General features: G+C 43.2%; 2 protein-coding genes across 7 annotated transcripts; both read right to left on the reverse strand.

Moving 5' to 3' along the window:
• Positions 1-103,277: 103,277 nt before the first annotated feature.
• PTPRT (protein tyrosine phosphatase receptor type T) lies at positions 103,278-783,419 on the reverse strand. 6 transcript variants are annotated; one of them, XM_033963545.1, is made up of 33 exons: positions 783,302-783,419; positions 507,435-507,560; positions 450,018-450,289; positions 448,893-448,974; positions 431,359-431,474; positions 429,976-430,150; positions 381,731-382,024; positions 281,504-281,800; positions 276,412-276,521; positions 236,699-236,900; positions 233,451-233,553; positions 214,595-214,868; positions 199,310-199,346; positions 191,927-192,062; positions 175,663-175,692; positions 164,912-165,060; positions 161,907-161,984; positions 161,728-161,763; positions 149,896-150,083; positions 139,825-139,912; positions 134,088-134,164; positions 132,299-132,335; positions 129,982-130,079; positions 129,395-129,511; positions 128,349-128,503; positions 126,322-126,457; positions 124,265-124,414; positions 123,526-123,699; positions 118,372-118,503; positions 114,632-114,757; positions 111,125-111,288; positions 108,263-108,398; positions 103,278-106,027 (listed from the first exon to the last, which is right to left on the reverse strand). In XM_033963545.1, exons 2-33 carry the CDS (start codon positions 507,454-507,456, stop codon positions 105,974-105,976), a joined length of 4,245 nt encoding a protein of 1,414 aa, XP_033819436.1. In that variant the 5' UTR covers positions 507,457-507,560; positions 783,302-783,419; the 3' UTR covers positions 103,278-105,973. The 6 variants fall into 6 exon arrangements, with proteins under 6 accessions (XP_033819436.1, XP_033819430.1, XP_033819432.1 ...); XM_033963539.1 differs by lacking the exon at positions 783,302-783,419 and adding an exon at positions 722,732-722,926; XM_033963541.1 differs by lacking the exons at positions 175,663-175,692; positions 783,302-783,419 and adding an exon at positions 722,732-722,926.
• Positions 783,420-913,273: 129,854 nt separating this feature from the next.
• On the reverse strand, positions 913,274-917,293 carry SLC32A1 (solute carrier family 32 member 1). The gene is made up of 2 exons (XM_033915177.1): positions 916,916-917,293; positions 913,274-915,614 (listed from the first exon to the last, which is right to left on the reverse strand). Exons 1-2 carry the CDS (start codon positions 917,291-917,293, stop codon positions 914,427-914,429), a joined length of 1,566 nt encoding a protein of 521 aa, XP_033771068.1. The 3' UTR covers positions 913,274-914,426.
• Between the last annotated feature and the right edge of the window lie 75,410 nt (positions 917,294-992,703).

The following is a 992,703-nucleotide window of genomic DNA, read 5'->3' on the forward strand; positions in this document are numbered from 1 at the left end:
AATTGCAGCAATCAATAATTTCTAGTAGACTTTTGGATTGGCTCGTCTACGTTCTTAGACCTTTGGGCATGCCTGTATCATAGCATTGCTTTGCCTTTACGAAACATATCATCATTTATTTTTCCTATTTTATTTATCTATTTAAAACATTTTTAATCCGCCTTTATCCAAAGCAGCTCACAGTATTACATACGTATTTCAGGATTTCCACAACATCAGCAAAAATCACGCCTCCAACGTGTCCAAAATGCAGCTATCCGCCTCCTACACAACCTCAACTACCATGATCCCGTCTCCCCAGCACTCCGCGCTGAACACTGGCTCCCAATTAGCCAGCGCTGTGCTTTCAAGGCCCTAGCAGTAGCCCACAAGAGAATTTATGCCACCACCCCCTCCTACATAAAATCTAAGCTTCCCATCTACACCCCCACTCGCTCCCTCCGCTCAAAATCAGAAATACGCCTATGCATTCCCCCTGGAAGGTCCCTCCTCTCAGAAACTGCCCGCAAACGATCCTACAGCCACTTCATCCCACATCTCTGGAATAAACTCCCCCCCCAACTCAGGCAACAGAACTCTTTATTGACATTCCGTAAAATGGTAAAGACCCTCCTCTTCAACTAAAGATCTCCCTCAGTCTACACCCCCCCTTAAACCCCACCTCACTCTTCTCTCCCCTATTTAACTTCTCCTAAATTTCAGTATAGTCCTCTCTTAGTCTGTACTCTGATAAATTGTCTGTACTCTGAAAAATTGTTTGTACCCTGATAAATACTGCACAATTTTGTATGTCCAAGCACCTAAACCTATTGTACATCTTATTTGCCTAATTACTTCTACTGTGTATGTTTACTTGTAGACCGTTCTGAGCTACTGGGAGAACGAGATATAAATCTAAATAAATAAATAAAAAAAATAAATAAATAAAAGATTATACCATCTCGACCTATAAATTACATCTCAGCTGCTCATCTGCTATATTACTTCAATCAAACAGCACAAATCTAATAACCTGCAGACAGATGATATTCAGAAAGTAAAATATTAACTCAAGGAGCAGAATATTAGCTTAAAAAAGCTTGAACAAACAAATGGGCCTTGAGCAACTTTCTAAATTGCAATAGATTTCACAAAATCGTAAGGTACCAGACAACACATTCCGCATAAATGGTCCAGCGATAGAGAAACATGAATTTTTGGTCCGTACATTTCGTAAAATATTCCCCTTTGATGTGTCTAACAACCAACATTTCTGTAACCTCAGCGTCCTTGGCGGAGGATATAGCGTTAGGCATTTTGCCAAATAATTCGGCAGGAGAGGTGTTATGGCATACAGTACATTTCCAGATAAATTTAAAGTCAAGCTGCTAATTGCTAAGCTAAAAACACTTTGACGAGGGGGGGGGGGGGGTTTGAAAAGTCTGGTGAAAAATCAAGTTAAGCGATGTAGTCTCCATTGAGGGCTCTTCACTTAGGCCCTGATTCTAGAAGCAGAACCAGAAGACAGGTGGCGGTAGGTGCCCTATAACTTGTATGGTTTAATTGCCTTTAAGCGATGCGGTAATCGACCGCATCATTTAAAAGCAATTAAAGCTGCATTTAAAGAGATTACAGACAAACGATTATGAACAAACTATGGCAGATTATATTCCATATCCATGACCTCAAACACCCGAGACACTACTTAATTCATTTCATGTCCTTACTGGGGCGACGTGTTCATCATCGGCCTTGCTTTTTTATTAATGCAGGTAATACCCCAATAAATCAATGTGGTGCTGTAATTAATCGTAAGAGGAGCACTTAACTTATAGCCCGATGGCTACCCAGCCGTTTCACTGGCAAGTTTCTTCAGGGGCCGATGCTCTTCACTCTTATTATATCTCGTTCTGCATTTAAACCCGCCCAGTACGGAGACTCTCCTTGCACCACTTGTGCGTTAATAAAAAAAAACCAAAAACCAAGACCGATGATGAATGCATCACCCCAGTAAGGACATGAAATGAATTAAATAGTGTCTCAGGTGTTTGAGGTCTCGTATATGGAATATAATCTGTAATACATTACGTTAGAGATTTCTATTCCGCCATTACCTTGCGGTTCAAGGCGGATTCCAAAAGAGTTATAGAAGGTGGGTTACAAAGGAAGATCTCTGGTCATTTCCAGAGCAAAAAAAATAGTAGATTAGGTTGATTCGGGGGGTCAGGAAGAAGGTGGGAGGAAGGAAGGTACTCGTAGTGTTAAGACTTTTTCAGTTTGTTCATAATCATTTGTCCGTTGTATTAGAAGTTGAACAAACTATTTTTCCATTGATAATTTGGACCTACATTTCCGGTGCTGGAATCTCATCTATAGAGGCCCTGGAACTGCATCTAAGCATGACGCCTAAGGGCATCTAAGGTCAAGGAAGGTGTGGTTAAGTGCCGCCATACAGGATTCTTTAAAACCTTGCACTACAAGGTTGGAACAGCTAATTTTTTCGGTAACAACAATTCTGTTAATGGCGCCTATACATGACTGACATGCGGTTAGCGCCGTTTTTTAAGGCACCAGCTGATGCTGGCACCGTTTACAGAATCCTGGCCTCAATAAATCCAAATCAATCCATCCATCCAAAAGGCACACACATTTGGGCCCTTGAATCTTCTAACACTACCTGTCGTTGCCTTGGGAAAAGGGGCAGATATTTTCAAGCAGCCTTAGTACCATAAGAACATAAGAATAGTCTTATTGGGTCAGACTAATGGTCCATCAAGCCCAGTAACCTGTTCTCATGGTGGCCAATCCAGGTCCCTAGTACCTGGCCAAAACCCAAGGAGTAGCAACATTCCATTCGGAATCCTAAAGAATAGCAAGATTCTGGAATCCCAAAGAGTAACAAAAGATTCCGGAACCCCAAAGAATATCAACATTCCATGTTACCGATTAGAGAATGACACGGTGGCGGTTTACCCGCGGCCACCGCATTTTAGCCGCGGGTCACCCGCCGAAAACGGGGAAGAAAACTAGCAGTCGCTGCGGCGACGGGGACAAGGCCATTCACCGCCCGCGGGGCGGTGAATGATCTTGTCCCCCGCAGTGAGGCATGAAGGATCGCGCGGTCCCCGCAGCTCACACCCGCCCGCCCAATCGATTCCAGTGTCCAGCCAGCTCTCTCCCCTCTCCTCACCCCAGTCCGCAGATCCTCCTCCTCGGCGACCCGCACGCTACCAGAGAGCCGCGCACACCCGCCGCTGCTCAGCCTCGATCTTCTGCTCTGACGCAACCGGAAACAGGAAGTTGCAGCAGAGCAGAAGATCGAACACTGAGCAGCCGCGCGTGTGCGGCTCCCTGGGAAAGCGCGCAGGTTGCCGAAAAAGAAAACCCACAAACCAAGGTAAGGAGAAGGGAGAGAGCCGGCCAAACACCAGGATCGACCGGGCAGGCAGGTAGTGGCCGCGGGGACCGTGCGATCGCTAGTGTTCCCGGCTCAAATTGGAAGGAGGGAGTGAAAGGAAAAAGGCTTATATGGATGCAGCGGGGACGGTGACGGGGCGGTGAATGGGATGGCAGTGGCGGTGACGGGGCGGTGAAAGGGATGGCGGTGACGGTGACGGGGCGGTGAAGGGATCGGCGGTGACGGGGCGGTGCAGAGGATGGTGGGCCGGTGACGGGGCGGTGACGGGGACAGATTTTTTCCCCGTGTCATTCTCTATTACCGATCCAGGACATGCAGTGGCTTCCCACATGTCTCTCTCAATAACAGACTATGGACTTTTCCTCCAGGAAATTGTCCAAACCTTTCTTAAAACCTATGTGGAAATTGTGAGTTGCTGAACTCAGAGCTCCCAGCCAGAGGTGGAGGAAACGTCAGCTGTGGTACAGTAAAATCGCTTACAACAAACATGTCTGTTCTACTGAAGAGGACTTCAATGTCCCCGAGAGCTTTTGGGGAAATGAAAAATCCACCCACTGTTAAAATTCTGCCCCTCTCTTGCAAGATAGATCCTTCTTATTCACTTGGATATAACAGGACTGTGTTGCATTAGAGTGAAAGTTAAAATCTCTATGGGTGAACAAATGATGTCTGTTCAAAGCTTAAAATAGAATGTTCGAAGCAGATGAGGTGAGAGGGGCCAAACCTCTTTGAAAATGCAAGATCAGCCAGCCTTCATCCAGTGACCAGTAGGGGGCAGTGTGGCAATAGAAAGCAGAAGCACCTTTTTTTTTTTTTTTTTTTTTAATAAAATGTAATAGTTGCATGGAGTTTCCTGTTAAATGCTCTCTTTCCACACCTGGAACAGCTCTTTCCTATGCAACTAAGAATTCTTTTGGACAGCCAAAAATTCACTTTTCCCAACATAGTTGACTTAGGAAGGTTTACTTTTATTTATTTTTTTCTCCTTAGAAGGTGCCTAAGTCTTTGAAAATTTACCCCGCTGTGTAGAGAACAGTGATAAATTATTTTGCATCTCAGGTTTGAAGAGACTGCTCTCGTCTGCTCACTGATTTCGATCCATCCTACTAACAGTTTGTCCTCTAGACTGTCCCCATTTATTTTTGAGATTATCTGTCTGTGTTGTGTCCCAGGGTAGTAATATTTTGTATAGACTGTCCTCCACCGTGTGATTTAGCATCAAATATAACATTTTTAACAGAAGAAAAGAGGAACGTGGCATATCCTGAGACATCCGGACCTATCATCTCACTGCAGAACCAGACCCTTATCCCTCAGTGTGCATTTCACAAAGCTCCCGTTTGTTTCAACAAAATAGTTGGTTTGATCCATTTTTTCTAGGTTCAAGGCAGCTTTGCGGCCCTAGGAGTGATTTGCATATAATTTCTTTGTGCTAAATCAGTTAGACCTACTGGAGGTCAATTTAAAAAGCTTGTAGAGCATTTTGCATGGACATTAAATTAACACATGGAAGTGCCCTGTGCAACCAAGTAGCAGCTTTTCTAAAATTGTTATTCATCTAAATGCCTTTAAGAAACTGTTGAAAAGACATCTGTTTTGGTGTATGAAATGCACACTATGAGATGTTGGTCGGTGAAAATCTGGCATTGCTATTATTGTCATGCTGGTATTTTATTTTGATTTTACGCGGAATATGATGCATATTGCTAGTTCTTTTTTTGAAAGATGTCTGCACAGCGTGCACAGTTTTGAAGGAGTCATGCTTCGTCTAGGACCAAAAACTATGGGCCAGGTATCCGTTGGTGGTGGGCAGCGCTTTCACTACCTGCCAGCGGCGTCCAACTTGGATATTCTATGCCAGGCCATTTCTGGGACCTGGCATTCCATATCCAGGTTTTTCAACACTGCCTACGCATGGCCAATGAAGACTTAACTGATCATGGCTTAGCAAGCAAAGATAGGCCTGCTTTTTACGTGGCCTTATTTGCCCGCTAAGCCTGGTCTCATTACTTGTCTTTCAGAAGTAACAAGTTGTTTACACATAAATTCTATAACGTATAGGCAGCACAATACTTGTTTGTTTAGGAGGGGGAGGGGGAGGGCAAAGGTTCTGCCCTTGCCCCAGCTGGATCCTCTGGCATGACCTCTCTCTCCAGCTCTCAACTCCCCCACCTACCTTCCCCAATTGCTGTAATTTAAAATCTTTTGGCAGCATCAACGAGGAGGCCTGACCCAAAAGTCATACAGGGGCATCAAAATCTCCTTTTTCCTACTGGCCATACCTCTCCCTAAGCACCCTAGCATCCTTCTAGCTTTTGCCATCATCTTTTCAACCTGTTTGGCCACCTTAAGATCATCACATACAATCACACCCAAGTCCCGATCTTCTGTCGTGCACATAAGTTCTTAACCCCCTAATCTGTACTGTTCCTTTGGGTTTTTGCAGCCCAAATGCAACCTTATGGCAAGAAGAGGTGATGCCCATGTAGTGTGATAGTGTGAAAATATGAATTAGGTGGTAAATATGAATATATATAATATTAGCAATGTACATCTATGAGCATGCATTCAGGGCCATATTTTATAAACAGTGCCATAAGATAGGAGTGGTAGGCGTCTTAATTCTTTTTTATTTATTGGTTATCGGAGAAAAAACAGAAGGTAGGGTTACATGGTCATTTTTCTCAAAGGAGGAGAGTAAACAGTGGAGTGCCACAGGGATCTGCACTGGGACCGGTGCTATTTAACTTATTTATAAATGATCTGGCAATTGGAACGACGGATTGTGAAAAAATTGCACGCGTCTTTAGTAAATACCCCTGACCTGTTCTTGCTCCTCCCACGGCCCTGCCCTCCCCCCCCCTTTCCAGATGCTTGCTAAAACATTTATGCATGGAGTTTTGAGCTGAGTGGTGTGACAAATCTAGCTCTCTTCCTAGCTTTGACACAGAATTAGGGAAGAGCAGGAAACCCCGTTGCAGGAGAGCAGATCAGGTTGGCCCTGCTGATGTTATAAGCGCTGACTTCACTGGGACTAACCCAGGAGCTAAGAAACTACAGCTCCCAGAAGGCCAGGCTCTACACAGGAAGCTGTCACTGAGACAGGCACAGCTGCAGAGAGATTTCTCTCCCTTCCCCCTCTTCAGAGCAGGGAGGGGCGAATTAGAGCAGCTGAGACACAGAGAAGAGGAGGAGCCGAGGAGGCTTCAGGGTGAGCTCGGTGGAGAACACTCTCCTCCTCAACTGAATGCTAATGAGCTGAACCAAGACTGGGATATGGTGGACGTCTCTGGAGTGCTTGAGGCTGGAACGGAGAGACAGGTGCCTAGCTGTGAACCAATGGATATTGGTGTGTCTCCTATGCCTAGGGAATGCTTAGAGGCAATGGACACAGCTTGAACAAAGGTGAGAAATGAATGACTTCTTGGTTTTTTTTCTCACCAGTTTTTTTTTGTTGTGTGTTCTGCTTAATGGTTTAAATGAAAGTGTTTGTATGCCAAACGCTGGGGGAGAATAGAAAAGCTATCTTCAAAAGCACTGATAACTGAACTGTGAAATTCCACTGCAGCACTCATTTGTTTGTTCCCTCTCAGCTCAGCTGGGGAGTAATTAAGGGAGATAACGTTTCTTTGAAACGGCCAGCACAGGGAAGCTTCTTTAAGGAGAGTTCCTTTTCTGCAGTCACTCCGTGGCAGGGCTGCAACGTTTCTCTGAAACGGCCAGCACAGGGAAGCTTCTTTAAGGAGAGTTCCTTTTCTGCAGTCACTCCGTGGCAGGGCTGCAACGTTTCTCTGAAACGGCCAGCACAGGGAAGCTTCTTTAAGGAGAGTTCCTTTTCTGCAGTCACTCCGTGGCAGGGCTGCAACGTTTCTCTGAAACGGCCAGCACAGGGAAGCTTCTTTAAGGAGAGTTCCTTTTCTGCAGTCACTCCGTGGCAGGGCTGCAACGTTTCTCTGAAACGGCCAGCACAGGGAAGCTTCTTTAAGGAGAGTTCCTTTTCTGCAGTCACTCCGTGGCAGGGCTGCAACGTTTCTCTGAAACGGCCAGCACAGGGAAGCTTCTTTAAGGAGAGTTCCTTTTCTGCAGTCACTCCGTGGCAGGGCTGCAACGTTTCTCTGAAACGGCCAGCACAGGGAAGCTTCTTTAAGGAGAGTTCCTTTTCTGCAGTCACTCCGTGGCAGGGCTGCAACGTTTCTCTGAAACGGCCAGCACAGGGAAGCTTCTTTAAGGAGAGTTCCTTTTCTGCAGTCACTCCGTGGCAGGGCTGCAACGTTTCTCTGAAACGGCCAGCACAGGGAAGCTTCTTTAAGGAGAGTTCCTTTTCTGCAGTCACTCCGTGGCAGGGCTGCAAAGTTAGCTGTGTTCTTTTGACCTATTTTTTTTTTTTCCTTTCTGCTTTTGTTAAAAGCTTTATTTGACCTGGAGAAAGAACGGTGGTTAGTGCCATACTTGTCACACAATTGGCTGGTGAAGAGGACTATATTACAAAGATTAGAGTCCAGCCTTAAAGGTTTATTGTGCATTTTATTTTTGTTTTTGGACATTTAGAATCAGACTGGTATGCACAAAGCCAGAGTGGTGAACTTAACCCAAAGTTTATGTTTCTTTCAAACCTATGTGAGAATTATTACAGGACGCTAAGAACAATTGTACAGAACAATCCAGAACCATAGGAATAAACTCAATTTGATTATTCTGCTATCCTGGATTTTTGAGGTGTGTGCTTCTTTTCCCTTGCCTGTTTTCTTTTGGTAATGTCAGGGAATCTGATATTATACCTTAGGCAGACGCCTAAGAAGGCCTGAAGGGTACCCTGGTTAAAAGGGTACACATATGGACAGGGTGCTGAGGCTGTAGCTTTAACCACTGTGCCACTGCCATATTAGAACAGCACGGAGTGTTTGGTGGTCTGATCTAAATGATGTTTAATACTGATACTAGAGGTCTGCACGGGAACAGGGATCGCGGGAATCCCCCCAACCCACGGGACTCCCACGGGGAGGGGACCCCCCTCTGGCCCACGGGACTCCCACGGGGATGGAAGGCTTTGGTAAAAGAGGGGGTTTATAAGTTAATTACCTGAACAGAAAACAAAAAAAAGGGTTCCACCAAAGAGATTCCACAAGGAAAACAGCAGCGCCAACACAAAAGAAACTGTGAAATTGATGATCCTGTCAGAAGTAATTGCTGCTTTTTATGGGGATGGGCGGGGATGGAGGTAATTCCTGGTGGGGACGGAGAGGATTCTGGCGGGGACAGGCGGGGATGGGTGGGATTTCTGTCCCCGCTCAACTCTCTAACTGATACTGAATGCTAGGGTCACTTTAATAGCGTTCTATATTTATTTTAGGGGACATTTCTTGAGACAGCTTGATAGCGAAAAGCGAATTCACGTCGGAGGCCCTCCTTGCTAACTAAGATAAGTTTCCTGATGGCACTCTATTATCCAATGATGAGGAGTCTCGCTATAGTAAACTTGAACTGTACATGAATAAGACAGTTCGAGTGTAGCTGTGGTGACCGGTCAAAACTGCGCCGGACAAAAGTGAGCTGACAATCGCGCACAGGACTTATGCGATCTGCCTTAAGACAGCTTCTGTTAACATTCTGAGGATTGGTGGTGGTGGGGGGGAACTCCCCGGTTCCCCCCCTAAAATTAAGTGTTCGTGCTCCCGTTGTGTGTGTGTAGGGGGTGTATGTGGGGAACCACCCCACTACACTGAAAACCGCTGAATACCTCGAAAATGAAAGAAAATGGCAGTTTCCACTGTAATAGAGGGGTTTCCCTCCCCTCACACCCACACCCAATGGAAGCACGAACACTTGTAAGTTTACTGGGGGGTTCCCCCTCCACACACCCCCTCAGAGCGCTAACAAGAACTGTTTTAAGGCAGCGCGCATAAGTCCTGCGCGGGATTGTCGGCACGTTTTTGTCCGGCGCGCTTTAGTTACGGTACCGTAGCCGCTGAGGTCAGCAGTGAAAGATACTATGGGATTTGAAATGTATGACAAAGTATTTAAATATGCTAATTGAAGCGCTTTTGAAATCCTGAAAAAAATGAGAAAAGAGTTTCGTTGAACTCGCTGTAAGAGTGTGGCGATTTTTTTGGGACCGTGTTGTAAAACGTTTATGCATGCATCTTTATAGACTAAACGAAACTAAGCCTTAGGTTTATATACCGCATCTTCTCCACTGAAGTGGAGCTCGACACGGTTTACAGAGTTTAAAAAATATGGGAAGAGAGAAGAGAAAGAGTTTACAAAGCATAAAAAGAGGGGATGTAATCAGGAGAAGAGATGATTATATGCTAGAGAAAAGCCAGGTTTTCAGTTGTTTTCGGAATAGTTGGAGGGAGTCCAGGTTCCGCAGCGGGACAGTGAGGTCGTTCCAGAGGCCGGTGATTTTGGAGAGGAGGGATCTACCCAGTTTACCTGCGTGGAGGATGCCGTGTAGAGAGGGGAAGGATAGTTTATGTCTGTGGGCAGATCTGGTGGTAGTTGGTGTCGGGGCGAAGAAGGATAGAGGGATTAGGGGCGGAAGGATGCCGTGAATGATCTTGAAAGCCAGGCAGGAGCATTTGAAATGAATTCTGGAAAGTACTGGGAGCCAGTGAAGATTGGTAAGTAGAGGGGAGACGTGGTCATATTTGCGTTTAGCAAAAATCAGCTTAGCCGCAGTGTTCTGGATAAGCTGGAGTCTGCGAAGACTTTTTTTCGTTAGGCCTAAGTAGACTAGTACTAATTAGTGCCAGTAATTGATAGCATGTAACTATTGCCATTAATTGGCTCGTTAATCGAACTGTGCACAATTTTTGAACACCACATATACACAATCTGGAGAACCATGTGCACTGAAAGCCCCATAAATGTGTGGAGACCGTGAAAACGCCAAACTTTTTCTTGGCCATATACACTCACTGCGCTATTCCAGTTCCTTGATTAATTATTCATCTCTGGACGCTTCAAACTTGCAAGAAAATAGCTCTATTAGATTTATGTAGAAAGGTGAGGCTCGTCAGCGATAGCACTTAGAATTTATTCACTAGACTGTAAAAGGTTCAGAAAATGCACCAAGTGACAAAAGGTTATGATGAATTGGCAGGCTTAATCCACAATGGTTGTAGGGAGGGGGAGGCGTGGAAGAATTAGACCACATTTTCCCCTCCCCCCCCCTGCTGAAATTGCTTTTCATTTTAAGACAGATTGAGTAATTCAGGGCTTATGGGAGGTGAGAGCCCTGCACCACCGCTTAGCCTGTTCAGTGAGAGATCTGGCAGAGCAATGATTTATAATAGTCAGGGCACCCCTGACGAAGGGAAGAGTGGTAAATCAATGAGTTTGCAGATAACTCCTTCTAGCAAACCTTTATCATTTTATTTTATTGGAAATAGATTTTAGGTCCTGCCAGGCATTCATACTCTGTATATGGCCATTTGGGGGAGGATGGGCTGGGGAGGGCTTCAATGGCTGGGAGGGTGTAGATGGGCTGGAGTAGGTTTTAACGGAGATTTCGGCAGTAGGAACCCAAGCACAGTACCGGGTAGAGCTTTGGATTCTTGCCCAGCAATAGCAAAGAAGAAAAAAAATTAAAAAAAATAAATTTAAATTGAATCAGGTTGGGCAGACTGGATGGACCATTCGGGTCTTTATCTGCCGTCATCTACTATGTTACTATGTTAAAAAGAAGTTCTTTGGCTTATTTGCATTGCTCACTTAATGATCTGGCTTTAACTCCTTGGTGTAGTAAAGGGGGTGGATGGGCAGTCTGCCCGAGTGCCATCTTGGTGAGGGCACAGGCATCCATCCTCCTCTCCACTTCCTGCACACCCCCCCCCCACTGTCTCGTGTGCACGACACTTCCCTTCCCCGTGCCTCTGTAACGTTCCTGGCCTTGGCGCTTCCTCTGAAGTCACTTCCTGGACCCTCGCCTAGGGAGTGACATCAGAGGAAGAGCCAACGCTGGCACAACAGCAGCTTGGGGGTTGCTGCTCACGCCAGGAACGTTACAGAGGTGCGGGGGATGGGAAGCCGCGCCTGCATGGCAGGAGGGGGATGGGAAGGAGTGTGTGGAAGAGGCGATAGAGAAGAGGATGGGGCAGAGGCGCCACCATCCCAGGCACCTCTCACCCTCGCTATGCCACTGCTTTAGCTCATCTTTGGGGGGGGGGGGTCAATTGCTAACACTGTCCTTACAGCCTACATATTTTATGATAATGGTTTCACAGATCCCTTGTGGTAGACGTGACACTTCCCACCGAAGGACGCATTCCAAGTGAGCCTGCTTCGGTGCACAGTGACAATCGTGTCTGTCTGATTTATGTCTGTCTCCTCTGTAACTAAAAACAAGACACTTTACTGCCTGCATTATAGGGTAATCATGTGTATCCTGCCACGCCGAACAGAGATCACCTCATGGCTATATCCTAGAATTAAAAACAAGACCTCCGTAAATCAAGATGCACAATTAAAATACACTGCACACGCCTTTCGACTGTTCTCTTTAAGTTGCGCCTGCTTTAGATTTTAAAAACGATGAGTTCGAACCTGATCTGCCTTGAACTGTTGGTTTCTTGAGAAGCAAACATGTCAGTGTAAGCCTTGCGCCTCGTTCATATGCAGACCTGATGCGTCTCTGATTTAAATTAGTTCTATTATGTATCTCGACTGGGTGCAGTCTATTCAGAGTCTTACGAGAACCTGAGAAGTAGAACTGGGAGCCCTGACTATCTGACAGCTCTAAATCAAGTTTTCAGGTTTATCCCACCTTTATGAAAACATTCCTGCACAGGCCATCTCCTCCCTTACGAGACTCATTAACTCTGCTCTACTCTCAGGCTTGTTCTCCACAAAAATGGGCCACATTGCCTTGTCACCTATTCTGAAAAAAGCAGATCTCGACCCCTCCCTACCATCAAACTACCGTCCCATAGCAAATATCCCTCTACTTACCAAACTTCTAGAAACCATAGTTGCTACCCAGCTCTCCTCCTATCTCGAGAGATTCTCCATTCTTCACCCCTACCAACATGGCTTCAGACCCTGCTTTAGCACTGAATCCCTCCTAGTTTCCCTAATTTCAAAGGTACAACAACTACACTCACGTAACAAATTCGCTGTCCTACTACAATTCGATCTTTCCGCTGCTTTTGATGTCGTCCATCACGACATACTTCTTTACCAACTTTCCAAAATTGGAATCGACTCCACTGTCCTAATGTGGTTCTCAAACTTCTTACGCTCCCGTTCCTACACCGTCAACACAAATGGCACCATGTCCACTCCTTGGACTCCATCTTGCGGTGTCCCTCAAGGATCATCCCTTTCCCCTATTCTCTTTAACATCTACATGTCCTCCCTGAAACTCTTTCAACTATCCCCCCTGGAAACAATCTACACTTATGCAGATGACATCCTTGTCCTCCTTGAGACTGACCAGAACCTCATCAACCTCCACGAAAACATTACAGCTTGCATAATGAGACTCCGTGCCTGGTCCCTCTCGGTACAGATGAAACTAAACGAATCTAAAACAAAACTACTCTGGCTCGGCCCAAAATTCGAACACCTGCCCACACTTTTCACACTACCCACAGGCGATACACTACAGCTCGAGTTCTCATGCAAGGTCCTTGGTATCACTATCGATTCCTCTCTCTCCCTCAATGACCACCTCAACTCCTTGGCAAAATCATGCTTTTTCAGCCTTCACATGCTGAGGAAAGCTAGATCCTACTTCAGCCAACAACACTTTGCCATCCTTGTCCAATCCATCATCCTCTCCAAACTAGATTACTGCAACGCCATCTACTTAAATCTATCAAAAAAAAATATTCTAAGACTCCAGCTAATCCAGAATACTGCAGCCAAACTGATCTTCTCAAAACGCAAGTCTGACCATGCCTCCCCACTCCTTGCCAAACTTCACTGGCTCCCAATAATCTCTAGAATCCATTTCAAATGTTCCTGCCTGGCTTTCAAGATCATTCACGGAATCCTGCCTCCTCTTATCCCACTGTCTTTCAACTCCTCCAGTCCCGACTCCTCCAGGACTGCCCAAAGGCTTAAACTAGCCTTCCCCTCTCCACGCGGCATCCACTATTCAGGCAAACTGGGAAAATCCTTTCTCTTCAAAATCACAGGTCTTTGGAACGACCTCACCACTCCGCTGCGGAACCTGAGCTCCCTTCAGTTATTCCGCAAACAACTGAAAACCTGGCTTTTCAGCAAATTGTAGCTCTATCCTTCCCCCCTTTCTCTCCCCCCTTCTACACATAAGTTCATGTAATCCTTTTTCTTCTTCTCTACCCACTATTTTAAGTTCTTGTAAACCGTGTCGAGCTCCATTCTCATGGAGATGATGCGGTATATAAATTTAAGGTTTAGATTAGATTAGATTAGTTTTTGATGAATCGCTTATTCGGTTTGCTAAGCGATGTACAAAATTAAAAAATAAATAAAATTACAAAAAAGACAAACCAAATGACAAAATTATTGAAGACAAGACAAACTTGAATTGGGAGGAAAGGAAAGGAAGGGAAAGTTACAACTCTTTTTAGAAGAAATAAAAAAAGGAAGAGAACAATGGGGAACGGGAAAGTTAAAAATCTTCGAATATTTAACAAATCTAAAATTTAAATGTTAAAAGCATCTTTAAAAAGATGAGATTTTAAAGATTTTTTAAAGGAGGTGAGATCTTTTTCATTTTTAATATATTGTGGTAATGAGTTCCACCATTGGGGGCCCATTACGGAGAACATATCAGATCTTCTCGTGCCTACTATTTTCAGAGAGGGGATCGATAGGAGATTTTGGAAGGATGATCGGAGTGGTCGTATAGTGTTATGGGGTATTAACATTCTAGCTATAAACTGAGGTTCATTAAAGGTTAAGGTTTTAAATATTAACAGCATGACCTCAAAGAAAATACGATGACTGATAGGGAGCCAGTGGGAGTCGATCAATAATGGCGTAACGTGGTCATATTTCTTGGCATTGTAGATTAGTTTAATAGCTGTATTTTGGATAATTTGAAGTCTTCTTTTTTCCTTTTGGGAGATGTTAAGTAATACTGCCAAGAATAGAAAGGGTTTTTAAGATTTGCCCATGCACATTTATTAGACTTGTTAGCTCTTCTGAATGGGGCTCATTTTCATATCTATAGCGCAGGCGCAGTGTTCTCTCCATCCCCCGGCACCATTAGTAAAGGATCAGCGGACAGTGAGTTGTTACCGATATTAACGCAGTAAGCATGTTTTGTGTTTAAAGAAAGGGAGAAGTAGTAATATATTTTTTTTATTCTGTGCGGATTTATTGATTGGCTCACATTGTTTTTTATAGAATGCGATGCTGCCGCAACTTTGATGCCGCCATAAATTTGCGATCCCTGAAGAAGCCGTTACATTTGGCGAAATGGGTCCTATCATGATATTTAAGATAAGGGTTCAACAGAAATAAGGTCCCTCTGATTGCCAGCCTCTGGTCCCAACCAGTCCCTGATTCCTCTACCAGTCAGTCAATCAGGACTCCACTGGTACGCTGATCCCTTCATAGACTCTCTGGTCACCGGCACTCCCTGAGGACTCTCCTGGTTGCTCAATTTTCACTCTCTGAGGACTCTCCCAATTGCTCCTCTCTCCACCAGTCTCTGCTGGCCATCAACCTTGAGCCCTCTCTGGTCACTCCAAGCTCTATTGGTCTAGGCTGGGCTCACAAGAAAACTCTTGCTTCCTCCACTTTTCTGTGCTGGAACTGCTCTTTTCAGCACCCTTTTCCTCTCAGGGTGAGTGGACAACTCTCAGATGTCTTTGCAGGAACTTATATGCAAATGAGCTCTATTACCACTGCTGAGGCTTCCCTCTGCTGGCCAGTGACAGGATCTTCACCTTGTCAAGTTTCAAGTTTATTTATACTTAATGAATCGCCTATTTTAAATTACTAGGCGATGTACAATACAACTAAACGTATAATTAAAACATGGGTAGTAATGTATAAATTAACTTATGTTGTACTTTTAAAAACAAAAATTAACATACAATAATACATACATGATAAAAAAAAATATGTGGCAGCAGCTTAAAACCTGCCGTCTGCATTTTCACCATTCTAGCTGATTCATGTGCCTTTGTAGCACTGTCTTCTCTTTCTGAGACTTAGAAGATTAGAACTGCCTTCAAGATTTTCTTCAGCACCTAATACTGGTAAGTGGTAACATGAATTAAGAACATAAGAACATAAGCAATGCCTCTGCTGGGTCAGACCTGAGATCCATTGTGCCCAGCAGTCCGCTCACACAGCGGCCCAACAGGTCCAGGACCTGTGCAGTAATCCTCTATCTATACCCCTCTATCCCCTTTTCCAGCAGGAAATTGTCCAATCCTTTCTTGAGCCCCAGTATCGTACTCTGCCCTATTACGCTCTCTGGAAGCGCATTCCAGGTGCCCACCACACGTTGGGTAAAGAAGAACTTCCTAGCATTTGTTTTGAATCTATCCCCTTTCAAATTTTCTGAATGCCCTCTTGTTCTTTTAGTATTCGAAAGTTTGAAGAATCTGTCCCTCTCTACTTTCCATCCCCTTTATCAGACGCGTTGCTCTACTCTGAACCCTCTCGAGTAACACCATGTCCTTCTTAAGGTACGGCGACCAGTATTGGACGCAGTATTCCAGATGCGGACTCACCATCGCCCGATACAATGGCAGGATAACTTCTTTCGTTCTGGTTGTAATACCCTTCTTGATTATGCCTAGCATTCTGTTTGCCTTCTTAGCGGCCGCTGCACACTGTGCCGTCGGCTTCATTGTCATGTCCACCATTACCCCCAAGTCCTTTTCTTGGGTACTCTCATTTATGTTTAAATTTGTTTTATTATTTTCGATAAACAACAAACATAAAATACAAGTCATCACATAGTGCATTACAATGAGAAATGATCCCCCCTCCCATTCCCTCCCCCCTCCCCCCCCCCCAGGGAACAGCCACTGTTAAACTCGCCTGAATTGGTTTATTCTAACAATCTAGCTTTCGCTACGGGAGACAAAGTTAAACAAAAAGGTCTCCAACATTGAAGATACTGAACCCCTCTCTTAGAATGTATGTCTAGAACATCTTGTCTTTCATAACTCGCCCAATAAATCATCTGAGTCCGCCATTGCGAGACGGAAGGCGTGTGCGGGGACAACCAGCATTGTAAAATAGTCTTTATGCCCACCAGAATAGCTCTTTGAACAAATGCATTCACCCCTGGTGTAACCGGGTCCAAGGAGAATTTCAGTGTAAAGAGAAAAGTCGACGTCTGTGTCCAGGAGCAATTCCATAGTGTCTGTATTGTACGTCCTATTCGCCGCCAGTAGGCTTGAATACCGGGGCATAACAGAAACATATGGCCAAGAGATGCTCTGGCAGCCGCACATCTGGGGCACCTTGCTGAAGTACTGATGTGGGTTTGATGCGCTCTTATGGGTGCTATATAGGCACGAACCAAGAATTTATAATATCGTTCCCTCTCTACTGCTGCCACCAGGATACGTGATCTCAATGTAAAGCCCCTCTTTATCATGGACTCTGTAATTGAGGTTTGTAGGTCCAAAGACCAGGATTCGGCCAAGGCTCTGTAGTCCAGGTCTCCAGCCAGCCCCTGCAAATAGCGATGATAAACACTGAGTGGGGTGGGTTCTTGGGCTGTTAAGCAGAGGGCCTCAGATAGCGTATCTTGAACTATGTCCAACAAAGCCTGTCTTGGCAAGGAATTCACGTAGTGTGACAATTGCCTATAACACAGCCAGTCACTAGCTGAAAGGACCTTAGTATCTAATAGTTTCTGGAAGGAATAGAGGGTCCCATCCGCATTCAGAATTTGAGACAGATAAAACACTCCCCCTCGAGCCCACCTAGATGGAGCCCTGAGACTTATTCCAGGAACATAATCAACGTTGCCATGTATTGGTAAATAAGGTGTCACTTCTGGTCTAATGTGCATTTGATTGCACAGTTTCTTCCAGGTTTTCCTCAACGGGCCCAGTAAGATATCCCCATAGTGTTGTGAGCGCAGAGGCAGTGTGGAAGCATGTATCATGTAGCTGCAATGATAGGGGGTATATGCAAGGCACTCGACCTCAGCCACCGAAAAATGGGAGGTCCCACATAGCCAATCATTTATATGTCGAAGCTGACATGCCATATTCATTCTGCCTAGATGTAAAAGTCCTAAGCCTCCCTGAGATACGGGTAGAAATAGTGTACGGAGGGGTATACGCGAACGCCTGCCACCCCACAGATACCCATTCAACGACTGGTGAAGAACTCTAAGGTGCCGGTGTTGTAACAGCAAGGGTAAGGTCTGTAATAGATACAGCCATTGGGGAATAATCATCATATTGTACAGGGCTATTCGCCCTAATAAAGATAGTGGGTAAGAGCGCCAGGCTCTGAGTTTCTGTCCCGTCAGATGGAGACGGGGGAGAACATTAAGTTTGTATATTTGAGTTAAATCTTGTGGGATCCAAATCCCCAAATAACGTAAAGATTTCGTGGCCCATTCCAATTGAAAGGGCCCCTGCCAGGAAGTTCGGACTTCATCTTGCAAAGGCATGACTAAGGATTTTTGCTTATTTAAGATTAGGCCAGAGAATAAATGGAACTCATCCAACAGCTCGAGGGCTCTAGTCAGGGATTGCTGGGGGCAAGCCAGGGTTAACAAAATATCGTCAGCAAATGCTAACACCCGTAATTGGGATGTTCCCTCCATTAATCCTACTAAAACATCATCTTTTTGTATTGTTCTAAGGAGGGGTTCCAGGTACAGTATGAATAGTAATGGTGACAATGGGCAACCCTGGCGTGCCCCCCTGCCCACCCCAAAGGGTGGTGTATGAATTCCATTTACCAGTATGGATGCTGTGGGGGACGTGTATAATGCTCGCAGTGCGGCTAGAAATTGCCCGCCTATACCTACATATTCCAGAACCGAAAACAAGTAAGGCCACAGGACCTGATCGAATGCTTTGGCCGCATCCAAGCTCACCAAAATGCCCTCAACGTGTGATTCTTGTGCCCTAGCCATAGCCAAAAGAGTGCGTCTCACGTTGAGGACAGAGTGGCGGCCCTGAACAAAGCCCACCTGCGCAGATGATATAATGTGTGATAAAAGCGGAGTGAGACGGTTTGCCAACAAACGGGATAGGATTTTTATGTCTACGTTTAGTAGGGATATAGGTCTGTAGGAGTCAACCTCTTCCCTAGGTTTGTTCGGTTTCGGGATCAGTGTTATAGTGGCAGAATTAGCGTAGGCCGGAAAAGCTCCGGTCTCTGTCACCTCCTCATAATAGGACATCAGTGACTCACAGAGCTGGGGCGACATCATCTTATAAAATTCTGCCGAAAACCCGTCAGGGCCCGGGGCAGTGCAGGAACGCAAGGTCTTAATGGCTTTTTGTATCTCTGGGCCTTCCAGGGGTCTGTTCAAAGTTTCCCGCTGGCGTTCAGTGAAACTAGGCAGGCCAGCATCAGTTAGATAATCAAGAACATCAGGGCCTGAGTATGGTTTGGGATTCGCGTAGAATGTCGAGAAGTGCCGATAGAATGCGTCCGCAATGTCTTTCGGTGCAGTGTGGTAGGTAGTGGGACTATGTTTAATTCTTGGTATATATCTGGAGTCCTGCCAGTTCTTAGTTATTGAAGCTAACATCCGGCCCGGTTTATTCCCAAACCTATGGTATTTGTATTTGCGGTAAATTAAGGAGCGTTTGGTGCGGTCATGTATTAATGTATTAAGAGCTACTTGTGCTACATGAAGGTCTTCCTTCAATTCAGTGGTTGGTGTGCTTATAAATTTCGCCTTCAAAGCTGTGCATTTTCTTTCCAAACTTATAATACTGGCCGCTATGCGTTTATTCCTTGCCACAGGGTACTCTCATTTAATAACATCCCTCCCATCGTATAGTTGTACCTCGGGTTTCTGTTTCCCACATTTCTCAACGTTGAACTTCATCTGCCATCTCGTCGCCCATTCCCCTAGTTTGTTCCAGTCCCTTTGCAATTATTCACAGTCCTCTTTAGTCCGAGCTCCACTAAATAGTTTGGTGTCGTCTGCAAATTTTATTATTTCGCACTTCATCCCTGTTTCTAGATCATTTATGAATATATTAAATAGCAGCGGTCCGAGCACCGAGCCATGCGGGACCCCACTCGTGACCCTCCTCCAGTCCGAGTAGTGGCCCTTCACCCCTACCCTCTGTTTCCTACCCACCAACCAGTTTCTGATCCATCTATGTACGTCTCCTTCCACCCCATGGTTCTTCAGTTTCCGGAGTAGGCGTTCATGGGGCACCTTGCCAAAGGCTTTTTGGAAATCTAGATATATGATGTCTATGGGGTCTGCAGCTGAAGGTGCTTGAGACCGTGTTAAACCCCATGTGCACCTTCCCCTGCAAGTTCCATGCTTTGCCTACTGTGGTGGGAATGTGTGCATGTTGGAAGTGTTACATTGGGGCAAATGACCTACAGTGGCATAATAAGGGGAAGGCGGTCCTCCCCAGGTGCCATGTTGGTGGGGGCACCAGCACCCCGCCTCCTCTCCACCCCTCCGCCTCTTTCCACTCCTCTCCTTGCCAAGCACAAACCTCTCTTCTCTTCCCTTCCCCGTATCTCTAAGCAACAACTTCAACGTGTTCCTCACGACCGCATCAGCTCTCCCGCTGATGTCACTTCTGGGTGCCATGCATAAGAAGTGACATCAGAGGGAAATCCACTGGGGTTACGAGGAGCACATTGAAGTTATTACTCACGGCGAGGGGTATCGGAGAAAGAGCAGGTAGGCGGAGATGAGGGTGCTATGCTTTTTTTTTTTAATTAATCTTTATTGATTTTCAAACTTTGACAGTGCCATACAATTAATTTAGATGTAAACATTACAGAAAAGGCACTTTAACTACACAATTAATACAGAAAACAATCATTTCCCCCCCTCCCTCCCCATAACTTATTATATTAAGTGTGATTTAAGTATAAATGATTGTATTATATGTTACACTTACTGGGAGCTTCAAAAATGAATAAAGATTAATTAATATATCATCAAATTCTAAACTATATCAAATAATCCCCCTCCCTTGTATCCTATAGTTATTCATAAATAAAAGAAATAAAAAAATATAATAATATTCCCATCCCCCGCCCCACCCTGGACGTATATGAATCAAATGAAAAAATTAATGTTTATTCTATACAATACTTTCAATCTTTGCAAAATTTTGTTAATGGCTCCCAAATAACCTGAAACTCTTGTATAGCTATTATCCTTTCCATTTTGAATATGTGGCATAATGAGTTCCACCAAAAGCTGCAGTTCAGCCTCTCACCCTCGCTACGCTACTGATGATCTATAATAATTTTTTTTAAAAAATTGAAGTCTTAAATAATTACATCCACAGAATACAAACCAGACCCAATCCAATGTCAAATAAATGGAAAAAGTCCAAAATTCCACTGTGAAAAGAACAAGGAAGAGCAATCCCTCCCCATTAGATAAAAATTCCTCACAACACGAAGGGCAAAACCCATTCAGTCTTTCTGATGTCCTGGAAGAAACATTTTCAGTTTTGTAAATTCAACAAGCTCTTATCTTTTACTCTGAAAATACACAGATATCTCAAAGAAACCAACAAAGCAAAGAGAGACGCCAATGGCAGGACTTTAGTGCTATGAGAATGACTTCATCCGCTGCTGTGGAACATGGGAGACGTCAGGAAATACCGGAATCTATTAACCACAAAAGGCTGCATCTTCATACTTAAATAAGATTTCAACACAATAGATTTATCTTATTCTGACAAAAGTGACAGTCTCAAAAATTGCTCTGGGAGAAATGATACCCTGGGAGCCTTCCGATAATACAGGCAAATCAAAGCTTTCAAATGAGCCAGGCCCTTCTTTGTCCCCCCCCAAAGCCCCAGGTTCAACCACTGAAAGCGTCGCATAGAAACACTTTTTAAAGGACACTTCCGATTCTAACAGAGCGCTCATAATTTTGAATCATTAATAGGACTGTCCTACTGGGGACAGGAGTGAACGTTATCGGAATGTTTATAAGGTGTTTCCTACATATTATGCTGACATTGTATTATATCTCTGTTATTTGAATTTCAGTGCTCTTAAATGTGTTCATGAAGGGAGATAAGACTGAAGTCTACAAGATCCTGAGTGGAGTAGATCGGGTACAAGTGGATCGATTTTTCACTCCGTCAAAAAGTACAAAGACCAGGGGGACACTCGATGAAGTCACAGGAAAATATTCTTAAAACCAATAAGAGGAAATATTTTTCCTCTCCGAGACTAGTTAAGCTCTGGAATTGTTGCCAGAGGTTGTGGTAAGAGCGGATAGCAGAGCTGGTTTTAAGAAAGGTTTGGACAGTTTCCTGGAGGAAAAGTCCATAGTTTGTTATTGAGAAAGACATGGGGGAAGCCATTGCTTGCCCTGGATCGGTAGCATGGAATGTTGCTACTCTTTGGAGTTCTGGAACATTTGGTTACTCTCTGGGTTTCCGGAATCTTGTTATTCTTTCAGATTCTGAATGGAATGTTGCTACTCCTTGGGTTTTGGCCAGGTACTAGTGACCTGGATTGGCCACCATGAGAATGAGCTACCGGGCTAGATGGACCATTGGTCTGACCCAGTAAGGCTATTCTTATGTTCTTATGTTCATTGGACCATCACGTTCTGGTGCTCATCTGGTCTCGACTCGGGCTAGCACTTTTGCCTGGATTGCTCCTATTTTATGAAACCAATTGCCTAAAATTATTAGGGCTAAGGTAACCTTGAAAAAATGTAGCCTTCTTTTAGAAAGGCACAGGGTCCACTATAAATGCGCCTGTTTAACTTTCAAAATCCTATAAGGTATCCTCCCTCCCTTTATCCCTCTTTCTTGGAATTCCTCAAACCCTAATACCACCAGATCCTCCCACAAATTAAAACTATCCTTCCCCTCACTAAAAGGTATTTCCCACACAGGAAAGCTAGGGACCTCCCTCCAGTTCAAAATCACTGAGCTCTGGAACAACCTTACCTCCCCTCTTCGGAACTTGAGCTCTCTCCAAGTTTTCCGTAAACATCTGAAAACCTGGCTTTTCTCAAAAAATGTAAGTCTCCCTCCAACTTAGGAATCAAGGAAACTCTTATATCTTGGCATCCCAAGTCCTCTAAATTTTCTTCACACTTCTACCTCTAACCCTCTGTTGTAGTTCCTTCCTATTTCTCCTACTGTAAACTGCGTCAAGCTCTACGAACGTGGAGATGATGCGGTATACAAACCTAAGGATTAGATTAGATTAGTAGTGGATGCTGCATGGCAGATGCTCCGATACCCACTGAACCCCTATGGGCATTGGAGCGATTACCGCTGCCCACCGCGATAATCGCCTTTATAAAAGGGGGCCTTAAAAAGTTACTGAAGACTGTCACAACCCTAGCCCTAAAGCTCAGCTTGTTCCAGGGAAGTCTCCTCCAAACCCTAGCATAACCCTTCAAAGGGCCAACCAGTGTGACCAGACAAACTCTAGTTCCCAGCTAGGTTTAGAGTCCCAGTTGAAACACCAAGTCACTAAGCCCTGGGGAGGGGAGCAAGAAGGGGAGAATAGCCTAGAGCAGCAGGAGGTGTGTCCTAGAAAGGAACAGCCTAGGAGACAGGCTCCTAGAGCAGATAGTGCACAGCTGCAAGCACTGATTAAAGCCCCAAGGAAGGCACAGTCTAGAGGCTACCCTGAGGAAGTCTAGGTCAGTCTATCCTGGCTCTGAGGACCGGGCTCCTGACTCAGCCTTAGGAGAGGCCCTTGAAATGTCAGAGGCAGCCCCTGTCCCTGAAGCCAACCCAACAGCCAGCACTGAACCCATGGAATTCCTGGAGTATGCCATGGAGCCACAAGAAGTATCGATGGAGGAAAGTTAAGTACATTAACTTTATTTTTCTTCTTGTGGGTTTAAAACTTTGGTGTTTTTTTTTTTTTTTGTGTGTTGCTACAAGCATCAAGGTGAAGCCAAGTTCACAGCCATGAGGGAGCTGTTTTGGGACTTTAAAGCCAAGTGCATTTTGTTGGCTAGTTTTGTGTTCTGCCTTTTTTGCAGAGTGTGTGAGACTTATTCTGGGAAGGAACAGTAGCGGGGAGAATCCACCAACCATCCTCGGGTTGGGTTTGTGGGGGCCAATTTTTGGCAAGCTGTTTAAAGCAGATTGAGAGTGGATTCGGCTACTCCCTTCCCCCCCCCAGCGTGCTCAGCTGGTGTGTTAGGCCTGTTGCAAGCCAGGCCTCGGCAACATTTATTGAAGTTACCTTGTTAAGGACGCTGGAACTGGGAGGTCTGAGCTACCCAGGATTATTTGGAGACTTACCTGTTTGGACCTGCCAAGAAGGTGTGGGCTAGGTTTTAAAGCCCGGTTTTTCTTTTTGTTTCTTTTATGCTGCAAGGCTAATTTCTGACAGTGTGGACACAAGGTGCTAACAGAACTTGCTTAATCCTGACCAATTATTTCTGTTTCTTATTGAAAGCCAGCAGGACCTCCAACTTCTCTTGGAGGCACGCAGGAATCGGCCGTGGCTGTGCGGTGAACTGGGGCCTAAGCCTGAGCCCGTCACCGGCATCGCCACAAGACATACTATTTTGAATAAGCATTTCAAGTGCAAATCGGTGAAGGGGGGGGGGGGGAAGAGATTTATTAGCACTCCGAAAGCACACGGATGTGAATGTATAGTTTGTTTTTCTTTCTCTGTTCTGGTTTGAGTGTTATAGGTCTTTATAATTTTATAATGGCATTCTTTTCCAATTTTTTACATTTTTAAATTTTAAACCTCTTTTTTTTTAAATATATTTTTTGAACTTTTGTGTTTTTGTTTTTCGGGTGGAATTTTTGAGAGTGATTGGGGAACATTGAGCACTTGATTGGACTTGAAGCAGAAGCCGGGGCTTCATGACAACAAAGTAAACCAGTAGAGATAAGCACTCCTCTATTTATGTATATTTAAAGCTCTAGTTTCAGCTTTTTGAGTCTTTAAAAGTTATAGTGGTAGGAAGGGAGGAGTGCTATGATGGATTTAAGCCAGAACTGGAAGAGTCCCGTGCTCTTCATGCCTTGAAGTTCAGAATGGCTTTCACTGAGCACTATTTATTGAATATTTAGATTTATAGTTTTAGTATATTTCTAGAAAAATTAGATTTTCTTTTTTAAAGAAGGTATAGAAACATAGAAACATGATGGCAGATAAAGGCCAAATGGCCCATCCAGTCTGCCCATCTGCAGTAACCATTATCTCTTCCTCTCTCTAAGAGATCCCACGTGCCTATCCCAGGCTTTTTTGAATTCGGACACAGTCTCTGTCTCCACCACCTCTTCTGGGAGACTGTTCCATGCATCTACCACCCTTTCCATAAAAAAGTATTTCCTTAGATTATTCCGGAGCCTGTCACCTCTTAACTTCATCCGATGCCCTCTCACTCCAGAGCTTCCTTTCAAATGAAAGAGACTCGCCTCATGCACATTTATACCACGTAGGTATTTCAACGTCTCTATCACATCTCCCCTTTCCCACCTTTCCTCCAAAGTATACATATTGAGATCTTTAAGTTTGTCCCCATACGCCTTATGACAAAGACCACCAACCATTTTAGCAGCCTTCCTCTGGACCGACTCCATCCTGTTTATGTCTTTTTGAAGGTGAGGCCTCCAGAATTGTACACAATATTCTAAATGAGGTCTCACCAGAGTCTTATACAGAGGCATCAATACCTCCTGTTTCCTACTGGTCATAGCTCTCCCTATGCACCTTAGCATTATTTAAAAATGGCTTTCACCATCACCTTTTCAACCTGTTTGGCCATGCAATGGTGCTGTTTGTAGAGCCGCGGCTACCTCAAACATAGGCACCAGAGGCCAGGGTCTTTGAGGCCCACATTTCCGGTGCCTATGTTTGACGTGAATGACTGAGACGCAACTTTGACAGGAGATTTTCGCTGCTTTTTGGCTTTGAAACTTTTGATAACTTCATATGGTTCATGGCATATGAGACATAGAACTCCTTGGACCCCTGAAGAAGAAGTGTTAATCGAAACACGGGCCCTGTCGGGTCCTGGTTTCTAACCAAGCTGAACCATCCTTTGGCTTAAACTCTAATAAAGTTCCTGTATCCTGTACATCATCACTGCAGACTTTTTTTTTCCCCGATTACGTTGTTCGACACTTACTGGTTAAAACTTAAAATCAGAAATTCTAATTATCTAGCTTCTCAAGCAAGTTCTTGCATACAGTGTATAACAGGTAATATCCCAATGGAAAAGTCTTCTTTGGAAAGCATGCACTGACACGTACAGTTATGGATTTGTGTTTTATTATATTGACTCCTGCTATGTATTTACTATTTTAAGCTTTCTTTAATCTCATAATTCCACATCAGGGAATAGAGCAAATTTTCACTTCCGGGAGACTGTTCCACGCATCTACCACCCTTTCACTAAAAAAGTATTTCCTTAGATTACTCTGGAGCCTATCACCTCTTAACTTCATCCTATGTCCTCTCATTCCAGAGCTTCCTTTCAAATGAAAGAGACTCGACTCATGCCCATTTGTATTACATAGGTATTTAAACGTCTCTATCATATCTCCCGCCTTTCCTCCAAAGTATACAGACTGAGATCTTTAAGTCTGTCCCCATACGCCTTATGATGTAGACCATCAACCTTTTTAGAAGCTTTCATCTTGGCAATAAGAAAAGTGTAGATGCGTCGGGAGTAGCATTTGCTAAAAATGCAGAAACTGTCATAAAATTTGGAGGATCTGTGTCTGATTTACGTGCAAGGATTTACACCAGGTTTTGGCGCATGTTTCTGCCTCTCAGAGAGTATGCTGAGCTGATGCCAGTGGACCGGAGATGCTAAAAACCTACTCCAACATGCCCTGCACTGCATCTCCCTTTTAAAGTTCCTCATGTTCCAATTATGCTTATAGCAGTCAGACTCACTGACATGTTTCACCAGGTTGATATAGTATTGACCAACAGGAACAACAGAGCCTGCAGCTTTGAGACCCATGAACTTTCATCCCCCTTCTGCAAGGGTGTGCGTATGCGTAGTAAATCATAGCAAGCTGTCAGCTCTGTATCTCTGCCTGTTAGCCACAGGCGAGTGAACGCCTCCCTCGAGATCCCATTAGATGGACCGTCTCCAGCACGCGCATTCACACAAGTCCTGCACATTGAAGGTTCTGCACTAGTTAATTGTCACTGGGAATTCACGGCCTTCCCTTTGCCGCAAGCCTCCGCTCTCAGGTTTATTCAGAAAAAGCACCCTTTTAGTGAAGCCTTCATCCCCCCCGTACTGCTGATATAACACCTTCCGATACAGGCGCAGCAGAATCACACATGGAATATCGGGGACACGCAACTGGAAGGACAGCTCTGGTAACAATTGCAGTTCCTGAAATTCAGGTGAAAGTCTAATGAGCTACTGGCAGGTACAGGTCCAAACCAGTACGGTTGCTCTGCCTCATTAAATAGTTCTGTGCTTTGTAACTGTTAAACTATGGGGTTTATTTTAGAAATGCTATTTGTGTTTTAGACATTGATAAACTGGTACTCAGGTGTCCGTAGTGCCTGGATATCTACATTCTGATTATACAAAGTCAGGATATGAAAGTACAAAACTGCAGAATATACAGTGTATCTGGCAAGGGGGCTGTTCTCTGAGTGTGTTTAGGGTGGTAGCTGGACAAGACTTGGGCAAGCTTGAAAGATAGAAATTCCCTCCCCATTGTTTTAGAAAAGTGCATGTCTGGAGTTAGGCCTACTAGGATCATCCTGGGGCCCCCTTTTGGCAAGACCTGTACTTGCTTGCACTTACCCCTTGTACCAATAAAACATAACACAGGATAAGTACAATGTCCATGAAATACATGCAGGTAGTAGGCCCAGCACAGAGCATTTACACACCTACCATCCCCAAATGCTAATCTAATCTAATCTTCCATTTGTGAGTTGCAACAGATCAAAGAGGAAGGGGAAAAGAAGGAGGGGAAGAGTACTTGGAGAGATAAGAGGAGAGACTATAAGGGATGCTATACAGAAACTGAGATAGTTGTCAAAAAGGTGAGTCTTCAAATTTTTCCTGAATGTAGTAGAGTTTGTCTCTTTCCTGATAGCTTCTGGTAGGTCATTCCAGATTTTTACACCCAGATAGGTTAGCATAGAGTGGAGAATTCGTTTGTAGTGGAGGTATCTTGTGGATGGTAGGTTTAGTTGGACTCTGCTAAGGATTCTTTTTACATTAGAGAATAATTGGATGAGAGGGGCTGCTGAGCTTCCGTAAAGGACCTGGTGTAGGATATATGACAATTTGAAGATTATTCGGGATGATATTGGGAGCCAATGTAGTTGCCTGATGAAGGTTGTAATTGAGTCAAATTTCTTTAATTTGTAGATTAGTCTAACGGCTGTGTTCTGGATGAGTGGTAGTTTGGGGATAAGAGCGATTTTGATGCCAAGGTAGGCGGAGTTGCAATAGTCCAGTTGGGGTAGGACCATCATCTGAACGATCAGAGCAAAGTGGTGTGGGTGGAAGTATGGTCTTGTAAGTCGTAGTTGACGCATAGTATAGATGGTCTTTTTCCGAAGGTTAGATATTTGTGGTTCCATTGTGAGAGTGTCGTCTAAGATGCAGCCTAGTACCTTGGTGGATTTTTCCATTATGAGAGTGATGCCTGATGAAAGAGTGAGGTTAGGTATGACATTCTGTTGTGCGTTGCGGAAACCAATGGCTTTGGTATCAGTGGCGCTCAGTTTCAACTTGTTGTTTGTTGCCCAGGTTTGAATTTTATCTATATTGTTTGAGATTTTTTCGGCAATATTGGGATGGTTATTGGTTATGGGGATGAGGAGAAGGATGTCGTCGGCATACGATAGTATAGTTTCATCTCCCATTTTGATGTGGCCCAGTGAGCTCATGAATAAATTGAATAGGATTGGGGATAATGGGGAGCCTTGTGGGATGCCACAGAATGTCCTGTATTTCCCTCCTCCAGCATGTCCAAAGCCTCTTAATAGCCTAGGCTTGGATTAACAGTGATTCTCTCCAAAGACCCTGTGCAGAGCTCAGCTTCCCCCAGCAACCCTCGCAGCTCAGCCTCTCCTTCCTCTGATTAGAAGTCTCCTCATTGGCTGGATCCTACCACAGCCTCTGCACTAGAAGGGGGGGGGGATATTAGAGAGCTGTAGTGGGCTAAATTCTAAAAAAAAATATCTACACACTTAGGGCTCCTTTTACAAATCCACGCTAGGGCCTTAATGCTCAGAATAACACGCTGTCACAACCCTAGCCTTAAAGCTAAGCTTGTTCCAGGCAAGGCTTCTCCTAACCCTAGCCTTATCATAAAAAGGGCTAACCAATGTGACAGGGGAAACTCTAGTTCACAGCTAGGAGCAGATTTGCAATGGAGACACCAAGTTCCTGAGCCCTGGGGAGGGCAGGAAGAAGATAAGAATAGCCCAGAGCAGCAGGAGGGGTGTCGCCTAAGGGAACAGCCTAGGAAACAAACTCGTAGTACTCAGCTGCCAACAATAATTAAAACCCCCAGGAAAATCCAGTGCAAGCAACAAGCTGCCCTTCCCCTTTTCAGGTTAGGGCGTGGTCAGCTGCATGCATTAGAGGCTGCCCTGAGGAGAAGTAAGGCAGTCTATCCTGGCTCTGACCAGGAAGGATCCTCTCAGGACCGGGCTCCTGACTCAACTATAGGACAGGACTTTGAAATGCCAGAGGCAGCTCCTGTCCCCTGAAGCCAGCCAACTCTCCAATCCTGAACCCATGGAATTTATGGAGATTGCTATGGAATATGGAGATACAGTGATGGACGAAAGTTGAAGTTTTTGTTTTTCTATGTTGGAAAAGTTGGGGATTTTTGTGGTTTGGAATGCCTGCTAAATCCCAGTGGACAGCTAAGTGAGCAGTGCTGAGCTCACGGCTACAAGTGTGCCTGTTTCTGTGGGACATTGAAGCAAGATTGCTGTTATTGGACAATTTTTGAGTTTTTGCCTTTTTGCAGTTTGTTTGGGACTTGTTGTGCTAACTGAGTGAAAGGCAGTAGCGGGGAGAATCCACCAACCATCCTCGGGTTGGGTTTGTGGGGCCAAATTTTTTGGCAAGCTAATTTCAGGTGGATTCAGCTACTCCCTTCCCCCACCAGTGTGCTTAGTTGGTTGGGGCAGACCGGTTGCCAACCAGGTCTCTGAAGCTTTGCTCAATCCCAGGAGCAACCTTTTGGAAAGACTCATTTAAGGCTGAACAATTAAGATAGCTGTATGTGGTTTTTTTTTTTCTTTACCTGCTCGGTTATTGAGACTATTGAAGCTGAGCTATCAGGTATTGCCTGTGGCACTTACCTAATTGTACCTGACAAGAAGGTGAGGGCTATATTATTGAAAGCCCTGATTTATTTTTGCATATTGTTTGGGACTGTAACATTTACCATGCATGAAGTGTTTCAAGGCCAATAAATTGAGACACTCTTTAGAAAAGAACTTTATTCATTCTGACCATTTTTGTTGTTTTTTTTCTTATGATTAAGCCAGCAGGACCTTTAACTTTATTTTGAAGGCGCGGGTAGGTCGGCTGTGGCAGAAACCCGGCACCGGCCTTGCCACAACGCGCAAACTTGCAGCGTGCGCGAGCCGCTACCGCCTCCTTTTGAGCAGGCAGTAGATTTCCGGCTAGCGCGCGCTAATCCGGTGCGTGTGATAAAGCCGCTAGCATGGCTTTATAAAAGGAGCCCTTAGTCATCCTCCTGGCTTTCAGACAGGTAGTTTACAAATTATGTAGAAACTAAACTAAACCTTAGGTTTGTATACCGCATCTTCACAATCGTAGAGCTCGACGCGGTTTACAGGGTAAAGATAGAAAGGAACTCCAAAGGAGGGGTTATAGGATTAAGTGTAAGGAAGATAAAGAGGGTATTAGGGTACCAGAGAAGGGGGAAGTGTTACATTTTTTGAGAAAAGCCAAGTTTCCAGATGTTTACGGAAGAGTTGGAGGGAGCTCGAATTTTGGAGTGGGGATGTAAGGTTGTTCCAGAGCTGGGTGATTCTAAAGGGGAGGGATGTCCCTAGTTTTCCAGCATGGGATATACCTTTTATAGAAGGGAAGGATAGTTTTAATTTTTGGGAGGATCTGGTGGAATTAGGATTAGTGGAATAGCGGGAGGAAGAATGCCGTGGAGGATCTTGAAAGTTAGGCAGGCACATTTGAAGTGGACCCTGGAGATTACTGGAAGCCAGTGAAGCTTGGACAGAAGTGGTGAGACGTGGTCAAATTTACTTTTTGCGAAAGCCTGAAAAAATCCTGACAGTTGGCAATCCTACCCTCCCAAATCTTGAGCACATCTGACAAGCCCCTCCCCCCTTCAACTTTTGGGCCCTAGGCCTAGTTTGCCTATGCCTTAGTCCAGCTGTGTTACTAATGGAGTCACCTGGTTAGATGCAGCTGTTGATTCCTTTCTTAGCTCTTTTCTGTGGGTTTCCCCCCCCCCTCACGATTGTGCTGTTGAGTTACGTCAGTTGAGATGAAAATGTTGTCCCTGTTGGACGCGGACTTTCTTCTCTGTACAAGATGTTTCTTGATTATCTAAATTATTGTCATGAGAAAAATATAATAAACCCTCAGGCCTCAGGAGCACTTAGCTTGTCCCACACAAGCTGCCTTGTTCAGTATCGTACACACAGTTGCTATTTTGCTGTTCAACCATTGCCACAAAGCTTGAGTATATATCTTATGGTGAGTTGACAGATGATGTCGTCAAGACGTGCATGTGAACTGAATTTAAGAGAGGTAGAGCAGCACAGTCACCCTCACTGATCGATCTAAATAGGGCTGATACTTCTAATGAACTGTTGGGATGCTATCAGGTCCTAATACACACACTCCTGGCGATATCCTTCGCTATCCACACAGCTCTTGTCCTGAAATCTCCTTCACAGCAATGATGAAAAGCCTATCCGCTCAGCTGTCTGATCTGCCATACAAGACTTTTAAAAGACTGGAGTTTGTTTGAATGGTCATAGAAACATAGAAACATAGAACATGACGGCAGAAAAGGGCCACGGCCCATCTAGTCTGCCCACACTAATGGCCCACCCCCTAACTACCTCCATGAAGAGATCCCACATGCCAATCCCATCTTTTCTTAAAATCTGGCACGCTGCTGGCCTCAATTACCTGTTGTGGAAGATTATTCCAGCGATCAACCACCCTTTCGGTGAAGAAATATTTTCTGGTGTCGCCATGAAATTTCCCACCCCTGATTTTTAACGGATGCCCTCTTGTTGCTGTGGTCGCTACAAGCTGATTCACTATGGTAGACCCTGCGAGAAATGAAGATTTTCTGCTAGATCAAGCCATATATATTATTCATTTTCTTAGAAATTTACCACTACCTACCAGAAAGATAAACCTCCAGAGTCACAATCCTATCGACCAAGGTTGCATTTATGCCCCCTTTCTGTATCTTCAGATAAAGTCTTCGTTCCAACGTTTCAAGGCAGCTTAAGCACCCGGTTATTTCGGCTTGACTTTTCCTTGATTAACTGTCAGACTGTTAGCATCTGTGGTACTTCTTGTAGCAGCTCCCCTTGGTCTTCTCTGTCTTTGTGTTACTTAAGGCATTACCAATACTTCCTTGTGTTTCTTGTAAGGATAATACTTGATTATGTTATGCAATATTGCTTATTATGCTGTATTGTAATGTAGACCTTAACATACATTCCGTGTTTCACTCCCTGGTATATTAATACTTCTAAACTACTTAGACATATTCAAGATGGACAGTATGTTATGCTATGTTAATCAGATTTTCAATTCCGTCTTTACCGATTCTGTTCAAGGTCGGTTTACATACAAAAGGTTGGGTCAGTTACCCAGGAAGTTACAATGGACAGTTTGATACATACACTCAATAGAGTTGCAAGTACAGGTAGATCAGTACAATTAGGTCACATTTACAAATACATAGTTACAAGTTCGAGTAGGGCATCGTTGGCTCATCGTTATGTCCCAGGAGTTGCATTAGACAGTTTTGAAATGGGCTTTTACAATTACAATTCCAGTTACTTCCGGGTTGGCTCCCTGTCTTGCTATAGAAATGCTGTAAAAAGTTTTCTGAACCTGAGATAGTGGTCACAAGGTCGTAGTGTATGCGGGAGTTGGTTCCAGCATTTTACTAATAGATATTGATTGAATAAGGTAATTTGCCCAGTAGACTTTATAGTATTGCATCCTGGAATTTCTGGTGGAATATCTGTTGGAGGCACCCTGGAATATGATGGACAATTCTGTTAGGTAGTTGGGGGCATTCCCTCTCAGGATTTTAAAGGCAGCGATGCCAAATTTAAACTTGATCCTTGCGGTTATGGGCAGCCAATGTAGTTTCATATAGTCGGGCTATAGGTGTTCTGATTTCTATAGTCCCTATATGAGTCTTACTGCTACATTTTGAACTAGTTGTAGATGTGATAACAACGTTTTAGAGCAAAGAACTAGTGTTACATTATAGTGGTCTAGTCGAGATAGGATTAGGGATTGCACTACAATTCGGAACACCTCTGTTTCGAAGTGTTTTCTCATGGATTTTAGTATGTCAAATATGGACATAGGGCTGGATTCAGAAAATGGCACTCAAAATTTGTTGGAACACAAAAGAAAAGACTTCTCAGGGAAAGGATCAGAAAAACAGTTTTGAAATAAAGTTCAGTTACTATAGAGTACACTTAAGCATACACTCAGAATGTGTGTAATCCGACTAAAAGCCGAAACTCCTATAGGCGAACCCACCGTCCCATCACCGTGTATGGCTATTAAGTGATAAAATAAAGTATTCTTCTGAAATATCTAACTGAATTTTTCGATGGCAGAAGAGGATATATAAATCCTACTTAGCTTGAACGTGTTACAAGGTCCCGACATGGGCCATGTTTCGTGGTCTTTTTCAAGGAACCCGGAGAGGAGAGTTGGTTAAAGTTCAAATGCCAAAGAAAAGCAGGGTGATGTAGACAAATAGATAATTCTAAAAAAATAAAAGAGAAATAACAAAACTTTAGAATAGTTACTATACATGGAGTCGGTGCTATGTGTAAAAGAAACAGTAAAGGCTACACAGGGAAGGTACTTGCCAGAAATAGAAGAGACAACTTCGTGGCTGGATGCCGAAATTTCTAATGCTTCAAAAGAATGGCGGCAGAACGCCGCAGGGTTTAAATGTCAAGAGACAGAAAGCAAACTATGACGTGGCACCGTAAAGCATGGTGTCGCGTGAACAGATCAGCTGAGTTACACTGACAGAAAACAATTACAATACTGAAGTGTTATAAAAGACGGTTCATAGACAACGGCGCGAAAGACAAAAGCGTGCGCGCCGCCACGCCGCTCTAAATTACAGTTTTTAGGGGCTCCGACGGGGGGTTTTGTTGGGGAACCCCCCCACTTTACTTAATAGACATCGCGCCGGCGTTATGGGGGGTTTGGGGGGTTGTAACCCTCCACATTTTACTGTAAACTGAACTTTTTCCCTAAAAACAGGGAAAAAGTGAAGTTTTCAGTAAAATGTGGGGGGTTACAACCCCCCACAACGCGGCGTGATTTAGAGCGGTGCAGCGGCGCACGCTGCGCTCAATTGTCTGGGCGCGCCTTTGTCCCGGCACGCTTTTGACCTGACACCATAAAAGACAAATACTTTATTTTAAAGAAGAATACTTTATTTTAAAGAAGAATACTTTATTTTATCACTTAATAGCCATACACAGTGATGGGACGGTGGGTTCGGCTATAGGAGTTTCGGCTTTTAGTCGGATTACACACATTCTGAGTGTATGCTTAAGTGTACTCTATAGTAACTGAACTTTATTTCAAAACTGTTTTTGTGATCCTTTCCCTGAGAAGTCTTTTTTCTTTTGTGCTCCATATACGTATTTTGACTTCTCAGCCCTTAAAAACCCCTTATATGTCATCCTCTTTCCCCTCTATATCCTTTTTTCTTCTTTAATTATGTAACTTTTTCCCACCTCCCCATCTTTCCTCACTTTCTAGTTTGTCTGTAAATGTCATACTTGTTCACTCTATCTACTCTTTTACACTCTTTTTTTTATTTCTCTCTACTCTATATTAAATTCTGTTGTTTTTTTTATAATTGTAAACCGGTCAGATATTCATTTTATGATCGGGATATTAAAAACTAATAAACTTGGAAACTTGGAAACTTTTTGAATAATCATCCTCGCCTCCACTTATTTTTGACTTACTCAAAATTTGTTGCCAGAAAAAAAAAAAAAATCAGATCTAAGTGTGATTCAATAAAGGGCTTTGATGCTTCTGGACAAGAAAAATGATTCAGTTTTTTTTTTTTTTTTTTCCTGGAGTAACACAGTTTGCAATGTTCACTATAAACCACGTTCCTTGATTTAAAAAAATAATTAGGTATTTTTCATGCATTTGTGTGCTTTGCATCTCATTCTTGTGCATCCCACAATAACTTCTTATTAATATGCGTTACGGTAATATAATGCACGTTATTGCTTTTTAATGTATATAAAGAGGAAAATAATGTGCATTATTACCATAATACATGTCCCTAGAGTAGAATCAAATCTTACACAGACCGTAAATTCATAGCAGCAACTGTTAAGTTCAATGTAGATCGAAATTCAGAAAAATCTCAATACAAGGCACAAAAATCCTGAATACAATTACGGAGGTTGCAAGGCCTAAAACTGCTCTTTGGTGTCTTGAAAACCCACCTATATCCCAAATCAAGGGCAGAGAAATGGAGTGTTTTGTTCAACAACAACCACATTAAAGAGCAGCTCAAAAATCACAAAGACCTATCTCTAGCAATTATCGCTATTCATCCCATCATGGAAACGCTTAATGACATATCCTTCCTCTTCCCTGTAACCACAATCAATTTTTCTATCTCGGTCAAGTCCTCCTTCATCCCTTAGAGCAAACTCTTTGGAATTTGACAATGGCCGGTTGCGTCAAATAAGAGAAAAATGCCAGAGGCTGGTGGCATCTTACAGACTAGCTGATGTATTGACCGTTGAGCTTTAGAGGATAAAGGTCTACTTTATCGGACGTTCATTTGAGTAGAGATTCCCCCCCCCCCCAACCACAAAACCATTTTGGAAGTTATTTGATGCAGAAATAAGGGTCAACAAATAGGTTATAGGTGACACCATTAAATTAAATTATTATGGGGTCCTTTTACTAAGGCGCGCTAAATGCTCCGGTGCCCATAAAACATAATGGATGCCTTAGCATTTAGCGAACGCTAGCCTTAGCAAAAGTCCCCCTATATTTGTAACCAACTTTCAAGAGGTTTGCTTCTATTTTCACAAGAAATGAACATACTGACCGACTTTTCTTTTATTGACATTAAGGTGAAGGCATTGCTAAATACAGTTTAGGAAACATTGACCGTATTAGAGCAGGGGTCCCCAAAGTCCCTCCTTGAGGGCCGAATCCAGTAGGGTTTTCAGGATTTCCCCAATGAATATGCATGAGATCTGTGTGCATGCACTGCTTTCAATGCATATTCATTGGGGAAATCCTGAAAACCCGGCTGGATTGCCGCCCTCAAGGAGGGACTTTGGAGGACCCCTGTATTAGAGGATCGACACGCAGGAGACCTAGGCTTGATTTTCAGACCAGTCTTCTCATTGGGTCAGCAGAGTCAGGAGATGCCGCAGTCCTACTTCAGTGGAATGGATAGACACGAATCGGTTGTATACTCTTTCAAGAAGTACAAAGACTAGAGCAGGGCTGCCCAAGTCCGGTCCTCGAGATCTACTGGCAGGCCAGGTTTTCAGGATATCCACAATGAATATGCATGAGAGAGATTTGCCTGCACTGCCTTCTTCAAGTTTCAAGTTTATTTCAAATATTTGATTTGATCGTAAAATCCAAATCCAATGCGATTTACATTTAGTTAAAAATTAGGTTAAAATTAAAAAAAAAAAAACCAAGACAATTAGTATTAGTTTTAATAAAATAATACGTTTGAAAAAGGGAGGAGAAAAAAAAGAGGATTAAATACAATTCATAAACAAATAAAACAAGAGGTTGGGGAAGGTTACCCACTTAATTTTCACTTGGCAGAATTCCTAGTCCACTGTAAAATAATAAAATTTAAATGAATCAGTTAAAAGCGTCCTTAAAAAGCCAATTTTTTAGGAGACTTTTCAACTTGGTATGCAAATCTCTCTCATGCATATTCATTGTGGATATCCTGAAAACCTGGCCTGCCAGTAGATCTCGAGGACCGGACTTGGGCAGCCCTGGAATAGTATCCCATTTAAAACAAATAGAACATATTTTTTCACTCAACATGTAATGTAATGTAATGTAATGTAATTTATTTCTTATATACCGCTCCATCCGTTAGGTTCTAAGCGGTTTACAGAAAATATACATTAAGATTAGAAATAAGAAAGGTACTTGAAAAATTCCCTTACTGTCCCGAAGGCTCACAATCTAACTAAAGTACCTGGAGGGTAATAGAGAAGTGAAAAGTAGAGTTCGAGGAAAAATAAAAATAAAATAAACATTTTAACAAGACAGCATTGATCTAAATACTTTGGAAGGTAGAAGAGAGGAGAGAAAGGAATAGAAGCAGAAGGGGGAGCCGTTGAACAGTAGAATTCTGGAGAAATTTAAATGATAGAAATAGAACAAAACAAAGACAAAAGGCAAAACAATAGATAAGATTAAAGATAAATCATAAGCTGGAAAGAAAAATAAAATAAAACATATCACCATTTGAGGAATACACAGAGATATAAACTATCTTTCCCTTCTTTTAAGGGTATTAAATCTACAGGAAAGCTGGTAAAGATGTGAAATGGACTTCCTGACTCCATTAGACCAGTGATTCCCAACCCTGTCCTGGAGGAACACCAGGCCAATCGGGTTTTCAGGCTAGCCCTAATGAATATGCATGAGAGAGATTTGCATATGATGGAAGTGATAGGCATGCAAATTTGCTTCATGCATATTCATTAGGGCTAGCCTGAAAACCCAATTGGCCTGGTGTTCCTCCAGGACAGGGTTGGGAACCACTGCATTAGACTGAAAGGCCAGCTACAACAATTTCATAAAGCCCTGAAAACTCTGCTGTTTACACAAAACTTAAATGGCTTAATTATAGTATCAAAGAACTGACGATAATCCAGCTTTTTTTCTCTCTATGCTCTCTTTCTTATGTATTCTAGTCTAAATTATGGTGTCAGGTCAAAAGCGCGTCGGGACAAAGGCGCGCCCAGACAATTGAGCGCAGCGCGGAGGCGCGCGCCACACAAAATTACTGTTTTTACTGCTCCGACGGGGGGGGGGCGTGGGGGGGAACCCCCCCCCCCCACTTTACTTAATAGAGATCGCGCCGCGTTGTGGGGGGGGTGTGGGGGGTTGTAACCCCCCCACATTTTACTGAAAACTTCACTTTTTCCCTGTTTTTAGGGAAAAAGTTAAGTTTACAGTAAAATGTGGGGGGTTACAATCCCCCAAACCCCCCCAATGCCGGCGCAAACTCTATTAAGTAAACTCCCCAACAAAAACCCCCGTCGGAGCCCTTAAAAACTGTAATTTTCTTCGGCGCGCGCCTCCACCTTGCGCTCAGTTGTCGGCGCGCGCCTTTGTCTTTCGCGGGGTTGTCTATGAACCCTTAATTACAAGTGAACCGAGTTGAGCTCCGTTGGGAGATGACCCGGTATATAAATTGAAGACTAGATTAGATTGCTAAACTCTGGAACTCATTGCTTAGGCATGTGGTAAAAACGGTTTGACTAAATTCTTGGAGGAAAAGCCCTCATTCCCCCCCCCCCTTTTATAAAATCACAAAAGAGGTTTTTAGCGCTGGCCAGTGCACTGAATGTGCTGCGCCAATGGTCATAGAGTTCCTACGAGTATTGGAGCAGCACAAAGCATTCAGCGTACCGGCGCTATAAACCTTTTGCGCGGTTTTATAAAAGCGGTGTGTGTTAAAGTAGGACAAGCATGCAAAGGCCCACACGTGCCACCCTGAAGCGTTTTCCTCAAGCATTAGAATCACCAGCGTGAATCGCTAAGAACTCTGCAAAGCCTTCGTTCGGTCTCGAAAACCTCGCTCCAAAGAAATTGCTCGGATCAGCGGGAAGCCGAGGCCGATTCAAACAACGCTCTATGGCAACCCTCAGTAACAACGTAGCCACAGCCACGGGGGCACCTGCCCTCAAATGCCAACATCAGGACAAGCTCCTCATTACTTCCTGCAGAAAACCCATCTTCTCTCTCTGCACTTCCTTCATGCCCGAGACGGCTGCTCGGAAATGCAAGGCACTCCTGAAGGGAATCGCAGCAAGGATAATTAGTGGGTCAGGTAACCTCAGCTGGGGATCAGCCTGGCAGGAAAAGAAGTGTCAGTATATTTCAATCCTGCTGCAAGTTAATTGAAATCTTGTCTATCTTTTCCTTGTCAGCTGCAGAGCATGCCTGGCACCTTCTGTTAAGTGAAACATTTAGGCAGCTTCCCTGACAGCTCCAGGTGTGAGATTATGTTTCACAGCAAAATTACTGGATGACACCACGATCAGTTCCATTTCCTCCCCCCCCCCTTCTGGTCTAAACCTCCTTCATTAACCTTTGTTTTCCACTATTTGGATATTTAGGGCTCACCAGTGCTGAGAGGCTTATTATGATGGCGTCTCGGCTGGGTTTGGCACTCTGAATACAGATTCATCAATATTCAGATTTTTTTTCTTCTTATTTTGTGCTGAAAAATATCTTTTTGACTTCTGGGCGTGGCCTGTGCCACCCACTATGCAAACCACACATATGCACGGGGTGACAATTTTTTTTTGTGGGGGTGAAGGGGTGGGGGTGAAGAGGAAGAGCAGTGTGGCACAATGAATGGAAGTATGGAGTAGAGAATGACATGGTAACAAAATTCATCACCGTTCCCGTCCCCGCAGATAACCACGGGAAGCCATCCCCATGTCATTCTTTAAGGAGAGAGGGAAGAATCAGAGTATGAATGGGCCCAGCCACTGACCCTCAAGCCATGCATTGAAGAATGCTGGTGTAGAAGGACTGAGGTTGAGATAAACTCTAAAGAATGACAGCATCTGGTATCAAGAGCAGATATTGTGATGTCATAATGCCTCATTCCACCAATAAGAGCCAACCTCATCAGTGATGTCACAATGGCTTGACTGTCTTATGCTTGGCTCACATAAGAATCAGAGTATGAACAGGCCCAGCCACTGACCCTCAAGCCTTGCATTGAAGAATGCTGGTGTAGAAGGACAGAGGTTGAGATAAACTCTAAAGAATGACACCTGATGGTTTGCGGCGGTTATCTGCGGGGACGGGGACAAATTCTATCCCCAAGTCATTCTCTATATGGCTCCACATCATTCTCTTCTTGATTGGGCTGAGAACTTTTCAACAGCCCCTCGTATTGTGATGTCATAACGCCTCACTCCACCAATGCCTAAGAGCCAACCTCATCGGTGGCAATGGCTTGGTTTCCCTATACTTGTGCCCATTTGCTAGATGCATTTGCCTCATTGAAATGAAAAGTGTCAAGAAAAGTATGGAATAACTTTTGTAGAGAATGAGATCAGGACAGAATTTGTCCTCGCCCTCCTTACTCACGGTGTCAATGAGGGCCATGTTAAACCATTTATTTCTATACAGGTTGTGATATACGAGGGCTCCTCAAAACGTTTCTGCACTCTCGTATTTTCATGCTCAACCCAAAATGTTATAACCCTACTGGAGAGGGTGCAAAGGCGAGCCACGAAGCTAGTTAAAGGTATTGAGAATTTGAGCTACAAAGAACTCCTCGGAAAACTGGGATTCTTCACCCTCGAGAAGAGAAGACTGCGAGGAGACATGATAGAGACTTTTAAAATACTAAAAGGATTTGACAAAATAGAGCAAGAAACATCGTTATTCACATTGTCAAATGTGACTCGGACAAGAGGTCATGGACTGAAACTAAGGGGCACTAGGCCCAGGACAAATATTAGGAAGTTCTGTTTCGCACAACGAGTGGTGGACGCTTGGAACGCTCTCCCTGAGGAGGTCGTGATGGAGACCAGCATTCTAGGATTCAAAAGCAAGTTGGATGCACACCTTCTTGCAAATCACATTGGGGGATACGAGTAAACAAGGTTTCTCAGCAGGGAACACCTGGCTTGGCCTCCGCGGGTGCGGGTCGCCGGACTGGATGGACCTAGAGTCTGATCCGGCGAAGCCATTTCTTATGTTCTTAAGGTTCTTAAGAAATTAGGACACCAGGAAAAATGTATCGCAAAACAGGGTGATTATGTGGAACAGTGATGACATTTGATTCTGAGATATTTAATAAATAGTGTTAAAAAAAATTAAAAGAGCGGACACTTTATGAAGATCCCTCGTATATTACAGTATATGATTAGCATAAGATGTGGCGGAAGGGGCGGAGAAGATCTTAGTACGCCACCGCAATCGGCCTAAGCAGCAAAAATAGGCAAACAGAATAGTTTAAATCATTGTTTTCTGCCACGATCTCCTGTGTTGGTAGAAGCCTTCGAAGCCACATTGGTTCACCCAACAAGGGGTTCTGTACAGCTGCCGTATGACTATAAGTATCACCGCTATTAGTCAATCAAGTGTTGAAAATCTACCACCCATATGTGGCCCTGCTTAAATCTAACCCCCTCTTTTACTAAGGTGCACCACGCTTTTTAGCGTGTGGTAAATATCAGCGCGTGCTAAACGCTAACATGTGCATGTTATCCTATGGACGCTTAAGCGGTTAGCGCATGCGTTGATTTAGAGCGCTCTAAACGCACGCTAAAATGCTCAGCACACCTTAGTAATCTTTTAAGTGCTTTTAATCCGAAAGAGGCATCTGCCTTTGGAAAACGAAGAAGCCCTTGAAATAATACACGATCAATTATGCCCGATTTTCACTACAGATGCAGTTTTAATGGCATCAGATTTTTTTACATTTTTTTTTTTAAATGGATGTCAGCCCCAGTAAAGTTAATTTGTGAGAGCTAGAGCCTTTCCGAGCAAGCTCTGGCGCATCTTTGCTCTTATGACATGTATTTAAATGATCTGCACGCCACTGAACATGGCTTCCAATTGAACTGTCATCGTGGAAGCTCTTTCTCTCGCGTTTGGAGCTGTCATTTGTCTTCCTGCAGCTATGCCAATGACGTCGGATCCTTCTTCCACTTTCTGAAGGATTTTCTTTTAGGTGACGGCAGCTATTGGAGCTAAAAGAAAGCGGAAGAAGGATCCGACTGAAAATAACAGCATACGGAATGGCAAGTCACGTGCAAGGCTCTGATGATGAAGGCAAAGAGAGACTTTGCAAAGAGGACTGTGTGTTCGCCCCGGGTGCCATGTTGGTGGGGGCGCCCTTCCTCCCCTTCTTCCCCTTCCTCCCCTCCAAGTGCACGGCCCTCTTCCCTTCCCCCATACCTCTAGTTAAAGTCGTTCGTGGCGGTCAACAATGTGCTCTTCGCGACCCCGTCGGCTCTCCCGCTGACGTCACTTCTCGGTGCCCCGCATAGGAAGTGACATCAGAGGGAGAGCCGTCGTTGACCACCAAGAGCTCCTTTTACAAAGGCGTGCTAGCGGTTTTAGCGCGCGCGCGCTAGCCACTACTGCCTCCTTTTAAGCAGGCGGTAATTTTTTGGCTAGCGAGTGCTAATCTTGCGCATGCGCTAAAAAACGTTAGCGTACCTTAGTAAAAGGAGCTCCAAGAGTAACAAATTCAACTAGAAGTACAGGGAAGGGATGAGAGAGAGGGGGGGGTGCGCATGACAGGTGGAATTGGGGAAGGAGCAGAGGGAGGTGCAAGGCAGGCGGGATCAGGGAAGGAGTAGGGGGGATGATGGAGACAAAGGCAGGGGAGGGATGCCACTGCCCCGGGCGCCTCTCACCCTCGTTACGTCGCTGAGGCAAAATCACATTGGCCTGGATTCTGTAAATGGCACGGTTATCGTCGGCAGCCTTCAAAATGGCCGCCAATCATGCGTCAATCACGCAACGGCCCCGTTTACAGAATCTCGGCTATGTGAAAGGCGCCAGAAAGTTAGGCCAGGGTTTACCAGGTCTATATTTCCAGTGCCTACCTTTCACGAGAATCAAGTCCACGGAGGCGCTTTATGAAGCCCTAATGCCACTTCTGGTGTTAACCATGGCTACAGTGGCATTAGGCATCAAAAGGAACTTCCAGAGGCATAGTAACGGCACTCTTTTGGAGGCACTCTTAGGCGCCTCCATTTCTTTTATGGCCTTTTAATTGCTTTTTAATCAGTACAGCCAATTAGTGCACCAATTAAACCATGCCTGCCTCTTCCGTTATATGCAAATCTCTCTTATGCATAGAAACATGATGGCAGATAAAGGCCAAATGGCTCATCCAGTCTGCCCATCCGCAGTAACCATTATCTCTTTCCCTCTTTGAGAGATCCCACGTGCCTATCCCAGGCCCTCTTGAATTCAGACACAGTCTCTGTCTCCACCAACTCTTCTGGGAGACTGTTCCAAGCATCTACCATCCTTTCTCTAAAAAAGTATTTCCTTAGGTTACTCCGGAGCCTATCACCTCTTAACTTCATCCTATGTCCTCTCATTCCATTACGAATACCCTGAAAACCCATCTGGCTGTGGGTTCCCCAAGACAGGATTAGGAACCACTGGGATAGAGCAAAGTGGTTCAGCAAAGGCTATATTTTCTACGGAATTAAAACCCATCTCTGAGCTTATATGTCACTAATTCATTAGAACCGACCAGAGAATAATATTTTATGCAGAAGAGAAGCACACTTAGTAACAGAATTATAAATCCGGGAAAGATCTATTAGGTCTGGTGCAGAGAGGCATGATCTATGAAGTAACTGAAGCAATGGAACTTTCTAGCAAGCGGGATATATTATTGTAACCCTTGGAATACTGTGTGCAATTCTGGAGGCCGCATTATCGCAAGGATGTGCTGAGACTGGAGTCGGTGCAAAGAATGGCCACCCGGATGGTCTCGGGACTCAAGGATCTACCATACGAAAAACGGCTTGACAAATTACAGCTATACTCGCTCGAGGAGCGCAGAGAGAGGGGGGACATGATCGAGACGTTCAAGTATCTTACGGGCCGCATCGAGGCGGAGGAAGATATCTTCTTTTTCAAGGGTCCCACGACAACAAGAGGGCATCCGTGGAAAATCAGGGGCGGGAAACTACGAGGTGACACCAGGAAATTCTTTTTCACTGAAAGAGTGGTTGATCGCTGGAATAGTCTTCCACTACAGGTGATTGAGGCCAGCAGCGTGCCTGATTTTAAGGCAAAATGGGATCGGCACATGGGATCTTTTCAAAGGGCAAAGGTAGGGGAGGGACATTAAGGTGGGCAGACTGGATGGGCCGTGGGCCCTTATCTGCCGTCTGTTTCTATGTTTCTATGTTTCTATGTTTCTTGCTCACTCTCCCGAAGAGCTCTCCACCGAGATGCATGACACAACATATTGTGAGGGAAAATTTGTAATTGGAAGGATCGTTCAGGCAGAGGAACTTGTCTGGAAGAAATGCTTTTGTTAAGTGAAGCGTGGAAGGGTTGTTTTTTTATTTTTTTTTTACTTAATCAGTTTAACATTCATAGACACACGAACGCCTAGGCGGTTTGCATGGTAAGCGTTGCCTTACTATTTTCTGTCACTTAAATGAACCCTGAAAAGTAATCTATCTGCCCTAAAACATTATTTAAGGAATTAATTTATAAATAAGCGGTTTTTTATCGTCGATATTTGGTGTTCTTTAAACAACACGAGAGGATTCTGCCTCATTCAACAGCACAGTGTAAGTTAGAGTGGATGTTCCAGGGCACTTAAAATGGAAAATGCCATTTAGTATCTGCTCACTGTGACATTCTTCGGTTGGTGCTAAGGCAGTCTGGGGGCAGATCCAGAGGTTTTCTGGGCACTGTTTATATTTAGTACCAGAGCTTGGATAACGTTCCTTGCAACTAGGGCTGCAGAAACAGATGTCCTAACTTTTGGAGACCGTATCTGGCGAAGGACGTAAGAAGACTTGAGGCGGTCCAGAGGAAGGCGACGAAAATGATAGGAGGCTTGCGCCAGAAGACGTATGAGGAGAGACTGGAAGCCCCGAATATGTATACCCTAGAGGAAAGGAGAGACAGGGGAGATATGATTCAAACGTTCAAATACTTGAAGGGTTTTAACGTAGAACAAAATCTTTTTCAGAGAAAGGAAAATGGTAAAACCAGAGGACATAATTTGAGGTTGAGGGGTGGTAGATTCAGGGGCAATGTTAGGAAATTCTACTTTACGGAGAGGGTGGTGGATGCCTGGAATGCGCTCCTGAGAGAGGTGGTGGAGAGTAAAACTGTGACTGAGTTCAAAGAAGCGTGGGATGAACACAGAAGATTTAGAATCAGAAAATAATATTAAATATTGAACTAGGCCAGTTACTGGGCAGACTTGCACGGTCTGTGTCTGTATATGGCCGTTTGGTGGGGGATGGGCAGGGGAGGGCTTCAATGGCTGGGAGGGTGTAGATGGGCTGGAGTAAGTCTTAACAGAGATTTCGGCAGTTGGAACCCAAGCATAGTACCGGGTAAAGCTTTGGATTCTTGCCCAGAAATAGCTAAGAAGAAAAAATTAAAAAAATTAAATTGAATTAGGTTGGGCAGACTGGATGGACCATTCGGGTCTTTATCTGCCATCATCTACTATGTTACTATGTCTGGGGGTCTGGACGGCTTTTCAAAACCCAGAACTTTGTCTGGGTTTTGAAAAGTCTTCTCAAATTGCATCGGACAGGGAGGAAATCCACGCGTGGGCAGATGCCACGCGATATCATCGCGTGGCATCCGCACATGCACAGATTTCCTTCCTGCCCGACAAGAGCAGGCTGTGGGGGGGGGGGGGGGGGAGGAGACTGGGGCGGGATTAGGGCATTACAGAGTGGGGATGGATGGAAGGGTCCGGATCTCAACTTGCCCCAGTATTTATATGGTAATCAACACTGAATATCAACTAGGCCCAGCTAACTTTTAGGTGGCTGCAAAAGTCTTGGATACTCAAAACCGTAACTAAGGATTTGCATTCCAACAACAGGAAGAAACCCAAGATAGAAACAGAGACATACATGACAGTAGATAAAGGCCAAAAGGCCCATCCGCAGCATCCACTACCTCCTCTACCTCAGAGATCCCACGTGCCTATCTCATGCTTTTTTGAATTCAGATACAGTCTCTGTCTCCACCACCTCTTCTGGGAGACTTTTCCACGCATCTGCCACCCTTTCTGTAATAAAGTATTTCCTTAGATTACTCCGGAGCCTGTCACCTCTTAACTTCATCCTGTGCCCTCTCATTCCAGAGCTTCCTTTCAAATGAAAGAGACTCGACTCATGCGCATTTACAACACATAGGTATCTAAACGTCTCTACCATATCTCTCCTCTGGAGAGACCTTCCTAAGGTCTGCCTGCAATTTTTCACAATCCGCATGCGTTTTAACAACTTTGAACAGTTTAGTGCCATCTGCAAATTTAATCACCTCACTCGTCGTTCCAATTTCCAGATAATTTATAAATAAGTTAAATAGCATCGGTCCCAGTACAGACCCCTGTGGCACTCCACTGTTTACTCTCCTCCATTGAGATAAATGCCCATTTAACCCTATTCTCTGTTTTCTGCCTGATAACCAATTCTTAATCCATAATTGAATATTGCCTCCTATCCCATGACTCTTTAATTTTCTCAGGAGCCTCTTGTGAGGAACTTTATCAAAAGCTTTCTGAAAATCTAGATATACTATATCAACTGGCTCCCCTTTATCCACATGTTTATTCACACCTTCAAAGAAGTCAAGCAAATTGGTGAGGCAAGATCTCCCTCGGCTGAACCCATGCTGACTCCGTCTCATTAAATCATGTTTGTCTACATGTTCCACAATTTTTTTTTTCATAATTGTTTCCACCATTTTGCCCAGCACTAAATTCAGGCTTACCAGTTTGTAATTTTCCGGATATCCCCTGGAGCCCTTTTTAAAAATAGGTGTAACACTGGCCACCCTCCAGTCTTCAGGTACTATACACGATTTTAGCGACAGGTTACAGATCACTAACAGCAGGTCAGAAATTTCATGTTTGAGTTCTTTTAGTACCATGGGATGTATACCATCCGGTCCAGGCGATTTATCACTTTTTAACTTGTCAATTTGGCTTAGTACATCTTCCAAGTTTCAAGTTTATTAAAATTTTTGATTAATCGCTTTGTCATTTTTCAAAGCGATGAACATACATATATATAAATAGAATTATTTAAAATTACAATCTTAAAAACAAAAATTAAAACATTAATTATACATAATAGTAAAAATAAATGTAAAAGAGACAAAAAACATGACATGACATGAATTTAGGGAAAAAAAGGGATAAGAACTACAAAATATAATTAAAAGGAGGTTGGGCAAAAACATAAGGTAGGAATTTATTTTCTTTAAATATTGAATCATTGTGTTCCAGATTAAAAATTATTAATCAAAAGCGTCTTTGAAAAGGAATGTTTTTAAATTAATCTTAAATTTATCCATATAGTGCTCTTTTCTTAGGAAGATTGGCAAGGAGTTCCACATTTGTGGAGCAGTAACAGAAAAGATGAATTGTCTTCTAGTATTTATAATTTTAAGAGATGGAATTGTCAGTAAATGCTGTTCGTTAGATCGCAAAACTCTATTTGTGGAATAGGGAATCAGGGTTCTATAGATAAAAGCAGGAGTTTTAAACAACATTGCTTTAAAAGTCAATAAGCATATTTTATATGTTATTCTATGGGTTACTGGATTCAACGAGGTTTTTTTCAGTTCCTCCGCATCATCACCCTTGAAAACCATTTCCGGTTCAGGTAGATCCCTTACATCTTCTTCCATAAAGACCAAAATGGAGAATTCATTCAGTCTCTCTGCTATGGCCTTATCCTCCCTGAGTGCTCCTTCTGCTCCTTAATCATCCCTCACAGGTTTCTGCTTCTGATGTACCTAAAAAAATTATGAGTTTTAGCCTCTTTTGCAAGTTTCTCTTCATATTCTTTCTTAGCTGTCTTTATCAATGCTTTACATCTAACTTGCAAGTGCTTGTGTCTCTTCTTATTTTTTTTCATGGATCCTTTTTCCATTCTTTAAAGGATGTTTGTTTGTGGTTTTTTTTTTTTAATTTTTTTAGCTCTAATAGCCTCTTTCACTTCACCTTTTAACCATGCTGGCATTTCCTGTACATTGACCACTGCTCTTTCTGGCTGTGATTTTTCTGCCTGACCCAGTCCACTACTGTTTGAAGTCTGGGTAGCCAGTGTTTCTTCCCCCTTCCATGATATTTCATTTATCTCTTGGCAGGCATCAGGTTCCAAATTTTAGTTGCTGGATGACCTCACATCTGGATACCTTCCAGCCCTGCCTGTGTTGTGTTTGTAGCACCAAAGTCTAGATTTTAATGCTATTCTAATGTATAATAACAAAATAGTTTATAGATTTGATTGAACTGATGTTACACTTGGGTTTGATGAGCAACGTAATGACCTTCAAAAAAAATCTGCAGTTTCCTGGCCAAGAACAGCTAGTCAGAGAAAATATGTACTTCACCCAAAAGAGTTGGCAGTAGCATATCATTTTCATGAGGACACACAATAATTTCCTTTTAAACAAGCCAAAATGTAATTGAAAATGGTTTTATCTTGTTTGATTTCAACATTCATGTTATGGGAAATAAACTATCTCAAGTGTTCTGGAGGGTAATTTCATAGCATAACATTTCGGAAAAATGTACTTCCTTTATGGCTGTTTTATAAAGGCACAATCAAACATATTCATTCGCCATAAGACTTAAACATTAAATAAAGGCAACATATGTAGGTTTGTTCCTTTATAAAATAAGCTCCAGAACTCTCCCCATTAGTACAAGTAGATTTTCTTCTATATATTTAAAAGTGGACTTTTTTTTTAAACTAAGGGCTCCTTTGCTAAAGTGTGCAATGAAGACAATTGTATAATTGGGATCCGCATTTCTGTGCCAAATGAACATAAGGGTAGCCACTCTGGGGCAGATCAATGGTAGAAACCTTCAAGATCATGAAGGGCATAGAAAAAGTGGACAGGGACAGATTTTTCAAACTATGGGGAACCTCAAGTACAAGGGGGCACTCGGAGAAATTGAAAGGGGAAAGGTTTAGAACAAACACCAGGAAGTTCTTTTTCACCCAGAGGGTGGTGGATACATGGAACGCGCTACCGGAGGATGTGATAAGCAGAAGCACGCTACAGGGCTTCAAAGAAGGTCTGGACAGGTACCTGGAGGACAAAGGGATTGAGGGGTACAGATAAGAGTAGAGGTAAGGTTATAGGGATAGGATTAGAGGTAAATAGTAAAATTAGTCAGGGACCACTGTTCAGGCAGTGGGCCTGATGGGCCGCCGCGAGAGCGGACCGCTGGGCGAGATGGACCTCTGGTCTGCCTCAGCGGAGGCAACTTCTTATGTTCTTATGTCCATCTAGTCCAGTGTCCTGCTTGGCCATTCTAGGTCGCAAGTATTTGGATGAATCTCTAATAAGAGTATTGTTTTTATCATTTCACTGGTTTGTTCTACCACTTTTGCCAACCAAGGATCGAAGCAAGACGAAAACAAGAGAATTGACACAAGGACCTCCACAGACAAATTCAAGAAGAAACAAAAAAACAAAACAATGTGGAGAAATGAAGTTGCTGAGATGGACTTTATTAATATTAAAATAATATTAAAACTTGGCAACCCCACATAAAAACCTCTAGGACGCAATCCGCTGTAAAGCTTTGGACCCTGGAACCAACACGGTTCGTGTTTTGAAAGAATGCCTTCTTCAAGGGTCCCTATGAAGTCCTATGGTAAAGATACCTGGATAAAAATGCCAGTCGGAAATCAACTGATCCGTAAAAGCTGTGTGCAGAACTTCATAGGGACCCCTGAAGAAGACATTCTGTATGGAATGTTGCTGCTCTTTGGGATTCTAGAATCTTGTTACTCTCTGGGATTCTGGAATCTTGTTATTCTTTGAGATTCTGAATGGAATGTTGCTACTCTTTGGAGTTCCGGAATCTTTTGTTACTCTTTGGGATTCTGGAATGTTGCTAGTCTTTGTGTTTTGGCCAGGTACTAGGGACCTGGATTGGCCACCATGAGAACGGGCTACTGGGCTTGATGGACCGTTGGTCTGACCCAGTAAAGCTATTCTTATGGTCTTATTTTAGTAAAACTACTTAAGTCAACTGAGACATGAACAATTCTGCTTCAATATTCTCTATCCTCATCGTTCTTATTCAGCAGCAGTTCTTAAAGCAACTTATAACTATCTCCAGAGGGGTATGGAGGGCTTTACATATTTAGTTAATCGTTTTATAATCCAACACAGCGTTCATTATATATTACAAACTCATAAATTGTGTACAAACACAAAACAGACTTAAATCCTATACTATGTCAACATCAAAGTTCCCTCATCATCTATTCTAGGACCCTTAATCCACCCAAAAGGCCCCTGCTAATTTACAAAATCTCAGATGTCAATTCAGAGTCATCTTGTTTGATGTGCCTGTTTAAAGGCACAAATCTTTAGTCCCCAGAAGGGTAAAAGTTCCAAAGGTCAAAAGATGTCTCTTGGCTTATATTCGAGTCCCCATTGTGTACAGTTTTTTTTTTTGCTCTTTTCTTCCTCCCATAGCTGATGCTGTGGGAAGAAGGAACAGAGACCCTCTCTCCGTGGTACCCCTGGATGACCAGCCCGGGGCGAGTAACTCTTCCAGCCGACACTGACTGAATCTGGGTTGGCTGCTGTTGAGGCCTTCAGCATCTGCACCAGGCCTGCCAACTCCTGCCCCTTCCAGATGCTCAAGGAACTACACTGGCCGACCACGATGCCATCAGCGTCAACCTTTTTTTTCAATCACGTGAAACATTCACTGTTTCTAAGGATCTTTTATACACATCCTTTAAAGGTAGGGTTATCAGATTTTACTTTAAATCTGGATGTCTGATAACCTTATTTAAAGGCCCCTTCATTACTTCTCTGAGCTCCCGCAGTATCCTGGGATGCATCTCATCGCATCCTATGGCTTTCTCCACTTTCGGCTTTTCAAGGGTAGCCTTTGGAGGAGTAGGTGTTGTACTCTGCCACTGCTCACAGTAATCTTTCTATTTCTGTGTCGTTTGATTCTCTCTGGGAGTGGGGATAGATTGTGATTATGTTGAATCCTAGGGGAAGACTTTTTTTTTTTTTTGCAGCCAATTCTTCTCTCAGTTGGGTCAACTTTTTTTTTTTTTTAACCAGAGAGCTGTAGTTAGATGGGAAGAGCTTTAAGTCTCTCCCGCTGATGTCACTTCCGGGTGCTGCGACTAGGATGTGACGTCAGCAGGAGAAACAATGGGGTCGCAAAGAACACGTTGAAGTCCTTGTTGCTCGCGGCGGTGAACAGCTTGAGGTACGGGGGGAAGGGAAGGAGGGGGGGGGGGTGCGCGCGGCAGGGGAGATCGTGGAAAGAGCAGAGGGCGGAGGGGAGGACAGGGGAGGAGCACCACTGCCCCAAGCGCCTCTCACCTTTGGTACGCCACCGATGGCCGGTACTATTACTGCTCCTAGTCATTTCAAATCCAGACTCTATGGGTAGAATGTCGACTACGGCTGCTAGGATCGGAGCATCCATGATATCTGTGGCTGGCGTAGAACTATGGAAGGCTTTGCCTGGTATCCTGCTGTTTTGTATGGGGAGGATGAATTTTAAGAAAATGCTGAAAACTCAATTATTTGCCAATGCCTTCATACGCTAAGGTATAGTTCAGTTGATAATCGCCGTTTAGAATTTTCCCGACATCAATGTATGATTTAAAGCTTGCTTGTATTTCTGAATTGATTGAATTTGCGCTCTATCCCCGTTTATAACAGGGACGATTAATGATGTTGTTTAGGGTGTCAGGTCAAAAGCGCGCCGGGACAAAGGCACGCCCAGACAATTGAGCGCAGCACGTGACGCCGTGCCGCTCTAAATTACTGTTTTTGGTGCTCCGACGGGGGGGGGGGGCGTGGGGGGAACCCCCCCACTTTACTTAATAGACATCACGCCGCGTTGTGGGTGAGTGGGGGGGGTTGTAACCCCCCATATTTTACTGGAAACTTCACTTTTTCCCTGTTTTTAGGGAAAAAGTTCAGTTTACAGTAAAATGTGGAGGGTTACAACCCCCCAAACCCCCCATAACGCTGGCGCGATATCTATTAAGTAAACTGGGGGGGGGTTCCCCAACAAAACCCCCCGTCGGAGCCCCTAAAAACTGTAATTTAGAGCGGCGCGGTGCGCTCAATTGTTGGCGCGCACTTTGTCTATGAACCGTTGTTTAGATATGTCTATGTTATATGTGGTAATCACAGGGAAACAAGATTTTATGTATGTGATATGGAAACCGCACAGTTGTATGCAGTATATCAATTTTTTAATAAATAAATAAATTCCAACCCACCTTCTAAGCACCAATATCTGTCTTATTCTCCCCCTCCCTTGATCACTGTGTATTGATGCACCTTCTTGTCTAGATTGTAAGCTCTTTTGTGCAGGGACTGTCTCTTCTATATTTTGATGTACAGCGCTGCATGTCTGCTAACGTTATAGAAATGGTTGGTAGTACTTTACTGCTTAAAGTAATTCCCCTTATAGAATTTCCCCCTAAATCTACACGTTCCTTAATTATATTTAAAGCTCCAAAGTCTCGGCAAATAAAAATGCTTTTAGCCTCTTTTGGAAAGCAAGAACATCTTCGTTCCCCTCAGCCCCTGACAAGAATTTATTCTAAACTAGGTTGCCAGTTCCTCATTAATGCTGTATGTTAAAACTCATACTTAGAGGATTTTTTAATCCTAAAATTCTTGCCTGCTGCATTAATTTAGAAGATAAAGATCTACACTGTGAAACTTAAATTTATGCCCTAGAATCTCGTTCTGATATTAAAATTATACATCAAACCTATCGTTGCCCACACAGTGGTTAGAATTGTCAAGCACAGAGGCTGGTTTCATCTTCCGATAAAAAACTTACCGGCAAGTTTGGAAGTTTGACTAATTCACTGTAGTTGCTTCCCTCCTTCCAATAATTATAGCAAGTATATCTCATTAATAAGGAAAGAGCTGGCAAGGACCCTCTCAGCTGGCTGGGGCGGTTGGCTGCGGGACTGCCTGTCCTGGTGGAGCAGTGTTTCAATGTATTTTTTTATATACAGAGTTCTTGTGGATATTCATGAATATTTGTTATTACTGTAATGAATAATCATAATAAAGAATTAAAAAAAAAAAAATAAGGAGAGAGCCCATCTCATTACCCAGCTATCAAACCCTAGACCAGCAAAAGCCGCTATTTACATTACATTACATTACATATTTCTATTCCGCCATTACCTTTCGGTTCAAAGCGGATTACAAAAAGAGTTATGGAAGAAGGGTTACAACGTTAGATCAGAGAAGGTTTCCAAGGGAGGGAAAAGTAGGATCTGGGGTTAGGGAGGGGATGGTAAGAGGGGGGTTAAGCTTTATCATGGTATTAAGCTTTATTAAGGGATTTCTTGAAGAGTATAGTTTTTATTTCCTTTCTGAACATCTTGTAGTCTGGGGTTGTTGTCAATAGGTTGGAGACTTGGTTGTCTATTTAGACGGTATAAGCTGGTTAGTGTTGAATGATTCGCTTTGTCAAGGTTAATGAAACTGCATGGCTAAACAGCCCTGGCCCAGCAATTCTTCTTATTAAAGGGTTCTTATTTTCTGACAGTTGCTGAGGCTACCTCAACTTTGCTTTGTTCCTGTTGTATACAATGCTTTTAATTAATTGAAAAGCATTTGTGCATGTATCAAGTGACTTCAAGCATGTTCTTTTTGTTCTTACAATAGTTAGAGCACTGTGTAGGAGATTAATATCAATTGTTGAAAAAAAAAAATACAGTAGGCTTGATATTCAGCCGATGACGTTGAACGTTTTGCTACCTGCCGCCAGTGTTAAGCCCAGAAATTCAATGATGGCTTGCGTCCAGTCTTCAGCATTGAATTTCTGGTATTCAACACTTAGGTCCTGATTCTATATAGGATGCCTTCTCGTGTGGAAATTGAAAACGGTTGGTAGTTAAAATAAAGGACCAGGAAGGAGGCAACATCAAAACGAGAAAATCAGAAGACACTAGAGGAAGAAAAAACTCTTACCGAAGAATAGGAGCGTTTTGTCGTCGGCTACAATTTTCTCTTTCTTTAAATATTCTTTTCATGCTGTTAACTTCCAAGAATTTCCGTTTTAATCATAGACCCTGGAAAGTTAGTGCACTCACTTTTCTAAACCTGATGGATTGATTTATAGCTAATGACATCCTGCAATCATAATTACCATTATTTCTAGGGCAATTATGGTGCCCACTTGTGACATGGCGCAATGATTCGGAAATGTAAAGAGGGCTAATGAGTTTTCTCAGTTTCATACCCTTAGCCTGAAATGAGATGTTGGTCTTTCTCAGCTGTTTCAGTGCATTTTGCTGATTCTTTGGGCCATAAGGTCAGATTTACGAAGCTGTTTCTCTCGTTATAGGTTGGTAGAATGCAGGATCTGGCCCTTATTTCTCTTAAAAACCCAAGGATGAACCAAAATGGTGGCAAAATCTAATCTGAGAAGTTAGAGTTTGATTCATCTGAAATAAATCAAGCCTATTTTCTTTCCGTGCACTCTGTGCAGCGCCTCTGATGCCTAATGATGCCTGCCTGAAAAGTAGGCGTAGTCAGGGCAGGATTAACCAATAGGCCAAGTAGGCACGTGCCTAGGGCCCGAAATGGTCAGGGGGGTCCGATGAAGGAGGGCGTCAACATTGTTTTTTCCAAACGGCGATGGGCCCTTCCAGCATCGATCGGCAACACAGGCCCCACCCCAATCAGCAACGCAACCCCCTTCCCCATCAACGGAAAGTAAGACAAGCAAGCAATGCGGGTAAGAAAGGCAACGGGAACTGTAATGGTGCAAGCGGTGCTGCTTGCCCAAAGCTTCCCTCTGATGCAGCTTCCTGTTTCCGCCTGGGCGCATGGTGGGGTGGGGCGGGGCAAAGGGCCCAGTGTGCTTGGGTGCCCTCGACGAATTAATCCTGCCCTGGGCGTAGTTAGGGCAGAGAGTAGGTGTGGTTGACTTAGGTGTCACTAGACATCTGGGTTAGGCGCCAGTGAATTAGCTCCCTCTTTTACTAGGGTGCACTAATCGAATTAGCGCGCGCTAAACGCTAGCATGCCCATAGACTAACATGCGTTTGTTAGTGTTTAGCGCGCTAAATCGATTAGTCCATGCTAATTGGTTAGCGCACCTTAGTAAAAGAGGGACTGGAGCTTAATATATCGGTGCCTACCTCCAGGATGCCTAGTGACACCTATGCACGCCTTGGCGTCACTAGGCGGGATTCTAAAAATGGCACCTAGCAGTTGATTGACCACTGTGCTGAGTGGACGCCAGTATGTCGTTTATCGAATCCAGCCCTAGGTGCCAATCTCAAGTTTTGCCGATACAAACAGTGTCCCAGTGCTCCCAGGACCTGCCTTGAAGGGGCCAGCAGCCCAAAATTAACATGCTGGACAAAGTGCCCCCACCCCAAGGGATGAAAGCCCCTCTTAGGCTTCCCCCAAATCTATTACTTCCTCTGCCGTTGTACTGTTTCTCCTAGCATGAGTGCCCCCCAACCAGGAAGGCCCCCTCTAGTGAGCCAATCCCCTCCCAACACAGACTTCCCTTCAGGTTCTATCGCTTCTACCAGGCCCCCCCAACACCCAACTTCCCAAAGGCAACCCAGGCCTACCTGCCTGTAAACATCCTTGGTGTCCAGGGTGAGGGCGGAAGTGATCCCCAGTCACTCTTAGTCTCACCGGGCCTTCATCCAAAATTATATCATCAAACCCTAGGGATAGTCTCTTTGTCCTACCACTAGGGGTCGCCTTTCTATATACAGGCCAAGAAACAAGATCTAAAATTATAGTAACGTCTTCTATAATTTGAGGTGTGTTTACTTCCCTTGCAGCAGCTCTTTTCAGCTTCTGTCTTCTCCCCCAGTAAAGCTCAGTGGAAGTTCACAAAGGAACCAGCGGCCTGACTCTTAAATAGATTAACTATTTTAGCCTCACAACCTAGAGAATGTCCTGAGGTGGCAAAGCTGAGCGGTCTCTTTACGTGCACACTGTCTCCTTAGTGACAGCTGCTATGCAACAGACAGTCCTCTTGTGGAGAGCGCTCTAATCAGGAACTTTAGCCGACAAACTGAGTTTCATACGCCAGGAATGAGACGGAGCCACTTAAACAAACATTTGTTGCGCTCTCCTGCTCGAAAGAGTATTATTAATCACAAAGAGCAAGAGGCATCCATCACACTCGCTGGTCATCACATCGATGCTTCTGCTAAACTGGAGAGATTATCGCCCTGTAATTGTCATCCACCGTTCACAAGCAGCCACGATTCATTTCCATTAACACACAGGAGCCTGAAGGGTGGTTCCCCCCACCCCTTTTGCGCTCTCCCCCAGTTTCAAGAATTACGTACTCGTGCGTCCCTTGAGTTTGCAGGACCTAAAGGAGCGGAATGTCAGATATATATATATATAAAACTTTGGAATGAGCTTCCACTTCTTTTAAGGAGTTCTCACTTCAATTTTTCTGCAAATCTTTACAAACCACTTTATTTGCTAAACACTTCGAAAATTAACCTTTTCAAATTCAGTCTTATGTTCCTTTTACGGTCCATCGCGCCCAGCAGTCCGCTCCCGCGGCGGCCCATCAGGTCCATGACCTGTAAGTGATCCTTTGACTAAAACCTTTCAATTCCCATTATTCTTCTATCTATACCCTTTCATGATCCTATAGATCAGGGGTGTCCAATGTCGGTCCTCGAGGGCCGCAATCCAGTCAGGTTTTCAGCATTTCCCCCATGAATATGCATGAGATCTATTAGCATACAATGAAAGCAGTGCATGCAAATAGACCTCATGCATATTCATTGGGGAAATCCTGAAAACCCGACTGGATTGCGGCCCTCGAGGACCGACATTGGACACCCCTGATCTATAGGATCATGAAAGGGTATAGATAGAAGAATAATGGGAATTGAAAGGTTTTAGTCAAAGGATCACTTACCTGTCATGGATGAATATGCAAATAGACCTCATGCATATTCATTGGGGAAATCCTGAAAACCTGACTGGATTGCGGCCCTCGAGGAGGGACTTTGACACCCCCGGCATAGAGGATCCTTAATTGAGAAACATGTAGAAAGCAGAAAGCATGACCTGGCAACACGTATTTAAAAACATTGCTTCTCCCTCCTCCTTGCCAGCATAACTTTCAATCCATTTCCTGCCTAATCACCCATGGTATAACTCCCTTACATCCCAACTGCTGAACAGATACTTATTAAGGTTTCTGAAACAGCATGAGTATTTTTAAGCATCAACTTGATTATACTAATAAAATCTCTTTGTCCAATTTGCCCCATAGCTGTAGCATGTATATGTGGCGGGGACATTACTCAGAAACACATTTAACTGCGTAAGATGTGGGCTGTGGATGACTTGTCTAATTATTTTTATGCTTGCTTTTCAGCAGTCATATCCATTCAGGTGGTCTTATTTTAATGAATTCTATAACTTTCTAATTAAAATATCTATCCTGTAATGACCCTGAAAATGTCAAGATCTCCCCCGAAGTAATCCGCTCTGCTTTGTAAATGATCCTGGAAATGTCCAGATAACCTCTTATGCAATCCGCCCAGAACCGCAAGGTAATGGCGGAATAAAAGTCACTAATGTAATGTGGCGCGCTTCCAGCGCCTTTCCTGCCTGTTGCTTGCGCAGAAAGAGAACTGGTGCCTCTTTTTTGGCTGATGCCCTAAGTACGCACTTCCCTTGCTTGTTGGATAACCTATCCCAGGTTGTAAACTACACCTGTTATAGTTTTGCATAGAGATAGGAAAACAATTTTAATCCCATTTCCATAGACGAAACGTTGCCTTACCTGTTGGCAATGAAAATTATTCTCTTTCTGTTTCCTTGTTTAATAAAAAAAAAAAAAAAATTAAAAGGCATAACTGTAAATTCAACTCTGCATTTGATATAAACCACAGTTTCTAATTGTTTTCTTATATGTGCTCAGTTTTCTTCCCTAAATATTTTTAGATTCAGAATCGCTTCGCAATTCTCCGAGTGACAACTGGAACAAGTCTTGGGAAGGCTGTAGAAAGAAACAGAAATAGAGAGTATTAAAGGCCAAATACAATTGTACATTTCAAACACCACTAACGTAAATGGGATTCCATAGTAACATAGTAACTTAGTAGATGACGGCAGATAAAGACCCGAATGGTCCATCCAGTCTGCCCAACCTGATTCAATTTAAAAATTTTTTTTTTTTTCTTCTTAGCTATTTCTGGGCGAGAATCCAAAGCTTTACCCGGTACTGTGCTTGGGTTCCAACTGCCGAAATCTCTGTTAAGACTTACTCCAGCCCATCTACACCCTCCCAGCCATTGAAGCCCTCCCCTGCCCATCCTCCTCCAAACGGCCATACACAGACACAGACCGTACAAGTCTGCCCAGTAACTGGCCTAGTTCAATCTTTAATATTATTTTCTGATTCTAAATCTTCTGTGTTCATCCCACGCTTCTTTGAACTCAGTCACAGTTTTACTCTCCACCACCTCTCTCGGGAGCGCATTCCAGGCATCCACCACCCTCTCCGTAAAGTAGAATTTCCTAACATTGCCCCTGAATCTACCACCCCTCAACCTCAAATTATGTCCTCTGGTTTTACCATTTTCCTTTCTCTGGAAAAGATTTTGTTCTACGTTAATACCCTTCAAGTATTTGAACGTCTGAATCATATCTCCCCTGTCTCTCCTTTCCTCTAGGGTATACATATTCAGGGATTCCAGTCTCTCCTCATACGTCTTCTGGCGCAAGCCTCCTATCATTTTCGTCGCCCTCCTCTGGACCGCCTCAAGTCTTCTTACGTCTTTCGCCAGATACGGTCTCCAAAACTGAACACAATACTCCAAGTGGGGCCTCACCAATGACCTGTACAGGGGCATCAACACCTTCTTTCTTCTACTGACTACGCCTCTCTTTATACAGCCCAGAATCCTTCTGGCAGCAGCCACTGCCTTGTCACACTGTTTTTTCGCCTTAGGAGATTTGCTCCAATCAGGGGTGATGCCCCTGGGCATAAAGAAACCACTACTTACACACAAAGCCGGGCACTACTGTTTATGCCCGAGTCCCACATTAACTTTATAAAGAGCCATTTCAAGGGAGATGAGAGATGCTCAAATTGCCCCTTGATGCTGTCAAGAAAGCAGGAGGTACCAAGCCAGAGAGGCGGAGGAATTTATAGCATCACTAAATTAGTCCAGGCCACAGAGGCCTTATTTCAATTATCACTTCCACAGTCAATTCCCCTGGAGTTCTCCATTATTTTTTAAAGAATACGGTTCTGTCTGGTCTAGCCTGACAAAATAGAGCAGGAAAAAACATTATTTACAATGTCCAATGTGACACGGACAAGAGGACATGGACTGAAGCTAAGGGGGGACAAGTTCAGAACAAATATCAGGAAGTTCTGCTTCACGCAACAAGTGGTGGACACCTGGAATGCCCTCCCCGAAGAGGTAATTGCGGAATCCACCGTTCTAGGGTTTAAGGGTAAACCAGATGCGCATCTCCTTATGAGAAGCTCAGAGTGATATGAGGAGTAAAACTATGCCAGGGTACACCTGGCGAGGCCTCCGCGTGTGCGGATCGCTGGACTTGATGGACCTAGGGGCAGTGTTCCCTCTAAGCGGGCGGGTGTTGTGAGCAAACTTTTTTCACCGTGAGCCAAAAATATCGGGCGCCAGCAAGTTATGAGCCAACTCGCCCGATTCTCCTCTCGCCGCCCTGCCATCTGCCGTACGCCTCTTCCGATCGTGCGCTGTGACGAGAAACGTGTGCGCTGCGATGTAATATTTTGTGCGCCAGCGCACGCCAGCGCAGCTTAGCGGGAACACTGGTTCAAATGGTTTTATTTATTTCCCCAAATTTATTTTTGTTATACGCATTGAAAATATTTGATATTGCGTTTAAATCAAAATCTCAATAAACTTGAAACGAGTGCCCGTGAGATTGTGGGAGGGTTAAATACTCAAAACTTAGAAGTTTTTGCTACGCCAGCTTTCTGGTATCTTTACATACAGTGGCGTACCTAGCATATGTAACATCCGGGGCCCATCATTTTTTGGCACCCCCCCCCATCTGTAAGAAAAACATGATTTTTAGTAACAAACCACACGTCACACATGAGTACCTAGGAAAAGGCAGCATCTTACATATTGCAGTGAGCAGTACATCAATACACCCATTGTAAAACTAAACAAGCCAGACCAGCACAGATCAATCCTACACCGTCAATCCTAACAGAAAACCATGTCTTTCGAACACACAGAACACAGAAAACACCTTCGCCTAGTAAGGAATATGTAATCACAAACTAACCCCTCCCTCTTTTACAAAACTGTAGTGTGGATTTTAGCTACGGAGGTAACAGCTCTGATGCTCATAAAATTCTGAGCATCAGAGCTGCTACCACCAAGGCTGGTGCTAAAAACGCTTCACAGTTTTGTAAAAGGGGGGATAAAATAAAAATACATAGACAAAGGTTAAATTGAACCAGCAAGAAGCTGGACTCTGCATACAATGCTTCACAGAAACAGTGACACATGTCTCCTAAAGCAATAAATAAATAGAAATTTTTTTTCTACCTTTGTCTTCTGTGGTTTCTCCTTTCCTCATCTTCTTGTAACTCTCTTCCTTCCATCCACTGTCTGCCGTCTCTCTTCCCCTATATGGCATCTTCTCTCCTTCTATGCCCCTTCCAGAAACTGTATGCCTCCCCCTTCCATCTCTCCTTTCACCCCATTGGTCTGGCATCTCTCTCCTCGCCTTCCCTCTCCCACACCTCTCCTCATAGTCTGGTATCTCCCCTTCCCTGATTCTCTGGCATCTCTCTCCTTTCCTTTTCTTCCATCTTTCGCTCCCCCTCCATGCTCTCACATCTCCCCCTTCCTTTTCCCTTAGACTGGCATACCTTCCTCCTACGCTCCAAGCCCTGGCATCTCCTTTAATTCCCTCCCTCATCTTCCTTCTCCCTCCAGCTGGGTACCGCAACACTCTTCCCTGCAGCTCTGCACTTCCCCACAATTGCCATGCTTCGGTTCCTCTTCTTCCTTCCTTCCTCCCCCCCCCCCCCCCGCGGGACCCTGCGGCACCATCAACTCTTACTCCCTCTAATGTCGGCCCTGCAGCTCCAGACTTCCTCGCACCTTCTCCCCTCCCCCTTTGGATCGCTATTATTTTAAATGTTATAGCCGCGGAGCTGTATCCATCAGTGGAGATGTCTAACCTCGGCCTGCCCCGGAACTCTTACTGCAACAGTGACTTCCTGTTCCTGCCTAGACGGGCGGCTGCTGCAGTAAGAGTTCCGGGGCAGGCCGAGGTTAGACATCTCCACTGATGGATACAGCTCCGCGGCTATAACATTTAAAATAATAGCGATCCAAAGGGGGAGGGGAGAAGGTGCGAGGAAGTCTGGAGCTGCAGGGCCGACATTAGAGGGAGTAAGAGTTGATGGTGCCGCAGGGTCCCGCGGGGGGGGGGGGGGGAAGGAAGGAAGAAGAGGAACCGAAGCATGGCAATTGTGGGGAAGTGCAATCCCCCCAATGCGTCCCCTTACCTTACCGACGCGTGTGTGCGCTGTGAAGAGAAACTTTGCGCTGCGATGTAATATTTTGTGCGCGAGCGCAGGCCAACGCAGCTTAGCGGGAACACTGCCTAGGGGTCTGTTCCGGGGATGGCACTTCTTATGTTCTTATGACAGATTTTGTTGTTTCTAAGGACTGTTCGATACAGGCTGGGTTTTTTTTTTCTTTCTATTGGAAATTATCGTACATAACTACAGAACTTGTTGCTGGAGGATATTGTCAAATAAGAGACTATGGGGTCCTTTTACTAAGGCGCGCTGGCTGGATGCTAATGCGTCCATAGAATATAATGGGCACGTTACAATCTAACGGGTGCAAATATTTAGGGTGCACTAAATTGTCTAGTGCGCCTTAGTAAAAGACCCCCATGAGTTTAATAAGAGTTTATAGAAGCTCCTGGAAGAAAAATCCATAAACCATGGTTAGCCTTGAGAAAGCTAATCGCTTAAGCCTTATTCACGATCAACACGGAAGGGATCTACTCTTTGAGATCCTGCCAGATGTTAGTGACCCAGACTGCTCACTGATGCTGGCTTTGATTAGGGTTACCATATGGCTCCAGAAAAAGGTCTTGATAATCTATGGAAACTAAGCGAGAGCAGATAAGGTGTGGGCAAGCAGGGGTTAGCGAAACGCATCAAGGACCCCAGACATAGAGCGTAACATCTCATTGAGTCGTCACCAAAGCTAAGTTTGTTACTCTATTAAAGTTTTGAAGCATTGCATGTGATAAGAAGACCAGTTTTGCACCCCTGGCTTAAAGGGACACTTGTGCCGTTTAGGTGGTGGGCTAATTCGGCTCACCACACGGTCTCTATTAACAGTGGTTCTCTGAGCACAAATGAGTGACCTTTGAAGACGCAGTAGTTTTGTTTTCCAAGAGGAGCGCAGCTTAGCCTTGGACCACTGTGCACGAGTTATAAAGCTGGGAAGTGAATCCTTGAATTATTAGTCACGTCAACCATCTCTTTTTTGACATCAGGGCGAATAGATAAGAGTCTTTAAAGACTAGAAGAAAAGTATTATATGATTCTGCACCCTCAACTTTCTCTCTCCTCAGTTAATTTAATCAGACTCCTGAGGCAGGCCTTTCAAAAACTAGAGGGCACTCAAAAAAAAAAAAAAAATTGAGGGGATATAGATTTAGAACCAATGCTAGGAAGTTCTTCTTCACCCAGAGGGTGGAGGAACACCTGGAATGCGCTTCCAGAGGAGGTGGTTGAGCAGAGTACGATTTTGGGTTTCAAAAAGGGATTGGACGAATTCCTGAAGGGAAAGGGGATCCAGGGGTATAATTAGAGGGTTACTATACAATACAAAACGCTCTTGGGTAATAGATCACTACAGGTCCTTGACCTGGGGGGCCGCCGCGGGAGCGGACTGCTGGGCATGATGGACCTATGGTCTGACTCGGCAGTTCTTATGAAATACGATCATATCGAGCACCAACCTTCTTTGGGTTTGTCTTGCCTCGTAGTTTCATGAATACCTGGTGCATTATATTTATTTATTTTAAAATTTTCTATACCGTTTTTAAACCAAAATGGTTTACAAACCTGTTACATATATAAAATTTAAAACAAGTTAAGACAGCTTTCAAACACAAATGAAAACAAGTAAGGGCAGAAGGATTCAATTCTTTCAGGAAATCAGCAGCCAAAGAAAATCAACTACTTAAATGAAGGCCTTGACCAATCATTGTGTTTTAAGTAACTTTCTAAATGTCCCCCATCACTGCATTTCCAAATTTGCCCTACAAGGGAATTCAACAATTTTACTCCTGCACATGAGAAAGTCATCGCATTGGTTTCCACATATTTTGGGTTGACAGAACGCAATGCTCTTGCTGGTTGGTAACTAGACATTTTATTCTTGAAGAATTCAGGGATCTTATCGTATCAAAATTGATGACAAATCACAACTGCTTTATATTGAATTCTGAAAGCAACTGGCAACCAGTGCAGCTGTCGGAGATAAGGTGTAATATGCTCATATCTTGATGTTCCCGTTATCAATCTTGGTATCTATCTATAGTTCAACACACTAGGGTTTATAAATCATTATTCCCGATATATTTTGGGTATCCAGAAAAAGGAGGATGGATTGAGACATCTGGGTTTTACTTCCATTGCTTTCGATGGAAGTAAAACCCAATGTCTCAGTTCGTCCTCTTTTTTCTAGCCTTGATTTGACTCAATGTGAAACGTCTTGTGTGCTGTAAGCATTGCTTGCCATAATCCTAAAATGCTTTGTATTTTTGCTGCTATGAATACCTTGGATTTAGCCCTTGCTTAGGTTGTCAGAATTTATGCCTTAGTTGTCGTTTTGCTGAGATTATGGCATTTAGGCTTCTATAAATCAAATACAGAAACGAAAGAGATCGGTAGAGCAGAAAATTTAAATTTCCCATAATGTGCTTATAACCCAAGAGGGGCTACGTTTTGATGTAAATAACCCGCAGTAAAGCTGGCTCCAGGTATGTGGAGAACTGAGTTGCATTTGATTTTAAAATCAAAAGGTAGCTTGGAGAGGTGCAGTTATTACTGTAGTCGGGGTTTGTTGTTTGCTTGGTTTTACCAAATGATGTCTACCCCAAATAATATATTTCGTTGCAAAGGCCCTGTTTTGTAAGGCTTCCCGATTGCTCTGCTAGACAAGAACTGAGGAAACAGCGACATCAAACATGAAAATAGAGGAAATGGGAGGATGATGAGTACATTTGTATGTTTTGGGAAGAGCGGGACGTCTGACAGCTGCTAAAGTTGACCGTGGTTTTCCATTTCCTCTCAGTCCTCTATTTTATTCCCTTAGGCTTGGATTTTCGAACCGGCGCCGATATCAAATACGCATCGGAGCTGGTTTCAGAATTGCGCCGACACGAAAGATAGGCTCCGGAAAACGTAGGCCTGGGTTTTTCCGGGCCTACATTTCAAGCGCCTGTCTTCACATGAATCACGTTTACGTAGGCACTTTAGGCCACCTAACACCACTTCCGTTGTTGGCCATGCCTACTTAGGTGTTAGGTGGCCTAAAACACCTACGTAGGCGCAATTTCAGTGCTGATTTTCTAACTTATCCCCCCTTTACAAAGCCACATTAGGATTTTTTATCGCCGGCGCGGTGACTCTGACGCTCATAGGAATTCAATGAGTGTCGGAACTAATACCACCATGGCCCGGTGATAAAAAAAAAAAAAAAAGCCTGATGCAACTTCATAAAAGGGGGTGGGTCATAATTAGCAAAATACCTTTAAAAGGATCAATAATTGCTATAAAAAATAAAATAAATTAATTGGGCGGTAGGTACCTATTGCCTGGCACTCAGCAACGTCTGATGCCTAAACGGGTGTTTCTATGGGCGAAGCGTGATTCTCCAAAAACGTAGGCACCTAAAATATAGGCCTTTAAAACTCTCGCCTACATTTCAGGCACCTACGTTTTTACATAGGCGCCGCTAGCCGCACCGTTTTTTTTTTTAGGCACTGTCCGATTTAGGCTCCGTTTATAGACTCGGGTCCTGGATGCTCCCAGGGTGATGAGTGGCCTTAAAGCATAGAAGATGCTGAAATATCAGTGTCGAGAGAAAATTCTCTTCACGCGCAGCCGTTGCTCAAGCGCCCATCTCGTAAAAGCCATTTGACTGGCCCCTCTGAGAACAAAGGCAGTTTAGAATCCAAAAAATGAGAGCGCTTCGTTGTATTTTGTAAGGACGCTTCCACTTTTTTTTCCCCCTCTTTCACTTGGTGTGTTCATAATTTCCCTTTTCCTTTCAGGGAAAATCAGGCCTCTAATGATGCTTGAGAAAAAGCTGCCGATTTTCTTTCCCAATGTACCTGTAAATCGCTGGTGTCGGGTAAAGTGGCAAGCTTTTTATTTCCTGATTATTGTCTAAAGAGTTTCTGTCTCTCTCCATTAACTTGCCCGAGAATAGTCCTGCAAGAAAGGATTTAAATAAAGCAAAAAAAAAAAACCAAAAAACAATACACATAAAGGTCTCCCTCTTTCTATTCTGCCGAAAATCCTCTTTAATCCCGGAGATTTGTTCCATTGATTGAGTGGATGGCAAAGATTTACTATGCAAAATGCATCAGTATTCAAAAGCATATGGAGTTATTCAAATATACAGCTGCACTTTGCCAGCTTCAGAGGGTTCAGGGATGAGACAGATGACAGTAATTGTACTGGGTCTCTCTTTATTTAGCCAATTTCACAGATACTAGAAAGACTGCCCCCCCTATGTCTTTGTTTAATCTTCACACTAGAGTTTAACCCTATCAATAATATTTTTTCGGGACCTTCAGATTATAAACGCTGGTTAAAACGAATCCAATAGGCATCTTCATTGGTCCATTTTCTTCTTTTTTTTACCTTTTTTCTGAAGCAGCCGGTGAGGCGAAACGTAGCATTATGTCAAAAGGTTTGCTGAAGTGCTGGAAGTTGTATGAATAAGTATTCACTTTTATTTATAAAAGAGAGAAAGATACCTGGCTAATGAAGAAACTAAGAGATTATGAAAAAGCGAAAAGAAAAAAAATGGACCAATGAAGATGTATATTGGATAATCCGAAGGTCCTGACAAAATACTATTGATATGATTAAACTCTAGTACGAAGCTATATATATGTGTTATTTGATATAGTAGCTTCATACCTATAGGCGTAGTGGTTAAAGCTATAGCCTCAGCACCCTGAGGTTGTGGGTTCAAACCCACTTGCTCCTTGTGACCCTGGTCAAGTCACTTAATCCCCAAATTGCCCCAGGTATGTTAGATAGATTTCTATATCTGTCACCTGCCGGGACAGATATGAAAAATGCTTGAGTAGCTGAATAAATTCATGTAAACCCTTCTGAGCTCCCCTGGGAGAACAGTATAGAAAATTGGATAAATAAATAGCTATATAGGATCTATTAATTTGAGTACAGTTTGTTTAATCTTCTACACATTCAGTTCTAGGAATTTTAATTCCAGTTGAATATTAGTTTAGAAGTCCACATGTCTATAAGCCATATGGGCTATTTCATTATTGCACCTAAATAAAATGTTACATACATAGTAACATAGTAGATGACGGCAGAAAAAGACCCGAATGGTCCATCCAGTCTGCCCAACCTGATTCAATGTAAAATTTTTTTTTTTTTTTTTTTCTTCTTAGCTATTTCTGGGCAAGAATCCAAAGCTTTACCCGGTACTATGCTTGGGTTCCACCTGCCGAAATCTCTGTTAAGACTTGCTCCAGCCCATCTACACCCTCCCAGCCATTGAAGCCCTCCCCTGCCCATCCTCCACCAAACGGCCATACACAGACACAGACCGTGCAAGTCTTCACACTATCAACCTCACAAATAGAAGAGTGGTCCAAATCTCATGTAGTCATGAAAAAAAAGAGAAAAATCAGAATGGGCTATACCTCGTTAAAGAAAAATTTAAACCTAAGAGGCAACATTTATTTGGCAGTGGCCACCATCGGCTGAATAAGACCCAAATATTCAGAGCCAGCCTCTGTCTGGGCACCCACACTGGGTGTGGGGCAGCTACCAGAAGTTATCTGGGCACAGTGATGAATTTAAAAAAGGTTTGGACAAATTCCTGGAGGAAAAGTCCACAGTCTGCTATTTAGATAGACAGGAAACTGGGCGAGATGCCCACTGCTCTGACCCAGTGTGGCTGTTCTTATGCTCTCTCAAAAGTTCCGGGCTGGTTTCAAACCTCCTTGTCAAAAATGAACCACTTGCTATTGCTGATTTCGTGTTTAAAAATCATGAGCTACTTAAGAGGCTACCTATAATCTCTGGTTGCCAGATGATTTCAAAACCTATGGATTATAGTTCTCCCGTCGCTAAGAAAAGCAGGATTATAAGTCCCTGCATTGCAACACAGCGTGGAATGTTTAGATGCTCTAATAACCTGGGACTGAGCAGATGAACCAGACAGTTTTCTTCCTAGGTCTCAATGACTCAGTAGCCTGAAAGTCTTTTGGTATTAATGACACCTACTGTGAAAACAAGACACACAGCGTCATAAAACGTAACACTACTGGTGAAAGTGAAAACATGAGTCATGCCCTCAAGGGAGTTAAATCAGCGAATCAAGCCAGTTGTGTTTAGGAAACCGAACAGATAGGCAATGTCCTCCCACTATGCAACATAGACGCATGATGGCAGATAAAGGCCAAATGGCCCATCCAGTCTGCCCATCCGCAGTAACCATTATCTCTTCCTCTCTCTAAGAGATCCCACGTGCCTATCCCAGGCTTTCTTGAATTCAGACACAGTCTCTGTCTCCACCACCTCTTCCGGGAAACTGTTCCAAGCGTCTACCACCCTTTCTGTAAAAAAGTATTTCCTTAGATTACTCCGGAGCCTGTCACCTCTTAACTTCATCCGATGCCCTCTCACTCCAGAGCTTCCTTTCAAATGCACATTTATACCACGTAGGTATTTCAACATCTCTATCATATCTCCCCTTTCCCGCCTTTCCTCCAATGTGTACATATTGAGATCTTTAAGTTTGTCCCCATACGCCTTATGACAAAGACCACCAACCATTTTAGCAGCCTTCCTCTGGACCGACTCCATCCTGTTTATGTCTTTTTGAAGGTGTGGCCTCCAGAATTGTACACAATATTCTAAATGAGGTCTCACCAGAGTCTTATACAGAGGCATCAATACCTCCTGTTTCCTACTGGTCATAGCTCTCCCTATGCACCTTAGCATTATTTAAAAATGGCTTTCACCATCACCTTTTCAACCTGTTTGGCCACGCAATGGTGCTGTTTGTAGAGCCGCGGCTACCTCAAACATAGGCACCAGAGGCCAGGGTCTTTGAGGCCCACATTTCCGGTGCCTATGTTTGACGTGAATGAACTGAGACGCAACTTTGACAGGAGATTTTCGCTGCTTTTTGGCTTCGAAACTTTTGATAACTTCATATGGTTCATGGCATATGAGACATAGAACTCCTTGGACCCCTGAAGAAGAAGTGTTAATCGAAACACGGACCGTGTCGAGTCCTGGTTTCTAACCAAGCTGAACCATCCTTTGGATTAAACTCTAATAAAGTTCCTGTATCCTGTACATCATTTCTGCAGACTTTTTTTCCCTTGATTACGTTGTTCGACACTTACTGGTTAAAACTTAAAATCAGAAATTCCTAATTATCTAGCTTCTCAAGCAAGTTCTTGCATACAGTGTATAACAGGTAATATCCCAATGGAAAAGTCTTCTTTGGAAAGCATGCACTGACACGTACAGTTATGGATTTGTGTTTTATTATATTGACTCCTGCTATGTATTTACTATTTTAAGCTTTCTTTAATCTCATAATTCCACATCAGGGAATAGAGCAAATTTTCACTTTAGCTAGCTTCATGAGAATTTTAAGTACAGAAGGAACATTACGAGAAATGATCCTCATGGGGAACTGGACCCACAAAGATATCTTTCTCAAACTTTGCATCTAGTTGGTCAGAGAACAGGGGTCACGGGATCACCTAGGAAGTGATGTCAGAGAAAGAGCTGACGCAAGCAGCAGGTTGAAAAGGGTGGGGGAGGGGCGCCATCGTCCCGGGCACCTTTCATCCTCTCTATGCCACTGCTTGGGAAAGCACCTTGTCCTCCCAACCCCTCTTTTTCTTGGCTGAGGTACCCCATAACATCAGTACAATTTTAAGAGTGTATATGATTTTGGGTCACACAAACCACGTCCACGCCGCAGAGACATACCTATGACTTCTTTTCGGTTTCTGATACATAGTTAAAACCGCGCGAGACAATCACGCGGAGACAAAGCCGGGCCGACAATCACGCACAGGACATCAACATGCCGGATTTAAACTCAATTTGAAAGTGTTCCAAGGGGGGTTGTGTGTGTGTGTAGGGGGAACCACCGCTTAACTTAGTAGTGTTGGCGCTGCCGTTGGGAGTGGGGGGAGGAGAGAAACACCCCATTATAGAAGAAACAGGCTTTTCCCCTATTTTGTAGGGAAAAAGTTCAATTTCCTCTATAATGTGTGTGTGAGGCGTGTGTGAGGGGTTCCCCCTCCCCCAACGGCAGCGCCTTATGACAAGATCCCACTCACACCCCTCCTCAGAGCGCTTTCAAATTGAGTTTAAATCCGGCGTGCGATTGTCTCGCGTGGTTTCGATGCGTCACCTCTGTTTCGTAGCATGCCATTGTGTTTGAAAACCAATACATACAGTTAACGGTATTCCTTTCTCTTGGCCAATATGATTACGCTCGGAATTTTCTCTGACATTTCAATTGTTTCAAGATTGCTTTACTCTTAGGGGGAAAGCCAGCCTTTAAATATGTTTTAAAGGCATTTCAATATTCATTGTATATAAAGAAAACTCACATTGACCCAGTAACTCCATTCCCCACTCGCCCCCCTTCCCAGTTTCTGGCTTTATGCTGGCAAAAGCCATTTGAAGCATTCTGTCTGTGCATTATGCAAAGGAGGAGTGAAATAAAATAAGAATGCAAGAGATTAGAAGAAAGTCAAAGGTTAATCAAGACTATTATATGCTGTATTTCAGACAGCTATGAATAATAAGGAATGGGGGACTGGCATAATGTGCTTTTTAGGGAGAACTATGGAAGCTGAAACACAGCTCAGGTTTTAGTTTGGACTCTTGAGGTCACAGGCTGTCCGGCTCTCTGAATATCATTACAGTCAAAACAAAAGTTTGATCTTGGCGTTTCATAGAAACATAGAAAAAAGCAGCAGAAAAGGGCTATAGCCCACCAAGTCTGCCCATTCCAAGTATCCCCTCCCCTAAATTTACTCCCTTAAAGATCCCACGTGAGTATCCCATTTTCTCTTAAAATCCGTCACGCTGCTGGCCTTTTATCACCTGGAGTGGGAGTCTGTTCCAATGATCCACTACTCTTTCGGTGAAGAAGTACTTCCTGGAGTCGCCATGAAACTTCCCTCCCCTGATCTTCAGCAGATGCCCTCTGGTGGTCGAGGGTCCCATGAGCCAGAAGATATCATCTTCTGACTCGATGCGTCCCGTGATGTACTTATATGTTTCAATCATATCTCCCCGTTCTCTTCTTTCCTCAAGTGAGTACAGCCGCAATTTTTTAAATCTTTCTTCATACGTGAGATCCTTGAGTCCCAAGACCATCCTGGTGGCCGTTCGCTGAACCGACTCGATCCTCAGCACGTCCTTTCGGTAGTGTGGTCTACAAAACTGAACACAGTACTCCAAGTGAGGCCTCACCATGGCTCTGTACAACGGCATCATAACTTCAGGTCTCCTGCTGGCGACACCTCTGTGGATACACCCCATCATTTGTCTTGCCCTGGAGGAAACCTTCTCCACTTGATTGGCAACCTTCATGTCCTCACTAATGATCACCCCTAGGTCGTGTTCCGCCGTGGTCCTAACCAAGGTCTCACCATTTAGTACATAAGTTCTACGCGGGTTTCTCTTACCCAGGTGCATTATCTTGCATTTTTTAGCATTGAAGCCTAGCTGCCAAGTAGTTGACTATTGTTTCATTTCAATAAATATGGCAACCCTTAAATGAAATATTTTATGGATAGTAGTTCACTTGCAGCTATTCTATTAAACTCAATTAGAATTAGAAAAGGCGAATGGGATTTGATGTACAGTATTGCCTTTTGTGTGGTTACAATTTCTGGTTTGTAGGTTGGACAACGGAAATTTAAGGGCCTGATTCTATAAACATTGCCTAAATTGGCCGGCACCTATAAAAAAGGTGCCGGCCGTGTGTCAATCACACTTAGGGACCGTGTACAGAATCATGGCTAGTCACACCTTTTACGAAGTCGCGCTAGGAGCTTCAACCTCAGCCCGGGGCGCGAAATGCTCCGATGCTCATAGGAATTCCAAGAGTGTTGGAGAGGTGTTGGAGCAATTAAAGGCAAATTCTATAAGAAGCGCCCGAAAGGCGCCTAATCAGGAACTGTTCAGCGCGATTCACGTAAAATTGGGTGCAGTTTAATGAATCACGCTGAACGGAACCTGTTTTGGAGGTGCCCATTAAATAGGCCAGCTCTAGGTGCAACTAAAAATTAGGCGCTTAGCTGAGTGTTTAAACGCGCCTACGAGCAGTGATTCTGAAAGAAGGCGTCTAACACGTAGCTATGCCCACATGCCTAAATTTTTAGAGGCGCCTTGTTACAGAATCGCGCTTTCTTGATGGGCACCTAGGTTTCAATCAAAGCTGATTAAAAAGCTCAGTTGAGCTTGTTCTTCAATTTAGATAGGCGCCTATCTAGTTGGGCGCCTCCGAAATAGATGCCCAACTTTAGCAGCTGGTTACAAAATTTGGGCCTTAGTGCTCCGGGCCAAGGTAAAAACCTGTACTGCGGCTTAGTAAAAGGAAATTAATTTTTTTGTGCTAGGGTGGGGCTGGGAGCACGTCTGTAGGCAGAGAGTAGGCATGCCTAGTGCTAATAGGTTAGCGCAGCTGCATCACCGCAGTGTCTCTCAAACTGTGTGCCAAGGCACAGTGGTGTGCCCCGAAGAGATTGCAGAATTTTGTTTTAATTTTAAAAATACCCTTAAAGTATACCCTAGAATGGATGACATTTACGTTACGTACGCAAGTCTGTCAATGTTATGAGCGTCTGTGTGCTTAAGGATACAACCGCCCAGACAAGAATCATTCTTTGACGTGATTGGTCCTTGAAAACTAATGGCAAGTAATTTTATTTTTACTTTTTAAAGCAGTAGTTATCCTCTTCTCCCTTGAACAGAGGAGTTTGAGAGGGGACATGATCGAAACATTCAAGGTACTGAAGGGGATAGACTTAGTAGATAAAGACAGTTTGTTCACCCTCTCCAAGGTGGGGAGAACGAAAGGACACTCTCTGAAGTTGAAAGGGGACAGATTCCGTACAAACGTAAGGAAGTTTGTTCTTCACCCAGAAAGTGGTAGAAAGCTGGAAAGCTCTTCTGGAGTCTGTTATAGGGAAAAACACCCTCCAGGGAGTCAAATAGGGGAAAACACCCTCCAGGGATTCAAGACGAAGTTGGACAAGTTCCTGCTGAACAAGGACGTACCCTGATAGGGATAGTCTCAGTCAGGGCACTGGTCTTTGACCAGAGGGCCGCCGCGTGAGCAGACAGCTGGGCATGATGGACCCGGCAGCGGCAATTCTTATGTTCTTATGTTCTAACTCCAGCAACAAAGCAATCAAGGCTTTGTTACCGTTTGGATCTTCTTATCTTTGCAAACTTGGATTTTCAGCTCTGACAGAAATTAAATTGATAGAAAGAGAACGACTGCAGATGGTAGATGATGAAATGCGTGTTTGTCGACTATTGAGCCGCATTTTGAGTTAATTTGCACTCAAAAACAAGGTCATCCATCGCACTGATTAGCAATTCTATTCTATGTACTTCAGTTTCCCCATTGCTACAATTACTCATGCATAGGGCTCCTTTTACTAAGGTGCGCTAGCGTTTTTACTGCGCGCTGCATTGCTGCGTGCGCTAACCCCACGCTACGTGCCAAGAACTAATGCCAGCTCAATGCTGGCATTAGCGTCTAGCACACCTTAGTAAAAGGAGCCCCATAGGTTAAAGAACTTTAAATATATAACGCTCAAATTTAATTTTTTTTTTGGTTTTCCAATTTTATAATTTCAATTATAATGTGCCGCAAAAAAAACATTTGCTCCATTTAGTGTGTCGGAGCTAAAAAAGTTTCAGACACTGGATTAGTGCGTGATTAGTGCAGGAGCTCTTAGGGCCAGGATCTATAAATGGCAACTATGTAAGGTATGTTTAGGTGCCCTGATCTTAGGACGCCTAGGGACACCTAAGTAAAACCTGCGTGCAATTTAAATTATGTTAATTAGTAAATGGTGTGGTAATTGACTGTGCCACTGAAGATAATTGATAAACTATAAAATTGTCCCATGGCCATTAATAAGGGAAATAGGATTACAGCCACGCTAAAAGTTTCAAAGTTTATTTATCATTTGAAATACCGTCTATCAATAATTTATCTAGACAGCTTATAATCATTAAAAAATAAAATCCACACACAAGACCTATACAACTGACGGGACAGAAGGGGAAGTTTCAAGTTTCAATTTATTTGATATACCACAAATACAACCACAGTTAGTCTAAGCGGCTTACAACAATAATATATTAAAAACAAAAAAATTAAAAAGACATAACGAGGGAGGCAATAAAGAAAAACTAAAATACAACTAACATACAAACAAAAATGGGTTACAAGGGGATGAAGAAAGGGAAGGTTACAATAAAAAAAAAAAAGTTGGGGAAGGGAAGGTAAGGGGTGGAGCAAAAGGGAAGGGAAGTGAAGTCACCGTGAAATTCTGATCAAATAACAATATATGCTAAGAAGTCAAGAAGAAAGGGTGATCCATAGCATGAGTAAAGTAAGGAAAAGGGTCAAGAGCGGAAAGCAAAAGAAAAATAGTATGACTTCAATTGCACCTTAAAAGTCACGGAGGTAGTAGGGTAAGGAATTCCAAAGGGTGGTGAAAAATACATCAAGATAAAAAAATTTTAATTAGGAGTAGAGGAGAGATAGTACATGAAGGCAGGGATTGCTTCAAAAGTGGCTTGAGTGTGTGGAAAACCCATTCACTAGTCATAGCACTTCTTAGGTGCTATCGACTCGTACTCAAGTCCTTGCAACCAGGGCCGGATTTAGATGAAAAGAGGCCCTAGGCTATTCCACTTATGAGGCCCTTTCACCTCCCATTTTTAAGTTTGTAAATTACATGAGAGATAATAAAATACATCATTACTGTGATATATATCAATATGTTAAATGAAACATGTTGTTATTGGTACTAACCTTTATAAAAAATGTGACATGGATAACAAATAAAAAAAAGTCGAGAACACTTATTTGGACATTTATTCTCAGCACCATATATAGTACTTGTAACAATAACTAATTAAACATAACACACAACATTGCCCCTTCCTATGTCCATAGTGCCCCCAGTGCGTCCTTCCTCACCTCACCTCCCCCCTCCAATGCCCACCTGCCTCCCATCCCCCTTCCACTGAAACCCCCCCACGCCTCCCCCCCCCCCCGATACCAGTCTGGGCCGCCCTGTCCTGACGGTTCCACGTTTTGCCTCTCTCCCCGCAGGGCTGGGCTTTGCCCAGCTGTTTCCGGACTGACGTCTTTCCCTCCCCGATCCTCCTCCCAGGGCGAGAAAAAGAAAGGGAGAAGCCGAGTTGGCGCCCCGTTGCGGCCGGAGCAGGTTCCGATCCCGAAGCGTAGAATTTCTCCTTATTTTCGGTTCAGTGTTTTAGTGTTCACTGTTTTTAGAATAGTGTAATTTTAATTTTGCTAACAATTTGAATGTAGGCCTTTCTTGATCTTGAGGCCCTAGGCTGAAGCCTAATTAGCTTATAGGAAAATCCGGCCCTGCTAGCAACTTGATGAATTACAGAAAGGTTTTGTGCTAGTCTGGTAAGGGCCACAGGGATTCATCCCCATAGTTGTTTTTAATATGTCCAGCCATCTGATTGGCCCTCACTTGACTGTGTCAACTGATTGAAGAAGATCACTTTTCATACCTATACTGAAGAAAGGTGACAGCCAAGGACTGCCGTTCAGTGAAAGATTAGAGAAACTGGGCCTTTTTTCCCTCGAACAGAGGAGATAGAGAGAGGACATGATCGAAACATTCAAGGTACTGAAGGGAATAGACTTAGTAGATAAGGACAGATTGTTCACCCTTTCCAAGGTAGGGAGAACGAGAGGGCTGTAAAGTTAAAAGGGGATAGATTCCCTATGAGCGTAAGGAAACTCTTCTTCACCCAGAGAGTGGTAGAAAACTGGAATGCTCTTCCGGAGTCTGTCATAGGGGAAAACACCCTCCAGGGATTCAAGACAAAGTTAGACAAGTTCCTGCTGAACCAGAACATATGCAGGTAGGGCTAGTCTCAGTTAGGGCACTGATCTTTGACCAGAGGGCCGCCGTGTGAGCGGACTGATGGGCACGATGGACCCAGCAGCGGCACACACAGTATATATCACAGTAATGATGTATTTTATTATCTCTCATGTAATTTACAAACTTAAAAATGGGAGGTGAAAGGGCCTCATAAGTGGAATAGCCTAGGGCCTCTTTTCATCTAAATCCGGCCCTGGTTGCAAGGACTTGAGTACGAGTCGATAGCACCTAAGAAGTGCTATGACTAGTGAATGGGTTTTCCACACACTCAAGCCACTTTTGAAGCAATCCCTGCCTTCATGTACTATCTCTCCTCTACTCCTAATTAAAATTTTTTTATCTTGATGTATTTTTCACCACCCTTTGGAATTCCTTACCCTACTACCTCCGTGACTTTTAAGGTGCAATTGAAGTCACACTATTTTTCTTTTGCTTTCCGCTCTTGACCCTTTTCCTTACTTTACTCATGCTATGGATTCAGAAAAGGTCAAGGAACAAGAAACATTATTGCCAGTGTTAGATGAATATTGGAGAAGAGCAAAGAATGCCAAAATCCCCTATATGTTTGCTTCATCGACTACCGCAAAGCTTTTGACTGTGCGGATCACGATAAACTATGGAGAACTCTAACACAAAATGGGAAGACTCAAACACGTAGTCATAGTACAGCGTAATAAAAAGGGCCTAAAATGGTTTGTAACTTTCAGCTAATTTTAAATGCCAAGAAATGAGGTAAATCAGGACAATTTGAAGGTGTGGCCTAATGACCTTGTATATAGGACTGCTTTTTAATAATCTCTTTGGAAAATACTGCAGAGGCAGACATATTTAGCAATGAGGAATGAAGTATGTGCTAAGCCCCTTTCATTTAATTTTCTAAACCTAATATATGCTGGCATCTCAGCCTTGAAGCGGAAATAAAAAAAATCTTCCTTTGCAGAATCAAAATAATTCTGGCATAATTTATGACATCCACATTGCACAGTTAACTTTAATACTGCTATAAGCATTCATAAATAGTCATGAAAAACACGAATCTTGACTCGTAATGTCATTTTTATTGTGGAACTTGAATCACGTGATCCCCTTTCTAAGCTGGCAATAGAGGCAGGTGGCTCTCCGCCAGCTATCCCCTCAAAGCAGAGAGAAGAAAAAGAAAGGGAGCATTTCCCAAAGTCAATTGAGGCTTGGCAGCGCACTTACAAAACAGTTAAAGGGAAAAGCGAGAAGTGCTGATATGTGTGGATTTCATAGAGGAAATATGCTGATTGCGACAAAAAAATTTGACCTCAAAAAGGTGATGTGGATGAGGCGCAGATTCCGTTTGAAATAAATGTCTGATTTTCTTTTAGGGTTTGAGATTCCCAGGAAAGGCAAGAAGTGTGTATAAAAAAACATGAATTCAGTACTTTGCAAATGCAACCCAAACAAATCCAATTGCTCTTTCTGATCAATTTTCTTTCTGCTCCACCCTCCATGATGTGTAAAACCCTTGCAGACCCCCTCAATTATTGCCCTACCACTATCAACCTGGGAGTGAAGATAGAATGCACCTCCTTCGTGAGTGGAACTTGTTTTCAAAGCAGACAGAATGGTCAGGATATCATATAGAAACATAGAAACATAGAAGATGACGGCAGAAAAGGGCTACAGCCCATCAAGTCTGCCCACTCTGCTTACCCACCCCCTGTCTATGCCCTAATGATCCAATTTTCATATCTTGACCCTCGTAGGGATCCCACATGGGTATCCCATTTATTCTTAAAGTCTGGCACGCTGTCTGCCTCGATCACCTGCACTGGAAGCTTGTTCCAATGATCAACCACTCTCTCTGTGAAGAAATACTTTCTGGTGTCTGCAGCAGCCACTCTCTCCTCCTCTCCCTATTGGCTAAGGCTCTTAACATTTGCATCTCCTCTTCCTATAGGCTAAGGCTCTTTACACCTGCATTGTGATGTCATAGAACTTTCTGATTATAGAAACATGATGGCAGATAAAGGCCAAATGACCCATCATAGAAACATAGAAGATGACGGCCGAAAAGGGCTACAGCCCATCAAGTCTGCCCACTCTGCTTACCCACCCCCTGTCTATGCCCTAATGACCCTCGTAGGGATCCCACATGGGTATCCCATTTATTCTTAAAGTCTGGCACGCTGTCTGCCTCGATCACCTGCACTGGAAGCTTGTTCCAATGATCAACCACTCTCTCTGTGAAGAAATACTTTCTGGTGTCGCCATGAAATTTTCCGCCCCTGAGTTTGAGCGGGTGCCCTCTTGTGGCCGAGGGTCCCTTGAGAAAGAAAATATCATCTTCCACTTCGACACGTCCCATGAGGTACTTAAATGTTTCGATCATGTCTCCCCTCTCCCTACGTTCCTCGAGAGTGTAGAGCTGCAATTTGTTCAGTCTCTCTTCGTACGAGAGACCCTTGAGCCCCGAGATCATCCTGGTGGCTGTCCGCTGAACCGATTCAATTCTGCGCACATCTTTACTGTAATGTGGCCTCCAGAGTTACACACAGTACTCCAGATGAGGTCTCACCATGGCCCATTTACAACGGCATTATGACTTCAGGCTTTCGTGATAGATTTTCCTTGAGAAGTGTAGTTTGTGGACGCCGGAGAAGTTACTAGAATGATTTTGTATACACCAAACCGTTCTTTACGCAACTCTACTCTGTCTTCCCCCCCTCAGCTCGAGGTTGTACTCAGAAGAGATTCCAGCGGCGTCTGCTCGCTTATCAGGCAGCGAGCTGGGACAGGGCGTTACGCTGTTTATTCACAAAGTCTTGTTCCTACTTACATTTTAGAAAACTACTAAAGTCAATATTATGTACAAAATTTCTAGAGCATGAATACGATCTGCTGACAAGTTTTGCAGATCACTGGGAATGTCCAGTTTTTATCTTTTTGTGAACCGCATCGATCCGTAAGGTTTTGCGGTCTAGACATGTAAATGTAATGTAACGAAGTGATTCATCGGGTTTCATCATCAGGTTTATTTAAAAATTAGATATACCGCCTTATCAACATTCAAAGCGCTTTTACACAATATATAAAAACAAGGTATAATAAGAACGTACGTTAAAAACAAATAACAAACAATCAAACGCACTGACAAACATTAACTTACCGACACAGGATGGAAATGGGCAGAAATACAATTTATATAAAGAGAAAGAGAGGGGAACAGAATATAAATAGTCTAGAATCATGTAAAATACGCTAAAATGATTAAAAAATGGCAAGGAACAGATTTCCACTGCCGTCCTTAGAAGGACTATTATACATCATATGCGTCTTTAAAAAGAAAAGCCTTCAAGTTACTTTTAAATTTGTCAAGGGATGTAATTTCTCTTATATAATTTGGTGCTGAATTCCAGATGGTAGGGGCCGTGACAAAAGAGATGCTAGTACGCATAGTGTTAATGTATCTTCAAGCTTTACTATCGCTTCTGTTCTTCTGTCTGTGCAGCAGGTTGGCTCCCCAGGTCCCCTCTGTCCATAGACCTTCAAATCGTGCACTCAGCACTTGTTGCTCTACCCCCCCCCCCCCCCCGCGATCTGTCGTGATGCCGGCTCGAGAAGGGCGACCTCCCTTCTGCTCCCCTAGTCTATTCCCCCCCCCCTCTTCCCCTCCCCCTACTCCGTGCCAATTGGCCCCAAGGCTTCGGCCGATTTGTACCCACTCCTCCCTATGCGGTTCGGAGCTTGTTTTTAACATCGGTAATGCTGGCTTTGCAGTTCTGAGAATTTACACCGGGTTTCAGTCGGGGTAACTCTATGCGCCCAAGGATGGGTGCAGATGCTGGTGTTACGTGCTGTTCTTAAATGGTGCCTTTATGGAATGATCAGTGACGTAGTAAGGGAGGGATCGGTTCGCCCTGGGCGCTATGTTGGTGGGGCGCTGTCACCCCCTCCTCTTCTCCGTCCCCACCTCTTCCCGCTCCTCCCCTCGCCACATGCATGCCCCTTTCCTTTCCCCCATACCTCAAGTGGTTTACCACGGCGAACACCACCTTCAACGTGCTCCTCGAGCCCACGTTGTCTCTCCCGCTGTCACTTCCGGGTGCCCTGTATAGGAAGTGACATCAGAGGGAGAGCAGACGGGGTCGTGAGGAGCACTCTGACATTCTTGTTGCTCGCAGCAGTGAACGACGAGAGGTAGGGAAGTGTATGTGGGGGGGACACACATGCAGCAGGGGCGAGTGGGGAGGGGGGAAGGGGAGATGAGAGCATGGGAGGGATGCCTTTCACCCTCGCTAAACCACCGACAGGGATCATTTTTTCTGCACCCAAATGTGGGCACCGTTTACCAAATCAAGTCCCAAACTTGACCTTTAACATAACATACTATCGAGCTTCTTAACCGCGTAGCCGTAAATTCAACGCGATTTACAAAAGATTATAAACGCGCTCTTCAACATCTTTATAAATGATCTGGACATTGGTACGACGAGCGAGGTGATTAAATTTGTGGACGATACGAAGTTATTCAGAGTAGTGAAGACACAGGGGGATCGCGAAGATCTGCAACGTGACATAATCAGGCTCGCGGAATGGGCATCGACATGGCAGATGAGATTCAACGTGGATAATTGTAAAGTGATGCATGTCGGGAACAAAAATCTCACGCACGAATACAGGATGTCCAGAGTGGAGAGACCCCCCCTAGAAAAGGGACTTGGGAGTTCTGATTGACAAGTTGATGAAGCCGTCCATGCAGTGTGCAGCGGCAGCGGCGAAAAGGGTGAACAGAATGCTAGGAATGGTTAAAAAGGGGATCACGAACAGATCGGAGAGGGTTATCATGCCGCTGTACCGGGCCATAGTGCACCCTCACCTGGAGTTCTGCGTCCAGCACTGGTCGCTATATATGATAAAGGACACGGTACTACTCAAAAGGGTCCAGAGAAGAACAACTAAGATGGTTAAGGGGTTGGAGGAGCTGCCGTACAGCAAAAGATTAGAGAAACTGGGCCTCTTTTCCCTTGAGCAGAGGAGATTGAGAGAGGACATGATCGAAACATTGAAGGTACTGAAGGGAATAGACTTAGTAGATAAGGACAGGTTGTTCACCCTCTCCAAGGTAAAGAGAACGAGAGGGCACTCTCTAAAGTTAAAAGGGGATAGATTCCGTACAAACGTAAGGAAGTTCTTCTTCACCCAGAGTGGTGGACAACTGGAACGCTCTTCCAGAGTCTGTCATAGGGGAAAACACCCTCCAGGGATTCAAGACAAAGTTAGACAAGTTCCTGCTGAACAAGAACGTGCGCTGGTAGGGCTAGTCTTGGTTAGGGTGTTAGTCTTTGACCAGAGGGCCGCCGCGTGAGTGGACTGCTGGGCGTGATGGACCACTGGTCTGACCCAGCAGCGGCACATCTTATGTTCTTATAAACAATGCCATGAAGAACAAGAAAAGTTATTCGAACAAGTATTTTGAGAAAAGGTGGGTTTTCAATTGAGTTCTAAAGTATGTATAGGAACAAGCTGGAAGCAGTAACAATCGAAATTCTTTATCGCGGGAAGCTGCCTGAAACGCTAAAGTATGATCAAGAAATTTCTTGCTTTAATGGAGGGCTTTTTCCCCTCCCCCCCATGTATTTTGTTGATTTTCATAATCAACCGCATTAATTCATGGTCTGAAATGCTTTTTGCCTTGGCTTTCAAGCAAGTAAATGCCTTGTGTCATGTTTCCTGAGAAATGAATTAATTGACTTCATTAACGCTCAGATGGCTGTGCTCCGCCGAGCATGAGATGCCTGGGGTTTGTATCTACTAACTAGGCAGTTTCCATCAAGGGGTGGTCACAAGCCCCACTGATGGACGAAGGAGTCATTTTTAGTTAGAGGCAGATTTCTGGACTCGTCACTTTTCTGTCACAGCAGGAAGATGATTCCGTTTTATCAGATATGCTCTGGCTGACGTACCCTGTTTAGTCTTTAAAATGAAGTCGCATCTCTCCTGTTCACTATTTGAAAAGGGATTAAAGGAGTCAAGATCTTCAGTCAATCTTTGGTCTTTAAACTCTCTCAACTCTGGAATGATCTCCCCTTTTCTTAAGGAGTTCCAGTTCATTCCAATTTTTCCGTAAATCTTTGCAAACTACTCTATTTGCCAAACAATTTTGAAAATTAATTCTTTTGAAATTATGCTATTATCTTCTATTTATCATTTGTAAATCATTCCCTGTTTATTTAATTGCTGTAAACCGAGTCGAGCCTTCTCAGAATGATGACTCGGTAGACAAAGTTAAGCTTTAGTTTAGTTTAGTTTAGTTTCAGAAGGTTCCAGGACTGATTTTATAAAAATGCATTAAACTTATTCTATTGGGTCCCCTTCAAAGTACTCCCCTTCCCTACATATACACTTTTCCCAACGTCGTTCCCACATCTGGAAACAGTCCTTAAACGCATCTTCAGGAATTGCCAAAAGTTGCGTTGGGGCGTGTCAGAGCCACAGACAAGATGGATGCCTGAATCTCATTCTCCTCCTCCACTATCCCTATTATTGTTTGCCAGACAAGATTATTGGACTCTTTAGGATCTTTTTCACTGCTTTACTGAAAGGAGAAAATGTCGGCTTCCAAACCATGTAAAATGAATGTTTCTCCGAGCTCAACTGCTGGTTTAAAAAGAACCAAACCAGATCCAGGAATTGCCAAAAGTTGCTGCTCTGAATTTTGCCTTATGTCTTCGATGGTGTCAAACCACTTTCCTTTCAGCGTGTATTTAAGTTTGGGAAACAAGAAGTGGTGTTCACAATCTATCTAATATAGCTGGGACAGTGAAGAATTACATGATTTGCCCAGGGTCACAAGGAGCAGTGCGGGGTTTGAACCCACAACCTCAGGGTGTTGAGGCTGTAGCTCGAACCACTGCACCACACTCTCCTCCAATACAATCTCAGAAGTGAGCCAATACAGAACAATGAAGCCATTGTGACATCACTGCTGAGGTTGGCTCTTAGGCATTGGTGGAATGAGGCATTATGACATCACAACCTCAGCTCTGGAATGTTGCTACTCTTTGGGTTTCTGCCAGGCATTATGACATCAGGGAAAGGGATTTGTATGCTGCCTTTTGTAATTTTACAACCACACTCCAATTGATTTACCTTCAGGTACTTCGGATATTTTCCCCATCTGTCCTGGTGGGCTCACAATCTATCTCATATAGCTGGGGCAGTGAAGGATTAAGTGACTTGCCCAGGGTCACAAGGGCAGCACTGGGAGCTGATCCCACAACCTCAGGGCGCTGAGGCTGCGGCTCTAACCACTACACCACACTCTCTTATATAGGAGTTTTATGTCCATGGAAGCTTCACTTGAATATGATACAGAGCACCTGGGATCAAAAATGTTTGCAAATCTTCCCGGGACGATGAGAGTGTGAGGAGCAATGCCTTCGAGAACATTTACGAGGGTCCCTGCAACACACAAGATATAGGGAGCTTTCTAGCAACGTTTGTGAGCAGAATACCATTTTGATTTCCTTGTCTAACTGACAGGCAGCTGTCTCCCCAAGGGCCGTTATCAATGCTCTTTTTACAAGGGTGTCATGCGGGTGCTGCGAGGTGTCCCTGCTGGAAGGAGTGCTGCTGGACACGGAGGAGGTACAAGGAAGGGAGAAGGGCTACTGCTGGTCAGGGGGAGCAGGCAAGGGGTGGTGGTGGACAGCCAAGGAAAGAGACAGAAAGAAAGAAAGAAAGTGAGTGGCCAAGGAGAGAGAGAGAAAGAAAGAAAGAAAAAAAGAGAGAAAGACAGACAGAAAGCGGCCAAGGAGAGAGAAAGACACACACATCTATTCTACCACCCGTTAATGTAACGGGCTTAAAGACTAGTGTATATATAATGCAGTGTTTCTTTTTATATATATATATAAAGAAACACTGCATTATATATACACTAGTCTTTAGACACACACACATCTATTCTACCACCCGTTAATGTAACGGGCTTCATGTGTGTGTATATATATATAAAAAGAAACACTGCATTATATATACACTAGTCTTTAAGCCCGTTACATTAACGGGTGGTAGAATAGATGTGTGTGTGTCTTTCTCTCTCCTTGGCCGCTTTCTGTCTGTCTGTCTTTCTTTCTTTCTCTCTCCTTGGCCGCTTTCTGTCTGTCTGTCTGTCTTTCTTTCTCTCTCCTTGGCCGCTTTCTGTCTGTCTTTCTTTCTTTCTCTCTCCTTGGCCGCTTTCCGTCTGTCTTTCTTTCTTTCTCTCTCCTTGGCCACTTTCTGTCTGTCTGTCTGTCTTTCTTTCTCTCTCCTTGGCCGCTTTCTGTCTGTCTTTCTTTCTTTCTCTCTCCTTGGCCGCTTTCTGTCTGTCTTTCTCTCTTTTTTTCTTTCTTTCTCTCTCTCTCTCTCCTTGGCCACTTACTTTCTTTCTTTCTGTCTCTTTCCTTGGCTGTCCACCACCACCCCTTGCCTGCTCCCCCTGACCAGCAGTAGCCCTTCTCCCTTCCTTGTACCTCCTCCGTGTCCAGCAGCACTCCTTCCAGCAGGGACAAGTTTCAAGTTTTCAAGTTTATTAGGATTTTATATACCGCCTATCAAGGTTATCTAAGCGGTTTTTACAATCAGGTTCTCAAGCATTTTCCCTCTCTGTCCCGGTGGGCTCACAATCTATCTAACGTACCTGGGGCTATGGAGGATTAAGTGACTTGCCCAGGGTCACAAGGAGCAGCACGGGGTTTGAACCCACAACCCCAGGGTGCTGAGGCTGTAGATCCAACCACTGCGCCACACACTCCTCGCAGCACCCGCATGACCCGCAGCACCCGCATATATATAAAAAGAAACACTGCATTAGCCACAGAAATGTCTTTCATTATTTCATGCCCATGACTACATTAAAATAGAGTTTTAAATCTTATCTGCAGTCATTTCAGTTTAGTTTTGAAGACACTATCTAAGTCCATACCAGAACATATGGTCTTATCAGTCCCTGGAGCTTCCTTTAGGAGTGATAGATTTTAAACCTTTCCATTTCACCACCGAGCAGAGGAATGAAAGAGAGCTAAACTTTGCATAATTGCGACCTACAGTGACAGAGTTATCTCCATAAAAATATGATTTGATTCGCTGGCATAAAGGACCACGCTTGGATCTTTTGCTCCCCTGCCGGCAGGAAAAATTGCATCAGATAAAGTTCTGGCAGTGCTAATTCTTCTAAGTAGTGCTGTAGGCCGGTTCCTCACAGGGTATGCTTCGGAGATGATTATTAAAAAGAAATTTCGCCGTTCAGTGAAAGGGAGGGAAAAAAAAATTCTGGTATCCAAACACATCCACGTATGTACGCAGAGAAAATGTTACCCTGCTCTAGCTGGAATCACTTGAGGTTTGGGATGTCTTATGAAGTTTGAATTGTTTTGGTATGTTATCTTTATGTTGTTTGCTTTTATCTAAAACAAATTAGAAGATTCAGAGCAAATTAAAGGGTCCAAAAGCAACTAAAATTGATCCACTTTTTCCTTGCTTAGACAAAATCCCCTGGATTTTATGTATGGTGTCCTTCTTCCCTTTTGTGTACTGCTCAGTGAAATCAAATGAAGCTGCAACGTTCTTAAGTATGAGTCGTACTTAAGTCAGAGAAAACAAAAAAAAACTCTGTGGAGTGACGATGTTCCCAAATGGACTTTATTTGAAAGTATCAAAGTTCCAAAGGTACAATGAAATCATCCACATAAAATAATTCCATCCACATAAAAATAAATCATCCACATAAGAGCCTTAAAGGACCTAGTCCGCTAGGGATACAGGGCCCAACACGGTCCGCGTTTCGACAAAAAGTCTTCTTCAGGGGTCCCTGGGGGTCCTATAAAGGTGAGTACGTGGGAAACAATTGTGTGATGAACCGAAAGTGAGGCACTGCTTTTTGTCTTTTGCTTGTACTAAAGTCAGAAATATCAAAGAAGAGGCAAGTTAATTTAATCACGCATTTTTTAATGAGTATAATTTATGGGCAGACTGGATGGACAGTTCAGGTCTATGTTACATACATTGTATGTTTATGTGTACAAATTGTTTTATTTTTGTCTCCTAATTTTAAATTGTCATACATATTGAAGTATTTGATATTGCGTGCACAACAAACTTTTAACAAACTTGAAACTTCTTACCGCAGGCTTGCGCGGTAAATGCTCCGAAGCTCATAGGAACTGACCCCGCCTCTTTTACAAACCACAAAAGCATTTTATAGCACTGGCTGGCACGCTGAGTGCTCTGCGCTGCTCCCGACACTCGTAGAGTTCCTATGAGCATCTGGGGCAGCGCAGCGTATTCAGCGCACCGGCCTGCGCTAAAAAACACTTCTGTGGTTTTATAAAATGGGGGAGTGAACAAGTGTTGGAGCATTTATCTCACCGACCCACGGTAGGAAGCCCCTCCACAGTTTAGTAAAAGAAGCCCTAAATTTGGATGTTGATCTAATGAACTGACTTTTGAGCCAATTGTGAGAAATTGATGCTTTCAATTATTACAGTTAATTGACATTGTCAAATTTTTACATATGCCTCTTCCTGAGCGCCATTCTATAATTCTGTGTGCATCAAAAGTGGGTGTGGCTAGAGGCGGGGCAGAGGCATTTCAAAGAAATTGCACGCGGAGTTCTAGAATAGCTCCATTCCGTCGCCCAGATGCCAAGAGCCAGGTTTCAGCTGGTCTGCTTTTGAGACAGACATGGGGGGAGTTGCTGCTTGCCCTGGATCGGTGGCATGGAATGCTGCCGCTATTTGGGTGTTTGCCAAGTACTTGTGACTTGGATTAGCCTCTGTGAAGATGGGATACTGGGCTGGATGGATCATTGGACTGACCCAGTAAGGCTGTTCTTATGTTCTTATAAACGTTAAGGGTCAGATTCGATAAACATCACCTAAATTGGGCAGTGGATGCAAAAAATGGCACCATCCACATTTCAATCACCCGTAGGCACCGTTAACAGAATCACAGCTGCTGAAAACGTAGGCTAAGGTTTTGAAGTAGAGAATGACACGGTGACAAAATTCATCACCGTTCCCGTCCCTGCGGATAACCGCGGGAAACAATCCCATGTCATTTTCTAGTGTCTATTTTAGCCTCAGTCCTTCTATACCAGCATTCTTCAAAGCAAAGCTTGCGGGTCAGTGGTTGTGGCCATTCATACTCTGATTCTTATGTGAGCCAAGGATAATGAAGCCATTGTGACATCACTGATGTGATTGGCTCTTAGGCACTGGTGGAATGAGGCATTATGACATCACAATATCTGCTCTGGATACCAGAGACTGTCATTCTGTAGTGTCTGTTTCAACCTCAGTCCTTCTACACCAGCATTCTTCAAAGCAAAGCTTGCGGGTCAGTGGTTGTGGCCATTCATACTCTGATTCTTATGGGAACCAAGGATAATGAAGCCATTGTGACATCACTGATGTGATTGGCTCTTAGGCACTGGTGGAATGAGGCATTATGACATCACAATATCTGCTCTGGATACCAGAGTCTGTCATTCTGTAGTGTCTGTTTCAACCTCAGTCCTTCTACACCAGCATTCTTCAAAGCAAAGCTTGCGGGTCAGTGGTGGAATGAGGCTTTATGACATCACAATATCTGCTCTGGAATGTTGCTGCTCAATCTCAGCATTCTTCAAAGCAAAGCTTGCGGGTCAGTGGTGGAATGAGGCTTTATGACATCACAATATCTGCTCTGGAATGTTGCTGCTCAATCTCAGCATTCTTCAAAGCAAAGCTTGCGGGTCAGTGGTTGTGGCCATTCATAGTCTGATTCTTCCCTCTCTCCTTAAAGAATGACATGAAGATGGTTTCCCGCGGTTATCCGCGGGGACGGGAACGGTGATGAATTTTGTCACCGTGTCATTCTCTATTTTGAAGGCCCACTGTACATTTCCGGTGCCTAGGTTTGACGGAGAATCGTGACTAACGGCACCTAAGGTCATGACTTCTTTGACCTTAGATGCTATTAGGTCCCAAGTTTACATGCGACTCTGGCGCCTACCTTCACATGCACTTCCTGGCGCCTAATTTACGGCACCATTTCTAAAATCTGGGCCTAAATGATCAATTTGGGCTACCATCAAGATGTGCCATTACTGTTAACCCCAATTACTAGAAACTAGGGGAGTCTTTTCCGAAGCCGCGATAAAATTTTCAGTTCCTGGGATTTAACAAGGCAACTCTTACAGGCCACGCCCAACACCACCAATACAGATCCCACATAAAACTGCATGGTAGCTCACGGCAATCGATGTACAGTTGTGGACACACTTAGGCCACGATTCTACAAATGGCACTACTGCATGTCAATCAAAGTTAGGCACCATTTATGGAATGACGCTTAGTGACAACTAACTCGACTTATGTACCAGATGGCATCAAAATGTTAGGGTTTTCCTGATTTAATTTACCGGCACCTCACACAGACGCCTACGTCATTCTACGCCCAAACTCCACCTCTAACCACAACTACTTTTCAGGTAGGTGAGCATAGGTGCCTTGGTGTAGGCGTGGAACTTAAATTAATTTTTTTTTCGGGGGAGGGGGCTTTTAAAGGCAGGGAGAGACGTTTGTTGGAGCTCCCCGAAGAGGATCGATTGGTGTTACACCCTGAGGCAGCATGGAATTGTGAAACGTTGGCCATCGTTGGTGTGCCGATCCTCTGCGCAAGATAAGTAGTTTTGTACTATTATCTGGTTGATTATTCTTTTTTATGCCCCTGACGTTTTGTTGAGGCAGGCCTTGAGCCGTTGCGGTGCGTGGCTTGTGCTGCATTTTCTGAGGCTTTTTCCTCCTTTTTGCGTTTACATTAAGTCGTGCAGGCTAAGTTGGACTAGTTTACGATTGTTAGATTCTAGTGAAGTTTCCATTTATTACATCACTAGTGTTTAAGCCCATTACATTAACGGGTGCTACAGTAGATGTCTGTCTGATTTTTTTCTTCTTTGTCTCTCTCTCTTCTTGGACGCTGTCTGTCTGTCATTCTGTCTGTCTGTGTCTCTTTCTGGCCCCCTGCCTGCCTGTATTTCTCTGTTGCGCTATTCCTGCCTGTCTCTCCGTGGCCCCCTTCCTATGTCCTTAGTGCCCTCAGTGCCTCCTATGTCCTTAGTGCCCTCAGTGCCCCTTCCTATGTCCTTAGTACCCCTTCCTATGTCCTTAGTGGCCCCAGTACCTCCTTCCTATGTCCTTAGTGCCCCCAGTCCCTCTGTCCTGTGTCCATAGTGCCCCCAATGCCTCCTTCCCGTGTCCTTATTGCCCCGAGTGCCTCCTTCCTGTGTCCTTAATGCCCCATTGTCTCCGTCCTGTGTCCTTAGAGCCCCCAGTGTCTCCTTCCCATGTCTTTAGTTCCCCCAGTGCCTCTGTCCTGTGTCCTTAGTGACCCCATTGCCTCCTTCCTATGTCCCCTTCACTGTCTTCCAAACTTTGTCTCACCCCCACCCTCCGAAGCCAGCCTGCCTGCCTCCCTCCCATCCCCCTTTGCAGTATAACCCTTGAGAAGCATATTTCCATCTTCCCCCTCCGCCACTACTGCCGCCGTGCAGCCAACCCCACTGACCCTCCCATTGCGAGTCGACCGATGGGCCTCCCGGCTCCGGTAGCGTCCGCAGTGCTCTGGGTGCGCTGCATCACGGCCTTCTGCTGCCCTGATTTCCACAGCCGCATCTCTGATGATATCATCAGGGCTGCGGTAGAGGAAATTGGGGTGGTGGAGGGCCATGAGGCAGCGTGTTTGGAGTGCTGCGGACGGTGCTGGAGGGGGGAGGATTGTGGTCGTTTCGCGGTGGGACGGTCGTGTTGGAGGGTCAATGGGGGTTCGGGTGCGGCGGGAGGGGGGGCGATGATGACGAACTGCGTTACAGGAAAACAGAACCCTAGGCGCGCATGCGCACTCCTACCTGCCACGGACATACGGATCATGGAACACGCAGGTAGGAGTGCGCATGCGCACTTAGCATTTTATTACAGTAGATATTTGGTGAAAGTGTTCTGTTGTGATTTTCAATTATCATGCCATTCAAGCCAATTTTTTTTTTTTTAAAGATGTTTCATGTGGAAATTGGCTTGGCATCCCTGGGTGCTGCCAACCTAGATGCCTACTGGCACCATTTACAGAATCAGGGCCGTAGAGCCTCCTATCTAGCAGGCAGTAAGAGGTCATCCATTACCTAAATTGGGGCAGTCTCCGTCGAGGGCTATACACCTGCCCCCTGTTCTATTAAGGTGCGCTAAGTGTTTTAGTGCGCGCTAACTGCTAATGCGTCCACAAACTAACATGCACACGTTAAACGTTTAGGGCGTGGTTAGCGCCCGCTAAAACGCTTAAGCGCACCTTAGTAAAAGAATCCTTTAGTCCAGCGGTTTTCCACTTTTTTCATTGTCGGAAGCATACAGAATGAAAAAAGTGGAAAACCGCTGGACTGTGTCTAGCCCTTGATGGAGACGGCCCCAACTTTGTTGGTTGGGCTGAGAATTTCGGCCCCTCGTACCAGCATTGAATAAAGTTCTACTGTGTACCCAGGAAACCGACCCACCTGCTTCTTTTTTTATCTGTCTAAATGTAATGTCAAAAATGTTCCCTTATTTTATTTTTTTTACTTTAGTACTGCCTAGAATTATATTTTGATTTTATTTGCACAAATTTGACTGAAGGAACAATATCTCATCTTGTTAGGTTGTTTTATAGGGTTTTGTAAAGCTAGTATTTATACTTAGAAACCACTAAATCTGTCAGGAAAACTCATTGTGTACAATATTACGCGTCAAGATGGTCTGCTCTGCAACTTATGTCTCCGCTGTAGCTCATTTTGTAGCAAATATAAATCTTTAGTCACTCTATCTTTTTGCAAGCTGTGATCTTCAGTGGGATATAAAATAAATATAGTTTATAGCTCCTTGGTCGGTGACAGTGTCTCCAAGTTGCACGAAAAGTTCTTGCAAGTTAGGAAAAAATCTTGATAGTTGATTATCTTTTGAGGAGCTACTCATAGGACTCTCTTGATGTCTTTAAGCCTTATGAAACGACGTGCGTTGTCCAACCAACAATTTAGGGCTCCTTTTTACTAAGGCGCGCTAACGTTTTTAGCGCACGCAGGATATTACCGCGCGCTACACGGCTAGGACTAACGCCAGCTCAAGATCTAGCGTGTGCGGCAATTCAGCACGCTCTATTCCTTGCGTTAGTGCCCTAACGCAGCTTAGTAAAAGGAGCCCTTACTCACACACGCAATGACGCTAATCTTCATGATCTACACGTATGGGGTCCTTTCACTAAGACACGGTAGCCAATATGGCACACGCTAAACGCTAAGACATCCATTATATTCTATGGACATGTTAGCATTTAGCGCGTGCTAAATCGGCTAGCGCACCTTAGTAAAACAAGGCGATAGTTAGTATACTTTCTTCGGTCTAGTTCCCCTTTCTCGTTTTTCTTTTCAAGCTACTTCCACTAGCATCAAAGATTTCCATAATAGACGGACTTTCGTTCCTTTTGATAGTCACATGATGATATGGGGAGATAAGGGCAGCCACCCCCTTCAGCTGGTTGAGAGACAAAGAGGATGGTGCTCTGATGATGGTTCCGATATAGATTGTATCGTTTGGCTGCCGAGTCTATGATCCAAATCTAATTTTTCTGAAGGAGGAAGAGAGTGAGACAAAAGGTGGAAAGATGGGAAGGAAAGAGAACAAAGTTCAGAGAATGGGAGGATAAGAAATGAACAATTAAAGGAAAGAAAAATTCAGATGGGGAGAAGGCGAGTTGAAATGAGAAAGAGCCTAATGGGAGGAACAACACTTTTGTGGATTGTTGCTACTCATTCTTGAGTTGGGTTGTTGACTTCCAGAACGGTGGAGTGGCATTTTCCACAGGATGTCTAAGTCTGAGTTTGAATGTTTTGGGAAAAATGTCTAGAAAATGTCCATTTTCAAAACAACATATACTTCATAATATATGTATATATATATTAATTCTTTATTTTTTCATTTGTATGGACCTTTGGATATCAACTGGACCATGAATAATGCCCAGCAATCTCTTGTCTTCATCAGTCCACTTTATTGTTTATTTACTCAAAACTCAAAAATTCATTTCGTTTCATACTTATTCTTAATTTCATAATTCCATAACTATTTCTTTATTGTATTTCATTTCCTTACTTAATGTCTTTTTCTTCTAATTTAATCTTATTACTTAGCTACTTAGCTTCGAGGTTAGCTCTCAAATGTTCATCAATGCCACCTCTCCCGACATGCATGTTTCAAACAAGGTTTTTCTTCAGGGTCGAGGGGAATAATCGAGTGTGTGCAGAAATAGTTATGGAATTATGAAATTAAGAATAAGTATGAAACTAAATGAATTTTAGAGTTTTGAGTAAACAATAAAGTGGACAGATGAAGACAAGAGATTGCTGGGCATTATTCATTGTCCAGTTGATATCCGAAGGTCCATACAAATGAAAAACTAAAGAATTTATATATATATATATATATATATATATATATATCATATATAATATGCTAGAGCGCGCATGTGCTCTCGAAAATTCGTGTGGTGTGGCGCCGTGAGGTGTGCTTCTGTGGCAACATTCTAACCTCACGGCGCATGCGGGGGCTGAAGGTGCGCGACTGTGCTCTCTCCCTGCCTCGGCGCGTCACCGCCCGCCCTCACTCACCGCTGCCTCTCACTCGCTGCCTGCCCGCGTCCTCACCGTGTCACCTCACTCGCCACCGCTGCCGATCCTCTTCAGAGCAGCCTGCGATCGTGGCCGGCTTTAAAGAACCTCGCAGGCCGCTCTCCAACCGCAGTAGCACGCTCCCTCTGACGCACAGGATCGCGTCAGAGGGAACGTGCTACCGAGTTGGAGAGCAGCCTGCGAGGTTCGCTAAAGCTGGCCACCACAATCGCAGGCTGCTTTGAAGAGGAGCAGGCCAGAAGACGCCGGGATGAAGGGGAGGGTAAGAAGGGGATCAATACCGGGAGTCAGGGGTAGAAGGAAAGGGAAAGGGGGCTGCTTTAGGGGGAGGGGTGTGCTGGGGGAGACAGAAGGGGCCATGGATAGGGAGAGGGGAAGGGGGTTGCTTTGGGGGGGAGGTGTGCTGGGGACAGCTTTGCTCTGGGAGGAGATAGAACGGGCCATGGAGAGATAGGGAGAGGGAAAGGTGTGCTGGGGACAGACAGCTTTGCTCGGGGGGTGGGGGGGGTGATGGAGAGACAGTTAGGGAGAGGGATTCTAGCACCCGTTAATGTAACGGGCTTAAAGACTAGTGTGTATATATATATATATATATATATATATATATATATATATATATATATATATATATATATATATATATATATATACATACTGTACATATATTATGAAGTATGTGTTAGTACTAGACCAATAATCTCTTTACAGTGTCTATGGGGCCACAATATATAAATAGGCACCATATAGCTTTACAATATTAGAGATTTAAAAAGAGTACAGGGAATAGTTAGTGATTTAGAGAGAAGTGAATAAGGACTACACTAACAATTGGTTAAGATTTATCAAGTCATTTTCAAAACAAGACATTCTTTTTTTTTCTTATTGACCTATCTAGACGTTTTGGCCAGTTTCAAATACAAAGTTGTCCAAATAAAAAACTCACAAACACAAACGTCCAAAGCAGCCAGCATTCTTAGCAAAGTGGCCACACAGACATCTGAGCAGAGCAGAGGGGCTCTCTAAGGGGTACTGCAGTGAATGTCACATTTAAAAGTCCCAGGTACACCTGTCATAACCTGCTTAGATTGTATGGTGACTCTTCCAAAACCCACAATAATCCTTATGCCTGCAGGTGTCATCTTTATGTAGGAAGAGTAGGTTTTGGGTGGCATGTGTACCCAAGAATTTTAAATGTGACATTCACTGCAGTACCCCCCTAGAAGCTGTACGAGGGGGTGCTGAAAAGTTTTCAGCCCAACCAAGAAGAGAACCAACAATCTGAAACAATGTCAATTACGTTTCTGCAAAATTGGCACTTAAGGAAATAAGACTCCAGCTACAGTGGCAAAATAGTGCTCAGAATTTAGGGAGCTGGTTGGTTGGGCTGAGAACTTTGCAGCACCTCCTTATACGTAATGAAAGCGAGCTAAGTATAGGACAATCAATCCATTGTGACATCATTAATAAGGCTGGCTCTTATTGGTGGAACGAGGCATTATGACATCACAATCTCAGCTCTTCACACTACCAGGAGGTGCTGAAAAGTTCTCAGCCCAACCAAGAGAATGACATGGATATGGTTCATAGAAACATAGAAACATAGAAAAATGACGGCAGAAAAGGGCTACAGCCCATCAAGTCTGCCCACTCTACTGACCCACCCCATTAAGTCTGAGTGCTGATGACTTAGTTCCCTAGCTCGACCCTCGCAGGGATCCCACGTGGATGTCCCATCTATTCTTAAAGTCGAGCACGCTGGTGGCCTTGATCACCTGCACCGGAAGTTTGTTCCAATGATCCACCACCCTTTCTGTGAAGAAGTACTTCCTGGTGTCACCACTAAATTCCCCTCCTCTGAGTTTAAGCGGGTGCCCCCTTGTGACCGAGGGTCCCTTGGGAACGAATATGTCGTTTTCCACCTCGACACGACCTGTGACGTATTTAAATGTCTCAATCATGTCACCCCTTTCCCTGCGCTCCTCTAGAGTATAGAGCTGCAATTTGCCCAGTCTTTCTCTGTATGAGAGACCCTTGAGTCCGGAGACCATTCTAGTGGCCATCCGCTGGACCGACTCTGCTCGAAGCACATCTTTACGGTAATGTGGCCTCCAGAATTGCACACAGTATTCCAGATGAGGTCTCACCATGGTTCTGTAGAGTGGCATTATGACTTCAGGTTTGCGGCTGACGAAGCTTCTCTTGATACATCCCATCATTTGCCTTGCCTTGGATGAGGCCTTCTCTACTTGTTTGGCAGCCTTCATGTCTGCACTGATGATTACTCCCAAGTCCCGTTCTTCTGAAGTCCTAGCTAGTGCTTCTCCATTCAAGGTGTATGTTCTGCATGGATTTCTGCTGCCGAGATGCATGACCTTGCACTTCTTAGCGTTGAAGCCCAGCTGCTATGTCGAGGACCAGTTTTCCAATGTGATCAGATCCTGCATCATACTATCCTTGACATTGCTTTCACTTACTATATTACACAGTTTGGCGTCGTCGGCGAACAGTGCTACTTTACCCTGAAGCCCCCGGGTCAAGTCCCTTATGAATATGTTGAAAAGGGATGGTCCCAGGACTGATCCCTGCGGCACTCCGCTAGTCACCTCCGATGTCTCAGAAAGGGTGCCGTTGACCACCACCCTCTGAAGTCTTCCACTCAGCCAATCATTGACCCATGCAGTTAGTTTCTCACCCAACCCCATCGATTTCATCTTGTTTAATAGTCTACGGTGCGGGACACTGTCAAAAGCTTTACTGAAATCAATGATCTGAAACAATGGCAAAAAACATAGAATTTCGTTTCTGCAAATTGCCACTTAATGAAATAAGATAACGCTCTTTTCAGCTTCAGTGGCAAAATAACGCCCAGAATTTAAGAAGTTGGTTGACCGGGCTGAGAACTTTTCAGCACCCCCTTATAATACAGGCTAGAATGTACTGGGTTGGTTTTTTTTTTTTTTTTCACATCTTTGGGTGGTGGGAGAGGGTCAGTAACCACTGAGGGTGTGAAAGGGGGAGGGGGGGGTCAAGCTTTAATCTCTCCAGTGGTCAGCTGGTCAGTTTGGGCAACTTTTTGACCCTTATTTGTTTGAAAAACGGGTCTAGATCCAAAGATAAAAAAAAAAAAAAAGCCTTGGCCATTTGTTAAAGGTTTGATTATCCCTGCAGAATGTCCAAGTCCTAAGCCCATCCAAAACAAGTCTCCAGCATGCCCTCCCCCCCCTTAAGATTTAGACGAACTGGAGACAAAACAACCAGGAAGACGTCCGGAAAGTCAGTTTTGAAAATGCCCACTTGCATGTTTTGACTAGTAAGATGTCAGAGTGCTCTTTTGGACGTCTATCTTTTTTGAAAATGAGCCCCATAGTGTACAAAATGATCAAATTATGTGACGTTTTTCCGGATGGAGAAAAGGGAAGAAGTTCAAGTAACTAAGGGGTCCTTTTTTAGCGTGTGCTACGAATGGCTCCAGTTGCATACTCGGTGCTAAACTATACAAGATTTTACTCTCTTTCTACATGTACCTATACCAAGAATGCCTCAAATTGTCCTATGTCGAAAGTATTGTATTTCTAGATGCTACTGGGCTCAGCCCCCAAAACATGTATTCATTCCTCCATGCAGTTCACAAGAATCACCCCTCTGTTGCTGTTCTTCCCTTTAGTCCGTTGTTCTGTAAATCTTAAATGTGAATTTGCATCCTTGTTGCCCATCGTTTGCCATGCTACCGTGCTCAGTACCCAAAACATGTATAAAGGAATTTCTACTATTGCTTTTCATCTTGTTCTAGAGAACGACACGGTGACAAAATTCATCACCGTTCCCGTCCCCGCGGATAACCGTGGGAAATAATCCCATGTCATTTTCTAGTGTCTATTTCAACCTCAGTCCTTCTACACCAGCATTCTTCAAAGCAAAGCTTGCGGGTCAGTGGTTGTGGCCATTCATACTCTGATTCTTATGTGAGCCAAGGATAATGAAGCCATTGTGACATCACTGATGTGATTGGCTCTTAGGCACTGGTGGAATGAGGCATTATGACATCACAATATCTGCTCTGGATACCAGAGACTGTCATTCTGTAGTGTCTGTTTCAACCTCAGTCCTTCTACACCAGCATTCTTCAAAGCAAAGCTTGAGGGTCAGTGGTTGTGGCCATTCATACTCTGATTCTTATGGGAGCCAAGGATAATGAAGCCATTGTGACATCACTGATGTGATTGGCTCTTAGGCACTGGTGGAATGAGGCATTATGACATCACAATATCTGCTCTGGATACCAGAGACTGTCATTCTGTAGTGTCTGTTTCAACCTCAGTCCTTCTACACCAGCATTCTTCAAAGCAAAGCTTGAGGGTCAGTGGTTGTGGCCATTCATACTCTGATTCTTATGGGAGCCAAGGATAATGAAGCCATTGTGACATCACTGATGTGATTGGCTCTTAGGCACTGGTGGAATGAGGCATTATGACATCACAATATCTGCTCTGGATACCAGAGACTGTCATTCTGTAGTGTCTGTTTCAACCTCAGTCCTTCTACACCAGCATTCTTCAAAGCAAAGCTTGAGGGTCAGTGGTTGTGGCCATTCATACTCTGATTCTTATGGGAGCCAAGGATAATGAAGCCATTGTGACATCACTGATGTGATTGGCTCTTAGGCACTGGTGGAATGAGGCATTATGACATCACAATATCTGCTCTGGATACCAGAGACTGTCATTCTGTAGTGTCTGTTTCAACCTCAGTCCTTCTACACCAGCATTCTTCAAAGCAAAGCTTGAGGGTCAGTGGTTGTGGCCATTCATACTCTGATTCTTATGGGAGCCAAGGATAATGAAGCCATTGTGACATCACTGATGTGATTGGCTCTTAGGCACTGGTGGAATGAGGCATTATGACATCACAATATCTGCTCTGGATACCAGAGACTGTCATTCTGTAGTGTCTGTTTCAACCTCAGTCCTTCTACACCAGCATTCTTCAAAGCAAAGCTTGAGGGTCAGTGGTTGTGGCCATTCATACTCTGATTCTTATGGGAGCCAAGGATAATGAAGCCATTGTGACATCACTGATGTGATTGGCTCTTAGGCACTGGTGGAATGAGGCATTATGACATCACAATATCTGCTCTGGATACCAGAGACTGTCATTCTGTAGTGTCTGTTTCAACCTCAGTCCTTCTACACCAGCATTCTTCAAAGCAAAGCTTGAGGGTCAGTGGTTGTGGCCATTCATACTCTGATTCTTATGGGAGCCAAGGATAATGAAGCCATTGTGACATCACTGATGTGATTGGCTCTTAGGCACTGGTGGAATGAGGCATTATGACATCACAATATCTGCTCTGGATACCAGAGACTGTCATTCTGTAGTGTCTGTTTCAACCTCAGTCCTTCTACACCAGCATTCTTCAAAGCAAAGCTTGAGGGTCAGTGGTTGTGGCCATTCATACTCTGATTCTTATGGGAGCCAAGGATAATGAAGCCATTGTGACATCACTGATGTGATTGGCTCTTAGGCACTGGTGGAATGAGGCATTATGACATCACAATATCTGCTCTGGATACCAGAGACTGTCATTCTGTAGTGTCTGTTTCAACCTCAGTCCTTCTACACCAGCATTCTTCAAAGCAAAGCTTGAGGGTCAGTGGTTGTGGCCATTCATACTCTGATTCTTATGGGAGCCAAGGATAATGAAGCCATTGTGACATCACTGATGTGATTGGCTCTTAGGCACTGGTGGAATGAGGCATTATGACATCACAATATCTGCTCTGGATACCAGAGACTGTCATTCTGTAGTGTCTGTTTCAACCTCAGTCCTTCTACACCAGCATTCTTCAAAGCAAAGCTTGAGGGTCAGTGGTTGTGGCCATTCATACTCTGATTCTTATGGGAGCCAAGGATAATGAAGCCATTGTGACATCACTGATGTGATTGGCTCTTAGGCACTGGTGGAATGAGGCATTATGACATCACAATATCTGCTCTGGATACCAGAGACTGTCATTCTGTAGTGTCTGTTTCAACCTCAGTCCTTCTACACCAGCATTCTTCAAAGCAAAGCTTGAGGGTCAGTGGTTGTGGCCATTCATACTCTGATTCTTATGGGAGCCAAGGATAATGAAGCCATTGTGACATCACTGATGTGATTGGCTCTTAGGCACTGGTGGAATGAGGCATTATGACATCACAATATCTGCTCTGGATACCAGAGACTGTCATTCTGTAGTGTCTGTTTCAACCTCAGTCCTTCTACACCAGCATTCTTCAAAGCAAAGCTTGAGGGTCAGTGGTTGTGGCCATTCATACTCTGATTCTTATGGGAGCCAAGGATAATGAAGCCATTGTGACATCACTGATGTGATTGGCTCTTAGGCACTGGTGGAATGAGGCATTATGACATCACAATATCTGCTCTGGATACCAGAGACTGTCATTCTGTAGTGTCTGTTTCAACCTCAGTCCTTCTACACCAGCATTCTTCAAAGCAAAGCTTGCGGGTCAGTGGCTGTGGCCATTCATACTCTGATTCTTATGGGAGCCAAGGATAATGAAGCCATTGTGACATCACTGATGTGATTGGCTCTTAGGCACTGGTGGAATGAGGCATTATGACATCACAATATCTGCTCTGGATACCAGAGACTGTCATTCTGTAGTGTCTGTTTCAACCTCGGTCCTTCTACACCAGCATTCTTCAAAGCAAAGCTTGCGGGTCAGTGGTTGTGCCCAATTATACTCTGATTCTTCCCTCTCTCCTTAAAGAATGACATGAAGATGGTGGTTATCCACGGGGACGGGAACGGTGATGAATTTTGTCACCGTGTCATTCTCTGCCACATGTGAAGTTGTAACCTTGTTGCTGACCCTCTACTGTGTATGTAAACTTCTAACCCGTTTTGGGCTCTTGGAGGACGAGCTAGCAATTCGACTAAATAAATAAATAAAGACATGCCCGTGAAGGTAACCCCCAATACCGTCCTGCTCGTAATTGCAGCTTGCTCCAGCAAAGAAGATCTTGGGATATGTACGAAGGTCAACAGCTACAAAAGAGAGAAGACAGATGGAGGACAGGAGGTAGACATTAAAAAAAAAACCCCCAAGACAGATGAATGAAAATACTGTAGAAAGAGAAGAAAAGAAGCCAGATAAGGAACAAGAAAATAAAATGGAAACAAACGGAGATATTAAAGGATAAGGGCTCCTTTTACGAAAGCGCGTTAGGGCCTTAATGCGTGGAATTACGAGCACTAAAATGCCACGCACACTAGCCGCTACCACCTCCTCTTGAGCTCCTCCTTCGTAAAAGGAGCCCTAAGAATGAAGTAGACTGCCGTGGAAGAGAGAGAGACAAAATACATTTCCAATGCATGCATTTTTATTTTATAAGTAACAATTGCAATTCAAGAGCTTTGTGATAGAAAAGTAAAGATGTTTGATGAAGAAAAATCTCTGCAGGTTGATTTTTTTTTTTTTTTTTTTAAACATGTTCTTTTTTTAATAGCATTCCGTCTAGAAAATGTGTATCCTTTGCCATTTCCCAACAGAATACAATGTCCATGAAAATAATAACAATGAATAAATTCATAGCATAATGCCCCTCATAGGATTTGTTTCTCAATACAAGCTGCCCCGATGCATACACAGCTGCATGTTTCTATGCAAAATAATCTTCGCTCCCGGAGGCTGTGATAGGCCAGAGCACGCTACAGGGGTTCAAGGAGGGTCTAGATAGGTTCCTAAAAGAAAAGGGGATTGAGGGGTACAGATAGAAGTAGAGGTAGGTTATAGGAATAGTCAGAAACCACTTCACAGGTCATGGACCTGATGGGCCGCCGCGGGAGCGGACCGCTGGGCACGATGGACCTCTGGTCTGAGCCAGTGGAGGCAACTTCTTATGTTCTTAATCTCATACCTTAAATAAAGTAGTAACATCATTTTAGATCAGGGGTGTCCAACCTTTTGGCTTCCCTGGGCCGCATTGGCTGAAAATTTTTTTTCTGGGGCCGTGCAAACGCTGCAACAAGACAGAGGAGGGAGCCGGCAAGACGGTAAACACCCGGGGGGCAGCAGAGGAATACACTGCATGGCCCTTGACCGAGGTCGCACAAAATACTTTACGGGACTGCAGGTTGGACACCCCTGTTTTAGATATAATGCTCTAAGGGCCCCTTCCACAAAGCCACGGCAGCGATTCTCCCGTGGCAAATGCACCGGAGCCCATAGGAATTGAATTGGCTTTGGTTGTATTTGCCATAGGGGAATTGCTACCGTGGCTTTGAAATAGGTGCCCTAAGTTATCTTGTACTCATTCTTTGGGTATGCAATAAGACGCCAACACTGTTCTCTTAGGAAACCGTGGATCTCAGTCACAGATTTATTGTAAGGATTTTGCAACACAGCCCATATTACAAACAGGTTTTTTTTTTTTTCTGGGAACATTTACAAGAATAAATAAGATGGACTTATTGTAATTGTAGAAAAAAAAAGAAAAAAGTTACACTGACCTAATGTACAGTCAAAAAATATATTTGATATTCATTGACCAAACATTATTTACCATCCTTTTTTTATTATCTAAAATGAAAATAGCACTGAGTTTACAGTGTTTAATTTGTTTTTTATTTCAATTTTTTGTACCTTTTTATTTTTTTATATATTTTTTTTTTTTTTGCACGTGCTTTATCTATCAAACATTCAATCTGTACAAGCGAAGTTAATTGGTGAGGTCGAGGCTGAGGCAATGACAATGAGAAAATTATCTCTCCTGCAGGAAATATCTCCCAGATGGTTTCATACGGAATCCAGAGGCTATCAAGCCTAACTAGGCTTCAGATTGGCGCTGGCTGAAAGCCAAGAACGAGTTTAATCAGAGCACAGATTCAGTCATCGCAACTTTGGCTGCAGGAGCAAATTTGGATCTTGTGTAATGTAATTTGTAATGTAATGTAATTTATTTCTTATATACCGCTACATCCGTTAGGTTCTAAGCGGTTTACAGAAAATATACATTAAGATTAGAAATAAGAAAGGTACTTGAAAAATTCCCTTACTGTCCCGAAGGCTCACAATCTAACTAAAGTACCTGGAGGGTAATAGAGAAGTGAAAAGTAGAGTTAGAGGAAAAATAAAATAAACATTTTAACAAGACAGCATTGATCTAAATACTTTGGAAGGTAGAAGAGAGGAGAGAAAGGAATAGAAGCAGAAGGGGGAGCCGTTGAACAGTAGAATTCTGGAGAAATTTAAATGATAGAAATAGAACAAAACAAAGACAATAGATAAGATTAAAGATAAATCATAAGCTGGAAAGAAAAATAAAATATAACATACTGGGGAGATGGGAAACCAATATGTGCAAGATTTTTATGGTCAAGTATTTGAAAAACCCAAAAGTTATACTGATGATTTGGTAGGTTGTTGCTTCTGCAGAAGGCAGCCATTTTTGTTTTGGTTTCTTATGTGAAAAAAATCAAACAGGTCAAAAAGTAGGCGTGGTCTTAGTTCTGACAAACTGGCACATAGAACCTAAAACTATGAATTGGTATGGTCTGTAAGGAAAGCTCTCTGAAAGAAAACACAGCAAAACCTTTCAAATCTCGGTACCTTTTTTTTGTCTTCTGAATTATGGACTTGAGGCGTAACAATGAACTAGGTACGTTGATGCACATTTGAGGACACAAGCGTTGTACCAGTTTATTTCAAGCACCGGATATGCAATACTTCTTGCTATGTGTTCCCTTAGATACATTCCCCAGTGCAAGAAAATTCAGTCAACCATTTTTTTTACGTCACCAGATACTCTGGGGTTTTCTTAGCAACAGTGAATAAACTATCTCTAGTGTCTTAGGGTTTAGGGGCGCAGACTGCTGCATAAATAAGATTTGTATGTTACACAACATCTGTCCATTATAAAAGGGCCATGACTCATAGTCATCCAGGTTGATAAGTAGAGCATCTGTTGGATAAATTCTGAAACACCCAAAAGCTGAACAAATTGACACTGAACGCCTGAAATCGTTTGAAGAAATCCAGAGCAGCAGTTGTCTGCCTATGGTTCCTGCTTGAGGTTAGCAATTTGTTTCTGTGCTGCCCCAAATGTCTGCCTGGCAAAAATGAAAGAGACGTATTAAGAGATTTAGAAGGTAAGGTTGGCGTGAATGCGTGAGGGAAACAAGAGAATATGGCAAAGAGAAAATGCATAAAATAACTGGAGAGTGAAGGAAATGATGTGAAGGGGATGTGCACGTAAGCGGGTAAAGAGATGTGAAATAGACTATGACATGATATCAGAGTTCCCGGGAGTGGACAACTAAGTCTACAATGTCGAAACACAATCTTATTCCGACTCCTAACACTTAGGCCCTGATTCAATAAACGGCGTTTAAAACATCGGCGCTGAGGAACACGACGCATAGCACATGTCAATCTTAAGTTAGGCACCAGTTATAGAATTGCAGCTAGAAGTGCACAAAGTGGACTTAGGCCAGGGTTTTCTTGGCCTAAATACGGGCACCTAAGTTAGGCATCAACCAACGCCTAGGTCTAAAACAGGTGCCTACATGCAAAACACGTCCAATATCTGCCCCTAACTATGCCTACTTTCTAGTCAGGTGCCTAAGTGAAAGTGGTATGCGCCTACTCAGTTAGGCACCTACTAGCCAATTAATTGTAATTTAAGTAAATCAAGAGCTGCTAATTGCTTGTTATTGGCGCTGATTAAGCTTTTTAAATAATTAAGTTAGGTGTATAGATTGGCTAGGTGTGCCGACCTAGGTGCCAAACTTTAGGCATCTGTTATGGGATCTAGGCCTCAGAGTAATCACTAGCAAGTAAGGTACCTGGACAACAGATGATTGTTCCAGGAAGGTTTGACGGTCAGCTGAGAAAGCCTAGAGAGAGAACTTAATTTCAACATCATTTTGGAAGAGGTTATCCATTCCAGGTGCCAAGAATCTGGGATAACGCAACTTGCTACAGAAATCCATATTATAACATTAGGGCTATAGAGCCCAATTCATGTGATTAAAATATATTATAGGAGGACTTTGACATCTATTCTTATATGAGAACCGAAAGTGTTGGATGAGAACATCAAAGCTCTGCAACCTTACACTTTGTTTTCTCAGGATCAAAAATCTTTCAACTCTTCCACCGTGATGTTCTAGAGCAGTGGTTCCCAACCCTGTCCTGGAGGACCACCAGGCCAATCGGGTTTTCAGGCTAGCCCTAATGAATATGCATGAGAGAGATTTGCATATAATGGAAGTGACAAGCATGCAAATCTGCTTCATGCATATTCATTAGGGCTATCCTGAAAACCCGATTGGCCTGGTGGTCCTCCAGAACAGGGTTGGGAACCACTGTTCTAGAGCATCAACAACAACAGTTCATGCTATAAAATATTGTATTGTTTCTTTTATTTATTTATTTAATTTCTTGAAATGGTCTCTCAGAGATTCAAAAACAGTGTAATAGATTTTGTCTCAGCTAGGTAGCTTTAAAATTTGGCATGTCCCACCTATGTAGCCTCCAGCCCTCTTCTTGTCCCCACTCCACCCAAGTACAGCTTCACTGAACATAACGTTGCAAATAATCCTCCATGCATTTCCTCTTTTTCCTCACCCCCGTCCAACAGCCTGAAGAGCTCATGGCCTGTCTTCTGAAGATACAAGTCTATCGGTACAAACGGCAGACATCAGCATTTCCTCCTTGAACATGGGGACTGTAATTTGGTACATGCTGAGAATCTTCCTATTGGCCCTGCCGTATCTTGCTCAGGTTTCTGTTTCAAAGAGGAAAATCATATGGGGGGGGGGGGGCTAAAGCTATAGGATATTGAGTGGAGATGGAATGCAGTCCCCACACTTATACAGGCAGATGTTGTGTACTGATAGTAACACACTGCTTTAAAAATGAGGTAGAGGGTTTGGCATATTTGGAAGGGAGAGGAAAAAGAAAAAGAAAGGCGTTTCGGTAGAGTGAGACAAGACTGTGGTGGTGGTGGTAGGGTTTGGTTTCACAGAAAGGCAGTAGTAATCCAAATAGGTAGCAAGAACAGCAGTAATGTAGACTCACAGAAGCATTTTGGGTTGTCCTCTGGAACGTTCCAACTGAGGCAGTAATGTATACTGCCTAAGAGGTCACATTGGTCCTTAAAAAGTATGATGATTGGACCCCTTTAGACCAAAAAGTACATCACCTGACACAATATTTCAAGCCTTTCCCCAGTTATTAAAAATTTGGTGTTTATTATATCATCCACCGACAACAAAAATGAAAAAGGTTACAAAGGCTTGCGTTCCAATCACAGCATTCAGTAGTCAGTGAGAACTCTTAGGTCAACGTTCAGCCAAGAGGTGAATGTGCAATTTGAAACCTCTAATTCTGATGTTACTTTTTGCTGTTTCTATTTAAGATTTCCAATTATTTGAACTCCTTTATATTACTGTATGATCCTCATCATTAGTTCTGTTTGGCAGGCAAAGGCCGACCAGCTATTCCATCAGTAGGAAGCCAGAAACAAAACTATCAGAGAAGGAGGTTCCGGAATGTGGAATTCCTCGCTAGAAGAACTGTGCTCATATAATCAGTTTATGGACAGTTTTGGCACATCCTTAAAGCATGGTTATTCCACACCTATTTTTTTTTTTTCATTAGCTTTGCTATTCTTGTTTGTTCATTTGTTTATTTATGTCCACTGTGTATTGGTATATTTTATTATTGAAGGGGAATGTTCTGTATGTACTTATGGTTGAATTTATTTTGTGTAAGGATGCATTGTACCCTTACTAGGAATCTATCTTGACCTTCATAGTTATATTAAATAAAATTTCCAGAGGACACCCAAATTCAGTGGTGCTGTTTAAATGACATCATCAGATATATTTGTATAACGTGAACCATCTAAGTTAGACCTGCTATTTGTATGGCCCCCCTTGGCCATCTAACTTATATATTTAACAGCTGAAAATTGCCACCTGGACATATAAGTTATATATCAAGCAGTACAAAACCTAGATTGCCCCAAATTCCACCCCTTATCACATGCGTTCGACTCCACTACCAACTGCTTATGTGCTTTTGACTGTTGTTCTCTTTGTGATTCATTGGTGAGTTATGAAGTCTTATTCACTGCAGTTCTCCATTTTATTTCTCATTTCTTTAGATTACAAAAAATTGCTTAAACCCAGAGACAGAATTCAGAAGAAATCACCACTCTGTTTCAAAACCATACTGTTCTCCAGAATCTTTGATGTTCCACTGAGAAAACAAGACTGCAATCCCCAGGAAGTTCCAAACCCTGGACAAGAGCTCACTATCTTTAATGAAGTTGCATGGTCACATTAAAGAATGGGGAGTTCACCATTTTCTCTTCTAATCAGATTCGTTTTGTGAACATTAATAAAACAACACATGGAACAGTGAGAAGATTACATGAGGCAGTATCTGGAATAAGATATATGATTCAAAAATGCTGGAAAGTCCAGGCTACCCAGACATCAATTCATGGAGAATTCCAGAGATCATGCCATTAATGCTGATTGACTATGGTGAACAAGATTCCCCATAATGCATTGGCACTATCACAGCATGCTGGCAGTAACTGTGATTTAAGGCTTCTCTCCTATAACACTGACTTTTCTGCATTTGTATAATGTTCTGTTGATTGTTGCATGAGATGGAAAGCCAACGCTGGGATGACAGGATACCGAGATTGAGAAGCTTTATAAAAAGTCAGAAACTCACATTTTCTCCTTTTCTTTGTTTCATGTACAAAAAGCAAAATAAATATATATGAAATGTGAGTACTGGTGAAGGATTTGCGTCAGAACGTTTCAAATCCATCAATTTACTGGTACGTCATTAAAGAGGTGTTGATGTTCCAACGGTAAAAAAGAAAGCTGTAGGGCATTTTTTCGTCTCCTCCTTCTCGTCTAAATGATACCAGGATTCTGCTAAAGCTTAGTCTTCCTTCTTTCTTGAAAAGTATCTCCTGGAGATATTGGGATGTATATTCTGGACCGCCACCAAACTAAAAGGAATTCAAGTATTCCAGTGCAACCTCGTAAACAAATTTGTATTGATCCTGGAAAAAGAATAAATATTACAGTAATTAATTCTTGAATGAACTTTTGAACTGACATAAAATACTAACAAAATGGTGCTAATATGGGTCTAGAAGACAAAACAACAAAATCCAAAAGTTCCCCAAAGGAAATGAAGCAACAAAACAACAAAAGCTTGTGGAACAGAAGATTGGATGAATCAGTTTGTAGTTTAATAAACGTTCAAAAAAACTTAAAACAATAATCTTACAAAAAACAACAATCCCCAAAGGGTGTATCCAGCCACAGGTAACCCATAAGATAAAGACCAAATAATGTTTAAAATACAAATGAGATATAAAACAGGAGAAACAAATCCACAAACTCAAAGATGTGAGACTAGGAGTGGAAATGTCCTAAAAAGTGGTGGACACAATTTGATTATAAAAGATGCTTTTTCTTTATCCAAAAGATGGCTAAACCCATAGTTTTTGGGCTCACTAAGATGACTACCGCGGGCATATGATTGCCTGGCTCCAGCGCTCGTCGTTCTGCAATGTTTGTATTTGATCACTTTGAGCCATCTTTTGGATAAATAAAAAGCATATTTTATAATCAAATTGTGTCCACCATTTTTTAGGACATTTCCACTCCTAGTCTCACGTAAAATACAAATGACCCAACACAGGCTGTGTTTTGGCAAAGTAAAAATGCCTTCTTCGGGGGTTTTAACTATTTAGATATTTTATGGCTTTTACGTTTTTATATTTAAGACAGCCAAGGACCCTATAAGACCCCTGCGGAAGGCATTTTTATTTTGCCGAAACACGGCCCGTGTTGGGTCATTTATATTTTATACATTATTTGTTTTTTTTTAATCTTGTGGATCACTTGTGGACTGTATACGCTCTTTATGGATTGTTTTTAAGTTATTTGGACGCTTATTAAACTACAGACTGGCACATTCGATTTTCTGTTCCACAATTTTTTTGTTGTTTTGCTAATATAGGTCTAGCTGGGAAACGGTGACTCTATTTTGAAGACTCGACTCCTGTTAGCAACAGGTCTTCCTTTTGTGCTATATAGTCAACTCTATACAGTGATGGCTAATGTGTCAATTCTTTGAGCTCTCAAAATTATTTTTAGGGGATGAGATTGCTATATGGTCAACTCTAAACCAAAGGATGCTTTATGTTCCAACAATGGAGAGCTAGTATGTCCCAGATGGCGGTCTGGGAAAGGCAACGCAAGAAGGATGCCACTAGCTGGCAATCAGTGGCTTATCTGGAGTGCTGGAACTCGTTCTAAGCTGGGTCGGTTTCTCAGGATGCACGGGGGTGGGGGTGGGTGGATTTGGGGCGGTGGGAGGGAGGGAGGGAGGTCTGTTTTCTTGCTGTTCTGTTTAAAAATTGAAAATTGTGGACTTTCATGAGAGAGCTTTGTTTGATTGTTTGATCTCTTGCCTAGCTGTATTGCCTATCTGATTATTGTTTCTATAGTGTTATTCCCTTTTGGCTTGGTTGCTGATTGTATCTCTTGTGATTGGTTCCTACAATAAAAATATATTCAAAAAAAAAAAAAAAGATTATGGAACTCATTTTACATAAAAAAAAATAGAGACTGGAATTGAGACATTCCAGTCACAGTTTGTTCAATCTCTTGGACTTCTCAATTCTGGTGGTGTTAATTCAGAGCCTTTTCTAAAATACCTGAAGTTGTGGATATGTATTTTCCAGCACATGTGGTAGGAGCAGCCATTTTACAAGTACACATATTGAAACAAAATAATTGAAAATGAATGGCACAAACCCAGCAGCTTCCATGTGGAGGTGTTAGCACTTATACATAGAAGCAGCAATTCTACAACTTTGACACAAGAGAGTAGGGGTGGACCATCTGGCTTATTATGGAGAAACCTGATGAGGAAGGAATCGTCAAAAAATATCTGAACACAACCAACGCTTATTGTCACAAAAAAAGGTCCTAGGATAGGATAAGATAACAATTGTTCAAAAGACATGGTGCCATATTTCAGTGTGATCACCTTTATCAGAAGTCAAATATCTAAAGGATTTTGGTGCATCTATAAACAACAAAAAAAGGTAAATCCAGAATAGAGATGGTTTCAGTTAAAGTTCCTATTATGTCAAACACACCGAGTAGTTTTTGTTGGGAAAAAAAAGAAGCCCTGCTGTTGACTACCTACATGGTTTTGAACAGCTACCTCCTCGTATCTTGTTAAGAACGGAAAAGAAGCAAAACAAAGGGAACCATACCAGTGTCTCCACCATGTTGGACTTGTTATTCCGCAATGTTTTCACCGTATGGAACACATCGATGATGTTCTGCTGCTGAATCATTTCACAAACGCTGCAGATGGCACAGAAAGACCCGCTGCGCCCGGCGCCGTTTCTAAGACATCAAAATAACGAAGGCAGTCATAGGATGGCAATCCTCCACAAAATGCTCATAGAGCAGCCCACTCATTCAACATCTGATAAGGAGAGTCTGTAAACTGCAACGTTCAAAACCCAAAAAACAGAAAGGCACTTCTGCGCTAATTTCCTCATGCAAAGCTGACACAGGACTCCTCGACAGGAGTCTATTTGAATGTCAACATCCCAAGTAGGTATCGCATTAAGGTGAGAGAACGGTTTAGTGCACGCTAAATGCTAAAAGACATCCATTATATTCCTATGAGCATCTTAGCATTAAGTGTACGCTAAATCGGTTAGCACGCCTTAATAAAACAACCCCTATATTTGCAGCTACCGAGCAGTAAAATCCCACTTTTTGCCCTGGTAATGGCAAAATTAATGATGTTTAGTAAAATAGTTCCTTTATCATGCTTTCATTTTGTATATGGGATTAAGGATAATCATTTCCTTAATCCTTTGCCAAAACAAGCATTTTTTTAAAAAAAAACCTGTGTGTGTTTCTGACCTGGGGGAAACTTGACATTGATATCTTTCAACAGACACAATAAAACAGGGGAAGCAATTCCACAAAATCAAACAGGCAAGAGCAAAGTGGAAATGTCCAATCTGATTGGACATTTCCACTTTGCTCTTGCCTTTTTGTGCACCAATCCGATTGGACATTTCCACTTTGCTCTTGCCTTTTTGTGCACCAATCTGATTGGACATTTCCACTTTGCTCTTGCCTTTTTGTGCACCAATCTGATTGGACATTTCCACTTTGCTCTTGCCTTTTTGTGCACCAATCTGATTGGACATTTCCACTTTGCTCTTGCCTTTTTGTGCACCAATCTGATTGGACATTTCCACTTTGCTCTTGCCTATCTTTCAACAGAAACATGCATTCCCTTTGTTAAATGAGGAATACGATTGCACATTTTAGTTCTGTCCAAGCCTTGCACAAGATAAGGTAACACAGGAGAGTCAAATCCACGAACACAACACTCAGACACAAAAGAGTGGAAAAGTCCAAGAAAGACTGGTGAACCCAAAATATTCCACACAATCCTTTATTTCTTCAATACACCATACATCGACTCGACATGTACATGTTTCGGCCCGATAGGCCTGCCTCAGGAGTCTCACAAGTCTGTATTAAGGTCAAAAAAACGCATCCATTGACCAAGATATCATCACGTGAATACACGCTGTGAAAAAACGCCGCCACTTCCAAACTGCACAAACCACGCACCCTTGAAATCTCAGCATGGTGTAGTCCTCCACATTAAGAAGAGGCGTTCTGAAATTGGTATTTTCATATAATGTTTATGTTTATTAAAAGTCTTTATATACCACTCAATTTGCCAAATAGGATCAAAACGGTTAACAAAATAATCCAGTAAAATAATGAAAAGAACTTGTGAATGTTTCTAAAGTGTGACCGCATTTAATTCATTAATGCACCTTTAAAAATCGAGGTGGCAATATTTAGCTGGCAGAGGTCTGCTGTGGCTCACTGGTTGAGCTGCTGCCTCTACACCCAGAGGTCGTGAGATCAAATCCTGGTGCTGCTTCTTGTGACCCTGGGTAAGTCACTTACTGCTCCAGTGCTCACTGCTTTGAATGTCAACTTTGAAATGCCAAAGCAACAAAAAGGCAGTATACAAGTCCCTTTCCCTTACTATTTGGGGTTCCAGAATCTTGCTTACTCTTTGAGATTCTACATGGAATCTTGCTACTCTTTGAGATTCTACGTGGAATCTTGCTACTTTTGGGGATTCCAAATGGGAATGTTGGTACTATTTGGGGTTCCAAAATCTTGCTTACTCTTTGAGATTCTACATGGAATCTTGCTACTCTTTGGGGATTCCAAATGGAATGTTGGAACTATTAGGGGTTCTGGAATCTTGCTTACTTTTTGAGATTCTATGTGGAATCTTGCTACTTTTTGGGGATTCCAAATGGAATATTGGTACTATTAGGGGTTCTGGGAATCTTGCTTACTTTTTGAGATTCTACGTGGAACCTTGCTACTCTTTGGGGATTCCAAATGGAATGTTGGTACTATTAGGGATTCTGGGAATCTTGCTTACTTTTTTAGATTCTACATGGAATCTTGCTACTCTCTGGGGATTCCAAATGGAATGTTGGTATTGTTTGGGGTTCCAGAATCTTGCTTAATCTTTGAGATTCTACATGGAATCTTGCTACTTTTGGGGATTCCAAATGGGAATGTTTGTACTATTTGGGGTTCCGGAATCTTGCTTACTCTTTGAGGATTCCACATAGAATGCTGTGGCTCACTGGTTGAGCTGTTGCCTCTTCACCCAGAGGTTGTGACATCAAATCCCTGTGCTGTTCCTTGTGAGCCTGGGCAAGTCACTTCATTCTCCTGTACCCACCGCTTTGAATGTAAGCTTTGAAATGCCAAAGCCACAAAAAGGCAATATACAAGTCCCCTTTCCCTAAGTTAGATCCAAACATTCAGAGGTAGCAAAACACAATATGCCAGAACACCACTGATTCCAAAAAACAAGGAAAGGGAACACATCTCCATCACAGCAATACACGCTGCCAATCTACACACATGGAACACTTTGCTTTTGCATCTACCATCCATGCAAAGCAGCGTGGCTTTGTTCCCCAAAGCCCACTAACCTTAGCTTGCATTTGTAAGACAGTGGGCTTTCCTTATACATCGTATTTTATTGAAATACTTACAGGCAATGAACAACAGTGCGTCCGTCTCTGCTGTCGTATTGTTCCTGCCACTTCTCCAACCGCCGAACTAGCTTGAGGATAGAACGCTTCGAAGGAGGTGTGTCCCTGTAGGCAGGCCAGCCAATGTACTGCAAGTGCTGGATAATGCGATATCCATCCTGAGGCTAAAACAACAAGGAGGTGTTCATTATGCTGCAATACGGACATATTGTTGGCTATCGGGAAATAATATAAAGGGGGGATTCTATATAATGGTGACACCCACAACCTTCAAAACCCTGGCCTACATTTCTGGCACATACCTTTCATGAATCTGTGATTCTAGAAATGATGCCGTTGCATGACTGACATATATGATTGGCGGCCATTTTTTTTTAGGCGGCTGCCAACAAGTTTCTTTATTTTTGATATACCGTCTATCAAAACAAGTGTCTAAGCAGTGTACAATATAAAAAGATCATAGAAAACAATTAAAATAGGTAAATAAAAGCAATATTTTATCAAATATGAAAAAATACTAGATGATTTCACATTAATAATGGCATCTTTTATAGAATCCGGCTCTCAGGGGGCAAGTCTATAAATTAGCATTAAATATTAGGTATCGCAAAGGGACGTGATTGTCAGCAATTGTATAATGGCTTAAAAGGTCTTCTATGCTTTTATAGAATACTAGCGCAAAGCCGCTTTGGTATCTGTGGCGAAAGTTAGGCGCGGATACTTTTTTCATCTAAAAGTAGGTGTTAGTGGACACAACTAAGTGCCCAATGCAACGTTTACAACCAACAGCGTTCTAGAACTTGCGCAGGTCACTAGGCAAAACTTCTGCTCTGAATTTTCAGCCCCCCAAAAGGACTCTAATGGATGCAAAGCACCGAAACAGGGCAGAAATGGCAAAGCCACACAAAACACACTGGCATGCTCATTTATAGAATAGTGTCTTAACTGGCAAATTCTATGTAGTCCGCCTAAAGTTAGGTGCGCCCAACCGATGTAGGTGCCTAACTTAATTGGTTCATAGGCTTAATTGGCATTGATAATTGGGTACTTAACACCTCATAATTGCCGTTAATTGGACTTAATTGATAGACAACTGACTCAAAAAACACAATTCTATAAAGAGTAGGCACCTACCTAAAAGTGGACGAGTTGTGAGCGTGGTTTTGCGTTAGGTGCCTCTTTTTGAACTAAGCGCCATTAGGTGTCTAAGATAGGCGCAGGTAGGCGAAGAAACGCTGGCATGAATACTGTGCGTCTAATACCACGTAGGCCGTGCTGCGCGTGATTCTGCACCAATGTCTCGCAAACTTTGAGAAGCCGTGGCATACTAAACGTGGTGGCCGCGGCTCGAGGGCATCCGGAAGTGCGACGCGATGACATCACGCACACGCGAAGGCCCTCCAGAAGGGGCGCTGAGCCGCCAGTGGAAGGTGCCAGAAGGGAAGAGGCACGGTGAGAAGGAGAGGCTCTGGCACTGGCTGACTGCCTACAGGATGTGCCTCTCGCCATGAGAGGCCCTTCCTGTAGGTAGTCAGCCAGCGCTTCTCTTCCTTCCCACATACCCCTAGCAGCTGTGCGCTCAAAGGGATTATGCACTAAGGGCAGTTACGCGTGTGACTGCAAATTTGTGCCTCTTAGCATTAAGTCCAATTATTGGTTAATTAGCACCAAATTTAACAATTAATATACACACGTGACTACCATTATTCTATAAACTGAATTGCAAAATGTTGTGTACTTAGAGCGAAAATGTGTGCACCAGATTATCGAATTCGGAGCATAGACGTTTACGCGTCTTGTTTAAACAGATTATAAGTGCGTACATTCCTGTTCCGTTATGCAAGGCTCCCTGTTGTAAAATTGCGGAAAAGTGAGGCTCAGGGGGAAGGGGAGATGAATAGTATCGACAATGGGTTCCTTTTCCTAAGGTGCGTTAGGCATTAACATGCAGAATTGCCATGCGCGCTAGACCTTAATGCCAGCATTGCGCTGGTGTTAGTTATAGCCGCGTAGCACGCTGTAAAATCCTGCGTGCGCTAAAAACGCTAGCGTACCTTAGTACAAGGAGTCCAATATGTACTTGAGAATGACATATGGTTCTAACCCATCCATTTAATTGATTTTTCAGCCCATTCTCCCAAAGGAGCTCAGAATGGGTTACAAATCAGGTACTCAAGCATATTCTCTGGGGCAGTGGAGGATTATTTATTTTTAATATTTCTAGACCGCCTAAAACTAAGCGGTTAACAATTGAAAAACATTCACAATAAATTTACAAAATGCATTCAATAACACTACAATTACAGAGCAATCTCATCCCCTAAAAATAATTTTGAGAGCTCAAAGAATTGACACATTAGCCATCACTGTATATAAAACGCAATAACCACACCTTAGAATTCGTAAGTAGTTAAAGTACCGTAGTTAAAAAAAAAGCCTCCACAAACAGTTATTTCTTCAACATCTTTCTAAATTGAAAGCGGTTGGAACAGGTTCTCAAGATACCAGGGAGGGAATTCCAAAATTTGACCGTTGCTACGGATTAAGTGACTTGCCCGGGGTCACAAAGAGAAGCGCAGGGTTTGAACCCACAACCTCAGGGTGCGGAGGCTATAGCTCTAACCACTATGCTACGCTCTCCGTCGTGCTTGGCTGCCTACATGGTTGGCTTGGTGGAGACTTGGCAACTGGCAATTACGCATGAGTAACAGGGGCCCACACAGAATGGCAGGCATATCTCTGACCACCTGTGTTAACAGCTGCAATTTAAGCATGCAAATGAGCTGGATCACATGCAAATGTAAACAAAGGAGCTTAGTGCCAGGTCATCAAATAGCGCAGCAAGCAGTGGAATATTTGGCACCGAGTTACTCTGAAAAAATTAGCTTCACGTCCAGAACTGTGTGACGATTATCCTGGGGTCAGGGGCTCCAAAAGCCACTGCTGAATGCAAACTGTCATGGCCCACAATGAACTGCCAGAGCCCCCTTTGGCTTCCCTCCCCCGGTACGTTATTATTTCCATGACTGAACCCCACCATCAAAGAAATAACTTGACTCCTGGGCTCCAAAGTCATCTCCTATATAGGCCATACCTCCAAACAATTCCATAATTATAATTCTTACTAGCAAATTACCCGGAGTTGACGGATATTTATTTATCCCAAAATGTTCCACCCCCCCCACATGTTCCACATGTCCCACCCCCATGTCCCACTTAAAACGGCATCAGGAGTGTCAGTATTCATCTCTGTGAACCCCAAAACTATCTTGTCTTTTTGATCATTTTTACGTCAACCCCTTCCCACCCGAACAATATTTCCCCCCACATAGTAAGTCATATGTGTACCAAGTTTGGTTGAAATCTCTCCATGCGTTTCAGAATTATGCTGGAACATACACACACACACAGATACATCCGATTTTATATACGAGGCTATCTCATGTTTAAAAATTCTGGCTAGGAATCCCAATGAACAATTAAAGAGAAAGGGGTCACTTGTCTTACCCTGGCCATATTGCAGATTCTAAATATCCTATTAATAATGTCTTCATCAATGTCCGCAGAGACAAATTCTACCTGTATTGGCCCATAACAGCAGGTCGTCTTTTCCGGCCAATACTGCATACAGAGCTGGTAAAAAGAGCAACGTGAATATATATCTGGTTAGTGAGAACTGTTGAATGATGCCAAATACATGACATATTTTGAATTAATCATCATTACATGTTTTCCTATCGTTTCCTCGCCAAGTGAATTAGTTGAGGCAGCTATTTGGGGAGCTTCTGTTGTGGCCTCCAGAGCAGGGAAGTTATCTACAATACCTTCTGGAAGAACCCCAGTGTTGGATTATCGGTGGAGGTAACAATGAGTTAATATGGGAAGCATTTAGAGCCTAGAGAGGTCCTATTAGGTACTGTCTTCTCAATTTTCTAAATGCAATGCAGATTTTTCTAGAGAACTTGAGACTCAGGCTCAGATCCAGAGCTTGCATGCTTCCATATGAATTCAACTGAGTTTCTTGAGTCATCTATGGCAGTGTTTTTCAACCTTTTTTGGGCAAAGGCACACTTGTTTCATGAAAAAAATCACGAGGCACACCACCATTAGAAAATGTTAAAAAATTTAACTCTCTGCTTATATTGACTATATATAAAGTAATTCTCTTGAATAGGAATCAAATAAACACAAAGAAAGTATTTTATAATTACTTTATTACGAAATAAAAATTATAAAAATTATAAAATACTTTATTCAGTGCGAAACCTGGGCCTGTTTGGCTGAACACAAAGCTGATATTCTGGCTGGAATCGAAGAAAGACACACACGTAGCTCTTCGTCAACAGCTCTCAGTCTCTCTCTGTATTTGGTTTTTATAGCATACAAAAATAGACAAATATACCCTCCATCCTTTTTATTAAACCACAATAGCAGTTTTTAGCGCAGGGAGCTGCGCTGAATGTCCAGCGCTGCTCTTGACGCTCATAGGCTCCCTGCGCTAAAAACCACTATTGCGGTTTAGTAAAAGGTGACCATATTGTAAAATATAGACAGCAGATATAAATTCAGAACTGTGCATAGTAAGTGAAGGGAAGTTTTCATCTCTGGGAATTTACCCAGTTAACTATTAAGTTATTTGGGCAAATTCCTTTGAAAACTGTGGTAATACTGCCTCCACTTTGCTAAATTTAAAATCAAATCATTTTTCCTACCTTGTCTGGTGATTTCTGGTTGCACTTTCTTCTTCTGACTGTGCATCCAATCTTTCTTCCCTTCTATCAGCCTGTATGCTTTCTCTCCTCCACACCTCATTCCCTCCCCCAACTTTTTCTTCCTCTCTCCCTGACCTTTCTTTCTTTTTTTCTGTTTCTCTTCTTTCCTTCCGTTTCCCTGCCTGCCCCCTTTCTTTCTTTCTCCCTGCCGTTCCCCAAGCCACTGCCACTGCCGCTGCCATCGGGGAACAGGACCCACCAATGGATAACAGGCCCCAAAGCCGACGCGGACGCATGCTCTCCCTGACGTCAATTGTGCAATCGGAGAGGAAGTTCCGCCCAGCCAGGCAGCGATTGGCTGGCCCGAACTTCCTCTCCAACTACAGAATTGACGTCGGGGAGAAGAAGACTTATCGGCTCGATAGATTAGATCGCCAAGACAAAGTGAGTCCTGGGTGATCGACTCACTTTGCCTTGGCGAGCTACTGGCGCCCCTGCCTCGGGCCCCCTGTCAGCTCCGGGCCCGGCGGCCCTGCGGCACACCAGGCAACATCTCGCGGCACACTAGTGTGCCGCGGAACACCGGTTGAAAAACACTGATCTATGGAACTGATATCTTGGGAAGTCAACTCTTGTGGTCACTTTTGTGTTGGAGCCTGATCGTAACTTGATGTTGAAATAATACTTCAGGCATATGAACCAGATGGGGTTTTTTGGTCTCAATTATAAGAATTTTTCCAGATTTGTTACGAGTGACCCAAGTTAGGAGGAGAAGCTTTTTGGCTCGAAATGGGCCATTTATTTTGAAATTTCCTTCATGTTGCTTTGTAATTTTTTAGTCTAATTCATATTTGTTATATATGTTTTCCCTTTATTCTTGTAGAGTATAATCTTGACTCTCCAATTGTGGGCTAAAGTATAATGTTTAATATTTCCTTTTTAATATTTTTGATCTTATTTCATAGTACTGTTCATCCATTCTCTGAAGTTTTATAAATAAGATTTTTTTTTTAATTGTTTTTTAAAAACTTTTCTCATATTTACATTCTCACATTTACTGTATTTGGGCTTTTTACAGCAGAAATGTCTAAGATTGAGCAAAAGGAAATGGATTTCCCCACTAGCATGTGCTATGTATGTATTCCTATACTTCCCTCTGTGTTCAGTCAACCTACTGTAAACTATTTAGGAAACTGTGAAATATGTCTCTTTTCTAACCTAGACATCCTTTGATAAATCTGCTTTCATGAGAGGAAGTAACCAATAGTCTTGTTATTTATCAGTTTTGGTCCCCAATGGCCCAAACAGGTCTAAGATCATAAATTTGCCCTACTGGGTCAGACCAAAGGTACATGTAGCTCAGTATCGTGCTTCTAATAATGACAATCCAGGTCACAAGTACCAGGCAGAAACCCAAAGAATAGCAAAATTCCATGTTACTCACCCTCATGATAAGCAGTGACTTTCCCCATGTCTACCTTAAGATTTATAGACTTTTCCTCCAATAATTTGTTCAAACATTTTTTTAAAGAGAGCTATGTTAACTGCTTTTCTCACATCCTCCAGCAATGTTAAAAAAAAAATGGATGCAGGACATTTTCAGGTTAACCAAAATAGGAACATTAACCAAATATTGTATATGCAACTACATAGTTTAATGGCTTTTCAACATGACTGTTCCCTGTCCCGAAAGGCAAACCTAATCAGAAACTTCAAAGATTTCATTGTTCTAGGTCAATGTTCCTGGTTCTCAGTGGTGAAATCAGTTAGCTTAGCGGGGTTTAAAAAAAGGCTTGGATAATTTCCTAAAAGAGAAGTCCATAGGCTATTATTGAGATGACCTATGATAAGCAGCATAAAATATTGTCCACTACTTGGGATCTTGCCAGATACTTGGGACCTGGGTTGCCCACTGTTGGAAACGGGATACTGGGCTTCACGGACCTTCAGTCTGTCCCAATATGACAATTCTTATGTTCTTATGTAATGTTTAATAAATTATAACGCTATGCATGACTTTTAGGACAAATGAGCTAGAGCGACCATGGTTTTTTTTTTCTTCAGATCAAATGGGTTTTATTGTTCATTTCATGTTGTTGTTATAGGGCTTTATAATGCAGTCTGCTATGAAAATCAAAACTATAAATCTTACTAGCTCATTGATTTTCAGTAGCCCAGTCCCATCTTGTAACTAAATTTATGGAATGTTTGTGCAGCTTCATTTCCCACTAAATCCTAAATTCATATTTAGTTACAAAAATACACATTGACCAGTATAGATTTCTGTTTAAAATTCAGTGCAGCTGGCAATGCGGTATTTCAGGCTATAGCTTGGCTTTCCAGTAATCGCCTGCATTTCTCCTAAACAGCCCGAGTTGTGGAAGACTCATTGTTATGCAAACCATCCAGTCCTCCGAAAGATTTTAAATTCCTCCTAAGATGTAAAAGCCTTTTTTTTCCCCCCTCTGATCTGCCAATAAGGCGTCTGCTGGCAGTTTCTAATCCAAGATTTGTGTTTCTCTTAATTCCACTTACTTGTGAGGCATCCATCTCATTCAACATCACAATGGAGCAGCAGTTGTAGTCGAACACCAACCTCCAGAAATCCGTGACCGTGTTTGGCAAAGGATGCTGGGTAACGACGAAAGCAGCGGGATGTTTGTGGCTCTAACAAGAACAAAAGTTTTAAAGAAAAGGACACAGAAAAGTGGTCATCGAAGGTGTTATCTGTGCAATTTAAAACCCTGCCTGGAGCTGTAGCGGGCGTGGACATGAAATATTTTAACAAAAAAAAAAGTTGGCGCGCTTCCATGCACTCTCAGGTCCTGATTCTAGTAACGGCGCTCTAAGTTAGCTTAGCTAATGCTAGAAATGGCGTCAGGTGGCTTAAAGCGCCTCCGCTGCCGGGTTTCTCGTTAAAGGTAGGCGTCAAAACACGTAGGCCTTTAAAAATCCTGGCCTACATTGCTGGTGCCTGCCTTTCGCGAAGCCGTGATTCCAGAAATGGCGCTGTTGCGTGATTGACACACGATTGGCGGATGTTTTTAGGCGGCTGCCGACAATGGCGTCATTTATAGAATCCGGCCTCTGGGATTGTTGGATCTGTTTGCTTTGTACTTGGGTTTCTTTCTATCGCTTTCTGGATGTTGGTATTTGTTGGTTGGATTTTTGGAAAATAAAAATTGATTCAACATAAAATCCGGCCCTCAGGAGCAAGTCTATACATTAGCATTACATATTAGGTATTGCAAAGGGACGTGATTGTCAGCAATTCTATAATGGCTTAACCCTTTCAGGACCAAGGGACATATTTGTCCCATAACTTTAAAATCCTATCAATTTTGATTGGGATAGTCTACAGTTCTAAATTTGATATGTACGGATTCCATACGATACTGCCTTTATGTAAACAAACTGGTTCCGACATTCATTCATTAGCGTCGTTGCCAGATTGACGAGAAGATTCACTTGCCACACTGTCCATAAGCCAGAAGTGTGATTTAAAAAAAAAATAATAATGATATTTCACAAAAAAAATCAATTTTTTGGCATCTGCAAGCCCTTTTTACCATAAAAATGTTGTCAAAACCACAAAAATTGGCCTACGATCCTTATGGTCCTGAAAGGGTTAAAGGTTCTTCTAAGCATTTATAGAAACTTGTGTGAAGCTGCTTTGGTATTTATTCCAAAATGTAGGCACGGACACTTATGTCATCTCAAAAGTAGGTATAAGTGGGCACAGCTAAGTGGTGTCAGGTCAAAAGCGCGCTGGGACAAAGGCGCGCCCAGACAATTGAGCGCAGCGCGCGCCGCTCTAAATTACTGTTTTTAGCGCTCCGACGGGGGGGGGGGCGTGGGGGGGAACCCCCCCACTTTACTTAATAGAGATCGCGCCGCATTGTGGGGGGTGTGGGGGGTTGTAACCCCCCCACATTTTACTGAAAACTTCACTTTTTCCCTGTTTTTAGGGAAAAAGTTAAGTTTACAGTAAAATGTGGAGGGTTACAACCCCCCAAACCCCCCATAATGCCGGCGCGATGTCTATTAAGTAAACTGGGGGAGTTCCCCAACAAAACCCCCCCATCGGAGCCCCTAAAAACTGTAATTTAGAGCGGCGCGGCGGCACGCGTTGCGCTCAATTGTCGGCGGGCGCTTTTGTCTTTCGCGCCGTTGTCTATGAACCCAGCTAAGTACACCATGAAACCGACAGCAATCTATACCTTGCGCTCGCCACTAGCTAAAATAGGGGAGAGTGTGGCCCAGTGGCTAAAGCTATAGCCTCAGCACCCTGAGGTCATGGGTTCAAATCCACACTGCTCCTTGTGACCATAGGAAAGTCACTTAATCTCCCCACGTACATTAGATAGATTGTGAGCCCACCCAAATGCAATAATGAGGAAAAAAAGTTGAATGAAAGAAAAAAAACAACAACAACTTTAAAATTAACACAGAAAAATTGGCATAGTGTGTTGAAAGTATGGCCTGGGGACACAACTAGCACTATACTTTCTTCTAATGAAAGAAAGATTTCTTTTTTGTTATGAAGGCAGTGACTGGAATTGCATTTCAGGCTTGTGAATGGCACAACATTAGGTTTGTGCTTAGTGAAGCAACAAACATCTCTCTGCGGCCTCAGATAATGGAGATGTACCTCGTCCGACGGCCTCAAATTCACTTGGACAAAATTGGATATTGTGCTTAATTCCATTTTCCGGGCCTCTCACAGACTGAGCTGAAGATTTCATCAGCAGCGGTTGGCTATGTGATCAGTTAAACCGAACAAATGTAAACACTGGAAGACAGATCTATTTGCGGTTTCTTTGTTTTGTCCCCCCCCCCCCCAAGGCTCGTCTCCTAGATTGCGTCATATCTGCCACAATTACTGGCTGTTGGAATGTGATCGATGGTCAAAACACACCAAGGCAATGCCAGTTTCAAAACCAGAAAATGAAGTCGAAGAAAAGGATCTCTTTTCTTCTGCAAGACTTTGGAACTTCCTGTTCTTTTTATTCCACACTTTTTTTTTGACACTTTTCATTGTTATAAGAACATAAACATAAGAACATAAGCAATGCCTCCGCTGGGTCAGACCCGAGGTCCATTGTGCCCAGCAGTCCGCTCACGCGGCGGCCCAACAGGTCCAGGACCTGTGCAGTAATCCTCTATCTGTACCCCTCTATCCCCTTTGCCAGCAGGAAATTGTCCAATCCTTTCTTGAACCCCAGTACCGTACTCTGCCCTATTACGCTCTCTGGAAGCGCATTCCAGGTGTCCACCACACGTTGGGTAAAGAAGAACTTCCTAGCATTCGTTTTGAATCTGTCCCCTTTCAACTTTTCCGAATGCCCTCTTGTTCTTTTATTATTCGAAAGTTTGATATGGAAAGAAACGAAAAGTGTCAAGAAAAGTGTGGAATAACTTGTAAGTTTCATGGCTCCACATCATTCTCTTCTTGGTTGGGCTGAGAACCTTTCAGGGACCCCTCGTATTGTGATGTCATAATGCCTCATTCCACCAATGCCTATACATCAACTTAAAAATGGCGAATGACACATTATCAAATCCCATCTACCAGGAAAGGCATAAAATTATTGAAAAATTATTCACTTACAGGCTGATAACGCTCTTGCGCTCAACATCATGTCTTTCTTCTGTTAAATGGACATGAATACCAGCAGAAGTAGGAAAGACCATTTTAAAATATGTGTGATTCAGACCATGAAGTGTGTCATAAAAATACTGAAGAATTTCAGTGCCTTGCGTGCTATTGATCTAGATTTGTGGATTTTCTAATAGGGTTATAACACTGCCGGGATGGAGCAATGCAAAGGGAATTGCCCCATTGGGAGATGTCCCAAGGCAGGAACGGTGACATTTTAAATTTGGACAGAATAGGTTTTTGCATCATTTCTATATTTTAGATGGAGACTGGAAGCTCAGGGCAAGAAGCAGCAGATCTTTACGTATCAGGATCGGGTTTTGGGGTACAACACCAAAAGAGGCAAGCCTATAACTTGTTGCCCTAGTCTACGCACTTAATTGTTGTGTGCTTAGAGGCAATTCTATAATGCTGTCTTGGCACCAAGTTTCCACTATCACCTGGTAAAACCCATTCTAAGGGCATGATATGAAGTTGCCAGTCTCCCTTAATAACACCCTCTCACAGGATCACCCTAGAAGCAGAGAAAGTGGAGTTCGAGTAGGCAATATCTTGCTTGCTGAATCAACCCGTGAACTAATCTTGGTTCCTTAAACACTACCATCTACAAGGTCAAGTACCGCTTAAGGCTTCTAAAAAATTACCTCCTAAAGTATTGTAAAGCAGATGTTCCTTTTCCCCTTGGCCTTAACTCTCCTGAAATTTATTGACAGATGAGGAAGTAAATAACTGGATGCTTTGGAGGTCATTTTAGAAACCTCAACATATATCAACCTCAACATATATCAACCACCCTTGGACTGTGACTCTCCCCATGGCTGTGCAGGGCCCTACTTTCCAAGCCATAGTTCAGCGCCTCCCTTTCCCTTCCATGTACCCCCAGGATGGCCAGTGTCTTCCCCTCTCTACTCACCAAGGTAGTCAACATCTCTCCTTCCCCTCTTTACCACCCCCCTCCCATCCAAGTGGCCAGCATCTCCCCATCTGCTATCTACCTACTACTCATCACCCCAGACAACATTATTCCTTCCTGTCTAAGCCCCTCCCTCTCCTGGAGACCAGCATCTCATTTCCAGTTCTCTACCACCATCCCAAGTCCAGTTTTTCCTCCTTTCCTTTCAATTTTGGAGCCTAACTCTTTCTAGACTGACCTGGTAGGTCTGTGCCTTGGAAGGGGTGGCAGAACAAGGCTTTCACACACACACACATACTCGAGGACTTCAGTGCAGGCCTGTGCTTATAAAAGCCCACATAACTCTCCAGCAATTCTTCAGCCTTCAGGTCAGAGCAAGAGGAGGTAAGGGGCAGTGGAAGCAGGCCAAGCAATGGAAAGAGAAGACAGGGAAGGCCCTTGTGCATGCCAGAGCTACACTGCCACACCCTACTTGTGACAGCTTAGGTGGACACTTAATCCATCCATCTGTTAGTGGCAAATGATAATATCCACTTCCATAATGTCCCGATTAACAAGGAGTGTTCTATGTACCATTGAGTGTGTCTAGAAGAATGGCCAATTAAATCAACCCTTAGCTTCAAAGGAACAGAATAAAGATCACAATTTTTGAAACATAATATGGGATCAATAGTCAGTTTTGTTGACCAATACCGGTGTTATACCTGAAAATTGAATGTTGGCTATATCCAAGCTTTGGCATTGAGGTTCTGGTTTTATGGAGCTGGCTATATACCATAGCTGGTTTAGTGCAATATTCTTTCATAGGGCTGACTTTTTTGCAGTCTTATTTATGTGGTGACGCCAATTAAGCACTGAATATCAGCAGGATATCAAATTTTAATAAACATAACACTTTACCAGCCAAGTGCTGACTACAATCCCAGAATGCTCCCAAAATAGCCGGTGGTGCAAAGTGCCAACCAGTCATTTTTAGCCAGTGACTTAACCAGCCAGGAACCATTTGTAGCTAGTTAGATCGCTTTGAATATATTGTATATCAGCCCTAGTATTTATAGGGATTTATACGCTATGCCTTTACGTCTTGTAAAAAATTAGCAGCAAATCTTCCGCTTACATCCATGAGTGCCGCGTTGATGTAGTTGCTGGACTCTCCATCCACAGAGATAAGGAAAGGCAAACACCGGTCCAAAGGCAGGACCTCCAGGCACCGGTTCTTGTCGTGGTTCCTTGGCAAGAGTCCTATGCTACAGTCCTCTGGTCGAACTCGTAGCGTCACAATGTTAAGGGTCTACAGGTGGAAGACATGTGAGGAAATCTTATGAAATTGTCTTCAAACAGAGGTCTCCCAGCAACTTAAAGAATGGTGTAATAGTTAATTAATTAAAGATGGATCTTCATCTCTTAAATACAGCAGCATAGTAAAGGAGGTTGGCGCCCGGGGCGGTGGCAACCAGCATTGCCATGCCATGCGCACCCCACCCCACTCTTCCCTGCTGCTTGAGAGCCCCTCCCAACTCTTCCCTGCCATTTGAGAACCTCCCCAAATCTTCCCTGCCACTTGTGCACCTCTCTCCCTGCCCCCTGCGTACCTCCTATAGCAGATTCAGGAATGACTCATGGCCACATTAAGAACAGTGTGTGGTTGCGCATGCTGTACCTTAGAGGGAACCCTGGTAGGGACAGTTGATCCTTTTGTCAGCTGGGAGCAGAGGTAAGCAACAAGAATCTTAAAATCTACAAGTTCTGAGTTACATACAAATCTGACTTAAGGACAGCTTTATAAATGTAACTCGTTCTTAACCTGGGGACTGCCTGTATATAATTTAAAAGCAATTTTTAAAAAATGTCTTTACCTGAAACTCATCCTTGATCTGGCTGGAATTGGTCTGTGGATCCAGTCTGCTGATGTTGTAATAGAGAGACCCAAAGTCACACACTGGAATTGCGGTATTTCCACATAGGCAGGCCTCCAGGATGGCATCATGAACAAAGATATACTGTTCCTGGAACGCAGAGGATAAGGAGAACAATAGCAAGACTGCAGCACTAATGCCACCCTTTCCTTATGCACACAGTAGGATCGCCGTTATAATTAATGTGGCAATAAAAATTAAAAGGAGCATAGTAACTGATGACAAATAAAGATGCGAATAGACCAGGGGTAGGCAATTCTGGTCCTCGAGAGCCGGAGTCAGGTCAGATTTTCAGGGTTTCCCCAATGAATATGCATGAGATGGATTTGCATGCACAGCCTCCTTGAGATGCAAATCTATCTCATGCATACTTATTGTGGATATCCTGAAAATCTGACCTGGCTCTGGCTCTCGAGGACCGGAATTGCCTACCCCTGGAATAGATCATCCAGACTGTCCAACACTCACAATTAATTCATGATTAAATTGTCTTTCTCTGGCATTTCTGGGACACAGACCATAGATAGGGTTACCAGACTTCCGGATGTCCAGGGATCTGGACGGCTTTTCAAAACCTGGCACTTTTGTTTGGGTTTTGAAAAGCTTCCCGACAAAATCGTGTCGTGAAGGGGCATCCACGCGTGCGCGACCGTGATGCGTGACGTCATTGCTTTGCATTCGCGCATGTGTGGATGCTGTCTGGGGGCCGGGCTGCGGGTGGAACAGGGCGTGACAGAGGCGGAGCTGGGCAGTCCTGGGGGCATGGCCATGGGTCTGGATTTTTCCGAAGGGATATCTGGTAACCTTAATCACCGAAGCCCGCTTAGCACCGTCCTTAGGTTCCAACTACCAGAGTTGCCGTCGAAACCCAATCCAGCCTTTCCAAACCGTCTTCTCATCTGCGGGACACAGCCCGTAAAAGTCTGCCCCAGCTCTGTTCTCACATTCCAAATTACTGGAGTTCCCGCCGAAACCCTCTCCAACCCCTTGCTAGACTGAACTGCCGTATACGGGACGGAGACCGTGCAAGTCTCTCCAGTGCCGGCCTCACTTCTTCTCTGCCAGAATTGACACTGTTCCAGGTTGCAAAAGGTTTACTGTCAACTTCTTTGCTTCACCCATTCGGTGTAGAAGCTAAACTAATGCTCAAGAGCCCGATATTCAGTTGGCGGCAATCAGTATTTTGCTGCCCACCACCAGGGTAAAACCCGGAAATTCACACTGACACCCAGAGCTCGTAGTCAATTGTTGAATGCCTGATTTTTCTTTGTGCTGGACCCACGGGAATGGGGAATACATTTTTTTTTGCAGTGTATATTGTATATTTGGGAAGGGATGGGAGGGGGCGAAGCACAGAAGAGTTTTTGAGATCATGTATTACTGTTGTACTCTTTGCTACCTTGAGTTTTGTGTATTTTTACAAAATCAATAAAATCTATTTGGGGGGAAAAAACCAACCCTGGAAATTCAATGCCAGACATTGGATTTTGAGGTTTGCAGAGTTGATTAAGTGCAATATTCAGGAAATAGGAAAAAAGCCATTTTTATGGGCTTCAATAAAAATGGCCTTAGCACAAGGGAAAGACCCATATAAAGAGTGCACTTATTTATTTATTTGTTCAATTTTCTATACTGTTCTCCCCAGGTTGCTCAGAATGGTTTTACATGAATTTATTCAGGCACTCAAGCATTTTTTTCCTGTCTGTCCCATGGGCTCACAATCTATCTAACATACCTGGGGCAATGGGGGGGGGACTGTCCGGGCTTTGAAAAGCTGTTGAGATCGGGGCCTGGCGTGCATCTGCGCGTGCGCGGTGATGTCGCATGCAGGCGTGCATGCATGCAACGTCAACACTGCTGCATCTGCGCACGCACCAATGCACTCCAGACTCGTCCCATAGACACGCGTCCTCTTTTTCCAGACGCAAAATCTAGTAACCCTCCCCATTGACAAATTTCATTGGAGTTTATGAAAACTAGGCCACGCTGTAGGTTACCTCTGTTTGAACCATGTTAACCCGCTGGGATCTCAGCTCTCGCACACAGTTGAAGACATCCACCACACCTTCATTTTCTGCCATATCAAGCATTATGTCAATGGCTATAAAGCACCCTGTTCTCCCAGCACCAGCACTGCAAAAAAGAGCAGAGGCTCCAATCAATGGAACTCAAAGCAACATCAACAGTATGTCGTTCCACTGATGCGGCTTTAAACAGAGAAACACAGAAACATGATGGCAGATAAGGGCCAAATGGCCCATCTAGAGCATCTCCTCCTCTCCCTATTGGCTAAGGCTCTCAACATTTGCATCTCCTCTTCCTATAGGCTAAGGCTCTTTACACCTGCATTGTGAGGTCATAGAGCTTTATGGTTATAGAAACAGAGAAACATGATGGCAGATAAAGGCCAAATGACCCATCTGCAGCATCCACTATCTCCTCCTTTCCCTATTGGCTAAGGCTCTTAACATTTGTATTTCCTCTCCCTATTGGCTATGGCTCTTAACACCTGCATTGTGATGTCATAGAACTTTATGGTTATAGAAACATTGATATAGCCACACCAAATTGATATTCAAATAGTTATACTGTCAGAAATCAAGTGCAATACACTTTTTACTTTATATAAACGGTAAAAGACCTCAGTGTTTCTCAGAACTGAGAAACTAACTATGCCAGTAAAAATACTGTCATAGAGAAAATCATTGAAGCAGTGGCTCGCAATTGAAAATAATCCCCTGATGCAGCCGTAGGGCGAAACAGGGCCTGTTGGGATTTCTATGTGAATCAGTTTGAAGTGGAATTATTCATGATCGATGTATTATTACCACACTATAATTTTTGAATGACAACTGCGGTGGTTTTGCACTGTTGGAAAGAAACAAGATAAGTGCTCACTTTTCTATAAAATTTATAAAATCTTAAAAAAATGATAATAAATAGTTAAAAAGTATAGTAAAATTAGAAAAATAAACGGTAGAATATAAGAGCAAGGATGTATTTCTCTATGACAGTATTTTTACTGGCATAGTTAGTTTCTCAGTTCTGAGAAACACTGAGGTCTTTTACCGTTTATATAAAGTAAAAAGTGTATTGCACTTGATTTCTGACAGTATAACTATTTGAATATCAATTTGGTGTGGCTATATATTTGAAGATATTCAGCTTGTATAAGGATTTATAGAAACATTGAAACATGATGACAGATAAAGGCCAAATGGCCCATCCAGTCTGCCCATCCGCAGTAACTATTATCTTTTCCTTTCTCTAAGAGATCCCACGTGCCTATCCCAGGCTTTCTTGAATTCAGACACAGTCTCTGACTCCACCACCTCTTCCAGGAGACTGTTCCACACATCTATCATCCTTTCTGTAAAAAAGCATTTCCTTAGATTACTTCGGAATCTATCACCTCTTAACTTCATCCTATGCCCTCTCGTTCCAGAGCTTCCTTTCAAATTAAAGAGACTTGACTCATGCGCATTTACGCCACATAGGCATTGTAAACCGCTTAGAATCCTAACGGAGTTTAGCGGTATATAAGAAATAAATTACATTACATTACATTTAAATGTCTCTGTCATATCTCCCCTCTCCCACCTTTCCTCCAAAGTATACAGACTGTAAGGCTGTCCCCATACGCCTTATGACAAAGACCACATACCATTTTAGTAGTCTTCCTCTGGACCGACTCCATCCTTTTTATATCTTTTTTAAGGTGCGGCCTCCAGAATTGTACACAATATTCTGAATGAGGTCTCACCAAAGTCTTATACAGGGGCATCAATACCTCCTTTTTCCTACTGGCCATACCTCTCTCTATGCACCCTAGCATCCTTCTAACTATAGTAGTAACTTTCTAGTTGTTGATGCAAAGAGGATATCTGGAACTAGTATGCATAGCACAGATCATTCAAGGAACAAAAAAAAAAAAAAAGCATAATAGTTGGTTACTGGGTCGCAGAGCCTAAAGGGCGAAGAATAAGAGAGAGAAAAAGTGTAATGTGGTCAGCGGTTGCATTACCTGCAATGTACAGCTATTGGCCCTGCTTCTGGTGGGTTAAGGAACTTCACCTGGCGGACGAAACCCAGGAGACCTGTGGCATAGCAGGGAACCCCATGGTCAGGCCAGCTGGTGAAATGAAACTGCCGTATTTCTCGAATCTCGTGGTAGCCTTTCTGAGAAAACAGTTCAAGAACTGAAATCTGTTTGCCCTTCATACAGCACCCAAATTACCACATCCACGTTATCTGCAGTTGGAACTCACCTGGCTTTGTTTATATTACTGAGAAAAGCCTTAAATATTGGTCGGCTTGGTTGAGAAATGTAAATCAACCACCTATTTGGTGTATACCAGGGAAATGAGTGAAGGATCTATCATAGGGGCCATTTTATTGATCCATGGCAAAACCTAGGCTTAGCATTAGCTAACGCAAGACTTCTCTGCAGGCTAAGCCCAGATTTACCACAGCGATATGTAAAGGATTTTTCTTTTATGCTGAATATCTGCCCTGGATCCACACAGTGCTTATTTTACCAGGCAGAAGCCTCTCCTGCCTGGTTAAAAAGCAATGAATATTGACCCTACGATTTCTGAACCCATGAATGCAAAGATGTTTTTTGACCCTACGATTTCTGAACCCATGAATGCAAAGATGTTTTTCCATAACATGGCATCTCAATTCCAGCTATATATAGTTCATAAAGAAATAGCAAACCTAAAAATTACTCAGCCCTTGCAGCATCTTTCAGTATAATAAATGACTAATCCAGCTGGTGTTGGGTGGCAAAAACCTGGTCAATGAACTTGCAATATGGATGTCAATTAAACTCTAGCTAGATCTCTTCCGAAACACTCCATAAACAGAGGTAATTGCAGTGAGTTCCGAAATATGTTTTAAAATTAAAAGATCACTAAGAACCCAAATAAAGATAAATGGAACTGTCCGAGTTACCAAAAGTCACATTTGAATGAAACGATACTTAACACTGTGATTCCCGTCAAAGTACTTTCAAGCAAATGTTGACCCAAGGTGGCATTCCACGACATTTGCAAGGCAGCTCATTACCTTTTGAACTGTAAACGTACGTATAACATATTCTGCCAAGGGTTCTGTCTCAATCAGTGTGACTTTAATATCTCCGTAGACCTCTGTGTCATCTGGCCAGTATCTGACACACTTCACCTGCAGCAAAAAAAGACAGTTAACGACCAGCATGCGATATTGGCCCAGAGGAAAGCTGGGGAAAGCAGACGGATGTTTTCTTCAGGTCCTTCTCTGAAGAACCACATCTCTCATCATCTTAAAATAATTTCCTAAGGCTGTGGTAGAAATTTAACACCAGATATTGCTTTGCTGGTTGAGGTACCAATCTTTAGTCAAGACATTTAGTTAACATCTTGTTTATTGTACGGGCATTTAAATCCACCAAATATTTTGCAAGAATTGGCAAGTCCCATGGTCAAACTCAGGGTTAGGATGAAAATCAGAGAGATTCTGTACTTGGGCAGCTCTTCTGAATCTGTGGCAAGATGAAGGTTGAAAAGTGGTGGTGATCAAGGGGAGCTTCGTTAAAATAAAAAAAAAAGACACAGCAAAATTAACCTAGCTGGGAGGGATAAGAATGAAAGAAAAAAGCAATGGAAAAACCTTACCCTTCCAACTTCCACCAGATTGGTAACCATGACGATACTGGCAGAGTTTTCTTGCCAAATCATTCTCCAAAAATCTTTGACTGTTTCTTGCATAGGGCCTGCGGTACAAACCAAAACTGAAGATGAGGCAGCATATATCCAGTCAAATACAACTTGTTGAGGTCTCCCATTAGAATGCAGAGGATTTCCAGGTTGCTTAGATAGTGTGACCTATCCCAGCATCAAGGCGCTGAAAAAATGTATGCATTTCGCTGTCGATCAATGTTTAACGTTGCTGGCCCTACCCTTTGGAATGGCCTTCCCCTGAAATGATGGACCTGGGGAGGAGCCTTAGTAAAACAATAGAGAGATACAGTAAAATCCAGACTGCCCAAATCGCTTATAGGAACTGGATAGGTAACAGTATGCAATTACCTAGTTAAAATCAGAGGATTTATAAATTGCAAAGGTTAAGAGATGATCTTATTCTGTATGTTGAGTAGGTTCCATGAGGTTGATCTTTTTACTTTTTAAAATGTTCTAATAGATAACTATACTGTTTGAATAAATCTCAGCCAGCCTTGTTCACACTGCAGTTTTGGATTTTTCCTGGGGACAAGGTAGGAAAATCTCTCCTGCTAACACCATTCTTCCCCAAGTGAAGGCACCAGGCACCAAGTATATGAGGCAGAGATCTCAAAGTCCTTCCTTGAGGGCCAAATCCAGTCGGGTTTTCAGGATTTCCCCAGTGAATATGCATTGAAAGCAGTGCATGCACGTAGATGTCATGCATATTCATTGGGGAAATCCTGAAAACCCGACTGGATTGCGGCCCTCAAGGAGGGACTTTGAGACCCCTGATATAAGGGAATGATGGAGACTCTCCAAGGGAGACTCCTACCATGTCAACCCTTTACTCAGGGATATTCACAGGAGTAGGGTTACCATATTTTAGTCCGGAAAACCCGGACACATGACCCCATCCCGTTCCGCCTCCAGACCCGCTCCATTCTTCCCCAAGCCCTGCCCTGTTCCGCTCCCAGCCCCAGAAAGCCTCCTCTCTTCCCCAATGAGCTCTGGCCACGTCTGGAGGGTCTGGAGCACGCACAGATGTGTGCGATATTATCCGCGAATGCTCAGAAGCCCTCCAGATGTGGCCGGAGCTTGTCGGGGCTTTCCAAAACCAAACTGCAGGGTTTTGGAAAGTCTATCTGAGAGCCTGGACAGTCCTCTAAAAAGAGGGCATGTCTGGGTTTCCCCGTAACGTCTGGTAACCCTACACAGGAGCAATCGAATTACAGATCGGAGAACACCTGTTTTAAAGTTTACCCTTAGGACGTGACTAGCTTGACTATATCTTAAAATTGTCCTGGGAAGTCACTTTTTTATGCCCTCATTCTGAATAGTGTTCTCTGCGGTCATCTGAATCTTGAGCCCAAACATTTTCCCTTTCTCTTTGTCTATCTGAGCACAGACCTTAGCAGCCAATTTTCAGAAACCCGTGTACGGTCTGCATTGACTGTAACCCACACAAGCGATTTTGCATAGCTAAATTTTCAGCTCCAATGTGCATAAACGTCGCAGGCGTGCAAGTCACTATGCAGCAAACGCTATCTGGATAAAATGGGGCAAAATTCAGGGCATGCGGGGGCATGGCCAAACATGCTGGGGATAGCGGAGATACTCAGCCCGAATCTGCAGAACTTATCCATTTAAATCAGACTGCAGAAACAGCAGGCATAACTGGTTTATTTGGATAAGGTTAGGACTGCAAATTAAGGGGACCTTGTACTCGGGCGCGCTAAATGCTAGAATGCAATGGGCGCCCCTGCATTTAGCGCGGGCTAAATTGGTTAGTAAAAGCAGCCACTGAATATATGCGTAAAGACGTAGACACAAGTTCCGTGTATATTTTAATGCATTTGTCTGTCTGTTCAATGAATTTAGAAACATAGAAAGATGACGGCAGAAAAGGGCTATAGCCCATCAAGTCTGCCCACTCTACTGATCCCCCCCATTAAGTCTGAGAGCTAATGTCCTAGTTCCTTATCTCGACCCTCGTAAGGATCCCACGTGGATGTCCCATTTATTCTTAAAGTCAAGCACGCTGGTGGCCTCGATCACCTGCACTGGAAGCTTGTTCCAGTGATCTACTACTCTTTCTGTGAAGAAATACTTCCTGGTGTCACCATTAAATTTCCCTCCTCTGAGTTTGAGCGGGTGTTGAGTTGCTTAATTTCTTTTAGCTCATAGTATGTTCCGCTCCAGATAATGTTATTTAAGTTGTATCACTCAAGCACTGTTCCATAAATAAGGCTTGTAGCTCAACTGTACTTGCCTTGAGTTGCAATGTAGTGACGAGGCTGATGGTACCCCTAGGAAAGACGTAGAATAAACAGTAAAGCACAACGACATGAAAGACTTGCCCTGTTCGCCTACAGGGTGTTTGGCCCTGATTCTATAAATGGCGTCTACCGATGTAGATGCCTAACTTAATTTTAAGTTGGGGGGGGGGATGGGGGGTGTTCTCCTGACGGTTCATAGACAAAACCGCCGAAGACAAAGGCGCGCCAACAACTGAGCGCAAGACGGAAGCGCGCACCGAAGAAAAAGAGTGTTTTTAGGGGCTCCGACGGGGGTTTTTGTTGGGGAACTCCCCCACTTTACTTAATACAGATCGCGGCGGCGTTGTGGGGGGTTTGGGGGTTGTAACCGCCCTCATTATACTGGAAACTTAACTGCTTCCCTGTTTTTTAGGGAAAAAGTGAAGTTTTCAGTAAAATGTGGGGGTTACAACCTCCCAAACCCCCCACAACGCGGCGCGATCTGTATAAAGTAAAGTGGGGGGGTTCCCCCCCACACCTCCCGTCGGAGCCCTTTAAAACAGTCATTTTCTTTGGCGTGCGCCGCCTCCACGTTACGCTCAATTGTCTGAGCACGCCTTTATCCCGGCACGCTTTTGACCTGACACAACCTTTATTCATAAGCTCCTCGTTGCACACGATTCCTCAACATCTCCTTCACATATCTTCTCTAAACTTCGTTAGTCCTCGTCGGGCCTCTTCATTCGCTCCCACAATTTGGAATTCTTTACCATCACATATTAGGGCCAAACAAAACCTCGATAAATTTAAGAGAAGCTTAAAATGCTTCCTTTTCAAAGATGCCTACGAAATGCTGATCTGGCTCAGTATTTGGCTTGGTCGATTTATAACCTAGTCCCCTCTTACCTCCCTTCTGCTTTTACCCTCTACTTTTCTTTTAAAATTGTAGTTCTCCCCATTTTCCTTTTGTTTTTTTATGTTTGTCAAGTTTGGTCCTGTTTTTAATCAGTCTGATAAATGTTTCCCCCTTTTTTTTTTTTTATTGTAAAACGCTTAGAATTTATGAGTAGCGTTTTATCAAAATTTTAAACTTGGAAACTTAGTGTGTGTGTAACACACGCACATCTGTGTCCATTAAAACAAACAAACCAACCCTACTCTTCCTGCCCCGAACGGCTGAATGGCAGGAGGCTGCTTCGGGGCTTCCCCTGTTGGCTCTGCCCATGTATCAGTGGTTTTCTCCGATGACCGATTGGATAGGATTACGGTAGACCTCCGGGAAACTCATCTTTATGTGAAATTGTTTCAGCATCAATCGGACTATTTATCAGCCCCACAGTGACCCGCAGGATTTTAATGACGATTTTAGAGCATCCGGGGCCCAGGTGAGTAGAGGGGCGATAATAAAAGCTGTCTTACCCATGAAAACAGGCTATTGGCTTATTGCCCACCTAATACACATGTAAAAGTATGTGCGTTATTCTATACCTTAATAAGCGTAATGAACATTTAAAAACGCATGCCTCTGGGAGTTTGGCTAAATGCGACACTCATTATTTTATACCCATGGGTCATGAGGCACTTAGCGAATGCTAATGTCCATTAATGCATAGTAAGCTTTAGTAAAAGGGACCCTCTGTGTCCTATGGAAAATTCAATAGCCCGCATAGCTAGCGAGTCTTGGAAACAACCAAAATTAGAACCAACGTACCTCCCCCTCTTGCCTCCCTAGTCTATGACCATCCTCGTCATCCTAGAAAATACTCCCTTTCTAACAGACAAAGAAATTAAGATCAAACTTACATCAACATAGTTTGCGTTTATGTAGTCCGAATGTGGATCTCCGTCTAGCTCCTGGAGCCTCACCCTCGAATGATCATCTGGCGATGAACAAACAGTGTGTTTTTCAGGATATGTTTACATGGCGTCAGGCAATGAAGTACATTATGTAATAACTTGACTAATATCTATCTAGAAATATTAAACATTTTAAGACTCATCCTGACTCCTGAAAATCAAAGTGAGGAAGTCAACACACAGTCTCTGCATCTTGGAGAGACCCAACTCTTTCATTGCTTTGTGATCAACAAGTGATATCATAAAATCATTGCCCGCTTGATCCAGCTATTAGCTCTTTGCGCTATATATAACTCAGCCTTAAAGCTTATTTACTTTATTACAGAGGAGGCGGACGGTCGTCTGTTCTCTCCTTCCTATGTACTCAGAGACTGGGCTTAATACAAGTGGCACATTAGTAATTGTGTTTGCTCACACATACAAGGGAAGATAGGCAGATACGAAAAGATAGCTCAAAAGAGTTTCAGGAGAATAATTTACAATAGATCAGAGAGATTCAATTATATGGAACATTCACAGCTAAAAAAAAAAAATCATTTAACCGTAGACAATTCTTTATTTTCCATTCTGGGCACAGAGCCAATCTACCAAGAGACAGGTGGGAAAAGAACGAAAGGACCAGAGGTAATGGAAGAACTTAAATAAACATCCCTTCACTAAAAGAAAATAAAGTGGTTTGAGGTAGTAAACATTTCATAGTTCAGAACGGTAGAAGTGGGGGGAAAAGCAGGAACGTCGCAAGATGTAAAGTGCCCTCTGCAACATGTCCCCCAAATGCTCCCAGCATGTTCCCATTCATCCACTTGCGTCATGGTGGCAAGGGACGCCGACGGACGGGGAGCAGGTTTGGCGCCCTAGCTTCCCTCGTACCTTGTGTGGTAGCACGTAGCTAGCTACAGCCCTGGGAAAAAAATAACAAAGTCTTCTGTGTGAGTGTAAAAGTTTTCTCTGTAAGGACGCTTTCGATATTTATGATCAAAGCATAGTCTATAGTCTTTTAATGTTTCTTTCGATTAGCGATACTTTTTAGTACTACACTTCTTCCTCGAATTTACATTTTGTTTTTCTTTTTAAAAAATCTTTATTGATTTTTCTATATAATAACAGTGCAATATACAGGCATATAAACATATAACAAATCAAGAAAAGCACAATCCTACAGAAATACATAAGCAACCATTTTTATCTCACCCGCCCTCCCATTGATCAATCAATAAAAACATAAATACATATATTCTTTCAATAACCTTCCCTTCTTTAAAATAGTAGTGTAATCCCCCCTCCGCCCTTGGATGTGTATGGAAATAACCAAAAATTTAAGACAAAAGACAACTATAGTGAAGCAATAAAAGATGTCAACGGGTCCCAAACCAGTTTAAATAAATTGCTATGCCCCAATAGGTCAGCATTCATTTTTTCATATCTATAGCTAGAGCATAAATTAGCCCACCAAAAAGGAAAACTGAGGTGATCATAATTTTTCCAATTGCGAGTTACAATCTGCATAGCTATCCCAGTCATAATTAGGAAAAGCCGGCATTTATAGCGGTCCATGGGGGGGCTTAATATGCAATAATGTTCCACATATGACTACCTCATATGTCAATGGAATTGATGATTCCAGTATGGTATTAATCTGTCCCCATATTGACTTTCAAAAGTTGAGTATCAAAGGACGATAGAACAACAGATGATCCAGCGTTCCAATGTCTAGATGACAGTCCCAGCATCTATTAGATTTAGAACTGTCCAACCTGTGTAACCTAACAGGGGTCCAAAAAGATCTATGTAACAGAAAAAAACCATGTTTGTCTCATAGATGCTGACGCTGTACATCTCATCCTCCAAGTCCAAATTCGTGGCCATTGAGATGCAGAATTATGTTGCTTTATCTCAATGCTCCAAATGTCTCTAAGACAAGTTTTTGGCTTTTTAGTCAAGAATTCAGATATTAATTTATACCACCGGGCGGCCTGATGTCCTAGCAAATCTGTCTGGAAGCATAGAACCTGAAAGCTATAATAATTTTTAAAATTTCGCCATTCAGGGAACCCGTTCTGAATGGCTTGTTTCAACTGCAACCACTTATAAATTTGAGACTTTGAAATACCAAAAGATTGTTGCAGTCATGAAAAATCAAGCATTTTCCCATTTGGTATAACATCTTCTAGTGTACGTTAGAGAATGACACGGTGGTTGTTACCCTTGGCTAGCCGTGGGTAACCCGCTGAAACGGGGAAAGAAAAATAGTAGTCGCTACGGGGATAGGGACAAGGCCATTTACTGCCTCGTGGAGCGGTGAATGGTCTTGTCTCCGCAGTGAGGCATCAAGGATCGCGCGGTACCTGCAGCCCCCACCCGCCCGATCACAGCATTTAGCCAGCTCCCTCCCTCCACCTCATCTTAGTTTGCAGGCTTTCTTTTTCGGTGACCCGCACGCTTTCAAAGAGCCGCGCATGCGTGGCTGCTGGAGTTGTTCAATCTTCTCCTCTGCTGCAACTTCCTGTTTCTGGTTGCGTCAGAGCAGAAGATTTAACACTGAGCAGCTGCGCATGCACGGCTCTTTGAAAGCGTGCGGGTCGCCGAAAGAGAAAGCCTGCAAACTAAGGTGAGGTGGAGGGAGGGAGCTGGCTAAATGCTGCGATCGGGCGGGTGGGGGCTGCTGGACCGCGCGATCGTGCGTGTTCCCGGCTCAAACTAGGAAGGAGAGAGTGAAAGGGAAAAAGATTCTGAGCCAAGGGGATGAAGAGGGAAAGAAAGAAACCCACAGCAGGAAAGAAAGGGGAAGATAGGCAGGTGAGTCAGATTCTGGAAGCAGGGGGGGGGAAAGGGAAAGAAGCTAGATGGGGTTGAAAAGAAGAGACACACTGGTATGGAAGAGGAAGATAGGCGAAATCTGGACACAGGAAGGTAACAGAAAGAGGGGAAATTATGTGCATGGGGCATAGGGACAGAGACATAAAGGGGACATGCCATGGGGATGGTATATGGACACGGGGGGCAATGCCAGATACATAGGGGAAATATTAGAAATGGGGAAAATAGGAACACAGAAGCGAGGTGGTTTGTGGGGATGGGAAAGAGACCGAGCTCGCAGGCTCCAGTGGCTTGCACAAATTACATTGTAACGTGCCACGAAAATAAGAGGGAGGGAGGGAGGTAGATAGATAGGCCACGCGAGAGGAGCTGAAGGGTGGTAGAAAGGAACAGATGGTAAAGGAGGGAGGGAAGGGTGGTGGTGGTGGAAAGAAATAGAACAGACATTGAAAGAGGGTAGAGAGGAACGACCCTGAAGGGAAATGTGGAAGACAGAGTGGGGAGAAGACGCTGGAAGGGAAGAAAACAGATGCCAGACTATGGGGCAGCGGAGGGAAGAAGATGGGTGCTAGACCAATTGGGGGGGGGGGTGAAGGGAGAGGCACAGTAACAGCAAATGGAAGACGTAGAGAGAAGACACACAGTAGATGAAGGAATTGAATGAGAAGATGTGGAAAGCAGAAACCAGACAACAAAGGTAGAAAAAAAGAATTATATTTATTTATTTATTTATTTTTTGCTTTAGGATAAAGTAGTGTATTAGTTGTGTTGATAAAAATTTATAAACAAAGCCCTGCCAGCTGAACATCTCTTTCTCTAGTTCAGTAGCAGGAACTTTGATTTATAAGAAAGGAATAAGCTAAATATTCCAGTACTAAGGCTTATATGGATGCTGCGGGGACGGTGACGGGGCGGTGAATGGGATGGCAGTGGCGGTGACGGGGTGGTGAAAGGGATGGCGGTGACGGTGACAGGGCGGTGAAGGGAACGGCGGTGCCGGGGACAGATTTTTTCCCCGTGTCATCCAGTGCTTCCAGGCGATCTTAGACTCGCCAATTTCAATCTTGGAGTTTAGCCATAAGGATTGACATGTGGAATTTTCTACTGGAATTTCTGTCAAATTGTTAATAAATTTCAAAGTTTTCCAGGTATCAAATAAAATACTATTGTCTTTAGCATAACTAGGTAGCTTGATGCTCAACTCATGAAACAAACGTAATGGGGACATAAGTTGTCATTCTAAGTACAACCAACCTGGGAGATTCCATGAGCTCTTTTAAAACTTGCAAATTCAGTTATTCGCAACTTTTTACCTCACAGAGTTCCTAGGAGCGTTGGAGCAGCAGAGAGCATTCAACGCACTGACCGGCGCTAAAAACCTCTTGTGCAGTTTTCTCAATGGGGGGGGGGGGCTAAGTTAGGCTCTTAGATCGACCAGGTGTGACAAGTTAGGCACCTAACTTCAGGCAACTATTTAAGTATTTGTTTTAAGCTGAATTCAGGAGAGTCTCCAATTTATTTGTTCCCTCACTTTGAATTTTATAGACCATCAAGGATTACGAGAAGCTTTAACTTATTTGCCTATCCTAAGCCAAATGGTGTTAGATATAAGACCTTTTTTGAAAGGACCTTAGCATTTCAGGCAGGCAAACTTCAATGTTGGCTCGGCGAATGTCTTCATCAAGCCACGTCTTACTGTTCTTTTCGAAAATTTGTAAAGTCTGCTTAACATTGTAATTATTTTGCCATTTTTAATCTTGGTTTTTTAAAATCTTATGATATGTATGTACTTTGCTGATTGTTCAGTTTCTTACTCTGTAAACCGCCTAGAACTCTTGGGTAATGGCGGTATAGAAGAATAAATTTATTATTATTATTAGGATCTAGGCAATGGCATCGTGAGGGTGAGAGGCGATCGGGGCAAAGGAGGCACCCCTCCCCTTGTCTCTGCTCCCCACTCCTTCACCGATCCCTCCTGCCGCTCGGGCTCCCCCTCCCCTTCCCTTGAATCTCTAGTTGTTCACCACTGCGAGTAACAAACTTCAACATGCTACTTCTGACCCCAGCGGTTCTCCCGCTGACATCACTTCCTGCACGTGGTACCTGGAAGTGCTGTCACAGGAAGAACCGAAGCACTCGCCAAGAACACGTTGAAGTGGTTGATCGTGACCATGACCTCCAGAGGTTTGGGGAAGGGAAGGGGAGGAGGAGGGGGAGGAGTAGGAAGGGGAGGAGTGGGAAAAGATGGAGTACGGCGGAGCCCCCACCCAATATGGCGCCCCCTCGCCCCCCTCCCCTTCTACACCACTGGATCTGGGCCAGTGTGCCTATGACAAAAGTTCATATAGGCATCTGTTTTATGCCGGGTGCTGTATTCACTAGGTCAGGGGTGGGCAATGAGGGCCGCAATCCTGTCGGGTTTTTAGGATTTCCCCAATGACTATGCATGAGATCTATTTGCATGCACTGCCTCCCATTGAATGCAAATGTATCTCATGCATATTCATTGGGGTAATCCTAAAAACCTGACAACACGGAGGTCCTTACGTTGTTTGCTGTTGCTTTTGGTTCTGTTGTTCTGTTTGGCGTGTGAGTTTGTACTATGAAAAAATTTTCAATAAAAACAGAATATATAAAAACAAAACCCGACTGGATTGCGGCCCTTGTTGCTCACCCCGGCACTAAGTCACTTCTCCGCTTCATATGTGACTATAGTTCAGTACTCCGGTCAGTTCTGAAATCTAAATGTTGGCACTTTATAGAAATATTCCCCTCCTGCATGCAATCCACATTTTAAATGCAGAAAATAACTTTTGAAAACGATCTTCACACCATCTTTTGAAACAGGCCCTGAATGTTCACGTACAAGAAATAATATTTCCATATCTGTTCTTATTACGGTTTTCATCCTCTTTGGCTGTATCCCAAGACGCTGTCTGCCCCTCAGGTAGTGCCTGCAAAATAAATACAGAGAAATGAATTAGAAAGTGCAATACTTAAAGGTGGTTAGCACAACGGAGAAGCAGGAAAACTAACACACTGCATAATTCAGTGTTCTGCCAAGTTAACAGCTGCTCTATAAGAAAAGGCCGCTAATAATAACGGCAAATGCTACAGTACCACAGAGACTATTAACAATGCATGGCTTATGTTGTCTAAATATTGCCTGCCTAGTAAGATAAAAAAAAAAAAAAAGAAGAAGCAGCAAAAATCGAGCCAGTAAGCTGGTTGGAAGGTTTAGTCCTGCTTGTGGATATAGATACAAAAAAAATATATTTCAGTGTATGCTAGCACGTGAGGCAGAGTGATTGTAAACATAGCTTGAGGGTGCTGGATGAGAAAAGCGCTGATTGCCGGTTGGAAGATATACAGATTAGTAGCTGTGGGAGATGGAAAGCAGGATGTGCATTACCAAGGGGTTATAGGTGAGTGCTGCTTTATGAGGCATGCTTGGCACTGATTTTCAGATTCAGTTTTCTTCCATTTTTCTGCCTCCATCTCAAATCTCTTTTTCCATCTCTTCCCCTCTCCTCCATCCATCTCTTCCCTCTGTTCTCTACCCTCCATCCATGTGCACCATCTCTTCCCTCCTCTTCCACTTCCCTCTATCCACGTGCACCATCTCCTTTCCCTCCCCTGTCTTCCCCTTCATCCATGTGACACCTCCCCTCTATCCATGTGTCCCCGTTCTGCCTTTCTACCCCTCCATTCAGCATCTCTCCCTTCTTCCTCCCTCTCTACCCCCGAATTCCACCAAATAACCTCCCCGCCCAGTTCCTAAGCCCCCCTCACCTCTACAACTACAATGAGATCGCTGATGTGGGAGCAATTCTCATGCAGTACCCGCGGCCTCCTCTGCACAGTTCCTTGGCCGCGGTCCACCCAACCGGAAACAGGAAGTTGCTTCACAGTGGGGGTGGACCGCGGCAGAAAAAACAGTGCAGAGAAGGGCCTCAGCAGCACAGGAGAATCGGTGCCGTGCTAGTGCCTTCCTTGCAGGGAGCTGTGAGCCGCACGATAGGTTCTATTGCCAATTTTGGGGAGGATATCATTTCCTGCTTATGCATAGGTTATGCATCAGAGAAAGGATTTGGTTTGGCGTGAGCAGGCTGCTTGAATTGCTGCCCGCTACTGCTGACTGCTGCCACTGATTTCTGCAGGAAAAAAGGCGAGGGAAAAACAGACAGCTAAATCCCCTGGTTTGTGTTCCCACATACCACGAAGATGTTAATGGAACTTTCATAAGAACATAAGACTAGCCTTACTGGGTCAAACCAATGGTCCATCTAGCCCAGGGATTTCAAAGTCCCTCCTTGAGGGCCGCAATCCAGTCGTGTTTTCAGGATTTTCCCAATGAATATGCATTGAAAGCAGTGCATGCACATAGATCTCATGCATATTCATTGGGGAAATCCTGAAAACCCGACTGGATTGCGGCCCTCAAGGAGGGACTTTGAGATCCCTGATCTAGCCCAATAGCCCGTCTTCGCAGAGGCCAATCCAAGTTACAACTGCCTGGCAAAAACCCAAACAGTAGCAACTATTCATGCCAGCAACCCATGTCTTTCTCAATAACAGACCATGGACTTGTCTTCCAGGAACTTGGCCAAACCTTTCTTAAAACCAGCTACGCTATCCGCTCTTACCACAACCTCTGGCAACGCGTTCCAGAGCTTAACTATTCTCCGAGTGAAAAAATATTTCCTCCCATTGGTTTTAAAAGTATTTCCCTGTAACTTCATCGAGTGTCCCCTAGCCTTTGTAATTTTTGATTGAGTGAAAAATCGATCCACTTGTTCCCGTTCTACTCCACTCAGGATTTGGTAGACGGGATGCAGATTGGATTCCGACTGGATGTGGATTGGATGCAATGATATGATCACCGTCAGCGCTCTGGTGGGGCTATTGATTTTAAAATGGTTGTTTTTGAATGCAAGTTGTTTGTAGTTAATTTCATTATATTTGAAGTGTATCGAATCCCTTGCACCAACTTGCATCTTCGATAAAGATATTCCATTATAAAGATAACAATGATTTACAAATTTAATTATTGAACCTTAAACCCTCTCTTAAATACTCGTCTGATGAATGCTAAAAGATATATCCTTATAAATTTGATGTTTTGCACCTTGTCAGTTTGCCACGAGTTGAGAAAAGATTGAAAATCACTGGGTCTCAGCAAAGTCAAACTATTGAGTGCACAGGAGTTAAATTTCATGACTGTATATCTGCCACCCTGCGAGCCTTGTTGTGTACATGGCTGATATAAATCTCCCGGTTAATACAGATAACCAAGGGCTCCGTTGCCTGGGATTTACTGCTCAGATCTTCTTTGTTTTTATTTATTTCCACATTGCTCATTTCCCTCTTGTTCAAGAAACAGGAGGAAAAGATCTAATTCGCTAAGGTGTACTTCACGGGGGCCGATTGCAAATGAGAAGGAGCAGCATACGGGTTTCAGGAACACTTATTCTAAGGATTAATTTCCTTGACACGGTCTGGCTGACTGGAGAGGTTCTACTTATCCAGTACATCAGCTAATAAAGTCATTGGATCAGGACAAATGCACAAGACTCTCACGGACACGGTTATTATATCGAGGCTATAGCAGTCACCAGGAACTGCAGAAATTTAGTTTAATGATTCTAGATTTAAAAAAAAAAAGAAATTTAGGTCATTAATTTTCATTTGACCCTCTGGTCTCACATCAGTCCTCTTCTGCTAGGATGGGGAGAATAACTGTTACGATGTCAAGAGCTTTGCAAATGTTAAGTTTCTTTTACACCTTGCATATTTCCACCTCCCCTCCCTAACCAGAATGCCCCGATGACAGGAGGAAATTCTCGCTGGCTGGAAGGACACATGCAAAGGCCATCACTGTCCCTTCCTCCCTTTTCCTGAACACGTGACTTCAGTGGTGATAGTCCATGCAACAGGGTTCCAACCTCTAACTTCATGCACTGTGGCCTGAGCTAGAAAAATGTGTTCAGTTGTCTATACTGTTCTCCCCAGGGAGCTCAGGTACTCAAGCATTTTCCCCTATCTGTCCTGGTGGGCTCACAATCTGTCTAATGCACGTGGAGCAATGGGGGGATTAAGTGACTTGCCCAGGTTCACAAGGCGCAGGGTGGATTTGAACCCATAACCTCAGGGTGCTGAGGCTGTAGCTTTAACCACTGCACCACACACTCCCTAGAGTATATGTGCTTTTGAGCCTATGGCTACTTCATGTAATACCGCAAGCTGTTGCCAGAGGTCACAATGGCCATTTTAGAGAGGCGCCTGCTTCCATCGAATACCCATTTTTGTGGATATTTTTAGCTTCTTGAGTAAATCAAGGAAAATTTTTGTTGTTTACCTGCAATTACATCACTTTCTTTTCCTCAGATTAAAAAAAAAAAAGAAGAAAAGATTTGACATCGATATGTGATAATTTCTTATGAAAGAACTGAAGATTTTATGGGGGTGTCCTAATTTTTCACATGACTGTATTACCATGACGGTCCTATGCTGTTTTTTTCAGCACCAAGCAAAAAAACAAAAGGAATTGACCCCAAAATATCCACAAAGAAGAAAATCCAGAGAAAACAAAAAAAACTCTGTGGAGTGACGATGTTTCTAAATGGACTTTATTTGAAAGTGTCAAAGTACCAAAGGTACAATGAAATCATCCACATAAAATAATTTCATCCACATAAAAGTAAATCATCCACATAAGAGCCTTAAAGGACCTAGTCCGCTAGGGATACAGGACCCAACACGGTCCGCGTTTCGACAAAAAGTCTTCTTCAGGGGTCCCTGGGGGTCCTATAAAGGTGAGTACGTGGGAAACAATTGTGTGGTGAGCCGGAAGTGAGACACTGCTTGCATTTGCACACAATTGTTTCCCACGTGCTCACCTTTATAGGACCCCCAGGGACCCCTGAAGAAGACTTTTTGTCGAAACGCGGACTGTGTTGGGTCCTGCATCCCTAATGGACTAGGTCCTTTAAGGCTCTTATGTGGATGATTTACTTTTATGTGGATGGAATTAGTTTATGTGGATGATTTAGGAACATCGTCAATCCACAGAGTTTTTTGGGTTTTTTTTTTTCATCACCCACACTTCTGTAATGCAGCTGGAATTTGCATGCTATTCACTGATGGCATTGGGGACCTAAAATGTTGATATAGGCTAGCATTAGAAAGCCCTTCTACAACTGTGTAAATATAATTAGGTACACCAAAAGTGCTGATATTCAAAGCTATTTTAACCACCCAGAAATGGCCGTTGACTGGTTAAATAGCTTTTTGGGGGCTAGTTGTGAATATGCTGCAAGACTGAAGCGCAAAGCAGGCAAACTCAGGCGCATTTTGCGATTAGATGCTAATATTAAACACCTGAGCACAGAAGATAACCGGTTAAATTGGGCTGCATAAAGACCCTCTTCTACTCAACGTAGGGTTACCAGATGTCTGGATTTCTCTGGAGACGTCCGTGGGTCTGGACAGCTTTTTTTAAAACCTGGCACTTTTGGACTCAAGTAAATTGTCTATTAGAAAACCATGTTGCATTATCCTATGATACTATTCTGTTTGGCATGTCTATGAGGAAAAAAAGTCAAATATCAGCACATGATAACAAACTATTATTAATCTTGACTGGGGTTGCTCTTCAGCATATCACCAATAACTGGAAAAATTATACTAATCTTAATGATACATTTTGGTGGAATTTGGTATGCCATATTTTTAAGATGGAAAGAGCAATTGCAGTACAGAAAGGGAACTATAATAATTCTATAAAGCTCTGGGGGCCATTGGAACGATATTGTAATGAGTAAATATCATTTTCCTTGAATGAATATATGTACACATGGGGGGGGGAGTTTTTCTAGAAATTTCACTAAATTATATGTTTATATTATATTTATGATATAATTGATTATAATATTTGAAAGAAGGTGGGTGGGACGGGATATAATTTTTATGTTTGTAGAATTATATGAGAACTACAAGTGTTATTGTTGTTACTAATGATATATTCCTGTACGCTTGCTGTAAATTTTCAAAATAAATAAAGAATATTAAAAAAAATAAAAATAAAACCTGGCACTTTGTCCGGGTTTTGAAAAGCTTTCCTCCACATCGCGTCGGGCAGGAGGGCATCCACTGTGGTAATTAACTGTGCTTTTAAAAACCAATTGAAAACTTATTATGAAAAAAAGGCACCTGACTCATATCTGAATATCCAGAGGGGTGTGGTTGACGTTTGGCACAATTAAGCCTGTAAAACCCTGGCCTACATTTCCAGTGCCTATCTTCGGCGCATACCGCGATCCTCAAAACAGCGCCGTGGTTTGAATGACATGTGAATGGAGCCGTTTTTTCAAGCCCTGGCCGATTCCACCTCCGTTTTGAGAATCCGAGCTTAAAAGCGCTGCCCAATCTGTAAAGGAACATAGGCACCTACAGCACATGCCTATAATTTAAGGACGAGCTTTTACGCCGGCCACAGAGGGTTCAAATTTTGCTTTCGCCACTGACACTTGGCACCTGAGGAGGAGGAGAAGAGTGGCATTGCCCAGAACTGCAAACTTAGATTACAAGTTCTTTCCGAGGATGAGGCCTACACACTGCAACTCACCCTATGGTTTGGGAAAGGCAAGGAATTAGATCTAACATCCAAGTTCATGATAGAATGGCTACCTTTAAAAATATCTAGAGATTTTTCATTCGGTAGGATAGGACATGGATTCTGAACGCTCCCCGATTCACAGCACGACCTACTCCTACTGGAGCGCTCAGCTTCAATGCCAAAAAATGCAAAGTCATGCACCTGGGCAGCCAAAATCCATGCAAGACTTACACCCTTAATGGCGAGATCCTAACAAGAACTGAAGCAGAACGAGACTTAGGGGTGATCGTCAGTGAGAACATGAAGACTGCCAATCAAGTGGAGCAAGCTTCATCCAAGGCAAGGCAAATCATAGGTTGCACACGCAGGAGTTTCATCAGCCGTAAGCCTGAAGTCATTATGCCATTGTATAGATCCATGGTGAGGCCCCACCCGGAGTACTGTGTGCAATTCTGGAGGCCGCATTACCGTAAGGATGTGCTGAGACTGGAGTCGGTCCAGAGAATGGCCACCCAGATGGTCTCGGGATTCAAGGATCTCCCGTACGAGGAACGGCTGGATAAATTACAGCTATACTCACTCGAGGAACGCAGAGAGAGGGGGGACATGATCGAGACATTCAGGTATCTCACGGGCCGCATCGAGGTGGAAGAAGATATCTTCTTTTTCAAGGGTCCCGCGGCAACAAGGGGGCATCCGTGGAAAATCAGGGGCGGGAAACTGCACGGGGACACCAGGAAATTCTTTTTCACTGAAAGGGTGGTTGATCGCTGGAATAATCTTCCACTTCAGGTCACTGAGGCCAGCAGCGTGCCTGATTTTAAGGCCAAATGGGATCGACATGTGGGATCTATTCACAGAGTAAAGATAGGGGAGGGTCATTAGGGTGGGCAGACTGGATGGGCCGTGGCCCTTATCTGCCGTCTATTTCTATATTTCTATGTTGCTGTTTTTGGGCAAAAAAGAAAAAGTAGTGTCTGGCGTTTAACTCTGTTAGGATATTATATCAGGCAGGCATTATTCTGACGAGCCATTATTGACAAAGCCTGCAGAGGTAATTTCTAATTGGAACCAAATGAGGATAAGATAATAACAAACTAATTGGAACAAGGCTTTGATCATAAGGCTATTTACTTTTAAAGGGATCCATTGCCTAACAGCAACTAATCTCTCAGGGAGAAAAAAACCAAGATGCCAAACATATAATACTAATCATGCTTAAAAGAGTCCACAGGCCCTTTTCCGGGCGGCTTCAAAGAGGAAACAAAGAGTACCCAAGATGCATTATTTCTACATTAGCATCTAGTTACACCAGACTGACCACAGAACAGTAAGTCATTAGCCACTCAATCAGAGCCTGTGCAGAAAACAAATTACTATTTTCTATTGTTATTCCATTAGCAAGATTTTCACTCGCTCGTTTTTTTTGTCGGGGTTTTTTTTTCCCTTCCATAGCATCTTTCCTTTTTGGCGTTTGGTAGTCCCTCCTATGGTACATGGACTTGTCGTGCCACTGGGGCTTGCGCGCATCTGAGATGTTGAAAGCGGTGCCATTAGCAGTTTCACTACCGGCAGGGCCGCCCCAAGGTGGACAGGTTTCAGCGGGGACGTCAGACTAACGATGTACCACCCATCTGGGCGGCTGCAGATGGGCCGTGTTGGAGGCGGAGGACCGCGTTTGATGCGGCGACAACATCGAATTTATACTGCGCAGAAGAGAGGCCTGGCAATCTACTTCTGTATTCTGCCACGAACACTTGATGTTCATCACGTCAATAGGACCCAAACACGAGTCAATAGCAACTTAAAAGTCCCCCCTATCTCCGGATTAATTTGGAGCCACAGATGGGATTCTGGTATATAATCTTTCATTCATGTGTTGATAGTGTTAGGTGCCATTGACTCGTGCTCGAGTCCTAGCGACTTGATGAATTGCGGATCTAAAAGGAAATCGGTTTTGTGCTAGTCTGGAAAGGTCCTCCAGCATCATCCCCTTGGTTGTTTCCAATGTGTCCAGCCATGGTCGCCCTCTTCGCCTGGTTCCTTCGTATGTACCTTGAAATATGTTTCCCGTTTCATTGGTACTCTCTCTTAATGTGTGAAATTTGGTCATTGTATCCATCGTCCTGAAGTCGGGAACCTTACTTCTTAGCTCCTCTTGATCCTCTGTAGCATGGGCCCTAAATCTGGCCAACCTTTTGGCTTCCTTGGGCCGCATTGGCTGAAAAGAAATTTTCTGGGGCTGCACAAACGCGCAAACGCTGCAGCAAGACGGAGGAGGGAGCCGGCAAGACTGTAAACACTCGGGGGCAGCAGAGGAAAACACTGCATCGCCCTCGACTGGGGCCGCACAAAATACTTCACGGGGCCGCGGGTTGGACACTCCTGCTTTAAACAATGACCATAACGACTTCTCCCCACCCCAGCATGCAAATTGCCATCCCATTGAAAAGTGTGCACTGTGAGGAAAAAAGTGCCCATCGCGGCAGCTGATTGTGAAATGGCCTGTCTGTCAATGCATGAGCGGTGATTGGCTCAAGTTGTGCTCTCCTTCAAATCTTCTCTGCAGCAGGACAAAATAGTTAATAGCCTCATTGCCATTCTTTTTAACATTGATGCCTACAGTGCTACTTAAATTCTGTGCAGAATCCCATTCTGCATCACTCAACCCTCTCATTAGCCACGCATTTATGCAGCCGCCACCCCTCTGCAGCAAAATCGACAAGACGTGATCTTAAAAGCTTATAAATTTACCCTTAATTCTATAAACTTGCTAAGGACTAAATTCTCCAAATGGCACCAACTAAAAAACAGGCCAAGTGCTTTTTCTGTAAACGGCGCTCCAGGTACATGTGCCGTTTATGGAGTAGAACGTGGCGCCAAGAACCACGTCCAACTTTAGGCGTGAGGATTTAATTTACAGCATCTGAAGCCTGGCGTAAATTAGACGTGGATCTCCCGTTTTCTTTAACAGTGTACTTAAATAATGGAACAACCTTCCTTGACCTTCGCATGGCCACGCCCCCTTTTGGAGCTGTGATCCCAGCGCCTAAAAACACACACATAAATTGTTACCAAACAGTGCCAATAACTGACATCCAGCGGCACTGCACCGTTAAATGCCAAGGAATATCCTCTCCTGACCACTGTTTCCTCTAAGCCGAGCAGGGGTTTGCCAACATCATTACTTCCAGTGGGTGGCGCCATTTCACAATCACACGTTCAATAGTGAGGGACAGGCAAGCTCTGCAGGACTCCAGGGAACCAGTCTGTCCCTAGTAACTGAAAAGATAATAATGAAGCACTACCCCCTACTGGCTGCAGTGCTGTTGGAGGACCCCTGGTATAGATCTCAGGACAAATACACTCAAGGAAACTGACATGCATATCCACATATCACACGATCAACACTATGGCGCCATGTACTCAACCAGTCACCAGACAACGATTCTCATTGATTATGCAATGTACTTTCTGTAAACAAATTATTTCCTCAAATTGCACTGTAATACAATCTCTACCTCATAGAATCTCATACAGTTCTATAATATACCTCTGCTAGTATTTTAGCCCGTTACATTAACGGGTGCTAGAATATATGTCTTTATTTCTGTCTCTCTCTTTCCCTCCCGCTGTCTTTCTTTCTGTCTGTTTCTCTCCCTGGCCCCCTTTGTCTGTCTGTCTGTCTTTCTGTGTCTCTCCCTGCCCCTGTGTCTTTCTTCTTTTCTTTCTGTCTCCCTTCCTCCCGCTGTCTGTCTTTCTTTCTCTCTATCTGTCTCTCTCCCTGCCTCCTGTGCAGCAGCATTTCTCTCCCCCCACTTCCCTGTGCAGCAGCCACAGCAGCAGCATTCCCTCCCCCTCCATTTTGCTCCCCCCACATCACTTCCCTGTGCAGCAGCAGAGTTTCCCCTACCTCCCCTTTCTCTTCCCGCGGTCTGGCCGGCTCCCTTACTGCCCCCCCTTCCCGCAGTCCGACAAACCTGCCAATTCCAGCAGCGTGTGCAGCACTGTATACACGCTGCTTCGGAGCCTTCTACTGCCCTGATTTACTCTGGCATGTCCGCGGCGGGGGCTTTGAACAAAAAAATGAACTTTGTCTGACCGGAGCCGGCAAGCCCGCTGCGAGACAGAGAGATGCGTGGTAAGCGCGCACGCGCCCTCTGCCGGCCACGGAACTACAGATCAGGCAACACGGCGTTAAGAGTGCGCATGCGCGTTTAGCGTTTTATTACTATAGATTACACCCTTGCACTGTACTATTTTGTACATATCGCACTGTAAGTCGTCTCGAACCTTCTTAGGTATAACGCAATGCCCCACCTCATACTCCTCCTTGAAGCCATAGCCTTGTCCTCGCTTCATCTGAGTGATGTGCTGTAGCAGATCAGCTACGCGGACGGCGGGCTGGAACTGGCCCCTGGGATAGGACATTTCCACGGGCTCACAGCTCCTGTATGGATGAGTTTGGATGGTCAGCGTTGGTTGGCTCAGCTCCAAGTGGCTGCTGTCTGTTTGAAAGGCAGAGAACATTGAAAGCAAGAGAGGTTGTATCAGTTGGGTTTTCGGACTCTCACATCACTTTACCGTGTCCATCCTTTGGACGGATACAACAGCCCTAAATCCTCATCTGATGCTGCTGTTCAAATTGCTGTTTTATTACCGTAAGAGTTGATTTGATCTACTTAATATACCACTACATTAAAAAAAAAAAAAGGTGTTCTAGCATTTTACAATAAAATTAGACTGTGCATCGATTAAAATTTTTAATTGCATGATTAATCGCATAAAGTGCCCCCCCCCCCACACACACACATTTCCCCCTGTACAGTGCAATAAATAATATTAAATATTGAACTAAGGCCAGTACTGGGCAGACTTGCACGGTCTGTGTATGATCGTTTGGTGGGGGATGGGCTGGGGAGGGCTTCAGTGGCTGGAGTAGGTTTTAACGGAGATTTCAGCAGTACCGGGTAGAGCTTTGGATTATTGACCAGAAATATTTAAATTGAATCAGGTTGGGCAGACTGGATGGACCATTCGGGTCGTTATCTGCCGTCATCTACTATGTTACTATGTTACAATATGTTCACAACAGACGTAAATTCTCAAAACGGACACATTTTAATTCCGTTGTCCCCATAGAAAGGCGGTATATCAAATCCCGTTATCCCAACTTACGTAACTAAAAATAAAATAATCTTACCTTTGTTGTCTGGTGATTTTATCTTTCTAATCATCTCATTCTGCAACTCTGCTCTGTCTGTTCACTCTTTCTTTTTTCCTCATCTTACTGTTCTAAATCCTTCTTTCACGATCAACTTTTCTTCCATTTTTCTTCGTTCTTTTCAGGTGAGCCGTGAGACGCCAAGGAGGAGAGGCGCCAGTGCGGGCTGACTGCCTACAGGACATGCCTCTCACAGCGAGACGCGTATCCTGTAGGCAGTCAGCCGCCGCCAGTGCCTCTCCTCCTCTACGCGCCTCTTCTTTTTCAGCACACTCCCCCCACCACCACTGGTGGCTCAGGCATATGCGTGTGACATCATCATGGTGACAACTACGCACTTCCGGGTGCCCTCGAGCCGCGGTTGCCAGTTTATTGTGCCGCTAGGGTGACGGTCGGAGAGTGGGCGGGGACTGCACATTGCAGTCAGCAGATGGAACCTTCCCATAGGGTTTACCAGACATCCGGATTTCCCCAGATGGCTTTTCAAAACTTGGCAGTCTTCCACTTATGCGCGGATGCAACACGGTGACGTCACGTGCACGCATGCGTCCGCGCACAGGTTGCGGGGGCAGAGCTGGGGGCAGGTCTTGGGGTCTGGTAAACTCTGGCAACTCCACCTTACCACATGCTATCATTTCCTATGCAAAACTGTCCTTCTGATACAGAGTTTCAGAGTAGAGAATGACACGGTGACAAAATTCATCACCGTTCCGTCCCCGCGGATAACCGCGGGAAACCATCTTCATGTCATTCTTTAAGGAGAGAGGGAAGAATCAGAGTATGAATGGCCACAACCTCTGACCCTCAAGCTTTGCTTTGAAGAATGCTGGTGTAGAAGGACTGAGGCTGAAATAGACACTAGAAAATGACATGGGATTATTTCCCGCGGTTATCCGCGGGGACGGGAACGGTGATGAATTTTGTCACCGTGTCATTCTCTATTTCAGAGAACATAATCGGTGGTTGAAAGTGCTCCAGCTATGAAAGCAAACTGAGAAAAAAATGAGTAGGGAGTCCATCCACCATTTCTACTGATCGGATCAGTAAAACGTACCACGCGAGAGTTAAATAACATGGAGATAAAGAACTGTGAAAGACAAGGAAATGATTAATTATCACTGGAGGTTCAAATGATTTGAGTTCTGGTTTACGAGCCACCTGCAGCCCCCACCCCCCAGCCCCGTTCCTCGTAGTCTTAGCAAATCAGATCGGCCATTAATTTTAAAGCTCCCCCACGTAATAGCAGGATCGTAACGCGTTTTAATTGAGGCTGATAAAAATGTAACATTAAGGTTGTGGGGAGAAACGAGTTGTGAAATTGGGTTTGTATGCGGCCCTAATGATAGAAAATTAAGTGTCTTGTGCTCTCTTGGAAATGGTCCACCATAAAAGCCGGCTTCCTCTTCTATTACAGGAGGTTAATAGGGAGTAGGTGAGGGAAGAAGCAAGAGCCACATTCAACAGGAAGAATTAATAAGCCTTGAATTCCCATCTCGAGGCGGTGAAGTATTGTTAGCATTTTTCGCTATTACTGCAAACACTTACAATACAGATTTGATTACCTCATTTATTACAGGCTTCTTATGTGTGTATTTTGGTCAGTCTGAGACGTTTCAATCCCACACTTAAACTGGCAGCTCACAAACTTGTTATCTAAGTTTGATTCAGCTTGCTTGAATTACTATAGCGATCCCTAGGGTTTGAGGTGGTATTTATTATAAGTCTAATGGTATAGGACAGTGTTCTTCAACCGCCGGTCCATGGACCAGTGCCAGTCCACAGAAATTTCCTGCTGGTGCACAGGGCAAGCACCTGCATCAGACCCAAAACAGTGTTCTTCAATCGCCGGTGCGATCGATGCGGCGTTATCTTCGAGCCAGCTCCCTCTTCCTAACTGATTCAGTGCACAAAGCCACGGGCAGTGGCTCCTACGGGCGTCCTGCGCCTGAACCGGAAGCCTTCTCTATAACGTTACAAGGTGCAATTAGTACTATTATGGGGGCGGGGTCTGGGGTGGAGATTGGGTAGAGATGGGCGGGGTCTGGCCCACGACTTAGCCCAGTGTTCTTCAACCGCTGGTCCTCGGACCAATGCCGGTGCACAGAATAATTATTTTATTTCTGCCGGTCCATAGGTGTAAAAAGGTTGAAAAACACTGGTATAGGAGACAACTTTTAAAAAAATTATTGGGGAATTCTAATCACAACAGAAATTGCCTCTCCCTAGATACAGTCAAGGAGTTGGTTCAATATTGTGGATGTCAAGCACCCACAGAGCTGGCCTCCTGTCCTATGTCTAACAGGAAAAAGAAGCTCTTGAGGTAATATTCCTCCACTTATATAGTGCTGAAAGGTGTATACAGCGCTGTACATTTTGACGTTTATACATGGTCCCTGCTCGAAAGAGCTTACAATCTAACTTGGACAGACATGACATATAGGGTTGGGGATGCAGAACCCAAGGTGAGAGGAGTTAGGAGTGGAAAGCTCTCTCAAAGAGATGGGCTTTTAACTGACCCTTGAACACTGCCAGAGACAGAGCCCGCCATAGAGATTCGGGCAGTTTGTTCCAAGCATACGGAGCAGCAAGGCAGAAGGGACAGAGTTGTGGAGGTGGCAGATAAAGAGAAGGGCACAGATAGGAGGGACTTACCAGATGAGTGGAGCTCAAAGGGGGATCATAGGGGGAGATAAGTGAAGAGAGAGAGTGAGGGGCAGCCGAGTGGGTGCATTTGAAGGTCAGTAAGAGGAGTTTGAATTGTATTTGGAAATGGATGGGAAGCCAATGAAGTGACTTTAGGAGAGGGATAACGTATGTCATGCAGCCGAATTCTGGACAGATTGGAGGGGAGTGAGATGGCTAAGCGGAAGACCCGAGACTAGCAAGTTGCGATGAGGGCATGGATAAGTGTTTTGCTAGTGTGCTCAGAGAGGAAGGATTGGATTTTGTAATATTATAGAGAAAGAAGTAGCAGGTTTTAGCGATATGCTGTATCTGGACAGTGAAGGAGAGAGAGGAGTCAAAGATAACCCCGAGGTTATGAACAGACAAAACAGGAAGGATGAGAGTGTTGTCCACAGAGACTGAGAATGAGAGAAGCGGAGAGGTGGGGTTTAGGCGGGAAGATGAGCAGCTCCGTTTTGGCCATGTTCAATTTTAGATGGCGGTGAGACATCCAGGGCGGCAATGGCGGACAGGCAGGCCGAGACTCTGGTCTGGGTTTCAGTAGAGATATGTGGCGCAGAGAGGTAGATCTGTCCAAGAGTGGAATGAATGTATAAAAAGATGAAGTTCCGAGACGTCGTCACCCGCCAGGGAGCTAGTGGGAGGCAGCAGATGGCCGCATCCTCTGGTGCTCCACCGAGGGAGAGAGCAGTGGCTCGAGTCAGATTGTATTTTTTCAGACTGGTAGGTCTACCGTGAACTTCCCTAACATCCCTGAATGTCAAACCGGATGCAAACTCATCTATTTGGCATTAGACTGTGGAAGATTTACATCCCTCCTTGCAAGCACGTCCTTGCAGATGCGTTTTTAATACACAGTGTTCTGATTAGAAAACTTCCTTCTATTATTGCTGATGTCTTGCTGGGAAGAATGTTTCTGTCTGATCCCAAGGTTGTAAGAAAAGCTGCATCACTCAGATGGGTTGTTTTCCTCCCCCCCCCCCCCCCACCCCCCAGTCACTTGCTCTCATAACTTTAATGACTGACTGCGGGCATTCTAATAGGCATCAGATAATAGCATTATCTCTAACTTCCAAGCACAATAAATTAACAGGTCCTTGTTCAGCCATAATATCAACAGCAGTTTTTTAAATGATGGGTAGATTTCTAGTGCCTCTGTCTGGATAATGGGTGGCCCTGAATATCTGGAGAAGACAGGCAGCACCAGAACTTATTCAGATAGTGGCAATAAGCAGTCTGATCTCCAGTAGCCTGACCCCTAGTGGTAGTACTGTGAAACTAGTGTTAGGGCTATTATTTTGAACCCAGCCTAAGCCTAGACCTTTATGATAGGCCCTGGGGGTGAGGGAATTCTGGGGATGGGGGGAGGGAAATAAGTGTGGGAGTTATGGGTCCTTGATGGGATGCCTACTCCTTCCTACCCCCAAACCTCTGTAGTACACCAGAAAGGAGGGATGCCCACTCCCTCCAGCCACCCTCTCCAGATAGTGCATGAAGCGACATCCCCCAAGGCTGCAGGACCCTCACCCAGCACCCCTAACTCTACCCCCCCTGTACCTTTTAGTTGAAAGTCTGGCCGGAGGATTGCTCACTCCAAAATGGCAGGCCTCCCATTCCCGATGCATTCTGGGATGCACCGGGGAGAGACCTAAGGCTCCAAGTGGCTCAGATGACTAAGGCCCCTTCCATAGGCACCTGGAACAACCACTGGGATGCAGTGGGGTTGGCATACTGTTGGGGAGGGAGCAGGGGTTCAGTGGCAGGAGGAAGTGGGCATCCCTCCTGATGGGGGACTTCGCAGGGTGAGGGTTCCCTGCTGTGGCTGCTTAGCTGATTGTGGCAGGGAGATTTCCTTGCTGCGATCAGCTCAACTGCCATGTCTATTTGAAATGTAGGCCAGCATTTATTTCTGGCATCTATCGCGGTCCTAGGGAGACACCTAGAGCCGCTTTAAGCTTGCCCAAGGCCACTTCCAGGCAAAATCACACCAACGCCCAGACCTGGGTGAGCTTAAGTGTCCCGACGCATCTTCCTTAACTGCGTCAAACGCCTACAGTGTAGGCACCTGCCTCGGGGTTTTTTAAAATAGAAAACGTGCATCTCAATTGGCTGGCTAGACAGTGGTAAGACGCCTACAATCGACATGCCGTTTATAAAATTCACCCCTCTATGAATAGTGTACATGCTTTGCAAAACATTGGCATGCTTTCGAAAGAGTCCACATTATATCTGAGAGAACACAAATAGTTCAAATTTGGAACTTGTTGCCAGAGGATGTGGTTAACGTTGGTTAGCAAATCTAAATGTTAAAAGGTTTGGACAAGGTCCTGAAGTGCTGGCTCTGCTTATTCGTTGGTACACATTCTAAATAACGGACTACAATTTTAGGAGATTTTGAACCCCTGAAGCAGGCATTTGCTGAAACACGGCCCGTGTCAGGTTCATTTGAAGTGTGTTCCATTCGAGCTACCTATTAATGTTTTTGCCAGCCTGAACACCCTGGTCATCTCTGCTCGTTTTTAACGCTTTGGGATTCCACCGCCCTGGATTAGCAACTACTGGAAGCAGGATATTTGGCTAAATGGAGTATTGTGTTCAGGTTTGGAGACCGTATCTGGTGAAGGACGTAAGAAGGCTTGAGGCGGTCCAGAGGAGGGCGACGAAAATGATAGGAGGCTTGCGCCAGAAGACGTATAAGGAGAGACTGGAAGCCCTGAATATGTATACCCTAGAGCACAGGTGTCAAAGTCGGTCCTCGAGGGCCAGAATCCAGTCGGGTTTTCAGGATTTCCCCAATGAATCTGCATGAGATCTATTTGCATGCACTGCTTTCAATGCATATTCATTGGGGAAATCCTGAAAACCCGACTGGATTCCGGCCCTCGAGGAGGGACTTTGACACCCCTGCCCTAGAGGAAAGGAGAGACAGGGGAGATATGATTCAGACGCTCAAATACTTGAAGGGTATTAACATAGAACAAAATCTTTTCCAGAGAAAGGAAAATGGTAAAACCAGAGGACATAACTTGAGGTTGAGGGGTGGTAGATTCAAGAGCCATGTTAGGAAATTCTACTTTACGGAGAGGGTGGTGGATGCCTGGAATGCGCTCCCGAGAGAGGTGGTGGAGAAGAAAATGGTGACGGGGTTCAAGGAAGCGTGGGATGAACACAGAAGATTTAGAATCAGAAAATAAGATTAAATATTGAACTAGGCCAGTTACTGGGCAGACTTGCACGGTCTGTGTCTGTATATGGCCGTTTGGTGGAGGATGAGCAGGGGAGGGCTTCAATGGCTGGGAGGGTGTAGATGGGCTGGAGTAAGTCTTAACAGAGATTTCGGCAGTTGGAATCCAAGCATAGTACCGGGTAAAGCTTTGGATTCTCGCCCAGAAATAGCTAAGAAGAAAAAATAAAAAAATTTAAATTGAATCAGGTTGGGCAGACTGGATGGACCATTCGGGTCTTTATCTGCCATCATCTACTATGTTACTATGGACCATTGATCTGCCCCAGTATGGCTATTTGCATTTTATCTTATGACATTGCTCCCCTAATGAAAAATGCCAACCCCTCTGAACAAAATGAACATTCCTGTAAATAATATGAAAAACAAAATGGCACAAGCATTTTCAAGATGCATTTCTCTGCTAAAAACATTTGCACATGGTTGCTTCTAAAGACTCAGGGAAGAGGGGGGAAGGTTCACAATTTTTGAAACATAACAATATAGGTTTGGACAAATTCCTGGAGGAAAAGTCCATAGTCTGTTATTAAGACATGGGGGAAGCCACCGCTTGCCCTGGATCGGTAACATGGAATATTGCTACTCTTTGGGTTTTGGCCAGGTACTAGTGGCCTGGAATGGCCACCGTGAGAACGGGCGTCTGGGCTTGATGGACCATTGGCCTGACCCAGTAAGGCCATTCTCATGTTCTTATTAAACATTTTGAATTCATAGCCAATGAGAAACTGCGAGTCAAAAGAGTTTTCAAAACACTGGACGTGCTCAAAGCGCACAGCTTTATTGGACAGAAAGAAGCGCGCCCAGCGCGCACCGTTTGAAAATTTCACACCGCATGGGACAATGGCCCTATCAGCGGAGCAGAGCTTTCAGTTCACAGTATCATGATCAAAACGGCTCAAGTTACTCCCGGAGGTTTCCCGTAAGCCCTCGCAGCGGCCATGGTCACAGAGCAGCACCCGATTAGTTCATGCGCAATATCTTTGACAACATCCTTGCCGGTAAGCCTCAAAAGATCCCGAGTATACAAGCTCCGGTGATTTCTGAGGCTGTTGCTAACACGGAAGTCATAGAACAGCGGGGAATCATCTTAAATAATACACAAACAGCCATTTAATAGTAACAGTTTATTTAACGGGGGCCGACTGTTAATACTTGTGTGTCCTTTTAAAACATCGCACAATGCACAAGGTAACAGCATGCTTTTTAATTAATTCCTATACTGGAGAGTTTTGAATAATAGGGATGATTCATGCACCTCCCATGAAATTTCCATTCTGGAGCTCTCACTCTATAATTTAAAAGAAAAAAAGAAAAAAATACTATTGCAACTTAACTTGATGCTACAAAATAAAACAGGTTTTTTCCCCCCTCTTGCTGAGAGTTAAGTATGTATAGGGATTTACCCAGATAGGTCCTCTTTTTGGAGAGGCTGGGACGTAACAGGTATGGACATAACAGGGCGGGGATGGGTAGAATTGATTGGGCCTGGGGTCCTGTCTAGAGGTCCGGATTTTATATACGTAAAATCTGGTAACCCTAAGTATGTAATGTGCACTTAATGTGCACTTGCAAACTATGATAACTGCGCTCTGCGCATCTGGAACATAAACCAAGCAGGTCTAACAAGTCAGGATACAGGTTCATGATCACCTCTTTCAACAAGTGGTCATTAATTTTCCATGAAAGGCAGCGGAATTATTACCAGCTCCTCTTGTGCTTTATTCATTAATTGAGCAGCTAATCAAAGACATTGCACAGGTATTAATAAGGCAAAGGGTGGGACAGAAGACCGAAAATCATCTTCTCTATCTCTTTCGCACTCTACAAATCATGTCAAGACAAGGCGTGATGCTTCATCTTAAACTCCAAATGCTTTGCATTTATTAGCACGATGTAATAAAGAAGAAACTGTAGAACAGGGGTGCCCAATACGTCGATCGCGATCGACAAGGTCGCTCGCTCAGGTGACCCTAGTTGATCGCAGAGCGGGTTCCCTTCTTCCCTTCTCTTTTTTCCCCTCCTGACTGGCCCGCTCCTGAATTCTGCTGCTGCCGCCGCTGCTCAACATTTAAAAAAAAATGGCTTGGAGAACTTATGCTCCGGGGGCTAACATGTGCTTGTACCGGCTTCCCTTCTCTTCCCTCTGAAACCGGAAAATATGTCGGGAGTGGGGGGGGGAGAGAAGGGAAGCCAGCATGCACATGTTAGAGCCCCGTTCGCGGGCTGAAGCGGGAGACAGGTCAGTGAAGCTTGCGATTTGCTCTTCTTGCTGCCAGGTCCTGCTTACTTTCTGTTTCCTCAAAGGCAGGACCCGGCAGCATTTTTCCCAATAGGTCGATCTTGGGCAGATCAGCCTTCCTCTCCCCAACGTCAATTCTGCCGTCAGAGAGGAGAGGAAGCATACAGGCTAAAAGAAGGGAAGAAAGATTGGATGCACAGTCAGAAGAAGAAAGTGCAACCAGAGACTCATGAAATCACCAGCCAAGGTAGGAAAAATGATTTTATTTTAAATTTAGTGATCAAAATGTATCTGAATTTATATCTGCTGTCTATATTTTACACTGTGGTCCCCTTTTACTAAACCGCAATAGAGGTTTTTAGCGCAGGGAGCCTATGAGCGTCGAGAACAGCGCTGGGCATTCAGCGCAGCTCCCTGCGCTAAAAACTGCTATTGTGGTTTAGTAAAAAGGGAGGGGGGTATTTGTCTGTTTTTGTATGGTTGTTAGTGAGGTGACAGTGCATAGAGTCATCTGCTTTGACCTCTTTGAAAAACCCTGGAATAGGAATGATGATTAACATTTTCTATATGTACAGTGTGCTTTGTGTTTTTTTTAAATTTTATTGTTGGTAGATCATTTTGACTTGGTCATTTTAAAAGTAGCTCGCAAGCCCAAAAAGTGTGGGCACCCCTGCTGTAGAAGATAACTACGGGTCTAAAATTTTGATAAATAGGTAGTGTCGGTGATATGGGTGACTGATTTGTTGTTTTTCTTCTTAACGGTGATATATTTTAATGTCCCCATTTCCAAAATGTGTTTAATTTTAAGTAAAGCTTATCATATAGTTTTCCTATTGTTTTAAATATTCCAACTGTTCCCTCCCCCCAAACTGAGATTAGGATAGAAGGTAAGGGCTAGTTCCCTCATTCCATAACACAATGCTTATATTTAAGTGCAATTTGAGTGCTAAAATTTACAAAATCTTAGCACTTATGAAGTGTTTCTGTGCTAGGCGAGTGGGGTTGATATTCAAAGTGATCAGCCTCCCTGGCCAAACTCAGTTAAAAACGTTGCTCAAACAAAGTTTTGGAATTGCGTTTCGAGGCGTCTAAAAAATCGGCACCTAGTCGGGGGTTTAGGCTGCTCAAGGCCGATAGTTACTTTGGGCATGACTAACGCCGGAAGTGGCGACCCACGTAGACATGATTCATAGCAAAGGCAGGCGCCGTAAATGTAGTGCGTACGTGGAGTATAACTCTTTAGTTAGACGGTATTAGATAAAACTAGTGGGATGAGCTGCAAATGTCACTTCTGCTGAGAAAGATTAGATCTTAGAATAAAAATGAAAAAAAAAAAAAAACCCTCAAAACTTTTAAGCATAAAATAGAGATTAGAAAATGGCAAAGTGTTATTTTGAGGACCGCAGGAACTACACTCATTCTGCTTTACAAACATTAGCTGACCTGTTTAGAGATTTATTTTACCCTGAGCTGACAACATTAAAAATATGCTCTTCAGAAGATAAAAATAACTCTTCAGTACAAAGTTCTTCTGCATGCATGTTGGCAGTGCCTTCTGAATAGCAAAATTACACACAGCAAACGAGGGTTGCCAATTAACGTTTATGCCATGCCACAAGCATGAACTGCAAAGAGAAATGAACATTAATAAATAATGCAAAACCAGAACAGGAAAAGCTAATAGGTGATGGGCTTTCATTTTACTTATTAACTGCCTTTTTCATAAAGAGATTCACCCAAAGTGGTTTACAATAGAAATATAGAAACATAGAAACATGATGGCATATAAAAGCCAAATGGCCCATCCAGTCTGCCCATTCGCAGTAGCCATTATCTCTTCCTCTCTCTAAGAGATCCAATGTGCCTTTCCCAGGCCCTTTTGAATTCAGACACAGTCTCTGTCTTCACCACCTCTTCCAGGAGACTGTTCCATGCATCTATCGCCCTTTCTGTAAAAAACGTATTTCCTTAGATTACTCCTGAGCCTATCACCTCTTAACTTCATCCTAGGCCCTCTCATTCCAGAGCTTCTTTTCAAATGAAAGAGGCTCGACTCATGCATATTTACACCACGTAGGTAGTTAAACGTCTCTATCAATCTCCCTTCTCTCGTCTTTCCTCCAAAGCATACAGATTGAGATCTTTAAGTCTGTCCTCATACGGCTTATGACAAAGACCACATACCATTTTAGTAGTCTTCCTCTGGACTGACTCCATACTTTTTATATCTTTTTGAAGGCGCGGCCTCCAGAATTTTACACAATATTGTAAATACATTGAATACTAATCAGGTACTCTTAGGTATTTTCCCTATCTGTTCCGGCAACCTAACAGTGATACCTGGGGAAATGTTGAGTTATATGACTTGCCCATAGTCACAAGGAGTCGGCTGGGATGAAACTCACCTCCTCAGGGTGTTGAGGCAGTAGTTCTAATCACTAGGCCACACTGCAATCATGGAAGAGAGCTGAAGGCAACAAATGAGTGATAGTGGGATGCGGCTCTCTCCTTGTACCTTTCTCGTCTTCTAATTTCTTCTCTTTCCTATAAATGATTGTAGCTCTTTCTCAACTTTTGTAGTTTCCCCACTAATAGTGGCTAATTCTCCCCTTTTGCGTTATCCTTTATTTCCTCTTTAGCCTTGTTTTAGACTTTGCTCAATGGACGGGGTAACCAATTCCTAATGAATTTGAAACCTGAAACAATAATACGATCCTTCTGGGAAAGAGGTTGGGGGATCATGCAAACGCACTATCTTACCTAATAGAGTAGTTGAAGGAACGGTATCAGAAGACACTTTGAGAAGAAAGTCCACAGCAGGAAGCCAGATCCGTGGAAGGAAGAAAGGGTGGGAAAAATCCAACATAGAGCAGGTCAGTGATCACAAGACCCAACAGGTCACGAAATGTACATGGGAAAAAATTAGTAGACAGGGATACCTGAGTAATAGGAATTCAACAGAGATTTGCTCTGCAGGGTTTTGCTTTGCACAGAAAATGTACAAGGAGATGATGATGCTAGGTAGGAAAGACATAAGAAACAGGGTTTAGACAAGTAAACTATATACAGCAAAGATACACCTGCACACAGTGGCATAGCTAGGGTGAGAGGCGCCCGTCCCCCACCCTCACCTCCGTTCCCTGCTCCTCCCTGCACACGCCCCCTTCCCTTCCCCCGCACCTCTAAAGTTTGCCACCATGAACAACAACTTCAATCCGCTCCTTGTGAGCCCATTGGCTTCCCTGAGACGTCACTTCCTGTGCGGGCACCCAGAAGTTATATCAGCCAGCGAGCTTATGCCGTCGTGAGAAGCGTGCTGAAGTTGTTGATCGTGGAAGTGAACTAGAGGCACGAGAGAAAGGAAGGGGGTGCACATGTGGCGAGGGGAGGAGGCAGAGAGGAGGAGGGGTGCCTGCGCCCCCCACCAACATGGCGCTCGGAGAGGACCAGCCCCCTCCGTCTCCCCCCTTACAATGCCACTGCCCTGCACAACAAGTGAGATAAGCATACACACATGCACGCAGAAACACAAGGAATGCGCTTGCAGTTGGAGAATGAACCTGGGGAGTCTGGATTTTCACGACTTCTAAGTTCTTTCCCCACATCTGCCAGTAACTCTTGGTGATTATAGCCATGCCGTTTCATTACTCCACAGCTTATTTCATCCAGAAAGGCAATACAATTGACGCTACTTCCAAAGACTTCCAACCTACACAGTTAGGCCTAGATTCAGTAAATGGCGCTAAAAAAAACCCCAACTCAGCACTCAAAAAATCTACATGAAGTGCTATTTTATAAACAGCACTCTGAGGTGGGCCCCATTTACAGAACAGTGCTAAGAGCTGATTTTCGCACCAGACTTTGGGCAATCCTGGTGCGTAATTTAAGCGCGGATCCCTAGTACTCAGTAAATGGTATTTAATGAATACTTCTTGTCCCCACATATATTTCCCATGACCACGCCCCTTTTTGAGATGCACGCTATAATATTTGCATGTGGATCTTTATAGAATGGCACTGTGCAAGACACATGCACAAATCCAAATTGTCGCCAATTAACGGCAATAATTGATTGCTAGTACCCAGTTCTAGGCGCCAATCGGTTCTAGAGCCAACTTAGTTGCATTCGCATCTCAGGGCAATGCGTAAGTTTGTGTGACGAAATTTATAGAATTTGAGGGCTAGTATGCATGTCCACATATGTGAACGCATTCTTATTTTGGATAAAATACGCCACTTAAACATTAATTATGATTATTATCATGTAGGGAGTATTTTCTCTAGCCAATACATTCCCCACAAAATTTGAGACTGAAAGTTGAGAGACTCAAAGGGCCATATTCCGTAAACAGCTACGTAAATTAGGTGCCAGTGGGTACTTATATCGCACGTACTGGTTCTAAATGGATGGATGGATGCCAGAGCGCTCTACACTAAGAGAAAGAGCAAAGCTAGAAAGTCAAAGATGTTGCTCCATACCCAGAAATTAAGCTACACTCAAGGAATCAGAGATGGAGGAGACTGCTACACTCTGAGATGAGACCATGTCTGAGACTCAGAGAAGGAGCACCCAAATTCTAGAGTTGAAGCTATGACCAAGCCCGAGTGGAAAATTCACTCTACCTCCAATAATGGAGCTACCCGAGAGAACTTTAATTTGCTTTAACTGGCATGATAATTGACCATGCCATTCAGAGCCAATTAAAATCCTACTAGGCACATCCTGGGGTAGGTGCCGGAATCATGTCTACAGCATGGCGGCTAGCGGTACCTAAGGTCAAATTATGTGTGGTTAGGCTTGGAGATGACCTTAGATCCCCTAGGCACGATTCTCAAAAAATCCTAAGCGCTGGTCATGTAGGCCTTTAAACCCTTGGTCTATATTATCAGCGCTTAAGTTTTTTCTTAGGTGCTAGTATCCACGATTCTGTTAACGGCGCGATTTAGGCGCTATTAACAGAATCCAGGCCAAAGTATTTAAGGACTATGAAAATGTCCAGTTAAAGTTCTAAATGAAGTGCCTTGGATGCACCAAAGAGAGGTACCTGGTTATCAAGTTGATGCATTCCATTTATCTCATCACTGTGACAAAACAATTTTGACATCAAGTATCTTAATGAGTCGTTTATGTCAAAGCTATCTTCTGCTAGCCGTTAAATTTACATCATCATTAATAATTTTAAAAATCTCATGCCTTACTGCACAATAAACTGAGCGAGAAGTGACATTGAGACTGCCTAGGTTTTTAACCCCTTCCTGTTTAGAATACTCAAGTAGGACCTTGTTTGGATGTGATATTCTGAAGGCCATATTATTGATGGTTTCAAATACAATGGCTTTTCCACTTCAAGAGTTAATGGCCAAAGACAACCATGCGTATACAGTTTGGGAATAAGGGTTAAAATGAGGAGGCTGTGATCCCCTCTTACATAAGCATTGGAACATGTCCATCTTTTTAGACATGGAAGTCCCTTCCCCTTATGTAACTGGAGTTGGACTTCCACATATTGAGCCCTGGTGCAAAACACGCCTAGGCCATGTACTGCAGTGTTAGATGTCCATAAACTACTATCCATGCAATGCAGTGATCTAAATGCCAGTTTTCAGACATCCACAAGAAGAAAAGAGCTTCTACAATAAACACCATAATTAATAAAGCTATTATAACAATCAACAACCTTATTCAAATTGGTCAGCCATATTTCTATAGTTGGCCTTATATCCCTGTAATGGCTAAAACTGTCTCTTTTAATCTATCAATATATAGATAGATAGAGGCATATATAGATTATACATATAGATAAACAGACAGATATATTGCACATGCATATACTGATATCTACATCTATAGTAGACATATACATATAGATATTAAATATTCAAAACTAAGACCAAAGGAGGTAATAACACAGCAACTGAGTTGTGAGTAGTTAGTTCAGCTTACTGAATCCATTCACATCTTGGGAACTGGAAGAAAATGCTTCGTCGTTATGGAGAGCTCCCAGTTTGCTAGCGTTCTTATCTGATGCGGCGACTGGTCCCATTTCCCTTTGGGTGCTGCTCTGAGTCTCCTTCTGCTTCTTAGCTAGTTTTCTTGAGAAAGAGAAAGGAACAGTTAGGCATCTCGACAAATCGAGTGCACACTGAAGACAGTTTCTCAACTGCAAATCTTGGCACTCTCGGAATAAATGAACATATATGAACTCTACACAACCAACAAAATATGGAGGTCATATTAAAAGGTTGAGGTGTCATTTACATGAATACAAATGATTTTGATGTGTAAACAGACATACACATGAAAATAGTTTCCTTTTGTTCTTCCCATAAATGTTCTTTTTCTCTCTATCAATTGTAGTTCCAACCCTCCTTCCCTTTATTCCAGTTTGTCCATGTTACTAAAAATTGTCTATCTCCCAGTTTCGTATTTAATTGTTTTATTAACTTACTGTGATACAGCGTTTTAATATTTTTTATACGCCGCCTTGAAGGTATGATAAGGCGATATAAGAAATTTTAAATAAATTTGAAACTTGAAACTTTACATACATATACCTTTGACATCCACAGATTTCAAAGGGATGTGTTCTGTGCATGATTAAGAATATAGAAACAGCCATACTGGATTAATCCAGTCTCCTGTTTCCAAAATGGCCAATCCAGGTCACAAGTACCTGGAAGAAACCCAAATAGTAGTAACATTCCGGAATCTCAAAGAGTAAGCAAGATTCCTTGTAGAATCTCATAGAGTACCAAGATTCCATGCTACCTTCCCCATTACAAGCAGTGGTTTCCTCCATGTCTGTCTAATAGTTTGAGCATAACTTAGCAGTATCTATCTATTTATCTAATCTATCTAAACCTATCTTATGCAGGCCCTAGCTGAATATTGGCTGGGAACTGCATAAGTTCCATGGTCGGACCACATGTCATTAGCCCTGGATAGTCAGTGCTGGTGCCTGGACAAAACCCAACATTGAGTTTCTGGGGCTACCTTAGCTGGTGATGGTCAGCATTTAAAAAAAAAATGCTGACTGCCAGCGGTAAAATATCAGCTTTAAGATTTTGAATTTAATTCCAAAAAAGACTAGCAATCAATGCAGATCTCTTAAACAAGCAGCAACATCCTGGGATCTGGTAATACCCGTAAGCAATTGCAAAGCTTTCATGCCAAATTTTAGAAGTATTAGCTATGAGGAGTTACAGTAGTCTAGCTTGGTTAATATCTGGCTGTGGAGTACTGCCCTAAAACCATCAAAAGAAGCCAGTTCAGTAATTGAAGTCTGAAAAAGTGCCTTCATTTGCCCAAACTGACGGGAAACCCCCTCCCCCTCCAAATTTCTGGTTGTTGTCCCGTATCTTAAATAGTATGCCTCTTTCTGAAAAAGTATGCATTATTCATGAATAATATCCACTGTTGGGAATGGTGCACAAATCTTTGGAAGAAAGCATATTCTTTCCTTATAATGAATACTCTTATGCACTGGTCATTGCAAATGATTTAGGCTCTGAAATGTAAATTCAAAAATCCAATAAAGCAAAATTTTCCATAAGCAACACAACAATCTAAACACATTTTTTATTGGGGGGGGGGCTGGAGTCAAGAGTAATCCCAAGACTACAGATTTCAGATGAAACCTTAATTAAAAAAAATAAGACTTGAAGGCAAATTTGGGAGCGTGGAATGACTCAGCAATAAAACCACTGACTTATTCAAGTTGAACACAAGTTGAGTGTTGTCCATCCATGAGGAAATAAAAGACGCACAAGATTTAAACTTGTTCAATGCCTCAGCAATAGAACAATTGTACAAACATAGGAAACCCCCTATATTCTGCTTCAATATAGTATTGCACACCCAAATTTATCAATTTGATAACTATAAATTGAATACGATGGATGACAATGCAGAGCCCTGCAGCATTCCTCCTTTCAACAGGAAATTGGTTAACAGAGCTCCGTCTATACCTCCTTTGCTGTAAATGAGTCAGATAAAACTCAAACCAACTGAACACAGTAGAATTAAATAGAATGATACTAAACTTTTAATAAGAGTACAATGATCAACAGTATCAAGAGCAGATTAAGGGAGCGAGTCATCAACGTGATCTACCATTAAGTTGGATTATTTTACCACAAGTCTTAGTATTTTAGCACAGGGTCCTTTTGTCTCACCCTGTATGCATATATAACCTTAGCTGGTATTTGACATTCACATCAAATAATGAAGCTGCTTAAAAATTTATAAGCCGGGGGTTTGGAAAGCATAATCACACAATCAAAAGTTCTAGCTGTGAATATGAAAATAGATTCATAGCAAAACACTATATAGAGATAAGTTTTTATCTTTTTGTTTCATTTTCCAAGACACTATACGTGCATGCAAACAAAATAAGCATTCAGTAAAATATACATGTCATTGCCATACATAACAGTGGATAACAATTACAATCTGTTTCCCCAATTCCAAGCCCCCCACCCCCACCCACTTGCCAATAGACTAATAGCATTTGTCTTATTTTCTCATTCTGTATCTTCAAAACTACCCACTCTTGCTCCATATTATATTCTAAATTCCTGCTACTAAATTTCCCCTATCCTCTACCTGAGCCCTTCCTCCCCCATCCTCTCATCATATATCAAAACGGCTCCAATAAGTTTTTTCAGCTTTGCTTTAATACCCCCTTGAGCAAATTCTACCAATTTCTCCATTTTCATAACTTGTCTAATCTTGCTTAGCCATAGAGTCATCGTTGGTGCCTTCACCATTGTTCAATTTGCTGCGATTACTAGCACACTGCCAATAGCAGAATATAACCTAGATTTTTTGGTTTATTTTCTTCTCTGGGGAGTCTCCTCATATCCCAATACCATCAATGAGTAAGTGAAGGTTAAAGTATTTTGTGTTCTGTTCTGAATCTTTCTCCATATTTGTTCTCCAAAAAAACATAGAGAGGAAGTTATCAACATAGACCACTGTGTCCACCAACAGTTTGCAGCCATTGTGACTATACCGAACTACCAATGAATTTACATAAATGGGCCTCAAAGTCCAAAAGGATCTTGAACTCTTGAAGAAAGAACACTCTCTGCCAGAGTTTCAAATATTCTCATTGGCCCTATTAACTGAAAAAAAGGCTGAGAAGACAAAACTCCGCAGAAGGGAGAGAAAGTTCTCAGTCCAAAAAAATAGTCGTTAATTATCTTAAAGTTTGTGAAAGTCACGGAGCACAAAATATACACCACCTCTTCATTAACAGAGATTTAATAGTTCATGTCCAAAAAAGACGAAAGGCAAAAACAATAACTTATCTTGCTAGCAGTGTTTTCCTATGACGATTCTTCTCAAGTGTTCACAATAAATCAACCGATGATTGTAATCCAAAGGCTAACATATCCACAAGTCTCCAATGTTTTCTTCTCGTATCTTTTCTCTTTCTCGACAAGGAATCTTATTTCACTATCTGCTGCATCAGGAGAATAATTACACATCCATACTGCTCTGGACAAACATGGCTCCGCTTCTAACAAGACGCCATCAACATCGGCATTATAGTTTAGCCTGCCAAATCCAGATTTAAAGGGACTTAACATTCTCTATGTTTACTGATAAACTTCTTTCCCCAATCATTTGAAGAAAGCTTTCCATTCAATTGAGGCATTTAAACCAAACGGTTCAACCATCCCACTTGAAAATTAATCTTCTTCACATCACCACCCCTGACTGAATAATTCAATTGTTTAATGATCGTACATCGAAGGCTGTCAAAGTTATGTTTCATCAGAATGAAATGTTTAACCATAGGAGCCTCTTCATTGTCTGTACATATACAAAGATCTATGTTCTGTTATTCTGGTACGGAAAAGGTATGAGGTTTGACCAATATATATAAGATCACAGGAACATTTAATCAAATAAATAATATTCCTTGATGTACATGTACCCAAGAGAGCTATATTTTGCTTTCCATTGTTCAACTGAACCCATGAGACTTCAATCGTCAAATCACAAATTGAACAGGTACCATATCTATAAAACCCTTGACCTTCACTTTGTCTCCTAGAAGCCTGTACATCCACTTTACATAACTTAACTGTCAAATTAACATTGTGGGCAAAAAAAAAGCATACAGCAGTAGGGATTTAATTTATCATGACCAGAGAATATCCATCAATGATTCTTAATAATAGATGCAATTCTTTGAGATGAAGATGTATATTTCAAAATGCATGTCAATGTTGGCTCATCCCCCATTCTATTCCATGGTTGCAAACTCCTCTTCTGCTAGAATCCTTCTAAGTACAGAGAGAGTTATCTTCTAAACGCCAGCATTAGTGGAATGCTCAGTAGAAATGAACTTTCTTGACAGATTTTCAATGTCACCATAAGATTAAATATAATCTAAATTCAAATCAAAGGAGATAGCAGAATAGACCCTCATATAGACAACTCTACAATGCAAAAGTATGTTTACCATAGGGCAAAATTTAGTGTGCATGAAATGATTTTGTTCCATGCTGAGTTCTTGCTTTAAAGGCTACCGACAGCAGATTTGTTGTCTAATCTAGTCTTCGGTTTATATACCGGGTCATCTCTCATTGGAGCTCGACTCAGTTTACAAGTAGTCAGGAGACCAGAATATAGTTGTCTCTTTGCCTTTAGGATGGTAAAGCCCCCAAATAAAATGAGATGGCAAAATTTCAGACACTGTGAGATAAACAGATTTTGCCCTATTAGAAAACAATTGATGTACTTCACCAATCAAAATACCAAACAAAAGATGAACCCAGTATAATCTTTTACAGTGACATCAAATTTATAATAATGAGGGAAATGACCTCAGATACCCAAGTGTCTCAATATTTTGAAGACATATTCAGTGGGGCAAAAGGTACTATCATCAGTCAAAAAACCTCATTATAATTGTGCCTTCACCAAAAGTGACCTCTGTCTTTTTACTTTTATTATTTTTTCCGATTGAAAGTGCCTGTCCTCCAACTGAACTGCCAGTGTGCTGTCTCCTTGAGAGACTCCGGCCTTCAATATTCCAGTACATAGGGTAGCGACATACTGTAATCTGCTGGTCTTAGAATTCCTTTTTATGATACCGAATCTCCATAAGTTATGCAGCATTATAATTTCACTAGAGCAGCCTCAGCAGAGCTCCTTTTATCTATTAAAGATCTTAATCTGTATACTTGGAGGAGAGGCGGGAGAGAGGAGATACGATAGAGACGTAATCTAAATGCGAATGAGTCGCGTTAAATCGACCTTTTGCAGACGACGTCAAATACGCTCTGTTTTGAAATTTTTAGAACCTACATCTCTGAATATATTAATACATTCCTTGGTGGTTTCAAAAATTGATTACTTCAATGCCCTTTTTATGGGAATTACCCAAAAATTAAAAAGACGTCTTCAAATTATTCAAAATGTTTCAATAAAACGTATCATTAAAGCAAAAAAATATGATCACATAAGAGCATAAGAACTGCTGCAGCTGGGTCAGACCAGTGGTCCATCGTGCCCAGCAGTCCACTCCCGCGGCGGCCCTTAGGTCAAAGACCAGTGCCCTAACCGAGACCAGCCCTACCTGCATTCGTTCTGGTTTAGCAGGAACTTGTCCAACTTTGACTTGAATCCCTGAAGGGTGTTTTCCCCTATAACAGCCTCCGGAAGAATGTTCCAGCTTTCTACCACTCTCTGGGTGAAGAAGAACTTCCTTACGTTTGTACGGAATCAATCCCCTTTTAACTTCAGAGAGTGCCCTCTCGTTCTCCCTCCATTGGAGAGGGTGAACCTGTCTTTATCTACTTATAATTTTTATTTCTATAATTATGTTTTGTTGTCTTTTCTTATGGAGGATTGTTTTTGTCTCTACACTGGTTTTTTCATTGATGATGATGTCTTGTATTAATGTCTGAATTGTGTAAATAAAAAGGGGAAAAAAAGAGAAGAAATAACACCATAGTATAACGTTTATTACCTTCCGGCTATGAAATGGAGAGGTGAGGTTACCAGAATACTGCGCGTTAAACCACCTGCCGCGCTAGTACCTAACGCCTCCATTGACGAGGCGTTAGGATTTTAGGCTGCCGCGGGGGTTAGCGCGTATCCGACGCGCTAACCCCCGTAGTGCGCCTTGATAAAAGGAGCCCGAAGAATGTTCAAGAAAATACTCTAAGGGCTCTTTTTACTAAGGTGCGCTAGCGTTTTTAGTGCGCGCTCACCACGCGCTAAATGAAAAATCCTAACGCAAGATCTATGGAGGCGTTAGCGTCTGGCGTGCGTGGCATTGTAGCGCGCGCTAAAACCGCTAGCGCACCTTAGTAAAAGGAGCCCTAAGTGAATAGGATCAAAAAATACGCATTCTTATCATGAAAAGTTCCCAAGCGCTTACACGGAAATTTCAGAAAAAATGCGGCGCCAGATTTATTTCAAAGCTTTATAAAAACGCTTTTTGCCTAAGTTGGGTTACTCTTGCCACATCGGGAAATATTTGGATTCTGGACCCACAGAACATTGCTTGTTTATTTTTGGGGTCATTATGGAATTGTCAATTGGTTGAATCTCCAAAAGGGGTGTTGTTTGGCTTGTGGGGTTTTTGGGCAGGAAAGATGTATTCTTTTTCAAAAAGCATGTATGATTGGTCATAAATGCATATTACAATATTGGTTACAAAAAGTTCCTCCAAATTATTGGCATTGGAGGAATCAATTCCATCGTTTAATTTTATTTGAGGTTTTTGAGGTTCGTAAATTTCCTAAAAGAACACGATTATTTTTTAAAATCTGGGATCCTTATATACAAAAATTATCCTCGAAAGCTAGAAGTATGATTCTTAATACTTTATATTAGATTTAAATAAATGTGGGTTTTTTTTAAATTTATTTATTTATTTTTATTTAAACAGTTTTGTTTATTTGGTGTTTTGTGTCGCCTTTCATTCTGGGGTAGGGAGGGAAATTGGAATGATTTTAATATATATGTATGGAGTGGGGAGGGGGGATATAGGGGAAAAGTGGTTTAGATATATAAAAATATATTTTGGAGGAATGATAAAATGTTTATGCAAAGGTTTTATTGTGAATTTGATTGTAAAGAATGTCTTTTTGTATCACATTGTTGTATATTTGTTTGATTCCTTCAATAAAATGTTATAACTGCATCAAGGTTCTGCTCCGCTCCCAATAAGCCCCTGCAGCGGCGGAGGCCGCTCTGGCCGCGTGGCCACATGGGCGCATGACCCGTTTTTTCATGGCGGCCCACCGGCAGCGGCAGAGAAACAACTTGGGCTCATCACCCGATCCGGCGAGAACCGCCCGAGGCGCCAGTCCACGAGGTGAACACGCTCCTCCGCGGCCGCTGGATTCCTCCCCGTAACCTGACCGGCAGCACCGAGAAGCCGGCCCCGGACGGAAGCCGGGCCTGGGCCGCCAAGGGCACCCGGTCGGGATGGCCTCTCGCGCTCTCATGGGAGCGCCGCCGCCAGCCTGCTTCCCCCTGTGGCCGTCGGCATCGGAGGCAGAGCGGTGGCCAAGCTGATAGCTCGTGCGCCACGTGGCCGATGGTGACCTGCCTCCCCCGCTTCCCGGTCGGCACATGCTCACCTGTTATACGGCCAAGCTCTGCAAGGGAACAGGAGCGCTCCAGCGCTTCCCTGCCGGCGCTTCTGCAGGCCGGAGGAACATGGGGCAGTACAGGATGCAGCAGCAAGGCTGTCCCCAGGACGTCAGCATCGGGACTGGGCCAGCCACTGCTGTCCCACGTGGGGCGCACATGTAGGCAGCAACAGGAGAGCCGCTCCAGCCGCCAGAAGAACCCAAAGCCGGTAAGGAAAAATTGGTAAGGAGAAAATTGGTGAGCAGAAGGGAAGCCGCGTCCGCCTCATGTGATGCTGAATCGAGAGGGGCGACCTCCCTTCCGCTCACCCCTAATCTATCCTGCCCTCCTCCCCCTCCCCCCTCCCCCTAGCCGATTGGCCTCAAGGCTTCGGCCGATTTGTCTTCGCTCCTCCCTATGTGGCTCAGAGCTTGTTTTTTCCTTCAATAAAATGTTATAACATAAAATATAGTTTCCTTATCAGTACCTTATCACTCTCATTCCGCGCTAGCATTTTTAGCGCCTGCCATAGGAATTCTATGAGCGTCAGAGCTGTTATTGCGGCGGCCAGAGCTAAAAATGCTATTGCGGCTTTGTAAAGGCGGGGGGAAATTACTTAGATATCAAATATTGGATATGTTGCAGTATATCAAGAATTTTAAATAATAACTTGTCGCAGTCAGCATTTATAAAAACGCCAGCTGCTGTCGTAAAAAAAAAATATACCGGATATTCTGTGCCAGAATCTGGATACCACCCAGTTCTGAACAGAGATTTGTATTCAGTTAGCAGCAATTTTCAGCTTTTTTGCTGTTCATAAGAACACAAGAACGGTCGTACTGGGTCAGAACAATGATCTAGCTCAGTATCCTGTTTCCACAATGACCAATCCAGGTCACACGTACCTGGCAGAAACCCAAAGAGCAGCAACATTCCGGAATTTCAAAGAAGATTCCGGAACCCCAAACAGTCGCAGCGTTCTACATTACCAATCCCAGGGCCATTAGACCCGGATTCTGTAAACAGCGCCATTATCAGCGGCTGCCTATAAAAAAAACCCACCGCTGATCACGTGTCAGTCATGCAAAGGCGCCGGAAATGTAGGCCGGGGTTTTAAAGCCTTACATTTACGGTGCCTACCTGTGACAAAAATTGCATCTATGGAGGCGCTTTAGAACGCCTAAGGTCGTTTCCGGTGTTAACCGTGGCTATTTTGACCTTAGGCATTCAAAGGGGCCTCTGTAGACAGTTTATCGTTTATTCATTTGTATCCCGCTTTATACAAAACGGGTCACAGCAAATACATACATAATAAAAAAACAATGCACTTACAGTAAAATAACAGAAGATAACAAAACAGGTTAGAGACCAGCGCTCAGCTCAACAACGGGGCACTCACGTCCCATATGTCATCTTACTAAATAAGTATCGTTTTAATCATCTTTTAAAATCACTCAAATTTTCCTGCCTTGTTCCATTCTCGAGGGCCTGTGCAAGATGCAATGAAGGTGTCGTTTGTCTAGGCGTCGGTGGGAGCCTACATTTTTTATTTTAAAACTTGGCGCCAAGTATGGACATTGAAAAAAACATCGGTGCTGCCTGCTATTCGGTGAAGGATGCTCCGGGATGTGCACTCTTTACAGACTAGCAGTAGGCCCCGTTTCTATAGGCGACATTTGAAAATTAGGCATTGAGAAACGCGGTACATAGTGCCAGTCAATCTTCAGTTAGGTACTATTAATAAATCGTGCCTAGTGGCATCCAAAATGGACTTCGGCACACTGTATTTATGTCAGAGTTTTCTGGCCCCCCTAAATAATGGCCCCTAAGTCCATTTTAGGCGTCTACACGGAAAACACCCCCGAGGTCCGCCTACTTCCTGGAAGGCGCCTACCATCCAATTAATTTAAGCTAATTATCATACCAATTAAGCGTGTTATTGGCACTGATTAAGCCTATTCAATAATTAAGTTAGATGTCTAAATCATCCAGGTGCGCCAATAGAGTCACCATTTATAAAATCTGTCCTTCATCGCTGAAGTCTACACACAATGAGGGCAGAAGCCTGGTATAAATCCCGATGCTTAAGTCAGGTTTGGATCCACGGTATACAGTAATATTGCGCGCATCTTTAGTGAACACTCCTGACCTGCCCATGCCTACATCTCCTTTTGATTTGCACGCTATAAGATTTGCGCTTGGCTCTTTAAAGCATAACACTTAGCAAGAAGAACACATGAACCCAAATGGTTGCCAATTGATTCAGTGCCCGATTGTAAGCCAATTTAATTATGCACGCATCCAGTGGCTTAGTGAAGGTGCGTGTCGCCCGGGTCGGTAGCACCCCTCCCCTGCCTTTTTCTACTCCCCCATGCTCCTTCCCCTCCCCCCTGCCGTGCTTAAGTGCCTCTTTCCTTCTCCTGTACCTCCAGAACGTCACCGTTGCGAGCAGCATCGCCAACTTGCGATCCGTATCGGCTCTCCCTCTGATGTCACTTACTAGGCGCAGGATCCGAAAGCGACATCAGAGGGAAAGCATACGCTGGTGCGAGCTGCAGGCTGGAGTTGCTGTACGTGCCAGCGAAGAGCTAGAGGAGCACGGGGGGGGGGGGGGCAAGTGAAGGCACGCGCATGGCGGGGGAGGAGTGGGAAGGAACGGGGGGCCCCCACCAAGTTGGTGCCTGGGGTGGACCACCCTCCTACCCCCCTTACCATACCACTGCATGCATCTCAGGTTAGTATGCATATATAGTATCCAGGGGTAAGGGGTTAAATTTAATCTATGCATAGCACCTCCCCCCACCCAATTCCTTGATGTTCAAAACTTTGCCAAATTTAGGGTTTGTTCCATGCATGTCTCCATCAACAAAATGTTATTCTATGAGAAGAGAGAAAGGAAGGGAGTAAGAAAGAGGAGAAAGGACCAGAAGAGAGCAGAGCTAGACAGATGAAGGAATGCATGAAGAAAGCAAAAAATTGTAGTCAACGGAAAAAAATAGAGGCGAATCAAATGGTAAAAAGTAATTTGTCAAAGAAATGCGACAGTACCACCGCTTTATCATGCAAGAAAAGCCAGGTAACTGGGTACTTACAAGTAATAGGAATACGAGTATGCATTTCTTCTAAAATGTGGTAGACAGTCGGGTGAAGAAAATGTCCAAAAATATGGGGAAGGGAGAAAGAAATATAAAGAATTAGACTTATCTGAAATCTTGAACCTTTGTAAAACACAGTCTGTGATATTGATTCTAATGAGCTGCTCCTTCAAACCCTTTTTTCCCTATAGGTCATTTAAGGAGGGCAAACATGGTTTTGAAATATGGACCTCTATGAATTAACAGGGTCAATGAAATCTGGACTGCGCTGAACCAAATGTAGCACGGAACGTTTTGCTGCTGAAATCATAAACAACAGATTTCAGTTTGGCTTGAATCTGGTTGACGTCCTGGGATTGCTCTGAAATACTGAAGTGGGATCTCATGTTTACTTACTTGCCTTTTAGGGTGGTTCATTGTTGTTACTTTATTCTGTAATAACTTCCACTAATTTGATGAATGGCGGTAGAGCACACTAGATCACGGCCTTTATTTTAGAAATACATTCTAGTTCAAAAATGCTGTTTACAAATTACATGTACAGGCGAAAACCAAAGAGGATTGACCCCCCCAAAGTATCCACAGAGAAGAAAATCCAGAAGAAACCAAAAGAAACTCTGTAGGATGACGATGTTCCTTACTTGCGGTCCACCACATATTGGCATCTCCACGAATTCACCATTATAGGACCCTCAGGGACCCCTGAAGAAGACTCTTTGTCGAAACGCAGACCATGTTGGGTCCTGCGTCCCTAGTGGACTAGGTCCTTTAAGGTTTTCATGTGGATTATTTTACTTTTATGTGGATGATTTATTGTACCTTTGGAACTTTGACATTTTTCAAATAAAGTCCATTTAAGGAACATCGTCATTCCAGAGTTTTTTTGGGTTTACACGTACAGGGCCAGATTCTATAAATGGTGCTCCAAGCAAGCATGGAATTCTGCAAAGCTGTGTGCCATTTATAGAAGTGAGCTTAGCGCCGATTCCTGTTGCATAAAATTTGAACCAATAAAAAATACCCAAAACAAAACACAAAGAGGTGACAGACCCCAAAAATCTAACCAAAAATGCAAAGGGTGGAAAAGCCACACATTTTCAGCCTTGTAGCAAATTAACGCACTATTGTGCAGCATTGTTGCAGGAGATCAATGCACTATTGTGTGTAACCAGCTGGCTTTGACCCCCCCATTTATAGGATTTTATGGGCTCCTTTTACTAAGGTGCGTTAGGGCCTTAACGCGCAGAATAGCGGGTGCAAAATTGCCGTGTCATTATTCTAGACAGTCATTGAGCTGTCATTATTCTAGAAGTGTAAGTGCTGTAATTTTGTGCGTGCACTAAAAACGCTAGCGCACCTTAGTAAAAGAAGCCTTATATGTTGCAGTGCAGGCTACACGGGTTCATGAGCAAGGTATAGGCTGCTGAAAAACAGACCGCATTGGCCACTCATCTGGATTTTGCTGCCTTGTTTTGTTTTTTTTTTAATAGTATTTTTAATAAAGTGATTTTATTTTGGACTCCCGCTCTCATCCTGGTAATTCATGGCTTTTCCACCTTTTGCATTTTTGCCTAAATTCGGGCACCAGACTTACGCCTGTTGATGTAAATGCTGGAGCCCAAGATGTGCACATTCAGCCTTTATTCTGTAACAAGGCACATTACTTTTTGGAATGCCCCTAACATGGCCTTGGCCACACCTCTTTGAGCGGTGCACTATGGATTTGAGTGTCAAGTGTTATGGAGTAAGACTCAAGTCTGCTCTCCAATAGCAGTACACACAATTATAGAATTGTATGCACTATTGCAAAATAAACAGAAAGCACCAAGGACCTCCAGGTTAGGGACAATCATATGACATTTTTTGCTGGACCCGACATGGGCTGTGTTTCATCAAGAACTAAGGAATCTGATCGATAAACTGAAGCAATGGCTTATTTTTCACTGTGGCAGTGTGCTCCTGCTGTTTGTTCTCGTAAGAAGCCATTGCTTCAGTTTATCAATCAGACCCCTGAGGCAGGCAGTTTTAAGCCGAAACACGGCCCGTTTAATTTGATTGTCCCTAACCTGGAGGTCCTTGTTGCTTTTTGTCATCTACCTTGTGTGATGTTCTTTGACCCTCTTCTCTATTCCTCTATGGCAAAGCAACACAGAGGGCTCCTTTTTGCTAAGGTGCGCTAGCGTTTTTAGAGCACGCCAGAAATTACCGCACGCTACACCGTGTGCTATGTAAAAAAAACTAACGCCAGATCAATGCTGGTGTTAAGGTCTAGCGCTCACAGCCTAACGCAGCTTAGTAAAAGGAGCCCAGAATGGCACAAAGAAAAAAAAATAGAATTAAAAATAGCTAAAACAATTTACTCATATATCCCTATTGCCTTTTCAATATCTGCGTTCAAAGTAAGTTACAATTTTTTTTTCATTGCCCAAGGGTCTTAAAATACAAGCTGTGAGGGCAAAGTGTTTTGTACCTGAGGATGAGTATAGGTGGGAAAGGTGGGAACCAAGGCCACCCAGCTCCCCTCCCTGTCCCCCCTCTCTCCACATGTCCTGTAGGCCTCAACCGGGCCTGCCATATGATATAGTGGGCCGGAACAGGAGGAATCCCCTCCGCGTACCTTTTTGAATCCCTGGTGGTCCAGCAGTGTACTGGGCAGGAGCGAGATTTCCACGCTCACTCCTGCCCGGTATACCACTGGACCACAAGAACTCGCAACAGCCATTCAGAGGGGCTCAGCATGGGGCAGGAGCGCGGAAAGCTCGTTCCTGCTTGGTACACCGCTGAACCACCAGGGATTCAAAAAGGTACGTGCGGTGGAAGGCGGGACGGAGGTAAAAAAAAAAAATGGGCAGAGTCGGCCAGGACAGGAGACGGGAGGGATCCCTCCTGTTTTAGCCAATCTCACAAGGCCATACTGCAGGCCGGGCGGAGGCCTGCAACAAGTCCAGGAGGGTGGTAGGTGGGCGATGACCTGAATATAAGCTGAGACCTCCATTTTTGGGTCATTTTTTTGCCCAAAGATCTCGGTTTATATTCAAGTATATATGGTAAGCCGAAAATATAATAGAATTGCGACATGTCCTATGCTGTGTCTTATAAAATCTAAGAGCAGATATATTACAATGGAACCATGTGCTATAATCATATAGGTATATCATAAAAAAGGATATTATGGTAAATATTAAAGAGATTCCCAGAAGCAAAAAAATATATCCTAAGATCTATATACTTAACAGAACCTTTACAAAAGGAGAGCAACAATAAGAAGCTAGAGAACACATCAAAGATTACAATAAAATGACCATTTACTGCTGAGAGAAGAGCAAGTAACTGCCTTCGCTCTAAATAAACACAATCTCATCATGTGCACGAGGGGTCTCCAAACTTTTTTGCCATGAGGGCCACATTGGGTACTTCAGCATTTTTCAGCGTGCCATAGTAAAAGAGAATAAATTTAGAAATTATTATGAAATTATTAAAAACACGAGAACTCCGTACAAGCAAATACAATACTCCCCTGAAATTCGTGGGGGTTCCATTCCAGGAACCCTTGCGAATTTAAAAAAAACCTCGCAAATGCGGTTTTTCACCTGTCAAAACGCAGGGGAGGCAGGAGAGGGCAGCTGGAGCGGGTAAAGAAAATCACTCGCAGTCTGCTCCGACCGCCTCTTCCTGTAGTCAAGTTGGGCTACACCAATCAGGAGCTGCTTTGACACGCAGCTCCTGATTGGTGCAGCCCGACTTGACTACAGGAAGAGGCGGTCGGAGCAGACCACGAATGAACGAGTCTGCGATTCGCGAATCGTGAATTTGCAGGGAAACACTGTATGCGAATAAGTGAAAACGCACCTTTAAATATAAATTTATGCAATTACAAACTGAGTAATGACACTGCACCACTGCAAATATTTTTATGGACAATTAACCGTAATGACTAGTAGCAAACTTCCAGATTCAATTTAAAGATTAGTCACAGCGCCAGAGTTACCTGCAATGCCGCGAATTGACACTGTCGATCAAGGCCGAACAAGTATGAAGAAACACCGCGAAGTAGACAATTACAATTCAGTATTAAATAAAGTTGTGAATAATATTATCAACATATTTTGGACACAATTTTAATTAATGCATTTGAAATCTATCAACACCCTGTGTTTGGGTTTGTTTGTTTTTTTGAAGATTCTCATTGGAAAATTAGTCCAATTGGCACATTTTCACACAATTCTTCTGTGGGCAGGATAAAATCCGGCCCGCGGGCCATACTTTGGATTCCACATATAATAAATAGAGTGCTGCTACAATACTCCAGAGAACACAAGTGTAAAAAAGTATGCTAAACAGCCACAGAAACAACCACTGCATAGGAGTACTTTGATTTAAATCAGTGTCTCTCAAACTGTTTGCCACGGCACAGTGGTGTGCCCCAAAGAGATTCCAGTGGTGTGCCACGAGACATCCCACAATTTTATTTTTAAAAATTCCCTTCATAAATATACAAGCAAGAGCAAAAGTGGAAATGTCCAATCAGAATGGTGCACAAAAAGTGTCTTTCAACTCATCTGATAAATCCAAATGTCTTTATTCATCCCTAACTCATTCATCCAAAGTAACTCAATGACTCGACATGATCATGTTTCGGCCACCCGGCCTGCATCAGGAGTCTTTGGGTATCAATTGGATAAATATGCTCTAAAACACAACGATCAAACCGTTGCTCCGAATCTTGTGACGCTACAAACCAACACGAACGGTTTGATGCATGTTTGCTTGTCGAATATCGTGACACATTTTGAGTTAATTTGCATCAAAAAACAAGCAGATCCATCGTTTTGATTAGCAATTCTATTCTCTCTACTTTAGATTTACCGTTGTTAAAATTACCCATACATAGCTTACCCCCTGTTTTACGAAGCCGGGCTAGCAGCTGATGCGCTGAGATGGCCCCAAAGCCCTTTAAATCTCTAAGGGCTTCGGGGCCGTTACCTCAGCGTAGCCGCTAGTGCGGCTTCGTAAAAAAGGCATAAGAACATATGAATTGCCGCTGCTGGGTCCATCGTGCCCAGAAGTCCGCTCACACAGTGGCCTTCTGGTCAAAGACCAGTGCCCTAACAGACTAGCCCTACTTGCATGTGTTCCGGTTCAGCAGGAACTTGTCTAACTTTGTCTTGAATCCCTGGAGGGTGGTTTCCCCTATGACAGACCCCGGAAGAGCATTAGAGTTTTCTACCACTCTCTGGGCGAAGAAGAACTTCCTTAATGAACTTTAAATTAAAAAAAACTCTCAAATTTAATTTTTTGATGGTTTTGCTATTTTAAAAATTTCATTTATAATGTGTTGTGAAAATATTTTCTATGTTTAGTGTGTCGTAAAAAGTTTGAGAGACGCTGATTTAAAACAAGCCTTACCATGGGAATTTGGATTAAAACCAGGTTGATATGCAATGCTGAAAGCTCCCATAATCCACAAAATTGTGCTTTAGTGCTCTCTGGGTATATGACGTCACTAAAGCTGATGCCAATAAACCACACGAATGAACTAATATAATAATAATAATAATAACTTTATTTTTGTATATCGCCATACCCCGAAGAGTTCTACGCGGTTCACATTAGTTAAACAGAGATTACAAGTGGTTACATATCAAATTGATCATAGAGTTGCGAACAGCAAGGAGTGAAGTGGGGGGTGAGGAGGGAGAAGGGGGAGGAGAGTAGATCAGAACGGGGGGAGGAGGAGGATAGAAAAGGGGCATTAAGGGTCTTGGTCTCGGAATAGGTGAGTTTTGAGTAATTTTCTAAAGTCGAGGTAGTTGTAGGCCTGGAGGACCATTTGAGCTAGCCAAGGGTTTAGTTTGGCGGCTTGGAAGGCGTAGGTTTTGTCAAGGAATTTTTTTGAGTGGCATAGTTTTAGGGAGGGGAAGGCGAAGAGTTGAATTTTTCGGGATTTCTTATAGTTGTGGTTAAGGGTGAAGTGAGGGGTGATGTAGCTTGGGGATAAACCAAATATTGTTTTCTAGCAAAAACAGGCGAATTTGAATATGATTCTGGATTCTAGTGGGAGCCAGTGGAGATTGTGGTCACTACTTATAGGAAAGCTACTCCTTTCACTTCAAAGCTTGGGGGAGATCTGATACAGAATTTTCACACCTCTGAGCTGGAGTTTGCTTGAAAACTGTGCTGAATGTTTGTGAATCTGCCATTGAAGTTCCCCACAAAGCAGCTCTCCCTGTAAAAAAAAAGAAGACAGGTCCGTGCATCCCGAGATCTCGGTTCTATACTGCAACGATCACCTCTGGAGTCGGAGAATGATTCATTGAGCCATAGCAGCAGAGAAATTCTTTTGCACACCAACACCAGTAGTGACGGCGGTTTTATTGACGAGAACAGAAAAGAGGGCTGAGGTCAAAAATTCAATAAGTGGAATGAATAGCCACCAGATGGTAATGACAGCTACTTAATACACAGGGATAGATTTTAACAGATCAATCCATACCTGCGCCTGGTGATGCCTTGTGATTTAGAATCTACTGTGTTGTCTGTATTTTGCTCTGCTTTTTCTTAGTTATTTTTTTGCTGCTCTTATTAATGAGGGTTGTGGTTTAACTGGTTGACCTGCAGCCTCAGCACCCTGAGGTTGTGAGATCAAATCCCAGTGCTGCTTCTTGTGAGCCTGGGCAAGTCACTTAATCCTCCAGTGCCCACAAGTTCCCATTCCCTTACTATTTGGAGTTACAGAATCTTGCTTAGTCTTTGGATTCTACAAGGAATCTTTCTACTTTTGGGGATTCCAAATGGAATGTTGGTACTAGTAGGGGTTCCGGAATCTTCCTTACTCTTTGAGGATTCTACGTGGAATCTTGCTACTTTTGGGGATTCCAAATGGAATGTTGGTACTATTTGGGGTTCCGGAATCTTGCTTACTCTTTGAGGATTCTACATGGAATCTTGCTACTTTGGGGGATTCTAACTGGAATGTTGGTACTATTAGGGGTTCCGGAATCTTGCTTACTCTTTGAGGATTCTACATGGAATCTTGCTACTTTGGGGGATCCTAACTGGAATGTTGGTACTATTAGGGGTTCCAGAATCTTGCTTACTCTTTGAGGATTCTACGTGGAATCTTGCTACTTTGGGGGATTCCAAATGGAATGTTGGTACTATTTGGGGTTCCGGAATCTTGCATACTCTTTGAGGATTCTACATGGAATCTTGTTATTTTGGGGGATTCTAACTGGAATGTTGGTACTATTAGGGGTTCCGGAATCTTTCTTACTCTTTGAGGATTCTACGTGGAATCTTGCTACTTTGGGGGATTCTAACTGGAATGTTGGTACTATTTGGGGTTCCGGAATCTTGCTTACTCTTTGAGGATTCTACATGGAATCTTGCTACTTTGGGGGATTCTAACTGGAATGTTGGTACTATTAGGGGTTCCAGAATCTTGCTTACTCTTTGAGGATTCTACGTGGAATCTTGCTACTTTGGGGGATTCCAAATGGAATGTTGGTACTATTTGGGGTGACAGAATCTTGCTTACTCTTTGAGGATTCTACGTGGAATCTTGCTATTTTGGGGGATTCTAACTGGAATGTTGGTACTATTAGGGGTTCCGGAATCTTTCTTACTCTTTGAGGATTCTACGTGGAATCTTGCTAATTTGGGGGATTCTAACTGGAATGTTGGTACTATTTGGGGTTCCGGAATCTTGCTTACTCTTTGAGGATTCTACATGGAATCTTGCTACTTTGGGGGATTCTAACTGGAATGTTGGTACTATTAGGGGTTCCGGAATCTTGCTTACTCTTTGAGGATTCTACATGGAATCTTGCTACTTTGGGGGATCCTAACTGGAATGTTGGTACTATTTTGGGTTCCGGAATCTTGCTTACTCTTTGAGGATTCTACATGGAATCTTGCTACTTTGGGGGATTCTAACTGGAATGTTGGTACTATTAGGGTTTCCGGAATCTTGCTTACTCTTTGAGGATTCTACATGGAATCTTGCATTTGGGGGGATTCCAAATGGAATGTTGGTACTATTTGGGGTTCCAGAATCTTCCTTACTCTTTGAGGATTCTACATGGAATCTTGCTACTTTTGGGGATTCCAAATGGAATGTTGGTACTATTTGGGGTTTCAGAATCTTCCTTACTCTTTGAGGATTCTACATGGAATCTTACTACTTTTGGGGATTCCAAATGGAATGTTGGTACTATTTGGGGTTCCAGAATCTTCCTTACTCTTTGAGGACTCCACATAGAGTGCTGTGGCTCACTGGTTGAGCTACAGCCTCAGCACCCTGAGGTTGCGAGATCAAATCCCAGTGCTGCTCCTTGTGAGCCTGGGCAAGTCACTTTGGAATATACAATGTAATCATGTGGGTTTTGTTTTTATTTTTTGTTTTCCTTCACAACAGATCCCCAGTGAGGTAAAGTAAGCAGCCTTTTATTTCAAGCTGAAGGAAACTGGTGGGAAAAAATAAAATAAATGGAATATATCCATTAATAATTAGTAGTAATGCCTTGGGTCACAAACAGATGCCACTTTAATATCTTATAGCTTCTTCCAAAAGAAGTGTCTCTAATTTGCCTAATTAAATTGGGGTGTTTTTTTCTGCATCACTGCTTGGCTAATGAAAGCACATCTGATACGAGTTTGTTTGGCCTGAGAGGATCCAGAGGCAGGTTATCACATAGGCAGTGGCATTTTCCCATTTGAGTTAATGGCATTTACTGAGCTGTTGTTCGTGTGATATTTGCTTGAGTTGCTGGCTTGGATTAGATCTGCCCCTTCAGGTGAGGGCGAGGGACAAATGAACAGAGATAGTGGGAGGAGGGAGTGTGCAGGGGGTCATAACACGTCTCAGGATGCATGTGCCTCTCGACTGGAATATCCGTTTATACATGGTATTAATCTTAGTCATTCTCCACTAGACCCTCTCAACTTGCTCAAAGTATCCAATAATTAATGCAAATAACTTTTGTCTTTGAAGAGTGAAAAATCAAGGAGGAAGGATCCAAAAGCTAAAAAGGATATTTGAAAACTGACCAACCCTTATTCGAATCGAAACTACACACAAGGATCAATACCACATAGACCTTGTATATTCTGAGGAAGTCATTTAATTAATTCTCCATTGCTCCAAGTACAGAATGTAAAACCACTTTGGTTGTAAACACAGGAAGGCATGACCCTTCCTTTTACTTCAGTACATTATCCCATAGGTATCCGTGGGATGTATTTATGTTAGGGCAGAACAATAATGAACACAGATTGCGTTTTCGAATCTATGCATATGTAGTATCATGAGTGAGGGTTGGGCGGGGAGCCTTAACAGATACAGCCAATTGTAGGTAAAGCAAATACACTTTATTAAACACTCAAAAAAAGGTTTCAGCTGGTTTCCTTTCACAGGCATGATGAAATGAGAACAAAAACAGTCTTTGGATTCAAGGATAATCTCCCCGTGGCCTGTTCCTGGCAGGGCCACAGAGTGCATTAGTCTTTGTGTTCCAGATAAATCAAAACCAGGCCTGTTTCTGGCCCACACTCCAGGATTTAAGCTTCTAAGAAAAAACAAAACAAAACACTCGGCCTACTTGAATCAAGCTTCTGCTATTTACCCATATGTTTGTAAGGGCTGTCCTTCTTTTTCTTGGGCCTCTCTAGTTTTATCTTGCCTGTTCTGGACCACATCCTCCTTGCTTTGCCATCACTGAGCAATCTCCACTTTGGGGATTTTAGATAGCTCTGTGAGGGAGTGCTATTAAGTGAGCTCAGTAATTTCCTATACACTCCCTCAAAGCATGTTATTTCCAAGGAGGGGGGGGGAGTTCATTATTCCATGGGAGGTTGGGTGGGTGGGAGTCTTCTTTCAAAAGGGATGCACTTGGGGGGTGGGAGATAGGATGCTATGGGGGAATTGGATATATTTGGAGGTATTGCCTTTTGGGGGAAGTCAGAGAGGGGCTCTAAACTAAACTAAACCTTAAGTTTATATACCGCATCCTCTCCACGGAAGTGGAGCTCGGCACGGTTTACAAGAACTTAAAATATAAGAAGAGAAAGGAAAAGGTTTACATGAGCTTATATATAGAATGGAAGAGTAAGGGGGAAAATAGAATTGCATGTTAGAGAAGAGCCAAGTTTTCAGTTGCTTGCGGAATAGATGGAGAGAGCCCAGGTTCTGCAACGGGATAGTAAGGTCGTTCCAAAGACCTGTGATTTTGTTTTGTTTTGTGGGTGGGATGTCAATGATGACGCTGATGCTGTAGGATCAAGATCAACACACATGTGGGTGGGGGATGTTACACATTTTCCCCTCATATGCACCTTTTAAAACGTTTCTATTCCCACTGGACACGGGGAGCTGTCAACCTGCACCCACTTTACAAGAGGTTCCGCATGGCTCAACTCTTGTGAAATACTGTTGAAATTCTCCACATTTCAACCTGGATATCTAAAGTCCACTCTCCAAGTCCTATTGAAAATTTGCCTCCTTGTGACAAAATATAACAAACTCTCCACTGTTAAACAATTCAGACACCAAACAAAGAAAAAGCCTCAGGTCATGGGTGAGTCACTAAATTGACTCCCACTTCCTCCACATCATTGGCATAAAAAAACTTTCGGGATTTGAACAAGGCTGGCAAAAAAAAATCTTATTCTATTAAGAAAATGCTAACATGCACCATTAAAGGTTCAAATTAATCAGGGGATCGGGGAAGGAGCCGGGAGATGCGACAAGGGGAGGGGAGGGGCGCCTCTCACCCTCACTACGACACTGCCTGATTGGCTAGGAGTGTCCAAAAGCCTGGGATGAGAACCACTATGGTAGCATGTAGCCTGTCATCATATGAATAAGTATATAACAGACAAGACAAAAATAACTTTACTCCTCCTCTCCCCCCCAGAAGTACTTCCTAGAGGAAAATGCCTCCAAAAATGTAGTTCGACAGATCAGTCGGAAAGCCCTCTCCTAACACTTAATCCACTTGTCATGCTTTGGTGTGAATCCATAGTTTAACTGATTCTCATGTCAAAAATACTTACAGAAGGAACTTCCTAGACATTATCAAATCCATAATCCAAGAACATCCATACTGAAAAGACATCTTAATTCCTCTGAATACACTCCCAGAAATCCGAAAACCATTGGCATGGTTTAATGACAACTAGTGTTTTGTGTGACTCAACGTCTCTCCTATTGGATTCCGTCAGTTTATTTTGGTTAATAAACCCCAGCAATTGTATTTCTAATTTTTACCTGATACTGGTTTTTTAGCTGTAATAATTTACTAAAATATTATAAACCGTTTAGTCATTCTTTGATAGACTGTAAATCAAGTGACAAATAAACTTGGAAGCTTAGATATATTCATCAGATTGCGAGAGGTTTTGAGACTGATGACCGCATTAGGCATAGTTAACGCACGGGCAATTTCCATGTACGAGGGTCAATATTCAGTTTGTGTGATGATTGTTGCTCATGGAAGGTCTTTTGATAGCAATGGCATAGGAAGCGTCAAAGACATATCCCGTGCCATTGCGTGTCATTACCAAATGAAAACTGGCAAACCCCCCCAATATTTCCAAGTTCCCAAATTCTATTGAAAATTTGATTAAACGCTTATCCAAAATTCTAGGTGTTTTACAATGATAAAAATAATAATAACTTTATTTTTACATATCGCAATACCACAAGCAGTTCAGAGCGGTTTACAGAGGAAGAGACTATATACGGACAGCGATATTACAAAAAAAGACTCTCAAATTACATTAGCATGTTAAGATTAGACAAATTTCTCTGGAAGCATTTTAAAGCTACATCAAGGCAGGAATGGAGTCAGAGAAATTTATCAAAGACAAAGGTTTTAATTGGCTTCCTGAAAGTTTGATAGAAGTTGGTTAAACATTTCTTCCATTTGCCTGCTTGGAATGATAATGATCTATCAAGGAATCTCTTGTCGATGCAGCCCTTCAAGGATGGAAAGGCGAACAGGTAGGCGCTACGTGTGCAAGTTGTGCCTGGAAATTCAAAATGGTGAGGCAGGTTGGGGATGAAGCAAAGGCAAGCAAAAAGGGGAGGACAAAGTCCAACACAATGGACATATACATTTAAGACACATAGCATCGACGTACAATTAGACGCACGATATAGAAAAGAGAACAATGAAGGGAAAACCAATAGGAACGAAGGGGAAGACTTTCTTTATCGCTGGATATCATGGAAGCAGAGAAAGGAAAGTCAGTGTCCGAAGGCGTGTTTAAAAAGAAAACATTTTAGGGCACCTTAGAATTTGTCCAGATTTTGCTCTTCTCTAAGATAGATTGGCAAAGAATTCCAAATCCTGGGGGCAGTTATTGAGAATGTTGTAGTTTGACGTGTGCTGATAATTTTTAACGAGGGACTTGCCGGTAATAATGTACACTCTTTGGACCTAAGCCCTTTTTTTTTTACAAAGGCGCGCTAAGCATTTTAACGTGTGTTCAGTGCGTGCTAAAACAACGCGTGCGCTAATCGCTAAGGCGTCCATAGGATAACATGCACGCGTTGGCATTTTAGCACGTGTTTAGCACGCGATAATATTTATGGCGCGCTAAAAAGCATAGCGCACCTTTGTAAAAGAGGGGGTTAGTGTATCCTATTCTCTGGATTCTATAAATGACACGTTATTCGGAGATGTAGGCATAACTAAGGGGTCCTTTTACTACGGCGCGTTAACTGATTTAGCACGCGCTAAATGCTAAGGTGCCCATAGACTATAATGGGCGCTTTAACATTTAGCATGCGCTAAATCGGTTAGCGTACCTTAGTAAAAGGACCCTTAAATTGGCGAACAAGCCAACTAACGTTGATGATTGGATGCTACTAATTAGAGAATGACACGGTGGCGGTTTACCCGCAGCTACCGCATTTTAGCCGCGGGTCACCCGCCGAAAACGGGGAAGAAAACTAGAAGTCGCTGCGGCGACGGGGACAAGGCCATTCACCGCCCGCGGGGCGGTGAATGGGTCTTGTCCCCGCAGTGAGGCTTGAAGGATCGCGCGGTCCCCGCAGCTCACACCCGCCTGCCCAATCGATTCTAGTGTTTAGCCAGCTCTCTCCCTTCTCCTCTCCTTAGTTTGTAGATTTTCTTTTTCGGCGACCCGCACGCTATCAAAGAGCCGCTGCTGCTCAGTTTCGATCTTCTGCTCTGACGCAACCGGAAACAGGAAGTTGCAGCAGAGCAGAAGATTGAACACTGAGCAGTCGCGCGTGTGCGGCTCTTTGGGAAAGCGTGCAGGTCGCTGAAAAAGAAAGCCTGCAAATTAAGGTGAGGAGAAGGGAGAGAGCTGGCTAAACACTAGGATCGATTTGGCAGGCGGGTGGGGGCTGCGAGGACCGTGCGATCACCCGTGTTCCCGGCTCAGACTGTAAGGAGGGAGTGAAAGGGAAAAGGATTCTGGGCCAAGGGGATGAAAACGGAAAGAAAAACCCACAGCAGGAAAGAAAGGGAAGGACAGGCAGGTGAGCCAGATGCTAGAAGCAGGGGGGGGGGAAGAAAGAGGGAAAAAAGCTAGATGGGGTTGAAAAGAAGAGACACACTGGTATGGAAGAGGAAGATAGGGGAAATCTGGACACAGGAAGGTAACAGAAAGAGGGGAAATTATGTGCATGGGGCATAGGAACAGAGACAAAAAGGGGACATGCCATGGGGATGGTATATGGACACAGGGGGGGCAATGGCAGATACATAGGGGAGATATTAGAAAAGTATATAAAATCGTACCCGTTTGAGGCTTTTATGTATGCAGCGGTGACGGTGACGGGGCGGTGAATGGGGTTGCAGTGGCGGTGACGGGGCGGTGAATGGGGTGGCAGTGGCGGTGACGGGGCGGTGAAGGGAATGGCGGTGATGGGGCGGTGCAGAGGATGGTGAGACGGGGACGGGGCGGTGACGGGGACCAATTTTTTCACCGTGTCATTCTCTACTACTAATCCTTGGTGTTAATTTGCAACAACTTCTATAAAAGAGCCACATGCAAATCTTATAGAGCATTTCTCAAAAGGGGGGCGTGTCCAAGGAGGGCTTTCACTAAATCAGTGCCTCTCAAACTGTGTGCCCCGAAGAGATTCCGGAATTTTACTTTAGTCAAAAAAATTCCCTTCATAAGCATACACCAGAATAGATGACATGTACGCAAGAGTCTGTCAATGTTATGAGCGTCTGTGTCCGTAAGGATACAACCGGCCAGACCAGCGTCATCCTTTGACGTAAATGGTCCTTGAAAACTAACAGCAAGTACTGTAATTTTAGTTTTTATGCATTAGTTATCCTAACAGAGCAATCAGGGCTTTGTTACCGTTTGGATCTTCTTATGTTTGCGAATTTGGATTTTCAGATGTAACAGACATTACATTTTTTTAAAAAAGAGAATGACTGCAGATGGTGAATGATGAAATGCATGTTTGTTTGTCAACTATTGAGCCGCATTTTGAGTTAATTTGCACTCAAAAACAAGCACATCCATCACATCGATTAGCAATTCTATTCTAGCGACTTTAGTTTCACCGTTGTTACAATTACCCACACGTAGCTTAAAGAACTTTAAACAAATAACTCTCAAATTAATTTTTGGTTGGTTTTGCAATTTTATAATTTCGGCTATAATGTGCCATGAAAACCATTTGCTCCGTTTAGTGTGCCGGAGCTAAAAAAAGTTTGAGAGACACTGCACTAAAGACGGGCGCAGTATTACTGAATATTGGGCGTCTGCGCTTAAATTAGATGCCAAAATTTAGAAACAAAACAAAAAAGCGAGATGTCCCAAACGACCAACGGGACCGTTTATGATTAAAAGTCTCAATATCACAATCACAGAACCGAAGCGCGAGGTTCCAACTAGGATCCCAGTTTCGGCATCCTTATATGCCTTCTTCAGGGGGGTACGACGCGCCGGTTGAACAACCTCGGTGTTGGTCAAATAGTTTTGCTGGTGCGTACTGACGTAGTCAAAAGAACTACGCGCATAGTTTGGCGTGGAATTCAACTTTAAGTAATGATTGGAGCACAATTTACTAAATAACACTCCACAATAAGGGGGTCATTTACTAAGGCGTGCTCGCTGATTTAGCGTGCGCTTAATGCTAGCGCACCCATTATATTCTATGGACGCGTTAGCATTTAGTGCGCCTTAGAAAATGGCTACAGCTTAGAAAGCTACAGCCGGCTGCGAACCTCAGCAGGCCGTTTTAAATAGGAATGGCAGCGGTGATTGGAGGGAGGGGAAGAACGGGAGGGGAAGAGGAAAAAGAAGGGCTATGGAGCAGGCAGGAAAGGGGGCTGTTCTGGTTGGAGGGTTGTGCTGAGTGCAGATAGCGGAGAGTTGGGCCAACCTCTCCTTCCTCACCGACGCCAAAGAAGCTGCAGGCCCCACTCCCTGTCGCGCTCTGAGCACTCACGATTGGCTGAAGGGTGTCGTGCCAGTGCTGCAGGTACAGGGGAATGCTTTTGTTGGAGAGGTGTGCTGGGGGGTAGACAGCTTTGCTCGGGGGGAGGAGGGGGAAGACACAAGGGGGTCAGGGAGAGGGAAAGAGGGCTGCTTTGGGGGAAGGGGTATGCTGGAAGCAGACAGCTTAGCTCTGGGGGGGGGGGGGGATGACACAATGACACAGACACAAAAAATGACACACAGGGGGCCATTGAGACAGACAGAAAGGAAGACATTCAGGCAGCGTCCAAGGAGAGAAAAACAAATAAACATAGACAGACAGACAGCGGCCAAGGGGAGAGAGAGAAAGAAAGAAAGACAGACACACACATCTATTCTAGCACCCGTTAATGTAACGGGCTTAAAGACTAGTAATAATATAAGTGAACAATAATATAATTTAAAAAAATATAAAAAGAAGCTCATAGAGAAAATAAGACAGTAATCGATGATACAACCATGATTTGCTCTGGCTGCTGACTTTGGGCACTTGAGAAATAAAGTCTTCATCTCTATTAATGAGCAAGCCTTACTTCTCAGTTCTATCGTTGGCTCTAACATAGGAGTTTGAGTAAGCATACTAACTTTTCATTTGGACTTGTATTAAATGTACACCACCTTGGAACAAGGTGGTTTATAAATTTGTAATAATAATAAATAGTGCTCACCCAGCTTTTTAAAAGAAACCCTGGCTAGGGTATAGACGTCATTATCTACAGTAAACACCAACTTCATGACTGTCAAAAAATGAAATGCTTCTATGACCCAGCACGGCTAAGCGGCTTACCTTCTCTTGATAGTCAGCATGGCTCCAAGGAGAATGATAACAAACATGAGAAGTCCTGCAATAACTCCGGCCATTTTTACTGTGTTGTCGGCCTGCTTTTCTGGCTCTATTGAATTGGAGTTCTGGGTGGAAGCTCCTTGAATGGAGGAGGGAAAGCAATTTTTTTTTTTAAAAATTGAAACTTGTAGAACAATAAGCAATTAAAAATTGTCAGAATTAATAGAACGCCAGATACTAGAATTTCAGGACAATTCAGTGGAGAGTCTCTTTTCCGTTACCGTTCTATGAATCTCTACTTCTCCCGAGATGTTTTGATTTCAGCCCCATCTTCTTTATAAGAACATAAGAATAGCCTTACTGGGTCAGTCCAATGGTCTATCAAGCCCAGTAGCCCGTTCTCACGGTGGCCAATCCAGGCCCCCAGTACCTAGCAACATTCCAGAATCTCAAAGAATAGCAAGATTCTGGAATCCCAGATTCTAGAATCCCAAAGAGTAGCAACATTCCATGCTACCGATCCAGGGCAAGCAGTGGCTTCCCCCGTGTCTTTCTCAATAATAGACTTTGGACTTTTCCTCCAGGAACTTGTCCAAACGCTTCTTAACACCTGCTACGTCATCCGCTCTTACCACAACCTCTGGCAATGCATTCCAGAGCTTAACTATTCTCTGAATGCAAAAAAAAATAAAAATAAATCCTCCTATTGGTTTTAAAAGTATTTCCCTGTAATTTCATTGAGGTTTCTAGAATATCACAGAATAGTATGCTAATATTGAACACTAAAAACCAAAATGAAAATATTTGAATGCATTTCTAAATTTAGCTGAATTCTGGTCACTGCACCATAAGAAAGATACGGATAGGGTGACCAAAATGATTAAGGGGATGGAAGGGCTCTCATATGAAGAAAAGCTAGGGAGGTCAGGGGTCTCCAGTTGGGAGAAGGAACAGCTGAGGGGAGGTAGGATAAAAGTCTATAAAATTCTGAGTGGAACGTACAGGTCATGCAAATTGTTTCCTTTTTCAAAAAACAAAACAAAAACCAAGAACCCTTTGGAATAATCCATGAAGGTACATACTAATACACTTAAAACAGTGGTCTCAAACTCAAACCCTGTGTGGGGCCACATTTTGGATTTGTCGGCACTTGGAGGGCCGCAGAAAAAATAGTTAATGTCTTATGAAAGAAATGACAATTTTGCAAGAGGTAAAACTCTTTATAGTTTATAAATCTTTCCTTTTGCCTAAGTCTTAATAATAATATTGTCATTTATAGCTAGAGATATATGATCAAGAAACTTTTATTTTACTTTTGTGATTATGACAAACATACCGAGGGCCTCAAAATAGTACCTGGCGGGCTGCATGTGGCCCCCAGGCCGCGAGTTTGAGACCACTGATTTAAAATAAATAGTTAAGCTCTGGAATTAATTGCTAGATCGAGTGGTAAAATTAGTTAGCATTTATTTATTTATTTTTAAAAATTTAAGAATTCCTTAAATCTAAGCGATGTACAAAAACATTTACATCCACAATTTCAAACACAAAACATTATCAAATGCAGTAAACAAATAAGCCAGTCTGCCCCGCAAAATTTCCTTAATGCAGAAATATTCAAATCCAAAACAAATAATTACCACAGAGTTAGAGAAAGGCATCTACAAACAATCGTGTTTTTAAAAATTGCTTGAAAGACGTACGATCTTTGCATAATCTCATTGTACCTGGAACTGAATTCCAGAGATTCTTACCGGCAATTGTCTGGATTTTACAAAGCGAATCCCATTTTCTTTTAAACTGATGTGCATAGGTGTTTTGGGACAAATTTGGAAGAAAAATCCATAAACTATTATTAAGATAGACCTGGAGAAAGCCACTGCTTGAGCCTGAAGGTAATTCAATGCCCAGCCACCTCCAGGAAGAAAAAAATCTTACAGGTTTAAATCAAATCTAAAAACATTTTTGTTCAAGGACGCGTTCTATAACACTCTGACTCTCATTCTCCCCTATGTACTTATCTTCTTTGTCTAACTTTCCTATCAAATATTGCATTTCAACCCTTTAAGCCAGGGATCTCAAAGTCCCTCCTTGAGGGCCGCAATCCAGTCGGGTTTTCAGGATTTCCCCAATGAATATGCATGAGATCTATGTGCATGCACTGCTTTCAATGCATATTCATTGGGGAATCCTGAAAACCCGACTGGATTGCGGCCCTCAAGGAGGGACTTTGAGATCCCTGCTTTAACCAAAGTAATCGTAGCCCAGTACATATGTAAGTCTAGTATTGTTTTGTGATGCGGGTGACATCCACGCATACTCAGAAGCCTTCCAGGTGCGGCCAGAGCTTGTAGGGGCTTTCCAAAACCCGGACAAACGCCAGGTTTTGGAAAGTCCGTCCGGGAGCTTGGACAGTCTTCTAAAAAGAGGCCGTGTCCAGGTTTTCTCAGACGTCTGCTAACCTTCCTGAAATCTGCACGCTTGAAATCCAGGGCTTTATTCACTGTTCTGAGAAAAATCGGCATCCAGACATATGAAGTCTTTTCCTCCCTTTCTTGAATGTCAGATTTCATCATGAGTTTAAAAAAATCTGTTGTGGGCAACATTAACACATGGCCATTAATACAAAAATACAAATAAGGCTATTTTTATGGGTTTAAGAAAAAATAGCTTTAGCGTACAGAAAAAATTCATGCCAAGACACAAAAAGGACATTTTTTTCTTTTTTTTACCAGAGACGTACATAGATGGATCAGAAACTGGTTGTCGGGTAGGAGTGAAGGGCCACTACTCGGACTGGAGGAGGGTCACGAGTGGGGTCCCGCAGGGCTCGGTGCTCGGGCCGCTGCTATTTAATATATTCATAAATGATCTAGAAACAGGGACGAAGTGTGAGATAATAAAATTTGCGGACGACACCAAATTATTTAGTGGAGCTCGGACTAAAGAGGACTGCGAAGAATTGCAAAGGAACTTGAACAAACTAGGGGAATGGGTGACGAGATGGCAGATAAAGTTCAACGTTGAGAAATGTAAAGTATTACATGTGGGAAACAGAAACCCGAGGTACAACTATACGATGGGAGGGATGTTATTGAATGAGAGTACCCAAGAAAGGGACTTGGGGGTAATGGTGGACATGACAATGAAGCCGACGGCACAGTGCGCAGCGGCCGCTAAGAGAGCGAATAGAATGCTAGGTATAATCAAGAAGGGTATTACAACCAGGACGAAAGAAGTTATCCTGCCGTTGTATCGGGCGATGGCGCGCCCGCATCTGGAGTACTGCGTCCAATATTGGTCGCCGTACCTTAAGAAGGACATGGCGTTACTCGAGAGGGTTCAGAGGAGAGCGACGCGTCTGATAAAGGGGATGGAAAACCTTTCATACGCTGAGAGATTGGAGAAACTGGGTCTCTTTTCCCTGGAGAAGAGGAGACTTAGAGGGGATATGATAGAGACTTACAAGATCATGAAGGGCGTAGAGAGGGTCAGATTCTTCAAACTTTCAAAAAATAAAAGAACAAGAGGGCATTCAGAAAAGTTGAAAGGGGACGGATTCATAACGAATGCTAGGAAGTTCTTCTTTACCCAACATGTGGTAGACACCTGGAATGCGCTTCCAGAGAGCGTAATAGGGCAGAGTACGGTACTGGGGTTCAAGAAAGGATTGGACAATTTCCTGCTGGAAAAGGGGATAAAGGGGTATAGATGGATGACTGCACAGATCCTGGACCTGTTGGGCCGCTGCGTGAGCGGACTGCTGGGCACGATGGACCTCATGTCTGACCCAGCGGAGGTATTGCTTATGTTCTTATGGGAGAGGAGGAGATAATGGATGCTGCGGATGGGCCATTTGGCCTTTATCTGCCATCATGTTTCTAGGTTTCTATAACCATAAAGCTCTATGACATCACAATGCAGGTGCAAAGAGCCTTAGCCTATAGGAAGAGGAGATGCAAATGTTAAGAGCCTTAGCCAATGCGCTTCCAGAGAGCGTAATAGGGCAGAGTACAGTACTGGGGTTCAAGAAAGGATTGGACAATTTCCTGCTGGAAAAGGGGATAGAGGGGTATAGATAGAGGATTACTGCGCAGGTCCTGGACCTGTTGGGCCACCGCGTGAGCGGACTGCTGGGCACGATGGACCTCAGGTCTGACCCAGCGGAGGCATTGCTTATGTTCTTATGGGAGAGGAGGAGATAGTGGATGCTGCGGATGGACCATTTGGCCTTTGTCTGCCATCATGTTTCTAGGTTTCTATAACCATAAAGCTCTATGACATCACAATGCAGGTGCAAAGAGCCTTAGCCTATAGGAAGAGGAGATGCAAATGTTAAGAGCCTTAGCCAATGCGCTTCCAGAGAGCGTAATAGGGCAGAGTACGGTACTGGGGTTCAAGAAAGGATTGGACAATTTCCTGCTGGAAAAGGGGATAAAGGGATATAGATAGAGGATTACTGCACAGGTCCTGGACCTGTTGGGCCGCCGCGTGAGCGGACTGCTGGGCACAATGGACCTCAGGTCTGACTCAGCAGAGGCATTGCTTATGTTCTTAAGGTGCACTATGCTTTTTAGCACGCTCTAACCATGCGCTAAACGCTAACACATGCATGTTAGTCTATGGACGTATTAGCGGTTAGCGTGTGCGTAGATTTAGCGCACGCTATATGCGTGCTAAAATGCTTAGCGCACCTTAGTAAGCCTTTTTAAGTTGAGGTACGCACAAGCTAATGCAGTGGTTCCCAACCCTGTCCTGGAGGACCACCAGGCCAATCGGGTTTTCAGGCTAGCCCTAATGAATATGCATGAAGCAAATTTGCATGCCTATCACTTCCATCATATGCAAATCTCTCTCATGCATATTCATTAGGGCTAGCCTGAAAACCCGATTGGCCTGGTGTTCCTCCAGGACAGGGTTGGGAATCACTGAGCTAATGCTTACCACAGCTTTAGTAAAAGAAGTCTTAGGTGTCAGTGGGCAAAGATTAATGTTATCAAGAAATAGCCATCTGCGTACAGTTTTTGTTAGACCAGCCTAGAATGCTCTGCTTTGTCACCTTTTCAACCAGAAGCATTTAACTTTGGCTGATAACATCAATAACCCCGAGATAAAAATGTTAAGTTTTGTGCCAGCATGAACACACGACTGGCAACAGAATTCTCTTTCAAGTGACATTAAATAAGGGTTTCTTTGATTTTCTTTCAGTCCCCACTAGCTTTTCCTTTCATCATATTATCATTCACAGCATTTTTTTTCCCCATTCAGTCCTTCCACGCCATCGAAGGAAACTGTAAACCTACACGTTGTCATCAAATTTCAAGACACTCCGACTTTTAAGAAAGTTAAAAGCGTAGCAAGCGTGCTTTCTGCATCTTTAGGCTGTACATTGGGAAGAATAACCCGACTCACAGTTACCGGATGCTGGGCTCCACCTGGGGGGTTAGTGCCTAAGAAAAGGATTTGGGCGTCATCGTAAGCAATACGATGAAACCTTCTGCCCAATGGGTGGCGGCGGCCAAAAAAGCAAACAACATGCTAGGAATTATTTAAAAAGGGATGGTTAACGTGATTAAGAATATTGTATTGCCCCTGTATCTCATCTGGAGTATTGCGTTCAATTCTGGTCTCCTTATCTCAAGAAAGATATAGCGGTGCTAGAAAAGGTTCAAAGAAGAGCGACCAAGATGGTAAAGGGGATGGAACTCCTCTCCTATGAGGAAAGAGTAAAACAGTTAGGGCTCTTCAGCTTGGAAAAGAGACAGTTGAGGGGAGATAGGATTGAAGTCTACAAAATCCTGAGTGGAGTAGAACGGGTACAAGTGGATCGATTTTTCACTCCGTCAAAAATTACAAAGTCTAGGGGGACACTCAATGAAGTTACAGGGAAATATTCTTAAAACCAATAGGAGGAAATTTTTTTTCACTAAGAGAATAGTTAAGCTCTGGAACGCGTTGACAGAGGATGTGGTAAGAGCGGATAGCGTAACTGGTTTTAAGAAAGGTTTGGATAAGTTCCTGGAGGAAAAGTGCATAGTCTGTTATTGAGAAAGACATGGGGGAAGCCACTGCTTGCCCTGGATCGGTAACATGGAATGTTGCCACTCTGAGGATTCCGGAATCTCGCTACTCTTTGGGGAGTCTGCATGGAATGTTGCTCCTATTTGGGGTTCCGGAATCTTTTGTTGCTCTTTGGGGTTCCAGAATCTTGCTATCCTTTGAGATTCTGCCTGGAATCTTGATACTCTTGGGGGGTTCTAGAATCTTTTGTTACTCTTTGGGATTCTGGAATGTTGCTATTTCTTGAGTTTTGGCCATGTTCTGGTAACCTGGATTAGCCACCGTGACAACGGGCTACTGGACCATTGGTCTGACCCAGTAAGGCTTTTCTTATGTTCTTATCCATGTGGTATCTGTCTATAAGGTAGATTCGTGGTCCTGATCACCTAAGATAAGGTGCTTTTTTGATAAAAGCCCATAGGTGCCTATTTGTAAAATGTTAGCGTGAAGCAGTAGAAATCACTGCAGGCTCAGGTATTCATACCTGCTCATGTCCATTCCTTGATCATTTAATCCCATGCACATATTAGTGTATTTTATATTCTATGGGCCTGATTCTGTATAGGATGCCGGTCTCATCGGCCATCTAAGAAGCGGCTGAGAATCAGGTACTGGCATCCTATGCAGAACCACGTCTACCTGAAAGGACAGATGCCTAACACGCCCCCCGCCTCCGATTCGCTAACTGGCGCTGGTTAGAGAATTGCATCTGCCTGCCTGATCCCAAAGATAGGTGGCTCAGATAGGATCTTTTGCCGAGGGATCCCTTGCCATCAGCTGGGATGCACAGGGGAGGACCCTAAGGCCATTTGCTCAGATACTTAAGGCCCCTCCCATAGAGAGCATTTAGCACCCCAGGCCACAGTAGAAATCTCTTGGCTCAGAAAAAGAGAGCCTTAATATGTAAAACCAGCACCACTTTACATGTGGAGTGGTGTTTTAGAAAGGATGCTCCGATCCGGAATGAAGATATCCAGGTCAGAACATTTTACTGACAAGAGTCTGCTCTAAAATACACAGAGGAATGGACTTACCAGACGTCTGGATTTCCCCGGAAATTTCCTCCTTTTGAGGACATGTCCGGGGGTCCGGATGGATTTTCAAAACCTGGCACTCTGTCCGGGGTTTTGAAAAACCTCCTCTCACTCGCGTTGAGCAGGAGGAAATCCGGGCATGCACGGATTGCCTCCTGCCTGACCAAAGCAAGCATTGGGGGCAGAGCTAGGGCGGGACTGGGGCAGAGACAGGTGGTTCTGGCAACCCTAGTAACGTGCGTCATGAACATCTAACGGCTCTGACAAAATCAAGGGAAGAGCTTGAACCTACCTTTAGCTGCCAGACGGACACAGTTGATTTTGGTCTCCTGTAGAGAACAACAGAAAAGCAAATGAGTTTGTTTGTCCATATGTCGTGAGGGCTCAAATAATAATTCTTGATGACCAGTGATATCTAGGTCAGAAAGAACTCGGATATAAAAGAAAAATCAAGCCAGTGAGATCTAAATAAACTGACTATTATGCCATCAAAGGAACTCCCTACAGACGGGTATTCCAAGTTTGAGAGTCACAGCACGGTTGGGGCTTTGATTCGTCATGCAAAATCTTAGGGCAGTGGTGGTGAATTTTGGGTCTCAAAGGCTTAAAAACCATCATTTCTCAGAATATCTACAATATATATATAAATGAGACTTATTTACACTGGGTTTTACTAAACAGCGCTAGACGTTTTTTGCATGGGCCGGTGAAGGAAATGCTCCGAAGTTCATAGAAATTTTACGTAGGGTTGCCAGATTTTACATTCGTAAAATCCGGACCCTTAGACCCGCCCCGAAGCCCACCCATCCCTGCCTCATTACGCCCCAGCCCTGCCCCTAATCCCGCCCTAACTCCGCCCCCCCCCCCCACTGTTTGCTCTGGTCGGGACCCCCGGACATGTCCTCAAAAGGAGGAAATATCCGGGAAAATCCAGACGTCTGGTAGCCCTAATTCTATGAGTATCGGAGCGTTTAGTGATCCAGGTTACGGTAAAACCCTGTACCAGCTATGTTTTAGAACTTCTGGGTATAAAGCCAGCAACGGTCAGCGGAATATCAACCTATTAAAATAAATAAATATATTTCTAGCAACCAGACAGAATAGGATTTAAAAAAATCATTTAGCATTAGGCCTAACCCCCCTCTTTTATTAAGGTGCGCTATGCTAATCGTATGCTAAACGCTAATGCGTGCATGTTATCCTATGGACGGGTTAGCAGTTAGTGCACGTGTGATTTAGCGCACGTTAGAACGCTTAGGGCACCTTCGTGAAAGAGGGCCTAAATTTATGAAAAGAACTCAACATAAGGCATTCACAAAGGTGTAAACTACAGGTTTTGTTCTGCGCAGGCTGACTTCCCGCCGGAAGGTTCTTTCACGGACTCCTTTGCATTCTGATCTATGCAGCACAAAATGCCACAGAAAACCATAGAAAGGCATCACCAGTAAATGGTGGCGACGTGCATCACAGGCTACCTTCAAGCTTGTCACAATATTTTGATTAAAAGTGACAGGAAATCACTGGAAGTGACTTATTAAAAGGTTAGGATTGGTAGAGACATTTTTGCATGTTATACTGGAACCGAACTGGCGCAAACAGGGGTGTAGCCTGAGGGTATGTAAAGCGATGCGCACCCTGATTTACTAAAAGGATTGGGATGGCAATTTTTTTTTGTAGCCCTTTCAGGACCAAGGGACATATTTGTCCCATAACTTTAAAATCCTATAAATTTTGATTGGGATAGTCTACAGTTCTAAATTTGATATGTACGGATTCCATATGATACTGCCTTTATGTAAACAAACTGGTTCCGACATTCATTCATTAGCGTCGTTGCCAGATTGACGAGAAGATTCACTTGCCACACTGTCCATAAGCCAGAAGTGTGATTTTTTAAATAAAAATAATGATATTTCACAAAAAAAATCAATTTTTTGGCATCTGCAAGCCCTTTTTACCATAAAAATGTCGTCAAAACCACAAAAATTGGCCTACGATCCTTATGGTCCTGAAAGGGTTAAACGCTGCTGCTATAGAGAACTCCAGTAGATAAAAACGTATTTTTAAAGCTGATTTGGCCATTTAAAAGATTCAGACTTTGGATTTAACACTGAGCGTTCCAAGGTATGGAAATTCTACTTTAAAAAAACTAAATTGTGTATGGCAATTTTTCAACACTAACATTTAGGGCACTATTTTAAAAGGACTCGGTTCAGCTGCTGGCAGATATTGGTTGGATAAGCGGTTTATTTTTAAATCTGGATAGCGTACATTGCATAGATTAGGGCTATTCAAGTTAGGCATTTATCCCCCGTTTCAAGTTTCATGTTTATTTATAGCTTGATATACCGACCATCACAAGTATCTGATCGGTTTACAATAATAGAAATTAAAAAAAGATTTCAAATTGCTTTAAAAAAAGTAAAAGAAAAATAGGGGCAGGATGTAATTAAGACGGGTAGGAGACGAGAGGAAGATTCTAATTACATTGAGTAACTAAAAGGAAGGAAAGAGGGGAGGGATAAAACAAGAGGGGGTGGGGGATGTCGCTTCCCGAAAGCGTTTCTCCATTTATTCGTTTTTATTTTCTCTTTTTCGAGTTCTCAATTGGAATTTTGATAGGCGTCTTTCAATAGAAATGTTTTAAGGTGTGTTTTGAACTTTAGAGAATTTTCAGAGCGGAGGTGCAGTGGCGTTGCGTTCCAAAGCGAGGGCGCGACTGCGGGAAAAAATGGTGTTTCTACCAAACTGCGCTAGTGTTTTTAGCGCTGGACGCGGGGGTAACAGCTCTGATGCTCATAGAATTCTTATGAGCATTGGAGCTGTTACCGTCGCGGCAGGCGCTAAAAACCGTGCTACAGTTTTGTAAAAAGGAAGGGGGGGAGGTTTATGAGGACAAAAGTGGCGTATAGGGGGGAATTCTGTATATGGTGCCCAACAAAAAGTGCGCTCAGTACTTTTCTATAAACAGTGCTTTGAGTTGGGCTAGGGTTACCATAGGTTGAGCGATAAAACCCCAGACACATGGCCCCACCCTATTCCGTCTCCAGTCCCGCCCCCGTTGTGCCCCAACCCTGCCCAGTTCCACCTCCAGCCCTGCCCTTTTCTGCATCAGCCCCACCCCCAAAAAGCCTCCTCTCGTCTTCCCCGATGAGCTCTGGCCGCATCTGGAAGGCCTGAAGCATGCGCGTCATCCGCACATGCTCAGAGGCCCTCCAGATGCGGCCGGAGCTCGTCGGGGCTTTCCAAAACCTGGACAAACTGCCAGGTTTTGGAAAGTCCATCCAGGAATCCGGACAGTCCTCTAAAAAGAGGACATGTCTAGGTTTCCCCGGAAGTTGGCACCGGTAATAGAATATCACGCACCTCCAGGATCCATCCCCAACTTTTAGCTATGAGCATTTACAGCTGTTGTAAGTTGGCTGCTTTAGGGTGGGGGAAGATGGGAGATAGGGCTTTTGTGAAAGCAGGCCATATTTATATTTAGGCCCTGAATCCACAAGTGGCACCTGGATCAGCACGTAGCCAATTTCCATGCAAAACCTAAAATTCCTTAATTGGCTTAAACGGCGTGATAATTGAAACCAATTAAGTTCCGTGAGGAAATTGGCACAGTGTTTACACCAAGGTACCTTCCGACGCCTACCCAAGAAGTAGGGCATGGTTAGGGACAGAGTTTGGGCACAGAATGACTTAGGCATCGGTAGGCATCTGTGCCGAAACATTAGACCAGAAAAACCATGGCCTGATATACTGGTGCCTAACATTATAACGTCTACCGAGTTAAGTGCCGCTAGGCGTGAGTCTATAAATGGTGCCTAACTTTGATTGAAATGCAGTAAATGCTGTTTCCAACAGTGTCTACTGATGTAGGTACCATTTATAGAATCGGGACCTTAATTCATAAGGTCTGTGACGATCAGATATGAAGTATGGCACATATACGAGGGTTGATTCATAAGTCATGGCAACTATTTTTTTTTCTCTTGACAGTATGCCAACACTGGAAATCTAATAAATGCGTTTGACACCGTGTGACACGTACTTCTTAATGTTGCCAACAGACGAAAGATGATGGCAGCGGGTTGGAACTAATCATGCCTCCAATGTCAATCTTTTGCTGACAGTGGTTCGTAATGGAAGTAACTGAAGTCGAACAAGACAGCAGTTCTCCATGGCAAAAAATGTAGCTGATGGTATTCACCGCCTTCCCCATCGATGGCGACGAACCATGGACAACCTCGGAGAGTACTCTGAAGGATGTTAACAGTGAAACAGTTTGTACACTATTATGACGTAATAAAATGATGATTTCAAAGCATCGTGCTTTTTCCTTCTCCCCTACCAGAGACTCCTACCCTCATCTCTCATCTGGAGGAAAGGCGGGAGAAGGGAGATATGATAGAGACGTTTAAATACCTATGCAATGTAAATGCACATGAGTCAGGTCTCTTTCATTTGAAAGGAAACTCTGGAATGAGAGGGCATAGGATGAAGTTAAGAGGTGAGAGGCTCCGGAGTAATCTTAGGAAATGCTTTTTTTACAGAAAGTGTGGGAGATGCGTGGAACAGTCTCCCGGAAGAGGTGGTGGAGACAAAGACTGTGTCTGATTTTGAGAAAGCCTGGGATAGGCACATTGGATCTCTTAGAGAGAGGAAGAGATAGTGGATGCTACGGATGGGCAGACTGGAAGGGCCATTTGGCCTTTATCTGCCATCATGCTACAAAGTTTCTATAACTATAAAGTTCTATGACCTCACAATGCAGGTGTAAAAAGCCTTAGCCTATAGGAAGAGGAGATGCAAATGTTAAGCGCCTTAGCCAATAGGGAGAGGAGGAGATAGTGGATGCTGCGGATGGGCCATTTGGCCTTTATCTGCCATCATGTTTCTATGTTTCTATAACCATAAAGCTCTATGACATCACAATGCAGGTGTAAAAAGCCTTAGCCTATAGGAAGAGGAGATGCAAATGTTAAGCGCCTTAGCCAATAGGGAGAGGAGGAGACAGTGGATGCTGCGGATGGGCCATTTGGCCTTTATCTGCCATCATGTTTCTATAACCATAAAGCTCTATGACATCACAATGCAGGTGTAAAAAGCCTTAGCCTATAGGAAGAGGAGATGCAAATGTTAAGAGCCTTAGCCAATAGGGAGAGGAGGAGATAGTGGATGCTGCGGATGGACCATTCGACCTTTATCTGCCATCACGTTTCTATGTTTCTGTAGTGGCAACATTAAGAAGTGTGTCACACACTTTCAAACATATTTATTAGATGTCCAGTGTTGGCGCATTTGAGAGAAAAAAAAAGAGTTACGTACCATGACTTATGAATCAACCTTCAGATGATTGTCATTCATCAGGTATATCCTGACTGAAAAAAAAATGATTGAGAACCAGTGCTTTAAATGGATAATTTATTTGTTGACTATCAGTTGTCTCTTTCTTCCAACACATGCTGTATTCTCTTCCCTCCCCCCCCCCCATATAGAAACATGATCTCCTAGTGCAGGGGTAGGCAATTCCGATCCTCGAGAGCCGGAGCCAGGTCAGGTTTTCAGGATATCCACAATGACTATGTATGAGATGGATTTGCATGCACTGCCTCCTTGAGATGCAAATCTATCTCATGCATATTGATTGTGGATATCCCCTAAAATCTGACCTGGCTCTGGCTCTCGAGGACCGGAATTGCCTACCCCTGTCCTAGTGGAAGCAAAATCTTGCAACACCCACAGCTGACTCGTTTCCTTCGATGCACCCCTTATCACTTCCCCGCTGCCACTCTGTTCTCCCAGCAATAATGTATTCCAGGGACGTGCTTGTACAACAAGTCATTAGATGCAAGAAATCAATAGCAAGCTCCATGGAGTCCATCATTCCTTCAAAAAAAAAAAAAAAAAAATCCTATTGATTTCATATGTGCTTCTATTCAGACTCACGGCTTGCAAGCATCAGTCACTGAGCCAAGCACAGGACAGTGCCAACACCAGCCAACATCTGCTGTTTATGTGCACATATCAGATTGAATTATTGGACACTTTCAGAAGTGACATGGCTTCAGAGAATGCAGGGCATCCGTGGATTAAGTAGAAAGTAATTTCTGTTTCTTTAGAAGTGTAATTGCAAACGGAAGTTACATCTAGCAATCTGTATCACTATTTTTCAAATGCTCAGCCGATCCCACACAAGCCTGCGGTGCAAAGCAGTTGAATAACTATAATACCACTGGAGCTATATCACCTACGGTTAACAATTGTCCGGGAAAACACGGACATGTCTGTTTTGGGCTCTTTTGGGAAGATGGGCAAAAAAAACCTCAACCAAACAAGCAAATACATTTTTTAAAATCCACTTAAATTAGACACCAACAGGCATATTCTAGGCACCTGCCAATGCCTTTTGGCGGCTTTTTTGAAAATCCGGCCCAAACTTCATATCTTATAGGGTGCCACTTGACAGAAGGATGTACACATAGGTGGAGTCTAATTGGAGCACGGATGTTTCTGAGCAGGGACATTTTTTTTTTTAGTTTACACTTCCCCCTCCGTATTCGAGGGGGTTAGGGGCAGAGCTGGCCCGTGAATATTAAAAACCCGCGAATAATATTCAGGCCGGTTCTGCCCCTAACCCCCGCTTCCCCCGGCTATTTTAAGCCCTGAAAGCTCCCCTCAAGCCTTACCTGGTGGTCTAGTGGGTTTTCAGGCAGGAGCGATCTTCCCACGCTCCTGCCCCGTGCAAATTGCTCACAGGAAATGGCTGCCTTGAGCTCCCGTAGCCTCTCGAGCCATTTCCTGTGAGCGATCTGCACGGGGCAGGAGCGTGGGAAGATCGCTCCGGCCCCAAAAACCTGCTAGACCACCAGGTAAGGCTTGGGGGGGGGGGGGCTTACAGGGCTTAAAATAGCCCAAAAAATTAAAATGTTTTTTTTGTTTTAAAACCGCGAATAGGCGAATCCGTAGATACGGAATTCACTAATACAGAGGGGGGAAGTGTAAGCTTATTATTTTCCAAACAAAATCTACCAAAATCACATACAAATATAACATGCATAGTAACCTCCCCCCCAAAGCCCTAGTTCTAAGTCCACAATTCAATCCTCTTGATATAGCAACCCAGTGACTAAACAGATCTAATGGAACCCAGATCTTTCTAAACACTGGAAAGCTCCATCTCTTATCTGCAGCAATTTCTTCGTACTTCCTAGGGCAGGGGTAGGCAATTCCGGTCCTCAAGAGCGGGAGCCAGGTCAGGTTTTCAGAATATCCACAATGAATATGTATGAGATGGATTTGCATGCACTGCCTCCTTGAGATGCAAATCTATCTCATGCATATTTATTGTGGCTATCCTGAAAACCTGACCTGGCTCTGACTCTCGAGGACCGGGATTGCTTACCCCTGGTCTAGGACAGTGGTTCCCAACCCTGTCCTGGAGGACTACCAGGCCAATCGGATTTTCAGGCTAGCCTTAATGAATATGCATGAGAGAGATTCGCATATAATGGACGTGACAGGCATGTAAATCTGCTCCATGCATATTCATTAGGGCTAGCCTGAAAACCCGAATGGCCTGGTGGTCCTCCAGGACAGGGTTGGAAACCACTGGTCTAGGTCAAGGGTGGGCAACTGCGGTCCTTGAGGGCCAGAATCCAGTTGGGTATTCAGGATTTCCCCAATGAATATGCATGAGATGGATATGCATGCACTGCCTCCTTGAGATGCAAATCTATCTCATGCATATTTATTGTGGCTATCCTGAAAACTTGACCTGGCTCCGGCTCTCGAGGACCAGAATTGCCTACTCCTGCCCTAGGGAGACGCATTCATAGACCCACATTCATAGGTAAGACTTGTATTCTCTTGCCACTGTATCGCTATGGCCCTGCTCCGTACTCAAGAAATAACTATCCTGCAGACAGTAGTTTTATCAGGTCTTGAGATTGTTCACAGGTTCTTTGAATCTATTGTAAACTGTTGAGTTTTCTAAGAGTGATGGCATACAAATGCAAACAAACTAAAATTCAAGGAAGTTGTTTAAAAAAATAGCAAAATGACAACTAAAAGATACCCTATATGAATTAAATTTGCTATATGAACACCGTAACTAAACAATCAGCACCGTTCAGAATGGCACGTAGCATCACTAATAATAAAACCCTAAGTGCGCATGCGCACTCCTACCTGCGTGATCCATAGGTCCCTGGCAGGTAGGAGTGCGCATGCGTGCTTAGAGTTCTATTAGCTTGGGAGGAAATGCCCGGGACTTCGGAACAGAGAGGGGCGGCAGCGACAGAGGCAGCGCGGGCCGATGTGTGGCGCGGAGGAGACACAGCAGCACTGGCGGCAGCAGCAGGAACTCTGATGGGAGTCAGGGAGGGAGGTAACAGGAAGGGAGGCCTACTGCTGGACAGGGGGGAGCAAGGAAGAGGTGCTGCTGGACACGGGCTACTGCTGGACAGGGGGAGCAGGGAAGGGGTGGTGGTGGAAAGCCGAGGAAAGAGAGAAAAAGAAAGAAAGCGGCCAGGGAGAGACAGACAGAAAGCGCCCACATCTATTCTAGCACCCGTTAATGTAAATGTGATTCTATAAAAGGCTCCCGCTATATACATGGAATTGTGCTTAGCAGCGGTACATGGCATAACTTTTAGGACAAGAAAAAAATCTGGCGTGGATAAGGTGTATTCTATTTCAGGGTGCCTAACTTTTAGGGATACCCGTCATCCACCCACGCTCCTCCTCTGGCCACACCCAATTTTGGGATTCACGCACTAGAAGTGACACGCATCACTTAACAGAATGCGCCTGCAAAGTTGTCCACGTAACTTTTAATAAGTCAATTATTGTTAATCGCCAAATATTGGCGCCAATCGGCTGTGCGCGCGCACAACTTAGGATACCATATGATGAATTTGGGCCAGCGCGCACGCAGAACACGGCTTTATTTCCAGCCAGGGTGGCAAAAACCAGCGAGCTCAGAAATTTCTGTGAAGCACAATGCAAAAAAAGCGCCCGCTATTTTGTTCTTAATTCCAAAGCTGACTGGCTCGTTTGTTTCCGGCATCTGTCTCCAATGATCCCGTTGAGGGAAATTCATGATCCGGGAGCAGGTGCTGCATTAAACACAACCAAAGAAAACTCTTTATTTTGTGTTCTCTGCGTTTAGTACAAAGAGTGTAAAACACAGCAACAGATTAGGCCCGTCCCCTGTGACAAGGGAGCAGAATGCGATAAGGCAGTCTCCACCACAGAGTAGCAGAAGGCAAGAACAATCCGGATCAGATTCTGTAGCAGTTTGCCACTCCTCTTTTCAATCTGGTAGTTAATTATGCTTTTTTTTTTCAATGGAACAACCACAGCTAATGGCAATAGGGTCAAAAACAGAACGAATTCAGCCTTGTATGCTACAGAACATTTATCTATGAAATCGTGCATATATAAAGGCTTTTTTATTGCCGGCTGCGGCAGTATTAGCGACAACGCTCATAGGAATTCTGTGAGCGTCAGAGCTAATACCAGGGCTGTGGAGTCGGTAGATAAATGTTCCGACTACGACTCCTCAGTTTTTTTGTACTTCAGACTCCGACTCCAGGTACCCGAAATTTCCTCCGACTCCTCGACTCCGACGCCACAGCACTGGTTAATTTTCAAATCGTTAAAATGGAATGTCAAGTTGAGAGAAATGAGCATTTTCGACACCACCTTCTTTTTGCTTTTAATCAAGGTTCTAAGGCCGCAGAAGCTGCTCGCAACATTTGTGCTGTGGGTGCTATAGCTGAAAGAATCGCTCGTGATTGGTATGCCAAGTTCAAAAATGGAGTCGGTAGATAAATGTTCCGACTCCGACTCCTCAGTTTTTTGTACTTCAGACTCCGACTCCAGGTACCCGAAATTTCCTTCGACTCCGACTCCACAGCACTGGTTAATTTTCAGATAGTTAAAATGGAATGTCAAGTTGAGAGAAATGAGCATTTTCGACACCACCTTCTTTTTGGTTCTAAGGCCGCAGAAGCTGCTCGCAACATTTGTGCTGTGTATATAGTGGGTGCTATAGCTGAAAGAATCGCTCGTGATTGGTATGCCAAGTTCAAAAATGGAGTCGGTAGATAAATGTTCCGACTCCGACTCCAGGTACCCGAAATTTCCTCCGACTCCTCGACTCCGACTCCACAGCACTGGTTAATTTTCAGATAGTTAAAATGGAATGTCAAGTTGAGAGAAATGAGCATTTTCGACACCACCTTCTTTTTGGTTCTAAGGCCGCAGAAGCTGCTCGCAACATTTGTGCTGTGTATCTAGTGGGTGCTATAGCTGAAAGAATCGCTCGTGATTGGTATGCCAAGTTCAAAAATGGAGTCGGTAGATAAATGTTCTGACTCCGACTCCTCAGTTTTTTGTACTTCTGACTCCGACTCCAGGTACCCGAAATTTCCTCCGACTCCGATTCCACAGCCGTGGCTAATACTGCCGCAGCCGGCGATAAAAAAGAAAGCCTACGTGGCTTCGTATAAGGGGGGAAGGGGGGTCATTTTTTTTGTTTTTTTCACGGCGCTTTTCCATTAAAAGCGTCGACCGAACCAATTAAAAAAATTAAGGGGTTCTTTTACTACGGCACGCTAGTGCGTCTTAGCGCGTGCTAAATGTTAACACGTGCTAATGTGTCCATTATATCCTATGGACGTGTTAGCATGTATTAGCATTTGGCGCGCGTTAAGACGCACTAGCGCAGCTCAGTAAAAGGACCCCTAAGTTAGATGCTTACATCAGCTCATCTAGGTACTTAACCGTAGGCACTTTTTATCAAATCAGGCAAGTGTCTCTCTCTCTTTTTTTTTTTTTTTAAATTTATCACTTTTAAACATGCAATATCAAGAATTAATCTTGTACAGAAAAGAAAGTATTAGCTAAGAGCAAATAATGCACAATCTATATCTAGACAGGAAACGCATTTTGGGCTAATCCATCTCAAGTCCACATAATAACTGAGATCCTCGATTGCTAGAACGAAGAAAAACAAAAACTTGCAAAAACCTGAGGAAAACCAAGTTCCAACATCTGAGCCAGAATCTAATTTCTACGGCCCTCTTTTACAAAGGCGTACTAAGCGTTTTAGCGCGGATTTAGTGCGTGCTAAATCAGCACATGTGCTAACTGCTAATGTGTCCATAGGATAATATGCATGCACTAAAAAGCTTAGCACACCTTTGTAAAATACAGTTATGTGTCAAGGGTCAAATAAATACATATTTCAGAGATTTATTATTTAACTACACATTTACAAGGGTATCTTAAATAAAAAGGTTCATAGTCAAATGAGCGCAAGACAAAAGCGCGCGGACAAACGGGTGCGGACAACTGAACGCAAGACAAGTGAGCGTAACGAAAATGCATTCACGTGACTTATATTCAAAGCACAAAGAGGCAAGGTAACCATACTGATAACGTACTGATAACGTGGTGAACGTGCGCGTGACTTCCGCCGTGCGCCATTTTGAGGCGCGCTAAATTGTCATTGCGCTGATTTGTCCCTGCGCTCAATTGTCTTGCACGCTGTTATCCTTGCGCCCAATTGTCTTGCGCGCTGTTATCCTTGCGCCCAATTGTCTTGCGCTCACTTGTCTTGGCGCTCTTGTCCGCGCGCTTTTGTCTTGCGCGCATTTGACCTGCCACCAAATAAAAGGTACTCCCTATAAGCAAAACATCAAGAATTGTCTTCTTCGCTTTTGAGTCTCACGTGAAACATCTGGGAAAATCTGAGGTTTTTAAATCTCAAAACTCTTTCCCCCTCTTTTACTAAGGGCTCCTTTTTCAAAGATGCGCCAGCATTTTTAGCGCACGCACCAGACTAGTTCGCGCTAGCTGAAAAATTACCGCCTGCTTAAAAGGAGGCAGTAGCGGCTTACGCGCGCAGCTATTCTGCGTGTTAAGGCCCTAATGCACCTCTGTTAACGCGTGCAAATCCGTTAGCGCACCTTAGTAATAGACGGCCTTTGTGTCTGTTTTGGAAGAACATCTTCATTATCCAAAATTTATCAGGTAGAAGGGCGCCAGTGTCTCTTTTTATTTTATTAGTATACATAAAGTGTAACCCCCCCCCCCTCTTACAAAACCGCAATAGCAGTTTATAGCGCAGGCCGGCGCATTGAATGCTCTGAATGCTAAAAAATGCAAGATAATGCACCTGGGTAAGAGAAACCCGCGTAGAACTTATGTACTAAATGGTGAGACCTTGGTTAGGACCACGGCGGAACGCGACCTAGGGGTGATCATTAGTGAGGACATGAAGACTGCCAATCAAGTGGAGAAGGCTTCCTCCAGGGCAAGACAAATGATGGGTTGTATTCGTAGAGGTTTTGTCAGCAGGAGACCTGAAGTCATGATGCCGTTGTACAGATCCATGGTGAGGCCTCACTTGGAGTACTATGTTCAGTTCTGGAGACCACACTACCGTAAGGACATACTGAGGATCGAGTCGGTTCAGCGAATGGAGACCAAGATGGTCTTGAGGCTCAAGGATCTCACGTATGAAGAAAGACTAAAAAAATTGCGGCTGTACTCACTTGAGGAAAGAAGAGAACGGGGAGACATGATTGAAACGTATAAGTACATCACGGTACGTATCGAGTCGGAAGATGATATCTTCTGTCTCATGGGACCCTCAACCACCAGAGGGCATCCGCTGAAAATCAGGGGAGGGAAATTTCATAGCGACTCCAGAAAGTACTTCTTCACCGAGAGAGTGGTGGATCATTGGAATAGACTCCCACTGCAGATGACTGAGGCCAGCAGCGTGACGGATTTTAAGACGAAATGGGATACTCACGTGGGATCTCTAAGGGAGTGAACTCTGGGGGGCGTATACTTGGAATGGGCAGACTTGGTGTGCTATAGCCCTTTTCTGCCGTCATTTTCTATGTTTCTAATGCTATGAAAGGCATAGAGAAGGTGGAGAGGGACAGATTCTTCAACCTATTGGGAACCACAAGAACAAGTGGGCACTCGGAGAAATTGAAAGGGGACAGGTTTAGAACCAATGCTAGGAAATTATTTTTCACTCAGAGGGTGGTGGACACCTGGAATGCGCTTCCGGAGGTTGTGATAGGACAGAGTACATTATGAGGTTTCAAGGAGGGATTGGATAAATTCCCGAAGGACTCGGGGATTGAGGGATACAGATAGGGAAAGAGATAGGGGAAAAGGGAATGAAGGGTTTCAGGCAAAAATCACTTTACAGGTCATGGACCTGATGGGCCGCCGTGCGAGCGGGCTGCTGGGCGCGATGGACCTCTGGTCTGACCCAGTGAAGGCAATTTCTTAAGTTCTTATGCTATATAGCAGCATGAGATCTTTGTCCGACTTTATTTGGAACAAGAGAGTGGTTTTTTTTTTTTAATTGCTGGAATATTTTCTTTCTCTTTAGCAAACATTATCTTGTAGGCCTTATCCTAAATCTCCATCTGGTCACTTTCATGGTTTTTTTGTTTTGATTTTTAATAGTTAGATTTACTATCTAAACTCTGCCTCTTAATGTATGCATTTAAATTCTGCTGCCAACACTTAAATTATCATGGTGACCACCCTGATTGAAAATTTATGCAACAACAATTTTCAATTAACACAAGCTATTCCTAATTAATGCACCTTGATTACAAGTACACTTCTATTTGCAGTTTGTGGTTTCTCACAGGACACAGATATCAAGAGAAACAAGCATGAAAACCTGAATTTTAAAATTCAGAGAGATGTTGGTACCATTGTCAAACACAGCTGTTCAGACATAACTGCATCAAAGTAATGGAGCAATGAACAAATTAGGGTTACCACATGGCTCCAGAAAAAGGAGAACGGATTGAAACATCCGGGTTTTACTTCCATTGAAAGCAATGGAAGTAAAACCTGGATTTCTCAAGCCGTCTTCCTTTTTCTGAAGCCATATGGTAACCCTAGGGCAGGGATAGGCAATTCCGGTCCTCGAGAGCCGGAGCCAGGTCAGGTTTTCAGGATATCCACAATAAATATGCATGAGATAGATTTGCATCTCAAGGAGGCAGAGCATGCAAATCCATCTCATACATTTTCATTGTGGAGATCCTGAAAACCTGAACCGGCTCTGGCTCTCGAGGACCGGAATTGCCTACCCCTGCCCTAGGACAAGTAGTATTGAAGATTCCTTTCTGAGCAGAAATGGGCTGTCAAACAGAAGGCGCCTCTCAATTTGAACCTCCCCTATACACAGGCTAAAATGTGAATTCCAGTGTTAGACACACAGGGCAGCCTCAAAATTCTGAATATAAGGATCCCAAACCTCCATAAAAAGACGAGTTTTTTTGGGCGAACCTCGAACCTCCCAACTCTGAAATAAAAATAAGCGATGTAATTGATTCCTCCAATGCCAAAAACTTGGAGATTCTTTCTGCAACCATACAGGTTTTCTGAAATAAAAGACATTTTAGTTGACCAAAAACCCCACAAGCTGATGCTTTACCAAAAATGATTCCCCTAGGACAACCCACTATCGAACCCAAAAATAATATTGCTTATTTTTATTTGCGAGTTGGGAGGTTCGAGGTTCGCCTAAAAATACTTGGTTTTTTTGGAGGTTTGGGATCCTTATATTCAGAATCTTTCACCAAAAATACGAAGTTTGGTTATCAATGATTTATTATGAAAATTAGGTTTACTAATTACATTCCAGTTATTTATTTTAATTCTTTATTTTTGTCAACTTTCATCCAGGGTGAGGGATTTCATTTAGGGGAAGATAATGGGTAGGGGATGGAATTAAGGGGGGTGTAGATAAGATTGAATTAATTCATATGGAAATTAAATTTGACAGAATGATTTAAATTTGTATGAAATATTATTGTAATTCTTATTGTATTGAATGTATTTTTGTATTATCCTATTGTACTGATTATTTGATTCTTTCAATAAAAATTGTTATACATAAAATAATGAAGCCGTCTTGGGGGGGGGGGTGGAGGGGTCTAGAGGTCCGGATTTTACTACAGTAAAATCTGGTAACCCTAGCATCTATTCATGGTTACACTAATATTCCATAAAGGAAAGCAGATGCCTTTATTCCTTTATAAGACAGACCTTTGGACACCCAGTTATAGAACTACTATAAACCCATTATTTTCAGCTTCCCTATATCCACAAGTAATTAGATCTTGATTTTAATCACTTTGAAAGCTGTTCTGCACCCTGGATGCTTGTAATATTGCCACTAGGCCATCTGTTCAATAAAAGCCTTATATCTGAAATAGTCAGGTTCAGATTCGCTTCGGATAAAAAGCAATAAGTAAAATATGACATAAGTAAAATATAACAGGCCATCTGTTCAATAAAAGCCTTATATCTGAAATAGTCAGGTTCAGATTCGCTTCGGATAAAAAGCAATAAGTAAAATATAACATAAGTAAAATATGACATAAGTAAAATATGACATAAGTAAAATATGACATAAGTAAATTATAACATAAGTAAATATGACATAAGTAAATATGACGATATCCCTCCCAGGAAGTTCTTGCAAAAGTAATCCTCTCAAGCAGAATATCTGTGGTGTACTCACTCCGTTTGCTTTGCTAAGTGCCTGGAAGTAAATGCTGTAGCTTTTCAGTGGGGAGAGCGGTGCATTCCAGTATCCGTTGTAGGTTTTGTTGTCTCCCACCGTGAAGGGCTGTGTTGCGGGCAGATTGGTGGGCTTTAGTTCTGCAGCGAAGTAATGAGGAGAGTCGAGGACGGAGGCGTTCTTGTAGCTGACCGGGACCGGGAAGCACCCGATCACGTCCGTAGCGCGACGAGATTTTTGCAGCCTCTCTTCCTTCACAACAAGCTGGTATGCACTGGGGAGATGGTGAAAACCAGGCAGGTGCGTTAGAAATGAAATCAAGTTTTCTTTTAACTTATAACATTTTATTGAAGGAATCAATTAAATAGACAATAATCTAATATAATAAAACCCTAGACGCGCATGCGCACTCTTACCTGCGTGTTCCGTGATCTCTGATCTGTGATCAGTAGGTCTGTGGCGGCAGGAGTGTGCATGCGCAAGTCCCCAGCCTTACTTCTTCCCAGCACCTACCTACATTCGCCAGCAAGGCTGGCCGCCAGCGCTGGACTCCCTGCTCTATACAAGATCGCATTGGCGGCTCCTCTCACGAGCTGCACCAGTGTCGGAGAAGACTTCTGATGCTGGCGGGGATCGAAAGGAGCCGCCGTGACACCTTTGAACTTTAAAAAAAATTTTGCCCAGAGCGCGCCAGACCGCTAGAAGGGAAGGGAAGCATCGACAAAAAAAGAGTCCAGCCGCTTTACTGGCTCCCCACTCACTCAGTAAGTACTTTTTTGTGGTCTGACCCTCCCATCCCTTCCTGACGTCTGACCGGCTCACTTAGTCCCTTGCCACCCCCCTTCCCTTTTCGCGGTACCGACTCCAAACCTGCAAACTCCAGCAGTGTCTCCAGCACTCTACACACGCTGCTTCGGGGCCTTCTACTGCCCTGATTTGCTCTGCCACGTCTCTGATGATGTCATCAGGAACGTGCCAGAGTAAATCAGGGCAGTAGAAGGCCCTGAAGCAGCGTGTGTAGAGTGCTTCAGATGCTGCTGGAGTTGGCAGGTTTGTCAGGACCGCGGGAAGGGAAAAGTGGGGGTAGGGGAAACACTGCTGCTGCACAGGGAAGTGGTGTGGGGGGAGGAAAATGGAGGGGGAGGAAATGCTGCTGCTGTGGCTGCTGCACAGGGAAGTGGGGGGGGATCAAAATGCTGCTGCTGCACAGGGAAGTAGGGTGGGGGAAATGCTGCTGCAAAGGGAAATGGAGAGAGAGGGAATGCTGCTGTGGCTGCTGCATAGGGAAGTGTGGGGGGGGGAGAGAAATGCTGCTGCATAGGAGGCAGGGAGAAAGACAGACAGCGGGCGGAAGGGAGACAGAAAGAAAAGAAGAAAGACACAGGGGCAGGGAGAGACACAGAAAGACAGACAGACAAAGGGGGCCAGGGAGAGAGACAGAAAGAAAAAAAGACAGCGGGAGGGAGAGAGAGACAGAAATAAAGAAAGACAGATAGACATATATTCTAGCACCCGTTAATGTAACGGGCTAAAATACTAGTATAATATAAAAGAGATATTCATTACAATTAGATACACATATATATCACTATCATCCCTCCAAAAAATATTTCCATTTGACCTATTCCATCCTACCCCTACACCCCCCCAGTTCCCTTCCCCCCGAATGGAAGGTGCCACAAATTTTTCTTTTAAATCTTTAAATCTTGCTACTCTTTGAGATTCTTTATGGAATCTTGCTATTCTTTGGGGATTCCGCTTGGAATCTTGCTATTTTTTGAGATTCTTTATGGAATCTTTGTACTCTTTCAGATTCTTTATGGAATCTTGCTATTCTTTGGGGATTCCGCTTGGAATCTTGGTACTCTTTGAGTTTCTTTATGGAATCTTGCTACTCTTTGGGGATTCTGCTTGGAATCTTGCTGCTCTTTGAGATTCTTTATGGATTCTTGCTACTCTTTGGGGATTCCATTTGGAATCTTGCTACTCTTTGAGATTCTTTATGGAATCTTGCTATTCTTTGGGGATTCCGCTTGGAATCTTGCTATTTTTTGAGATTCTTTATGGAATCTTGCTACTCTTTGAGATTCTTTATGGAATCTTGCTATTCTTTGGGGATTCCGCTTGGAATCTTGCTATTTTTTGAGATTCTTTATGGAATCTTGCTACTCTTTGAGATTCTTTATGGAATCTTGCTATTCTTTTGGGATTCCGTTTGGAATCTTGCTACTCTTTGAGATTCTTTATGGAATCTTGCTATTCTTTGGGGATTCCGCTTGGAATCTTGCTATTTTTTGAGATTCTTTATGGAATCTTTGTACTCTTTCAGATTCTTTATGGAATCTTGCTATTCTTTGGGGATTCCGCTTGGAATCTTGGTACTCTTTGAGTTTCTTTATGGAATCTTGCTACTCTTTGGGGATTCTGCTTGGAATCTTGCTGCTCTTTGAGATTCTTTATGGATTCTTGCTACTCTTTGGGGATTCCATTTGGAATCTTGCTACTCTTTGAGATTCTTTATGGAATCTTGTTATTCTTTGGGGATTCCGCTTGGAATCTTGCTATTTTTTGAGATTCTTTATGGAATCTTGCTACTCTTTGAGATTCTTTATGGAATCTTGCTATTCTTTGGGGATTCCGCTTGGAATCTTGCTACTCTTTGAGATTCTTTATGGAATCTTGCTATTCTTTTGGGATTCCGTTTGGAATCTTGCTACTCTTTGAGATTCTTTATGGAATCTTGCTACTCTTTGGGGATTCCGTTTGGAATCTTGGCACTTTTTGATATTCTTTATAGAATCTTGCTACTCTTTGAGATACTTTACGGAATCTTGCTACTCTTTGGGGATTCTGCTTGGAATCTCGCTGCTCTTTGAGATTCTTTATGGAATCTTGCTACTCTTTCAGATTCTTTATGGAATCTTGCTACTCTTTGGGGATTCTGCTTGGAATCTCGCTGCTCTTTGAGATTCTTTATGGAATCTTGCTACTCTTTCAGATTCTTTATGGAATCTTGCTACTCTTTGGGGATTTCGCTTGGAATCTTGCTGCTCTTTGTGATTCTTTATGGAATCTTGCTACTCTTTGGGGATTCCGCTTGGAATCTTGGTACTCTTTGAGATTCTTTATGGAATCTTGCTACTCTTTGGGGATTCTGCTTGGAATCTTGCTGTTCTTTGAGATTCTTTATGGAATCTTGCTACTCTTTGGGGATTCCGTTTGGAATCTTGCTACTCTTTGAGATTCTTTATGGAATCTTGCTATTCTTTGGGGATTCCGCTTGGAATCTTGCTATTTTTTGAGATTCTTTATGGAATCTTGCTACTCTTTGAGATTCTTTATGGAATCTTGCTATTCTTTGGGGATTCCGCTTGGAATCTTGCTATTTTTTGAGATTCTTTATGGAATCTTGCTACTCTTTAGGGATTTCGCTTGGAATCTTGCTGCTCGTTGTGATTCTTTATGGAATCTTGCTACTCTTTGGGGATTCCATTTGAAATCTTGCTGCTCTTTGAGATTCTTTATGGAATCTTACTACTCTTTGGGGATTCTGCTTGGAATCTTGCTACTGTTTGAGATTCTTTATGGAATCTTGCTACTCTTTCTTTATGGAATCTTGCTACTCTGAGATTCTTTATGGAATCTTGCTACTCTTTGGGGATTCCACTTGGAATCTTGCTGCTCTTTGAGATTCTTTATGGAATGTTGCTATTCTTTGAGTTTCTTTATGGAATCATGCTATTCTTTAGGGATTCTGTTTGGAAAGTTGCTACTCTTTGGTGTTTCAGAATCTTGGTTATTCTTTGAGATTCTGGAATGCTGCTACTTTTGGGGTTTCTGCCGGATACTTGTGGACTGAATTGGCTACTGTGAAAACAGGATACCAGGCAAGATGGACCATGCTGACATCACTTCCTATTTCTTTTCTGGCTGGACAGGACAGGGTGAAATGTGCGGTGCCACAGCAGGCAACAAATATGAATCACTGTGGCCACCATCAACACCTCAGAGGTGCATCAGTGTGAGGTAAGATGTAAAAACTGAACTATTAACAGCATAGAGAGACATTCTTAAGGTGACTTTGGGGTTATGCTTCAGTATTGATGCTAAAAATAAGTCTTTTTTGTATAAATTAGTTATACAACAATGTTACAAAAAAAATTTCGGTTTTTGGAGCTTTTTGTTTTTTAGAATTTTGGATAAAGGATCTTGTACCCATATTGAATCCAGGAAGTTACCATTTTAGGAAACACAGGCTTGAGTTGTCTGCATTCAGAGTAAAGGTTTTGTAAATGAGGAAACTGACTTCAATTATTTTTTTTCTCCACATATTTTATTTCAGTTTGCAATATAATACTTAGATTGGGAAAACTTTTTTTCTGCTCCACTTTGCTTATGACCTTGTCTTAGTGGCATAGATTATACAGAGGTTTCTCCACTCACACAGAGCTTGCCAGTTTTTCCCTCAAGTCCAATGCTGTTTCATGCCAACAAAATAAAGATAACGAGTTGAGACAGTCCTTGTGGTTATGACAGGAAAGTAATATTCTCACTGCTGGTGGGCTTTTGTTCACCTTGCGAGGTCAAAAAAAAAAAAATCCCACATTTGCGAGTCTTCAGATGCCTCGTGGCACCCCCACCCCTGATAATTTTCAGTAGCTACTAGAACAGTTTTTAAAGCATTAAAAAAAGAAAAGAAATTAAAACACAAACCCCCAAATTCTGTATATAACGCCTTAAGTCGTGTGTGCAAATCAGTGCACGCACGCCTTAATTGCTTTAAAAGCTTGATCGGTGCCGACAATGGGCAACTGACACCTCATAATCGACGCTAGTTGGCACTCATTCGAAGTTCCGCGTGCAACTTGGTAGGCAAATTCTATAAAGCGGTGCACGTCAGTTCTAGTGCGTGGATCTGAAAAGGGGGCGTGACCAGGGGAGGAACATGGACAGATCAAGAGCGTTCCTAAAAATCAGGCGCACTGTTATCGAATGTGGTGAGAAATGGAAGTGCGCAAAGCTTCAACGGCCTCTTTTGGGCCAGATGAAATACAGGGTATGAGACTGTGATGTTAATAAGGAAGAGATGATGACAGTGAGATGCTGGTTGTGTTTTTTATAGTGTCTTGTATTTTTTGCTTATTTATTGCTGATTTTCCATGCAATTTTGTAACCCGCCCTGGGTAAGGGCAGGATATAAATAAACCAAACCAAACATTAAATTCCCATGAAGAGGTAGATCAGAGAAGAAACAAGTGGGAAATCTGAGATGTTTCCAAACACAAACATTTATTAAAAGCAAAGATTCAGTTCTGTAAATGTAGGGTTGCCAGATTTTCCATTCGTAAAATCTGGACACCCTAGACCCGTCCTCCCAGGCCCGCCCATCCCTGCCCCGGTCCTGCCCCTGATCCTGGACTAGCCCCGCCCCCACTGCTTGCACTGGTCGGTCAGGAGAGCATCCGCGCATGCGACACGATGTCACGCGCAGTCGCCCGTGCACATGACATCATTGCGTGGCCTCCGTGCATGCCTGGATGCCCTTTTGCCCGACACAATTTCGGGGGAAGCTTTTCAAAACCCAGACAAAGTGCCGGGTTTTGAGATTCCGTCCAGATCGCCGGACATGTCCAGGGAAATCCGAACATCTGGTAACCCTATGGAAATGTAAACAAAAGAGTCAATGGTGCAGGTGTTTCAGTACAAAAACCTGAACCTTCTTCAGGAGATAAGAACATAAGAATAGCCTAACTGGGTCAGACCAATGGTCCATCCAGCCTGGTATCCTGTCTTCAAGCAGGCCAATCCAAGACACAAGTTACTGGCAAAACCCCCAGTTGGTAGCAGCATTCCATGGTACCGAACCTGGGCAAGCAGTGACTAAGTCCATAGACTGTGGACTTTTCCTCCAGGAACTTGTCCAAACTTTTTTTTTTTTTTAAACCAAGTACGTTAACCGCTCTTACCACAACCTCGGGAAATGCATTCCGGAGCTTATCACCTCTACCGTCCCCTTTACCATCTTGGTCGCTCTGCAGAGGTTCCCTATGCATTTCATGTTCTGCATACATTTTCTTTGGAGTTGATCAATGGTCAGTAGATTTTTGTTGCTGTCCTTGAGTTGGTGTGCTAATGAAATCCTTAACCTTGCAGCCTGCAGTCCATTCTCTAAGTGGTGCCAGCTGTCTCATACAATGCCATAAGATTTAGATTACATCACTGAAATCCTTGCCAAGGGATGAGATAGTATTTTAAGTTCCCTGACCATTTAATCCTTGCCCTCTAAATGAACATAGTTGCAAAGAGAATGCCAATTAATACTAATGGTTGTTTTTGGGACGTGGGCACCTTTCCAATAAAAATTAGACTGCGGCAATCAACTAATTTTGCATAGGCCCCTCAACAGCTATCAACTGCTAATGGCATCTTCTTTTAAAATGCAAGATTTTGTTAAAAGAATAAATTATTTATTGTGCACTTGTGCTGTATCAAACTTTACTGCACGTTAGAAACATAGAAACATAGAAGATGAGGGCAGAAAAGGGCTTTAGCACACGCTAAAATTCTGCGTGCGCTAAAAACGTTATCACAGCTTTGTAAAATGAGTCCTAAGCTTCCCAGCAGATTTGATTCCCTCAAAGGAGGGGATGGATAGCTTATATCTCTGTGTAGCTGCTAATGGTGACAACTGCTAGATTTATAGACAACGGCGCGAAAGCAAAGGCGCGCCCGGATAATTGAGTGAAGCGCGGAGGTGCGCGCCGCTCTAAATTACTGTTTTTAGGGCTCCGACGGGGGGGGCGTGGGGGGGAACCCCCCCAGTTTACTTAATAGACATCGCGCCGGCGTTATGAGGGGGTTTGGGGGTTGTAACCCTCCACATTTTACTGTAAAGTTAACTTTTTCCCTAAAAACAGGGAAAAAAGTGAAGTTTTCAGTAAAATGTGGGGGGTTACAACCCCCCAAACCCCCCACAACGCCCCCACAACGCGGCGCAATGTCTATTAAGTAAAGTGGGGGGTTCCCCCCCACGCTCCCCCCGTCGGAGCCCTAAAAACAGTAATTTAGAGCGGCGTGCGCCTCCGCGCTGCGCTCAATTGTTTGGGCACGCCTTTGTCCCGGCGCGCTTTTGACCTGACACCCAACTGCTAATGTCCTGTTTATGGAGGTTGGATCTATTTTATGTATGCGTGTTGTAAATTGCTCATAGTTGAAAATATGCGGTATATAATTTGAAGAAATAAATAACAGGTTGCTAGAATTTCAATAGTACACAGTTCCTATACTATCAAAAAAGCCACATAAATTGTACATAATGTTTAATAATAGACTTGTCTAAAAACGGAGTGAAGTTTTCAATCTAGGGAATTTACTCCGCTAACTATTAAGCTGTCTGGACTAATTCCTTTGAAACCTGCCCTAATAACAGCCTTCACTCTGTCTAGAAAATTTAAATAAATCGTTGCAGGTTAAGACCCTTCTCTGCACCTTGTTTGACCTTTTCCCGCATTCCTTAGGGCTGCAGGTACTTCTGCTATACACTAACATTTCCAGTGACAGAGCCGCGATGAGGAGTCACTGATTTTAAAGACGTAGGGGAGAGGCTGGCACATTGGACTGGGACAAGAAAACAGGAGTACGACCTCTACAGAATCAACGAGAAAGATGAAGACAGCAGAGGTGGTCCAAGAAAGAAGGAAAGTTGCAAATTTTAATGACGATGAACCCAATTTGGCCAAATCTTTTCTGTTCTCATTTTTTTTTTTTTAACAGACCTTCCTTTTCCCAAATAGCCTGAATTTCAGTTGCATTTACTATCTCCGTCCCCGTCCCACCCCCGCAAGTTCTGTCCCCCGGTCCCTGCCCCAATCCCTGCACGCTCTGTCCTCATCGGCGCAAGCCTCAAACGCTTGTGATTTTAAAGTGTTCAAGGCTTGCGCCGATGAGGACAGAGCTTGCAAGGATGGGCCAGGGACAGAAATCGGGACGGGGACGGAGATCGATCGGGCGGAGTGGGGTCAAATTTGTCCCTCTATGAACCCAGAACTCATGCCTGCTGCAAATTACTTTGAAAAGTAACTATTAAAAAGAAGACTCTGAGGGGGAAGTTATCAACGTAGGCTACCATTATGTCGGGTCCACAGTTGATGCTTGTCCCTTTGTATTGGAATAAACAAGTCTGTTTTTACATGCTTGATTTTTTGCGCAGCGTTCGTTGTCCATTCCCACTGCTTTCTGTGTGGTTTGGACCTCGTGGGTTCTTGTCCTGTTGGACTTTTGTTTGTTTCTACCATTATGACTATCATTTTAGCAGAGGTCCCATTTTATATATTGAGACCTAAATTCTAATAACTGGGGTTAACACTAAAATATGAGGGTCACCTCATAAATAATGCACACTATTTTTAAAAATTTACATATTTTATTTTTTTTCCAAGTATTTCTTTACAATCCTTCAATATACGCTTCTCCCTCCGCATTCGCGGTTTCAGCATTCGCGGTTTCGATTATTCACGGTTTTTAGCTTGCTGGCTCCTCCCCCCCAAATTACGTCAGCTTGCATAGAGAAATTGCCGTTTCCAAGCGTTTACAGAGAAAAACGCCGATTCCCAGCACTTTCTTCACCGTGTTTTGCCTCTCCTTCAGGAACAGGCCGGGTCTCCCACCATGTTATTCGCGGTTTCACCATATTCGCGATGGTTTTTAATAGAAAACAGCGAACAACATATGAAAAAGTTATTCACGGTTTTTCTGTATTTGCGGTTCCGTTAATCCCCTATCACAGCGAATACGGAGGGAGAAGGGTAGTCTCCCTGCTTTGCAATGACCGAGTCCCAACATCCAAGACATCGTTTCTGTTCAGTTGCCGAATGGCTCGGGTACCAGCGGAAAAAAAGCTTTTCCAGAGATGCAAAATGATGTCCACGCATACGTTGTTTCAACTTTGGATAAAGGTCGAAGTTTGGTGGACTCATGTCTGGACTGTAGGGAACATGAGGTAACACCTCCCAGCCATATTCACGTAGTTTTCCAATGATGAGTGGAGAGCTCCATGTTCCCCATGACCAAAAAAATTTCAACGAGCTCAATAAAAAGGCAAACAAATGATGATTTTTGTTTATGATCATGAAGGCATCATCATCACAGACAAAGTTCCATGTGGAAGATTTGTCACAGCATTGCAGTATCGCGATTTTTTGGCAAAATGTGCACAGAAAAATGCACAAAACCCAACCTCAGTTGCTCTTGGTTGGGCCACTCATTCTTTACGACAACACTCGCCCACACATAAGGAATGTCATCATTGGAAAAACTACGCGAACACGGCTGGGAGGTGTTATCTCATGCACCCTACAGCCCAGACATGAGTCCACCAGACTTCGACCTTTTTCCAAAGTAAAAGGACTACATAGTATTTAAAATAGCAGCAAAGTGCAAAAGTCACAATGGCAAACGAGTTCAGGAATTCGTGAAGCTCTGACAATTGTATATCAAGTACGGTATTCCTTTAATGGTCTTTAACAAAATGGCAGAACTTTCATGTTTTATGATTGAAATCTACGATTTTGTTTCCCCTTGAAGGACAGAATGCTTCCACCTCTCATCCTTCTGAGCTAAAAGAATGATCTCTGATATGACAGCATGCCTTAAATATATATATTTTTGAAATCACCTAAGAAATTATGCAGCCATTAAAGACGATATTAACACCTTAAAGCAAGTTATAATTAGGAATTCTTCAATTCGGTGGATGCTTTTCCAATTAAGCTCTCTATAATTTTAATCATGGGTGCATTATCGTGTTTCGGTAATTTAGATACATGTGGTATAATTAAGCCCTGAAATAAATTACCCTACAGCAGCCGAGGAATACTTCTCAAACTCTCTTTAAAGTAGAGTCTGCAATAAAATGCGCTAAGATGATGGGTGCTTAGCCATGCAGACAGAAAAGACAAAAGCTCTGGAGACCCCAACAGCCAACGCAGTTCCCAATGTGCAATAGAACCCTTTGGCAAAGAAGATGGATTTCATTAGCTAAGTACGCTCTGTGGCGATTAGTATGTGAGTCAAACTTTATTACTGATTTATTATTTTTTAATGCTATTCATTAGCTCAAGGTTTATTAGATGGTAAGGTAGAATGTATAATATTATTGGAAGGGTAGTGTACTCCATACAAGTACTGGGAATAGCACAAAGGCGTCAGATGTAAATCTATAAATATCGGGACTGACATTTGGCAGAATTTTATTTTGAGCAAAAGGTACAACTTTAGGGCCCTCTTTCCACAAAGGCGCGCTAAGCGGTTTAGTGTGGATTTAGCGCAAGCTAAATTAACACGTGTCCATTGGATAACATGCACACTTAGGCGTTTCGCGTATGTTTTAGCGCGCGTCGGAAAGCTTAGCGCACCTGTGTAAAAGAGAGGGTAAGTTCAGGAGTAACATCGAGGGGAGATGGCAAAGGGAAGTGGGAGGCGTTCAAAATGATTTTCCAAAATTACAAGGACGTATGTAAACCAAAACGAAACACGAATAGGAGGGTAAAAAGATAAAGGATTTTCAACTAGATCAAGGTATCATTTTTTAAAGCCTAAATTCCTCTTTTACTAAGCCACCCCCCATCACTGCTCACCTTATCCAGCAGAAGCCCTTCTCCCTTTGTTTTACCTCCCCCTGTCCATCATCACCTCCTTCCTGCTCCCCCTGTCCAGCAGTAGACCTGTCTTCATTTTTCTGTCCCCCTCCCTGTTCATCAGCACCTCTTCCCCTGTCCATCAACCCCTTTTCTGCCCCTCCATTTCCTTGTGTTGCAGCATTTCCCTCCCACCCCACTTCCCTGTGCAGTATTTTCCTCCCCCCCATACCTTCCTCCTGAACTCCATGCCCTACTTATGTCGACATCCGCCTCGGGGGGGGGGGGAGGAAGAGAGAGAGAGAGCTTCGGGCGGCCAGCAGCCGCCGCGGCTGACATCCGACTCGGGCCGCCGCGACCGACATCCAACTCGGGGGGGGGGGGGGGAGAGGAAGAGAGAGAGAGAGCTTCGGGCGGCCAGCAGCTGCCGCGGCCGACAACCACCTCGGCGGGGGGGGGGGGAGTGGGGGAGGAAGAAGACCGTAAGCCGCGCACGCGCACTTCCTAGCTAAAGCTCACGGAAAACGGACGCACGCATAGGAACTGCGCATGCGCGGCTTACCGTTTTATTATATTAGATTATTTAATGGTGAATGTTAGAAGTTTCATTCTATATTATTATAATAACCTTTAAAAATAAGAATATAAAAATTATAAATTATAAAAAAGTGGAGGGTTTTTGATCTATGAAAGAAACCCAACACCACAGTATTACAGGGAGAAAACACATATGTTCCCTAAGTGGTGAATCTGACATCTTTTCCTCTATCACTATCAACTTGTTGGACTTATTGTTGATACACATCTTTCCCTATCCTTTGTGTCCGTTCCCCCCCCCCTTCATTCCGTATTTGTGCACCTTAAACCAGGTTGTTTGTTTTGGTTTTATTTATAACCCGTCTTTCCTAAGGCGGCTCCCAATGTAAACATACGTAATAAAAAATACCTAAAATACATATAAAAACAGAAACAAAATAAGCGACCAGCGTTTACGTAAGTGCAAAAGCCTTACCCCCTCTTTTTCTATGACGCGCTATGCTTTTTAGCGCGAGCGCTAAATATTCACGCACGCTAATCACACGCTAAATGCTAACGTGTGCATGTTACCCTATGGACGCGCTAGCGGTTAGCAGATGCGTTGTTTTAGCACGCACTAAAGGTGCGCTAAAATGCTTAGCACGCCTTAGTAAAAAGAGGGCCCATATTTCATATTCCTTCAATAATGTCTCTTCAATATGACTAATAAATTTCTCTTCAATAACTTCTTTGCATTGCTTTCTAATGTACAAGGGCGGCTGATTCTATTTCTGGGGGTCCCCTACAGGAAAACATAGGGCTCCTTACACGAAGGTGCACTAGCGTTTTTAGTGCAAGCACCGGATTAGCATGCGCTAGCCGAAAAACTACCGCCAGCTCAAGGGGAGGCGGTAGCGGCTGGCGAGCGCGGCATTTTAACGTGCGCAATTCCGTGCGCTAAGGCCCTAACGCGCCTTCGTTAAAGGAGCCCCTAGGCCCTCTTTTACTAAGGTGCGCTAACCGATTAGCGCACGCTAAACGATAACGCGTGCAAGTTAGTCTAGCGCTTAGCGAGCGCTAATCTGATTAGCGCACCTTGGTAAAAGAAGGGGCAAGTTACATGCGAGGTATTCATAAGCACATAAGCATGGCCTCTGCCGAGTCAGACCATAGGTCCATCATGCCCAGCAGTCCGCTCCCGCGGCGGCCCCCCAGGTCAACGACCTGTAGTGATCTGTTACTCAAGAGCATTTTGTCTTGTATAGTAACCCTCTAATTGTACCCCTGGATTCCCTTACCCTTCAGGAACTTGTCCAATCCCTTTTTGAAACCCAAAACCGTACTCTGCTCAACTACCCGTCTGGAAGCGCATTCCAGGTGTCCACCACCCTCTGAGTGAAGAAGAACTTCCTAGCATTTGTTCTGAACCTATCTCCCTTCAGTTTTTTTGAGTGCCCTCTAGTTTTTGTTGCCCCCGCCAGTCTGAAGAATCTGTTTCCCTCTACCTTCACCATATTCAATCTCAGTTCCCTTACAGATGGCACAAACAAACCGCCATGATGGACAGAGCGCAATTTAGAGAAAGGGACACAAGCCTGAATAGTACCCGCCAAACCATTCAAACACAAGTGTACCATCATAAGCAGTCTGACGTATATACGATCTAACTTCAACTGGTATAGCTTCACGTAATATCCTGCAACGTGTTCAGTCCTTTCCCAATCGAAAAAGAGTTTTAACCACTGAATTCTGGCCAACCAGTAGTGCACTCAGAAGGGTTGTTGGTTATCTAAGCCGACTCCAGATTTCCCACCCATATCTGATAATATTCCGGAAACAGACTGTATCCATTTTCAAATGCCCATAACATGATTTTTACATTAGATCCACGTGAAACATAGAAAACATAGAAAATGACGGCAGAAAAGGGCCAGGGCCCATCTAGTCTGCCCACACTATGGCTCACCCCCTAACTACCTCCATGAAGAGATCCCACATGCCAATCCCATCTTTTCTTAAAATGTGGCCCGCTGCTGGCCTCAATTACCTGTTGTGGAAGATTATTCCAGCGGTCAACCACCCTTTCGGTGAAGAAATATTTTCTGGTGTCGCCATGAAATTTCCCTCCCCTGATTTTCAACGGATGCCCTCTTGTTGCCGAGGTCCTTTAAGGAAAAAGAGATCCTCTTCCACCTCGATACGGCCCGTGACATATTTGAACGTCTCGATCATGTCTCTCCTCTCTCTGCGTTCCTCGAGTGAGTACAGCTGCAACTTACCCAGTCGTTCCTCATACGGGAGATCCTTGAGTCCTGAGACTATCCTGGTCTCAACCTATGCAGCAGCTTAACCTATGCAGCACCTCTGCAGAGTGCCTGTCGCTTTAAGAGTAATAAATCCCGGCTCCACGAAGCTGAAGGGGGTCCTTCCACACATAGCATCATGTTTTCGTTACACATTCCCGGATAATAAATGTTGTTTCTACATAAAGACTGTGGACAGGAGCCGAGGTAACTGATGTACAGCTGATAATAGCTCCATTACAAAGCAAATGACTGCAGGCGGTTGGTCTTCTTGCCTTTGTCTGTCTCCCCTCAGGCTTGTACAGTCTGTCAAACCAAACTCTGCTCGCTGGCACCATGCAGAGAAAACTACTGTTTGCTTTTACCATATTTATGCATAGTATTTGAAAACTATTTAAGCAGGATAGCAGACAGGAGACTGACATATGGGCAAATTATTCTTCTAGGGCCTGTTCTTCAGAAGCGGGGGAGGGGGGGGGTCTCAAACCCAACGACAAGAGAAAAGATGCATCTTGACAAACGATACCAGTGATGAACCTTTCTTGTTTTGGTTTTCCTCAGAAGTTGATTCTTCAGTTCCTTTCCTGAAACGACACTGGACCAGAGAAGCACAGAGAACAGCGGATGGGCAGAGCCATAATAAGGGGAGGGAGACGCCCTTCCTCCTCTCCGCCCCCTGCCGCAAAGGCACCCTTTCCCTCCCCCCCCACACTTTTTAAAACTTCGGCACGAACAGCCACCGACTTGCCGCCCGTGTCGGCTTCGGCCGCGCTCTCTGATGTCACTTCTGGGACCCGCGCCTAGGACGTGATGTCGGAGAGAGCGCTGAAGCCGACGCGGGCAGAAAGTCGGTGGCTGCTCACGCCGAACTTTAAAAAAGGCACGGGGAAGGGGCGCAATGTCAGGGGGGCGGGGGAGGGGCGCCATTGCTTGGCCGCTGCTCACCCTCGCTATACCACTGCAGTGTGTATGAAAGACATGTGGAGAGGGTGTGAAGAGCCTGATCCAGCGTAGCGAAGGGAAAGATAAGTGCCCATTATAATAGCATTACATTTCTCCCTCCGTATTTGCTGTGATTGGGGATTAACAGACCCGCGAATACAGAAAAACCGCAAATAACTTTTTCATATGTTATTCGCTGTTTTCTATTAAAAAAAACCATCGTGAATGGGGTGACACCGTGAATAACCTGGTGGGAGACCTGGCCTGTTCCTGAAGGAGAGGCAAAACATGGTGAAGAAAGTGCCGGGAATCAGCGATTTTCTCCGTAAATGCTTGGAATCGGCGATTTCTCTATACACGCTGGCGAAAATGGGGGGAGGGGGGAGGGGGGAGGAGCCAGCAAGCTAAAAACTGCAAATCATCAAAACCGCAATTGCTGAAACCGCAAATACGGCACACAACTATAGCGGGAAGCGATTTTATGGTCGCTCCCAACACAGCTGTTCTTTAGGAGATTCAGAATAGGGCTCCCAGTGCATGTGGATGTACAATATAGACTCTAATGATTTCTAAGATTAATCATTGTTGAGATTTAAAATTGATAAATATAATTTATAGAAAGATTTGAATATTTGAAAAGTATTTATTACTGAAAATAGGAATACTTGGAGGAGGGAGTTTTCATGCCAATCAGGTAGCCTGAAAACTTAAAAAATTAGCAGTTGGCACGAGGCTGAGGCTTTTCCCCCCTTCCTAATCGAAGTACAGTTGTGGCTTTATTAAGTTTTAAGTCCACAGTACGTTGTTGAGCCAAAAAAAGAGGTTTTAATTAGGCAATTATGAAGGAGTTAAAAAGTGAAATCTCTTTTTTGAGATGGGAATTTGCACTACGGGGAATGGAGATTTTGACCCTGTCCACTGCATGATAACAACACACAACATTTGGCTGTCACTGTGAAGTCACAGGGCCAAGCAGCAGCGTAGCAAAGGAAGGCGAAGCCTGGAGCAGTGGCACCGGACCATTGCTATGCCGTATGCACCCTCCCGCGCTCTTTCCCACTGCGCGTGCCTCATCCGCGCACCTCTTCAAATTTTCACCAGCAGCGTTTCTTGCCTGCTGCCCACCCCAGCCTCAGCTCTCCCTCTGAGGATTTGAGGGGCAGAGCAGAGGACAGGTGCTGGTGCCCCCACCAAGATGGCACCTGGGATGGGGGATGCTCCAACCCTCCTTGCTGCGCCACCAGGACCAGGCTGAGAATATATGGGACAATTCTTTAAGCTACGTATTAGCATTTCCATACATGTTACAGATATAAATGTTCAGAATACCAGCATTTAAAGTAGATACATATGTACCCACTTACCTGTGCATATGCCAGCATGCCACCTAAATGCTATTCTGCAAATTCCTGCTTAATTTGCATATCACCTATTAGCAAGAAGGGCATTCACAGAGGTGGAGCAAGGGTGTGGATCTCACTTCAAATACCTATAGAATACTGTTACATGGGTGTCGGTCACACTTAAGTGCTCACACACCAAGGGCCAAATTCTATACATGGCATTCCGACTGTAGACGGGAGTAGGCGTTCTACCGCTGTCTAATTGAGATGCACATTAAAAAAAAAAAAAAAAAAAAGTCACCCCGAGGCAGGCCGCCTACGCCGTAGGCGTCTGTCGCTGTTGAGGGAGATGTGTAGGGGGGGACGCTTAAGCTCGCCTAAGGCTAGGCGTGGGTGCAGGCGTGGTTTTCACCCGGAAGTAGCCTTAGGCAAGCTTAGGCAGCTCTAGGCATCTCTCTAGGGCCGCGCTAGGCGCCTGAAATGTAGGCCAGCAAGTCTACATTTCAAACAGACGCAATTGTTGAGCCGATCACAGCACGGGAATCTCTCTGCCATGATCAGTTTAGCGGCCGCAGCAGGGCTTCTGTCCCCCCCCCCGTGAAGTCGGCTGGCAGGAGGGATGCCCACCAAAGTAAAATCTGGTAACCCTAATTATGAAGAGTTTAGAGATTTTGAGATCCCTCCTGTGGATTCATAATGGCGTCCAGAAATTCGCGCCTGTGGACTCGTCGTCAAAATGTTCAACAGTGAGCAGGATACGACGAATCTGCAGACGCTTTTCCATCAGCTTAATGCAGAAATCTAGTAGCCAGTTTGACCTTGAAAAATACCACTTTTTTTTTTTTTTTAATCTTTATTGATTTTCCAAACAACAACAGTGCAAAACACAAATATATATACATATAATAATACCAAGAAAAGCACATTCATCTTACAGACATACATGAGCAATCATTTTAACCCTCCCACCCACCCTGGATGTGTATGTTGAAAGGGCCAAAAATAAGATCAACTATCATTCCTTACAGAATTTTGTCAATGGTTCCCAAACATCCATAAATTTTCTATAATGTCCCTGTTGTATGGCCATCATACATTCCAGTTTAAAAATGTGGCGTAGCGATTCCCACCAGAAAGTATAATTTAACCGATCCCAGTTTTTCCAGTTCTTCAAAATAAGTTGTATGGCAAGTTTGTTATTATGAGAAGATATTGGGCTTTTAGCCCTCATTAATGTGCCAATAGCATGGTATCGTACCTCAATGCCACTGGATTTTCCAATATTTTATTCACTTGACTCCAAATGGATCTCCAAAATGTAAGTATCAAAGGACAATAGAACAGTCCCTACATCGAGATGACAGTGCCAGCATCTGTTAGATTTGGAACTATCTAATTTCTGTAAACGAACAGGGGTCCAAAAAGCTCTATGTAACAAGAAAAACCATGTTTGTCTCATAAATGCTGACGCCATACATCTCATTCTCCAAGTCCAAATTCGTGGCCATTGAGACGCAGAAATCTGTTGCTTTATCTCAATGCTCCAAATGTCACGAAGACCAGTCTTTGGTTTCTTATTCAAAAATTCAGATATTAATTTGTACCACTGGGCGGCCTGATGCCCTAGGAAATCTGTCTGGAAGCACAGGACCGGCAAACTATACTAATTTTTAAGATTTTGCCAATCAGGGAACTCCTACTGAATGGCTTGCTTCAACTGCAACCACCTATAATTTTGAGACTTAGCAATACCAAATATTTGTTCCAGTCGTGAAAAGTCAAGCAGCTTTCCATCTGATTCTACATCATCCAGAGTACGTATGCCTTCATCCAATGCTTCCAGATGATCTTAAACCCGCCAATTTGAATCTTGGAGTTCAGCCAAAGGGACTGACAGGTGGATTTATGAATCGGAATAGGTGTTAAATTATTAATAAATTTTAATGTCCGCCAAGTATCTAATAAAATTCTATTGTCCTTATACAACCTAGGTAACTTGATACTCAAAATGTGACACAATCTCAATGGACTCTCTCAATCAAAATTAGTAACCGTACTCAAACTCAAACTTGTTGGCCCAGTTTATGAGTTTGAGTACAATCTCAATGGAGACAGGAGTTGCCATTCCAACCATAACCAGTCTGGAAGATTTTCCATGAGCTCGGGGAGGATCCAATACATACCCTGACATATTATATAGGCTTGATGGTACCTATAAAAATTTGGAAAATATACGCTCCCCCCCAGCCGCAATTGGTTTTTGTAAAGATACTAAAGCAATTCTCGCAGTTTTCCCCAGCCAAATAAATTTAGTAAGAATACTATTTAATTTCTTGTAAAAGGACCCCTACTGGCAACATACCCATTTGGTAGCAAACCACAGGCAAAATCATCATCTTAACTGTCTGAACTCTCCCCCCACCAAGACAGATGTAAGGAGTTTGATTTGTGAGACTTTGTAGAGGTCTTTATTGGATAAAAATTAGTTACTAATTTTAATGTGTCTGTAGGCCCTGTTTTCTGTTTTTTATTTATTGTAAAGCCGCTTTGTAATTTAAAAAGGCGGGATAACAAATTTTTTATAAAACTTGAAACTTGTCAATAGACTCAATAACTGGGGGGGGGGAAATGAATTGGGCGATAGGCACCTATCGCATGGCACTAATACCTAAGTGGGCGTTTCTATGGGCGGAAGCCCAATTCTCCAAAAACGTAAGCACCTGAAATACGGGCCTTTAAACCCCCACATTTCAGACGCCTAAGTTTTTACAAGCCGCGATTCTGTAGACGGCGCCTAATCGCGACTGACGGGCAGCCGGTGCCATTTTTCTAGGCACCAGCCGATTTATAGAATCATCCCCGCGGCGTATGAGCTGTGGTGAGTTTTACATTTCTACTTTGCTTTGCCCGTTAGACCTTTCACGGCGAAGCATTTATGGAAACTTACAAAAAACCTCTAGAAATTCACTTACGTTTCCTAAATTCCTCATCTCGTACCTCTTCTGTCCTTTGACGTCTTCATTTTAAACAGGGTGCAGAGAAATTTAGAGAAAAGGAGCACAGCAGTGAACGAGAGACAGAACATCAAAGAGCGAGAGAACTGGGAAAGAAATCCTACCTCACTGGGGCTCCCCTGGACTGTGCCGGCTTCAGGACGACTGTGATAGTTGTCTCGGTTTCATTTAACGGGGCATCGGTGTCATAGTCTGGCATCGAAGGGGCTGTGGTAAAAAAGAACAATTGATATGGAGATGTTATAAGCCCCCTGAAGGATGGGGAAGTGAAGCGGTGATCGTAGCTAAGTCTCCACCCTCCCGCCTTGAGTCCCTACATGGTTCCAAGATCAATCTTGGCCTTCCGGTGGCTTTTCCAGTATACATCCATCCTTATCCAGAATATTCCATTCTAATCCAGTGAAATATCAGTCTTGGAATAAGATTTTTGGCGTGACTTTTAAAAGCAGCCAAACATTGATTTAGCCGACAATTAAATGATCTACAAACAACTTTTGAGGTATCTGTTTTTATCCAGTTTCTAGGAACAAACAAACCAAAACTGCAGATATGTACAACGGTGTAGGCAAAATTTATTGTGACAACCAAATTATATCTAAAAACCTTTTTACCAAACAGGGGACCCAACACGGTCCGTGTTTCGGACAACCTTTATCAGGGGTCCATGGTAGAAAAGGGAAGAAAAATATGTCACAAAAAATATATATATATAGTAGAAAAAACGGATTATATAAATCGCCAAGGGTCACTGGATATTGTAAAATCTCGCTATAGCTATTTTTTTGTGACATATTTTTCTTCCCTTTTCTACCATGGACCCCTGATGAAGGTTGTCCGAAACACGGACCGTGTTGGGTCCCCTGTTTGGTAAAAAGGTTTTTAGATATAATTTGGTTGTCACTAGAGAATGACACGGTGAAAAAATTGGTCCCCGTCACCGCCCCGTCCCCGTCTCACCATCCCCGTCACCGCCCCGTCCCCGTCTCACCATCCCCGTCACCGCCCCGTCCCCGTCTCACCATCCTCTTCACCGCCCCGTCACCGCCACTGCCACCCCATTCACCGCCCCGTCACCGCCACTGCAATCCCATTCACTTTTCTTTATTTACGTATAAAGGAAACATTCTTTAAAACTTTAAAACTTAGTTAAATATTAGTTAATAACTATACAAAAACAAAACACGCAGAGAAAAAATTAATTAATATAAATTCTCAAAACTGACACATTTTGATCACTAAATTTAAAATAGTTATTTTTCATACAGTTTTTCAATCACTAATCTTCCACCACCCCTGGGGCTAGCAATGCAAAAACAAACATGACATGTACTTTAAATGCTGCCGTGATTAGCATAGTGACCGCGGCTACGGCTGCAAGTCTCCCCTCCCCCCAGCGATCACGGCAGGAGGGCACCCAACCCCTCCTGCTGGACCCCCCCTCCCAACGAACCCTCCCACCCCGGAACCCCCTTAGTCTTACTTTTCAAGTTGGACCGGACAGCTCCTCGCTCGTCTGGCCAGCAGGCCTGCCTCCGTCCAAATGAGGCGGGCCCGCCCCTCCCCTCCCCTCCCCTCCCCTGCCTCCCAATGGCCTCCCCTAAGATCGCCGGCAGGAGGGTACCCAACCCCTCCTGCTGGACCCCCCCCAACGAACCCTCCCACCCCGGAACCCCCTTAGTCTTACTTTTCAAGTTGGACCGGACAGCTCCTCGCTCGTCTGGCCAGCAGGCCTGCCTCCGTCCAAATGAGGCGGGCCCGCCCCTACCCTGCCCAACCCACAGGATCCTAGGGCCTGATTGGTCTAGGCACCTAAAGCCACTCCCGCTATAGGAGGGGCCTTAGGTGCTTGGGCCAATCAGGCCCTAGGATCCTGTGGGTTAGGCAGGGGAGGGGAGGGGCGGGCCCGCCTCATTTGGACGGAGGCAGGCCTGCTGGCCAGACGAGCGAGGAGCTGTCCGGTCCAACTTGAAAAGTAAGACTAAGGGGGTTCCGGGGTGGGAGGGTTCGTTGGGGGGGGGTCCAGCAGGAGGGGTTGGGTACCCTCCTGCCGGCGATCTTAGGGGAGGCCATTGGGAGGACCGGCAGGAGGGGTTGGGTACCCTTCTGCTGCGATTGGCAGGAAGGGTTGAAATGACAAATGAGGAGCACGGTGAAATAGCGGTTCCTAGAAGGGGGTACATTGGCCCGCGGGGACAAACCTGTTCACCGTTTCCGCGGTCGGTGAATGGCCTTGTCCCCGTCACCGCAGCGACTGCTATTTTTCTTCCCCGTTTTCGGCGGTGACCCGCGGCTTAAATGCGGTGGCCGCGGGTAAACCGTCACCGTGTCATTCTCTAGTTGTCACAATAAATTTTGCCTACACCGTTGTACATATCTGCAGTTTTGGTTTGTTTGTTCCTGGTTGGTTTTTTTACTGCAGACAAAGTTGGAACTCCCTTCTCCCTTTGGTTTTGTTGCTTTATCCAGTTTCTAGGCAGGTATTTACTACTACGGTAATACTTATCGGGTTTCTACAGCGCTGCTAGAAGTACATTAAACACTGAATAGTAATCAGGTACTTTTAAGTATCTTCCCTATCTGTCCCAGTAGGAGCACAATCTACATGTCGTTCCTGGGGCAACGGAGGGACTAAGGGCTAGATTCACAAAGCAAACCGATCGTGTACCGATCAGTTTGCGAGCCCTTTGCGACCCGATTTCCCTCCGACCCGATTCACTAAAGTGTATAGCGATCCCATCCCGATTTGTGCATCCAAACGAGGCCCATTTTGGAAGGCGGCGATTCACGAAACCATTTTTGCAACGGCGATTGGGCTTGACGACCAGAAAAGAAAGCGACTGCTGAAGACCAGTCGCTTCCATCCTGGCCGACTCTCCTGCCCTTTAAAGCCACGGGCTTGCAGTGCTTTTTACCCGCGGTGATAACCTGAAATCCGCCGCTGCCATCGGGCCCGACGCTGCCCACCCCGTCCCCGCGCATAACCGAATGAATATGGCAGGAGGGATGCCAACTCCCTCCTGCCATCACAAACCCGCCATCAGCCCGGCCCATCCCTCCCCGTACCTATGAGCGTCAGAAGCAGCGGGGAGCATTCAGCACGGCTCCCTGCGCTAATAACCGCTATCGCGGTTTAGTAAAAGGAGGAGGGGCTAGTTAGTGCTAGGGAAATCAGTACTGAGAACAATAATAAAAAAAAGAGTTAGCAGTAGTAAAAACCATAGGGCTTTACCGCTTGAAAGCCATTCCAAGAGTTCCAAAGAATGGCGTCTCCATCAACTGCGGTCAGATCTGTAAACATGTAACCAATCGATTATCTGCTGCTTGGAACAAAAGTCACTCCTGTATGCGGTACCTGAAATTTTAGTTGCTATCCTTGTGGTGATAGGGGGTCCAAAGCCCTTCGCTGTACTGGCTTTGATGGTGAAGGTGTAGGTGGTTCCCGGGTACAAGCCTACGAAAAGGTGATGGGTTTCATTCCTCAGCTTGAAGACTCTTCCCTTCTGGCTGGATAAATCTGCGCTGGGGTCCAAGGAGCCAACAGCCTTATAGGTAATCTGCAGGGGAGATCACAGACACCACAAGGAAATTGTGTATTTGGATCTTTATTCATAACATAACCCAACTTTATTTTTCTCTACCGCCTTAATCAAAAGAATTGTAGGCGGTTTCCACAAAAGAGAAAAACTGGCCAATCAGTGAAATACAAAATGGTAAAAAAATGAATACAGCCTGTTGTATATAAGACATTAAAATTTAAAATTGATAGGATAAGATTAATTATGTTTAAAAATGAAGATAAAAACACGGATTAAGAAATGAATTTATCAAATAATATTGTCTTGATTTTTTGCTATAAGCGCCATAGGACAACATGGCTCCGCTGATAAAGTTACCCAACCAGGACTGTTGTTTGCTTGCTTGGAAAGCCAGCGTCCTGTCTAAATAAGACCTGAGTTTACAGCCTAAAATCTTCGGGTAAGCAGATAGGTTGCAGTTCCTGGTTATCCGCACAGGGTTATATAACACAAAATGAGATAGCAGGTATGTAGGTGCCAATCCCGGTAGATAGAGCATAACGAAAAGCACATTCAAAGTCTTCTGGGTCGCCAGTTCCATAAGCAGAAATAAATACAGCGTAAATTTAAAGACAGTAATACGTGCATATAAGAATTTTGATATAATATTACATTTGCCTGTTACAGTCAATGCTTTTTTTTAAATGCTTTCCATCGCTAGCTGAATTAGCCCCAGTCATTCAGCTCTGCCCTCTAAGGATAGTACCAGTGGCGTAACAGGGGAGAGCAGCCCCTCCCCCACCGTGCATACGCCCCCTTCCCTGTACCTTTTTTTTTTTTTCCTTTGGCACAAGCAGCCACGAAGGAGCCACGTCCTAGGCGCGGGCCCCAGAAGTGACATCAGAGAGTGCCAAAAATCTGGTAACTCTATCTGTACGCGACACGGCCAGTGTGTCGGCAGCCCTTGCCTTTTCCAAGAGCCAATTGCTTGTTCATCAGGATCCACGATTGATATACATAAGCCAATATATGACTATTAAATATAGCACAAAAGCGTACAAACACGCTCTAAACGCAGATGAAAAACTGCCAGACGACAGCGTTTCTCACCAGAGGTCCAGTGGCGTTTCAACTGCATTTAGAGCGATTGAGTACGCCTTCCAAGCCACTAAACTAAACCCATGGTTATCCCAAATGGCCCTCAAGGCCCCCAACTACCTCGACTTTAGAAAACTACTCAAAACCCGCCTCTTCCAAGACCAGGATCCCAACGCCCCTTCTATCTAACATCCACTCTCCCCTCTACATCCTCCCCTCACCCCCCCCTGGCAACTTGATCAATTTGTTATTGAACCGCTTATAACCCCGCTCAACTGCTGTAAACCACTTGTAACCTTGTTTAATTGATGTGAACCGCCTAGAACTCTTCCGGGTATGGCGGGATACAAAAATAAAGTTATTATTATTATTATTATTATTTTGTGCTATATTTAATAGTCATATATTAGCTTCTGTATACCAATCGTGGATCCTGATAAACATAAGAACATAAGAATTGCCGCTGCTGGGTCAGACCAGTGGTCCATCGTGCCCAAAAGTCTGCTCACACGGCAGCCCCCAGGTCAAAGACCAGTGCCCTAACCGAGACCAGCCCTACCTGCATTCGTTCCAGTTTAGCAGGACCTTGTCCAACTTCGTCTTGAGTCCCTGAAGGGTGTTTTCCCCTATAACAGCCTCCGGAAGAGCGTTCCAGTTTTCTACCACTCACTGGGTGAAGAAGAACTTCCTTACGTTTGTACGGAATCTATCCCCTTTTAACTTCAGAGAGTGGCCTCTGTTCTCCCATCCTTGGAGAGGGTGAACAACCTGTCTTTATCTACTAAGTCTATTCCCTTCATTATCTTGAATGTTTTGATCATGTCCCCTCTCAGTCTCCTCTTTTCAAGGGAGAAGAGGCCCAGCTTCCCTAATCTCTCACAAGCAATTGATCCAATAAAAATATATAGTAGACTCAGTTGACCGGCACCGATGGGAATTGGTAGATGCCAGATAAATGTAGTTGCTGGAGAGTTACTATTAAAAATAGGCCTAACTAATACTATACCCCATACTATGCCTTACAAGTTTCAAGTTTATTAAAAATTTGTTATATCGCCAAATCAGGCTTCAAGGTGGTTTACATAAATCAAAAAGGACTTCTTTTTGAAGACTTCTCATTCGTGCAGAGTTTCGCTTATGATTTTTTTTTAGCCTTTGATCCACGAGGTTTTGTATCAGGACCTTCCGGGACCCCTGAGGAAGACTGTTTTTTTGTCAAAACACGGACCTAGATGTTTCTGCAATGTGGATTATTGGATGGTATTTTTAATAAAGCCTGCATCTTGAACATCATCCTCTCCACAGTGTTGCTTGTTCTTGTCGGGTCAACCTTTTGTTTGTGGAACATAAATGTATATATAATCACCAGCTAAAACTGAAAGGAAATAGGGAAGAACAGCGGCGAGGGAAAACAGAACCTGGCAATAACGCTGGTCTAAAATGAGTGTAAAACTTAAAAGGACCATCCTTGAGCTTTGAACTGGAATGCTTTTAAATTGGTCTTGAAGGTGTCTAGTGACGCATCCTCTCTTAGGTGGTTAGGTGCCGAGTTTCAGAGAATTGGGGCAGTTACGGAGAAAATATTACACTTCTCCCTCCGTATTTGCGGTTTCAGCAATCGCAGTTTTTAACTTGCTGGCTCCTCCCCCCAAATGACATCAGCTTGCATAGAGAAATCGCCGATTCCCAGCACTTTCTTCACCGTGCTTTGCCTCTCCTTCAGAAACAGGCCAGATCTCCCACCATGTTATTCGCGGTTTCACCATATTCACGATGGTTTTTAATAGAAAACAGCAAATAACATATGAAAAAGTTATTTGTGGTTTTTCAGTATTTGCGGTTCTGTTAATCCCCTATCACAGCGAATATGGAGGGAGAAGTGTAATTCGCATGGTGTTAATATGTTTTAACGATGGAACTGAAAGCAAGTTTTGAGAAACTGATCTAAGGGATCGTTGGGGAGAATATGGAATTAAGAGCCTATTGATACATTCTGGTTGACCAGTGACTCGAGTTTTAACTGTTAATAACCTAATCTTATAAGTTATTCGATGCTCCACCAGTGGGCGTTGATCAGAAGGGGGGGGGGGGTTAACATGGTCAAACTTTCTTGTATTTTTAGGTATTCTGTACAATTTGTAATCGTCTAATTTCTTTCTTGTTTATTCCTTTTTATAAGGCGTTACTGTAGTCTAGACATGAGATCACAAGCAAATGGATAAGAATGTTTAATGAAGAAGTGTCTAACAGTTCCAGACAAACTCCTGGACATGTAGTAGGCAAAGCATGGGCGTACTCATGTGTGGCGTGCCAAGTTTACACTTGGGGCCCCTTTTACTACGCTTTTTAGCGCGCGCTAAACGCTAACGCATGCATGTCTATGGACGCGTTAGCGGTTAGCGCGTGTGCATATTTAGCTCGCGCTAAATGGGCGCTAAAAATGCACAGGGTGTTAAATTTCTGCCAGGAATTGATTTTATTTTCATTTTTAAAAAAGTATTACACTATTTCTTTTTCTTTTTTGCTGGTTGCTTGAGTTCCGGTTAACACAGAGTCTGGTGACTGGCTGGTGACATCTCTTCCTCGCTATTTTTGTTGCCGTCGTAGAGACGCTGATCTGGTTCTATTGCTGCTCCCCTTAATATTCAAACACCATAAAGGTGATCCCAAGTACTGTCCATTTCACCTCTCGAGCAGTCCTTCCAGCCCTAAGATTCATCAGTCTTTCTGCAATGCCAGCAGGTGCTGTTCATTCATTCAGCGTTAACACTCATGACTTATTTACCAATCAATTATTTTCCTCTTTCTTGCTGTACACCACATATGTTACAAATTCAATCTGGAGGCAGCTCAATTTCAGTAGAACTGTCAATAAAAACACGGTGAGCGATGCCCCTCACCCCATCCGCTCTAACCTCAGCCAATATTATAGAATCCGCACACTTACTTGCCACGAAACTCTCTGAATAAATCAATGCCACGCTAAAATAGCCAGCTCATCAATTTTTTACAAAGTTTCATAAAATCTAATTCCTGTCGTTGCTGGGAAAAGGCTTTCTGAATTGGAGTTGATTATTTTCGCCAGTGAATTACCATGCACGCCAGAGGCAAATTACCTCAGAGGTGCAAACAATAGGTTAAAAATATAAAGCGATGTTTTATTTATTAACTTTTCTGAAGCTATGAGGAGGATTCATGAGTTACAAAAAAAAAATAGCCCCAGAAACCTAGACATGACAGTCTGAGAGACAATTTCAAATGTTCAAAAGAAGAATGTGGCCAAATATTTAAAAAGTTTTAGGCTTCCTTTTATTAAGCCGTGTTAGGGTTGATTTTTGGTTTTTTTTATTGCCACCATGGCGGTAAAAGCTCCAGCACTCATAGAATTCGTATTAGCATTGGAGGGTGTCCTTCGAGGTGCTGCGAGGCGTCCGGCTGCTACTGCTGCATAGGGAAGTGGAGGGGGAGAGGGAAAAGGGGCTGCTTTGGGGGTTGGGATGTGCTAGGGGGCAGGCAGCAATCTTGGTTTGCATATGGGGGCCAGAGAGAGATAGGCAGGGGGCTAGGGAGAGAGACAGACAGACAGACAGAAAGAAAGACTGATAAACAAGGGGCCAAGGAGAGAGACAGACAAAAAGAATGACAATAGACAGGGGGCCAGAGAGACAGACAGAGAGACAGACAGCCAGAGGCCAAGGAACGAGAAAGAAAGAAAGACAGACAGACAGGGGGCCAGGGAGAGACACAGACAGAAAGAATTACAGCCAGACAGGGGGCCAGAGAGACAGATAGAAAGACAGCCAGCCAGCCAGCGGTCAAAGAGAGAGAGAGACAAAGAAAAAAAGACAGACAGAAAGCGGCCAAGGAGAGAGAGAGACAGAAAGAAAGGCAGAAAGACAGAAAGCGGCCAAGGAGAGAGAGAGACAGGAAGAAAGGCAGAAAGACAGAAAGCGGCCAAGGAGAGAGAGAAAGACAGAAAGAAAGACAGACAGCGGCTAAGGAGACAGAGAGACAGAAAGAAAGACAGACTGACAGGGGGCCAGGGAGAGACACAGACCAAAGAATTACAGACAGACAGGGGGCCAGAGAGACAGACAGCCAGCATCCAAGGAGCGAGAAAGAAAGAAAGATAGACATGGGGCCATGGAGAGACACAGACAGAAAGAATTACAGACAGGGGACCAGAGAGACAGATAGAAAGACAGACAGACAGCCAGCGGTCAAAGAGAGAGAGACAAAGAAAAAAAAGACAGACAGACAGCGGCCAAGGAGAGAGAGAGAGAGACAGAAAGAAAGAAAGACAGACAGACACATCTATTCTAGCACCCGTTAATGTAACAGGCTTAAAGACTAGTATATATATAATAGAACAGAAAACTAAGCATATTGTTAGACATTTATAATCAAATTAACATCTCATAGTAAAAGTGCACAAGTAATGAAGAATACAATTATAAAAATTATCAATAAAGTGAACTTTGAACTCTGCTCCCTGACTGAATTATTGACATCCCATCCTCACGGCTCCTTGCACCCGAAATGAGCACCAGGAATTACAGCTGGTTTCAGCAGGGCACACATCTTTGAGAGTCTATTCTCGAATTAGCGCTGAACATGGACCAAATGGGTTGATTAATTTGGTCTCTGCAAGCATGCGTTTCTCCTCATAAACAGCTATAAAATCAGAATTGTGCTGTGTATGCTTAATTTTGTTTTCCTTCAATCAAACATATTGAAAATTTGTAGTAGAAACAAGCTTTGCACTTTCCCAAGCAGAGTCTTTAATGCCTGCGAACACACTGTTCCCTGCACAATTGGACTGTATCCAGTATGCACCCCTCCCCCGCATCCCCAAATCTAAACCCTAAGCAGCTTGTTCTTGTAAAAAATAAAATACATAAAGTGCTATGAGCAAGGCAATGCAATAAAACATAATCTTAGTTATAAGGAAGGACTGATAAAAAAAACAAGCTTTCAACTGCGCTTTTGACTGGAAAGCATATCAAAAATGTTCCAACTAGTTATAACAGAAAAATCCCTCAAAGTGCTGAATCCAGCAAATAATGCTTCCACTGAAATATTAAAGGATTTATGCCACTGTGGTGCTTGGAAAAGAAACTTTGCTAATCATCAGCTAGGTATCTAGTTTAGTTCAAGGTTCATTACGATAGTTGATAAGATGGTTCCAACTATGAACTCCCCAAAACATTTATTTAATTAGTCTTTTGATGGGTTTTCCCTGCTCATTTGCACTTCCAGATCAATTGGAAACAGCCTCATCGGGAATTTTTAAGTCTCTTCTACTTATCCAGGTCTTTCTACTAAAGACTTTGATCAAAGGCCACATGCAATGGGAGTCTGTCCACTTAATGTCACCATCATGCAGTAGCTGAGACCGCCTACCCACCACCCTGTCAAAGCCACAAAAAGGCAATATACAAGTCTCCTTTCCCTTACTATTTGGGGTTCCAGAATCTTGCTTACTCTACATGGAATCTTGCTACTTTTGGGGATTCCAAATGGAATGCTGGTACTATTTGGGGTTCCAGAATCTTGCTTACTCTTTGAGGGTTCTACATGGAATCTTGCTGCTCTTTGGGGATTCCAAATGGAATGTTGGTACTATTAGGGGTCCCGGAATCTTGCTTACTCTTTGAGATTCTATGTGGAATCTTGCTACTTTTGGGGATTCCAAATGGAATGTTGGTACTATTTGGGGTTCCAGAATCTTGCTTACTCTTTGAGGGTTCTACATGGAATCTTGCTACTCTTTGGGGATTCCAAATGGAATGTTGGTACTATTAGGGGTCCCGGAATCTTGCTTACTCTTTGAGATTCTATGTGGAATCTTGCTACTTTGGGGGATTACAAATGGAATGTTGGTACTATTTGGTGTTCCGGAATCTTGCTTACTGTTTGAGATTCTGCATGGAATCTTGCTACTTTTGGGGATTCCAAATGGAATGTTGGTACTATTAGGGGTTCCGGACTCTTGCTTACTTTTTGAGATTCTACGTAAAATCTTGCTCCAAATCTCCAAATGGAATGTTGGTACTATTTGGGGTTCCGGAATCTTGCTTACTCTTTGAGGATTCTACGTGGAATTTTGCTACTCTTTGGGGATTCCAAATGGAATGTTGGTACTATTTGGGGTTCCGGACTCTTGCTTACTTTTTGAGATTCTACGTAAAATCTTGCTACTTTGGGGGATTCCAAATGGAATGTTGGTAATATTTGGGGTTCCGGAATCTTGCTTACTCTTTGAGGATTCTACATGGAATCTTGCTACTTTGGGGGATTCTAACTGAAATGTTGGTACTATTAGGGGTTCCAGAATCTTGCTTACTCTTTGAGGATTCTACGTGGAATTTTGCTACTCTTTGGGGATTCCAAATGGAATGTTGGGGGTTTCGGACTCTTGCTTACTCTTTGAGGATGCCACATAGAATGTTCTGGCTCACTGGCTGAGCTGCTGCCTCTGCAACCAGAGGTTCTGCAATCAAAACCTCTTGCTGCTCCTTGTGACCCTGGGCAAGTCACTTAATCCTCCAGTGCCCACCGCTTTGAATGCCAGCTTTGAAATGCGAAAGCCACAAAAAGGCAGTATACAAGTCCCTTTCCTTTTCCCTATAAGTCAGTACAGTAGGGTTTTAATGCGCTCACACTTATCACCAGAAGTATTATAGTTAAGAGCAGAATATGGGTCTGGGTCCCCTTCTCTGGAGTCAACTGCACTGACCGTTCCTCAGATAAGCCGCTCTTAACTTTACCCTTCTCCTCCATCGTCAATTCGTGACTTTGTTCCTTTCATCTAGCTGCCCCCTATGCCTGGAATAAATTACCCGAGTTTGTCCACCAAGCCCCTTCCCTTATTTAAAAGCAGACTGAAAACCCACCTTTTTTGATTTAGCCTTCAATCCTTAACCCTACTCCTCGGTCCTCCATCCCAGCCAGCTGATTAATCGTTCCCCTTAACTGTAAGGACAGATTCTTCAAACTGTGGGGACCCACAACCACTAGGGGTCACTCGGAGAAATTGAAAGGGGACAGGTTTAGAACAAATGCTAGGAAGTTCTTTTTTACCCAGAGGGTGGTGGACACATGGAACGCGCTGCCGGAGGATGCGATAGGTCAGAGCACTTTACAGGGGGTTCAAGAAAGGTTTGGATAGGTTCCTGGAGGATAAGGGGATTGAGGGGTACAGATAGAACCAGAGGTAGGTTATAGAAGTGGTCAGAAACCACTTCACAGGTCATAGACCTGATGGGCTGCCGCGGGAGCGGACCGCTGGGCTAGATGGACCTCTGGTCTGACCCAGTGGAGGCAACTTCTTATGTTCTTATGTTCTTATCCTGTTTGTCTGTCTTGGCTGTTTAGATTGTAAGCTCTTTGGAGCAGGGACTGTCTTCTTTGTGCCTCTGTACAGCGCTGCTTGTGTCTGGTAGCACTATAGAAATAATTCATAGTAGTAGTGTGAAGAGTTTCAGTCTTTGGGAAGCAGAGCTGAGCTTGTGATGTCATAATGCAGGGCCGAATCCAGTCGGGTTTTCAGGATTTCCCCAATGAATATGCATGAGATCTATGTGCATGCACTGCTTTCAATGCACATTCATTGGGGAAATCCTGAAAACCCAACTGGATTCGGCCCTCAAGGAGGGACTTTGGGGACCCCTGTCATAATGCCTCATTCCACCAATAAGAGCCAACCTCATCAGTGATGTCACAATGGCTTCATTGTCCTGTACTCCCCTCTGCCTTTTGAAAATAGGCATTTTCTTACTGCCATCTTTGGACGTCTAGCACCATACGTCCAAATCGGATTTAGAAATATGTTTTGAAAATGCCCCTCCACGTTACCCTGACACTGTGCAGATAATGCTGAGGTGATCGGAGAAATAGTCAATGGCACTAGTTACAAATTCCTTGACATTATTTCCATACACTATGTCGATGATACAGATGATGCCTTTTAATGACACGCTGGTTATGTGATGATGCTTAAAGAAAGCAGAATGAGTACTCCAGTCTCGCTCTCAGATGCCACAATTGAATTCTCATCTAGGTTCAAAAAAAATGCAGAGTAAAATGAGTTTGCAGCATTCCCGGACCAGAGGGATCAATGATTCATAATTATTTTTTTCCCCCAGTACAATTCCTTTCCCTAAGTGTCCCAGTCTCGTGTCTGAACTCAGCCTCTTTCACTGATTAAATATTATAGCTCAGCTCAGTATCCCATGCTGGCTGTGTAAATCAGTGAACTGCATTATAAGAAGGGAAAAAGAATTGAAGGCTCACATCATGGACTGGTTTTACATTAACTGCAGTGATAAAGTGGGATAGGCAGAACAAAATCGGGTAAATAAAGGCAGATGTTGAGCGGCAGTCTTTTCGCCTGGAAAAGTAATGGCTGTAATGTTAGTATTTTATAGGGCAGCCAATCTGCCATTCACGTTAAATCTAGATGTAGAAAGAATGGAACCCTACTAGAACCCCAATTTGGGGGCTCTTAACCAAGGTCATGTATGGGGATGATGATAACGAACTGTAGGGGCAACTAGAAGGCTTTCAAACAAATGTTCCCCATGGAGCTTCCCTTTGAAAATGCACGTTTGTAGAGGAATGCATGCATGTTTTAATCCATGGACCTTGCACCTTTTATGAAGCAAGTACAAAGGCCCTGATTCTATAAATGGCACCCGACTTCTAAGCGTCAAGACTTCTACACGTCTCTTTGCGAAGTCTTGCGAGGCTGCCCCATGAAGTCTCGGCAGCCATTTTGAGGATCTTCAGAACGGCAGTGGCGGGTGATTCTAGCAGAGGCAGGGGAAGAAAAGTGTTGGGTTCTTTTCTGCTCCCGAAAAAGCCACTAGACCACTGGGGACATAAAAGGTGGACTTGGAAAGGTGGCTTCGGTCCCCATTGCTCTGGTATTATCATAGCAGCGGTTCCCATTCCCACGGCACTACCATGGAATGGTCAACCATTGCCACTGTCAATGGTTCCCTGTTAGCACGGGAATTCCTGTGGTAACAGTTACTGTGTCACTCTCTAGCATCAAGGAGAGAAATTGTCAACCGCATTCAAGTGGAGGAAGAAATCTTTTTTCTTAAGGGTCCCACGGCGACAAGAGGGCATCCGCTAAAACTTAAGGGGGGGGGGGAAGATTTCATGGTGACACCAGGAAATACTTCTTCACCGAAAGAGTGATTGATCGATGGAATGGTCTTCCAGGCCAGGTGGTCGAGGCCAGTACCGTCGCTTCAAGAGACGATGGGACAAACAGATGGGGTTGCTACAGAGTTATGCTTAAAAGATGGATTCTCAAGGGAGGGAGGGTTCTTGAGTGGGCAGACTTATTGGGCTGCCGGCCCTTTTCTGCTGTCATACTCTATGTTTCTATGTTTCGCTAGGCGCCATTTATAAAATCATGTCTGGCAGCACCTAAGTGGTCAAAGGCGTCAATATGCATTGAAACATTTATGCCAGGATTTTTTTGTCCTAAATGAGTGTTCCTAAGTCAAACCACGCCCCAATCCACCCCTAACCATGGGTAATCGATCATTGGAATGAACTTCCATTGCAGGTGATTAACGCCAGCAGCGTGCTCGATTTCAAAAAGAAATGGGATATGTATGTGGGATCTCTAACCGGGTGAAGTCTGGGGGTGGGTCATTAGCGTGGGCAGACTTGATGGGCTACAGCCCTTTTCTGCCGTCATATTCTATGTTTCTATGTTTCTATACTTTCTGGTAGGTATCTTGGAGTAGATGCCTCCGGAGTTCGGCACCTACTTAATTGCTTTCGAATTGCTTTTTAATGGTGCTTTTCAATTATGGCATCGATAAAGCCTACTTGAATAATTAAGTTAGGTGCCTAGGTTGGCTAGGCATGCCAATTTGGGTCCCTAACTTCAGGTGCCATTTATTGAATCTGGGCCAAAGTGTGTATGTGGCTGTTCATGAGGATTTTGACATGAAATCTCTGTCTATTTCCTCTCCGCTGCCCTTATCCCATCCCTTTTCATTAATTATTATTTATTTTGAACTTTCCATAACACTTTTTTTCGCGGAGCAAGTCAAGGCATTACACAAAGCTGTAAGACAGGAACAGAACTCCATAGTAACAACAGGAATGGTACAAGCAGCCAAGAGAAACACATGAGCCAACATATAGTTACCCCCCACTCATCCAGAGTGGGCTCATAGCCTAGACCCCCAGGCTTCTCGCATACCATACTAAAATAATAATAATAATAATAACAGTTTATATACCGCAGTACCGTGAAGTTCTATGCGGTTTACAAAAGATTAAACGAAGGTACAAATTAATGCTGCCCGATTCACAATTCGAATCGATTCACTGATACAAATCAGGTGAATCGATTCAAATCGATTCACTTAAAAAAAAATCGGCCTCCCGATTCAATGGCCGACCTTTCCCCCATGCCTTCCTAAAGCAGGAGCTGCAGCGCTGCCTCTTGCTGGCCATCCACTGCTGCTCCTGCTTGAGGGGGGAGGGTCGGTCAGAAAGGCCTCCCCCAGCTTGCCCGCTCTTGCCTCCCTGCTCTTATCTCCCCCAGCTTCCTCGCTCTTACCTCCTTTATGCTAAAAGGGCAGCTTGCAGGCTCGCTGTTGTTATAGTGATCCCTGCAGCTGCCCGTGGTCCTCAGCGGCACGTTCTCTCCGCTGCGATCCTGCCCCTGACGTCAGAGCAGGGGCAGGACGTAGCAGGAAGAATGTACTGCTGAGGACCACGGGCAGCTGCAGGGATCGCTATAATACCAGCGAGTCTGCAAGCTGCCCTATTAGCGGTAAGGAGGTGGGGAAGGTGCAGGCTTGCACGAGAGCAGCGTTTGTTCCCGGTGGGGGGAGGGGAGGAGAAAATGTGCCTTCGCGGCAGGGGGGAGCAGCGCTCGTTCCCAGCCGGGGGGGGAGAAGAAAATGTGCCTTCAGGGCAGGGGGGAGCAGCGTTCGTTCCCAGCAGGGGGGGGAAGCAAGCCTTCTCAGCAGGAGGAGGAGAGAAAATGCCTTCCTGGGGGGAGCAGGTCTTCTTGGCGAAGAGCAGGCCTTCAGGGCAGGGAAGCAGGCCTGTGCAGAGGGAGGAGGAGGAAGAGTTCCTTTGGCGGTTCATAGTCTTAAGCATGCGAGACAGACACGGGCCAACAATTCAGCGCAAGATTTCAGTGCGCCGCAGAAAAACCTTCTTTTAAAGGGCTCTGATGGGGGGTGTTGGTGGGGAACCTCCCCCACACTTTACTTAATAGTGATCGCGCTGGCGTTGGGGGGGTTTTGGGGATTTCTTCCCACCTAAACCCACCTCCCCGCTTCCTTCGTTCTCCATCTCTGTGGACAACACTCTCATCCTTCTTCTTTTGTCTGCTCGGAATCTCGGGATCGTCTTTGCCTCTTTTTTTTCCTCCTTCACCGCCCAGATATAACATATCGCTAAAACCCGCCACTTCTTCCTGTATAATATTACAAAAATCCAACCCTACCTCTCTGAGCACGCTACCAAACCCTTAGACTACTGCAACTCGCTTCTCTCAGGCCTTCCGCTTAGCCATCTCGCTTCCCTCCAATCCCTCGAGAATTCGGCTGCACAGCTCATATTCCGGGAGAGCTGCTATACTCACGTTACCCCTCTCCTAAAGTCACTTCATTGGCTTCCCATCTATTTCCTCTTACTGACCTACAAATGCACTCACTCGGCTGCCCCTCACTATCTCCCCTTATGATCCCCCTCATGAGCTCTGCTCAGCTGGTAAATCCCTCCTATCTGTGGCCTTCTCTTCCTCCGCCAACTCCAGACTCCGTCCCTTCTGCCTTGCTGCGCCATTTGCTTGGAACAAGCTGCCTGAATCCCTATGGCGGGCTACGCCTCTGGCAGTTTTCAAGGCCCAGTTAAAAGCCCACCTCTTCGAGATTGCTTTCGACTCCTAACTCCTCTCACCTTGGGTTCTGCATCCCCCCCAACCCTATATGTCATGTCTGTCTGTCCAAGTTAGATTGTAAGCTCTTTTCAGCAGGGACCATCCATTAAATGTCACAATGTACAGCGCTGCGTACGCCTTTCAGCGCTTTATAAGTGATAAATTGTACTAGTAGTAGACTGCCTAACATTAAGCACAAATTATAGAACGGGGGAAAATGACCATCTGGATATTGCTCTTTTTGGAGCAGTGTGAGCGCTTTTAGCTGTGTGAAAAAGGGGCACTTTTGCAAGCGTGTTTAGGTCAAAGAGAAACACGGAACGCATGCATTCAATTATACGATAACCTTGCACACTGACTTTGTGCCAGGAGATGTGGAAAACACAGCTATCTGCAAAGTAATTTAGTGCGTTCCCCGCCTGAAACAAGCAGCCAATCTTTTATTTTCTAGGGTGCATCTTTCTTATGGTTGCCTAGCAAAAGAACTTTCAGAAGCTCAGCCTTCCCACCAGCCTTCAGAGATGGATGATACGTTCCAAACCACCTATTGAAGAGACGTCTTGACTCAGCGTAAATTATTATCAGTATCTGTTTGTTTGGAAAGCACTTTAGTGGGTAGGTCGGAAAATGCCTCATAACATAACATACAATCAAGCTGAATTAAACTGTTCAGAAAACAGCAGTGCCAAGGCGACGGGGAACAAAGCAGCCACTGCACCAAAGATTAGCAATGCTCCTAACGGCAAATTATCCCAATGGATGTTGGGGGAGTCGTATCAAGCCATGTTGACATCGTTTCTTTGCAGAGAAGTTTATGATTAACCGGGCGAGAGGCAAAAGCTTGAAAAGCATCAACGCGGTGTTATAAATTAAACAAGAAAAGTGAGTGAATCCATGCTGGAAAACCAAGCCGTGAAATTTGGTATTCTGCTTGCCACTTTCTGGATTCTGCTTGACGGTAGGAAAACATGGACCCCCCAGGTGGCCAATATTCAAGTCAAGGTATCAAAGAATATAAAACGATACGCTCACAGCAGGGCAGGAGGTTGACCCTACTGGATCAGAAAACATGAACCAAAAACAGTTTCAGTTTAACAAAATGCCAGATTTTTCAGGTAAATACTGTAGCACCCCTTGATATGATTCCCAAGCGCACTGGGTTTACAGGGAAATTCTACACAGGGCGCCTCACTTACCTCCTCCTTTACAAAGCCACGCTAGTGTTTTTAGTGCCTGATTGGTGAGGCCCGACTTTGGTACAGGAAGAGGCGGTCGGAGCATACAGCGAGTGATTTCCTTCACTCGCCGGCGCTCCAGCTGCTCTCTCCTGCCTCTCCAGCTGTCCTCTCCTGGTCGGCGGTAGGAAAATACCGCGAATGACCGGGACCGCGGGGAGCACTGTATTTCTATATAATATCACTGAGTCATACACAGATTTGAAGCAGATGTATTCTGGCTATGGTTTGGGCCAAGTTTTAATATCATATGTGTATTTCCTATTTTTCAATGTAAATACACGTATACATCAAAAATGTTCTTCTCAGCCTTTACGCTGGGGTACACGTAGCTGTCAGCGAATTGCTTGTTTGGAGGTAGGAATTGCCGAAGTGATTGAGGGGAGACTTGTGCTTCTTTCTCTGGGATTTGTAAAATGAATTTTTGGCTCATTAACCGACTCCTCTCGGTCATGTCGTTTTGTAAAATCCTGCGGAAATGCATAAAGGCAGCAAAATGAAAGAAAAACATGATTATTATTATTTTTTTTTCCCATTTCATTTTGCAAGCAATCAGATCTCCCACAGAAAAAAAAAAAATGTGCTGCCGAAAAACAAAATATAAGTTTTTCAATCCCCCCTCCCCCCTTTCTGCTATTGCGACAGACATGGGGGAAGCCACTGCTTGCCCTGGATTGGTAGCATGGAATATTGCTCCTATTTGGGGTTCCAGAATCTTGCTAATCTTTGAGATGCTGGAATGTTGCTCCTATTTGGGGTTCCAGAATCTTGCTAATCTTTGAGATGCTGGAATGTTGCTCCTATTTGGGGTTCCAGAATCTTGCTAATCTTTGAGATGCTGGAATGTTGCTCCTATTTGGGGTTCCAGAATCTTACTAATCTTTGAGATGCTGGAATGTTGCTCCTATTTGGGGTTCCAGAATCTTGCTAATCTTTGAGATTCTGGAATGGGTTTTGGCCAGGTACTAGGGACCTGGATTTGCCACCGTGAGAACGGACTACTGGGCTTGATGGACCCAGTAAGGCTATTCTTATGTTCTTATGCTCTGCCCCTTTGTTGACGCATTTGAACATTGCTAACCTCTGCTGCTTCCTATAACTCCCCTATAGGTGCTCAACGTCAGCCCTTTCCAGTGTCCCCTCATCTGCACCTAGAGAGTTCTAAAAAGGGATTTTTTAATTTAAACGTTAACATTTTAAATTCCACCTGCAACCCCAAAAGTAATAGAAGCAGTGTACAATCTGGGTATTTTTCTGACCCCTTTTTCGTGATTATTATCGTGCTTTTATCGTATTATAACTATGTTTGAACTTAGTTTTGATAGATGCCGTTGCCCCCGCCGACGCATTATCCCCGACCCTGCCGAAAGACTGAAACGCGTCGGCGGGGCCTGGTGCAACAGTAGAAATGGAAGCTAAGTTCAAACGCAGTTATTATAAGATAAAATCACGCTAATGATGAAAAGGACGATCAAAAGAAAAAAGTATTCAGAGAATTTAAAGAAAGTCTTGATACCGCATTTTACTCATGAGTTTCAATGAGGAGTGCTGCCGCACTGAGCTATATTGCTTGGGTGGTGTTCTGAAGATCCTTTTATGTCTGATCGTCAATACTAAAATTTCATCGCTCGTGTGTGTGTTTTTGAACTTTTGGGGAATTTTTGTTAATGACAAATACTGGTTGTTTTATAAAGACACATGGTCATATACTGTATGTTAAATTAAACTAAACTAAACCTTAAGTTTGTCTACCGCATCATCTCCATAAAGATAGAACTCGGCACGGTTTACAGGTAATTCAATAAATGAGGGAAGGACATCATAAGAAATTAGAGGTTATGAAGAGGAGAGCTAGCTTTACATTTTGGAGAAAAGCCAGATTTTCAGAAGCTTTCGGAATAATTGGAATGAGCCTAGGTTCCGAAGCGGGGCAGGGAGGTTGTTCCAAAGCTCAGTGAATTTGAAGAAAAGGGATTTCTCTAATTTACCTGCATACGTGATGCCTTTTGATGAGAATGAGAAAGAGAGAAAAAAAAAAAAGAGAGGAAGAGAGAGAAAATAGAGAAGAGAGAGAGATAGAAAAAAACAGAGAGGAAAATAATAATAATAATAATAACTTTATTTTTCTATACCGCCATAGTCAATCGACTTCTAGGCGGTTTACAGTGTAAGAAGGCTGGACAATCAGCGAATAACAAGAGGTCTCAATACAATACAATAAGTCAACATACAATACAATACAATACAATACAAAGATTCTGTATACAATACAGTACCATATAGTACGAGTCTAACTACAATATAATACAAAAATCTGAACACAATACAATACATAAGTCTGAATACAATACAATACATAAGTCTGAATATAATACTATACATAAGTCTAAATACAGTATCCTACAATGAGTCTAAATATAATACAATATTGTAGAAGGGAAAGTTACGTATAGTTTGGAGTTCAATAGGTAATGAATATCTGAGTATTTCTTTAGAAAAGAGAGAGAAGAAGAGAGAGAGAGAGAGAGAGAGAGAGAAGAAGATAGAGAGAGAAAAAAAGAAAAAGAGAAACTAAACTAAACTAAACCTTAAGTTTGTCTACCGCATCATCTCCATAGAGATAGAGCTCGGACACGGTTTACAGGTAATTCAATAAATGAGGGAAGGATATAATAAGAAATTAGATGTTATGAAGAGGAGAGCTAGCTTTACATTTTAAATAGCTTCACGTTTTGGAGAAAAGCCAGGTTTTCAGATGCTTTCGGAATAATTGGAATGAGCCTAGGTTCCGCAGCGGGGCAGGGAGGTTGTTCCAAAGCTCAGTGAATTTGAAGAAAAGGGATTTCCCTAATTTACCTGGATACGTGATGCCTTTTGATGAGAATGAGAAAGAGAGAAAAAGAGAGAGAGTGAGAAAAAAAAGAGAGGAAGAGAGAGAGATAGAAAAAAAAGAGAGAGGGAGAGATAGAAAAAAAGAGAGAGGAAGAGAGAGAGAGAAAAAAAAGAAAAAGAGAGGAAGAGAGAGAAAATAGAGAAGAGAGAGAGATAGAAAAAAACAGAGAGGAAGAGAGAGAGAGAGAGAGAGAGAGAGAGAGAAGAGAGAGAGAAAAAAAAAGAGAGAGGAAGAGAAACGAAACTAAACTAAACCTTAAGTTTGTCTACCGCATCATCTCCATAAAGATAGAGCTCGGCACGGTTTACAGGTAATTCAATAAATGAGGGAAGGATATCATAAGAAATTAGATGTTATGAAGAGGAGAGCTAGCTTTAAATTTTAAATAGCTTCACGTTTTGGAGAAAAGCCAGGTTTTCAGATGCTTTCGGAATAACCTAGGTTCAGCAGATGGGCAGGGAGGTTATGCCAAAGCTCAGTGAATTTGAAGAAAAGGGATTTCCCTAATTTACCTGCATACATGACGCCTTTTAACGAGGGGAAAGATAGTTTGAATATGTGGGCGGATCTGGTAGTGTCAGATCTCGAAGAATTCCAGGATAGTGGGATTAGGGGAGGAAGAATGCCATGCAGGATCTTGAAAATTAGGCAGGTAAGTTTCAAGTTTCAAATTTATTTTTGACTTATTGAATCGCTTAATTTAATTTGCTAAGCAATTTACAGATAAAAAATAGATACATCAGATTAATTATAAAAGGATACATAAATTTGACACATTATCATACAAAATAATAAATAAAGTCATACAAACTAACAGATACATGGGGAAAAAAAGGGTAGAACTACAATTGTATATATAAAAGAAAACATGAATGGTAAAAAAACAACAGGTAGGGGAGATAACGGGGAAATAAAAAGATAAAAAAGGAAAAATTTGATAATAATCCTTAATTAAGCTTATAAATTAAACGCATCTTTAAAAAGGAAACTCTTTAAGCTGCTAAGGTACATTTAAAGTGAGTCCTAGAAATCACCGGAAGCCAGTGAAGTTTTGACAGAAGCGGGGAAACATGGTCGAATTTGCTTTTTGCGAAGATCAACCTAGCCGCAGTGTTCTGGATCCGCTGAAGTCTTTGAAGATTTTTCTTGGTTAGACTTAGACAGATGGAATTACAATAGTCCAGTCTGGAAAGAATGATTGATTGTACAAGGACAGCAAAATGTTGTTGGCGGAAGCAGGATCTCACTTTCCTCAACATGTATCTGTAACTTTCCCCTCTTCACTATTGTATTATATTCAGACTCATTGTACGATACTGTATTTGGACTTATGTATGGTGTTGTCTTTAGACTTATTGTATTGTATTATATTTAGACTCGTTGTATTATATTGTACTGTGTTGCATACACTCACTGTATCGTATTGTATTGTATTGTTTTGTCTTGTATTGTATGTTGACTTATTGTATTGTATTGTGACCTTGTTATTCGCTGAATGTCCAGCCTTCTTACAGTGTAAACCGCCTAGAAGTCACCTGACTATGGCGGTATAGAAAAATAAAGTTATTATTATTATTAAAAAAACATTTTTTTTTACCAGAGTTGAATATGTTATTTTCATGTTCTGTATATTGGATGAAGACAGTTACTCGGTCCCTCAAACCCTTACCTACCCTCTCATTTCACTGTAAATAAAGCTTGTTCCCGAGCAGTCAGCAATGCCAGTCACTCACCGCTCCCATCACATTTCCTGTTTTCTATTCAGAGCGATAAAACATTCATTATTGCTCTTCCCTTCCTCAGAGAAGCAAACATTTTTATAACCCACTGACAGTTCATGCCACTTTTAACTGTGTTTTACTGAACAGAATCGCCCAGAGCTGAAACGGCTTCTTCATGCTCCGGAACGGAGAAGGTCTGAACAAACATATCAGGTTTCAACAGGAATGATTTCGAGGAGTCCCCGAGTGCGTGGGCCCTAATGGCTGCTGTGGTCCACAGGCTGTGCTGAAAGTAAATTTATCTGTGAACTAGAAAGGAGATGGTGACATTTATTTAGAGGCTTCTGCAAACAGTGATAAAAAAAACATTATCGTGCCACTGCTCAGGTTTTCCAATCATGGATTTCTGTAGCCCTCAAAAGTCCAGACCCTTAGCAATCGCATTTATGTAAAACCTACACGTCAACGGAAGCATCAGAGATTGCCTAACGTAATGGTTACCAGACATTCGGGAAAACCTAGGAATGCCCTCTTTTTAGAGGACTGTCCTGGTGCCCAGAGAGATTTCCAAAACCCGGCAGTTTGTCCAGGTTTTGGAAGTCCCCAAGCTCGGGGCTATGTCTGGAGGCCCTCTGTGCATGCGATAGCATCATACATGCATAAAGGCGTGTGATGTCATCATATCAACGTTCGTGCATGTGCACAGACCCTCCAGACCTCAGGAAAGAAGACAGGAGGTTTGGCTGGGAGTAGAAGGGAGCGGAGCTAGAAGTGGAACAGGGCAGGTCTGGGGGGCCCTCTTTTTTTTTTTAAAGCGGAAAGACTGAAGCCACACCATAAGGATGAGCATTGGCTTCCTGTTTCTTATAGGATGACATATAAGGTGATACTTTTGAATTTTAAAATGCTACGATTAGGTCAACCAGTTTATCTTTATCGATTTTTGCAGCTGTATTGTTCTTCAAGGACACTTCGATCTTCCCAAAGTCATCTTTTCCTGGAGCCTTTGTTATGTCTGACTTGCCCCTCTTCTATCCAGAAACACGTTTTTTCAGGCCAAGGTCCAATGCTTTAGAATTCAATCCCATTAGATCTTAGATTAGAATTCTCTTGGAACAACTTCAGAACTTAGCTTATAATGTATCTTATTCATATGGCATATGGACCCTAGGACCTTTTTGCTGCTTGTATGAGGTTGGAAGTATGGACTTTTCAATGTTGGGTTTGAGTTGAGTTGATTTGTTGTTGTTGGTCTATTTCTTTCTTATATTGCTATTATTGTAGCATAGGATGAAGTTAAGAGGTGACAGGCTCAGGAGTAATTTAAGAAAATACTTTGTTACAGAAAGGGTGGTGGTTGCATGGTAGAGGTGGTAGAGACAAAGAAATATGCCAGAAAGTGTGGGACAGGCATGTGGGATCTCTTAGGGACAGGAGGAGATGATGGATGTTGCGGATGGGCAGACTGGATGGGCCATTTGGTCTTTATCAGCTATCATGATTCTGTTTCTATAACCATAAAGCTCTATGACCTCACAATATAAGTGTTAAGAGCCTTAGCCAATAGGGAGAGGAGGAGGAGATAGTGGATGCTACCGATGGCCATTTGGACTTTATCTGCTGTCAGGTTTCTCTGTTTCTATAAAGCTCTATGACCTCACAATGCAAGTGTTAAGAACCTTAGCCTCCAACACTAATGCTCTATGACCTCACAATGCAGGTATAAAGAGTTTTAGCCAATAGGGAGAGGAGGAGGAGATAGTGGATGCTGCAGATGGGCCACTCAGCCTTTATCTGCCATGGTGTTTCTATGTTTTAATAGTACTGTATTTCATTGCAAATTGTTGTAATCAGTTTCCTCCAAAGTGGTATATTAAAACTCCAAACACTTAAAAATTAAACTTATTGCTTAGTATTCATTTTTAAATGTAATAAAAGTGTTTGGAAATGTCTATATAAGAGCTTTGCGAATTTGAATAAGTAAAAATGCATTTGCCATCCTGTTTGGTGGTCTCAGCAGGAAAGTGAAAAATAAAGAGCAAGAAAGGAAGACAACACCTCTCCTTGGAGATGCTCCCTCCAGAAAGCTGAAAATAGCACCCCGGTACATGGCAACTGTGCAGACCCTGAGAGTATAAGTTCAAATGCTAGCACGGTTGATTCAACCTTTTGTCTTCCCTGACAAGATGCACTGATGAGCATTCATTGTTGAGACAGAATATTTTGAACAAAAACTCTACATAAATCAGGCATAAATATTTTAAGAGGACTGAAGCACAGCAGAGATTTATAATGCGACTGGATACACGTTTGTGGATGAGCAGGGCATGAGACGTCAATGTCCCAGGATTGTTAAAAAAAGAAAACAGTGTGCAAGGGGAAAATTACAGACAAGAGCTGTTTGTAAAGTGTAGAGAGATAAAAACGGAGGAGTGCAGGACAGCTGATATTAACACTGATGCCATGTGTCCATCTTCCCTCAACATTACTATTACAAGAGCCATGAAGGCAAACTTTCTCACTATGACTTAGGATTCTCACTGAAAGAGAAGGGACACGTCGACTAAGGTTAGTTAGTTATTTTCTTTTTCTTTTTTTTTTAGTTCAAAATTTTTATTAAGTTTTGGAAAATACAAAATGCAAAAGTGATGGAAATGGGAAACAAAATGAAACAAGGAGATGCAAAGAAACTAAACATAAGCATCTATCCTATATAATAAAAGGTTAGTGGCGCATGCGCTTTTAAAAAAGCGTGATTTCTGCGGCCGTGGTGTGTGATCCGTGCCGTGTTCCATTTTAGAACCCGGCCAATGATCACTCTGGCCACGCCCCTCCTCCCGCCTTCACCAACCCGAAGGAAGCTCAGCAGACCTCCTGCCCTCGCTCACCGCTGCTGTCGCTGCCGCTGATCCTCCTCTTCGGGCCAGCCTGCGATCGTGGCCGGCTTTGGCGGGCCTCACGGGCCGCTTTCCGGCCTCGGTGGCACGTTCCCTCTGACGCACGGGATCGCGTCGAGGGTAGCGTGCTTCCGGGTTGGGGAGCGGCCTGCGAAGTTCGCTGGGGCCGGCCACCATGAACTTACAAATGGGAGGTGAAAGGGCCTCATAAGTGGAATAGCCTAGGGCCTCTTTTCATCTAAATCCGGCCCTGCATATAAGGAAAAAGAACCCGATGTTCAGCTACAAAATGGGGGGATCAGTGCTAGGGGAAAGTACCCTTGAAAAAGACTTGGGTGTGCTGGTGGACACAACAATGAAATCAACGGCACAATGTGCAGCAGCCTCAAAGAAAGCAAACCGAATGTTGGGTATTATTAAGAAGGGCATTACAACCAGGACGAAAGAAGTCATCATGCCGCTGTATCGCATGATGGTGCGCCCACATCTGGAGTACTGTGTCCAATATTGGTCACCCTACCTCAAGAAGGACATGGCGATACTTGAGAGGGTTCAGAGAAGAGTGACGAAAATGATAAAAGGTATGGAAAACCTTTCATACGCTGACAGGTTAGAAAGGCTGGGGCTCTTCTCCCTGGAAAAGCGGAGACTCAGAGGACACATGATAGAGACTTACAAGATCATGAAGGGCATAGAGAAGGTGGAAAGGGACATATTCTTCAGCCTATTGGGAACTACAAGAACAAGGGGGCACTCGGAGAAATTGAAAGGGGACATGTTTAGAACCAATGCTAGGAAATTCTTTTTCACTCAGAGGGTGGTGGGCACCTGGAATGCGCTTCCGGAGATTGTGATAGGACAGAATACATTAAGGGGATTCAAAGAGGGATTGGACAAGTTCCTGAAGGATACGGGGATTAAGGGATACAGATAGAGGTAGAGATAGGATTATGAAAGGGGATAGATAAAGGGGATCCAAGGGTATAGACAAGGATCACCTTATAGGTCATGGACCTGATTGGCCGCCGCAGGAGCGGACTGCTGGGCGCGATGGACCTCTGGTCTGACCCAGCGGAGGCAACTTCTTATGTTCTTATGTTCCTGATAATTCCGAACATTCTATTTGCTTTCATAGCCACCGCCACACACTGAGCCGAGGGTTTCAACATATCGCCAACGATGACACCTAGATCCTTCTCCTGAGCCATGACGCCTAATGCAGCTATAATCTGGGTTCCTCTTTCCCACATGCGTCGCTTTGCACCTGTTTACATTAAACATCATTTTCCAGTACGTATCGCCACCAAATATGAGTGTTACAGCCGAAAACCACAATTCTACCAGTACATTTCTCCAAGTATGGGACCCTGTTCAGTCTTATTGTAGTAAAAACCGTGATGTATTAAGGCTATTGTCTGCGTCATCCCTTCAAAATTCGACTTGGCTGATTGTTGCGTGGTGCTTACTGGGACCCCTCCCCCCTCCCCCCGTAACATGTTTAAAACACTGTTATTTACACAGATTTTAATGTAGCTTGTCTGTAACATGTCTTGCTTCCATTTCTGTTCTTACAGTTTTTGTTATGTTTGGATTTATATCATATCTATGGTATAATGTTATGTTATTTCACTGTTATGACTTAAAATTTCAATAATAATAATAATAAATAACCATCATCTACCAAGCCAGAAGAGTCCCAAACCAGAATTCCTGCTCCTCATCAACACCCTTCTTTGCACCCCAACCCCCCAACACACACACACTAAGCCGCAGCCACTTCAGAGGAACATAAGAACATAAGAAGTTGCCTCCGCTGAGGCAGACCAGAGGTCCATCTCGCCCAGCAGTCCGCTCCCGCAGCGGCCCATTTCCTGAGCAGTGGTCCCTGACTATCCCTATGACCTACCTCTACTCCTATCTGTACCCCTCAATTCTTTTATCCTCTAGGAACCTATCCAAACCTTCTTTGAAGCCTTGTAATGTGTTTCTGCCTATCACAGCCTCCGGAAGTACGTTCCATGTATCCACCACCCTCTGGGTGAAAAAGAACTTCCTGGCGTTTGTTCTAAACCTGTCCCCTTTTAATTTCTCAGAGTGCCCCCTTGTACTTGTGGTTCCCCATAATCTGAAAACTCTGTCCCTGTCTACCTTTTCTATACCCTTCAGGATCTTGAAGGTTTCTATCATGTCTCCTCTAAGTCTCCGCTTTTCCAGGGAGAACAGCCCCAGCTTTTTCAGTCTGTCAGTATATGAGAGGTTTTCCATACCCCTTATCAGTTTAGTTGCTCTTCTCTGGACTCCCTCAAGTACCGCCATGTCCTTCTTGAGGTACGGCGACCAGTACTGGACACAGTATTCCAGATGCGGGCGCACCATTTCACGATACAGTGGCAGGATGACTTCCTTCGTCCTGGTCGTGATACCCTTCTTAATGATACCCAACATTTTGTTTGCTTTTCTTGAGGCTGTGGCGCACTGTGCCGACGCCTTCAAAGTTGTGTCTACCCCACTCCCAGGTCTCTTTCAAGGTTACTTACCCCTAGCAGTGATCCCCCCAATGGACAGGAAACAGGTTTTGCCCCTCTTTCACCCTTATACCCTATCCCTCAATTCTATATAGGTCGGCCAAAGTTGAACAAATCAAACAAACCAAACTGGAATGAAAATATTCCCTCTGTTATACGGTAGTCCGCTCTCCCCGTGGCCTGATTTCTTCTCAATGATGAACCGATTTGTTCCTACAGCATTTTCTATTCATCACGCTTTGTTTATTTTTCCATCGGCTCCAGGTTGTAAGAGTAAGAAATCTTTGGAACGTACATTAGCATTCCAGGCTGCTTTTTAGGATAGGGAATTTCGACCATTGTTGCGCAGTGCTTCGCCTTACAAACATTTTAGAACTCAATTGAAAACGTATCTCTTCTCAAAGTATCTGGTGAATTAAGCTACAGGTTTCTTTTATGTTATCTTATTATTGATCTTTTGTTAATCACATTGAACTTATGGTTACATAGTTTATAAGTACGATGTTATGTTATATGTCGTGTGTCTTGTGTCGTGTGTCGTGTGTCGTGTGATATGTTATATGTTATATGTTATATGTTATATGTTATGTTATGTTATATGTTATGTTATGTTATATGTTATGTTATATGTTATGTTATATTATATGTTATGTTATATGTTATATGTTATGTTATATGTTATGTTATGTTATGTTTTTGATTCAGTAGATTTCAGCAGTACTGCTTCATTAATAACAGAATTCATTTTGAGCTTGGGAAAATATCCAAACTAGAGGATCTGCGAGTTTTCTTTATTTATTGAGATTTATTAACCACCTTCTCATGAAGACTTTCACTCAAAGTGATTTACAAAATGTTGAATAGTGATCAGGTAGTCTTAATTATTTTCCCTGCTCCTTCCTACCCCCCTCCCCCTCCCACTGCTCCATCCATCCTGTCCCGACCCGGGAGGCCCCTCCTTTTGTGGCAGGCCTCGCAAGTTGCTCCAGCCTGCTTCTTTCTTAGGAGCCATTCTGTATTATTTCAAGGATCACTTTTATTAACATAAATCTATAACAAAATACATATAAAAATAAGACTAAAATGCACAAAAACAATCATTAAATTACAAGAACATAAGAATTGCCGCTGCTGGGTCAGACCAATGGTCCATCCTGCCCAGCAGTCCACTCAGTGCTCCAAATGCGTCCAGTCTCACCAGTTTAGCATGAACTTGTCCAACTTTGTCTTGAATCCCTGGAGGGTGTTTTCCCCTATAACAGCCTCCGGAAGAGCGTTCCAGTTTTCCACCACTCTCTGGGTGAAGAACTTCCTTACGTTCGTAAGGAATCTATCCCCTTTCAAATTTAAAGAGTGCCCTCTCGTTCTCCCTACCTTGGAGAGGGTGAACAACCTGTCTTTATCTGCTAAGTCTATTCCCTTCAGTATTTTGAATGTTTCGATCATGTCCCCTCGCAGAACATAATCCTAAAATTAAAATTTAAACTGAAATTAATGATTAAGAAGTTCCATTAGTAAAGCTAGAGTACTTTGGACTGAGTTTAAGGAAAGTGTTGTGGACAGCAATCAGAAATTCAATGCCTCTGAATGGATAATTTGATTCTGTAGGGGCCCGTTTACAAAGCTGTGCTAAGCACTAACCAAGTTTATCACAGCGAACTATGCCTCATCTTCATAAAAGGGCCCCTTTGTACCAAACATGGTACCCAATGATAATGATGAAAATAATTAACAAGATAATTTACTATTTAAGGACTAGCCTCCCTTCCCCTTTTACTAAGCAACTGTAGAGGTTTCTACCACGGCCCGTAGTGCTAAAGGCTCCGACGCTCATAGATTCCTTTGAGCGTCAGAGCAGTGTCAGGGCATTTAGCGCTCCAGGCCGAAGTAGAAACCTCTACCGCGGCTTAGTAAAAGAAGACCTAAATTCTTAATGTAGGACCAAAGCCAGTAATTCACGCTGACCTCTTCTGGCCAGTGTAGGTAGAGGCATGCAGACACTAAATTATATTATGCATTCTGGATGATATTATGTAAGCACTACTGTTCTCTCTAAACCAGGGATCTCAAAGTCCCTCCTTGAGGGCCGCAATCCAGTCGAGTTTTCAGGATTTCCCCAATGAATATGCATGAGATCTATGTGCATGCATTGCTCTCAATGCATATTCATTGGGGAAATCCTGAAAACCTGACTGGATTGCGGCCCTCAAGGAGGGACTTTGAGACCCCTGCTCTAAACTGAGCGGAAGTCCTCCACCTACAGTCCTGCCAGTGGGTGGTGCTGTTTCATCGTCACATTTTCAATAGCGAGGGACAGGCAAGTTCTGCAGGACTTCAGCAAAACCTGTCTTTCTCTAGTGATTGAAAACATAGTGTTGAAGTATCACCCCCTACTGGTAGAAATGTACTTGGAGAACACCCGCTCAGCTTAGAGGGAAGAGCTTATACTATTAAACTAAAAACATGTCACTGATAGGAATAACACAGAATTTATTTACTTCAAGAATAAGAACTATTTGCATAAATTGTAAGCAAATAAATGAAGTCTGAAATAACTAGAATATAAAGTGAAGGTTGGAAAATCAAGCCTGCACGGTAGATGACCCTCGATGCAGTCAATCTGACAAAACACATTTCGAGTCTAAATAAATATTGCTTCCTTCCTTATACATACATCGTTATTTTTGTCTCTTTTGTCCAGCTGTTAGCCACGACACTTGCTTTTTTGATTCACGTAAATTAAGCCAGGACGTGTGTACATAGGAAACAGCAGGTCGATATGTAAGCAGAAATTTCCTAGGGTAATTTTCATAGCTGAATTCTGCGCATCTTATCGCTTTGAAGTTTCATCAAAGCCCTCATGGAAAACCACGTATGTACTTTTATGGTGCATGGTAAAAACTTGTGCGGCTGAATTTCACTGCATACGCCCTTAAGCTTTTGAATTTCCAAGCGTATTTTAAATAGGATTCAAGGATTAGCAGGGCAAGTGCCCTGCAAAGGAGACAAGAAATGGTAACTGCACAAAGTAATTGCTTCTAATCCTTTACAACTTTCCTTGCTCAAAGAACTCACTTAGTATTATAGGAAAAAGCCTCAATAGATGAAGCTGCAAATTATTTTTTGGAGAGAGGTGGTGGACGAGAACTACTTGTGCAACTAGTACCAGGCTGAGGGGCTGATACAAAAAAGGCACGCCATCTTCTACGGCGAGATTAGCAAGAAAATATTCCACGGCGAAGCAGTAGGCTAATGAAATGGAAATCGAAAGCGTGCACAACTTGCACGCCAATTAGGGAAAGCCTGAAGGGACACGCGGGCACAAAGATTCTGCAGTAAAGACAACTTCACTGTGCGGGTTCAAAGAAAATGAAGGGTCAGCACCAGTGCTCCCTCTAAGCGGGCGGGTGGTGTGAGCAAAATTTTTTCCCCGTGCGCTAAAAATATCGGGCGCCAGCGCCAACTCGCCCGATTCTCCTCTCGCCGCGGCCTGCCATCTCCGTACGCCGTGCGCTGTGACGTGACATTGTGCGCTGCGAGGCAATATTTTGTGCGCCAGCGCACGCCAGCGCAGCTTAGAGGGAACACTGGTCAGCACATGTCTGTGCATGAACTGGAATGATGTTCCGTTCTTAAGTATTAGCCTCATAAGAAATATTTTACGCATACATTTTCAGCAAGAGTAATATTTCAGTGCAGTATAACATGCAAGATGTATGTACTACTACTACCTCTGTGCACACCTGTTAAACATAGAAACATGAAGGCAGATAAAGGCAAAATAGCCCATCCAATCTGCCCATCCGCAGCATCCACTATCTCCTCCTCTCCCTGTTGGCTAAGGCTCGTAACATTTGCATCTCCTCTTCCTATTGGCTAAGGCTCTTCCTATTGGCTAAGGCTCTTTGTGAGGTCATAGAGCTTTATGGTTATAGAAACATGACAGCAGATAAAGACTGAATGGCCCATCCAGTCTGCCCATCCAAAGCATCCAGTATCTTCTCCTCTCCCTATAAGCTAAGGCTCTTTACACCTGCATTGTGAGATCATAGAGCATTATTATTACTATAAGTGAAGGGGCTTATAATCGAAACAGAAATGCATCTAAAATTCTGCCCAAGTCGGCACTTGGACGACCTTAAAGATAGGTCATTCAAGTGCCGATAATCGAAATGGGTTTTAGACGTATCTAAAAATAACTTAGGCCTTTTCAGTGTCACTGTACGCCTAGAGCTGAAAGGGGTATTTTAGGAGGAGTGTTGAGGGCAGGATGTGGGCAGACCTAGACTTAGTCGTACTGCAAGTATAACTGAAAGTTTAACGAGACTGCCTAGGTGGAGCTTATACGTAGTGACTTAGGCGATCTAAAAACAGGTCTACAACAACAGGGCAACAGGCATAACAGAGAAGCTGTGCCCTGTTATTGTACCCTTTCTAATAAAAATGATTACAAAACCCCTCCAAAAACAAACAGGTCTAAATGCCCAGAAGGTATCTAAAGTAACCCGATAACCACTGCAGACACAAAGTACAGACCCCCATACACTCACCCAGTGATCACTAATCCCCACCGCTGCCATAAAAACCGGAATAAAAACGTACATACTTGCCTCCAGAACATCAGCATCTGGTATAGGAAAGATGGCTAATGTAGTCTAGTGGGCTAGTGAACCATAGAGAGGAGGACTCAGGCCCATTAGCCACTCTAACCACCGCATTCATGGTGAAACATGTGCACCCACTAAAACCCTATTGTACTGCCATATTGGTGGCACCTGCAGTCCTAAGGGCTATCGAGGTGGTAGACAGGTTGGTCTAGTAGGTTGGGGGGGGGGGGATCACCATGACCTATAAGGAAGTTGTGGTGAGATGTTTATGTGGCACCCTTTTTGTAAAGTTTGCAGCAGTGCCCTATAAGATGCCCCATTACTCTGTTGCCATGTCTGGGTGGCCAGTCTATCACTTTGCTGGCCCCTCCCACATCCAGAAGGTCTTGTTCTAGGTGCTTTTCACTTGGACAAATGTATGGACGAGAATGGGGTATAAAGAGAGACGACTTAGTGTTCTAGCCAATCAAACGTCTGTACGTACAAGTAGACGATTCTTGAAAAAAAAAAATTTTGGACGTATTTTTCAAGAATGGACTTTGGACATGTCCAACTTTGGGCGACCAGCGACTTAGGCCCCAAACGGACTTAGACATATTTTTTGATTATGTCCCTACATGGCTAAGGAGATATTTAAATGTCTCTATCATATCCCCTCTCTCCTGTCCATCTGACTTATCAATCCACACTGAGGTCTCCCAAAAAACCATAAAATTTAAATGCTGTTATTATTGTTCATTGCAAGGAACAGGCATTCGTTTTTTCTTAAACATAATTCTCTCGAGAACACGTTTTGGTCTTCAAGTTTTGGAGTGCTCTTGAGTGGGTTTTTGTTAACCTGATTGTCTCTTCTAGAAAATACATATTAAGGTCTCTAAGTCTGTCCCCTTACAGTTTACGACAAAGGCCTCTAACCAATTTTGTAGAAGCCCTATGAACCAACTCCATCCTATTTATATCTTTTTGAAGGTGTGGTCTCCCAAATTGTACATAATATTCCAAATGGGGCCTCAACAGAGACTTATACAACGACACAATCACCTCCTTTTCCTAATGTCTATTCTCATTTCTTACTATTACTCCTGATCTGTCAATTAAAGTTGCAGATATATTTGATCGTAGAAAAAACAGAAAGAAAAAACGGGCATTAAATCCTCTCAACGTGGTGGTGAATTTCTCACGCTTGTGCATACTCAAATCTCCTATTTACCTCTGTGCATTGCAAGGCAATACCTACTGGCCTCCACATTCATTTATTAAAAATTAAATCTGAGTTATTTATTTAAAGTTCTTTAAGCTAAGTCTAGGTAATTTAACAACAGCAAAACTAAACTAGAGAGAACAGAATTGCTAATCAATGCGACGGACCTGCTTGTTTTTGACTGCAAATTAACTCAAATCGCGGCTTGACAGTCGACAAGCAAACACGCCCTTCCATCATCCACCATGTGCAGTCGTTCTCTTTCCTTTTTATTTCAGTTCTGTCAGAGCTGAAAATCCAAGTTTGCAAAGATAAGAAGATCTAAACAAAGCCTTGATTGCTTTGTTTCCCACGTTAGGTTAACTGCTGCATAAAAAATAAAAATGACTTGCCGTTAGTTTTCAAGGAGCAATCACGACAAGAACACGATGCTTGTCTGGGCGTCTGTATCCTTATGCACACAGACGCTCATAACACTGACAGACTCTTGCGTACTCGACGTACTTTTCATCTATTCGAGTGTATATTTATGAAGGAAATTTTTTTAAATAAATTAAAATTCTGGAATCTCTCCTGGCACACCCGGAATCTCTTCAGGCTATCTTACACACAGTTTGAGAGAACATAGAACATAAGAACATAAGTGCCATCTCCGGAACAGACCCTAAGTCCATCAAGTCCGGCGATCCGCACACGCGGAGGCCCCGCCAGGCGTTAACTGTTTGCGGTGAAACCCCTGACTGTATTGTGTGGCCAGTAAACATCATGAAGAACATTTATCGACCATGTGGTTCTACCTGTGGTATTTTTCTGCATTGGCCCCGAGAGAGGAATCAGAGAACTAAGAATAGCAAACACAATTGACGATAAAATAGAAAGTATTTTTATTAAAAAAAAAAAAAAATTAAAAAGATAGATTGCTTGCTTATACATGGTCTATAGAGAGGAGCCCCCTGCAGAGATGCTAACAACCTCAAAGTAGCTTTTCTGGCTTGAAAGGCCACATACAGACACTCTTTGAATGTCTCCAGGGTGGTAATGGATTATAAAAATGCTCTGTTCTTAGAGAGGAACAGGAGGAAGGTTTCCTGCTGGGAAGATTTGAGAGGTTCTACTTTATTTCAAAGGAGAGCCACACAGGGAACATTTCAGTCGTAATAGGTCCGTTTTCTTTTGCAGTACTTCTGCCACCAGAGGAAGCCAGCAGGAGGTGAGCACAGCCTGCCTTCCGGAAGAAAGGAAATACAGTATCATGAACAGACAACCCAATAGGCCGACCCAAGAGGTATTGGCGTGTAGGTTCTCGGCGCACAGAATTTGAGGTGGAGAGAACTTCAAGGAGTCATAAGTCGAAGTAAACAAGGGAGTCATATTCTACACTCAAAGAGCTCAATCTCAGGATTTAATTAGTAAAGAGCAATGTCCATATTCATTTAGTCTGATAGATATTTAGGCGGGCAAAATGGTTTGTGAGACTAACGATGTACCACCCATTTGGGCAGCAGTAGATGGGAAGTGTGTGAGGCAGAGAATCACGTTTTATACGACAACAGTGACATCAAATTTATAATGCGCAGAAGAAAGGCCCGGCAATCTACTTCTGTATTCTGCCACGAAAACTTGATGATTTTCTTCAAGTCGCTAGGACCCAAAAATGAGTCACTGGCACCTAACATGTGCCTTTATAAAACAGTGCCTAATCGAGTATGTCACGGCTGTCAGATTGATATTTAACCTGAAGCGATTTGATCATATCACGGAATATTATCAGAAGTTATTTTGGTTACAGATCGAAGCAAGGCTGATGCCGGCTGCGATGGCCCTCTGAGATGTAGCTAGCAACATGGCGGCTGCCCGGAGGGAATACAGCTTTCGCTCTGCCCCGTCCCCTCCGACATCATGTCTGATGTCGGGGGAGGGCTCTCGCTTGCATTGGGTGGGTCAGCAAGGAAGGGGCGGAGCTACTCGGATGCGGCAAATTTCAAATGCTGAACACTTGGGAGCATTGGCCCTTTCCTCCATGCTCCCAGCGTTCAGATTGCTCTCGCCTTCCCACCACTTAATTTCCTCCTTTTCTGCAGTAGTCAGGAGTCTATGTTAGTAAGAAGTATGCCAATAATCTGTACTCCCTTATGGGGATTGCCAGTCAGGTATGTCATGTTAAGAAGAAGCGTGCTAGTAGGTTATCCTCTTTCTGTTGTTGGGCTATACTCTTGCTGTTCTTGTCGTCACAACGGCGGATGCACCCGAGGCCTAAAAATCCCCGCAAAATATTGAGACTGGACTCTTGCGGTGAGAGCAAACTGCGCCTGCGGGCAAGACATTGTCCGCCTCGCTGGCTTGCCTGGCAGGTGGAATAACGGAGTGCTGCAGTGGCCTCGCTGGAAAGGAGGAGGGCAGGAATTTTCAGAACGTAGCAATCTTTTAGGCTGACAAGAGGTGGTGGAGAGGAAAACGGTGACAGAGTTAAAAAAAAAAAAAAAAAAGCGTGGGATGAACATAGAGGATCTAGAATCAGAAAATGATAGTAAATATTGAAGAACTAAGGCCAGTACTGGGCAGACTTGCACGGTCTGTGTCTGTGGATGGCCTTTTGGGGGAGGATGGGCTGGGGAGGGTTTCAATGGCTGGGAGGGTGTAGATGGACTGGAGGGAGCTTTGACGGAACCTAAGGACAGTACCGGACAGAGCTTTGGCTTCTCGCCCAGAAACAGCTAAGAAGAAGAACAAAGGTTGGGCAGATTGGATGGACCATTCGGGTCTTTTATCTGCCGTCAATCTACTATGTTACTCTTAAAATACTCTGGGATTGTTCCATACAAAAATTGATGACCAATCATTGCAGCCTTGTTCTGGACCGTAACCTCCTGTTTCACTAAAGCGCGCTATGCGTTTTAGCGCACGCTAAATATACGCGAGCGCTAACTGCTAACGCGCCAATAGATTAGCATGCACGCATTAGCGTTCGCTAATACACTTAGGGCACCTTTGTACAAGGAGGCCTTAATGCTACTGGCAAGCAGTGCAATTTCTGAAGCCAAGGTGCTCCTGCAATCAATCTGGCAGCTGCATTTTGCACTATTTGCAATGCTCTATATGGTATTTCTGCTCATTTAAACTCAAGTTTAAAAAAACAACAACAAAAAACTGAGGCTCAACATGATGGGAAGACCAGGAAACTAAAGATTTTGACTAAGTCCAAAAGCCCTTTCTCTGTTTATATATTTTGCTTCGTAAATCATAAATTAAAGACGTCCTAGCTGACAGCTAAGAATTTTGTATAATCAACGGAAACACGGAAGCCACAGGAAGTACGGCCATCAATAACCATCGAGCCGTCGATTAATTTTCAGATTCAGCAATTAGCCCCTTCCGTTCCCCAAAAAGTAGCATAATACCTAATGAATGCATCTTTACGCTGCATACATTTTCAATAAAGAACTGGGTTAACCGCCTATAAATATTTAGTATTCAGAGATACCACATGTTAAACAGCCATCATTTACTTTATAATCAGCATGTATAAATCTAGTGAGCCAGAAAAGGAGAAACCTGGCATTCTTCCATAGGCACAGTTTCTTAAATAATCTAGGCATGGGGAAATATTCCCTACAGGGGTGTCCAACCTCGGCCCTCGCCAGGCCGGGTTTTCAGGATTTCCCAAAAGAAAAATGCATGAGACCTGTTTGCATACGACGGGCGTGGTGCATGCAAATAGATCTCATGCAAATTCATTGGGAGAATCCTGACAACCCGACTGGATTGCGGCCCTCAAGGACCGACGTTGGACAACCTTGTCCTTAAATTTATTTTAAAAATTTGCAAACCACATAGTACCACCTACATACTTAAAAACTGGACATTACATATATGTTTGATGAAAAGAAAGGAAAAAAAAAAACCCACTTTGCACTTCAAAGCCACTTCATACACTTCAAAACATGCATCACATAAAAACATTTGCTGGTATTTGAGTTTCCAAATGATCTCATCACATGAATGCGTTCACAAATAGTTGCGGAGCTCCCGGCAAAGCGTTCCAAAGCTTTGCAAGATAGGGAACCCGTAATCAGTTGTTATTACGCTTTCTGATGACAAACAAACTAAAATCAATCAAGCAATTTTCACTATTCATTCCTTATTTGATGGCAGGAATGCCCTGCCTTTTGCAGTAAAATCTTGCAATCATTACCTAAGGTTTAGGAAAATGATAAAAGCATTTCTTTTTCTTTCTGTATATTAACTTTATCAGATTGCGTTCTGAGCAATTAAAATCAATTTTGATCTTGTGGATGTCCTATCGATATTTATTTGGTCCAATCTCTTGTTCATTGTAATCTGCTCTAAACTGTCAAGGTGGAATAGAAAACCAGATATAACATAACATCATAAGCAATTCTATAGAAGCAGGTAAAATATATTACACACACAATTACCAGAGAACCCCAAACCACAAGAAGTGTATGTGTGCGGGGGGAAGGGGAGAGAGGGAAGAAGGGGGGGGGGGGGGGTGCGGGAGGGGAAGGGGAAATGCAGAAATACAGAAATAAAAAAGACAAACTCCAGGATTCTACGAATATACGTCACATATATTTAGAGTTAAGGTTCAAGTTTTAAGTTTATTTAAAAATTTGATTTGATCGCAAAATCAGAATCCAATGCGATTTACAAATAATGATAAACTCGGGGTAAAAAAGAAAAGCACATTGATTAAACCAGACAGTAAACACAACTTTTGACCAACCAAACACAACAGGGAAAGAAAGAAAAAAAAAAAAGGGCATAGGTAATGAAACAATAGGATGGGAAAAGGTTACCCGCTCAATTTTCTCTTAACAGCATTATTAGTTACCAGCCATCTGGATTTCTCCAGACATGTCCTCGTTTTGAGGACATGTATGGGGATCTGGACAGCTTTTCAAAACCTGGCACTTTGTCCGGACTTTGAAAAGCTTCTATCAAGTTGCCGTCAGGCCGCCCTCCTGCCCAATGAGAGCAGGAAGCGGTCGGTGGGGGATTGGTGTTGGGACTGGGGGTGGGACAGGGCGACTTCAGCATTTTTGTTTCCATCGGGGGACAGGTTCCTGAAGAAGGGCTCCTCCCCGAAACCAGCGCGGTTGAACCTTCTCTCCTGTTTTGTGATTTTTTCATTTGCAGATAAGTATTTCATTGATTTTTCTTTTGTATGGTGTATTTTGATTTTTTGGTTGTATTTTTCGGGGGGTTCGGCTGGCAGGGTTCGTTTGGGGGTCGCTCAGGTTACATTGACTCATTTACATTGATTTATTCACTCGTGGATTCATTGGTTTAATTGGTGAAAGTTTTGCTTTGATTTCTAGCACACTTAGGGTGCTCTATGATGGTGTGCGGGTGGGGGCTTATCGCCTCTACCTAGAAGTGAAGTGTTGGAGCTGGACTGCTATCACTGATGGTTCACACTGAGAGCACCCTTTACTTTGATTTCATTCACACGATACGGGACGTGGTTTGTGTGTACAGTCTGTGTTCCTGAGCGTCCTCCCAATTATCCTTGATGTGACTAGGTCTGCCTTTTTGTGTTGTTGCTAGTTTAGGGACTGGGGGTGGGACAGGGCGGGGATGGGGTGAACTGGGCGTGCCCGGGGGCGGGTCTAGGGGGTGTGGCCTTTTCAAACAGAAAATCTGGTAACCTGACATATATTTAACAATCAATAATTGATGTTAATTGGCACTCATTCCTGTTTCCACGTAGGCCTGTCCCGTGCCGTATTCTATAAAACGCACACCTACATTTTTAGAGTGCACAGCTCAAAAGAGGGTCCTCAGCGGGTCGGGAGCCTTCCCAGAAATTAGGCGGGATGTAACAGAATGGGGTGATTCACATGACCAACCGCCCTTGCTTGTGTGCTTGGCATGTTCACCAGGTTTCAGTAGGTGGAAATGCCGCGTAAAGTTAGAAACAAAATCCGCGCTGAGGCCCCCTTTTATCAAGCGTTTTAGCGCGGGCCGGCACGGCAGACGCTTCGACGCTCATAGGAATTTCATGAGCGTCAGAGCTGCTACCATGGCTTGAGAAAAGGGGGCCAAAGTTATTATTCTGTAAAAGCGTGCTTTGCGCAGAGTTTTCTATGCAGAATACCAGGTTTAGTGCGGATCTTACCAGCACCTAACTATGTGCATCATTTATAGCGTTCCCCCTAAAATGTCAAATAAATTCCCTATTACTCGTATAACACAATAAGAGGTTGGCGGACTTGTACGAAGTAATGTACCATTCTGGACATGGTGGACTTGTGGAAACGGTCAACAGCAGTGTCCGTAAGCAAAAGATCTACTTTTCTCTAATGCTACGACAGCCAAATCCTACACATATACCTGCTGATATTCAGCCAACTGTGGTCGGTCGGTGTTTTTTTTTAAACGCTAACTATGGCCGGATAAATTAGCCCCAGATGCTCAATACCAGGCCATGGTGCTATGCTGGACACCAAAGCTTATGAGGTTAGTGGTTGCTATTCAGCCGGGGCCCACCTGAAACCGTTATACAAGTCCTGATTGAACGCTGGTCCCAAGCCCCCTCTCACCCCCCTGAAGCAGCCCCTTTCTTTCCCGTTGCACTCCCCCAGCCTGCACCCCCTGAAGCACCCCCTCCCTGGAATGCCCCCTCCAACTCCCAAACCCTTCGGTTCAGATAGCTCCTCCACACCTGTGCCTATCTGTATCCCTGGTAGTCCAAGTTGGGGCCGCCCTTGTGGCTATTTTAAGAAAATGGCTGCCGTGAGAGGCTGCAGCTGCTTTTTTTTTAAGCAGCTACAAGAGGCAGGAGAGAGTTGACTTCACTCCTACCCCTTTAGCCCTCACTTGGACCACCATGGATACAGGTAGGCCTGGGGGAGTTGGGGGCCTAGAAAGGTTATTGCGGGGGAAGGGAGTTGTGACTTGTGGGCTGGAGGAGGGGGACGGGAAAGAAGAGGGCTGCTTCAGGAAGCAGAAGGGGGCTTGAGGAATTAGAAAAAAAAAGAATTTTGCAGATCTTGGCCGATATTCAATGCTATGAGGATCCTGGAACTGAAAATTGTAGGCAACGACTTAACACTAGCTCCTCTCCAGTGCTGCCCTTCGTACTGACCTTGAGCTGTCCGCTTTCAACATGGGTGATCAGAGATGATGTCCGGCGGCATTGCGCAGGCGAGTGCCGCTGACTATTGGGGGTTAGGTGACTCACCGAAGATCTACGCAGGCGCAAGCTTCTCCTGTCCGCTTAAATCGCTTTGAATACAGGGCAGAAAGGGCCGGATTCTAAAAACGGGGCCCTGATCGGCAGCCGCCCACAAAAGTGCCAATCGTGCCAATCGTGCGACGACACTGTTTATAGAATCATGGCTACGTCACAAATGGGCGCCAGGGTTTTCAAGGCCTACATTTACGCCGCCTGTCTGTGATACGAATCGTGACGACGGAAGTGCCTACCAACGCATTAATCACGCCTTAGGCACAGGCAGACCATCTTTTTATTTCAATGACATTTTAATTGCTTTTAAACAATGCAATCAATAACTGCGTCGATTAAAAACAATTATAACCGGAGCTCAAATCACCGCAGCGTTTATGGAATTTGGGCCATAATGCTTAACTTTTGGCATCGCTGAGCTAAAATAAAATAATTATATTTTCCCTGAATCTCTCCAGTGATGGTATTGACTCCTAGAACCTTATAGGTATTTTGAAATTATGGCATGAATATTGCATAAATAAATATTTGAACAATGCAACTCCCTTCCACCCCCTAAAGCCTTGAGATATTGGGGGGGGGGGGGGAGAATTCATAATCCAAGAACTTTTCCTTGAAATATACATAAATCAATATAGTGCTGGAAACAGCTGCGTCTGCTGATCCGCACATAAATTTCCTACCACTCAGGGAAATAGCCACAGGAAGCTAATAATTATATGTAATAATACGGCTAGTGTTAGACATGTGAATTTGAGCTCATGGTTGTTGTGTTTGTCTAGCACAGGGGTAGGCAATTCCGGTCCTCGAGAGCCACAACTCAGTCGGGATTTCAAGATATCCGCAATGAATATGCATGAGATGGATTTGCATACAGTGGAAGCGGTCCATGCAAATTCATTTCATGCAAATTCATTGTGGAAATCTTGAAAACCTGACAGGGTCTTGGCTCCCGAGGACCGGAATTGCCTACCCCTGGTCTAGCACATAAATAAGCAATTAAAATGAAAAATAATAAGAACTGAATAGCCGGGGGATGGTAATCTGAACAGAGTGGCAGGTAGAACCCTAATAAAAAAGAGGGTGGGGGGGGGACATGACTAGAACAGCAGGCGCAACTTGGCCGTCTATCTGGGCAGACTGGATGCCATGGGCTGGTCTTTATCTACTGTCATTTGCTATGTGGTTGATATTCAAAATGATTGAGGAGATGGTCCTGCTACTTTAGGATATTCAGTGGCATAGTAAGGAGGGGGGCAGACTGCCCTGGATGCCATGTCAGTGGAGGCACTGGCACCTCTCTGCCCTGCCCCACCCCGCTCATGCCATCCCTCCCCTCCCCCAAACCGTACCTCTGTAGACTTTCGCTAGCTTGAGCAACTTATCCTGCCTGTTGCTCGCACCAGCCTGAATCACTTCCAGGTCAAAGGTGCCAGGAAGTGATATCAGAGGGAAATCTAATGCTAGCGCGAGGAGCATGTTGCAGAAGCCACTCGCCCTGATGAAGATTTAGAGGTACGGGAGGTGAAGGGAGAACGCGAGTGTAGAGTGGGAAGGAATGGGTATGTGTGGAAGGAGCAGGGGCACAGAGAGAAGGGAGCGGGGGGGGGGGACACCTACCCTTAGTACATCACTGAAACCAGATAATGCTGCTCAGTATCCCCTCTGCCTGCCTAAGACAAAATCGGCTCTGTTATAGGTCGTCCAGGGCAGAGTCTTCAATTATGCAGTTAAGGGGGGGAACAGCAATTAATGACAATCTTTTCCAGTGTCCATTTCTCAGCATTGTGGTTATAACACAGATGTTTATTTGAATTGGGGGAGGGTTGGAGTGTTAGACATGCTGGGGCCTAGAGCAGAAACCACAAATGGGACCCCTAAACCCACCTTCTTCAGTTTCAAGCAGGCTTCCAGAAACCCTATGACAAGATGGCCCAAGGGAGGGGTTTACAATTTTTTGGCACACTTTTGAATACACACACATATGTACACAAAATAATCCAGACAATCTGTGCATGGCACAACGAGGGTGCAAATGGAAATTAAAAGTCCTGGGATTAATTCTCAAAATGAAAGCAGGTACTGGATATATTTTTATTTTGAAAACTAACAACTAGCTGCCCAGAGAAAAATAAGCACCATATGCTTGCACGATCTTTGCAATCCCAACCGTTTATGATAATGATCTAGTACTATGTCCTACGATCCATGCAATGTCCACCTCTTTTCCCTACCTCATAGAGGGTGATGATACCATTGGTCTCATTTGGAGGCTTCCACTGAAGGTAGATCTTTTCTTCAAATGGTCCTCCTTGGATAGATTCTAAGGGAACAGGTCCAGGCACTAAAAGCAACGAACAAATCAAATGTTACCCTAACGACATTCACCTCATTGTATCATGGAGCCAGAAGTCTTTCACAAGATTCAGAACAGCGTGTGGTGTTTTCCACAGCTTCACCATGGTACGTTTATCCTGGTTTCATAATAGGGTCTAAAACAAAAAGTTTCCTACCGTTGTTCCCGCTAAGCTGAGCGGGAGTCCTGCAGTTGCAGTCCTGCCAGTGGGGCGTGCTGTTTCAACATTGTGTTTTCAATTGCTAGGGATAAGCAAGTCCTCTGGAATCCTGCAGAGCATGCCTGCCTCTCATTGTTGAAAATGTGATAGTGAAATAGCACCACCTACTGGCAGGACTATAGGCAGAGGACTTCTTCTCCGCTTAGAGAGAATAGTGTTTCCTAATTTAATATTATGTTTAGCAGTAGGCTCCATGGGAAGCCCAAACATTTTCATCTGATTTCCTGCCTCATTCATAGAATTGCTTGTTTTGTTTTAGTTTTCATTTTCCTCTAGGGGGCAGTGTTATTAAGAGTGTACGCTTCTTCTAAAGAATGCATCCTCTTTGCATAGAAGACACACATTTGGAAAGAGAGCACACTCTTTTGCAACTGTGCCACTTGTCACACTAATTCACAATGCACGTATCATTTGCAAATAGTGGTCAGCATTATTAGCAAGCAAACAAACAAAAAAGAATACATAAAATGTGTCTTTTTCTGCCCATTGCCATTGAATGGTGAGCAGTGACAGGAGATATTTATTTCTTTATGACATTGATATGCCGTTCATATATTCGCACTTAATTTTCAAAATACGTATTTTAATAAGGTCTCAAATCAGTTTCTTTAATTCAGAGCGCGTGTTTTTTTAAATACTCTCTGCGAATTGACCTCATCAATAACCTTCTTCAATGATCCTCTGAAGTACCACCTAGGATTCAAGATTCTCATTGGCTCAGGCTTTACGTACTACTTCCTCACTGGATCATATAGTTATGTTTTTATGTATAAATGCTTATTAAATACTTACAAATAATTTTTAGTATTATATAGTACTTAGCTTTTAATGTGGTCAGGGATCGCGGTGCCGACATGTTTCACCCGAAAGTTTTTTCAAGGCCACTGATCCCTTAGAGAAGCTTCACGCCACTCCAATAGACCAGTTAACCTATGTCACTGCAAACAACATCCCGTCCCTACAACTTGTGCTAATATGATTTCAATACTCAGGTACCAAATTGTAATTAAGTAAACAGGTCTCTTTCCATTTGTGGACTTTGCTGTCTCTTATTAAACATGTCTTTGTTCTAGGCAATTCTGGTCCTCGAAAGCCACAGGCAGGTGAGGTTTTCAGGATCTCCACAATGAATATGTATGAGATGGATTTGCATGCACTGCCTCCTCTTCCTAACTGATTCAGTGCACAAAGCCACAGGCAGCGGCTCCTACCGGCATCCTGCGCCTGAACCGGAAGCCTTCTCTCTGATGTTGCAATGTCAGAGGGAAGGCTTCCAGATGAGGCACGGGACGTGCAAGGTGCAATTAGTACTATTATGGGGGGCGGGGTCTGGGGTGGAGATTGGGTAGAGATGGGCGGGGTCTGGCCCACGACTTAGCCCAGTGTTCTTCAACCGCCGGTCCACGGACTGATGCCAGTCCACAGAATAATTCTTTTATTTCTGCCAGTCCATAGATGTAAAAAGGTTGAGAAACATTGGTTTAAGTAATAAAATATAATATTATGTATTTTAGTTCTAATCAGCTGAACTATTGAGCTTCTATACTTCAAAATTTTACAAAATATAATAAGTCCAAAAATACCCCTCTTGTCCACAACAAAAATTTACCCTGATGCTTGGATGAACAATCTTCTTTAAGGATAGTTCTCAAAGGAATTTAAAAATAATTTTCCAAGGGAAATGTGTGATCTTTCCCCTTGGAAAATGATTTTCAAGACCCCTCCCTATATAGACTAAAGGCTCCTTTTTACTAAGGTGCGCTAGTGGTTTTAATGCACGCACTATACGCTAATGCCTCCATAGAGCTTGCGTTAGTATTTCTCGTTTAGCGTGTAGTTTGCATGCGCTAATCTTGAGCTCATGCTAAAAACGCTAGCGCACCTTAGTAAAATGAGCCCTAAAAGTAACACCCTTTATCTCAATTTAACATGAACCCTGCTGGTTGGTACCATAACCCGAAGGTGGCCACTTTGCAACACATCACTTCTCTGGTACTTCCGTTGACTACATACTGTTCTCTTGCCGTGTCCAGTCGTTGCTCATTTTCAAGTGAGTTTGTTTTTATCAATTTTTCCGCCCCTTCTGAAGCAGTACATTTCCATCCTGCAGCAAATTTATCCCCTGGAGCCAGCTCAGAGGATGAAGGTTAATGATTTTATCATCTTCATTCTCAGAGAAATTATTTAAATGCATTGCACTAATTACTCGGTGCTTCCTGTCTGCTGGCCGTTCAGTAATTAATTTTAATGAGAGCATACTCCCTTTTAGGCCTTGAAGCACTGCTAACGTTAAAATAATTGTCCTTCCTGGATTATAAAGAACAGCTTCTAACTGAAATTCATCTCTCTTCCATCCCTAACCTTACCAATCTCTGTGCAGGGTTTATCTAGACTAGTGCGGTGTCTCTTAAATGTTTGTTTGTTGTTTTTTTTTTGCTCTGGCACACTAAACGGAGCAAATGTTTTTCGTGGCACATTATAATTGAAATGATAAAATTGCAAAACCAACAAAAAAATGTATTTGAGAGTTATTTATTTAAAGGTCTTTAAGCTATGCATGGGTAATGGTAACAACGGTGAAACTAAAGTAGATAGACTAGAATTACTAATCAGTGCGATGGATGTGCTTGTTTTTGAATGCAAATTTACTCAAAACGCGGCTCGATAGTCGACAAGCAAACGCGCATTTCACAATCCACCATCTGCAGTCACACTTTTTTAAACTTAATTTCTATTAGAGCTGAAAATCCAAGTTCGCAAAGATAAGAAGATCCAAACAGTAACAAAGCCGTGAGTTTTGTGGAACATTGCTTAGGAGATGAGGCTTGAAACAGTTTTCTTTCAAATGAAGCCAGAACAATAAATGCTATGGTGTCTTCTTTTTTTTCTTTTCAGCGTGCTTCTACAAGCTTCCTGCTGTTGTGTGCTGAGTAGGTGATACCAGGGCTTAAAGCTAAATTGATACTCTATTGGGTTGTAATGCCTTCAGCATCTCCCCGGTGTGGTGAATTAGTTTAATGCACAACAAAGAAAAATGGGAAGACCCAATGATCCACAGAGAAAACAATCCTCCGATGAAAACAAAAATAAAAACTGTGGATACAGATGTTCTGGAGATAATTTATTATATACTGACATATATAAACATGAAAATTCAATGAAAAAAGTACAATAATAAAAAAATACAGTGGTAAAAATCCAACCGGACCCTATACGGTCTGTGTTTCGGCGAACATGCCTTCCTCAGGGGTCCAATGGTTTGCAAACTCACATATAAAGAATTGGGCTGAAAACAGTCTATTGCCTTTAAACATATGAGCTTTTTTTTTTTTTTTTTTGCTACTTCAGCTTGTCTGCGGTGTTCTTTGCTCACTCTCTGGGTGAAGAAGAACTTCCTTATGTTTGTACGGAATCTATCCTTTTTCAACTTTAGAGAGTGCCCTCTTGTTCTCCCTCTCGTTCTGTATCTGTCCTACCAGAGAGTTCCAAATCTTAACTCCTACACAGCAAAAAGTTTTTTTACCAGTGTCGACTAACCTTGGGTTCACAGTCGTCTTCAGCAGAGCCAAATTCTCAGAACACAAAGATCTTCTGGGAATATAACTAGATATGTTATTTTTAATCAATTCTGGAATATTTCCTTACAATACTTGGTGACAAATAATTAAAGCTTCACACTATATTCTGAAGGCGAATGGTAGCCAATGCAATTTTTTGAAGATGAGGCAAAATATGATCATATTTAGACAAACCCATTATCAATCTTGCTGTGGCATTCTGTGTAACCTGTAACGCTTTACAGAAATTGAAAACAGTGTGTCACCTAATTCCTTCTCACCTTCTGATTATTTTATTGGCTTTTAGACAGAAAAATGGAATTTCATGGCCTTATTGGTGTCAGTGAAGCCTATTAGAACAAATGACACACGGAAGAGCGATTCTTAATTGAAAGGAGTCATTGGTGAGATGAACTTTTAAGAACTGTCATACAAAAGTATACCAGTATCAATAGCCACATTAATATTGGAAAACAACCAAAATGTTTTCTGGTTTCCGATTTCTTATATTGGACCAAGATAAGAATGAACCAAAGAGGATTATGTGGCATCCAGTGATCATCAGATAGTGTAGTTCAATATTAAGAGAGGTACAGAGATAATTCATTCAAAAGCAAAAGTTCTAGACTTAAAAGAACAAACAAAACAAAACTAACTTTGCTGAGATATGGATAACCCCAAGGAGTTGTTAGCTGGATGGGAACATCTGGAAGAAATGGGAAAGCAGTGGGCAAAACTGAAATGAGCTATTTTAAGGGCAAAAAATACTTTTTGTAAGATGATCCTCAAAAGTAGTACCCAAAAAGGTAAAGGGGGGGGGGGGGGGGGGAAAGGTTAGCCTTCATAAACTATAAGAGATCACAGAAAAAGGGAGACAAGTGACAATATCTGGAAAAGTTAAGAGAAGCTGGTAAAGTAGTCAGGAAAGCAAAGATGCAAACGGAAGAAAAAGTAGCCAATTTAAAATGGAAGATAAGATCTTATTAAAAATATTAGTGATAAGAAATACAAAAATGGCATCATGACGGGAGAAGAGGAGGGATATGGAGAAGCTATTAAGGATATGGTGGTGTTGCTTAACAAATATTTCAGTTCTGTATTCACAAATAAAGGACTGGGAGTAAGACTTCAGAAGACAAACAAACGAAAGAAAAAAAATCACTTATAGCCATTATTGAAGCAGTTTTTCTTACCATCTTCCTCTGTCTGAATCACCAGCTCCTCACTTTCCATTCTTCCTTCAGGGTTGGACAGCGCCAGTTTCAGGCGGATAGACATGAATGGGCGGAGCCCTCGTAACGTGTAGTGCGATGATGTCTGAATAAGCTCTTCTGCCTCAAACTTCTGCTGGTTGAACACATACTGATACTGTACTGTCAGGTTGTAGCTGTGGCACCGTGTCACTGCATACCCAAACGGCTCCCACTGCAGCGTCAACTGCCTGGAGCGAATCTCGGCAACTTCCACGTGTTGGGGTCCATGAACTGGATCTGCCAAGAAAAGAGAAAAAAAATGTAGACGGTTCTTAAGGACTGTGGCGAGAAAACTGAGCGAAACCTTTACTCTAGTGAGACGTTTTTGCACTTACCGTGCATAAACAGTGAAAATTATTTCATAATATCGTGCAACAGCTCTGCAGTGACAGCTGGGGCCTCCCCTGCAGTTACTGCACAGGAAAGTTCTTTAAAGCGCATTATTAATATTTACAATTACTACGGATACATGACCAGGTTAAGAAAAGTACTCTGAGCAGTTTTCCACTGAAGGAGTTAGGAAAGTAGGCATTTTACTGTCTCTGGAAGGCTCATAATCTAAAGAAAAAAATAAAAAGAAAGTCGCACAAGTCAGAGTCTTCTGGTTCTCTGCCCTGGTTCTAAGCTAGCTGCTCTAACCATTAGGCTATGCCTCCACATGGATGTCTAAATTGCCCTGGTCTTCGTTGCATTTGCCATGCCAGAATCATTAGGGCTGCTTTGTAAAAGGACATTTAATAAATCCTAATAAACCAACCAACCAGTTTTATTAATGGCAATAATATGGCCATTGATTCCTAGAATAGCGAGAGAAGTTTATTTGATTCCATCTGTGTATATGGGTTTGGCTCAAACTTAAGCAGGTATCCACATCATTTAGGCACTAAAACACCAGCTCTATGGCTGGCCGACGTGTTCATGCTTAAGCGGATATATATGTATCTCGGTCACATTAATGTCATACAAGGGGGCTGCTGAAAAATCCTCAGCCCAACCAAGAAGAGAATGATATGGAGCCATGAAACTTACAAATTATTCCACTTTTCTTCATATCATTGAAATGAAAAGTAAGTTTCATGACTCCACATCATTCTCTTTTTGATTGGGCCAAAAACTTTTCAGTGGCCCCTCATATTGTGATGTCATAATCCCTCATTCCACCAATGCCTATGAGCCAACCTCATCGGTGATGTCACAATGGCTTGGTTTCCCTCTACTAGATGCATTTGCCTCATTGAAACAAAAAGTGCCAAGAAAAATGTGGAATAACTTTTAAGTTTCATGACTCTGCATCATTCTATTCTTGCTCGGGCTCAGAACTTTTCAGCGGCCCCCTCATATTGTGATGTCATATTGCCTCATTCCACCAATGCCTATGAGCCAACCTCATCGGTGATGTCACAATGGCTTGGTTTCCCTCTACTTGTGCCCATCTACTAGATACATTTGCCTCATTGAAACTTACAAATTATTCCACTTTTCTTCATATCATTGAAATGAAAAGTAATTTTCATGACTCCACATCATTCTCTTTTTGATTGGGCCAAGAACTTTTCATATTGTGATGTCATAATGCCTCATTCCACCAGTGTCTATGAGCCAACCTCAATGGCTTGGTTTCCCTCTACTAGATGCATTTGCCTCATTGAAACAAAAAGTGTCAAGAAAAGTGTGGAACAACTTGTAAGTTTCATGACTCCGCATCATTCTATTCTTGCTCGGGCTCAGAACTTTTCAGTGGCCCCTCATATAAAGGAAAGCAGGACCTTTGTTTTGTAGAATATGTGCCTTACAAGCCTCCTCCAGGAGCATAACTGTATGTGACTTATTAAGAGTTGCTTTATAAACATCCAAATTAACCAATTATTTTAATCTCAGTTCCAGTAGCAACCTAGCTGTAGAGGTTGTAGTTCAAAATTGTACATTTAGGCCTAAGGGGCCAGATTCTGTAACTGGTACCTAAATCGTTGGTGTCTACAAAATGGCCGCCGGCCGCATGTCAATCACACTTAGGTGCATTAACAGAATCGTGGTTAATGGCACCTATAGATGCCTGCAATGATGGACAGGTTTTTACTGGCCTACATTGCAGGCATCAACAGCGCCTAAGTCCAGCTCCACCCCTAACCGCATCCACTTGGGCATTAGGCACTGTTAGGTGGCCTACCATAGGCGCCTACCTTTTATAGAATCAGGTAGGCATCTATTTTATGATTACGAGCTTGTTAAAGCTCATAATTGAGGGCTCCTTTCACTAAATGTTGGTAAACTCGCAAGGTGATTGCTTTGACGGTCATAGGAATTCTGAGAACGTCAGAGCACTTATTTCGCTGGCCCGCGGTAGAAACCTCTACCACCATATAGTAAAAACCAGCATGAATCTATTAAGCTAGGTAATTTGGGTGCCTAATATAGGCGTCTTATATAGAATCTGGTCCATCCAAGATGTGTGTTTCTGGTTTCACAGAAATATGATGAAAATTATTTCTAGCTGGCTACATTCTTCCCGTTCTAGAAAACGTTGTACACAAAATTCCCCTCCCCCCCCCTCTTTATGAAGCCGCATTAGCGCTTTTTATCGCCGGCCGTGATGGTAAAAGTTCCGACACTCATAGTGAGCGTCAGAATTTTTACCGCCACGGCCAGTGATAAAAAAAAATGCTAATGCGGCTTCATGAAAGGGGCGGATTCTGTACTGAATTTTTGGCACCACTTATGGAATCTGTCTCAATGTGTGACAATTTTGGCTAGGTTTGTTTCATCTGCAAATTTTTTTTTTAGTTCAAAGATTTTTATTGATTTTAACATACAGCAAAAATACAAATAATGTTAACGAGGCAAGATACAGACAAGCTGCACAAGAAGAAATCATAGAATATTAATTATCGATACAGTACAACAGGTTGAACAATGCCTATCTGTACATAATGCCATTCTACAGGACCATGGTGAGACCTCATCTGGAGCACTGTGTGCAATTCTGGAGGCCACATTACCGTAAAGACGTGCTTAGAGTTGAGTCGGTTCAGCGGATGGCCACTAGGATGATCTCTGGACTCAAGGGTCTCGCGTATGAAGAAAGACTAAACAAATTGCAGCTCTACACTCTAGAGGAACGCAGGGAGAGGGGGGGACATGATTGAGACATTTAAATACATTACAGGACGTGTCGAGGGGGAAGACAACATCTTCTTTCTCAAAGGACCCTCGGTCACAAGGGGACACCCACTCAAACTTAGAGGAGGGAAATTTAATGGTGACACCAGGAAGTATTTCTTCACAGAAAGAGTAGTAGATCACTGGAACAAGCTTCCAGTGTAGGTGATCAAGGCCACCAGCGTGCTTGACTTTAAGAATAAATGGGACATCCACGTGGGATCCTTACGAGGGTCGAGATAAGGAACTAGGACATTAGCACTCAGACTTAATGGGGGGGGGGGGATCAGTAGAGCGGGCAGACTTGATGGGCTATAGCCCTTTTCTGCCGTCATCTTTCTATGTTTCTATGTTCTGTCTAGCTGGAGAGGATGAGCACAGCCCGCAGCCAACACCAGGCATACTATCCAAAGCAAATTTGATGAAATCACTTTTTGCTCAAATTTTTTCCTGTAGAAAAAAGGCAAATAGAAGACGTGGAACAGGTTACTAACTTAGCCATTCTTTCTGTATGCCCCAAGAAAATATATCATCAATAAATATAACATGTCTACGAGCTTCAGAGTCGACAGCAAATTAAAAATCTATAAATCTCAGTTTCAAGTGAGAGAGGGACGTAAACAACAGCTCAGATGAATTATTATTTGCATTACTCAGAGACTGGCTGAAACTAGTGATGGAGTTGTCAAAACTGCCTATAAAAATAAATGGTGTAACTTAATGAAAGCGGGAGATTTTAGAAATATGAAACCTAAGCTTTTGACTTTTTCAGAGATTCAAAAACTCGTCGCTTATGATATTGTACAACTTGTCTTGGTGACAGGCGGAGGGTTATGGGTAATGTTAACAGATCTGAGCTATTTGTAGTACAATGATCACCGATTTTCTTTCGTTTCCCCTGTTGCTTATAGGAATTTTCATTTTGTTTGTGTTTTTTAAACATTTTTATTTTAGTAACAATGTCTCATTCATTTCAAATGAATGTACATACGTACGTACCTACGAGGAGGTGCTGAAAAGTTCTCAGCCCAACCAAGAAGAGAATGACGTGGATACGGTTCAATCAGTGATCTGAAACAATGTCAAAAAACATAGCGTGCATTGTTTCTGCAAATTGGCACTTAACGAAATAAGATAACGCTCTTTTCAGCTACAGTGGCAAAATAACGCTCAGAATTGAGGAAGTTGGTTGGTTGAGCTGAGAACTTTTCATGCCCCCCTCAGCTATATAATAAAAGTGAGCTAAGCCATTGTGACATCACTGATGAGGTTGGCTCTTATTGGTGGAATGAGGCATTATGACATCACAATCTCAGCTCTGGTTACCAGAGACTGAATCTGTTCACACTATGAGGGGCTGCTGGAAAGTTCTCAGACCAACCAAGAAGAGAATGACGTGGATACGGTTCAATCAATGATCTGAAACACGGTTTTTGCAAATTGGCACTTAACGAAATAAGATAACGCTCTTTTCCACTATAGTGGCAAAATAACGCACAGAATTTACGAAGTTGGCTGGTTGGGCTGAGAAATTTTTAGCACCCCCTCCTATGTAATAAAACAAGAATAGAACAATTAAGCCATTGTGACATCACTTATGAGGTTGGCTCTTATTGGTGGAATGAGATATTATGACATCACAATCTCAGCTCTAGTTACCAGAGACTGAAACTTTTTACACTAGGAGGGGGATGCTAAAAAGTTCTCAGACCAACCAAGAAGAGAGCGATATGGATATGGTTCAATCAATGATCTGAAAGAATGTCAAAATATTGAATTTCGTTTCTGCAAATTGGCACTTAACGGAATAAGATAACGCTCTTTCAGCTACAGCGGCAAAATAACCCTCAGAATTTAGGAAGTTGATTAGTTGGGCTGAGAACTTATCAGCACCCCCTCATGATGGCGATTAATAGCGCTGTGCCAGAAACACTAGGGCCCTGAATTTGACAATCATCTGTGGGCTTGAAGCCCTATGGCAGCTGGAAACTGCCAGGTATAAATCCTGTCATGCAAATTGGGTGTGGATCCCTGCTATTCTCTAAAACTGAGCGCATCTTTTGTGAACACCCCTGACCTGTCCTTGCCCCTCCCATGGCCACACCTCCTTTTGTGTTGCATGCAATCCAATTTAGGTGCACAATATTACAGAATGCTTAGGGGCAGATTCTGTATAGGATGCCTGTCAGCCACTGCCTAAACGCACACTGGCGTCCTATATAGAATTGCATCTGTCTTAAGACTGACGACTAATCATCCCAATTCTCTAACTGGCACCCATGTCACAGGTGCTGGTTAGAGAATCTCATTGCTGTCAGCTGATCACCAGCAAGGGAATCTCCCTGCCACGATCAGCTGAGGCAGGGAACCCCCCCTGAAACTGTCCTTGGCAGGAGAGATGCCAAATCCCTCCTGCCCCCACCCCTGAAATAACCCCCACAACACTGTTCGTGGCAGTAGGGATGCCCAGTCCCTCCTTCCGCCACCCCTGAACCCTGAACTCCCCCCCCCTCAAAGTCCCCTGGCAGGAGGGATGCCCACTCGCTCGTCCAGAACCCCAAAACAATCCCCTCAACCAAGATAGGCAGGAGGGATGCCCACTCCTTTCTGCCAGCTGGTCCCCCCATACCCATGACCCCCCAATCTTTGATACCCCCACCTCTGACATCATCAGACCCCCAACTCCCACCCGGTACCCCCAGACCCTAACCCCAAGCTCTGGCACCCCCCTGGCCCCCATTCCTTTGGTAGTAAGGCTGGCTGGAGGGATGCCCACTCCTTTCTGCCAGCTGGTCCCCCCATACCCATGACCCCCCAATCTTTGATACCCCCACCTCTGACATCATCAGACCCCCAACCCCCCCCCCCCCGGTACCCCCAGACCCTAACCCCAAGCTCTGGCACCCCCCTGGCCCCCCATTCCTTTGGTAGTAAGGCTGGCTGGAGGGATGCCCACTCCTTTCTGCCAGCAGGTCCCCCCATACTCATGACCCCCCAATCTTTGATACCCCCACCTCTGACATCATCAGACCCCAACCCCCCTGGTACCCCCAGACCCTAACCCCAAGCCCTAACCCCAAGCCCTGCCCCCACCCCCGGCCCCCCATTCCTTTGGTAGTAAGGCTGGCTGGAGGGATGCCCAGTCCTTTCTGCCAGCAGGTCCCCCCCATACCCATGACCCCCCAATCTTTGATACCCCCACCTCTGACATCATCAGACCCCAACCCCCCTGGTACCCCCAGACCCTAACCCCAAGCCCTGCCCCCACCCCCCGGCCCCCCATTCCTTTGGTAGTAAGGCTGGCTGGAGGGATGCCTACTCCCTTCGGCCAGCAGGCCTGCCTCTTCACTATAGCTGGTCTTCCCCCTCCCAGCGTTTAATGCTGGTACGTGAACATGGTCTGGCATTGAGTATCTGGATCTAATTCAGTCACGGATATTAGTGGCTTTTAACCCACTGACTGAATATTGCCCAGAAAACTTTTTCTATATGCATCTCTAACCATAATATTCTGCTTCAATAGCCAAGTCCTTCTATACTCCAATGATTTCAGTTGCGTGTTTAATAGTTTGTAACACACTGAGAACAGGTTTCTTGGATTAGTGGGATCTGAATGATTTTAAATTACAAAAAGTTTGGCAGTGGTTTGATGTTTACCATATTTTGCATGCATGCAAAGAGAATGTATACTTTGGAAGATGCAGTAAATGCAATATGGACCCTCCAAGTGCTTCATTAAGCTGAAGAGGCAGCTGCACCTGTTAAGAGCCATTAGCCTGAAATGAGGAAAAACTCCGCTGATCAATGGAAGCCACACAGCTGGCATCAATCAACTTTGACCTTTCCAAAACCATCCAGCTCAAATTAGGTAACCCAGAATCAGTGTAAGAGAAAGACTTGGGACAACACGGACCCCAAAAAAAGGTCAGGTTTGCAATTGAAGGAATCTGCAAAACATTTTGCTGACGAGTAATATACTTCTAGCAAATCAAAGAATTTTCTTAGAGAAAATCTTCTTCCATTACTATAAAGTGTATGAAAGGAAATTGCGAACAACTGCGTCACAGAATGCTCCAATGATCCCGTTCCATTGTGACTTGGGATTTCCCCCCCCCCCCCCCCCGTTTAAAGTCAAAAGAATTAGACACGACAAACCAATCTGAGCATTTGAATGATTGTTCATCAACAGTGCCCTAGACTAGGCCAAGCCAGCAACACTTTTCTGCAATTCAGTTGTGTCCCCAGCTCTGCAGCAAGGATCTCCCAATTCTGTGCTGCATTATTAATTCTAACAGTGTCATGCTTAAATTTAATTTCAAACTCATCTGACCAAAGCCTTGAAAATCAGTAGCAACAACAGTGACTGGTTTAGGCAGGAAATCAATATGTTTTAAAAGAGGGAACATAACTCATTTGCAAATGGCCATGGCTTCCTTTCAATTTCAAATCTATCAGGAGGAGAGGTGGGGCCTAGTGGTTAGAGAGGCTGCCCCAGCTCCCCGAGGCTGTGCGTTTGATCTCAGCCTGCTCCCCGTGACGCTGGGCAAGTCACTTGACCCTCCCTTTGCCCCAGGTATCAAAGTTAGATTGGAAGATGCCAGGACAGATATGGAAAATACTTCAGACTACCCGATTACTAGGCAGTGTATTTTAAACCGCTTTGGCCAAATTCATGAAAAAGCAGTTAATAAATCCCAATAAATAAATTTTTTTAAAAAATCTATCGAAAGTGGTAACTGCATTTTCAGAAGAGTCAGGTGAAAAAAAGACGCTTCTACCATTATCCAATCATGCAACAATCACTCCCATGATTTCTTCGTGATAACGGTTTATAATGTCTCTTCCGGAGTCTGTCATAGGGGAAAACACCCTCCAGGGACTCAAGACAAAGTTAGACAAGTTCCTGCTGAACAAGAACGTGCGCTGGTAGGGCTAGTCTCGGTTAAGGTGCTGGTTTTTACCAGAGGGCCGCCGCGTGAGCGGACTGCTGGGCACGATGGACCACTGGTCTGACCCAACAGCGTCAATTCTTATGTTCTTATGATCTTCAGACCTCCATACAAGTAATATAACTCGCAACGGTCTCAATCCTCATTAGTCCCAACGACATTTCCGGATTTCGCTTTATTCTGCAATTCGCGTTATTGTCCAGCTTTATTCCTTGGGTTGCATACATGAGACCTAAATTACATACCTAAGATTCATATTTTCCTTTTATCTACCTCTTATGTAATAAGTTGTACCCTCACTTCCTGCATTCTGTAATTTGCCGATTGTCCAGCCTTCTTCGATGCGAACCGCCTAGAAGCCAATCAAGTGGAGCAGGCTTCGTCCAAGGCAAGACAAATCATGGGCTGCATACGAAGGGGTTTCGTCAGTCGTAAGGCGGAAGTCATTATGCCATTGTATAGATCCATGGTGAGGCCCCACCTGGAATACTGTGTGCAATTCTGGAGGCCGCATTATCGCAAGGATGTGCTGAGACTGGAGTCGGTGCAGAGAATGGCCACCCGGATGGTCTCGGGACTCAAGGATCTACCATACGAAAAACGGCTTGACAAATTACAGCTATACTCGCTCGAGGAGCGCAGAGAGAGGGGGGACATGATCGAGACGTTCAAGTATCTTACGGGCCGCATCGAGGCGGAGGAAGATATCTTCTTTTTCAAGGGTCCCACGACAACAAGAGGGCATCCGTTGAAAATCAGGGGCGGGAAACTACGAGGTGACACCAGGAAATTCTTTTTCACTGAAACAGTGGTTGATCGCTGGAATAGTCTTCCACTACAGGTGATTGAGGCCAGCAGCGTGCCTGATTTTAAGGCCAAATGGGATCGGCACATGGGATCTATTCACAGGGCAAAGGTAGGGGAGGGTCATTAGGGTGGGCAGACTGGATGGGCCGTGGCCCTTTTCTGCCATCATGTTCTTTGTTTCTATTTGGCATGTGGGATCTCTTCATGGAGGTAGTTAGGGGGGGTGGGCCATTAGGGTGGGCAGACTGGATGGGCCGTGGGCCCTTATCTGCCGTCTATCTCTATGTTTCTATGTTTCTATGTTTATGTTTCTATTTGGCATGTGGGATCTCTTCATGGAGGTAGTTAGGGGGGGGGGGGGCCATTAGGGTGGGCAGACTGGATGGGCCGTGGCCCTTTTCTGCCATCATGTTCTTTGTTTCTATTTGGCATGTGGGATCTCTTCATGGAGGTAGTTAGGGGGGGTGGGCCATTAGGGTGGGCAGACTGGATGGGCCGTGGGCCCTTATCTGCCGTCTATCTCTATGTTTCTATGTTTCTATGTTTATGTTTCTATTTGGCATGTGGGATCTCTTCATGGAGGTAGTTAGGGGGGGGTGGGCCATTAGGGTGGGCAGACTGGATGGGCCGTGGCCCTTTTCTGCCATCATGTTCTTTGTTTCTATTTGGCATGTGGGATCTCTTCATGGAGGTAGTTAGGGGGGGTGGGCCATTAGGGTGGGCAGACTGGATGGGCCGTGGGCCCTTATCTGCCGTCTATCTCTATGTTTCTATGTTTCTATGTTTATGTTTCTATTTGGCATGTGGGATCTCTTCATGGAGGTAGTTAGGGGGGGGGTGGGCCATTAGGGTGGGCAGACTGGATGGGCCGTGGCCCTTTTCTGCCATCATGTTCTTTGTTTCTATTTGGCATGTGGGATCTCTTCATGGAGGTAGTTAGGGGGGGTGGGCCATTAGGGTGGGCAGACTGGATGGGCCGTGGGCCCTTATCTGCCGTCTATTTCTATGTTTCTATGTTTCTATGTATAGAAGAATAAAGTTATTATTATTATTATTTAGGGCTCCTGTTACTAAGGTGCGCTAGCGTTTTTAGCATGCGCTGGCTGAAAAATTACCACCTGCTTAAAAGGAGGTGGTAGCGGCTAGCGCGTGTGGCATTTTTGCGTGCGCTAAAACCACTAGCGTGCCTTTGTAAAAGGAGCCCTTAATTCTATTTTTTCTTTTAATGATTCCTTTTGCTGATTTATTAATCTCACATGGCACATATTCTGCTTAGCTTTTTCTTAGTTGTCTCACTTTTCTTATAACTTATAACTGAGACAATAACGAAAAAGCTAAGTAGTATATGTGTAATATCAGATTAATAAATCAGCAAAAGGAATCATTAAAAGAAAAAAATAGAATTAAATGTCATTGGGACTAATGAGGATTGAGACCGTTGCGAGTAATATTACTTGCATGGAGGTCTGAAGATCATAAGAACATAAGAATTGCCGCTGTTGGGTCAGACCAGTGGTCCATTGTGACCAGCAGTCCGCTCACGCGGCGGCCCTCTGGTCAAAGACCGGCGCCCTAACTGAGACTAGCCCTATCTGCGTACGCTCTTGTTCACCAGGAACTTGTCTAACTTCGTCTTGAGTCCCTGGAGGGTGTATTCCCCTATGACAGACTCCGGAAGAGACATTATAAACTGTTATCACGAAGAAATTGTGGGAGTGATTGTTACATGATTGGATGAATGATAGAAATTGAGAATTATTAATTGTTTAACGGACTTCTACCATTAGGCATGACAAGTAGCCTTGTCAAGTAGCCCGTTGACAAGTAGCCATGACAAGTAGCCCGTTATAGAAACTAGTATAACCTGGTATTGACACACCTATCAGTTGTGTACCTACATTTGACAGGGACATATGCAATTCTGTAAAGTTCTAAAAACCTTATTGTTTACACAATATCTTAATGACTTACCTTCTGAATCGTCAAACTAATAGTGTTTTAACACCTTCTTCTCATGTTCACATTTTATATGTTATCTGATCTTAATCATTTGTGAACCAAGTCGAGCTCTATCACGAGATGACCCGGTATATAAACCGAAGCTTAGACTAGACTAGACTAGGCAGTATTCTGCAAGCTGAATCTAAAATTGCATTGTGGAATTTAGAGGTCTAGTTATCAAGTTGACGTCAAAGATCACCTTTACCTCATCTTGATTATACTATGGGATTCGGCAACCTGCAGTATTTCAGTCCCTCAAGTTGTTGAATTCCATCTTAAAAGAATGATGCTCCTTACGAGCCACCTCACAAGTGGTTGATTACTGTAATATAGTGTATTGTGGTATTTCATCAGCAAATTTATGGTCTCCAACAGAAACTTCAACAGAATTCAGCTGCTTAATTTCATTGCAAAGCCCAACTATATGATCACATCACTCCTTCACTGATTCACCTACACTGGCTGCCTGTTCAGCTCACAGGCCAATTTAAAATTTTATCTAGCATCTGCTACGATACCATATACCCCCATCTCACACATTGAGGTCACTTCCCTCTCCCAAATTTGCCCATTAAAAAAAAGCCTATCTTTTATTTCTCCTTTCGTATGGAATAATTTGCCACCTATTATTTGGGCAGAACAATCATTTTTAAAGTATGAATCTTTTTGTAAAATAAATCTTTTTTTTTTTTAATAGGAGCCCGAAAGCCCTTCTCGATGGGTGTAAATAATGTCAGATGGGGAGGCCCACGTGCACGTCTGGTGGCGGGTTCGTGCCGGGTTTCAGAGCTGTGTTGGAGTGTTATTGGCTGGAAGGGCCTTTCCCGCCGAAGAGGAGGGAGCTAATTGGCAGCCGCTGCTATAGAGGGGTAAGGGGGGGGGGATACAAAAGCCATGATCTCAGAGGACTCAGTGTTTACCTGGTCCTCCATAGTGGCTTTTCCCACCCACCCTCCCTTTAGATTGGCTGGAGGGGTTGGTTAAGGTTGGACTTGGGAGTGGTATCCTGAGCTACTGGCTATTGGGATCATCGGGGGGGGGGGGGGGAGGGCTGGAAAATGGGGCATGTGGGGGACATGCTTCCCCTCAGATCCTTGCTGACACGGCTGGGTCAGGGGCTATGTTTTGATGTTTCTATATAGCTTGGGACAAGTGTTATGCACTAATAAACAGGGCTGCGGATAATTTTTTTACCAACAAGTGTCCGTGTTGTATTATGACAGGAAGATCGGGAGTTGGGGTGAAGAGGGGAAGGGAGGGGGAGGGGAAGCAGGCCTGTCCCAATCTCACTGTTATGGCTTTTAACGATTTCCTTAGGGATGACAGGCCCATTTTTTAATATATTGTGTGACTGGTTACTTGTTTGGTTGTAATCTTTACGTTTGGTTTCTGGCGTTCCTTTCTTTGCATTTACACTTCTCCCTCCGTATTCGCGGATTCTGTACTTGCGGTTTCACATAATCGCGATTTTTCGTCGGTTGACTCCACCCCCCCAAATTACATCACGATTAATGTTCCTTTCCTTTTGCTGTAATGTAAAAAATGTTAAACTTTTAACAATATTCACTCAGCTTCCATGATTTCTCCTACTAAATCGAAGTTCAAAAACTTTAACCCTGAAAATCGCTGGTTCACATCGTGCACAGGGAAAAACGCTGCTTCCCAGCATCCATAGAGTGAAATGCTGCTTCCCAGCATCCATAGAGTGAAATGCTGCTTCCCAGCATCCATAGAGTGAAATGCTGCTTCCCAGCATGCATAGAGTGAAATGCTCCTTCCCAGCATCCATAGAGTGAAATGCTGCTTCCCAGCATGCATAGAGTGAAATGCTGCTTCCCAGCATGCATAGAGTGAAATGCTGCTTCCCAGCATCCATAGAGTGAAATGCTGCTTCCCAGCATGCATAGAGTGAAATGCTGCTTCCCAGCATGCATAGAGTGAAATGCTGCTTCCCAGCATCCATAGAGTGAAATGCTGCTTCCCAGCATCCATAGAGTGAAATGCTGCTTCCCAGCATGCATAGAGTGAAATGCTGCTTCCCAGCATGCATAGAGTGAAATGCTGCTTCCCAGCATGCATAGAGTGAAATGCTGCTTCCCAGCATCCATAGAGTGAAATGCTGCTTCCCAGCATGCATAGAGTGAAACGCTGCTTCCCAGCATGCATAGAGTGAAACGCTGCTTCCCAGCATGCATAGAGTGAAACGCTGCTTCCCAGCATGCATAGAGTGAAACGCTGCTTCCCAGCATGCATAGAGTGAAACGCTGCTTCCCAGCATGCATAGAAAAAAATCGCTTGCCTGCCAAAAGAATTCTGAATCGCTGCTTGCATCGTTATTCCAGTAACATAGTATTTAGTTGTACGGCAGTCCCTTCCATAAACCGCCAATATGAATTTTATATGTTATTTGCGGTTTTATTAACAAAACCGCTATTTTTTACAAAAAAACACGATTAACAATACAATTCATATTCGCGGTTTTTCCATATGCAGGGCTATAGCTGGAACGAATCCCCCGCGAATACGGAGGGAGAAGTGCACATTGTAAGTCGCTATGACCTACTGCATTAGCGGGATATCAAGGGATCAATAAACATAAACCTATACTGCTTTTCTGGGGGTACAATCAAAGCAGTTTACATATGCTCTGGTATAGACGGGTAATTCTTTCTATCCCTAATGGGCTCACAATCGAAGTTCTGTACCTGGAGCACCAGAGGGTTAAGTGACTTGCCCAGGGTCACAAGGAGCTGCAGTGCGAATCAAACCCAGTTGCCCAAGTTCTCAGCCCAGCGGAGGCTATTAGACTCCTCCTCCTTTAAGGCAGGAGCCCTTAGCATCTCCCAAAATAGGAGCGCTCTTTACAGCGTGCAGAATTCAAATCACTCAACGTTTACCAACTCTACACATAGAAAGCGTAAATCAAATGCAAGAAATCAGATTTGACACAAGTTCATTGTAGAAAGCTGCTAATTCCAGGAAAGCCAACGAGAAAAGTGATTTCGGTAATGTTCTAGCTGCCGGCTGCCATCTCAGAGGATTTGTCAGACGATGCAAGCCCCGGTTCGGAGCTGCGGTCTGCACAGGAGGAAACCAAATTGAAACAATCCGACGTTGCCCTTTGAGGTTAACTACGTCTTGCTTCCTTCTAATTACGAGAGGTTATACTAATCAATGGGAGACGCCCAAGCTGCTTGACTTCTCAGCTGCCCATTAGCATCGCATGTGTGTATCGATTGTCTTATCACAAGTTTCCCAGTAGTTGCTTAGGCAGACAGAGCGATGCATTTGTAAAACAAAGCAACCACCTGTGCTTTGGTCCAGATATATAGACACATTTTTTAAGGATCGTCAAGGTGGTTTGGATTGCAGCCAGTCCTTCTCTAACGTGCACTCGGAGATCTGCTTCAGACTGACCCAGCACGCATATTTCTGAGGGGAGGACATTTCATTACGCTTTAAAAATCAGTTAGACTTGTGTACCACGGTGCAAATGTGCTAATGCGCACAAACCCTCTAATTCAATGAACTGTTCTTTTTGTTATGGTTAGCATGCAAAGTTGCATGCACAAAACCTAGAACAGTGGCATTTAATGAGACGTTAATTCGTGCTTCAAAACAGTAATAATTTTTTATAATGTGTGTTACTGTGCATTAATAGCCATATATCAACTTGGTTCCACGTAGAACCCAGTGGTTTAGAAATGTCTACTAGATCCTCAGATGCACCACTCCACGGTCAAAAGCCTTTCATAACGTTAAGCTTTATGTACCAAATCTTTACCGGATCCACTCTAATGGATATCTTATTTTTGATTTTTTACTTATTTAACATAATAAGTTATAATAAGTTAATGAATAAAGTATTCATTCAACTTATCTTATATGATTAGTGGTCTCTCCGTTCTAGGGACTTTTCTGCTGCCAACATGTTTCGCTGGAGAAAGCTTTTTCAAGGCTGGGTCCCTAATTCTTGTACGTCATCCTCTAGACCACTTCTTCTATGTGCATAAAGGTCTTCTATGTGCACATTGGTCTAGAGGATGACGTACAAGAATTAGGGACCCAGCCTTGAAAAAGCTTTCTCCAGCGAAACATGTTGGCAGCAGAAAAGTCCCTAGAACGGAGAGACCACTAATCATATAAGATAAGTTGAATGAATACTTTATTCATTAACTTATTATGTTAAATAAGTAAAAAATCAAAAATAAGATATCCATTAGAGTGGATCCGGTAAAGATTTGGTACATAAAGCTTTTATTGGTTATTTTTCCATCATGGGAGCAAAGTCATTGAGTGCAAACTCTGTTGAGAGAGGACGCACGACATGCAAAGACGGCACAGTCTTTCTGAAAGAAATATATACACTATCCCCTGAATTCTATATTTGGTGCCAAAAGGCCCAGGTCCCTCCTGTCAGAACCCCCACAGATCAAGGGCAGGAGGGATGCCAGTTGCCTCTTGCCGGAAAACCCCCTCCCCCCCCAGATCACTGGCAGGAGGGATGCCCACTCCCTCCTGCCAGGACCTCCTCTGAAAACTCCCCCCCCCCCCTGCTTATTCCCTGTGGCCGGCATATACACAAATACTAAAATAGCTTGATTAAATTTTAAAGAATAGTTACAAAATAATATCCATCACTTTTAAGAGAAGGGACTACTACAGTATACTAAGAAGAAAGTGGCAAATAACTATAGTAGCCTCAGTCTCGTGGGACTTAAAGGACTCTAAGGACATTGACCTAAAGACATCCTTCATCTACAATCCAACGTCTTCTAGTAACCTCTTCCAAATGCTAGCAGCTGTTTGTTCTACAGCATACATTGATGAGTCTTTGAGACAAAAATAAAAACAACCAGTAGCCGACACAAACATTTATAGTAAGCAGAGATTCTCCAGACACACACTATGCAAGCATAATGTTTGTATCACTGCCAGGAGAAAATCTAGGTTTTCATTTGCTATCGTCTTCGGCATATAAGAGAAACTGTTTAGGCAGTATCACAATCTCAAGCTGGTTTTGCACAGCAAGGAAGCACCCACCAAATGGTTCGAAAGCTCCTACAAATCAGATGGCTCACAGCGTGTCACATAACACCCCCCCCCCCCCCCAACGACAGCTCGGAAATAATGAAAAACAATAAAACAATTTTCAGATAAAGACGAGAAACTGTAGCAGTGTGAGCTGGGGGTTTAAATGGGTCAGGCAGTTAGCTGTCCAAGGTGCTGAACCAACATCACTATAATATTAACAAGGTCCTGTTTAGAAACATAGAAACATAGAAAATGATGGCAGAAAAGGGCCACGGCCCATCTAGTCTGCCCACACTAATGGCCCACCCCCTAACTACCTCCATGAAGAGATCCCACATGCCAATCCCATCTTTTCTTAAAATCTGGCACGCTGCTGGCCTCAATGACCTGTTGTGGAAGATTATTCCAGCGGTCAACCACCCTTTCGGTGAAGAAATATTTTCTGGTGTCGCCATGAAATTTCTCACTCCTGAGCACTACCCATGTGTTATTTATTTCTTTTTAGTACTGGAGGCAGGTCTGGGATTGGAGAGTGGGCGTGTTCTGCGCTCAGCACGCGGGCATCGCTGCACGCTACCCAGGGGCTCGCACACTAATGGCCACACGTAACGTCTGGCACGGGTTAGAATTTGCACACACAATTTTCCAAGCGTAGTTTGTAAAGCGGTGCGTGGAAATTCTAGGGTGTGGCTCTCATAAGAGGGCGTGGCCAGGGGAGGAGCATGGGTGGGTCATGGGCATTCATAAAAATTAGGCGCACTGTTATAGACTATGCATGATCCATGCCCGACTTAGGTGCGTGGGTTTAGGCCTGCTTCTCATTGGCCCACATGGGTGCTCCTAAATGTTAGTGGTGTGCCTGGGTGCTACGGGTGAGTCTATAAACTGAGCCTATCTTTGTATGCATTTTATAGAATCGCACTATGTGTTATCCTTTTTGACGCCAGGTTTTTAGGTGTCATATATAGAATATGTCCCAAAGTCATTTCCGTTTGTAATGATAGAATAGCAATTAGGCGCGGTGACGGGACTAAATCGTGCGAGACAACGGCGCGCAGACAACTGAGCGCAAGGTTGACGGCGCGCCAAAGAAAAGTACTATTTTAAAGGGCTACGACAGGGGGTGTGGGGGGAAACCCCCCCACTTTACTTAACAGACATTGCGCTGGCGTTGTGGGGAGTTTGGGGGGTTGTAACCCCCCACATTATACTTAAAACTGAACTTTTTCCCTAAAAAACAGGCAAAAAGTTTGGTTTCAAGTATAATGAGGGGGGTTACAACCCCCCAAACCCCCCCCACAACACCAGTGCGATGTCTGTTAAGTAAAATAGGGGGTTCCCCACCAACACCCCCCGTCGGAACCCTTTAAAATAGTGCTTTTCTTTGGCGCGCCGTCAACCTTGCACTCGGTTGTCAGTGCTCAGTTGTCGGCGTGCCGTTGTCTCGCGCAATTTTGTCTATGAACCATTAGGCGCACTACTGCCCCTGCCACTTATGGGCGCAAGCACCCAGAAGAATGCCAGTATTCTACGACACAGATATTTAGCCAGCAGCGGTCAGCGCTTTATTCCTGGGCGGTCAATGCCAGGCCAAGTCAAGGCACTGGCACCAAATATCCGGCTGTATGTTGGCTGCTAAAAGTTATGCAACTAGCGGCCTCTTTTACAAAGGTGCGTTAGGGCCTTATCTAGCTGCTACCGGCTCCTCTTGAGCAGGCGGTAGCTTTTCGGGTAGCGCGGGCTAGAGTGCACGCTAATCCGGCGCGTGCCCTAAAAACACTAGCGTACCTTTGTAAAAGAAGCCCTAAGTGTTTCATGTTTATTCAAATTAGATGCAGACGCTCATGACATAGTTTCAAAGCGAATGACAAATATAAAAAGGGGGAACGTTTTCACACGTAGGTTAAGAAAAATAGACAGACCTACAGACAAGAGTGGGAGAGGGGGTGGAACTGCAGAATTTTTAGAAAAAAAAAAGATAACAACGAAGGGTCACATAATAGGGACAATTTGAAGATGATAGCCATCGGAACTGGGGTTGATGGCGGTTGAACGTTTTTTCACTCTTTGGCTTGATCATTTAACATCAGATCCTAATGCTTTTTGGAATATATTTTTCATTTCTCTTGATACTTATTTTTTATCTCTATTTTTATTTATTTTACTTATTATTTTAATTCTATCTTTAATTTATTTATTCATTAACTTGTTGGAATATTCATTCCTATCTCTATCTCTACCACTGTCTTTATATTTTTAGCTTTACTTTTCATAAATTGTTTCTTCAGGTACTTTAGTTAGATTGTGAGCCTTTGGGACAGTTAGGGAATTTCCAAGTACCTATCTTATTTATTTTGATTTATTGTAAACCGCTTAGAAACCTCACGGTTATTAGCGGTATATAAGAATTAAATTTAAATTAAATTAAAAGCAGAAGCAAAAATGTTTAAAAACAAGAGATCTTTGGGTGAGTGTGAATGGTGGGTATGAGTGGTTGGAAGTATGTGGAGTTCGGTGGGTGGGGGGGACTACATTGTGTGGGTGGGAGGATGGGATTTGGTTATTTTGTTTGATATGTGCTGAGCGGCATAAGCAAACAGCTTGCTCAGCATACTCCTTTCTTGCTGGGGTTTTTGGGTATGGATTGGGTCTCATGGTGTGGGTTTGGGATGGGGTGGGGGTTTGGGCTTTGGAGTGGGTAGGGATTGGGGGGATTCTTTGGTTGGGGTGAAAATGTGTTTGATGGTACGTTTGGTGTTCGCGACCTTGTTGTTTTGTCGTGCTGTATTGTATACTTACTGCTGGTGTGCCAATAAAACATGATTTATACTAAAAACAAGAGATCTAGAAAAATCTAATCTAATCTTTAGTCTTATATACTGGGTCATTCCCAAAGGGACTCGAACCGCTTAACAAAATGTAATCTAAAGAATATCGAGAAGCAGTAGTGGAAGATGGAGAGACAGTAAATAGCAACCTACAATGGTCAACTAGGGAGTTCTATCAGTTATCAGTAAGATATTTTGTAAACAAATACGTTTTCAAGGTTTTTCCACAACAAGTCAGCGAAGGGAGAGTTTTGATAACTGAAGGAAGATCATTCCGGATTTTCACCAAAGTAAATGCCAAAGAATGTGAAAACCTCCCTAAAGTTCGAATCCCTTTAATAGGAGGGAATAATAATTTGAACTGTTTTTTATGTGGCCCAATTTGAATGGTTATCTTATGCACTGTAGAAGTGCTAACTCTGCCCCTAAAACACCCACAAGGTAGCCAGTTTCAGCTCAGTCACTAACTGTGAATATTCAGAATTACTAACTGTCACGGAATAATAATAATAATAACAACAGTTTCTATACCGCAGGGCCGTTAAGTTCTATGCGGTTTACAAAGATTAAAAGATGCTACAAATTGAGTAGAATTAACAAAGTTAAAAGCTAAAGTGATTAACAGCTCAAGAGATCAGTTATTGTGGACTAAGATTGTACAAATCAGCTACCTGAGTACTTCAGGAACAGAAATGTTTTTAGGCGTTTCCTAAATTCCCCAGAGGTAGTAGGCGTAAGCAATTGTTCCAGATCTTTACCCCATAATGCTGCCTGATGTGAGAAAAGATGTTGATGTCTTTTAAATTTACATCCTCTAACCGGTGGAGGAACAAAATTCAAGTGTGAGCTTCTCTTATGTCTATTGGTTGAGAAAGAGAAAAGATCAGTTATGTATTTAGGGGCTAAACCAAATAGTACCTTAAAGCAAAAACATCCTTTCAAAATTGCAATTTTTCCTGATGTTTCAAAGTGGACGCAGCATAGACGTAAAAAATTTCTGACATTTCATCAGTCAGTTTTTGGCTTTGGGAGCAACTTTTCAACTTAGGTCTCCTTGTAAATGCTGTATTACCTATCAAACAAATAAGTATATTTTTTATGATCCAGAACAATTGCAATTTTTCTTGGAAGGTAAGACTGCCATTAAGGCTCCCGACCCCTCTATAACTACAACCACTTAGGCCTTAATGTAATTAGCCAAAGAACCCTGTATATTTGAGGCATATGTTAATATGACCGAGTATAGTTTTTTCTTTAATTCAACTCCCCTTGATTGTGTATGGTTTCACTCTCCCCTAATGTGGACTATGGTCGTTGTACTGGAATTTATGATTTGATAATAATTTCTTGAGTATATTTAGTTGCCTGTATCAAAGTGTTCATTTATTGATCTTTGATGTGAAAATGAATAAAATAGATTTAAACAAAGCAAAAACATCCAAACTGAAACTTCACCAGTGCCTTCGTCGGCAGCCAATGCAGGAGTCGGTAGGAAGGTGTTACGTGATCAAACTTCTTCAACCCCAAAATTAGCTTGACCGCCGCATTTTGCACCAGTTGTAATCGCTGCAAGTTCTTCTGGGAAATTGCCTAATAGGCGATATTACAGTAATCAAATTGACTATAGACGCTGGCATAGTAAGAGGGGTACGGGGGTGCGGTCTACCCCGGGCAGGGTCTTTGTAAAAGATGCAGGCTTCCATCTCTCCTTCCCCCCCTGCCGAGCACATGTACCCCATCCCTTCCCTCGTACCTCTTCCATTTTTCCTGCATGAACAGCATTACGAACTTGCAGCCCACATCAGGGTTGCTTCTCTCTGATGCCACTTCTGGGCCCTGCGTCTAGGAAGTGACATCAGAGGGACCGCCGTTACGATGTGGTCAGCAAGTTTGTCCTGTTGCTCTCGCCTGGAAAATTTAAAAGCTGCGGGGGAAGGGAAGAGGCTGCACCCGTGTGCAGCAGTGGGGGGGTCAGGAAGGAGCAGGGGTGGATAAGAGGGTGGTGGGAGGGGCGTCACCGCCCCCGGGTGCCACTTAACCTCGCTATGCCACTGGCTAAGTGCAAGTGATTTAAATGGCCAGAAGCCTCTCCAGACCATTTAGTCTAAATTTAAATGCTCAGGAAGTGCTTAACTTTAGGTGACCTGGTGTTGGAATGAGGAGGAACATGCCGGTTATCCCTAAATTTTCCAAGCCAAATTCCCTTGGAGTTTTCTCTATGAAAATTCATTTGCTGATCAACATATGCAGAGTTCTCATGGCCTACGTTCCTTCTAAGCGGAGGATGTGAGCAATAACTCATACATTCGCAGATTTTACATACTCGCTCACAAAAATACTTGCAAATCTGGAAAACATGGTTTTTAGAACTTGTTGCACACACAAAAATCTTTTTTTTTTTTTTTTAGATATGGGCAGGCATAAGAAAATAAGAATTGACAAACTCGGACAGACTGAAGGTCCTCCAAGTCCAGTCTCCTGTTTCCAACAGTGGCCAACCCAGGTCCTAAGTACCAGACAGAAACCCGAAGGGTAGAAACATTCCAGAGCTGAGATTGTGATGTCATAAAGCCTCATTCCACCAATGCCTAAGAGCCAACCTCAGCAGTGATGTCACAATGGCTTGATTGTCCTAGACTTGGCTTACATAATAATATAAGAATTGCCAAACTCGGTCAGACTGAAGGTCCTCCAAGTCCAGTCTCCTGTTTCCAACAGTGGCCAACCCAGGTCCCAAGTACCAGACAGAAACCCGAAGGGTAGAAACATTCCAGAGCTGAGATTGTGATGTCATAAAGCCTCATTCCACCAATGCCTAAGAGCCAACCTCAGCAGTGATGTCACAATGGCTTGATTGTCCTAGACTTGGCTTACATAATAATATAAGAATTGCCAAACTCGGTCAGACTGAAGGTCCTCCAAGTCCAGTCTCCTGTTTCCAACAGTGGCCAACCCAGGTCCCAAGTACCAGACAGAAACCCGAAGGGTAGTAACATTCCAGAACTGAGATTGTGATGTCATAATGCCTCATTCCACCAATGCCTAAGAGCCAACCTCAGCAGTGATGTCACAATGCCTCATTCCACCAATGCCTAAGAGCCAACCTCAGCAGTGATGTCACAATGGCTTGATTGTCCTAGACTTGGCTTACATAAGAATATAAGAATTGACATACTGGGACAGAGCAATGGTCCATCACGGCCAGTATCCTATTTCCAACAGTGGCCAACCCAGGTCCTAAGTACCTAGCTAGATCCCAAGTAGTAAAACAGATTTTATGCTGGATGCTTGGCCAACACCTGCTCTAATGTTGCCATTTAGATTGTTTCAAGACTGAGGTTAGACATAGGAAACATGGATACTGGACAGATGTAAGCAGGGATCTTGTATGATCTTCTGCACCAGATGATGAAGTTCAAAGGAAGAAGAAATACTGTTTAAAAAGAAGACATCTTACAGGTGGGTCAGGAATAACTGGGCAGACTAGAAGGGCCAATTGGTCATTCTCTACCACATTACTCCAAAATTTGCTGTAGCCTTTGCCTCAGGGTAAATAGCCTATAAGTCATGGCTTTCTACCTTCCATAAGAAACTAACACTGATTTGACTGGACAGCCTGGCACTACATTTATGGAGGATTATCAGGGTCGGCAAAGAAGCTGTAGGTGATACAGATTTTTTGCATTAAGTTAATACATATGTGGCCAGCTTTCGAAAGTTAATGGTGGAATATTAAACAATGTGGTATCATTAATGTTGGACATGGACACATTGAGGAGCAAAGGAGTTCAGGAACTTTCTGAAGGTCACAGAGAGAGAGAGAGAGAGAAAGTGTGCAAGGATGAGGACCAGGAACTAGATGTACATCTAAGTCTTGGTTTATTGCTTTGTCTCCTTCAAAATGAGCTATTTGTCCTTGTATATCATGTACAGTTATACTTTACTCATCCTAGAATTTGACACCCAATACATCTGAGCTCTCAAAGTTGCTAAAGATTGGCAGATTGGCAGGAGACATTGGACGACAGCTAAAATACAGACCTCTCACTCCCACAAGTGTAGATAGAGTAGATGATGGACAGGCGAGTCAGACAAGAGCCTGTGTAGCATCTCCCTTTTCTGCTGTCTTGAATGGGAAATGACTAGGTTAAGCAGCTGAGTCCATCCAAAACACCACTGTTTTTATTACGACGGTGTTTACTTGCTAATGCATTGAACCATCGGACAACATACAAACTGAACCTGGCAGGGAGAGCAGACAGAAAGCAAGAGGGAAGAAAGGACATTTGGGGAGAAAAGAGAACTTGGAAGAAGGGACAGAACGAGCAATAGTGAGAGAAATGTGAGAAGACAAGGAAGACCTGCAGAACTTAGCGGAAAACGGAGAAAAGAAACACAAAGACAGTGAAAAAAATTCACTTTTATTTTTGAAATTTCCAGCAAAACGGTGGAAAAAAATTTTCTTTTTTTTTAAAATCCAAACAATTGTTAGATTTTATTGTGACAAAAGAAGGTGATGGAATCATAATTGGAGCTATAGTTACTCCCAACAGAGTAAAGCAAACTGGCTGCCGGATATTTGCTTCTCTGCCGTCCCCATTAGAGAGAAATCTTTTTTACCCCCTTTTTTTCTGTTATTACTGTTTCTTGGCCTCTAATTGATTGTGGACTAAATATTTGTAATTTTTTTAAGTAGTGGGGGGATTTTTATTTTTTTAATTTATTTTCTCTCACCATGAATGAGATACTTATTTTTTGAATCTTGTTTCAAGTGTTTGTTTATGCTCGTTTGTTATTGGAAAAATTCATAAATAAAAATAATAAAAGAAAAATTTAAATTATTTACTTGCAACATACCTTTTTCAGCTCCAGCTCAGTTATATTCAGGTACAGTAGTCATGTCCCTATTCCTGGAGGTCCACAAACTAACACCCCTTCCCCCCACCACCTTTTACAAAACCGCACAAGAGGTTTTTAGCGCCGGCTGGCGCTCTGAAATGCTACAATGCTCATAGGAACTCTTTGACCGTCGGAGCAGCGCAGATCATTCAGTGTGCCGGCCGACGGTAAAAACCTCTTGCGCGGTTTTGTACAAAAGGATCTGGAGGAGTCGCAGGACCTCGTGGGCTAAATGAAAGATCACCCTCTGACTTGGGATTCTTCCTAGTCCTGAGTAACATGGAGACGCCCAGACTGACTGAAGGAGAGGTATATACTTCGGTGGTAGCCTGCCGCAATAAGTGAGGACTATTCTGTGGGTGGAGAGAACTCTTCAGGTTCCCTTTCCATTTTGGCATTGCCATATTTAAACTCCAAAGGAAGAAATTGGAGAAAGAAATTGCTCTGAGCACATACCTTAATCAAATGCTATCTTCAGCCATGTTGTCTAGGTCACAATGGAATCATCTTGATGAATCCTCTTGCTGATTGCATGTTCCTCTCATGTATATTCATGCCTGACTGACTGGGGGGATCCCCAAGACAAGCTTGGGAACCACTGATTTAGAAGATATTAGAGGGGTTCCCATACGTTTTGAGAATCTCACAGCCAATCAGATTTTCAGGCTATTCACAACAAATATGCATACGAGAGATCATAGAAACATAGAAATAGACGGCAGATAAGGGCCCACGGCCCATCCAGTCTGCCCACCCCAATGACCCTCCCCTACCTTTCTCTGTGAATAGATCCCATGTGCCGATCCCATTTGGCCTTAAAATCAGGCACGCTGCTGGCCTCAATCACCTGTAGTGGAAGACTATTCCAGCGATCAACCACTCTTTCAGTGAAAAAGAATTTCCTGGTGTCACCTCATAGTTTCCCGCCCCTGATTTTCAACGGATGCCCTCTTGTCGTGGGACCCTTGAAAAAGAAGATATCTTCCTCCGCCTCGATGCGGCCCGTAAGATACTTGAACGTCTCGATCATGTCCCCCCTCTCTCTGCGCTCCTCGAGCGAGTATAGCTGTAATTTGTCAAGCCGTTTTTCGTATGGTAGATCCTTGAGTCCCGACACCATCCGGGTGGCCATTCTTTGCACCGACTCCAGTCTCAGCACATCGGCAAATACTGGAGGCTCGTTATGTGCAGATTTTGCCTTAAAGCACATCCTGAAAATCTGACTGGTTATGGAGTCTCCAGAACAGGTTTGAGAAGCTCCACTTTATTAACGGCTTCAAGGAGTTCATCAATACTGCGGTGAAGGATATGCAGAACAGAGTTATTCACGGTGATCCATTCAAATGTGAAGGCAATAGAGGCAGGATGAGAAAAGCTCAGGCTGAAATCCTCAGTAATAAGAAAAAGAAAAAGTAAAAGAAAATTACAGTTAACTCCGAGCCTTTTTAACCTTGGTAATATTTGTTCTAAGCCTGTTGGCTTTTGTGCAGGTTGATTAATTGTCTTCTCGTGAAAACTGCTTGATTCCAAATTATTGCAAATTGCTTTTAATACCTGTAATCTTTCCTCTGTCATGTGGCTCAGATGCATTATTGAAGATTTCTATCATCAGAGCACACACTGCACTTATTCACGTAACAGAGAGGAGATGTGTACTTCTCTTGGATTTTATAGCATGTATGCATCGTATGGGAAAGGCTAAACAAATTTCTCGCAGCCTTAAGCTACAGATTTCATTCTGCGTTGGCAATGCTATCGAAGGGTCCTTCACACCACTGGAACTTTTCTGGACTCAGAGGGTAGGGTGGGGGAAAGGTTTTAGTGGTGTGAAGGATCCTTAAGAATATAAGATTTGCCACTGCTGGGTCCTGCTCTCGCGGTGGACCGTAGGTCAAAGCCCAGTGCCCTGAGTCTAGCCTTACCTGCGTATGTTCTGGTCCAGCAGGAACTTATCTAACCTTTTTCTTGAATCCCTAAAGGGTGCTTTCCTTCATATCATTTGGAAGTAAAAGGGGGTGGGGGGTCAAAGCATCAATACCTTCAGCTTTGAGGAAAGAAAGGGAAGTTCTGTTAAATTCCTGGGCACCTGGAATTGTGCTCTGGAGGAAGGGGAGCGGGGAAAGACTGGGGACATCAGCTACTGAGCCTGATCTGTTCTTTGTGATGGTGAGTGGGGGGTGGATTTTGACGCTGCTGAGCCCCTGTTCGTGCCTTGTTCATGGGAAAGGGGCACCAAGTTGCTTAATCTTATATATGTTAAGGTGGTTGGGGATTCATTTTCGTTTTATGCAAAAGATATTTTGCTGATCCTTTCTTTTCTGAAATCAGCAGGACCCCCAGCATTATAAGATTGTAATACACTTTGAAGACAATTCTAAAAATGAGCATTGCAAAGACTAGGGGACACTCGAAGTTACAGGGAAATACTTTTAAAACCAAGAGGATGACGTTTTTTTTTTCACTCAGAGAATAGTTAAGCTCTGGAACGCGTTGCCAGAGGTTGTGGTAAGAGCCTTTATAAAAGGAACCCTAAGTGCCGAAAATAGGCACTCAATTGGCAATGTGCCACCTTCACCCCCCCCCCCCCCCCCCGAATGCTTTGGTGTTAACCAGACATTTTCAGCATTAGCCAGTGGATAGAACCTAAGCACGCTACCGGGCAGAGCTCTGGTTTTCTGGCCCAGAAATATCTAAGAAAAAGGACCCTTTAAATTAAATTATGGAGCATGTGTGGTTGGATCATTCAGGTCTTTATCTGCCGTCATTTACTATGGTTTTTTTTGTTTGTTTTTTTGTAAACTATGCTGAAAATGCCCAGTTAGCCCCAGACAAGTGATGTAAAAAGCCAGGGGGTTTAAATCGTTTTGAATATCAGGTCCAAAATTTACATATTTATTTAAATGCCACAGCTGGTATTTAAGTAAATAGCTGCCGAAGATTACCCCCACTGAATTTTTAAATGTCAATTAGAACCGCTCTCAGGTTATAGACACTCCTTCGTTTCTAACTGTGCACAGCTCTCGCAGTGCCGCAGAAAGACAGAAGAGTCTCCATGCGCCAAACACGGTAAATAGAATTAGCCAGCCGAGCTTATTTCCACCCCATTAAGATCACAGCCGTCCGCAGAGAAGACTAACGACAGAAGGCAGCATCAAGACATGACTTTCCCTCCCGCGCTGCTTTCAGTAATGTTTTTTGGGCTCAGTGAAAATCTGTGGCATTCTCCCAAGATCTTATAAAACCCACGAAACGGAGGCGGCCACCACGCGTCATCCATTCTTCTGGAAATGCTGTTCACGTGTGGAAGTGCCGATGCATTTGAATCATTTCTTTTGATAGGTGGCAACGCTTCTTCATGCGCCTTGCTATTATAGGATAGCACCGTTTCAGTCATTTCTTGCCACCGTCTCCACAACCATGGCATCAGTCATAATAAAAAAGTAAATTCGTACTAGCCTATCAGGATGGGGGGGATGGGGGACTTGTATACCGCCTTTTTGTAGTTTCACAACCACACTCAAAGCGGTTTACATACAGGTATGTCAAGCATTTCCTTAAGAACATAAGAATTGTCGCTGCTGGGTCAGACCAGTGGTCCATCGTGCCGAGCAGTCCACTCACGCGGCGGCCCCCAGGTCAAAGACCTGCGCCCTAACTGAGACTAGCCTTACCTGCGTACGTTCCGGTTCAGCAGGAACTTGTCTAACTTTGTCTTGAATCCATGGAGGGTGTTTCCCCCTATGACAGACTCCGGAAGAGCGTTCCAGTTTTCTACCACTCTCTGGGTGAAGAACTTCCTTACATTGAATCCCTGAAGGGTGTTTCCCCCTATGACAGACTCCGGAAGAGCGTTCCAGTTTTCTACCACTCTCTGGGTGAAGAAGAACTTCCTTACGTTTGTACGGAATCTATCCCCTTTTAACTTTAAAGAGTGCCCTCTCATTCTCTCTACCTTGGAGAGGGTGAACAACCTGTCCTTATCTACTAAGTCTATTCCCTTCAGTACCTTGAATGTTTCAATCATGTCCACTCTCAATCTCCTCTGTTCGAGGGAGAAAAGGCCCAGTTTCTCTAATCTTTCGCTGTACGGCAACTCCTCCAGTCCCTTAACCATTTTAGTCGCTCTTCTCTGGACCCTTTCGAGTAGTACCGTGTCCTTCTTCATGTACGGCCACCAGTGCTGGACGCAGTACTCCAGGTGGGCTCACAATCTGTCTAATGTACCTGGGGCAGTGGAGGATTAAGTGACTTGCCCAGGGTCATAGGAGGAAGTGCAGTGTTTGAACCACTACGCCACACTCTCCTCCAATATGATATCAGAAGTGAGCCAAGTCTAGAACAATGAAGCCATTGTGACATCACTGCTGAGGTTGGCTCTTAGCCATTGGTGGAATGAGGCATTATGACATCACATTCTCAGCTCTGGAATGTTGCTACTCTTTGGGTTTCTGCCAGGTAACATAGTAAATGATGGCAGATAAAGACTCTGAAAGAGTGTTCTCTATTTGCAAACGATGTACACTCTATTCAGGCATGCGCGATGTTTCACACATGCGAGAACGACTGAGAAAGCGTGGACAGTGTTTGCAAACAGGGCGCACTCTCTGTGAACAGCGCACGTTCTTTTTGAAAGCGTGCGTGCTCTTTGAGAGGATGTGCATCCCGAGTCAGTAAAACAAATTCATTCTTGTGACCCCCAGATACATCTCCAGGCCCTGCTAAAGAAATAATTAATAGTATTAGTAGATCCCGATGAGTAAAACAGATTTTATGCTGCTTATTCTAGGAATAACCAGTGAATTTCCCCCAAGTTCATCTTAATAATGTCTTATGGACTTCTCTTTTGGGAAATCATCCAAACCTTTTTTAAACCCCGCTAAGCTAACTGCTTTCACCACATTCTCTGGCAACAAATTCCACGGTTTAATTACACAAGTGTCATAATTGGAGAATAAGTGACAACATACACATGCTCCTGACTCTGTTCTCCATTAACCAAATGCTTGCTTCCACAAGCGAGCCTTTACCGCTTAAGAAGTGTATGAATTGATCATCTTCCAAATGAAATACCAATGGAAGCCTGATCCACAGAATAGGATACCCTTCTAAAAGTGCTCCATCCTCGCAAACTGGGTGAACACCTCTTTCAATGTAGGAACCATTAATAAATTTACTCAGAATGAATGCAGCTGACATTTTGGTTCTTAGGGAGTAGCCAATTCAGCTAAAGAGCAGGGGCCCATTCCCTACCAAACCTTAAACAACAGCGTCGGGACTTAAAAATACAAGAACACCGCTGCTCAATGAGAAGCCAATACAGCTTCTGAAGCATTTGATTCATTTGACCCACTAGCCTTCAGACCTCCAACTAATCTCACAGCTGTCTTCTGTAATAACTATAATCTAGTACAGTGTTCTTCAACCATCGGTCCATGGACCAGTGCCGGTCCACAGAAAATTCCTGCTGGTCCACAGGGCCAGCAGGTGCATCAGGCCCAAAACAGTGTTCTTCAACCGCCGGTCCACGGTGCGATCGATGTGGCGTTATCTTCGAGCCAGCTCCCTCTTCCTGATTCAGTGCACAAAGCCACGGGCAGCGGCTCCTACGGGCATCCTGCGCCTGAACCGGAAGCCTTCTCTCTGACGTTGCAACGTCAGAGGGAAGGCTTCCAGATGAGGCACGGGACGTGCAAGGTGCAATTAGTACTATTATGGGGGGCATGGTCTGGGGTGGAGACTGGGTACAGATGGGCAGGGTCTGGTCCACGGTGTGATCGATGCAGCGTTATCTTCGAGCCAGCTCCCTCTTCCTAACTGATTCAGTGCACAAAGCCATGGGCAGTGGCTCCTACGGGCGTCCTGCGCCTGAACCGGAAGCCTTCTCTCTGACGTTGCAACGTCAGAGGGAAGGCTTCCAGATGAGGCACGGTTAAGTGCAAGGTGCAATTAGTACTATTATGGGGGCGGGGTCTGGGGTGGAGATTGGGTAGAGATGGGCGGGGTCTGGCCCACGACTTAGCCCAGTGTTCTTCAACCGCCGGTCCACAGACCGATGCCGGTCCACAGAATAATTCTTTTATTTCTGCCGGTCCATAGGTGTAAAAAGGTTGAAAAACACTGATCCAGTCAACACCAAAGTCCTAGTTATCTCATGTAACTTACCTGGAAATAAACAAGCTCTCAGCCTAATCACCCACGTTGAAAACCACCTATCAAGTCAATTTACAACATGGCTATCAAGTGATAGCAATGGATTTAACCAGATTCCTAAATTCCCTTACTGGAACAAGTTGCCCAATTAACTTAGACAACAAATTTGTCCTTTAATTGCCCCGTTCCACCCATAAAATCTCGGACTTTGTCACATTTAGCTTCAAACAATAGGAGTGGGACCAAAAAGAAACTGCTGTAAGTCCATCATTCAATGGGCTCAGTCTCTTTAGCCTACAGATAAATAAATCTGGACAGCACTGGCAAAACTTAATCAAGCTTGGCACAAGGCTAGACACAAGGCCTGTAGAGAAAAGGAAGTGATAGTGTCTCTCATTTAGAGTACAGTGTACGGTTCTGGAGACCTTCCCCAAAATATAAACAGGAAGTAGTTGGTCCAGAGAGTGGCTACTAAAATGGTCAGTCGTCTTCATCTTAAAGTATATAGGGAAAGAGTTAAAGATCTCAAGATGCATATTTTGGAAGAAAGATGGGAGATCACTGAACTCTGGAACAACCTTTCGGAACCTGAGCTTGCTCCAACTTTTCTGCAAACATCTGAAGACCTGGCTATTCTCAAAAATCTGATACCTATTCCATCTCTGGCACTCTAAGCCCTCTAAAAACCCTTCATACTTGGACCTCTAACCTTTCATTGTTAGTTCCTTTCTATCCCATGTCCTGTAAACCGTGCAGAGCTCTACGAATGTGGAGATGATGCGGTATACAAACCTAAGGTTTAGTTTAGTTTAGTTTAGATCGACATTTAAATATCTCATTGGCATAAATATGCAGAAAGTGAGTCTCTTTCAACTAAACAGGTCGCTTCCTCCTCTATGATACAGTTTTGCCACAATCGACCTCTCCTCTCTGAACTCACTACTAAATCGCCTTCTTAGTGGTTGGATTGAAGGCCACATCACCACCGCATACCTAGACACACACTGGCTCCCTACACAAGCGCAAATATTATTCAAATTTTACTGTCTGTTATTCAAAGCAATGAACAGCACCGCCCCCACCTACCTAAATGATCGCCTAAACCGGAACAAATCAACCAGGCCAAGGAGGACTCAGACCCCACTTACTCACCCCCCGATCAACTGCACACAGCGGAAGACGATGTACAACAGCCTACTAGCAACGCAAGCAGCAAAACTAGAGCACCACCTCTCCAACATACTGATAACGACTGACTAGAAAACATTTTGAAAGAAAATTAAAACCCTGCTATTCAGAAAATTTATCAAGACAAACTAATACATCTTCTTGACTATTCCCAATCTTGTAAATTTCCCAGCAAAGACTCGGTCATGTAATTAGTACCCTAACCTGTAATTCACTTGGAAATGTCCAGTTATCCTTTTTTAGAATCCGCCTAAAACTGCAAGGTATTGGCGGAATAGATGTCACTAATGTAATGTAATGCATAGCTTCTGGCTTGATATACAGGAAATATACGGTAATGGAGAAAATACAACACACTTGTTGACCAAGTAGACAAAGCAGATTAAGTTACAACTTTCGACATGAGCAAATCAGCCCCACTGTCTGTGCGTAGCCGAAAATAAAAATTTAGCTTAAGAACATAAGAATAGCCATACTGGGTCAGACCAAGGTCCATCAAGCCCAGTAACCCGTTCTCACGGTGGCCAATCCAGGTCATGAATACCTAGCCAAAACCCAAGGAATAGCAATATTCCATGCTACCGATACAGGGCAAGCAGTGGCTTCGCCATATCTTTCTCAATAACAGACTATGCATTTGCTTTTCATGTGTACAGTGCAAGTATATGAAGACTTTTTACACTGCACAGATCAACTGTACATGTGTTTAAGTCTCTGGTATGCACACAAACATTTTTTTAGATCTCCAAATGAACTGAACACATGCTAAGGAATGTGGTTCCCCCTCTGTAGTATCACTGATAGATTGAAATCACGGTAGGTTTAATTTTTCAAGACTCCATCTTTGATATACGCAGCTGTAAATTATAGTTTTAATTCGCATATTTGCATATTTTCAATTAGCTGAGGCTACTATTTCTGGTACATGAAGCATGATTAAAAAAAAAAAATATCCCTGGCCAAGTTAATTCTTTATATTTCAGTGTAATTGAGAGGAGGCTCAAAGGAGTTTCAAATTATTCATCAACCTTACTTCTCCTGCTGCTGGCTTGCAGATCTGTCATTTTCACGAAATCTCTTTTTTTTGGGGGGGATAACAATTTTGACTGAGAGAACCCATTTGCTGAACAGGTGCCGAGGAGCTCCACCGGTCTCTGCAAGGTGGCTTGATGGATTAACGTCTCGCTTCACCGAATGCCTCGACAGCTGTGACATATTTCACTTGCAGGCCAGGCCACCTTGGGCAAGAGTAAACATTTCTTCCTCTAGTACTGACAAAAGCAATGGAGAAGGGAGTATTTTACGCCAAGTTCATCGCCTTGGGAAAACGTCCTGGTGGGTAAAAATTGCAAGGTGCCTACCCTCCGACTGATGAACTGGAACAAGCATTCGCTAGCGTTAAAGAGGGCAAGGCACCCCCCATGATCTTAACGACTCGCCAGGAAAGAGCGACGAGAAGAATATCTGGTGGACAGAACAGAAAAGAAAGCAAAGCATTTGATGTGACCTGAAAAATAATATTCAGATACCATGGAAACTCGCTTAGCTCTTTGTGCCCAAGCATACGCTTACCAACACACACCTGTTATTTGCTTACTAGAGTCCTTCAGATCAAATGTAGTTATTCTTGCTCCACTACAAAGTCTCAGTGGAGTACGGTAGCAGTTGTGCAGAGCTCCCTCTCTCTTGGACAATAGCAATTCCAACAGATTTAAAACCATTTAGGGCTGCTTTTACGAAGGTGCGCTAGGGTTTTTAAGCGCACGCTAGCTGAAAAACTACCGCCTGCGGCATTTTAGCACGCGCTATTTCTCGTGTTAAGGCCCTAACGCGTCTTCGTAAAAGGAGCCCTTAGTATTTGGGGGGGGGGGGGCGCAAAACTGAATTTAAAAAGAAACGTTATCATAGCCATCCCTCCTAACTTCCTTAATTTTCCAGTATAGATGACGCCTTTCAGCGTAGGAAAGGATAATTTAAGTTTTTGAGTAGGTCTGGTAATCTCAGATCTTGTAGAATTCCAAAATAGAGGAAGGAAGGAAGGAAGGAAAGATGCCATCCAAGATCTTAAATGTAAAGCAGGCACATTTCAAATAGACTCTAGAAATGGAAGCCAATGAAGTTTTAGCAAAAGCAGAGAAACATGATCAAATTTACTTTTTGCAAAGATCAGCCTAGCCGCAGTATTCTGGATCAACTGAAGTCTTTGAAGACGTTTCTTAGTCATAAGAACATAAGCAATGCCTCCGCTGGGTCAGAACCGAGGTCCATCGTGCCCAGCAGTCCGCTCACGCGGCGGCCCAACAGGTCCAGGACCTGTGCAGTAATCCTCTATCTATACCCCTCTATCCCCCTTTCCAGCAGGAAATTGTCCAATCCTTTCTCGAACCCCAGTACCGTACTCTGCCCTATTTCGCCCTCTGGAAGCGCATTCCAGGTGTCCACCACCCTCTGGGTGAAGAAGAACTTCCTAGCATTGGTTTTGAATCTGTCCTCTTTTAATTTTTCCGAATGCCCTCTTATTCTCTTATTATTCAAAAGTTTGAAGAATCTGTCCCTCTCTACTCTCTCTATGCCCTTCATGATCTTATAAGTCTCTATCATATCCCCCTCTAAGTCTCCTCTTCTCCAGGGAAAAGAGACCCAGTTTCTCCAATCTCTCAGCTTATGAAAGGTTTTCCATCCCTTTTATCAGACGTGTCGCTCTCCTCTGAACCCTCTCGAGTAATGCCATGTCCTTCTTAAAGTACGGCGACCAATATTGGACGCAGTACTCCAGATGCGGACGCACCATCGCCCGATACAACGGCAGGATAACTTCTTTCGTTCTGGTAGAAATACCCTTCTTGATTATACCTAGCATTCTGTTTGCCTTCTTAGCGACCGCTACGCACTGTGCCGTAGGCTTCATTGTCATGTCCACCATTACCCCCAAGTCCCTTTCTTGGGTACTCTCGTTCACTAACATCCCTCCCATCGTATAGTTGTACCTCTGGTTTCTGCTTCCCACATGTAATACTTTACATTTCTCAATAATCCAACCTCGAAAGAATGATTGATTGTACAAGAATAGAAAAATGTTGTTGACGGAAGCAGGATCTCACTTTCCTCAACATATGGAGACAAAAAAAACGTTTTTTTCACCAGAGAATTAAGATGGTCATTGAAAGAAAGCGTCATTGCCAATTACTGGCTTGTTAAAACATTGCATGCACACATCAGCATTATGGACAACTTTGGTTGCGCTATAAAGAATCAAGGCCTCAGAGCCTGATTCCATAAGGGCCAGGTTCTATAAATGGTGCCGCCTTTCCTCTGCAGATATCAAAGTAGTAGGCACCCTACCACTGCCTAATTGCTTTAATTGGTTTCAGCTGGCGTGGTCATTGCACCTTTTAAAACCGATTAGAAACTCGTAATAAAAAGTAGATACCTGCCAGAACCGCATCTAAGAATGGCGACTAGCAGCGCCCAAGGTTAAAGTGGGCGTGGTTATGGGCATAGATGACCTTAGGAGCCTTAATGCACGTTTCTCTATCAAACATAAGCGCCGGCAGCCGTGGTTCTGTAATTGGCATCTAGGTACGATTGATATGCAGGTGGCGTCGTTTCTGTAGCAGGGCGCCGTTTACAGAATCTGGTCTTAATGGTTGTTCGGCACAGAGCGCGCACCCTATCCAGAATAGAGCTTAAGTGCTCATCTCACGCCTAACTTTGGGCGCCAGACTTGCGCCTGCTGAAAACTGCTGTAAATGCTGGTGCCCACGTTAGGTGCACGGACCCAATATTCTATAACTATGCGCACCGATTTTCAGAATGCTCCTCACTTGCCCACGCTCTCAAATCGTGCACTCGGCACTTGTTGCTCTACCCCCCATGATCTGTCGTGAAGCAATGATGCTACTCAGGCGTTTTCAACTAGTGTGGAATTTTATTTGGCCGCAGCCATAACGGCATTCTTACATCACAACTGTCATCAAATGAGCCGAATAACAAATCATGAACTGTGATCAACTGTACATCGAACTGAACATCTGAAGATGACGTAACACTCCATGTATAACACTTATTAGATGTAACCACTACATGCTCAGGTACACAGCATATGCCTCTCTATCCTCTCCCAATGTGGGGGGCCGTACCAGCTTCCCCTGCTCACTGGACCCATCCTGTTCAAGGATGTGTCCTCTTATCAGCAGTACGTTGCTATGAAGATCACGGCCTGGCCTCCCTGCCGTCCAAGCAAGGTGACATGCCCCATTTCCTAAGCACTGTAAAGGTGTATATCATTTACTCATATGCTGCGCTTACCCTGCGCGGCCCGACCCCACCTCCCGGCCACGTTGGGACAGTGCTTGGCCGCCGCTCCAACCCGACCCCACCGCCTGGCCACGTTGGGGGATTGCGGCGCACGCCACAAACTGCGCTTGGCCGCCGCTCCGGCCGGATACTCCCCTCTCCGCGTGCCGCGGCCCGACCCACCTCCCGGCTACCTGGGGCACTCACCTACCTAGTGGGCTGTACTCCGCCCGACAGCTGCAAGAGAGGAAGACGCGGCCGACGCAGCTCGTGCTGTGTGTGCACCGGAGAAGCCGCGTCCACCTCGTGAGGTCGCCGGATCAGAAAGGGCGACCTCCCTCCCGCTCACCCCCCACCTATCTCGCCCCCCCCTACTCCTTGTTGATTGGCCCAAAGGCTTCGGCCGATTTGTCATCGCTCCTCTCTATCGGGAATCGGAGCTTGTTTTTTTCAAGTACACTCTAGAGCAGTGGTTCCCAACCCTGTCCTGGAGGACCACCAGGCCAGTCGGGTTTTTGGGATAGCCCCAATGAATATGCATGGGGCAGATTTGCATGCCTGTCGCGTCCATTATATGCAAATCTCTCTCATGCATATTCATTAGGGCTATCCCAAAAACCCGACTGGCTTGGTGGCCCTCCAGGATGGGTTGGGAACCACTGTTCTAGAGGACAGTGTCCCGCAAACTTTTCAGCCGCCAGGCACGCTAAACTCAGTGCCCCGGCCGGAAGGCACCTGGAAGTGCGTGGATGTGGACGCAATGATGTCATACGCATGCGTGATGTCATCACATTGATATGCGCGGAGGCCCATCTGGCCACGACCCTGAACCCATCGCTTCGGTGGGGGATCCTGAAGGAGGGGAGGTATGGGGAGAGGAGGAGAGACGCTGGCAAGGAGAAGAGTCGTCAGCCCCACAGACGTGCCTATCGCCGCAGTCAGCCCACACCAGCGCCTCTCCTCCTTACTGGCGTCTCGTCGGGGCACACCTAGAATCTGCTGTAGCACACTAGCGTGCCGCGGCACACAGTTTGCGATACACTGCTATAGGAGGTAGGCGCATCGACGTAAAGAACAGCCTATACCCAGACATGCACACAAATATCAAGGGCCACTTAACATCAATAATTGGTTGATAGTACTCAATTATTGATGCCACTGAGATTGTTGACCATGCACACAAATTTGGGTATGCAAATCAGGGCGCCGTAGTGTGACATAGCAAATGGTATATTAAAGACCTGCATGGTCTATCCACATTCATTATCAAGGCAATGTTCTAATCTAATCTAATCTAAACCTTAAGTTTATATACCGCATCATCTCCATGAGAATGGAGCTCGACACGGTTTACAAGAACTTAAAATAGTGGGTAGAGAAGAAGAAAAAGGATGACATGAACTTATGTGTAGAAGGGGGGAGAGAAAGGGGGGGAAGGATAGAGCTACAATCCCATCTATTATTACATTTTACTAAGATGCCTTCCCCTCCCCCCCAAGAGATATGCACGCAGACAATATGAATGCGATATAAAATGTGCATTCTAGTTCCTGGTGCATCTTTGCCATCTTCAGGGCTCAGACCGTAAATAAGTCTGTTCTGTACTGGCCCGACTTCCCAGCTACCAAGGTTCCATCAAAACCTACTCCAGTCCATCCTAATCTGTCTTGCCACATACAGGACATGGACTTTAGAAGGTCTTCCGGCATCGGCTTCACCTCCCCACTGCTGGAGTTGCCATCGAAGTTAACTCCAGTCCATCCTGTTCCGTAGAATGCAGACTATGTAGACTCCAGTCCTTTATAACCTAGGTTTAGTATTATTTAGAGCTTCAGCCTAACATCATACTTGAAGGACATTATGTTGTTTTGTTTGTGTGGTCAGATGGCGCTAGCTGGTGTGATCCGTACCGGTAGGCTGAAAATATACAAAATTTTAATGACTTTACTTTGAAAATAATACGAGACGGTAACGATCTAAAACCATTTATATGTCAATGAAGCTTTTGATTTACTCAACTTCTCCGTCAATGCTGATAGACTTTTGCAAGTGAAATGAGAACCCAGGCAACACAAATACATAAAGTCAAGGATTTTTATTTATGATTGCATTCAGCAGTAATCCAATAGCTCTTTGAGCTCGTAAAACCTGGACTCTTTCCAGCTGCAATAAAATCATGCAACTGTGTCTAGTACAATACTTTTAGAAGAGCATGTGACCAAGGTATTACCTTCTTCTCAAAATAAAATTTCCCTGGGACAAAAGTTTATTGATTAATATCTCTAACCTGCTTCATCTCAAGAATAGAATTACTTTTATTCTTAGAGATTAAAAAGTTCAAATATAACAGCAAGAGTAGGCTTAGAATTTTTAAGCGAACCATTAAATCTAAATAAACTTGAAACTTGAAACTTGAAGTTTTAAGTCTCTCCATTTTTCTCTAGAATCCGTATATCCTCCACTCCAGAACAATTTCCAAGGAAGCTGTGTTAAACTACACTTCTCCCTCCAAATGTGTGGGTTTTGGACTCGTTTCTTTGGTTATTCATGAGTTTCTAAACCCTGACCCATCCCCCACCTCCCTCCCACCACCCGGACCTCTCCAAACCTTACCTGATGGTCTAGCAGTGAAGCGGGACATGATTCAGGAGCAAACTTCCTATGCTCCTGCCCCATGCAGAGCCATCAACAAAAATGGCTGTCATGAGTTCCCGTGGCCTCACGAGACTACCGTGGGAACTCGCGGCAGCCATTTTTGTCGATGCCTGTGCACGGGACAGGAGCGTAAGAAGATTGCTCCTGTCCCGCTTCACCGCTAGACCACCAGGTAAAGGTGGTAGGAGGGAGGTGGGGTGGGTCAGAGTCAATTCTAAAGTTAGTCACGATTTTTCCATATTCGTGGGCTGGCTCTGCCCCTAACCCTCGCATATTTGGAGGGGGAATTGTATACCTATGAAAGATAAAGACATCTTTTGTAGAATTCATTTGTGCTCCTCTTATATCTTAATGAAAAATATAAAGGAAAACCAACCAATAACATCAACATTACAATAATCAAATTATTTATTAACCACCTTTATGAAGAGATTCACCCAAAGTGGTTTATATTGTATAGTAGTCAGGTACTCTAAGCATTTTCCCTACCTGTCCCAGTGAGCTTACAATCTAACTATGGTGCCTGGTTAGACAACTACATTAATGGAGCTAGACTGACCTTTGACGCCTTTAGAAAAGCCATAAAAACTGCCTTATTCGACAGAAATATCACCTAAAAAGTATCTATACCAAACACTAAATCAAATTCTATTATTTCAAATATGTCCATTCCTGCGTATAAGTCTGAAATTTTTTAACAATTTTTAACAATCTGTATATTGTAATTCGCTGTTTTTTTTAAGATTCTGCATACTGTAATTCTCTGGCTATCTGCATATTGTAACTCGCTGACTGTCCAGCTCTCTTCAATGTGAACCGCCTAGAAGAGTCACGACTATGGCGGTATAGAAGAATAAAGTTATTATTATTATTATTATTATTATTAAGTGACTTGCCCAAGGTCACAGGGAGAGATGCTGGGATTCAACCCACAACCTCAGCATGCTGTGGCTGCAGCTCTAACCAATAGGCCACTCTTCCATCTCTAACCACTAGGCCACTCTTCCACTAGGCCACACTTCCACTCTTCTCCTGGTGTCTCCATTTTTTCATATGGGATAGAGCTGTGTAAGTACACTTGGGAATATCTCATCAGACAGTGAGGCAACTGCAGTAGAAATAAATGTTGATAGATTCTTGCCCTCAGTTCTAGATCACACAGTTAGAACATGCTCGACTCACCTTCTCCCCGGAGTTCTAGATCTTGGCAACATTTTTACGGATTTCCTTTCTATGATTTTTATGAACCACACACTGCCTGACCCTATCACCAGAAATGGTGCTCTGGCAAGTCTGAACAAAGAATAAATGAATGTCTGGAAAGGAGTAGCGAATGCCCGATCACAGAAATCTCCCTATAGACCGTCTACAATTAGGCATACTCTTCCCCTCCCCCAAATTCTATAAAAAGCGCTAAAAATTACACACACAATTTTGGTCATGTACCCAAGTAGCATGCACATTGTAATTGATTATCAAGTTTCAAGTTCAAGTTTCAAGTTTATTAGTTGACTTGATTAACCGCTTAATCCAAGTTTCTAAGCGGTGTACACTTAAAATTTACATATATTAGGGGACAAAACAATAAATACAATTAATAAATCAAGCTAATTAACACTGATAATTGGCATTTTAGCAAGCAATTATTGGCGCTAATTAAAGTTGATTAGAAGTGATACAAGTAAATTTAGGTATGGGATCCATGCCTAAATTTTATGCATGACTCAAAAAAAAGTTGTGTGGAAATATATTTTTTTTTAATTTTTATTTATTCAATTTTTTATACCGTTCTACCAGGGGAGCTCGGAACGGTTTACATGAATTTATTCAGGTGTCCAAACAGTTTTTCCTCTCTGTCCCGGTGGGCTCACAATCTATCTATCGTACCTGGGGCAATGGAGGGATTAAGTGACTTGCCCAAGGTCACAAGGAGCAGCGGGGGTTTGAATAGGCAGCTTGAACAGTGGTCATCAACTTGGCAGTTAGGTTTCAATGCTAAAAAATGTAAAGTAATGCACCTAGGCAAAAAAAATCCACACAGAACATACACACTAAATGGTGAAACCTTGTCCATGACCACGGTGGAACGAGATTTAGGAGTGATCATTAGCAACGATATGAAGGCTGCCAATCATGTGGAGAAGGCTTCGTCCAAGGCAAGACAAATGATGGGCTGCATCCGCAGGGGTTTTGTCAGCAGAAAACCTGAAGTCATAATGCCACTGTACAGATCCATGGTGAGACCTCATCTCGAGTATTGGGTTCAATTCTGGAGACCACACTACCGGAAAGATGTGTTGAGAGTTGAGTCGGTTCAACGAATGGCTACCAGGATGGTCTTGGGGCTCAGGGATCTCACGTATGAAGAAAGGTTAAAAAAACTGCGGATGTACTCACTGGAGGAGCGAAGAGAGAGGGGGGATATGATTGAGACCTTTAAATATATCACGGGGCGTATAGAGGTGAAAAATGATATCTTCAGTCTTACAGGGCCCACGGTAACCAGAGGACACTCGCTGAAGATCAGGGGAGGGAAATTTCAAGGTGATGCTAGGAAGTACTTCTTCACTGAAAGGGTGGTTGATCATTGGAACGAGCTGCCTCAGCAGGTGATTGAGGCCAACAGCGTGTCAGATTTTAAGAGAAAATGGGATATTCATGTGGGATCTATAGGAGAGTAAGAATCAGGGAGTGGGTCATTGGTATGGGCAGACTCGATGGGCTATGGCCCTTTTCTGCCGTCAATTTCTATGTTTCTATGTTATGGGCAGATTAGGGACCTGACTTTAAGTCACGTGCACAATTCTAAAATAAGGACATTTGCATCTAAATTTTGGTACAGGCATTTGCAGCAAATTTTCATTGGTACAAATGGCCATGCCTAAATTTAGTCGCAGTTCTCAAGTATAAGCACTATTCTATAAACTGGGCCTAACTTTAAGCTCAGCTTATAGAAGAGTGTTGTTTTTTTTCAAGCACCGATTTTTTTGGACGCCCTATTTAGAATTTAGCCAACAGACGGCACTCAGTAAGAACTTATTCTGTACTGGAATTAGATGCTCACCTTCCTTTACAGAGTAGTATCTTTACAGGGTATATGTACACTTAAAAGGCATGAGCACCTGGGCCAGCCATACGCTATATTATTTGCGCCACCCATGAGTTCTGCCCATGTGTAAATCTCAACTGAACAAATAAAATATTACCCATTTTAAAGACATTCTGGCATTGGTCTTAAACAGCCAGAACATGCCGTCAATCTAGACAGAGCACAGGGTAGACTAAAATAAGTTTTTCAAGTTTTCAAGTTTTATTAGTTTTTTATATACCGCCTATCAAGGTTATCTAAGCGGTTCTACAATCAGGTACTCAAGCATTTTCCCTATCTGTCCCGGTGGGCTCACAATCTATCTAACGTACCTGGGGCTATGGAGGATTAAGTGACTTGCCCAGGGTCACAAGGAGCAGCGGCAGGGTTTGAACCCACAACCCCAGGGTGCTGAGGCCGTAGCGCCATCCACTGTGCCACACCATCAAATTGTGAAACCAGCAATAAGAGAACGCAAAGAAAGCTTTTAGGCCAAGTGCTTCTAAATGGCTATAGCATTTTGCTGTACCTGAAACACACCATGGAAGCAACATCTATGGATTTTGAGAGATCAGGATGTCCGCCACGTAGGGCGTCTTAAAAATGTACCTCCTTCCCCATTAGTGGCTCCGATTGGCATCTTAACCAGACTTCAGGTTAAGTACAACTTACAAACTGCATAAAATAAGGAAAAATGGAGGGGCGTTTGCCTGTTTCAAAGCAATTTTTCTATTTTTTTTTTTTTTGCATTGTTAGATTGTGAGGTTTGTCACTTCAATGATATAAAGGCTTATGATAAAGGTTTATAATGACAATATTAACTGAAGTGTCTTGTCTGCGTCTCTTAACGTATTGATTGTACTGCTTGCATTCCAGGACAGTATGTTCCATTAAAGAAAGATGCTGCTACTACTACGTACGCAGCGCTGTACAGATTCACAAAGAAGACAGTCCCTGATCCAAAGAGCTTACAATCTAAACAGCCAAGACAGACAAACAGGATGCAATGGATACAGTTAAGGGGAACGGTTAATCTGCTGGCTGGGCTGGAGTACAGGACAATCAAGCCATTGTGACATCACCGATGAGGTTGGCTCTTATTGGTGGAATGAGGCATTATGACATCACAATCTCAGCTCTGGTTACCAGAGATAGAAAGCTTTCACACTACTACTACTATGAATAATTTCTATAGCACTACCAGACGTACACAGCACTGTACAGTCACAAAGAATACTACAAAAAGAATTGGCTAAACCTCCTTAGACCTGAGCGAAAGTCTGACAAAATAATTGTTCTCCAGAAGCATATATATATAAATATATATATAAGTGTGTCAGGTGGTGACAAGGACATCAGTATGAGCCCACCATAGATAATCTGGAAACCTCTGGCTCAGGCAAAATCTCAAAGGTGACTAGCACCAGACATAAGTCTTAGATGAGAAATGCCTCATACATCATGTCACCCCCCATGAACCAAATAATTGAAATTCAAAAGAACAATTGCAGACTTAACCCTCCGGAAAAAGGATGAATAAGGACATAACAACACATAACCCTTGAAAGACTAAACCAATGAATAAATATACAAAAAATAAATAAGAAATGAGTAAATTTTGCAAATATAGGTTATTGACTTACATATACACGAATCTAATCTATAGTAAATACATACATGACCATTAACAAACATTAGCAAATTGTACCTAACATATAATACACTTAATAAATAACATCTAAAAAGGTTCCTTATTAAATAAATATATTAATAATATATGCAAAAAAAACATGAAAAATTGTGCAAATATGCAAGCCCTATAATAAATAAATAGAATGCTGTGAATGAGATCTAGATTTACAAAAAGTGCCAGTGCATGAAATTTCTATCACTAAAAGCAGCAAATTCTAACTAGAAAAGTCATCATCAGATCAATAATTCTTGGCACCTATACAGAAAGCACACATACATAAGGACATAAGACTAGCCTTACTGGGTCAGACTAATGGTCCATCTAACCCAGCAGCCCATCCTCACTGTGGCCAATCCAGGTCACAAGTACCTGGCAAAAACCCAAATAGTAGCAACATTCCAGAATCTCAAAGATTATCAAGATTCCATGCGGAATCCCAAATATAAGCAACATTCCATGCCACCGATCCAGGGCAAGCTGTGGCCTCCCCCATGTCTTTCTCAATAACAGACTATGGACTTTTCCTCCAGGAACTTGTCCAAACCTTTCTTAAAACCAGCTACGCTATCCGCTCTTACCACAACCTCTGTCAAAGGGTTCCAGAGCTTAACTATTCTCTGCAAGATTCCGGAATCCCAAAGAGTAGCAACATTCCATGCTACCAATCCAGGGCAAGCAGTGGCTTCTGCCATGTCTTTCTCAATAACAGACTATGGACTTTTCCTCCAGGAACTTGTCCAAACCGTTTTTAAAACCAGCTACGCTATCCGCTCTTATCACAACCTCTAGCAACGCGTTCCAGAGCTTAACTATTCTCTGCAAGATTCCTGAATCCCAAAGAGTAACAACATTCCGGAATCCCAAAGAGTAGCAACATTCCATGCTACCAATCCAGGGCAAGCAGTGGCTTCCCCCATGCCTTTCTCAATAACAGACTATGGACTTTTCCTCCAGGAACTTGTCCAAACCGTTTTTAAAACCAGCTACGCTATCCGCTCTTATCACAACCTCTAGCAATGCGTTCCAGAGCTTAACTATTCTCTGCAAGATTCCTGAATCCCAAAGAGTAACAACATTCCGGAATCCCAAAGAGTAGCAACATTCCATGCTACCAATCCAGGGCAAGCAGTGGCTTCCCCCATGCCTTTCTCAATAACAGACTATGGACTTTTCCTCCAGGAACTTGTCCAAACCATTTTTAAAACCAGCTACGCTATCCGCTCTTATCACAACCTCTAGCAATGCGTTCCAGAGCTTAACTATTCTCTGCAAGATTCTGGAATCCCAAAGAGTAACAACATTTCGGAATCCCAAAGAGTAGCAACATTCCATGCTACCAATCCAGGGCAAGCAGTGGCTTCCCCCATGCCTTTCTCAATAACAGACTATGGACTTTTCCTCCAGGAACTTGTCCAAACCGTTTTTAAAACCAGCTACGCTATCCGCTCTTATCACAACCTCTAGCAACGCGTTCCAGAGCTTAACTATTCTCTGCAAGATTCCGGAATCCCAAAGAGTAGCAACATTCCATGCTACCAATCCAGGGCAAGCAGTGGCTTCCCCCATGCCTTTCTCAATAACAGACTATGGACTTTTCCTCCAGGAACTTGTCCAAACCGTTTTTAAAACCAGCTACGCTATCTGCTCTTATCACAACCTCTAGCAACGCGTCCCAGAGCTTAACTATTCTCTGAGTGAAAAAATATTTCCCCCTATTGGTTTTAAAGGTATTTCCATGCAACTTCATCGAGTGTCTCCTAATCACGTCCATCCTTAATCATGACCACTTTCTGATAAGTGCCTTGAGCTAGGTGTCTACACCTACCTCCCAATTAATTTTAATTTAGTTAATTATCAAGCCAATTCAGCATGCTATCGGCACCAACTCAGCCTATTAAATAATTATGACCCTCTTTTACTAAGTCTGGTTTGAGGTTTCTACTGCAACCCGGGGTGCTAAATGCATTTAGCACTCCGGGCCATGGTACCTCTACTGCGACTTAGTTAAAGGGGGGGTAAGTTAGGCATCTAGGTGCAGTGATCTAGGCGGTGGCGGGACAAAAGCGCGCCGGACAAAGCCATGCCGACATTTTGGCACAGACAATTGCGCGCAAGACTCCAGCGCGCTGCTGGAAAACTTAATTTTAAAGAGCTCCGATGGGGGGTGTGGGAGGAATCCCCCCAATTTACTTAATACTGTTTGTGCTGCCGTTGGGGGAGTGTGGGGGGGTGCAACCCCCCACATTATACAGAAAACTTACCTTTTTCCTAAAAAAAAAAAAAATCGGGAAAAAGTTAAGTTTCCTCTATAATGGGGGGTTCCAACCCCCCCACCACCCCCCACCCAACGGCAGCGTGAATACTATTAAGTCAACTAGGGGGGTTCCCCCCTCACACACCCCCATCGGAGCTCTTTAAAATTAACTTTGACGGCGGCGCGCTGGACTCTTGCGCCCAATTGTCTGGGCTCAAATGTCGGCGCGCGAATGATTGTGAACCAATCTAGGCCCAAGAGGATTTTAGCAGAGCAAATCGTAACAAAACAACATTTGACAGGACAATGCTTTAATGTGGGCTAGAGTAACGATACGCGTGTTGCCACGTGGCTTTCATGGCAAAGATGATGAAATAGCAAAAGACAAGCATGAATTTATTTGGTTTCAATTTACTGATGTACGAGTTTATAAACAAATCCCAGTTATGATCCCGGCCATATGCTGTGGCTGCAGGGAAGGGGTAAAATGCGGACCTCGTGGACCTTGCGGATCTAAAACCGCATGTCCTTAAAAATCCGAGGTCCGTGCATTGACAAGTCCGCCTTCGCTTTCCCTGCAGCTCAGCTCAGGCCCCCGGCTCCCTCGCGGACCTCACGGATCTGAACTGCACGTCACATCCTTAAAAATCCGAGGTCCGCGCCACTTTTGAGGTCCCTGCCACTTTTAGTCTCTGGCTCTGACAGAGCTCTATGACAATTTAACTCTGACGGATCCTAAGGCTTTTCCCTCCCTATGCTAGGATCCGTCAGAGTTAAATTGTCATAGAGCTCTGTCAGAGCCAGAGACTAAAAGTGGCGCGGACCTTGGATTTTTAAGGACGTGCGGTTTTAGATCCACGAGGTCCGCGTTTTACCCCTTCCCTCAGGCACTGCGTCTCCTTTAAGCTTTGTGAAAAGATTCTTTAAAAGAAAGAGGAATTAGGGCTGGGCAACCAGGGCTTTTGCCCTGAGCAGAGCGGTGCAGGGAAGGGAGAGAGGGGTGCTGGTCAGAAAGCATATATTTTGCAGCAAGTCTACGAGGGGGGTGGGGGGAGACAGCTCATTCTGGCGCTGCTGTGAAATGGCCCAAAATTGTGGTGCTCTTTTGAAAGGAAACTAGATATATTGCCAGCAGTGGCATGAAAAATTCTCCGCAGTGCTCCCAGCGCAGGCAATTTCAATTAGAATTACTCTTCAATCAATTGCTCCACAAAGGAGAGCCGTGAAAGGTATTGGAGTTTTGTAATAGCTGTGGGTCAGAATGGACCAAGGAGGACAGAAAAATGGTGTGTGTTTGTCATATTGCCAATAGCAGATGCTTTTTATTGCTTCAGGCGTATGGATCATGGGTTTGCCGCCTCTCTATCTGCTGTGTCTGCTTCGCGGTTCAATTCCAATCATGCGACAGCTATTGCTAATTGCACCGAATTATCTGTTGCTAAAGTGTTATCAATAATAAGCAGAGTAAAGACAATTATTTTTTCTCCAATAATGCTCTATCTGTATGATATTTATCACCACCTGTCTCCTGTCTAGACGGAACCCTTGGAACCACGTGAAGAAGGGATACGAGATAATGTCCTTTTACGGAACTGGTTGAAAGACAAAACAGAGAGTGGGTTTAAATGGTCAATAATCTCACTGGAAAAGGGTAAATAGTGGGGTTCACCATATAATATGCAGATTGAGGAGAGAAACGCTTGTAACTACCAATAATACCTCTCCCGATTTAAACTAAACTAAAACTTATATTTATAGACCGGGTCATCACTAATTGGCGCTCGACACGTTTTACAATAAGAAAAAATAAGAACATAAGCATCGTCGCTGCTGGGTCAGACCAGTGGTCCATCGCGCCCAGCAGTCCGCTCACGCGGAGCTCCCCAGGTCAAAGACCAGTGCTCTAAATGAGTCCAGCCTCACCTGTGTACGTTCCAGTTCAGCAGGAACTTGTCTAACTTTGTCTTGAATCCCTGGAGGCTGTTGTCCCTTACAACAGACCCCAGAAGAGTGTTCCAGTTTTCCACCACTCTCTGGGTGAAGAACGTCCTTACGTTTGTACGGAATCTATCCCCCTTCAACCTGGGCAAGAGCGAACAAGAAAAGGACCTGGGTGTACTGATAGATAGGACCCTGAAACCATCAGCACAATGTGCGGCGGCGGCAAAGAAAGCAAATAGGATGTTGGGCATGATAAAGAATGGAATCACGAGTAGATCGGAGAGGGTCATAATGCCGCTTTATAGAGCAATGGTCAGACCCCACTTGGAATACTGCGTCCAACATTGGTCTCCAAATCTAAAGAAGGATATAAAACTGCTGGAGAGGGTGCAGAGGCGAGCAACGAAGCTAGTAATGGGTATGGAGCAGTGGTCTCCAACTCAAACCCTTTGCGGGGCCACATTTTGGATTTGTAGGTACTTGGAGGGCCGCAGAAAAAAATAGTTAATGTCTTATTAAAGAAATGACAATTTTGCATGAGGTTAAACTCTTTATAGTTTATAAAACTTTCCTTTAACAGTTTTTCCTTATGCAAAATTGTCATTTCTTTAATAAGACATTAACTATTTTTTCTGCGGCCCTCCAAGTACTCTATTTTTTCTGCAGCCCTCACATTTAAAGTTTAATATCTTTTCTTTCTCAAAACTGGCACATTTCTATTACTAAATTGAAAATAAAATAATTTTCCTACCTTTGTTTGGTAATTTCATCAGTCTCTGGTTGCACTTTATTCTTCTGACTGTGCATCCAATATTTCTTCTCTTCTTTCAGCCTCCTGTATGCTTCCTCTCCTCCAGACCTCATTCCCTCCCCCAACTTTTTCTTTCTTTTTCTATGTCTGTCTTTCTCTGATTCCTTGTCCCATTTTTTGCTTTGTTTCTGGCTCCTTGTCCCCCCCCTTCTTTCTTTTTTCCTTCTGGCTCCCTGCCCCCCCTTCTTTCTTTCTTCCTTCCTGCCCTCCCCCATGCCACCGCCGCCGGGGAATAGGCTGCTGCTGCTGGCGCCATCGGGAACAGGCCGAGATCTCCACGGGGCCGACCAACTCTCGCTGCCCGATGTCAATTCTAACATCGGAAAGGACGTTCCGGGCAGCCAGGATGAACCGGCCAGACCCGCTGCTGCTCCAAAAGGAAAGAATTATCCAGTCCAGACCGCGGGCCGCAAATAAAACTTGGAGAGCCACATGTGGTCCGCGGGCTGCGTGTTTGAGACCGCTGGTGCTGGTATGGAGAAACCGGAATACGAGGATCGACTTAAGAGACTGGGATTGTTCTCCCTTGAGAAAAGGAGACTGCGAGGGGATATGATCGAGACCTTCAAAATACTGAAAGGAATTGACAAAATAGAGCAGAAAAAACTATTTCAATTTTCCAATTTGACATGGACAAGAGGACACGGAATGAAGCTAAGGGGGGACAAGTTTAGGACTAATATCAGGAAGTTCTACTTCACTCAGAGAGTGGTTGACACCTGGAATGCTCTCCCAGAGGAGGTTATTGCGGAATCGACCGTCCGAGGATTCAAAAGCAAACTAGATACGCGTCTCCTTACGAGAGGCATAGAGGGATATGGGTGACTACAAATTATACTACTGAAAAAATTGGCTAAACCTCCTTAAACCTGAGCGAAAGTCTGACAGAATAATTGTTCTCCAGAAGCATATATATATAATAATAATAATAATTTATTTTCTTATATACCGCTATACCCTAAGTTCGAAGCGGTTTACAGTGAAAGTCGTGTCTGGAGAGAGTACAGTGTTGACAGTAGGATACAGGATAATACAAAATGAGTAGGTACTGGGGGTGTTTACAATGGTACAAGATGTTAACAAGAGAGCAGTTACAGGGTGTTTATGATATGATACAGGATACTACAAAGAGAGCCGGTACAGGGGTGTTACAATAAGGTACAAGATAGAAACAAGGGAACAGTTACCGGATGTTTACAATAAGGTACAGGACCCTAAACTGAGTTATAGGATGATACAATATGAACAGTTACAAGAGATCAATGCTGTTTACAGTTAGATATCTACAATGTGCGTGAGAGAGGTACAGCATAAGCATTGGGGGAAGGGAAAGGGGAGGGGGAGGACTTTCGGGGAGGATTATAACTGGTGTGGGGGGGGGGGAGAGATTGGGTGGAGTTGAAGAGACGGGTCTTCAGAGATTTTCTGAAGTCAGCGTATGATGTGGCTTCGAGTATTGGTTTTGCTAGCCATGTGTTCAGTTGGGCTGCCTGGAAAGAAAGAATTCTGTTTAGGTACTTCTTGTAGTGACATGATTTCAAGGATGGGTAAGTAAAGAGGTTTGTTCTGCGGGAGGTCTTTTTTGGGCAGGAGGTGAGGAATTGGGACGCTAGGTAAGATGGTAGCATCCCGAAGATCGCTTTGAAGCTGATGCAGGCAAACTTGAAAAGTATTCTGGATTCAACTGGGGTGGTGACAAGGACATCAGCATGAGCCCACCGTAGATAATCTGGGAACCTCTGGCTCAGGCAAAATCTCAAAGGTGACTAGCACCAGACATAAGTCTTAGATGAGAAATGCCTCATACATCATGTAGTCCATAGTCACCCCCCATAAACCAAATAATTATAATTCTAAAAGAACAATTGCAGACTTAGCCCTCAGGAGAAAGGATGAATGAGGACATAACAAACACATAACCCTTGAAAGACTAAACCAATAAATAAATAAATATACAATAAATAATCAAAAATGAGTGAATTGTGCAAATAATGAATGTTGACTTACATATACATGAATCTAATCTTTAGTAAATACATACATTAACAAATTGTGCCAAACATATAATATACTTAATAAATAACATCTAAAAAAGGTTCCTTGCTAAATAAATATATAATATATACAAAACAAGACATAAGAAATTGTGCAAATATGCAAGCCCTACAATAAATAAATAGAATGCTGTGAATAAGATCTATATTTGCAAAAAGTGCCAGTGCATGAAATTTCTATCACTAAGAGCAGCAAGTTCTGACTAAAAGAGTCATCATCAAATCGTTGATTCCAAAGATACAAATGGAGTAAAGTGCAACTGCTAAAGTGCAAGTGCTTACACTGTCCAACTTGCAAACACTGAAATATAAATAATATATAACTGAAATATAACTCATATGTTGAAGCTACTGCAAATAGTGAAGCAAATTCTATACACAAACACACACAACCACTCAAATCACTAACAACACTGCACAACAAAGTTTTTGCTTCCTGAACACTGCTGGGTGTTTCTTATAGAATTTTGGGTGCTGATCATGAATATTACATCAAAAATTACCCATCACGTACCATTTCAGAGAAATCTTCAATTTTGTCGTGATTTTTTCTTATATTTGGATGCAAACAATTTTTTCTCCCATAAGTGTCTTATCAACAACGGTTTGTGCCGCCTGGGTATGTCCATGCATAAAATCTAGCCAGGTTGGAAGCTGTTTTATGGAAGATGACATCCTGGGCATGTCTGGGCAGGTCTGAACGAGCTTGCGCTGTCTCACCATGCTATAATGGTGGCTTCCATACACCGATCCTGCTCATTTGGTTAATATAGATAGTCCGTGTGTGTATATAGTATCAGTATAGTAAAGTATAGTAGTATAGTAGCTGTAGCAATATAACAGTAAGTAAGCTTGATGCTATAGACGTTTTGGTGTCGGGCAATATGTCTCGTCGGTGTCGTAACAGCCGCGACACATTCTGCTATATCTGTGGGGAATATACACTTACGCCTCAGAGACGTTCGATGACTGCCCTTGTAAAGAAAGCCTATCATCTGTATTTTGGCTGCAAAATAGGTGATCAAGACAAGCAATGGGCGCCTCACATTTGCTGTGCGACATGTGCTGTTAGTCTGAGAGCCTGGCTCAGAGGTACTCGAAAGACGATGCCATTTGCTGTTCCGATGATATGGCGAGAACAGAAAGACCATGTGACGGACTGTTATTTCTGTTTGACTAATGTGTCTGGTTTCTCTGCCAAAAACAAGAAGTCAATTGAATATCCTAATCTGCCTTCAGCAATGAGACCCATGCCACATGATGACAGTCTTCCAGTTCCGAAACCACCAGAGGATTGGACCTTAGACGAACCAGATGAAGAAACTGCAGTGCAGGGTTCTAACAGTGACATTGACCCGGATTTTGAACCATCCTCATCAGGCGATCCACATCTGATAACACAGTCCGAATTGAACGATTTGGTCAGAGATTTGGGTCTGTCAAAAGCAAAAGCTGAGCTGCTAGGTTCGAGACTGCAGGAATGGTGTTTGCTATCACCAGGTACGAAAATTTCTGTGTTTCGAGACCGGCATCATGATATAACCAAATTTTTTGCACAAGTCGACAGTCTCTGTTTCTGTTGTGACATTGAAGGATTGTTCTCGGTCTTTGGTTGTGATCACAACCCGGAAGAGTGGCGTCTTTTCATTGATTCGTCAATGTTAAGCCTGAAAGCTGTTCTGTTGCACAATGGCAACGTTTATCCTTCAGTACCTGTTGGCTATGCAGCACATATGAAAGAAACATATGAGAATATGGAAATGTTACTAAAGTATGTCCAGTATACCAGGTATAACTGGAATATCTGTGGAGACCTCAAAGTCGTTGCTCTGTTACTAGGACTGCAGCTTGGCTATACAAAGTACTGCTGTTTCATCTGCGAATGGGACAGCCGAGACAGAGAGTCGCACTATTCTAGAAAGAACTGGCCACTCCGTAAAATGTTAGTTCCAGGACAGAAAAATGTAGCACATGAATCGCTTGTTGACCCGACAAAGATATTTTTGCCTCCTCTTCACATTAAACTGGGACTCATGAAGAATTTTGTGAAAGCAATGAACAAGGAAGGGGAAGGTTTTCGTTATTTAAGACAGATGTTCCCAAGAATAACTGATGCCAAGATCAAAGAGGGTATTTTTGTTGGCCCCCAGATCAGACATGTTATGAGTGACAAGCGATTTGAAGATCTGTTAGTTGGGCCGGAAAAAATTGGCTGGAAAGCCTTGAAAGACGTTGTTGACAATTTTCTGGGCAATTACAGAGCCCCAAACTACATTCAGCTGGTAGACAAACTTCTCAAAGCATACAAGAGAATGAAGTGCAATATGTCACTCAAGATTCATTTCCTCCATTCACACTTGGACTTCTTCCCCGCAAATCTCGGTGCTGTGAGTGACGAGCACGGTGAAAGGTTTCATCAAGACATAGCTACGATGGAGAAACGATACCAGGGCAATTGGAATCCGTCAATGCTTGCCGACTATTGTTGGATGCTACAACGTGATGCACCAGACACTGAATATAAAAGAAACTCGGGAGCAAAACACTTTTAATTCTGTTTCATTTAGTCGCTTGTGCGAAACGTAAACTTGACTATATATTTTATTGTCAGTAAACATAAAAATGTCTATTTCTCATAGTTCTTACGTGATGCAGTAAAACCAAAACCATATTTGAGCATACCAAGTTGGTACCTGTCATAATCACCAAAAACTTTTCAGGAATCAAGACTTAACCAAAAAATTGTTGTGCAGTGCAATCACCACCACTCAAACCATAAGCATATCACCACTCGACAGAGCTCCGTTTCGCGTCTTCGTCAGGAGCGGGATACAACACAATGAGTTGATAGCCCAGTGGAAAGGCCGACAACGGATTTCTAAGTTGATCGGTCAAAGAAGAAAAATGTATGCAGCGTGTACAAATCAAACCGCGCTGGAAGTGAAAAAAACGACAAATTATGCCAGGGAGGGCCTCCGCGTGTGCGGATCGCCGGACTTGATGGACCGAAGGTCTGATCCGGAGATGGCGCTTCTTAAGTTCAACACTTTGCTGGCCCTTCCTACATCCAAAGGGTCTTGTTCTAGCCATTTTTGACTTGGATGAATTTTTGGAAGAGAATGGGGTATAAAGATAGACGACTTTAGCGGTTTGGCCGACGATTTTCGAAAAAGAAAAATATTTTGGACGTATTTTTCTGGAATGGACTTTAGACACTGCCCACTTTGGGCGACTAGCGACTTAGGCCCCAAACGGACTTGGACGTATCGTTTGATTAGGCCCCTCTATGAAGCTGATTCTGTGTAAGATGCTGGTCTAGGCAGCCGCCTAAGTAACGTCTAAGAATCGCCCACCAGCATCCTATACAGAATCGCATCTGTCTAAAGGACAGACGCCTTACTCTCCCCTAATTCTCTAACTGGCGCCTATGTCACCGGCGCCAGTTAGAGCATCGCACTTGCCTGACACGGGCAAACATTTTTCCCCATCCCCGCGGGAACTCATTTTCCTGTCCCAGCAAGCTCTTTTCATGCCCTTTCCCCATTCCTGCAAGCTCCGTCCTCCTCTGCACAAGCCTCAAACACTTTAAAATCCTAAGTAGCAACATTCTAGAGCTCAGATTGTGATGTCATAATGACTCATTCCACCAATGCCTAAGCTCCGTCCTCATCTGCACAAGCCTCAGACACTTTAAAATCATAAGTGTTTGAGGCTTGTGTGGTTAAGGCTGAGCTTACAGGAGTGGGGCAGGGACAAAACTCATGGGGACGGTTCGGGGAAACTGAGTTCCTGCGGGGATGGGGACAAATTTGCCCCCATGTCAATCTCTACTCCTGAACTAGTTCTAGCTTTGGTCTAGACTCAATTAGTCCCCCTCCCCCCCATCAGTTCAAACTAGGTCAAGATTCACAAGCCCCAGTGACATTTGTATCTCCCATTATCAAAATAAAGATGTCAAACACTCCCCCCCCCCCACACTTTTTCACATTTAGATAACATATCATGGATCTTCAAGGAAAGCTAGAGCGAATTTTCACCCCGTAATGATCAGAAATGAGTGTCAATATGGTCTGGTGGATTGAAAGCAAGCCCAATTAGCGATGAGTCCTTAATTCATAATTGGCACATTGCATTACTTTTTTGAAATATTGACGGCAAATCAAAGGTATCATGACACTGTTCAGACACTCCAGTTCACTACGAATGCTTGCTCTGAGTAGACGGTTTCTCGGTAAACAATGCTATTTGTTTTGTGTGTTTCAAGTGGAAGAGAGAGAGATTAGAGTAAAGCATGCAAGTGTTCTCTTTCTATCTGCAAACCTCAGAGACACCGCGATACACAACGATAAATGCAAAGCTAATATTATTGAAGGAATACAGTTCAAAAATGTGCAATCGCTCCAAAGCTCAATAATGGACAGGAGTGCACTTTGTCTCCTCTGATTTACAGGCTTGTGTTGAGGTTTAATTAGCATTTGTGATACCGCATCAGTATATTACAGACCTAAGCGGTTTATATTATAACTAGTATTTTAGCCCGTTACATTAACGGGTGCTTAGCTGTCTGTCTTTCTTCCCCCCCTACTTCCCTGTGCAGCAGCCACAGCAGCATTCCCTCCCCCTCCATGTCCCTGTGCAGCAGCATTTCCCCCCACCCTACTTCCCTGTACAGCAGCCAAAGCAGCATTCTCTCTCCCTCCATGTCCCTGTGCAGCAGCATTTCCCCCCACCCTACTTCCCTGTACAGCAGCATTTCGATCACCCCCACTTCCCTGTGCAGCAGCCACAGCAGCCGCATTCCCTCCCCACACACCACTTCCCTGTGCAGCAGTAGCATTTCCCTTACCCCCTTCCCTTCCCGCAGTCCCGCCCCCACGCACACACAGTACCCTGTGGAGCAGCAGCATTTCCCGGCCTTTCCTGTACAGAAGCAGCATTTCCCCCCCACACACACACTTCCCTGTGCAGCAGCAGCATTTCCCGGTCTTCCCTGTGCAGAAGCAGCATTTTCCCCCCACACACACACACTTCCCTGTGCAGCAGCAGCATTTCCCGGCCTTCCCTTTGCAGAAGCAGCATTTCCCCGTCACAGACACACTTCCCTGTGCAGCATCAGCATTTCACACACACACACACACACACACTTGCCTGTGAAGCAGCAATATTTCCCGGCCTTTCCTGTGCAGCATCAGCATTTTCCACCGCCCCCTTCCCAGCCGCCACGTTGCAATTAATAGAAAAGCGCTGCACTGCGCTACCGCTGGCTTCGGCATCATCTATCCACTGTGGCCAACTCTAGCGGAAACAGGAAGTAGTCAGAGAGGGCGGGCCACAGTGGACAGAAGAAGGCGAGGCCAGCGTTAGCGCGGTGCAGCGTCTCTTAATTTAAACGTGGGTGAGCCAGCCAGAAGGAGGAGGCTTTGGCGGTGGTGGTTTTGGCGGTGAGTGAGGGCGGGAGGGGGGAGCGGCGGCTGTGCTGTGTTTCTCCGAGTTGTCTGGCCGCTGCATCCGCACTCCTGCTTGCCACGGACCTACTGATCACAGATCAGAGATCACGGAAGCACGCAGGTAAGTGCGCATGCGCGGCTAGGGTTTTATTATATAGGATAGAAATAATATACGAAAGGAACTCCATTAGCGATAGGAAAGCACTAGATAGAGAAAACTAAATAAATAAATAAATAAAATAATTGCGCTAAACCAATTTTCTTCAATAGATATGAGGGGTTTCTGATGACAAACTGTCCTTCACAAACGATCCCTCAAAATAGAAGGTCTTAGGGCTCCTTTTACTAAGGTGCGCTAGCGTTACTGTGCAGTACGCTTCTAGAATAACGCCAGCTCAATGCTGGCGTTAAGGTCTAGCGCATGCTATTCCGTGCGTTAAGGCCCTAACCCACCTTAGATACGCAACAATGTTCTTTTCATTTTCCAGTTATTCTGCAATCTGCATCGACCGATGGGGAATGTAGTGTAAGCCGCAAATATTATATTTAGTCCAATTTTTTTAAAAAAGTGCCATTTGCCCAAGTGCATTAAGAAGGCTACCACACTGCCCTTCGCAGAATGGTGCAAGCAAAAATTAGATTAGCAAGTTATAAGAATATAAGAGTTTTCATACTGGGACAGACCGAAGGTCCATATAGCCCTGTGTCTTGTTTACAACAGTGGCCAACTCAGATCCCAAGTACCTGGCAAGATCCGAAGGAGGAAAACAGGTTTTATGCTACTTATCCTAGGAATAAGCAGTGGATTTTCCCAAACCATCTCTATAATTGTCTATGGACTTCTTTTAGGAAATTATCTAAACCTTTCTTAAACCCTGCTAAGCTAACTGCTTTCACCACATCCCTCTTGCCAGTGATATTCGGGGAAGGGTTTATGACAGGAGGAAGTGGGCATCCTTCCTGCTGGGGGGATGCCTTGGGGGTGGCAGCAGGAGTAATTGGGCACGCCTCCTTCCGCGGACTGTGTCGGGAGGGTTCACCATTGTGGTAGGAGTAATTAGGCACTCTTGCCATGGACATTCGGGGTGGGGGTTTGTGGGTTCCGGCCGAAGGGAGTGGGCATCCCTCCTGCTGGCCACTAAACTGATCACGGCAAGGAGATTCCCTTGCCGCGATCGGCTCAGCCGCTGTGTCTATTTGAAACGTAGACCATCAAAATCGCGTCAGTAAGGGGGCATCGCGTCGTGTCTGCACATCCGCCAATGTCGTCTGGGGGAGGGGCAGAATGGTGCGTGACACAGGCGGAATGGGGTGGAACTGGGCGAGCATGGTGGCGTGGCTATGGGTCCGGTTTTTCCTTCGGGAAAATCTGGTAACCCTACTTCCAAAATTGGTAGCCAAAGGCACGGGAGTTGCCAATTCAAGCCCTTCCTAGGTGTCATCAGTTTGATTAGCAACATTCTGCTTATCGTCATGGGGCACATAGTTCATGGAGCCAATCAAAGGAGCACCGATTCCTCACTATTCATCCCTGACTACCAGCTTTATCAACATCTCTCATGCAAATAAAAATGAACAGATGCCAGATGCCACAATGTGGATGCCAGAATATGAGGGTCTCACCCTTTATCAGTAGCAGAGCAAGGAGAGAAATGTACAAAATAGTCTTTGGTTACCGAAAGCCTTTGAATATAAGAAAATAAATCCACAGAGAAAATTAATTTTTAGCATGTGAAGAATTACAAAAAGAGAGGGGTGGGGAGAACTCTTGAAAACGTAAAGATAACATCCAGGTGTTCCTTTCCATGACAGGCTATTATATTCGAAAGAAGACTCCAGCTGCGTAGCTAATTGGAGGTTTGAAACAATTAGATTATTTGTAGCACCCTCACCTGAAGTACAATTTTAATTCTATGCCTGGGATCCACATCTTCCACATAATAATACAGAGGGAAGAATCACAGGATTAGATCCATTAAGGCACCCAGCCGCTCACGTCTACTACAGATGTTACAAGATTTTAAAAAAGGCTATGCTAAAGTTCACACACAAACAAATTAGATTTTCTTACCGAGGTAAAAAAAAGGCTAAGCGTGATATTATTGGGAAAAGTTGTTTCAGTCTTTTTGGCGAGTCATTCACATACATCATAGATAAGGTGACCATATGTCCCGTTTTCGGGCCGACCGTCCCGTTGTCCCGACCCACCGCTTCGGGCCACCAAAAATGTCCCATTTTCAGGGACAGCGTCCCGAAGCTGTGCGCGGGGCACCAGGACAGCCGATCACTTTCCCTCCCTGCCGCGCCGATTGAAACGCTGGGCCGCCGCCGCTGCTTCTTGGCTTCTTCCCGACGTCAATTTTGACGTCGGAGAGGAAGTTCGGGCCAGTCAGGCAGCGATTGGCTGGCCCCGAACTTCCTCTCTGACATCAAAATTGACTTCAGGAAGAAGTCATGAAGCAGCGGCGGCATTCCAGCATTTCAATCGGCGCGGCAGGGAGGCAGACTGGAAGGCAGCGGCAGTACACGGGTGGGCAGGCAGGGGGTTTGAAACTGCGTGGGGGGGGGTGTTGAATCCGCGGGGGGGGGGGTGTTGAATCCGCAGGGGGGAGTGTTGAATCACGGGGGGGGAGTGTTGAATTGCAGGGGGGAGTGTTGAATCACGGGGGGTTGAATCTGCAGGGGGGGGGTTGAATCAGGCACTGGAGAGAGGAAAGGAAGTAGGCAGGCAGGCTGGCTTCGGGGGGAGGGACAAAGACAAGAGAAGACATAGGAAGGAGGCACTGGGGGCACTAAGGACACAGGACAGGCACTGGGGGCACTATGGACATGGGAAGGAAGCACTGGGGCACTAAGGACAGAGGCCCTGGGGGCACTATGCACATTGGAAGGAGGTACTGGGGCACTAAGGACACAGGACAGAGACACTGGGGGTACTATGGACATGGGAAGGAGGCACTGGGGGGCACTAGGGACACAGGACAGAGGCACGGGGGCTCTAAGGACACAGGACAGAGGCACTGGGGGGCACTATGGACATAGGAAGGAAGGAGGGAGGGAATCGAAAGGGACAATTGTTGGGCCTGAGTGCAGAAAGAAAGAAATGAAAGAAAGAATACACAGTAAGAAGGAAACACAACCAGAGACTCATGAAATCACCAGACAGCAAAGGTAGGAAAAATGATTTTATTTTCAATTTAATGATCAAAACCTGTCAGTTTTGAGAATTTATATCTGCTGTCTCTATTTTGCACTATATATGTCTATTTTTCTATAGTTACTGAGATGACATTGCATATTTTAAAGTCATTTGCCTTGACATCTTTGAAAATCCCAAATGATAATTAACATTTTCTCTGTGTATAGTGTGCTTTGTAGTTTTTTAATTTTGAGGTTACCATTATGAATTAATATGAAGATACTAGCTGATGGCCCGGCGTTGCACGGGTATTTAATTATATCAATAACACTGTAAATGGATTCAAATAAAGATACTTTATAGTGGTGAATGAAATTATTTTTTTACAGCTTAATAAAAAGTACAATATTCAAATTATAATGTGAAATATTTGACAAAATGAATACAATACAACTAACGCAAAACGTGATTATAAACAACATTTTTAGTTTCACCTCCAGGAGCAAGAACATATAAATTGTTGGGTGAACCCACCCTTGAGCAAGCAACATAGAGTTGTGGGCCGAGAGACCCCCAGAACATATCACCCCAGGTAGTGAGGCATCTGCATACCAAGTTTCGTGCAAATCGGTCAAGCTGTTTTTGAATTACAGTGAGAATGGCAGCTTTTTACATTTTTTCCATTGACATGAATGGGTGAAATCTGATTTTCTGTTTGTAGCTCCGCCCACGTGTGCAGGTGGGCCGCGAGACCCCCAGAACATATCACCCCAGGTAGTGAGGCATCTGCATACCAAGTTTCGTGCAAATCGGTAGTTTCCCGGGTCTCCTCTTGACCCCTTTTTAAAGATAGGTGTAACATTTGCTATCTTCCAGCTCAATCGGATATCAACAAATGGAAAAAAAATGAGGTTACTCGCGAGGTATCAGGCTACTCAACGCCATCTAGTACGTCTCAAAAGAACTTTATACTGGCGCACAATTCAAACGGTCCTGGAACTTTTTGAACAAGTTTCCAAGTTTAATTCAGTTTTGATTAATCGCTTTATCTTAATTCAAAGCGATGTACATTATATAAAATTTACAATATAACATAGTAATACATTGAAGATAGTTGACTGAATTTAAGACAGAATGACAAACCTCATATCTCCAGCATTTAGGTGTGAACACTTACACCAGCTCTATGTCTCCAAAAAGATATAATGGAATTAGAAAAGGTACAGAGAAGGGTGACAAAAAATGATAAAAGGGATTGAATGACTTCCCTATGAGGAAAGACAAAAGTGGCTAGGGCTCTTCAGCTTGGAAAAGATAGGACTCAGGGGTGATATGCACAACTGCTATATGCCTAAGTACTCTCTAGATTAGACTACTGCAACTCCCTATTCAATGGCATCGCTGCAAGAGATCTAAAACGCCTCCAAAAAGTCCAGAACTCAGCAATTCGACTCCTATACAACCTCAGCTACCATGACCCCATTACTCCAGCGCTCTATGCAGCTCACTGGTTACCAGTCAAAAAGCGACTTATCTTCAAAGCCCTGGTCATGGCACACAAGAGATTCTATCAAAAAAACCCAGCCTACATAGCATCCAAGCTACGCCTATACACCCCTAACCACCCCTCCACTCCAAAGCAGAACAAAGACTCAGCATTCCCTCAGGGAGATCCCTCCAAATGAGTACGGCGTACAAACGATCCTACAGCCATTTCCTACTTCGGCTATGGAACCGACTACCCACATAGATCAGGTCGCTAGACTCACTAATGACCTTCTGCAGAGCAGTAAAAACTTTCCTCTTCCGTCAAATGGGCCATTAAAAACTGCCTCCTCAATATACGTCTCCTAGTACTCTTCGCTATGACTAGAATAAGCTCTGTTATTGTCTACTGTAACCTATTTGTTGTCATGACTAGTCTGTTTTCAAATGATTGTGAATGTCTACTTGTAACCTGTTCTGAGCTTCTGGGAGAACGGGATAAAAATTGAAATAAATAAATATGATAGAGGTAAATAAAATAATGAGTGGAGTGGAAATGGTAGATGTGATTCGCTTGTTTGCTCTTTCTACAAATACTAGGACTAGGGGACTTGCGATGAAGCTACTAAGTAGTAAATTTAAAACAAAATGGAGACAATATTTCTTCACATGACGTAATTAAACTCTGGAATTCATTGTCAGATAATGTGTTGAAATCAATGAGCTTAGCGGGGTTTAAAAAAGGTTTGGATAATTTCCTAAAAGAGAAAACCATATGCCATTATTGAGATGGCTTGGGGCAATCCACTGCTTATTCCTAGGATTAGCAGCATAGAATCTGTTTTGCTACTTGTGATCTAGTTAGGTGCTTGGGACCAGGGTTGGCTACTGTTAGAAACAGGATTCTGGGCTTGATGGACCTTCTGTCTGTCCCAGTATGGCAATTCTTATGTTCTTAAGTACACTTAGAACAAATTAGAGAAAATATTTCTTTACTCAACAAAATAATTATGATCTGGAATTCACTGCTAGATAATGTGGTAAAAGCCATTAGCATAGCAGGGTTTAAAAAAAAGTTTGACAACCTCCTAAAAGAAAAGTTCGTAAACCATTATTAAGATGGACTGGGTGAAAATCTACTGCTTATCCCTGTGATAAGTAGTATGAAATGTATTTACTCTTTTGGGATCCTGCCAGGTAAAATAGCATGTCTAGTTTAAGTCTTTACATGGTATGAGTTCTCTTATCATTTTCTCAGATGTTGAATCTTCTTAGCTACCACTTAAATTCCCAGTCATCAACAGCTCTAAAATTGGGTTATCCTACTGTGAAGATGATTCATCCCAAACTTTGGGTTTCACTCCTCAAGTGCCACCAATGGATCAGGTTTACAGGATGAATCTGCATGAGAATGATTTGCATACAATTATGATAAAAGGCACTCCAATCTTCCCTCATGCATATCATTAGGGATATCTGAAAACCCGGCTTGTTGGCAGCCCTCGAGGTCTGGAAGTTAAGATCAAAGGGGGCAAACATTAGAAAAAGACTACAGACAAAGAGGGTTGAAGCTGGAGCTGATTCTAGGTAGTAGAGATAATAGGGAGGAAGAGACGCAGGACCACAGGAAAGCCAAGAGTGGAGATGAAGCAAGATCCAGGAACTGAGACCAGAAACACAACTTTCTTACGAGGGCAGGAAAGTAGTCTTCAGGGTTCAATTTATTTGACATACCGTAACTTTTCAAAAGAAATCAAAGTGGCTTGCAGGCGTTAAGGTCTGTTTCCTGATGACTGACGTTTTCAATTTACAATTTGAGAAAAATAATGTGATCCCAGTAATTCCTTTTAACCAGGCTTGGGTCAAACTGATTCACCAGAGGGAGCAATCAAAGCCTCCCTGGTCTCAAATGATCTCTAGGCTTACTGGCTTCTGACATGCCAAATAACTGCAGAAAACAATGTACAAGTTACAGGAACTTTATTAAAAAATCTGTAAAATATTTTCCCAAAAATGGCTCTCGTGTGCATGGGAATTGGACCCAATACAGTCCGTGCTTTGGAGAAATACTTTTTCTTCAGGGGTCCAAGTTGTCCTATGCTTCACTATTTGAGAACCATATAGATCAGTGGTTCCCAACCCTGTCCTGGAGGACCACCAGGCCAATCGGGTTTTCAGGCTAGCCCTAATGAATATGCATGAAAGAGATTTGCATATAATGGACGTGACAGGCATGCAAATATGCTGCATGCATATTCATTAGGGTTAATCTGAAAACCCGTTTGGTCTGGTGGCCCTCCAGGAACCACAATGTTGAAAAAATCCGTAAACGCTCATGGCTTGCTAACACTCAAGATAACTGCACCTCCATCTCCAGGTTTAAATCTTGACAGTACACTGTCTTGGCTAACCAGTCTGATTAACAAGACGGTATTCTCAGGGAGAAGTGAGATATTATGTATTACAATTTTCGCACTAAGGCGTTTTGCTACCATTTTGTCTCGTCAGAAAAGTTGTGAAGCAATAACAAGCACATTCTTAGAAGTGGTAAAACTGCAATTACTCTCCCCCATCAGGACACTCTTCTAAGGACATTTTTGTCATTAGAGAAATCATGCTTGAAATTTCCCTGGCACATCCTGTTACTGCTTTAATGGGGACGCCTGCTTCCTTCTAACTAACTACTTTACCACTTTCAATATACAATGCAAGTAAGAATTCACTCACTGCTTGGATAAAAGTAGTGTGGTTGTATTAAATGCGCGAGCGCACACTCACACACACAGAATACATGTAATTAAACACTGGAATTTGTTGCCGGAGCATGTGGTAAAATCAGTTAGCTTAGCAAGGTTGAAAAAAGCTTTGGATAATTTCCTAAAAGAGAAGTGCATAGGCCATTATTGAGATGGCTTGGGAAAATCCACTGCTTATTCTTAGGATAAGCAGCATAAAATCTGTTTTATTACTTGGGATCTAGCTAGGTACTTGGGTCTGGGTTGGACACTGTTAGAAACAGATACTAGGCTTGATGGACCTTCAATCTGTCCCAGTATGACAACATTTATGGTCTTATGCGAGCCAAGTATAGGACAATGAAGCCTTTGTGACATCACTGATGAGATTGGCTCTTAGGCATTGGTGGAATGAGACATCATGACATCACAATCTCAGCTCTGGAATGTTGCTACTCTTTGGGTTTCTGCCAGGTATTTGTGACCTGGGTTGGCCACTGTTAGAAACAGATACTAGGCTTGATGGACCTCCTGTCTGTCCCAGTATAGCAGCTTTTATGTTCTTATGTGAGCCAAGTATAGGACAATTAAACCATTGTGACATCACTGATGAGGCTGGCTCTTATTGGTGGATTGAGGCATTATGACATCACAATCTCAGCTCTGGAATGTTGCTACTCTTTGGGTTTCTGCTGCCAGGTATTTGTGACCTGGGTTGGACACTGTTAGAAACAGATACTAGGCTTGATGGACCTTCAATCTGTCCCAGTATGACAACATTTATGGTCTTATGCGAGCCAAGTATAGGACAATGAAGCCTTTGTGACATCACTGATGAGATTGGCTCTTAGGCATTGGTGGAATGAGACATCATGACATCACAATCTCAGCTCTGGAATGTTGCTACTCTTTGGGTTTCTGCCAGGTATTTGTGACCTGGGTTGGCCACTGTTAGAAACAGATACTAGGCTTGATGGACCTCCTGTCTGTCCCAGTATAGCAGCTTTTATGTTCTTATGTGAGCCAAGTATAGGACAATTAAACCATTGTGACATCACTGATGAGGCTGGCTCTTATTGGTGGATTGAGGCATTATGACATCACAATCTCAGCTCTGGAATGTTGCTACTCTTTGGGTTTCTGCTGCCAGGTATTTGTGACCTGGGTTGGACACTGTTAGAAACAGATACTAGGCTTGATGGACCTTCAATCTGTCCCAGAATGACAACATTTATGGTCTTATGCGAGCCAAGTGTAGGACAATGAAGCCTTTGTGACATCACTGATGAGATTGGCTCTTAGGCATTGGTGGAATGAGACATCATGACAACACAATCTCAGCTCTGGAATGTTGCTACTCTTTGGGTTTCTGCTGCCAGGTATTTGCGACCTGGGTTGGACACTGTTAGAAACAGATACTAGGCTTGATGGACCTTTGGTCTGTCCATGTATGGCAATTCTTATGTTCTAATATAATTTGCGATTCATGGACTTGCTCTTTCGCGATAAGCTCCGACCGCCTCTTCCTGTAGTAAAGTTGGGCTACACAAATCAGGAGCTATGTGTCAAAGCAGCTCCTGATTGGTGTAGCCCGACTTTACTACAGGAAGAGGCGGTTGGAGCAGACCGCAAGAAATTTTCTTCACCCACTGGCACTCCAGCTGCCCTCTCAAGCCTCTCCAGCTACTTTTTCCTGCCTCTCCTTCCTTTTGACAGGCAAAAAACCGCATTTGCGGTTTTTCAAAATTCACAGGGGGGGGGGGTGTCCTGGAATGGAACCCCCACAAATTTCTGAGGAATACTGTGTATATATATCTCTGCTCAGATCTATCACTGTTATACTTCTTTATCTGAACAGTGATAGATCCAATAGGGAAACAGGATAGGAATTTTACGATTGGACAAAAGATACAGCAATAATAAGATAGAGCAGTCGTTTCCAGACCTATCTTGAGGGATATCCAGCCAGTCAGGTTTTCAGGATATCCTTATTGAATAAGACTGTGATGATGGCTCCACTTTGGACAGATTCAACATCTGCATTTTCATTGTGGATATTCTAAGGAAGAGGCTAATGACTCACCTTTTCTCCTTGAACACATAACAATAACTATAATCTGCCTCTATAACCTCAGCCCATGTTTATGTCCTCACCTGGAGTACTGTGTCCAGCACTAGTCGCCGTACATGAAGAAGGACACGGTACTACTCGAAAGGGTCCAGAGAAGAGCGACTAAGATGGTTAAGGGGCTGGAGGAGTTGCCGTACAGCGAAAGATTAGAGAAACTGGGCCTTTTCTCCCTCGAACAGAGGAGATTGAGAGGGGACATGATCGAAACATTCAAGGTACTGAAGGGGATAGACTTAGTAGATAAAGACAGGTTGTTCACCCTCTCCAAGGTAGGGAGAACGAGAGGGCACTCTTTAAAGTTGAAAGGGGATAGATTCCGTACGAACGTAAGGAAGTTCTTTTTCACCCTGAGAGTGGTAGAAAACTGGAACGCTCTTCCGGAGTCTGTCATAGGGGAAAACACCCTCCAGGGATTCAAGACAAGGTTGGACAAGTTCCTGTTGAACCAGAAAGAACGTAGGTAGGGTTGGTCTCGATTAGGGCGTTGGTCTTTGACCTAGGGGCCACCGCGGGAGCGGACTGCTGGGCATGATGGACCACAGGTCTGACCCAGCAGCGGCAATTTTTATGTACTTAATGCACCATATCCTATTAAATCACATTAAATCGCAGTTGAAATTTGCGGTATAGAAGAAAAGTATATGGTGTGGTATGGTAATCACGGAGTGTCTACTAGACGTTTGGGAAGGAAATTAAAAGACCATCCCATTTTTTATAATGTGATTCCTCACTGGGTTGGGGTTTTTTTTTTTTTTCCTGGCTTCCTCAAGGCTATCTGGAACCTTCTTTGTCCACCAGAAACACCTGAGTATGGCAAGACGGTATAAGAGAAGGCAAGGCCGATTTAGAAGTCAAAGACGTGCATTTTTTATACGACATCTGCCATCTTTGGATTTTTTGAGAAAATCATTAAAAAATCGGGTGGAAAAAATGTCCATTTTCAAACTCTCAAGACGTCTATATATTTATTTTCAAAAATGGCCTACATTAGACGTTTAGTCCAGTCAGATATCTAACTTTTTTTTTTTTTTGAAACTGGCTCAGCTAGGTGTTTTGTCCAGCTAGATGTCTAATCTTGTATGTCATTATTTAAAAAAAAAAAATCCAGATTATAAACGTCCAAAACAAGTCATTTCCATGTAGGAGGGGGCCAGCATTTTTAATGGACTGGCCACGTAGACATGCCAGCATTGCAGTAGGGCACCCTAGGGGGCATTGCTGTGAACTTATCATACCATAAACCCCATACATTATATGGTGAGCCCTCCAAATCTCCTCCAACACTTATTGTACCCATGTCTACCACCCTAATATCCCTTATGCCTACAGGTATCACCTCTATGGCAGTATAGTCGCTTTTTGGTGGGCTCACACTTTCCAACACAAGTGTACTAGTTAGGAATTCAGACAGAGTTTGGAGAAGGAAGAGAGCATATGAGAAGAGAATGAAAAAGGGTTCTTGGAACCTTTAAGTCTGATCAACTGCTCCAGTCATGCTTCTTTTTCTCATGTAAGCCAGACAAAGTCTGCAAGTGAATTAAACTATTCAAACATTCTGCATTGCTCAGCTGCATTGCGGTCTCCAGGAAGTGAATTATTAAAAAAAAAAAAAAAAAATCAAAAAATAACACGTGAGAGATATTTCAGTGGTCATCAGAAGTATGAAGGGTCGTCCCAAGAAAAGTTTCCTTTTATGGCAGTCTAGAGAGATTTATAGCAATGCACTAAGGAACATTTAGCAAGGCCTACAGAAATTCAACTACAATGCCATTGCTAAACGGTACAATTACTTGCAAGATCTCGAATGCCACTTTCCAAAGTGGATGATGAGTTGTTTGAAACTGCTCTGTTCAAGTGTTCTGAAGGGACTGCTCGTAATCATACTCGAATGGGATAAAAGGTTTCGAAAGACGATGAAATCACTATTTCTTCAAGAGAATTCTACGTTTTTGAAATTGCTTTTTGGATATTTTTCTATTTTTTTTTACAGGCAAGGCCTACACTGAAATTCAAGCCTACTTCAGAGAAGTTCACGATTTGATTTGATTTCATGCGTCGCAAGGAAACCAGCGCCATACAATACTAACTATTGTAATGCTATTAGGGTTACCGCCCACTTCTCCGCCCCATTATAGCCGGCTACACCCTGTTTCGCTCCCAGACCCGCCCCCCTCGACCTACACAAGCAACGAGTGACGTCGGACGCCATTCGCGCACGCGCTGGTATGCCGTGATGACATCACGTGCATGTGCGTGGCGTCACCATGTTGCATCCGGGCATGCGCGAATGCCATCCTGATGTTGCTCGTCACCAGAAGCTTTTCCAAATCTGGACAAAGTGCCAGGTTTTGAAAAGCCGTCCGTTTCCCCGGACATGTCCTCATAATCAGGACGTCTGGTAAATGAAACACATATAGAGGTGTGAACTATAATATACAAAATAAACACATGCAACTTAAAATACATCAAATATGGAAATCTAAAGTAAAACCATAGACTCTTTGACCAAGCAAAAATACAAATAAACAATCCAAATCATAGCTCTAAGACTCATCTACTCACTGAGGAAACATGACCACATCACCGAGGCGTACCTCAACTCACACTGGCTCCCAATACAAGCAAGACTAATATTCAAATTCTACTGTCTACTATTTAAAACCATAAACAGCGACAGCTCAACCTACCTAATCCAAACCACTACAACCAGACAAAGGGGAACCCACACTCGATTCGCGTACCCTCCAATCAGAGACGTCAAATGGAAGAAACTCTACGATGGCCTCCTAGCTAAACAAAACTCCAAACTAAACCACCAACTCTCCAATTTACTGATAATGACCTCAGCCTACAAAATATTCAGACAAGAAATAAAAGCCCTACTCCCTGAAATCAACCCAACACCAAAAGAACCATCTCTACTCTCCAATACAATCTAACGCCACAAGAAAAACCTCAACTTTCTGTATCAACCTTCTCTATTCCCTAATTCCTCTGGAAATGGCCAGATTTCTCCTTGTGTAATCCGCCTTGAACCGCAAGGTATCGGCGGAATAGAAATCACTAAATGTAACGTAATGTAATGATTGTGAAGGATAAAAAACTCTTAGACCAGTGGTCTCAAACTCGCGGCCCGAGGGCCACATGCGGCCCGCCAGGTACTATTTTGAGGCCCTCAGTATGTTTATCATAATCACAAAAGCAAACTAAAACAGTTTCTTAATCATATGTCTCTTTACTTATAAATTACAATATTATTATTAAGACTTAGCCAAAAGGAAAGATTTATAAACTATAAAGAGTTTAACCTCCTGCAAAATTGTCATTTCTTTAATAAGACGTTAACTATTTTTTCTGAGGCTCTCCAAGTACCTACAAATCCCAAAATGTGGCCCTGTAAAGGGTTTGAGTTTGAGACCACTGTCTTAGACCAAGCAATTAAGATAAACCATATATAAATCGACATAAATATCATAAAAGTATATCAATAAAATAATATTAAAAACAACTGATATAAACAAACAGGAAGGAGCAGAAAGGGATCATGTAAAACCAGACCTATTCTCACCATTCGTATCTAAGATACATTCAAGTCCAGACACAATAAAATTAAATTAAATAGTAGATCAGTGGCCTGTGAACCTCTCGAATTAATGAATGTCATCATTCAGAAAGGAATCAATTCCAAAAGCCTGTTGAAAAAATTATGTTTCTAATAACTTTTTTAATACTTTCCCCCCTCTTTTATGAATGCATAGCGTGGGTTTTAGCGCCAGCAGTGGCGGTAACTGCTCCGACGCTCATAGGAATTCTATGAGAGTCAGAGCAGTTCGCGCTGTAGCCAGCGTTAAAACCCACCCTATGTGTTCGTAAAAGGGGGGGTTATGATTAATTTCAGTATGAATGGCATACGGAAGTTGATTCCATTGCCTAGGTGCTATAAAAAGACGGGTATTAACGTAGGGTGTTAAGAAGGGTATTAACGTAGAACAAAATCTATTCCAGAGTGGAGTAGAATGGGTACAAGTGGACCGATTTTTTCACTCGATGAAGTTACAGGGAAATACTTTTAAAACCAATAGGAGGAAACTTTTTTTTCACTCAGAGAATGGTTAAGCTCTGGAATGCTTTGCCAGAGGTTGTGGCAAGAGTGGGTAGCATAGCTGGTTTTAAGAAAGGTTTGGACAAGTTCCTGGAGGAAAAGTCCATAGTCTGTTATTGAGAAAGACATGGGGGAAGCCACTGCGTGCCCTGTATTGGTAGCATGGAATATTGCTACTCTTTGGGATTCTGGAATCTTTCAGAGAATAGTTAAGCTCTGGAACCCTTTGACAGGGGTTGTGGTAAGAGCGGATAGCGTAGCTGGTTTTAAGAAAGGTTTGGACAAGTTCCTGGAGGAAAAGTCCATAGTCTGTTATTGAGAAAGACATGGGGGAAGCCACTGCGTGCCCTGTATTGGTAGCATGGAATATTGCTACTCTTTGGGATTCTGGAATCTTTCAGAGAATAGTTAAGCTCTGGAACCCTTTGACAGAGGTTGTGGTAAGAGCGGATAGCATAGCTGGTTTTAAGAAAGGTTTGGACAAGTTCCTGGAGGAAAAGTCCATAGTCTGTTATTGAGAAAGACATGGGGGAAGCCACTGCGTGCCCTGTATTGGTAGCATGGAATATTGCTACACCTTGGGCTAAGGCCAGGTATTAGTGACTTGGATTGGCCACTGTGAGAACGGGTTACAGGCTTGATGAACCGTTGGTCTGACCCAGCAAACTGTTCTTATGTTGTTATCAGGAAGATAAAGAATTTGAGTGGGTTAAGGCAGCCAGGCACATGGTTCTAAGATTGCAAAAAAAATAAGTGTATTTTTCATAGTCATACTGAGGCAACTGAGAGGTGACCTCTTCCTTTAAATATGCATGCCGCTTGTCTGATGATCTATGTATATTTAGAGCAAACATGGAGACACAAGCAGAGTAGAGCAAGGCAAATTGACTGGGTGATCAAAATAGGCTGTGAAGAACAGGCAAAGTGACTTCTCAGAACTCTGCCTGGAGTCTCAAGGGATTGAACAGGCAGGTCGTCTAATTCATGGAATGCCTGCCAGTGTCTGAAAAATCAATCTGACAGAGGATAATTCTCGAAGGATGCAAGGTTCCAAACAAGCAATTCAGCGGCAGTAATTTCACCTCTAACAGCTGGAAATAAAAGTGTTTTGTTCCGGAATGTTCAGAATGCAACAGAAGAGAAAAAAAAACCCCAAAAGATACTGAAAGCGTGAAGCCAGCGGAAAAGCAAATAGATCGGGCAGAGTACGGTACAGGGATTCAAACAGAGACTGGACAGATTCCTGGGGGATAAAGGGATCGTGGGATACTGAGAAAGTATAGAAACCCAACCAGGTCGTGCATGTGCAAGACCGGAGGGCTAGGACTTCGATGGGAAGATAGGACTCATCAGGAAACCAAGGTGGCATGGGGGCCCCTTCTGGTGATTTAGACAGGTCATGACCTGTTTGGGCCGCCGCGGGAGCGGACTGCTGGGCGTGATGGACCTATGGTCTGACCCGGCGGAGGCACTGCTTATGTTCTTATGTTCTTAATGATTTTCTGTTTACATCGTGTTTCTTACCAACATGGTCAGCTCTGCTTAGGAAGGGTTTAAGAACGAGCCAGTGATTATAGCACAGAGGACTCTGTGAATGGAGGACCACACGTGCTTTTAGATAGATGGCTATTTTTCAGGCAAAGAAGCGTTTATGTTTGGACAGACATAAAGACTTGACGCTGCCGAGTCAGACCAGTGCTTCATCGTGCCCATCGGTACGCTCACGCGGCGGCCCTCAGGTCAAAGACCAGTGCTCTAACTGAGACTAGCCTTACCTGCGTACGTTCTGGTTCAGCGGGAACTTGTCTAACTTTGTCTTGAATCCCCGGAGGGTGTCTTCCTCCATGACCGACTCCGGAAGAGCGTTCCAGTTGTCTACCACTCTCTGGGTAAAGAAGAACTTCCTTACGTTTGTACGGAATCTATCCCCTTTTAACTTTAGCGAGTGCCCTCTCGTCCTCCCTACTTTGGAGAGGGTGAACAAGTCTGTCTTTCTCTACTAAGTCTATTCCCTTCATTATCTTGAATGTTATAACATTGAGACGCTGATATGCTGGTTTTCTTTGCTGAAGCTTTATGAAGAATTTTGGTTTGAGTAGACCCGAATTGCCACATTGCATAAGGCATTTTGACTCCCGAGGCAGGTGGGTTTCTGCTGAAAAACGGCACCGGGTTGCGTGAAAGAGCTAATACGCCCCAACCCACCCCTTTTTACAAAACTTAGTGGGGGGTTTAGCACCCGTCACAGCAGAAACAGCTCCGACGCTCATAGGAAGGGACTTTTTTTTCCCCCCCGAAACTGAGCTTGGTAGAGCCTGGGAAGAATGTCAGTAAGAAGCCAGGATTCATTACGAGAGTCAAAATTTTACGGAACTGCCAACTATTGAAACACTGTCAACTGAGCGTGGCGCAGGGTTTGAGATAAGTGTTCCATTCTAAGCCGGTCCTGAGCATTTAGGGCTCCTTTTTACGCTATAGCGCACGCTACCTGAAAAATTACCGCCTGCAGTAGCAGCTAGCACGCGTGGAATTTTAGCGTGCGCTATTCCGCGTGTTAAGGCCCTAACGTACCTTTGTCAAAGCAGCCCTTAGCCTTGAGAAGTTGGAATCAATTATTATAGAAAAACTTTTTTGATGTGTTTAGTATCACCACCCACACCTAGGATGGTGTAAGAACATAAGCATCGCCTCTGCTGAGTCAGACCATAGGTTCATCGTACCCAGCAGCCCGCTTCCGCAGCGGCCCTCCAGGTCAAAGACCTGTTAGTGATCTTATACATACAACATTTTGCCCTGTATCCCTCTAACCATACCCCTCAATTCCCTTTTCCTTTAGGAATTCGTCCAATCCCTTTTTGAACCCCCAAAATCGTACTCTGCTCTACCACCTCCTCTGGTGAGGCATGGCTTGCGATATAGCCTGGATATCCAATATACACAACTGGGTAAATTTCAAAAAAAGGAGATTTGTTCCCAAATGACCATAAACAGGCAAAAAACTAGTAAAGGAACAAGCTACTTTAAATACCTTTTTAAACGAGAGTGGCGCTCAGAATCCAAGATGGAGTAAAAAACTTCAAATTGGGGTGCAAACCCCTAAAATGCGTTTTTTATAGAATCAATCATTGCACCATTTTGAGTGAAAAGGTAATAGAAATAGAACCTCGCCGGGTCAACGCTATCTGAACCATTAAGATAAGTTCTGATTTGAACTCATGTAGTTGAACTTATATAATAGTTGGAACATTTTCACTTTATTGGACATTTATTGGACATTTAAAGCAAGAGTGTTTTTCTATTACCTTTTCACTCAAAATGGTGCAATGATTGATTCTATAAAAAACGCATTTTAGGGGTTTGCACCCCAATTTGAAGTTTTTTACTCCATCTTGGATTCTGAGCGCCACTCTCGTTTAAAAAGGTATTTAAAGTAGCTTGTTCCTTTACTAGTTTTTTGCGATATAGCCTGCCATATACCCTTACACCTGGAACGTCAGCTTTCGCTGGAGCTCCCTTAGCTTTGCCAGTCACACTGAGGATACGCTCTTCACATACGCCCTACAACCATAACAAAACAACTACAAAACACAGCACTAAGACTCATCGACTCATTAAAGAAACATGACCACATTACAGAAGCATATCTCCAATCGCACTGGCTTCCGATCCCAGCAAGAATACAATTTAAATTCTACTGCCTACTATTTAAGACTTTATACGGAGACAGTCCAAACGACCTGAATAACCGCCTCATCCACAACACCGCAACCAGACATAGGAAAACTCACACCCCATTCTCATACCCCCCAATTAAGGAGGTCAAACGGAAAAAACTATATGATGGCCTTCTGGCCACTCAAGCAGCCAAACTAGACAACCAAATCGCCAATCTTCTGACGGCATCCCTCGACTACAAGACTTTTAGAAAAGAAATAAAGACCATACTCTTCAAGAAAACTCTGAAAAAAGAAGTAATATTGCAAGTATCAAACTCCACCTCTCACTAAAGCCAACTACCCCAAACAAATAACCTTACCCATTTCTTACTCTTTTTGAAAATGACCAATTTTTTTTTTTTTTTTTGTAAGTTCTTGTTGTAATACATCTTGGATAATTCTTTTGTAATCCGCCTTGAACTGCAAGGTAATGGCGGAATAGAAATCCCTAATGTAATGTAATGCAATTATATTTACATTAATAAGTTAATTTGTATGAGTTTTTCCAACTTGTCTTGATTATTCTAACAGGGTAATATATATTTGGAAAAGTATTAGTGAGTTACCTGGTTGGGTTTTGAACTTTATACGCAGGGCAAAAATCTTCATCCGCTCCATGTTCACGAACATTTGATTACATTACATTACATTACAGATTTCTATTCCGCCATTACCTTTCGGTTCAAAGCGGATTACAAAAAGAGTTATGGAAGAAGGGTTACAACATTAGATCAGAGAAGGTTTCCAAGAGAGGGAAAAGTAGGATCTGGGGTTAGGGAGGGGATGGTAAGAGGGGGGTTAAGCTTTATCATGGTATTAAGCTTTATTAAGGGATTTCTTGAAGAGTATAGTTTTTATTTCCTTTCTGAACATCTTGTAGTCTGGGGTTGTTGTCAATAGGTTGGAGACTTGGTTGTCTATCTTCGCTGCATGAGTGGCCTGTAGTCCGTTGTATAGTTTTTTCCATTTTACTTCTTTGATTGGGGGGTAAGTGAATGGGGTGTGTGTTTTTCTATGCCTGGTAGAGGTGGTTTGGATGAGGCGGTCGTTTAGGTAGGTTGGGCTGTCTCCATTTATAGTTTTAAATAGTATACAGTAGAATTTAAATTGTATTCTTTCCTGGATTGGAAGCCAATGAGAATTGATGAATGCCTCAGTAATGTGATGAATACTCTACAGAGATCTGAGCAAGATATGCTAGAAGTCAGAGGCTGAAATCTAGGTGAAACGTTACATATTCAGTCCTAGGGGTAATCTCTGTGATAGGTATTTTCAAGTTTCGAGTTTATTTAGTCTTGATATACCGCTTTTGAATCCAAAGTAGTTTACACTTATATAAAGATTATATTAAAAAAGTAATTAAAAAATGGGGAAAAACAGACTACAAAGAACATGACAGACAAAATATGCTACATAAGGGAAGTGGAAATTAAAAAGAAATGAGTGTGGCAAAGTGGTTAAATCTACAGCCTCAGCACCCTGGGGTTGTGGGTTCAAACCCCTGCTGCTCCATGTGACCCTGGGCAAGTCACTTAATTCCCCCGTTGCCCCAGGTACATTAGATCGATTGTGAGCCTGCCTGGACAGATAGGGAAAATGCCGTTCTGAGCTCTCCTGGGAGAACGGTCTAGAAAATCGAATAATAAATTGAAAAGGAAAAAAGTGGAGAAAATGAAATGGCTAACGGGAGTCTTTAATGTGTGGCCAATCGTCTGAGTCTCATGAGCAGGTAGTCCTAGGAATAGATCGCATAAGCATCTTTAAAGTGAAAAGTTTTAAGATTTAAAATGGTTGAGGTTAGTTTCTTGTCTCAGGGCCATAGAGGTAGAGCATTCCACAATGTGGGGGCGACTACTGAGAAGATAGTAACATAGTAGATGACGGCAGATAAAGACCCGAATGGTCCATCCAGTCTGCCCAACCTGATTCAATTTAAATTTTTTTTTTTTTTTTCTTCTTAGCTATTTCTGGGCAAGAATCCAAAGCTTTACCCAGTCATCCAAAGCTTTACCCGTTGCATGTTGTATTATAGAACAACTGATGGACGGAAGAAACTGCAAGAAGATATGAAACTTCACGACAAAAGACTTTTTTTTCTATAGGGCTAATGCAATCTTTTATTCACTTTGATGATGGGCACTTCTTCCCTCAAGAGGGACACAGCAGAGTGAGACGTACCGAACACATCAAAGTTAAAAACTGACTTTGAAGCTTTTCCTTTTTGATAAATGGAACATTTTAAGTGTGGTGTAACCAACACAATGATCACTACACTCTTCTTCTGAGAGTTGGCCACAGGACATCTTTGGATGTGGAGGGCTAAAAGGTCTTTAATGAAGTTTGAGGCATTTGGATCAAGAGTTGTATATTTATGCTACCTGTGAGGTCAAATAATAAATCAAAGGAGTCGATATTTAAAACAATTTGACAAGCCAGAAAAAGGCTCCTGGATGGTTAAATCACTTGTTCGGAGCCAACTGCTCATTTTCAGTGGCACTTAACTGGTTAATGCCATTGAAATCATCTGGTTAGCATTGAACTCACAACCGGCTATTCCAGGGCACAGTTAGCACTTAGCTGGTGAAGTGCCAATATTTGGCATAGATTCCTCTTGGGTACCTTTCTCCGGGTCAGTTTTGGTCTTCTTCTTCTTAATCCATCAGCTGGTCTCCGTTGGTGTGGGATAACAATGATCTTCCATAAATAAAGCGTCCTATAAACCAGACTTGCATTCATGAACAAGGTCCTGTTATTTTCCAAAGTTGCTTTTCCTCACGATCTCATTGTTTCTGATTTTACTTCGGTAAGTCACATTGAAGATTGCCCTCAGGCATGGCTGCTGAAATCCTGTACATCCAGTTTCTTTCTTAACTTGGTTGATAGCGTCCAGATTACACGGGTATACAAGGGGGTGCGGAAACGTTCTCAGCCCAGCCATGAAGAGAATGAGGTGGATACGGTTCAATCAATGGATCTGAAACAATGTCAAAACAGAGAATTTTGTTACAGTGACAAAATAACACTCAGAATTTAGGAAGTTGGTTGGTTGGGTTGAGAACGTTTCAGCACCCCCTTATACAATGCAGTTGACAAGACAATGGAGTGATAAAGGCACAATTTTGTTTTGGTACTGATCGATTTGGCGGACCATATTGAGTGAAGTTGATGAAATGTTGTCACTATTTTCAAATTCTACAATTCACCACGTGTTCCTGAAGGTGGTTAACAAAATGAGGTGCCTAGATGAATCCTATGTGGAATTATAGAACAGATAAGTTATCTATCTCTTTGTTACAGGTCTGGAAATATAATTACACTGTTTTGTAAGCATTATTTTTATCAATTGGTGCCAAAATTTGGGCATCATATATAGAATCTGGGAGTATTGTATACATAGGTACTTGAAAACTGGGTTGGCTACTGTTGGAAACAGGATCCTGGGCTGGATGGACCTTCAGTCTGTCCCAGTATGGCAACTCTTATGTTCTTATGTGAGCCAAGTATAGGACAATCAAGCCATTGTGACAACACTGATGAGGTTGGCTCTTATTGGTGGATTGAGGCATTATGACATCACAAGCTCAGCTCTGGAATATTGCTACTCTTTGGGTGTCTGCCAGGTTCTTGGGACCTGGGTTGGCCACTGTTGGAAACAGGATATTGGACTTGATGGACTTTTGGTTGTGTCAGTATGGCAACTGTTATATTATTGTGTGAGCCAAGTCTAGGACAATCAAGCCATTGTGACATCACTGATGAGGTTGGCTCTTATTGGTGGAATGAGGTATTATGACATCACAATCTCAACTCTGGAATGTTGCTACTCTTTGGGTTTCTGCCAGGTACTTGGGACCTGGGTTGGCCACTGTTGGAAACAGGATTCTGGGCATGATGGACCTTCAGTCTGTCCCAGTATGGTATTTCTTATGTTCTTATAGTATGTCCTCATACTGACATTCATTTAAAAAATAAAACAAAGCAAAAAAAAACAAAAAACCACAAAAAAAACCCCACAACATAAAAATTAACATTTTCTGGGTGTCCTTTATAAAACACTTTCCTAGTTTTATACAAATGGACCTAATCACCCTTTTAGCAATCCTCTACAACATAAACAAAGTCATCTTTATCATTATGCAAAGCACAAAATCTAAAACTTGGATTAAGAAAATACACAACCTCCCAATTTCCAAGTCTCCACGTGAATAGCTATGAATTAATGTGCATATAATCAGTTTCCATGTCTAAAATTTTCTAGCCTTCATGGACTGTAAAATACATTTTGATGCAAACAAAAACAACACCTGACATACAGGAAAAAGTTGAAAACTTGAACACGAATAATCCTGCGCATGTATTAGGACTAAAAGGAAATATGTTTCCTAGCTAACACACAACTTTGCTAGAATTTGTTATTGAATTTTGTTTACAAAAATTGTTTTCCGGGGGATTTAACACAGGCTCTATCAGTGAAAATCTGGAGAAGGCTTTTGTGGAACCAGTTTGCATAATAACAAGGCTTTTTTCATTTGAAATATAAGAACATAAGAGTTGCCTTACTGGGACAGAACAAAGGTCCATCAAGGCCAGGATCCTGTTTCCAACAGTGGCCAACCCAGGTCATAAGTACCTGGCAAGATCCCAAAGAGTAAAACAGATTTTATGCTGCTTATCCTAGGAATAAGCAGTGGATTTTCCCAAGCCATCTCAATAATGGCCTATGGAATTTATCCAAACTTTTTTTAAACCCCGCTAAGCTAACTGATTGTCTGTACTGGTTGTGAGATTAACACTTTGGGGTTGTTGGTTTTTTTTGCCTCTCTCTTTAATATACTGTAAGTGTTATGGAATGCAGACTCTGCTCTTTAACATCTTTTTACATAATAATAATTCCAACAGAATATCTGTGGCCCCTGAAGCAGGTGGTTATGCGCCAAAATATGGCCCCGTGTCTTTTTTCTTTACCTGCCAATACTTTGCCAATGAAAGAGTGCTTTATATTCTACAGTTGTGTACAGGAAAGTTCTTGGTCCACCCCTACTTCTGTAGGTTCTCTCTATTGTATCCTGCACAACCTTGAACTAAACCACAGAATATCACTCCCTGAGGAAATGCAGCTACAGAGGAGGAGAAAGAAGGAGAATACGCACATAAGAACATAAGAATAGCCTTACTGGGTCAGACCAAAGGTCCATCAAGCCCAATTCCACGGTGGCCAAACCCCAAAGAGTAGCAACATTCCATGCTACCGATCCAGGGCAAACAGTGGCTTCCCCCTTGTCTTTCTCAATAACAGACTATGGACTTTTCCTCCAAGAACTTGTCCAAACCTTCTTAAAACCAACTACGCTATCTGCTCTTACCACAACCTCTGGCAACGCATTCCAGAACTTAACTATTCTCTGGGTAAAAAATATTTCCTCCTTTTGGTTTTAAAAGTATTTCCCTGTAACTTCAAGTGTCCCCCTAGTCTTTGTAATTTTTGACGGAGTGAAAAATCGATCCACGTGTAGCCGTCCTCCTCCACTCAGGATTTTGTAGACTTCAATCCTATCTCCCCTCAGCCATCTCTTTTCCAGTCTGAAGAGCCTTAACCATTTTAGTCTTTCCTCATTCGAGAGGAGTTCATCCCCTTTATCATCTTGGTTGCTCTTCTTTGAACCTTTTCTAGTGCCGCTATATCTTTCTTGAGATAAGGAGACCTGAATTGAATGCAATACTCCAAGCACTACTCTTTGGGTTTTTGCCCGGTACCTGTGACTTGGACTGGCCTCCGTGAAGATGGAATACTGGGCTAGATGCACTTTTGGTCTGACCCAGTAAAGCTATTTTTATGTTCTTATCCAAGGAATATACATGGAACATTCCAGTGAAAGCATGTATTCCATCTCTTTGGAAGTACAGAGGCATTCTTACATCACATTGGCCCTTGCCATGTCCCATCACCTCTGTGCAAGACCTATCATCACCCCTGTACGATCACTATTAAAGACCTATTTATTCAGGAAATTTTTGAAAGATTGAAAATGTATTTCATTTTGTGTTGTAGCATGAACCCTATTGGACATGGCCAAGCAACTCAAAGTTGCAAATCACACTGAACTCCTACTGGGGCATATTAACGATCCATAAATACTAATGTCATGTAATGTAATTATCACCCAAATATCTGTATATCCTTTGTTACTACTGGGATTCTATTACAGTCTACATCCGCTTTCTTTTATAACCTGTCTGATTCCTGTCAGTTGAGATTTACATGTTCCGTTTGCTCACACTGTCTTTAGAAGCGTCTTTTGCTCTTGGGACATTTAAATTTGGAATCTATGGAATTAATCTATGATAAATAAATAACTTGAGATACCATATTGCAGAGGAAAGATCTGCCCTCAGGGAAAACTACTGACAGTTCTGTCAAGTCGGAGCATGCTTGACAAGTCAAAGGCTAAGGTGCTATTTCCTTTTAGAATTGGCTGCAAAAAGCCATATTTTGGGGGTGAGGCAATGAGCCTGGTGCTATTGGAATGGAGGAACAAAGAACTATATCAGTCTCAGCATCTTTTCAGCAAGGCCGAAGCAGTGCCGGCCAGATTCAGAGGTACACTGTTGTGTTTGTAGAGACGTTGGGGTGGGTGGAGGGAGAGATTTTTACTTTGCAGAACTGAGGATGCTGCAGGAGATAATATATCTTCCCTCCCTCACCTATGCACTCCTTACCCCTTACTGCTAAAAGATGTTGGGTTTATTTTCAAATTTGTCTAAAGTTTTCCCAATTTAGGGGTGATTTGCAGTCCATTTCGCACATGCATTACCGTATTTTCACGCAAATAACACGCACCCGTATAAAACGCGCACACGAATATAGCGCGCAGAAATCACGATGATTTGCACAAAAACTTTGATATACCGCGCTCACGGGTATACCGCGCATGCTGCCCGACGCTCCTTTCGCCCGCCCTGACTTTCCGTGCGCTGTCCCGACTCTCCGTTCACCCCCCCTGACTTCCGTGCACTGTCCCCCCTTGAAGGTCTGTCCCCATCCTGAAAGCCTGATGCCCCCCCCCGACGTCCGATACATCCCTCCCCCCCCCCCCCGAAGGACCGCCGACTCCCCAACAATATCGGGCCAGGAGGGAGCCCAAATCCTCCTGGCCACGGCGACCCCCTAACCCCACCCCGCACTACATTACGGGCAGGAGGGATCCCAGGCCCTCCTGCCCTCGACGCAAACCCCCCTCCCCCCCAAGAACCTCCGACCGCCCCCCAGCCGACCCGCGATCCCCCTGGTGACCCCCACGACCCCCCCACCCCCTTCCCCGTACCTTTGGTAGTTGGGCCAGAAGGGAGCCCAAACCCTCCTGGCCACGGCGACCCCCTAACCCCACCCCGCACTACATTACGGGCAGGAGGGATCCCAGGCCCTCCTGCCCTCGACGCAAACCCCCCTCCCCCCCAAGAACCTCCGACCGCCCCCCAGCCGACCCGCGATCCCCCTGGCGACCCCCACGACCCCCCCACCCCCCTTCCCCGTACCTTTAGTAGTTGGCCGGACAGACGGGAGCCAAACCCGCCTGTCCGGCAGGCAGCCAACGAAGGAATGAGGCCGGATTGGCCCATCCATCCTAAAGCTCCGCCTACTGGTGGGGCCTAAGGCGCGTGGGCCAATCAGAATAGGCCCTGGAGCCTTAGGTCCCACCTGGGGGCGCGGCCTGAGGCACATGGTCGGGTTGGGCCCATGTGCCTCAGGCCGCGCCCCCAGGTGGGACCTAAGGCTCCAGGGCCTATTCTGATTGGCCCACGCGCCTTAGGCCCCACCAGTAGGCGGAGCTTTAGGATGGATGGGCCAATCCGGCCTCATTCCTTCGTTGGCTGCCTGCCGGACAGGCGGGTTTGGCTCCCGTCTGTCCGGCCAACTACTAAAGGTACGGGGAAGGGGGGTGGGGGGGTCGTGGGGGTCGCCAGGGGGATCGCGGGTCGGCTGGGGGGAGGTCGGAGGTTCTTGGGGGGGAGGGGGGTTTGCGTCGAGGGCAGGAGGGCCTGGGATCCCTCCTGCCCGTAATGTAGTGCGGGGTGGGGTTAGGGGGTCGCCGTGGCCAGGAGGGTTTGGGCTCCCTTCTGGCCCAACTACCAAAGGTACGGGGAAGGGGGGTGGGGGGGTCGTGGGGGTCGCCAGGGGGATCGCGGGTCGGCTGGGGGGCGGTCGGAGGTTCTTGGGGGGGAGGGGGGTTTGCGTCGAGGGCAGGAGGGCCTGGGATCCCTCCTGCCCGTAATGTAGTGCGGGGTGGGGTTAGGGGGTCGCCGTGGCCAGGAGGGTTTGGGCTCCCTTCTGGCCCGATATTGTCGGGAAGTCGGCGGTCGTTCGGGGTGGGGGTGCGAGTGGTCCTGCCGGGGGGGGGATGTATCGGACGTCGGGGAGGCGGCCGGGCAAGAGGGCTTGGGCTCCCTCTTGCTCCGATCGTGGATGCGGGTGTGGGTGGGAGCGCGTGCGAGCGGTCGTTCGGGGTGGGGGTGCGAGTGGTCCTGCCGGGGGGGGGGATGTATCGGACGTCGGGGAGTCGGCCGGGCAAGAGGGCTTGGGCTCCCTCTTGCTCCGATCGTGGATGCGGGTGTGGGTGGGAGCGCGTGCGAGCGGTCGTTCGGGGTGGGGGTGCGAGTGGTCCTGCCGGGGGGGGGGGATGTATCGGACGTCGGGGAGTCGGCCGGGCAAGAGGGCTTGGGCTCCCTCTTGCTCCGATCGTGGATGCGGGTGCGGGTGGGAGCGCGTGCGAGCGGTCGTTCGGGGTGGGGGTGCGAGCGGTCCTGCTGGGGAGGTGAATCGGGCGTCGGGCGGGGTGGGAACTATGTTTTAAAACTTTGGTATACCGCGCTCACGCATATAACGCGCGAGGGGTATGCGCGGTAGGTAAAAACGCGTATAACGCGCGCGTTATATGCGTGAAAATACGGTAGAGGTTTCTTTAAGGATACAAACTCATTAGATATGTACTAATGCATAAATTAACACAGATTAAATTGATTTTGTACACACCAAAAACGGTAAGGTGCCTCGATGACACCTCCCTAAGATCCAGTAAAAACAGACACCCATGTAGTCTGTAAAAAAAAAAAAAAAAAAATCTGAAACATCACCTTGCAACTAATCTCCAGTGGAAGGGGAAAATCGTCTCTAGCATCTGCAAGCAAGCAGCTACCATTACCAATTAAAACCTTTTGCTTCAGGAAGAACAGCCTTGTTTCAGCAATGACTTACAAGGTCCCCACTGGATATTATTAACCTTGTAAGGGAGAGAGAGCAATAGAGATAATGCATATTAAAGTGTGTAAAGCCTAGTTACCTAGGAAACATAGAAGCATGATGGCAGATAAAAGCCAAATGGCCCATCCAGTCTGCCCATCCGCAGCATCCACTATCTCCTCCTCTCCCTATAGGCTAAGACTCTTTACACCTGCATTGTGATGTCAAAGAACTTTATGGTTATAGAAACAGAGATACATGATGGCAGATAAAGGTCGAATGGTCCATCCGTAGCATCCACTATCTCCTCCTCTCCATAGGCTAAAACTCTTTACACCTGCATTGTGATGTCATAGAACATTAGTGTTATAAGCGTGGAGGGACATTTTCAATACGATGTATATATCTAAGGTTGGACGTTTGGGGCAGGATATCTATAAAAGCAGGACCCAACACTCTCATACCTTCTGATGCAAAATCAGCAGGAGGGAAGCCCTACAGGGCTGTAGGCATCTTGAGATGTAGTGGGAGAGGCCTTAGACCCCAATTGGCTCAAAATGGCAATTAGGAGGAGGGAAAACCCGTCATTCACAGAACGCGGCCCAGTAAGCAGGAGGGAGTGGGCTTCCCTCCTGCTGATTTTGTATCAGAAGGTATTGGGGGGTCGGGTGTTGTGTGTGTGTAAGGGGGGGGGGGCGCTACTGCCTGATATCGGGTGGTGTTGGATAATGTGGGGGAGCAGGAATGTTGGGGGATGTGGGGAGGTTGTTGGGGGGGAGGAGTGTAGGGCTCCATCCGATCCTGGCAGGGGGAATCCCCTTCAGCTGAGCAAGCAGGAATCCCCTAAATCAGCTCAGCTGATGGGGATTTCACTGTCACGATCAGCAGATGGCAAGCCCTCAATGTGCTGTTCCTCCCCCCCCCCCATCTCTGGGTGATGGGAGGGGTTCGTGTCCACAGAGGGAATAAGAGGGGGTCATGGCTTAAACCCACCAGTGGTCATCTTGTCAGTTTGTTCACCTTTGGGGCACTTAGACCTGTTTTACTTTGGTTTAAGTCCTGGCGTGTAAGTTCCGCCCAGGATGTCCTGGAAAAGCTTTGATTATTACTTCAGGACATCCAGGCGGAGGCCCGCTCAATTTTCACCCATGACACACCTCCCAACATGACCCTTTGAGCTCTGGACGGACTTTCCAAAACCCGGCAGCTTGTCCGAGTTTTGGAAAGCCCCGAGCTCCGGCCACGTCTGGAGGGCATTCAACAATCATGACTTCAATAACGAGCTTTAACAAGTTCATAACTGAAAAAAATAAAATAGAATTGGGAGATAGGCCCTTATCTGAGGCGCGATTCTACAAAAGATAGACGCCTATTACATGGTGCCTAGCGGCAAAGTAGGCGTGCTTAGGGGTGGAGAAAGACTTAGGCGTTACTGGGTGGGATTCTCTTAAGGACTTCAGCGCCTATAATGAAGGCCTTTAAAACCCCAGCCTACATTACAGGGACCTAAGTTTAAGCGCGATTCTGTAATGGTTGCCTAAGTGTGACTGGCATGCAATAGGCAACTCATTTTAGGCACCTATGTTCAATGTCGAGCATACAAGGCTACTTTTTCCTGCACCTTTGTAAAAGGACCACATAGAGGGCCATAAACCAAAAGAAACGTAGGCCTAAAATATCCCTGGATACATCTAAAACCCCGTTTCGATATCGGCACTTGGACGACCTGTCTTTTTGATCATCCAAGTGCCGACTTGGGCGGATTTCTAGACATATTTATGTTTCGATTAAGAGCCCCATAGTATATATTTGCAAGGGGAAAGCATCAACACAGTCAGAGCCTGGGCAGGCTCCCACCTTGTATTTCTTATAGAATACTGTAAGTTAAATATGTATGTCTCACATTTACAGTAGCTCAGTGGCTGGCCTAAGGGCTCATACCTAAATTCTAGGCCTGCATTCCACCTGATTAGGAAAGCAGGTGCCTATGGTTCTTCTCACCAAGTACTCTCCGAGATCTTAATTTTAGGTGACGTTATAGAATTGTCCTCTAAGTGGCTTTAATCAGCTGCAATCAGCATTATCCTAAATACATAAAACCTATATAACATAGAAACATAGAAAAAAGCGGCAGAAAAGGGCTATAGCCCACCAAGTATCCCCTCCCCTGAATTTACTCCCTTAAAGATCCCACGTGAGTATCCCATTTTTTCTTAAAATCCGTCACGCTGTTGGCCTTTATCACCTGGAGTGGGAGTCTGTTCCAATGATCCACTACTCTTTCAGTGAAGAAGTACTTCCTGGAGTCGCCATGAAACTTCCCTCCCCTGATTTTCAGCGGATGCCCTCTGGTGGTCGAGGGTCCCATGAGCCGATGTACTTATATGTTTCAATCATATCTCCCCGTTCTCCTCTTTCCTCAAGTGAGTACAGCCGCAATTTCTTTAGTCTTTCTTCATACGTGAGATCCTTGAGCCCCAAGACCATCCTGGTGGCCGTTCGCTGAACCGACTCGATCCTCAGCACGTCCTTTCGGTAGATCCGTCCCAAGCTTCACCTACAATACTATCTACTCCTTAGCAAATCAAAAATGTTCACAACTACTCCTTATGTCTTTCCTAATATCAAGACAATTCTTATGTAATCTGCCTTGAACCGCAAGGTAATGGCGGAATAGAAATCATTAATGTAATGTAATTATCCATGGACTATGTTACAACAGCACATCCAGCAGTCCAGTTTCTACATACAAGTTGGGTAGATATCTGCAAACGCCATTCCACTGAATATTACCGCGTCTCTCTATGATTAAAGGTTAAGAAATTGCAAACATTACAGAACAAGGCTTTGAGATGGTGTATTCGTCAAAAAAAACCAAACATGACAATGCGATTCCTCTTCCTTAAATCACATTGACTTCCAATCCATGCAGGGATAATTTGAAAGATTGTACTATGGCTTTTAAAATTATTCATGGTCAGGCCCCTCAGTACTTGATAATGCCAATCTACATCTGAGGCTTCAATTAAAATTACATCTTCCATCTTGGAAGAGTGTTAGATATAAATAGATTTATACGTTAACTTTTCCCTATCAGGCAGTTAAGGTGCAGAACGGTTTATCTGTAGAAGTTAAATCAATATCTAAGAGCACATTATTTTTGTTCCCTGTCCGTCCTGGTGGTCTCACAATCTATCTAGTGTACCTGTGGCAATGGAGGAATTAAGTGACTTTGCCCAGGGTCACAAGGAGAAGCGTGGGACTGTAATTTTAACCACTGTGCCACCCTATAAATCAAGTTGTATCAAAAGTGAGCCAAGTATAGGACAATCAAGCCACTGTGACATCACTGCTGAGGTTGGCTTTTATTGGTGGAATGAGGCATTATGATGTCACAATCTCAGCTCTGGTTACCAGAGACAGAAACTTTTCACACTGTTTATTTATTCAGTTTTTATACTCCCAGGGGAGCTGAGAACTGTTTACATGAATTTATTCAGGTACTCAAGCATTTTCCCCTGTTTGTCCTGGTGGGCTGACAATCTATCTAATGTACCTGGGGCAATGGGGGGATTAAGTGACTTGCCCAGGGTCACATGGAGCAGTGTGTGTTTGAACCCACAACCTCAGGGTGCTGAAGCTGTAGCTTTAACCACTGTTCCACACTCTCCCACACTGTGTTGACTATTAATATCTAATATAATAAAACCCTAAGCTGCGCATGCACACTCCCACTGCGTGCGCCTGTTTTCCGTGAGCTGTAGGGACCCGCAGGTAGGAGTGCACATGCGTGCTTATGGTTCTGTTTTCCATCCTGTTTTTCGGTCTGGCCTGCTCCCTGCTTGCCTTATTGTATTTTTTAGTTGAAAGACGCGGCGGTGGTTCCTCTAACGATCCCCGCCTGCGTCGGACTTCCAACGCAGGTGGAGATCATGAGAGGAGCCGCCGCCACATCTTTCAATTAAAAAATACAATACGGCAAGGCGAGCAGGCCAGATCGAAGCTCCGAGTTGAACTGCCAGTTGGCCGGCTCCCTTGCCGGAGTTATTTTTCAGTTTAAAGGTGCTGCCGCGGCTCCTGTCACGAGCCGCACCTGCTTCAGAGAAGACTTCTAATGCAGGCGGGGATCGTTAGAGGAGCCGCCGCGGCACCTTTAAACTGAAAAATAACTCATGCAAGGGAGTCGGACAGATCACCACGGCAGCCACTCCCCCCCCTCCCGCCCTCTCTCTGTCTGTCGAAAAAAACCCAAAAAAACAACAATCGCTGGCATGTAGGGGGAAAGGGGAGCTTGCAACAACCAAAACTCCCGATGCCTGCGACTGTGGGCCCCCCCCCCCAAAGTAAACTCACCTGGAGCAAGGGGGGAGAGGGAGATCATTCCCATCTGTCCGAAGAAGGAACCGGCAGGTTAGACGGTCAGCTGGGGGCAGGAGCAAGGGAATCAATCATGAGATGAGGGTGGAGGAAAAGGAGGAGAATGATAGTTGGGTGGGGACGGAAAGAGATGCCTGATTGGGAGTGTGGCCTGGGTTGGTGATGAGAAGAGAGACATGGGATAGCCACTAGAGAGAGAGGCTTTGGGCTGGTGAGAGAAGCAGGCATTTGGAGTGCAGGTAGGAGAGAGAGAGTGCATGGATGGGGTGGGCCACCACCACCTCAGCGAACGAGAGCTAAAGGAACCCCTCCCCTCCCCTGCCAGGAGTGTGCGGGCAACTGACCACAGCTGGATTGAGGAAAGGGCAAGGGATCCCTTAGCTGGTACCGCTAGAAGGCGGCTTCAGTGAGGGTCTGGGCAAGGAGAGCGACAGAAAGAAAAAAAGATAGAAAGAAAGAAATAAAGATAGACAGGGCAGGGAAAGAGACAGAAAGAAAAAAGATAGATGGGGCAGGGACAGAGACAGAAAGAAAGGAAGAAAGAGACAGGGGGGCAGGAGAAAGACAGACAGACATCTATTCTAGCACCCGTTAATGTAACGGGCTTAAACACTAGTTAATTTATATAGGTTTATATATGACTTTTATAAAGTATAAATAGCTAAAGACAGATTTGATACAGATAAATGGATTTGCAAATAGTTACAGAAAAGCTTGAATAAAGAGAAAATGGTAGAAAAAAACTTATTTTTTTTCAGCAAACACATATGGCCTTTCATTCGGTGGCTTTGGGGCTCAGATACTTGTCTCCTCCATGCCGTGAAATTTTTGAAGTAGTGCTAAGAAAGATGAAGCTTAATACTTCTGTTTAATGGCACGTCAGAAGCTAACAAGAAAAGTGACATTTTGAGGAGATCGTTGCCGTGTTACAGAGTCAAAATATTTAGGAAGGGAACCGACTGACCTCAATTATCTTTTCTCAATTTTCAATCGCTGTTTACAGGGATAAAGAAGCTGTTTTTTATTTCCAGATCTTATACGAGCAACGCAGGGGGAAGGTTACCTAGGGTTTTGCTTTAAGATTCTGGAGCTTTGCATTAGATCTTTTTTTTTCTTTGACACTCTTGCAAATTTAGGCACAATGAGTCTCATAATCAAAAATTTGAAACGTCCAAGTCAGCACTTGGACATCCTAATAGCAGGGAAGTCCAAGCGCTGGTAACTTTCTGGACGTTCAGCAGCGCTTCTAAGCTGCTGTGCATGCAGAGCTCAAAAGGGCTCGTTGGGAAGTATGTTATAGGCGGGCATCGGGCGGGCCTGGATGTCCTGAAGCAATAACTGAAGCTTTCCCAAAACATCCTAGGCGGAATTTACATGTCAGGACTTGGACAAAAGTAAAAAAAAGGTCTAAGTGCCCCAAAGGCCTTCTATTTTGAACCAATCAGGGCCTTAGGCCCCTCCCACAGTATCCCAAGATGCATTGGGAGGGGAAGGGCCATTATTCTGAAGAGGTGGCCCTATCGGCAGGAGGGAGTGGGCTTCTCTCCTGCCGATTTTGCATCAAAAGATATGGGGGTGTTGGCTGATGTATGTGTGTGTGTGTGTGGGGGGGGGGGTGTTGGCTAATGTCGGGAGTGTTTGGTGATGTCAAGTTACTGTCGGGAGATGTCAAGGTGATGTAGGGTGATGCCGAGTGATGTCAGGGTGCTGTCTTGGGGTGTCAGGGATGTTGGGGAGAGGGTAGAGGGCTCTGGGAACAGCGTCTCTCTGTTTAGGGGGCTGGGGGAGGGGTGATCAGTGGGTGTGAGGGAGGGAAAGAGGAATTGCATTTTCCCTGCCTGTTTAGCTGATCGGGATTCTCCTGCCACGATCAGCCGATGATGGCAAGCCTTTCAGACAAGATAGTTGGGTACGTTTGAAAAACTTGCTTTTGTGCGTTTTTCATGTGGACGTCTTCATATTTGAGAACAGCCAAAAAAGATAGCCGTAAAAAGGATCAATATGTCTACATAGGTCATTCTCAAAAAAAAAGATAGACGTTTTGCTGTTTTGAGAACGGACATTTTCTCTACTGGCTTTCTGGATGTCTTTCTCAAAACGTCCAAACTTAGACTTAGACATCCTGTCAAAAATGCCCTCATAGTCTATAAACAGTGCCTTAAGTTAAGTTCCGGTAGGCACCCTACCAGTACCTAACTTAAGCGGAAAATGCCATTTAAAAATGATTAAAAGTGTTTCTTTTAAATGTAGGTGCCTACCAGTGCCTAAAAATTTAATGCCTGGATCACACCTATAGAGGCGCTTTGCGATGTCTACCACCACCCTTAGGCACGGCTAATGATGGAAGGGGCATTAGGCATCACCATAAAGCGCCTCCGTAGCCATGATTCACGTGAAAGGTAGGTGCTCAAAATGTAGGCCTTGAAAACCCTGGCCTATGTTTCCGGTACCTACTTTTCACGAAGCCGCCACTCTATAAGCAGCACTGTTGTATGATTGACATGCGATTTGCGGCCATTTCTTAGAAGGCCGTTGTTGCCGGTACCATTTATAGAATCTAGGCCTTAATCTTAAACTTCAAAGTATGAAGTAAGTTTTCGTTGAGTCATCTCAGGTTATAGTGTTTCTTAAAGCAAAGAAGCCAGCCGGAGCTGGAATAGATAGTGGGGGTTAATTTAATCTCAATTGGTGTCTCCAGCTCAATGTTCCTATGATACATTTTTTTAGATTCAAACAGTTTTTATTGATGCACACATCATCAAATACAACATCAAAGCACATCAATAATGCATCAACTATTATAATATAATATACATAATAAAAGACAAATTCCAATTTCAATAAACCCCCACTTTATCTCTATGTGTTTGAACCTTTACCGTCCCTCTCCACACCCACCCTTCCCCACCCAATAGTACTCTCTACCCAATGATACTCTCTTCATTTAACTAAATAAAAACCCAATTAAGAGATCCAACTTAAAATCGCACTACGGCCCTTAGGATGCAAATCTTGCAAATATGAATCCCAGATTTGTATAAATAACATCTTTCGCTTTCTTATAATTCCAGCATCTCTAGCTTCCCAAATGGCCAACTGATGTAATTGGTTCCGCCAATGCCAAAACCTCAGAGGATCAGGGATCGTCCAATATTGTAGTATACATTTTCTAGCCAAGAGACTCATTTTCCTACACAACGCCCTATTTCCTATAGGTAAATGGCCAACAGCTTCTGGCAAATCCAAAATAAAGAAAGAAGGAGAACAGCGCAATGATCTTCCAATTATTTTTAACATATAATTTATTATTCGCTTCCAAAAGTGCTGAATTATGGGGCAAAACCAAAATGCATGACCTAATGTATGACTCTCCCTCCCACATTTATGACACAAAGGAGTAGGAAGACCTCCACTATAAAACAATTGTGTTCGTGTGTAATAGGCACGTAATGTAACCCTATAATCCGTTTCTCTTAACCATGAACGTGATGTCACCCCAGGTGTCGCTCTTAAAGTACGAGCAACTTCCCAATGTCTCAAATTAAGCTGTAATTCTGTCTCCCATTTATCCCGAATTTTCTGATAGTCCTTATCTGGTTGTAATTTTTGCAAAAATAGAATTAATTATTTATAAGACACCGAAAGAGGCATCCCCTCCTCCTGAGCAAATAACTCTCTCAATCTAGCCCCCAAATGCAAACTCAACTGTACCCTGTCAAGGGATCTCACATAATGTTCCACTTGTATACATGCAAATTGCGCTCCCCAAGTCTCCCCCACCTTAGCCAACAATTCAGTCCGAGTCAATAGCTCCCCCTCACTTCCCAGTATATGTTCCAATCTTAAAATTCCTCTTGCACCCCATAATCTATACTCCCTAGAACAGGGATCTCAAAGTCCCTCCTTGAGGGCCGCAATCCAGTCGGGTTTCCCCAATGAGTCTGCATTGAAAGCAGTGCATGCACATAGATCTCATGCATATTCATTGGGGAAATCCTGAAAACTTGACTGGATTCTGGCCCTCAAGGAGGGACTTTGAGATCCCTGCCCTAGAGTCTACCCAGAAGAAAAGCTGAATTACCCTGCAAAGGCAAGAGATCAGTAACCATTGGATTCCCTCCCAATAATTGCACAAACCAACGCCATACCCTCTGTAAAGTATTAAATACAACACTTGAACGAATAAGAGATGGTAACACATTTCGCGAACTATGTAGTAACTGATACATTTAAAAAAAAAAAATTTTTTTTTGCTCTAAGATTTTTTGGGAGGGGTTTCTTCTCTTTTCTTGTGGCCTAATGCAGCATGGTCTGCGTGCAGTTTTGATCATGTCACGTCTCCTTTTGAAAGGGGAGCACTGGCTGCCGGTATCATATCGCAGCACCCTGAGGTTGCGACGGGGCTCTCAATAGCCCCCGTCCCCGCGAGTTCTGTCCCTGTCCTATTCCTGCAAGCTCTGCCTTAACCACACAAGCCTCGAGCGCTTTAAAGTGTTTGAGGCTTGGGCGGTTAAGGTACGGTTACCATTTGTCTGGATTTCTCCGGGGGTCCGGACGGCTTTTCAAAACCCTGCGCTTTGTCCGGGTTTCGAAAAGCTTCCAGCTAGCAGCGCCATGGGGACGGCATTTGCGCGGCGACGTCACGCGCGTGCTTTTGTAGAATCAAGGCAGATTGAAATCCAGAGATTTCAAAAAAGGTAAATGGGATTTGATATTCTGCCTCTCCATGGTTGCAATCAAAGCATCTTACACATTGTATGCAGATACTTATTTTGGACCTGGGGGGCAATGAAGGGTTAAGTGACTTGCCCGGGGTCACAAGGAGCTGCAGTGACCTCTCCCAGCTGCTGCATTAACCATTAGGCTCCTTCTCCGCTGTAGTCTGGGGATAGCCAGAAGCTTTGCCGACAAATTCTGCTGATTCTGTGGGAGAATCGAGTCCGATAAACTGAAAATGCTGAACAACCGAAAAAAAAGAAAGTTACATTATAAATAAAGCAGCTATCTAAATACAGCTGCTTTAATACTAGCAGCAAGGAAGATAGACACCCATCTCTGTTCCCGATGAAACAATTTAGCATCCGTTCCAACCTCTGAGCACTTTATACTGATGAAACATGGTCAGAAACCTGCAAGGCAATGAAATCGGCAAATGACTTCTAAGTAGATACAATCTGGCTTAATATTTGGAACATCTCAGTATGAACTAGAAACAGCACAGGCTGTAGGCGTTGCTCTGCGTTCCTTTCTTATCAGCAGCGCTCGCCTTTAAATCCGCTTGGAATTTTTGCCAGCGAGAGCCGTTTTGCACTGAAGGGGACTCTGAATAATAAGCCAATGATTATGCCTGCAGCTCGCAGGTGCCTATCTGAGACGCAGCAGAGCAATTTACCATTATAATATCCTTTTCAGCATGGGGTGCCATGAGCAGATTTTCCTGTTATTATTCCTGCTTTACAGTACATAGCTGCCAGATTTGGGGCGCAAGCAGGAAAAACAAGCTAAAAAAAAAAAAAAAATCATAACTTTCTTCATGTCAATAAGGTTTAGTTTAGAAGATTATTTTTCAGTGGTTGTAGCATCAGTCATCAAAGGTTTGCACATGTCGGGAGAGGGAGGAATTATATAAAGATTGTTCTGTTTTTAAAACCTATTTTACACGAAGAGAAGGAATTTTGTAAAGTTGCATAGCCATATACACATGAAAATGTATGCAGTGCCAAACCTCCTATGGGATGTCCAGGCCAATCAGAGCCTTAGGTCCCTTCCCGGGGCCAATAGGGAGAGGAGGAGATAGTGGATGCTGCGGATGGGCCATTTGGCCTTTAACTATATTTTTAACTATAAGTCTTTGGACACAATTGGCAAGACAATGGAAACCAAGCATTATGATTCCGTTCGCAACATGGATGAGGGGGTTGGAGTAGCCCACTTGCAGGGATAGTTCCAACCCTACACAAACGTTTAATGATAGCCGACATGCAATGGAAGTTGCAACCCGAACGACCTTGCAGTGCAGACTAGATGGGCCATTTTGACCATTATCCGCTGCCATCTATTAGATTGTTATGGCAGAATAAAGCATATTTTCAACCAAGAAAATATTTCAGGATGTCTTTGTAAAGACTACAGCAATGATATTATTAGATAGGCCTATGACACAACAGATAGTAGAATTTTGTTTGCCTGTTTTGGAACTCTTAAAACCGATGCCGTCTGCTACACATGCCTCTGATAGCAATGCAATATGTCAGAACTGGCTTGCACCATTCTTCAGTTCAGATCAGGTTTCTTCACATTTCTACCATTTCTCCTCTTCCTCCTTTGGCATCCTTGGCTTCCACCCTAGAGTCTGCCTTTGATATACTTGGGCCTTCCCAGGATTTTGGAAGAATCAAGAAGTGAAGAGACCAATAGAGCAACATTGCTTCTGACTTACGTTTTCCCATCTGATAGAGAACAGAAGAACATAAGAATTGCTTCTGCTGGGTCAGACCAGTGGTCCATCGCGCCCAGCAGTCCGCTCACACGGTGGCCCATAGGTCAAAGACCAGTGCTCTAAATGAGTCCAACCTCACCTGTGTACGTTCTGGTTCAGCAGGAACTTGTCTAACTTTGTCTTGAATCCCTGGAGGGTGTTTTCTCCTATGACAGCCTCTGAAAGAGCGTTCCAGTTTTCTACCACTCTCTGGGTGAAGAAGAACTTCCTTACGTTTGTACAGAATCTAGGGAAGGGGTAAAACGCGGACCTTACAGATCTAAAACTGCACCTCCTTAAAAATCTGAGGTCCGTGCCATTTGCAATTTCTGGCTCTGACAGACCTCTATGACAATTTAGTTCTGACGGATCCTAATGCTTTTCCCTCCCTATGCTGAGACTAGCGGTAAAACTTTTGCCCTGAGGTCTATGCCACTTTTAGTCTCAGCATAGGGCGGGAAAATCATTAGGATCCGTCAGTGCTAAAATGTCATAGATGTCTGTCAGAGCCAGAGACGAAAAGTGGCGCGGACCTCAGATTTTCAAGGATGTGCAGTTCAGATCTGTGAGGTCCGCAAGGTCAGATGCACTGCAGACCTTTGCACACATTTTTAACCCCCCCACCCCCCCAAAAAAAAAACCCAAGTTTTTGCCATCCAGTGTCATATCGCGGGGACTCTTGGAATCAGCGCGGAGGGAGAGATCTGGAGGAAGGGACGATTGGACTAATTAGCAAAAGCCACGGTGTGCCTCCTCCCTTCTTAGCCATTAAGGAAGGCAGAGCCGGGGGCCTGAGCTGAGCATGCAGGGAAAGCGGTGGAATAAGCTAAAAGGCAGACTTGTCAATGCACAGACCTCAGATTTTTAAGGACGTGCAGTTTTAGGTCCATGAGGTCCGCATTTTACCCCCTCCCCGAAATCTATCCCCTTTTAACTATAGAGTGTAAGGGTTTTTTTTTTCCTCAAACGTCATCTATCTGGACGTCCAGGCTATTGTTTGTTCAGACTGCCAGGACGTCTATCTTTATACCACATTGTCAAGCAAAATTTTGTCCCAAGTTCCAAATGCCCAGAATATGACCATTTGGATGTGAGAGGGGCCAATCTTGCAAATGGACTGGCCATCCACACATGGCAACAGAGCAGTGGGGCACCTTACAGGGCACCACTGTGAACGCCACAAAAAGGGTGTCAGATAAACATCTCACCAGAATTCCCTTATAGGTTATGGTGAGCCCCACAAAACAGCCCCCAAACCCACTATACCCACCTGTCTACAACCCCAATAGCCTTTATGGCTGCAGGTGGCACCTATATGGCAGTAGAGTAGGGTTTGGGGATTTTTGGAGGCCTGGGTCTTCCTCTCTATGGTTCACCAACCCCACCCTCCCTCGGCTTTTTAAAGACACCTATGTGTAGCTCTACTAGGCTTTCCTATACCAGGTGCTGATGTTCTGGAGACAGGTATGTACTTTTTTTATTCTGATCTTTGTGGGGGTGTGAGGGGGTTCAGTGAATACTGAGGGAATGTGTTTGGGTCTTTACTTTGTTTCTGCAGTGGTTTTCTGGTCACTTTGGATTCTTCTTTGGCACTTAAACCTGTTTTTACATCGTCTAACTCACAATGTTTAAGTTTCGTCTAGGATGTCTAGTAAAACATTCGATTATTGCTTTAGGATGACTAAGTCTAGTGCTGAGGTAGTCAGAAGGGAATTTCTGCTGGATAGGATAGCATTGAGCAAGGGGTGTCAAAGTCCCTCCTCGAGGGCCGCAATCCAGTCGGGTTTTCAGGATTTCCCCAATGAATATGATTGAGATCTATTAGCATACAATGAGAGCAGTCCATGCAAATAGATCTCATGCATATTCATTGGGGAAATCCTGAAAACCCGACTGGATTGCGGCCCTCGAGGAGGGACTTTGACACCCCTGTCTTAGTTGAATAAGGAGTCAAGTGACTAGATCAGGGGTGGGCAACTCCGGTCCTCGAGGGCCGCAATCCAGTCGGGTTTTCAGGATTTCCCCAATGAATATGATTGAGATCTATTAGCATACAATGAGAGCAGTCCATGCAAATAGATCTCATGCATATTCATTGGGGAAATCCTGAAAACCCGACTGGATTGCGGCCCTCCAGGAGGGACTTTGACACCCCTGGCCTAGAGTAAATCACTGATCCTGTGTTATATATGAGGAATCGCTCCTCTGGGTTAGAGAATGGCACGGGGACAAATTTTTCCCCGTCACGGCGAGCTCTTTTCCCGCCCCTGCCAAATTCCTGCAAACTCCGTCCTCATCTGCACAAGCCTCAAACACTTTAAAAATCATAAGTGTTTGAGGCTTGTGCGGTTAAGGCAGGGGCAGGAACGGGGCAGGAGAACTTGAGATCCAGCGGGGACGGATCTCAAAAATTTGTCCCCGTGTCATTCTCTCCTCTGGGTCTCTTTGGATTTTCTTTTTAATGATTTCTCCATTTTTTTTAAAAAAAAATCTTTCTTATGGACTTGTTTTATTAGAGTATGGGTTTTTGTTTTAAATTGATATTAAAATTCAACTAAATCAAACAAACCTGCTTCCTGTCACCTTTCACTCTCCCTCACCCATTATATACATTCAGAAATGTCCTCTAGTTTCACCCCCTGTATTAAAGTTGATTGATAACTATATTTCGACTCTGACCAAGACAAAACAGAAACACACACCATCCATTACCTTGCCAACTCCATGTTACCGTGTGCATTTATCCTGGTGAAAAGATGCTAATTATTATGTTCAAACTGCCTTTTTGCCTCAAAATAGGCAATGAGAGACTACCGTGAAACCGATATGTATTGTGAGATGTGTCACAGAAAGGATGCTCGAAAGACAGGATATCATTGAAGAAAAAAAAAATTGCTTTTGCCGGCAGATGATCACTAAAAGATAGCAGCGAACCTAGTTACGTAAAAGTTTGTTCTGCATGTAAGTTGCCTTCAGAGGTCCTTTGTATGCGTTAGGAGAGACCCCTGGACTTTCTGAAATAGATTGGGAACTCTTCTGGTCTTCCACAAATCGTCCTCTTTTATCATCCAGAGTTTCACAATCAATGTACTTTGTTATGTGGAATGCAGTATGGACTCCATATCGTAAGTGGAAAGCGAATCTACAACAAGATTCTACCTGTTGGAACTGTCTGAAAGCACCCGGAACTCTCGATCACATGCTTTTCCACTGCAATATGGTTCATTCCTTTTGGCTTCGTATTTGGGATACCATAAAATCTGTCACTAAATGTTCAGAAGTGATCTCCATGGATATTATAATTCTTCGTTCTCAACACCCATGTTTTGCACAATCAAATTGCCCGCCTAAACTCATTGACACCATGTTCGTGACAGCTCTAATGCATATTCTGAAAAACTGGAAATCATCCTCATTGCTAGACTACACTTTTTGGTGGAACTCCTTAAGTATGTACCATAAATTTGAATCTTATGCATATGAAAAGAAATTGTTTTCTCGATCTTCCACAAATTTGACACGAAACAAATCACCTTGGACATTCCTAGATTCATATGTTCGTTCTGCTCTATAGACACTTCTGCCTCTCTCTTTCTCTCTCTATATCTCTCTCTATTTCTCATTCTCTTTCTCTTCCTTTATATTTCTCTCTCTTTCTCTTATCCCTCCTGCTTCTCTGTCTTCTTCTATTCCTTTTCTAAGCAGTTCCAGATACTCTGGATCCTTCTCATTAATCTAGTTTTATTCAAATGATTGTAGATACGAATATTTGATACATGATTTTTATTATGATCTATATGTTTGAACTGCTTTCTGTTTATAATTCCTATAATATTCAATAAAACCATTGAACTAAAAAAAAAAAAAAAAAAGGAGAGACCCCTGGTTATTTAAATCACTTCTCTGGGGCTATTATAATCAAACTGTGCCACAGAAAATACCCAGTTAGCACCCAAGCTGAAAACAGGCGATTTTGGAGCCAGTTAAGTGTCAATATTCAGCACTTTGGCAATTTGAGGACATTTGATCATGTCACCCTACTCTAGGAGAAGCTCCAATAGCTTCCAGTGCATTTCAGAAGTAAAACAAAATATATGACGGTCTACTAGTCACCGGAGCAGTGAAAATAGACCATCACCTCTCAAATCTGCTGACCATGACGCCCAACTCCAAAACATTCAGGAAAGAACTGAAAACCCGTACTATTCAAGAACTTTGACAGATGATCTAACGCAGGGGTGTCCAATGTCGGTCCTCGAGGGCCGCAATCCAGTCAGGTTTTCAGGATTCCCCCAATGAATATGCATGAGATCTATTTGCATGCACTGCTTTCATTGTATGCTAATAGATCTCATACATATTCATTGGGGAAATTCTGAAAACCCGACTGGATTGCGGCCCTCGAGGACCGACATTGGACACCCCTGATCTAACCAAACCGTATCGACCCTTCCCAGTTCCCGACGCAAACTATAGCTATCAACCTTGTAATCTCCCTGGGAATGCCCAGGCTAATTTCTTGGAAACTGCCTAGAACGGAAAGGTATTGGCGGGACAGAAATCACCAACGCAATGTAATAATGTAATGTGCTTTGCCTGAGTGAGAGACCTTGGGTGCAGCCTTGAAAAGAGCTGGCTGCACATTGTGAAGGGAAGTTGCTCTAACCTTTTTGCCTTCAGCAGGAACTAAGATTTGGGACATACTGTAGATCCTTCTTCCATGGTCCTTCCCAGAGTTTATCTCCTTCCATTATCATAGAGGGCTTCCTGAGAATTAGGCTTGAGACCTTAACTGAAGGTGTACGTGAAGTAGAGAATGACACGGTGACAAAATTCATCACCGTCCCCGTCCCCGCGGATAACCACGGGAAATAATCCCATGTCATTTTCTAGTGTCTATTTCAACCTCAGTCCTTCTACTCCAGCATTCTTCAAAGCAAAGCTTGCGGGTCAGTGGTTGTGGCCATTCATACTCTGATTCTTATGTGAGCCAAGGATAATGAAGCCATTGTGACATCACTGATGTGATTGGCTCTTAGGCACTGGTGGAATGAGGCATTATGACATCACAATATCTGCTCTGGATACCAGAGACTGTCATTCTGTAGTGTCTGTTTCAACCTCAGTCCTTCTACACCAGCATTCTTCAAAGCAAAGCTTGCGGGTCAGTGGTTGTGGCCATTCATACTCCGATTTTTCCCTCTCTCCTTAAAGAATGACATGAAGATGGTTCGGGGACGGGAACGGTGATGAATTGTGTCACCATGTTATTCTCTAAAGTGAAGTAAAGACAGCCGGTTCTGTCGATGCACCAGCCTGAAGAATGACAAGGGGATAAATTTGTCCCCACCCCTATGAGCTCTCAATATTCCCGTCCTGTTCCTTTGAGTTATGTCCCTGTTCCATTCCCCTAAGCTCTTCCTTAACTGCACAAGCCTTGAACACTTCTGATTGTAAAGTGTTTGAGGCTTGGGCAGATGAAGACGGAGCTTGGAAGGAAGGGGGCGGGGACAGGGACAGAGATCGTGGGGACAGGACAGGGACAGAGAAATCCTGCGGGGATGGGGAAAATTTTGTCCCCGTGTCGTTCTCTAACTGGGACTTATAGAAAGTTAAGCCTAGATAGGGTTACCAGACGTCGGGATTTCCCCTAACACGTCCTCCTTTTCGAGGAAATGTTCGGGCGTCCGGACGGCTTTTCAAAACCTGGCGCTGCGTCACACCAGCGTATGCACAGATGCCGTCCCAACAGGTCAAGGGGGTGAAGCTGGAGGCGGAGCAGGCGGTAGAGTAGGTTGTCACTCAAGCCTAACAGGGTGTGGCCAGAAGGAATGGGGTGGTCCTGGGGGCGGGGCCATGGGGGGGGGGTCTAGATTTTTATTCCCAAAAATCTGGTAACCCTAAGCCTAGAACAAAAATAGCAAGTTTCTGTTCTATGTGGAACTGAAGCATTTGAGTTACTCTTGAGAGGAAAAGTGCTATCTTGCTCACTTAAAACACACCTCTTTGGTGAAAAGCCCTCCTTAATTGGGAATCAATCCCTTGCCTGATAAGACTGAATGAATTACATTAATATACAAATGTCAAATTATTTCCTATACTTTGCAAAACAGCACAGATTTGCAAAACACAACAAAAAAAATGAAAAGAAAAGATATGACCAATCTATATTGACATGAGAACTCAGACTAATTACATTCAATTTCTAGCAAGCAATTTGTAGAATTAATAACACCTAGCAGATAGCAAGGCTAACTGCAATCCAATCTTCCAACACGTCATAAAGATTATGACATTAATCTATCAATTTACCTATAATGATTAAGATACCATCAAAATTAAACACTGGGTATCGGAGATTAATCTTTAATTCTATGGGCATCCAAGCACGCTACCTCATTATTTCAGATTAGTTTAAAAGAAACTAATTACACTTAGCTTGGCACTATTAAATACTGCCCCAAACCATAACCAGGCGAATCCTTTGAAGAATGATCATATTCTCACATTCTCTTTACTAATATGTTATCAAAAAAACTTTGAAAGTCAATGCACAAAAGCTTAGGGTACAGTTGCAAGAAGAGGCCTAACTAACCTCTCCCCCCCCCCCCCCCTTTTTACAAAACCACAAAAGCGTTTTTTAAGCGCAGGCCGTCTCAATAATGTCTAGATTTATCAGAGTCTGGTGGAAATCCTTGCAAGAATTCATCGTCATTTTTTGGGACTATGGCCACTGCCAACCTCATCCAGAAATGGATGCTGAGCCACACCCCTAACATTTAAGGCATTAAGGCAGTCAATTAATGGTGGTAAATGCAAATATTTAACAAATCTTAATAAAAAGAAACCCTAGGGCAGGGCTGCCCAAGTCCGGTCCTCGAGATCTACTGGCAGGCCAGATTTTCAGGATATTCACAAAGAACATTCTTTTTTTATCCAGAGGGTGGTGGACACATGGAACGCGCTTCCGGAGGTTGTGATAGGCCAGAGCACACTACAGGGGTTCAAGGAAGGTTTAGATAGGTTCCTAAAGGATGAGGGGATTGAGGGTTACAGATAGATGTAGAGGTAGGTTACAGAAATGGTCAGGAACCACTTCACAGGTCACAGACCTGATGGGCCACCGCGGGAGCGGACCCTGGGCGCGATGGACCTCTGGTCTGACCCAGTGGTGGCAACTTCTTATGTTCTTATGAGAGAGATTTGCATACCAAGAAGGCAGTGCAGGCAAATCTCTCTCATGCATATTCATTGCGGATATCTTGAAAACCTGGCCTGCCAGTATATCTCGAGGACCGGACTTGGGCAGCCCTGGCCTAGGGCCTACTTGAGGTATATCCTGTGAAAAAACTGAAAATAGGCTATAAGAAACTGCTGATCAAATCTAATCGAAATAAGTCTTGACAGAAACATCTATGCAGAGAGGTGAAATGATTTGGAATGTAATCCAGCAGTAAAATTTGTTTTACTACGATGACGAACCGTAATACTTTCACAAAAAAAACCAAGGTTTCCTACCTGCACATTTTGTCCTGGTTGTCAAAGGGGGCCCTGGGGGTCCTGTACCTCCTTCACCAGGTCGAGTGAGAAGTACTCTGATTTCATATTCCACATCTGGGTCCAGGTGCCACAGCTTATAGGTCGGAGAGTCCACAATATGAGTTTCTGCCCAGCTGCCAGATGTTGTGCGGTATTCTACCTCTTTCAGAATGATGGGACCATCGCCAATGATAGAATTTGCATTTGGTTTGATCCATAAATACGTAGCGCCGACAGCAAGAAGCTCAGGTGGTGCAATCGGTGTAGGAGGTTCTACAAAAAGACACAATAGAATCACGTTAGGAAAAATAGGAATTAGACACCATGATTATGAAGGTCAAGAACCCTGACCAAATTTTTCACCTCAGGCTTGAAGGTCCTCAACTGGAACTTGCTTCTTATTTTATATATTTAGTGGGTTATTGACTGGGATTTACTAACCAACTTCATGAAATGATTCATTCAGCAGGTAGAGTTGAATATAAATTTACAATTTCTTAACGGCATAACAATGGTAAGTGACCAATTACAATCAATGAAGTAAACTTGGAACTGGAGCCTAGTTCAATTTTGCTAATCCAGGTCTCTCTCTGCATAGCCCTACTTTTTTTTTGTTTTTCATAAAAACATAAGAACAGCCTTACTGGGTCAGACCAATGGTCCATCAAGCCCAGTAGCCCGTTCTCACGGTGGCCAATCCAGGTCACTTGTACCTGGCTAAAACCCAAGGAGTAGCAACATTCCATGCTACCAATACAAGGCAAGCAGTGGCTTCCCCCATGTCTTTCTCAATAACAGACTATGGACTTTTCCTCCAGGAATTTGTCCAAACACAGATATGATATTCAAGAGGTCAGCACAATTTCAATGAAACATCTAATAGCCACACATTCAAGCATTTATAGCAAGTAGACTACAGGGCTAGAGATTGCCTTACTCCTGGAGAATAAAGAAAACCAAAAGAGGAGACCTGTGGTGCTTAATCTTTTTATTCACTCAAGACCCGGCACGTACGTGTTTCGGCCGCAAGGCCTGCCTCAGGGGTCTTTTCCTCAATGTGGAGCACTACTTTGCAAATGTTCTCTTATAATGTACAACCAAAATCTAAATAATTGATGAGTAATTCAATGGGATGACTTAAAAAAAAAAAAAAAAGCTCCGGCAGGTATGTCTTTGCTGAGGAGGTAGATGCTCCTGTTTGGGTGTGTTGCTACTCCTGGAGTATAACATGCTTCAGCTCTTTTCATAGCAGCAGTCTTAACGCAAGGCACTAGGGTAAGGTGCAAATCTAAACCAAGCCAGTGAGTGAGCCGCCCCACTCTTGGCACTGAATCTATACGGGATAGAATTCCTACATTGGCCCAGTGAAAACCATCCAGTGGTGAGTTTTGAGGCTATGTAGGTGAAAAACTAAAGGGCTCATAATTAAAAAAAAAAAAAATAGTTCAAAAAGTGGCCTACAGATCGTCCAAGTACCAATAATCAAAGCTGGTTTTAGATGTATCTAAAACCAGCTTAGGCCTTTACCCTGCCTCTAAATGCCTAGAGCGAAAAAAAGGTGTTTTTAGAGGAGGAGAAAGGGCGGGAAGTGGGTCGACCTTGACTTAGTCCTACAGCAAGTATAATCTAATCTAATCTAATCTAATCCCTAGGTTTCTACACCGCATTATCTCCCCGTTCGTAGAGCTCGACGCGGTTTACAGTAGGAGAAATAGGAAAGAACTACAACAGAGGGTTAGAGGTAGAAGAGTGAAGAAAATTTAGAGGACTTGGGATGCCAAGATATAAGAGTAACCAAAACTTTACAAGGTTGCCCAGTCGGAACTTATATGTTTTGACTTAGACCAAGTCAAAACAGGTATAAGGTCCGAATAGGGGCCGCTGAGCTGATCGCAGCTGCCGCGATCCTCTGAGCAGCCCCGGCAACCTGCCCCCGCAACGATTGCGGCAGGAGAGATTGGGCATCTCTCCTGCCACGATCGCGATCCCCCCCCTGAACTGCCTTGAACCGCGGCAGGAGAGATTAAGCATCTCTCCCGCCGTGATTTGCAGCAGTTCGGGAGGGGGTGTGTGAGTGGATCGCAATCACGGCAGGAGAGATTAGGCATCTCTGCTGCCGTGATCGTTGCCGGGGGGGGGGGGGATTCTATAACCGGTGTTGATTTTGACAGACAGCAATGTGAGAACCAGAACTGCACCCTAGGAGAAGGCCACAGAGATGATACAGAGACAGTAGAAGTGCCACCGTTGGTGTCCTTATTGTCCTTGTTATCTTGTTGTTCCCTTCCTACTAATAAAAATGATTTCAAAAGGAAAAGGATTTTGACAGACACCGGTTAAAGAATATAGCTTTTAAGTGAAGGACTGGCCCCCCTCCTCCGCCTAAAAGGTCTTGTTTTGGGCGTTTGGGACTTAGGCTATTTTGGGGTTGATAATGTGTTCTAAGGTTAGACGTAAGTTAAACTGCTGAACGTAGAGGTTGGCCATTCTTTTTAAAAAAAACTCATTTTGGACTTTTTTTTGAGAATAGATATTTTTCCCTGCTGCTACTTTCAGCGTTTAGGGTCTTAGGCCAAAAGGGACTTAGACTTTTTTTTGGATTATGCCCCTCTAAGGGTCTACATAATCTTGAAAGTTCATGCACAATTTGCTGAATTTTTCATTTTTTTCTTGGTTCAAGAAAAGATTGCATTTGTACAAAGATTTCAGTTTTCTCCCAAGATTAATGCATCCGCTCCAATTTTAGTAAGTACTGTATTTTCACCCAGAGTCATTTACTTGAGTATTATTTTTCCGAGCCATCAAAAGCAGATCAGACCTAAGGGTAGGTTTGGATTTAGCAGCAGTGAATTGGATGCATTTACCCATTACTTCGATCTGACATTGTACAATGCATGAGGATTTCAGCAGGCGGCTTTTGTTATTACTAGGCAAGTGTAGCATTCAGTGGATATGACGGGATTCATGAAATTCCGTACAAAGTCCAAGCACACACGGTACAATAAGGAATAATGAAAAAAAAACAAACCAAAATGGAGCTAAGAGTAAAAATGTGAATGGCTGTTCAATAACTTGCTGATTTAGTGTCAAAAACAATTTTGTGGTAATCCAGAAGTGCAGTAAGGAGATGTGGTCTGGATGTGGATTGTGTGAGACTAGAGGGAGCCTAAAAAAAATGAACGTGGATAGGCCATTCGGTCTTCATTTGCCCCCACTTTTCTCTCGTTTCTATAAGGGAGAGGAGGGGGCAGAAGACAGACTGGATAGGCCATATGGTCTTTATCTGCCCCCCACGCATTTGCTTCTAGAACAGTGTCTCGCAAACTTTCTGGCCGACGGCACACTAAATCCAGTGCCCACGGCCTTCACCCGCTTCGGTGAAGCGATCCGGGAGGTGTGGGGAAAGGAGGAAAGACACCGGCCAGGAGAAGAGTCATCTGTGCTGGCTGACTTCCTACAGGACGTGCCTCTCGCCAGCGTGTCACGGCACACGGTTTGCGATACACTCTTCTGGAACAAGCTTTAGTATATTTTGATTTTGTGCTTTATTACAATTTTCTTAATAAATGGGGAAGAACATTAGGGAAGGGATTAAGAGCAGTCTTTGTTCATGGCAGGACAAAGACTGAATGGTTCTCTCTATCAATTGTAGTTCTAACCCTTCTTCCCTTTCGTTCCCGTTCGTCAATGTCTATAAAAAAAATTGTCATTTCCCCCGTTTTGTCTTTGTTTATATTGTAAATTAATTTGTCGCAGTTTTGGCATTTTTGTACACGGTTCATAGACAACGGCGCGAAAGACAAAGGTGCGCCCGGACAATTGAGTGCAGCGCGGAGGCGCGCGTCGCTCAAAATTACTGTTTTTAGGGGCTCCGACGGGGGTTTTTGTTGGGGAACCCCCCCACTTTACTTAATAGACATCGCGCCGGCGTTATGGGGGGGTTTGGGGGGGTTGTAACCCTCCACATTTTACTGTAAACTTAACTTTTTCCCTAAAAACTTTTTCCCTAAAATGTGGGGGGCGCGATGTCTATTAAGTAAAGTGGGGGGGTTCCCCCCCACGCCCCCCCTGTTGGAGCCCTAAAAACAGTCATTTTGAGCGGCGCACGCCTCCGCGCTGCGCTCAATTGTCTGGGTGCGTCTTTGTCCCGGCGCGCTTTTGACCTGACACCTTTGTACACTGCCTAGAAGGCTTGATTAGGTGATATAAGAAATTTTAAATAAACTTCAAACTTGATTGTGAGAAGGTGCACGGATCAATCAAATTATTTACACGCCTATGCAGTCTACACAAGAAAAATGCTACTGTGTATACACAGAGCTGCTTCTGGTTGCATAAACCCTTTTGAATATACAGTATATCCCTCAGTTTTCTGGCTGCAGACCTAACCACCCCCCTCCCCCTGACATACCATCTAATAAGCTCTTGGGGTGAAAAGTTTTGCAGAGCTGGCAAACCTTTAGTCCCAGTTATCAAGACGTATCCAGTTTGCAAAGCTTTGGAAAATACTCCAGTAGAAATAATTACGTTAGTTTGATGGAAACTGTTATATAGCAATGGGAATAAAACTAAAACCTGAAAAAAAAAAAGATTCTGCACAGTAAACGTTCCTCGGTGTAATCTGGATTATCTGTAACAATCATTCTTATTGCACAATGTGTATGATGTCTTTTTTTATGCTAAAATCAATAAAAAATTTTGAACTTAAAAAAAAAAAAAGATTGGAGAAGCAGACATTAATAGAATGCTTGCACTGAGGAAAATTATTTCTGTTTCAGTCGTTTCCATGCTTAATTTAAGAAATAATTGCTTAATTTACTAATTTCATTTGTGTGTATTTTCACTTTCTAATTCTAGCGATTCAAAAAAAATCTACTTCAATGCTGAGTAATATAAAAAATTATAGTCTCTATGATTTACTGAGGCAGTTTAGCTAACACAGTTTTTTAAAAAAAACAACACTCAGATCATGCTTAAATAGTCAAAATGGAGAACAAACAAACTCTGGTGTTCAATGTCTTTTATTACATTTCAAGACTCGACATGATTGTGTTTTGGCCCAAATGCGCCTGCCTCAGGCCGCAGTTTTGTACACAGTTGCTCCAAAAGAACAGACAAGTAGAAAACTACGGCCAAGCTCTTTTGTTAGGACCGCCATGTCAGCTCTTAGAGCTATTTTTCATGGTTTAAAATATTGACTCAGAAGGACTCGCCAACACTCTGAGTCTAGACTCCTGATGCAGGCCCGTTTGAGCCGAAACATGATCGCATCGAGTCTTGCCATGCAATACAAAGGCACTGAACACCAGAGTTCCCTTCGTTGTTCGTTCTCTACTTTCCACGTTTTGGGAAGTTGGCATCTCCTGTTTCCTTGTAAATAGTCAAAATGTCCATAACCCACCCAATGCCCCTCCCAACTGAACACCTGCTTTTCAGTTACACACTAGAACACGTGGAGCGGCACATTTAGAAATGATGTCTAAGTACAAAAAAAGAAAAAAGGCCAGCTCGAAACATCCCCAAAAATGTTCATCTCACAGCCATAACACCACCGCCCATTTATTGCACTGTGCCAAAAAAATGATTACATTAGTCCTTTATTATGTTCTTTATGTTGGTTACTGATTCATTTTCCTATCTAAGATATTGTGTTTGGCCTATAAGGCCTGCCATTAGGGTTCTCTTTCCTACTTATCAAGTATAATTATTCCATACACAACCTCTTATTCTTTACGTTCTCTTGATGGTCACCGTCTTATCCTCCCTGCACCATTCACAGAAACATAGAAACACGGCCCATCCAGTCTGCCATCCACAGCATCCACTATCTCCTCCTCTCCCTATAGACCAGGGAAAGGCAATTCCGGTCCTCGAGAGGAGCCAGGTCAGGTTTTCAGGATATCCACAATGAATATGTATGAGATGGATTTGTCTGCACTGCCTCCTTGAGATGCAAATCTATCTCATGCATATTTATTGTGGATATCCTGAAAAACCTGACCTGGCTCTGGCTCTCGAGGACCGGAATTGCCTACCCCGCTATAGGCTAAGGCTCTTTACACCTGCATTGTGAGGTCATGGAGTCAGTGGCATACCAAAGGGGGGGGGGGCAGGAGAGGAGGTCTGCCCCAGGTGCACACTCTACGGGGGTGCACAGCTCGCCCTACACTGAACCACTCTAGAAATCAAAATGTAGCAAAAGTGTGCCAGGTATAGGACAGTCAAGCCATTGTGACATCACTGCTGAGGTTGGCTCATAGGCATTGGTAGAATGAGGCATTGTGACATCACTGCTGAGGTTGGCTCTTAGGCATTGGTGGAATCAGGCATTGTGACATCACTGCTGAGGTTGGCTCTTAGGCATTGGTGGAATCAGGCATTATGGCATCACAATCTCAGCTCTGGTTACCAGAGACAGAAACTTTTCACACTATTTATTCATTCAGTTTTCTCCTGTGGGAGCTCAGAACAGTTTACATGAATTTATTCAGGTGCTCAGGCATATTTCCCTGTCTGTTCTGGTGGGCTCACAATCTATCTAATGTACCTGGGACAATGGGGGGATTAAGTGATTTGACCAGGGTCACAGAGAGCAGCATGGGTTCAAATCCACAACCTCAGGGCGCTGAGGCTGTAGCTTTAGCCACTGTGCCAGATCTAGTTAAAAAAAAAGCCATGAAACCATCTCTCAGCAAACTCATGGCCCCGACTGGATCTTTGAATCATAGCTCTGTGTTCAACCCAGTCTCATCTCATATGTGTTATTAGCTGCATTTCATATTTCAGCCTGAACAAGCAGCTAATCTAGCATGGAGCTCTAGCACAGCATATCCTGCAAAAACGGAAGGACGAGAAGGAGGTGGAAAGAAATACACAAATAAAAAACAGAGAGTCATGAAACACATAATTTAAGGTCAAATCATGTTCAGCCAGCTGCATCAGTTGCTATGCGACAGGTTTACCAAGAGAGGGAAAAAAAATTAATACCAATTGGTTTATAGTTTCAAGTCAATGTTATTTAGCAACTTTATGGCTCAGCTGTCTGCAGGAGAAAAAAAAAAAAAAGTGATCATTAGCTCTAAAGCTGCTGAAATGGCAAGTGACTGTAGCTATTGAGCGCACTGAGCGGGTAGAAATAGTTTGTCGGGGTTGATTAAGCTACTTAATCTGTAGGAACCTGCTGGGTTTGCAAGCAAGGCTCAGAACGAAAATGGAGAACGCGTTTCATTTCAACGAGAATCCAGTAACATTTCCACGCTAGTCTACAAAATCCTGAGTGGAGTAGAGCGGGTACGCGTGGATCGATTTTCCACGCCGTCAAAAATTAGAAAGACTAGGGGGCGTGCGACGAAGTTACAGGGGGGAAATACTTTTAAAACCAATAGGATGAAATATTTTTTTTCACTCAGAGAATAGTTAAGCTCTGGAACGCGTTGCCAGAGGATGTGGTAAAAGCAGATAGCGTAGCTGGTTTTAACAAAGGTTTGGACAAGTTCCTGGAGGAAAAGTCCATAGTCTGTTATTGAGCAAGACGTGGGGGAAGCCACTGCTTGCCCTGGATCAGTAGCATGGAATGTTGCTACTCTGAAGATTCCAGAATCTTGCTAGTCTTTGGGGATTCTGCATGGAATGTTGCTCCTATTTGGGGTTCCGGAATCTTTTGTTACTCTTTGGGGTTCCAGAATCTTGCTATTCTTTGAGAGTCTGCCTGGAATCTTGATACTCTTGGGGGGTTCTAGAATATTTTTACTCTTTAAGATTCTGCATTGAATGTTGCAACTGTTGGGGGGTTCCGTAATCTCGCTACTCTTTGAGATTCTGGAATGTTGCTACTCTTTGGGTTTTGGCCAGGTACTAGGGAACTTGATTGGCTACCATGAGAACGGGTTAATGGGCTTGATGAGCCATTGGTCTGACCCAGTAAGACTATTCGTATGTTCTACATTTTAGCAAAGAATAAATCGATGGTCAGTATGTCCATTTGCTGTCTCTGTGCTTAATTATAAGAGAGAAAGATTGCATATACTACAATGCACCAAGGAAGTTAGAAACACAAAATCCCCTGCACAACTAATGCCACATGCTCGGGTCACAATTAACCATCTTGACCTAGACGGCACGCACAAGGCTCTTTACCACTTAAAAATGTACGGAAAAATGTTCGTTTCATTAGTTCAACGCGTCCCTCCGCCCGAAAATGATCTGGCCTTCTCTAATCAATATGATATCTCTAGAGCCCGAGCTCCTGGAACTAATCACAGGCAAGCTTCCATTGTACGGAATTCTGTTTGATAGAATTAATGACTTGTTAAAATCTCTTTTTTAACTAATCACAAGTGACTGGTCCTTTATTGTGCAATGGCTGACGCTGTCACGTTTCCTGATTAGCATTCAGAGGATTAGTATTAACAAGGCAACATCGTAGGCCAAGGATAATTAAATTAGACACCCATTCCTCGTTAGAACAGCATGCGGTAAGAAGGCTACAAAAAAATAATAATGGTTTAAATGCTACCATGGATTGGGATGCTTTTTTTTTTTTTTTTAGGTCTTTCAATTATACACCAGAGGGCTGCAAGCCCAAATATGTCAGTCTGTGCCCTTTCCTGTATTGTTACATTATGGGCTCCTTTTACAAAGGCGCGTTAGGGCCTTAACGCACGGAAGAGTGAGTGCTAGCCGCTACCGCCTCCTCTTGAGCAGGCGATAGTTTTTCGCAGGGCTGTGGAGTCGGTAGATAAATGTTCCGACTCCAACTCCTCAGTTTTTTGTATTTCAGACTCCGACTCCGACTCCAGGTACCCGAAATTTCCTCCGACTCCGACTCCAGGTACCCGAAATTTCCTCCGACTCCGACTCCAGGTACCCGAAATTTCCTCCGACTCCGACTCCGACTCCAGGTACCCGAAATTTCCTCCGACTCCGACTCCAGTTACCCGAAATTTCCTCCGACTCCGACTCCGACTCCAGGTACCCGAAATTTCCTCCGACTCCGACTCCACAACACTGGTTAATTTTCAGATCGTTAAAATTGAAATGTCAAGTTGAGGGAAATGAGCATTTTCGACACCACCTTCTTTTTGCTTTTAATCAAGGTTCTAAGGCCGCAGAAGCTGCTCGCAACATTTGTGCTGTGTATATAGTGGGTGCTATAGCTGAAAGAATCGCTCGTGATTGGTATGCCAAGTTCAAAAATGGAGTCGGTAGATAAATGTTCCGACTCCTCAGCTTTTTGTACTTCAGACTCCGACTCCGACTCCAGTACCCAAAATTTCCTCCAACTCCGATTCCACAGCACTGGTTAATTTTCAGATCGTTAAAATTGAAATGTCAAGTTGAGGGAAATGAGCATTTTCGACACCACCTTCTTTTTGCTTTTAATCAAGGTTCTAAGGCCGCAGAAGCTGCTCGCAACATTTGTGCTGTGTATATAGTGGGTGCTATAGCTGAAAGAATCGCTCGTGATTGGTATGCCAAGTTCAAAAATGGAGTCGGTAGATAAATGTTCCGACTCCGACTCCAGGTACCCGAAATTTCCTCCGACTCCTCGACTCCCGACTCCACAGCCCTGGTTTTTCGGCTAGCACACGTGCACTAAAAACACTAGCGCACCTTTGTAAAAGGAGCCCTATATTTTCCTTTGCTGTCTTTTTATATATATATTTTTGGGGGGTGACGTTATTCATGCATGCTATTTTTTAATAACGCTTAGTATTTTCACGTATCCCCTAATTCTGTAAACTTGGGCGCACAATTTTGTGCATGCTTATTACGGAATAGCACAGGGCTAGATTCACTAAGCCCACCGACCAACTTCCAAACCATTTATCGACCCCTGTACGACCCGATTTCCCCCTGAACCGATTCACTAACCTCTGTCCCGATCGTCCTCCGATCCACGCATGCAAATGAGGGGGGAACGGCATTCAAATGCATGCAGGAAGCAATTCACTAAAATAAAAAAGCAACACCGATTGGGCTGGCCAATCCCCAAAAAGCGACTGCTAAGGACAAGTCGCCGAGGTCCTTTCCGATTACCCTGCCTTCTGCCCTGCCTCTGTGCACTCAGCCTCGATCTCCTACCTGCCCCGAATCGCCACCTGCTCTCCCGCCCTTCCCCCGCACTACAAGCCCGTGGTTTTAACCCGTGGGTTTAAAGCGGGTTAAAACCACGGGCTGACGAAGAAAAAGTAAAAACAGCTGAAAGTTTAAAAAAAGGTCGCTGCATTGGGATCGCTAGAGAGTGATCCTGACAGTCGGATGGGGGCATGATTTGCATGAGGGCGATTCGTGAATCAGCCCCCCCCCCCCCTCCCCGGACACAGATCGGATTCCTCACGGATTGGATCCAATCCGTGCTCTTTGTGAATCTAGCCCTTAATTGTTTAAGCAGGCGCTAATTGTCTTTAATTGACCCCCAGTTTGCAGCAATGCATGAAACTGCATTTACCCACTATTCTATACATTCATTGGCCAACACTCAAAGCGACTGAAAGGGGCAGGAGAGGCTCCGCCCACTTAAACCATCTGGGGCCGTCCAGTCGCAGGTATTCAGCGGCGTTTTACCTTGGGGAGGCGCTGAAGATCAGCTGTGACTGCCGTCATCCAAAATGGTGGTGCCTGATCCCTAGGGGCGTCTCTAGGGGGGGTCAGACTAAAAAATTAAGGCAATACTACCGGGACGACCGCCCTGGTTTTGTTTGGGATTTGCGGACCTGGTGACATGTTTTCTTTTCTTTCTACTTGCTCCCCTTCTCGTGAGTGCATGAACAAATCAACACTCGCATGTTAATAGGAAGGGGGATTTATAGAATGAGCCTGTGGAAAATGCGGCAGTAATTTGCATGCTCATTGATTAGTATATGACTGCAATATATTTTCTCATTAAGTTTGCCGGGAAACCGCATGCTCAGCCATCAGCATGTGGCTTTTATCACTTGGCTCGGTTAATCAGCCCCATGGCCTGAAATCTGGCCCCCATATACTCTTCATATGCTCTTCTTTTTTTTTTTTTTTTTTTAAGGGTAGGAGGAAGGGAGCAGGAACTCAGATTATAAATAACAGTGCCCTTAGAACATAAAAATTGCCGCTGCTGGGTCAGACCAGTGGTCCATCACGCCCAGCAGTCCGCTCCTGCAGTAGCCCCTAGGTCAAACACCAGTGCCCTAACCGGGACCAGCCCTACCTGCGTACGTTCCAGTTCCGCAGGAACTTGTCTAACTTTGTCTTGAGTCCCTGGAGGGTGATTTTACCCTATAACAGACTCCAGAAGAGTGTTCCAGTTTTCCATCACTCTCTGAATGAAGAACTTCCTTACATTGAATCCCTGAAGGGTGTTTCCCCCTATAACAGCCTCCGGAAGAGCGTTCCAGTTTTCTACCACTCTCTGGGTGAAGAAGAACTTCCTTACGTTTGTACGGAATCTGTCCCCTTTTAACTTCAGAGAGTGCCCTCTCGTTCTCTCTTCCTTGGAGAGGGTGAACAACCTGTCCTTATCTACTAAGTCTATTCCCTTCAGTATTTTGAATGTCTCGATCATGTCCCCTCTCAGTCTCCTCTTTTCAAGGGAGAAGAGGCCCAGTTTCTCTAATCTCTCACTATACGACACTTCTTCCCTGCGGTGCTCTCTTCCATCTCTTATTTTGTCTCCTGGGCCCCAGTGGCTCTTCGGGGAGCAGCTCATACCCGGCTGTATGCAATTGTTCTATGAATTGCTGATTCACATTAGAGAATGACAGAGGGACAAATTTGTTCCCCTTCCCGCAGGAACTCAATTTCCCCATTCTGTCCCCGTGAGTTTTGTTGCAGTCCCTGTTTTTGCCCCATTCCTGTAAGCTCTGCCTTAACCGCACAAGCTTCGAACACTTATGCTTTTAAAGTGTTTGAGGCTTGTGCAGATGAGGATGGAGCTTAAGCATTGGTGGAATGAGCCATTATGACATCACAATCTGAGCTCTAGAATGTTGCTACTTAGGATGTTAAAGCGTTTGAGGCTTGTGCAGATGAGGACGGAGCTTAGGCATTGGTGGGATGAGCCATTATGACATCACAATCTGAGCTCTAGAATGTTGCTACTTAGGATTTTAAAGTGTTTGGGGCTTGTGCAGATGAGGACGGAACTTGCAGGAATGGGGCAGGGGCAGAAATAGAACTTGTGGGAACGGGACAGGAAAGTGAGTTCCTGCGGGGGTAGGGAAAAATTTGTCCCCATGTCATTCTCTAATTCACCCTCATGGTTCATTCCAATTTCATATACATTTTTTAATGTGTGCTAACACCAAACTCCCCCTTAGAGGTCCAGAATTCCTCTGAGCGTCAGAGCAGCGTCAAAGCATTTAGCGCTCTGGGATGCAGCTTAGTATAAGAGGGCCAGAATGAATATGTGCTGGCTGTTGACTTGTTTCTCTGGTCTACATTGCTTAGGACAGATTCCAGGTGGCAGCTATATAAGCTTAACACCAAAACAAAAAATAGCAACTTTGACTATTTCAGCCTTTGTAACCAAAGTGGTGCTCAGAACCGTGTAACGGTGAGAAAATCACGAGTCGGGGAATGCTCCCCTGTCGTCTATCATTGCACCATCTTCATTTGGTAGAAAGGGGATGAAATAGACTTCAACAAAATCTCAAGTGTACTTGGTAGTGTAGAACAAACTCCCAAAAAGTTCTAAATAAAGCTCATAAATTAACAACAAAAAAGTTTTTTTTAACTTAACTGAAATAAAGGAGAAAGGAAGTTGTTTCACTCCAGCGGATACTGACGCGTTTCGCCAGAGGCTTCCTCAGAGAACCCCCATTTGCTGGCTGTGATCAAGAGTAAAACTTCTCCTCTGCTCCCAAAATTACATCACTTCCTGTTAGGAAGTCTATTTCATCCCCTTTCTACCAAATGAAGATGGTGGAATGAGACGACTGGAAACACTCACAGGGGAGCATTCCCCGACTCGTGATTTTCTCACCGTTACACGGTTCTGAGCACCGCTTTGGTTACAAAGGCTGAAAGAGTCAAAGTTCCTATTTTTTGTTTTGCTGTTGACTTCTACACTTTGGGAACTTCAGTGTTCTACTTTTACCCAGAAGTTTAGTTAGCTAAATAGGCTTAACAGATTTGAGCTTAAGAACTAATGCATATTATGTTTTAACATGCATTTATTTTATTACAAATGAATACGCATGAAAAACAAAACAAAGAGTGTCAAAAAATTGTGAAAATAAAAAAAAAATCAGAACATGCCCAAGAATGAACCAAAAGCGTTTTCCGTATTCATCCAAACATGAATCATGCTGACGGAGTTTCAGGGGGAAAGGGAATAGGATTTGTATACCACTTTTGTTTTTTGTGGTTACACGCTGAAAGCGGTTTAGTTATTTTATACCGGGGGCAAAGGAGGATGAAGCGACTTGCCCGGGGGTCACAAGGAGCAGCGCTGGGATCAATCCTATAACCTCAGGGTTCTGAGACAACAGCTCTACCACTAAGCCACTCGTCAACCTTATCAACAATAGTTTAAAACAGCCAACCAAAGAAAAATCAATCCATTCAAGAAGAATCTGATATGTTTCTATCTGAGCAAGTCCAATATAATGCTGTTAAGCTCCGTAGTGGTCTCAAATATTGTATAGGCATGACCTGTATGAACATGATTTAATTTACCCATAAGACTGTGCCATCCCGATGGCCATGGACTGTTGTAGATTTTCCCTCGCTATTTCACAGCATACCTGCCGCTTTTATTTGTCAGCGTGGTCAATAATTCATACAGTTTCAGCTTTATGTTTTCTTATGTGTCTCTTTATATTCTCAGTGGGAACATTTTCTCTGCTCTCATCGGGCGGAGGAGTTCTTTGACTGCTCCAGAGCCATGGGGCCTCATAGAAGAACTCTAAATGGCAAAAGGTATATTTTAAGATAAAGTTCAAGTCTCTAAGTTTTATTTAAAATCTGATATACTGCTTAAAAGACTGTCTAAGCCAGGGGTGTCCAACCTGTGGCCCCGTGAAGTATTTTGTGCGGCCCCGGTCGAGGACGATGCAGTGTTTTCCTCTGCTGCCCCCTGGTGTTTACCGTCTTGCCGGCTCCCTCCTCTGTCTTGCTGCAGAGTTTGCACCCCAGAAACATTTTTATCGACCAAAAGGTTCTAAGCGGTGTATAATGTGATAACTATTAATTGATTTTTTTTATTTATTTATCCATTTTCAAACAATATCACAAGCATCCACTTGTTTAAGCAATTCAGAGTATCCTATAACAACCGAGTAAATTCCAATTTTAACATAATATCAAAAGAAAATCTTTATAGTTCAATTCTTTTAAATTGAAAAATATTTTCAGGAATAATATAAACTCTTAATAAGACCTCACATATGGGAGAGAGACAAATCCAAGATAAAAGGAGATCTCCTTAACCATAACAATTATACAGAAATGACAACGTGCTATACAAAACTGGCCATCTATTAACTACTACCGTTACAGCATTTTCTTGGTATCCAGAAAGCTACGAAGATGTTCAGGGGTGCGATAACCATTAAAACCAAGAGACGTTAATGACATATAGAAACATAATGATAAGAGGAGAAATACAATCTATGATAGGAAAGGGAGAGAGACACAAATGGTCAGTACATGAGGAGGGGGGAAATGCTCTTCCTTTTGCCTAAGGTCTGATTGGGTGTTCATGGACGACTGTTCGTCACATTCTTGTTTCATTTGAAAAGAAAGTCTAATAGGTGTTGGCGCTGTCATCTTGAACCTGGGACATTAGATCATTTATTATTTTATTGTCCCTTGATACTTCAGTTTTGGAGATCCATCTGGGATCAGGTGAACAAAGTAATGGAAAATCCAGTGGCATTAAGATACAACACTGTGCTATTTGGCACTTTGATGAAAGCTAAAAGCCAAATATCATCTCACAATAACAAACTTCTCTTTATTATGACAGGGGTTGCCATACAGCTTATTTTAAGGAATTGGAAAAACTGGGATCGATTGAACTATACCTTTTGGTGGGAGTCTCTGTGTCACGTCTTTAAAATGGAACGTATTATGGCTATACAACAGGGACATTATAAGAAGTTTCTGAAGATTTGGGAGCCATTGATCATGCACGTCCATGGTGGGTGGGTGGGGAGGGGGGGTTGGAAAATATTTTTAATTCCTTAATATAAGTGCAATTTTTGAATACGAGTATGGGGGGTGATATATCTATTTGTCATAGATTACAATTTTAATTAGATTTAAGTGCTTTTATAGTGTAATATGATCGTTTTATATGTTGCACTTATTTATGGCTTCAAAATTAATAAAGATATTTTTTAAAAAAATGAAGAAAGAAAATCGTATCACTTTCTGATTAGTGACAAGGTGGGCAGACGGTTTGAAGAAAGCCAGAGACCATGCCCTGCTTGGAAAATTATTCCCAATAACCATCAAAATCGAATCAAATCGAATCCAGTGTTTTCTGAGTCGCACTGTGCCAATATAGGTTCAAGGCGACTTACAATATAAGGCATTACAGATGTGTATACAGCATTATGTTATAGCAGTTTGAGGAGGACCGAGGGCCAGATTCTTAAAACTTTGGTAAAATCCGACAGGCCGCTGCCACAGCCGTTATTGTAGCGATTTCAAAAAGGCGAGACATTCTCCCAAAATCTCACGTGCAAATGAGGTTGGCGAAGAGTAGCAAAAATTTGCTAAATTTGCATGTGCCCCTCGCCAACAATAGCAATTAGGGCCATTGAAATCTGGGCTTAACACAATTCTGTAACGATGAACGCCTGTTACAGAATTGCACTTCACGCCAATGTTTTCCGGCACCCATTTTTGGGCGCTTGTTTATATGAGAATCCATCCAACAGGCACTTATATTTCTTTATAAAATAAATAATAATAGTAATAACTTTATTTTTCTATACCGCCAACACCCAAAACGTTCTAGGCAGTTCATAGAATAAAAACGACTGAACATTCCAGTAATGATACAAAACACACAAAAAGGCAGCACAATATTTCAGTAATGAAAAATGCAATATGAAACTATGATGTAGTCATCAATCAAGTAACAAATGTTTTGAACAAATAGGTCTTAACCAGTTTTCTAAAGGTACAGATTGTTGAATTAGATCGTCTAACCACACTTGAACTTTACCTGCTTGATAAGCCAAAGATCGATCAAAATAGGCAGTCAATAGGTATCTATTTGGCCTTGATGCAAGGGTGACCTGTTATTTAAATTAGCCTCCTATTACTTTGCTTATTAAGGCACCAAAGCATTGTTTCAGCTGAAAATTCGAGAACCTTGACAGAATCTAGGCCAACAATAACGCCGACTCTTTTCCACCTCTTACCTGGCCTTGTCTATTTTTTTTTTTTTTTTTTTACTAAACTGTGTTTCAGCACGTAGACTATTTAACTACTGTAATTATTTGAATGACTAAAAGCAAACAATTAGTGATAATATATTTGAGTTCTCATATTTTTTCTGGTTCATCTACCCATGTCTCCCAAGGGCCTTGATTTAATTAGGACATTCATTACATTGTGTTTATAGTGTAGATAACTATGCGTGATGAGAAGGAAATCACCAGCTTGCAGTTACTTTATCAGTATTTGTTATCCATCTCATGAGAATTATCTCCCCACTGGTGCAACATTGAATTTTATATCACCGCGTTACAATGAGGAGTTCCTTATCTGGTATCGTTTGGCTGTAAACATTCCTGGATCCAACTGGACCTTTTCTTGTTTTTTTAGATGTACGAGAACGAGAGGGAAAAAGGCAAGATGCCAAATGAATTTCATTTAGAAAATGTCTAATCTGCTTGACAAAGGCTTCTTCCGTTGTTTGGTGGTTGCTGGATTTTGTTCGCATTTTCCTAGCTGCTAAAGTTTCTTTTCTGCTGTCTGAAGTCATCACTCACCACTTTATGAATTTCACCAGCTGGTCCCAAGATAATTCTTTTAACTGTATGCCCAGTTGAATACAAGCAAAAAATTCACCGTGTGCTTGTTACATCTGGTTGACTCATATCAAATCATACTGAAACAAGAGAAAAACCTACATGTTAAATCATTTTAAAAGATTAGTAAATGATACTGCAGAGCGAATTTTACGCTCGGCTGTCAGATCATGTCATTCCAAATGTGAAGTGTTCTAACATTTGGAGGGGAATTTTAGAAAGGACGCCCAACTCAGATTGTCGACGCCTCAGTCTGCACATCATGAGGAATTCCAGAAAGAGCAGAGAAAGCCAGGTTTTCAAACCACATGGACTTTGATAGCAACCATATACAGTAAAACCCTGGATTGCAAGGAACTTGGTATTCAAGTGTTTTGCAAGAAAAGCAAAACATTTTATTAAATTTTAACAAGTACATAGAGTATACACACATCACAACTGAGCCGATGGTTCTTCTCTGACGCTGCGGGAGTGTAGTGACTGCTCTAAACAAGCGAGGTCTTGCAGTACAAGTACATATAATATTTCGTATTAAAGTTTTTGGGTTGTTGAATGAATCGTCTGCGTTTCCATTTGATATATGAGTGTTTTGGATTACAAGCATGTTTTTGGAACAAAATATACTCGTAAACCAAGGTTTTACTGTATATGAAACAGTCATGTGACACTATGGAACATTCATTGTGACGACACGGGCCGTGTTTCAGCTGGAGAGCCTGACCATGTTGAATTCTTGGTGTCTGATCTTTTCTTTTGCCAAGGAAAATGAGAGACATGGACCTTGTGTGGCAGCAAAGGAACATCCATATTATAAAATGGGCACGCCTCCTGTTTTACCAAATGGAAAATCTGGTGCATCCCAGAAAGTAGGTTACTTTGTTCTAGGTTAGGGGTAGGCAATTCCGGTCCTCGAGAGCCGGAGCCAGGTCAGGTTTTCAGGATATCCACCATGAAAATGTATGAGATGGATTTGCATGAAGTACCTCTTTGAGATGCAGATCTATCTCATGTATATTCATTGTGGATATCCTGAAAACCTGTCCTGGCTCTGGCTCTCGAGGACCGGAATTGCCTACCCCTGTTCTAGGTCAATGTTTCTCAACTCGATCCTGGAGTACCCTCTTCCCAGTCAGGGTTTCAGGATATCCACAATGAATATGCATAAATTTGATTTGCATACACTGCCTCCGTTATATGCAATTTTTTTCCATGCATATTCATTGTGGATATTCTAAAACCTGACTGCAAAGTGGTACTCCAGGATCAAGTTGAGAAACGCTTTCTGTTCTTTTCGCATGTCTTCTCCCATTTGCTCTTACATTCTTTTGTTCTGTTTTCTCGTTCCCACTTTCTTTTCCTCTCCCCTCTGGGTTCTTTTTCTCTCCCTTCCCATTTTCTTGTTTTCTCTTGTACACGAATCCCTCCTTTTCCCCATAAATCTCTTATTTCAATGGCATTCTGTTTATAGCAAATCTACAACAGGAATTTCCCCACAGAGAAGCGAGAGAGAGACTACAAAATGCCTTAAAGATTTTTGATTGCCTTCCTTTGAATTCGGTTACGGCATCTCAATATATACTTCATTGTCCTGTTCGTTACCCTGCAGCAAATATTGAACTACATGGTGAAACGCTACTGACAAATTGTCTGTTTCTCTGTGGGATTCCAAATCAAATTAAAATGAAAAAAAAAAACCTTGCTCTCTTTCTGATTTTCTTTGTTTCTCTTCCCTATAAGATTACAGCGAAAGCAGACTTTTTACTTCTGTGTTTTTTTTCTACTCCTACAGCTGGAGACTCAGGCCTGGTATTCATCACTAGTGTCAGAGAGCCCAAATGCTTCAGTTCTATAAAAAGTTTTGTATTTTTATTTAAAAGTATTCTTTTTACACTTAAAGGGGAAGAAACGATGAATCCTGTCCCTGCTTTTCCTCTTGTCACATTCAGTGGAATAGTAAAAGGGGGAAGGGCGATGGGGCAGTCCGCTGATACCCCTTCTCCTCTCTGCCCACAATTCTTGGTTTATATTCGAGTATATATGGTACTTTGCCCGAGAGGTTTAGAGTGACATTTTCTTGAACTGCAGATGATTTGCATAAGGGATTTTGATTTGGAATAATAGAGTCTGGTTTTTTGTAGGACAGTCTTTTTCTCCTATGCTTTTAGGAATTTTTGTTTTTTTTCTGTTCTCTTTTTCCTGACTGTGAATAATAATAATAATTTACTCTTATATACCGCCAAAGCCATAGTAGTTCAAGGCGGTTTACAATAAGAAGTGCTGGACAATCAGCGAAATAGTCACAATGTGAAATCATGAAATACATGCTTAGAGAATAAAAGAAGTAAAAACAGTAAAATTCTTAGGTTACAAATCAATTAAACAATTTCGTTTTTACTGATTTTTTAAAACTAAAATAGGATGAGGAATGCATGATAATGTTACCCAGCCAATCGTTCAGTTTACCTGCCTGGAAAGCAAGAGTTCTGTCCAGGAATCTTTTATAATGATGGTCCTTTATTGTTGGATAAGTGAACATATGAATTCTACGTGGAGGCCTATTAGAACAACCAAGTACGTAGGGGCCAAACCAAATATTGATTTAAAACAAAGACAATTAAATTTAAACAAAACTCTTGCTTCCAGGGGCAGCCAGTGATATGAGCTGGGCTTCTGATCCCAATAGTAGTCTATTTTGAAGCCTGTTATCTGGTTTTGAGGCTTGCCATATGACGATAATAATTACCTTCTTGGTTTATCCCTTAGTACAACTCATCATTAGCAAACTTATTATTATCTATTGCAACAATTTTCAAAAGCTCCATATTTGCATCGAAAGGGCTATTTGTGTTCAGGCATTTGCTAGCCAAATCAACTGAAGAGCTTATCTTGACCTATTTTTAAACTGGAAATATCTTTACCTACCTACCCTGGACGACTTGTGCTCTGATTTCTTTATTATTGCTTTGAAATGCCACACGAACGACCAAGGAAAGGAGAAGAATTGATCTTCAAACCTAGGCCTGTTGGAATCTCTCCCTGGTGAACACTCAGAATGAAGGTTTCACAGCTGTGCTTGAGTTTGCTAATAACCTACCATAATCCGGAGAGACTGAAGTGCTGTACAGGATTTCCAGACACGTACAGAATTCTTCCTATATTTTATATTGTCTGTTTAAGACTTATTAATTCATCAGATTTTGCTTTACCATCATTATGTATCACAAGGCTTACAGTTTGACAGGAAAGGGCATCGAATATCTCCAAAAGAGATTTCTGAAGGAACTGTATCATCCTCCTCATTTTATACCTTAGGGGGGGTCAATATTCAAAGCAATTTGACAGGCCAAAAATGGTCCTTGGATGGTTAAATTGGCTGTTAAAGGTTATCCATCGATATTCAGTGGTACTTAAGTTTGAACTATTCCAAAACCCCTTAGCTGCAGCTAAGGGCCATTAAAAAATTAGCACTATAAACGGCGCTTAACTCGGTACCATTTGTAAACTCGCACCTAGCGGCACCATTTGTAAACTCGCACCTAGCGGCACCATTTGTAAACTCGCACCTAGCGGCACCCAAATCATTTCTTCTACCAGAATCTCCCCAACCCTGAGATGTCCTGTCTGCCTGTCCAAATTAGATTGTAAGCTCTTCTGAGCAGGGACAGTCTACTGGATGTTAAATGTTCAGCACTACAGAAATGATAGATAGCCAGCAGAGAAAACAGCACTGGAAACTATGACAGTAAATGTGGACAGCAAATATTTCACAATGCAAGAACCCAATGGCTGAATGGCCAACGCAATTGACATTTTTGAAGTACCAAACCCCCCAATCAAACACACACAAACCCCAAGCACTCGGCCTTAGACCACAACAAACAAACAACAAACACTCCAGAGGCAAAGCCCCAGACAATCAAACACCCAAATGCACACACACTCACACTCTGGCTATGCTTTTATGCTTGTTTTGATCCTGGTTGTATGTTCCCTTTGCAATTGCTAATAAAGACAATTAAAAAAAAAAAAAAAGAATTGATAGATAATAGAAGTAGTAGTCATCAGCATTTTAAACTGAATCCTTTCCGCAATAGTCAACCATTGCAGCTTCCTATAAAAAGGAGTAACATGTTCATGTTTATCAGGCCCAAAAATCAACCAATGAGCAGAATTTTGTATTACCAGTAAAGATTGCATTAAAGAAACAGGCAGTCTTGCATAAATGATTCTACAATAATCAGTTCCACTTAAAGGGGTCCTTTTACTAAGGCATGCAGACTGATTTAGCGCATGTTAAATATTATATTCTATTATATACTGTATATACATTATATTCTATGGGTGCCTTAGCGCACGCTAAATTGGTTAGCGCATCTTAGTAAAAAGAGCCCAAAATTAGGCTCTGAATCCACACTGAATGGTATTCTATACTCCACGATGAGAGCCTTTTCTAGAACAGCATGTAGTGTCGGAATTTGTACCCAGCTATGGGCATGAGGGTTTCACCTACTGAAACCAGCCATAAATCCCAACGCACATTTGAATAGAATGCTCTAGACCCACCCCTTATTATGTCCCCTTTTCAAATCTGCACAGAAAAACTTAGGTGCTATTCTATAATATGGTACATGAGTGTCATTCTGCATGGACCTGACATTTTCGGCCATTTCAGTACTTTGCTTCCTTTATAATACTTTTCTGCACCAAAATACTTGCACAGAAAGAGCTCATAATACTAGGCACCGTATATATAAGTCCCCAATTAGTATTCAAGTAGTTTAGTCACATGCAATGTCATAGCATTTCCATTAGAATGAAGGGAATAGACTTAGTAGATAAAGACAGGTTGTTCACCCTCTCCAAGGTAGAGAGAACGAGAGGGCACTCTCTAAAGTTGAAAGGGGATAGATTCCGTACAAAGTTCTTCTTCACCAAGAGAGTGGTAGAAAGCTGGAACGCTCTTCCGGAGGCTGTTATAGGGGAAAACACCCTCCAGGGATTCAAGACAAAGTTGGACAAGTTCCTGCTGAACCAGAATGTATGCAGGTAAGGCTAGTCTCAGTTAGGGCGCTGGTCATTGACCTGAGGGCCGCCACGTGAGCTGACTGCTGGGCGCGACGGACCACTGGTCTGACCCAGCAGCGGCAATTCTTATGTTCTTATAGTACTTGTGTATGCATGCAGTGAGGAGAATAGCTTGGGTCATCTTTCTCCAGCACAAAGTCCTCCCAAGGATATATTGGGCATCCCTATGGCGTAGGACCAAAGGGACGTGACCAAAGGGGAAAGTCCTGCCCCTTATGGAACCACGGGGTGCAAGGGGAGGTCCACCGATGGATCAAGAATTGGCTGGCAAACAGGAAACAGAGGGTTGGCGTAAAGGGCCATTACTCGGACTGGAAAGGGGTCACGAGCGGAGTTCCACAGGGGTCGGTGCTGGGACCGCTCCTGTTCAATATCTACATAAACGACCTAGAAGCGGGAACCAAGTGTGAGGTCATAAAATTTGCAGATGACACCAAACTATACAGCAGGGCTCAAACGAGGGAAGACTGCGAAGATCTCCAAAAGGATCTAACGCAGCTGGAAAAGTGGGCCGAAAAATGGCAAATGAGCTTCAACGTAGGGAAATGCAAGGTCATGCACGTGGGGAAAAAGAACCCGATGTTCACTTACAAAATGGGGGGAACACCACTAGGGATCAGTAACCTGGAAAGAGACCTGGGAGTGATGGTAGACGCAACACTGAAGGCATCGGCGCAGTGCGCCACGGCCTCAAGGAAAGCAAACAGAATGTTGGGTATCATTAAGAAGGGTATCACGACCAGGACGAGGGAAGACATCATGCCGCTGTATCGTGCAATGGTGTGGCCGCATCTGGAGTACTGTGTCCAGTACTGGTCGCCGTACCTCAAGAAGGACATGGCGGTACTTGAGGGAGTACAGAGAAGAGCGACTAAACTGATAAAGGGAATGGAAAATCTCCCATATACCGACAGATTAAAGCAGCTAGGACTTTTCTCCCTGGAAAAGCGGAGACTTAGAGGAGACATGATAGAAACCTTCAAGATCCTGAAGGGCATAGAAAAAGTAGACAGGGACAGATTTTTCAAATTATGGGGCAACACAAGTACAAGGGGGCACTCGGAGAAATTGAAAGGGGACAGGTTTAGAACAAACGCTGGGAAGTTCTTCTTCACTCAGAGGGTGGTGGATACATGGAACGCGCTTCCAGAGGCTGTTGTAGACAAGAAAACATTAAATGGTTTCAAAGAAGGTTTGGATAGATTCCTAGAAGAAAAAGGGATTGAGGGGTATAGATAGATATAGTCCACTGCTCAGGCAATGGGCTTGATGGGCCGCCGCGGGAACGGACCGCTGGGCAGGATGGACCTATGGTCTGACTCAGCGGAGGCAACTTCTTATGTTCTTATGTTCTTTGGAGCCCCTTTGGAGATAGATAGGAGCGAGGGGCACATTTCTCTGCTCCTTTCAATGGGGAAAAAAAAAGGAGAGAAGAAGAATTTTGTTCTAGCTGCCACTGTTAAGGGAACCATGGATTTTCATCTACAGCATACTAGGACCATTCAGTTACCAGCGTCGCCGAGTTTTAGTCCCTCCTCAATAGTTTCCCTGTCTTCTGGGAGTCCAAACCTTCCCCCAAAACCTACAGTTGAAAGGTCAATGTTTATAACGTTTTGGAAGCGGATAATGCTAAGAAGCTTTTGACCTTGCCACGTAATGACAGATTTTATTTCTAAAACTAGGAATCATTCTGAAAGTAATGTGGCAATCTCTTTTATTAAAATTCCTATACCCATTTCTTTGGGTTTTCCTGTGTCTTCAGCCTCAATAAACCTGCAAGAACCTTTTCTGAGAGATGTTATTTCAGCAATCAACAGGGTGGTAAAATCTCTATAGGATAATTTACAAGAGTTTAGTAAATTTACCGAGGATACAGCGGGTGAGCTCCTGAATAGCAAATTGTTTCCTGCCAAGCAGCCTCGGTGGCTGCAGTGAAAGATAATTTGACTTTACACCTTCAAACCGAAGCTCTTGAAAATATGTCAGGGGTTAGAATTTAAGGCTGCTGAACTTTCCTGTTTCTTGGCACCAATAGAAGCATTTCAAAATTACCTAAAAGAGGTTTTGCAAATGTCTAAGGACTCTGTTGTGATATTACACTTCTCCCTCCGTATTCGCCGCGATTGTGGTTAAACTGACCTGCAAATACGGAAAAACCGTGAAAAAATTTCTCATGTTATTCGCGGTTTTCTGTTAAAAACCCTCGAGACTATGATAAAACCGCAAATAATATATGAGAAAGCCTCTGGAACCCGTGCAACAGTGTCCGCGCTTGCGCTTATATGCACAGAAATTGGCCACGGATGATGAAATTTGGGGGGAGGAGCCAGCAAGCTAAAAAACGTGAATAATCGAAATCGTGCGTGCAGAAACCGCAAATACGGAGGGAGAAGTGGACTCATTTATATCTAATTCGACTACGGTGCACGATAAAAAGGACGGACCAAATGATACTTTTGTAGTCGCTTGATAGTTCTGATATTTTTAAAAAAAATCCTCCGAGGAGCCTACAACAAAGAGAGCTACATCATTGGTAAAAAAAAAAAAAAAAAAAAAAAAAAAAGACTTGAAAGCTTATTTTTCTATGAAAAATATGGGTGACGAAGAAAAAAAGTTGCCCCTAAAGAAGTAACACCCGGTTTTAAAGTCAGAAATTCACGTTGACATTTTTTGTGCGTCTCGTACAAGATCTGGAAACATTTGCATCTTATATCCAAGAAATTATTTTAAGTCTAAGCAACCAGTTTTTTATCTGGTGCTAATGCTACCGTAAGGAGAAGTGTTGCCGGTACTGCCACATTGTTTAATGAAAGTAAATTTAAAAGCAAAAAAGAATGATACATGTGTGATATAATACAACACAACAGAGCTGATTCTTACTGTGTCGCGCTCAGTATTTTGCTTCATAAATAACACTGGACTGAGTCGTGTATGAGGCGTTTGCATTTGGAAAAATGCCTTGCAAATAATGTCTGAAATATATTGCACGGTACACCATCTGTCAATTCTTGTACTATTAAACGTTCGCATTATTTGTGTTAACATTGCTATTACTTTACTGTTATTGGCAGAGGTGAGCGCGGTTTGAAAAAACATATATCTGACTTCTGCAATCAAGGTATTTGATATGTCAGCGACCGAAAGAGCTGAGGCATTGGAAACTCATTTTATAAATTGCAAGTATAGATTGGATCATTTCTGGGTCCAATTTGCATTGAAACACTGAGGAAACGGCCACTTCCATTTATTCTAGCAGTATTTCAGCCTCTTGGTGTTTCTTAGCTTATCAATATGATCGCCACTGTAATTCATAGACTGTCTTTTCAGAAAATGGGAGATGAATTATTTTGATGCCATTTTCTGTCCGTGTCTTTTTTTCAACCTGCCTGTGTAATTTTCCTCCACTAGGAAATTGCATGCGTAGCTTGAAAACTTAGACAGAAATTGGTATTTTTTATTGTTTTTAACTTGCAAGGAGGGAGGATGCGGGTAGTACCTGTGAAGTGCTTTTCTTGTTTTCTGCTCTTGCCTCTTCCCACCTCTAGGGGATCCACTTGTATGGTCTCTCCCTTTCTTCGTCTCCCTACAATGGTCGTCTAACCTTTCCTGGGTTTCCTGGTGAATCAGAGTCATCAACTCAAGCAGGGCTGCCTTCAGCCAGCTTACAGGGCTTTCCCTGAGCTGTGTCCTGCACTTGTAGAAACTGGAAGTTTCATCACAGGAGGAAAGATGCAGCTGAGGGAAGGCTCTGTGGACTGGCCGAAGGCAGCCCTGCTTGCAATGTTAACTTTGACACTGTGGTTAACTCAAGCGAGTTTAGAGGAATGATGCGAAAGGAGGATGGAAGAAAGAGAGAGATCCAGACCATGCTGGAAAAGTGGGAAGGTGAGAGATGCCTAAACATTGGGGGTAGGAGGAAAGAGAGAAATTGGGTGAGGGTAGTGAGGGGAGAGACAGGTGATCCACAGAGGGAGGTTTAGAGAGAGATGTTGGACCACAGGGAAGGGGCAGGGGAGAGAAGGAGAAATGCTGGCAGGGGAAGGGAAGACAGAGGTAGAACTGGACATGGAGAGAGACAGGGACACAGAGGGTGAATGTTGGGCCCAGTGAAAGGAATGGGGACATTGAGAGGGTAGATACTGAACACGGAGAGAAGGATAGATACAGAGACATAGAGAGGATACGCTGAACAAGACATATGCATTCAAAGGGACCAGCTGGTAAATATGGAGAGTGAAGACACTACAATGGCCTGATTTGAACCGACTATACAAAAAATACAGCCACACCTCATGCGACTTGAACTACTGCCCATCGTATCTACTCACAAATGCCTCCCCTAAATTCAAAACCAGCCTCACGCAGTGGATACAAAGCACTCTCATAGAAGGCCAATTCCCACAAGATCTTGGAGAGATCATAATCACACCCATACTGAAAGTCCAAAAAGGTCCTGTAGACACACCTACCAACTATAGACCTATCGCTCCGATCCCATTATATGTCAAGCTGATTGAAGGACTTGTGGCTCAATACCTCACCAACTACCTAACTGACCACAATATACTTCACTCATCTCAATCAGGATTTAGATCTTACCACAGCACGGAAACACTACTAGCAACACTACTGGACATAGCCCGACAATACCTCAGTAAAGGACACAGGATCCTAATTATCCAACTAGATCTTTCCGCCGCCTTCGATCTAGTTGATCATACCATGCTACTCCAGATACTTGATGCAATAGGGATCTCAGGGGTGGTTTACAACTGGTTCCAAGGATTCCTTAAAACAAGAACGTACAGAGTTAAGATAAACGATACAAAATCTAACCCATGGTCAAATCCATGCGGAGTCCCGCAGGGATCTCCACTTTCACCCATTCTATTCAATCTCTACATCTCCTCCCTTGGTACCACTCTAGACAACCTAAATGTAACATCATTCAGCTACGCAAACGACATAACTATTCTCCTCCCCTTCGAAACCCAAGACCACACCTCAACAGGACACCTGGAAACAATACTGGACGAAGTAGAAAAATGGATGACAAACCACAAATTAAAACTAAACTCGGACAAAACCAAATTCTTAATGCTTGAAACGGACAAAAACCCATCCATAACAGACCTGGAAATTAAAGCAATCAAATCCAAACCTCCCTCAAAATCCTGGGAGTGCTGATAGACAGATGCTGCACTATGCAGACTCAAATCAACAAAACTATCCAAAAAGCATTCTTCACAATGCGCAACTTAAGAAAAATAAGGAAATTCTTTGACAAAGAACACTACAGGATCATTGTACAATCCCTGGTACTAGGTCTTGTGGACTATTGCAATATCCTATATCTACCATGCCCTACAAACATGATCAAAAAACTACAGACCGTTCAGAACACAGCTCTCAGACTAATCTACTCCCTCGGAAAATATGACCACATCACCAATGCCTACCTAGACTCACATTGGCTACCGATTAGAGCCAGAATTCAATTCAAACTATACTGTCTAATCTTCAAAGTATTCAACGGTACTGCACCTGCCTATCTAAACGATCGCCTAAACCGTAACCTTCCACCCAGAATAAGAAGAACACTGACACCATTCTAATACCCACCACTCAATGGCACTCATCGTAAAAAGCTTTATGATAACCTCATAGCAACGCATGCAGCAAAACTCGAACCCTCCATCACCAGATTGTTAACCTCAACATCTGACTTCAAAGCATTCCGTAAAGAAATCAAAACGCTGCTATTCAAAAAGTATATACAATCTACCTAATCTCCCTCTCCTCTTCCCCTAGAAATAAAATCACTACAGTTCTATACCACTACTCCACTTACACCGACCAGGTTCTGCGCACTCCCTGGCACCATACCCTCAATCGACCCAAAAAAAAAAAATTAAAAAAAAAAAAATGCCTGGAACCTAATTCATCCTACCGAAACCGATTACCTACCAACGTATGGAAACAGACTATTTGATATGTAATGTAATGTAACCTGATTTATCTTCCAATGTTATTATGTCTACACACTCATTCTGTTATTAAGTCTATACCCTCAATCTGTATTCTCCAATGTCATGTACCCTCCTGGAAATGTCCAGCTCTCTTCTTATGTAATCCGCTTTGAACCGCAAGGTACAAGCGGAATAAAAATCACTAATGTAATGTAATATCAAATGAACATGAGACCCTGGAAGGAGCAAAAGATGGATGAAACTTGAGAAGGGGAACAGAGTAGAAGATGCATGGAACTAGGGGTGGGAAGAAGAGGAAAAGATCACAATATCATGGGAAACCAGGAAGGAACAGAGCTAACTAGGATCTGGGGGGGGGGGGGGGGGAGGGATACAGAGCAGAGAATGACTAGGACCTATTCTATAGTAGTATTATACATTCTCATTTGGCCATGACTTGGTTATTTCCAAGCAGGATCTTTATCCATGGAACTACAGAGAAAGGACTGAATTTTCTTAAAAGTGGGATGCAAATCTAACATATGGACTAAAACAAGCACATTTATGAAAAGGCACTGGAGGTTTTAATGAGATTTTTTTCCCCAACATTTTTCAGGTTTGGAGCACCTACACCCCAAAGGTTTTGAGAACATTCAGTGGTACCCAGTTTTTTGTAAGGATTGCTAGAGTTTGTCACTACATTGCAATTATTCTGAAGTTTTGGGAGGACAAATCTGTCATTCAAGAAGTACGTTTGCCTGACAAGCGAGACAATCTTAACATCAATAAAGAAAGCCGAACGGCTGGATGGGCAAACAGTCCATCTCTAGTTCTCCTAATTCTATTAATGACTGAAGAAAAGTACATTATAGCTGCAAATTACTCTTTTCCCATTGTCCTTTTCACTGCTGCCCTCTTATTTTCATGTTTTATAGAGGAGACTATCTCAAATTAATTCTCATCACGCCAGCTGTCATCACACCTGCTGGGATGGTAATTTTCTTTTAACATTCTAGGATAAAAATTTTTATTTCTCAATCCAGTCATCAGAATGGATGACAATGAATACATGGAGATTGTTCAGGATTCTCTTCTATTTTTATTAACGCCTCAGTCCAAGAAACACATTTCTAATAGAAAATTGAATCTTTATTTTCCCCATTTGTTTTCGGCCAGCAGTTCCCTTTAACTCACTTGGACTCGCACATCAATCGGAACCAGCCCCTGGTGAATCTGTACCACCAGGAGTCTTCATTCACGACTACCTGGATGGGTGGTGGGGGGGGGAAGTTGCTCTTTTTATCAACATCCTTTCCCATATATCCAAAAAAATTAAATTGGCAATCCTTTGGCCAAGCCTGAATATGATATCAATCAGGCATCTCGAGAGCCTACGCCATGAGTAGGCTCACCCTTACTATTGGAAGCTAAGCAGGTTCAGGTTTGACTAATACCTCAATGGGAGACAATGTTCCTGGAGGAAAAGTCCATCTGTTATTGAGACAGACATGGGGGAAGCCACTGCTTGCCCTAGATCGGAAGCATGGAACGTTGCTACTCTTTGGGATTCTAGAATCTTGTTACTCTTTCAGATTCTGAATGGAATGTTGCTGCTATTTGTGGATTCCACATGGAATGTTGCTACTCCTTGGGTTTTGGCCACATACTAGGGACCTGGATTGGATACCGTGAGAACGGGCTACTGGGCTTGATGGACCATTGGTCTGACCCGGTAAGGCTACTCATATTCACCTGGGAATTTCAGGTGCTTTAGGCTAAGGGGCCCCATGTTGAGCAGTAGTGACCTAGTGGATCTGCATACAGTGTGGGAGAAGGCAATGGCAAACCACTCCTGTACCCTGCCATGGAATTTCACAGGGTGGATTCCTCACTGTGCATGTTGCCACGAGTCAGTGGCGGACTCCGTGGCACAACCCATTTATGCACTCAGGCTCTGATTCTATAAATGGCACCTACTAACCCCCCACCCCCCCCCTTTACTAGGCTGCTGTAGAGGTTTCTACCAGCGGCCCGGAGCGCTAAATGCTCAGATGCTGCTCCAACACTCAGGGCTCCTTTTACTACCCTGCGCTAGCGGTTTTAGCCCGCGGTACAATGCCGCACGTGCTAAACGCTAACGCCTCCATAGAGCTGGCGTTAGTTTTTCCGCATAGTGTGGGGGTTGGCACGCGCTTATCTTCAGTGCGCGCTAATAACGCTACCGCAGCTTAGTAAAAGGAGCCCTCGGAGTCTGAGCATTTAGCGCTCCAGGCCACAGTAGAAACCTGTACCACTGCTTAGTAAAAGAGAGCTTAAGTTATGCACCTAACTTATTTTTTTTTTAATTAGTTAATTGGTGCTGATAATTGAAAGGACCATTAAAAACAGATTTGAAAAAATTAATTTTCAGGTAGGCGCCTTATAAACGTCTGTCTTGAGGCACCTACCCAAAAGGTGGGCACGGTTAGGGGGTGGAGTTTGGGCTTGGAATGAGTTAAGCGCCAGTATTTTAAGACAAGAAAACCCTGGCAACCGAAATTGCAGACACCTACCAGTGATTTAGGCGCCGCTGTTAATAATTCTCTAAATGGCGCCCAACTTTGAATGACAGGCAATAGGTGCCATTTTCCTAGGTGCTCACCGACTTAGGTACCGTTTAGAGCAGGGGTGGGTAAATCCGGTCTTGAAGGGCCGGAATCCAGTCTGGTTTTCAGGATTTTCCCCAATGAATATGCGTGAGATCTATTTGCATGCACTGCTGTCAAGGCATATTCATTGGGGAAATCCTGAAAACCCGACTGGATTCTGGCCCTCGAAGACCGGAGTTGCCCACCCCTGGTTTAGAGAATCTGGCCCTCAATGGATTGATTTTTCCCCTTCTGGAAACTATGAAAGCTGATGTTAGAACATAAGAACATAAGAAATGGCTTCGCCGGATCAGACCCTAGGTCCATCCAGTCCGGCGACCCCGCACCCGTGGAGGCCAAACCAGGTGTTCCCTGTTGAGAAACCTTGTTTACTCGTATCCCTCAATGTGATTTGCGAGAAGGTGTGCATCCAACTTGCCCTTGAATCCCGGAATGGAGGTCTCCATCACGACCTCCTCCGGGAGTGCGTTCCAAGCGTCCACCACTCGTTGTGCGAAGCAGAATTTCCTGATATTTGTCCTGGGCCTGGTGCCCCTCAGCTTCAATCCATGACCTCTTGTCTGAGTCACATTGGACAATGTGAATAACGATGTTTCTTGCTCTATTTTGTCGAATCCTTTTAGTATTTTAAAAGTCCCAAACCTAATTGGTCCAAGGGTTAGAGACCTGATTTGGAAACTTAAATCATCAGTTATAGAAAGCAGCTCAGAGGAAAGCCACTCAACGATTTGTCCGATTCACAATCTTTTTATAATTTTTATATATGATCTGTCCATAATAAACAAGCGATATTTGCATATGTTAACAAACAATATAGACAGGCAAATTAGTACAAAGCAAGACTGCCCAATTTTCATTGAAAAAGTCACAAATTTGGATTGTTTGGAATATATATATATATTAATTGCATTTTATAATACATTCAAAGATAAATCTTGAAGAAAATACAGAATTTCAAATAAAGAAGATTAAGTAGAATCATTAACATTATCAATACAGTCCACTTAATGAGGAGAAAGAAATAACACTTTCTATGAGAAGATAAATTCAAATAGGAAACAAATAGTTTGGAATATTTTAAAAGTGTTTGGACTTTTTATGAAGTCTGCTACTTTGGGTTGAAATCCACTGTTTGGCTATAACTATATTAATGACAACATTTTGTTTAGTTTCCAGTATTATTTGAAGGCTTTTTTAAAATTATTTTTATTTTTGCTTTTATAATTTTCATTTTGTTTTGAGGTTTGTGTTTTTATTTTATTGATTGATTTTGAAAAACATACAGACAGTGCAATCAAATACAATAAACTAATCTCATAAAAGCACTTATATATAACAAATATATCCTCTATAATAAAACCCTTACCCATGCATGCGCTGTTGAAACGGTGTGATTCCTGCCACCGTGATTTGTGCTTCCACGCCGTTTCATTTGCGGCGTGCGTCAGCTTGTGGCGCATGCGATGCGCATCGGCTTGAGGTGCGTGCGGCGGTAAAAGCAATGGCAGGAGGGTGTCCGAGGTGCTGCGAGGTGTCCGGCTGCTATTGCTGCACAGGGAAGTGGAAGGGGAGAGGGAAAAGGGGCTGCTTTGGAGGGAGGGGTGTGCTGGGGGGCAGGCAGCGATCTTGGTTTGCTCGGGGGGCCAGAGAGAGATAGGCAGGGGGCCAGGGAGAGAGACAGAGAGACAGACAGAAAGAATGACAAAAACAGACAGGGGGCCAGAGAGACAGACAGACAGCAGCCAAGGTGCGAGAAAGAAAGAAAGACAGACAGACAGACAGACACATCTATTCTTGCACCCATTAATGTAACGGGCTTAAAGACTAGTATTAGAATAAACCCTCTATCTTATAATCCCTCCCACCCCCCCCTCCCTCCCTTTAGCTTGTATTATCAGATCTGGTAAAGGTTTGTGTTTTTAAATTTTTTATCCCAATATCCACACAAATCCCAGTATCAGTTCTCAGGATATAACAATAGCTCTCAATGATTTTTCTCTTTCTTACTTTTAGAACCTTCGGGCTTTGGTGGTGTCACTCAATGCTCAACTCTATTTCATTGCAATGAGATTCACCCACCCACCTCATCATCGGCCTTTCATATTTCTCATTTAAACCAATGAAGTTAGGCAGAATAGCTCTTCCTAGAAAGTGGCCAGTTTCCAGCCTCCAAATCCCAGAGGTTCTGCATGCAAGTTACGATGTTAAAGTGCTGATATTTAACAACACTGAAAAGAAACCTTTCATTTTAGAGACTTTTTCTATCTTTATGGGTTAGAATCAAAAGTTCCGGCCCCGCAGGCTTCCCTCTGCTGCATCCTGCCAGTGAGGAAACAGGAAGTGACATCAGCAAGGATGGGCATGGCAAAGGGAGCCGGCACAGGCAGTGAAGACGAATCACTGTGGCCACTTAGGTGCACTGGGGAGGGACAGGGGGAATCAGAGAAGGAGCAGATCCCAATCTTTGAGGGCTGGGGAGGCTGAAGGGCTACCATATAACCATGTTAAAGTGTTTTGTGGTATTGTGCTTGTTTGTTCATGGTAACCTGCATGTTACTGATTTTAGAGAGGGGGCGTGCCATGGGCAGAAAGTAGGGGTAGAAATGTTAATCAACTAGCAAGTTATAGTTGACATGTCAACTGGCAAAGGCAGGAAAACTCACTCTTTGGGTATTGAGCATGAATGACAGCTCACAACCTGCATTATCCCCTCTTTTGCTAGAGAAATGGATTTACTTTAAAAATTATATTTACAAACCCTGTGCAGTGGGATTCCACGTTACTTATCTGCCATTCTTCTGATTTGCAACGTTCAACAAGGCCAATTATCTTCCAGTAAAGACCACTGTTATCAAAAATGGGAATTCCTTGATTCGATTGTTAGTAATAAAAATATATCAATACGGTGCAAGTGTTTTGTCTTTTACACTTTTCGGAAGCTGCTTTGCAGATCAAGCAAAGAAATTGCGCCTCGAATAACTTCCTTGGGGAGGTGTTGGCTCTTTTTCTAATCCAGTACATTTTTAAAGCACCCTGGATCACTATTTGAATGAAATATGCTACAGATAAGCAATAATATATATATTTTAATGAAGGCAACTAAAGGACTGATGCCAACACTAATCTTCAACCAGGAATATTTGAAAAACCCCTAATGAATTGTAGTTTGAGCCATCAGTTGGGGTTTTTTTTAAATGTGTGCTTAATTAGGGATGTATGCATTTCCAACTAGCATGGCTGCAACTACGAGCATTTCACTTCTTAAGTCAGCTTCTAGAAAAATCTGGAAAGTCTCAACTAGCTTAACAATAGCAAGTCTTCGATAATTCCCCAGTCTAAAGCAAAGAAAAAAGGCTTTGTGGCATATTTCAATATGTAGGGAAGAGTAGAAATATAAACTCAGGAGAAGGAAGTGTTCGTACTCCGAGCAAAAAAACGAAATAATAGAACAAAGCAATACCCGGGAAGAAAAGCAACAGCCAGAAGCAAAGAGATTTGATTTTATTTTTAATAAAGTCCGACTCCTGTGAGAAAATGAGCTCTGTAGAGTTTTGCAAAGACCCGAATCCCCAGCTAAACATATTACAGATAATTAAGAAGAAGTGTAAAATGAAGCAATTAAACACGAGAACCTGGCAGGCCTTTTTATAGAGCCTGCATGTATTAGGAAATATATTTAATCAAGTCATTTCCAAAATTGTCCTTCGAAGAGTAGAAGAAACCTTGCAACGGTTCTCCTGGCAGTATCACAGATGAGCAAACTGCATTGTTAATGAGGTCTAGGTTTCCTACGTGTGTTTTGATCTTTTATGGAACATTTCAGAAGAACTTGTGTTTATGAGGATTTGGCCTTATTTGCCAACTGTGATCCATACAGAATCGGGGAGGTTTCTGCACCTCAGTCATGCCAGCAAAAATTATTTATTTAATTCATTTGTTTTCTATCCCAATCTCCGCAATGAGCTTAGAACGGGTTACAGTGAACATACATAACGTGCAGTCAAGACATACTTCCAAACCTTTTAGTGTACTTACAATACAACTGGACATACACGTAGAATATAGTGTACAATTCTGGAGGCCGCACCTTCAAAAACATATAAAAAGGATGGAGTCGGTCCAGTGGAAGGCTACTAAAATGGTGTGTGGTCTTCGTGATAAGGCGTGATAAGATCTCAATTTGTACACTTTGGAGGAAAGGCGGGACATTTAAATACCTACGTAATATAAATGAGCACGAGTCGAGTCTCTTTCATTTGAAAGGAAACTCTGCAATGAGAGGGCATAGGATGAAGTTAGGAGGTGATAGGCTCTGGAGTAATTTGAGGAAATACTTTTTTACGGAAAGGGTGGTAGATGCGTGGAACAGTCTCCCAGAAGAGGTGGTGGAGACAGAGACTGTGTCTGAATTCAAGAGGGCCTGGGATAGGCTCGTGGGATCTCTCGGAGAGAGAAAGAGATAATAGTTACTGTGGATGGGCAGACTGGATGGGCCATTTGGCCTTTATCTGTCATCATGTTTCTATGCTTCTATTTCATGTAATTGCATTACCATTTGTCATCCTTACAATACAATGTGTGAATCACAACCTAACATATATACATGTCTAGTTCCAATATACACGTACATATCTCATATTCCTCATGACGGTGTACATTTGACATACGTATGGTACAATGGGTTCATCCATTTCTCATGCTCATGTTGTCACAACCCTAGCCCTAAAGCTCGGCTTGTGCCAGGGAGTGCTATGCCTAAACCTAGCCTGGTTGTTAAAAGGGCTAACCAGTGTGACAAAGCAAACCATAATAGTAAGTTAGGCTCTGAGTTGCCTCTTAGTTCCCAGCTTGCAGAACCCTGGGGAGGTGAGGACTATGAGGATAACAGCCGGGAACAGCCTCAGAAACATTCTACTCACTCAGCTAACTCCCAGCTGCAGGTCTTAATGAGGAGCACTGGGAAACATAGGCAGAAGCTGCAGGCTGCTCCTCCCCCTCATAGAACAGGGCGTGGCCGCCTCAATGCTCTTGAGGCTGCACTGAGGAGGAAGCAGTTAGTCTGCCCTGAAGGAGGCTTACAGGACTGCTCTCCTGAGCCTCACCACTATCAGGACGTTGAGATGGTGCATCCAGCCCCTGACCCTGAAGCCAACCAGCTAGCTGAACCAGAGCCCATGGACTGTCTAGAAACTGCCATGAGTACAGAAGCTTGCCCTATGGAAGAGAGCTGGGTTTTTGTGTGCTTAAGCTAGCAATCTTTTGGGCTTCTTTCTGGGGAACCTGTTTGCACCTGTGAGAAGTAACGGAGCAGTGCTGAGTTCCTGGCAAGGTGCCTGGAACTGGAAACCTTTTTGTTAGGCTTAATTGTGCTAGACTGTTTAGTTTATGTTTTTGTTTTTGAAAGCAAGAAAAGCTGCAATTGTGATTGTGTACCTGGGAGGTAGTTTGGGGAAGAATCCACATAATATCCTAGGTTGGGACTGTGGGGCCATTTGTGGCATTCTGTTTCTTACAGAGTAAATTTAGTGGATTCGGCTACTCCCCTCCCCCACCAACTACTGTTAAGTTGGCTGGGGTCAAGTCAGCTTCAATCTTGGCTTGAACACAACACTGTCTTTATTTATAAAAGAAGTGTGATAACTTGTTACTGCCTGTTTGCCAAAGGCGGAACGATGAAGACTGCACTCGGCGACTTACCTGTGACATCGGCAAGAAAGGTGTGAGTTGTTTGTTTTTCAACTCAATTTTACTTTTTCCTGTTTTCTTATGTTTATGGAAAGGAATGAACTGAACCCTGTTCAAGATTGATTTCCACAATAAAGTGGGACTTTATTTTCATTTGAAATTGACTGTTTTGAATCTTTTTGCTTCTTCATTGAACTGTGTGACCAGCAGGACTTCCAGCCTTCCCTGGAAGCACGTCGGACGCAGGCTGTCCTGAGCGCTGTCGGGAGCCAAGCGTATACACGGGCACCGGCAACCCCACAATGTATGTATGAATCTTTTGCCATTTATTATACTTAGGGTTACCAGATTTCCTCCTTAAATAAAAAGAGGAGATGTGGCCCCACCCCTTTCTGTCCCCAGTCACACCCCATTCCACCTAGCCCTGCTCCCATGTGAACCTCGTCTCTTCTTCCCCAAGCTCAGGGCTGTGTCTGGAGGGTCTCCAGGCACGTGTGGATGCGACATGATGACATCACATGCATATGTGTAATGTCATCACATCCATACATGCTCGGAGGCCCTCCAGATGTGGCCCCAAGCTCAAGGCTTCCCAAAATGTGGACAAACTGCTGGGTTATAAATCCGTCTGGGCACCTGGACAGTCCTCTAAAAAGAGGATGTGTCTAGGTTTCCCAGATATCTGCTAACCCTAATTATGCTCCTCCCACTGGAGGCCATATTGGAAAGAACAGTGGGGGGATTTCACTATCTTCTACATCCTTTGGGAGTTAGGAACCCAGCACCAGTCCAGAGAGAGCTTATATTCCAGGAAGAAAGTGAAGGAATTCCAGATCGATGTGTTTGAAAAGAATGAAACTCTCTTTCCTTTATGCAGTAGTGTATTACAGAAATAACACAGAGAAAATGTATAATTTGAGGGGCATAATCAAAAGAAACATCTAAGTCCAATTTGGACATGGGCGCTAGTCGCCCAAATCAGCAGTAACAGAATGTCCATTCTCGAAAAGTATGTCCAAATTTTTCTTTTTTCTTAAAATAGTCTATCTGTACGTCTAGTCGTTTGATCATCCAGACCACCCATTTGCTCTTAAATTCTTGCACGCTGTTTGCCTCGATCACCTGCACTGGGAGCTCGTTCCAAGGATCAACCACTCTTTCTTCACCGAGAGAGTGGTTGATCCTTGGAACGAGCTCCCAGTGCAGGTGATCGAGGCAAACAGAGTGCAAGAATTTAAGAGCAAATGGGATGCCCATGTGGGATCCCTTAGAGGGTTAAGCCAAGGGAACCTGCCACCAGGAGTGGGATCCCTAGGATAGTAGACTTGGGGGTGGGCAGACCTGATGGGCTATGGCCCTTATCTGCCGTCATCTTCTATGTTTCTATGTTTCTACCATTAAATCTATGTTTATACCACATTCTCGTAGAAAAAAATCATCCAAGTCTCAAACGCCTAGAACAGGGGTAGGGAACTCCGGTCCTCAAGAGCCGTATTCCAGTCGGGTTTTCAGGATTTCCCCAATGAATATGCATTGAAAGCAGTGCATGCAAATAGATCTCATGCAGATTCATTGGGGAAATCCTGAAAACCCAACTGGAATACGGCTCTCAAGGACCTGAGTTCCCTACCCCTGGCCTAGAACAAGACCTTTTGGATGTGAGAGGGGCCAGAAAAGTGATGGACTGGCCATAAAGTCATGGCAAAACAGCAATGGGGCAACTTACAGGGCACTGCTGGGAACATCACAAAAAGGGTGCCACATAAACAATTCCCCAGAATTCCCCTGCAGGTCATGGTGAACCCTCCAAAACACCCCCCAAATCTACTATACCCACCTGTCTACAACCCCAATAGACCTTATGGCTGCAGGTGCCACCTATATGGCAGTACAGTAGGGTTTAGGGGGTTTTGGTGGGCTCACATTTTCCACCATGAATGTAGTGGTTAGAGTGGCTTATGGGCCTGGGTCCGCCTCTCTATGGTTCACTAGCCCCACCCCCACCCCCAGACTACTTAAGCCACCTCTGTGCAGCTCTACTATGCTTTCTATGCCAAGTGGAGGCAGGTATGTACATTTTTATTCTGAACTTTGTGGGGGTGCTGTGTGGTCAGTGAACACGGGTGTGTGTTTATGTGTGAGGGTCTTTACTTTGTCCGTATAGTGGTTATCTGGTCACTTTGGATACCTTTTGGGTACTTATACCTGGTTTTAGATCGCCTGAGTCACACTGTATAAGTTCCGTCTAAGCAGCCTTGTCAAACTTTCGATTATCCCTGCAGTACCACTAAGTCTAGGTCGGCCCATGTCCCGCCCACTTCCTGCCCTAACCACTCCTCCAAAAACGCCCCTTTCAGCTCTGGCACACAGCGGGATTCAGAGGCCTAAAAACCCATTTCAATTTTTGGCACTTGGACGACCCTGTTTTTTAGATCACCCAAGTGCCGACGGCCGGGTTTACACGTATTTTTGTTTCGATTTTAAGCCCCTTTGTGTTGAATTTTGTTCTGTAATACCTTCCCCTATCACAGAATCCTTACTATAACTGGAAGAAATGAGGCAGGTTCAGTCCTGTAATGAGTGGTATTGCTTCCCCTAGCAGGTGAATTCAGAAGGGCATTTTAAAGGAGCCATGGTCTTTTATCCCAGGTCAAAAACAGCATCTTAATAGTTAAGCTATATAAAAGAAGGAAGGGTTAAAAATGGAAAAGTAATCCAGGTCCAATTGACCCGAAAGCCAAAGTAGAAAATGCCCATGGGCCTCTCTTCTACCTCCTCCACCCACCCTTCCCCCCCTAATAAAAATTAAATTCTATATATGAAGTAACAATTAATTGAAACCACCTTTCTATAAGCAAAAGCTATACAATGTGAGTTATTAGTTGATAATTAAGCTAAATTAAAAGCCCCATTTTGCACAGAATGTTGAGGTAAGAATGGGAATGTCAAGTTCCCCCAGTATTTTACAAAAGACTGACAAATGTAGAGCTCTTGTATAAGATGCTGACAATATATCAGGAAAATCCATTGAACATGGTGCACCTGGAACCTCCCACCATCTTGATGAGTTCTTGTATAAGATGCTGACAATATATCAGGAAAATCCATTGAACATGGTACAACTAGAACCTCCCACCATCTTGATGAGCTCTTGTATAAGATGCTGACAAATATATCAGGAAAATTCATTGAAACAAGTTCGCACCTGGAACCTCCCACCATCTTGATGAGTTCTTGTATAAGATGCTGACAATATATCAGGAAAATCACATTGAACATGGTACAACTAGAACCTCCCACCATCCTTGATGAGCTCTTGATATAAGATGCTGACAAATATATCAGGAACATCCATTGAACATGGTGCACCTGGAACCTCCCACCATCTTGATGAGTTCTTGTATAAGATGCTGACAGTATATCAGGAAAATCCATTGAACATGGTGCAACTAGAACCTCCCAGCATCTTGATGAGCTCTTGTATAAGATGCTTGACAAATATATTTGGAATCTCCACCATCTTAATGAGCTCTTGTATAAGATGCTGACAATATATCAGGAAAATCCATTGAACATGGTGCACCTGGAACTCCCACCATCTTGATGAGCTCTTGTATAAGATGCTGACAAATATATCAGGAAAATCCATTGAACATGGTGTACCTGGAACCTCCCACCATCTTGATGAGCTCTTGTATAAGATGCTGACAAATATATCTGGAATCTCCCACCATCTTGATGAGCTCTTGTATAAGATGCTGACAAATGTATCAGGAAAATCCATTGAACATGGTGCACCTGGAACCTCCCACCATCTTGATGAGCTCTTGTATAAGATGCTGACAAATATATCAGGAAAATCCATTGAACATGGTGCACCTGGAACCTCCCACCATCTTGATGAGCTTCTTGTATAAGATGCTGACATATATATCAGGAAAATCCACTGAACATGGTGCACCTGGAACCTCCCACCATCTTGATGAGTTCTTGTATAAGATGCTGACAATATATCAGGAAAATCCATTGAACATGGTACTAACTAGAACCTCCCATCCATCTTGATGAGCTCTTGTATAAGATGCTGACAAATATATCTGGAACCTCCCACCATCTTGATGAGCTCTTGTATAAGATGCTGACATATATATCAGGAAAATCCATTGAACATGGTACACCTAGAACCTCCCACCATCTTGATGAGCTCTTGTATAAGATGCTGACAAATATATCAGGAAAATTCATTGAACATGGTGCACCTGGAACCTCCCACACATCCTTGATGAGTTCTTGTATAGATGCTGACAATATATCAGGAAAATCCATTGAACTTGGTACAACTAGAACCTCCCACCATCTTGATGCAGCTCTTGTTATAAGATGCTGACAAATATATCTGGATATCTCCCACCATCTTGATGAGCTCTTGTATAAGATGCTGACAAATATATCAGGAAAATCCATTGAACATGGTGCACCTGGAACCTCCTACCATCTTGATGAGCTACTTGTATAAGATGCTGACAAATATATCAGGAAAATCCATTGAACATGGTGCAACTAGAACCTCCCCACTTATCCTTGATGAGTCTTGTATAAGATGCTGACAAATATATCAGGAAACTCCATTGAACATGGTTGCAACTAGAACCTCCCACCATCTTGATGAGCTCTTGTATAAGATGCTGACAATATATCTAGAACCTCCCACCATCTTGATGAGCTCTTGTATAAGATGCTGACAAATATATCAGGAAAATCCATTGAACATGGTGTACCTGGAACCTCCCACCATCTTGATGAGCTCTTGTATAAGATGCTGACAAATATATCAGGAAAATCCATTGAACATGGTGCAACTAGAACCTCCCACCATCTTGATGAGTTCTTGTATAAGATGCTGACAGTATATCAGGAAAATCCATTGAACATGGTGCAACTAGAACCTCCCACCATCTTGATGAGCTCTTGTATAAGATGCTGACAAATATATCTGGAATCTCCCACCATCTTGATGAGCTCTTGTATAAGATGCTGACAAATGTATCAGGAAAATCCATTGAACATGGTGCAACTAGAACCTCCCACCATCTTGATGAGCTCTTGTATAAGATGCTGACAAATATATCAGGAAAATTCATTGAACATGGTGCACCTGGAACCTCCCACCATCTTGATGAGCTCTTGTATAAGATGCTGACAATATATCAGGAAAATCCATTGAACATGGTACAACTAGAACCTCCCACCATCTTGATGAGCTCTTGTATAAGATGCTGACAAATATATCTGGAATCTCCCACCATCTTGATGAGCTCTTGTATAAGATGCTGACATATATATCAGGAAAATCCATTGAACATGGTGCACCTGGAATCTCCCACCATCTTGATGAGCTCTTGTATAAGATGCTGACAAATGTATCAGGAAAATCCATTGAACATGGTGCAACTAGAACCTCCCACCATCTTGATGAGTTCTTGTATAAGATGCTGACAGTATATCAGGAAAATCCATTGAACATGGTGCAACTAGAACCTCCCACCATCTTGATGAGCTCTTGTATAAGATGCTGACAAATATATCTGGAATCTCCCACCATCTTGATGAGCTCTTTTATAAGATGCTGACAAATGTATCAGGAAAATCCATTGAACATGGTGCACCTGGAACCTCCCACCATCTTGATGAGCTCTTGTATAAGATGCTGACAAATATATCAGGAAAATCCATTGAACATGGTGTACCTGGAACCTCCCACCATCTTGATGAGCTCTTGTATAAGATGCTGACAAATGTATCAGGAAAATCCATTGAACATGGTGCAACTAGAACCTCCCACCATCTTGATGAGTTCTTGTATAAGATGCTGACAATATATCAGGAAAATCCATTGAACATGGTACAACTAGAACCTCCCACCATCTTGATGAGCTCTTGTATAAGATGCTGACAAATATATCAGGAAAATCCATTGAACATGGTGCACCTGGAACCTCCCACCATCTTGATGAGCTCTTGTATAAGATGCTGACAAATGTATCAGGAAAATCCATTGAACATGGTGCACCTGGAACCTCCCACCATCTTGATGAGCTCTTGTATAAGATGCTGACAAATGTATCAGGAAAATCCATTGAACATGGTGCAACTAGAACCTCCCACCATCTTGATGAGCTCTTGTATAAGATGCTGACAAATATATCTGGAAAATCCTGGACAGCAGAGTAAGACATCTTGAGGTCCTTTTACTAAGGCGTGCTAACCGATTTAGTGTGCGCTAATTGACTTAGCACGCACTAAAGATTAGCACGTGCTAAATGCTAAGGCGCCTATAGAATATAATGAGCGCCTTAGTATTTAGCGCATGCTAATCATTAGCATGCGCTAAATCGGTTAGCACGCCTTAGCAAAAGGTTGATCACAGCTTTATTCATTCATTTACCCTGATCTCTAACCGACATACAGAGTTTCCAAAGTTTTGTGACTCCGGTGATCAACTAATTTTTAGTAAAATGCTGTATTTTATTAGAACTTAGTAACTCCCCCCTTTCTGCACCAATGAGCCAAAAAAACCCCAAACAAACCACCCTAACAAATGCACATCCTTAAAGCTTAGTATATTGAGATTTGAGGCACATTGAAAGCAATGAAGTTAAGAAGCTTTCAAGGCGCTTCAGTTTCCAAACTGAATATCTTCCATTTAGCACAGTCATTATTCAAATAAGTTAACTGCAAAAGGTTCTCTTGAGCACTGAAGAATATGCAATTAGCTGTTTTATAATTTATGATTTGTTTGCTACATTTTTCACCGCATAATTTTATTCTCATATTCTTGATTAATCCAACCATGCTGATGGACTTTGTTAATTTGTTTTGACCTTGTATGATAATTTATGCCTTTTTCACTCATACGGGAATTTTAATGACTATCTTAATTCAGAGTAAACTTAGAATCCAGTACTAAGCATTCATCAACGTAGACAGCAAAAGAAACAAGACATTTAAAAAAGTGATTTTCATTTCATTCTCTCATAATTTCTCTTGATGAGTTAGTGCAAGGGGGGGTCTACATTCCCTTATGTTAAGGAACAGAAATATGAGATAAAAACGGTGACCAAAAACTGAGATTCAGTTCCAAACCAAAGAGGAAATTGCACAACAGGTTTGGTTTGTGAACCGCAGAAACAATCTGTGAGGGAACAGCTAAGAAAGAGTACTCATCTGAGCCATAAAGACAGGCATTCCAACTCCTCCAATAGGAGCGGCAGGTGGGTATTTCTCTCCAATCTGGTCCCAGGGTGGTGCTTGGAGGAGGAGTCTACTGCCCTAGAGGAAGTAGGAGTTTGGAGCAGAGCTCAGTTCCTCTATGGGGAGGCCATGGTGAAAGAAGCTGGAGCAACCAGGGGAGCTCAGAACATTTTACATGAATGTATTCAGGTACTCAAACATTTTTCCCTGCCTATCCTGGCTGGCTCACAATCTATTTAATGTACCTGGGGCAATGGGGGGGGGATTAAGTGACTTGCCCAGGGTCACAAGAAACAGCATGGATTTGAACCCACAACCTCAGGTTGCTGAGGCTGTAACTCTAACCACTAGGCCACACAGAATAATGCTTAGTGGCGGGATATGTGCCCAACTTTAGGGCTTTACATCAACTGAACCTTGGCGTATATCCCTGAGAAGGGTTACCAGATTTTACGGAGGTAAAATCCAAACCCGTGACGCAGTGTTATCTTGAACTGCACTGGTTGCAGAATCCGGTCCTCAATCCTGCCATAAATCCTCCTTCCTAAGTTAGGTGTAGATCTAGGTATACCATATGGCTCCAGAAAAGGAGAACGGATTGAGACATCCGTATTTTACTTCCATTGCTATCAATGGAAGTAAAACACGGATGTTTTAATCTAGGGTTATGAGATTTTCTTTTGGGAAAATCTGGACTGATGGCCACGCCCCCATGACCGCCCAGTTCTGCCTCTTTCCTGCCCTGTTCCACCCAAAGCCCCGCCTCCAGACAGCATACAAGTGCATCATCTCCTGCTGCCTTGGTACCGAGTCTTGTGATAACACCAGCAGGGTCACAAAGTTCTCACCACTAGATTTGCCCCTTCCTGCAGGAAATGATGTATTTGTATTCTTCTCCTGCTCTGACATGTTCTGACCAGCGAGCATCAACGCCATTAAAGAAAATGCAATAACCTGACATGCTCTGCTTTGTCCCTGAATACTCCGCAATTAGGTTAGTTCAGTTTTGCTGAGGACTTATATTGCCTTACATCCCTTGTTAGGGAAAGAACAAAGCAGTCTATAATTTCCAATCAAAAATAGAGAACACAGTAAGAGAGAGACAAAAGAGAGAAGTGTTTGCTGGTATGATCTGTTATTAGGACCTCATGTTTCTTCAAAGGCTAGAGAGAATAAATCATTTTTTTAAAGCAGCTTTAAAGCATAAATGTTTGATTTCATCCCATAAAGGTATGAGGAATTGAGTTCCATTCTACGAACTAAAACAGAAAATAGTTGAAGGGGAAATTCTATATGAGGTACCTAAAAATAGGTGTCTACCTTAATTAGGAAATTGACTTCAGTTATGAGCTTTATCAAGCTCGTAATTAAAAAAAAAAAAAATTAATTGGGATATAGGTGCCTATCCTCTTAGGCGCGATTCTACAGAAGATAGGCGCTTATCGCATGGTGCGTAGCAACGCCTAATACCAAAGTAGGCGTGTTTACAAAAAATCAATTAAAATAACGAGTTTCTAAAAATGTTCAAAAGATATAGGGGTCCTTTTATTAAGGTTGTGCTCATCAATTTTCTGTGTGCTAAAGATTAGCTCTTTTAAGGCATCTCAGCATGTGCTAATCTTTAAAGCACACTAAATCGGTTAGCACGCCTTAATAAAAAGACCCCTTAATAGGAAGAAACTTTCCTTAATTCAGTAGGAAGATCGTTCCAAAGTTTGGTTCCTACATAGTCAAAAGATTTGCTCATCAAAGACTTCAAGCCAATATATTTACTTGTTGAATAATTGAGTTTCATAGAATGCTGGAAACGAGAAGCAATCCTACTCACTAGCCAGGATAAACATCTTAATAAACCTTCAGGTCTCATACCATATAACATTTTAGATACGAATGTAACTACTTTAAAATTTATTCTCTTCTCAACTGTCAACCAACGCAATTGATTGAAAAGTAGAGTCACCCGATCATATTTCTTAGCTTTGAATACCAGACGCGCCCCTGTGTTCTGAGGTAATTGCAACCTATATTTCAACCTCAGTGTAATAGCACAGTACAATTCATTGCAATCATTTAACGGGGGTAAAATAAATACTCTAAATATTGTTTGAAAAGTATTAGTAGAAAGGACAGAACATATTGCAAGTAGTTGACGTAATTGAAAAAAAAACCGCTCTTACTCAGTTCAATAACTTGGTTCTCAAAAGTCAAACCACAATCCAGTATAATACTCCAAACCCATGATTTCTCCTCAACTATAAGTATCTCGCCAGTAGACAATGCTATTTTATTACCCATAAAACCTTTTGGATTCCCAAAACAAACCAGCTTGGTCTTCTGTTTATTGAATCTTAAAAAAATAACAGAAGTTCAATTATCTAAATACATCTAAAAGCCTCCTCAATTTTTTGTAACGATGGACTCAAAATAAAATGATGGCATCTACTAGAGTGTACACTTTAACAAGTCTACATCAAATCTCTAGGTCATTGATTCAAGTCTACATCAAATCTCTAGGTCTACATCAAATCTCTAGGTCATTGATTCAAGTCTACATCAAATCTCTAGGTCTACATCAAATCTCTAGGTCATTGATTCAAGTCTACATCAAATCTCTAGGTCATTGATTCAAGTCTACATCAAATCTCTAGGTCTACATCAAATCTCTAGGTCATTGATTCAAGTCTACATCAAATCTCTAGGTCAAGTGATTCAAGTCTACATCAAGATCTCTAGGTCATTGATTCAAGGTCTACATCAAATCTCTAGGTCATTGATTCAAGTCTACATCAAAATCTCTTAGGTCATTGATTCAAGTCTACATCAAATCTCTAGGTCATTGATTCAAGTCTACATCAAATCTCTAGGGTCATTGATTCAAGTCCTACATCAAATCTCTAGGTCATGATTCAAGTCTACATCAAAATCTCTAGGTCATGTGATTCAAGTCTACATCAAATCTCTAGGTCTACATCAAATCTCTAGGTCTACATCAAATCTCTAGGTCATTGATTCAAGTCTACATCAAATCTCTAGGTCTACATCAAATCTCTAGGTCATTGATTCAAGTCTACATCAAATCTCTAGGTCATTGATTCAAGTCCAATTCAAGGTACCTATTGAAAAGCAGCATACACAGTTCGAAAATAGTAGGAAACATACTGTAATTCCCAAAATGCCCTAAAACAGAATGTTTCAACCAAAATCCCTTCCCATTAGAATCTTCTGTTATCCCAAAGCAGAAAAGGAAATAATCTTCTTCGTCAATACCCCCATTAAAATAACAGTTCAGTATTTATTTTGGAATAAAAAATACATAGAAAACCAATATATCATAGCACCAAAATACCATAATCCATTTGCTCTGGCCATTTTTGACTTTCTGTTGCAGCTAAAGATTGATGTGCTATTTCAAATTATAACCCTGTTTTCTGCATCCTCCAATTCTACTGAAGATTATTCCATGTAACTTACACTAGAAACAAGGATGTCTAATAAAAATGATACAGCCGTCACACATTTAGCAGAATTTACTTCTGCTATTCAAATGTAATAGTAATAATTTGGAAAGTAGACAGCCTTCTGGAGACATAAATAGAACATATAAATTGCCATACTGGGACAGACCGAAGGTCCATCAAGCCCAGTATCCTGTTTCCAACAATGGCCAACCCAAGAAGCTGGCAGAAACCCAACGAGTCGCAACATTCCAGAGCAGAGATTGTGATGTTATAATGCCTCATTCCACCAATATCTAAGACCAGCTTCATCAGTGATGTCACAATGGCTTGATTGTCTTATACTTGGCTCACCTAAGAACATAAGAATTGCTGTACTGGGACAGACCGAAAGTCCATCAAGCCCAGTATCCTGTTTCCAACAGTGGCCAACCCAGGTCCCAAGAACCTGGCAGAAACTCATAGAGTAGCAACATTCCATGAATATAGCTTTTCAGAAGGTTAGACTGTGCAAGTCTTTGTCTGCTGTCATCTACTAAGTTACTATGGGCTCCTTTTATCAAGCAGCGGTAGGGCTGTTTACCGTGGACCAGTGAGGTAAATGCTCCAATGCTTATTCAATTCCTATGAGCGTCAGAGCTTTACCTAGGCAGCCATGGTAAAAAGCTCTACCGCTGCTTGATAAAAGGAGCTCTATGTTAGAAGTAGCACCATATATATCTATCTCATGCATATTTATTAGATCCTATCCTGAAAATCTGGTCTGTTTACAGCCCTTGAGGAATGAACTTGGACAAGTTAACCTCCAAGAAACGACGTAACGGGATGGGTTTTTCAATCATCTTTGCAGAAAGGCTGTACTTTGATAAGGTCCAAAGTCAAACACGATTTGGATATGACCTCGTTTCTGTGAATGGGATATTTTACCAGCTCCGGCTTGTAAGTTTGTGCAATAGAGACATTTTGGAAGAAGCTAGATCATTCTTCAACTAACCTGCTAATTGAGTGTCATCTTCTAACAATGCAATTCACTTATCTTAAAGATAAATTCAAATAAAGAAGAAAAAAAAAAAATGCCTGTAAACACCTTGGGAAAGATATTTTAAATATCACTAAAACTGACACAGGCCTAGACTAAAGCATCTCCCCCTTCCACCCGTGACTTACCTTTTACTATTAATTCAGCATAGTTGGAAACTCCAGAGCCTCCATCTGACCTAATGACACATCTGTACTTGCTGATGCTGGGCTGAGAGGTGTCCGCCACGCTAACAGTGGCAGAAAACCGCCTGTGGTTGACGACCCTCGTTACCATGAGTGCCGTGTCCCTTCCATTCCATTGCTGCAAGAATCATAAAGAATGTATTGTAAGTCAAGGCTGGGAAATGTCTAGGATGTGCTTGGAAACATTGGAACAGTTATGATGTGGAAAGCACTATCCGTGTAAACAGAGCATTACAAGTGACAAATGTGCCCCGTGTGACATGGCCCTCAAGTCTTGTGGTGTTATTTTGATTGAGGCACTAGAGTGGCCAGGAGCACAGTAACATAGTAGATGATGGCAGATAAAGACCCGAATGGTCCATCCAGTCTGCCCAACCTGATTCAATTTAAATTTTTTTAATTTTTTTCTTCTTAGCTATTTCTGGGCAAGAATCCAAAGCTCTACTCGGTACTTGTGCTTGGGTTCCTACTGCCGAAATCTCTGTTAAATCCTACTTCATTCCATCTAAACCCTCCCAGCCATTGAAGCCCTCTCCAGCCCATCCTCCCCCAAACAGCCATATACAGACACAGACCGTGCAAGTCTGCCCAGTACTGGCCTTAGTTCAATATTTAATATTATTTTCTGATTCTAGATCCTCTGTGCTCATCCAATGTTTCTTTGAACTCAGTCACCGTTTTCCTCTCCACCACCTCTCTCGGGAGCGCATTCCAAGCATCTACCACCCTCTCCGTAAAGTAGAATTTCCTAACATTGCTCTTGAATCTACCACCCCTCAACCTCAAATTATGTCCTCTAGTTTTACCATTTTCCTTTCTCTGGAAAATATTTGAGCAATTGGGTATCCCTCCTAGCTGACCCCCCCTTGGATGCCCAAGGCACAACAAAGGAGTCGTGAGGAGGAGGTGTCAATAATTCAGCCATGGGTGTAAAGTTCAAAGTTCACTTTATTGATAGTAGATAGTGTTTCGGCATCTATGCCTTCGTCAAGAGTCTCAATTTGCTGGTAGTTCTATCACATAAATAGAGCATGCCCCAAATTTGGGGAAACAAAGCCAAATGAAAAGAAAATAAACTGAAAATGTTTGCATACGTTGCCAACAAAAACTGAAATTGCAGCGAAGGGTTGGACCTCCCGGGGTGCTGTCGCAGGGTGTGCTGGTAGAGAAAGAATATTGGGCCATGGGGGGAAGAGTGCAGGGAGCCCATGGTGCGGTGATGCTGGGTCCCAGCACCCCCAGGCACCTCCTTCCCTCACTACACTGCTGAGGCACTCAATCACCACCTCCTTCTGAGCAGAATATTCTGGAACTGTGTTATTTTACCTGAAGCCAGAGCTTGTCATGCTGTGACCATTTGCCCCCAGCGATGCACTGGAATGTCGCGTTCTGCCCGACATTCACTTCCACATTCTGAAGCCGCAAGAAGTGAGGCGCTTTCCCTAAAGGAAAGAATGGATGTCAGTGCTAAATAATAATAATAATAACTTTATTTTTTCAACTGCAATACTTCGCAATTCAGTGCGGTTCAGAACAAGAAAAACTGTGAAATCACAGTGATAATACATCTAAATGCATAATTAGATAATAACACATTCTTCATGATTGACAAATGTCTTTATACAAATTTATCAAACAAATACATTTTCAATGATCTTCTGAAAGCCTGGTAAGAGGGAGAAGTTGAGATCAATCCACTTAAACTCTTATTCCATTTCCCTGCTTGGAAAGATAAAGTTCTATTGAGAAATCTTTTTATATATGCAGCCTTTTAATGATGGGGAAAAAAACCCAAGGAAATACCACGTGTACGGCAAGTATTTTCAGATAAATTAAAGTGATTTAGGAGATAGCTTGGAGCAAAGCCAGACAATGTTTTATAACAGGGACAGGCAAATTTAAAAATTAGTCTCGCCTCAGCCGAGAGCCAATGCAACTTTTGATAATAAGGTGTTACATGTTCCGATTTTTTCAAATTAAAAATTCAACGCACTGCCGTATTTGGGATAATTCTCATCTTCTTAATAGTTTTCTTCTAACATAGTAGATGACGGCAGATAAAGACCCGAATGGTCCATCCAGTCTGCCCAACCTGATTCAATTTAAATTTTTTTTTTTAATTTTTTTAAATTTTTCTTCTTAGCTATTTCTGGGCTAAGAATCCAAAGCTTTTACCCGGTACTGTGCTTGGGTTCCAACTGCCAAAATCTCTGTTAAGACTTACTCCAGCCCATCTACACCCTCCCAGCCATTGAAGCCCTCCCCATGCCCATCCTCCACCAAACGGCCATATACAGACACAGACCGTACAAGTCTGCCCAGTAACTGGCCTAGTTCAATATTTAATCTTATTTTCTGATTCTAAATCCTCTGTGTTCATCCCACTGCTTCTTTGAACTCAGTCACAGTTTTACTCTCCACCACCTCTCTCGGGAGCGCATTCCAGGCATCCACCACCCTCTTCAGTAAAGTAGAATTTCCTAACATTGCCTTTGAATCTACCACCCCTCAACCTCAAATTATGTCCTCTGGTTTTACCATTTTCCTTTCTCTGGAAAAGATTTTGTTCTACGTTAATACCCTTCAAGTATTTGAACGTCTGAATCATATCTCCCCTGTCTCTCCTTTCCTCTAGGGTATACATATTCAGGGCTTCCAGTCTCTCCTCATACGTCTTCTGGCGCAAGCCTCCTATCATTTTCGTCACCCTCCTCTGGACCGCCTCAAGTCTTCTTACGTCTTTCGCCAGATACGGTCTCCAAAACTGAACACAATACTCCAAGTGGGGCCTCACCAATGACCTGTACAGGGGCATCAACACCTTCTTCCTTCTACTGACTGATAGATGATAGTACAGTATTTCAGTGGGCTTAGAACCAGAGACTGCACCAGCAATCTGAAAGACGAAAAATCAAAATAAGATTTTATGGTGCGGGGTTTCCACAATATGAAGAAGCGTTTTTTTAACCAAAGCGTCAATTTGAGCATCAAGAAACATGAGAAAGACTGCCAATGTGTGTTTCATGTACCTGAACTATTAGGAAAAAGTAAATCTTTTGACAAATTAGAATGTAGAAACAAAAAAAAAAAAAAGAGAGGGGTTTTTTTTTCCATCCGTATCCTTAATGAATGCTGAAAAGGCTAATAAAACTTAATGTACCAAGCTGATAAAAATGTGATGATTTTCACCATTGTGTGCTCTTTCACTGACACCATCATCATTCTCCTGAGAAGAATGAAAACGTCATTGTCATCACTCCAGTGTTATTGCACAGCCAGGGGAAAAATACTAGAGACGTTTTGCAAAATATCCTGACTATAAAGTGAAAAGGTTTTTTTTTTTTTTAGACAAGATCCAGGCATTAAAAGAACATGCTCAAATACAATCGCACGTCGTTCCTTTGGAACGAGAATCTGTGTGTTCTCGGGCTCCTTTAATCAGCTCTTGCCGTTGTCCATCCAGAAGATTCTATCTTCCATGGGGGACCTCTCATATACTGACAGACTGAAAAAGCTGGGGCTTTTCTCCCTGGAAAAGCGACGACTCAGGGGAGACATGATAGAAACCTTCAAGATCATGAAGGGCATAGAAAAAGTGGATAGGGACACATTTTTCAAACTAAGGGGAACCACAGGTACAAGGGGGCACTCAGAGAAATTGAAAGGGGGAAAGATTTAGAACAAACGTCAGGAAGTTCTTTTTCACCCAGAGGGTGGTGGATACATGGAACGCGCTGCCGGAGGATGTGATAGGCAGAAGTACGCTACAGGGCTTCAAAGAAGGTTTGGATGGGTACCTGGAGGACAAAGGGATTGAGAGGTAGGTTATAGGGACAGGATTAGAGGTAAATTATAAAATTAGTCAGAGACCACTGTTCAGGCAGTGGGCCTGATGGGCCGCCGCGGGAGCGGACCGCTGTGCGAGATGGACCTCTGGTCTGCCTCAGCGGAGGCAACTTCTTATGTTCTTACGGAACTGCTCGCCTCGCTTACGAACACCACGCTTTCTCAACTTGTCAAAAATTCTCAGTTTCAGTAAGTCATGTATAATTTATCATAGGTCAAACTCAACATTATCATCTGCCAGGATATGTTTTTGAAATCTTGACAAAAAGCAAGAGTTTTATCTGCTATTAAAGACAACATGGTTCCAACTTCTGTAACTCATTACTGACTTGTGCCAGCTTTCCTTTTGAGCTTCCACCGTGGCTGTAACACTGAAGCTTCTGTGGCTGGAATTAAGTGATGAATAAAATTAGACTTAAGAGGTTATATTAAAACAGTTCCTCATGTAAATAGCTATAGCTTTTTTCTTTTTATCTCCATTCTTACGGAACAACCTTCCACAAGTTATTCAAAGTGGAAAGGGGAGAGTGTGGTGCAGTGGTTAAAGCTACAACCTCAGCACCCTGAGATTGTGGGTTCGAACCCACACAGCTCCTTGTGACCCTAGGCAAGTCACTTTATCTCCCCATTGCCCCAGGCACATTAGATAGTGTGAGACCCCCCAGGACAGACATGGGAAAATGCTTGAGTACTTGAATAAATTCACGTGAACCATTCTGAGCTTCCCTGGGAGAACAGTAGAGAAAATGGAATACATAAATAATGTGAAAAGTTTCTGTCTCTGGTAACCAGAGCTGAGATTGTGACATCATAATGCCTCAGTCCACCAATAAGAGCCAACCTCATCAGTGATGTCACAATGGCTTGATGGTCCTAGACTTGGCTCACTTTTGCTACATTTTGATTTCTAGAGTGGTGCAGTGGTTAAAGCTACAGATTCAGCACCCTGAGGTTGTGGGTTCAAACCCACGCTGCTCCTTGTGACCCGGGCAAGTCACTTAATCCCCCCCCCATTGCCCCAGGCACATTAGATCGTGTGAGACCCCCAGGACAGACATGGGAAAATGCTTGAGTAGTTGAATAAATTCACGTGAACCATTCTGAGCTTCCCTGGGAGAACAGTAGAGAAAATGGAATACATAAATAATGTGAAAAGTTTCTGTCTCTGGTAACCAGAGCTGAGATTGTGACATCATAATGCCTCAGTCCACCAATAAGAGCCAACCTCATCAGTGATGTCACAATGGCTTGATGGTCCTAGACTTGGCTCACTTTTGCTATATTTTGATTTCTAGAGTGGTGCAGTGGTTAAAGCTACAGATTCAGCACCCTGAGGTTGTGGGTTCAAACCCAAGCTGCTCCTTGTGACCCGGGCAAGTCACTTAATCCCCCCCCATTGCCCCAGGTACATTAGATAGAGTGTGAGTTCCTGAATCAATTCATGTAAACCATTCTGAGCTCCCCTGGGAGAACAGCATAAAAAACAGAATAAATAAATTTTCATTTCCAAAATTTGTCTCTTTTGAAAACTCATTTCTTCACTTTGGCATGTAATTTGAGGCAATTTTTAGATTGTCAGTGGACATGAGAAGACGGCATTCAGGAGACCACAGGAAAAATAGGTTTTTTGGTTTTTTCTTTCTTCTCCCCTGCGAAGGAAGAGGTGATTCCTGGACGTGTCTTGACTACAACCAATAGCCACTCTGCTTAGCTGAGACCCCGAAACACGGCTGAGGTTGGGAATCCACTCCAGGATTTGTGTCCACCAGGCTTCCCTCCTTGCAGGGTTACTGGCTAGTCTCCTGGGGAAGGCAGAGCCGAAACTGGGATCCGAGTCAACAGAAAAGACTGGTTCTCCAATCGAGCAATTATTTTGGGACTTTATTTCGATATATTCCTATTTATGGACTTGAATATAATAAATGGAACCGTTTGGGTTCTTTAGACATCTGGCTTGCCTCTTTTGTTGCTTAGTTTTACTTTCTCTTGAGGCGAGTTTCTGTCTTCTTTCTCTCCTTTTGAACAATTAATTCAACACACATCTGTTACAATGATTTGCAAAGTCCAAAGACATGACCATGTAACTTCTCTGTTATTCGACAGCGTTGCCTCTCAGTTGTACGGAGGATTCAATTTAAGATCCTCCTATCGGTTTATTGGGCATTATATAGTGTCCTCCTCAATACATAACAACTATGCTTAAGTTTACAATTTATTAAAATGTATTATTCTGTCTTTACTGAACAAACAAGACAAAGCAGTGTATAGTCTAAAACAATGAAGATGAAATGAACCCGATTAAGGACATAAGACTAGCCTTACTGGGTCAGACTAATGGTCCATCAAGCCCAGTAGCCCGTTCTCAGGGTGGCCAATCCAGGTCACTAGTACCTGGCCAAAACCCAAGGAGTAGCAACATTCCAGCATCTCAAAGAATAGCAAGATTCCGGAACCCCACTGAGAGCAACAGTCCAGAGCTGAGATTGTGATGTCATAATGCCTCATTCCACAGTGCTTCAGAGCCAACCTCATCAGTGATGTCACAATGGTTTGATTGTCCTATACTTGGCTCATGCAAGAACATAATAACAGCCATACTGGGTCAGACCAACGGTCCATTTAGTCCAGTAGCCCATTCTCACGGTGACCAATCCAGGTCACTAGTACCTGGCCAAAACCCAAAGAGTAGCAACATTCCAGCATCTCAAAGAATAGCAAGATTCCGTAACCCCAAATAGGAGCAACATTCCAGCATCTCAAAGAATAGCAAGATTCCGGAACCCCACTGAGAGCAACAGTCCAGAGCTGAGATTGTGATGTCATAATGCCTCATTCCACAGTGCCTCAGAGCCAACCTCATCAGTGATGTCACAATGGTTTGATTGTCCTATACTTGGCTCATGCAAGAACATAATAACAGCCATACTGGGTCAGACCAACGGTCCATTTAGTCCAGTAGCCCATTCTCACGGTGACCAATCCAGGTCACTAGTACCTGGCCAAAACCCAAAGAGTAGCAACATTCCAGCATCTCAAAGAATAGCAAGATTCCGTAACCCCAAATAGGAGCAACATTCCAGCATCTCAAAGAATAGCAAGATTCCGGAACCCCACTGAGAGCAACAGTCCAGAGCTGAGATTGTGATGTCATAATGCCTCATTCCACAGTGCCTCAGAGCCAACCTCATCAGTGATGTTACAATGGCTTGATTGTCCTATACTTGGCGAACATAAGAACAGCCATACTGGGTCAGAACTATGGTCCATCTAGCCCAGTAGCCCTTTCTTACAGTGGCCAATCCAGGTCCCTAGTACCTGGTCAAAACCCACTAGTACCTGGCCAAACCCCAGGAAAGCACAAAAATGACTACACAACCACCCAACAAAAAATTACAAAATCAAACCCGCACTCCTGCATAGAGAACCAGATTCTCTAAACAGCGTCGATATTGATGGCCACCTAAAAAGTGGTAGCCGCTAATCACATGTCAATCACACAAAGGCAACGTATATAGAAATGCAGTTCCAGGAAAAATCTTTGTTGTGAATCATGCCTAACTAGGTGCTTTAGGCCACCTAATGCCACTTCCAGCATTAGCCACACCCACGGTGGCATTAGATGATTTAAAGCACCTATGGAGGCGCAATTCCAGCGCTGACTTTTCTAGGTGCCAGTAAGCACTTTAACATTTTTTTGCCATTTTTAACAGTGTTTTTTAATTAACTTACTGCCAGTCTACCGTGAGAACTGATAGTTCGTCATTACTAAGATAAGTAAATTTAAGCATAAGAATTGGAGAAATGATATAAAATTTAAATGAAATAGACCGGTGAGGAGTGCACCACTTGCATCTCCCCGTGATTACACTTCGGTGGGACGGAGGAGTGGTGGTTCTGAAGTCTATTAAACAGACTATAAAATTATTGAAAACATTTATTAAGGTGACATAAGATGTTTACTGAGCACCTTAGAAACCATTTATTTATATATTGAGTCTTAATTAACTTAGGCACTGGTAGGGGCCTACTGGTACCTAAGTTTCCACCATAATGCAATAAAAAAATTAAATTAAATAACCCTCTTTTCCAGCTATTCACTATCCCTGAAGGATTAAACTCTGGGGAAAGATAATTCAGCACAAATTTCAGGGGAAGTTCATTCCAAATGGTAGATGACATAAAGAAAAAAGCTGAATGACTAGTGGTTTCAAAATTATCCAACCTAGGCTTGGGCAATACAAGTATGATCATTTTAAAAATTAAGAACACTAGCAGGGCTATAAGGAACAGTAAGCAATTCTAAATACTGAGGGGTACCCATTCAGAATGCTCAAAAAGTAACTACCCATAGTTTAAACCGCACAAGAAATTACCAAGCTAACAAAAGAAAACTACATAGTCTTATTGAGACAAACATGGGGGAAGCCATTGCTTGCCCATGAAATCTTGCTACTCTCTGGGAATTCCACATGGAATGTTGCTACCATTTGAGGTTCCGGAATCTTGTTACTCTTTGAGATTCTGGAACGTTGCTACTATTTGACGTTCTAGAATCTTGCTACTCTTTGGGGATGCCACATGGAACGTTGTTACAATCTGGGGTTCCAAAATTGTGCTACTCTGAGATTCTGGAATGTTGCTACTATTTGGGTTTTTGCTAGGTACTAGTGACCTGAATTGGCCCCCGTGATGACGGACTACTGGGCTAGATGGACCAGTAAGGCTATCATTATATTCTTATTTAATATGATCATATCTACCTGTGCCACAAAGAACTTGAATATTTGTGTTTAGGATAACCTGTAGTCTTAGATCATCCCAATTACCACAAGGATTTGGCTTGAAACCACATATGCAAGGTGTTCAGCTTATTTGCTTTAGAAAGGAGACTTCCTACTCAACCCAAACTTCAAATCTGGGTATATCAGATTTGATTTGAGTATGGCATTTATGTTCATAGGTTTGAAGATGTTGCGTTCTCATCCATTACCTGGAAGAATATGAGTGGAAGCAGAATACCGAAAGAATTCAAGCAAATTTTCTAAAGTACATTTCCCCCCAAATAATGATCCAGAAGTCGGTGTGGAAGGCACTGTTTATATTCTTGATAAACATCGTTAAGAAACCCGCCTTAAAGATCAACATTGGTTAACATCGGTGTTGATTTCTATCGTCAAGTTATGAAAAGAGAAATAAAACCAACTCAACCCTTTCTTTGGAAACTCTCCCTCCTGGAGCCATTCTCTTGTCTTAGAATGCATCTTCTATTCTAATCCTAAAGTATATTTGCTTTCTTCAGTCCTTGTAATTCTGCTGTCATTCTTCTCTGCTGTCACTCTGCCTTCAAAATTCACTCAATTCAATATTGCTTTTCTATTGTGTCACTGGTGCAGGGCAGCGTGTCACAGATTATACAACAGTTGGGTGACTGCGGAAGCTCAGGAGAGCATTTGAAAAGCTTTGAAAGGAAGGAAGCAAAAGGTAATTCCGAGGGATATTGACAAGAAGTGATCTCCAGCTGGAGACAGGCAGTCTGAAAAATGCAGCGAGACAGCAGTTAGGGTTCAGAACAAAGGTATCGACAGCTAAGCAACTGGAGATATGGATGCACACAGAGCAAAAATGTTCAGCTCACTTTATTTAGTTGTTATGGTTTTTTTGAATAATTAAAAAAAATTTTTTTTTTTAAAAACCAACCCAAGAATGTTTTAGCATGTATTAATCAACTAGTCAGGGGTAAACATGCATTGAATCCATCTTCAGTTCAGCAAATGCACATGAATGAAGGTGCATTCCTACCTGAAACCAATGTTGAAAGCCCAGATTATTTGTAGAGAAGCAATTTGGGTGTCAGGATTTACAGGAAGAACACAAGAGAGGCAGCATGGATTAAGCTTAGTTCTTAGACCTTGAAGTGAGGTAGGAGCATGAGGGGAAAATGCTTCTAAAGATTTTCTATTAAGGAATTAAGGAGCTATCAGTGTGTTTGCTATGAACGATACTGATTAGAAGCTATGGGGAAGCATCCACCAAGTAAATTAGAATCCCAGCCAGGAATTAATCTTATTGCCATTAGAAACATGTGGCAGAATACTATGTGAAATGAGTTTGGCTGGAGGTTGTGGTGAAAGCGGATAGTGTAGCTGGTTTTAAGAAAGGTTTGGACAAATTCCTGGAGGAAAAGTCCATAGTCTGTTATTAAGGGCTCCTTTTACTAAGCTGCACTAGCGGTTTTAGCGCGCGCTAGACGCTAATGCCAGCATTGAGCTAGCGTTAGTTCTAGCCGCGTAGCGTGGGTTTAGCGCGTGCTAAAATTCTGTGTGCGCTAAAAATGCTATATTGCAGCTTAGTAAAAGGAGCCCTAAGACATGGGGGAAGCCTCTGCTTACCCTGGATCGGTAACATGGAATGTTTTGGGATTCTAGAGTCCTGTTAGTCTCTGGAATTCCAGAATCTTGTTATTCTTTGGGTTTTAGCCAGGTTCTTGGGGCCTGGATTGGCCACCGTGAGAATGGGCTACTGGGCTTGATGGACCATTGGTCTGACCCAGTATGGCTGTTCTTATGTGTGCCAAATATAGGACAATAAAGCCATTGTGACATCACTGATGAGGTTGGCTCTGAGGCACTGTGGAATGAGGCATTATGACATCACAATCTCAGCTCTGGAATGTTGCTCTCATTGGGGTTCTGGAATCTTGCTATTCTTTGAGATGCTGGAATGTTGCTCCTATTTGGGGTTCCGGAATCTTCTTATTCTTTGAGATGCTGGAATGTTGCTACTCTTTGGGTTTTGGCCAGGTACTAGGGACCTGGATTGGCCACCATGAGAATGGGCTACTGGGATTCATGGACCATTGGTCTGACCAGTAAGGCTATTCTTATGTTCTTATGAATATAAGATTCGTTATAAGCTATTGTTGATGGTTTAACTTTGTGTAAATCAAATGGTGCCAAATTATCTTGTGGACAGTACTCTACCGTATGTTCCGCGTCCGCTCCGTTGATCATTTCAACACCGAGGCAGTTAAGGCTGCAAATCACCAGAGCAAGTGTGTTTTCCCATATAGGACCTTATGTGTGGAATACGATTCCACTGTGCATACCTCAGCAGGGAGATTTACAAAATTTTAAACAATTATTGAAAAGATACCTATTTAGCAAAATGAAGTATGGGGACCGAAGATTTTGCTTTAGGACTGAGCGCAAGACGCTAACTAATATTTTCATTCTTTATGTGAATGATGATGTTATATTATGACTAGTTTTTAGCCCGTTACATTAACGGGTGCTAGAATAGATGTGTAGACTTAGGCATTTCTTTCTCTCTTTCTGTATGTGTCTTTCTTTCTTTCTCCCTGCCCCCCTTTCTTTCTATCTTTTCTTTCTGTCTCTCCCCCCTGTCCAGCAGTAGCCCTTCTCCCTTCCTTTTACCTTCCCTCTGTCCAGCAGAACCCCTTTCCTGCTCCCCCTATCCATCAGTAGCCCTTCTCCTTTGCTTATTGCGGCAAGGGATCTCCCTACTGCGATAAGTTTAACGGTCGTGACTTTGGCTGCCAGCCCCCCCCCCCCCCCCGAACGAACGCAGCAGGAGAGATGCCTAATCCCTCCTGCCTGGAACGCCCCCTCACCTGCCCCTAATGAACATGGCAGGAGAGATGCCCAATCTCTCCTGCCTGGAACCCCCCTCCCCAAAGATTGCCAGGAGGAGGGTGGCCAATCCCTTCCTGCCAGAACACTCCGCCCCCCTGAATGAACACGGCAGGAGGGATGCCCAATCTCTCCTGCCTGGAAACCCCTCCCCAAAAATCGGCAGGAGGAGGGTGCCCAATCCCTACTGCCAAAACCTCCCCCCCCCCCCAAAGATTGCCGGCTTCAAATTCTGCAAAAACACTACAGAAATTATGGCCCTCTTTAGCTAAGGTGCGCTAACACACGCATGTTAGTCTATGGACGCGTTAGCGTTTAGCGTGTACTAATTCGATTAGAGCGCGCTAATCGGTTAGAGCACCTTCGTAAAAGAGGGGATACAACTTGCAACCTAAATGGATGGAGCAAGTTGTGTTCTAATAAGCACCACTTTGGCCAACTGGGCCAAAAAAAACAGAATGCAAGGTAGAGTCATATTTGTGTACATCTTTTTAAAATTATTTGTTAGAGAAAGTAACCTTTACAGAGAACATTTTGCAAAGAGCCTTTCAGTTAGGTAATTGCAATGTTTTTCTTGCTTCATATCAATTAAGACAGTGGTTCTTAAACCTGTCCTGGGGGACCCCCAGCCAGTCGGGTTTTCAAGATATCCCTAATGAATCTGCATGAGGCAAATTTGCATGCCTGTCATCTCTATTATATGCAAATGTGCCTCATATATATTCATTAGGGGATATCTTGAAAACTCAACTGGCTGGAGGTTCTCCAGGACAGGTTTAACCCTTTCAGGACCATAAGGATCGTAGGCCAATTTTTGTGGTTTTGACGACATTTTTATGGTAAAAAGGGCTTGCAGATGCCAAAAAATTGATTTTTTTTGTGAAATATTATTTTTATTTAAAAAATCAAACTTCTGGCTTATGGACAGTGTGGCAAGTGAATCTTCTCGTCAATCTGGCAACGACGCTAATGAATGAATGTCGGAACCAGTTTGTTTACATAAAGGCAGTATCCTATGGAATCCGTACATATCAAATTTAGAACTGTAGACTATCCCAATCAAAATTTATAGGATTTTAAAGTTATGGGACAAATATGTCCCTTGGTCCTGAAAGGGTTAAGAACTGCTGAATGAAACCATTCTGACTGATTAAATAGAAAAGTTGAGAAGGTTTGTGATCATATTATGCCAGAGCACATTACAGGGGTTCAAGGAGGGTCTAGATAGGTTCCTAAAGGATAAGGGGATTGAGGGGTACAGATAGAAGTAAAGGTAGGTTATAGAAATGGTCAGGAACCACTTCACAGGTCATAGACCTGATGGGCCGCCGCGGGAGCGGACCGCTGGGCGCGATGGACCTCTGGTCTGACCCAGTGGAGGCAACTTCTTATGTTCTTATGTTTGCTATTGATTAAGGTAGAATGAGCCACGTTTAAAGTAAAATAAGCAAACATATATGCGCAAGAGAAGAGAACAAAAATATATATGCGTTTCATTATGAAAATTCTTTCTTCCAAAAATATAAGAGCATAAGAATAGTCTTACTGGGTCAGGCCAATGATCCATTAAGCCCAGTAGCCCATTCTCATGGTGGCCAATCCAGGTCACTAGTAACTGGCCAAAACCCAAAGAGTAACAACATTCCATAACGAATCTCAAAGAATAGCAAGATTCTGGAATCCCAGAGAGTAACAAGATTCTAGAATCCCAAAGAGTAGCAACATCCCATGCTACCGATCCAGGGCAAGCAGTGGCTTCCCCCATGTCTGTCTCAATAACAGACTATGGACTTTTCCTCCATGAATTTGTCCAAACAAAGGGATAAAAACTGCTACCTCTGAAGCTGAACACAGTATGGCCAAGTCCAACCAGCATTTATGTTGCCTGAAAAAGGCGCAGTGGTGAACGGGGTTGGTTAAGTTTACCCAAAGAGATTCAGAAGTAGCTGTTTTGGTACCTTTCAAATAAAGAACTGTCAAAATGAAGCTTAGGAGAGCATATGAAGTAGCTCCTATCCTTTCTGTTGTAAGATGGCCACAGAGGGCCTGATCCTACAAAGGATGCCAGTCTTGGCGGCCGCCTAAGTAGCAGCCGCCGATCACATGTCAATCACGCATCGGCAACCTTTGTAAAATCACACCTTTTGTTTTTAACAAACACCTTAAATGTAAGCCAGCATTTTAGAGGCCTACATATAAGGTGTCTGTCTTGTGCCTACGGAAGCACAAAGGGTCACACATGGACGCCAAAGGCCACTTATGGCATAAACCACGCCCATGTCGGCCTTGTGCGTCCATAAGCATGCCTAGATGCTTCTAAATGTGCATAACACCTACATTTTAGGGTCATTGACCACATCCAGTTTTTTGTTTTGTTTTTTAAACATATATCCTGATTGGCTACTTAGGTGGTAGTAGGAGGCCTACCACTGCCAAAATCAGGAAGCCGTTTGTAGAATGAGTCCCTGAATGCCGAGACCATTCCACACTTTGGTCCATATTCTACATGACACCTAAAAAAACTGGTGCCAAAAAACGGACGGCGCTTAGCGTGATTCTATAAAACGCTTCCAAAGTTAGCTGCAGTTTAGAGATATTGTCACCTGCCGGGGTCTCGGTAAGGTTAAGAAGACCCCCGGTAGAGGGTAGCACACTCCTGACGCGGCTCCCAAAGGGGGAGACCTCACTGGTGTCTCACTAACTTGGGCTTTGCTAAAAATAAAGCACCGTGAGTCAAGTTGAACTAAAAATAATGTGTAAAGTTTAATTAGTCACTTAACACACTTATCCAGCCTTGAGCTGGAGTCCTGGGCTTACTAACCAACACAGTCCAGTTTCTTCACCAGGTATTTACAGTCTTGAACATAAAGTAAACTTTAAGCAAAAACAAAAGACAAAAACTGAAGCCTTACTGCAGGCTCCTAAATTTCCAGCCTTGATTAGCTCACAGTCCTTTGGGCTTCTCTTGAGCTCCTGCACAGCTGCAATGTAGCAATCCAATCAAGCTGGTGCAGCACTGCTCTAAGCTTGTTTTTACAGCACAAGCAATCAAAACAGTTCTTCCCAAAACTCCTCTCCACTATTATTCGTGTACAGCCTTGTACCTGTAGTGTTTAGTGGAAAGTTGCCAAGCCCACATCCATGGTTTCTTCCATAACGGTCTCCAGCATACACCCTTCATCCAGGTCCATGCTTTCTGGTGTATCCAGCTGCTCTGCTGGTTCCTGAGGCATTGGAGCCTCACACTCCATTGGCTCTGGAGTGAGGTCTGGCCTTCTCCTGGCCCGGAGAACTCTCTCTCTCAGACTCTCTTGGGCAGCCTCCTTTAATGCTCTGGAGAGCTGCTTAACAGGCTTAGGGCCATGCCCTACACTGGGTGAACGTGTGCCTAGCTTGTGTGTTCTTGGGCTCCCCCTCAGGCTACAGGGTAGAATATCACTGGGAGCTTGATTAAATCCCTTAGTGTGACTGGAAGCTTTTCTGGGCCGGGCAGTTAACCTATACTCAGGGCACTGCTCTAGGCTAGAAGACTCAGGATAGGCAGCTAGGCTTTCAGGATCTTCTTCCTGATCCTTCTCAGTGAGAGTCTGGTCTCGAGTAAGAGACTGAGACCGGGGTTTCACTTTGACATGACCGTCTCGGGAAGCGGAAATGTCACAATATGTAGTTGGCTAATATTTAGATGCAACTATTTATGCCAATGAAAACCAAGCCTAAGTGCCTGCGCCTACGTTGAACGTGGATCGGCCATATTCTATACCAATGCACCCAATGTTTAGGAGTTTCCCTGACTTGCCCATACTCCTCCCGTGGCCATGACTCCTTCCGAGATCCACGCACTAGAATTTATGCACACCACGAGCTTAGAAAATCCATGCCAATTATCAGTACCAATTGGCTTGTTCAACGATTAAGCTGCGCTCATGCAGCTTTGGTCGCAATATATAGAATCTATCCCTTTGTAATGTGTAATGCAATCAGTGGCGGAGTAAGGGTGAGCAGCGCCTGGGGGGGTTGGTGGCACCCCGCCCCCACTGCCATGCAACGGCATGACCAGCGCGCCCACTTCAGCGTCGGCCCACCCTGTGACATCACTTCCTAGGTGTGGCTCCCGGAAGTGACATCAGAGTGTGCCGGTGCCGACGCGGGCGGCAACCTCGCGTCGGGGAAGTAAAAAAAAGGTACAGGGGAAGGCAAGGGACGTACGCACATGGCAAGGAGAGGAACAGGGGCAGAGAGAGGAAGAGGGGTGTCACGCCCGTAGGAAGCCCACTCCCCCTTGCCACGTCAGTGGATGCGATGCAGCAGTGGCATCTTTTGCATGGCTCGACTTCTTGTTTACACAATACATAGTCAGGGAAAGACCAACAAGTTATCTAAGGATCGTCCTTTTCCTAGAGCTTCGTATGAGCACAATGGTCTGTGGTTGTTTTAATTATAACATTGTTCTTTCTGAGTCTTGTGCTGGATTTAGGACATTATGAGCAAAGACAATGAATGATGAACATTGCATTCATGCTTGACGGCCCTTTCATTTAAAATCAAAACAGTGCATTCTTTCAAAATGTTTTGAACAAAGAGATATAGAATTATATAGTTGGCACAATAGAAAAGCAATATTGAATTAGGTGAATTTTGGAGGCCAAGTGACAGCCGAGCTGAATGACTGCAGAATTACAAAGACCGGAAAAGGCAAATATGTTTCAAGACAAGACAAAGACTGGTGTAGAAGGACTGAGGTGAAGATACACTGAAGAATGACACTGGATGGTTTCCTGTGGACGGGGACAAATTCTGTCCCTGTGACATTCTCTATAAATGGCTTCACATCATTCTGTTCTTGGTTGGGCTAAGAACTTTTCAGCGGTCCCTCGTATTGTGATGTCATAATGCCTCATTTCACCAATGCCTATGAGCCAACCTCATCGGTGATGTCACAATGGCTTGGTTTCCCTATACTTCTGCCCATTTACTAGATACATTTGCCTCATTGAAACAAAGTGTCAAGAAAAGTCTGGAATAATTTCATTGAGAATGAAACCAGGACAGAATTTGCCCCCATCCTCACAGTTAATTTTAGGAAACCATCCCCATGTCATTCTTTAAGGAGAGAGGGAAGAATCAGAGTATGAATGGGCCCAACCACTGACCCTCAAGCCATGCATTGAAGAATGCTGGTGTAGAAGGACTGAGATTGAGATAAACTCTAAAGAATGACAGCATCTGGTATCCAGAGCAGATATTGTGATGTCATAATGCCTCATTCCACCAATAAGAGCCAACCTCATCAGTGATGTCACAATGGCTTGGCTGTCCTATGCTTGGGTTTCAAAAAGGGATTGGACGAATTCCTGAAGAGTAAGGGAATCCAGGGGTACAATTAGAGGGTTACTATATAAGACAAAATGCTCTTGAGTAACAGATCACTACAGGTCGTTGACCTGGTGGGCCGCCGTGGGAGCGGACTGCTGGGCATGATGGACCTATGGTCTGACTCGGCAGAGGCGATGCTTATGTGCTTATAGGGATGAATCGGTATATAAAATCAAAGATTAGATTAGAGCTAGGCCTGGTGCACCCTGGGCATTTGCCCTGGCTGCCACCTCCTAACCCTGACCCTAAATTCAATTAATATTTAGAATATTTTTCCAGAATCAAACTGAATGAAATCTGCTTTACTTGAAACACATGGGCAGATACAAAGCAAATGACTGAAGGTGTCTGGCTGCTTCTCAAGCTGGAAGCGTTCAGCACATCCTCAGCTCCAGCTGCTAGACTTCTAACCCTGGATCATGACGAATGCTCCTTGCCCAGGGAGTCGCCCAACAGCGAGGCCCCCCTGCCGAACCACTAATGATTTCCTTGCTGAAGGCGCCAGGAGATGGGTAGCTGATGGGTGCTCCATGGGAGGGGAAGATTTGCTTCGTTTCATTATTATTCAATTAACTTAATGACTTAGAAGAGAAAACAAGAACATAAACGCATATGGTCGGAATGAGTCATCGGTGGACACAGTGATTCTTTTGCATATTTAAGAGACCCCCCCCCCAATACTACTCCATATTGCCTGTTTTTTTATGTTAAAAAGCGGAAGTGAAATGAAAGTAGATTCCATTTTTCTCCAGCAGTGCTTTATCTAAGATACTGTATTTTATGCTCCATAAGACACACTTTTTTCCCCAAAAAAAGTGGGTGGAAATGGCTGTGCGTCTTATGGAGCGAATATAACAATTTTTTATACCCCCCCCCCCCCCGGTACCTTTTGAAATCCCCCTTAAATCCTGGTGGTCCAGAGGTATATCAGCAGGCGCGAGCTTTCCGCACTCCTGCCCCTCCTTCACTGGACGGCTGCCTTATTATATCAGGGCCAGCGTCACACAAGGCAGGAGCGAGCTTTTTGCGCTCCAGCCTGGCCCTGCGCCATTCCCTTAATGGCTGCGGAAAGCTCGCTCCTGCCAATACACCTCTGGACCACCAGGATTTAAGGGGGATTTCAAAAGGTACTGGGGGGATGGGTCTGTAAAAAATTGTTAGTTGGCTGGGACGGATCCCTCCTGTTCCAGCCTACCACTAGACCACCAGACGGGGGGGACAGGGTACAGGGCAGGGTAGTGGGACAGGGTGTAGAGCCTGGCATGAACTGAGGGGTGGGGGGAGCTGGGTGCAGAGCCTGGTATATTTTATTAAATATATTAGTACACCATTTGGCTCAGAATATTTTTTTTCTTTTCCTCCTCTAAACCTAGGTGTGTCTTATGGTTAAGCGCAAAAAATACGGTATACTAAAAATGCACATAGGGCACATCATTCAGATGTGTCTTGGCAGGGTCACGATATTGATGTGGCTGCGACTATGAGGTCACAGTCCCAAAAAGATCAGAAACCACTGTATTGGATTACGGGTGTTTTCCGACTGTTTCATGCATTCACTTTAATAAAGTGTTTTTTAATGGGCATTGGAACGTTTAAACAATGCATTAATATACCTCCAACCAGCATTATGCCATATACATTATATTCTAGGAGGACCTAACGAGTTAAACGCACACTGAGAAGTGGAGATTCAGGCCAGAACACTTCACTCTAAATTTACGCTAAGGAGAATATGAATGGCAACCATAATAATTCTTTTGTACGGAATGTAATCTGACGAGGTGAAGCCGTTAAAGATTTGTATAGGTAATTGCCTGTTGCTCTAGTTAGAAAGTGATGCATTTATTGAAGCTTGACTGCCTTCACTTTGTAAGCAGTTTGGACAGGATTCAAGGCTATCACAGCGGAAGCTGATTAACAACCAGAAACCAAGGACTGCTCATACCTGAAAAGTACTATATTTAGAAGTGGAAGAAAGGATGAAATACTTACTGCAAGGATGGGCGAGTACCCTGACCTCATCCACAGCAATGTACCCTGGATGGTCCTTCAAGGACACAGATTCAAATATAACCTGAAACGCACAAGGCAAAAAAAAAACAAAAAACCCAATCAATACATGAGAGAAATCTATCGTACCCATTCAGAGTTCCAGTGACGGCATGACAGATTCTATAAAACAGACCACAATTTAGAGAACAGCACCTACACTAACCCCCTCTTTGACTAAGGCGCGCAAACTGATTAGAGCACGCTAATCAAATTAGCGCGCGCAAAACACTAACGCGTCCGCAGACTAAGGGCTCCTTTCACCAAGGTGCACTAGCGTTTTTAGCGCCCGCTACCCGAAAAGCTACCGCCGGCTCAAGAGGAGCTTAAGGCCCTAACGCACCTGTGCAAAAAGATCCCTAACGTGCACGCGTTGGCGTTTTATTGCGCGCTAAATCGGTTAGTGCACTTTAGTAAAAGAGGGCCTAAGGCGCCGATTCAATAAATTGTGTAATGGCCGCTGATCACACAACGGTTACCTTAATAACCATGGCTTCAGAAAAGGTAAGCGCCGGAAATGTAGGCCAGGGCTTTCAAGGCCTACATTCCCGGCACCTATCTTTTACGTGAGTCACGCCTAATGACACTTCTGGCATTAGCCACGCCCACAGTGTCATTAGGAGTCATAAAATGCCTTTGTAAGCATCATGCAGGTACCGTTTATTAAGGCGCTGAAAGGCACCTACATTTTTCAAATTAAAATGCTTTTTCTGTTTGTTTTTAAAGAGCATTGTCAACTTAAGTTAGGCGCTGACCAGCTGATGATGCCACACACATCCGTTCATGCTCCAGGCCCTCCAGACACCGCTGGAGACTGTCAGGGAAGAAGAGAGGAGGTTTGTGGGGATGAGGCTGGAGGCCAAACTTGGAGGGTCCGGGGCAGAAAGGGGCGGAGCTGGAGTTGGAACTGAGTGGGGCTGGGGCAGAATGTGGCAGGCCCAGATGCAGAATAGAGCGGGCCTGGTTACCCTAGAGGGACGAGATATGGAATGTGGATAATAATTCCCAAAGAAGAACCAGTTTGCTGTGACCAGACAATGAGAACTATGACTGACGGCATCTCAATACCTGATAAAAGTTTGGCCAGAAAGTGCTGATAGCAAGCTCGGCCTTCACCCATCCTTCTGTAATGACAGCCGACACATTCCAAATGGGATTTCCCTGCGGTCCACCATTCACCTTCACAAAGACATTCAGCGAGCCAGGGTTGGACCGGTCTCGGCTCGATAGGTAATAGTGGAAATCGATGCAATGGGTGTCGTTCTCCTTCAGAACCGGTAGAAGCAAGTGAGCCTTCTGTCCAGACGCCCGTCCAGAGCTATTTACCATCATGAAGGACCCTGGAATTAAAAGAAAGGAGAAAGGGGAAAGAAGACGGTGAAAAAATATAGCAAGAGATGAAGAGATAAAAAGAATAGAAAAAAATTCAAGCGAATTGAGACTGCAAGTGCTATATATCATTATATTACTATATTATATCAATGTTATTTGAATGTTCTAATGCAGTGGTCCCCAACCCTGTCCTGGAGGACCACCAGGCCAATTGGGTTTTCAGGAAAGCAGTAAACACTACGAAAAAGGTTCTTGAAGATAGGAAGTGAGGTAAGTTGAACAACTCAAACAGTATACAATCCTCACTCAACAGGATAAACCATTCAAAAAAGAAGAACAGACCAACTTGTAACGTTCTTCATCTTTCTTTATTCAAAAATTTTTTCTTTTTTTCTTATTATTCTTGCTCCAATGCTCAAATGCCCGACGGGACCCGTTTCGCCAAACTGGCTTTGTCAAGGGTTCCAGCAAGGAGCACTTAATTTAGCTTCCTCTTGCTACCAGGGCAGGCTCCTTGCTGGAACCCTTGATAAAGCCAGTTTGGCGAAACGGGTCCCGTCGGGCATTTGAGCATTGGAGCAAGAATAATAAGAACAAAAGAAAAAATTTTTGAATAAAGAAAGATGAAGAACGTTACAAGTTGGTCTGTTCTTCTTTTTTGAATGGTTTATCCTATTGAGTGAGGATTGTATACTGTTTGAGTTTTCAGGAAAGCCCCTAATGAATATGCATGGAGCAGATTTGCATGCCTGTCACTTCCATTATATGCAAATCTCTCTCATGCATATTCATTAGGGCTAGCCGATTGGCCTGGTGGTCCTCTGGGACAGGGTTGGGGACCACTGCTCTAATGTGTGCTCATTAGGTATTAGGTAGATAAGGACAGGTTGTTCACCCTCTCCAAGGTAGGGAGAAGGAGAGGGCACTCTCTAAAGTTAAAAGGGGATAGATTCCTACAAACGTAAGGAAGTTCTTCTTCACCCAGAGAGTGGTAGAAAACTGGAACGCTCTTCCGGAGGTTGTTTTAGGGAAAACACCCTCTAGGGATTCAAGACAAAGTTAGACAAGTTCCTGCTGAACCGGAACGTGCGCTGGTAGGGCTAGTCTTGGTTAGGGTGCTGGTCTTTGGCCAGAGGGCCGCTGTGTGAGCGGACTGCTGGGCACAATGGACCACTGGTCTAACCCAGCAGTGGCAATTTTTATGTTCAAAGTCATTTGTTTGGGATTTGGATTTTCATCTGGATTTGGTCTTAAGGGTCAACTTCTAAGTTGGATGTATTTTCTGCTAGTCAGTATTCTTCAACAGGTCATTCAAGCTTTCCCAGTTATACATGAATAGAATTAAAATGGCAGTATTTTATACAAATTCCTGTCATCTAAAATCAGGCATGCTTGTAGGATTACCCCTATAATGCCACCAGATTTTCCAAAAAACACTTAGATATTTGACATAGAAAATATTTAAGTACTATTTAAATATTGGCCTAATAGATACGTAATTACCTATCTATCAATCGATGCTTTTGGAAAACTAGTTATTAGAAGATGGCTAAACAATTTTATTTAAAAATCCAGATATAATAATTGTTAGCTCAAGTTAAATTACTTTTTAGCTGAAGGGAATAATACCCATAAAAATATGGTGTACTGCTTCCAAGAACTTCGTACATGGAAAGATTTAATATAATGTAAATGTGATTTCATTAAACTACTGTAAATTTAATTACTGTACAGTGAGATAGAAGCAAATGCTTCTTTTTCATTAAATTCAAAACATTTTATTCCCCTACCTATGTCGTACGTGGCGATCTTGGCGAGAGAGCGAAACCTGATGCCTATCCAATTAAATCCATTCTTCGATCTGTATTAACCTTACCACTGGTGACCAAAGCAATTTTTCTTGGACTTGCACAAGTGTGAGGACATAAAGCTATCCTTTTATTCCGGTTTCTTTTTTCTTTTTTTTTTTTTAAACATGTTTCTTGGTGGTGCATGAAGCATTTCTCAGTTTTAAGGACTCCAACATTTTCATTTTCTTCAAAACTCTTGGAGGAATAACTATATTCAGACAGACGGAACCTCCTGAACGGACCCTTAATATATAATAGCCAAATCATTTATTTTCCACAAAGCCGATGCATTCTAATTAGAAATACTTTTCAGCAAATGCCAATCCCTCCTTGCTTTAAAGACTTTGCAACACGTTATCCAGTGACCTGGGGTTTTTTTTCTTAAGTAGTGGCTCTTGGTGTTCTAAGATGCAAAATATGGAAACAATGCTGATCGTTGAAACGCAATTTACAGTTATACATCACGGGCCGCATTGAAGTGGAGGAAGAAATCTTTTTTCTTACGGGTCCCACGGCGACAAGAGGGCATCCGCTAAGACTTAAGGGGGGAAGATTCGATAGTGACACCAGGAAATACTTCTTCACCGAAAGGGTGATTGATCGATGGAATGGTCTTCCACGACAGGTGGTCGAGGCCAGTAGCGTGCTCGACTTCAAGAGTCGATGGGACAGGCAGTTGGGGTTGCTACAGAGTTATGCTTAAAAGATGGTTTCTCAAGGGAGGGAGGGTTCTTGATTGGGCAGACTTGTTGGGCCGTCAGCCCTTTTCTGCCGTCATACTCTATGTTTCTGGATATATCTATGAGAACAGCCTTGTCCCAGGATTCTGAAACATCTATAAATATATTTCCAGGTATTGATATTTAAAGGTGGAACTTACTGTATCTGGCACAAAACATACCCCCTCAACCACAGTCCGCAAAGTTTCCACTTTGGTAACTCTACCTTGGCCAAAGAGAGATGAACATAAGAACATAAGAACTGCCATCTCCGGATCAGACCCATGGTCCATCGAGTCCGGCGATCCGCACACACGGAGGCCCAGTCAGGTATACACCTGATGTAGTTTTAGTCACCCATATCCCTCTATGCCTCTCGTAAGGAGATGTGCATCTAATTTGCCTTTGAATCCTAGCACAGTGGATTCCTTAATAACCTCCTTTGGGAGAGCATTCCAGGCATCTACCACTCGCTGCGTGAAGCAGAACTTCCTGACATTTATCCTGGACTTGTCCCCCCTTAGCTTCAAACCATGTCCTCTTGTCCGTGTCACGTTGGACAATGTAAATAATTTATTTTCCTGCTCTATTTTATCGATGCCTTTCAGCATTTTGAACGTCTCGATCATGTCCCCTCGCAGCCTCCTCTTCTCAAGGGAGAACAGTCCCAGTTTCTTGAGTCGTTCCTTATATTCCAAGTTCTCCATACCTCTTATTAGCTTCGTTGCTCGTCTCTGCACCCTCTCAAGCAGTTTTATATTTATATTTCTACTACACCATCCCATACTTCCAAACCTAAGGGTTAGGAAAATTCCGATCAAGATGGAACTCAACCCATCCTTGAGGAGAAGACGTCACTGCACCCGAACTGCTTACGCTTGCAGTAAAATACATTTTTTGCTGATTTGCACAAATGAACTTTCCTCAACAATTCATTCTACAGCAAATAATTAACCCAGGGTTAAACTAAAGTAAAGTCAGAGCAAAAGAGCAAAATTAAATTTATTCCCTCAGCACAGGTACAGCACTAACATTTTTCTTTCAGCAGAGGTCTTTTTCTTCCAAATTAAAGCATGGCCTGAATCTGAGTTATCAGTCTATTTCAAACCAAAGCAGTGGGTCCCCCAGGTCTTCCCTGCAACAGACAGGCCCAGATATTTATCGCCATCGTTGCACAGTTGCTTAGGCTAAGAGAAGACCGTATATTCAGCAAATACAACCATCTTCAGATTGGTATCCTAATTCTTTTCTTTGACTTAAGTATACAACTGTGGAACTCTTCACCTATCCACACTGCATCTCCACAACATGAAAATGTCAACAATTTGCAAATCTAACCTCAACATATATTTATTTGAACACATTTGTTATCCACTCGTACTGTTGGTCATGAACAGATGATCAACATATACAGTAAACATTAAAAACTTCCATGAAACCAATGGCAATTTAGGAAAGTATCCTCAAGCTTAGCAATATAGAGGCTTGCGATATTGGTTGCCATGGTCGCTGTTCTTTTATCTCTCGCCAAAGTGGATTTCAGAAGCCGAAAACAATTTTGGGGACGAGTACAGTCATGGTAGGTTCCTTCAGAAAAAGATTGAGATCCCTCAAATTAGGAATTATCCCCCTCTTTTACGAACGCATAGCGCACGGGTTGTAGCGCCAGCAGCGGCGGTAACTGCTCTGACGCTCATAGAATTCCTATGAGCGTCAGAGCAGTTACCACCGCTGGCGGCGCTAAAACTCGCGCTATGCGTTCATAAAAGAGGGGGCATATTATTTAAAAAGGTGGTTTGAAAAGTTCAGTAAAAAAATCAATTTAAATATTAAAGAAAAAAAAAGTTATATTTTTGAACAGTCTCCATTGAGGGCTATACACTAACCCCCTCTTTTACAAAGGAGCGCTAAGCGTTTTAGGTCATATTTAGTGCGCACTGAATCAACACGTGCGCTAACCGCTAACATGTCTATAGGATAACATGCACACGTTAGCGTTTAGCGTGTATTTAGCGTGCACTACTATTTATCAAGCGCTAAAAAGTTTAACGCACCTTTGTAAAAGAGCGGGGTAAGTCCAGAGAGTTTCCAGTTTTTCCATCCCGTCGGAAAACGAGAGTTCTGTCAAATTTTTAAAAAAATATTTAACTTGAATTTTTTGCCAAAAACTTTTCCAACCGTCCTTTGTAGACGTCTTTTAATGATAAACAAGGCCTCGTTTTGAGGAACGTAGAAACATAGAAAGATGACGGCAGAAAAGGGCTACAGCCCATCAAGTCTGCCCACTCTACTGACCCACCCCATTAAGTCTGAGTGCTGATGACTTAGTTCCTTAGCTCGACCCTCGTAGGGATCCCACGTGGATGTCCCATCTATTCTTAAAGTCGAGCACGCTGGTGGCCCTGATCACCTGCACCGGAAGTTTGTTCCAATGATCCACCACCCTTTCTGTGAAGAAGTACTTCCTGGTGTCACTACTAAATCTACAGGGCGTAAAGGGACTCCATATCAAAAGCAATAAGAAATGGATCAGTTGTGTCACCATCAAAATCATCAAATTTATTGCTCATAATTGAAGGGGCTTACGGTGGAATGGGCAGGGCTGAGGTAGAATGGGGTGGGGCCATGCGTCCAGATTTTCCCAGAGAAAAATATGGTAACCCTATCCAAGTCTGTATGTCAGATATGGATGTCTGTTTAACATTCATCAAAGAAAACATATTTTTGCTTTTGATATAATATCACACATTTACATGGGTGTCGTAAAAAGAAGGAAGCTCCAAGAGCAATAACTCCCGGCTTCAAAATCAAAAATTCACGTCGACGCTTCTGGGTATCTCGTGCCAGATCCGGGAACATTTGTATTCTAAATCCCAAGAATTCTTTTAACTTATTTTTGAAGTAAAGTCTCAGCAACCAGTTTTTATCTGGCACCAAGGCAACAGTAAGAAGTAAAGTTACAGGTGACGCTATTTCCTTATCCGACTGTTCCAACATCGATGAAACATTTAAGTTCTGTTGAACCTCTTGTGATGGCTGTAATTGTTGATGTTGTCCTTCATCCCTTCGTATAGGCAAATAATAAACCTGAGTAAGTGGCGGAAGCAAATCTTCTGATATACCCAATATTTCAATCATATATCTTTTTATCATATCTCTCGGAGGTATTGTTGCCACCATAGGAAAGTTGATTAATCTAAGATTATTATTACGAGAGAGAGATTGTCCAAGGCTTCCAATTTTCTCCTCATGTTTATATTATCTCTCATTAATGTTTCAGTAAGTTGTCTGTTTAGCATTCATCAAAGAAATAAAGACTCTACTCTTCAAGAAATTCCTGCAAATGACTTAATACCGCTAGCTCCTTCCCACTTGACAATCCCACTCCCTAATACCTTCCCGATTCCCCAAAGCAACCTCATCTACTCCGTATCTCCTCTAGAAATTACCAGATATCTTCTTCATGTAATACCTTTAGTGTAATTCTTTTGTAATCCACCTTGAATCGCAAGGCAATGGCGGAATAGAAATCTCTAATGTAATGTAATAAGATCTGCTGACATATAGCCATGGAGGTTCATGTGCTGGCTCCATCCAGCATGTACATCCATTTCAGAAACCGAAACATCCAAACTCTCTGAATGGAGTACAAGGGACATGGAAGACTAAAATTATGCAAAAAATATATAATTATCAGCCAAATATTCATGAATTCATTAATTAATAGTGCATTATGATTCTTAGCGACTTTCAGGAGCATAAAATTTCACAGAAACTTTTCAACGATCCTAAAGGATCAGCCTCATATTCTTTATTAAATCAAGTTTGAAAATATTTAAATCCGATTCCTCATTCAATTAAAAATGTGAAAAAATTAAAGAAATCAAGCGATCGAGCACTTCTCTTAAGAGAGATAAACGCTATGCTGCATCATAGGAGACACTTTTTCCCGACACAAATTCATGTTTCGTCAAAACTGAGTCATGGGAGACTCCGACTTCCTCGGACTTTTACTCCAAGGGGCTAAGAGGTTACAGAAAGGCGCTCTGGATCGAGCAGTTCTTTGCTGGAAAGAGTAAGGGACGTCAAAGTAGGCTCACAATTTAAATATTTATTAATTTATATATTTGTTTAAATTGTGAGCCCTCCATGGACACAAAATTCCCTACGGTGACTTCCTCCAGGGATTCAAGACAAAGTTGGACAAGTTCCTGCTGAACCGGAACGTATGCAGGTAGGGGTAGTCTCAGTTAGGGCGCTGGTCTTTGACCAGAGGGCCACAGTGTAAGTGGACTGCTGGGCACGATGGACCACTGGTCTGACCCAGCAGCGGCCATTCTTATGTTCTTTACTCCTTCCAGCAAAGAACTGCTCAATCCAAAGTGCCTTTCTGTAACCTGGATGCACTGGCATAGTAAGGAGGGGTGGGGTGGGGGTGGTCTGCCCTGGGCGCAGTCTTTGTAAAGGGCGCAGACACCCAGCCTCCACTCCCCCTGCCGCACACATTCACCCCTTTCCTTCCCTTACACTAATTTTTTCTGCGTGAGAAGCATTACGAACTTACTGCCCGCATCGGTGTCACCTCTCTCTGATGTCACTTCCGGCCTTCGCACCTAGAAAGTGACATCAGAGAGAGAGCTGACATGACGTGGGTGGCAAGTTCATGCTGTTGCTCTCGCCTGGAAAATTTTAAAAAAGTATGTGGGAAGGGGGCACATGTGTGGCAGGGAGGGGGATTGGGAAGGAGTAGAATGGGTAGAAAAAAGGGCAAAGGAGGTGCCACCGCCTCGGGCGCCATATACCCTCGCAACACCACCACTGCCTGGATGAGCCAAGTACTAAGTCTAAATATGGACATCCATCCTAGGACGTGGACATGAATGCCCCTTCCCCTTGCAATCGGAGTGGGAGATTCATTCTTGCCCAAAATATACCCAGACCATGCCCCCTTTCCAGAAGTCCATATCCCGGCAATGTGAACATCTAAATGAAGGCTTCCAGATATCCAAAACAGGAATAGAGCTTCTGAAATATCCACCATAGTAATAAGCTGTTTTGCATTAATTTGCATGTTTTGTATCTCATTACTATATACCCCATGATGACTTTCTTTGCAATAATGTCATGTAAGTTATTTAAGGGGCAAATAACATGGACCAGGAAGTATTTTTTAATTAAGTTTCCATCTATGGAACAAATGTTTTCTGTGTCTGCTGGTACTCAGAAAAGACCATGTTTACATCTTAACCTCCTTCCCTTAGAGCCACTTCACTCTCTGTTTACACTACAAAGAACTGAATTATATGCTGAAATGTTAATCCGTTCCAGAATAACCAAAGTGAATAAAAAGGCTATTGAAAAATGCCCCACTGAAAGAAAGTCCCCAACAGGAAAAATTCCCCCCTAATCCAGGCACCGTCAAAGGAATCCCTGTTGCTACAGGGATTGATTCAAGAACAGGGGCACTTGTTCATTAAAGCGGCTGATCTCAATTTAGAGTTCTTTGATCTACAGGTTTCCTTAATTAATAATTCCCTGTCAGTGGGCAGTTACTAAAGATCAGAAATGAACCCTGCTGGGACCAGATCAGCTGGAAAAGAAAAGAAACAGAAGGGGTAATGCTGACAAATAAATTCTCTTTTACGAACGCATAGCGTGGGTTTTGGCTGTGGCAGCGGCGGTAACTGCTCCAATGCTCAGAGAATTATTGAGTGTTGGAGCAATGACCGCTGCTGCCGGCGCTAAAACCCATGCTACACATCAGTAAAGGAGGGGGATAGAATTCCTAAGAATGTCGGAGCAGTTACCAACGCTGCCAGCGCTAAAACCCACGCTACGTGTCAGTAAAGGAGGAGGATAAAATCCCTATGAGCGTCGGAGCAGTTACCGCCGCTGCCAGTGCTAAAACCCGCACTACGCGTCAGTAAAGGAGGGGGATAGAATTCCTACGAGCGTTGGAACTATTACCAACGCTGCCGGCACTAAAACCCACGCTACGCGTCAGTAAAGGAGGAGGATAAAATCCCTATGAGCGTCGGAGCAGTTACCGCCACTGCTAAAACCCGCACTACGCGTCAGTAAAGGAGGGGGATAGAATTCTTAAGAGCGTCGGAACTGTTACCAACGTTGCCAGCGCTAAAACCCGCACTACGCGTCAGTAAAGGAGGAGGATAAAATCCCTATGAGCGTCGGAGCAGTTACCGCCGCTGCCAGCGCTAAAACCCGCGCTACGCGTCAGTAAAGGAGGGGGATAGAATTCCTAAGAGCGTCGGAGCAGTTACCGCCGCTGCCAGCGCTAAAACCCGCGCTACGCGTCAGTAAAGGAGGGGGATAGAATTCCTAAGAGCGTCGGAGCAGTTACCGCCGCTGCCAGCGCTAAAACCCGCACTACGCGTCAGTAAAGGAGGGTGATAGAATTCCTAAGAATGTCGGAGCAGTTACCAACGCTGCCGGTGCTAAAACCCACGCTCCACATCAATAAAGGAGGAGGATAAAATTCCTATGAGCGTCGGAGCAGTTACCGCCCCTGCCAGCGCTAAAACCCGCGCTACGCATCAGTAAAGGAGGGGGATAGAATTCCTAAGAGCGTTGGAGCAGTTACCAATGCTGCCGGCGCTAAAACCCACGCTACGCGTCAGTAAAGGAAAAGGAGGGGGGATAGAATTCCTAAGAGCGTCGGAGCAGTTACCGCCTCTGCCGGCGCTAAAACCCGCGCTACACGTCAGTAAAGGAGGGGGATAGAATTCCTAAGAATGTCAGAGCAGTTACCGCTGCATCCGGGGCAAAAGCCCGTGCTATGCATTCGTATCAGTCCAAGGTGTGCTTTCTGGCTGCTCATAGAGGGTATGATAATTCTTTCTATTTTAGGAGCGTCTGCAGCTCACATACGCTAACCTAAGCCAGACAGCTACTAGGGAGCAGATGGTGTCTATTGGGTTTACACACCAGCACTTTAAGGGTCTATTTTCTCACATCTTCAGTTTAAAAAAAAGAAGACGATGTAATTGAGTTTTTAATAACTTAGCACATTCTTCATTAAGATTACATGAGGCTGCTTCTGGGTCTGATGAATGACGGCTCAAGGCCTGCTACCACCTGTGTCTCTTAGGGCTCCTTTTATCAAGGTGCGATAGGTGATTAACGCGCAGAATACAGCGCATTCAACCGCCTGCTGCGCTAGTCGCTAACGCCTCCATTGAGGAGGCGTTAGTTTTTAGGCTTGCCGCGGGGGTTAGCGCGTGATGAAATGTCCGACACGTTAATCCCCGTAGCACGCCTTGATAAAAGGAGCCCTTACTCTCTTGTGCTAAGGTCGGGTGGCGTAAGAATTTTTGTGTGGCTCCAGAGACAGGTTTTTCCACAAATTGCTGTTCAGTTTTCATGGAGGTGGGGGATGTTAGAAACATAGAAACATAGAAAATGACGGCAGAAAAGGGCCATAGCCCATCAAGTCTGCCCACTCTAATGACCCCCCCCCCTCAGCTTTATACCCTTAGAGATCCTACGTGAATATATCATTTACTTTTATAATCTGACACGCTGTTTGCCTCGATCACCTGCAGTGGGAGTTCGTTCCAGTGATCGACCACTCTTTCGGTGAAGAAATACTTTCTGTAATCACCATGAAATTTACCTCCCCCCCCCACCCTCCCCTCCCCCGCCTGATTTTCAGCGGATGCCCTCTGGTGGACCAGGGGCCTATAAGACGGAAAATATCATCTTCCACCTCGATACGACCCGTGATATATTTAAACGTCTCAGTCATGTCTCCTCTCTCTCTTCGTTCCTCAAGTGAGTAAGAACATAAGAAGTTGCCTCCACTGAGGCAGACCAGAGGTCCATCTCGCCCAGCGGTCCGCTCCCGCGGCGGCCCATCAGGCCCACTGCCTGAACAGTGGTCTCTGACTAATTTTATAATTTACCTCTAATAATCCTGTCCCTATAACCTTACCTCTACTCCTATCTGTACCCCTCAATCCCTTTGTCCTCCAGGTACCTGTCCAGACCTTCATTGAAGCCCTGTAGCATGCTCCTGCTTATCACATCCTCCGGTAGCGCGTTCCATGTATCCACCACCCTCTGGGTACAGCTGCAATTTATTTAGCCTTTCTTCATAAGGGAGATCCTTGAGACCCGAGACCATCCTGGTGGCCATTCGCTGAACCGACTCAATTCTCAGCACATCTTTCCGGTAATGTGGTCTCCAGAATTGAACACAATACTCCAAATGAGTTTTCACCATGGATCTGTACAACGGCATTATGACTTCTGGCCTCCTGCTGACAAAACCTCTACGTATACAACCCATCATTTACCGTGCCTTGGAGGAAGCCTTTTCCACTTGATTGGTAGTTTTCATGTCATCACTAATGATTACTCCTAAATCGCGTTATGCATGGTCCTAGCTAAGGTTTCACCATTTAGTTTTCTTTTTTTCCTTCTAGAATAGTGACTGGGAATTTACAAGTCTTTTCCCCCTCTTTTACTAAGGTGCGCTCACCGATTAGCTAACGCATCCGTAGACTAGCATGTAGCGTGAGATAAATTGATTAGTGCGCGCTAATCAGTGAGCGCACCCTAGTAAAAGAGGGCCTAAGTTTTCACGTCAAAGGTCAGGAAACCAAATCGTCAATGTAGACCGGGTTTGGTCTTCCTTTGGTTTGAGGTAAGATAAGATGCTAAGCATAGAGGGGTGATGCTGTCTCTAGTTTGAGGCCTGGATTCTATACACGACTCTGGCATTGGTGGAAGCCTAAAAACGGCTGCCAATCGTGCGTCAGTCGCGATTCTGCCTTTGGATACCACCTCAAGAGCACTAAGTTGTTGTGAAGAAAAAGGTTCATGCCATCCAAATCCCATTAGTTCTGATTGAAAAGGAAGAAAGGGGGGAGGGGAACAGAGACAAATAATAAGCACAAAATATATTCAGGTTTTTTTTTGTATGCAAAAATTCTGTTATTTTAAAATATCTTGGACTGTGTGCAAATTAGGAGGGCGACGAAAATGATAGGAGGCTTGCGCCAGAAGACGTATGAGGAGAGACTGGAAGCCCTGAATATGTATACCCTAGAGGAAAGGAGAGACAGGGGAGATATGATTCAGACGTTCAAATACTTGAAGGGTATTAACGTAGAACAAAATCTTTTCCAGAGAAAGGAAAATGGTAAAACCAGAGGACATAATTTGAGGTTGAGGGGTGGTAGATTCAGGGGCAATGTTAGAAAATTCTACTTTACGGAGAGGGTGGTGGATGCCTGGAATGCGCTCCCGAGAGAGGTGGTGGAGAATAAAACTATGACTGAGTTCAAAGAAGCGTGGGATGAACACAAAGGATCTAGAATCAGAAAATAATATTAAATATTGAACTAAGGCCAAACTTGCACGATCTGTGTCTGTGTATGGCCGTTTGGTGGAGGATGGGCTGGGGAGGGCTTCAATGGCTGGGAGGGTGTAGATGGGCTGGAGTAAGTCTTAACAGAGATTTCGGCAGTTGGAACCCAAGCACAGTACCAGGTAAAGCTTTGGATTCTTGCCCAGAAATAGCTAAGAAGAAAAAATTTAAATTGAATCAGGTTGGGCAGACTGGATGGACCATTCGGGTCTTTATCTGCCGTCATCTTCTATGTTACTATGTTACATTTAAAAAAAAAGACCAATTTCTTGTAGTCTGACTTGGATGTTTGAACTGGGAGATTTCCTGGATTACATAACCTCAGTGGTGGGATGGCTATTGGGTATATTTGGGCCATTAAGGCACTGTTTTACTAAGGTGCGCTAACTGATTAGTGTCTATGGACGCGTTAGCGTTTAGCATACGTTAATTTTATTAGCACGCGCTAATCGGTTAGTGCACCTAAGTAAAACAGGGGGGTAATTAATTACATGAGACAGGGTATCTGAGATGCAGTGCTGCAATTCACCTCAGATGATCTTACATGTGCTACATAAAAGGATTTTTTATGCCATCTCAGATCTGCAGCAAAGATTTTGTGCTATTTAGCACAAAAATTTAGGGCGACTTTTCACAGCAGAAACTATTCCCAGTTGAATAAGTGTTCATGCAATTTGCATTCTAACTGTGCTACCTGTGCAATGGTTTTGCTGCAGATTTTACAACACTAAACCTCTTACTATACCAGCATGAGAACATGTAATGCAACTGATACACAGAAACATAGAAGATGACGGCAGATAAGGGCCATAGCCCATCAGGTCTGCTCACTCTACTGACCCACCCCCAAGTCTACTATCCTAGGGATCCCACTCCTGGTGCCAGGTTGCCTTGGCTTAACCCTCTAAGGGATCCCACATGGGCATCCCATTTGCTCTTAAATTCTTGCACGCTGTTTGCCTCGATCACCTGCACCGGGAGCTCGTTCCAAGGATCAACCACTCTCTCGGTGAAGAAATATTTCCTGGTGTCGCCATGAAATTTCCCGCCTCTGAGTTTGAGCAGATGCCCTCTTGTGGCTGAGGGTCCTTTGAGAAAGAGAATCTCTTCTTCCATCTCGATACGGCCGGTAATATACTTAAACGTCTCAATCATGTCCCCTCTGATGACAATATTAGTATTAAGCATGATAAGGGGGGGGGGGGTGCATAACCCAATATACATGAGACACCCCTTGCCTGGGAAACCTGAAAAGACAGCAGTATATAGTATAAAAGATGGTTGAAGGATATAGAAATGCTTCAGAGTTACCGTAAAAACAATATTGCTTATTTAGATGTCTGACCCAGCTACATCCTGTTCCTTTAACAAAATAGAGGAAGTGCCCTAAATGGACACATTGTTAAAAATTGAGCAAAAATAGAACTCCCCCTCTAATGCTGACAGGGGCGAAGCTGAATAGCATGTGATAACTAAGTCATTATTGTTGCTAGGGAAAATGACTAATGAAATAAGATTGGTAAGAAATCATGTGATCAAAACTAACCAAAAGAACATTGCTGGATCATTACGGTCTTAGATGTTAATTAAAAATACCAGTACGAATTGAGAATTTTGATTCCTTGGAGTATTATTTACTTTGATTACATTACTATAAATCTCTTCATTATGATTACAATTTCTTTTGATCTAGAAATAGTAATCTTCCTAAATGTGGGCTTGATGTAAAATGTTGGTTATTTTAATATTACTACAGATGTAGTTTATTTCTTTTTCTTCTTGTTTTGTATTGAAAATTCCATTCTTATACTTTGTGTAATGTATAATTTTGAAAATTACAATAAAAAAAGAACATTGCTGGAGTATGCAGTTTATCATTGGACCTTAATGAAGCAATTGCAATTCAATTGGAAGATATACTAATTATATATGTTTACTAATGAATTATCCCCCCTTTTACTAAACCGCGATAGTGGTTATTAGCGCAGAGCCACGCTGAATGTTCTGTGCTGCTCCCGACACTCATAGGAACTCTATGAGCATCGGGAGCAGCACAGAGCACTTAGAACTAATAACCGCTATCGTGGTTTAGTAAAAGGGGGTTTAAGTGATGTCATCAAACCAATAAAAATGGCCAGTCACTTGTAAATTCAGTGAGATTCTTGGTTGGTACAGATTGAAAACGAATGCTAGGAAGTTCTTCTTTACCCAGCGTGTGGTGGACACCTGGAATGCGCTTCCAGAGAGCGTAATAGGGCAGAGTACGGTACTGGGGTTCAAGAAAGGATTGGACAATTTCCTGCTGGAAAAGGGGATAGAGGGGTATAGATAGAGGATTACTGCACAGGTCTTAGACCTGTTGGGCCGCTGTGTGAGCGGACTGCTAGGCACGATGGACCTCAGGTCTGACCCAGCGGAGGTATTGCTTATGTTCTTATGTTACCAGTTAGTAGGACACCAAGAACTCCCAAGGCCTTGAATGTTTACACTATACTCAAACTTTTTGTGTCTGATAATGATTTTCTTGGACTCCTCCAGAGATGGAAGTAAAGGCTGAGGGGTGGGACACATATTCATTGTAGGTATTCAGAGCAAACACAAACTCCTACACTAAAAAACAGAGCTGTTTATTGCAGTGCTCTCTTAAGAGATAGGCAATTTTAATGATTTAAGTGGTATTTTGCTAATATACTGTCATGTGAGGCAGCTAGGATAAAATTACTTTGAATAAAAAGCTATTATGACTGTAATTTCAGTATTTTCTTTGGGAAGCCATGCACTTTCCTGCCCTCTAATCCATCGGCTTGGTTTATCAGTGATGTCCCAGCAGGGAATTGAGCATTCACACTTTGGAGATCTTACACTTAACTGCATATAACTGCTAAATGTATTTTTCAATGAAAAGCTCTTTTGTTATTATAAGGTTATATACTGTACAGGCAGATTTTAATGCTATATGCCTGGAGGGAGCTTTTTAGGTGGACCTTTCAGTCAGCAAGGTTAAAGAATGCTTCAAAACAGAGAACAAGAGATATGTTTTCTTTTGCTTTCTGAAGAAATAGCCATTTTTTTTCCCTTTCAAAGGCAAGTCTCATTTGTGAGCCATTTACTAAGCTGCATTAGCTGTTGATATGTATCGGTTTATTGTTCTACTAGTATTTTAGCCCGTTACATTAACGGGTGCTAGCTATCTGTCTTTTTTTCCCCCCCACTTCCCTGTGCAGCAGCCACAGAAGCATTCTCTCCACCTCCATGTCCCTGTGCAGCAGCATTTCCCCCCACCCTACTTCCCTGTACAGCAGCATTTCAATCCCCCCACTTCCCTGTGCAGCAGCCACAGCAGCAGCATTCCCTCCCCCCATACCATTTCCCTGTGCAGGAGTAGCATTTCTCTTACTCCCCCCCCCCCCTTCCCATGGTCCCGACAAATCTGCCGATTCCAGCAGCGTGTGCAGCACTCTACATACGCTGCTTCGGGCCTTCTACTGCCCTGATTTACTCTGGCACGTCCCTGATGACATCATCAGAGACGCGGCAGAGCAAATCAGGGCAGTAGAAGGCCCCGAAGCAGCATGTGTAGAGTGCTGCACACGCTGCTGGAGTCAGGACCGCGAATAATGTAGCGGCTTGAGTGTTTTTTTGGCGCTTCCTGCCCCGCCCCGCAAGGTGTCACCGCGGCTCCTCTCGATCCCCGCCAGCGTCGGAAGCCTTCTCCGACGCTGGTGTGGCTGGTGAGAGGAGCCTAATATTGTGGAGAGTCCAGCGCTGGCGGCCAGTCCTGTCAGTGAGTGTAGGTAGGTGCTGGGAAGAAGGCTGGGGACTCGCGCATGCACACTCCTGCGGCCACAGACCTACAGATCATGGAAGCACGCAGTTAAGAGTGCGCATGCATGACTAGGGTTTTATTATATAAGATAACAACTGACACAGGGAGGGACATGCTAACCACTGTTCCCTGTAAGTTGACCATGAGTCCCCCACCTACAGTTCTGCCAGTAAGGGGGGGTCTGTTTCACTATCATATTTTCAATAGCCAAAGACAGGCAAGCTCAGTGGGACTGTACAGAAGCTGACTGTCACTAGTGATTAAAAAAATAGTAAATGACCCCCCCCAAACCCAAACACACACACAAACTGGGAGACTCCTACTCAGTTTAGATGCAACAGTGACTTTAGTCCTTGTTAAAGGACTGTCCAGGGACCCGGCTCCGGCCGCATCTGGAGGGCATCTAAGCATGTGCGGATGACGTCGTACGTATTAGCACATGGCTCCAGGCCCTCCAGACGTGGCTGGAGTTTACTGGGGAAAAAGAGAGGAGGTCTTTGGGGGTGGGGCTGGAGGCTTAACTGGGAGGGGCTGGGGCAGACTGGGGCACAGACAAAGACAGAACTGGGCAGGGCCATGGCAGAATGGGGCGGAGCCGGAGGCAGGGCAGGGTGGGGGCCATATGTCTGGATTTTTGTGGCCCAAGTAACCCTACTTTAACCTGCCTTTCTGTTAAAAAAAATCCTTTAGTGTATGGTATATCATGCATTAATGAAGTTTCTGGTTAGGAGGTATTACCGAGTGTAGTATGAGTGGCAAATGAGCATGGTGCGTTCCTTACGGTTACCATATGTTAAACTGACACGATGAGTGGTTTAGGTTCACTATTAATCATTTATGATTCAATCTATAAAAATTCTCTGCAAAGTGCTTTGCTAGATAGAATTGCTTTAATGACAGACAAGTAGATAGAATGAGCCTCGTAAGTGGGTTGATTTTTTGAAATGTTTTCAAGGGAGGAATAAGAACAATCTGCTGCGAAGAAGTTCTGCTGGTGAATTTCAACTAGTTGAATTGACCCAGCACAATAAAATATTCAGGCAATGCAGTCGTGAGCCAGGAGAGAGCCCTTGAGCAACTGGGTTTATCGATAGCGGTGATCGAAGACATCAGTTTTAACAGAGCTGATTATTTTATTATACCATGAGATCAAAGGGATACATTAAAACTGCAGGTTTTAAGTAGCAGCAGATTTAAAGGAGTAATTACTCATGTGTGTTAAAGGAATAATGCATGTTTCTTTTGGCCAAATAATACAGTATAATCTCATTATAACGGACGTCAAGGGACCTGGAAAAACAGTCCGTTATATCCAGAGTTGCATTTTTTTTTTAAACTTTATTTAGGTCAACTGAAACAACGTACAATCAATGAATAGCAGTCACTGCACAAACATATCAGCAACGTCAAGAACAAAACTCAGCAAAACATTGGTCTGGCACGAAATGATTGCAAAACCAGAACACTAGAAGATGTTCTAAAGCAGTGTTTTTCAACCTTTTTACACCTATGGACCGGCAGAAATAAAATAATTATTCTGTGGACCGGCATCGGTCCGTGGACCGGCGGTTGAAGAACACAGGGCTAAGTCGTGGGCCAGACCCCGCCCATCTCTACCCAATCTGCACCCCAGACCCCGCCCCCATAATAGTACTAATTGCACCTTGCATGTCCCGTGCCTCATCTGGAAGCCTTCTCTCTGACGTTGCAACGCCAGAGAGAAGACTTCTGGTTCAGGCGCAGGATGCCCGTAGGAGCCACTGCCCGTGGCTTTGTGCACTGAATCAGTTAGGAAGAGGGAGCTGGCTCGAAGATAACGCCGCATCGATCGCACTGCGGACCGGCGGTTGAAGAACGCTGTTTTGGGCCTGATGCACGTGCTGGCCCTGTGGACCGGCAGGAAATTTCTGTGGACTAGCACTGGTCGAAGAACACTGTTCTAAAGCATTATGTCACACTGTAAGGGAAAGAAAAATAATCTGTCATTTTCTTCTGGGCTGCATTTTGATACTGTATCACCAGCACGTCACACGCCTTCCGTTATAGCCGAACAAAGCTACAGCTAAAAGCGGCTCTGGGGACCAAATTGGTTGTCCATTATATCCGAAAGTCCGTTATATGTGAGTCCGCTATGTGCAATGATTTTCTGCATGTTTATAAAGGCGCACGGCCGGGACCAGCGGGCCTCGTCCGCTATAGACGAGGTTCTGTTATAAGCGAGTCCGTTATAATGAGATTATACCGTCCATTGGTTTTGATCTTTATTAAAAATTTACATACCGCTTTACAAATACAGTTTACAAAATTACATTTGTAAAAAGGATTTTAAAAAACACATTCCTCTCACAACGCATTCTAGAATACAATTACCATAACATAAAACAATTCACTACACAGCAGGCATGTTTAATGGCAAAAAAAAATCACCCATTATCTGCCTCATTCTATAATAGATGCTCATTTGTGTGCATAAGGTAGGCCCCTTTTTACGAAGCTGCGTTAGGCTTTTTTTTTTATCGCCAGTCGCAGCGGTATTAGCTCCCACGCCCATAGGAGGCATGACTGTCATGTGACTGGCAGTGGCGCCGTTTAGAATCTAGCAGTTAATGCTTATTAACATGATTAATACATAAAAATTTTCAAACAATGAAAAAGTTTTAAAAAATTTTAGAATATTTTTAATGCAATTATCAAATTAGTTCTACTTGCTATATAAGAAATTTATTTGTAAACTTCCTAAATCTACATCAGAGCACAAAAGGCCTTGCCTGGTCTGAGGGGTCCACATCATGCAGATATGCTTTGAATTGCCAAGTCTGCGCCAGCTCTCGTTTCAATTCTCTCCAGCTACACTGGTCACCACATTTCAAAAACAATATATAATAATAATAATAATAACAGCTTATATACCACAATACCGTGAAGTTCTATGCGGTTTACAAAAGATTAAGCAAAGGTACAAATTGACTGACTTCAAGAGGGGGAGAAGAAAGAGAAGTAATTAGACAGGAAATTCATTGTTGAGGAGAAACGTGATCAAAAGGACAGTAGGTCGCTATTGAGAGGAAAGAGATAAGTGGATCAGTTGTCAGGATGTTTTAGGAACAGGTGTGTTTTTAGACGTTTCCTAAATTCCTCATAAGTAGAGGGCGAAAGTAATTGTTCTAGGTCTTTACCCTATGATGCTGCTTGGAGTGAGAGAAGGAATTCATGGTGTTTTTTCAGTTTGCAACCTCTCACTGGGGGGGAAACGAAGTTGGAATGTGAACTTCTCTTGTGTCTGTTGGTTGAGAAGGAGAAAAGGTCAGTAATGTATTTGGGGGCAAGTCCAGAATGATAAAGGGGATGGGACTCCTCTCTTACGAAGAAAGGCTACAGAGGTTGGGCTCTTCAGTTTGGAAACGAGAGATGGCTGAGGGGAGCTAAGGTTGAGGTCTACAAAATCCTGAGTGGTGTAAAAGGATTAAAAGTGGATTGATTTGTTTTACTCTTTCAAAAATTACAAAGATTAGGGAACATTCATTGAAGTTACAGGACATGGAAATACCTTCAAAACAAATAGGAGGACATTTTTTTTTTTATCACTCACAGAATATTTAAGCTCTGGAATTCATTGTCAGAGGATGTGTTGACCAGAATTAAACGCAATACTCAAGATGAGGTTGAACCATGGTGTGATAACGACACATTCTAACATTTTGGGCCTTATTTACCATTTCCTTTCATAATAACTGTTTGCTTTTTTGGCTGCCATCACACATAGGGCAGATGGTTTCAGTGCATTGTCTATTATGACATCTAGATCTTGCTTTTTGGATACTGACCCCTAAGGTGGACCTTAACATCTAGTAACTGTAACTGGGATTATTTTTTCCAATCTGTATCTCTTTGCATTTGCCACATTAAATTTCATCTGCCATTTGGAAGTCCAATGTCCAATTTCTTACAAATTTCACAGTCCTCGTGTGTTTTAGCAACCCCGATGCGTTTACAGTGCTGTGACCTCTGCACATTTTATCGCCTCACTTGTCGTTCCAATTTCCAGATCATTTGGAAATATGAAGGGTGTTCAATAATCTATCTACCCGAGTATGAAAGAAAGTAGCAAGCAAGTCTGTGCCTGTTGTGACATGTCTCAAGGTTACTCACGCGTAGTTGCTGCTCAGTGCGAGTCTAACGTTCCAAGAGGCAGGATGTCAAGAGAATCTTCATGCGATTTTATTCTTTATAATAGTTTCAACTATCTTGCCCGGAACTGAAATCAGGCTTACCAGTCTGTAATTTCCAGGATCATTCTGGAACCCTTTTTTTTAAAAAAAATGGCATTACATTGGCCATTCTAATATTCAAGTACCTAGAATCTAGATTTCAGCTTTCTACTTAAGAGTCTAAATTTGACTTCCAGAACCTCCCGCCCACAATTTTCTATGTCATTTGTACTGACCTGTATCAAGACAGCAGGCTCCCGCCACAGCAATATCAAAAATCCCATCTAGGTGACATGTGAGGTCTGCCACCTTCGCACCAGCCAAGCAAGTGACCAGGTGAACTTCTTGTCCACCAGCCTAATGATCAAATCACCAAATACATCAGCAGTCCTAACCCTTTCCTCCTGGGCTGAAGCCTCTGGAAATATATCCTCGGTGGGAAGGTCCTGGCTATGGAATTACTTCCAATTTCACCAGGGTGATGCTGTCCTTTCAGGAGACTTTCCTCCTCTAAGGCAGCATGGGGGCTGCTAGAGTGGAGGTGGGACTTTTCTACAACATCCCTGTAGGTCTCCTCTATGTACCTCTCTGTCTAGCCCCAAGAGAACAGACTCATTCCCTGAGAGCTAGGAGCTCTTTGCATGAAGCTCACACATATGACCTCTCGCCAAATGGGACACTCCATGAAAAACATTGGATAGCACCCCTCTTGTTGCTGGACTGATGTCTGTATCTTAGTATAACTGAGGTTTAATTAAAAACCTATTCTACTAGGAATACTAGATTAATATAAAAAGCCTAAAGATTGTGTGATATATTGTTTGCTTCTCATCAAGCAAGGAATCTAATGAAAACTCTCCTCTTATTATCCTAATTAGAATAATTGACTATAAATGAAGAGCTGTGCTAGAGGTAGGCGAGACTTGGGGAGGGTGGGTGGGAATGAAGACTGAATTAATCCCTGTTAATATTGTAAGCTATGACAATTACGGTTTCTATCTTTGACAGAAAGCTTAAGTTTAAAACTATGGAAACTCAATAATAAAGGGGTCCTTTTACTAAGGCGTGCTAGTAATTTTTGCACCCGCTAACACGCCCCTTATAGTCTATGGACACGTTAGCGTTTAGCGCGCATTAAAATGTCTAGCATGCCTTAGTAAAAGGACCCCAAAGTTTGCTTCTCCTTTTTTCCTAATTCAAACTGTCTTTCGCAATAAACCTACACAGTTCAATCTAGGTCAAACTATGAACAGAACGAAATTCAATGTGGTTCATGTTCAACCTTGAACTCTTGAAGCCTCCGAAAGGTTCAGAGCAATTTGTCACTTTTCTTCGAATAAATTCTGTCCCTTTCTAAGTCCCAGGCATTGACCACTGAGTACACAAGGTCATTTTGACAGTCTACTTTGTAAACTTGCCATCTACACTTTCGAGAAAGAATTCAATTTTTCCACCCTACAGGATGCCAATTGAAAATACATTTTCTCATTTCAAACATTTGCTGCATGCAGCTCATTCTCTTTAGCACATCCAATTATATTTCTCCTAGCAGAGGCAAAAATCTCATATCCTATCATAAAACTGATCATTTAAACTCAGTTTTCTATTTTACACTTTTTTTTTTTTGCAAATTTGATCCTAAGGACCTTATTTTCAAGAGACACACAAAAAATATACTTGTAGAAAGATTGGCGTTCCCAAGGTTTTGCGTCAAAATGAACTCTTTTCCTCTATTATAGAAACATAAGGGACAGTATGGGCCAGATTATCAGTGGCCGCCTACAGAACGGCCACTGATCGTGTGTCAATCATGCAACAGCGCTGTTTGTAGAATCGCGTCAATGTGAAAGCTGGCACCAAAATGTAGACCAGGGTTTTAAAGACCTACATTTCCGGTGTTCTACCTTCCACGAGAATCACATCTAAAGAGGTTCCCAAGGCTACTTCCGAAGATAACTATGCCTCAAAGAAGAGCGGCCAAGATGATAAAAGGGATGGAACTCCTCTCATATGAGCAAAGACTAAAAAGGTTAGGGCTCTTCGGCTTGGAAAAGAGACGGCTGAAGGGAGATATGATTGACGTCTACAAAATCCTCAGTGGAATAGAATGGATACAAGTAGATTGATTTTTCACTTGGTCAAAATTTATACAGACTAGGGGACACTCTATGAAGTTATAGGGAAATACTTTTAAAACCGTTAGGAAAAAATAGTTTTTCACTCAGAGAATAGTTAAGCTCTGGAACGCATTGCCAGAGGTTAATGTTAAGAGCGGATATCGTAGCTGGTTTTAAGAAAGGTTTGGACAAGTTCCTGGAGGAAAAGTCCATAGTCTGTTATTGAGAAAGACATTGGTGGGGGAAGCCACTGCTTGACCTGGATCGGTAGCATGGAATGTTGCTACTCTTTGGGATTCTAGTATCTTGTTACTCTTTGGGGATTCCACATGAAATCTTGCTTACTCTGAGATAATGGAATGTTGCTACTAGTTGGGTTTTGGCCAGGTACTAGGGACCTGGATTGGCCACCGTGAGAACGGGCTACTGTGCTTGATGGACTATTGGTTCTTATGTTCTTATGAGTTACCTCACATTGGGGCCATCACTGATAACATTTTTGTCCCGACTCTTTTGTGTTTGATGTCTCTGAAAGACGGTATTTTCAGTAGGTATTCTTGGCTCGAGCGTAGGGCACGTGTTGGTGTATGGTTGTCTAGTCTAGTTGCTAGGTATTGCGGTTCTGAAAAATTACATTACTTTGTGTGTCAGCAACATGATCTTGAATTTCACCCTGCTTTCAATCGAGAGCCAGTGTAACTCATTCAGTAGCGGGGGAGGGGGTGCACTCATCTTCTTCGATTTTCCCAGCAGAAATAAATAAAAAAAGAAAAATGGAATAAAAAGTAAAATTTTCTGAAAACAAATCCATTTTTTTTTTGTCTTTGCACAAATACAGGGAGAGATGGCAGTTACCTTGTGCTAATTAGAAAAACCAGTTGTCTAGGCAAAATCATGGCCTGAAATCTGCCTTGTAGATAACAAAAAAATCTAAGCTATATCAGGGCCACATAGAAGTCCAATTATATAAGGTGCTAGCTCTGCAGTATTTCAAATGCTAAATAATATTCCCAACTGTTCAAGATTATATTTATGCAAAGACCTCTTGGCACCACACATACATTGATTCAATTTTTTGTACGGATCTTCAGAATGCCCTCAGTAATAGAACACTCCCGAAGGCTTTAAGACTCCATTGATCCAATTACTGTGCTTATCAATCACTATTTTTTCATGTATAAAAAGAGAAAATAACATGGAAAAATAGTGATTAATAAGCACATTAATTGGATAGATGGAGACTTAAGCCATCGGGAGGATTCTATCTCCGACGGCGTTCTGAAGGGCTACAGGACAGAGGAGGGTGGCATAGGCAGCGGTTTGCAGTGTAGACTATGAACCTGCTAGAACATAGGTACAAAGACTGCATCTAATTGCCTACAGCACCATCTGTGCCCCCTGCAAACACAGGTCCTCAATTCCACCCTGAGGTTGTGGGTTCAAATTCCATGCTGCTACTTGTGACCCTGGGCAAGTCACTTAATCCCCCCCATTGCCCCAGGTACATCAGATAGAGTGTGAGCCCACCGGGACAGATAGGGAAAAATGCTTGAGTACTTGAATCTAAACCACTTACGTAAAAGTGGTATATAAATACTTACCTATGAGCCTGTGATTCAGTACATATTGGCTAATAAAGGCAAATATAATAAATCTCCAAAGATAAACAAGTCTGATCTAAACACAAATGTTCAAAGGCTAGCATCCATTATGTAGATAAAAAGAAGAGATTTTGCTGTTTTCTCAGAGGGATGTCTATTGTTCACCAAAATATCCTAGAGGTGGTCTGTTCTATTAACCCAAACTTTCATTAATGATTTCCCCTGTGTATATTCTCCTGTACTACGAAGTGGCCTTTAACCGTGTCTAACCTTCAACTAGCCTTGACATGGATAAGTCAGTACTCCAGCTGGTGTTATTTCCTTTTTGAGTATTTCATAGCTTACTGCAATTTTTCTTAACTTTATCACTTCCTCAGGATTATCTCTATACTTTGCCTCGTTCTGCCAACAATTTTGTGCTCTTCCAAGATGCGCAAGGCACGTATAATTGCCTTCCATAATACAGAAATTCTGGGTGGCTGAGCATGGACATCATTGCAAATCTACAAATGGTGCTGTCAGAAAACACCTAGCAAAGCGTCGCCTATCACAAGTCAATCAAAATTAGGTGCAATTTATAGAATCGTACCTAGCAGCCTCTAAATAAACTAGAAACTTCTACTTATTTGCTTATCCATAAATTAATGGGTGTAGATATAAGACCTTCTTAGATAGGACCCAGGTATTTCAAGCTGGTAGGCAACAATCTTGGTTAGGTAAATGTATTCAGCAAGCTATGTTTGTGGAAATTAATTAAGACCACTTTGCTCGATAAGTTTATTACTTAGTGAGTTTTATTACTGAAATTATATTTTACAAATATTTGTATGTTTTACTGTATTATTGTATTTCGCTGATTGTCCAGCTCTTTTTAGTGTAAACCGCCTAGAACTTTTGGTTATGGCGGAATTACTACTAATAAAACCCTAGAGCGCGCATGCGCTCTTGAAAATTCGTGATTCCTGGCGCTGTGAGGTGTGCTTCTGTGGCAGTATTCTATTTCACACCTCACGGCACTTGCAGGGGCTGGAGGCGCGTGCGTGGTGGCTGAAGGCGCACGACTGTGCTCTCTCCAAACCTCCCAGCTCCAGCGGCGTAGGCAGCACCAGTGGTGGACAGCAGCCCCGCTCTGGCCGTTGACCCTCCACAAACCTCCCGGCTCCAGCGGCGTAGGCAGCACTATAAACGCGCTGCTTTGCGCCCTTCTACTGCCAATTTCCTCTGCCGCGTCTCTGATGACATCATCGGAGACAGACGCGGCAGAGGAAATTGGCAGTAGAAGGCTGCGAAGCAGCATGTTTAAAGTGCTGCTTACGCGGCTGGAGCCCGGAGGTTTGTCGGCGGTGGGAGGGTCAGGAGCAGGCCAGATCGAGCAGGACAACGGCAGTAAAAGAAGGGGGAGGGGCCGAACGGAGCAGGGAAGGGTAAGGGAAGAGAAGGTAAGAGAAGGGAAAGGGGGGTGGGGGAAAATGCTGCTACTGCTTCTGCACAGGAAAGGGGGGGATAGGAGGGAAATGCTGTTGCTGCTGCAAAGAGAAGTGGGATGGAAATGCTGCACAGGGAAATGGGGAAAATGACAGACAGACAGCGGGAGGGAGGGAGACAGAAAGAAAGAAAGACACAGGGGCAGGGAGAGGGACAGAAAGACAGACAGAGAAAGGGGGCCAGAGAGAGAGAATCAGCGGGAGAGGGAAAGGGGGCTGCTTTGGGGGAGGGGTGTGCTTGGGGCAAACAGCTTTGCTCTGGGCGGAAAGTCAGAAGGGGCCATGGAGAGACAGGGAGAGGGAAAGGGGGCTGCTTTGGGGGGAGGAGTGTGCTGAGGGGAGACAGAAGGGGCCATGGAGAGATAGGGAGAGGGAAAGAGGGCTGCTTTGGGGGGAGGTTTACTGTGGACAGACAGCTTTGCTCTGGGGGGAAGACAGAAGAGGGCCATGGAGAGACATTGGGGGGGGAGGTGTGTGCTGGGGGCAGACAGCTTTGCTCAGGGGGGAGGGGGAGACAGAAGGATACAGACAGCGGCCAAAGAGAGAGAGATAAAGAAACACAGACAGACAGACACATCTATTCTAGCACCCGTTAATGTAACGGGCTTAAAGACTAGTAAAAGAATAAAGTTATTATTATTATTACTATTACTAATAGGTATTAATACAAGATGCTGAAAGAACCGGATAATCCCTGTTTTCAAAATGACATAATTCAGGAAGAGATCGTTAAGGTCCGTTTTAGCTAGGGTTACCATATGGCTCCAGAAAAAGGACGGAAGAACATTAGATCACAATCGTTTTGAGACTTCTTCTGTGTGGGTTCTCTGAGGAAGCCTGGTCTGGCGAAATGTGTCAGAACCTGGAACAATTAGACACCCAAGATAAGTACAAAAATTTTTTTTTGAATTAATTATGACACTTTGAGGAGTTGGAATTGTAATCAGTATAGCATAACACTTAAAGTGCGATGATTGAACAAGGGAAGATTTTCTCCAGGGGTAAAACCCCGGAGTGATCTTTTTACTACCAGCCGATTGGTTCTGAGCACTTTGAATTTAGTTCAATTATTTATTTATAAACACAGAAAGAGTGGGTGTTTAGTCATTGGCGTCAAAGACTTGGCGTCATGGTTGAAGGAGAACATTTTGAACACAAATTACGAATTAACTAAGAAAAAGCCCATTATACTAATGTATTTTCAGAGGTCATTCTAAATGTTTGAACAAGTTAATCTTCTATGTTAGAGGGCCTCAATGGTGGAACATGCTCCCAGATCAAATTTGAATGATAACCAACCACAAAACTTTCACTTAAAACACTTGTTTAGAGATGCATACCCCTCAAACTGAACTGAAGAACTGCTGTGTTAGACCAGGGTTTCTCAACGAGCGGTATGCGTACCCCAGGGGGTACCCGGGATGACTGTCGCCAGCCCCCTGGGACCGCCGCCTGCCGCTGCTGCTGCTCCTGCCCACCCGCCCACTCGCCGCCGCAGCTCCAGGAAGGGAAAGGCATGTGCAGCCCACAAACCTTCCCCCGACATCAATTCTGACGTCGGAGAGAAGGTCGGAGAGAGAAAGAGATTACTGCTGCTGGGCAGACTAGATGGGCCATATGGCCTTTATCTGCCATCATGTTTCTATATTGTGTGTACATGAAAAATGGATGGATGAAATTGCATTACAATTAGTATTAGTATTATTATGGGTGTGGAGTCTGGGGCGGAGTTTGGGCAGGTTTGGGGCAGAGTTTAGCCAGTGGTACTCGGTTGGTATTTAATAGGCTTAGGGGGTACTTGGCTTTAAAAGGTCAAGAAACACTTTGCTAGACTACTCGACTACACAGTACTTGCGTTATATTTAGCGACACTCGAGCCGACATGTTGTGAAGAGGTTGTAAATGTTAGAAATGCGTTAACCAGATTAAGTTGGCTACTGAACTATATATGTATTTCTGTAATCTGCCTAGAAATGTACTGATAGCGCAGAATAGAAATGTTACAAATAAATAACACTTGGCAACTTTTTTTATCCCGTTTTTCCAGCGACCGTTTAGGCCTGCTCTTAAATGAGAATCATTAGCACTTGAAAATTCTAAATTTTCCCAGTACATCCAGAACTAACACCGTTACCGTTAGAAAGTACGATTTTTGGCAAAAAAAAAAAATTAAAAATTAAAAATACAAAAAAAATAATTCCACCAGAAGTTGTAATTGGAGGAGATTAAATTACAACTTCTGGTGGAATTCTTTATGCCATATCTATAAAATGGAAAGGTTTATTGCATTACAACGGGGATATTTTAAGAAGTTTCAGGATGTATGGAAACCATTAACAAAGTATTGTAAAGATTAATTTGAAATTGTTTCCCTTATATTTATCAACTTAAGGTATAGGGAGGGGAAGTTTATTATTATATGTTTTATATGATAATGGAATGTATGGGAGGGAGGGATGGGAAAGGGGAAGGGATAAGAATTTATGAAATATATCAATGATTGTTTGTAAGTGATGTATTTATTGTTAATATGAATGAATATATTTAACATTTAATGTATTTTTGAAAATTAATAAAGAATTAATAAAAAAAAAAAAAGAAAGTACGATTTTTTTTTACTTTCCATCAGTAAAAGGATGTGTTTATAAACAATTCTTCAGCAAAATTTTGGCATATCGGGCAGCAATGTGGGATAAACAAGTTGGTACCTATATATCTATTTCTACTTCTTATCTGGTTTCCAGAAAATCGTTGAAAACATACTTCTTTGGCAAATATTTTGACTAATCTACTGTGATCATACCGCGGATGGTCTTAGTTTGTTAACTGCACAGATTTGCAAGGTAGCTGCAGTTTATAAAAATCTATGTTATGTTATGTTACATTATGTGCACATAACCCCTTTGAAAATTAAAATTCATGCTTTGCAAAAACACTAACAGAAACATCCACTCTTTCCCCTGAAGCTGACAAGATATATTTTTTAAAAACGTATTTCTCAAGGTGAAAAGCTTTCTGGGAATTCAAATCAAGAGTGCTGCAATTAGTAAGAAGCTAAGCTGTTTATGACACTCTTCCCTATCCACACCCAGACAAATATCTGTACTTTGACAACAGCATATGCTTCAGATATACGAGATCATTCTTTAAGGGAGAAAAAGCACAAAAAAAGTATAATAAATGTGACAGATTTTCTGCAGAGTCATCTCAAATGTTTCTCTGCTCCAAAGGAGGATAAACAGTATCTTACTGAAGAAATTGTGAATTTAATTGTGAATGTCTTTTATTTCAGAAAGCCTGTATGATTGGGCATAAATGTATTTGCAGAAAGAATCTCCAAGTTTTTGGCATTGGAGGAATAAATTACATCGCTTATTTTTATTTGAGAGTTGGGAGGTTCGAGGTTCGCCTAAAAAAAAACCTCATCTTTTTATAGAGGTTTGGGATCCTTATATTCAGAATCTTTCACCAAAAATACGAAGTTTGGTTATCAATGCTTTATTATGAAAATTAAGTTATTACATTCCAGTTATTTATTTTAATTCTTTATTTTTGTCAACTTTCATCCAGGGTGAGGGATTTCATTAGGGGAAGATAGGGGGTAGGATGGAATTAAGGGGAGTGTAGATAAGATTGAATTAGTTCATATGGAAATTAAATTTGAAAGAATGATTTAAATTTGTATGAAATATTATTATTGTGATTCTTATTGTATTGAATATATTTTTGTATTATCCTATTGTACTGATTATTTGATTCTTTCAGTAATAATTGTTATACATAAAGTATTGGCTGCCAAATCTATATTAAAAGAGTCGGTGAAAACAATAACTGCTTTCAAATGAGCCCCAGAAACCCAAAGGAGTGGCCTTTGCTATCTGAACCAATCAGAGTCTTAGGCCCTTCCCAGTGCATCCTGGGAGCCAAGCTTGGGAAGGGAATGTTAAAGAGTGATATCCTCGTATGTTAACTCAGAACAATAAATATTTTCCTTTTGCTTGAAGACCCTGTGTACAGCTGTGGTTTCCGACAGACCCAAGCTGCCCCCTCAGTCACATTAACACAATCGGGATAGGCATATTCTGCTACTGGCTACTAGGGAAGTAGTTGACCGAAATGAAGATGCATTTCCACAAGAGTGACTCAGCAATTTTCTAGGGTCTACAAGTATTTCAGCCACAGATGGAGGAGGAGAGAAAGTATGAGCAGAGAACTAAAACCGCTGCTGGGTCAGAACAGTGGTCCATCCCGCTCAGCAGTCCGCTTACGCGGCTGCCCCCAGGTCAAACACCAGTGCTCTAAATGAGTCCAGCCTCACTTGCGCACGTCCCAGTTTAGCAGGAACTTGTCCAGCTTAGTCTTGAAACCCTGGAGGGTGTTTTCGCCTACAACAGCCTCCGGAAGAGCGTTCCAGTTTTCCACCACTCTCTGGGTGAAGAAGAGCTTCCTTATGATTGTACGGAATCTATCCCCTTGGCAAGTTGCTGCCTACAGTATTACATCATCAAGCTGGCCTAAGGTCCAAGTCACTTTCTGAACCCCAATGATCTCAAGATGCTTTAAAAATTCTGTAATGAATTTGTTATTAACTGTTTCTTATTTGCCTTCATCTGTCCATATGGAGCTAAAATCTCCGCAAAGCTATGCAAATGGCAAAAGATTTTAACGATATGCTCGCTTTTCCATGTTGTTGATTTTTTTTTTTTTTTCAGACTAAAGTCATGGGCCATCTGCTGAACAAAATAAATACTTTTGTCAACATTTTCATTCCTGGTACAATATTGGCAAGAGACAAATTTTGGATGGCTGTCAGCTGCGAGGGAATGAAACACAGACTTGATTCTAAGAATAAAAACTGAGCTGCTTCATAAACTGAGGTACAAAAATACATTTTCTCTTTTATTGTTTTTTTTTTAATTATTATTATTTTAGTCCTTTCCATCCATCTGCGTGTTGGCATCTTGAGTTGCTAAGCTGGGATTTGCTACAAAAAGTCTACTGCATTCAGCCAGTTGCTATTTTCTCCTTTACAAAATGGAATAGTTAAGATGCAAGGAACACAAAATATGATGCTCGTTAAAGAAATCCAATGCATGACTTGGGTGCATTTAACCATCCATCTCCACTCGGATGCCTATTGCACTATTTTTGAAAATGTATAAGGCTTCTAACTGGCTCGTTTACACATCTAAATTGCAATTTTTGGATATCTACTGTGTTTCCCCCAAAATAAGACAGTGTCTTATATTAATTTTAGGCCCTTAAAATGCACTAGGTCTTATTTTTGGGGTATGCACATGATCATCTCTCCCTTCCTCTCCTTCACCTCAATTCTTCCTTTTTCCTTGCTCTCCCCCACATGTGCGGCATCTTTCCTCCCCTCCCTCCCATCCCTTGTGCAGCAGAACCCTTGAGCGTGCACCGCTCCCCCCCGAACACCTGCACCCGCCGCACAGCCGAATCCCTATCTTTCCCTCCCTCCCATCGGAACCCCGCCGTGAGCCCTACTTAGCTCCCTAAGCAGCTTCGGGCCGGCAGCACTTTAAACAGGCTGCTTTGGCAGACAGAGTGAATTCAAGGGCGGACAAGGCTGAAGCTGCTTAAAGTACTGCCAGCCCGAAGCTGCTTAGAGAGCTAGGTAGGGCTCATGGCTGGGTTCTGATGGGAGGGAGGGAAGGAAGGATGGGGATTCGGCCGCACGGCGGGTGCAGGTACATGGGGAGGGGGGGGGTTGTGCTCGCTTAAGGGTTCTGCTGCACAAGGGATGGGAGGGAGGGAAGGGAAACTGCCGGCAAATCCCAGGACGATTGCTTATTTTGGGGGTAGGGCTTATATTAAAACCTACCCTGAAAATCCTGCTAGGTCTAATTTTCGGGGTAACATGGTAACCACAGCAACCTTCAGTCATGGTACATGGGCTTGTCATTCCACTGGGGATTGCACGCATCTCAGAAGCTGAACGCTACGCCATCGGGTGCATCTGAGAAGCTGAACGCTACGCCATCGGGTGCATCTGAGAAGCTGAACGCTACGCCATCGGGTGCATCTGAGAAGCTGAACGCTACGCCATCGGGTGCATTTGAGAAGCTTAAAGCTACACCATCGCTAGTTTCACTCCCAGCAGGGCCTCCCAAGGTGGACAGGTTTCAGCGGAGATGTCAGAATAACGATGGACCACCCGTGTGGGCGGCAGCAGATGGGCCGTGTTGGAGGTGGAGGGATCGCGTTTGATGCGACAGCGGTGGCAAAAATCGAATTTGTACTGCGTGGAAGAAAGGCCCGGCAATCTGCTTCTGCATTCTGCCACGAAAACTCGATGATGTCCATCGAGTCGCCAGGACTTGAACACGAGTTCGATATCATTTAACAGCCAGAGTAACAGCATTTGAAAATTGACCACGATCATCACTCACTTTAATAATAAGTTGGGGATCTTTTCACTAAACTGTGTTAGGTGGTAAAGTGCACCTAACGAAACAAAAAAATGGCCTAAAACAGGACGTGCTAAAGCGGTGCTTCTCAACCCAGTGTTTGAGGCTGCAGGATATCCAGAATCACTATGCACGAGATAGATTTACGTACCAAGGAGGCAGTGCAAGCAAATCTCTCCCATGCATATTCATTATTGAGATCCTGAAAACCCAAGGTGTGCCTCAAGGACTGGGTTGAGAAGCACTGTGCCAAATCATAGTACTACAACTGTGGAGCCAACTGTAGGGGGACATACGTGACTAGCACATGTGGATGCATTTATGATATGAGTGTAAAATAATGGTAATTGATTCTATGAACACATATTGTGACTTTATGCTAACTGGCTACATTTCGAAGCCTAAGCAGTAACGTGTGTTAGCATTTTGGGCAGCTTTAATTAACGCTCATATCATAAATGCATCCACATGTGCTAGTCACGTATGTCCCCCTACAGTTGGCTCCACAGCTGTAGTACAATGATTTGGCACAGTGCTTCTCAACCCAGTCCTTGAGGCACACCTTGGGTTTTCAGGATCTCAATAATGAATATGCATGAGCCCATAGTTACTCCTGTTAGATGTTGAAACGGAGATGGCCCAACCTACCTGAACAACCGCCTCGTCCAAACCACCTCAATCAGACATAGAAAAGCACACACCCTCCAATCAAAGAAACCAAACGGAAAAAACTATACGATGGCCTCCTAGCCACTCAAGCAGCAAAATTAGAAAACCAAATCTCCAACCTACTGATAACCACTCCAGACTACAAGATGTTCAGAAAAGAAATAAAAACTATACTCTTCAAGAAATCCCTGAAACAGACTTAACATCAGTTACCTCCCTTCCTCCCACCTACTCCCTATTTCACAGATTTTACCTATCCTAATCCTTACCTCCTCCAGAAATCTCCAATGATCTTCCATTGTAACCCCCCCGTTTATAACTCTTTTGTAATCCGCCTTGAACTGCAAGGTAATGGCGGAATAGAAATCTCTAACGTAATGTCATGCAAAATGTAAATAGATTCTATAGAAATTGTATGTGGAAAAAGAGGAAAAGAGCTCAAGTGCTCCAGTTGGAGTTTCGCTGATGTGTTGGAGTTCTACAGTTTTTCCCAGCACTGTCCGGCTAAGTGAACGCCAGTATTGGACTTACAAAAATTAAGAAAAAAACCTACAAAAATTGCTTTATACAAGTTTGGGAGGGTTTTCTGACCAATGATAGCTCCATAGTAGGAACTGGGCAGGAAGTTTTCTTAAATCTCAGGTTCCTGGAGCACTTGAGGTCTTTTCCAGATACAATTTATATAGAATCTATTTACAGTTTGCATTTAATATCTAACAGCAGTAACTAGCCTTCTTTTTGATTCATAAATTTTATAAAACACATGTTAGGGCCTTAACACGCATAATAGCGTGCGTTAAAATGCCGCGCGTGCAATCCGCTACCACCTCCTTTTAAGCAGGCGGTAATTGTTCAGCTAGCGTGCGCTAATCTTGTGCGCGCGCTAAAAACGTTAACGTACCTTGGTAAAAGGAGCCCTATGTTTATGTTGATTTAAGATTCGATCTACCGCGCCTGCATTTTACTGACCTAAGCAGTTTACAATGTATCAAACTAAAATGAAATTAGGTACTTGAGAAAAACGACCCTATCGGTCCCGAAGGCTAAAGTACCTGATTATAATAAAAATATGTAGCCTTTGGTTTATCATTTAAAAAATTTTTTTTGTGTAGGATTGCTTAGTGTTTAGAAAATTTATGCCCCTATATATACTTTGCATACTAATATGCATACCTGCTCCCGGAAAGCAATAAGGACCCAATTCTATACAGGCAGTAAGCGAGATTCTAGAAAGGTTAGCATGATTCTATATGCAAAACAAAAACACTGACCCGGAGATTCCACAGAGAAAAAAATCCAAGAGAAACCAAAGAAATACTGTGGAGAGACGATGTTCCTGAAATGGACTTTATTCAACATGCAGAACTATGTAGCCGTCCGCAGAAACACCTTAAGGAACTAGTCGGCTGGGAACACTGGACCCAACATGGTCCGTGTTTCGACAAACGAGTCTTCCTCAGGGGTCCCTGCTAGTTCTAGGGTGAAAGATGCGTGCAAAGGCGAAACAATCCAAAAGTACTCTCTTCTACACTGTCCAGTCCTAGTCCGATCTCAAAACCTTCTCCCTAAGCAAACGCTCACAGCACTCCGTCCCGTGCTAGTGCGATTCCGACACCTAGCCGCACAACACGCCCACGATCCGCCCCTAACCGCACCCACTTTTAGGGTGGGCGCTCTGGACAAGGCACGAGAACTAGGTCTAGAAGGTTAAGCATTTGTCAATTAATTCCAATTAACACCAATCATGAGATGTTAAGTACCAATGATCAGCGCCAATCAAGCCAATTAATCAAATCGGCTAACTTTAGGCGGTCTTTAGAGAATTGCCCAGTAAATATTTATAGCTTCATTCTAACCATGATTTCTTCTGAATTACCTTAGTATTTTATGACAGACAGGCGCCTCCGTGGCCTTAGCACTTTGCCAGCCTGTTTTAAAATCATCCTCATTCTGTCCTCTTTCCGAACTTTCAACCCCACTATTTAGCCTCCAACAATTCCGTCCAAAAAGAAAACAGACACAAAATAAAACAGCAATTATTTACAGGAAAAGAGGGCTTCAATGGCTGGGAGGGTGTAGATGGGCTGGAGTAAGTCTTAACAGAGATTTCGGCAGTTGGAACCCAAGCACAGTACCGGGTAAAGCTTTGGATTCTCGCCCAGAAATAGCTAAGAAGAAAAAAAAAAATAAAATAAAATAAAATTTAAATTGAATCAGGTTGGGCAGACTGGATGGACCATTCGGGTCTTTATCTGCCGTCATCTACTATGTTACATTTATCCCCCTCCCATTTACAAAACCGTAGTGCGGTTTTTAGCGTGGTTTGTAAAAGGGGAGTTATTTTTCCATTTCAAATCTCTGTTAACCGTGTCCCAAATTCTGACTTTTTATCATTTAAGGGGATGAGGGGATCCTTTTTTTCTCGGCAAAGCGCATCCTTTAAATCTTGAAAAATTAACAGAGCCGAACAAAATGAAACCACATGCACTCCAACGAAAATTGTCTTTTTTAGAGGTAGGAAGCAAATTTCCTGCTATCTGTATTTCTTTTACAGAGGCAAGACATTAAAAAAACAAAAACACAGCCTTACAACCTTACTACTTGCCAGTATTCTGAAGGAAGGGATTGGGGTTTGATATATGGCTTGGACACAGTGTATTCAGCGGTTTACAAATCAGGTACTCAAGCATGTTCTTTATCTGTCCCGGCGGGCTCAAAGCCTATTGTTCTCGCCCTATGTTCTTGCCCATGTGCCCTTCAAAATGTCTCCTAAGGCAACTGACATCTGAAAAGGCTTTCATGACACCAACCCCAGAGACGCCCGTTTTGCAGTGCACCTGAAAATGAACTTCATTAGATTTATTTTCAGAGAATAAGCAAATAAAAGTACGTTAGAAAGCTAAACCAGTAATTAAGGAAAGGAATATATTTAATGCTTTGACTCAGGCTCTTTGCAGAAAGTAGAATTATTAAAACGTTCAGTCCACTACGGACTCTCCCTCTCTGCTGCTACGATAGAAGTCACATTTCTCCCCTGTAGTTATGAATTCCTATTAAAATATGATTCCAAGCCGCAGGAGGAAAGCCCATGGTGGCAATAAGCTTCCATTAAATTTACAGAACTCCAACAGGAGTGAGGCAAGAAATGTTGTACTTGTGAGCGTGAAACCATATCCCCCCCCCACCCCAAGAACATTAATTTCAGCAGATGAAAGCAGCGTTCATCTTTCAGAGGGCTTTAACAGGCTGTGGTGATTAAGAGGAAGAGAACACGCAAACATAGCTTCGCCACCTGTTCCCACAGACTTCTGGGTGAGCGAGAGATAGCTGTGTCGACTAGAAGCGGCAAGATTTCTGCTGGTGCTTTCAAAGAATGTGTCAGGGCCCCAATAATGAGGGCTGCGCATTCATTTCAAACCACAGGAAAACAGCAACAACGCGTCCTATGTCATTGGCAAACATCAAGGAATGGAAACAAAACATGACATTTTGGCCCAGATTTCATAAAAGACGCTTTAAGTTAGCTTACTTGACATAATTGGCTTAAATTAAAAGTTATTCCTAACTTGGTAAACGCCTACCACTTTCAGCTAGGCACCTAGTCCAAGGCGCCCACCAGAAAGTGGGTGTGGTTAAGGAGTGGGAAGGAGTGAGTGGGGCTGGAGAGGCACCCTCACCAAGACAGCACCCAGGGCGGACCACCTTCCCCGCCTTACTATGTCACTGCTCCTCACATCCAAAGCTGAGCAGGGATCCCAGTGCAATGAAAAAATGCCAGAATGCCGATCATAGAATATCATTCAGTGCTGATTATTTTTTGGTGCTTAATTTTTAGCATTATTTACTAACTACAGGACTAAAAGGACAGGATGTGCTACTGGGATTCCTGGACCTCTCGGCAGCCTTCAACCTTGTCCAACACACACTACTAAAATCGAGATGCATGGCCCTGGGCCTTAAAGGAAATGTCATGGCTCGGATAGAATCCTTTCTTACAAAAAGACCAACGAGGGTAGAATGCCAAGGGAATACAAGCAACTGGAAAGAAACGGACATAGGGGCACCCCTGGGATCAACCATGTCACCCATGCTCCTCAACGTCGTCATCCAACTGCTGTGGAATTTCATCAGAAAACCGGGGTGGGAATGCTACAGCTACACGGATGACATCCAACTGATCATTCCTATAAAGAAGCAAAACGTGAAAACTAAACAAAAGATCAAAACATGCAAGGAAAACCTTCAGGTGCTCCAAATAAATAGACTAGTAGCCAACCAGGAGAAAATGGAACTATTACTAATTAACAAATAGGGAAGAAATAGCCCAAGATACCAACTAACATCGAATGTCAATACCATAAAATCTTCCATGGATGGGGTGAGAAACTTAGACAAGACAACACAGATCAAATGCAAAGTCTACTGGGTCAGAGGACTCAAACCCTACCTTACCCGCCAAGCAATGTCCAATGCTATAATAACCATGGTACTGGCAATTTTTGACTACTGCAACGCAATCCTACTAGGCGTTCCAAAATACACGATTAAACAGATTCAAATGGTACAAAGCACAGCAGCAAGATTTCTGCTGGGAAAATCGAGGCACACGAGTGCCACCCCACTACTGAAAGAACTACACTGGCCCCCGATTGAAAGCAGGGTGAAATTTAAGATCCTACCGCTGATGCACAAAATCATTCATTTCTCTGAACTACAATATCTAGCGGCTAGACTACATCGGCACACAACAACACGCGCACTACGCTCGAGCCAAAATCACCCGCTGGAAATTCCCTCCTTCAGAGGAAAAGTCCATAGTATGTTGTTGAGAAAGACTGCTTGCCCTGTAATGGTAGCATGGAATATTGCTACATCTTGAGTTTTGGCCAGGTAATAGTGACATGGATTGACCACCATGAAAAAGGGCTACTGGGCTTGATGGACCATTGGTCTGACCCAGTAAAGCTATTCTTATATTCTTAAATACAAAAGCGTCAGGAAAAGAATGTTCTCGGTGATGGCTCCAAGCTGGTGAAATGCCCTCCCGAAGGCACTAAAACTAGAAAAAGATACCGGAAAGTTCAAGAAAGGGATAAAGACCATCCTCTTCGTAAACTACTTTAGCCAATAGAACAACATAGAGGAGACAGTTGGCTAGTCTCCCCTCCCCCCACCTGAAAAAAAATCAGGAACTCGTTAGGAAGAACACAATAGGATATAAATAGACCAAGCCCAGAAAAATAGACTCTGAGGAAAATACTTCAAAGATAAACATAAAACATGATACAGATACATAGGCTCCTTTACGAAGGTGCGCTAGGGTTTTTACTGCATGCACCGGATTAGCGCGTGCTGGCTGGAAAACTACCCCCTGCTCAAGAGGAGGCGGTAGTTGAATAGGCCAAACTCCTTAGGAGGTGTGTAAATATTGTATACTTAGCTGCAATAGTAAACCTAATATTAGATGTGACGATTGATTTGGTATGAACATATAGGACAATCGATGTGCCGGTAACATAAGTAGGATGATTGATTATGCCATAATTATGCTGGTATTGATATCTCTCTGTTGTAACACCTCGCAGAAGCTCTTTGTAACTCTGTATTGTAACACCTCCACAGAAGCTCAAATATTGTAACACCATTACAGAAGCTCATGCAAACCGCTCTGAATTGACTCCCCACAATAGACAATAATTCCAGTCCTTAGGGCGGTGGGCTAGTGACCACTTAAACACTGCTGAATATCAGCTCGTTAGTTTATAATTACTGGAGCCTAATTATTTACCATCCTGCTTTTCATTGCACACATCAAGGCAGTTTACAATGCAATAAAAAAAAATCAATTAAAAAGGCCAATAAACTAAAGCAAGATGACGCTATCAAAAAACAAAATCACAGCAATATTAAGGGGGGATCATAGCCCTTATTTTGGTGATGTAAAAATGTTAAAACATTTAGAAGATTTGGGGTAAGAGTCAGAAGTAAAGATGCTGGAGGTTGTGAAGAGTCTGGAGAGTGAGGCTGGCAGCGATTTCTAAAGAGCAGGAAAACCAGAAAAGGGTGGAAGGGGGTTAAACGCACCTTCTCTGTTGCAACCTTTTCTACTTGGTACACTGGCCTAACCTTTCTATTTTACATTCCGGAATTGGAAAAGCAGCAATGTTGCAAGCCTGAGGAAAACTCCAATTGCACAAAAATGATCTCTACACCCCTCGTGCTCTAAAAAAAAAATCACAATCTGAACTCACATTCGCTGTATTTGCACAATGTGTGTAGGAGACAAATCCTCACGACAAATCTCTTCATCTTTGGCTTTTGCAAACACGCTGGGAAAACTATAATAATATCAACCCCTGGATTTCCCCACAGTCAGAAAATGTAATGTCAAGCACAGAAGACTCTGTATAAGCCAAATACGCCGTGAATTCAGCACCAAGGCTGTACCTTCATGGCCTCTTCACTGTTTATCCGAGGTATTAATATAGAAGCAAATCACGTCCAGAGAAGAGAAATTGGTAAAACTAGAGGGCATAGTAACATAGTAACATAGTAGATGACAGCAGATAAAGACCCGAATGGTCCATCCAGTCTGTCCAACCTGATTCAATTTTAATTGTTTTTTTATTTTTTCTTCTTAGTTATTTCTGAGCAAGAATCCAAATTGAGGCATAAATTAAGGTTGTGGAGCGGTAGACCTAGGAGTAGTGTTAGGAAATTCTTTTTCATGGAGAGTATGTTGGATGCCTGGAATGCCCTCCCGAGGAAGGTGGTGGAGAGGAAAATGGTGACAGAGTTCAAAGAAGCATGGGATGAGCACAGAGAATCCCTGATTAGAATATGAATGGCATAAATTGAAGAACTAAGGCCAGAACCAAAGTTGGTATTGTGACGTCATAATGCCTCATTCCACCAATGCCTAAGGGCCAACCTCATCAGTGATGTCACAATGGCTGGATTGTCCTATACTTGGCTCACCTTTGCTACATTTTTATTTCTAGAGTGGTTAAAGCCACAGCCTCAACACTCTGAGGTTGTGGGTTCAAACCCACACTGCTCCTTGTGACCCTGGGCAAGTCACTTAATCTCCCCATTGCCCCAGGTACATTAGATAGATTGTGAGCTTGCCAGGACAGATAGGGAAAATGATTGAGTACCTGATTTGTAACCCATTCTGAGCTCCTTTGGGAGGACAGGCTATAAACTAAATATACAGAATTCCCTAGTATACAGTATGTGTAAAATTATATGCAATATATTTTGTTGTTGTCCTGCCAGCAGGACAACCTCAGAGTGTACATGCAAGGACTACTTTTAGCCCCTCTTCTGTGGAGCTCACTTGAAAAAGGTTCTTCCCAGATTTAGGGTGGATCTCAAAGCTTTATTTCTTTTACCTATAATTTAGCATGAACGCTGGTTGCTGCTATGAGTTGGGTCCTGATTTGTCTCCTCTCTTCTACTTGACTGCTATTGCATGGTTGTGAACCAGTCTGATGATCCTGTGAAGGTCGATATTTCATAAATAGTAACAAACATTTTCCCCCCGATTCTATATATGGTGCTCAAAATTCCTCATGTCATTTAATTGAATAACAAACCAATTAGAGCTGGTAATTGGGCACTAATCAATTACACAGGCCAAACCAAAACAATTTATCGGCGCCTTGGGTTTTTTGACCTGTTTCTGGGGTTATTTGGGGCACTAATTCGGAAAATTGCATTAGATAGACCGCACCAACTCTAGTTTCTTAGATATGGTTGAATATATAGTTCTATTCCAATCGATCACTCCAGTAGAATGAAAGAAGAGTACAAGGTCATCTCTTTAGTCTTGGAAAAAATTAATTACCAAGAACATCAATGGGTGATTTGTGTAGACTTGAAGATGGTTCATTTTCTTCTTGGTCAACAAAGTGGCTACACAAGTTTCCTTGCTTTTTATGCCTAACATGAGCATTGGGCCAAAAAAGATTGGCCTCTGAGGGGAGTATATGGTGGTTGGAGGACAAAATGTAATCAATGAACCTTTAGTAGCACAAGATAGAATCATACTGCCACCACTACATATAAAGCTAGACATGATGAAACAATTTGTAAAGGCTTTGAATAAAGACGGTTCCTGCAAGCATATATGTTACCTGGATTTACCATGGAAAAACTGAAGGCAGGAATTTCCAATGGTCCACAGATCAAACAACTTATAAATGACCCACATTTCATAGCATCAGTGAATGAAATCGAATCATGTGCCTGGTCTTCATTTGTTCTTGTGAAAAACTTTCTCGGCAACAAGAAGGCCAACAACTACACACAATTAGTAGAGGATATGCTCTTTCATTTCAACAGGCTTGGCTGTAACATGAGTATTAAAGTCCATTATCCGCACAGTCCCTTAGATCGCTTTCCAGAGAACCTTGGTGACTTAAGGGAAGAGCAAGGTGAAAGATTTCACCAAGACATAAAACCAATGGAAGCCAGATAACAAGGAAGATGGGATGCACACATGATGGCAGACTATTGTCGGAAGTCTTTCAAAAGGAGCTTCTTGTGTGTCGAATGACTGTAAAGTTTGTATTATAAACTTGTGCTTTTGGTATGAAATAAGTAGATTTTCAAGTTGTACACTTTTCTTTTAATTTTTAATATGTTTCCTTCATGCTTAAAAGATATTAATTTGAACACCACATTAAAATATCCTGATTTTTTAGTGGGCGAGCAGAGTGAAGCGTGGTAAATGGCACATGTTCTGCATCTCAAAAACTAAAGCTGATAGGAGAAAACTGGTGCCATTTTTGGAACCAGCAAATCAAATATACCCAGAAACAGGTCTAACATTTGAGGCACCAAAATGAGTGTTGGCCAGTGTTATTGTTGTTATAGGCAACAATTAAAATTTATAAAGATGCGCATACATTTGAAAAGAAGGTGTTGCCATGAGCGGGTCATGGGCATTCCAAGAAGTTGTGCCCGCTGTTACAGAATTTACCCAATCTGTACCTAATTTAGGAACGTGGATTCATGCGGGTATCAGTTGGTGTAAATCCGTAGGCTTGGATCCTGGTTCTAAATGGTAATCTATAAAGTGCACCCAACTTGCTCAGTTCTTTTCGGCACCATCCATAGAATTGTATCTGTTTTTTGGATTACCAAAACTATGCCAAGAACACATCCCTATTGTGTCCCGTTTTGAGAGCTCATGATCGGAGGGTACACCCTGAGGCAGCATTATGTGAAACGTTGGCCACCGTTGGTGTTCCGACCGAGCTAATGATAAAAGATAAGTTATTTTTGAGTCAAATTATCTATATAAGTGTGACCACCTGGCGATATATTTATTGATTTTTGCACAACACAGAGCCATTTGGCCCTCTGGGAGATTTTTATGCCGATAAGGTTCTCCACCTGAATACCTTAAGCCACAGCTGTGGTGATGGGAGGGCTTTGTCTGAGGCTTTTCCTCCCAGCAGAACCTTGCTTGACTCGTGTTGTAGTTTCTTTATACCTTCCAAATGACCTTGTGAATGTGTTTATTATTAATTTACAGCTTCTATAATGTCCTTTAATCTAACCCAATTCTGTTTCATCAGTTTTGAATATCTTTGTTGTACTTTGTGGTGTCTACTTATTGTTTGTGTAAAGTTGATCAAAAAAATATCACAATTACAGTATGGATATTTTCCATTCTGATTTTTTTTTCAACACGTCTCAGAATATATGTTTGACAGAGATGGTAAGCAAAACATACAGTAGCACTGTATATCATTATATATCAACAGTAACATCTTCGGCAGTGAGCTGTACCAGATGTTCCTATAAATGGGCTCCTCTCTTTTGAGAGGTGATGGGGGATTTAATTGATATGAAGACAGCTAAACGGTAACTTTATTACTGCTTTCAAAGCCCTCCGAGAAGCCAACGTTTAAGGATCACTGAAGTCAGAAAAGCATACAGAAAGTCTTCCCAGCTGCAATTCATTTTGGAAGCAGCAGGAATTCTGCCATTCAAAGTTCTTTGAAAGCGCTGGCAGAGATTGAATGACGGGCAATTAAGCACTAGAAAATAGGCTTGGGTAATCCAGCAAGCTGATTGGGCCATTGGGACCTGGCTTCTGAAGGTTTTTTTATTTTTAATTTTTATATAGCATTACAACTCTACAAGTTATTAATAGTAGAACTGCTTGATAGAATTCTTAACACATTCTTGATTTGCACAGATTTTTGGCCATTCCTAATACTTAGCTGATAATCAATAACTAATGTATGTGGAACATTTTCTGGTCCTCTTGAGATCTAGATTTCAAATCTCGAGAATCAATATTCAGCCACCATAATCACCGTTTGTTTGTTTTAACACCAGCCACGGTGGTCAGAAATATCTAGATAATATGGTCCGCAAAGGCGTTTCTTCAGACAGTGGCGATATTCAGTCCTCTATCTCAGCATCTCTCAAACTATGTGCACTGAAGACATTCCGGGTGTCCCACGAGAGATTCCAGAATTTTACTTTATTTAAAAAAAATTCCCTTCATAAGCATACACTAGAATAGATGACTTGTGCATTGCACACCCAAGAGTCTGTCAGTGTTATGAGCGTCTGTGCGCATAAGGATACAATCTCCCAGGCAAGCATCATTCTTTGATGTGATTGGTCCTTGAAAATTAGCGACAAGTCATTTTATTTTTAGATTTTATGCAGTGGTTATCCTAACTTGAGCAAAAAAGCAATCAAGGCTTTGTTAAGAACATAAGATTTGCCGCTGCTGAGTCAGACCAGTGGTCCATCGTGCCGAGAAGTCCGCTCACGTGGCAGCCCTTAGGTCAAAGACAGTGCCCTGTTTTCTTTTTCTGTGGGAGTGCCTTGGATTTTTTTTTTTTTTTCTATTTCCTAAATCTGAAACTAGTCCTATCAAAGGACATCAGTTGGATTTTATTGCTTTCTCACCCGTAATTCTCTGAATATCTCGTAATCTCAGAACAAGCAGGCAGCATATTCTCACGTATGGGTGACGCCACCGACGGAGCCCTGGTACGGACCACCACATTTGGATCTTCTTATCTTTGCGAACTTGGATTATCAACTCTAATAGAAGTTAAATTTTTAAAAAGACTGCAGATGGTGGATGATGAAATGCGCGTTTGCTTGTCAACTATTGAGCCGCGCTTTGAGTTAATTTGCACTCAAAAACAAGCACATCCATCGCACTGATTAGCAATTCTATTTTATCTACTTTAGTTTCACCGTTGTTCCAATTATCCATACATAGCTTAAAGAACTTTAAATAAATAATCAAATGTAGTTTTTTGTTGGTTTTGCAATTTTTTAATTTCAGCTATAATATGCTGTGAAAAACATTTGCTCTGTATAGTGTGCTGGAGCTAAAAAAAAGTTTGAGACACACTGCTCTATCTGGATAACTTAGGACCTCTTTTCTACTATCCTAGCCGGATAACAGACTGGATATTACATTCAGATAAGTTCTAGGACTGCCACAGCACTAATGGAATTGTGTGGAGGCCGGCTGTAAGAACTGGTTCCCGAACCTACCCTGGCGGATAAGATAACATGCATGCGTTAGTGTTTAGCGCATGCTAATATTTATTGGGTGACGGGACTAAATCGAGCGAGACAACGGCGCGCCGACAACTGAGCGCAAGGTTGACGGCGCGCCAAAGAAAAGCACTATTTTAAAGGGCTCCGACAGGGGGTGTGGGGGGAACCCCCCCACTTTACTTAACAGACATTGCGCTGGCGTTGTGGGGGGTTTGGGGGGTTGTAACCCCCCACATTATACTTAAAACTGAACTATTTCCCTAAAAAAACAGGCAAAAAAGTTCGGTTTCAAGTATAATGAGGGGGGTTACAGCCCCCCAAACCCCCCACAAGGCCAGTGCGATGTCTGTTAAGTAAAATAGGGGGGTTCCCCACCAACACCCCCCCGTCGGAAGCCTTTAAAATAGTGCTTTTCTTTGGCGCGCCGTCAACCTTGCGCTCAGTTGTCTCGCGCGATTTTGTCTATGAACCATTTATTGTGCGCTAAAAAGCATAGCGCACCTTAGTAAAAGAGGGGGCTAGACATTGTTTATAAAATCTGGCCCCTACTGTCTCCTAAATAGGTGGTGCTATGTTCTCCTACATTAACTGCTGGCATGTATCGCATACTAATGGGGCCTAAAAGAGAATATGCTGGTTCATCTCCCTTCCCCAGCTGCTGCCTAAAATGTACAGCTATCATGCAGTAAAGTCCCAGGTTAAGCTACAGTACATTTTACCACCCTTTAGTAAAAGGGCCTCTAAGAACATTCGAATATTCATACTGGGTCAGCCCAATGGTCCATCCAGCCCTGTATCCTGTTTCTACTCTGGCCAATCCAGGTCACAAGTACCTGGCAGAAACCCAAATAGTAACAACATTCCAGAATCTCAAAGAGAAACCCCAAAGAGCAGCAACATTCCGTGCAGAATTCCAAAGGGTATCAAAATTCCATGTGGAATCCCTAAAGAGTAGCAAGATTCCATGCTCCTGAATCCAGGGCAAGCAGTGGCTTCTCTCATTGCCTGTCTCAATAGCAGATTATAGACTTAAACATAGAAACACAGAGTATGACGGCAGAAAAGGGCCGGCGGCCCAACAATTCTGCTCACTCCGGAACCCTCCCTCCCGCAAGTCTGCCCACTTAATCAATTCGAATCCTCCTCCCTGGGGTATCCAACTTTTGGGCATAGCTCTGTGGTGCCCCCACCTGTTTGTCCCATCGACTCTTGAAGTCGAGCACGCTACTGGCCTCGACCACCTGGCGTGGAAGATCATTCCATCGATCAATAACCCGTTCGGTGAAGAAGTATTTCCTGGTGTTACCATGAAATCTTCCCCCCCCCTTAAGTTTCAGCGGATGCCCTCTTGTCGCCTTTAGAAAGAAGACTTCCTCCAGGTCATCACATCAGCATCCGAGACTTCCAAAGGCTAGTTGACTCCTCGCTGGTCCAGAAAAGCAGTTGGAGTCCATACTCCAAGACTAACATTAGACGACATCATTTTAGAATTAAGACCAGGGCATGAAACGCAAGCACCGTGGTTTTTGAAATCCTGCCCATTTCTGTTACTTATAGGTAGAAGGAGGCGTAGCCTAATAGTTAATGCGCTGGGCTTTGACGCTGGCATTCTGGGTTCAAGCGTTACTACAGTTTCGCAAGGCCTTGGGCGAGTCATCCGACCCTCCATTACCCCAAATACAAAACTTAAACTGTAAGCCCACTAGGGACATGTACAGCACTAGAAAAGTGATTAATAATATACTATTTTGTTTTGTATCGTGCATTTTGTTCACCCATTTCCAGTGATAGTTCAAAGCAATTCAAGTGCAGTAGAGTCCTGATTTTTTTTAATGAAGTATATATATCAGTCTTTGAAGGGACTCAAATAAATATGATTAACAATTTTGTTTTGCTTTTCAAGGCAATTTAAAATCAGTGCGTGCGTGAAGAATCCAGAACATTTCTTTGAAGGATGCTGCTGTTGATTTCAAGAGCTATTGGAGAAGTCCCAAATGGTGAGTTCTCTACCGTAGACTAACCTTCAGGAGCTCAGACTATCCTCCTGTAATACCAGGACCTAGCTGAAAACAGAGGGGGGTCATTTTAACAGCCTGTGCTGCCACAGGGGTTTTTCCCTTTAATAACTACCTACAAATAAGCTATACCTGCTGTATCTGTGGGTGGTTGGATGATGACGACGACGATGAAACACCTTCTGTCTATTTGAAAAGGTAATTGTGAACGTGCTGGGGGGTGGGTGTCCTGACCTAAATACCCCTCTTCTAGGACGTCTTTTTTTAAAGCCAACTGTAAATGTTCAGGAAGTGGGAGGAAAGGTGAGCAACAACTGGCAACTGAAAAATTATGGGGAGGCCATGCCCTTGTGGCCTCCCCCATTCTGGCACAAATGCGTGAGGGACATTGGCGAGCCAATTCCACCCCGACATTTGCACGCTGGGTAAATGTGCGCCACCCTATGCCTTCCCATTTGCGCTCTGGGTGTGTGTATGTAAAACCCCCACTAAACTCGTGCTGTAGTTGAGGGGGAGTGTGAAGGGAACCCCCCACTACACTTACAACTCGCACTTTCGCCATATGCCTTCCTGTTTGCATGCACTTGTTGTTGTGCGCATTTGACAGATTGGAATTGTCAGCTTGTCAATGTCCTGCACGCTATTGATGGTGCACCTTCTGACATCTATGACTGCGGGGCTCTTTGTAGAGAATGACATTGGTACAGGTACCTGCAGTTGATTATGGGATGTGGACAGGGACAGAGTCCTCAGGGCAGGGGCGGGGACAGGGGCAGAGCTTGCAGGGCAGGGGACAAACTTTATCATTGTGTCATTCTGTTGAGACTAGCCTTAAAACAGCTGTTCCAATTAAACAGCATCTATAAAATGCTAGTATCAACATGTAAAAACTTAACGCATCGTAGACCAGTGTTTTTCAACCTTTTTTGGGCAAAGGCACACTTGTTTCATGAAAAAAATCACGAGGCACACCACCATTAGAAAATGTTAAAAAATTTAACTCTGTGCCTATATTGACTATATATAAAGTAATTCTCTTGAATAGGAATCAAATAAACACAAAGAAAGTATTTTATAATGCTGCCACCGCCACTGGGGAATAGGCTGCCACTGCCGCCATCGGGAATAGGCCGGCACCGAGTTCTCCCTGCTTCTCTTCCCCGCGGGGCCGACCAACTCTCGCCACCCGTCGTCAATTCTAACGTCAGAGAGGACGTTCTAGACCAGCCAGGCAGCGATTGGCTGGTCCTCTCCGACGTCAGAATTGACGCGAGTGGCGAGAGTTGGCCGGCCCCACAGGGAAAAGCAGAGAGAACTTGGCGTCGGCCTGTTCCCGATGGCGGCGGTGGCACTCAAGTGGCTAAAGAGCCGCAGTTTGCCGGCCTAGGGACAACACTGGAGGGTGGCCAGCTGTGCACCCCCTTGGGATGTAAACCCGGGGTGGGGCAGACCGCCCCCCCCCACCCTGGTATGCCACTATCTGTACCTCACTCCCTCCCTATGACCAAAAATTCTCCTTTCTTCTATTCCCCATGTACACAACCATCTCTTTCCCTCCCTTCCTCTCTCCAAAGTCCATGCCTTCTGTGTCCAAACACTCATTCCCTCCCCCACCTCAGCATCTCTTTCCCTCCCTTCCTCTCTCCCAAGTCCATTTCTTCTGTGTCCAAAAACACATTCCCTCCTCCACCTCAGCATCTCTTTCCCTCCCTTCCTCTCTCCCAAGTCCATGCCTTCTGTGTCCAAAAACGCATTCCCTCCCCCACCTCAGCATCTCTTTCACTCCCTTCCTCTCTCCCAAGTTCATGCCTTGTGTCCAAAATGCACTCCCTCCCCCCTTTTATGTTCCGTGTTTGCCTCCCAGCCCATCTTTGCAACTTTCTCAGCAAAACGAAGCTCAAGCCGCGAGGCTTGTCTTCTGCTTCCTGCCTGCCCTGCCGCGCACAAATAGCCGAACGGAAGTATTCTCCGACGTCAGCGCTGACGTCGGAGGGCAGGCTTTGCTTAAGCCCTCCCTCCGACGTCAGTGCTGACATCGGGGAACGCTTGTGATCGGCTATATGTTAGCTGCAGGGCAGGCAGGAACAGAAGACGAGCCTCGCGGCTTGAGATGTATTGAACTCCGCGGGTCCCCCGTCCAGCTCTCTCCTGTCCACGTGGGGTGGACCGACCCTCTCCCTAGACTGGTGGTACTGCCCTGATGGCGGCCCTGACCGTACGGCACACCAGGCAACATCTCGCGGCACACTAGTGTGCCGCGGAACAACGGTTGAAAAACACTGTCGTAGACAACTGGCAACTGAATTCAATAACAGAAGCTGCTTTTGGATTTAAATGAAGTTCTGTTAAATGAGATCATTTGTTTCTTGTCTGCCTTTAAGGTGGCAACAAGAGCCTTGTCTGCTGATCAGATCCCTACCATCTGCAAGGTCCTTCCATCATGTGCCCAGTTGCTTAAGCATCTTACTGTTACTGCAACAGATTCATCCATCATTGCTGGCATCAAGGAACATTTCCAACATTTAATGGACAGTGATGGTTCTCTTCTACACCCATGTATGAAAGACAATCCAATTATCTTTCTAGATGATGTAAAAACACAGGCAACTGAATCTTTGGGAAGCTTGTACCAAAAACACATCAAAATATAAAATCATAAGTGTTCAAGACTTGTGCACAGGGATAGGGCAGCTTTGTTCTATCTATTCTGAGGGGTTATTACTTGGGGGGGGGGAATGTTTGGAAGATTTGCCCTTTAACACTGTACCTGAGACAATGGAAGTTTAATGGCCTTGCCTAAGACTACAAGAAATCGCAGTGGATTCTGGTTCTAAGCTGGCTGCTCTAACCATCAGACTACTCTTCCACTTCAGCTTGGAAAAGAGACGACTGAGGGGAGATATGATTGAAGTCTACAAAATTCAGAGTGCAGTAGAACGGGTACAAGTGGATCGATTTTTCACGCCATCAAAAATGACAAAGACTAGGGGACACTCGATGAAGCTACAGGGAACTTACTTACAGGTTACAGGAAGTTACAGGTTACTTTTAAAACCAATAGGAGGAAATGTTTTTCCACTCAGAGAATAGTTAAGCTCTGGAACGCGTTGCCAGAGGTTGTGGTAAGAGCAGATAGCGTAGTTGGTTTTAAGAAAGGTTTGGACAAGTTTCTAGAGGAAAAGTCCATAGTCTGTTATTGAGGAAGACATGGGGGAAGCCACTGCTTGACCTGGATCGGAAGCATGGAATGTTACTACTCTTTGGGATTCTAGAATCTTTTTACTCTCTGGGATTCCGGAATCTTCTTATTCTTTGAGATTCTGAATGGAATGTTGCTACTCTTTAGGTTTTGGCCAGGTACTAGTGACCTGGATTGGCCAGCATGAGCGTGGGCTACTGGGCTTGATGTACATCTGGTCTTATGTATCCGCAGGTAAGCTTGCCTGTGCGCGATTGCTGCTTCACTGAAGCTGAGATAGGAAAGAGACCAGCAGTCGAGTTTGATGAATGGAAGCAGAACTCAAATTGCCTTTCCAGTTGCCTCTGCCGTCACTTGGACAGTCTGCTTGCTACAGATGTTCATTTCATGCCGAAAGATCATGCTAGGAAGCATATGCTTGAAAGAGGAATTGGGTGGGGGAAGAAGGGCTCAAGTGTTGAGGCAGCCCATTAGAATTCACTGAACACAGCATTTTCATTGTATGTCAGCCTTTGCTTCTTTTTTAAACATTCATGACTATAATTACATTTATTTTCTTGTCGGAAAATGCAATGCTAGTGACGATTTACTACATTTGAAAACCATATTGCGTTTTCTATGCTTTTTTTTTTTTTTTTTTTGTGCAGTCTTCCATGTTCTCTAGTAAAGGAAAATTTGAAGAAATGAGCCAGAGTGAATTTCTTATCATCTTCAGGTGGGTTGCAGCTCAGTCTAGACACGGTTTAGTTCCAATTGTCATTTAAAAATCCTTAACAAAAGCAAGACGGTCGATAGGACGAGCCAACTGAAAGATGGCTGATTTCATAACGATCAATGCTCTTCTACGTGCAGTCTAATTTTTCTTTTTGTTAAAAGAGATATAAAAATAATCAACAAAGCTTGGTTTCCATCTTCCCTCCAGGAAATTTTAATTCATTGAGCCATTTGCAAATCTGATTTTTATTACAAGTTTCATAATTAGAGATGCACCATTTAAAAAAACACACAACCATTCTAAGCCAGAAACATTTAAGAATGTTGACAATCCTCCGGAAAGATTAATTTGGCATTCCAATATAAATAAACGGGTGACAATTTGTCTGAATAAGAGCCTTAGTTTTGATTCCTAATTTTGACCTGGCATCAGCAAACCAAGGCCTCCAATAGCCTTCCTGTTATAATGTTGCCGTTGATAGTGAACAGTCAAGCACTAGAATTAATAAGCTAAATCACTTAGCCACTTTGCAACTCTGTGTCGCACTGTTTTCTTTTGTTTTTTGGTATCATTTACTAACTCCAACCCTAAGGCCCCAGTTCTATAAATGGCGCCTAAGACATAGGTGCCGAGTAATGTGCCTGTCAGTCTTTAGTTAGATAAGAACATAAGAATAGCCTTACTGGGTCAGACCAATGGTCCATCAAGCCCAGTAGCCCATCCTCACAGTGGCCAATCCAGGTCACTAGTACCTGGTCAAAACTGTAGGGATGGAGATCTGATAAGTTCTGATCCAGGGCATCAGAACACAGGCAGGGTCAGCACACAGACGGTTCTGAACGCAGGTCAGGTCGGCACACTGACCTAGGCCCTGTGTGCGGATCTAGGCCTGTGTGTGGATCTAGGCCTGTGTTTGGATCTGAGGCCCTGTTTCTCATTCCCTCTCCCTTCTTGCCATGCAACCATTCTAAGTAAAGGAAAAATACTAGCATCTTGTCACAAGACTTTTGCCACATATTAACCTGACACACATTTACCCTCATTCCTTATCTTGTTTAAGCATCCCTTATATGGGCAACAATCAGACTTTGCCTACAACTTAAGGCTAAGGAGCATGCATTATAACCTTTGGACTGTCACATGCTTATCTTATTTGAGCTGTCCTCTCTTACATTGTAAACCGCTCTGAACTGTTTGTGGTATTGCGGTATACAAAAATAAAGTTATTATTATTATTTGGTAAGGACATCAGCTGACAGGCATTACACAGGCATTGCATATGTGCAAAGACTCAGGCCCTGTCCACGTGTTAATCAGGCCCTTGTCTAAGTGCTGAGTTGGAGGATGATCTCAAGGTAATCACGAGGTAAAAAGCATGTACCTATCTTTGTATCCACCAATGTAAAACCATGTACCTTTGTACCCACCAATCATGAGATGTGTAAAAGAGGGAGTTACTATGATGTCATTAACTTAGAAGCATAATAAATAGGGACTCGGAGCTAGCCCTTACTAGGGCCTCCTCCCAAGGAGCAGCAATATTCCATGCAAGCAGTGGCTTCCCCTATGTATTTCTCAATAACAGACTATGGACTTTTCCTCCAGGAAATTGTCCAAACCTTTCTTAAAACCAGCTACGCAATCCGCTCTTACCACATCCTCTGGCAACGCGTTCCAGAGCTTATCTACTCTCTGAGTGAACAAAAATTTCCTCCTATTGGCTTTAAAAGTATTTCCCTGTAACTTCATCGAGTGTCCCCCTGGTCTTTGTAATTTTTGATGGAGTGAAAAATCGATCTACTTGTACCCATTCTACTCCACTCAATATTTTGTAGACTTCAATCATATCTCCCCTTAGCCGTTCTCCTTTCTGTTTTTGCTGTTCGGGAGTTTTCAGTGTAGTGTGTGTGTGTGTTGGGGGGTGTTTTCCACACACACACACACACACACACACCCCAACAGAAGTGCAAGGACTTATAAATGTAGTGGTGGGGGTTCCCCCCCACCCCTTCACAATGCTAATGGAAAGTCTTAAAAGCAGCAGAAGCGGTGGTACGTATATGTCCTGCGTGCAAATGTCGGCACTCCAAAGTCCGGCGCGCTTTTGATGGGTCACCTATAGTTCCTATGAGTGTCGGAGCAGCATTGTGACATTTAATGCTCTGGGCTGCAGCAGGAATCTCTACCATGGCCTAGTAAAAAAAAAGGGGGGGGGGGGAAATGTTAAGTAGGTGCCTAGCTTTAGGCATGTTTTATAGAATCAGGGTGTAAGTTCTTAACACTGTTTAGTAAAAGGGCCCTAAATTTAACTTTGTGTCTGTATATGGATATTTCATGATTTCCAGATCCAGATGTGTAAACTGGAAAAAAAAAGGTTTATGAATTTAAAAAAAACAAAAAAAAAACCCATGCAACAGATATGGGTTTGTCAATTAGCTTTTTTAAAAGATCTGATAGTCTCCAAATGCTTGTTCTGAGCCCCTTTTTTCTTAATTCACAGGCTACACAATGAATTGATTCAATGTGGATTGGTGGGAACTGGCAAATCTGGAGAATCAACAAAGTCTGTATTGAATCTGAGTCAAGCTGATATTTGTTGGGTTCAGATTTGACTAGTTTAGCAGCTGTGAACAAGTACCATGAAAATCCTGAATGACCAGAACACAGATTTAACAATCCATTCCAAGTTACAATGTAAGATGTAAATGGCAGCCAACTAGATTCTTTCTGAGAATTAAACAAACAATCTGTACCATAAACAGTATTACTCACAAAAGTCTCATTTTCACAAGAAAACTATCCATGCTGTTTTTGCCAGTTTGTGATGCAAAGGATCCACTCCATGCAAAAAGAAACACAAGACTCCAGAGTTAGAGCATTCCTCAAGAAGCGTTAAGAACTAATCTTTCATTTGAGAAAGACATGAGCTAAATCCAAATCTAAATATTTGGTCAAAAGAACATCAGGGAAGTTATCGTTTCTTAAAACGGTATTCTATGCTTTCTGCCACAGGGAACCACTGCAATATTTGACGAACGCAACATAGAATATCATGGAGGAAATATGAGATTTCCCCGATACCTAAGAATCAGACTGCAAAGTGGGGCCAAGAGGCAACAAGTAAGGAAAGAAACAAGAGAAACTAGGGAAGGATAAAAACCAATCAATACAACTCATATTTTCTGCTTTGGAAAACAATTATGCCCCCAGTGCCATTTGGAAAGACACAATGAAATTAAACAGAATGAATTAAAGGTCAATCCTTGGAGCTTGCTTAATTAGAATTTAAAAATTATCTGGCCACAGCTCACTGGATCCAGCCACATGGTTTAATTGTAGGAAGCGGAGCAGAGTGGATTGGAGGACAGGTGTGCTGAGGGTGAGGTGATTAATCAGATTCCATGGGGGATTTATATTTCAGGAGAATCTATTGGCTCTTTCTGCGACTTGGATTCTCCCAATCTATTAACTCAATGCTCTTGTTATTGTTACAGAGCTGATGGTGATAATAAGACATTGTCAACCTTCACAGTTTGCAGTGCTATGCACTTGATTGCTTTCTTCCGGGGGGAGCCCCCCCTAAAAAAAAGAGCGAGTGTAGAGACTGGCAATAGTTCAAATGCATCGTTTAACACAGCTGGGCACTGGGGGAAACGTGCAGTGCAGAAGTAATTTGTTCAGAGCCATTAGAAGCTTTGCTGCCGTCATCCTTTCAGACCCATTTCAAATAAGTTCATTATCAAATAACTTCCTACTGAAACGGACTCTGTGGGCAGGCTGACAACAGTTCTCTGAAGCTCCTTGGATGACTCTGGAATGAGAGGGCATAGGATGAAGTTAAGGCTCCGGAGTAATCTGAGGAAATACTTTTTTTACGGAAAGGGTGGTAGATGCGTGGAACAGTCTCCCGGAAGATGTGGTGGAGACAGACTGTGTCTGAACTCAGGAGGGCCTGGGATAGGCACGTGGGATCTCTTGGAAAGAGAAAGAGATAATGGTTACTGTGGATGGGCAGACTGGATGGGCCATTTGGCCTTTATCTGCCGTCATGTTTCTATGTAACTTTTTAATGTTTACTTACAGTAGGTACACGGATTCATGCCTACATACCGAGTGTCACATCAAAAATTTGGCACCAAAAAGGATGGCCCTAAGCGTGATTCTATAGCCCACCTCTGGGGTTAGGTGCAGATTAAACAATCATGCACAGCACCAGTCTGTGGAACTAACATTTAGGTCATTACGAACAGAGCAAAAATGGATTTTTAAAAAATTAAATACGGTTTCACCATTTGGGCTGAATTGGGAAATCAAGTGAATGTCACTATTGTGATTCCTGATTGGCTGCTGAAACAAAGTTACTACAACTTGCAGGAGATTTAAACAGGAAGGAAGAACGCTGCGGCCATCTTGTTGATACAGAAATAACTCAGTTGGGATGGTGCAGAGTAAAATTGAAGGGGGTTTGTGTTAACAAATGACAAACACTTTAGAATGTTGAATACTGAGGACAGACAAGCTCGAACGCGGGCACTAATGAGGGGACTTCCTTGAAGAAGCCATAAGGCGAAACGTGTCGGAATGACTGTTCCCCTTCCGACATTGATGGAATACTAGTACAGCTTACAGCTAAGTTATTTTTGAAAATTTAAATTTTAGAATTATAATTGAAATGAACTTGTTATAAGGAGGAAGAGTGTGGTGCAGTGGTTAAAGCTACAGCTTCAGCACCCTGAGGTTGTGGGTTCAAACCCACGCTGCTCCTTGTGACCCTGGGCAAGTCACTTAATCCCCCCATTGCCCCAGGTACATTAGATCGATTATGAGTTCCTGAATAAATTCATGTAAACCATTCTGAGCTCCCCGAGGAGAACAGTAGAGAAAATTGAATAAATAAATAGTGTGAAAAGTTTCTGCCTCTGGTAATCAGAGCTGATATTGTGATGTCATAATGCCTCATTCCACCAATAAGAGCCAACCTCAGCAGTGATGTCACAATGGCTTGATTGTCCTATACTTGGTTCACTTTTGCTACATTTTGACTTCTAGAGTGGTGCAGTGGTTAGAGCTACAGCCTCAGCACCCTAAGGTTGTGGGTTCAAACCCATGCTGCTCCTTGTGACCCTGGGCAAGTCACTTAATACCCCTTTTGCCCCAGGTACATTAGATCGATTATGAGTTCCTGAATAAATTCATGTAAACCATTCTGAGCTCCCCGAGGAGAATGGTATAGAAAATAAATAAATAAATAAATAAAACCACTTTGAATAAGGTCACGAAACACGGACCGCTTTTGGAATTAACAAAATACATAGGCGGATCTGATGACGATGTGTGTTCTTTTTTCCTCTATGGGACTAAAAACACTGTACCCAAAGTGAAAAGCACTTCTGAAGATTCAGCTAAAAAGTGAGTACTCATTCACTTCATGATATTATTGTCTTGCAGGAGATAATGGATTAAGTGACAGCTTAAAAAGTCCCCCTACTGAAAGAATTTTTGAAATAATCACGTATTAATTGAGTGACGGAAGCTCATATAATCTGAGCTTAATCTAATATGGAGAGGTGAAGAGTTCCAGATTGTCTTCGGCTGACACACCAAACGAGGCGGGACTACTAATCGAATATCTTGGAATGATCTTAAAGCTCTTTTTGGCTGATGGAGTTGAACATAAGTTAACAGATATGTTACGCGTTGAATTAGAATGTTGACATATCGAGAATGTTGCTACTTATGATGTTAAAGTGTTTGAGGCTTGCGCAGATGATGACGGAGCTTAGGCATTGGTGGAATGAGGCATTATGACATCACAATCGGAGCTCTAGAATGTTGCTACTTATGATGGTAAAGTGTTTGAGGGACGGAGCTTAGGCATTGGTGGAATGAGGCATTATGACATCACAATCGGAGCTCTAGAATGTTGCTACTTATGATGGTAAAGTGTTTGAGGGATGGAGCTTAGGCATTGGTGGAATGAGGCATTATGACATCACAATCGGAGCTCTAGAATGTTGCTACTTATGATGTTAAAGCGTTTGAGGCTTGTGCAGATGAGGACGGAGCTTAGGCATTGGTGGAATGAGGCATTATGACATCACAATCGGAGCTCTAGAATGTTGCTACTTATGATGGTAAAGTGTTTGAGGGACGGAACTTAGGCATTGGTGGAATGAGGCATTGTGACATCACAATCTGAGTTCTAGAATGTTGCTACTTAGGATGTTAAAGTGTTTGAGGCTTGTGCAGATGAGTTTGGAGCTTGCAGGAATGGGGAAAGGGCTCGAAAAAAACTTGCTGGGACAGGAAAATGAGTTCCCGTGGGGATGGGGAAAAATCTGTGCCTGTGTCATTCTCTCCAAAGAACCACAGTGAGGAAAGAACAACTGGGTAGAAAGATTGTGATAGATACTTTCCATGAAATGTTTCTGAAAGGGTAAAGGGTTCAGCTTTCACCACTTCAGGCTAATTGTCCAATCCCTAGTCTTAGGTCTACTGGACTATTGCAATTCCCTCTATCTACCTTGTCCTGCCAACATGATACAACAACTTCAGACTATACAAAACACTGCCCTCAGACTGATCTACTCCCTGAGAAAATATGATCATATTACAACTACCTTCCTAGACTCACTGGCTACCTATGTAAGCACGAATTCAATTCAAATTCTACTGTCTATTATTCAAAGCATTAAACGGCTCCGCCCCCCCTATCTAAACAACCGCCTAAACCAGATCCTTACCTCATGACAAAAAAACTTTTGCCTTCCCTCCACTCAAGGGCACTCAGCGCAAAAAGATGTTTGATAACCTTCTGGCGACGCAAGCAGCAAAACTTAACCACTCCATCTCCAACCTGTTGACGGCAACGGGCGACTTCAAAACTTTTCGAAAAGAAATCAAAACTCCTACTTTTCAAAAAATTTATCCAAATATCTTAACCCAACCCTTCCCCCTCCTCCTAGTTAAATTCTCCCCCAAAACCTCACTTAAATAATCTCTTCCTCCCCAGAACATCAACCAAGTATTCAGATCCCTGAAATGTAACGTAATCTTATTTGTACTCTAACTGTAATCTATTTGTTATATCACACAGTAACGTACAGTCAATTTAATATCCAATTTGCAAGTTCTTCCAGAATTAATCCAGGTACCTCTCCTCCCTTGTAACCAAAAAAACCCAAAAAAACCCCAAAACTGTTGTAACTTCACTGGGAATGTCCAGTTAGCTCTTTTGTAATCCGCCTTGAACTGCAAGGTATAGGCGGAATAGAAGTCCCTAATGTAATGTAATGTAACTTTTGCCATAACCTCAAATACTCCGGAGCATTATTTCTAGGAAGCTCACCAGCGTTGGGCATGCAGGTTAGACACTCACCCGTTGGCACCGTTGGATCCATGGGTGGTTTCTCCCACGTGTTGACTTGTTCCCAGGTAAATCCATTCGTTCCCAATGCTACGCTGTAGCCACAGTTTCCATACTGCTCGTCAAAAGAGCAGCCGCCTGAAAAGAAGAAAGATAAACACCTTTGCTCAATTACTACATACTTTTCATTTACATCAGTGAATTTAAAGCAAACTCTGGGGGAAAAAAAAAAAAAGACGAGAGAGAGATGGTTTACAGTCAATTAAGTTTTCATAAATGCCTTGGGATACCAAAGAAAAGCTTCTAGACAGCTCACCTCCTATTTTTATTTTATCAAATCTTTTTCTTATTCTTTTAAATTCAGGACGGCTTTAATTAGAGACTCATTACCTAGGTTTCAATAACAGCTTACCCAGTGCTGCATCTGCCTGAGTATGAGTTTGGTTTATTGGTGCAAGGCCAAGTAATCATTCCCTATATAAGAAATTGTAAACCGCAGATGTTACAAATTTAAAAAAAAATTTTTTTAACAAATTATAGAGATGAAGATAGTATTCAAGCATCTTTTGCGGTGCTAATTAGAATCCTTCCAGAAATACTATTTAAAAAGAGTGTACATATATCTCGTATGAGGAGAGACTGAACAAACTGCAGCTCTACACTCTGGAGGAACGCAGGGAGAGGGGAGACATGATTGAAACGTTTAAATACATCACGGGTCGTGTCGAGGTAGAAGATGACAACTTTCTACTCAGGGGACCCTCGGCCACAAGAGGGCATCCACTCAAACTCAGAGGAGGGAAATTTAGGGGTGACATTAGGAAGTATTTCTTCACGGAAAGAGTGGTAGGGCACTGGAATAAGCTTCCGGAGCAGGTGGCCAAGGCCAACAGCGTGTTTGACTTTAAGAATAAATGGGACATCTACGTGGGATCCCTACAGAGGCCTAGTAAGACACTCAGACTTGATAGGGCGGGTCAGTAGAGTGGGCAGACTTGGTGGGCTATAGCCCTTTTCTGCCGTCACCTTTCTATGTTTCTATGTTATATCAAAGAGTATATGATAGATGCATGCTTTCTGCACAGTTTTGGGGTTGTTTTTTTTTTAAAGTTACTTGCTAATAAAGAGCTTTCAAACGGGCTTAGTGTGTCCTAACATGGGACTGTCCTGCTCGTTAAGCCCATTTCTAGCACGGCCGTAAAATACACAAGTTTCAATTATATATTTTTCTGACTATATTTAATTCGGAGGGGCCTTTTACTAAGGTGCACTAACTGATTTAGTGCATGGTCATTGATGTAGCGTAACTGACGAGTTCCAAAATGTCACCCCTACTATTGAAAACATTGACCTTCCCAACCTTGGCACGCATCACATTTCTCTCTTTCATCAATGGCAATCTCTTAGTTCCCTTCTTGGACAATGCAACGCCAACAAATCTCGAAAACGTTCAGAGGCTGTACGATATAAGACCGGATGTACCGTCGAGGGCACTTGCACGCTCCATGGTACGGGAAGCCAATGCAACTGCTTCAGAATTGGCGTAATATGCACCATCCGTGAAGCACCCACAGTCAATCTTGCAGCAGAGTTCTAGAATCAGGCCCCAAATGAACAGGGTGTCAGGTCAAAAGCGCGCCGGGACAAAGGCGCACGCAGACAATTGAGCGCAGCGCGGAGGCGCATGCCAAAGAAAATTACAGTTTTTAGGGGCTCCGATGGGGGTGTGTGGGGGGGGAACCCCCCCACTTTACTTAATACAGATTGCGCCGTGTTGGGGGGGTGTTGGGGGGGTTTGGGGGGTTGTAACCTCCCACATTTTACTGAAAACTTCACTTTTTCCCTGTTTTTAGGGAAAAAGTTAAGTTTCCAGTAAAATGTGGGGGTTACAACCCCCCAAACCCCCCCACAACGCCGCCGCCATCTGTATTAAGTAAAGTGGGGGGGGGGCTCCCCAACAAAAACCCCCGTCGGAGCCCCTAAAAACAGTAATTTTCTTTGGCGCGTGCCTCCATCTTGCGCTCAGTTGTCGGCGCACGCCTTTGTCTTCCGTGATTATGTCTATGAACCAATGAACAGGTTACGGTCACCATATTTGCCACTTTTGGGTGCACTTACCCTATAGGGCAGGGGTCTCAAAGTCCCTCCTTGAGGGCCGCAATCCAGTCGGGTTTTCAGGATTTCCCCAATGAATATGCATGAGATCTATGTGCAGATAAACAACTACAAGATGTTATCTCATAGTTGTGCCATACTTCATTCAGTGATATTTATTAGTCTTACTGGTCCTCAGTGGGCCACCATGCACTCAAACTCTCTCACTGTGCTGGGCTTTATGCTCCCACTCGTCATCGGATCCAGTGTGAATAGTGTTTTAAATAATTTAAATATTTTAAGAAATAATTTAGCTTATTCAAATAATTGTGTGCTAAAAGTACTTAGTTTGTGCAAAAGACGCTATTCAGGGGGGGTAGAATCACCAATCTAAGCTAAGTACTTTTAGCACACAATTATTTGAATATGCTAAATTATTTCTTCAAATATTTAAATTATTTAAAACACTATTCACACTGGATCCGAGGACGAGTGGGAGCATAAAGCCCAGCACAGTGAGAGAGTTTGAGTGCGTGGGGCCCGCTGAGGACCAGTAAGACTAATAAATATCACTGAATGAAGTATGGCATAACTATGAGATATCATCTTGTAGTTGTTTATCTGCACATAGATCTCATGCATATTCATTGGGGAAATCCTGAAAACCTGACTGGATTGCGGCCCTCAAGGAGGGACTTTGAGACCCCTGCCCTTTGGAGTGTTCCCATAGAGCAAGGGTGTCAAAGTCCCTCCTTGAGGGCCGCAATCCAGTCGGGTTTTCAGGAAAAAGGCATTACATAGATCTCATGCATATTCATTGGGGAAATCCTGAAAACCCGACTGGATTGCGGCCCTCAAGGAGGGACTTTGAGACCCCTGCCCTTTGGAGTGTTCCCATAGAGCAAGGGTGTCAAAGTCCCTCCTTGAGGGCCGCAATCCAGTCGGGTTTTCAGGAAATAGGCATTACATAGATCTCATGCATATTCATTGGGGAAATCCTGAAAACCCGACTGGATTGCGGCCCTCAAGGAAGGACTTTGAGACCCCTGCCCTTTGGAGTGTTCCCATAGAGCAAGGGTGTCAAAGTCCCTCCTTGAGGGCCGCAATCCAGTCGGGTTTTCAGGAAATAGGCATTACATAGATCTCATGCATATTCATTGGGGAAATCCTGAAAACCCGACTGGATTGCGGCCCTCAAGGAGGGACTTTGAGACCCCTGCCCTTTGGAGTGTTCCCATAGAGCAAGGGTGTCAAAGTCCCTCCTTGAGGGCCGCAATCCAGTCGGGTTTTCAGGAAATAGGCATTACATAGATCTCATGCATATTCATTGGGGAAATCCTGAAAACCCGACTGGATTGCGGCCCTCAAGGAGGGACTTTGAGACCCCTGCCCTTTGGAGTGTTCCCATAGAGCAAGGGTGTCAAAGTCCCTCCTTGAGGGCCGCAATCCAGTCGGGTTTTCAGGAAATAGGCATTACATAGATCTCATGCATATTCATTGGGGAAATCCTGAAAACCCGACTGGATTGCGGCCCTCAAGGAGGGACTTTGAGACCCCTGCCCTTTGGAGTGTTCCCATAGAGCAAGGGTGTCAAAGTCCCTCCTTGAGGGCCGCAATCCAGTCGGGTTTTCAGGAAATAGGCATTACATAGATCTCATGCATATTCATTGGGGAAATCCTGAAAACCCGACTGGATTGCGGCCCTCAAGGAGGGACTTTGAGACCCCTGCCCTTTGGAGTGTTCCCATAGAGCAAGGGTGTCAAAGTCCCTCCTTGAGGGCCGCAATCCAGTCGGGTTTTCAGGAAATAGGCATTACATAGATCTCATGCATATTCATTGGGGAAATCCTGAAAACCCGACTGGATTCGGCCCTTGAGGAGGGACTTTGAGACCCCTGCTATAGAATATTCTATAAGGGTGTGCATTGCTTGCTGCATCTACCTGCTCTCATTTATTCTTGCCATTGACTTGATATATGGAGGTGTATATATTTTTGGCACACCTTTGCCCTAGTATTCCTTAATAGAATTTGGGTGCCCAGTGCCCAAAGCACCCACTTGAGGGCACCAATTGCCAAAGGGCTTAAATTTTGGTGGTATACTGAACATGGTTCCTTCTGCGCAGTCAGAGCCGAATCAGCCACTATTAGGTTAAATATATCTTAGCAGGCCTAAAACATCTGCATGCTTTTATTTTGCCACTTTTTATTGGATATCATTTGGCTGACGGTTGGCCACAATTTATTCTGGCTTACGGACTCCCACAGGTGGGACATGGTCATACCGGGTTACAATTTGTTCCGTCAAGACAGGGAGGGCAAAATGGGAGGAGGGGTAGCACTATATGCCAGAGATGACATCAAAGTTACCAGAATCACAGATGTTAGGTACACAGGGGAATCCCTTTGGGTAAATATGGCCAGGGGAAAGGACAAATGCCTGTACCTTGGCATAGTATACAGACCTCCAAGGCAACAGGAAGACCTTGATATGGAATTAATCGAGGACATAGAGAATATCACCTTGCGTGGGGACACGGTGTTGATGGGGGACTTCAATATGCCTGACGTGAATTGGAACACACTTTCCTCTGCGACCGGCAGCAGCAAAAGGCTATTAAACTCTATAAAGGGAGCAAGACTCAAGCAAATGGTTTTGGAGCCAACTAGGGAGCAGGCGATTCTGGACCTGATACTTACCAACGGAGAAAGTGTCACAGATGTCTCTATGGGAGACACGCTGTCATCCAGCGACCACAACATGGTATGGTTTAACCTCAGAAAAGGTTTCACCAAACCCAACACATTAACTAAGGTCCTCAGCTTCAAGGACACCAACTTCGAGGACATGGGGGAATTCATCCATCAGTCGCTGCAAAACCAAGCAGAGACTGATAATGTAGAGGAATTGTGGTCAACGCTGAAAACTACCATACACGAAGCAACAAACAGATTTATTAAATCTGTAAGTAAACGACGAAGAAAAAACAAACCGCAGTGGTTCTCTACGGAGGTCTCCAACCTCATAAAAGAGAAGAAGAGAGCATTCATCTCCTTCAAACATTCAGGGAAGCAGGGCTCCAGAGAAGACTATCTGGCCAAGTCAAGAACCGTCAAAACAGCAGTCAGAGAGGCCAAATTACAGGTGGAGGAGAATCTAGCAAAGAATATCAAAAAGGGCGATAAAGCATTCTTTAGGTATATTAGTGATAGAAACAGGAACACAGGAGGGATAGTACGCCTTAGGAAACCGGACGGGAACTATGTAGAATCGGACTCCGAGAAGGCTAAACTGTTAAATGAATACTTTTGCTCAGTTTTCACCCGTGAGGCACAGGGATCCGGCCCTCAACCACCAACAGGGGATAGCTCGATAGACCCTTTTTGCAGCTTCGAGATAACGCCCAATAGTGTCTACAGTGAACTATCCAAACTCAAGGTTCACAAAGCCATGGGGCCAGACAACATACACCCCAGAGTACTCAGAGAGTTAAAAGACACCTTGGCGAAACCACTATCAACACTCTTCAATCTCTCCCTTAGCAAAGGAAAAGTCCCGCTAGACTGGAAAACGGCTAATGTCATTCCACTCCACAAAAAAGGAAGTAGGATGGAAGCTACGAACTACAGACCAGTGAGTCTCACATCAATAGTAAGCAAACTAATGGAAACTCTAATCAAACACCAATTGGATGCGGTCCTTAACGAGGGGAATCTGCGAGATCCCCGTCAACATGGGTTTACAAAGGGGAGGTCCTGTCAATCCAACCTGATCAGCTTCTTTGACTGGGTGACGAGGAAGCTGGATATTGGGGAGTCCCTGGACGTCGTGTACTTAGATTTCAGCAAAGCATTCGATAGCGTACCACACCGCAGGTTGTTGAGCAAGATGAGCTCTATAGGTTTGGGAGATACCTTGACTACATGGGTGGGGGACTGGCTAGGAGGTAGACTTCAGAGGGTGGTGGTGAATGGCTCCCCCTCCGAAACAACAGAGGTGTTAAGTGGAGTGCCGCAGGGCTCAGTCTTGGGCCCAATCTTGTTCAACATCTTCATAAGGGACTTGGCTGAAGGGCTTCAGGGTAAATTAACGTTATTCGCCGATGATGCCAAATTATGCAATATAGTGGACAAGAACACAACAGGACCTGACAACAAATCCAAGACCGATAGTATGGCACACGACCTCCTCCTACTGGAGAAGTGGTCCAGGACCTGGCAACTAAACTTCAATGCCAAAAAATGCAAGGTCATGCACCTTGGCAACAAAAATCCATGTAAGACTTACACTCTTAATGGTGAGATCCTAGAGAGAACTGTAGCGGAACGAGACTTAGGGGTAATCATCAGTGAGGACATGAAGACTGCAACTCAGGTGGAGAAAGCTTCATCTAAAGCCAGACAAATCATGGGTTGCATACGAAGGAGTTTCGTTAGCCGTAAGCCCGAAGTCATAATGCCATTATATAGGTCCATGGTGAGACCCCATCTGGAATACTGTGTACAATTCTGGAGACCACATTACCGCAAAGATGTGCTGAGACTTGAGTCGGTCCAGCGAATGGCCACACGGATGGTCACGGGGCTCAGGGATCTCCCATATGAGGAACGGCTGAATAAACTGCAGCTCTACTCCCTTGAGGAACGCAGGGAGAGGGGGGACATGATCGAGACATTCAAGTACCTCACGCGCCGTATCGAGGTGGGGGAGGATATCTTCTTCTTCAAGGAACCCACGTCAACACGAGGGCATCCATGGAAAATCAGGGGAGGGACATTACATGGCGACATCAGGAAATTCTTCTTCACCGAGAGGGTGGTGGATCGATGGAATGGTCTTCCGAGGCAGGTGATTGAGGCCAGCAGTGTGCCTGATTTTAAAGCTAAATGGGATCGAAAGGTGGGATCTCTTCGCAAAGGGAGGTAGGGGAGGGTCATTGATGTGGGCAGACTTGATGGGCCTTGGCCCTTATCTGCCGTCACCTTCTATGTTTCTATGATATGAAAAATGCGCAAACAGGATTAACGTGACTCTGCCATTCTTTCATCCAGCAGCAAAAAAAAAAGACAAACGCAGCATCTTAACTAGCGTTTGATTTATTGATTTTCCAAAATTCAATTAGCAGAATATTTTGCAAAGTCCTCCAATGTCAACCACTGCTGGCCTAATCGGCATGAACATTAGGACATTTCGGGGGGGAGGGGGGGGAGTTATTTATACAATTTTTTCATACTCAAGTAAAACTACTTGAAAACACATAACCAATAGGGGGAAAAACAGAGAAAAGCTGAAGCAATTGCTAATAAAGATATTTCAAAAAAAAAAAAAAAAAAGCAAAAACTACTTGAAAACAGATCAGAAATAAAACATATCACTCTGGGTCAAAAAACAGCTGCCCTTTGATAGCAATGAAATTAGTATTAATTATTTAGTCCACAATAATAATATGATCCAAAAACAGGTAATGAGAAAAAAAGAAACAAACCCCCCTCTTTTGCTAAGGTGTGCTATGCTTTTTAGTGCGCAATAAATATTAGTGGACACTAATCACGCGTTAAACAAAGGACCCCTAAATCGCTATCAAACAACAACAGGACATTTTAAATAAACGCCAAAATCCACCAAAGGGAATTTCAAGGGAGATGCATATAATAATAATAATAATAATAACTTTATTTTGTATACCGCAATACCACAAGCAGTTCAGAGCGGTTTACAGAGGAAGAGACTGTACATATACAGCGATGTTACAGGAAGTATTGTCAAGTACATTGAGATAAATATCAATGACATTAGTGGGCCGAGCGAGGTTGGGTATAACCGGAAATATGGTTGGGCAAACTGGATGGACCACTCGGGTCTTCGTCTGCCGTCATTTACTATGTTCCTATATAGCACATTTTCTCTTTCAAGGGTCCGTCGGCCACAAGAGGACATCCGCTAAGAATCAGGGGCGGGAAATTTCATGGGGATACCAGGAAGTACTTCCTCACAGAAAGAGTGGTAGACCATTGGAACAAACTCCCAGAACAAGTGATCGCGGCCAGCAGCATACAAGATTTTAAGAATAAATGGGATGCCCACGTCAGATCTTTACGAGGGCAGTGTAGAGGTGATGCCACCTGTGAGCGACCCCTTAGGGGGTTGTTTGGGGAGGGTTAATGGAGTGGGCAGGCTTGATGGGCTATGGCCTTTTTCTGTCGTCATCTTTCTATGTTTCTAAGGCCTACAGCTGAGCGACTGTCACGCTATATGACATTTCCACAAGACAGCAGAAACTCTGGAACAAAAATCCTCTCATCTTCCTGTTTGTAGCATTACCACCTGGGGAAACGGTGCTGTCACTCCGTGTTGTTGGTTTTTTTCATTTTTTTATTTAATGAAAACAAAGTGTCATAAAGAAATCTTAGTCGTAGTCATGTTGCAAATGTCTCCAGAGAAGAATGCACTTGGGGCTGGTTGTTTGAAGCGCTCATCAGGCCCTAATGCTTTGAAGCGCACCAGGCAGAGATTGAAGGGAAAGAAAAAGACTTGTGCGAGAAAATGGAATGAGAAAAAAAGAATAAGCTGAAGGGACACATTCAGTTCAATGAGACGAACCCCATTAAAAAAAAAAAAATCAGAGCTATAAGGGGAGATTTTCCTACAGGATGCTCAGATGGTACAAATTAGAGAATGACATGGGGACAAATTTGTCCCCTTCCTTGTGGGAACTCAATTTCCACATCCAATCCCCGTGAGTTTTGTCGCTGTCACTGTAAGCTCTGCCTTAACCACACAAGCCTCGAACACTTAGGATTTTCAAGCGTTTGAGGCTTGCGCAGATGAGGACGGAGCTTAGGCATTGGTGGAATGAGGCATTATGACATCACAATCTGAGCTCTAGAATGTTGCTACTTATGATGTTAAAGTGTTTGAGGCTTGCGCAGATGAGGACGGAGCTTAGGCATTGGTGGAATGAGGCATTATGACATCACAATCTGAGCTCTAGAATATTGCTACTGAGGATTTGAAAGTGTTTGAGGCTTGTGCAGATGAGGACGGAGCTTAGGCATTGGTGGAATGAGGCATTATGACATCACAATCTCAGCTCTAGAATGTTGCTACTTAGGATTTTAAAGTGTTTGAGGCTTGAGCAGATAAGGGCGGAGCTTGCAGGAAAGGGGCGGGGGCAGGAAAAGAACTCGTGGGGCCGGGAAAATGAGTTTCTGCAGACACGGGGAAAAATTTGTCCCCGTGTCATTCACTAGTGCAAATGATACGCACTCAGGAGAAGAAAAGTTGGCTGGAATGTGTTTTTGTCTCCCAGAAACATTCATCAAAGTTAAAAATAGTAGAGAAAAGGGAGGACAAATCTGGATATTAATTACAATTTTCAGAGTATTTTACAAAAGACTCAATTTGAAACCTTTTATAAAATACCTCAGACTGTGAGAAACACAAGATTGTTTTATTTGGTTTTCCAAGCCATTTGTAGGATTTCTTTATGTTATTTTGTTTTATTCAGGGTTCTTTTCAATAATGCACAATATTTCTCCATAGTGCACACAGTTGCTCTTCTTGATAAAACAGGCATCAGTTTGTATCCCTAGTATTTGGATGGCATGTACAGTAGGAGAGGCTCCGTGAATTAACACATTGAAAATTTCCCAAATCAAAGCCCCAAATTATATATCACCAATATACCCATGGTATTTCAGGGGTTTTGTCTGATATGAATCCAGAAATAATAATAATAAAAACTTTATTTTTCTAAACTGCAATACCACAAATAGTTCAATGTGGTTTACAGACCAAGAGACTGTATTACGGAAAGCTTCTAGAATTACATCAGCAGATTGAGATTAATCAAATTTAGCTTAGAATGTTTAAAGATACATCAAGATAGAAATGGAGTCAGAGAATTTGTCTTTTGTATTATGTTTTTGGAAACTTAATAAAACATTTTTGAACTATAAAAAGGTAAGTTTCAATTGATTTTCAAAAAGTTTGATAAGAGAATGCATTTGGAATGAATTTGGTTAAACCCTCATTCCATTTGCCATCCTGACACACATAGCAGGGCCCATGATTTGCAGATCGATGTCATTCTTAAGGTGGAAAGAATTGCGAGTTAGAATGAATCTGGTTAATGCTGAAAAAGTTCCCGGTGAGTGTCAGTGGACCAGGGTAGGTGTTTTTAGGAATTTTTCACATGCAGCAATGCCATGTACATGGGGGATGTTGCTGTATAGCAGGGGTGGAAAAGTCCCTCCTCGAGGGTCGCAATCCAGTCGGGTTTTCAGGATTTCCCCAATGAATATGCACGAGATCTATTAGCACACAATGAAAGCAGTGCATGCAAATAGATCTCATGCACATTCATTGGGGAAATCCTGAAAACCCGACTGGATGCGGCCTTCAAGGAGGGACTTTGACACCCCTGCTGTATAGTGATTCTACATCCATTGTGGCTAGAAGTGTGTCAGGTGGTAGCTGACTGAAATTATATCAAGCCACGTTAGGGTTTTTTTTAATCACCGGCCGCTGAGGTTAAAGCTCCAACGCTCATAGAAATATGAACGTCAGGTCTTTTACCGCAGCGGCCGGCAATAAAATCCCTAATGCAGCTTGATAAAAGGGGAAAGGGGGCAATTTGTTCAGGCTGTCCATGGTTTTTTGTATAAAGCTCTTTGTCTTCTGCACTAATTGAATTAGCGCGTGCTAAACGCTAAAGCGTCCATAGGCTAACATGCACGCATTAGCTTTCAGCAAACGCTAAATCAATTAACGTGCGCTAATCGGCTAGCGCACCTTAGTAAAAGAGGGGGTTTGTCTGATCTGTCCTTGATATTTTAACTTTGAATGCCTCTCGTCTCTTTTTTTATTCCGTTTAAATTTAGGGCCTTTTCTATCAAACTGCGCTAGCAGTTTTTAGCGCCGAGAGCCGCACTGAATGGCCCGCGCTGCTCCCAACGCTCATTGAGTTCCTATGAGCGTCGGGAGCAGCGCGGCTCCCCGCGCTAAAAACTGTTAGCGCAGTTTGATAGAAAAGGGCCTTAGTATTGTAAACCGCCTAGGTAACCTTTGATAGACGGTAGATCAAATATGCAATAATCAATACAATAATCATTTGTATTGGCTTCAAAAGTTTAACTTTGGATGAGGGGAAGTTAGATTATTCTCCTCCAGCAAGATGCTCTGGTACTACTTATAGAAGACCACCATTTGGTTTTTCATTAAATTAAGGTGTTAATGACATGTTTGGAGCCTCCTGTTGGTACTATCATTAGCACAAAAGTTCACAGTCCCAGGAGGGGCTCAGGATTTTCAGCAGGCACCCTAGAGCCTGGCCCCCAGTCAAGGACATTTGCTGGATACTGGTCTTAACTGAGTTGGGAGGGGAAAGTTCATGAAGCCCAAAGGAGGTTGGAAAGACCAGGGCCAAAAACAATGATCACAGGTTCATGAGAGATGGACTGGCCATCATTAAGTATTTCTCAAAGCATTCATTGCTCTGTGCTACCAATACAGCTTCACTAGAAGGCCATAAATGTTTTAACTGTCCAGAAGGGATCATATCGACCCCCTCTCTGGCTTGGCATTAGAACTTTTTCTTCCATTTTGTGCCTATGGAAGCAGGGCCCTAAGGTTGTGTGATTGTCCTTTTTCTTATTTCCACAGGTGACACTAGTCTCCTAGAAACAAGTGACGGGGAAATGGATGCAATCCCTTTTAATTTTTTTCTCTTTTTATTTAAAAAAAAAAAAAAAAAAAAAGCAAAAACTTTGTTCCTATTCCTGTGTACATCCCATGTGTGGAAATTGTAAATCAAAGGACATTTTCTTTTCATGTAAAATGTATTTATTTAGAAAAATTAAAAAAGAAACTAGCTTTCAAATATGCAATAATCTTGGAAACTCAAGAATCCCCTCTATAAATCCAGATATTTCTCGAATGTGTGCACCGATACCAGATATGATTGGTCTTCCAGGGTTGCCAAGTTTATGGATTTTTAGCATCATTTAGAATAAGTCCGTAGGAGGATGGTTCGATATTTTACCTAGGTAATATACATCTGTATCATTTCACCCGGACCAGTCAGGTTCCCTGCCCAACTCATGCCCTCTTGCCATCTAAACATACTTGAGCTCCCCCACATCAAACGATCCCTTTTTTGGCATTTAAACACCATTATCTTTTTCTCGTATCAGGATTTAGATTAGGATCTATTTATGTTTCCTGGAAATGTAACCTCTGTCTTGGCTCTGTTTGTTTGAGTCTTAAGTGGATCTTTAAGTGCCTTTGTTATTGATTGCCTGGAGGATATTCTAGGCTGGGTAATGTCTGTTTGTTGGGTGAGAATGGTATCTCTTTTTTTTTTTTTTTTTGTAATTTATGGTATTGTAATTTTAGTTTTGATTTTTGAATTATAATTCTGTCTTATGTTTACAGTGATGTAGGTTCATTTTTATTGAAACCGCTTAGGTTAAAGGCGGTATATACATTTTTTTTAAATAAATAAATGTTTGCGAGTATAAATTTTGCTAAAATTCAGGCAATTTTAGAACGTTTGCAAATTTTCTATCAACATGGTCGACCTACATGCTGTAATTAAGCTTAGGTATGGTATGTTGCAATAGACAGCTAAAGATTCCTGTGGCTAGGAAAAAAAACGTTGCAATTATTTGTACTCAACATTGCATAATGATCAGGAGGAGCACACTGTATGGAGGTCAGCCAAACTTCCTACAGCAGATACTGTCATATCGTGTTAATGAAATGTTTGTTCATTGTGGAAATTTGGACACTGCTGTATTCCACTTACCTAGCTGTCAATGTTAATAAAGTTTGTGGATAACCAGTTCTTGTATTTTGAAGGAGATCAGTGTTGTCAGGGCCGGATTTTCCTATAGGCTAACTAGGCTTCAGCCTAGGGCCTCAAGATCAAAAGGGGCCTACATTCAAATTGTTAGCAAAATTAAAATTACACTATTCTAAAAACAGTGAACACTAAAACACTAAACTGAAAATAAGGAGAAATTCTACGCTTCGGGATCGGAACCGGCTCCGGCCACAACGGGGCGCCGACTCGGCTTCTCCCTTTCTTTTTCTCGCCCTGAGAGGAGGATCGGGGAGGGAAAGACGTCAGTCCGGAAACAGTTGGACAAAGCCCAGCCCCGCGGGGAGAGAGGCAAAATGTGGATCCGTCAGGACAGGGCGGCCCAGACTGGCATCGGAGGGGGGTGGGGGGGTTTCAGTGGAAGGGGGATGGGAGGCAGGCAGGCTGGCATCGGAGGGAGGGGTGGGGGTTTAATGGAAAGCAAGCAGGCAGGATGGCATGGGGAGTGGTCAATGGAAGGGGGATGGGAGGCAGGCGGGCATCGGAGAGGGGGGTGAGGTGAAGAAGGACGCACTGGGGGCACTATGGACATAGGAAGGGGCAATGTTGTGTGTTATGTTTGATTAGTTATTATTACAAGTACTATATATGGTGCTGAGAATAAATGTCCAAATAAGTGTTCTCAACTTTTTTTTATTTATTATCCGTGTCACATTTTTTTATAAAGGTTAGTACCAATAACAACGTTTCATTTAACATATTGATATATATCACAGTGATGATGTATTTTATAATCTCATGTAATTTACAAACTTAAAAATGGGAGGTGAAAGGGCCTCATAAATGGAATAGCCTAAGGCCTATTTTCATCTAAATCCGGCCCTGAGTGTTGTATTGTACAATGTCATTTTTACCTGGAGAAGGTGTTACAGTTCAACAGTGACAGGTGCAATGAATTCAGCTTTGGAATCTGTGGGCAACCTATGAGTGGTTTAGTCGGAAATAGCTATGTTGTGTTTGCCCACAGTTGGCTTGAAGGGACCTTTAGCTCTTTAATGATATGTCACTGATTTAAGATACTAAAAGAACCCTTGCAAAATCAAAATGGCACCACTGACCCCTAGAGGTAGTCTCACAATACTACCACTTAGAGGTCATGAGTCTATAAAAGGGTAAGGAAGCTTACAGGCCAGAACCTGAAAAATCCGCTATAAGTTTCCAAGTTTAATGGTTTCCTGTTATACCATCCATCACAAGTATCTACACCAGACATGGGCAACTCCAGTCCTCGAGGGCCAGAATCCAATTGGGTTTTCAGGATTTCCCCAATGAATATGCATTGAAAACAGTGCATGCAAATAGATCTCATGCATATTCACTGGGGAAATCCTGAAAACCCGAATGGATTCCGGCCCTCGAGGACCGGAGTTGCCCATGTCTGATCTAGATGGTTTGAAGACAAAAAAACACAATTGGTTAAGGATTGAGTCTTTTACAGTATTTATACATAAATCGTAAGAATTGTTCTTCTGGTAGTTTACACTGTGCACGTTCTGGTTAGTTAGATCAGTGGTCCCCAACCCTGTCCTGGAGGACCACCAGGCCAATCGGGTTTTCAGGCTAGACCTAATGAATATGCATGAGAGAGATTTGCATATAATGGAAATGAGAGGCATGCAAATCTGCTTCATACATATTCATTAGGGCTAGCCTGAAAACCCGATTGGCCTGGTGGTCCTCCAGGACAGGATTGGGGACCACTGAGTTAGTTGATTATATCAGGATAGGGGGAAACAACAACAGATGTGTTTGGGGGACCTAGACATTATCGAGTTTGGGTGGGAAATGTAAAAGGAAGATTCTTTGTCCAAGCCCAGTCACTTTACATGACCATAAAAGTATCAAAGTACTAACCTTTGTAGTCTTTCCTCATGTGCCATCCCAGAAAACCACAGTAAAGAAGTTGAACAAAGTTTTCCTTCTCAGACCTCTAAATTGTACAAAGGTAAGGCCTCGCCTCGGAATTTACTCCTCTATTTTAACAGCTAGCACAACAAAATAAATTATAAGCAAGAAAACAGCGTCTTTTATTTGCGACTGTCTGTCTCTCATTGAATATCTTTGGCTCGTGCCGTGTTTTCCCATGGACTTCTCAAGGGAGTACAGCAGGATGCTTTCAATTCTGAGCTGATGTTTCAATTTAAAACATGACCCATAGATAGAGGGAGACCATGAAATGGTTAGCACAAATGCAATTACCTTCATTGAAATGCTTTAGACCTGGCAGTGAAAGAATGCAATAAGAGCTCTGAAAACCTACGTACTGTCAGTGTCCAGAATACAGAACTGTAATTCAATGATTCTCTCTGCTTTTTGTCCAAAATGCATTCAATTCTCTTGCAAATTTGCTGTTCTCTTCACCCCACCCCCACCCCTTTCTGCCGCTCCACATTGTGATTATCCCTCTTAACCTACATGCAGAAGCCAAAAAAATCAGTTCTCTTAAATCTATCACAATGAAATAGGAGGTGAATACTTCCCAGAACCCGGAAAGTGAAGGAAGACTCTGGTGCTCAATATCTTTCATTAATATGTCGTGTTTCGGCCCAACAGGGCCTGCCTCAGGAGTCTATTGGTCAATTTTCACTCCCTTGGAGAAGATTGTGCTTTGAGATAAGTGGCTAAGCCTTTCCTTTGCGAATTGTTATGCAGATCTATACGTATTGTAAATCTCACCAGTGCAGAGGTTATCGTTGTTATAGGACCTATAGGGACCCTGAGGAAGACAATAGTGTCGAAACACGGACTGTTGTTTCCAGTAGTTCAGGTCCTAGGCAGTTTTATGCGGATTATATATTTGCTCTAATAAAGCCTTCATCTTGGACATTAACTCTTCACAAGTTTTTTGCTTTTGCCAGACATCTATTGGACAGAGCATTTGGATGCGTTAGCATTTAGCGCGTGCTAATTCGGTAAGCAAGTGCATGATTGGTGGTTGGCAGTTAAGGTCCCGTGAGTAGCGTCGGTCATTAAGAAGCTGGATTAGTGAAGAGGAAGGTTTGAAGATATTACATTACATTAGAGATTTCTATTCCGCCTGTGCCTTGCGGTTCTAAGCGGATTACAAATTAGAAGAGAACTGGACATTTCCAGGAAGTTTACATATCAGGTACATAACAAGTTTACATATCAAGTTTACATATGTGGTAAGAATAGAAATACATTCAGGTTAGGAAGATTATTACATAACGTTGAGGGAAGAAACATTCTGGTTACAGATGGAGGTTGCTTACATAGCGTTGAAGGGAGAAATAGTCTGGTTACATTTGGAGGTAGATTGTTTATGTTTCTGATCATGATTTGGGGGGTAAGGTTTGAAGAGTTGGCTAGGAGATACTAAAGGGGTGTTATTTATGATGGAGTATGCGTGTGCGAGTAGGATGGAGGTTAGAATGATGGGAGGTGTTTTTTGAATAGAAGAGTTTTGATTTCTTTTCGGAAAACTTTGATGTCTGTTGTTTTGGTCAGCAGTTTGGAGACGGTTGGGTCAATTTTCGCTATGGTTGAATATTTGTTATATACAGTTATCGACATCAGTGTCCCATGATTGTAGGAAGAGGGTTATGGGTAAGAGGAAGAGTGGTTTCATACTGGCCAGCATCATTTTCTTCTGGAATCAAGCCGTTGTTAACTGTTAGATTTAAAAGATTTTAGTAGACTTTTAAAATACCTACTTGAATGTCTGTTGCAAACGCAACCAATGCCAATTTGTTTTATAATCTAATCTAAATCTTAGATTTATATACCAAGCCCCAAAAATATAAGGCTTGACTCAGTTTGCAATAAAAGTTTGTTTACAAGAAAATATTGATATCAAAACGAATCATTAAGAATCACATTCTAAAAAAACGTTGAAACAACCTAGTCTTCGAGATTTTGCAGAGAACCTTATCTGAAAAAGATCGTTCCGTAGCACAGCCAATGAAAAAGAATAATGAGCGGCGGGCGCTAAAAACGCTAGCGCAGATTTGTAAAGGAGGGGGTTAGGTAATGTAGTTGGACCTAGGAAAGAATTGTTGACCTCTACAGGCACTCACCAACCAGAATGTGCAAAATCTCCCATCTCCCACAAAACGCTGAGATACATTGAAACCCCTTTATGCTAAAAGAGCAAAAGATAAGGCTTATCTTAACTCCTTTAATGCTGGACATTTTCCCCGAAGCACAATCTGACTTCCCCAGTCTCTGGCAGTAGAGAGTTTGAAAATACATTAACATTGATTGGGAGAGATGTTTGTTTGTACTCGTCTTTGGTGACCGCTGTGATTTCCCAACTACATTTCTTTGAATTGACTTCCTACATACTGCTGGCGCTCCACTTAACGAGAGTACGTTTCTAAGATTAGTGCTCTTTACTTCATTAAACTTAACTGTGCATTAAGATGTCAAACAACTCATCCTTACCAAACGTCTCATTAAAAGACTTATACTCGTACTCAGATCTAGGATTATTTTTAGGAAACCCCACCAGAAAGTACATTTCCACAAGAGATGTGTCTAACAGAGCAGAATACAGTTTTACATATTTTAAAAAATACATATTTTTTGACTATAATTTTCCAAAGAAATTCAAATTGCAATATTAAAAAAAAGATAAACACAATTACCATGATATTAAGGGACTATACACTGGATTATTTATTAGTGCTTATTATCTCTTATGGATATGAAATGTATATCATAATGAGCTTTTTGAAGATTTGATTATTAAATTAAAAATTTATAATAGTTATGGGATAGGGTGGGGGGAGGGATATAGATTGATTTGTTTCTTGAAAGAATATTAAGTGTTGTCTTAAATATAAAATGTATTTAATTTGTATTGCACTTATTGAAAATATTGAAAATGAATAAATAATTTTTTTAAAAAAGGAACTATATTAAAATAATCTTTATTACATTTTTCAACTACAGTTGTGCATACAAATAATTCAGGTACATATAATATTACAAGAAAAGCACAATAAACTTACATATAGTAATAAGCAATTATTCCCCCCCCCCACCCTCCCACCTATTAATCAAGTAAATAAATACCCAGAAGAAACTATCTAAAAATTCCCCAAAACAATTCCAGTACAAACCCCTCCCCCCTCCCTCCCACCCTGGATGTGTATGTTTAAGATCAGTTATCATTCCTTACAAAATTTAGTCAATGGCTCCCAAACATCCCTAAATTTCCGGTACCTTCCCTGCTGTATAGCCATCAGACGTTCCATTTGAAAAGTATAACAAAGGGATTCCTACCAGAAAGTTAAGGTAGAAGCTTCTATCGCAGGCCGGTGAGGTAAATGCTCCAATGGTCATAGAACAGAAAAATATGAACATGTCATCTACTGCTAAAGCGGTGGAGATGGTAAAGAGAACGACCAAAAGAAATGAATGAAAATAGTCAGCAACAGTGGATTTCATAATATTGCCTGACCTAAAACATAAATCCACAATTCACTACATGTTCGTATATAACCTTAAAGTCAATACTAAAAAAATTTTTTTCTAAATAAAGGGAGGTTAAAACAAAATATAGCAAAGAAAGAACCTACCCTGGATCTCCTCAATATATATATACTAGTAAGAAGCAGCAGCCTGCCTGGGCGGGAGCAGGAAGTCGCTGCTGAATGAAGACTTCCAGGGCTGATCTCGTTGACGCTGCAGCTGCCCGAAGATTTACAATAACAGTGACCAGGGAGGAGGTGTGGCGAAGTCGGGAGCTGAAAAGAAATGTTGTGCCACGGGATCCCGCTGGGGAGGGGGGGAGAAGAACATATCCTACATGCCACAGGCTGGGAGTAGGAGGTTGGGAAGACAGGGAGGACAGATGCTGCACGGGCTGGGGGGGGAGGCAGGGAAGGACAGATGTTGCATGGACTGGGAGAGGGTTGTGAAGCACAGATGCTGCATGGGCTGGGGGGTTGAAAAGGACAGATGCTGCATGGATGGGGTGCTGAGAAGGGAGGGAAAGAGAGATGTTGCTAGTGGGGGGAGGGAAGAGAAAAAGGGAATTGTTGGACATAGGTGCATGGAGTGGGAGGGAAAGAGAGAAGGTATACATGGGGAAAGGAAGAAAGAGGAAAAATTGTTGGACATGATAATGGTAGAGAGGAGGGAAGGAGAAATGTTACATTGGGAGGGAAGAGAGATGACTCAAAGAAGAGAGAGATGTTGGATTCTGGAGAAGGGTGATGGAAGGAGAGAGAGAGTTGTCAGATCACTGGAAGGGGAAAGAGAGAGAGAGAGATGCCAGACTACAGAAAAGAGAGGAGAGAGATATGAGAGATATAGGAGACTGTGGGAAGAAGGGAAGAGAAGGAGAGAAATGTTAGACCATGAAAAGAGGGATGGCAGAAGAGACAGATGCCAGACCATGGGAGAAGAGAGAGATGTTAGACCGTAAGAAGGGGAAGACAGAGATGTCAGACCATGAGAGAGGGAGGAGATGGTGCACATGGATAGAGGGGAAGGGGAGCAAGAGGGAAGAGATGGCGCACAGCAATGGAAGTGGCAGGGAAGAGAGAAAGAAGAAATGTTTCTTATAGATGGGAATAGAGGTGAAGAAAAAGAGAGAAGATGGTACACATGGATAGATAGGAAGGGAAGACATGGAAGAGTAGATTTTGAGAAGAAAGCAGAAAAATAGACAAAAGTTGAATGTTAAAAGTTAATGCCAAAGATGGATGTAGGGAAGAAAGTGAAGGAAAGAAAAACAGCAAATGGATAAGAAGGCCCTAGAAACACAGAGCACAGACAGAAGGAAGTACAACCAGAGACTAGGAAAAGATGAAATAAAAATAAAACCACCAGACAACAAAGGTAGGGAATATGATTTTATTTTCAATTTAGCGACTGAAATGTGTCAGTTTTGAGAATTTACATCTTGCACTATTCAGGAAAAAAATCAATTGCTTTCTATTTCTCTGGTGTCTTAAGTCTGACATGTTAGGGTTTTGTTTGTATATATTAGTTCTTTTACTTCCCCTTTTACAAAACCTTAGCACAGTTTTTAGCACCAGCCATGATAGTAACAGCTGCTACACTTGTAGAATTCCTATGAGCGTCGGAGCTGTTACCACCAAGGCCAGCACAAAAAAAATGCATTATGATTTTGTAAAAGGGGGGGGAGGGGTTAGTTTGTGGTCCTGTGTTTGAAATTGGGGTTATCTGTGTTCTGCATTTGTGTCCAAGGCCAGGTGTTCTGGTAGGAATGAATGTTGAGAAGCATACAGTGCGGTTAACCGTTATTACATTATATTAGAGATTTCTATTCCGCCATTAGCTTGCGGTTCAAGGCAGATTACAAAAGAGTTATAAACAGTGGGTTACAATGAAAATTCATTGGCGATTTCTAAAGAAGGTAAGGAGTAGAACAGGTAGTATCTGTGAGGCAGGAAGAAGGTGGGAGAAAGGAAGGACATTGTCAATAAGATTATATTGTGTGTATATATGAAAAATGAATGGAAACAATGGCATTACAATTAGTACTATTATTATGGACAGGGTCTGTGTTCCGCTGCCTATGCCCCCTACCATTATCACCGCTGTCTTCTGGACCACTTCAAGTCTTCGTATATCTTTGGCCAGATATGGCCTCCAAAACTAAACACGCTATTCCAAGTGGGACCTCACCAATGACCTGTACAATGACCTCCCCCCCACTTCTCTCCTTGCTATTCGCAACTCTACGATCAATTTGATATGTAACCTCTTGTAACTACTCTCTCCTTGCTGTTTGCAACGCTATGATCAATTTGATATGTAACCACTTGTAATCTCTGTCTAACTAATGTGAACCGCCTAGAACTCTTCGGGGTATGGCGGTATACAAAAATAAAGTTGTTATTATTATTATTATCAACACTTTCTTTCTTCTGCTGGTTACACCTCTATCTATATACACCCTAGCATCCTTCTGGCTACAGCCACCGCCTTGTCACACCACTTCGCCGCCTTCTGATCCTCAGACACTATCACCCCAAGGTCCCTCTCCCCATCCGTGCATATTAGACTCTCGCGCCCGCCCCACCCCACCCCCAGCACATACATCTCCCTTGGATTTCTATTCCTCAAATGCACCACTTTGCACTTATTTTGTCTTTTTTAAACTATGTTGTGTTGAGAAGGGAAAGCATGTGTCTTCAAATCATGGTTTATATACATAGGAGATACAACTTAATGGAACATGAGGATAGACTGAAGGCTCTCTCAAAACTGTTACAAGATTGCATTGTTTCAATAATGAAAATCAAAATTGGAAAGGAAAGAAAGTGATTTGAAATAGAAAAGCACAGTCCCTAATGCTGTTTTACATGTATTTGTTTCCTGTCTCTACGTTGATGGGTATATGGGAAGAATAGACAATTCTATGGCAAACACTGCCGAAATGTCTTCATAGCATTTTTCTCAAGGCCATTTGACTAGATCATGAAACAAATCTTGTACATTGATTAATTGCAACACCACAGTTTTACTTAACACGCAAGATTATAGCAATACTTGTTGAAACATTCCTCACAAAATAAAGCACATCCTTGAATGTTGATTTTGAACATTAAAGCTGATGATTAACAAGCACGGAAACTTTAAAGCAGCATCCAATTTCGCTCTTGATTTGCATCTGCCTTCGCTAAGAACTGCAAATCCTTGATTCTACGGCTAAGGCAAAGCCATTAATCTTAGCCAAGCAGGACAACAAAGTTTACTGCCAGAGAATATTTAATTAGAGCCAGCAGTAATCAAGTGTGGACTTGTGTGTTGCTTTTTTCTTTATTTGTACAAAGAAATTATGTGTATAGAAGGAAAGGTCCACAGGCATCACAGTCTCCTTGCTCGTTTCAAAACGGATGATTTTCATCCCTGCTCTTTTCATATTACCTAGCCACGGCAGGAATTAGGGGGTTGCAAGAAAGATATAGCCGCGCTAGAAAAGGTTCAAAGAAGAGCGACCAAGATGATAAAGGGGTTGGAATTCCTCTCGCATGAGGAAAGGCTAAAAAGGTTAAGGCTTTTCAGCTTGGAAAAGAGTTGGCTGAGGGGAGATATGATCGAAATCTACAAAATCCTGAGTGGAATAGAACGAGTGGATCGATTTTTCACTCCGTCAAAAATTACAAAAACTAGGGGACACTCGATGAAGTTACAGGGAAATACTTTTAAAACCAATTGGAGGAGAATTTTTTTAACTCAGAGAATAAACACCGGAAAGTGTTGCCGGAGGTTGTGAAAAGAGCGGATAGCGTAGCTGGTTTTAACAAAGGTTTGGAAAGACATGGGGGAAGCCATCGGTAGCATGGAATGTTGCTACTCCTTGGGTTTTGGCCAGGTACTAGGAATCATGACTGGCCACCGTGAGAACGGGCTACTGTGCTTGATGGACCATTAGTCTGACCCAGTAAGGCTATTCTTATGTTCGTATGCTCTGAGCCTCCAAACCACTGGGAGCCTCAAACCTGCTTGAAACTGAAGGAGATTTTGGGGAGCACAATATGCATAGTCACTGGTACTTAACTAGTCTCTTTGAATATATGTGAAAGCAGTGACCATGTCATCCTTTTACAAACTAAAGCTATTAAGGCTTTTGAAATACAGCATTATCTTCAACCAATCCGATCCATGATTCTGAATGTTGAGGGCTTTTTTTTAAAATGTGTTTTGCTTAGGTTAAGCAGGTTACCTTGTTAAAACACTCCAAATCATCCAAACCTCGGCATTACTACATGTAAAGGTAAGGAATCTATTATCCCTAAACTAAGAAGATTTCACTGGCTTCCAGTTGCTCAAAAAAGTGTTTATAAGATCTGACTTTTGGTGCTTAAAGCACTGCAAAATGAAGCCTGCGAACCAGCTGATAACACAGTCCGTGCAAGCCCATGCCCTTCGGTCATCTGAGAAAAATCAGTTAATGATGCCTTCAGTCAGAAGTATAAAATTACAGGTCATGCATCAGGCGACTCTTTCAATAGCAGAGCCATCAATTTGGAGCAATCTCCCACAGCACTTAGAAAGGGAACTGACGTTGGCCCGTTGAAAAAACAACGTGAAGTTCTTTCATAAGAACATAAGACGTCTACCCCTAAGTCTTTTGAATTATATTACTTGTTTACATCTTTGGAAATGTTGTTAGGATTATTTTTTATTATTTTAACACCCTTTGTATATGTTGTAAGTTATATTTATGCTTATAGATCACTGATGCGTGCTTTTATGCTTAAACGTTACCGTCAATAAAGAATGTTTGGTCATGTCTCCTGGTGGTTGTCTCTTGCTTGGCCATCTCTGCTCCTTTGCTGTGACTCATATACAGAGGTTTTTTTCCTGTTATTTTCTTTTGCTCCTAACCAATGGGGGAGGGAAGTTATCAATGTGGGTCTCCATTACGATGCATTATAACACCCCGCGCCTACATCCTCTATAGTATAACTGAAAAGGAGGCGTGGCCAGGGGACGGGCACGGGCATTTCAAAACATTGGGTGCGGTTTTATAGAATACCGCCATTTACATGCTAAAATGCTATGGGGCTCATAATCAAAATGGGAATACGTCTAAAATCCCACCTAAATCGGCACTTGGACGATCAAAAAGACAGGTCGTCCAAGTGGCGATAATCAAAATGGGTTTTAGACGTATCTAAAAACAGCTTAGGTCTTCAGTGCCACTGTATGCCCAAGGCTGAAGAGGCGTTTTAGGTGGATTGGTGAGAGTGGGATTTGGGAGGGACGTGGGCTGACCTAGACTTAGTCATTCTGCAAGTATAACCGAAAGATTAACCAGACTGCCTAGACAGAGCTTGTATATAGGCAATTTAAAAACAGGTCTAAGTGCCAAGAAGGTATCCACACACTCCCCCAGTGATCACTGACCCCCCCCCCCTACAATACCATAAAAATCGGAATAAAAACATACATACCTGCCTCCAGAACATCAGCACCTGGCATAGGAAAGCCTTGTGGAGCGGCACAGAGATGGCTTAAGTAGTCTGGGGGAGGGGCTAGTGAACCATAGAGAAGAGGACCCAGGCCCATAAGCCACTCTAACCACTGCATTCGTGGTGAAACATGTGCACCGCCCAAAACCAGGACTGAAGGTGGTATACGGGGGTGGCGATACAACAGGAAAAATATCCCCCCCCCCCCACCTTTTATAAAACCGCAAAAGCGTTTTTTAGCACAGGCCGGCACGCTGAATGCTCTGCGTTGCTCCTGACACTTATAGGAACAGTCAGGAGTAGGGCGGAGCATTCAGCACGCCAGCCAGTGCTAAAAGCCATTTTTGCGGCTTTGTAAAAAGGGGGGCGGGGAGAGAGACAGTGAGGGGCTAAATTCTAGAAGATTTGGAATGAACAGAGGAGAGAACCAGAAAACCCAGTGAGTTGGCTATTGTGGTACGCCAGGTTTAAGGTGAAGGGCGCCTGAAGGAGAAAGCAGGGGGCATCCAAAGTATGAGGGGATCTGACGGTGAATGCGCAGGGGGGAGCCGTCCGTTCCAATGTGACTTTTACGTTCGCACCTACACTGGCTGTGATAAATGCCAGCTGTAACTGCACGCAGAAGTTTGAAAGGACCAGGAATAAGTGTAACAATTTGTCTGTGGACTCTCGAATGCTCAAGCTGCGAGTGGAGAAAGGGCAGCCCACCAGGCTAATACATTTAGGAGTAATTGACTCCATTTCTTCCTGCTGGTTATTGATAGCTATTTTACATATAAATCAATGGGTGGAAAGAGCCAGAAGAGGGAATATTAGACACACATTTAGAATAATAGAGTTGCACTTTAAAATACATCAGCCTCTTTAATATCCTCTTCGGAAAATTCCAAATACGCCATCATTGCGGTCAAAAATAAAGTAATGCACACGTCTAATGGAAATAATCAAGTGGCATTTGAGTGTTCCACCGGAGATAAAAGTTGATTTGAAGACATAACATGCAATTGGAAAAATTGGAGTAGATTAAACTATAGTTTTTGGTGGAATTCAGTGTGTCATATTTATAAACTGGAAAGAACATTAGCTCTTCAGAAAGGAAATTTTAATAAATTTCAAGATGTGTGGAGGCCATTAACAAATTATTACAATGAATAAATATCATTTCCCTGGTTAGTACAAATGAAATAATGGGGAGGGGGTAATTTTTTGAATTTTCACTAGGTACTTTGAATGAAAGGAAAGTCTTTATTATATGACATGATATATGTGTTATGATATATTGAAGAGTTGGGAGGGAATGGGATAACATATATTGAGTATGATTAATTATAGAATTTCAAGTGATATATTTAAGTTAAAATGATGTTACTTTTTGTTACACTTGATGTAAGTTATAAAAATGAATAAAGAATTAAAAAAAAAAAAAAGTTGCATTGAAAAAGGAGAATTTTTGAGGGCTCTGTGTTCACCTTTTCATTTCTAGGTCATATTTAGTCAGTTCTGGGTTGTTGTTTTTGCTTTGGACTGGAACTCAAGCTGGATTCTAACCACTCATGACATCATCAAACAGTTAACAACAGAGTAGCTGATGATGTCATCGACAGGAGGGCCACAGCACGGCAGTCACCAGAGCAGTCACAGTGAGTACAAAAAGGTTCTTTCAGTCGATTATTCAAATAGGCTCATTTCTTGGACCCGACGCAACACTGGAGGGGCTTCTTTAGCTAGATTTGAAAGCTCAGATACCGCAAATGATTTTGATGTGCCAAGATGGTATTTTCACCTGACCTTAAAATGCTTTGGAGGAGACATTTGGAGACCTCCCCCCCAAAAAAAAAAATAAAGAAAATCAGTACATATTATAGTCAAATGCCAATTTTTGATAAAGGAAAGCTGCACCAGGCAAAACAAGTTAATAATAGCAATTCATTAAGTACAGAAAAAACATTCTTCTTCTAATTGATATAAATTTATATAGGAAAAAAAGAGATACTTGGTTGGCTTCGACAGAGCTCATCGACAAATGGAATAAGGAGCTGAATGCATTGATCGATGGCAAATCCTGGACTCCAAATTTGGATTCATACTTTTAAGGTGCGCTAACTGATTTAGTGCATGCAAAGCTTAGCGCATGCTAAATGCTAAGGCACCCATTATATTCTATGGGTGCCTTAGCATTTAGAACGCACAAGATTCATTAGCGTATGCTAAGTTGGTTAGCACGCCTTAGTAAAAGGACCCCTAAGAGCTGCATCATTACTTCAATCCTCTTATTTTTTACTTCAAAGAGCACATTGGACTCCTATAAAATTAGCGAAAATGTCGTTTAAACAAAGCAACCTATGTTGGTCTTCCCATCGGAAGAAGGAACCCTCTCTCGTTTGTCACTGTACTTAGTTAAAATCATATTGGCCCACCATTTGGAAATATTTTAACCGTTACATTACAAAATCTTAATTCTAGGACCCTACGCATTGAATTCTACCATACCTTCACATGAAGCTATGTTGTTCTCCACCATTAAAAAAATACTTTGACGCTACATCCTTTAGATTACTGGTGCAGTCTCTGATCCTATCAATTCTGGACTACTGTAACATCGTTTATCTAGGTATCCCAAAGAAAACAGTACAAAGATTATGAATAGTGATCTTCGGATTGAGGAAAAACAACCACATCAGCCCTTACTACAAAAGGTTGCACTGGTTGCCAGTGGAGGCGCGAATACTATTCATATTTGCCTGTATTTGTCTCAAGCAGGCCTGGGGACTGGCGCCTTCTTTCCTACTACCACATTTCTCATTACACAACCCCACACGACCAACCAGAAACCGTAGCATATTTACATACCCAAAGATCACAAGCTGCAAATACAAATCCTTTTTGGACAGGTCCTTCATGTACCAAGCAAGCAAACAGCAGTCCTGGCTGGGAAATTACATTAATGGAACCAGGATTACCTACGGCGCATTACGGAAAGCAATTAAAACCGCACTGTTTGACAAATTCAGCTCCTAAACTGAAACCTCACCACTTATTAAGTTCTATTCTCCCTCTGTTCAACCTCGGTGTAATATGTTTGTCCTTTTATCTATTTCTTATGTAATAAGTTGTACCCCCTCTTCTTGCATTCTGTAATTCGCTGATTGTCCAGCCTTCTTCGATGTGAACCGCCTAGAAGTCTTTTCGACTGTGGCGGTATAGAAGAATAAAGTTATTATTATTATTATTATCTTGATTCTTAAACAAATATTTTGTGCCTAGAAGGATTAAATTTTGATGTGTTCCACCTGGAAGCATTTCGTTTAACTATATCTTAAATGTTATTTATGAGGGCAGTGGTATAGCAAGGGCGGGTGTGTGTGTGTGTGTGTGTCAAAAAAATGATGGGCCGGGGGATGTGTCAAAAAATGATGGGCCCCGGGTGTCACATACCCTAGGTACGCCACTGTATGAGGGCATAAAAAAACGGATCTCTGAAGCAAACCTTCTGGAAGTTTCCATTTTTGGTCCCTATATATTTCAAATCATCTGTCAAGTATTATGCTGATGTCCTTCCATTCTTTCGCATTTCAGCATCTGTTATCTTTTCTTTTTTTTTTAATTTTAAAGGGGCCCCAGTGGCTGTAGATCCTTGCATTTTAATTACCGAAGGCCTGATTAAAATAGAAACTGGCATCTGCTGTCATTATACAGCATGCCCACCTACCTCTGGGAGATGCCAGCATGTGCCAATGGGACAGGGACAAAGCGCAGTGATGGTTAAACGCATTGAGTAGGAAAGTTTCAGATGCCTAGAAGATGTTCTACGCAGCCCCTGCACCTGTGCTCTTTGGTTTCAGTAGAAAATGTGGGCATGAGAATAGTTCAAGAAAAATCCCTCTTAATTTGCCTCAATGTTATTCCCAGACTTAGGAGAAGAAAGAGAGAGACTATCGGCCTCTTTTACAAAGCCGCACTAGCGGCTGCTCTGCGCTAACGGCCCCGAAGCCCATAGAGAATTAAAGGGCTTCGGGGCTGTTTCCGTGCGGCTTTGTAAAAGAGGCCGTATATAATGTCAGACCTACTTCCAAAGAAACACTTTCTGTACTCTCTCAAGCGGGAGGGGGTAACATAGTAACACGCCCCCCCCCTAAGTCTACATTCTCCTGTGCCCATTTTCACACAGGTTATAGAATATTAATAGTCACGTGTAATAAATTAGGAGCTAATTGGCATTTACAATCAGCAATTGGATATAATTAGAGTTAATTGATGCTAAGAAGCACTAATCTTCAATTATGCTTGTAACTGCTCTTTGTTGGTTTTCCATAACGTAACGCATAATTTATTTAGGGCTAATTTTACTAAAGTGCACTATGCGTTTTAGTGTGCGCTAAATCTTTGCTATAAGCTAGCCCATTATAAGTCTATGGACGTGTTAGCGTTTCGTGCTCGCTAAAACATCTAACCCGCCTTTGTAAAACAGGGGGTTAGTGTCCATCTGCAAGGGGGATGTGGATATAGAAAGCCACGAGTACTAAGGCTATGGAGTCCTGTCACTTATGCGCCTAGCCGACAGCAGTAAGGCGCAAGTATTTACACCAGCCACTGAGCTAGCATAAGTACTTGTACCTAAAACGCATCTAGGAGTTCTTGAGGTAGGCACTGGTATACAGTACTCCCCCAAAATTCACAGGGGTTCCGTTCCAGGAACCCCCGCGAATCTTGAAAAAACGCAAATACGGTTTTTCGTGGGGGGAGTCCGGAGAGGGCAGCGGGAGAGGCAGGAGAGAGCAGCTGGAGTGCCGGCGAGTGAAGGAAATCACTCGCCGTATGCTCCGACCACCGATGTCAGGTCAAAAGCGCGCCGGGACAAACCACGCACAGACAACTGAGCGCAATGCGGAGATGCGCCAAAGAAAATGACTGTTTTAAAGGGCTCCGATGGGGTGTGTGGGGGGGAACCCCCCCACACACTTTACTTTATACAGATCGTGCCACATTGTGGGGGGTTTGGGGGGTTGTAACCCCCACATTTTACTGAAAACTTTACTTTTTCCCTAAAAAACAGGGAAACAGTTAAATTTCCAGTATAGTGAGGGTGGATACAACCCCCGAAACCCCCACAACGCCGCCGCGATCTGTATTAAGTAAAGTGTGGGGGGGGGGTTCACCAACAAAACCCCCGTCGGAGCCCCTAAAAACACTCTTTTTCTTCAGCGCGCGTTTCCGTCTTGCGCTCAGTTGTCGGCGCGCGCCTTTGTCTTCGGCGGTTTCGTCTATGAACCCCGACCACCTCTTCCTGTACTAAAGTCGGGCCTCACCAATCAGGAGCTGCTTAAAGAGAATGAAAGCTTTATTGAGTCTTGAGTGGTATCGCCGAGGTCTGGTTAAAAAAAAAAAAAAAAGTGAGAAGTTTTTGGAAAGATCCAGTATTTGTAAATGTCTATAATAATACACTGGATTTAGAAAAAAAAAAATTGCTGATAGTGAATTCTTTGCTTCCATCCACCGTGGCATTCTCGATGGATGTGGAGCTACCAAGTCTTTCGATATTAAGAGTCTTCATTAAAGGATGCGATCTGAAACCACAAGGGCGAAAACTCACTTAAAAGTGAAAGAAAGTTAAATACCGAAGAGGCTATTCATACAGCATTTAAACAAATCCCCCTCCTCATCTCTGCGCTTTCCCTCAGATATTTCTTACATTTCCGATGTTGCGCCTTCATCAGGCTTTAGTGAGCTCTTTCGATGTAGCTGCCAACAGCTGTTCCATGACCATAAAATGAGAGTCAAAAGTATTTAAAAACTGACTTTAAATGTTATTTGGAGGGGAACTAAGGATTGCCTTCTTTGCACAAGCTCCCAGAAGCATTTCTTTGCCTCTCTTCTCCTTCAGGCGTGCTGATAATATAAACAGAGAATACTTGAAGTACTCTACATGACAAATCAAGCAAGAGGTGGAACAATTCAGCTCAGCTTGTGCCTTACTGGTTTTGATTGTACAGAAACAGATTTTTTGCAGAGCTCCCTCGGTGAGTATTGTAAGGCTCAAGATAGATGTACAGTTTCCAGGGCCAAAAGGAACCAGGAATTATAGACACATTGTTAGTTGCACCTTGCCGGAAGCTTCCAGTTCATGTTTGATTTACATTTTTATTTCTTGGAAATAACAAATATCAGCACAGTGCTTAGGGCTGATCCCTGGGAGGGTGATGGCCTGGGTTCAGGTCTGGGGCCAATTCACTGGGCATTTTACCCCCAAGAGTATAAAGGGGGGGGGGGGGAGTTCGCTCTTTGCCTTCTAAAGATTTCAGGAGCTAGAGGAGTCAGTGAGGGGAAGGAAGCATTAGCCCCAGCAGTGCCTCTGCTTTCTGGTCTTAGCTAAGAACCTAAGAGCTGCCATACTGGGACACACTCCAGGTCCATGAAGCCCAGCCATCCTGTTTTCAACAGTGGCCAACCCAGGTCACAAATACCTGGCAAGATCCCAAAGAGTAGAACAGAGTTTATGCTACTTGTCCTAGCGTATGGACCTCTCTTAAACCCTGCTAAGCTAACTGCTGTCACCATAGTCTCCAGAGTTCAACTATACATCGAGTGAAGAAATGTTTTTAAATCGACTACTTAGCTCCTTCATTACATGCCCCCAATCCTAATGAGTAAACATCGGAGCCATCTTGGTGAGGGTGCAGACACATGTCCTACTCTCCGCCCCCCCCCCCCTCCACTGCCACGTGTGCACCTCACTTCCCTTCCCCCATACCTCAGTAACATTCCTGGCGTGAGTAGCAACCCCCAAGCTGCTGTCGTACCAGCGTCGGCTCTTTCTCTGTTGTCACTTCCTGGACCCACGGCTAAGAAGCAGCTTGGGGATTACTGCCCATGCCAGGAATGTTACAGAGGTATGGGGAGAGGAAAGCAGCACGCATGCAGCAGGATGGGGAAGGGAAAGAGCATATGGAGGTGGGAGGGGGGGAAGGGCACCACCACCCCATGTGACTTTTACCCTTGCTACGCCACTGCTACTCACACCTACTCTTTTTACTCCACTGAGTAACTTATGGACCTCTCCCCTGAGCCGTCTCTTCTCCAGGCTAAAGAGCCCCAGCCGCTTTAGTCTTTCCTCATCGAGAAGTCGTCCCATCCCTTTTATCATTTTCATCGCCCTTCTCAGTACCTTTTTCTAATTCTGCTATATCTTTCTTGAGATATGGCGACCAGAATTGCACACAGCATTCGAGGTACGGCTGCATTATAGAACATAGAAACATAGAAAGTGATGGCAGAAAAAGGCCGAGGCCCATCGAGTCTGCCCACACCATTGACCCACCCCCCTATTTAATCGCTCTCTGATGACCTTTCCCTCGTAGAGATCCGACATGAGCATCCCATCTGTTCTTAAAATCCGGCACGCTGCTGGCCTCGATCACCTGCACTGGGAGCTTATTCCAGCTGTCAACCACTCTTTCGGTGAAGAAGTACTTCCTGGTGTCGCCATGAAACTTCCCGCCCTTTATTTTCAGTGGGTGTCCTCTTGTGGCCGAGGGTCCTTTAAGAAGGAAAATATCATCTTCTACCTTGATACGACCAGTGACATACTTAAACGTCTCAATCATGTCTCCTCTCGCCCTACGTTCTTCGAGAGAGTATAGCCGCAATTCGTTCAGCCTTTCTTTGTATGATAGATCTTTGAGCCCCGAGACCATCCTGGTGGCCATTCGCTGTACCGACTCGACTCTCAGCACATCTTTACGGTAATGTGGCCTCCAGAGCAATACAAGGACATTCCAACATTTTCATCTTGGTTTTCCATTCCTTTCCTGATCGTTCCTAACATTCCGTTCGCTTTCATAGCCGCGCATTGAGACGAAGGTGTCAACCTATCCTCAACGATGACACCTCGATCCTTTTCCTGGGCAGTCACTCCCAACGAGGAACCCTGCGTCACGCAGCTGTCGATCGGGTTCCTCTTTCTCACATGAATCACTTTGCGCTTGCTCACATGAAACGTCATCTGCCATTTTGGCGCCTGTTCTCCCAGTCTCACAAGGTCCGCTGGCAATTTTCCACAATCCTCTGGCGATTTAACAACTGCTAAATCAGTTAGCGCGCCTTCGTAAAAGGACCCCTAGATTAAAGAGAGTGTATGTTTGGGCAGATTGGATGGACTAGTCGGGTCTTTATCTGCCGTCATTTACTATGATACGAAAACACTGCAAACTCGCTGGACTAACCCCCTCTTTTACTATAGCGCGTTAAGTCGTTTTATCACACGCTAAACGCTAATACGTCCATTATCAGTCTATTTACACGCTAAAACAGCTAACGCACCTTAGCAAAAGGACCTGTAAGTGTATAGCCCTCAATGGAGACTATCTTGTTTAATTTGCGCTTTTTTTTTAACCAAACTTTTCAAACTACCCTCATTTAAATAATAAACTATAAACATGCATCCCGAATTGGAGAAAAAAAAATCAAAAAACACAAACACAAACAAAATGAACATCTAATATAATAAAAGCCTAAGCCGCGCATGCGCACTTTTAATAGTGTGCTCCCGTTTTCCGTGCGCTGTAGGTCCCCGCAGGTAGGAGTGCGCATGCATGGCTTAGGGTTTTATTGGCTTCAGGCGACGCGGAGACTGTCGGCCGCGGCGGCTGTCGGTGGTTGCAGGCTGCGGCAGCTGTCGGCGGCTGCAGGCCGCAGTGGCTGTCGGCGGAGGGCAGAAAGCACATGATGAACTGGGGTGGGGCCTAAGGCCCGCAGTTCGTCAGAGGAGCAAGAGAGACTGAGCACCCCTCCTGCTCCCAACTTTTAGAGGTAAGGGGAGGGAGAGGGGAAGCGGAGGTCTGCGTCCAGTGGCAGGAGGGAGTGGGCATCCCTCCTGTGTTGTTGATTTTTTTTGGGGGGGGAGGAAAGGCCCGATGGCAGGAGGAAGTCGGCATCCCTCCTGCCATATTTTAGAGTGCTGTGGGGGGGGAGCGCTGATGGTAGGAGGGAGTCGGCATTCCTTCTGCCATTTTTTGGGGTTCAGGGAGGGGGGAAGGGAGGGAGCGCTTTGTCGGGGGAGGCATTTTTTTGGAAGGAGGCCTACTGGTGGACGGGGGGGGCAGGAAAGAGGTGCTAGGGGGAAGAAAAAGGAAGGGAAGCCTACTGCTGGACGGGGGAGCAGGAAAGAGGTGCTGATGGACAGGGAAGAGACGGGGGAAGAAAAAGGAAGGGAGGTTTACTGCGGGACAAGAAAGAGGTGCTACTGGACAGGGGGGGTGATTAAAAAAAGGGAGAAGGGCTGATGCTGGATAAGGGGAGCAGTGAAGGGGTGGTGGTGGACACAGGGAAGGTAAAAGGAAGGGAGAATGGGTGGACAGCCGAGGAAAAAGAAAGACAGAAAGAAAGACAGAAATACAGAAAGCGGCTAAGGAGAGAGAGAGAGAGAAAGAAATAAAGACAGACACACACACATATATTCTAGCACCCGTGAATGTAACGGGCTATAAGACTAGTTTTCTATAAATGACCTGGTTTCCTTGTTTTCTGGTTCCCTTCCCTTCTGAATAAGTTGTAAATGTTTAACCTTACAAAAAGGTACCTTAAATTATTTTTTTATCGCTGCTTTTAATTGCTAGCATTTCTTTCTTTACGTTCAAATGAGCTAACTTAACAAGCATGCTGCTGTAAGAAACGTAAGGCCCTCTTTTACTAAGGTGAGCTAACCGATTAGCGCGAGCTAAACACTAATGCATGCGCGTTAGTCTATGGACGCGTAAGCGTTTAACACACAGGGGTGTCAAAGTCAGTCCTCGAGGTTCCACAATCGAGTCGGGTTTTCAAGATTTCCCCAATGAATATGCATGAGATGCTAATAGATCTCATGCATATTCATTGGGGAAATTCTGAAAACCTGACTGGATTGCGGCCATCGAGGCGGGATTTTGAGACCCCTGGTTTAGGCAAAACAGACTGAAAACTCGCTACGCTATTTTGGAGCCCTCGGAAACGAGAGCGGCCCATGCACGCAGCCAGGCGCCTTTATTCAGACTAGAGAGTTGCACGGGGACAGAAATCCCACCCATCCTCGTCCGTCCCCGCCAGAATCCTCTCCGTCCCCGTCAGGATCCTCTCCGTCCCCGTCAGGATCCTCTCCGTCCCCACCCGTCCCCGTCAGGATCCTCTCCGTCCCCACCCGTCCCCGCAAGGAATTACCTCCATCCCCACCCGTCCCCATAAAAAGCAGCAATTACTTCTGACAGGATCATCAATTCCACAGTTTCTTTTGCTGTTTTCCTTGTGGAATCTCTTTGCTGGAACCCTTTTTTTTTTTTTCTGTTCAAGTAATTAACTTATAAACCCCCTCTTTTACTAAGGCTGACGTGTCCATTATATTATATGGACTAATCCTGCTTCCAAAGCCTTCCATCCCCGTGGGAGTCCCATGGGCCAGAGAAGGGTCCCCTTGGGAGTCCTGTGGGTTAGGGAGGATTCCCGCGGGACCCACGGGATTCCCGCGATCCCCATTCCCGTACAGACCTCTAATTCAGACCCATCACCAATGTATGGTGTCCCATAACCCAGTGTTTAATAGGTGGCATCAGTTAATCGCCACCCAACTAGCCCTGCTAATATGCTACATGGAGAGAGTTTTATTTAATACATCAAGGCTGAAGTAGCTGAATCTATTAAAAAAAACAATTTTCTACAGTGAGAATAGACAAACCATAACCTGCCTTTTCACAATGAGCTAAATGGTTTCTATTTGCCAGGCTTCAAAGACCATCTGCTAGATGTCCTTGGTGGTGATGATCATTCTCCAGGAAAAGAAAAAGAAGACATTATTTGCCAGTATTTAAACTCCGCAGCTTGTGTTTCTTTCAAATGCTGGTGGCAGCATCTTCTAAAATAAAACCCTAAGTGCCCACGTGCACTTACAACGCCGTGATCTCTGACAGCGTGATTTGTGGCTCCGTGGCCGTGTTCGATTTGCGGCGTGCGGCAGCTTGCGGCGTGTGCGGCGGTGAGAGCAACGGCAGGAGGGTGTCCTTCAAGGTGCTGCGAGGCATCCGGCTGCTTCTGCTACACAGGGAAGTGGAGGGATAAAGGGAAAAGGGGTTGTTTTGGGGGGAGGGGTGTGCTGGGGGGCAGGCAGAAATCTTGGTTTGCTGGGGGGGGGGGGCAAAGAGAGATAGGCAGGGGGCCAGGGAAAGAGACAGAGACACAGACAGAAAGAATGACAAACAGATAGGGGGCCAGAGAGACAGACAGCCAGTGGCCAGGGAGCGAGAAAGAAAGAAAGACAGACAGACAGACACATCTATTCTAGCACCCGTTAATGTGACAGGCTTAAAGACTAGTTTTAAAATATTCCTGGATATTCATCCTTGGCTGCAATGTGAAGAGCGACTTTAACTCAGATGGTCAGTGATCTATCTAAATATTTATAAATCCAGTGTCATTATCTAGATTAATAACAGCATAGTAACAAACATAGATGACAGCAGATAAAACTCTGTATGGTCCATCCAGTCTGCCCAACAAGATAAACTCATTGCATAAGGTATGATGCATTACTTCATATAGAAACATAGAAACACGATGGCAGATAAAGTCCGAGTGGCCCATCCAGTCGGCCCATCTGCAGCATCCACTATCTCCTCCTCTCCCTATTGGCTAAGGCTCTTTATACCTGCATTGTGAGGTCCTAGAGCATTATTGTTATAGAAACATAAGAATTGTCGTTGCTGGGTCAGACCAGTGGTCCATCGTGCCCAGCAGTCCGCTCACGCGGTGACCATTAGGTCAAAGACCAGTGCCCTAACCGAGTCTAGCCTTACCTGCGTACGTTCTGGTTCAGCAGGAACTTGTCCAACTTCGTCTTGAATCCCTGGAGGGTGTTTTCCCCTATTTGAATTACTGGAGGGTGTATTCCCCTATAGAAGAACGTTCTAGTTTTCCACCACTCTCTTAGGGGTAATCATCAGTGAGGACATGAAGACTGCAACTCAGGTGGAGAAAGCTTCATCTAAAGCCAGACAAATCATGGGTTGCATACGAAGGAGTTTCGTTAGCCGTAAGCCCGAAGTCATAATGCCATTATATAGGTCCATGGTGAGACCCCATCTGGAATACTGTGTACAATTCTGGAGACCACATTACCGCAAAGATGTGCTGAGACTAGAGTCGGTCCAGCGAATGGCCACACGGATGGTCACGGGGCTCAGGGATCTCCCGTATGAGGAACGGCTGAATAAACTGCAGCTCTACTCCCTTGAGGAACGCAGGGAGAGGGGGGACATGATCGAGACATTCAAGTACCTCACGCGCCGTATCGAGGTGGGGGAGGATATCTTCTTCTTCAAGGAACCCACGTCAACACGAGGGCATCCATGGAAAATCAGGGGAGGGACATTACATGGCGACACCAGGAAATACTTCTTCACCGAGAGGGTGGTGGATCGATGGAATGGTCTTCCGATGCAGGTGATTGAGGCCAGCAGTGTGCCTGATTTTAAGGCTAAATGGGATCGAAAGGTGGGATCTCTTCGCAAAGAGAGGTAGGGAGGGTCATTGGTGTGGGCAGACTTGATGGGCCTTGGCCCTTATCTGCCGTCACCTTCTATGTTTCTATGTTTCTCTGGGTGAAGAAGAACTTCCTTATGTTCATACGGAATCTATCCTCTTTCTTTAGAGAGTGTCCTCTCGTTCTCTCTACCTTGGAGAGGGTGAACAACCTGTCGTTATCTACTAAGTCTATTCCTTTCATTATCTTGAATGTTTCGATCATGTCTCCTCTCAGTCTCCTCTTTTCAAGGGAGAAGAGGCCCAGTTTCTCTAATCTCTCACTGTACGGCAGCTCCTCCAGCCCCTTAAGCATTTTACTCGCTCTTTTCTGGACCCTTTCGAGTAGTACCGTGTCCTTCTTCAAGTACGGCGACCAGTGCTGGACACAGTATTCCAGGTGAGGGCACACCATGGCCTGATACAGCGGCATGATAACCTTCTCTGATCTGTTCGTAATCCCCTTCTTAATCATTCCTAGCATTCTGTTCGCCCTTTTCGCCGCCGCTGCACATTGAGCGGATGGCTTCATTGATTTGTCGACCAGTACTCCCAAGTCTCTTTCCTGGGGGGGTCTCTCCAATAACTGCACCGGACATCCTGTATTCTTGTATACAATTTTTGTTACCGAAATGCATCACCTTACACTTATCCACGTTAAACTTCATTTGCCATGTCTTGGCCCATTTCTCCAGCGTGTTTATGTCACGTTGCAGGTCTTTGCAATCCTCCTGCGTCTTCACTACTCTGAATAACTTCGTATTGTCTGCAAATTTAATCACCTCATTTGTCGTACTAATTTCCAGGTCATTTATAAATATGTTGAAGAGCACGGGTCCAAGCACCGAACCCTGCGGCACTCCACTCGTGACACTTTTCCAGTCCGAGTATTGTCCATTTACCCCCACTCCCTGTTTCCTGAAAACACTATGTAACATGATATATGTTCTTGGGCAGTAAGCAGTGGTGTAGCTAAGGAGGATGTGCCCAGGGCAGTGGTGCTTGGCATCGCCATGCCACATGCCTCCTGCTCTTCCTAACCACCTGAATACCCCCCCATCCCTCACCACTTGAGCATTTGCCTCCCACCCTCATGTACGTCTTGAAACATTTGCCAGTGCGAACAGCATCATCCACCTCTTGCTCGCGCTGGTGTCGGCTCCCTTCTGACATCATGTCCTGGTCCAGCAACCAGGAAGTGATGTCAGATGGGAGCCAAGGCCGGCGTGAGCAGCAGGTGGAAAATGCTGCTCGTGCAGGCAAACATTTAAAGAGGTATGTGGGGGGGCAGAGAGGAGAAGAGGGGCTGCACGGTAAACCATAGAATATATTTTGAAGCAATTACGAGAAACAGGCTCAACGGATCGCCAGATCCGTTTGCGCTGAAGAAAATATTGTGACATTTGAAGAACCAGGTAGAGAAGTGATACAATTTAGGCATGAATGCAGATCTTCCAAGTTACCTAGATCCAGGAGGGAGATTTTATGCCAGTCCTGGTTTTCTGCCAACCTGATGCATTATGGGACCTGCATCACAGATTTCAATGGGTAGAAGCAGAGACTAAAAAAAAAAAAAAAAACCCCACACAGTTTTGAGATGTAAGTTTAAAAGCAGTTCTGACCAAAAAGTCTCCCTCCTTAAATCGGATAACTTGGCAGCTCTGTGAATGTAGAATTATTGCAAATTCATTTAAAATGATATTTCCCAAACATTATTGAAATTGGACACGTTTTGACAGAGTTATGCAGAAAATAAGCTTTGTATAGGGGTTCTTTTCCCCCTTAACACAGTGTATATGAAAAATGCTTCTCAGTGCAATTAACTGTAATTATTTTTTTCTTTCACAGCATTGAACATTTTTTTGATATAACTGAAATCTGTCAGGGGATCAGACATGCAGCAGATCAACACAATTCGCACACTAGACTTGTCTTTAGCGTAGCGTACACTTGATGGACTCAGCTCACATCTCCTGAAGTCGGCGGACTACAGAGAAAAGAAACACACTCAGAAATCTCTTTTGATAACTGTCTGCAAGAGTTGGGAGTTTTCTAGGCGCAGAGCCAAAGAAGCGCTTCAATTTCTATGAGAAGAGCTCTAGCCCTGCATTTTAATGGCTCGGATGCTGTTCTTGTTGTTCCTTGTTTACCACTTGGAATGCGAAATGTCTTCAAACAAACCAACTCAACCAACCCATGAAAAATCCATTGAATTGATCCCAACGCCTTTTCTTCGTTTGTGTTTCTACTGTAGGTCAGTCGCTTACAAAACTCAACACAAATGTAAGTTTTCTAGGATGAAGGACCAGGAAGATCTTAAGTTTTTATATACTTTGAAAGGTAACTTTGTCAGTTTAGAAAGACTTGCGACAACACGCCTAAAAAAACATACTGGGCTCTCTGGAAGTCTAGTAGCAAAGGTAGGAATGGTTCTCTTCTGCACTAGGTTCAGACTAGCTCAGGTGATCCTGAGAAGAGGCCCAGTTTCTCTAATCTCTCACTGTACGACAACTCCTCCGGCCCCTTAACCATTTTAGTCGCTCTTCTCTGGACCCTTTCGAGTAGTACCGTGTCCTTCTTCAAGTACGGCGACCAATGCTGGACGCAGTATTCCAGGTGGGGGCGTACCATGGCCCGGTACAGCGGCATGATAACCTTCTCCGATCCGTTTGTAATCCCCTTCTTAATCATTCCAAGCATTCTGTTTGCCCTTTTCGCCACCGCCACGCATTGCGCGGACAGCTTCATCGACTTGTCGACCAGTACTCCCAAGTCTCTTTCCTGGGGTGTCTCTCCGAGTACTGCACCAGACATTCTGTATTCATGTACAAGATTTTTGTTACCAACATGCATCACTTTACACTTGTCCACGTTAAACTTCATTTGCCATGTCGCGGCCCATTTCTCGAGCGTGCTTATGTCCTGTTGCATGTACTGGTGCCTACCTCATGACCGCCACTGATGCCTAAGTCCACTTGGGCACCACTAGGTGTGATTCTATAAATGAGGCTGAGAATGACAGGAGTTTATTTTTATTTTATTTAAAATTTTCTTTTTGCTCTATTTTTGTTGGGCTTAAAATGATTACTTTTCACCCTAACCTATTGTGTTTTCCCTTTTTTGTTTCACTTCTCTTTTACGATTGTAGTTCTTCCCCTTTTTTCCTATTTGAAGTTGGTCTATATGTCTTATTAGTGTTTTATTAAGACACCTAGATTTTATCTAGTATCCCCAGTTTTTATGTAAATTTTATATTGTACACCGCTTAGAAACCTGATTAAGCGGTTAAAAAAAATCTTTTAATAAACTTGAAACTTTGGCTATTTTTTTTCCCTGCTTTTACGATTTTTCTTTAGGGTTCTTCGACCTTCTCTTGTGCCTTTTGTGCACCTATAGTACTGAATTTATAGTTTTATCTTTTCTCTCATCGTTCTCCCTCCCCCCCTTTTTGGCGGGGGCGCGATAAACACTTGCAGTTTTGTAAAAGGGTTTTTTTTATGTAGGTAAATATATATAATTATTTCTTTCATGGGCATTCTAGATCGATTGTGAGCCCGTTGAGTCAGAGAAGGAAATTCAAAGTCCCTGATTAGATTTTTGGCCATTACTTAAGCCAATTTAATTGCTTTATAAACCGCTTTGAATCCTTTGGGAGATTTAGCGGTATATAAGACACCACATTAAATTAAATTAAAATGTAGGTGCCACTAAGGGCTCCTTTTACTAAGGTACGCTATGCATTTTAGTGTGCACTATCCATGCTGTAAACGCTAATGCGTGCATGTTTTAGTCTACAGACGCATTAGCGCATGCGAATATTTAGCACATGCTAAACATGCACTAAAACGTATAGCGCACCTTAGTAGGTGCCATTTACCGAATCCGACCCAGTGCCTCTAGAGAATTGTCTGCCCTGTACGGTATATACTGGGCAGATATTAGCCTACATTCTACACTTCCCATACAACTTACGCAGTTAAGGTGTAATAAGTGCAGAAACTTATCGCACATGAATACAAAACTGCACTTGCAAGAAGACATCCTAATAAAAATTCAGTGGGCTTCTCCAGGCCTGCATAAAGTGGATTCTTGTAGGCTACTCTGGGTACATTTTTCATTTTCTGTCATTTCATACTTAATGAAAGCAGAGCTGTAGAGGGTTGTAGATTAAGAAGGACACCAAGGCAGCAATTGCAAGTTATATTGAGCTGAAGTGATAGATTTCGCTTCAGCCACCAAGAGAATCAATTCAGTTCTAAAACATTTGGCTGGACTAGGCTTTCCAAGAAGTCCAGATGGCCCAATGCCTGCCCTGTCTAGCCACAATGCAGCTGGTCTTTAGCTGGCAGTCTTTGAAATCACATTCGCATGGTCCTGATATAGAAAGATGAACTCTGGTGGTAGTACTGTGAGACTACCACTGGGGGTCACTGGTGGCATTTTGGGAGGATCCACCAGGGGACTGTTATTGTGGGATATGCTGCCATGGCTGGCATGTCTCATTTGCACTGTCCAGAACGCAGCTGCCCTTGTTGCTACCTTTCGACAACTAGCATGCGGCACCGACCTGCCATTCTTCCACTCTGCCCGTGTCACACACATGACCTGCTCCTACCTGCTAGTGCAGGGTTTTGTTTGGTTTTTTTTTTTTTTTTACTGTGATGACAAGTCCACAGTAAAACCTATGATAGTGATTCTTTTACTTAGCTGCATTAAAACGTGACCGGCGCTATGAGTTGCGCCTGGGTTTCCTGTGTGCTGAGGCCACTTTTAGCATAGCTGTGAAAAGGCTGCATTTTCAATTTCCTAATTTAATGGTTGCCCGCTAATTTTCCAGTTAACATGTGGCCTTTAGCATGGAAGCCTTACCGATCTCTCTTTTTATAGGTGGTAAGGACCAGTGGCGTAGAGAGGGTGATAGGCACCCAGGGGGATGGCTCCTCTCCCCTGTCCTCTTCTCTGCCCCACCCCACCCCATCCGCTCCTTCCCCATGTGTGCGTACCTTCTCCCGTAACCTCTTTAATGTTCCCAGCGTGAACGGCAACCTCAACCTGCTGTTCGCACCAGCAGCGGCTCTTCCTCTGACGTCACTTAATAGGCATGGGTCCAGGAAGTGACATCAGAGGAAGAGCCAACGCTGGCATGAGCAAACAGGTTGGGGTTGCTGCTTGCGCCGGGAACGTTAAAGAGATGCATGGCAAGGGAAGGGGCTTGCATGCGCAGTAGTAGGGGGTGGGGAAGGAGTGGGAGGGACAGAGAGGAGGACAGGTGCCAGCGCCCCCACCTGGCGGAATAGAAATCTCTAATGTAATGTAATGTTATGTTTACCATATTCTTTGTTGTTGGTTTTTTTTTTTTTGTAATTCTTTATTTAAACGCAGATAGTGAACAAGAAAAACACACGGAGCCCAACCTCCAGAAAAGCAGCAGCAAAACAACAATGTCACTCCAAGCACAAGAATTGTGTTAAGAACATAAGAAGTGCCTCTGCTGGGTCAGACCAGAGGTCCATCGTGCCCAGCAGTGTTGAACATTTCAGCAATATAGCTGAGCTAACTACACTTCTCCCTCCGTATTCGCGGTTTCCGTATCTGCGGATTCACGATTTTTCGGATGTTGACTCCGCTCCCCCAAATTACATCATCACTAAAGTTCTTTATCCTTTTACTGTACCGATAAAAACGTTTATCGCTTACCATTCACTCTGAAAAACGCTGCTTTGCAGCATGCTTGCCTAATCCAAGCCCAGAAATCGTGAATAACAGTAGAAAAGTTATTCGCGGTTTCGATAATAAAACTGAAGGCTTTTTCTAAAAACCGCGAATAACATTTAAAAAGTTATTTGCGGTTTTTCCAAATTTGCGCCTATGGTTCGCCCACATTAGAAACATAGAAAGATGACGGCAGAAAAGGGCTACAGCCCATCAAGTCTGCCCACTCCTCTGACCCACCCCATTAAGTCTGAGTGCCAATGACCCAGATCCTTAGCTCGACCCCCATAGGGATCCCACTGGATGTCCCATTTATTCTTAAAGTCGAGCACGCTGGTGGCCTTGACCACCTGCACCGGAAGTTTGTTCCAGTGATCTACAACCCTTTCTGTGAAGAAATACTTCCTGGTGTCACCATTAAATTTCCCTCCTCTGAGTTTGAGCGAGTGCCCCCTTGAGACCGAGGGTCCCCTGGGGAAGAATATATCACTTTCCGCCTCGACACGACCTGTGATGTACTTAAATGTCTCAATCATGTCTCCCCTTTCTCTACGCTCCTCAAGAGTGTATAGCTGTAGTTTGCCCAGTCTTTCTTCGTATGAGAGACTCTTGAGTCCGGAGACCATCCTAGTGGCCATCCGCTGGACAGATTCAGCTCGAAGCACATCTTTTTGGTAGTGTGGTCTCCAAAATTGCACACAGTATTCCAGGTGAGGTCTCACCATGGTTCTGTAAAGCGGCATTATGACTTCAGGTTTGCGGCTGATGAAGCCTCTATTGATACATCCCAACATTTGCCTTGCCTTGGATGAGGCCTGCTCCACTTGTTTGGCAGCCTTCATGTCTGCACTGACGATTACTCCCAAGTCCCGTTCTTCTGAAGTCCTAGCTAGTGTTTCCCCGTTTAAGGTGTAAGTTTTGCATGGATTTCCGCAGCCGAGATGCATGACCTTACATTTCTTAGCGTTGAAGCCCAGCTGCCATGTCGAGGACCAGTTTTCCAACGTGATCAGATCCTGCGTCATACTATCCTTGAGATTGCTTTCACTTACTATATTACACAGTTTGGCGTCGTTGGCGAACAGTGTTACTTTACCCTGAAGCCCTCGGGTCAAGTCCCTTATGAATATGTTGAAAAGGGATGGTCCCAGGACTGAGCCCTGCGGTACTCCGCTAGTCACCTCCGATGTCTCAGAGAGGGTGACTAGCGGAGGCTTCCGCCCCTCTGCCTCTCCTCGCTTCGGCTGTCTCCCCTATTCACCGCGAATACGGAGGGAGATGTGTAATAAGTGCTTTGCCCCCAAACATACCCCCAGCCCTACAAAAATTTTTTAAAATAGATTTTTTTTTTTTTAGTATGTGGGAAGTTCATGCAGATCTGAAAACCTCTGTGGGATGCCTGATCATCACTGTTCCCTCTAAGCCATGGGTGCCAAAGTCCCTCCTTGAGGGCTGCAATCCAGTCGGGGTTTCAGGATTTCCCCAATGAATATGCATGAGATCTATTAGCATACAATGAAAGCAGTGCATGCAAATAGATCTCATGCATATTCATTGGGGAAATCCTGAAAACCCGACTGGATTGCGGCCCTCAAGGAGGGACTTTGACATCCCTGACTTGCATGATTACCTTTCCATAGGACATGCTCAAGGTGGAATATTAATCCAATCGTCAATACAAGATTTAAATGAGACACGAGAAGCCCCACAAACAAAACAGCAAAATATTGAAATACCAGGGACGCGTGCTGGCTCAAATTTGTAGGCTTTATTTTCAGGCTTAATGAATGTTTCCTGATTTTTAAACTTTTTTTTGTCTTATTTCAGGAATTCATTTTAATAGAGCATTTTAAATGCACATTAGAACTATTTAGCAGAGACAAATTAATTGTACACCCATAAATTCATAGGTTAATATATGTCAAATTGATTTTGCATGCATTAAAAATGTTAAGTCATTCTAATGAATGCACATCCCTGTAAAATATAGAAAATCATAATTAAATCACAGCAGTGTAATATAAAATGAAGTAACATCTGAATTTTTGCATAGATTCAGCAAGTAGGTAAACTAAAGAATTGACAAGCAAATGGAAAGAACCGTGGACTCGATATTCAGTGCTATTTAGCTGGCTTGATTGGATTTGATTTATTAAATTTGATTAGTATTAAGCAGTTTACAATACTAATGTATTGAAATGAGATAATCCTCTCTGTCTCTATGGGCTCACAATCTAAATTGTAGTAAATATGGAAGTAAGAAAGAGGATTAATAAAGATACAAGAGGCCTGTAAAAAGGTAGGGATAAAAATAAGGAACGACAAAGTCCAATATCAAGCATAAAAGATAGGAAAATAGAAGCAGAGGAGGAGGAAAAAGCCAAATTAAATATACCCAGGATAAATAAAAATGGAAAATTGTAAATGAAAATAAATTCCAAACAGTTTCCAAGATCAGTACGATTAAACCGCTCAAACCCAGGGGCAGAAAATTTCATGGCGATACCAGAAAGTATTTCTTCACAGAGAGAGTGGTTGATCATTGGAACAAGCTTCCAGTGCAGGTGATCGAGGCAGACAGCGTGCCAGACTTTAAGAATAAATGGGATACCCATGTGGGATCCCTACGAGAGTCATTAGGGCATAGACAGGGGGTGGGTAAGCAGAGTGGGCAGACTTGATGGGCTGTAGCCCTTTTCTGCTGTCATCTTCTATGTTTCTATGATGGGTCATTTGGCCTTTATCTGCCATCATGTTTCTATGTTTCTATAATCAGAAAGTTCTATGACATCACAATGCAGGTGTAAAGAGCCTTAGCCTATAGGAAGAGGAGATGCAAATGTTAAGAGCCTTAGCCAATAGGGAGAGGAGGAGAGAGTGGCTGCTGCAGACACCAGAAAGTATTTCTTCACAGAGAGAGTGGTTGATCATTGGAACAAGCTTCCAGTGCAGGTGATCGAGGCAGACAGCGTGCCAGACTTTAAGAAGAAATGGGATACCCATGTGGGATCCCTCCGAGGGTCAAGATAAGAAAATTGGGTCATTAGGGCATAGACAGGGGGTGGGTAAGCAGAGTGGGCAGACTTGATGGGCTGGAGCCCTTTTCTGCTGTCATCTTCTATGTTTCTATGTTTCTCTTGGCTGAGATGGTGAAGAATGTGCATTGATTGACAGCAAGCATAGACCTTCAGACCAGGAGCCACCAGTCTCCCAGAGACACCCATCCAGACCAAACGAGCTGAAATGAGTCAAATCTGTAAGACGATGGCTGGAGCAAACATGCAAGGCAGCAGTCTCCAAGACCAATCCCAAATGGGGGATGACAGAAACCCCGGAGGCTGGATGCAAGCAGGAAGCCGGCAAAGAAGCACTACCGCCAGGACAGTGCCATCGCAGCTCCAATTTCCTCTACCAAAAGGCGGGACATAGCCTCCACCCGAACCACTGCTCAGCTGAGAAAAGGCAAGGGCCTCTGCAGTCAGCCACAGAGATGGAGCCTCCTCAACAGAAGACGCACCATCTGTCAGCTACGTCAACCCCCCCAGATGATCACCTATCCTGCAGTATTCAATGGGAGATAGATGGCTACCTCCTGATGAATATCCAGCTTAGTGGGTTGATCGGTGACTGGCTATGCCACATAACATAGCCGGTCACTACCAATATTCAGTGGCCAGACAGAGTCGCCTAAAAGGGTGGTCTGTCTTTGGCCATTGAGACTTAGAGTAGATGCACATGCCTACTTTTCTGAACAGAATAGACTTCACTAGGTGCATCGTTTGTGTCTAAAAATAGCCACTTCTTTATAGACTTACCCTCTTATAACTGCTCACATGAGTAAAGGTGCACAAATACTTTTTTCTCTGCAGACTTCCCCAGTTTTTTTTAAAGTGAAAGCACTCATTTGTGTAGACTTCTGCTGGGGCTGGGTAAAACGAGGGCCTCACAAACCCCCATGGACCTCACAGATCTTAACCGCATGCCCTTAAAATCTGTTCACCTCGGGGATGTGCGGGATCCGTGAGGTTCGAGGCAGTTAAAATGAGGATCTCGGTGGACCTGGGTGAAGCCCACAGCCAGAAAAGGCAGAAATTAAAGAGAGGATCTCATGGAATCCACAGAACTAGAAGCACAGGGCCCTAAAAAGAGAGCAACCTTGGCATGGGGTCCGCACCGCTCTTTGTATTTTAAATCCTGTGGACCTCACGGATTCTACTGCAGGGGGGGTAAGATAACAGTAGCTACGAGAGTAGGTGACACCCCCTGCCCTCTTTCTGCCTCCCCCCCACAAGCCCCCCTTCCTAAACCCCCCTAGCGATTCACATAATAGACCCCTGTTTCTACTCGCTAATTACCGGCAGCTCTGATGCTGCTGATAACTATTGTGTGTGTGGTGTGCATACACAACACAGGCACACCAGCATTTTTAAGGAACCCTGCAGCCCTGATGGCAGGGGGCCCAAAACCGGGACCCTTTGATACCCCTGATCACTCTCACCACCCCAAAACTACACAGAAACTGACTATTTTGGACATGTGATGAGGGCAAATTCACTAGAAAAGGAGGTGCTACTCGGAACGGTCAATGGTAAAAGGAAGCAGGGGAGACCAAAGGCCCATTGATTGGCTGCCATCAAGAATGACACAGGAATGAACATCAAGCAATTGAAAGATGCTGTGGAAAACATGGAAGCCATGGCAAGGAGTGGCCTACGGCAGGGGTAAGCAGTTCCAGTCCTCGAGAGCCAGAGCCAGGTCAGGTTTTCAGGATATCCACAATAAATATGCATGAGATAGATTTGCATCTCAAGGAGGCAGTGCATGCAAATCTATCTCATACATATTCATTGTGGGTATCCTGAAAACCTGACCTGGTTCTGGCTCTCGAGGACCGGAATTACCTACCCCTGGCCTACGGAATAACCAAGGGTCAGACATGACTGAATGGATATTAGTAGTAGTAGTATAGGTCTAAAAACTATCTTAAATTATCAATATGTAAAGAGCTTGTACTGAACTAACATGAAGATATTTCTAGCAGAGTCTACACTAAAGACTGTCGGCCATTAAAACAGTTTGATGCAACAAATAAATCAATTCCAGGCTCATAGGCAGCCATTATAATATATGAGATATGCAGGGGCGAGATCAGTAGCCAGGAAAGGCCACAAGTATACCCTAATGATGGTCTCCATAGGCAATCACCGACTGAGAGACAATAAAAATGACCAATGGTTCGTAGAATTCTCCCAAACCATTGATTTCTTACACTGAAATTTTTGAAAAGCAAAGCAGCTCACGATGAAGGCTGTTTATTCTCTTCCCTTAGGTGGAAATGCCAAAAGGAAAGAGAACAAGACCCTGCGCCTGCCTCAGCTGTGACATTTCTATCTCCAGGCAGAAAGCATGACTTTGGAATTGAGTAGGACATATGTTTAGCGGTGTGAATCCTGAAGCTGAAAACTTGAATTCTAGAATTGCCAGTGTTTAGGACTGTCGGACTGTTCTTTTTTTTTTTTTTTTTTTGTTCTGTTTTGATTTTGTCAACAGATGGATCAGCTTTGGTTTTCACCAGGAGCAGACTTATTAATTAGCAAGGCGGTGCCCGTGGAGCAGCCGTCCTGCTGTTTGAGAGTCATTACAGCGCTGCGCTGCCTTGCGTCGGCAGAGGGGCCTGGACAGCTGCCCGCTTGCTTAGGAGAGGGAGGGGGAGGGCATCGTTTCTGCTGCGGTATGCATGGAGCTATAATTCTGTTTCTCCGATGACGAGCAGAACGAGTCCATGCACTCACTGGGGCAGGCACCAGGACTCAATGAACTCCTTAATAGGATTACGGAAGTTTCCCATGTTGACACACACGATTTGGTTTCGTTATGCGGAAATGTCTGACTCGGGCCACTATTTTATAACATAACATAAAATTTTATGTTTGGATACTGCAATATACCGTGACGTTCAATGCGGTTAATAGTAATTAAGTAGAAGACCATATGTGAGAGGTGAGGAACTACAGTCATGGTAAGGGAATATGACCAAAAAGAAGAATTTAAGTGAGCGAACAGCTTTTGATAACCGGTAAAGATATGGACATGGAGACCCACAAGAAGTGTGCTTTTTTTGCTCAACGGTGTATTCTGGGGCCTTTTACTCAAATGGGCTTAATGCATGGTAACACATGATTTTACCATGCACTAAGCCCAAATTTTACACAGCACTTTGGGGAGCTTTCAAAAACATGTTGTCGTCAGAACACGGGTCTTGCGTAGAGCACTGATTCCCATAGCACGTGCTTCCGCTTTAAACTCTACGCCAGTGGTTCCCAACCCTGTCCTGGAGGACCACCAGCCAGTCGGGTTTTCGGCCCTAATGAATATGCATGAGAGAGATCTGCATATAATGGAGGTGCCAGGCATGCAAATCTGCTCCATGCATATTCATTAGGACTAGCCTGAAAACCCGACTGGCCTGGTGGTCCTCCAGGACAGGGTTGAGAACCACTGGCGTAGAGTTAAAGTGGAAGCACATGCTATGTCCAAGTTTCCGTATAATTTCATAGACCGGCCATCAAAAAGTTTCTGGTCAGTTTACAGAACTAAAATTAACACTTTAAAATAATAAAAAATAAATAAAATAGGGAAGGGATGTGAACTAGACAAAGACGACTGGGTGATGAGGGAGTTGATGCAAAAGGTACCAAGGGAGGGAAAGTTTCATAAATACATCGAAGTTGAAATTAAAATTACAATGGAGGAATGAGGGGGGAAGGGAAGAAACAAATGGGGAGGGGAGGTCGCTTCTTTAAAGCGGTCCTTGGTAAGCGCTGAAGAATAACTAAGGGGGATGTCTAGCTTGTGTTTTGATGTCCTATTTAGGAGGCACTAAGAGGGGAATTCATCAAGGGTGATAACCAATTCAACATGCAGTAAACATGTTAGCACATGCTAATGAAAATTTAAATTGAATCAGGTTGGGCAGACTGGATGGACCATTCGGGTCTTTATCTGCCGTCATCTACTATGTTACTATGTAATGGTTATTGCATGCTAAACACTAAGGGGATCATAATCGAAACTTAGATATCTAAAAACCCACCCAAGTCGGCATTCGGATGACCTAAAAGACAGGTCATCCGAGTGCCGATAATCACACTGACGTTTCCAGGGACTTTTTAGGCCTCTGTGTGCCCAGAACTGAAAGGAGGAGTGGTTAGGGTGGTATTTGGGCAGGATGTCCTGCAGGGATAATTGAACGTTTCATAAGACTTCCTGGATGAAACTTATACGTTGTGAGTTAGATGATGTAAAAGCAGGTATAAGTGACCAGATAACCACTGCAGAGACAATGTAAAGACCCCCCACACGCTCCCCCAGTGATTACTGACCCCCCCCCCCCTCACACTGCCACAAATATCAGAATAAAAACGTACATACCTGTCTCCGGAACATCAGCACCTGCTATAGGAAAGCCTAGTAGAGCTGCACCTGGAGGGGGGGGGGAGGTTAGTGAACTATAGAGAGCTGGACCCAGGCCCATAATCCACTCTAGCCACTACATTTATGGTGGAAAATGTGAACCCACCAAAACCCCGCTATACTGCCATATAGGTGCCACCTGCAGCCATAAGGGCTATTGGGATAGTAGACAGGTGGGTATAGTGTGTGTGGGGGGGGGGGGTTGGGGGGCGCGAGGCTCACTATAAGGGAGTTCTGGTGAGATGTTTATATGCCATCCTTTTGGTGAAGTTCACAGCAGTGCCCTGTAAGGTCTTTTGCCATGTCTGGGTGGCCAGTCCATCACAATGCTGGCCCCTCCCACATTCAAAAGGTCTTGTTCTGAGCGTTTGGACTTGGACACGTTTCCGGTTGAGAATGCGGCATAAAGACAGACGTAGTGGCAGTCTGGACGTACAGAGAGAGGATTTTTGAAAAATTGATTAGTTTAGACGTAGATTTCGAGAAAGTATATTTTACCGGTGCTTAATTTGGGTGACTAGCGCCCTACGTCCAAATCGGACTTAGACATATGTTTTGATTATGCCCCTCCGTTTGTCCAGAAGCCAAAACTCCAAAATGCCCTGGCTGCACCTTCATAACAGGCGTGAAGAAGTGATTGGACACAGAATCAGATTTCTCGCCACCCATTCTGTGTATATAGGAAAGAAGTTTAAGGATCTCTCTTTGAACCAACCTTGGCCCAGGCTAATGGCTGCTTTGAAGAAATCTCCACCTATCATTGAAGTAGGGTCTAATAATCCCTGTGCTCTCACATAATCCTTCTAACTAATGAGTCCTACTGGCATATCACCTAATTATTGCATGCTCCAATCAGTCTACGAACAACGTGAGCTTTAAAAGTTTTAAGGAAAATAAATCACAACAAATTTTAAAGGAACATTTCTTATAAACTGGCAACCAGACAGCAAGGGCCATGGTTGGATCGATTGCTAGCTCAAACCAGACGGAGAGACAGAAAGTGCAATACAGGAAAGAAAAGTTAAGAGTTTTTAGCATAATCTTCTACCTCCGGTAATGTGAAGAGGAATGAATAATTCATTAAATATCAAATAATCTTTTTTTCCCCCCCCAGAAAAGCGACATAGCATTTTAAGATTCGCCAGACAAATGGCACAGGGTTGGGAGGAGGGAAAATATCTACATGTTTTCTGCATTTTTTACAAGATGTTTTAACCAAAAACAAGGTTTCAAATATCTCAGAGTACACACAGAAAAGTAGAAAGCGATGACAGATAAAGGCCATACAGCCTATCCAGTCTGCCAATCCGCGCTAATACTTCTCCCTCAAAGACCATCTGTGTTTTTTTCTCATGCTTTTTTTGAATTCAGAAACTGTTCTCCTTTCCATCATCTCTACCGTGAAGTGGTTCCATGCATCTGGAGTGAAAAGGAGGCAGGAGCAACCAAATCAAAACTGCAGACTGTGTACAAGATGCAGGCAAATTTTAATATGACAAGAACACAATATATAAAATCCTTTTACCAATAAAGGGACCCGACACGGTCCGTGTTTCGGACAAACCTTCGTCAGGGGTCCATGGCAGAATAGGAGGGCTAAAAAAATGCCACAAAAAAATGAAGAATCTCGACGGGATGCCTGTGTGTATCAAGTTCGCCAAAAAAGCCAACAGCAGTTTGTCCGAAACACGGACCGTGTCGGGTCCCTTTATTGGTAAAAGGGTTTTATATATTGTGTTCTTGTCATATTAAAATTTCCCTGCATCTTGTACACAGTCTGCAGTTTTGTTTTGGTTGCTCCTGGCTGATTTTTTCTGCAGATCTTTTTTGGATCCCCTTTTTTTGTTGTTGTGAAAAAGAGGCAGACATGGCCCAGATGTGAAGAAACTGCCATAGAAACCGTTAATTCTGGAAGACCCAATATGGCCATGTTTTTCTTAAATTGGAGGGTGAATTTGGACATGCATGTACCACTAAACATCGAATTCAATTCCTTTGCTTTAGTGCAGGTGCACGATCCGTTATCCGAAATTCGAGAAACCCATAAGCTCCTAAAACTAAACTTTTTTTTTTTTTTTTTTGTAATGTTGATGCATTACTGATTTGAACAAAAAAAAGAAAAAAAGCTCACTTTTAGCATCAAAAGCGAAATCTGGTCCCAAAGTCATCTTAAAAAAATTTACGCTGATATTACTTCAATGCTTCGTCTTACCTCTGCGGTGTCACCGATGTCCGCAGCGACTCATATTCGTTGCCTGCTGAAACCTAGCAAGCTTCTGTCTGTTGCATCCAGCCAGGAAGGAAACAGGAAGTGACTGTGTCAGCACGGCAGGATGCAGCAGAGGAGAGATGCCTGGGTAGGGTTAGTATATGGCTCCAGAAAAAGGTGGATGGATTGAGAATCCAGGTTTTACTTCCAAAACCCGAAAAATCCTGTAATTCACAATCTCTGGTCCCGAGCATTTTGGATAGCATAACATCATACTTATAAACCGTGTAACCGTAAGTTCAACGCAGTTAACAAAAGATTAATAATAAAATAACATTAAAATACATATAGCTTAGTTCGCCAGATACTTTGAGAAGAGGTATGTTTTCAATTGGGTTCTAAAATGTTTCTAAGAGCAAGCACTGAGCAACAATGGTCGAAATTCCCTATCATGGAAAGTAGCCTGGAATGCTAATGTATATTCCAAAGATTTCTTACTCTTACAACCTTGAGCCGATGGAAAAATAAACCAAGTGTGTGATCCTCGTCTGTGTTTATAAGATGCTTTAAGAAATCTATCAGTCATATAGATTGGAGCAGTACCATGCACAACTTTGTAGCAAAGACACCCCAACTTAAACAAAACGCGAGCTTCCACCGGAGTTTTTATGCATCTTATTTAAAAAGTCATTAGAAAAACCATTTTAAGAATGCACCCTCCCCCCCACCCTCCCATATTCAGAGCACATGACACAAATGTAAGAGCTGCCACACAACTACATATGTTCACTAAGCAAATCGATCGTGTACCAATCGGTTTGCGACCCCTTTGCGACCAGATTTCCCTCCGGCCCGATTCACTAACCTCTCCTGCGATCCGCTTCCAATCCGTGCATGCAAATGAGGGGAAACGCATGCAAAGTAGGCAGGGAAGCGATTCACCAAAGAAATTTTTGAAACCGACTGGGCTGGCCGATCAACCCAAGAAGCGACTGCTGGGGACCAGTCGAAAACGTCTTTCCGACTCTCCAGCTCCATTGAAGCCCTGCTCTCTGCTGCCCCGAATCTCTCCTGCCTGCCGCCTTGATGCTCTTCCCCGGATCTCTCCTGCCTGCTCGGCCCCGAATAGCCGCCCTGCTTGTCCCCGGATTTCTCTTGCCTGCTACCCTGAATCTTTCCTCCCTTCCCCGCACTGCGAGACCGTGGTTTTAACCCTTGGGTTTAAAAGCGGGTTAAAACCATGGGCTTGCTGGGCTACAAAAAATTTTTATAAAAAGTTAAAATAAAATTTAAAAAAGTTGCGGCTCAGAGGGGTCTTGTCGCATGTGCAGACCATCTACAGATGGTCTGAGCATGCGCAGGATTGTACACTAGCGATCCGATCGCCCTCATTTGAATTTTTTCCATTTGTAAATTCGTCGGGCCTGCTGGGATCGCCCAGGAAAACGGGTTATTGAATCTAGCCCTTAGTTCTGTGAGAACTTTCAGAATCTGTGCACAGGTTGAGAAGCTTTTCTTTTTAGAGTTTAGAGACAATCCTGAGCTTCATAGTAACATACTGAAAACACAGAAGATTATAGTAAATAGAGACCTGAGTGGTCCATCCAGTTTGCCCAACCTCTTCCAGAGGCTGTTATAGGGGAAAACACCCTCCAGGGATTCAAATAGGGGGAAACACCCTCCAGGGATTCAAGACAAAGTTAGACAAGTTCCTGTTGAACCGGAATGTGTAGCTCCCGACGATTATAGGAACTCTATGAGTGCTGGAAACAGCGCGGAGCATTCAGCACGGCTCCATGCGTTAATAACCGCTATTACGATTTAGTAAAAGGCTGGGGAGAAGGGGTGTTCTTTTCAATACTAGTCAGTCATTGCACACGCAAGAGCCGCGGTTTTAAAAGAGTGCAGAGTTTTCAGATAATACACTCGTAAGTGTTCTATTGACGCATAGACAACCGTGCGTACGTGTGCACATTACCAGGAAGGAGTGCGCCTCTTCTGAATGAGGGTGCAGTCTTCACCAATCATTCATAGTCTTTCAGAAGCATACACGCTATTAATGACACGTGGGAAGAGAAAGCCTGAGAGCTAGTTTCGATGGGTGCCGTTATACGGGGCTGGAAGGCCTGTGTTGGTAGCCCATCAGGATTAACTTGGGGAAAGGGGGCAGTTAAGACCAGGTTGGGAGTGGGGAGATCCGGCTTCCCGCCAGGGTAGTTTAAAATTGATTGGCCATAGTGGGAGACTTGGGAGTGAGGGGGTATAAAAACTGGGACCGCCGAGGAACAGGGCTTTCCCTCCCTCCCTCCCTCGGATAAGAGCAGGCTCCTGGTTATGGTAGGAGCTCGTGGATGCCGCAGCGGCTGTGGTCCCAAGCTACCGAACCTTGAGAGTCATCTGGAAATGAGCAGCTGGAGGGCAGCAAGTTCAAAAGCGGGTGTCATTGGGGCTGGTGACCTCTTCGAAGGGGCATGGAACCACATGCCACAAGGTGGCAAGGTGGGGGTCATGGAGCTTAAAGCTGTATAAGGTAGCTCGTGTGCTATGCTGCCGCCTGATTTTACCATGAAAGAATGGCCTTTGTGTTTATCATGTTTGCTGAAAAAAAAACCGGTCAATGGGTTGGGTTGGGTTGGTTGTTTTGTTTTTTTTAGTTCAACAGTTTTTATTGAATTTTAAAATATACAGAGCATAGTGAACAGGAAAGACATCAGCCAGTGTAGTTTTAAAAGATAGGGGTATGAACAAGGAGGGAGGGCGAGAGGGCGAGCAATCGGGCCTTTCCAGGTCCAGATGTTACCAAAATTCAGATCTTTTTCCTGTCATTTCAGGCAGAAACGGTATTGATGTATTCTGTCTTTCAAACGCAATCACGCCCCACTGCTTCATGTGCACTGAGCTTTCTGTGCAATGCGTGTAGGAGATCTGAGACCCGAGCTTGGCTTGCAACTTTCGTACTTTTAACTGCAACAGTATAATGGCAGGGAAGCTTGAGAGCAGACAGCACCTGTCAGATTTCGTTCTAGCGTGCATCTTTTTGAAATATCTAAGAAATATTGTGCCTGTGTTTTCACCGTGACAGCTCACTTTCTTTCCGTGTGAAGGTCAAAATGTAGTGCAGGATAGCAGTAAAGACTCGAAATGAGTCACGTCATTGGCTTCCCATCCATTACCGAATACAATTCAGACTCTTCTTACTCGCCTACGATTCCAGAATACTGTTCACCACTGAGTTTGGGGGGGGGGGCAATGAACTTCGAATGCTATTTACTGAATGCAGTGCCTTTCAACCCAGCCCTCAGGGCGCAACCAGCCAGCTGGGTCTTCAGGAAATACTTTTAAAACCAATAGGATGAGAAAAAAAATTTCACTCAGAGAATAGTTAAGCTCTGGAACACGTTGCCAGAGGTTGTGGTGAGAGCGGCTAGCGTAGCTGGTTTTAAGAAAGGTTTGGACAATTTCCTGGAGGAAAAGTCCATAGGCTGTTATTGATGTCTTTTCAGTCTTTGCAACAGAAATCCGATGTTTTAAATGGCTGCAACTCCAACATGCTATTAAGGCCAGTTTCCCACTACTCAAAGGACCAACCAGGCTTGCCAATTATATGTTATCCTGTGGGGATTCAAGGTCATGAAGCTTCAAGCTGGTATAAGCTCCTACCTACTCAGAAAACCTCTTCCTGGCCTTCAATCTATTTGGTCTAGGGAGTTGCAATGTTCGATTCCACCTGAGGACGGGAAGAGGATATGGATTCAAAGAATAAGATGCACGGCCTCAGCTTCGTTAAGACAAACTCTTTACTTTGTGCTCCATAGAACATTGTGGACTCCAGTTATGTTACAAAAATTGGACGCTAATAAGTCTAATGCATGTTGGAGCTGCAACGAAGAAGAGAATCCACTTGACCATCTTTTGTTCTACTGCCCATTGGTTCAATCATTCTGCCATGATGTGTGGAATAAGTTTGTTTGCCTTTATTATATGGTATGGTGATGAGCGGAGCACGTGATACTTCAGCAACCTTACTGACAATAAATAAAACCAAACTGTTCTTGATTCTGTCTGGAGTGGCAATGCAGTCAATTGTTACGAACTGTTGAATTTTCATTTTTGGTGGGAAACTGTATGTCTCTTCTATAGGTATGAAGCTAATTTGGCTGAACGATTTGGGAATATGACCTCATTTAAGGATGTTTGGAGCCCCTTAAGAGGGTTTCGTTAAGCAGTATGAGTGATGAAACAATTGGCCTGCCAGACAAATAGGAGGTAGGGTGGGATGTGTAGATAATGGCATGTTTCTGTTAGAAATTTTCTTGTGTATGTTTACATATGTTTAGAATATATTTCTGCGTTGCATTTCTCTGAAGAATGTAAAAATTTTAATAAAGATTGAATTAAATGTTTAAAAAAGAGAGAAAGACATGGGGGAAACCACTGCTTGCCCTGGATTGGTGGTATGGAATGTTGCTACTCTTTGGGATTCTAGAATCTTGTTACTCTCTGGGATTCCGGAATGGAATGTTGCTACTCCTTGGGTTTTGGCCAGGTACTAGTGATCTGGATTGGCCACCATGAGAATGGGCTTGATGGACCGTTGGTCTGACCCAGAAAGGCTATTCTTATGCTCTTTTGTTCTTATATCCACAACGAATATGCACGAGAGAGATTGGCACACCAAGGAGGCAGTACATGCAAATCTATCTCATGCATATTCATTGTGGACATCCTGAAACCCAACTGGCTTCATGTGCCAACAGGACTGAATTGATACACACTCTTTATATAACACTGCCTGAGATTAAACACATTAGCATTTGGACATTTGGTATGACATCAAACATTTGAGTCTAACAACCCAATCCTAGAGGATCCCCTAGTCAGCCTGCTTTTGAGAATATCCAAACCAAAAAGATATGAGGCAGATATGACTAGGGATTTCTCTAAGATCGTTTGGGGACCACTGGATAAACCAGAGGTGTTGCCGCCTACAATTAACCCAGTTGTTCTCCAGTTCCTGGATGTCTTTTGGAAATCTGTGATGTGCATTTCTACTGTTATGAATCAAACACTAGTGACCGGGTCTGGAAGTCCTCTATTTGATTTATTTAATTGACCTACTCCTAGTCACTAGTCACCTAGTCCTAGTAATTGACCTAGTCCTAGTCCTAGTAATTGACCTAGTCCTTGTCACTAGAAACATAGAAACATAGAAAGATGACGGCAGATAAGGGCTATAGCCCATCAAGTCTGCCCACTCTATTGACCCACCCCTTTAAGTCTACTGACCCCCTTAATCATACAGCCACTCTACTGACCCGCTCCTTCAAGTCTATACCCTAGCGACCCTATTCCTTGACTTGACCCTTGTAGGGAACCCACATAGGTATCCCATTTATTCTTAAAGTCTGGGATGCTGCTGGCCTCAATCACCTGCACTGGAAGCTTGTTACAATGCTCAATCACTCTTTCCATGAAGAAGTACTTCCTGGCGTCTCCACGAAACTTCCCTCCCCTGAGTTTGAGCGGATGTCCCCTTGTGGTCGAGGGACCTTTGAGAAGAAAGATATCATCTTCCACCTCAACACGTCCCGTGATGTACTTAAATGTCTCAATCATGTCTCCCCTATCCCTACGCTCTTCGAGAGTGTAAAGCTGCAGTTTATTCAGTCTTTCTTCGTACGTGAGATCCTTGAGCCCCGAGACCATCCTGGTGGCCCTCCGCTGAACCGATTCAATTCTGAGCACATCCTTACGGTAGTGTGGCCTCCAGAATTGCATACAGTATTCCAGATGAGGTCTCACCATGTACAATGGCATTATGACTTCAAGTTTCCTGCTGACGAAGCTTCTCTTGATACAACCTATCATCTGCCGTGCCTTAGATGAAGCCTTCTCCACTTGAGTGGCAGTCTTCATGTCTGCACTGATGATTACTCCTAAATCTCATTCTGCTGTAGTCCTGGTTAACGTTTCTCCATTCAAGGTGTAGGCTTTGCATGGATTACCGCTTCCGAGATGCATGACCTTACATTTCTTGGCGTTGAAGTCCAGTTGCCAGGTCGAGGACCAACTTTCTAATGTACGCAGGTCATGCGCCATAGTATCCTGTAGATTGCAGTCGCTTACTATATTGCATAGTTTGGCGTCATCGGCGAATAAGTCACCTAGTCCTAGTAATTAACCCACCCCTAGTCACTAGTCACCTAGTCCTAGTAATTGACCTACTCCTAATCACTAGTCACGTAGTCCTAGTAATTGACCTAGTCCTAGTCCTAGTAATTGACCTAGTCCTTGTCACTAGTCACCTAGTCCTAGTCACTGACCTAGTCCTCTATTTTATTTATTTAATTGACCTACTCCTAGTCACTAGTCACCTAGTCCTAGTAATTGACCTACTCATAGTCACTAGTCACCTAGTCCTAGTAATTGACCCACTCCTAGTCACTGATCACCTAGTCCTAATCACTAGTCACTTAGTTCTAATAATTGACCTAGTCCTAGTCCTCTACTTTATTTATTTAATTGGATTCATATCCCATCCTCCCAGAAGCCCTCAGAACGGGTTACAAGTTTCCATACTTAACAAGGCATAACAAAAATGCAGAGTAGCATGGGCTCTTTTAATGGATGCATCCTTTTAAGCGATTGCTGTGTTCTTTCTAGTCTAATTATATAAGCTAAAAGAGTATAATTCACAATTACTCCAGAACAAAGCAATTTGAGTGGCAGGCAGGCATATGTATAGTCTTTGTTCCATGCAGCGAGTAAAGTGTTTTATGTTTCTCTTCAAAGCCGTGTTTGCTTTGAAAGTAAAACAGATTAAGGGGGAAAATATGTTAACAAGCCTGTGAGTGTTGAAAGATATTAAAAAATCTGTTGATAAAAGCTTGCTCCCTCGCTGTGTTCATTCGGGAGGGGGAGGGGGAAAAGGATGGCTATTTAGTGGCTGGAAAGTTTATTATTTTTTTTCATGTTGACTTAGAAAAATACAAGTGCACATGTTGGACACATGGGGGCACACACACAAAAGGGTTGAACTAGCACAGGCTCGGAACTGGTGAGCAATGGGGCCAGCCCTCGAGGCATATGTTAACTTAGAATCGTTTCTAAGGGAAACATCTGTAACTGTATTTCTGGTCTCTATAACACTAGTAGACTATTAGAATTTAAGAGAGAAAAGCCATACCACCCTTAAAATGATCAATTCTCTTCAGATTAGATCAACAGTGGTCCATGGAGGGAATATAATAAACTATTGCATTTCTTCAAAATAAGTAAATACAGTTAAGGTCTGGAACGCATTGCCAGAGGATGTGGTAAGAGCAGATAGCATAGCTATGGTTTTAAGAAAGGTTTGGACAAGTTCCTGGAGGAAAAGTCCACAGTCTGTTATTGAGAAAGACATTGAGGTAGCCACTGCTTGTCCTGGATTGGTAGCATGGAATGTTGCTACTCTTTGGAGTTCTAGAATCTTGTTACTCTCTGGGATTCTGGAATCTTGTTATTCTTTGAGATTCCACATGGAATGTTGCTACTCTTTGTTCTAGAATCTTGTTGCTTTTTGGGATTCTGGAATCTTGCTATTCCTTGGGATTCTGTATGGAATGTTGCTACTCTTTGGAGTTCTAGAATCTTGTCACTCTCTGGGATTCTGGAATCTTGTTATTCTTTGAGATTCCACATGGAATGTTGCTACTCTTTGTTCTAGAATCTTGTTGCTTTTTGGGATTCTGGAATCTTGCTATTCCTTGGGATTCTGTATGGAATGTTGCTACTCTTTGGAGTTCTAGAATCTTGTTATTCTTTGAGATTCCACATGGAATGTTGCTACTCTTTGGGTTTTGGCCAGGTACAAGTGACCTGGACTGGCCACCGATTGGCTACTGGGCTTGCTGGACCATTGGTCTGACCCAGTGAGGCTATTCTTATGTTCTTATGTACAGTTTATTATATTGTATGCATAAAGATTAGAAATTAACCATCTCCTTTACTAACATGCAGCGCCAGTTTTAGCGCTGGCAACGGCGGTAACTGCTCCAACGCGCATAGGGGGAGGGGAGGGGGAAACACCTTTCCACTGTCTATATATTGCTGGAACTTTAATTCAAGATAGGTATTACTGTTTGCTGTTCATCCTCTTGAAATAGCTGTACATTCCCTCTTTGGAAGAGCTCCGATGCGGCTCGATGAGTTCTAATAATAGGAAATTCAACAGATGCTGCTGCTGCAAAGAGCCTCAGGTGTCAGAAAAAACAATGAACACCACCTCGCTCCAGACAAAACAGTCTCTGAATCCAGTACTTTGTAAAGACAAAACCAGCGGTACGTAGAGGAGACATTTCCAACTTGGAGGTGGGGTAGCCTAGGCCCTGGGTCGCTTGCACTGCCGCATCCCTCGTTGCGAGGTGGGAGCCATAAAAGGCCCAGGAATGAGCTTCGGCCTCGGTCCTGCGTCTCGGCCTCGGGACTCGCAGGCTGGGCTGTCTCCGGTATTCGTCTCTCAACAGACCACTGTCCGCTCCGAAGGTTATTCTGAGTTTCCTTGCTCTTTGCCATGACTTTTGTTTCTCTTGTCTGTTTAGATTGTAAGCTCCTTTGAGCAGGCACTATCTCCTTTGTGACTCTGTACAGCGCTGTCTGGTAGTGCTATAGAAATAATTCATGGTAGTAGTAGTAGTGTGAAGAGTTTCAGTCTTTGGGAAGCAGAGCTGAGATTGTGATGTCATAATGCCTCATTCCACCAATAAGAGCCAACCTCAGTGATGTCACAATGGCTCAATTGTCCTGTACTCCCTTCTGCCCTTCAACCCAGCCAGCTGATTAACCGTTTCCCTTAACTGTATCCATGACATCCTGCTTGTCTGTCTTGTCTATTTAGTTTGTAAGCTCTTTGTAGCAGGGACTGTCTTCTTTGTGGCTCTGTACAGCGCTGTCTGGTAGTGCTATAGAAATAATTCATGGTAGTAATAGACTTAACATAAGAACATAAGCAGTGCCTCCGCTGGGTCAGACCAGAGGTCCATCATGCCCAGCAGTCTGCACACGCGGAGGCCCATCAGGTCCAGGACCTGTGTAGTAATCCTCTATCCGTACTCTTCTATCCCCTTTTTTTCAGAAAATTGCCCAATCCCTTCTTGAACCCCAATACTGTACCAGAAACGCCTTCACCGGATCAGACCTTAGGTCCATCTATTCCGGCGACCCGCACACACGGAGGCAAAGCCAGGTGCTCCCAGATGGAGACCCTGATTACCCATATCCCTCAATGTGATTTGCAAGAAGGTGTGCATCCAACTTACGCTTGAAACCCAGAATGGTAGTCTCCGTCACCACCTCCTCTGGGAGAGCATTCCAAGCGTCCACCACTCGCTGTGTGAAACAGAACTTCCTGACATTTGTCCTGAGCCTGCTGCCCCTCAGCCTCAGTCCATGACCTCTTGTCTGTGTCACTTTTGACAATGTGAACAACGATGTTTCTTGTTCAATTTTATCGAATCCATTCAGTATTTTAAAAGTCTCAATCATATCTCCTCGCAGTCTCCTCCTCTCGTGGGTTTACAGTCCCAGTCCTCCGAGGCGTTCTTTGTAGCTCAAATTTTCCATACCTTTTACTAGCTTCGTGGCTCGCCTCTGCACCCTTTCCAGCAGGATTTGATCAGCTATTCTTTTGCTGAATGAAAACGGCAGTAATCATTCGAGTGGAAGCCAATTTTGAAAGCCAACCTAGCCACCTAAAATTTGGCAAAATTTCCGCCACCTAGTTGGTCTTTGGCAGAAAATTCATCAAACGTACGAGCCCTTTTATTAAGCTGCGTTACGCAGCTAATGTGGGATTTACCGTGTGGTAGACGGTAGCGTAGATATGTACAACTATCTCTTGTGTCATAAAGACAGCCACTATTGTAAAATCGCCGCTCAATATTCGCGGTTAGTGGCTGATTTTATCAAGTTTCAAGTTTACCCCCCCCCCTCTTTCACTAAGGTGCACTATGCTTTTTAGCGCATGCTAAATATTAGTACGTACTAAACTCTAACGCGTGCATGTTATCCTATGGACAGGTTAGCATTTAGTGCACCCGTTGATTTAGAACATGCTAAATGCGCTCTAAAACGCTTAGTGCACCTTAGTAAAAGAGGGCCTAGGTTTCAGGTTTATTATGCACTTGATATCAAGGCTATCTAAACAGATTACAGTAAAATCAATTAAAAAAATATATATAGGTAATCAAAAAACTTCTATTAAAACATAAAGGGAACTCACAGACAAGGACGGACTGACATGGGAACCTTAGACGGACACCTATCCCTATCCGCCCACATATCCCAAGTAGTCTCTACCTCCTTCTACTACCTCCGCCAACTGAGAAGGATCAAACCCTACATCTCCACACCTGACCTGGCCCAACTCCTCTAAGCATATGTCCTCTCCAGAATGGATTACTGCAACTCCCTATTTAATGGACTAACCTAAAAAAATCTCAAGCGTCTCCAACGGGTCCAAAATGCAGCTATCTGCCTCCTACATAGCCTCAACTACCATGATCCCATCTCCCCAGCACTCCGCGCTGAACACTGGCTCCCAATTAACCAGCGCTGTGCATTCAAGGCCCTGGCAATAGCGCACAAAAGAATTTATGCCACCACCCCCTCCTACATAAAATCCAAGCTACCCATCTACATCCCCACCCGCACCCTCCGCTCAGAATCGGAGACACGCCTATGCATCCCCCCCGGAAGGTCCCTCCTCTCAGAAACCGCCCGCAAACGCTCCTACAGCCACTACACTCCCCATCTCTGGAACCAACTCCCCCCTCAACTCAGACTACAGAACTCTTTAATGACATTCCAGAGAATGGTAAAGACCCTCCTCTTCAACTAAAGGTCACCCTCACTCTACACCCCTCCCCTTAAGCCCCACCTCTACTCTTCCTTCTCCTTTCTAATCTTCCTCTAATTCCTATATAGTCCTCTCTCAGCCTATACTCAAACAACTTGTATTTAAACTTGTACTTAAACTTGTATTTAAACTTGTTCTTAAACTTTTATTTAAACTTGTATTTAAACTACCTATATTTAAACTACTGCTCTTAATTTGCTGTATAGTCCCTATATTTAAACCACTGCACAGTCATGTATGTCCAAACATTTAAATCTACTGTATAATCTTGTATGTCCAATTACACACCATTGTGAATGTTTACTTGTAGACTGTTCTGAGCTACTGGGAGGACGGGATAAAAATCCAAATAAATAAATAAATAAAGGAGTGGGGGAGGGAGATACATCATTACGGGGGAAGGAAGTCACAGTTGGAAGGGAGTTACTTATTTATAATGGGGTGTCGTCCACTGCCAAACTCTTCCGGTTCATGTGTTAAAAAGTGTCTTTGAATAAAAAATGTTTTGGTTTGATTTAAATTTAATTAGCGTAGGTTCTAATCTGAGATCTAGGGGCAGCGCATTCCATAACGAAGGAGCCATGACAGAGAAGACATCTAGTGATGCCTCTCGGTGTGGTCGTCAATCGACCACTAGGCACCATTTACAGAATCATGCCTACTGGCGAAGCCAGGGTTTTCCTGGCCTAATTTACCAGTACCTAAGTCAGTTGAAGTTGGTTTATTTGAAATACCGCAATTTTTAACAAAAAAAGGTCAAACCAAAGCGGTTTACCAAAATAAAAACAATATGTTAAAAATAATACTAAAACGAACAGAGTAAAAAGACCAAAACAATAGACAGACAAAAACAAATGGGTTTGCAGGGAAGGGATAAGTTACAAATATTTGTTAGGGAGAAAAAAACAAAACAAAAGGGTAAAAAAAAAAGTGCATAAAAGTTCACATTTTTACAAGATGAAAAGATCTATTATGACCTGCAATCGACATAAGAACATAAGCAGTGCCTCTGCTGGGTCAGACCAGAGGTCCATCATAGAAACATAGAAGATGACGGCAGATAAGGGCCATAGCCCATCAGGTCTGCCCACTCTACTGACCAACCCCCAAGTCTACTATCCTAGGGATCCCACATGGGCATCCCATTTGCTCTTAAATTCTTGCACGCTGCTTGCCTCGATCACCTGCACCGGGAGCTCGTTCCAAGGATCAACCACTCTTCTCGGTGAAGAAATATTTCCTGGTGTCACCATGAAATTTCCCGCCCCTGAGTTTGAGCGGATGCCCTCTTGTGGCTGAGGGTCCTTTGAGAAAGAGAATCTCTTCTTCCATCTCGATACGGCCGGTGATATACTTAAACGTCTCAATCATGTCTCCTCTCTCCCTATATTCCTCATGCCCAGCAGTCCACTTACGCGGCGGCCCATCAGATCCAGGACCTGTATAGTAAGCTTTGAGTTGTGACTTGAAAGTCTTCAGGGATTTTTCCAACCTTACATAAAGCGGTCGTGAATTCCAGAGGCTTGGAGCCATCACTGAGAAACTGGAATCACAATTTGTGTCTAGAAACATTCGTCAAAGGGAAGGTAGAGATAGAAGAAGCTTGCTTGTACTTCTGAATCGATTGACTTTGTGCTTTGTCCCTATTATAACAGTGACGATTAACGATGTTGGCTTGACACGTCTATGTTATACATGATCATCGGAGGGAAATAAGATTTTATGGATGTGATACGAAAACTGCATAGTTGTATGCGTTATATACATTTTTGAATAAATAAATCAACAAAGTTATTCCGCGCCTAATTTCCATCCCTAATCCTTCTGACTTTTCAGGTAGGTGTCGGTAGGTCCAGTAGGCATCACTCTGAGTTCCTCTTGGCGCTCTTAATTGTTTGGTTTTTTTAAAAAAAATTTAATGAGCTCTTAATTGTGTGTTCAATAACCACACCAAATAAGCTCATTAATCAATTTTAAGTTGCATGTGGAACTCAGCTAGCTGTGCTCGGTGTCAGGTCAAAAGCGTGCCGGGGCAAAGGCGCGCCCAGACAATTGAGCGCAGCGCGGAGGCGCGCGCCGCTCTAAATTACTGTTTTTAGGGCTCCGACGGGGGGGGGGGGCGTGGGGGAACCCCCCCACACTTTACTTAATAGACATCGCGCCGCGTTGTGGGGGCGTTGTGGGGGGTGTGGGGGGTTGTAACCCCCCACATTTTACTGAAAACTTCACTTTTTCCCTGTTTTTAGGGAAAAAGTTCAGTTTACAGTAAAATGTGGAGGGTTACAACCCCCCAAACCCCCCATAACGCCGGCGCGATGTCTATTAAGTAAACTGGGGGGGCTCCCCAACAAAACCCCCCGTCCGAGCCCCTAAAAACTGTAATTTTGTGCGGCGCGCACCTCCGCGCTGCGCTCAATTGTCAGCGCGCGCTTTTGTCTTTCGCGCCGTTGTCTAAGAACCGCTGTGCTCAACAGGGGCACCTCACCTAGTTACCATTCATAGAATCTAGCCCTCAGCGACCACTGCTAAACCGGATATTCTGTGTGACGTCAGGTTAGCGGCGGATTTTCATCACCTAACCGAATTAAAGCAGAAATCTAAGCCCATCAATAACAGTCCTGTCTTTAACCAACTACTGCTACTGCTTATCGCTTATATAGTTCTGAAAGGCGTACGCAGTGCCGTATATTTTGACATTTAATAGATGGTCCCTGCTCAAAAGAGCTTACAATCTGACTTGGACAGGGTTGAGAATGGAGAACCCAAGGTGAGAGGAGTTAGGAGTCAAAAGCACTCTCAAAGAGGTGGGCTTTTAACTGGGCCATGAACACTGCCGGAGACGGAGCCCGCTGTAGGGATTTGGGCAGCTTGTTCCAAGCGTAAGGTGCAGAAAAGCAGAGGGGATAGGCCACTAACAATTTAACTGATCACTGCTGATATCAGCTTAGCCAGTTAACTTTGTAACCCACCCCCCTTCCCGGATAAAACAATCATTGTGGCTCACCCCTGGACATAGAACCAGTGGCGTACTTAGGGTATGTGGCACCCGGGGCCCATCATTTTTTGACACCCCCCCATGTAAAAATATATTTTTTGTAATAACCATGAAAAATAAATGCTCATAATAGAAACAGGCACTGAAAATTTTCTTTTATATGTAACCATTAATCCAAACATAACATAAATTATGTCTGAATTGTCATGACATCAGAAGTACGTATGGAGTAGTTGCAGGTGATGCTTGGGACAGTTCTGACTGTGTTAGTTCGGTTTTATGTGTTTTTTGAATAGAAGGATTTTTATTTCCTTTTTGAAGGTTTTGTAGTTTGTGGTCGAGGTCAATAGGTTGTAGAGTTGGGGGGTCGAGTGTTAGGAGGTTGTTGAACAGTTTTTTTTCTTTTGATGATTTTGGTTGGAGGATGTGTGAATGGTGTGCAAGTTCTCCTATGTCAGGTTGAGGTGGATTTAATTATTTAGCTGAAGAAATTAGTAACCCCCCCCCCCATTCCACACACATTAATTCTCTTCCATTTTTGTTCCCATTCTAAAAAATACTGATAAGTTCCCAGAAAAAAAATACATTAAAATAAGAAGTGAAAACAAAGGCCCCTACAGATGAGAACATAACATAAGACTAGCCTAACTGGGTCAGACCAATGGTCCATCATGCCCAGTAGCCCATTCTCATGGTAACCAATCCAGGTCATTAGTACCTGGTCAAAACCCAAAGAGTAGCAACATTCCATGCTACCGATCCAGGGCAAGCAGACACTTCCCCCATGTCTTAACAACAGACTATGGACTTTTCCTCCAGGAATTTATCCAAATCTTTCTTAAAATCAGCAATGCTATCTGCTTTTACCATAATTTCTGGCCACTTCATTTTTAAGCTTAGATCTTTCCTTCCAAACAGAGACCTTGCTAGATGTCAAATATAGAAAGAACAAGGTAACTTCACAAGGACTTAGCTGTGCAGGAAATGTGAATCTCCTCATACACCCACCATATAGTGCAAAAGTCTAGTTTTTTCTTTCAATCACTACATAGCCTAATGCCACACAAGCAGCGCTGTTACAAACATATTCTGAAGGTCAATGCTAAGGTTAACAAAGTTTCCTTCCTTGGACCACAAGGAGATACTGACAAACCACTGGAAGAGATCCCAAAACAACTACCCAGGCACACTCAGTGTGTGAACCAGTTGAGTGGAGTGGACTAACTGGGGGGTGGAAATGGGCCCGGAGTTTGCTCAGCAGAATTTCCCAGACCACCTCTTCCTCTCAACACATTGACACGCTGCCGCCACCACCACCACCATTAGGAACACCTCACCGGGTAGGCCAGCAATGCTTATAAACTTTATAAAACACATTATTATATTTTCTTATAAAAACATATTTTAACTGAACTCTCTGACATCCTCAGCCTTGCCATTCACAAAAATAGAAGGAAGGAAGAAAAGTTCCCGTTTCCTGCTGTCTCATGTCCCCGGCCTATACAATATTTTTCTTCTGCAAACCCTTCAAAAGTCTGACCAAATCCTCGTTTCACTTGCATTATATAGTACTGAGGATGCCATCTCTCTCCAATCCCAGGTCCTAAAGTCTAAGACAGTAGCGCAAACTAGTGCTGCCCGATTCAAGAAAAAAAAATTTTTTTCGATTCGATTCAGCCTATTGAATTGGTTTTTCGATTCAACTTTCCTGTCCAATTGGGTGTTTGTTTGTTTTTTCAAATATCCTGGTAGGTTTATTTTATAGCTTTTTCACCCCCCCTTTGGCTTCTCCTAACCACACTGGCGCTGTGGTGTAAATAAAATAAAGAAACAAAAAGGACTTTTCCTCTCTCTGTTAAATCCTAGCTCACGTTTGCAGTCTAACACCAGCTCTGGCAGGATACACATTTCAAATCTGACATATTGTAATCACAAAACAGAAAATAAAATTAGTTTTTCTACCTTTTGTTGTCTGTTTATTTTTCAAATCTTGTTGGTCCAAGGCTCTGGTTGTCTTCTGATAACTTGCTTGCCAGGGTCTTCTTCTTCCTTCTTTCTGCATGCTAACCATCTGCCATCTCTATCCTCCCCGTTTCCCTTCCCTCCCCAGGAGGTCTGGCATCTATCCTTTTTTCGTCTCCCTCCACAGATCTTTTGTCTCCCTCCACAGATCTTTCTTAACTACCCTTTAATCCAGCATCTCTCCCTCCTTCCCCACCACCCCAGGGTCCACCATCTCTCCCTTTCTTTTCCCAACTACCCTCCTATCCAGTATTTCTATCCCCCCCTCCACACCATCCCTTGTGTCCAACTTCTCTCCCTTTCTGATCCTTCCCTCTCTAAAAACCATGGTCCATCATCTCTCTCCCTCTTCTCTATTTTCAGACCCATTATTTCTTCCCACCCAAAGTCTGGCATATGCGTGTTATGCGTGTTTTTTTGAACCCCCCCATTCCCTCCATGTATTTCTACACCAGGGCCCCCCTCCCTGAAGGCCTGTCCCCCCCATTAAAGGTCTGCATCCCACCTCTGAAGGCCTGCATTCCCCCCCCCCGAAGGCCTGCACCACCCCAAAGGCCTGCACCCCTCCTTGAAGACCTGCACCCCCTCCTCTTGAAGGCCTACCTGCCTGTCCCCCCCCTTGAAGGCCTGTCCCCCCCTTGAAGGCCTACCTGTCCCCCCCCCTTGAAGGCCTGTCTCCCCTTTGAAGGCCTGCCTGCCTGTCTCCCCTTTGAAGGCCTGCCTGTCCCCCCCCCCTTGAAGGCCTGCCTGCCTGAATGTCCCCCCCCCCCCCCCCTTGAAGGCCTGCCTGCCTGCCTGCCCGCCCCACCCCGAAGAACCGCTCGCCCCCCTGGCCTCCCTGCACCACCTATGAAGCAGCCCGCAGCGGGATCGCGATGTCAGCAATCCCTGAGCTGCTTCGACGCTGCTTCCTGCGCTGCGGTCCCGCCCCTCCTCTGGCCCCCCTCCGTCCTCATCTGCACACGCCTCAAACACTTCAAAATCCTAAGTGGCAACATTCTAGAGCTCAGATTGTGATGTCATAATGCCTCATTCCACCAATGCCTAAGCTCCGTCCCTCAAACACTTTACCATCATAAGTAGCAACATTCTGGAGCTCAGATTGTGATGTCATAATGCCTCATTCCACCAATGCCTAAGCTCCGTCCCTCAAACACTTTACCATCATAAGTAGCAACATTCTGGAGCTCAGATTGTGATGTCATAATGCCTCATTCCACCAATGCCTAAGCTCCGTCCCTCAAACACTTTACCATCATAAGTAGCAACATTCTGGAGCTCAGATTGTGATGTCATAATGCCTCATTCCACCAATGCCTAAGCTCCGTCCTCATCTGCACAAGCCTCAAACACTTTAAAATCATAAGTGCTTGAGGCTTGTGCGGGTAAGGCAGAACTTACAGGAATGGGGCAGGGACAGTGACAAAATTCATGGGGACGGTTTGGGGAAATTGAGTTCCTGCGGGGACGGGGACAAATTTGTCCCCATGCCATTCTCTAACATGGACCACAAGTGAATCAGTGTCGGAGCTTCGCAAGGACAAAGTCTGCAGTTGTACAAGCACCAAACTTCTGCCAGGCTAAAGAGAACAGAGCTTAGTCAGCAGCAAAAAAGACGTTTATTTACTGCCAACAATTCCTATCGCAGTGCCAGAGAGAAGGAAGCGCTGTAAGTTCACCAGTTTTATCTCGCATCTATTATTCAGTGTTCCCGTTACCGTTCATATTACATAATGCGATGCTCAGTATCACCATTACTTTTTATATTACACTAATATACTAGCAGTAATCTGTAACTACCAAACACACGAGAACTCTGACATAAATGCTTTGCATTATGGTTTTTATTTGTCCAAATGGGCTATTACCACCGTAATTCTTTGCTTTAACACTACCGTTTTTGCTTATAAAATATTTAGCCAAAGATCAAATAGACTCTATAGGATTTCCAAAAAGGAAAGAGAGTGGGTAGGTTGGTAGGACTTGGTGGTCATCGCATTCGCTGGTTCTACCATTTCCTCTCCAGTGTGGACAGCCAGCATTACTTTCCTACAACTCCAAAGCAACCTTTACTGAAGCATTATGATCCTGGTGGAATAACCTTAAGCATCACATATCAATAATGATAGAGATGTTTTAATGCCTACGTAATATAAATGTGCACGAGTCGAGTCTCTTTTATTTGAAAAGAAGCTCTGGAATGAGAGGGCGTCGGATGAAGTTAAGAGGCGATAGGCTCCGAAGTAATCTGAGGAAATACATTCTTGCGGAAAGGGTGGTAGATGCATGGAACAGTCTTCTTGGAAGAGGTGGTGGAAACAGAGACTGTGTGGGATAGGCACGTGGGATCTCTCTGACAGAGGAAGAGATAATGGTTACTGCAGATGGGCAGCTCTATGACCTCACAATGCAGGTGCACAGAGCCTTAGCCTATAGGAAGACAAGATGCAAATGGTAAGAACCTTAGCCAATAGAGAAAGAGATAATAGTTATTGTGGATGGGCAGCTCTATGACCTCACAATGCAGGTGCACAGAGCCTTAGCCTATAGGAAGAGGAGATGCAAATGTTAAGAACCTTAGCCAATAGAGAGAGAGGGGAGATATGATAAGAGACGTTTAAATGCCTACAAGGCATAAATGTGCATGAGTTGAGTCTCTTTCATTTGAAAGGAAACTCTGCAATGAGAGGGCATCGGATGAAGTTAAGAGGTGATAGGCTCTGGAGTAATTTGAGGAAATACTTTTTGACAGAAAGGGTGGTAGATGCGTGGAACAGTCTCCCGGAAGAGGTGGTGGAGACAGAGACTGAGTCTGAATTCAAGAGGGCCTGGGATAGGCACGTGGGATCTCTCTGAGAGAGGAAGAGATAATGGTTACTGTGGATGGGCAGACTAGATGGGCCATTTGGCCTTTATCTGCCGTCATGTTTCTAATAATCTTATATATCGCTACAACCGCTACAAGAAAGAGAACTGCGAATACACAGTGAAATGACAATTCTTAAAAAAAAAAAAAAAGAATTCAAGGAGAAGAATGAGGAAATATAGCAATTGAGTTATTAAAAATTCTTCTTAAAAGATCAACATTCAACTGATTGATATGACACTGACGATCCGTACTGGTCCATAGGCCTTGAGTACGGAGACCATCGAGATGAGCGCCCCAAGCGTAGGTGGAAGAGTCTGTCGTAAGGACCTTCTGATGAGGGGGCGTTTGAAAAAGCAAGCCTCTGGAAAGACTGGATGAGAGCATCCACCAACGGAGAGACTTCTTCAAGGAAGGAGTGACTTTAATGTGTTGAGAAAGAGGAATGCAAACTTGCGTCCATTGAGATGCCAGGGTCCACTGAGGAATTCTGAGGTGAAGTCTGGCAAAAGGAGTCGCGTGTACTGTGGAGGCCATATTTTTAATAATTTCCTGAAGTTAATGTAAAAATAGGAACTGGAAATCAACTTACCAAAGCTCTTGACCCAAAGGGCAGCTTGGTAAGCCAAACTTCAGCTGAAAAATCTCTTATACTGAAACCCCTTAACGGCGGGAAAAGCAAAGAATCTAATTTCTCGAACTTGTTCAAACCTTTTTTTTAAACCCAGCTATGCTAACCACGGTTACCACATCTTCCACGAATTCCAGAGCTTAACTATTCTTTGAATGAAAAAATATTTCCTCTTATTTATTTTAATGGTATTTCCATGTAACTTCATTGAGTGTCCCCATGCCATTCTCTAATCTGTCCATTTCTGGTTTGATCTCTTACATCTTTTTCTGTAAAGACTGAGGCAAAAAATTCTCTCCATTATGGCCTTGTCCTCCTTCAATGCCCCCTTTGCTCTTTCATGATCCAACCCTGTCCTGAAGGACCACCAGGCCAATCGGGTTTTCTGCATAGCCCTAATGAATATGCAAGGAACAGATTTGCATGCCTGTCACTTCCATTATATGCAAATCTCTCTCATGCATATTCATTAGGGCAAGCCTGAAAACCCGATTTGCCTGGTGGTCCTCCAGGACAGGGTTGGGAACCACTGATCTAACAGACCTATGGATTCCCTCATAGGCTTTCTGCTTCCGATTCATTATCGCTGTTTTGCATATAACTTGCCAAAGCTTATGTTTCTTCATGAATGTTATTATGTAAACCATATAGGATTTATATGGTATATAAATTTTTAAATAAATAAATATTTTCTCTGATTTCTTTAAAATTTACTCCAGTAAATATATATTTTTTAAAAAGAAAATTCACATTTCAAGTTTAATAAGATTTGTTATATATGCAATATCATATATTTCAATGCGTATTACAATTTTCCAATGCATACAATAAAAAAAGGGTGGACAAAATATGGCATTACATACGAATCATATATGTTCTAATACAAACTGATAAAAAGGGTAAATGGGATGGATTACAGTCTTTAATTTAAAAAAAAAAGAAACATTTAGGGAGGAACATGTAGGATGTAGGGATCGCATAAATTTCATTAGGATCTGAAGATTTTATGTTTGGGAAGCTAAGCTGTCTATGTATTGAATGCATCCTTATACAGAAAGCTTTTTAAGGAGCGCTTGAAAATTTCTCTCACTGCATGGCTGAGTTGTTTTGCAGTGCTATAGATTCGGAGCAACGGCATGAACATTTGACTGTTATTTTAAAGACCATTTGATACCCAAAGACTCCTAAGACTCCTGATGCAGGCCGGATAGCCGAAACATGATCATGTCGAGTCGTTGAGTTGCTTTGGATGTTTGAATTGGTTTGGATGAATAAAGATCGTTGGATTTATCAGATGAGTTGAAAGACACTTTTTTTGTGCACCATTCCGATTGGACATTTCCACTTTGCTCTTGCTTGTTTGATTTTTGTGGAATTGGTTCCCCTGTTTTATTGTGTTGAATGCATCCTTATACAGAAAGCTTTTTAAGGAGCGCTTGAATTTTTCTAAGGATAGTTCATTACGTAGGTACAGTGATAAGTTGTTCCACAGCTGAGGAGCTATGACTGAGAAAATGGTAGATCTCCTGCTCCCTATTATTTTTAGAGACGGAATAGTTAGTAAATTTTGTTGTATTGATCTGAGAGCCCTAAATGAAGAGTACGGTATCAAAAGTCGATCCAAAAATATCGGCGGTGGTGTTTGCTGAGAAAAGTTTCTTATGTGCAAAAAGTTAATAAGGAATTGTCCCAAGATGGCCCCTCCAGTTTAGCTCTTTGGATCAGAAATTCAGCACTGGCATTATTATTTCTTCTTTTTATTTACCTATTTGAACGGGAAGCTTCTCCGCTGACTTTTTTGCTCACAGTTCCATGTTTAAAATATGCCACGTTTTACAGCCATGCGTGCAGCATAATCCGAAGGGCTTTCCCTCAATCCGTAGCATTTGCTAGACTCCGTAGTCTAAACTGCAGCCTGTGATTTTAACAGCAAGTCTCAGCTTGTGCTTTAAGCATCAAATGCGTTGCTTTGTTTTTTTCAGCATCTAAAGAACTATTTCCTTGTGGAAAGGGCAGCGGATACGTAGAATGACCTTCCGCTGAAGGTATCGGAGATGCATTCAAGAAAGCAGGGGACAGGCATGTGGCATCTCTTAGGGGGGGGGGAAGAAGAGATTTATTTATTACCACTTATATTCTAAGTGGTTTTACATTCAGGTACTGTATCATATTTCCCTCTCTGTCCCAGTGGGCTCAAGCTCTATCTAGCAATGAGGGGGATTAGATGACTTGTCCATAAGAACATAAGAAGTTGCCTCCGCTGAGTCAGACCAGAGGTCCATCCTGCCCAGCGGTCCGCTCCCGCGGCGGTCCATCAGGCCTAATTGCCTGAACAGTGTCCATGACTAATTTTGTAACTGCCTCTAATCCTCTCCCTATAACCTACCTCCACTCCTATCTGTACCCCTCAATCCCTTTGTCCTCCAGGTACCTATCCAAACCTTCTTTGAAGCCCTGTAGCGTGCTCCTGCTTATCACATCCTCCAGTAGCGCGTTCCATGTATCCACCACCCTCTGAGTGAAAGAGAGCTTCCTGGCGTTTGTTCTAAACCTTCCCCCTTTCAATTTCTCTGAGTGTCCCCTTGTACCTGTGGTTCCCCTTAGTTTGAAAAATCTGTCCCTATCCACTTTTTCTATGCCCTTCATGATCTTGAAGGTTTCTATTATGTCTCCTCTAAGTCTCCGCTTTTCCAGGGAGAAAAGCCCCAACTTCTTCAGTCTGTCAGTATATGAGAGGTCCTCCATACCCTTTATTAGCTTAGTTGCTCTTCTCTGGACTCTCTCAAGTACCGCCATGTCCTTCTTGAGGTACGGCGACCAGTACTGGACACAGTACTCCAGGTGCGGGCGCACCATTGCACAATACAGTGGCAGGATTACTTCCTTCGTCCTGGTCGTGATACCCTTCTTAATGATGCCCAACATTCTGTTCGCCTTCCTTGAGGCTGTGGCGCACTGCGCCGACGCCTTCAATGATGTGTCTACCATCACTCCCAGGTCTCTTTCAAGGTTACTCACCCCTAGCGGTGATCCCCCCCATTTTGTAAGTGAACATCGGGTTCTTTTTCACAAGGTGTTTTTCACAGGGTCACAAGGAGCAGTGAGGGATTTCCACCTATAACCTCAGGCTGTTGAGCCTATAGCTCTAACCACTGCGTCACAGACTACATGGGCCGGATGGCTTTATCTGCCATAATTTTTTTATTTTCCTTTGATCCTATTCTTCCAGGTTCTACAACACCTGCACCTTTACCTGACGGGCGGTACTATGTCCATGACAGCGTTCTTTAAATTCGCTTATGTACCTTTATACAGCTCCGAGTCATGCCATTCTAATTAGGAGATCATTTCACCTGGGCCTCCTGGTTAGCAACGTCCAGCCCTCGCCGCTCTCTGGCAACCATCCAAACCAGGCTACATTTACCGTGAAAATCTTATCCCAGCCTGGCCGGCTGTTCCTCTGCACCAGCTAATTGCAAAACACCAAGTCAATGCTTCAACAGTGCCCTTCTGTGAAAACTCCAGCACACTGGCAGTTTCTCAGTCCCTTAAACAATAAACTTAGAACAGCTCGTAAGTCTCTACCTTTATTTTAGCATTGAAGCCTCAAACTTTCCCCAATAAAACCATCCTGCTAGTCTAAGCTTTTCTGGGCCAGTTTTCTTCATCTGTCTTGCCTGCCAAGCCCTTCTCCTTTCAAATGTCTCTGCTTCCCCTTTCTCTTGGGCCTCGTCACTTTCTTTGTTGCACCAAGTGTGGGTTTTTTTTTTCCCCTGCTACCTTCCTGCCTCTTCATTTATCGTTCTCCTTTATTTTTATGATAAATCACATTAATGGTCTTTGCTCAGAAGGGCATCAGAATCACACTCTTACTTTAGAACTACAGTATTGGTGTTTTAGACTAGAGAATGACACGGTGACAAAATTCATCACCATTCCCGTCCCCGCGGATAACCGCGGGAAACCATCTTCATGTCATTCTTTAAGGAGAGAGGGAAGAATAGAATATGAATGGCCACAACCACTGACCTGCAAGCTTTGCTTTGAAGAATGCTGGCGTAGAAGGACTGAGGTTGAAATAGACACTAGAAAATGACATGGGATTATTTCCCGTGGTTATCCGCGGGGACGGGGACGGTGATGAATTTTGTCACCGTGTCATTCTCTATTTTAGACATTTATTACGGACACTTAGGGCCTGTTTTACAAAGCCGCTCGGCAACAGCCCCAAAACCCTTTAAATCTCTATGGGCTTCGGGGCCGTTACCGCACTGGAGCCGCTTTGTGAAACAGGCCCTTAGTGTATTAAACAAAGCCAGGATATGATTCCAAAACTGCAGAATTTGCATCCTGATAAGGGAATGTGCTCCGGACATTGTTTGGGTGGGATCTGGGCACAATGGTATAGCTGTGAACGGGACCAGGCGGGCACAGGCCCACCCAACAATGGCGCGTCTCTGACATGGCTGGCGGGACTGCCCAACTAATAGTTACTAAGAAATTAAATAAATAAATAGTAGCCAATACATAACCTATCAAAAACATAAACAACTGAAGGGAACATTAAAATGAATAAACAGACCTCATAAGTTACGGACTCCTCCCCTCCCCCCCACCCCCCACAACATAGTGCAACCAACTCAAGATATAAAGAGAAAAAGTATACTAAGAACATAAGAATAGCCCTACTGGGCCACACCAGTGGTCCCTCTAGCCCTGTATTCCATCTTCACGGAGGCCAATCCAAGTCGCTAGTACCTGGCAAAAACTCAAATAGTAGCAGCATTTCATGCCACCGATCCAGGGCAAGCAGCGGCTTCTCCCATGTCTGTCTCAACAGCAGACTGTGGACTTTTCCTCCAGGAACTTGTCCAAATCTTTTTTTTAAAAAAACACAACAAAACAGCTACATTAACCGCTCTTACCACATCCTCTGGCAATGCATTCCTGTGTTTAACTATTCTCTGAGTGAAAAAAATATTTCCTCCTATCGGTTTTAAAAGTATTACTTTGTAACTTCGTCGAGCGTCCCCTAGTCTTTGTAAATCTTAATGCAGTGAAAAATCAATCCACTTGTACCCGTTCTACACCACTCAGGATTTTGTAGACTTCGATTATGTCTCCCCTCAGCCGTCTCTTTTCCAAGCTGAAGAGCCTTAACCTCCTTAGTCTTTCCTCATACTAAGCTCTGTAACAGATCATAAACCTTGCAAATCAAGTGCATTCTCAAACTGCAATCCAATTCTGTCTGCTGGTTGGCTAAGTACATTGAAAACAAAAGACCAAGAAAGTGAGTTAACCAAACAGGAGACATCCATCACAGATGCACTCTCTCATTAAGGGGTTGTAGGAACTTGGCAACCTGGTGTGGTCCACAGATGCTAGACGCAATTAAAAGACTTTAGGGATAGCTTATGAAACACAGTACTGTCAAGTTCACAGCTGCTACTCACAACATTACGGTGGAAATCTCGGCTCACTGATATGCCCCCAACTTCCAGACCAAACCTTTTTTTTTTTTCTTAAAATGCAAAATGTGTGTGTGGAAAAACTAACAACCCCGCAAAACTATATGTGTGATGAGACACTACGAAAGCCATTTTCCTCTATGTAAATGCAGTATGAATAATGCGGCCATAGGTCCCGTTTAGAGCGGGACCATCCCATTTTTAGATATTCTGTCCCGTTGTCCCCAAGCACAGCTTCGGGACGCCGAAATAGCCTGTTTTCTGAAAGAGAGCAACCCACTTACCGTGTTTCTCCAAAAATAAGACCTACCCCGAAAATAAGCCCTAGCATGATTTTCGGGTTAAGTCTTAATAGAAGCCCTACCCCTGAAAATAAGACCTAGTCATCGGCAGCAGCGCTTAGTCCCCGCCCCTCCTTCACTGACCCTTCCATCTCTCCCCCGCCAACCGCGAGACCGAAACACCTTGTAACAAACAGCAACGTCGGCAGCAATCTAGACAGGCATGCTGCCTTCTCTCACCGGGGCGTTCCGTGTGCTGCATTGCTGATGACATCATCAGTGATGCAACAAAACTAAAGGGAGAAGGGAGTTCCAACTTTGTCTGCAGTAAAAAAACCAACCAGGAACAAACAAACCAAAACTGCAGATATGTACAACGGTGTAGGCAAAATTTATTGTGACAACCAAATTATATCTAAAAACCTTTTTACCAAACAGGGGACCCAACACTGTCCGTGTTTCGGACAACCTTCATCAGGGGTCCATGGTAGAAAAGGGAAGAAAAATATGTCACAAAAAAATATATAGTAGAAAAAACGGATTATATAAATCGCCAAGGGTCACTGGATATTGTAAAATCTCGCTATATGTTTTTTTGTGACATATTTTTCTTCCCTTTTCTACCATGGACCCCTGATGAAGGTTGTCCGAAACACGGACCGTGTTGGGTCCCCTGTTTGATCATCAGTGATGCAGCAGAGGAATGCCCAGGCCGGAGAAGTGAAGCAGCCTGTCTAGAGTGCTGCCGACGTTGCTGTTTGTTACAAGGTATTTCGGTCTCGCGGTTGGCGGGAGAGAGATGGAAGGATCAGCGGGAGGGGGGAGGTGCACGGGGATGTCCCATTTTGAGGAAAAATGACATGGTCACGTTAAGTATGAACACACCGCACAGAATCTACATTCTCTCTCTATGTAATTTTGTAAGAGTGGTTCAAAAAAGTCATCACCCACCAAAAAATGTATTTTTCTCCAAGATCAATATGTCTACAAGAATTCTGAGCCTACTTGTAATTGGGTTATTCTGGTCTTCCGCCAACGTAATTACGAGTGGATGAGATTAGTCCAGCACTTTGAATTAAAACAGAATTCCTACATTATTATAATGCACCATCATAGGACAGCGTCGGAATGCGAGTCATCTATTCATAGGTTAAATATTGAACGGCATTATCACAGTATCATCTTCCACCAGCTTAACACAACCAATTTATGGACAATATGGACAGCCTCATTTTGTTTTAAAAGCAAGGACTGTGCCATCCAATATATGCAGGTGCTGCATTACTAGCATTATGCCCTTTATCCATTTGTAAAGCCAAAAGTAACCGTACCATCTATATAATAAAAGGTGATTTAAGAGTAGTTTGAGTGGTACCCATAGCTATCTACACTACTAGCTTCTGCAACACTTAGGATGTTTTTTTAACATTCTGCTAAGTAACATTGCAGTAGTCTAAACTACTGAGTATCAAGGCATGCATAACTGAATTATGCAGGAAGGGTTAATTTTCTCGCTAAATGAAGTTTACAATAAGCATAGAGGAAATTAGATAATCATTAACCCCCCCTCAACCATTGGCCTAGTTTTTATCAGTTGTCAATTCACTCTGTTTAGGTATAGCGCTTCCGTTCTCTGCGGGTAGATGAGAAGACCCCAGTCCTGCAGCCACCACAGATAAAACAGCTGCACAGTTAGATTGGATTGACTTCCCAAGTGGCAGCCAGCTAATTATCATCTGAATAAAAATAGTTGCAAAAAAGATATTAAATATCGGCAGCAAAAGTGGAGAATGTGCTGGATATCTTAACAATTTAGAATAATGGGACAATTTAAATAATGGACGTGTTCCTGCTTAGCATTCTTTGAGATCACCAGGTGCAGGGTAAAAGAGAGCTGCTGTATTTTTTTTTTTAATTCAAAGTTGAGGCATGCAAAAAAACAGAGGTGAAATCTGCTAAACAGTTTTCTGCTCAGAATATATGGAGGAGGAAAATTATGCCTGTCTTTGAGCAGAAGGCAACAGCAGAGCAATTTTCTTAAATTGTAATACAAAATAACCTCTGAATACTTCTGATTATTCTATCGGTATAATAACAGCCCAACTGAGGATTCTGGTCTCAATGTGCTTATTATTCCTTTTGCACATGCAGGCTATCAAAACAGGAGCACGGGCGACTGATAAATTAAAGAGGGAGACGGGAAATTATGGGAAGCGGGAGGCTGTCTTGTCAAAGCTACTCTTGGCAAAAGGTGTAATTTACAGTCAAGGAGAGCATCAAGACAGTAGGGGTGGAGGGAAAGCAAAGCATCTGTTTGATAATTGGCTGGGAGGGGGGATTCAATGGTTTTTACCATTTTCAGTCGCTCATTTAGCCAAATGGACCCTAAGTTGCAATGTCAACACCTGTTGAATCCAATCATCTACTGACCTTCTGGTTGCCAATATTAGCTCCAGTTAACAAGAAGAGAGACTGGAGATGTAGTCTGAGAACCAAAGCAGCCAAGGTTAAATTATGTTTCTCCCAATGAAGCACCTTGGGGAAGTCACTTCCAGAGATGCCAAGTCTAAGAACATAAGAATTGCCGCTGCTGGGTCAGACTAGTGGTCTGTCACACACAGCAGTCAGCTCACGCGGTGGCCCTCTGGTCAATGACCAGCGCCCTAACTGAGACTAGCCCTACCTGCGTACGTTTTGGTTCAGCAGGAACTTGTCTAACTTTGTCTTGAATCCCTGGAGGGTGTTTTCCCCTATAACAGCCTCCGGAAGAGCGTTCCAGTTTTCCACCACTCTCTGGGTTGAGAAGAATTTCCTTACATTGAATCCCTGGAGGGTGTTTTCCCCTACAACAGACTCCAGAAGAGCGTTCCAGTTTTTTACCACTCTCTGGGTGAAGAAGAACTTCCTTACATTGAATCCCCGGAGGGTGTTTCCCCCTAGAACAGCCTCCGGAAGAGTTTCCAGTTTTCCACCACTCTCTGGGTTGAGAAGAATTTCCTTACATTGAATCCCTGGAGGGTGTTTTCCCCTACAACAGACTCCAGAAGAGCGTTCCAGTTTTTTACCACTCTCTGGGTGAAGAAGAACTTCCTTACATTGAATCCCCGGAGGGTGTTTCCCCCTAGAACAGCCTCTGGAAGAGTTTCCAGTTTTCCACCACTCTCTGGGTTGAGAAGAATTTCCTTACATTGAATCCCTGGAGGGTGTTTTCCCCTACAACAGACTCCAGAAGAGCGTTCCAGTTTTTTACCACTCTCTGGGTGAAGAAGAACTTCCTTACATTGAATCCCCGGAGGGTGTTTCCCCCTAGAACAGCCTCCGGAAGAGTTTCCAGTTTTCCACCACTCTCTGGGTTGAGAAGAATTTCCTTACATTGAATCCCTGGAGGGTGTTTTCCCCTACAACAGACTCCAGAAGAGCGTTCCAGTTTTTTACCACTCTCTGGGTGAAGAAGAACTTCCTTACATTGAATCCCCGGAGGGTGTTTCCCCCTAGAACAGCCTCCGGAAGAGTTTCCAGTTTTCCACCACTCTCTGGGTTGAGAAGAATTTCCTTACATTGAATCCCTGGAGGGTGTTTTCCCCTACAACAGACTCCAGAAGAGCGTTCCAGTTTTTTACCACTCTCTGGGTGAAGAAGAACTTCCTTACATTGAATCCCCGGAGGGTGTTTCCCCCTAGAACAGCCTCCGGAAGAGTTTCCAGTTTTCCACCACTCTCTGGGTTGAGAAGAACTTCCTTACATTGAATCCCTGGAGGGTGTTTTCCCCTAGAACAGCCTCCGGAAGAGTTTCCAGTTTTCCACCACTCTGGGTGAAGAAGAATTTCCTTATGTTTGTACGGAATCTATCCCCTTTTAACTTTAGAGAGTGTCCTCTCGTTCTCTCTACCTTGGAGAGAGTGAACAACCTGTCTTTATCTACTAAGGGCTCCTTTTATCAAGCCATGCTAGCGGGGTTAACGTGCGCTTCTTTTAATCACACGCTAACCCCTGCGCTGGCCATTAGTGGCTAGCACGGCCGGTGGTTTAACAAGTGCTATTACGCGCGTTAAACCACTAGCGCGGCTTGATAAAAGAAGCCCCAAGTCTATTCCCTTCATTATCTTGAACGTTTCGATCACGTCCCCTCTCAGTCTCCTCTTTTCAAAGGAGAAGAGGCCCAGCTTCTGTAATCTCTCACTGTACGGCAATTCCTCCAGCCCCTTAACCATTTTAATCGCTTTTTTCTGGACCCTTTCGAGTAGTAACGTGTCCTCCATGTATGGCGACCAGTGCTGGTGCATTATGGGTCTCGAAGCATTGATTTCAATAGGTGGAATCGGGCACTATAAATCCCACACTGCTGACTGCCCAAAATCTCCAGATTGAAACAAGGTAATTTGACATCTCTGCACTTCACTTCTCATTGGCTCATGTGCAAATTTGACTATAAACCCCCTTAGACGGAGAAATAATGAATCTCAGTTGTAATTCACCATGAGCTTATATTTGGAGAAGATTAATAATAAAATCCACATTTGTCTGGCACTTTCCTCCCATTCTTTAAATGTGAAAATGTTTCCCACCTTTCAAATACGAGTTTTTAAAGCTCCCCGATACAGTCTAACCTCCAGAGCTGTTGAGTTACTCATTACAGGAGAAAGACCTTTTTGGCCAGTCCTGGATTTCTGCCAACCTTATCCTGGTGCATTATGGGACCCGCAACACTGATTTCAATGGATGCAATAATTGACTATAAAATACCACACTACTTTGGGATGTAAGTTTTAAACCAGGATCGGCCTGAAAGTCTCTCTCCTGGAATGGGTAACTTTGCACGCTAACGAAAAAAAAAATAAATTGTGGAACCTACCTGAGGCAGGTGGCCTTCAGTGTAGGCATTTTTACAGGTCTAGGGAGATGCGTAGGAACACCAAAGCTTGCCCAAGGCTGGCGATGGACGTGGTTTTGCCTGACTTTAAGTGGCCCTAGGCATCTTCCTAGAGCCATGACAGACATCTGAAATGTAGGCCATTAAAATGCTGGCCTACATTTCAAATAGATGCGGCCACAGAGCTGATCACTGCCTCGATCAGCTGAGTGGCTATGGCAGGGAGACTCTGCTGGCAGGAGAGTTGCCCAATTCCTTCTGCCACCACCCTTGAACCCACCCACCCCCGACAATGTCCCTGGCAAGAGGGATACCCAATTCCCCCTGTCACCACCCCTGAGCCCCTACCTGACACTGTTACTGACAGGAAGGTTGCACAGTTCCTCCTGCTGCAGCCCCTGAAACAACCCCCTCAACCACGATAGGCTGGAGAGATGCCTACTCCCTCCAGTCACCAGTCCCCCCCCCCCCGAACCCATGATCCCCCAATCTTTGACCCTCCCCTAGACTCAAACCTTCCACCATGGCACATCCCCAGGCCTGAACCCTCCACCCTGGCGCCCCTCCTGATCCCCCATATCTTTTGTAGTATGGTAGGCCGGAGGGATGCCTACTCCCTCTGTCCACCTGGCCCACCTCTTCACAATGGGGGGGCCTTCCTCTTCCTGGTGCACTGGAGAGGGGCCTGAGACTCCAATTGACTAGATACCAAAGGCCATGGTTGTGGCCTTTGATATGTGGCTCCTCCTTACGTATGCACTCCTGTACATCCTTAGCGGTGTTTTACAAAAGGTATTTCATTGGGCAGAACGTTTTGTAAAATCCAGGGGGGAATTGACTGCATCCCGAGATGGACACCTCAGTTGCCCTTATCATGACCTATCTAAAATAGGCCCTCACATTTTCCAAAACCCAGGCAACTTTGTTTTCCATTCTTAATGCTACACAATCATGCTGAAATATGCACAAGGACCTGGAGATTATCGGATGACCTCTCCCCTATACCTTAGGAAATTCACAACCCTTAAATCTGTTTGTCAAGCCAATGGTATCAAATGTGTTCACAGCTGACATCAGGTGGCTTTTCCTCCTTAGCTTGCTGTGCCCCTAAGAACAGGTCACCATAAATCAAATGTGCTCAAAATTCTGGCCATTGCAAACATTCATGTAATCCTTATTTGCACGAGTATAAAAGAAATGAAAGCGGCTTAACTAGCAGTGACTATGAATATTAATCAGCTCAAAAATCTGAATCCATCCTTTAGAAAAACCAGGGGGAAAAAGTAGGAAGATTATAGAGGGTTGTTCCCCCCCCCACTCCCTTATAACTAACTTGCATACAAAAGCTTTCAAAAAGTCATTATTAATGAGCATTGGCCTGGGAGAAGTTTAAAATTCATTAAAGAAAAGAGCAAGACTCAAACTTTGTATACATAGGTCAGATTTAAGCCTTGGGCAAAGGTTATAGATTTTGTGAAAATATATTTCTGCTGCAATGATTCTTCAGAACACTTTTTCTGTTTGTAGGACTTTAAGCCTAGCAGAAAACAGGAAAAATAAACCCAAACCAAGTAAAGTTTGCACATTTTGGTTGATATTATGCCGAAATTCCCATTGAACATTTTATTGTAAGACGTTCCATTTCACATTTTTGCCAGATCAATATTTTAATGAAATTTAACCCCTAATGCTAAGCAGCCAAGTGCCTTCAGCAAATATATTTGTACTGTTCAAAACTGTATTGATTGACAGCTATATAAGCATAATAAAGGAATTCCCATTTGGCAGACACATTTTTACTGATCTTGTATAACCAAGTCCCAGATGTAAGGATATACTTATCAGAAAGTTAAACCTTTGGCATATTAACATACACACAGAAAGTCCTTATAATTTTCTGAATTATGCTTTAATGAGTAAATATAGTAGTTGTACTCACAATTAGCAGGTTCTCTCAGAGGACATGGGGATGGACAGCCTCTGGGCACAGGTTTTTTGGTTTCAGTCTGATGCAGAAATAGGAGGAGGATTGGAGAGCAAGGATGAGGAAAAGGCAGAACAATTAAGTATTCCAAATTCCAGGAAAGAGGTGCAGAATTATTCTTGCATGAGGTCAGATGCTTAGGAATGTGTTTATGTATATGCCAATGTGTGATAAATAGATGGTCCTTAATCAAAGTGTGTGGGTGGGGGGGGGGATCAGCTTATTCAGGCAGAAGCATGAGTATGAATCTGAACAAAGGAACAGAGAGGATCACCAAGGCAAGGGTGCATGAGAGAGACCAATAGACATAGAGCTTAGTACAGGTATCAGAAGAAAGGTCACACCTTGCTGACCTTGTTAGGGCAAAGATCAGGAAGTGAGAAATGAGACAAAGGAATCAAGTTTAGATGAAAAAAGAAAGGAGTCTTAAGGAAAAGCAGATAAACTTTTACAGGCAAGTAGGAGTGACTGCAGCATGTGTAAGACTGCATTGCCCACAATGCCTAGCTCACATATTCTGGCAAAAAGTAGCTACAGCAATAAAGTTCTGTGGAAGTACTGAATTACATAAGGCATATATTGGAGCCCTGTCATAACCAGGATAAGGCTGCTGGGGGCAGTCTCGTCAAACATTCCAATTATTCTTGCAGGACAACTACATGCTGCCCACATCCCGCCCTAACCACTCCTCCAAAAACGCCTCTTTAAGCTCTGGGCGCACAGTGAGATTCAAAGGCCTATAATGTCCCAGGATATGTCCAAAAAGCCGTTTTGATTATCGTCACTTGGACGACCTGTCTTTTAGATTGTCCAAGTGCCAACTTGGGTGGGTTTCTAGACATATTTAAGTTTTGATTATGAGCCTTTTAGCCTATAGGCAGAGAGGGAGAGCGTGGATGCTACGGATGGGCAGACTGGATGGGCTATAAAGCTCTATGACAGGGATAGGGAACTCCGGTCCTCGAGAGCCGTATTCCAGTCGGGTTTTCAGGATTTCCCCAATGAATATGAATTGAAAGCAGTGCATGCAAATATATCTCACGCATATTCATTGGGGAAATCCTGAAAACCCGACTGGAATACGGCTCTCGAGGACCGGAGTTCCCTACCCCTGCTCTATGACCTCACAATGCAGGTGTAAAGAGCCTTAGCCAATAGGGAGAGTAGGAGATAGTGGATGCTGCTGATTGGCAGACGGGATGGGCCCTTTGGCCTTTATCTGTCATCATGTTTTATGTTTCACACCAGAGCTACCCTGAAGGCCTCTTTCCACATCGCAACCTTCAGTCCCCTAGCCCAATGTGGGGGCACACTCCTTCCCTGCCACCGCCTGACACCAGCACTGCATGGCACTGTACCTAGTAAGGAGGGGGAGGGGCTGACAGGATTCAGGAAACTGGTTTCTGAAGCAGCAACATCACTCACTCCAATCAGGCTCTACTTTGGAGTTTTTTTCTCTTGTGCCATTTATCTCTTCATGAAGTCTCTCATCCAGCTCTTCGACTCCATACTCTGTCTCTCTGTTTGCCTCTCTGCCCCCTTTCTTCTTTTCTGGTGCTCATCCCTTCAGGAAATTGCAGCAGTAACTCAGAGAGACAGGATAGAAACAGGGAACCTCTCTCATCAACATCAATAGGAGAAAGCCCCTCCTTCTGCCCGTCAGCCTGTTTCATATATATTTTGTTCCAGTGGGACTCGGCACTAAAACAAGTTTTGCATCCCTGGTATAACTGAATGAATTTCAGTGACTGTGCTGTTTATCATCAGAAGGCTTCCCAAACCATCCCAGGACAGCTTTGAAAATCTCTTCACTAACGCTTTTTTGCCAAAAGAAATGTGAACAAAAGCTCTTGACCTAAGATTCCTTTTAACTGGCAAGTTTGCTTTAAAAAAACACACACACACACATATGAAATCTACATTTTCTTCTGTCTCTGTCTCGCCACGGGCGAAAGCTGCTGGAACATTTCCATCCTTATCCCAGCACGCACAGGGCTCCTCGGCAAAGATGTTCAAAGTGCCTTCTCAGCTCAATCCCAATTTCTCCCAGCTTGCAACTGGTTGGGACAGGGCCAGAGAGGCATTTTAAAAAGCTGTTTGTGTTGCTCCTATTTCTCTGTCCCGCTGTCAAATACTGACAGTCCAAAACAAGGCATATGCCAAGATGGAGTACTAAAGCAGCAATCTATCAAATCTCCCCAAGTCTTTCTAGTGAGTTATTACCAAGCGATGTATGCAGTCCACCAAGGGGTTTAATAGCCTCAAGCCTATTATTATAGGTCTAAACATTGCATGGTATTATTACCAACACCTGCAGCACAGCCTTTGAAGTAGCAAAGAGATGGCAGCCGGCAGCTTTCAGACAAATGGCCCAAAGATATTCAATACAGCATTCAAATCCCCTGGACAGATTTCCATTTGCTATGTGTGGGCTCATCAGGGAAAGATGCTTTTTCTGATCAGCTGTTCCATTTGAATACAGTTACGTTTCCTATTGAACACAGCCACCAGAGTCCTTCTTTTTTCTCATGAACTTTCTAAAAATGATCATTCATTTGCCGCACGGCTGGAGAGAGCAATTTTCCAAAGCTTTTCTTGCAAGTAAACAGCTATTTGGCTCACTGGAAACACCCCACTAAAAATTGTGGGTTAGCGAAATGGGCACATGTGGGGGCCAAGTCCTCGCCAGACTTTTATTCTGAAAAGCCCCATGACGGTTTTCCTTGGTTCACCTGCTTGAAAGATGGGGCAAATGTATTTCTATGGGTGCTGAGTGCTCAGGACCCCACGATGGTTTCCTCTTCTGCAGAAGCTTGCAGTATCGCATGACACCATGACAGAATTCATCACCATTCCTGTCCCTGTGGATAACTGTGGGAAACCATCTCCATGTCATTCTTTAAGGAGAGAGGGAAGAATCAGAGTATGAATGGGCCCAGTCACTGACCCTCAAGCCTTGCACTGAAGAATGCTGGTGTAGAAGGACTGAGGTTGAGATAGACACTAAAGAATGACTGTGTCTGGTATCCAGAGTAGATATTGTGATGTCATAATGTCTCATTCCCACCAATAAGAGCCACGCTTATCAATGATGTCATAATGGCTTCATTATCCTATACTTGGCTCACATAAGAATCAGAGTATGAATGGGCCCAGCCACTGACCCTCAAGCCTTGCATTGAAGAATGTGGTGTAGAAGGACTGAGGTTGAGATAGACACTAAAGAATGACAGTCTCTGGTATCCAGAGCTGGTATTGTGATGTCATAATGCCTCATTCCACCAATGCCTAAGAGCCAACCTCATCAGTGATATCACAATGGCTTCATTATCCTATACTTGGCTCACATAAGTATATCTGATCCTTCATTTCTGCTCATCACCTACCTCGTCTTACACATTCCTACCTCCTTCCCCTTACTGCCCCGCTACTCAACTGTCTTCTACTCCTTCCCAAATCTAACTGATGTAATACCACCTCACTGTCCTACAGCTCCTATTGTTGTACACCGTCTTGAACTGAAAAGGTATGAGAGGATATAAATAAAGCTATTATTATGATAAGAATCAGAGTATGAATGGGCACAACCACTGACCCTCAAGCCTTGCATTGAAGAATGCTGGTGTAGAAGGACTGAGGTTGAGATAGACACTAAAGATTGACAGCGTCTGGTATCCAGAGCAGATATTGTGACGTCATAATGCCTCATTCCACCAGTGCCTTCATCAGTGATGTCACAATGGCTTCATTATCCTATACTTATACATAAAAATCAGAGTATGAACAGGCCCAGCCACTCACCCTCAAGCCTTGCATTGAAGAATGCTGGTGTAGAAGGACTGAGGCCGAGATAGACACTAAAGAATGACACGAGATGGTGGGATGGGAATGGTGAATTGTGTCACCAAGTCATTCTCCAGTTTGCAGTTGATTCCCACAGCCTGGACCTCCGTAGCATTCCCATCCAAATTAAATCTAACATTGCTTAGGTCTTAATGCGTTTCAATTCTTCCAGGACAATGGTTCTAGGGAACACAGGTAGCATTTGAAACAAAAGTCAACAAAAAGACTGAGTAATAATCACATTAAACTCATGTTACCTGATATTTACCGGTATTTAGCTGGCCTGGAACAACCCTCGGACAGCTAAATACTCCTAAACTGGTGGTTAGCCCACATGTTTCACCGAAGTTTCGTCAGGGATCCATTCCTCTGCTGGCTCTAGTGTGAAATCGATTTCACACTATCCCTGACGAAACTTCGGTGAAACATGTGGGTCCAACCGCTTAACTTATTGAAGGATAAAGAAACCATTACTAAGATAAGTAAAAATTAATTAAAGGGTTATATTAACTGCATAAAATTTGCACAAATGGTTAAAAAGTAGCCTAGACCGGTGATGAGTTACCACATGAATCTCCCCGGGAAATAACACTTAGAGTGGGACGGAGGAGTGGTGGTTCTGAGGTCTTAAGGCAAAATGTTGTTTGCATTAAAGTATGAAGGTGGAAAAGATGAAAAATACATAAGCACCTTGGAAATTTGGATTTAACCATCTCCTCACCAGACAACCTCCAAAAGCTAAAAAAAAAGAAATTTAAATTTTTAGCGGGTGGGTATGCAAAAATTATCACAGAGCCTGAGCACACCCTATGGCACAGGTGTCAAAGTCGGTCCTCGAGGGCCAGAATCCAGTCGGGTTTTCAGGATTTCCCCAATGAATCTGCATGAGATCTATTTGCATGCACTGCTTTCAATGCATATTCATTGGGGAAATCCTGAAAACCCGACTGGATTCTGGCCCTCGAGGAGGGACTTTGACACCCCTGCGCCTATGGTAAGTCATTTTTTTGCTGCGGTACGCGTGTGTTAGCGCTTTCTGCAGCTTAGCAAACAGAACCCTACGTTTCTGTACCTGAGACCATGGAGGCTTAAAAGTTTCAAGTTTATTAGGTTTTTATATACCGCCTGTCAAGGTTATCTAAGCGGTTTTACAATCAGGTACTCAAGCATTTTCCCTCTCTGTCCCGGAGGGCTTACAATCTATCCAACGTACCTGGGGCTATTGCCCAGGGTCACAAGGAGCAGCACGGGGTTTGAACCCACAACCCCAGGGTGCTGAGGCTGGAGCTCCAACCAATGCGCCACACACTCCTCCATAATCACAAGTTGCTGCAATGCGACTCAAACCTAGTTGCTCTGCCCTCTGCACCATCCATTAGGCTACCTCCTAGTTAATAGAATTCACCTTTTTATGTCCTCATCCGCTGACTGTCCCTTAACCTCCCTCCATACTGTCCATTGTGTTGTGACAGTTTATATTCCATAGGACTGTGAGGCCCCAACCCCTATCCCTCTGCTTTCTGTAGTTCACCAAAGGCCATCCCACTCACTCCCCACATGTTTATATCATAGATTTAATTGATTTCCAAAACTATCTTTTATACGAATGTTACGCCGATATTCAAAAAAGGTTTGAAGGGAGATCCAGGAAACTACAGACCGGTGAGTCTGACCTCGGTACCGGGAAAGATGGTAGAGGCGCTGATAAAAGACCGCATCACTGATCACCTCGACGGACACAATCTGATGAGGACCAGTCAGCACGGCTTCAGCAAAGGACGATCTTGCTTGACAAACTTGCTGCACTTCTTCGAGGGAGTAAATAGGCAGATAGACAAGGGCGACCCAGTCGACATTGTATATCTGGATTTTCAGAAGGCGTTCGACAAGGTTCCACATGAACGACTACTTCGGAAGATTGCGAGCCATGGAATCGAGGGTGAAATACTCATATGGATTAAAAATTGGCTGGTGGATAGGAAATAGAGGGTGGGGGTAAATGGACAGTACTCAGACTGGAAGAGCGTCACCAGTGGGGGTGCCGCAGGGCTCGGTGCTTGGACCTGTGCTCTTCAACATCTTTATGAACGATCTGGACATAGGTACAATGAGCGAGGTGATTAAATTTGCAGACGATACAAAGTTATTCAGAGTAGTGAAGACGCAGGGGGACTGCAAAGATCTACAATGTGACATAATCAGGCTCGAGGAATGGGCATTGACATGGCAGATGAGGTTCAATGTAGATAAGTGTAAAGTGATGCATGTCAGTCACAAAAATCTCAGGCATGAATACAGGATGTCCGGGGCAATACTTGGAGAGACCTCCCAGGAAAGGGACCTGGGAGTTCTGATAGACAAGTTGATGAAGTGTCTGCACAATGTGCGGCGGCAGCAAAAAGAACAAATAGAATGCTAGGAATGATAAAGAAGGGGATCACGAAGATTATCATGCTGCTGTACCGGGCCATGATGCGCCCTCACCTGGAGTACTGCATACAGCACTGGTCGCCGTACATGACAAAGGACATGGTACTACTCGAGAGGGTCCAGAGAAGAGCAACCAAGATGGTTAAGGGGTTGGAGGAGCTGCCGTACAGCGAAAGATTAGAGAAACTGGGCCTCTTCTCCCCTGAAAAGAGGCGACAGAGGGGACATGATCAAAACATTTAAGGTACTGAAGGGGATAGACTTAGTAGATAAGGACAGGTTGTTCACCCTCTCCAAGGTAGGGAGAACGAGAGGGCACTCTCTAAAGTTGAAAGGGGATAGATTCCGGACGAACGTAAGGAAGTTCTTCTTCACCCAGAGAGTGGTGGAAAGCTGGAACGCTCTTCCAGAATCTGTCGTGGGGGAAAACACCCTCTAGGGATTCAAGACAGGGTTGGATAGGATCCTGCTTAACAAGAAGTGCGCTGGTAGGGCTAGTCTCAGTTAGGGTACTGGTCTTTGACCTGGGGGCTGCCGCGTGTGCGGACTTCTGGGCATGATGGACCACTCGTCTGACCCAGCAGCGGCAATTCTTACGTTCTTATGTTCTTATACTATCCCAGCACTGTAAGCAGAGATGTTTAATAAGAATATGCACGGAAAAATGTATCAGTTCAATTTTAGACTTTTTCCCCATGTTTTAGACTTTTTTTTTTTCCAGTTCGTTTCACACATTTGTTTTAATAAAACATTTTCCGTGCCTGTTAGAGTGTTTTTAATGTGCATTAATTCATAGGTTAACACAAAGTTAAATTGATTTAACATGCTCTAAAATTTAAACGGAACTAATAAATGTGCCTATCTAATGTTTACTGGGATAGAATATAAAACCCAAGTAAGGAGATTTATTCCATAATTACATTTAAGAACGAAGCAGAAGTACGCAGAGAACCTAGAGACAGTCCCATCAGAAAAAAAGCCTTTCAAATTCAGCTGCTCCTGCTAAGTACCTTCACCTGATCTGATCTTTTTTTCTGCTAGTTTTCTGTTCTTCGTGGGCTGAAAAATGTTTCAGTCAATCTCTTAGCATTGTGTCCTGAAGTCAGTGACAGCGTACAAAGGTTAGAAAAAGATAATCTGTTGTGAATGTCATATCCCTGAAGCACTTGTACATCTCCCGGTTTAAAAATAGTTTATAATTGGTTCAATGCTTTCCTTTCACGTACGAGCAAACAATGAGAGCGGAAATGTAGTCAAAACTCCTGAGAACATTCGGGCACTCTTTTACAAAGCCGCGCTAGCGTTTTTTTAGTGCTGGTCGCGGCGGTAAGAACTCTGACCCTCGCAGGAATTCTAGGAGCGTCAGAGTTCTCACCGCCGCAGCTGGCGCTAAAAACGCTAACGGGGCTTTGTAAAAGAGAGGGTGGATGATCTTAAATCAAATTTTGATTGGCTGTCTTTTCTGTCCCCTCCTCGCTTTCATAAAAGGATCTATTGCATCAGATAGATATCCAGCAGGACAGGTGGAAGGAGCGGCGTAGGGGTTAGAACTACGTCCTTAGCACCCTGAGGTTGTGGGTTCAAACCCCATGCTGCTCCTTGTGACCCTGGGCAAGTCACTCAATCCTCCAGTGCCCCAGGTATGTTAGACAGATTGTGAGCTCACCGGGACAGAGAGAACCTGATTGTAAATCACTTAGTTAACCTTGATAGGTAGCATATAAAAGTCCATAGTCTGTTATTGAAACAGACATGGGGGAAGCCTCTGCTTGCCTTGGGTTGGGTTGGGTAGTATGGAATGTTGCTACTCTCTGGGGAATTCCGCATGGAATGTTGCTACTCTCTGAGAATTCCGCATGGAATGTTGCTACTCTCTGAGAATTCTGAATGGAATGTTGCTACTCTCTGAGGATTCCGCATGGAATGTTGCTACTCTGGGGATTCCGCATGGAATGTTGCTACTCTCTGGGGAATTCCGCATGGAATCTTGCTACTCTCTGGGGAATTCCGCATGGAATCTTGCTACTCTCTGGGGATTCCGCATGGAATCTTGCTACTCTCTGGGGATTCCGCATGGAATCTTGCTACTCTCTGGGGATTCCGCATGGAATCTTGCTACTCTCTGGGGATTCCCCATGGAATCTTGCTATTCTCTGGGGATTCCCCATGGAATCTTGCTACTCTCTGGGGATTCCCCATGGAATCTTGCTACTCTCTGGGGATTCCCCATGGAATCTTGCTACTCTCTGGGGATTCCCCATGGAATCTTGCAACTGTTGGGGTTCCAGAATCTTGCTAACTCTTTGAAATTCTGGAGTGTTGCTACTCTTTGTGTTTTTGTCAGGTACTAGTGATCTGGATTGGCCAACGTGAAGAGGAACTAGTGGGATAGATGGACAATTGGTGTTACCCAGTAAGGCTATTCTTATGTTCTTAATTGCATTATTTTTATTTTCTGTACTTACAATAAAGTATTTTTGGTTTTACCTCTGGAGTCTCTTTTGGTTTGATGCCCAAGGTCCATCCATACTTTTTGTGGACTGTTTTTCCTTGATGTAGGATTTTTGTGCTGTCCATAAATTTCAGAACTGGCTTTATGTCGGTAGATCCTTTTCTAAAGTACTAACAGGACTTGAGTGCTGACTTGGATGTCTAATTTCCAATCTGAATGACGCTCTATTGTCTTAAATGCCTGTTGTCTCAAATTATCTCATATCCAAAAAAGAACAAAATCTACTTTCCCCGAATCCTAACTCCACCAGATCCACTCAAAAATTCATACTATCATTCCCCTCTTTAAAAGGCATCACCCATACAGGAAAACTTGGAACATCCCTCCTCTTCAAGATCATCGAGCTGTGGATCAGCTTATCTGCCCCTCTTCGAAGTTCATCCTCCCTCCAACGCTTCAGAAAACATTTGAAAACCTGGCTTTTCTCTAAAATGTAACCTCTTCCTCCCTCTCCTCTCTACTTCATCCCCTCCTTCCTTCCTTTTTACCAAGCCCTTCTCCTCCCCATTGGAGTTCCTTTCTTTAATAATTCCTGTAAACCGTGTCGAGCTCTACTTCCGTGGAGATGACGCAGTATATAAACTTAAGGTTTAGTTTAGTTTACTTTTCAATCATAATTTGACGCGAGTGTTTCTTTTCACCATCAATGTAGATGATTCATATTCAAATGCCATATTCAGTTTTACTCCAGCTCTACAACCACAGAGGTTCCCAACTCAAGTGGATATCATCAGATCAATCTGTTCCAAAATATCTATTTTTAATATTTCTGTTTTTTAATACACGATGGCCAAAATTCGGTAAATCGGCAGGCGCCTAGAAAAAACAGCACCTGCCATGTGTCAATCACGCTTAAGCGGTGTTAACGGAATCATGACTACCGGTGCCTAAGAAAAAATCCTAGGCGCTGGTAATGTTCGCCAGGGTTTTAAAGGCCTACGTTTTGGGGAGAATCGTGCATAGAGACGCCTAAGATTATCTCTACCCCTAAACACACCAACTTTGACCATAGGCCGTTTACAGAATGTGGCCCAAATGATGACTTTGACATTATTCCCTTCTCCTTTGTCCCACCGAGTCCGAGAGTCTCAGTACTACAAAATTCAACCAGTCTCCGTAACAAAGAGCTTTGTAAGTCTCCCCACTGCTACAAAACCCCTGCGCTTCCCGCTTCACCTTGAAGGCATGAAACACATTATCAGTAACTGCAGGTGGGACCCATTCTCTGGCTCACTGGTTGAGAAGAAAACTGATTACCCCTCACACTAAAAATCCTCCGAGTTATAGATTCACCCTCTCACTAGCAGCAAAATAAAGCAAGGCAAAGTAGGGGACTCATTTTTGTTTCTCTCAGTTCTCTTTACTGCTTTGTAGAAGTCAAAGAGAACATCAGACAAATCCATAATTGCCAACGCTGCCCTAACCTACACGGTAACATAAAAGTGGCGTGTTTAACAAAATGCATCCTTTCATAGATGTGTAGTTGAATCGCCTTTAGTCAGAGACCTGAATACAAAACTCCTTTGAGATCACAGCAGTTATTCTAATACTCTAATTAGTACTAATTACATTTGCAAAGCGCCTTTGCTTAAGAGGCTAGCGAAATAGTGAACATGTTAAGTTTACACATCTTCCCAAAATGGCACAACCCACTTCCAGCTCACAAATTTGACAATTGTTTGATTTTTCTAGTTTCAATTGTATCTGAAGAGAATGCACAGTGGGAAGGATAAATCAACACTTGGAGCTAATGGAAACCCTGGGATCGTTGGCATGAAATCTTACTACTGTTTGGGTTTCTGCCAGGTACTTGTGACCTGGATCAACCACTGTGGAAACAGGATACTGTTATAGAGGGACCACTGGTCAGACTTAGTATGGCTACTCTTATGTTCTTATGCTATTGAGATCGACATAGGGGAAGCCTGGGCAGGATTAATTCGTCGAGGGCCCCCTAGGCACACAAGTACACTGGGCCCACTGCTCTGCCTCACCCCACCATGCGTCCAGGCGGAAACAGGAAGCTGTGTCAGAGGGAAGCTTTGAGCAAGCAGCACCGCTTGCACAATTACAGTTCCTGTTGCCTTTCTTACCCATGTTGCTTGCTTATCTTACTTTCCGTCGATGGGGGGGGGGGGCACGTTGCTGATCGTGGTGGGGCCCGCGTTGCCAATCGATGCTGGAGGGGCCCATCACTGTTTGGAAAAAACAATGTTGATGCCCTCCTTCATCAGGCCCCCCTGACCATTTTGGGCCCTAGGCACATGCCTACTTGGCCTATTGGTTAAGCCACTGCTTGCCCTGGTATCAAACCATGGAATCTTGTTACTCTTTGGGTTTCCGGAATCTTGCTTACTTTTTGAGATTCTATGTGGATTCTTACTACTTTAGGGGATTCTACGTGGAATGTTGCTACTCTTTGGGTTTCTGCCAGGTACTTGGGACCTAGATTAGCCACTGTGGGCTAGAGGGACCACTGGTCAAGCTCAAAATCTTATCTGGGTCACCCTAGACCACTTATCCTGAAATGCTCGGACTCAACGATATAGTGGTAATTTTGCCCCAAATGGTTTTTTTTCTTAAAATAAATGTGCCTTGGTTGTTCCTGAGCATGTGTCAACCTATGGCGATGACCTTAGGGGCAGAAAAATTTTTAATGGAATCCTATCAATGTGTCTCAACCCAGCCAAGTTTTGGCCTCTTGATCTGCATCAGGTGTCTCAGGTATAATTTTAGCTATGGCTAATCTGCTTGGCAATCACAATACAGGTGTACCAGCCAGGGTCTACCAATGTACTGCATAAAAAATAAACAAAGTTGGTTGACACAGGAGTACATGATCACAAGGGTATAATGCTCCTTCAATCAGCTGCGTGTAGAGCTTAGGAAAAAATCCTATATGATTCCGGTTCAAATAGTGTATCTTGAACAAGCGGAAATCCATGCAAAACATACACCTTAAACGGTGAAAACTTAACAAGAACTACTGCAGAAAGGGACTTGGGAGTTCTCATCCGGGAAAATATGAAAGCTGCTAATCAGGTGGAGAAAGCTACAGCAAAGGCTTGCATAAGAAGGAGCTTCATCAGCCGAAAGCCGGAAGTCATACTACCGTTATACAGATCCATGGTGAGACCTCACCTGGAGTACTGTGTCCAATTTTGGAGGCCACATTATCAAAAGGATGTGAAGAGGATGGAGTTGATACAGAGAATGGCCACTAGGATGGTCTCAGGACTTAAAAACATCCCATATGAAGACTGCGCTTATATGCTCTGGAGGAGTGCAGAGAAAGGGGGGACATGATAGAAACATTTAAATACATCATGGGTCACATCAAAGTGGAGGAGGAAATCTTTTTTCTGAAGGGCCCCACGCCGACAAGAGAGCATCCACTAAAACTTAAGGGAGGAAGATTTCATGGTGACACCAGGAAATACTTCTTCACCGAACGGGTGATTGATCGATAGAATGATCTTCCCCGCCAGGTGGTCGAGGCCAGTAGCGTGCTCGATTTCAAGAGTCGATGAGACAAACAGGTGAGAGTAATACAGAGTTATGCTCAAACAATAGATACTCCAGGGAAGAAGGGTTCTTGAGTAGGCAGACTAGTTGGGAGGGAGGGTTCTTGAGTGGGCAGAGTTGTTGGGCCGTCGGCCCTTTTCTGCCGTCATATTCTATGTTTTCTAAAACAGCAGGCATAGGCACAACCAGCCTTACATCATATCAGACCTCTGTCTCAGTCAGACATGACAGAAAGAACCTCTATTAACCATTTTAAATGTTAATACTTCTAGCCTATATACCCATGTATTCCAGGAAGTTTCAAGTTTATTCAAATTTGATATCCCGCCTTATCCATATTCAAAGCAGTTTTACAAAATTAAAATAGCAAGTTTACAGTTTTAAAAAAACAAAAACGGGGAAGGAATTAACTTAAAAGACGTATAAATGTATGACACTGACAGACGATAAGATGGAAACTAATTGGAACAAGAGGAAAAAGGAACAAACCAAAAAGGAGGAGGACCAGGAGAAACGGCCAGAAAAGCCGGACTAATGTCTTAAAACATCCTTAAAAGGACAGTCAAGCTCCAAAAGCATCTTTAAAAAGAAAGGTTTCTAAACTGGATTTAAAGTTATCTAGGGATGTAGCCTCTCTTAGTCTAATAAGACTAGGATTAAAAGAGCACACTTGGCCCTGCCCCATTCCACCCACAGCCCTGCCCTGCTAGGCCTCAGCCACACCCCGCTCTACCTTCACACAAACTTTGTGTCTTCTTCCCTGAACTCGGGGCCACATCTGAAGGGCCTCCAAGCCTGCGTGGATGTGATGTGATGGTATCGCATCACATCCGTGCACATTCAGAGGCTCTCCGGGCACAGTCCCAAGCTCGGGGCTTTCCAAATCCTGGACAAACTGGACATAGGGTTACCAGATTTTACGTCACCCCCCAGCCCCATCCCGTTACGCCTCAGCTCCGTCAGCTCCATCCCCCAGCCCCGCTGCCTGTCCATCAGGCAGGAAGGCATCCACGCATGCAACACGATAATGTCATGTGCATGCACGCGACGTCACTGCATTGCATCCGTGCATGCGCCGATGCCCTCTCATGATGCGATTTCTTTTCAAAATCCGGACAAAGTGCCGGGTTTTGAAAAGCCATCCGGATCACTAGACATGTCCTCAAAAGAGGATATGTCTGAGTTTTCCTGGACATCTGATAACCCTAAATAAAACTCCATCCTAGCAGGATTACAGATTTTTAAGCTCCAGACAGGCGGTGGGCCCAGAATTGAATATCCAGACAATAGGTGGCAAAACTGAAAAACTTGCTGACTGCTGAGTATTTGTCTCTAGACTGCAAGTTTTCCAGTAATAGGGAAATGCCTAATTGTACCTGAATGTAACTTGCATTGAACCATTAACGAAAATGTGTGAGCTAAATACAAAGGTATTTATTGACTGTCCCTTCAGAAATCAATGTCATGTGGCCTATGCCCTTCTCATTGATGGCAGATCTTTCTTGTCAATGCATGAAACTAGCACTCTGATGAGGAAAGGATTTACGGTAAATCTTGCTCGACAGCAGAACGATTTCTCATTTACATAACATAGAACCTGCTCTTTATTTCTTTACTAAAATCTATGCACAATATTTTCTATTTTTAAAAAAAATGCCCCTTCCTCTCAAAAAGAAGCAGGTGCATATACCCGCTGGTGTTTTGTATCCAGGGCGATTTTCAATGGAAAAGCACAAACACATTTCCCCCTTGCAACACAAAGCCCATGAATGAACACGGTCCACATTCTGTATCCGAATATGGTCATATTTCTCTTTGAACACTTCTATTTTAGCTTCTGGGCAGGAGGGGAGTAGCACACCGCTAGCCTACCGATCCTCCAGGAGTTTCAGCGGTGCTTCATTTCCTGGTGTTAGGAGGTAGCAGGGAGATTAAACCGTAATGAATAAACTGTGTTGCAGTAATGCACAAACCAGGGAAGCATCAGGATGCAGAACACATCACCAGTCTGCAGGCACTCTCAGTCATTGAAGAATGACCCTTTGCCATCACAAATCTTTACTTTCAATTCATTTTCTCTTTTCGACGCTCCTTAAAGTAGCAGCTTCTCTTGTAACAGGGATGTGTACAGAAATAATATGTGGTTCTTTTTTTTTTATATACAACACAAAAAGTAAAAATCCAACATAACTAAAACAAAAAAAAGGTAAAGACCCCAGCAGTCCATGGTGGACAATGTTTCTACTAGTAATACTCAATATGTCAATCATAGGTAGAAAACCCTCCCAAAAAATTTTTTTAAAATTTTTAAAAAACATTTTTATATTTAACAATTTTTCTTGGAATTTTCTTACATTTTATATTTAACAATATTTCTTCTCTGAATATTCATGTTGAAATTATTTCAGCATGAGAAAGCATAAGCAGTGCTTAACTTAGAACCGAAACTCAATGGTTATTAATATTATTTCAAGACGCTTTTAAGACCTATCGTTGATATATTGGACTGAATTCCGTTTTCTCATTCTCTCTGTGAGATTTCCCTAACCTCTGTTTGTCCTGTTTCTTTTGATTAGATTGTAAGCTCTATTGATCAGGGAATGTCTCTTGCATGTTTAATGTATAGCGCTGTGTCTAGCAACCCTTTAGAAATGATACGTAGCAGTAGTAAATAGCACCCAGATTTGTACTCCAACAAAAATGTGCTCTGAACACTATTGTGTAAATAGTGCTACAAGTTGGCAATATCGCTGTTGGACTCTGCTGTATTAATCAAAAAAATCTTTTCTTTCAAATGATATTTATAGGCAAGCTTTAGCCATCTCTCCTTTCACAGCACTTGCACTGCAAAGTTAAATCATTATTGCAGCATTTGCAAACTTGTAATATTTTGATAAACCCTGCCATTCTGTTCCTTGAGCAGAGCAGAAATGTCTCATTCATCGGTAGCTCTCAAACTGCTTGAAGTGCTCCCATGGCGATGGCCAAACTGCGGCTTCCGCTACAGTTTGGGTCACCTCCCCTCGCTCACCCCGCCCCCTATGCGTCCATGACCCTGATTGGCCCCCCCTACCTGGCCCTATTTCTCTTGAGCCTGATTTTTCTCCCCTCCCTACCTCCCTTTCCCTTCTCTCCCCCCCCCAGGCAAGGGCCTCGGCCATTTTGTCGCCGCTGCCCCCTATAAGGTGGGGCGCTTGTCCTAAACCTCTCATTCATCGGTAGCTCTCAAAACGCTTGAAGTGCTCGCTAAGGTCATGTCATTGGCAGGGCAGCTTTTACATGGCAGGTGGGGTTTGCTCGGTCGTTTGCAGAACTGGGGTTTCCGTCAAGATACTTAAGACCACTGGTGCAATGTTTAAAGCTCAGAACTACGAGCCAAAGACTCAGGGACCCTTTTAACTGACCTCCATTAAGCACTTATCCCTAAATTCTGTAAAGGATAACTAGATTTCTGCATCCAAGTATGGGCACAATTCAGAGAAGCCTGCACTACTTACCGTATTTGCCGGTGTATAGGACGCAGCGGCGTATAAGATGCACCCCCTTTTTTTAATAAACAAGAAAAAAAAAATACTTACGCACTTGTACAGTGCCCCCTCCCTGCCAGGCACTGCTCAAAGCTCCCTTTCTTCCCAGGCTTTTCACCCTGTCCCCCCTCCCTGCCCTGTTCATCCCACCTCCTCTGCCGCTAGAATCCCTGGTGGTCCAGTGGTGCAGTGGGCAAGAGTGAGATTTCTGTGCTCCTGGCCCGCTGCTAATCCTGTCAGTTACTGCTGTGGCTGCCCTGAGTTCTGGCTTCTTCAGCCGCTGAGCGGTACTGAGCAGGGGCGTGCTTTGGCACTGCTGCTTGGTGCTGAGCGGCTTCCTGAATGGCTCCCACTCAGTGCCAAGCAGCAGCGCCAAAGTGCTTAAAAATCCTGCTTGGTACCGTCAAAGAACTTAAAAATCCTGTTCAGTGGCTGAAGAAGCCAGAACTCAGGGCAGCCGTGGCAGCGATTGACCAACCGACCGGGTTAGCAGCGGGGTAGGAGCACAGAAAGCTCACTTCTGCCCGCTGCACCTCTGGACCACCAGGGATTCCAGCAGCAGAGGAGGTAGAACAGACATGGTGCAGAGCTCACAATTTTGATTATCAGTGCATTAGACGTACCCCATATTTTACGTTTAAGGGAAAAAAGTGCATCCTATACTCCGGCAAATGCGGTAATCGATCAATGAGCCAATTAACATCAATAATTGAATGTTAGCAATCAATTATCAATGGTAGCTGGTACCTTTAGGTGATATGTGAATGTGTGCACATGAGGCTGTGCGCCTGCGTGATCAAATCCCATCGCGTGCACCCCAGAAAAGGATGTGGCCAAGGGAAGGGTATGGGCAGATCTAGAAGTGTTCTTAAAAGAAGCATGCCATGTTATAGAATTCCAGGAATCCAACTTTTGTGCCAGGATTTCCATCAGGTTTTAAGACGGTGTGAGTCCTTGCACCCAGAGTCGGGTGCGGGAATCCACGCTAGGTGTTTTTCTGTAAGGGGCGCTCATCCTGGAACAACATAGAGTACTGATTTTTCCTGGTGCCTGATTTTTCAGCACCATTTACTAAATCCAGCCCTTAGGGGCTGATTCTATAAATGGGGTCTAATGGTACCTAACCCTAGGAGCTGCTCAGTGTGGTTTTCAAGCAACTGCTAGGTGACATTTATTTATTTATTTGCTAGCTGATCACATGGCGTCGCCCAGACATTTATTTATGCTGCGAAAACTATAGATTAGACAGTAATATCTTGTCATTTTTGATAATTTTTACATCACTCCCTTCCCATCCCCACAGTATTTTTCCCCAAATAGTACTTGATATGTATACCAAGTTTGGGTGAAATCTGTCCAGGCGTTTCAGAGTTATACTGCGAAAACTATGGATTAGACTGTAATATCTGTAGTTTTCGATAATTTTTACATCACCCCCTTTTTTTTTTTTACATGTCACCCCCTTCCCACCCCACAGTATTTTTCCCCAAATAGTACTTGATATGTATACCAAGTTTGGGTGAAATCTGTCCAGGCGTTTCAGAGTTATGCTGCGAAAACTATGGATTAGACTGTAATATCTGTAATTTTCGATAATTTTTACATCACCCCCCTTTTTTTTTTTTACATGTCACCCCCTTCCCACCCCACAGTATTTTTCCCCAAATAGTACTTGATATGTATACCAAGTTTGGGTGAAATCTGTCCAGGCGTTTCAGAGTTATGCTGCGAAAACTATGGATTAGACTGTAATATCTGTAGTTTTCGATAATTTTTACATCACCCCCTTTTTTTTTTTTACATGTCACCCCCTTCCCACCCCACAGTATTTTTCCCCAAATAGTACTTGATATGTATACCAAGTTTGGGTGAAATCTGTCCAGGCGTTTCAGAGTTATGCTGCGAAAACTATGGATTAGACTGTAATATCTGTAATTTTCGATAATTTTTACATCACCCCCTTTTTTTTTTTACATGTCACCCCCTTCCCACCCCACAGTATTTTTCCCCAAATAGTACTTGATATGTATACCAAGTTTGGGTGAAATCTGTCCAGGCGTTTCAGAGTTATGCTGCGAAAACTATGGATTAGACTGTAATATCTGTAGTTTTCGATAATTTTTACATCACCCCCTTCCCACCCCACAGTATTTTTTCCCAGATAGTAAGTAATATGTATACCAAGTTTGAAATCTGTCCATGCGTTTCAGAGCTATGGTGGAACGTACATACAAAAGAAAGACAAGACGGATGTCTAAATCAACCAATATGAGTCTTTATTGAAATGAACAAATGTTAAAGAGTCCCAACAAAGATCCTTGTTTTGGCGTTTCAAGATAACGCCTTCTTCGGGGGACACTGGATTAAAAAGCACTGTCCATTTAAACGTGATGCTAAAGCACAGCTCAAAAGCGTATCGAAATGGACAGTGTTTTTTAATCGAGTGTCCCCTGAAGAAGGCATTATCTTGAAACGCCGAAACAAGGATCTTTGTTGGCACTCTTTAACATTTGTTCATTTCAATAAAGACTCATATTGGTTGATTTAGACATCCACCTTGTCTTCCTTTTCTTGTTGCACCTTTATCCTAAGACAAGGGGTTCTTCTTTTTTGGCCTGCTTGGAACATACATACAAACATGCATACACACACAGACACACATACATCTGATTTTATATAGAGAGATTTACTTATTTAACTTGCTTTCTATCCTCTTCTCCCCTCCCCAAAGAGCTCGGAACGAGTTACATAATACACTGTACAGTTAACAGGTTACAATTTGCCATAGTTACACTACAAGTTTTTTATCCTAATTCACTTACAATTAATTATTTTTCACTTAAAATTATTAATACACGACGGCACTTCATCTTATCCGTTACAGCTCCTCAAACATGGAATTCCCTCCCTATTTACTTAAGAGAGGAAAAAAATTTGGATAAATTTAAGAGCAAACTTAAAAGCTTTCTTTTTATAGACGTATTTAATGACTAAAAGAATTGTCTAGGAGCTTCATTTTATTTTCATAACTTCTTTGAGATTCTTTCCCTTCCTATTGTTTTCAACCATAAGTGTCTTTTCTTCTATCAACCAAATTCTATTTCTGTCCCCATCCTTTCCTCACGTTTTATTATGTTTGTAAAGTTAGTCTTCAATTTGTTTTGTAAGGTTCAGTTTTTTTGTTACTTTTGTTTGTTCCCCCCTGTTTTGTAATTTTATTGATTTGTTCATCGCTTAGAATTTTGGATAAGCGATTAATCAAATTTTATATTAAACTTGAAACTTAAAACTTAATTCGACACAAACTAGGGATCTAATACCAATTTACAGCATCGTATTTAGTGGTGCTTAAACGGACTTAGGCATCGCTAGGCACCGTTATTTTAGGCCGGGTTTTTCATGGCTTAATTTACCGACACTACCACAGAACCTAACGACGCCCGAGCCATACCACACCTATTTCTCAGCCCCTAACCACACCTCCTTTTCAGGTAGGCATCGCTATGGGCCGCACGGAATTCCGCATGACTTGAATTCATCTTTTTTTTAAAATCAGTTTTTAAAGGTATGCTCAATTACCACGCCAATTAAACTAATTAAAAAAAAAAAAATTAAAGTTGTGTATGGATTTCAACTGAGCATCACTAGCAATGGCTAACCTAGTCGCTATTTAGACAATTCCTCCTTAATGTACAGGTTATCGTATGATAATTGCTAGCGCAGAAAAACATTAAGGAACTTTGCAATATTTTGCAGTTAATGTGCAGTAAACCGTGTTTCATTGAATTGAGATTAAGTTATCTGGAAGGAGGCGAACATTTGCACACCCTTCGTTATTTCAGGAACTGGCAGTGAAAGGAAAAAAATATTTATAGATAGATATATATATATATATATATATTTTTTTTTTTTTTTTTGCATTGTGCAGATGCACAGTATATGTAGGTAATTGGCAGAGCAACACAGTTTGTATTACACCCAGCAGGCATCCCGTGGCATGTATAACTCTGCCAATCTGTTGTAACCACAGCAACCTTCAGGAAGCCACAGGATGCCTCATATTGTTGGCATTTTGAAAACAACCGGTACAGTAGATTTGTAAATTATTAAGAAGCTGGAGGTTGTCTAGCGAGTTTGCTCTGCATTCTTCATGGAATGACTTGAGCTGTTATGTAAAATGCTGCTTGTCGTAAACCACGGTGGTCTGCCTGCCTAGAAGTTCCTAATCCCCACTGGAGTTCTGCTAAATTTATATTTTAGGGAACAATGTGATTATTCCAAAACAGATGAGTTGGTTGTCCCAGAGAAAGCTGTGAGGTGCAGAAAGGTAAGGCTGGACTTAGGGCAGGGTGGGCAGAGCAATTGCCTCTGGTGCCTCTGGTGCCAAGATCAATTAGCCAAGGTCTGGTACAGAGGAAGAAGATCCAGAGGGAGATAAGGCATAAACCAGAAAAGGAAGTCTCCTCTCTCTGTTCCTCATCCCCAAATCCTGCCTGCCATCAGTATAAAGGAAGGTTTTATCCTTAAATGACTCGCAGCCTTGGCCATTACAGGGTGAATGAGACTGCAAAGATCAGGGACTAGCCAGAAGGTGTCGCCATTCCAGCAGGGACCAAGATGGTGCCATCAACAGTCCCACAATGGGTGCCCGCAGCACCAGAACTGGTTCTGAGGCAAGAGGATGTAGCCCATATTTTTTTTTTAAAATTCTTTATTCATTTTTAAATTCTACATCAAGTGTACAAATAAAACATATGAAATTAAATACATATTTGTATAAACCTGAAAGCGTGTTTGTGGACCGCATGGTTGTATGAGATCCTGAGTCTAGCATTATTCCCCCACCAGGTTTTCATCCTTATTTCTAACAATCTAACACAGCTTAGTTTTATATCTAAGACTGGAGAACAGTGTTATTGCCACAAGATGTGGACACACTCCCAGCTCCCTTTTTGAATAGGAGCAGCTGGTAGAGGAGGAAGATTCTGTGACAAAGCTGAACTGCCTTGAAGTCAATTGTAAGTGTTCATTCTTTACTTCATGTTATAAAAGAAAGCTATTCAAGAAATACAGAGTCTGGCTGGTAACACTAAGATTACAGAAGGAAGGGTTAACTGAATAGGAGCTTCGTACAAGTGCCATTCAGAGGAGGCCTGTTTTTCCAGTACAAAATCTGTTCAGGGAAGCTGTAAACTGTTCAGTAAGCTATAGTCAGCATAGTCATATACTGTAGGGTGTATCTTCAATGTTCCTTTTATACAACACAAGAAAGGAAATTCATTTTAGAATATATTGTGTACCCCGCTTCCCTTCTTGGCTCCCATGAGCTAGGAAATGAATTAATGTAAATAAACACAGGTGGGCCAAAAGTAGGTATAGCATTTCTTTTTCATTATTTATATTGTACAGGTGTCATGAATAATATTCATGTCAAGTTTTTCTATCAGTTACATCGTTTCGCTTTTACTTGTTTTTATTTTATTCTTTATTGTTTTATATCTATTTAATACCTGTACAATAAAATGAAATAATGAATATATAGAGAGCCATAATCAAAACATATGTCTAAGTCAAATTTGGATGTGTGGCGCTAGACACCCAAGTCAGCAGTGGGAAAATGTCCATTTTTGAAAAATACGCCTAAATTTTTTTTTTTTTTTTTTCTGAAAATCATCTATCTGGATGTCCAGGCCATTGGGTTGCCCAGAACGCCAGGACTTCTATCTTTATACCACATTTTTGACCAAACTTTCATCCAAGTCCCAAATGCCCAGTACAAGGTCTTTTGGACGTGGGAGGGGCCAATCTTGGAATGGACTGGCTACCCAGACATGGCAACAGAGCAGTGAGGCGCCTTAGAGGGCACTACTGGGAACGTCACAAAAAAGGGTGCCACATAAACATCTCACCAGAGCTCCCTTATAGGTTATGATGAACCCCCAAAAAACCTCTATACCCACCTGACTACAACCACCAATTGCCCTTATAGCTGCAGATGGCACCTATATGGCAGTACAATAGGGTTTTGATGGGCTCACATTTTCCACCATAAATGTAGTGCTTAGAGTGGCTTATGGGCCTGGGTCCTCCTCTCTATGGTTCACTAGCCCTGTGAGCAGCTCTACTAGGATTTCCTATACCAGGTGCTGATGTTCCGGAGACAGGTGTGTACTTTTTTTATTTTGATCTTTGTGGGTATGTGAGGGGATCAGTGAACACTGGGGGAGTGTGTGGGGGTCTTTACTTTGTCTCTGCAGTGGTTATCTAGTCACTTTGGATACCTTTTGGCACTTATACCTGTTTTCACATCACCTAACTCACAACATCCAAGTATCTTTCAGGATGTCTAGTAAAACATTCGATTATCCCTAGGTCAACCCACATCCTGCCCTGACCACTGCTCCAGATATGCCCCTTTCAGCTCTGGGCGCACAGGGGCATTCAGAGACATAAAAAGTCCCGCTTCAAGTCCAAAAAGTAGGTTTGATTACCGGAACTTGTACGACCTGTGTATTAGTGTTGACCTAGGTGGGTTTTTATACGTTTTAAAAGTTTTGATTATGAGCCCCATTATGTCTACCTACTTTTGGCCCACCCTGTATATTCTTTAATTACCAACCAGATAAGAATTGCTAGCCCGTATCCTGTCTCTAAGCACCTGACAAAGTCCCAAATAATGGCAATATTTCACAATCTCAAAACGTGGCCATTTTTATTTTCCTATGCAACTTTTCTAAATAAACAAGGATGCTAAACTCAATAAAAATCATTCCTCCTTGGACAAAATTAAGGACTTAGCTCAATAATGGGGACATTCAAGCACTCAGAGCTGGCACCTAATCTGTCTCTCTCTCTCTCTCTCTCTCACTCTCATTTTTTTGTAGGAATCCGAAACCCCCTTTTTTCTGCCTGGTCTTCAGTTTGCGTTATTTTGCATTCAATGGAAAATTTCTCATTTTGGCTTTCCCCTTGTCTAATCAGATGAATGACCTCATTTGCATTTTCATGTTCCTTTTCTCTTAATCTGCAACAAAGTGTGAAATTTGCCCTTTCATTGCATGAGCAGCCCGTGAAATCTCATCATCTGTTTTTATACACCGGAGGCCACTTATAAAACAGGGAGGTGAATCTACATGATGTGGGGGTAAAGCATGTATTCAGTTTCCTGAAGCTATGTCAGACCAAAAGTTCTCAACCCGGTCTTCAAAATTCAGCCCACCAGTCTGGCTTTGGGGATGAGCGGAAGACATATCTGGCTGGGCGGGTGCTGAAGACTGGCTTGAAAACTGCTGCATTAGATCTTGCCATGCAGGGGATAAAGTAGACTGTGGAAAGAAAGTTACTGCAAATGCTTTGTAGCTTAAATGAGAGGTAGGAGACTTTAAGTGACTTAAGTAAGACAAAAAACCCACCCAAGATAGCTGGACTAAGTTATGTAACACACACAGGCACTAACTGCGATTCCATAAAAGTTGTGAACACAGGTTATCCGAGTGCCTATAATTGAAACGACTTTTGGGACGCTTCCAGGGACATTTAAGGCCTCGGAATCCAGCTGTGCGCCCAGAGCTGAAAGGGGAGTTTTGGGAGGAGTGATTAGGGTGGGATGTGGGCTGAACTAGACTTAGTTGTCCTGCAGGGATAATCAACTGTTTGACGAGACTGCCCAGACGAAAAACTTATACGTCGTGAGTTATACAATGTAAAGACAAGTATAAGTGCCCCAAAAGTATCCAAAGAGACCAGATAATCACTGCAGGGACAAAGTAAAGACCCCCACACACTCCCCTCATTTTCACTGACCCCCCCACACCACCACAAGGTTCAGAATAAAAAAAGTGCATAGGTGTCTCCAGACCACACCTGGTATAGGAAAGCCTACTAGAGCAGCACAGAGGTAGCTTAAGTAGTCTGAGGGGTGGGCTAGTGAACCATAGAGAGGAGGACCCGGGCCCATAAGACACTCTAACCACTACATTCATGGTGGAAAATGCGAGCCCACCAAAAATCCCTAAATCCCTACGGTACTGTCTCTTGCAGCCATAAGGGCTATTGGAGTTCTAGACAGGTGGGTTTTTAGGTAGCTCACCATAACCTATAAGGAATTCTGGTGAGATGATTATGTGGCACCCTTTTTGTGAAGTTCACAGCAGTGCCTTGTAAGGTGCCCCACTGCTCCGTTCCAATGTCTGGGTGGCTAGTCCATTACAGGATTGGCCTTTCCCACGTCCAAGTGGTTTTGTTCTGGGCGTTTGGGACTTGGACAAAATTTTTGATTGAGAATGTGGTATACAGATAGACATAGTAGCTGTCTGGATGATCAACCGTCTGGACGTACAGATAGATGATTTTGGGGAAAAAAAATTGTGGATGTGCTTTTCAAGAATGGACATTTTGTCACTGCCGACATTGGGCGACTAGCGCCCTACGTACAAATCGGACTTAGTCATATGTTTTGATTATGCCCTTCTAGGTCTTCATGGGTTCAAAAGATCTTGTTTTTGTGATATTCACATTGAAGGGGCAATGTTAGTCCTTTGATGAAGGCTGAAGATCCACGGGGAATCCGCAAAAAGAGTGAGAAGCACCAGATATGACAATGGGAAATATTACTAAAACAACGAGCATTTAGCTGCTTTGTGCTGTTATTGCAAAACGGGGCTCTTCCAGAAGTCCATTTGCAACCGAATTACGAGAAGGCCACACTTTCAGCTAGCACAGAGCTCAGAGTAAGTTAAGTGCCAGTACTATGAATATTCAAAACTGTTAAGATAGTGGCACTGGATCTTAAGAAGAGTGCAGGGGACCGCCAACAGGTGGCAGCACGGACCCTGGCGTGACTCCCAAAACCAATACAGTTCTCTGGTTTTACAAAACCCCAAAATGCTTCAGTCAATCGCAATTGATTTTTTTTTTATATATATATCTTTATTGATTTTTCATACTTCAAAAAGTGCCATACAAGACTATGTAACACAAAACGCATCAATTTAAGCGCATGTAACTTACAATTATATATATATATATATATATAATCCCTCATTTTATAACCCCCCCTCACTCAATGTTTATTCAATAAAACACATAGTGACATCTATTTCCCCAGTAACCTCACCCTCTTCAGATTAATAATATCCTTCCACCCTTCCTCCCACCCCAAATGTAAATACTCTAAGGTCAAATTAGGACAGAAATATACCCCCCCACACACACACCCTATCCTGGATGTGCATGTAAGTAAAGAAAAACTGATTTATAATCAGAGACCTGCTATATAGAAGTAACATATGATGCCAACGGGCCCCAAACCAACTTAAAAATGTGCCCAGACTTTCTGCATTCATTCTCTCATAACCATAGCTGGAGCACAGATTAGCCCACCAGAAAGGGAAATTCAGACGATCATAGTTTTTCCAGTTTCGGGTTATCATCTGCAATTGCTTTGAATCCACAGTTCAGGCAAAACAAACATCCACAGGCTTTCTGCACTGACTACTACTCGATTTCAATAGTTCCTCAGCGAGTAGAAACAAAAACAAAACTATTTCACTGGCTTTGACTCCAATAACCAAACAGTTCACAGTAGCCAGTTTGTATTCTACCCAAACTCAAGCACTCAAAATAATGTCTTGGGCAGCTTTATGCAGTTCCAAACAAGGAAAGAAAAAACCCAAAACCAATTTCACTCCTCTTCCTAGAGACCTGGGCTTCAGTTAACTCAGTCCTTTTCTTCACCAGGCTCTTGCAGTTTCCAAAAAAAAAAACCAAAAACCCAAAACCTCATAGAAACACAGTTTAAAACTATTGTCTCTCTAGGCCATGGCAACTCTCCAGTTTCTGGGAACTGGGACAAAATTTCTGGGTTCACGCTAGCAAAAAGCTTTCAACAAGCACCCTCAAAATCCCTGCCCAAGATATTCGGTGAACCCTGCCCCACAATTCTGGAGCTCACTTTGTTGCCATAATCCACCTCTATTCCAAGGCAACAAACCAAAAAATAACAACACACCAGCTTTCTCAATGCTGGCGGACAGCAACTCAATCAGGGCTGCGCACAATTCTAGCCCAGCCCCCAGCCCACTGCTGTGAAAAACAAACTTCTCCAATACGGTTCCTTGGTATCCAATTCATTTAGCACATTGTCCCAAGAAAAATATACGAGAGAAAAAAAAAGACAAAATAAATCACTGGCAAGAAACCGCCAAACTTACATCCATTTGTTCGGAGTCATCTCCAGGCATTCCAAAAGCTGCTATTTCCATGCTTTCTTCTGGGGCTTCCAGCGCTGGAGTACTCTGAGATTCAGGGCCTTCCCCCTCCATTGGCTCCTGCTTAGTGCCTTGCCTATCCCAGGTCTTCCTCTTTGAGAGCTGGGTTTGTGTGCTCTCTGGCTCCCTCTCAGTTCACTGGGTGTACAGCAGCTAGGGAACTGACAACTTTCTATGGGAGCTTGTTCTCCTGACAGGTTCCAGCTCAAGGGTGGGTTCTGGGTCAGAGTCAAGCGCATTTCCTTCAGGATAGGCAGCCCTGACTTCTGCAGTTCAGCTGGTTTCATGCCTCTGGGAACCGGTTTAGTCCTGGACTTAACTAGGACAGGTTCATCACTAGGGATGGAAATGTCACAACATTCAGGCAGTGCCATCACTGTGCCAGCATTATCCATTTACTTTAGGCATAGATTAGGGAGGTAATTCTATAAGTGGATCCTTCTAGGCTCCTCAGATACCATTGTAGAGTACTATGTTACCCAGCCTAGTACTGGAGTGCCTCATAGGGTTACCAGAAGTCCGAACGGGGGACCGGATGGATTTTCAAAACCCGGTACTTTGTCCGGATTTTGAAAAGCCTCCTGAAATGGCATCACGCATGCGAGGACTTCCTCCCTGCCCGTCAAGAGTGGGCAGTGTGTGTGTGTGTGTGTGTGTGAGGGGGGGGGGTCTAGGGGTCCAGATTTTCCAAGGGGAGGGTGGTAGGGTGGGGGGTTTGGGTAAGGGAGGGATGGGTAGATAAGATACTGATGTGTTTCTGCAAGGATTTTCTTAATGTATGTATACATATGTTATGATCTATTTGTGAATTCCACTATTCTGTAAGATGTTTATTACATTACATTAGTGATTTCTATTCCGCCTGTGCCTTGCGGTTCTAGGCGGATTACAATTTAGAAGATGTCTGGACATTTCCAGTAGAAGATTGAACAAAAAAAAAAAGGAAAATCTGGCAACCCTATCTAGGCACCTGTTGTTATACCAGCCATAGACCTGGTGTAACTCTGGCCATCCATATGCGACAAAGATGTTCATAGCTTGCAGGATCCTAAAAGTATTTTTGCAGAAGAAGCAGTCCCGCCCCCTTGCACTCCCCTTGACTTTCTGGGGTGCCTCCAGGGAACCACTGGTCTAGGTGCTGTGGCTTGAGTGAATAGTATCCATTTTGATGTTATACGACCCCCATTTGGGTGAAAAGTGGCCACACGGAAGCAAATTCGAAGTGGGATAAACTTTGGTCAAGTTACCTCTGGTTCTCCAGATTCTTGTCGCTGTTCTCTTGGTTTTTTGGCTGGTGGCGTTGGAGCACCTGCATCGCCTTCAGTGTGTCTGCTCAAAACCAGTAGAAGCTATCTACACCCCGGTTTACGCTGAAGTATTAAATTGTACAGAAGAGATGGGAGCAGAATTTATTGCTCGAGAAGACGCTTGTAAAATCCAGATGATATCATAATATATTGATGTTTTGAAGAAAAAGCATCATTAGGTTTTGTTTGAGGGCTTTTTTTTGTTTATTATAAAAAGAGAAATGAGAACCATTGAGAAAACACCTTTATAATGTTTCTGTTTCCTAGAAGAAGTAGCAATTAGAGGTGAGGTTTTCAAGTTTAAGTAAACTGAAGCTGCTCCAGTGTCAGCTGTTAGTATCGACACCTACGGGAATCAATCTGATTCTGTCGAGCAGAGCCACAGGGTCTGATTCTATAAATGGGAGGTGCCAAGAGAAACAACACCTACCGTATGTCATTCAGTGTTGGGCAACTGCAACTAAATCAGTTAGGTGTGAATCTAGCATATTAGGCAAGGGTTTTCTTGATCTAAAATACCAGCACCTAACTCAATCCATAAGAACATAAGAACAGTCTTTCCAGGTCAGACCAATGGTCCATCAAGCCCAGTAGCTCGTTCTCACGGTGGCCAATCCAGGTCCCTAGTATCTGGCCAAAACCCAAAGAGTAGCAATATTCCAGCATCTCAAAGAGCAACAAGATTCCGGAATCCCAGAGACTAACAAGATTCTAGAATCCCAAAGAGTAGCAACATTCCAGAATCTCAAAGAGCAACAAGATTCCGGAATCCCAGAGACTAACAAGATTCTAGAATCCCAAAGAGTAGCAACATTCCAGAATCTCAAAGAGCAACAAGATTCCGGAATCCCAGAGACTAACAAGATTCTAGAATCCCAAAGAGTAGCAACATTCCAGAATCTCAAAGAGCAACAAGATTCCGGAATCCCAGAGACTAACAAGAGTCTAGAATCCCAAAGAGTAGCAACATTCCAGAATCTCAAAGAGCAACAAGATTCCGGAATCCCAGAGACTAACAAGAGTCTAAAATCCCAAAGAGTAGCAACATTCCATGTGGAATCTCTAAAAAGTAGCAAGATTCCATGTAGAATCTCAAAGACTAAGCAAGATTCCAAAACTCCAAATAATAGCAAGATTCCATGCTACCGATCTAGGGCAAGCAGTGGCTCCCCTCATGTCTTTCTCAATAACAGACTATGGACTTTTCCTCCAGGAAATTGTCCAAGGGGTCCTTTATCAAGCTGCAATAGCGGGGTTAGTGCGTCGGGCAGTTCATCACGCGCTAACCCCCGCAGCTGGCTAAAAAACTAACGCCTGCTCAATGCAGGCGTTAGCGGCTAGCACGGCAGGCGGTTTACAGCGCGGTATTATGCACGTTAAACTATACCGCAGCTTGATAAAAGGACCTCCAAACTTTTCTATGCTATCCGCTCTTACCACAACCTCTGGCAACGCGTTTCAGAGCTTAACTATTCTCTGAGTGAAAAATTATTTCCTTCTATTGGTTTTAAAAGTATTTCCCTGCAACTTTATCGAGTGTCTCCTAGTCTTTGTAATTTTTGATCCACTTGTACCCGTTCTACGCCACTCAGGATTTTGTAGACTTTTAACTTGTCAATTTGGCTTAGTCCATCTTCCAGATTCACCGAGATTTCTTCCAGTTCCTCCGCATCATCACCCTTGAAAACCATTTCTGGTTCAGGTAGATCTCTTCCATTTTCCTCCGTAAAGACCAAAGCAAAGAATTCATTCAGGCCAAAATTGGCATTGAACACAGTCACTAAACCGGTTCCAGAGGGTTTAGCCTGCCTGCATTTTTAGCGGTGGATTTTCAAAACGGATTATGGCGGTGTTTTGCGAACTTTCTACCAGTCTCCAACACGGCCATGCAAATGGGCTTTTCAGGATTCAAACAAGCACTCCGGTGGATTCTTAAACATCAGCGAGCCATTCTCCAAGACCGGCGTTGGCTTTTAGAGACAAAAATCAGCGGCTCGTCCGGGGCTGCCGGTTACAGTGCCAGCACTTTTAAAAGTATATATTTTGGCTGTGGCTAATGACAAATAATATTAAATTTTATTTGGGGGGGTGGAATTCATCAAGGAGTGCTAACCAATTTAGCATGTACAAAGGCACGCTAGCGTTTTTAGCACGCACTTAGCGTGCGTTAAAATGCCAAGCACGCTAACCGCTACTGCCTCCTTTTAAGCAGGTGGTAGTTTTCGGCTAGCGCGCGTGTAATCTCGTGCGTGCGCTAAAAACGCTAGCGCACCTTAGTAAAAGGAGCCCTAAGCTGCCTGTTATATTCCTGGGGGCGTCTTAGCATTGATGAATTGCCACCCTTCCCCCCTCTTTTACTAAGGTGCGCTATGCTTTTTAGCGTGCGAAAAATATGAGCGCACCCTAAACACACACTAAACGCTAACACGTGCATGCTATCCTATGGATGCGTTAGCGGTCAGTGCATGCACTGATTCAGTGCGCACTAAATCTGCGCTAAAACACTTAGGGCTCCTTTTATCAAGCCGCGCTGATGGTTTAACGCGCATAATAGCACGTAATAGCTAGCTGCTAATGCCTGCCTTGAGCAGGCGGTGGTTTTTTGGGCCAGCGCAGGATTAAAAGTCGCGCGCGCTAATCCCGCTAGCGCGGCTTCATAAAAGGAGCCCTTAGCGCACCTTTGTACTCGTATTTTTGTAAATCATTTTTGATGCATTTTCTTGAATCTACCCTTAAGTGTCTTGGAGTTTCTCCGTCACTGCAGATTTTTTTGCTCATGATACCTCTCCTATATAAAAATTTTAATAGAAGGAAAAACACATTTTAGACATAAACCATTTGAGTAAATTAACAAAAAATGGATTGCATCTCAAAATTTGCTTTCGTCTACAAAAATTAACCACAGAACCAAGCATCATTTTAAGGGCAAACAGAATGCTAGGAATGATTAAAAAAGGGATCACGAACAGATCGGAGAAGGGGATCATGCCGCTGTACCCTCACCTCGAATATTGCATCCAGCGCTGCTGGCCGTACATGAAGGGGGACTCAAAAGGGTCCAGAGAAGAGCGACTAAAATGGTTAAGGGGCTGGAAGAGTTGCCATACAGCGAAAGATTAGAGAAACTGGGCCTCTTCTCCCTTGAAAAGAGGAGACTGAGAGGGGACATGATAGAAACATTCAAGATAATGAAGGGAATAGACTTAGTAGATAAACGCAGGTTGGTCACCCTCTCCAAGGTAGAGAGAACGAGAGGGGCACTCTCTGAAGTTAAAAGGGGATAGATTTCGTACAAACGTAAGGAAGTTCTTCTTCACCCAGAGAGTGGTAGAAAACTGGAACGCTCTTCTGGAGGCTGTTATAGGGGAAAACACCCTCCAGGGACTCAAGACAAAGTTAGACAAGTTCCTGCTGAATCAGAACGTATGCAGGTAAGGCTGGTCTCAGTTAGGACACTGGTCTTTGACCTGGGGGCTGCTGTGTGAGCGGACTGCTGGGCGCAGTGGACCACTGGTCTGACCCGGCAGCGGCTGTTCTTATGTTACACAGACAAAGCAAAGGGCTTGTTCCATTTTCCAAACAGCAAAGTCACAGCTGCCCTAGCAAAAGTGCAAAATTCTGTTAATGTTTTAGGATAGGATAGCAACAGAGAAGCAATATTGGGAAGAAAACAGTTTTCAAAAAGTAATTTCCAAAGGGTTCAATCTGAGCTACTCCATTGGTATCGTTCAGTGAAAGTCATTCTGGCCTCGTTATACGTTTTCATCTAGATGATATGTCGAAAGCCAGTTCTTGCTACCTTTAAATCAAGGGCAGAAAAGGATATTGGAAGATGTTAGATTATAATGCTTGAACGTAGGTAAATATTGATATTCTTATTTTCCATATCTAATTAGCCAAGAGATGTTTCTCTCCCATAAGCAGTAATTTTTCATCAAATAACTATAGGACCATTTTTCTATGTTCATCCGTAATAATTCCATACATATTTCTGTGGAATTTACTTTTCAGCAGACACTTTAATTATGGCACACTTTAGTCTGAGAACTGCTTTGGGCAAATTAGGTGCTGGGAAAGACCACCATTATCGTTACTGACCGTAAGCAAATGCCAGCCTATCAGGAGCAAAATGCCCTTCTCCATGCAAGCTATCCTAACGCTTCATTTTCATATTTTTGCCAAGAATCCTCTGTGTTTATTGTAGATCTTTTTTTGGATTCTGTTACTGTTTTTGTCTCCTTCCAACTTGCCAAGTTTAGTTGTGATCTGATAAACGGCCCATAGAGGCACATCTAAGCGCTTTTCAATCTTATATAATTTTAAGTAAACTTGGAGAGGAGATATTAGTGGGTTTGAAATGGGAAATAAGACAGGGTATGAGAGAAAATAGGAGAATGGGCATGGGAGGGAAAGGAGGGTGATCATTCCAATGATAAAGTAGCACTAGAAAAGGTTCAAAGAAGAGCGACCAAGATGGTAAAGGGGATGGAACTCCTCTTGTATGAGGAACGACTAAAGAGGTTGGGGCTCTTCAGCTTGGAAAAGAGACGGTTGAGGGGAGATAGGATTGAAGTCTACAAAATCCTGAGTGGTGTAGAACGGGTACAAGTGGATCGATTTTTCACTCCATCAAAAATGACAAAGACTAGGGGGACACTCGAAGTTACAGGGAAATACTTTTAAAACCAATAGGAGGAAATTTTTTTTCACTAAGAGAATAGTTAAGCTCTGGAGCGCATTGCCAGAGGATGTGGTAAGAGCAAATAGCAGAGCTGGTTTTAAGAAATGTTTGGACAAGTTCCTGGAGGAAAAGTCCATGTAGTCTGTTAGTGAGAAAGACATGGGGCAATTTGATGAGAAATTTTTTGTAGACATTTGTCCCAATGACTGGCCTCCTATGAAGAAGCCATGGTAGAACATTCCCATCACCTGTGGAGGTAATCCCAGCCATTGCACAAAAGTAATACCTCTTGACTAGAGTCTAGGTCAGTGTTTCCCAACTCGGCCCTGAAGTACCCCCTTGCCAGTCAGGTTTTCAGGATATTCACAATGAATATGCAAGAAAGAAATTTGCACGGGGGAGTGTGTGGCGCAGTGGTTAAAGCTACAGCCTCAGCACCCTGGGGTTGTGGGTTCAAACCCACGCTGCTCCTTGTGACCCTGGGCAAGTCACTTAATCCCCCCATTGCCCCAGGTACATTAGGTAGAATGTGAGCCCACCGAGACAGACAGGGAAAAATGATTGAGTACTTGAATAAATTCATGTAAACCATTCTGAACTCCCCTGGGAGAACGGTATAGAAAAAAAAAAATAAATAAATAAAAATAATGGAGGAAGTGTATGCAAATAAAGTTCATGCATATTCACTGTGGATATCCTGGAAACCCAACTGGCAAGGGGGGGGGGACTCCTGGACCGAGTTGAGAAGCACTGCTCTAGGCGCTCGGCACAGCTGTTTCAGCGCGATGAACTGGCCGCGATGAAACATCCCCAAAATTATAACCTCCCCCTCTCCTCCCAGTTCACAATCTGGTACCTCTGTAGTGGTTGGCAGGGAGCCCCAGGCACTGGGGGAAGACGCTGCTGCCAGAGCTCTTGCGTCACCGTGCCCTCCTCATGCCACCAGACCTCCTGCATTGTGTCCTTCGAGCCCAGGCCCTGGTGGGATAAGCAGCTGCCTTCTGCAGGTACTGTGAAGTCCAGCCTCCTCATAATGAGATGATTCGATGCAGCTGCTCTGAAGTGTCTCACAATGAAATTGGCCATGATGAATCATCTCATTCCAACTCAGAACATAGGGCAAAAATCCCCGACTAGTCAGAGAAAAGCCTATGCATTCTGTTTCCAGCTTAACTACATTCCTACCTGAACGCAATGCCTTAGAGGAGAGGCCGGAGCACTGCTGGTGCCTCGCGGCGCTCAGGAGGGCTGACTCTCGGCAACATTGAGGACTTGCTCCGAAGGATGCAGGGAGCTGCATCTACAACTCCGGAGGTTAGCCTGCTGAGGATCCCGGGTGTGGGCGAGACCGGCGGGATTTCTCTTGGGCCAGATACTACTCTCAGCCCGGAGATTAGAGCACCGTCTCCTCCACCACAGATAGCCAGTTCTCCCAGGGGCGAGGAAACCCCGAATGAAGGGGCGGTCCTATCCCCAGAGCCAGATTCAACACCAGGGAGCCTGGGAATGGAGATCCTGTTTCGGGTAATCTCTGAAGAGGACTCTGTGGGAAATTACAGCAGCAGGAGGAGGTTTGACCCAGAAGGAACAGAGTCATGGATATCTTAAAGAAGGTGAGAGACTATGCACTTCAATACAAGTTTCTTTTTGGGATAGGCCTGCTAAGGTGACCTTAGAAGCCCTTTGGGACCTGGTAGCAAATTTTGGGAAGACAATTAGCCCCAATTTCCAACAAATTGAAAATAAACTGATTCACCATTCAGAAGAGCTAGAAAAATTAAAAATGGACATGACTTCTTCAAAAAATATACTTCAAAAGACTCAGCAAGACATGGCTTCAGTAAAACAACTTCAGGAAACTATAATTAAAGATAATTTAAATCTTAGAAGAAAAGTAGAGACATTAGAGAACCATGCGCGTATTAATAACTTGAGATTGATAAATTTTCCAAGAGTAATCATGGTTTCACCTAGAGACATGCTTAGGAGATATTTAACAGAAATTTTGGAAGTTCCGGAGGGAAATCTTCCCCCATTCTCTCAGGTGTATTATCTCCCCAGCAAAATTCCGCATCAACAGTAACCTGAACCTACTCAAGGACAAGCATTAAATATTACTAAAATTTTGGAGAAATCAGACACGGAGGTGGCAACATCAGCAACATTAGTTGCTACATTGGCTCTATCTATTGATAAGTTATGGTTATTGAGACTATTTCTTAAGAATAAACAGAAGGAATTTCTTGGTTGTAAAATTCAAATGTTCCCTGATGTTTCATGGGAAACGCAAAAACGTAGGCGTGATTTCCTTCTTTTAAAACCAGGGGTCATCTCACTAGGAGCTACATTTTACTTAAGACACCCTTGTAAGTGCATTGTTCAGTATCACTCCACTAAATATGTATTTTTTGAACCTCAATAATTGACTAATTTTGTGGCTCTGTCCCGTCTGGACAAGGATAAAATTCAATCTTGAGCTCTAAAAGGAAAATAGTAGCTTCGTTCCCGATGTATAGAACAGCATTACTTTGATGTATTGATTATATCTCTTCTTATTTCTTGCCAATATAATTCTTGGATCTAAAGAGGACTTGAGCTAATTTCACCATAATAATTCTTGTAATTTTACTTAACTTTTGTTAAGTAAGGATTTATTGTTTAATGATTAATATGCTTTGGTTAAATTTGCTTTCTGTACAAGTTATACTTGATAATATATTGAAATCAGTAAAAAATACTTAAATATATATAAAAAAGAAAAGCCTATGCATTGTGGTAACACACATTTCTCCTACCGTGCAACACGCCATTATTGTAGGCAACCCAGTCAGTGTCTTAAGGAGTTCCGCAATGAATATGTATGAGATCTATTTGCATATAGTCAAAACAATATGGACATTCATTGTGGAACACTTGAGAACCTGACAGTGTCGTGGCCCTCAAGGTTCTTTCAATGTGTCACAGCTTAGGCCTGCGATGTCTGTGCCAGTTCTAGGCCTTTAGACTTAGGCCTTCCTCTCAGCGAAACATGTCCCTCCCATCCTTCTTTGGGGATGTGGCCCATTCAGTTGCAGGTCTGAGGGTCATTAGCAAGCAATGGAGTGCACTCCCTCAGTATCTCTCCACATTTATTTCTCCCTATGCTCCTCCCCCCCAGCCCCGTGAATTTTGTTCATCAAGCAAGTCCCTCCTATCCGTAGCCTTCTCCTGCACTGCCAACTCCAGACTCCGTCCTTTCTATCTTGCCGCACCGTATGCCTGGAACAGACTGCCTGAGTCATTACATCAGGTTCCATCTCTTGGAGTATTCAAATCCAAGCTAAAAGCCCACTTTCTCGAGGCAGCTTTCAATTTCTAACTCCCTCTCACCATAAAATTATCTATGTCCTTCCTATCATTTTCTCTGCAAGGAACTCCACAACCCTTATATGGCCTGTCTGTCTAAATTAGATTGTAAGTTCTTCAGAGCAGGGACCGTCTATTATATGTCAAATATACAGCGGTGCGTAGGCCTTTCAGCGCTATAGAAATGTTAAATAATAGTAGTTGGAGAGTGGAGGGAAGGGAAGGGATCAGAGCAAGCACTGATAATCATAAGGCCTGGAAGATTGAAGAACTGCTGCTAACCGAGATGGCGTTTCCATATGAGAAATAAGCGTAGACAAAGTAGAGAGAAAACGAAAGAAAAAGAAGATAAAGAAGACATCTATCCTTTCTCTATGGAATAAAACAAAAGCTTTGTCTCCTCTCTTGGGAAACCGAATGAACAGGCGGCTCTCTAAGGATGCGAAGGCCAGGTCTAAAGGCTGCTTTTACTAAGGTACGCTAGCGTTTTTAGTCCACGCTAACCCCACGCTACGCGGCTAGAACTAACGCCAGATCGACGCTATTCCGCACATTAATGCCCTAACGCAGCATCGTAAAAGGAGCCCTAAATGCACGAGCTTGGTGTGTTCGTTCTTTTTTCCGACGGAGGAGTCAAAAGCTTTCATTTTCTTGGATGCTGAAAAACAAGAGTCTGGCATATGCCTAAAAAAAAAAAAAAAAAAAAAGAGATTTGTTGTTTCAAGCGCACAGTTATTGTGGGAACGCAATTCTGTCATTTGCTGGAAGAGTCATTTTTCCTTTAGAAATATTTTTTCTATGCTGACTTGCAGTTCCAGGTCAGAGGCTTTTATTCAGGTCTAGAAAGGCCACCCTGGGTTCGGTGCTTTGTGTACGTTCAACCACTTCCATGTCGTCCACTGTCATTTTCTCGGTGCCTGGAAGGAAATCTGTGCAGGCCTCCGGCGTCTGGTCTTGCCATTCTTCGCTTCCTCGCTGCTCACTTTCTGCCCAGCGTGTGCTTTTTGTGTAGCTCTTTCAGCTGGGCCTTAGAAAACCACACAAAAGCAAGCCTACCAACCTACTTCAGAGACGCCCCACTTGGTGAGAAAATTATCAGTGTTCAACAGTCAGCAAATGGACTACGAACAGCAGATTGAAAGAGAGGTGACTTTGCCCTACACTGGTGTCCGCCAGTGTGTAAGAAGAGAAGCCTGTGTCAACTGGCAAATGCCAACCATGCCTCCTTTTAGCTGTTTTTTTTTTTTTTTTTAATTCTTTATTCATTTTAAAAATCTTTCATCAAGTGTACAATAATCATAATAAACACAATAAATCAAAGCACTTGCATATCTTATCATTATAATCTAAACATATAAATGTAACCCTCCCCCCACCCTCCCTCAAAGCCCTTCATTCATGTAACGAAACCTATCTTTGTATCCCTCCCCCCTCCTATTATTATATGATGTCTGACTAATAGGAAAATGGCATTTAATCATGACAAAAAGACGCCAATGGCTCCCATATTTTAATAAAATTATTATAATTTCCATTTTGTGTCGCTATTGATCTTTCTATTCTATATATGTGGCATAATGAATTCCACCAAAAATTAAAGTTTAACCTGGTATGATCTTTCCAGTTATTAGTAATATGTTGGATGGCAACTCCAGTCATGATCATTAAAAGTTTATTATTACTCGATGATATCTGACTCTTTTTTCTCATACACATTCCAATTATCACAGTATCATAAGATAACGCTACATGGTTTTCCAATAAACAATTTATTTGATCCCAGATTGAGTTCCAAAAGGCTAAAATATGAGGACAGTAGAATAAAAGATGGTCCAAAGTCCCTACCTCCGACTTACAATGCCAGCATCTATTGGACCAGGTACTATTTAATTTTTGTAATCTAACTGGGGTCCAAAAAGCTCTATGTAACAAAAAAAACCAAGTTTGTCTCATAGACGCTGACATTGTACATCTCATTCTCCAAGACCAAATTTGAGGCCATTGAGATGCTGAAATCTGATGCTTAATCTCAATGCTCCAAATATCCCTCAGACCATTTTTAGGTTTTTTTTTAACCAAATTACTAATAAATTTATACCACTGTCGGCCTGGTGACCCAGAAAGTCCGCCTGAAAACATAAGAAGTCCAAACTGGAATGAGTATTAAGATTTTTCCTTTTAGCTGTTTGACCATCTACTGGTTGCCAACCATATACAGCAGGCTCTATTCAACTCTGCAATGTACAGTACTCACGTTTTCAGCTGACTATATATGTAAACCAAGCTGGGGGGATTCAGGGGTTCTGGTGGGAGGGAGTGGGCATCCCTGCTGCTGGGTGAATTTGCAGGAGGGGCTTCGGGGGTTCTGATGTGAGGGAGCATCCCTCCTGCTGGGGGAATTCGTGGGGAGGGGGTTTTGGGGGTTCCCTGCCGCAGCCGCTCAGCAGGTCCCTTGCCGCAATCAGCTGATAGCAATGTGATTCCCTATCCGGCATGGACGCAAACTGACTACGCCATTAAAAAAATAGGTGTTGGCAAACGCCTATCCTGATACGGCGCCATAATCGTGGCTATGTCATGGCACTTGAGGTCAAAGTGGGTGTGATTATGGCCAGAAATGACCTTAGGCACCGTTAGGCATGGTTCTCTGTCAAACCTAGGCCTTTAAATCCCTGGCCTTCATTAACGTAAGCCGAAATTCTGCATGACTGACGGGCGTCTGGCGCCATTTTTGGATGTAGTCTGGTGTTACCAGAATCCGGGCCTCTGAGCAGGATGTCCCAATCCTGACTTGGTTGTCCTTTCAAAAACACCTGTCCATCTTTATAGAACCGGGCCTACGAGCAGTTGTGGCTACAAATCGGTGGCTATTAACCCCAATTAAGGGCTATTATTGGTACTTATGGCCAACTGGTACCTAAATTTTGCAGTTACAAAACCATAGCGCAGTTCTTAGTGCCAGCTACGGCAACAGCTCCGGCGCTAATAGAATTCCTATGAATGTCGGAGCTGTTACCACCATGGCCGGTGCTAAAAGCCATGCTAAGGTTTTGTAAAAGGGGAGGGTAATTTAGGTGTGCAAATGGCATTATTCTATAACTTACATCAGCGGTGTGTGCAGTGAGGCCTTTCAGGGGATTCAGTTAGTCTCCAGCTCTTCAGCCCTGCTTTTTTTTTTTTTTTTTAATGGTATAAGAAATTTATGGATGTTTGGGAACCATTGACTAAGTTCTGTAAGGAATGATAACTGATTTTATTTTATAGACCCTTAAGCATACACATCCAGGGTGGGTGGGAGGGGGACCTCATTTGTAGTACTGTGTTCAGTTTTGGAGGCCACATTATCAAAAGGACGTGAAAAGAATGGAGTCGGTTCAGCGAATGGCCACCAAGATGGTCTCAGGACTCAAGGATCTCCCATATGAAGAACGTCTAAGCAAGCTGCAGTTATATTCTCTCGAAGAACGCAGAGAGAGGGGAGACATGATAGAGACGTTCAAATATATTACAGGCCGTACCGAGGTGGAGGAAGATATCCTTTTTCTTACGGGTCCTACTGCAACAAGAGGGCATCCGCTCAAACTCAAGGGAGGGAAATTTCATGGTGACATCAGGAAGTACTTTTTCACTGAAAGGGCGGTTGATCGTTGGAATGGCCTCCCACGCCAGGTAATTGAGGCCAACAACGTGCTCGACTTCAAGAAACAATGGGATAAACATGTGGGTTTACTTAAGGGAATTGCTTAGAGAGAGTGTTCTCTTAAGGGGAGGGTTCTTTAGAGTGGGCAGACGTGTTGGGCCGATGGTCCTTTTCTGCCGTCATACTCTGTTACTCTATGTTTGCATTGAAATTTCATTCGGCGAATATATAACCGAGATTTCCTGTAGGTATGTACTTTTTCTGATTATTTGATGGGAGGGGGGAAATGATTGTATTTTAATGTCTGTAAATTAATGTGCATTTCATGTAAACTTATGTATAATGAAATTGCTTGTTTGCACTATGGTAGTGTGGAAATTTAATAAAGATTTACTTAAAAAAAAAAATTTGTTTACTTTTTGCTTGATACAATTTGATTTGTTGAGGAGGTAGGACTTTCTTAATCAGCCAAACTGCATCAAACAAAACATAATCCCCCCCAATCCCCCCACCCCCAAAATAAAACTGGGTTCTTGGGTTGGGAATTTTCTGAACCCAAAGGTAACAATACACACCTGATAATTCGAAAGCAGATATGCTACAGCATATAATATATGATGTATAATATAATGTGCCTTTAGGCATTGCACTTCGTTGCTGGTGATTCTCCTAACCCCGCTGAAGGCCCTGACACTACAGATCTGAATTTGATTGGCTCAGCAGCAGCTGCCTGTTGCCTGCTTAACCCCCCAAAAATTCAGAGTAGTGCCCTCAGGGCCTTTAGGGGGCAGGGGGAATCCCCTGGAGGCTCTGACCGCACATCACTACCTGCATGCCCAAATTTTCATGCCAGTTGGAGATTTGAGTGAATAATATTATAGGGAGGGGTGTTCGCTCTTTCCTTAAATATGTGCATATGTGATCCATCATGCATCTGCAAAACATTGCATGTTTACATGCACGTGCATTCTGTCAAGGATCTCCCGTCTCGGGACTCAAGGATCTCCCGTCTCGGGACTCAAGGATCTCCCGTACGAGGAACGGCTGGATAAGTTGCAGCTGTACTCACTCAAGGAACGCAGAGAGAGGGGTGACATGATCGAGACATTCAAGTATCTCACGGGCCGCATCGAGGTGGAAGAAGATATCTTCTTTTTCAAGGGTCCCACGGCAACAAGGGGGCATCCGTGGAAAATCAGAGGCGGGAAACTGCACAGGGACACCAGGAAATTCTTTTTCACTGAAAGGGTGGTTGATCGCTGGAATAGTCTTCCACTTCAGGTTATTGAGGCCAGCAGCGTGCCTGATTTTAAGGCCAAATGGGATAGACACGTGGGATCTATTCACAGAGAAAGGTAGGGGAGGGTCATTGGGGTGGGCAGACTAGATGGGCCGTCTATTTCTATGTTTCTATGTTTATGTGCAAATGGGGTGCACACTGTAAGGAGAGTGCACACTTTGGAGTTCTTTTAATGCATTAGTTCACCTTAGTGAAAGGACCCCAATAAGCATATAAGACTGAATTTTATATATTGCGCCAAAAAAAAAATATATATATCAGCGTACCTTTAAGGTGAAAACCAATTAACTCTAAAAATTGCTTGTTAAGAAGCCAGTTGTCAGTGCTAATTTGCTTGTTATTCAGTTAAGTTTCATGGGCAAATTGGACGCACCCAAATTTACGCATGCAACCCAAAGCACTACTTTTAAAATTCGGAAGAAGGAGCACGCTCTTATCGGCAGCTAATGCTTGTCTCAAATGACATCCCATTCCTCTTTGACAGACTACTAACAGACTGTGCGGAGAACAATGTTACCCTCCCCCTCCCGTCCCGAAATGAATTGTATAGTTGTCTGGGAATTTAGAATAGAACAAAATGTACTAGAGAAGACAAAATGAATGAAATTTCCCTCTTCATTCCTCAGTGTTCAAGGTTTCTTTTTTTCTTCTTCTTCTTTTTTTTTTTGCTTTGTGTTTCTATAATCCGCCGTGCCCAAATTCAGCCAAAGGCTTGGTTTCCTTTAAGAGTGCACGAGGTGATGATTGAATTGCTATTCTTGTAAGAGCTGACAAAATGAGGTCAGAAGCTCCATCAAGGTGTTAAAAATGGTTAAAATATTCTTGTTTTTACTTCTGTCCGGGATTAGGTTTGCCTAGAAACATTTGGGGCCAGATTCTCTAAACAGTGCGTTAAATCGGCAGGTTCCTAGAAAAAAAGGCACTGGTCACTGGTCAAGGGTCCCACGACAACAAGAGGGCATCCGTTGAAAATCAGGGGCGGGAAACTACGAGGTGACACCAGGAAATTCTTTTTCACTGAAAGAGTGGTTGATCGCTGGAATAGTCTTCCACTACAGGTGATTGAGGCCAGCAGCGTGCCTGATTTTAAGGCCAAATGGGATCGGCACATGGGATCTATTCACAGGGCAAAGGTAGGGGAGGGACATTAAGGTGGGCAGACTAGATGGGCCGTGGGCCCTTATCTGCCGTCTATTTCTATGTTTCTATGTTTATGTTTCTATTTGGCATGTGGGATCTCTTCATGGAGGTAGTTAGGGGGGGGTGGGCCATTAGGGTGGGCAGACTGGATGGGCCGTGGCCCTTTTCTGCCATCATGTTCTTTGTTTCTATTTGGCATGTGGGATCTCTTCATGGAGGTAGTTAGGGGGGTGGGCCATTAGGGTGGGCAGACTGGATGGGCCGTGGGCCCTTATCTGCCGTCTATTTCTATGTTTCTATGTTTCTATGTCACTTGTCAATCAAACGCCATTTACAGAGTCGCATCTAATGGCACATCGAAAAACTTAGGTGCTGGCAATACAGGCCAGGGTTCTACTGGCCTTCATGAAGGCGCCTAAGTTCTTTAGAGAATCAGGCTAAAGAATGATACGAGGACAAATTTTTCCCCATCCATGCAGGAAATCATTTCTCCGTCCCATCCCAGTGAGCTCATTTCATGTCCTTGCCCCATTTCTGCAAGCTCTATCTTCATCGGCACAAGACCAATGATCCATCAAGCCCAGTAGCCCGTTCTCAAGGTGGCCAATCCAGGTCCCTAGTACCTGGCCCAAACCCAAGGCGTAGCAACATTCCATTCAGAATCTTAAAAAAATAAGAAGATTCCGGAATCCCAGAGTGTAACAAGATTCTAGAATCCAAATAGTAGCAGCATTCCATGCTTCCGATCCAGGTCAAGCAGTCTCAATAACAGACCATGGACTTTTCCTCCAGGAACATGTCCAAACCTTCCTTAAAACCAGCTACGCTATCCGCTCTTACCACAACCTCTTGCAACGCGTTCCAGAGCTTAACTATTCTCTGAGTAAAAAAAATGTCCTCCTATTGCTTTTAAAAGTATTTCCCTGTAACTTCATCGAGTGTCCCCTAGTCTTTGTCATTTTTGACAGAGTGAAAAATCAATCCACTCGTACCCATTCTACTCCACTCAGGATTTTAAAGTATTTCAGGCTCCCCTCAGCCACCTCTTTTCCAAGCTGAGGAAAGACTAAAAAGGTTAGGGCTCTTCAGCTTGGAAAAGAGACCGCTGAAGGAAGCTTCAAACACTTTAAAATCATGAGTGTTCGAGGCTTGTGTGGTTCAGGCAGAGTTTACAGGGACGGGGCAGGGACAGTGACAAACCTCATGGGGTCGGTAAAGGGAAACGGAGTTTCTGCGGGGATGGGAACAAATTTGCCCCCATGTCATTCTCTACTAGCAGCGTCTATCTCTGTCTTCAGCCTCCCAAACTCGCCCACTTAGATGTTAGCCAACTACGTTTCATAGAATTGGGTAGATGCCTATCGGCAATTATGAGCTTGTTAGTGGTAATTGTGCATGCAATGGCCAAAATAGATTTTGCACTTAGCATGTATCATCCTGGCACCTACCCTTAGGTAATCTACAGTGAATTACCCTCAAAAGGCTGTGGGTTACTGTCGCTGGTCTCAAGTGGTTTGGACTACTGCAATATGGCATACCTGGGTTTGCCAGCTTCACTTGCTCAGTCTTTGCAGACAGTCCGAAATTCTGCTCTCAAAGTCTGACTCTGTTGCATTGGCTGCCTGTAAACTATCGCATCGGATAGAAACAGCTGTTGCTTGTTCACAGGGTTTAGATCGGGATTCTTTTCTGAATTTGTGTTCAGGATTACAATAGGTTCTATCTCATTCTGCAACTAGCTTTATTTATGGTATTTGCAATATTTATGTTCCAAACTATCCAATGTCCTAGGCAGACTTCAATTAGAAATATATACAATAAAAGCTTAACATAAGAACATAAGAACATAAGCAGTGCCTCCGCCGGGTCAGACCATAGGTCCATCCTGCCCAGCAGTCCGCTCTCGCGGCGGTCCAAACAGGTCACGACCTGTCTGAATCACCAGAAGGGGCCCCCTTGCCACCTTGGTTTCTCATTGAAGTCCTATCTTCCCATCGAAGTCCTAGACCTCCGGTCTTGCACATTCACGACCTGGTTAGCTTTCTATACTTGTATTACATCCCAGCACCTCTTTCAGTATCCCACGATCCCTTTATCCCTCAGGAATCCGTCCAATCCCTGTACCGTACTCTGCCTGATCACTTCCTCCGGTAGCGCATTCCAAGTGTCCACGACCCTTTGGGTGAAAAAAAACTTCCTTGCATTTGTTTTGAACCTGTCTCCCTTCAGTTTCTCCGAATGCCCCCTCGTACCTGTTGTCCCCTTCAGTCCTGTTGTCCCCTGTTGTGGACATATTGTACCAGATGTTCATGCTTTTCACCATGACAGTGCAAGAAAGAGTATTTTTATTGTTGCTGGCCCTATGGAGTGGAATAAACTGCCAGTGAAAATTTGCCGTGAGTAAAACCCGACTGCTTTCAAGCATTTGCTGAAGTGTCACCTCTCATGCTTGGCATATGACCAGTCCGGATTGAGAGTGGCCTGGTGGTTAGAGCTAGAGCCTCAGCACCCTGAGGTTATGGGTTTGAGCCCCACACTGCTCTTTGTGAACCTTGGCAAGTCACTTAATGTCCCCCCCCCCCCCCATTGCCTCAGGTACATTAGTTAGATTATGAGCCTGTCAGGACAGACAGTGAAAAATGCTTTAGTACCTGAATAAATTTATGCAAAACATTCTAAACTCCCCTGGGAGAACGGTATAGAAAACTGAATAAATAGTGTGACAAGCTTCAGCCTCTGATAACCAGAACTGAGATTGTGATGTCATAATGCCTCATTCCACCAATGCCTAAGAACCAACCTCATCAGTGATGTCACAATAGCTTGATTGTCCTAGACTTGCCTCACTTTTGCTACAATTTGGTTTCTAGAGTGGTGCAGTGGTTACAGCCTCGGCAGCCTGAGGTTGTGGGTTCAAATCCCATGCTGCTCCTTACGACCCTGGGCAAATCACTTAATCCCCCCCCCCCATTGCCCCAGGTACATTAGATGGATTGTGAGCCCACCAGGACAGACAGGGGAAAACTGCTTGAATACCTGAATATAAACTACTTAGACAACCTTCATTGAAAGGCAGTATAGTGCATAAATACATTTTCCTGTCTTCATATATTTGCAGCTCGGGGGGGGGGGGGGGCTTTAGAAAGTTGTTTTATATTTTTAATATTTGCATTCTTTGTTTTTATGATTATGTGTGTTTTCTTTCTATAACCCTAGATAAGGATCCAATTAATGACATTCCCCAAAATTGTTGCCTAGGACAGTCCATCCCTAAACCTAACAGAATCATCAGACTCAATTACCCCAAAAGTGCCGACGTGTAGAAGTAAATCACCCATAAGTGGTTGACATCCTTAAACCTGGCTAAGCAGTCAAATAAATAGAAAGAACATGTGAGAATCCATCAACACCTTTGGGGGAAAGAAGCAAATCAAAATGTGTTAAAACAAGAGAAAAAGAATCTGGATGAGCTGGATCTGCGGATAAGGATGACACTTGGCAAAAGCCCAAAGGCAGCAGGAAATACAGTTACTTCACTTGACAGAGTGATGGCTAAAGGGAGGTGAACTGGCACCTTCCTTTGCTGGGGTGTGACAATTAGATGTTACAAGGTCACTATAGCGAAAGACACAATGAGATCAGCAGATTATAGCTTCTCCACGTCCATATGAGATTGATACATCTCTGATCATCAATAAACAGTTATCCTGTTCAGTCAACCATCAAGATATTGGGGTGTGATAGCGGATCAGGGCCTGATTATGAAGAATCAGGTGGACTCTTCCGTAAACATCTGAAAACCTGGTTATTCTCAAAAATGTAACTCTTCCTCCCGCTCTGATTTTCTAGTCCTCTAAATTTCCTCTTCATCCTTCCCTTCTCTGGAGTTCCTTTCTACACAAACCTAAGGTTTAGTTTAGAAAGGGATTCTTTACCCTCTGGAAGCTTTGATCCATTAGGGCTTATTTTGATGTCTCGTCGCTTAGACTTTTGGTGCAGTCTCTTACACTCAGTCAGCTCGATTACTGTAATATTGCTTATTTGGCAGTCTCAGAGAAATAAGCAGCGACTGCGTATAATTCAAAACGCGGAGGTTAGATTGATTTTGGGGCTGACAAAATATGACCATATAACACCTTTCTTTCGGAAATTACATTGGTGGAGGCGCGGGTGAACTTTCAATTTGCTTGTTTTTGTTTTACGCTTTTCTTTGGTCTTACCCCTAAATATTTAACCGATCTCTTCTCTTTTGCAACTAATAAACACAGGTGAAGTTTGCATTTGAATTTCATCTTTCCATCTGTAAAAGGTTGTAAACTTTTAAAAAATCACCAACCGCCTTTATGGGGCAAGGATTTGGAACAATTGATCTAATCTAATCAAATACTTGGCTTTATATACCGAGTCTTCATTCTAAGAAAGCTCGACCCGGTTTACAATAGTTAACTTAAAAAATATAAACCATAAAAGAAAAATTTCAAAAAGAATTAATTTCCAAAATGTTTAGTGAATAAAGTAGTTTTCAAAAGCTTACGAAAAAATAGAAGAGAACCAGAGCTTCTTCAGTGAGTGTCACGGGACCAGGCAGGCACGAGAAAAGCTCGCGCCTGCCTTGTGCACCACTCTGCCGCTGCCAGAAGACATCAGGAAAGGAGGCAGCCGCCGGGATTAAAAAATAGGTACTGGGGGGGGAGAGGGGATCTGGGGAATGGGGGGAGGCCCTGTCCCATTTTGAGGAAAAAAAATAATGGTCACGTTAATCATTCCACAATAAGGACATTACGTTTATATACTGTATTTGCATAATAGGACTTTTTATTCATGCCCTTTTAAATGTATTTTAATTTGAATTCATAGACATAAATATTGTTTGTCTCAAGGGTGACGTGTTCTATCCCACTCCCCGCTTGCTTGCTTTCTGTTGGATTTTAGGTGGGGTTTCCGTTCCCTTTCTTTTGGAACGCATGACTACACAATCTCAGCATTCAAGGTGCAATGAATACTTGACATTCCACGCTCATGTTTGCTCCTCCCCATAGAAGATTTTGTTTTACTAGTAGGTGAATGGAAGAAGGTTTGTCGCAGCAGAGCCGTTATTACAAAGCAGCTTTTGCCAATATCCCCTGGGTTCTATAAACGGTGAACAAATTTCCAGGCATAAAATTGTGCCCAGCCAAGTTGGCCAAGAAGCCAATTAGCATCAATTATCGTGTGCTGACAATCAATTATTGGTGTTAATTGTTGGACATTTTTTATTATTATCATTTAATAGTTATTATTTTTCAATAATTCAATCCAAGTACGAGTATCAGCTCGAGCAGAAAAATAATATTGGCCCTCTGTCACTAAGCCGCGGTAGATGTTTCTGTCATGGCCCAGGGTGCTAAATGCTCTGACACTCATTGGCTCTTCCTCTGATGTCATTTCTTGAACCCAGGCCTAGGAAGTGAATTCAGATGAAGAACCGAGGCTGGCTTTTCAGCAGCTTGGAGGTTGCAGCTCACGCCAGGAACGTTGCAGAGAGATGGAGGGAGGGAAGTGGCACGCACGCAGCAGGAGGGGACGGGGAAGGAGCATGTGGAAGGGGTGGAGAAGAGGGTGGAGGAGGGGCACTGCCACCCTCGCTACACCACTGGCCCTCGTATAAATCCTCAAGGAAATCAACTTGGAGCACGATTTGTACAGCGGCACTTGGCACAGATTTTTTTCAACGCCAGTTACTGAATCTAGACCTTTATGCCAAAATATGTGTTTAGGTCAAGGGACTGTACAACGTAGGAGCCAGCTCTGTGGGTACTTGGGCAACCCCCCAATATTGAGCAAACTCCTTGAGATTGGGAAAGAGTCATTTCCATTGGGTCAAGCACCCTCATTCCCTTTGAAAAGCTGGCTCCTAGGATTTACAAGGACGATGAACTAAAGGACCAAGGAAAAGAAGATGATGGCAAATTACATTACATTAGAGATTTCCATTCTGCCATTACCTTGTGGTTCAAGGCGGATTACAAAAGAGTTATAGGAGGAAGGTTACAAAGGAAGATCTCTGGTCATTTTCAGTGAAGGTAAAGAGTGGATCAGGCAGTTTCGGGGAGTCGGGAAGTTGATGGGAAGAAGGAGGGAACTTGTGGTGTTAAGATTTTTTCAGAGATTTCTTGAAGAGCGTAGTCTTTATTTTTAATTTTTCTGAATTTCTTGTAGTCTGGGGTCGTTATCAGTAAATTGGAGATTTGGTTGTCTAGTTTTTCTGCTTGAGTGGCTAGGAGGCCATCATATAATTTTTTCCGTTTAACTTCTTTGATTGGAGGGCATCGAGATAAATGAGAGAGAAGAGCAAGGGAAGGAGCATGACATGGAGGAAGAAGAAATCAGTTGTTCCAAACAGCAAAGAGGATGGAAGAGAGGAAAAGCAGGGGCTAGAATAGGAAGATAGTATTATGAATATAATCATTCAAAAATACACAGGCTGAACACCAGAATGACACTATAAATCTGGGAAAAAAAATATCAAATACAGGCCCGAATTGCAATCCCAGTGATCCCATTATACTCAGATTTAGCTACAGATAAGCTGTCACAAATGTCGTATTGAGAACTTCATTATTTGAGCTCTATTCGCATCAATTTCCTGCACTTTTCGATTGTGAACAGCAATGACCCCATTTTCCATGTTGTTTCAAACAAATGTGTGTTCGTGCTTGCAACTGCAATCACAAACTGTAATTCTCCTATCCATTACAGGAACTACTGCCGTCGCTGATTCTACCAGCAAGCCTTATATTCTGCCGTCACCTGCAGGAGCCCTTTCGGAGAATTGCTCTATGTTGGCATGCACTGATACAGTCTTGGCATGGAACCTTGAAACCTTGCGTTCAGAAAATTGATGGTTTGCACGGTTGGATTTGAGTTTGCAGTTCAAAAATACAATCAACAGGCTGGAAGCCAATCAATTTGTTTGCCATTAAAAGAGAGTCATCTCTTATAGCCGAGCTGACTCGCTCAACAAATAATGCACCAAATATGTGATGGGGAATGACTTTGAAGACTGTGATAATTAAAAAGGAATTAGTGTACTTCAATTTAGATTAATGAATTTGAAACCAGATATGTAAACCTACAAATAACATAAATGGATATTTTGATAAACTACTACGAGACAGCAGGGTCTCAAAATACCGAGTTTAGATGGCAACATATTATAAGCCAGAGTTGTGAAACTATGTTAATGGAGTAATGCACATTATGGGCCTAATTCTATATACAGTACGGTGCCAAAACAAACCCAATGCCAACTGCAATGGCACTTGGCGTGATTCCATAAGAGACACACATACCTTAGAGCAGTGTTCTTCAACCGCCGGTCCGTGGATGGTTCCGGTCCGCAGAAATTTTCTGCCGGTCCACAGGGCCGGCACATCCATTGGGCCCAAGACAGAGTTCTTCAGCTGCCAGTCCATGGTGCGATCAATGCGGCGTCTTCGGGCCGGCTCCCTGAGTGCTGCAGTGCACAAAGCCATGGGAAAAGGCTCCTATGCACATCCTGCACCTGAACCGGAAGCCTTCTCTCTGATGTCGCAATGTCAGAGGGAAGGCTTCCAGATGAGGCACGGGACATGCGTGAGGAGCCGCTGCCCACAGCTTTGTGCAATGCAGCACTCAGGAAGCCGGCCCGAAGATGCCGCGTTGATCGCACCGTGGACCGGACCGAAGATAACACCGAGGGGCAGGCCAGAAGGCAAGGCACAGTATGGAGGGAGAGAGACAACAACGGTAGGGGGAATGCTTTTATTGTTTTTATTTAGTGACTAGTGTTTAAGCCCGTTACATTAATGGGTTCTAGAATATATGTCTGTCTGTCTGTCTTTCTTACTTTCTGTGTCTCTTCCTGCCCCTGTCTCTCTCTTCCTTTCTTTCTGTCTTTCTCCCTCCTGCTGTCTGTCCTTCTTTCTTATTGGTTCTCTCTCTGGCACCCTGTCTGTCTTTCTTTCTTTCTGTCTTTCTCCCTGCCTGCTGTCTTTCTGTGTTTTTGTCTTTCATTCCAATGCGCTGCCTGTCTTTCTGTCTCTCCATGGTAATTTTCTATAGTGGAGGAGCTCAGAATGATTTACATGAAATTATTCAGGTGCTGAAGCATTTTTCCCTGGTGCATTCTGGGATCTGCAGCCCTGATTCCAATGGACAGAATCAGACACTATATACTGCTTTGGGATGTTAACTTAAAAACAAAGAAACAAAAAACAGGACCAGCCTAAAAATCTCCCTCTTGGAATGGATAACTTGGCAGGTCTGCAAATTTCAGGTGCTGATGTCTGCAGTGCCATTTTGTTACAATTTTCAAACTGTACTTTGGTGATGGGGCTGTAATGTAAGAACCTAGCACTCCAGGGCGCCCCCTAGGTATGGTCAAAGCGCGTCTAGTACCACTGGCCTCTATTTGAAGAGCAGGAGGCACTACCCCGCTTCTCCAGCCAGGATTTGGCGCCCCCTGCTGTTTACAATTCTTACAGCTATAGTTAACATTTTAAGTTATGGGGAATCTCCGTTAGTTTGCAGGAAAGAAAAAGTGAAAACCCCATAAACCCTCCATTCCCCAGTTTCAAATCGCGTCTTTTCACATCTCCTACACGTTGGCTGTTCAGTTTCCCTGCACCTGCTCTGGAAGTGCCTTTAGCTCTCTGTGAAAGTGGCACACATGTTTAAAGTCTGATACTCCCCTCCCCCCAAGCAGCATTTCCCCCCCACACACACTTGTCTGTACAGCAGCAACATTTCCCGCCGCCCCCTTCCCAGCCGCCGCGTTTAAATTCCAAGAAAAGCACTGCACCGCGCTACCGCTGGCTTCGGCGTCTTCTATCTACTGCGACCAACCCTAGCGGAAACAGGAAGTAGTCAGAGAGGGCAGGCCACAGTGGACAGAAGACGGCGAGGCCAGCGTTAGCGCGGTGCATCGCTTTTCTCAATTTAATCGCAGGTGAGCCAGCGAAAAGGAGGAGGCTTTGGCGGTGGTGGTTTTGGCGCTGAGTGAGGGCGGGAGGGGGGAGTCGCCGGCTGTGCTGTTTCTCTGCTTTCCCGATTGTCTAGCCGCCATCCGCACTCCTGCTAGCCTACTGATCACAGATCAGGGATCACGGAAGCACACAGGTAAGTGTGCATGTGCGGCTAGCTTTTTATTATATAGGATTGATTTATCTGTTCAGGAAGAAATGCATTTGTTTCTTTTCCTCTGGGGTTGTATTGCTTGCAGAGTCTTGCATCTTAGGGTTTCTTTGTAAATATTAGTACTTTTAGTTTTCGGTCCTGCATTTGCATGGGGTTATCTGATTTCTGGTAGGAATGAATGTTGAAAAGCATACAGTGTGCTTTGTGTATTTTAATTTTGTGGTTAACCATTATGTGTTGTTAATACAATTATATTGTGTGTGTGTGTGTGTGTGTATATGAAAAATGAATGGAAAAAATGGTGTTACAATTAGTACTATTATGGGGGCGGGGTCTGGGGTGGAGATTGGGTGGAGATGGACATGACTTAGCCCAGTGTTCTTCAACTGCCGGTCCGCAGACCGCTGCCGGTCCACATAATAATTAATTTATTTCTGCCAGTCCATAGGTGTCAAAAGGTTGAAGAACACTGCTGGTTTCCGATGTGGGATCTGCAGACCCATGGAGCAATCATGAGAGAGAGGAACCTTGATTAGCTCTTCTGGGCACGGTTGACTAGTAATTTTCCTTATCTGTTCTGGTAGGCTCGCAATCTAACTATGACACCTGGGGCCACGGAGGGTTGAGTGACTTGTCCAGGGTGCTGAGGCAACAACTCTAACCACCAGGCCACTCCTCCACTGAGTCTGTAGAAGCCCTGACTGAGGCAGCAATGGTCTCGATAGTAAGAGGGATGATGGTTCAGAGAGCAGTGTGACGGAAGCTGGCAAGGAGGTGTTTGTGGATGCCAACCGCAGTGGTAGTGTGACTGGGAGCCTTTCTGGACTGGGAGCGAACAATTTTCAAAACTATTAATGCATGTAAATGGCAATTTATCCGTGTAAACCGGCCATCTGAAAACTGTCCTCCCTCAATGTGGCTAATGGCATTCATTGTGGTCCCCAATGCATAGCTGAGGCATCCTAGCAACGTATTAAGAGCAAGAGAGGGAAATATGGATCACATTCTCAACTCTACACTTGTTATTTTCCGTAAAACAAGTAACCACACAAAAGCAGGTACAAGGTCTGCAAATATTTCACACAGATGGCAAGTTTCAAAGATAAATATTATGAATATTTTCCCTTTGAAAATTAAGGGCCAGATTCTATAAATGGCGCTGAACTGAGTAGGTGCCTAGAATAACGACACCTACCACATATCAATCAAAGGTAGGCGCCATTTGTAGAATTGCACCTAATGCACCTGTAGACATCATGACTTAGGCACCAGTATATTAAGCCAAGGGTTTTCTTGGCCTAATATACCATCACCTAAAGTAGACGTCTAACGGCGTCTAACTCAATCCATGCCCAAACTCCATCCACACACAACCATGACTAACGTTTAACCTGAAAAGAGTTGACCACTTAACTCCATTCTACCAAAAACTACGGAGAGTTCTCTTCCAAGTTTGGATGCCTCTTCTATAAAGCCCTACATGGCCTACGGCCTACTGCCTAACTACCTAACTGCTCAGTTCATGTTCTCGTCTCTAAGCCGCTTCACATGTTCCCAATCATTTTTTTACCTTCCCTTCAATCAAAGGCTGTACTCGAAAAAGATTTATTAACCGACTCATACCAAGCTGCTTCTAGGGATCCCAAACTGGGCCAAATGGTTAGAATATCAACCTCATACATGCATTTTAGAAAGCTATTAAAAACCCATCTGTTCTCCAAATTCTTGTAATCTCTCCAAAGTAGCATATTGATATGAAACAATTGTTAACTTGTCAATGTTCGATCTATTATAGCTCAGCCCATCTCTTTTGTAAACGGCATAGAACTGAAAGGCTTTTGTGATATAGAAATACAAATTTATGTTATTTACCATGTAGGCGCTGGTTGGCGGCGGTAAGCGCCTCAGTGTAGATGCCTACCAAGTTAGGAGTCTACCAGCTAATTAATTTTTTTTAATTGTTTTCCAGTGGTGCTTTCAATTAACACAGTGCCAGCTAAACTGATTTTAAAAAAATTACCCCCCCCCCCCTATGAAGTCATATTAGCGTTTTTTATCGCTGGCCATGGTGGTAAAAGTTCTGACGCTCATAGGAATTCTATGAGCGTCAGAGATTTTACCGTCATGGCTGGCAATAAAAAATGCTAATACAACTTCATAAGGGGGGGGGGTGGTAAGTTAGGCACCTGCCTAGTTAGATCCTGCTGACTTAGATGCTTCCCTTCAGGCGCATTTATAGAATCAGGGCCTAAGTTTATAGGTCAAATGCATTCATGGACTTTGTCTACCTGGAGGTTTAACTACTTTTCATCTTCTGATTTCCCACCCCTACCTTTGACATGCATTAACATGACTCTAAGCGTTGAAGCAGAAATGTCAAAGTGACTAATAGCTCCTTAGTAATAAAGGTCTTTTTACTTGTTACTAGTAGTGACGTGTACGGGAAAATTGCCTGTTTATTTTCAGACCAATCACTCATTCAGTTTCTTATCTGTCTGAATTATTCATTTCGTTTGGATCATTTGCTTCCATTAAAATCAAAGGGGCAAAGCAATTTTTGTACTCTGACAGTGAAACTTTCCACCCATTTTCAATGAAACGTACTTAAAACTTGCTGTCTGGCATCCGGATTGTTTGACTCTCCGATACCCTTAACCTTAAACCCTTTAAACATTTTGGCTTGTAAAACTATTCATATATATTGTATAAGTTATTTTTTTCCTTCGGTCAAAAGTTCTCGATCAACCGGCAAAATTGCTCAATCTTTTTCTTCCTATCGACTGCACTATGGAATGACCTTCTCGTTCAGATACGATCATGCATTTCTTTTCAGGTTTTCTGTAAAATTTTAAGAGCTACGTTGTTTCATCGGTTTTTTTAGAATGTAATTCCTAACATATCTTTGTAAACATATTATTATTGTATACCGAGTCGAGCCCTATTATCTTTAGGGCTGATCAGGTATATAAATCTAAGATTTAGATTAGATTAAGAATGAATTTCCCATGGCATCAAAAGAAGAAAAAGGAGCATTAACAGCGGCAAGGCTTCAAACCACCCTGAGAAGGGCAAATTGGCACAAAGACCTGAACACATTAGGAGAGGGGCAGAACAGCACCGACATTGGCAGGAGAAAGTCAGGGCATCAGGAGAGGGGCAGAGCAGCAAAAGCATTGGAAGGATAGCACCAAGGTGCCCGGGGAGGGCGAAAGCGGCACCTGCCTTAGCAGGAAGATCCCAAAATGTCAGGAAAATGGCGAAAGTAGAACAAGCATCGGAAGAACGAGTGGAGAAATAGCCTATCGGTTAGTGTGGTGGCCCGAGGACCAGGAGAACTGGGTCACATTGTAGTATACAGTTCCAAAAATGTGACGGAACAGAAAATATCTAGGAGGCGCCAAACCAAACGAGAAATAGAACTGTTGCTTTAAAAAAAAACTAACGAGAAAAGCAGACCTTAGCAACCTCAAGTGTCAGCTTCCTTGGGGGAATTAAGGGCTCCTTTTACTATACTGCTCTAGCGGTTTCAGCACGCACGCTAGATGCTAACGCCACCATTGAGCTGGCGTTAGTTTTTGGCGCATAGCGTGGGGTTAGCGTGCGCGGCAATGTAGCACGTGCTAAAAACGCTAGCGCACCTTCTATCCCTTAGTGGTTTGCATATACACATTGCCTAGTTATTACGTAAAATGGAGGCAATCCTCGTTGGGAAACTTCAGTTAACATAACATCGTACTTATAAACCGTGTAACCGTAAGTTCAAAGTGGCTAACAAAAGATTAATAAGAAAATAGCATAAGAAACATATAAATTAATTCACCAGGTACTTTGAAAAAAGGTAAGTTTTCAATTGAGTTCTAAAATGTTTATAAGAGCAAACGCTACTCGACAAAGGTTGAAATTCCTTAGCGCAGGAAGCAGCCTGGAATGCTAATGTATGATCCAAAGATTTCTTGCTTTCACAACCCTGAACAGATAGAAAAAGAAAGTTAAGTGCCCGTCATTTTTTTTGCTTTTTGTATGCTTTTCTGCACATTTGGGATGTTTTATAATTTATTACCCCTCCCCCTTTTACAAAACCACAAAATCATTTTTTTAATCACAGGCTGGCGTGCTGAATGCTCTGTTGCTACGAGCGCTGGGAGCAGAGCATTCAGCAAGCCGGCCTGCGCGAGAAACCGCTTCTATAAAGCATAAAATGATATATAAATCGGAGAGCGTTTTTCAGTGAGACCGATGAACGATACCGGGGCCTGTGTTTTCAAGACAAAATGCAGAGTCTGAACAGGGTCCACTTCCCACTGCAGCTCACTTGACCCTCCATTAGAGAATGACACGGTGACAAAATTCATCACCGTTCCCGTCCCCGCGGATAACCGCGGGAAACCATCTTCATGTCATTCTTTAAGGAGAGAGGGAAGAATCAGAGTATGAATGGCCACAACCACTGACCCGCAAGCTTTGCTTTGAAGAATGCTGAGGTTGAGTAGCAACATTCCAGAGCTGAGATTGTGATGTCATAATGCCTCAGTCCACCAGTGCCTAAGAGCCAATCACATCAGTGATGTCACAATGGCTTCATTATCCTTGGCTCCCATAAGAATCAGAGTATGAATGGCCACAACCACTGACCCGCAAGCTTTGCTCTGAAGAATGCTGGTGTAGAAGGACTGAGGTTGAAACAGACACTACAGAATGACAGTCTCTGGTATCCAGAGCAGATATTGTGATGTCATAATGCCTCATTCCACCAGTGCCTAAGAGCCAATCACATCAGTGATGTCACAATGACTTCATTATCCTTGGCCCACATAAGAATCAGAGTATGAATGGCCACAACCACTGACCCATAAGCTTTGCTTTGAAGAATGCTGGTGTAGAAGGACTGAGGTTGAAATAGACACTAGAAAATGACATGGGATTATTTCCCACGGTTATCCGCGGGGACAGGAACGGTGATGAATTTTGTCACCGTGTCATTCTCTATCCTCCATTGCCCCAGGTACAAAGTACGCGTCTGTACATAATAGGCAAACCACTTTGATTCTTACCGCAGAGAAGTGGGATATCAAATCCCATCCCTTTTCCCTGAAGAGAGAGGTAGAGAAGTAGCACCTTTGGTAGCAGAAGAGCAAAGCAACATTAACATTTGAATGAAGACCCTGAAGCAGAGGAGGAGGGATAAAGAAGCACCAACATTGGTATGAAGACCACAAATCCTCTGGACAGGCGTCAAAGAGCCTTCTTAGGGAGATGCACTGCATTGTAACAAAGTAAATGACGGCAGATAAAGACCCGAATGGTCCATCCAGTCTGCCCAACCATACAGGCTCCATAAATTAAATTTAAATGGTCCTTTTTCTTAGATATTTCTGGGCCAGAAACCCGGTACTGTGCTTAGCTTCTATCTACTGGAGTCTCCATCTGAGCTCACTCCAGCCATCAAAGCCCTCACCAGCCCATCCTCAATTGAATGTCCATATAGGGGACACGGGCCGTGCAAGTCTGTCCAGTATTGGACTTAGTTCTGTCAATGAAAACCCATTATTTTCTGATTAGAGATCCTCTGTGTTCATCCCACGCTTGGTTGAACTGTCACCGTTTCCTTCTCCACCACCGCCCTCAGGAGCGCATTCCACGCATCAACCACTCTCTCCGTAAAGAAGAATTTCCTAACATTACTTCTTGAATTTATTATCCCTCAACCTCAAATCATGCCCTCTAGTTTTCACCATTTTCCTTTCCTTTCCTTGTTCAGCTCCCAGTTAATTCACATCACTATCTTCAGATCCATTGAACTGAAAAAAACACACATATCTAAAGTCAATCTTCAGTCCCGCCATTTTGAACTTTAAAACAGCACCAGGAAGTTTTGTATAGTAAAAGGATGCGACTCGGCATACTGTACTGACTTTTTGTGGTTTGGCTGAGAAATTTTCAGTGGCCTATGATGTCATAATGCCTCATTCCACCAATGCCTAAGAGCCAGCCTCATCGGTGATGTCACAATGGCTTAGTTTCCCTCTACTTGTGCCCATTTTCTAGATTCATTTGCCTCATTGAAACGAAAAGTATCAAGAAAAGTGTGGAATAACTTGTAAGTTTCATGGCTCCACATCATTCTCTACGTAGTTGGGCTCAGAACTTTTCATTGGCCCCTCGTTTTGTGATGTCATAATGCCTCATTCCACCAGTGCCTAAGAGCCAACCTCATCGCTGATGTCACAATGGCTTGGTTTCCCTCTACTTGTGCCCATTTACCAGATGCATTTGCCTCATTGAAACAAAAAGTGTCAAGAAAAGTGTGGCATATAAGTTTCATGGCTCCGCAACATTCTCTTCTTGGTTGGGCTGAGAACTTTTCAGTGGCCCCTCGTTTAGCCAAGAACCAGTTGTTAACACCAAATAGCAGATAATTAAGTTACATGCTTAACCGACACTAATCTATAACTTTTGCAAGTAACTTTCCACGCTAGAATTGTGTAGTCAAGTCTATAGAATACATCAATAGCGGCTAAAAAAAATGAAGCCATATATGAAAACCACAGTTGCTCATTGATAGGGGTTGGCCATGCTATACATTGGTCCATATTCCAATAAATAAATTCCTCCTCTTCTACTAAAGATTGATGTAGCTCTCCAAATGTTCATTTAAAGTTAAGTCTCTTTACAACCAAACTAGCAAAGAACGGATGAGCTTCTAGAGTTTAAAGAAAGCTATCGAGACGTGGAGAAATTATTTTTTTTGCACTCAGATGGCTTATATTAGGCTAAGGCAGTGATCCGTGCAAAAGACATAAGGTCTTTTAGAATGCTAAAAGCAAAAACCTGTGTCTGAGAAATGCATTTACCTGTTAGATAACTAAGCTAGACAAATGCATTAGATTTCTGCAGAGAAATCCATTTTGTTTTTTTTCATTCTGAGCCGTATAGGAACAGGTTTTGGTGCTCTCGCTTCTGATAAAGCTTTTATCTCTGCTAATACAGGGTTTTCAACTTCCATAATTTGCACTTCATTTGAACGCTAATGAATAGTAATGCTCTTCCCAACTCAAACTATTGCCTCAGTCAATTAGACAAATCCACCGACTGGAGTTTGGGTAGTGATTCGTGTCCGGGAACTTAATCAGCAGTTAATTCTTGAATTTATATTAGACCGTTCTTATCAGTTATGGTCCTGCATTGCTAAGTCAGGCCTCCGTAGAGGTGCCAATGGGAAAGACAAGAGGAAAGACAAACAAAAAGGAAAATCTTGAGATTTCCTTACTGACTGTGTGGAAGAGATTTGGGGTTTAAGCATATGGTAAACCAAAGTGAAGAAAAGCATTAGCTTTGATTGCATGAGGATGGACTCTCAGGGGTTTATTCTATAAAAAGCACTGAAGCTCAGGCGCCGTTTGGGGCCCTTTTGACACCTAAGTTAATTGAGAAATGCCATTTAAAATGGTGAGAAACAGTAAAATTAAAGTGCCTCCTGGCTTCTAAATAAAAGGTGACATCAGAAGGAGATCCTATCCTTCCCTTCATCTACCGCAGGGGTGTCAAAGTCGGTCCTCGAGGGCCGCAATCCAGTCGGGTTTTCAGGATTTCCCCAATGAATATGCATGAGATCTATGTGCACGCACTGCTTTCAATGCATAGTCATTGGGGAAATCCTGAAAACCCGACCAGATTGCGGCCCTCGAGGACCGACTTTGACACCTGTGATCTACCATGTCACGTGGCCATGGGTGCATGTCCAAAGAGGCAAGTCCAGCCTCTTTCGGAATGTGGAGCGTGGGACTCAGCTTCACGTTAAGGGGAAGCATAAAGGCGGAAAAAGCAAACAGACTAAAAACGGAGGACTTAAGGGACCAATGGACCAACGGGTTATCGTAGGCCCCGTTTCATAGGGCACAGTAAGTTATATCCCCAGCAGTATGGGATTTGTAGAGTCCGATTCTGTCCGTTGAAAACCGTGCTGCGAGTTCCATAATACACCAGGATGGATGGCCAGAAATCCTGGACCGTCTCAAAATCTCTTATCATGATACTGGGTAACTTGGCATCTCTGCGGGGCTGACCCGAGGGCATAACGGGGCAGGCCTGGGGGCGCAACAGGGCAGGGCCACACGTCCTCTTTTACCAGATGGAAAATCTGGTATCCCTATCTTAGAGCAAACAGGTAAGCACTCCCTAAGCCCACCAATAGCTGACTGCAGTACTGCCTGAAAGTAATTCTAGCCCACCTTCTGCAGCATTATAGCAGAGATAAGCTGTGTCGGCCAGGGTAATATGATTTACTGTACTGCTGATGACTTGTTATTATATATGCTGTGATATTTTGTGTGTTATCACCAACACATTGCTTCAGTGAATAATGCATGAGGCCCCTTCTGTATTTCTATCATGGATGATTAGGGTTGTGGACTCGGCATCAGGGTTCAGGTGTTCTGTTATAATGCACCAGAAGAAATATGTGTGCCAGATCAGTTAAAGAAGAATTTCCACTGACAAGTAGCCATCAAAGTGGGTTGTCACTTCGGCATTCTCAGTTATAAAAATAAAATCGCATTCAGACATTTAAGAATGCTTAAAACAATGGGGGGGGGGGGGTTAAAGACACTTTAGAATGATGAATTTACATAGATTTGTTGCACATTCTGGGTTGTTTCAAGGTCAAATGAACTGAAATAGTCTGCATTAGTCCACAGTACTAGGATTCCTTTTGGTATAAGGGCCTCTAAATCCTTGTGTAACCCCAGTATCACACACAGGGCCGGATTTAGATGAAAAGAGGCCCTAGGCTATTCCACTTATGAGGCCCTTTCACCTCCCATTTTAAGTTTGTAAATTACATGAGAGATAATAAAATACATCATTACTGTGATATATATCAATATGTTAAATGAAACATGTTATATGAAACATGTTGTTATATGACACGGATAATAAATAAAAAAAAGTCGAGAACGCTTATTTGGACATTTATTCTCAGCACCATATATAGTACTTGTAACAATAACTAATCAAACATAACACACAACATTGTCCATAGTGCCCCCAGTGCGTCCTTCCTCACTTCACCCCCCCTCCGATGCCAGTCTGGGCCACCCTGTTCTGATGGATCCACGTTTTGCCTCTCTCCCCGTGGGGCTGGGCTTTGCCCAGCTGTTTCCGGACTGACGTCTTTCCCTCCCCGATCCTCCTCCCAGGGCGAGAAAAAGAAAGGGAGAAGCCGAGTCGGTGCCCCGTTGCGGCCGGAGCCGGTTCTGATCCCGAAGCGTAGAATTTCTCCTTATTTTCGGTTCGGTGTTTTAGTGTTCACTGTTTTTAGAATAGTGTAATTTTAATTTTGCTAACAATTTGAATGTAGGCCCCTCTTGATCTTGAGGCCCTAGGCTGAAGCCTAGTTAGCCTATAGGAAAATCCGGCCCTGATCACACATACAGTCTGTGGGCACCGGCCAGCTCTTTAGGTTGGGAAACCCCCGTCCAGAGCATACCCCAGAAAAATTATTTGGAACTGTTTTTAAATCTCTGTGCTGGGCTTTGGCCGGGGCCGGACTTTCTCTGGTAGGCCAAAGGATCACAATCCTGGAGTTCAATCACCTCACTCAGTCCTTATTTTATTCTCTTACCAATGGAATCAAGTTGAGAGCAAGACGTGATCGATAATTGGAACTGTACTTGAACTTGATTGCGGAGACAACGCATAAACAATTTATAGTTTCCTCTGTTTTACAAGCTTCAGAAACACTTCAGTGATGTTCCCCGATCACTTTGCGCCACTCCTTCTAACACACAGTGCGCTACTCCTGGGTCATAAGAACAGCCTTACTAGGCCAGAGGAATGGTCCATCTAGCCTAGTATCCCGTCTTTGCAGAGGCCTATCCAAGTCACAAGTACCTGGCAAAAACCCAAATAGTAGCAGCATTCCGTGCTACCATCCCATGTCTATCTCAACAGCAAACTATGGACTATTCCTCCAGGAATTTGTCCAAACCTTTTTATAAAACGAGCTACATCAACTGCTCTTACCACAGCTTTGGAACGTGTTGTCAGAGGACGTGGTAAGAGCACTTAATGTAGCTGGTTTTAAAAAAAGGTTTGGACAAATTCCTAGAGGTAAAAAGTCCATAGTCTGGATGGATTGTTGAACCATGAATGGTCTGGCTTTGGATGGTGCAGGCCAAGCTTGGCCTTTCTTCTGGACCTTTGGCCCAAAGGAATTATCCAGAAGAATGTCTCTCTTAGAAAATAAATGGCCCCAGCAGCAAACTCCACAGATGAATCTAATGGCTTCAGGTCTGCCTCAAGAACTAATGGCTGAGCTTTGCTAATCCTTGGGTTTTTGCCAGGTACTAGGGACATGGATTGGCCACCGTGAGAACGGGCTACTGGACTTGATGGACCATTGGTCTGACTCAGTAATGCTATTCTTTTGTTCTTATGATGTTAAAAGGGGCAACACTCAGATTACGTTGATTGGAAAGGATGAAGGTCTACCCTGCTTTCTCTTGCAAATGGTACAAGGGATTTACTGAACAATACCTATATAAGAAACCTTTTTCCTCCCTTCCAAAGATGAATGGGAGAGCACTACAACCTTTAAAAAATAATTGAAGAGTTTTATTATGCCCATTTATGTGGGTATTACTGATTTTAGATGGATCTTTTCTCTGTTAAATTATGCAGAGCATAGAAAGAACACCTACCATCACAGGAACCTTTATTACAAAGCAATAAAATACACTTTCCCTGACATGCTAAGTAAGTTTTTCGACTGTATTAGTTCTGTTTTAAAAGCAGCGAGAACTCTTATCCACCTATTCTGCAAAACCTAATGAAGGTGAAAGATAAATAGAGACAGGGCTGTCAGAAAGCAGGGCTGAAGAGAGAGAAAAAAACAGAGAGTTTTTATTTTCAGCTGGAGGCACGTGGGAGGGAGTTTATCCGCAGTGGCTGTTGGGGGGGGGGGGAGAGAGATGCGTCATTTATAAATAAATAAAAAGATTGAAAAGGTTATTGGGGAGGGGGAGAGAGAAAGAGAAAGTAAGAGAAGGGGAGAGAGCAAGGATCTTAAGCGGATTCTTTTCAAATCTCAACAATAGCACTTTTCAATGTATGTTGCCAGAGAAGAATAAACAAATGCGCTTGGGATCTCTCCAACAAATCAAAACAAAAGAAAGAAAAAGGCAGGATAAGAAATAGGACTGCTGTGTTCCAGAACAGAAAGTTCTATAGGCTTTGCAAACAAAGAGAGAAACAATAACGGGAGAAAGAATGGCAAAGACGACTCATTCTAGTAGAAAGATAAAACGAAGCACATTGAACCACATCTATTCAGATTCGTAATAAACTTAAATTTACTAAAGTTGGATCAATATAAAGATAAGCTGAAGAACTTGGAGTTCGTTTCAGGGCAACATGACATCGAGAACCTTTACTGATGCTCACCCAAGGTCATGGCAACTCAGGAAACGCATTTATTGGGGGCACACTGACACATCCGCACACGACAATTGTGCCCTGTGAAATCTGGAAGGCCCTGATTTGCTCAGACTCCTTAGGTCCTGCCCCTTGGGAGGGGCTTGAGGCGCCTCAGGATGGGGCCTGAGGAGTCTGAGCCAATCAGGGCCTTCCAGATATCCACTTATGTAAAGGGTTCCCATAATCATCATGTAACCTTACCCTAACACTAGATAGCAAGTGAATCTTTTAAGTGTAGTGGGGGGGGGGGGGTCTTCCCCACCCCCCCACCCACCCCTCAAAAAGAGGGTTACTTTGTAACCCTCAAAAAGACAAAACAGTATCCAATTGTCCTGCGTGCATTTGATGGGTCACCATTTATTGGATATGCCAAGTCAGACTAAGGTTCATAAAGCTCAGAAATCCCTAAAAGTAAATCCAGTTTCTCACACCTCATTACAATGAACAAGTGATGTTTTAAGTCTATCCGGCAAGTACTGTAACATCTTTTGAATCCTGTCTTGTTAGTTGCCTGGACCAAACCTTCCTGCAGCCGATTCCAAAATCTAATAATTCTTTGTAGGAAAATAATACTTTCTCCAATTGATTTTCAGTCTGATGGTTGTTAATTTCATGCTGTATCTCTTGTTTTATCCACTCATGGACTGTATAAACTTCTATCCTATCCTTTCTCGGTTGGCTTTATTCATAAGGGAGAAGTTCTAACCTCGTTATCATAAGTTTTCCCATTCTCTGAACCTTTTTCTAGTCCCAGTTTATCTTCTTCTTTTTTTTTAATAAGGACTGACTGGAATTGCATATAATACTCAAGGCAGGTATCTATACAGAGGCATTATTATATTCTCCATTTCTTCTTGAATAATCACCAGCTGAAAATTTCAACAAATCCACGACGTCTTCAAGATCTTTCCCTTGAATGGCAACTCTTAAGTAGAAGTGAGCTTGGGGTGGGGATAATGGGAAATCCACAGGGATGGATAGCGGATAGAAATGAATCGAATGAGGATAGGATGGAGATGGGGACCAGATTATGTCCACAAGAAGGGGCAGAGTAGAAAAATCACCAACTCTGATATAAAAACTAGTCTCTTTCAACGTACAGAGACCTCAGTTCAAGCTAAAAATAGATAGGGAAACACTGTTATAGCCCAACAAAGCAAATTCAGTCGATCCAAAAGTAATTTTGAACTGTTTCTCCCTTGCACTGGGAAAAACAGAGAGTCTCCATGATACAAAAACGGTGCACAAAGCATCCAAAAATTAAATTGTAAATATGGCTATGTATCGAGAGAGAGAAAGAGAGAGAAAGAGAGAAAGAGAAAGAGAGAGAGAAAGAGAGAGAGAAAGAAAGAGAGAAAAAGAGAGAGAGAGAGAAAGAGAAAGAGAGAGAAAGAGAGAGAGAAAGAGAGAGAGAGAGAGAAAGAGAAAGAGAGAGAGAAAGAAAGAGAGAAAAAGAGAGAGAGAGAGAGAAATGCATGCACAGAAATAGTCCTGGATCTGCACATTATACAAAATAATAGATTTGATCAACAGATGATACAAAAAACACATACTGTATTTTCATCTCAGCTACTTTCTGGTGACATTTAAAAGTACTTAACCTTCACTCTTGTGATTTATGGTGTTGGCAGTGCCGCTTGATGGAAATCTTTCTCTACAGTATATCCCTTCACACTTTATCTGGTATTCTATGCACTTAATGAGATAAATTCAAATATGTAGAAGAAAACCTAGCAAAACGTGGTCAGAAGAACTTCACCTAGGTGAGGCAGGTTTTGAATCCCAGGCCTTCTCACACTGTGTAAATCATATAATAATAATAACTTTATTTTTCTATACCGCCACAATCTTGCGACTTCTAGGCGGTTCACAAAGAAGAAGAGCTGTACAATCAGCGAATTACAGTAGATGAATGCAAGGTGGTTGAAAAGAAAATTATACATAGGTTGAATTATAAGAAATTAACTATTTTACATCTTACAATTGAAAGTAGTCGGACACCAGCGAATATCAGGATACAATTATGAAGAGGGAATTTTAGCAGACAGGGAATGTGGATACCTAGTGTGAGGAAGAAATTCAGGATAAGGATATATCCTTCCTGTGATCCAAATTAAGGGTGAGAGTTCTTGAGGGGCTGGGATATAACCTTCTTATCCTCATTCTGCAACTTATGCACTGAAAAGCAGGTACCAATTGCATGTGTAAGTTCTTGAACCCCAATACAGTAACAATGCTAGGTTTTAGCTGGCTGCTAAGTGGTATTGCATAATACACAAACAAAGAACAACCCCTCCCAGATTCCATGAAGACTACCTAAATTTGGACACCTAAAATAATTAGTTAGTTGAATCCAATGATTTAACCCCCGAACCCCCCTTTTTTGTATTAAGCCACAGCAAAGGTTTCTACCATGGCCTGTAGCGTTAAATGCTCTGATGCTGTTCCAAAGCTCATAGAATTCCTATGAGTGTCATAAAACCATAAGACTAGCCATACTGGTACAGACCAAAGGTCCATCAAGCCCAGTCTCCTGTTTCCAACAGTGGCCAACCCAGGTCCCAAGTACCTGGCAGAAACCCAAAAAGCAACAATATTCCAGAGCAGAGAGTGTGATGTCATAATGCCTCATTCCACCAAAGACTAAGAGCCAACTGGATTACTGCAACTCCGCCTACTTGGGAATCAACACCACCCTCATCCATAAAATGCAGCTTATTGAAAACACTGCAATAAGACTCATCTTCGGCCTGAAAAAATCTGACACCATCTCAACCTACCTCAAACAACTGCATTGGCTGCCCATCACAGCTCGTATAAAATTCAAAACAGCCAGTATCATGCATCACATTATCTACGGCAACACAGCCGCCCCCACTCATCAAACTCCTAACTGATGCATGGTCCACCTCCTGCAGAATTCTCAACAGAATTCAACTGGACCTCCCCTCGACAAAAAAAATCTCAAGTACAGAAAAATCTTCCAGTCCATATTCACGTTCCTCGGAGTCAAAATCTGGAATGATCTCAGAGACCATAAGAACGGAAGCCAACCACGCCCTTTTCCAGAAGAAACTGAAGATCTCACTCTTCGACAACTAATTCTTCTAAGATCATTATAAGCACCCTTCCTTTGCTTAATTTGCCTAGGATCTTAGTTTCCTGTCCCCCTTCCGCTCCATCCCTACCCTACTTCCCTTCCTTCCTCAAGTTGCCTAGAGCCTGTTTAGGTGTATACAACGCACAAATATTAAATTAGATTAGCCAACCTCATCAGTGATGTCACAATGGCTTCATTGTCCTATACAGTACTTGGCTCACATAAGAACATAAGAGCTGCCATACTGGGACACACCGAAGGTCCATCAAGCCCAGTATCCTGTTTCCAACAGTAGCCAACCCAGGTCACAAGTACCAGGCAGAAACCCAAAGAGGAGCAACATTCTAAAGCTGAGATTGTGATGCCATAATGCCTCATCCCACCAATAAGAGCCAACCTCATCAGTGATGTGACAATGGCTTGATTGTCCTATACTTGGCTCACATAAGAACATAAGAATTGCCATACTGGCATAGACCGAAGGTCCTTCAAGCCCGGTATCCTGTTTCCAACAGTGGCCAACCTAAGTCCTAAATATCTAGCTAGATCCCAAGTAGAAAAACAGATTTTATAATGCTTATATCAGGAATAAGCAGCATGAGAGAATTTAGTACCCTGGGCCATGGTAGAAACCTCTACCACAGCTTAGCAAAAGAGGGCCTTAATTAGGGGTGGAAGGATAAGGGATGGGATTTGATATACTGCCTTTCTGTGATAACAATCAAAGCAGCATACATATTATATATACAGATATACAGGTATACCTATTTTGTACGTGGGGGAAATGGAGAGTGATTATTTGTATTTGGCACTAATTTTGATTTGTGTGCCGATCTGGCTAATGAATGCCTAAATTGGATCACATGTAATGCAAAAGGGGCTTAGCCATGGAAGGTGCGGGGGGAGGGGGGAACAGGGGGACGTGTGCAGTGCTACAGACTAGTGGGAATCCGTGCTGAACTTGTCCGCAAGGATTTTTGCCAGGTTTCAGCTGGGTGTAAATCTTCACACCCAAAGCTGAACGTGGTATTCGGCGCTCAGCTCTGTTCTACAAAGAGTGGTCATCTGAAAGTGCCCTTTATAGAATAACATTGAGTGCCAATTTTTATGGGCACCTAATTTTTAGGGCCTTTCCCATGCAAATGCAAGGGTTTCATGTATATGTGCATGGGATTTGGGCAGGGACCAGTAGGCCCCACATTTATGCATATAACTTATAGAATATTCTAAGTTATGCGTAGAGTACCATATTTAAGTGCACACATTTACGCCTGATATTAACATGATGTGAGTGGGTGCACCAAAATGTTGGCACTTAAATTATGATTTATGCTAGTATTCTATCCTGCAAATAGTGGCCGAATCCAACTTGAGGGAATGGAGCCCAATGATGGACAGACTTGGTTGAACAGTGTCCCACACGTGGCTGGAGACAAAGAAGAGTGGCCACACCCAGCATGGGAGGATGGGGGCTATGTTATGGGGTGTGTGTGTGTGTGGGGGGGGGGGGTGCTGGCTTGGGAGTTATGCTCTGGGGAGGTGCCAGTGTGGGGGTTCTGTTCTGGGGGTGCTGGGTTGGGGATTGTGCTCTAGGGGGGGGGTGGCCTGTTGGCAGGAGGGAGTTGGCATCCCTACTGCCTATCATAATTTGAAGGGGTTTCAATGGTTCTGGCAAGAGGGAGTGGGCATCCCTCCTGCTGGGAGACTTCAAAGGGGGGAGTTGGGAGAGGGGGGAGTGGCAGGAGGAATTGGGCACTCTTCTTGCTACTGACGGTGTCGGGTGGTGGGATGTCCTTACCGCTGCCGCTGAGCTGATTGCGGCAGGAAGATTCCCTTGCCGCGATCAGCTCAGCGGCAACGCGATTCTCTGAGCAGCACCTGTGATTTGGATGCCAGTTCGAGAATCGGGGGATTTTAGGTGGGGTTAGGTGTCTGTCCATCAGGACAGATGCAATTCTGTATAGAACGCCCATGTGCAATTCTCAAAAGCCGCTTAGGCAGCGGCTGAGACCGTGCATCCTATACAGAATCAGGCTCTGAGAATCTGTGCTAAAATAGCATGATTTGAGTAAAAAAAATATTAATAATAATAATAAACTCTCTTTACAGTAACCCATGCTAATAACTTCCAGGATGTCTCAAAAGGCACAAAGAAAAAAACACTCATCTGCCAAAAATGTCTAAATTTGTTGACTTTGGAAGGGCAGAATTTGGACTTCCTACACTGCAGTTCTGTTCAACCATATTGCAAGGGGGCGTATTGAGGGCCCAAAATTAGGCTATCCAACAGCAATATTCGAGCGAGTGAATGAGGCCCACACTTGACTCCCGGTTCTGTGCTCAGGACATTCTTCCGGCTCTCTTCTGCGGAGGAGGACGTCGCACGCCTCTGCAGGAGGGGCCCCAAATGCAGTTCAAGAACAGCAAGGACATTTTGGAAGATGCATTTTTTAAAAGATCGGAAAAGAACATTTACTTGACCACGCTGTTGATTGATTTAGATTTCTCATATACCACTTCGATTTATCTCTTAGGACCCCTTTTGCAAAACCGCGGTAGAGCTTTTCACCACCGTCTGGGCAAGGTAAATGCTCCAACGCTCATTCAATTCCTGTGAGCATCGGAGCATTTGCTTCACCGACCCGCGGTAAAAAGCTCTACTGCGCTTTGATACAAAAAACCCTCAAGTATTATTAGTACAGTATAAAGCAGTCCAGTTGCATGAATAATTAATAGCATTTCCTGCCTTTCTAATAAATTAATTCCCAGTAGCAATGCGAATTGGACACTTCCTACTGGCCGAAGCAATAGGCAATGAAATTGAAAGTACTTAATCCTTAATACTTCCTCTCTCCCAGTGCTAAAGTCCTGGTGTCAGTAACTATAACCGTTTCTCTTCATGCAGCGAGCAAGCAGTCGTTCTAGTCTAACCTATGAGATGACACAAAAATCTTTTATTTTCGAGGAAATGTGGCTTGTTCGCCTATTAAGTGTTCTGTCATACTAATATTATAAACTCTTCTCCAATTAGCAGCTGTCTGCTGGAGGATTTTAATGGTTTTAAATTTGTAAGCAAAAACCTCTCTGTGTGCTCATGCATAGAAAATTTGCTCGGTAAACAACTTCGCTTTTTCGTTTAAAAGGCTGCATCAACATTCATATTCTAAAAACATTCCTGGGTAGCCTTTGCATTAGCATACAATAATAATGGTTATATTACAATGCTAATATTGAGAGGTCATTTTATTTCACTTTGCAGCATTGTTTCTGGATATTTGCCATGGCTACAGAATTCAGTAGCTGAGTCTGACTTCACCCAGGCTCACGACTGAGAAACATTTCGAGCGACAATTTATTTGCCCGTGTCGATGAAGATGCAGGGAGATACTTTTAAAACCAATAGGAGGAAATATTTTTTCACTCAGAGGATGTGGTGAGAGCGGTTAATGTAGCTGGTTTTTTAAAAGGTTTGGGCAAGTTCCTGGAGGAAAAGTACACAGTGTGCTATTGAGACAGACATGGGAGAAGGCATCACTTGCCCTGGAGTATGTAATGTTGCTACTCTCTGGGGTTCTGTTTGGAATCTTCTTAGTCTCAAGGGTTCTTTTTGGAATCTTATTACTCTATGCGGTTCTGAAATCTTGCTTACTCTGAGATTCTACATGGAATCTTGCTGCTCTTTGGGGATTCCACATGGAATGTTGCTACCCTTTTGGGATTCTGCATAGAATTTGCTACTCTCTGGGGTTCTGTTTGGAATCTTCTTAGTCTCAAGGGTTCTTTTTGGAATCTTATTACTCTATGTGGTTCTGAAATCTTGCTTACTCTGAGATTCTACATGGAATCTTGCTGCTCTTTGGGGATTCCACATGGAATGTTGCTACTCTCTGGGGTTCTGTTTGGAATCTTCTTAGTCTCAAGGGTTCTTTTTGGAATCTTACTACTCTATGCGGTTCTGAAATCTTGCTTACTCTGAGATTCTACATGGAATCTTGCTGCTCTTTGGGGATTCCACATGGAATGTTGCTGCCCTTTTGGGATTCTGCATAGAATGTTGCTACTCTCTGGGGTTCTGTTTGGAATCTTCTTAGTCTCAAGGGTTCTTTTTGGAATCTTATTACTCTGCGGTTATGAAATCTTGCTTACTCCGAGATTCTACATGGAATCTTGCTGCTCTTTGGGGATTCCACATGGAATGTTGCTACTATTTGGAGTTCCGGAACCTTGCTTACTCTGTGATTCTGAAATGTTGCTACTATTTGGGGTTCTGCCAGGTATTTGTGACCTGGATTGGCCACTATGAAGATGGAATAATGGGCTAGATGGACCATTATTCTGACCCAGTAAGGCTAGTTTAAGTTCTAAAATACAAAATAATCACATCCTTTATTTAAAATAGTGATTTGGAGACGATGTGCTTCTCCAGTGTAGCAAAGGAAACTCCTTCATAGGTACTGAAACATTAACCCCCAAATTCTGTATATAGATTATGTATGCACACAAGTTAATTGATTAATAGGCCTAATCGGTGTCGATAATCAGCAGTCAACAACTGACACCCCTTATAGCTTCCCCAGATATACCGAACTATTAGGTAGATAAGTTAATCTTCGTAACTCTGACCGTTTGATCCTATCATTCCCAACTCGGAAAGATATCAAAAGCAAAACTCACAGCAAATCATTTAGCTACCAAATAGCAAAAGAGTGGAACTCCCTTCCCATTGAAATTCGTTCAACCACTGGATAGGCGCTGTTTCGTAGAAATCTGGAAACATATTTTTTCAGGAGGTCCCTGCAAGAGGCTTAAGGGGTAATTTTTGATTCCAAACTGAATTTCCATGATCACATTAGTAATACTGTTAAAACTACTTTCTACAGATTACGTATGATTAGGTCTATTTCAAAATTTTTATGTCCAAGATCATTAAATATTCTCATTCACTCTTTAGTGATCTCCAAACTAGACTACTGTAATGCTCTTTTTAAAGGTATATCATTAACTGAACTCAAACGTTTACAAATTATCCAAAATGTTTCCATAAAACTCATTACCAAATCCAGAAAATTCGACCATGTTACGCCTCTCTTAAAAAAACGCACATTGGCTTCCTGTTATCCATCGGATAACATACAAACTTTGTTTGCTTACTTTCAAGTCTCTACTTTATAAAACTCCTGCATTCATAAACAAATTATTAATACCATATCACCCAAGCAGAACCTTAAGATCTATTGAACAAAATTTACTGACCATTCCATCACTGAAAATTATAAACACCAGACGGCAGTTTATATTTTCAGTAACCGCACCACAGACCTGGAACGCTCTTCCAATTTATTTACGAAATGAGCAAGATTTGGTAAAATTTAAAAGTATTTAAAAACATTTCTTTTTAACGATGCTTTTAATACTTAATTCAATAATTTTTTAAAGTCAGTAATTTTAATAGTTTATACCTTAGTGATTAAATGTCTTCCCTATTGTGTTTTTCCTTTGTTTTGCTTTTATTTAACCAAAAGTATTTCAAAACCTTATCTTACCCTATGTAATGTAAATATGTATTAGCAATTTACCCAATGTAATTATTTATAGTTTGTACTGTTTGTTTCTTATTGACTATTTTTTAAAATGTACATCGCTTTGAATTTGATTAAGCGATTAATCAAGAAAAATAATAAACTTGAAACTTAAGGAAACCCAGACTTATAATCAATGTTTACGCTACAGGACAACAATGTTCATGGTTACCTGCTATTTTAGATGTCTTATCTCACTCTGCATGTACAATTTTAGGTACCATGGATAATTATGCGACATGTGACTATATGTAGTTGCTTGTAACCTACCTAGAACTTTGATTTGCATGGATTCGGCGGAATACAATTGCACATAACATGACATAATCGACGATAATTGGAGTTAATTGAAAGGTATGGTAGGTGCGTAGCACTAAGTATTATACATCATGTCCAGTGCGCGTATCTAAAAAGGCGCGCGGTTGGGGTGGATTGTGGTCACTCATTTGAATTATATGAAAGTTTTCCATCAATGTGCACACAACTCAGGCGCAGGGATTTAGGTCAAGTTTTCCTTGGCTTAAAATGGATGCACCAAAAAGTTGCGATGCACATCGGCACATACCGACGCTAAGCGGGATTCTTTAAAGGTGCACGTAACTTTTATAAAATCGCGTTTAGTGCTACACTAATCGCTGCTGATTTTCTTCAACATATAACTCGGTGTCAGGTCAAAAGCGTGCCGCGACAAAGGCGCGCCCAGACAATTGAGCGCCGCGCCGCTTTAAATTACTGTTTTTAGCGCTCCAACGGGGGTGTGTGGGGGGAACCCCCCCCCACTTTACTTAATAGACATCGCACCGCGTTGTGGGGGCGTTGTGGGGAGTGTGGGAGGTTGTAACCACTGTTCCCTCTAAGCTGAGCAGGAGTCCTCCACCCACAGTCTCACCAATAGAGGGTGCTGTTTTACTGTCACATTTTTCAATTGTGAGGGACAGGCAAGTTCTGCAGGACTCCAGGGAACATACCTGTCGTTAGCGACTGAAAATATTCCACCCCCTAGTGGTAGCAATGCAGCTGGAGGACACCTGCTCAGCTTAGAGGGAACACTGTTTACTTGTAACCCCCGACATTTTACTGAAAACTTCACTTTTTCCCTGTTTTTAGGGAAAAAGTTCAGTTTACAGTAAAATGTGGAGGGTTACAACCCCCCATAACACCGGCGCGATGTCTATTAAGTAAACTGGGGGGGGGGGTTCCCCAACAAAACCCCCCGTCGGAGCCCCTAAAAACTGTAATTTACAGCGGCGTGGCGGCGCGCGCTGCGCTCAAATGTCGGCACGCGCTTTTGTCTTTCGCGCCGTTGTCTATGAACCTATAACTCAGACCCCATTTACCTACCCCCCATTCAAAGGTACTCTGCGCAAGAAGATGTATGACAACCTACTAGCGACGCAAGCAGCGAAACTTGACCACTCCGTCTCCAACTTGCTGACAACGAGCGACTACAAATCATTTCGAAAAGAAATCAAAACCCTGCTATTCAAAAAAATTTATCCAGATATCTTAACTCTTCCTCTTGTCCATCTCCTCTCCCTTGTAAATTTCCCCCTCAAAGTCTCTTCCACTCTTGTAATTTTCTCTCATCAAAGTCTCAATCATGTAAACAGCTTCCTAAATTGTAATTTTCCTGGAAATGTCCAGTTATCTTCTTTTGTAATCCGCCTAGAACTGCAAGGTACTGGCGGAATAGAAGTCACTAATGTAATATAATATAGAATGGGCACCAAGGCTGAACCCTGGTAAATTCTTCGCTCCACCTCCACCAGAGGTTGTGGCAAGAGCAGATAGCGTAGCTGGTTTTAAGAAAGGTTTGGACAAGTTCCTGGAGGAAAAGTCCATGGTCTGTTATTGAGAAAGGCATGGGGGAAGCCACTGCTTGCCCTGGATTGGTAGCATGGAATGTTGCTACTCTTTGGGATTCTGGAATCTTGCAGAGAATAGTTAAGCTCTGGAACCCTTTGACAGAGGTTGTGGTAAGAGCGGATAGCGTAGCTGGTTTTAAGAAAGGTTTGGACAAGTTCCTGGAGGAAAAGTCCATAGTCTGTTATTGAGAAAGGCATGAGGGAAGCCACTGCTTGCCCTGGATTGGTAGCATGGAATGTTGCTACTCTTTGGGATTCCGGAATGTTGCTACTCTTTGGGATTCCGGAATCTTGCAGAGAATAATTAAGCTCTGGAACCCTTTGCCAGAGGGTGTGGTAAGAGCGGATAGCGTAGCTGGTTTTAAGAAAGGTTTGGACAAGTTCCTGGAAGAAAAGTCCATAGTCTGTTACTGAGAAAGGCATGGGCTTGGGGGTGTCAGAGCGGGGGCATGTCTTCAGGAGGGATGCCGGCAGGAGGGAGTGGGCATCCCTCCTGCCGGGGATTTTAGGGGGGGTGGGAAGGTTTCCGATAGTAAGGAGTGGGCATCTCTCCTGCCAGGTATCTTAGGGGTGGGGGTTTCCAACAGGATGGAGTAGGTGTCCCTCCTGCTGGGGGATGCCTCAGGCTGTAAATCCAAACTCATCCAAAGTGAAAATCATTGATAAGGACACCAACACAGTCTGTGTTTTGGCTCATAAAGCCTTCCTCAGGGGTCCCAGATGGTTGGCGCACTATGATAAAAGTGCTGCTGAGGATGAGAAAATTAGGTTTGATGTTGATCAGAGAAAGTGGTTCCGCATCAATCATTTTTGCTTTAGATGAGTTTGGATTTACAATATTGTTTGTTTGTTTTTTTCCATGTGGATTTGTTTAATCCTATGACTGGACATTATACATCGTCGTCAAGAACATCTGCTCCACAGTTTTTTGTGTGTTGTTGCGATGTCAAGTATGACCATAAATTGCAAAGGAAGCCTGTAAATCTAATTTATTATACTATATCATCACTTATCTCAAGCATGCAAGATGGATAGAGATGGATCTAATTACTGTTCTAGTTCATTATCCTCGATAGGAATCCAAGTTCTTAAGGCATTCAGTCCAAAACAGGATAGAGAATTTAGTTAAATGAAAGTATTTATACCACGCCTATCCACAAATCTAGGCAAGGAACAAAGGGAGCATGCATTATAACAACAAATAATGCACACAAGAAAAGTGTAACAAAACTAAGAAACATCATTAAAACATATTAAAATCCCATAAAGCTAACCAACTGCTAGAAAAAAAGGTATATTTTTTTTTGGGGGGGGGAGGGGGGTGGGTTCCCTCTCCCTTTTCCCCTTTTTTTTCCCGTCTGGGTAATCACCTTATTCAAATCTGATTGGTTCCTTCCAGATGCATCACCTCAGTGACTCTGCTACAATCAGATTTTAACCCTTGGAAACAACGCTCAGAACATTTCCGAACCACCATTCAAGATCATCTGCATCACAGCTAGCCTGGTAGAATCCAAAAGTGAGTCGGTTCAGCGAATGGCCACCAGGATGGTCTCGGGGCTCAGGGATCTCACGTATGAAGAAAGGCTAAATAAATTGCAGCTGTACTCACTAGAGGAACGAAGAGAGAGGGGGGACATGATTGAGACGATCAAATATGTTACGGGCCGTATCGAGGTGGAAGATGATATCTTCTGTCCTATAGGTCCTTCGACCACCAGAGGGCATCTGCTGAAAATCAGGGGAGGGAAGTTTCGTGGTGATTCCAGGAAATACTTCTTCACAGAAAGGGTGGTCAATCATTGGAACAGTCTACCTCTGCAGGTGATTGAGGCCAGCAGCGTGTCAGATTTTAAGAGAAAATGGGACATTCACGTGGGATCTCTAGGGGAGTAAAGTCAGGGGGGTGGGTCATTGGAGAGGGCAGACTTGATGGGCTATAGCCCTTTTCTGCCGTCATATTCTATGTTTCTAGAGAAACCATGACGACTTGTCCACTCTTTCTTCCCATTTGGGTATGTTTCTTTGCCTGCTTCTGTCTCTCCGGCATACTTGGGAATGAAGCTGTACAGGGAGCTCACGTTTCGATAGATAAACAGAGCTGAAAGGTTTTATCTTTTCTTTCTGCCCTAAACAGTTTATTTCCTAGTGCTTCAGTATTCATTTACATGCTTCACAACCTCTTGCTAAAGATACGGATGCATGAAGCAGCCAACGTGTGATTTACGGTGCATCACTGATTGAGGCTGGAGGCATTTCACATGACTTATCATCTATCGCTGTTACACAGAACATGCTTTTTCGTGCCTGTGTCCAGATTCCTCTTTGTAATCAATGCTCTGCTTCTATTGGGATAACAGAGACCATCTGCCACCTATTGATCTGTTCCCGTATCGTTTTCCGTGGGCCGTGTCTGCGGCATTAATGGTTTACCTTCGGTGGAGGGTAGCCGAGAACGTCAGGGTTTCCATTTCTCTTCTAAGTACGACGGCACAATTGCTAGGGATAATAGAAAGTTCTCTCTGCCGTGTAAGACAACAGCAATCTAACCAGGCAATAAAATGAAATGATTTTCCAATCCCCAACATTTCATTATCAAATTCAGCAAGCCGCTAGGTTGAGTGAAGTCAACGAAGACATCCATTACGTCTACTTTTGGCCCATTGAACAGAGTGTTCTACATGTTGTTTATCGTTTGACCATTTTGCTTTCTGTACAGTGCAATCAAGAGGATACAGAGTGTAGCGGTAATTAACTGCGAAGAAAATTCTGCCTTTTCAACAAGTGCACAACACACAGACTATTATATTGTTCTTCCCTTAAACAAATAAAAATAATGGCCTGATTAAAGGATGCTATTTTTAGCAGCAGACACCTGCAAAATATATCTGTAGTGGCCCATCCATTGAGCTCCTCCTCAAAACCTGGCTTGGGCACTCTGCCCTTCCCGGTACCCTCTCTCTCAATCTCCTCTTCCCCATCCCAAGTTACACTCAAACTTTCTTTCTCTCCATACCCCCCCCCCCCAATTCCCTCCCTTTTCCTGGAAGGCACTCTTTCCCTTCCCTCTCATCTCTTTTCCTTCCTCAGGAAAGTGTTCTTTCTCTCCCTCCCAAACAATTTAACCCCCCCCTCCAGATAATTGCCCTCACTTTCCATACCCTCACCAAAGGCACACTTTCCCTCTCCTCCCTATCTCCTCCATTTCCTTTCTTACCAAATGAAATATTGTGTCTCTCAAGGCACTCTTCCCCCTCCCCTACTCAGAAAATCTCTCTCAGTGTGTGTGTGTGTCTCCCCTCCCCCCCCTTTTATTCTTCCCATAAGACATTTTCTCCCTCTTCCCTCAACCCCAGGCCACTCTCTTTCCCTTCCTCAAGAAAGTACCCTCTCCCTCTCCTTCTGAAGCTACCCACCAAAGTAAATCTCCCTTTCCCTTCCTATACTCCCACCCTCGCTCTGTCTCCCCTCATTTGTATTCTCTCTCTCTCTTAAGACATTTGTCCCCAACCCATGTAATCATTGCCATTCTATCTTTCTCTCTTTCCCCTTCATTCTTCTCCCTAAGTCAATCTTTCTGCCTTCCCTCAACCCAGGGTACTCTCCCTTTCTGCTCCTTTCCCCAGGAAAGTACTCTCTATCCCAAGGGAATCTACCTTTCCCTTCCTATACTCCACTAAAGTCTGTTTTCTTCCCCCCCCCCCCAATTATCTTCCCTTCCTCAGTGAAACATTCCCTCTCTAGCTCTCCCGTGGCACTCTTTTTTCCTCAACCTAATCTCTCTCCCCCCCAGGCACTCTTTCCACCCATAAACTCTGTCTCACACACTGTTCCCATGGATCACTTGCTGTGGGTTTCTGCGTACCTTCTCTCCGATACCTCTTTTCCACAGCACTTACAGAGCTTCAACTGCGACTTTGGGCACATGTTTCTTCCTCACTGGCAGAAAGCATGTCTGCACGCACCTGAACGCCATAGACAGATACCATTTCCAACCCCCGAAGCACATATTATACAGAAGAAGATAAACAGAGGCGTGCAAGCCTATCATATAAATGAAAACTGCAAATAGGACCTGGGTTTAATATATTAAAGACTGTAGCTGTAGGTATAGAATTAGATAAAAAGCTTTAATAAATTTGACTCATGATGTCTAGCTGCGACTCTAACAAAAAAAATGAGCGAAGACCAGAGCTGCTCACTAAAACCCCTGTAATTCATCTTACCCAACCGAGCTCTTAATTGATATTTTCCAGTGTCTTAAAGTTTGCTCCGGGCCTTGTTTCCCACAATTAATGACAGAATAAGTCTACCATTGCATTGTGGCTATATGTTAAACAACATCCATAATCTGGTTTAATGACCTACAATATCTACTCTAAAAAGGTTCAAGCGGAGATGTACTTTGTCAATGGCAGGATAGAAAGATTAAATCATCCATCCTATTCATTAGCAAAGTCTCTAATCCTGTTTGATGCACGGCAAAGAATCTGCTACCTAAACAAAAGGAACAAGATATTTTGCAGCAGCTCTGAGTCATGACTGAAACAACTCTTGGAAGCAACAATTTGATAAGACTCTGTCCTGCCCCTTCCCGGTTCTTTTCTCTTGCTGTTTTATCGACTTATCGCATCTTTACTCTGTTTCTCATCACGTTTCACGTTGCATGCTCGTTTCTGTGTGATTTGATAGCAACGGAATGAAATCAGCGGGACAGATTTTCAGCTAGCATGATGAGCGTATTAATTTAGGGGCCCTTTCATTAAACTGTGTTAAGCACAAACACGGTTCCTCATTGGTGAACTGGATTAGAAACTGGTTGACGGACAGACGCCCGAGGGTGGTGGTTATTGGAATTCGTTCGGAGGAGGGAAAGGGGAGTAGTGGAGTGCCTCAAGGATGGGTGCTGGGACCAATTCTGTGTGCGACATTGCCGAAGGGTTAGAAGGTAGATTTTGCGAATGAAACCAAGATTTGTAACAGAGTGGATACCCCCGGAGGGAATAAAAACATGAAAAAGGATCTGCAAAAGTTAGAAGAATGGTCCAATGTCTTGCAACTAAAATTCAATGTGAATAAGTGCAGAGTGATGCATTTAGGGGGTAGAAATTCGAGGGAAAACCTTCACAGACTCCAACGGATTCAAAATGCCGCGGCCAAGCTTATCTTTGCAAAAAGTAAATTCGATCACGTCTCACCGCTCCTTTCCAAGCTTCACTGGCTTCCGATAATTTCCAGAGTCCACTTCAAATGCATCTGCCTAACTTTCAAGATCCTCCACGGCATCCTTCCTCCATTAATTCCACTTTCTTGGAATTCCTCTAATCTTAATACCACCAGACCTACCCAAAATTCGAAATTATCCTTCCCCTCATTAAAAGGCATTTCCCACCCAGGAAAACTGGGGACTTCCCTCCCCTTCAGATTCACCGAGCTCTGGAACAACCTTACCTCCCCTCTTCAGAACCTGAGTGCTCGCCAACCCTTCCGTAAACATCTGAAAACCTGGCTTTTCTCAAAAACCTAACACTTCCTCCCCTTCTGACATCCTAGCCCTCTAACATTCTTCATTCCTCCGATCTTCATCTAGCCCTTTCCTTGGAGTTCCTTTCTCATTGCAATTCCTGTAAACTATTCCACGACTATGGAGATGGTGCGGTATACAAACCCAAGGTTTAGTTTAGTTTAGTGTTGGGAGGTGAGAGGCTAATAAGCACGGGCGAGGAGAGGGACTTTGGGGTAATTGTGTCTGAGGATCTGATGATGTCAAAATAATGTGATAAGGCGGTGGCTGGAGCCAATAAGATGCTAGGCTGTATTGAAAGAGGAGTAACAACAGAAGAAGGGAGGTGCTGAGGCCTCTCTGCAGGTCTTTAGTGAGGCCACACTTGGGAGCATTGCGTTCCATTTTGGAGGCCAAATCTAGCGAAGCATATTTAAAAGGCTTGAAGCCAGAGGAAGGCAACAAAAATTGCAAGAGCAATTTAATAAAATTCTATCAAAATGCATTGAATTCAATTCAGTTCCTTCAAAATACAGATTTAAACTCCCAATTCTCTAATTAATCTGAACTATAGTTTCCAAGTGAAATTAATAAATAGATCACGGGCTCCCCTAAGATGATTTCTCTTATTTTTTTTTCACACAAATAGATGAAGCTTCAGCCTCTGAACAAATTCATGTTACTTTCACACCTGTGCCAATTATCTACTTAAATATAGTAACACTAGTCTTTAAGCCCGTTACATTAACGGGTGCTAGAATAGATGTGTCTGTCTGTCTTTCTTTCTGTCTCTCTTTCTCCTTGGCTGATGTCTGTCTTTCTTTCTGTCTGTCTCTCTCTCGTTGGCCACTGTCTGTGTGTCTTTCTGTCTCTCTCTCTCTCTCCTTGGCCACTGTCTGTGTGTCTTTCTGTCTTTGTCTCTTTCATTGGCTGCTGTCTGTGTGTCTGTCTCTCTCTCTCTCTCCTTGGCCACTGTCTGTGTGTCTTTCTGTCTCTCTCTCTCTCTTCTTGGCCACTGTCTGTCTGTCTTTCTCTCTCTCTCTCCTTGGCCGCTGTCTGTGTGTCTTTCTGTCTTTGTCTCTCTCTCTCCTTGGCCGCTGTCTGTGTGTCTTTCTATCTCTGTCTCTCTCGTTGGCTGCTGTCTATCTGTCTTTCTATCTCTCTCTCCTTGGCCGCTGTCTGTGTGTCTTTCTGTCTCTCTCTCTCTCTCTCCTTGGCCACTGTCTGTCTCTCTTTTTTTCTGTGTGTGTCTCTCTCTCCTTGTCTGCTGTCTATTTTTTTTTTTTCTTTCAATCTCTCTCCCTGACCCCTGTCCTTCTGTGTGCGTCTTTCACTGCCATCTTTTCTGTCAGTCCGTCAATGTCCTGTCTGTTTGGCCCCCTGTCCTTCTGTGTGTGTGTGTGTGTGTGTGCGGAGATGTCGGGGGAGGTCCGGGAGGTCAGGGGAATACTGGGGATGTTAGGGGGGGATGTCAATTATCGTGCCCCTTCTCCCACCTACCTTTTATTATTTTTTTTTTTATCACGTGTTGTGTTGGAAACGACAACCGGCACAGAATAACCGATGCTGGGTAAAGTAAACCGCCACTTGCGGCAAATCGAACGTGCACGCATGCGCCAAACATGCACGCGCACTGCACGCTTTACCAATTTCTCTGCCGGCCAAGGAGCTACGGACGCACGGAGCCACCAGGTTTGAAGGGCACATGCGCGCTAAGGGAATTATTATAGCAGATAGTAGAGTATACAGGAAAAAGACCAAATCGCCTAGTCTGACCAATGATCTCTGTCCACACTGAAGTATGATAACTGGCATTTCTCAATAAATGAAGAGAATGCAGATGAAAACTTCCACCGCCTTGAACACATGTCCAGTAAAAGGTTTGAAGGCAGGCTGGTGGGGTGTATGTCGTTGCCACACACTGGTCAGCATTGTTGTGGACTTGCGTGGGAAGATACGTACTTGGCATCTCTCTTTCAACTTGGATCCAGGAAGGAACATCTTTACTGAATGCAAATGGACGTAGAATGAGGTGGGATGATTTCAAAGAACTGTAAAGTAGAGGCGAGAGCTTCACCCCATTTGTATCAAATCCTTCCATCTCATCCCACACATTTACATTTAGTGAACATGTCTCTAACCCTAAAGACTTAGTGGTTAGAGCAGCTGCCTCCGCACTCCGAGGTTGAGAGTTCAATTCCCACTGCAGCTCCTTGTGACCCTGGGCAAGTCACTTAATCCCCCCATTGCCCCAGGTACATTAGAGAGATTGTGAGCCTGCCAGGACAGACAGGGAAAAATGCTTGAGTAGCTGAATAAATTAATGTAAACCGTTCGGAGAATGGTATAGAAAATTGAATAAATAAAAATAAATAAAAAATAAGTGCCTGTCTAAAATAAGTAAACCGCTTTGATTGTAATCACACAGAAAAAAACAATATATCATATGTAGTCACCTTTACCCTTCATTCACTTCTTGGTCTAAAATGTAGGAATGGCTTTGATAGGTCTCCTATGAGGTATATCAAGATTTTGCATAACCTTGATAAACTTTACTCACTCGAGGAACGCAGAGAAAGGGGAGACATGATCGAGACGTTCAAATATATCATGGGCCGTATCGAGGTGGAAGAGGATCCTTAAAGGACCCACGGCAACAAGAGGGCATCCGCTGAAAATCAGGGGTGGGAAATTTCACGGCGACACCAGAAAATATTTCTTCACCGAAAGGGTGGTTGACCGCTGGAATAATCTTCCACTACAAGTCATTGAGGCCAGCAGCGTGCCAGATTTTAAGAAAAGATGGGATTGGCATGTGGGTTCTCTTCATAGAGGAAGTTAGGGGGTGGGCCATTAGTGTGGGCAGACTAGATGGGCCCTGGCCCTTTTCTGCCGTCATTTTCTACGTTTCTAATTATTTATTTAAAAATTTATGACACACATATCCTACAATTCTAGGAGGGTAACAGCATAACAGATGACTTACAAACATATAATAAAACAAACTAAAAGCATCATTAAAAGAAAAATGTAATAAATCCAACTACACTCTAAAATCGCAACTCTCAACAAAAATTAGAGCTGAAATGAAATGAAACTCACCTGGCCAAAAGTCCATGTGAAACGTTTGCATTGCTTCGGCTTCGATCCTTGAAGTCCCCTTAACAAACACAGCGCGCTATTGGCTAAGCTTTTCTCATATACACAGAGGCCCAAATTCTAAATAATGGCACCCTAAGTTGTCCCAATCCGCGTCAATATTTGGCAATTAACATCTGATGCTAATTGGCACTCATTAAAAGTCGCATGCCCAACTTTGTAGGCACGCTCTGTAAAGCGGTATGCGTAAATCTTCAAAAGGGGGGGTCCAGAGGCTTTCCTTAGCCGAAACGACTGTGCGTAAATGTTATTGCGGCCACTAAGTGCAATTCTAGGCATAGCGGGAGACTTTTCTAGAATCTCGCTAAGCACCATTCAATTTTCCAGCTGCCATATTTAGAATTGGGGGGGGGAAGTGGAGACAATCTTTACATCCCAATAGTCAGCTGTGGTGAATATCCAGGGCTTTCATAGCCACTTGTTATCCAGGCGGAGTGTGTGGGGAGTGTGTGGTGCAGTGGTTAGAGCTACAGCCTTGGCATCCCGAGGTTGGAGGTTTGAATCCCACACTGCTTCTTGTGACCCTGGGCAAGTCACTTAATCCTCACTGCCCCAGGTACATTAGATAGAGTGGGAGCTCACTGGGGCAGTTAAGGAAAAAATGCTTGAATACCTGAATGATAAATAATCCACATAGAATTGTAGGATATGCAAATATAAATTTTTTAAAAAATGCTGGCTGATATTCAGATTGGTGTTGGAAAACAAAGCCGATAAAGTTAGGATAGCCATTTTGCTGGATAAACTCCGCCTCCACCTTGTCTCCACCTATAGAACACCTTGATATTGCCATGGCGATCTCTCCAGATTTTCAGGGGCACCATGGGCCCCTTTTAGAAAATGGTGGTGCTGCGTCCTGGCATGGCAAATACGGTGCAGCCCATAGGAATTGAATGGGCTGCGGTGCGTTTGCCATGCAGGAATTTTGTCGCAGCTTTGCAAAAGGGACCCTATGTGACAATGTGCCACTAAATATCAGTCATTCATAACTATTTTGTTGTTCAGTTTGAAAATTGATCCTCTGTGTGAATTTTTACAGATAAAGCACTTTCAGTAAATTGGAGGGTTTTTGGGTTACCTATATTAGAATATATGTATTTATTTTTCTTTCTTTATTTAATTTCTATATCGTTCTCCTAGGGGAGAACATGAATTTATTAAGGTACTCAAGCATTTTCCATGTCTGTCCCAGTGGTCTCACAATCTGTCTAATGTACCTGGGGCAATGGGGGGATTAAGTGACTTGCCCAGGGTCACAAGGAGCAGCATGGGTTTGAACCCACAACCTCAGGGTGCTGAGGCTGTAGCTCTAACCACTGCACCACTCTAGAAATCAAAATGTAGCAAAAGAGAGCCAAGTATAGGACAATCCAGCCATTGTGACATCGCTGATGAGGTTGGCTCTTATTGGTGGAATGAGGAATTATGACATCACAATATCAGCTTTGGTTACCAGAGACAGAAACTTTTCACACTATTTTCTCTACTATTCTCCCAGGGGAGCTCAGGATGGTGTATATGAATTTATTCAGGCACTCAAGTATTTTCCCTGTCTGTCCCGGTGGGCTCATAATCTATCTAATATACCTGGGGAAAACCTCAGGGTGTTGAAGCTGTAGCTTTAACCACTGTGTCATACTCTCCCCCTCTGTAGTGCCAGAAATTGGTAGTTGGACAGAGAATATTGCAATGCAGGTAAAGAGCACTTAGACACTGGATTATTATGATTCAAGCCAGTAATGTCAAAACCTGCCTTCTGTTTTCCTTCACGCTGCTTTGCCTCAGGGACTCTGCTTTGCCTACAGGGATTCTGCTTCTAATGCCCTCAACACTCGTGCATTTTAAATACAACAGAAAGAGACGCATTTATTAACAAGGGGTTTAAGTATTATGGAGCTGCTTCACTTTCATAAGAAAGTTAATTTGCTATTTTCACGGAGAACTCCATTAAGGAGAATAATTAAAGCAGGATCATAATTAAAACAAAATCGAAGGCATGGAGCAAAAACGTATTTAATAACTAAGCTTCATTAACTGGATGCTTCATCTCTGGTACATCTGGAAAAACACTATCACGCTTTAAGTTTTGCTGTTTTTATACAGTGGGCTGCATAATACATAATGAAAAGAAAATTTAAGAAAGCAAGGAAAAAAGTCAGACTGCATAAAGGGAACAGCTCACAGAACACAACAATTGCCATCCCAGGTCACAAATACCTGGCAGCAGAAGCCCAAAGAGTAGCAACATTCCAGAGCTGAGATTGTGATGTCATAATGCCTCAATCCACCAATAAGAGCCAGCCTCATCAGCGATGTCACAATGGTTTAATTGTCCTATACTTGGCTCACATAAGAACAAAAGAGCTGCTATACTGGGACAGACAGAAGGTCCATCAAGCCTAGTATCTGTTTCTAACAGTGGCCAACCCAGGTCACAAATACCTGGCAGCAGAAACCCAAAGAGTAGCAACATTCCAGAGCTGAGATTGTGATGTCATGATGTCTCATTCCACTAATGCCTAAGAGCCAATCTTATCAGTGATGTCACAAAGGCTTCATTGTCCTATACTTGGCTCGCATAAGACCATAAATGTTGTCATACTGGGACAGATTGAAGGTCCATCAAGCCTAGTATCTGTTTCTAACAGTGTCCAACCCAGGTCACAAATACCTGGCAGCAGAAACCCAAAGAGTAGCAACATTCCAGAGCTGAGATTGTGATGTCATGATGTCTCATTCCACTAATGCCTAAGAGCCAATCTTATCAGTGATGTCACAAAGGCTTCATTGTCCTATACTTGGCTCGCATAAGACCATAAATGTTGTCATACTGGGACAGATTGAAGGTCCATCAAGCCTAGTATCTGTTTCTAACAGTGTCCAACCCAGGTCACAAATACCTGGCAGCAGAAACCCAAAGAGTAGCAACATTCCAGAGCTGAGATTGTGATGTCATAATGCCTCAATCCACCAATAAGAGCCAGCCTCATCAGTGATGTCACAATAGCTTCACTGTCTTATACTTGGCTCACTTTAAAAAAAAAATTAGCTATACCACCTATCAAGGTTATCTAAATGGTCTACAATCAGGTACTCAAGCATTTTCCCTATCTGTCCCAGTGGGCTTACAATCTATCTAATGTATCTGGTGCAATGGAAGATTGAGGTGCTTACCCATGGTTACAAGGAGCAGCACAGGATTTGAACCCACAACCTCAGGGTGCCAAGGCTGTAGCTCTAACCACTAGGCCACTCCTTCCTCATACCGTACTGGGACAGATCAAAGGTCCATCAAGCCCAATATGGACGACTTCTTTTAGGAAAATTAGCCAAACCTTTTTTAAACCCTGCTAAACTAACTGATTTTACCACATTCTCTGGCAATGAATACCAGAGTTTAATTGCATCACAAAATAATTCAAATATGAAATTAGGAAAGTCATGTGGTGTACATGTTTGAAAGTTCAAAAATAATCTATGAACCTCTCTTTATAGAAGGATATGAGGGTGGAAAATAAAAAGAGAAAATCAGGTCCAAAATACAAAATGTGATTTTTTTTTTTTTTTTTTTTCATTAAAAAGATTGTAGAGCACATGGAAAAATGAACATGGTCCACAGCACGTTCTAATCACTCCCTTCCAATGTTCCTGCATTTGATGAAACTATGATTTTACGGTCCTCTCGCCCACATTGAACATAAAATCCAGAGACTCTGCAGTCTCTGCAGTATTGTATCAGACATGGTTAGACCAAGTGGGTCTTATACTCCTTCCCTTCTCTCATTTTCCATAACTCTCTCACCCAGACTACGTAGTATATCATCTTTAACTACTAAGTAGGAAAATAAAGGACAGAAACCAGTGCTGGATTTTTTTTTTTTTTTTTTAAGTTCTTGTTTCAAAGGCACTTTCTAATCCAAAATATAAGGGGATGTATTTTTATTGACCTAAAATACTATTTTGGTGAGCTTTTGGGGGCTAAGCCCCATCCCTCATGTCAGGACAGAATGATGAAAAGTTGGCAGTGCTAGTCTTATGGGGATTTTTGTATTTTTAATTACCGTATATACTCGAATATAAGTCAACTCCCATTCCCCCCCCCCCAAAAAAAAGGAAGAAAAATTGTTGACTACAAATATAAGTCAGGTGGCTTAATATTCAAGTGCCTTGTCCTGCCAGGATCTGCACCCAGCGTCCCCTACCTCCCCTGTCAGGCTCTGCACCCAGCCCCCCTTCCCTCCATCCCCTGCCAGACACTGCACCCAGTCCCCTTCTCTTCCTGGTAATCCAGAGGTGTAGTGGGCAGGAGAAAGCTTTCTGCACTCCTGCCCCGCTGCTAACCCAGTCGGTCACTCGCTACCGCAAGTTCCAGCTTCAGCCGCTCAGCGGTACCGAGTAGGAGCGCACTTCGGTGCTGCTGCTAGGTACTAAGCGGCTTTCTGAATGACTCCTGTGAATTCTCACAATAATATAACATATAATAATATATATAATATTTTCACAAGAATATATAATAATCTTATACAGTATATTAGGGTTCTTCAAAAAGTTTCTGCATGTTCATATTTTTGCGGGAAATGGTTGGGGAGGGGGAAGTAGTAAGAGGGCTTGTTTAGTAGGACTTTGAGAAAAATAATGCAAAGCAGGGTGATTATGTGGGGGGGAGGGGGGGAGAAGGAGATATGTGATTCATGCCGAGAGGAGGGGAATTAAAGAGAAAGAAGAACCAGAGCTGGATTTGCATAAAGAGGGGATAGAAGGAAGGAAGGGAGAGAGCTGGAGCCAGAGAAATTAAAAAAAAGAGAAAAAAGAACCAGAGCCGGATTTGCATAAAGAGGGGATAGAAGGAAGGAAGGGAGAGAGCTGGAGCCAGAGAAATTTAAAAAAAAAAAAAAAAAACCCTCGTAAAGCATGCTTATGCATATAGGGCCAGATTCAGTACATGGTACCCAAAAATGTAAAAAATAAAATAAAAAAAATAAAAAAATCACCCAGTGCTGTTCTGTAAAGGGAATTCCAGTCCAAGAGCTATTTATGGAATATTGCTGGGTGTTGAATTCCACTCCCAACACTCCTTAAAACATTTCTCTTTAAAGACGCTTATCAAAATTCCAATTGAGTCCTCCAAATAAAAACGGGAAAATAAAAACACTTCTAGGAAGCGATACCCCATTTTTTTCCTCTTGTTTTATCCTCCCCTCATTTTATTTTCATTTATACAATGTAATTTAAAAACTTTCCCCTCCCTTTTCTTCCCTTTTGTCTCATACCCTTCGTAATCAAGTCTTTGTTTTGACCTTATATTAAAATAATTTTTATTTTTTATTATTGTAAACCAACAAGATACTTGTGATGGTCGGTATATCAAAATATTAATGTGGAGTGAAACATAAAAATGGACTCGACTGTGTTTAGAGTCCATGCGACAAATAGCACAGTCAAATGGAGCATGTGTAGCACCTTAAAATTGATTCCTCTCTATTTTTGTGGTGATTCTATAAATTGCATACAATTGCCTTGTCATGGCAGTCAGGCCAGAAATTGACGAGGAAGTTACAAACTTGGCCTACTGTTAAGAGAAGTTATTTTAAACTAAACTAAAACTTGGATCCTTCCCCTCGCCAAAAGGCATTTCCCACACAGGAAAGCTAGGGACCTCCCTCCACTTCAAAATCACTGAGCTCTGGAACAACCTTACCTCCCCTCTTCGGAACTTGAGCTCTCTCCAAGTTTTCTGAAAACCTGGCTTTTCTCAAAAAATGTAAGTCTCCCTCCAACTTAGGAATCAAGGAAACTCTTATATCTTGGCATCCCAAGTCCTCTAAATTTTGTTCACACTTCTACCTCTAACCCTCTATTGTAGTTCCTTCCTATTTCTCCTACTGTAAACCGCGTCGAGCTCTACGAACGTGGAGATGATGCGATATACAAACCTAAGGATTAGATTAGATTAGATTAGATGTATAAACCAGGCCATCACCAGTTAACTCGACTCGATTGACAAAATTATAAAATAACAAGAAAGTTTCTAGTTAAAAAGATGTAGTAAGAATTCATGAGCAGGAACAGCCAAATGAATCATGTCTTAGGGCAGGATTCACTAAAGTCCCGAAATCTATCCGCATCGTGTCCTATCCGTTTCCAAGTCATTGTAGCCGATCGATTCAGTAAAGCTTGTCCATGCAAATGATCCAATCGTAAACAGGCCGCTATTAGCGCTGAAATATTGATTGACATGCGTTCGCACTGTATCCTTTGAAGCATATAATGCTCTAGCTCTTTAGGACTTCACTGTGTAGAAATGGGGCGACAATCCAGCTGGAAAGAAGGGGGGAGGGGTAGCTGGCCCATAAAAGTTTTATTTGATTTTGGATTTTTTTTTTGTTATTTGGCATTGATATTTGAAATGTACAATACGCAAGGAGAGCACGGGGTTAATGCACGCATTACAAATCCGAGATTCACTCCTGCGCTCGCCATGCGCATTCCAAAAAAATTAAAAAAATATTTCTAAAGCTTATGTACATGAAAGTTTACATATATTTAAAAGTTTTGATATATTTTGGATTTTTGGAGAGGTAGATATATATTTTTAATGGGGTTCTTAACATGCATGCGGTCAGTTGCTAGGCAGAAATGGTCGGCGAGGATGTAAACGACTGGTCCTCAGCAGGAAAGGCCAGTCGGTTTGGACGAAATGGTTTCATGAATCGACGCGTTAAGAAATTTACATGCCTTTTTACTCATTTGCATGCGCAGGTCGGATCGGGTGTGGATGGGGTCTGGAGGAAGGTTAGTGAATCGAGCCAGAGTTGGAAAGTGAGCGCAAACCGGTCAGTACACGATCGGTTTGCAGAGTGAATCTAACCCTTAATTCTTAATAACATCTAGGAAGGCCCTCTAGATAGTTTGTACACAATAGTGTTTTCAAAAGTCTTGCGAAGTAGTTGAAACTGTCCCGTTTATGCTATGAGACCCTGGGCTAAGATAGCACGAATTGCCTACACTAACTTCCCCCTGTAGTGGAACTGTCTGGTTCAGCGCCATTGGATAGACCCTCCTGACATGTTCAGAGCCATTTAACCAGGCAGGAGCCTGTCAAAATTGGCTAAATTGGTTTGAATATTGAAAGCCCTCTGGGAAAAGGAAAACAAGCATACCTGGTTGTGTCTTGCATGCGTTTAATATACCTGGTGTATGCAACTGCTTCAGCCTCACAGGCAACAGGCAGAAGAGGCATGCCAAGCTGGTTAATATCTTTTCTATTAATCAGACTTAAGGCAACACTGCTCCTCAATGCTTTGGCCTTCGAAAATCAATTACCTCATCCAAAACGGCTCTCCAGCCCATTTCACTAAATTATCATCTCATTACAACCTTCTTTCTAAGCAAAGTAATTTACTTCCATTAATTAATAATAAAGGGGGATATATAAAAGCTGACTTAAGGGGTCCAAGTCTATTATCCAGCTCCATTAGGCCGAAAATGTCTTTGCTCAGATTTATTTTTTTCTGCAGTCGGCATTTTGTAACACCTCCTTCGCTGTATGAACACAGAAACAAAACCTGCCATTGCTACCAAGAGCTGATTCAACAGCTGAAAAAGAAAACCAAACACTGTTTTTGTGAGACTCTGCCCTTATAAACATCTCCGTGACTGGAGGGCCGGGCCATACTGTTGTGTCAGTTGAAGACGCGGCTTACTGGATGGGATTTGAGGGAAGTACTACAGAGAATGGTGTTGTCAAAACTGGATTAGTGCAAAGCCCTACATTTGGGTATTGCAGCTACTGGGGTGCAAGCTTTGCAGGTTATACAGAATGTTGCTGCTATTTGGGGTTCCGGAATCTTGCCTACTCTTTGAGATTGTAGAATGTTGCTGCTATTTGGGGTTCCAGAATCTTGCCTACTCTTTGAGATTCTGGATTGTTGCTACTATTTGGGGTTCCAGAATCTTGCCTACTCTTTGAAATTCTGGAATGTTGCTGCTATTTGGGGTTCCGGAATCTTGCCTACTCTTTGAGATTCTGGATTGTTGCTACTATTTGGGGTTCCGGAATCTTGCCTACTCTTTGAGATTCTGGAATGTTGCTGCTATTTGGGGTTCCGGAGTCTTGCCTACTCTTTGAGATTCTGGAATGTTGCTGCTATTTGGGGTTCCAGAATCTTGCCTACTCTTTGAGATTGTAGAATGTTGCTACTATTTGGGGTTCTGGAATTTTGCCTACTCTTTGAGATTCTGGAATGTTGCTGCTATTTGGGATTCCGGAATCTTGCCTACTCTTTGAGATTCTGGAATGTTGCTGCTATTTGGGATTCCGGAATCTTGCCTACTCTTTGAGATTCTGGAATGTTGCTGCTATTTGGGGTTCCAGAATCTTGCCTACTCTTTGAGATTCTGGAATGTTGCTGCTATTTGGGGTTCCGGAATCTTTGCCTACTCTTTGAGATTCTGGAATGTTGCTGCTATTTGGGGTTCCAGAATCTTGCCTACTCTTTGAGATTCTGGAATGTTGCTGCTATTTGGGGTTCCGGAATCTTTGCCTACTCTTTGAGATTCTGGATTGTTGCTACTATTTGGGGTTCCGGAATCTTGCCTACTCTTTGAGATTCTGGAATGTTGCTGCTATTTGGGGTTCCGGAGTCTTGCCTACTCTTTGAGATTCTGGAATGTTGCTGCTATTTGGGGTTCCATAATCTTGCCTACTCTTTGAGATTGTAGAACGTTGCTACTATTTGGGGTTCCGGAATCTTGCCTACTCTTTGAGATTCTGGAATGTTGCTGCTATTTGGTGTTCTGGAGTCTTGCCTACTCTTTGAGATTCTGGAATGTTGCTGCTATTTAGGGTTCCGGAATCTTGCCTACTCTTTGAGATTGTAGAATGTTGCTGCTATTTAGGGTTCCAGAATCTTGCCTACTCTTTGAGATTGTAGAATGTTGCTGCTATTTGGGGTTCCGGAATCTTGCCTACTCTTTGAGATTCTGGATTGTTGCTACTATTTGGGGTTCCAGAATCTTGCCTACTCTTTGAGATTGTAGAATGTTGCTGCTATTTAGGGTTCCGGAATCTTGCCTACTCTTTGAGATTCTGGATTGTTGCTACTATTTGGGGTTCCGGAGTCTTGCCTACTCTTTGAGATTCTGGATTGTTGCTACTATTTGGGGTTCCGGAGTCTTGCCTACTCTTTGAGATTCTGGAATGTTGCTGCTATTTAGGGTTCCAGAATCTTGCCTACTCTTTGAGATTGTAGAATGTTGCTGCTATTTAGGGTTCCGGAGTCTTGCCTACTCTTTGAGATTGTAGAATGTTGCTGCTATTTAGGGTTCCAGAATCTTGCCTACTCTTTGAGATTGTAGAATGTTGCTGCTATTTAGGGTTCCAGAATCTTGCCTACTCTTTGAGATTGTAGAATGTTGCTGCTATTTAGGGTTCCAGAATCTTGCCTACTCTTTGAGATTGTAGAATGTTGCTGCTATTTAGGGTTCCAGAATCTTGCCTACTCTTTGAGATTGTAGAATGTTGCTACTATTTGGGGTTCCGGAATCTTGCCTACTCTTTGCGATTCTGGAATGTTGCTGCTATTTGGGGTTCCGGAGTCTTGCCTACTCTTTGCGATTCTGGAATGTTGCTGCTATTTGGGGTTCCGGAATCTTGCCTACTCTTTGAGATTCTGGAATGTTGCTGCTATTTGGGGTTCCAGAGTCTTGCCTACTCTTTGAGATTCTGGAATGTTGCTGCTATTTGGGGTTCCAGAATCTTGCCTACTCTTTGAGATTCTGGAATGTTGCTGCTATTTGGGGTACCAGAATCTTGCCTACTCTTTGAGATTCTGGAATGTTGCTGCTATTTGGGGTTCCGGAATCTTGCCTACTCTTTGAGATTCTGGAATGTTGCTGCTATTTGGGGTTCCGGAATCTTGCCTACTCTTTGAGATTCTGGAATGTTGCTGCTATTTGGGGTTCCGGAATCTTGCCTACTCTTTGAGATTCTGGAATGTTGCTGCTATTTGGGGTTCCGGAATCTTGCCTACTCTTTGAGATTCTGGAATGTTGCTGCTATTTGGGGTTCCGGAATCTTGCCTACTCTTTGAGATTCTGGAATGTTGCTGCTATTTGGTGTTCCGGAGTCTTGCCTACTCTTTGAGATTCTGGAATGTTGCTGCTATTTGGGGTCCATTTAAGCCAGTGCTCTATGTCAATCCAGGTACTTGGCCTAAATGGACCATGGCTCTGATGCAGTATGGCTATTCTTATGTTCTTATGAAAAGTGTGCAGCCAGATGTATGTGCAAATATTAATGTGTTCATTATATCAATAAGTGGCTGTGGTGTAATTGAGATTGGTAAGCAATTTATTTGTATGTGCATCTCGGGTACACACACAGATTTGGGCAGGCAAATCTCTGCATCATATTTAGAACCTGAGGGGGTCTGTTGTTGCTTTTAAAATATGGTACTGTTCATTGAAAGAAAACGATGAACACCCCAGCAGTACTGAAGTTCATTACGTAGCAATGGCAAGTTTATGGCCAAGGATTTATCTTAGCACAATAACATCTGCTTCAGGTCATTCGAGGTCTCTGGTTTAGATCTACCCAAGAGGCAAGTGATAGAACGGTGCCATCATATCCATCTGCTTAGTATATGCTGCAAAATGCAGGAGAAAAGGCAATGAGTGAGCCTGTGTAGGGTCTTGGTGAGCCGAAATATCTTCTATCTTAGGCATATATATTTGTTTGTTAGCTTGTCTTTAAAAATTTGGTGTGCAGGCTGACAATTAAGTTCATGAACTTGCCTATTTGCGTTTACGTTGGCAGCGTTGTACAAACAGCTCAGTAAGGTTTCATAACCTTGGTATATCAGGGTCTCACAGCTGTGTTCGCGTCAACGTGTGGCGGTATCTTGCTGAGTGGCGTTCATTATTGTTGTTGCATGTCTTTGTGTGTCGTCACGAGAATGTCGGGAGCTTGACTAACAAACATTCCACTTCTTGTTAAACATGGCAAGAGTGAAAGTGAAATCAGGGACATGTTAGCCCAAGTTTGTGGGGATAACGCCATGAGGAAAACGGCAGTGTGCAAATGGATTAAACATTTTTCTGAGGGGAAAAAAAATGTCACCGATGAAGAGAGGTCAGGGCGACCAGTAACGAGCAGAACGGATGAAAGCATTGCAAAAATTTGTCGAACTGTGAATCAAAATCATCGGCTGACTGGGAGAATCATGGCAGACCAAGTAGACATCGAGAGAGAAACAGTTAGGAAAATCTTAACTGAACATCTTGGCATGAAGAAGGTGTGTGCAAAAGTGGCTCTTGCATCATGACAATGCACCACCAACTCACACGGCACTCTCTGCGAGGGAGCTTTTAGCCAGTAAGCAAATAACTGTATTGGAACACCCTCCCTACTCACTTGATCTGGCCCCAATGACTTTTTTCTTTACCCAAAGATAAAGGAAATATTAAAAGGCAGACATTTTGATGACATTCAGGACATCAACGGTAATACGATGACAGCTCTGATGGCCTTTCCAGAAAAAGAGTTCCAAAATTGCTTTGAAGTTTAGACTAGGGGCTGGAGTCGGTGCAGGACTTCCCAAGGGGAGTACTTCAAAGGCGACCGGAGTGATATTCAGCAGTGAGGTATGTAGCAATTTTTTTTATGATGAGTTCATGAACTTAATGGACAGACCTCGCAGGCCAAATCAACTGAACGTATATTAACGTACGACTTCACAAGCGTGCTATAGATGTGCAGGTGTTAAAAAGTTCTAATCTGCATTTTAAAAGTTTTATTAAGCTGAATTTCTGAAATGAATTGGACAATGCCCCAAATTTAAAATGGCTGAGAAAGCCAAAAAATAAATCCGGATCTTTTTTAACTAAGCATATCACTATCTTTTATTGAATCAAGATGAAAACGGAAACAGAACAAGATACCCTTCTCCTATAGGTTCACAATGGCCACTAGAACCCTTCTCTACTAAATGCAATCACCCTGTGATTTAAATATGGGAAGTTCAACAGGTGACCTAAAAAAAAGAGGCTGTTCCCGTACCAGGTGAATGGGAGCTACTAACTTTCTTAGCTGTGGCTCTGACATCTTGCCAGAAGCACATATTGAATCCCTTCCAAAAAGGATTTAATAAGAAAATAAAACAAAACTCTTTAGAGATGCTTAAACAACAAAACAGTATCGTCTTGTTAGACTAAAAGATTAGTTTTATGAGTCTAAGACATGAATAAAGCCCTTCTGTGTTTTGAGGAGGCTGTGGAACGAGAGGCAAATTCCAAAATGGCCATAGGGCAATTCGTTTAATCTTGGCTCTATTTATTCTGAGCAAGAATCAATAATTTGTGTGTTGAAGGCCTTTATTAACATGAGCTATAGTTCACCGGCGATTAAGAGTTGCCAATCAAGAATTCCTTGAAGCCACGAGGCTAGAAAGATTTTTTTTTAAAAAATAAATAAATAAAAAGCAAATACCCGTCACCCTCTATATTCACGGGTGGTTAGAGGCCCAGCCCTCTCACGAATATCATAAATTCATGAATAACTTTCTAATCATGACAGTGCAATACAGAAGAAGACTTATCTACGCTATTAAGCTATTTACAGTATAATGGCTTTTTTGTGCATTTGTGTGAACGGTGATAGGCTATTTCTGAACGACTTTCAAGCAATTGGGCCAGATCTTTTTTCATCATTTGGCAAATGTGCCGGAAAGTTTGCCGAGTTTCTACAGGGGGGCAAAGAAAGCTGAAGATACGAGTTGCACCAGAGAAGAGAGAGTGCCAACCTCAGCACACAGATCTCACCTCCATGGCATAGTGCCGAAGATCTTTCTGAAAGAGCAGGTCAAAGAAAGGCTGGCCCCAAACCCGGCAAGGCCGTGTGGACATAAGTGGATGAAAACACTTCACTTCTGCCTCCTCGTTCTACCATCTGAGATAAACCGTTGGGCCCTATTCTCTTCCCTAGGTCTCCCTTCATATAGTTATTGATGGAGCAAACCATCAACGGCCATGAATAACCAAAGTCAGAAATGCTGAAACCTCTTCTCAGCCCTAAAGCTTCAACACTTTCTCTCCCTCATTCAGCCTTTCCCACTCTACCTGAATGCTTCTCCTACACTCACCCGCACACTCTTAATTCTTCCCTTGCTCTTTACCAGAGACATCAATCCCAGCACTCATATGGGTCACGCTTCAATGTAACCAATCTTAGTTAATTCCCTTCTCCTCCTCTTCTCCACCTTCCTCATCTGCCCTATGGAATGCTCACTTTGTCTCCAAGAAACGCATCTTCATCCATAACCTCTTTGTCTCTCGAACTCGCCACCTGCTAGCACTAACTGAAACCTGGATCTGCCCTGAAGACTCTGCATGTGCTGGTTAACACAAATAATTGATTATTATTGCCTAGTACACATCTAGGGGGGGGGGGGGGAGGGAACATGATTTGTTTACTGCATTTTGGTGGATACACAATCAGATTAGTTTATATAGGTGTTTAGAGTTGCTTATTTTATTCCCTGGGCAATAAAGGGTTAAGTGACTTGCTCATGCTCACAAGGAGCAATGCTGGGATTTGAACTCACAACCACAGGGTGCTAAGGGAGCAGCTCTACCAACTCTTCACCTAGGCACATCATCTGGATGGTAAAGACATGGTCATTACTTGGAAAACACATTGCATGTGTTAGTTCATTAAAAAAAAAAAGAATAAAATAAATGAGAATAAAAAACACAAAATGATCGATACTCCTGGGACATAAAAAGGGCAGCAAGCTTTTAAAAAATCATTATTTGTTCTCTTTTCTGGTTATAATTTAAACATTCTTGAAAGGAATAAAAAAACCAAAAAAAAGAAAGAAAGAATTCTGGAAATCTTGGACCTAATTTTCTACAGAAACAAGTTCTTTGCAGATTTTTCTTTTTTTGTAATAGGTTTTGAAGAATTAATTATTTGCTTTTTCCATTCGCTGTTGCTCCATGTGATCGTTAATTTGAATAACACTGAGCTACTGTACATCAGAAAAAAAATTGTAAATTATATATTTGCTTTTGTCTCTTCTCAAATAGTTCATTTGACAGAAATAAGTTATCAGTCCACCGGCTGCAGAATTACCTGTGTCTTGATAAAGAGGAAGACAGATGTAGAGCAGTGATTCCCAACCCTGTCCTGGAGGAACACCAGGCCAATCGGGTTTTCAGGCTAGCCCTAATGAATATGCATGAGAGAGATTTGCATATGATGGAAGTGATAGGCATGCAAATTTGCTTCATGCATATTCATTAGGGCTAGCCTGAAAACCCAATTGGCCTGGTGTTCCTCCAGGACAGGGTTGGGAACCACTGATGTAGAGTACTGAAAATAAAATCCCGCCGTATTTCAGGAAGGCCATTTTCCGTGAACACTTTTGTACTCGTGGGCCTGAAAGATGACTGGGCAAGGGCCCTTTCCAAATCAGTTGGCCAGCTGGTGCCATGGGCGTGCATTTTTCATGCATACTTTGCAGGTGGCAGGTGCAAAGAAAGATGGGTTAATCTGCAAAAGAGCAGGCTGTGTTTATTTCACCAGCCCGCTTAAAGCTTTGCCTTTTCCCCTGTAAGCACATGAAGGTTTCCTTCTTCCGTTCCACCAATCCAAACACTCCCCCTCCTTTCCCTGCCATCCAACATTACATAAGAACATAAGAATGGCCTTACTGGGTCAAACCAATGGTCCATCAAGCCCAGTAGCCCATTCTCACGGTGGCCAATTCAGGTCCCTAGTACCTGGCCAAAACACAAGAAGTAGCAACATTCCAGAATTCCAAAGAGTAACAAAAGATTCTAGAACCCCAAAGAATAACAAGATTCCGGAATCCCAGAGAGTAAAAAGATTCTAGAATCCCAAAGAGTAGCAACATTCATGCTACCGATCCAGGGCAAACAGAAGTTTCCCCTATGTCTCTCTCAATAACAGACTATGGACTTTTCCTCCAGGAACTTGTCCAAACCTTTGTTAAAACCAGCTACGCTATCCGCTCTTACCACATCCTCTGGCAACGCATTCCAGTTCTTAACTATTCTCTGAGTGAAAAAAATATTTCCTCCTATTGGTTTTAAAAGTATTTCCCTGTAACTTCATCGAGTGTCCCCTAGTCTTTGTAATTTTTGACGGAGTAAAAAAATCGATCCACTTATACCTGTCCTACTCCACTCAGGATTTTGTAGACTTAAATCATATCTCCCCTCAGCTGTCTCTTTGCACTCTCTCTCCTTCCCACTCACTTCTTTCTTTCTTTCTTAATCCTTCCCTTTCACCATGCAGTGTCCTCTTTACTGCATTCCTTCATACGTGTAAACATATCTACATGTACAGTATATAGTGGATAGATGGATGGATCCTTCCCAATAGCCATTATCACTCAGTGAAATACACCTAAAAATGGCAACCCTACCTTACACCATTCACAGCCTGAGTACAATTATCATGTCATAAGGAAAATGCTAATCCAGACCTGGTTTTAGCCTACTGCCTGCATGGGTTTGTAGTCTTCATTTTCTTAAGAACTAAAAGTTTATGCATGCCATTGGTGGGAAACCAGGTCTGGGTCAGCCAGTTCCATGTGACATGGAGTCAGGTAGCAACTTGAAGCTTCTCATCTTGAAAGAAGCTTCTCCCTGTTGATGGGAGCATCAACGAGAAGCTACAGGTTCAAGACTACAGCAGTTTAGCTAGTGGTCAGCTAAAACCACATCTAGAGACATTCTGGAGAAGGACATCAATGGAATTTATTCATTTATTAGGACTGCTTAACCACTTTTATATGGAAATATTTACTCAAGGTGCTCCACTACAGGTCCAGCTTGACATAAAAGTTACAATTTTGTAAACAGCGTAACAATAGTTCAATGGCCAATCGAGAGGCGAACTTGGAGATGGCAAATGGAATCCTTGTAACAGGACTAACAGGATACAGTATCAGAAATAGAAACATTTGGCAACAATGTGAAACAGTCATATAACAGAAATATGAGAAATGACAGCATGGAAGAACAGTCATGTAACTTAGATACGATACATACAACGTAAATGCAAACTAACAGCACATATTAGAACATTCAAATAGCAGAGATATGATGCCAATGTTGCATGTACAACACAATGGAACATCTTAATAGGCCACTGAGGGGGCAAATATGATTGAGATGTAGAGACAGAACAAGACGAGTCGTACAAAGACTATTGGGATAAAATATAGCTTGGGTCAACTCAAAGCAAACTATCTGTACAGTTGAATAACAACCCACTTTCTGGAGACTTTTTATCTATTCTTAGGGGATGGAACTCTTCTTGTAAGAGGAAAGACTAAAGAGGTTGGGGCTCTTCAGCTTGGAAAAGAGGCAAGGCAGATATCTACAAAATCTTGAGTGATGTAGAACGGGTACAAATGGATCAATTTTTTACTGCATCTAGATTGACAAAAACTAAGGGACACTCGATGAAGTTACAGAGTTAATACTTTTAAAACCAATAGGAGGAAATATTTTTTCACTCAGAGAATAGTTAAGCTCTGGAACGCGTTGCCAGAGGATGCGGTAAGAGCGGTTAATGTAGCTGGTTTTCAAAAAGGTTTGGACAAGTTCCTGGAGGAAAACTACTGTTGAGACAGGCCACTGCTTGCCCTGGATCAGTGGCATGGAATGCTGCTGCTATTTGGGGTTTTGCCAGGTACTTGTGATTTGGATTGGCCTCTGTGAAGACAGGAAACTGGTTCAGTAAGGCTGTTCTTATGTTGTTGTTTTTTTGGTTTGTTTGTTGTTGTTTTTTTTTTAAAAAAAAAAAACTTTTTTTTCAGGGGACTGGCTTTGCTATCTGAAAGCAGAACTAAGTTCACTTCACAGAATAAGAAAGATGGCACTGCAAATATCTAATTAGAATGTAATTTTGAAGTCATGTCATCCTCTGCTTTCTGTAAAGGTTGTGTGTAGGTGTCTGTGACATACTGATCAGGAGCCTACATTCATTTAGAAATACAGAAAAGAAATAATTTAAAAGAAAACTCAAAAGTTACAGCTATAATATCAGGAGCGCCTGCAGGAAATATTCTGGGAGGAGCCATACAGGAATGTATGGGGGGGAAAAAAATCATAAATATAAAATACCACCAGTTATGGAAATTTGATGGGGATGGGGTAAGAAAGTGAATCCTTTCAACACCTGTTCTGAGCACCCATATAAAATGCAAATTATTCTGGCAGGTTACTATCATTTAAGCAGGTGACATCCCTGACGTCATTCTATATAGCCACGCATAATAAGAGCACTACAGATTCATGGCTCAAATTCTAGAAGGGTATAATTACAATCAGGCCATTCTGTTGGAAAATGCCATTTCAAAATAGATGTCATCGTTTATCTCAGTGTGCCATAGAGGGCAGGGAACATCTCCATCCGTAAGCCTTTAATCCCTGAACTAATGCCAATTAAAAAATATAAAAGAAAGGACATTAAAAAAAAGAACAGTTTGCCAGAGTTTATAGAAACTTCTGGATCCTGGCAGCTTGGGAATCTAGCATTTTAGGAGGAGGAGGAGCTCTCGTGAGTCAGATTTCGGTCTGTCTTCCTCTGCCAAATCTAACAGATGATGCTTTTTTTTTTTTTTTGTACCTTTAATAGTGTGCATTATTTATGAAATGACCCTCGTACATTTAGTACCACCCTTCACCCTATGCCGGGAATTGCACAGAACATAAGAAACGCCTTCACCGGATCAGACCCTAGGTCCATCTAGTCCGGCGACCCGCACACGCGGAGGCCAAGCCAGGTGCTCCCTGTTGAAGACCCTGATTTCCCGTATCCCTCGATGTGATTTGCAAGAAGGTGTGCATCCAACTTGTGCTTGAATCCCAGAACGGTGGTCTCCGTCACCACCTCCTCCGGGAGAGCAATCCAAGCGTCCACCATTCGCTGTGCGAAACAGAACTTCCTGCCATTTGCCCTGGACCTGCTGCCCCTCAGTTTCAGTCCATGACCTCTTGTCCGTGTCACATCTGAAAAAGTGAACAATGCTGTTTCTTGGTCTATTTTGTCGAATCCTTTAAAAGTCTCTATCATATCCCCTCGCAGTCTCCTCTTCTCGAGGGTGAACAGTCCCAGTTTTCTGAGGCGTTCTTTGTAGCAGGATGAGCCTCATCGTGTAATTCAGTTGGTAACATGCCTTCACACCACATGACCTCTACTAAACTTATTGAAGTCCATTGGTACAAGAACTACTGCATACAAAATTCTACTAGGCAATCAGCTTTCTTCTGTACCCGGTCCCTATCTAAGGAACACCCTTCCACCTTCTCTTTGGTCAGAACAATCGTGCAAGAAATTTAGAGCTTGTTTAAAAGCCTATGGGGTTCATATTCGAAACTTAAATATGTCCCAAAAACCTGCCCCAAGTCGGCACTTGGATGATCTAAAAGACAGGTCGTCCAAGTGCCGATAATTGAAATGGCTTTTTGGACATACCTAGGGATATTTTAGGCCTCTGAATCCCACTATGCACCCAGAGATGAAAGGGGTATTTTTGGAGGAGTGGTTAGAGCAGGTTTTGGGTGGGATGTGGGCTGATCTAGACTTAGTCGTCCTGCAGAGATAATTGAATGTTTGACGAGACTGCTTAGGCGAAACTTATATGTTGAGAGTTATACAATGTAAAGATAGGTTCCCAAAAGGTATTGAAAGTAACCAACCACTGCAGAGACAAAGTAAAGACCCACACACACTACCCCCCCCCCCCCCCATGTACAGTGACTCCGTTTCACCCCCACAGAATAAAAACATACATACCTGCCTCCGGAACATCAGCACCTAGCATAAGAAAACCTAGAAGATCTGCACAGAGGTGTCAAGTAGTCTGGGGGGGTGGTGGGCTAGTGAACCATAGAGAGGAAGACCCAGGCCCATAAGACACTCTAACCATAACATCTATGGCGTTAAGTATGAGCCCATCAAAACCCACCAAAACCCTACTATACTGTCAAATATGAGGGGGCCACTGAAAAGTTCTCAGCCCAGCCGAAAAGAGAATGATGTGGGGTCACATAAGTTGCAAGCCAAGTTATTCTACACGTTTCTTGATACTCTTCATTTTGTTTCATATTATTCAAATGAAAAGTACCATGAAAAGTGTGGAATGACCTGCAAATTTCATGGCTCCACATTATTCTATTTTTGGTTGGGCTGAGAACTTTTCATTGGCCCCTCATGTTGTGATGTCATAATGCCTCATTCCACCAATGCCTAAGAGCCAACCTCATCGCTGATGTCACAATGGTTTGTTTTCCCTCTACTTGTGCCCATTTACTAGATGCATTTGCCTCATTGAAATGAAAAGTGTCAAGAAAAGTATGGAATAACTTGTAAGTCTCATGGCTCCACATCATTCTCTTCTTGGTTGGGTTGAGAACCTTTCAGTGGCCCCTCATAGGTACCACCTGTAGCCATAAGAGCTATTGGATAGTAAACAGGTGGGTTTAGTTGGTTTTGGGGGGAGTTTCGGAGGGCTCAGCATAAATTACAAAGGGTATTTAGTAACATGCATATCTGGCCTCCTTATGTGAAGTTCACAGCAGTGCCTTTAAGGTGCCCCACTGCTCCGTTGGCATGTCTATGTGGCCAGTCCATTATAATGCTGGCCCCTTCCACATCTAAATGGTGCTGATGGGGGACATTTCTAACATGGATGTGTTTGCGGTCAAAAATGGCGAATAAAATTGGATGTTCTGGCAGTCTGGATGTTTTGATTAAAAAAATAGCAGTTCGGCTTTTGAAAATGTCTGTTTTAGTGTTTCCAACTTTGAACATTTAGCAGGAAACATCCGAAATGAACTTAGACGTTTTTTGAGGGTTTTGTTGCCCAAAAATGGACTTCTCTACTTTTGATCGTTTTTCCAGTCCTAAATTTGGCATTTTTGACTCTACACCTAAAAAAGCAACATATATTCCTCTTATGTCAAACAGTCGTGCATCATCCTCAGAGAATCTTTTTTGCCAGCGACTAGACGCCTACGAAATTAAGCACCTACCATCCAATTCATTTTAATGTAAGCCAATTATGAGGTGATAAATCGCTTATTATAGGCACCAATTAAGCTTTTCAACTAATTAAGGCCCCCTTTTATCAACCCGTATTAGGTTTATCGCCGGCCACCACAGTAAAAGCTCCAACGCTCATAGAATTCCTATGAGCGTCGGAGTTTTTACCGCAGCGGCTGGCAATAAAAATCCTAATATGGCTTGATAAAAGGGGGACTAACTTAGGTGGCTACGTGCGCTGATCTAGGCATCTAACTTTTGGCGTATTTGATAGAATCTGGACCTATGGGACCGATTTTATATACATATAGCATAATAAAAAAGCTCTTCTTACTATAGAGATGGCAGAAACAACCTCGGGGTTAAGCTTCTGCTTTAATCATTTTGGCTTCCTTTAATCAAGGTGTGGTAGAGCATTTTAGCGCAAGTCAGTGAGGTGAACGCTCCGACGCACATTCAATTCCTATGAGCGTTGGAGCATTTACCTTGCCAGTCTGCACTAAAATGCTCCATCATGGCTCGATGAAAGGGGGGCCTTTGTTAATTTGGAATGCTCTTTTCTGATCTAGTGTTTCAATTACTGCACCCTGTCAGCAAAGGGGAAACAGAAAAATGAATACAGCCCGACTTGTGCTCATCCACGTCTACCCTGTATCTTTCTCTCGAGTATTTCAGACTGAAGCATGTCACCTAAAGTCTTCACATTTGCAAAGCCCATGCATCACATTTAAAAAAAAATAAAATAAAATAAGCCCTGAGACTAAAATAGATAACAGGAGCACCCTGGCTTATTTTCTTATGTGCATTGGCTCGTTTTTTATACGACGTGCATGGTGGCAGCCAGAGGGAACTTGACTGAGAGAGACTGTGAGAAAACCTGAATGAGGAAAGGGTGGTCGACATGAGAAAGGCAAGAGAGACAGGGCAAGGAGCTTGCTGCCTCAGAGAATAAGAGTATACCCTACCAATCTTAAATTTTTAGTGATGTTACAAATAGAATCCCCCTGGAAAAGGGCCTAAAATCCGATTGCGCAGTGTGAAAACGCCATAGAACTGGCTAGCAGCAGCTGCTAGATGGGTAAGTGATGTCGCTGGGCCTAGCCATGAATTTTCAAGAGTGCCTTCCCCCTCATTGTATAACCTATTCTGTAATTGAGGTCTATAAAGTAGTGAGTGGAGTGGAGAGGGCAGATATAAGTTGCTTGTTGGACTAGGGTGGCATAGAATGAAGTTATTAAGTAGTACATTTAAAACAAACAGGAGAAAATATTTATTCACTCCCCCTTCCTTTTACAAAACCCTAGCGTGTTTTTAGTGCTGTCCACGGCGGTAACAGCTCCGACGGTCATAGGAATTCTATGAGTGCTGAAGCTGTTACCAACATGGTCGGCACTAAAAACTGTGCTATGATTTTGTAAAAGGGGAGGTGGGGGTGAGGTCAATGTGTAATTAAACTCTGGAATGTGTTGCCAGAGAAATGCGGTGAAAGCAGTTACCTTAGCAGGATTTAAAAAAGGTTTGGATAATTTCCTGAAACAGAAGTCCATAAAGCATTATTGAGATAGCTTTGGGGAAATCCACTGCGTATTCCTATGATAAACAGCATAACAGCATCTGTTTTAATTCTGAAACCTTGCCAGCTACTTGTGACCTGGGTTGGCCACTGTCCCAGTATTGCACCTCTTATGCTCTTATGTGAGTCAAGTATAGGATAATCAAGCCATTGTGACATCACTGATGAGGTTGGCTCTTAGGCATTGGTGGAATGAGGCATTATGACATCACAATACCAGCTCTGGAATGTTGCTACTCTTTGGGTTTCTGCCAGGTACTTGGGACTTGGGTTGGCCACTGTTGGAAAGAGGATACTGGGCTTGATGGATCTTGCCAGTATGACAATTCTGTCCCAGTATGACAATTCTTATGTTCTTATGGGAGCCAAGTTATAGGATAATCAAGCCACTGTGACATCCCTACTGAGGTTGGCTCTTAGGCATTGGTGGAATGAGGCATTATGACATCACAATACCAGCTCTGGAATGTTGCTACTCTTTGGGTTTCTGCCAGGCATTATGACATCACAATCTCTGCTGTGGAATGTTGCTACTCTTTGGGTTTCTGCCAGGTACTTGGGACTTGGGTTGGCCACTGTTGGAAACAGGATACTAGGCTGGATGGACCTTCAGTCTGTTCCAGTATGGCAGCTCCTATATTCTTATGGACATCTAAGTTGTAGAGCACAATCACTTGAGATTGTTACAGTTGGCACATAAGTGCTACTTGGGCAGGAAGGGATGAATTCGAGAAAGGCTAGTTAAAGTTAGGTGCCAAAATGGACACGAAGGGCAATATTATAACGGGAGTTCTGCATGGAACTGCATTTATAGAACACTGCGTAAGTCCACATTTTAGGCACAACTACTTATGCACCTCAAGGGCTGGCGCAAATGCCAGTGCCTACGAACTGGCAGCTAGGTAAATAAATGACAGCATTCCATAACATTGCGCTTAATTCCTTGCCATGCCCCTAACCCATCTATGCCCCTTCCAGGTCCATGCCCCTCTTGGAGTTGCACACCATGGAAATTAGGTGCTCAGGGCGACTTAAGTAAGATGCTGCTAGGTGCCTAACTAAGGGATCCATGTGCAACTTTGTTTTTAATTGGTGTGGTAATTGACCGTACCAGTTTTCAGCCAATCTCTCCCCCCCACCCCCCACCCTCCCCCCAAAAAAAAAGCAGTTAAGAGGTTTGACGCTGTACTCTTAGGACACTTAGCGATGCCTAAGTGGAGGTGCTCGCCGATGCCTAATGATATCTACCTGAAAAGTAGGTATGGATAGGGGTGGAGAATAGGCGTGTTGACTTAAGAGACACATAATATAAAGGCATCTACCTCTAGGATGCCTAGCGATGCCTAAGCACGCCTTGCACCACTAGGCAGGCTTGTATAAGCGGCACTTTATTGGTTGATTGACAGCCACACTGAGCGGAAGTAGGTGCCATTTATAGAATCTGGCCCTCAGTTTATACGATAGGGGTATAAATCAGTTACACACCTAGCTACAGTTAGAGCTTCTTAAGGCCGATTATTGGTACTGATCGCCAATTAAGTGCCTTTTAGCTCCAACTGGCAAATTAAGTTTTGGGCATAACCAACCCTAGTAGATGTGTCTACATGCGGGCACACGAAGGATGCCATAACTGAATCGGGTGCCCAGTTGCTGTTACAAAATTTGCACTTGGCGCAGGTCGCCTCTTTTTGCTTTTCTTTGAAAAACTCGACACATACATCTTTCCAGAGTAGCAAGTATAAAGATGGGCGCATCAATTCCAATCACTGCCAATTACCGAGTCATTCGGCATTTAGGCACGATTCTATAAAAGTTAGGCACGCTTCACAGAATCACGCCTGGCAGCATCTAAAGCGGGCTTAGGCGTCGAAGGGCCCCCTAACCTTGGGCGTACCATATTTAGGCCACCTACAAGTTAAACATGCACACAACCATGTCTACTTTCTTGCAAGCACCGTAGACCAGGTGGTAGGCGCCTACTGAGTTAGACCCCTACCATCCAATTAAGTGCAATTAACATCAACTACAAGTTGTTCGTTGCCAATTTCTGGCATTGATTAATGGTGAGACCTCATCTTGAATATTGTGTTCAATTCTGGAGACCACATTATCAAAAAGATGTGCGGAGAATCGAGTCGGTTCAGCGAATGACCCCCAGGATGGTCTCGGGACTCAAGAACCTCCCATATGAGGAAAGACTGAATAAACTGCAACTATACTCGCTCGAGGAACGTAGAGAGAGGGGGGGGGACATGATTGAGACTTTTAAATATATCACGGGCCGCATCGAGGTGGAAGACGATATCTTCTTTCTTAAAGGACCTTCAACCACAAGAGGTCATCCACTGAAAATCAAAGGTGGGCAATTTCATGGCGACGCCAGGAAGTATTTCTTCACCGAAAGGGTGGTCGATCATTGGAATGAACTTCCATTGCAGGTAATTGACGCCAGCAGCGTGCTCGATTTCAAAAAGAAATGGGATATGTATGTGGGATCTCTAGCCGGGTGAAGTCTGGGGGTGGGTCATTAGCGTGGGCAGACTTGATGGGCTACAGCCCTTTTCTGCCGTCATATTCTATGTTTCTATGTTTTTTTAAATGATTAAAGGGTCCTTTTACTAAGGTGCGCCAACCATTTCAGCGTGTTAAATGCCAACGCATCCATAGAATATAATGAACGTGTTAGCGTTTAGCACACGCTAATATTTAACCTGCGCTAAATCGGCCAACGCGCCTTAGTAAAAGGACCCCTAAGTTGGGTGCCTAGAACGGTTAGGCCCGCCAATCTAGGTGCCTAAGTTTAGGCACCATTTTTAGAATCTGCCAATTTGATTCATTTATTTTAATTATTTATATTCCGCATATCCTACAATTCTACGCAGATTACAAATTATGTGTGTAGAATTAGGGGGGTAAGTTTAGGAGAGCGAAAGGATTGTCCTAGCTTAAACCACATAGCTATCCCATTCGTAGATCAGTGTCTCACAAACTTTTTCGACCCGGGGCACACTAGACCTAATGTCCCCAGCTCGAGACGCCCAGAAGTGTGCTGGTATTGGTGTGATGACATCACGCACATGCATGGGCGTCAGCATGCCGACATCAGCACCTGCGCAAAGGCCCTTCAAACGGGCCTTGCGCCGAGAGAAGAACCTGCGCTGGAGAGAAAGGGCTGGCAGAGAGAAGAGGTGCCGGCGTCGGGAGATTGCTTACAGGACGTGCCTCTCTTTGCGAGAAGCACTTCCTGTAGGGAGTCAGCTGGCACCGGCATCTTTCATCTTCCCCAGTGGACCGCGGCACACCAGAAATCTCAGGAGGCACACAGTTTGCGATATACTGTCTTAGAGGGATATCGTTGCTGTCCACGTAACTGGTGCTGATCATGGAGGAATGCAAACATTCATTACCGCTGCTCCTGCAGATAGTACTGCTGAGCTAACATGGCCATTTCAAACACCCAGCTGGCGTTTTGAAACCAATGCTTTCCACGGTATTTGAATACTGACACAATAACGTTTTAGCACCCTCCCTAAAAGTGCCCAATTGGCTTGAAAAGAAATTCCTCAGTTTAAATTTTTGAAGCTCTAATTATATCCTAAACCAAATCAGATCGTTCAACTGACTGATAGAAGCAGAAAGTTATTTTGTGCTTTTAACGCTGGCGACTTCACGACAATTATCCCGTTCACCAACTCTGTCTCAGAAGTCACCCCCCAAAGCAACAGAAGTACTAAATCGGATGGAGCAATGGATGACCGAATTCAGACTAAAACTAAGCTCAGAGAAAACAAAATTTTTCATAGCATCGCCATACCCACTTGACAATGTGCATCAATAACCTTAGTTATCCCAGTCAACCCACTATGAAGATATTGGGAGTAACACTGGACCAGAACCTGACCATGAAAGACCAGGTAGGCTCCTTGATCAGAAAAATCTCTCTCACCCTCTGGAATCTTCGCTCCATCGGAGCTTACTTCGACGTCTCATCATTTCAAATTCTGGTACAATCCCTTATACCGAGTCAACTCGATTATTGTAACATCGCCTACTTGGCACTCCCCCAGAAGTACATGCGGCGATTGCGACTATTTCAAAATGCAGCGGTTAGACTACTTTGTGGACTGAAGAAGTTTGATCACGCAACACCTTATCGACTTCTACACTGGCTGCCGATGGAGGCACGTGTGAAATTCAAGTTTGGTTGTTTTTGCTTCAAAGTACTCTATGGCTTAGCCCCTAAATATATAACAGACCTTTTCTCTTTCTCAACCAACAGACACAAGCGAAGCTCACACCCAAACTTTGTTTCTCCACCGGTTAGAGGTTGTAAATTTAAAAGTCATCACCAACATCTTTTCGCACATCAAGCAGCATTATGGGGTAAAGACCTTGAACAATTGCTTACACCTACTACTTACGGGGAATTTAGGAGACGCCTAAAAACATTTCTGTTCCTGAAATATTTAGGAAACCAACCTGTACAATCTTAGTCCTCAACAAACAATCTCTAGAACTATCAATCACTAAGTCTGTATATAAATTATTATTATTATTAAATTCACTTATGGCCCCTTTTTTGCAAAGCTCTGTCGCCATTTGCCACGTGGAAATCAGTACCACGTTTTTGTAAAAGGGGACCTCAATTTCCTTTCCCTTATTGACAAAGGGATTGGAAGTGAGAAAAGGGGTCGATATTACGGCAATTTCTTGCCTACTGAATGAAGAATGAATCAATTTGGTTTCTTTTCTTCCCTCCAGCCACCCACTGCTTGCCCATTTCTCTGATTATGTATGCTTTCGGACAATTAAGGATATAAAATGTGCCAGCCCTGTATAAAAATAATATAAGAAATCTTTGGGTTTTCTCTGTTATTAAAATAGTGTCTCAGCTGCTTTCAGAATGTGGGCGTTCAGCTGTGTCCCCTTCTCGCGGTGAAGCCTTGAAAGCTGCTTTTGCTCTAAATGCCAAGATTAAAAAAAAAATAACCCTGCCCCCTCCCTTTCTAATTATAACGGTCTGTAAACTATACAGAAATGAAAGGAGCTCTTTTAAGAGAAACCATTTGCCCATATTGAAAGAAAAGAATAAGAGTTAAAGAACAAAGTTAAAAAGAATTTACTCCTTGTAGACCTAGCTAAAATCAAACAGACTAGTCTAGAGACAAACAAGAGAGAGTAAAATATTTATTTATTTATTTTTAAAATTTCTATACCGTTTTTATCCAAAATGGTTTACAAGGAGTTACATACATAAAAAATTAAGAATCCATACAAAAATCAGAAGATAAAACCAGTGGCGTACCTAGCAATTCCTTCAGCATCTGCCCCTTTCTCTCCCTCCATCACACATCCATAGCACCCGGACCCCCTTTGTCACCCTTCAGCATGTTTCCACAGCACCCTGACCCCCTTTGTCACCCTTCACCATGTTTCTATAGCACCCTGACCCCCTTTGTCACCCTTTACCATGTTCCATAGCACCCTGACCCCCTTTTGTCACCCTTCACCATGTTTCCATAGCACCCTTACCCCCCTTTGTCACCCTTTACCATGTTTCCATAGCACCCTGACCCCCCTTTGTCACCCTTTACCATGTTTCCATAGCACCCTGACCCCCCTTTGTCACCCTTTACCATGTTTCCATAGCACCCTGACCCCCTTTTGTCACCCTTCAGCATGTTTCCATAGCACCCTGACCCCCTTTGTCACCCTTCACCATGTTTCCATAGCACCCTGACCCCCTTTGTCACCCTTCACCATGTTTCCATAGCACCCTGACCCCCTTTGTCACCCTTCACCATGTTTCCATAGCACCCTGACCCCCTTTGTCACCCTTCACCATGTTTCCATAGCACCCTGACCCCCTTTGTCACCCTTCACCATGTTTCCATAGCACCCTGACCCCCTTTGTCACCCTCCACACCCTTTCATGCCACCCTGACCTCCTTTCTTTCTCCGTCCCAAAGATCCCACGATGACTGCTTCTGCTCTGATGGAAGAGGTAAGTGATGTCGGAGGGGGCTGGGCCGGCAGACGCAGTTAGTTGCGGCAAGATCCCATGATGACTGCGGCTGCCGGTCTCCCCCCCCCCATCACTTACCTCTTCCCAGTCATTGCGGGTCCTTCTTCACTTCAGCGCGACTGCCGACCCTGCTCTAAGTAGGGCAGCCGTGCTGAAGTACGGTTTACAGCAGCGCGGAAGGTTCTGGATCTGGCTGGCTGTGCACCCCCTTGGAGCGTGCACCCGGGGCGGAGCGTGCACCCCCCTCCCCGGTTCCCCCCCCTTGGTACACCACTGGATAACATAAAATCATTTGCTCAAAAAAATGATTCAACGAATAGTTGGATCTTCAACATTTTCCTAAAGGAATTCCTCTCTCCACATTGTCTAATCTGGCCATTCCGTAACTTGACTCCTGCACACATAAGTCATGGCATTCGTATCTACATGTTTAGGGTTGGCCTTTGTTTTCAACAATGCCGCACCTACAGAACGTAAGGATCTTTGTGGTTGGTAATGAGACATGTTCTTAAAAATTTCAGGCATCGTACCATATAAAAAATGATGACATAACATAGTTGCTTTGTACTGAATTCAAAACACAACTGGAAGCCAATGCAGTTGTCGAAGATATGGAGTAACGTGCTCATATCTTGATGTTCCAGTTATCAATCTGGCCACGGCATTAAGGACCACCTGCAATGCCCTATAGAAACAGTGGAGCAACCTTTTGCTTGGAGACCAAACCAACTAACCCCTTCCTGTTTGTTTAAGATATATAAAAGCATAAAAGAGTTTTTACCTAAAGAATCAAAGGGTATTAACTGTCTCTCCCCTTCTCCTCCTCTAATCTCCCTGCAAGCTGTTTCCTTCCTTTTTTCTTCTCCCTTCCCTCCTCCCCCTGTCCAGCAGTAACTCTCTTCCCTTTCCTCTCCCTCCTCCCCTCCCAGCAGCATCTCTCCTTCTCCCTATCCAGGTCCAGTAGCAGCTGTCCCTTTTTCCCCCTTACCCAGCAGCTTCCCAGACTCCTTTCCCTCCTCCCCTCCCAGCAGCATCTCTCCTCCCTCTCCAGGTCCAGTATCAGCTGTCCCTTTTCCCCCCTTACCCAGCAGCTTCCCAGACTCCTTTCCCTCCCCCCTCCCAGCAGCATCTCTCCTTCTCTCTATCCAGGTCCAGTAGCAGCTGTCCCTTTTTTTTCACCATGCCCAGCAGCTTTCTCCCCTCCCAGCAACTCTCCTTACTTGCCAGCGCTGCGATTAAGTAAGGCAGCCTCGGGTCCTTTGTTGGGTCGCACCGCCTCTGAGGAAAGCGGAAGTTGCATCATCAGAGGCGGCCCGACTCAGCAAAAGCACCAAGGGTTCCTTTTTGAATCGCTGCGTTTGTAAGGAGAGCCGCTGGGAGGGGAGAAAGCACAGTGTGAGGCTCCCTATTATCTCTCCGGCCCTGCGCGAACGACAGCTCCTTGATCTTGCCGGTCCTGCGCGGACCGGCAGGAAATTGAAGAAGTTGATCTCGCCGGTCCTGCACGGACCAGCAGGAATTTTCTGCGGACCGGCGGTTGAAGAACTGTGAACTATACAATCCAATGGGAATTCTGATTCCACCTACTCACACAGCCAGCGGCAGCAGTAAATGGATTAGGACTACCCTTATCTTTCGTTCCCCCGACCTTGAAAAAGAAATTCGAAATGCATCGGGAAGGGGAACCGATAAGGATTTAAAGATAAGTGATACACTTTTAAATCTATGCTTAAATTATAAATAAGTTATAATAAAAATATAAATACAAAAATATAAAATATAAATATATATTGTGACAAACCCAGCACCAGCACTAGTTCTGCCCCTAATAGGAGCTGACCAGATTGATTCTGGCGGTCAACTTGAGGCTGACCTCCCTTGCCCCTATGATAAGAGCAGTAGTGATCCGGAGCAGAGGCAGGCAGACTGGCAAAAGCAGCCTCCAGTCTATAATGTAGCTAGAAAAGCCACAGGAAAACTGGCTACACCTAGAAAACCCAGGCAGGGAAAGGCTGCCTTAGAACCAAAGCCCATCCCCCTCTACAGGCTGAAGGGGATTGGCTCTGAGCTATTTAAAAGCAGGCTGAGACAAGCAGCAGGAGGAGGAGCGAGTGACCAGGGTGTGTCACTCCCACAGCCCAAGGCGAGGCAGGAGCTGTGGAGCCAAGCAGCAGAGTCAACCGTTCCAGATTGACCCATGCAGGAGTTGGAAGAAATCCGCCCCACTTCAAACTTCCAGATTCCAGATTGTGTGGAAAGCATGGAGGTACAAGTAGCTGGTCCTATGTTAGAGAGCCAGACAGAATGCATGGACATTGAATGAAGGAAGTGAGTAACTGGGAAACAATTAGTGTTTTGTGGGGGTTTTTTTCTCTTTTGCCTGTGCTTTCCTTCTGTGCAAACCAAGCCTGAAGAATGTGCTATATGTTTGGGCTTTATGAGCATTTTTGGGTTTAAGGATGATACTTACCTGAATCCTAAACTATTGGATTTATTTAAATTCAAGTTTGAGAACAAGAAACTAAAGGTAGAATATTTAAGTTTGTGTTTTGAACTTTGGAAATCCTGCTGTGGCTCCCGTTCCTGAGAAGCTAATCAGCTTATCTCTCTCAGCTGTTTGTTTTGCCTTCACGAGGTAGCTGAAGAAAAGCTGAACAGTTTGCAAGACTGTGCTGTAGCTATATTGCCTAAGGAGGTGTTTCAATATTGTTTATAGCAAGGGTTTATTCCAAACTTTACATGGCTGCATGTCTCTAATATTAGTGCTGGGAGAAAGTTTGAATTATGTGTGAACACCAGTAGAAAGCAATCCTGAATCAGAGTATATGATCCCAGGAAAAACTAACTACATGAGATTGCTGTTTTGTTATATCTTTATTTTTGCAATTGACTTTATTTTGAAATGAAATACAAAAGTGATTTTGTTTTATGTTGCATCTTTTTGACCACTGGGTCAGAATAAACATCCTATTCTTACTTGAAGAACTTGGTTTGACTGGTGATATTTTGAAACCCTTACTTACCTTGTCTCTCCCAGGCCTAGGCAGTTGCCTAGGGCCAACTGAAAAGTCCTGAAGGTACCCCTGGTTAGAGGGGACACGCCAGAATCCCAGTGTTTGTCACACGATAGCTCTGCGCCGAGGAGTGTTTGTGACAATATCTAATAGTGGGGAATGATGAAGAATCCCAATACCACTGACTCTGTGTGAGTAGGTGGAATCAGAATTCCCATTGGATTGTATAGTTTGTACTGAGTAGAAGTTGTGATTGGTACTCTGCATGATGTCTGACATCCAGGCGGCAGTGTCAGACAGGCAGGCTGAGACTTTGGGGTTGGGGTAGAGAGGTAGATCTGGGAGTCATCAGCCTAGAGGTGATACTGGAAGCCATGAGAGGAGATCAGCGCTCCCAGTGAGCAAGTGTACATTGAGAACAGGAGCGGTCTCAGGACAGAGCCTCGAGGTACACCCATAACACACCTCCAACACACCCATCTCGAGTTCTGGACACACAGAGGCCGGGACACCTTGTTAGATGTCCAGAAAGGTGTTTTTGATTATCGCTTTGGATGTCTAAGTGCCGATTTAGGACACTTTGGGGACATTGATATTTTTTTGATTATGAGCCCCATAGGTCTTCTGCATATTAAACTCTTTAGAATTCAGATCATCAGATCCAAGTTTGCAAATTTTAATTGGGAATGCTAAACTCAACAAAAATTAGTCCTATCGAGTCACAGGTAAGAGTTTTGCATAATACATGGAGATCCTCAAGTACCCGCTGTACCCAGGAAGCTGTTCTCAGAAAATATGCTATTTTCATTTGGCTAGACAGACCAATGGATAAATCAGGGCTAACGATGAAATATCTAAGGAGGTTCTTACTGATTTTATGAAGTTCCATATCCCTTTTCCAGAACATTTCTTTTGATTATATCATGTCACATGACTGAAATATGCTCCGAATTCTACTGTGTGCGCGCGAGTCCCATAAACCTCCAGGAATCCATCAGGGTTTCAAAAGTCTGGCATCTCTCTCTCTCCTCTCTAAAGAACGTCGTGCTATACCAAAGTCCAAGTGACCTTTGCTCAGGCCTCTGACTGCGCTCTTTGAAAGGGCTGCTTCCAGAAAGCGAGACTAGAGTGGAGGATGGTATTGGGCATGTGATCTGAATCTTGAAAATCTCCCTAGGGCAGGGGTGTCCAATGTCGGTCCTCGAGGGCCGCAGTCCAGTCGGGTTTTCAGGATTTCCCCAATGAATATGCATGAGATCTATTTGCATGCACTGCTTTCAATGCATATTCATTGGGGAGATTGGGGAGATCCTGAAAACCCGACTGGACTGCGGCCCTCGAGGACCGACATTGGACACCCCTGCCCTAGGATCTTTCAGGAAGAATGTTTTATGTTTTGTTTGCTTGTTTGGGGGGTTATGATGATTGTTGAATTTAATGATCAAAGTCTCAGGAAGGAGCACCCTAGAAACTTTACAGTTAATTGAAGGAACGCAAGCCCGAATGTTCCCCTAGGGCAGGGGTGTCAAAGTCCCTCCTCGAGGGCCACTATCCAGTCGGGTTTTCAGGATTTCCTCAATGAATAGGCATGAGATCTATTAGCATACCATTAAAGCAGTGCATACAAATAGATCTCATGCCTATTATTGGGGAAATCCTGAAAACCCGACTGGATTGTGGCCCTCGAGGAGGGACTTTGACATCCCTGACCTAGGGCGAGAACGTTTGAGTTCATATTAAGAAAACTCCAAATATTATGAAGCATATATTAAAATTGTAAGAGATTTAGGAAAGCTAAAAAAGATGGCACTGAAGGATATCGGTCACAGGAGAAATATTTCCTGCTGATTCAAGAAAACAGAATCCCTGATCTACCTGAGCTTCTTCTGGCTATATATCTTATCCTTATAAAAAGCATTTCTGGCAGTGGTACAACAGCAGTAATGCTTGCTAAGGATGACTGCAAATATCATTTCTACGAGCTGAAAAAGGCCCTTCATAAATTCTGGTAAAAAAAAAAAGAGCAATGAAACTCATTCCCCCACCCCCCTTTCTTTCTAGCAGATATACTGGGATCTTTCACTATGTTGCAGTGAAATTTGCAGTTACCCCGACTTACTGCAGGACTTTACAACACAGTGGCATAGTAACAGGGGGGTGGGGGCGGTCCACCCAGGTGGCATCTTGCTAGGGGCGCTGGCTACCCTTCTCTTCTCCGCCCCTCTGTGCCGCGCATGCATCCCATGCTTTTCCCCGTACCTTTTTTACATCTCCGGCGCGAGCAATATGGCCGCCCGCGTCGGCATCGGCGCTTTCTCTGAAGTCACTTCCGGGTCCCGCACCTAGGAAGCGACATCAAAGGGCAAACTGACACCAATGCGGGCATGCTGCTTGCGTCGGAGAAGTTCAAAAGGTATGGGGAACGAGAAGGGGCGCGCGTGTAGTGGCGGTGGGGTGGGAAGGGGGCGGGGAGGGGTGTCACCGCCCTGGCACCTTTCACCCATGCTACGCTGCTTTTACCATACAATAGCTGCAAATTTAGGCCCCCTTTTATTAAGCCATTTTAGGGTTTTTTAATTGATGGCCATTGCGGTAAAAGCTCCAAAGCTCATAGAATTCCTATAAGCATCGGAGCTTATATCGCATTGGTCGGCAAAAAAAAAAAAAAAAAACCAAAAAAATTAACACAGCTTGATAAAAGGGGGTCTTAATATGGCAACTATTGGGGTATTTCCAGCATTTACTTGTAGAGGTGCCAAGTTAAACTTGCAGGTACTGTGGTTGGAGTTACCATTAAAGCATTTAGGCCTTTATTCTATAAAAAACACCTATAGTTAGGTGCCTTAGCTGATCTACGTGACTAACTTAATTTTCTTAATTGCCACCATTCATTGAAAGTGCCAGAAATGAGCTGCCAGTTGGTCGGGACCGATCTATGCAAATTAACTGGCCATTTCATTTTGAGTCCAGAGATCTCTGCTCCCCTTTTTCCTCAATTCATCTTTATTGAAAACAGAATTACCCAGATCCTGCTTTTCTAGATCCGTGGTCTTCAACCCTGTCCTCAGGTACCACCTGGCCAGTCGGGGCTTCAGGATATGTGTAACAAATATGGAAGAGATAAATTTGCATGTCCTGCCTTCTTGGTATGGGAATCTCTCATGCATATTCATTGTAGATATCCTGAAAACCCTGACTGGCCGGGTGGTTCCTGAGGACTGGGTTGAAAACTACTCTTTTAGATCAGTGCTTTTCAACTCGGTCCTGGAGTCCCCCCTTTGCCATTGAGGTTTCCAGGATATCCACAATGAATATGCATGGAAGAAATTTGCATACACTGCCTCCATTATATGCAAATTTCTTCCATGCATATTCATTGTGGATAGCCTGAAAACCTGACTGGCAAGGAGGGACTCCAGGACCGAGTTGAGAAACACTGCTGAAGATAACTTCTAGAGCTGTTTCTTAGTGAATAAACTTAACAATGACATATGTTCAAAAGCAGTTTTACCTCTACCAAAAAGACACCACAAGCACATGTGGCTTAAACTCCTCTTCAATTAGTAAGGCAAAAAAGCATATCAATATATATTACTACCTCAACACAGTTGAAGGAGCCCAAATGTCTCGTAAAGCATCCTGGAGGTAAATTCTACTAAAATTATAGCATCTGGAAGAGCACACAAGTTTCAGTGGTGCATTACTCTTAACATCCCCGTCAGAATTAGGCATAAATACTTGAACAGAAATGGAGAGAAATGAAATGTATAAGACAAATGGTTGGATCTGGTCAGCAAGCTCTCCAGAAATCCGATAAATCTGTATGTATTAGTGGAGGGAAGCTTGGTTAGTTTATGGTCCTGAAGGATAGTAAAGCTCAGTGCAGGCTGTGATAACATATTAAGCCAAAGCAAGACTAATCCAAAAATGTTGTTGCAGAGGAGCTACGAAGCAGTTGAGAGAGGTGAAAGCACAAATCTGTGAAACAATCACTCGGCTCAACTTCTTACTGCTCAAGAATTAGCCACACACCTTGGAAACAAGATCCAAAGGGTCAGTAACACAATTCATTCCACCATGCCCAACACAAATCAACTGGATTCCACTACCCAACAAATCTCATGCAGTACGTTGGCAAATTTTTATCTTCCAACATCCTCGGAACTCTCCAGAATGATCACGGGACTTCGTACCACAACATCCCCCGGAGACCCTATTCCCACACTACTCCTTAAATGGGTGACATAGTAACATAGTAGATGACGGCAGACAAAGACCCGAATGGTCCATCCAGTCTGCCCAACCTGGTTCAATTTAAATTTTTTAATTTTTTCATCTTAGCTATTTCTGGGCAAGAATCCAAAGCTTTACCTGGTACTGTGCATTCAACGGCAGTCCTGCTTCTGGCCTATTTCCTGTATCATAGAAGCATGCCTACCTGTGCCTTAAAATAAAGAACTCCGCTTCAGACCCTTCCAATCCCAACAATTATTGTCCCACAGCAAACTTTTCATTCCTTTCCAAAATTGTTGAGGCAATTGTTCAATCTCAACTTCAGGATTTTGTTACAAGACTAAGGCCTCCTTTTACGAAACTGCAATAGCAGTTTGGGAAAAGAGGGGGTAAGAATGTTGTAATGACCCTGTATCACTCCATGGTGCGACCTCACCTGGAGTATTGCGTTTAATTCTGGTCTCCTTATCTCAAGAAAGATATAGTGGCACTAGAAAAGATTCAAAGAAGAGTGATCAACATGATAAAGGGGATGGAACTCCTCTTGTATAAGGAAAGACTAAAAAGGTTAGGGCTCTTCAGTTTAATAATAATAATAATAACTTTATTTTTCTATACCGCCATAGTCAGGCGACTTCTAGGCGGTTTACATTGTAAGAAGGCTGGACATTCAGCGAATAACAATACAATAAGTCTTAATACAATACAATAAGTCTGCATACAATACCATACAATGAGTCTAAATACAATACAGTACAGTACAATACAGTGAGTCTAAATACAATACAATACAATAAGACTAAATACAATACCATACAATGAGTCTAAATACAATATAATAGTCTAATGGGAAACTTACGTGCTAATTGGAGTTCTATGGGTAGTGAGTACCTGAATACTTTAGAACTTACATATGAATTGGAGTTCTATGGGTAGAGGATATCTGAATAGATGAGGAGTTTCTTGAGAGAAAGAAAAGGCGTTTACGGGGAGGGGAGTCCTAGTGAGGGAGGGGACAGTTTTAGTCAATGAATTTTGCGAATACGGCGATTTTGATCGATAGGGTAGGGTAGATATGATTGAAGTCTATAAAATCCTAAAGTGGAGTAGAGCGGGTACACGTGGATCAATTTTTCACTCCGTCAAAAATTGAAGTTACAGGGAAATACTTTTAAAACCAATAGGAGGAAATATTTTTCACTCAGAGAATGGTTAAGCTCTGGAACGCATTGCTAGAGGTTGTGGTAAGAGCAGATAGCATAGCAGGTTTTCAGAAAGGTTTGGACAATTTCCTGGAGGTCCTCAAAGATTTGTTCAATAAATCCCTGGAGATGGGAGTGGTTCTGTATGATTAGAGAAGAGCAGATGTAGAGCAGAGATGAAGCTGGAAACTACAGGCCAGTAAGCCTCACTTCTGATATTGGAAAAATAATGGAAATGTTGCTGAAGGAGAGGATGGTGAAATTCCTAGAATCAAATGAGTTACAAGATCTGAGACAATATGGCTTTATTAGAGGTAAATCATGCCAGACAAATCAGATTGAATTCTTTGACTGGGTGAGCAGAAAAATAGATCAAGGAAGTACGCTAGATATAATTTACTTAGATTTCAGCAAAGCCTTTGATATGGAGGCTCTTGAACAAACTTAACTGGCTAAAATTAGGACCCAAAATGGTAAACTGGATTAGAAACTGGTTGACGGACAGATGTCAGAGGTTGGTGGTTAATGGAATGTGCTCGGAGGAAGGAAAGGTGAGTAGGGGAGTGCTTCGAAAATCGGGGCTGGGACCAATTCAGCTCAATATGTTTGTGAGCAAAATTACCGAAGGGTTTGAAGGAAAAGTTTGCCTTTTTATGGATGATACCAAGATTGGTAACAGAGTGAACACCCTGTAGTGAATGGAAAACATGAAGAAGAACTTGAAAAAGTTGGAAGAATGTCTGGCAGCTAAAATTCAATGCAAAGAAGTATAGAGCGATGCATTTGGGGAGCAGAAATCCGAGGGAGATGTACGTGCATGGATAGGGAGAGGGACCTTGGGGTGATAGTGTCTGAGGACCTGATGGTGACAAAGCAGTGTGGCAAGGCGGTGGCTGGAGAGGTGCAGCCAGCAGAAGAAAGGAGGTGTTGATGCCCCTGTGCAAGTCATTGGTGAGGCCCCATTTGGAGTGCTGTGTTCAGTTTTGGAGGTTGTACCTGGCCAAGGATATAAAAAGACTTGAAGCAGTCCAAAGGAAAACGAGTTTCAAGTTTATTTAAAATTTCTTATACTGCTCAATCAGACTTCTGAGCGGTATACAATAAAAATACAGCTTTCAGCATATAAAATAAAGGTGAACATTTGACAATTCGAGTCTACGTGATAAACTCAGACAAAGACGGACAGGAACAAATGGAAAAAGGGGAAGAACTACAATATCTTGGAAAAAAAAAGAACAATTAAGGAGAAAACAACAGGGAGGGGAATGGTGCTGCCATCTGCGGTCAGCATGTGTTTAGCCCTTACAAGGATAGTTAGGTATCGAATGCGTCTTGAAACAGAAATGTTTTTAGCTTTGTTTTAAAATGAAGCAGAGATAATTCTTCATGAATGGAGTTAGGAATAGAATTCCAAATCGATGGCGCGGCCACTGCAAAGTTATTTGATCTTATCGTGTTAATAGGTGTTTAGAGATGGGACTGCAAGAAGGTTTCGTGTAATAGAACGAAGAGTTTTAGATGGACAATGGGGAATTAATAGGCTACAAAAATGATAGGTTTGTGCCAAAAGAAGTACAAGAAAAGACTAGAAGATCTCTGGAGGAGAGAAGAGACGGGTGAAATAGACATTTAAATATTTAGAAGGTATTAATATAGGACCAAGTCTTTTCCAGAGAAGGGAAAATGGTAAAACTAGAGGACATACATTGAGGTTGAGGGGTGGTAGACTTAAAGAGTAATGTTAGGAAATTCTTTTTCACGGAGAGGGTGGTGGATGCCTGGAATGCCCTCGAAGGAGGTGGTGGAGAGGAAAACGGTGGTGGAGAGGAAAACGGTGATGGAATTCAAAAGAAGCGTGGGATGAACACAGAGGATCTCTAACTAGAATCTGAACGGGCAAACTGTCTCGGTCTGAATCCAGCAAAGGAGATGGTTTGGAGAGGCTGGAGTGAGCGTCAACGGCAGCTCCAGTAGCTGGAACCTAAGGACAATACCGGGTAAACTTCTAAGGTCTATGGCCCAGAAAGAGCAAAGAAAAAAAAAGAAACCATTTTAATGTAATCATGAAATTGCAATGCATAGGATTACAGGGCAGAGTGGATGGACCGTTCAGGACTTTTACGATGTTACCATCTTATTGAAAGTACAGGCAGCAAACCAGGAGTACTTCATTGAATCTAAGCAGAGCAACTGCCCAAGGACTAGCAACGCTGTCCAGTGATCAGAGACGTATTTAGAGGCCAAGAGTTGAATCCTTCCTCAAAGCAGTGTGCACCTTATTCAGACTTCTAATCTTCCATTACTTTGGCTGTAGTTCAATGTTTCCCAAGTTGGTCCTGGAGTACCCCCTTGCCAGCCAGGTTTCCAGAACATCCACAATAAATATGCACGAAAGAGATTCACATATAGTGGAGGCAGTATGGGCCAGATGCCATAACCGATGCCAATATTGGTGGCCACATTAAAAGAAGCCGCCGGTCACATGTTAATCATGTGGCAGCCTAGGGTTACCGGATTTCCCCGGACATGTCTTCCTTTTCAAAACCCGCATCGGATGCCCTCCTGCCTGATGAGAGCAGGGGGCGGGGCTGGGGCAGGACTGGGGCGTAACAGGGCGGTGATGGGTGGAACTTTGGGGGGGGGCCGGGGCATCCATATTTTACTAAAGTAAAATCCGGTAACCCTACATTGGCCCCAGTTTAAAAATCACACCTACAGGAAACATAGGCACCAGAAACGGAGGCCTACATAGGCGCTTTAGACCGCCGAATGCCACTTCCAGCACTGGCCATGCCTACTTTGGCATTCGACAGCCTAAAGTGCTTACGTAGGTGTTGATTCTGGCGCCTTTTATTTAGGCAACGGTAGGCGCTTCAATCTCACCATTTTTTTGCTGTTTCTAATGGCATTCTTCAATTAACTTAGGTGCCAATAGGGCGCCAGCTTTAGAATGTCCTCCCATATGCAAATCAGTTTCATGTGCATTCATTGTGGATTTCCTGAAAGCTTGACTGGCAAGGGGGGGGGGGTACTCCAGGAAACGCTGCTTTAGTTGATCAGCTCTTTTATGCAGGGACCTAGAGAAAGAGAAGGGACCTAGAGTAAGAGAAGTTGGAATCCCTCTAGATAAAGATTCCCAGACACAACGGTGCTGACACAAAGATTGGCCTTTATTACCGACCGCCAGGACAGGGGGAGGAACAGACACGGAAATGATAGAGGAAATTAAACACAAATGTAAGACAGGTAATGTTGTACTCTTGGGGGATTTCAATTTTCTGGGGATAGACTGGGACCTGGGAACCTCAAATTGAGCCAAGGAGGCAATGTTCATGGAAGTGCTAGGGGACTGCTTCCTGGAATAATTGGTGGGAGAGCCGACAAGAGAAAACGTCACCTTGGACTTGGTCCTAAACGGCATTACGGGGCCGGCAAAGGAAGTAGAAGTCACGGTCCCGCTGGGGACGAGCGATCACAACATGATCAACTTCAAACTCGATGTTGGGAAGGGGAGAGGCACTAAAACCTCAACCACGACTTTAAACTTTAAAAGGGGAAGATACGATAGCATGAGAACCATGGTGAAACAACGGATCAAGAAAAAAATGGGCACAGTCAAAACGGTAGAACAGGCATCGTCCCTTCTGAAAAATACTATCATGGAAGCACAAAGCCTCTACATTCCACGGATGTCCAAAGCAAAGAAAACCAAATGTAAAAGAGAGCCAGCGTGGCTTACTAAAGAGGTGAAGGATGCCATAAAAGAAAAGAAGGACTCCTTTAAAGCATGGAAACGCATGAAAACAACAGAAACTTGGAACAATCACAAGGATGATCAGAAGAAGTGTCACAGGGCGGTGAAGGATGCCAAAAAGGACTATGAAGAGAAAATAGCACAGGAGGCCAAAAACTTCAAGCCCTTCTTCAGGTACGTGAAAGGGAGAAAACCCGCAAGAGAGGCAGTGGGACCGCTGACGACCAGGAAAGGAAAGGGTACATCAAGGAAGACAAAACAAATCGCAGACACTGCAACAATTCCAGAAGCAGTGAAAGTGTTCAAAGGAGTAACAGAGGACAGCCTTACCACAATAGAAGTGGACTTGGACCAGATTTACCACCAGATCGACAAACTCAAGAGTGACAAATCTCCTGGACCAGACGGAATTTATCTGAGAGTCTTGAAAGAGCTAAAAATGGAAATTGGAGAACTATTGCAAAAACTTGTCAACCTGTCAATCAAAACAGGACAGATACCGGACAACTGGAAGATAACGAACGTCACGCTGATATTTAAAAAAGGATCAAGAGGAGTACCAGGCAACTATAGACCTGTGAGTCTCACGTCGGTCCCTGGGAAGATGGTCGAGGTGCTGATCAAGGATAGCATAACCCAGCACTTAGACATACACGACCTGATGAGAGCCAGCCAGCATGGATTCAGGAAGGGGAAGTCATGTTTGACGAACCTACTCCAATTTTTTGAGACAGTAAACAGACAAATTGATAGCGGAGAACCGGTGGATATTGTATACTTGGATTTCCAGAAAGCGTTCAACAAGGTTCCACATGTAAGACTATTCAGGAAACTGCAAGGCCATGGAATAGAAGGAGACATACTAAGATGGATAGGCAAATGGCTGGAGAACAGAAGGCAGAGAGTGGGCATAAATGGGAAATTCTCAGACTGGGAGACTGTGACTAGCGGTGTGCCCCAAGGCTCGGTACTTGGGCCCATCTTATTTAATATCTTCATAAATGACCTGGAGGATGGAGAATCCAGTGAGATCATCAAGTTTGCAGATGACACAAAGCTATGCCGAGTAATCAAATCGCAGAAGGACAGTGAGGAACTCCAGAGCGACTTGAGCCGATTGGAGAATTGGGCAGATAAATGGTAGATGAAGTTTAGTGTGGAAAAATGCAAAGTGATGCACTTAGGCAGAAAAAATAAAGGAACACAAGTACAGTATGTCAGGTGCAACTCTGGGAAAAACCGAAAAGGAAAGGGACCTGGGCGTATTAATCGATAGGACCCTGAAGCCGTCGGCGCAATGCACGGCGGCAGCAAAGAACGCGAATAGAATGCTAGGCATGACAAAGAAGGGAATCATGAGTAGATCGGAGAAAGTAATAATACCGCTTTATAGAGCGATGGTCAGACCACACTTGGAATATTGCGTCCAACATTGGTCTCCATACCTAAAGAAGGATTTAAAAATACTCGAGAGGGTGCAGAGACAAGCAACGAAGCTAATAAAGGGCATGGAGAACTTGGAATATGAGGAACGACTTAAGAGACTGGGATTGTTCTCCCTTGAGAAGAGGAGACTGAGGGGATATGATCGAGACTTTCAAAATACTGAAAGGAATCAACCAAATAGAGCAGGGTAAAAAATTATTTACAATGTCCAATGAGACATGGACAAGAGGACAAAGACTGAAGCTAAGGGGGGACAAGTTCAGGACAAATATCAGGAAGTTCTGCTTCACGCAACAAGTGGTGGACACCTGGAATGCTCTCCCAGAAGAGGTAATTGCGGAATCCACCATACTAGGGTTTAAAGGTAAACTAGATGCCCATCTCCTTATGAGAAGCTTAGAGTGATATGGGGACCAAAACTATGCCAGGGTACACCTGGCGGGGCCTCCGCGTTTTTTCGGATCGCCGGACTTGATGGACCTAGGGTCTGTTCCAGAGATGGCACTTCTTATGTTCTTATTTTCAATTATCTGAATACTGACAGGCCACAGCCGTACAACATACGTTATCAGGCAAATTTTCAGCTAGATGTTGGGGGAAAATTTTTGAAACATTTAAGGTAGACACTTCCAGTTATTCGTACTGTGCTATACGTTTATATATGCCAGTATAAATTATACATATAAATGGAAGGACATTTTACATGCAGAAACACTCAAAAACTGGGCGTATTTTTCTTCTTCACTCTTTAACACATTGATGGAACATTCTAGAATTAGAATATTACTGTCTTATATTTAATACAAAATGAACAGTTTAGTTTTCAGGCAGTAGAAATATTTGGAAAATATAAATATTTGGAATAAAATGAAGAAAACAGTTTCTCAAGATTACACTTTTACTAAACTAAATGCATGTTGGAAGAAGTGAACAGTTTTATCTGAAAATCCATTTGCCAGCAATTTCCATTTTCTGGAAAATGAAATAAAGCCCCCCAGACCATGATCCCCCAAAACATTTTGTATCTAAAATAGAGAATGACCTTTGCCCCTGCCCAACCCATCCTCCCCAGCATGATCTGAAGGGTCCAGCCAATGGATTCGACACAGTTAATCCACTGATCGCATCATCGCTCTCTCCCTCTCTGATACTCCGCAGAGTGTGTGAACCGCGACAACCGGAGCAGTGAATTAGCAAAGTGCTCAGACTACTGGTTGAGCTAAATCAGGCCAATGGGCTGCCAAGTCAGGTTTCTGAAAACATCCTTTATCTAGAATAATCTTGGTCCCAACCATTCCTCATAAAAAGGTGCCAAGGTCCATTCTGGAATCCAGGCATAGACTAAGAACTCTTCAAGTTTGCGTCTCCAAGATAAATGAAGGAATCTTTTTTTTTTTTTTTTTTTTCCTCAGATCCATTGCTGCTTTTTCTTTGAACAAATTCCAGCTTTTCTTCTGTCACCTGATCTATGTTGGTTTATTTTTCTATACTGTTCTCCCAGGGAGCTCAGAATGGCTTACATGAATTTATTCAGGCATTTTCCCCTGTCTGTCCTGGTGGGCTCACAATCTATCTAATGGACCACTCTAGAAATCAAAATGTAGCAAAAGTGATCCAAGTGTAGGACAATCCAGGCATTGTGACATTACCGATGGAGACTGGCTCTTAGGCATTGGTGGAATGAGGCATTATGATGTCACAATAGCAGCTCTGGTTATCAGAGGCTGAAACTTTTCATGAGCTCACAATCTATCTAATGAACCTGGAGCAATGGGGATTAAGCGACTTGCCCAGGGTCACAAGGTACACAGTGGGACTTGAACCCACAACCTCAGGGTGCCAGGGCTGTAGCTCTAACCACTGCACCACTCTAGAAATCAAAGTGCAGTAAAAGTGAGCCAAGTATAGGGCAATCAGGCCATTGTGACATCACTGATGAGGTTGGCTCTTATTGGTGGACTGAGGCATTACGATGTCACAATAGCAGCTCTGCTTATCAGAGGCTGAAACTTTTCATGAGCTCACAATCTATCTAATGAACCTGGAATAATGGGGGGATTAAGTGACTTGCCCAGGGTCACAAGGTACAGCATGGGATTTGAACCCACAACCTCAGGGTGCTGAGGCTGTAGCTTTTCACCACTGCACCACACTCTCCCCTCTTCTGAGGCTACTGAATTGAAAACTAAGTGACAGAGATAGCCCAGGAAAGGCTGGATTGTTCAGTGGTATGACAGTATTTATTTAAACAATTTATGTCCTGCTGATCCTACAATTCTTAGCGGGTAACACAAGACATACATATTCTCTAAACACACAACATCATAAAACATACAGTAATAAAGGGGTCTTTTTAGTAAGGCGTGCTAGCCATTTTAGCCCGCGCTAAAACGCGCCTTAGTGAAAGGACCCCCGAATGCCTAAAACTAGACACAACCTTAGAATTACACATCAAAATCAAACTAGACGACTACAAGCGAATGATCACACTACAACCGAGCTAAAAGCAAATTATGGGCAAAATATTTGTTTGAATAAAACAGTTTTCCCCAATTTCCTGAACTGCAGCAAGCCTGACACCCATCTTATCTCGTAAGGCATCAAATTCCAACATTTCGGGCTTCGTACCATCAGCATAGCATTGTGGGGGCTAGAAAGCCTCACCACGGCCAAGCACAACCTATCTGCCGACCGTAAAACTCGTGGTAGGTCGATAAAAACGGCAGTAAAGAAGATAGTGCAGGCGGTCCATCGCATTTCAGCAACTTAAAAACCAAGCAAAGAATTGTAAACTCAATGCATGAGCCGATGGGCAACCCACGCAAATCGGGGTCACGTGCCCAAACCTTGAAGCCCATGGGGCAGCGTTCTGAGCAACCCGCAACGCCTGAACAACGTACTTTGGTAAAGCAAGTGACAACGCACTGCAATAATCGAGCATGCATCGAGTGACACGTTATTGGCAGTGTTGGAACAGACTGGTCTTTTGCACATGCCTTTGTACCAAAAGTACTCAACGCAGATCAACAAAAGCCAAATGAAAAAGAGAACAATATTTCCTAGGCACGATGAGAGGGGGAGGGAGTATTCTATGCCTATAGTTATTTCTTGCTGGCTGTTCTGATGTTACATAAGTTACACTGTCCAGAGCAGATGTCTACTGTATAGTTCATGACAGAGGATGCTTCCAAGGCTGGAAGGGCGTCATAAATAGTGTTACAAGACACCCTGATTTCCCCTTTTGAGGACATGTCCGGCAGGCTGGATGGATTTTCAAAACCTGGCACTTTGTCTGGGTTTTGAAAAGCTTTCCTTGGGGCAGGAGGGCATCTGCACCATAAATCCTGGTCAGAACCACGGCATGAAATAGTTCTACCGCAACTGGATCATGCAATTGAATTTTCTTGCTCCACCTAATGGAGAGTCAGAGGCATAAAGCAAAACTCAAGGACTACAGCAGTGTATCACAAACTGTGCGCCGGATGAGATTTCAGGCGTGCCGCGAGATGCCTTGGAGGAGAAGAGGCACCAGTGCCAGCTGATGGCTTACAGGACACGCATCTCACGGCGAGAGGCACTTCCTGTAAGCAGCCAGTCGCCGCCAGCGCCTCCCCTCCTCCACGGCATCTCTCGTTCTCTCTGCGCCTCTTCTTTTGTCAGTACCTCCCCCGCTGGCAGCTCAGGCCCTTGTGCATGCGAAGACGTCGATGTGATGGTGTTACGCAAGCATGTGACATCGCGGTGACGTCTGTGCACTTCCGAGTGCCCTCGAGCTGTGGCTGCCGGTTTATTGTGCCGCGGTTCGTAAAGTTTGCAAGACACTGGATTACAGACATTTTTTGTCACCTGTCAGACACATTCACATTGGTTATTAGGAGCTCTGCCCCCCTTCTCCCCCCCCCCCCCCCCCCCCCCCATACACACACATCTCAGAACTCCCGCGGTTCTCTACACTGCAGGAGAATAGCACAGGGAACACACGAAAAAACAACTTCCCAATGTTCAGCCTTCCATCCCCGTGGGAGTCCCATTGGCTAGAGGGGGGTCCCCGTGGGAGTCCCGTGGGCCAGAGAGGGGTCCCTGTGGGAGTCCCGTGGGCCAGAGAGGGGTCCCTGTGGGAGTCCCGTGGGTTAGGGGGGATTCCTGCGGGACTCCCGTGGGACCCGTGGGATTCCCGCGATCCCTGTTCACACCTCTACCATGGACGCCTTGGTGATTCATAATGAAAAGCTATCAGCTTGGCATATACTCCTAGACAATCAGCAAACAAGCTCACTGCTTCGTAGACACTCTTTTTTTACACGCAACGCAAGGAGGGTTGGTTTGTAGGCTCACAGTTCAAGCGACACAGTTCAAGCGGTAATTTGTGCTTCGTAATTGCATAAAACCTGGAACACTTTTTTTTTAATTTTTTTTTTTCTGAATCAGGCAAATCTTGTTTTTCCCCTCAAGTTACAGCATACAGTGAAACTGTCACGCAACTATTCATCTGGAAAGTAAATATAAAATATTCAAGTTCAACAAAACGCAATGTTGCATGAAACACCTGACTTTCAACACCTGTCCAGAAAGGCTGTTTGCACTATGCAGTGCATCCATTAGATCAGTGGTCTCAAACTCGCGGCCCGCCGGGTACTTTTTTGAGGCCCTCGGTATTATAAAGAATGATTCTTTATGGAAAACTTGTGCCTTAAGTGTCCGGCGGTCGCCGACACCTCACGCAAGCGCTTTCCTGCGTCTCTACGCGATTGTCCTCTCCACTCCACCACACAATTACGTGCAGACGCAGGAAAAGCGCTTGCGTGAGGTGACAGCAGTGAGGCGGGCAATGTTCCAGAATGTAAGGTAACCATTGGAGGCAGTGAAGCTTGTGCTTGTGTCCAGCGCTGGAGGAGGTGAGAGCTGAAGGCACTTAAGGCACACGTCTTTCATAAAGAATCATGATTTATGACACCGAGGGCCTCAAAATTGGTCCAAAATCTCATCTCTTGCAGTTGATACTTTGATAGTTTTTCAGCTTTCTGCATGTTGCACTGCTTTCAGCTGTGTATAGCTGAAATTATCAGAAGCAATTAAGGAAAGATTTAGAAACCATAACGGAGTTTTGCCTCGTGCAAAGTTGTCTTTTCTTTAATAAGACATTAACTATTTTTTTTTTTTTCTGTGGCTCACCAAGTGCCTACAAATCCAAAATGTGGCCCTGCAAAGGGTTGGAGTTGGAGACCGCTGCATTAGATGGAATGGCACGTATTCATATCCACCAGTTAATACAGAAACCAGGAAGCAAACTTTTACAATGTCTCTAAAAATTGTTACATTCAAAGCCAGTCAATGTTTATACTGGTTAGCATTTCTGATACATAGTAAAGGCAACATTTGAATAAGCGGCATACAGTGTAAAAGACTAATGTGTCTTCCTTCTCCTTAGGCTCCAAAAGTTTCAGAATGATTGGGCATGCATAACAATATAAATTAACCCTCCCTGGACACAATGCATAAACTTGCTCAATCTTGAGGGGGGCTAAGGACCTTCTGGCAGCCGCAGAGCTGGATCCTATATGCCTTCCTTTTCTTAAATTGTTTTTATTATCCACGGCTCCAAGTTGCCAAACACAAAAAATAATTCATGCCACAATAGCTTCACAATGCCACAAACCAAAAGTTCAAACACAGACGGCAACTGGAGACCTTCACAGTCATGCACATAGCACCACCTCCTGGCTACTGGCCGAACTGCAATCCTGCTGAAGGCATTCACCCTGCGACGTGCTAATGGATTCCTAAGAGGTGTGAAGTAATATTGCCCGCTCGTCTGTCAGGAGAGTTTCCCGACACGATCTTTATTTCTGTCTATTAGCTGTGCAAAACAGTAACAAGATGTGTGAAAGATTAGGAACACCAGTTGGAGCATCTCTGCAAGCAAGAACCCAAACATTGCCTTCTGCAAAGTATAAATAAAAGAGCACGGGCTGCAAAGCCAACACAACTCCTGGGAATAAAAATATTTAAAAAAAAAAAATCCTTAAAACGGTGGGGGCCATTGTCATGGTTAATCGTGATTTCACTCACAGGGAGCAGTAAGATTAAGAAACAGTGAATTTGGCAGAACTTTACATTTCCAGAGAGTTCAGTGGACTTGGTTCATCTCGGACTACAATTCAAACTCCTCAGCTACCCCTCACTACCTCTCTTCTTTATCTCCCCCTATGATCCCCCCTTTGAGCTCCGCTCAGCTGGTAAGTCCCTCCTTTCTGTGCCCTTCTCTTCGGCTGCCAACTCCAGACTCCGTCCCTTCTGCCTTGCTGCGCCATATCCTTGGAACAAGCTGCCCGAATCCCTACGGCAGGCTCCGTCTCTGGCAGTGTTCAAGGCCACTCTCTTTGAGAGTGCTTTCAACCCCTAATTCCTCTCACCTTGGGTTCTGCATCCCTATATGGCATGTCTGTCTGTCCAAGTTAGAGTGTAAGCTCTTCCGAGCAGGGACCATCTAAAAATGTCAGCCCACCTCTTTGAGAGTGCTTTCGACCCCTAATTCCTCTCACCTTGGGTTCTGCATCCCCAACCCTCTATGCCATGTTTGTCCATCCAAGTTAAGACTGTAAGCTCTTCCGTGCAGGGACCTTCTATAAATGTCAACCCACCTCTTTGAGAGTGGTTTTGATTCCTAACTCCTCTCACCTTAGGTTCTGCATCCCCAACCCTATATGCCATGTTTGTCTGTCCAAGTTAGATTGTAAGCTCTTCCGAGCAGGGACCGTCTATAAATGTCAGCCCACCTCTTTGAGAGTGTTTTTGACTCCTAATTCCTCTCATCTTGGGTTCTGCATCCCCAACCCTCTATGTCATGTCTGTCCGTCCAAGTTAGATTGTAAGCTCTTCTGACCAGGGACTGTCTATAAATGTCAAAATGTACAGTCCTGCATATGCTTTTCATCGCTATGTAAGTGATACGTCGTAGTAGTAGAAATAGTTGGTTACAACTTTTTTTTAATTCCATTGATAACAACCGACATATAGAGAAAGGAGCTTGAGTTTCAGCATCCCAGGAGGCCACAACTGAATTGGCAATTATTGGTAGTAAAGTTTTGGCTGTAAGAGACCTCATTGGAGAGTGCGGGGCAGTGGTTAGAGGTACAGCCTCAGTACCCTGAGGCTGTGGGTTCAAACCCTGGCACTGCTCCCTGTGATCCTGGGCAAGTCACTTAATCCTCTAATGCCCCAAGTCCATTAGAGAGATTGTGAGCCCACCGGGACAGAAAAGGGAAGTGCCTGTGGGTAAACCACTTTGAGTGGGGTTGTAATACCACAAGAAGGCGGTATCCAAGTCCCTTTCATTTCATTGTAATCACCTCACAATATAGAAAAAGAGCCGAGCCCAAAATGATTCGTTTTCAGCATCGAAATAGAACAGAGGAAGCATGTTGAACCCATTTCGAGCCTGCCACGAGAGTAATGAACCCCACTTTGAAGCCAACAAACGTGCTGCGGGTGCACGTCAGGTCTGCTCAAGCATCCCTTTCCCTTCCCCCATTCCAAAAAACAAGAGATTAAGACCCGTTTCTTTAATTTTAGGCTGGGAACATCCACCTTAAAAAATAATACTAAATCTGCATAATTCACCCTAAACCAGTGGTCAGATCGCAAGAAACGCAGCTCGGCAATAAAAGGGAAAGTAGGGAAGGGGTAAAACGTGGACCTCATGGACCTGAGGGCCACCGCGTGAGCGGACTACTGGGTAGGATGGACCACTGGTCTGACCCAGCAGCGGCAATTCTTATGTTCTTACTGACCACGCGGATCTAAATGGCATGGACCTCAAATTTTTAAGGACGTGCGGTTTTAGATCCGCAAGGTCCGTGAGGTCCGCGTTTTACCCCTTCCCGGGAAAGGATGCAACCAATGGATGTGGAAGGAATATCCCCATAATTCCAGCTAAAACAAAATAAAGATACGTAGTTGGCCAGGAAGATGGTGAGAACCCCATGCCCGGACCTCCTCGGGATCTGTGGCATCTGGGGTATCCCCCAAGCACGGGGAGAAGGAAAGAAAGGTTGGAAAGGGCTGCCTGAGGTCCGAGCCAACTTCTGCAACACACAAGGAGACTGCCCCAAATTCAGCCAGATTTATTGGGCACTTGTCATCTTGGCACGGCCCAAACTATGCCACCCTGGCAGGTGCGTGAAAAGAAGGCGATTGCTATTAGAGTCAAAGACAGATGACAGATCCTAGTCTAAGCCAAAGATCAAAGCGGCAGATTCTGACAAGTGCCAAAAGCCCAAGTATGCCAGTCATCCATGGCCGGGGGAGGGAAGCTCCTGCCCCCCTCCCCTTCTCCACAGGCTACTCAACTTTTAATTTCAGGGTGCAGCGCCTCACCCCTATCACATCCAGCTTTGAATACGGCACTAATGTTTCTAGTCCCAACTTCCACAGTCACGTGGCTCTCGGGGGGGGGGGGGATGGGTGGTAGGAGGGCAGAAGAATCTGACAGTTGTCTTCTGATAACGAGAACAAACTGCCTCATTCCAGAGCCCAGCGACAGCCGAGAGGCTGCCTGCCCTCAATACCGGCTTTGTACTTTATATAACTGAGCCTTAATTGTGGACAGCAGTGCAGGGGGAAGGTTAACGGGGGAGGGGGGGATGCATGCCTCGCTTGTAACGCATCTCCCCCAACCCCCAGATCCTTCACTTACCTCCCAAAGGTAAAAGGAGAGAAAGAGCCGAGAGAAAACTTAGCATCTGGATTGCACGCAAGACTAACAGCAGCGAGAAATCGAGCCTAACTTACCTGCAAAGCCCAGTCCCTGCACCCAGGGCAGCAGCTGCAGGAGGAAGGCGAGGGCGCCGATCGGGCTCATCCTCGGCCGGGGGTTCACATGCCCTTAACGGTGCAGCCGAGCCCGGGCGCCTCCCCGACAGCCCTGCATTTGGAGGGAGTCGCTGGGCTCCTCCTCGGCTCTGTAGAGCCAACTGATTGAAGAAGAGCAGAGAGACGGGCAGGGAGAGGCGGGTTTCCCCCCGAGTCCTAACGCCTGCCCGCCCGACCGGCGCACCATCACTCCTGGAGATTTCCCACTGACTCAGCCAGGGCTGCCTCTCCCCCACCCCGCCCCCCAGCGGAGAAGCGTGGAATTACACAAGACCCACTGAGGCTTGGTCTCGACCATTCAAAGAAATGGAGCTAAGCTCCTAATTGATGCAAGATTTTGGGCTGTGTTGCGTCTATGGCTTGAAACACGAAAGTTCACTAAATCACAGCCAAGACATTTGAGCATTTCAGTGAGGTGGTATAAAGGAGAGAAAAGTTAGACCAAGACATCCTGTCCAATCTATTCTGCAGTTCTTTTTTCAGCTTGCAAGGAAACAGCACCCACTCCACAAATGCAGTAGGTCTTTCTTACAAGCGACCACTGTTAAGGGGTAAAACACGGACCTTACGGACCTCGCGGATCTAGACCCGCACATCCCTAAAAATCTGAGGTCCGTGCATTGACAAATCCACCTTTTAGCTTATTCCACCGCTTTCCCCGCACGCTCAGCTCAGGCCCCCGGCTCTGCCTTCTCTAATGGCTAAGGAGGGACGAGGTGCACCGTGGATTTTGCTAATTAGCCCGATCTTCCCTTCCTCCAGATCTCTCCCTCCGTGCTGATTCCGAGAGCCCCTGCGATACGACACTGGATGGCAAATAGCTGGGTTAGAGGGGGGGGGGGGTGAGTTAAAAAATATGTGCAAAGGTCTGCAGTGCATCTGACATAAGAACATAAGCAGTGCCTCCGCTGCGTCAGACCAAGGGTCCATCACGCCCAGCAGTCCGCTCACGAGGCGGCCCGTCAGGTCCAGGACCTGTATAGTAATCCTCTATCTATACCCTTCTATCCCCTTTTCCTTCAGAAAATTATCTAATCCCTCACGGATCTGAACTGCACGTCCTGAGGTCCGTGCCACTTGTAGTTTCTGGCTCCGACAGACCTCGATGACAATTTAGCTCGGACGGATCCTAATGCTTTTCCCGCCCTATGCTGAGACTAAAAGTGGCACAGACCTCAGGGCAAATGTTTGGCCGCTAGTCTCAGCATAGGGAGGGAATAACATTAGGATCTGTCAGAGCTAAATTGTCATCGAGGTCTGTCGGAGCCAGAAACTACAAGTGGCACGGACCTCAGATTTTTAAGGACGTGCAGTTTTAGATCCGCGAGGTCCGCATTTTACCTCTTCCCTTCTTTTATTACCTTGAAATTCTTGGCAGTAGACTATCGAGTTTATATGACTAACTAGTTTTATTTCGATTAAAGGAAGGGCAGGGAGGTGCCCGATCCTCAGTGAAAGGAATTAGATGGTCTGAAATGAGTGCTTAATGGATATATTAAACCCACATCATAAAGCCAATTATAGAAGATTTGCAGCTCCAGAGAACTCGTGGCAGATGCCTTGAAAAGAGTTGCCCCAGTGACTGAAGCTGGAATAAAATGGAGACCCTGCGGATTAGGGCGTGAAAGCATTGGCATAAGGCAGGGGTAGGCAATTCCAGTCCTCGAGAGCCGGAGCCAGGTCAGGTTTTCAGGATATCCACAATCAATATGCATGAGATAGATTTTCATCTCAAGGAGGTAGTGCGTGCAAATCCATCTCATACATATTCATTGTGGAGATCCAGAAAACCTGACCTGGCTCCGGTTCTCGAGGACCGGAATTGCCTACCCCTGGTAAAAGGGAATAGAACCAAGGAGCATTTTTGATACTGCAGTTATGCAGGCAAAAAAATTATAAGTAATTGTGCCCTTTGCATGTGTTGTTGTTGGGTTTTTTAAAAATATATATATTTATATGCTTTTATTTTAATTTTATATATTTTTGTTTCAGAGCTATTTTATTAATTAAGGAAGAGCCTGTTATCACTCTTCCCCTCCCCCCCCCAAAAAAAAAAAAATGCCAGGGGCAAACTCCCAGTAACTCCAATCAGCCCCCCAAACAAAAGGAACGTTCATTAGTCTGAAATTATGTACTTTACCTGTACCTGTCCATGATCTGTTCATGCTCCACCCATGTGGATTCCACCCCCGACACTTAGCTCCTACCTTATGGAACAACCTGTCAATTAATGGCACCTTTGATATGCCTAAGCGGCACCTACGTTTAAAGTTTATAGTGCTATGGCATTCAAATAATATAGCATTAAGAAGATTGTGGCAATAAGTGACCGACTATGGAGAAGAGGTGATTTTGTGAACTCTCTCTGTTGCAGCAATTGAATGATTGCGAAGCGTCAGAGTCTGTGAAGCTGTTTTTTGAGTTATTTTGGGAAATGGAATTCACTAATAAACTTTTGAGTCATCCTTGGAAGCAGAATCCGCTATAGTTTATAGGGTTTGTTTTTGGGGTATTTTTGAGGGGTGGGGTTAACAAAGCGGATCACAAAATCACATCCATAATAAAATAACACAAAGATATAAAATCCTACTGCAAAGCATTTCATCTTAGGGCCACACTATTAAATGGTCATCACTCATACTTCATTTCGCAAAAAAAAAAGTGCCATTTCAGCAGTCTTTTAAAAATATTCAAATCCCCTTGCGGCCTCATATGGGCTAAGATACATCGTTGGACGGTTTTGAACTTCTATGTGATAAATACACTATTTTCAACTTGTCCTAATAGAAACATGACAGCAGATAAAGGCCAAATGGCCCATCCAGTCTGCCCATCCAAGGTAACCATTATCTCTTCCTCTCGGAGAGATCCCACATGCCTATCCTCCCTCTTGAATTCAGACATAGTCTCTGTCTCCACCACTTCTTCCAGGAGACTGTTCCACGCATCTACCACTCTTTCTGTAAAAAAAAGTATTTCCTCCGATTACTCCGGAGCCTATCACCTCTTAACTTCATCCTCTGCCCTCTCATTCTAGAGTTTCCTTTCAAATGAAAGAGACTCGACTCATAAACATTTACATTACGTAGGTATTTAAACGTCTCTCTCATATCTCCCCTCTCCCGCCTTTCCTCTAAAGTGTACAGATTGAGATTTTTAAGTCTGTCCCCATACGCCTTATGACGAAGACCACACACCATTTTAGTAGCCTTCCTCTGGACAGACTCTATCCTTTTTATATCTTTTTGAAGATGCGTTCTCCAGAATGGTACACAGTACAGGGGCATCAATTCCTCCTTTTTCCTACTGGCCATACCTCTTCCTATGCACCCTAGCATCCTTCTAGCTTTCACCGTTACCTTTTCGTTACCTGTTTGCCCACTTTAAGATCATCACATACAATCCCACCCAAGATCCGCTTTTCTGTTATGCACATAAGCTCTTTACTCCCTAAACTGTACCATTCCTTTGGGTTCTTGCAACCCAAATGTATGACCTTGCATTTCTTAGCATTGAATTTTAGCTGTCAAATTTCAGACCATTCTTCAAGCTTCGCCAAGTCTTTCTTCATATTATTCACACCATCCAGGGTGTCTACTCTAGTGCAGATTTTGGTTATCATCCTCAAAGAGGCAAATCTTACCCGACAGCCCTTCAGCAATATCGCTTATAAAAATGTTACAAAGAACAGGCCCAAAAACAGAACCTTGAGGCACACCACTGGTAACCTCCCTTTCCTCTGAGCAATCTCCATTGATCTCTACCCTCTGTCGCCTTCCACTCAACCAGTTCTTGACCTAGGCCATCACTTTTGGACTCATCCTGAGGACACTCAGTTTATTCATTAGACGTCTGTGTGGAACACTGTCAAAGGCTTTGCTAAAATCTAAATACACCACATCTAGCGCACATCCTCTATCCAATTCTCTGGTCACCCAGTCAAATCAATTGATGCTGCTACAAGAATAATTAGTATCAAACTCCAGAACATATTTTCTGTTTTCACTCCGCAATATTGGAATTCGCTTCCCCCCAATCTGAGAACCAAAAAAAATCGACCATTTTAAAGGTCTACTTAAAAGTTGTTTAAAGCAGCATTCACACTACGACAACCTTCAATTCTAGACTCTGTCCATCAACTATCAAGGAAACACTGGCCGAGTTATAGGTCCTCTTTTACTAAGGTGTGCTAACCGATTAGTGCGTGCTAATTAATTTAGCACATGCTAAACGCTAATGTGTGCATGTTAATCTATGGATGCATTAGCATTTAGTGCACGCTAATTCGATTAGTAAAAGAAGGGAACTATAATAATAATAACTTTATTTTGTATACCGCCATACCCCGAAGAGTTCTAGGCAGTTCACATTAGTTAGACAGAGATTACAAGTGGTTACATATCAAATTGATCATAGAGTTGCAAACAGCAAGGAGAGAGTAGATACAAGTGGTTACATATCAATTATATCATGGAGTTGCGAAAAGCAAGGAGAGAAAGTAGGGGGGAGAAGAGGGCGATAGGTGGGGAAGTAGGTCAGAAGGGGAGGAGGAGGAGGATTGAAAAGGGGCATTAAGGGTCTTGGTCTCGGAATAGGTGAGTTTTGAGTAGTTTTCTAAAGTCAAGGTAGTTGTAGGCCTTGAGGACCATTTGGGCTAGCCAGGGGTTTAGTTTTGGACTGTCTTGCCCCGGTCCTTTTGACCTTACCTTAAATGTTTTCTTTTTCTTTTACAATTGTATTTCATAACCTCTAACCTCACGTTTCACGTTAGTCAAATGTCTGTGTTTAGTTTTGTTATCCGTACTATAAATTTTGAACCCCAGAATCTTTTTATTGTAACTCGCTTAGAAATCCTTATTTTTTTTTTTTGAGGGGGGGAGAGTTAATTTTTGATTGTTTTGTTATAACATAACTCACAATGTTTTCTTTAGTTGTATTTCTGCTTATTTATTTAGAGTATTTCTATACCACTTATAGCCTAAGTGGCTTACATTCAAGTACTCAAGCATTTTTCCCTATCCGTACTAGGGGGCTCATGCTCTATCTAATATACCTGGGGCAATAGGGGGATTATGTAATCCTAGGATTAAATTGTTCAGATATGCTGATGATATTACTATTGTCATTCCAACTTCATCGTCAATATCACATATTAGTCATATAATTGTTGATGTATTCAAGATCATCGAAAAGTAGATGATTGAGTTCAAGTTGAAACTTAATCTAGAGAAGACAAATTTTTCTTTGCCTCAACACGTCAAATTCATACCGAGACCTCTTTGGTATTAAATGCTACGACTTACCCAATTCAATCTACTATCAAGATTCTGGAGGGTGATCTTAGACCAGAATTTAATTATGATAAATCAAGTTGATTCTCTTGTACGAAAGGGTTTCCACACGTTGTGGAAATTGCACAATTTGAGAGCATATTTTGATGTTTCATCTTTTAAATTGTTGGTACAATTCTTGGTGCTAAGTCAGCTGGACTATTGTAATGTTTATTTTGCAGGTACCTGTACTAAAAAATATATATATTTATCTTTCTAGATTGCGTATCAATGCAGCTGTACAACTTAATTTGGTCTTGAAAAATTTGACCATGTTACTCCATTATATCATGAGTTGCACTGGCTGCCTCTTGACTCATGTGATATTTAAGTTTGGATGTATCTGTTATAAAGTCTCAACTGGCTTTGTACCCAATTATCTTATAGATTCATTCATTTTTTGCAAATTGAATGCGTTCCCGAAGTTCATATGCTTTTTTTGTTTTCCCATCAATTAAAGGTTGTAAATTTTAAAAAGTACCATCAATTTGTCAAGTTGAATAGAAACTAAACACCCACGAAACATATATTAAAAGTTTACAAGCTGATATGCAGGACCTCAAAGACTCAAAAAATGCCACGAAACACCTTACTGAAACACTAATGAGAAATAATACAAATATGAGAAGAAAATTGGAAGCTTTGGATAACCTCTCTCGTAACAACAATCTCAGATTAATTAATTTTCCTAGAGTGGCAACTATACCTCCCAGAGTCATGATAAAAAGGGATATGACTGAAATATTGGGCATATCAGAAGATTTGCTTCCACCGTTTACTCAGGTCTACTATTTGCCCATACGAAGGGATGAAGGGCAATATCAAAAACTACAAATACCACAAGAGGTTCAACAGGACTTAAATGTTTCCTTGATGTTGGAACAGTCGGATAAGGAAATAGCGACACCTGCAACGTTACTTCTTACTGTTGCCTTGGCACCAGACAAAAACTGGTTGCTGAGACTTTACTTCAAAAATAAGTTAAAAGAATTTTTGGGATTCAGAATACAAATGTTCCTGGATCTGGCACGAGATACCCAGAAGCGTCGATGTGAATTCCTGATTTTTGCTCTTGGAGCTTCCTTCTTTCTACGTCACCTGTGTAAATGTGTGATATTGTATCAAAAGCACAACTGACAACCTTTTGGTCAGCTGCACACCTGTGTGCTCAATGTTTAATTTGGTCACTTCCTTCAGTTGATTGTATCGCTGATTTCCTTTCTTTATATTTCTATGATCTATTATCTCAGCAGGCTCGCTGCTCTACTTCTTGGATTTATGTTTTGAGGACTTGAGGTGGAGTTCAATGTCTATTTTGTCTTGATTGTGCTTAATCTAAATAGGGAAATTTATATTCTTTGATCAGCTCCGCCTTTCTGTACAAGTGTATACTTGATATGTTTATGAAAATGACTAATAAAATAAATATTTTTTTTTAAAAAAGTACCATCAACGCCTTTTGTCCTATTCTGAAGCTTCTTGAGATACGGACCTTAAGCTACCGATATTGACCTCTGCTTCTTACCAACATTTTAGGAAACCATTGAAAACGTATTTGTGTTCCAGATTTTAGGGAACTGAAATATTTTATTCAACTCTTTGTTTATTTAACTTTTTGTAAATTGCATAGAAATTGATTTTTATGTTATGTTATTAACCACCCCCCGTTTACTAAACCGCGATCGCGGTTATTAGTGCAGGGAGCTGCGCTGAAAGCTCCCGATGCTCATAGGAACTCTAAGAGCATCAGGAGCAGTGCGGAGCATTCAGCGTGGCTTCCTGCGCTAAAAACCGCTATTATGGATTAGTAAAGGAGGCGGGGCGGTAAGTGACATGCCCAGGGTCACAAGGAGCAACATGGATTTGAACCCACAAGCTCAGGATGTTGATACTTAGGATTTTAAAGCGTTTGAGGATTGCGCAGATGAGGACGGAGCTTAGGCTTTGGTGGAATGAGGCATTATGACATCACAGTCTGAGCTCTAGAATGTTGCTACTTAGGATTTTAAAGTGTTTGAGGCGTGTGCAGATGAGGATGGAGCTTGCAGGGTTGGGTCAGGGTCAGCAAAAGAACTCGATAAGACAGGGAAATGAGTTCCCACGGGACAGGGGAAAATTTTTCCCCGTGTCATTCTCTAATCAGTCCCAAATATGCAAAATGTGTCAAAGTATGGGAAAAGTGTTAAAGAGGGGAAAAAACTATCTAGAAATGGTTGCCATCTTTAAACTTGGACAAGCAAGCCAAGAAGTACAAGAAATGAGTGAGAATCCATCAAGGAAGGAAACGAAAGAATCTGCAAACAAAGAGGGGAAAAAATATCTTTATGGAATTTGATCCATAAATTAAAAATGGCAAATGCACAATTAACAGTGAGAAATGCAAAGTATTACACAAGGCAGGAACAACATGTTGATCAAAACCCGGTATGTGAAAGGTCTAAATTCATCTCTCCTTAAGGATGAAAAGATTTATGGTTGTCGCCCAGGGTAGAGGTTTGCAGACAAGATTGTTCACAGCAAGCACAGAAATTACTGACAAAACATAGACATTCAGATACTTTAAGAACAAGCTGGAAACAGTACTCCTGGCTAGAGCAGGAAAAAGCAATTTGGGGAAGGACTGGAGACCGTAGCAGGGCTTTAAACTAGAAGACACTGAATTTAATGGTAAGTGCAGCAACCCTAGCAATTTAGACTGAGGTGCCCTCAAAATTGTGTTGGGTCTCAGGAAATTCTGCGAGAATGGTGGGTGGGGCTCTGTGTATATTGGTGGTGGGAAGGTAGGAATTTGATTAGAGGTTACCATGCAGTATGGTGATGAGAGCGTATTCTAGTAAAAAAAAAAAAAAAAACAACTTTCAGCGTTCCCTTCCTCCATACACACAGCCGATCTACCTCTAATCACTGCTATAATTCACATTCTTTCATAGCCCTTAAAATTAAAAATATCCATTTTGTTAGGCTTATGAACAGAGAGATATGTTTTTAAGTTTCATAGTAATGTAATTGCAGCTAGAGTTATGAAATAATTTTTTTTTTCATTGCCTGTTACTCCTGAGAAATATCTTTCTCCCATATATATGTATAATTTTTAAATTTATGGCCATAGAAGCAAATGATAAATGACTGTCAAGAGGTCTAAAAGAAAAAGACAATCTCTTAAAGACAACAGATGAGGATAAAATCAGGGTGGAGGGGATCTGGTTAAATACAGGAGGGACGAGGAAGCTGTGAGGGAAAAGTGGAAGCAGGATAGTAAGATGATATGAGCAGAGGTGTCAGCTCCGAAGGTTCAGTAGGTTTTGACCAGGGGTGCCTTTTGCTAAGGCGCCCATTATATTCTATGGGTGCCTTAGCACTTAGCGTGCATTAATCTTTAGACAGAACTTAAACATTTTGACTTAGACAAAGTCAACACAGGCATAAGTTCTGGATTAGGCCGCTGAGCTGATCGCGATCAACTCAGCAGCCCAGGCAACCAATCCCCCCGCACCTGTAATGATCGTGGCAGGAGAGATGCCCAATCTCTCCTGCTTCCTCCCCCCCCCCCACACCCCCACACATCACCGCAGGAGAGATGCCCAATCTCTCCTGCTCGAACCTCGCCCCAAACTGGCGTGCTCTTCACTGGCAGAACAGATGCCTAGTCCCTCCTGCCGGACACCTCCCCCGAAGCGCTCTTCACAGGTAGGAGGGATAGCCAGGCTCTCCTGCCAGTTCCTAAAAGACAGGTCGTCCAAGTGCCTATAATTGAAATGGGATATAGATGTATTCAGAGACTTTTTAGGTCTCTGAATCCCATTGTGCACCCAGAGCTCAAAGGGGCATTTTTTTGAGGAGTGGTGAGGGCAGGATGAGGGCCAACCTACACTTAGTCATACTGCAGGAGATAATCCAAAGTTTTATCAGGCTGCCTCGATGGAACTTATACGTGCTGACTTAGGCGATCTAAAAACAGGTCTAAGAGCCAGATTCTGTATAGGACACCCAGTCTCCCAGGGTGGGCTTGGGGGGGGGGCATGCCCTTCAGGGGTCTAGCAGGAGGGACTAGGCATCCCTCCAGCTGACAATCTTTGTGGGGGGGAGGTCTGGCAGGAGGGATTGGGCATCCCTCTTGCTGACGATCTTTGCAGGGGTGGGCACTCCTCCTACCGCGGACATTCGGGGGTTCCAGCATGATGAACTGGTCCCTCCTGTTCCGGGCGTTTGGGACTTGGATGAATTTTTGGTCAGGAATGTGGTCAAAAGATAGATGTAACACCTGGACATACAGGTAGACAATTTTCAAATAGAAGCCCATTATGGAAGTACTTTTTGAGAATGGTCATTTTCCTGCTGCTGACTTTGGGTTTTAGATTTCTTTTTATATATATATATATATATATATATATATATATATATATATATATATATATATATATATAAGGCATCTAGCATTTGCATACAGACACTTCAAATTGTGTTTTTTCCTTGCAACTACAGGCTGCTGAGAAGATGGAAAATTTGAGTCTTTTACTCTGCCTTCCTCTTAAACTCTCCTGACTTTCTTTACCGGGACTCCCTAAATATCCTGTTTCAATAATATCCTCCAACCTCACACCGAACCATCCGCTCCTGGGCGACTGTTGGCGTTGGCGTTGGCGTTGGCTTTCCCCCCCCCCCCCATCTGTTTTAAAGCTGCTCCAGCTCCTTTTTAAACGTTAGCACCAGCAGTCTGGTTCCATCCCAGTTAAGGTGGAGTCCATCCTTTTGGAACAAGCTCCACCTTTCCCAGAAGGCTGCCCAGTTCCTAACAAATCTAAATCCCTCATCCCTGCACCATCATCTCAACTTTGGAGCTCTGCCTGCCTCTTGGGTCCCACATGTGGAACTGGGAGCATTTCTGAAAATGCTACTCTGGAGGATCGGGATTTCAGTATTTCTACCTAAGAGCCTAAATTTGGCTTCGAGAACCTCCCACATTTTCCTATTTAATTGGTACCTACATGTAGCAAGACAGCGGTTCCTCCACAGCACTATCTAAAATCCTATCTAAGTGATGTGTGAGGTCTGTCACCTTCACACCAGACAGGCAAATGACCAGGCGATCCTCACATCCACTAGCCACCCAGCTCTTACATTCCTAATGATTGAATCACCAACTACAACAGCTGGAGACTAAGCCATACCCTGCTCTGCCTGGCAGAAACTATCTCTAGGAGAAGATTCAAGTTTAGAAAACTGTAGAACTATAAAAGGCTATTATTCTAAGTAGAGTTTGCTTCTATAGAAGGGAATCTACAATTTAGCTTTTCTCCCCAAACCTTTCAAAGCTCAGAGCAAAATAAGGTATTCTTACCCCAAAATATGTCTTCTACTCTTCTCCTCTCAGATGGAGAATGTCCTCTTCCCTCCTCTCTCCTCACATAACTGAATTTAGAATGGCCAACTGGTCCCAGATTCGCCTGATAAGGCTGATCCAGTCCATGTTTTAATTGCATACTGGGTCTTGTAGTTTTGCAATTCTTAGGGGATCTACTCTGGAAAGCAGAACCAGAAGTCCCTGCATGCAATGGGGCAAAACCTGGACTGGAGCAAGCCTGTCAGGCAAATCTGAAGCCACTTGGCGACTTTAGTTGTATTGCAGCACTGAAATCTGTAGGACAGGGGTGTCAAAGTCCCTCCTCAAGGGCCGCAATCAAGTTGGGTTTTCAGGATTTTCCCAATGAATATGCATGAGATCTATTAGCATACAATGAAAGCAGTGCATGCAAATAGATCTCATGCATATTCATTGGGGAAATCCTGAAAACCCGACTGGATTGCGGCCCTCGAGGAGGGACTTTGACACCCTTGCTGTAGGTGGTGTCAGTCCTCTTGGTAGCTCTACAAGACTTAAGTGAAGGGCTTGGTTGAGGAGGAGGAGGGGAGACCATTGTTGCCTCAGAAGTGGCAAATTGTCATTTTCATCATTATTCACATAATGTAAAATGCCGTTTCACTGCTGAGCCCAAAACGCCTCCTGTACTGCGCACATGAAAGGAAATTCAGGTGCCGACTGCCACTTGCTTTGTCTGCCTCATTTCGTGCCCTTAAATTAACTGCACAGGGTTTGCTCGATTTTCATTCCGATTCCTAAACTCCTTTTTAAAACATGAGGGGGGGGGGGGAGGGGGTGAAAGGGGAGATAGGGTCTGTCATATGAAAATTTTTGGAGGAATGATAGTATTTCATAGTATATATGGAATGGAAGTCTCAGAGTTGTGAAATTATTTGTAATGAATATTTATTTGTATTATATAACTGTATATTTACTTTCTTCCTTCAATAAAAATGTTAGCTCATAAAACATGCAAAGAATCCAACAAAACCACAGAAAAACATCAAATCGAACAACAAAAGCAGTAGTGATCCAACAATGACATGCAAATGGCTCTTCAACACTGAAATGAGCTCTCCAGTGGATTCTTAAAAAATGCTAAGCCATTTTCTAAAAGTGGCGTCGGCTTTTGGTGACAAAAAAAAAAAAAAAAAAAGCGACTGGTCCAGGAGTCCTGGTACAGGCATGGCAGTGTCAGAGACTGCTAGAAAGCAATGTTGTTCTGCATCACAATATCCATCCCCTGCAGTGGGAGGGATTCCAATTCTCTCACACCACCATATACGACCTCCCTCCCCCACAGTGGGAAAGATGCAAATTCTCTCCTGCCACAAACACCCCCCCTACACGCACAGATGCCCACTTGCTCCAGCCACAAACAACCCCCCCTGCAGTGGTGGTGACCCCCCCTTGCAGAGAGAGAGATGTTAATTCTCTCCCACTGCAAACAACCCCCCCCCCACACAGCAGGAGAGATGCCCACTCTCTCCCCCTTCCTCCACCCATCCATCCCGCATCTTCAAAATGGACCTTTTCCTCCCTGGTGAATCCTGGGATGCACCAGGAAGGGGCTTAAGGCTCTGATTGGCCTGAATGCCTATGGGAGGGGCCTTAAATAACTTGGGCCAATCAGAGCCTCAGTCCCCTTCCTGGTGTATCCGGGCTTTCATTTAAGTAGTGAACCTGACCTAGGTGCTGAGTAAGATGGTGGTTGGGTATTAAGAACAAGGGGAGTGTGTGGCCTAGTGGTTAAAGCTACAGCCTCAGCACCCTGAACTTGTGAGTTCAAACCCACGCTGCTCCTTGTGACCCTGGGCAAGTCACTTAATCCCCCCATTGCCCCAGGTACATTAGATAGATTGTGAGCCCTCTGGGACAGACAGAGAAAAATGCTTGAGTACCTGAATCAATTCATATAAACCGCTCTGAGCTCCCTAGGGAGAACGGCATATAAAAATTAAATAAATCAATCAAATAAAAAATTACTGGATATATGATTTAAAAAAAACAGTTTAATGGGGGAGTCATGCTATACCAAACAAGAAGAATTCTTTAGACCAGTGGTTCCCAACCCTGTCCTGGAGGAACACCAGGCCAATTGGGTTTTCAGGCTAGCCCTAATGAATATGCATGAAGCAAATTTGCATGCCTATCACTTCCATCATATGCAAATCTCTCTCATGCATATTCATTAGGGCTAGCCTGAAAACCCAATTGGCCTGGTGTTCCTCCAGGACAGGGTTGGGAATCACTGCTTTAGAAGGTATAAAATAACATGCAAAGTCAACAATTATTTGGTTGGTTTCAAGCAATTTGAAAGTCAGAGTCCTTTAAACGGAGTATCACAGGATTCCTGCCTTTTGTTATTCATTTCTAAGATATATTGAGGCTAAATCTAATAATACTGTGTTATAGCTTCATGTGGGTTTACACGCAGGCATAGTCAAGGAGAATATATGAGCCTACCACATGCGAGATATTGAATGCTGCTCTAAATCATAGTAATTTGTTTTACGGGAAGAAACAGACGCTCTCAATGGCATGTGTGCCTGCTCTGTTCATCGCTGCTGAATAATGCTGCGACGACCGATACGTGAGCAACCTTCGCTCGGTGTGATAAAACGATAGCCAGGGCTCGGGCATCGAGATATTCAAACCCGACGGACTAGGCAAATAGATCTCTGCTAATAATAGGAATAGTTTTCATTGCTTTCCCTTTTTAAACTGTGAATTGTTCTCCGCCGATACCGGCCTGCAGCTATTATACATTCTCCCCGCGGTCTCTCCCCTTCTCAATTATTGACCACCCGAGCGGTCTTTGTTTAAAAACGAATCTGCTATGAAGCTCGCGCACACATATTTTGTGACTACTGAATGAATTAGTCCCGTCTAAGGATGCAGGATGGGCTGGGATTTACGGCCCTTCGTAAAATTCCCGTGGAATTCACGGTGGGAGCTTGACGCGGTTTACAGGGTTTGTCTAATAATCTTCTTCACAAGTAAGATTTTGGCCAGAACTAAGGCCGTCTTTTATTAAGGTGCGCTAACCTATTTGCGTGTGCTAACCGCTAATGTCTGCATGTTAGACTACCGCAGACCTCGCGGATCTCACTCACCCCTGAGGTGAAGCAGATGTTTAAGGGTGTGCAGTTAAGATTTACCCAGTTCCACGGAAAAATGAATGAAGATTATAGAATTAGAGCAGGGGTGTCAAAAGTCTCTCCTCGAGGGCTGGAATCCAGTCGGGTTTTCAGGATTCCCCCAATGAATATGCATGAGATCTATGTGCATTCACTGCTTTCAATGCACATTCATTGGGGAAATCCTGAAAACCAAACTGGATTCCGGCCCTCAAGGAGGGACTTTGAGATCCCTGAATTAGAGGGATAAATGGTCAAACCAAATGGGTGGGGAAGGATTCTGAACTAAAACCCAGTTCATCCAGAACATTTTTCATTCTGTTCCATCTTCCATACAGCTTCTTGCCAGTTTGACCCAGACGTACAGGTGTAGGAAAACATTCACGGATGTCAAGGGTGAAACTAGAACCGACTCAGTCTATTTATACCGCAATAATTTATATTGTTTCCAATAAAAAGAAAAAAATTTAAAGGAAATGGAAGCATAATGTCAACCTTATACACAATACAAGAAATGAAACATATCTACAAGCCCACATCACAGAAGCCTCAGTGTTTAAATAAAGAAGTTAAAAAGCGATGAAACAAATTCATACTCACGAGATATCCATTACTAACTATTCCCTAAGATCTAACCCGCCCCCTCCGTCTTAGTCACATATGATTCCTTGTCTAACACAATCCTAACTATAACACATCAAAGAAATATATAATTGCTCTTTTGAAAACTAACCAGACATTTGCATGGGAGCTTCAAAGAGAACAAGGCTTCCGATTTGAAAGAAATGACTTACCACAACGAAAAATGCAGACCTTTTGCCGACAAGGAATCCTTATATGCTAAGGAAACCTTATCACATTGATGGGCAAAGGTGATGAGGAGAAATGAAGGAAATCGTCCTGGGACGTTTCCCAATATTTTCTGCGTTCTAAATCTCATCTGATCCCAGACTCGGCCTGTTTATGATACAAAGTAGAGAATGACCAGGAGGACAAATTTTCCCCAGTCCCTGCAGGGAACTCATTTTCCCGTCCTGTCCCTGTGAGTTATATTTCTGTCCCGGTCCCATTTCTGGAAGCTCCGTTCTCATCTGCCCAAGCCTCAAACGCTTTAAAATCTTAAGTGTTCAAGGCTTGTGCGGTTAAGGCAGAGCTTACAGGAATGGAGCAGGGACAGGGACAAATTTGTCCCCGTGTCATCCTCTAATACAAAGCTACCTGATCACCAGTAATACACCAGAAGGAGTACCAAGAAAGTTTTGAAAAAATTGCAGAATCTCTATTCTACCGACCCCACAAGAAGTCTTTCAATCCAAGTCCCATTGTGTTTTCAGGATATTCACAGTGAATATGCATGAGATAGATTTGCATATCAAGGAAGAAGAGCATGCTGATCTATCTCATGCATATTCACATATTCATTGTGGATATCCCAGAAACCCGATAAGACTTGGCAGTGGCATGTGGTCCACCCCGTGTGCCATGTTGGGGGGGGGGCACCAGCTCCCCTCTTCCCACTCCTCCCCAGATTGAGATTTTAATCTACTGTAAATACTAGTCCCTATTTTTCTCCAGAGTTTGGTTGTGTTTCTGTCGTAGATAGTGGAACGCTTTCTCATTGGGGGGGGAGGGGAGGTCCCAAAGGCTCCGCCCTAGTCCCAGCAGAATCCTGTGGCACAACCTCTCTCTCCATCTCTTGACTCCCCCACCTACCTTCCTCAGGTGCTGTCATTTTACATCTTCCGCCAGCCAGCGTGCAAGCGTCAACGAGCAGGCCTGTCTTTGTTCTTCAGCGACGCTGTGCGACGGCTACCTGAAACTTTAAAATTTCAGCGGCCGGGAAGAGGTGGGTGGGGGGGGAGGAGTAAAGCCCTAACTGAAAACCCAATTTTTGGGGAGGCCATGGGTCCTGTGGCCTCTCCCGTTCCGACACCTATGGTGTCTGTGATCCCTATCTCTGCCGTCATAGTGCTTGAACACACCAGACCTTCTAAGAATTCATGAGCTGTACTCTGCAATTAAAATCTCAATTGTTTCCTGCAAGATTGTTAAGCATCTTAGTTGTTAATTTATCCACCTCCGATGCTCACAATTTAGCATTCTAATTTCTCTGACTGCTGGAGAGATTTAAATTGCTACGAGGAGGGAAAGCAGCAGCGCAGACATAACCACAACTGCGTGATATGGAATCTTACGGAATTGTTCTTGCTGTAATATTGCCCTTTATGATTTAAATGCCAAAAAAAAAAAAAAAAAAAATGCATTCTATATCTGGAACCAATATTAACACTTCAACCGGTTCTATGTAAATCACAGCAGGATGGAGTGACTCTTCCATGTGGGGAAGAGACGCGCAACTCGATTGTCAAGTTACAACCCTGGGAGTTGCAATAGATGAGTTTATAATGTGTGCAGAGCTACAGGGCTTGCAAAAAATTTACTGAAAGCGTTCAAGCTATTGAATTGTCATAAAGAACCCTGTCAAACCGACGGCATTTCATCAAATCAGCATGATCTAACAAATTTCCTCTCCTTCCCTTTTTTGCTCTCTCTCTCTCAGCAACAGAACAATGCAGGGGATATGTAATATCCTCCATTGTATAAATAACTTGTCTCTGTGGCATTTGATTCTATTGCAGTGATCAGAATAAACCATAATGCTGTGGAATGATTACTTTGGGGGAAAGGAACACTTGAATCTTTTTCTCACTCAATGTGTGCTGTTTGGAGTGTTCCCTGCTACTTCGCTTCCCCTCCATCGGTGGCATAACGAGGGTAAGTGATGCACGGGGCGATGGTGCCTCTCCCCTGCCCTGTTCTCTGCACACCCCGCTCCTTCCTGCCCCCCCCCCCAGCTGTGCATACAGCCCCCCTTCTCTTCCCCATACCTTTTTAATTTTCTAGGTGAGAGCAACAGCAGGTTATCCCTCTGATGTCACTTCCTAGATGCAAGGCCCGGAAGTGATGTCATAGAGAGGCAACACTGACGCGGGCAGCAGGTTCATAACGCTGCTTACGCCGGAGAAATGAAAGAGGTACGAGGGGAGGGAAGAGGTGCATGAGGGCGTTGGGGGTGGGTGGGAAGGAGGAGGCAGAGAGGAGAACAGGGGCTTGCACCCTTTACAAAGACTGTGCCCGAGGTGGACAGCCCTTCCCCTCCCCCGCACCCCTCTCACTACGTCGATGGACTTCATGTTGAGGCATGGAAAAATAACAGCCTTCCTCTTACCAATCAATGATTTCACTCCTGATTGTTGTAGCACGAAACAAGATGCATTTTCTGAATTTTTTGTTTGCTTTATTATTTTTTTCCCCCTCCAATGCATCAGTGAACATCTCAGTTAGGCTCTCACCTCTTTGATATAACTCCTGATACTTTTCTTAAGATATGTTTCTTTACTTTTATTGGAGAAAATGTTCTCTGTACAAGCCCCAAGGAATCCACAGAAGGAGCCAGAAAGAGTGGTAGATGCGTGAAACAGTCTCACAGAAGAGGTGGTAGAAACAGAGACTGTGTCTGAATTCAAGAGGGCCTGGGTTAGGCACGTGGGATCTCTCAGAGAGAGAAAGAGATAATGGTTACTGCGGATGGGCAGACTGGATGGGCCATTTGGCCTTTATCTGCCATCCTGTTTCTATAACCATAAAGCTCTATGACCTCACAATGCAAATGTTAAGAGCCTTAGCCAATAGGGAGAGGATGTTGCGGATGGGCCATCATGTTTCTATGTTCAAACGAACCACACTTTAATAGCAACCAAAATAACATCTACAGAGTATCATCTAAGCATGCGACGGACTCGACGCGGACTGTGTTTCGGCAAGCAAGCCTGCCTCGGGAGTCCAGGATAAAGGATGTTTGTGTGCGGTGGTTTTGTACGCGTGTCGACCTTTCCTACTATACTCAGATCCACGTGTTTTTACTTTGTTTCTCGATCGTCATGGCTTGGAACAGCAACATTCTGACTCAGCCGGAGTAGTTTTTGTCCCTTGTTCCACCAATTCTCTTCAAAGTCCCAGGCCTTTCGATTCTATACTTTTATCCCCAGATCAGCTTTTGGAGCAACCTTAGAGGCACTTTTACCAATCTTCAGCAAAAAGTGCCCTGTGAATTTGAAATCATTCACTACTTGCATGTCTACACATGTGATTTACATCTTAAGTTGCTCGTGTCAGTTGAGCTATGTGGGACATACTTCACGCTCATTGAAAATGCAGATGTCGGAACATCGTTATCATATTGAACATGACAGAGGAGTTGACCAGTTGTGCTGGATATCATTACTCCTACAATGAATTAAGATGTGCTGTCATTGATTCTATAGCCTGAATATTTGCAAATACAGTCATAGCATCTTTTAGGGTAGTGGTCTCAAACTCAAACCCTTTGCGGGGCCACATTTTGGATTTGTAGGTACTTGGAGGGCCGCAGAAAAAATAGTTAATGCCTTATTAAAGAAATGACAATTTTGCATGAGGTAAAACTCTGTATAGTTTATAAAACTTTCCTTTAACAGTTAAAAGGAAAGATATATAAACTATAAAGAGTTTTACCTCATGCAAAATTGTCATTTCTTTAATAAGACATTAACTATTTTTTCTGCGGCCCTCCAAGTACTCTATTTTTTTCTGCAGTACTCACATTTAAAGTTCAATATCTTTTCTTTCTCAAAACTGGCACATTTCAATCACTAAATTGAAAATAAAATCATTTTCCTACCTTTGTTTGGTAATTTCATCAGTCTCTGGTTGCACTTTATTCTTCTGACTGTGCATCCAATACTTCTTCCCTTCTTTCAGCCTCCTGTATGCTTCCTCTCCTCCAGACCTCATTCCCTCCCCCAACTTTTTCTTTCTTTCTTTCTCTGTCTGTCTTTCTCTGATTCCGTGCCCCATTTTTTGCTTTGTTTCTGGTTCCCTGTCCCCCCTCCTTCTTTCTTCCTTCCTCCGTGCCCCATTTTTTGCTTTTTTTTCTGGCTCCCTGTCCCCACTCCACCTTCTTTCTTTCTTTCTTCCTTCCTTCCTGCCCTCCCCCATGCCACCGCCGCCGCAGAATAGGCTGTTGCCGCTGCCGCTATCGGGAACAGGCCATTTCCCTGCTTCTCTTCTGCACGGGGCCGACCAACTCTCGCTGCCCGATGTCAATTCTAACTTGGGAAGGACATTCCGGGCAACCAGGCAGCGATTGGCTAGCCAGAACGTCCTCTCGACGTCAGAATTGACGTCGGGCCGCCAGAGTTGGTCGGCCCTGCAGGGAAGAGAACAGTGGACCGCCCCCCCCCCCCCCCTTGGTACGCCACTGGAGCAGCAGCGTGTCTGGCCGGCTCGTTCAAAGCCGCAGGTGGTGGCTCCTTGCAAGATCCGCGCCTGCGTCTGAAGCTTCTCTGATGTTGTGACAGAGAGGCTTCCGATGCAGGAGTGGATAGCGCAAGGAGCCGCCAACCCGCGGCTTTGAGTGAACGAGCCGGTTGCTGCTCCAAAAGGAAGAGAATGATGGCCTCCAGACCGCGAGCCGCAAATAAAACCTGGAGAGCCACATGCGGCCCGCGGGCCGCGTGTTTGAGACCGCTGTTTTAGGGTCTTCAGACTGCCAATCATGTAGCCTAACGCGGTCTTCCTCATGGAACTGGTATCCCTCCTGTTCTCCGCCCCCCCTGCCGCACGCGCATAAGCCCTCGTATCCTTCCCCCGGTACCTTTTTATCTTCGGCATGAGCAGCCACGAAGTTCCTGCTCACGTTGGCTTCGGCACTGTCTGACATCACTTCCGGGACCCGCTCCTAGGAAGTGACAGAGAGCGCTGAAGCTACTTTGTGGCTGCTCATGCCAAAGATAAAAAGGTATGGGGAAGGGGGAAGGGGGGGAGGGTGGAGAAGTGGGTGGGAGAGGGGCGCCCGGGCCACCGCTCAACCCTGCTACACCACCGCTAGGCATGATTCTCTGAAGGACTTAGGTGCCTCTAATGTAGGCCTTTAAAAGCCCAGCCTATATTACAAGCACCTAAGTTTAAGTTAGGCACGATTCTGTACTAGGTGCAGAAGTTTGGTTGACAAGAGATAGGCGACTATCTTTTTAGATGCCATTTGTTCAGTTCAATATTCTGCACAATTTGCTTTCTTGATAACGGCACTGAATACATGGAGTCGATTTAAATGCCACAGTCTGTGTCTGTAGAAGTTCTAGGGGGGGGGAAAAAGCCTCATTAAAGTTTTAACCAGTAAATCACGAACACTGCATTCTTGTTCAGCTTAGTCTGTGGGCTGTAACAGTTTCAGAGAAAATCTCTTCTAAGCTTTTATATATTCCAACACTCTCAGTAGAACACCAGATAAAATTGCTACTAGCCACCCACCAGTATCTGAGCAGAGTTTTAAATGACAATTTCTTATTCAGAATCATTTCCAAATGTACATGAGTATATAAACTTTGCCTTACTGGGATAGGATGAAGATCCAATTTAGGCAGGAGCCCCAAATAATAAATAGGTCCCACACTGCTAATCCCAGAAGTATGCACTGGATTTTCCCCAAGTCTGCCTTAATAGTGCAGATTAAAACAATTTTTTATTGATGACTAAAGCAATACAACCAATCAAAGATATGAAAGCTCAGCATCACAAGAAGCCAAAACAGGAAGCCATCAAGTGTGAACCATCCCTCTCCCTTGGTTCCAACATCTCAGCCCCCTCCCCCCCCCCTACAAACACACACAAAAGGTAACCTTCCACAAAAACTAACCCACCCCTAACAAAACTCCCCCAGGTGGGCGTGCACGCAACTGAAGTCTGTTCAAGATACGACCACGGGCAGTTGGAGACAAAATATGTAAATATGGAATTCAAACTTTTCCTACGAGAATGATACGCCATTCTAGCCTCCCATCACGTCAGTTCATGCAGTTTATTTCTACAATCCTTCTTAGCGTTTTTTTTTTTTGCTACTTCAGCTTATCTGTGGTGTTCTTTGCTCACAGGTTTAAAGAAATAGACTGTTTTCAGTCCAATTCTTTATATGTGTTGTTTGCAAACCATGGGACCCCTGAGGAAGGTGTGTTCACCGAAACATGGATTGTGTAGGGTCCGGTTGGATTTTCATCACTGTATTTTTTAGCATTGTACTTTTTAAATTGAATTTTCATGGTTTTATGTGTCAGTGTTTAATAAATTGTCTCCAGAACATCTGTATCCACAGTTTTTTGTTTTCATTGGTGGATTGTTTTCACCGTGGATCATTGGGTCTCTCCATTTTTCTTTGTTATGCCTCCCCGGACGTCCAATGACACATAACATTTGCCCACGAACACCCTTTCAGAAGAGGTGAGCTTAGACCACGCAGAAAACTGGGAAAATAACAGCGGCTTCTGTAAAAGCCCTCCCCCCACCAAAGAGAAGCAAGGGCCCTCCAAAAATCCTGAATAGGAGCACACAGCTATAGCCCGTGAAAATAGGAATTCCCAACAGTGGAGCATTTTTCACACAACTGAGAATCCACGCAGTCCATGTAATAGGGAGGCGTAAGCTCTCATCATAGTGCGATAGTGATATTCTCTAATCTCAGCATTGTAAACCAAACCAGGGACCCCATTAAGGGCCCAAAGGAGAAAAGCTGCACTCAACTCTTGACCCAAATCCCTCCTCCACAACTGCAGAATAGGGGAAAAATCATGGGGTGCCCGAAAAGCAATTAGCTGCTTATAGTCTATGCACTTATCGTTCAGGAACTTGTCCAACCAACCCTTTTATAAACCCTGCTATGCTAATGGCTTTTACAATATTTTCTGGCAACAAAAACTATTCACCTTTCAATGGAAGCCATCTTCTCTGATTCTCCATGGGTTTTTTTCAGCTTCTTGCTCTATGTCTCTCTGGTTCCATTCCAACCCATCTTTGAGGAGCTCCACTTCTCTCTTTCTTCCTCCCAAATGACGAGCTCCCTAACCTGCAAGGATTCATGGGAAATATACAGTAGTCCTTGCAAACTTCCCACCTTCAGGAGCAAAAATTCTGTTACGATAACTCTTCATTTTTCCTTAAAATGCTGCTCAAGAGCACGTCTCTCAAAGTGGTTGCTTTTGTTTCCCTTAAGATACTGCTTTTAAAATCGTATTTCTTATTTGGGGAAAACTGGGATGAAAATGAGTATTCTCATCATGTAACCCATCTAGTCGTAGAAATTCATTCAGCCGTACTTCTCTGAAATCAAACTAATACTGTAAACCTACATACAGTATTTATTCATATTTCTCCGCCATTATCCAGAGAAACCCATTTACAGCATATACTTCTGCTCAGCCATTCACTTAATGTAGCCATAAATCAATATGTCCATATATCCATATTTATTTGTGTATTTATTTCAAAACTATATCCCGCCAATCCTATATTTCTCGGTGGATTGCAGTGTAATATGTGAAAGATACTAATAAACATATCAGAATGCATTTTGCATTTTAAGGATTATGGAACAATCTACCTTTTGAAGTCAAGAAAGCAGCAACTTGGCTGAATTATAGGAAGTTCTTGAAGACGGAGTTGTTCAAACGCAGCTTTTCTTCATGATTTTTGGATGGTGCGAAGGTCGTTTAGCTAGAGGTTATTTTATCGTGCAGTTGTGCAACGTTCACGAGATCTATTTGCCTGCACTGCTTTCGATGCACATTCATTGGGGAAAATCTTGAAAACCCAACTGGATTCCGGCCCTCGAGGACCAGAGTTGCCCGCCCCTGGCCTAACCTGACACATCCAGGTGCCAGTGCGGTCAGCCTCCATATTGTCACCATTTGAATTTGTGAACTGGACACTCCTGCTGGATCTCCATGCACAGATTCCCAGTTCATAGACAAAATCGCGCGAGACAACGGCGCGCCAACAACTGAGCACAAGGTTGACGGCGCGCCGAAGAAAAGCACTATTTTAAAGGGTTCCGACGGGGGGGGGTGTTGGTGGGGAACCCCCCTATTTTACTTAACAGACATCGCGCTGGCGTTGTGGGGGGTTTGGGGGGTTGTAACCCCCCTCATTATACTTGATACCAAACTTTTTGCCTGTTTTTTAGGGAAAAAGTTCAGTTTTAAGTATAATGTGGGGGGTTACAACCCCCCAAACCCCCCACAACGCCAGCGCAATGTCTGTTAAGTAAAGTGGGGGGGGGGTTCCCCCCCACACACCCCCGTCGGAGCCCTTTAAAATAGTGCTTTTCTTCGGCACACCATCAACCTTGCGCTCAGTTGTCTGCACGCCGTTGTCTCGTGCGATTTTGTCCCGTCACCCAGATTCCCATCCGGCAGATCCTTTTCTAAAACACTTCCCTGACTGTGCACGTCCTGACCCGGATGCCTGTGTTTTTTGCTGTAAAAATGCTGTTCTTTTCGCTTGATGAAAAGTCCAGTCAGACAGACAACAATCAATTCTGTTGAGCAACTGCAAGTGTCGGGTACCATGGGGAATCCATACTGTCACCTCTTTTATTTAATATCTACCTCAAGCATCTGGCAGAGCAGTCTTAGTTGATGGACACACAAGCCTAGATTGATGCTAGTGACGTACGACTACTCACACCACTGAATCATATCTTCAATAAATTGACAGCTTGCCTAATAGCAACTCAGGGATTGACAAAAAGCAACAAACTCTGGCTGAACCCAAGAAAAACAGAGATTCTCTGGGCTCTTAACACAAGCAAAGACCAGGTACCTGACATCAAAGTCGCAGGTCAGGAATTTTGAAATGCTGTTGGCCTCGTCACTTATCCCACCCTCCCTCTTTTACAAAAGCATAGGGGGGTCTTTTACTAAGGTACGCTACCTGATTTAGCGCGCGCTAAATCCGGTAACGCGCCTTAATAAAAGGACCCCATAGTGCGATTTTCAGCTCCGACCACAGCGGTAACAGCTCCTATGTTCATAGGAATTCTATGAGTGTCGGAGCTGTTACCACCACGGGCGGTGCTAAAAAACGCAGATCTAAAAAGAAATCGGTTTCGTGCTAGTCCGGAAAGGTCCTCCAGCGTCATCCCCACAGTTGTTTTCAACGTGTCCAGCCATCTGGGTTGCAGGTCACCCTCTTTGCCTGGTTACCTCCATCTGCCCAAAAATGATGTCCTTCTCCAGTGATCTCTCTCTTCTGATGGTGTGACCAAAATAAGACAGGCTTCGAATGACATAGCCGGTTTGATCTCTTCCAGAATTGATTTGTTAGTTCTTCTGGAGGTCCACAGCATGCCTAAAATCCTTCTCCAGCACCTAAGCTCAAATGAGTCAATCTTTCTTTCTTTCAGTTTTGTTTCCATAATGGTGCTTAGGCAGCGCATGGTTCTATACAATGCATATACCATATTTTTTGCTCCATAAGACGCACTTCCCCTCCCCCCCCAAAAAAAAAAGTGGAAGGAAATATAGGTGCGTCTTATGGAGCAAATATACCCCCGTACTATTGGTCCAACGCTGTATTGGCAGGAACTTTCTGCGCTCCTGCCCCTCCCTTGCTGGATGGCTGCCTCCATCTCTTGCAGCAGAGCGGTGCACAAGGCAGGCGAGACCTTTCTGCGCTCCTGCCTGGTCCCGCACCGCTCCCTGAATGGTTGCTGTCAGTTCTCGCCTGCCACTAGGCCTGCCCTGTGCCCTGTCCCAGCCTACCACTAGACTACCAGAGGGAGAACATTTTGTTCAGAATTCTTTTCTCGGTTTTTCCTCCTCTACAGGTGGGTGTGTCTTACGCTCATGTGCGTCTTATAGAGCGAAAAATATGGTAACTTTTATAGAATCACAGCAATTTTTTAGGTGGCAAATACAGAATTTGGTCCAATATTAATAATTCAAAGAGAATGGGGGGTTCTATTTTTCTGAAAGCGCTCTGAAGAACCTCTGTATCCAATCAGAGGAAGTGGTTAGAGCTACAGCCTCAGCACCCTGAGGTTGTGGGTTCAAATCCCATGTTGCTCCTTGTGACCCTGAGCAAGTCACTCAATTCTTCATTGCCCCAGGTACATTAGATAGAGTGTGAGCCTGCCAGGACAGATAGGGAAAATGCTTGAGTACCCAATTGTAAACCACTTAGATATCCTTGAAAGGCAGTATATTTAATACCTAAAATAAATAAATACCCAAACAGGGTATATTATATTTTTTTCCCCGTATGGGAGTTAAAAAAAAAAAAAAATGTATTCTACATTGATAACTGAAAGGTTGCAAAAGATGGATTTCTCAATCTAGGCAAACCAGAATGCTACTTTATTTGGCTTCTGTAAATCAATATTTCAGAACAGAGACATAAATCAACGTTCTTCAGCCTCTTTATTTTCATTTTATGCGCTGCTCAGAAAGTCGGAATGCATACCACAAGGTACCAAGAATGGTGCAGCTGCTCCGCTGCTCTCCCTCCTCACTGCCCAAAGCCCTGACAGATGTAGATATCTCAAATATTCAACATACCCTACATTCTTTTGCCTGTAAATATCCTTGGACACACATGGGTGTGTTTTTCGTAAGCTACTCCATAATTCTTTGATTTCTAATCTCTCCTATATTTATTTTCTTTCCTCATTAAAATGCCACATTTAGGATGCAGTCCTTCATGGTTTTTATGCAAAAATGACAGCCCCTTTCAGAAAACACACATAGGGGCAAGTCTACTGAAGGATGTTTCTATGTTTCTATAGAATATTGTGTACAATTCTGGAGACCGCACCTTCAAAAAGATGTAAAAAGGACGGAGTTGGTCCAGAGGAAGGCTACTAAAATGGTGTGTGGTCTTCGTCATAAGGCGTACGGGGAGAGACTTAAAATCTTAGTCTGTATACTTTGGAGGAAAGGCGAGAGAGAGGAGATATGATAGAGATGTTTAAATACCTACATAATATAAATGTGCACGAGTCGAGTCTCTTTCATTTGAAAGGAAACTCTGCAATGAGAGGGCATAGGATGAAGTTAAGAGGTGGTAGGCTCAGGAGTAATCTGAGGAAATACTTTTTTACGGAAAGGGTGGTAGATGCGTGGAACAGTCTCCCGGAAGAGGTGGTGGAGACAGAGACTGAGTCTGAATTCAAGAGGGCCTGGGATCTCATAGAGAGAGGAAGTGATAATGGTTACTGCAGATGCGCACACTGGATGGGCCATTTGGCTTTTATCTGCCATCATGTTTCTATGTTATTATGTTACTAAAGTTCTATGACATCACAATGCAGGTGTAAAGTGCCTTAGCCAATAGGAAGAGAAGATGCAAATATTAAGAGCCTTAGCCAATAGGGAGAGGAAGAGAAAGTGGATGCTGTGGATGGGCCATTTGGCAGTTATCTGTCGTCATGTTACAATGTTTCTATAACCATAAAGTTCTATGACATCACAATGCAGCTGTGAAGAACCTTAGCCAATAGGGAGAGGAGGAGATAGTGGATGGGCCATTTAGCCTTTATCCGCTGTCATGTTTCTATAACCATAAAGCTCTGTGACCTCACAATGCAGGTGTAAAGAACCTTAGCCTATAGGAAGAGGAGATGCAAATGTTAAGAACTTTAGCCAATAGGGAGAGGAGGAGATAGTGGACACTGCAGATGGGCCATTTGGCCTTTATCTGCTGTCATGTTTCTATATTAAGCCCTATAATGTGCATGAAAATACTTACCGCAAAGGGCACTGGTTATCGGTTGAGAGGCATATTAAGTTTAAATCAGCTTGCATAATTCATCATATATTACAGGCCGACTCTTCAGATAATCTGATTTTGCTTTTTTCTCATTTGCATTATTCTTCCACCTGATTCTGTGGTACTTTATTACTACATTTTCCACAGATTAGAGGAGTGCGGTATAAACGACAGATCAACTCCTCTTTGGCTTACGCTGCCATTACAATTTGGAGTAATCTACCTGTATACATTAGGACAGATAGCAATTATTTAGAATTTCATAAAAATTTGAAAACTTTATATGACTTGTAATATTCATGTTATGATGATATTTTAATTATTGATTGCTTTTGTATTCTTCTGTAGATTTTACGGTTTCTTTGGAAGTAAGTCGCCTTGAACCTTTTTGATATAGTGCGATTAATAAATCATGTATTAGATCAGATTAGATTAGATTTTCCGGTAACTTGTTTGCACATGCTCAAAAATAGGCATGGACGTTTGGCGCTTCTTTTGGATGAAGAGACGTCGATACGCTTACAACTGTCCCCTGAGGAAGGTGATGGTAACGCCGAAACTCAGATCCTGGTCGGGACTTTGTCTTTTGGAATTTTGCTTGTTTTAAACTTTGATACAAACTGCAAATAAAAGATTTCTGACCATTCGGTTGGATTTGACATCTCCAGTGCCTCTTCCTGTTGGATTTGCTTTGCTTCGAGGCTTGGTACCTTCTTTCTTCTTCCCAATAAATTGCTGGTAAGCATGATTCCAGAAGACAGGGGCAAATTCTGTAATTAGCATCTAAAACGATAGTCATCTACCTCTCATCAATCACACTTAGGCACTTCCAACTCTTCCGTAAACTTCTAAAAATATTTTTATTGTTAACTGCGTCAAGCTTCCTTTGGTCGAAGACCCGGTATATAAGGTTAGTTTAATCGTACCCAACTTAAAACTTAAGTACCTTCATTGTAGGCCAGGGTTTTAAAGGCCTATATTATAGGCGCTTAAGTCCTTTAGAGAATCCCCCTTAGTGTGAATAATTAGATGCTAATCGTCACTAATCGCACCTATTTGGAATTGGACATTTGTTTTGCGACTTGTTATTCTATAAAAATGTGCACCCAGACCCTATAGCATACAACCCAAAAGGGGTTTAGTTTAAGAAAAGAAGGAAGAAAAAGTGACTTTGAAGGATTTGGATACAAAGAATTAAAGAACGGAACTTTGTTATTTAACTTTCCCGAATACAGTGCATAGATAAATAACGACAGTGATAATAAGTTAAAAAAAAACATATATTCAAATCAGGAGCAAAAGCAGAGTTATAATATCAACACCGGGAGGTGTATATGCTCCAGATCCAAGGCTTTTTTCCATCTTAGCACAGGAGAAGTGAACTATTAAAAATGTTAATATTTAAAAAGTTATTATTAATAAATATGGCTGATATGAAGGACCTGTTATTTGTATAATGTGTTGTATGTTTATTTTATTTTGTATGATTGCCTTTTGTAAAACCACCTAGTTATAGGCGGTTGAGAAATGTCTGTGAACTGAATTACTTTGCTATATGCCTAAGTGTAGCAATATTCAGTTGCACAAGTACAAAATTAGTTATTTCTAGTTAAATACCAATATAGTACCAATTAAGTACCAACCATGATCGTGAGAAGCACTAGAATTAACAGTTGCACGTGTAATTTACACCCCTATTCTGTAAACTGACCGCCTAACTTTTTTTTCAGAAGGGCTGGGCCATGGGAGGGGCATAGGAGGATCCAGGGACATCCCAGGATTTAGGCACGATATTATAGACTACTGTAATTTTTGTGCTTAAGTTGAGTGCCCGCATTACACCAGGCGTAATCCAGTGCCCAAAGTTATGCGCGAGATTCACGCAAAGCTAGTCTCCTCCAAAGGACGCTCTTTGCAGAATATGAGTTTAGTGCAGATCTTCCCAGAACCCAATTCTGGGCTCAATCTCCCCCCATGAGGGCTATTCTATAACCTGGGTGCTCACATTTATGCATCCTTTGCGTGAGTAATGGTTTGGAATGTTAGAATTTACTCGCGAATGTGCTCACTTTTGCATGTAAACGATAGCATAGCACCCCAGATGCCCGTGCAACTTACATAGCATGTATTTGCGAGGAGTATAGAAAAGGGTGAAGCAAGATGTAGGCAGCTGCCTCATTTACATGCCTGCACTTGCGTCAGCTCTATGGTTGGTTTACTGTAAGTACAAGTCTAAACTATAGACGTGTCAACAGATTATGCTAACATTCTATAATGGAATCTCATAGATGCCTTTAGGGGCATCGTCCAGTTATAGAACTGCCCCCCTTTGTATGCGAAGTTTTCTTCGCCTACCAAAAACTTGATGGGGATAGGGGGCATAACCAGGGAATAATTTTGTTGCAGCTAAAGCAAACACTGTAGATTTGTCCAGTTCCTTCTTCTTCTAGTCATTTCTCTCTGTATCGAGTCATGTCTGCAATAACAATTTACCCTTCGACGTTCCCTGACTTTTAAGAAGTACAAACTGTTAGACCTCCTTAGGGCTAAACTTTCTCTCATTACTTCGCATACCCTGAGCCTTCCGTTAACAAGCTGTGTGGGTCGCAGTGATTGTGATTCACTGCAATGTGACTGAAATGAAGACGTGCCAATTTACCGACTTAAAGACCAATTCATATCTGAGAAGGACACAAAGGATGAGCACAAGGAGATTGAGATGCGGCTGCAGTTTACAATTCCTGTACACTTAAATTTTTGTCACCATGGTGCTTCACAGTCAAGACAGAAACAGAAAGGTCAATTTTAAAGCCACTTAACAGAGATATAAAGCTTTTTATCCTGGATTTTAGATTAGATCACCCAAAGTTGGGCAAAGATCCCAGATCAGAGCGCAAACTAATTACTTAATGAGTCATTAACAATCAATAATTGGCGTCAATTGGCACTCATTTGGACTTATACATGGATCTGCCGTATGCTCTACTCTTTAACGTATCTACCTAAATTTTATGGTCTGCAACTGTAAAGGAGACACATGGGCAAGTCAGAGGCATCCAACCGCCATTAGTTATGTTATACCAGAACTTATATTCCATCTATATTTTTAACAGGCCACTTTACATTACATTAGTGATTTCTATTCCGCCAATACCTTGCGGTTCAAGGCGGATTACATAAAAGTTTACAAGAATAGCATAAGAGATGTCGTAAGAGTTACATATGAATTACCAAAGAGTTGTCGAGATCTTAAGGTGATAAATGTTTGGGTAATAAGAATTACCAGAGAGTTGTCGAGATCTTAAGGTAGTAAGTGTTGGGTAAATAGAGGCATTTAGCATTAGTTGGGTAGTTGGGGGCATATTAGAGTATATTAAGGGTATAGAGTGAGTAGGTGGGGTTTGGGTAGGAACTGGTCGTGTTAGATAGGTTTTATGTATTTTTTAAAGAGTAGGGTTTTAGTATCTGTGTCCAGGAAGTATAATTTGATATATTATTACACCTTGTTGGGATTAATCAGTAGAAAGATGAAAAAGAAACAATTTTTAATTGATCTTAATGAGAAAGGAAGTCGGTTCCACAATTCAGCATGAAGTAGAAAAACGTCCGATTGATTTTGAATTTTTAAGGGTGGAAAACAGGTCAATATTTACACCAGGTTTCAGCAGACGTGATTGCACTCAAAGTTGATGAGATCCACTTTATGCAAGTATTCTACAAAGGGAGAATACTCATAGAAAACATAGAAACATAAAACATGACGGCAGAAAAGGGCCATGGCCCATCTAGTCTGCCCACCCCCTAACTACCTCCATGAAGAGATCCCACTTGCCAATCCCATCTTTTCTTAAAATCTGGCACGCTGCTGGCCACAATTACCTGTTGTGGAAGATTTTTCCAGCGATCAACCACTCTTTCGGTGAAGAAATATTTTCTGGTGTCGCCATGAAATTTCCCACCCCTGATTTTCAACGGATGCCCTCTTGTTGCCGTGGGTCCTTTAAGGAAAGAGATCCTCTTCCACCTCGATACGGCCTGTGACATATTTGAATGTCTCGATCATGTCTCCCCTCTCTCTGTGTTCCTCGAGTGAGTACAGCTGCAACTTACCCAGTCGTTCCTCATCTTGCACATTACTAGTTTAATATAGATCTTCCTGATTGGACTCAGTTAGACTACTGCAATGCCGTACTTCAAGGGTTACCCAATTATCAGTTTCATCATTTGGAGTTGATGCAAATTACAGCAGTAAAACTTATATATGATGCAAAAACAAACAAACAAACAACCACCCCAAAACAACGATGCCAATGTCTCTGCTGATTACTTAACAATGGCTTTCCGTCTCTTTTCAAATAAAGTACTCATTTCTTATGCTTATTTTTCATATCTTACAAGCTTGTAAACCTTTATTTCTCTTTAGTTGCCTTATTCCTTATTCTCCAATGAGTGTTTTATGCTCCACATAATAGAATGTGTTTGCAATTTCTTCTTGCTGGTAAATTAAAACTCATTTATTTCATACATTATACTTTTCTGAGGTTGCTCCATTTTTTGGAGCATGCTAACCTTAGTACTTAGACATGAATTGTCTCTTAAACTTTAAATTACTCTTAAATATACATTTCTTTGTGCACGACATCCCATGGCAGTGTTATCATCACTAAGGGGGCCCTTTCACTGAGCGAAAACGCGGCTGTGCTACCCCCTTGTGAATCTTTACTGCACACTAAGGCCACTTTTAGCACTCCCAGGAAATGGACAATTTGTCTATTTTGCCAATAATGGCCATGCACATGAGCATTTACTGACACCTATTTTCTAGGGGGTAAAGGCTTATACGTTAACCACGTGCTAATCGTTTAGGGTGCAGCAATGTAGCACCCTACACTCACTCCTATATCCTTCCCCAGTACTCAAATATAGGAATGATCTTTTTAGCACGAGTACCATGGATATAGACAACCCCCCCCCAAAAAAAAAAAACACCCATAGGATGCCTTGGCGTGCCCTATGGTACTGCTTTTTAATCTGCAATAAGATCACTTTTCTTCTTTATTTACATTTTTGTTAGTAGATATTTTGATATTAATGCCAATTGATTTTAGTATTTGAATAGGGTTTTTTTCCATTTGCTTCTATTTTTATTTTTATGATGATTTATTGAAACATAGAAACATGATGGCAGATATAGTCCAAATGGCCCATCCAGTCTCCCATCTGCAACATCCACTATCTCCTCCTGTCCCTATTGGCTAAGGCTCTTAACATTTGCGTCTCCTCTTCCTATTGGCTAAGGCTCTTTACACCTGCATTGTGATGTCAAAGAACTTTATGTTTATAGAAACAGAGAAACATGATGGCAGATAAAGGTCGAATGGTCCATCCTAACCCTAACCCTCTACCTATTGGCTAAGGCTCTTAACATTTGCATCTCCTCTTCCTATTGGCTAAGGCTCTTTACACCTGCATTGTGATGTCAAAGAACTTTATGTTTATAGAAACAGAGAAACATGATGGCAGATAAAGGTCGAATGGTCCATCCTAACCCTAACCCTCTACCTATTGGCTAAGGCTCTTAACATTTGCATCTCCTCTTCCTATTGGCTAAGGCTCTTTACACCTGCATTGTGAGGTCATAGAGCTTTATGGATATAGAAACATAGAAACATGATGGCAGATAAAGGCCAAATGGCCCATCCAGTCTGCCCATTCAGAGTCTCTCCCTAAGCGAACCCATGTGCCTGTTCTACACTTTCTTGAATTCACACACAGTCTTCATCTCCACCACTTCTACCAGGAGCCCATTCCATGCATCTACCACCCTTTCTGTAAAAAAGTACAGCATTTCCTTAGATTACTCCTGAGCCTATCACCTCTTAACTTCATCCTATGCCCTCTCATTCCTTTCAAATGAAAGAGACTGGCCTCATGGGCATTTATGCCATGTAGGTATTTAAACATCTCTTATCGTATCTTCCCTCTCCTGGCTTTCCTCCAAAATATACATATTGAGATATTTAAGTCTGTCCCCAAACACCTTATGATGAAGACCACGCACCATTTTAGTAGCCTTCCTCTGGTCCGACTCCATCCTTTGAAGGTGCAGCCTCCAGAATTGTACACAATATTCTAAATGAGGTCTCACCAGAGTCTTATACAGGGGCATCAATACCTCTGTTTTCCTACTGGCCAAACCTCTCTCTATGCACCCTAGTATCCTTCTAGCTTTCACCATCACCTTTTCAACCTGTTTGGCCACCTTAAAATCATCATAGGCAGAAATTCTTGAAAACAGGTGGTTGTGGCAAGAAGAATTAAAAAAAGAAAAACCACAAACAGAACAGATTCAGTATTTACTTCCCTTCCCCAAAAGCCGAACCTGACATAAAACTAAGAGAAAGGCAGAGATGAGCAGCAGCGAGGAGATATTTCTGAAAAAGACGGTCTAGGAAAGTACGCTTTTAAAATATTTCATGAAGCATGAACAACACTGCAAATTATATGTAAATTTCACAATTTGCTGAATGGAACATGGCAACTTAACACTTATCCTATTGTACTCAGTAAAAGAGGCAGGGAGGGAGCCATAATTGTTGAAATGTAACCTTTATCTAGTTTTTGTTTTGTTTTGTGCTGTAAAAGCTTCGGTTTCAAATGCTTGACTCAAAACACAGGAGCACTTATTTTTCGATGGTACTCTGGAAATATAACACACTCTTTGAACTTTGATATGAGCGTTTCACATAAAGTTCTTTATTCACCAGTATTTATCAGAATAAGGGAACCTGGAATTCTACAAATCAGTTACATAGAAACATAGAAATAGACGGCAGATAAGGGCCCACGGCCCATCTAGTCTGCCCACCTTAATGTCCCTCCCCTACCTTTGCCCTGTGAATAGATCCCATGTGCCGATCCCATTTTGCCTTAAAATCGGGCACGCTGCTGGCCTCAATCACCTGTAGTGGAAGACTATTCCAGCGATCAACCACTCTTTCAGTGAAAATTCTGCATTAGATTTTGTAATTATTGGGGTGGTTGTTTTTTCCCCCAAATTGCAGGCAATTTTGTAAGAAGTCAAAACCCAAATCAATACAGTAGAATCACTATCATAGAGGAATTTGGTACAGAGAAAGGATTTTTGTCTGATTAATTTTCATATTCTATTATTTCTGATTTCAGCAGCAATGGTGCTAAAAGACAATTTTACAATACAATACAAGATATTTGGATTAGCTATAACAAAATATGCAAGAAGCCATTTTCATTTTGGGCCTGAGCCTGTCTCTAAAAGGGTGAGGAGATCTGGAAGAAAGAAAGAAAGACACTAGGTAAAACAATGGAGAATACAGCAATAGTTCGGCAGTAAAAGTCAAGTAAAGTTCTTGATGGAGCAAGAGACAATGCCTCAAGCTAATGTTGAAGTGAAAAAAATCTAAACATTCAAAAATGGAAAAACAGACTAAGTTGGAGGGAAATTAACATAAGAATAGCCTTACTGGGTCAGACCAATGGTTCATCAAGCCCAGTAGCTCGTTCTCACGTTGTCCAATCCAGGTACCTCATACCTGGCCAAAACCCAAGGAGTAGCAACATTCCAGAATCCCAAAGAGTAACAAAAGATTCTAGAACCCCAAAGAATAACAAGATTCTGGAATCCCAGAGAGCAACAAGATTCTAGAACTCCAAGAGTAGCAACATTCCATGCTACCGATCCAGGGCAAGCAGTGGCTTCCCTCATGTCTCTCTCAATAGCAGACAATGGACTTTTCCTCCAGGAAATTGTCCAAACCTTTGTTAAAATTAGCTACGCTACTCACTCTTACCACATTCCAGAGCTTAACTATTCTCTGAGTGAAAAAAATATTTCCTATTTGGTATTAAAAGTATTTCCCCGTAACATAAGTGCTGCTATTTTTATGCCCATTATGCAAATAAATGTTTAGAATAATAGCATTTATGCGTGTATGTTGTAGGTTGTAGACTGCTATTTTGTTTATTATGTCATGTTGCAATGTTGTTTTGTGGGCTAACTTTGAATGCATGATTTTCCTATTTTAATATAGAGTGCTTGTATTGTAGCCTATAGACCACCTAGCCCTGCTAGTCAGACTTATCTGGTAATAGTAAATAACCAATAAATAGTTAAATATATATGTGTAAATGCCAAAAGTCGGCCTAAGAGCTACTCTGCAAATATACAGTTGAAGAAGGCATTGATGTGATCATGACGGCTTTACAATTCAAATTCTACTGTCTATTATTCAAAGCATTAAATGGCTCCGCCCCCCCTATCTAAACAACCGCCTAAACCAGATCCTCACCTCAAGACAAAGAAGAACTCCGAACCCTTTTGCCTTCCCTCCACTCAAGGGCACTCAGCGCAAAAAGATGTTTGATAACCTTCTGGCGACGCAAGCAGCAAAACTTAACCACTCCATCTCCAACCTGTTGACGGCAACGGGTGACTTCAAAACTTTTCGAAAAGAAATCAAAACCCTACTTATCAAAAAATTTATCCAGATATCTTAACCCAACCCTTCCCCCTCCTCCTAGATAAATTCTCCCCCAAAACCTCCACTTAAATAATCTCTTCCTCCCCAAAACACCAACCAAGTATTCAGATCTCTGAAATGTAACGTAATCTTATTTGTACTCTAACTGTAATCTATTTGTTATATCACACAGTAACGTACAGTCAATTTAATACCCAATTTGCAAGTTCTTCCAGAATTAATCCAGCTACCTCTTCTCCCTTGTAACCAAAAAACAAACAAACAAAAAAAACAAAAACTGTTGTAACTTCACTGGAAATGTCCAGTTAGCTCTTTTGTAATCCGCCTTGAACTGCAAGGTATAGGCGGAATAGAAGTCCCTAATGTAATGTAAAGTAATGTAATATATTAGGTTTTGTAAAAAATATATGTATCATTGTCTACAAAGCATGCATAGGCCAGGTGGTGTAGAAAGTCCCAAGGGGAACACGCGAGAGTACTACCACACACCCGTACAGACTTCATAGAAGGAACTATGAAGCCCTAAATGGTCATGCTTTTGCACATGTCTTCCAATGCCTTTTGATCTCTGGTGTTTCCTTGAAAATGTATATATGTTCCTGTCGTACAGCACCCTAGCTCAGGCCTCCTAAAAGAATTTACCCTTGAAGAAGTCATGTGCCAAAACACGGTCATGAAGGGTTTTATTGTTCCTTCGATGAAGTGCATGATGGTACTTTCACATGATTCCTTTTCAACGTCTGCAAAGGCAGAGCTTTCTCCTGGGCCAACATGGTTACGAGCGCTTGAAAATGCAGTGGACATTTCAGGCCCCCACTATTTGCATAACCTCATTATGTCACCACCCAAGGAGGATGTCTAGAGACATAGTCCAAACACTGGTTTTAACCAACTAGAAAGAGTAGGAGGGCAAATCTGTTGGCCTCAGCATTACATGGGTGTTTATGTTTACGTTTATTAAAAACTTTATATACTGCTAATGTAGCCAAAAAAAGGATCCAAGCAGTTTACTATAAATATAATTCAAAACAATTCTAAAAAGAACTCCATTCAAAATAGAAAAGGAAAGAAAAAAGCATTTTGTTTTCTCTAAATACATAATCTTTTAAACTAAACTGAAGCTTAACTTTGTCTACCGAGTCATCATTCTGAGAAGGTTCGACTCGTTTTACAGCAATTAAATAAACAGGGAATGATTTACAAATGATAAATAGAAAATAGCAAAATTTCAGAAGAATTAATTTTCAAAGTGTTTGGCAAATAGAGTAGTTTTTAAAGATTTACGGAAAAATTGAAATGAACTCCTTAAAAAAAAGGGGAGATCATTCCAGAGTTAAGAGAGTTTAAAGACCAAAGATTGACTGAAGATCTTGACTCCTTTAATCCCTTTATTAGAAGGAAGGGAGAGTTTAAATTGTTGGATACCTCTTGCAAAGGAGAATCGGTAAACGTTCCAAAATAAAGGAATAAAAGGATTAAAGATACCACGTAGAATTTTAATAGAAATACAAGCACATTTCAATTTAATTCTAAAATAAACCAGGAGCCAATGAAGACTTCGAAGCAAAGGGGTCACGTGGTCAAATTTACGTTTTCCAAAGACCAGCTTCGCAGCAGTATTCTGAATTAATTGTAATCTATGAAGACAAATTTTTGTAATGCTGAGGTAGATAGCATTACAGTAATCAAGACGAGATAATATAATTGATTGAACTAAGATAGGAAAATGACGGTGATGAAAAAGATGTCTAACCTTCCCCAGCATTCGCAAACTAAAGAAGCTTTTCATGACCAGAATAATCAATTATCAATAATAAATTTAAGTAAGGTAAACTCATAAGTTTGTTAAAAATGAGCAAAATACAAACTGAAGTCCCAAACTCATTCCTTCAATTTAAAAAAACCCAATTGGAAGAAATGTGCTTTTAAATGTCTTAAAATTTATATACGATTCTTCCTTTCTCAATTCTATAGGCAGCTGTGGAACTAAATTAAAAAGATGCACAATCTCTAGTTGAGGCAAGATGGACCTTTGAAATATGGGGAACAGCTACCCTGTTATCATTTAAATGCCTCAGTGCCTTGTGTTTCTGGGCAAAGGGAAGTTGCCCTCACCAGAGATCCAATAAGACGTAGGAGAGGAGAAGCCACATCTACGTTCCCCATCTTTCGTTGCTTCATCAGAGCTATTATGGTAAGTATCTACTCATGGATGCTGGGACCCTGTACTCAGTGGTGTAGTAAAGGGGGGGCGGGGGTGGTCCACCCCAGGTGCCATCTTGGTAGGGGCGGCAGTACCCGAACTCCTCTCCATCCCAAGCTCCTTCCAGTACCCCCCGCCGCGCTTGTTTGACCCTTCCCTCATACCTCTTTCATTTTCTCAACATGAGCAGTATCATGAACTTGCTGCTCCCGTCACTGTTGGCTCTCTCTGATGTCACTTCCGGGTCCTGTGCACAGGAAGTGATGTCAGAGGGAAAGCCGACACGATGCGGGCAGCAAGTTTGTAATGCTGCTCACACTGGGAAAATTAAAGAGGTACGGGGAAGGGGGGGGCATGCATGTGCTAGGGAGAGTTGGGAAGGAGCATCCTCCCTCGCTACACCACTGCCTGTACTGCTGGCTGGGACCTCAATAGCTGACACAGGCTTGATTAAAACTCCAACAGATCAAATGTGGTTCGTTGGCCATGGTTTGCTCACTTCTGCAGTGTGAGAGAACTGAGTGCACATAAATCAACTAGAGAATGACATGGTGACAAAATTCATCACCGTTCCCATCCCCGCGGATTAACCGCGGGAAACCATCTTCGTGTCATTTTTTAAGGAGAGAGGGAAGAATCAGAGTATAATTGGGCACAACCACTGACCCGCAAGCTTTGCTTTGCATAATGCTGGTGCAGAAGGACCGAGGTTGAAATAGACACTAGAAAATGACATGGGATTATTTCCCGCGGTTATCCGCGGGGACGGGAACGGTGATGAATTTTGTCACCTTTGTCATTCTCTAAAATCAACCTCAAACAAAGGTTAGGGTAAAATTTCCTTTTTTTGTTTCCTGAAGAGAAACAAATGTTCAGAGTGAAAAAAAAAAAAATGCTCAGTTGACTCCATAATCCTTCTAGATACAAACATTTAAAAAAGCAAACTCAAGGGCTGTCAAAACTGAAAGTAAATCATTAAGATATTAAGGAAGATTTGCTCTTAAATGCAACTAAGCAAAAATATTACTGACAGATGGTATATCACAGGAGTCCATACTCTCATCCAGTGTTGACGCTCTCCATATTTTGTTGTTGCAAATACAAACCTGGAGTCACTTCACAGCTTGGTGGAAAAAGCCTCATTAGCTGATCGCTGTTGATGCTAAGTTTTGCTCTCTTTGAAAACTTCTTGCGGATTTAGGAATTTTTACTAAAATGGCCAAGCTATCTTGGGCTTGACGCAGCCAATTGCTAATCATCTTCAGAATGAATGCTTAACCTGATTCCACCCAAACCACAATGTTAGAGTTACTCTTTTGCTTTTTCGTTGCCTGGGAGACAGAAACCTATTTTAATGAGGTGCAACTATAGCCTTTTGCCATTTTCTTGTTTGAAAATGTTGGCTTACGCCAACACATTTTAATGAGGACATTAACAAATCTTTACCTACCTCAATTCTTCTCACAAAAGTTTTTGTTTATGTAGTCATATCGCCATCCCCTTATTAAATTATCCCAGCCAGCTTACGATACTAATTTCCTGCGCCATTTGGTTAAATGAATGACCTTGGACTGAACTTAAACTTACACATAATCATGTGAGCCTTTCTGAACCATTTCTCAGTCACCACATGTGTTACAGCTTTCACAGCCAATATAGCATCATTTATGTATTGATAAGAAGTAAACAATTTTGTAAAAACATCATTTAGACCAGTGATTCTCAAACCAGTTGGATTTTCAAGATATCCATAATAAATATGCATGAGGCAGATTTGCATATAACAGAGATAACAGGCATGCAAATCTGCTTCATGCATACGGTGGTGTATGCAATGTGTGTGCTTGGGGGGGGGGGCGCTAGGGTTATTAGATTGAGGGGCCATGGATATAGTGAGTGCCCACTGTCATGGCACTGTCCTGCTTCCCTTTCCCTTCTGTCAGCTGATTGTGTGGTGTAGCGGTTTGGGATGAGGTGTTGCAGTGATGAGATTTGGGGGTTCAATACTCACGGCTGGTGTTTGTAGCCTCAGCTGCAGCAATGAACAATATACGAGTATGTGGGAGAATGTATCCTTTACAAATGATGGGTTCTAGTGGATAAATGCCTTCCCCCTCTTATCTCATTGAGGTCCTGGGGGTTGCGGGTACAGAGAAGAGGTAGGTGCATTGCATCTAGGACATGATGGAGAACCAGGAAGGTTGTAGGGTTACTATATGGGGGGTACTTATGTTCAGCTCTGAGGTGGCATCTCAGACACTGGATGAGGCCTGGGTTCTTCCTCTGCACCCGCTTTTACCGGCGCTTCAAGGTCCCTGTGCATCCTGAAGCACCTAAAGACACAAGTTGGTGGAGAATGGGGTCAGGTGATGGGCCTTCTTGGCTTCAAATACATGATTGTTGTTTGTGACATGCTTTTCAGTGCTCCATATATGGCCTTAGACAAATAGTGACAGGCTGTTTGTAGGGAGGGTTGGGGGCTAGTAGGGACTGACATCATTGTGGTCCCTCATATTATGAGGCCATAGGTGTTATGTGGACCCCCAGGCAGCTCCTCAGGTCCTAAGGAGCACAGGCTGCCTGTGTCTAGAACTTAGACAGTGGAGGCCACCGGCTGACACTCACCTCTGGAGGGTGCTCCGGATAAATCAACAGGCCTTCAGGTAGACACTGTGGGGAGGGGGGTCTGCGGTCATTGTACTCTTCAGATGCCTTCTATAATGCAGGCACAGCTCCACAAGAACCTCCATCACCCATGGGGAGCAATTGGGTTCCCTTCTTTCCCCCCATCACGCCCTCTTTCACTCTCACTCACACACTCTGGGAGGGGTCACTCTTTCTCACTGTATCTCTCACAGTCTCTCTAGCTGTCACTCTCACACTTTCTCCGTCGCTCCCTCTAACACTAGCACTCTCTGTCTCTCTCTCTCTCTTTTTCACTAGTTAACCACCTCCCCTCTCTCTCCCACACAAATCCTTACTATACCCACAAAGAATCGTCATTACATGTGTAATGCTATATAGAGCTAAGCAGGACGTTAGGAACTTCTTATTACTACTGTGGTAATATTTTGACCTCAATTAGGGACATTTCAAAGAGACTTCTATTTTGAACATCTTGAGAACTGTATAATGGAAACTGATAGGATGCCTAACCTAGACATTTTAGGAGTGGTATAGTTGATTCTCTTGGACGTCCAGGAGAGCATGTTTTGTAAACATCTACTTAATTTTCGAAACATCCTTTCTTCCCGGATGTCTTTTCGATTATGGCTCAATATTTTGGATGTCCAACTCTGGACATTTTGAATCAAGTTTAGGCTTCATATCAAAAATCCCCCTCCATGCTTTTAAAGGTGATACAACTTTTTTTTTTTTTTTTTTCTCATTGATGAAGCTCTTTCTACGCAAACTCACTTTTGATGTATTTACACTACTTATACACTGTTGACTGGGAAAAGATGCTATAATTTATTGGAGTAGCCTAACAGATCTCCAAAGATGACTAAGAGTACGAGATTTTGGGACTACACAGGCTCAAATGAAGGACCACATGCCCTTAAAAGCTCCCATAGCTTATAAATGGATCGATTTTTCACTCCATCAAAAATTACAAAGACTAGGGGACACTCGATGATGTTACAGGGAAATACTTTTAAAACCAATAGGAGGAAATATTTTTTCACTCAGAGAATAGTTAAGCTCTGGAACGCATTGCCAGAGGTTGTGGTAAGAGCGGTTAATGTAGCTCGTTTTAAAAAAGGTTAGGACAAGTTCCTGGAGGAAAAGTCCATAGTCTGTTATTGAGAGAGACATGGGGTGGGGGGGGGAGCCACTGCTTGTCCTGGCTCAGTAGCATGGAATGTTTTTTTTAAGTCAATCGATTTTTATTAAAGAAAAGAAACACAATGTACAAAAAGAAAAACATAACAGCACAGGGCAGCACACATAACATTCCAAGAAGAATAATCAGGTACGACATGTTGGCTAAAACTCGAAGGCATGACTTAAACACATATTATCCAGGACTCAATGACACCAGGTGTATACACTACTATATAAGGTACATAGCAGAAGAACAGTTCAGGTCAGGTCAGGCGGTACAATCACAATAGGATATCAATGGAGCCCATATATTTCGGAAGATTGTTTGAGAACCCCTGCACTCAGCCACTCTGGATTCGTACTTATAGGCAGAGAGAACCATAGCCCACCATTGAGAGGTAGACACTGGACGTGATTTCTTCCAGTTGAGTAATACAGTTTTAATGGCCAGTCCACATAGAATGTCAAACAAGGTCTCCATAGGACGAGGAAGAGGAGGTTCAAATACTGCGGAGCGCAATATAACCATAGCATAAGCCAGTACTGCAGGAGTAGGGATAATATGGCTCACAATATCACCAACCTCCATCCAAAAATCAGAAACATAAGAACACTCAAAGAGCATATGTTGTAAAGTTCCAGTAGACGTAAAACATCTCCAACACTCACTGGAAGAAGTGGATACAGCTCGTTGTTGTTTAATTGGAGTCCAAAGTGATTTATGCAGAACAAAAAACAGAGATTGTCTAATAGAGGCCGAGTGCAGGGGTCTATTGCAGCGCCGCCAAACCTGAGTCCATTGACTCTCGGAAATAGATAGAGATAAATCCCTTTCCCACAGTCTTTGTACAGGCAGTAGTGTCAGCGGACCCGCAGTCCGGAAAACATTATATATCATAGACATGACATGAGGCTTATTACTCCAAGCTGACAGCAGAGGAATGATAGGGGATTCTCGATTACGATGAAGGCGTCGCAAGTCAGCCCCAAAAATAGCATATATGCTATGTCTAAGCTGTATATATCTATACGATTGAGTGGGGGGTAGTCCGTAGACGGACTGTAATTGTGAAAATGTCATCAAAGTGCCCGACCTCAATAGGTCACATATAGACCATATCCCACAGGCAATCCATACAGACCAATAGATCATGCGGGAGCCCACAGTGATTTGAGGGTTCCCCCATACAGGAGAGTATAAAGATAAATATAAAGGATATTACAGCTCCCGACCTAGATGCAGAAGTGCCTTCTGAGAACCAGAGAGGATCACCCACTTTTTGAAACATGGAGACCCAGAGGAAAAGCAAATCTTATCAAGAGGGTAGGGAGTCAGCAAGTCCCTCTCAAGCTTTCCCCAGTAAGGTAGTTCAGGACTTTCCGGGGGCAAAAACCATTTACTGACTCCTCGTAGCAACGCCGCTAAGGCATATATAGAGAAGTGAGAGAAATTCACTCCACCCAGGTGCCAGGGCTTTTTGAGGGTAGACAGTGCTATGCGAGATGGCTTCCCATTCCAAAGAAATCTTACCAGAATCCTATCCAGTTTTTTGAAAAAAAGAGGTGGAAAAGGAAGTGGAAGCATTTGTAATACGTATAGAATTTGGGGAGTCATCATCATGCGTATGGATTCTAGTCGCCCCCACCAAGTCAAATGCAAGGGGGACCATTGAGAGCATAAAGTTTGAAATTTTGGATAGTAAAAGCGTAACATTCAAGTCTAGCATGTCCTGCCAGGAACTACAAAAACGAATGCCCAGGTATTTAATATCATGGGGACACCATGTAAGGCCAAAGTGAGATATCATCGCCTGAGTACAATACGTATTTAAAGGGAGTACCTCAGTTTTGTCCCAATTGATGGTATAGCCAGATAGAGCACCAAATTTCGACAGCAGAGTAAGCACAGCCGGCAAGGTGGTTTCTGGATTGGAGACATAGAGAAGCACATCGTCCACAAAAGCAGATAGATGCACCTCTTGGGGACCCACCATTATACCCTGGATTGCAGCAGAGTTATCTAGTCGCCGTAGCAAAGGTTCTAGGGCCAGATTGAACAGGAGGGGCGATAGGGGACACCCCTGATGAGTACCTCGAGATAGTGAAAAATAAGAGGAAAAATGTCCATCCACATTCAATCTGGCCCTAGGATTGGAATACAAAAGGCTCACCATATCTATGAAGACATCACCCAGCTGGAACCAATGTAAGGTGTAAAATAAATATCTCCATTCCACATAATCGAAAGCCTTTTCGGCATCAAGAGACATCACACATTGAGGAATGGAGACATTACCGGTGGCCTGTAACACATGACAGAATACTCTAGAGTTATCAGCTGTAAGACGTCCCTTGACAAAACCACACTGGGTGGGATGTATAAGTAATGGCAAAACCTTGGCGAGTCTATCTGCAAGAATCTTAGCAAAGATTTTACAATCATAGTTAAGTAGGGATATTGGTCTATAATTTTTGGGTAGCAATGGATCACGACCGGGTTTGGGAAATACCACAATATCTGCTTCAGCGAAAGTTCCCCCACTGGATCCCTTTTCCATGAAGTCAGTATAGAGCCGTAAAAGCAAAGGAATCATGGTGTTTTGAAAGGTTTTATAAAAACCCAAGGGGAGACCATCACCTCCCGGAGCTTTACCAGTGCGGAGTCCACTAATGGCCATATTGACATCAGAAGCTGACAAGGGTTTATTAAGCTCCGCATACAGTTTAGGTGGATAAGAAGGAGGCACCAAATCCCTAAAGAATTCATCAAAGTCGCTCTCAGAGGGAGCAACCCCCGAGGTATATAATTTTTCGTAGAATGAATGAAATTGGTCAGCTATGGTAGCATGGAATGTTGCTATTCCTTGGAATTCTGGAATCTTGCTACTCTGAGATTATGTTTGGAATGTTGCTATTCCTTGGGTTTTGGACAGGTACTAGGGACCTGGATTGGCCACTGTGAAAACAGGCTACTGGACTTGCTGGACCTTTGGCCTGACTCAGTAAGGCTATTCTTATGTTCTAAACCTCTCAACTTGCTAAGGGAAAGGGGACGGCTGCCTTTTTGTGATTACAATTAAAATGGTTTACATATTATATACATATTATATTACATATTATATACTTATTTTGAACCTGAGGCAAGAGAGAGTTAAGTGACTTGCCCAGAGAGACAAAGAACAACAGTGGGAATTGAACCCAGTTCCCCCAACTCTCAGGCCACTCCACTACAATAGGATAAGATATAATCTACAAATGGATTCTTTCGCTTCTTGAGTTCCATAGCAATGAATGAAAAGCATGATTAACTTGTGGAGATTGTGTTTCTATCACGATGTGTCACTTGGAAAGACAATGGAGCTACGTCACGGTGGTTGTAAGTAGGACGGAAGCTTTCAAGATCAATTTAAACAAATCACAGCCACAAAAAAAAAAAAAAAAGCAGTTCCATGTGCAGCATTCAGCTACTGTTCATTAATTTATTGAAATGCATTGACTGGGGAAAACAGATTGCAATATAAGCCATTTTTAGCTAAATCCCAGGAGACATCATGGTTAACATTAAAGAAAAAAAATTCATGAGTAACTCAACAAAGCATTTACAAAAATAGCTTTAAAATATGAATAATAATAAAAAAAAAAAACCACCCCTCTGGCTCTCCAGTATATTCTGTGCCAAACTGCTACCAGTAATGCTAACATTTGATATTTTTTTTTGTCTATCCTTCTTTGTAAGGCTCTTACCTATTCATCATTAGGGAGCCATGATGCATGATCTCTAGGGGGTCATTTAATAACAGTGAGATTTCTGTAGTAAGATAATGCGTGATAACAATATTAGCCCATACTGATAATAAATAACTCCTCATATATAGGATGAACAGTTTAGGTACTTCTCACCCATATTTTGCATTCATGAACCGGCAAGCTCAATATCAAAGGGAAGTTCCCTGCTAAGGGGCTCTTGTATTGAAGTTCAATAAAGATTTTCCGTTACTGTACCTGAATTGTACAATATAAACGTAGAGAAAAAAAAAAAATTCTGGTTTATGCACTTCTAAAACCCAAATAATTATTTATTTTTGAACTGTACGCCTTGCCTATAAAGCTATGCGACTTACAATAAAATTGAAATTTTCAAGTAAATATGAGGTCATATACAATACATAACATGCAACGCCACGGTTGATCAAAGCACACTGGCTCCCAGTTGCACACAGAATCACTTCTAAAATTCTGTTATTAACCTTTAAAACTCGAGCAACCAATCTTCCTGAATTTACAAATAGACTTCTTACACCGTACGCTCCGCCAAGATCCCTCAGATCAACTTCCCAATGCTTGTTTTCTGTTCCAACTTTAAGATGTATCAACACTATGCGTTCGTCTATCTTTTCAGTAACCGCCCCCTTAATTCCGCACTGATCCATTTAAGGGAAGAAACATCTCTTAGTTCATTTCAAATCAAAATTAAGAACTTAAGAACATAAGAAGTTGCCTCCGCTGAGGCCCCCCACGGCGGCCCATCAGGAGCGGACCGCTGGGTGAGATGGACCTCTGGTCTGCCTCAGCGGAGGCTTTTTATTTAAGGACGCCTTCGGTTTATAACCATCGTATTAAGGACGTTCCGAGATTAACTTTTCATTATTATATTAGATCCCCTTCTCTCATGCTTCCCATATATGTCTCTCTCCTATTTCTAATGTAGTTCCTGCCTCTTTCCTCTTGTTTCCAGTGTGGCTGTTTACCTCAATTTGTTCTTGAATTGATTATTTGTATTTTATGTAATACCCCACCCTTTAAAAAAAAAATAATAATAACAAAAAATTAATGTATTCCGCCTAGAAATCTGAATAGGCAGAATAACAAATTTTAAATAAACTTGGAAAATGCTGAACAGCCTCACCTGCACCCAAGAGATAAAAAAAAACAAAACCCCCCAGACAAATGAGAAAAAAAGAGAAAGAGAGAGAAAGAAAGAGAGAAAGAAAGAGAAAGAAAGAGAGAAGAGAAAGAAAGAGAGAGAAAAAGAGAGAAAGAAAGAGAGAAAGAGAGAGAGAAAGAGAGAGAGACTCGTCTCCTCTGACTAGTGTGAATACTGGAGAAGAAATGGCTGAGGGGAGATATGATGAAACAGTTTAATTCCGATCCAGAAACAATGTATCCTCTCCTATGTTTGTCCATATGGAGCCTACTCTGTTCCCCTAGTGAGGAAAACTTAAAAGGAAATGTTTCCCTTTGTTATTTGTATATACAATGGGTAAAAAGCATTTGATTATCCAATGGTAGCTTGCCAAACTGTAATAGCGTTTTCTTTGTTCTAAGTTCTATCTGATGTATCAACCGAATTACTCTAAATGCACTGCAGGAGTTATTTTATTTAATAACCATAAGCCTGTTGAATAGGCCAAGTAATTTTGCAATGACAACAAGTGCAGTAATTAGAAGCTAGCAATTATCTTTACTTTCTAAAGACGACAGAGATTTCGAGGTGACTGCAGACTGAGCATCCTCTAGAATAAGATATCAGTCCTTGATTTTGGAAATATTTGGGGAGCATGTGGGCCTGGTTTTATGACCGATATGGATAAATCCATTCTAGGAAGGAGACCAAAGGCCAAATTTTGGATTCTAGATAGGAGGCTGAAGTCCAGAACTTTCAGGGCAGCGTTTCCAGAACTGCTCCCAGGTCTGCACACAGGACCCCCACAGACAAGCTAAACTCCATATTCTGAACACCTAGAAACTAGAAGCAAAGAACATGACAGCAGATAAAGCCATGCAACCTGTCCAATCTGCCCTTCCATGCAAACGTAATCAACTCAACAATTCTTTCCTCTTCCATAGAAACATAGAAGATGACGGCAGAAAAGGGCTAGAGCCCATCAAGTCTGCCCGCTCTGCTTACCCACCCCCTGTCTATGCCCTAATGACCCAATTTCCTTATCTTGACCCTCGTAGGGATCCCACATGGGTATCCCATTTATTCTTAAAGTCTGGCATGCTGTCTGCCTCGATCACCTGCACTGGAAGCTTGTTCCAATGATCAACCACTCTCTCTGTGAAGAAATACTTTCTGGTGTCTGCAGCAGCCATTCTCTCCTCCTCTCCCTATTGGCTAAGGCTCTTAACATTTGCATCTCCTCTTCCTATAGGCTAAGGCTCTTTACACCTGCATTGTGATGTCATAGAACTTTCTGATTATAGAAACATGATGGCAGATAAAGGCCAAATGACCCATCATAGAAACATAGAAGATGACGGCAGAAAAGGGCTACAGCCCATCAAGTCTGCCCACTCTGCTTACCCACCCCCTGTCTATGCCCTAATGACCCAATTTCCTTATCTTGACCCTCGTAGGGATCCCACATGGGTATCCCATTTATTCTTAAAGTCTGGCACGCTGTCTGCCTCGATCACCTGCACTGGAAGCTTGTTCCAATGATCAACCACTCTCTCTGTGAAGAAATACTTTCTGGTGTTGCCATGAAATTTTCCACCCCTGAGTTTGAGCGGGTGCCCTCTTGTGGCCGAGGGTCCCTTGAGAAAGAAAATATCATCTTCCACTTCGACACGTCCCATGAGGCACTTAAATGTTTCGATCATGACTCCCCTCTCCCTACGTTCCTCGAGAGTGTAAAGCTGCAATTTGTTCCGTCTCTCTTCGTACGAGAGACCCTTGAACCCCGAGATCATCCTGGTGGCCGTCCGCTGAACCGATTCAATTCTGCGCACATCTTTACTGTCATGTGGCCTCCAGAATTGCACACAGTACTCCAGATGAGGTCTCACCATGGCCCTTGTAGATCCTTTCTGTTTGTCACAGGCTTTCTTGAATTAACTTAAAATCATCATCTCTACCATATCCTGTGGGAGGCTATTCCATGTACATACCACCCTTTCCACAAAGAAGTATTTCTTTAGATTACTCCCTTTCACCTTCATCCCATACGCCCTCTTGTGCATTGATGTCACATAGGTATTTAATGGAGCATCTCCGTTTCACCAAATGGCTTCTTCAGGGGAAGATAGTGGCTGCAAAACTGTCTCCGTCAGACACAGTGGCAATATTTCTTGGCCTGTTCAAAACGGGCATCACGGGGAAAATGCAGCTTCTTTTGAGCATGCCAAGAAATATTACCACTGTGTTTGCTGTCTTCCCCTGAAGAAGCTGTTTGGTGAAACGGAGACACTCTGTAGGGAATTAAGATAAGTGTTGTTTTCTCTGTGCTGTTTATATATTATCCAAGACACAGACATTGGAGGTTTTTTGGCCAATGATTGAAGGTAGATCTGGGGCAATGATTCCGCTATATGGTTAATTTCGGTGGTCTGTCCCTTTTGCCGAGATCTTTTTCCTCCATTTAAACTAATAAAAATGATAATATCCTCCGATATATTTATATAGTAACAAGAAGTGCATTGGGACTATTGTGTTTCCACTACAGATGTATATAGCAATATATTCATTTGGGTCTTATTCCCTTTTGCGATTTATAGGAGGTATAATGTTTGGCAGGAGTTGGGTCAAAGACCAGTGTTGAACAGACTTCTACACTCTGTGTCCCACAAATGGACAAAGACAGAAGTGGATTCAGTAACTCCAGTAGATGAGAAGAGAGGTAAATGCCAGACAAACGTCCATGGTCTGTCTTGAAAATGGCAAAAGAGAGATGACGATTAAGTCTGCATTTTGCATATTACTTTATCATCATACGCTATGATCTTCTGCATCTCAAGTGGAGGAGGAGAAGACATCTTAATGTTAAAGTTAGCAAGTTAAATACTGTTAATATTTTTGGTAACTCATTTATTGTTCCAAGACTGCAGCACATTTAACTATCTATAAGTGGTTGGCATGATGGCAAATTGCCAACCTGTGTTTAGTCACGAATGACTCTTAGCTGCAGAAAGTGGCAGACGCAGCTCTAATTTATTTGCCATTCTGTTACTCACCTTGGATCACGCTGTCTGTTTAAGCAGAGGCAGAAGTTGTAACGGAAACAACAACCAACTTTGATGACGCAATGTTTCCCAGCCATACTTTGATCGTAGGAGTTTTGTACCCGCTGAAAGAGAAAAGGATCTTCCAAAATGCCTACCCTTTCCGCAGCTGAGATGATGATTCAGGGAGAAGACTTTAGACTCAGTAGCAATTGGGGTACTTTTAAAAATTTATTTAAGCCCTTGATCTATCAAAAATTGCATTAGAGAACACATCAGATTAGTTAAAACAACTAGTGCGTCTCCAAAAGGGTAGGATCGCGAGCATCATTTTAGACGTGGACACTCTTCCCCTGAGAATGAGTTGAATGTCCATATTATGATCCCTCCCATAATCCCACCCAAAATACTTCCACACCATGCTCCCTTGCCATATGGACATACTGCAGTTTTTGATGTCTATATCCTGACTTTATAAAATTCAGATTTGAATGCCTATCCAATATAGACATCTAAATGCTAGTTTTCAGATGTTCGAAACAAGAAGAGAGCTTCTAAAATAGCCCCCTTGGTTTCTTAAAGCTTGGAATATTAGAGAGTTTGTAGGATTATTGAAAACAAATCTGTTTTAATCCCATTAAAAAAGCCAACATGAGTTAGTAGCTTGTTAAGGAATCAAACATTCTTTTCCCGTAGTTTTCAATTTAATTGTTAGAACCCTAGAGCAATTTTAAAAAAAACAACAAAAAAACCAGGCATTAGATACTTAACAGATCTACATCAATTTGACTTTTTTTTCCAACCCACCACAGGCACATCTCCCAATTTATAATCAATTATCCTAATTAAGAAGACAAGAGAGATTTGTTACTACAGGGTATTTTTATCAGCAAGTGATTTGCCCAAAACAACAATTTATTTGCAGATTGATGGGAGGCAAACACTAAATAAAAGCTTAAAATATATCAAATAATCTTATGGCTCTTTGGGTTAGTTTAATATCCCTTCTACCTTAGCAAATTTACATAACTAACCAATGCACCCATACTAAGATGCAGACAGCAGTCTAGCGGCAAGAGGAGTGCTATCTGGTCTTTGCATTGTCACATCTATGATGGCTTTCCAGTTGATGAGAGGTCACATGTGTGCACTTGGTGCAAAGAGTTCGTAGCTCTTGGAGATGAAGTCCAATCTCTTGAAGCTAGAGTAGCAGACCTGGAGGCACTGAGGCAGAAAGAGAGATACTGTATTATAATGCCTTTGTATCGTTCCATGGTGCGACCTCACCTGGAGTATTGCACTCAATTCTGGTCTCCTTATCTCATGAAAGACATAGCGGCGCTAGAAAAGGTTCAAAGAAGAGCAACCAAGATGATAAAGGGGATGGAACTCCTCTCATTTGAGGAAAGACTAAAATGGTTTGGGCTCTTCAGTTTGGAAAATTGATGGTTGAGGGGAGATATGCTTGAAGTCTACAAAATCCTGAGTGGAGTAGAACGGGTACAAGTGGATTGATTTTTCACTCTGTCAAAAATGACAAAGACTAGGGGAAACTCAATGAAGTTACAGGGAAATACTTTTAAAACCAATAGAAGGAAATATTTTTTCACTCAGAGAATAGTTAAGCTCTGAAATGCATTACCGAGGTTGTGGTAAAAGCGGATAGTGTATCTGGTTTTAAGAAAGGTTTGGACAAATTCCTGGAGGAAAAGTCCACAGTTTGTTATTAAGACATAGGGGGAAGCCTCTGCTTGCCCTGGATCCGTAGCATGGACTGTTGCTGCTCTTTGGGTTTTGGCCAGGTACTAGTGATCTGGATTGGCCACCGTGAGGACAGGTTACTGGACTTGATGGATCATTGGTCTGACCCAGTAAGGCTATTCTTATGTTCTGTATATAAAGGAGACCTATAGTAGAAAGGTCTCTCCTCCAAGCTTGCAGCCTCTGTACTGCCTAGAGGACGGAGGTCACCTAAAAGGTCAACATCATTTTGGTGAAGCGGGAAACAATCCTGTAGCCAGAACCTGCTCTCCAGGGCATGCAATATCCTCTTGAACTGAGGTTGTGTTTTTTGCTAGGGGCTTCTGCTCAGGATGTAAGAGTGGCTCTTTTAACCAGCACATAGATAGCTGTGAGGACCGTTTTGTCACTTGCCTGGCTGATGCAAAGGTGTTGGACCTCACATGTCACCTAGATAAGATTTTAGGTACTGCTCTCTGTTTTGATAGCATGATTCAAAATTACCTCACTCCGAACCATGACCATCAACTTACCACTAGACCAGGGCTTCCCAAGTCCCATGCACTGTATTTGGGTCTCAACCCACCCCAAAAGCACATAGACATGTCATTCTAATGCACTTCAGCAGGATTTGAAGATTGTTGTGACCTCAACTATGGGTTCACAGCAGAAAAAGTCTGGTAAGCACTGCCCTAGATTCTTTTTTAAAGTGTCTTTATTTCTCTATAAATGTTAATACCTGCCAGTGGCATAGCAAAGAGTAGGTGGCACCCCCCTGCACCCTCCCCGCCTCTTCACACCACACTTATGCCCTCCCTTCCTTGTACCTCTTTAAATCATCACCAGCACCTGCTGCTTGTGCCAGCATTGGCTTTCCCTCTGATGTCACGTCCTGGTCCTGTGACCAGGAACTGATTTCAGGGGGGAGCGAGGCCAGCATGAGCAGCAGGCCAGAGAAGTTGCTCATGTTGATGAAGAGGTGGGGGGTGAGAGAGGACGCGAGCATGGCATGAGAGTCGGAGAGGTACCAGTGCACCCACCAAGACAGGGCCCGGGGCAATCCACCCCCTTGCCCTCCCTTACTCTACAACTGACACCTGCAGCTAGAATTTTTGTTCCATTGGAGGGCGCTCTTATCATCCGTCAGTCTGCCATCTACCTGACCCTCCAGCATTAAGAGCTAATTGAGTCCAACAGAATAAAAATTCAGCAGCAAACAGGTAGGAATCAGGAATCCTGATGGATAGAAATTGTCAAAGATTTGAAGGGAAAAAGAACACAGCCTCGTGAGAACTAACAGACAGATGATCGTAAATTAGGGAGGCTAACTAATTTGGCAGCATTACACAGTAATAATGAGTAATATCAATTTCCAGAAAATCAATGCATTTATCTGCTCAAGTTTCGATTGTAGGGTTTCCACTCCAAACAAAAACTGTAATATAGAAACAATATACAGTACACTGGAGGGAAAAAAAAGACCTTGGAACAACATTCTCATCCTTAACAGTCACCCACTTTTTGGTTATTACTATCCAATAATTGGTTAAAAAAAACAAAAAAAAAAACACACCACCAGTCATATATGTCCAAATTCTCATTCAAAAAGACATTTTGGGGAAACTTTCACAATGCATGCTTTAAGATAAATATCCAACCCTACTTCTCGTGTTTATAACAACAGTTCCAAATATCAACTCAGTCCAAATAAAACTTGTGGTTATCTGGATAGTTGCTTCATTTTCCGCTAATCAGGTAGGGTCTTCAAATGATCACTGTCCCAGCAAGGGCACTGTTCCCTCTAAGCAGAGCAGAAGATCTTCAACTGCATTGCTACCAGAAAATGACTGTATGGACAAGTCTCATCTTCGTTGCATTTAAACATTTTGTCCAGAACCTTACATAAGAACCTAAGAATAGCCTTACTGGGTCAGACCAATGGTCCATCAAGCCCAGTAGCCCGTTCTCATGGTGGCCAATCCAGGTCACTAGTACCTGGCCAAAACCCAAGGAGTAGCAACATTCCATGCTACCAATACAGGATCAGCAGTGGCTTCCCCCATGTCTTTCTCAATAACAGACTATGGACTTTTCCTCCAGGAACTTATCCAAACCTTTCTTAAAACCAGCTTCATTGAAGAGTGACCAAGTGCTATTCTGCTTATTACACTGGTCGACACTATTGAAGCTGGTGAAACCTGGCCAGTGTTTAATATATTGTATTTTGGACTACTTTGGTCTGTTTTTTGCTCTGCTCGCCTTTCGGACATTTGAGCTGAATTGCATCACACATATTTCCAGGCACAGCCTAGCTTCATAGGAGCATATTTAAGGGAGTTAAATCAGTGTTTTATGTGTACAATTGGTCTATTAAATTACCCTCTTCATTTCCCCTGAAGAGGGCGAATTCAGAGCACTTTGCTGTGACAGACACAACGGTTGTACAGTCACAATCTTCTGATACATACCTTAGATAAACAGATGACATGTTGCATATTGCTTTGAAAACCATAACAAATGTCTTAAAAATGGAACTTGATCATTCCCAAATGATTATTAATAATACTCGTAATATCCTCTAAGATGTTAGCAGTTTACTCTTCTTTGGCAGCCAAAATGAATTTTTCACTCCTAATCTGTGCAGTGACCTGCACATAGCGTGAATGCATCATAGTGAACGAAGGAATTTCCATTTCTGGGGCATTTCAAATTAACCTTTCAATTTATGAATGTTACACCAGTCTTCTTCCCTCATGTTTCTCTCAGCTTGTCTTGATGGCAAAAAAAAATTGCCTGCACTGAAATTCTCTTTATAAATAAAGTAGTTTCAGAGTTCTGATTAATATCAGCATGTCAGGAGGTACCGTACGCCTAATTTGAGTTTAGAGATTTAACCATTGAAGTCCTCATTACAACTTCCATCGGCTGTCTCCAGTTAGCCTTCATCAGTGGGGGGTCAAGAAATGCATTTCCAATATGAATCATCAGCCGTCTGTGAACGGTCAAATGGCAAATCAGTTCTGCCAGAGCGTAAGGATCATTTTGTATTTGCTTGTTCCGAAACCTCACTCACCTGGTTATCCAATCTCATTTGTGGAGCATCTGTTAGAAACACGATGGAAGTGAAAGGCAACACCTATATCCAGCAAACTGGTTTTATTCACTGAGATTAATACACTGTATCTTGGACCTGCCCAGTGGCTCAGTGTCTGGGCACTGCCTTGCAGAGGGAGATTAGTTTAAGTCAAGACCTCTGAATTCTAGGTCAGCTGGAGCTGTGCTCACAGTCCTTGGATGGAGGGGATTTTGGTCATCAGTAAAGAGAAAGACTTGAGGCCAGATTCTGTAAATTGCACACAAAATTAGGTACTTTTAAGATCCGCGCTAGGCGTCAAATCTAGAAAGGTCATTTAGCATCAAGCAAGCTTTATAGAATATTAGCTTAGCTCAGATTCCTGCAGCCGGCTATAGCAGAGTCCAATCCAGACCTTCCTGGAACCCTGCATAGACACTCGTGGCAGGTATAAGAAAAATCTTTTATTTACACACCTTTTTGAGCCTGTTCCCTCACAGGCTTAGGGGAAGAAGTTTCTTTATTCTCAGAATGATAAGTTGGGCTTACCTCAGTCAGTCAAGTATTCAACAGTCTCACAATGTCAGCTCCTTCCAACAGTCCTTTCCAGGCTCAACTTCCCAGGGTAGTAGAGAAAGAGAGACTGTCCACCCTCTCCAAGGTGAAGAGAACAAGAGGACACTCGCTAAAGTTAGAAGAGAATAGATTCCGTACAAGCGTAAGGAAGTTCTTCTTCACCCAGAGAGTGGTAGAAATCTGGAACGCTCTTCCGGAGGCTGTTATAGGGGGAAACACCCTTCAGGGATTCAAGTCAAGGTTGGATAAGTTCCTACTGGAACAGAACATATGCAGGTAAGGCTAGACTTCAAATGGGGCACTGGTCTTTGACTTAAGGGCCGCTGCGAGAGCGGACTTCTGGGCACGATGGACCACTGGTCTGACCCAGCAGCAGCAAATCTTATGTTCTTACCTGAATGTTATCCTAATCCAACCCCTCTTTTCCTGTTGCTATTCATCCTGGCCCACCCAAGCCTTTCCCAGCTCCACTTCCCTCCAAGCTACAATTTAAGCCCTGAATTTACCTGGGCTAAGCCAGGGCGAGCCTAGAAGAGATTAACATTTAGAAGAATGGTTTCCAAAATGCATATGGAGAATAAGCTAGGAAACATCAATAGCAGGAGCATACTTTCCATGGGGTAATTTTTCAATAAATACATAACGCTCCCGGTGGCAAGTCAAATGCGTGCAAGACAACTGCGCACGGACAATTGCGCGCAAGACACGTGAGGGCAAGTCAATTTTGCGCTCACTTGTCCACGAACCATACTTGCCGCATGGATTTCACATCTTGTTATAAAATTTGCATCTCTGATTTGTCTAAAAGAAAGGGGCGCATATACAATTTTTTAACCTTTTCCTTTCGTAATACATTTTACGTTACCCTGGTTCTGATCGTAATTATTTTAGCAAAGGTTTTGTATCACTCCCCGTTATCATTTACGGCTATTGTAAACATAATGTAAACGAGCCATAAGTCTGTAAATTCAAATATTTTGTGTTCCTGGCTCTTTATTAGTATGGAGCAACCAAAACAAAACTGCAGACTGTGTACAAGATGCAGGGAAATTTTAATATGACAAGAACACAATATATAAAACCCTTTTACCAAAAAAGGGACCCGACACGGTCCGTGTTTCGGACAAACCTTCGTCAGGGGTCCATGGTAGAATAGGAGGGTTTAAAAAATGCCACAAAAAAATGAAGAATCTCGACGGGATGCCTGTGTGTATCAAGTTCGCCAAAAAAGCCAACAGCAGTTTGTCTGAAACACGGACCGTGTCGGGTCCCTTTATTGGTAAAAGGGTTTTATATAGTGTGTTCTTGTCATATTAAAATTTCCCTGCATCTTGTTCACAGTCTGCAGTTTTGTTTTGGTTGCTCCTGGCTGATTTTTTCTGCAGACCTTTTTTGGATCCCCTTTTTTTGTTGTTGTTTATTAGTATGGGACATACGATGGCAACGACATGTTTTGGAATTTCCCGTCATCCGAGACACACGATAAGAAATGGTTAAAAGAGGAAAAATAACCAGCAGGTAAATTAAAAATAAATTTACAAAAAAGAGAGAGAGTCAAGCTGCTCCGACTGTACAGCATCAAAACACAATCAGAGGGAAACCGGCATGTGCCTTACCCTCCGTCTGATTTTTGTCATTATCGTGCCCCTCAGTGATCACCTCGGTTGCCATACAGAGTCTTCATCTGCTCAAATTTTACAAAATTGAGACCTGTAGAAGCCAATTAGCACAATTTACTAGCTCTTTAAACGCGGGCGTAATTGCTTCCTCTTTAATTCTCGTTTAGCATCAATTGAAACGCTAATTGCATCCCACTAACTGTTCTGCAGCCTGGACCCATCTCCAGGTAGGCTCTAGATGGAAAAACTGAAAGGAGCAATTTAAAACCGTGCAAGCGTTTAAGTATCTCTGAATGGGTGAAATTCTGGGGAGACGTTCCCAACATTTAAATGAAAAATATAACATCCTGCTGATGATACCAACTCTCTTTCCTGCACGACTGTCCATGCTGACTAAGTCAAGCATAAGAGGCGATTCTGTTAAAATAACAAAGCATTTTAACATGGTATTTATTCAATTTTCTATACCGTTCTCCCAGGAACGATTTACATGAATTTTTCCCTGTCTGTCCTGGTGGGCTCACACTATCTAATGTACCTGGGGCAATGGGGGGATTGGGTGACTTGCCCAGGGTCACAAGGAGCAGCGTGGGCTTTGAACCCACAACCTCAGGGTGCCGAGGCTGTAATTTTAACCACTGTGCCACCCTAGAAATAAAAATGTAGCAAAAAAGAGCCAAGTATAGGACAATCAAAGCATTGTGACATCACTGATGAGGTTGGCTTCTATTGGTGGAATGAGGCATTATGATGTCACAATCTCAGCTCTGGGGGGAGCTCAGAGTCCCAGTGGGCTTACAATCTATCTAATGTACCTGGGGCAATGGGGGGATTGGGTGACTTGCCCAGGGTCACAAGGAGCAGCATGGGATTTGAACCCACAACCTCAGGGTGCTGAGGCTTTAGCTCTAACCACTGCGCCACTCTGAAAATCAAAATGAAGTAAAAGTGAGCCAAGTTTAGGGCAATCAACCATTGTGACATCACTGATGAGGTTGGCTCTTATTGGTGGAATGAGGCATTATGATGTCAGAATAGCAGCTCTGGTTATCAGAGATTGAAACTTTTCACACTATTTATTTATTCCATTTTCTATACTGTTCTCCCAGAGGAGCTCAAAACGATTTACATGAATTTTTCCCTGTCTGTCTTGGTGGGCTCACAATCTATCTAATGTACCTGGGGCAATGGGGGGATTGGGTGACTTGCCCAGGGTCACAAGGAGCAGCATGGGATTTGAACCCACAACCTCAGGGTGCTGAGGCTTTAGCTCTAACCACTGCGCCACTCTGAAAATCAAAATGAAGTAAAAGTGAGCCAAGAATAGGGCAATCAACCATTGTGACATCACTGATGAGGTTGGCTCTTATTGGTGGAATGAGGCATTATGATGTCACAATATCAGCTCTGGTTATCAGAGACAAACTTTTCACACTATTTATTTATTCCATTTTCTATACTGTTCTCCCAGGGGAGCTCAGAATAGTTTACATGAATTTATTCAGGTACTGAAGTATTTTTTCCTATCTATCCTGGTGCGCTCACAATCTGTGTACTGCACCTGGGGCAATGGGGGGATTGGGTGACTTGCCCAGGATTTGAACCTATAACTGCAGGGTGCTGAGACTGTAGCTTTAACCACGGCACCACACTCTCCCCTTAGTAACCTAGTAAATGACAAGACCTGAATGGTTCATGCAATCTGCCCAACAGTTACACTCATTAATTCATGATTAAATTGTCTTTCTTTGGCATTTCTGGGACGTCTGATACTATCCTTAGGTTCTAAGTACTGGCGTTGCTGTCAAAGCCCTCTCCAGCCCATATTCCACCATAGGGGATATTTAGTAGTCTTCAAGATTTACAGAACAACTTTAAAATGATTATATACTAATAAACTTAGCACTTACATGCACAAAAGAAATTTCTCTGTTTGTGTTGGGGTCATTTTCAGACCTATTTCTAAATTTCCAGAAATATTTTCAGCTTTTTTTTTTTTTTTTTTAAATATGTTTAATAAAAAAACATTTTTATAATGCACATTACAACATTTAAACTTGTATTTATCAATTAGCAGGTTAACACATTAAGGGATTCTTTTACTAAAACTTACCCCCTCTTCTACGAAACTGCGCTAACGGTTTTCAGCGCCGAGAGTCGCGTTGAACGGTCTGCACTGCTCATCGAGTTCTTAAGAGAGTTGGGAGCAGCGCAGGCCATTCGGCGCGGTTTCATAGAAGAGGGGAGTTAGCACGCAGATGAGCCACGGGGACACTTACATGAGCTAATTCCATTAGTGTACACTAAGCTTAAATCAAGTTAGCATACATTAACCTCCAAATTCTATATATTGCGCCTATAAACTCAACGCGTATCAGAATGGTGCTTAGCAAATTCTAGAAAAGGCTTCCACTATATATAGAATTGTGCTTAATCACGGCAAGCAGCATAACACTGGGGTTCTTTTACTAAGGTGCGCTAGCCGATTTAGCAAACGCTAAATGCTAACGTGGCCATTATATTCTATGGACATGTTAGCGTTTAGTTAGTACGCCTTAGTAAAAGAGGAGGATTGTGCAGGGCAGTGGTTAAAGTTACAGCCTCAGCACCCTGAGGTTGTGGGTTCAAACCCACACTGCTCCCTGGGACCCTGGGCAAGTCACTTAATCCCCCCCCCCCCCCAGGTACATTAGATAGATTGTGAGTACCTGAATAAATTCACGTACACTGTTCTGAGCACCCCTGGGAGAACATTATAGAAAATTAAATAAATAATTTGAAAAGTGTCAGCCTCTGATAACCAGAGCTGGCACTGTGACATCATAATGCCTCATTCCACCAATAAGAGCCAACCTCATCAGTGATGTCACAATGGCTTCATTGTCCTATACTCAGCTCACTTTTGCTACATTCTGATTTCTAGAGTGGCGCAGTGGTTAAAGCTACAGCCTCAGCACCCTGAGATTGTGGGTTCAAACCCATGCTGCTCCTTGTGACCCTGGGCAAGTCACTTAATCCCCCCGTTGACCCAGGTACATTGTGAGCCCACTGGGACAGACAGGGAAAAATGCTTCAGTACCTGAGCAAAATTCATATAAATCAGTCTGAGCTCCCCTGGGAAAACGGTAAAGAAAACGGAATAAATAAATAGGCTCTGACCAGAGCTGCTATTGTGACATCATAATGCCTCATTCCACCAATAAGAGCCAACTTCAGTGATGTCACAATGGCTTGATTGTCCTGGACTTGGCTCACTTTGACTACATCCCGATTTCTACAGTGGTTAAAGCTACAGCCTCAGCACCCTGAGGTTGTGGGTTCAAACCCATGCTGCTCCTTGTGACCCTGGGCAAGTCACTTAATCCCCCCATTGCCCCAGGTACATTAGATAGATTGTGAGCCCACCAGGACAGGGAAAAATGCTTGAGTACCTGAATGTAAACTGTTCTGAGCTTTCCTGGGAGAACGGTATAGAAAATTGAATACATAAATACAACAGGAAGTGTATTGTTTATTGAGAGTTTCTATACCATTACTAATGACTGAGTGGTCAATTCAGAGCAGTTTACATGAGCCTTTGTGATGGTGTTATGAGCTTCTATAATGAGGTTACAATAGTTACAATACAATGCAATATATGGGCTACTATTTATGAGCTTTTATAATGAAGATATGATGCACACGTTTCATTGATAGTGTTGCACTATATGAGCTTCAATATTGTGACCGGGCGTGGCCTGTTGGAATTGGCAAGGGGCAAACAACCTAAGTCACACAGACCTCGGCCGAGCGAAAGTGAGGTATGGGTCACTGGGTGCCAAAAAATAAACCTTTATTTCACACCAGACTTGGTGCATTTAAGTCAAGTTAGTAGCAATTTATAAATGAGTTACAGAAATACAAAGCAACCAATAGTCCTGAGGCTCTGAGGCCTACACCTGCCACACAGGTGCCCTTCTCGGCCCAGCCACTGTTTTCCACCTGACTTGTTCAAACAGATTCTGCTATGACTTCTTGTAAGTCCTTTCACTGGAAAAAAAAGTTCACCTTGGGGTTTTAGTAGCCAAAATAACCCCAGAAGTGTTGGGATCTGTACCCGCCCTGTAGATTTTGGTGTACAAAAATCCCAACCAAGATCCCACTAGATTTTGAATAAAGAGTTCCCCAGTGTCTTGTGGCCAGCAGTGCCTTAGGTAACTAATTTTCATGCACTGCCCCAAACAACATCACAGAAAAACAAAACCCAGGCCTGCTTGGATTTAGGCTGTGCAGTTTTTCCTGCAAGTTCCACACAACAAATGGCCCAAAAAAAAACAACAACCTCTTTCAGCCAGAGGCTGCCTGGCTAGTCTGGAATCCTTCACCAACAATTTCCTTTTGATAAACTCCAAACTTTTCCTACTGTGCCTTAACCCCACTCCATTAATTCAGGGTCAGTAGCGTATGAAAAATCCTCTTTCATTTCTATATCATTTTCATTTATGAATGAATACTCAGCAAAATCCTCCCAATCTTGAGGTCCTACCTGCTCTTTTGGAGTATAAGGCTCTGGTACACTTCTGTTTCCTGGCAGAGAAGGTCTAGTTCCCTTCTCTCTCCCTGCTGGGTTCCTTCTGTGTGGCTACCTGCAACTAGGAGCCCCATCCTTTTCTCTCTCAGTGGCTAACTGCCTGTGCTGGAGTGCAGGTGTGCCCTTAGTTCTGGCTAATTCTGAGCTCAGGTACATGTTGAGCTGGCTCAAACCAGTTCTGGGTTTGCTAGGCCCTGGAGCTGTTCCAGTCCTGGCTTTAGGAATTCTCTGCCCTTGGCCTGATGGGATTTGTAGTCCTGTTACCTTGCTTTTCATTTGCTGTTTAAAGGTAAACAGGCATGAGGAGTCTCTACCTTCTTCTATGCAAAGGCATTTTCTTTCTTGGCAGTGCCTTAGGAGGAATTTTAGGTTTATCTACTGTTTTCTCCTGGGACAATTCCATACTTTGCTCATCAGTTCTGGGGCACTGCATGGATTCCTTTGCCTTCACAGGGGGGTTCCCTGTGACAATATATAAGCTTCAGTACAGAGTTTGAAGCAGGTGGAATCTGATGGGCCTTGAATATTTACGGATGCTCAAGGTTCCCTGTTGGCCATGACATCTTCCATAAGCAGTTTGACTGCCATATCGGTTCCACCCCCAAAACTGAGCCTCTCTAGTGATCGGGCTGGCTCTGAAGGGCACCATCTTTGAGCTGGCTACTATCATTTCAGCGGTGGCGAGAGAAAAGCACTTGCAATTTAATTGCATGGATGGGGTAAGGGGCAGATAGGCAAGTATGGAAGACTGGATGAGTCTTTATTTTTTCAAGGTGAGAGGATGCACAAACATTTTGGTTTTTCCTTATGTTGCTTTAGATAAATGGTAATGAAATTTTAAAGAGACAACTAAATAGCAATTTTGCTACGCACAAATCTACCGGTATGTTTATTACAAATTAGATTCAGAAGCCTTTTAATATCCATCAGGCCAAAGATGGATATATTTCTGAGGGCACATTTCATACATATGAATAGTTTCCATGGTAAACTTTTAATCTTGATATAAAAATGGAGATATAATAATATCCAAAATTCACTAATATATCCACATTCTTAACATCAAACTACTTAGTCACAATACAAATGCCCCCTGCGTCCACCTGAACCTCAGCTGGCAAAACTGCCTACATTGAACTAATGGACAGCTAAAAGCAAACACCCCACTGTTCTTTTGTGAAGAAAATGTCGAGGCTTAGGACAGAATGATGCAAGATACGACTGCATTCAAATGCTTTATCTACTGCTGTTCCGTGATATTATTTATTTATTCCATTTTTGTTCTGCCCATCTTCACAAGGGAGCTGAGAACGGGTTACAAATCAGGTACTTGAGCATTTTCCCTATCTGCCCCTGTGGGCTCACAATCTGTCTAATGTACCTGGGGCAGTGGAGGATTAAGTGACTGGCCCAGGGTCGCAAGGAGCAGCCCAGGGTTTGAACCCACCACCTCAGGGTGCTGAGGCTGTAGCTCGAACCACTGTGCCATACTCTCCTCCAATACAATAGCAGAAGTGAGCCATGTCTAGAACAATGAAGCCATTGTGACATCACTGCTGAGGTTGGCTCTTAGCCATTGGTGGAATGAGACATTATGACATCACAATCTCAGCTCTGGAATGTTGCTACTCTTTGGGTTTCTGCCAGGCATTATGACATCGAGGAAAGGGACTGGGACTTGTAGACTGCCTTTTTGTAGTTTTACACCCACACTCAAAGCGGTTACATATAGGTACTTCAAGCATTTACTCTATCTGTCCCAGTGGGTTCAGTGGAGGATTAAGTGACTTGCCCAGGGTTACAAGGAGAAGCATGGGGTTTGAACCCAAACCCACAGGGGCCTGAGGCTGTAGCTCTAACCACTACACGACACTCTCCTCTGGGTGTTTGATATCCCTTCACATAATCACTAGACAATATTTCTTAAGTTCTATAAAGCCTGAGACTTGAAAGGACTTTAGGGGAGCAACATTTGGTGCCAATGGATGCAATGAATTTGATTAAAGTATTTTAACAGAGCTGTACGTTTCTCCCAGTTTTTAAAAGAAAGTATCCAACCTATATACATTTTTTTTTTTTTGCATGGGTTACGTAATCAACCACTTTTAGAACACCCTCAGTGTAGCCATGGAGATCAACTGTTACTGGAGTTGTACGTGTTAATTTGATTAATGTAAAAAAAAAAAAAAAAATGATGCTTGCTAAGGTCTGAACATTGAGCAGAATTTCCCTGAAAGTCTGTCTTACTGGTCTTTATAGTCTGGTTCTATGATTTGTAATTAGACTGAAAACAATAATGACGATAATTTGCCATTGCTGTTCTGGGTGTGGAATGCAGGGCTTAATTTGAGGGCAAAAAGGAAGTCAGAGGAGGAAACGACAGGCAGGCCAGTGACAGGGACAAAAGCAACAGGAGAAGGGGGGGGGGGCTGGATTAGGGAGCAGTGTGGCTGTTCCCCGCTCTGCTCCAGGTTCACCTCCTTCCCTCCTCTTCTTTGCAACATAGGCCACTTCTAAAAAAAATGGTTTGCTATCCCTTTGCCACCCCAGTTTCACTGCATATATACTCTGGGAGAGAGAAAGGAAGGTAGGAAAGAAGAACAAAATCCCCTCTGTCGTTGCTTCCCCTTTTCCCTGCCCAAATAGTCTAGCATCTCTCTTTCCCTTCCTCTCCCTCCCTCCCCCCCACCCCCACCAAACCACTATACTCCTACAATATCCCTGTGGGCTGCTAGCAGCATGAACAAGGAAAGCCAAGTGCCTGGCTGGCTGCATACCATATCATACCTTTTTTTTTTCTATACCACAAGTTTTCAATGCAGTATACAAGATTTCTAATCAGCGGTCTTAGAGAGAGAAATGTCCTTGAATTTTGAACGATTGGTTTCGAAATGTCTCTGCATTACGAATCATAGATCTGAAGAGAAGAGATGAGTCTTTTAACATTCTCCTAAAGTTGTATTATGTGTCTTGCTGGCGCAGGTGTTCTGGGATATCGTTCTAAATTTTGGGACCTGGGAGTGCGAAAGTGAATTTATATAACTTCGTTCGGTGTACACACCAAGGCGAAAGGAAAGCTTGGATTTTATGTTTGGTTGCTATCCACAAATAATATCCAATCACTCGTTGAAGTACGCTATACCTTCCGATATACTGTAATTGAAAATTTCTATTATTAATTCTATTACTTCAACGAGAGATTGGATATTACTTGTGGATATCCTTTAGAGAATCGCATCTTTTTTTCTAACAGATGCCTTAAATGTAGCCCAGCATTTTAGAGGCCTACTGAGATGAATAGGGATGCTTATAGATGCCCAAGGCCACTTCCAATGGAAACCACACCTACATCATCCTTGGTCATCTGTAAGCATCCCTCTATGTCTCTGTAGGCATGAGACAGATGTCTACAATGTAGGCGTCTTTTGCTGCATCCATCTCTTTTTTAATGTGACCCCCAATTGGCTAGTGAGATGATAGTGGGACACCTACCTCTGCCCACAATTGGGGCACCGTATGTAGAATCGGCCCCATTGTGTCTACTTTCTATTCATATAGAAAAAAACAATCTACTTTCTACTCACAAGTTCTAACGAAGGTGTTGATCCTGCATGTTTTAATTGCAATCACTCATAACAGGAAGTGCTCTTATAGAGCTAAAGTAATCAAAAGTTATACTATAATTATCCTTACAAAAAGATCAGCCCTGCCAATCGATATGCAATATATAGACAGCTGTTTTACTATAGCTAATCAATCATTGGGATAATTGTACTGTATATAATGCAATTCGTTTTTGCCCTGTTCTTTCTTAATTACAGTACTAACTCCTTTAGGAGGGTGCCATTGAGAATTTGTCACCGCGGAAGGAAAATCTGAGAGGTTTTCTTTCCTACTGTTGCTAAATCATTGTGTAACAGAAATACATTTTCAAGAAATAAAGATTAAATGCTATAATTAATTACGTGCATTCAAACTAGTAGAGGAAAGTTTAAAAAAAAAAAAAAGGCCAGGAGGATCTGTACATTTATCTAGCTTCCTTAATTTCATTTTAATTAATGTTTTCTCAGCTTCCTTCTTTCATCTCGATGGTAGGGGGTGATTTTCATACTACCTACATAGCTGCAAAGTCAGCAAGCATTGTTTTTAGCATGGACTTTCTACCTGCTTTCGCTTCAAAAATGAAGGCCGGCAAAACCCTTGCACCTCATTTTCCTGACCTAAACAACGCATGCTTTATAGCACAAAAGTATGCACGAGCCAATCGTCACCCTAAAAAGAAACACAACGAGAGGTGATGATTCGCAGGGAAGCACAAGCAGCAGAACACAAAGCAGAACTAATTACGTGGAAAAATATTTAGTTTATTAAATTCGAGCACCTGACGTGGCCACGTTTCACCCTAAAGCTGCGTCAGGGGTCAAGGCTATGATGCAAATATTAAAAAGAGTTACAAACGTACAAATCACATATAAATCAATATATACAATATGTGAATAATAACAAAAGGTAACACATTATGTGAACATTGACTAAAAATTGTATCATAACTACAGTGGTGTGATAAAGAAGAGGGAGAAGTTTGTAAAGTTTATATCATAACTTTGACCTCCGATGCAGCCTTAGGGTGAAATGTGGTCACGTCAGGTGCTCGAATTTAATAAACTGCATTCTTCCACGTTGTTTGGTCTGCTTTGGGTTCTGTTCAAGCTCTTCTCTCGGAAAACCTCTAATGCCAATTGGATTGGTGGAAGTACATTTATCGTCTTCCAACCAATTACTACTAGTTGTACATATGCCTCCAATTCTATAAAGTCGGGCATCCAGCTTTATGTATAATGCACAAAGTTCAGCATGCAATCTATAGAATAAGATCCATTATATGCCAAAGTAATAGTTTAATGCTAACAGGCTTTAATAACCAATAATTGCCACTGAATATTTCTAATTGGCAGTTGGGTGCGTAAGTGACCTTAGTCAGTATTCCGTAAACTGGGCAAGCAATTTCCATAATGCACAACTGTAAGAGGGGTGTGGACCTGGGAGAGGCATGATCAGGTCAGGGGTGGAATGGCATAATCAAAATATATGTCTAACTCCAATTGGAATGTATAGCGCTAGACACCCAAAGTTGGCAGTGGGAAAATCCCTATCCTCAAAAAATACATCTAAAATATGTCTATCTGGACATCCAGACTATTGTTATTCCAGACCGCCATTTTGTCTATCTTTATACCACATTGTCGACCAAAATTTTGTCCAAGTCCCAGACGCCGAGAACAAGACCTTTTGGAGGTGGAAGCAACCAGCATTGTGATGGACTGGCCACCCTTGGCATGGCAACAGCAGTACCTTTCAGGGTACTGCTGTGAACTTCACAAAAAGGGTGGCACTCGTATTGCAGGACTTTGCTCGTTTGGAACAGTCACGACACTCTTGCAGCGTCAGAGAGAGAAGAACCATTGGCTCAGTTGTGATGTGATGCGTGTATACTGTATGTACTCGTATTGCAAGACCTCGCTCGTTTAGAACAGTCACGACACTCGTGCAGCGTCACAGAGAGAAGAACCATCGGCTCAGTTGTGGATGATGTAACGCGTGTATACCCTATGTACTTGTATTGCAAGGCCTTGCTTGTATATCAAGTTAAAATTTAATAAAATGTTTTGCTTGTCTTGCAAAACACTTGCATGCCAAGTTACTTGCAATCCAAGGATTTACTGTATATTTTATAGTTTACAAAAGGCTCCATGTTCAGCAAGTCTTCTGTAATGATCTTTACAAATGCAAACCATTGTTACCTTTGTGAAATGACTACTGGTGATCAATAACAACTGAAGGGGACGGATCAGTGATTAGCAACTGCTATTCCTGCATTTACTGGCTATTATTGACCTAATTGCTTTCTTTGTTCCAAAGACTATTTCATATCAAAGCTTCTTGTGCTGGAACTTGCATGTACAGTGGTGTGTGATATTTAAAGGAATAATTCAAATCCATTAGCCATTGGATGCCTTAAAGGTGCAACAGGAGTCAGGTTCCTTCAAATATCAATACGCCTCTTTCCTGCTCAGTTTTATCCTCTTTTAACTTTGCATAATGGTGGTACTTGCTAGCCAACTTGACATGCAAGCAGAACAGCGGGGTACCCTAGAGGGCACTGCTGTGAACTTCACATTAATGGTACCAGGTACACATCTCACCATAACCCCCATACATTATATGGTGAACCCTCCAAAACTCCCCCCAAATCTACTGTACCTACCTGCCTATCATCCGAATAGCCCTTATCACTCAGGTGTCACCCATATGACAGTACAATGGGATTTGGGTGGGTTTATACTTTCCACCACAGGTAAACTAGTGGTGTCAGGTCAAAAGCACGCCGGGACAAAGGCGCACGCAGACAACCGAGCGCAACGCGGAGGCGCGCGCTGAAGAAAATGACTGCTTTAAAGGGCTCCAACGGGGGGTGTGGGGGGCTCTTTATTTTATACAGACCGCGCTGCGTTGTGGGGGGTTTGGGGAGTTGTAACCCCCCACATTTTACTGAAAACTTAACTTTTTCCCTAAAAAACAGGGAAACATTTAAGTTTCCAGTATAATGAGGGCGGTTACAACCCCCCAAGCCCCCCCCCCACAACGCCGCCGCGATCTGTATTAAGTAAAGTGGAGGGGTTCCCCAACAAAACCCCCTGTCGGAGCCCCTAAAAACACTCTTTTTCTTCATCGCGCGCTTCCGTCATGCGCTCAGTTGTCGGCGCGTGCCTTTGTCTTCGGCGGTTTTGTCTATGAACCGAACTAGTTATGGTGGCATACAGATCTGGGTCCCCTTCTCTGCAGTCCACTGCATGCCTATCAGGCTAGCACTATTTTATCAAATGAACCTTCAATATTTGCACTTTATTGTGGAACTTAACAGAAATGTAACCTATTTCGCTAATAGCTAAGCATGTAGTCATCTACCAGTGGCATTCCAAACCCTCAAGCATTCGGGGCCAGATTCTATAACAGCTGTCAAAAGTTAAGCCGTAGTAGCCACCTTGCCACTGCCTAACTTAATTGATTCAATTGCCTTTAATCAATGCGATAATTGACCGCATCATTTTAAAGCAACTAAACCATCATTTAAAAAAAAGACAGCCACTTCCACCAACAGTGCCGCAAGCATTTACTGGACAATTATAACTATTTTGAAGATGGATAGAAAAGCCATATCCTCATGTAGTTCAGCACCATGCATTGGACAGCTCCTCTAACCAATTCAGGAGAGAAAATGTGCGATTGAAACCAATAACTTAAGGAAGTTGTGAAATTTGCTGAAAAGAGGAATCTCAATAACTTTGGTTATGTGTCGGCTGAGTTAACTGTTGGCCTTTCTGTCCCTTTCCTAGAATGTGGCGTTTCAGGATAAAATAGATTGATTTGATTCCATGAAACTTGCCAAGTGGATTACTCTATGCATTTATGGCTTGTGGTTTGTGCTGAAGAGTTATATGACTTAAGAACATAAGAAGTTGCCTCTGCTGAGGCAATCCCTTTGTCCTCCAGGTACCTGTCCAGACCTTCTTTGAATCCCTATAGCGTGCTTCTGCTTATCACATCCTCCGGTAGCGCGTTCCATGTATCCACCACCCTCTGGGTGAAAAAGAACTTCCTGGCGTTTGTTCTAAACCTCTCCCCTTTCAATTTCTCTGAGTGCCCCCTTGTACTTATTGATCCCCTTAATTTGAAAAATCTGTCCCTGTCTATTTTTTCTATGCCCTTCATGATCTTGAAGGTTTCTATCATGTCCCCTCTAAGTCTCTGCTTTTCCAGGGAGAAAAGCCCCAGCTTCTTCAGTCTGTCAGTATATGAGAGTTTGGTTTTACTCTCTTTCATTTATACCAGGCTACAGTCACTTGGGTAGAGTAAATATAAATATCTCTGTGTATAAGAATCCATAGGACCTCACAGTATAGTTTTATATCATGCAGGAGACAGCAAACATTTCATGTATCCTTGAACCTCTGATGGGTCCAGATGCACGAGGTGAGGTCAGGCATGCAGAGAGATAATAAAACCTCTAATGATGATGCAGCTGAGCTGCTGCAATCCGCTTCAGATGACACAGCCATCTGGCAGCAGTTGCATAAAAGCAGAGAAGTGTTCCTGCCACTTCACTGGTGGCATAGACTGTTCCTGTTGCACCCAAGAATGAATCGCATTAGCACTTTCAGGCAGCCACCCATCCCACCTACTCCTACCAATTGCCTTGACAACAGAGGGAAATCCATCAAATGAATGTGAAAATCCAAAACATATTTCCCCCCCCCCCCCCCCCAAAACATATAGAGCTCATTTTTAAAGCATTTGCTTTAGGTCTTCAAAAATACAAACGCAGACTTTAGTCACTGCGGGGTTTTCCAGCTCGGAAGTAGATGTTCTTGTTTGTTTTTTAATTTCGTTATTGGACGTTTGTTGAGGCAGTGCAATGTTTCAAGTTTATTAAAAAGTTTGTTATACCGCTTATACAAATTTCTAAGCGGTGTACAATAATAGTAAAAATAAGGGGAAATCGTTAAAAATTACACCAAACGAAAGACCACTGAAGACAAAAAAGTAAACTCCACACAAAAGGGGAAAAGGGAAGAACTACAATATTTAAAATAAAGTACATTTAAAAGGCAAAAAACAGTAGGAAAGAACAAGCTCCGATCCCATATAGGGAGGAGCGAGGCCAAATCAGCCGAAGCCGGAGCGAAAAGAGGGGGGGGGGGAGGGAGGAGGAGAGGGAACCAATCAGCGAGGGAAAGCCGGGGGGGGGGGGGGTTTAGGAGAAGAAGGGGAAGCGGAAGGGAAGTCGCCCCTTTTCCAGCCGGAGACCCAGGGAGACCGACGCGACTTCTTATCTCCTCTCACGTCGGAAAAAGTTTTAGCCTGCAGTTCAGCACTCAAGAACCGTTCTAGGCAGCAGCCCACCTCCAGCGACTTCGCCTCTCTTCTGAAGCAGGCCCATTGCGACGCCAGCCCATCCGCCTTGCTCTGCACTCAAAACCCGGTAAGTGTGCGAGGAGTAGGCGGATGGAAAACCCGCGGCACTCGCGGCCCTCAAAGCCCTGGTTTTCGCCGCCTGTGGTTTCTGTCCCTCGCGCCGGGAGGGGAGGGAGGGGGCGCCCGCTGGGAGCGAGTGCGGCGCCACGTGGCCCGGCGCCGGCCTTCGTCGTCGCTGCGGCGGACCCCAGCGGGGCGTCCGGAGCGCCGCCCGCAAGGACACAAAAAAAAAAAAAGACTGACAATTGTTTAGTCCTAAAAAAGGACAGTTTTATCCAAAAGCATCGTCAAATAAAAAAGTTTTGAGTTTAGCTTTAAATTGTTTAAGAGAGGGTTCCGTCCGCAAATGGGGAGGCAATGAGTTCCAAAGGGTAGGAGCAGTCACAGCAAAATTATTGGATCTCAAAGTGTTGATCGATTTGAGAGATGGGACAATTGAAAGATTCTGCGATGTGGAACACACCCTCAGAATTACTTCAGGTTCATCAAAAGATTCATTGACTCTGTTTCCTGTTTATTATCATTGACACTTCTCCTTCCCCGCAATACCTGTCACTCAGCTGTGTTACAGTAAAGCAGGAAGAAAGTAATTATTATATGCTGAAAGACAGGTGCAAACAATGCAAGACAAGTAAAAATTACTGGGAGAAATGGTTTCAGAAATGAGTTACAGTGTAGCAGAAAGGCACACTCAGTGCTCTCTTCATTTGACCCTAAACCAGGGGTGTCAAAGTCGATCCTCGAGGGCTGCAATCCAGTCAGGTTTTCAAGATTTCCCCAATGAATATGCATGAGATCTATGTGCATGCACTGCTTTCAATGCAGATTCATTGGGGAAATCCTGAAAACCCGACTGGATTGCGGCCCTCGAGGACCGACTTCGACACCTGTGCCCTAAACCATAATAGTTGCTCATAAGAATACCACTAGAAAACACTTAGGGGCCACTGATCGAAAACTTCTGTATAAAACTTAAATATGTGATGCACTAAACTATTTTTCTACAAGTGCTACAAAAAAAAAAGGTAGCTTCAATAACGCACGACTACTATTAGCAGTTGCGGGTCTGATTCTGAATAATGCGATCAAAGTTGCATGCACAAATCCGTGCGCACTGCTGACCTGCATGTGCAACTTAACTGTTTAATGTTTAAGAGAGGGGACGTGGCCAGGGGAGGAGCAAAGGCAGGTCATAGGCATTCCTAAAAGTTATACACAATGTTGTAGAATAGGCCCAATCTGTGCACAACTTATAGGCCTGGTTTTCATTGGCCTAAATGATAGTAAAAGAAACACCCGGCTCAATTTATCTCTTCAAATAGATGCGCCAACTCAATGTCCCAAACAGAAAGAATGTGCATACACAACACTCTAAAAAGTTGGTTTGTCATTGACATTTTTGGGACGCCTGATGCAGGCACTTTAGCCGAAACACGGTCTATGTTGTTTCCTTGATTTGCTACATGCTTTTATGATTGACAAGACTGTTTCGTACATGGATTTTGTTATTGGTTGCTAATAAAGAGGGTTTCGAAGACCAGACACGCTCGGTTCCCACAACATACAAACATTTCACCAGTTAGGAAAGTGATACTCCACTGGGAATATTTGTGCCATGAAAGTAAACGAAACTAAAACTTCAACGAGAGGAACCTCGACTCAGTTAACAATAATTTAGAAAGATACTCGAAAAGAAAAACAACAAGAATTAAAAGAGGATTCATTTCCACTAAAAATGTTTAGTGAATAAAAAAGTTTTTAAAGATTTACGGAAGAATAGGAAAGGGCTTCTCAAAGCTAAAGGGAGTTCAGCCCTCATGTATTCAGTGGCGTAGTGAGGGTGAGAGGTGCCCCTCCTCCGCCATCTTCTCCGCCCCATCCATATCTGCTCCTTCTCCCCCCCCCGCCACTTATGTGTGCCCCTTCTCTTCCCCTGTACCTCATTAGCATTCCCAGCGTGATCAGCAACCCCAAGCTGCGTGCCACGCCTGCGTCGGCTCTTCCTCGAATGTCACTTCCTAGACATGGATCCAGGAAGTGACATCAGAGGAAAAGCCAATGCTGGCATGAGCAGCAGGTTGGGATAGCTGCTCAGGCTGGAAATGTTAATGAGCTATGGGGGAACGGAAGGAGAATGCATGCACGGTATTGAGGGTGCAGGGAAGGAGTGCGGGGGGGGTAGAGAGGAGGATGAGTGGCAGCACCCCCACCAAGACGGCACCCAGGATGGACCACCCTCCACCCCCCCTTACTATGCCACTACATATACTCAATTTTCAAACCATGGGGCCCTTTTACTAAATCTTAACTTGAGCTAACAGACAGCACATGCTAAATACTGAACAACTTATTCTATACCTATGGGATATATGGTACATAGTACATATTAATGTCCATTAGTGGACACTTAGGCCCATATTCTCTAAATCAGTGTTTTTCAATCTTTTTACACCTATGGACCGGCAGAAATAAAAGAATTATTCTGTGGACCGGCATCGGTCCGTGGACCGGCGGTTGAAGAACACGGGGCTAAGTCATGGGCCAGACCCCGCCCATTTCTACCCAATCTCCACCCCAGACCCCGCCCCCATAATAGTACTAATTGCACCTTGCACGTCCCGTGCCTCATCTGGAAGCCTTCCCTCTGACGTTGCAACGTCAGAGCGAAGGCTTCCGGTTCAGGCGCAGGACGCCCGTAGGAGCCGCTGCCCGTGGCTTTGTGCACTGAATCAGTGAGGAAGAGGGAGCTGGCTCGAAGATAACGTCACATCGATCGCACCATGGACCGGCGGTTGAAGAACACTGTTTTGGGCCTGATGCACATGCTGGCCCTGTGGACCGGCAGGAAATTTCTGTGGACCGGCACTGGTCCATGGACCGGTGGTTGAAGAACACTGCTCTAAATGGTGCCTTAAATTAGGTGCCGGTGGGCACCCTACCAGCGTCTATGTTAAGTCCAAAATGATGTTTAAAAGAGGACTTAAGACATTTCAAGACACCTACCAGCATCTAAAAAACGGCGCTTGAATCATGCCTCCAGAGGCGGTTTATGGCGCCTAATGCCGGAAGTGGGATTAGATGCCATAAAGCACCTGCATACCTTACCAGCGTCTGCCTTTGCCGTTGCCGACAACAGCGCCATTTAGAGAATCTGGGCCTAAGTTTCTGTAAAAGGGCCCTCGTGTGTTTACCACATTGTCTCTGCTCAGCCATCTAGTACTCCCCTCCCCAACAAACGCCTTTCTCTCTCTCAAGAAGCCCCTCCTTTTCTGATCTTCTCTACCCTTAGAACTCCAACTTATGGATGTCCTAAATCTCTCAGATATTCTTTGCCCATAGATCCCCAATTTAACATGTAAGTTTCCCATCTAGACTATCGTACTGCATTAAGACTCCTTGTACGGTATTATATTTAGACTTATTATATGTTATTGCATTTAGACTCACTGTATTATTTACTATTGTATTTAGACTGTATTAAATGTTATTGTATTTAGACTCACTATATTGTTTTGTAAGTGGATCTATGATATCGTATTGTATTAAGATTTTTGCTATTCGCTGAATGTCCAGCCTTCTTATAATGTAAACCGCCTAGAAGTCGCCTGACTATGGCGGTATAGAAAAATAAAGTTATTATTATTATTATTATCTGAGTACACGGTTGGATGTTTTTAGGTCACTAATTTTCAAAGAGATCTAATGTGAGTGGAAACTGATTGTAACGCGCAGAGGCTCAGTGGCATACCAAGGGTGAGAGGCAGCCATGACAGTGTCATCCCCTCCCCCACCTTCTTCTCCACCCCAGCCCTTCCTAGGCTCGTGTCCAGGAAGTGATGTCAGAGGAAAAGCCAACGCTAGTGCGACAGCAGGTTGGAGCTTGCTGCGTGTACCAAGAATGTTACAGAGGCATGCGGCAGTGGTGGGGGTGGGGAAATAGTGGGAGGCAGAGAGGAGACTGGGTGCCTGCACCCTCACCAATATGGCGCCCTGGGCGGACTGCCCCCCCCCCCCCACTGCACCACTGCATGGGCTGAAAGTTCCTGCATGTAATGTGAGCAATTCACCATTGGCCTGGAAAGGGTTAACTCAATCCTGACAATTTTTAGGCACAATGGAGATATTTTGTATGGCTTGTGACAAAAAATGTAATTGATCCAGGGAGAGATATGTTAATTATTGACAATGTTTTAAAACAATCAGTTCTTTAAAAATATATTATTTCACAATTAAGGCAGGAAATGAGAAACAGCCCTGACATTTTTGAAGGAAAAGCAATTTTCTTCCATTTAAACTGTTTCACATACTATTATATCAGGCAAATTATAATTATGCAGCGACTGGAATGAGCCAAAGTAAGGCTTATTAAAACATGACATACCATTTCTATGAACCTTAAATGAGCTTTTCTTTCCCCTCTTTTCCTTTGCTAGTAATTTCAGATTTTTCAACAATAGATTCATGTGAATGGTTCTAGCACAGTAAGATCAGTGAAAAAGAGACATTCTCTAAATAAATGATAGCAATCGTTGGCATTGAACTGAAAGGTCCGATTGGGTGAACGCTAAACAGAAACGTAAGGCCCGATATCTAAAACAGTTTAAGTGGCCAGGACAGACTCTTAAGAAGAATGTAAGAACGTAAGAAGTTGCCTCCGCTGAGGCAGACCAGAGGCCCATCTCGACCAGCGGTCCGCTCCCGCGGCGGCCCATCAGGCCTATTGCCTGAGCAGTGGTCCCTGACTATTTCTATAACCTACCTCTACTCCTATCCCTATAACCTACCTCTACTCCTATCTGTACCCCTCAATCCCTTTGTCCTCTAGGAACCTATCCAAACCTTCTTTGAAGCCCTGTAACATGCTCCTGACTACCACAGCCTCCGGAAGCGCATTCCATGTATCCACCACCCTCTGGGTGAAAAAGAACTTCCTGGCGTTTGTTCTAAACCTTCCCCCTTTCAATTTCTCTGAGTGCCCCCTTATACTTGTGGTTCCCCATAATTTGAAAAATCTGTCCCTGTCTACTTTTTCTATGCCCTTCACGATCTTGAAGGTTTCTATCATGTCTCCTCTAAGTCTCCGCTTCTCCAGGGAGAACAGCCCCAACTTTTTTTAGTCTGTCAGTATATGAGAGATTTTCCATACCCTTTATCAGCTTAGTTGCTCTTCTCTAGACTCCCTCAAGTACTGCCATGTCCTTCTTGAGGTACGGCGACCAGTACTGGACACAGTATTCCAGATGCGGGCGTTTAAATTGCCAATCTGGGGCTTACTCGATAGTGTCGCTGAAAAAACCAAAAATATCCAGTTAGAGCTGAAGCCAAAACTGCCACAAGGTTGGTTAAGTGGCAATTCAAGGTTACTAGATCGATAGGACCACATGAAAGTCAGATCCATCTGTTTGCAGTTCACCATAGACAGTGAAATGCTATGTTTTCACTGCCCCTGTGTACCTGGAAATTCAATGCTGGAGCGCAGGTTGGCAACCCTGGGGACATAGCTGGGAGGGAGGGGGGGATTAGAGTTATAATGTAAGCATGCATTTTATAAAATATTTATTTATCAGACTTATATCCCGCATTATCTAAGTGGGTTATAGTACAACATTCACAGTTAAAATAACTGGTAGCGTCATCTGGTAGGGGGAGAAGCAAAAAAAAGACATTTGAAATCATTGTTTTATTATGGCATACAGTAAACGACATGAGCAAAAAAAAAAAAAAAATGCAAGTACAAACTGTTTAACTGTTAGTCTTCCAGGTTGCCTTGTGTGTCATCCAGTTCATGAGCGATGCACTGTGAATGCACAGTGTCCCATGTCATTTCTGCAGTACCACCTGTGTTGTGCAGTGCATGAGACACGTCCAGAACTGTTGCACAATGCCTTCCAACTCTTCTCATCTAATCAGGATTTCTGAATCACACTTATAGCTTACTCGACGACTGCAACGTTATCTACCTGGGTTCCTTAAAAAAAAACAACTATTCGAAGACTACGTATCATCCAAAATTCAGCAATTCGACTGATCTTTGGGCTGGAAAAAATGGGAACACATAACTCCCTACTCCCAAAAACTGCACTGGCTGCCCCTGGAGGCGAGAGTGCTGTTCAAGTTTGCCCGCCTCTGCTACAAATCCATCCATGGTTCGGCCCCCTTATACATGGTTCCCCACTTTACCACACCCACTCGCAAAGCTCATCTCTTCAGCCATCCAACTCTAAAGGCCTGCCGCTACAAAAGACACCTGAACAAAACTCTAGTCTTCCAAGCAGGCCATCTAAATGACTGGCTGTGCAAGATTTTCTCGCACTCCTCATCCTACCTAAACTGCAGAAAATTATTAAAAATTAATCTATTTAACCGATTTGTAGTCCAAGACCCCTACCCTACCCTTGCCCCCTAGATCTCCTTTCTCCTTCCTTCCTGCTCACCTTACTCTTGACCCCTTATATTGTACCAGCTCCCCTGCTTACATCTATTAATTGTATCTATTTTGCGGATTGTTCCCATTCACCGATTGTATTTGCTGATTGGACCCCTTCTCTGATTGTACCCATTCGCTGATTGTCCAGCCCTTCTTTATTGTAAACCACCTCGAACTTCTATGGCTTTGGCGGTATATAAGAAATAAATTATTATTATTATTATTATTATACAGTACAGGTTCAAGGTGATTTATAAGATAAGAGGCTCATGCAGTGACATGAGAAAATAGTTACGTCACATCGTAGAGGAAGGTTACAGACAGACCTACAACACATTCTGAAAATCAATTAAAACTGTTCTATTTGGCAAATTCCTTGCTTAATCAGATCACCTCTCTCAGGTATTTTTTTTTTTTTTCTTCTCTCATGTATTCTTTCCCCATGCTTCTCCAATTCATGATGTAACTTCCTTCTTCTTGCATTTTGTAATTCACTGATTGTCCAGCCTTCTTTCTATGTGAACCGCCTAGAAGTCAGTTTGACTATGGCGGTACAGAAAAATAAAGTTATTATTATTATTGCTGCAAGAGGGGGAAATAGTTATGTCACATCATAGAGGAAGGTTACATTGTTGCAAGAAGGGAAGTAGTTACATCACATTGTGGGAGATGATTGCATTGTCTTGGAGAGAGGACAGTCGTTGAGCTGAAATCCTACAAGACCATGCTTTGAAGAACGCTAACAGTCAAACACACTCACTCTCAAGCTGATTGTATGCTTGGTTTGGTGTAACAGCTAAGATTTATTACTTGTTTTGTTAATAAAATGACGATTTCAAATGTCATGTTTTTTTTGCTTCTCCCCTACCAGAGACCGCTGTACTCATCTCTCATCTGGTGGGAACATTGCGAAGTACATGCCACACACTTTCAAATGTATCTATTAGATTTCCAGTATTGGTGCATTTTTGAGAGATAAAAACAAAAATAGTTGCCATGACTTATGGAACAACCCTCGTATATTATATGCAGGGACTTTGTCCCTAGTGGACTCACAATCTAGATTTTGTAGAAACCAGCAGCAGACTGCATTTTGATATGCAAGAGAAATTCCTCTATTAATTACTATTAATAAAGAGCTTGACATATGGAGGCGTAATGTTTCTTCAACCTAAGCGTAATGCTTGGTTTTATTTTAAGGTTTGGAAAATCCAAATTAATCTGGAGAATTTCTCTAGGGCTTGTAAATCAAAATAAAAATAAGATCCTAATTGAATACAAGGGAAAAGATTAGTGAATTCTCCCCAGCAGTCGGCCAAATTAAAGTCACTTTGTGTCCTGCTTGGTTCTGGACATCAGATACTTATTACATTGATCTGGTACCTATGTACAGACACTGAGAGGGCATCTGATTGGCACATATTCTGTAAAGAAACATAAGTGCCTTCCTTCCATTATATGAGGAGCCGTTGAAAAGTTCTCAGCCCAGCCATCAAAGTTGGGGAAGCCTCTATCGAGGGCTATGCACTTGGTCCAGTTATTTGCAGGACTAGCCATCGATGGAGACTGCCTCAACTTTGTTGGTTGGGCTAAGAACTTTTCAGTGGCCCTTCGTAGAATACCTGCGTAACTGGGTATATATGCACATGTATGCATTTGGGACATGAACTTAAGCTGGTTGAAATGTCTATGCCTATGTTCCAGAGATACTCAGTCAAATGATATTAAGGCTGAGCACCATCTTAATGAGTGGAGGTGTGGCCTAGTGGTTAGAGCTGCTGCGGTTGCAGGTTCAACCCCACTCCTTGTGACCTTGGGCAAGTCACTCAACTCTCCATGGTCCCAGGGACCATAGTTACATTGTGAGCCTGCTGGAACAGATCGGGAAACATGTGGAGCGGCATAATCGAAAGGAACGTCTAAGTCCATTTTCGTCTAAGCCGCAAGTCGTTCAAAGTAAAAAACAGCCTATTACACATTTTCAAAAAATACGTCCAAAATTATTTTTGTTTCAAAAATCATCTAACTATACGTCCTGCCGATCTGATCGTCCATCTTTATACTACATTTTTGTCCAACTTCTCATCCAAGTCAAAAACGCCTAGAACAAGCCCTGTTGGACGTGGGAGGGGTCTGCAAAGTGATGGACTGAACACCCAGACATGGAACCTAAATAGTGGGTACCTTACAGGGCACTGCTGTGAACTTCACAAAAAGGGTGCCATGTCTTCTCCTCACTACAGCTCCCTTATAGGTCATGGTGAGCCCCCCAAACCACCTCCACAATCCCCTAGACCCACTTATCTACCACCCTAATAGCCCTTATGGCTGCAGGAGCCACTTATATGCCAGTAAAAAAGGGTTTTGGGGTATATAGAGGAGTGCACATGTTTAAGTATCAATGCAGTGATTACAGGGGCTTATGGGTATGGGTCCTCCTCTCCATGAGTCCCTAACCCACCCTCAAGATGGCTTAAGCCACCTCTGTGCTGGACGACTAGGCTTTCCTATGCCAGGCTGCCAGGTGATGATGGTCTGGAGGCTGAATTTTAAAGGTGTGATTACGATTTTTATGGGGGGGGGGGGTCGGTGATCACTGGGGTAGTGTGGGGGGGTCTGTATTATGTGTTTTCAGTGCTTATCTGGTGATTTTAGGTGGGTTTTTGTGACTTAGACCATGTTTTAAATGGTCTAAGTCACAACGTCCAAGTTCCATCGATCTTGGGCTGTATAACTATCGGTTATACATGCTGCATGACTAAGTCTAAGCCGGCCCACGTCCCGCCCAACTCCCACCCTCGACACTCCTCCTGAACCGTCCCATTTAGCTTTGGTCGTTCAGCGGCACTATGGAGGCCTAGGTCATTTAGAAATACGTCCAAAACCCGTTTTTAATATCAGCACTTGGACTTCTTTCGTTTATGATCGTCCAAGTGACGACTTAGGCCGGTTTTTGGACATTTTTCTCTTTCGATTATGAACCCTTTACTGTATAGAGTACCTGATCAACATTCAATGTAAACCATTTAGGATCCTCATAGGGTATATAAGCAGAATATAAAAAATCATTTTTTAAAAAATGTTTAACATTGGTGATGCTGTATAACAATAAAACAACCCCAATGGTGACTTGTTTCACAAAGGTAACTTAACCTATGATTTGCCCATATTATCCCAGGTCTGAATAACTGAATCCATTCTGGGTTTCAAGCGTAAGTTGGATGCACACCTCCTTGCAAATCACATTGAGGGATAGGGGTAATCAGGGTCTACATCTGGGAGCACCTGGCTTGGCCTCCGCGTGTGCGGGTCGCCGGAATAGATGGACCTAAGGTCTGATCCGGTGAAGGCGTTTCTAGTACAATATTGGGGTTCAAGAAGGGATTGGGCAATTTGCTGAAGAAAAGGGGATAGAAGAGTACGGATAGAGGATTACTACACAGGTCCTGGACCTGATGGGCTTCCGTGTGTGCGGACCGCTGGGCATGATGGACCTCTGGTCTGACCCAGCGGAGGCACTGCTTATGTGCTTATTGTTATCAATATACGTTGACACGTCCCAACTTCTGTGAACTTTGCTATATACAGTAAATGCACTTATCTTTGACTGGTCAGTTCTACAGCGACTCCCAGAATTTAAATCAGGACCCCATAGCCCAGCTTAAAAGCTGACAAATGCCCCCAAGTTCAGCATTGCTGTTCTCTTCATAAAATCGTGTCAAAAAAGACCCTTTTCTCTTCAGGCATTGTGACTGAGCTACACTTAATCTCTCTCCATCAGAGTGGTAATGGAGTAGTATGCTTCTCCTTCATTGGGTGAATGTTACATACGTAATATTGCTTTCCATTATACCAGAGGGGGGTCCATACACAGGTGTACAGAGCTATTCCTGGAGCTGTCCTAATATATGATAATTTCTGCTAACACCTAGGAGGTCACTACTTATGCCATTATTCTCTTACTCTCACCAATAACCTACTGGGTCATTTTTGCCTTCTTCTCCTTTTAATCCTGCAAAGTGATTTACACTGTGAGTACAACAGAAGTATGGTAAGCAGCTAAATCCATGCTTTCAGTAGACGGTGGGCTTTGGTACAGAAATAGCAGAATTCTGAAGCCATAAGGATGAGCTTTTTTTGTGCAAAATGGGCCCTGCTGCCGAGGCTATGAATCTTGCTCCTTCCCTGGGTTAGTTCAGCTCCCAAGCTAGATGGTGCCTTGGAGGAACCCCCCAGTACTCCCCCCTCCCCCCCCACCGGCCAACTGGAAGAAAAGCAAAGGCAGCTCAGAAAGGGAAACAGCTTCAGGAGAGGGGGAGGAGAGGAAAGTGCCAAACCAGGAAGCAGAGGAGGAGAAGCCTAGATCACAACCAGGGGGCCCAAAGTAAAGGAAGGACGTAGAGGATCAGGAGAGATCCGTAACTTTGTCCCAGCTGAGGTAGAAACCTGCTGAACTGAACATAAACAGGTGCTGTGCTGTAGATTATTCGATGCACAATTGTTAAGACTTTATATTCAATCCTAAATAAACTCCATCGGTAACCAGTGTATTTTTAAAAACTGGTCAAATATGCTCATATCTAGGTACCCCAGAAATCAATCCTATGGTCAAGAGACACCTCTCTATAGTACTTCACATTCACACAGTCATTGGAAAAGTGCAGCTTGTTGACGGCTACATAATCCATTTTCCAAGGCATCTTGGTTTTTAATACACAGCACCGTTTCAATATTTTTAAAAGAGTTTCTTTTCTGGAGACGTGCCTTTCAGAGAGATTGGCTAACCTAGTAAGAAGGGCTTTCAACTAGGATCAAAGAGAATGGATGGACAACAAAGCACACTCTCGTAAACCACCGAGCTCTTGAGGAAAAGGGAGCAATATCTGAAAAGTTGTGATGGGAGGGAAGGGACAATAAGAAATAAAATTTAAAAAGCAAGATGCCTCAAAGGATGGCAACAAAGGAGGAAGTAGCCTTAATGGTTAGAGCAGCAGACTGAGAATCAGGGAAGCATAGAAAAAAAAAATCCCATAGTGACTCCTTCTTATCATGGGCAAGTCACTTAAGCCTCCCATTGTCTCAGGTAGAAACGTATCCGGCATTTTTATAACTAGACACTGCCTTTACATTTACCGTACATTATGGGCCTCTTCTATTCAGCTGAATAGCACAGGCTGGCACAGTAAAGGCAGTGAAGTCTACAGGGATTGAATGGGCTTTGGTGCATTTGCCGTGCAGCATTCTGACCTACAAATGCACTCACTCAGCTGCCCCTCACAATCTCTCTTCACTTATCTCCCCCTTAGATTCTCCCCCCCAGCTCTGCTCAGCTGGTAAGTCTTTCCTATCTGTACCCTTCTCTTCAACTGCCAACTCCAGATTCCGTCCTTTCTGCCTTGCCGTACTATATGCTTGGAACAAGCTGCCGAATCTCATTGGCAGTGTTCGAGGCTCTGTTAAAAGCCCACCTCTTTGAGAGTGCATTTGACTCCTACCTCCTCTCACCTTGGGTTCTGCATCCCCAACCCTCTATGCCATGTTTGTCCATCCAAGTTAGACTGTAAGCTCTTCCGAGCAGGGACCTTCTATAAATGTCATCCCACCTCTTTGAGAGAATTTTTGACTCCTAACTCCTCTCACCTTGGGTTCTGCATCCCCAACCCTATATGTTATGTCTGTCTGTCCAAGTTAGATTGTAAGCTCTTCTGATCAGGGACTTTCTATAAATATCAAAATGTACAGGGCTGCGTACGCCTTTCAGTGCTATATAAGTGATAAGTAGTAGTGGTAGTTTTTTTTTTATGCCGTGAGGCTCATAATCAAAAAAATATAAATGTCCAAAAAGCATCCTAAATCGTCACTTGTACACGTCCTAATACCTAGGACGTCTAAGTGCCGATAATCAAAACCGCCTTTCTGGACATCTCGTGAGGTGTCCCAGCCTCTGTGCGTCCAGAGCTCAAGATGGGCATGTTGGAGGCATGTTATGGGCGAGCTTTGGGCGTGCCTAAAGGTGGGTTAGACTTGGGCGTCTTGAACCTTTTGCAAGACGTCCTGGGTGGAACTTAGATGGTTGGAACTAGACCTGGTTTAGAAGCATCTAAGTGCCAAAAGGGTGCCTGCACTGGCCACCTTCCACCACACCAAAATTAGAACAAATAGGCACATACCTGTCTCTAACGCAGCAGCATCTGGTATGGGGAAGCCTAGAAGAGCTGCACACAAACCTAGTGGTCTAGTGAACCATAGAGAGGAGGACCCAGGCCCATTAACCACTACATTTAGGGTGGAAAGTGTGAGCCCACCCAATCCCTACTATACTACCATATAGGTGTCATCTGTAGGCATAAATGCTATTGGGGTGGGACACAGGTGAGTATAGTAGAGTTTTTTTTGGGGGGGAAGGAGGGGGTTAGAGGGCTCACTGTAAATTAAAAGGGGTTATGGTGAGATATACATCTGTCACCCTTTATGTGAAGTTCACAGTAGTGCCGTCTAAGGTGTCCCATTGCTCTGTTGGGATGTCTATGTGGCCAATCCATTACTGCACTGGCCCCTCCCTTCTGATCAAAAATGGGGTATAAAGTTAGATGGTCTGGTGGCCTAGACGTCTAAGTAGACAATTTCCAAAAATATGCATATACATTTGGACGGCCAGCAGTTTGCCGTTCAAAAATGGCCGTTTCTGTTCCTCCAATTTTGGACGACCAGCTGGAAGCATCCAAGCTGGACTTTGATTTTTTTTTTTTATTTTCCCCCAAAATGCCCCTCCACATCACCAATATCAGCCAGAAGTGCAACAGAATTTTTACACAGACACACACATAGGCGGGTCCTTGTACAGAGCTGCGCCGGCTAGCAGCGCATGCTAAATGCTGAGCTGCCCGTTCTATTCCCGCCAGGCCTCTTAAAAATCCATATGAACTCAAAGATGACTTTCCACAATACGAAAGTGCATAGAAGAAGAAATTAGGAAGAAAAATGGACTGAGTCGCCGTGAAAATGAGGGCACAACACATCTTAAGTTGTCGGAAAGGAGCTATCCAAATAGAAATGAAGCTCAGAATGGTAATTACCTGTGAGAAAACGAGACATTTGTTCATTGCCTAAGAGAAACAAGTGCATTTTCAAGCCCGCAACTGATCAGTAATGAAACAGTTCAGCTAGATTTGACCCATCGTTTCCATGTAAATCCAAATCAGTTCCATGGCAGTACGCACCCAGACGTTTTGATTACGAGGATGCCGGTAGGTCAACAATCTCTTTTGCAAGAGCTGCAGAAGCCTTTCTGATTATTCGAACAAAAAATAAAAGTGTCATGTACCTTAGGCTGTAATCAGTGAATAGTACATGGCATTATCAACATGAGTACAATACACCTCCAATTCCTTTTTCAATTTTCTACAATTTTGCATTACAGACATTTCAGCTGACTACGAAGTTACAATAGATAACTCTAGTACAAGTCTACAGAACTAGCATATTATTCACTTCATAACTAGGCATTACATATGCTCCTTCCTTTCTCTTAGTTATAAAAATATAGCAGACATGTAATGAGATCAAGAAGCAAACTTTAAGTTCAGTGAAAAGCGTATTTATCAAGTTCCTGTAATCTATTCTAGTTTAAATTGTTGGATTCTTGCAAAGAAGAATCTGTAAACATTCCAGGATAGAGGAAGAAGAGCAGTAAAGATACCAGATAGGATTTTAAAAGAAATTGAATCTAATATAATAAAACGCTAGATGCGCATGCGCACTCAGACCTGCGTGATCTGAAATCCCTGATCTGTGAGATGTATGGCCGTGGCTTTGCAGACGTGCGCATGCGCGAGTCCCCAGCCTTACTGCTTCCCAGCCGCATTGCTTGCCAGCTGCAACCGTTGGACTCCCTGCTCTCCAGATCGCGGTGTACAGACCGGTAGGGCACAAACCGGGAGCCAATGAAGACTCTGAAGCAATGGAGTCACATGGTCAAATTTACGTTTCCCAAAGATCAGTATTCTGAATTAGTTGCAATCTATGAAGACAGATTTTTGTAATGCCGAGGTAAATAGCGTTGCAATAATCAAGGCGAGCTAATATAATCGATTGAACTAAGATGGAATAATGACGGTGATGAAAGAGATGTCTAACCTTCCTCAGCATTCGTAAATTAAAGAAGCATTTCTTGACCAAGGAGTTTATTTGATCCTTAAAGGAGAGAGAGGAATCAAAAAGGACTCCCACTATCTTAGCAGAGGACCCAGAAACCAGAACTACAGAAAAAGGAAGATAGTCCAATCTTTATCTGTTTTCACTGCTATTTTTACATAAAGCAGAGAAGTCAATAAATGGTGCAGAAAATTCAGCACTGAAAAAACTGAGCGCAAAGCACTCATAGTAACATAGTAGATGACGACAGAAAAAAAGACCCGAATGATCCATCCAGTCTGCCAAACCTGATTCAATTTAATTTTTTTTTTTTCTTAGCTATTTCTGGGCAAGACTCCAAAGCTCTACCCGGTATTGTGTCAAAATCTCCGTCAAAACCTACTCCAGCCCAACTACACCCTCGCAGCCATTGAAGCCCTCTCCAGTCCATGGCGCCCATTATAGAATTTTGGCACGGGTCTGGCACCTAACTTTCGGGCACCGTACTTACACCTCCTAAAGCAGGTGTAAATTCCAATGATCAACTTAGGGTGAATTTGGTAAATCTGTGCACGGATCTGGCACCTAACTGGCTCCCAAAAAAATGCATGCTCCAAGCTGGATGCCAACTGATAGAATACTGTGTAGTACCTAGACCTGCAAAATGCTTTTCTAGCTGCATCCTTACATCTTTTTTTTTTTGCCTACAAAAAAACTGAACTGCAAATTTTCTGCAGGTAATGGGATAACAGAGCTGGACCAGCCAGTCTGGAAAAAAGGTTTCTGGTTTTATGGGTTATAATGTTTAAAACAAAATTTTACAGTTTAATAGATTTTTCTAGGCTTTTTGTCCTATTTAAGCAGCTTTAGTTTGTAAATGCTACTATTCCTGTACTCGGATGCTTCTAAACTGGACTCCTAAATGCATTGATTTATCATAAGAAATCATTTAGTTGTAGGAAAAGTCTGTCTTTCCTCTTTTGCTGTTCACTTTTCATCTGTTCTTTTTTTTTTATTATTATTCTTTATTTGTAATTTGTAAATCATTACAAGTAAAACACTTGCGTAAATCGAAAAAGTAACAACAGATAAACAAAATATAATAAAACAACATTACTTTTACATTCTCCTTAGACCCCAATTAGAAACATTAGGGGGAGCGGCCCATATTTGGGACTTCACTATCTTAGAGAGGAAAAAGAAAAATATTCAAATTAAACAGGCATTAACGGGTATAACTCCTTCTATTTAATCTTACATCCATTAAGCCCTGGAGATCTTCTTTAAGTCCAGAAAGCTCCGGAGATGATCTGGGACATAAAATGTGTATTTTATTCCTAAGTATTTGATGAGGCACTTGCATGGATAAACCACCTAAATCTTTTGTCTCTTGCCTCATTACAAGAAAAAGTTTACTCCTTTCTTGGGTTTCTTTATTTACGTCTGGGAAAATCCATACTCTTTGTCCCATGATAGGGGTCTGTGCATTACGAAAGAAAAGTTTCAAAACTGCATTATAATCTTGTTGGAAAACAAATGAGATAAGCAGGGTGGCTCTCTCTGTAATTATTGAGATAGAAGTTTCCAAGATTTCTGATATGTTTCCCAGATCCGTTGCTCGATTTTGATTTTGGGGATCTTGTATGTTCTGAGTTGTCGATGGTATTTCGCTCCCTTGTCGTTTATTAGAACCAGGTAAATAATAAATTTTGTTCATCTGTTCTTAAACCTTTCTACATTGTCTTGACAATTTTGGAATTTTAATTTCAATTTCAGTTTTCAAAATCTTTTTATCGAGATTTTGTACAATAGGAAAAGAAATACATTGGACAGTGAATATGATGCAAACAAGAACAGAGAAGCCTTATTTTGAAGCATAGTGGAGATGAGATGGGTAAAATATTGCAAATGATTCTCCAAACAGAGGTCCAAAATATTTGAATTAGTGGACGATCGTATATCATATGTTTGAGATTGCCTAATTGACTATTGCGATGCCAACATTTATTGGAATCAGCTAAATGGGCTCTATGTAATTTACTAGGGGTCCCGTGTGCTTTGTAGAAAAGAAAATATAAGGATTGCATAAGACTGGAAGACGTGGTGGGTCACAGGGAATGTTTGAAATAATATAACCTTTGTTTGCTGGAACCCATCCAATTAGATTCAGAAGACCAAAGTCGTTTAGGATGATGTAGTAAGATCAGAGATGAATCAATAGAAATTCAATAGAATAGAGAAGTGATATGACCCAGAGTGAAACAAATGTGACAAAGTTCCAGGAATTTAGATGAGAGTATGGTATTAGGCTTTAAGGGACATTGTAGGTTAGTTAAGCAATGTTATAGTTGTAGCTATTTTTTAAAAAATCTGTATAGCCTTGCTGAATCAAACCGATGGTCCATCTAGCTCTTCTTCTTAGTGGCCAGTCCAGGTCAAAAGTACCTGGCAGAAACCCAAATAGTAGCAACATTCCAGAATCTTAAAGAGTAAGCAAGATTTCGGAACCGCAAATAGTAGCAACATTCCATGTGGAATCTCCAAAGAGTAGCAAGATTCCGTGCTAAAATCCCAGGGCAAACAGTGTCTTCCTCCATGTCTATGGACTTTTCCTCCAGGAACTTGCCCAGACCTTTTCTAAAACCAGCTCCATTAACCACTCTTACCATATCCTCTGGCAATGTGTTCCAGAGCTTTTTTTCATTTCTTTTTAATCTATTGCTGGCATTTCTGTATTGCTTTCTCCAACATACTGTACATTCACATAACAGTTATAAAATTTGAATAATAGAAAAATCAATAAAGCATAAAAAATAATTCAGAGCTGATGAAATGCTCAGTGTAATCAGATTCACCACATTAGATGGTGGCACATAAGATTCGCTACTGGGTTGTAAAAACCTCGAGCCCATAATTCAAGCCTCTAATGGATCATCAAGGAACTAAACAGTCAACTGAGCAAGCCACCCCCACAAATATTCTAAAAATCCTCAGACTAACACTCGTTGTATTCTTACTGCCTCGCTCCACTGCTGTTTCATTTTATGTACTGATTACAGCAGAGTGGATTTCGAGATGGAGATGTCTGAGGAACCAGAGTGCATGACTGGATGAAGATGACAACATGCCCATTTTGCGGAAACCTTACTTTCTGAAATGGATTGCACAGCTGGTCTTGGATTTTTTGAAGATTTGAATGTTTAGAAAAACGGTGACCCGTCAAATGCGCGCAGGACAAAACACGCGCCGATAATTGCACCCCAACATTTGCACGCATGACAAATGTGCACGGGAGGTCTGCCCCGACAGGATACTTTTCTGTCTTTTTGAGGGGGGGGGGACCCCCACTACACATAAAGGATTCACTTCCTATCTAGATCCCAAGTAGCAAAATAGATTTTATGCCCATAAGCCAGGGGTGTCCAATGTCGGTCCTCGAGGGCCGCAATCCAGTCGGGTTTTCAGGATTTCCCCAATGAATATGCATGAGATCTATTAGCATACAATGAAAGCAGTGCATGCAAATAGACCTCATGTATATTCATTGGGGAAATCCTGAAAATCCGACTGGACTGCGGCCCTCGAGGACCGACATTGGACACCCCTGCCATAAGCAGTGGATTTCCCCAGGTCCATCTCAATAATGGCCTATGGACGTCTCTTTTAGGAAATTATCCAAACCTTTTTTAACCGTGCTAAAATTAAATTTTCCAGCAACGAATTCCAGGGTTTAATTGTGTGAAGAAATATTTTCTCCAATTTGTTTTACATCTATGACTTAGTAGCTTCATCGCGAGACCCGTAGTCCTAGTATTTTTGGAAAGAGTGAACAAGCGATTCACAGCTGCCATTTTCCAGTCCCCTAGCCTTTGAACTGCAATGTATATGCATATTAAAGTGATTGTCTGCTTTGCACCTACAATTTCTGTACGTGATAGATCAGGGGTAAAACCTGACTCACACCTTTGAAAATGCTAATATATAACCACTGTTTACGACTCATCCTAAACCACTCCACAAGAACCCTTACCCCTCTTTCTAATCCCTCGAAACCGAAGTGACAAACACAGGAGAAAATACCTTCTCACACCGGAGAACTCATAAAGCACAGTGAAGGCAACATCTATGTTCTAGAGTATTTTTTTTTGTTGTTCTTGAGTCTCTATTGCAGGCGTAGGGAACTCCGGTCCTCGAGAGCCGTATTCCGGTTGGGTTTTCAGGATTTCCCCAATGAATATGCATGAGATCTATGTGAATGCACTGCTTTCAATGCATATTCATTGGGGAAATCCTGAAAACCCAGCTGGAATGCGGCTCTCGAGGACCGGAGTTCCCTACCCCTGATCTATTGGAACAAATAAAATATTCTAGCATGCAGAGGTCGCCTTTGCCTTTGCTTTTTGACACTCTGCAAGCCAGACTGTTCTTTAACCGAAGTTAGGGAGATATTTTTTGCCAGTACAATTTTTAACCAGCTCAGTTATATGGACTAATCTTTTGATTGTGCTTAAAAAGAATCACTGCCGTGATTTTATACTACTCTTGAACCTGAAGGAAGATTCGCCTCATCCTTTCCAAAAGAAAGATAATGTTCATTATTTAAAAGACTCAATTAGAGCGTTGAGATCCACAGGAGATATCTAAAAATAATGCAACCCATTGCGGCTAGCAGCCCGATCACACATGCAAATGTTCAGTCGCATTTTTACACCTAAGACACATCCACAATTCCTTTCCTGTGTCTGACTGATAACGGCACACTGACATTATTGCTTAAATAAGGCAAAATGATCATTTTAAGAAACTGGATAAATCTATCCGCATTAAAGCTGTTCTATTCTGATTGCTACAATCCTTGTTCTTGATCTCACCAACCTGCAAATCGGTGATAAAGAATTTGTTGCCTAACTCTTTGACCAGAGCAGAGTCCTATTATTACGGTCCTTAGAAAATTACACCAACAACCTACTCCTATCTGTATCCAATTCAAAATAGGTCACCCTTTTTGATTTTTCTTCCCCTCCATCCTGATGCCTCTGATTTTATTCCGAAGACGCTCTGTCCCTTTTGCTCCACCGGTAATTGCCTTCCATCCCTTCCTATAATATTCACCCGAATTTGGCTTTTAGACATAATTACTGTCCTTTTCCAAATCCAAACTCATGCTGAGTTAGAGTCGGATACAAAAGAGATATCCCTCCTCAGGTGGACTCACGATCCAGGTTGGACTTGAGGCAATCGAAGGTATTGCTTAAGGTCACAAAACATAAGAGGTCAAACCTAGAACCAGGCACCAAAGTCAAGCACTTACACCCAGATACACTAACCTGCCTGATCAGGCCTGATCTGGGCAGGTCTGACGAATTCAGGAACGAAAAAATATGCAGATAGGGGGCGATAGTAGACGGTCTGCCCATGCCTGACCAAGACAAAACCTTTTGTTTTAATACTTAAAACTTTTTTGCTCGTTTTAGCCCTTCGAGACCGTGGTTTTAACCCACTTTAAACCCGCGGGTTAAAACCACGGGCTCGCAGGGCGGGGAAGGGTAGGAGAGATTCGGGGAAGATCGAGGCAGAGCAGGGTGGCATGTCGGGCGAGCAGGCAGGAGAGATTGCAGGGCAGAGAGCAGGGCTTCCAGTCGGAAAGACATTTTCGACTGGTCCCCAGCAGTCGCTTCTTCAGGCGATTGGCCAGCCCAGTCGGATCGGATCGATTGTGTTGTGAATCACGTCCCAGCCTACTTTGCATGCGTTTCACCTCATTTGCATGCACAAATTCGAAGCAGATCGCAGGAGAGGTAAGTGAATCAGGCCAGAGGGAAATTTGATAGCAAAGGGGTCGCAAACCAATCAGTTTGCTTTGTGAATCTAGCCCTTACTGTAGATGGAACCCACAAATTCTATATAAGCTATGTTATATTACATTACATTACATTACATTAGTGATTTCTATTCCGCCATTACCTTGCGGTTCAAGGCGGATTACATTCAAACTAAAAACAGGAATTACATACAAATTAAAAGGAATAGAATAAGCGATGACATAGAATTTTTTCAGGTAATAAACATTGGATAAAGAGTTACCAAAGGGAAGTGGAGGTCTTTAGGAGGTAAGAATATGGTGAAATTATGGGTTTTAGATAACATTTGATAGATAAAAGTGTTGTTAAGAGTAAGAGATTTTAAGAGTTGCGTGCATAGGTTTGGACATGTTCCAAATTTGCTCACACAACTTAATTGAACAAGCCAATTAGCGCTGATGACCAGCTGATAATTGGTTTCTGACAAGCAATTATTAGCAAAAAGGGGGGGGGGTACGGAAATGGGAGGGTTATGGGTGGATTGGTGGTGTTCCTCAAAGTTATATGCATCATTATAGAAGAAGGGTGTGAAGTTTTGCACCTTGTTTGCACTCACTCAGCTGCCCCTCACTATCTCCCTGTGTTCCTCTCCTCCTTCCCCCCCCCCTCACCCCCCCAGGATGAGCTCACTTAGCTGGTAGGTCTCTCCTATCTGTGCCCTTCTCTTCAACTGCCAACTCCCTTCTGCCTTGTTGCACCGAAATACCCGAATTCCTACAGCGGGCTCCATCTCTGGTCGTGTTCAATGCCCAGTTAAAAGCCTTCCTCTTCAAAGAGTGCTTTCAACGCCTAACTTCTCACACCTCACCCATCCCCCAACCCTATATGTCATGTCTTTCTGTCCAAGTTAGATTGTAAGCTCTTCTGAGCAGGGACCATCTATTACATGTCAAAATGTAAAGTGCTGTGTATGCCTTCCAGTGCTATATAAGCGATAAATAGTGGTTAGTAAGGTGCTTGACATGCCCTCTGCCCCACACATGCCGCTCTTGTAGTTTTGCTATAAGATTTAACTCCAAATTAATGGCAGTTATGAACCATTATTAGCTCTTAGGGCATCGAACTCGGTAGGCGCAGGTCAATCAATGTTAGGCTTTCACTTTCCTGCTGAAGCAACACAGGACTAAAGAGATTACTCTCCGTGCTCGGGTTTCAGGACCGATTCTGATCCCCAAAATTGGCTCGTGTTGGGTCAATATAGACAATTGCTTGTTCACTGAGGCCCTTTGTGCCTTTTTTGCTGCCTAGTGGCACCTAAATCAACTTAAGTACCAGTGGAGGGGTGGCCTAGTGGTTAAAGCTTCTGCCTCAACACCCTGAGGTTGTGCGTTTGCTCCCTGTAACCCTGGGCAAATCACTGAACCCTCCATTGCCCGAAGTACCACAGTTACATTGTGAGGCTGCCAGGACAGATTGGAGAAATATTTAAGAGCATCTGATTAAGATTCAATGTATTGTGAACTACTTTGCGTGAGTTTCTTGATGGAAAAAAGGCAGTTAATAAATAAATAATGTTAGGTGCCAAACTCTAACCCTAACCATACCTACTGCAAGGAATTAGAAGGCCCAAAAGTTAGGCAGCTAATTAGGTACTGTTCAGCGCGATTCAAGTATAATTGGGTGCTCTTTATTGAATCACGCCGAGCGGAACCTCTTTTGGAGGCGCTCAATAAATAGGCCAGCTCTAGGCCCAACTAAAAGTTAGGCGCCCATGTGAGCTCTTAAGCGTGCTTAAGAGCAATGATCCTGCAACAAGGCGCCTAACGCGTATCCACGCCCAACGTGCATAGCGCCTGTTTTTTTGAAGGCCGCCTAGATTTTTAGAGGCGCCTTATTGCAGAATCGCTCTCTCGATAGGTGCCTAAGTTTCAAATATTGTTGATTAAAAAGCTTAATTGAGCTTTTTAATCAATTTAGATAGGCGCTTATCTAGGTGGGCGCCTCCGAAATAGGTGCCTAACATTAGGCGCTGGCTACAGAATTTGAGCCTAGGTGCCTACCAGCTAATTAATTTTTCATGTGGTTTTTAATGGTGCTTATAAAGCCATGAAAATTCAATTAAAAAGGTACAATGATAAAAAAATACAGTGCTAAAAATCCAACCGGACCCTGCACGGTCCGTGTTTCGGCGAACACGCCTTCCTCAGGGGTCCAATGGTTTGCAACCTAACATATAAAGAATTGGACTGAAAAGAGTCTATTGTCTTTAAACCTGTGAGCAAAGAACACCGCAGACAAGCTGAAGTAGCAAAAAAAATGCCCATCTGCAGTAACCATTATCTCTCTCCTTATTGGCTAAGGCTCTTAACATTTGCATCTCCTCTTCCTATAGGCTAAGGCTCTTTACACCTGCATTGTGAGGTCACAGAACTTTATGGTTATAGAAACATGACAGCAGATAGAGCCAAATGTCCCATCTGCAACATCCACTATCTCCTCCTCTCCCTATTGGCTAAGGCTCTTAACATTTGCATCTCCTCTTCCTATAGGCTAAGGCTCTTTACACCTGCATTGTGATATCATAGAACTTTATGGTTATAGAAACATGATGGCAGATAAAGGCCAAATGGCTCATCTAGTCTGCCCAACAAAGAAAAATGGGGAGATCCGATGATCCACCGATGAAAACAAAACCTGTGGATACAGATGTTCTGGAGATAATTTATTAAACACTGACATATAAAACCATGAAAATTCAATTAAAAAAGTACAAGGCTAAAAAATACAGTGCTAAAAATCCAACCAGACCCTACACGGTCCGTGTTTCGGCGAACACGTCTTCCTCAGGGGTCCAATGGTTTGCAAACTCACACATAAAAAATTGGACTGAAAACAGTCTATTGTCTTTAAACCTATGAGCAAAGAACACCGCAGAGAAGCTGAAATAACAAAATAATGCTCACTGTATTTTTTAGCCTTGTACTTTTTTAATTGAGTTTTCATGGTTTTATATGTCAGTGTTTAATAAATTATCTCCAGAACATCTGTATCCACAGTTTATTTGTTTTTGTTTTCATCGGTGGATCATTGGGTCTTTCCATTTTTCTTTGTTTTAATGGTGCTTTCAATTATCAGCAACAACTAAGCCAATTTTTTTTTTTTAAATCAACCCGTTTACAAAACCGCGCAAGAAGTTTTTATCGCCGGTCAGTGCGCCGAATACTCTGCGCTGCTCTGACAGTCATAGAGTTCCGATGAGTGTCGGAATAGCGCAGAGAATTCAGCGTGCCGGTCAGCACTAAAATCCTTTTGGGCAGTGTTGTAAGGGGGGGGGGGCAAGTTAGGCGACTACATCATTAGCGTTCCAATCTAGGCACCTACCGGTAGGCACCTTAGTGCCAATTAATATGTGTAACCGCCAGTATTCTATACCTACATGCCCAATTAGGGGACTGGGGCATAAATTTAGGCACCCTTTTATCGAATGAGGGGGGTTTGGTGGAAAAGCCGGATTTGAACCCCAGCTTTCCTGAGTCGCTAGCCACCTTTCGCAGCGCTCCCTGGTTTAATGGCTGCTGAAATGGCCTATAAAAACATCTTATTTGCTTTCGATCCCATCCCTAAGGCTCCCTTCTGTCCCCTCACGTGCAAGTGTGATGAATTGACTTGAATGTATTAATACTGTATTTCGTGGTGTCCTTTTTAAAATCTTTATTATGATACATCTTGCAATGGAAGATGATATGTAAACATGTTGCATTCTTTCCAGCAAGCTATTTAAATCAAAGAGCTACAGTAGTCTCAGCGAGACAGATTGTTACTGAGGTTTATAATATATTAATACATGGCGATGGGGTTTTTTTCTACTGTAGAGCTGTCATTCTTAATATCATGAGTTACATCTGTAACATTATCACCTTTAGACAGCTTAATAATTCAATTTAAATTCATTAGAACAGAAAGAGAAACTTACTCTTTATGCATTTGTAGAAAGAACAATTGCGAAGAAATATAATTGCAGAAATGTGTGTGTGAGGGGGGGTTATTATCAAAATACTCGTTATGATTTCGTTAGAAGGAGTTGTAGTGGTCCCCAATGTGTAAAGTTCAGTCACTACAGCACCATAACAAATCAAGCAGAAATCGATCCAAACAGATCTTTCATCACTGCTTCAAAGTGACAACATACCTAAATAAGAAGAGGCGATTATACTAAGAGCTGCTTTTACTAAGCTGCGCTGGCGGTTTTAGCATGAGCTACACTGCCCCGCACGTTACACGCTAAGGCCTCCATAGAGCTGGCGTTAGTATTTTTTGTGTAGCGCGTGGTTAGCACACGCTAAAAACACTAGCGCAGCTAAGTAAAAGGAGCCCTTAGTGTCGTTCTACTGTACTCTATCCTCACAGGGTTGAACCTTCTTGCAGGATTCAAACATCTCCGTGCAGAACACTTTTCATTTAAATGCTGCCAATATCAGTCTTCTGTTATTGCACTCGCTCAAGTGCCCCTCACTATCTCTCTTCACTTATCTCCCCTTATGATCCCCCCCCCCCATGAGCTCCGCTCAGCTAAGCCCCTCCTATCTGTGCCCTTCTTTTCAACGGCCAACTCCAGACTCCGCCCCTTCTACCTTGCTGTGCCAAATGCTTGGAACAAGCTGCCCAAATCCCTACGGCGGGCTTCGTCTCTTGCAGTGCTCAAGGCCCGTTTAAAATCCCACCTGAGTGCTTTCAAATCCTAACTCCTTTCACCTTGGGTCCTACATCCCCAACCTTATATGTATGTCTGTCCCAACTTAGATTGTAAGCTCTTCTGAGCAGGGACTGACTATTAAATGTCAAAATGTACAGTGCTGTGTACGTCTTTCTATGCTATATAAGTGATCAGTAGTAGTAACTCAGCTGCCTGGGGAAAAGAAAAGCTTTTCTCTAGTCCTTTTACTTTGAATCCCGAGTTTTCAAGTCCAGGTCTTTATAATACAGACAGAATGATTTTCTATCCCAAATGCTAGCAATTCTGCCTGGCAGCATTTGCCAGACCAGTCTTCTTCCACTGCAGGCTTACATTTCATAACACAGCCTCTAAATTAAATTGCTACGGTTTTCCCCTTTATTGAGCTGTGCTCGAGCAGTTGCAATCAATGCAGGCAGGCCTCCAGAAGCTGTGTAGCGTTGCCTTTTCAAATGGCAACGTAGCAAATGAGGGTAGATAAAGACCTGCCCAACAGCCACGTTCGCCATCAAGGTTGAACCAACAATCTAGCAATTAATCATTTTACCTGAGAGAATTGATTTCTGGGAGCAAATGCACCGTCATCGAGTCTTTGTTACCGAAGGAAATACTTTCTCACCGAAAGGGTGGCAGATGCATGGAATAGTCTCCCGGTAGAGGTGGTGGAAACAAAGACTATGGGCTTCATTTACTACATTGCCACGTGCGCTAACCTCACGCTACATGCCCAAAACTAACGCCAGCTCAATGGTGGCGTTGGTGTCTAGCGTGTGTGGCAATTCTGCACCCGATAAGTGCACGCTAAAACCGGAATCGCAACTTAGTAAAAGGAGCCCTATGTCTGAATTAAAGAAAGCACAGGACAGGCATGTGGGATCTCTTAGGGAGAGGAGGAGACAGTGGATGCTCTGGATGGGCCATTTGGCCTTTATCTGCCATCATGTTTCTATAACCATAAAGCTCTATGACCTCACAATGCAGGTGTAAAGAGCCTTAGCCTATAGGAAGAGGAGATGCAAATGTTAAGCGCCTTAGCCAATAGGGAGAGGAGGAGATAGTGGATGCTCTGGATGGGCCATTTGGCCTTTATCTGCCATCATGTTTCTATAACCATAAAGCTCTATGACCTCACAATGCAGGTGTAAAAGAGAAGCCCGGGAGCGAATAGCGGGGGGCAAGCATAAAGGTGGGAGGGAGGGCTCCGGGGGAACTAAGGCAGGATGGGAAGAAAGGGGCCAGGTAGGGATAGGTTTAGGGGAGGAGCAGCGGGAGGTTTTAAAATGGACTCTCCCAGCGCAGCCATTCCTTTGCGGCGTGCCTGGGAGAGCAAACTCCCGCCCACCTGTACCCAAACTTGAGGAAGGAGGGTAGTCGCAGATGGCAGGGATAGTGCTTAAGAAAAAGAGGGGGAAAACCCAACACAAGCGGGGAGGGGGAACAGTTGGGAGGGAAATAGGATTTGCTCCTTTAAAGTGAGGGCCCCTACCCCCTCATGGATGAGAGATCCCTCTTGGAAGGAGGAGCAAGCAGAGGATGGACCATCACTACTCCCAATCGCTTGGACGGCGATCGAGGGGGGCAGCCAACGGGGCCCGGGACGCTTGGACAGCGGCTCGGGCCAAGTGGGAGTAGAGCATTCGCTTGAACGGCGGTGCCTACTTATATGCAGTGCTGATGGACCCCCCAGCTTTGGCCCCGCTTGGTAGGGTGGTAGACCCCTCCCCCGAGGGTGAGGTTAGTAGAAGTTAGGATGAGTTGAAGTACGGTATTTTGGCAAGTTATTGTTATTTCAATATTATTTATAAACATAAATGTTGATTATGGTTAATGCTATTGCGTTGTACCATGCTGCGGCCATAAATAAAACTTCCTTAGTGGAAATTTAACATGGTGTCTGACTCTGACTGGGGGGGGGGGAGAGGGTAGACAAGGGCCTCCCTGGTGAGGCCTCCTCAATCTTAGAGTCTTAGCCTATAGGAAGAGGAGGAGATAGTGAATGCTGCGGATGGGCCATTTGGCCTTTATCTGCCATCATGTTTCTATAACCATAATGCTCTATGACCTCACAATGCAGGTGTAAAGAGCCTTAGCCTATAGGAAGAGGAGATGCAAATGTTAAGAGCCTTAGCCAATAGGGAGAGGAGGAGATAGAGGATGCTCTGGATGGGCCATTTGGCCTTTATCTGCCATCATGTTTCTATAAGATGTCTTCCCTCCTCCCAATAGGCAAGATCCGTACTCAGACAATATAAATGTGCATTCTTACTCCTAATCTATCTTACTGCATACAGGACACAGGCCATAGAAGTCTGTCTGGCATCGGCCTCACTGCCGGAGCTGCCATCAAGGCTAACGCCAGCCCATCCTGATCCGTCTTACTATATACAGGATCCTGAAGGTGGGTAGTAGGAAAAGCATGAGGGGTAGACGAGGGGCCAATGAAAAGTTCTCAACCAAAACCAACAATGTTGAAGCAGTTTCCCATTGATTTTCTACTTTTTTTTCATTCCATCAAAAAATACGTAACAAAAATGTGGAAAATCATTGATTGCCCCAACTTTGTTGGTTGGGCTTTTCTCCTATGGGGACATTTTTAGGATCATATTCAAACTCAAAATGTCTTTTCCCTGGTTCTTCTCACATACCAAATTTAGGCCCCCCTCCATTCAGTTTTTAGAGTTATTGTGTTCCTGGCAGAGGGACAAACATATTTTTGAGCCCCTATGAATATATATCTATATAGTAGAAGGTGAAGATTTTATATATATATGCTCAAAAGAGTTAAAAAAAAAAATCTGATAGGAGAAAAAAAGCCTTCTCCACTTTGAGCTTAACGTATCCTGAAAACCAATGAAATAAAATACAATGCTTCCATTTAAGATATTGTAGAAATTAGGCCTCTGAGACTCGTTAGCAGATCTCGGAGAACATCAATGTCCTTTTCTTTACCATTTCACTCATAATAAGAACGATGAAAGGAACTGTGGAATCCTGATAAAATTGTCACTGCTTTGCAAAAAAAAATCTGACAACTGGAAAAAATAGTTTTCAGTTCTGTGCTGCAAAAGCCCTGACCATAAAAATGAATTGTGTCAGGGACTGCATGAATTATATTTAACTTTTGGGGTGCTGGTTAGCAAAGGGAAGCACTGAAACTATTAGTCAGTTTAGAAATCCAACTATCCCATGTTTCATTTTTCTGGTCCAGACAATGCCATTGAAAATCATTTCTGACTGTCTCAACCTTATCCATGTAGTTCTGGGAAAGTCTGGGGATGGAGCCAAGGTGCATAGGAGGAAATTCAATTAATGGCGCTGAAAAGCCAGCTCAAAAATCTTGAACGCTAAGCACTATTCCATGAAGGGATCCCGGCCTTTATAGAACAGCTAAGAAAGGCAAGGCTGTGCGTTCAGGCTGCAAAAACCCAACAGAATGGTACAGTTTGGGGGGGGGGGGGTGAAGAACTTTTCTGCATGAAAGAGGAGTGGGACTTGGGTGTGATAACATGTGATGACCTTAAGGTGGCCAAACAGGTTGAAAAAGAGACGGCAAAAGCTAGAAGGATGCTAGGATGCATAGGAAGAGGTATTGATGCCCCTGTATAAGACTCTGGTGAGACCTCACTTATAATATTGTGTACAATTCTGGAGACCACACTTTCAAAAAGATATAAACAGGATGGAGTTGGTCCAGAGGAAAGCTACTAAAATGGTTGGTCATCTCCATCATAAGGCATATGGGGACATACTTAGAGTTCTCAATATATATACTTCGGAGAAAAGGTAAGAGAGGGGAAATATGATAAATATCACATGAGGTGAGTCTCTTTCATTTGAAAGGAAGTTCTGGAATGAGAGAGCATGGAAATACTTTTTTTTACAGAAAGGGTGGTAGATGTGTGGAACAGTCTCCCGGTAGAGGTGATGGAGACAGAGACTGTCTCTGATTTCAAGAAAGCCTGGGGTAGTCATGTGGGATCTCTTAGGGAGAAAAGGAGATAAAGGAGGCTGCGGATGGGCCATTTGGCCTTTATCTGCCATCATATCTCTATGTTCGGTGGATCCTGAGCCTAACTTATGTTTCCTAAAAGTGTAAATGTTGGCGCCCATGTTAGGTGCACTCTGGGTGAATTCTTTTTGGAACGCCCCCCCCCCAACACGCCTCTGGCCATGCTCCCTTTTCAGGTTCAGTCGATTCAAGTTAGGCACCGTGAGATGCGCATACACATTTTTAAGAATGCCAATTGACATCAATAATTGGTGGCCAGCGCCCATGTTTCTGAGCTCATTAGCCAATCTATTGGCATGCACAACTTTGATGTGCTTAAAAAGTTGGGTGCTGAAATTTGGGGGTGATGTATAGAATCCAGAGGAACGAGCAGCCACCAGAAGTTATCCAGATGTGGCTATATTCAGAGCCATAACCAGATTAACCCAGGTGCTGAATTACCCGGATAACTTCTGGTGGCTCCTCTATATGTGGATAATTTGAAGCATTATCTGATTTTTCTTAAGCGAAGCTGGAAGTGAAACCTTCCCCGGGGCTGACTTCGATTTCTCATTCAAAGACCAAGTAAGATACTGATTCCCATCTTCTCCTATCCTAACCTTGCTACCTTCCACATAATTCTTGTCCAGAATTCTGAGCGCGCTCCTTCCACCAGCATAAAACCTGCCAGTCACTATCTTTCTTACCCCCAGCACAGCACTCAGACTGCAATTGTGTGGCTAAATAGGACAGTTTCTCAACAGAAAAAGTTCTCTAAAGGGCCTTAATCATCCTATGCCACTTGTGGATAGGAGTGAGAGCCTCCCTGCCATGACCCCAATTGGAACACCTTTGCTAGCGATTTCCTTAATAATATCCTGCACCAATTCCTAATCAGCATGCTCCCTAGAGCAAGTAGAGCCCATGATCCTACCTTGGTGAAGATACCTTCTTTAGCGGTTCAGCTGCGAGGTCCGAGAAGTGGCATTTAGCCTATCCTCCCAAAGGAGCTCAGAACAGATTACAAATCAGGCACTCAAGCATTTTCTCTGTGTGTCCAGGGGGAGGGTTGTGTCTTTTTGTCGTAATATTAGCAGGACTTCAAACAGTCAGAAGTGGCTAAAAAAAAAATCCATGTCTTTGCTGGGGTCATGAGTGCTACCGTTGGTCCAAAAAAACCTTGTAGTGGTTTTATTTTTTCATTTTTATTATTTTTTTTTCAATAATACTATTTCTAATTTATCTCCTTATGAGCATTCAAAAATATCATCACTTTCTACCCCACATATAAAGCTGTGCCGCAAAGGCCACAAAGCCCTTTAATCCCTATGAGCAACTCTACTGGTAGATTTTCCCCAAAAAATAATTATTTGAGATTTATAATACAAGAAGATGATTTTTGTGTTTCACATCTCAAATAATTATTGTTTGAAAAATCTACCAGTAGAGTTGCTCATAATACCCCCCCCCATCCTTTTTTATGAAATTGTATCACGGTTTTTAGCGCCCTCTGCAGTGGGAACAGTTCCGATGCTCATAGGAACTCTATGAGAGTCGGAGCTGTTACCACTACACGTCCGATGCTACAAACCGCGATACAGTTTTATATAAGGGGGGGGGGGGGGAGGAATGATGATTTTTGCACCATAAATTTGAATGCTCATAAAGGTAGGGAGAACGAGAGGGCACTCTCCAAAGTTAAAAGGGGATAGATTCCGTACAAACGTAAGGAAGTTCTTCTTCACCCAGAGAGTGGTAGAAAACTGAAACACTTTTCTGGAGGCTGTTATAGGGGGAAACACCCTCCAGGGACTCAAGACAAAGTTAGACAAGTTCCTGCTGAACAAGAACATGCGCTGGTCTCAATTAGAGCTAGTCTCAATTAGGGCGCTGGTCTTTGACCAGAGGGCCGCCGCGTGAGCGGACTGCTGGGCATGATGGACCACTGGTCTGGCCCAGCAGCGGCAGTTCTTATGATCCTTTTTTTGTATTATAAGTTAGAAAACATAAAACCACAACAAGGTTTGTTGGACCAATGATATGAGTACTCCTGACCCCATCAAAGACAGATTTTTTTAATATATATATTACAACTGAGGTGTGATATTTGCCACTTCACTCTTCTGTTGGTATATGATTTGATTGCATAATTTCGAGTGTACGTTTACCTCCATATTTTCATCAAAATAGGCAAAACAGCATGCATTTAAAAAAGCTGGGATGAGCATAGTAGATTCATAGTTGCATAGATATGAAGGAAAAGGCAAATCGACAGGGATCTATGACAATGGTTTTGAAACTGAAGGTCACGACCCTTTACTGGATCATGGTATGTCAGTTAGTGGGTCACAGCCCCGTTCCCTTGCCGATCTTCTGCTGGGTTTCCAGTGTTGGGCTGTGGATTCTGTGCTCTGTATGGCTGTCAGGACACTTAAACCACAATTCCACAGCGTTCTCACGATGAATGCCAAGAGATGAGGGAGTAGACTTGAGAGCTGCTATTTGAGATGGAGTAAAAGCGAGTAGTGAGGGCTGGGGGAGAAGAAGGAAAGGGTGGAAAGTAATCAGTGGAAGCCGAGAGGTTGGAATTTGTTACCAAAAAATGTGGTAAAAGCAGTTAATGCATCAAGGTTTTAAAAAGGTTTATAAACCACTGTTCAAATGGATTTGGGGAAATCCACAGCTTATTCCTGAACAAGCAGCATAAAATCTGTTTTACTCTTTTTGGGTCTTGCCAGGTATTTATGACCTTGACCTGCCACTGTTGGAATCAGAATACTTGACTTGATGGACCTTCAGTCTGTCCCAGTATGGCAATTCTTATGTTCTTATGTGAACCCAAGCATAGGACAATCAAGTCATTGTGACATCATTGATGAGGTTGGCTCTTAGGCATTGGTGGAATGAGGCATTATGACATCACAATCTCAGCTCTGCAATTTTGCTACTCTTTGGGTTTCTTCCAGGTACTTGGGACCTGGGTTGGCCACTGTTGGAAACAGGATATTGGACTTGATGGACTTTTGGTTGTGTCAGTATGGCAACTGTTATATTATTGTGTGAGCCAAGTATAGGACAATCAAGCCATTGTGACATCACTGATGAGGTTGGCTCTTATTGGTGGAATGAGGTATTATGACATCACAATCTCAGCTCTGGAATGTTGCTACTCTTTGGGTTTCTGCCAGGTGAGGACCTGCAAAGGGACCTGGACAAGCTGGAAGACTGGGCAAACAAATGGCAAATGCGCTTCAACGTGGACAAATGCAAGGTCATGCATATAGGGAAAAAGAACCCGTTGTTCAGCTACAAATTAGGGGGGGTATTGTTGGGAGACAGCAGACTAGAGAGAGACTTGGGTGTGTTGGTGGATGCATCACTGAAGCCATCTGCACAGTGCGCAGCAGCCTCGAAAAAAGCCAACAGGATGCTGGGCATCATAAAGAAGGGAATAGCAACCAGAACACGGGAAGTCATCATGCCTTTGTATCAAGCGATGGTACGTCCACATCTGGAGTACTGCGTTCAGTATTGGTCGCCACACCTCAAGAGGGACATGGCGGTACTTGAGAGAGTCCAAAGGAGAGCAACGAAATTGGTAAGAGGGCTGGAACACTGCTCATACGCCGAGAGGCTGGATAGGCTGGGGCTCTTCTCTCTGGAGAAAAGGAAGCTCAGGGGAGACATGATAGAGACTTTCAAGATCATGAGGGGCATAGAGAAGGTGGATAGGGACAGATTCTTTAGACTGAAGGGGACAACAAGTACGAGGGGGCATTCGGAGAAACTGAAGGGAGATAGGTTCAAAACAAATGCAAGGAAGTTTTTTTTCACCCAAAGGGTCGTGGACACTTGGAATGCGCTACCGGAGGAAGTGATCAGGCAGAATACGGTACAAGGATTCAAACAGGGATTGGATGGATTCCTGAGGGATAAAGGGATCGTGGGATACTGAGGGAGGAGCTGGGAGGTAACACAAGTATAGGAAGTAAATCAGGTAATGAGTATAAACTAACCTGGTCGTGCATGTGCAAGACCAGAGGGCTAGGACTTCGATAGGAAGTCAGGACTTAAATGTGAAGCCAAGGTGGCAAGGGAGCCCCTTCTGATGATTCAGACAGGTCTTGACCTGTTTTGGGCCGCCGCGGGAGCGGACTGCTGGGCGGGATGGACCTGTGGTCTGACCCGGCGGAGGCACTGCTTATGTTCTTATGTTCTTATTTGTGACCTGGGTTGGCCACTGTTAGAAACAGATACTAGGCTTGATGGACCTTTAGTCTGTCCCAGTATGGCAGTTCTTAAAGAAGGAAATATCCACCAATAGTCCAAACATCTGGACTGAATGCCATGAGATATTTCAAAATGAAGGCATGTTTGTATGAGTTTTTTTAGATGTTATCTGTATATGTTACTAATGAGGGTCTTTTACTAAAGATTAACACATGTTATTTGCTGCAGGGTCCATAGGAATAAAATGGGCTCTTTAGCAAATAATTTGCTCTCGGTTTAGTAAAAGACCCTCCAAGTTAATGCGGCATTCCAATGCTTAATTAATGTAGCTTAAAATTAAAGTGCTAATTCGAAAACCATCCCACATTAAGTAGTGGAGGCACATCTTAGTTTTGTTACACACATGTTAAATTAGATTTTTTTGTCCAAGTTTGATCACATGGGCCCCGTCGGACCAAGAGTGAAGAGAGAAGTTATAGCTCCCAAGTGGCCGTCACGTGGGTGCATTTTCAGTCACAAATGAGAATACAGATCAGATAAATTTCTCTGCATTGTTTATGCCATGTATGAATGACAATGAAGGGTAAAAACAATAGCAATTTTAATTTCCCCCATCATCATTTCAGTTTGTTTTGACTAATTGCCACAGTTGCTTTGTGATATGCAGGCTCATAGCTCCAGAATTTTAAAATCAGCAAGGTAATAACGTTTTGATTAGAGGGAGCATAGGATGGTTTCCTCTTGGATTTAGGGGAGGTTGCGTATGACCTACCCATGATTAAACGCATGATTTCCGTGATCTGGGCACCAAACCAACAGTCTCCTCTTATTTCCTGATTTAATTATGCTGTGCCAATCCCAATCAAATCTTAAGTGGTTTATCACCTAGATCAGTGTTCTTCAACCACCGGTCCATGGACCAGTGCCGGTCCACAGAAATTTCCTGCCGGTCCAAAGGGCCAGCACATGCATCAGGCCCAAAACAGTGTTTTTCAACCGCCGGTCCATGGTGCGATCGATGCGGCGTTATCTTCGAGCCAGCTCCCTCTTCCTAACTGATTCAGTGCACAAAGCCACGGGCAGTGGCTCCTACGGGCATCCTGCGCATGAACCGGAAGCCTTCTCTCCGACGTTGCAACATCAGAGGGAAGGCTTCCAGATGAGGCACGGAACGTGCAAGGTGCAATTAGTACTATTATGGGGGTGGGGTCTGGGGTGGAGATTGGGTAGAGATGGACGGGGTCTGGCCCATGACTTAGCCCCGTGTTCTTCAACCACCGGGCCACGGACCGATGCCGGTCCACAGGATAATTCTTTTATTTCTGCCGGCCCATAAGTGTAAAAAGGTTGAAAAACACTGACCTAGATAATAGATCAGATTAAATGCTACATATTTTCATGGCAACATGCATGCATTTACATGCATTAATTTGCAGAAAGTCTATGCTCCACCACATCATTCCGCACCACCTTTCTTCCCAATACGATGCACTACTAGCATTATTTTTATAGTGCTACGCAGCACTGTACAGAGTCACAAAGAAGACAGTCCTTGCTCAAAAGAGCTTACAATCTAAACAGACAAGACGGACAAACAGGATGTTATGAATACAGTTAAGGGGAACGGTTAATCTGCTGACTTGTACAGGACAATCCAGCCATTGTGACATCACTGATGAGGTTGGCTCTTATTGGTGGAATGAGGCATTATGACATCACAAGCTCAACTCTGCTTCCCAAAGACTGAAACTCTTCACACTACTACTATGAATTATTTCTATAGTGCTACCAGACACAAGCAGCGCTGTACAGAGTTACAAAGAAGACAGTCCCTGCTCCAAGAGCTTACAATCTAAACAGACAAGACAAGGATGTTGTGGATACGGTTACGGGGAACGGTTAATCTGCTGGCTGGGTTGGTGGGCGGTAGGTTTATGATTGAAGGTTTTATCAGAAAGGTGGTTTTCCATATACTTTTAAACAAGGGAAGGAGCTTGGCGGTCAAACTCGGGTAATTTATTCCAGGCATAGGGGGCAGCTAGATGAAAGGAACGAAGTCTTGAATTGGCAATGGAGGAGAAGGGTAAAGTTAAGAGCGGCTTATCTGAGGAACAGAGTTCTCTGGGAGGTATATATGGAGAGAGGAGAGATATTGAGGGGTGGCAGAATGAACACACTTGTAGTTCAGCAATAGGAGCTTGAACTGTATGTGAAGGCAGATAGAGAGCCAGTGAAGTGATGTACCATCCAAGCAATTTGCATGAAGGCTTACTTCAGCCTGTTTTCAGTTAGAAGATTGCAACACACAAGTGTGAAGTAGAGAGTTGCGCGGGGACAGAAATCCCACCCATCCCCACCCGTCCCCGCCAGGATCCCTCTCTGTCCCCACCTGCCCCATCCCCGCAAGGAATTACCTCCATCCCTGCCCGTCCCCATAAAAAGCAGCAATTACTTCTGACAGGATCATCAATTCCACAGCTTCCTGCGATCCCCGTTCCCGTGCAGACCTCTAGTGTGAAGTCCTATTTTAGAGAGAACATAGAAACTAACTAAACTAAACCTTAGGTTTGTATACTGCGCCATCTCCGCAAGCGTAGAGCTTGGCACGGTTTACAGGGTTAGGATAAAAAGGAACTCCAATGAAGGGTTATAGGAAAGGAACTAAGAGGATAGAGAGGGGCCAGGGTACCAGAGAACGGGAGGTGTTAGATTTTTGAAAAGAGCCAAGTTTTCAAGTGTTTGTGGAAGAATCGGAGGGAGCTTGAATTTCTGAGCGGGGATGTGAGGTTGTTCCAGAGTTCTGTGGTTCTATAGGGGAGGGATGTTCCTAGTTTTCCTGCGCGGGATATACCTTTTGTAGAAGGGAATGATAGTTTCAAATTTTGGGGAGGATCTGGTGGAGCTGGGATTTGAGGAGTTCCAAAAGAGTGGAATAACGGGAGTAAGGATGCCGTGTAGGATCTTGAAGGCTAAGCAGGCACATTTAAAGAGGACTCTGGAGTGTACTGGAAGCCAGTGGAGCTTGGACAGGAATGGAGAGACGTGGTCGAACTTGCCTTTTGCGAAAATAAGCTTAGCCGCGGCATTCTGAATTAGCTGGAGTCTATGGAGGTTTTTCTTAGTTAGGCTTATATAGATGGAGTTGCAATAATCCAGTCTAGAGAGGATGGTGGATTGAACAAGGACGGCGAAGTGAGACTGATGAAAGCAGGATCTCACTTTCCTCAGCATATGAAGGCTAAAGAAGCATTTTTTTTACCAAGGAGTTGAGGTGGCATTCAAACATCCAAATAAGAACAGGAAGGACTGGGAGATCAAATCCTGGTGCTGCTCCTTGTGAGCCTGGGCAAGTCACTTAATCGTCCAGTGCCCACCACTCTGAATGCCAGCTTTGAAATGCCAAAACCACAAAAAGGCAGTATACAAGTCCCCCCGTGTGGATTTTGCTTATACATGAAGCAGAAACAGCCAGCTCACAGATATATGTTGAAATATTCAACAGAGGAAACTTGGCAAATGTATGCATATATGTGCCCAAAATAAAACAAAAAGGAATCTGCAGAGAATGTACAAGGTTTAGGAATTTTTATTCAAGTTGATAAAAAGTTGTATTTCCGTTATATGCAGCTTCGTCCCAGATTTATAGAGGACTAACTATACCAGGAATGTCAAAGTCCCTCCTCAAAGGCCGCAATCCAGTCGGGTTTTCAGGATTTCCCCAATGAATATGCATGAGATCTATTTGCATGCACTGCTTTCATTTTATGCTAATAGATCTCATGCATATTCATTGGGGAAATCCTGAAAACCCAAGTGGATTGCGGCCCTCCAGGAGGGACTTTGACACCCCTGAACTATTCTATGTAATGTGGAGATACCTTGTATATAATTTGGAATTTCATTTTCAGTTTACATTGTATTTTTTTCTTTATTTTGACTTGTAATGATTGTCAAATGTTAAAATTTATAAATAAAGAATTTTTTTTTTTTTAAGTTGTATTTCTCAAATTGGCCCTTGATTTGGAAGGGTACGGACCCAAATAACACTTCTTCCTCAGGGGTCCATGATTCTCAGTACATTAGCATGCAAGAACCATACGGAGCAAAACTCTCTGAAGAGACAGGCGGTCAAAGTAACTGCTCAGTGAAAATGCTGGTAGCGCCAGTCTCTTGGCCATGCGTGCAAATTTGGGCAACTGAGTGCCTTCTAGAGAATCTAGGGGGAAATGGGTGTGTAAGTGTCAGCAGCCCTGCGATAGAATTATCCCATGTCTTTAACTCAAACTAATGATCTTTAACTCGTAGTTTTGAAAATGCAGAACTAGCCATGCTTTTGCCTCCATCTAATCCCACCCTAGTAACAGTTCCATAAAAATGTAAGGGTTTGAACTACAGCTTTTGGAGGAATTCATTATGCCACATATTCAAAATGGAGAGGATAATAGCTTGTGATAGGACAGAGTACCCTACCGGGCTTCAAGGAAGGATTGGATAAATTCCTGAAGGACAAAGGGATTGAGGGATACAGTTAGAGGTAGAGTTAGGTTATGAAAGGGCTTAGATAGAAGGATAAGGGGATTTAAGGGTTTAGACAACGATCACCTTACAGATCAGGGACCTGATGGGCCGCCGCCGCGGGAGTGGACTGCTGGGCGCGATGGACCTCTGGTCTGTTCCAGCGGAGGCAACTTCTTATGTTCTTATGTTCTATCCAACAGGGAAATTTTAAAAAATTTCAGGTTATTTGGGAGCCATTAACAAAATTTTGCAAAGATTGAAAGTATTGTATAGAATAAACATTTATTTTTTCCTTTGATTCATATACTTCCAGGGGGGGCGGGGGGGGGGGATGGAATTATTTTTTTTTCCTCTGGTTTCTTTTAATTATGAATAAATTTAGGATACAAGGGAGAGGGATATATTAAGTGTGATTTAAGTATAAAGGATAGTATTATATGTTACACTTACTGGGAGCTTTAAAAATGAATAAAGATTAATTAATACAAGAAGTTATGGGGAGGAGGGGGGAAATGATTGTTTTCTGCATTAATTGTGTAGTTAAAAGTGCCTTTTCTGTAATGTTTACATCTAAATTAATTCTGTGGCACTGTCAAAGTTTGAAAACCAATAAAGATTAATTAAAAAAAAAGTAAGGGGTTCATTTACTAAAGTGTGCTAATGGATTTAGCACGCACTAACAATTAGTACATGCTAAATGTTAAGAAGCCCATTTTATACCTATGGGCTTCATAGCATTTAACACACTAAAGGCTGGATTCTGTAACCTGCACTGATATCGGTGGCCATCGATCGTGTGTCAATCATGCATTGGCATTGGTTTCAGAATCATCCTATGGGAAAGGTAGGCCAGGGTTTTCCGGGGCTACATTTCCGGCACCTATCTTTGCGTGAATCACGCCTATGTAGGTGCTTTAGGCCGCCTAATGCCACTTCTGGCATTGGCCATGCCTATTTTGGCATTCAGTGGTCTAACGTGCCTATGTAGGCGTGATCCTGGAACCTTTTATTTAGGCACCAGTAGGCACTTCAACCTTACCGTTCTTTAAATCATTTCTAATGTCGTTCTTCAATTAACTTAGGCGCCGGCAGGGCGATGGCTTTAGAATTAAAAACTAGAAAAGGGGCACCAGAAAGTTCAAGAAAGGAATAAAGATGATACTCTTCACAGAACACTTTGGCAAATAAAGAAACATTTAGGGGGAATCGCAACACAGAGGAAACAGCAGGCTACCCCCAGCTTGGAGCATGAAAGGGTGAACTCATAAATAATACAAAGAAAGATGAGTACAGTATATGACAATAATTATAGGATATGTACATAGATGGTATAAATAAGTAAGATTCACATATATTTAGTTCATGTATTGTACCACCACTACTGGAGCTCATGTATTGTAACACCATTACTGGAGCTCATGCAAACTACTCAGAATTGACTCCTCAGTCATTAGTAGCAGTAAAGAAGCTTCCAATAACAATAAATAATTTTCCCCTAAGGGCTCCGTTTACAAAGCCATGGTAGAGGTTTCTACCATGGACCAGTGAGGTAAATACTCCTACGCTCATAGGAATTCTATGAACACTGGAGCATTTACCTCACCAACCCACAATAAAAACCTATACCGTGGCTTTGTAAAAGCTGGCATAAATCTGTCAGCGCATCTTAGTAAAAGGAACCCTAAAAACATCCCCTATTACCCATGTAAGCAGCCATTTACATACGCTAACGTCTTCTGAAAACTGTTCTTCATATATCTTATTTTTAGGAAGAGATTTTTTTGTGTGTATATTTCTCTCTCAAATGCACAATAAAAGTTTGCTTCCTTGGAACAAAAATGTTTTCTTGCCTGGAAGCCATAAGTCCCTTTTTGTTGAAAAAGAGCTTTGACAGAAGCAGTAGGAGGTAATTTCAAACAGCTCTGCTCTATAATTATAACCGTTTTCCAGGGCTTGCTCTTCTCCCTTTTGGACAATTGTGACAGTGTTAGGGTTTTTTTTTTTTTTTAACACTCAAACATATGGCATTAAAGCATTTATGCCGGGTGACTAGAGTTTCTCTCAAAATAACATTTTCTGCAGAAATTCGGCGACCTTTAGAATGACCTCATTTTCAGAAGATTATCACATCTTGTACTTGTAGCTACGAAATGTCAATATTGGGGCCATTTGGTTCCTTTTAAACAGATTTAACATTTAGAGAAAATATTTTTTTTCCAGTACGGAAAGACTATATTAGGTGCTGACACTTTTGCTGGCTCAAAATTTCCACTGAAGCGTAGATGGTGACGGCAGAAAAAGATAAACCAATCCATGAATTTCATCTTAATGCAATTTTGTTGGTTTAGATCAATTAACCCAAATTAGTTCAAGGTAGATGTTCAAGACAGACTACAAAAACTCATAAAATACAGCCATTTGGGCACAATAAATTCAATAAACTGAAATATAATCCACTATCAAATAGACATCAAATGAATAATACAATCATAAAATATTCACAAACTTCACCCTGATAGATTAACACGATATACCTGTCTACTGTATATAACTAAGGCTTCTATTCATTGGTGTTTAATTTGCAGCTCATTGGGGGAGGGGGTATTTCCACTACTGATGCAAATAGTATTTTTCCAGTTTTTATCCAATAAACACTTATTTTGATTGTTTTGGATCAAGGGTACTTTATTGGTTGAAACCTAAAATTGGAAGCCAGATATACAAGACAGCCAAATACTGTGACTACCTGTAGAATCATCTTTAAATCATCTTTCTGTATTCAGTCACTTAGGTAGATGAATCAGCTAATCACCTAATTACTTTCTACATGTCTAAGCACAATTGTCTCCCTTCCCTTAATTCTTATAATCAATATTACCCATGTCCCCAAGCTGTAAAAGCAAGCAGTTATGCACCCAATCCTTAAAAATCCATGAGGGGCATAATCATAAACAAATATCTAAGTCAATTTTGGGCCTAGGGCGCTAATCGCCCAAAGACGGCAGTATCCAAAGTCCATTCTTGAAAAATAAGTCCACATTTTGTTTTTTTAAATCGTCTACTTCTGTGTCCAGCCGTTTGATTGTCTGGACCGCTAATACATCTATCTTTATACTACCTTCTCATCCAAAAAAAATCGTCCCAAGTCCCAAACATCTAGAGCACCACCTTTTGGACATGGGAGGGGCCAGCAAAGTGATGGACTGGCCACCCAGACATGGCAATACAGCAATGGGACACCTGTCAGGGAACTGCTATAAACTTCACAAAAAGGGTGCCATATAAACATCTCACCTTGCAGATCGATTATCAGCACTTGGGCGACATGTCTTTCAGGTCGTCCAAGCACCGATTTGGGCAAGTTTTTAGACGTATTTCTGTTTCGATTGAGCCCCCAAGCTTTTAATCTACAATTCTATCAAATTACCATCTACTATCAAATCATCCTTTTATTTCTAAAAACAGTTGAGAAAGTAGTTATTAGTCAACACTATGGCTTTATGGTAAACTAAACTAAACTAAACCTTAGGTTTGTATACCGCATCTTCTCCGCAATTGTAGAGCTCGGCACGGTTTACAGGGCTAAGATAGAAAGGAACTCCAAAGGAGGGTTATAGCATTAAGCGTAAAGAAGATATAGAGGGTTTTAGGGTGCCAGAGAGGGGGGAAGTGTTACATTTTTGAGAAAAGCCAAGTTTTCAGATGTTTACGGAAGAGTCGGAGGGAGCTCGAATTTCAGAGTAGGGATGTAAGGTTGTTCCAGAGCTCAGTGATTCTAAAGGGGAGGGATGTCCCTAGTTTTCCAGCATGGGATATACCTTTTATAGAAGGGAAGAATAGTTTTAATTTTTGGGAGAATCTGGTGGAATTAGGATTAGAGGAATTCCAAGATAGTGGAATAACGGGAGGAAGAATGCCATGTAGGATCTTGAAAGTTAGGCAGGCACATTTGAAGTGGACCCTGGAGATTACTGGAAGCCAGTGAAGCTTGGACAGAAGTAGTGAGACGTGGTCAAATTTACTTTTTGCGAAAATAAGCTTAGCCGCGGCATTCTGAATCTGCTGGAGTCTATGGAGGCTTTTCTTAGTTAGGCTTAAGTAGATAGAGTTGCAATAGTCTAATCTGGAGAGGATGATGGATTGTACAAGGACGGCAAAGTGTTTTTGATGGAAATAGGATCTCACTTTCCTCAGCATATGAAGGCTAAAAAAGCATTTTTTACCAAGGAGTTGAGGTGGTCATTGAAGGATAGTGAAGAGTCCATGATGATGCCCAGAACTTTGCTTGAGAATTCAAGCTGTAGTGTGGGGCCGGAGGACAATGGAATGGAGGTGGGTAAATGGTCTAATATTGGACCGAGCCAAAGTAGTTTTGTTTTGGATTCATTTAGTTTCATTTGTACAGTGAGGGCCCAGGATTGGAGGTTCGTTATAAATGAGGATATGTTCTCTGAGAGGTTAGTGAGGTTCGAGTCGGTCTCGAGGAGGACAAGGATGTCATCAGCATAAGTGTAAAGTGTTTATAGGGGGGATAGATGGAGGAGTTTCAGAGAGGACATATAGATATTGAAAAAAATAGGAGATAGATGTGAATCTTGCAGGACTCCACATGTTGGTTTCCAGGGGGAGGATGAGGTGCCGTTCATATTAACGGTATAAGAACGGGAACGTAAGAATTTTGAGAACCAGTCTAGAACTGTGGAGTTGATGCCTATCTCGGAGAGTTGGAAAACTAGAATATCATGATGGACAACGTCAAAAGCTGCAGAAAGGTCGAATTGTAGAAGAACAGCGAACTTATTACGAGAATGAAGTTGTTGAACCTTAGAGATTAGTGAGGCCAATAGGGATTTGGTGCTGAAATTGGGTCCGAATCCATATTGGTAAAGAAGGAGAATAGAGATTCTAAGTAGGATGAGAGTTGGGAAGATATGATAGACTCTAGCATCTTGGTTAGGAGAGGAATATTTGCTATTGGATGATAGCTGGATGGTGTGGAGGGGTCTAGGTCAGATTTTTTCAGTAGTGGGGTCAAAGCAATGTTGAGAAAGTAGTTCTTAATCAACATTATGGCTTTATGGTACAACCTAATGGACCGCCCGTCAGAGACTCTGACTTTTGTCAGGTTTACAACACCAAGTAACCCCTAATTGCAATGCTAAGTGAGATTCAGTGTTCCCTTGATGCAGATAAGTCAGCCATTTTCACATATAATGGCCGCCTTTGACTTAGTTGATCACCATATGCTGATTAACTCTGAAACATCTACCTTCTTAGTCCCTGGTGCCTAGTGAGTTTGGGGCAGGAGCAATCCCCACTTACTCCTGCCCCTTTTAGGGCTAGGTTCAAAATGGCACTGGCGACCCCTAGCGGTAGTCTTGTGGTACTAGGAGTCAAGCTGCCCTATAAGGTGTTTACCCTAAGCAGCATTTTTGGAATTTACATAGTAATCAGCTGGGGGGGGGTTTTCATGCTCTGCAACTCATTGTTTAACTCAAGATAAGTTAAACTAACAAGCATTTATACCCTTTAATGTGCGTTAAGGAGCAAATAACATGTGCTATTGCTGTAACACACCTCAATAACTATCTCTCTGAATTGGAAGGAGGTAGAAAAGCAATAGATTGGTTTGTTTCATGTCTTAAGCAAGGACTTTTATGAGCTGTTCTGCAAAAAGGATCTCAGTGAGTAGATCTGTTTCTTGTTGCTCACTTCTAGGGCTGAACAGTGGTTTTCCTAGTTCCTCCTGGCTCATAATGAATTGTAGACCTAAGAACATAAGCATCACCTCTGCCGAGTCAGACCACAGGTCCATCGTGCCCAGCAGTCCGCTCCCGCGGCGGCCCCCCAGGTCAGTGACCTGCAAATGATCCTCTTTTGAAGACATTTTGACCTGTATAGTACCCCCTCTATCTATATCCCTCAATACCCTTTTCCTTCAGGAACCTGTCCAACCCCTTCTTGAAACCCGAAATCGTACTCTGCTCCACCACCTCCTCTGGAAGTGCATTCCAGGCATCCACCACCCTCTGAGTGAAGAAGAACTTCCTAGCGTTTGTTCTGAATCTGTCTCCCTTCAATTTTCTTGAGTGCCCTCTTGTCCTTGTTTCCCCTGCCAGTCTGAAGAATCTGTCCCTCTCTACCCTCTCTATACCTTTTATGATCTTGTAAGTTTCTATCATGTCCCCTCTAAGTCTCCGTTTTTCCAGGGAAAAGAGCCCCAGTTTCTCCAGCCTCTCGGCATATGGAAGGTTTTCCATGCCTTTTATCATTTTCATTGCTCTTCTTTGGACTCTCTCAAGTGTCGCCATATCTTTCTTAAGGTACGGCGACCAGTACTGAACGCAGTACTCCAGATGAGGGCGCACCATCGCCCGATATAACGGCAAGATAACTTCTTTGGTTCTAGTAGTGATTCCTTTTTTGATAATGCCCAGCATTCTCTTCGCCTTCTTTGAGGCCGCTGCGCATTGTGCCCCCGGCTTCATTGTTTGGTCCACCAGAACCCCCAAGTCCTTTTCTAGGTTGCTTTTGCCCAATACCATCCCCCTCATGCTATAGTTGTACATCGGGTTTCCTTTCCCTATGTGCAAGGAACCTGCCTAACCCTTAAACCCAGATATGTTAATTACCATGACTACATATATCTTCTGGCAACAAATTACACAGATTGAAAGTGTGAAGAAAAAAACCAAACTATGGTTTCATTTATTTTCAACCTGCAATCTATTAGATTCTTGGAGTGTCTCTTAATCTTAGCACTGTTTTAAAGAGTAAACAGTTTGCTCGATGCCTCTCATGGTTTTATGGACTTTTACATATCATATTCTCTCTCAGCTGCTGCTTTACAAAGCAGAACAATCATTATCTCCTTAGCCTTTTCTCGTAGTTCAGCTGTTCTGTCTGCTGAATACTGACCTTCATGTTTAGGGCCATTATGGTGAGTCTATGATTTAAAAATGCACATAATTTGAGGTTTGTTTTACTGGCACGCTCTATTTTAGAGGTGTTTTTTTTTTTAACTCAGTTTTTATTTTTTGTTGCAACGTTGCAATAACAATATTAGAATTGTACATGGGTAGTATCTGTGGGTTTTATACCTAAGATCATTTTGGATTAAATTGAAAGGATTTATACATGTCAAGAAGGGAAAGTGTTAATTTGTTTACAATCTATCTTTTTGCGTTTTGGAAAAATTAAACTCAGCTTTGCAATGTAACTGTTTTGTATGAAGTGATAACCAATCCCTAATCCTCAACTGAACTTTGCCACCTATCCCATGACTCTTGAATTATCTCAGGAGCCTCTCATTAAGAACTTTATCAAAAGCTTTCTGAAAATCTAGATACACTATATCACCTTTATACTCATAAGAACATAAGAACATAAGAAGTTGCCTCCACTGGGTCAGACCGAGGTCCATCTCGCCCAGCGGTCCGCTCCCGCGGCGGCCCATCAGGTCCGTGACCTGTGAAGTGGTTTCTGCCTATTTCTATAAACTACCTTTAGTTATATCTGTACCCCTCTATCTCCTTATCCTCCAGGAACCTATCCAAACCCTCCTTGAACCCCTGTACAGAGTTCTGGCCTATCACATTCTCTGGAAGCGCGTTCCATGTGTCCACCACCCTCTGGGTAAAAAAGAACTTCCTAGCATTTGTTTTAAACCTGTCCCCTTTCAGTTTCTCTGAGTGACCCCTAGTGCTTGTGGCTCCCCACAGTTTGAAAAATCTGTCCTTATTCACTTTCTCTATGCCCTTAAGGATTTTGAAGGTTTCTATCATGTCCCCTCTAAGTCTCCTCTTCTCCAGGGAGAACAGCCCCAGCATTTTTAACCTGTCAGCGTATGAAAAATTTTCCATACTATTTATTAGTTTAGTCGCCCTCCTCTGCACTCCCTCGAGTATCGCCATGTCCTTCTTGAGGTACGGTGACCAGTATTGAACACAGTACTCCAGGTGCGGGCGCACCATTGCGCGATACAGCGGCATGATGACTTCCTTCGTCCTGGTTGTAATACCTTTTTTGATGATGCCCAGCATTCTGTTTGCTTTCTTTGAGGCTGTCGCACATTGCGCCGATGGTTTCAGTGATGTGTCGACCATCACCCCCAGGTCCCTTTCAAGGTTACTCACCCCTAGCAGTGTTCCCCCCATTTTGTAGCTGAACATCGGGTTCTTTTTCCCTACATGCATGACCTTGCATTTTTCTACGTTAAAACTCATTTGCCACTTTTTTGCCCAGTCTTCCAGTTTCGTTAGGTCCCTTTGCAGGTCTTCACAGTCTTCCGTGTTTCTAACCCTGCTGCAGAGTTTGGTGTCATCAGCAAATTTGATAACCTCACATTTTGTCCCTGCCTCCAGATCGTTAATAAATATGTTTATTCACACCTTCAAAGAAGACAAGCAAATATGTGAGACAAGATCTCCCTCAGCTGAATCCATGCTGACTCCGTCTCACTAAATCACACAATTTTATTTTTTATAAATAATTTCTACCATTATGCCTGGCGCCGAAGTGAGGCTTACCGGTCTATAATTTCCTGGATCTCCCCTGGAGCCCTTTTTAAAAATCAGCGTAACATTGGCCACCCTCCAATCTTCAGGTACTACAGACGATTTTAGCGACAAGTTACAGATCACTAACAGCAGGTCAGCAATTCCATGTTTGAGTTCTTTTAGTACCTTGGGATGCAAACCAACCGGTCCATAAGGCCTCAGGATCAGGAACCAGCAGCATGGAGACCCCTCTTAGAAAATGGTTGCCAAGAACCATGAGCCCTCTTGGGAATTCATCTTTTGGGCTCGGTTTGTTCTGACCTCTTGACCTGAGCATCTTCCAGAAATATCCTTTAGTCATTACCTCAGGGAAAATTCTAGGAACCTTGGGCTCCAGAATGTTTGTTGTCTCACCCAGGCCGCCGCTGCTTTTTGCTACAACTGCAGGAAGGGAAAGGAAGGGCCAAGCGCGGCCCACAAGCCTTCCCCGACATCAATTCTGACGTTGGAGAGAAGGTCTGGGCCAGCCAAGCAGCAATTGGCTGGCCCAGACCTTCTCTCCGACGTCAGAATTGACATTGGGGGAAGGCTTGTGGGCCACTCTTGGGCCCTTCCCTTCCTGCAGTTGTTGTGGCGATGGTGGCGGGCGGAGAGCGAGCATAGGGCAGGCGGCAGTCAGCCCGAGTACTCCCTGGGGTACGCATACCACGCATTGAGAAACCCTGCAATGGAGGACTGATAAAAGCTGTAACCAAAAGTAAAGCAAATTTGGTAGGTACTGCGGGCTGCAAATAGTTAATAAGCTTTTCTTATCCCTATTATGCCCTACATTACTTCTTAACAGCAGAGAGGGAGTCAGGTTGCAGTAGACCTTGTGTCAGAAGGCGATTGTTGGCATTGTGTGAAGACCCATGGTATGAAGTGGTAGGTGAAACGAATTTAATTAGAGCAGATCTGCCCTTATTTAATTATAAAGGCTTTGTTGCTCTATATATAAGCAGAATTCTCGCCAGGCTTAAGATGAAAGTCAAGTGTTTGCAACCTATATGCTGAAAAGATGAGAAGCCACATGTTTTGAATGGGATCTCACTACCGTCATCTCATCTTACCAGGGTTCCAGACCTGGTCCTGTAATTATCAGTCATGGAACACCTGGAACAGGGCCTCGGTTAATGTAGCCCACGCTCAGAAGTCTACAGTGGCTCTTCCCTGTCTCATGTGCATCCTGTAGCCCTGAACTTACTTCATGGAGAAAGCAGAAGGCAGACAGAGGCTATCAGATATTAGGGATGTGCATTCCAAAGCAAATATACAGGGGCCCTTTTACTAAGTTAGACTACATTATTGGCACAGGGGTTTTTAGCTTGCTGGTTCCTCTCCCCCCCCCCCCCCTCCCCAAATTACATCAGCTTGCATAGAGAAATTGCTAATTCCAAGCGTTTATAGAGAAAAATCGCCGATTCCCAGCACTTTCTTCACCGTGTTTTGCCTCTCCTTCAGGAACAGGCCAGGTCTCCCACCATGTTATTCGCGGTTTCACCATATTCACGATGGTTTTTAATAGAAAACAGCAAACAACATATGAAAAAGTTTTTTGCAGTTTTTCTGTATTTACGGTTCAGTTAATCCCCTATCACAGCGAATACAGAGGGAGAAGTGTACAACACTGTTGGAACTTTCTGACAAGGAAGTAGCGGCAACTTGGTTTCAAAATACAGATGTTTCCAGACCTAGCACGAGACACACAAAGGCGTCGACGCAAATTTTGATTGTTAAAACCTGGTGTCATAGCCTTAGGGGCAACGTTCTATCTCCGTCACCCGTGTCAATGTATAATACATTATCGTATGCAAAATTTTGTCTTTTTCGAGCCCTTCCATCTGACAACATTCTTGTCGTTGTCACAACTGGAGGAAGGAAGGAAAAACGAGTGCTGTGTAAATGATAGGATATTCTTTAACTCAGTTAATTAGCCACATATTCCTTTACATTTTGTTCTTTATTTTCCTCGCTAGATTACATCTGGGATTCTAATTTGAGGACTTAACTGAATTTAAACTTATTTTTTTATTTTCAAATATATTTCATTGAGCTCAACAAAAGCATCAAACATAATACAAAACAAGAACACATAAGCTCAGCATTTTAAGGAACAAAACCCATCCCTACATAAAAACCCCCACCTCAACACAACCCATCCCAAAGTAAGAAAACCCCCCCAGGGTCCTCCTTCCAAGCACATCTCAACCAGAAAATCATACAAGAATTAGGCAAGCCAGGTATAGCTTGTAGTATGAATAATTTTAATTTCTTGGTTAATTTTTCATTGACTGAAATTGCTTTCTGTACATGTTATGCTTGATTTATATTTGAAAACTTAGAAATAAATAAAAAGGAGCAGCAATTGTGGAAAGTTTATTTATTTTTATTTACATAAACTATTTCCCCCTCTTTTACTAAGACCCGCTACCGATTTAGTACATGCTAAACATTAGCGCATACTAAACGCTAACGCGTCCATAGAATATAATGGATACGTTAGCGTTTCGCGCACAGTAGATCGGCTAGCGTGCCTTAGTAAAAAGGACCCCTTTATGTCCCACGTATCCTTCAGTTCTAGGTGGGTAACACAAGACATATGTGGAAGGGCATAATCGAAAGGAACGTCTAAGTCCGTTTTTGTCCAAGTCGCAAGTCGTCTAAAGTTAAAAAAAAACAGCTTAGGACACATTTTCGAAAAATACGACCAAATTTTTTTCCCCTTTCGAAAATCATCTAATTATACATCTTGCTGATCTGATCGTCCAAGTCGCTAAATCGTCCATCTTTATACCACATTTCCGTCCAACTTTCCGTCCAAGTCCAAAACGCCTAGAACAAGCCCTGTTGGACTTGGGAGGGGTCTGAAAAGTGATGGCATGAACACCCAGACATGACACCTAAATAGTGGGGTACCTTAAAGGGCACTGCTGTGAACTTCACAAAAAGGGTGCCATGTCTTCTCCTCACTACAGCTCCCTTATAGGTCATGGTGAGCCCCCCAAACCACCTCCAGAATCCCCTTGACCCAATTATCTACCACCCTATTAGCCCTTATGGCTGCAGGAGCCACTTATATGCCAGTACAAAAGGGTTTTGCGAGTGTATAGAGGAGTGCACATGTTTCAGTATCAATGCTGGGATTACAGGGGCTTATGGGCATGGGACCTTCTCTCCATGGGTCCCTAACCCACCTCCAAGATGGCTTAAGATGTTCTGTACAGGACGACTAGGCTTTCCTATGCCAGGTGATGATGGTCTGGAGGCTGAATTTTAAAGGTGTGATTACAATTTTTATGGGGTTGGGGGGTGTCGGTGATCACTGGGTAGTGTGTGGGGGTCTGTATTATGTGTTTGCAGTGCTTATCTGGTGACTTTAGGTGGGTTTTTGTGACTTAGACCATGTTTTAAATGGTCTAAGTCACAACGTCCAAGTTCCGTTGATCCTGGGTTATACATGCTGTATGACTAATTCTAAGCCAGTATATAAACTAAATAGGTTATCCCCAGTGGTATTAGTAACCAAAATTCTAGAGATAAGCACTGTGTAACGAGGCACTTCTGGAGACAAATATTGCCCAAGATAAGTGGCTTTTTTTGTCATTTTTTTTCAATAGGCCAGATAAGTGCATAATACTAAAAGAAATTGTACATTTAAAGACACTGGTGTAGATTTTAAGAGGAGGAAGTAATGAATTTATATATAAAAGTTAATATTTAAAATCTAATTTATAAAAAAAGTTTTAAAAAAATATTTTAAAAGATTAAGTTATAACTGAGTGCGAGTGCCAGGTCCTTTGGCCAATGATCTTCCCAGTCTGTGATTATACAGCTGTGCGTAGGCTCCAACTGAGGCCTCTGGAATTAAATACATTTTTCTGGTTAAGTGGTGTGGTATAATATATTTTTTGTAATTTAAGTCTAAGCCAGCCCACGTCCTGCACAAATCCCACCCTCGACACTCCTGACTTGCCCCGTTTAGCTCTGGTCGTTCAGCGGCACTGGGAAGGCCTAGGTCATTTGTAAACACATCCAAAACCCGTTTCGATTATCGGCACTTAGATGTCTTTCGTTTATGATTGTCCAAGTGCCAACTTAGGCTGGTTTTTGGACGTTTTTCTCTTTCGATTATAGCCCCATATTCTCTAAACACACAACATCATAAAGCCAGGTACAGCCTTAGAATTACACATAAAAACCAAACTACTACAAACGAACGATCACAGTAAGACCGAGCTAAAAGCAAATTATGGGCAAAATATTTGTTCGCACGTCTATTATAGTGTACCGTTCAGCGTCAGTTTTTTTTGCCACTGAATTTTCAGCGTCCTTTCGAGAATTTGCCCATTATGCTGGTGCACCTGCTTCACCTCTCTGTTCCAGTGATTTCTGGCACCTGACCCCTTGAATAGTATGCATGGTATGGAATTAACCTTTACATTTTCAGCATTCGTAAGTGGATGGTAAATAGCACAGGGAAGACAGCAGAACAGGCTATGTTAAAGTCAAATTTGCATTCCTTCATTTATATGCGCAGAGATGCTAATAAGTTCCTATTGCATAAACTGGCTATTTTTAGGTGCATGCTACCCATCTTAACTTGCACACAAACCTTGATTGCCTACGTCCTATAATTGAGGTTTGACAATTATCAGTGTAATATTTCACACTTAACAATCCAGGATGCGGTAAACGAGGGCCTTAATTTGGTTCTCTATGAGAATAGCGTTTATTGAGAAAAGATTTTTGTTCCAGTAATGAATGAGTATAGTGATATTTAATCTAGAAGTATATACGAATAATTTTGACTCCTGTTATTTTGATATGTTATAACAATGTAAAAATGGGGCCCAACTCTTTGATTGTGTTAAAAACAATCAAGCCATATTATATGGGTCTACAATTTAATAATAATAATAATAGCTTATATACCGCAATACCGTGAAGTTCTATGCGGTTTACAAAGATTAAGCAAAGGTACAAATTGATTGACTTAGGACAGGAAATCCATTTTTGAGGAGAGAGTGATCAATAGAACAAGTGAATCGCTATAGAGGGGAGAGAGAAGAGAGGATCAGTTGTCTAGATACTTTAGGAACAGGTGTGTTTTCAGACGTTTCCTAAATTCCCCATAAGTAGTGGGCAAAAGCAATTGTTCTAGGTCTTTACCCCATGATGCTGCTTGGTGCGAGAGAAGATGTTCATGGTGTTTTTTCAGTTTACAACCTCTCACTGGGGGGGGAAACGAAGTTGGAATGTGAGCTTCTCTTGTGACTGTCCCTATATAAAATCCCCCCAAAAAAGTTTGGAGCGCCATGCCCCCAATCAATATGTCTCAGCTCGTGTAAACTGCTGGATTGGCTCTATAGATATTTCATCAAAGAGCAACAGAAATGCATGCGCCATATATTATTGACCAAATCCTGAATATTTTACGGGTGTTTAAATAATTCACAGAGCTGTAAAACCCACAAACAAGCTAATCTCCAGGGGGTGACCAGGAAAGCACAGTGAATGTGTCAAACAAGTGTTCAAATTGTACTTAATCACTTCCCTTCTCAGGTTCAAATACAGCTGCAAATGGCTCCGTGCACTTAGTGACGTTCCCAAACTGGATTTCACTTCACAAACACACACACACACGTATACACACATTAATCTTTTCTTTCTTCCTGTTCAATAATTTAGCAAGAGCTTACAAAAAAAATATAAAACCAAAAGCTTCAAGCGCTAAGAAAATATAGCTGCCCCTTAATGGATCAGTCAGTGTACAGGGGGAATGAAAGACCTGCTTTCTTTTTTGAAGCTGGGAGAAGGGGTGTTTGTTCTTTTGAAATGGTTCTTCCTGTGTATTGTGATTTGTATCACAATATTTCATTTATGTCTTCTGATGAAACCAGAGCATTTCATGCTCCCTATCACAATGCTTCCAGTACAGTCTCTTTTGTTTGGGTTTTTTTTTTACATGCCAGACATGGTGCAGCTCTGTTTTAACGCCAAAAGTTGTTTGCAGTAATATTGGAGTCTTTATTTTGCTTAAACAAAAACATAAGAGTTTTTGGGGCATGTTGTCAGTCCATTTAGCCCAATATCCTGTTTCCAACAATGGCCGACCCAGGTCACAAGAATCTGGCAAAATCCCAAACAGTAAAACAGATTATTGGATAGATGTTGACTTCACCCTCAGTGTTATTTGCATCTACAGTATAACTTTTAAACCAGGGGTCTCAAAATCCCTCCTTGAGGGCCGCAATCCAGTCGGGTTTTCAGGATTTCTCCAATGAATATGCATTGAAAGTAGTGCATGCACAAAGATATCAGGCTTATTCATTGGGGAAATCCTGAAAACCTGACTGGATTGCGGCCCTCGAAGAGGGACTTTGACACCCCTGACTTAGAGGGAACAATCATCTGTTGTAAGCTGAAATAAACTAGTACAATATCAAAACTTCCTTCCCTGATAAACCTCTGCAAAATAAATCCTATTCAATGCACCGTTTTCTCCTCTACATTTCAAACACATCCTCAGTCAGGTGCGTATCCTACTGAAGAACAAAGCTCCAGTCGCATCCTTTAATAATCTTCCAGATATCTGCCAGTGAGTCATCTTGTCCCATGAGAATTTTGAAGAGTGAAGAGGCGCAAAATGTAATAACGATGAGGATAATTCACATCACAAATAGTGACTGTGCCACACAACGCACAGATTCACAAAACTACTTCCTCGTACCTCCGAGGCAGAACGGCCAAGGACAAGTTTGATCATTTTCCTAGTTCTGCAGTATCTTGCTCGTATCGGGCTCCTTTCATGAAGATATGCTAGCCGGATTTAGCGTGGACTAGTGAATTAGCATGAATTAAGCGCCGTGCAGCCCAGAAGTATATAAGAGTGAGAGGGGCAGCGCTTAGCAGCTGCTAAACCTGTTAGTGCATCTTAATAAAAGAACCCCCTATTTAGTGAAAAAAGGGAAGCTACATAGGACAGAAGAAATCAGATACAACTGTTTTATTTGACTGGTTTCTGCAATAATTCTAAAAAGCTTCTATGAAAATACTTCATTTGCAAAATTTAAAAAAAAAATTCAAGAATGTGCAAGAAGCAGTCACTAAGTTTACCCAAAAAATAACGGACCAGATTCTGTAATTGGCACCGAGAAACATAGTCACCTATTGCATGTCAATCCCGCTTAGGCGTCCATTACAGATTTGCGCTTAGCAGTGTCTAACTTAAAAACTTAGGCACCCGTAATGTAGGCCAGGGTTACATTATAGGTGCCTATGTCCTAAAGGATCGCGCCTAGATGCACCTAAGTATTTCTCCACCCTTAAATCATGCCCACTTTAATGTTAGGCGCCACTAGGCTTCATATGATAAGCGCCTATCTTTTGTAGAATCATGCCAAAGAAGATAGATGCCTATCTCCCAATTAAATATATTTTTTTCAGTTATGAGCTTGTTAAAATTCGTTAGTGAAGTCAATGAGTGGCGTAGCGAGGGCAAAAGGTGACCGGAGAGGTGGCGTCCCTCTCCTGCCCTCTTCTCCACCTCCACATGCTACTTCCCTGCCCCCCTCCTGCCGTGCATGCGCCGCTTCCCTCCCCCTGTACCTCTGTAACATCCCTGGCGTGAACAGCACCCCCTCCCCAAGCTGCTGTCGTGCCAGTGTTGGCTCTTCCTCTGATGTCACTTCCTAGGTGCGGGTCCAGGAAGTGATGTCAGAGGAAGAGCTGATGAAGGAGTCTGGGACTGGTTTTCCTAAGTGTTGAACTAAGTTTTCTCTTTAATAAAATGCTGAATTATGTTTAGCTGCAGACCTAACTTATCTCATGTTCTAGCCTGCCTGAACTGGGTGTTTTAGCTTGGGCATTTTAGCTTCTTATGGCTATCTCAGCATACATGATATTGTATTCCGCCCTCCTGGACATGTAGCAGAAAGACTGCAGGGCTTAGACAAGTGACCTGCTAGTGACCTGTTAGTGTGAGTTTAGGACCAATGATTGTTAAGAAAAGTAACACATGAAAAGTTTTTTCTAGAATTCAGTTGTATAGCCAGAAGAATGTATAAATATCTCTGTAACTTCCTGGTTTCGGGACTTCTGAAGCTAGCTTGGGCTCAGGGGTCCGCATATGCTGAATAAACATTACATTACATTACATTACAGATTTCTATTCCACCATTACCTTTCGGTTCAAAGCGGATTACAAAAAGAGTTATGGAAGAAGAGTTACAACGTTAGATCAGAGAAGGTTTCCAAGAGAGAGAAAAGTAGGATCTGGGGTTAGGGAGGGGATGGTAAGAGGGGGGTTAAGCTTTATCATGGTATTAAGCTTTATTAAGGGATTTCTTGAAGAATATAGTTTTTATTTCCTTTCTGAACATCTTGTAGTCTGGGGTTGTTGTCAATAGGTTGGAGACTTGGTTGTCTATCTTCGCTGCCTGAGTGGCCTGTAGTCCGTTGTATAGTTTTTTCCGTTTTACTTCTTTGATTGGGGGGTAAGTGAATGGGGTGTGTGTTTTTCTATGCCTGGTAGAGGTGGTTTGGATGAGGCGGTCGTTTAGGTAGGTTGGGCTGTCTCCATTTATAGTTTTAAATAGTATACAGTAGAATTTAAATTGTATTCTTTCCTGGATTGGAAGCCAATGAGAATTGATGAATGCCTCAGTAATGTGATCATGTTTTTTCAATGAATAGACGAGTCTCAGAGCTGTATTCTGAATTGTCTGTAGTTGTTTAATCATTATTGCAGGACAGGGGAGGTAGAGGATGTTGCAATAGTCTAGGATACTTAGGATTAGAGATTGTACTAGGAGCTGAAATTGTGTTTTTTCGAAGAATTTTCAGACTTGTCTAAGGTTTCTCATAACTGCGAAAGATTTCTGTATTGTTTTGTTAATTTGTGGTTGCATGGTGCAGCCTCTGTCAATAGTCATACCTAGAAGTTTTAGGGTGGTTTGCAAAGGGTAGTTGATAGAGTTGATTTCTAAGTTGGTTATGGTTGGGATTTTGTTATTTTCTAGGAGGATGAATTTAGTTTTGTCTGGGTTGAGTTTCAGTTTGTGGTCTTCCATCCAAATCGTAACTGTAGCTAGAGTTCTGTGTGGTGTGTCTGACATTAAGAGCATTAGTTGGTCGAAAGGAATGAGGATGGTGATGTCATCAGCATAGCTATAAGAGGATAGGCCTTGTTTGTTCAGGTAAACGCCAAGAGAGGCCGTATATAGGTTGAAGAGAGTAGGAGACAGTGGGGACATCTGTGCTTTCTTCAAGTCTCTAGGTTTTGTGGCTGCCCAAAGTGACCTTTCACTGACACTGGCACAACAGCAGGCTGGGGGGGTGCTGCTCACACCAGGAACGTTCAGAGGTACAGGGAAGGGAGGTGGCATGCATGCAGGGCAGGGAAGGAGCATTTTATAGAATTTCCCCCTCCCAAAAAATCTAATATTGACTGTGAACTTTCTTTTTCACCTGCGTTCCTTTACCAGGACGTTTGAGCTCCTACAATGCTTTGTGAAATGTGGTTAAAGGAAGGGGAAGAGCAAAGTTCTGTTGGCGTCCAGTTTTTCATGTCGGTCAAGAGCCCTTCTTGATCCTGTGCAAGACCCAGTGGTCTGGGTCACAGAGGGCCCATCCCTCCGTTCAGTTTATTCCACAATGCGTTCCCTATTTCTTTCTTGTCCTTAAAAGCCAAATAGAATGCTACAGAATGCTATTGGAACAATTTGCTATTTGTGGTGAATAAAAACTGAATTGAATAATTTACAGTTTCTTTTACACCTCTCTAGTCTTTCCCAACCTTTAATTATGTGTTTTGCTCCCAGTGGAATGTGGGTGGGAACGCAGATTCAAATAAGCAGATATTTCTGTGTGAACAGTCTACAATTGTAGATCTGAAGATTTCATAATTGTTGTTAATTAGATTCATTAGAGAATGACACAGGGACAGATTTGGCCCCATCCCCGCAGGATCTCAATACCCCTGTCCCATCTCCGTGAGTTCTGACCCTGTCCCTCTCCCATTACTGGAAGCTCTGCCTTAACTACACAAGCCTTGGACACATGATTTTAAAGCGTTTGAGGCTTGTGCAGTTGAGGACGGAGCTTAGGCATTGGTGGAATGAGGCATTATGACATCACAATCCGAGCTCTAGAATGTTGCTACTTAGGATGTTAAAGTGTTTGAGGCTTGTGCAGATGAGAACGGAGCTTAGGCATTGGTGGAATGAGGCATTATGACATCACAATCCGAGCTCTAGAATGTTGCTACTTAGGATGTTAAAGTGTTTGAGGCTTGTGCAGATGAAGACGGAGCTTAGTCATTGGTGGAATGAGGCATTATGACATCACAATCTGAGCTCTAGAATGTTGCTACTTATAATTTTCAAGTGTTTGAGGCTTGTGCAGATGAGAACGGAACTTAGGCATTGGTGGAATGAGGCATTATGACATCACAATCCGAGCTCTAGAATGTTGCTACTTAGGATGTTAAAGTGTTTGAGGCTTGTGCAGATGAGAACGGAGCTTAGGCATTGGTGGAATGAGGCATTATGACATCACAATCCGAGCTCTAGAATGTTGCTACTTAGGATGTTAAAGTGTTTGAGGCTTGTGCAGATGAGAACGGAGCTTAGGCATTGGTGGAATGAGGCATTATGACATCACAATCCGAGCTCTTGAATGTTGCTACTTAGGATGTTAAAGTGTCTGAGGCTTGTGCAGATGAGGACAGAGCTTAGGCATTGGTGGAATGAGGCATTATGACATCACAATCTGAGCTCTAGAATGTTGCTACTTATAATTTTCAAGTGTTTGAGGCTTGTGCAGTTGAGGACGGAGCTTAGGCATTGGTGGAATGAGGCATTATGACATCACAATCCGAGCTCTAGAATGTTGCTACTTAGGATGTTAAAGTGTTTGAGGCTTGTGCAGATGAGAACGGAACTTAGGCATTGGTGGAATGAGGCATTATGACATCACAATCCGAGCTCTAGAATGTTGCTACTTAGGATGTTAAAGTGTTTGAGGCTTGTGCAGATGAGAACGGAGCTTAGGCATTGGTGGAATGAGGCATTATGACATCACAATCCGAGCTCTAGAATGTTGCTACTTAGGATGTTAAAGTGTTTGAGGCTTGTGCAGATGAGAACGGAGCTTAGGCATTGGTGGAATGAGGCATTATGACATCACAATCCGAGCTCTTGAATGTTGCTACTTAGGATGTTAAAGTGTCTGAGGCTTGTGCAGATGAGGACAGAGCTTAGGCATTGGTGGAATGAGGCATTATGACATCACAATCTGAGCTCTAGAATGTTGCTACTTATAATTTTCAAGTGTTTGAGGCTTGTGCAGTTGAGGACGGAGCTTAGGCATTGGTGGAATGAGGCATTATGACATCACAATCCGAGCTCTAGAATGTTGCTACTTAGGATGTTAAAGTGTTTGAGGCTTGTGCAGATGAGAACGGAACTTAGGCATTGGTGGAATGAGGCATTATGGCATCACAATCCGAGCTCTAGAATGTTGCTACTTAGGATGTTAAAGTGTTTGAGGCTTGTGCAGATGAGAACGGAGCTTAGGCATTGGTGGAATGAGGCATTATGACATCACAATCCGAGCTCTAGAATGTTGCTACTTAGGATGTTAAAGTGTTTGAGGCTTGTGCAGATGAGAACGGAGCTTAGGCATTGGTGGAATGAGGCATTATGACATCACAATCCGAGCTCTTGAATGTTGCTACTTAGGATGTTAAAGTGTCTGAGGCTTGTGCAGATGAGGACAGAGCTTGCAGGAATGGGGCAGGGACAGGACAGAGCTTGGGGGGATGAGACAGGGATATTGACATCTCGCAGGGATGGGGACAAATTCAGATCCTATTCAGGCCTGGGCAATGTCTCCAAACAGGTTCATTTTGCATATTCCAGATCCTCAGTCTCTCAAAATTGATTGCTAATGCTTGCCTCAACTGAGAATGCCTACGATCCATTTAGATATCTGAACTTACATTAGTCATAGAACTGGAATAAGTGTGGATACCTGAATGTGGCAGGAATGCACATAGGGTTACTAAATGTCCAGATTTACCCAGACCTGTCCTCTTTTTAGAGGGCATGTCCGGACGACTTTTTAAAACCTAGCACTTTGTCCGGGTGGCAGAAAAGAGTGGTAGGTTTTTAGGGTCACCATATTTGGGAAAAGAAAAAAAAGAGAACACATGACTCCACCCTGGCCCCACCCACACCCCTCCCTGACCCCACCCACACTATGCTATGCCTCTGCCTCCCACCAGTTTTTGTTAAGTCATGAGAGAGAAGAGAGTTGTATATCACACAACAACAGGGCTTAGCCATTACCTGATAGTCCACAATCTGCCTCTCTCTCTCTCTCCTTCCCACCCCCCACCTCCCCCAGCGGGACCAGACTCCCCACCTACCTTCTCTATGGCTTCTGCATTAAATCTCTGGCAGCTGGCGGCAGTAGCAACAAAGTGAACCTGCTGCCGTCGGCATGCCCTGGAATCCAGTTCTCTGCAGCGACTTCCTGCTTCCGCATAGGTGGACCCGCATAGGTGGAACCTGCAGACAACTGGCTTCTGGGGCAGGCTGACAGCAGCAGGTTCACTTTTTGCCGCTGCCATCAGCGGCTCAAAGATTCAATGCAGCGGCCAGTGAGGAGGTAGTGGGGGAGTCGGGAGAACAGGCTAAACCCAGACGCCCCCATTTGGGGGGAGTGTGTGGTGCAGTGGTTAGAGCCACAGCCTCTGCACCCTGAGGTTATGGGTTGAAATCCCACACTGCTCCTTGTGACCCCAGGTAAGTTATTTAATCCACCACCATCTCCTGCCCCAGGTACATTAGATAAGAGTGTGAACCTGCCTGGACAGATAGGGAAAAATGCTTCAGTACCTGAATGGTATATAAATGCTAAAAATAAATATATATATATTTTTTTTTAAAACATCCAAGGACCCAGACACTCCCTCAAAAAAGGACATGTCTGGCTTTTCCCGGCCATATAGTAACCCTATGGGTTTTATTTCCATTGCTTTCAATGGTTTATCATATCAGATATATGCAGATAATATTCAATGCTACCAGGTGGCATTGGGAAAGCACGCCTGGGGTTTTAGCTTCAAATCCCCATGTTTACTTTTATCTACTTTTCTTAAAATATAGTCGTTTCACCCCTTCAAAACATGTAGGGAAAACACTTCATAGTAGTACTGTCCGGCTGGAGAATTTTGAAAGAGAAATTCCATTGGGAAGATTTCTTTAAGATTCCATTTGTAATCCCCTGGGTCTGCAAAACCAGCAGAAGAGCTCACAAAGCAGAAATAATTCTGTGCATTTCTAGAACTTTTCAAAAAAAAAAAAAAAAAAGTTCACTGTGGTTGTTAAATCTCAAATGCCTCAGCATTTTCCTTTTCCTCTTCCTGGCGTAGAGAGGATCCTGCTTAAGCATGCCCACAGTGACACCTAGGGGCTCCACGAAAATACTAGTCTTTCATTCAGCCATGACATCATTGTTGTTAGAGGGAAGCATCTTCTCCGGTGGCCAGTATTATAATGAGGGGAGGAGATTTGTTTTGGTGGGAACTAGCCTGGGTTATAAAACCCTGTGTTCAGTTCAAATCTTGGTCTTTAGTTCCTTGCCTTCCTGGTCAAATGATCTGCATGTGAGGGAAGAGTCATCCTGCTCTAAGGCTCTAGACCAGTGATTCCCAACCCTGTCCTGGAAGACCACCAGGCCAGTTGGGTTTTCAGGATAGCCCTAATGAATATGCATGGAGCAGATTTGCATGCCTGGCACCTCCATTATATGCTGATCTCTCTCATGCATATTCATTAGGGTTATCCTGAAAGCCCAACTGGCCTGGTGGTCCTCCAGGACAGGGTTGGGAATCACTGGTCTAGACTTCTAAGCCCAAACAAATATAGGAGATCAAGATACCTGACTAGTCAAGACAGGCTGCAAGGAATCGTCTACGACAGGGGTGTCCAATGTCGGTCCTCGAGGGCCGCAATCCAGTCGGGTTTTCAGGATTTCCCCAATGTATATGCATGAGATCTAATTGCATGCACTGTTTTCATTGTATGCTAATAGATCTCATGCATATTCATTGGGAAATCCTGAAAACCTGACTGGATTGCGGCCCTCAAGGAGGGACTTTGACACCTCTGCCTTAAACGCATCTTCAGGAATCATCGAATTTTGCTTTATGTCTTCAATGGTGTCGAATTGTTTTCCTTTCAGCGTGGATTTAAGTTTAGGAAATAAGAAGAAGTCAGCCAGGGTCCAAGTCAGGAGACTAAGGCGGCTAGCGAAGAACTGTCATCGCATTTTTGCGCAAAATCCACGGATTTTAATGCATTCAAAACACTTTCCACGACTCATGGCACGTTCCCCATGAGCCGCTTTCAACATTTCATAAGTTTCTGTAGTGGTCTTACCAAATGAGAAAAAGAACTTCACGCTGTAGCGTTGCTCATCGAGGTCGCACGTGACGGAAAATAGCCAATCACGAAAACACACGTTCACAAAAATGGCTGTAGCTCAGAGATGAAAACAGATATCAGCACATGGGGGAAAGGGAGACTACTCATGAGGTTTCAAGCTACTCAATGCCACCTATTGCGTCTCAAAAAAACTTCCTGTTGGTGGGCAACTCAAATTGTCCTGGAACTTTTTGAACAGACTTCATAAGAGCATTGACAGTGAGCTCCAAGCTGTGTCTGGGACGGTGGGACCAAGAATCCTAGGACTAAGCAGCAAAAGGAGAAGCTGGACAGAGCTGGGTATTTCTAACAGGGTGTCCAGAACCTTCTGTCATAAGGCTGAAGAAACAAAAAAAAAAAAACACTTACAGCAACAGATCTCCTCTCCACTCCCCTCCCCCACTCCCCTGCCATGCAGTATCGCAAACTTGCTGCCCGCATTGCTGTCAGCCCTCTCCGATGTCACTTCCGGGTCCCATGCTTAGAAAGTGACACCAGAGCGAGAAACGACGCAGCGCGGGCAGCAAGTTTGTAATTCTGCTCGCACTGGAAAAATGAAAGAGGTACAGGGGAGGGGGAAGTGAGGTGCACGTGCGGTAGGGGGGGGGGTCGGGAAACAGCAGGGGGTGGGGAAGAGGACATGGAGGGGTCACTCACCCTCATTACGCCACTGATCCCGAGACCCACATAACATCCAACTAGGAGTCTCTCAGCACATCTAAGAGAATCTTTGAAACATATTGTATTTGTCTTAACTGTTATTGCGGAAACCTAAAGAAATGATATTCATACACAGTATTCTAACAAAGAGGAAAGGTTACAAGCATCCTGCTTCTGCCATATTAATGTCCCAGTAGCTCACCAAGAAACACTTTTAAGTAAACTTCTTGTGAAAGGTCTGACTTATTGACTGAATGGAGAGGACTCCTGGCAGTCATCAGTCCCAGCTCTGGTCTTAACCAAATACTGTAAAGTTCTTTTGTGAATGTTCCACCATGAAGTCCCCAGGTTTGCACCAGGATCTACCTTCCACTAGTGTTCAGTGGTCCATAGAATGACTGGATTGGTCAACAGACCAAGGTGCTATATCAGTGATGAGGAAACAAAAGGAGAAAAGTCTCCACGTGGTTATGCACAAGAAGAAAAACTGGGGTTCAAGCAATCAGAAGTCCTTAATATGAACAAGCAGTCTTTATTCCAGGGGTAGTTCCAGAAGGGAGACTCGACATGGTCGTGTTTCGGCAACTGAGCCTACATCAGCAGTCAACCTTCTCAAAAAGTTGAAGAAAGGCTCGGCTCATAGCGAAAAGAGCCCTACAGAAAATCTATATTAGCAAAACGCCGATGCACGTCATCACCCGTTTTGGAATATTCATTTCCATAAAGCAGGTTTGCTTTAGGCTCTTTTCGCTATGAGCCAAGCCTTTCTCCAAATTTTTGAGAAGGTTGACATTGACTCCTGAGGCGGGCTCAGTTACCGAAACACAGCCTTCTCTAGTCTCCCTTTTGTAACTACCCCTAGAATAAAGACTGCTCTTATTACAGACTGGCAACTGTTTGATTACCTGTACCTCACTTTTTGTTCTTGCCGGGTCAATGATGACCACATAATGCCATGTCCAGGGGAAGCCGAGTCATTCTTGGTTGGACCCCATTACTTTCAGGGAAGTGTAGTTTTGGGGGGGGGGGGTTTATTCTCCGGGACCTGGCGTTCTACAGCCACTTACTAGCAATTGCTTTTTATATCATTCAGGCGCCATGAAGCGAAGTTATTCTACCACACGAAGCAGCCATAGAAATTCTTATCAGTATGTTTTCAAATATACTTATGAATCACAAACACTAAAAGAATTCAAGCAAATATTATGTTGCTATTTTTTGCACCCACAGTACATTTCTTCAAAATATCGCTGGCTGGCCTCCTTTTCTGTAGGAATTATTCTTAGTAGCAGATAAACAATTTTAAGCAGGTATAAAAATATTTCTTCTCTAGTCTATGCAAATCTGTGACCTTTCAAGCATTTTGAATTTGATTACATGTCTTTGCAAATCTGAGGTCAAGACATGCTACAATATCGGGGGTGCAAAGATACAGGAAGCACAAACGCTTGATTCCTACAGCAAAAACTGTCTTACTGTGGGCACACTGAGGTGTCCCTTGGTAATTTCTGGATGTACATACACTACTTGCACAATTATTTTGTATTGGAGCCAGGTCTAGAGACAGAGTGGACTTAGCTTTCAACAAAGCCTTTGACAGAGTTCCTCATAGGAGGCTCTTGAATAAACTCGACAGGCTCAAAGTGGTGAACAGGATTAGAAACTGGTTGACAGATAGACGGCAGAGAGCGGCAGTAAATGGAATTTGCTCGGAGAGAAAAGTGAGTAGTGGAGTGCCTCAAGGATCGATGCTAGGGCCGATTCTGTTCAATATGTTTGCGAGTGACGCTGCCGAAGGTTGGAAGGTAAGGTTTGCCTTTTTGCGAACTATGCCAAGATTAGTAACAGAGTGGAATGGAAAGCATGAAAAAGGATCTGCAAAAGTTAGAAGAATGGTCTAATGTCTGGCAACTAAAATTCAATGCTCAGCCTTCACTGTCGCACATCGGCCGACATTTTCAGCCACAAAAGCTGCTGACCAGCGCTTGCTTATTCAGCAAGATCGAGTATCCCCTGATGAAGGCATTGCTAAAGCCGAAACTTGGATCCACGTTGGGATGTTTTAATTAGCAAAGCCGTTTTATTGGTTTGATTAGGACATCTCTCTTGCCTTTTCCTTTTGTTTGAAAAGGATATAAGAAGACTTGAAGCAGTCCAGAGGAAGGCGTCAAAAATAGTAAGGGGTTTGTGTCAACAACGTACAAGAAGAGACTGGAAGACCTGAATATGTATACTCTGGAGGAGAGGAGGGACAGGGGAGATATGATACAGATGTTTAAATACTTGAAAGGTATTACTATGGAACCAAATCTTTTCTAGAGAAGGAAAAATGGTAAAACAAGAGGGCACAAATTGAGGTTGTGGGGTTGTAGACTTAAAAGTAACGTTAGGAAATTCTTTTTCACGAAGAGGGTGGTTGAATACCCTCCCAAGGTGGTGGAGAGAAAACGGGTGACGGAATTTAAAAAAAAAGTATAGGATAAACACAGAGGACCAAATCCTTAATGCTCCCCTCTTCCGCCTTAACGCTCCCCCTCTCCACATTAGAAAACAGATCAAATTCTCTTCTCTGCATCAGACCAAATCCTTCTCTCCCCTCCCCCCCTCAACACGGCCCACCTTTCTTTACTTTTTCCCCCTCCTCCCCTCCCACCCAAGATCCCTGCCCCCTCCCTCTCATACAATATGCTTTGCTCCCCCTTCTCATAAATTCAATTGTACTCTCTCACAGTTCATACCGTATATGCTCTGTATTAGCCCTTGCTTCACTTAAATTGTCAATGTAAACTAGTTTGACCCTTCGATTGACTTGTTATGTTCTTCTTTTTTCAATCGCACTGTATGTAACTCATCTATTTGTTGTGAACCGCCTAGAACTCCCTGGGTATGGCGGTATACAAAAATAAATTATTATTATTATTATTATTATTAATTAGAAAATGAAGGGTATAAATTGACGGTCTGTGTCCCATAGAATGGCTAGGGAGGGCATTGATGGAAACTCTAGTAGCTTGAGGACATTGCTGGGCAAACTTTGTGGTATGGATCCTGCAAACAATGAAAGCTTCAACGGCAAGTCCAGTAGTTGGAACCTAAGGATGGTACCGAGTGAACTTTACGGTCTATGGCACAGAAATAACAAAAAGAGAGACAATTTCATTTAATCATTAATTTATAATGCATGGAACTAATGGGCCATTCAGGTCTTTATCTACTGTCATTTAATATGTTATTATGGGGCTCATAATCAAAAAATATAAAATGTCCAGAAAGCATCCTAAATCGGCACTTGGACGTCTTAATTGCCAGTATGATATCAGTGATATCATAATGGTTTGTTTGCCTTTTACTTGGCTGACTTATTGCATATAACAGTGATTTCGAATTCTAAAGACATTTCTTTTTCCTTTAAGGGTTAATGATAGCTTACTTTTAAATTATGTTATGTTACTGATAACCCCAGTTAATAGTATCAAGTCTTGTTTAAAATGGGGTCTGTGATAAAACAGCACAAATTACTGGTAAAATAATACATCGTAACATTAATTCACGTCGATATCTATGCCCCTAGCTTGGGAAAATTCTCTCAGGTTAGTACATGGCCCTCTTTGTTAGAAAGTAGCTTAGAAAAATATGGAAGTACAGTAAAACCTTGGATTGCAAGTAACTTGGTTTGCAAGCGTTTTGCAAAACATTTGATTCAATTTTAACAAGTACATCCAGTATACACACATCATAACTAAGCTAATGGTTCTTCTCTCTTTGGCATTGCAAGAGTGTAGTGACTGTTCTACACAAGCAAAGTCTTGCAATACAGTATTTTGTATTAGTTTTGGGGGGGAAGTGGTAAAACGCGGACCTCACGGACCTGACGGACCTCGCGGATCTAAACCCGTACGGCCTTAAAAATCTGAGGTCTGTGTCGGTCCGTGTCCGTGGCGCTTGTAGTTTCTTTCACTGACAGACCTTGATGAGATTTTACCACTGACGGATCCGTCTCAGCATAGGGACGGAAAAGTGTTAGGATCCGTCAGCGCTAAAAATCTCTTCGAGGTCTGTCAGAGCCAGAGACTAGTGCTGGAGCGGCAGAGCAGAAGCCAAGAGAGCGGAGACATAGGTTTTGGACGTACGTTATGGAAAAGAAATCTCCAAACTCCAGCCTCTGGCTCTGACAGACCTCGAAGAGATTTTTAGCGCTGACGGATCCTAACACTTTTCCCTCCCTGTGCCGAGACGGATCCGTTAGCGCTAAAATCTCATCAAGGTCTGTCAGCGACAGAAACTACAAGCGCCATGGACAAGGACCGACACGGACCTCAGATTTTTAAGGCCGTACGGGTTCAGATCCGCAAGGTCCGTCAGGTCCGTGAGGTCCGCGTTTTACCCCTTCCCGTTTTGGGGTTGTGGAACAAATCGTCTGAGTTTCCATTATTTCTTATGGGGAAATTTGCTTTGATATACAAGTGCTTTGGATTACAAGCATGGTTTTGGAATGAATTATGCTCGTAAACCAAGGTTTTACTACATTTAGATCTGTTGAGAATAATTTATTGTTCTTTGACTCATATTTAGCCAGAAGTGCTTCAGCTTATGCAGTTAGTTTCCCTGTGACTTTCAAACATCCTGTTCAGATCCAGAGAATATCTTGATCCCCTTCCTCTAAGAGATTTACAGACCATTACGTTCACTCAAATTCTGAAATTAGGTGCCCAATTTTAAACTCATTGATTCTCAAATGGTACCTAGGGGTTGCTTTTATGCATAATGATCATAAAATAATTTTTTCTCTTGTCAATCATATGTCCTAGGAATTTGTGAGAAGTTATTTTTAGCTTTAAAGTAGTAGGAAAAAAAAAATGTCTAATAAGGACATCAAAGCTGTGGCTAAGCCTGAGGTTGGACATTTTGGGCAAGACGTCCACAAACCCAGCAGGAAAAATGTCCATTTTCAAAGCTGCCAAATGTCTACCTTTTTATTTTTGAAAATGAGCTAGGTATAAGTTTGGGTCCTTGAGACGTCTACCTTTTTTGGCCATTTTCAAATGAAAAACATCCACAGGCAAGTTTTGTAGACGTACCCACCAACTACTTTGTCTGATCCTGGCAGGGGGAATTCCCATCAGCTGAGCCAGTTTTGGGGATTCCTGGTGGTTCAACTGATGGGGATTCACCCTGCCAGGATCAGCTGAGCCGCGGAACCCTACACCCCTCACCATGACATCCCCCACATCTTCCTCGCATTCCCCCGACATCCCGTACCTCCCCCAACATCCTCTGACATCTCCCTGACGTACTGTACCTTCCCCGACACCCCCCTGACATCTCCGAAGAGGAGGATGGGTGTCTGTACCCCTTACAAAGACCACACCCAGGGCAGACATGCCCCCCCAGCACCTCCCCCTTACTGCACCATTGCTTCCAGACAAAATTCACCTACGGGTCCTGTGTTATGCCCCCTTTGCCCATTGGTTAAAGCAACTCTTTGCATAATCTATGTATTCACATCCAACTTCCTCATATATGTCACCTTTTTCAATGTTTAACTTTACATTTTCTCTTTATTTATGAAGATGAATGCAAATTAGTGTCAAAATTATGTCCTAGGGATATATAAACAGCATGTAAGCTAGACAAAGAAATTCCCTTTAAACCATGTTCCTACTAAAACAAATTTGTCGTGAGAGGCTGAATTGCAGCTCCTGGATTAAGGAAACAAAGTTATAATGAAATGTGTTATTTATTGATAGCCGGTTTCTCTTTTTAAATCAAAAACTGCTAACTATCATAGATCAAAGAACTCCTTCAAAGTTTAATGAGGAAGGAAGTAGGTCCCTAATCACAAGATTCCAGAAGTCATCAGGGCACAAATTACATGCGACTTTTCTAACTACATTTTTCTTCCTTCTTCTTTTTTTTTTTTTAAAAAGCAGACATTTGATATCGGCAGTGTATCGGCTCTTAATAAATGACATTTCCTAGTATTGCCCGAGTTCAATGAATTTTTCTCTCTCTTAAGCAGACTAGGGAATGAAGAACTCATTAGCAAAAATGAAATTTTTAGAAAAGGCTGTAAAAATTATTCTCACAGTTGTAGGGGTGGCGTATGAAATTCAAATGACATCTTTATAAGATCAAAGCAGTAAAGGATAAGCTGATGTTTTGAGAGTAGCAGGAAGGTCTGGTTACCGGAGGCATCCGTAGCCTTAGGGATCCGTCTGTCTGAGAAATGATTTCATATATCTCCCAAACACTGCATCTTCATGAAAACTGAAGACGCCAAAGGCTCTTGCCAGGTCAACAAATATCTAGAAAAAAGGAAAGGGAGCCACACACCAGAATGTCACAGGAAATGATGAAAGGAAAAACAATCAGTTCTTCAAGGCTACCATGCCTTGCAAGGTTGGGTGATCCATCCTGTCCCAACTGATCTACCCAAGGTTAAATTATTTCTTTCTACTAATGTTGCACATGGAAATATATTTTCTCTAACGCTCCTACCCACAGAAGCTTGATACTTACCAACGCCGCCACTTCAAGACACTGGATCACAATGCCTTGAAGCAGCGGCATTGGGAAGCCATGAAACAATGGCCACTCTCTTGGGATAAGTACATAAGTACATAAGTAGTCGCCTCCACCGGGGCAGACCAGAGGTCCATCCAGCCCAGCGGTCCGCTCACGCGGCAGCCCATCAGGCATATTGCCTGGTCAGCGGTCCCTGACTAATTTTATTGCCTACCTCTACACTTATCTCTAAACCTTCCACTGCTCTTATCTGTACCCCTCAATCCCTTTGTCTTCCAGGAACCTATCCAGGTCATCCTTGAAACCCTGTACTGTGCTATTTTTTATCACGGCCTCCGGAAGGGTGTTCCATGTGTCCACCACCCTCTGTGTGAAAAAGTACTTCCTTGCGTTTGTTTTAAACCTGTCCCCCTTCAATTTCAGACCTGTTGGGCCGCCGCGTGAGCGGACTGCTGGGCATGATGGACCTCAGGTCTGACCCAGCAGAGGCATTGCTTATGTTCTTATGTTCTTATGACCCCTTGTTCTTGTGGTTTCTTTCAAATTGAAAAATCTGTCTTTGTCAACCTTTTCGATGCCCCTCAGGATCTTGAAGGTCTCTATCATATCTCCTCTGAGTCTCCGCTTTTCCAGGGAGAACAGCCCCAGCTTCTTCAGTCTGTCAGTGTATGTAAGGTTTTCCATACCCTTAATCAGTTTAGTTGCTCTTCTCTGGACTCCCTCAAGCATTGCCATGTCCTTTTTGAGGTACGGTGACCAGTACTGTATACAGTATTCCAGATGCGGGCGCACCATAGCCCGGTACAGTGGCAGGATGACTTCCTTCGTTCTGGTCGAGATACCCTTCTTAATGATACCTAACATTTGGTTTGCTTTCCTCGAGGCTGTGGCGCATTGTGCCGACGCCTTCAATGTCGTGTCTACCATCACTCCCAAGTCTCTTTCCAGATTACTGACCCCTAGCATTGATCCCCCCATTTTGTAAGTGAACATCGGGTTCCTTCTCCCTATATGCTTGAAACTGTCTTCATTACATTACATTACAGATTTCTATTCCGCCATTACCTTTCGGTTCAAGGCGGATTACAAAAAGAGTTATGGAAGAAGGGTTACCGTACAACGTTAGATCAGAGAAGGTTTCCAAGAGAGCGATTAGCGACTTTAACTATATCGATCTTTAGATACTCTACCGATTGTTGATTGGGAATATCTTTGCTGCCTAAATTTCATGGGCCGTCGTGCTGTGCTTCTGTTGAATTGCTATCACTAATGAAGGGGGTTTTTTCAGCCTAGGATGGTAAATTTGGAGTAGAATCACATTGAGCCATGAGTGCACCTACTATACTCACTCCGTTAGTGTGCCTGATATTGCTAAGGGTTGCCTGAGGCTTTCTTCTTTTTATTTTTCCTTCATTAGTATTATTGGCTTGTGCATACGTTTCTTTTGAAAAATACACTGGAGTGCCTTGTGGGTTTTTTTGACTGGTTACAATTCCTCCAGTCCTTCAGCTGGTCTGTTTGTTTTTTTGTAATGCACGCCTATAGCTACAGCTGTGGGGTGGCACCATACTCTGGCTCTGTGATAACATGCAGGACCCTCAGCTCCATAATAAACCGCTGCCTCTCCTTCCTGCAGAAAATGAACACAAAATCCACGCATGCAATCGATTTCCTAGTAAGCCACACAGTAGTGGGGGGTATGGAAGTTATCAAATTTTGCCAGAAGCTACCTCCCTCCCTCCCGAGTACACAGCTTGAAACATGTCATGCCATTTCTAATTACAACCGTTACTCCAAGACATCCACCATGATAGTGAAATTACAGTCTTGCTGTTTTATGAGGCAATATCCTGCTCCTTCCAGTTAGAAAAATCGCATCACCTCTGTCCCTGTAGTTTATCTGCTTTGGAACCTAAAAGTTGGATTACCTCATAAACTAGTGAAACAGTTATGGCTTATGCGAGCCCCTGAGATCTATAATACTGAAAACCCAATGCTTTGACCAATGGCCCCAATTAAGGTACTGTAACCTGCAGATGCACAGCTCCGATCATTAATTCTAAGCTGCGGCATAAATTCTGCCTAATCAGCCCCCACAGTGCAAGGCAGAAGAAGACCAAGGAAGAAAGAGAGAGCGATCATTACTGCAGCAGCTCCTGCATCCTCTGCCCTCCCGCTGGATCTGGCGACTCTTTCTGAAATTGTCACGTGAGCTCCTGACTTGGATTTTTTGCCAGTGATTTTAATGCTCGGATATACTCAACCCGTGTACCTAGAGGGTTAAAGTGCAAGCAAGGGAAAAAAGCCAAAAGACTATTCAGCTAATGTACTCCAGATTATAGTGTAATTTATTTTGGAAATTCCAGGGCCTTTCTGCTTATCCCATGAGTTTGGAAATCCATTAAAGCGTCGTGTCAAAATTGTTTTCCGTGCAGTTTTATAAAGCCATATCAAATATAATCAACCCCTTCCCTAAACTCATACACAAAAAAAAAAAAAAACAAATCGTGAATTAAATAGAAAAATGAGAGGTGAGAGACACACAGCTGGAAACAGCGAGGGAGGTGAGAATCGGAGCACAAAGCAAGAGGGCAGAGAGAGACCTCGAAACAGATATTTGGTTAGAAAAAGGCTTTTCTGGTTTTAATGTCATGTAGATGATATGGGCTGATAAATGTCGGCATATTATAGAACCAGCATCATCAATTTCATTTGGCTGTCAAAGATCCATGAAGTGGCCCTGAAACCAACTCTACCAGTGTTGGTCATTGGCCTTGCTAGTTCAGCTCTCGATAGAAAAAATAAGACAGTGACGAAAATGATTGATCGGCTTCATTAAGGCCCGTTAAAACAGCTCCTAGATAGGGAGAAGTAGTTTATAAAGATACCGTTTTGACCATTTTTCAGACTCCTGTTATGCTCTCTTTTCTTTTTTTAGAATCGATGAGAAGTTAGTTATGGGGCCATAGGCCTTCAGTTCTGACATGGTTCGTAATTTTGATGCATGGTGATAACTCTGAAAAACAGTGATAAATCAGTCCCCTTAATCCTTCAACACGGTCAGGGTTCAATGCTTAAATGCTAAGTTGTGCTAAGCCTAGCACCAAATGCTTGCTATTCAAGAAATGTGATGAAGAATTCTGTCAGGTGGAGAGTGACATATTCACTAAACCAATTTAGATAAAGGGATAATGTCATGCTAAGGCTTCTTCCACTGTCCATTTTGCCATGTAACACATGTTACACAATTTGCACATATGTATGCGAATGTGGTCAATCCATTTCTCTTTCTCTATTCCTGTCCAAACCTTTGTCAGCACAGTTAGGCTGCGGGTACAAGATCCAGAAGCAAATACTGGTTTTTGGTTTAGGAAAGCAGAGATCTATTTAATGATTACTGGGAGAGTTACCTTTCTTGGTTTGTTTTCTTGTCTCTTCCCATTTCTACAGTCCATTGGGTATTTTGGGGAAAGAGAATGGGGACACAATCAATTGACAGTCTGCGAGTGTAGTAAGGGATGGAGCAGAGTAGATAGAGGTGTAAAGCAGTGTTTTTCAGCCTTTTTACACCTATGGACCGGCAGAAATAAAAGAATTGTTCTGTGGACCGGCATCGGGATGAGCACCCTTGAAAGAGACCTGGGAGTGATGGTAGACACAACATTGAAGGCGTGATCAGGGGGTGGGAAGGGGAGTGCAGAGCACTTTGCCCCATCCCCACCCATGTTATATTTGCAGGGGACAGGTAGAAGGCTTGTCAGGAGAGCAAAGAACCTCTTCCCCTCCCCTTTCCTCTACCATCACCAGGGATCTCAAAGTCCCTCCTTGAGGGCCGCAATCCAGTCGGGTTTTCAGGATTTCCCCAATGAATATGCATTGAAAGCAGTGCATTCACATAGATCTCATGCATATTCATTGGGGAAATCCTGAATACCCGACTGGATTGCGGCCCTCAAGGAGGGACTTTGAGACCCCTGTCCTATGGGCACTCACCCCCAGATTCTATTTTTAAAAAACACACTGAAGCTAATTTGCACGTTTGCGGTTGTGTGCACAATTGCCCCTTGTCACTATTCTATAATCCACACACATCTTCAAAAGGTGGAGTTGATGTGGGAGGGGCATGGTGGTCAGGGGAGTGGCCAGAACACGCATGCATAGACTACAAAATACTTGCATTTGGCACACTTAAGCGTCCAGATTTACGCCATCTCAACGACAGCTGAACAGGCACACATGAAAACAATCGCTATTCTATCATCGAACATTTGCACATATTTTTCCTTTTAATACAACTGTCTAGCACAGTGGATCCCAACCCTGTCCTGGAGGACCACCTGCCAGTCAGGTTTTCAGGAAAGCCCTAATGAATATGCCTGGAGCAGATTTGCATGCCTGTCACCTCTATTATATGCAAATCTCTAGCATGCATATTTATTAGGGCTATCCCAAAAACCTGATATGCTGGTGGTCCTCAAGGACAGGGTCGGGAACCACTGGTCTAGCATAGAGAATGACACGGTGACAAAATTCATCACCGTTCCTGTTCCCACAGATAACCGCAGGAAACCATCTTCATGTCATTCTTTAAGGAGAGAGGGAAGAATCAGAGTACGAATGGCCACAACCACTGACCCGCAAGCTTTGCTTTGAAGAATGCTGGTGTAGAAGGACTGAAGTTGAAATAGACACTAGAAAATGACATGGGATTATTTCCCGCGGTTATCCGCGGGGACGGGGACGGTGATGAATTTTGTCACCGTGTCATTCTCTAGTCTAGCACACAGCTTCTAACTGAACTCCCTGTACAGAATCTATCCCTCAGGGAACACATCTGGGCCTGCCAATGAACGAGGATGAAAAGAACAGGGAAGGCTACATTTCACGAGCTGTTTGCTTAGCAGCTCTGAAATTGCTTCATTCCAGCCCCGTTAGGGTTTGATTTACGAAAAAGGTTGGGTTGTTGTTGTTTTTTTTTTACTTATAACAGCCACAAAACAGTCCAAACCACATTTTTCTATAAGGCTTATCCTTCCTGTACTCTGTTTGCAGAACAATCCAATTGATTCTGACAAAAGATTTAATTCAGGTTCCCACAAAATAACATACTGCGCCGAGTGTTAAATTGGAAAAAATTCAAATCCCAGCAGTTCGAGGAATAAATGCTAAATTATGCAATCTTTTTTTTTTTTTTCTTTAATCCATAAATGTTAGACTAAAAGGAGGCAGCAATTAATGCTGGGCAAATTGCTAATGTAGTCATTTCACTTACTTTAATCCTTTTATAGCCAAGGCATATAACAAAGAGAACTAATTTTGCCACAACTTTTCATCCTTTCTTGACTTGGCAGGAAACAATCCTGAATTTGCTTCTATTTTTTTTTTTCTTTACATCTTTCTTTGCCTTGATATAATGACACATGGATTGGTTTGAGAGCAAGCCATTTTTGCTTTGTTGGGTATTTTTGGAGAAGTGTCAATGTGTTAAGCAGTTGTAAGAACTCTAGAGAAGAAAATACGAAAAGCTGTACCGAGTCAGAGCAAGGGCCATCCAGCCCAGCATCCTACCTCCGACAGTGGCCAGAAAGTAGATCTGCCTCCCATACTTCATTTCAAGAGATGAATAATGACTCTCGCGGGTCTACCTACAAGGGGCCGCTGAAACATTCTCAGCCCAACCAAGAAGAAAATGATATGGAGCCATGAAACTTACAAGTTATTCCACACTTTTCATTTCAATGAGGCGAATGCATCTAGTAGATGGGTACAAGTATAGGGAAACCAAGCCATTGTGACATCACCGATGAAGTTGGCTCTTAGGCATTGGTGGAATGAGGCATTATGACATCACAATTCGAGGGGCCAATGAAAAGTTCTGAGCCCAACTAAGAAGAGAGTCATGTGGAGCCAGGAAACTTACAAGTTATTCCACACTTTTCCATTTCAATGAGGCGAATGCATCTATTAAATGGGCACAAGTATAGGGAAACCAAGCCATTGTGACATCACCGATGAGGTTGGCTCTTAGGCATTGGTGGAATGAGGCATTATGACATCACAATACGAGGGGCCAATGAAAAGTTCTGAGCCCAACCAAGAAGAGAATGATGTGGAGCCAGGAAACCTACAGGTTATTCCACACTTTTCTTGAGCATTGCAAGGAGTGGCAAAACTTTGTCTGAGCAGCACTGACAGTCTCCATGGTCTTAATAAAGTTGTCGAGCTAAGTCAGGTCACAGAAATTGCAAGCCTAAAGTCACTGGATCAGTGGCATAGTAAGGGTGCAAGGGGGGGGGCAGTCCGCCCCAGGCGCGGTCTTCCTAAGGACGGAGCAGCACCTATCATTCTCGCTACCTCCCTGTCCGATTGCTCCTCATTCCTCTCCTTGCCGTTCGCATGTGCCCCTTGTCTTCCCCCGTACCTTTCCCTGGCACGAGGTTTCTGCCTGCATTAGCATCAGTGCTCTCTCCGATGTCACTGTTGGGACCTGCACCTTGGAAGTGACAAAGGTCAAGCCAAAACTGATGTGAGCAGCATGCTGCTCATGCCTGAGAAGCTAAAAAAGGTATGTGGAAAGGGAAGGGGGTGCACGTGCGGTGAGGGTGGGGGGAAAGATGCCAGCGCCCCGGACGCCAATCACCCTTACTACACCACTGCACTGGATACCTTTATCTGGATATAGTCAAGGGAATACTTATCCATTTAATCCTGTTGTATATCAAACCTATCCAGATAGCTTTATCTGACTAACTTGACCACTCAACAGTACGTTGACGATAGGTTCCAATATTACCTCAAACTTTTGGATTGGAAAACTCTACCTCATGGAGCAAATGGGTTGGCAGCGGCATCTCCTAGTAAGATCTTTTCATTGCTCCAGCCTGAAAGATTTGAGAGTTTCCATCATTCAGAAACAGATAAGATTAAAGAAGAAAACCTCAGGCTGCCGAGCTCTGTCCTTCCTACTGTGTAGTGACCTAATAAGCTATTTATAGTTGCCATCATCCAAGGCTAAGTCCCAGGATGAGTTTCAGTGGAGCTGCATACGGAGGCACAGGGAAAAAGTCGGGCAATATTTAAAAACACTTCCACAACTTTTTAATACTGGCGAGTGAGAAAAATTACCTGCTGTGTTCAATAGTTGCCGGATTACTTTATGCTGTATAAGTGGCCTGAAAACTGAAAGGCACTGCTGAAGGAATAGCGATTTTCTATATAGCACAGCTAAAAAGAGGAGGATGGTCTATTATTTTATGTAAATGAAGCCAGATGGAAAAAGGGAAATAAACATCAGACAAGCTTGAAAATCAGTCATCCTTCTGATTGAAATCATGGCAGGGGGTGTTTTAAACTAAAATTTATTGGCTTTTGTATGCAAATCATAAAGCTGCAGGAGCTATGTTATTAGAGCATTTTTTTTAATAATGTTGAACGATTATAGAAAAGTCGGAACTTCAGAACGTTTTTTTTCGATTTAATTAATCCCCTCCTCCTTCAACCTCACGTGGTATCCTATACACCCTTGGCTCTGTCCACTACTTTTTCTATTTATAGGCTGTAAAGAAAGTGTTGCTGGTTGAGTGCCTTTATCCAACTGAGTGGAAGAGGAAAAATGGAATCAAATTGATGCTGCAAACATTGAAGAAGAAATGAAAGCCAATAAAAGCTACTCTGTGCCATGAAATACATATTCTAGTTGGTCTCCGCTGCATATCATTTAAGTTACAATGAACTGCTCTCTAGCAGTTTCTGACTTGCAAGACCAAAATCCAACCAACTGTATTCAGATAGGGGCTGATTCTATCCAAGAATACAACAGGAGAACCAAATCCACAAACGCAAAGTCGCAAAACGAGAAATGGAAATGTCCCTTAATTCAGTCAATGAGTTTTGGGATGAATTAAAGGACATTTATGAAATAGATTGAGTCCACCGGTCTATATAGGACATTGCCACTTTTTGTTTTGTGGGGCTGTTTCTATAAAACAGCTCCTAAATCATCTGACGCTTATAAAAAAAAATAGGCACTGGCCATGTGTCAATCACACTTAGGGTCGTTTACAGAATCGCGGCTGGTGGCGCATATGTAAAAACTTAGACACCTGAAATGTAGGCCAGGGTTTTAAAGGCCTACATTTCAGGCACCTAATCTTTTGGAGAATCACACTTAGCAGCGCCTAACTCATGTTCCGCCCACAAACGCCCACTTAGGCGTTAGGCGCCACTAAATGCATTGCGATAGGTGCCTATCTTTTATAGAATCACTAGCCGATCACCCGGCATTGCCTGGATATTTATCGATAAGACGTGTATTCAGTGATTACGCCTGGTAAAACAGGAAGTATTTGACAATTGCGTTTACTTTCAAATTCCCTTGGGTTTTGGTTTACATTCACTTGAGGATTAACATCACACAAATTTTCAGTTTTCACTTTCTGTTTAGGCTTCACCACACCACAGCTGCACTTCCTTATATACTGTTAAATGACTGTGCCACCCCCTTCCCACCCCCACAGAATTTTTTCCCAGATAGTTAGTGATATGTATACCAAGTTTGGTTGACATCTCTCCATACGTTTCAGAGTTATGCTGGAACATATACTGTTAAATGACTGTGTGACATCATTCCCCAAGCTTCACACAATTGGTCAAAGCAGCTCCATCTATGTAAAACACATGTCACCCCCACAGTACTTTTTCCCAGATAGTTAGTGATATGTATACCAAGTTTGGTTGACATCTCTCCATACGTTTTAGAGTTATGTTGGAACATACAGATAGATACATTGATAGATAGATAAGGTGCCTATCACCCAATTATTTTTTTATTAACCAATTATATGGAGACAGAGGAGAGAGTGTAAGTGCAGTGGTTAAAGCTACAGCTTCAACACCCTGAGGTTGTGGGCTCAAATCCACGCTGCTCCTTCTGACCCTGAGCAGGTCATTTAAATCACCCCATTGCACCAGGTACGTTAGATAGACTGCTGGGACAGACAGGGAAAAATGCTTTGGAGCCTGGTTTACACCCAGATCGGTTGATATTCAATGCTCTTTAACCAGCCAGGAACAGCGCTAACCAGTTTAATAGCGTTTAACCAGTTAAATGTGACTATTCTCTGCTGAATATTTACAGTTCACGGGAAAAAGTTGACCAGCTATATCATATGATGACCAGAAATTTTTAGTGCTGAGCAGCTAAGTTTACCATCCAAATCAGGCAGCTGAAGATTGAATGAGCATGTTAAGGCTAGAAGCAGAGGGGTCTGTAGCGTGAATGTTAAAATCACTAAGAATGAGGGAAGGAGATGAAAGTTCAAGAAAGAAGGAAAAACCAGGAGTCAAGTCGGCGAGAAAGGAAGAACAAGACTTATAAGGGGGTCAGTACATGCTACTTGGAGAGGTAGCGGAGCGAATAGGCAGTTGGAGACGACTTTGAAGGAAAAAAAGCAGCGAGACTGTGGTGGGAGAAGAGATTGAAATCTTCGAGTACAAGAGGGTAAGAGTAGCGACAAGCTCAGGACTAATGTCAGAAAGTTCTGTTTTACACAGCGAGTGGTGGACGCTTGGAACGCTCTCCCGGAGGAGGTGGTGACGGAAATCTCCATTAGGGGTTTCGAGTGCAAGTTGGACGCACACCTGCTTGCAAATCACATTGAGGGATACGGGAAAACAGGGTCTTCATCAGGGAACACCTAGGACGTAAACAGGGAACACCTGGATTGGCCTCCGCGTGTGCGGGTCACCGAACTGGATGGACCAATGGTCTGATTCGGTGGAGGCATTTCTTATGTTCTTAACACCACTTCTTGAACCAACTGGGAGAGGTTTACGGAAGAAAACCTCCGTGATACAAGGCAGCGACTGAAGCAGAGTCCTCAGGGCAGAGCTAGGTCTCAGGCGGAGGTGGAGAGTTTTGAGAGACAAAGAGGTTGTGGACATAAACAAGCTTGTTGGGGATGGAGTGGATATTCTACAGCTCCTTGTTATAAATGTCTATTCGGAAATTGCCTTCTGATCTGAAAAGAAAAATAAAGCCGAAAATATTGGAAATATTCCATGTGTTCATAAAGCTTACAGGGTTACTTTATGGGGATTTTAATCATGACATGAGTAGCTTACAAGATACTCAATAATTCACTTGCAAGGAATCTCGGGAACCTTACCAAATGACACTCTTTCCGTACTCTGGTGAAGCAGGCTATATTTTTCATAATCTGATGGAAATAATCATTCACCCTACAGAGAATCTCATTTGGTTAAATCCCCATTACTCTTCAAGCTATTTCTGCATTCACAGAAGTTAAAAGGAAAGCAAAAAAATAAAAAGGAGAAATGGAAAGAAAATTAAGCAAAAGTGCAGCTTTTCAGTCTCCATTTAATAAAGAGCTCCAATTACCAGTACTTTCTGGCTGTACTCTGGACTTAATCAGAATTTAAAGCTACAATTCACTCTGTTCAGGACAAATTCCTGTTCTAGAAAAAGCATTTCTCACAGAATAATTTATACTCTGCAGAGGGTGCCATTACGAGGGGCTGCTGAAAAGCTCTCAGCCCCAACCAATTTCCAAAATTCTGAGAGTTATTTTGCAAAGTGCCAATCTGCAGAATCTCAACGCTATGTTTCGACATTGTTTCAGATCATTGATTGAACCATGTCAATGAAAAGTGTGGAATTCTGAAGTGCGGGACTCCGAGCCGTCATGAAGTTCCAATTCCTGCAGAAGAAAACTCCAAAGGAAATCCATGAATGGATGATGCAAACATTGAGTGCCAAATGCCCAATCATACTTCACAGTGAAGAAGTGGTGTGCACGTTTTCAGCATGGAGATTTCAAAACCGAAGATGCAGCAAGGTCTGGGAGGCCTCAAATGGTGTCAGCTCTTGAAATTGTTGACCGTGACCTGATTTTAGCAGATCGTCAAATATTGCCGAATACAATTGAGACACTATAGATATCCAGGGAATGTGTTGAGTCTATGAGCAGCCAAGTGGATGGCCAAATGTTTGAATGCTGACAAGAAACAATGTTGAGTGGACACTTCTAAGTTGATTTTGCAGCATTTGAAGTGAGCCGGAGCCAACGTTTTGTAATGACTAGTTACTGCTGATGAAACATGATTACGCCACTATAATCCTGACACAAAACAACAGTCTTTGCAATGGTGGCATTCTGGTTCTCCAAGGCCAAGGAAATTCAAGACCCAAAAGTCAGCAGGAAAAGTCATGGCCACAGTGTTTTGGGAAACAAACAAAAAGGCAAGGGAGATGTCTATATCAACCAGGAATCGGGAAGGTGTTGTAATGACCATTAAAGGAGGCATTGAAAGAAAAAAGGGAGAAGGATGCTGTGGAAAGGAGTTCTCTTTTTGCAAGACAATGCACCACCTGCTCACAAGGCTGGAAAAACGATGGATGTTTTGACGCAGTTGGGGTTTCAGTGCTTAGACCATTCATGGGGGAAGCCACTGCTTGCCCTGAATTGGTAGCATGGAATATTGCTACTCCTTGGGTTTTGGCCAAGTATTAGTGACCTGGATTGGCCACCATGAGAACAGGCTACTGGGCTTGATGGACCATTGGTCTGACCCAATAAGGCTATTCTTATGCCCTTATGGGTGCCGACCTGGATATCTGAGACCTGGCTCACAGACTCCCACGGGTGGGACATGGTCATACCAGGTTACAACTTGCTTTGCCGGGACAGGGAGAGTAAAATGGGAGGTGGTGTAGCATTATATACTAAAGATGACATTAAGGTCACCAGAATCACGGATGTACAGTACACTGGGGAATCCCTTTGGGTAAATTTGGCCAGAGGGAAGGACAAATGCCTGTATCTTGGCGTAGTATACAGACCCCCCCAAGACATCATGATGACCTAGATATAGAATTAATCGGAGATATAGAGAATATCACCTTGCGAGGTGACACAGTATTGGTAGGTGACTTCAACATGCCTGATGTGGATTGGGTCACACTTTCCTCTGCTTCCGGCAACAGCAGGAAGCTATTAAACTCTTTGAATGGAGCAAGACTCAGGCAACTGGTATTTGAACCAACAAGAGATCAGGCAATACTGGACCTAGTACTTACCAATGGGGAAAGTATCACAGAGGTCTCGGTGGGTGAAACTTTGGCCTCCAGTGACCACAATATGATATGGTTCAATCTCAGGAAAGGTTTCACGAAATCTACCACAATGACCAAGGTTCTCAAATTCAAAGACACAAACTTCCAAGACATGGGAGACTTCGTTCACCAGGCGCTACAAAGCCAAGCAGACACCGACAGCGTGAAAGAAATGTGGTCAACTTTGAAAACCACCATACAGGAAGCTATTTTAAATCAGTAAGCAAACGGAGTAGGAACAACAAGCCACAGTGGTTCTCTACGGAGATCTCGGACCTCATCAAAGAGAAGAAAAAAGCATTCATCTCTTACAAACAATCAGGGACACAGGACTCTAGAGTAGAATATCTGGCCAAGTCAAGGGCCGTCAAAGCAGCAGTTAGGGAGGCCAAATTCCGCATTCTAGCAAAGAACATCCAGAAAGGAGATAAATCTTTCTTCAGGTATATCAGTGACAGAAATAAGAACTCGGGCGGGATAGTACGTCTCAGAAAACCAGACGAAGACTATGTAGAAATGGACTCGGAAAAAGCCCAACTGTTAAATAAATACTTCTGCTCAGTCTTCACCCGCGAGGCGCCGGGAATCGGCCCTCAGCCACAGACAAGGGTTAAATCAGTTGACCCGTTTCGTAATTTCAAGTTTACACCCAGCAGCGTCTACTGCGAGCTGTCAAAAATCAAGGTCAACAAGGCAATGGGGCCTGACAACCTACACCCTAGGGTGCTCAGGGAGTTGGGTGATGTCCTAGCGGAACCGCTATCCGCGCTCTTCAATCTCTTCCTTAGTACAGGTAACGTCCCGATGGACTGGAAGACAGCTAACGTCATTCCACTCCACAAGAAGGGCTCCAAGATGGAGATGGCAAATTACAGACCAGTGAGTCTCACATCAATAGTGAGCAAACTAATGGAAACCTTAATCAAACACCAATTGGATAGAATCATGGATGAGGAGAATCTACGGGATCCCCGCCAACATGGATTTACTAAGGGGAGATCCTGCCAATCCAACCTGATCAGCTTCTTTGACTGGATGATGAGGAAGCTGGATGCTGGTGAGTCCCTGGACATCGTCTACCTGGATTTCAGCAAAGCATTTGATAGCGTAACACACCGCAGGTTGCTAAGCAAGATGAGTTCTTTAGGTTTGGGCAACACATTGACCAATTGGGTTGGGAACTGGCTTGGAGGTAGGCTTCAGAGGGTAGTGGTGAATGGCACCCCCTCCGAAATGTCAGAGGTGATAAGTGGAGTGCCACAGGGCTCCGTCCTGGGCCCGATCTTGTTCAACATCTGCATAAGAGACTTGACAGAAGGGTTCCGAGGAAGAATAACATTATTCGCCGATGATGCCAAGCTAAGCAATGTAGTGAACAAGAGCACAACAGACAATAATTCAATGGCAGACGATATGATGCATGACCTACTTCTACTGGAGCACTGGTCTAGGTCCTGGCAACTCAGTTTCAATGCCAAAAAATGCAGTCATGCACCTGGGAAGCCGAAATCCATGCAGGATTTACACCCTAAATGGCGAGATCTTGACAAAAACTGAAGCAGAAAGAGACTTGGGGGTGATTGTCAGGGAAGACATGAAGTCTGCAAATCAAGTTGAGCAAGCTTCATCCAAAGCAAGGCAAATCATAGGTTGCATACGCAGGAGTTTCGTCAGCCGTAAACCTGAAGTCATTATGCCATGGTGAGACCGCACCTGGAATACTGTGTGCAATTTTGGAGGCCACATTACCGCAAGGATGTGCTGAAACTGGAGTCGGTCCAGAGAATGGCCACCAGGATGGTCTCGGAACTCAAGGAGCTCCCATACGAGGAGCGGTTAGGGAAGTTGCAGCTCTACTCACTCGAGGAGCGTAGAGAGAGGGGAGATATGATCGAGACATTCAAGTACCTCACAGGTCGCATCGAGTTGGAAGAGGATATCTTCTTTTTCAAGGGTCCCACGGCAACAAGGGGGCATCCGTGGAAAATCAGGGGCGGGAAACTGCACGGTGACACTAGGAAGTTCTTCTTCACCGAAAGGGTGGTTGATCGCTGGAATGGTCTTCCACTTCAGGTTATTGAGGCCAGCAGCGTGCCAGATTTTAAGGCCAGATGGGACAGACATGTGGGATCTATCTGCAAAGATAGATAGGGAGGGTCATTGGAGTGGGCAGACTTGATGGGCCGTGGCCCTTATCTGCCATCTATTTCTATGTTTCTATGTTTCTAAGTATAGGACAATCAAGCCATTGTGATTTGGTTTGGCTCTGAGGCACTGTGGAATGAGGCATTATGACATCACAATCTCAGCTCTGGACTGTTGCTCTCAGTGGGGTTCTGGAATCTTGCTATTCTTTGAGATGCTGGAATGTTGCTACTCTTTGGTTTTTGACTAGGTATTAGTGACCTGGATTGGCCACCGTGAGAACAGGCTACTGGGCTTGATGGACCATTGGTCTGACCCAGTAAGGCTATTTTTATATTCACCAGATCTTGCTCCATCTGACTATTGTATTTATTTATTTAATTTTATTATTTATATACCATTTACATCCTAAGTGGTTTATATTCAAGTACTCTAGCATTTTCCCCATCTGTCCCAGCAGGCTCATAATCTATACCTGGGGCAGTGGAGGATTAAGTGACTTGCCCAGGGTCAAAAGGAGCAGTGCAGGGCTTGAACCCACAGCCTCAACCTCCACCACCACCACCACAGCAAGGTGACATCCAAGGCAGGAAACATCAGTATAATGCAAGTACAAATTTATCTGAATTACATTACATTACATTACATTACATTAGTGATTTCTATTCCGCTTGTGCCTTGCGGTTCTAAGCGGATTACATTAGAAGATGGCTGGACATTTCCAGGCGATGACAATACAATTATTTGTATAACTTTACAAACTTTGCAAACCTAACTTTACTTAACTTTTCGTACATAACTTTACATAACTTTACGTACATAACTTTACATAACTTTACGTGGAGTTACTTTGTGTTACTTTACATTATCCTTACCGTGCTTGCATAACTTGCATTAAGTTTACATAATTTATCTTACATAATTTATCTTACATAACTTTACAAGACTTTACGTAGAGTTATTTTATGTTATTTTACCTTATTATTCCAGTACATTGCATAACTTACATTACATGATATTACAAAGCATAACCTTATGTTATATTACAACGCATAACCTTATGTTACTTTACATAATATTACAACGCATAATCTTATGTTACCAAAAAATCGTCTGTTCCTAGGTTGCTATATCTGATTTTTTCGGTATTTGGGGAGACTGTGTTTCTAGATATGAATTGGCTTTACGCCCGATGCAGCTAGATTAGATGTTGCCTATGGGGACGAAGTTGCAGTTGGTTGTGAGTTGCAGTAGGTTATGAAGGGAGAGAAGATGATGGTAGATTATAATATTGGGATGTGTTTTTTGAATAGTATGGTTTTTATATCTTTTCGAAACGCTTTGTAGTCCGTAGTTGTGGTCAGCAGCTTGGATATGGTGGGGTCAGTTTTCGCGGCCTGTGTAGCAAGTAGGTTGTCATATAGCTTTTTGCGTTTTGTGCCTTTGAGTGAGGGGTAGGTGAATGGAGTCTGGGTTCTCCTTACTCTAGTTGAGAGGTTTCGGGTTAGGTGGCTGTTTAGGTAGAGAGGTGCTGTTCCGTTTAGTGCTTTGAATAATAAACAGTATAGTTTGAATTGAGTTCTTGCTTGTATCGGTAGCCAGTGTGAGTCGAGATAGGCATTAGTGATGTGATCGTATTTTCCTAGCGAGTAGATAAGTCTGAGTGCTGTGTTCTGTATTGTCTGTAATTGTTTGGTCATGTAAGCGGGGCAGGGTAGATAAAGGCTGTTGCAGTAGTCTACAAGTCCTAGTACAAGTGATTGGACTAAGATCCTGTATTGATCTTAGTCCAATCACTTGTACTAGGACTTGTAGACTACTGCAACAGCCTTTACCTACCCTGCCCAGCTTACATGACCAAACAATTACAGACAATACAGAACACAGCACTCAGACTTATCTACTCGCTAGGAAAATACGATCACATCACTAATGCCTATCTCGACTCACACTGGCTACCGATACAAGCAAGAACTCAATTCAAACTATACTGTTTATTATTCAAAGCACTAAACGGAACAGCACCTCTCTACCTAAACAGCCACCTAACCCGAAACCTCTCAACTAGAGTAAGGAGAACCCAGACTCCATTCACCTACCCCTCACTCAAAGGCACAAAACGCAAAAAGCTATATGACAACCTACTTGCTACACAGGCCGCGAAAACTGACCCCACCATATCCAAGCTGCTGACCACAACTACGGACTACAAAGCGTTTCGAAAAGATATAAAAACCATACTATTCAAAAAACACATCCCAATATTATAATCTACCATCATCTTCTCTCCCTTCATAACCTACTGCAACTCACAACCAACTGCAACTTCGTCCCCATAGGCAACATCTAATCTAGCTGCATCGGGCGTAAAGCCAATTCATATCTAGAAACACAGTCTCCCCAATTACCAGAGAATTCAAGCATTACCCAGCAGATTAACCATTCCCCTTAATTGTATCCATGGCATCCTGTCTGTCTGTTTAGAGTGTAAGCTCTTTCAAGCATGGACCGTCTTCTTTGTGACAGTACAGTGCTATAGAAATAATTAATGGTAATAAAGCATGAACCCAGCAAACTGTTTTCCTAAGTTCACTACTGGCAAATCTGAAATGTCAAGGTTTCGTAGATCCTTGTCCTGCCTTGGTGTAATGCTTCATTGAAGTTTCAGCGTTCTTTCCTCCTCATACATCTGCTCTCTTTCTCTTTCAAAGTTTCCAGACTACCACATGAGGGCCATAAAACAGCAGTTTAAGCCTGCTTCACAATGCTATCGCTTGCACAAAAATAATGGACTTCTCTCTCTTGGGTTTAAAATTTAAAAAAAATGAGGTCCTGCTTCCTTTCCAAGTCACCAACCAAGCTGGAAGGACATATACTTGAAAAAGGGCACGTTTCCTCGGTGAGAGCATCCATCTGGTAAAACTTTGTAAAAATGACTCCCCAAGCGCTGCAGAAATATATTTCACATGGGTCACTGCTATTCCCTGTGCTTAGTTTACTGATCAAAATCTAATTTTTACTGGTCTGACTGCTTCCATGGTACCAGACTAATAGTGACAGTAAAAACACCGTCAACGTCCCTTAACAGTGACCTCCAATGACATATTTTGGGTATATGCGTATCGGGTTACACAATCTGATGGTCTGTAGTCCAAACTGTTCTTGTAATGGTTGGATTAGGTGGTGGTGAATAATAATACATTGTTGCCTTGATTCTATAAATGGTACCTAGGCTATAAATTTTATAAACGGCCAGTAGGTGCGTAGATGGGTGGCACACATAATTTAATATTTTATAATTGGCTCAAAATTGAAAATAGGGTTGGGGATGCAGAACCCAAGGTGAGAGGAATTAGGAGTCGAAAGCACTCTCAAAGAGGTGGGCTTTGAACTGGGCCTTGAACACTGCCAGAGACCAAGCCCGCTATAGGTATTCGGGCAGCTTGTTCCAAACATTCGGCACAGAAGGAACGAAGTCTGGAGTTGGCAGTTGATCTCTCACCCTATGGGCCCTGCTTTTCTACATCCCACAGGTTAACACTGACCTCTGGGATGCCGAGGAAGGAAAAATTATATATTACCTGATAATTTTCTTTCCTTGATCTAGAAACCTATCTTTGTATTTTTGTCTTTTCAGTGCAAGCTTTAGGCACTGTTATCCTATTTTCTTCCAAACACACAATAGGCTTTCCTTTCATTAAGAGTATAGTTCTATAGCTCCTACTTCAATTGTAAAACTATATATCAGTAGAGTTCAATATACCTGCCTCAGTCGGTCAGCTGTGTGTCAATTGACTGCAATTCATCTTGCTTCTCTTACAGATTTGTGTGTCAGTAGATGCCAATAATATCTTCTTGGTATAGATGATGCATGATTTTGGCGTATGGTTTGATTTATGCAAATGACCTCCATTGCTTATGTCATTCAAAGCTGAGATGGTGATTCTACCACAGCAGACGCACCGAAGTCCATAGGAATTGAATGGGCTTTGGTGTATTTGCCACAGGAGAATTGCTGCCACGGCTTTGTAAAAGGATCCCTAAAGATTCTACAGCTGCACGGTCCTCTTCAGAGGCAAAACTCGCAGAACTACTTTTTTTCTTTGTCTTCATCCACTGGTTGACGGGCAAAACCTACAAGTTCTGGAGTGATCCGTTAGTACAGGTAAGATGTAATTTTTCCTTCGGTCATTTGTGCCAGAAAAGTAGGCGTCTACTTTTATTTACAGAATAGGTAGATGCCCTGTTATAGAATTACCCTCTTGATGACACAATTCCTAAAATATGAATTATTTCTTCCTGTGCCTTACCGCAATAGATAACTCATGAAAGATACCTTTTTGTATTCGCTTATGAGAAGAATATATGCAATGACAAGTAAAATTAGCATGATTATACGTTCCTTGACCTACAACTGTCAAAATTCTTATACCTAATGACAAAGCAGTGTTGTTCTGGAATGGAAAGGACCCAAATTGAAACAAGGAATGTTGTTGCATCTTTCCTGTCAGTTTGATATGACAGCTTATGAACTCAGAGTAACAGAAGCACAATGCAATCTGCACCAGAATGTAAAGAAATGTTAAGCTCTTTAAAACAGCAGTATTAGTAAAGCAATTTTAGATAATCCGGTTGGCACTTAATTAAACGGCCAATTTCGTGATTTTGTTTGGCTTATTTAAATCCAAAGGAGAAATCCCTATTAAAAATTTCTGAAAGCTACTTCCTCTGCGAAAAAAGCCTCTCTTTTAAAGAGGGGCAACCAGGAAAAAAAAATTAATTTTCTAACGATTCCCACGACATTTCCTGGAACGCTGATTTTATTTTAGCTAGTAAATCAACACTGAACACACCACAATGGACAAAGTCCTCTTTGTCATAAAACAAGCGTACCAACAGGACTTCTGCATATAATTGTAATGTTATAATAATTGTTTGATATAGTTTTTATAGGATAAATTTTGATTTATTTTTGTTTGTAGCCTTAATCTAGACCCCTGAAGAAGCCGTCAAGAAGGCAAAATGGGTCCCTTAGGGCCACGGGCCATAAAGAGCTACGTTTAATATGCAGGTGTACCGGCAACAAACAAAAAGATAAGTGCTTGGCATTAAGCTCTGATTGCACTAAATATTAAGCATTTTATTATACATTTTTCACACAAAGCATTTAGCACTTTAGAATATATTTTCATAAAAAATATTAGTAAGCTTAAAGCTCGGTGAAAGATACCATATCCCTGCTCAAACTGATTTAAAAAATCTTTGATTAATCAGTGCAGGCGTCTGATAGCTTATTAGCATATAGATTTACATATATTGATGACAATTATATGCAGAAGCTTGTTTAATTTTAGCTAGACCATTTTTTCATTATGGGATCCTGGTCGGCTAAATAGCACATAGCTGCCTAAACGCTAATATTCAGTACGAGATGATCGCCGAACATTACCACTTGACGGTTAATGGATAGCCAACTACGATGCATGACTTCACCGGCTGATCGTGAAATTCAGATCACTGGGCGGCTAAGTTAAAAGGCCAAAATCGGGCCACTTATATGGTCTATCGTTGGCCGCTATCAACTTAGTTGGCCAGCGCTAAATATTGACAAGGCTGGCAAGGTGTTTAGCAGCCAACACTGTTGGCCACCAGAATCGGTCTAGCATTGACTAAATGGTCTCAGCACCAACCACATGACTCATCCCAACTGAGTCCCATGGTTTGAATATTGGGTCCCATTGAGTGCACATTCTATCTGAATGCGTGTGCACAATCCACTTATGCCCAGTGATTCATGTATGTGCACCGGGCACTCTCATTACAAACAGTGCGTACACTCTCAAGAGTGCAACCTATATCAGCCAATGATAAAATATTCATTTTCATGTCTTTTCGGCTTGTTTTCATTTGATAATCACAGGGCTATGTCATTGACAAGTCCCAGTGGCATTGCGAGGGTAGGAGACACCCAGGGAGGGGGCGCCCTCTCCATGCCCTCTTCTCTGCCCCTTGCTCCTTCTGCACCCCCTCCTTTCCCGCCCCCCACATCACACTCGTGCCCTAATTAAATCTTCACCAGCATGAGCAGCTTCTTTGGCATGCTGCTGGAGCCAGCGTTGGCTTTCCTTCTGACATCACTCCTGGCGATCCAGACCAGTGCGAGTAGCAGGCATGAGAAGTTGCTCACACTGGTGAAGATTTAAAGAGGTATTGGGATAGGGGGAAGGGAGGGAATGAGCTTGGAGTGAGGGCTGAGAGATTCCGCCCCTTCCCTTACTATGTCACTTCAGTGGGAGATCCTGGAGGAGAGACACTGGCAAGTCGTTGGCATGGCTGACTGCCTGGAGGATGTGTCTCCCACCGCGAAAGGCATGTCCTATAAGCAGTCAGCCCGCGACTGCACCTCTTCTTACTGGTCCTGGAATCTGCTGTGGCACACAGTTTGCGATACACAGATATAAAAGACTTGCCCGATGAACGGATTTCCTGGGGAGGAGTATTGAGAGAGATAAGGGAGATAATCTACTCTATTTCAGAAATCCGACGTTCTAAGGAATGGTGTAATGGTGCCATCTTGGGGTTTTCTCAGTCTGCACAACCAGAGATATTGAGAAACTACAAAGTGAATGTACTTTTAGGTCAATAACAGGAGAATGAACTGTATGTGGAGATGGATAGGGAGCCAACGAAGCAACTTGAGAAGGGGGTGATTGAGCATAGCAACTCTATTAGAATATAAGTCATGCAGCAGCATTTTGAATGGATTGAAGGTGAGAGAGAGAGACCAGTAAGAAACAGGTTGCAGTGGTCTAGGTGAGAGGTGATAAGGGTGTTCAGAGAGGGAGGGTCAGATTTTGGCAATATGATTGAGAAAGGAATGGCAGGTTTTGGCAGTCTGGTGGATTTGTGCAGAGAAAGAGAGAGGAGTCAAAGTCTCTGTCTCGTCAGCTCACAACCTCAGCTGGCTCAGGGAGGAAGCAGGATTGCCAACTGGTTCTGTTTTTCCAGGACAGAAACATAGAAACATGATGGCAGATAAAGGCCAAATGTGTCTCCGCAGCATCCACTATCTCCTCCTCTCCCTATTGGCTAAGGCTCTTAACATTTGCATCTCCTCTTCCTATAGGCCAAGGCTCTTTACACTGCATTGTGAGGTCATAGAGTTTTATGGTTATAGAAACATGATGGCAGATAAAGGCCAAATGGCCCATCCGCAGCATCCACTATCTCCTCCTCTCCCTATTGGCTAAGGCTCTTAACACCTGCATTGTGATGTCAGAGCTTTTTGTTTATAGAAACATGATGGCAGATAAAGGCCAAATGGCCCATCTAGTCAACCATTATCTTTTTCTCTCTCTGAGAGATCCCACGTGCCTATCCCACACAGTCTCTGTCTCCACCACCTCTTCCGGGAGACTGTTCCACACATCTACCACCCTTTCCTCTAAAAAAGTATTTCCTTCGATTACACCTGAGCCTATCGCCTCTTAACTTCATCCTATGCCCTTTGACTCCAGAACTTCCTTTCAAATGAAACTCAACTCATGCGCATTTACGCCACATAGGTATTCAAACATCTCAATCATATATCCCCTCTCCCATAAGCTCAGAAGCCCTACCTTGCTCACGGCAATGAAAACAAGTCCATGCATGCAAGAGACTAAAGCCAGTGATGTCAGGCATTTTAATAGACCTGTAAAACATTCTTTGTGTGGGCAAGCGTGTTTCTATTTTTTGCCTTTGGCTTAAATTGATGTCACAGTTGGAACAGCTGAGAGCACTTTTTCTGCTAAATTTAAAGTACTGATGCAATTATGAAAATGACTTTGTATATCCAAAACAAAATAATGAAATTAAAACTGAATCACAGAATTCAGAGTGAGAGCTGGTCTATGAGAGCCATGAGCTTTGTACCGTGTCAATGAATATTTTGCTGTCAAAACTTTTCCAAGTCCCTAATGTGGGCAGTTAAGAACATAAGAACATAAGAAGTTGCCTCCGCTGAGGCAGACCAGAGGTCCATCTCGCCCAGCGGTCCGCTCCCGCGGCGACCCATCAGGCCCACTGCCTGAACAGTGGTCTCTGACTAATTTTATAAATTACCTCTAATCCTATCCTTATAACCTTACCTCTACTCTTATCTGTACCCCTCAATCCCTTTGTCCTCTAGGTACCTATCCAAACCTTCTTTGAAGCCCTGTAGCGTGCTCCTGCTTATCACATCCTCTGATAGCGCGTTCCATGTATCCACCACCCTCTGGGTGAAAAAGAACTTCCTGGCATTTGTTCTAAACCTTTCCCCTTTCAATTTCTCCGAGTGCCCCCTTGTACTTGTGGTTCCCCATAATTTGAAAAATCTGTCCCTGTCTACTTTTTCTACGCCCTTCATGATCTTGAAGGTTTCTATCATGTCTCCTCTAAGTCTCCGCTTTTCCAGGGAGAAAAGCCCCAGCTTTTTCAGTCTGTCAGTATATGAGAGGTCCCCCATACCCTTTATTAGCTTAGTTGCTCTTCTCTGGACTCTCTCAAGTACCGCCCTGTCCTTCTTGAGGTACGGCGACCAGTACTGGACACAGTACTCCAGGTGCGGGCGCACCATTGCACGATACAGTGGCAGGATGACTTCCTTCGTCCTGGTTGTGATACCTTTCTTAATGATACCCAACATTTTGTTCGCTTTCCTTGAGGCTGTGGCACACTGCGCCGACGTCTTCAATGTTGTGTCTACCATCACTCCCAGGTCTCTTTCAAGGTTGCTCACCCCTAAATGAATATTCTAGGACGGCTTGGCAATACCATTTTTTTCTTTCAAACATCTACTTTCTTGTCTACATTACGACATGGATATGTGTGATCTACCCAAGGTTCAAAGGAATGGTATAATGGCGCCATCTTGTGGTTTTCTCAATCTGCACACATCAATATAAATATCCCAAATCAAGAGTCTAGTGGCATCAATCTGGAACTATTTCGCCACAACGTGACCTGCAAACACACCACCAGCTGAGTCCCTGCCCTCCTAAGATAGGGGTTTTGTGAGCCAAAGTCTAAGGGATCATCACTTCTTTCTTTCTCTGCAACTGGAAGCATGTCTGTCCCAAGGAACTATCTCTAAAGAGTTAGGACCCTGTGGTGCTCCTTCCTGCAGGTTCTGCAACTCTTATCTCTGCCTCAATAGGAAATGACGGTTTAATATTCAATACCCTCTTTTACTAAGCTGTGGTAGAAGTTTCTACTGCGCTAAATGCTCTAACGTTCATAGAATTCTATGTGCGTCGGAGCCATTAAGAACTCCAGGCCAAGGTAGAAACCTCTACTATGGCTTCTAAAAATGGGGGGGGTGGTAAAATTTTGAGGGTCGATATTCAAAGCAATTTCAATGGGCATAAATGACTCTTGGCCGGGTAAATCACTTGTATGGAGCTAACTGGTCACATTTAGCAGAACTTAACAGGATAGGATTATTTAACTTAAATTAAATAATACCTTTTTTGTTTATTTGCTACTCAAACATTCACAGTCCTCAGTTTTATTTCAAATTTCTATCATTTACTTTGTCTGGAGACAAAGAGTAGCGATAAATGGAGTTTGCTCCATTTACTTTGCATTATGAGGTCAAAGAGCTTTGAGGTTATAGAAAGGCCAAATGGTCCATCCGCAGCATCCACTATCTCTTCCTCTCTCTATTGGCTAAGGTTCTTAACATTTGCATCTCCTCTTCCTATTGGTTAAGGCTCTTTACACCTGCATTGTGAGGTCATAGAGTTTTATGATTATAGAAACATGATGGCAGATAAAGGCCAAATGGTCCATCCAGTCTTCCCATCTGCAGCATCCACTATCTCCTCCTCTCCCTATTGGCTAAGGCTCTTAACATTTGCATGTCCTCTTCCTATAGGCTAAGGCTCTTAACACTTGCATTGTGAGGTCATAGAACTTTATGGTTATAGAAACAGAGAAACATGATGGCAGATAAAGACCAAATGGCCCATCCAGTCTGCCCATCCACAACATCCGCTATCTCCTCCTCTAGCTATGAAATCCCACATGCTTATCCCATGCTTTCTTGAATTCAGACAGTCTTTGTCTCCACCACCTCTGCCAGGAGACTCCACGCATTTACCACCCTTTCTGTAAAGAAGTACGTATTTCCTTCGATTACTCCTGAGCCTGTCACCTCTTAACATCATCCTATGCCCTCTCCTTCCAGAGTTTTCTTTCATTTGAAAGAGACTCACCTCCTGTACATTAAAGCCTTGGAGATATTTAAAAGTTTCTATTATATCCCCTCTCTCTCGACTTTTTTGCAGAGTATACATATTAAGGTCTCTAAGTCTGTCTCCATATGGTTTATGACAAAGACCACTAACCAATTTTGTAGCAGCCCTCTGGACCTACTCCATCCTCTTTTTAAAGTAAGGTCTCCAAAATTGCACATAGTATTCCAAATGTGGCCTCAGAGACTTATACAATGGCATTATCACCTCCCTTTTCCTACTGGCCATTCCTCTCCTTATGCACCCAAGCATCTTCCTAGCTTTGACCATCCCTTTTCTATCTGTTTTGCCACCCTGAGATCATCACACCAAATCACCTCCCAAATCCCGCTCTTCATCTGAATGCAGAAGTCCCTCACCTCCTCTGTTCTCCTGGATTTTTGCAGACCTTGCATTTTTTTAGCATTAAATCTTAGTTGCCAATTACCAGACCGTTCTTCAAGTTTTGCTAGATCCCACCTCATGTTATCCACACCCTCCAAGGTGTCTACCCTATTACAGAGCTTGGTATCATCCGCAAAAAGACAAACTTTGCCAGACAGTCCTAAACATGAACAAGGGAAAATGGGAACCTTCCCACCGCTTTTACAATCTGCTTTTCTTCCTCCCTACAACCATCTCATAAGTTCTAAATTCAATAAAAAATAAAATAGTCCATGGATTTGAGAGAGATGATTAGCAAATATCTGAGCAATCAAACCGATGCAGTCTTTGCAGCTATGGGAACCAGCAGGTTTAGGCAATGAGTCTGGAATCCAAATATAGAAATGGCAAGCAAAATCCAGATCGATGATGAACCGCTCTAGCTGTATGTGAGGAAATGTTCACTAAAGCTGTTATTTGCAAACACTTTTTTTTAAAAAAAATGTTATGCCCACCATCAGCTTTTTCACACATAAATTATAGCAAAAACATTATCATAGATATTTATAGAAACTGAGATCAGCTTTCATTTTCTATCTTAAGCACAGAATGTTATAATACCTCTGTCTCGCTCCATGGTGCGACCTCACCTAGAGTATTGGGTTCCGTTCTGGTCTCCTTATCTCAAGAAATATATAGCGGCACTAGAAAAGGTTAAAAAAAAAAAAAGAGAGGAGATATGATTGAAGTCTACAAAATCCTGAGCGGAGTAGAACGGGAACAAGTGGATCAATTTTTCACTCTGTCAAAAATGACAAAGACTAGGGGACACTTGATGAAGTTACAGGGAAATACATTTAAAACCAATTGGAGGAAAAAAATTTTCACTCAGAGAATAGTTAAGCTCTGGAACATGTTGCCAGAGATTGTGGTAAGAGCGGGTAGTGTAGCTTGTTTTAAGAAAGGTTTGGACAAGTTCCTGGAGGAAAAGTCCATAGTCTGTTATTGAGAGAGACACGGGGGAAGCCACTGCTTGCCCTGGATCGGTAGCATGGAACATTGCTACTCTTTGGGGGTCTAGAATCTTGTTACTCTCTGGGATTCCGGAATGGAATGTTGCTACTCTTTGGGATTTTAGAATCTTGCTATTCTTTGAGTTTCTGGAATGTTGCTATTCCTTGGGTTTGGGCCAGGTACTAGTTACCTGGACTGGCCACCATGAGAAAGGGCTACTGGGCTTCTGCCCCGTCATGCCCCCAAGCCCGTCTCAAGCCCCGCCCCCACTGTCTTCTGTCGTCGGGCAGGACATCCACGCATGTGTGGATGCGACACAATGACATCACGCGCAAGCGCGCATGTGCGTGACATCATCGTGTCACATCCACACATGCGCAGATGCCCTCCTACACAAAGGAAAGCTTTTCAAAACCCGGAGAAAAGGAGGACATGTCTGGGGGAATCCGGATGTCCTGTAACCCTAGCCAGGGCCCACATAACCCTTATGCAGACCCTGTTGAAAATTGCCAGGGCCTGCGTAAGCTCTGGGCAGCCAAACTGTCCAGATTTAGCCCCTACTTTTCAATGGAAATGCCCGGACTTGGCCCAGCACTGAATATTGGGGGATATATCAGCTGGTGATATTACACAGCAATACATGAGAAAGGGATTTAGAACATCTGTGTGTCCATCTATCTGGGACAAAATAGCTCTCAAAAATTTCAATGGTTGGGGCCAACTCTAGTATAGGGGAAATGGGCTAATTTGCACGAGGGGTTCTACAGCAATAACCCCCACTTAGCTTTCTTTCCCTACTGCTGTTGAACCGTAGATCCCAAAATATCTTGAGCAACATTCGCTACTGCACAATTCTCAATCAGGTTTCAGAACCTATTTTAGTACCGAGACAGTGTTGGCTACATTATTAGACCATTTAAAATAGCCGACTGAGCAAGGGTAACAGTGCGCTGGTGATTCAGTTCGACCTAGGTAGTGCCTTCGATTTGGTAGATCACACCAAATTGTTGGCTTGTGTGGATGCTTTTGGCCAACAGGGTAACGTTCTCCTGTGGTTTAAAGGGTTTTTGGAATTTAGACAATATCAGGTTAAGTTTAATAAATCGGTTATCCTTACTGGAAAATTCCGAGTGGTGTACCCCAGGGTTCCCCACTCTCACCCACATTATTTAATGTATATCTCTCCTCCTTGGGCTACAGGTATAGAACTGTTCAGCTATGCTGACGATATTACATTGATCATACCTTGTGCTACAGTTCTAGCTCATATCTCTCATAAAATTGAGTCAGTGTTGCAATTGATGAACTCTTGGATGCAGGATTTCAAACTCAAGCTTAACCCCGTTAAGGCACAGTTTTTGGCTGTGTCGCCACATAAGATTATTATAAATTTGATTAGTATAAATTCTACCTTATATACAATTCAACCAACAATTAAAATATTGGGAGTTATTTTGGACCAGTATCTAACTATGAAAAACAAATAGATGCAGTGGTATGTAAGGGTTATTACACGCTATGGAAACTGCGAACCATTAAACCTTTTTTTGAGTTTTCTGCTTTTAAACTTCTGGTACAGTCTTTACTATTGAGTCTTTTGGATTATTGTAATATTGTGTGTTTAACATTTCCCAAGAAAGGCATGGTTCGACTCGTACTGATTCAGAATACAGCGGTTAGAATGATCTACGGTCTTAAAAAAATATGATCATGCTATAAGGTTGTGTATGGTACCGCTCCGTCTTATATGGTTAATAGATTCTCTCTAGCATCGTATAAAAATAGTCGAAAGTCTCATGCCCTGTTCACCTTCCCGTCAGTACAGGGCTGTAAAAGTAAGAAATTTCTGGACCATATTTTAGCATTCCAAGCAGCTTCACACGACAGAGAATTTCGATTGTTATTGCTTGGAGCTTGCTCTTAGGTTCAAACAAATTTTTTTGACGCAAACAACTTCAAATACAATATAAGGGCACCCCAAGGTGCAAAGTACAACAATAATGCATCGAATAAAATAAATAAGAAGCAGGTATAGATAAAAAGTAACAGTTGGACTCTCATGAATCTAAAGAATGCCATTCAACCCTCCCTCCCCACCAAATCCCACTTATTCTATACATGACTATGTGTTCAAATCTATCAATACGGCATATCTTGGACCTTTTTCATTTTGTTATGATTATCAAACTCATTAATCCCCTTCCCTCCCCATTGTATTTTCCCTTTTATGTAAATTCCAACAGAAAATGAAACTGTAACTTTTCCCTCCTTTCCTCTTCATTCATGTTTGTCTCTATTTCGATTGCTAAAATGTTAACTGATCCATGTAGTTTGTTTTGTGATTGATTTATCCAATTGTATGTGAGACACTATCTAGTGGCTTTTAAGTTGTACATCGCTTAGAAAATTTGTATAAGCGATTCATCAAATGCTAATAAAACTTGAAACTTGAAACTCACCTCCCCTCCCCAAGCCCCCCTCCCTCCCAATGGTATTCTCTACCCCACCTTACCAGGAAACACCAATACAATCTCATTTCATTTAAATGAGAGCCCAAATTAGGACACCCATCTTAAGACCGCACTATGGCCTTTGGGATGCAAGGCTTGCAGATAAGGCTCCCAGATATGCAAAAACAACATCTTTCGCTTCTTAGCCCCTCCAGCTTCTCTCGCCTCCCAGATGGCCAACTGATGTAACTGGTTCCACCAATGCCAAAACTTCAGAGGGTCAGGGTCCGTCCAATATTGAAGAATACATTTCTTGGCCATAAACTCATCTTCCTACACAGCACCCGATGCCCCCTAGGCAAATGACCAAAAGCCTCTGGCAAATCCAAAACAAAATGGGTCGGAAAACTGTGCAAGGATCTCCCAATTATCTCTGACATATAAGATATTATTCGCTTCCAAAAATTTTGAATAATGGGACAAGACCAAAATGCATGCCCCAAAGTGTGACCCCCATCCCACATTTATGACACAGTGGTGTAGGGAGACCTCCATTATAATATAACTGTGTACGAGTGTAATAAGCACATAAGGTCACCCTATAATACTTTTCTCTTAACCATGCACATGAGGTCACCCCATGTGTCACCCTCAAGGTACGAGCTATATCCCAATGTCCCAAATTAAGTTGTAATTCTCTTTCCCATTTACCCCGAATGTTCCTGTAGTCCTTGCCAGGTTGCAACTTTTGCAAACTAGCATGTATACAAGACACCGAAAGAGACACCCCCTCCTCCCTAGTAAACAACTCTCGTAGTCTAGCCCCCAAATGCAAGCACAATTGTGCTCTGTCGAGAGATCTCAAATAGTGCGCCACTTGAAAACACGCAAACTGCGCTCCCCAGGTCTCCCCCACCTTAGCTAACAATTCTGCACGGGTCAACAGCTCCCCTTCATCCCCCAATATATGTTCTAAACTTAACTCCCCTTGCTCCCCATAACCGGTACTCTCTCGAGTCCCTTCCCGGAAGAAAGGCCGGATTACCCTGAAAAGGCAAGAGATCAGTGACCGACGGATCACCTCCCAAGGCATGCACAAGCCAACGCCATGCTGGAGCTTACTCTTATAAATATTTCAGAACTCAACTACAAACTTATCTCTTATTTCCTTTTGTCATTCTTAAATTGTTTTTAGTTTATAACCTTTTGTAAACCGCGTAGAACTCGTGGTTGCGCGGTTAAGAAGTATGATGTTATGTTATTGTGTTGCCTTCCTACACTGTTTTACGAAGTCGCCCGGCAACGGCCCCGAAGCCCTTTAAATCTCTATGGGTTTTGGGGCCGCTAGCGCAGCTTCTTAAAATAGACCCTATGTGTTGATCCACAACACAGGTTTGTTTGGTTTTTCTTGAAAGCATTCCCTCACAGGGATCGATTGGAGGAGGCAATTATGCCCAGATTTTTGCATTATCAAATCTTCAAATATGTTGTGTTTTACAGAAATAACATCAGTAGGAAATAAAACAGATCAAATATCCATGGGGGCATTTTTCTAGGCAATGTTCGAGGGAAAAGGACACACTCGGCATCTGAACAGAACAAAATCTTTCCATTTCTTTGGACTTCTATTCCAGTTTTCAGATTTAATTTGGGTTCGTTGGTTCACACTTTTTTAAAGGAGAGAAGGCACCTATTTTTTTTTCTAAAATACTGGCGTAGCTGCAATATACATGTACTGTGTGGAACAGGATCCTGGCTAGGCCTAGTTGCCCCTCTGAATCCCAGTTCCAGAGTTTGAATAAAGGTGGTGGAACACAGCTTTCAGTGCCTCCCAAGAATTGCACACTGAGATTCCCTGGTTGAAAAAGTCAAAACACTTTAATGGTAAACAAACTTCAAACACAATTGCAGTAATAGCATGAGGTAAAAGAAAAAGGCTTCTCTGAATTCAGGTCATTCTGATTAGGAAACAAACAAGTTCCACTTTAGCACAAGCCGTGCTTTAGATTCAGTCCAGTCCATAAACAAAAGTCCAAAACTTTCCTTCTGGCCTCACTCTCAGTCCTATCTGAACAGTGCAATAGTCAAACACTTCTCCTTTGGAAAACACTCTCCCTGGCTCTGGCTGTGGCCCTATTGGGCAGAGCCAAATCCCCAACAGGCTGGGAGGAGATAGGCCTGGACATCACAGATGTTGCCACCCTCCCAAAAGACTGGCTCAGGTTTTAGTTCTTCACCCCCAAGCACAACTCAGGGTAGCGCACAAGCTGCTCCAAAAATAAAACCTAAAACTCACAACTTTCAGCTACTGGCTACAACCCCATAATGTCCTCAGCATAATATTCTGACAGGCTCTAAAACAAAAGGCCAGAATGCAAACTCCACTGAGAAAAAAATGCTTAGCTTAACAGCCTACTCAAAGTCCATCAGCTGTTCTTCCCAGTCAGGCAATACATAGTCCTCGTGGCACTCCATATCATAGTCCTCAGGCTGGGCTTCTGAGACTGGTTTGGTATGGCTGTCTTCCAGTTCCTCCATCTTCCAGTCCTCAGAGAAACTGCCTTGTGCTGGCCTTGGTTCAGCTGGAAGGACTGGCTTCCTTCTCAGCTTACGTTCAGCTGCTTATTCCAGCTGTTTCTCTCCTTTCTCTGAGGAGGAAAGCTCAGTAAATGGGAGCCTGGGCAACCAGCCACGCCCCCTCCTAGCAGGGATAGGCAAACTCTTAAAGGGCCCTACACTCTCAAAGTCAGCCTGAGCTCTGGGCACTTTTAAATGGATGGGCTCCTTTCTATGTTGTGTACAGGATTTCTACACTCTTCAGGATGTTTCCTATATCTGGTAACAGGATTTTTAATGGGGCTTATAGGGACTTTCTCCCTGTTTCTGGTAGGGCTAGCTAGATTCCTGTCACAACTGTCAAGTGCAAACACTTACACCAGCCTAAATGTTGAAGATATCTATGTAACCGATAATATAACTTATAATGTTCTTGATGTTTTTGCATAAGTGTGTCTCACCAAGTCAATGCATTACCATTTGTCAAATGCACTCAATACTTTCATCATACCCCTACAAAAAAAAAGTCCATAAGCCATTATTAAGATGGACTTGGGGGAATCCACTGCTTATTTCTAGGATAAGCAGCATAAAATCTGTTTTACTTTGTGGGATCTCGCCAGGTACTTATGACCCGGCTTGGCCACTGTTGGAAACCGGACACTGTGCTACTGTAGATGGACCTTCTGTCTGCCCCCAGGCAATTTTTTTTTTTGCTTATGTGAGCCAAGTATAGAACAAACAAGTCATTGTGACATCACTGATGAGGCTGGTTTTTAGGCATTGGTGGAATGAGGCATTATGACATCATAATCTCAGCTCTGGAATGTTGCTACTCTTTGGGTTTCTGCCAGGTACTTGGGACCTGGGTTGGCCACTGTTAGAAACAGATACTGGGCTTGATGGACCTTCGGACTGTCCCAGTATTGCAACTCATATGTTCTTATTTGAGCCAAGTATAGGACAATCAAGCCATTGTGACATCACTGCTGAGGTTGGCTCTTAGGCATTGGTGGAATGAGGCATTATGACATCACAATCTCAGCTCTGGAATATTGCTACTCTTTGGGTTTCTGCCAGGTACTTGGGACCTGGGTTGGCCACTGTTGGAAACAGGATACTGGACTTGATGGACCTTCAGTCCGTCCCAGTAAGGCAACTCTTATGTTCCATTTGATCCAGGTCCTAAGAACATCTATGTACAGTATTTCCTTTTCATGTCTACTGTTGTCTCATTTCTTGATGCCCTCTTTTGTCACTAGAGGGTGCTAAGGTTCTACCCAATTTATTCCCTATGTTTATAAAACATAATATATATCTTTTTTGTTACAAGCATATTGCTGGAATAATATTATTTTAATATATCTATATTGGGGTCAATCTGGGGAAGAGAGAAAAGCTAGCCTCCAAGCATACTAGGTTGGTCCTCAGGGAAATGCTGAGTAAAGGATATGGGGGGAGGGGAGGGCATAGGCTGAAGCAGTCATGCAGGGAAGCCCAAGCTGAAAAACTAGATCTCAGGGCAAGGCTGGGAATTGTAGTCTCTGAGTAAAGCCACCAATAAGAGAAAAGGGTAGCTAGAGTAAGCTCCTGAGGAAAAAGAAGGGAGGGGCTCAGAGACTACTGGAAGGAGGAGGGGGCAACTAAAAGGGCAGAGGAGTAGGAGAGACAGTCGTTCCCAAGAGAACCAGAGATTTGCCCTGTATTTGAAGCTTTGGACCTGGTAATACCTGAGGAGAAGGATTTGGGGGTTTTAAGAAGCTTTGGAGAGCTGATAGCTTCCTTGAAACTAAAGAAACAGTGAGTGAAATGTGACTCCTTTGCCTCAGCTCTGGAAAATGTTCACTGGGCGGGTTCCAAAGCCAACAGAGGTAAAGGGTGGGACCATTCCTTCTCTGCCTCTGTCTCTGGAAGGCAGAGGCTTTGTAAAGGGCTGAAGCAGTGCTCTGTGGTCGAGATGTACTAAAAGCACGGGAGAAGAAGTTGGAATTCTCTGCTGGGCCTGTGTGAAAGCCTGAAGCTTCTGAGATGTAGTAGATGGAAAGTGATAAGTAAAGTGGCTTGAAAGGGTGCTAGTTATGAAGACAACAGGGAACGTGTACGGGTAGAGCATTGAGAACCAGAGTAGTAGTACTGCAGAGTTAACTAGTCTACCTGAGTTGCGTCTGTTTTCTGTTTAATAAAACACTGATTTTTTTTTTTTTTAACTGTGTTAATTGGACAAGCACTACACTTGGGGAGTATGGACATTGAGGAAGATCCTCCAAGAATGAGCTAAACCATGTATGAGAAGCCCTGCCCGTGACATCTATCTATTAATACTACTACTTATTTCTATAACGCAGCATTGTACATTAACCCTTCTGTCTACTAGTCCAATCCTCTATCCTGAGTATTCTCGACTATTGCAATATTATATATGTAGGCGCTCCCAAGAAAATTATTAGAAAATTAAGGGTGGTTCAGAACACGGCTGTCCGCCTTATTTATGGCCTAAAGAAATGGGAACATATCATCCCTTTCTATCAAAAACTCCATTGCCTGCTATTTGAATCCAAAGTTCTGCTTAAGTTCTCTTGCTTCTGTTATAAAATAACATTCGGTATGCTTACAAGTTACCTAAACTCTCATTTTAATTTGAGTTATACAAACAAGAGTTCTCGAAGAACGCATCTGTTCGCCTATCCCTCAGTTAAATTTTGCCAGTATAAAAGGTTTTGTGAAAGAATCTTTGCCTTTCAGGCAGCCAAATAAAATATTTGGCTTGCCCAATGTGTGTTAGAAGCCTCTTCTTATCTGGATTTTAGAAAGCAGATAAAAATCCAATTATATAATAGGCTAGGGCCTTAACACTTTTTTAATATCTTTTGCTATGTAAAATTCTCCGCATTCTTTTATATTGCATATTTATAATTTATGTATTTCTTTTTTAGTGGCTTTTAATTGCTGTTTTTTAAATAACTTGTACTGCTTGTATCTTATCCAATTGTTGTGAACCGCTTAGAACTCCCGGGTATGGCGGTATATAAAAATAAATTTATTATTATGATTATTATGAGATGGCTGCTTTACGTAACTTGATGTTGCTTTACATGACTTGATTAAGAGCTGTAGAAAACACACGTTGCTTCTGAGCAACAATGACAAAGGGTTAAACATGTAAGAGACAATCCCTGCTCCAAAGAGCTTACAATCTAATCAAAGCTGACAAATAGGGGTTAGGGAATTTCTCACACTGGGAATAATAAATCAGACATTGGTATGTTACATGTAAGAGTTAGGAGTTAAAAGCATCCGCAAAAAAGTAGGCTTTTAGCCTAAATTTGAATAGTGCCAAAAATGGAGCTCATTAATATTCACTGTGAATATCCTGAAAACATCACTGGCAGGGGGTCCTCCATGACAAGTTTGAAATTCACTAGTCTAATAGACGTGTGGGCCAATAGCGGCAAAGGCAATACGAAATCACACCTGATTAGAGAGAAAAGAACTTTCAGGAGGGTGTGGGAAAGTGAAGAGCTTACTTTGCCTTACCTTCCCTTCATTCCTCTTTTTTGGAACTCCTCTAACCCCAATTCCACCAGATCCACCCAAAAACTGAAACTTTCCTTTCCCTCTCTAAAAGGCGTTTCTCTTATACGAAAACTAGGTTCTTCCCTCCCTTTCAGAATCACTCAGCTCTGGAACAACCTTACCTCCCCTCTTAGGAATCTGAGCTCCCTCCAACTCTTCCGTAAACATCTGAAAACCTGGTTATTCTCAAATAGGTAATTCTTCCTCCCTGTCTGATTATTCTAGTCCTCTAAATTTTCTCTTCATTTTGCTTCTTCCCTCCACTGGAGTTCCTTTCTACCCTAACTCATGTTAACCGTGTCGAGCTTTACGAATGTAGAGATGACGCGGTATACAAACCTAAGGTTTAGTTTAGTTTAGTTATCTCAAGACTTTCTTGTTTATATAAATGTATGCAATGGTTTTGTTCTTTTTATGTAAGTCGCTACAGGCTGTTAGCCGTGGCATCCATCAAATATATGCTGGCATTTATGAAACTGTGGTAGAGAATTTTGCTGTGGGCCAGCGAGGTAAATGCTCCAACTCTCATTCAATTCCTATGAGTGTCAGAGCCATAGGCAGCAGAACGTGGTTTGGTTTGGGGAGCCCAAGAGCTCCGCCCTAGCCCCAGCGGAATCCTGCAGCATGGCCTTTCACCAGCTCCCGACTCCACCCCTACTTCCTCCCAGCATTGTACTTTAAATCTTCGGGGCAGCCGCCACGCAGTGTCAACGAGCAGGCCTGCCCCCGGAAATAGAATGAAGAGTTCCAAGGCAGGCCTAATCGTTGACGCTGTGCGGCGGCTGCTCCGAAGATTTAAAGTACAACGGGTGGGAGGGCAGGCACCAACCGGCGACTGCCAATTTTTGGGGAGCGCTACAGATCCCTGTGGCCTCCATCGTTCCGACGCCAGTAAAACCCTCTATCGCGGTTTCATAAAAGAAGCCCATAATAAACGAAAAAATTGTTTCTTTCACAACAATTGTGGAAACTTACCTGCCAGCTGGCAGAATTAGGTCCATTGATCGGGAAAAAAATCATCAGAATATGGGGACATTTTTCATTAGCTTCCAGACATTTGGAAGAGTCGTGATCTTGATGTCATGGCACTCTGTGGACTGCAGTTCGAAATCTTGCTCTTAGTTTTCATCCCTCCTGCCACTGGATAGTAACATAGTAGATGATGGCAGATAAAGACCCGAATGGTCCATCCAGTCTGCCCAACCTGATTCAATCTAAAAATTTGTTGGGTTTTTCTTTTCCTTCTTCTTCTTAGCTATTTCTGAGAAAGAATCCAAAGCTCTGCCCATTACTGTTCTTAGGTTCCAACTCCTGAAGTCTCCATCAAAGCTCACTCCAGCCCATCTACACCCTCCCAGCCACTGAAGCCCTCCCCAGCCCATCCTCCACCAAATGACCCTATACAGACCCAGACAGTGCAAGTCTGCCCAGTACTGGCCTTATTTCTTCAATATTTACTATTATTTTCTGATTCTAGATCCTCTGTGTTCATCCCACGCTTTTTTGGACTCCATCACCGTTTTCATCTCCACCACCTCCCTCAGGAGCGCATACCAGGCATGGGACAGCCATGTCAAAGTCATTCATTGGCTCCTTAGCTAAGAATTTACCTTGGTGACTAAAGTCGACTAAGGGATTCCTTCTCAGCTAACTGAAAAAGGGATTTTGTTCTAAGGTCATCCTCTTACCTGCAAGTAAGGATGGTACAACTTCACCATGTATCAACTCCAAGATTATGTTGAATTAATTTTGATGTAAAGATGTTCTTTGGAAATATACAGCAGTGTAGACATGTCTTGATTTGTGGTAACTGAAATGCTGCAGGATGGCACCTGTATAATTTTTTGCAGATAACTTATTCATATAAAGTTTTACCTATATTCGGCTTTGAGTGTACAAGTGTTACCGCTGAATATATGTACTCACATTATGCAGACAGGTGATCTGTATAAAATGATATCTGCTATTTGACTGCTGAAACATAAATACATAGGCGTTGATCTTCATTGGTGGTTTAGTGGGCAAGAGGGGATCGTGATTCCTTAAGCCACACTGATTGGGCCATCCCCCAGTGGCATGTGACCAGAAACAACTGCTGAAAGTCTGGTGTGACTCCGGCAGCACTTGCTGGTTAATGGAGAGACAGTCAGAAGGCAGAGTATGGATGATGGCAGATGTGTGCAGTCACCGGTGATATCCAGTGGCAGGACAGTATTGGAAGAATCATTGATTTACATTGCTAAGATGCGGAATCAGTGCTGATTAGATATGCTTTGTGAGCCCAGGGATGGTTTTTCTAAGCAGTTTACAATCAGGTCCTCAAGCATTTTCCCTATCTGTCCCAGTGGGCTCACAATCTAACGTACCTTGGGCAATGGAGAATTGAGTGACTTGCCCAGGGTCACAAGGAGCAGTGTGGGTTTGTAAAAGGAGCCCCTAGGAATTCAAATGTTTTGAACGTCATGTAATTAGTTATCACTTTCAACTCTTTAGGTAGGTTATTCCAAACTTTGGCTGCCTGGTAAGTGAAAGACGATGACTCAAAGTCTTACCTTTCACCTTCTTAAAGCTCGTGAGTCAAAGATTTAACTTGTTTCATAGGCATAAAGTATGATCATTAGTTGAAAGAATGACAAGAGGTGTAGGGCATTTTAACAACTGTCCACGTAATATTTTAAACACTAACCCCTCCTTTACAAAGCCGCGCTAGTGTTTTCAGCAATAGCAATAGCAGCTCGGACACTCACAGGAATTCTATGAGCGTTGGAGCAGTTCCCGCGACAGCCAGCGTGAAAAACACTAGTGCGGCTTTGTAAAGGAGGATGTAAAGCACTATTTAAAACCAGCTCTCACTCCAGTTTAGCAGAACAGGGAAATCTCGCTGCTGAGTTCTGTAAAGTTTGCAATCTTTCCCTCAAGTGATCGCAACATCCCACATAAATAATATTGCAGTATTCAAGCTTTGATAAAATCTGTGACTGTGCAAGAACCTTGAAAAATTCAAAGTCAAGACAACTTCTAATTCTTCTGAGACACTTCAAAATTAAAAAAAAAAGTCTTCTTGATTACTAAATCTGGAACGCTCTTCAAGAGGCTGTTATAGGGGAAAGCAGCCTCCAGGGATTCAAGAAAAGGTTGGATAAGTTCCTACTGGAACAGAACATACGTAGGTAAGGCTAGACTCTAGTAGGGCACTGGTGTTTGACCTAAGGGCCGCCGTGTGAGCGGATTGCTGGGCACGATGGACCGCTGGTCTGACCCAGCAGCGGCAAATCTTATGTTCTAAATTTACCTGTTTGTTTTTTTGAAGTGGTTCCATATTTCTTTGCTTCGGTGTCTCTACAGACCCTTGCCCTCTGTTTTATGCCTCACTCGTGTTATATATCACCCCCCCCCTTTTTTTTACAAAACCACGCAAGCGGTTTTTAGCGCCGGCCATTGCACTGAATATTCTGTGCTGCTCTGACTCTCATAGAGTTCCTACGAGCGTCAGATCAACACAGAGCATTCAGCACGCCAGTCGGCGCTAAAAAACCGCTTGTAAAAAGGGGGGTGGGGTATGTAGGATCAGAGCTTAATTTCTGGAGTTCTTCCACTTCTGTTCAGACTCCTGGGCTTCCAGGGTTTTCTGCTCTTGCCCCTCCCTTTATACAGCTTTAGGGAGGAGGAGGGGAGCCTGGAGCAGAGCAGAGAACAGTCACTCCCGTCTGCCCCTTTCCCCAGCTCCATAATTCCACTTACTTTTTCATCTACAAATTAAGCTCTGGATAGGATCCATCATGAACATGTGGATAATGGATATAACCTGTACAAGGCAAGCTGAAAAGTAAAAAAACAAAATAAAACCTTCCATCTTTAAAATGAAATATCCTGAAATTATTTTACAAGAACAAAAAAAGTCCAGAGAAAATTTTTTTTAATCTATACTTTTGTATCCACTGCTCAGAAATGTAGAACGATTATTTCATTTTTAATATGTCATTTTTATTTAATATACCGCAAATTACAAAGTAGCTAAGGGGGGTAATTATCAAGCACTTTAAGTCATGTTAGTTGCCCCTTAATGCGACTTAAATGGCTGTAATACTGCCCAACTAAAATTACCAAAGCAATATTAGCGGAAAAAAACCCTCATGATAAAACAACCCCAGCTTTATGGCCAGGGGCATATAAGGAAATATGACTCCTAGTGGTAGCTACATGAGACTAACACTAGGGGCACTGCATTGAGCAGGAGCTACTGGGCATTGTTCCTTCCAACAGACCCTTGGGACAACCAGTGATGTCACGGTAGCCCTTTGAGGGGGTGAGCGCTCCCTTTGGAAGTGGGGGATGGTGTCTTGAATGTGTGAGGTGGGTGGGGGCTTGAGCTGGGGGACCTTATGCCTGGATGGCCTGGAAACCAGGGAGGGGGGACCCTGCTGTGCTGGCTTGGGAGCAGAGGGCCATGGCTCATGTGGTCGGATGTTCCAGCCCTTGTGAGATTAGGCAACCTGGGCCTGCGACACCACAGGTTGCTAAATCCAGTGGTACATCAAGGTGCAGTGAAAGTCGATCTTTTACAGCACCTTAATGAAGCCCCCCCTCCCCCTAAGCGGTAAAGTAAATCAAACATGAGGCAGGAATAGGCATCACCCCAAAAGGCCTGAGTTACAATCAATATCAGATATATATATATAAAAAAGCAGTGGCGCAATGAGGGTGAGAAGCACCAGGGGCAGTGGCACCCCTCCCCCACTCTCATCTCCGTCACACGCTCCTTCCCCGATCCCACCTGTGTGCCCCCCTTCCCTTCCTCTGTATCTCTAGTTGAAGTTGTTGCTTGCAACAGTCCACAACGTGCTCCTCGCGACCCCATCGGCTCTCCCTCTGGTGTCACTTCCTGTGCACGGCACCCGGAAGTGGAGAGCCGACGGGCTCACGATAAGCATGTTGACTGCCGCAAACAACTTCCTTCTTCTACTAGAGGTACGGGGGATAGGAAGGGGGGTCGTGGAGGGGAGGAATGAGAAGAGGCGGGGGGGTCGGCACCCCCACCAATATGGTACCCGGGGTGGATGACCCCCCTCGCCCCCTCCCCCTTTACTATGCCACTGTATAAAAGAAAAAATATTCACAAGGCACGGTGAACATGGAGGGGTGTACTGGGGCCACAGCAAGGCAGTCAAAACATTCAAGTGGCTACTTTTGAAGCTGACCTTCTAGACATCTTTCTGGTCATTTTGTCTCTACTGTAGCTCAAACTATGTTCCTCCTGAGATTCCAAGTGTGCCGCGGCACACTGAGGAGGAAGAGAGGCGCCTGCCAGCTGACTTCCCTATGCGGTACGGCGCCAGCACTGCCCGATTCGCCGAAGGCCTGCATGTTTCCCCCCTTCTCTCTAGCGTCCTCCAACTTCCCCCTGGCCTCCTGGTCTCACCTTTAAAGCTAATTACAGCAGCCTGAAGAGGATCGCCAATAGGTAAAATTATTTTATTTTCAATATAGTGATTGAAATGTGTCAGTTTTGAGAATTTATGTCTGCTGTGTGTATATGAAAAATGAATGGAAAAAAATTGCATTACAATTAGTAAAGGGGATGGGATTTGGGTGGGCCTATGGAGGTCTGTGGTTGGGGTACTCAGTTGATATTTGTTAGACTTAGGGGGTACTTAGCTCGAAGTCGTTGAGAAACACTGCTGTAGGCAATCAGCTGGCGCCAGTGCCTCTCCTTCTCTCCAGCCATCTTCCCTGCAGGCACCCCTTACTGGCATCTCAGGGCCCATCTGAAGGGTCTCTGCACATGTGCGGACATCGAAGTGATGGTGTCACGCATATGCGTGATGTCATCACGGCGACGTCCGCACACTTCTGGGTGCCTGAAGCCATGACCACTGCCTTTAATGAGACCTGGCTCTAGATCTTAAGGGGGTCTGTTAGAGGCAGACTTAGGACTTGCAAGTTCTGCAGGAATAATCTTTTAACAAAATGTCCAGGGCACCATTTTGACGTTTGGGGCTAGACCTGTTTTATGTTTGTTTTGGGGGTTTTTTTTTTTAATTGTCTTTATTAGCAATTGCAAAGGGAACATACAACCGGGAACGGGGAAATGCAATTTAAAAGACCTGTTTTAAATACAAATAAAGGTCCAAAAGGTGCCCAAACTGACCAGATGGCAACTGGAGGGATTAAAGCATGCCCCCTCCCTTACAACCCTAGTGGTCACCCCCCCCCCCCCCTACACACACACACTACCCAAAGATGTGAAAGAAACCGTGTATTCCAGCCTGTTTTACAGACACGGCCCAGCAGATCAGAGGGACCCTCTAGGGGGTACTGCAGTGAACGTCACATTAAAAAGTCCCAGGTACACATGTCACTATAACCGGTGTATATTGTATGGTGAGAACTCCAAACCTCCCCAAAACCTAATGTACCTACATAAAGGTGACACTTACAGGCACAGATGGGTACAGTAAGTTATAGATGGATTTTGAAGGGCTCACTATACAATATAAGCAGATTATAGTAACGTGTACCTGGGCTTTTTTAATGTGACGTTGAATGCAATACCCCCTAGAGTGCTCCTCTGCTCTGCTCTGATGTCTGGCTGCGTGGACATCCCGACAGCTTGCTTTGGTGCAATTTTCATTTGGGCGTCTTTGCATTTGAAAATGGCCAAAAAAGATAGATGGACTAAAGGCCAAAACATCCAGATTATAAAAAACAAAACAGATAGACTTCTTGCTGTTTTGAAAATGGACATTTTCTTTACTTGATTTCTGGACGTTTTTCCCAAAACATCCAAACTCAAACGTGGACATCCTATCGAAAATGCCCCCCTCATGTTCATACCCCATGGTTCCCTTTCCCCCTTTAACATACAGTTTTACATTTTTAAAAATAGCAGTTTATTTTCTTGGAATTGTGCCTAGGGTCTTTTCCTCAAATAGTGGACTGATATGGGTAATTAGTACATGCTATTCCTTTTTTTTTTGTAACATGATGTTATCTTTCACTTTGTGTTAAGATGTATAATTTCTTTCTTTTTTCTTTTTTACCTTGTTTTCTCAATCAAGTGGAATGTCCTTGGTGTAACTTTTGAAATTTCAGTACAAAACAGCATTTCCACATGATAGCATCAGCTCGGACAAAGTACTCGAGAGACATTTTAATCTGTGTACCTTCTTTTCCAAGTCGTGACCCACTCTCGCATCCCTTGACCTCCGCCATTACCATAGAAAACATTTCAGTCTTGTCAGTTCTTACATTAGTTGAAAGCAAGTAGGTGTTCGAAAAGGAGATCTATGAATGTCTACAAAATAAAGCTGAACAATTCGACCAACCTGAAAAAATGTTAAACCTTTATCAGACCTTTCTGATTATTTTTTAACGGGTATGTTGCCATATTGCAAATTTATTACAGATGTGTTGAAGAATCCAAATCAATTTTCTTCAAATCATTGAGGGAGCAGGGAGGATCTGTTCCCCAGATCTTCCAGTAAATATTCAAAGATTACCCAAAGCAGTTCTGGCCAAAAATTCAAAAAGTCAGCTGGTCTTATTTGAATTACATTGTGCTGTTCTATTTACAAAGTTGTGATATAAGTGACCGTCTCTGGGAACAAAAAATGAAGTATTAATGGATTATGCTGGAGCAAACAATTTGTAATACAACAGTCCAAAACTCATCCTTTTAAGGGAAAATAATATAAAACGTTAAGGAAGTTCAAATATGTAAATTTTCCAACTGCTTATGGACCCATGACAAGAAAAAAAAAAAAAAAACAGCCATTCTCAACATTTTGGATCTGAGACTTCGGTCACTTTTTTCCCAGAGATGGTTACCTATGTTTTACAGGAAATGGATGGGAGAGAGGAGACCAATTTAAATTCTATGATACAAGGGTCCACTGAAAAGTTCTCAGACCAACCAAGAGAAAGATGTGGGGCCATGAAACTTACAAGTTATTCCACAGTTTTCTTGACACTTTTTGTTTCAATGAGGTAAATTCATCTAGCAAATGGACACAAGTATAGGGAAAGCCAATGTGACATCACCGATGAGGTTGGCTCTTAGGCATTGTTGGAATGAGGCGTTATGACATCAAAATATTTGGAGCAGTTGAAAAGTTCTCAGGCTAACCAAGAAGAGAATGATGTGGAGCCATGAAACTTACAAGTTGCTCCATACTTTTCTTGGCACTTTTTGGTTCAATGATATAAAATAAAATGAAAAGTATGGAATAATTTATTTTTTTCATAGCTCCACATCATCCTCTTCTTGGTTGGGCTGAGAACTTTTCAGTGGTCCCTTGTATGATGCTGCCTGACATTTAAAGAATTCCGCCTTCTTCCGATTTATACACCATTTGCATTTTTTTTTCTTTCAAATTTTCAATAATATAGAAATAAACAGGTTAATATTAACATAAGAACATAAGAATTGCCATTGCTGGGTCAGACCAGTGGTCCATCATGCCCAGAAGTCCGCTCCAACGGCAGCTCTTAGGTCAAAGGCCAGTGCCCTAACAGAGTCTAGCCTTACCTGCGTACGTTCTGGTTCAGCAGGAACTTGTCTAACTTTATCTTGAATCCCTGGAGGGTGTTTTCCCCTATAACAGCCTCCAGAAGAGTGTTCCAGTTTTCCACCACTCTCTGGCCCATCATAATTTAAGCAGGGCCACTGGAGCTTATCATAATGCATATAGTCAGTCCTGCTCTCCTTACAAGTAATAGTGCTAAGAATGAGCAATCATGACCATGCTGGCTTCTATAAGAAGGTTTAGCAACTTTGGCCCTGATTCTATAAAAGATGTTTGCAGTTATGGTCCAGGAGTACCCCCTTGCCAGTCAGGTTTTCAGGACATATATAATGAAAAGATTTGCATACAATGGAGGCAATGTATGTAAACCAATCTCATGCCTATTCATTGTGGATATTACATTACATTACTGATTTCTATTCCGCCTCAACCTTGCAGTTCTGGGCGGATTACAAAAGAGGCAACTGGATATTTCCAGGATAATTACAGAGAGAATTCTGGTCATTTCCAGGAGAAGTTACAAGAATAATGGAGCTGTATATTTCAAGAGCTACAAGATGCTGTACAAATAGGAAATAGTGCAGATCCAGTATATATACCGTTAGGGAAGCAGTTGACATGCTTGAGGCTAAAGAGAAGGGAACTGGTGAAGGGGGAGGAGGGGGGAATTGCGTTGAGGGGGGTCCGGTTGGGGTTAAGCCATCTGTATAAATTTTTTGAATAGGTGGGTTTTGATTTCTTTGCGAAAATATTTGTAGTCGTTTGTTGTTATCAGCAGGTTGGAGATAGTGTGGTCCAGTTTCGCTGCCTGCGTCGCCAGCAGACTGTCAAATATCTTCTTGCGCTGGGTGCCTTTGAGTGGGGGGTAGGTAAAAGGGGTCTTAGTTCTTCTTTGCCTAGTGGTGGCGTTTTGGTACAGGCGGTTGTTTAGGTAATTGGGGCCTGTGCCATTTATTGCTTTGCATAATAGACAGTATAGTTTGAATTGAATTTGTGCTTGTATTGGTAACCAGTGTGAGTCCAGGTAGGCCGCGGTGACGTGGTCAAATTTTCTCAGTGAGTAGATTAATCTGAGTGCAGTGTTTTGAATATCCTGAAAACCTGACTGGCAAGGGGGGACTCCAACCCTGACCCAACCCTGTTAGCACATATCTCTTAAAATGTTCCACAACCCATCCTATGGCCTGGTGTACTATTTTCTCAGTTCCTGTCTCAGAGGAAAAATATGTGTGGGGAAAAAAAGCCAGTTATGCAAAGGAGAATAAAGAATTTCTACAGGAGTCATTAAAGGAAACACATTTTATTTCAAAAAGAGATAAAAATAGAAGGCATTAAAAAAAATACTCGTTTTGAAATGCAGTATTTACATTCCAAAAGCTGAACTACAAAAGCTTGCCTTGGGGAACCATCTACTGTGGTATGCATTATATTACCATATTTCCTGTGTAGAAGGACTTACCTTATCTGTGACTTTTTCTACAATGGATTTTGATCTCCTTTATCTTGCCTCTGAGCTTGCTCTAAGATAATCGTTCTGGATCCTGTGACCTCATACACATGATCAAAAATATTATCTTTAAACCATGGAACATAAAGGGAGCTTTCCCTTCTTAATTTTTGCGATACATTTATTATGGTGGTAACTCTGGACAGAAAAGCACCCGACAAATTTACCAAGAAAGCAAATCTTTTCATTTAAGCTGTAAAACAAACATCTGATAGTCATATTTTTAAAATAAAAAGCAGAAGTTTAGTATATTTGCCAGCAACTGACATACAGTCCTATAGGACTCTATATGGAAGGTTTTGTAATGTCACTCTGCGTATGCCTGCTTCATAAAAGGTACCAAGCTTGGTTTACAACAGGGGTCTAATCTAATCTAATCTAATCCTTAGGTTTGTATACCGCATCATCTCCACGTTCGTAGAGCTCGACGTGGTTTACAGTAGGAGAAATAGGAAGGAACTACAACAGAGGGTTAGAGGTAGAAGTGTGAAGAAAATTTAGAGGACTTGGGATGCCAAGATATAAGAGTTTCCTTGATTCCTAAGTTGGAGAGAGACTTACATTTTTTGAGAAAAGCCAGGTTTTCAGAAAACTTGGAGAGAGCTCAAGTTCCGAAGAGGGGAGGTAAGGTTGTTCCAGAGCTCAGTGATTTTGAAGTGGAGGGAGGTCCCTAGCTTTCCTGTGTGGGAAATGCCTTTTAGCGAGGGGAAGGATAGTTTTAATTTGTGGGAGGATCTGGTGGTATTAGGGTTTGAGGAATTCCAAGAAAGAGGGATAAAGGGATAAATATGCCTGAGATCTGTGTGCATGCACTGCTTTCAATGCATATTCATTGGGAAAATCCTGAAAATCTGACTGGATTGCAGCCCTCAAGGAGGGACTTTGAGATCCCTGGTTTACAATAACTGTCTGCATTTCAGACAGGGGGAGGAAGGAGACCTGGAAGCACATGAAGGCACAGAGGTTCAGGTATATTTTAAATCTGGTTTGCTTTCCAAGGCCTCTCCTTTATAATGAGCGCATTAATAGTCAAAATTAGTGTAGGATAACGGCAATCTCAGTGCTAAATGCTGGAGATGTTCCCTTGCGATTTTAGAGGGCAGTTAATGCAGAGAAAGTTCCATACTGCATGCTAAATGCGCAGCAGATAACATGCAATGGGGTCGATGCAGAAAGGCTTGTGGGAGAGCATAATACCGCATGCAGCCCTATTACCATGCCATGCAAAAAGTTGATGGCATACTAATTTTATGCATGGAAAACTTGCAGCTGTTGGAGAGGGAGCAAGCTGGACACATGCACACAATGTTTCACAATGAGCACCCATTCTTGTGGGTATGTCCAAAGAAAAAATGAAAGTGGTCGCACACATAAGCAACTATTCTTCTGTGGCTGCAAGACTCGTATTTAGGTGCAGGAAGAGAAGCACCAATGTGTGCTTTCACTTGTGGTCTCATTCAGACATGCGCCCATGTCTGTTGCCTCCTGCCTGCCTTTGAACCTTGCAACTGCTTTCTTCTGATAGCAAAAGTAGACAAAATTGGCAATTAAATCTCAAAAACTGGCAAGAAATTCTCTCCACAAACCCTTCTGACCCTTCTGTTCTGCGGTATTGCCATGGAATGCTCAATGACATCACTAGCATTGATTTGAATGCAATGTGAGGTCACATACTCCATGCAAGTTAACAGCCAGGCTTAATTCCTCTTTGCATTGCTCATAGGAGGGGGTGCTGAAAAGTTCTCAGCCCAGCCAACCAACAGCCTAAATTATTAGCGTTATTTTGCCAATGTAGCTGAAAAAAGTGTTATTTGCAGTAACAAAATTCTATGGTTGGGTTTTTTTTTTTCACATTCTTTCAGATCATTGATTGAACCATATCCATATCGCTCTCTTCTTGGTTGGTCTGAGAACTTTTCAGCATCCCCCTCCTAGTGTAAAAAGTTTCAGTCTCTGGTAACTAGAGCTGAGATTGTGATGTCATAATATCTCATTCCACCAATAAGAGCCAACCTCATCAATAATGCCACAATGGCTTAATTGTTCTATTCTTGTTTTATTACATAGGAGGGGTGCTAAAAATTTATCAGCCCAACCAGCCAACTTCGTAAATTCTGAGCGTTATTTTGCCGCTGTAGCTGAAAAGAGCGTTATCTTATTCCGTTAAGTGCCAATTTGCAAAAACCTTGTTTCAGATCATTGATTGAACCGTATCCACGTCATTCTCTTCTTGGTTGGTCTGAGAACTTTCCAGCAGCCCCTCATAGTGTGAACAGATTCAGTCTCTGGTAACCAGAGCTGAGATTGTGATGTCATAATGCCTCATTCCACCAATAAGAGCCAACCTCATCAGTGATGTCACAATGGCTTGGCTCACTTTTATTATATAGTTGAGGGGGGCATGAAAAGTTCTCAGCTCAACCAACCAACTTCCTCAATTCTGAGCGTTATTTTGCCGCTGTAGCTGAAACGAGCGTTATCTTATTTCGTTAAGTGCCAAGTTGCAGAAACAAAGTTCTATGTTTTTTGACATTGTTTCAGATCATCATTTAAACCATATCCACGTCATTCTCTTCTTGGTTGAGCTGAGAACTTTTCAGCACCTCCTCATACAACCTGTGCCAACCCCACTGTAGCTGCACAGTTAGGTCAGTGGTTGCTTTCTGCATTGTCCCTTAAGTGGTCTTATCTGCTCTGTTAAGTCGACAGGAACATAGAAAGTACCTGTACTGTATATAATATGTAAAATCGCTTTGGTTGTACCACAGAAAGGTGAAATATCATGGCCCTTTACATAGTAACATAGTAGATGATGGCAGATAAAGACCCGAATGATCCATCTAGTCTGCCCAGCCTGTTTCAGTCTAAAAAATTGTTGGGGGGTTTTCTTCTTCTCCTTAGCTATTTCTGGGCAAGGATCTAAAGCTCTGCCCGGTACTGTTCTTAGGTTCCAACTACTGAAGTCTCCGTCAAAGCTAACTCCAGTCCATCTACACCCTCCCAGCCATTGAAGCCCTCCCAGCCACTGCCACATTAACAGTTAAACCCCTAAAATGTCTCTGTTTAACTGTAAAGAAAGTCCTTGCCAATTGCCCACCACAAAATAGTATATTCTATGTTAGTTATTTAATGGGGGAATTAGGAGTGCTTCTGTGACTTTATGTGCTTTGGCACATTTCCAAAAAGTTAAATACTAGTTCTAGGCTTCGTGAACAAACCTGAAGACTTTAAAACATCTATGTTACTGCTCCCTTATAAAGCAATCTGAATTTAAGACACTGTGTTAATTGAGACACGTGGTTCTGGATGATTTAATATGCATGAGTAATGAACAGCAAATCTGCAAAATGGAGAATAGATTTAAAAGGTTTAGCATTAATTTAAAAAAAAAAAAAATCCAAACCTCTGAAGGTGCTGCAGACAGCTAAGTGGCCTACAACGAAGGTGCCAAGTCCTTGAGATATAGTGGGAGTGTGGGGCACAGGGGTTAGAGTTACGGCCTCGGCACCCTGAGGCTGTGGGTTCAAAACCCTCGCTGCTCCTTGTGACCCTGGGCAAGTTACTTAATCCCCTCATTGCCCCAGGTACACTAGGTAGAGTTTGAGCCCACTGGGACAGATAGAGAAATATAATAAAGTACCTGAATGTAAAACTACTTAGGATATAAGTGAAATATAAATAAATGAATAAAATATTTAACACACACAATGAAGAAAGCTAGGGAGGAGAAAGATGATTATTTAGTGGTACAGTAAAACCTTGGATTGCAAGTAACTTGGTTTGCAAGACAAGCAAAACATTTGATTAAATTTTAACTTGATATTCAAGCAAAGTCTTGCAATACGAGTACATACAGTATACACGCGTCACATCATCACAACTGAGCCGATGGTTCTTCTCTCTCTGACGCTGCGGGAGTGTCGTGACTGTTCTTGCAATACGAGTACATACAGTATTTTGTATTAAAGTTTTTGGGTTGTGAAACGAATCGTCTGAGTTTCCTTTATTTCCTAAGGGGAAATTTGCTTTGATATACCAGTGCTTTGGATTACAAGCATGCTTCGGGAACAAATTATGCTCGCAAACCAAGGTTTGACTGTATTATATATTCACTCCTGGCATGCACTTTTAAAGCTTACCATTTCCTTTTTCCTTGCTGGGGGGGGGGGAGAGGCGGGACTGCAAATGTGTTCTTTTTTTAGCTTCTCGTTACACAGTGATATAGGATTAGACAACTGTAAAATGATGTTGCCGCGATAAAAAGGGGGAGGGAAGAAAAAAAAAAATCAGTCTGTGATCTATTTTTGCAGAATCTTTCACTTTATTCTGTTTTAAGGACCGTGGAGGTATAATAGAATATCAATACATAACGAACCGGATTTTCTGCATTATTTGGTCGTCAAATGTGCCCGTTCCCCTCTCTCCCTCCCCCCTTTTCTTTCCCTTTTACCGCATTGCAGTTCTGAGGCTCTCTCAAATAAAATTTCTCAGCAAGGAGCTCTGTAAACCTCATCCGCTGCATCCTCCACCCTCCGAAACATGGATTAAAAAAAAAAAAAAAAAACACACCCCAGAATATTTCCTTAATCAAGCCGTACGAATAATTTGACTTCGTTATTCCCAAACATAGGAATTTTGCGCTTTCCGTTCTGCTTTCTTATAAGAAAATAGATAAAACGAAACTGGTCTTCGGTTATGGAGAAATGATACCTTCAAATGATGAAAAGCGGTCATTAATTTCATACAGAATGCCACCTATATTCAGTCATTTTCAGTAGATATTAAAGGTTGCAAAATTAAATTAGAGATTGTAACCAAGTGTTCTGTTTGTAATTCATCTTTCTACGTTGATTTAATGCCACTTGTTTATATAAACGAATCCAGTACCGTTGTGACTATTATTACGACCAGGGGGTGCCGAAAGGTTCCCGGCCCAACCAAACTTCCTAAAGTCTGAGCAATTAGTTTGCCATTGTAGCTGAAAAGAGTGTTATCTTATTCCAGCACCACCTCATATGTCTACCAAGCCTTCTTTTCTGCTCCCTACCTTAGAACCAAACCCTTTTCCTGTACAATGCTACAATGTTTTGTTTTTTTTTCCAAAACTTATTCCGTTTTAGGCTTTAAAAAAAAAATGGATCAAAATGTTGAAACAGAATAGAAACCAATTAAAACCTATCTCTTTGATAAATTTCTCCGACTCCTTTCCTGCCTTGCTGTATCTTTGAAATGCTTCCGGATAAATCTTGACTACTCTTGGCCTGCTAATGTAATTTGAAAGTCCTTTTCTGTAACATCGCTGTCTGTATACAGTCTCTTCCTCTGTAAACCGCTCTGAATTGCTTGTGGTATTGCGGTATATAAAAATAAAGTTATTATTATTATTATAAAACTTAAATCCTGACTTAGGGGAGCTGTAAAATTCTCGGCTTAACCATAAAGAGAATGAGGTGGATACGGTTCAATCAATGATCTGAAACAATGTCCAAAGCATAGAATTTGGCTTCTGCAAATTGGCACCTAAGGAAGTAAGATGACGGTCTTTTCAGCTACAGTGGCAAAATAGCCCTCAGAATTTAGTTGTTTGGTTGTTTGGCTGGGAACTTTTCATATCCTCTATCTACTTATCTAATTATAGGTATTTAAAATATAAAAATATAAATAATTACCTCAGATCAATTTCTTACTTTGTTTGTTAAATCATGCCGTTAGCAGTGTAAAGCTGAACCTTAATTTGAAAGACCAATATATCTAAACTTAATCCAGGTGTATTAAAGGACTGGGAGGTTCCTTTTTTAAATTTTATTTTTACTAGTATATATAGGTTGGATGTTTTAGGCACGACGTCCACAAACCCAGGAGAAAAAAATGTCCATTTCCAAAGCTGCTAGATGTCTACCTTTTGTTTTTCAAAATGACCTAGGTATAAGTTTTGGTCCTTAGGACGTCTACCTTTTTTTGGCCATTTTCAAAAATAAAAACGTCCACATGAAAGACACACAAAAGCAAGTTTTGTAGACACACCCAACTACCTTGTCTGATCGCAGCAAAGAAATCCCCATCAGCTGAGCTGGTTTGGGGGATTCCTGCTAGGGTCAGCTGGACCCCAACATTCCTAGAGCCCCATCACCCAACACCCCCAATTTCAAGCAACACACACACCCCACATATATCACCTGACACCTCTGACATTAGGCAAACACGCCCCCCCCCTCCACCACATCAACTGACACCCCGTATCTTCTGATGCACATTCAGCAGGAGGGAAGCCCACTCCCTCCTGCCTACAGGGCCGCGTGCTGAGAGTGACAGGCCTTCCCCCTCCTACTGCATCTTGGGATGCAGTGGGAGGGGCCTAAGGCCCCGATTAGCTAAAAATCAGGCGTTTTACAATGCCTAAGGCCACTGTGGGTGTGGCAATTGCCAGAAGTCTTCTATATTATCTTGGTTATCTCTTTTCAATAAACACTCTCCACAATATAGCATACGGTCCAGTCTAGGTAGAACAACTTCTAAGTGCCAGTGGGATATCAGATTACCCTCTGAGCAGCATAGCTCTAAGGGGTTAACTCCTCATATTTCCCCAAGGCACAATCCTTGCAATATTCTTATTATATACTCTTTTTATCTTTCCTTTTTCTTCTTATTTCATTTCTTATTTCTTTATTTTCTTTTCTTCTTATCTTCTTTCATTTCTTATCAAAATTCCATAAATAACTTCATAAATAATTTATTTTCTAAAAGAAATTATTTATGAAGTTATTTATGGAATTTTGATAACTGACACTTAGAAATTGTTCTATCTAGACTGGACCGTATGCTATATTGTGGAAATTGCCAGAAGTGGCATTTGGCATTGTAAAGCACCTCCATAGCCGTGATTCACATGAAAGGTGGCCTTGAAAACCCACATTTCTGGCACCTACCTTTCACAAAGCCATGATTCTATAAAGGGCACCATTTCATGACTGGCACACCATCAATGATCATTTTTTAAGCGGCCAACGATAAAGGATTTATGGAAAGACTTTTATTTGCTTAAGCTTATGAAGCAGGGAGAAGCTTAAGTAATAAGCAGCTATCCAGTGCCACCTTCACTTCTGGAACTGAAGCTGAGATATCCCACAAAAGAAAGGCAACCATATTCCGGGAGGTAGCCCAGGGCTTTTGAAACCTGCCCTGTTGACCACACCCCCAGTACACATATCCTGAAAATCTGACTAACTTTGAGGGGGAGGGGGGGGGTCACCTGCACAAGACTGGGAAGCCCTGAAACAGCAGTACCTTTGAGCATAGTCAATCCAGAGTCTATAGGGCTTGCTACCTCTTCTCCGTAGCCAGGGCTCTCAACCCAGTATAGGAACACACCCAACCAGGCATTTTGTCAGGATATCCACAATGAATATTCATGAGATTGATTTGCGTGTGCTGCCTCCATTTTATGTAAATCTATATCGTGCATATTCATTGTAGATATCCTAGAAACATGACTGTCTTGGTGTGTCCCCCCCACCGCCACAGCCCAATAAATCTGGTCACAGAAGTCACTTTGTATAGTTTGGGCCTTAGAAAGGACAGTGGGGTATCATTTGAAAGAGAAATAAAAAGCCAATTGTAATAGTTCTATGGGCTAGGCAAGAGGTTTGGAAACGGTGGCATTTTAACTGGTGGTAATTGAAATTTCATTCAGCCATGCTGACAAGGTCCCGTTTTCCTAGAAAAAAATGTTCCTGGTTAGGGAAGTAAATACCAGTTTGTTGATCCGTACTGAAGGAGGGTCTCAAATGGGTAGATCTCTTCACAAAGACGTTTAATAAGTCCTAATAAATAAATAAACAGTTGGATATTTAAATGGTTGCATGCTAGAGATGCAGAAAAGACTAACAGCTTAGCTGTTACAGTTAAATAGACAAAGAAAACGAACAAACATGATTGGCTAGAGATAATAACTTTATATAAAGTTAATTGTTTAAAAATTCCATACCTGACTTTCCCCTTTTACAAAGGCGCACTAAGCGTTTTAGCGTGCACTAAATCAACACGTGCATTAACCGCTAACGCGTCCATAGGATAACATACACGCATTAGCATTTAGCGCCCCTTAGGAAAAGAGGGGGTTTGTCTTAGGCTAGTGTTTCAGTAGAGTTATTGCATTTCTTGTACATCCCGTGATCCTCGTGTTTCAAAGGAGATTCCTTATTTCTATCCAAAATCGTAATCTGCCCACCGGGTAGCTCCAAAAACAAACAAATCCAGTCTTTTGGTGTCTTCTCTCTTTATTATTTGATATACTTATGTACCACAACATATGTTCAAGATAAATTTTTTCTCGTGATATACATTTCATCTTTATTTATCACAGTTACAGCACAGGTACATTTTGAAACATTTTCCACACATCTTGTAGATTGCACAGAATGAACTTTTGCTTCCTGAACACAATCGGTTCAACGATGTCGGCTGCTATTTCAAAAATAAATCAATCGAATTTCCGACTTTAGCTGGAGGCAAAAACATGTAGGATGTGGAAACTGAATGTGGTGAAAGAACGTGCATCTTATACCTTGGGAATTTAAACTTAAAACCCCAGCTTTTTTGCTGTCATTAATTTATCTCTGCATTTAATAAAGTCGCAGAGTTACTGGAAGTTTTTTGGGGGGGTTTTTTCCCCCATATATATGTCCTCAATGCTTCTTGTGCATTTTCTCTCTCTAATGAAAACAGTGATTTTAAACACTTTCTTTTATAACCTCACCGTTTCAACTGAAAGTGTTTAAATTATCATTTTAAATGCTGCAAAAAAAATTTTTTAAAGCGGGGCATTTTAGTATAAAATACATATCTCTGTTCCAAACAAAGTTTTAAAATGTAGGTTGTAAGATATGTTCCCTGAAGTAATGTACTGACAGAAAATTGTACCCAGACACTGTACAATGTTTATATGTACGGGGCATGCAGAAATACCCGCCCTAAATTAATTACAATTTACTGGCGGTCATCCCTATATTTACCACAAGCAGTTTTGCTCAAGCCAGATACCTTAAACATACTAGGCAATGATTGGATCACCGTTTATGATGTCACGAGAGACATCACGCGGCATACACCAATCAGAAACCAGTGTGTGTAGGTTAGTGTCTGACTCTTCCAATATGGCCGCTCCCGAGTAAATGGTGAAATTGAAGGAGCCCAGTAGAAAAATATGTCTTAATAATAACAATTACCACTGACAGACGAATGCTGCTCCTGATTAGGTGGTTCCTTTGGAGTATTACACAGTGCAAGATGAATACACTTTCCTCTCAAGTTACAAATCTATGCTAAAATATATTATCATGTTTAAAAATTTTTAATGTGCATAACTCAAACATTTGGTGTTTTATTTTTTTTAACAGGATGCATAATTGTCTAAGGGATGTTGTATGAATTGTTGATATAGGCCATCAATTTTCCTGACTCCATTAGTCTTCTGAGTTGTTTCTAAAAGCTTCTATTAAACCCTCCAAAGAATGGATAAACCCGGAAATACTGCATATAGAACCTATAACAAAAATGGCCACATCGAAGAAGACGTGGTGCCATTGAAGCTTTCTCCACAGCAGTTTAAGGTGGAAGAGGCTGGGGAGCAGGAAACAGAGACCTGCTCCTGTGAGGCTGCCTGTAAGGCCCATCAACAGGGCAAAATGAGGGACATAGATAGCCATCAGCAAGGTAAAAACTACCAGGGAACATCTAAGCGTAAGTCCCCAGGATTTTAACCTGCCGTCGCCTCCATAACAGTTAGGGAACACAGCCCTGTTTCCCTCTTGGAAAAGAGATCGCTCCAAGACTTCCACAGCTGCAAAAAAGGGCAATGGATAAGAAAGCAAGGCTTTGGACACCAAGAAAATGTTGACTACAGCTCTTATGGTGGACGGTAAGTTGTCTGTTATGACTTCTTTCGTTTCGTCAGCCCAGGTCAGGTATGCGACCAAGGCAAAGAGTCCCTTGAGAATGCAGGCTGCAATATGAGTCCAGTTCATCATGCTATGGAACTCCTTGGGGTTCTGCATATTCCCCTCAAGGGAGGGCAAAAAAATCTGGGATGTGTAACTGAAAACGATTATGCCGATGGATATTGGAAACTTCTTCACATCAATGTAAAACTTGACTTTGTCCCAAGCCCAGTCGCGTGCTCTGGAGAGACAGTAGGCGATCACCAAAACATTGATGACAAAATGGGCCAAGGTGCAGAGTAAGCTAAATTTAGAGACGGCTTTGAGGTTCTTCAAGAAAGCGCATGGGAGGAGCGCAGCTGTAGCAATAATGGACCACGACTTTTGGGAAATAGGCAAGTTTGGGAAGCTATTGTACATTAGATTGCCACTGACCACCACATAAAGAATGCAGGTCATGACTAGCTCAATAATCTGGGCCACGTTCACAACCCTACCCCCAAGTTTTGGAAATCTTGGAGCGCAGCATGCATTGGCAATATCAACATACGAGTCTCTGGTTCGTACTATATCCCCATCTTCGTTTTCTTCATAAAGACAGGCAATAAGAGTTTTTCCAGTATAACAGCATACGACTGCAGCGAAAATAATTAAAAATAGTCCTAGGTATCCACCATGAAGAATAGCATAGGGCAGGCCAAGGACAAACATCCCCTACAGGAAACAAACAGGGAGGGGAAAAAAGGCATGTTTTCTATGTCAAGCATTAAGGGCTCCAACCAATTTGCTTGTATATATTGCAGAAACTGAAGAAATAAGACATTTAACTTCTTGGTATTCAATTAAAATCAAACCGTTTGCAAACCAAATGAATTGCTACATTAATTATTAAATAAAGCAAATGACTACAGGGGATGCTCTCAAAGCAGATCTAAATTGGCTAAACATAAGTTTTTACTCAATTATAACATAGAAAAATTAAAACTTTTCAGAGAAGAAAAATAGAAATCCTCAGTGGACATAAATTAGACCATGTAATTCTATCACATAGAAATCGGATGTATTGGATAGTAATTATCACAAATGAATTCCTGCTCCTCCAGAGTCTCTTGGTCAACCCTTTTCAAAGCCTTAAGAGAGTGAAGGGCAGGAAAGAGAAGACTTATTTTCTATGTGCCTAAAGATTTTGAAGAACCATTAAAGAAAAATGGACAGAACGGAAATAGAGGTGTATGTGTGGATGGGGGGGGGGAGTTATATTCATTATTATTATTCGTTTAGGATTCAATTCTAGCATGTAATCATTTTGTCAAACAATTTTAGATAAGAAAATTACAAAGATTTAGAGCAACCTAGGACATGAAATATTTTCTTTTAAATATTGAATTTTATGGAAGCAATGCAGATTTGATCTGGTGGTTTTATCGGTTTATATAGTCAATGTGTTTTAGCTTTCCTGAAGCCTATGCCTGGTAAATGCATTCCCAACGATTATTGACAGGGCCCTATAGTGGAGACCTACCCCTGCAGTTCTTCTGAAAAGCAGTCCTAAATTTTCACCATACTGATTAAAACGCTTTCATAGCAGTCCTTTTAAATGGGGTGCTGGTATTTTTTTTCTTTTTTCTTTCTCCTATTATCTGTGTATCTACAAAATTTCAAGCGGTAGTGAGGTCTCATTTCCTTTAAAAAAAAATTCTGAATTATAAAGGAAAAAAAAAAAAAAATTGGAACGAATTTTAATACATTTATTCTGATTTTGTAAATCCTGTATTTCTGTTGCTTTTTATTTCTATTTTATCTTTGGCATGAAACTGAATTTCCAAAACAAAATGCAGTGTTTAAAAACGATCAAGCAATTGGAATATAGGTAGACATCTGTAGATTTTGTTGGCCTGTTTTGTTTATAGTTGTGTCCGAAATTTAGATATTGCATATTGTTTTATAAGACTAACGAAATGTAGAAGAGGATAAAGAGAATTTAGACAAAATTAAGCCATTTTTTAAGCCCTTACCTGGATAGCATTGGTGACGTTCCAACCGGCTTCCCAGGACGTGATTTTGGGTTTCCCCTGGGAGGATAACTCCGAGCACATACCCTCATCCTTGGAGGTCGAAGGAGGGGGGCCGGGGCCGTCTCTCTGATAATGGAAGTCCCCCTCTAGAGTGGGCTCGCCTCCTCCGTCCACGCTGACTTCAGACTTTAAGATGTCCATCTGAAGCCCTTGCCTGTAGTCCAGATCGAGATCGTCGCAATGGGCAAATCCAACCGCTTCTTCGTCAGTAGCAGCCTGGAACCCCATCCTAGCAAACATTCCACTCATTTTTGCCTGGGATTTATTAGAAACCGAGGTGGCAACGTTGGAAATTTTGCTTCGGATTAAGGTTGCCATTTTGTTTTCTCTTCAATCTGAACCCTCTTTCCAGAAAATAATAATAGCCTGTATGCTTGAGCACCAGGTTAGACTGCTGGGTGATTCCAAGATGCTATCTCCACTTTCTATTAAAAATGGACCTTCTCCTTGTCAGTGCTCCTTCAATCATGACACCTTCTTCCAGTGAGATCTAAGACCTTGCTAGTTCCAGGTTTGCAACGTGCTCTCTCATCTTTGCTGCATATATCAGAAGAGGAACCAAAAATCGCTTCTTAAAATCCTTGAGTTTGATGCCAATTGGGGTTTTTTTGTCATTGAATTCTCTGTACCCCCCCTGACTTTCTGAGCAGAAAGACTGTAAGACCTCACTTGGTTGCCTTCAGTCTGAGTGATGCCAATGCAATGCGGGAGGATCCTAGGGGGACAGGAGGAAGAGGGTGGGGGCATGTGTGCACATCAACCTGCCAATGCAAGGCTTTTGCTGTGCTCACCACGTCTCCTTCTCCAAAAAAAAAAAAAAAAAAAAAAACCCGGGAGAGGACTGCTGCATTTCTGGAGGAGGTTCTTCCATGCCATGCGAAGTCCTTCACCCCTCCTCCTCCTCCCCACCACCACCGAAACTCATCTAAATTCTGCCACAGACACTTTAATTCTGCATTTTTAAATTAAAATAATGTGTACATAATACAGTTTCAACCAAGCACGGAAGAGGAAGCAACTTATGCTGTCATCAAGATGCATTTTGAGACCTGCTTGGCTTCTAGGATTGCTATTATGACGTCACCCACCGAAGTAACCTTGGGTATGATAATTTAGAGCTAATATATAACTCAAGTTGACGTTGTGGAGTCCATGAGTTTGACTTATGTCTTTCTTCGAAGCCAAACTATAAAAGCAAACACATTGGTGAGAAAGGCTTATATTTTATTAGCAAAGAACATTTATTTTATGTATTTTTTTTTTAAATATTCGATTATTTGATTAACCAATATGAGTCAAGTGTGAACAAACTGAGAAAAAACATTTAAGAGAGAATGGATTCACCTTCTTCCGTTGGATAGCAGAAAGAGAAATAATTATATAAAGAGACGATGTCAAAGCCTTATCTGTAGGGGGTGCTGAAAAGTTCTCAGCCCAGCCAACCAGCTTCCTCAATTCTGAGTCTTATTTTGCCACTGGAGCTGAAAAGTGTAGTTATTTCGTTAAGTGCCAATTTGCAGAAACGAAATTCTATGGGTTTTTTTACATTGTTTCAGGTCATTGATTGAACCATATCCAAAGTCATTCTCATGATTGGGCTGAGAACTTTTCAGCACCCCCTTCTATAAAGCTGATTATTATTGCATTTTCTGTGTTTATTAGCTTAACTCTGTTGTCAAATATTACACAGGACAGACACTTAAAGAATTCCAGGGTTTTGCAGTGCTAAGAGGAGGCATTGCCAGCTGCTACATATGAGGGGATGCTGAAAAGTTCTCAGATCAACCAAGAAGAGAATGATTTGCATATTGTTCAATCAATGATCTGAAACAATGTCAAAACAAAGAATTTAGTTTCTCCAAATTGGCCTTAAGGAAATAAGATAACGCTCTTTTCAGCTACAGCGGCAAAATAACACTCAAAATTTCGGAAGTTAGTTGGTTGGGCTGAGAACTTTTCATGGCCCCCTCAACTATATAATAAAAGTGAGCCAAGCCATTGTGACATCACGGATGAGGCTGGCTCTTATTGGTGGAATGAGGCATTATGATGTCACAATACCAGCTCTGGCTACCAGAGACTGAAACTTCACACTAGCAGGGGGTGCTGTAAGGTTCTCAGCCCAACCAAGAAGAGAATGAGGTGGATACAGTTCAATGAATGATCTGAAACAAAATGATATAAGATAACACTCCTTTCAGCTACAGTGGCAAAACTAATGCTCAGAATTTAGAAAGTCGGTTGGCTGGGCTGAGGACTTTTCAGCACCCCCTGCTAGTGTGAAGTTTCAGTCTCTGGTAGCCAGAGCTAGTATTGTGACATCATAATGCCTCATTCCACCAATAAGAGCCAGCCTCATCCGTGATGTCACAATGGCTTGATTGTCCTATACTTGGCTCACTCTTATTACATAGGAGGGGGTGCTGAAAAGTTCTCAGCCCAACCAAGAAGAGAATGAGGTGGATACGGATCAATGAATGATCTGAAACAAAATGATATAAGATAACACTCTTTTCAGCTCCAGTGGCAACATAACGCTGATAATTTATTCTGTTAGAGAATATTTGTTGCTGCTATTTGTATTTTGCTGGATTGTGGATGTGTTCCTTTTAATGATTTTTGTACTCTTCAAAATTCAATTAAAATATTTTTCAAAAATAAAAAATTTAGGACGCTGGTTGGTTGGGCTGACACCCCCTGGTACTTTAGTAAAACAGGACACCCGGTTGCTTTTCCTATTGAGATGAATTTATTACATACCATTGCACAAATAGGTCGAGAAATGGAAGGTCAACATACGCTCTCTACATAGTTCCGAGTTAAACCCCGCCGTCGGTCAGAGAACTGAGGGTGGGAAAGACGAATTGCCTTAGGGCTCCTTTTACAAAGGCACGCTAGTGGTTCTAGTGTGCGCTTAGCGCACGCTACAATATCGCATGCGCTACATGTGACTGCCTCCATAGAGCTTGCGTTAGTATTTTTCATTTAGCGTGCGCTAAAAACGCTAGTGCACCTTAGTAAAAGGAGCCCTTACACGTTTTGGGCCTGTTTTACAAAGCCGCGCGGCAAAAACCCCAAAGCCCTTTAAATCTCTATGGGCTTCGGGGCCATTACCGCGCTGCAGCCGCTAGCGTGGCTTTGTAAATCAGGCCCTTTGCACTAGAAAATGGTTTTCCATTGGACTGGGGTAAAGAAGCGAAAATACTGAAGAGCCACAACAGACGAAAGACACTGAACTCCATTGAAATACGTTCATCTAAGCCTCAGGTCTGCAAATTAAAACATAACATAAAGCTTTTTAGCTCTGAAGGCTTCAGTGGAATTCCTTGAGTCTCAACGTTCGTAATCAGTAATACCTTATTATTAATTATTATTTTAACTTTGCTGCCTTGAAGTTTGTGCTTAAGTTGCAGCACAGAGCTCGCAGGAGAAATGAATTGGAAGCCCGTGTCATCAAAAGAATTGCTTGTGTTAAAAGATTGGAGAATCTTACATTTTCAACGGCGTCTCGTAACAGGAAGGTGAGATTATACGTATTTTTCTGTGAATTCTGTAAGTGAAAGTGCCGTTTTAAAATGTACAAGAATTAGATGTTTATTAAACTGATTTGCATGAATCGAGACGAAGACGTGGGTGTCAAGAATTTGCCCCTGTTCCATCGCAATGTTATTTTGATATTATGAAACTCTTCTTAATATCCTGACTGTAATAAGCAACGATATTTTTAATCTGCAATTACAGAGGGCCCATTCCTCTAGTGATAAACATGTTTCGCCCTGCAAAAATAAGGCATCTTTTGTCTGCTTCTGTCTTCACTGACAAAGTAGAGATCTCTCCCAAAATGTCAACATGGAATCCTTCCAGTGAAGCATTATCTAATTCTTCTATCATATTTTTTTATTTGCTCCTCTAAGGCTGTGTCCAGTTCTCCAATAAAATAAAAATCTAGCATTCCTAGAAGTTCCACAATACATGATTCAGCCCCCCTCCCCTCCCCCCCCCCCCCCCCAACAGCCCAGGAAGTACAATGGCCAGCACTTCCCATAGCACTGGATCATCTCTCACCATCACCAGTCTAGGGGTCCTATAGGAGAATCTCTCCTTCTCATGCAAATGATTTAGCACTTTAGATAACAGCTCTCTCATCCCTAAAAATATAATTAAAATACCCTTCGAGTCGTGACACATGAATACAAACCAGCACGACAGCCGATTTAAAAACCCAACTGCAAAAGCAGTGGGGACCTAGTCAAAGCCTAAAGTGTATTCTCTGCACTCATTGGACCCTCGTAAGTCACCAGGTGAGAGATACCGCATGCTCTTGTCTTGGGGAACTACTTGAAAATCTACATGGAAATTTAAGACTTGAATGGTCGTTTTCAAAATGTCATCATTGAAACATGCTTTAAAAAAAAGTAAAAGATAAACACGGTAAGGAGATCGGTCAGACTCCCACCTACTTACTTGTGTAAAACCATTCCCATCTTTTCAACCTGAGACTCTGTACTTGAGGACAGCCATGCATAGATTCTGCACTAACAGACCTGTAAGGCTCAAAATCGTACATTTGTATTATAAAAAATGTCTCTCCTCTTTTTGTTCCTTAATTTTTTCTAAACCTGCAGTTTTTTTTAATTTACAAATGCTTAACTTCATTCAGTCTATGTAAAGGAACAGGATACATGTTGCCTCTTCTATATAAGATGGGACGGCACCCATCCGGTTCCCACGCAAGACGGTAGAGTGGGTACAGCGTGACACAAGTCTGATCACCAATAAGCTAAAGTGCTTTAAGCACACACCTCCCTCACCCTTCAAAAAAACGATCCCTCTCTGTTCCTCGTGCAAAAAAAGGTCCATTCAAACCCCCCGGCTGTAGCACACATAGCCCAGAGAATAGCAAAGAGATCCCACGCAGTGGTCACCAGCTGTCCTTCACCAGCGCACCTTGCTTGGTCTCACACTTCACCTGCCAGGTTGTCTTGCAGTGAACTTTTCTCAGCAGCCTTCGACGGGGTCAGTGCAACAAAACAGAAAAAAAAACAATATTAACAAAACCCCCAAATCGATACTATCATAGGTACATGGCAAGTGTATCTATAAGTCAAGAAGACAAAAGAAAGAGAGAAGCCCAAGGTCTACCTAAACGCTTGCCTTCCCTTTGCCCGAAGTGCATAATTCCATTAGGAAGTCGGAACTGGTTCAGAGCTGGATCCAGAGCAGGGAGTGATTACCACCCTTCACAATGACATCACTCATGGTCTCCCCCCCCCCACCCCAAGCTAACAATTACCCTAAGCAAGCGATAGAGTAGGTTACAAGCAAACACTGCACAAAGGTTACCGGTGTCTCCGGAGAGGGCGATTCTCTGTCTTTCCAGGCGGATCTGCTTCATAGACACTGCTGACAGTTTGTTTCTGCTCATATATTGGTTTCAGAACAGGGACGTGGGGGGAAAAACCATACTGTACATGGCACCTAAATTAATTTTTGAGCGTCAGTTATCACTGTAGTCTCATGCTTTTATTTACACATTATCAGGGGGGTCAACGCTTGGAAAGAATGTTCTAAAGGTATGATTTAATATAGGAAGCTTTTAATGCGGGCATTTTTGAAGTTATAATTTTTATTTTTTTTTAGAAAATTGGAGGTAAACTGTAGCTCAGCATAAGGGAAATGTGAATAAAATTGAAGGTGAGTTTTTCATTGTGCTTATCCCCAAAACCCTGTGGGAGAATCTTCTGCAATGCACGATTTGGAAAGACCAGTAGGTGTTTTTTATTTAAAAATCACCAGGACAATAAATAAATGATGCTGTTTTGGGACTAGGAGGGGGTGCTGAAAAGTTCTCAGCCCAACCAACCAACTTCCTAAATTCTGAGCGTTATTTTGCCATTGAAGCGACAAAGAGCACTATCTTATTTCCTTGTGGCAATATGCAGAAAGAGAAATTCTCTGGGTTTTGGGGGTTTTTTTTAACATTGTTCCAGATCATTGATCCACCACAATTCTCTTCTTGGTTGGGCTGAGAACTTTTCAGGACCCCCTCCAACATCTCGTTTTTATCTGTAGTATGGAGAGAAGGGATCCCCCCCCCCCCCTCCCCTTAAACAACTGGATAGTTTTTTGACGACAAAATGTCCCCAAAGTACTGAATAAATCAACAAACCCAAAAAAAGTAACTATAGTAAATGTAAATCCTTATAGTCCCCTTTTTATTGGTTTGTTGATATCTTTTCTATAGCAACATAACTGATCATGGATTCCTTCATCATATGTCCAAGAGTTTCATTTGAAGATACTCTTAAAAGCTTGTTGACAGTATCTTAGTATTAAGCTAAATAAACCACATCTCTCTCTTTTCAAAGGTACTAAAACTGGTCAGGAATAACATATGGATTTGGAATGGCCAAGTTGTGGCCCCTCACACCCCGTATCCCAAAGCCCTTCACTGTACTTGCTTGCCAAAGTTCACAATAATGTGGACAATAAATAAACCACAGACACTTTATTGATGGTAAAACCAGGCAGCAGCTTTGTTTATTGGGGACAACCAATAAGCAATCAACAATTGCTTCAGCTCCTGAGCTACCAAACATTGCAATTTGACAGAACTCAAAATTGTATACCCCTGACTCCGCCACGCCAGCAAGAGCCTAAGGGGGGCATGGACCTCCATGCCACATTCCATGCCATCAACTTTGTATACCCCTGACTCCGCCTCATCAGCAAGAGCCTATGGGGTGTCATGGACCTCCATGCCCCATTCTGTGCCACCTGCATCAAGGCAGATTTGCTCACCTGAGCTCATTTTCCATTAACTGCTCATCCCCTGATGAGCCTAAGGGGTAGGCATGGATCTCCATACCCCCCCTGTCAGGGTCACCTGACCCTCGGCATCGCCACTCAACTGAGCTGCCTACTAAATACCTACTCATCTTTCGATGAGCCAAAACCTTGTAGCTCGGGATTACCGCCACTGCGACAACCCTAAAACCCCTAAACTCCCAAGTGAACCCGATAAGCACAAGGGGAGGGTGGGAGGGAAAGTTGCCTCCGAGGGACCAGGAGGCCTGAAGACTATATATCCCCACCCATCATGCCCTGCTTCCCCTCTCCCATCCAATCACTCTCCAGCGGGAAATCACATCCCTCCTCACCTACCACTTCTCTCCTGCTTTTCCCTACAACCTCCCTACAGGCCTTCAAGCAATCTCACTAGGGGCAACCAACTTGGGCCATCCAGCCCACTGTTACAGTCGCCCATCGAGACTAGCTCTCAGGCTCTTTTTTAATTTCAAAGTAACCATCTACCATCTCTTTGATAGCAATTCCGACCCATATGTTATGCAATATAATGGAAAAAAAAACCCATAGAAAATACTGTACATTTCAATAGTATACAGATACAGGACCCTGATTCTACAAAAGATGCCTAAAGTTTTTGACACCTAGATTGGCATGCAAAGCCAATCTACGCATGTCATTTAACAGCCCCCCTCCCCCACCTGTTACAAAAGCACGGAAGAGGTTTTTTGTTGCCAGGACGGCATGCTGAATGCTCTGCACTGCTCCGGTGGTCAGAGAGGTCCTAGTCTAACCTTTGCTTTTTCCTTGCTCCTCTGTATTTCAATCGGGGAACAATGTTTTAACCCAAGGCCCCCTTTTACTAAGCCGGGGTAGAGGTTTCTACCAAGGCCTGGGACGCTAAATGCTTCAACATTGCTCTGATGCTCATAGGAATTCTATGAGCGTTAGAGCATTTAGCACTTCAGGCCATAGTAGAAACCTTTACTGTGGCTTAGTAAAAGTGTGTGAGTGTGTGTGTGTGTGTGGGGGGGGGGGGGGGGGTCAAGTGTAGCCGAAAAGCTTTTAATGAAAACCAGCAATACTATAAGTTTTAACCACATCTTCTGGAATCAGATCCCTATTTAAATAAAAACAACTCCATCAAATCATGACATTTTGACTAGAGAATGACACGGGGACAAATTTGTCCCCATCCCCACAGGAACTCAATTTCCCCGTCCCCAGGAGTTTTGTTGTTGTCCCTGCCCCATTCCTGTAAGCTCCGCCTTAACTGTACAAGCTTCGAACACTTACGATTTAGAAGTACATAAGAACATAAGAACATAAGAAGCGCCATCTCCGGATCAGACCTTCGGTCCATCAAGTCCGGCGATCCGCACACGCGGAGGCCCCGCCAGGTATACACCTGGTTTATTTTATAGCCACCCTATCTTTATATGCCTTTCTCAAGGAGATATGCATCTAGTTTGCTTTTGAAGCCTAGGACTGTCGATTCCGCAATAATCTCCCCTGGGAGAGTATTCCAGATGTCCACCACTCTCTGTGTGAAGCAGAACTTCCTGACATTAGTCCTGAACTTGTCCCCCCTTAGCTTCATTTCATGTCCTCTTGTCCGTGTCAAATTGGACAATGTAAATAATCTTCTCTGCTCTATTTTGTCGATTCCTTTCAGTATTTTGAAGGTCTCGATCATATCCCCACGCAGTCTCCTTTTCTCAAGGGAGAACAATCCCAGTGTTTTAAGTCGATCCTCATATTCCAGTTTCTCCATACCCTTCACTAGTTTAGTTGCTCGTCTCTGCACCCTCTCCAGCAGTTTTATATCCTTCTTTAGGTAGGGAGACCAATGTTGGACGCAGTATTCCAAGTGAGGTCTGACCATTGTCCTATAAAGCGGCATTATTACTTTCTCCGATCTACTCGAGATTCCTTTCTTTATCATGCCCAACATTCTATTTGCCTTCTTTGCCGCTGCCGCGCATTGTGCCGACGGCTTCAGGGTCCTATCTATCAGTACACCCAGGTCTCTTTCTTGTTCACTTTTTCCCAGAGTTGCACCTGTCATTTTGTACTCGTATTCCTTATTCTTACTGCCTAAATGCATTACCTTGCATTTCTCCACGTTGAACCTCATTTGCCATTTCTCCGCCCATTTTTCTAACCGACACAAATCGCTCTGGAGTTCCTCACTATCCTCCTGCGATCTGATTGCCCGGCAGAGTTTTGTGTCGTCTGCAAACTTGATGATCTCACTGGATGTTCCGTTTTCCAAGTCATTGATATAAATATTAAAAAGGATCGGCCCAAGTACCGAGCCCTGGGGTACACCACTAGTCACTTTCTCCCAGTCAGAGAACTTCCCATTTATGCCCACTCTCTGCTTTCGGTTTTCCAGCCATTTGCCTATCCATCTTTGTATATCTCCCTCTATGCCATGGCTTTGTAGTTTCCTGAGAAGTCTTTCGTGTGGAACTTTGTCGAACGCTTTCTGGAAATCCAAGTATATTATGTCCACCGGCTTTCCACTATCAATTTGCTCGTTCACGGTCTCAAAGAATTGGAGTAAATTCGTCAAACACGATTTCCCTTTCCTGAATCCATGTTGACTGGGTTTCATCAAGTCGTGTGTGTCCAAGTGCTGAACAATGCTATCCTTGATCAGTGATTCAATCATCTTGCCGGGGACAGACGTAAGACTCACAGGTCTATAGTTGCCCGGTTCTCCTCTCGATCCTTTTTTGAAAATTGGTGTGACGTTTGCTTTCTTCCAGTCGTCTGGTATCTGACCTGTTCTGATTGACAGGTTTGCAAGTTTTTGCAATAACTCTCCGATTTCAACCTTCAATTCCTTCAAGACTCTCGGGTGAATTTCATCCGGTCCAGGGGATTTGTCACTTTTAAGTTTGTCGATCTGGTAGTATATCTGATCCAAGTTCACTTCAACTGTGGTGAGGCTGTCCTCTATTTCTCCTGTAAACAGTTTCTCCGCTTCAGGTATTGTTGAGGTGTCCTCCTTCGTAAAGACGGAGGCAAAGAAGGAATTTAGTTTGTCTGCGATTTGTTTATCTTCCTTGATGTACCCTTTTACTCCCTTGTCGTCCAGGGGTCCCACTGCCTCTTTTGCAGGTTTTTTCCCCTTCACGTATCTAAAAAAGGGCTTGAAGTTTTTGGCCTCCCGGGCTATTTTTTCCTCATAGTCCTGTTTTGCATCCCTCACCGCTTTGTGACATTTCTTCTGTTCATCTTTATGTTTGTTCCAGGCTTCGGTTGTCTTCGTGCATTTCCATATTTTGAAAGAGTCCTTCTTTTCTTTTATGGCTTCCTTCACCTGTATGGTAAGCCATGCCGGTTCTCCTTTGCCTTTAGTTCTCCGATTTTTAGAAATCCTCGGAATGTAGAGATCTTGTGCTTCTGCAATAGTATTTTTCAATAGGCACCATGCCTGATCTACTGTTTCAAGTTTGTCCACCATCTTCTCGAGTCGTTTTGTTACCATGGCTCTCATGCAATCGTATTTACCCTTTTTAAAGTTTAAGGTGGTGGTTAAGGTTTTGGCATGTTTCCTTTTCCCGATGTCCAGTTTAAAGTTGATTACATTGTGATCACTCGTTCCCAATGGAGCCCTGACTTCTACTTCTGTTATCGGTCCCTTGAGACCATTTAGGACTAAGTCCAAGATGGCGTCGCCTCTTGTCGGCTCTTTTACCATTTGCTCCAGGAAGCAATCCCCTAGTGTTTGAGGCTTGTGAAGATGAGGACGGAGCTTAGGCATTGGTGGAATGAGGCATTATGACATCACAATCTGAGCTCTAGAATGTTGCTACTTAGGATTTTAAAGGGTTTGAGGCTTCTGCAGATGAGGACGGAGCTTAGGCATTGGTGGAATGAGGCATTATGACATCACAGTCTGAGCTCTAGAATGTTGCTACTTAGGATTTTAAAGGGTTTGAGGCTTGTGCAGAACAGGACAGAGCTTGCAGGAACGGGGCTGGGACAGGAAAAGAACTCACGGGGATGGGAAAATGAGTTCCCGCGGGGATGGGGAAAAATATGGTCCCGTGTCATTCTCTAATTTTGACTAGTGCTAATACTGTTTGAAACTGTAAAATTTACTTCTACCATGCTCACTGGTCTATAAACCTCTATCATATACATGTTTCTAGACTGCATCCCTTACACCAAGGTACAATCCAATGTGGTTTGCAGGAAAAGAATATTATTAATAATAATGCCTCAATTCATCATTTTTCTAACATGAAAACGGCTAATATATCAATATATTACAGTAGCTGAGGCAGTAGCATAATATGCATTAATTATATCTGTCATCTCTTGCCAAAGCTGAAGAGTCTAATCAGTTTAGCCGTTTTTCATAATGAAGCTTGCTCTATACCTTTAGCATTTCATCTGCCCTTCAGTCCTCAAGGTGTGGTTGCATTAAGCATCCTTGCAAAGGCATTATATGATATTCCCAGATTGCTTTCATTAGCATTATTCCTTTTTTGTGACACATTAAGCTGAGGATTTCAACATTTGGGCCACAATGATTCCCAGGTCTTTTCATATGTATTATTGTAACAGCAGCAATGCAAAGTCTTAAAGAATGTAGAATGCACAATATTTGCTCAAACAGTAAACACATATTTGTTGTCTTCAATAATGACGTTTCTTCACATTCTGCAGTTATTCTGAATTTGGGGAGAAATGATGTCAACTCATTCTGTCTCATAATAACATAAGGCGAATCCAGATCAAATGTACCTGGCAAAAAACATCCAGACAGTAGCAATATTCCATGCTACTGATCCAGGGCGAGCAGTGACTTCCCCATGCCTGCCTCAATAACAAACTGTGGACTTTTCCTCCGGGAACTTATCTAAATCTTGCTTAAATCCAGCTACATCTAAATGCAATGAAGTCCAGAGTTTATTTTTGAGGTGAAAAAATATTTCCTCCTGTCGGTTTTAAAAGTATTTCCCTGTGGCTTCATTGAGTGTACCCTAATCTTTCTAATTTTTGACGGAGTAAAAATTGATCCACTTGTACCTCAGGATTTTGTAGACTTCAGTCAAGGTATTTCCCCTCAGCCATCTCTTTTCCAAGCTAAAGAGCACAAACCTCTTTAGTCCTTCCTCAATTTGTATAGGAATTAATACCCCAAGATATCTGAGCTCATTTTGAAATGTATTATCTTAAATATAGAGGGGGGGGGGTTCAAATGTAGTTTTCCATTGTCTCTGCCATTTTCAAACACACATCATTTCCTGTTAGGCAGAGAACCTGCCTCTGCTTTTCTCCTTTTCCCTCCTCCTCCTCTGAATGAGCCTCGGAGGAGAAATATGACAGAATAATAAACTGCGGGCACAGTACGCTATAAAAAAAGCAATTAGGGGAACTGCTTGAATGGGACAAGCTACTGTGACCTGGTTAATAGCTCTGGAGTGAGCTGGGAATTTCAGGGAGAAAGGGAAGGATAAGGAATGTGCTGGCTCCTAGGCTCACATGACTGACCCAATTTGGCTAATGTGCAGTAGATTCATTCAGAGATGACCAAATGTTTCTGTGCAATTACAATGAGAATGAATGATCAGACACATCTTTCATCTTGAGTTTCCGTTTTACTCGGTAATGCTAAAATCATGCCTCTGTTCCTCTCCTAACCTAAAAATTACTTCCTTCATTTCACTAGTCTTAGACTTTTTGAAAATTAGAAGGAGGTATAGTCTGGACGATTTCCTGGAGGAAAAATCCATAGTCTGTTATTGAAAAAGACATGGGGGAAGCCACTGCTTGCCCTGGATCATAGCATGGAATGTTGCTACTATTGGGGGTTCCGGAATCTTGTTAATCTTTGGGATTCTGTCTGGAATGTTGCTACTCCTTGGGTTTTGGCCAGGCACTAGTGACCTGGATTGGCCACCGTGAGAACGGGCTATTGGGCTTGATGGATCATTGGTCTGACCCAGTAAGGCTATTCCTATGTTCTTATTTTTCCCTCTGCAAAGATGAAGCTTCATAAAGTACGAGAAAATTGGAGAGAAATTGCTTTTATAGTGTATAGGTAGAGCTCGGGAAATGATTTTACTGTTGCTTCGAAAATAAGTATTAGTGATGTGGACTATGTTTCAGAGCGTCATCTGAAGGGACTGGGTAAGTTGCAGCTGTACTCACTTGAGGAACGCAGAGAGAGGGGAGACATGATCGAGACGTTCAAATATGTCACAGGCCGTATCGAGGTGGAAGACCCTTAAAGGACCCTCGGCAACAAGAGGGCATCCGTTGAAAATCAAGGGTGGGAAATTTCATGGCGACACCAGAAAATATTTCTTCACCGAAAGGGTGGTTGATCACTGGAATAATCTTCCACAACAGGTCATTGAGGCCAGCAGCGTGCCAGATTTTAAGAAAAGATGGGATTGGCATGTGGGATCTCTTCATAGAGGTAGTTAGGGGGTGGGCCATTAGTTCTATGTTTCTATGACTTGTTTGATCTTATGTACCCAGATCATCTGTAACTAATTCTTGAATTGATCCAATAAAAAGTATCTGAATCTAGAAAGAATCTTAGAGATTGCAAATTTTTAGGTAGAAAAACTGAGATTAAACACAATCAAGGCAACATTACACTTGTATCATTCACATAGATTGGTCAAGAGCAGCGCTTGCTTCCAACCTGTAGATATGAAGAAAGTTAGATATGGAATGATGATTTGGTCATTAGGATGTGAACCGTCTCATATAAGCTAGACAAGGGTGTTAGGAGGAGATGTATTTTTGCCAAGAACCATTAGAAGGCTAAGCAGCACTAAACGTGCTCTTTTAAACTACAGTATATTAACCCTTTATTTGTCATTGTTGTTCAGATTCGACATGTGTCTTCTATGGCTCTTATGGGAGATCTGCAGCTCCAAAAGCCTGTTACCTTGGCACTCTTGCTCTCGTTCAACATCAAGTTACGTAAAGGAGCCAATTAAAGGGTTAATAAACTTCTTCTGGTAAGATTTTTGGTTGTTGTTGATTTTGTTTTGGGTTGGGGTTTTTTAAGAAAATTAAACAAAATAATGTGTTGGCTGAGGCCTCACTATATTCATTCGGAGGAAGGTTTTAACAGATTGTATTTAATCTGCTTCAGTAAGGCACCGAGGATTCCTTCATATAGAGCAGGGGTACCCAAATGATCAATCGCAATCTACCAGTAGATCGCAAAGGCAACACAAGTCGATCACGTTGCCTTTGCGGTCTTTTTCTCCCTGCTACTTTCCCGAGCCAGGCCTGGCATGTACAAGCGCCGGACTCACAAAACTTCACCTCCGACGTCAATTCTGGTGTTGGAGAGGAAGTTCTGGGCCAGCCAATCGCTGCCTGGCTGGCCTGGAACTTCCTCCCCGACGTTAGAATTAATGCTGGAGGTGATGTTTTGTGAGTCCAGTGCTTGTACACGCCAGGCCTGGCTCGGGGAAGTAGCAGGGAGAAATCATGTTGGTGGCTTGGGGGTAGGGAAAGAATCGGGAAGTGGAGAAATCAGCACGATGGCTTGGGGGCAGGAAGAGAGAGAAAGAAAAGCAGAAATAAAGAGGGGGACCCAGGGGGAGAGAGAAAGAAAGGCAGAAAGATAGAGGGGGGCCAGGGGGAGAGAGAAAGAAAGGCAGAAATAAAGAGGGAGGGCCAGGGGGAGAGAGAAAGAAAGGCAGAAAGATAGAGGGGGCCAGGGGGAGAGAGAAAGAAAGGTAGAAAGAAAAAAATATTGGCTTTACAGAAGAAGGAAGTGCAACCAGAGACTCATGAAATCACCAGAGAAAAAGGTAGGAAAAATGATTTTATTTTCAATTTAGTGATCACAATATGCCCGTTTTGAGAATTTATATTTGCTGTCTATATTTTGCACTGTGGTCCCCTTTTACTAAACCGCAATAGTGGTTTTTAGCACAGGGAGCCTATGAGCATCGAGAGCAACGCATTATGACATCACAGTCTCAGCTCTGGAATGTTGTTGCTCTTTGGGTTTCTGCCAGATTCTTGTGATCTGGGTTGGCCACTGTTGGAAACAGGAGACTGGACTTGATGGACCTTCGGTCTGTCCCAGTATGGCAATTCTTATGTTCTTATGTGAACCAAGTAAAGAACAATCAAGTTATTGTGACATCACTGATGAGGTTGGTTCTTAGCCATTGGTGGAATGAGGCATTATGACATCACAAGCTCAGCTCTGAAATGTTGCTACTCTTTGGGTTTCCGCCTGGTATTTGGGACCTGGATTGGCCACTGTTGGAAACAGAAGATTGGACTTGATGGACCTTCAGTCTGTCCCAGTACGGCAATTCTTATGTTATTATGTTATCCTAGATTGAGTTTCAAGAGAGAATCAAATAGAATAAAGACAAGAGACATGTTCTTGTAGAAAAACCAACAACAATGGAATCAATATATAATATCCAACCCAGTAATCAATAGGGTGCAAAATCTGACAGCAAGTTTATTTTCCTGAAAGCAAAGCAGAATCCTAATTATGTAGAGGAAATAGCTTCAAATCAATTTGCAAATCATAGGACTTGTCAGCCAATAAGGGCTATGGCCATTTACGGCATTTTCTCTGCACCTGCTCCATTGAAGATGGTATTTGTAGCTGGGTAATGAGCAGTTTTTGTTTCCTTCGTACAAGGGGGCTCCAAGCTATTTGGCCAAAGAGAAACTAGACTATGACCCTAAATGACTCCTGAGGCGTCTTCTCAAAAAAGAATGTTATTCCCTTTTCTGCCCATGGCGATACCTACACTTATGCCAGACATAGACCTGGTGTGATGGTGACATGTCAGTGCAGCAGAGGTGTAACTAGGAAGGGTCTCTTCACTTGAGGTGTTTGAGCTGAAGGTCTATGACAGTGATTCCCAACCCTGTCCTGGAGGAACACCAGGCCAATCGGGTTTTCAGGCTAGCCCTAATGAATATGCATGAGAGAGATTTGCATATGATGGAAGTGATAGGCATGCAAATTTGCTTCATGCATATTCATTAGGGCTAGCCTGAAAACCCAATTGGCCTGGTGTTCCTCCAGGACAGGGTTGGGAACCACTGGTCTATGAAACACGTTCTTTCGTTGTTTTGTATTGTAAGCATTACCAGCACGCTAACAGGAGATGGTATTTGCTCTTGCATTAATTATTATGCATGGCTGTGTGCTAATGCTAACTTTACACAAGGTCAGAAATTCAACATATAGAAAAATGGCTGTTTTATGGCTGCACTAGAAAGGGGCTTCACAAATGAGAATGTCCCAAATTAGGATATACTATTTATTAGCACAGCTCAGCAAAAGGGTCCCTGAGATATTATGTCGGATACATCGCATCAATACCCTTTGACTGTAAGACAAAAAAAGTGAGAGATTTTGCGGGGGCTATTGTGGAATATTTCATCACAGATTCTGAGTAGAGAATGACACGGACACAAATTTTTCCCCGTCCCCGCGGGAACTCATTTTCCCGTCCCGGTGAGTTCTTTTCCTGTCCCTGCCCCATTCCTGCAAGCTCCGTCCTCATCTGCCCAAGCCTCAAACGCTTTAAAATTCTAAGTAGCAACATTCTAGAGCTCAGGTTGTGATGTCATAATGCCTCATTCCACCAATGCCTAAGCTCCGTCCTCATCTGCCCAAGCCTCAAACGCTTTCAAATCCTAAGTAGCAACATTCTAGAGCTCAGATTGTGATGTCATAATGCCTCATTCCACCAATGCCTAAGCTCCGTCCTCATCTGCACAAGCCTCAAACGCTTTAAAATCATAAGTGTTTGAGGCTTGTGCGATTAAGGCAGAGCTTACAGGAGTGGGACAGGGACAGCGACAAAACTTGCGGAGACAGGACGGAGAAATTGAGTTCCTGCGGGGACGGGGAAAAATTTGTCCCCGTGTCATTCTCTGTTTCTAAGTCGCTGTTGTGTATTTTCATGCCTAATGTACCCCCTCTTTTACGAATGCATAGCGCGGAGTTTAGCGCCAGCAGCGGTGATAACTGCTCCAGCTCTCAAAGGAATTCTACGAGCGTCGGAGCATTTACCGCTAAAACCTGCGCTGTGCATTCCTAAAAGAGGGGGTTATTTAGGGAGTCCTAACCCCATTTTTTGTTTAGAAATCATTTTTAAATTGTAACTGAAGAGGTAGAAACACGACCCCATCACTGAAGCATTCATGATCTCACACTGGCTCCCAATCCAGGAAAGAATACTATTCAAATTTTACTGCACGCTATTTCAAACCATAAACGGAGACAGCCCAACCTACCTGAACAACCGACTCATCCATAATATCTCAACCAGACATAGAAAATCTCACACCCCATTCACACACCAGCCAATCAAAGAAGTTATACGAAAAAAACTTTACGACGGCCTCATAGCCACCCAAGCAGCAAAACTGGATAACCAAATCTCCAATCTGCTGATAACGACCACGGACTACAGGTTACTCAGAAAAGAAATAAAGACCGTACTCTTCAAGAAATCCCTGATTAGGTCTTAACATCACGATTACCTCATTCCTCCTATCTTCTTCTTAACTCCCTGAAAATACCCGCCCTATTCTCTACCTTGACTAGTCATGACCACTGATCTCTTCTTGTAACAGACCAACCTTAAATCTTTTGTAATCCGCCTTGAACCGCAAGGTAATGACGGAATAGAAATCTCTAATGTAATGTAATGTAATATATGAAGACGGCCATTTTTCTTTCAGGTCCAAAGGTTTATATATTCATGATCTATTCCTGCACTTCGAAAAGCCTCACCCCATCGGGAAATCCCCAGATTTGAACCGAGGTTTACGATGCTTTCTTAACTTGTAATGTCTGAGCTTATCTCTATTAATAAAAACCTTCAGCAGACAGCAGAAGAAAGGACTTTTCATGGATTCCTCACTCTTTCCTTCAATCCTGCTTTCCGTCTGCAGAGGGAACGATACAGAAACTGGTTCAGCTGTTAGAGAAATCAGCAGTGTGGAGATGTGAGAATAGGATCCCTGGTGCATGAAATTAACATCATTAGCACAGTTGATGTCTATTGATCTACCTGGCACCAATGCAGTCAGTAAGCAAGACTGACAAAAATGCGATCTGCCAAAACCCAGTGAGTCTGCGTCAGTTCCGTTTAACAAATAATCCCATCAGAGTCTCAATAGAGAGCTAAGATCTTTTTTTTTAGGCTTAAGAACATGGGAACATAAGAATAGCCTTACTGGGTCAGCCCAATGGTCCATCAAGTCCAGTAGCCCGTTCTCACGGTGGCCAATCCAGGTCCCTAGTACCTGGCCAAAATCCAAGGAGAAGCAATATTCCAGAATCCCAAAGAGTAACAAAAGATTCTAGAACCCCAAAGAGTATCAAGGTTCCAGGCAGAATCTCAAAGAACAGGAAGATTCCGGAATCCCAGAGAGTAGCAACATTCCATGCTATCGATCCAGGGCAAGCAGTGACTTCCCCCATGTCTTTCACAATAACAGACCATGGCTTATAATTCAAGGAAAAGCACCACTAAAGAATTGGCTGAAACACCTAAATCCTTGGATGGTAAGTCTGACAAAACAACCACTCAATGGGAGGAAACAAACTTTAAAATGGTGGACATCAGTATGAGCCCTTCATAGATAACGAGAACTTCTGGCTCAGGCAAAATCTCAGAGGTGACCAGCACCAGACATAAGTCTACATGAGAATTGCCTCATACATCATATAGTCCATAGTGAAATTAATCACCTGTGAAAAAGATCACACTCCCAATGGAAATACCAGACTTAACACCAAGGAAAAAGGGAAATAAAGGCATACAAAAAAACATACACTCCCTAAAGACTGACCCAATACAATATTTAACAAAATGAGAAAATAAACAGTACAAATTATGAAATATATCACAATAAGAAAAACTCCTGAAAAAAGAGCATATGATATAGGCAATGAGAATTTGGGGTGTTTTTTAAATTATTTGATTTTTATATTTCATCAAAGCCAATTTTTGAAAAGGAAATTGTGTAATATTTCACAACATAATAAAGAAAACCTAAAAAAAGAAATTATCAACAGAAACATTCACTTACCTGCCCCCTCCCCCCCCTTTTACAAAACCGCGATAGCAGTTTATAGCGCAGGCCGGCATGCTGAATGCTCTGCGCTGTTCCTGACGCTCACATGAGTGTTGGGAGCAGCGCAGAGCATTCAGCGTGCCGGCCTGTGCTAAAAACCGCTATCATAGTTTTGTTAAAAAAAAAAAAAGGGGGGGGGGAGGGGTTATGGCTCTTTTTACTAAGCTGAAGTAAAAAGTAGCTTTAGCATGCCTATATGGGCATCTTTCCCTGCATTAAAGCTCTTTTTACCAAAGCCAGAAAATGGCTGATTTTTTTTTTTTTAACAATTCTTTATTCGTTTTCAAATTGAACAACAAGTGCACAAAAGAGTATATTACACTAAAATATTCCACAATATCACTTTGATATCTATACATAAAAATCTAGTACATCAATATCCCCCCTACCACCCACCCTTCATCATATTTTCAATAAAATACACACAAATTATATATCATATTATAATATATTATGTAAAATTATTTCCAAATCTCCCCCACCCTTTTTAGTGTGCCATAAGAGAAAAAGAAAAAGAGAAGAGAAGAAGTGATGACTATTCAGTACAATATTTTGTCAATGGCCCCCAAATTTTTATAAAGTTAGTATATGTCCCTCTTTGAATTGCTATTGCTCGTTCCATTTTAAATATATGGCATAATGTATTCCACCAAATGGCTGATTTTTAAAAATATTTTTTGAACTGATGGCCAAGCACTAAGAGGTCCTTTTATTAAGGTGCGCTAACCGATTTAGCACGCGCTAAAGATTAGCGCAAGCTAAATGCTAAGATGCCCATAGGAATGTAATGGATGTCTTAGCATTTAGCATGTGCTAAATTGGTTAGCGCACCTTAATACAAGGACCCCTGATTTTGCTATTAGCACTTACTGACATATAATAATAATAATATAATAATAACTTTATTTTTCTGTACCGCCATAGTCAATCGACTTCTAGGCGGTTCACATCAAGAGAAGGCTGGACATTCAGCGAATTACAAATGCTTGAGGGGAATGTTACAGGAGAAAAGGGTTGTAGGGGAGGGAAAGTAAGGGAGGGGGGTAGGGATTGCCTGAAGAATTGCTTAGGGGCTTGAAGGGGGGGAAAAAGCGTAGAGAGCGTGGAATGTTTAGGTGATGAATTTCCCCTTCTGCTCTACTGGAGATCTTAAATGCCTTAAGATGCATATCATCAATATACTCCTCGTACTCAGCCTCACTACCTCTTCTCGGTTCTTCTACTTGTTCCCCAAAGGCATCAACCATAGCCTTTCACCTCTTTGAACTTCTAATGTTTTTTTTATTTTTTTTTTTTGGGGGGGGGTTTTAATAATTTTCCAAATAATTTCCAAGTATACAACACTTGTACAGAAAGTTAGATTAAGACCAGTATAACTTAAATCAAATCAGGTAAAGACAAAAAGCAGGAAACTAATTCTTTCTTAATGTATCTCAAGTCCTCATATAATCAAAAGGTCCAAGATTAAATCTGAGTGATTTTAAACAACAAAAATTGACAAATATATATATAAGAAAACTGCAGATTGCTGTTGAAAGAGAGAGCTATTCCACTTCCTCTAGTTGTTATATTATGTTGGTTCTACTCTTCCAAGGCGTTTGAACTTCTAATGTTAAAAGACAGAGAACAAAAAAGCCTCTATAACAAAACAAAAAAAGGCTTCCCTATCATGTAAAATCCTCTTCTGTAAAAAACTATAAAATAACACAGTAAGGGGCTCATAATCGAAAGAGAAAAATGTCCAAAAACCGGCCTAAGTCGGCACTTGGATGAACATTTCTCAAAAACGTCCAACCGGGTTTTGGACGTATTTCTAAACGACCTAGGCCTTCATAGTGCCGCTCAACGTCCAAAGCTAAACGTGGCATTTTGGGAGGCGTGTCGAGGGCGGGAGTTGGGCGGAACGTGGGCTGGCTTAGACTTAGTCGTACAGCATGTATAACCAAAAGTTTAACAACAGAGCCTAGACGGAATTTGGACGTTGTGACTTAGACCATGTAAAACATGGTCTAAGTCACAAAAACCCACCTAAACTCACCAGATAAGCACTGAAAACACATAACACAGAACCCCCCCCCCCCCACACTACACCAGTGATTACCCCACCCCCATAAAAATTTTATTCACAACTTTAAATTTCAGCATCCAGACCATCATCACCTGGCAGCCTGGCTTAGGAAAGCCTAGTCGTCCAGCACAGAGGCAGCTTAAGTCATCTTGGGGTTGGGTTAGGGACCCATAGAGAGAAGGACTCATGCCCATAAGCCCCTGTAATCACTGCATTGATACTTAAACATGTGCACTCCCCTATACACTTCCAAACCCCTTTTTTACTGGCATATAAGTGGCTCCTGCAGACATAAGGGCTATTGGGGTGGTAGATAACTGGGTTTAGGGGATTCTGGAGGTGGTTTGGAGGGCTCACCGTCACCTATAAGGGAGCTGTAGTGAGGAGAAGCCATGGCACCCTTTTTGTGAAGTTCACAGCAGTGCCCTGTAAGGTACCACACTATTTAGGTGGCATGTCTGGATGTGCAGTCCATCACTTTTCAGACCCCTCCCACGTCCAATAGGGCTTGTTCTAGGCGTTTTGGACTTGGACGGAAATGTGGTATAAAGATGGACGATTTAGCGTCTTGGACGATCAGATCGGCAGGACGTATAATTAGACGATTTTCGAAAGTAAAAAAAAAGTTGGACGTATCTTTCAAAAATGTGTCTTAGGCTCTTTTTAACTTTGGACGACTTGCGAGATGGACGTAACGGACTTAGATGTCCCTTTCGATTATGCCCCTCCACGCAAACCAGCGATAACAAAATACACTATAAAAATATCTCCTTTAAAAAAAAATATTCTGGCAGAGAACTTGTTGTAAAGGCCAAAAAAGTTCATTTGCTTGAAATGACCCACTCTAAGATGCAAACTGAAGCCATGCATAAGTAGGCAGGGGAGAAGACAGGAACACATGGGTCACAAAGAAACAGAAAGCATAGCTAAAAATCAGAAACCAGGAATACAAAGAGACCCAAGAACTTATTTTGAGCTTGAGTTTGGAAAGACAAATCTTAGAAATGAAAAATATATAAATAACAGAATTACCAATAGGCTCAGCACTGGAAGAAGGGTGAATCGGTGGTAAGAGTATGAGAAGGATATTTATAAGAAAATACTGGTTTTCTCTTCAAGATGGACCTGGTGTACCACTTTTCTGTGGTGCAACCAAAATGGTTTACATATTCCATCTTGCCCAGCAGTCCGCTCACGCGGCGACCCTCTGGTCAAAGACCAGCACCTTAACTGAGACTCGCCCTACCTAATATGATGTGTCTGACCTGTGGACTGGCAAAAATGCCTTCCTTAATCTTGGCGTCAGTTATTAATTATATTAGTCTGAAAGTATAACAAGAAATTGTAAAAATGTACATTTTTTGTTAAAATGGTACATGATGCATAATTTTAAATGTGATTTTTGTGATCAGCAGCCAAATATCTGTAAGATACACCCAAAAGTGTTGTAGAAGCAAAATCTTTGTTGTCCAGTGTATTCAATCTAATGTTAATTGAAAAACAAGTTGTCCATTTAATATTAGACCTTCCATTTGTCTAACCAAAGTTACCTGGGTAATTTGATCTACCCAGCAATAAGCACCTACCCCCTCATCCTATAACATTAACATCTAAATGTAAGGAGTATTTGTATGCTAACTTGCAAATCTTGGTGCAGTCAGCGACGAACATGGCGAAAGGTTTCACCAGGACATTGCCACTATGGAAAAAAAGATAGGGCAATTGGAATCCATCAATGCTGGCCGACTATTGTTGGACACTGCAACGAGATGCACCAGACACTGAGAACAAATGAAAATCAGCAGGAAAACTATCACAGCGTAACAGAAACTTTGTGCATTAAAACATGTTATAGTCAATTAAAGATACCGTCGTGTTTCTCAAAATTCCTACGTGATACAGTCAGTGTGAAATTATATTTGTGTATAAACACATATAATACTATGTTTACTATTGCAGGTAAATACACTATATTTACATACCTTTTAAGGAGGTTGGCCATTTCAACAAAGGGGTCCTTTTACTAAGGCATTATATTCTATGGTTGTGTTAGCATTTAATGCGTACTAAATTAGCTAACGTGCTTTAGTAACAGAGGGGGTAAATCTAATCTGTTTACGCCCATCCCTGAAAATTCTAGCTTCCTCTTTCCGTCAACTTCATAATTTCAATTGAAGTAGTCTGAGAAAAGGATAGTCTTAATCCCTTTCTTGGATTTTCCGGTGTCTTTTTTTGGGTTTAATTCTTTCGGTAGGGTGTTCCACCACTGTGGGGCCATTACCGAGAACATTCATCCGCTGGTGTTTTTGTATTTGATGTCTTTGAAGGAGGGTATTTGTAGTGAGCACTTTTGGCTTGAGCGCAGACTAGTGCGAAGGGGTGTTTCCTCTGCTCTGCCACACCGTGGGCGAGCACTCCTGCTACAGTACTCACCCTTTAGACTAGAGGAAAGATCTAACCTAATATTCATGCATGGAATGTTGCTACTATAGTGATGCCTTGGAATCTGAACTTAATCCGTTCCAAAACCCGTTCGAGTTCCAAGACAATTTTTCCCATTGAAAATAATAGAAATTGGATTAATCTGTTCCTGGGTCCCACAAACTCAAATTTTAACAGGAAATACACTGGATTTTAGGGGCAGAAACACACACATACAATGTGCAGGGCGTTCAGATTCGAGTTTTGGGGCGTTCAGATTCTGAGGTACCACTGTATTCGGGCTTCTGTCAGGTACTGTGGGAACAGGAGACTAGGCTTGGTGTATGGCTATTCTTATGCTCATTCTTATATACCACATCTTCCCTAAACAACAGGACTCGATCTGGTTAACAAATTAATAAGTAAAATAAAACAGAAGGGGTTATAATTTAAAAAAAGGAAAAGAAACATAAAAAAATAGAAATCAAACACCAAAACATCTCTGAAAAAGTAATGTTTTCAAGTGTCTATGAAAAAAATAATGAGTTAATAGAAAACCAACATCTTTGAAAGATGGAAACTTCAAAGTAATACTGCAAGTCACATTTCCAGACAAGAAGGAAACCAAAGATAACAATCGTTTGAAAACAAGAAACAGCCATTTAAAATCGATCCTGGCCCGAAGCGACAACCAGTGGAGCTTCTCCAAGAGGGGGGGAAAAATGATCAGATATGGGGCATTAGCTGGATGGGTTCTGTCGAGATGTTGTGTTCTACAATATCCCTGTGTTTAAAGGGACGGCGACTATTGAGGCCTTTGGTGAAGGTGTGTTGTAGAGGGTTTTAACAGAACCCACTTTGCATGACTTAATTGTGCTGATATAGGAATATAACACTTTTTTGGGTGTGCAGAAGCCTTGATGTAGGGATTTATACTGTTTAAGGATTTGGGGTAGTTTTCTGATTTATATGCAGTATAGTTCTGATGAGTTTCTTCTCTTAAAAAATGAACTGCTACTAGGCGACCTCCAGTGCCAGCGCCTTGATCCATGGCGCTTAAAGGTACTTAGTGATGCCGAAGTCCAAAAGTGGCCATGTTTAGGAGCGGTGCCACACTTCGGCATCACGAGGTGCTGCTAGCCATGATTCTGCAAGGACTTTAGGTGCTGGAAAGGTAGGCCTATGAAACCCTGGCCTACATTCCTGGGGCTTAGGGTCCTTGATAGCTGAAATTCTATCAGTGGCACCTGTCCTTGATTAACACACGGCAGAAGCCTGTCTTCTAGGCCATTTACAGAATCAGCCCCCTGGGGTTGTGGGTTCAAACCCACGCTGCTCCTTGTGACCCTGGGCAAGTCACTTAATCCCCCCATTGCTCCAGGTTCATTAGATAGATTGTGAGCCCAAAGAGACAAGGAAAAACCGTTCTGAGCTCATCTGAGAAAACGATATAGAAAACTGAATAAATAAATAGTGTGAAAAGTTTCTGCCTCTGACCAGAGCTGGTATTGTGATGTCATAATGCCTGATTCTACCAATAAGAGCCAGCCTAATCAGTGCTGTCACAATGGCTGGATTGTCCTATACATGGCTCACTTTTCCTATATTTTGATTTCTAGAGTGGAAAAGTGGTTAAAGCTACAGCCTCAACACCCTGGGGTTGTGGATTCAAACCCACGCTGCTCCTTGTGACCCTGGGCAAGTCACTTAATCCCCCCATTGCCTCAGGTACATTAGATAAATTATGAGCCCACCAGGACAGACAGGGGAAAATGCTCGAGTACCTGAATAAATTCATATAAACCATTCTGGAAGAACGGTAAAGAAAATTGAATGAATAAATAAATTTTAAATGTTCATGAATTGTGTATTTTTATAATCTTACCCTATTTTATAATTGTGTACATCGCTTTGTAAACAGATTTAGCGATTCATGAAATATTAATAAACCTTGAACCTTGAAATTCGAGCTAACTGTGAATATACGCCAATATGCAATAAAGAACTTTTGTGTTTGGTAACTGTAGGGCAAAGGTTAGTCCACTTACCACACCTTAAAGTTTGAGGTTAATGCATGGATAGTGCAAAATCTTTTGTAGTTGGAGACGGGTGCTTTATTTTTTAGAAGCCACAACCTGGAATTGCAAGAAGCACAGACCGAAGTGATCGTTTTCCTTCTGTAGTTTTTCAACAGAGGAGTAGCAGAACTAAAAAAAAGCCCCATATAATTAGCATCAGTATTAATAAACTCATCGAAGCCCTTTTTCCCTCCTTCCCTTTCCAGGGTTTATTTTTTCCAGGCTCATCTTTCACTTTGTCATGTAATTCCCTTCTGGCCAGATGCAGTCTGCTCCATTCCCTTTTTCCATTACACACTTGACTGAGCTGAGAATGAGGGGGCCAGGGTTTCACTGAGAAGGTAATTAATTGACTTTCTGCTCTCGTCGCTATGCGGCAAAAGGGTGGAAGCTGCAGCGGTTCCAGATCATTCCCAATCCTGACAAATAGGCCGCTAAAATAGCATCATTACTTGGATTATCATCTGTCCACAGTAATCGTAGACGCGAGCATCCGACAGATGGGAGGAGGTGGACGAGGCAGGACACGAGGGAGAATAAGAAAAGGGAAAGGAGTCCAAGGCTGCAAAGGAATCAAGTGTCACTGTGGAACTGTTTGTGTCTACGTCTGTAAATGTATATTATAAAAAGTGTAGAGAATTATTTAAAAAATCCCTCTCTTCACTTCTCAAAGCTCTTTGGGTACAACTCTGTAAAATAGACATTAACAGTTGCACGTCTATTATAGAAACAAAGAAAACTGAAGGTAGATGGAGACCATATGACCTATCCAGTCTGCCCATCCATGACATCTACCCTCTCTTCCTCTCCCTCAGAGATCCTATGTACTTGTCCCAAGCTTTCTTAAATTCAGATCCAGTTTTCATCTCCACCAGGAAGATGTTCCATGAATTCACCACCCTTTCAGTGAAGAAATATTTGCTCAGGTTACTTCTGAGTCTGTCTCCTTTCACCTTCATCATATGCCCTCTCCTTCCAGAGCTTCCTTTCAAATGAAAGAGACACGCCTCATGCGCATTTATGCCACATAGGTATTTAAACGTCTCTATCATGAATCTCCCCTCTCCCACCTTTCCTCCAAAGTTTACATATTGAGATCTTTAAGTCTGTTCCCATAGACCTTATGACGAGGACCATGCACCATTTTAGTAGCCTTCCTCTGGACCGACTCCATCTTGTTTATATCTTTTTGAAGGTGCCATCTACATGGTCTGTTATTGAGAAAGACATGGGGCAAGCCATGGAATGTTGCTACTATTTGGGGTTCCAGAATCTTTCTAATCTTTGAGATTCTGGAATGTTGCTACTCTTTGTGTTTTGGCCAGATACTAGTGACCTGGGTTGGCCACCATGAGAACGGGATACTTGGCTTGATGGACCTTTGGCCTGACCCAGTAAGGCTATTCTTATGTTCTTAATTGTACACAGTATTCTAAATGAGGTCTCACCAAGGTCTTACGCGTCATCATCCTCTTCTTCCTATGGCCATTCCTCTCCCTCATGCATGTAAATGTTTCGAATAATGGTATTTGTACTCTTACGTGCACTTATGGGTAAATGGGTCCATTCTGCCAAAGCGCTATTCGCTATGTCCTTCACACTAACTCCACGAAGCTCCATCATTTAGACACAAGCATTGACCCCAGTTCTATGGCTGGTATAATTGCTTATGTCTAACTTTTGTGCACATAAATATTCCGTTACACTGGTACCTATTTTGGTTTATTACCTTGTGTCCTCCAAGCGCTTATTCAATTGCCCTGCTCGTCTACGGATATTCTGCTTGCTACGTAATGCTCTCAAAATTCATAGTAGTAACTGACGGCAAATAAAGACCTTAAAATACTGGTGCCTTAAATATGGTAGGTTTAGCACGCAAGAAAGTCCAGTGTAAAAACACACGAAGCCATATCTTGGCGTATGTTAGTAAAATAGATCTAATGCTATTTTTGCCTTACTTTTGTGATTAAAATTGTATTGAAAAATTCCAAATTAACCCCCCCCCCCCCCTTTTACAAAAGCGTAGTGAAGTTTTTAGTACCAGCTTCAGCGGTAACAGCTCCTACGCTCAAAGGAATTCTGTGAGCATCGGAGCTGTTGCCGCCAGAGCCAGCGCTAAAAACCACACTACGCTTTTGTAAAAAGGGGGGAGGGGGGTAAAGAAAAAGTGAAAGACATTCAGGACAGGCCTAAAAGCTCTAATTACCCAGCACCAGTGGTGTAGCAAGAGTAAGAGGCGCCCGGTGCCCCCCACCCTCATCTCCACACCCCACTCCTTCACCGATCCCACATTCCGCAGGTGCCCCCCACTACCAGATCCCACCTGCCACGTGTGCCCCCCCCCTCCCTTATACCTCTAGTGGAAGTTGTTGCTCGTGGCAGTCAACGTGCTCCTCACAACTCCATCGGCTCTCCCTCTGATGTCAAAGTGAAGAGGCGAGGTGGAGAGGAGAGGGTGGCAGTGCGCCCACCAACATGGTGCCCAGGGTGGATCATCCTCCCTTACTACGCCACTGCCCAGTACCACCAGAACTGGGTAATTTGACAGCTCTAAAGAGAGAAAGAGAAGTCAGAAGCCAATAGTAGACCCCTCTCTTGAAGAGATTTGCTGACTTTGCACCTGAAGGTTTCTAATTCCAGCTTTGGTGGGCCATATTCCTCAAATTTTCTGCTTTTGTGTGTATTGATAGGCTGGTGGAATATTTTGAGGGTGAGCTGCTGCTTTCTCCGCCACGTTCTTCAGCCAGAGCATGCAGGAGTATCAAGGGAAAGCTTGAGTTTGTTGTCTAACTGTTTGCACAGATGTTTTTTCTTGGGATGCCCCAGATGATAAACCCGAGTTCCTGCAATAATGGATTTTCACAGCTCTGAAGTTTGGAGATTTCTCCTTTCTCACCCTTCTGAGCAAATCAATTCTTCCTTAAAATCCTGAAACCACTCTTAATAGCTTCTGACGGCCCTGCTGAAAGCAAACTCATCAGACTCCTGTGTCAGCCCACCGGGCTGCTGTAATATTTACCCAGAGAAGGTCAGTGCTAGAATAAATGTTTGCACTTTCTGTGTCTTTTTCAATGCCTCATGTGAGTTGAAATTTTAATTTTGTAATATATTTCCAACTCATTTCCCACTTGTCAGCTCAATAGACTTGCTTCATTTCTAAATGACTAAAATTGCCCACTTCGCAGAGGCCTAGAAGGTTAGCTTAAGATCCACCACATCCTAGGGGGAGTGTTTTCATTAGGAATTTCCATCAGAGCCCATCACTGGACAAATGTTTGCATTAAAATATGCATTACTTTTTAAAAACCAGAAAATTGAACTTTCTTTGCCCTGTCAGTCAAATTAAATGGTTTCATGTCATCAAGGACAGGTTAAATCAGTCCTGGTTTTAAACATCGGACCAATAATGGTGAAAATAAGGAGCCCACCCAGTATTGACTGGGTGGGTGACAATATGGCTGAGCACGGCAACTGGAAGATTGTGAGGGTGGAAGGGGTTAATCCGATAAGGGGTAAGGGGAGGGGGGTTTGAGAGGATGTTGAGAAGTATGGTAGGAGAAGGGGAGTGGCTGATTAGGTGGGGAAAAAGGAGCCGGGTTTAGAGAAGACAAAGTGGTAGGAATTTTAGTGGGCTTCAATTCTGTGAGGGCTGGGAGGGAGCTGAGAGGTAAAAGATAGGGTTGGGAGTTCTAGAAAAATCCTCCTGCCCTTCCCTAGTGGTGGTGGTTGTCTGTCTGTGTTTTGGGGCAGTTGGGGCTCTTTGGGTTGGTTGTATGGGGTGATTTGTGTGGGGTGAGGTCGCAGCAAAAACAAAAAAACAGAGAAAGGTTTTTTTTTTTCAGTGGGCGCAGTAATGGAGTCGGGTAATATATTGAGTTTATAAAACTGGAACTTTAAGGAATAATTGTGGAGAGAAACATAGAAACCTGATGGCAGAAAAAGGCCAAGAGGCCCACCCAGTCTGCCCATCTGCAGTAACCACTATCTCTTCCTCTCTCTAAGAGATCTCACATGCCTGTCCTATGCTATCTTGAATTCAGTCTCTGTCTCCACCACCTCTTCCGGGAGACTATGCCACGCATCTACCACCCTTTCTGTAGAAAAGTATTTCCTTAGATTACTCCGGAGCCCGTCACCTCTTAACTTCATCCTACGCCCTCTTATTCCAGAGCTTCCTTCCAAATGAAAGAGACTCAACTCATGCGCATTTACGCCATCTCCCCTCTCCCGCCTTTCCTTAAAAGAATACAGATTGAGATCTTTAAGTCTGTCCCCATACGCCTTATGACGAAGACCACACATCCAGCAGCGGAAAAATTGAAGGAAGCTGAAGGTAGAGGTGGTGATAGAACCCCCTGGACTTAAGGAAGCCCCTGAACTAGAAGTTGGAGTAGGAGCCAAAGTTTGTACTGCAGTGGTAGGTTATGTCTATCCATAGGCCCAACCATTGAGTGCGGACTGAGAAGTAACTTCATTAATCTTCCTTTTCTTACCCATAAGGGAAACAAAAAGTATCTTATATTAATTTGAGGGTTAAAGAGTACCTACATCTCCTGAGAATATCGTATCCAAGGATCTCCATCAGTCTCCTGCAGCTAATATTCCATTTGTTTGAAGCTCTTCCATCCATTTAAGTGCTTTCAGTTTTTCTCAGCCCTTGTGATTTTAGGAACAGAGGGATTGGTAGGAGTTTTTTTTCATATTTTCTGATCTATCGCTGACAAAGTAGTGATGCTGAAAATATCCACAGTGGTTAATTAACAGAAGGTGTTCGAAAACACACCTCATTCTATCTCAGCTCATCCAGCAATGCTAGGACTACATGAGGTTTTTGAATTCTTGAAGCTTTAGTGCATATTCCCATTTCAGAACGGGTTGCACTTAAACCCACATAGTCCCGTCACATTCTTCTCATTCCCTTCTGTCAAAGGATGTAAATGTAAGACATACCACCAACGTCTTTTAGGGCATCAAGCAGCCTCTTGGGATAGACTTAAATTCCTTGATTTCCACTGCTGGGTTGTATCAACATTTCAGGAAAAACTTTAAAACCTATTTGTTCACTAAATTCTCAAGTAATTGACCTTATGCAACTTGAATGGCTCCTTACTTTTGTAAACCACATGTATCTGTACTGTTATGTTTTGTTCATAGATTTTGAAGTATTGAGAAATGTGGGGTTTAAAATGTCACTTTAGACTTGTCAAAGAAAGCCTGACTACTTAATTCTCACATCTGCCGGCTGAATCATCACCCTGTCTGAACGGAAAAAAAAGAAAAGATTTTTATTGCATTAAACAATCTGTCACCGTAGGCCAATGACCTCTGCATCTTATTTGCACATCATGAAAAATAAAATCATTTTACAGTCTTGACAATTCAATACATTTTGATTAATTTGTAGCCCTAACAAAAAGCAAAACTGGTGGATTATTTCTAAGTTTGTGTTCGTGTCCTGATTCTTCATGGCAACATTTCCAGTAAAGTGAGATCTCCATGGATAATGCCATACATCGTTAAGGAATATTAATGAATGCTGAAGAGTGCAGTCCCTGGTAATAACAGTGAAAATAGTGGCTTTTCATCTTAATCCTGTAGATTGTCTTTAAAAAAAATAAAATAAAATTTAGGGACCCTTTTATTAAAATGTGTTAAGCATTTGGGACTAAATTCAGTATTCGGTGCCCAAATTTTGGAGCCGAAAAAAAGAAAGCTCTAAGTTGGACATCATTTACTAAAACCTGGTGTAAACCCTCGCACCTAAGTTAGGCATGAATCTGCCTTATTTTAAAACATACACAAATGTTTTAAGATCAGTCTTAAATTTATTCAAAGAGTTCAATGATCTTAGAGACAATGGTAGAGAGTTCACAGACCTAACCTGTTTGTGAACTATTTCTCGACATGTTGGAACTGAAAGAAGGTTTTGAGTTCCTGATCTCAATGGCCTTAACGGCATAGCCATGTCCTTTTTTTGGATCCTCGTGGAAAAGGTTATACGTGGATCTTTGTAGAATTGCAACTAGTTATTTGAGTTTATGGGGGACTATCATGCTCGTTTCCTTTGGAACATTTTTCTTGATATTTATCTTCCTTCGCCTTTCTTCTCTTGGATTTCCTCTAATTTAGTACTGCATGGTGGTTTTTCATAAGAACATAAGAAATGCCTGCACCGGATCAGACCTTGGGTCCATCTAGTCCGGCGATCCGCATACGCGGAGGCGCAGCCAGGCCTACCCTGGCGAATACCTTAGTTACTCGTATCCCTCAATGTGTCTTTCAAGAAGATGTGCATCCAACTTGCCCTTAAATCCTTGAATGATGGTTTCCTCCACAACCTCTTTCCTGTTACAATATTATATTTTCCTTCTTTCTCATATTTCTTTATGCAACCCTATCATTAAATCAAATGTCTGATATAAATTGAAAATCTTTCAAACAAACAAAAAAAAAGATACCTGCACAAACTCAAATTAATACCAAATTGCACCAATAATTGATTGTTTGTGTCCAATTATTGGTGGCAATTGGCTCATTACTCAATTAAATGGCATACACAGATTTGGGTGCATGGCCAATAAGCAAGTGCAGTTTTCAGCACCAAATATAGAATTAGGGGGTGATGAACAAGGAAGACTCAGTTGCTAAAATCAAATATTGGATGCACCACCTACATCCATTTATATAACACAAACAAATCTATGTGTTATATCACAAAAGTCATGATAGATACTATATGAACATTCAGAGTAAGTACTGAGCCCTCAAGTGGAGGCGTGTCTTAATGGTTAGCACCATGGACAGAGAACCAGCAGACCTGAGTTCAATTCCCACCACAGTAACTCTTCATCACCTTATATACAAAAACTCAGATTATGAGCTCACTAAGGACAGAGAAGGTACATGCATATAATATTTATTTATTTAAAAAAACAAACAAACTTATAGCCAGCCTAAAACCTAAGTGGGTTACAAAATACAAAGTAAAATCAATAACATTAAATATCAAACAGTAATAACAAAACATAAGAATTTCTCACTAGTTCAACTGCACCACAGAAAGGCAGTACAGTATATCAAAAACCATTACCTTTTTACAATCAAAGTAACTTGCATTCAGTATGGAATATTTTTTAAACAACTGATTATGACATCATAATCTATTTCACTGCCTTTCCATTGCTAAAACCAAGATTGATATTACTAATATGTAGAAGTGGTTCCAAGGGAAATATTTTATTTATTAGGGTTTATTTACCATCTTTTTGAAAGAATTCACCTAAGGCAATACACAGCAGTAAGAACATAAGCCATACTGCATCAGACCAAGGGTCCATCTAGCCCATTGTCCTATTTCCACAGTGGCTAATCCAGGTCACAAGTACCTGGTAGAAGCCCAAATAGTGGCCACATTCCATGCAATATAATCCTTTGAACTAAACAGGATTTTAGAATATCACATAAAGGAGTAAGTAGACAGAAAAAAATGTTTTACCTGAAGTTGTATTTCAAAATTTCTAAACTGGATTTGAATTTAAAAATTCATGTCAGCGGGACAGAATGCTCCCAATTATTATCCTGTGAAGTGTTTCTTGGCGCGAATATCCACTCAAACGTCATGGAGCCACTAATTGTAGTTTTCAACATGACTCAATTATACTAGTCATACACCTTTCTCACGTTGCTAGATGCTTGATTGTCCTCTGAGGAAGGCAAACTTCCTGAAACTTGGATCCTTGATGGGACTTTCTAGCAGGATTTATTTTTAAATAAAACCTTTAAAAAAGAAGACGACTTTGGATTGTGCACCTGGATTGACATCTCACTTGCACGTCTCTCTCTTGTTTTTTTGCATTTTTCTTTTGGGTTTGTATCTGGTTTCTGGTTGTTGTTTCCCAATTATTATCTGGCAGATCTGTCCTGTCAGACTCCAACTGAAGTATCAGCAGTTCCTCTGGCATCGCACTGTTATTATCGGTGCTTATAAGAATGACTTGGCTTTAATGTTGTTCTTATTCATAAGGAAAGCAGTGCCACAGTTCATGGCTTCTCTTCACAGATTACAAGATACGAGCTGACATCCGGTGATATTTACCGAGAATGTTTGCCTGCCCCTTCTAGCATTCTGCCCTAACCTGACTCCATCACCCCTGTCAGTGAGAGTTGTCTGGCTGTATGCATCTCTCAGACTGCGCTGTCTAGGGCAAGGGAGATCCAGCTGCTAGGCTCAACTTTTTCACAGGTCCACCTACCCGACTGTTGCTAACAGCTGCCATATCAGTTATTTATTTATTTAAAAAAAGTATACCCCGCTTAAGACCTAAGGGGCTCATAATCGAGAGAGAAAAACGTCCAAAAACTGGCCTATGTCGGCACTTGGACTAACATTTCCCAAATACGTCCAAGTGCCGATAATAAAAACGGGTTTTGGACGTATTTCTAAACAACCTAGGCCTTTATAGTGCCGCTGAATAACCAAAGCTAAACGGGGCGTTTCAGGAGGCGTGTCGAGGGCGGGAGTTGGGCCGTTTGTGGGCCGGTTTAGACTTAGTCGTACAGCATGTATAACCGAAAGTTTTACAACAGAGCCTAGACGGAACTTGGAAGTTGTGACTTAGACCATAAAACCCACCTTAAGTCACCAGATAAGCACTGCAAACACATAAAACAGATCCCCACACACTACCCCGTGATCACCAACCCCCCCACCCTCATAAAAATTTTAATCATAACTTTAAAATTTTGCCTCCAGACCATCATCACCTGGCCGCCTGGCATAGGAAATCCTAGTTGTCCAGCACAGAGGCAGCTTAAATTGTCTTGGGGGTGGGTTAGGGACCCATAGAGAGGAGGACCCATGCCCTTATGCCCCTGTAATCACTGCATTGATACTTAAACATGTGCACTGCCCTATACACCCCCAAAACCCTTTTATAGTGGCATATAAGTGGCTCCTGCAGCCATAAGGGCTATTGGGGTGGTAGATAAATAGGTCTAGGGGATTCTGGAGGTGGTTTGGGAGGGCTCACCATGACTTATAAGGGAGCTGTAGTGAGATGAAGACATGGCACCCTTTTTGTGAAGTTCACAGCAGTGCCCTGTAAGTTACCCCACTATTTAGGTGGCATGTCTGGGTGTGCAGTCCATCACTTTGCAGACCCCTCCCACATCCAACAGGGCTTGTTCTAGGCGTTTTGGACTTGGACGGAAAGTTTGACGGAAATGTGGTATAAAGATGGACGATTTAGCGACTTGGACGATCAGATCAGCAGGACATATAATTAGACGATTTTCGAAATGAAAAAAAAGTTGGACGTATCTTTCGAAAATGTGTCTTAAGCTGTTTTTTTTACTTTGGACGACTTGTGAGACGGATGTAAACGGACTTAGACATCCCTTTCGATTATGCCCCTCCACGTGGTTACAAGGTACATACACAGTTTAAAACAATACAACAAATGTTAATAAATATTAAAAACTCTCCAATAATTAGAGTCTCATATGGTGTGCACGCCTGCCCAAACCAACCAACCACAGTGGAGAGATTTAGAAATGTTGGCGTGCAACTTTATTCTTCAGTCATGAAAACCTGTGCGATGGCTCAACATGCACATGGCCTCAGGAGCCTACAAACATCGCACAGGTTTTCATGATTGAAGAATAAAGTTGCACGCCATCATTTCTAAATCTCTCCACTGTGGTTGGTTTGTTTCTGTTGGATTGTGGAGGTCTTTCCTGGTTTTTCTTGACCATGCATGCATGCCCACCATACTGGTCTCCAACAAAGAAACACCACTTCATCTGGCTATACAATCATATTCTATACAATAAGGTAATTGAGTCGTTATTTAGGGGTCATAGCCCAATATAGATATTGTAACCCCACAATCAATTTTTGAGATCATTGTTTTAGAATGGAATTTATAAAACTATATGCAAGTCTATTCATATCACAATCCAAATATCCAGTCCAAAATTGGCCCACTTAATGGTAATAAAAGTTCACTAAATCTACTTGTATAGCCCATCTCTAAAGACTCAAATGGAATTTAAGAAAAAGAAAAAAATTCTCCATGCTTTTAATAAATTGTTTTTCTGACTGGTGATATAGGTGTAATATTATTTTTATGTAACCTGTTGCGATAAACAGCCTCATAGCTTTCAGTGAAAATTATAGGAAAATGATATGAAAATGTGTGAACAGATGTTTGCATACAAAACAAGCTCACTGAAAATTGTGCACACCCCCTACCCCCTATCTTTAGTGTGAAAAAAAAAAAATTGTGTACACTATCCAAAACAAATATATTTTTCTCTTTTATGAGAGGAAACCTTGGGGTGGACTTAGAGTAGGACCATTAAAGTATCTATGCATGCATGTATTAGCCCTTATACTTTATCCCTGCAAAGTATGTAGGGTTAAAAAAAAAAAAAAGCCCCACAGAACTGTCACGGGATTTTCAAAGAGAAACTCCCTGGCAAAATTGACTTTTGTATTTATGAACCTGCAACCACTGTAGCTACTTGCAAACATACTTCTAAAATGACCACCACTGCCTACAGAAGATTGCAGCAGGAATTTGAAAGGGAAACGGTGCAGAAATAAATTCAGGACCATGGACAGCCCCTTAAACGGCCTTAAATAAAGTCAGCCTTCTCCACCCGCCTTCCCCAGCACGCTGGAAGAGATCATGCTTTCTGTGCGGGATATTTGGAGCTCCTTTTACGAAGGTGCGCTAGGACCTTAAAAGCGTGGAATAGCGCACGTTAAATTGCCATACGCGCTAGCCACTACCGCCTCGTTTTGAGCAGGCGGTAGATTTTCAGCTAGCGCGCACTAATCCGGTGTAAGGGGGGGGTAAGGTATCTAAATAGGAGTTCTTTATTTTAATGCATGCTTGATTAAAAAATATAAAGATGAAACAGTGTTTATTTCTGAATTGCAACCTCAGGGGGGGGGGGGGGGGATTCATTGTGGTATCATGGCATGGCAATGCTGATAATTTTATACTTTGTCTACCTTCATACTGTTATGCATACAAACTAAGATTCAGTAAAAGGGAAGGATGTGTTTTATTACTAGAAAGTAGCTTTGTAATGGTAGAGTACATATTCATTTTGATGAAATCTGCAAGCATATCCTGGTTGTTCCATTTTACTTTCTTATCTCCCCTCCCCCCCAAGCCAGTGATAGAGTCTTTGCACCTGGCTGAGGCAATTAAGGCTAGTTCAGTAGATTTGGAATGGCTGGTAGTGCTTGCAGATTTTAGTCTTCCCATCAATAATTTGAGTGTCCCTCCAGTGGAGGCCTTTCTTCAATGTTACCCTAAGGCTTTTAATCAGATTGTTATTAATTTAACCCCAAAACTGGTCACATACTGGATTTAGCATTCCTGTTCTCTAAGGGAAATAATCTATGGAATTTCAACCAGCTAGATAAGTCAGCTGTGCCCTGGCCTGTTCATCATTTAATTCTCGAAATCAATTTGTAACATTAACCCAATGACATCAGAAATGGTTTATGTACAGAGCAAAGTAGAGTTAAGAGGGGTTTTTGTTTTATTTATATGTTTGGAGTTTATTGTTTGTTTGTTTTTTATAAAGTGGCAAAATGGTGCAAGATTGACTGATGTTGCTGATCCTGGCACCATGTGGGTTGGTGGGACTCATGCTGGATGACGTTTCCATGGTGAAACAATTTAGAAAATCTGTTTTTCGGGAGTGATCCTAGTTCTTGATGGTTTCTTGCTGATAAAGTAGGCGATGCTCAGAGGCGAGTACCATTGGAAGGTACCTCAACCAGTTGTGGTTGAGAAAGAGGCTCTTTACACTTCTTTACCAAGCATTCGTTCAAAAAGAGCAAGAAGATTTACTTTCCAGAAGGCTTGTGGCAGTCAATAATCACCCTTGTGAGCTTTTTACAGTATTAGTATCACCCAATCTAAAGGTTATATCTGATGTAGAGCTCATTCAGTTAATGACTTTAGTCACCTTTTTTAAACAGAACATGACTTCTCTTAGTTCAAAGATCCCATTCACTCCGAGTCTCTTGTATGTACATTGAAGAAATGAGAGAGCTACATGAAGCGATAAGGCCCCTAAGCTTGAAAACATTTTGTGACATGTCTGTAGACAAGGTTGCAACAGTGTTGGGTTAGTGAAAAATAACAATCATCTCAATCCCTGTCAGGCACCTTGACTTCACGCAACTGCTGGCTGTGTTAGTCCATTCGTTGCCAGGGTAGTTGATGCATCCTTACAGTCAGGCTATCCACCTGCCATCTTGAAACAAGAAATAACATGGCCCTTTATAAAGAAAGCAACCTTTTTTATGTGAAGTTCACTGCAGTGCCCCCTAGTGTGCTCCACTGCTCTGCTGGGATGTTTGTGTGGCCAGTGAATTATTGGCCTATGTCTCATCTGTCTTTGTTATTTAAAATTGTAAAGAAATTACCTTGTGGCTACTAGAATATTTTCTGATTATGATTTCTTGTATCAATGACTTTCAGAGTGGCTTTAGGAAAAGAAACAGCACTAAGAGGTCCACATGTCAGTCCTGTCTTCCTTTTCCAAGTTTCCAAGTGTTATTTAAAATTTGATAATCCGCTTGTCATTTTTCTAAGCGGCATACATTTATGAAACAAATTAAGGGTACATTAAACAAAACAGAACACGGACGTACCGAAAAAGTAGGGTGGAAGGGAAGAACTACATCATTGATAGGAAAGGAAGACCAAAAGGGTAAAACACATTAGGGTTGGGGGTCCATCTGCTTTAAAAATTAGAAACAAATCTATAAAAAGGCATCATTAAATAAAAAGGTTTTTAGATTCGATTTAAATCGTTCTAGTATAGTTTCCTCATGCAGTTCTATAGGCGTGATAGCATTCCAGAGCATAGGAGCGGTAACCGAAAAGATGGTAGAATGTGTCGTTCTAAGTTGTCTCAATGAAGGAATAGATAAGAGATGTTGATTATTAGAGTGTAGGGTTCTAGTATGGGTGTACGGAATAAGGAGTCTGTTGGTAAATTCAGGAAGATTTGTTGTATGAGCTCTAAAGGTTAGTAACAGTGATAGAGCCATGATGTTAATATTACTCAATATTTCAGTGCCATTTGATATGGTAGAACAGAGCATAGTTGTACATTGAGTCATTTTTCTGAAACCATGTATAAAAACTGATTCATACATGACAGTGAGTCATGGATTGTTAAGGTTTGGGGGTCCCACAATGCACAGTCAATGCTGCCCTAGGTGGTCAGATTCAAGTTTGGTTGGATATGCTATAAAGACTTACATGGTTTGGCACCTGATTATCTTGTGGATCATTTTTTTTATTCATTAATTCACAACGCCCAAGATGTAATTGTAATTTGTTTGCTTTTCCACCGGTAAAGAGCTATTATCAACGACTCCTATCTTTCCGGGCAGCTTCTTGTGATAAAGATTTTGTAAATCTCTTAGTTGGTCTATCTCTTACCAGGAAATTATTGAAAACCTACTTATTTAAGAAATTTTTGTAATTTCTAGTTCATTTGTTTTTATTGTCACTGTTTCAATGTTCTTTAGTCTTTAGTAAACCACATAGAACTCCTAAGGTATTGCTGTGTATACAAATAAATTTTATGTTACGTTATCTTCCTTCTGTCCAAGGACCCCTGGCCGCAGTGAGCAGGCACAACTCTGCTCCTGATGAATATCAGAGGTCATTAGGAGGGGGAAGGGGGGTAGAAGTAGAAGGCTTTTGCCTGTGCAGCATCCAAAATTCTTCCAGTCTTAAGCTCTATTTGATAAAATGGCAATGCCAAAAAGTCCTGTTTCATCTCTGAACACACCTACACATAGGTCATACAACAGGCTTCTTCTTGACACCACACTTACTTTTAAATGTATAACCTGGGGTCATTTTATTTAAAAAAAAAACAAAACCAAAAAACATTTTATATACAAAATAAAATCCCTTTATAAAATTAGCCCTTTCTAGCCTACATCAGATATTTGACTATGAGGAGTGGCCTAGTGGTAGAGCTGCTGGTGGTAAGAGCAGATAGCGTAGCTGGTTTTAAGAAAGGTTTGGACAATTTCCTGGAGGAAAAGTCCATAGTCTGTTATTGAGAAAGACAGGGGGAAGCCACTACTTGCCCTGGATCGGTAGCATAGAATGTTGCTACTCTTTGGGGTTCTAGAATCTTGTTACTCTTTGGGGATTCCATATGGAATGTTGCACTCTTTGGGATTCCGGAATCTTGCTATTGTTTGAGATTCTGAATGAAATGTTGCTACTCTTTGGGTTTTGGCCAGGTACTAGTGACCTGAATTGGCCACTGTTAGAACGGGCTACTGGGCTTGATGGACCATTGGTCTGACCCAGTAAGGCTGTTCTTATGCTGCCTCTGTACCCAGAAGTTGTGGGATCAAATCCCAGTTCTGTTCCTTGTCACCCTGGGCAAGTCACTTAATCCTCCATTGGCCCAGGTACAAAAAAAGTGCCCATATACTGTATATTGTGGGACAAGGATCCTGGCTAGGCCAAATGGCTTCGCTGAATCCTAGTCCTGAGTTTAAAATAAAGATAGTGGAACACAGGTTTCTTATTGTCTCCCAGAAATTGTACACAAAAAGATCCAGGTTGTTCAAACAAAAACACTTTAATGAAACATCCAAAAGTTTCAAACAACAAAAATATGTCAGAATTTGGCACGAGTGGAAAAACAAACTTTCAAGAATTTTGCTTCACTCCTTTTTCAAACCAATATGTCCTACTCCTAGCACCAGCCATGAATAGTGATACTACAATCCTGAGTTTAGCCCTCTGGCCACATTTCATAGTATCACAGAACAGTCCACGCTTCAGGTGTTAGCTTCTTGGTACAAGGCTCTCTTGATAATAGCTCTAACTGTGTCCCTGTGGGGTTGAGCCAAATCCCCAACAGTTTGGGAGAAGAAGAGCCTGTTCACCACAGGTGTTGCCACCCTCCCAATAGACAAGCTCTGGTATAACTTTTGCAGCTCCCAGCACAAGTCAGAGCAGTGCACAAACTGCTCCCAAACATAAATCCAACAAAAAAAACTCTCCAAAAAGAAGAAAAAAAAAATCCCCTGGGCTTAGCAGCCTACTCACACTCCATTGGGCGCTCTTCCCCTTGGGGTAAAACATAGTCCTCCAGCCATTCCATATCACAATCCTCGGTCTGGACTTCAGGTTCCTCCATTTCCCAATCTGCAGGGAAACTTTCTTGTGCTGGCCATGGTTCAATTGGAAGGACTGGCTTCCTTCCCAGCTTCTCTTCAGCTTCCTGTCCCAGCTGCCTCTCCTCTCTATCTGACGAGGAAAGCTCTGTAAATAGGAGCCTCAGCAACAAGCCACGCCCCCTCCTAGGAAGGTTAGCCAAATTCTTAAAGGGCCCTGTCCTTTCAGTAACAGCCTGAGCTTATACTCTTAAAGGGGCAGGCACCTTCCTAAAGCTGTTCACAGGATTTTCACCTCGCTCAGGATGTTTCCTAGACCTGGTCACCAGGTTTTTACTGGGGCTTACAGGGACTTTCCCCTTGGATTCAGCAGGACTAGCCAGATCCCTGTCACAATATGTAAACCACTTTGAATGTGTGTAACCACAAAAAGGCGGCATACAAGTCCCATTACCTTCAATGTTAGGTTTTATCTATGTCAGGAGGCCTTTCCATTAGCCAAGTCCCACATACCCCAGCTTTGCATCCCAGAAATGGAAGTATTATAACACTTCTATTACTGTCTTCAATCTATTGATTAATGATAAAAGCCCCAAGAGAGCTTTGCAAAAGCAGTCCTGAAAGCTTTCTATTTACGCAAACAAGGTATATTAATGATTTTTATTGCTCAGAGGAAAAGTCACTTAAGTAAAATGGAGTTTTTATTATAGTCGTCAAGAAGTTAATTAGGGCTACTGTGCTGAAAGAATCTCTGCCATTAAAGAGCTTTTCAGCTGAATCTGCATCACAAAATCCGAAATTCCACTACCGACGAGAGATCTGTGTATAAATGGCATAGCTGGTATTCCAAAGAGGCGTATCACCAAAAGATGAAACAAATCAAAGGGATGTAAAGAGGAGAACCAAGCCATGCTGGATCTCAGCCTGCAAATAAATGGGTGACGGGATAATCGTGTGCGAGACACCAGTGCGCCGACAATCCAGCGCTAACAATTCAGCGCAAGACAGAAGCTCACCACAGAAAAACTTATTTTTTAAGAGCTCCGATGGGGGGGCGTGGGGGGGAACCCCCCCCTTTAATGCATAGTGTTCGCGCTGCCATTGGGGGGGGTACAACCCCCCACATTATATAGAAAACGGAACTTTTCCTGAAAAAAATCGGAAACTGTTCCGTTTTCTCTGTAATGTGGGGGGCTGTACCCCCTACACACCTCCAATGGCAGCGCGAACACTATGCATTAAAGGGGGGGGTTTCCCCCCACACCCTCGTCGGAGTTCTTAAAAAATAAGTTTTTTGGCGGCTTTCAGCGGCGCGCTTCTGTCTTGCGCTGGATTGTCGGCACGCTGGTGTCATGCGCGCCGCTGACTATGAACCAATAAATAGGTGCTTTCAACATGCTCAACTTGGTTGATAGATTATGACAATTCCCAGAATTCAACCCTCTGGAAATATTCCCTTCTGGAAAATCAATTGGCATTCTCTGCAAATCCGATGTCCCATTTATAATACTAATCTTTAGAGACTCTTTGGTGTTTCATTAGTATTACAACCAACTTCATGTTATATCGATGTTATTTGAATGCTCTTCCGTATTGTCTATTACGGTATCATTTGTACTGTACTGTCATTTGTCATATTTTCGTTAGGATTCAGTTTGCCATCTCCAAGTTTACTTCATGGACTGTATACACTCCTCCCTCAATATTCAAAGAGGTTAGAGGCAGAGCTGGCCTGCAAATATTGAAAATTTGCGAATAACTTTTGGGCCAACTTTGACCCACCCCCGCCTCCCTTCCGCCTACCCCCTGGCATCTCAGACCTTACCTGGTGGGCTAGCGGTCTTTTGGGACAGGAGCGATCTTCCCATGCAGATCACTCATCCAAAATGGCTGTCTTGAGTTCCCGTAGTTTCTCGAGTACCTGAGCATCACTTAGACCAGGGTTGTCCAATGTCGGTCCTCGAGGGCCGCAATCCAGTCGGGTTTTTAGGATTTCCCCAATGAATATGCATGAGATCTATTAGCATATATAGAGATCTCATGCATATTTATTGGGGAAATCCTGAAAACCCGACTGGATTGCGGCCCTCGAGGACCGACATTGGACACCCCTGACTTAGATTATAAGTGATATATAAATTCTCTAAATAAATAAATAGAATAGCGCTCAGAATAGTTTTTTGGGGCATCCAAATTTGGGCACCATTTACTGAATTTAGTTCATAATGCAGTGCTCTTTAATGCAGGTTCTAGGGGCCAATGGCAGCCCCCATAGCCCTCTGAGGTGGCCCTCGTCTTTCAGGTGGGGGAGGGGTCTCGTCCTCTGCCTTACTCGGACTCAGTACTTGAGAGAAGAGCCACATGCTTGAAGGGCAAGCCATTTCTCAATAGACAAAAGAGAATGCATTTGGAAATGTTCACAGTCTTGAGGATATCCTCCAATGCAGTTTAAAAACATAAGAATAGCCTTACTGGGTCAAAGCAGTGGTCCATCAAGCCCAGTATCCCATTCTCACGTGGCCAATCCAGGTCACTAGTACCTGGCCAAAACCCAAGAAGTAGCAACATTCCATACAGAATCCCAGAGAGTAACAAGATTCCGGAACCCCAAAGCGTAGCAACGTTCCATGCTACCGATCCAGGGCAAGCAGTGGCTTCCCCCATGTCTTTCTATGGACTTGGGGATGAATGTCACTGACACACACTGGTCAGCAGTGTCCTGGCACCACTAAGAAGATATTTGGTGGCCCACCTTCGGCTCATTAGAATTCAAAGTATCCCCAGCTTAAAATTGTCTCTAATTTCCTGAGGGAGAAATAGTGTGGCAGCTATGTTAGTCCACTCTTAAATGATAATATGTAGAAATAAAAAGAATCCAAGTGATACCTTTTTTATTGGACTAACTAGAGCAGGGGTATCAAAGTCCCTCCATGAGGGCCACAATCCAGTCGGGTTTTCAGGATTTCCCCAATGAATATGTATGAGATCTATTTGCATGCACTACTTTCATTGTATGCTAATAAATCTCATGCATATTCATTGGGGAAATCCTGAAAACCCAACTGGATTGCGGCCCTCGAGGAGGGACTTTGACACCCCTGAACTAGAGCAAGGTTAGATTAGGGAGAAGAAATCAAAACGACAGCAGTGATGAGATGTTCGTGGGTCCCACTGTGCGTTTATTGCAATATGAACACGACACAGTTTACGGCATGCCGTCTTCATAGTAGATCTGCTTCTAGTCAGCATCCTGTCGCTAGAAGGAAAATAACACGGGGAGGGGGGAAAGAGGGAGATGGGAATGTGATTCACTGATTGGCTAATAATTTATCTCTTTCTGTTAACCTCAATGAAGGGAAGAAAAGAGTGGCCGCTTTATCTTTATTCAGCACCGTGGTCCTTCTGGGACACTTGAACATGATTGCATCGTTTTCGGTGTCAAAGCCGATAAGAGACTGACTATGGCTCCCTTTCGCCCTACGCTCAATAAGAGAAAGCTCCCTTGATACTTTGCACTGTTAATGTAAAATGAGTGGCTCACGGCTTTAGTCCCTGTGCCTGACTTTGGCTCCCAGTTCTCTCCTGCTATAGCACATTAACAGAACAAATTAACATTGTAATTGCCTTTTAACTATTTATCAATGGGGGGGGGGGGGAGAAACACAACACTGCAGGCAAAAGCCCAGTCAATCTGTTCTTATTATAATCAGCAATTCTCGATGCTAATAAGGAAAGTGAGGTCCAGTCGTTGCACTGTTCACTGCCATTTGGGTTGAATTAAAGACCACTGTGTCCTGGGGAATGAAATACTTTAGAAATAGACATTGTAGCTGTTTCATTTGAATGTACTTAACATTATTTCATTAATCATTTTTGCACTAAATATATTTTTCACGAATGTGATACGCTTATAGGATGGATGGCCAACTCTGTTTCCAGGCTTCTCCCTGTAAAATAGTGAACACATTGCCATATAATAAGTAAATTAATCATATGAGTACTCTGTTTCTCATGTCCTGGGAACCTCTGACAACCCAGATCCAATTGCAATCATAGAAGACTCAAGTTACTCATCAGTATGTTCCATATAAGCAAGTCACATTGTCCAATTCACTGGATATGATTTTACGGCAAAGTGAAAAATTAACAATCTTATATCAACTTTAAGCGAAGACATGAAGACTGTCAATCAAGTGGAGAAAGCTTCATCCAGGGCTAGACAAATCATGGGCTGTATCCGTAGAAGTTTCATCAGCCGTAAGCCCGAGGTCATAATGCCGTTGTACAGATCCATGGTGAGACCCCATCTGGAATACTCTGTACAATTCTGGAGGCCACATTACCAAAAAGATGTGCGGAGAGCTGAATCGGTTCAGCGAATGGCCACCAGGATGGTCTCAGGACTCAAGGATCTCCCGTATGAGGAACGGCTGGGTAAGTTGCAGCTGTACTCACTCGAGGAACGCAGAGAGATGGGAGACATGATCGAGACGTTCAAATATGGCACAGGCCGTATCGAGGTGGAAGAGGATCTCTTTTTCCTTAAAGGACCCACGGCAACAAGAGGGCATCCGTTGAAAATCAGAGGTGGGAAATTTCATGGCGACACCAGAAAATATTTCTTCACCGAAAGGGTGGTTGATCGCTGGAATAATCTTCCACAACAGGTCATTGAGGCCAGCAGCGTGCCAGATTTTAAGAAAAGATGGGATTGGCATGTGGGATCTCTTCATCGAGGAAGTTAGGGGGTGGGTCATTAGTGTGGGCAGACTAGATGGGCCGTGGCCCTTTTCTGCAGTCATTTTCTATGTTTCTATGATACTCTATAAACATCAGCTCTTCATGTTATGTACAATTTAGGCATTGTTATATACATTTCTACTATAAGTGATTAAGGGCTCATTTTCAAAAAATAAAAAAGTCCAAAATGTAGCATGAAGGGGCAGATGGATGTTTTTCTTGTCAAACCCTTCCAATTCGTTATTTTTGAAACCTATTGTCTAGATGGATATCTATCCTGTAGTTCATCTAAATTTCAAGGGAGCGTGTTAAAGGCATGGTATGGGCGGGATTAGGGCAGATTTATTATTTGTATGGGGTTTATTTTGCCATAATCACACATTTACGAATATGTCTAGGACACAATTTGGCCTTCGGGGGCTAGACCTGTTTTTACAATGAATAAGTGCCAAAAAGGTGCCAGGTCCCAAGTGATGTCACAATGGCTCGATTGCCCTATACTTGACTAATATAAGGACATAAGAATTGCCATACTAGGACAGACCAAAGGTCCATGAAGCTCAGTATGGCAATTCTTATGTTCTTATGCTAGCTAAGTATAGGGCAATTGAGTCATTGTGACATCATAGATGAGGTTGGCTCTTAGGCATTGGTGAAATAAGGCATTCCAACAGTGGCCAACCTAGGTCCCAAGTACCTAGCTAGATCCCATTTAGTAAGAAAGATTTTATGCTGTTTATCCTAGGAATAAGCAGTGGATTTCTCCAAACCATCTCAATAATAGCCTATGGACTTGTCTTTTAGGACATTATCTAAGCCGTTTTTGTTTTTTTTAAACCCCGCTAAGCTAATTGATTTCACCAAGTTCTCCTGTAATGAATACCAGAGTTTAATGACATGTTCTGTGAAGAAATATTTTTTCTGGTTTGTTTTAAATCTACTACTTAGTAGCTTCATCGCATGTCCCCTAGTCCTAGTGAGAAATTGCAGAACTGCCACTGTAGAATACTAGCAAAAGTCCAAGTTTCATATCCAACTGTAGATGCCAGCACTTATGCCATGTCAAAGGCTGGCATTAACTTGCATGCCTAACCATTAGTAGGTAGGTGTGTAACTCCCAGTATTGTATATCATGCATGCTTAACTCCTAGGCATGCCGCTGACTCCCCTTTGCTCCTCTCACATCCATACTCTCTGAAAGTTGTGCACAAAAGAATTTCTAGAAGTTTCTAGAATAATGACTAAGGGCAGTTTGGCATGAAATTGTTAATTTGTGTCAACTAGCACCAATTAACACCAATGTAAGCAATTGACTGTTAAATCTAATTAATAGGCAATTATTAAATGATCTTATTCTATGAATTATGTGTCAAATGTACATTTGGGTGTGTAAGTTTATACAACTATTAGGCTAGTGCAGTCCTCTGATTCCACTAGTGTTATTCCGAAGCCTAAGTGAGCAGCCATTTTGTGGCTGCTCACACCGAAGATAAGAATTTATGGGGAAGGGGGCGCACATGCATGGCAGGGTGGGCAGGGAACAAAGCACCACCGCTGTGCCACTGCTTTCTGTAATGTACAACCATAGCAGATCCACAAAAACAGGAGTGAAGATAATTCAATTATAAGATAGTGCTTTATTCCTCATTACGTGTTTCGACCCTACGGCCTGCATCAGGAGTCGCTATTTTGTGTAGAACGTTGAATGAAGAGCACCTACATTAAATAGAATTGTCTGGAAGTAATGGAACAAGCACTAATGAATATCTCTCTCGTTTTCTACAGTCTGGAAAGCAGAGTAACTGAGGTCCAAGGGGGAGTTGGAAATTCAAGAAAAGCAAGCCAGGTGCTGGCAGGAGGAGCAGAGAAAATGTAGCCCCCATCAGGCACCAAGAATTTCAGGCTCTGGTCATAACAGATAGGCCATGTCTGCTGTAAGAGATGCAATAATGACGTCTGTTATACATGGAATGCACTTATAAGAAATACCATGGCCTAAGGACCCGATTCATCCTCCTCCAGCCCCCCTTTCTCCTTCTTTCCCCCCTCCCCCCAACACACACATAAGCAAGCTGAAAACTGTGACAATTGCAATCATTAAATTTTCATTTTGTTTTTAAATAGACCCGCTATTTCAAGAACTCCCTGGTGAGACGGAGACTGGCAGACAGAGAAGGCTGGGAAGGTTTGGGGAGGGAGAGGGGAGCGAAGGCTGGGCTGATGTACTGATTTCAGGAGCAGCTGAGAAGCTGTCAGCAGGAGATGGAATGGCTCACTGCCAGCCTCCTCTACCATCTGAAAAGGCTAATAACCCCAATTATAGCCCAGTCCCTCCCCTGATTTACCCTGCCTTCTGGGTTTACCTTCAGTAGGAAAGACAATCATTTTCTGTCCCTGAGTTCCTGGCATCTGACGCATTTCCATCAGGCAGAAACGCATAGCCAAAAAAATATTAAAGGGAAAGAAAACACACAAACCGCGTCCAGCAGAGTTCCTGAATGCCACTGCAACAACAAGATGAGCTGCGATGTCTGCCTTGAGGCAGGGCATTAGGATTGAAGCACAAATATGCGACAGCTGACACAAAACCTTTCAAGTTATAGTAGTGTGACTATCATCAAGTAACTTCCTTTAATATTACTGCACAAATCTAGAGGCTGCAATGATGTGGGAGAAAACCGGCATCTTTGTAGGTTGCAATGTCTTTGTAAGGATCGAGAAAATAGAGCTTTTGAGATCTCATAGGCCTCTTTCTCCAGTCTTTAATGGCCTGTTGTTATTAGGTACCATCAACTCGTGCTTGAATCCTAGCGACTTGATGAATTGTGGATCTAAAAAGAAGTTGGTTTTGTGCTAGTCCGGAAAGGTCCTCTAGCGTCATCCCCATGGTTGTTTTCAACGGGTGCAGCCATCTGATTGCAGGTCGTCCTCTTCGCCTGGTTCCTTTGATCTTCCCAAACATGATGCCCTGAGCTCTTTTGTAAACAAAGAAGTAACTAGCAGGGAGGAAATACTCCTCAGACTAGCACTTGGTCGCTCTTCAATGAAGGCTCTCGAGAAAGTATTCACAGGCAAGAAGGTAACACTCCACACCAAGATCAGACTCATCCATGCACTCACTTTCTCAGTGGTCAATTGCAAATGCAAAAGTTGACACTACGGAAACAAGGCCGAAAGAAGATTGACTCATTTGAGAAGGATTTTAGGCGCGCCATGGACCGCCAGAAGAACAAACAAATCGATTCTGGAAGAGATCAAACCGGCTATGAAACTCGAAGCCCAAATGTCTTAATGGCCTACATCTGTTCAAATTGCACAAATGATGTAAACAAAAATAAGCACCAGACATCTTTAAGGCACGATGGGGGCTGTTTGCTAAGGCGCGATAAAATCTGGGCTTAACGCATTTTAATGTGGGGATTTCCCATGCGCTAATCCCCGATTTAATGTGGCACATTGTTAGGTCCTCTGCCTTCTTTTTTAATTTGCAGATTGTATGCTCATGTCCCCAGTAGCAAACAATACCTGCTAAAAATTAACATGGGAGCACTTCCTGTCCCACTTTAACTCTTTGTTCTCCAGTTAAGTGTGTGCTTTTCATAACGCATCAGCCAGATAACACAGGAACACCCGTTCTCCGCCTATGACACGCCCCTCCAATTCATATTTAAAAAAAAAAAAAAAAATCAATAACATACAAGTTAGGTCAGACAAGGAGGCAAAATACCACAAACACTTGATTGCATTTCGATGGTAGCCTGTGCTAACATTACGTTAAGGGCTTAATGCCTTTTAGTTAAAAGACCCCTATATATACATATTCATGTAACACTGGAAAATCAATCTAATTTTATAGTTTCATGCTCGTATTAATAAACACATAGAACAGAAAAAGTAACAAATGCATCTAACTACAAAAACTGTTATAATCCTTTGTCCTCAGGCAATACTGTAATAAAATTCAATCTTAAAATGTCTCTATAGTACATAAGAGAATAAGAACATAAGAGCTGCCATATGGGACAGACTGAAGCTCCATCAAGCCCAGTATCCTGTTTCCAACAGTGGCCAACTTGGGTCCCAAGTACCTGGCAGAAACCCAAACAGAAGCAACATTCTAGAGTTGAGCTTGTGATGTCATAGTGCCTCATTCCACCAATGCCTAAGAGCCAACCTCATCAGTGATGTCACAATGGCTTCATTATCCTATACTTGGCTCACATAAGAACATAAGAGCTGCCATATGGGACAGACTGAAGCTCCATCAAGCCCAGTATCCTGTTTCCAACAGTGGCCAACTTGGGTCCCAAGTACCTGGCAGAAACCCAAACAGAAGCAACATTCTAGAGTTGAGCTTGTGATGTCATAGTGCCTCATTCCACCAATGCCTAAGAGCCAACCTCATCAGTGATGTCACAATGGCTTCATTATCCTATACTTGGCTCACATAAGAACATAAGAGCTGCCATATGGGACAGACTGAAGCTCCATCAAGCCCAGTATCCTGTTTCCAACAGTGGCCAACTTGGGTCCCAAGTACCTGGCAGAAACCCAAACAGAAGCAACATTCTAGAGTTGAGCTTGTGATGTCATAGTGCCTCATTCCACCAATGCCTAAGAGCCAACCTCATCAGTGATGTCACAATGGCTTCATTGTTCTATACTTGGCTCACATAAGAACATAAGAGCTGCCATATGGGACAGACTGAAGCTCCATCAAGCCCAGTATCCTGTTTCCAACAGTGGCCAACTTGGGTCCCAAGTACCTGGCAGAAACCCAAACAGAAGCAACATTCTAGAGTTGAGCTTGTGATGTCATAGTGCCTCATTCCACCAATGCCTAAGAGCCAACCTCATCAGTGATGTCACAATGGCTTCATTGTTCTATACTTGGCTCACATAAGAACATAAGAGCTGCCATATGGGACAGACTGAAGCTCCATCAAGCCCAGAATCCTGTTTCCAACAGTGGCCAACTTGGGTCCCAAGTACCTGGCAGAAACCCAAACAGAAGCAATATTCTAGAGTTGAGCTTGTGATGTCATAATGCCTCATTCCACCAATGCCTAAGAGCCAACCTCATCAGTGATGTCACAATGGCTTCATTGTTCTATACTTGGCTCACATAAGAACATAAGAGTTGCCATACTGGGACAGACCAAAGGTCCATGAAGCCCAGTATCCTGTTTCCAACAGTGCTCGATCCAGGTCATAAGTATCTGGGAAGACCCTGAAAGATTAAAACAGATTTTATGCTGCTTGTCCCAGAAATAAACAGTGGATTTTCCTACTATTCTTTTAGGAATTTATCCAAATTTTTAAAAACCCTGCTAAGCTAACTGCTTTTACCATATTTCCTGGAAATGATTTCTAAGGTTTAATTACACATTGATGTGCAAAAATCATCCGAAATCAGCACTCAAGCATCCTAATTGCCAGGACATCCAAGTGTCGATACTGTCTTTCTGTACATCTAGCGAGGTATTCCAGTCTCTGTATGTTCAGAGCATGAGATGGGCATGTTGGAGGCATGTTATGAGTGGGCTCTGGGTAGTCTCAATGGTGGGTTAGACATGGACATCTTGCAGCGATAAGCAAACATTTTGAAAGGCATCCTGAACAGAACTTATACATTTGGAATTAGACCTGTTTTAGAAGGGTCTAATTGCCACAAAGGTGCTCAAACTGACCAGAAGGCCACTGCATGCATCAAGGTAAGATACCCCCAAACTCCACCAGTGCTCACAGACTCCCTTACATCCAAAAATATCAGAATACAAAAATGCATGCCTGTCTCCAGAACATCAGGACCTGGTATAGGAAAGCCTAGTAGAGCTGCACACAGACGACTTAAATAGCCTAGTGGGTGGGCTAGTGGGCACTGAGCCATAGAGAGGAGGACCCAAGCCCATAAGCCACTGTAACCACTACATTTATGGTGGAAAATGTAAGCCCACCAAAACCCCACATAACCCTACTCTACTGCCATATAGGTGGCACCTGCAGCCATAAGGGCAATTCGGGTTGTAGACAGGTGGGTATAGTGGGGTTTTGGGGGCCTCATCGTAACCTATATGGGAGTTCTGGTAAGATGTGTATCTGGCACCCTTTATGTGGAGTTCACAGCAGTGCCCTGTAAGGTGCCCCACTGTTCTGTTGCCAGGACTGGCCCCTCCCACGTCAAAATGGTCTTGTTCTGGGTGTTTGGGACTTGGATGAAATTTTGTTCAAAAATGTGGCATATAGACAGATGTCCTGGCAGTCTGGCTGTCCCAAGGCCTGAATGTCTAGATGGAAGATTTTTTATGATTATGATTATTATTTCTGGACATATGGTGGTTTGCCTTTCAAAAATAGGCATTTTCATACATTACATTAGGGACTTCTATTCCGCCTATACCTTGCAGTTCAAGGTGGATTACAAAAGAGCTAACTAGACACTTCCAGTGAAGTTACAACAGTTTTGGTTTTTTTTTTTGGGGGGGGGGGGATTTTGGTTGAAAAACAAAAACAAAACAAAAAACTGTTGTAACTTCATACTGCCGACTTTGGACATCTAGCGCCCTACGTCTAAACTGGGCTTAGACGTATGTTTTGAAAATACCCCTCCATGTCTACCATGCTACAATTTCTCATGCTATGTCTGCTACTCAATGTTTGCCATTCCATGTCTACCGTGTTAGGTTTTATCATGCTACGTGTCATACTGTCGTGTCACACTAGGTTAGCCATGCTTGTAACACTATGTTTACCATGCTATGTCTCACCATACTTTGTTTGTCATATTATGTTTCACCATGCTTTGTTAACTATGTTTTGCCATCTTTGTCAGATAATGTCCTGCCATGCCACATTTGCCATCGCTTTGTATAAATACGCTTTATTATGTATGTAAATTTGAAACCCGTTCTGAACTCTTCATCGGGATATAAAACCAAACTGATTACAGAAATGAAACTACATTTCGTTGCATCCTACAGCATTTTGTTTTATTCCCCTTGGTTAGCAAACACAATGCAAGAATGCTTCTCGCCCGTGACCTAATAAACAACCATTTTGTTCAAGTTGTATCCCCCAGGCTATAAGTTACAAATCTTTCCTTTCAACAAAAGGAGAACATCTGATTTAACCTCTGTCCGATTTCACATGTGACCGGCTTGTGCCAGAAGCGATGATGGGGAAGGGTCTCGGGGGACTGTAGCCATGAATGCGCAGCTCGGTTTGTTTTCATGCAAGTTGCAAAAATGAGTGTCGGGAACCTTGTCTGCAGGACGTCCACGGGGCATAAGAGGTGGATATGCTAGCGCCCGGATAAAAGCAACGTGAGAAAAACAGACTGTGGTATTTATACCCCGAGAACAAAAAGGTTCGTTCTATCCCAGTTCTGCTAATGTTCCAGGGAAGCAAGCGACTCTCACTAATCGCAGCCGCTCTCAGAGTCCAGCAGAGAGTGTGCTAATGACTTATCAGTTGCTTTATAGCAAAAGGCAGAATATAAGTCTAAAAATTGCAACAACAACAAAAAAAGAACTGGATTTATCTGCATCTCCATTTTAGGATAGAGAACTCGGCACTATGTTCTGATGGGTAAAGATTTCTGCAGGAAAGAAAGACCAGGAAAATATCATCCTCCGGCATTTGTGTTATTCAATTGCAGATGAATAAACGGAAGTACGGGCTGGTAAATGACTCAGGCCTTCTTTTACTAAGGCGCGCTAATCGAATTAGCGTGCGCTAAATGCTAACGTGTGCATGTTAAGTCTATGGACACGTTAGCGTTTGGCACGTTCTAATTCGATTAGTGCGCGCTAATCAATAAGCGTACCTTAGTAAAAGAGAGGTTCAGTGAAGGTTATATCATGTTCCAGGTACACGTCTCCCTCCATATACATGGGGAGAGGGGAGGAGGGGGGATACGTTCAAAGGCGGCCAGCAAATACAAAAAAAAAAAAATGTAAATAACTTTTTCCTATCATATTTGCGGGTTATTGGTGCAGCCGCCACGAATACCATGAAATCGTGAATAAAGCTTATCGTTGTTATTTGCGATTGCTTTACGGACTTTACGCTACGAAGCAGATCCAATAATTCTACCATTTTCTTTTCCCTCTTGGGAGCCCGTTCGGTAGCACTGGGAACCGTACGCTTTGTACGGAGCGAGACCTGACCTTTTCCTGAAGGAGAGGCAATACCAGACCGCGCTGAAGCAAGTGCTAACATTTTCTCTCTGCGCACTTTTTTCCCCCGACGCTGCCGTTTGCCCAACCATGCTGAAACCCCCCCCCTCCCACACACACACACTGAACTTTCTCGGCACTCCAGGATGACAACATTTGGAGTGTGTGTGTGGGGGGGGGGGGTTTGGAAGCAGAGCCATCAAGACAAAAAATGTGAATAGCCAAACTTGCGAGTGGCGAAGTCGTGAATATGAGGGGAGAGGTTTACACTATTCTCCTCTGTCCTTCCAAAGTCTGTTCTATAGATTAACAAAGGCACAGCTCTGACTTTAAAATGACACCAAACTAGGGTTACCATATGGCTCCAGGAAAAGGAGGACAGAATGAGACATCCGGGTTTTACTTCCGCTGAAAGCAATGTAAGTAAAACCCAGATCTCTTAATCCGTCCTTCTTTTTCTAGAGCCATATGGTAACCCTCCACCAAACTCCTGATTGGATGGGAAGCAGATCATCCTGTTTGGACATGCAAGAGACGGTCCCTGCGCAAAAGAGCTTACAATCTATTTATGACAGATGTACAGGACAAAAAGGGGAATCTAAACTTGGTACTCATGTAGGGAGTTAGAGAGGGCTGAGGAGGTGGTAGGGGACAATAGAAGGATGACAAACGGATATGTTATAGCATCATCACTTCCACTTTTAGCCCCTCCCCCAGACCCTCCCACACACAAATCTCCCTGAGCTTGAAGGCCACATCTGGAAGCCTTCGTGCATATGCAGACAATGATGTCATACACATGCGCCAGGTTTTGGAAGTCCCTCCGGGCACCCGGACAGTCCTCTAAAGAGAGGACATGTCCGGGTTTTCCCAGACGTCTAATAACCCTAACCATAACATATCATACAACTTCTGATATCCCGCAAATTTCAACAAGGATTCATTGTGGCTTTCAATAAGGTTCCTGAATCTTCCAGTACAATTACGGTAAGATTCTTAGATTACAACTGAATGACGATCATGAGAATTACAAAGAGAAGGGAAAAGTCTTTAACATTTTCCTGAAATGGTAATAGGAAGAGATATGACGCAGATACAATGGCAGGCTGTTCCAGGTTTGGGGACCCTGAAATTTGAAGGTAGTTTCAAAAAAGAGATTAGGTTCTTACCTTGCTAATAGCTTTTCTAGTAGTAGATAGGCTCATTTATAGAATTACAGTGTTCCCCCGGTTGTTCGCGGTCGGCGGTTCGCGGTCCCAGTCGTTCGCGGTATTTTCTGACCGCGAACAGCCGACAAGGAGAGGGCAGCGGGAGAGGCAGGACAGAGCAGCCGGAGCGCCACGAGTGCAGGAAATCACTCACGGTATGCTCCGACCACCTCTTCCTGCACTAAATCGGGCCTTATCCAACCAGGAGCTGCGTGTCAAAGCAGCTCCTGATTGGATAAGGCTCGATTTAGTGCAGGAAGAGGCGGTCGGAGCGTACCGTGAGTGATTTCCTGCACTCGCGGCGCTCCAGCTACTCTCCCGCTGCCCGCTTCAGGCTCCCCCCATGAAAAACCCTATTTGCGGTTTTTCGAGATTCGCGGGGGTTCCTGGAATGGAACCCCCGCGAATATCAGGGGAGTACTGTACACCTGTTTTCTTATAGATCTTCAAAGGAGATGTGGCCTTAGGAAGGGCATGGGTGGGTTGGGGGCATTCCCTTAAAATGCACCCCATATATTTATTTGTTTATCACTTATATCGTAAGTGGTTTACATTCAGGTATTTTATCATATTTCCCTATCTGTCCTAGTGGGCTCAAACTGTATAATAATAATAATAATTTTATTTTTTATATACCGCTATACCATAAGTTCAAAGCGGTTTACAACAAGATACACATGTTTGGAACAGGATACATAAGTTCAGAGCGGCTTGCAAGAAGATACAAGCAATGAGAATACGAGATGATTGCAACAAGAAACAAATGTTTAGATCAGGATACTGAAGTACAAAGCGGTTTACAACAGGATACAAGAGTTCAAAGCGGTTTACAGGAAGATACTTGCAATGAGAATAAGAGAGGTTTACAGCAATATACATGCAATGGGGGAGGGGTGGGGGGAGAGAAAGGGCTTTCAGGGATATAAAATTGGTAGATGAAGAGAACTCGGAATGCGTTAAAGAGACGGGTCTTCAGTGATTTTCTGAAGTCAGTGTATGATGCGGCCTCGAGTATTGGTTTTGCTAGCCATGTGTTCAGTTTAGCTGCCTGGAATGATAGCATTCTGTCTAGGAACTTCTTAAGAACATAAGAAGTTGACACCACTGGGTCAGACCAGAGGTCCATCGCGCCCAGCGGTCCGCTCCCGCGGCGGCCCATCAGGTCTATGACCTGTGAAGTGGTTCCTGACCATTTCTGTAACCTACCTCTACATCTATCTGTAACCCTCAATCCCCTCATCCTTTAGGAACCTATCTAAACCTTCCTTGAACCCCTGTAGCGTGCTCTGGCTTATCACGGCCTCCGGAAGCACGTTCCATGTGTCCACCACCCTCTGGGTAAAAAAGAACTTCCTCGTGTTTGTTCTAAACCTGTCCCCTCTCAATTTCTCCGAGTGCCCCCTTGTACTTGTGGTTCCCCATAGTCTGAAGAATCTGTCCCTGTCCACCTTCTCTATGCCCCTCAGGATTTTGAAGGTTTCTATCATGTCTCCTCTAAGTCTCCGCTTTTCCAGGGAGAACAGCCCCAGCATTTTCTTGTAGTGACATGACTTCAGAGATGGGTAATTAAAGAGGTTTGTTCTGCGAGAGCTCTTATTTGGGCAGTTGATGAAGAATTGGGAGGCGAGGTAAATTGGTAGCATCCCGAAGACCGCTTTGTAGCTGATGCAGGCAATAGTATAGAGTGTACCTGGGGCAATGAGGGGATTAAGTGACTTGCCCAGGGTCACAAGGAGCAGCGGAGGATTTGAACCCACAGCCTCAGGGTGCCGAGGCTGTAGCTCTAACCCCTGCGCCACACACTCCCCTGTAAAACAGATTAACATATGCAGCAAATATGCCCATTGCGGTCACGCACTCGTAGCGCAGGCTGTCTATTCAGTACTTTTTCATAACGATTTCCTTCGCTGTCCTCAGAGTTTTTGAAGAATTTCATTAATTGCCAAAATTAAACGAAACTAAACTAAACCTTAGGTTTGTATACCGCACCATAGTTGTGGAGCTCGGCACGGTTTACAGGAATTAGGATGAGAAAGGAACTCCAAGGAAAGGATGAAGATCAGAGGAAAGAAGAATGTTTAGAGGACTAGGATAACAAAGGAGGAGGGAGTGTTACATTTTTGAGAAAAGCCAGGTTTTCAGATGTTTATGGAAAAGTTGGAGAGAACTCAGGTTCCGAAGAGGGGAGGTAAGGTTGTTCCAGAGCTCGGTGAATCTGAAGGGGAGGGAAGTCCCCCAGCTTTCCTGGATGGGAAATGCCTATTAGTGAGGGGAAGGATAGTTTCAATTTTTGGGTAGCTCTGGTGGTATTAAAATTACCTCTATACTGGGCGTGGAGAAAAAAGAAGATGAAAGTTTTGAATAATAAACGGGGGAAATTCAGAAGACGCGACTGCTCAGCCTCTGGGTTCATTCACGGCAGAAATAGTAACACTGGCACCGATTAAATACAGTGATTTGGCTGACGAAAGGTCTGCTGGTCCCTGCAGGCATCAGCGCTGGAGTTTAATAAATTAAATTTCTGTTTTCTTTTCCATCAGCTGCCACTGTTCAAAAGGTCACTTTTTTTTAAAACTAGAATGAGAAAATAAAAATGAGGAATTAAAAAAAAAAAAAAAAAAAGCACAGCTCATTCTTATCTCCGTTAATGATGTAAAGCTCCTAGATGAAACCTTTCCTGTTTTGGAGGGGGCACCTGACAATTGTCAGGATGTTTCCCAGATGTGGAAGGGTATTTTTGACATGATGTCTAAATCTACAGACGACTCGCAAAAATCCAGTACCAAACATGCCCATTTCCAAAACTAGAAAACGTCTACCTTGTGTTTTTGTTCAAAAATGGCCATTTTTCAGATGTGAATCTATCTTTTTGAACCATTAAAAAAAAAACAAATGCAAAAGAAAAGTGCACAAAACAAGCCATTGGGATTTAGGAGGGGTCAGTATTTGTAGCCGACTGGCCACACAGACATCCCGGAAGAGGAGTGGGTCACCTTAAAGTGACCTTCACATAAAAGGTTCCAGGTACACATCTCACCATTGCCAGCCCTGGAATCGGTACCATGGAATCTTGCTACTATTTGGGGTTCCGGAATCTTGCTTAGTCTTTGAGATTCTACATGGAATCTTGCTACTCTTTGGGGATTCGGCGTGGAATGTTAACTCTTTGGGGTTCCGGAATCTTGCTTAGTCTTTGAGATTCTACATGGAATCTTGCTACTCTTTGGGGATTCGGCGTGGAATGTTAACTCTTTGGGGTTCCGGAATCTTGCTTAGTCTTTGAGATTCTACATGGAATCTTGCTACTCTTTGGGGATTCGGCGTGGAATGTTAACTCTTTGGGGTTCCGGAATCTTGCTTAGTCTTTGAGATTCTACATGGAATCTTGCTACTCTTTGGGGATTCGGCGTGGAATGTTAACTCTTTGGGGTTCCGGAATCTTGCTTAGTCTTTGAGATTCTACATGGAATCTTGCTACTCTTTGGGGATTCGGCGTGGAATGTTAACTCTTTGGGGTTCCGGAATCTTGCTTAGTCTTTGAGATTCTACATGGAATCTTGCTACTCTTTGGGGATTCGGCGTGGAATGTTAACTCTTTGGGGTTCCGGAATCTTGCTTAGTCTTTGAGATTCTACATGGAATCTTGCTACTCTTTGGGGATTCGGCGTGGAATGTTAACTCTTTGGGGTTCCGGAATCTTGCTTAGTCTTTGAGATTCTACATGGAATCTTGCTACTCTGGGGATTCCGCATGGAATGTTGCTACTATTTGGGTCTCTGCCAGGTACTTGTGACCTGGATTGGCTACTGTGAAGACAGGCTACTGGGCTAGATGGACCATTGGTCTGATCCTATGTTCTTACTTGGATGGGCGTGTTTATAAAACAATGATGTTTAACATTTCTACAGCTCTAGCAGACATATATATAAGAGCTAGTCCCTGCTTGACAGAACTTATCATCTATTCAAGACAGACAAACAAAACAAGGGTTTAGGAGTTATCCTGATGTAGTTTTGGTAGGCCCAATCCATATTTTAGAATAGGCTCACATTTTCTCAGCTTATTAGACAATAAAATATTTGCCTACTTTTGATAAAATTATCCTCAGACTAGCAGAGTCTCCACGATTAGGTTGGGAATTACTGGATTCGAGTTGCCATCTGAACCTATTGATGTAAGTATATAAGAGCTTCATTCTATTCTGGTTGAATGAATTGATGGGAAAGTCTTATTTCCCTAAAGACTACAAGATCATTCACCGAAGCTGTCACCACTGTTTTTACTTTTACCTGTGATCTACAGCGAGGAAACAGTTCAGTGTGAAAGATGACTTCAGGTTGGCTCCCTCAGGAAACAGGTGGCAGAACTGGGAGAGAAGGTGGCGAGATTGAGAAGCACCCGAGACAATTAGAACTACATCTACGAAATTCTGTTTGATGGGTCTGAGATGGAAAACTCCAGCAGAGGGGGAAGGCAAAACTGTGCTGCAAAACAAAGCTAAAGGAATCTACACCCAATTTCATCGTCACTCATAGAATCATAGGCAAATGAAGGCAGATAAAGGCCATATGACTGATCTAGTCTGTGCATCCTTCCTTCCTTTCCCTTAGAGATCCAATACATTTGTCCCAAGCTTTCTTGAATTCAGATACAGTTTTCATCGCCACCACCTCCCCCATTCCACTCACATGCAGCTTTGAACGTGGAAAGGGAAAAAGCAACCAGAGTGAGGTGGAAGTGAAATTCTTCAATCTCTCCCACCAGCATTTAGCACATGCTCGGCTGTCACTGACCAACCATAGGTGTCCCATTCATTTAGCTTGAGAAGACATTGTGTCCACCCAGTTGGCCCATAGATAGGGTTACCAGATTTTACTTACGTAAAATCCAGAACCATAGACCCACCCCCTAGGCCTGCTCAGTTCCACCCATCCCCGCCCCATTATGCCCAAGACATGCCCCAGCCTCGCCCCTAATCCCGCATCCTCATCCTGTTCTTATCAGTTGGGAGGGCATTCGTGTATGCACAGATGCGACACGTCAACATCACATGCACGAGCACATGTGTGTGACATCACTGCATTGCATGTGCGGATGCCCCTCCCAACGCGATCTGCTTTTCAAAATCCGGACAAAGTGCCGGGTTTTGAAAAGCCGTCTGGACGCCTGGACATGGCTGGGTAAATCCAGATGTCCGGTAACTCTACCCATAGACCCACTGAAAATTTGAGGTCTGCCTACAACACTAATCTGAAGACATTTAAGAAGAGTGCAGATGATAATCTGAGTAGCTAACAGTGCAATAATCAAAGATATATAAATATATGAATGGCGTTTCCTTCGGTAAAAATGTTTTCAGCATACTTGTGCAGTCTCACCCCTATGCTGATCAACTTTCCCCAGTGCTGCAGGAGACTGGGGGGATCCTGCTTAAAACTATAGCATTTTGGAATATCTGAACAAATCACAGGTGGTGCCAGGCAGGTAGGCCCAGACTTCAAAGCAAATTCTAAAAACTGCCCAACGTGATGGAAGCCACGATATAAATACGGGGGTCAACTGGTTTGGGCATTTGTTGCTGACTAATGCTAAATAAATATTTCACTGCGTAAGCTTTCTCCAACCCCTGACGAAGCATTGGCGAAATGGCTGGGCTCCTGTCCGTTGGGTGAAAGCTAAGTAGTCTTAATGTTATTTAAATCAACAAATATTTGTAAGAATGAAGCAGGAATGACAGCAAGTTGGTGATGATATTCATACCCCAGTAAACACCAGAAGGTGGAGGGTGTTTGGGCGTTTGAAACTTGCTTTCAGTTCCCAAGAGTTATCGGGTAACTGGGTCTCTTTTGACTTGTCTCGGTATTTCATGATTTCTGAATTGTATTTGAGCAAGTGGAGTTCCGACACATTTATATCGGAACCACTCCTTACTATAACCAAAGCCTTTCCAAACACTTAAAACTAGCGATTTTTACGTGAAACAGGGTCCTACAATGATCCTGTTTCTGGGGCATTTTCAGGGATGGATGTTGGGCAGTTTTTCTGAATTTGCTTTGCAGTCTGGACATACAGTTGCAATTAACGGCCTGCGTCCACATCCCCGACGGATGGATCGCAACGACACCACCAAATACACCAAACGCAATCTCACTAAAACTCACTTGCCACCGCAAATATAACCATAATTAGTACCACATTCTCAAACAATCAAAGATACACCCACCTGCTAAGAAAAGCTACTTTACCTCCATGTCCACTAACTCTGTATCTACGTCTGTATGTTATGTCCACATTGTAAATGCTGCAATCTAAGACCCTTTGTCTATACTGTAAATGCCGTAAACTCTGTATTTCTCTCTAAAATATGTCCTGGTACTTTTGTAACCCGTTCTGGGCTCCCTTGGGAGGACGGGCTAAATAAATGACTCAATATATAAATTTGATATACCGCAATGAATTCCAGAGTTTTATTAGGGTAATATTTGCAATCTAAATTCAGAAGGTCTATATATGCATATATACAAAAAAAAAAAAAAAACTCCACAAACCTTCACCCATACTTCCTAGTTGAATAAATTCCTCATTCTGTTTTAGCTATCTCTCCAGCCAGAATAGACCTTGAGCTGTAGAATGTAAATCCCCCTTATCTCTGAAGGGGCTTTTCAGGATCAGTCTGGGAATTGCCTCTATCATCTCAGTGTACTGGCTCTGGGCTTATCTCCCAGCAGCACAGGGGCTGGTTTGTCAGCAACTAATCTGTCCAGCAGCTGATTAAAATATATATATATTGACAAAATCAACCTGGTCCAAAGGGTCCCTTCTTTTCAGATCTACTTGTTTTATTTCTGCTAACAGATAGCAGCAAAGAATGAACCTGTCCTAGTGGCTGGTGTTTTATCTCCAGTAACATAAGATCGTTTTTCTCTGCCTCATGCTCCTTTTAAAAGAAGCATCCCTGCGTTAACTGCTATGTTCTAGCCAGTGGATTTTTCCTGATGTTTTAGGGTACATTTCATGACAGTTTAAGAAAGCATAGAAACATGATGACAGAAAAAGGCCAAAAGGCCCATCCAGTCTGCCCATCCGCAGTAACCATTATCTCTATCTCTCTCTAAAAGATCCCACATGCCTATCTCAGGCCCTTTTGTATTCAGACACAGTCTCTGTCTCTACCACCTCTTCTGAGAGACTGTTCCATGCATCTACCACCCTTTCTGTAAAACAGTATTTCCGTAGATTACTCCGGAGCCTATCTCCTCTTAACTTCATCCTATGCCCTCTTATTCCAGAGCTTCCTTTCAAATGAAAGAGACTCGACTCATGTGCATTTATAGTACGCAGGTATTTAAACGTCTCTACCATATCTCCCCTCTCCCGCCTTTCCTCCAAAGTAGACAGATTGAGATCTGTAAGGCTGTCCCCATACGCCTTATGATGAAGACCACATACCATTTTAGTAGCCTTCCTCTGGACCGACTCCATCCTTTTTATATCTTTTTGAAGGTGAGGCCTCCAGAATTGTACACAATATTCTAAATTAGGTCTCACCAGAGTCTTATACAGGGGCATCAATTCCTCCTTTTCCCTACTGGCCATACCTCTCCCTATGCATCTTAGCATCCATCTAGCTTTCACCGTCGCCTTTTCAACCTGATTGACCATCTTTGCTGCCTGAGTCATCCCTCGCTGAAATAAAAATAAAGAATAGTAGATGATTATTTCAAATTAGACAAAGTACCAGGTCCTGACAGTATATTGATTAAATTCTACGCCAGAGCTCATCAATCTTTCTGTGAGCATGACCCCAAATGTGGGTTTAATGACTCAAGTTTGGGTCATGAGCCACAGTTTGGAAAGGTCTGTTCTAAATCAAAACATACAGACTAAAGTGTACATCTACCCCACAATGTAAGTGGACCCAATATTACTATTTCTAGCCAGATGGTCAGTGTATATTTGCCCAGATTTTGTCCAGAAAGCCCAAGGAACCTCAAGTAGAAGCAAGAGCCCCTCGACTTGTCTTCCTATTGAGTGGCATCGCCATCCTCTACCCATAATAGCTCCATGTTTGACATTATTGGAGCATTGACAAGGCCCCCCTCATTATAATGCATGCATTTTTGCAACTTTGAAAGCCGTGGTTACTCAAGAGCAACATTTGGTACACGACAGAAGACATTTTCATCTTTCACATGATGGGGGCTAATTTTTGCATTCATTTCAAAATGAATGGCTTTCCATTTCAGTACCAAATTGCTCTAAATTACGAGCTGTTACCATGGTGTTCCTAGACATGAAGCCAGAGCTATTACAGGATCAGCCGTAAGCAAGCCAGGCAAAGACCCCAGACACACACACCTGTTCTGCAGTATTACAATTATCGGCCTCATTTACAGTGAAATAGATTATGGAAATACCACACAGGACTATTAAAGAAAGCTTCATAGACTGGATATGGCAACTGTAGTCTTTGCGCATATATAAGACTTTTTTTGTGTATGTGCAAATCAGCCAATATTCCTAGCATAAAATATTACTACACTCAAATCTTCAACTAAATGCTGTGCATGAACTATTTTGCCACATTCAGGTGTTGTTATTATTGAATAAGAGTACCCAGGAAAGGGACTTGGGGGTATTGGTGGACATGACAATGAAGCCGACGGCACAGTGTGCAGCGGCCGCTAAGAGAGCGAATAGAATGCTTGGTATAATCAAAAAGGGTATTACAGCCAGAACAAAAGAGGTTATCCTACCGTTGTATCGGGCAATGGTGCGCCCGCATTTGGAGTACTGAGTCCAATATTGGTCGCCGTACCTTAAGAAGGATATGGCGTTAGTCGAGAGGGTTCAGAGGAGAGCGACGCGTCTGATAAAAGGTATGGAAAACCTGTCATATGCTGAGAGATTGGAGAAACTGGGTCTCTTTTCCCTGGAGAAGAGGAGACTTAGAGGGGATATGATAGAGACTTACAAGATCATGAAGGGCATAGAGAGAGTAGAGAGGGACAGATTCTTCAAACTTTCAAATAATAAAAGAACAAGAGGGCACTCGGAAAAGTTGATAGGAGACAGATTCAAAACAAATACTAGGAAGTTCCTTTTTACCCAACGTGTGGTGGACACCTGGAATGCGCTTCCAGAGGACGTGATTGGGCAGAATACGGTACTGGGGTTCAAGAAAGGATTAGACAAATTCCTACTGGAAAAGGGGATAGAGGGGTATAGATAGAAGATTACTGCACAGGTTCTGGACCTGCTGGCCCACCGCGTGAGCAGACTGTTGGCACGATGGACCTCGGGTCTGACCCAGCAGAGGCATTTCTTATGTTCTTATGTTATAATTTGTGAGTCACTCTAGGCCTAAGTAGGTTCAAGGCAACGTACAATTTGAGTAAAGGCGGAGAAATAGAGGAGGAAGAGGAGACAGGGAGAGGAGAGGGAGGGTGTATGGTCTTCAGGGAGATGTGGAGATTAGAATTAACGATACATTTAACATTGAAGATATTGAAATCACAGTCAAATAGGCAGTTAAGGTAGAGGCCAGCCAGTTAGGTTCTCAGGTTGCTCAGAATGAATATGCATGAAATAAATTTGCATACAATGGGAGGTGGTGCATGCAGATTTATCTCATGCATATTCATGGTGGGCATCCTCACAAGTCAGGAGTGTCCCCCAAGACTGGGATGAGAACCCCTGTCTAAAAACAGCAGTTTGCAATGCAGTCCTCTGGACACATTCAGCCAGTTAGGTTAACAGGATATCCATAATGAATATGCATGAGGTAAATTTGCATACACCACCTCCCTTGTATACAGGACAAAGTGCCGGGTTTTGAAAAGCCATCCAGACCCCCGGACCTGTCCTCGAAGGGAGAACATGTCCGTGGAAATCCAGACGTCTGGTAACCCTACCATGGCTTATGCAAAAAAAGAAATTCCCCTGTAAAGCTCAGAGGGGGAAGATTTCATGGGGACACCAGGAAATACTTCTTCACCGAAAGGGTAATTGATCGATGGAATGGTCTTCCACGTCAGGTAGTCGAGGCCAGCAACATGCTCGACTTCAAGGGATGATGGGACAGATAGGTGGGGTCGCTCCAAAGGAATGCTTAATAGATGGATTCTCGAGGGAGGGAGGGTTCTTGGGGGGGGCCGTCGGCCCTTTTCTGCCGTCATACTCTATGTTTTTATCATACCTCAAACCAAGCACGACCAACCCCGATACAGTCTTGTAATGTACCTTTAAAGCAAAAGAATGAAATTTGTATCTAAAAGGCAAGAAACATGAGCAAACCAAAATAATGTGCCATCCCTTCTAAACATATCCTGCATACTGTCTCACCCAGTTCCTTTGCTTTGAAAACACAATTTGTACCCTAAAAGGATCAATGGCCAAGTATAAAGTCCTGTTTACCTGGCAGCTAAAACTGAAGATGATTTTTTTTTCCAGAAAGCAAGAGATTTAGACCAATTGGGGTTGCTAGGCAACCAGGGCCTGCACATGGCTGATAACACTCAAGGCATTATTTGCCTGCCTGACTGCACCAAATCAGAACAAAGCCTGGGCTAATGAAGCTTTCAGAGGCTGCTGGCTTTGCCTTTGACGGTTCACAAGAGTTCACGGTGTGTAGATGTGACAGAGCGGTAATTTAACATCCCCTCGAACCACAATGTCTCCGATTTCAGACAGGAAGACTCCAACAGAAGATGGCACACAAGATCTCAAATGGGTGACAAAATGTCTGACAAAATGGAGCATCTTTTCAAAATGGAGGTCAGCTAAGGCATAAGGAGAAGTGAGAAAGATGGCTGTCAGTTATCATACTGTCTAAAACTATCGGTAAGTTTATTTGGGATTTAATAAAATCGCTTTTTTTCATTGATTACAAAGCGATGAACCATAAAAAACAATTTGGGGGGGAATCACAGACGTACATTTGACGAGAGGGAAATGGTGGGAGGAAGTACAACTTGCCCCACTCTTTTACTAAGGTGTGCTATGCTTTATAGCGTGCGGTAAATATTAGCGTGTGCTAATCACATGCTAAACGCTTATGCATGCATGTTATCTTATGGACGCATTAACGGTTAGTGCACGCTTTGATTTAGCGCACGTTAATCACTTAGCACATCTTTGTAAAAGACGGCCTTAGTATAGGAACGAGAACAAATAAGGGAAAAAACTAAAGGACCTTCGGTTGCTCAATGCTTGCCTGCTTCGAGTGGAGATGTCAGATGGACTCCAAAATCAGATTAATTAAAGGCGTCCCTGTATAGGTAGTGCGTGGGACCTTAGGCCCAGCTTCTCTAACCAATGCCAATGTGCCTAAACTCAGTTAAAAATGCTGTTCAAATGACATTTTTAATTGAGTTTCAAGGCGCTAGAATCATGCTTAAGTAGGCACTGTGGGCATAGCTATTGCCAGAAGTGACATTAGGTGGCCTACGTAGGCGCAATTCACAACAAAGATAGGAACTGGAAATGTAGGCGTGGAAAACCCTAGCTTAGATTTCTGTCGCCTCTCTTTCACGGAGATGCAATTTTCTATACAGCGCCATCGTGCGATTGACACATGATCAGCACCCGCTTTCTAGGCAGCCACCGATCTCGGACCCCTACAGAGAATCCGGGCCTTAGTTAGGTATTGGTATGTGCTCATACGGTCACTTTGCTTAACGGCCACACACCAATGGTGCGATTTTCATATGAGCAGAAACCCAAAAGGGCAAAGTGGAAACCCCTACGTAGAAACCAAAAACAAAAATTAAGGGTCTGACAAAATGTTTTTCAACCACCAATCAAAATGTAATAACTGACTCCACACGGTCCCATGTTTCAGCAGAAACCTGCCTGCCTCAGGAATCAAAATGTGACAATTCAGCTCTACGCAAACGAACATTTTGATAAAGCTTAAAAAAAAACCCCAGCAAATCAGCATCTCAAGGTTATAACATAATTGTCTAGAGTTTTATCAAGAATTTTGGTTTGCGTAGAACTGAATTATTTATTTAAAAATGTATATACCGCATAAAACTATGCAGTTTCCATATCACATAATAAAATCTTGTTTCCCTACGATTATCACATATAACATAGAAATGTCTAAACAACATCATTAATCGTCCCTGTTATAATAGGGTTAGAGCACAAATTCAATCAATTCAAAAATACAAGTAAGCTTTAAATCATACATTGCTGTCTAAAAGGCGATTATCAACTGAAATATACCTTAGTGTAAGAAGGCGTTGGCAAATAATTGAGTTTTCAGCATTTGAAGAAGAGGGACCAAGATGATAAAGGAGATGAAATTCCTCTCGTATGAGGAAAGACTACAGCTCTGAGAAAATGGATACAATTCAAGGCATTTGGAAGAACAGAACTCTCGTAGAAGATTTTCATTGCAAGCAAAGATAGCAAATTTCAAATTTGCCTGGGCAAATGCACTCCAGGGGGTCGATATTCAAAGCGATTTACACAGCCAGAAACGATCCTTGGCCATTTAGGACCAGATTCTGTAATGGGCGTCTAAAAGAGAATTAAGAGCCTATTATACATCAGTCAGATTTTGGCGGCCATTACAGAATTTCGCTTAGAGGCACCTAACTTAAATCTTACCTGCCTATAATGTAGGCCAGGATTTTAAAGGCCTACGTTATAGGTGCCTAAGTCCTTTAGAGAATTGCACCTAGCGGCACTTTTTCCACCACTCAACTGCCTACTTTGGTGTTGGGCGCTGCTAAGCGCCATGCGATAGGTGCCTATCTTTTGTAGAATCACGTCTAAGAAGGTAGGCGCTTATCTCCCAATTAAATTTTATTTTTTTCAATTCTGATCTTGTTAAAGCTCATTTTTGAAGCCGATTTACTAAGTTAGGCTAGGATTGCCAGATTTTCCTTTCAGAAAATCTGGACCCCCCCATCCCCCTCCCCAGGGCCACCTAGTTACCCCCCTCATCCCTGCCTGCTCTTGTCGAGTAGAGACCCCACCCCTCCGCTGCCTGCTCTTCTCGGGCAGGAAGTCCGTGCATGCACGGACTTCCTCCCTGCCCGACACAGCTTTTCAAAACCCAAAGTGCCGAGTTTTGAAAAGCCATCCGGACATGTCCTCAAAAGAGCAAATCCAGGCGTCTAGTCACCCTAAGTTAGGCACCTTTCTACTTAGATGTCTCCAAATATGCACACAATATTTTAAATGGGGCGTCACATGACGACGCCGGTACTCTGAAAAGGAAAGCAGATGCCCGATATCTTTTATAGAATTAGGCACCACAGAGGTGCACAGCTGTAGAACTACCCTCAATGCAGCTGCTGGTAAACGTGTAACTCCTTTCGATACCAACCCCAACCTTAGCACGCTGTTATGTAGCAAAATGACGCACCTGGAGAGAGCTGCGACAAGAGCAATACTTCAGTATTCTCAGCTTACAGAGAAATCGCACCTTTCACGTACTCTACTTCAGAGACGGCGCTCGTTATCAAGAAGTCAGCAGACATTTTGACCCGATTTCTGACAACTGCAAAGGAGAGCTACAGGACTGTCGCACATTAAGAGGGTAATGACAAAAATCTCACCAGGCAAGGCTGGCTTCACAAGAGGTGAGACAGGACAAGACATTAGCAGAACCGCATGGGTGAATGAGGCTTGAAAAGGCTGAGATTGTGCAGAGGCACGAACTGACAGAGCTGTAGGGCTGGACTGGGAAAGAACTGGGCCTTACAGAACACAGTAGGAGTAATTAAAGAAGATATCATCTTTGTTCTACTATCCAATGGCATACTAAGGGGGATGGGATGGGATGGGACTGCCCCCCCCCCCCCCCGGGCATCGTCTTCCTTGGCTTGCCAGTGCGTCTCCTCCTTTCTGCCCTGCTCCCGCATACCTCCAACCATGTTCGCCAGCGTGCACATCTTCCATCCGCTGCATGCCCCAGCCTTGGCTCCCTTCTCATGGCACTTTCTTGCCACGAGACCAGGACATGACGTTGGAAGGGAGCCAAGGCCGGCAGGAGGAGCAGGCGCAAAGCGCGGTGGGGAAACCTCCCGAGCTATGTCACTGCTATTATCCCAGTACCAGCCTCTCATCTTTTATTTCTCTTCTTCATAAAATCACCAGCTTTGGGCTTTGTGTCTAAGGGGGGGGTTGTTTGTTTTTTTAACCATCAATATGATTCATCGATACGATTCAGACGTTCAGATACTTGAAAGACATTAACACAGAGTAAAATCTTTTCCAGAGAAAGAAAAATGGTAAAAACCAAAGGAGATAATTTGAGGTTGGGGGGAGGGGGGGGGGAGTAAACTCAAGAGTGAGGTTAGGAAATTCTTCTTTACGGAGAGGGTGGTGGATGCGTGGAACGCGCTCCCGAGGTAGGTGGTGGAGAAGAAAACAGTGACAGAGTTCAAACAAGCGTGGGATGATCACAGAGGATCTCTAATAAGAAAATAATGGGTATACATTGAAGGAACTAAGGCCAGTACTGGGCAGGCTTTCGCGGCCTGCGGCCCATATATGAACATTCAGTTAAGGACGGGCTGGGGAGGGTTTCGATGGCTTGAGTGAGCTTTGATGGAGACTCCAGTAGATGGAAGCTAAGTCCACTACTGGGCAGAGCTCTGGGTTTCTGGCCCAGAAATAGCTAGGCCCACGTCATTTACAATGTTACTATATAATTTGCTTCTGCTCCTTTGGGCTGTTATTTTAATCAGTATCAACTTCTCTTGGGCCTTCTACAATGCGTTGGTGAATTTTTACCCTTTTTTTAAATTAAACTCCCACACCCACCCCATCACGAGCCTGGAAATTGCAGTAACAGTCTTGGTGAAAGACAGCCGACTGCCGATCTTGCTAAATCTCTTAGGGGTAGATATTCAAAAGCGATTTAAACAGCCAGACGCAGCTTCTGGCCCTTGTCTCGTGCTATCGCACTTCACCAGATTTTGTCACAGAAATAACATAGAAACATAGAATGTGATGGCAGAAAAGGGCCGAAGGCCCAACTAGTCTGCCCACTCAAGGACCCTTCCTCCCTGGAGTATCTATCGATTGAGCATAACTCTGTAGTACTCCCACCTGTTTGTCCCATCGACTCTTGAAGTCGAACACGCTACTGGCCTCGACGACCTGGCGGGGAAGATCATTCCATCGATCAATCATCCAGTTAGCCGTACAGCCCAAATCAGGTATGGTGTAGGTGTTTCTAGGGAGCTTGCAAGTAGCTAGGATATCTGCCTAAAACGGGGTGTATTTGACACCGTTTCATGGTAATCCTATTAACCCTCTCTTTTACAAAGGTAGGCTAAGCTTTTTAGCACGTGCTAAACACTAATGCGCGCATGTTATCCTATGGGTGCATTAGCGGTTAACGCACACGTTGATTTAGCCCACGCTAAATCCGCGGTAAGACGCTTAGCGCGCCTTTGTAAAAGAGGGCCTAAGTCTCAAGTTGATGATTTTGAGTTTACCGTTGGCTTTTACAAAACTGCGATAAGAGGTTTCTACCACGGGATGGCAAAGTAACTGCGCCGATGCTCATAGAATTCCTAGGCGCCTCGGAGCATTCACCTCACCAGCCCACGCTAGAATCCTCTACCACAGCTATGCAAAATGAGCCCTGTGTTTGGTCTTTTTACTACCGTTATGTTAACAAAATTGTAAGTTTTTTGTCGAATTAGACCTGTTGTACACCGCCTTGGGTGAATCTCTTCATTACGGTTTTTAGCGCCGACCATGGCGGTAACAGCTCCTACGCACAAAGGACTTCCTATGAGCGTCGGAGCTGTTACTGCTACGGTAAACATAGAAACATAGAAATAGACGGCAGATAAGGGCCACGGCCCATCTAGTCTGCCCACCCCAATGACCCTCCCCTACCTTTCTCTGTGAATAGATCCCACGTGTCTATCCCATTTGGCCTTAAAATCAGGCACGCTGCTGGCCTCAATAACCTGAAGTGGAAGACTATTCCAGCGATCAACCACCCTTTCAGTGAAAAAGAATTTCCTGGTGTCCCCGTGCAGTTTCCCGCCCCTGATTTTCCACGGATGCCACGGGACCCTTGAAAAAGAAGATATCTTCTTCCACCTCGATGCGGCCCGTGAGATACTTGAATGTCTCGATCATGTCACCCCTCTCTCTGCGTTCTCAGCCGTTCCTTGTACGGGAGATCCTTGAGTCCCGAGACCATCCGGCAGTTAACAAATCCCTATAAATAAAGTCACACTAACAAAATACATAAGACAGACCTTCACCCTCTCATCCGTTGAAAATTGTATTTAAAAAAAAAAAAAATAATAATAATAACTTTATTTTTCTATACCGCCATAATCTTGCGACTTCTAGGCGGTTCACAATGAAGAAAAGCTGTACAAACAGCGAATTACAGAGTATAAGTAGATAAGAGGACATTGAACGGTCAGTAAATTACAAGGTGAATTCAGCCTAATATAGAAATGCAAGAATTAAAATAGCCTTAACTCCATCTTCAGTAAAATATCGGCAAGGTTTAAAGCAGTAATTGCAAAAGAGGTAAATCCATTTTTAATACAGAAAGTTCCCCCCCCCCCCAGCAACAACAGGGATGCATGGATTTTCTGTCTCGCACTCTAGCACCAGCTCACGTCGCTGAGGGAGGAGGTAGCTCCTGTAGTAAGTAGATGCTGAAATCCCTTGCAAGGCCTATCATTACACCCTCCTACTCAAAATCCTAAAGCCTTCAGTTCCACTTAAATGTGTAAAACCCTATTTGTCACGTGGCTGGAGCTCATTTTGGCCATTTGTTCTCCTGTCGCAGGCCGTCAAAGGGCTGCTGGATTTATTAATTACAGTAATTTTATCTTAAATACCGACAGCTGGGGGGTTTTAATCAGGCTCCAAATTGCTTACCATTTCCCTATGAGAATCCCACTCTTTCCTCTGCAAGCTTTTCCCCCCCTCGCTCTGTCCACAGATAATCAGGATCCTAATTATGATACTTACAATAAAAACAGCACTGGATGTGCTGGGGGGGGGGGGAAATGGCTAGGACTATAGACTATTACGAGACTATAGACTATTACGCTATCTCCCCTCTCCCCAGCGTCCTGATGTTTTGAAGCATTCTAGATAATTGTCTCGCTTATCAAGTGGGAAAAAGCAGACCCACAAACCCTCTGCCACTTCACTGTTCAAATGCCCCAGTTACTTCCTAAACCGCAAGCTCTGGCACAGCTGTGAATCTTTGCCGGTGGAGAGACACTAAGGGCTCTTTTCACAAAGGTGTGCTAGCGGTTTTATCGCACGCTGAAATGCCATGCGCGCTAGCTGCTACTGCCTCCTTTTAAGCGCGCGCTAATCTTGTGCGTCCGCTAAAAACGCCAGCGCACCTTTGTAAAAGGAGCCCTAAATTGTCAGACTGGGCCATTCTGTTTTCTTTTCTTGCACTGTCAATATTTATTTTCTCAAATGCATTACAAGAGGAGACTATTTCCATCCAGAGTTTCCGCCTTACATTTCAGTGGCCAAGCCCTGCGTCCCACCATCATCCCGCAATCCCCGAGACTGCGCTGTGTTACCATGGGTACAAAATGAGAGAAACCGTGCAAGGAACATCCTTGGATTTGCTGGTCTGCACCGATAACATTCAGTGTAGCAGTGTTTGCCAGCCCTGGGCTGCAGGTTTTAGAAATTCTCGTTATGAATATGCATGAGGTGATTTGCATGTCTTGGTGGTCCTGAACAACAGAATAGTTATATAGACCATCAGGCTTGCACAGCTGTACAATTACACGGATAGGTGACATGTTACACACTTTGCCAAAACAGAACTCTAGTTTTCTGGTCATTTGTTCACCCTTCAAAGAAATAATTTTAAAAAAAAACCCAAACCACCTAATGGCACAGAGAAAGGGCACGCACGCACCTCTTAAGCTGCAAAAGTACTTTTGAGCAATGAGTATAGTCCCTCTAGACCAGGGATCTCAAAGTCCCTCCTTGATGGCCGCAATCCAGTCAGGTTTTCAAGATTTCCCCAATGAATATGCATTGAAAGCAGTGCATGCACATAGATCTCATGTATATTCATTGGGGAAATCCTGAAAACCCGACTGGATTGCGGCTCTCAAGGAGAGACTTTGAGACCCCTGCTCTAGACCAGTGGTCTCAAACAAACCCTTTGCAGGGCCACATTTTGGATTTGTAGGTACTTGGAGGGCCTCAGAAAAAATGAGTTAATGTCTTATGAAAGAAATGACAATTTTGCAGGAGGTAAAACTCTTTATAGTTTATAAATCTTTCCTTTTGGCTAAGTCTTAATCATAATATTGTCATTTATAGCTAAAGAGACATATGATCAAGAAACGGTTTTATTTTACTTTTATGATTATGATAAACAGACCCAGGGCCTCAAAATAGGACCTGGCGGGCCGCGAGTTTAAGAGCACTGCTCTAGACATTATTTTTAAAATCCCCTTAACACAGCAGCAGGTAAGAGAGTCAAAAATATAGGCAATGGTAATGAACGGAACAGAACAAGTCATTTCTACACTGCATAACCGGTAAGTTCGATGCGGTTTACAATATTTAACAAATACAAACTAGAGAGAATTGATTAATTTGTGAACAAATGTGGCTTCACTTGCTTTCAAAAATGATTGTTAGATATGGAGCTCAATAACAAAGGTTTCAGTTCCTTGTCCCAGAAAGCCATCCGATAAGACAGCAAAGATTGGCGGCATTTTGTGTAACGACAGCTCTAATGATGGCAGCTCTTAACTCCTGCTCTCCCCATCACAGATGTGCTACTACTGGGGGCTAGATGCACAAAACATGGTCATTAAGACCGTGTGAATCACCATTGGCCGATATTTAAGAACATAAGCAATGCCTCCGCTGGGTCAGACCTGAGGTCCATCGTGTCCAGCAGTCCGCTCACGCGGTGGCCCAACAGGTCCAGAATCCTCTATCTCTACCCCTCTATCCCCTTTTCCAGCAGGAAATTGTCCAATCCTTTCTTGAACCCCAGTACCGTACTCTGCCCTATTACGCTCTCTGGAAGCGCATTCCAGGTGTCCACCACACGTTGGGTAAAGAAGAACTTCCTAGCATTCATTATGAATCTGTCCCCTTTCAACTTTTCCGAATGCCCTCTTGTTCTTTTATTTTGGCCGACTGGAACAGCGACTGACATTCTAACAAGTTTCCATGCAAATGATTTGCACAGAGGCGCGCCAGAATCCTGTCCCAGTCGCGACAGAGAGCAACCGACGCTTGTGCAGAACCAATTTGGGGGAAGCCCCTCCGCTTTTTTTTTTTTAATGGCAGAGATGTTGTGCATGTCTTCTCACCCGCTGACATCACTTTTACTAAGGTGCGCTAATCGAATTAGCGCATGCTAAGCGCTAACGCATCCATACGTGTCAGTATTTAGCGCAGCTTAGTTAAAGACGGCCTCTGTATCTCAGCAGACTGTTTTTATGCTATGTGCTCTTGCAGTTGTTATAAAAAGCCCTGTTCTGCATGTTAAACTGGCTTTATGTGTTTAAAAAACACTTAATAAAAATTAGCCCCCCCCCCACGATCTTGTGAATCGGCAGAAAAAAATGTAAGCGACTTTTAATTTCTCCCAGGTCATAAGAACATAAGAAGCACCATCTCCGGAACAGACCCTAGGTCCATCAAGTCTGGCAATCCGCACACGCGGAGGCCCCGCCAGTGTATCCTGGCATACTTTTGGTCCCCGTATCGCTCCAAGCTTCTCGTAAAGAGCCTACCCCTACCCATGTCATTTCATGCCACTCATAAGGAGATGTACATCTAACTTACCCTTAAATCCTAGAATGGTGGATTCCGCAATTACCTCTTCTGGGAGACCATTCCAGGTGTCCACCACTCGTTGCGTGAAGCAGAACTTCCTGATATTTGTCTTGAACTTGTCCCCCCTTAGCTTCAGCCCATGTCCTCTTGTCCGTGCCACATTGGACATTGTAAATAACGTTTTTTCCTGCTCTATTTTGTCGATTCCTTTCAGTATTTTGAAGGTCTCGATCATATCCCCTCGTAGTCTCCTTTTCTCAAGGGAGAACAACTCCAGTCTCTCAAGTCTTTCCTCGTAATCCAGGTTCTCCATACCTTTCACCAGCTTTGTTGCTCGTCTCTGCACCCTCTCTTTCTGATGTTTCTTGAACAAACCATATTTCTCCCAATACATTACAGAAATTCTCGTTACATTCAGATTAATCCAGCATCACCCATGAACACCACAGTACAATGTTCTGTGACCTATCATGGAGCTAAACAAATGCCGTTAGCCTCAGAGGAAACGATGCCTTCGGCTTCTGTGGCGTGCTCTCTTGCACGTTATCATCCAAACTTTTAAATATTTGCAGAATTGCAAAACAGATATTATTTACATATGGTGCTTTCAACTTTGACCCCCCCGAGGAAGACACTCTTTTGCCGAAACATGGACCGCGTCGGGTCTGGCTACATGCTGTTTGGCCACCATCGATCGTTATTATTTACGTCAACTACTGGATTTGCTTCTTTGCATTTTAACATGTTCTGGTTTTTAATACAACTTTTACATCAAGAACATTGGTTCCACAGTGCTTGGATTCTCGTTGTTCTGTAGAATTTGCCGGCGATTTCTCTTGTTGTTTTGAAATTGCATTAAGCGCCACCAACTCTACTGCGAACTGGTGCGACTCATGGAAACCAAGAAGAAAATTGATCAATAAAAGGCAGAACAGTCAAGACTATGTTCGAGTTTAGGTTTGAAAGAGACAGACATTGACTGATGAAATATATAGTCTTTTCATTCCTAATTACCAATGACCACACCACTGATTTGACAACAAGCCCCACACACTTGTTCCTTCAGCCCACAGTTTCCATAGCTTTATTAGTCAATTTTTACAATAAATGCTTATGGATTAC

The sequence above is a fragment of the Geotrypetes seraphini genome, chromosome 11, assembly GCF_902459505.1.
Source record: "Geotrypetes seraphini chromosome 11, aGeoSer1.1, whole genome shotgun sequence".
NCBI lineage: Eukaryota > Metazoa > Chordata > Amphibia > Gymnophiona > Dermophiidae > Geotrypetes > Geotrypetes seraphini.

Coding starts and splice junctions, on each gene's coding strand:
- PTPRT (XM_033963539.1), bottom strand. CDS start 722,801: ATGAGCCCGATCGGCGCCCTCGCCTTCCTCCTGCAGCTGCTGCCCTGG. Junction 431,475..448,892: donor GGTACTCGCCCATCCTTGCA/GTAAGTATTTCA, acceptor TCTTTCCTTTAG/GGAAAGCGCCTCACTTCTTG. Junction 108,399..111,124: donor CGCACTGTTGTTCATTGCCT/GTAAGTATTTCA, acceptor TTGATGTCTTAG/AAACGGCGCCGGGCGCAGCG.
- SLC32A1 (XM_033915177.1), bottom strand. CDS start 917,293: ATGGCAACCTTAATCCGAAGCAAAATTTCCAACGTTGCCACCTCGGTT. Junction 915,615..916,915: donor ACGTCACCAATGCTATCCAG/GTAAGGGCTTAA, acceptor TGTTTCCTGTAG/GGGATGTTTGTCCTTGGCCT.